Source organism: Pan troglodytes, chromosome 13, assembly GCF_028858775.2.
Source record: "Pan troglodytes isolate AG18354 chromosome 13, NHGRI_mPanTro3-v2.0_pri, whole genome shotgun sequence".
Classification (NCBI taxonomy): Eukaryota; Metazoa; Chordata; class Mammalia; order Primates; family Hominidae; genus Pan; species Pan troglodytes.
This window is the reverse complement of record NC_072411.2, coordinates 128,779,966-129,903,969: the sequence shown is the minus strand read 5'-3', so window position 1 is coordinate 129,903,969 and position 1,124,004 is coordinate 128,779,966. Positions and strand designations below refer to the sequence as shown.

Sequence of the window (1,124,004 nt, the reverse complement as noted above, 5' to 3'; positions counted from 1 at the left end):
ACATTTGGCTTTAAAAAAAGAGTTACAGTTTAGAAGAAATTTTTCTAAAATTTTAAAGCTCCTGTTTACATATGAAGAACCAGGCTTCAAAGATTAAAAAAGAAAAAACTCAGAAGGTGTGATATACAAGAAAGGGGGATATGAATGCCTTCTGACTCAGTAGGATATGGGGACAAGAAGAGAAAGAAAAATAGAGGTAGAAGAAATATGTGGATGTGTATCTTATCCTCTTCCTGGGATGGCCTGCTCAACTTCAGAGAGTGACCCACAAGGCTCCCCCTGATCCCATGTGGAATGGAAGAGACCCAGAACATCTCCTTGCACAATGGAACAGAGAGGACAGCCGAGGAAGCTGGCTGATGAGGTGCCAAGGTGTCACCATGGCAGGAGTGAAATGATCAAGGAACCAAGGGCCTCAGGGCAGCCAGGCAGGACCATCATCAGTGGAGAATGCAGCCCATCTTCCAGGCTATTGGCAGCACCAGAGAGAACCAGATGGAGACTGTGTTCTCAAGGAAGGACCACAAGGTCTTGACTGGGGCCAGAGAAGAGATTCTACTGTTTTGTGGGCCGCTTAGCTGTATTCCATTATCATATCCACAGATTGTACCCTGTTGTCTTCTGTACCATTGTTTGGCAGATTGACTGGATAGGGAAATGTGTATTACTCAAAGCAAATTATCACCACCTTTGGACACACAGTTGAAAGTACACATCCTTCTGACAGTGAGTAACATGGAAACATCATTCAGTACATATTATATAACCCATACATGAAGTATTAACTTGCAAAGAAAAAGATAGTGCCATGGATTGATAAAATAGAATTCTAGAAATTACAGATATAACTTGTGTAACTGAAATACATTACGTGGTGTACCGACTAGATTTTCCTTTCAATTTTGAATTCTGTTAGAGTTACCATCTGTTATGGACTGAATTGTGTCCTTCCAAAACTCATATGTGAACGCCCCAACTCCCAACGTGATTGTACTTGGAGACAGGGCCCTTAAGGACATAATTAAAGTCAAGTAAGGTCATAACGGTGGTGCCCTAGTCCTACAGGACTGGTGTTCCTATAAAAAGAGGAAAAGATTCCAGAGCTCTTTTTATCTGACAGAGAAAAGATCAGGTGAAGACACAGTAAGAAGGCAGCTGTCTACAAGACTGGAAGAGAAGTCTCACCAGAACCAAATCCTGATGGTATCTTGATCTTAGACTTCCAGTTTCCAGAACTTTAAGAAAATCTATTTCTTTTGGTGTTTAAGCCACCCAATCTGTTGTATTTTGTTACAGCAGTGCAAGCTAATATACTGTCTCCCTGGTTTCTCCCACTATGGTCCTAAAGCATAAGCCTTGATTCAGATTACAGGGAAATTTCAAGAAAAAGTGCTAGATCTTTAATCAGTTTCTGAAGATGGACAAAACTTTGTCTGTACCCTCAAGGTATTAAACAAAAAGAGAAAAGTATTACTCTACAGCAGGAGACTATAGGAACACTTGTCTGTTAAAAAGAGATCCTGGTATCTTTCTTGATGACATGTAAGGGTGAAGTTTCTTTTTTTTGTTTTTGTTTTTGTTTTTTGTTTTTTGTTTTTGGGATGGAGTCTCACTCTATTGCCCAGGCTGGCATGCAATGGTGTGATTTCAGCTCACTGCAACCTCCGCCTCCCAGATTCAAGTGATTCTCCTGCCTCAGCCTCCCAAGTAGCTGGGATTACAAGTGTGTACCACCACACCCGGCTCATTTTTTTTTTTTTTTTTGTATTTTTAGTAGAGACGGGGTTTCACCATGTTGGCCAGGCTGGTCTCGAACTCCTGATCTCAGGTGATTCACTGGCCTCGGCCTCCCAAAGTGCTGAGATTACAGACGTGAGCCTGGCTCAAGGACAGACTTTTGAAGAAATACAATTATTTAGAGAAGAATGAGCATGCACAGTGGTCTAAGGAGAGGACAGAAGGAAAAAGCAGGAAAACAGAAAGGGTTTGGCTGCCCAGGGAGGAGAATGTTTGAAGTGGGAAGAAGTGATCAGTAGTGGCCAATGAAAATGAGAAATCAAGTAACAGGCTGTGGAATGTTTTCACTGCAGGTGCAAACATGGAGGTTATTTTTGACCTCAGCAAGAGATGTTTCTATTTAGGAGACAGGATACCTGCAGGTGAGATTTAAAATGAGAGGGAGGAGAGCAGGTAGAGACAGTTAACGTAGAAAACTTGCTCAGGAGGTTTGTCTTTGATGAAGGAAGAGAGGTCAGACTGTCATTGAGGAGCGTTGCCGGGTCAAGAGAGGATTTTCTAAAATGGAAGATGTCAAATAAATTTTTAAATAAGGAGAGGCAATTTAAGTAAAAGAAGTGAAATATTTATTTTTGTAAACAAAAAAAAAATGTAGTGCAAATGTGCTCAGAGGGGGAAGGAGCGGGAATTCCAGGTCCCGATGAAGGGACTGGCCCTAGTGAGAAGGAACGGCTGCCTCGTGTTACAGAGTGGTGACATGGTGAGCGGAGGCAGATGGAGAGTAGTTTGCATGTTGCTGGGAGCTTGAGGGAGATGGCATCTGGTGACTTCCTTCTTCTCTATAAAGTAGGTTATAGTCTCTGGGAATGAAGGCAGAGTAGGGGAATTTGAGGACTGAGAAATACAGACACAGTGTAATATGGCCAAGATGGAGAGTAAGAACTAGCCAGCTGGGCACAGTGGCTCACACCTGTAATCCCAGCACTTTGGGAGGCCGAGGAGGGTGGATCACGAGGTCAGGAGATAGAGACCATCCTGGCTAACACAGTGAAACCTCGTCTCTACCAAAAATACAAAAAATTAGCTGGGTGTGGTGGCACGCACCCGTAGTCCCAGCTACTTGGGAGGCTGAGGCAGGAGAATCACTTGAACCCAGGAGGTGGAGGCTGCAGTGAGCCAAGATTGTGCCACTGTACTCCAGCCTAGGCGACAGAGTGTGACTCCGTCTCAAAATAATAATAATAACTAGCCAACTAGAGAAACCTCACAGGACTGCCTGATTAAATCCCACTTGAAGCTGGTGATTGTGAGCTTATGATGGAATTATTTTGCTGTATTGTGTGACTTTCTCTAGCAAGCAGATCAAAGATTTTTCCTGGGATTGGTTTTTTTTCATACAGATGTGACTGAAACACAGGGAAGCCATGGAGCTTTGGGCATTGGTGTGATTGCTGTAGAGGAAATAAGGGAAGTGAAGAAAGGACAGGCAGGGAGGTTGAGAGGAGAACAAGGATGTCCCGATAACACTGAAGAATGGTCCCGTGGCAGCAGATGATCGAGCAAGCAAGAAGGCGAGATCCCTGTAGACAGAGCCAGGTGACACAGTTCCTTACATTGGAGGGAGGACAGGATGTGGCCACAAGAATGGGGAGCTGAGGTAGAGTGGAAAGGGAGCCTAGAAATGAGGGGATTGAGGAACAAAAAAGACAAGATGTATCACATGTGGATACTGAAAAGCTGCAAGATAATGGCAGGACCTAGGATGGAGAATTGATGCCAAAGGGTTTGATGACTGAGGAAGACGGACCAGGAAGTCAGTAGATGTCAGCGCCGAGGAGACAGTGCTCTAGCTGAATGAGTTTCAAATAGATTGACATTTTCATTTTCTCCCAAGGAGTTGGGAATAATTGTCTGGAGGCAGCAATGAGAAGCAAGGACAATATCAGTGACCACATCTAAGTTCCCAAGATCATAGCTAGAAAGTGATGATGCTGACATTTGAGCTCAAGAACCTGAAAAAGAGGCCGGGTGCAGTGGCTGACGCCTGCAATCCCAGTACTTTGGGAGGCTGAGGCAGGTGGGTTGCTTGAGCCCAGGAGTTCGACACCAGCTTGGGAATCATAATGAAACCCTGTCTCTACTACAAAAAATACAAAAATTAGCCAGGCATGGTGGCGTGTGCCTGTAGTCCCAGCTACTTGGGAAGCTGAGGTGGGAAGATTGCTTGAGCTTGAGGAAGTCAAGGCTGCAGTGAGCTGCGAGCTGTGAATGCACCACTGCACTCCAGCCTGTGCAACAGAGTAAGATCCTGTCCCTCACAACCCAAAAAAAAATCCTGAAAAGGCAGCATTATTACTCTCCTTGTTAGTTGTGGGGACTGGCTTCCAATCTCCTTTCTCCTTTAAGACCATCTATCTCCATGTCTGTATTTTTTCCTCTTCATCACCTCCTCTGTCTAAGGGGACTGTTATTCTGTTTATTCTGTGAGATTTATTTCTTCTGACTTTCTCCCACCAAATTCAGAGGACAGAAGTGCTAGAGCAGGCAAAGAGACAAGAAAAGGCAGAGGAATTTCAGCATCTCCAGGTCTCTGAAAAGCATGAGAGCATGAGGAAGAAAAGACTGGAAGCTCAGTTCCAAGTTCAGCCTTGGAGTTGTGCAACAACACGTGGTCAGACGAGATAGAAATATAATGGAAGAAAAAAGAGAGTGGGCTTTCTGGAGCACAGAAAATGGCTGACCCCAGTAAGGCTCCTAAGTGACTCCGCAGATAGTTATTTCATCATTCATTTGCACAGGAAAGACCCAGGAAACCTCAGAAGTATCCCACAAAAAAAGAGCATTTCCCCACTTTCTGTGAAGTCAAAGTAGATGGGAAGCAGCCAGTGTCAATTCAACCACTGACAGGTTTTTCTCCTTATCAGCATTGCTCTTTATGGGTATAATTCAGTTTCTAACTGTCATTGCCACCTACTCCATGTAAGCAAGAGTTTGGTTGATATAAATTGGAACAGTAATAACTTTACTTTAAGGAAGACAAGAATTCATCTAATGGGTCTCCAAGAAGGGCTATTTCACCTGGGTCCACTTCGTGCAGGGCAGAGCGGGTGGCAGCCAGTGTGGTGTGATCTGGAAGGTCATCCCCCTAAAGCTGTCCCCCACTGGGCACTGGATTCCACCCAAGGCCACTCACTCTCTCCTGATAAGCATCCAACCTTCCTTCAAAGTGGCATTACCCAGAGGACTGGCTGATCGTGACTAGAGAGTAAGTGTAAATGCATTTATCAAAAGACATTTATTTCTCACTGGAGACAGGACTGCCATTTAAGAATATCAGAAGGCAGGTGTTTAACACATCAGTTGTTTAGCACATTACGTTTCTTTTCAGGCTTTCTTTTCTATCTAAGACCACACACACTCCACTCCCCACCCCCACTGCCTCGCAGTCAGCAGGAGAGGAGGGGCCTTGTGGCTCAGGGACAGACAATGCAACCCCCTGATGCTCAGTGGAGGAGGGGAAGGTGGGCCTTAGGGAAGGTGTGTGAACTTCAAAATCTCATTTGAAAGGTCCTGTACTTCATGTCTGTTGGCATCACCACCACCACCACCACCACCTTCTAGAGTCTCCTCCTTCCTTTATGGAAGAAACCTGGGATGATGTTGCCTGGATTCCCTTCCCTGTATGACTGTAGGTCAGTCTGACAACGAGAAACACTTCTATGAAATTTGGAGAGTGGAAAATTAAAATGACCAGTATTCTCCAAGGCAGCTACCTTAATTACAGTCAAACCCAGTATAGAATTCCTTCTCAGAGAGGCCTTTGGATAAATATGAATACCCCTTACCTTAATAATATTTAAATTCAAACTCCCTGAAGCCTAGAAAGATATTCTCTAACATAACCAGAGTATATAAAAATAAAATACTGGCCAGGCATGGTGACTCACGCCTATAATCCCAGCACTTTGGGAGGCAGAGGCGGGCAGATCACCTGAGGTTAGGAGTTGGAGACCAGCCTGACCAACATGGAGAAACCCCGTCTCTACTAAAAATACAAAATTAGCTGGGCGTAGTGGCGCATGCCTGTAATCCCAGCTACTCGGGAGGCTGAGACAGGAGAATCACTTGAACCTGGGAGGCGGATGTTTCAGTAAGCCGAGATCGCGCCATTGCACTCCAGCCTGGGCAACAAAGCAAAACTCCATCTCAAAAAAATAAAATAAAATAAAATAAAATTCCATTACATTTAAAAGGCAAAAGATGTACACAATTTGAAGAGAAACCAGAGTATACAATATCATTACATTTAAACAATTACTAGAAAGTGTCAGACATTGCACTTTTATTATTTTTTGTGACAGGGTGTCACTCTGTCATCCAGGCTGGAGTGCAATGGCACAATCATGGCTCTCTGCAGCCTCAACTTCCCAGGCTCAGGTGATCCTCCCGCCTAGGCATAGGTGTAGTGTAGGTCTAGGTATAATCTTAGCCGTGTAGCTAGGACCACAGGCGCCCACCACAACACCCGGCTACTTTTTGTATTTTTTCGTAGAGATGAGGTCTTGCCATGTTGCCCAAGCTGGTCTTGAACTCATGGGCTTAAAAGATCCGCCTGCCCCGACCTCCCAGATTGCTAGGATTACAGGTGTGTGCTACCGCGCCTGGCCAGATATTGCACTTTTAAACCCAGAAGTGCAAGTGGAAATTTTTCTGTAAATGTATATAATGTTCACATTATCTGGGTACTGTTAGAACCATTTAATAAAAGATATCAGTTTTTACCATTTAACATATTTAACATTATATATATATATATATAATGTGTTATGTATACTTATATATCAATATGTTGGTTCCATTTCTCTGGAGAACTCTGGCTAATAGAATAACCAATCTTATGTTCTATACTTTGAAAATATTAATTCATCCAGTATATGTTCACTGAGCACCTACAAAGTACTAGGGATATAGCAGACACTAAGATAGATAAAGTCCCTTCTGTTCTAGCTCTATTTTAGAGAGAAGAAGCAAACAAAAAATAATTAAGCACATAACAGGTGGTGACAAAGCAAGGTACGAAAATAGAGAGTGGCCCAAGGAGGCCCATTTTGGAGAGTGGTCTGGGAGGTCCTGTTTAATAAGGTGCTATTTAAGCACTCTGCATGCAGTGAGGAGGCAAGGCTGCAGGTGCCTGGAGTAAGAGTGTTCTAACAGGTGGAATAGGAAGACCCAAGGCCCGAAGATGGAGTACATTTGACTGGCCTGGGTATTGTCATTGCACATAGAACTGCAGGTAATAATATTTTGGTCCTACGGAAAGTACCCTGGACTGCAGTCCGGAGACAGGTCCTGTCACTACATAGCAGTCATTTTTCTCTTCCAGTTTTTAATTCCTTATGGAAAAGACGAAGAATCAGGACCAGGCAGGTGTTTCCTGTCCAAAATACCCAGAAGGCATTACTCCCACAGCGGTCCTGCCTTCCGCATCCTCCTCCCAGTGGTTTCCAATGTACAAATACAGGCTCTAAGGAACATTTTAATAAAGGAGTCTGTGTAACTTTAACTCAGTGTTTCCAGCTTTATTTGGTCTCAAACCCTATTTCTACTACTAACAAAACAGTAGTCACTGAAAACACGTTTAGAAAAGTGAGCTCAAATAGCAAATTCATCTCTAACACTCTCTGAATAATGGAAAATAAAATTGTACACCTCAATAGCCTCAGCTCTCCAGCTAATAAATATATATGAGTTTAAAATAAAAAGGCTGGGCGTGGTGGCTCACGCCTGTAACCCCAGCACTTTGGGAGGCCCAGGCGGGCGGATCACCTGAGGTCAGGAGTTCGAGACCAGCCTGGCCAACATGGTGAAACCCCATCTCTACCAAAAATATGAAATTAGCCAGGAGTGGTGGTGCATGCCTGTAATCCTAGCTACTTGGTAGGCTGAGGCAAGAGAATCACTTGAACCCAGGAGGCAGAGGTTGCAGTGAGCCGAGATCGTGCCATTACATTCCAGCCTGGGCAAAAAGAGCGAAACTCCGTATCAAAAAAATAAGTAAATAAAATAAAAAGACAGGAGAGAGAGCAAACTTTTAACTTCTTTTTAGCAGCAGAATCTTTTCTACCTACAAATGCCTACATGAAACATCCGTAAACAAAATATAAAACCTCGGTCTGGATTCAGTGTGAAGTCAACCTGCTCTCCATCGCAGTAGCTGTGATCACACTGCCCTCTAGTGTAACCCTCGGGGGAATTACAGCTAAAATGACTACAGAAATCTCTTTGAAACTTTGAGCCTGAGAGCTGGCCAAGACGGCTGTGAGCTACGCAGTGGTTCTCAAGGTGAGGTCCACAACCAGCAGCAGCAGCAGCAACACCTGGGAATTTGTTAGAAATAAAAAATTTTGGTTTCACACCCTCCCCAGAAGTCCCACTGAGTCAATAACTGGGGATGAGCTTAGCCAAGCAGTCCTTAATCCCTCCAGATAAGGAACAAAATCATGGCTCAGCCCAGCACCCACAGGTAATTTTTTTTTTTTTTTTTTAGACAGAGTCTCACTCTGTCACCCAGGCTGGAGTGCAGTGGCACGATATCGGCTCACTGCAAACTCCGCCTCCCGGGTTCAAGTGATTCTCCTGCCTCAGCCTCCTGAGTAGCTGGGACTACAGGCATGTACCCCCATGCCCAGCTAATTTTTATACTTTTTAGTAGAGACAGGGTTTCACTATGTTGGCCAGGCTGGTCTCGAAGTCCTGACCTTGGAATCCACCTGCCTCGGTCTCCCAAAATGCTGGGATTACAGGCGTGAGCCACTGCGCCCGGCCAGGGGTAGTAATTTTTTGTACCATGTTGTGTTCAATTAAGAACAAAAAAGCAGACTCAGGGCAGCCTATTGAAAACCAAAAAGTTCATAAACAGAAGAGTTTCTATGCTTAGCATTTGTTCAGCAGTTTTCACTTGATGCTGTGCTTTCAGATTCAATAGGAGTTACATCCACCCCAACAATAAATACCACTAGACCCAATTTCATTGTACTACTGCCAGGAATAACAAAAGGTTCTAGAATAGACCTAGTCATCTTTTCTTTAAAAATTTCTGCGTGTGGGGGTAATGCTAGTTGTGAAAAACAGGTTTTGTATTGAGAAGTAGAGGTGAAAATTCTGTAAAACTAGCCTGTGTTTAACATATATACAGTTTGGTATTTCCAGCTCAAGTGTTTGTTCTGGCCAGACGTGCAGCAATTACGCTCTGTTCGTGACCGGGGAGACTGGATAAAAGTACATGCGTGAATCAGTGCAATTTCCCCACAACTGCAAAAAAAAAAAAAAGTAACTTTCTTCCTTCCAGTCATCCTTCTTCCTTCTCCAAATGCTGCCTGAGCACTTAGGGTGGATGAAGCCTGTATTAGCAGAAAGCATGGATCCTGCCCAAGGTTCCCTTGGAGCATCAGCCTCCCACGCAAGAGACATCTTCATTTCTACCACGTTACACTTGTTCCCAAATATGATAACTTGATAAAGAAGAGAGACCTGTAAAAAAGACAGCAATGGTTACAAACATTTGAATCTCAGAGGGGAAGATCAATATAAAATAAATTACAAAACGAGTAATGACTAAACTATTTAAAAATGTATAATTTTTTTATGAAAATTGCAATTTTCTTAAAAAGGCAGGTCACCTAAAAGGGTTAAGCACCCCTTTATCATGTCTGCATTTCATATAATATCTAGTTTTTAAAAATAACACTGTAGGCCAGGCGCAGTAGCTCACGCCTGTAATCCCAGCACTTTGGGAGGCTGAGGTGGGAGGTCAGGAGTTTGAGACCAGCCTGGTCAACATAGTGAAACCCCGCCTCTACTAAAAATACAAAAATTAGCCAGGTGTGGTGGCATGCACCTGTAATTCCAACTACTTGGGAGGCTGAGGCAGGAGAATCGCTTGAACCTGGGAGGCAGAGGTTGCAGTGAGGCGAGATCGCGTCATTGCACTCCAGCCTGGGCAACAGAGCAAGACTCTGTCTCAAAACAAACAAACAAATAAATAAATAAATAAATAACATTGTAGTCCTTTATGTGAACATCTAAGTTTTCAAACAACCACCATATGGGGTGTAACTAACATTTATTACCTAGCTAAAGATAACAAAAACAAACTGGAAAATTTCACTCCATATGTATATATAGATTCATCTGTCCTATTTGTATTTAACAATAATGAAAGTATCGATACATGGAAAATCAGAATACAGTAGATTTAAATGAAATATTTTAATTAAAGATTTAATCCCACATTTTGTGCAAATGATTAAAAATTCAAATTAGGTGTACCACAATCTGTGTCAGCTTCCTAGGGTGGTTTTAATGACATACCATAAATACTGGTTGGATTAAAACAACATAAGTTTATTGTCTCACAGTTTTGGAGGCTAGAAGTCTGAATTCAAGATGTCAACAGGGCCATGTACCCTCTGAAACCTATCGGGGAGAGCCCTTCCTTGCATCTTTCAGCTTCCGGTGTTTACCAGCAATTCTCAGTGTTCCATGGCATGTAGATCCATCATTCCAATCTCTGCCTTGGTCTTCACATGGCTGTCTTCTCACTGTCAGGTCTGTCTCTGTGTCTCTTTTCCCTTTCTTATAAGGACACCAAGTGGATTAAGAACACACCCTACTCCACCATGACTTTATCATAACCTAACTAATTACATCTACATCAACCCTATTTTCAAATAAAGTCACATTCTGAGATGCTGGGGGTTAGGACTTCAACGTGTCTTTCTGGGGGACACAAGCAACCCATAATAGTCTTCCCCTTTGCCCCAAAATTCATCTTTCCCACATGCAAAATATATCCACCCCTTCCAAATATTCCCAAAAGTCTTAACCATTCCAGTATCAACTCTAAGTCCAAAATTTCATCTAAATGTCATGAACTCAAAGTCCCAATTGTTGTCATCTACATCATTGATGGCTGAGACTCAGAGTATGAATCACCCTGGGGCAAACTCTTCTTCATCCATGAACCCGTGAAGTCAGACAATGAGTCATCTGCTTACACAATACAATATCTAGGCATAGGACAGACATTTTCATTCCAAAAGGGAGAAAATGGAAAGAAAAAAGGGGTCATGGGTCCCAAGCAAGTCTGAAACCTAGGAAGGCAAGTTCCATTAGATTTCAAGGCCTGATACCTTCTGAGACTGAAGAAAACTTACAATTAAAAAAAAAAAAAAGATTTCAAGGCCTGAGCATAATCCTCTATGGCCTGATGATCTTTTACACCCATATGGTGGTTGTTTAAAAACTTAGATGTTCTCATAAAAGACTACAATGTTTTTGTTTGTTTGTTTGTTTTTGTGATGGAGTTTTACTCTTGTCACCCAGGCTGGAGTGCAATGGCGTGATCTCAGCTCACTGCAACCTCTGCCTCCCAGGTTCAAGCGATTCTCCTGTCTCAGCCTCCTGAGTAGCTGGGATTACAGGTGCCCGCCACCACGTCTGGCTAATTTCTGTATTTTTAGTACAGATGGGGTTTCATCTTGTTGGCTAGGCTGGTCTCGAACTGGTCAGGAGTTCGAGACCGGCCTCTGCAACCAGCACTCCAGCCTTTAAGTCATTCTTGTAAATTTTATGGTCTCTTTCAGTACAGAATGGCAATGTTTCTCCTGGTATAAAATTCTCAAAAACGTTGTCAGCCTCCCAAGAAATTCATGGTGATCTAAGCAATCAGACAAGAGGGCCCTGCACAGATCTTTCCTGAACAACTACATCTCTATTCCTGGCTTCTGATGAGATAAATGATTGGATCCATGAGCCACACACCTCATTTATTTAGCAAACACTTGTTGAGCCATACTTTTGACATTTCTATAGTATACTATTTGGACAGGTGGAGAATTTTCCAAATCAGGTACTGCTTCCTTTTTGCTTAGCAGTTCCTTCTTCAATTTATCTCTTTCTTCTCACATTTTATTACAAGCAACAAGGAGACATCAGGCTTCCCCTTTGCACACTTTGCTTGGGATTCTCCTCAGCTAAATATCCAAGTGCATCATCACTTACAAATTCTACTTTCCTTCCAACAGCACAACATAATACAGCCAAGTTCTCTGCTGCTTTATAACACAGATCAATCACCTTTCCTTCAGTGTCCAATAAAAGCTCCCCCTTTCCATCTGAGACCTCACCAGAAACACCTTGTAATGTGCATAATTCTAGAAACATTCAGTACATGGTGGTACATGTATTCTCTAAGACAATAGAAGCTTTCTTTGTAGCTCTCCTCTTCCTTTTGAGCCCTCATCAGAATTGTCTTTCCTCCAGCCCACCCCGACTCCACCAGGCAGTCTTGCTCTGTCGCCCAGGCTGGAGTACAGTGGCATGATCTCAGCTCACTGCAACCTCTGCCTCCTAGGTTCAGGCAATTCTCCAGCCTCAGCCTTCTGAGTGGCTGGGATTACAGGCACGCACCACCACGCCCAACTAATTTTTGTATTTTTAGTAGAGATGGGATTTCACCATGTTGGCCAGGCTGCTCTCGAACTCCTGACCTCATGATCCACCTGCCTCGGCCTCCCAAAGTGCTGGGATTACAGGCATAAGCCACTGCACCCGGCCCAGAATTGCCTTTAATGTCTGTATTTCTACCAACAATTTCAGACATGTGATCTAGGCTTTTTCTATGAAGTGCTTCAAAACACTTCTAGCCTCTACCCATTACAGAATTCCAAAGGCACTTCCACACTTTTACATATTTGGTATAGCCCCGCCCTACTTTTCAGTACCAAAATTGCTATCAGCAATTCATTGAGCCTTGTGATTTCCTGGGTGACAGAGAAACAGGCCATTGAAATGAGTCCCTAGTCCTAGCTCATGGCATCCAAATAGCAAGATCAGTGACATAGACTATTCAATGTGAACTAGGAGGAAATCTGCCTCATCACCATTAAAAATGATGAGACTACATGGTCAGTGGGTGTTAAGCAACATTGCCAGGAAAAACGGGCAGGCCAAGGTTCAGATGGGAAATGTTGGCATGCAATGTTGATTTAAGTAATCTGGATAAAAAAATACTTTTCATGCTGAGACACGAGTCATGAGGAGCTAGAATATAGGGATAACTTCCTTTCAACTCTTTAAAAAGTACATATGGTAAATATTTGCTGATTTAGACTATGTAGAGAAGAATCAAAATGAATCAGTAAAACATCCAAATAGGGAAGTATGGGTGTGGAAAGCATGTATTTTGAGCAGAATTTAACGAAGCCGACCAAGGGTTCCCTATGGAAGGAACTATGGAATGAAGGACTGAACATTTGATTAAAAAGCAGTTAAGAATGATTTATTGCTAGTCTTACATAAGTTAGTATTTATAAAGTGCTTTCAAGCAATGTAATTCCTTAAAGAAACAGTTTTCCTTGCAACCTTAATTAAGTCATAAATTTACTTTTTCAATCTCTCTCTATTCTTACAGGATAGCCTTGAAATTGATTTTGTAACCTTTTACATTGATTTTTGTACAGATGATCAACAATCTATATTAGCTGGGTCTGACATTATGAGCTTTTATTTTATCATCAATTCATTGGTCCTTGTGATCTTCTGGGTGACTGGGACTAGACGAGATTTTCAAGGAAAAGCAAGGGAAAGACAGCTGTATTTATTATACTAGGTGCTGCTTGGATTCCTCCCCTATTGATCTTATTTACTCCTTACAAACAAAATAGTGGATAATTTTTATCTTCTCTTAATCAGTGGGACTCAGGTTAAGGAATCTGAGTAAGGTCAGCTAGCTGTGATTAAGTACAACAGAAAAAAATATCTGATGACCACATCACAGTAATACCTGGGATGTTTATGAAATACCAAGCTGCTCAGAGCAGCCCACCAGCTCTGCAATAGCCAGAGCCCCCAAGTTCCAGGATTCCCTGTCTATAGCAACACTAGGATAGACCAGTGGCCCACACCAGAAGTCCACTGCTTTCTCTGCACCCATCTTCCTTGCAAAGGTTAGAAATTTACATTCTAACATAATTAGGAGCAAATCAGAGCATTTCTTCGGTGACGTTTTAACTGATTTTAACCAATGACCATGTTAACCAATGACCTTTGAAGCAGAGATTAAACAGTAAATAAAAATTAACACCTGCTTGATATATTAAAAAGTATGCCACTGGCATAACATGGGATTGTAAGTTCACTGTTTGTCTTTTTTGTTACATAGTTATAACTCTGCTTTTAATTGTAAAAATAGAAGAATGTCTTGAAGTTAGAAAAATAGCCCTAAGGAAAGAATGTTTGAATCTTTCAGGCTGTTTTTTGCTCCCTTCCATCTCAGAGAGACCACATAATCAAGGGATATTGTATTCTTTATGTTTTCAAAGTTTTTCCTAGGTAGTCATTCGTTTTCTGTAGTCCATAAGGAAAAGCATTCAGTTCAGAGGGGCCATGTAAGCAGAATGCTGACAAATAAAATAATATACCATTCACCGTCTTTTTATAATAAATGAAGATACTAGCAGGGGGCAAACTTGGTGCCCATCCTAATCAGAGTTGTGGAAATCTCACACTGAAGAGGATTTGTTGTAGCTGTTTCTCCATGTGATCACTCATATTCTTTGAGTCTTTTCACTGTGCTGGTGATGGACTTCCTAATTTAGTTGAACCAACCCATTCAACCATCTTGAATTAAACATTCTGCTGCTAGCATTAGGGAAGGAATCAGGAATTATTTCCAATGTAAAAACCTGAAGCCATGGTCTCTCCTGGTCCTCAAAAATGGTGAGTGATGTTTTGTCCATGACTGATTCAGAAACAGGATTTGAGATTTCCTGGCTAATTTGGGGGGTTTTATTTGAGACAAGGTCTCACACTATTACTCAGGCTGGAGTGCAGTGGCACGATCATACCTCCCTGCAGCCTCCATCACCTGGGCTCAAGTGATCCTCCTGCCTTGGCCTCCCAAAACTCTGGGATGATAGATGTGAGCCACTGTGCCTGGCCCTAGAAATCATTTCTACTCTCTATTTTATTAGAAGTAACCCAGGAATTAATGTTCTCCAAAATACACTTGTAAAACTGCAATGGATCTGGTGACAAGAAATTATGCATTTTTCTAAAGTATGCAATTATTTAATATCTCAGTTTCCAGAGGATTATTTCTAATGAATACAGGTATCCCCTGGCTATTCCCCTTAATCACCAGCGGGACTAATCAGTGTAAATAACAATCTCAATTGCTAAACTCACTTAAAACGTAATGGTTTCAGGCTCCAGCACCTGACTGTGACTTATACAAGCTGGATGATGACCAGTGTCTCCACGCTCTGAAAGATGGTCCTTCTCTCTTCCATGGCCACAGAAGCTAGATGTGGATTCCTACGTAGAGGTGGCATAACGTGGAATGTAACCCACGTTATGCACCTGCTACCATGAAAGCATTAGGCCAGGAAATTTCTTCACGACTACACCTGTGTGATGTGCATTACAATCTCCCTAGTCAGGTAAGGGAAACTGAGGCCCCAAGACACAGAGAAACTCGGACAGGATCACATGACTTGAAAGAGTGGATTAGAGATTTAAATTTACTCAACTACAATGCCCATGTTCTTCCCACCAGGAAATCCTCTTTTCCTTATTCCAGAGCTGTTTTAGGAGTAAGTAACCAGCATATTCTTGAGAATCAGATGGTGGCTTGTAGTTCTCACTCCAGAGAACAACTTTAAATAAGTTAAACGTTTGGAAAACATATTATTATTTGAATTTTTATGGTCAGTTAGAAAAGTCTGGTTTGATGACTGTACTTTCAACAAGCGCTTCTAGGATACTTTTTTTTTTTTTTGAGACGGGGTCTCGCTCTGCTGCCCAGGCTGGAGTACAGTGGCAAGATCATGGCTCACTGCAACCTCTGCCTCCCAGGCTCAGGCAATTCTTGTGCCTCAGCCTCCAGAGTAGCTGGCACTACAAGCATGTGCCACCATGCCTGGCTAATTTTTGTATTTTTAGTAGAGACAGAGTTTTGCCATGTTGGCCAGGCAGGTCCCGAACTCCTGGCCTCAAGTGATCCACCCGCCTCTACCTCCCAAAGTGCTGGGATTATAAGTATGAGCCACTGCTCCCAGCTCGATACCTTTGATGGGTCAGACACTGTGCTAGACTCTAAGGTGACAAAACTGAATCCCTGCTTTCAAGGAGATCCCAGGCTAGTGGTAAGATGTGCGTGTCAGCACATCAATACCTTTCAAAGCCATCAGTATGGCAAATTGTATAGCTTATGACTGATGACTGCGTAGTGCGTGCCAGGCATTGTTTTAACATGTACTAGCAAATGGAATCCTCAAAACATATTATCATCCCCACTTTACAAATGAGGAATCTGAGGTATAAAGAGGTCCAGTAACTTACCAAAGGTCACATGTTTGTAAGCAGCAGAGAAGGATTTGGACCTGACTGTCTGACTGCAGAATCCATGGTCTTAAATGGCATGCCCAGGCTGGAGTGCAGTGGCATGATCATAGCTCACTGCAGCCTCAAACTCCTGGGCTCAAGCAATCCTCCTGCCTCAGCCTTCCAAGTTGCTAGGACTATAGGTGCCAGGTTAATTTTTACTTTTTTTTTTGTAGAGAGAGGGTCTCACTATGTTGCCTAGGCTGGTCTGGAACTCCCAGGCTCAAGCAATCCTCCCACCTTGGCCTTTCAAAGTGCTGGGATTACAGGCATTAGCAGTTGCACCCAACAATTTTATCTTATTTTGCCTCTCTTTCCTAGCCACCATCTACATTCACCCACCTCACACCAAGTAGATTTTGCCTTCTAAACCAATCCACCTTTTATCTTCACAATAAACACCAGTACATCCCATTAGGTACAAACTGGTTTAGCTAGAAGCTATGACTGGGCTGGATTCAAATACCAGAGATTGTCACAAAAAGCATATCTGGCATACAGCTTTTACCATGTTAGTGACTATACCCAAAAGCCAAAAACAGCAAGAATAAAGTTCTACCAAACTTCAAGAGTGCTTGGGTAAAAGTCTACCTGGGAACCCAAAGCGTGAGGACAAAGATTAGGTCATAGCAAAGGGCATTCTCAGGCTCAGTAAATCTGTGGATTTATTTCGGTTGTCTAGAAATTCAGAGGACAGGGATTTGGGAAGGTCTACCCCAACCGCCTTTATGACATCCTCCACCCACTGTACACTCCCCTTATAGAAAGTGAAATAATCACTTACTACAGATAGGCTCCGATAATTGGCCAGTGCCACCAGTTCCAAGAGAAACTGTGGCCAAAATTGACTTGAATGAGAGAGCTACTAAGTAGTTTCTTATGGTTCCTCCAGGGCAGCCCAGAAAAGTAAAGTGAAGAAAACGGAAGAGTAGAAGATAAACACACACATTTCTTCCTCTGACATTCAATCTCAAACTGGTCATTTGTTCCATATTTTCCTGATCACCGAGATGGTATCGCAATGGGCTCCTCACTTTTGTACTGATGGATATCAAAGGGAAAGAAGGAGGTCAGGTTCTTCCAGTACTGAAACATCCTTTTTGACCTTTTAGTTCTCACTGTGAAGAAGAATAAACTATTTTGTTACATGCTAGTAAGCAACAGTATCTGAGCAGCCCTGGATTGTTCTGGAAATCCTGTCTAGTGTAAAAAGATTAATTTATCCATTATGGCCTCTTTTCCTAGCCTCCATAGCTTATTGCAGATAAAATTACATTTATAAAGTTTAAAAGGCAGATAACTAAGATAATAGCTGCTGTGCTTTTTACACCTGGAAGTATAAATTCACACCTTATGAATATCTGTCGTTCAATTTGTTTCCCTGAATTTCAGTTTTCCATTGCTTTCCAAAATATTGTTAGAAATTCATGTAAACCATGAAACTAGACCCACTTTGGCAAAGGCCAAGCAGTGCGTCCTGGGGTTGATACATGTCATCTTGATAATGTTAAGTGTCAGAGGCCCAGGGTGTATTTCACGTCCTGATTTTTTTTGTCTTTGCACTCTCCCCACTTAATCTTGCAGATAACAAATGAGATCTTCCCCATTTAGACATACTCCTACCTGGTGCTGCCGCCGCCTGTGTTTGTCCTCACCGATTATGTCCGCTACAAGCCAGTCATCATCTTGCAAAGTATTAGTTTCATCATTACCTGGCTGCTGCTGTTGTTTGGCCAAGGAGTGAAGACCATGCAGGTTGTAGAGTTCTTCTACAGGATGGTCACTGCCGCCGAAGTGGCTTACTACGCCTACATATACAGCGTGGTCAGCCCCGAGCACTACCAGAGAGTGAGCGGCTACTGCAGGAGTGTCACGCTGGCCGCCTACACAGCAGGGTCGGTGCTGGCCCAACTCTTGGTATCCCCGGTGAACCTGTCGTACTTTTACCTCAACGTCATATCCTTGGCCTCTGTCTCCGTGGCCTTCCTTTTCTCACCTTTTCTACCAATGCCCAAGAAGAGCATGTTTTTTTCATGCAAAACCCAAAAAAGAAACTCCTCAAAAGCCACCGGGAGAGGACGCCATCTTAGAGGAATCTCACAAGGATCACAAAGCAGTTCACTCGGAATTATTCACTGTTTCAGGGGACCTGGATGCCAGCAGTGGGGCACCCCAAAGCCAAGCAATGTGGCTTTGAGAGATTTTGTGCAGTGGTCCCGGGATTTGCAGGAGTGCTACTCCTCGAAGCATCTCTTTTACTGACCCCTGTGGTGGGCTTTTTCCACAACAGGTTTTAACCAGATGTTAAACTATGTTCAAATCCTACGGGATTACAAGGCACCATCTCAAAGTTTCACAATACATGTATTAGTCGATTTTCATGCTGCTGACAAAGACATACCCAAGACTGGGTAATTTATAAGGAAAGAGATTTAATTGACTCACAGTTCAGCATGGCTGCAGAGGCCTCACAATCATGGCGGAAGGGAAAGGAGGAGCAAAGTCACTGATTACATTGCAGCAGTCAAGAGAGAATGAGAGCCAAGCAAAAGGGGAAACCCCTTATAAAACTGTCAGATCTTATGAGAGTTATTTGCTATCATGAGAACAGTACGGGGGAAACTGCCCCCATGATTCAATTATCTCCCACTGGGTACCTCCCACAACACGTGGGAATTATGGGAGCTGCAATTCAAGAAGAGATTTGGATGGGGATACAGTCAAACCCTATCAATATATAATGGAGCAGTAGAAGCCCTTGAAACCTTTGGGTCTAGGTATATAAGACTTTATCTCATCAATGTGCAGAAAATGTGCTGCTCCATGTTGTAAGATACTCCATGGTAAAAAATTAGACCTGTTCGGAAGTAACTCCAATCAATGCGTTTCAGTGCAATAGAGCCCTGAAAAAAGTAAGATAGTAAGAACTGATATTACAAGACCTACGCTACGTCAAGTATGCAACACATATTTAATTGATATTTTTGCTGTTTATAATGAAGCTAGTGACTAGATTAAAAAATAAAAATAAAAAAACTGGGCTCAATTTTTTTTTTCTTTGAGAAAGAGTCTCACTCTGTCACCCAGGAGGGAGTGCAGTGGCACCATCTCAGCTCACTGCCACCTCCACCTCCTGGGTTCAAGCGATTCTCCTGCCTCAGCCTCCCGAGTAGCTGGGATTACATGTGCACACTACCACGCCTGGTTAATTTTTTGTATTTTTAGTAGAGACGGGGTTTCACTGTGTTGGCCAGACTGGTCTTGAACTCCTGACCTCGTGATCCACCCACCTCAGCCTCCCAAAGTGCTGGGATTACAGGCGTGAGCCACCGTGCCTGGCCCCTGGGCTCAATTTTTTTATCTATGTTCTATCATTTGCCAAGTAGGCAAATCAATGAAAATTCTAGCAATCCATTTTCTCTTCTCTTAAAAGGCCAGAACAATATCTACTAATTTATTTCACAGGATTGCTTTTTTTCTTTTTTTTTTTTTTTGAGATGGGGTCTCGCTCTGTCACCAGGCTGGAGTGCAGTGGCACGATCTCGGCTCACTGCAACCTCCAGCTCCGTGGTTCAAGCCATTCTCCTGCCTCAGCTTCCTGGGTAGCTGCACAGGATTGCTTTAAAGATCAAAAGATATCATGCATTCGGAAGTAATTGTGTACTGTAGCATCTTAGGTAAAAAATAGTTGTTTTTATTTAATTTTCTTGAACATAAAATAACACAACTTTCAAATTGTATTCTTCAATAATCCTGTTGTAGTCATTTTGACACCAACTACCAAGTAGTTTGAAAAAGAAGAGTTTTGTCACAAATTTAAAAGAGGCAACTAATGTAATAAAACATTGAAAAAGGTATACATGGAAGATAAAGTTACACTCATCCCTAAAAACAGGAGCTACAAACTGGTGTCCTGCTGGCCAATTATGGTTTGACCATGAAGAGTTAGATGGTTTAAGGTTAAACTATCAAAACTCTTTTCAGGCAGGCAAGGTGGCTCATGCCTGTAATCCCAGAGCTTTGGGAGGCTGAGGTGGGGAGGCCAGGAGTTTAAGACCAGCCCAGCCAACATAGTGAGACCCTGTCTCTATAAAAAAAAAAAAAAAAAAAAAAAATTGTTTTAATTAGCTGGGCATGGTGGTGTGTGCCTGTAGTCCTAGCAACTGGGGAAGCTGAGGCCAGGAGGGTCACTTGAGCCCGGGAGTTCTAGGCTTCAGTGAGCTATGATTGTGCCACTGCACTCCCGCCTGGGTGACAGAGTGAGACTTTGTCTCATAAAACAAACAGGCTGGGCACGGTGGTTCACACCTGTAATCCCAGCACTTTGGGAAGCCGAGGTGGGTGGATCATGAGGTCAGGAGTTCAAGACCAGCCTGGCCAACGTGGTGAAACCCCATCTCTACTAAAAATACAAAAATTAGCCAGGCATGCTGGCATGCACCTGTAATCTCAACTACTCGGGAGGCACAAGAATCACTTGAACCTGGTAGGTGGAGGTTGCAGTGAGCTGAGATCTTGCCACTGCACTCCAGCCTGGGCAACAGAGCAAGACTCTTGTCTTGGAAAAAAAAATAACAAAAAAACTTTTTTTCTTTCTGGAATCTTTCAATAACTCTAGTCTTTAAAATGTGGTTTGAAAGGCCAGGTGTGGTGGCTCATGCCTGTAATCCTAACACTTTGGGAGGCCAAGGCAGGTGGACCAGCCTGGGCAACATAATGAAACCCCATCTCTACAAAAAATGTAAAAAAATTAGCCGGGTTTGGTGGCGTTCGCCTGTTGTCCCAGCCACTCAGGAGGCTGAGGCAAGAGAATCACTTGAACCCAGGAGGTCAAGCCTGCAGAGAGCCAAGATCGCACCACTGCACTCCATCCTGGATGACAAAGTGAGACCCTGTGTCAAAAAATAATAATAAAATGTGGTTTGCAGACTACATTACCATAAGGTGGGCACACTCACGGTAATGGTCTTCAAACCCGATATGCATAAACTGACCTAAGCCAAAGTTGACCACAGCTAATAGTTTTACCTTTTTAAGGGATTGTAGAAAAAAAAATATGCAACAAGACTTGTAGAACAGGATATGTGGCTCATAAGCCATAAGTATTCACTATCTGGCCCTTTAGAGATTGTGGATCTTGAATTCAATATAGTGGGTTGCTGACCAGCATTTTTAAATCGGAGTAGACTTGTCTAGTATAGAATAGGGAGCATATCAGCTTGTAAGGATACATTTTGTTTTGCAAAAATTCTGTTCACACACATATATATGTACTAATTAATATATAAAATATATTTTTCTCAGGCTATGGTCAAAGAAGTTTGAAAGCTTCTGCTCTTGGAGCTATCTTATAAATATCAGGGTTCCCAGCTTGAGTATCATTGCTGTCCCTTGAGTTGGCTGGTGTCTCCTTCCTCCTTATCTAAAGATGAATTTCTGATATTGTGTGTTCTCTGACAGGAAAAAGGCAGGAAGACTGAGCAACCAAGAGAAATCTTGGGAAGGTCTCTGGGGTATTGAGGGTTTTCAGCTCCCATTCCTCGGTTCACCCTTCAAGCCCCATCCCGGGCCTTCTGCTTGGGCAAAACCTTCCTCCTGGCTCAGAAGCTATAGTAGTTTGGAGAGTTTGAGATGCTTGTCCAGGCACTCCTCGTCTCTCCCAGAATATACTTTGTGAGCTTTAAAACACTCTTCCAAAGGCAGTGTGGTGCAAGGAGGGAGAGGTGGGCTGACACAGGCCTTAACACTCCAGGGTACAAAGGGCAGGCCCCAGAGCCGTCTTTGAAGCTAGCCCAACAATCTGCATGTATTTTCCTGACAAAACAAAGCTTTCACATCAAATGAGACTTTGAAGCTGTTTATTTTAAAGCTAGGTTGTTCCACACCCACCTGTTTATTGAACATGGCGGGGCCCATTGTTGAGCTCACATTCTTGTCATTTCCCTCCCTGAAAATTCCTAACACTTGGTTGATGAGGTCAGGGATCGGATCGCTGTTTCATCCTCTGCACTGCTGGCCTCTTGGGCTGGGCAATTCTTTGTCGAGGGCACTGTTCTGAGCTCTGTAGGATGTTCAGCAACATTGTATGCCTGTAAGCCACTAGGTGCCAGGATGCACCCCATTGTGACAACCAAAACTGTCTTCAAATATTGCCACCTGTCTGCTAGAAGGCAAAAATACCCCTGGTTGACAACCACTAGATCAGATTTGGATTAGGGTCAGAGCTTTTGGGTGGGGGTTGAGGGAGGTAATGAGTCTCGCTTTGTCGCCCAGGCTAGAGTGCAATGGCGTGATCTAGGCTCACTACAATCTCCGCCTCCCGGGTTCAAGCAATTCTCCTGCCTCAGCCCCCCTAATTTTTGTATCTTTAGTAGAGATGGGGTTTCACCATGTTGGTCAGGCTGGTCTCGAACTCTTGACCTCAGGTGATCCACCCGCCTCGGCATCCCAACAGAACTCTTTTATAATCTTTATCATACTGTATTTATTTATTTATTTATTAACTTAAATTTACTTATCTAATTTCCCCACTAGGCTGCATTGTTTTCAAAGCAAGGACCCAAAATTTACCACTATGTTGTTCCACAGAGAACCTCAAAAGTACTTGCTGGTTTAACAAATGAAGGAAAGAAGGAAGGAAGAAAAGAAGGAAGGAAGGAACAAATAAAGAAGGGAATGACCAGGCCAGGCATAGTGGCTCACACCTGTAATCCTAATATTTGAGAGGCCAAGATGGGAGGATTGCTTGAGGCCAGGAGTTCGAGACCAGCCTGGTCAATATAGCGAGACCCCATCTCTCTCTCTCTCTCTCTCTATATATATTTATTTATTTATTTATTTATTTCTATATATTTCTAGAGAGAGAGAGAGAGAGAGAGAGAGAAAAGTTTGGCATCTGCCAGGGATCTTGAGGAAAATTTTTAAATGGTGTTACAGAAAGGAAAGAGAAAAGAGAGACAAGGGCAAAGAGAGAGAGGCCATCCTTCGTAGGGCATTGGTAATAGGCTCACAGAAAGGGCGTGGGAGAAAAGAGCAGGCACCACACATCAGGAAACTTTAGGCTGCAGACCTTGTGCACCTCAAGCCAATGACCAAGCATTCAGTTTCCCATTTCTTACCCTCTGTTTGTCTTGACCAGACTTTAGTCAGGCTCCTGGCTTTCCTACAGATCCCTAAATGTTGCTTACTCCAAACCCTGAGCAAACACAAAAAAATGTGCAATGTGTCCCCCTTATCAGCTCCAAACGGGAATTGGCTGACCACAGTGGGATACTTTCCTGTCAAACGCCACTGACCATTTCCCCTTGTGAATCCAGCTTCCTCTGCAGAGATTCTGCTTATGTCTGCTTGTACCCTCTTTACCCTATAAAAGAAAATCCTTTTTCTGTTTGATCTTGAGTCATGCAGATTTCTGCAGTCAGAGAGTTCTTTTTATTGCAATAGCCTTTCTTCTAAATAAAGCCTCTCCTATCTAAGTCACATATTTTTTTTTTATTTGACACCAGGTTTCTAAGCCTGAGTTTTAACATCTGCAAAGGGAAGAGGAAAGAAAAAATGGCCCTCTCCATGGGTCCTCTCCAGTCTATGATTTATGAAAGACTAAATTCAATTGGTCTATTTCAACCCTTAAGAGAAAATGATATGTACAGTTCACAGAGGTGGATCAAGCAATTTTTCATTCAAAGTTCACAATAAGTCAGCATTTTTTTTACTGTAGTCTGAAAACACTTCAGTGCTTCTGTAACTGTGGATTTTAACAAAACTGTGTGCTATTTTACTGTACATGGATTAACAAGATGTAGTTTATTTTTTATTTTATTTTATTTTAGGAGCCGTGGCAGCCTTCACAGTGGCTACATCAAAGTCATCTGGGATCTTCTGGGTGAGTTGCCCTTGGTGATCTTCTCAGGAGCAGATGGAGGTTCTCTATGTCCCATGCATTTCACAACTAATATTTGGGTGCGCTATGCTGGTCTCTTGATATTCAAGTCAAGTTTTATGCTCTTTATAACCATAGCCGTGTAAGTATTTACCATTTCTTTCTTTTAACTACCTAAACCTGAAGCAACAAAACATGTTTATTTATTCTTCCAATTCCTCTGAATAGCGTTTTGCAATGTTATACCTAAGGCTTCCTACAAGAGGCAATGAAACTATATTCCCATTTGAATCAACTTTCTCTTACGACTTGACTAAGATTCCTAATCAGGAGGATACGTGAAGTTCTTAAGCAGTAATATATTGTTAGGCTTTTATTTTGTCTGATTTAGCAACACAGTATAATAAGATGCGATTCTAATTTTGACTAAGTTTAGTTTTCACTCCCAATTGTCCTGCTTGTATAGTCAGAGCGTATCTATTTCTTTTTGAAACAACTTATCAAATATTCTGAGGGCTGTTACAGAAGTGAAGCTGTTCTATAAAACTATGTCTAAATACTATATCACACAGTAGTTTAAAAATATAAAGTATTTGATTTAGATTAATCATAAAGTAAATGAGCTAAGGAGGTGGTGGATGCTGGTTGGAGAACACTTCAAGGAATTCGATGTTGCTTCTCGTTTCCTGTGTAACAATGTATTTCATTCTATATACCAAGTTAATCAGAAATAAACATCTGAAAATATTTTCCTTGGCTGAACATTACTGGCAGCATAATCTTTGACATGCTCTGTGGCCTTAAAGTTTTCTAGTCTGTTTGTCTATAAAATGAAGGTCAGATGCGTTTCTTTCTAAGGAGTATTAGTAATGATGACATCTGAATTTTCAACAGAAATACTGGAAGCCAGAAAACAATGAAACAACATTTTAATTTTTATTTCTATTTATTTATTTATTTAGAGACGGAGTCTTGCTCCATTGTCCAGGCTGGAGTGCAGTGCACGATCTCAGCTCACTGCAACCTCTGCCTCCTGGGTTCGAGTGATCCTTCTGCCTCAGACTCCCAAGTAGCTGGGACTACAGGTGCATGCCACCATGCCCGGCTAATTTTTGTATTTTTAGTAGAAACAGGGTTTCACCATATTGGCCAGGCTGGTCTCGAACTCCTGACCTCATGATCTGCCCACCTTGGCCTCCCAAAGTGCTGGGATTACAGGCGTAAGCCACCACGCCCAGCCTGTTATTTTTATTTTTATCTTTTAAAAATAATTGCACCTTTTGGTTTAGATTCAGGGAGTACACGTGCAGGTTTGTTACATGGGTATATTGCTTGAGGCTGAGGTTTGGGATACAGTTGATCCCATCACCCAGCTAGTGAGCATAGTACCCAACTGGTAGTTTTTCAACTTTTGCCCTCCTCCCAAGAATATTTTTGAAGTGTGAAAAGTAAAGAACTGCTAGCCTAGAATTTTATACTAAGCAAAGATATTCCTCAAAAATTAAGTCAAAATAAAGAATTTTTAAGACAAAAAAATTAAGCAAAATTATTGTGGCTTACACTAAAAGAAATATAAAGGGAATTCTTTAGGCAGAATGAAAATGATCACCATTAGCATTGCAATAATATAGGAAAAATAATACTGGAAAGAATAAACATATAAGTAAATCTAAGCAAATCTTGATTTTTGAGACAGAGTTGCCCAGGCTAGAGTGAAGTGGTGCAATCTCAGCTCACTGCAAGCTCTGCCTCCCAGGTTCAAGCAATTCTCGAGCCTCAGCCACTCAAGTAGCTGGGATGACAGGTGTGCACCACCATACCTGGCTAATTTTTTTGTAGTTTTTGTAGAGAAGGAGTTTCACCATGTTGGCCAGGCTGGTCTCCAACTCCTGGCCTCAAGTGATCCACCTGCCTCAGCCTCCCAAAGTTCTGGGATTACAGATGTGAGCCACCGCACCTGGCCTAATGTTTCTAGTTTTAAAAATATATGTAGAGGCCGGGCACGATGGTTAATACCTGTAATCTCAGCACTTTGGGAGGCCAAGGCGGGCGGATCACTTGAGGTCAGGAGTTTGAGACCAGCCTGGCCAACATGGTGAAACCCCATCTCTACTAAAATACAAAAATTAGCTGGGCGTGGTGGCAGGTGCCTGTAATCCCAGCTACTGGAGAAGCTGAGGCAGGATAATCGCTTGAGCCTGGGAGGCGGATGTTGCAGTGAGCCGAGATCCCACTATTGCACTCCAGCCTGGGCGACAGAACAAGACTCCATCTCAAAAAAATAAATAAATAAAAATATATGTACAGTTAAAATTTATGATGGTAATAGCACAAAAGGAAGGGGAAATAATAAATTTAAAGTATTGCAAAATCCTTGTATTGCCAAAGAAGTGGTGAAAATACTATTTTAGGGTAGACTCCGCTAGGTCAAAAATTCATGCTATAATGTATATGGTAACTACTAAAATAATAATACAATAAGATAGTACTAACAAGCTAATGAAGGGAGGGAAAGTGTTTTTGAACTTAATTAAGGCAACAAAAGACAAGAAACAGAACAAGGAACGTAAATCAGGCAGGGCAAATAAATGGTAAATTTAAAACCCAATATAGCAGCAAAATCATTAAAATGTGCCTGAACTAATTACTCCAATTATAAGACAAAAGTCAGCTGAATGGATTTTAAAACTCAAAACCTAATTATGTTGCTTTCAAGACACACTTCTTGAAAATAAGGTCTCCAAAAGGCTGAAAGTGCAAATATGGGAAAAGATAAACTGTACAAATGCTAATACAAGGAAAGCTAGTTTAGGTATCCCAATATCAGATGAAATAAGCAATAACACCAGAGTGATTTGTCTTTGCATTATAAGTTTCATAGTCGTTTTATAATGATAAAAGTGTTCATCAACAACTAGATAAATAAAGCTATTCTTTTTTTTTTTTTTTTTTGATGGAGTCTTGCTCTGTCACCCAGGCTGGAGTGCAGTGGCACGATCTCAGCTCACTGCAACCTCTGTTTCCCAGATTCAAGCGATTCTCCTGCCTTGGCCTCCCGAGTAGCTGAGATTACAGGCGTGTGCCAACACACCCAACTAATTTTTGTATTTTTAGTACAGACGGGGTTTCGCCATGTTGGCCAAGCTGGTCTCAAACTCCTGACCTCCAGTGATCCACCAGCCTCGGCCTCCCAAAGTGCTGGGATTACAGGCGTGAGCCACCGTGCCCAGCCAATAAAGCTATTCTAAATTTGTATGCACGAAAAATACAGCCTCAAAATGTATTAAGCAAAATGCCAAAAAAATTTTAGAGAAATAAAGAAGTCCACACTCACAGTTGCAAATGTGAACACAGCTCTCTCAATAACAAGTAGACAAAAAACATCAGTGAGGATTAGGAAGACTGAAACTACATGTCAAATAAAGTTGCAGTGATGGATATGTGGAAACTGTACACACTGCAGGATAAAGATTATTTTCAAGTGAACATAGAAGAGTGACCAAAAACAGGCTTGGACTGGGCCAAAAAGTAGCCCTCAATAAATATCAAAAGATTGAAATCATATGGAAAAAGTATTCTGACAACCATAATTAAGCTAAAATTGTTAGCAAAATTGTAATTTAAAAATACCCAAATGTTTTATAATTAAAGATAGAACATGGTCAAAAAATTATACTTGGAGTTAGAAAATAATTTGAACTGAATGACAAGGAAAATATGAAAAATCACAACTTATAGGATGCACTTAAGCAGTGCAAGGAGAGAAACATACAGTCTCCAATGCATTTATTTTTTAAAAAAAGAAAGTACACAAATTAAGTTACTTAAACATTCATCTTCAGAAGCTAGAAGAGAACAGCAAATGAAACTCAAAGAAAAGAAGAAAATGTTAGAGATAACAAAAAATAAAATCAATGGAATAGAAAATAGTACAATAGGAAAAATTACTAAAGCCAAATCAGTCATTTGAAAAGTCTAATAAATGTGAGAGAGAGTGCTCGTGCATAGAATGGAAAAAATACAACTTATCAATATCAGAAATGAAAAAGGGGAGATGACTACATCTCTTTCTCAGTTCACTGCAACTTCTGCCCCCAGAGTTCAAGTGATTCTCCCCGCTCAGCCTTCCAAACAGCTGGGACCACAGGTGCGTGCCACCACACCCAGCTGATTTTTGTATATTTTGTAGAGACAGGGTTTCACCATGTTGCCCAGACTGGTCTGGAACTCCTGAGCTCAAGGAATCTGCCTGCCTCAGCCTCCCAAAGTGCTGGGATTACAGGTGTGAGCCACCATGCCTGGCCTCTTTTGCCCACTTTTTAATCGGGTTCTTTGATTTTGGCTCATTAATTTGTGTAAATTCCTTATAGATTATGGATATCAGACTTTTGTTGGATGCATAGTTTGCAAATATTTTCTCCCATTTTGTAGGTTGCCTGTTTACTCCGTTGATAGCTTCTTTTTCTGTACAGAAGCTCTTTAGTTTAGTTAGATCCCATTTGTCAATTTTTGTTTTTGTTGCAGTTGCTTTTATTTTATTTTATTTTATTTTTTTGAGACAGAATCTCACTCTTTTGCTGGAGCGGGAGTGCAGCGGCATGATCTCGGCTCACTGCAACCTCCACCTCCCGGGTTCAAGCAATTCTCCTGCCTCAGCCTCCCACGTAGCTGGGATTACAGGCACCCGCCACTATGCCCAGCTAGTTTTTTGTATTTTTAGTAGAGACGGTGTTCCACCATGTTGGCCAGGCTGGTCTCGAGCTCCTGACCTCATGATTCGCCCGTCTCGGCCTCCCAAAGTGCTGGGATTACAGGAGTGAGCCACCGTGCCCGGCCTATTTATTTTTTTGAGACCCAGTCTTACTTTGTTGCCCAGGCTGGAGTGCAGTGGCACCATCTCAGCTCACTACAAGCTCCACCTCCCAGGTTCAAGCAGTTCTCCTGCCTCAGCCTCCCGAGTAGCTGGGACTACAGGTGTGAGACACCACACCCAGCTACTTTTTGTATTTTTAGTAGCGATGGGGTTTCACCACATTGGCCAGGCTGGTCTCGAACTCCTGACCTCAGGTGATCCCACCCCCGTCAGGTGATCCCACTCCCCAAAGTGTTGGGATTATGGGCGTGAGCCACCGCACCCAGCCTGCAATTGCTTTTAGATTTTCTGTTTTTATTTGATTTTAAGCAGTTTATGCCTATTTTCTCTTTGTGGAAAAATATGATTTTTAGCTTACCTTGTTATTTTCTTACTGTAACAGGAAGTAAATCTCTATCTTCCCCCAATATTCATTCTAAATATTTTGTTTTCACTTAGCAATCTCTTGATTAGGAAAAAATAATTCTAGCCAAACCTAAATCAGTTTCGTTTCATGGTCAATGGGTATACTTGGGAAGGAGAACCTGAAAGTTAGTAAAAATGATAATGATTTTTCAGTTATTTTTACTATTCATGACTATAACTTCCATGTTGTTAAAAGATAAATGTATATTATTCTTGAATATTTCAGAACATATTGGTTCACAGCCGTATTGCGTTTCTATTGCATGTTAATCTCATTCTACTGATGGATGCAAGTTAACATCATTCTACTGAGGAAACAAATAGGGAAATTGGAAAAATATTAATAATTAACTGTCAGGATGTGAAATATTTAGAAAAAACAAAATCTTCTGATGAATTAAGAAATGCTCAGAATGTTTTGTTATGGACATGAAAGTGGTGAAAGATTAAGCCACATGAATAGTGAGAATACTGAGATTCTAAGAGGCCGTAAAATGAGACTCGTTATCTGACTGTTAGGGTTTTCTCAGAGAATATGTTCAGAGCTTTCCACCAAAGTCCTGCACAATCATCTTTTATCTAATTTGTCAATTCAGTCAGATGGTCAGTAAGTTTAGTGAAGAGAAAAATTATTTCAGACATAATTAATTTGGGTTACATTTTTAAAATTAATTACTGGGCAAGAATTGAATAAACCTAGTATTTTAGTGTCTGGAGACATACTCAGTAGAGAAACAAAGGGAACTTGACCAAATAGATGTGTGAACTTTGGCACTAAATAAAATGATCATTTACATATCTAACTCAACATACTGACAAAATATCATTTTCTACATATGTGAATTCAATCTCTGTAAGTTCATTTACATCTAATTACTGCTCCAACTTCTAGGCAACTTATAAATTTAGCAAGTGTAGAATAAATTTATCTCATGCAAAGGGTTAGTATTAAGGTTTAGAAGAAATTCTAAGACTGTTGACCATCCATGATTTCAATCATTATGTGATAGAAGTTTACATAAAATAATTTGTGATTTTTTTTTTTTTTTTTTTTTTTTTTTTTTTTTTGGAGTCTGGCTGCATCACCCAGGCTGGAGTGCAGTGCTGCGATTTCAGCTCACTGCAACCTCCACCTCCCGGGTTCAAGTGATTCTTGTGCCTCTGCCTCCTGAGTAGCTGGGATTACAGGCATGCACCACCATGCCTGGCTGATTTTGTATTTTTAGTAGAGATGGGGTTTCGCCATGTTGGTTTCGCCATGTTGGTCAAGCTGGTCTCAAACGCCCGACCTCAAGTGATCCGCCCGCCTCTGCCTTCTTAACTGCTGGGATTACATGTGTGAGCCACTGCGCCTGTCCTAATTTGTGATTATTACATAAAAAGATATTTACTTTGCATTTTTTCATGACATAAAAACTGATAAATTTAATTAACAATTAATCAAAGCAATTATCTGGTCCTAATTTATTCCCTGATGGAGTGCAAGCTCAAGCTCCGTGGGTGCCCTCATTGTCTAGCTTGTTCCCTGTTATGCCCCCTGGTGTTTCCTCTAGTTCTCGCTTTATGTAGGTACTTGGTTAGTATTTCCTCCAAAAAATAAAAAATAAATACATGCAATATGAAAGTAAAACTTTGAGCTATTGATTTTTTTGGGGGGGGGGGGGGGCGGAGTCTCTCTCTGTCGCCAGGCTGGAGTGCAGTGGCATGATCTCGGCTCACTGCAACCTCTGCCTCCCGGGTTCAAGCGATTCTCCTGCCTCAGCCTCCCGAGTAGGTGGGACTACAGGCACGTGTCACCACGCCTGGCTAATTTTTATATTTTTAGTAGAGATGGGGTTTCACCGTGTTGGCCAGAATGATCTTGATCTCTTGACTTCGTGATCTGCCCACCTCGGCCTCCCAAAGTGCTGGGATTACAGGCATGAGCCACCGAGCCCAGCCTGAAAATTTTTTAATTTAACAATTTCATTGTTATACAGGCACAACCTAATTTTTTTATGCTTTAGTAAATGTTCCTATTACTTTCCTTTAAGTTATAGAGTAAATTGGGAAATGCTAATCTCATACTTCCGTAATACACGATATATAAATGATTGAATAAAACTTCAAGGTAGTTCTATTTTTTAAATTACAGACAATCCCCCAGAGGCTCATCTGTACTTACTGCCAAAAGCCCAATGGAAGAATATAAATACAACAATTACTTTTCTAAGAACTTGCTAGTCCTAGGCAATGTTCTCTGCGTGGTAGCTCAATGTCTCCACAGCGACCAAGTGAAGGCCACGGTGAAATAACCCAGCCGGAGCTTCAAGATAAGATTTGAAATCGTATGATTACATGTAATTTCAGGTATCTTGGAAATAATTTGGGGGTTTGGACTAAAAATCTTAGGATTCAAAGCCACTCTCAGCCCACCGTCAGAACTGTGTTTTTTTCTAATCCAACACATGTAGAGGTCTTATCCAAAACCAAATAAATCACTGTCAAGCTGCTTAGGCATCTGAACGGATTAAATCAAGATTCCAACATGAAATAATTTGCATACTAAAAGGAAATCTGCCATTTGATTTCATCTAAGTTTCAAAAGCATCAATGTAGTTCCACATTTGTTCAAGGGAAAAACTGTTAGCTGAACAAGAAAGACCTGAAATTACAAGTCCCATTTGAACCACCTGTCATATTCACTGCGTGGGACCTAAGGTCATTTGTGGGTTTTGCTATGTTTAGTTGGTAGTATCTTGCATGGAAATAATGCCTTTCATTGAATCACATAGTTTTAAAATGCTTGTATTTGCTTTTTTATGTAAAGAGTTTTGGAAGGGACATAAAAATAGTTAACATTTTTCATTTGGTTCATTTTGTAAATAGATTCACATTACAAATGTTTTAGCTAAATTGCATGGAGGAACTTTAACTATATATGTCAGTCTTGACTGACTAAATTTAACATCCCAGTACAATTATTTAAAATGAATTAATTACCAGATTGAATGAACTATGAAAGGAAATAATTTGTGGATTTTGCAGAGAAACATTCACTAATTAGACTCTGAAATTGCTAACTCAATCAATAATCCAGTGATTAAATCTTTAAATAAGTAAAAAATTCTTCATGCTGACCTGTTTTCACTTATTGATAAGCTTAATTTTTTTTTTTTTTTTTTTTTTTGAAACGGAGTCTCCCTCTGTCTCCCAGGCTGGAGTGCAGTGACACGATCTCAGCTCACTGCAGCCTTTGTCTCCCAGGTTCAAGGGATTCTCCTGCCTTAGCCTCCTGAGTAGCTGGGACTACAGGCATGCGCCACCACACCCAGCCAATTTCTGTATTTTTTGGTAGAGACAGGGTTTCACCATGTTGACCAGGCTGGTTTCAAACTCCTGACCTCAAGTGATCTGCCTGCCTCAGCCTCCCAAAATGCTGGGATTACAGGCGTGAGCCACAGTGACCGGCCTGATATGTCTGATTTTAAAAGTGACTTGCTAAGCCATATTTATCTCAAATAATGTTGAATGTTTTCTAGTTGCAGAGTATTTTGAAAATTTGGTTTAATTTTAGGATTGGTTAACTAGTTTTAAATTCTTAGCATACTATATATCCCATCCCACGGAATGTTAAAATACATTGCACCATCCCATTTGTCTATTTCTTCAGTCTGTCTCTGCTAAAAGAGCTTTCAGAAAGAAACCGTCAATAGAAACCTGGGCTTCCTCAGCAGACCAAAGCCTTGAGAAGAACACAATTCGCTGTTTTGTATTTGAATGCGCATGTGTGTGTCCTTTTAAAACTCTTTCCATTTGTACAATGACAGATTTCAGATTGGAGTTAATCTGAGCATGGAAGACTATGCCCTGATGTTTGGAATTAATCCCTTCATTGCCTTGATGATTCAACCCATCGTGACGATGACTGTGGTTGACAACCAAGGACTGGGGCTTCCTGTTGACATTCAGGTAAGTGCATGGGCCACTGTGCTCTCATGGACAAAGAGGCATATTTTCAAAACTATATATCTATATCTATTTATCTTTATACTTTTAAAAATCAGAGTTATTGATAAATAATATACGTGCAGCAAGTTCACACTTTTTATGTACAGTTCTATGAATTAGGGCAAATGTACAGTTGTGTGACCACCACCACAATGAAGATAAACATCAACCCAAACAGTGCCCTTGTGTTTCTCTGCCACCAATCCCCTCTCCCCACCCCTCGTCCCTGGCAACAACTGATTGGTTTTCTGTCCATACAGTTTGTCATTATAGAATGCCATATCAATGGAATTATTTTTTATATAGCCTTTGTTTCTGGTTTCTTTCCTTCAGCATGATGTCTTCAATGGAATAATTTTATATTGAGAAATAGAAATATGGTGTAGTTAAGGTTCTATTTCTTAAGAAACCTTTTCATTAAACAGGTGACCTTTTCACTAAAGAGGTGAAGGAATGAAAGAACTGCGTAAAATTAAAGCCATGAAGTCATTCCAGTGGAAGTGGTTCTCATTAGCTACAGCTAAAGGTTTTTCCTTGCCCTAGCTAAAGTTCAATCTTATTAAAGCTTAGTTCCCAAATTCTGTAAATCTACTCTGCCTCATGGACAAAATCGCCATTCTTACCTCTCTATAAATAGATAAGAATTCCTACAAAATATTTAGAAGCTATCTTGTTTAAAAGCAAAAAGGCAAAAAGAAATCATTTCAGAATACAAAATTAAATGAAGTAATGCCAGGACATTTTTCAAAAATCTATTTTGTAGTCGCACTTGTTCAATGGAGGAAAGGATTGCTTTCATTTAATAAATCTTAACACTAAGATTCATGTAGATTCAGTACTACACACTTGTTCAATACAATATGCTTGTTTGAGGCTATTCGACGTGTAAGCATTACTTTCTAAAATAAAATGTAAATTTCTAATTTACTATCTGGTTGGCAAATTGCTCTTCAGTTTTTCAGAAATTATTCTGGTATCATCTGTTAGCGAGAGAACAAGCTTGAAATCAGCAAAATCTGGTTTTGAATCTTGATGTTTATAGTGACATGTTAAAATTTTTTCATTTTGGAAAATTTCAAATACATACAACATTTTGAAAAAATAGTATAATGAAACCTCATTTTCTCCTTACTAAACTTTAACAAATATCAATTTGTGGCCAATCTTGTTTCATCTGTACTCCACTCCCAATGAAATTTCTCACCCCTGCTTCTAAATTATTTTAAAGTAAACCCTAAAGATGTAATATTTTCTTAATGTCTCAATTTTCTTATGAGTAAAATGGAGAATATAAGACTTACTGCATGAGTTCTTACACAGGTTAAGTGCTGGCCTCTAAACCACACTATTCCTGGCCTTTAGTGTTGTCAATAAACAAACATCTCTCTCTGTTTTCCTAATTGAAAAAATAACATCTATTTACATTAATCAACATGGTTAGGAGGCACTTACCTTTTCTAAAGACTTTTACATTAATCAGCTCCAGATATTTCCCTTACTTTTCGACAAATCCATTATATCCTAAGTTGAAATGAATGAATTCCTATAACTGAATTAGGTAAAATAGGACTAGAAATAAAAACGACCCATTAATCCTTCTATTCTCCTTTCTGCCACTATTTTGTGTAACCTAATTTAAAATTTCAGTGTCTTCTTTGTTGGCAGATCAACACCTTTTGCTCTTTCTTCAAAAGGCAGGGGGTCACACAGGCATGAAAAGCTGAAAACAAATCTAAAATTTGGCAGAAAAATTCAAGCTTTACCTTTTGTATCCCCTGATACTTCAATGTTTCTGAATCCTTTTACCTTCTTGACCAAGAGGAATAGATTTAAGTCACTCCTTTAAAATCTTTGTATTGCTACCGTATCTTCTCTGCTAGTCTCTGCTGACATCCTCAATGCTGGAACAACTTTCAATTCGGTTCTTCCATGGAAAGCTATTTTAAAGTTTAGTTGCTAAAGAATAGACCAGTTTACCCAGGTACAGAGCAGTATGAGCAAAAACATACAGCTCAAAGGCATAACAGAAGACAAATCCTATTCCTATATACAAAGAAAAAAAGATGTTATTATGAATGGCTGGTCTTGAAAGCTGTGCTTCTTAAAAATTGATTTTTGGTAGGAATCTAATTAAATATGCTTTCATTAAGTTTTTAAGAGCCAGTAAGCGCATTGATTAGTAACTCCCAAATCTCAATCATAAATGTCCATTCATCATTGACTCACTCATGATATTCCACTAATAGGATGCCAAATGCCATTTTTAAAAATCGGAATCTAAAAAGTAGAAAATACAAACTGAATCAGCATTTTTCTCTGACACAGAGATTCAGCAAAGAGTAGGATGCATCAAGACTTCCAGAAGCGATTCCTTCATTTTCCCAGCATCTCTCAAACTGCTGTCACAACATAAGCTATTTATGGAGTTTCAAAGGTCTTAATGGATTTATGAAGATCTTAAAAAGGGGCTTCAAGACACATCTTTGAAGATGACTGAAAGATTAGGGGAAGAGGCCCATGAGGAAAGCTAAAAGAAGCATTTTTATCTCATCTAGAAAAAGCTGAAGAGTAATTTAGTAATAATCACCAAGCCGGTTATGGAGAGAGTGGTAGATATAATTGTCTTTACTGAAGGCATAAGACTATACTGTGGTTGACTAATGATATAAAATGATTTTCTGGCAGAATCTTGTTTCCAAAAATAGATGAAATTCACAAGTTTGAATATAAGAGGGATTTGGAGGGGGTGGGTAAATAACCATACATCTCAAATAAGGTTAATTTTTTAAAATAAGCCTTTAATTAGGTAAATGAAGTAATAACACCCCACAAGTTTTGCACCAGAACACCCACCTCTTGGTTACCTGTTACCAGACCTCTTCATCCCTCTCATCGCCCCCCACTTCCCCACTTTCACCCCCCAATTTGCAGCGATAACTTTTGGAATGAGAAACAGACTGAGTAAGTGCCCATTTCTTCTTGATCAAGGGAGTTGACAGTAAGACTCCTCTGTCATTCACTAATTTCTTTGCCTTCACCCTCCTCCTCCCTGGATGGTCTTGAGGCTTAAGACATGAAAAGCAACTCTTATCACCAAGTTTGGGGAGTACACACAAAAAAGAAAAGGGAAAGGCCAGTGGCGCCAAGTGCCCCTTTGATATCACAGAAACCGCAGCTGCTGTGCTCCTCTGCCTTCATTTTCCTCACTGGGAAATAACACAGTGACCCTGCCCAGTGCTCACAGCCAGCAGCCGTTGCACTCAGCCACTCTGGGACCAGCTGATGGCCTCTGATTGCACCCTCCATTAGATTAACCAGCTAGCATAACTGGTACTTTAATCTACCTTTAATTAAATAAAAGTTAGAATCATGAAAATGGAATTTTAGTTGCAACCCCAAAGGGATTAGTAAGGAGAGGGGCACTCTGCGTAGAAAGATTACCTCCCGAAACGTCAAACACAGTAATGATATTATTTTAAGTGCATGAAATGGGGATTCGTCTGGATTTGGAATAGGCTCGCATACATCAAAATGGATATTTTTCAGTGTGTGTGGAGTATGTGCTATTTGACATTCCAGATAGCCCAGATGAGTGTTCTCACTTCATATTCATGGACTCAAATGCAGGTTGTGTGTGGTCCATCAGGCTTAGGTTCCACTATTTCATAAACTATTTTTTGGTGTCTTAACTCAAAGGACAGCTGAAGTCAAAGGCCAGATTTTCTTTCTTTTCTTTTCTTTTTTGAAACAGTCTTGCTTTGTCGCCTAGGCTGGAGTGCAATCTCGGCTCACTGCCACCTCCACCTCCCGAGTAGCTGGGATTACAGGCACACGCAACCACACCCAGCTAATTTTTGTATTTTTAGTAGAGGCAGGGTTTTGCCATGTTGGCCAGGCTGGTCTCGAACTCCTGACCTCAGGTGATACACCCACCTCGGCCTCCCAAAGTGCTCCAATGATAGGCATGAGCCATCGTACGTGCCCCACATTTTCATTATCAAACAAAATAAACTCCTTAAAAGGATTTTGAGTGAGTTTGGGTCCTGATCATTTAGACATTGCCTTGTTTTCTTACTTTTCTATCCTAATGGAGATGGTCTCCATGCAATTACCTTAGGAGGAATGGGATTGAGGGGTTGAGCTTAAAGGAGAAAGGGGTGCCATGGCTGGAATACGACACCAAATCTCGTGCTGAGGCTTGGTCCCTAATGTGGCAGTGTTGAGAATTGGTGTCTTTAAGAGGTGATTAGGTCATTCAAGAGGGATCGATGCCTTTCTCCTGAAAGTAAGCTCTTGCCTGCTTGGGAATGGATTAGTTACCACTTGAGTGAATTGTTATAAGCAAGGCTGCCTCTCATGTTTGGTCTCTAAACATGCGCTTCCCCTTCCTTCTCCACCATGTTATGACAGCACAAAGCAAAGCCCTCACCAAAAGCCAGCCAGATGCTGCCACCTGATCTTGGACCTCCCAGCTTCCAGAACTGTGAGCTAAATAAGCTTCTTTTTTAAACAAATGTTTTAGTCTCAGGTATTCTCAGTCAACAGAAAAATGGACTAAGATGGGGACTTTAGGGTTGTTTGAAATTTAAACAAATTTCAGTAAATGTTTTTAAACTTTTTTATTAAGAAAAGCTTATTTATTAAAGGCAACAGACTTTTTAAAAAATATTAAAGTAAGAAAGGCTTACTTTCATTAGGCAACAACAGACTGGATATCAGAAAAATCTTTACACCACAAAACCCTTGGATTTCGTGGATATAAATTTAATTTAAAAAAAATAAACGGCTGAACTGGTAAGAAAGTAAGAAAAATCCTCAGATGCGAAAGCAAGAACAGGAAGCCAGATAGCTAAGGAAGCATTGACTCTGCGGTGTGCTCAAGGCATCTGCTGGTTCCCCCAGAACCTAGAGTTTTGGTTTTAGTGGCAACCCCAAAGGGCCACATCCTCAGTGAATGGTGAATCAGAACAAAATACAAAATGACAGGGGGAAAATCCCTAATGAAGAAGACTAATCTGGGTGGAGTCTGGAGAATATACCCTCAGCATTTGCCTTTATAAACCAGCACTCACGTAATTCTGGAGTCCTATTCCTATAGGCTAAACTTTTTTTTTCAAGCTGAAAATTTAGTTTAAAGTGGTCCTGATTGGCAGTGTCTCCAGGCACCTATATGTAACAAAGGCAAATGGTTTCTGAAAGAATGTACCTCAATACAGGAATCAAAATATTGCCACAAATAAAATTCCATCGAATAGGAGATTATGATTTTTAAAAATTCAGAATCAAACAAGGATATAAAGTTTCATGAACAAGCCAACTGAAGTAATAAATAGTGAAATCAGACTAACAAAGATTTGACATAGAAGAATTATCAGTATTAGAATATAAAATAAAATGTTTAATATGTTTACATATGGAGGAAAATAACATCATAAGAATAGAACAAGGTACATAAATAGAACTTCATAAGAATAGAACAAAATAATCATGAATTTGGGGAAAAAATAGAACTACAGTCATGGGAAGCATAACTATGTTTCGGTTAATGATGGACCATGTGTATCAGCAGTCCCCACCCTTTTTGACACCAGGGACTGGTTTCGTGGAAGACAATTTTTCCACAAACCAGGGCAGGGGGATGGTTTCAGGATGGTTTCAAGTGCATTATATTTTCGTACATTTTATTTCTATTATTATTGCATTGTAATATATAATGAAGTAATTATACAACTCACCATAATGTAGAATCGGTGGGAGCCCTGAGTTTGTTTTCCTGGGAGACAGTGACAGATCATAAGGCATTAGATTCTCATGAGGAGTGCACAACCTAGATCCCTCGCATGCACAGTTCACAATAGGGTTCCCGCTCCTATGAGAATTTCATGCCATCACTGATCTGACAGGAAGCAGAGCTCAGGCAGTAATGTGAGCAATGGGGAGTGGCTGTAAATACAGATGAAGCTTCTCTTGCACACCTGCCACTCACCTCCTGGTGGTGGCTTGGTTCCTAACAGGCCATGGACCCTAGTACAGGCCCTTGGACTGGAGGTTGAGAACCCCTGGCATATAGGACAGTGGTCCCATAAGATTGTAGTGGAACTGAAAAATCCCTATCACCCAGTGACATCGTAGCCATCGTGATGTTGTATCACAAAGCATTACTGAAGAGTTTGCGGTGATGCCGGTGTAAACAAACCTACTGCGCTGCCAGTCTTATAAAAGTCTAGCACATGCAATTACGTACAGTATATAATACTTGATAATTATAATAAATGGCCAGGTGCAGTGGCTCACGCCTGTAATTCCAACACTTTGGGAGGCCAAGGCGGGCAGATCACCCGAGGTCAGGAGTTTGAGACCAGCGTGGCCAATGTGGTGAAACCCTGTCACTACTAAAAAAAATAATACAAAACTTAGCCGGCCATGGTGGCAGGTGCCTGTAATCCCAGCTACTCGGAGGCTGAGGCAGGGAGAATCACTTGAACCTGGGAGGTGGAGGTTGCAGTGAGTCGAGATCGCACCACTGCACTCCAGCCTGGGTGATGGACCAAGACCCTGAAAGAGCAACTTCCAGCCCTGAAGCTCCACTCATGTAAGTGCCCTATATGGGTGTACCATGTTTTATCTCTTATGTGTATGTTTACTATGTCTTTTCTATGTGTAAATATGTTTAGATACACAAATGCTTACCATTGTGTTACAATTGTCTACAGCATTCAGTACAGTAACATGCTGTACAAGTTTACAGCCTAGGAACAATAGGCTATGCCATTTAGCCTAAGTATGTAGTATGCTATGCCATCTAGGTTTGTATAAGTATACCATAAGATGTTTGCACAATGACAAAATCACCTGGCAATGCATTTCTCAAGAAATATCCCTGTTATTAAGGATGCATTACTGTAGTCAAGAATAGAAGCTTAATAAACAAGTTAAGAGCTATGTAGAAGTTAAGAGCAATAAAGAAGAAAATATTAAACTGTAAGAACTCATTTAGAATATAGCACAGAGATGAAAGTGGAAAAAATTAACACACATGGAGGTTAGAGTGAGAAAGTTTCACAAATGTCTATTTGACGTTCCTTGGGGAGATAATAAGATAGAAGTGAGAGACAGACAAAGAAATATCCATGGAGAATTTTGCAGATGAGATGAAAGGCATAAATTAGATTTAGGAAGCCTAACAGCTCTCCAAAAGAGTAAATGAAAAGAAATTCAAATCTAAACACACCGTAGTGAAACTGCAGAATACCAAAGAAAAAGAAATCTTATAAACAGTCAGAAAAATAAAAAGAGCATCACCTACAGAAAAATGATAATTAGATTGACAAATGACTTCTCAATGGCACACAAGGGAAGCCAGAAAGATCATGGAATAATGCCTTCAAAATGCTGGGGAAAATAATTGCCAGCTTAGGGTTGTATACAAAGAGAAAAACATTTCAAAAAATGAGAATAAAATAAAGACATTTTCAGACAAAGAGAAATGGAGTGAGTGAGGCACACTCGCTTTGTAAGAGTGTAACAGACCCTTCCAAAAGCAATTTCTAAAGGATGCATTCAAGAAAGAAGGAAAATTACCCCAAAAGGAAGGCATATGATGCAAGAGGGAGTGTGAAACAGAAAACACGTGAGTAAATCTCAACACTGGCCATGTCAAACAGTAGTAACGTTTTATATCTTGAAGAGTTTTGAAAAACATAAGACTAACATCCTGGACAATAATAAATTAGAAATTAGAAGAATGTTCAAAACCAAAGATTTTTGTACTGTTCTGGAGAAGGTAAAAGTTATTAATTAGACACTGCCAGGGTGGCATGCCAAGCCGGGAGGGGTAGCAGCCCACCTGGTGGGGAGCATACTTTATCACCATCATTATTTAGAATTGCTGGTACATGGCAACAATAAAATGCAGACAGGCCCTTCATCAGTTTTACTATTGCTTTTAAATTCTCTACAGGTAATTCTCCTCCTTACTGCCTGCACCTAGGGAAGACCACTTCATCACCACCACTATAGTCCTAGCTAGTTGGGAGGCTGAGACAGGAGGATCACTTGAGCCTAGGAGTTCAAGGCTGCAATGAGCTATGGTTGTCATAAGGAGTGTGCAACCTAGATCCCTCACATGCACAATTCACTATAGGGTTCACGCAGCCTGGGCAACAGAGCAAGACCCTGTCTCTAAAATATGTGTATATGTATATGTGTTTATACCCATACACACATATAAAAATATTTTATATGAATATAGTTGGGCATTCTTACATAGATTGTTTTGCTTAACATTATGTTTGTGAAATTAAGTCATTTCTTTGCTTCCCTTTAAGGCAAAAATTTATGGAAGTGTTGTCTACTTCCTGTCGCTCTAATTCCTCTCTTCACACTTTTTCTTAAATCCATTGATATCCATCTTTCATCTTCAATACTTCGCCAAAACCATTCCTGTCCAGATCACCGATGTCGATCCAGCAGTCGTTCATCAGTGCTCACCTCACTTCACGCATCTCACTTCATCCTTTGGTAGCATTGTCACCATTATCACTCTCTCCTCCTTGAAACAGTTCCATACTCGCTTCCAGGGCACCATGCATTCTTAATTTTACTCTTTCTTCACTAGATGCTCCTTTCTGTCTCCTTCGCTGGCCTCTCCTCTTTTTTCAGAGGCTTTTAACCCTGGAGCTCCTAAGGTTAAGTGCTTACAAACTCTTTTCTCTATATAGTCTTTGATGGTTTCATGCAATCTCTATATTTGTATACCGATGACACCAAAAAAATGATAGCTCAGACCTTGACTTCTCCCCCTGAACTTCAGACCACTGTGTCCAGCTGCCTACTACTCAGCATTTCCATTGGGATGTCTAGTAGACACCTGCAATTCAGCATGCTCCAGATGGAATCGTCATCTTGCTCAAAACGGTGCTATCTACAGTTTTTCCCCATCTTTCAAGTTGCTTAGGCCCAAAACCTTGAAGTCCTCCTGTTGACTTGACTCCTTGACTCCTCCTGTTCTCTCTCATCTCAGATATAATGTGTCAAAAAGTATTCTTTTCTTTATTTTCAAAGTAATTCTAGGAGATAGTTGCTTCTCATCACCTCCATGGCTACCACTCTGTTCTGAGTTGTCACTATCTCTTCCACATGGATTATTGCAAGACCTTCTAACTCATCTCTGCTTTAGTCCTTTGCCCTCCTCAACCTAGCCTCAAAATAGCAGTCAGAGCTCTTCATACAATATACATGAGATCATGTCACTTTTCTGCTCTGAACTGTCCAATGGCTTTTCAGTTCATACACAGTAAAAAAACCACAGGCCTGAGGATAACCTGCAAACCCCACCTGATATTCCTGCCCTCTCCTTTACCTGTCTGGTCTCATTTTCTACTATTCTTCCTCTCACTCGGTTCTGCTACACTGGGCTCCTTGAGAGTCTTTAAATATTTCAGAAACCACCTTTGGACTTTAGCTTCCTTTCCCTGGAATGCTTTTTCCCCCAGATATTGCTCTGTGACTCACTTCCTTTAAATCTTTGTTCAAATGTCTCCTTTTCAATGAGGCCTGCCATGATGATCATATTTAAATTTGCATCTCTTCTTACCTTGTAATACAGTCTTTCTGAATCTTTATTTCTACATTCTGGGTCCTTATTTTTAAAAATACAAACTGAAATGTTTATTAAATATTAAATATTAAATTAATAAATATTATTAAATTATATGATACAGTATTCAAATTAACCCATGGGGGGAAAGGGTAAATGGTTGGGTCATTGATGAAACTAGATTGGCCATGAGTTGATAATTGATGAAACTGGGTGCCATGAAAGACTGGGCCATCATGAGCCCCATCGAAACCACATCCGTCAGCCAGTGAACTGGGCACAATCAAATTATTTAATGGAACAGATTGAAACAAACCATCTACATGGCCTCAGTGAGCAAATGAAACCCAAAATACAGTTTCAACACATTCAAGTCCACCCCCAAAACAACATGGAAACCAAAAGAGTGGGACCATCTAAGAGCACTAACCTCGGTCATGCTAGTGTTTTACAGATGTGATTAAAGTCCATAATCAGTTGATTTTAAATACAATCCTAGAGGACCTGATTCAATAATCTGGGTAGACCTGATTCAATCAGGGGAAAGGCCTTACCAGCAGTGCTGAAGTTCCTCTGAAAAGGGAGATTTGGTCTGTGTTCAGGGGCTTCAGCCTGTGCCTGTGAGTCCTAGCCCACCCATTCTGATGGCCTGTCCTGTGAATTTTGGACTGCCTTACCAGCCTCCATCATCATGGAAGCCAACTTTTTAAAATTAATTTCTTAATTTATATCTCCTATTTGTTCTGCATCTCAGGTTGAACCCTGACTGATGTAGATTTAAACAAGTAATGTACTTTCTTTCACTTAGTTTGTAGCACTAATTTGTTGAATAATCCATCAGGCTTGGGAGCTTAGGTAGCCAGCAGCAGTGGATATGTTCCACTATTACAGCTCAAATTCTTAGCTGTAGGGGGCTGTACCCCCTCAGGCCACAGTGATGGTCTGTGCCACAAGCAGCCTATGTTAGTGCTTGTAATACACGAAGTGGTAGGAACCATGGTCACCAGCACCCAAAGTGGCCCGAGGGCCCCACCTGGAAGCAGATAAGCACCACAGGTCACCATGTTTGTCCTCAAACATCCCAATGTCACCAGGCTAATTTTTCCCCTAAGGGGACCTGGAAATATTGCCATATGGATTCCAGTATCCAAGAACCCCAGAAAAGTCTGAATTCCCCTTCTTTCCCTTTCTGTATGGACTGGAGTATAGCGCCATTGACCTCCAGTGGAGACCCAGAGACCTTGGCCTCAATCTAACCACACCATTTAGCCTGAGACATTGGGTCTGCAACGTCCTTTTATCAAACAAACACATCAACCAGGCTGCATAAGGCGTCTCTGAACCATCTCCATACCTGTCCTTTAGCTAGAGAGTCTCCTCTTCTGTGGCAGCCTGCATTGCATGGTTGGTTCCTGCTCAGATGCCTCAGGACCACATCCTTCTCAGGTGCCTCAGGGTCCATCTGAGCATTCTCTTCCTGAGCTCTGCAGCCCCAGGAATGAAGGATCACATCAGTGCCCAACAATCAGGGCCGTGCGCCACAATCTCATTTCCACGTGCCTTCCTGGCAGCCTCAGTCCATGTCCAGCTCACTCACATCCAGGAGTCCCACATATAACCCCTCCTGACCCATAACATGTCCAGCAGTACCGTCCAGCTCTTGTGCCCCCAGGCTGACGTCTCCACCTTCAACCAGGTACTCGGGGGTTTTGCCCCCTGCTTCACCAATAAGCCATGATTCTGTCAGACTGGACCCTGCCTGCTGTATCAGTTTTGGGGAGCAAATTCACTGTGCACTGATTACCAATTTTTCTGAGTCCAGGGAGGCTCACACCCACACACGCAATGAATGACATGAAGCAGGTTGATTACTTATAGGCAGGCAGCAAGGGGCATCAGAAGCCTGAGATTCATCATGATCAGAAGCCGGGCTCAAGAAGCCGGGCTCAGGAAGCCATGTGAGACAGATGAAGTCCGTCAGTGTCATAATTTTCAGTGCAAGGTGTTTTTGTTTCCATTGCTCTCACTTTCTCTCCTCATCCCAATCACACACACCCCCCGACCCAGCACCACTTGCCTCTACCTGTCTAGCAGTTTTGCAGTTGTCTTTTCCTGTCCCATCCCCAGGCCCCATCCCGTAGTGCTAATGGGGATAATAGTAGATTATTCTCAAGCCTGCAGAGGATTTAGGTCAATCTGTAGCCTAAGACTGTGTCTGGGCTGGGCGTGTTGGCTCATGTTTGTAATTCCAACACTTTGGGAGGCCGAGGCAGGGAGATGACCAGAGATCAGGAGTTTGAGACCAGCCTGTCCAACATGGTGAAACCCCGTCTCTACTAAAAATAAGAAGAAAAAAAAATTAGTCAGGTGTGGTGGCAGGCACCTGTAATCCCAGCTACTCAGGAGGCTGAGACAGGAGAATCGCCTGAACTCGGGAAGCGGAGGTTGCAGTGAGCTGAGATCCCACCACTGCACTCCAGCCTGGGTGACAGAGTGAGACTCTGTCTCAAAAAAAAAAAGACTGTGTCTGTATCGTCCAGTCTCTCTAAGGCAGTGGTCCCCAACTTTTTGGCATCAGGGACTGGTTTTGTGGAAGACAGTTTTTCCATGGGAAGTGGGGAGATGGTTTCAGGATGATTCAAGCACATTACACTTATTGTGCATTTTATTTCTATTATTATTACAATGTAATATATAATGAAATAACTGTACAACTCACCGTAATGTAGAATCAGTGGGAGCCCTGAGCTTGTTTTCCTGCAAATAGATGGTCCCATCTGGGGGTGATGAGAGACAGTGACCGATCAACAGGCATTGGAATCTCATAAGGTATGTACAACCTAGATCCCTCACATGTGGAGTTCACAATAGGGTTTGTGCTCCTATGAGAAGCTAATGCTGTGGCTGCTGATCTGACAGGAGGCGGAGCTTGGGTGGTAATGTGAACGATGGGAAGCAGCTGTAAATACAGATGAAGCTTCGCTCACTTGCCCACCACTCACCTCCTGCTGTGAGTCCTGGTCCGTGGCCTGGTGTTTGGGGACACCTGGTATAAGGGGTTAGCAGTTCAGAATCCACAGCCTGGGGCAGCAAGGACAGCAGGTTTATTCCAAGACGAAGGTAGCTCCACTCTGACACCTATCTTCAAAAGTGAGACTGGCTCTGATCCCCCACTCTCATGAGGTATTTGGCCTCTCTTGTATCCTACGCACGTCATGCCTGTGACCCAGAACCCAGCAAGCCCACAGCTCCAGCCCTGCATTTTATATTTTCAGTGTGTGATCCACAGAGATAAATGTCTTGCTTTTGAGTTCAGCTATGTTGTTATTTTATTTTTATATGTTATACACACATATCTATCCTGTGTATATAACACAAAAACAAACTTTCTTTTTCCTGTTTTGAACAGAGGCCGCATCAATGTGTGAACACATGAAACCATCTTGATCCCAAATCTCCTTAGCCTGAAGTCTCTTCAGCGAACAGAACCATAGAATCTCGACAGTCAGAAAAAGTGTGGAAGCTGGAGAAAATAATCAACAAGAAAAAAGGAAGGGAAAGGAAAGAGCAACATGCTCTTCGTTAAATTGAAGCACTGAAGAAAAGACTTCCTCCTTCAAAGAAGTTTGAAAACCCCCTTCCCACCGGCTTTCTTTTATTAGGCCCTGATTTCATTTCTTGCTTTTACTAAAGGTAGTAGAGAAGACGGTGTCACTGGGAGAATTTTTCCACAGTCGAATGTATTTGGTTTTAAAATGTTTCAACAAATATTAGCCAGGTACGGGGGCAGGCGCCTCTAATCCCAGCTACTCAGGAGGCTGAGGCAGGAGAATCGCTTGACCCTGGGAGGCGGAGGTTGCAGTGAGCCGAGATCACGCCATTGCACTCCAGCCTGAGTGACAAAGCAAGACTCTGTCTCAAAATAAATAAATAAATAAAAGGTTTCAAATGTCTTCCACGAAATGTGGCAGTGTATGGAAAAAAAGGAAGAGAAGAAAACCTCACACACAGGAGAAAGGGAAGAAGAAGAAAGAAGAATATGAAACATATGAATGAAAGAAACCCGGCGAAACCCAGCTGAGCTCACCCCACCATTAAATTCCATATTTGTTCTTGATTGCAACGCCTGAGCTTGGCATGTGGGTCTATCACTGAAGGGCTGTGTCGTCTTACATCAATAAAACAGGGGCCCCAGGCCAGGTCCTGTGGCTCATGCCTATAATCCCAGCACCTTGGGAGGCTGAGGCGGGTGGATCACTTGAGGTCAGTAGTTCGAGACCAGTCTGGCCAGCATGGCGAAACCTTGTCTGTACTAAAAATACAAAAATCAGCTGGGCGTGGTGGCTCATGCCTATAGTCCCAGCTACTTGGGAGGCTGAGGCAGGATAATCACTTGAACCCGGGAGGCAGAGGTTGCAGTGAGCCGAGATCATCCCACTACACTACAGCCTGAGGAACAGAGTGAGACTCTATCTCAAAACAAAAACAAAAACAAAAACAGGGACCCTGGATCTCCAGGGAGGAAGACACACTGCAGGCGTGTTCTGAGGCAACATGATGTGTCACTGAGCAGGGCTGGTCCCCAGAGGCCCGGCCACAGCTTCTTACATGATCCTTTGCTGCATCGCTGCCATAGCAAGTGTTTTTCATCTTTTTCCTTTTTTTTTTTTTTTTGGTTATTGTTTAGTGTGTGTGGGGGGGGGGGGCGGCGGGCAGGGTCTTGCTGGGTCACCCAGACTGGAGTGCAGTGGCGTGATCTCGGCTCACTGCAGCCTCAACCTCCTAGGCTCAAGTGATCCTCCTGCCCCAGCCTCCCGAGTAGCTGAGACTACAGGCACGCACCACCACACTTGGCTAATTTTTGTATTTTTTGTAGAGACGGGGGAACTCACCATGTTGCCCAGGTTGGTCTTGAACTCCTGGACTTTCCTGCCTTGGCCTCCCAAAGTGATGGGATTACAGGGATGAGCCAGGGCATAAGTGTTTCAAAGGCTTTGTTCCAAGATAAAAAAGATAAAATATCTCTCCAGTTTCTGAACAGACAAACCAGAATTCAGTGTGATCAAGTGGAAGAAAGGCAAAAAGAGAAGTTTTTATGGGCACTTAGTTTATTTTATTAGGAAATTTGGACAATGTTATGTGATAACTAAGAACACAAAAGCCAAGAAACAAAAGAAGCATCGCATGCCGATGGGAAAAGTGGAACTAAGACGGAGCTGCATAGCCATGAGCATGCCCATCAGACCAAACACGAGGAGCTGTGATTTCATTTCCCTGAGGTCAGTGACCTGGACAGTTTCACAGCTGCTGCACTGTTCTCATATTTTTCCATGAGATCGTTCCTATTAGTTTGGAAGCTTTTCAGACGGAAAGACATGAAACACCAAAGAAAAACAGCAACAGAGTTCAAGACCACAGAGGAGGGGGAGACCAGACAGGATGGGAAGGATGGGAGTCTTACCTACAGGACAGATACCTGCAGCCCCTGCCCAGAGGCCGGGGGCCCGCCTAGCAGCAGCATTGCTTCTGGCAGCAGCATTTCTGCTGGCAACAGCCCTTCCCATAGCCACAGCCACACGAGCCGCAGGTGCGGCGGCAACAGCAGATCGCGGGAGTGCTGCAGCAGCCTCCACAGCAGCCGCGGCAGCAGGGGCAGCAGCTGGAGCAGCAGCCCACCCGGTAGCACCTGCAGGTGGTGCAGCTGCCACAGCCACCACCGCAGCCACCACCGCAGCCACCACTGCAGCCACCACCACAGCCACCACAACTTCCACAACCACAGCAACCCATGGTGTCAAGAGAGGACTCAGGTGAAGTGAGCAGAGAGGACTCAGGAGAGGTGAGGAGGTCCGATGCCTCCTTCTGCTGGGGGAGGCCCTTATGTACCATCTTGGGGAAAGGAAGAGGGAGTGACCCAGGACACATGACCAGTGGTCACTTCCTTGTTGTTGCTACTGCAGTTTCCATGATAAGGTTATCTAGGGCTATTCCTTGTTTACATCCTTATGGACTATATTTGACCCAAAACATTTGCTAATTTTCACTTATCTCTGTTAAAACCAGATTAAAAGCAAGCCAAGAGATGCTAACATGTAGGAGAGGATCTTCATTTTCTCAGAAACCACTTGAATCCTTGAGACTTCGGGTTAAGCCGGAACCCAAGGTGGCTGCCAGCTGCTTTTCCATCTCTCTGCCATGGCTTCTCTCTAGGAAATCATCCTGCTTTCATGGAAATTCCCAAGATGCAAAAGAGTAAATAAGAGCATCCAAATAAAACACGTCATTTTTGCAAAAATGCTCACTTGCCAACTATATTTCTGAAGGGATCTTTATAGTAAATGACTCTTTTTTCTGTTTTGTTTCCCCTCACAATTGTCTATGATAAGGCTTGAAGCAACACTCCCTTCCCTTCTCACTCTGTCCTGCCTCCCAGAGTGCTCACATTCACACCCATGGTGTAGATTTCCATATGCGTATTCCCTGGTTAGTTTCTCCACGGGGTGCCTCCAGCTCAGACTCTCCTGTGGACTACAAAATCCATCAATAGCCACTCTCCATTCCATCTTCTCCCCTTGGAGTTTCAGGGACACCTCCAATGTCACATGCTCCAGACTCAAGTCATAATTCTCCCTGCCTGATCACCAACTATCCACCAAAATAAAACTGCGTTTTTCCTCCACTGCTCCGTGTCCATCAAGATACGAATCCATGTTAAAAATTATCTTTGAATCTTTCTTTTCTCTTAGTTCCATTTCTAGTCTTTCACCAAATTCTGTTGCTTCTGCCTCGTTAATAACTTCAAACCTATTCATGTCTCTCTAGCTCCACTGTCTCCGCGACCCCAGTTCAAGCAACTCCCTGACAAGTTGAAAATGCTCTGTTTAGTCCATATACCACAGAGACAGCTTGGGGTCATTAATAAACAACTCTAATCAGCCACAGGGACGTGGCAGCACTTTCTCTTGCTCAAATTTCTGAAGAACAATTTTACCAAGTTGGGAAAACAGGCTTTGCGCAGCGAGCCTGTTACAAAATGAGTTGGAGGATGATCTCGTCTGCAGCAGAGATGCTGACTGCTGTCTGCTGAGCACTGACTGATCGCCAGAAGCCTCTACCTCAGCATGCATGGAGAAGACCCTGCTTGCACTCATATTTTTCTTGCCTTTTTTACAGGCTTCTTGTTGGTCACAAATACTCACACTCCACCATGATCCACAGCCACAGGCTTCTCCTTGGAGCCATAAACTCCTTTCCTCCCCATGCTGGGCCTTCATTCAGCTCAGCAAGCTTCTCTGACCTCTGGACCATGTGTCCCTCGATGTTCCCACCCTGCGCTCTCCCAATAGCCCAAGAGCCTGCTCTCTAGGGAGCCCAGGCCAGGCTATTTAGCACAGACTTTTTTCTCTCAGCCATCAATTGACATCACCTAATCAAGGACAAAAATGAATTCCTGGCCGGGCGCCGTGCCTCGTGCCTGTAATCCCAGCACTTTGGGAGGCCAAGGCAGGAGGATTGCTTGAACTCAGGAGTTCGAGACCAGCCTGGCCAACATGGTGAAACTCTGTCTCTACTAAAAATACAAAAATCAGCCAGGCATGGTGGCACATGCCTGTAATCCCAGCTACTCGGGAGGCTGAGGCAGGAGAATCGCTTAAAACCGGGAGGTGGAGTTTACAGTGAACCAGACCAAGAATTACATCACCAAAATGCAGACTCCTAAGAGGATTGATTTCTGCTTTTGAAATAATCATTAAGACCTGGTGTGCAGAAGACAAATCACAATGATGTGCTTCAAATGAGGAGGGAGGGAGCAGCCCCAGTGCCTTCACTGGTCAATAAATGGGATGACAGCATCTGACTTTGGCAGTGACCTTTGAATCTGTGGCCATTTACACCTCCCAGCTTGCGTTGTTACTTACTATTGCAAGCCCTTTGAAGTCAGGGACTGTGCCTTCAATATCACTGTACCTATCGCTGAGAAGCTCTCAGATTGTTCAGTGCAGGGACTGCCTGGTGCTGTGTGGGGTTTGTAAGCCCTGCTAACAACTCATGGACCTATGCACATGGCGCGTATTCCCAGGGCATCTTAGGAAGAAGGAGAAGGCTGTCATTACTAAGGACAGCCTCACCACACCTCAGCTCCCAGAATGCTTCCCTAGAACTTTTAGGCCTTTTTAACTTATACTGGCATATAGTTTTATGAAAAAAATAAACAAAACCAAAAAAGTAGTGAAGACAAAGATGTCTGAAAGGAAAGTCAATATGAGATGGAGGGATTCTTCCATGTACATCAAGTCAAATGACAACAAGGAAGTGGTCATGTGCCTTCCCTCTCCTGTCTCCAGAGTTGGTATATAAGGGCCTCCCCCAGGAGAAGGAGGCATCAGACCTCATCACCTCTCCTGAGTCCTCCTTCTTCACTTCAGCCGCATCCTCTCTACTGACACCATGGGCTGCTGTGGTTGTGGAAGTTGTGGTGGCTGTGGTGGTGGCTGTGGTGGCTGTGGTGGTGGCTGTGGCGGCGGCTGTGGCAGCTACACCACCTGCAGGTGCTACCGGGTGGGCTGCTGCTCCAGCTGCTGTCCCTGCTGCCGCGGCTGCTGTGGGGGCTGTTGCAGCACACCCGTGATCTGCTGCTACCGCCGCACCTGCCACTCATGTGGCTGCAGCTGTAGGAAGGGCTGTTGCCAGCAGAAGTGCTGCTGCCAGAAGCAATGCTGCTGTTAGGTAGGGCCCTCAGCCTCTGGCAGCTGCTGCAGGTAACTGCTGTAGGTAAGCTTTCCCCTTCTGGCTGCCACTGACTAATAGGACACAAGCATGACCTGAACCTGTCACCTGCCCGTGAGTATTTCACATTTCTATAGTTTTCTGTGATTCTGCCTGCATTTAATCATCATCACCAACAAAAATAACAACCATGCAGCCTTCTATGTTGATTATAACTCAAGTCATGACCTCAACAAAATGGAGTGAAGATAGTTAGACCTTGAAATGCCTCTAAGGTTGCCTTCATTTCTGTGCTGTTTTTACTGCTGCCTGGGTATATTTGTATACACAAAGCAACACTTATCTTAATAAATTATACTAAATCATTCTCAAAGAGCTATCTCTTTTGTTCTTTCCAGTCTCTAAACTGTCTGTCCATGGGGAAAAATGAGTTTTATCCCAAAAGATAAATCAAAGAATAAAAAACTAGATGAATTCTTTACACTAGACACATAGATTCGTGGATGATTAATCCACTGTGGGTTTGTAAAGAAGGAAGGGACTTGGGGGGCACATACTCAGCCTGATACTTCATTATCGTAAACCAAAACTTTCCCCAAATCTCTCTCTTGATAGAGTCTTAGAAACAGAAGTCTGGACTCATAAATACCTGTTCAGACTCCAAATGGTCATATGATCATTCAGGAGCCTGATCACTTTTGGGCAATGATGAAATTTGGCTCTTAGCCATGTTAGGTATCATGGAAGTCTGTGGTATCAACCACTTCAAACTACAAAATTAGCTTTCAGTTGTAATGTGAGACTATCAGCATTAGAATCAAAATAATCATACACCCTACTGAGAGTGTCCCCATGCACAATAAAAAATGTCCCCAAACACCCATTTTGCTAATTTTTCATAGAGATTCCCTGATCCTTTTCTTTGCAGACTTCAGATTCTTGATTTATTGTGGCTAGTTTAGCAGCAAAGTGAGAAGGAAATGAGGCAGAGAGCGGGGAATCCCAGCTTGGGTGAGCAGTGGGGCGGGGGCCGAGGGAAGCCAAGCTCCTTGGGTGTGTCTCCCGGAGAAGCTGGTTCTTGCACCAGCCCCACGAGGACCACTTAGGGTGTTTCCTTGTTACTCTAAGCAGAGTTTGGCTCTGGACAGAAGCTTAAACAGGTTGAACTGACCAAATGAATGTTATAACCAAAGGGAACATGAGTCAAATAACCATGTCAAATAAGATTTCCAAAGAGGGGAAGATGCTGTCACAGAAAGACAGTTTTCCTTCCACCTTGAAATTCAGAAGAGAGGGTTTGGAGGCAGGTGCGAGATGAGCCCTCTGAAGTCTAAGTTGACAAGGTAGTTTTGGGCACTCATCTGGCTCTGTCTCTATTCCCTTTCCAACTCCAAGAGCCCTGAGCCTCTAATACCCTCAGGCTACCCAAAGCCCCTTAGTTACTCTCAGCCTTTAGGAATTACCTCTGGGGCTCCACCCTCTCACTCATTCTTCCCTCCCAGGCTTCACCTGTAGAACTGCCCCCTCCCTTGTGATGGTTCTCAGCTGGAAGAGCGGGGTCAGGAGAGAAGCGCCAGTTCATCCATCTTACGCTAAGGCAAGGGGCATCCACTTTTCCCCACTGAGGGAGGAGCCCTCAAGTCGCTTTTCCCAGTAATGTTGACCAACCTAATGGGCAGAATTCTGGGACATGTGGTTTTTCCAGCCACCAAGACCCAACACTTCTTAGGCACTTGCTTCTCCTGTCCCACTCGCTGAAAATGTGAGTTTGTTTCCAGTCAGCGTAAATAGAAGACGTGGCTGTCTGCCAGGATTTTCTGGGTCTCAATACTCATGTTGACATAGATTTGTGGAAAAAGAACCCAGGTGGCCTGGTATGGGGTCTGTGTTTTGTGTGTGTATATGTACATATATTATGAGATCGTCAGATGGTCCGTCAGGCACAGCCACAAGAAGAGGCAAAGGCGGGTGGGCACGGTGGCTCATGCTTGTAATCGTAGCACTTTGTGAGGCCGAGGTGGGTGGATCACCTGAGGTCAGTAGTTCAAGACCAGCCTGACCAATATGGTGAAACCCCAACTCTACTAAAAATATATATACAAAAATTAGCTGGGCACGGTGGCATGTGCCTGTAGTCCCAACTACTCGGGAAGCTGAGACAGGAGAATTACTTGAACCCGTGAGGTGGAGGTTGCAGTGAGCCAAGATCGTGCCACTGCACTCCAGCCTGGGCAACAGAGCGAGACTCTATCTCAAAAATTAAATAAATAAATAAAAAGAAGAGACAAAGGATAGGTTCAGGAAAACAGTGTATTCCAATCCTAAAGAGATGGTAGGTCCTAAAGAGATGGAGTCACTGCATGCCAAGAGGGGGTCACATGGGAGGCAGCACCAGGGGAGTGGTCTCAGCCAGGCAGACAGGGAGAAAGGACCCACAGGCTTGCTCACGGGTGTCAGGGTGGAATATATGAGCAAGAGGTGCAGGGGTGTCCATCAGTGCATCTGAATGTTACTGGGTCTCAGTCAGGGGAGGACAGGCAGGTGAACCTGTGGCAGGGGCTAAACATACCACGCTGGGGCTCACCTGGGAGAGATGCGCAAAACTTACAATGCAGTGCACTGGGGGCACCTGTCTGCATCTCACCTCCGCAGAGGAGTGGCTGTAGGTACCTCCCTGTAATCCAGTTGTGAGTTGGAGTCTTGGTTTAGGCTGTCTGAATAATTAGCACAAATGTAGTCAACTATCCCTTACTGTAGGGGAATTTATAGGCAGGGCTTATAGGGATTTGCAAAGCAAGTGAGAATACTAGCAGATTGAAAAATGAAAACAATTTCTTGGGCACAATCGAACTACAGAAATATCTTCTTTAAATTCTGACTCTCTTTTTTTCTTTTTTCAGTATTAAGTCCATCTGAGAAACTAGAGCCTTGGGACCCAGGGATGAGGAAACTTACCGTACAGACATGCAGGCTGACCTTCATTCACCCTGTGGGCCATGGCCTCTGCCATCCAACTGCACAGGCTTCAGCCGAAACTCTCTCCAGCACTGCCCTAAACAGACCAAGTGTGAGGGAGGGAGCATGTAATGAAAAGTCCACAGAGAACAAGAAGCCACAAGATTCGGTGCTCTGAAGCCATTCTAGATGGTTTCAGGGGAACTAGCTTCCCACCTCTGACAGGGATACCATGGCAAATACCACTCTTTACCTAGGATTATAATTCTTTGTGCACAACGCATCCCATCCCAAAGACAGTCCACAGCAGGACTTGCTCCATCTCTGAACTGGTCTTACCCCCTTAAACCTGCCTTTATATCTAGGAGTTTCTTTATTTTATTTTATTTTTTTGAGACAGAGTCTCGCTCCATTGCCCAGGCTGGACTGCAGCGGCGTGATCTCAGCTCACTGCAACCTCCACCTCCTGGGTTCAAGTGATTCTTGTGCCTCAGCCTCCCAAGTAGCTGGGATTAAAGGCATGTGCCACCATGACTGGCCAATTTTTATATTTTTAGTAGAGATGAGGTTTCACCATGTTGGCCAGGCTGGTCTCAAACTCTTGACTTCAAGTGATCCGCCCGCCTCAGCCTCCCAAAGTGCTGGGATTACAGGTGTGAGCCACCAGGCCCAGCCTATATCTAGGAGTCTCTTGATGAGCATTGGTCGACAGAAAGAAGTCTCTTCTAAAAATTGTTAATGCTTTTATAGACTACTCATAGTCTGAGTCATAAAACATCATTTGCCTTTCAATTTATACCTTCCAAGTGAATGATGATTATTGAGGATTATCTAATTATTATCTACTTTTCTCTCTAGGTATAAAAAACACCATAGATCCTATACACACAAAAATGGTTTTTCTATCAGAAATGGACTCACTCTCCTGACAAAAGGACACAGATTAGATTATTCTAATCTCAAGGCCCCTTAGGCTTATGAATTCAAAAAAAAATAGAAGAAATGAACAAAAACATAAATCACAGTTTGTTATAAAGTAATATCTGAAATGAATTAGAAAGAAACCATAAGCCTTAACAATACTCCAATCACAGTTAAATTAATTTAGACAGAAAAGCAAATAGCAATTGACTTGAAAAATAAGAAGTGGGGCCGAAGGTGGATACAAGAAATCCAGGAGGGCTAAGATAAATCCCAAATCCAATGTTCATCAATGCCTACACATTCAGTACAACCTGATGGCATTAATTCTGTGGTTAGGGAAATGTGAAAGTGAAATCGGTAATACCACAGTTCTAAATGTGCACTGTTGGCTGAATTTATGGTGTGGTGGGGGGTGGCAAAAATTAGGCTTCTAAGAAAGGATGGAACTCTGCCCTCCAGGCAAGGAGTAAATGGCCCCAGCAGATGGAAAACTAAAGCAAATGTAATCACCTGCAATTTGCAAATAGGTGTGTTTCTGAGAATTTGTTTGAATTAGTTCTTTGTAAATAAAACAGGATTTTGAATGCATTCAGGAAGCTTATCTTTCTTTTTTTTCTTTTTTTTTTTTTTACAGAGTCTCGCTCTGTGGCCCAGGCTGGAGTGCAGTAGCACAATCTCGGCTCACTACAACCTCTGTCTCCCGAGTTCAAGCGATTCTCCTGCCTCAGCCTCCTGAGTAGCTGGGATTACAGGTGTGCGCCACCACGCCCGGCTGATTTTTTTGTATTTTTAGTAGAGATGGGGTTTTGCCATGTTGGCCAGGCTGGTCTTGAACTCCCAACCTCAGGTGATCTGCCCGCCTCGACCTCCCAAAGTGCTAGGATTACAGATGTGAGCCACTGCGCCTGGCCCAGCTTGTCTATTTTTAAAGGAACCTCACATCTCAACATTGAATACGAACTGTAGAGAGAAGCTGGACATTCAAGTATTCTGTTTGGTAACTAGAGGGCACAAACAACAGAGGCAGGAAGCTACTCTCAGGGTCTTTACCTTGCTCCACGATCACTGCCCATCCACCAAAGGCTTTCTAAGAGAGATTAAGATTTTCTAGAATGTGAGATATGTTCAAACCAAAAAAAAAAAGGCAAAGATAAACTTTTAATAATATATTTTTATTTTATTAGGAAATTTAGAAAGTAGCTATTGACAAATAGGAATACAAGGTAGAAAAGGAGCAGAGAAAAGCACACTAATGGAAATGAAATGATCATATACATCAAAAAGTCTGTTGGGAATCATGATCCTCTTTGATTGAGCTCAGTGATGTGGACTCTTCCTGAAGAGGAGTTTGTCCTCGTGTCTTTGTTTTGGCTGCTTGATATTAGAGAGGAAACTTCATGTAGGCGGACTGGAAACACCCAAAGCACAAAATACACGAACCCAGAATACAGGAGCAAAGTTACAGTCCAAGAGCATAAGTGCTAGGATACCCAGAGGATGGGTAAGGCAGGTGAATGGGGTGAAGGAAAGTCCCCAGCATATCCTGCCACAGGACGGAGTCCAGGCCAGCCCACCTAACAGCAGCATTGCTTCTGGCAGCAGCACTTCTGCTGGCAACAGCCCTTCCCACAGCCGCAGCCACATGAGCGGCAGGTGCGGCGGCAGCAACAGATCACGGGCGTGCTGCAGCAGCCCCCACAGCAGCCGTGGCAGCAGGGGCAGCAGCTGGAGCAGCAGCCCACCCGGTAGCACCTGCAGGTGGTGTAGCTGCCACAGCCACCACCACAGCCACCACAGCCACCACCGCAGCCACCAACACAGTCACCACCACAGCCACCACAGCTACCACCGCAGCCACCAACACAGCCACCACCACAGCCACCACTGCAGCGGCCACCGCAGCCACCACAACCACAGCAACCCATGGCGTCAGTAGAGAGGTCTCAGGTGAAGTGAGAAGAGAGGACTCAGGAGAGGTGAGGGAGATACGATGCCTCTTTCTGCTGTGGGTGGAGCTTATATACTAACTCTGGGGGAGAATATTGACCTAAGACTCAATGCCACTTCTCTGTTGTTGCCACTTCCCTTTGGCAAATATCCAAAGCAGAATCTCACATGGCCTTTTGTACACTTCCTTAATGGGTCCTTCTGACTTCAAAAATTTGCTAAATTTAGCTTTCACTTGTTTTTTTAAAGCCATCTATAATATAGAACAGTAAACATCTAACAACTCCCTTTTTTTTTTTTTTTTTTTTTGGTGATTGGAAAACTCAGAGTGGGGTTACAATTTCCCTTAGCTATTGTACATTTCTCCATTGTATCGGCCCAGGACAAAGATTTTTTCATTCCTACGTTATTTGTAACTATTTATTAATTTGCAAAACATCCCTTTAGATGGAGGAGAGCACTTTGAATATGGAAAAAGAAAGAGTGGTCTCAGGTTATGTTATTTTGTCTTCCCCAGGCAGAGCTCCTCGGCTATTTGCTAGCCCTGTAACATGAGTCAGGACTCTCTGATTCAGAAAAGAGGGGATTCTGCATTATCAAGGGTTATGACAGGGCATCCTTCGTGTTGTGCAGATGATAAAAGCATATCCTGAGCAGAACGTTTCCAAGTCACTTTCCAAACTCAAAGAGGCTTCTGTTATCATCAGCCTGTTAAGAAAGGAGGATAATGCTGAAGGCATGTTTCTGGCAGTCCCCTGGAGCCTGGTTGATCCTGGACCAGTCCCCCATGGAATGCTGACTTGAAATGATTAGTTCCAATTGGCCATCCCTATGCAGACTACTCTTTCCTGTCAAAGGAAAAATGAAAATGAAAAATAGAATAGTGAAGGCCATCAATGAAATCTACAGGTTCTAGCCCTGCGTATCTGTTCTCAGAATATAGTGCTCTTATCACTCACCCCAGGCCATGCCAAGGAGCACAAGACAAGGAGAACCCAAGAGTCCTCTCAGGTCCCCGCAGGCCCCAGAGTTGGAGGAACTCTGATTCCCCTGCATGATGGTAAATTTTATGTGTCAACCTGACTGGGTTAAGGGATGTCCAGATAGCTGGTAAACATTATTTCTGGATATGTCTGTTAGGGTATTTCTAAAAGATATTAGCATTTGAATCAGTGGACTGAGTAAAGAAGATCACCTTCACCATGGGCATTGCTATGGTCTGAACGTGCTCCCCAAGAGTCACGTGTTGGAAATAATCCCAATGCAATAGTGTTGGAAGGTGGGGCCTAATGGGAGGTGTTTAGATCGTGAGGACTCTGCCCTCATGAAGGAACTAATACCACTATAAACAGGGGCCTGTGAGGCCGTGTGTGGTGGCTCACGCCTGTAATCCTAACACTTTGGGAGGCCAAGGTGGGTGGATCACTTTAGGTCAGGAGTTCGAGACCAGCCTGGCCAACATGGTGAAACCCCATCTCTACTAACAGTACAAAAATTAGCCAGGCATGGTGGTGGGTGCCTGTAATAGCTACTCAGGAGGCTGAGTCAGGAGAATCACTTGAACCTGGGAGTTGGAGGTTGCAGTGAGCCCAGATCGCACTCCAGCCTGGGTGACAGAGCCAGACTCCATCTCAAAAAGAAAAAAAAAAAAGGGCCTGTGAGAGTGAGTTCACCCTCTTCTGCTCTTCTGCCAAGAGAGGACACATAGTTTATCTCTCTCTTTCCCTTTTGCCTTCTATCATGCGAAGCTGCAGAAAGGCCTCACCAGATGCCAGTGCTTTAATCTTGGACTTCCCAGCCAAACTGTAAGAGAATAAATTTCTGTTCTTTATAAATTACCCAGTCTCAGGTATTCTGTTATAGCAACAAAAAAATGGACTAAGGCATCATCCAGTCCATTAAGGGCCCAAATAGAACAAAAGATAGAGTGAGGGGAATTCTCTCTCCCTCCTCTTAAGCTAGAACATCCATCTCCTGCTCTCAGACATCAGCACCCTGGTTCTTGAGTTTCAGTCGGACTCTGATTGGGACTTACACCATTGGCTGCCCTTCTTCTCAGCCCTTCTGACTTGGACTGAATTGCACCACTGGCTTTCCTGGCAGAGAGCAGATCATGGGACTTCTTGGCATCCATAATCACATGAGCCAATTCCCATAATAAATCTCATTTATCTATTCATGTTTCCTACTGGTTCCGTTTCTCAGGAGAACTCTGAATAATAATACCCTGGAATAATATGATCTGGATCTTTTTTTTTTTTTTTAAGTTGGAGTCTTGCTCTGTCACTGGGGCTGGAGTGCAGTGGTGTGATCTTGGCTCACTGCAATCTCTGCCTCTCATGTTCAAGCAATTCTCATGCCTCAGCCTCCCAGGTAGCTGGGACTACAGGCACGTGCCACCACACCTGGCTAATTTTTTGTACTTTAGTAGAGATGGGGTTTCAGCATGTTGCCCCGGCTGGTCTTGAACTCCTGAGCTTAGACAATCCGCCCACCTCAGCCTCCCAGAGTGCTAGGATTACAGGCATGAGCCACCGCACTCAGCCATATGAGCTAGATCTTTAACACTGGGCTTTCTTCAGATTAATTTTTAGTTACTGTACAAGAAGTCTTAAAGATTACTTTTTCGAGAGTGCAACTGCGTGCTACTTTTCAATCCAGAAAGATAATGAAGTGGTTCAGCACTGTGGTTCTGTTGTACAGCCCTCTAAGTCCTGCCTATACTTAGTTGGCTTCAGGTACCATGTTTCAAGGATGAGCCCCTGTGTAAAATAGTTTTTGGTTCATATTTTTCCCTCAAATTTTGGAATGTAATAATTTCCTGCCAATGTTTGGTAATTTTTTCCAATATTCCAGATTAAAGACAGAACAGTTAAATTGCTTCAATAACCATATTGTAAAATACACATTAAACAAGCATTTCTTCCATGCCTTCACCTGGTATACATTTCTTTCCAACGTTCTAATCTCCAGGATTTGTCTGTTTTTACTTAAAGAGGCCCATGAACCTCTACTTTGATGCACCATAATACTTTCCCATCATATAAACTTGCAGGGAGCAGTGTAGTCAATTTAACAAACAGTTGTTGGATTGTCCTCCTCTTAGGAGAAAGTGGCTCCGCAGGGCACTGTGAGGACCTAACAAGATGAATCCACAAGCTCCTGGTCTGATAAGAAATGCATGAAAAGAGATTCCAATAAAAGCACCTGCAACAAGAACCCTACCAAATGACTTTCTTAGATGTGTGGGGAAAAATAAATCAAGTCTGAGTGTCTGTGGGAGAAGGGGAATGGGAGGAACTCTGACAGGGACTGTCTATCACAGGAAAGGGCTTCAGTAAAGATTGGAGACAGGGGGCTGGCCACGGTGTCTCACGCCTATAATCCCAGCACTTTGGGAAGCCAAGGCAGGCAGATCACCTGAGGTCAGGGTTTGAGACCAGCATGGCCAACATGGCAAAATCCTGTCTCTACTAAAAATACAAAAAATAGCCAAGCGTGGTGGCAGGCACCTGTAATCCCAGTTACTTGGGAGGCTGAGGCAGGAGAATCAGTTGAACCCAGGAGGCAGAGGTTGCAGAGAGCCAAGATTGTGCCATTGCACTCCAGCCTAGGCGAAACTCCATCTCCAAAAAAAAAAAAAAGATTGGAGACAGGGAAATATGAGGAGTAGTCGGGAATCACCTACTTGCAACTGCTCACTGTTTTCCTACCAATGCTCAATACAATTAGGTCAAAATGTAAACTTCTACATGCAGTGAACGTGCTAGAAAGTGTATTTATTACAAGTCAAGGAGCGAGAATTGTTTCATTAGGTTTCCCCACCCCCACAGCCAACTTTCAAACTAGGTATTCAGATAATTAATGAGGTATGAACAAGTATCACAGTAATGTGGAAATTGCCATTCAGAGGCTCTGCTCTTGACTGAATTAATATCGAATGGATTAACAACAATTTAAAGTTTCTTGTTTTCTGTAAACAAAATTGAATTATTTGTTTGTACCTTGAACATTGTAACTGTGTACTTTTTCTATATTTTGTAAGTAGTGGGAGAGCACGCTTATTTAAGAAAAAAAAGTAATCTGCTTCTCTTTCCTTCTTATAGGAAAGGAAAGAAGGGTTCTGTACACTGCTACACTGCCCTAGAGGAAAAATAGACATCAATGGATGTGGCAAAAGGATGTCCATTAGGGACACTTCACAGAGCCAAAGAGATGATGGATTGGATGGGTTAAGTTGAGAAAAGGTAGACAGAGGTTGAAGAAATCTGGACTCAGGGCACTCCAACATTCTGGTGAATCCTGGACTACTACACATATACACATATATAATATATATGTTATATGTTGTATAAATATGTGTGTATATACATATATATACACACATATATATGTATATGTGTGTGTGTATATATGTGTGTGTGTGTGTATATATGTGTGTGTCTGTGTGTGTGTGTGTGTGTGTGTGTGTGTGTGTATATATATATATATATATATACACACATACATGGACAGAGTTTTGCTCTTGTTGCCCAGGCTGGAGCGCAATGGCACAATCTTGGCTCACTGCAACCTCCGCCTCCCAGGTTCAAGCGATTCTCCTGCCTCAGCCCCATGCACATATTTTTAATTTTAGATGTAGGGGGTACATGTGTAGGTTTGTTGCATGGATATATTGCCCACCACCGTATTTAATACTAACAATAATGCCTTCCATTATAAGAGGAATCCCAAAGACTAATTACCCAAAGACTAGACTAGACTCCTACACAGATCACAGATACCATCTAATAGGTTCTTTGCTTTTCTTGAACTTTTAAACCAAAATTAGAAAAAAATTATATTGGGCAATAACTAGAACTCATTCAAAGTGTATTTGCATTCAGATTCACCTACATACAGGCAGGCAGCTCTGCTCGGCTTCTTGGGGATACACAGCGGTCCCAAGCCCCAATCAGCCAACCTGTAAAATCCAGGTCATTGGAAACCACAGGGGATTCAAATATGTGACCTATTAGTCAGTAGCATAAGTTCCTACATAAAGCATGGCTCAAGTGCATAAGCATGCCAGTTAAATATAACCAGGTGTTGCTGTCCTAAATAAAGGATGCTATTCAGTGCATCTATCCATTAACTTCCTGCTTGTAATCCTATTGTGAAAGATAAACATTTGAGCAAAATCAAACCTAATCAACAAGCATTTGCTGAAACCTTGTAATGTGCAAGGCAATACAGGTGATATAAAGATATATATGTCTAAATTACTTCAAATTAATAAGAGAGATGATAGCGGGCATGGTGGCTCACGCATGTAATCCCAGCACTTTGGGAGGCCAAGGGGGGTGGATCACCTGAGGTCAGGAGTTCAAGACCAGTCTGGCCAACGTGATGAAACCCCGTCTCTACTAAAATACAAGTGGGTGCCTATAAACTCAGCTACTCGGGAGGCTAAGGCAGGAGGATCACTTGAACCGGGGAGGCAGAGGTTGCAGTGAACCGAGATTGCATTATTGTACTCCAGCCTGGGCGGCAAGAGTAAAACTCCATTGCACTCCAGCCTGGGCAACAAGAGTGAAACTCGGTCTCAAATAAATACATAAAAAAGAGAGATGAGAAGAAATAATTGGGAAAAGTAAGGAAGAAAAAAGATTTAACTAATAGCCCAATAAGAGTTGTCTCAAAGTAGTTGCTGGTGAATATCAAGACTTACAAGAGAAGAGACAAATTACTTCCAATTAGATAGAAGAAAGGGAGGTTTTATGAAGAAGGCAGAGCCTTCTTGAATGGAAAACTGGACTTGAATAGGTGGAGAGGAAGGAGAAGCAGAGGGTAGAGGGTATGGTGCAGTGTAGTCTGGGATTATCCTGTGTAAACTGATCCTCTGCTTCTAGAAAGATGTGACCTGATCTTTTTATACCTGAATTCCCTGATGGAAAAATAGTATGTATATCATAGGGTTACTATGAAATGGAAATGTGATAACACATATAAAACACATAGAATAGGGCTTGGGACATAGTAATCACTCAATAAATGTTAGTTATTATTAGAATTTTAACGTAGGCTACACGTTGTTAAGGGAAAATAGAAGACTTATTCAGGAAACAGGAAGGAAAGCAATTTACCTACAGTAGAAAGTTTATCCAATGGAGTTAATAGATATTTAAGCTGGAAATAAAATTTGAGAGTAGTTATGAACTTTAGACTGTGAAGACTTTGATGTTTCTTTTGCAAGTGAATTATATAGCACAATAAAAAATGAATATATAGCATTTCAGGAAGATATATCTGACAGCAGCTTGTAGGATCAAATTAAAAAAGAAAACCTAGAGATGGGTCAGTTAGATGGCTTTAGAGAACTTCATTCCCATTAAAAATTCTCAAATGCCAACAGTCTTCTTGAAATTCTTGTTCATCGTACTATATTACAGTAATGAATACAATAAAGATAATTCCCCAAAGCGATTACAGTCAACAACAGAAACACAAGCTGAACATGGGCCCTGTTATTCTTTGCCGACAGAACAATCACACTGTGCTGCACGCTTCTTTGCCAGGTGTTGTGCTGGGCGCTGGGCATGGGTGGGAGTGAGAGGGATGATCTACGAAGGTGACTGAGACAGCCTCATAACGGCACGTGTGTGCATGAACTCGGGAAGATAAAGATGGGAAATGAGGAAACGGAAAAAGGAAATGGTTCTCATAGGCTGAGGACAGACTGAGCAGATGTTCCTAGTCCAACGTCAAACAGGTTTTTTTTGTTTGTTTTTTTGTTTTTTTGAGACGGAGTCTCGCTGTCACCCAGGCTGGAGTGCAGCCTCGCGATCTCGGCTCACTGCAAGCTCCGCCTCCCGGGTTCACGCCATTCTCCTGCCTCAGCCTCCCGAGTAGCTGGGACTACAGGTGCCCGCTACTACCCCTGGCTAATTTTTTGTATTTTTAGTAGAGAGGGAGTTTCACCGTGTGAGCCAGGATGGTCTCGATCTCCTGACCTTGTGATCCGCCCACCTCGGCCTCCCAAAGTGCTGGGACTACAGGCGTGAGCCACCGCGCCCGGCGAAAAAGTTTTGCTAAAGATATGTAAGGGGCCCATTGGTCACTGGGAGAGCAGTCTCAGGCCCTGTCTATGGAGGGAGATGAGATCTGAGCTGAACCCTGAGGAAGGAGAGGAGAACCAACTCCCTGAAAGAGCTCTGGCGCCCCACGTGGTCCTGCCAAGATCAGGGTCTACCAGGACATTGGAGCACAGAGAACGTGTTCCCCCATTGGCTAAGAAAGTCAAATCTATATTACGAGTACTTCCACAATGCTTCAACCTTTCTGGTTCTCTGTAGAAATCTTTTTGAGCTCTTCTAATGTTGCGGGCACAATTCTAGGTATTTTACATGTATCATTTGATTTAATTCTTGAAATAACTTTGCAAAGCATATACGGTTAAATTGGAGAGTTGGAAAACAGGCCCAGGCAGGCTGACCTCAGAGCCAGCCCTCTTAACCACTGTGCAACATTGCACTCATCTTCACCATTCAATGTCAAGACCAGGGGTCAACAAACTGATGCCCACTTTTGGCCTGCCACCTGCTTTTGTACACAATATTTTCTTGGAACACAGCCACTTACACATTTAATTGTTGTCAGTGGCTGTTTTAAAGGTAGAATGGCTGAGTTGACAAGTTGCAACAAATCATGTGGCCTGCAAAGCTGAAAATATTTACATCTGATACTTCACAGAAAAAATTGCCAAAGCGTAGTCTAGATCATGAAGAACATTTAGTCAAAAAAAGATTTTTGAGTGCAAGCAAAGTGCCTTGGGCCTGGTACACTGTGGTGAGCTCCAATCTAATACGAGTTTGGCGAGTTTGTTCTTTCTCCCACCTTGAATGAGCATGACACTTCTCTAAGCTTTTGTAGCCAACCTCCCTCCTAAGTGGAATCTGTTTCGTTGCCATAACCAGGGTTAGAATGACTTTCCTATTTATTTATTTAGAGACAGGGTCTCACTCTGTTGCTCAAGCTGACTGCTGTGGTGTGATCATGGCTCACTATAGCCTCGACTTCCTGGGCTCAAGTAATTCTCCTGCCTCAGCCTCCCAAGTAGCTGGGACTACAGGTGTGCACCACTATGCTTGGCTAATTTTTGATTATTTGTAAAGATAGGGTCTCACTATATTGCCCAGGCTGGTCTCAAACTCCTGGACTCAGGTGATTCTCCCACCTCAGCCTCCCAAAGTGCTGGGATTACAGGCATGAGCCACCACACCCAGCCCCAACTTTCTTATTTATTTACAAGTCTTTATGACTACTGATGCCTAGTAGTGGTCTCGGAGGCCATGCCGAGAACACCGGCAAGGACATGAGCTACATGGAACTGCCCCACCCCCCACAGTGCTCAACCTCCTTGTCCTGGCAAACACTTTCCAGTCTTTTCAGAAGCCACTGAGCACAGCAAGGTAGAGGCTACATCCATTCCCCCCTCCTTTGGGGCTCATTTTTCATTTCCTACATAATTTGTTTTAGATAGTGTCTCACTCTGTCACCCAGGCTGGAGTGCAGTGATGTTGTCACAGTTCATTGCAGCCTCAGCCTCCTGAGATCAAGCGATCCTCCTGCCTCAGCCTCCCAATTAGCTGATACTATAGGAGCACTTCACCATACCCAGCTAACATTTTGGGTTTTTTTTCAGAGATGAGGTCTCCTATATTGCCCAGGCTGGTCTCGAACAACGGGTCTCAAAGGATCCGCCCATCTTGGGCTCCCAAAGTGCTGGGACTACAGACATGAGCCACTACACCCAGCCTCCTAGATAAATTTCAAGGAGAAACAGAGACCTATCACCACCATCAATTCGCACCACCCTCATCCCACCCTAGAAAATCCTTGGGAGAGTCCGAGTACACAGACCCCACAGGTAAGACATCATGTCAGAGCAGCAGCAGAGGGAGCTCTGTGCCTCTCTGATCAACAGCTACAAGTTCAGCGGCTGGGCCCACGGCCAGCTTCAGGAGGTTGCAGGAGTGTGAGGGCCAGAACTGGACTCACAGCACAGGGATGGATAAGCCGACGAAGGAACCGATTTTAAAAAAATGACTAATGAAGAGATTTTTGTGACATACCAAGTCATTTTATTGGGAAATTTTAAAGAGCAAATATAGACAAAAGCAATGGAAAAGATTGCACACAGGCAGTGAACAGAAAAATGGTGAAATCCAGGACTGACTATTTAGGAAAGATTGAACATTACAAAATAATAAAATACTAAGTTTCCTGGTTGGCTCTGACTTTATCTGGTTATCACCAGCTGCTCGGTTGCCTGTTTGTTTCACATTGTGTGGTCTGGGCAAGTTTGTGCCGTGTGTGGGCAAAGGAAGATCCCAGAAGGACAAAGCACAAGGCACATGAGGCAGAAGCCAAGGGGATCTGCTGGTGACAGATAGGTTAGAAAAAGGATTAGACAGAATGGGGTTAAGCAGAGCCTTGCCAGCAGGAGACAGCGAGGGTTCCCACAGCTCCTGGGCAGGGGTGGAACCAGGCCGGCCACCTAGCAGCAGCATTGCTTCTGGCAGCAGCATTTCTGCTGGCAACAGCCCTTCCCACAGCCACAGCCACATGAGCTGCAGGTGCGGCGGCAGCAGCAGATCACGGGAGTGCTGCAGCAGCCTCCACAGCAGCCGCGGCAGCAGGGGCAGCAGCTGGAGCAGCAGCCCACCCAGTAGCACCTGCAGGTGGTGCAGCTGCCACAGCCACCACCACAGCCACCACCACAGCCACCACCGCAGCCACCACAGCGGCCACCGCAGCCACCACAACCTCCACAACCACAGCAACCCATGGTGTCAGTAGAGAGGACTCAGGTGAAGTGAGGAGAGAGGACTCAGGAGAGGTGAGGAGGTCTGATGCCTCCTTCTGCTGGGGGAGGCCCTTAGGTACCAACTCTGGGGAGAGGAGAGGGAAGACACATGACCACTTCCTTGTTATTGTTTATTTCAGTTTCCACAGGGAAACCTCCTGTTTATGTCCCTATTAGGCACCTTTCATCTCATTAAGTCACTTATCTTCAGTTCAGCTAAATTAACTTCTGTTCCATCCAGTGGGAATATTCAGCCAAGGACCTATCCCTATTTTCAAATACAGCCAGTCTTGAATAGATGAGCCAGAGAGATATAGCTGTCATTGATGGTTTCCTTGCTTACTAATATTTTCCCAGGAGAATCATATATTTCCCTTGACATCTCTCCAGAAAAAATTCCTAGGGTTTACTTGAGTAGGAGAAGGAGAACACAGAAGCTAACATAAAGGAAGTTCCCAATCTTTGCTATTTTCTATCACTGGTCTGGAAGTCACAATTCAAAGAGGCCACCTGCATCTAGGTTAGTGGCTATGTCTGATTATTCTACCTGGGAGAGCCCTCAGTACACACAGTGAGCTCATTTAAGGAATTATCAAGATCAGCCTCATTAGAGAAGCCCACAGCCCTCAGATCCGGTTTCAGTACCTTCTGGTCCTCGGGTTTCTGCCTCCTAATGAATTCTTCTCGCACGAGTCACACTTTGTAGGTCCCACCTTAATGACAGAGCTGGCAGCAAGGCAACCCCAAAGTAAGGGTCCAGAGGCCCCAGGAAGCTCCACCGTCCCCAGAGATGCCCTCACCTGGCCTTGCAATGCTGCTCAGAACTCAGGACGAAGGGGACTAATCAATGTCAGGCTTCCCAAAACACATTTGGTAGAAGATTCGTTCCACAGGACATTAAAAGGCAACACACAAAAAAGGTTTATTTTTGAGAAATAATGAGTTTAAATAAAGCCAGACAGGCTTTTTGACTCTGTCCTCAGTGGCTTGCCTTTGTCACGTGCTCTGTGACTCTCTAAGTGGGAGGGGGAGTGCCGCACTCCGCACCCCTCACCCCGCCCCGAACTTCCTTTCAGTCTGGAAAGCAAGGCTTTCATTTACTTCTCAGGTGTGGAGTCCCAGGACGTCCTACGTTCAGATTTTAATGGTGGATTTGGAAAAGCACATTCACACATTGACCAAAGAGAAGAGAAAGGTTAGAGCAGTGGTTCTCAAACTTATTACTCTCGGGATCCCTATGTTCCTAAAAAGTATTGACAACTCCAAATTGTCCTTGTTATACGGCTTAAATCTATAGATATTTATTGCATTCTAAATTAACACTGAGACTTTTAAAAAGTTTATTAATTCATTTAAAAATAATATAAGCCCATTACATGATCACATACACAATACATTTTGGAAAAAAACCTCCATTTTCCAAAATAAAAAAGAATTAATGAGTACAGTGGCCATTATTTTATATTTTTGCCAATCTCTTTAATGTCTGCCTTGATCAAAGACAGCTGGATTCTCATTCTCTTTCTGTGATGAATCTATTATCCTACAGTGTTTTGGCTGGAGTAAAAATCCAGCCTGACACAGATATGCAGTTGGAAAAAGGAGGAGTATCTTAATAAGCTCAGGGCCTCCAGAGGTCCTTAGATCACACTTTGAAGACTGCCAGAGCAGAGACTTGGAAAGATTTTGGTCCTTGAGGAAACAAACTACTTTAAAATAGTCCCTATTATTAACTATGACCTCATGAAGTATAAATCCTTATACATGGTCAGTATATGGTATAATGATGTTAACACAATTTTATGAAATTTTTGTGCTTCTGTATTTTAAAAGCTATCTTGTGCTGCTCTATATTCTAATGTTCAACATTTCTTTCCTACTCAACAATTCAGACTCACTAGTATGGCATTAAAATGCCCTCAACAATCCAGCTTCAGGCCAGGTGCGGTGGCTCATGCCTGTAATCCTAACACTTTGGGAGGCCGAGGCAGGCGGATCACTTAAAGACAGGAGTTTGAGACCAGCCTGGCCAACACGGTGAAACCCCGTCTCTACCAAAAATACAAAAATTAGCCCTGCGTGGTGGTGCAGTCCTGTAGTCCCAGCTAGTCGAGAGGCTAAGGCAGGAGAATCGCTTGAGCCTGGGAGGCAGAGGTTGCAGTGAGCCAAGATCATGCCATTGTGCTCCAGCCTGGGTGACAGAGCGAGACTCCATCTCAAATAATAATAATAACAATAAATAATCTAGCTTCAATTTATCTTTGCAGCTTAATCTCCTGTCTGAGGCTCTAGAGTAGCCCAAGGCTACATGAGAAGGGCAAGTTTGTAATTAACATCATGACTACTAGTAGAAGTTAATATCTACAGTGCAGGTACCACATGTTCAACACTGTACCACACTCTTAGAAATGAAACAGAGACAAGAACAATGAAGGGGGCAAGATTTACCAAAGGACAGGCCATTGGTCAGGAACGAAACCAACAAAGCAAAGGACACTTGGGAGTAAGGGAGCAAATGCAGGGCAGGCACCAGGTTGCTCCTCTGACACAGACCTTTTGCTTTCACACAAGAAACACGCCAGCCACATCACCATAACTTGAACTTGCCTCCTCCCCCACCTCCCTTGTGGCTGTGCCTTAATTTAAAGGGCCCTCTTCCAGCAGGGACATCCCATGCATCCTCAAAGACACAGTTCAAATGTCATCAATCCCCAGTCACCCCAATTGAAACTTATCTGTCTCTTCTTTTCTCCCTTCTGTTTTGGTCATATATCTCCATTAAATTATAACAAAAGAAGGGAGAGTAAGGGTGGGAAAATGAGGAGGCAATGGTGTGGAGGCAGGAGAATAAAGAGGGGGCTGGGATCTGTCATCACCACCACAAATGGCAGCAGCAGAGGGAGCTGGCCCTCCACCTGCCCTCCTCCAGGCTCTCCCCTTCTCCCATCAGCTGGCCTGCCCTCTTCCTACAATGACTACTTCCTGTCTTCTCCCCTTTCTTCAGATGTTGGATGCCTTCTCCGACCCCTTCACTCCAAGAAGGCATTTCCTACCATACTGTGCAAAAAAGTGCTGGAATCCAGTCGGTCCTCCTCTTCTTGGGTTAACCATGGAGGAGGAGGTGGGTGTGGATCCCACTCCCACCATCCAAGACTGGCCCCTGCACCTGTGCACTTGAAACCACCTCCATCTGGCTTTCTAAATCTCCTTTCTCAGGCATCTCTTCCTCTCATTCCCTCACTCCACGGGTATTTGCTGAGCACCTGTGAAGTGCCACCCACCCTAGACACTACAAACACAGCAATGAACACTCCCCCAACCTTCCAGATTCTTCTATCCACATCAAAACCTTGTAAGTGGCATTTCTCCTACCTTCAAGCAAAAAAAGCACACTGTTGAGTCCAGTGCCCCTCCAGCTACTGCCTTTGTCTCTCCTCCCCTTGACAGCCACACTTGCAGAAAGCATTGTCCAAAAAAAGCCAAGAAAACAACAACAACAAAAAACCTCCCTCTAGATGATAGGCAGGAGAACAGTGACACTAAAAAATAGGTGTTGGGTGAGGAAGCAGGAATGTGGGATGAGGAGTCAGCAAAGTACGCATAGGATTATATACAGCGGCCAGGTGCAGTGGCTCACGCCTATAATCCCAACACTTTGGGAGGCCAAGGCGGGCAGATCACTTGAGGCCAGGAGTTCGAGACAAGCCTGGCCAACATGGCGAAACTCTGTCTCTACCAAAAATACAAAAATTAGCCAGGCATGGTGGCACACACCTGTAGTCCCAGCTACTTGGGAAGATGAGGCAGGAGAATGGCTTGAACTTGGAAGGTGGAGGTTGCAGTAAGCCAAGATCACACCACTGCACTCCAACCTGGGCAACAGAGCACAACTCCATCTCAAAATAAAAAAATTATACACAAAAAGCCAGGCACAGTGGAGCATGTCTGTAGTCCCAGCTATTTGAAAGGCTGAGGCTGGAGAATCCCTTTAGCCCAGGAATTTTAGGCCAGTCTGGGCAAAATAGCAAGACTCCTTCTCTTAGAAAGAATAAATAAAAAAACTTTTAAAAGATTATACATAATAAAATGTGTTGACATGTCTTTTAAAATATAAAAAATATGAAGAAACAAAATATTACGTATAATTCTATTTAAGTATAATTAGTGATATTTTTCTACTATGAAAGTTATACATGCTTATTGCAGAAAATTGAAAAATACACAGAAATATGAAGAAAAAAATTATCCATAATCACACCTTATGGAAATAACCATTCTTCACTTTTTATTTTTCTTCCAGAATTTTATGTCCACCCATCTGCACTACTTAAAAACAAAATTGGGGATTATGGTACATATATTGAGTTATTGTTTTTTCACTTACTATAAAAAATAAGAATCTTCACCAAAAATCCTCCAAAACTTCCCCACTTCTCCCTAGACAACCCCTGCATGTGAAATGCTCTAACTCAAATCCCCCGTGACCTCCACTGCTGCAGAGTCCACAATATGCTCTTTGACAATGTTACAAGATGAGTTCTCAGCACTATGCAATTGACAAATCTTTCTTAACACATTCTCATCTGTTGACTTTTATGAGACAAAATTCCTTGTTTTTCTTCTACTACTTCTGTTATTCTTCTCCAGTCCACTTTGCAGAAAATGACTCTGGGAGGTTTGAAACTTGGTAAGTAAGTCTTCCTTGTTATGTCTTTGGGAGAATTTCACTTCCTTTAGATCTCATTGACTTCTTTGTTGAATACTTTAGGCTTTATTACATGGATCTACCTTTTTAAAATTCTGATTTTTCAGAAGACCTCCGGTCTCAAATATTTTCAATTATATCTTCCTACATGTAGGGTCATTTTTTCTTTCTGTGGGGACAGGAGGCAGGTCATCACCAGGTCTTCCGATAATGATCTGAATAATAAGGCAGCTGTAATTCTCCATCCACTTGGATCTGGACCAGAGCTGCCCAGTTGGACTTTCTGGAAAGATGGAAATGTTCTATTCTGAGCTGACCAATATGGTAGCCACTTACCACATGTGTCTATAGAGTACGTAAATGTAGCTAATGAAGCTGAAGACCAAAATTGTTTACTTTATTTAATTTTGATTAATTTGAATTGAATTAGCCTACATTGTGAGTAGCTGCCATATTGGACAGAACAATTCCAGACTGTAATTCTTTGAAAGGAGGAACTATACATTATCCTTACTGGTATCAATTTATCAAAAGTTTAATAATACTGTTATACATTTCAGACACTGTGTAGCACTTGGGAGAGTAAGATGAATGAGAGATGAAACTGGCCCTAAAGAAGCATGTAAGGTCCATCAAATAAGACAAACACAAAAGCAAACCATAAGAACTTAATATGAAAAGCCCTGAAACAGAAAGCCAAGTGGAAAACATACAGGGGATCAATTATTCAAATTCCCAATGCCTAGCACAGTTCCTAATATGTAATACAGCCAGTTCTGGTGTAACACTTGTTTTTGAAAATGTAAATGTGTTCCAAGGAGGCTGATGTATTGAGAAACAACTGGAACATAATGCAAATTTTTCATTTGTTTATATGTGATTTTGTCCAAGAGAAATACCAAGTAGATACAGAAAACTGCACCCAGCTAAAATGCACGCATGCATACTTCAAACAACTACTTACTAGCTACCTGCTCACCAATGTGCTGTGAATGAAACCCATCCACACATAACAGTTACAACTTTCTGTTTCATTTCAGATACCACTCCCTTCCTATCACTTGACAATACCACAAGCTGCAACCCTTCTTATGCCCACTTCCATAAGCAAACTTCAGGTAAAATGCCACATTTATTACACGATATATGTATATCCTGTAATACACACACACACACACACATATATACACACATGTAATGTATAGAACTGTGCACCCTTTTTATTAAGTTCTCGATCTTGTCTTTAATGAGTCACTGATGAAGTTTTTTGAGTGCTGTTCCCAAAGCTCAGTGTTAGCCATGAGTCCTATGCTTTTATTGCACAGTTTTGTACAGTCTCATGATTTTTAGGAGCACATATGTTGTGTTATAGAAGAACTGACTGTAGGTGCAGAAAAAAAATCCTAGCAATGAGTGCAGTTAGTACCCAGATCTTGGATTCTAAATATCACTATCCAATAAAAGGAACCAGAATCCTTGGAGAACAGGCTGATTCCAGATCTGGGACAGGAAAAGGATGAAATGGGACCTTGAACATCTTGTGCCAGAATTTAAGTTAGTACTTCAAAAATTATGGAGATATTTTTTAAAACCACAGACCAGCTTGAAGGTGCTACCAATGGCAAAATTTGGGACAACTTGAGCATCAGAATAATGACAATAACAGATTTATAACTCAATGAATAGAATAGGGTTCGATCAGCCAATATTGATATAAATGATTAAACAGGAGAATGCATATCTTTGACCTAGCCAGACGTTGCTTAATTGCTCTCAGAATTGGTTATAGCAATTTACACTCCCACCCAACAAAGTATGAGAATTCCAAGTGTTTGACATTCTCACCAATATTTGGTATTGTCAGACTTGAACATTTTGATAATCAGGTGGGTATAAAATTAAAACCATGGTGTGGTTTTAATTTGCACTTTTCTGATTACCAGTGAGGTTGAGCATCTTTCTGTGTTGAATTTTGTCTTCTATAACTCCTCAATTCATATTCTTCATTCATTTTTCTAATAAGTTGTTTTCTTTTTAAAATTAATTTGTTCTTTAGGCTAAAGTTTATTTTAATCTTTATTTTCAGCATTTTTTTGGTTTGTTTTTTGTTTTTGTTTTTGTTTTTGTTTTGAGACGGAGTTTTGCTCTTGTTGGCCAGGTTGGAGTGCAATGGCACGATCTTGGCTCACTGAAACCTCTGCCTCCCGGGTTCAAGTGATTCTCCTGCCTCAGATGCCCGAGTAGCTGGGATTACAGGTATGTGCCACCACACCCGGCTAATTTTTTGTATTTTTAGTAGAAACGGGGTTTCAACATGTTAGTCAGGCTAGTCTCGAACTCCTGACCTCAGGTGATCTGCCCACCTGACCTCAGGTGATCTGCCCACCTCAGCCTCCCAAAGTGCTGGGATTACAGGCATGAGCCACTGTGCCCAGCCAATTTTCAGCATGTTTTTATGTGAAAATGTTTTCTTCTCTTTCATTTGAAGTATTTTCTATTTAATTCATATTTTTCTTTATTTTTTGGATTTCTCTATTCTAAGAAATAATTTATCCTTGATGAACATAGATGCAGAAATGCTCAACAAAATACTGCAAACCAAATCCCACAGCACATCAAAAAGCTTATCCACCATGATCAAGTAGGTTTTATCCCTGGGATAAAATGTTGGTTCAACACATGCAAATCAATAAATGGGATTCATCACATAAACAAAACTAAAGACAAAAACCACTTGATTACCCCAATAGATGCAGAAAAGGCTATTAATAAAATTCAACATCCTTTCACATTAAAAACTCTCAATAAACTAGGTATTGAAGAAACATATCTCAAAATAAAAAGAGTCATCTAAGACAAACCCACAGCCAATATTATACTGAATGGGCAAAAGCTGGAAGTATTCCCCTTCAAAACTGGCAAAAGACAAGGATGCCCTCTCTCACCATTCCTATTCAACATAGTATTGCAAGTTCTGGACAGAGCAATCAGGCAAGAGAAATAAATAAAGGCAACCCAGCACTTTGGGAGGCCTAGGTGGGCAGAGCACCTGAGGTCAGGAGTTCGAGACCAGCCTGACCAACATGGAGAAACCCCATCTCTATTAAAAATACAAAATTAGCCAGGCATGGTGGTGAATGCCTGTAATCCCAGCTACTCGGGAGGCTGAGACAGGAGAATCGCTTGAACCTGGGAGGTGGAGGTTGCAGTGAGCCAAGATCGTGCCATTGCACTCCAGCCTGGGCAACAGGAGTGAAACTACGTCTCAAAAAATAATAATAAAAAGATAAATAAAGGGCATCAAAATAGAAAGAGAGGAAGTCAAACTATCCCTGTTTGCAGATAACATAATCCTACATCTAGAAAACCCCACAGTCTCTGCCCCAAAGCTCCTTAAGCTGATAAACAATTTCAGCAAAGCTTTAGGATACAAAAATCAATGAACAAAAATCAGCAGCATTCCTATACACCAACAACAGTCAAGCTGAGAGCCAAGTCAGGAATGCAATCCCATGCACAATTGCAACAAAAAGAATAAAATACTTAGGAATACAGTTAACCAGGGAGGTGAAAGAGTTCTACAATGAGAATTACAAAGCACTCCTCAAAGAAATCAGAGATGACACAAACAAATGGAAAAACATCTTATGCTCATAGATAGGAAGAATCAAAATCATTAAAATGGCCATACTGCCCAAAGCAATTTACAGATTCAGTTCTTTCCTATCAAACTACCAATGACATTCTTTACAGAACTAGAAAAAATTATTTTAAAATTCACATAGAACCAAAAAAGTGTCTGAACAGCCAAAGTAATCCTAAGCGAAAAGAAAGAAGCTGGAGGCAACATGTTACCTAACTTCAAACTATACTACGAGGCTACAGTAACCAAAACAGAATGGTACTGGCACTAAAACAGACACATAGACCAATGAAACTGAATAGAGAGCCCAGAAATAATGCTGCTCACCTACAACCATCTGATCTTTGACAAAGCTGACAAAAACAAGCGATAGAGAAAGGACTCCCTATTCAATAAATGGTGCTGGGATAACTGGCTAGCCATATGCAGAAGATTGAAACTGGACCCCTACCTTACACCATATACAAAAATCAACAAAATCAACTCAAGATGGATTAAAGACTTAAATGTGAAACCCAAAACTATAAAAACCCTAGAAGAAAATCTAGGCAGTACCTTTCAGGACATCTACATGGGCAAAGATTTCATGCCGAAGATGCCAAAAGCAATTGTGACAAAAGCAAAAATTGACAAATGGGATCTAATTAAACTAAAGAGGTTCCATGCAACAAAAGAAACTATCAACAGAGTAAATAGAAAACCTACAGAATGAGAGAAATTATTTGCAAACTATGCATCTAACAAAGGTCAAATATCCAGCATCTGTAAGGAACTTGAACAAATGTATAAGCAAAAAACAACCTCATTAAAAAGTGGGCAAAGGAAATGAATGGACACGTTTCAAAAGAAGTCATATATGCAGCCAACAAGCATATGAAGAAAAGCTCAGTATCACTAATCATTAGAGAAATGCAAATCGAAATTACAATGAGATACTGTCTCACAAGTCAGAATGGCTATTATCAAAAAGTCAAAATGTAACAGATGCTGGTGAGGATGCAGAGGAAAGGAAATGCTTATATACTGTTGGTTGGAGTGTAAATTAGTTCAACCATTGTGGAAAGTAGTCTGGTGATCCCTCAAAGAGCTAAAAACAAAACTACCATTTGACCCAGCAATCCCATTACTGGGTATATACCCAAAGGAATATAAATCATTCTACCATAAAGATACATACACACATGTTCATTGCAGCACTGTTCACTATAGCAAAGACATGGAATCAACCTAAATGCCCATCAGTGGTAGACTGGATAATGAAATTTATCCATTTAGAAATTTCTTTATCCAGTCTACTATTATGGAATATTATGCAGCCATAAAAAAGAACAAGATCATGCAGGGGCATGGATGGAGCTGGAGGTGATTATCCTTAGCAAGCTAATGCAGGAACAGAAAACCAAATACCACTTTTTCTCACTTATAAGGGGGAGCTAAATTATGAGAACATATGGATATGAATAGAAGAACAGCAGACACTGGAGTCTACTTGAGGGTGGAAGCTGGGAGGAGGAAGGGGATCAGAAAAAATAACTATCGAGTACTAAGTTTAGCACCCAGGTAATGAAATAATCTGTAAACCAAACCCTCATGACATGAGTTTACCTATAACAAACCTGCACATGTACTCCTGAACCTAAAAGTTAAAAAAAAAGAAAACTAATTTATTGTGTCTTCTTAAAATATCAAGCTTTGCTTTTCACTTTTAGATCTCAAAAAGCATCTGGAACTTTCTTTTATGTATGGTGTGAAGAAGGATGCTAGTGTTATTTTTATCCATACGGATAACATGTTATTTCAGTACTAATATTGAATAGTCAATATTTTCTTCTGATTTGTAACTGTTCTGCCATATATCAAATTCCAAAATCTATGTGATTCCATTTCTGGGGTCTCTATTCCTCTCCGTTAGTCTATCTCTCTCAGCAACAAAATTTCTCACTGTTTTAATGACCACGGCCTTAGAAGGAGTCCCAACATCTGATAGGGCAAACTGTCCTTCTCATTCCTCTTAAAACATGTATTTGATATTATTGACCTTTTGTTTTGTCAAATGTATTTGGGGGGCAGCTGTCAAGGTAAATCAAAACAAGAAAAGTTTGTACATCTCTTAGTGTTTTTAATAGAATTGCAATGAATTTATTAATTTATTTGGAAAGGATTGACATCTTATAGATGTCAGTTGAGACGTTCCATCCACAAACCTCTATTTCTTTCTTCTTTTATGTCCCTCAGTAGAATTTAAAAATTTTTTCCATCAAGATCCTGCATGTCATTGGAGTCATATATCATTATACTTTAATTTTATTTTTGTTGCTATTTTAAATGGATTCTCTAAATCCTTGTTTTGAGTAAACCCATTCAAAAAGTAATTTTTAAATTACATTTTCTATTTGATATGAAATCTCTTTATGTTGAATATTGATGTTTGAGACTCCCTTTTCCTCCAGGACTTCCTATTACCTTTAATATATTAATGTGAATTTCCCAAATGGAAACAATATGCAACATTTCCTGGGCTTCTTTGATGACAAAACTCATTTTAATAAAGACTCTATATACCTAATGTGTTGGGGTTTTTCTAAAGGGTGATTAAGGATAACACACATAAAATGTATATACTTAGAGTAAAAGACAGATACATTTTGAATGAGGACTCTTTCCTCTGGGCAGCTATTACTGATTTGCGAAAGACGAGGAACGGCTGGATCTCTTTGGCTTAGACCATCGACTACTATCAAAATAATTTTACCCTCAGGTAGACAGATTGAAACAATGCAGTGTTTTCTGAAAAAATGTCAGTTCTGATTCCGTTTTTGAAATATCAGTGAATTTATCTAAAATTGAAATAAAAAATCAAGTTGTGTACACCCCTGAGGAAGTAATAAACAGGAAACAAAAGTTTGCCACGGAAAGTGGCCAAAACAACAAGGAAGTGACTGTAGTCATGTGCCAAGCCCCAGCAGCAGTATTTAAGGGTCCCTTGCAGAGGCAAACATCAGACCTCATCACCTCTCACATCCTCCCTCCTCACTTCACCTGAGTCCTCTCTACTGACACCATGGGTTGCTGTGGTTGTGGAAGTTGTGGTGGCTGCGGTGGTGGCTGCGGTGGTGGCTGCGGTGGCTGTGGTGGTGGCTGTGGCAGCTGCACCAGCTGCAGGTGCTACCAGGTGGGCTGCTGCTCCAGCTGCTGCCCCTGCTGCCGCGGCTGCTGTGGAGGCTGCTGCAGCACACCCGTGATCTGCTGCTGCCGCCGCACCTGCAGCTCGTGTGGCTGCGGCTGTGGGAAGGGCTGTTGCCAACAGAAATCCTGCTGCCAAAAGCAATGCTGCTGCTAGGCAGGGCACCTGCCTCTGGAAGAGTTTGCTGCATCTTGCTTGCCCATTGCAAGCCTTCCCCCAACCTCGCCCTGGTTCTCTTTCCATCACTGGGAGTCACACATGTGACTGGGAGTCACGCAAGGGCTGTAGATTTGATACCCTCCTCTCTGTCACATCACAAATCTATAATTTCAAAATATTGAGTGATATTCATGTGAACAATGAAAACTATGAAAGCAAGGGACAGCCCAGCTCCTGCAAACAATTCACGGCTGAAGAAATGGAAAATGAAATCATAGTTACTAACTTTTATGTTTTTCTGAAATTCCTTAACACAAACTTCAGTGCCTGCCTTCTTTTCACTGTGCTGTAAATTACATGCTATTTCTACTCTATTCTCATATCCAGCAGTTCTGTACTGCTAAAAACTAAATGCACAGAATAATGTACCATATAATGATGGCTAACCATCTCTTTTACTTATTGTCTTGCTATAAAAGGACCTTTTGTGCTGTATAAATTCACGCAAGTTAAATAAAGAAACCCTGTTGGGAAGAATTTCCTCTACTGTGAGATTCATTTCTTTTATGATCAAACTTGTGCTAAAATGCATTATGGGCTCAATATCCAGGGCAGAAACACTTCGCATGTGGAGCAGGTCTCAGGGAAGCCTTATTTACCCAATTTCAATTTCCCTGTCTCACTGTTTGTGACAGTCATTTCTTTGGAGTCAATGTTAATGTAATTTACTCCCAAATTGCCTACATCTCACTTCCACTCATTGGGTCAGGTCAAAGGAGCATGAACCCAATTTGGGTTGCTGACATGCCAAAAGAATAGCAGGTGCTTTACCCCAAATCAGCCTAACCCATCCCTGAAAATGATAACCTTAAAACAAATGTAATACATTTTCAAATCTGCCTTAAGTCTTTCCTTTTCTAATCCCAATTAGAAGTATATGACCTTAGGGCTGGGCACAATGGCTCACGCCTATAATCCCAAAACTTTGGGAGGCCGAGGTGGGTGAATCACCTGAAGTCAGGAGTTTGAGACCAGCCCGGCCAACATGGTGAAATCACATCTCTACTAAAAATAGAAAAATTAGGTGGGCATGGTGGCAGGTGCCTGTAATCCCAGCTACTCAGGAGGATTGCTTGAACCTAGGAGCTGGAGGTTGCAGTAAGCCAAGATCGCACCACTGCACTCCAGCCTGGGTGACAGAGCAAAATTCCGACTCAAAAAAAATAAAAATAAAAAAAAGGAAGTATATGACCTTGGATACAAAATACTTATCACAGAGAAGGATTTTCAGAAGAGGCCACAACCAGGTCAGGCCAGCAGATATCTGCCTCATGCAGAATTGGCTCTGTGCTGGGATGGGTTGAGACGTATTGGGAGCAGATGTGCATGCAGGTACTGACAAAGTCTAATGAGCCCAGGTTAGGCCCACCCTGAAGAAGTAGAGGTTTCAATCTCTTTGTTTTTACTCTAGCATTAATCTTAGAAATGGTGATAATGGCTTAATTTTATATTTGCCAGTTTCTAAGAGCAATTCTTCACCTCATTCCCATGAGGAGAACAAAGCAAAAGTACAAAATGGAACTAAGATGTTGATCAAGGACCCACCATACTATTTACATGCATTCACGTGCAAGGGCATGAAGATTTTTTAAAGTCTCTCTGCAACATGCAAATAAAAACTGAAATTACACTTAGCCAATCCAAACTAAGAATATAATATAAGTACCTGATTGTTCATGACCCAGGAAGTTGCTCCTCATGTGTAACTAACAGAATATAAGTTAAACAGAGGCCTGGCACAGTGGCTCATGCCTATAATCCCAGCACTTTGGGAGCAGAGGCGGGTGGATCACTTGAACTCAAAAGTTCAAGACTAGCCTGGGCAACATGGTGAAACCCCATCTCTACTAAAAGTATAAAAATCAGCCAGGCTTGGTGGCGCACACCTGTAATCCTAGCTACTTGGATGTCTGAGGCAAGAGAGTCGCTTGAACCCGGGGAGGTGAGGTTGCAGTGAGTTGAGAACATGCCACTGTACTCCAGCCTAGGTGACACAGTGAGACCCTGTCTCAAAAAAAGAAAAATAAATAGTAAGTTAGAAAAATTAAACAGAAAGAAAACATCTACATAACTGAAGAATTCAATGGCAACACCTAGTAGACTTAGAAATTGGAAAGAATTAATCTACACTGATTTTGTGATATATCCTACATTTTAATAACTTAATCATTTACCTTTAGACAGGAGAATTTCTAAAAAATTCAGGATAAAGGGTGCCTGTTCTCTTTAGAAGGAGTCCAGGTATAGAAAATCCATGCCCTCTATTGCTAGCCCATTTCAATGTACTATTATCCTCCACTTAAAAGTCTTCCATACACATGATTGAAATCTTCCCTGCTTTTGTGTTTCCTCTTGTCCTCTGTAGACCAAAGAGCAACATCTAAAGAGCTGCTCAACAAAACCCTTTATAGACCTGGGACAGTCTGGTGTTTTTAACAACCAGATCTCGTGTGAACTCATTACTGTAGGGAAGGCACCAAGCCATTCATGAGGGATCCGCCTCCATGATCCAAACACGTCCCACTAGGCCCCCCTCCAACACTGGAGGTCACACTTCAACATGAGATTTGGAGGGAACAAATACGCAAACCATATCATTCTGCCCTTTGCCTCCTAAATCTCATGTCCTTCTCACAATGCAAAATACAATCATCCCTTCCCAAGAGTCCCCAAAAGTGTCAACTCATTCTAGCAACAGTTCAGAATTCCAAAGTCTCATTTGAGACTTGAGGCAAGTTCCTTCCTCCTATGAGCTTGTAAGACCAAAATCAAATTATTTACTTTCAAGACATAATAGTGGTACAGGCATTGGGTAAACATCCCCATTCCAAAAGAGAGAAACTGGCAAAAAGAAAGTGGCAACAGGCCAGACACAAATTCAAAACACAGCAAGCAGGCATTAAACTTTAAAGCTCCAAAATAATGTTTGACTCCAGGTCTCCTCATATCCTGGGCACACTGGTGCAAGGGGTGGGCTCCCAAGGCTTGGGCAGCTCCACCGCTGTGGCTTTGCAGAGGGCAGCCCCCATGGCTATTCTCATGGGTCATAATTGACTCTGTGGCTTTTCTAGGCTCAGGGTGTAAGCTGCTGGTAGCACTACCATTTTGGGGTCTGGAGGGTGGTGGCCCCCTTCCCACAGCTCCACTAGGCAGTGCCCTGCCGGGGACTCTGTGTGGGGGCTTGATGTAGTTTAGATACTTGTTCCACCCAAATCTCATGTTGAAATGTAATCTGCAATGTTGGAGGTGGGGCATTGTGGGAAGTGATTGGATCATGAGTGCAGATCCTTCATGGCTTGGTGCTGTTCTTGTGACAGTGAGTGAGTTCCTGTGAGATCTAGTCGTTTAAAAATGTGTGGCACCTCCCCCTCCAACTCTGTCTCTTTCTCCTGCTTTTGCAGTGTGACATGCCTGCTCCCACTTTGCCTATTGCCATGAGTAAAAGCTTTCTGAGGACTCCCCAGAAGCCACACAGATGCCAGTGCCATGCTTGTACAGCCTGCAGAACTGTGAGCCAATTAAACTACTGTTCTTTATAAATTACCCAGTCTCAGGTTTTCTTTACAGTGATGCAATAGCCTAATACAGGGCTCCAACTCTAATTTTCCCATCAGCACTGCCCTAGTAGAGCCTCTCTGTGAGGGCTCTGCCCCTGCAGCAGGCTTCTGCCTGGGAACTTAGGCTTTTTCATACATCCTCTGAAATCTAGGTGGAAGCTGCCAAACCTCTGCATTCTGCATGCCTGCAGGCTTAACACCACGCAAAAGACACTAAGGCTTACAGTTCGTGCCATCTGGAGTGGTGGCCAGAGCTGTACCATTTACCCTTTGAGCTGAGGCTGGAGCCAGAGCCGCCAGGATTCTGGAAGCAGTGTCCCAAGGCTGAACAGGGCAGTGGAGCCCCAGGACTGACCCCTGAAACCATTCTTTCCTCCTAGCCTCTGGGCCTATGATGGGAGGAGCTGCCCCAAAGACTTCTGAAATGTCTTCAAGGCCTTTTTCTCATTGTCTTGGCTATTAGCACCTGGCTACCTTTTAGTCATGAAAATCTCTCTAGCAAATGGTTGCTCCATGGTCCGCCTGAATTCCTCTCCTGAAAATCTGAAAATAATTTTTCCTTTTTTACCACACAGCTAGGCTGCAAATTTTCCAAAATTTTACACTCTGCTTCTCTTTTAAATTCCAACTTTAAGTCATTCATTTGTTTCCACATCTGATCATAGGTTGTTAGAAGCAGCCAGGCCATGTCTTGAGTGCTCTGCTGCTTAGAAATTAATTCCATCAGGTATCCTACATTATCACACCTAAGTTCAACCTCTCACAAATCACTAGGGCATGGATACAATGCAGCCAAGTGCTTTGCTAAGACATAACAAGGGTGATCTTTTACTCCAGTCCCCAGTGAATTCCTCATTTCCACCTGACAGCTCATCAGCCTGGCCTTCACCATCCATATTTCTATCAGCATTTTGGTCACAACCACTTAACCAGTCTCTAAGACATTTCAAACTTTTCCTTATCTTCCTGCCTTTTTCTGAGCCCGCTAATTCTTCTAACCTCTGCCCATAACCCAGTTCCAAAGCTTCTTGCACAACTTTAGGTATCTTTATTGCAACACCCTGCTCCTGGTACCAATTTTCTGTGTTACTCCATTTTGCATTGCTATAATGGAATACCTGGGACTGGTATTTATAAACAAAAGCACTTGGCTCACAGTTCTGTAGGCTATACAAGCATGGCACCATCATCTGCTTCTCTTTTGGTGAGGTCTCAAAAAGCTTTTATCCATGGTGGAAGGCATGGGGGGAGCAGCCATGTCACATGGTGAGAGAGACAGCAAGAGAGAGAGGGAGGGCCCAGTCTCTTTCTTTCTCTCTTTCTCTTTTTAACAATTAGATCTCATCTGAACTCATTACCATGGGGAAGGCACCAAGCCATTTATGAGGGATCAGCCCCCACATTCCAAACACCTCCCACTAGGCCTCACCTCCAACATTGGACGTCACACTTCAACATGAGATTTGGAGAGGACAAATACCAAAACCATATCAATCTGAGAAGCCCAATTTTTTTTTAGCTTTCAGTGGAATTAGGAAAGGACTATAGGCTCATATCTGAACACATAACTTATATGCAATTTTAATATGAACAAATAATAACTCAGATCTCATTTTCTCAACTATAATGCCCAATTCGGGGTTTGGAAGTATGTTTACTCTAACAATGCCAGGCATTCAACACTCTGCTAATGATGTCAGTCAATTATACAATAAGAAACGCAAGAACAATTCTTGGCTTCACAGCTGCTGGTAAATTACACACTGGTCCTATCCTCAATGATCAGTGTTGATAACCCCAAAATTACTTACCTTGTCATCAGTTCTTAAATTAATAAGTAAAAAAATATAAAGCATGTTCTTACAGTAAGTACATTCAGTCCTTTTTTTTATAGAGAATGTAAAAAAGCTTAGAAAGATATATAGCTTGCATGAAAGTTCTTTTAGGCCAGCTGTCTCATTCTAGACACATCAGAAGAGCCAAAAATACCTAACTCAGAGAGTAGTGTGGCTGCCTGAAAAACAACAAAATCTCTTTCTCTAGAGGCCATGGTCCCTCTTTCCCAACACACACAAACTCACAATGAACCACAACCAAATATCACGGGCTCCCATGGATGCAGAGGTATTCTAATCCTTACCCAGATGAAGATTCCAGAAATTTAGGATTTGAATCATGTTTGAAAAATCACAATTTTGGGACTAGCAATTCTCTTAGTGTTTTACATTCATAAAAAAGGTACAATCTTCCACCTAAGGAAAGGTTGAAAAAAGAAAGGAGCACTAAAAATGAACTGCATACTAACAACAAACACACAGAAACAAATGTAAACCAATAATACTTACAATTGCTCCAAAAAAATGAAATACTTAAGTGTAAATCTAACAAAACAAAAACATAATCTGTATCCTAAAAATCACAAAACACAGATGAAATAAATCAAAGAAGACCTCAATAAATGCAGAGCTGTATCACATTCATGGGTCGGGGAAGACTCAACATAGTGAAGATATCAGTCCTCCCCAGATTGATCTACAGGCTTAATGCAATTCCCAATTTCTAGCAAGAGTTTTTGTAGACATAGACAAGTTTATTCTAAAACTTGTATGGGAAGGCACAGGACCTTCCTTTTAAAAATAGCTAAAACAATTTTTGAAAAAGAAATAATAAAATGAGAAGAATCACTCTACCTTACTCCAGGATTATCATTCACATATAGTGATCAAGACAGTATGGATAAGAAGAGGGACAGGCACAGAGATCAGTGGAACAGAATAAAGACTCTAGAAACAGACCAACACAAAGGTACCCAGATAATATTTTTCCTTTTTTTTTTTTTTTTTTTTTTTTTTTTTTTTTTTTTTTTTTTACCAAAGGAACAAAAACAATTCAATAGAAGAAGGATTGTCTTTTCAACAGACAATGTTGGAGCAACTGGACATCCATAGGCAAAAAAAATGAATCTCAACCTAAACCTCACACTTATACAAAAATTAACTGAAAATTGATCATGGATTTAAATATAAAACTAGAAAATCTTTAGACAAAAAAACAAAGAAGAAAATATTTGGGATCTAGGGCTAGGTGAGTGGTTCTTAGACTTAACACCAAAAGCAAGAACCATAACAGGAAAAATCGATAGAATGGATCTTACCAAAATTAAAAATGTTTATTTTGTGAAAGACCCTGTTGAGGGGATGAGAAGACAAACTACAGACTGTGAGAAAATGATTACAAAGAGGACATATTGCTGGCAAATAAGCACATGAAAAGTTGTCTGACATCATTAGATGTTAGGGAAATGCAAATTAAAACCACAATGAGATACCACCACACAGCTATCAGAAAGGCTAAAATTTAAAACATAGTGACAACACCAAATTTTGGTGAGGATGCAGACAAACTGGGTCGATCACTCATACATTGTTAGTAGGAATGTAAAATGGTATAGCTAATCTTCCTGCCACATTGGCACTGTAACACACATGCCTATTTACAAGACCTTGAAGTTCTTGAGGGCAGAAACCATGTGTGTTTTTTTTAACTCCCAGGTCCTTTCACAGTATATGGCATCAATAAATATTTGATGAGTGAATGACTTCATCCTCTTTCCAGAGGATGACACCAGGTGGTCACATCACCAAGAATCCATTTAAAGCCATTTACAAGGCCAGTGATGATGGGTATCGAACAGTGTATTATGTAAGGTATATGGGCCAGAGACAGAAGACCTAACACTTCCCTTCTCACTAAAGCACAAAATACAGCTGTGTCACTAAGTTTATGGCCTAAGACATTCTACACAGAAAACTCCCAAAACAAAGCAGCAAAGCTGCAAAGCTACAAACCAAAAGCACAGTTGAATCTTACAGGAATATTTTGAGTTAAAACTTTCTTAAAAAAAGGCACAATGTCTAAAACATCAGAGAAAAGCAGGGCTCATAATAACAATACAATGAATTTCATTCAAAATAAAATCAATAGTTTTCAAAAACGATGTCTAAGTGACCTCTGGGAGTCTACCAAGGTTCCAGTAGGTCAACACAACAGGTGATGGAAACTCAATAATAAAGTCATCTTGAAAGCAGATACTCCTTCTTATAATTCTTGCTATCATAAGATCATGCTGATGCTTAAAAAAAAAGAAAACCATTAAGTTGATTCCCCAATTCATTTAGAGTATTTGTTGTTACTGTAATTTTTATTGCTTGTTACCCAAAAAAACTATAATTAGATACAAGCAAAACTGAGTTACAAAACCAAACAAAAACCAGGCCAAATACGTGGGCAATGAAAAGAAAACCTTTGCAGTGAAGTGCCTAAAATGTCTAATCTACATGGATACTTCATAATGCCCTCCATTTAACTGCCTCAATAGGTTTTCAATAGTCTGGAAACTCACCTTCCAGAGAGACTTGCCCACCAGTTGCCTCCCACCAAGCCAGCACTGGCAAACGATGCCCATCCTGTGACCAGCCTGGAGCTCCTTTGTTCAGTTCAACCACCAGCCTCTTGATCCTGGGGTAAAATGTTTTGCCAGCAAGACCAAAGCAAGAACAAAGAGACACACTCTTTCCTGGGACCCAAGGTCTTCAAAATGGCTTTTGACTATTTTTCAAGGAGGACGTTAATGGATATTCTTTTCCCTCTGAGTTATTCTGACACAAAATGGAATAAAGAATTAGAAACTAAGAGCCATTTAAGGGAACATAAAATGCAGGTGTCTGGGCAACATTGCCAACCCACTAGGAGCCAGCGGGTGGTACCAAAATCTTCATCAAACATTTCTCAATGAGAGCCATGGGGTATGGGGCTGAGCACTTTTGCCCAGAAATAACCAGCTCTGTAATTGTTCATAAGACTGTGGGAACACTGTGTGGGAGGCCATAATTACCACCGGCAGCTCTAAGAAGCCTTTTGAATTTGAGGTCAGAAAAGAGCCTGGGTGTTGTAAGGCCAATGAACCAGGATGGGTCAGAAAGATATGAGATAGGTGATGTGTACTTGAGTGTGCAGACAGGGCATTGAAGGGTCACATAATATAGAGCCTTAAGGGCAAGTGACCTGTCTCACTATTTATCTTTTTCTTAATACAGGAGCTGGTGCCTTGGAATGAACATGGAATGGGAGTGGGAGGCAGTATGCTCGGGTTTTGTCCATATCACTGTGCAGCTATCTTCTCGTCAATAAGTCACCAAATCTCCATTTCTAATAAGTCTAAGTCTCCATTTCTTCCCTTGTAAACACTGGAGGTCAGACTCTCCCAAGGGTTCTTTCTAGCTCTTAAATTCTTGAGTTCAATAATAATACAGAATGATCCGTGTTAACTAAAAAGTATTCCCTGGATATATGCTTATTAAGGAGATTTGTCTAAAGAGGGTAGAAGGGGTTATTTTTATTTGATCTGGGTTGAAATTTTCATTTTTATGCCCTTGATACATACAACTAATGTACAAAATGATTTTAGTCAAATTTCTTTTCATGGAGAGAGGTTAAGCAGATAATGCTGGAATTACAATGTAAACTAATTTAAGCATATAGGCCCCAATCTTACTCTTAAAAGTCAGTCTAGACCTAAAAGAAATTTAGACTCTGAACTTGAAAATAAAGCCTATGTTGACAGGTAGGAATAGTTAAATGGTTAATAATTGAATAATAGTTAACATTTATTGAGGGCATACATACATCAATCTAATTTAACTCTGATGACAACCATGAAATTGTTATCATGATCCAAATTTTACAACTAGAAAAACTGAAATTCAGGGAAACTAAATAAGCTGCCAAAAGTGCAAGTCTTCAGAGGTATGGAGCTGGAATTTGAATCAAGATTTGAGAGATTTTACAGCTCACACTCTTTGTTCCTGTATTGTAAACACCAGCAGAGTTACAGAAACAGTGGGTTCCTGGATAAACATGGGCAAATGACAGGGTGGGGACAACTAGGCACCTGTGTATATTTTAGCAGTAACTGCTAGCATTGTTCATTCTTTTTGGATAAGGAGAATCAACTTGTCAGGAAATATTTGAAAGACAACTAAATTCTTGATTTGAGCTGTGTCAGCTTACTATTACATAAAAAGTAGCAGAGAAACACACACCAGGTTCTAAATTAGGGGAGGATGATTTTCTATTTGTACCTTGGCTAGTCGTCGCCCCCTTTCTTTTCTCACTGCCATTTGTATCTTCTCTTCCTCCCCCGACCTTTGATGTAAGAAGTTGGATTCTTTCATGACAAAAACATTCCATCTGGTTTCTTGATCCATGTTATCCTGCTGTTCTGTATGAAACCCTAGAATCATCATCAACAAAGTGCTAGAACATTATCACGATGACGAGGCTGCTCACATCACTTGAACAAGTGGATCGTACTGGGTAAGTGGCTGATGGCAAAAGCCATTTTAGGAAGGAAAGTGGTAGAACCACCAACAAGGAGAACAGACATCAGCGCTGGGACATGAGTCATAGGGACCCAATTTTATCACCCCTGGGAAGAGAGTCAAAGGAATTTTATTTAGGATATCTGCATTTAGTTCACTCATTCATTCACTTGTTAAATTGCTAAAAATAAATAAATAAAAGGAAAAAGAAAAAAAGGGGAGAGAGAGAGAGTGCCTACAACCTGCTGGCTTTGTGCCAGAAGTTTAGATAAATCCCCATTGTTCAGTAAAGGAGAATAAGTATTTGAATATTTTTATCCACACATACGGTTCTTTAGTGTACAATTCAATGGTTTTTCATAAATTTGCAAAATTCTCTATTTAATTTCAGAATATTTCTATCATCCCATAAAGAAATCTTGTACCCATTAGTAGCCATCTCCTATTCCTCCCTCCCCACAGGCCCTGGAAACCACTGCTCTACATTTTGTCTCTTTGGATTTGCCTATTCTGAACACTTCATATAAATGGAAACATAAATATGTGGCCATTTGCATTTGGCTTCATTCACTTGTTTTCAAGTTTCATCCATGATGCAGCATCAGTTATAGGCTGAATGATATTCCATCGTATGGCTACACCATTTATCAGTGGATGTACATTTGGGTTGTTCCCAATTTTTAGCTCCTGTAAATGCAGCTATGAAAACTTGTACATACAAGTTTCTGTATCAACATATGTTTTTATTCCTCTTGGGTATATACCTAACAGTTGCTGGAATTGCTGGGTCATATGGCAACTCTGTATTTAACTTTTTGAGGAGCTGCCAGGCCATTCTCTAAAGCTGCTGCATCATTTTGCATCCTCAACAGCAATGTATGAGGAGTCCAATTTCTCCACATCCTTGTTAACACTTGTTGTTGTCCATCTATTTGATGAGAGCCATCCCAGTTGGTGTGAAGTGGTATCTCATTTTTGATTTGTACTTCACTAATGACTCATGATGTTGAACATTTCCTCAAGGGCTTCTTGGCCATTTGTATACTTTTTCAGGGAAATGTCTATGCATATCCTTTGTTCATTTTTTTTTTTTTAGTTGTTGTCTTTTTATTGTTAAGTGGTAAAAGTTACTCCATACAAAGGTATAAAAAGGAATATATTACACATTATATTAACCCAAGTTTCAAATACAGGCTTAAAACTAATATATAAGCATAACATCCTTGTCTTACAATTTGGATAATTTATAAATTGGTATTTAGGAAATTGGGCTCCATTCACAGTTATTATAAAAAAGACATAAGAAGTGCTAAAATCTCAGGCCAGGCACAGCGGCTCATGCCTGTAATCCCAGCATTTTGGGAGGCTGAGACGGGCGGATCACTTGAAGTCAGGAGTTCGAGACCAGCCAGGCCAACGTAGTGAAACCCTGTCTCTACTAAATATACAAAAATTAGCCGGGCGTGGTGGCACACACTTGTAATCCCAGCTACTCGGGAGGCTGAGGCAGGAGAATCGCTTGAACCCGGGAGGTGGAGGTTGCAGTGAGCTGAGACTGTGCCACTGCACTCCAGCCTAGGTGACAGAGCAAGACTCCGTCTCAAAAAAAAACATGTGCTAAAATCTTTACAAATAAAAAATGAGACAGATAGTAAAAAAAAAAAAGTGACAAATATATTTAGATTTCAATACAGAAGAATAAGCAATTTCTCAACAGCCATGATATTGAGTTATCTATTAAGCTCTTTGTAGACTGTCCACATAACTTTTCCAGTGATAAGCAATTAGATGTTTAGCAGCCATCAATACTTGATTAATGAGTCTTCTTATAATTTGATCACAAATCTTTGTCTAGTCAATTTCAATAACACTCTTTTCTCAAGATGCCAAGACAAATGTTATGCATATTTATTATAATAGCTCATCAGGAATGTAAACTATTTCATTTTTAAGATGGAACATCTTCTTCCAGTATAGTTTTCAATCTTTGAGATATTGAGCTATCTTGGAGTCTTAGCAGAAATGATTTCAAAGTTTTAAAGTGGTACTTTTTTCTCTACCACCTCAAATGGATTTTTATATTTAACCCTATAGATAATTCTGAATTACTCCCAATGATTGGGTGTTTCTGCATATATACTCTCCAGGTCCTGGCTCCCAAGTGAGGCCAGACCAGGTAAGACAGGGGCTGCTCACTAGGATGAACAGGGACATTCATTTCAGGGCCTTGTCAGAGTGAGACGAGAGTCACCCCAAGAGTTGTTGAGAATGCACTAAACCAAGGACAACATGGCTAGATGGAGGCCAAAATCAAAGCCAAGAGAAACTAACTCGTGTGCTAAACTAAAGGGCACGGTGAAGATAACAGCGGATGGAAAACCTCTCCCTCACTAGGACTAAGTTCCATAAAGGTAGGAGTCTTTCTTTTTGTCTTCACTGTTGTTTATCCTAGCCTGTGGTACAATATAGATACACGGTATATCTTCAGCAAATATTTGTTGAGTGAATAAATAAATGTAAAGCTGGAAGCCTGAAAGGGGGTGGGGGACAAGTTGAAAGAACAGAGCATTCTTACCTATGTGTACTGAGGGTCCTGGGGAGAAGCGGCCAAGAGCCCAGTCCGTGTGTGCTGGAACCCATGCAAGTAGAGTCCTTGGTAACATATGGGAGCAGAATTCACCACTGGGCACAAAAATCTACATTTGAAAGAGCAACTACCAATTATCCTACCCCTGACATATAAACATGACTTCTCACTATATGGTAGTGCAGCCATAATTGACACAGCCTAAAAGTTGTTTATATAAATACATTCTCATGTTAGTTTATGTGTTCTTTTTATTTCCTGTGAAAAACAAGAGGAAGTAGAGTTGTTAGATTTAGCAAATAAAAATGCAGGATGCCCAGTTAAATTCGAATTTCAAATAAACAATAAAGAAATTTTTGGTATAAGCATGTCCAAAATACTGTATGGAACATACTTCTGTTTACTGTTTTTCTGAAATTCAAAGTAAACTGGGTATTCCATATTTTATCATAAATTTGCCCAAAAGGAAAAGAAGGCTCTGGCCACGTATCAGCCCCTACCTCCTGGCAAGCAGCAGCTACTAGGCTATGCTTTGGATCTAGATGAGCTACAAACACCTGGAAGTGGGCTTGGGGCTGTTAGAGCTGAGATCCCTGGGTTCCTCGTTGCCTGGGGCATGGTCTACAAGAAAGACAAGCCAGGGAGGGGGTCATTTCATGGATTCCTTCCCCAATATGGGCACATGAATGGAAGAAGAGGATCAGAATTAAGCCCCTTAAAACTCAGGACCCATGGCAAGAGTCCCTCTCACCAAAATCTATGGGTGCTCTGCATGCAAACTAGGCCTCCTTTGGAAATGCAATCAATTTGGTCTTAGAGGAAAGGTCCCATCCTCTCCTGCCCCTCCCTGCTGGGACTCATTCTTCGGGAAATGTGGCCAGTTTCAACCATACCTCACATTACTGGATGAAAACTTCTCAAGTTATTCCACCTGTAATATTCTTGTCTCCTTACTGTTCCAAGTGCTCCCTCCCAGACCTAACCTTGCACCACTTCTCTTTTGTTAAACCTTTATTGCTGACCTCTAGAATCTGCTTTCCAGGCTCAAGTCCATTACATGCTCAGGACTTCAGGGATGCTCCCAGCCTATACTCCATGGAGCCTATACTCCATCTTCACACTGCCCTCCACCCCCAACCCTCCGCAGGGTTCAAGTGAAATCTGACCCTACTGTCTTCTCCAGTGGAAACTGATCATGTCCTCACACTGCATTTATCCAGGATGGGTGTTCCTTTCCCCATTGCCCCTGCCAGATTTTATTCCTCATATAAAATTTCTACCTTCTCTCTCTTCTGTCATCTATTAACCTCTGGTAATCCTCCAATTCAATGGTGATTATCACCTCCCAACTCCACCACCATCACTGAGGCTGATGAGCAGTAGATCCCCTGTATCTTCGCGTAAAATCCATCAGGCACCCTAACCGTACTTCCTTAATATCCTTAACAGACCACACCTCCACTGAATTTTAGCTACTTAATCATCAAGGTCAGATCTTAAACTTGTCATCACTTAGAATTACATTAAAATTTCAAATCCAAACATACTTCCCCAGACAACTTTTATCCTTTTAAGTCCTTCCATTCAGATATTCATCTGTTCTTCGATACCATTAGAAGAGCTCCTATCCACTTGAACCCTCTATTTTTGGCTCAATGCATCCCTTTAGTTCTTTATTCTTTCCTCATTCATCTTTCATTCCTAGGACAATCATTTCCTTTCCAATATCCTCAACTATCCTTTTCTTGCACATGCCCAGCAAAACTCCAACCCTAGATTAATCCAAGTTCTTGTCTTTTCTGCATGTACTATCGGACAAAAATTACACTCTCAAGGACTTAGTAGTGCTATACTTTATGGCCTTAAGTCTTAATTGCATAGGAATCTGTCCATCATTTTTGTTGCATGATACTCTATGTTTATAATACTTTTCCACTGTACAATTTCTTGTATCAAAAGACTAGAAAATAACCTGTGCCCTCGATTCATCCTTTTCCCCCAGGTAACTCCTGGCAACCACTGATCCTTTTACTGTCTCCATAGTTTTGCCAAATAGATTTTTCTTCTTCTTTTTGGGACTCCGAACCTTTTGGACTCATATCTATAGCTTTCAGGAGGGCAAATTTTTAGCCATTTCATCAAATATTTTTTCTTCTGTCATCCCACTTTTTTCTTCCTAGAACTTAATTACATATAAATGAGATCTTTTGGTATTATTTCATGGCTAACTCAGGCTTTTTGTTTTCTGTTAAATCTATTTCCTTTCATGGATAATTTCTATTGATCTATCTTCAAGGCCCCAGACTCTTTGTCATCTCAAATCTACTGTTAAATCCATCAAGTAGTGTTTTTTTTGTTTGTTTTTCTTTTTTTGTAATTTCAGAGACTATTTTTTAGCTTAATCATTCCCATTTACCCCTCTGGCAGTTTCTCTAAAATTTCACGCCCCCCCCCCCACCCCCAACCTTTTTGTTTTTTTTTTTTTTTTTTGAGACAGAGTCTCGCACTGTTGCCCAGGCTGGAGTGCAAGCTCCGCCTCCCAGGTTCACGCCATTCTCCCGCCTCAGCCTCCCGAGTAGCTGGGACTATAGGCACCCACCACCATGCCTGGCTAATTTTTTGTATTTTTAGTAGAGATGGGGTTTCACCGTGTTAGCCAGGATGGTCTCTATCTCCTGACATTGTGATCCGCCCACCTTGGCCTCCCCCTATCTTTTTATTCATTGTTTATATTTCCTTTACATGCTTAAGCATAATTGTGTTTGCTGCTTTAAAATCCTTGTCTGGGTTATTTCTGTGTTGGTCTCTATTCATTACCTTTTCTCTTGAGTATGGCTCAAATTTTCCTATTTCTTTGTATACTTGAGGGGTTGGCAAACTGACCTGCTGGCCAAATCCAGTATGTGGTTCACTTTAATAAAGTTTTATTGGGATACAGTCATGCCCATTCGTTTACATATTATACATGGCTGTATTTATTCTACAATGGCAGAGTTGAGCAGTTGCACCAGAGGCCTAAAATACTTGTAACACCTAAAATACTTATCTGAACATTTTTTTGTTCAGATCGGCCTCTGGTACACCTAGTTTCTTATTCAATCTTGAATATTGTGTTAATTTGTTGCCAAGACTCTGGATTCTATTATATTCCTCTGAAAACTATTGTTTTACCAAGCAGTAAACTTTGCTGGACTCAAAAGTCCAAACTATCATTCCTGAGATTAAGATCAGGAGAAATCTGTGTTTCTTTCTTTCAGCCTTGGCTGGGTTGCTTGGAGTCTGCCTTGTGTATACCAAATTCAGTCAAATATACAAGTAGAGTTCAATTACAGTTATTTATTTTTTGTCAAGCTTTAGTTGTTTCACATGAAGTTAACTGGGGCCTGTGCTCAGGCAACAAGCTATAAAGACAGAACACTCAGTGCTATTTTTTTCCAGTGTCAACTCCCCCTCCAGTTTCTGCCTGTTATTGGTTGCTCTCCAGTGCTTTTATTTTCAGTATTTTTCCAGAATTGAGAATGAGTTACGGGAGGCCTGGTCAGAAAGGAATTACTCCTCCATTACCTGAAGCTGGAATAAACCAAGTGTCTCCTTGCCTCCAGTCTTATTCCTGTAGCAAATCCATTCTCCGCTCTGCAGCAAATCCAAAGTCATATTTCTAAATTGCAAATCTGATCATATTCAACTGCTTAAACCCTTCAATGCTTAATCACTCGTCCTTCACTCTGCTCTAAAACAAGCCAAAACTCCTAAAAAGAAACAGCTGTCTTTCAAGATCTGACTTCTATCTGTGCAGCCTAGTCTCTCATCATTTTGCCCCCAGCTTCCTTACATTCTTCCCTACTTTGAAATTCCTCTAAAGCCTCATTTCCTGCAAGCCCTAGATTTTTGCACTAGGTGATTTCAATGCCTGCATTTCTTTTGACACTGAACTAGATAATTCTTCCTCATTTTTCAAGCCTTAACTCAGTATTTCCTTTTATAGGAAACCTCTCTCAATGCTGCAGTTTAGGTTGGATGCCTCTCCTATGTGTATTCACAGTGCCTGAGCTTCTATCATAGTTATTTTATTGAGCACTTGTGTTTATATCTCTCACTACACCGTAACTTACAATTTCAAGTTTTCCACTAGAACTCGGGACAGCCACTGTGTATTATTTACTGTTAAATCCCAGGACCGAACCTGGCTCTTGGTTCATAGCATATACTTGATGTGCTGAAGATAACATTTTCAAAAGGTATGAAGTGATAACTCTTTTCAGAACTGTTATATTACCAGTGCCAACTCTCATCTTGCCACGGGTTCATCCAAAAGCCATTCATTCATTCAACCTACATCTATTGAGTGTTTAGCACGTGCCTAGTCCAGTGGTGGTCACAGTAATCCAGAGGTAACTGACACAGAGCTACTGCCATGGAAGAGTTCACAGCCTAGTTTGAAAGCAAATGAATAAATGAATTATAAATATCATACTAAAGCAGAAGCATGAATAAGTAACTAGAAATAACTGCTGATGGTAATAAAATTACATTTGGAATTAACACTGGGGAATGTAAGAGTTTCCAAGCAGAAAAAATATTGCATTTACACAAGCAATTAAATGTGCTCAGGGCATAAATAGGCAAATCCAAAAAGTGGATCTAGAACAAGCAAATTAACATTTGGAAAAATAGCTTCTCTAGCAATTTAATGACAATGAGACACTGTTTTTGCTTAAAGAAATGCCTAAGGCTACTTAAAAATTCCACAACTGAGGGGCCGGGCGCGGTGGCTCACGCCTGTAATCCCAGCACTTTGGGAGGTTGAGGTGGGTGAATCACAAGGTGAGGAGTCCGAGACCAGCCTGGCCAACATGGTGAAACCCCCGTGTCTACTAAAAATACAAAAAAAATTAGCCAGGCTTGGTGGCACATGCCCGTAATCCCAGCTAATCGGGAGGCTGAGGCAGGAGAATTGCTTGAACCCGGGAGGCGGAGGTTGCAGTAAGCCGAGATTGGGCCACTACACTCCAGCCTGGGTGACAGAGCGAGACTCTGTCTCCAAAATAAATAAATAAATAAATAAATAAATTCCACAACAGTAAAAGTTGAGGAAAATGAACTTTCATATTCTCTAATGGTGGGAGCATAAACTTGGTAAAATGTCTTTGGAGGGCAATTTGGCATAAGGTAAAAAAATCTTGAAAATATTAATTCTAGTAAGTCTACACCTGAAAACCTTTCACAAAAAGCAACACTATATATATATATATATATATATATATATATGCACACACACACAAATTTATGTAGAATGGTATTTATTAAAATATCATGTGTACTAGTGCAGACTAGAAATGGTAATGTTTAAAGTACTGTATATCCGTTATACTATTCAGGCATTAAAAATCTTGTTTTCCCAATATTTAATGACACAATAGGTGGTTAAAAATGCATATACAACCATACAAACCATTTTACATTTTGGTGCATAAGATGTTCATACATAAACTAACAAAAACTGAAATTATGGACAATTTAAAATTATTATACTTTCTGCATTTGCCTAATTATCTAAAGCAGAGGTCAGCAAAGTTTTTCTGTAAAGGCATACTTCAGATTTCGTGGGCCATAGGTCTCTATCATAACTACACCTCTTGTTGTAAGGCAAGAGCAACATAGACAATATGTAAAGAAATGAGCGTGACTATGTTCCAATAAAACTTTGTTAGGTGGCTAGCCAGATTTAGCCAGCAGACAGTACACTAGTTTACTGACGTCTGATCCAGCATGAAAGCGTATTAGTTTTACAATGAAACATGTCATTATTCCTTTTAATGATTCTAGAATACGAGGAAAATGGGGAAAAAATGGAACTTATTTTTAATTATCCCTCCATGTGTATATGTGTGTTTTTTTTTTTTTTTAAGACAGTCTCGCTCTGTCACCAGGCTGGAGTGCAGTGGCGCGATCTCAGCTCACTGCAACCTCCAACTTCCTGGTTCAAGTGATTCTCCTGCCTCAGCCTCCTAGCTGGGATTACAGGCATGCACCACCATGCCCAGCTAATTTTTGTATTTTTAGTAGACGGGGTTTTACCATGTTGGCCAGGATGGTCTCGAACTCCTGACTTCAAGTGATCCTCCCGCCTCGGCCTCCCAAAGTGCTGGGACTACCGGCGTGAGCCACTGCGCTTGGCATGTGTTATTCTTTTAAAATAAGTCATAATCTCCTTTTGGGCAGGCCCTTTATGCTTCTCTTTATCCCTTATATGCTTTATGAGTTGTCTATTCTCAGGAAGTATTTGCTGCCTTTAAAAAACAAATCATTACTTTCTTAATAACCTATGGTGAATCCAGGATCAAACCCTTGTAGCTAAGACACGGCACCATGCATGGGATCGTAACACATTTTCTTGAGGATTTTTCTAAAGCTATCAAATGGGCAACTCTTTCTGGCTCTTCCTTATAAAAACTTCCAACTAAATCATCCAGCTCATCCAGTGAATTAGCATTTTAATCCCTGCAGTTCCCTCACATAGATGACTAAATTTCAGATTAGCAATAACAAAGTGCTTCTCCAGGAGAGGCTGTTTGGACAGTATAAACATTCTAGAATACTGGCATTTTTGGTGTCTTGTCTGCCCACAAATAGGCTACTCTTGGCCTATCCCTTCCCCCACCCCGCCCGCCCCCCACTCAGTCTATCTTCCACCCATCCTACTACCCCTCTATCACCACCTCTTCATTATAAGAGCTCCCCTGTCCCTTTTAAAATACATATATCCATCTAACTTCCTTCTAGTTGTCCTTTGTCTTTTGTGAATTTTTGAAATTTTGAAGCTGAAATCATCCTATGCTGCAAGAGATCATACCACTGTTGTTTAGCACCCCCACCGTTTTTTTGAAGACAGGGTCTCACTCTGTCACCCAGGCTGGAGTGCAGTGGTGTGATTTCGGCTCACGGCAACCTCAGCCTCCTGGGCTCAAGCGACCCTCCCACCTCAGCCTCCCAAGTAGCTGGGACTACAGTCATGTGCCACCATGCCCAGCCTGTTTAGGCTTTTGATACAAGCTTCATATCCTTGACTTCTAAATTTCCATGAGAAATGTGTATTACCCTATAAACACTGGACTTTCTCTCTAGTATTACTCCTAATAACTTTCCCCAAAAGTTAAAAAATTGTATCAACCTCCAATATTGATACAAAACTAAACCACAGAAATACTATGAGAACACACAGGTTTCTATTTTCATAACAGTGGTTTAGTAAAGGGTTTCTTAAGCATGATCAAACTTGCAAATTACAGAAAAGATTGCCTTTGGTACCAAATAAATGAAAAAAAAATTATAGAAAAGATGGACAGCTGTGACTTTACACAAATATAAAACTTATGTAAAAATCAAAACAGTAAATTGAAACATGAAAAATACATAACATGGTTTTCCTACAAGAAGGTCTAAAAACAATTTTTAAAACATGAGTATACTAGGGAAGAGTAAATCTCATGAAAAGGTAATTCACAAAGCATGAAAAGATGACCAACCTCACTAGTAATTCAAGAAACATGAAATACTCGTTATCACCTTCGACATATCAAATTGATAATTAAAAATAACCAGTGTTATCAATATTCCAGAGGAATAAACATCCTCAAAAACTTACAAGAACCCAAAGTTGGAAAAACTTTCTGGAGGACTATATGAATTAAAAGAAACATCCACTGTAGGGATTGATTTATGTGGAAACTAGTGTTGGGCAAAGATGCTAAAAGGCGGCTCATGACCAGAAACAACGTCATCAACCTAAGGTTCCATTAGACAAAGGAGGACAAACTATGACCTGCAGGCCTGGTTTTTGCAAGAAAAATTTCACTGGGACAAAGCTGAGCTCACTTTTTTTTTTTGCTTACAGCTGTGGCTGTTCTTGTTCTAAAAAAACAGAGTCCAGTAGTTAGGACAGAGACCATATCACCAGCAAAGTCTAAAAATATATACTAGCTAGCCACTTAAAAGTTTGCAGACCGCTGTACAGGAGACTAGTGAAGAAATTTATGCTCTGACCAGAGACAGTCATATAGTGCAGTTACTACACAAGCTTTTGCACACTATTTAATGACAGAAAAAGGTACTGTTAAACCTTTAAAGCAGATAATAGTTACACAAATTGTACACAATAAAACAATTATATAGAATGTATATACACACACAAATTAGCTAGGGAAAAAATATACACCAAATATTTTGATAGCAGTGATCTCAGGATGATGAGGTCAAGCATATTTTGGTGGCAGAGGGCTCTCTTTAAAAAAAGTTTTGTAAAAAGGCAAAACAGATGTGTAAAGTGAATGCTTTTAAAATTTCAAAGGTAAATAGGGTGTAAGAAAAACAGCTTTAAACAACATTTCTTTAATATCAGGAACCACTGCGGCTCTACAGCCAGTTTCCAACATCCGGGCCATACCTTGGCCAGCAGGGTGCTTAACACATGTATCCTCCTCCTCAATGATGCCACTCCTCTGAGCTACTGCTCAAATGTGCACCAGCACCAAGAGATATTTCGGGTGTCCTCAGGTGCTTTTGTCATCTGCAGAGCTTCCTTCCTCTTCCAGTGACTGACTTCATGGTGATAGCAAAACCTGTGCTCTTCCAATTTTCCTCTTCCACAATATCTTCCAGAGGAAGTCTACTGCCTTTGCATTTATCTTCATTGCACGGCATCGCCTAATGACTTTACCTGTGTGACGCTGATACCAGCATATTTCTCTACTTTTTAAATAAATAAATCACTCTCTGCACGAACTCCTGACTCCTAGCAACACATGTATAAAACTACACACACACCAAAAGGAACTTAATTCAAATGTACTTTCACAGAATTTTTTTCTCAATCTCCTTTTTAAGATTCTCCAGAGTGATTTTAGTATAACAAATTAAAAGCTATATACAAAAATGATTTACCTAACATAGACAGAGCCTAAATCAGTGCCTCTTTTTCTTGAATTTGCATACAAATCACCTAGGGATTTTGTTAAAATGCAGATTCTGATTTATTACCCTGGGATAGGGCCTGAGATTCTGCATGATTAACAAGCTTCGAGGTGACTACATCCAGGCTGTAGGTCCTCAGACCACATTTTTAGTAGTAAATGACTGTAATCATCTTTAATGCCTTAGGTGAAATAATATATGCTATACAGAATTCCAATCTAATACTACTTCACACTAATTTTAAACACAACTATTATTAACTGTTATACCTTGTTCCATGTTCTTCATGCCAGAGAGATCTGGAAAGGAAGTATTTTGCATTAAGTACTTTCACCAACAGTCAGACACACACACACACACATACACCCCCACACCCATACCCACACCTACCACCCTTTAATCAAATGCCCTGAAGAGAAAACCTGTCCAATGTATTTTGGACCCCAATACAGCATAATCCCAATATACAGGCCTCTTTTCTTCCTGCTTCCTTTTCTCTTCCCCCCTTAGTCTTCCATCTACTGCTCCTTCATAAATCTGTATTAGGTCGGATTGAGATGTCTTTACTCTCCCACAGCCCCACTTCCCTGCCCTTGGTGTGGACTTACATATACACCATACTCCCTTCTAGAAGACCAGTTCCTTCAAGGCACTGTGGTGGAGTGGTTCTGCATACCTACTCTTGAGCTGGATTCAAAGCTCAGTTCTGCTACTTACTTTACTTGAGCAAGTAAACCATCATTTCTACGCCTGTTTTGTCTGGTAAAATAGAAATCATACCTACATATAAGATTGTGAAAATTATAGGAAATATTATTTTAAAAATCACTTAGCAAAGTGGCACCAAATATAACACCTACTAAATGGAAGCTACTACGACAAGGACATACAGCATTTAGTGTGATTTCTTTTACATGAGCAGTTCTCAAACATCACTGAAGTCAAAATTGTTCTGCATTTTAAAGTATTTCTTAATAAGAAAAAAAACATTCAATGTCTCTGGCCTGCTAGAATTTGCAAGTTTCTCTAACATTTCCATAGTTTAGAATACTGGAAATCTTATCTGGAAGGCCTGGTAATTCCTCTCTTCTCTCCTTATTTGGGAGACCTACCCAAATACAGTTAGCAACTAAAATAGAAAGGCTGAAAGAAACAGTATTGTTCTAAAATCATATTATGACTTATGTATTCTAAATTTATATTCTTTGATAACTTTATAGAAATTTAGTCTGAATCGATACTGATAACCATAAACATTTTAAATGCTTAAAACCCTTCAAGGATTCCAAAGAATTTTACTTAGTTCCTTCTTTAAAACGTTTAAAAACCTTAAAAGTTAATGCAGAAAATAGGGCAATAAATACTTGAATACAGGATGGCTGAGAAACTTGCAGAGCTGGTAGCAACACATACACACACACACACACCCTCCCACCCACCCACCCACCCACCCAATACAGATTCAAGCATATCAAATCCCACGCATAACACAAAAATAAAACATCCACATTCAGACACGTCACAGTGAAACTAACACACCAAAAAAACAAACAAACAAACAAAAAAAACAAAAAAATACAACAGCCATTTCTATGTGTTCTAGATATAGGGTAGGGTGAAGAAATAAGCTTTTAAGTCTGCATAACAACCAGTTCAACCAGAGGATCTGAATAAGTTATCCTTCTCTGATTTTTAAAAAATTATGAAACTAGAAGGAAGTTTAGCAGTTATCTAGATTTTTCAATCTCTAGATTACAGATTAAGTTATTCAGCCTAAAAGTTAAATGACATCATTAGCAATACGAAAGTCCCAGTTTGTGCCTCTGAAATCCCAAAACGAGATAAATGAATAAAAACGTAAATTTAGTTGATCCAATTAATGCCTTAAACTTTTAAGACAATTCATAAATGAGAAAATGCAAGTAGAAAATCATGAAAAAAAATCCAACTCACTAGTAATCAAAAAAAAGAAAAAAATGAAGAATCCCCTGAAATCAGCAATCATTAAAAAGAACTGGAGTAAAAATGGCCCACGTGCCTTTTTTGGTATTCCATAAATTAAAACAATCTCTTTAAATAGTAATTAAGTTGAGAGGATGTTAATCCTTATAAGCCAATAGTGTGATTTACAAATATTTAATTCCCAGACATAATCCAAATGAAAAGTTAGAGGTATTCAATTAACATTATGAAAAATGACAAATGACCACAAAATCTACATTGCAGTACAGAAGAGGAGACGTATCAATGTTCTTAAGATGTACACTGTTCACTCGGCAATTCAATTTCTAAGAAAACATGACTCCAAATCATGTGTACAGGTAAAATAAAAATAAAAACACAGGTAAAATTCCTGATGTTGAAAATTGGAAACAATATTAACATTTGTCATAGAGATTAATTATGAGAACTCCATATAATGAAACTTCATTGGAAGAGAATCTGGTTCTGTATTTGACACTGAAAGAAAACCATGATATATTGAGGAAAAGGTTACAAAATAGTAAGCATAATATGATGCCATTCTGTAAGAAGTCTTTATACTTATCCATAAAACACAATCCAGACATACTTATACCTGCACAAGATTACAAACTTTTCTCTATTTTCAAATTCCTTACAATAATTATGTATTTTCACCATCAGAAAAAATAACAAATGTAAATGTATTTTGTTTGGAAGAAAACTCGTATGTAGGAAAAATTCAACATTAATCCATTTATGCTGGAAGTTGCAAATTTTTTTGTGAAAAATTAGACCTTGGCAATGACCTTGAGCAGTAGGATATAAATAATTCCCACAAGCTTAGCATTCCAATAATGGAACACTAGGCATAAATGGGTTAAAAATTAACTGGTTATGATCACAACAAAATATTTCACATTGGCAGGAAGCAAATGTGGAAGGAAAAAACTCCAAATTTGGGGTAGGAAGGCTGTGAGTAGTCCTTACAGTTTCCAACAGTGCTTGTGAAACAGGTGTTTTTTTTTTTTTAAATATCCATACTCATTAAAACTGCTAGAATGAGGAGCTTCAAAGCAGGAATACAATATTGACAGGAAGATTAATTTTAAAGTCAGACAGAATTCTACTCCTGCCACTTACTAATTAGCTGTGCAATCCTGGTCAAGCGAACACTTGTGTTTTCTTCTGACAAATACTGCCTTAAAGGGTTGTTGTGTCCATTAAATGGGATCAATTAGATGAGGTAAATGGCACAAGTTGGTGATTTAAAAATTGTCAAAGTTGCTGACACCTGGCAATTTTTATCTACAAAAACGTGTTTTATATGTTCAATCTAACAACTATTATTTTTTAATTATTATTATTTTTTGAGACAGAATCTCACTCTTGTTGCCCAAGTTAGAGTGCAGTGGCGCAATCTCAGCTTACTGCAACCTCCACCTCCCTGGTTCAAGCAATTCTCCTGCCTCAGCCTCCCAAGTAGCTGGGACAACGGGCACCTGCCAACCATGCCTAATTTTTGTATTTTTAATAGAGATAGGGTTTTAACATGTTGGCCAGGCTGGTCTCGAACTCCTGACCTCAGGTGATCCACCTGCCTCGGCCTCCCAAAGTATTGGGGTTACAGGCGTGAGCCATTGAGCCCGGCCTAACAGCTATTATTCTGAAATGTTTAATTCCACTTTCCAAAGCATTACTGTCTAATTTAAACACATATTCCAAATGGTTGGGGGCAATTTTGTCTTGAAAGAGATCTCATTTTAAAGTTGGAAAAGTGGAATTATCTGAATTTCCCAACCCAAAGCCAGTTAATGGCAGAAAAGAACACAGGCAATTTAACTCTGGTATAGTACTTTTCACAGAGCCCCAAATCTTCAGGTCAGCAAAAATCATTAGCATACCATTTGAGAAAAAAATATGAAGAAAAATAATTTGAATAGTTTCTCATTAAAGAGGCTAAAACAAACATTAGTTCTCTCCTTCTTGTCCCCCACCCTCGGGTGGTGGAAATACTCATTGATTCTAAGGAAACAAAATTTTCTTCTGTGTTCTGGTGATGGTTAGTGAAAATAATTTAAACAAGATGTACAGAATAATCAAGATGGACTCATAACAAATAATAGTCACTAACCACTACAGAGAAATAAGATTAGGGATGTGACAAACAGTTCAGCATTTACCTTCTAAACTTCAACAGTAGTAAGGTAGGTAAATTCCCATTACAATGCTTTCTTAAAACCAACTTCCATCAATGTGTACTCGAGAAAAAAAAAAATCCATCTTTGAAAAAAAAATATTGCAAATTAAGTAACAAATAGATCCTGCTTTTTAAAAATGAAGATTTTAATTTAAAAATACAGAAAAAATGGCAAAACTTATTAATTAATGGAAAACAGGTTAAGCTGGAAGTAAATGCATGAGCTGCTTTACAGGAATGCATAATGTGAATGACGAAAGGAAGAAATATTCTTCCAATTTTCCAGATTTGACACTCATTTAAATGAAAGAGGCTATTCCCAAATGGTACACAAATTCAGAAGTCTTTATTTTGAAAAAAATTCTTCCAACAGTATTTCACAATGAACAAGAACCAAATTTATCTATCATACTAAAGTATTTCAGAAATGAATATTGAAAACAGCCTGTAAGTTTTCATCCAATATTTAAAACCACCTCCTGAACTAAAATTGGTCTTCAAAAATCATGGCGTATTAACATTTTCCAAACATGCCCTGCTGACTAGAAGGTCCTGTTATTCTTTCTTTTGAACTTCCCAGTAAGTTTCCTTGTTCCCTATTCCTAGGATTTAAAGTGCAAAGGTACTTTTTATGAGCTATTAGGACAAGTATTCTTCATTGAAAATAAACTTTTGCAGAAAACAAATCCTGTGCTTGACTAACAGCAAAGACATGTTAAGAAATTTCTGAGCTCCAAACCATGAGGAATCAGAATCACAACTTTCAGAGTAATAACTCACATTTTTTCTAAAGCATAGGAAGCTAATTTTGTATAATGAACAAATGTGGTTGTGCCAAAATAGGTTTTGCCACAGTTAATTTCCACTTTCTCTTCTTAAAAATAAGGTATAGTCTAAGCTAATGTAGATAAGGAAAGGCACGATACCAACAAACTGCAAAACAAAGTATAGCCCCAAGCCATGCACTTTTTAGAGTCATGAGTAGGGACAATGAAAAAATTAAGGTGCAAAATAGATGTGAACTTCCACAATCTTTCAATGGACTGTCTTAATAGTTTAATTTAAAAGCATAGGATTTTTCATATATCTTCAGATAGTCAATTAGAGAGTTTTTTTTCTTCTTTAAATGGAAGAATTTCTTAAATGGAAGCACAAGATCATACCTACACAGCTGGTGAGCCTCAAAATAGAATAATGTCTACTTTATTAATAAAGTTTCCAGTCAGGCAGAATCAAGAGTAATCTTCATATATGCATAAGGATATTATCATTATAACAATATTTTTAGTAGAAAAGTCTATAAACAAATGTTCTCCCAAAGGGACATCCATATAATGGAATCCTGGAGACATTAAAATAATGTTAGAGCTGGAAGGTGGCAATATGGAAAGACAACCAAGTTAAACAAGAACCAAGTCACAAAATTGAACATTTAAAATAAGAACAGGAAGAGGCATATAGAGAGAGAGCCATATATAAAATAAATGATAACATTTCTTAAAGACTACACAAGAATACAAGAAATTATATACCTCTGGGGTGTGAGAATAAAGTCACAGAGGGAGACATACTTTTTGACTTTATGCCCTTTGTGTATACTGCATAATTTTTAGAAATCATAAGCATATATTATAACATACAAAAAACCTTTAAAGTCTTTAAAAAACCTGATTGTAACCAAAGCATTCTATGAAACATTGACTATGTAAGATTAGTTTACAATCCCTTGCTGCCTTTAGTTAATGATCATATAGTCAAAATTAGAAGGCTCCTTGGCGTTTGCTTCCTCTGTCTCTCCACTCAAGAATGAGGGAAGATGCTGAGAATTTAGAATTCAAATTTTACTCTCATTGCTTAAATTGTAACTTGGATAACATCTCAAGATTTCAGAGAACCGATTAAAAAATTAATCTATGGGCATTTTAATCACCATCTAAAATATTTTATCTAGGATCACTTATCTTTTTTTATAAAAGCTCAAATCACAACATTCTCTTTTCATCAGTCCCTACAGCCCTGTGTTGGACAAGCACAGATGTCAAAAATACACTTAAATATACGTTGAATTTTTATCCACTAGAATAAAATAAGCAGAATGATATGCATTCTTGGCAATAGTCTTCACTGGAAAATACCACTGTCAGCCCAAACTTACACAACTGACTTCAAAATCAGACTAAGATGTGGCATAAGAAGAGCTATTTCCTACCTTCACTATATATTCAGGATTTGCCAACTCCAAGGCCTTGAAAAACATGTGAATGTTTGAGACTAAGAAAAATTGGGAGTGGTAAGCTAGTGGCCACCTTAAGAGTACATGCCCCATTTCAAAAAGATGGATTCAGAATGCAACGTTTTAAAACACTGTGCTGGTCACACAAAACAGAACTGCAGACAGAATTCAGTGTAAGCCTTGAATGTGCAACCCCTATAAGAGCACAATAATTGGACTTTTTAAAACCAAGGTTCACAATACTTGGGTCTTTGCAGATTAAATACCTCAGTGCCCAGTATATCTCTAAAAATAAACAAGTGTTCAAATGCTTGCTAAATGAATTAACAATATAAAAGCTCTCCAAATACTGGATATAATCATCAAATGACCAATACATTTAATTAATGAGTTGTGGAATTGTATGTCCTTTGCTGTGCTGAAGCTGGTTTGCAAAGGCTTGGGAAAGCCACTGGTTGGCTATCTCTTTCATCAAACTGCATTTAATGACATCAGATTGGCAGGTAAAATCACCATGAAGACAGTATTTATACCATAAATATTAGTAAATGCTACAAAACAGGGCCTTTTTTCTTTCATGAAAGATGGTTGTTAAACATTCAGCAGCACAACACTGGATTACATCGTGGTTATATATTCATCTGTTCACAAACAACCACGTGAAAAGTTTAATGTCACTAAGTTTTAAAACATAAAAAGAAAAACTTAACTGAGGATGAATACAACAGGTTAATTAAATACAAATTTTAATATCACCTTTTAAAAAATAAATTTTAAAAGTGTATAGGCCACAAACTGTATCAATAAAGGTGGAATGCTTTACAAAATAGGAGTCTGTGATACTTCAGATGAGTCTTCAATCTAAAGCACGCTCCACTGGTTACCATATTAATTTACTTCTAAAGTTAAAAAAAAAAAACAAGAATAAACTGTACTGACTTCATCAAATTATGAAAGGAATTCAACTGATTAAAGTTTTTTTAGATATACAAGACAAGAACATTAACTTGTTCAGAATTTCAAAATATTAAGAAAGAATGCATTCATATATAAATGTGATAGCATTTAATCCAAATCTGTTCCCCAGAGCAAAAAGCTGCCACTAGCTTAACCTCTCTATGCTTTGCTTCTTTCACCCTAAAAGTATAGGTCCACTGCAGGGATTGTAAGAGATGAAATATGAAAATTGTTTTACAAATGACTATCTCATACACAGCCCATAATACCACTGCTATTATTACCTTGAAGTAGTGTTAAAAAGTCTGCAATTTCAGTTCTTCTCACTAGCAAACAAAAAAAACCCAGGGAATAGTTATGTTTGCCCTGCAAGTAAATACTGTTCTAGAAATACACAAATTTAAAGTATAGTGGTTCTCAAAGAGTCTGGAGACCCTTAATGGTCCCTACAACCCTTTCTTTGAAAGGCTGTGAAAAGTCAAACTATTTTCATTGTACTACTGAGATATTATAAAGTTTTCCTTCTCCTGATCTCACAAGTGCACAGTGGAGTTTTCTAGCGTGTGTATGCTGTGTAATTTTTAAGTTGGAATGCAAAAGCAGCATGAAAATCTCACTGCTTTTATTAAGCCAGATTTAAATGCATAAAATGTAAAACAATGTTCCTGTTCTCATTAGTTTTTGTTTTGGAAAAGTTATTTTTATCAAAAATGGTATTTATGTTAGCAAGTTATTAGTTTATTACTGTTATACTTAAATAAACATGTTTTAAAAATATCTCAGTATTAATTTTAATACAATAAATTCTCAGAGATACAAGCTACATCAACAAAGCTGTTGGGGAGTGTTAAGGTTCTGAAACTAAAATGCTCCAGAGATGTTGGTACAGTGGTAAACCAGCAGCCAGGTCACCCTCTCCATGTTGCCAATTGACAGGAACTGTACTAAAGTGGGTGTGTGTGCAGGGGGGCGGGGAATTTCACAGGTAAAGCACTAATGTGCTTTTACAAATTAACAGAAGGACTTATTTTGAGGAAGAAAGTGATTACCAAAACTCTATTTTCACAAAAATAATAAAATATTCTCTATTTCAAAAAATGGGGAAAAAATGTCTTTAAACTATGTCAAAAGTTTGCCATCCTGAAAAAAGATCTTTCCTGAACAGGGATATCTGCAGATACCTGAACAGGAAAAATGATGTGACTAAACCAGTAAGCCAGGAAATTTGAAGGTCTTCAGCCTTGTTACCTTCCAGGATTTTTTCTCCTTTTTAGTACTCAACATAATTTTGATGGTCTATATAAAACTAGAATAAATCTAAATGTGAAAGTCTAACGAAAGCTGATTTTCTTTAATAATAAACAGTGAATATCATGAGAAAAACCACTTTAAAGCTACCTCTCTTCTTTTTTTCATTTTTTAGAGATGGGATCTCACTCTATCCCCAGGCTGGTGTGCAGTGGTGTGATCGTAGCACACTGCAGCCTCCAACTCCTGGGCTCAAGTGATGTTCCCACCTCACCTCCAGGTAGCTAGGACTCACAGGCTCTCACACCACCATACCCAGCTTGGGTCTCTTCTTGAACTAAACATTTTTATTTTATAAGCGCTAATTTAAAGTCACTAAGAGCCCCCATTTAATTACAAACTTCAATAGTTACCCAGAAAAAGAAATAGTCTTTAAAATTATTTTGATAACAACTGTTTAATTTACTATTCAGATGGAAAGCCTGGCAGGATATTTGGGTAATGGTCTGTAATTAGGTAGCATAACTTTGTACACATGAATCAACTGGGACCCGATACAATCTAAAACAGAAATTCAAATATATTTTCCCTCAATGAAAAGGGCTGAGGAAGTCCTCCAAAATGTGGAGACATTTCAAGTCTACATCAACACACATCTGGACCTGTGCAGCATTCATTTAATTCTAAAAGAAGAGGCATACTGCTCAGAAAAGGGGCAGAGATTTCCCAGTCATCTTGCTTATTAAAACGGTTTAGATAAACCACACTTTTAGCTAGATGTACACTAGACAGCAATGTTTTAACAAGTCTAAAACACTATACAGGTTTTAAAATGCTATGATAACAACTCAGTCATCATTGCAAAAAGGCATTCAACATGAATAAAATGTTTGAGGAAACTGATGTTTACCTCTTTTAATACCAAAGCTTTTTAAAAAGTTTTAATCAATTTAAGATAAAACTTTTAAAATATGTACTACATATCTGTGTATGCAATTTCACCTTTACTTAATTACCTAGAGGCATAATAAAGAATGATCATCAGATGATGTAGTATAGTGATGTCCTCTAGGCTGGGTAGCGGTCCTTACACTAATGGCCTTGGACAGTGTATGCTCCTCAGAGTGTTTTTCAGTCTCCTTCCTTTCAAGCCATCCCTTCTAAACAGCTAATATGCTATAGTCTGGACAAGCAAATAATTAAATTTATTAAAATCTCTCATAAAAACAAATGCATAAGCTCTAACACACAGACTTTGTGACTTATATGGGTTGCTCAGAGGCATTTTTAAAAAAAACGATTCCAAGTTTCTGAGTTGTGTTCGGTTTTCACAAGACTGCCAGATTACCTCTAGATGAATGAGGCATTACTGTACATAGATACTTAAACAAGTTCATTTGAATATTAACAAAAAGATATAACTAAACTTATTATCTTTTCCTTTAAAACAAAGTATTCCGTAACTTTAAGGTAACACTGAGTTCCAGTTTCTTTCCCCCAAAAAACAAACATAAACAAATATCCTATAGATAATATCAGTTTGCCCAAAAAAAGAAAGAAAAAAACTGAGGTGCAATAATGTCACAGTTAATGCATGTCTACTTCCAATACATTCAAAGACAATTTTTTTTTAAAAAAATCAATAGTTAAAATAGGCCTTTTGCAGTCTGAGAATTCAAGATACTTAGAAAAATTTGTAAATACACATACATGCAAATTCTTCATATATACAAATTTCACAAAATTAATAAGCTGCAAAGAAATTAGTAGGATTATGGTAAATCTGACAAGCTACATTTAAATGCTTTACCACTGGCATATTCCTGAATGTAGCAGTCATAGTAGTTTTAATAAATTTTCTACATGGCCTTTTTATAAAAAGTCACTAAGAAGTCTTTTAAGAATTCAAGATGTTCTCAATTCACTACTCATATTTAAGGCCACTTTGGTAAAGGCATTGCAGCAAGAACACAAAAACAATAGCATATTTTATAATATTTATTTTTTTTCACCTGCAAACTGTAGCAAAACATGATCAGCTTTATTATGCAGACAGGTATCCCTCTACATTTTAAAAGAATTTAGGCATGTATAAATAGAAGAGCTCTTTAGAAAGGAAAAATTCAAGAATGAATAAAACCTTCCAATTTTGACTCTCTTACTTTCCAGTAGCAATGGTTAAAATGATTTTAGGTCATTCATTCCAAGATATATGACAGCACCTTAAAAGTGGCTGATCTATTTCCCCAGTAACATTTCTCACATAACAATGTGTTAAAGTTACAAATACTGATATGCACAAATAGCTAATTTCTAAGAAAAATATGTACAGTACTGCAGCATAATGAATGTGGTATCTGCAATAACTTAATATTAGCCAATTTTAATATACATGATACCGCTACCCTTTTCTGCCAATTCACAGGTTAGAAGGTGTTACTGGAGCCCTCGGTTTTGCACATATTACCTGGTGTTTAATACACAATGCAGGCTTTTTAAAGACTTCTCTTGTGTTTAAAGCTAAGATCAGTGAAACAAGACAACAGTGCAAGAGGTGGAGAGATGTAATGTGACCACATAAAAGTTCGTTCCAGTAAATTGTCTATATAAGGCTATAAGAAAGGATTGGTTGATGAGCTTCCTGTTGGAAATTGTCCTGTTGGTGCACCAGTCTAAAGGAAAACATAAGACAAATAAATAAAGAGACAAAAGTAGTGCATGTACAAAATATAAAAACATTAAACTGAATTTAATTTTTTTAATTAGACTTTTTGGTTAAGAATTTTTTAAAAATTATTGGCAATAATATTTGTTATTGGCAATAAGCTATATCAAACTACTATGTGTCATGAACTGTGCTACGTCTTTCATATCCAGTATTTCAAACAGTTCTTATAATAGATTCTAAGAAGAATCTTAGAATGGTCTTAGAAAAGCACTTGTGATTGTGATTCAAACAAAACTTCTGACTCTTAAGACCTCTCTTTTATGTTCACTAATTCCTAGGGCCTCTCATAAAGTGTTATTTTGACAAGAAAGCAGATGTTTCACATTATAAAATAGCTGATCTACTGTCAATGCTTTGATTTGCAACTAATTTTTTAAAAACTATCAATGCTTTGATTTGCAACTAATTTTTTAAAAGGTCAGAAAAGGATCACACATAATGGCTCTGTGTCAATTTGTACAATCTTATGATGTCACTCATATCAATATAACACCAAATACCATCTAGGAATATTAACATCCTGCTATTCCTAATTTTAAAATAAGATTTAACAACTTATAAGGTATTTAATTTTAAATTTTGCTTACCATAAAAGGATTACTAGATACTCCAGCAGCTGCAACTTGACCAAAAGGGGTTACCACTGGCTTTGTTTGTCCAAATGCTGCAAAACCTGCACCTTGTTAAAACAGAACCACCAATTATAACCTATACCTTCAAGAGACAATCTGATGCTTATAAAGCCTCATAATAACTTTCAGAGACATTCCTACCAGAGCAGCAAAAATAAAATGTTAAAGTTAAGTTGTTAGGCCTCAAGCTCTTTCAGATACCAGAGACAAACTTACTGTAGCATGTCTTAAAATAACTTTTTTTTTTTTTTTTTTTTGAGACAGGATCTCACTCTATTACCCAGGCCAGAGTCCAGTAGCATGATCATGGCTCACTGCAGCCTCAACCTCCAGGGCTCTGGTGATCCTTCCACCTCAGTTTCCCGAGTAGCTGGAACTACAGGCACACGCCAGCACGCCCAGCTAATTTTTGTATTTTTTGTAGACAGGATTTCACTACATTGCCCAGGCTGGTCTCAATCTCCTGGACTCGAGTGATCCACCTGTCTTGGCCTCCCAAAGGGCTGGGATTATAGGCGTGAGCCATCACACCTGGCCAAGAGAACTTTCATTCAGCTCTTTCATTCTAACTTGTCTCAATAACTAAAATTTATAGAATTTCGTTACTAGACGAGCTTGTGACTATTTGGAACAGGCTGTGCAGACAACACAATGATTTCTATGTAAACATCACAGTATTTTGTAGGAAATATTTTTATTATTTATGGCTCTTCCAGGGTCCATATTTCAGATTTTTTTTTTTTTTTTTTGAGATGGAATTTCGCTCTTGTCACCCAGGCTGGAGTGCAATGGCAATCTCGGCTCACCACAACCTCCGCCTCCCGGGTTCAAGCAATTCTCCTGCCTCGGCCTTCCTGAACAGCTGGGATTACAGGCATGTGCCACCACGCCTGGCTAATTTTGTATTTTTAGTAGAGACGGGGTTTCTCTATGTTGGTCAGGCTGGTCCTGAACTCCCGAGCTCAGATGATCCGCCCACTTCGGCCTCCCAAAGTGCTGGGATTACAGGCGTAAGCCACCACGCCCAGCCCATATTTCAGATTTTTAAATAACCACTTACTTAAAAAAAAAAAAAAGAAAAAAGAAAACACATAGTTGTGATTCAAGAATCTTCAAATCTATGCACTTCAAACTGAAGCAAATGACAGAAATACGTAAAAATGTCGAGTTAATCTTCTTGTCTCTTCCTAAAATCAAATAACAAACTCTAACTACAGTATAGTTACCAAATTAGAAAAGTAGTCTATTTCACACACAAAAAGGTACACATTTCTGTCCTGAAAGGAAAAAAAAATCCCAACATTCTAGGTGTATAAATTCTCCTTTTAAAATCAAGAGGCATATTAGAACATGTAAGATGAAATAATCAGAAAAAGGCAATAGAAATTCTGAGAATGACGGGATGCTCTTTACATAGTCACTGATTTCCCACAAATTGTTACCTGCTCACAAAAACTTGTAAAATCACTTAGCTTTCTGAGGTCCAAATCACCAAAGGCTTTTATTTTTGTGTAAACACTCAGTAGATAATACTATAGTATTCTTTAGAAAAGTCTTCCTGCCCAAGCACACAACATTATGATATAAAAAGGATACATAAAATGAACTTACAGCTCGCCAAATGTTAGATCTTACCATTGGGCTGTTGAGAAAAAGCTGTCTGTTGAGGGAAAGCTGCTTGGGCTGGAAAGGCAGGCTGCTGAAAGCTGCCACTAAAGCTGGTGGGAAGACTGTAGGGAGCAGGAGTGCCGAATCCCGTGGGCATGCTCATGGATGCAGTGCCAAAGGTTGCCGCTGACAGAAGAGAAGGGCTGATCAGTTACATACAACAGGATATGTTTAGTTTCTCACAACATTGTAAAAAAGACATCATTTACCTTGAAAAATACTAAGATGTACATTAAAGGCAGGGTTAATTCCAAAATTCCAACAAAGTTAACAATGAGTTTTAGTGCTACACAGTTTAACATAACTTGTAGAAATTTTATTCTTCTAAAACACAATGACCAGAATGAAACTAACTACTAAAGCTGTTGTTTGAAATCCCAAGACAATTTCTCAAATTATAAATTCAAGTCTAAACAGTAGTCTTGTGTTTTAAAGATCATGCAATTAATATGTATACTAGTATACATTTTTGTTTTTAGTTTTGTTTTGTTATATGCAGTAAAATAACAGCCAAAATTTTATCTCCTGAAGTATCTGTCATAACATCATATGTGTTCCTGTAAAAAAAAATTTTAAACCGCTGAAGAATAGTTCGCTAAAAAGAACAGGACTTATAGGACAAACAGTTAGTTACAGGCAGACCACTCAGAACCTATGCAGCTTTGTAACTACAGCCAGAGAAGAGGGATTCTCTTAACAACACTAACACAATTAAAAGGATATTTTCCTATTAAATCAATTCCATACACACACACACACACAACTCCCACCCTCTTATGGAAGGTAAATGAAGACAGCTTTGCAAGACTGAAGGAAGGTTAGGGCAACTGAGCTATCGAAATTAGTGTGAAATCCATAAAGATTAGAAGTGAAATAAGCATTCCTAGGAAGAATGCAGAATAAATGGCCAAAGTGTTCAATGCTACTGTATTCTTCCTTGGCTTGCCATGCCTAGCTGGTATTACTTGGTGGACAGAGTATTACCACATCGGGAGAAATGTGTGTGAACAACTGCTACATATGTGGAATGCTGCCATCATTTCCCTCTTTACTATCCACTTACAGTATGTTATTTATTACTAGTGAATATTAAAAACAAAACCTCCAACTATGTGTTTTAGGAAGGGTCTCAGTAAAATAAGAGCCAATAATGTTGCTTTGAATATAGACTATTAGTAATTACATAATGAAATATTCTTAGCATGATGCAATCAAAATACCATGAAAATTCACTAAATTTCCTGATTTTAACAAATTTACCAATTTGTTCATTGATTTAAGGCACAGAAATTAAATACTAAAAAATATTACACGGAATGTCTTTTATTTTTAAAAAGCTGAAAAACAAGTTATAGATGTTGCCCAAAGTAATCCCTGTAGTCGTATGTTTGTAACAATGCAATTCTGCTCAATGAACCTAATTAGAATATTAAAAAATTACTTTTTTATTACTAATGCAAAAAAAAGGAAAAACAGGCCATTGGGAAGCAGGTGAATTAAAGAATAATAAGCACACTGCAAGGGTAACAGGAGGGCTTCATAACAGACAACAATGCACCGACGTAACTTTGACAAATCACTTTAAGAGAGCACTTAAAAGCAAAACTTGAATACAGTTAAGCAAAACCAAACTCCATGGAATAATGCAGTAAAATGGTTTGGTATATCAAAAAGGCGTCACTCAAAGTACCATGAATTCAAACTCAAGAAAAAGAATCAAAACGGCTATTAACATTCTAATATGACCATGTAGGTAAGCAGTAATGCTTTTCAGCATTTACACATAAATCACTAAAAACATTTCCATGTAATTTTAAATACAATGTAATCCCAATGCCACACATCCATGCCCACTCCATTTTAAAACATGGAAAAAAACTTAATTCCACATGCAGGGATCCAGAACACTAGCAGAAGCTTCCACAAGCAGGTAGACAAATTGCCACACAAATCTAGATATTAATTGTGGCCACCTACCAAAATGAGCGTGAGGAAACACTTGAGAATGCATTGCTCCAGAAAGGCCTTATGGAAAGCCATAAAGAGACCAACGTCAATTAATTTATAGATAACTACTGTTAAAATAAAAGTATACTAGTTTCATTAAAAAGTTATAAAATTCGAGTGTACTGTTGCTAAGGGGGTAGCATAATACATAACAAAAACACATTCACAAAATAAGACTTTTAATTTCAACCATATTCATGACCTGTAATATTTATACTGTTTAAAATAAAGGGGAGATTAGAATAATAAATAACAAATTAAGAAACAGTGATGAAATCAATTTTTTAAACAAATAGGCATCAACTTTTTTACAGTCATTAAAAAATGCTTTGTAGGCATCATAAGCTACATCTAAATACGCTATTCATAGGATCATATGAGATTATCCAGCATCTACATTTAGGATCAAAACCAAGTCTTGGGAGAGAGTGCATGAACAATGCTAGATTGTTTTATTTACAAATCAGCACATTAACTAGAAATACACAAATAACTCGAACTAATTAAGTATTACAAGGGAAAAATTATTAAATATTCTAGTTCAAGAGAAAGGTAAGCGGTATTTACAGGTTAAAATACAATGGCTGAAAAGAAGAGAGAAAAAAGAAAAAGGCATCTTGTACAGATCTTACTCACCTGGCATGTTTGAGGACAGACAGGTTACATATAAAATGAATAGAAAGTAAACTTAAATTGTTAAATACTAGTACCTTTTGTTTGTTCATTTTAACAATCTGAAGATTGTGTCTAAAATATATTTCCATGGATTTAAAATTAGAATACTTTTTAAATTGGCATAAGAATGATTAAAAAATTGAATGGTTCTGAGTTGTGGTTCTGTCATTTTCTGGCTGCATGATGTTACTTTATTTTATAAGCTTCAGTTTCCTCATCTGCAAATGAGGTGGAGGGATAGAGATAATAGTATCTATACTTCACAAAGCTGCTGTGAAGAATAAATGTAACAACAAATTAGAGTGCTTTGCAATAAATACTCAATGAATGTAATTTTCTTGCTAACTTAAAAAAGTGTCACTGTGTTCTAAATACAAAAAAAAAGGTTAACTGAGGGAGAAGGGCCTGTGAAAAATTAATGTGGCCCTTATATTTATCTACTTTCTTTTTTTTCTTTTTGAGACGGAGTCTCGCTCTGTCGCCCAGGATGGAGTGCAGTGGTGTGATCTCGGCTCACTGCAAGCTCCACCTCCTGGGTTCACGCCATTCTCCTGCCTCAGCCTCCCAAGTAGCTGGGACTACAGGTGCCCGCCACCATGCCCAGCTAATTTTTTGTATTTTTAGTAGAGATGGGGTTTCATCGTGTTAGCCAGGACGGTCTCGATCTCCTGACCTCGTGATCTGCCTGCCCCGGCCTCCCAAAGTGCTGGGATTACAGGCGTGAGCCACTGCACCCGGCCTTATCTACTTTCTTAAAGCACTTTACAGGCTCAGAGCAGTCCTGCATTAATGACATTGATTAAACTGTGTTTATTCCAGCATTTCTCATATGTATTTAGACATAGAACACTTTTCCACAGAATTTTGCTAACAACATTACAGGAGACATGTTTCACAAAACGCACTGGCAAAAACTGACTTTTAGCCAACAGTGACTGTTAACCAATATTAATCACTATACCTCAGTCTGCAACAAAGATGCCCCCCAAGCTCTGGTCCTGAACTGCTCTAAACTTTTTTTAGACTTTTTACAGCTTTCTGAAATATAGTTCACATACTACACACAATTCATTCACTTATAGAATTCAATGATTCTTTAAATATATTCACAGGGATGTACAACCACCATCAGAATCTAATTTTAGAATATTTTCATCCCCCTCAAAAGAAATGTGATACTTATCAGCTGTCACTTCCCATGCTGCCCCACCACTACTAAAACCCTACCCCCTGGCAATCATTGATCTACTTTTTCTTTCCAATTCTGGACATTTCATACAAATGGCCACCACAAATATGTGGCCTTTTGTGACGAGTTTCTTCTGCTCAGCAGAATGTTTTCAAGGTTCATCCATGTTGTAGCATGTATCAATGCTTCATCACTTTTTATTATCAAGTAATTTGTCACTGTATGACTATTCGACATTTGGTTTCATCAGTTGATGGGCACTTGGGTTGTTTCTACTTCTTAGCGATGATAAATACTGATGGTATGAACATTTGTGTACAAATTTTTGTGCAGATCTATGTTTTCATTCCTCTTTGGTATATTCCTAATAGTGGCACTCTGTTAGGTTATATGGTAACTCCATGATGACCATTTTGAGGAACTGCCAAAATGTTTTCCAAGGGGTTGTACCATTTTATATTCCCACAAGCAATATACGAGGTTTCTATTTTCTCTACCTCCTTACATTGTTCATCACTGTCTTTTCTTTTATTGGCCATCTGTATACCTTCTTAGAGAAATGTCTATTCAAATATTTTGCTCACTTTTTAATTGGGGTGTCTTTTTATTATTTAGTCGTTACGAGTTCTTTGCACATTCTGAATACAAGTCCCTTATCAGATGTAGGATTTGCAAATATTTTCTCCAGACTGCTATTAAGCTTAATTTTTCTGTTGTGTTAATTTTTACAACTTTCCTGTCTTTCTTGTTTTGATTACCACGTTGGCAATTTCCATTTCTGGCTCCTTTTTAAAATACCAATTGTAGATTATTAAATATTAGAGATGTCCAAATATTAAGAGTAAATTGAGAGGGAAAGAGCACAAGGAGAGCAAATCAGCAGCAATTCTATAAACAAAATATATCCTTCACAGCCCAAGGTAACTTTCTACTTAGGGTTTTTTCTTTGCTTTTGCTCAGCTACCTCCAACCCTTTTTTGTATTAATCCTCACTTCCTGAGTATGCTAGGCAAGTGAAGTGAGCCTACTAAGTATTTAGATATAAGGAATAGTGCATAATGTTAATTTGTGTATGTTTCATCAATGTGAAACTGAAGTATAAATATGGAGGCAACTGTACTGGAACAAAAACAGTGTTGGTTCAGAAGCATTCTGGGTATTAATATCAGATCAGCCATTACTGAATTTTGAACCTTTAAGGCAAATTCATTAATCTTAGCAAATTGGTTTCCACCTAGGTAATAAAACAAAGATCTGAGGGCCAGATGCCATCCAATAAGCTCTGCATTTTGGTAAGTACCTTTCCTTAGGGAAAAAAAATCTTTGAAACCATTCATTCATTAAAATAAATGGTAGGAAATAATGACTATCCATTCAGTGACAAAGGAGAGACCTAAGAGTTATAAAAATTTCCTACTATTTAAAAATTATTTTAACCTCTATTAATTAGATTTAAGGGCTCTGAGGGGGGGAAAAACACTAAATATCATAGAATCTGAAAATTAGGCCACAATAGGCTAATCTCCTAATGAGAGTTACTATGTAATATTACAGTTTTTTAAAAAGCTACAGCCCCAGAAGGGAGTTCCAAGATGGCAGAATAGGAACAGCTCCAGTCTACAGCTCCCAGCGTGAGCGACACAGAAGAAGGGTGATTTCTGCATTTCCAACTGAGGTACTGGGTTCATCTCATTGGGACTGGTTGGACAGTGGGTGTAGCCCACGGAGTGTGAGCCGAAGCAAGGCGGGGCATCACCTCACCCGGGAAGTGCAAGGGGTCAGGGAATTCCCTTTCCTAGCCAACAGAAGCTGTGACAGACGGTACCTGGAAAATCGGGACACTCCCACCCTAATACTGCACTTTGCCAAAGGTCTTAGCAAACGGCACACCAGAAGATTATATCCCGCGCCTGGCTCAGCAGGTCCCACACCCATGGAGCCTTGCTCACTGCTAGCACAGCAGTCTTGATTGAACTGCGAGGCGGCAGCAAGGCTGGGGGAGGGGCGCCTGCCATTACTGAGGCTTGACCTGGTAAACAAAGCGGCCAGGAAGCTTGAACTAGGTGGAGCCCATTGCAGCTCAACAAGGCCTGCCTGCCTCTATAGACTCCACCACTGGGGGCAGGGCATAGCTGAAAAAAGGCAGCAGAAACTTCTGGAGACTTAAACGTCTCTGTCTGACAGCTTTGTAGAGAGCAATGGTTCTCCCAGCATGGAGTCTGAGATCTGAGAATGGCCAGACTGCCTCCTCAAGTGGGTCCCTGACCCCCGCAGTAGCCTAACTGGGAGACACCTCCCAGTAGGGGCCGACTGACACCTCATACAGCCAGGTGCCCCTCTGAGACGAAGCTTCCAGAGGAAGGATCAGGCAGCAACATTTGCTGTTTTGCAATATTTGCTGTTCTGCAGCCTCCGCTGGTGATACCCAGGCAAACAGGGTCTGGAGTGGACCACCAGCAAACTCCAACAGACCTGCAGCTGAGGGTTCTGACTGTTTGAAGGAAAAGTAACAAAAAGAAAGGAGTAGCATCAACATCAAAAAAAAAGGACACCCACACCAAAACCCCATCTGTAGGTCACCATCATCAAAGACCAAAGGTAGATAAAACCACAAAGATGGGGAGAAACCAGAGCAAAAAGGCTGAAAATTCTAAAAACCAGAGTGCCTCTTCTCCTCCAAAGGACTGCAGCTCCTCGCCAGCAATGGAACAAAGCTGGACAGAGAATGACTTTAGACGAACTGACAGAAGTAGGCTTGAGAAGATCGGTAATAACAAACTTCTCAGAGCTAAAGGAGGATGTTCGAACCCATCGCAAGGAAGCTAAAAACCTTGAAGAAAGATTAGACGAATGGCAAACCAAAATAAACAGCGTAGGGAAGATCTTAAATGACCTGATGGAGCTGAAAACCATGGCACGAGAACTATGTGACGCATACACAAGCTTCAGTAGCTGATTCAATCAAGTGGAAGAAAGGGTACCAGTGACTGAACATCAAATGAATGAAATAAAGTGAGAAGAGACGTTTAGAGAAAAAAGAGTAAAAAGAAACAAACAAAGCCTCCAAGAACTACGGGACTATGTGAAAAGACCAAATCTACGTCTGATTGGTATACCTGAAAGTGACGGGGAGAATGGAACCAAGTTGGAAAACACTCTGCAGGATATTATCCAGGAGAACTTCCCCAATCTAGCAAGGCAAGTCAACCTTCAAATTCAGGAAATACAGAGAACACCACAAAGATACTCCCTGAGAACAGCAACGCCAAGATACATAACTGTCAGATTCACCAAGCTTGAAATGAAGGAAAAAATGTTAAGGGCAGCCAGAGAGAAAGGTCGGGCTACCCACAAAAGGAAGCCCATTAGACTAACAGGGGATCTCTCAGCAGAAACTCTACAAGCCAGAAAAGAGTGGGGGCCAATATTCAACATTCTTTAAAAAAAGAATTTTCAACCCAGAATTTCATATCCAGCCAAACTAAGCTTTGTAAGTGAAGGAGAAATAAAATCCTTTACAGACAAGCAAATGCTGAGAGATTCTGTCACCACCAGGCCTGCCTTACAAGAGCTCCTGAAGGAAGTACTAAACATAGAAAGAACAACCGGTACCAGTCACTGCAAAAACATGCCAAACTGTAAAGACCATCGATGCTAGGAAGAAACTGCATCAACTAATGAGCAAAATAACCAGCTAACATCATAATGACAGGATCAAATTCACACATAACAATATTAACCTTAAATGTAAATGGGCTAAATGCCCCAATTAAAAGACACAGACTGACTTTGGGAGGCCAAGACAGGCAGATGACGAGGTCAGGAGATCGACACCATCCTGGCTAACAAGGTGAAACCCCGTCTCTACTAAAAATACAAAGAATTAGCCAGGTGTGGTGGTGGGTGCCCGTAGTCCAAGCTACTGGGAAGGCTGAGGCAGGAGAATGGCGTGAACCCAGGAGGCGGAGCCTGCAGTGAGCCCAGATCGCGCCACTGCACTCCAGGCTGGGTGACAAAGCGAGACTCCGTCTCAAAAAAAAAAAAAAAAAAAAAAAGACACAGAATGGCAAACTGGATAAAGAGTCAAGACCTATCAGCGTGCTGTATTCAGGAAACCCATCTCACGTGCAGAGACATACATAGGCTCAAAATAAAGGGATGGAGGAAGATCTACCAAGCAAATAGAAAACAAAAAAAAGCAGAGGTTGCAATCCTAGTCTCTGATAAAACAGACTTGAAACCAACAAAGATCAAAAGAGACAAAGAAGACCATTACATAATGGTAAAGGGATCAATTCAACAAGAAGAGCTAACTATCCTAAATATATATGCACCCAATACAGGAGAACCCAGATTTAAAAAGCAAGTCCTTAGAGACCTACAAAGAGACTTAGACTCCCACACAATAATAATGGGAGACTTTAACACCCCACTGTCAACATTAGACAGATCAATGAGACAGAAATTTAACAAGGATATCCAGGACTTGGACTCTGCTCTGCACCAAGCAGACCTAATAGACATCTACAGAACTCTTCATCCCAAATCAACAGAATATACATTCCTCTTAGCACCACATCGCACTTATTCCAAAATTGACCACATAATTGGAAGTAAAGCACTCTTCAGCAAATGCAAAATAACAGAAATCATAACAAACTGTCTCTCAGACCACAGTGCAATCAAATTAGAACTCAGGATTAAGAAACTCAATCAAAACCACAAAACTACACGGAAACTGAACAACCTGCTCCTGAATGACTACTGGGTGAATAATGAAATGAAGGCAGAAATAAAGATGTTATTTGAGACCAATGAGAACAAAGACACAACATACCAGAATCTCTGGGACAGATTTAAAGCAGTGTGTAGAGGAAAATTTATAGCACTAAATGCCCACGAGAAAGCAGGAAAGATATAAAATTAACACCCTAACATCACAATTAAAAGAACGAGAGAAGCAAGAGCAAACATATTCAAAAGGCAGCAGAAGATAAGAAATAACTAAGATCACAGCAGAATTGAAGGAGAGAGACACAAAAAACCCTCAAAAAAATCAATGAATCCAGGAGCTGGTTTTTTGAAAAGATCAACAAAATTGATAGACCGCTAGCAAGACTAATAAAGAAGAAAAGAGAGAAGAATCAAATAGATGTAATAAAAAATGATAAAGGGGGTATCACCACTGATCCCACAGAAATACAAACTACCATCAGAGAATACTATAAACACCTCTATGCAAATAAACTAGAAAATCTAGAAGAAATGGATAAATTCCTGGACACATACACCCTCTCAAGACTAAACCAGGAAGAAGTTGAATCCCTGAATAGACCAATAACAGGCTCTGAAATTGAGGCAATAGTAGTCTACCAACCAAAAAAAGTCCAGGACCAGACAGATTGACAGCCAAATTCTACCAGAGGTACAAAGAGGAGCTGGTTCCATTCCTTCTGAAACTTCCAATCAATAGAAAAAGAGGAAATCCTCCCTAACTCATTTTATGAGGCCAGCATCATCCTGATACCAAAGCCTGGCAAAGGCACAACAAAAAAAGAGAATTTTAGACCAATATCCCTGATGAACATCGATGTAAAAATCCTCAATAAAATACTGGCACACCAAATCCAGCAGCACATCAAAAAGCTTATCCACCATGATCAAGCTGGCTTCACCCCTGGGATGCAAGGCTGGTTCAACATATGCAAATCAATAAACATAATCCATCATATACACAGAACCAAAGGCTAAAACCACGAGTATCTCAATAGATGCAGAAAAGGCCTTTGACAAAACTCAACAGCCCTTCATGCTAAAAACTCCCAATAAACTAGGTATTGATGGAACATATCTCAAAATAATAAGAGCTATTTATGACGAACCCACAGCCAATATCATACTGAATGGGCAAAAACTGGAAGCATTCCCTTTGAAAACTGGCACATGACAGGTATGCCCTCTCTCACCACTCCTATTCAACATAGTGTTGGAACTTCTGGCCAGGGCAATCAGGCAAGAGAAAGAAATAACGGGTATTCAATTAGGAAAAGAGGAAGTCAAATTGTCCCTGTTTGCAGATGACATGATTGTATATTTCGAAAACCCCCTCATCTCAGCCCAAAGTCTCAGGATACAAAATCAGTGTGCAAAAATCACAAGTATTCCTATATACCAATAACAGACAGAGAGCCAAATCATGAGTGAACTCCCATTCACAACTGCTACAAAGAGAATAAAATACTTAGGAATCTAACTTACAAGGGATGTGAAGGACCTCTTCAAGGAGAACTACAAACCACTGCTCAATGAAATAAAAGAGGACACAAACAAATGGAAGAACATTCCATGTTCATGGATAGGAAGAATCAATGTCGTGAAAATGGCCATACTGCCCAAGGTAATTTATAGATTCAATGCCATCCCCATCAAGCTACCAATGACTTTCTTCACAGAATTGGAAAAAAACTACTTTAAAGTTCATATGGAACCAAAAAAGAGCCTGCATTGCCAAGACAATCCTAAGCAAAAAGAACAAAGTTGGAGACATCACGCTACCTGACTTTAAAACTATACTACAAGGCTACAGTAACCAAAACAGCATGGTACTGGTACCAAAACAAATATATAGACCAATGGAACAGAACAGAGTCCTCAGAAATAATACCACACATCTACAACCATCTGATCTTTGACAAACCTGACAAAAACAAGAAATGGGAAAAGGATTCACTATTTAAGAAATGGTGCTGGGAAAACTGGCTAGCCACATGTAGAAAGCTGAAATTGGATCCCTTCCTTACACCTTGTACAAAAATTAATTCAAGATGGATTAAAGACTTAAATGTTAGACCTAAAACCATAAAAACCCTAGAAGAAAACCTAGGCAATACCATTCAGGACATATGAATGGGCAAGGACTTCGTGACTAAAACACCAAAAGCAATGGCAACAAAAGCCAAAATAGACAAATGAGATCTAATTAAACCAAAGAGCTTCTGCACAGCAAAAGAAACTACCATCAGAGTGAACAGGCAACCTACAGAATGGGAGAAAATTTCTGCAATCTACCCATCTGACAAAGAGCTAATATCCAGAATCTACAAAGAACTTAAATTTACAAGAAAAAAAATCAAACAACCCTATCAAAAAGTGGGCGAAGGATATGAACAGACACTTCTCAAAAGACAACATTTATGCAGCCAACAGACACATGAAGAAATGCTCTTCATCACTGGCCATCAGAGAAATGCAAACCAAAACTACAATGAGATACTACCTCACACAAGTTAGAATGGTGATCATTAAAAAGTCAGGAAACAACAGATGCTGGAGAGGATGTGGAGAAACAGGAACACTTTTACACTGCTGGTGGGAGTGTAAACTAGTTCAACCATTGTGGAAGACAGTGTGGCGATTCCCCAGGGATCTAGAACTAGAAATACCATTTGACCCAACCATCCCATTACTGGGTATATACCCAAAGGATTATAAATCATGCTGCTATAAAGACACATGCACACGTATGTTTACTGCGGCACTATTCACGATAGCAAAGACGTGGAACCAACCCAAATGTCCATCAATGACAGACTGGATTAAGAAAATGTGGCACATATACACCATGGAATACTATGCAGCCATAAAAAAGGATGAGTTCATGTCCTTTGTAGGCACACGGATGAAGCTGGAAACCTTCATTCTGAGCAAACTATCGCAAGGACAGAAAACCAAACACCACATGTTCTAACTCATAGGTGGAAACTGAACAATGAGAACACTTGGACACAAGGTGGGGAACATCACACACCAGGGCCTGTCTTGGGGTCGGGTAGAGTGGGGGAGGGATACCATTAGGAGACATACCTAATGTAAATGACGAGTTAATGGGTGCAGCACACCAACATGGTACATGTATACATATGTAACAAACCTGCATGTTATGCACATGTACTCTAGAACTTAAAGTAAAAAAAAAAACAAAAAACTAAAGCCCCAAAGTTTTATAAATCCAGAAAAAATGATTATTTAAACATCATTTTAAGAATGATCCAAGTGCAGTCGCTCACACCTGTAATCCCAGCACTTTGGGAGGCCGAGGCAGGCAGATCATTTGAGGCCAGGAGTTCAAGACCAGTCTGGTCAACATGGCAAAACCCCATCTCTACTAAAAATACAAAAATTAGCCGGGTATGGTGGCACGCACCTGTAATCCCAGCTACTCAGGAGGCTGAGTCATGAGAATCGCTTGAACCCGGGAGGTAGAGGCTGCAGTGAGCAAAGATTAAGCCACTGCACTCCAGTCTGGGTGACAGAGTGAGAATCTGTCTAAAACAAACCAACAAACAAAAAGAGAAATATACTGATAAAACTTTCCGAATTTCACATAGAACTATTATGCAATAAGGGTACCTCCTTTTTTTTTTTTTTTTTTTGTGAGCTAGAGTCTCACTCTGTCAGCTAGGCTGAAGTGTGGTGGCGCAATCACAGTTCACTGTAATTTCGACCTCCTAGGCTCAGGTAATCCTCCCACCTCAGCCTCCTGAGTAGCTAGGAAGGACTCCAGGTGTCTGCCACCATTTATTTTTTGTAGAAACGGGGTTCGCCATGTTGCCCAGGCTGCTCTCAAAACTCCTGGGCTTCAAGCAACCCACCTACCTCGGCATCCCAAAGTGCTAGGATCAAAGGGTACCTCAAAATATAATTTCACAGTGTTAACATGTGTTCTTTGTTTTTGTTTTTTTTTTTGAGACAGAGTCTTGCTCTGTCGCCCAGGCTGGAGTCCAGTGGCATGATCTCAGCTCACTGCAAACTCCATTTCCCTGGTTCAAGCGATTCTCCTGCCTTAGCCTCCCAAGTAGCTGGGACTACAGGCATGTACCACCACACCTGGCTAATTTTTGCATTTTTAGTAGAGACAGGGTCTTACCATGTTGGCCAGGCTGGTCTCAAACTCTTGGCCTCAGGTGATCCACCCGCCTTGGCCTCCCAAAGTGCTGGGATTACAGGCATGAGCCACTGTGCCTGGCCAGTGTTAATGTATTTGAAGCAACAAAAAATTCTTAAATAATATTAACTTTGATGGTATAAAACACTGGAAATTCTTAAGCGTAGTGCATCTGTCGAAGTATTGTTTATATTTCAGCTTCAATAGAAACATATGCAGTTAGTGCTTGTGATTTGGTCAATTCAATAATAATCTAATAAAGGTGACCAACGTGATAAATTCAAAATGACTTATAATGGAAAAAATGTATTACCTTGAAATAAACATTTGTGGACACTGTCGTTTTACCTTTCTAATAAATTTTTGTTACTTAATACTAGAATTATATCATCTGCACATACGTTGTACATTTTATATTATTTTATATCCTATGTAGAACTTCAACTTTTACAAAACTTGCATACTCTAAATAAAATAAGCAAAAAAAGGCCCTTAACTCTAATGATAGAACCAACTCAGAGGTACAATCATGAAAGGAAAATAATAAGTCTGATTTACTGAGCATATGCTGTAACGCAAAGACCATACAGGGTGAATGTGCATCATCTAATTTTACAACAAACCTGCCAGCAAGAGAATATTGTTCACATTCTATAGAGAGGGACAACATGAAGGCTCAGAGAAGTTAGGTCAACATGATTAGGCTCAGCCAAAACATAATTTGAGTTTCCATTCATCAGTTCTTAAGTGAAGTTATAATATCTATAAATATCTCAATAGCATCTTGTGAACAACTTTATCACAATAAATGTTTGAACATCCCCCTGTCATTCTTACCCCATTCATTAAAAGAACAAAATTCAAAAGGCTTTCTTATGGTCAACCTGCAAGTAACTATAAATCAGAATTCGAACACAAGTTTGGCTGGCTGTACTCAAAATATGTTCAATTAACTTTTCTGGGCCTGTTCCCTCAGCTGTCACACAATTAAAATATTTATTTGATGACAGCTGAGTGGATTAAATGAGGCAATGTACAAAAACCCATTGTATCATGAGACATTTTACAAACTCAGTCCACAAAATCAAAACAGTATGCTAAGAAACAGAAACACTGCACATATCACACACCTGATAAATTGTACAAATGGAAATTTAAAACAATCATTCATTAGGTACACTTGAATTAAAACAAACTTTTTTTAAAGTTAAATTTTGTGTGAAATTCCAATACTTATCAAACATCTATTATGCTACTTACCAACAGAGTATAAGTGAAGACATTTATGTGAAAAGAAAATAGTTACAGCTCAAACTCCTAATACTGTGATTCTTAATCTTGTCAATGACAAAGAGATTTACTAAAAACTAGTAATTCTTAATGGTTTGATTAAAATGTTACAAGTACCTAATCTCTCAAGAGTTCATATCAACATTTGCTATAACTGGAGTTTAGGCTTTAGTTCTAAATTATTGTGACATATACACAAAAACAAAGCATACAAACTCTAGATTTAATGGATAGCCAGCCATACCAAATGCACCTGCTGACATTCCAAGATACTGGCAAATATCTCTGGTGTTTAAGGTAATACGACAAAAATCAGAGGTATAACATGAGAAAGATGTGACTGGCTTACAGTATGAATCAAAAAATAAAATGGAGACAATAAAGAGAATTAAGGGAAAAAATTATCAAAAGAGAAAATATTCAGTATTATACCCACAACTGAATCAAGTTTCCACAACTTAAAAAATGTTAACACCTGAAAGAGATATTCACTAGAAAAAGACCTAATAATTAAGAATTCATGTAGTAAAGTCATCTGATGCAATCTCATAGGGAAAATAAAAACTTCTCATAAAATGGTTCCATTAAGACTGCATGAGTTACAACCAGTAATTCTGAAACCAGACCACCAAATACATCTAAATTGCTCTGTTCAAGTCCTATCTCTGCCATAAACGTTCTGTGGAGTCTCATCTCCATGTCTGGGCTTCCCTACCTGAAAAATGAAAGCTTTAACTGGAAAGGGCAGACACTAGATAATTTCTAAGGTCCCTCTCAACTGTTAAATTCCAGGATTTTATGAACTTTCAGCTAGAATTTGTCTTTATGGACAAACTCTTCTATCCATTGCCATTCACTTCACTAAGAAAGAGGCCCCATTTTCTGGTGTTCTTCACATGGTGTCTTTGTTGATAAATGTCTTCCCCAAAACTTACTGTTCCACTGTCTCTTTTTCTTACCTGTTGCTCCTCTGGCATTGGTCTGAAATGGGTTTGTAGAAGATGCCACAGAAGGACCAGCAGCAGCAACAAATGGATTTGTGGAAGGCGTAGCTTTAAAAAATTATAAAATACACTATAAAATCCTAATTTTGTATTTAAGATTTAAATTATTTCACTATATTTATCAAGACAGAAAACTCAAGGATTCTGATAACAAATCATTGCTTTGACGCCTAAGAAAATGCTACACAATATATATTTGGGTTCTTTGTAAAAACCAGTGTATATACCAGAAGCACATACCTCCAAATGGAGCAGGCACACTTGATGAAGCAGGCTGTGTCTGTGCAGAAGCACCCACTGGCACTGTTCCAAAAACATTGCTGAGAACAAATATTGAAAGAGTTCATTTTTTTTCTTAAAAAAAAAAGAAAGTAACGATTTACAGGGTAGCCATAAAATAATGAACATATCGTGTATCACAGCATCAGTATCAACACAAAGAAAATTAAGACATTTAAGTGTAAAGATGTAATAAAATAAACAATTGTTACTGCTTCATTAAGAATCATCATAAAAAAATAAAAAATACAAGTAAAACTGAATGTGTAGTGGGAAGGAATATGACTATTTTAACGACTAGTACAGTTTGGTGCCACTATCTTAATATTCATGTTAAAACACCAGCAAAAACCATTATTCTAAGCAAACTATATCACAAGGACAGAAAACCAAACACTGCATGTTTTCACTCATAGGTGTGAGTTGAACAACAAGAACAACACATGGACACAGGGTGGGAAACATCACACTTGGGGGCCTGTCGGGGGTTGGGGGCTGGGGGAGGGATAGCATTAGGAGAAATACCTAATGTAAATGATGAGTTGATGGGTGCAGCAAACCAACATGGCACATGTATACCTATGTAACAAACCTGCACGTTGTGCACATGTACCCTAGAACTTAAAGTATTAAAAAAAAATAAAAAGACACCAGCAAGTTTTACTTGCCATTGTTTTCGCACCATCAATGCAAATATCAATTAATGAAAAGGTAAACAATCTCTCAGAATTATTATAAAGAAAGTTTTAACCTCACAGACCCCATGAAAGGGTCTCAGGTACCCCAAACATTCCATGGACCACAGTTTGTGAACCCCTGATGTACTGTAATGTAATATCAATAAATCATGCATTATATATAACGTATGTTTCCAGACTTTATGTTTCCGGAAGTGTTACAATCCTAACATTTCTTTCTAGAAAAGATGTTAAAGGAAAATAAGCTACCAGGATAACTAAAGAAATTAGTAAATACAATCCACAGGATTGGAAAACAGAGATGAATAAAACATTGTTATAGGTAAATCTCTCGTATTTCTGAGACTATTTCCGCAACTCTAAAGACTAGAAAAGTTTTTTACAAGTGTAATGTCCTAAAATGTGTTAGACTTCCTACTGCCAAGAATTCTAACAGATATATATGAACATAACAGCAGATGTGCTTATTTGTAAATATGAGGATGATACTGAAGAGATACAGAATTGATTTTGGGCTTTGGTGCAAACACTTCTAAAAATCTGTATTTACAACTAAGCCTATAATATGGGACTTTCACTGTTTAATCATCATGACTAAAAACTATTTTTAAAGTATATTATTTGACTACTAAATGGATTCTCTGCTGAGTACAATCTGTAAGGAACTGTCCATTGTGAGATGTGTACATGCTCTCAAATACGGTTTAGTGTTCAAGGACAGAACATAACAAAACGTCTGATTCAATGAAAAGATAAAATTATGGCAATTATTCAAGGATTATATTTTAATTAGCATTTAAATTCAAATTCCTCAAATTTACAAAAATATCCAAGAATTTTAAAATTATACCTTGAAACAGTCATTTTTTAATTGATTATTCAAAGTTGGAAAAAAAAGATAAAACACAAAGCAGGAGGGCTAGCTAAGACAAGGTACCTGCTAGCATTACTTGTGGAAGTATACGCATTACTGGAGGTGGCTGCAGAACTGAAAACGCTGTCTAGTTCTGCCAGAGCTGCATACTTGTCTGAAGATGCACTTGACTGACTGGGAACTGAAACCACAGAACCAACAGGAGCTTTACCTGTGGTCCCAAAGCCACTTCCCTGATCACCACCTGGGAACGAACAAAATCAAGTTACACCAAAAATTTAAAGTTACACTTTCAACTTATCAACCACATTTGCCATGAAACACGGGTAAACTTAAAATGGATTTAGAGTTAAGCAGGATTCCAAATCATTAATCTAATAAATAACCTGGACCATACTGGACAGGATTAGTTGTTATACATACCACTGTGATAAAGACAGAATATGTCTCTTAACAAAAATTAACACTCTGTACCAAAAAAATTTGTCTGGATTATGCATAAGAAAGAAACTCTCAAGTGCTCTTACGTTAACATCTCCAAGACGGGTGGATCTTGTTCACATGAACATATAAATTCATATAATGCTAGACCTAATGTGAACAGTCTATCAATAGCATCATTTCCCCAGCATTCTCCACAAAAAAATTAGAGATGGTAATAACGGGAAACATTTACTGAGGACTTACTATGTGCTAGGCACTGTTCTATATGCCTTACAGATGCAATAATACTTAGAACACAACTCCATGAGTTTAATGCTTAGAATTATCCTCATTTTGGAGAGGAGGAAAACAGGCCCAGAGATCAGAATGGAGAATTCCATTTAGCAACACACACCTGCTATTCACCAGTGCCACATGTATTTGTAGAGGCTACTAGCCTTAAGATAAAACTGGATACAAGACTATACTGTAAAATTCATGAATTTTTTTTTTAAATATAAAAAACCCACCAAGATGTTAACGGAAAATTGTTCGAAGTAAATATATTACAGAAACCACCAAATAATCCTCCATTCAGCTCTGCCAATGGGGTTTCTTGGCTCTTTATAGCCAAAGAAAAGTAAAGCATGCCTTCTAGGACAAAATAAAATTTTTCTCAACTAGTAAGACTGAAAGTTTACAAATCAGTTCCTATGTCTTCAGTTTTGTAGTTGATATTTCAGGTCTAAAATGTGTCAAGTGAACATTTTACTCAAAATGACAGTGCAGACAAAATTTTTATACAACAACTGAGAAAAGTGTAACATGTTCAGATTTTAATACAACCAAATTAAGAGCACTGTTTAACACAAATTTGTATTTGTTTTGCTTAAAGCTTGATACCTTGCCCGGCACTGAAGATATTGTCTAAATTAGCAAGTGCTGCATATTTGTCTGCAGTCTGTAAACCAGCTTTGTTCGTTGAAACTTTACTAACAGCTGATGCTGTTTGATGACTCTGGGAAGTACTGAAGGTTCCAAAATCAGCACTGGAGGATTTGGGGAAGTTATCAAAATGAGCAAAATTAGCATTTACTGATGCAGCACTTCCACCTGTAACAGAATAAACAGAGCACTTGAAATTTCTAAGCTTTTCCTAGTACCCTCTCATAGACTGTATGATCATTTCTTCCTAAATTAAATGTCCTATAAGCAATCTTACAACATTAAAATCAATGACTGGCAATGGCTTTTGACTACAAGTGACGTTTTCTAATTTTGTAAAAGTAGATTTTTCAAAGGCCTTGGCAACAGGTAAAGTAACATGTTTCTGTGTATTACGTACCCTGGAATGAAGAATGTAATTCATGGAGGGGGTATCTCCACACTACCTGGTTTGAGATTCAGTTACTTTCTAGTCCAAATATACTACGGCCTTTCACTAGTTCTCCCTGAACAGACTGCAAACAAGATGCAAAGTATCTTACTAGGAGGATTTCAAACTTTTGTGGCTCCATGATGAAACAGTTTAAACAAATCCCAGGGGTAGTGATTAACAATGTGTAAAATGTGTTACGGTGATCCAAAATTCTTTAAAAGATGGTCGTTGACATTTATACTTACTTCACTTGAAGAGCTACTATTTAATGCCACATAATAGTTTAATGTGTATACAATATCAAGATGTCCACTGTAAAATCATGCCGTACCATATAGTTCAAGGCATTAAAATTACAGTACATAATACATTATAGCAATATTTGACTTTATAAACCACAATTCACCTAATGGCCACTATTATATATATCCTGTTACATCTTTAAAATCTGTTCTCTATTATAGAGACCTCCTTAAAGTACTATCAAAAGACTAAAACCAGTATATTTCATTCTATGCTTTTGATCCTACATTTTTGGGATATTAGTTCTTTATTTCTAAACTTTAGTTTCAGAAATCAAAACAGTATATATACACAGTTATATATTAAAGTGATAGAAAAGACAACTACAGATAATTTTAAAACAGAATGCATGAACCTCTATTAAAAAAACATGAACACTTTCTATCAAGCAGGTTTTTATACATTCTAAAAAAAATATACACTGATCAAATTTCTTCCAAGAGTTAAATCATGGTGGTTTCAATTAAAGGTAAGTAATATATGTTTGTATGTAAAATATTGTGACCTGTTACAAGGAGCTGGCAAACAAAGTGCATACTAAACTTTCAAAATTTATATAAAGAATATTATTTCAAATTATTATTAAACCAAGTAACTCTTTGATTGTCTACTATTGTGTTCTCTAACTCTGAGTTTAATAAATAGAGTTGGAAGAGATTTTTATGAAGGATTATCACTAAAGAATTATTAACAATCTATCATTGGAAAAACCCTTGAAGTATAGCAAAAATATACAAATTAGTATAAGATGCCTACTTGACAACAGAACTTACTGTGGGTAGCCTGAAGAGGAAAAGCTGAAGTAAATTCACCAAAACTGCAGCTAGATGAAAGCATTCTAAATGCTGGACAGCCAGAAATTATGTAAATAATGAAAGTTAGAGAAAAAACAAAAAAGAAAATTGAAAGAAAAGGCTTTAAGACAATACACAGAGTTAAAAGTTGAAAGAAAAGTAATCAGCCAAAAATCTAAATAAGGGTTCCATGAGTTTACAAAAACAGCACAATTTATGGAAAGAGTATTCAATGTTTAAACACCAATTCCTGCACAGAAAACTATTTCCAAGTTTGACTGAAGTGATCATTAATCTACTCTTGTCTAATAAACATATAAAAATTTTTCTCAGGCTTGTTGCCCCGAAAATTACTTACATTTTTAGCTCTACAGAAGCAACCAGCTTCCTTTATTAAGAGGTATAATGTCAGCCTAAATCAATGGATTCTATGAACCTTAAAAAACTTATAGTACTGGCTGGGCACAGTGGCTCACATCTGTAATCCCAGCACTGTGGGAGGTCAAGGCAGGAGGATAACTTGAGGCCAGGAGTTCAAGACCAGCCTGGGCAACATAGTGAGACCCAGCTGCTACCAAAAAAAAAAAAAAATTTAGCTGGGAGTGGTGGCATGTGCCTGTATTCCATCCTGAGGCAGGAGGATTGCCAAAAAAAAAAAGAGAGAGACAGAGAGAGAGAAATACTTATAGTAGTGTCATGCCTCTGTCCTGTGTGCATGGTAGATATAAGGAAGATTCATGTGCAGGAAAAGGAGGAGAATGGATGTTGTCAAACAGACAATATACCAAATAATGCAGAAAAACAAATGAACATAGAAAAAAATAAAGAGTTCAGGTTTCCCCAGAGCTTTTGAAGATAGAACCATTTTAAAGTCAGATAATTACAGAATTTAAGTTTAGATTAATTTTTCAAAACTACATTTAGAGAGTTTTGTTTTGTAAAGTAAACATTTAAGCACAATGCTGGAGAAGCTCTACCTGTAGTTTGGGGCTGAAAAGGAGAGTGACTTGCTGTGGGGAAACCTCCAAAATTACTCGAACCACTAGACTGTCCAAATGCATCAAAGTTTGCAAAATCTGCATTTGCAGAATTCTGAGCTGTAAATGGTAAGGAACAACATATGTTAATGAATATGAAAACTATAAATGAAAATACATGACACATGAGTTTAAGAATTATATGAAAAGTTTCTATGTATCAAAACTCACTTTATAGAGAATTCACTTAGCAATCAGATTTTAAACCCTACCAGCATTTAACCCAATTACAGGTAATTTACTAAGGAGTAACCAAGAATTTCCAAAAACACTTTGTGCAATGATAAATTTGGATACAATACTCTGTATATGACCTCAAGCACAGTACTATAAAAGTGACTCTATTAACAAAGGAAACTATTTCAGAGTACTGAGTTACAGTACTGAGTTACAGGAAAGCAGACAAAGATGTAGAAAACATCCTGGAAAAATTCACTGATTAAAAATGGTAATCAACTATGTGAATCTGAATAATAATTGAAATACTTAAAATAATAATACAAAAATGGTTTAATTAATAGAGTTTTTTTTTAAGTTTACAAATGTCTCACCATGGTCATATATAAAAATTTTAAAAAAGGACAAGATCACCAAATAAATTGAAGATATTCATATTCTATTAGAGGCCTGCAATTTTAAACTCATTAAAATTTAAGAAACAATGAATGCTAGCATAGAAATTATAGCATATAATTCAGAGCCCCAAACATTAATAGAATACCTATTAAATAGGCAAGACAGGACTTTGTAGTACTTGTATCCATTTTTACTTCTAGGTACTGATCTATTCACTATCTTCAACAATCGATTATAAGTGCTGCAGAATGAAACTTTGGAAAACACAACTTTGCAAATTCAACACTAATAAATTCAGTAGTACAAAAATTACTATCTGGACACTCAGGCAATCTCTGTACAAAGAAATCCAAGCTAAGCAGAATGTAACACAATGGTAAAGCTGTTTCTTAAATAATCGTATTTCAAAAAGTACAAAGGAGTCAACTTAGTGTGGAACTTAAGACCCCAAATTAATGAGCCTGAGTCTTGCTAATAGTTGTCATTCCTCTTCAAAGAAAAACACATATTCATGAGACAAGAAGATAGATCATAGGATGCAAACTAGCAGCCCTCAGCAAATTCATCTGACAGATATGCTTTGTTTCATCTGTACAGTATTTAACATTATTTCCCATGAATTCCCAACATTTAAAAAGAGGGCACTTCACAATAAACAAAAAGACTTCTAGCTTCTCTTATTAAAAAAAAAAAATCAATATACCTAGTATCCTAAACCCCTATTTCCATGTGGTAACAGATTAGAACATCCCCTTTAAAAAGGGCACCATAGTTCTTTAAACACAACATTATACTACTCATTTGTGTTACCTGAGTTGCAAGGCAGTTGGGTTTAGATCCTACAGTATAGAATGTGACAAAAATCAATTACAGTTTACAGGGCACAGGTTTTGGGATATGATGTTTATCATCAGGCAAAATAACCAAATTCAGTAGGTGAATTTTATTTCTAGCTTCATGCGTCTTTCTGTAGAAGATGACTTTTTCTGAACCCAATAATGACCCCACCCAGCAACACACATCCACAAATACTATACCTCAGCCTGAATGCTCACATGAAGACTAAAGGCTTCTGGCTTTTAAGTCACTAAATTATCTACAAAAGAAAAAGTTTCCCTACAAAACAATGCTAATGAACCAGACTGGCATATGTGAATAATTATCATTTGCCATTAATGGTTCCATCAGTCGTATCAAACTGTTCAGGATAAAATTTTCACCTAATATTTTTTTAAAATTAACAAGAATATCAGGATGAGAAGAAATTGGCAATCAATGACTTTCTGAACTATATATGGAAAACTAAGGATTCTGAATGCTTGGAAAGGCTCTGGAAAAAGACATTTCAGTTAAACCATGACCTAGTTTTTAACTAAAAACTACTCCAAGGCAAAACGTCAAAAGATGGTATCAACCATAGTAGAAGGAAAAATAAATGAGTAATTCAGTAGTTTCTTCTTGTAACAGGCATATACATTTTATTCTCCTGTAATGAAACCAAAAGTCAAATAAAGTAAAGAAAAAAAAGGTAATCTGAGCAGTCATTTGTAATTAAGAACTTCAGACTAAAAAACAACTCCTCTCAGGCAGCCTGACTCACAGCCTACATGTAGCTATTTCATTCTTTCTTCAGACAAGAAACAAAACAGTTAAGATTAACCACTTTCTATCAATCTGATCAAAATATAAGATTCTTTTCCTTTACTGCATATCCTACAATTAAATGATGGCTATTGTTTTCAAAGTGCATTTTAAGGGAGCTGTTGAAAGTATTAGTGCAACCATGGTACAAATTAGTCTGTAGAGTTGCAGTGACTTGTCTAACCATTTTCGGCTAATAGGCCTACAAAGAAAAGTCCAACATTACCTGTGAAGACTCACAAACTGCATTTAAAGAGAGAAAAACAAAGGGAACAAGAAATAAGTTGCAAATTTACAAAAGAATTTGGTGGTTATCAGTAATTTTGCATTACATTTCAATAATCCTAAAATGGAGATAAAACCAGAATATATTCATAAATTACACAAGTTTTACTCTATTTATTGGCTCTCCCACCAACTCTTTTTATCAGCATTCAAATGCAAGAGGTGAAAAACGAGAGTTGGGGTTCTTATCTGGTCAGGGGGGAAATCGCTTCTTATCTGGAGGGTTACGGGGAAAGAGGTTCTCCATGTTTTCTGGGATTTTGCAGCTCAGGTAACACAGGAGAAGGGAAATCTACCACAACTCCAACAACTTAAGCAAAAGAAACCCAAAATTTCTTATCCTTCTCAGTACAACCATTCCTGAAAAAAGAGATCCATGTCATCCTAGGACTCCTTTTTAAAGCAAATACACAAATGAGACATATAAAAATTACGCCAGTTTCCTTCTAAAGCATGTCCTTAGAAAATGTTTTTATTAATATTTAAAACAAAAGGTTCCCTTATTGCTTGCTAGAAAGAAATGTGGCTGAAGTTTTTCTACAATTTTTCAAACTATCCCAAACAGCATATTTTGGAGTGTGATTATGTATAATATACTTCATATTATCATTATCCAAAAAGCAGCCAGGTCATCAAATTGAAAGAAAACGAAAAACCATCACAATCTCACAGGTAAGTAAAATAAGGCAAAGTAAGTTCTAAAATACAAACAGGAAGTCCATTCTATCAGCACTGGATTCTGTTATGCTCATAAAATTGTGAAATACATCTTTTACAAAGATACAGTCTTGAATTTTTCTTGTCCATAATTTAACTTACATAATCTATGACAAATAAAAGAGTAAGCTTTAGCCAATACCTCATACACACGTGCCAAAATAATATAAAGCAAAGTTTTAAATTATCAAAATAAAGCTATAAAATGACTAAATTCCTAAATTAATGTTCTACATTTGGTTTGATACTTATTTAATCACTCAAAATGCAGACTGGTAAACTTTCCATGATATAAACATCACAGCTTACTGGCATCCAAAATAGATTCCATACGCATTTCCAACACAAATACTATGTATGCTTTTACACTGTTTAAGCATAAAGAAGCAACCGTAAAGACTCAAGAAATCACCAAGCTGTTAGGAAATGAATCTAAACCATTTGTGGAATCTTAACTAAGACTGAAAGATTAAAACAGCATAAAAACTTGCCATAAAGTATGATCCTTTTTCTTAAATGCATGTAAACATACAAACATACATACATAAGTGTATATGTGTATACATATGTACATATATATGAAGTGTGTATAAAAGAGAGAAGACAAACAATGTTTATTGTACCTTTTAGATGGTAAACCACTTAAATGCATCATCTCACTTGAACCTTGCCACTTATGAAAGACAATTTATAGAATAGAAAACTTAGAAATGTTAGGTAATTTGCCCAAAGTTACACAGATAATAAGCAAGAAAGCCAGCATCTGAACCCAGGTTGTCCCAACTCCAAAGCCCAGGTTCTTTTCACTACATTATGCCACTTCCCTATCAGACTATTGCTATTACAATGAAGGAGAGATACAAGTGACCAAATCTATACTTCAATAATCAATTTTTAAATATTACCTAACCTAAGTACCTCTGCAAGGTTTGCATGCTTGTTAACAAAATAAAACTCCATAAATCCCAATTTCTGGTGACATGCATTAAACATGTTTGTAACAAATATGTTAAATCTGAGAATAAGGAAGGGAGAAAAGGCCATTCAAAGACCACAAGAGTTCTATCAAAAAAGTATCTTTAGGGCCGGGCAGAGTGGCTCACACCTGTAATCCCAGTACTTTGGGAGGCCAAGGCAGGTGGAACACCTGAGGTCAGGAGTTCGAGACCAGCCTGGTCAACATGGTGAAACCCCATCTTTACTAAAAAACACAAAAAACAGCCGGGAGTGGTGGCGGGCGCCTGTGATCCCAGTTACTCAGGAGGCTGAGGCAGGAGAATTGGCTGAACCCGGGAGGCAGAGGTTGCAGTAAGCCAAGATTGTGCCACTGCACTCCAGTGTGAACAAGAGAGTGAGACTCCATCTCAAAAAAAAAAAAAAAAAAAAAAAAAAAGAGGCTGAGCACAGTGGCTCATGCCTGTAATCCCAGCACTTTGGGAGGCCAAGGTGGGTAGATCACTTACGGTCAGGAGTTCGAGACCAGCCTGGCCAACATGGTGAAACCCCATCTCTATTAAAAATAAAAAATTAGTATTTTGTATTACTAAAATACAAAATTTTACATTTGTATATAATTTCGGGTGCTGTGGCACACGCTTGTAATCCCAGCTACCTGGGAGGCTGAGGTGAGAGAATAGCTTAAACCCGGGTGGCGGAGGTCGCAGTAAGATTGTACCACTGCACTCCAGCCTCGGCGAGAGAGCGAGACTCCACCTCAAATAAATGAATGAATGAATGAGTTGTATCTGTAGGAACCAACCTCAAAATGTTCCTACTCCTAAGGTGGGCTAATTTGAGTACTACTAAGGATAATAATGACAGCAAACTGAGATGTAGCAAATGTTTTAATCTATGAAGTCATAATGATACTAAAGAAAAAAGTCACCATTATAAAATGCTAGGAAATCAACTCATTATTCTGATATCTGATGGAAAAGAATCATGTATTCTGACTTTCCTAAACAAATCATGCCACCAGATAAAGATTTTTAAATAGTATTTCAGCTAATAAGTGAAGGAATAAATTCAGAACATCATTATTTTTATGCAATGGACTCGGGTACTGAGCACCAAGAGCTAACATTATAAAAACACAGTCCAAAATTACATGCCTCTTAAATCCCAAGTAGTAAGAATATCCCCAGCCACCCATCCTCCTAATAGGAAGAACCTGTAACTGATTAAGTCTCTGGATCCAACAACCTAATAACAAGAAATAGAACATAGGAACTTGTTACAGGGCACCATAGTGGTGCAATCAACTAATTCAGACTACTGAAAACTGTATAGGACAAATAAGCAAATTTCTTCACTAATTACAGAGGAGGAAAAAGAAGGAATACAGGAAAAATCTTATGAACTAAGAGACCTAAGAGACATGTCTCACAATTGCAGTCTGTGGACCTTGTTGGAAATCTGATTCAAACAAACTGTATGTATGTATATATGCATGTATGTACATATGTACGTATGTATGTGTATGGAAAAATCTGAACTATAATGAACATTTGAATCCTAATGAATTATTATTACTACTATTATTTAGGGAATGATGCTACTAATGTGGTTATATTTAACAAAAAAAGTATGTTTTATAGATTGATATACACAATATTTAAGGATAAACTAATACTATGTCTAAAATTTGCTTCAAAATAATATGACAGTGAGTGGAATGACAAATGAAACAAGATTAGCCATGAGTGATTAGCACATAAACGTTAGAGTATCCAATTACTTTTGAATATTTTCAATTTCATAAAGAATAAAAAATAGACATTACATCCTTTCCCCATTTTTCCACGGAAAGAGGTCATGCCAACCAACTGACATTAAATATAATCTCTTCTGTGATTAAAAAGCAACACAATTATATGGTTACATATTACAGCTCAACAGTTACAAGTGACAAAACATTTTCAACAAAAAATGTTTACTGATCCTCAAAGTGTGATAAAGAATTGATGTTTCTTGGTGTTTTATATGCATCCCCAGCAAAAGCTGTTGGGAAAAAACACTTACCTGCATGACTGTTGAAATGTGCAAAGTTAGCAAAATTGGCTGTAGCTGTTGACTGAGGAGCTGGAGCAGCAAAGATGTCTGAGCCGAGATCACTTAAAAGGTCAAATTGCTTCTTCTCCTGCTGCTGCCCTTGAGAACGACCTACAACTGGGGACTACAAACCACATATTAACTATAAAGATATTCCAGTCGGATCTGCAAAATCTTTATACAAAACTATCTGCAAACTTAAAACACACTTATACATACGAAGAGTTACAGTATGCTGAGTTAACCTTTCTCATTTTTCAGTCAATCTTTTGTGAAAACAGAGAAATTTATCTAAATGTCTTAGTATGTGTCATCAAAAAGGGCAGGATTTAATCCACAGTACTACGCCTCTGAACCATTCTTGTATAGGATAGAGGCTGCAATGTCACACAGTAACAGATCTGTCACAGCCCCATCAACTATAATAAAGTGTAGAAGACAAACTTTAGGTAGCAACTTATGAAAATATTCCATTTTGTTCATTTTTAAGAATAAGGTATAATGCAAAGTCCCTTGTGTTTCAATGATCAACATGCTTCACAATCACACATGTGGGAAAACTCTACTACTAAAGAAATCCCTTCCTAGAAAAATGTATCAAAGAGACTATACATTCTAACTCTGATGGTCACCATAGATTCATGTTTTACAAATTGTATAACACATGATATATACATGTATACACACACACACACATATATATAGCTATAGCAACATTCCTGTATAACTCACCTTTACAAAGTTGCAGAGAAGTCAAAGAAACTCATATTAGCAATAGCAAAAAGAACAAGTATATATACATTTCAACCACTTAACCAACAATTTCTTAATGTAAAACAAACCATTGGAACATAATGCTACTGGCATACAAGATTATGCTGCTGTCTTAAACAATTCTCAAATTCTTGATACTCAAGCCCTCTTTAAGTCGAAGTCCCTACAAAGATTCAAAGACTACTCACCTGACTAGGTGTGCCCTTATTTAAGTGCAGTGTTGGTGCAGAATCCCCTAAAAGAGATTTCAGTGGTTTGACCTCAGGTGTGCTGCTTGTGCTACTGGCAGAGGACCCTGAAATAGATGCATGAACTGATGCCACGACTTTGGCTTGTTCTGGCGGGACATACCTAAAACATGTAAAAAACAGTTAACTAAAAAAAATGTAGGTAATTCTATACCAAAAAATGATAAGCTTAATTCTAACTTTGTACAAGATTGTTTCACCATTAATCTTATCTGAAAACCCTCTCACACAGAATAACTTTGCATATTTTTTTAAAAAGGAACGATAGCTTAAGACTACACCCATTAAATATTTGAAATACTCAGAGAAAGAGAAGACTAACCACAAAACTTGTTTCAATTACTTATTTATGGTTTTTCTAAGATATTAAGTACAATATAAGAAATAACTGCTTTTTTTAAACAGAGGACCTACAATTAATCATCACGATGAATAGTTCATACTATAATTTTAAAAATTATCTTAAGATCTAAATAACATTTGAAGAAAGATGAGGTAGGAAAACATTTGTAATATTACAGTTAACAGCCTAAAATATAAAGGCTTATTACATCTGTAAGAATAAGATCATCCCATTTTAAATGAACAAAAGAAGCAATTCACAGAAGACAGGAGACACAAAAATGAAAACACTTTTAACCTGACAAAAATGCAAATTAAGGTTTTATTCACCTATGAGCTAAGTGTGAACTTTACAATTTTTTATTGCTACCTACTAAAATATATAAATAGGTGTGCTTTGTGCACCAGAAGTGCCACTTCCAGAAACATCCTTAAGAATTGGTAAGTGTATACAGATGCATGTACACATGGATGTTAACCACAGTCCTCTCTTTATAATTTCACAAAAACTGGGAAACAAATCCAACATCTATCAAGGAAAAAAAATTTACGATAATACAATGCTCATAGCTACTCTGCTTTGACATGGAAAGAGGAAACTTCACAGGTCTTTCAGATTTGATTCCAGTCATATAAACACATGATTTATGTGAGGAGGCGAGTCAAGAAAGGAGAGGTAGCAAGGATATAATAATGTCCAAACATAGGCAATCCTGACCTCTAGGTGTGGGATTATGTGAGAGCTTTTGCTCTTTGTAATTCTGGGTTTTGTCCTACCCTCCTTCTTATTCCCCATATGAAGTAGGTGAGGAAAGAAGGAAAACCATGCTTAAGAGCACCTGTTCCAGAGACAAGAGTTCAAATCCCAGCTCTACCACTAAATGGCTGTGAAACCTTGGGCAAACTATTAATACTTCAACTCTTTGTGCTTCCATTTTTTTCATTTATAAAATGGAGAGGCAGAGTTGCCTAGGTTTAAACAAGTTAACATTTGTAATGCACTGAGAACAATTCCTGGTATACGTGTTAACTAAGTGTTCACTGTCACTAAACTACATAATAATCACAAACAACTGCTTTTAAGTAAATGGGAGAGATAAAAGATATATGAGAATGAATACAAGAAGTTATATTTTCCCATAATTTAGCATACTACTAATACAAATTCTTGAGTATAGCCAAGTCTTATCAAAGGATAAAATCAAATGATAGTTATTGGTTCAAAAGACTCACCTGGCAAAGTAATATGCTACCATATTTTTACTATCAACCCACCTTCTAGGATTTTCTTCTTTCCTGAACTTAAATTTTACTGGTGTATTTTAATCTATTTTCATACCTGATGTCTTCCAGTATAACACAGAAAGTGATTTTGAGAACTGGTCAAAAGAACAGTTTCAAAATCCCTTTGGATAACACCATCATCACTGTTTTAAGTATAGTTACAGTGAGTATTTTTAGGGGTGCTGCATCTGGATAGTGCTTATTCCATGTTAGAAACCAATTTCACTGCTTGCTAGCTGTATGTTACAGGTGTGCAGCAGTCTGGATTAAAAACATACAGGTCCTGGCCCTCTTAATGATGGTCACCTGTCCCACCACTTGAAGTCTCTATTTGTATAACTCTTATTATCCTGTTTCTCAGGAAAGAAAAAAAATAACATAAACTGTAATTATTTGAGGTTTCTAGGTATTTGCGTTATAGTTTGAATGAATAATACACTACTGTTATAAATGTGGGGGTAAGGATCTATGATTTTAATTCTACCAACTGTTACTCACACTCACTTTTCTCTTGATAGCTAGAGCTGACCATAAACTAATCCCTAACCAAACTCACTTTCTTAATTGGTAAAAGTAACACGGCTGAGAAAACAAAACTAGGTTAGGGCTATGTAAGGAGAACAGTCTTTCCTACAGGGTAGAATGTCTAGGAAATTCAGAACCAAAATGATAAAAGGATAATTATACCTTTCATTTTAAAAGAATCATTTATGCTACCATATTTTTACTACCAACCCACCTTCTAGTATTTTCTTCTTTCCTGAACTTAAATTTTACTGGTGTATTTTAATCTATTTTCATACCTGATGTCTTCTAGTACAGCTGAATATAGCCCTGACTAATCTTGCCTTGCAAAAAGTAGTCTATTTTAGGCCGGGCACAGCGGCTCACAACTGTAACCCCAGCACTTTGGGAGGCTGAGGCAGGTGGATCACCTGAGGTCAGGAGTTCAAGACCAGCCTGGCCAACATGGCGAAACCCTGTCTCTACTAAAAATGCAAAAAATTAGCTAGGCGTGGTGGTGGGTGCCTGTAATCCCAGCTACTTGGGAGGCTGAGGCATGAGAATTGCTTGAACCCAGGAGGCGGGGGTTGCAGTGAGCCGAGATCGCACCATTGCACTCCAGCCTAGGTGACAAAAGCAAAACTCAGTCTCCAAAAAAAAAGAAAAAAAGTAGTCTATTTTGGAAAGTAGTAAGAATACAAATTTTGATAGAGCATGCAAGTCAGAGCTAATGTGCTCCTGAATGAAGGTAAAGACCTCTGCTGTAAACCACAACAAATGTTCCCTCAGGACCAAAACAGGCTCTGAACAGATTCTCTTGGGTTGAAACAGACTTCCTCAAGCAAACAAGAAGCTCGTTACTTCCCCATTATTTATTCCCTCTATTTTGACTCTCTGCCCCATCTTCTTAACCTCCCAAGATGAAAGTATCCACTATTCAATACTATTAAAGAAATAACCAAAAGTTCATAGTTAATGAGTCTTAGTAACTTAAATTGTGCTCATATAGCTAAAAATGAAGAACCCTCAGTAGCTGAACACTAGCTTTATAGATATAGTCCCTATTCCATAGGAAGGGGCTTACTAGCTATATGTACAACCTGTTGGAATTAATTTTTAAAAATTAACATCTGATAGATTTAGTTAGGGAAAAGTAAATGCTCCCTTCTTAACCAGAAAGTAAACTGATTTCTTAGGTCAAAAGAAAAAATATTTTGAGCAAAGGCTACAACAGACAATTAAGTAGATGGATTACTACACCAGAGCTTTAGCATAGTGCCTAGTATACAGAAGATGAAACTCAATAAATTTAAAAAAGATATGACTCAGTAAATACTTGCTAAATTAATGATTTTTAAGAACAGAGGCTTTGTAGGGCAAAACATATTTAAAGAAGCTAACAGAGATAGGGAATGATTAGAAGGAAGAATCCCTAACTTTCCTGGTAATTATTACAACAAAAAGCCGCTGCCAGGAACAGATGAGTTAAGATAAAGTAGAAGTAAAGGTTTTCAGAAACCAAACCAACAAAAAGCCAAGGGATAATGAATTATATACCTATCTAGTTCTCACTGTCTGTCTTTTATCCTTCATTGTGTCAGACTAACCTTACCCATAGTTAATATGTGATTTGGGGAGGCTTTATTCTACATACAAACTCTTCACTCACCATCTTTTCTTTTCATACTTCTCTTGTAGAAACTCTTTCACTTTTTGTGGATCCCTGAAGTCTGGAATTGCTGAAGATCTATCATCAAATAATCCTAGCCAAATCTGTTTACAGACCTTTGGAAAGAATTAAAGAAAATATGTTAAATTCAATATCTTCACTTAATGAAATTTTAAGGGGATACTATGATTCTTTCAGGAAGCTAATCTACATAATAATTTTAATAATATGCTTTCAATGAGGATACTAATAAACAGAAAGGAACTAAATTTATTTTTAATATGTTGCAGTATGCAGTAAAATTTTAGCAACAAAATCATTAAAAAGGGGAAATGAAGAGTGAAGTGGGATTTCAGAGGACCTGGGGTCTTTTCAGTCTTGGCATAATCATAAACTTCACCATTAGCAAAGTCATGTAACCTGCTCAGTTCCCTTACTCACAAAACAAAGGAACTGAACCAATGGCTATTTCACAGGCCCTTTAGCAAGTCTAAAAAACCAAAAAGAACAAACAAAAATGCTAGAATCATAAACACTTTAAAATTGTAACAATAAACACAAATATAAGGCAAACACACTATTAGCTTTATAGCTGTCTCCTATGCATTTTTGGTCCAATAGCTAAAAAATGAGAATCTGAGATATTTAACTTTCAGAAAAACCAAAAGAGAAATGAAATAAAATAGCACAAAAAGAACTATAAAGAGAAAAACTGATAAAGCAGACTTCATCAAAATAAAAAACTATTCTTCAAAAAACTTAAAAAATACAAAAATCAAGATACCAACTGATAAAAAGTATTTGTAAAATGTATAAGAACTTGAAACTGGAATATATAAAGAATTCCTACAACTCAATTATAAAAGACAGATAACCCAACACTTGTTTTGGTTTTTGTTTGTTTGAGAAAAGGTCTGTCTCTATCACCCAGGATGGAGTGCAGTGGTGCAACCTCAGCTTATTGCAACCTCTGCCTCCCAGGCTCAAGCCATCCTCCCACTTCAGCCTCCTGAGTAAGCTGGGACTACAGGAGTGCAGCACCACAGGTGGCTAATTTTTTGTATTTTTTGTAGAGATGGTGTTTCACCATGTTGCCCAGGCTGGTCTCAAACTCATGAGCTCAAGCGATCTGCCCACCTCAGCCTCCCAAAGTGCTGGGATTACAGGCGCGAGCCACCATGCCCAGCCAACACTTGTTTAAAGCGGGGGCAAAAGGTCTGAACAAACACTTCACCAAAGATATCAGCAGCCCACTATCATTAGTCATGCATAAAATGCAAATTAAAATGACACTGAGGCTGGGTGCAGGCGGATCACCTGAGGTCAGGAGTTCGGGACTAGACTGGCCAAAATGGTGAAACCCCATCTCTACTAAAAATACAAAAAAATTAGCCAGGCGTAGTGGTGCATGGCTGTAATCCCAGCTACTCAGGAGGCTGAGTCAGAAGAATGGCTTGAACCCAGGAAGGGGAGGTTGCAGTGAGCCGAGATCATCTCATTGCACTCCAGCCTGGGCGACAAGAGCAAAACTCTGTCTTTAAAAAAAAAAAAAAAAAAAAAAAAAGACACCGAGACTCCACAAGATAGACGTGCATATACTACTAGAAAAGCTGAAAACAAAGTGTGACCGCATCATGTGTTGGTAACAATGTGGAACAACCGGAATTCTTTAGAACGTAAAATGGTGTAAGCACTTTGGAAAACATTTGGCAGTTTCTCAAGAGTTAAACATAGACCTAGCATATGATGTAGCCATTCTACTTCTAGGTATTTATTCAAGAAAAATAAAAGCACTTTTCCACACTCAGACTGTACATAAATATTTATAGCAGCTTTACTGATAATAACCCCAAACAGGAAATCACCCAATTGTTCATAAACAAGTGAATAAACAAATGGGAGAATATCCAAAGAAGAACATTATTCAGCAATTAAAAGGAGAAAACCATTAATACAAGAAACATGAATAAACCTCAAGATTATGCTGAAAGAAACCTGTGCACCACCCCCCCACCAAAACGTATATACTGCATATTTCCATTCATTTAAATTTTTAATGTAAACCAGTCTAGAGCGATGAAAAGCAGATCAGTGGATTCATTACAAAGGGTTGCACAATGAAAATATATGCTATCTTGTTATTGTGGTAGTGGTTTCATGATACATACAAATGTCAAAACTCATCAAATTGTACACTTTACGTATGTACACGTTATCAGTTTAAATATCCAAGTTATCAACTATTCCTCAGCAAAATTATCAAAAACAAGTCCACGAGTTTCCAAAATACATTATTTTAAAGAATAAGCAATTACGACACTATGAAAAGAGCATAGTATCTGGTTTCAAAAACCCTGACAAGTATTTAAGAAATCAGGGAAGGAAAAGCGTACTTCTCAATCTTACCTGCTCACTGAACTGGGTATGGGAGAAATAAGAGAAAGGTTAGGAGAAAGGACTTGCCCTTCTCCTTTCCTATCATGTCCCCAAATCTGTTTCAAAACATTTCTTGTGGGTCGGGCGTGGTGGCTCACGCCTGTAATCCCAGCACTATGGGAGGCCAAGGCGGGCGGATCATGAGGTCAGGAGATCGAGACCATCATGGCCAACATGGTGAAACCCCACCTCTACTAAAAATACAGAAAAAACAAATAGCTGGGCATGGTGGCGCATGCCTGTAACCCCAGCTACTCCAGAGGCTGAAGCAGGAGAATCGCTTGAACCCGGGAGTCAGAGGTTGCAGTGAGCCGAGATCGCACCACTGCACTCCAGCCTGGCGACAGAGTGAGACTCCATGTCTGTCTGTCTATATATATATTTCTTGTGGTTCCTTCCTATTCCAGGCTCAGTACAGATACTATAAAGTCATTTAGGAAGTGACAGTTAAAACGAGTGAGAACTAGAGTAAGGCACAATCCATTATGAAAACATTTCACTGGCAACGCCTGAGAAGTACAGACATCCAGGAACATTAGTGCAACTTACTGCCAGAAATACTACAAACCTTTAAGAGACCCAGCTTGTCCAATATTTAGCCACTTAAAAAGAACTACATGGGACTCTCCTCAGGCAGAAACCTAACTAATGATTCTCCCAAAATGTAATTCTTTAAGATTTTTAAAGATTTATCAGTTACATTCATAAAGGGAGGCCTGGAAGTTTTTCATTCTTCTATTTTAAAACTTCCCAAATGAGAAAACAAGAGACAGGGTAGTTATTTACCCAAAGCCATGAAACTACTGACTGTATTTGATGGACACTTTACTATATTCCAAAACCTCTGCCACATACCACTTTTAAAACTAAAATCAATAAATGAATAAATAATAAGCATACAAATAAATAAATAAAATGAAGCAGATGGGCTAAGGGCAGACAGATCATAGAGCTGCCATCTTGGCACTCGTAACGCAAAGCAAAGATGGAGTGCTTGATGATAAACTATTTGACATAAGCAGCCTGCAGGATTCCCTCAAAATTGTTTACTAACTGCTGTGGTTCTGTTCCTGCTCTCTGGAAGGTCACACTGCTAGAGAAAAAAGTCATTAAAAATAGCTGCTTGAGTCCTCTACAAATTCAAACTGTCTCACTGTCAAAGTCCCTCAAAGTTATTAATCGGCTCTAATTTCCTATTATATTGCCCCACAGCAGCTATTTCCTATATTTATAGATCAAAATCCTAACCAATCTTGACACTCTTGGCAGTTGAATTCTTACTCAAGTGAAGTAACTCTCAATATGTGATTCCCAGTTCCGTAAATCAGCAAGCAACATCAGTGTCAACTAAGAACTTGTTGGAAATGCAAATTTTCAGGAGCCACCCAAGACATGTGAAATCAGTCCCTCTAGGTAGAACCCAGCAATCTGTTTTATCAAGTCCTCCAGGTTATTCTGAAGTGGGCTAAAGTTTGAAAACCAATGCTTTAGTAACATCTAGGCCAGCAGATGGAAACTTACTTTCTACCTGTAATTTTATTCATCTTTCCTTGCCTCTGTATCAGAACATCAGAGAGAGAGGGAAAGAGAGATTCAAACTATACATAGCTTTCAGCATCTCCCAAATTTAGCCAGTAAGCCTATTACGGGGTAAGATTCATTTAACACAGACAGTGTTTCAGTGACACACCTGGGAAAACATCAATCTCTAATTCCTTATGACCTACTCACAGTTTAGTCCCTGAAAGGTTGCCTTCTGCTCCCAACATTCTACTAACATTGCTATTTCAGGCATCTAGATTTGCTGATAGAGTATAAAGTCTCTTTTCTGCTTGTTTTGGTTTTTTATTAAAATAAACACCATCAACTGAAAAAAGGGGGTTTCAAGGTTGGGAAAAAAGGGAGAGAATGAACTGACTAGGAAGCACTGAAGACTTGTGGCCATCAATATATAAAGTGAAACTAGTCCGAAGGCTTTTTTTCTCCAGCTTTATCTGGCTATTTAGGTAAAAGTAGGTAGAATATTGGTTTAATCAAGCAGAATATGACAGAAGTTGGAAAAAGGTGATTATATTAACAGACCATGGAATCTAAGCTAAGAAAAATAAAGACATCAGGAGGAAGACGGATAACAAAGGGATTTAGTGAAATGAAGGAATAGAGATGCTGATGATTGTCCCAAAATTGTTGGCTCCAGTATTAGAGTAAGCCAGGAAGAGAGAATCAGTGGTGGTCAGAGAACTGGATGCTTGAAACTGAAATCTGGGAGGTGATACAGTTATCAATCAACAAAAGGTCTAAAGTAGTACGAAGGATCACTGGAGGTCAAGGAATTCAGAGGGCCATGCAGATATCTACGTGGATACTGGAATTGCCAAAATGATTAACACTAGTGAGAATAAAAACAGTACCTAAAATGAATGAGGGGGCTGAATACGATGGCTCACTCCTGTAATCCCAGCACTTTGCGAGGCCCAAACAGATGGATTGCTTGAGCCCAGGAATTCAAGACCAGCCTGGGCAACATGGCAAAATACAGTCTCTACAAAAAATACAAAAATTCACTGAGCATGGTGGTGCATGTGTAGTCCCAGCTACTCGGGAGGCTGAGGTGAGAGAATCACCTGAGCCTGGCAAGTAGAGGTTGCAGTCACCCTTGATCATACCACTCTACTCCATCCTGGGTGTCATACAGTGAGACCCTGTCTCTAAATAAATAAATAAATAAATACTGAATGAGGGAGACCGACTGGTATGACTGCAACAAGAAGATGCAGCAAGTGATAAAATCTATTGACATTGAAAGTGGGGGTGAGGGGCTAAAAACAGCACTGAGGAGCAAGAATGACACCTAAAACAAGGAATTATATGGAACAATGGAATTGGTTTTGATGGTCTCTTTTGGGGGAGGTGAATAATCAATTCTAATTGTAGAATAATGTGATGGTTATGGTAGTTAATGAGCTTGGACAAGGGAATCAGACTGCATGAGTTTGAATTCCAACTCTGTTTGCTGCTATTTGACTTGAGCAAGTTAACATTTATCTGTAAAATGCAAATAATAATATAACCTATTTCATAGGGAGGTTTAGAGTTAAGTAAATTAATATATGTTTTGTACTGGGAACACGTATATAAACTTTAAATAGTATTAGTTTGGCCAGGTGCAGCGGCTCACGTCTATAATCCCAGCACTTTGCGGGGTCAGGAGGTAAAGACCAGCCTGGACGAAATGGTGAAACCCCGTCTCTACTAAGAACACACACACAAAAATAAGCCGGGCATGGTGGCATGCACCTGTAATTCCAGCTACTCAGAAGGCTGAGGCAGGAGAATTGCTTGAGCCCGGGAGGCAGAAGGTGCAGTGAGCTGAGATCGTGCCACTGTACTCCAGCCTGGGTGACAGAGCAAGGCTGTCTCAAAAAACAAACAAAAAAAAATTGTATTAGTTATATTACTTTTGGGCCTGGTCTCTTAAGTGGTTTGCAGTGATGGGCTATGGAGTGATGAAATAAGCAATGACTGGGAAGGGTGGTCTTACCAGGAAAATACAGGAAGCTGTAGATCTCCCTTCATTCCTGCTGCAGACACAATCATAGTGGTCTTGACAGAGCACTCTCCCTCCTCTGAACTTCTAGCATTTTGTAGCTCTCACAGGAAACTCATTCCAAACTGCCTAGTAGTAGAATCACGGAGCATGTGTCTCCTTTACTTTTGGATTCCCCATAATGCTTCAAATAATGGGCTGTGCCATATTAAGTGTTCAATAAACTGGCAATACTCAAAGCCAGATATTATGGAAGAACTAAAAATAAAATCACACCAGACAACAGAATTCATAAAATTGATAATTTTTTCCCTTAGTCCTAATCCACTCTATAATTGGAATCATAACAGACACTGACAGAATCTAAAACATGTTAAAGCATATTTTATCAGTCAGTTACTATAGAAATGGATGGCACAGTCAATTTGGATAATTTGAAGGAAGTTTAATAAGGAGACTGTTACGAAGCATAGGTGGGTTGTAAGGAAATCACAAGTGAGAGTGTTATATCCCAGGGTTAGTAACAGCAGGGCATACCACTACCCATTGGCAGTAAAGCAGGGGAAGAAAGAAAAATGTCAGCTGCCTGATAGGAACTGGAAACTTCAATGGAAGGATGCGGCCAGGCTACAGAAATCCCACAGGAAGAAGTCAGGAAAAGTAAAAATCCTAACCTCTCTCTCCTCCTTTCCTTCAATCAGCTGAAAATGTTCCCCACCAGCTGAACCCAACTAGAAAGCAGGGACAAGAAGCCCATTTGTATATCCAGACAGACCAGCTGCTTGGAGCCAGAGCAGGGAAAAGACTAGAGTGAGAAGTGCAGATAGCAGCTATCCAGCACAGCAGCCAACTCATGATAATAAATATATACAGGGCTAGCAATTTAACAAACTCAGTTATGAATACCAAAAATAGGAAACCTCCATACTCATTCCCAATTACTCATATATAAAAGGAAAGGTAAGAATCAGTGTTATATCAGTAATCCTTGAGGGGGACAGCAAATTGGAGTGGAAACTTGTTGAAATGGATATTCACCTTTATTTGGAGAAAACCTTATTTTCATAAAAAGGATAAAAAGAATAAACCACATGGCATGACTCTGCTTATAACCTCTATATAGAAAGATAAAAGAATAGGGAAAGGACAGAGGATCTGGAATTTAGAGAATCTTTTTTCACTAGGCCAATCTACATACATCCAACTAGATTTCATACTTTCTTTTTTGTCCTTTCTCTATTAGTAGAGATGGAGTAACCCTCTAGGTAATCCTGCCTCCTTTTGTATGTAAGATATAATCACAGCACTTAATAATTCTGCCCATAAAACACAGGAACAAATAACAGAATGGTTTAAAAACTGAAAATGTGATGAACAACTAATCAATATCCACTTTTTGGAAGCAGAAAAACTGAACAAAAATAAATATTAACAAACAGTAAATACCATTAGAAGCTCTCTAAACAGGTACCGTGGACCCATACAAAATTCTATTACCAACATATTATTTTGCCCTAAAAGGAATAAACGAGGGAGAAAAAGTCCATACTCAGAGAAATAATCTCAAATATATGCCATGACTCAAGTAAAATACTGGAAAAGCAAGTACATTATTAAGTACATTATTAACATTTCCTACACTGATCCAGCCTACATTACTTTGACTGTATTGCTAGACCACCAGCTGATTAGTATTTCTCACTGACACATATCTAAACAATACATAAACTGAATGATGACTGCACAAACAAAAACACTATCCACATGTGCTTTATACAAGAGAAACTGATGGTTTTGCATTTACATACATCTTTTTTAGGAACTTTACAGTATACTCTATCTTAACATTTGGTTTTATAAAATGTGCTAGCAAGAATTAGAACTTATGCAACTGAGTAACTAAAAATAGGCACACACAAGCTGTATGTGAGATCTCTGAGGCATAGTGCCTTTGTGAACCAGCCACATAAATGGACAGGTAAGGGAGTATCAGACTTAGGCGATATGAAATCCGACTTGTTTATTTTGTCCTAGGGTTTCTTTAAAAGTAATTTGTTTAAGCACAAACTACCTTATAACAGCTTCCTTAACGTAAAAATCAAATTCTTCATCACAGCCTATTAGGCTTAACAGAATGTGACCCCTGATTAGCCCTCCAAACTAATTTCTAAACTCTTTCCAGCCTACTGGCCTCCTCAGAAAGTCTTCCCTAACCACCCAATCCAAAGGGACAATAATCCCTCTACCAAATCGCAGATACGCACTCTCACATTATTTTCACTACCTTTATCTCATAATTTTTAAATGCTAATGTCATGAGGCAGGCACCTCCCCTCTGATTCAACACTATTTGTATGCTTGGTACCTGACACACAGTAAGCACTTAATACCTGGTGTATGAGTGAAAGCAACTTCCTTAATAGCCCTCAAATGTATGCACAATAGAAATTCTCTTTTTTCTTTTGTTCCATCTAAAATATACACGCTGACCTAGAACATTTAGTTCCCCAACTTATTTAGGTAGAAATAATAAATTCACTGATCCAAATTCTCACGTCATATATAGCCAGGGATCAGCAAACTGGGCTAAATCTGGGGCCTATGTGTGTAGATAAAGTTTTCTTAGAACACAGTCACACCCACTTGCTTACGTATTGTCTATGACTACTTTGAGCTACAACATCAGCATTAATTGCAACAAAGACCTTATGGCACCCATAAAGCCTAAAATATTTACTATCTGACTCTCACAGAAAAAGTGTGCCAACCCCTAACATACCTGCAACCATGGACTATGCTACCATCCCAGCATCCAAGACTAGTAACAATTTAAATAGGATAATAAAAACCTGTTTTAGAGGCATATCTAAACAATACATAAACTGAATGATGCCTGCACAAACAAAAACATATTAGAATGTGCACAGGGAATAACATAGAGAGATGGGCAAAAACTTTCCCCTGGAGGAAGAACTTCCCAACAGCAAGGACTATCTGAGAGCCAATTAATTATACATACTGATTCACTTGATAATATAGGAGAAAAAGTACCAGAATAAGTTTTGGTGAAAGATTAATAGGTATTTAACACTTGTTTTCTAAGTAACTACTAAGTACAAAGAAACAGAAATGATAAAACATTTGAAAAGGGATTAGGAAATCTCACAAAGGAAAAAAAAGAAGCAAATATTTAGAATACTAGAGAGAAATAAAATGCAATGGATAGTAAGAAAACTTACTTGCAAGTATCTGCGTTGTGAAGGAGAGCAACAACTCTAATTCAGACATCTACCATAAGGACTTAGAAAAGGGCAGCACACACAGCTCACATACCCATACCTTATTTCACTTAAGGTCTCTAACATCAGAACTGTGTTCTAGATAGGATGAAAAGAATCGAAACCCAGCTATATTAGCTTGGAGAAAAACAGATTTGCAGACAGCATACACCAAAGCACTCCACCAAAATAAAACAAATACTTCGTGGGAACCAGGAATGCAAACAGGAAACTATCTGGGACCTGGGCAGTCTGAGTGCCTATCTCCTAAGCCCCCTCTCGACTCACCCCTCCACCAAGACATAGTTTATCATTTTGCTTCTCATACTATGTCTTGTCTCCACTCTTGCTTCTCTAAGTACAACTTCTTGTTTGTTTACTTGTCAGCCTGCACAGAGCCCACTACATACAATTTTTCAGTTCAGATGACTCGTTGTTTTGAATACAGCCTCTGTGAACCTTAATTCAATTTCTGAAGAAACAGGACCTGATAAGTCACTAGCCCCAGGGTTAGGTGTCCATTCCTGGTACAATCAGGGTTGTGGATGTGTGTGCGTGTGCATGTGTGTGTGTGTATGTGTGGTGCTGTGTTTCGTGGTTTTCCCAGGGCAATAAGCCTTCTCTTCTTTCAGTAAGGAGCATGAGTACAGTAAGCACCCCTCCCTACCCCCCTCAACACACAGGTTATTTATGAATGAACTTTGTAAATTACAAAGAGCTTTATAAATTTAAGACTTATTATTAGTGAAGTCATAGTAGTTTCAAGGAAGATTATCATCTGCCCAACTGTCTCAAACTAAGATAACATAAGTAAATTACCCTGTATGGTATGGTGCCTGGCACAGAACAAGGGCTCTGCCTTTTAATTTTATTTACTCTGCCTTTCACGAGTTTCCTTGTTTTATCTAGTTAAATATATCAGTTTTTACTTTGTGACTTCTTCCATTGCTTTCAGTCTATAAAGTTCTTCTGCATTCAAATGCTAAATATGTAGTTGGCTATTTGGCTGTATTTTCTATAGTAATCACTCTTTGTGTTTTACTGTTACCCACCCTCACCATGTATACATCCTTAAACATTACAATTTAGTTCTGCTTGGTTTTTTAATTACAAAATAATTTATTTTACAGAAAAGTTGATAGTAGAAACACATCCCACATACCCTTTACCAAGTCTCCAACGGTAACATTTGCTTTATCATTCTCTTGAGAAAAATAATTTTTTTAATGAACCATTTAAATTGGTGACATAACAAGCCTTTTACCCCTAAATGTATATTTCCTAAAAATAAGTACGTTCTTTTACATAACCATAGCACAATTATCAAAATCAAGACATTAATATTTTATATTATCTGATCTAAAGATTAGTCAGTAATCTTAATAATGGCCTTTATAGCAAAAAGAAAAGGTTTTCCTTGTCCAGAATCCATCAACTGTCTTGTCTCTTTTAATGTGGAACATTCTTTACTCTGTCTTTCATGACTATGATATCTTTGAAGAGTACAGGCCAGCTGTTTGGTGGTATGTCTCTTCCTCTGGGCTTCCTCATGATTAAATTAAAGTTATGTATTTTGGGGAAGATACTATGTAAGTGACGTATCCTTCCCAGTGTATCATTATGAAGAAAGATACACAACATCAATTTGTCCCAGTACTGGTGTATACTTGGATTATTTGGTTAAAATGTATCTTTATCCATTTAAAGTCACTGTTTGTCCCCCTTGGGATTAATAAACATTTTGCAGGTAGATCTTTTGAGACTGTTTTCTACATGTTTATGGCTTCCTTTATGACTTACATTTTAATGCTAAAATTTTTCTGAAATTTTGGTGTATCATGTCAGGTAACATTCTAGTTAATTTTCCATTCATTGAATAACCAACTTCCACACTGAATGCTGAAATTCTTTTGTTTTACAAGATCATCCACATTTATAATATATGAAGGTTACAGTATATCTCAGGATCTAATCTACAGATCCGTGCCTATCCTTGCACTAGTTTCAGGTTGCTTTAATTATTGACTATTTACGAACAGTAAATAATTTTACAAATTATTCCCAACTAGTTTTACTTTTCTGTTCTTTTGGATGAGCTTTAGAATTATTTCCTAAAAAGAAAAAAAAAAAAATCCCAACAGTGTTTCCATTCCAATTGTACTAAACTTACTTTGTGATGACTCTTAAAGCAAAGCATTCTCACTCCCAAAGATATTATGAATCTGATATGCAAGGTTTCAAGGAAAAATTAACCAAAGGTGTGTTCTTGCCTCCCTACCTCACATATAGACGTACACACAGAATAAGCTTTACATTTTTTACATTTTCCAGAATACACCTGGAACAAACAAGGAGTTGAGCAAGGGAGGAGCAGAAGAGGGCTAGCTTGTTTGGTCATATAACCTTCAGAAATGATTAAGAACTTTATATTTTGTCTTGATATGAAGTAAGAATTGTTTGTGGATTATCTGTGGTTTAAGGATATCATCAATACCAGCCACCTCTTAAAACAAATACACTCATCCATTATTTAGTTCAATCTAGGACTCAATCATAGTGATCTATTTGTACTGACACTCTATTGTCTTGTTGTCCTGGTGACTGAAGGCATGCATTTGTGAGGCAGCTGACCGAGGTTTAGAATGTAGTCATTGGCCAAGGAACAGAGAGAATTAGCACAAATTCAAAACAAGCCCCTGAAGTAAACCATATTTGTACAATATTCTATGTAAATAAACCAAGAGGTGGGGAAGAAACAGTTTTCTTTCAACATTTCTGAATACACGGGTGGCTCACAGGTTAATTTAAAAAAAAAAAAAAAGGAACATTCAGGCAAAGCTCTTCTAGGTAAAAACAAGATTTGCAGAAGTTTTAAACAGGTTTCAAAAACAGATTACCTCATTGAACAAAGGGGAAAATTTGGGCATCAGCAAGAATAACTGAGTGAAACATATCAAATAAATAAATTCATAGTAATTTTAAAAAAACCTAATTGCTTGCTGTTGGAAATGTTATGAAACTATTTTGAAGAGTTCAATATTGAAGACCACAAATGATGGTGCACCAAATCTACTGATATTTATAAATAGTTTTAATGTTCTTAAAAGAAGAATAAAACTATTGCATCTTAATGTAAATAACTTTTATTTATAAAAACAGCTTTTTCCAAAACAAAAAAATTAGTGAAAAGGCGCTTTTTTTTTTTTTTTTTTTTTGAGACAGAGTCTCGCTCTGTCGTCCAGGCTGCAGTGCAGTGGCGCCATCTCAGCTCACTGCAAGCTCCGCCTCCCGGGTTCATGCCATTCTCCTGCCTCAGCCTCCCAAGCAGCTGGGACTACAGGCATGTGCCACCACGCCCAGCTAATTTGTTAGTATTTTTAGTAGAGACAGGATTTCACCATGTTAGCCAAGATGGTCTCGATCTCCTGACCTCGTGGATCCACCTGCCTCGGCCTCCCAAAAGTGCTGGGATTACTGTTGTAATTTTTGTAAACTTCATTAATGCCTTGTTAGGTAGGAGCCAGCTGATTTCTCATCTGCTTCTGCATTTTTATGTTATGTAGCTTCTGGAAAACTCTGTGTACCCATGAAAACAGGAGTAAAAAAACAGCAAACTGAGTCTCAGTATTATTAAACTTTTTTTTTTAACTTTAAAGAACCTCTGAAAAGGTCCCAAGGATCCCTTACAAGTCCCAAACTGTACTTGGAAAACTACTGAGTTAGACTATCACCATTTTACAATTGCTAATTAGTGGATGTAGGCACTGAGCATTAGCTGCTAACATGACCAAAAATTAAAACTTTTAAACTGGTTTTTGATTAAAAAAACACCACACAACCTATGAAATAGTGGATCTTTCCCATTCCTGAAATTAAGCCTGAATCTTAAGAAACTACTACAGCCAACCACCGGTTTATAGGTAACTGGGAGAACAGAGGAACGTTGACACTACGTGGATGGCATTAGCAAAATCCAGAAGGTGGAATAAATGACTTGGTTAGCAGGAGGGCAGAGAATAAGAATGAGTGACTGGAGAGGAAACTTAGAGGATAAAAAAAGACTTAAAAGGGCGAGCAGTGTAGATTTCCACCAGTAGTGGCAAAAAGCCTCAGGTTAAAACCCCAACTCTCCAGCAGATAACAACTATAAACTCTGAACAAAGTCTATTAAGACACTAAAGAGCAACCACAAACAAGCTGAAGAGGAGAGAAACAGCACTAGGTATGTGCCTATGTGCTTTTTTTTTTTTTTTTTTTTTTTAAGGATCATCACTTGAAAGCAGTCATGCAGGGCTGCTAAAACTCAAACAGAAATACACAAGCCTTAAAGCTTAAAGTACAAGAAGACAAGAGGTTCACCACAGCCATAGCAACTGGAAAGTGAGGGCTAAATCCCAGAAGAGAGATGGCCAGAGAAAGAAAATAGGTACCACAAAACTTGCATATTCACTTTTCCCAAGTCTCTGGCTCACTCCTGACCTATGTGTGCATGGGGCTGACTTCAAACAGTTCAATTAAAGAACTGAGCAGATTTCAGCTGGCACTCATCATGGGAGCAGCAGAATTTGCTAAAGTAAAAAACAAAACAATTAAAACCAATAGTTTATGAAGGAACAAAACAGAATCCAGAGGCACTACATATACAAAGAAACAGGAAATTATGACCCATAATCAAAAGAAAAATCAAACAGCGACAGATTCTGCAATGATAAAGATTTTAGAATAAGCAGGCAATGACTTAAAATAGCTAGTATACTTATATTCAAAAACATATTACAGGCTGGGTGCAGTGGCTCATGCCTGTAATCCCAGCACTTTGGAAGGCCAAGGCAGGTGGATCACGAGATCAGGAGTTCAAGACCAGCCTGGCCAAGACAGTGAAACTGAAACCCTGTCTCTACTAAAAATACAAAAATTAGCCAGGCATGGTGGCGGGTGCCTGTAATCCCAGCTACTCGGGAGGCTGAGGCAGAGAATCACTTGAACCTGGGAGGCGGAGGTTGCACTGAGCCAAGATTGTGCCACTGCACTCCAGCCTGGACGACAGAATAAGACTCCGTCTCAAAAACAAACAAACAAAAAAACACAATAAAAAGACCATATTATATAAGAAAACATCCTTGCAATAAATAAAAATGAACAAAATCTGAGCAGAGAAATGGAAACTCTAGAAATAACAGAAAAAATATAAATGCTAGAGATGGAAAAGACAATATCTAAAGTTAAAAATTAGAGCTTAGAGATAACAGAAGAGTGAGTTTAGGATAAGAGAGAAATTGTCCAATCTGGAAAGTAAAAAGATGGAGGGAAAAAAATTAAGAGCCTCTGGAAACTGCAGAACAGTATCAAAATGCCTAACATCCATGCAATTGGAATCTCAGAAGGAGAGCTGAGAGAGAATGAGGCAGAAAAAATATTTGGAAGGAAAATGATAAAATTTTCCCAATTTGGTAAATGAAAAATGTACAGATTCAAGATCATCATCAACCACAAGTAGGATAAATACATACACATACACAAAGCATATCCAGGTGCATCACAGTCACATTCTGAAAACAGAAATAAAGTGTTTCACAACTACCCATCACTACAAAGAAAAAAGAATATAAGTATGAGATAAAGTAAATTTCAAAAAAGAGTATTATCAAACATAAAAAAGATATTACATAATGGTGGCATAATCAAGAAGACATAATAATTATATAACAGCACCAATAATAAAGTTTCAAAATACATGCAGCAAAAAATGATGTATTTATTACAGAAAAAAATATGTAAATCCACACCAGCTGTCCAATTCTATCTGCAGTTGCTTAACTAGACGAAATCAGTAACGTGGATCCACAACATCTAAACACCATCAATCACAGAGCTATAACTGTCATTTATAGAACACTACACCCAACAACTTCAGAAAACACACTCCTTTCAAGTACACACTGTACACTCACCAAGACAGAACACGTGCTGGACCATAAAGAGATCTCAATAAAAAGGAAAGCAGTGAAAATATATCAAAAATGTTCACTGATGATACAGAATTAACTCAGCAATCAATTACAGAAAAGGACCCAGGAAAACCTCAAATATGTAAAAATTAAACCACTACTTCTAAATAAATCAATGGGTCAAAGAAGGCCCACAAGGGCAATTAGAAAACATTTTGAACCGAATGATAAAATACATCAACATTTGTATAACACAGTTAAGTAGAGCTTAGAGGGAAAATGATCACTTTAAAATGTTAATAGTTGACAATATGAGTTTGAACTGTGCATGTCCGCTTAAACACAAATTTTTTCAATAAAAGTTACACCAAGTTGGCTGGGCACAGTGGCTCAAGCCCATAACCCCAGCACTCTGGGAGGCCAACGCGGGCGGATCATTTGGGCCCAAAAGTTAGAGACCAGCCTGGGCAACATAGTGAAGCTCTATCTCTACTCAAAATACAAAAATGAGCCAGGCGTGGTGGTGTATGCCTGTGGTCCCAGGTGCTTGGGAGGCTGAGGTGGGAGAGTCACCTGAGCCCAGGAAGTCAAGGCTGCAGTAAGCCATGATCCAGCCACCGCCCTCCAGCCCGGGAGTGACGGAAGTTGAGACCCTATCTCAAAAAAAAAAAAAAAAAAAATTTACACCAAGTGTCCCTGCCTCTTCCGCCTCCCCTCCACCTCTCCAGTCTGTTACCTCCAAGACAGCAAGACCAGTCCCTCCCTCCTCTTCCTCCTCCTCAGCCTACTGAACACAATCTACTTCCACTTAATAAACAGTAAATACATTTTCCCTTCTTTATTAATGTCTTCATAACATTATCTTTCCTCTAACTCTGTATTCAAAGAGCAAGCTGTAGAATCAATGACCTCAGGTCCCACCTTTAGTAAGCTAAAAATGAGGAAATAACCCAGAGTAAACAGAAGGAAATAATAAAAGTAAGAGCAAAGTAATTACAGATCCCATACACATTAAGAGAACAAGACTATTATGAATAACTTTATGTCAATAAATATGACAACTTAGATGAAATGAGCAAATTCCCTGAAAAGTACAATTTATCAAAACCAATATGACAAACAGATAATCTGCACTGTGGTCATTTTCACTCTCCACCACAGTGACACTCAGATCCCGGTGTGCCTTTCCAACTTCCCAAAGAGCCCAGTCATCTCAATTTGGGCAGCTGGTCAAAGGTGACTGAGTCATCAACTCCCAGATTCCACCACTTGGTGCCCAAAGCTGCCAACAGTGGAGGGAGAAATGAGGAAGGAAGGGAGAGAAAATCCAGCTTGGTCTCCATGTCTCACAACGGTAGCTCAATCAGGTAGACCATATAAAAACAGGCAACAGGCCAAATTTGGCCCACAGGCTTTAGTTGGTCAACCCCTGACCCAGAATATCTAACGCAATCTTTAAAAACAGAAAACTGAAGGATTTGTACTACCTGACTTCAAGATTTACTAGGAAAGCAGAGTAACCAAAAGACAGTGTTGTATGGCATAAGGGTTAACAAATACACAAATGACACTATATAATAGAGAGCATATAACCCGTAATTATACGGTCATTTTTTTTTTTTTTTTAATTGAGAAACAACTTCTCACTTTGTTGCCCAGGCTAGAATGCAGTGGTGCAATCACAGCTCACTGCAGCCTAAAACTTCCCCAAAGCTCAGGTGATCCCCCCACCTCAGCCTCCCAACTAGCTGGGAATACAGGTGCACACCACCATGCCAGGCTAACTTTTGTATTTTTTGTAGAGACAGAGTCTCACCATGTTGCCCAGGTTGGTCTTGAACTCCTGGGCTCAAGCCATCTGCCCACCTCTGCCTCCCAAAGTGCTAGGAATACAGACGTGAACCACCATGCCCTGCCTGGTCATTTCATTTTTGACAAAGACTCCAAAGCAACACCGAGGAAAGAAAAGTGTTTTCAACAATAGAGCTAGAAGTGTATATATTCATGTAAAAATATGAAACTCAATCCCTATCACACCATACACTAAAATTAATTTGAGATGGATCATAGATGTAAATGTAAAGCTTCTAAAATAAATAAGATTATCCTCATGATTTGAGAGGAAGCAGATTTTTTAAGACAGAGAAGAGGAACCATTCACTATAAAACAAAAAACTAATAAATTGTATTTCATCAAAATGACAAAACTTCCACTTGCCAAAAGATATCAAAAAGAAAATAAATGAGGGCCAGGCATGGTGGCTCATGCCTGTAATCCCAGCACTTTGGGAGGCCGAGGCAGGTGGATCACCTGAGGTCAGGAGTTCCAGACCTGCCTGGCCTACATGGCAAAACTTCATCTCTACTAAATTACAAAAAATTAGCTGGGACTGGTGGTGTGCGCTTGTGGTCCTAGCTACTCGGGAGGCTGGGGCACAAGAACCAACTGAACCCAGAAGGCGGAGGTTGCAGTGAGCCAAGATCGCGTCACTGTACTCCAGTCTGGGCAACAGAGTGAGACTCTGTCTCAAAAAATTAAAAACAAAAAACAAAAAACCACAGACTGGGAGAAAATTTTTACTAAGGATATATCTGACAAAGAAGAATGAACAAATTATAATTTATTCATAGAATAGAAGCTAATACTTGGTAATAAACAGGAAAAAGTACAGGCATCCACGTGCATAACTCTCAAAAGAAGGTTTACTTTGGTTGGGCACTGTGGCTCAGGCCTGTAATCCTCGCACTTTGGGAGGCCAAGACAGGTGGATCGCTTTAGTCAGGAGTTGGAGACCAACTTGGGCAACACAGTGAGATCTCGTCTCTACAAAAATAAACAGTATTAGCCAGGCATGGTGGCACGCACCTGTAGTCCCAGCTACTTGGGAGGTTAAGGGGGGAGAATTGCTTAAGCACAGGTGGTCAAGGCTGCAGTGAGCTGTAATCGCACCACTGCACTCCAGCCTGGACAACAGAGTAAGACCCTACCTCAAAAAAAATAAAAAAGGAAGGAGGGTTATTTTAAAAATCACATTTTAACTTACTTTACATGAATGTGAATAAAAAAACAAAACAGTGCCTCAGGAGTAGACTCCGTCTCTACTAAAAATAAAAAAATGGGCCACGCGTGGTGGTGTATGCCTATGGTCCCAGCTGCTCAGGAGGCTGAGGTGGAAGAATCACCTGAGCCCAGGAAGTCAAGGCTGCAGTAAGCCGTGATCCAGCCACTGCACTCCAGCCTGGGAGTGACAGAAGTTGAGACCCTGTCTCAAAAAATTCAGGGAAGGACTGAATAGGAAGAAGTGTCCAGTGACTGTCTGTAATGATGTTTATGTGTATATTTGTATAGGGCTTTGGATTACCAAATTGGAAGCAATGATCAAAACTCATCCAAAAGTACACTTAAGATTCTTAAGTTTCACTGTATATAAATTATACCTCAAAAAATTGAACGAATACTGAATTCTAATTAATGATAGATATACTGGGTTAGGCCCAATGGCTCATGCCTATAATCCCAACACTTTAGGAGGCCAAGGTGGACAGATCACCTGAGGTCAGGAGTTCAAGACCATCCTGGCCAACATGGCAAAACCCCATCTCTACTAAAAATACAAAAACTAGCCCAGCGAGGTGGTGGGTGCCTGTAGCCCCAGCTACTCTGGAGGCTGAAGCAGGAGAATCTCTTGAATCCAGGAGGTGGAAGTTGCAGTTAGCCAAGATCACACTACTCCAGCCTGAGCGACAAGAGCAAGACTCTGTCAAAAAAAATTAGGCTGGGCACGGTGGCTCACGCCTGTAATCCCAGCACTTTGAGAGGCTGAGGTAGGTGGATCACCTGAGATCAAGAGTTCAAGACCAGCCTGGCCAATATGATGAACCCTCGTCTCTACTAAAAACACAAAAAATTAGCTGGGCGTGGTGGCGAGCGCCTGTAATCCCAGCTACTCAGGAGGCGAAGGCAGGAGAATCACTTGAACCTGGGAGGCGGTGGTTGCAGTGAGCCAAGATCATGCCACTGCACTCCAGCCTGGGCAACAAGAGCGAAACTCCGTCTCAAAAAAAAAAAATTTTTTTAAATTTAATTTAAAAATAAAAAAGATACATATATTGCAGTTTATACAAGTAATGTGAACTAATGTTTTGAGCTTACTTTGAAATATCAGATGGACTGATGAAAGGATACAGATATCTGCTGAGGCAAATATAGCACAATGTTTATTGTACCTGTATAATTTTTCAACTTTTATGTATTTGGAATTTTCCATAATAATGTTGGAGGAGGGGAGGAAAACAGGCAGATCTGGCCATTGTGCTATGGCTCTGAGCATTCTCTGCCCAAGTCCAGAGTCTTGCTGTAGCTACCTAGGAGAGCAGGTTCTGAGAGACAATGTAGCAGACAGCCAAACCAGGCTCCCTGCAGGCAGACGAGCTGGTGAACCACTGCTCACCTGCCATAAGACCTATGACACTATGCTGCCATTAGATGGCACAAAGCAGGACAAGTTCTCCTATCAAAAGATAACTGCTCACAGACACTCCATCCTTGCAAAGAACCTAGGATCACAGGCCAGTATGAGATTGTCCTTGGGGAAGTAGTGGGAGTCATGGTCCAGTAAGACTGACCAAAAAATATCACCCAAATCAACAAGAAGTTCTTGCAGGCATGGCCTTTGGCTACTACTACCCAAACCTTAAACATCATTACCAATTCCTCAAAAACCTATGAGGCTGGAGGGCCTGTTTGTTTTCTTCTTACCAGCTCATAACGTACCCCATAACCAGATGGCATACTGTTGCCAAAATGAATGTCAGCTGCCGTCCTGACAGACCAACAGGCTTCTTGTCCTGCAGTAAGAACCCAACATCAATTTTAAGGAGACTGAGTAGCAGCTGATGCCAGAGCAATGGAAAAGACACAGGAAAAGGACTACAACTCAGATGTGTACCAGGTAGCACTCGGGCTGCGTCCGTGTCCCACAAGGCACTGAAGTCACCTGAGCTGCTATGTTTCCCGGGGACTTTAAGCCGGCAGGGGCCCCACGTTATAGATTATCCAGCTCCAGAATAACTACCTGGCCTGAGGCCCCCACTGTCTTAACACAAACCTCTGCCTGAATCTATGCCACATACTACTAATGCAGGTCCATTCCAGTCCAATCTTTGTAGGTGTCACTGTGATCCATCTAGCCTCCAATCCCTTTTTTTCTTCCTCTTTTTTTTTTTTGAGACAGAGTCTCACTCTGTCACCCAGGCTGGAGTACAGTGGTGCCATCTTGGCTCACTGCAACCTCTGCCTGCTGGGTTCAAGTGATTCTTGTGCCTTGGCCTCCAGAGTAGTTGGGATTACAGGCACACGCCACCACGCCCAGCAAATTTTTGTATTTTTAGTAGAGATGGGGTTTTGCCATGTTGCCCAAGCTAGTCTCGAACTCCTGGCCTCAAGTGATCTGCCTGCCTCGGCCTCCCAAAGTGCTGGGATTACAAACATAAGGCATGGTGCCCAGCCAAGCCTCCAATCCTTTATAAGCAATACAAAGTTTTAAAGCCCATTTTAACCACTCGATGTGTGGATATTACCTGAATCCTCATTCAAACAAACCATTAAGAAAAAAAAAGAAAAGTAAGATACTGATGAACAACAGAAAACTTAAAACACTGACCAGATGACTAGATTACTGTTAATTGTCATAGGGACAAAAATAGCACTGTTTCCATATATATTTTAAAGTCCTTGAAGTTTACAGATAACATGAGAGTTGAGTTTACAGATGAAATTTTATGTCTCGCATTTGCTTAAAAATAATAAAAAGACAGCCATGTGTTGATGGAAGTTTGTTACATTATCTACTTGTCTAAAGGCATGAATAACTCCACAAAAAAACTCTTTAAAAAAGAAACAAAAGCATCTAATGATTTATATTGTTTTAATTCGAGTCAAGTAAGATTTTTTTAGAAGATAACACACAATGGCAAGAAAAAAACAAGCTAAGAGATTACAGGAAGCTAGAATGGTAAGGCAAACAGCTAGAAAGAAATACACTGTAACCTGGAATATGTAATGTAAAAAAAGTTAAGTAAACTCTCAGAGTAGTTACAAACAACATCTAGCTTCTTCTATAAATCTCTGGGTTTTCTGTCATTCAAAAAGACCCACGGATTATGATATGTTCAAAACAAAGACATGTCTACATTTTCTACATTTTTGTTAGTGTATTTCTCTGAAAGCCAACAGTTAACATCAAATAATATACTCTAAATATTTTCAACTTTACTAAGTTACTACTGACCAGATTCAGCTAATATTTAGAAGAGCCATAGCGCCATACCTTCCTTTCAAAATGCTTAAAAGGCCAGACGCGCATAAATATGCAGACACTAAATAAATTTCCCTTAAATAATAACAATAGTGTGCTTTAATATTTTAATTGGATGGTTTTAAACCTCAGATATCCCTCTAGGAAGCTATTCCCTCAAATAATTAATTTTGTAGTTTAAAATGTTTTTCAATGTATTATTAGTGAATGTTTTCATTTATTAATACCATCATACTGACTGAAATTCTGCAAAAATTTATCTCCACCCTAAATTCAATTCAAAGCATGCCATGTTCCTATGTGATACTTATTTTCTGTGTTTAGGAATCAACTGGAAAAGTATCTTTGCCCATAAAAGCACGATCTTGGGCAAGTTACCAAACCTGGGGAAAAAAATTTTTTTTAATTTTAAAAAATAAAATAAAACCATGATCTTACATCTATATAATACATCAATTTTCAAAATGTTTTCCTATATACTACCTTCAAATCAACCTCATGAAATAGGCAAAACAGATACTTCCCACAGATTACAAAGGAAAATGAAGGTCAGGGAAAAGTGGTTTGCCCAAGGTGACAAGGTTCATAAATTAGTGATAATCAAACTAAACCACGGATTTTTTTGAGTCCTAGTAAATTAGCCAGGCATGGTGGTACATGCCTGTAATCCCAGCTACTTGGGAGGCTGAGGCAGGAGAATCACTTGAATCTGGGAGGTGGAGGTTGCAGTGAGCCAAGATTGCACCACTGCACTCCAGCCTAGGCGACAGAGTAAGACTACGTCCCCCCCAAAAAAAAAAAAAAAAAAAAAAGAAAGAAACTCATTTGGCTATATATGCTTGTGCATTTTCACTGCTTTAGGTATAATTAAGACGTACGTGCCACACAGATGTCTATAATGTCTTGAGGGCAGTAAGACCAATACAGAAGAAACTAAGAGCAATAACAAAAAAAATTTTTTTTTGTAAATCTTATAGTGAATGTTATTTTTTAAACAGTTTAAAATACATATGGGGGTGTTAGTATCTGAGGTATAAAAACTCCTGAAAGACTGATGGGATTAGAAGAGAAAAGTCAAGCAAAAATAAAAGCCAGCATTGGTAAAATGGCAAGAAAATTAGAATACAGATAGCACATGTGGAAAACAAAACAAAGATCATTGTAGTTAAAACATTTCTGCTGGCAATAACGTCATTACATTAAGAAGTCAGGTCATAAAAAGATTTACATTGCAAGCTGAAACATAAGAGTTCTATACATCTTCAATCTGCAGACCAAACTGGGTCATCACTAGCCTGTTTTTATACTGCCTTAATCTAAAGATGGTTTTTACACTAAAGAATTGTGTGTGGGGGGTGGGGGGGGGGGGAAGAGGGGGTGAATTCAAACAAGGATATGCAACAGAGAATACAGGTGGCCCACAAAGCCTACAATATTTACTATCTGGCCACTACAAACAGTTTGCCAACCCCTGCCATGAGCAACAGAATAGTTGTAAATCCTGAATTAATGAGTATGTAACTTAACTCTGCCACTCTACATGACAATATGTTGTTACTAAAATAACTATCAATTTTCATTATTATTAAACTCAGCAGAAAATCGAAGTTAAAATGCTCCAAGAGTTTAAATACATAACCCGAATATTAATGTAAATGACATGACAGTATGCTATGAAAACTGAAAAATCCCCCTACAGAAACCATCCAAACCAGGAATGAAAATAAAAATTGATAATTCTTCTTATAACTTCTACCACTTTAGATTCAGATTCAATAAATAAATACTATCTGACAAGAAATACGCTGGGAATTTTCACAAGTTGGCCTAATTCAAAAAATCCTAGCATTTTTATACATAGGTATTATAGTTACTACCAATAGAAATTAAGGCTAAAAAGCTTCTTGCCCAAGGTTCACAACCTGCATAGTCCAAATCTGAGCTTTCAGCACAAGACCACTGTACTTTTATTATGTCTCCTGCATGTAGAAGACTGCAAGGGGAGGGCAGGAATCATCTCCCTTTTTGTATCCCTAGGACCTAAGGACAGTTCCTGGCACACAGCAGGCTATTTTATTTATTTATTTATTTTTTGAGACGGAGTCTCGCTCTATCGCCCAGGCTGGAGTGCAGTGGCGCAATCTCGGCTCACTGCAAGCTCCACCTCCCAGGTTCACGCCATTCTCCCACAGCAGGTAATTTATTAATAAATCTCTGCTTCAAAAATGAATCAGTCATGAATGTTAACAAGGGAAAAGTGTACGTTATTGCATGAGTTTTCAAAGCAATCATTTTGTTTTGTTTTTAATCCAGTATAGAGATAATCAAATACTGGCATGCAATGCCTGATTTTACTCCTACACATAGACCATGCCTGTGGAGCATTAATAGTAATGTCTTCTTTTTTTTTCTTTTTTTTTTTTTTTGAGACAGTCTCGCTCTGTTGCCCAGGCTGAAGTGCAGTGGCACAATCTCACTGTAACCTCCACCTCCCAGGTTCAAGCGATTCTCCCACCTCAGTCTCCCAAGTACCTGGGATTACAGGCACACACCACCATGCCTGGCTAATTTTTTTTTTTTTAATATATATATATTTTTAGTAGAGACAGAGTTTCGCCACGTTGGCCAGGCTGGTCTTGAACTCCTGGCCTCAACTGATCCATTCGCCTCAGCCTCCCAAAGAGCTGGGATTACAAGCATGAGCCACCGCACTTGGCCAGTAGTAATGCTTTTACTTTTAGTCTTCAAACATATTAGGAAGGTTAACTTACCACTAGAAAACATAAACTATACATATTTCAAAATAAAATTATTTCTAAATTTTCTTCTCCATTGAATTATCTACTTACAGCAGTGTTCACCAGTCCACCTTCCATTAACTTTATAATCAGAAGTTAATCCAACTTCCTTTAACTAGAAAACCATAATTTGCCCATGACATCACAAATGAGGACGTACAGAAAATCACTATAGATTTTTTTTTTTTTTTTTTTTTTTGAGACAGTATCTCGCTTGGTCACCGAGACTGGTGTGCAGTTGCATGATCATGACTTACTGCAGCCTTGAACTCCAGGGCTCAAGCAATGCTCCCACCTCAGCCTCCTGGGTAGCCGGGACTACAGATGTGTACCACCACACCTGGCTAATTTTTAAATTTTTGTAGAGATGGGATCTCGCTTTGTTGCCTAGGTTGATCTCGAATTCCTGGCCTCAAGGGATCCTCCCACCTCCACCTCCCAAAGTGCTGGGATTACAGGGGAGCTACAGTGCCAAGATCACTACAGGTTTTTTTTTAAAGTAACTGTATGATACAAAAGAAATACATGGAAACTTTTTGTGAAATATTCTGGTTCTGAAAAAAATGACAAAAATTACTTCAGCAAATAAATACAAAGTGCTCCAATGTGAAATATTTTACTAGCATCTGGCATATTATGTGCTGTAACTTAATTATATACATATCTCCTCCACCAAACACACTGTAGAAGTCTATAAACACTAAAGTAATAGTCAAGAAATTTGTGAACCACATCTGTAGAAACTAATGATCTACTCTGTAAGTATGGTCTCTATGCATATCTATAAATAGTAATAACATTATTTGCTTACCACAGCTACCAATACAGATATACTTTATTGATGACTAAAATAAAATTAGTATTGCCATCAGTTGTGTGATTGTATCCATGCCCTTTGCCCTGTAACTTGGTAGCCCCTCTCACTCTGATTCTGGGCTTGGAGCATGACTTTCTTTGGCAATAGGATGTTCAACTACAATGCAAGTATTAAGACAGAATTAAATTATATATGCAGAAAACCATACACAGATGTTTCCCACATATAAATGTCTGGAGGAACATTCATAGCATATGGCATGCAGGTTAATTCTATTCAACACATTACAAGTCATTCATCATTCATGGTGCTTGCCTGCTTAAGCCAGCAACATCTTCCAATAGTGACAACAACCAAACATGCCCCACAGCTCACTAAAACTCCCTGGTGGGGATCAAAGATCCAAGGCTGCTGCCAAAGCCAATATACTTTCTGATCTTTTAATTTTGGAAATACTCATCTTCAGGCATGAACTCATTCATGCACAAGATGTATGATAGAGCCTTTTTAATCCAAAACTTATGTGACTGAATATGGCCCTTTCCAAACTATTAAAAGGTGACGAGAGAATATGGCAACTTATTTTGAAATGTAAACTTACGTTCTGGTACTATTCCCTATGCAAGTGATACTTACCATTTAAAGGTTTAAAAAAGATAAACTGATAATAAAACACTTGCACGTGAAATCCATAAAGATTTGGTTATAAAGCTGTACCAACTGTCCCACACTTCGTATCTTCATCATCCTCTACACACCTCTCAAAATTTTAAGAACACAGATACTGTTAATACTGTAAAGAACCAAACATACCTGTCCGTTATTTTGGTTCTAAGATGTTCTTTGGTATACTATAAGAAGGTATGTTTGTCTTCCTTAACAAGCATTTACAAGGTTAGTATATTTCCTAGCAACCTATTGCAAGTTTCCCTTTTTCTTTTTGTACTGTTTGCTCCATCTTCAGTGACTTCCACTACCAGCTTAGGTTCTAGTTACCCTCAAAAACCAACAAATGTGTTATCTGTTCTGTCGGGTCTTCCCAATCCTCTCCTTTCCACCAAAATACTGATTCCCTTTTCCATACTACTGCTGATACTTCTTATTCTTATCATTATTTATCTAATACCATGTTGCAATTATCTGTTATGTATCTGTCACACCAACTGTGAGCCCTTTGTCCACTAAGCCGGTGTAACACATCTATAACCACATCCCTAATAGCCAGCACAGTGACAGTGATTGTCATGGTAAGTGCTTTGAGTGGTCTATCAACTTGCAAACCTCTTTGTAGGACTTAAGATTCATAAATACATTTCAGTCACTTATAACATTTACATTTTGCTCTACTTTTTGATACAGTGAGTTCCTAAAAATTAACTAATTCTTTTTATATACTCTAAATTTACCATAATGCTACAGCCTTAAAAAATATTCCTTCAGAAATCCTGCCATACATGACAAGAAGGATGAATCTTGAGGACATTACACTAAATATGCCAATCACAGAAGTACAAATATTGTGTAATTCCATTTATATGAGGTATCTAAAATAGTCAAACCCATAGAAGCAGAGAGTAGAATCGGGGCAACAGGGGCAGAAGATAAAATGAGGAGCTGTAATTCAACTGGTATAAAGTTTCAGTTATACAAGACGATTAATTTCTAGAGATCTGCTATACAGCACTATGTCTATAATTAACCATAGAATACTGCACATCTAAAAATTTGTTAAGAGGGCAGATCAATGTTCCCACCACAATTAAAAAAATATATACTCCTTCAATCTTGGTATTGTTTTGGACCAGTCTCCACCTAACCTTATCTCACATATTGTTATATTTTCACTTCTTCAATTGACTGCTGTTATCACAGTTTTGCTACTCTGTTTTTACCTACTGTCATATTTTTAATCTAAAGATAGAATAATATTCTTTATTTCTGATTCCATTCTAATTTCCAAAATTTTGCACACTAAGCCAACATTCTAAGAAAGTAACTTCAAGTGTGCAATGTTAAGTTAATCCTACTTGTAAACTTTACACAAGTAGTTCAAATTGTATTTTAATCAATATATATTATTCTATGCTTACTCTTCATTAAAAGCCTCCTACCCTTTCATCCAGCTTTACATGTTCTTATAACGTACTCACATTAGTCTGGAATCTGAATACTCAAAATAATTTGTCATCGGCAAAATTTGGAGACTTCAAAATGTGCTCTCTTCTTTAAATAATTTAAAATGAAATATTTAAAAATATTTCATAGCTGTGAATTTATATTTCCTCACTATTTTAGAACCAAAAGCAAGTGGACATCACAAGTAGGCAAACAATTTTAAGGTATTACTTTCAGAGTATTAGGAAGAAAGGCAGAGTGTAAAATGCTTGCATATATTTTCTAAGGGTCCAAGGAGAAGATTAAAACTAATAAAATTTTAATATTTAACTTACTTTATGTTTATTAAGGATATCAAAGATGCAACCAGAAGAGTACCACTAAAGTACTACTTATCCTTTCTAGAAAATGAGACTTTTCTGTCAAATAATAATAGCTATTATTAATCAGCTTGGGTTAACTGGCTTATCCTTATGGCAGGATTATAAAAAAATGCCCACTCTCTTTGTTAATTTTATTAATTTTAAAAATATTAGAAAAATTTTTAAAACTTTTACTAATAGCAAAACACAGAGCTAAAAGCAAACAAGCAAACAGAATAGAATTACTGGAAGCCCATTAAAGGCAGAAAAAAAGCTTCCATCCAAATCTTTATACCATCTGGCTCCCAATGACACTTAGCTGCCACTGAGAACTACTAACCTCCTCCCTACTGAGCACCTGCTAAACATTACACATCACATACACATCCAAAGTTAAAAATTTACGAAAAATAGAGGACTTCAAGTGAAAGCTGATCACACAACACTCTAACAAGTTTAACACAACATCACAAAATGAATTCTCTTCCTCTTTTTTGACTTTTGAAGCGAAGACTAACAATAACTGTAATAATGGGTGTCCTCCGAAACGCCTTTTATATTCAAGACTGATGACTTTTAAATACACACATTTCACCTCAGATTTACGGTAAAGTGTTTATGTAGTAAACATTAATTCCAAATACATTATTAAATGAGTACATTTTAAAATATCTAAATATAAAATACAAAAATAACTTATTTAGACCGTGAAATTCAACATTTTAAATAACTTACTAAATCTCATTAAAATGACTGCCAACAAAAAAGTCAAAAATTGCAAAAAAAAAAAAAAAAAACCACTTACTTCATTTCCATGTTTTTGTAAGAATTCAATTTCCTGTTGTGTGAATGTTGTCATGGAGATAGATTTCACCCTGTGTGGTGGATTTAATCCTCGCCTAAAAGATAAAATATTTTACAAAATTTACTAGTACATACCACATTTTTAAAGTGACACATCTAGTAATTCAAAATATTTCTAACCAACACACAAACTTGAAACAGTGTTTTCATTCCATAAACTCAAAGTATCTTTAAATTATTTTAAACTATTAAACTTAATAATAAATATTAAGGTTTGGTTAGACTCATTAAATAATAGACTTAACAATAAATTCAATTAACCACCTAGTTAAAAACACAAAGTAACTGTGACACATGAGTTTCTAGGAAATGCAAATAGTGCTTTAGTGTGTTTCTGATGAAAAGACTATACATATGAAGAACTCTATGAAAGAATTATTAAAATTCTTTAAATATTTCATATTTCCTAAGAAACAATGATATAATAAGACCAGAGCTATACAAATATCCTTATCAAACAGCTGTTAGCTTTAAATAAGTTTAAGACTAATTTAGAAAACTATATTACAAGTAATATCATGAATTGAGGTAATAAACCAATTAGTAAAGTCCTATCTTGCCATCAATTCAAGTAAGAATTTATAATAAAGAACATTTTCAGTCACCTCAGAAGACAGTGAGTGTACAAGAGGAAACTGCAGGGACATACGGAAGAGATTCAAAAAAATTGCTGCATGCATGATTAAACAATTTTTAAGGTCCTTTAGAACCCTGAAGCCTTTTCTGTATGGATGGTCTTAAAAGGACTTTACCTTGATGTTTGAACACGCACATGAAAAACTGAGTGGAAATGCACTCAAACAGATTTAATAACTATTTACATGTTGTCCAACTATCTTGTGGGCAGGTCCACCCACAAGAATAATGGCCCAATAATCTATGCAAAATACCAAGTAACCTACGCAAAGTTCCACAGAACTACTTTGGGGTCATGTTCTCTGACAAAGGTCTCATTTGAACTCTAGGTTCTACAGCAATTACTGCAGTAATTTTTTTTTTTTTTTTTTGAGACGGAGTCTCGCTCTGTCGCCCAGGCTGGAGTGCAGTGGCGCAGTCTCGGCTCACTGCAAGCTCCACCTCCCGGGTTCACGCCATTCTCCTGCCTCAGTCTCCTGAGTAGCTGGGACTACAGGTACCCGCCACCACGTCCGGCTAATTTTTTGTATTTTTAGTAGAGACGGGGTTTCACCGTGTTAGCCAGGATGGTCTCAATCTCCTGACCTCGTGATCCACCTGCCTCGGCCTCCCAAAGTGCTGGGATTACAGGCGTGAGCCACCACGCCCGGCCAACTGCAGTAATATTTTTAAAGAATTTGTCAGTCAATTTGTAATCATTCACACTAATTAAATAGGATATTTAACAATGATATAAAATAATAAATGTACCAAAAGTTTTTTAAAAATATTTTGGGAACATTTTGAATAATTAAATATGGTGCGTAACATTCTAGAAATTCACGGTATTTTTGGGCCGGGTGCTGTGGTTCACATCTGTAACCCCAGCACTTTGGGGGGCCGAGACGACGAGCTCACCTGAAGTCAGGAGTTCAAGACCAGCCTGGGCAACATGGCAAAACCCTGTCTTTACTAAAAATACAAAAATAAGCTGGGCGTGGTGGCATGCACCTGTAATCTCAGCTACTGGGGAGGCTGAGGCATGAAAATTGCTTGAACCCAGGAGGCAGAGGTTGCAGTGAGCCAAGATCGTGCCACTGCACTCCATCCTGGACAACAGAGCAAGATTCTGTCTTATAAAAAAAAAAAAAGTATTTTTGTCAAAACACAAAGGAGAAGCTCCTCAATTCACTGCTTCTTTTTCTCCCTCCCCCTTGTCACAGATAAATGTCATCTTTCAGATCATGATCTGAATTAAGACAAGTTACACTTCATTTGTTTCGAATTTCAAAGTAGGGAAAAGTTAACTTGGGTTTGGCTGTTGTTTTGTTTTGCTTTAAATTTTATACCAATTTTTTCCTTCTGTTGTCATAAAATAGGGAAATAAAGGCTGAACAAGAAGAACTAAGTAACCGAAATTTTATTCTGGTAAAACTCTCAAACTTGGCCAGGTGTGGTGGCTCACACCTGTAATCTCAGTACTTTGGGAGGCCAAGGTGGGCGTATCACTTGAGGTCAGAAGTTTGAGACCAGCCTGGCCAACATGGTGAAACCCCATCTCTACTAAAAATACGAAAATTAGGCAGGTGTGGTGGCGCTTGCCAGCTACTTAGGAGGCTGAGGCAGGAGAATCCCTTGACCCCAGGAGGCAGAAGTTGCAGTGAGCTGAGATTGCGCCACTGCATTCCATCCTGGGCAGCAGACTGAGACTCCATCTCAAAAAAAAAAAAAAAAAAAACCACTCTCAAACTTAACTCTGAAGAAACAACCTCAGTAGTAACTTGCAAGTACCTTTACAGCTTGCAATCATAAAATAAGGCTCTAAAGACTAGTTTCAAATTTCCAAAAGTGGCCGGGCACAGTGGCTCATGCCTGTAATCCCAGTACTTTGGGAGGCCAAGGTGGAAAGATCACTTGAGGTCAGGAGTTCGAGATCAGCCTGGCCAACATGTTGAAACCCTGTCTCTACTAAAAACTACAAAAATTATCTGGGCATGGTGTCGCACGCCTGTAGTCCCAGCTACTCGGGAGGCTGAGGCAGCAGAATCACCTGAACCTGGGAGGCAGAGGGTGCAGTGAGCCAAGATTGCACCACTGCAGTCCAGCATGGGCAACAGAGCCAGACTCTCAAATAAATAAATAAATAAATAAATAAATAAATAAATTTCCAAAAGTGAAAATTGAGAAAAGTCATTATTACTCACTTAGGGCACAACACTTTGTTTCCAACTCATCAGTATTATGAGAACACTAATCCACCCCTTTCAGGGAGGGTTTAATCATTTCTGATAAAATACATTCTACCTTGCCCCAAAACAATTCGCAAAGGAATTAACATCTTATTGTTCTCTCAAATGCCTCTACTCCTTCCTTCTCACTTTGCAACTTTGTCTCTCCTTATTCTGTAATATCTCCTCCTTGTTCCAGACAAGCCTTAACCTTTCCACCTACTGGTAATATCTCCTTTTAAAAATGGAAAAGGCAAAGGAGTAACTTTCTGATGAGGACATATCAAACACTATTAAAAGGATGTATGTTTTGGAAATTTTGGAGCAAACAACTATACCCGTATACTTCTCAAACTGTTCAATGAGGAAACAACAATTCATAAAGCTGACCCTAACTCTTTTTAAGTTACGTCACACATATGTAATCTCACAAATGCAGTACAGTGTGTAAATATATCCCAGGCCCTATCATATCACAGGGTATATTAATGCACAAAGAAGGTATTCATATTACCTAAATAAGTGAACCTTTTGAACTTATGAAACAAGTACAACCAGAATGTACTCATAACCAAATGTGGAAAGGACATTTTTTCCAAGTGAAATCTGTTACAGGATTTGTTACTCGTTACAGGATTTATTCAAATGAGCTCTCTCAGTACACTCAAAATGAGATTCAATTTACAAAATGGCAGACAATTTTACAAGGCTACACTTATTACATAAATTGAGTAAGCATGAGGAAATTTTATGTGTTCATGTTGCTTTCTCTAATTGCTCTTTTATATTCCATTTATTCAGGGATATTAACTATATCTCAATGCAAGGCTGTACATGGATTTTTCATTTTTTAGCCTTCAAAAGCTTTGTACATGGATTTTACATGCTTATAAGAGTCTGAGAAAAAGCTGAAGACTGATTCCATCAATGTCTTAAGTAGCATTCAGAGTGATGAGTTGCAATGAAAATGAGTAGTCTCGCCCCTATACCACCCACACCCCACCCTACCCACCCGTGTGCCAAAACATGAGTAGTCTCAAACACTGATTGTGGGATAAACTCACCAATTTTTATTAAGAACCTCATTACTCCCATTTGACCCAGCTATGCCACTTTTGGGAATCAATTCTAAAAAAAGAATTGGAAATACAGCTGACCACCTATGTACAAGATGTTCACCAAACATTATTCATAATAGGAAAACATCAGAAACACTTCACACCAAAGAGGAAATGGTTAAACAAATAACAATTTTAAAAAGTATGACATTATGCACTTACAATTGTGCTTTAACTTTTTAAGATAAAAATTATATAGTATTCTCAGAGCTAATTTTTTTAATCAGCAAAAAAAAATAGACAAACCAAATACTCCAAAATGTTAACAGTTCTTGTATATAAGTGATGAGATCGAATGAATTTTTTTCTACTCATAATTTTCTATTCTCTCCAAGTTTTCTATAATAAAGATAACTTACTCTGCAGTAGAAAAAAAGGGTAAGAAATAATGGAAAGTCCAAGTGACTAGCAGTAGTATTCCAAAAATTTAGATTTTTAGTCTTGGCTTTATGAATGTGAACGTCTATGCTGAAGAATTAGAAAAAGAAATTAACAGAAGGAGGGCGGTTTTCCATTCTAAGGCTTTCTTTCCATTTTTCTAAAACCTGGAAAACCTTCCCTCGCAAATCCTGTGATACCCACCAGCATCAACACCTTATCTTGATTTCTCTAAATCAAGGCTTCTTAACTTTGACACTATTGACATTTTGGGTTGGATAATTCTTTATTGTGGAGGGGTGTCCTATGCATTGTACGATGTTGAGCAGCATCTGCATTCCTGGCTCTACTCACTAAATGTCAGTAGCACCCTTCATCAAACAGTGACAATCAAAAATGTTTCCAGACATTGCCAAATATCCCCCACAGGGTAAAACCCCTGCAGCTGAGAACCACTGTTCTAAATATAATAAATATGTAAATTAACAAGCAAAAGAAATTAATGGAAGTTCTTTGGCTCTCTACTAAGATATAAACTCTACCAAGGTTCAATCTTGCATAACTTTCTTTTCAGAACAACAGAAAACAGAATAAATATTTCTCTCTCTGAAACAATAAACAACAAAGTAAACATACATGTTTAAAATCCATATAGGATATATATTAAAATTTAAGTTAGAAAACAGACTAAGGAAAGTGTCCACAACAAATAACCAAAAATAAACTATATAATATAAAGCACTCTTATATGAACTGGCTGGCAAAATGTAAGTTAATAAGGCAGTAGGAAATTAATATGTATACAGTATCTAGACTGGCACTTTACATATTTAATCTCATTAATTTCTACTTCCAACAGTATGGCAAACTGAAAAGGCTCCTCTACTACAATATGATAGTCCATAAATTACCCCCCGAAAACCCTACGACTATTAACATACTATTGAACTTTTTAGAAAGGGAAATCTCTAAGGATCCCCCACCCCACAGAAAAGAAAGACAAAAAATTAAAAATTAAGCTGAAACCAGAAATGTGTCCCATGTTATACACAAGAAGCAATGTTGTTCAGAAAGCAAGTGCCAACAATAGCCAAGGCGAGATGAGAGAGCTCAACCTCAGATATCTCTCTTAAGTTAAACCTAAGACCCTGGATGGGAAATAAAATACCTTCAGGTTACATAGGATCCTAGGATCCCATGAACATGCAAATTCTCTCTAAAGGAATGCATTTTCAATTTAAGCTATCAAGATTTCCAAATATTAAGTTCAATAAAATATGAGGCTGCAGTAAAAATTATCGCACAAAAATGAAACAAACCAATGAGCTTGAGTCAGTAAATGCAAAAGATTAACACCACCTCCCTCCAAGACTAGCTATCTGAATTACCAGTTACGAAATATAGTATATAGGAAACATTAAATGAAAGATGGAGTAAAAATGAACAGGAAATACGTAATTATCAGAATGAGGCAAATTTAAAAATCAGAATTTTCAGAAATGAAAAATTATAAATGTGGAAATTAAAAATTCACCAAATCAGTTAGAGAGCAGATTAGACATAACTAAAGAGAGAATTAATGAACTGGAAGGTAACACTGAAGTGATAATGACTGAGATTTTTTCAGATCCAATAAAAGTCATGCATCTACAGATATAAAAAGCACAGCTCATCAAAATCCGGATAAATAAAATCCAATTTAAAAACAATTTGGGCTGGGTGCGGTGGCTCACACCTGTAATCCCAGTACTTTGGGAGGCTGAGGCAGGTGGATCACCTGAGGTCAGGAGTTCCTGGCCAACCTGGTGAAACCCCATCTCTACTGGAAAAAAAAATAAAAAATTAGCTGGGCATGGTGGCGGGTGCCTGTAATCCTAGCTACTCAGGAGGCTTAGGCAGGAGAATCACTTGAACCTGGGAGTTGGAGGTTGCAGTGAGCTAAGATCACGCCATTGCACTCTAGCCTGAGCGACACTCCGTCTCAAAAAAAAAAAAAAAGAAACGATTCGGTGAAACTTCAAAGACAGAGAAGATCTTAAAAGCAACTGGAATGAAAATATAGGGAACGAAATTTGGCTCGTAGTAGACTTCTCAATGGAAGGGAGAAGACCATGGAATATTATCTTCAAGTGGTAAGAAAAAATAACTTGTGAATCCAGCAAAGATATGTTTGAAGTATAAGATCAAAATAACAGTATCTTCAGATAAAAAACAAAACAAAAAAACCCACTAGGCTAGGTACGGTGGCTTATGTGTGCAATCCCAGCACTTTAGGAGGCCAAGGTGGGCAGATCACCTGAGCTCAGGAGTTCGAGACCAGCCTGGCTAACATGGTGAAACCCCATCTCTACTAACAACAAAAATACAAAAATTAGCCGGGCATGTTGGCGCACACTTGTAATCCCAGCTACTGGGGAGGCTGAGGCAGGAAGATCACTTGAACCCAGGAGGCAGAGGTTACAGTGAGCCAAGATCGTACCACTGCACTCCAGCCTGGGTAACAGAGTGAGACTCCATCTCAAAAAAAAAAAAAAAAAAAAAAAAACTGAGAGGTCTTCATTAAAGAAGCTTATACTGTATATACTTTAAGAAGAAAAATGACCCAAGAAAGTCCTGAGATGCTAAGGGGTAAGCAAACTGTAAACTGGCAAATCTAAACAAATATCATCTTATTACAGTAACATCCAATTAACAGAAGGAAAAAAGGGACAAATAATATGTTTACCAACAATAACACTTAAATGAGCCAGGCGCGGTGGCTCACACCTGTAATCTTAATCCCAGCAGGCGGGTGGATCACTTGTGATCAGGAGTTCGAGAGCAGCCTGGCCAACATGGTTAAAACCCCATCTCTACTAAAAATACAAAAATTAGCCAGGTGTGGTGGCAGTCCTCAATCCCAGCTACTCAGGAGTCTGAGGCAGCACAATCACTTGAACCTGGGAGGCAGAGGTTGCAGTGAGCCGAGATCACGCCACTGCACTCCAGCCTGGGCCACAGAGTAAAACTCCGTCTCAAAAAAAAAAAAAAAAAACACCACTTAAATGAAACTACTTTGTATTTTTAAAGACCTTGTATTAACAGAAGATTAAAATACTGATTAACTCTGGAATGTTAATATCAATAGTACAATTTCAATTGTGACCATAAAAGAAAATGGAGGGTGGGGGTAGGGGGGAGGGATAGCATTAGGAGATATACCTAATGTTAATGGGTGCAGCACACCAACATGGCACGTGTATATATATGTAACAAACCTGCACGTTGTGCACATGTACCCCAAAACTTAAAGTATAATAAAAAAAAAAGAAAACGGAATTCCACAAGTAAAAGGGAAAAATCAAAACAAAACCAAAAAAACTTTGCCAATTTTTTAATTAAACATGCATGTGCCATACAACCTAGCCCTAGATATTTACCCAAGTGAAATGAAAACTTACGTTCACCCAAAAACTTGAGCATAAACATTTACAGCATTTCCATTCATATATATCAAAAACTAGAAACTCCTCAAACGGAAAATGGAAAAACAAACAAGCAATGGACTACTACTTAGCAACAATGAGGAACAAACTATTAAGATAAACAACAACTAACTTGGATTAATCTTAAAGATAATATGTTGAGTGAAAAAAGGCAATCTAGAAAAGTTATGAGTCCATTTACACAACATTCTTGGAAAGACAAAACCTGCAGTGTTGGAGAACAGATCAGTAATTGCCAGGAGTACAGTAAAAACAAGGGCTAAAAGTTTTTTGGGGTGATGGAACACTTGCATGTTCTAATTTGAGTGGTGGCTATATGAATCTATACATATGTTAAGATTCACAGAACTGCATACCAAAAAATTATAACGTATGTTAAGAAATAAAAAAACTGTAGTCCTGATTTCGTGTTAGTATCTATAGTAACCACAATTTTTAGACTAATTAAATTTATCATTAGCAGACTATCTTCACGACCAAATTTGATGATTTAAGTGAATAAAATCCTGCAGTGAATCAAAACAAGTATTTTTAAGATGTGAACCTGAGGTCACTTCCCTTTTTTGCTAAAGCCCTTCTAGCTACAGGGTGAATTCAGGGTTTATAAAACACTTTTCTGTCATATTAGTCATAACTATTGGATGAAAGTGTTGGGTAAGTAAACCACATTACTTTCATGGGGCCAATACTGAAGTACCACCCATTCCAGATCCTCAAATACACATTTTAAGTCTTCAGTTTTGTGCAAAAAAAAAAAAAAGACTCAATAACTGCAGTTTTGATATCTTGAAAACATGTTTGCAAGTTAACTGGTTTCAAGAAGTTCAAAGTAGCCTACTGGTGCAGCCCAATACATTTTTGTAGTATAATTAAGACATCTGCAGATCCCCAGGAGATTTAGTTTTAATGACCACCACCCAGGTATGACTGTAACCAGATGGTGTGGCTCATTCCATATGTCCATCAGTGTGCTGCTCTTAACTAGGCCTCAAACAATCTTGCAAATAGCCATTTGTTCAATTCAAATAACAATCTGTGCTGGATGAGTAAGTAGGAAAGCTTATTTAGTTAGTTTTATTAATTGTTTTTCTCCTGCTGTGGGAGAAGCTGGTAAAAATATTTTTAATAACCTGTGGAAGTTTATGTAGTTGCCAATAATACTGGCAGAAAGTAATAAAGTTGACATTTAGATCTAGCCCATCCTAGTTATTTACTAAAAATATTACATATGTTTCATAGCATAAAATTATACATTTAAAATCTAGAACAGATGGAAGGAAGGTGCCTTTAGTAGGTTATCAAATCTACAAACTATTGATGCCAAGACACCGTATATGTTGGCTAGTCCAAAATATTCGTCTATCCAGAGTCCAACATTAAAAAACTGAATATATTTAGCTTTCTATATATAATAATAAGCATGATATAAATCCCTATTATTCTGAGTTTCCGGGAAAGCCACAAATACTACACCATAAGGTCCTTGTAACACTTAGAGCAAGCATCTAAAAAATAATATTCAAGTTATGACTTAAACCTAATTAAGGCATTCTAGTTAAAAGTAGTGGACAAGGCTGGGTGCGGTGGCTCACGCTTGTAATCTCAGCACTTTGGGAGGCCGAAGCGGGCAGATCACGAGGCCAGGAGATCGAGACCATCCTGGCTAACACAGTGAAACCCCGTCTTTACTAAAAATACAAAAAATTAGCGGGGCAAGGTGGCAGGCGCCTGTAGTCCCAGCTACGCGGGAGGCTGAGGCAGGAAAATGGCGTGAACCCGGGAGGCAGAGCTTCCAGTGAGCAGAGATCGCGCCCCTGCACTCCAACCTGGGCGACAGCGAGACTCTGTCTCAAAAAAAAAAAAAAAAAAAAAAAAAAAAAAGTAGTGGACAAAATCTAAATCTCTTCACATGCCCAAACCCACAACGAAATGACAGTAAAGGAATAAGAAGGTATTAACCCACAAGAGACAGAGGGTTACCATGATGTGTTTATCTCATACTGCATGCCTGTATCAAAACTCCTATCTTGTGTACCTCATAAATACATACACCTACTATGTGCCCACAAAAATTAAAATAAACAGAGCATCAGAGAACAAGAGAAGAGTCCAAAAGCACACAACAGTTCTTGAATAACAAAATTTGGAAGATTTAAAAACAAAATACCAGCAGTAAGTGACTTTATGGAGAAAGCCAAAACAGAAGCTTCTGCAAAGGTGGGAGAAGCCAACTGGAAACTGATTCCCACCACAGGACGTATCAAGATTTACTGAAGGAACTGGATACAGGTGAGGGCTTAAAGTGGGATCAGAAATCATTAGACTCTCCAGTTCCTTAACAGCCAAAAGCATACTCCCACCAGCCCTAGGTGGGAAGTCTGAAGGAAAGTTTTAAAGAGGTTATACCACAGAGACTTCAAACTCAAGACACTGCTGAAGACTCTTGTTAGGGACCATGTGGAAAGCTGGAGGATTATCTAAGATCGTACACACAGAATGACAGTCACCTCCCTCAACTTGGTTCCCAGAACAGTGGCATCATAGGCTTTTATATTCCCCAAAAAAGAAGATTGGAGAAAATATGTCTCCACTATAAAAAGCGTGAGTTTCCAAACAAATTCAAAAAAAAAAAAAAAAAAAAGCCTAAAACACTGAACAAAAGACCTACACCAAAATACTTCAATATGAGGTTCTGAACAGCAGGAAAAAAAGAAGATCTTACATACTCCAAAAGAGGGAAGAAAAGAAGTGGGTCAGAAAGACTCAGTAATAAGAATAGCATCAGACTTCTCAACAGCAACACTGAAGGTTTGAAGACAACTAAGCAATATATTGAAAGTTCCAAGGGTAAAGTATTTTCACCTTTGTGAATGTAGGCAAACTAATTTTTAAAAAGAAGGCAGAATAAAACATTTTCAGCTTTGTGGCTTTCAAAAATGACCTCTCATTCACCTTTCATCAGGAGGCTAATGGAAATGTTGGGGGTCCTGGAAACAGAGCATCTAACATAGGTTACAAGTGAAGGGAATTTCCAGAATGAAGATAGAAGAAAAGTTCTGGTATGAGAGCCGCACAGCAGGCCTAGACAGCAGCATTTCCAGAGCAGAAGATTATAAAAGTACCCAGAAACAGTTTAAAAAAAAAAAAAACGTAGCTGATGCATCTGATCATATTGAAGGAAGTTCATTGCAGCTCATGCCTGTAATCCCAGCTACCAGGGAGGCTGAGGCAGGAGAATCACTTGAACCTGACAGATGAAAGTTGTAGTGAGCTGAGTTGGCGCCACTGCACTCCAGCCTGGGAGATGGAGTGAGACTCCATCTCAAAAATAAAATAAAATAAAATAAGAAATATGGAAAGACAAGAATTTTTGGAATCTGACAATTACAAGGAAAATTCCTCTTTCCTTTTCTGAACATACACTGTTTCTCCATAACTTACAAACACTGGTGTTGCATCTCCCCCTAGAATCGTAAAAATAAATCTATTACCTCTCCCAATGCCTTAAATTACCCAATGACAGTGATCATGTGTACAGCTCCCCCACTGTCTAATCTTTTCTTCTTTAAGCTAGTAGCATTTTTGGTTCCTGCAAATGTTCCTCTAATACATAGTTTCAAACTTCCTTACCATCTTGATCAGATTCCTTGGAGCATGCTCCAGTTTGTTAACATTCCTCTTAAAACAAGCAACCAGAATAAAAGCAAGGTATAATTACGACCTCTACAAAACATGTATGGTGTCAATCAAAAAGATTGCTATCTTAGTCAGAAGTCTTTGAGCAAAGTATGTTCTAACACAAACAAAAATTAATTCTCTGTATTTCAAACAACTCAAATAAGTTTCCTGTCCCCACTGAATAGCTCATGAACTTCATTCTAATGTTCAATCAGGTGTCTTTAGCAATAGTTCTCATGTGTAAGGTTGTAAAAGATGTCACAAGGAACATGCTATTAATGTAAGTACTCAAAGTTATAAATGATTTGAAAACGTTTTTACATACATTAAAGGTATCCAAGTTGTATTTCCCTAGACAATCATCACTTTGATTTGAATTAGAAAACACATTCAAGTGGGGGAAAAAATGAGGGGGAGTAGTAACACCTAGTCCCGAATATTTCCATAGGAGTTTCTCACAAATGTGAACATCATGCACGCTGCACAGAAAAGAAGGAAAATATCAAATAAGGAGATTTGCCTGTTTTCCAAAGAATGCTATTGGAACAGATACAGAGGTTTCTAAAGAGACGATGATTTTCAAATTGAGATCCAGAGGTCGGCAAGTTCTTTTAAAACAATGTCTTAATTCTTTTCATTTATAATGCACTAATATTATAAAATTTAATGTAAATTTAATCTAAACTGTATTTTATCCACTTTGAAACTAAAAGCCAGTGTTTAAAAATCACATGCCAAAAATGATGGATGAATGAATAGGGAACAGAAAAAGGCTTAACATGGCAATAATGCCTTTATACTCAGTTATGGTCAAATGATGTCACCACACCCTGAATGCTGGAGTTCTCCCAGTATAAAAGGTACCCACAGCACTATACAGAAGAGTCCTTCTTATCCAATTTGCTGGTTAAATCTATGTTTCTCCTTCCCTCTGAGAAACCTAAAGTTAATGCCTACTGCACAATGAACATTCACGGCTAGAAGGCCACTTTCTCCTGCTCCTCTCTCAGGAGAGAGTGAGTTTTATGCTTATCAAAATTTGTCTGGTATAGTATTTGGTAATATAGTTGGTACAGTACTTGGTAAGTATATAGTTTAAGTGAATGTCATGTAAAACAATGGCATGAGTGAGAAGAATTATTTCCATGTAAACTAAGTATTTTTAGAGACTAAAACAAGTCACTAGGATAAGCTGTTATTTGACCATGGAAAAGAACTGTAAAAGACTGAGATTAAAATCATAAAAATCTAGAAGAATTCAGCATTCAAACTGTTTTATAAGTACATTAAAATGCTAAAAATCATAAATAGTACAGCATGAGTCTGGGTTATATTAGGGGACAAAGAATCTAATCAGTGGACCCATATTCAAAGCCTTATGTGCCAGCAAATTAACAGTTGTATGTTAAAATTTAAAAACCTAAGCTTGAGGCAGGGCATGGTAATTCACGCCTGTAATCCCCACAATTTGGAAGACCAAGGTAGGAGGATTGCTTGAGCCAGGAGTTGGAGATCAGCCTGGGCAACATGGCGAAACCCCATCTCTACAAAAATTAGCTGGGCATGGTGGCACGCGCCTGTAGTCCCAGGTACCTGGGAAGCTGAGGTCGGAGGATCACCTAAGCCTGGGGAGGTCAAGGCTGCAGTGAACCATGATAATGCCACTGCACTCCAGCCTGGGCGACAGAGTGAGACCCTGTCTCAAACCAACAACAAAACCCAAACAAACAAAAAAACCTATGCTTGCTAAATATATATATTATATATGTATATATAATAGATACATGTATATGTATGTGTGCATGTATGTATTTTTTTTTTTTTTACTGATTGCTTGCTTTAACTGAATTTTTTGATAAACTTATCCACTATCAAACTTGACTGCATACAATGAGGGGTTCTAATTAGAATTCAAATATAAAAAATAGCACGAGAATTACGGCACACGGTAGTATGCACATGCCAAATTGAAAAGAATCGCTGTTGGAACGGCACCATCATTCCCATTGAATTCAGAATACACAACAGTATTTTCTCAATGAAACTCAAAAATAAGAACACACATTTTGGAGCTAAGAAGTTCCCTAAAAATAATAAAAAGCATGACACAGACATAAAACAAACATTTATGATGCATCATAAAATATCTATTCTGGGCTGGGCATGGTGGCTCATGCTTGTAATCCAAGCACTTTGGGAGGCCGAGGTAGGTGGATCACCTGAGGTCAGAAGTTCAAGACCAGCCTGGCCAACATGGTGAAACCCCATCTCTACTAAAAATACAAAAAAAATTTAGCCAGGCATGGTGGTGCATGCCTGTAATCCCAGCTGCTTGGGAGGCTGAGGCAGGAGAGTCGCTTGAACCTGGGAGGTGGAGGTTGCAGTGAGGTGAGATCACGCCACTGCACTCCAGCCTGGGTGACGAGTGAAACTCCGTCTCACAAAATAAAAACAAAAAAAAGAAAAAGTCTTTTTTCTGCCATTTGAAACACAATGAAGTAAAATCTACGATTTAAATCCCCAAAATATAGAATTCACAACAATTTACGGTAACCATGGTAACCATACATTCTTTGGTGGTGGAATCAGCATCAGTTCCAGATCCCAACTTCTAGCAGGTTATAACAGCAAAACACTAAGAGTGTGCACTAATTTTACAACTTAAAGTTGAGCTTGGATAATAGTACCTTCCTCACATCACTGTTACTAGAATGTCTGTCATACAGCTAGCACTCAATAGTTTTTTTTTTTTTTTTCAATAAATACTTTAACTGTTGTATCTCCAGCACATGGGCTAGTATCTGGCACTTAATAAATATTTGCTTAAAATAAAAAATTTGTCCTTCACAATCGAAAAAGTATCTAGGCCAGGCGAGGTGGCTCATGCCTGTAATTCCAGCACTTTGAGAGGCCAAGGCGGTGGATCACCTGAGGTCAGAAGTTTAAGACGAGCCTGGCCAACATGGCGAAACCCAGTCTCTACTATAAATACAAAAACTAGCTGGGCATGGTGGCGGGCGCCTGTAATCCCAGCTACTTGGGAGGCTGAGGCAGGAGAATGGCTTGAACCCGGGAGACAGAGGTTGCAGTGAGCCGTGATCGTACCACTGCACTCCAGCCTGGGTGACGGAGTGAGACTATGTCTCAAAAAAAAAAAAAAAAGAGAGAGAGAAAGTATAAAATATTTTGGCCACTTACTCTAAATACTTAACTGAATGTGGCCATATCAGAGTATCCAAAAAACGTAAAAAAGGAATTAAGAATATAAATCCCTGCTCACTGTGACCTCACAAGGTCCTGAATATTATACACAGAGCTCCAAAAGAGCAACTGATTTGCAATCCATCCTAATGCTACTAATTGTATAAAAACATTAAATACCTCTTTTCATCTGTCATCTAAAAAAAATTAAAATTCTTGTAATATTCATCTCAAGAGTCAAAATGTACACAGAATCAACAGAATATAAGTTACTATCCAGCTACATTTATTACCTGTGAAATTTCAAGCTTAAATGCACTGTCCACATAAAATAGATGGTATTAAGAGTGGCAACCTCTTTCTCAAATGTTATTTTTTATTTTATCTAAACCCTCACTGAAAAATTTATGGATCACTTTTTAAGGCTAGGACAATCTTTTATATTACATATCAATTATACTAATGTTTATAGTCTCCATAAAACAAATAATTTAGTCTAAAACTAGTCTTTAAATCAACTAGAAGTTATTTAACATGAAGGCCATTTTTACTGTTGGCTATATTTTAAATGTCTGAAGTGTCCATTCAGAATTTTAGGGATTTCCATAAATACAACAAGAAAGACAGTGAAAGATAGTGACAAACCAATCAGTTAGGATGCCTTCATCATTCTGCCTCAGTAACAAATAGTTTAACTGCATCTAACTCTGAAGTTCATTTTAAAGTTTTACAATCTAAATTCAGTTACACTCTGAATGAACATCATTCAAGCATATAGGACAGTCATCTGAAAAAAAAGAAACAAGAAAGATTAACTCCAAGTCTAGTAACATTAACAACAAGATGCTAGTTCAATTTATTTTTTAAAAAGGTATTAGTATAAATGATAGAAGGTATGTCACTATCCTAAAATTTAGAATTCATGATAGTGGATACTATTTGCTATGTATTCATATTTTCCAGGTAAATCAAGGAACGGCAGCTAGCATGCCTTATTTCAATATTTGTAACTCCAGTGCTTAGCCCTATCCTCAAATACGGTATGTGCTCAATAAGTAAATACAGTAACGATGTGTATCATTGAATCCTCTTAACAACCCTGAGCTATATGATATCTTCTTAACATAAATAAACTGAGGCTACAAGGATGGATCTGGGCCAATCTGCATGTAGTGGCCTAGCATAACACCTTGCCCTAAGCCACGAAGCTAGTAGCATTGTCAAAATCTGACTTCAAAATTCATATTCTTTCAATTATACCATGTCATCTAAACATCAGATACATAATTATTAAACCCAAGAGTTATATTATTCTTCCTAAATTATTTTCCTGCACTATTGCTTGTCAAAGAAAAAAATCTTCAGAAGCTATTGTCCCTCCAACGTTCTGCAGTAGACATTTGATGGTTGCCACTCTAGTCTTCATTCCCTACATCCCAAGAATTCTAGATTTCAGATTTGGGAACTCTATTTGGGGATCCTTGTGACAATGAAGTCAGGTTAGAACATATGTCCAGTTGTGGCATGATCTAAGCTAACCCAATCAGAGGGAAATGCAGAACTTCTGAAAGTATTGGACCAACGACATAATTAAGGCAGTATACCCAGGAGCTGGGGACAACCATACTCGAATGAGGAAAATCTAGGCAATATTATTAAGCCACTGTATAGTTTTACTTTAAAATCAATCAATAAACCCTTCATATTTTTAAACCAATTAGATTCCGGTTTTGAGTTACAACCATAAAATCCAAAGTGACAGATTTTTATTAGGATATTTCTTATTTAATATCTTTCACATACAGTACTGTTCCCTTACTCATGGCATGTCCTCTTCCTTGATGCTTCTCATCTATAGGGCACTTGCTATATACCAGGCATTACGTGAGATGTTTAACATACATTATTTTTAATACTGAAAACAAATCTACATCCAAAACCTACAAGGGAAATCTTATCCTCACTGTTTCATATATGAGAAAAATCAAGCTCAAATAGATTGAGTGACATTCTCAATACCGTATAACTAATACTTGGAGTCAGGATTCAAAGCCATGTGTACCTAGCTCATAAGTACTTGATCTTTCAAACATATGAAGCAGAATTTCTCGTTAAAGGTCTTTGCTCAGGCATCAACTCCCAGAGAAGCTGTATCATTTACATATTTCCTGGCTATCTCATTCACAGAAAGGAAATACTACAATATATTGTAACTCTACGTTTACATACTTACAAGGCACGCTCCATAAAACAGTTAAGATCCAGGTAACTTATGACACAGGACAAGTAGGCAATAAATATTTGTGGAATGACTCAATAGAGAAATGAAGTCCTATCTGCCACAGATTAAGTTCCATTAAGATAAATAATTGTCATTATACTGAGATATCCTTTTATGCACAATGTTTCTGAAATGTGGTATCTAGGAAGAAATTTGAAAATATTTCCTTGATATTACACATTTGCTGCTGTACTTACAAAGACTACACAGAAATGTCAGAAATCCGGAAGTGTAAATATATGTATTTTTTCCAAATCAAATACTTTACATGGATTAAAGGACCTGTGTTTAGTAAAAGCAGGACATACATCTTAACCATGTAATAAAAATCAAATACAATTACAATTGTTCTATTGGCTTCATTTTGGAACCAATATTGTCCAACGTAAGTAACAACTTTCTAGCTTAACTCCTTTTTCTGTAAATGAAATGCATGAACCAGGCTACCTCCCTGGTATCACCTAGCTCTGTGATTCTGTAGTAATTCGAGAATATTATTAACTGGCAACTTCTCAGAGTGTTTCCCTGGCCACACAGCCTAAAAGTAACCATGAGCACTCTCCTATCAAACAATTTTCATGTTCAGCATAGTACTTGCCCAAGACATTTTTCTTACTTTTGCATCCCCACTGGACTGTAAGAACCAAGAGAACAAGACTTTGCTATATTTATTGGCACACCCCAGGGCCTTACACAACCTAATAGGCACCAAAAAAAATGTCTGCTGAAGAAATAACACTCATGTAACACTAATAATGCCTCTTTGCCCAACTTTAAAAAGCAAATAGTACATACTAGACATGTTCTGCATTTTCTAAGTTTTAAGAAATCAATTTTCCCACATAAAGTATTATGTGCTTTGTATTAATCTTACAAGCAAAGGTTTTAAAAATACTTAGTAACTGCCACGTTGTTAGTAACTTTAAATACAAGATAATAATATAAAAGCATTTTATCAATTCCAAAACCACCTGCAAATTTTCCAAATGAAATTGCACGGCAATAAAAATCTTTATCAAAATAAAGCTTAATGAAGCAAAGAACAACAAACACAAATCATCCCAGTAACTCAGGACGGTAGTGTCTTTCTGAAATCATGGTGACTTGCTAGCTCTCCTCATTTCTGTGTACAGCCAGGGCACTCGGGTATTGATAGCGAGATACAGATAAATCTCACAGATAACTCCATCATATTTAGAATCACACAGCTCCTAGTGGGTACCTTATTGCCATTAAAACTTTCCCCCAACTCCTCAACACTCTCTTCGGACCATAAAACTAAAATCCCACAGCTTCAAATCTGCTCCTCTGCCTCCCCCTCCCGCAATTAATCCTTTCGAACTTTTCCCAGGGGATTCACATCTGCCATCAGGATGCTTTCATCCTGCTACTATTCCCAAGTGCCTGCTTCCTCCCAGTTACCTAGGTACTCTCGACCCAGAAAAAAGGCACGGGCGAGGCAGGCGTCCCTCCCTCCCACCCCAGCTTCTCCCCGACCCCCAGCAGGAGCGCCCAGCAGGTGCCTCGCTCCGCACCGCCGCTCCCGGGCCGCTGAGAGGCGGGGCACACAAAGGACCCGCATGGACCTCCCCCCGGCCTCCTAGCGTCTTCCCCCACCTCCCACAGCCCGGCGCCCCGGGTAGCTGGAGAACGAGGGCGGCGGCCGCAGGCTCGACGGAGACCAGGGACGCTCGCCCCGCTCGCCCCCTCCCTGACCCCAACCCCGCCCACGTCCCACCCACGAAGGCTGCCCAGAACGTAAACCCTCGCCCGGCAAAACCGAAAACGCATCCCCAGCCCGGCTGCCCGGGCCCTGCGCATCCAGCCCGCAGCCTCCCACGCCGCGCCCGCCAGCCGGCGCCCAACGGCCGCCCCCGACCACCTCCCACGCCACCCGGCGCTTTCCCAGCCCCGGAAGGGTCCCGGTCCCGCCGCCCGCTCCCCCACCTCCCGGGAAGGGCCCGACACCCGCCCGGCCGCCCCGCACTCACAGGCTGCCGGAGCAGGAGGTACACACGAAGGAGCCGACCGTCATGTTAACGTAGGTGGGGCCGCGCTGGTCGCAGTCGAAGCACTTTCGGTTGTGCGGGAGGCCGGTCATGTCCCGCAGCATCTTCAGGTGCTTCTCCTCCTGCTTCCGCTTCGCGCTGGCCGCCATGGCCGCGGCGCCAAGGGAGGAGGCCGGCAGGGCCGGGAGCCGGGCAGCGCTGCGCCGGGGGCCCGCGGTCCCACGGGCCGCCCTGGCCGCGGCCGCCGCCCTCCGTCTGCGCGCGCCGCCCGCGCCGGACCCGGCCGCAGCGGCTTGGCTGTACTGGGCTCGACGCGGCCCGGGCGCTGTGGTACGCGGGCTGACGGGCCACACCAACCGGCCCAGCCGGGACAACCGCCGCCGCCGCCACCTTCCCGACTTCTCCTGAGGGGAAAAGACGAGGAAGGGGACGGCAAGAGGAGGCCCGCCCCGGGCGGCCGGTAGCCAAGTGTCCGCTGGCGCCCTCTGCTGGCCAGGAGGAGTCACTGCGGCCTCGCTGAGGCATGGGCCGGGTCTGGAGCCAAGTAGGGAAGACACAATGGTGATAATAATATTAATAATAGACAATATTTATTGAGCGCTTATATATGCAAAGCGTTTCACATGGGTTACCTTCCCCTTCTGTTTAAAACTCTATAAGGGCTTTCCACTGCTTTGAGTATAATTCCAAATTCCTCACCGTGCCCTAAAAGTGCTCCATAGTCTAGCCCATTCAACCTCATTCTTCATCGTCCTCACTCAGCCACACTGGATTTTGAGTTTTCTGAACACAGCAAGCTCCTTTCTGACTCCTGCAGGACCCTTGCCCTTGCTCTTCTCTCTTTATCTTTGGGCCAGCTAATTTGGGGGGGCTTGGGGTGTCCTGTGCACTGTAGGATACTGGGCGGCGTTCCTAGCCTATACCCACTAGATACAAGAACAAACCCCCCAATTCCCATGGCTGGCAACCAAAAATCCCCAGACATTGCCAAAAGTGGAGGGAAGTTTAGGGCGGTGCAGTCACCTGGCTTGAGAACTGCTGCGTGTGGAAACCCGGATCATCCATAGCTGACATCCTCTAAGTCAGGTGGGGCTCAGATGTCACCTCCCCTGCCAGACTGTCCCAGATCAGCCGAGTTAATGTTGCAGCTCACCTTTCTCGAAGTTGCTCTCCATCAAATTGCTGCGTTGTATTTTCGTCTCAGTTCTAGCTATTTGAAATACTGCATCTTATTTCGTGTTCACCATGGGTGATCTGGACTCTCCCTTTAGGCGCTAAACAGCCTGGCCCCCGTATTTTCTGTGCCACTCCACCCCATTCCCCTCGCAGAGCTGGAGACTAGGTGTTCAATGTCGACGGAATGAATACATGAAATCGTTCATGTAATCTTCACAACAACCCTTCGAGGTGAGCGTTATTGTTATTTACATTTTACAAAACAGGAAGATGAAAGCCTGAGGGATTAAGTAAATTTACCCAAGGGTGCCTATGGCGAAGCTCAGTTCCAACCCAGACAGCCAGACTGCAGGACCCAAATCCCTCAGTCACTGCAACAATCAACTTCGTCTCTCGTTTTCCAAAGGAGTACAGGGAGACCCAGAGAGCTGAAGTTCTCGAATCACTGGGCTGGTGAATGGATTAGAATCTACGTTTCCTAACAGCCGAGACCCACCTCCACATCTCTCATGAAAGGGACTGGGTGAATCAACAAAGTGAGACTTCATATTAATATAATACTACTAATAATAATTAATGTTTTTAATATTAAAAGAAATGGACAGATTGGCCAATGAATGTTTTTAAACTTTTCTATTATGGAAAATATCAAACTACCATGAGCCCATGGACCACTTTCAACAATTATTAAGCCCATGGCTAATCTTGCTTTATAAATACCTCAACCCTCCATCCCCTCTCCTACTATTTTAAAGCAAATTCTAGGTTTCGTACCATTCATCTAAATGGTACATAGTTCCATTTGTATCCCTAAAAAATAAAACTTTATCTCTTTCAAACTTAGCCATGATACCGTTAGCATATCTAAAAAGTTAACAATAGGCTGGGCACGATGGCGCACACCTGTAATCCCAGCACTGTGGGAGGCCAAGGCAGGTGGATTACCTGAGGTCAGAAGTTCAGGACCAGCCTGGCCTACATGGCGAAACCCGGTCTCTACTAAAAATATGAAAATTAGCCAGGCATGGTGGCATGCACTTGTAGTCCCAGCTACTCGGGAAGCTGAGGCAGGAGAATCACTTGAACCTGGGAGGCAGAGGTGGCAGTGAGCCAAGATTGTGCCACTGCACTCCAGCCTGGGCAATAGAGCAAGACTCCGCCTCGAAACAAAAAAAAAAGTTAATAACTCCTAAAGATCATCAAATATCGCACTAGTGTTTAAGTTGGCAATTATCAATATTTTAATGAGATTTTTACAGTTTGTTTGAACCCACTCCTTGCAACTGGGTAATATGTCTCATAAGGTTTCTTTGGGTCTCTCCACCATCTCTTTTTTTTTTAATTATAATTCATTTGTTTTAGTAATTGGGCGCTTTATTCTGTAGAGTTTCTCATAATCTGTATCATTTAACATGTCCCTCTATTCTATTTCCTACAAATTGGTAGTTAGATCTAGTTCACTAGTATCCAGTTCAGTATTTTTGCGGGGCAGGCATTCATTTCATTGTGTTCTTCCATCAGGAGGGACATAATTGAGGAGAGGATATCTTTTTCATGATGTTAGTAACCATTGATGATTAATGTCTAGATTCATTAATTCATTAATGATTAGAAAATACTGATATTCTAATTCTGCCATTCTGGCTGGGTGCGGTGACTCACGCCTGTAATCCCAGCACTTTGGGAGGCTGGGGCAGGAGGATCATCTAAGGTCAGGAGTTCGAGACCAGCCTGGCCAACATGGCGAAACCCCGTCTCTACTAAAAATACAAAAATTAGCTGAGCATGGTGGCGGGCACCTGTAATCCCAGCTACTCGGGAGGCTGGGGCAGGAGAATCGCTTGAACCCAGGAGGTGGAGGTTGCAGTGAGCTGAGATCCCACCACTGCACTCCAGCCTGGGTGACAGAATGAGACTCTGTCTCAAAAAAATAAAAAATAAAAATAAATAAATAAATAAATAAAACTAATTCTACCATTCCTTCATTTATCAGCTCGAATTTTCTATAAAGAAAAAATTTCCCCTCATCTACCATTTTATTTGGTATAGTACATGTCAGAAAGGCAGGATAAATATTTGATTCCTTTATTCACAAATTTTCAAAATAATGTATTGGTTTCATTTCACCTTCCAGTGGTGATCAATATATACAGACAGAGATATATAGATATATCTATATTTATATTTCGGAGACAGGGTCTCACTCAGTCACCCAGGCTAGAGTACAATGGTACAATCATAGCTCACTACAGCCTCGAACTCCTGGGCTCAAGTGTTCCTCCTGCCTCGGCACACCCCCTCAAGAAGCTAGGACCACCACTCCCGGCTAACTTTTGTATTTGTTGTAGAGACAAGCTGTTGCTATGTTGCCCAGGCTAGGCGATCAATATTTTTAAAGTGCTATTACAAACTCAAGGATTTAAATGTATTTAATATATTTTACATCCCCAATGCTCACATTGTCTCATCATTGGCCAGTGGGAACCACTGAAAGCTGGCTTTTGAGTATTTTGACAAGACCCTTGACTTAATCCTGAAGTCAACTGAAGTTTTTGTTGTTGTTGTTGAGATGGAGTCTCACTCTGTTGCCCAAGCTGGAGTGCAGTGGTGCAATCTCAGCCCTGTCTCCTGTGTTCAAGTGATTCTCCTGCCTCGGCCTCCCAAGTAACAGGGATTACAGATGCCCCCGACACCACACCCGGCTAATTTTTGTATTTTAGGAGAGATGAGGTTTCAGCATGTTGGCCAGGCCGGTCTCCAACTTTTGACCTCAAGTGATCCACCAGCCTCAGCCTCCCAAAGTGCTGGGATTATAGGCATGAGCCATTGAGACTGGCCCTGGATTTATATTCTGACAGGGCCTCAGGCCATTCAAGAGATGAAAGCAATGTTGAATTCTTGACTGATCCAAACAGAAGGCTTACTGACCAGCCCCATGCTGGCTAAATATGACACCCAGCAGTCTCTTATTCATAACCAACAAATGCCCTCACGCCACAGCCAGTGGCTTATTTGTTTCTATATTTGCAGTGCTCCTTTGTCATTTGTTTGTTCTCTGGTTGCTCATCTCTCCATGGTCTATCATCTGATAAATTCCAAAATCAGAAGGCATGGCTGTAGCACCTTATGTATGCAAACAGTGGAATGAGTGGTTGGTTGATTATTGTGTTTTTGTTGTTTTAAAGAGACAGGAGTAAGGCTGGGCACAGTGGCTCATGCCTGTAATCCCAGCACTTTGGGAGGCCAAGGCAGGAGGATTGCTTAAGCCCAGGAGTTTAAGACCAGCCTGGGCAACATAGTAAGACCTTGTCTCTACAAAAAGAAAAAAAAAAATTGATTAGCTGAGTGTGGTGGCATGTGCCTATAGTTCCAGCTACTCAGGTGGCTAAAGCCAGAGGATTGCCTGAGCCCAGCAGGTTGAGGCTGCTGTGAGCCATGGTCGTGCTACCGCACTGCAGGCTGAGTGACAGAGCGAGTGCTACCGCACTGCAGGCTGAGTGACAGAGCAAGACCCTGTCTCAAAAAAAAAAAAAGAGAGAGAGAGAGACAAGTGTAGGTGCAGTATTTCCAAACTATAGACCTGTAGGAAGGTGAATGTTTTCCTCAAGCTGAAAGTTTATACAACCCTTTTGGATGTTAGCTGTTTCATGCCATACATAGTATCAAAGTTGGTTTCTACTTTAAAATATCCCAAGGAGAGTTTGCTGTGTATCAAGCAAGACTACTTATTTACTTTAATTTCCGTAACTTTCATAACAACGCAGAAAGAGGTATTATTACTGCTGTTTTATATATGAGGAAACTAAGGCTCTGAAAGGCTGGCCTGCCCAAGGCCATGCCAGAAGTGAGGCATGAAGCCAGGATTCAAACCCAGATCTGGCTGCCAAGGCACCAGCTTCTGCTTCCAGTGACTGAAGACTGATTCTGCTTATTGGACTTGCAAAGCAGAAATTACCTTTAGAGATGTTAACACTGCAGCCAGAGTAATCTCTTCAAAATCCAAATGTGATTCAGATGTCCCCAGTTCCCTCCCCCTACTTAAGCTTTTGCATTGCTCTTAGGATGAAAGAAAACCTCGGAGGCTCAGACGCCCTGCACAGGCAGCCTCCTTCCTGCTCACCCTAGGTCTCTCCCAGCCTAGCCCAGCACCCCCCAGCAGCGCCCACCTGCCCTCCGCCGCCCCCTGGCCTCTGCCCCATGCCCCAGTGCCTTGGGCACCATTCTAAGTCCCCACCACTCTGCTCCAGCCCTACTTCCTCTCAGTTCTTTACATTCTCCTGGCTCCCACCACAGGGCCTTTGCACACACTATTTTTGTTGGTAAAAATGGTCTTCCATCTCCACTTTCCCTTCTCAACCATAACAGATCCAGCTTAATATCCGTTTTTCAGAGATCCTTTCCTGACATGCCTAAACATGTCACACCTCATTATATGTACTCATAGCCCCACGGGCCTCTCCTTTATAGCATTTGCTGCTGTGGCTACTTACATTGCTTTGTGATTTTCAGTTAGGGCCCCTCTTCCTTCCCCCCAGCCCCATACACTGCAGGCCTCCTCCGGGAAGGGACCAAGTCTGTGTTTGTCCACTACTGTTTCTCCAGCACTCACTGTGAGACTTGGCACTTAGAAAGGGCTCAGTAAATATTGGTTGGATGAATAAATAGATGCAGCAATGAGGAGGCAGAGATAAAGCTTTCCTCACTTTGATGCAGCAGGTTCAGCATTCTGTGTATTGTTGTCTCTGCTGTTTTGGCTCCCAGAATGACTACAGTTCTGTCAAAGCTACAACGGTTTTGTTAAGGAACTTGCAAATTCTGGAATCAGACTTCCAGTGGTAAGAATCTAAAACCTCCCTGAATGCTGTCTGACTTGCTTAAAGGTTCTTGGCCTGTCTTATCACTAGTGGTGAGTCAGAGACTATATCCCCGACAAACCCTGGTGTTTGGAGAGGCCCCAGGGAGCCAGGGAGCCAGCAGCAAGCTGCCAGGTCATCTTAGACTGCTCCACCCTCCATGCCTGCAGGCAAGGCCCCAAGAGGAGGCCTCCTGTTTACTTGAGAGCAAAGCAGGACTAGCAATAACCAACATCATGGAATGGCCAGTGGTGGCTTTGTCCCTGGAGGGCTTTCCATTCATAAAGGACCTCAATTTAGACTTTTCTTTTTTTTTTTTTTGTGACAGAGTCTTGCTCTATTGCCCAGGCTGGAGTGCAGTGGCACCATCTTGGCTTGCTGCAACCTCCACCTCTTGGGTTCAAGCGATTCTCCTGCCTCAGCCTCCCAAGTAGCTGAGATTACAGGTGTGAGCCACCATGCCTGGCTAATTTGTGTGTGTGTGCATGTTTTTTTGTTTTCTTTTTTTTAGTAGAGACAGGTTTTTGCCATGTTGGCCAGGCTGGTCTCAAACTCCTGACCTCCAGTGATCCTGTCACCTCAGTCTCCCAAAGTGCTGGGATTACAGGCATGAGCTGCCGCGCCTGACTTAGGTTTAGACTTTTGACAATATCTCTGAGTTACTGCAGTGTCAGAAAGATCCATTGACAGAATAGAAAAAAGATGTTGCCGGTCATGTCCCACACCATTCTTGCCACCTGCATTGCACTCATATTTTTAGTAAGTCTTGGACCTACATTGTGAATAGTGCAATTACCGTGTTTTCTTTGTTTACCTGTATATTGTTTAATATTAGTTTAATATTAAACAATATATTGGTTAAGTTTAATTATTTTAGAATATGCCACAGCTTGGGGAGGCCCTGTTTTGACATCTCTTCATGTTTTAATATTCTGGAACCCTCAAAAAAATTGAACTGGTCACAAAGCAAGCTACCTTCTTCCCCAAGCCCCCACGTTGCTGATCGGCTTTCCCTAGCCCCAAGTCTTAGAGCACAGAGCCTCTCTCAGAAGCCCCTAAATCCTCTCTTAAACACTCAGTTTCAGTCAGGTAGCTCTGGGTGGCTGGGGACCCTCAATATTGTTCATTCTTTTTTTTTTTTTTTTTGAGACAAGATCTTGCTGTGTCACCCAGGAATACAGTGCAGCAGCCTAATCATGGCTCACTGCAGCCTTCGACTTCTAAGCTCAAGTGATCCTCCAGAGTAGCTAGGACTACAGGCATGCACCAACATGCCCTTCTAATTATTGTTTTTAATATTTTTTGTAGAGACCGGGGTCTTGCTGTGTTGCCCAGGCTGATCTCGAACTCCTGGCCTCAAGCGATCTTGTTGCCTTGGCTTCCCAAAGTGCTGCTATTACAGGTGTGAGCAACTGTGTCTGGCCTCAATACTGTCCATATTTAGAGTCTTCAGATCTTCCTTTCCCCTGCCCCTGTGGTGCCCGGAGCTGCTTTGGATTACGGAGAGGAGTTACCTGATAGCAATAAGCATTTACAATGTAGGAAAACTGGAGCTGTAGGTTTTGCATTTTGATTAACATTCTTCGCTCCCCATGGTGTGACATTTTCCGCTTTTGGCCATGGAGCCAAAGCTCGTTTTTACAGCCCACATAAGTAATGCAAAAGAAAAGTAACATTGGCCCCATTAACTCCCCCAGGTTCCACTGGGTTTCACAGAGTGAATAATCACAGGTCCTCAAGTATAAAGCACTGTGGAATAATAGTCGACTCAATTTTTTCCCCCGTCTCTTCTTTTGAAGGTACCTTCCTTTAGCTGTGGTTTGATTATTTTTAACATTGCTTCCTGACTTGCTTTTTAATTTGTAAGAAGCAGCATGATAGAAAAGAAAGAAGGGGCAAAACCTACAGAGAACAGCACTTGGTGTATACTTCCTGGAAATATCAGTGTGGTTTCTGGGCATACTCTACAGAGAGCACCAGGGATGTAGAAGCTAGACACCTGAATGGCACACATCCCTTACCACCAGTGGCTGTGGCACTGACAGGTGGATACCTGGCTTCTCTTTCCTTAGAGATGCCAGGAAAAACAGAGAAACTGCAGACCTGCCCTCCAGCTGTCCGTGTTGTTGGGGACTTTTTCTTTTACCTCGGTTCATTTTCCACTGTCATTTGTGAGCTGAATTTTGTGCGCTCAGAGAGCAGGGACCAGGTCATATCCTTCTGTGTCTCTACTTTGCTGGGCTATAAAAGATCGCTCATAAATTGCATCAGTTGATTGACTGATCCAAACTCAGGCCATTCTAAATGCCCAAAACCATTGCAACCTGACTTTAGTTATCCATTTATCAGAAAGACATTTTTTTTTTATTTTAGAGGGAAACCAGAAGTAGCTTTCAGCCTGCCTTTCTTCATTCATTCAGTGAATATTTACTGAGTATCTACTCTTTACCAGGCACTGTGCCAGACACTGGGGATTCAGCAATGAACAAGACAACATCTACTTTCCTGGGGTTTATGTTCCGTTGGGAGGGAGACAGACAAACAAATTAATATAATGGACCAGGTGATGCTAAGTGCTCTAAAGGAAAATGAAGCAGGGTAAGGTAATAGCATGTGAAAGGAGAGGATGCTACTGGGTGGTTAGGGGAGGCCCAGAGTAGGCGAAGCAGGGGAAATTCTCGGGGTTGCACATATCAGAAGTCACAGGTAAGTGGACTTCTGTGCATGGAGGCTCTGCAACCAAGCAGCCTCCCTCCCTTGGTCAGTTCGTGCCAGAATCAGGATTCCTGGGCTGCCCTAGTCGCCTGTAGAGGACTTGAATCATAATCTTCAGAAGCCAAGGGGGAGAGAAAAGGTCCCTGCCTCTGCAGTGCGAAGAGAGTCCAGGGTAAGAAATGCTCCATTCACGTTGTCAATGGAACTTTGTTCTTGCCCATTACTGAAAAGAGAAAGGGGATCTTCCCTTCTGGTTCAGGGGAAAGAAAGGGGCCCCTGTGGGGAGAGAAACCTGCTTTAGTTATCAGAAAAGAAACATTAGTGGGGCTTGCTGGGCCTACAGAAAAGGAAAATGGACCCTACCCACCAGCCCTCCGTTTTGAAGGGGTCAGATGGGGGTATTTTTAAAGTGGGTCTCTAAAAAAACCTCCTCTCTTTCTTTTTGTATTTCTCAACAAATGCTGGCAGATAGGCAATGGCTCATTAGACAGCATGTGCTGAACTGAGCACAAAGTAATTCCCTTGAGCCCAGTTGACTGATGTTGCCATCATACCCCATCCCCTGGAAAAAGAATCGATTGCATAGAGCTCCACTGTTGATCCCCCAATACCAATGACTAATGTTTCCCGTTTGACTAAGCACCCAGTTAATACTCACAGCAGCCTTTGGACATAGATTTTATTGTTATATCCATTTTACAGATGAAGAAACTAAGGCTCCCGAGTTGAGGGCTTGCCAAGGTCACATAGCTGGGAAGTGATGGAGCTGGGATTGGAAGGCCAGTGGTTGGACTTTAGAGGCCATAATTTAACCGGTACAGTCAGCACTGTACTCTGTTGAATCCTTTTCTTGTGAATCCAAACCAAGGCCACATGAAAACAGGAAAACCTAGGAGGCACTTCCTGGTCTCGAGCTGGGCTCTAGGAATACAAACATCCCAGGACATAACTGGGCTCTGTTAGCCTGAGGTTTCTGCTTTATAAGGATGCTATGCCAGCCCCGGGGCTCCAGGATGTGCACTTGAAGGACCTGTTTTCACTCAAGAAGTTATTCAAATGAGGGAAATTACCTGAAAATTTACACATACCAAGTTCCCAGAGTGAAAACAGCCTGAATATTCATTTAGGTAACTTGCTACACAGAGGTGTCCCTGTTGAATGTGCGTAGAACTTATAGCAAAGGACTTACGGCGAAAAGTCCAAGTCCGCTTATGAGTGGGGAAGTCCCTGGAGCAACTTTACAGGAACAAGGTCATGGCCATTTTTACCATAAGGATACCCTTATCAGTTTATCATTAGTCACCACCCCACCTCTGGGGCATTAATGATTCAGAAGGTTACAGTAAGAACAGAGTAAGAAAATATACTCAGCACAGCATCTGGCATTGATGGAAGCACTGCTATCATTATTCTCATTGTTTTAAATATGGTATACCAATTCCTTTTCCATTCAGCGTGTGCTGTTTGTAAGTTACCAAGTCAACCGGAACTGCAGTTTAGCTGCAATTTGCCAGAAGCTGCCGTAAGTGAACCACCTTGTGTGCGGCTACCCTTTGCTCAGAGCATTGCTGCACTTTGACTGGTTGAAATCCATTGTGCTCTAAGTGATCTGAACAGCAATCAGTGATATACATGAACAACTATTTTTCACTCAGTTCATGGAAGTTTTTATTTCTTCTAAGTAAATATCAGACACTGTTCAGTTCGGAAGATTCTGCAGATAAAATTCTCCAAACACTTCTAACCACAGAAACAACATTCATTTACAGATGCTTTATTTGGGGAGAAAAAGGAGAGTGTGTGTGTTTAGGAAGTGATGTCAAATTTTCTTGACTCAGACCTGTATCGCCTATGTGTGCCCATACATGAAGGACAGTACAGCATGGTGGTATCAGCAAAGTTTCTGAATCAGACTGTCCAAGCCTGGATCTCCCCTGGGAGCTTGAGCAAGCAACTTAACTTTTCTGTGCCTCAGTTTCTTCACCTATAAAATAGAAATGATCATACCACCTACTTCATAAGGTTCCGATGAGGATTAAGTGATTTAATATACGAAAAGCACTTAAAACACTGTCTGGCGGATAGTAAGCATTCTACAAGTGTTAGCAATCATTGTATTTCCCTCTTTTCCTATCAACAACCTCCTCTACAACCTAGACAGAATAAGCAAGTGTATACATGTATACATTAGCTTCCCATAGTATAATGTATATTATATTTTATATATATATTTTCTTGTTTCATTTTGTTGTTTAATATCCTAAGTAGGGCCAGGCACAGTGGCTCATGCCTGTAATCCCAGCACTTTGGGAGGCTGAGGTGGGTGGATCACCCAAGACTGGGGGTTCGAGACCAGCCTGACCAACATGGAGAAACCCCATCTCTACTAAAAATACAAAATTAGCCAGGCATGGTGGCGCACACCTGTAATCCCAGCTACTCGGGAGGCTGAGGCAGGAGAATTGCTTGAACCCGGGAGGCAGAGTTTGCGGTGAGCCGAGACTGCACCATTGCACTCCAGCCTGGGCAACAGAGTGAAACTCTGTCTCAAAAAAAAAAAAAAAAAAAAAATCCTAAGTAATACATGAATATAATCTCATTTTTAAAAGAAAGCAAAACAAAACAAAACAATGCTGGTATAGTGAGTTGAAGCATCTCCTAAAACTTCACATTCAACCAGAACCTCAGGATGTGACCTTATTTAGAAATAGGACCTTTGAAGATGTGATTCATTGGAGAACTCAAGATGAAATCATTCTGATTTAGAGTGGGCCCTAAATCCAATGACTAGTGTCTCTATGAGAAGAAGAGAGGACACATACAGACATACGGGGAGGAAGGCCATGTGATGATGGAGGCAGAGGTGGGAGTCATGCTGCCACGAGCCGAGGAACACCTAGGACCACCAGAAACTGGAAGAGGCAAGGAAGGATTCTTCCCTAGAGCCTTTGGACCTGCTGATTCCTTGATTCCTCACCTGTAGCCTAAAGAATTGTGATCATAAATCCCTGTTATTTTCAACCACCTAGCTTGTGACAGTTTGTTACAGAAGCCCTGGGAAGCTAACACAGCCAGTAAAGCCAAAAGTTCCCCAGCCCACAGCTCACACTCTCCCATTCACATCCCCTCGTCCAGCAGTCGCAGCACGTTGTTACCTTTCCAGACCTTTTTTCTATGCTTTTACATATCCAATACTATGGATTGGATAAGTAATATTTGGAATGCTATTACTATCCAAGTACATAGAATGCTTACTATCTGCCAGACACTGTTCTAAGTGCTGTTCATACATTAAATCACTTTATCCTCATAGGAACTTTATGAAGTAGGTGATAGGGTTATTTCTATTTTACAGGTGAAGAAACTGAGGCACAGAAAAATTAAGTTGCTTGCTCAAGCTCCCAGGGGAGATCCAGGATTGGACAGTCTGATTCAGAAACTGTGCTCATAATCACCGTACTATACTTTATCTAGTTGACAATAACCACATTTGATGAATGTGGCAAAACCGCAGAACAGCAACTCAACATTCTGCAGCCTTAGTTGCAGCCAGGCACCCTGACCACAGCCAGGACGAGGGTGCTGCTGCCGCCGCCCCCAGGAGACCTGGGGAGCATGGCCTTGTCTCCCATAAGCATTGCTTCTGATTTACAGCCCTTAAAAGGCAGGAAACCCTCTAGAATAATGACTCATTTTTATTACACATGGGCTTTCAGGGAAATTTTAACAACCCCTATTTCTCCTTTTTTATACAGGTTACATTTTTGGTCTATTTTAAACATCTTCAAATCTGATCAATATGGGTCCATTCTCTATAAGATCTAGAAGTTGCCATTTGAAGAGTATTTTGCTACATCTTCCAGCTGTGAGCATCATACATAGGGTATACGATTGCATGAAAAGATACCTTCTTTTTTTTTTTTTTTTTTTTTTTAGATGGAGTCTCACTCTATCGCCCAGGCTGGAGTGCAGTGGTGCGATCTCAGCTCATTGTGGTCTCTGCCTCCTGGGTTCAAGCTATCCTCCCACCTCAGCCTCCCAAGTAGCTGGAATTACAGGCATGCACAACCCCACCCAGCTAATTTTTGTATTTTTAGTAGAGACGGGGTTTCACCCTGTTGGCCAGGCTGGTCTCAAACTCCTGACCTCAAGTGATCCACCCACCTCGGCCTCCCAGAGTGCTGAGATTACAGGTGTGAGCCACGGCGCCCAGTGAAAACGGATCTTCACATGCAAAGTTTCAAATTGAAAGCATATTAAAATTCACTTAGATTGGGAGGCCGAGGCAGGCGGATCGTGAGGTTAGGAGATTGAGACCATCCTGCCTAACACGGTGAAACCCCATCTCTACTAAAAATACAAAAAATTAGACCGGTGCGATGGCGGGCGCCTGTAGTCCCAGCTACTCACGAGGCTGAGGCAGGAGAATGGCGTGAACCCGGGAGGCGCAGCTTGCAGTGAGCCAAGATCGCGCCACTGCACTCCAGCCTGGGCGACAGAGCAAGACTCCGTCTCAAAAAAAGAAAAAAAAAGAAAAGAAAAGAAAAAGAAATCACTTAGACCAATGACTCAACAGGTTTAGGGTTAGAGCCCCTTTTGAGAATCAGATAAAAGATACCACCTCCCCTTTCCTTAACTATGCACCAGACACGTAAAATATCATCTCAGGCTGATCCCGTGCCCAAGGTTAAAATCCCCCTCATTCTACTAAGGAAAACGAGGGATCTGATGGCAGAACCAAAACAGGAACCCAGATTCTCCACAATGCATCGTCTCCCTGAGGTTCCCTCTGTCTGAATCTGAAGTCTCCAGTTTGTCTACAGGGGCAACAAAGGTCAGGGGGTGGGGAACAGAGGGAGAGGAACCCTGGATTTAAGGAGGATGGGCCAGAGGAAGGAGAGTGTCTAACATGTAGACTAAGTTTGTCCGACCCACCGCCTGTGGGCCGCACGTGGCACAGGACAGCTTTGAATGCGGCCCAACACAAATTCATAAACTTTCTTTAAACACTATGAAGTTTTCTGTGATTTTTTTTTTAACAGCTCATCAGCTATCGTTAGTATTAGTGTATTTTATGTGTGGCTCAAGACAATTCTTCTTCTTCCAGTGTGGCCCAGGGAAGCCAAAAGATTGGACACCCCCGATCTAGACCATAGACACAGATGGATTCCTGGACATGGTACTCCTCCATTCTCCACAAAGGCCAGGACAACAGAAACCAGCTTTACATTAAAGCAGTCCCACCTCGGATAAAAGAAGAGGAATTCATTTTAAGAATTCTTTTTTAAGAATTCATTTTAATCTTTGCATTTCTGAAAGGATTATATATCATGTCCTCTTCATGCTTTTTTTTTTTTTTTTTTTTTTTTTGAGACAGTCTCACTCTGTTGCCCAGGCTGGCATGCAGTGATGCGATCTCGGCTCACTGCAACCTCCGCCTCCCGGGTTCAAGCGATTCTTCTGCCTCAGCCTCCCAAGTAGCTGGGAATACAGGCATGTACCACCACACCTGGCTAATGTTTGTATTTTTAATAGAGACAGGGTTTCGCCATGTTGGCCAGGCTGGTCTCGAACTCCTGACTTCAGGTGATCTGTCCATCTTGGCCTCCCAAAGTGTTGGGATTACAGGCCATAAGCCACCGTGCCTGGCCAAAGCTTCTTAAAAATAGAATTAGCATCTCATCTTTCTAAGATGGTCTGAATGTAGACAGATAAGAAGGCAAGAGAACCGACCCATCAAGAATGTTAACTATACACCACTCCTGCCTCTTTCGTGTGGAGCCGGCATCACTCATGTTCATTACACCATTTCTAGCTAATACCACGTGTAGCCTTGGAATCCCTTGCAACTAACTCTCTGCTCCAGAAGATGCTGCTAATGATCCCAGTTGGCTGTGAGATCTGTACCCTGTTTGCCACTCTGTGGCTAGATGACCTTCCCACATTGCTTCCAGTCTCTTGTGATAGTTCCCTGTAGTCTCATTTGAACTTTCCGATGGCTTTACTTGATTCAGCAGAGGCCCAGAGACCTCTCTTTCTAGGGCAGTAATCTCTCCTAGGATTTCTTCTAATAGCTGTACTCCTGCATTCTCAGTCATGTGAAATAATTAAGAAAGCCCCAAGTATTCTTGCTTCTAACTTATTTTTTCACAGACTATGAAGGCAGGTCCTCAGAAGCATAAAATTCAATCTCATTATTGCCCTTCGATCTTGGGTCTCCATTTTGTGATGCCCTTTTATGTATCGGTGATTGTTCTCTCAGTGGACTATATCCCTAATATTAGACTTTGGAAAAGGGGGGGAAAAAAGGCCAGGCACAGTGGCTCACGCCAGTAATCTTAGCAGTTTGGGAGGCCAAGGGCGGGCAGATCACTTGAGGTCAGGAGTTCGAGACCAGCCTGGCCAACATAGTGAAAACCCATCTTACTAAAAAAAAAAAAAAAAAAAAAAATTAGCCAGGTGTGGTGGCTCACTCCTGTAATCCCAGCTACTCAGGAGGCTGAGGCGGGAGAATCGCTTGAACCTGGGAGGCAGAGGTTGCAGTGAGCAGAGATCGCACCACTGCTCTCCAGCCTACAACGTGACGGAGCAAGACGCCATCTCAAAAAAAAAAAAAAGAAAAGTAAATAGACTGATGCAAGTCTAAGCTGCATCATGACAGTTCAAAGGCAAAAACAGAGTGAGGTAAGGTTTGCTATTTTGCATCTTGTTACTCTAAATATCAAAGAACATGCACTCTGTCTTTAGCATCAGTGAGACACAGTGAGCATACAGCACCTGCTGGCCCCCCTTCCCTGATTCCAGTCCTGGTTTGCATCACCAAGCAAGCATTCTGGAACTACTTCTGGAACTTCCCACCCTTGTGTTTGCCTCTGTGCCCCTTGACTTGATGACTGTCTTCTGTGACGTAATCGCGCCACCCCCACAGGGCACTACCAAGTTAGCTTAAGCGGATCTGATGCTCCTCCAACGTAGAAAAGCCAGGGGGCTAGGAATGTACCTTCCTCCAGGAGGGTGCTGAAGTTTCTATGCAAGGGATGTAGTCCAAGAAGGTGACTGAACAGGAAGTTTTTTTGTTTGTTTGTTTCTAGTTCTAAGTCTGGTTTACAACAATGTAAACCAAAAAGGGTTTTTAGTATTTTCTAATGTGACTGTAGAATATAGTAATTTGGTCTTCCTGCTTCCACACTGAGCCCCCTCCACTGTCCATTCTCAACCGAGTACTAGTGGGGTCCTTTGTTTGTTTGTTTGTTTATGTAGAGACAGGGGTATTACTGTATTGCCTAGGCTGGTCTCAACCCCTGGGCTCAAGCAATCCCCCTACCTTGGCCTCCCCAAAGTGCTGGGATTACAGGCATAAGCCACCATGCCCTAAAAGGCCCTAAAGGGGAATCCTTTTAAACACTGAGTCAGATCATGTTGCTACTCAAATTCCTGCAGTGTCCACCCTGTCCTCTAGCACCCCTGACCTCCTGTCCCACAAAGCTCTTTCTTCTCTCCCATTCATTCCAGCCACTCAGACCTTCTTGCCACATTGGGAACATGCCAAGCTCCTGCCTGGGGCCTTTACTCTAGCTGTTGCCTCTGCTTTAAGCCAGGTATCGGCTTGGTTAACTCCTTCACTTCTCTCCATCCCTATTTCTCAGCCAGGCCTGTCCATGATTACCCTATTTAATATGGCAGTCTGCCCCTTCCTCCCTGCTGCGTATACCAGTTCTCCACTCCCCCGGTGCCATTTTTTATTTTTTCCAGAGCACTTGTGAACTTTCAATATACTATATAGTTCTTGTATTTCTTATGTTTATTATTTATTATCTAACTATCCCTTATGAGACTTTAAGCCCCAGGAGGGCAGGAATCTCTTCCTGCTTTTTCATTAATGTATTCCAAGTTCCTTGAATAGTGCTAGGCACATAATAGGTGCTCAGTTAGTATTTGATGAATAAATGGTTGAATGAATAAATAAATGAATAAAGCCATTGTTCTGGTTAACTGCTGATTAGTAGCAAGAACATCACCTCTAGGGGGTTTCTGAAGTAAGGAAATGGGAGGGAAACAGACTAGAAAGTGTGAACACATAATAGGTATCATTTAACTCTCTCCTTAGTATGTATTAATTGATGTAATTTACCTATTTTAATGGGAGCAAAATTGACAAAACCGCTGGCAGAGTTTACACAGTAATTTATTTTAAGAGTAGTAATTTTTTAAATAAAAAAAATTAAACAAAGACGATTATAGCAGTTCCTTGGGTCTTCCTGGCAAAAAAAAAAAAAAAAAAAACAGTTGCCTAGATTATTCTAATAGAACATTAGGTTTCGCTCCATTGAATGATGAGTATAGGAAGCAAAAATGCACGTACAAGGAAGTTACTTAAAAGTCAGAAACATTTTGCCAAAAGAAAGATGCTTTTGTGGTTGAGTGATAAAGTAATTTATGCTAACTACCTTTTAGGGACTCATTTTGCATGCAGAGGTGACCTCATGTGTTTAGGAGCCAAAAAGCCTTAGTGAGACATGCTCTCTGGACTGTTAATGAAATGACAGGCCCAGGGGTCACAGTAAGACAGTGTAATGTATTATCATTGAATAACCATCATCCCATCCAATTAACTTTTGCAGAGGAAGTAACCTTGAATCTAAATGCTAACAATATTTGGCCATATAAAGACATCATGATTCCATCGAAGAGAAAGTCTGACACTTCTGGCCTGATGAAATTGTCTATAAAACTCTGAATTTGAGAGAGAGAGGAGGAAATTTCATGCAGAATAACATGCAAACTTGGCACCCATTGAGTCCTCATGATTCTTAAGGAAAGTGTTCATTTTTGTTGCAGTTTGTGTTTTAAAGACTGAAGGATGTTTATTATTTTCTTCAAGGTGCTTTGCAGACTTGCTTTTCACAGTCTAGATGCCAGCTTGATTAATTAAACATGCACACAATGACATTCTACTGTGCAAGCTTGAAAAATTGCTAGTCTAACCTTTTTAAGAAATGTACATAATTGCCAGGACCTGGTGAGAAGTGACACCAGATGAAAGCTTTTCTGGCAAAAGTCAAAGGTCAGCAGCATTTTGTGGACAGAGGAGGAGATTACCTTGCCCTCTTGGACCAGGTAGCCTCCTAAGAAAACACAGGCCTTCTGTTTACATCTGGCCTGGACTTGCAAAATCTGGAACTCTCCTTCTTGCTGCCTTCATAATCAACAGGTATGAACTGGGCTCAGTGGTGAGGCCACCTCTCTGCAACTCAGTGACAACACTCTCCCTCTGGCCTTTTGTCTCCCCAGTTTTTCCATCACACAGGGCTCCTTTCCCACTGTGCCTCTGACCTATTCACACTACTTTCTCTCAGGAGGGGAAGACCCTAGGGTTTTCATTCATCATCTCTGCACCTATAATGCTTTTTGTTGCCTGTCTCCTCCATCCCTCTCACCCTCCAGCTCACTGTCCCATTCTGTTTATTTATTTTTGTTTTTTTGGACACAGAGTCTTGCTCTGTCCCCCAAGCTGGAATGCAGTGGAGTAATCACAGCTCACCGTAGCCTTGATCTCCTGGGCACAAGCCATCCTCACACCTCAGCCTCCCTAGTAGCTAGGACTACAGGCCCACACCCTCACACCCAGCTATTTTTTTTTAAGAGATGGAGTCTTACTATGTTGCCCAGGCTGGTCTTGAATTCCTAGGCTCAGGCAATTCTCCTGCCTCCACCTCCCAAAGTGCTGGGATTATAGGCATGAGCCACTGCATTGGTCCCCACTGCCCCTTCTAAGTGGTGGTTATGAGCTGAGGCTCAGGAACCAGACTGTTTAGGTCTGGTCCTTGCTCTCCCCCAAATCATCTGTGAGACTATGGGTTAGTCTCTTCAACTCTGGTACCTCAGTCTTCTCATTTGCAAAATGGGGATGAAAATACCAACTGCGTTTTGGTATTAAATGAGTTAATAAATGTAAAGTGCTTTGAACAGTGTGTGGCAAATATTGGCCATTGCTGCTATTATCTTCAAATGCAGAAACCTGTTTGTACATTGAGCCTCTGCTCAGATTCTAAATCTTCTATAAAGCCTTTCCAGACTTTTCGAACTAGACATAATGGTTCTTGCTTATTAATTTGAAGCCTTATAATACTAGGTGGGCACTTTTCTTATTCTTTGAAAAGGTACCATTTACTGAGCAACTAGATGTGACAGGTACTATGCCAATGCTTCATGTGTATTACCTCCTTTGTTCTCGAAAAATAGTTATTACTACTTCCATTTTACAGATGAGGAAACCAATACTCACAGAAGAAAAGCCACTTTTTTAGATTCACAAAGCAAACATAATTAACCTTATTTTTAAACGTAACTTAAAAGGCTGTGTGCAGTGGCTCCCACCTGTAATTCCAGCACTTTGGGAAGCCAAGGCGGGCAGATCACTTGAGGTCAGGAGTTCAAGACCAACCTGGCCAACATGGTGAAACCCCGTCTCTACTAAAAATACAAAAATTAGCCAGGCATGGGGGCACGTGCCTGTAATCCCAGCTGCTCGGGAGCCTGAGGCAGGAGAATCACTTGAACCCCAGGAGCAGAGGTTGCAGTGAGCCGAGATTGCACCACTGCACTCCAGCCTGGGCGACACAGTAAGTCTCTGCCTGAAAAAAAAAAAAAAGAAGGAAGGAAGGAAACTTAAAGGTTAAGGCCTGGTGTGGCTCATGCCTGTAATCCCAGCACTTTGGGAGGCTGAGGTGGGCGGACCACTTGAGGTCAAGAGTTTGAGACCAGCCTGGCCAACATGGTAAAACCCTGTCTCTACTAAAAATGGAAAAATTAGCCGGGCATAGTGGCAGGTGCCTGTAATCCCAGCTACTCGGGAGACTGAGGCAGGAGAATTGCTTGAGCCAGGGAGGCAGAGGTTGCAGTGAGTCAAGATCGCGTGATCTTGGCTAGGTGACAGAGCCTAGGTGACAGAGCAAGACTCCATCTCAAAAAAAAAAAAAAAAAGGTTAAATACTCTGCAAAGGCAAGGTCAGCATCTCTTAAATTTCTGTCCTCTGCAGTGCATTTTCTCATGCATTATCTCATTAAAATCTCACAAAAATTCTGGGAAATATGTATTGTTATTGTCTCAATTTTTCAGATAGGAGACTGAGAGGCGAAGACTTGGCTTTCCCCAAACCAAACTGCCAGTAGTGGCATAGCCCAAACTCAAATGCCATCTTTTTCCAGGTGCTGTCCAGTAGAGCACCATGGCCTTCCCCCACCGATACCAGCTGAGACTCAAATTCTGGTATATAGTCCTGGTGACAAAATAAACTTCATATAAGATTCAAATCCTGCAAAAGGACAATAACCACAAATTAGCAGAAAATATGACATTGTTTTGCCAGAGTTTCAGATCTTCAAAAAAAGGAAGACAGAGAGACCCTAAGCCAGGCTAAGTTAAAGAAATCTAATTCCCATTCTGTGGGAGAAAATATTCAGTTCAAATAGTTCTTTTAATCAAAATGCTTATTTATATAAAATAACAAGCCAATAGGGGTTTCTTTAAAAAAAAAGAAAAAAGAAAAAAAAAAAAAAAACCTCTGAATGTTGGCCAGGCATGGTGGCTCATGCCTGTAATCCCAGCACTTTGGGTGGCCAAGGCAAGTGGGTCACCTGAGGTCAGGAGTTCAAGACCAGCCTGGCCAACATGGTGAAACCTCATTTCTACTAAAAATACAAAAAATTATCTGGGCATGGTGGCAGGCGCCTGTAATCCCAGCTACTCAGGAGGCTGAGGCAGGACAACCACTTGAACCCGGGAGGCAGAGGTTGCAGTGAGCCAAGATCACACCATTGCACTCAAGCCTGGGTGACAGAGTGAGACTCCAAAAAAAAAAAAAAGAAAAAAAAAAGAACTCCAAGTGTTGTCCATCCTCATTTGTAAGAATTTACTTCTGGAGCATTATCCTTTTCAGAAAGGTCAGGTGTAATGTCATTTTAACATCTCTCTGGCAGTGATCCTTACAAGGGGTTGGATTTACATAATGTAATCATTTTTATATTCCTGAATGTGCAAGTGGAGGTTGGTGTGTTATACAGCAGAGAAGGGAGATAAAAAGAATGCTGTGTATTTAGTAACATGCCCCATTTCAATAAGCAGCCAGTGTTTCTTAGGGAGTTTGTTCACTGCAGATATGTAGAAAGATATGGAAGCAGAAACGCTGACACATGTTTGCAAAGAGAATGATTGCAACATTAGTCCAGGGAGTTGATCTATAACAGGCCTTTGCCTTTCTTCACCTAGGACTGCTGATGGGGTTGGAAAGGAGCTGAACGACATTATCTCACCCTCCAGATGGACTCACTCTGGGTAGAACAAATATCAGACACCAACATGATATCTAATGGGTCATTCATTTAAATTGTTATCTGCTAAACAGTGTACAAAGTCCCAAGTCATGTGGTGTGGGGAATGGAACAAGGAACCAGGTGCAAGTCCTTTCCACAAAGGACTTTTATGTAATAAAATGGAATAAAAAAGGAAACACAAAATATCTTAAAACAAGACAGATAGTAATAAAAAAGGAAACACAAAAGATCTTAAAACAAGACAGAAAGTGAAGTGTCACAAGAGGGGTGAGATAATTCACTAAGGCAGTTCCCAGGAAGGCATGAGTCCCTCAGTCTTGAAGGATAAGGGAAGGGAGACTTCTTGGAGGAAGTAGCAGTTAAGATGGGCAGGATTTGGAGTGCACAGGGCCCTGGGAGGAAAGAACATCTCAGGCAGAGGAAGCAACCTGGGCTGGGGCTGGTAGTGGAAAATGCAGTAGCCAGAAAATAGAGAGTTCAGTTTATAGTATAGCATGCTTGAAGGTCAGATTATTACTGGTTTTTAACTTTTAACACTAATTTCTGTTAATGGGGTTTAGAAAGCACTCAGAAGGGTGTCTTTCAGTTAAGTGAAATCCTTACAAATTAGCCACTCATTGGTCTGACCCCCTCTTAACTCTCCTAGTAGAAGATGTTTTCTGATCTGTAAAGTCACATGGGCAGTGCAGCCAGGGAGCCAAAGTCACCCACTAGGAGCCATCCATGGAATAATGTTTAGCTTTTACGACTGAAAACCTGTCCTTGGTTGGTACAATCTGAATTTTTTTCCAAGCTATGGAGAAGCTAGTAAAATCTACACTCTCTTCTTTATAGCACTTGCTAAGTCAACTGTTTGATTTCAAATATTTAATTAAACATTAACAGTATGCAATACTTGTACTGCCTGTCCACACCTTATGCTTTATTTCACAATCCAGATGCGTTGAATCAACTTTTCTTCTATGTGTGAATGCTGTCAGAAAAAAAAGGAAGGAAAGAAGAAAGGAAACAGGGGGCGGGGGGAGGGATAAAAAAATAGTATACTTTTTGTACCCATTTCAATTTCTGCATTTCATAATTCAGTTGAATCTAGGAAGCATAGTGCGGTATTTTTCCCAAACAGGAAATAAGTAACGTGTTTTACTGCCAAGTTGACTGTATAGATTCAGCTGTGATTTTTAAGCCACCTGGTAGCATATTTCGAGATTTCTCCTTTTGTCACTATATCTTAACTCCATCCATGCATGGATGTATACTGGACTTGAATACAATAAAAAGAATGATTTTTACTTCTCCTTGAATCATGGAGTTTTCTGCTTTATGAAAAATATATATCACAATGTTATGTCTGCTCCATGCTACTAAAAAAGAATCTTTCTTCAGGACGATTTGACCCTGTTCCCATTGTTTTCTCAGCATGTTTTCAGCATCAGCGCATTGATTATGCTGTCATTGTCCAGAATACTGAGACAGAAAAGAAGATCTATTAGATCATCAAAGACCTGGAGCAGGCCCACGTCTCCAGAGAGAGCCTGTGACATGCTGTCTTAGGCAAATGACGGAGGAAAATTTAGAGCCACGTAAAATTTTAGGCAGGCTCTGTCCCAGTTTTTAATTTTTGAAAGTTTCTGAAATAAATCTCAGAGAGACACAGTTCATAAAAAGTTTCACTGCTGAATTTAGGTTAGTAGTTCTCAACTGGGGGCAATTTTGACCCCCTGGGGATATTTGGCAATATCTGGAGACTTTTTTTGATTGTCACATATCAAGGAAAGGGGTTGCTACTGGCTGGGTAGAGGCCAGGAAGGCTGCTAAACCTCCTACAGTTCCCAGTACAACCCCACGACAAAGAGTTATCCAGCCTGAAATGTCAATGGTGCCAACGTTAAAAAACCCCAATTTAGGTATTTTCCTAAGCTTTTTTTTTTTTTTGCTGCTGCTGCTTATCTATTCACTGCCCCAAACAAAGCAGATTACTTGACTGATTAAATGACTCTGAGGAGCACACACTATTTTGAAATAAACCGTTTCAAGCAAAATTTTTACTAATTCTATTTCTTTCTTTCTTTTTTTTTTTTTTTTTTTTTTTTGAGATGGAGTCTCGCTCTGTTGCTCAAACTAGAGTGCAGTGGCACAATCTCGGGTCACTGCAACCTCTGCCTCCCAGGTTGAAGCAATTCTTCTGCCTCAGCCTCCTAAGTAGCTGGGGCTACAGGCGTGCACCACCACACCCGGCTAATTTTTGTATTTTTAGTAGAGATGGGTTTTCACCATGTTGGCCAGGCTGGTCTCAAACTCCTGACCTCAGGTGATCCACCCACCTCGGCCCCCCAAAGTGCTGGGATTACAGGCACGAGCCACCGTGCCCAGCCTATTAATTATATTTTTTAGTCCCAAGGTAAGCAAGCATTAACACTCACACAGAGAAACAAAATTATATTTTCTAGTTATTCTAAAATTAGGATTGTGTTGAGTTTAGTAAGACTCCAGATTAACTAAATAACTTTCGAGAAACCCAAGGAAAAAAGCCATTAAATGTAGAAGGGAAAAAAACTGCTTGCCTCAATCATCAGGGCCCTGTTGTTAATCAGAAGCTTGTATTCTTTTTTCTACATATTCAAGTGTGTATAGGCAAAGCAGAGTCAAGCAAAGTCAAAGAGTTAAAAGCGAAAAACTTTTCATAGCAAATATCTCAAGAATATTCAAGAGGTACCCCCCCCCCAAATTATACTCTCCATTCATTTTTTAAAAGGGAGAATTCAATTTCTCAGGAAAAAAGAATATACGGTGAATGGAGTGATATAATAAGAGAAGGTTAAAGAAAAAGGCAAGGGGAGGGAGAAAAGGAAGGGAAGGGAAGAGGGGAAAGGAAGGGAAGAGGAAAGGAAAGGCTAGGACACATTTTTTTTTTTTTTTTTTCTGCAGGTTTGGAAGGACTTTGGCTAACAGAAGCTTCCTGAGTGGTTGTTCCATCCCCAACTTTTTGTGGAATCTGGCACTGGCCTTGGTGTCATCTATAATATAGATTTCAACGCTAAATGTCAGGAGAAAAATGGATAAGGCAGTGTGCTTTATGAACTGTTACCAAAATACTAGCATCGAAAAAGCAAGCAGCAATTACAAACAATAGGCTTAAGGTTATCACGTCATCATATTTTTGCTTGCTTCAAGTTTGTAGTTTTGTGAATCTAACCTAAATTAATATTTTCAAAGACCACAAGGTTGTTACCAATTAATTCCAGGTTAGAGCAGACATTTTGAAAGTATGGGAAGCAAGCTGGATCCGCTGAGAATCCTTGTTAAATACGTTTTTTAATAATGTGTTGATATCATTATAGGAATAATGCTTGTATACTTGAAACATTAAACACATTTACTCTTCAGCCTATTGGAGAGTTATCCCTTCCTTGAAATCTGGCCTTGATTATGACATTCTTTTGTTTCTGCTCCCTCCCCACCCCCGACAGAATCAAGATTGGACTTTACTGCACTGTTGAGCTAATCTGAATTAAAGTCTGTCACTTGTGTTCAGTCACGACTCCGTTACATTTCCTAATGAGCCGTGCCTGATCTTTGGGCATTTCTCGGGGTATTTATGAGAAGGGTGCAGCTAAGGCTTAGTGGAGACTCCGAGGTGATATTTAGTATGTGAAGCATCTGTACAAAGCATACAGTTGAGAATGTTCATCATTTATTGTTGTTAAACTTAGTCACTCACATTCCTTCCCTACTGAATGAGGCTTCCAAGGACACCTCAAACACAAATTCATCACAGGAAAGACAGTTGCACTGAACATTAGCAGAACTAAGAATCGATGCATCAGGTCCTAACTGGAGATATATTTAATACACTTTTTCCTTAGTTTTATTTTACTTGTAAAGATTACAATAGTCGGCCGGCCGCAGTGGTGCACACCTGTAATCCCAGCAATTTGGGAGGCTGAGGCGGGCAGATTGCCTGAGGTCAGCAGTTCAAGACCAGCCTGACTAACATGCTGAAACCCCATCTCTACTAAATATAAGAAATTAGCCAGGCGTGGTGGTACATGCCTGTAATCCCAGCTACTTGGGAGGCTGAGGCAAGAGAATTGTTTGAACCCGGGAGGTGGAGGTTGCAGTGAGCCGAGATCCCAAGATCGCAGCATTGCACTCCAGCCTGGGCAACAAGAGCGAAACCTCGTCTAAAAAAAAAAAAAAAAAAAAATGACAGTAGTTATATGAGCTCATGATGTATGAAAAAAAAAATGCCTAACACACAGAATGGTGGTAAATGTAAGACTTCCTTTCCCTACCTGTTCAACCCAAAGTCCCATTGCTCAGAAGTAAGCACTATTAATAGTTCCTCATGTGTTCTCCTAGGATTTTTCAGAAAGGAGAATAGAGGAAAATTATTTTTTTCTGTGCTCCAATTTCTTTTTTTTCCTTCTCTCTCCCCGGAGCTCACAGTACTATCTATCATCACTAAATCTTTACCAGGCCAGACCCATAAATATCTCAAAAATGATTCCAAATAAGTTAGAGGGATGATTAGAGAAAGAGATTGTGATTACCAGTAGTGGCAGATTTTAAATAACGTTTTTTCCAGACTTCAGTGGTTTCTTTTTATGTTTATGTTCTTTTAATTCAAGTTCTTGAGTTCATTTTGAATTCTGAAGCTTTTTTTTTAATTTAAAAAATAGCCTTCATTTACTGAAATTAACTGGGGGCTTAAACTAACATTGATCCTGTAAATCCATGGAAGCTGTAGGACTAGCGTATTCATTAGTGGACCACAGACCTGAAAGTGGTGGTCCTGTATCTTTGAATACCTTGTTGCTTCAAGATACTGTACCCTCACTATTCCCTCTAAATCCCAAAATGGAATGTAACAGTCCCCTGGCCTGTCTTCCTGGCTCGTTTCCTGTTCTTCCTAGACATACCCTTAATCTTTGTTTTTTAAACACATACTGGGAACACACTCCTGTGTCTGGGTGTGCCCCCCAGGTTCTCTGTGGGTTTATTCTGGCCTTCAATCTTCTTTTAAGGAGACCTACCACATCACCCAAGCCACTGGGGGGCCTGGCGACAGGTCCCTGTCATCCTGTCACCTACTGGGCACTGTCTGTCTTTCCATCCACCTGGACTTAGAGATCCGCCTGGGTCATCTCTCCCCAAGCCTGTACATCTCTCCTTGTAATGTAGGCCCAGAATTTTTTTTAATAAGTAACATTCCCCACCTGGCTCTGGCCTGAGGCCTTTTAGCATATATTATCATGGACAGAAAACATGTGGAAGAAAGTTTCTCTTTTCTCTCTGTTTTTGTTTGTTTGTTTGTTTGTTTTTGTTTGTTTTTGAGACAGGGTCTTGTTCTGTTGCCCAGGCTAGAGTGCAGTGGCACTGTCTTGACTCACTGCAACCTCCACTTCCGGGGCTCAAGTGATCCTCCCATCTCAGCCTCCAGAGTAGTTGGGACTACAGGCGTGGGCCATCACGCTGGCTAAGTTTCTCTGTTCAGGTCAGCCAGGAATATTAAACCCCAGTACCACCTGATGCAAAGAAGCAAAGCTGAATAAATTTGCAGAAAGAGAGAGGCATGAATAAAAGCCATAGTTTGACCGAGGGCTGACAGGGAGATTAGGATGGACTTTCTTGTTAGCCTCCGTCACCACTCCAGAACCCCAAGCCTGTTTCTCAGAGGCGTTCAAACCAGAGCAACTCCATTTTGAGTGAGGGCTGGAAAATGAGGCTGGGACCTGCTGGGCTGCATTCCCAGAGAGTTCAGCATTCTGAACCTCTAGATGTTTATGGTTAAGGGAACAAATTAATAATGTTTACTCAACAGACCCAGACTTGGGAGTGTCCAGATATCCCAATATCTGCAGAACAAAGGCATTCCTAATTTTGCTTTAAAGATAATATCAATTTTTGCAAAATATAATAATTAAGAAAATTAATCCCTTATCACAAACCCTCGTAGCAGAGCCCATCTCCCCAAGATCTTTTTTTATCCTGTATATAAACAAGCATCGTACCTAGGGTGGGCACGTTCCTCCTCTTACTTTTGGGAACGTCCTGCTCTGTCTATGGAGTTGCTATTCTTTTACTGCTTTACTTTCTTTCTTTCTTTTTTTTTTTTGAGACGGAGTCTTACTCTGTCACCCAGGCCGGAATGCAGTGGTGCGATCTCGGCTCACTGCAACCTCTGCTGCCTGGGTTCAAGCGATTCTCTTGCCTCAGCCTCCCGAGTAGCTGGGATTACAGGTGCCTGCACTGCACCCAGCTATTTATTTATTTATTTATTTTTTGTAGTTTTTAGTAGAGATGGGGTTTCACCATCTTGGCCAAGCTGGTCTTGAACTCCTGACCTCGTGATCCACCCGCCTCTGCCTCCCAAAGTGCTGGGATTACAGGTGTGAGCCACCGCGCCCGGCCCTGCTTTACTTTCTTAATAAACTTGCTTTTACTTTGCACTGAGAACTCGCCCTGAATTCTTTCCTGCGCAAGATCCAAGAACCCTCTCTTGGGGTCTGTATGGGGACCCCTTTCCTGTAACATGTTCAGGTAACTGTCAGGCCTCTGAGCCCAAGCCAAGCCATCACATCCCCTGTGACTTGCACGTATACACCCAGATGGCCTGAAGTAACTGAAGAATCACAAAAGAAGTGAAAATGCCCTGCCCCACCTTAACTGATGACATTCCACCACAAAAGAAGTGAAAATGGCCAGGCCTTGCCTTAAGTGATGACATTACCTTGTGAAAGTCCTTTTCCTGGCTCAAAAACTTCCCCACTGAGCACCTTGTGACCCCCACTCCTGCCCGCCAGAGAACAAACCCCCTTTGACCGTAATTTTCCTTTACCTACCCACATCTTATAAAACGGCCCCACCCCTATCTCCCTTCGCTGACTCTCTTTTCGGACTCAGCCCACCTGCACCCAGGTGATTGAAAGCTTTATTGCTCACACAAAGCCTATTTGGTGGTCTCTTCACACGGACACGCATGAAAGTAGCCACCCTTCTCCCAGACAGCCCTCAGGTCCTCCAGGGCATGGAGCCTTCAGGATGGGCAAGAGGCCCGGCTGGTCTGGGGGGATTCCATCCCCGCTGCCAGCAACTGGCTCAGCAATGGGCATGTGAGCCAATAATGCAAGGAGAGGTTTCCTGGGGCATCCTGGGGGCGTCTCCTCAGGCTAAGGAGAAAGCAAGATGAAGAGAGGGTCTTTCTCTTCCTCTGGATATCATCATGTGAGGATATGAGGCCTAGAACTTGCCAATATTAAGCTACAAATGAAATCAGCCCACAGGGGAATGCAGAGCCCCAGGAAACGGAACTGGAGCCTCTGGATTCTGATGACCCTGATCATGCCCTATCAACACTCTCCCGCTCTGAGAGCCAAGACAGTTACTCAGTGTTTCAGCCGGTGAAGTTCAATGTCTGTTACTCGACACCAGAAGCATTCTAAACACCACGAAGATAGAGAAGTGGGCATCAAAGGAACCAAAACCGAATTTCCACTCCACAAAAGACATTTGTCCCCTTGGGCAAAAGAACCGCTTTGGAAAAAAGCACACTGTGGGCCCTTTTCAATACCCTTCCTTATGATTTCTTTGAATTGCTGTAACTTATGGTGCATTTATTTTGGCTGGATTTTTTCTTTGTGGAATGAAGACTCAAATTGTGTGGGCTTTTTTGGTTTCTTTCTAATTTAGATCCCTTAGACACAGCTAAATACACAAAAATAATGGTGTATCAGTAAGAATAACCATTGCATTCAAGGCAGTGGATTAAATATGGGAGTTATGGGAAGCGGTGTAAAGAAAGAAAAATGACAAGATGCTCTTATTCTGATTTTACCCCCATGGAATCATGGAGGAAGAGCAGCTAATGTCATTCTATCTGACAATAGCCTTAAGTGGAGGAGACATTTGACCTAAGTCTTGAAGTATTTTTTTAACTTTTTATTTTTTATTTTTGAGATGGATTCTCACTCTGTTGCCCAGGCTGGAGTGCAGTGGTGTGATCTCAGCTCACTGCAACCTCCATCTCCCAGGTTCATGCGATTCTCCTGCCTCAGCCTCCTGAGTAGCTGGGATTATAGGCGCCAGCCACCATGCTTGGCTAATTTTTGTATTTTTAGTAGAGACAGGGTTTTGCCATGTTAGGCAGGCTGGTCTCAAATTTCTGACCTCAGGTGATCCACCCAACTCCACCTCCCAAAGTGCTGGGATTACAGGCATAAGCCACCACGCCTGGCTGAAGTATTTTTTTTAATAAAATAACTTATAAACATAAAAAGTACAGAAAATTATATAATACACACTAATGTACCCACCAAATGCTTTTATAAATACTAGCATTTTTGTTTCAGTTCCATTTTTAAATTAAACTTTTCATTTTGAAATAACTGTAGAATAACATGTATTATAAGTGTTAAAAGATGAACTGAAGCACGTGAACATTTTAGTTTATTTGAGCAGACTGTGATTCAGGAATCAGGCAACACCAACTGCAAGCAGGTGGGGTTCCACCAAGGAGGCCAAGGGGAAAACTTCTATAAGGTATTCTTGGGAGCAAGACAAAATACAGCTATGCATCACTTAACAACAGGAATACATTCTGAGAAATGCATGGTTAGGTGATTTCATCATTCTGTGACCATCATAGAGTGCTTTTACACAAACCTAGATGTTGCAGCCTACTACACACCTAGCCTAGATGGTATAGCCTATTGTTCACAAGCTACAAACCTATGCAGTATGTTACTGCACTGAATAACTGTGGGCAACTGTAACACAATGGCAAGTGTTTGTGCACCTAAACATAGAAAAAGTACAGTAAAAATACAGTATTATACCCTTTGGGACCACTGTCATATATGTGGTCTGTTGTTGACCAAAATGTTATGCAGTACATGACTGTATTTGGCTGGTTAAAGTGAAACAGTAGCTTTAATGTCCCTGTTCTGGCCAGGTTCAATGGCTCATGCCTGTAATCCCAGCACCTTGGGAAGCAGAGGCAGGTGGATCTCTTGAGACCAGGAGTTTGAGACCAGCCTGGCCAACATGGCGAAACCCTATCTCTACTAAAAATACAAAAATTAGCCAGGCATGGTGGCACGTGTCTGTAGTCCCAGCTACTTGGGAGACTGAAGCAAGAGGATCATTTGAGCCCAGGATGCGGAGGTTGCAGTGAGTCAAGACCCTGTCTCAAAAAAAGAAAAAATACATAGCTTTATGCTTTACATTTATGTCCATGATTCAATTTGGGTTAATGTTTTTGTGAGATTTGAGACTTAGGTTGGGACCCATATTTTCACCAATGGCTGGTTGTTGATGTACTGTAGTGCCATTTGTTGAAAAGGCTTTATGTACCCATGGGTTCCTTATGCTTAGACTCAACTGAAGATTAAAAAAAAAAATACAGTATTTGTGGGATGCAAAATTCATAGATACAGGTCGGGGGTGGTGGCTCATACCTGTAATCCCAGCACATTGGGAGGCAGAGGCGGGTGGATCACCTGAGGTCGGGAGTTCAAGACCAGCCTGGCCAACATGGTGAAACCCTGCCTCTACTAAAAACACACAAATTAGGCATGGTGGCACACACCTATAGTCCCAGCTACTCCCGGGAGGCCAAGGCAGGAGAATCACTTGAATCCAGGAGGCAGAGGTTGCAGTGAACTGAGATCGTGCCACTGCACTCCAGCCTGGGCGACGGAGTGAGACTCCGTCTCAAAAAAACAAAACAAAACAAAACAAACTCGTAGGTACCGAAGGCTAACTTTTTGCACCCGTGGAATCCTCAGGGCCTGCTGTGGGACTTGAGCATCATGGATTTCGGTATCTCCAGGGTTCCTGGAACCAGTCCCCTGCCAGCACTTGCAGATGACTATATTTTCTCCATTGCATTGTTTTTGCACCTTTGTCAAAAATTAGTTAGGGGTATTTGTGTGGTTCTATTTCGGAGTTCTGTATTCTGTTATATTGATCTATGTGTCTATCGCTCCACCAATACCACACAGTCATAACAGTCACAGCTATAGAATTAGTCTTGAAATCAGGCAGATTGATTCCTTCCACTTGATTCTTCTTTTCCAAAATTGTTTTGGCTATTCTAATTCCTTTCCCTTTCCATAGAAATTTTAGAATAATCTTGCCTATATCTAAAAAATCTTGCATGGTTTTTTTGTTTCGTTTTGTTTTTGTTTTTTGTTTTTTGTTTTTTTTGAGACGGAGCCTCACTGTCTTGCCCAGGCTGGAGTGCAGTGGTGCGATCTCGGCTTACTGCAAGCTCCGCCTCCTGGGTTCACGCCATTCTCCTGCCTCAGCCTCCCGAGTAGCTGGGACTACAGGCACGCCCGGCTAAGTTTTTGTATTTTTAGTAGAGACGGGGGTTTCACCGTGTGCCAGGGTGGTCTCGATCTCCTGACCTCGTGATCCACCCACCTCAGCCTCCCAAAGTGCGGGGATTACAGGCGTGAGCCACCGTGCCAAGCCCTTGCATGGGTTTTGATAAAAATGGTGCTAAAATTGTATTTAAATTGGGGGAGTATTGACATCATCATTACACTGAGTATTCCAATCCATGAACATAACGTGTCTCTCAATTTATTTAGATCGTCTTTGATTCCTTTAATTAGCATGGTATAGTTTTCAACATACAAGTCCTGTATATATTTTGTTAGATTAACATCTAAACATTTTATTTTTAAAGCAACTGTGAGTAGAATTGTATGCTAAATCTCAGTGTTTGTTCATTGCTAGTATATGGAAATATAATTGATTGCTGTAAGTTTATTACGTATCCTATGACTTCGCTGAACTCACTTATTCTAGAAACTTTTTGTTGCTGTTGTTTCTTCCTTGCTATCTTTTATGCAGACAATTATGTCATGGTCATGGGAACACATTTTAATATATCTTCATTTTAATTAATCTCAATGTATTTTGTATTTCCTCTGATACATCCTCTTTGACCCATGGATTATTTAAAAGTGTGTTACTTAGTTTCCAAGTGTTTGGAGATTTCTATGTTATCTTTTTATTTTTGATTTCTAACTTTATTCCATTGTGGTCAGAAAATACACTCTATGACTTCAACTATTTTACATTTTTTGAGGTCTGTTTTGGGGCTTAGAATGCAGTCTATTTTGGCATATATTCCATGGGCACTCGGAAAGAATGTGTATTCTAATGTTCTTTTTTTTTTTTTTTGAGACGGAGTTTCACTCTTGTTGCCCAGGCTGGAGTGCAATGGCGCAATCTTGGCTCACTGCAACCTCCGCCTCCCAGGTTCAAGCAATTCTCCTGCCTCAGCCTCCCAAGTAGCTGGGATTACAGGCATGCGCCACCATGCCCAGCTAATTTTGTAATTTTAATAGAGACAGGGTTTCTCCATGTTGGTCAGGCCAGTCTCGAACTCCTGACCTCAGGTGATCCGCCTGCCTCGGCCTCCCAAAGTGCTGGGATTACAGGCGTGAGCCACTGCGCCTGGCCTTCTGATGTTCTTAAGTGGGGTATTCTCTAAATGATTAGATCCTGTTGGTTATCAGTGGTATTTAGTTCTCCATCTGCTGATTTTCATATTATGTTATGAGACTCTGGATGTTTATTGAAACCTTTTTCTGGCTGGGTACGGTGGCTCACACCTGTAATCCCAGCACTTTGGGAGGCCAAGGAGGGTGGATCACCTGAGGTCAGGAATTCAAGACCAGCGTGGCCAACATGGTGAAACCCTGTTTCTACTAAAAATACAAAAATTAGCCAGGCGTGGTGGTGGGTGCCTGTAATCCCAGCTACTCAAGAGGCTGAGGCAGGAGAATTGCTTGAACCCAGGAGGCAGATGTTTCAGTGAGCCAATACAGTGCCATTGCACTCCATCCTTGGTGACAAAAGCCAAACTCTGTCTCAAAAAAACAAAAACAAAAACAAAAAAACAAACCCTTCTTTTTCAGCTGGCTGGCTGAGTAAGGGGAACGTGCTGCCTCATTACTGCCAGGTGATAGTAGCAGTCCAGGTTCCCAACATTGCCTAAGCTGACACCTGAAGGGGTGGTTCCTTGTTACTGCTGCTCAAGGGTGGGAGTTCTGGCTCCTCACGTGGTCTCCAATGACACATCATGGGATGGGGGCCAATTACCAGCTGCCTGGTATGCAAGTCCTGGCTCCTTGCTTGGCCATCTCTTGACACCGGTGCAGTGCGGTGCTGACACGCATTGTTACAGTCTCACAAGAGTAGAAGTCTCAGCTCCCAACTTGTCTTAGTCCATTCAGGCTGCCATAACACAAATACCATGAACTGGGCTGAGTGGCTTATAAACAGCAAACATTTATTTCTCATACTTCTGGAGGCTGGAAAGTCCAAATCAAAGCACTATGGGATTCAGTGTCAGAGAAGGACCTCTTCCTCATAGATGGCTCCTCCTCACCAAGTCCTCACCTAGTGGAAGAGGGAAGACAGCTCTCTGAGGTCTCTTTCATAAGGGCACTAATCCCATTCATGAACAGTCTGCACTCATGATTTAATCATCTCATAAAGGTCCCCACTTCTTAATATCATCACCTTGAGATTTCAACATATGAATTTTAAGGGGCCACAAACTTTCAGACCGAAGTAATATTGAATCTTTGCTGACATGGGTGGAGTTGGGGGCCACTTTTTTTTTCTGTGGATTTTGACTGCAGTATAGCAGGTATTGTCTACAAGTATTTTGTCTTACTACACTGCCTCCTTCCTGATCCTTTGGCTGGACTGAGAAGGCTTGTTGAGGATTTTTTCCATATGCATCATCTGGAGTTTCTGGGTTGCCAGCTTCCTCAATTCCAAGTCTGGAATATAAATGAGACAGAAAGAAGACCCAGGGAACTCACCACTGTGTCATTCCTTAGGCCCCTAAATCCCTAGTTAATATGCCTTTTTCTCTCCACTTCTCAGAGTCTTATGTCTTATATATAATATCCAGGCTTTTTAGTTGTACTTAGCAAAAAGAATAGAGGATATTACTTGTATGTCATCTTGCCATAACTCCAAGATTGATTATTTTAAAGGGAATAAAATGTTATCGTTGCTGTTGAAGACTTCTTTGCCAATTTTACCCAAACTCATGGGTACTCCCTCCCACCCCGTGTATCCATCATCCATGTTTGTTTTAAATTTAATTGCACACATACATGACTGTACATTATATATAGTGATTTTTGTGGCTTCAAATTGGCATATCACATCTTAAACAAAAATTAATCCAAAATGGACCATTAACCTAAATGTAAAACATAAAACTGTAAAACTTTTTATTTTGAGACAGGGTCTCACTCTATCACCCAGGCTGGAGTGCAGTGGTGTGATCTCAGCTCACTGCAACCACCTCCTAGGTTCAAACGATTATCCCACCTCAGCCTCCTGAATAGCTGGGACTACAGGCATGCACCACCATGCCCGGCTAATTTTTGAATTTGTTGGTAGAGATGGGGTTTCACCATGTTGGCCAGGCTGGTCTTGAACTCCTGACCTCAAGTGATCCAACCTCCTTGGCCTCCCAAAGTGCTGGGACAGGCATGAGCCACCATGCCCAGCCAAAGCTCTAAAACTTTTAAAAGAAACATTGTTAGTCAAAGTGTTCTCAGATGTGGTATAAATAGCAATGCTTCATATAAAAAAATTGACAAATTAGACTTTATCAACATTAGAAATTTTTGTTCTGTGAAAGACACTTTTAAGAAATTCACAAGAAAGAGAAAAAAGAGAAAGTATTTGCAAGTCACATATCTGACACGGGACTTCTAGATAGACTATATAAAGAACTCTCAAAATTCAACAGTAAGAAAACAATATTTTTAAAATGGGAAAAATATTTGAGCAAGTGCTTCACCACAGAAGATACACACATGGCAAATAATCATATGAAAAGATCTTCAAATTATTCATAATTAGAAAAATTGTAATTAAACTACAATGAGGCTGGGGGTGGTGGCTCATGCCTATAATCCCAGCACTTTGGGAGGCTGAGGTGGGAGGATCACTAGAGGTCAGGGATTCAAGACCAGCCTGGCCAACATGGTGAAACCCCACCTCTACTAAAAATACAAAAATTAGCTGGGCGTGGTGGCGAGCGCCTGTAATCTCAGTCTTCCCTACTTGGGAGGCTGAGGCAGGAGAATCACTTGAATTCAGGAGGTGGAGGTTGCAGTGAGTCGAGATCGTGCCCACTGCACTCCAGCCTGGGTGACAAGAGCGAGACTCCATCTCAAAATAAATAAATAAATAAATAAAAAATAAACTACAATGAAATACCACTGTGTACCAACCAAAATGGCTAAAAATAGAATAAAAACCTGACAATGCCATGTACTGGCAAGGATGTGGAGCAATTGGAACTCTCATTCAGTCACTATGGAAAAAGCCTGGCAGTTTCTTACAAAGTTAAACAACATTTAACCTACAACTTAGTGATCCCACTTCTACATTTTTACCCAAGTGAAATGAAAATCTATGTTTATACCAAAACTTGTATGCAAATGTTTATAGCAACTTTATTCATAATTGTAAAAAACTGAACAGTCTCTCAACAAACTGTGGTCTATGGCAAAATGTAATATTTCTTAAGAATAAAAACAGAACTATTGATTTATGTAACAACTTGGATGGATCTCAAGAACATTATGTTGAGTAAAAAAAAAAAAATCAGTGTAAAAAGGTAGCATCCCATATGATTTCATTTATACGACATTTTGGAAAAGGGTATAGTAACATACTACAGATCAATGATTGCCAGACAGAAGAGGGGGTCTGAAAGAAGGGTGAGCTTTGACTATAAAGACACAGCACAAGGAAATTTGAGGGTGTATGTGATGCAATTGTTCTGTGTCTTGATTGCGGTGGTAGTTACACAACCGTATGCATTTCTCAAAACTCACAGAACTGTACACCAAAAAGTGACTTTTACTGTGTATGACTAAAAATGGAGAAAAAAAGTTACATGACTGTTGCCATACTATATTCATCTTTCTGCGACTTTTTTATTCACTCAACATTTTTTAAACTCCCAGATCCATTTATGTCTTTAACATTTTTAATTAAAAAAATGTATTCTAAGTGGAGAGACTATTAGGAACAAGAGTTTAGAAGTGATATGACCTTAGCGTCATCTATGCAATGGATTCCAGAATGAAAAATGTCATTAAATGGAGTAGGTTCCAGTTAATCCTCTGGGAACATTGCTTTGATATAAAGGTTGACAGAGGTTATCCATCACTAGCCATTGACTCTGATCTTCAAGGCTGTTACTCCCAAAGTGAATTCTTTCAGAGACATCAGCTATGTCAACAGTAAGTAAAGAACAAGGGGGAAATTAGATTCTACATTCTCTCTAATTTGTTTTTTTTTTGTTGTTGTTGTTTTTGTGTTTTGTTGTTTGAGAAGGAGTCTCCCTCTGTTACCCAGGCTGGAGTGCAGTGGCACCATCTCAGCTCACTGCAACATCCGTCTCCTGGGTTCAAGCAATTCTCCCACCTCAGCCTCCCAAGTAGCTGGGACTACAGGTGTGCACCACCATGCCTGCCTATTTTTGTATCTTTAGTAGAGACGAGGTTTCACCATGTTGGCCAGGCTGGTCTTGAACTCCTGACCTCAGGTGATCCGCCCACTTCAGCCTCCCAAAGTGCTGAGATTACAGGCATGAGCCACCGCTCCCGGCCAAATTTGTTTTTGTCTGGTTCTGTAAGAATCAAAAATCGTTAAATACATGCTGCCATGAAAAAAGAACCAGGTAATTTTTAGTCCTGTTCTACCAACTAAAGAGTGGGTGACATTGACCAGGTGTTTAACCACTCAAAGTTGCTTTCCTCTTCGATAAAAAGTTGTGTTGTTTTAGATCATTTTAGGTCTCTTTCTAGCTATAAAATATTATATGATATTAATCAAACCTCTGAAGCATTTCATTATCCATTCAACCACCTAACAGGTCTCAGGAACTCATCTAGGTGCCCTGGATACAAATACATATAGGAAAGAGTCCCAGGTTTAGTGGGAGCAACAGCACAGCCATATTCAATGGTATGATCAATGGGGGAGGACCCAGAAGAGAGCAATTCATGGCCAATGTGGGAGTCAGGGAAGGAAACAAAGGATCAGACACCAAATAAGCATCCAGATATACCCAACCTCCAAAATTCACTGTTGCTTCTCTGTTCTCCACATTTTATTTTATTTGAAAAAGACAACAGGAGGCCTTACCTCTGCTTCCACTGGTCTATCAGTGCATGTAAATGAACAGGAAGCTAGACTCTCAGTCATATTTAATGTTCAAATATGTGTCCCCTAAAGTCTAAATTTCTTATTTAATAAAGCATAAAATGAAGGCATCTGATAACAGAGGGCCCTGTGCTTCAGTAAATGTAAAGATGTAAAAGCTTTTCCAGCAATGAGTAAGCATGCATTTAGAATCTGACCTTTGTTTTTAAGGGGTAACAGCCTAGTTTTGAGAAATGTTTGTAGCACATTTTCCCACACTTCTTCTAAAGAAACAACAAAAGAAATAAATATTCTAGAAGATGATTTTAGAGAATGAACATAATTCCTCCCCATTAATTACCAGATGATTTGAGGCCAGGAATGCTCATTTGAAAACAGCCCAGAAGGTTAAATGACAAGGGAAGTTATTGTGGTAAAGAGTTCATCAGCGTAATGTCACAGTGTGTGGAAAGGCATAAAATCTTAAATATGGAATAAAACACAGCCAGTCAATAATGATAGAAACAAACAATATTGCATTTGTTAGAAATATATTTGTCAAAGATGGAATAGGATTTCATTATATGCTAGAAAACTTCAACTAATCTGAAAGCATTTATTCAAATGTAAATAGGAAATGGGGAAATTTATTTTAGCACTTTAACATCAGTTGTTGAAACTCTTTCTAAAATACATAAGCTTTTCTGACTTAGATACTTATACATTTATATATTTGACTTATACATTTATATATGACTTCTTCACCGAAGAATCATCACAGTTGAGTTAACCCTTAAGACTGAGGTATCTAAACGTCCAGTGATAATGGGCAACTACAATAGATGCCAGTGTTGTAAACCAGTATTCAGAACTTCAGGTGGACCCTACAAAGTTCTTTTAGTGAGATAAATTCCTGATGTGAGCTCTAAAACATGTTTTAAGTTCTCTCCTTTCACCAGGTTGTAGGGTGCAAAAAAAAGGTTAGCAAAAGACAACTTCTACTTAATTGATTCTGGCCAATTGAGATTCTCTCATCTTAGGAGAAAAATGTTCATGAGTATAAATGTTGAAGAATATAGTGGATCTCAATGAATATTACCAGAAATACTACTGAATTATTGATATGGTTTGGGTGTTTTTTGTCCCCTCCAAATCTCATGTTGAAATGTGATCCCAGCTGGGTGTGGTGGCTCACACCTGTAATCCCAGCACTTTGGGAGGCTGAGGCGGGTGGATCACTTGAGGTCAAGAGTTCAAGACCAGCCTGACCAACATGGTGAAATCCTGTCTTTTCTAAATACAAAAAAGTAGCCAGGCATTGTGGTGCATGCCTGTAATCCCAGGTACTTAGGAGGCTGAGGCAGGAGGATCACTGGAACCCAGGAGACGGATGTTGCAGTGAACCAAGATTGCGCCATTGCACTCCAGCCTGGGCAACAAGAGTGAAACTCTGTCTCAAAAGAAAAAAAAAAAGAAAGAAAGAAATGTGATCCCAAATGTTGAAGGTGGGGCCTGGTGGGAGGTGTTTGGATCATGAAGATGGATTCCTCATGAGTGGCTCGGTGCAGTCCCCATGGTAATGAATGAGTTCTTGCTCTGTTAGCTCACATGAGAGCTGGTTGTTTAAAAAAGTCTGGAACACACCCCCCTCCACCCACCTTCTTGCTTTCTCTGTCACCATGTGACATGCCTGCTCCCTCTGTGGCATCCACCACAGGTAAAAGCTTCCTGAGACCTCACCAAAAGCCAAATAGATGCTGGTGCCATGTTTGTACAGCCTGCAGAATCATGAGCCAAATAACCTCTTTTTAAAATAAACTACCTTGTCTTAGATATTCCTTTATAGCGACATAAAATGGAGTAATACAGAAAATTGGTACCAGGAGTGGGGTGTTTGTTGCTATAAAGTTACCTGAACACGTGGAAGCATCTTTGGAACTGGGTAATATGCAGAAGTTTAAAGAGTTTGGAGAGCTCAGAAGAAGACAGGAAAATAAGGGAAAGTTTAGAACTTCTTAGAGACTGGTTAAATGAATGTGACCAACATGTGGATACAAATATGGATAGTGAAGGCCCGGCTAATGAGGACTCAGATGGAAATGAGAAATTTGTTGGGAGCTGGAGTAAAAATCACATGTGTTATGCCTTGGCAAAGAGCTTGGCTGCAATGTGTCCATGCCCTAGGCACTTATGGAAGGTTGAACTTAAGAGCAATGATGTAGGTTATCTGGCAAAAGAAATTTCTAAGCAGCAAGGTGTTTAAGAAATGATGTGGCTGTTTTTAATAACCTATGATCGATTTGGGAGAAAAGGAAACACATAAAGTTGGAACTTATAAGGAAAAGCAAAACATAAAAATTTAGATAATCTGCTAATTTAGATAATCTGCATCTGCCATGTGGTAGAAAAGGAAAGAGTGTTTTCAGGAGAGGAATTGAGGTGGGCTGCAAAGCAACCACTTGCTAGAGTAATTTGCATGACTAAAAGGGAGCCAAGTACTTTTCAGAAGGCATTTCAGAAGTTTTCAGGACAGTCCCTTCCATTACAGACTCAAAGGCCTAGGAGAAAAGAATGGTTATGGGAGGCCGGGGCGGGCAGATCACAAGATCAGGAGATCGAGATCATCCTGGTTCGATGAAACCCCATCTCTACCAAAAATACAAAAAATTAGCTGGGCATGGTGGTGGGCACCTGTAGTCCCAGCTACTCAGGAGGCTGAGGCAGGAGAATGCCGTGAACCCAGGAGGCGGAGCTTGCAGTGAGCCGAGATCGCACCACTGCACTCCAGCCTGGGCGACAGAGCAAGACTCTGTCTTAAAAAAAAAAAAAAACCAACAATGGTTACGGGGATCAGGCTCAGGGCCCCACTTCTCTGTGTCACTCAGGAGAGGCTGCTGCCCACGTCCTGGCTGCTCCAGCCCCAGGTCCAGCATGCCTCAAAGGGCCCTATGCATAGAACTGGCTGCTGCTTTGGAGATCACAAGCCTTAAGCCTTGGCAGCTTCTATGTGGTGGCAAGTCTGCAGGCACACATAATGCAAGAGTAAAAGAGGTTTGGCAGCTTCCCCTTAGATTTTAGAGGATCTCTGGGAAAGCTTGGTTGTCCAGGCAGAAGCCTGCCTCATGGGTAGAGACCATACAGAAAGCCTCTACTAGGTCAATACAAGGGGAAATGTGTAGTTGGAGCCCCCACAGAGAGTCCTCACTGGGGCACTTCCTAGTGCAGTTGTGGGAAGGAGGTTGCTGTCTGCCAGACCCAAGAGTGGTAGAGCCACCAGCGGCTTGCACCCTAAGCCTGGAAAGCTGCAGGCATTCAATTCCAACCCATGAGAGCAGCCATGGGGGCTGTACCCTACAAAGCCACAGGGGTGGAACTGGCCAAGGCATTGGGAGCCCACTCCTCACACCAATGTACCCTGGTTGTGGGACACGGAGTCAAGGATTATTCTGGAGCTTTAAAGTTTAATGTCTTCCCTGCTGGGCTTTGGACTTGTGTGGGGCCTATTGTCCCTTTCTTTTGGCCAATTTCCCTTTTGGAATAGGAATGTTTACCCAATGCCTGTACAGCCATTGTATCTTGGAACTTGTTTTTTATTTTAGAGGCTCATAGGTAGAAGAAATTTTCCTTGAGCCTCAGGTGAGACTTTCGACTTTTGATTGAGCTGATGTTGGAACTAGTTACAACTTTTGATTGAGTTGATGCTGGAACTAGTTAAGACTTTTGATTGAGTTGATGCTGGAACTAGTTAAGACTTTTGATTGAGTTGATATTGGAACTAGTTAAGACTTTTGGGGACTATTGAGAAGGGATGACTGTATTTTGAAACATGGGAAGAACATAATATTTGAAGGACCAGGGGTGGAATGATATGGTTTGGATGTTTCATCCCCTCCAAATATGTTGAAATGTGATTGCTAATGTTGGATTTGGGGCCTGGTAGGAGTGTTTGGATCATGGGAGTGGATTCCTCAATGAATGGCTTCATGCTGTCCTCAACAGTAATGAGTGAGTTCTCACTCTATTAGTTCACATGAGAGTTGGTTGTTTAAAAGAGCCTGGAACCTTCTCCTCTCTCTCTTACTTCCTCTCTCACCGTGACATGCCTGCTCCCCCATGCCTTTTGCCATGAGTAAAATCTTCCTAAGGCCTCACCAGAAGCTGAGCAGATGCTGATGCCATGTTTGTACAGCCTATAGAACTGTGAGCCAAATAACCCTTTTTTCTTTATAAATTACCCAGTTTCAGGTATTCCTTTATGGCAATGCAAAATGGACTAATACAATTATGAAGGGGAAAATAGCAACTTTAAGGTAGGGAAAGATGGCAGGCACTACCTTAACCAAATGACCAAAGGTGCTCTTGCAGCAACATCACTAGTAAACAGCATGTAACTCCTGATAAGATTCACTGAGAACAACGCAGCACTACTCCTCTGGTATTCCTGCCAAAAGTTCATAACCTGAACATAGTCATGAGGAAACACCCACAAGCCTGAGTTAATTGAAGAACAATCTACAAAATAACTGTCCTGTACTCTGTACTCCTGTACTCTTCAAAAATGCCAATGTCATGAGAAAGAAAAATAGACTCAGAAAATTATTCCATATCCCAGGAGACTAAAGAGACAAGACAACTGAATTCAAATTCAAATTTTAGATTGTTTTTGCTATGAAAGACATTGTTGAGACAGCTGGAAAAATCTTAATAAGGTCTGTAGATTAGATAGTAGCATTGTTTCAGAGTTAATTTCTTTCTTTCTTTCTTTCTTTCTTTCTTTTTGAGATAGAGTTTTGCTCTTGTTGCTCAGGCTGGAGTGCAATGTTGCAATCTCAGCTCACTGCAACCTCTGCCTCCCAGCTTCAAGTGATTCTTCTGCCTCAGCCTCCTAAGTAGCTGAGATTACAGGCATGCACCACCAAGCCTGGCTAATTTTTTTGTATTTTTAGTAGTAATGGGTTTCAACATGTTGGTCAGGCTGGTCTTGAGCTCCTGACCTCAAGTGATCCTCCCTCCTCAGCCTCCCAAAGTGCTGGGATTACAGGTGTGAGCCACTGCACCTGGCCTCATTTCTTGATTTTGTAAATTGTCCTGTGGTCATATGAGAGAATTCATGGTTTTAGGAAGTATAATATGAAATATTTAGGCAGTAAAAGGTCATCATACCTATGGCTTACTCATAGATGAGCACAAGATAACCTTTTGGCTGATGAAAATGTTCTATGTCTTCCTTGTGGTGATGGTTACAATGGTTGCATGAGTGCAACATGCATCAAAGGCCATTGAACTTAAATGCATACATTTTATTGTTTGTAACCATGCATTGATATATAAAGCTGACTTTCAGAAGTCAGCTACTTTTGTGAAGTAGCTACTCAAGTAATAAGTCATATGAAGTAACTTTATGGTTTTTATGTCTATGGTTTTATATTTTTTATTGATTAATTACCTAAACTGATGCATGAAATTAAGCAGATTGTCGATGGACTATAACAAGTTCACTCTCTCCATTACATATCATTTTATCTCATCTATTTTAAGTAGTCTGCAACCAAGCTTGTAGGTTTCTATGCAAATCTTAAAAAGAATTAAAAATCTTCTTTAAAGAGCTGCAAATATTTTCTATCAAAAAACCTCTTCTTGCCAATAAAAGAACTCTCCAACACAAAATCATCCCTATATTTTGTATTATATAAAAATAAACAAGAAACAACAAGAAAAGTATGTTGGCTGCTTCAAAGGAAATGAAAAACTAGGACTACAGCCATTTCTGATCTTAAATAATAGGATTCCAGTTGTTCTGCATCTCACTGTAGCTTAGATATTAACTCGACTCAACAGAGGTATTGTAAAGTGGACTGTTACGTGTGGTGAAGAGATTCTGATGCCTTTACAATGCATTACCAGAGCACTGAAGAAAGGTGAGCAGCAAGGGTCAGCAAATACCATAGAAGTTGGCTCTCAAACCTCAGCAGTGAAAGGCTATGAGTACAAGTAGAAGCAATTGTGACCAACACACGCATTTAGACTGACTCATATTAGCAAGGCAGGGTGAGGCTGCAGGCTGCCTCCAGGGGCCAGAGCTTAACAGATAAGTAAATTGAAAATGTGGCAACTTTCATTCATTCTGGCCTTACCAAATTAATCAGATGTCCTTGCACAAGCCCCTTTTCAATGGCTCAGTTGCCTCATCTGCAAGATGAAAGGGTGTACTAAGTGACCTTTAAACTGCCTAACATCCTATGATTCTGAATCCTAGCATCTTTGGCATGGAACACAGAGGTCTTTTCTATCCCCCGAATTTCTGCCATTTCCTTCCCCTTGGCTTCTCAAATCTGGTGATGTTGTCATTCATTGTATGTATTGCTATGTGGGACATTCTTTGTATAAGAGGAAATATTTAGATTATTTCCATTGTGGTTTCTGCTTCTGGGAAATAGAAAATGTTTTTGTTGTTTCTCTCCCGCCCCCACCTGCTACGTTCCTGGGAGTATCCTTAAAACTTTCCACAGCGTGTATAGTAACAGGGTACAGATATAGTTAATAGATGAAAACACTCTATGTTTGCTTAACTTATATCCCCCAGGAATTTCTAAGTAATTGAATGACAAGTGGATAGTTATAGCATCTGTGGAAATAAGGTTGTAGATTCCCTTATCACCATTTACCAATTAGCAGAGTCTGGATTTAATGACTTGCTTAACGTGGGAACATCCTTTTCTTAGAATATAATCAAGAAACGTGGCCAGGTGCGGTGGCTCACGACTGTCATCCCAGCACTTTGCGAAGCCGAGGCAGGCGGATCACCTGAGGTCAGGAGTTCGAGACCAGCTTGGCCAACATGGTGAAACCCTGCCTCTACCAAAAATACAAAAATTAGCTTGGTGTCATGGCAGGCGCCTGTAATCCCAGCTACTTGGGAGGCTGAGGCACGAGAATAGCTTCAACCTGGGAGGTGGAGTTTGCAATGAGCTGAGACAACGCCACTGCACTCCAGCCTGGGCAACAAGAGCCAAACTCTGTCAAAAAGGAAAGAAAGAAAGAAAAAGAAAGAAAGAAAGAAAGAAAGAAAGAAAGAAAGAAAGAAAGAAAGAAAGAAAGAAAGAAGAAAGAGAGAGAGAGAGAGAAAGAAAGAAAGAAGGAAGGAAAGGAAGGAAGGAAGGAAGGGAAGGAAGGAGAAAGAAGAAAAGAGAAGAGAAGAGAAAAGAAGAAGGAAGGAAGGAAGGAAGAAAGAGAAAGAAAGAGAGAGAGAGAGAAAGAAAGAAAAGAAAGAAAGAAAGAAAAAAGAGAGAACGGAAAGAAAGAAACACATAGGAAAACCACTCCAGCTAAAATATGAGGCCAGTTCAAGCTCTAGCCTCAAATCACATATGACTTTATCTTGTAGTAAAAAGGGCTGGTTTAAACCCAACCTGGGTTCTGAAGCTGAAAAGTGCTCTACTTGAGCTAAAACACTGGAATACACATTTTTGCCTTGAAGAAGAGAGATGTGCCCAGACTGATGGAAGAAGCCAGTTTTCCTCCCTGATGTTGCCACCTTTTGGGATGGCCCCAGGGTTCTGTTTGTCAAGCTGTCTTCCAGAGAGCAACAGTGTTTTATCTGTTTTGTGCTGCCATATCAGAATACCACAGACTGGGTAATTTATAATGAACAGAAATGTTTTGGCTTACCGTTCTCCAGGCTGGGAAGTACAATATCAAGGTGCTAGCATCTTGCCTTGGCATTTCTCCTGCATTGTACCACCACAAGAGCATCATATGGCAACAGAGTGAAGAGTGAGAGGCAGAGAAAAGGGGGCCAAACCCTCCCTTTTATAACAAACCCACTCCCACCATTAATGGCATTAGTTCATTAGTGAAGGCAAAGCCCTCATGGCCTAATTCCATCTTAAAAAGTCCTACCTGTTAACACTGTGACAGTAGCAATTATATTTCAACATGAGTTTTGGAGAGGACAAACATTCAATCCATAAAAAGTGGTCATGAAAGATAGACACATACAGAAAAAGAGATTCTGAGATCAAGTAGGTAGAGAAATGCTACAGGTTCTACCCGCTGTAGGAGAGTCACAATCTACATTGGCCCATTCAAGATTCCGAGATGTTCTGCCATCATTAAAATATATTTAACTTTGGCCGGGTGCGGTGGCTCACGCCTGTAATCCCAGCACTTTGGGAGGCCGAGGCGGGTGGATCACGAGGTCAGGAGATCGAGACCATCCTGGCTAACACGGTGAAACCCCGTCTCTACTAAAAATACAAAAAATTAGCCGGGCATCGTGGCGGGCGCCTGCAGTCCTAGCTATTCGGGAGGCTGAGGCAGGAGAATGGCGTGAACCCGGGAGGTGGAGCGTGCAGTGAGCCGAGATGGCACCACTGCACTCCAGCCTGGGCAACAGAGCGAGACTCCGTCTGAAAAAAACAATAAAATAAATAAATAAATAAATAAATAAATAAATAAATAAATAAAATATATTTAACTTTATCAGTAACTTTACTTAACTTGGAATATTTTGAATCTAAGTGACCTCAGAACACTTTTTCCACATAAGCCCTTCTTATTTTGCAGAATGCACTTTGGTAAACCCAGTGTCAGAGTCAATTTTACTGAGTCCAGAATAGATCCAGGTCCCAGCTGAGCCTGCTCTCTCTGCAGGTCATTCCAACAACTCACAGTTTTCCTTGGCACAGCAGGGTCTTCCTCAGGGCTCAGGACATAGGGTGGCAGTCACCCTGGGAGCACCATCCAGGGCTGGCAGAAGAAAAGATTTGATGGAGCCGCTGTGGCTCAGGCCAGTTGCCCTGGTCCTCGGGGAGGCGAGGCTACACGTTCGAGGCCAACCTGGTCAACATTGATTAAAAAAAAAAAAAAAAGAAAAGAAAAGAAAAGATTTGAGCAGGCAATTTGGATGCTTGTAAGTAGGAAACGGTTGTGGGGTTGAGTGAGCCAGTGATGAAGGAGAAGAGAATGGTCCCCAATCTTTTTTAGAACTAACCTCAAACTGAGGGTCAGAGCTAGAGTTTCTATCTGGAAATCTTATCTGAGAGGCAATATACTTTCACAATGGAGCTCCCAAACTCTAGGGTCCAAACTGGCCCATTTTAACTCTACACTTAAAATGGTTAAGAGGGTAAAGTTTTATTTATTTATTTATTTTTGAGACGGAGTTTCACTCTTGTTGCCCAGGCTGGAGTGCAATGGCATGATCTTGGCTCACTGCAACCTCTGCCTCCCCTGTTCAAACAATTCTCCTGCCTCAGCCTCCCGAGTAGCTAGGATTACAGGCATGCGCCACTATGCCTGGCTAATTTTGTGTTTTTAGTAGAGATAGGCTTTCACCCTGTTGGCCAGGCTGGTCTCGAACTCCTGACCTCAAGTGATCCATCCACCTCAGTCTCCCAAAGTGCTGGGATTACAGGTGTGAGCCACTGCGCCCGGCCAAGAGGATAAATTTTATGTTATGTGTTTTTTTACCATGATTAAAAGAGGTTGGGGTAGAGAGAGGGAGAAGAGCTCAATATTTACCTTGCTTTCACATGGACTACAGTGTGGATTACACCTTCAGAGTTGGAAGTGAACAGCCTTCCACAATGGCCCGCTTATTTTAATAGGGGAATAGGATATGGGTGGACACTTAATGGCTTTAGAAAATCTTTTGATTCCATTCAAAATCTGGTAAGAAACTAGGGTGGCTCGTGGGATGTGGGGTTGGGCCCCTTTTTAATGTAACCTATTACAATTGGGGAATGTGTCCAAAACTGAACCCAAATTTTCTTGCAAAGCTGCTTCTCCTGTTTCCTACCACCCCCATTCACCTTCTCATCTAAACCAGAAACCTGAGCAATGGTGTGCTGATAAATGTATAACGACCAGCAAACCAGAAAACAAAAAGATACCTATATGCATATAAATGTATTTAAAATTTTACTGATATACATTTATGTGTGGCACACAATTTATAAATAATAAACAGCAATAATACAACAATGTGCATTGTAAACTCCATGTTGCCAATTGATTCTCACAGAAGACTTTTGTTGTTTTCTGCTGAACTTTTCTAACTCTAGCCATTCTACGGGGCAACTGGTAAATGAGTGGTTTCAACATGAATATTGGTGTTATTTTTGTTTACAATAATTAATATGAAGGAAGGAAGATGTATATTGCAACTTTTCTCATTCATCAGTGATGTGAGCAACTTCTTAGCTGAATCAGATAATAGATTTTTGAATATTGGAAGAATATTTTCTCCATTTTTTATGCTAGTCACGATGCAATGGCTACAGACAAGAAACACTTTAAATTTTCATTTGTACTATTAACACTTTCTCCATCACTTTCTCAATCCTAAACCAGGAATTGACAAACTATGGCTGGTAGACATAATAATAGTAATAAATATTTTAAGATAATAATATTGAAAACAATTTATACAAATTAAAATTTGTACTGAGGTTTGGGGTATGATTGAAGAAAAAATAAGAAAAAAGCAAAGCATAGAAACAAAATAAATTAAAAAAAATACACATTAAAATTTTATTGGAACACAACCGCACTTATTTGTCTACATATTATCATTGGCTGCTTTTATGCTACAACAGCACGGTTAAATAGCCAACGTAATATGGCCCAGAAAGCCCTAAATATTACTATCTGTCCTTTATAGTACAAGTTTGCTGACTCCTGATCTAGAAAATCAACAAAAACAACAAATTAAGCCCTGCTTTGTAGCATTTGCTGATTGTGACGGTGTAAATATTCACACTGTGGCAGATTTCAAATTATTACTGTGACGTCACTGATTGTGGAGTTCGCAAGAGATATGCAGAATCACGCCACTGTACGGTGTTTCCACCAAACAGACACAGTAAATAAAAGTAACCCTTCAACTTGGATAATAGTAAAATAATTAGGAAGTGATGAGTTTTGAGAATTCATTACTTTTGTTTTTAATATAATTTTATTAAATTATATTAATAAAATATAAATATAAAATATTTGTTTTTAATTAATTCTATTTTATTAAAGTGTATATAATTTAATTTTTTATCTCTCCAGTCCATCCTCTGTACCAGTGCTTCTTAAACTATATGGTGCATCTGAATTCCCCAGGATTCTTCTTAAAATGCAGATCCTGATTCAGCAGTTCTGGGAGGGGCTCAAGATTCTGCATTTCTTTTTTTTTTTTTTTAATTTTTAAATTTTTTTTATTATACTTTAAGTTTTAGGGTACATGTGCACATTGTGCAGGTTAGTTACATATGTATACATGTGCCATGCTGGTGCCCTGCACCCACTAACTCGTCATCTAGCATTAGGTATATCTCTTAAAGCTATCCCTCCCCCCTCCCCCTACCCCACAGCAGTCCCCAGAGTGTGATGTTCCCCTTCCTGTGTCCATGTGATCTCATTGTTCAATTCCCACCTATGAGTGAGAATATGCGGTGTTTGGTTTTTTGTTCTTGCGATAGTTTACTGAGAATGATGATTTCCAATTTCATCCATGTCCCTATGGAATACTATGCAGCCATAAAAAAGATTCTGCATTTCTAACAAGCTCCCAGGTGACACTGATGCTGTTAGTCCTTGGACCACACTCTAAGTAGCAAGGTTAGACCGTTGCTAACCGCCCTTTCAAACGTGTGAATCTGACCAGTTACTCCCCTGCATCACACTGTTTATGGTTCCCCAATATTTCATACTTCAGTGCTTTTTAAATATTTCCCCCACTGTCGGAGATCACTCTGCTCCCTCCTGCATCTGCCTGGGAAACATGTTTTTCTCTTTCAAAGCACAGCTGGGTGGCAGCCTCTTCCATGAAGCCTCTTCTGACATCCGCAGTAAGAAATGTGCACCCGCCTCTTGGTCCTGCTGCTCCCTGTCAGCACATCCATCTCATGACCCTCTGCTGCACTTATCCGTTTATATGACTTTCTCCTTCATTACACTCTGTCAACCAAAATTCCCTAAGCCATACTCTGACCTCAACACAAATGTCATATTCTCAGAGTTTCCCTGACCTCTCCAAGAAGCCCTCCCACCCCTGCCTGTCATTCTCTATTACCCTATCCTGCCTGTTTCTTTCAGAATGCCCTTCACAATCCGTGATTGTCTGATTTTAGTTTTTGGTAGAAGCCATCTTATTTAATGCAATTGAGACTGGTAGTTGGTAAGTCGGTTAAAAATTAGACGACAAAATTAGGGAATCATAACAAGCGATATATACTATGTATATGAACTATTTTTGTAAAAATATAAATAAATGCTCATTCTTTTTGCCTGTGTTTTAACCTAGGCGATCATCCTGAATATGTTGATTGGAATTCAGCATCATCTTTCCTGCCTAAACTATAGCCATAAAGCATCATCTACAATTTCTGGTTTCATTTTCTTTAAAGTGGAGCATGAATGTAAGGAGATGTGTAAAGCAAAATTTCAAAAATTGTTCTTATCCTTTACAATTAGGTCGTGCCCATGCCTAATTTAACAGCATTGTTTAAAAGCAATCCATTATTATCAAATCTTCTGAGGCATGTAATTTAGTTGTTTTTTTAAAAACAAACATTTCATTTTGCAGTAATTTTAGATTTACAGATAAATTGCAAAGATAGTACAGAGAGTCCCTGAATACCCGTCACCTACTCCTCCCAATTATTAACACCTACGTTACTCTGGTACATTTGTCAAAACTAAGAAACCAACAATGGCACATTATCATTAACTAAACTCTAGACTTCATTAGTATTTTACCACCGTTTTTTTTTTTCCTTTTGTTTTTTCTCTTTTTCTGAGATGGAATCTCACTCTGTTGCCAGGCTGGAGTGCAGTGGTGTGATCTTGGCTCACTGCAACTTCCGCCTCCCTGGTTCAAGTGATTCTCCTGCCTCAGCCTCCCAAGTAGCTGGGATTACAGGTGCCCACCACCACGCTCAGCTAATTTTTGTATTTTTAGTAGAGATGGGGTTTCATCATGTTGACCAGGCTGGTCTCACACTCCTGACCTCAGGTGATCTGCCTGCCTCGGCCTCCCAAAGTGCTGGGACCACAGGCATGAGCCACCGTGCCCAGCCTTTGCCACCTTTGTTATTGTTATCTGTCTGCCTCAGGATCCAATCCAAGGTTTCTCCTCGCATGTAGTTGTCATATCTGCCCAGTCTCTTCTGGTCTGTGACAGTTTCTCAGTCTTTCCTTGTTTTTCATGACCTTGATAGTCTTGAGACATCCTGGCCAGGTATCCTGTAGACTGTCTCCCAATATAGGTTTATCTGAAATTTTTTCCAGATTAGACTGGAGTTATGGGCTTGGGAACAGAATACAAGATAGGTGAAATGCCCTTCTCAGCCACCTGGTATCTACTTGCATTACTGTTGATAGGAACCTTCCTATAATTAAGTTTTTATAAAAAATAATGCTCATCCTTTTATCACTCACATTTTATTGGTTTACATACTATTTCACTGAATAATGCAATCAGAAATATAAATAAAAATGTCATACACAGGACTGGGGACAAACACAACTGACTCTCGGTCAGTGTGAGTCTCACCTTGGCGAGGGGCTCCAACATAGGAGCATCCATCGCTGGGTTTTATGATGGAATGGGAAGCACTGGCTACTTCAATACTATAAGTTCATTAAGAAGCAAAATGAGGCTGAGTGCGGTGGGTCACGCCTGTAATCCCAGCACTTTGGGAGGCTGAGGCGGGCAGATCACCTGAGGTCAGGAGTTTGAGACCAGCCTGGCCAACATGGTGAAACCTCATCTCTACTGAAAATACAAAAATTGGCTGGACGTGGTGGTGGGCGCTTGTAATCCCAGCTACTTGGGAGGCTGAAGCAGGAGAATCACTTGAAGCCAGGAGGCGGAGGTTGCAGTGAGCCAAGATCTCACCATTGCACTCCAGCCTGGTCAACAAGATTGAAACTCCATCTAAAACAAAACAAAACAAAACGCCAAATGAGCATTGACCATTTATATTACAGATTGAGAGTTAGTTTGTTTATTTATTTATTTATTTATTTATTTATTTTTGAGATGGAGTCTCGCTCTGTCTACCAGGCTGGAGTACAGTGGCACTACCGCCACCAAACCCGGCTAATTTTTGTATTTTTAGTAGAGACGGGGGTTTGCCATGTTGGCCAGGCTGGTCTCGAACTCCTGACCTCAGGTGATCTGCCCACCTTGGCCTCCCAAAGTGCTGGGATTACAGGTGTAAGCCACCGTGCCCAGCCCAGATTGAGAGTTTAAATCTCTCCCTCTGGTAAGTGGAGGTGTGTGGAGAGATTCTATTCTATTGGTTATTGTCTTTCCCTCCTCCCTGTGACCCGGCACTCAGTACAGTGCTTGGCACACAGTGGGAACTCATTACATATTTCCTGAATGAATAAACAGAGGAAACTTTAGGAATGTGTCAATCACGGTCCAATAAGGAGATAGAAAATGCAACAGTTGGCTCGTCCTTGTAATCCCAGCACTTTGAGAGGCGGAGGAGGGCAGATGAGTTGTGGTCAGGAGTTGGAGACCAGTCTGGCCAACATGGTGAAAACCCATCTCTACTAAAAATAAATATATGCAAAAATTAGCCAGACATGGTGGGCGCCTGTAGTCCCAGCTACTCGGAAGGGTGAGGCAGGAGAATAGCTTGAACCTGGAAGGTGGAGGTTGCAGTGAGCCAAGATAGCACCACTGCACTCCAGTCTGGGTGACAGAGAGACTCCGTCTCAAAAAAAAAAAAAAAAAAAAGCATGAGTTGTTTGAATAGAGAGGATTTAATTGTTAACTAAGCATAAATTTGCTGATAACATAAAATGCGCTAGGTAACATAAATGGCAAAAAGATAACGCAAAACTACCCTGGAGGTAGAAACTAGAGGAAGCAGTGGGACTTGGGGAGCGAAAGGAAGAGGCTCAAACTATTAAAGCTTAGATGTTTGGAGGAAGAGCCGTGTGGAGCTGAGCACCAGATTCTTAAGGAGGGCTACTGTACGTTCCAGCTGAGGTCTGCGAGGGGCTGTGAGGGGACCAGTTCTACAAGCTTTGAAAATATTGCAGACTGGCTTCCGTGGTGGACTCGGGAAGGAACTGGTGCTACTGCTGAGCATGAAATGGTTAATGCTCATTTCACTTCTTAATGAAGCATTGCCTGGGTGCCATTCACAGGAGCAGAAAGTGGTCAGGAAAGAAGAGGGGCTTCCTCCTCCTCCAGCTGTGCGGTCCCTCTCTTGCATCCCCCCATGGGAAGATGGGAAGAGCTTCAGAGGGAGCCAGCTCCAAAGCGAAAATGGGGTTTGCAGAGGCCCAGCCCCCGAATCACAAAGCAGAGTACAGAAGGTGGGGCAGGGGCAAGGTCGGAGTTGAGAAATACAGCTTATTGACTGGCCCAGGCACAACTCAGGTCACAGTCATTGTTAATGCGGTATTTCTCTACCTCATTATCCCCTTCAGCCTAAGCTGAACCTTTACTGCACTACCGCAGGGCCTTAGCCTCCATTTCTGGGCTCCATTTTCTTCTGGTGTCTTGGGGAGGCCCCAGATGTGTCTCAGCTATAGTAGGAATGTCTCTGGAGTACAGTTTTCAGCACTGTCCTTGTCTCCAGGCCAGTAACCAGGGCTGTCTGATGACCCTGGCCAGTAGGGCTCATCTCACTCCATCCATTAGGAAGCAGTTCTCTCATCTCTAGGTTCTGTCCTTAAACGTGCCCATACTCAAAGTTATTTGGACCCAAGGTGTAACATGGTTAACCAGACAATTCTTTTAATTTCACATAAGGTCCTTTCCTCCCCAGACCATCGACATGCTTCCATTTTTCTGGCCAGGTCAAGGGTGAGTTCAAGGGCAGGATGACTCCAAATTTAACATTTGTGACAATAGTCACAAATGGAACAGGCCTAAGCTGAACCTTTGCTATCTATCCCAATCCTGGAAGCCCATTCAAACTATGGATCTTGGCCTGGTGTAGTGGCTCATGCCTGTAATCCCAGAACTTTGGGAGGCCAAGGAGAGCAGATCATTTGAAGTCAGGAGTTAAATACCAGCCTGGCCAACATGGTGAAACCCCATCTCTACTAAAAAAAAAAAAAAAAAATATTAGCCCGGTGTGGTGGCACATGCCTGTAATCCCAGCTACTCAGGAGGCTGAGGCAGGAGAATCACTTGAACCGGGGAGTCAAAGGTTGCAGTGAGCTGAGATGGCACCATTGCACTCCAGCCTTGGCGACAAGAGTGAAATTCCATCTCGAAATAAATAAATAAATGAATAAAATAATAACAAAAAGCAAACTATGGATCTATAGATATCTATTTTGACAGTAAAATAAAACACAAGTTGATGAACTTATAAACAGATAGCAAAGTGAAACCAAACACTTTAATATAAAAATACATTAAATATTTGGTTTAATATGTACTTTTAAATATATACAATTTTTTTTTTGAGACAGAGCCTCGCTCTGTTGCCTAGGCTGGAGTGCAGTGGCTGTGATCTCAGCTCACTGCAACCTCTGCCTTCCCAGGTTCAAGCGATTCTCCTACCTTAGCTTCCTGAGTAGCTGGGATCACAGACGTGCACCGCCACACCCGGCTAATTTTTGTATTTTTAGTAGAGACGGGATTTCACCATGTTGGCCAGGCTGGTCTTGAACTCCCGACCTTAGGTGATCCACCTTCCTCAGCCTCCCAAAGTGCTGGGATTACAGGCATGAACCACTGCGCCAGGCCCACAGATTTTTAAAATATAATATTTTGCAAATTTTTTTGAGGAGATTTTTCTTCATGGGCTGGAATGATTGAGGCTTCCTAAAACATTAGTCCAGTAGAGGTTAGACTGAAGATGCCTTCCTTTCCCGGTAAAACTCAGCAAATATAGATGTTCTTCACTGCAGCAAGGACTTTCAAATTGAACTAGCAATTAAGATCATCTTTCTCAAAGAAAAGAAAAAAAAGATACTGCAATGCATCAAGCACCAAAGCTTCCAAATGGTTTGGATGGCAAATGCTGAGAGAAGAGATGGCAGGAGAATAGCAGTTCCAGGATAACATCACTCATTTCTTGCCAGGTATTTCATCAAGGTTAACTGCCTTAATGCTATTTGCTAATCTTAACTAATTTTGAGGGGAAAAATCTTCTATGTCCCTATATTAGCATCTGTAGCTTACCCCCAAATTCTGATATGATAACAACCAGCTCATTCCTATAGAGATCAAATCATTCACTGCCTAGGATATAAACATTTTACTGAGGCTGTTCTTAAGCATTTCAAAGTGAAAAAAAAATAATCCGAATAGGGAAGGCACAGAAGATTTTTAGGGCAGTGAAACTATTCTGTATGATACTGTAATTGTGGATACATGTCATTATACATTTGTCCAAATCTTTATACAACACCAAGAGTGAACCCTAATGTAAACTATGGACTTTGGGTGATAACGTGTCAATGTAGTTTCATTGATTGTAAAAAACATATCCTCTGGTGTGGGATTTTCATAGTGAGGCAGGCTGTGTACAGTGGCAAGGGGCATACAGAAACTCTCTGTACCCTCCTCAAAATTTTGCCATGAGGGAACTAAGCTATGAGGACACAAAGGCATAAGAATATACAACAGACTTTGAGGACTTAGGGGAATGGGTAGGAGGCAGGTAAGGAATAAAAGACTACACCTTTGGTACAGTGTATCCTGCTCAGGTGATGGGTGCACCTAAATCTCAGAAATCACTACTAAAGAACTTATTCATGTACAAAAATAAATAAATGAAAAAAATTTTTCTGTGAACCTAAAACTGCTCTAAAAATATAATAAAGTCCATTAAGAAAAAGAAAAAGAAACTTTAGTAATGGCTTTGCTAAAATTATTGCTCGGTTCAAAGGAATCTACCGTGATGATTTTTTTTTCTTCTAGAGAACTCTGTGGTATCTCTTTCAATTTAGCATTTATTGTTCACTTCCACTCTTTCAAGCCAAATTCACCATACCTAGGAGGGGGCGGTGAGGGTTATATATGTGGGAGTGCTGGTCACCAGACATACATGGGCCTCAGTTCTGATCATCCAGGAACCTACATGTCTTAGTCCCTTTAGGTTTGTACAACAAAAATATCATCAATGGGGTGGCTTAAACAATAAACATGTATTTCTCACAGTTCTGGAGGTTGGGAGGTCCAAGATCAAGGTGCTAGTAGGTTTGGCATCTGGTGAGGGCCCATTTCTGGTTCATAGATGGCCTCTTTCTCCCCATGCCCTCAACATGGCAGAAAGAGAACAACAGAGCTCTCTGGGGTCTCTTTTATAAGGCACTAATACCATTAATAAGGGTTAGGCCGTCATGACTTAATCACCTCCCAAAGTCCCCACCTCCTAATACCGTCACCTTGGGGGTTAGGATGTCAACGTATGAATTTGAGGAGGATGCAAACATTCACTCACCATAGACGTAGGCCCTTCACTGTCAGGGACCAAGTCTGATTTGCCTTGGCCCTCCCCGCACCTAAGGTGGTACTTGGCACACATTATTTGCTTGATAAATGTTTACTGAATGAATAAATGATTGAACAAATGAGAAAAACAAATGGAGATTCAAGAGGCGAGGCATTTATGGAGAAAAGATTTGAAGAAAAAAGAACACAGCGATGGCAAAGCTTGTATTTTTAGTATCCCTTCATCTGTTCCTTGGCAACTCCTATGTGAAAAGTGGCAGAGACAGAGTCAGGAAGCCTCGCTCCAGGTTTAGAAAACATTGTCAGGGTGGCAGAAAATCTAGTCCATTCCTTCCTGCTGACCCAACTCAGTCAACAGTTCCTTGCTTGGGAACATGAGGTTCAGATGCTGACATTTTTAAACAGCTGTGGCTTAAATAACCCCAAGAATTTCAGTATCCAGAAATAAAGGGAAGAGAAAAACTGGGTATGAGACTGGGTAAGTCAGATACAGCCGCAGAAACGCATGGGGGAAGACCACACGTGTAAGCGAGGTTTTGCAATGAGGAATGATGAACACCGGTGAGTTCAGACTAATTTGGACCTTCATCCTTGCCCTTCACCCTTGCCCTTCACCCTGGCCATGGAGTCTCACCAGAGCAGGAGTCATTAACAGGGGTCCTATGGTGGGGTCCAAACCACAGGCAAAAAAAAAAAAAAGAAAAATCTGTGTTTTTATTTTTATTTTTATTTGAATTAGTTGCCAAGATTTATAAATTAGGAAATTTCACATCAAATCTGGATTTCCGGCTTCTCGTGAAAAAGCGGAAGATTTGGGAACAGCTGGCCTATGTTTCCTCATAACCACAATGGGCTGGGGGCGGTGGGGCGGAGGACGGTGTTTTCTGTGCCTAACTGGCTTCACTCCTTAACCCACGCTCCTGGACCTGCAGACACTGGTATTGGCAACCCTTGTGTCTCTGGGCACTACCCTGAAGAGGGCTTCAAGGAAATGAAGCTGGCTGTGACGGCTGACTTCTGCAATATATTTCTGAGAGGATAAAATTACACTAACGAGCCATTCTGTTGAGTAGAAATTGAAGCTTCCTGGAGCTTCTCAATGATAAGCTCTAACAGTGAATGTCACAATACTATAATTGTCTTGGGTGATGTAAAGATATAAGGGCCAGTTACACATAAGACCAATTGTTCCTCTCTTTGCTCTGATCTGTTTGGCCCATTCTATATCATGTATATATCTGGGTCACATGTCCAAATGAAGGTACGTTTTATCCACATTTATAAATGATTATGAGCTTAGCAAAACTCAAATTAAGAAAATGTTGCTGCAAGAAGTGGTCTAAAAAATTGGCTGAATTATGAAATTTGTACTTATTTGAAATACCATTTCCTACTGACATTTCCCTTCCGGCTGCCTTGGCATTAATGTAAGAATTATTTATGACTCAGCATTTCCCCACGACAGCTGCCCACAGGACAGAGCATGAACTGAAGAAAAGAAAAGAACCATGCTGACTTTACTGTTTGAGCTCCAGCCCTCCTGGCTGAGGGGAGGCAGCCTGCTCCCAGGGGGTAGGGCAGGGAACAGGAGTCACTGGTGCTGACTGGGGTTCAAATCCTGACTCTGGGATGTACCACGTATATGACCTTGAAACAATTGTCTGTATCAGGGATTGGCGAATAATTTCTTTTTCTCTTTCTTTTTCTTTCTTTCTTTTCTTTCTTTCTCTCTCTTTCTTTCTTTTTTCTTTCTTTCTTTCTTTCTTTCTTTCTTTCTTTCCTTTCTTTCTCTCTCTCTCTCTCTTTCTTCTTTCTTTCTTTTTTTTTTTTTGAGACAGGGTCACACTCTATAGCCCAGGCTGGAGTGCAGTGGCACGATCATGGCTCACTGCCATCTCAGCCTCCTAGTTTCAAGTGATCCTCCTGCCTTAGTCTCCTAAGTAGCTGGGACTACAGGTGCATGCCAGCATGCCTAATTTTTTTTTTGGTTGGGGGGGCGGGTTGTGGGTATTTTTTTGTAGAGATGGGGTTTTGCCATGTTTCCCAGGCTGATCTCAAACTCCTGGGCTCAAATGATCCACCAACCTTGACCTCCCAAAGTGCTGGGATTACAGGTGAGCTACCATGCCTAGCCTTGGCAAACAATGTCTGTGAAGAGCCAGCTACTGAATATTTTTGGCCTTGCTCACCATACAGCTTCTGTTGTAACTACTCAACTCTGCAACTTGTGTAGTGCAAAAATAGCCAATGGGCTGCTAGGGCTGCCATAACAAAGAACCACAGACTAGGTGCCTTAAGCAACAGAAATTTATTTCCTCACAGTTCTGGACGCTGGAAGTCCGACAACAAGGTATTGGTAAGGTTGGTTTCTCCTAAGGCCTCTCTCCTTGGCTTGCAGATGGCCATCTTCTCCCTGTGTCTTCACATGGCCTGCCTTCTGTGTCTGTCTGTCCTAATCTCCCCCTCTTTATCAGGATTAGGGCCCACCTTAATGACCACATTTTAACTTATTCACCTCTCTAAAGACCCTATCTCTATCTCCAGATACAGTCACATTCTAAGGCACTGGAGTTAGGACTTCAGCATATTAGTTTGGGAGGGACACTATAGTTAATAATAATATTGTATTGTGGCCAGGCACAGTGGCTCACACCTATAATCCTAGCACTTTGGGAGGCTGAGACAGGAGGATTGCTTGAAGCCAGAAGTTCGAGACCAGCCTAGGCAACATTGTGAGATTCCTGTCTCTACAAAAGGTATAACATAAATTTAAAAAGAAATTAGCCAGGTGTGGTGGCACAAAACTGTAGTCCTGGCTACTCAGGACACTGAGGTGGGAGGATCGCTTGAGGCCAGGAGTTTGAAGCGGTAGTGTGAGCTGTGACTGTCACTGCACTCCAGCCTGGGCAACAGAGTGAGACCCTGTCTCTAAGAATAATAATAATAATAATAATAATGTACTGTATACTGGAAATTTGCTAAGAGAACAGTTGTTAGGTACTTCTACCACACACAAAAAGGTAGCTATATGAGATGAGGAAATGTGTTCATTTGACTGTAGAAATCATTTCACTATAGGAACATTTATTCTTTTTTCTCTCTCTTTTGGCCTGATTAACATTTTTTAAAAAGGAAATCATTTTCCTATGTTTATGTATATCAAAACATCATGTTATATACCTTAAATATATACAATTTAAAAAATTAAGTGTCGAGGAGGAGGATAAAATTCAGCCCATAATACGTATGTAAGTGAATGGGTATGGCTGTGCTCCAGTGAAATCTCCTTTACAAAAACAGGCCCTTGCAAAATAAATATATACATCATAAATAAATAAATAGGCCTCCAGCCAGATTTAGTGTGTGGGTCCTGGTTTGCAGACCACTGGGTGATACCATCTCCATTCCCTCCCTTCCCACCCTTTCTCATCTGCCTGTCATCAGACTCTTGCTCACATCATGCCACCTAAGGACCTCTCCCCAGGGTCACCTATGACTTCCTTGTCACCTGTTCATCTCTGCGTCCTCCTATCTCTGGCCCCCCACAGTGTTGGCTCTGCACACATGATTCCTTTGAGAGCTTTTCTCCCCTGGATTTCACATGGTCACAATTCCTACATTCCCTCCTGCCTCTCTGGCCCGCTCCTTCCCGGGCATCTTGGCTGGCAACTCCTCCCCTTCCCAGCCACTACGTGTTAGACTTCCTTCAAGCTCAGGGCTGGACTCCCTTCTTTTCTTGCTGTGTAATTTTTTCCAAGACGATCTCATCGACACCTACAATTTCAATTACCTTCTGTAAGCCAATGACTTCCAAATATACAGTTCCAGCCCGTACCTCTCCTCTGAGCTCCTGCCCATGAATCTAATCGCCTCCTTCCCATTTCCTCTTGTCAGTGTCTCTGTAACGTCTGTGTTGTGTGTCCTGGCTGTTTATGATTTGCTTTTCTTTGACAACTATAATCTCCAGGGTAAGTTTAGTTCCCTTCTAAAACCATTTCCTCAGGCCAATCTTCCCTGACCTGCCCTCCCCGCCCCACAGTCTATGCCAGACCCTCTTTCACTTGCTCTCCAAGCACACTGAGTATTTCTTCTGTATTCTTCAGAAAGCCTGGTCTCTTACACCTCTTGGGTTCATTGTTCTCAGGTGGACAGTAAATCCCACAGGGCTAAGTCTACCGCCTTTCTCTTAGTATCGGAGCACTTAGCCCAGAGCCCGGCACATACGAGGGCCTCAGTAAATGCATATGGGATGATTGAAAAACTTTAAGTAAACTAATCAAACCCTCTGAGATACTGAGAATTGTTGTTTGATTTTAGTTCAGAGTATTTTGTATTGGGCTGTGCTTGTTTAAGTTGTAACCCTCAAGAAGTTTTCCTCTGTTTTTATATATATATATATTTGCCATCCCTTCTGTTTTCCTAAATTCTACCTAGGTAGAAAACTGAGATGGTTTCAAGAATGAAACACACTCTACTCTACAATTCTTTAGCTCTTGCATTTGACAAAAGGGATCAAGTTCTAGAGGATAGACCCTCTAGAGGCAGTAAATGCTCAACTATTTACTAAGCGTGTGACCTTGAGGAAGTTATGTCACCTCCTTTGTTACTCCCTGGGTTCTTCATCTGTAGAATGATGCCACTAACACCTACCTGTGTCACATGTATAGTGTATGCACAGGGTCTGACACAGTGCCTGGCAACAGTAGAGGTCCCCTATTTGTTTAACATAGTTTTTTTTTTGTGCACTCAGAAATGGGACAGGTACTGTTTCGGGCACTGAGGATACAGCAGTAAATGAATCAGACAGATCCTGTGCTCAGGGGGCTCACATTCTAGGGCAGGGGGGAGGTAAGTGTTGGTGGGGGAAAAGACAGGAAAGATAAAGCCAGATAAGAGCATAAAGATGAATGGGGTAGAAGTGACGGTGTTTTAGCTGTGGGGATCAGAGAAGACTCCCATAAGGCAAATAGGAGTAGGAGTCAAAGATATTCATGCCTCTATTCCTTTGCTCCTCTGCAGGGAGAAATCCTACTTCCCGTGGTTACTAGGGAGAATGCCTCACTCTAACTCATTTCTGTCTGGGTGGGAGCAGTGCCAACAGAAATAAGAGATGGGTTTCAGGAGGCTCTGGCCTTGATAGGCATATGTCATCCCACCCAGGGAGTGCAATGCAAGGTCTTGTTGGTTTCTTTATTCCATAATAGTTGATATGCAAACTAGATTAGGCACTGAGAAATGCTTCTGTGTGGCCGGGCGCGGTGGCTCATGCCTGTAATCCCAGCACTCTGGGAGGCTGAGGCGGGCAGATCACTTGAAGTCAGGAGTTCGAGACCAGACTGGCCAAGATGGCGAAACCCCGTCTCTACTAAAAATACAAAATTAGCTGGATGTGGTGGCACACACCTGTAATCCCAGCTACTCGAGAGGATGAGGCTTGAGAATCTCTTGAACCCGGGAGGCAGATATTGCAGTGAGCCAAGATGGTGCCACTGCATGACAGCCTGGGTGACAGAGCAAGACTCCGTCTCAAAAAAAAGAGAAAAGAAAAAGAAAAAAAGAAATGCTTCTGTGTAATGGAACTTCTGTTTGGGGAGCAATAGGTAAAAATAAAACCCTAGGAAATCCCCAGGTCTCTCTCAATGGGTTTGAGGTAAGAGTTGGCAGGTTGGTTTCGCCTCTGCTTGCCTGTGGGCAGAAAACCAAATGAATCAAAAGGCAGCCAGAATGGAATAACTAGCACCTTAAGATGACACCAGGAAACCTTGAGGGTTTCGCAGGCCCTCAGGATCTAAGCAGACAGTATGACTAATTTGTCTGTGCCCTAGACTTAGCTGCCTGTCTTCCCACACTTGTGGCTTCTCCTGAAAGAGCAGGAATGGCTGTGTTGAGTTGTTGCCCTGCAAGGTTGGACTTGAATAAAACTCAAAACACTTCACATCTTTGGGACTTAATAATTTTTCTGAAGTAAGCTCCATACAGTTTCTCCTGTATAGTCAATGGGAGGGAATAAGGAAGAATGGGATATGTCTCCCTCCAAGAACCCAGGCACATTGCGTAGCATTAATAGACCCAAACAAAAGGATTCCCCTTCTTTCTCCAGAATCCCTCTTCAGCTGCACAGCTTGCAGCCACGAGAAGGTGAGTCTCTGTTGTGGAGAGAGACACATTTGGCTGACTAGGGGTACTGAGAATTGTCAACCTATAAATAAAGCATTCAGTCAGAAATTGTTAAACTCAGAAAAGCAGCTGAGAAATTAGTAAGGGTGTTACTATGTTAAGATTTAAAGAGCTGGCCAGGCACGGTGGCTCACACCTATAATCTCAGCACTTTGGGAGGCCAAGGCAAGTGGATCACCTGAGGTCAGGAGTTCGAGACCAGCCTGCCCAATGTGGTGAAACCCCGTCTCTACTAAAAATACAAAAATTAGCCAAGTGTGGTGGCACATGCCTGTAATCCCAACTATTCAGGAGGCTGAAGCAGGAGAATCGCTTGAACCTGGGAAGCAGAGGTTGCAGTGAGCTGAGATTGTGCCACTGCACTCCAGCCTGGGTGACAGAGCAAGAGACCATCTCAAAAAAAAAAAAGAAAAAAAAAATTAAAGAGCAAAGCAAGGCATGTGCCTGTAGTGCCAGCTACTCTGGAGACTGACATGGGAGGATGCTTTGAGCCCAAGAGTTTGAGACCAGCCTGGGCAATACAGCAAGACCCTATCTCTAAAACAAAATTAAATTTAAATTTAAAAATATTTATGGAGCTGAGGGTTTTTAGAAGCATTTTACCAACTTACAAATTCTTACAATTTAGCAGCTCCAACAGAGGCAGAGGGCAGATACACAAGAATCACTGCCAGTCACGAGGCTGAGGAGAATTTCAACACTGGTATGCATCTGTTCCTGAGGCCAATCCCTTAGCAAGGAAATCAGACACTTCTTTCAGATGCCTAAAAGTATCAAACACAAATATTTATGCGTCCAGGTATTAAAATTCATCAAAGGACCTTTCAAGTCGTTATACTAGCTGCTGCTGTTCTGTTCAACTCTAAGTTTCAGGAGCTTAACAAGTGTGTCCCAGACCCAGCCAATTCCCCAGACCACCCAATGTACCCCCAGTGGCCAAATGTCCCCTCTTGGGGTGTGGCCAGTGAGATTCTCAACTAACTTTTCTTCTATGTCTTAATAACACAAGACCTTCTATCCCTCCATTTTTTTTTTTTTTTTTTTTGAGATGAATCTCACTTTGTTGCCCAGGCTGGAGTGCAGTGGTGTGATCTCGGCTCACTGCAACCTCTGCCTCCCAGGTTCAAGCCAGTCTCCTGCCTCAGCCTCCAGAGTAGCTGGGATTACAGGTGTGCGCCATCATGCCTGGCTAATATTTGTATTTTTAGTAGAGATGGGGTTTCACCATGTTGGCTAGACTAGTCTCGAACTCCTGACCTTAGGTGATCTGCCTGCCTCAGCCTCCCAAAGTGCTGGGATTACAGGTGTGAGCCACCGTGCCCGGCTGTATTCTTCCATTTTTAAGATTTGAGGCCCTTCTCTTAATTTCAAAGGGAAATGACTAAGAGGTATAACTCAGGAAAGACGAGCTGAATGTTAAGGGACAAGAAACGTCAGACTCCAGAGTATCCACAATGCTTCCAGACTGATTATAAGTCCAGTCACATTTCTGTTAAGAGTGATCTAACAAGAAGCCAACAAATTATCTAGTCTAGAATCAGGGCTTCAACTGGACAGACCATTCGATATATTGAATATATGTGTGTGTGTTTGTGTGTGTGTGTGTGTGTGTGTATATGTGTATATATATATATATACACACACATACTTTTTTTTTTTTTTTTTTTGAGACAGAGTCTCACTCTGTCACCCAGGCTGGAGTGCAATGGCACGATCTTGGCTTACTGCAACCTCCGCCTCCAGGGTTCAAGCGATTCTCCTGCCTCAGCCTCCCAAGTAGCTGGGATTACAGGCATGCGCCACCAAGTCCGGCTCATTGCCTGGCTAATTTTGTATTTTTAATAGGGACAGGGTTTTGTCATGTTGGCCAGGCTTGTCTCAAACTCCTGACCTCAAGTCATCCTCCCGCCTCATCGTCCCAACGTGCTGAGATTATAGGTGTGAGCCACCATGCCCAGCCACATTGAGTATATTTTAATGTATATTTAATATATTCCTTTTCAGAACTTACCTAGATTTAGAAATTTTAAAAAGATGCTCTCAAAAGGCATATGAAGACTATCTCTGCTAATTTATACAGAGACAGTCTCTAGAAAGATGTAAACCACTAGTACCCAGGGTTGCCTCCGTTGAGAGGAACTGGGTGCCTGGGGAATGGAGGCGAAGAGAGTATGGAGTTTTTTCCATTTGTATGAACCTTTTGACTTTTGTACTGTGTGTATGTATTACCTACTCAAAAGTAAGTAATTTTTTTTTTTCTTTGAGATGGAGTCTCGCTCTGTTGCCCAGGCTGGAGTGCAATGGCGTGATCTTGGCTCACTGCAACTTCCACCTCCCGGGTTAAAGAGATTCTTCTACCTCAGCCTCCCTAGTAGCTGGGATTATAGGAGTGTGCCACCACCATGACCAGCTAATTTTTGTATTTTTAGTACAGATGGGGTTTCACCATGTTGGCCAGGCTGGTCTTGAACTCCTGACCTCTGGTCATCCACCTGCCTCGGTCTCCCAAAATGCTGGGATTACAGGCTTGAACCACTGTGCCTGGCAAAAATAGGCAATTTTAAAATTATATGTGAAGAAAAATCTGTAAATGTTTTTGCCATAACCCCTCACCCCCAACCCACCACCACCATTTTTTTTTCCTGTAAAAATTTTTTCAAGGCCTGAGGAAAATGATGAATTAAACTTTTCCTGACAGGAAAGACAACATCTGAAAATTCTGCCTGATAGATAGAGAGAAGCATCCTGGCAAGAGACACGGAGCTGACAGACGAAGAGATGCACGTCTGACAGAATTGGGACTATTCACCCAAAGTGAGACAAAGTGAAATGCCAAGCACATTGAGAATCTCTTCCTTCTTACTGTCAACGGATTCACCTAATCAAAGCACCTTTTAGTCACTGCATCCAATTTCCATCCTCATCCAACACATGGTGGGGTCTTTTTCTCGTTTCTTCTGAGCTGACACACACAAAACCCAAGAGTCCCACTTTTGGCGAGGAACGTGTTGCTGTCAGCTTGCATTTGTTACCGCACATTGGTTCCCCGTGTCCCAGTAATGACCCCCTGTAAAGGCCACTGGGCCAGAGAATTGCAAGATCGAGCGAGGCGGCGGGAATTACAGGAAAGGATTAACGGCAGAATAGCCTGTTGCGACAGCGAAAAACAGCCCGAGGACAGGGGCGTGCTCCCATCTGACAGGCGGAAGTGTGCCAGGGTTTATGTATTAGGTCACAGCAAGAAAGCTATTTTTGCTGTGCCCTCTGACCTTCTGTAGAAGGTGAGCCCCAAGATGCCTATGATACACACCAGACTTTTGCAGGCTGCCCTGACTCAAGAGGGAAGAGCAGATGCTGACTAGTGCAGGGTCCTGTAGAGTTTGGGAATCCACCATTCACAACAGGATGAAAGGATTTTCATGGGTGTTGCCATCTACTGAGTATGTGTGTTGGCGGCGGGGAGTCATTTACTAAGCAGATGCAGCCTTTCTGTTCTTCCTTCCTCAAACTCCAATTTAAAAAATAGCTAGTCCGGGCACAATGGCTCATGCCTGTAATCCCAGCACTTTGGGAGGCCAAAATGGGAGGATCTCTTGAGCTCAGGAATTTGAGACCAGCCCGGGCAACATAACGAAATCCTGTCTCTACAAAAAATACAAAGATTAGTTGCGCGTGGTTGTGAGCACCTGTAGTCCCAGCTACTTGGGGGACTGAGGTGGAAGGATCACTTGAGCCCAAGAGGTTGAGGCTGCAGTGAGCTGTGACTGCACCACCGCTCTCCAGCCTGGGCAACAGAGTGAGACCCTGTCTCAAAAAAAAAAATAAAAAAAATCTAATGGCCAAGTAGGCTTTAGAATTCTAAAAAGCTAGCAATGAAAGGAAACATGGTGCTATTGGCAGAGATTTGAAGTAGCAGTGGTCTCCCACAAAAGTGCTATGATGTACAGAGACTTAGAGGAGTCGCAGTGTAACCCTGGTTAAAGAGATTGGGAAGGTTCCACGGAAGAGGGGCTGAGCATTGTTCAATTTGTTGAGTAAACCCAAAAAGCAGTGCACTGAGATCAGGCCAAGCTAGAGATATCTCTGTGGCAAACACTGAACACTTTTATCACCCCCTTACATTTGGTAGAAGATTGTTGGAATCACCACTCTCCACAAACAGTCAGAAAAACTGGAACCAGATGGCATCTCTAAAAAAATGTGGCCCACAGCCATGAATGTGTGACTTGCATTCTCTTTCAGAACAAGAAAAGATGATGTAGACACTGCTGGTTTGGACTGGCTCAGAGAGAAAAGAAACAAATAGATGGGAGTACGTGCCAAGGGTCACTGATGCTTCCAGAGGGCAGTGGCCTCGGCTGTCTTACTCAAGGCTGAATTCTTAGCCCCTACAAGACTCATGCCTGGCATGTAACAAGTGCACAGCCAGTTTTCCTCCAATGAATGAGGGGCTTTCTCAGAATAAAGTTTTTGTAATCAGAGACCAAGACAGCCACTGATTCTCTGCAGCCTTGAGGTCTGTCTTTTCTGAATATCCAGACAGAGGACAAGTCTTGATTATAATGATCATTAGCCTAGAGTACTGCCCAGTTCTGAACTCAAGGATAAGAATCCCCTCCAAGCTCCTGCCAGGCTGTCTCCACACTCTGACATCACATCCTGCCTCTTTGATTAGGTTTCACAGTGAATTTTGCCCCTCCCAAACACACTTTGTTAATCTTTTTTAGGTCTGGGAATTCAGCCAAAAATTCCTGAAGGATGAATTCCTTTTCCTCGGTGAGGTTGACATTTGAGCACACATCGCCCTCTTGTGTCTACGACACATTTGGCAACGTAGCTTCCAGCACCTGCTAATGCACACAGCAAATTGAAGCCTTGTTAACATCCCTTAAGCCTGCAGACCTCGGTACAAGGCGGAGGGAGAACAAACGCACCAATTTTCCCAGAATAGTCAAGAACATCCAGAAGAATCCAGAATTTGTGAAGATGGTACTGGTAACTACCCAACCCAGAGCTTTGAAAGTTAAAAAATGTATAAGGTACCATAAAATTCATATTCAACAGCTCACAGTCAGAAAATGTTTACCTTCTAAAAGAGCTGGACATTTTCCATAAACTGAAAGTTGGACTATACAGTAGATACATGAAGATGTCCTCCTAGCATTTTCATATTTGACCTATTGACTTTTGAATCACCATTCATATCCTCTTCGATGTTGCCCATCCACACACCCACACCCACATAAGCCATGTGTGTAAATATGCCCATCTTCAGGTTTTCTGTTGTTAATGACAATTTCAGACTGCTCGGCTTGCTCCTACAGCTTCTTATGGAGATACAAGAACTTTGGATCTCTGGCCCCCCTCAGTCCTCGCTCCTCCATCCCTGTAAGCAGGTGCAAGGCGTGTTTCTGGCACAGTCCACCAAACTCCTGAATCTGAAGCTCCCACAGTCACTGACCCAAGTGTGGCCTGGATGAGACTGGTGGCCCAAGCCTCTATTATGCTGGTTTTGTTGTTGTTGTTGTTATTTGTTTGTTTGTTTTGAAACGGAGTCTTGCTCTGTCACCCAGGCTGGAGGCCAGTGGTGCAATCTCGGCTCACTGCAGCCTCTGCCTCCAGGGTTCAAGCAATTCTCCTGCCTCAGCCTCCCTAGTAGCTGGGACTACAAGCGCGCCACCACACTCGGCTAATTTTTGTATTGTTTGTAGAGACGGGGTTTCACCATGTTGGCCAGGATGGTCTTGATCTCCTGACCTCGTGATCCGTCTGCCTTGGCCTCCCAAAGTGCTGGGATTTCAGGCATGAGCCACCATGCCCAGCCTTATACTGGTTTTTAAAGCAAAGAGACTAGAATAAAAGATACTTTCACACTGACACTATAAAAATCGTCCTTTGAGCACTTAGTTATGTATTGTTCTGGGTTAGGTAGTATAGATAAAGACATACTTTGCCCAGTAGGAAGGGACTCCCTTCATCTACGTACATTTTATGCCTCTCTCATACAGGTGGACCTTACCTTCCGAAAACTGCCATCAGGGCCTCTGCAGGAGGCCCTGGCTGTGATAAATGTGCATCTGTAGAGTGCACAACCTGAACATCCTTACCAAGCAGCCCTGACCAATATCTTCCTGCCTAAAGAGTGCCAATGCTGAGAGTATGCCTTTAAAACCCCATTTTGGCCATTTCTCAAGAAGTAAGTGAGACTTGTACTTCCCTATCTCCCCTTAAGGGGAGTCCCCTGTGCATTAGTGGTAGAGCTCTCCCTAAGGACTTTTGTGTGCGTCTCCACCCTCTGTTCTTCTAGGTGCATCCTGTTTTTAATGGGGCATAATCTCTTACCTCAAAAGAGCAAAGCTCCACTGGCAAACCTCTAGACCACGTTAGTGATCAGCAAGTAAGGGGGACATTTGGTGCAGCATCACATTTCTGACATCCCTTCATGCTTTTTATGTCTGACTCTGTCATCTCTGCTAAAAGAAGCCTCTCTTTTTATTTCCTTTTTTTCTTCTAGTTTTTTTTTTTTTTTTTTTTTTTTTTTTTTGTAGACAGGGCCTAGTGGTCTTCCTAGGCTGGTCTCAAACTTCTGGACTCAAGGGATATTCCCACCTCAGCCTCCCAAACTGTTGGGATTACAGGCGTGAGCCACTGGGCCCGGTCCCCCCCTTTTTTTTTTTTTTTTTTTGAGACGGAGTCTGGCTCTGCCGCCCAGGCTGGAGTGCGGTGGCGCAATCTTGGCTCACTGCAGGCTCCGCCTCCCGGGTTCACACCGTTCTCCTGCCTCACCCGCCCGAGTAGCTGGGACTACAGGCTCCCACCACCACGCCCGGCTAATTTTTTGTATTTTTAGTAGAGACGGGGTTTCACCGTGTTAGCCAGGATGATCTTGATCTCCTGACCTCGTGATCCGCCCGCCTTGGCCTCCCAAAGTGCTAGGATTATAGGCATGAGCCACTGCGCCCGGCTCCGGCCCTCTTTTTTCTTCTCTTATTCCAATATCACACACCAAAGAACACTCGGTCCAGCAGCAGGAAATAAATCTGACCCTTGCCTCTAAGGTCTTTCTTTGATCGCAGCAGTGTTCATCTTTGTCTAACTGTAGCATAGGAGGAATATGATTTGCTCTGACCTAAATTATTTTCATACATTTTTTTCTGATTTCCCATTAAATTGAGGCTAAGGGTAAAGGTTAGGGCCCCCTTGGTTTCTTGGTTTTGGATTGTAAAAGAGATTAGATTAAAAACATAAAATCTCGGCCAGGTGCGGTGACTCACGCCTGTAATTCCAGCACTTTGGGAGGCCGAGGCGGGCAGATCACCAGGTCAGGAGATCAAGACCATCCTGGCTAACACGGTGAAACCCCGTCTCTACTAAAAATACAAAAAATTAGCCGGGCGTGGTGGCGGGCGCCTGTAGTCCCAGCTACTCGGGAGGCTGAGGCAGGAGAATGGTGTGAACCCGGGAGGCGGAGCTTGCAGTGAGCCGAGATTGCGCCACTGCACTCCAGCCTGGGCGACAGCGAGACTCCTTATCAAAAAACAAAACAAACAAACAAACAAAAACAACAACCCATAAAGTCTCACTGAGTTGTCTCTCCAGGCTAGTTCCTACACTGTGAAGCACCCAATTGGATCAGTGTGATTGGCGTTTCCGAGTGATTCCGAAGACACTTCCCTTTGTCTGGGGCATGAGAATGGGTTCTTCTTGGGTCGAGAGAGAAGTCTAAACATAACCGGCCGTCGCTTGCTTCCACTCTAGTCTGGATCCTGTCACAACACCAAAACTAAATCCAGTCCAAACTGACCTGCCCTCCACCCCCTTCCTGGGTTTCCTCCCACTACTCTGGCTCACCTCTTGTGACTCCAGAAGAGGCTCCTCCTCCTTGTTCGTTTTCTGGGTCCCAGGGCAACCTTCCAACAGCCTATTTGACATCTCCATGTAGATGACTCACAGGTGCTTCCAATTCTGTAGATGACTCACAGGTACTTCCAATTCAACCTGACTGAACCTTTTAAAAATATATATTTATTTCTTTATTTATTTTGAGATGGAGTTTTGCTCTTGTCACCCAGGCTGGAGTACAGTGGCACGGTCTCAGCTCACTGCAACCTCTGCCTTCCAGGTTCAAGCGATTCTCCTGCCTCAGCCTCCCAAGTAGCTGGGATTACAGGTGCCTGCCACCACGCCCGGCTAATTTTTGTAATTTTAGTAGAGACGGGGTTTCACCACTTTGGCCAGCCTGGTCTCGAACTCCTGACCTCAAGTGATTCGCCTGCCTCAGCCTCCCAAAGTGCTGGGATTACAGACGTGAGCCACCGTGCCCGGCTGACCTGATTGAACCTTAAGCTACAACCTTGCTTCAACCCAAACAACCCAGCAACCAAGCTGCTCCTCTAACCACCTGGTCACTCAGACCAGAACCTGGAGCAATTTTTTTATTGTTCCCCTCCCTCACTTTCCTTATCCAATCAATTGTTAAGTCCTTTCTAAATATATGTCAAATCCATCACTTCTTTCTGAAACCACCTTTGCAAAATTAAGACTGAGACAGTGAAGGAGATCTAACTTAACCAACTCCATCTTGCTTCTAACCGCCAAGCTGTCCTTGTTCATTCCTGGGCATAGGCTGAACTAACTTTGGGAGAAATTTAGTTTATAGCTTCAACAAAGATGATAACAGCTCTTTCCCAAAACAGACCTCCTCCTTGTCTGGGGACTAGACTGCCTTTGTGGGACTAACATTAGCCACAAGATTAGAAATTATGGTTTAGGAGTCATGCAGCTGGAGGCTAAACTGCTCCTAGGATCAGTTCTTGAAATATTTTGCAGACCTGTACTTGATGGGTCAGCTGGCACCATCCAGAGCAATAAACTGGCTCATCTGATCTGGGCCCCCCACCTAGGAACTGACTCAGCACAAGAAGACAGCTTCGACTCTCTATGATTTCATTCCTGACCAATCAGTACTCCTGGCTCACTGACTTCCTCCCACCCACCAAGTTATCCTTAAAAATTCTGCTTCCCGAATGTTAGGGGAGACTGATTTGAGTAATAATAAAACTCTAATCTCCTGCTCAGCAGGCTTTGCATGAATTACTGTTTATCTGTTGCAATTCACCTGTCTTGATGAATTAGCTCTATCTAGGCAGCAGGCAAAGTAAACCCTGTGGGTGGTTTACATTTCCACCTCCATTGCCACATCTAGATCCAGCATCACCACCCCTCTGCCTATTATAGCGGCTTCCTCCCCGGTCTCCACATCTTCATGTTGATCCTTTTCCAACTCCCTTCCACACTGCAGCAAAGGAAGCCCTCACTCTCCCACTTAAAGCATAGTCACTCAATCCAGGGGAAAGTCCAGGGTTACTTGCAGGTCCTACATTGCTGGGCAAGACCTGCCTCTCTCATTCCCAAAGCCTCCTTGTAAGCAATTCCCCCTTCTGTCTTCACAGCCCACATGCTCTGGCTTTCTTCTGATTCTTGGACTTCCAGGACGCCCTGCTCCCTCAGCTCCACTGCACTTGTTCTAGGCTTTCCCTGGAATGTTCTTGTTCCCCTACCTTCATGGCCAGCTCCTATTCAGACTTCAACTCTTAGCCATGTTCTCCAAGCACACCTTCCCCATCCCACACACTAGGTCAAGACCCCTCTGCTATAAGCTTCTCCTTCACAACACCTCTCACCATTATAACCAGGATATAGGTTTTGTTCTTCATAACCACGACTGTCTTCCAAGAAGGGTGAAATCTATATAATTTTCGATTTTTTTTTTTTTTTTTTGGAAACAGAGTCTGGCTCTGTTGCCCAGGCTGGAGTGCAGTGGTGGCACAATCTCGGCTCACTGCAACCTCCGCCTCCTGGGTTCAAGCGATTCTCCTGCGTCAGCCTCCCAAGTAGCTGGGATTACAGGCATGTGCCACCACGCCCAGCTAATTTTTGTATTTTTAGTGGAGATGGGGGTGTCACCATGTTGGCCAGGCTGGTCTCAAACTCCTGACCTCAAGTGATCCATCCACCTCAGCCTCTCAAAGTGCTGGGATTCCAGGTGTTAGCCGCCGTGCCCGGCCTGAAGCCTATACAATTGAAGGACCTTTTGGCTGCTCAACATCTTGAGGAGTCTTATTGTGAAAATTTATGGGAAAACTAAAATGTTCTAGCAAATACAGCAGCAGAAAAACAACAACAGCAACAACAATACTGGAGTTCTTGGAGCAATCCCAGAATCAGGAGTGAAGCGGGGAGGTGGGCTGGGTGCTGTGGGATTGAAAGCTATAGAGAGGTCTCAAGTGGGGTGACTGGAAAGGACTTTGGAAGAACAGAGTTAACATTTAAAATAGAGAGTTCGGGCCGGGCATGGTGGCTTGCGCTTGTAATCCCAGCACTTCGAGAGGCCAAGGCGGGTGGATCACCTGAGGTCAGGAGTTTGAGACCAGCCCGGCCAACGTGGTGAAGCCCCGTCTCTACTAAAATACAAAAATTATCCGGGAGTGGTGGTGCATGCCTATAACCCCAGCTACTCGGAAGGTTGGGCTGAGGCAGCAGACTCGCTTGCTTGAACTGGGAGGCAGAGGTTGCAGTGAGCTGAGATCATGCTCCTGCACTCCAGCCTGGGTGACAGAGCAAGACTCATTCTAAAATAATAATAATAATAATAATAGTAATAGTAATAAAATAGAGAGTTTTATTTACCCAGGACTCTGTAAGAGATCCACTTGTCTATATGAAAGACCTATTACTGGGTAAGTCAATTCATTAAACTTGAGGCCATGAAGAATTTTTCTTCCAAGGAACACGAACATATTTGTCAAGAGAAATGTCTGTAGCAGCTGGCAAGATCAAGACAGAATCTGGAGTGGTGGATCTGCTCTATCTGATTGCCCCACCTGCAAGGGTCCACCACAGCAGATATGGGGGCAAAGAGAAGCACCTAACAAGAAGTGAGAGAAAGAGCGGGGGGATGATGAGGAAGGAGCCAGGATGAAGAGGGAAGGCAGGCTGGGCTTCTGCCTGTGCTCCTTTTTCCTCAGAAAGAGCTGGACCCCAGGCTCAGAGCAAAAGCTGTGGATAGCACCTTGGAAATTCCCCAAAGTCAATCATTAGCTGACAATCCATACAATATTACCAAAGAGGTGTAATTAAAAGATATTTATAGGCCAGGCGCGGTGGCTATTTATAGGCCAGAACTTTGAGAGGCCAAGGTGGGTGGATCACCTGAAATCAGGAGTTCCAGACCAGTCTGGACAACATGGTGAAACCCCATCTCTACTAAAAATACAAAAAATTAGCCGGGCGTGGTGGCGGGCGCCTTTAATCCCAGCTACTTGGAGGCTGAGGCAGGAGACTCCCTTAAGCTCGGGAGGTGGAGGTTGCAATGAGCTGAGATCATGCCACTGCACTCCAGCCTGGGCGACAGAGCAAGACTCCATGTCAAAAAAGAAAAAAAATAAAATAAAAAAGACATTTATAGCTAATCAGTACCTTCCCAGGTACACCCAGACAGGATAAACTCTAGGCCCATGACAAGACGAATGACAGCATCATTGAGGTGAGGCCTCCACCTCTCCCCTGCACCAAGGCTGGCAGCTGCTCCACTGGCTTCTGGATCTCTGTTTTCATCAGCTTTTGGAAATCCTCCCTGAATGATAACAGTAAATATTTGTTTAATTAAGAAATAAAGTTTTCATTCTAATCAATCAAGTAAGCCATAAAACAGTTTAAAGGAAGTTAAGCGTACAGAGCAGAGTTATAAACTTTTCCTATAAAGGGTCAGGTTATAAATCTCAGACTTGGCAGCCATCTACCCACTATCTCTGATACATATTTTTCCTTTTCTTTCTCCTCTTTTTCTTTTCTTTTTTCTTTTCTTTTCCTTCCTTCCCTTCTCTCCTTCCTTCCTTCCCTCTCTTTCTTTCTTCCTCTCTTTCTTTCTCTTTCTTTTTCTTTTCTTTCTTTCTTTCTCTTTCTTCTTTTCTTCCTTTCTTTTTCTTTTTCTTTTTTTCTCTCTCTCTCCCCCTCCCCCCTCCCTGCCTCCTTCCTCCCTCCCTCCTCCCTCCCTCCCTTCCTTCCTTCCTTCTTTCTTTCTTTTTTTTTGCACAGCCCTTTAACAACATAAAAACCATTTTGAGCTCAGGAACAGGTAAAAACCAGACAAAGGGCAGATTGACCTGTGGACTGTAGTTCACTGACCTGACCCCTGCTTTAGAATACAGAGAAATAGTGATATTAAGATGAGCTCACACTTTTTGAGTTCTTGTTATATGCCATGCTCTTAATTTCTGTGCCTACCAATAGTTTGTAATACTCTCTACAGAAATATATAATAGCAGGCCTTGAGAGATAATCCTGTGGGCCTCTTAGGACCACCATAGGTGTATGTGAAAGTTTCATTCGTGGACCACCATTGAACAAAATCTCCTGAGAACATACAGGGAGGAACGCAAAATTCACTCTTCTGATGGCAGGTCTATTATGTTTTGTCCATCATTAAAATTCACTTATAAATATTTTTACTGCCTGTAGAAGTCAGAGCAAACTCTCCTAGACCTGAGGGTTGAGAGGACATGATCTTTATTGTGTTTCTACTATGGGCCAGGCCCTGTTCCGAGGGTAGGGACCAAAGCTGTGGGTGCAGGGACCGCAGCTGTTGGTTCAAGAGCGCATGTGTGAGTCAGGGACCACCGTTGTTGTTTCAGGAGTGCGTCCGTGAGTGCAGGGACCAGAGCTGTTGGTTCAGGAACGCATCTGTGAAAGCAGGGACCACAGCTGTTGGTACGGGGCTGCCTCTATGTGTGTAATGTCTACAAATGTGAGTGCAGGGACCACAGTTGTGAGTGTGGAGTCCACAGCTGTGAGAGCAGGGACTACAGATGTGAGGGGTTTGCTATCACTGCGATTATATATAGTAAGATAAAACAGAAAATAAGCAAGTGAATACATATGCTTATTTCAGGTACTAACAAATGGTGAGAGATGATACAGTCTTAGTGAGTATCTGGACAAGGGGAAGGAGGATAGGACTGAAGACCTCTGGAAAGAAGGGATATGATGATAAGGGAAGAGCTTCTGGAAGGTATGTGGCAAGAGCACTGAAGTAAAAAGAACAATTGTGTGTATTGGTCTATTCCCCCCATCCCCTTCCACCTCTCCCCTGCACCAGGAGCTAGAATTCTACCCCAGGGCCTAGAATCCTGGAATCTGAGCTTCTGATACCCCAGTGCTATGGAGGCAGGGCACATTCTGCTCCTGAGACGTGGAGGTGTGTTAGGCGAGCAGGTACAGTGCAGATGGGTGTGTGGGCTTTGGCAAAGGCATGACTTGGCGTTTCCTGTGCTGGCCGTGTGGTTTCTCTGCTCCTCAGCAGAGAGTTCCTCCATTTTCCTGATGTTCCTGATTCCCTGGTGAGGCTAACAGCAACCATTGGTTCCAATCTTTTCATGTGTTTACATAACAGTCTCCAAATTAAATTCTTCTTTTCTTCAAAAACAGTTTCTAGAGGGGCATTTTTTTTCTGTTTCAATCCTGACTGATACAGCAAGTGCAAAGTCCTAAGGTGGGAATACTTTTTATTTTATTTATTTTTTTTTGAGACGGGGTCTTCCTCTGTCTCACATGCTGGAATGCAGAGGCACAATCATAGCTCACTGCAGCCTCCAACTCCTGGGCTCAAGCGATCCTCCCACCTCAGCCTCCCGAGTAGCTGGGACTGTAGGTGTGCCACCATGCCTGGCTAATATTCTTTATTTTTGTAGAGACAAGGTTTCACCAATGTTGCCCAGGCTGGTCTCAAACTCCTGGCTTCAAGCAATCCTTCCACCCTGGCCTCCCAAAGTGCTGGGATTACAGGTGTGAAACCCCCACTGTTGGCATGCCATACATTTATTGGAGCATGAGAAGGCTGGCCATGCCAGAGCAGGAAGAAAATGGTGAGTGAGTGGGAAAATTGAAAGCAGAGGTCAACGAAAGCCGCAGCTCCACCTATGACTGATGAAGGGCCACATAAGACATCCTAAGGGGTCTGGATTTTATTCTGGAAGTTCTGGAAATTCACCAAGGGGCTTAAGGTGGGGAAGGGAATTGAACAGGAAATGGGAGAAATGAGCAAGACTGGAAAGATGAAACAGAACTAAGGAAGTATAAATAACTTATAATAAGGCCGGGCATGGTGGCTCATGCCTGTAATCCCAGCACTTTAAGAGGCCAAGGCGGGTGGAACACTTGAGGTCAGAAGTTCAAGACCAGCCTGGCCAACATGGTGAAACCCCGTCTCTACTAAAAGTACAAAAATTAGCTGGACGTGGTGGCACACACCTGTAATCCCAGCTACTTGAGAGGCTGAGGCAGAAGAATCGCTTGAACCCGGGAGGTAGAAGTTGCAGTGAGCCGAGATCACACCACTGCACTCCAGACTGGGTGACAGAGCGAGACTCCATCTCAAAATAATAATAATACGTAATAATAAAATAATAAAGCTTACAATAACATGTTCTGGAAAAGAAAATAATGGCTAAAAGGTCAGCCAACACTTGAAGGGCTATTTGATTTCTTATGTTTACTAGATGTTTTCTATCAAATCTGAAGATAAAGGAGGACCAGCTTCAACCTATAGAAGCATTCAGCTTAGTCACATAGAAAAAAAATTCCTAACTGCAGAAAGAGGTTAAATAATTCCTTTTCTTGAGACCCTGTCACCCAGCCTGGAGTGCAGTATTACAATCATGGCTCACTGAAGCTTTGAATTCCTGGGCTCAAGCAATCCTCCCACCTCACTTTCCTAAGTAGCTGGGGCTCCAGAAGCACATCACCACACTCAGCTGATTTTTTAATTTTTTGTAAAGACAGGGTCTCGCTCTGTTGCCCAGGCTGTTGAACTCCTGGCTTCAAGCAACCCTTTTGCTTCAGTCCTTGAGACTTTAAGGATAAGATAGACAATGGTTGAGTGTCCCTAGCATTTGGATACACATGATTATGGATAATTCAGACTCATTTCTATATTCACTGTATGAGAAACTGGCCTTGATTCTAATGCCATATGTTGATTACCCTCTATGTGTTCAGAAAGTCTAGTTTCCTCAAAACACACACATAGTATGCAGTCTTCACGTTAAGAAAACATAAAGTTTGGAAATGATGTAACTTATAACTTTATCACAAGTACTTAAAACTTTGTCATAAGTACACTGTGAACTGCATTAACAATGATGAGGTTATTCATCTATTTCCAGTAATAGAGTATTAAATAATCATTTACTGAACATGTGATACATCTGTGGCAGGAATATGGGCAATGGAATCCATAGGCAGGAAATGATAAAGGGAACCAGGCAGCCACAACAGGCTATAACAGCAACCCCTCCCACTAACTCAGGTACTAAGCTGGCCAGGTCCAGGTATCAGCCTCAAGATAACCACAGTGATGTCACAGAAGCAGGATATGGGACATGATCTCCAATGCCCCTCACCTGTCAGCTGTGGGCCCAGAGGGAGGCTGGCCCCTTCCAATCTGTCCCCATCAGGGTATTGTTCTAATATGGTTTGGGTCTGTGTCCCCGCCCAAATTTCCTGTTGAATTGTAATCCGTAATGTTGGAGGCAGGGCCTGGAAGGAGGAGATCGGATCATGGGGGTGGTTTCTCATGAATGGTTTAGTGCCATCCCTCTAGTGCTGTTCTTGTGACAGAGTTCTCAGGAGACCTGGCTGTTTAAAAGTCTCTCTTCCTTCTTCTCTGGCCATCTAAGATGAGCCTACTTACCCTTTGCCTTCTGCCATAATTGTAAGTTTCCTGAGGCTTCCCCAGAAGCTAAGCAGATGCCAGAATCATACTTTCTGTACTGCCTGCAGAACTGTGAGCCAATTAAACCTCTCTTCTTTATAAATTATCCAGTGTCTGTTATTTATGTTTTTTCTTTATTTTTTAAAATTTTATTTTATTTTGAGTTGGTTCTCACTCTGTCACCCAGGCTGGAGTGCAGTGGCATGATCTCGGCTCACTGTAACCTCGGCCTCCCAGGTTCAAGTGATTCTCCTGCCTCAGCCTCCCAAGTAGCTGGGATTACAGGCACATGCCACCATGCCCAGCTAATTTTTGTATTTTTAGTAGAGACGGGCTTTCACCATTTTGGCCAGGCTGGTCTCGAACTCCTGACCTCAGGTGATCCTCCCACCTCGGCCTCCCAAAGTGCTGGGATTATAGGCATGAGCCACCATGCCCGGCCTATCTTTTTTTTAAATAGGCAAGGAAGGCATTTCTTTGCAGCAGTGTGAGAATGGACTAATATATGGTCTCTCACCTGGAGTTGTGAAGGGTGGAGCCTGAAGAAGAGATAGAGGATTTTTGCCTTTAGAGTGGAAGCCTGCAAAGCAAACTCAAAACTGGACCTCGGGTCCTGTGGCCCAATGGAGCAAGAGGCCAAGATACAGAAGACAGGGCTGAGAAACAAAAAGTGGACCAAGCAAAATAGAAAATGGGCTGGCAAAATGCCACAGGTGGAGGCGGTACCCTCTCTGGCTTTATGCAGGGGATGGACAGAGCCTGCTCCCTGGGATCACCAAGACCTGGCCTAAAACCTCAGCTCTAAGTCACTACTGGGGAAGCCTTGAGGAAAGCATTCAAACTCTTTGAGTATCAGAATCTTCATCTTCAAGAAGGAATACTGGAGGTCTTTATTATCCAAGGATCATTGGTACAGGTTTTAAAAAAAGAAAAACTTGAAGTGACTTGAAAGAGGAACTACAGTTTGAGATTAAATAATTTAGGAGTGTTTTGGTTACAATCCTAGCTTTAGAAATGAAACTCAAAATTATAAGTAAAAATTATTTTGTTTCATAGTTGAGAAAAACATAGGTTATCATTACAACAATGTGCTGATTTTTAGAACAAAGAAAAACTCAGATTTATTTACAGGGCACTGGCATATTTTTCCTGACAGCAGTCTCACGCTGGAGGACTTCATCCGTTTTCCTAAGGGTCTCTCCTAATGCTTTCATATGCAAAGAATTCTCTTTCCATGATGTGGCATCCTCGTCTTAATACATTTCATGCAAGAACAGATAGGGAATGAACAAATATAATTGTTTTCAATTTTAATTTACTTTTAACTTTACATAGGTTTTAAAAAATTATAGAAATCATTTTTATTCCTGGAGATATGGTAGACTAGATATCTTAAAAAGCCTTCCGTCTCCACAAAACATTTAGGAATTCGGGATAAAATAGAACAAACGCCCCTTTAAGTGTAGAGCTGGCTCAGAATAAAGGCAGCTCCCAGAAGAAATGGAAAAGGGCCACAAGCTAGATGCTGCAGCTGCCTTGGGCCGGGCAAGGGCAGAACTGCAGCAGAGACATCTGCAGAAAGTGCCGAGCTGCAAAAGGCCCTCAGAGCTCCAAGGAAGGCTTGGAAAAAAATCCACCATGACAAAGTGAGATATTCAGTATGTCTGCTGCAGCTTGTGGTAGTGGGTATATGGTAAGTAAGTGGGAGATTTGGAGAAACATTGTTTGCTATGTATCTTTTCAGATACACACACACACACAGCCATATTCAAATGAGTTTATATGGTTCTGCAACTTCTTTTTTTTCTTTTCCTTTGTCTTTGAGATCTTTTGCACTATATGATTTGTCTCATTTTTTAAAAAGCTGTATAATAGCATATATTATGGATATGATTTTATTTGAAATTACAAAAAAAGAAACATTTGATACTTTCAATTTTTCTTACTTTGCTGACATTTATGGGTGATTTTCTGTTTCCTGCAATGAGTGTGGAAGCTTCAAGAGGGAGAGATTTGTGTTGAGTTTTTTCACTGAGATATTCCATATGCTTAGAAAAGTGCTTATCCTCTGGGCACAGTGGCTCATGCCTGTAATCCCAGCACTTTGGGAGGGTGAGGTGGGTAGATCATTTGAGGTCAGGAGTTCAAGAGCAGCCTGGCCAACATGGTGAAACCCCATCTCTACTACAAATATAAAAATTAGCCAGGCATGGTGGCACGTGCCTGGAGTCCCAGCTACTCTCCTCAGGAGGCTGAGGCAGGAGAATCCCTTGAACCTGGGAAGCAGAGGTTGCAGTAAGCCAAGATCACACCACTGCACTCCAGCATGGGCAACAGAGTGAGACTGTCTCCAAAAAAAAGAAAGAAAAGTGCTTATCACATAGTAGACTCTCAGTAAATATTTGCTGAATGAATTGAATTAATAAGCTATACTTGAACCCATCCCCCCAGTGACTTGTAAGTTTGTGTGACTCTAAACAACACTGCAAACATTGTCATGCACTGCCACATGCACAAAACTGCAGTCAAACATCCAAGTCTAAACAATGGTGGTCACTAGATGAAAAGCTGTATGGAAAATAACTTCTGCTGAGAAACAAGCAAGGCAATTTGCTAGTTGGTTCATGGTTACTTATTGCAGATACATAATACATGATTATTAGAATTGCTGCTCAGATGTCTTCTAGGAAGTTTTAATATTGCTCTGCCGCTGAGAGTGTATGGGACTCCAAAACAGCCCCACATTCGCTTTCCTTTTGCTGTCGCCCTAGTTCATGTCCTTCCCAAAGAAGCATATTCCTTTTTCCTGTGGGACAAAGAAGGTAGAGAGGCCGGGAGCGGTGGCTCACGCCTGTAATCCCAGAACTCTGGGAGGCGGAGGCAGGTGGATCACTTGAGGTAAGGAGTTTGAGACCAGCTTGGCCAGCAGGGCGAAACCTTGTCTCTACTAAAAATTCAAAAATTAGCTGGGCCTGGTGGCAAGCACCTGTAATCTCACCTACTTGGGAGGCTGAGGCAGGAGAATTGCTTGAACCCAGGAGGCAGAGGTTGCAGTGAGCCGAGATCATGCCACTGAACTCCAGCCTTGGCACAGAGAGACTCCGTCTCAAAAAAAAAAAGAAAAAAGTTAGAGAAAGTAAGCTCTTGGCTACTTCCCTTTTATTGCTTGAAGTTGAGCCTATGGGCAGAGCTGAGCATTTTGGAGAGATGGGAAATAATAAATGCCAAGATTCATGTGGAATTCAGATGGAAGTCAGCATCCTATGAATGAAAATAAATGTTTATTTTCAGTCAGGCAATGAAACGTGGAATGTGACATCAGATCAAAAGAATGACCACATAATGGAGACACAAGACATGAAGGAGATTTCGTTTGTTTGTTTTTCTTAAGCCATGAAGTGAGAGGGACCTGCACAAGCCAAACACCTGGAGGGGGCTACTTTGCACCCACTGTGCATTTTCCTAATTCACCATGACTCCCCTTCCAATTTCACATTCAAGAACATTTCCCCAACAGTGTCCTACCTATAGCATCCCACGAACAACAGAAGGAATGACCAGATATCTCATTTTAAAGAATGTGCTCTCTTTTATCTTAATATTGTTCTTCCTCAGGTGATTTGGGGAAGGACAATAATCAGTTCCCCACACCACACAACCCCCCCCCCACTTTTTTTTTCAAGACAGTCTTGCCCTGTTGCCCAGGCTGGAGTGCAGCGGCATCATCTCGGCTCACTGGAACCCCCGCCTCCCGAGTTCAAGTGATTCTCATGCCTCAGTCTCCCAAGTAGCTGGGATTACAGGTGCCTGCTGTCATGCCCGGCTAATTTTTGTATTTTTCGTAGAGATGGGGTTTCACCATATTGGCCAGCCTGGTCTCGAACTCCTAACCTCAAGTGATCCACCTGCTTCGGCCTCCCAAAGTTCTGGGATTATAGGCGTGAGACACTGCGCCCAGCCTGTTCCCTTTTTCTAAGGGCAGTGGCACCTCCTTCCAAAAGTTAGATTTGAAATGGTCCTACCCAGACCCTACCTCCTATCCAATGACTGAAGGGAAATAGCATCTCGGGGTTTCCCTCCTAGAAGGTGTGGTTTTGAGCATCATGACCGACTTCCCTGCAGGAAGAACAGCTCCCCTGCTCCATGGGCTATTGGGATTTCCTCTCCCCCTGTCTAAGCCGTCAGTGATCCCAGTCCCCCGGGGATAAACACAAACACAAACATCTGAGAGCAGCTTTTGAGCCACCTTCCTAACATGGTCCTGTCCAGTCCATAGCTAGACTGACACTTCCCCAGCAACAACCTTGTCATATGAAAAGGAAAAGCATACATTTCTCATGGACAGTTAGCTGTGTCTACCATATAAAGCTCACATTCTAGTAAAACTCCTAGCTGATTTGACTGCAGTGTGTTTAGAAGGGGATACCCTGAGGTAACTCTGGTGGGTGTTTAATTCCCATTTGTATCACATGAATTTCCCCTGGAAGTAGTGAAACTGGTCCCTGCAGTAGATCATTCTTCAAAGAAAAGTTTTTCTTTTTTTTTTTCTTTTTGAGATAGTATCTCACTCTGTCACCCAGGTTGGAGTGCAGTAGTGTGATTACGGCTCACTGCAACTTCCGCTTCCCATGCTCAAGCAATCCTCCCACCTCAGCCTCTCGAGTAGCTGGGACCACAGATGTGTGCTACCCTGCTTGGCTAATTTTTTGTATTTTTTTGTAGAAACAGGGTCTCACCACATTGCCCAGGCTGGTCTAGAACTCCTGGGCTCAAGTGATTCACCTGCCTGGGCCTCCCAAAGTGCTGGGATTACAGGCGTGAGCCACCGTGCCAAGCACAAGTTTTTCTAATACCATTAACACTGTTCCCATTTGAATTAACTAGGTAGTTTTGATTTGTTGTTTAAAATGTTGCATGTCATTCTAGAGTTACAAGCACAAACATGGTTCAGATTCTTATAAAAGGATCTAGGTATTCTAGATTTCTCCGTACCATTTAAATGAGATCATAGTGGTGGCTATGGTGAACTCTCTTGCTCAATAGCCATTTCCATGTCCCTCTAGTATTTGCTCTTTTTCCATATAGCAGAGGCTGAGATGATTAGAAATTACATGGCACAGAATTCTCTGCATCTGGGATCTGGATATTGCAAGAATTAGATCAACCCCTGAGGGGTATAAAAGGCAGAAATGAGGTGAAGGTCATTTTCCTCCACCTTTTATCTGTTGTTGCTGATAAGGAAGATTAGGGTGGAGGAGTTGAATTTTCTGCACTGCAGCAATGTTCCTGGGTCCAGATAGCGTCATGCAAGTTAATAACCAGTTGCAGAGGCAGCTGTAGTCAGCTGGGCACCCACCACCCCACCCAGCCAATTTTTGTATTAGCTGGGCGTGTTGGCGGGTGCCTATAATCCCAGCTACTTGAGAGGCTGAGGCAGGAGAATCACTTGAGCCCAGGAGGCGGAGGTAAATTCAGTGTTGTAGCATTCAGTCACTAACCCGGGGTGTGCAGAGTGGTGATGACAACAGCGGCAATGGTTCCTGGACTGCAGCCGTACTGGGGTGTTTGTGAACTTAATCGTTCCAGAGGTGGCTTCTTGATGTCCCCACCTTTTTTCTTGACAGAGTCTCGCTCTTGCTGCCCAGGCTGGAGTGCAGTGGCGTGATCTTGGCTCACTGCAACCTCCGCCTCCCAGGTTCAAGTGATTCTCCTGCCTCAGACTCCCAAGCAGCTGGGATTACAGGCGTCTGCCACCACACCGGCCAATTTTTGTATTTTTAATAGAGACGGGGTTTCACCATGTTGGCCAGGCTGGTCTCAAACTCCTAACCTCAGGTGATCCACCCACCTCGGCCTCCCAAAGTGCTGGGATTACAGGCTTGAGCCACAGTGCCCAGCCTTCCCTGCCTTTTTGGCTACTGCAGAGACAGCAGCATCTCCCGGGCCAGTTCAGCAGTCGGGACCTGCGAAGCATTTCTGCAGATAAGTCTAGAGGCTGCTTTTCTAGCCCTTCCAGCAATTTTGTACACATGATTCTCCCATTACATCTCTTCCCAATTCCATAGCTAGAATTTCAGTTTTCTGCAACTAACTGACACTAGTCTATGAAACGCCCTTCTATCTTTTATACCAAATTCTAGCCACGCTCCAAAGCTGTGTGGAATCCTGGCTCCCAGCCCTTCTTGATGGAATCTTCCTTTTTCTGAACTCCAAGGCTTTTGCTGTTTTGGCATGCCATGTGACAAGTTATTTGCATACTTTTCCATCCTTGGTTTTAGCAACTTTTAGTTTTAGCTCTTTTGGTTGCAGAAAAATAGAAACCCACTAAAAACAATATGAAAGGATAATAACATAGAGGCATCTCACAGAAAACAAAGACAGAGTCTGCAGTCAGTTTTCGTAGGGTAGAAATTAAGACGTAAAATGCAATTGAGAAACCAAGCAGTCACCCTTTCTCTACCACCCTCTAAAGCTGTGTGGTCTCCTACCTCCTCTTCCTGCATATTTCTCCTCTCTGTCTCTCCTCCTTCTTCTGTTTGTATAGATTGGTTTCTCTGTTTCTCCCAGCAGCGTTCATGAATTCATTGTATTGTATTGTATTTTTATTTATTTTTCTTTTTCTACAGAAGGGTCTCACTCTGTCATTCAGGCTGGAGTGCGGTGGCATGATCATAGCTCACTACAACCTCCAACTTCTGGGCTCAAGCAAACCTTCCGCCTCAGCCTCTTGAGTAGGTGGGGATTTAGGTATGTGCCCATACCTGGCTAAATATTTTTGTGGACATGGGGTCTCCAGGCTGGTCTCAAACTCCTCACCTCAGATGATTCTCTCACCTCAACCTCCCAAATCACTGCCATTACAGGCATAAGCCACCGTGCCTGGCTGTTATTTTTATTTTTTGTAGGGATGGGGTCTTGCTATGTTGCCCTAGCTGGTCTTGAACTCCTGGCCTCAAGAACTCCTCCCACCTCAACCTCCCAAGTAGCTGGGATTATAGGTGTGAGCCACCATGCCTGGTTAAGCTCATGAATTTAAATATGGTAGAGACTTCTAGTTGCCTACCCAATACGCTTGGTCTCGTTCTCCCCAGTTTTAACTGGGCACAGATCACTTGGAATAAATACTACCTTTCCCATGCTGCTACATGGCTACATTCTAGGCAATGAGACGGCTCTTTGAAAGAAAGAGTGTGAGCCTTTCTCTTCTTTGATCCTTCTTGTTTTATTTATTTTTTCTTCTTCTCTTCCTTTATCCTTCTGAGTGGGGAGCAGATATAATTGTTGGAGCTATGGTTGCCACATTTTGAATGTGAGAATGAAGAGATCAGATGAAGAGATGCACTGAAAGGATCTCTGAGGAAGTAGAGCTCCCACTCCAACTCTTGAGTACTGTACTAGTCTGTTCTCATGCTGCTAATAAAGACATACCTGAGACTGGCTAATTTATAAAGGAAAGAGGCTTAATTGACTTACAGTTCCACATGGCTGGGGAGGCCTCAGGAAACTTTCAATCCTGGTGGAAGAGGAAGCAAACACATTCTTCTTATGGCAGCAGCAAGGAGAAGAATGAGCAAAAGGGGGAAAGCCCCTTATAAAACCATCAGATCTTGTGAGAACTCACTCACTATCAGGAGAACAGCAGCATAGGGGTAACCACCCCCAAGATTCAATTACCTCCCACCAGGTCCCTCCCACGACACGTGAGGATCATGGGAACTATAATTCAAGATGAAATTTGGGTGGGGACATGGCCAAACCACATCAAGTACTTATCATCTGACTTTGTGAATAACTTTCTATCTTAAGCCATTTTTATTTTAAATTTCTTTTTGTGTGCAACTAAGCTTAATCTTAACAGATACACATGCCCTCCCATTTCATGCATACTAGAGAATAACTAGTTTCTCTTGGTTTCAATTCCAAGCTCCTAGAGAGATTGGAAGAGCTTAGCTTCTGTATCTACCAGTATTCCGATCAACAATGGCCAGGGGAGCAAAGTTCCATAACACAAATGGGATACAGAAGATCTATGCATGTAAGTTATGGGGGGTTGTTTTTACAGAAACAGGCATGTGTGTTGGGCAGATACTAAAAAGTGGTCATCATTCTCCTCTTCAGTTAAAAGCTAATTCTCTTTTCAGCTTTATACTGAAATATCTTCTCCTTCATCACATACAGATTAAATTTCTACATTTTTACAGAATTCTTCAGATACTTCCTTTTAGCCACAAATGTAAGGAGTACCAAACCCGAGTGGAACTATGTTATGCCCACTAGCAAAAGCATGCAGCTTACTCAGTTTTGGTCAAATGGCAAAGACTCTGGAAATCAGACACTTGATTCTCACAGTCAGGTGGAGTCCAACCGATCCAGTTCCCTACATATAAAATGATTCCCTAAACAGTTCTTCAATTCAACGTCTTATGAAGACAGCAAAAAGATTTGAAATGGCACAACCCACATTCTAAGGTAAGTAACTACCACCTCCCACTCATTCAAGTCAGTAATAAATATATAATTTATGTATTGTAATATATAGTTATAGAATGAGATAATTTATATGACTTAGTGGGAGGGTAAATTTTAGTTATTAATTTTTATAAAATAAAAAATATATTTTTTTAGAATATTATATAATTATAGTAGAAATCTCAACCATGCAGAAGTATATAAACCATACAATGGAAGTGTCTCCTGTCTCTCAACCCATTTGTATTCTTTCAGTTATTCTCGGTGTTTTGTGTGTTGTGTTGATAGGTGGGTGTTTTTTGTTTTTGTTTTAAGATGGAGTCTCACTCTCTTGCCCAGGCTGGAGTTCAGTGGTGTGATCTTGGCTCACTGCAACTACTGCCTTCTGGGTTCAAGTGATTCTCCTGCCTCAGTCTCCTGAGTAGCTGGGATTACAAGCACCTGCCACCACACCCAGCTAATTTTTTTGTATTTTTAGTAGACACAGGGTTTTGCCATATTGGCCAGGCTGGTCTCGAACTCCTGGGCTCAAGTGATCCTCCCACCTCGCCCTCCCAAAGTGCTGGGATTACAGGGGTGAGCCACCATGCCCGGCCAATAGGTGGGTTATTTTTAATCCTTTTATACAAATCCTTTCATACAAAGGATTTCACATTTCACTGAGGTCCAGTAACTGGACCCCCTAGTCTGGAGCTACTGTTTTGGTGTCCATTACCAGGCATGCCCCTTGTACCAGGCTGTGTGCGCCCCCCACACTGCTGCAGGGTGGAGCGCTGCTCTCTAAGCCTACTACGCCTGAGCTTTTGGCCCACACTGACTGCACCGCTGCATACATTATTTCACCATTCCCAACAGCACTCACTGAATCTATGCTCTGGGCTGAGCGGGGGATTACACAGAAGCAGAAGGAAGGCGCTGTAGAGATTAGAGCTGCCTAATGTCCCAATCTTTTCTCCTAGACATATTGGTTTGTATTTCCACCCACTTGAACTCATGCATAACTGAGTGACTTTTTTGGCCAATGAAATGTGAACAGAAGTGATGTGGGTCGCTTCTGGGCAGAAACATATAGATCCAGTATGTGGCTCACCACATTTTTGTACCCTGCCTCTGTGACTGTGGAAGCCTGGATCAAGAAGCTGCCTCTGCCAGTCTAGGTCTAGGTCTAAGTCTAGGTCTTTCAGTAACTACCATGACCCCATTTAGATCAGGATGGTCAGTCAGCATAAGCAAGAACTTTTGTATTGTTTTTGTTTTTTGAGATGGAGTCTCCCTCTGTCGCCCAGGCTGGAGTGCAGTGGTGCAATCTCGGCTCATGGCAACCTCCACCCCCCAGGTTCAAGTGATTCTCTGGCCTCAGCCTCCCAAGTAGCTGGGATCACAGGTATGTGCCACCACGCTTGGCTACTTTTTGTTTTTTTAGTACAGATGAGGGTTTTGCCATGTTGGCCAGACTGATCTCGAACTCCTGACCTCAGGTGATCCTCTCGCTTTGGCCTCCCAAAGCACTGAGATTACAGGCGTGAGCCACCGCAGCTGGCCAGAACTTTTGTATTTTAAAGCTTATGCCAACTGATAGTCTTTTCTCGAGGAGCTCACCAGCTAGTGGAGAGGCAATGTGGAACCACAGTCTAGAGATGTAAAGTACTGCACATGGCCAAGTAAGTGTTCAAGGGCTTAAATAAAATATGATAATCTCCTCATCCAATCTCTCTCCTATTGCTATCTTTCAGTCTGGTAGCATTAGCCAAAGCTCTCACATGTCTTAGGTGGGCTATCTCTAAATGGGTTAGTCTGCAACACTGGAATAATATGACATAAACATTTTCTTTTGTGTATGTGAGCATACGGCTTGAAATAAACTCTAATATTTGCAGCAGAGGAAATACCTTTCTCCACATCTCATACGTGTTCATTTTCTTGTTGAACAATTTCAAAATAAGAAACTTCCATAGCTGGTAATAAATCGATGGAACAGGAAAATATAGTTTAGCTGGATATTTTTGTTTTTACTTTTTAGAAGCCATACTAATAAAGGAGTATATTAAAGGAGCTTATCGTAAGCCTATCTTCTTACATAAATTTATCTCATAGATTTTTTTTCTGCTTTCCTTCCTTCACCTCATCATAATATAGAATTATTTTCTCATTTCCCATCGTAGTCATCATAATAATGTCCTACCCTGTTGGACTCTGAACTATTTTCCACTATTCATTTTTTATTAGCGTTAAATTTTAACCAGAAGATTGGGATAAAAGGCAACATAGTACCATGCAAGCATAGCCACTTTGACAACGTTTCTGACCCAGGGGTGACCATGACCTGCTGCGAAGGATGGACATCCTGCAATGGATTCAGCCTGCTGGTTCTACTGCTGTTAGGAGTAGTTCTCAATGCGATACCTCTAATTGTCAGCTTAGTTGAGGAAGACCAATTTTCTCAAAACCCCATCTCTTGCTTTGAGTGGTGGTTCCCAGGAATTATAGGAGCAGGTCTGATGGTGAGTAATATTTATTTGACTTGATGTGAAGAAGGGCCTGCCTATTTCACCAAAATCCTAAAAGCTGTCTTCCAGTCTTGCAGTTAACTATGTCTTGGCTTATGATAATATTTGGAGCAGTAGTATAGCATTAATTTATATTGGTCATCAGTGAAGAACGGTAATTTAAATAAAGTACACTATGTGGTATAGGATAGAGAGCTGGGCAAAAAAATAAATTAATTAGTAGAAGTTGGCTGGGTTATTATCTCTCACATTTCTGTATGGGTAGGGCTGCTCTTCCAAGCTTTATGGTTAGAGTTAGGGACCTTCTGAATTAATTCCTTCAACTTTCCATTGCTCCATACCAGTCTCTAAGTATTTACAGAAAATGCAATAGGAGTGACAGGTTGCTTAATAGGGATGAGTAGAAACATTCCCATGTATGACGGCAATTACGAGGCATGAATGCTGCATTGCCTGTACCTGAAGGAAGTTGGACTAAGAGACATGGACTTAAAATCCTGGGTCTCTGGCCTCAAGGAATGTTTGACTCAGCTATTATATAGATCCTAGGACATCAAGCTTGTTGAATAGTTTGATGATTGTTACTAGGTCTACCTTTGTTGAAATCTGCAGCAGAGCAGTGCAGGATGGAACTCCTGAATATAACTGACATGAATCACCTGAGGCACTTGCAATAGTTAGATTTACGGATTTTCTCCTGAGAATTCTGGGTGCAGTAGGCCTGGGTAGGACGCATTTGTATAGGGAAAACGGCTTTCAAATATGGCAGAATACCTCAGCTATGGTTCTGCCTCCCATATACCACTGCAAGCAAATCATTTATCCTATGATTTTGTTTCCATACGTGTAAAATGGGGATGTGGATGTTGAAGTTGATAATTCAGCATCCAAGAGGCTTGTTTTTGTTTGTTATGCCACTACGGGGTTTAGTTAGTGCCAAATAAATGAATGTGTGTGTGTGTGCGTGTGTGTGTGTGTGTGTGTGTAACACAGAGAGAGAGAGAGTAAGCTGTAAGGACTGATATTATCAGTGTTTTAGAGATAATAAAACACGGAGGTGACTTTTGTTTAACTTTTTTTTTTAAGTTTTCAGTTCAGAGGTACATGTGCAGGTTTGTTACGTAGGTAAACGTGTATCTTGGGGGCTTGTTGTACAGATTATTTCATCATCCAGATATTAAGCCTACTACCCATTATTTATTTTGCCTGATCCTCTCCCTCCTCCCACCCTCCACTCTCCACCCTCCAACAGGCACCAGTGCATGTTGTTCCCTTTTATGTGCTCATGTGTTCTCATCATTTACCTCCCGCTTACAAGTGAGAACATGCGGTTTTTGGTTTTCTGTTCATGCGTTAGTTTAAGGATAATGGCCTCCAGCTCCATCCATGTCCCTGCAAAGGTCATGATCTCATTCCTTTTTTATGGCTGTGGAGGTGATTTTTAAAGAAATTCAGGACATAGTTTTCTACTTGAATCACTGATTCTGAATTATGATCAGTTACTGCTGCTGGTATTATCCCCAGATTTACAAAAACACTCTTCCTTTACCATCACAAAGAATCTGTTCCTCTGCTTTAGGTAGAAAGATCTAATTAAAGAAAAAGCTTTTGGAAAGTTTTGGGCCATTTCTTCACACTGCCATGAATGCTCTCTTCCAGGCTGAGAGACAGAAAACACATTGCAACTCAACAGCATGAAGCAACTGTACATCCGTGTGTCTGTTTTCTTCCCTGTAGAAGGCTTCTCTCTGCTTGAGTAGTAGAAGCCTCTTTTGCATTTGCTTACACCAGAAGCCAGGAGCAGCTGGCTGAGCATGACTTAACGATAGCAATTTCCATGAAGCTCCTAGAAGTTCCTGAGTTAAGACAATCCACTTAGAATAACTCATGCAGCTTTAGATATAAATTGGCTCTGCCACAAATCCCATGAGATTAAAAAAAAATGTATTAGCATTAAAGGAGTCGGAGGTGGCGATGACACATACCTACATCTCCTGTATTCTTCATCTTAGGATGGTGGCGGGTGTGGCGGGGAGAGAAGAGAAAGAGAAAGGCAGAGACAGACAGAAGGACATAAGTGCTCATTTATTGGCCGTCTGGCTACTGGGTTCATGCATTACCTTGTTATCTCATTTAGTCTCTATAATAATGTGTGCATTTATTATCACTTGAATTTTATAGGCCAGCAGATAGAAAGTTAGGAATGTTAACAAGGTCACCTAATGGATGTGAAATTCCAGATTTCTCTGACGTCAAAACTCTGTTTTTCCACGAGTGCTAGTACCATAGTCCTCAACACCTGTCTCAGGGCTGCCAGAGGTGAAAGATATAATCTATAAATTAATCCATAAAGTCAAGTGACCAGGAAACTGAGTCACAGAAAGATTACAGAAACTCGTGGAACAGTTTCAGAGAATCTGAACTTCCTTGTTCTACAGCTAAGTTTACTTTATCACCCTCAGTAAGTATTATCAAAGATATCAACACCAGACTATCTCTATTATTCAGTATTATAGAAAGTCATTAAAGCATCAGACAACTCTTTGAAAAGTCCAATATGAACTTTATAGACAGAGGCTATGCCCACAAGCAAACAGGTGGGTGGTAAAAAGGACTCAGACTACAGGTATATTTTCATGATCCTCAGATAGATAGAGAACGTGGAAGAAAGTGTTTTTCAAAGGAATTTATTAATATGTCCTTTATAACATCCATGAAAATACTCACTAGTTCAAAATACTGAGCTTTCAATATACTTGTAACTACACAAAAAAGTTAATAGAGAAGAAATCACTGCCTGTGATAAGCACTTTTGTCATAGTTCTTGAAATCTTTCCAGAATTACTGTAGTGTTTCAAATTAGTATTGTTACCAAAAATGAGATTTTGCAGGAAGTAGATAATTACACAAACTACGGAATTCATTATTGATTACATCATGAAATATATTCATTTTATGGCTTCATGACTTTCTTAAAACGGAGGTGGACTTTTCATCTTCTAAAACTATGACTAAGTAAAAATGTGATGTACTTAATTATCTTTAAATGGAAAAATCAATACAAATGTTATTTGTTCGAGTATTTATAAAAAGATCTCAAAATGTTTTCTTGAAAACATATAAACAGAAAAGCCATTTTATTTTATATGAGGTTGTGAGCCTGATCTTAATCATGCTTATTCATTGAGTTCACTTATTAGATAATAGTAACTCATCAAAGTCAATTATTGAAGTCTTGATGGAGAACAAATTGTTGAAAGCTGGCCAGGCGCGGTGGCTCATGCCTGTAATCCCAGCACTTTGGGAGGCCAAGGCGGGTGGATCACGAGGTCAGGAGATCGAGACCGTCCTGGCTAACACGGTGAAACCCCGTCTCTACTAAAAATACAAAAAATTAGCCAGGCTTGGTGGTGGGCACCTGTAGTCCCAGCTACTCGGGAGGCTGCGGCAAGGGAATGGCGTGAACCCGGGAGGTGGAGCTCTCAGTAAGCTGAGATCGTGCCACTGTACTCCAGACTGGGTGACAGAGCAAGACTCCATCTCAAAAGAAAAAAAAATTGTTGAAAGTTAAACAGTTGAGAAGACATTATGCATGACAAACATTTGTAAAATATACTTTTGTGGGGTTTTTTTGTTTTTTTTTATCATTGTTTTTGAGACAAGGTCATGCTCTGTCACCCAAGCTAGAATGCAGTGCTGTGAGCACAACTCACTGCATCCTCAACCTCCTGGGATCAAGTGATCCTCCCACTTCAGCCTCCTAAGTAGCTGGGACTATAGGCATGCACCACTATTGCCCAGCTTATCTTAAATTTTTTTTTTGGCCAGGTATGGTGGCTTATGCCTGTAATCCCAGCATCTTGAGAGGCTGAGGTGGGTAGATCACGTGAGGGCAGGAGTTCGAGACCAGCCTGGCCAACATGGAGAAACCCGTTTCTATCAAAAAATACAAAAATTAGCCAGGCATGGTGGTGCATGCCTGTAATCCCAGCTACTCGGGAGGCTGAGGCAGGAGAATCACTTGTACCCAGAGGCAGGAGTTGCAGAGAGCCGAGATTGTGCCACTGCACTCCAGCCTAGGTGACAGAGTGAGACTCTGTCTCAAAACTTTTTTGTTTGTTTGTTTTTGTAGATAGGGTCTCACTATATTGCCCAGGTTGGGGTCAAACTCCTGGGTTCAAGCAAGCCTCCTGTCTTGGCCTCCCAAAGTGCCAGAATTACAGGCATGAGCCACCATGCCTGGCTGCAAAATATAGTTTTGATATTTGTAATGAGCTATGACTTTGTGTGTTACTCTCATGTTCAAGTTCTTAGAGGACTCCCAAAAGTCTGAATTTCATCACAGAATTTTTAATGGGCTGAAGTTTTTCCACACTTCATTTGTAAAATCATGTAACTTCTAAAACTAAATACAATTAGGGGGGTCTGTAAGAAAAAATCAACAATATTACTTTCCTTTTTAAAAACAAAAGACTAGCAAGACTTTTAATTTTACAAAAACTCAGGCATTCAAATATGCTTAGGAAATGAAGAGAAAGTGTGTTCTCATAATTACTCATTTTGGCAGGAGATTATCTGGAAAATTTATATATAATTCAGACACACACACACACACACACACACCATTCACAGTTTTAGTGTCTGTCTAAAGAGCCCCTCCAATTTCTGGAGCTCTGAATGGGAAAGCGGTTGAAACCACAGCGAGTTGTCAAATTACCAGTAACAGCATTACAAAGATGTGTTAATACGCCTTGAAGTCGGTGGGGTGGTGACTTATACACTGTAAGTAATTGTCCCTTTATAAAACCCCTTTGTAAGTGAATCATGAAAGGAAATATTTAGTAACTCTGAAATAAACTGATCTTCAAGAAAGTTATCAGAGTTCAGTTTGCATCAACAAGGAAAATAGAACAATTTATCCATTTAAGTTGTAATGTCAATCCACTTTTTTTTTTTTTTTTTTTTTAGACAGGGTCTCACTTTGTCATCTAGGCTGGAGTACACTTGCACTTTCTTTTAAAAGAATCATTAATTTTCTAAATCTGTAGCTGGCAAACTGTAAATATTCAGCCAATATTTTAGGTTTATAAACCAGCCTCTTCCACATATATTTTTTTTTTTTTTTTTTGAGACGGAGTCTCGCTCTGTCACCAGGCTGGGGTGCAGTGGCGCGATCTCGGCTCACTGCAACCTCTGCCTCCCGCGTTCAAGCGAGTCCTCTGCCTCAGGCTCCCTGGTAGCTGGGACTACAGGCACGTGCCACCAAGCCCAGCTAATTTTTTGTATTTTAGTAGAGATGGGGTTTCACCATGTTGGCCAGGATGGTCTCGATCTCCTGATCTCGTGATCCGCCCACCTTGGCTTCCTGAAGTGCTGGGATTACAGACGTGAGCCACCGCGCCCGGCCTCTTCCACACAATTTAACTCTACTCTTGGTGCACAAAAGTAGCCATAGACATGTAAATACATGGATGTGACTGTGTTCCAATAAAACTTTATTTACAAGAAAGAGGTGGTGGGCCATAGTTTGCCAATTCCCGTTCTAAATGATTTGTCCTGTAAGCTCAAAAGGCAGTACAGCTTATGTGTACAATAAAAGATGTTTAGTGGACGAATACTGATACCTATTTGGGAGCTAAAATTTCTTTTCCCTTTTCTTCTGGGCTTTCAGCTATGCGCCAAGGTGGCTGGGCAGCCATATACACATGTGGCCTCTACATAAGGAGAGTGGTGGTGTTCAAGGCAATGTGTAAGCAAAGCTTGATAATAATACAAAGTGACATGGAGGCAGTACATCATCAGATGGAGTGAGGTTTGTTAGGAAAGCTGCCTTGTAAAGAGGCATAAACTTTAAACCCGTGCTGAAAGAATAAAGGCAGATGTGGCCTTGGATAAATGAATCAGAGTGGGAGTAATTGGAAGGACAATGAGATGGGCAAGGGTGAAGGCAGCAGGGAAGATGAGAATGAACAAACTCTAGGTAGGAATAGGGGAGAATTGTAAGACTTGAGTCAGTGTGGAATAGGGATTAAGAGTCCCGGCTGAGCACAGAGGCTCACCTGTAATCTCAACGCTTTAGGAGGCCGAGGCGATCACTTGAGCCCAGGAGTTCGAGACCAGCCTGGGCAACATGGCAAAATCCCCGTCTCTACAAAAAAATGCCCCCCAGAATAAATTAAAACTAACAGGGCGTGATGGCATGCATCTGTAGTCCTAACGACTCGGGAGGCTGAGGTGGGAGGATCACTTGAGCCCTGGGTGTTGAGGCTGCAGTGAACCGTGATCATGCCACCGCACTTCAGCCTGGGTGACAGAGTGAGACCCTGTCTCAAAAAAACAAAACAAAACAAAAAACTATGTGGGCTCTGCACCCCAAATGACTAGTTTTTTTTTGTTGTTGTTGTTTGTTTTTTTGAGATAGAGTCTTGCTCTGTCGCCAGGCCGGAGTGCAGTCACGTGATCTCAGCTAACTGCAACCTCTGTCTCCCAGGTTCAAGTAATTCTGCCTCAGCCTCCTGAGTAGCTGGGGCTACAGGTGTGCACCACCTCGCCCAGCTAATTTTTGTATTTTTAGTAGAGACGGGGTTTCCTCATGTTGGCCAGGCTGGTCTCGATCTCCTGACCTCGTGATCCACCCACCTCAGCCTCCTAAAGTGCTGGGATTACAGACATGAGCCACCGCGCCCGGCCAAATGACTAGTTTTGAATCCCAACTCTTCTATCAAGAAAGTAGAAGGACAATTTGAGTAATTTGTCCTTTCTATGCCTCAGTTTTCTCATTGGTAAAATGGGAATAATAATAGCACCTACCTCATAGGATTATTATGAGGATGGAATAAACTAAGGCGTGTAAAGCGCCCGTAACAGTGTCTGGCATTTGCCAGAGCTCGGGAAAATGTTAGAGAACGAGAGTAGAAGGAGAGAGAAAAACCACTCAAGGGCAGCTGTGCTGAGATGGCAAAAAAACCTACGCCTAAAATTTCTCAAGTGGAAGGAAATAATTACATTCCACCCTTCGATGATACAAAACTCCTTCCAGTAAGAATTTCTAGTCATAGCTGCTGCCTAGATATACTAAAAATTGAAACCCAAGTCCTGAGAATATGGTGTTCTTTCTTACAGCTTTCCTTGGCAACGTGTATTTCCCTGAAGACAGAATGTGATCTATAGATTTCTGAGCATCAATATATAAAGTGAGATCATTACATATCATGGATATAGGAAGAGAAAGGAGAACGTGGAACCAAAAATAATTCTCAAATATAAGTTTGGGGAAACCAGCAAGATAGCCGGGATCCTGGGAAAAGAAAGGCTAGTGGGAGTGGGTGGTGACAGAATGATTTGTTCCCAACTGCCAGGCAAACAAAACCATCAATTTCTTTTCTGCAGGTTTGCCAGAATAATCCATACAATTTCTGGGAAATCAGGCCAGGCGTAATGGCTCACATCTTTAGTTTTCTTGGCAGGAGGTTTTCTTGAGGCCAGGAGTTCAGGACCAGTCTGGGCAACAGAGTGAGATCTTGCTTCTACAAAAATATTTTTAAAATTAGCCAGGTGTGGTGGTCTACACCTGTGGTCCTAGCTACTCAGGAGGCTAAGGCAGGAGGATTATTTGAGCCCAGGAGTTCAAGGCTACAGTGAGCTATGCTCGTATCACTGCACTCTGGCCTGGGTAAGAGAGTGAGACCCCTACTCTTTAAACCAACAAACAACAGAGTTTGGATGATGCAGCCAATTCTTTCAGAAACATTTATTCCAAAAATAATGTACAAATAAGTCATCCTAATCTATTTAAAATCCAATTCTCTGCAGATGACTCAGAGTGAACTAAGAATGTAGATAGAAGACTTCAAAACTCCTATCTTGAATTCCCCTGTTCCCGCCGCCACTTTTAATCTTTCTGGTTGAAACTGGGATGACAAGGTTCACAAAACCACGGATATTGCCAAATTCCCTTTTTGTTCTTTGAGCCTTGATTTCCCACAACTGGTGGTAAACGGAAGGTGAAGATTACTATTTTTTCTTCTGATGAGAAGTTATAATACTCATCTTTCCTGTTGATGTCATTTCCAGGCCATTCCAGCAACAACAATGTCCTTGACAGCAAGAAAAAGAGCGTGCTGCAACAACAGAACTGGAGTAAGTATGGAGCAGTCGGCATGGAAGCAGAAGTGCATGAACAGTTATTGCTACCTAAGCAAAGCCACACTGAGTCACTCGCATCTACCGAATCACGGTGGGGCTCCACTGACGGAGCCACAGCCTTAGAAACATGCTATTTTTATTTATTTATTTAGAGACAGGGTCTTGCTCTGTTGCTGAGACTGGAGTGCAGTGGTGCGATCTCGGTTCACTGAAACTTCTGCCTCCCGGGATCAAGCGATTCTCCTGCCTCAGCCTCCTGAATAGCTGGGACTACAGGTGCACACCATCACGCCCAGCTAATTTTTGTATTTTTAGTAGAGATGGGGGTTTCAACGTGTTGGTCAGGCTGGTCTCAAACTCCTGACCTCGAGTGATCTGCCCGCCTCGGCCTCCCAAAGTGCTGGGATTACAGGTTTGAGCCACTGCGCCTGGCCTGAAACATGCTATTTAGGATGATTATATAGAAGTAGAAAAAGTGAGACGGGTTTTTTTGTCCCACAAACATTTAGAGTTGGCCTTCTGTCCCTTCCTCAGTCTTCGTGTATTGTCCTTTCCTCAATCTAAAGGTTTTCAAAGAAAGGAGATTTGTAAGTCACGCCCACAGCTGCAATCAATTTCATACTACTCAGGTGTGATATTTTTGTGGCGTATATAAAATACTCAGGGAAAATGTACTCAGTTCTCTCACGCAATGACAGACTGGTTTGCTAGGATTAGAATGACAATTGCCTTTATCCAGTTAAATTAAAGGAGCTGCCAGGTTTTTTTCCCCCAAAACATTTAATGCCTACCCACTATGTATAAAGTCGTAACGAAGTTAAAAGTAAATTAAGATTCATTAACCGGAGTGTCACTCTGCTCAGAACACTTTCAGAGATGCTGTTTCATTTAATTCTCTCAAAACCCTTAAGCGGGAAAAAATAAGATGTGTGTTTTATTGACGAAGGAACGGACGCTCAGAGAAAGTAAATAATTTGCCAGTGTAGCACACTAGTAAGTGGATTTTTATCCAAACCCACTGGAGCACCCCACAATTCACGATCTTTATACCATGAACATGGCTATTAAGCAACATAAGGACTCTCATAATTCCCTGTGGAAGGGGTAGATTGACAGCAAGCAGTCACAGTAAATCTGCTTGGCTGAGCTTGAGCTTTCAGAGCAATGGTTCTCAGATGGATGGAAACATTAGGCTGGGCACGGTGGCTCACAGCACTTTGGGAGGCTGAGGTGGGAGGATCACTTGAGGTCTGGAATTCAAGACCAGCCTGGCCAACATGGTGAAACCCCGTCTCTACTAAAAATACAAAAATTAGCTGGGCGCAGTGGCCCATGCCTGTAATCCCAGATACTCAGGAGGTTGATGCAGGAGAATCTCTTGAACCCAGGAGGCAAAGGTTTCAGTGAGCCGAGATCACATCACTGCACTTCAGCCTGGGCAACAGATGAGTAAGATTCTGTCAAAAAAAAAAAAAAAAAAAAAAGACAGATGGAGATATTAGAATTATCTAAAGAGATTTTAAAAAATACCAATGCCTGGTGGCCCCCAGAGATTCTGCATCAGTATTTTTCAAAAGCACTCAAGATAATTTGGCCAGGGGTTAGAACCACTACTTTAAAAAAACAAACCAGATATTTCTATCCATAATGGAAGATTCATATTTTTAAAAATTACCCTTTTTCTGACATTTGATATTTATCTAGGATTACAATAATTATGCTAATTAGTTCTAGTCTATTTTTGTCTGAATACATTTTAGGTATTCAATAAACACTAATTTTCAGTTTCCCTTCCCTGTCACTTTTCTTTGTAAACGATAATAATTTGGAATTTGACTTTGTATCTTTTCTATGTGGTGTTCACAACATTCTTGACATCCTGAGACATTTCTAAATTCCTGAAATCAAAAATATCAAAACACTTATATAGGCTTTTCCTATAGGTGTATCCTCTAAGAACTGGTGTTTATGTTGTATCTGGTGTCTTTGAAGCCTAGATAAGACCAAAACATGAGACAAGTGGCAAAGGCAACATCTTGGGAGGAAGGGAAAGGGTTGACCAAGGCTTGTCCCCTATTTTAACTGTTCTTTGCTTCTTCCCTTTTTCCAGTTCTTATTTTTGCTTCTGAATACAAAATGGTTTTGCTGAACCATTTAAGTGAATCCCCTTTAGGGGAAATACACATGCCTGGAATCACTTTCTAAAGCCAGGCCTTTTGTAGGGATGAGAACTCAAAGATAATATGGCTGGGTGCGGTGGCTCACGCCTGCAATCCCAGCACTTTGGGAGGCTGAGGTGGGCGGATCACTTGAGTTCAGGAGTTTGAAACCAGCCTGGCCAATATGGTGAAACCCTGTCTCTACTAAAAATACAAAAATAAAAATAAAAAAATTAGCCAGGTGTAGTGGCGGGCATCTGTAATCCCAGCTACTTGGGAGGCTGAGGCAGGAGAATTTCTTGAACCCAGGAGGCAGAGGTTACAGTGAGCCCAGATAGCGCCACTGCACTCTATCGTGGGAAACAAAGAAAGGCTCCGTCTCAAAAACAAAAAATTATATATATATATATATATATATATATATATATATATATATATATATATAAAATAGATGGCGGCCAGGCGTGGTGGCTCATGCCTGTAATCCCAGCACTTTGGGAGGCTGAGGCGGGCGGATCACAAGGTCAGGAGATGGAGACCATCCTGGTTAACAGGGTGAAACCCCATCTCTACTAAAAATACAAAAAATTAGCCGGGCGTGGTGGCGGGTGCCTGTAGTCCCAGTTACTCAGGAGGCTGAGGCAGGAGAATGGCGTGAACCCGGGAGGCGGAGCTTGCAGTGAGCCGAGATCATGCCACTGCACTCCAGCCTGGGCGACACAGCGAGACTCCGTCTCCAAAAAAAAAAAAAAAAAAAAAAAAAATAGATGGTTAAAAATAAACACCATGGCACTTCTTCATGAGTACATTTAAGTAACTGCACAAGTCACAGTAGCATGGAAGAATCAGGATTTGAAGTAAACTCCAAATCCATCATTCTGAACTTTTGGCTGGAAGAAGAATAGTGATTAAAGTGTTTCCCAGCTGTGAGAGCCTGACAAGTTTTGTCCATCTCCATGATACACAGTTTTCTCATCTATAAAATGGAAATAATAATAGTATCTACCTCTTGGGGTTATGAAAAGAATTAAATGAGATGATATATGTAGAGCACAACATCCCTCAACACAACTCTATAGGTAGCCACCTTATTCTGCACTCATAAAAGGCAGGTCTCAAGAACACAACACACAGACCCTGTGGGAGCTGCATTATTCCAGCAAAGAAAAAGAAAAAGCTTTCCCTCGCTTCATTTCTGCTGATTTTGAAATAATCATCAGTGACTAACAACTTCACTGAAACAATACAAAAGTTTCCTTCTTTTTTTTCTTTTAGAGATGGGCTCTCACTACGTTGCCCAGGCTAGTCTCGAACTCCTGGGCTCAAGCAATCTACCCTCCTTGGCCTCCCAAAGTGCTGGGACTACAGGCATGAGCCACTGTGCCTGGCCTAAGAGCTTATTTTTGGAAAAACAAACACGAACTTTCATTCAGTTTCCTATGCCAAATTCCATGCCTTCTTCTGCTCTCATGACTGACTCACGAAATAAAGATGTGTACAATCTTTCTAACACAGTGGCTCTCAACCGGCGGGTTATTTTACCCACCCACCTCCACCCCAAGAGGATATTTGGCAATGTCTGGAGACATTTTTGGTTGTCAGAACCGGGCTGGAGGTGGCAAGGCGTCGGGGGGTGATATTGGCATCTAGTGGGTAGAGATGAGGGATGCTGCTAAATATCCTACACTGCACAGGAAACGCCCCACAGCAAGTGTGCAAATGCCATTGGTGCTGAGGTTGGGAAGTCCTGTTCTAACTCTATGCTGTTGACTGATCACTGTGGGATGCTGGCCACTGGCCACTTAAAGCATCAGGGCCAAACGCTTGCGAGCCAAGAGACCAGACATGAAGATAAACGTAGTTAAGATCCAGGCAAGATTCTATGAAGTAGGAAGTACATAAAACAGGGAGGAACTAGATCTCAGTGGTCAGAAGAAACAGATGAGGCTCAGGAATATGAAAGTTGAGATTTTCCAGAGACAGTGACAAGCCAAACCATCTTTTTTTTTTTTTTTTGACAGAGTCTTGCTCTGTCACCCAGGAGGAGTGCAATGGCACGATCTCGGATGACTGCCTCCCGGGTTCAAGCGATTCTCCTGCCTTAGCCTCCCAAGTAGCTGGGATCACAGGCATCCACCACCAAGCCCGGCTAATTTTTTGTATTTTTAGTAGAGAGGGGGTTTCGCCATGTTGTCCAGGCTGGTCTTGAACTCCTGACCTCAGGTGATCCACCCACCTTGGCTTCCCAAAATGCTGAGATTACAGGTGTGAGCCACCATGCCCAGCCCCAACCATCTTTTATTGAGTGTAATCAAATAGCAGAGACTGCCCTCTGCCTTTTTGTATCATTCACACCTAATAAACTGTGATCTTAAGATCCAGGATTTTAGGGCGACTGGATTTTAAAAAGACTGTATATGCTCCTGAAGCTTGAAACAGATCAAGAACATGTCATAACATGTGCAAATGGCTCTATTTTATTTTTCAGATGTTTCTTTCATCACTTTTCAGTGTGATCACAGTCATTGGTGCTCTGTATTGCATGCTGATATCCATCCAGGCTCTCTTAAAAGGTCCTCTCATGTGTAATTCTCCAGGCAACAGTAATGCCAATTGTGAATTTTCATTGAAAAACATCAGGTAAGTAACTTGATTTTCACAGGCTTACTGTCTCACACAGTTGAACTGGTTTGATTAGATTAATGCGGTACTGAAACAATGCCATGTTTTTATTTGATGCAACTGCCGGGACAAACAGATTCTCAGGAATTTTAGTACATTAATGCCAGTTAGCACAACTCCACATCAAAATGGAGGAATCATTAGATTTACAATGCTCTAAAAGGACTTTTAGATATTCTCTAAAAGGACTAGTTGATCTCAAATGGCTTATGCTTGTCTTTCAAAAATCTACAGTGACATACATGTATGTATATTAAAAAATTATGCAAATATACACCAGAAACTTAACTTTCATCCTTGGAGAATGGAAATAGGGGATTCCCTTTATGAGAGTGAAGAGAACATTTACTTTCTACACTTCTGAACTAATTAAATTTGTCAACCATGAGCAAATATTACATTTACAATTTTAAAAATTTAATAAAAACACAATAAAATGCAGAGCCTTGCCTGTAGGCTTAAATGGAAGAGCAACCAATGGATTCATACAGATATGCTATAAATATACTGTATGCATGGGGATGAATCCAAATTTTAAGTCATGTAATAACAAATAATACTGGAGAGTTACATGTACTTAATAAGTGGCTCATTTTAGTCTTTTAAGTACATCATTCTGTGACTGAATCTAGACACAATTTGTAAAAACTGGAAGAAAAAAACTATCTAATCCATTACCTCTCTGTATAGCCTGCTCAGTTTAGCAAATAACCAGAATTTACTTTTGTAGTTACATACAAAAAATTGTTTTTTCTCCTTTTCCCTTACCTTGCTACATTAAAAAAGAAAGTCCCTCAAATTTTGTGTAGCATATTTGTTTTGAACCAAAACCCAAGGAAGGCCAGGCACAGCGGCTCACGCCTGTAATCCCAGCACTTTGGGAGACCAAGGCAGGTGGATCGCTTGAGGTCAGGAGTTTGAGATCAGCCTGGTCAACATGGTGAAACTGCATCACTACTGAAAATACAAAAATGAGCCAGGCGTGGTGGCACACGCCTCTAGTCCCAGCTACTCAGGAGGCTGAGGCGGGAGAATTGCTGGAACCCAGGAGGCGGAGGTTGCAGTGAGCCAAGATCAAGCCACTGCACTCCAGTCTGGGTGACAGAGTGAGACTGTGTCTCAAAAACAAAGCCAAGGAAAGTCTCCTTACTAATAGACTTGAAGTAAAGGGTTAAAAATTTCTACCACAGATGCTATGCACATTAAATCCCCAGGGAATGACAACAGCCCACAATGTACCAGGCACCAGGCTACGCTCTGCAGACAACAGCACTCAGATATTCTCAGCCTAGTTGCGGAGATGGGCTAGGCTAGCAAAGTTACAAGAGAGTGATCCTTGGCTTGCTACACATTTCACAAAACACTCATATTCCATGTGCTGAAAATACTGTTGTTTTCCCAGGTTGAATGTCAGTTGCTGATATCCAGCAATGCAAACTCCCTAAGAACATTCCATTTTACTCTACAGTAAACAAACAAAAAATCATCTTGAGATAGATGTATTAGGGCTAAAAGCTTCTCATTTTCCACAGCCCCGTTAAGAACAGGCACATCACTTTAATCAGACATATTTAATCAGTAAAAACTGTACATCTGGTTGAAGAACGGACGCCACGCTGCAGTTCTGCACTAAGAACTGAGCTCATTTAATGCGGGGTGGGGGGGGGTAGGGGAGGCTCCTTAGTTTTTATATCTAGCAAGTAGAAGAGTATCTGAATAAATAAAATAAATAGGTTGAACCACGAAAAACTGTTGACATTCAACTATTTCTGAAATCCCAAAACAGCAGTTTCATACCGTTCAACCTAAGAGAAGATGTACCATAGAGATGCTTGTTAAATGATGGGCTATATAAGTAATAAAAGTTTTGTAACTAGTAGAGTATATGGACACATGCTCAGAAACCCTGATCTCTGTCATTTCTGGGCACAATATTTCAAAAGTACATTCTGTTTCACTCATTCTTTTATGTGCACAATGCTACATTCCTTTGGTCAGGGATATTTCTGAATATCTGATTTTTATCTTTTGTTTTTCAGTGACATTCATCCAGAATCCTTCAACTTGCAGTGGTTTTTCAATGACTCTTGTGCACCTCCTACTGGTTTCAATAAACCCACCAGTAACGACACCCTGGCGAGTGGCTGGAGAGCATCTAGTTTCCACTTCGATTCTGAAGAAAACAAACATAGGCTTATCCACTTCTCAGTATTTTTAGGTCTATTGCTTGTTGGAATTCTGGAGGTCCTGTTTGGGCTCAGTCAGATAGTCATCGGTTTCCTTGGCTGTCTGTGTGGAGTCTCTAAGCGAAGAAGTCAAATTGTGTAGTTTAATGGGAATAAAATGTAAGTATCAGTAGTTTGAATTAATTTGAGAAGTACACTTGTTTTCAAAATCATCTTTGAGATGATTTAAAAAATCAACCCTTCACGTAGAAAGCACGTTGTAAATGCATTAACACTCTCATATCAGTGGTTGATTTGGGAAAGGTGGAGAGAATTTTCAATTAGTTTTGTATTGTACTATTCAAATTTTTTACCTCTTCATTGTGTGTAGAGAAAGGAGAAGGGAAGGAGGATGAGAAGGAACGGAAGTCATCCTGAAAATAGAAGTACAGGACTTTTTTTTTTTTTTTTTTTGAGACAGGGTCTCAAAAAAGGCTGGAGTACAGTAGTACAGTGGTGCTATCTCAGCTTACTGCAGCCTCAACCTCCTGGGCTCAGGTGATTCTCCCATCTCAGCCTCCCTAGTAGCTGGGACTACAGGTGCGTGCCACTATGCCAAGCTAATTTTTGTATTTTTAGTAGAGATGGGGTTTTTCCATATTGCCCAGGCTGGTCTCGAACTCATGGACTCAAGTGATCTGCCTGCTTCAGCCTCCTAAAGTGCTGCGATTACAGGCATGAGCCATCGCACCCAAAGTACAGGACCTTTTTATTGTATTTCTTTAAAGAATAAATATATAACCTGAATGCAATCAAGTCTTTAGATCTAATTCTCAGCTTGCAGGGAACACTAGGACAAATCCAAAAAGTGGGTGAGTGGGCACAGAATGGCCCCATTTTCAACAGGAAAATGTTATAAAAGAAAAATAGTTTTGATGGAACTGTTCTAGATTAAGAGAATAGAGGCATGTTTCAGCTAAACACATGTAAACTTTGTCAGAGATAATTGGGAGGAGTATGTAGAAGAATTGTATTATTGTTAATTTTGGTAGGTCTGATAATGGTTTTATAGTATAAAGGCTGAGTACCCCTTATCCAAAATGATTAAGATCAGAAGTGTTTTGTCTTTCACATTTTTTTGGATTTTGGAATTTTGCCTATAATAATGAGACATCTTGGGGATGGGATGCAAGTCTAACCACAAAATTCATTTATGTCTCATACACACTTTGAACACCTGGCCTGAAGGTAATTTCACACAATATTTTAAATAACTTTGTGCATGAAACACAATTTTGACTGCATTTTGACTGCAACTCATCACATGAGGTCAGATATGGAATTTTCCACTTGTGGTGTTACGTTAGTGGCTCAAAAAGTTTTGGATCTCGGAGCATTCTGGATTTTGAATTTTTGGATTAGTGATGCTCAACCTGTATACAGAAATGTCCTCATTTTTAAAACAAGAAATGCATATTTATATGTTTTAAAAATACTTCAACCAAAAGCAATGGGAAGATGTTTACTGTTATATTTAGGTGATAGGTACATGGCAATTCATTATACCCTCCTATTTTCCTATGTTTACATTATTCATTAATTTAAAAACAATACCTAGAAAAACCCAAGTCTTTCAAAAGCTATTTTCTATATGTGCCAATCTTTAAAAGACAGGATAACAAGTGTATTTATCACATTAAAATGTTGTAAAACAGCAAAGCTAAAAATCTAAAATTTTCTGAATGTTATTTCTATATTTCAATTGTTTATGTTCATTGGGCTTAAGGTTCCAGAAATAATTTGCAGTACCTACATTATAGCTGCCTAAATAAATTTAGTAACATCAAGAGCTTATAAGCCTTTTTTCTGAACATTTACTATATAAAAACATTCTTCCTACACCCCTACAAATACTTACTTGTCCTTAAGGCCTAGCTTAAGTATCTCCTACTTGAGGAAGCCTTCCCAGTGCTCATGATCCAATAAACCAAGTCAGCACTTACCCAAGCCTCTATTATCATTCCTGTCATAATGTAACATACATGTGTTTGTACGTCCATCAGTATAGTATTCAGGAGCACAGGAACCACGTTCATCAGCCCTCTCCTCTTCAGGTCCTTAGCAAGGCCTCTCATTTCCCCACCTCCAGCCCCATTCCTACCCCCACCTGCCTTATCTCTGGCAGCACTCTTTATCCTTGACTTCAGCACAAATACCACTTTTTCTGAGAGGCTATTCCTAAACGTCTAATGAAAACTAGGTTTCCCTTTACTCTTTTACCATGCTTTCATTTACAGCATTTATCACAATGATGATTGCATTTTCCTTTGTGCTTGCTTCTTAAATTTCACTGTCCCCCATTAGACTATAAGCTCCAGGGGTACAGGAACATGTTTATTCCCTTCTGGTATAAAGAGTACTTAGTACAGTGCCTGGTACAAAGCAGAAACATTGCATTTAGTTGAATGAATTAATGAATCCTATCTTCAGTACTCAGCTTTTAGCGAAGACTCGATACTTACTCAATGAACTGTCAAACTGCTAATGGTCATGTAATTAAAACAAAAATAAGACAGCTCACTGTACTCTAGTGAACAAGGGTCAGCAATGGTGCTTACAAATTTTCTCATCACCCCCCAAAATATTTATGCCATGTACTTTCCCCAAAATGTGACTTCATTAATTCAGCCAATGACGACAGTATCCTTACATCAATGAGTAAATATAAAAACTTTATTGGAATAGCATGTTAGCAGCAGTGAACAGGGCATGGCGCAGAAGGTTTCCAAAACAAGTTTAGCATGAAGGATGCCATATGCTGTTGCCAACAACTAGAACACGGTGACTAAAGACACAGTTCTGAATGTCCAGCACAACCTCTGGCCTGCAACTATGTTCAGTGATGATGATAAACAAGGTGGTGACTTGGAAGGAATCCCTATGTCAAGTGAGAAAAAAAAATGATGTCTGACCTCCTTATATATGTAAAAAATATACCTTCAGAGTCTGTCAGTAAGCTGGAAGAAGTGGATGTTGAAGTTTTTAACATCGATGATGGGTCTCCAGTTGTTCATCAACCCATGGTGAAATAGCTGAACGGTTCTGAATCAAAGGTGATCCTAATAGTGAAGACATTAACATTGCAGAATAAGTGCCTACAGATTATATGGTGAAAATACGTGATGGGCTTCTTGAAGGACTAGAGCAGTGTGTATTCAAAACAGAACAAGAAATCACGTCAGTTTATAAAAGCAAAGAGAGGTTTCTCAGACAAAAACATTGTTCATGAGGTAGATGACTCTGGAAGAAATATTTTAAAAAGCCACTGGGAAGAATGCCTCGTCTCCACAGGATCCACTTCCTAGCCTCTCAACTGCTTCTCATGTTTCTTCTCACTGAAAAAAATAGTGTCCAGTAATCTTTACTCCAACAGTACCGCCAGTGGGGACAGGAAACTTGCTGCGGCTGTTCTTGGTTGTGGCTGTTGTCCAACAGCTGGTGCAGGTAACTGGTGATGCCCCTGTGCTGCTTAGTTACTTGAACGCAGTTTTTTCACTGTATTAATAGTGTGTCATTTTTTAATGTTCAGTATTTATGTGTGAAAAAGTGTTAAGAAAAAATGACTGTTTATTGGCAGCATATACACTCAGAGTCAGGAATGATAGTGATGGCAAAAAACCCGACTGTCCACATGCGTGGCTGAGATATCACTATGACATCTTTGCTTTTTGCTTTCTGATGGTTCGGCATACACAAACTTTGTTTCATACACAAAATTTGAAATATTGTATAAAATTATCTTTAGGTTATGTGTAGAGGGTATGTATGAAATATAAATGAATTTCATGTTTAGACTTGGGTCCCATCCTCAAGATATCTCATTATGTGTATGTAAATACTTGAAAATCTGAAAAACTCTGAAATTCAAAATACTTCTGGTCCAAAGAATTTTGGATAAGGGCTGGGCAATCACTATAGTTAAGGAGCTGGAAACACACATTCATGCAGGAAGGAAGGAAAAAGGAAAGCTGTCTTGAAAATATACTACTTCCGTGATGTCATCCCTCAAAGTGTAAGCAACCTGCACATACTTCAACCATAATTACTAGAAGTGGGGAGAGGGGGGCACTTTCAGTAATGCAACAATAATATATTTGCTATACTTAGTTGTATGATACGACTTTGGCTCCTGACTGTATCCATTTCTCCCTCTATCATCTGCACCTGGAATATTTTCTTGTTCTTTCTCTGCTTGTTGAAAGGCTCAGCTCAAATATCTGGTTATACTAACCAGGAACTAATTTGTTCTTCTCAACTCCAAAATATATTTCAACAGTAATTAACAATTTTTAGGGGAAGTACACAAGTGTTTAATAGAGATCCTAACTTTGGAGTTAGAGAGATTCAAGCTTTTCTACTTCTAGATATGTGACAAGGTCAGGTAAGGCAGGTTTCTTGGTTGTCCCCTTTTGCACTGTAAACAGTTTTCATTCACTGTCTGTTGGGGTCTTAGCTTCATTCACGAGTCTCCTGTTACAGCTGGTGCCTGCCTGAGGTAGGGAAGTCGATCTTCCGCCCCTTGCACAATCATTAAGGGAGAAAGCTCCAAGTGTCCATTCTTTGGTAAGAATCATGAGGGAAAAAAAGGGCTTCCGCACTTCTCTCTCAGTATTCCTGCTTTTATTTCATTTTTTGACCTTTGTGGAATCCTTTTCATGTCTGTTTATCAAAAGATACTAACCTTATCCATCATTTTTCTTCATTTTTGTGATTTCAATTTGGAGGATAACCACAGAAATTACCTTCTGGTATACATAAATCTAGAATTAATATAGTTGCATCATTACCAAAAGTCAGAAAACTTCTAAGTACAGAGAAGAATCTTTATCTTGATATTATTTTAGAGGGATAAGAAGCAACAACGGAAATGCTAAATCTAACTCTATCCAAGGAATTTCCTCAACTGCCTTTCCCCAAACTCCCTGCCTTGGAAGAAAGATACCAAAGATGTGTGGAGAATGTTGCACCTAACTGAATTCTACCCATTTCTGAACCAAAAATGGGGAAATATAAGTTTTGAGAGCTAAAGCTGTCTAGCACTTGGCTTCACTTGGTTTAATTCTTTTGAGATTTACTTTTAAATTTTTAGTTTTTTTTTTTTTGAGACGGAGTTTGGCTCTGTCACTCAGGCTGGAGTGCAGTGGCATGATCTCAGCTTACTGCAACCTCTGCCTTCTGGGTTCAAGTGATTCTTCTGCCTCAGCCTCCTGAGTAGCTGGGATTACAGCTATTGCCACCATGCCTGCCACCACACCTGGCTAATTTTTGTATTTTTGGTAGAGATGGGGTTTCATTGTATTGGCCAGGCTGGTCTCGAACTCCTGACTTCAAGTGATCCACCCGCCTAGGCCTCCCAAAGTGTTAGGATTACGGGCGTGAGCCACCACACCCAGCCTTGAGATTTAAATTCACCTATATATAATTAGCAAATAAATACTGCCATGAAAAAAGTATATACAACTCTGGCTGGGCGCAGTGGCTGTAATCCCAGCACTTTGGGAGGCTGAGGCAGGCAGACCACCTGAGGTCAGGAGTTTGAGACCAGCCTGGCCAACATGGCGAAACCCTGTATCTACTAAAAATACAAAAATTAGTTGGGTATGGTGGCCAGCGCCTGTAATCCCAGCTACTCTGGAGGCTGAGGCAGAAGGATCACTTGAACCTGGGAGGTGGAGGTTGCAGTGAGCTGAGATCATGCCACGGGACTCCAGCATCAGCAACAGAGTGAGACTCTGTCTCAAAAAAAAAAAAGTATACACAACTCAAGGTATTTAAACCTGAACCACTTTATAGATATTATAAATTAGAAAACCACCTACAATGCAACCAACAGCCACCACCACCAGGATGAAGGTCTGAAAGGAAGCACAGCAGGTTCTTGCTACCTACCAGGTCATTAATTGTATTACTTGCTCTGAGACGGGAAGACTCATAAGGTAATATGATACAAAATGTAGCTGATTGCACAAATGATGAAATAAAATCCTTCAACAGACAAATACTTCTTTGGTTGACAGTTTATTAAATACACTACATTTGTACCTTATTCTGTAGTTTTTTAAATTGTTCACACATGAACTGAGTAAAAACGTACTTTATAGAAAACCAAGTGCAAAACTAAAATGAAAGAATGCACATATTGCACACATATGAAACTGCTGCAATGTTAGAAATTAATCTGTACAAGTACCTAATGAAGAAGGTTATGAAATATTAGGTGGTTCGAGTTTCTTAAATCTGGCACCAGACCATGACTTTGAAAGTGTTAATGTTGAAGTGTCGATGCAAAAGTGTCTATTAACAAAACTGCTTAACACTGTTTGAGAAACAGGACAAAATAATTGTTTTTCTTTCACAGACACTTTTCTGAATCAATTCTCTACAGACTCTCTCCCACTCAGAATCAGTTGGGTGGACTGATGAGGCAAAAAATAAATTCCTTTTAAAAAACAAAACTGGAGCCTATTTACAAAACATGCAAAGGGAGAATTTTAAGCAGGTGTTACTGCAGAACTGCTCAGACGTGAATACAGCTGAGTGACAGAATATACCTTTACTTCTACAAATATAGGTCCTTCCTCCAGACTTTCTGGAAGAAATACATTTTCAGGGTGTGGACTATAAAATGGCATACAATGCAGAGACAGAAACAAAGAAGTTTGCAAATCTTTTGTATTTCCAGCTGTTGAGACAATATTTTTGAGGGCTGATGTTACCTCTAGCGGCGAAACCAGAGCCAGCTATTAAGCAGCCAGAAAGCTACAGTAATTGAATACATGACCATTTCTCTTTTAGCACGTTCTTTGTTCTCCTCTTCCAGAAGTTGTAGACGTCTATTTAGTTTGATTATCTAAGTGAAAAACAAACACACAAAAAATATAATATAGAGGCTTTAATGAATAGAGCAATCAGATTCTTATAAAGTAAGTAGTATAATAATTTGTCAACAAAAGTATTATTACAAACATGGAAAGTTTCATTTGGAGCAAAATAAACACAACTACACATAGAAAAACATGTCATTCATGACAGCTTAAATTCACTTAAACATCCTTTCCCTTTCCCTTCTTCAGATTTCTGAGTTAGGAAGGGTGTATTTCCTTCCTAACTTGATTACACAGTGAGGTGAGGAAGCGGTTACCTACTGTTATTCTGGCAGAAAAGACTCAGTATGCATTCTGGCAGGCTTACCACAGCAGAAAGAATACGGGACTCCTTCCCCTTTCTATGCCTCTCCTATGAACTTGTCACTCAACCTCAGTTGTTCATCTTGAACCTGGCATAACCGCCTTCTCTGTCCACCTCTGAGTTACTGAAACAATCCAATAAAATAATCTACTGTAGGGGGCCTTGGGATATGGCACCCAAACCCTTCAGGCCTGAAGGCTAATTCCCCAGCTGCTGGCTGACAGTACCATCCTTGCTGTTAGCCCTTACTGTGAAAATCCCAGGGCTGAACAATCGCCTGCTTAAGCTTGTGTTCTCCTACTGATCTTCACCTAAAAATATCTTATTTAATCCAATTTCCCTCTATATCTATTTGGTATAGACGCAATGAGAAAACCAACTATGCCTTGGTCACATGTATGTATGTCTGTGTGATACTCGAGGCTGTGGGAGTACATATTAAAAATATGCATGTGCAACTGCAGTTCTAAGAAAGGATTTATTACAGAATACAAGAAATATGTATGCAGGGACGCTGTGCAAGCTGCAAGGAGCGGTTTCCAAAATGGAGTTATTAAACACAGTAACAAAGGTTCCAAAGTGATTGTTCCACATTTCAAAAGCCAAACAAGCAACTGATGGCTGTACTGGTTTGCTAAAGATTCTTTGTTACTGGCCAAAATTACATTAATCTATCTTGGTAATACTGTTTTACGGTGATCAAAACATGTAAATGGTAGTTTAATATATCTTTAATCAAAATGAGAAAATCAATGATGGTTTACTAGTTTGATAGATATAGTTCAATTCATGGGTCCCACAGGAGAGAAAATAATAAAATGTTGAGAACTATCACTTTAAAATATTGTATGAATATAACTGAGAAATATATCTTATTTGGTACACTAAATACCTGTCGTCTTAGTGAAGCTGCATCTACAACAGTCAGGTCATCTGACGTTCCTTCAATGGTTGTATCTATATTTGAAATGCCATACCTGCAGATAAGAGATAGAAATACAAATGAATAGTAAAGTAGAACTCAGAGTAAATGGCACGCCACATCGTGCTTTGTGTAATGCTCAAAGTAGTATTCAGAAAACTGGTACTTAATAATATGAATTACTAAAATATTTTACTATCTGAATTTGTACTAATAAAGGAAAGAAAAAAGCTTAAAATGACAACTGTCTACAATATTGAAAAAGGGCACTAAAAACTGGAGAATGAGAAAAAAATCCTGACTAAAGAAACAAATAGAAAATTCTCAAGCCAGAAGGATTGGCGATGCTAAAAAGGGTCCCTGGCTGAAAAGGTTTGAGAGCTGCCACTTAGGATAGAACAAAATATAATTCTTACACAAACTTATGTCCATATGTAAGCCCATAGGCACAGACTCACTAGCAGGGAACACAAAGTAGACTAACTCTAAAAAAAGAAAGACTCATCACCTCTTCTCACTGCCTCTTGTCTTGCCATTTTTATTCTTTACTTCTTGTCTTTTTATTTTTTTGAGACAGAGTTTCACTTTTGTTGCCCAGGCTGGAGTGCAATGGCACAATCTCGGCTCATTGCAACCTCCACCTCTGGGGTTCAAGTGATTCTCCTACCTCAGCCTCCCAAGTAGCTGGAATTACAGGCACCTGCCACCATGCCCGGCTAATTTTTGTACTTTTAGTAGAGATGGGGTTTCACCATTTTGGCCAGGCTGGTCTCAAAGTCCTGACCTCAGGTGATCCACCCACCTCAGCCTCCTAAATTGCTGGGATTACAGGCCTGAGCAACCACGCCTGGCCTATTCTTTACTTATTTCCAATTACTTATGCTCTACTGTGTTCTCCCGCAGAAACAATTATAAAATCTCCTGAATACATCTTACCACTACATTTAGCTCCAGAATTGGCCCAATAATGAATAAAATGCTGTGTATAAAATAATACTGAAAAACCATTAAGACAAAATCCAGAGAAAGCATATTAAAAAAGTACTTTTTGTTCCAATGTAGTTACTTCTAAAGCGGCACTAATTTCTAGGTGAATGAGACTAAACCTCTGAAAAACAAAGACAAATGCCATTCCTCTTCTTTGCCTGGATTTCCACATTTTAAAATTTAGTTTAATTAATAGCTTCATTGAGATACAACTTATATAACCACATAATTCACCTCACATGTATTTTATACCCTAAATGGTTATTTTAGTAAAATGGCATAGTAAATTTTCTAAATGAGCAGAATATAAATAAACTAAATTAAAAGTTATTCCTGTGTAGTCCAGAGAATTGGCAAATGGATCATCTATTCTAATACCTATCCCAGCAAGTCCCCACTACAAAAAGTACATACCCACAAAAAGGGATATGAAGCAGAATTATACTTTTCATCCAGACATGTTAAAGACAAGTCTACCCAGAAAATCCTTTTGTTTTAAATATTGTTAAAAGTAATAAAAATACTTTAATAAAGTATGCAAAACACCTGAAACAATAGATGGTGTGTACTGACTCTAGATAATCTACAACCATCTCCAAATATTCCTTCTATGGCTAAATTATCCTGCTTTCTCATTAACTGTCCCCTTATTTCATGAGAACACAGTAAACAACCTGGAGCACTTAGGGTAATTATACCAGTTAGAGAAGTAAACTTCTAAGTTAGTAGATGCTGGAACTATGGGTTTACAAATGATTAGTGGAAAAAATAAAGGTAGAAGATTCCCTTTTCCTTCACTTCATCCTCAAAATAAAACTCTTCTCTTTCTCTGAGGCCACATAACAGAGGAATAATTAGGAAAAAAATCAAACAGAAGCAATTGTTAAAGGGATCTGAACTGAACATACAGAATGAAGTACAAATGAAAGCGATTACTCACAATTTATATCCTGAATTAACTAAGGTTTAGATATCTGAAAAGGAAATCTCGATTTGCAAAGAAATATAAGGATATGACAAAAGATTTTACCTATATACTTCAATTTAAAACAAAAATATGTTACTTTACATTGTGTTTTAAACAAAAACCTGTATTTATTAGAACTAAAAAACTCTAATGCTAAGTTAGACCACTGGCTGAAAATACTCTGACAGAAAGATAAAAGATCACAAACTTAGAGAAAAATATAAGGGAAAACGACAATGAACTGAACTAAGATTGTAAAAAGAAACAAGTCAGCAGAGTGGTAAGGGATTACCACAGGCGCGCTTTTCAATTCCTCCACCATGAATTCAGTTTTAATGAGCAGCTAATGTTTCCCTTTTCTCTTGCTTCAATGAATGCACCAACTTCTAAGCACAGAAACGATGCTGCCAGTTTTAAATCTACTGCTACCGACAATATATTTCTGCTTAAATAAAACTGACTGAAAAAATTATACAGTAATAGCATCTGTGAATACCAACAAGTTTTTGATTTTTTCCAGACTATAGGAAAACTAAATGGGGATTTTGGCACTTAAGAACTGCATGTATTTGTATGTGCCATTCTGCCAGCCCCTGTGCGTGTCAGGAAGAAAGGAACGCTCAACCTACGCGTGTCTGAAAGTGTAAAAAGGGCAAAAATAAGAGAGAAGGCCTTAAATCAACAGATGATAAAAATGCTTAAAACTAAATTTCCTTTCTAAATATGTGCCTTCCCAAACTGTGGAGTTGTTAATGCTGATTTCTCCCAATTTAAGATGAAGCCTTACAAACAAAGACAGGTTTGTTCACACACTAAAAGTAACATTCCAGATAATTAACAACTTAAAAGGAAATGCTGGGCACAATTCAGGCAACCATTAAAATGATGTACATAAAATAAGATTTAAGACTTTTTTCTGTTTTAGCATGTAAATTATTATAAACCACCTATAAACTATTAACACTACACTTAAATAAAATAGCTGTTCACATCATACCATAATTATTAAACATTTTCCCTCATACTAATTGGCCAAATGTCATGACTGATTATTCACTGTTCTTAGAGAGAAGCAAGATGTACTCATCGAGGAAAGCTGTAGAAACAAGTTCAGCTACAAACACAGGCATGGCTACGACATGCATCATGCCCTGCAACACACAAATTCCGCCAAGCATTTACCCTGGTAATTACAAAGTCTCAAAATTTACCTGACGTTGTCATGATGAGGATTAGAAGTGGCGGCAGCAGACCCACCACGCAACACAGGTCTAAGGCAGGTTTTTGCGGGAGAAGGCACAAGACAGAATCAGGAAACAGAGAAGTAATAAAATAAAAGCAAAAACAAGACAAATAAATGTCAAATAGGATTATATTGTATATTTCAATACAATATAATATCTCTCAACTACTTTAAAAAATCCTTGTCTCATGTGTCCTCCATTTTATCATTTTCATAAACTCAACATTACTATTGATCAAAGAAACAAAGGGAATCTATATTTACACGACAAAACAGCACCAACATATAAAATAATTTTCTTGGTGCTTTACTTTATGAAATTTAAGACAGAGGACAACTCTGCTTAAAAAGTGTAATTCCTTTCTTCTAGTTGGAAAAAAAAATCACTAGCACCTTTAAAAGCATATCAGGACCTGGTTAGCTGCACCGGTATGACCATAGTTGCTCATCTGGTATCAACAGCTCTATCTCAAAAACTGTATTCATAAATTTCAAGAAACTCCATTTCCCACACTTCCTTCCCTCCCACCTCATTAATTTTGAGTAGTGCCTGATGTCTCGTTGCAGCTGTGTCTCATTCAAACTCTCAGCTCTCCAGAGTGAAAATGCAAGCCTCCACTCTGAAGCTGAGATCAGGAGACGTGCTAGAGCACATTACAGGAAGGGCAATCCACAATTTGAGTCTGATCTTGAGACAACCAGGAGTGACATACAGGGCTGCTGGAAATGAAGACTAAGGTGCAATGGGAAACTTGGTGGGGATTTCCACTCATTCTCAGTATATACTTTGGCGCTAGAGGACAGTTAGCTTTCTACTTTGATAAGCAGTAACCTTTCCAATAAGTTTTATCTTTTAAAATCAGAAAACAAAAGCTTCTAAGTGTTCACTGGTCAATTCCCCCTAAAACAATGAGCAATATTTACTAAGCAGAGAAAGGAGACTGGAGTGTGGGATCCATATAAAGATTTGAAGAATTATTAAATCCTATTTTGGATATCTCATTCTCTAAGTAACTGATCTGGTTTTGCCTGAATTTAAGTATCAAGACAATAATTATATAATGGTAAATGTTTAATACCAAATGCACTAATTTTTTCTGTAAGTTGGCACAGCTGTGGAATTTTGACTACAATACAAATCATTATTTTCTGATAATTCAATTCATGTAAGAAAATTCTAATGTTTAACTTCTACATGTCTTAAAGGTACTACCAGTGCTTAAAGAAATTTCTGGAGCCTAGATGATAAGGGATTCAGAGACTTTTTGGGGGAACACGTTTGACTTTTATTTTACTGGCTAAAAAACATGGAGAAATCACATATGCTTAAGACAGGTCTTTAACTCATCTCATCCTACTAACATATTTACTCTGTGGCATTAGGAAACCTGTTATTTAACTACAATCTTAAATTACACTAACATGAAAACGGTTAACTAGATGAAGCCATCACTGTGTGCTTCCTAAAGCTTTTTAAAATGCACACAGTATGTTCAAATGGGTCTGTCATATTCAACATATTCCACCACAGAGATTTCCCTTTTATAACGCAGAGCCAGAAAATAATACAGTTACCTTTCACAACGTATTTCATTTTGTCTTCTCACACTGGCAATTGACACATATAATATAAAAGTAAATTAGACAGGTATGTGGCAAAGTTAGAAACTTCATTCAAGTACCATTTTCTACGATAAGTATGATTTAATACATAAAATCTTCTCAACAGTATGTTTTGTAGAGTGGCAAAAGGGAAAGAAATCCAAGGCTACCACCAAGCTCTGCCATTAACTTGAGTACTGACATTTTTTGAGTAAATATGCTCTGACGTAACAGAATATGTGTTTCTTTGCTATAAAAATGTAATCCGCTACAGAAAATAAACAGTTTAATTGGGGATCAGGAATTATACATTTTTTTAAAGAGAAAAATTATAAATAACAAACACTGTATCCACTGCAACTCTGGATTTCTAGGTCTTCCAAGTTGTATATTTATAGGGATACTTGCCAAAAATATAAATTATTCATACATTGGTTTCTTATTCTATGCACTCAAAGCTGGTACAATCTGTTAAGGAAAAACTGCCTAAAATAATCAAGCCCCTCGTAAAAATGAGAGCTAAGCATGACTCATCTATCAATATTTAAATAATGTTCTTACACAGGAACTAAGTTTCTTTTTGAAGATGCGAATATTTTACATTGTAAAATGAGATACATAGCTCTAACAGATACAGGGAGAGACCGGCATTTTCTAACCAGTTAAGGACCAAATCATAATAGTATTTTAATTTCTGCTGCACCTGAGCAAATGACATACCTGGTGCTTTGGTAAATTTTCAGTGTATCAGTTCTCCAAATGCGTAACACTCACCTGTGTAAATAAACTTTTCTAACATGTACCTAGGATTTAACTTGGTTTTCACGTTGAGTTTGGTTTAGATCATCTACATTCTTGTAAGAAAAAAATATATGGTACACAAACCTTTTGACAGCGTCCTTTAAAATGTAAACTGAACACAGTTCTTATGTCAAGGAATTGTGAATCTGCATTACTTCATAGTGATAAAGCAAGCAGAAAGCTTTTTTCTTTTTCTGCCAAATAGTTCTAGTTTAAATTAACTACACCTAATGTGATGGCATATGACCAAAGATAAGGTATTGCATTAGCATAATAGCCAAGAGTAATAAAATAGAAAAGAAAAAATGATCTACAGAGCAAGGAACATAGAAGCACTTAAAATTTTATAAGCAGTATTATTTTATAATCATGCAAGTAGAACATTATCCAAATTTCACATTCCTATTTCTTATATCTGAAAAGTCATGCCAGATACTTCTCACAAAGGAAATAAAAACTGATGTGGCACTTAAAATTCTGATAAAATCTTGCTCAACACTGAGATCCTAAGTGAATACAACTTTAAAAAATCCTTTCAATACTGAAAGCGTCAATAAGACTGATGAGAATCTAACCCTCCAAGCTCCAAGGTAACAACTAATGCTACAGATCTAGGAGAAAAGCATTATTAATATAACTCCTTCATGAACTTTTAAAAACTTACTGAAATGAATGAGAAAAGAGAATTCCTTCCCAGAAAAGGGATTTTAGAGTTATCAATTCATCACAATGTAAAAAAGTGAAATAAAATTTCACTGAAAGTCCAAAAATATTTTTCATTATTAAAAAAATACAAAGTTTATACTAATATGATTTTTGATTTTATACATTTGACTCTGAGGCACAATTTTTTTCCATTATGGAGGAAAAAAATCCATATTTTTATAAGTTCCACATTATTGCAATGAACTGTGTATATGCTGGTGAGGGGGAATTAGGACAAATAATTTTTTTTCTTTTTTTACTTTTTGGGACATATAATTTTAATGTACTGTGACTTTGCCATCTAGCTATTATTACTTTTTATACAAGATTTGGAAATATCTCTCTCATTCAGATATTTTAAATGTAATAGCATTTGATATGATATACTCTCACCTAATAATCTGGTCTCCACTAAGGACTTACTGTAATTAAAAAGTTACACAAGTTAGCTGATGGACAATAAATCTGTTTTAAGGAGGGAAGAGAAAACAGGCCCTTGTAAATATTAGCTCTTAAGTGCCAGCTACTTTATATGCAATATCATTTGAAAGATCTCCTACCATACTAAATAAAGAATTGGAGGCCATTATCCCTATATTATAATTAAAGGTGGGGGAGGGGAGAAGATCCTCACAAGAATTCACAAAGCTAGATATTATTATCCTTCCTCTCTATTTCTCAACAAATGAGAAAAGTGAGGCCAAAAGAAGCTAAGCAATTTGTTCAAGGCCATCATGCAGCTATACAGTGGGGTGGATCCGGGTTAATTCTAGCTGACTCCCTGAATCCATACTTTTTGTTCTGAACCTTGCTGCTTCTTACAGCTTCCCAATAGTCCAAGAATGTCTCTGCAGCTTCAAAAAGCATAAAAGGGAGTCTAAACCCTTGGGGAAAAACAAACAAACAAAACAGATCTATACATATACATGTATATATAATTCCCCTCCCCACACCCTCATGCCATGAGCTTTCTTCTTAAGCTCTTCTTAGTATAGCTTTCAGTCCTTGGGCCGAAATGCATAGCACTAGGTCAACTCTGGGAAGGCTCAGAAAGGCCCTGGATTCAACAATGATAAGTAGCACGGACAGGTGCTTGTGAAGTATGGTGACATACCCAGGGCCTGTGTGAGGACTACAAGCACTCAACAAGAAAAAGTTTGTCCAGTGCAAGTCAGAAGTCATATTCGTTCCTAAGGTAAGAAACAGGATTTATTAGAAGGGCCAGCTTAATTTATTGTGAAATTCTTCAAAATGCAAAAAGTAACAATAATCATGAAAATTCAAACCCTGACTACCAGAAGCCACTAGATAAATGTTCAGAGTTGAAATGAAATTGACTCTATCTTTCCCACACTATGCCAAAAAAGCTCCCTGAATTTCCTTTAAAACATTATGTAGTAATAAAACAAGGACAAAAAGTACTTCAGATAACTGCAAAAAAATTATTTGTATGAATAAGTCTAAGTATACTACTGATGATTTTACTTGGAGATGTTCAAAAGTGAGATAAATTATCAACACCGAAAAATATCAGTATTATCAAAAAGATGATAGCACCTGGAATTTTCAAAACAAGCCTAGAAATCCGTAGCTGAGAGGAAAGGAAAAAAGTGTCCTGGCAGCTGCGCTGACATCACCTCCTCAGATTTGCTTTATTAATCCAATCATATCAGCAGCATAAATGATTACATCAAAAGACTAACTAACGAGGACTAGTAAGCTTCAGTCTAACACTCAATCCAATGGGACGGGGCCCCTTGGCATATCCCCAAGTGGAATCAAGTACTTAGAGTAGGCTAGAAAAGCCTTTGAAAAAAATCACTACACTTTCTATGTATACTCTCCCTGACAGAAGGAAAGCTAATGTAATCTTGTGAAATGTGAATTTTGGACAATAATTTCAAATTAAAAGAAAGTAAAGCAAGCTGTTTCAAATCATTGCATCTTAGAAAGAGGCTAGAAGGTAAAAACAGAAAAGAAAGACACCACAGTCCACTAAACAAGAGGCCAAAAAATATGCAATAAAGCTGTCAAGAGTCACGGATGGCCAATCACCTGCGATTTTCATCCAGCACATCCAAGATCTGCTGGTATGCCCTACGAGTAGAAGACTGGATAAGCGACAAAATGCCACGAGCAGAGGAAAGATTAGCTCCATCTTCAGGTAACATATGGGGAGGACAGACCCGAGCCTGTTGTGGCGATGGTGTCACACTGTTTACACAAGCACAGCAAATGAAGAGAAAAACACTCAAGTCAGATTTTTATAAAACTTCAGCTGAGCAGTCTTTATCTTAATTTTCTTAAGTGTTCTTGCCCCTCTTTCCCACCCTTCACTCTCCCCACAAGAAAACAGTCAAAGAATAAACATTTTGAATTGTTTCCAAAAACTAGCTACAAGGCAGCACTTATAACTTTGTAACCCTAAACATCAAAATAAATAAACTGAATATGAAAGAAATGTAGAGAGGGAAGAGAACTACAGCAATGAATGTGTTCAACCCCTCCCATGGAGAAGCAGCATTCTTTACTTCGTGTTTATATTCAAATTCAATAAACCAAACTTCTAAGAAACAACACTGCTGTCGACTTATGGATGATTAGAAGAGCAGGACAGGGAATTCTCACATACAGATGTCAAAGTTTAAACACATGAATCAAAAGTGATTCCATAAAAACACCATTTCAAATACTTCGTAAAGCCAATGAAGCAAGTTGAAGTTTATGACGAATAAATGACACCGATTTAAGGATGAATTAGTCTTAGAAACTGGTAACAAAGCATTTTGATTGTTTAATTATAGTAAGCGTATGTTCTCTAGTTAAATGACTAAAGCATAAAAATATTCCCAAATCTGTGAATACAGCAAAAGAAGGCAAGGACACTTCTTAAATTATCAATGGCTGATAACCATTTCTGGGCTTCTTAGTGACAATAATCTTAATCGTTCTTTCATGTGTGGGCTGAGATTCACAATTTCATTTGACTCCCCTGCCAGTGCTTTCTGAAAGCTGAATGAACCAATTCTTATGGTTCTAACCTAAACTCTTAAGATCTGTGTCAGTATTTTCAGGGAGCTGTTTAACGTTACAGTATGATTATCTATTGTGAGGTATTTAACTGACATACAGACTACGACAGTGGAATGAGGGCTCAACATTCTCAACGTCAAGGCAAAACTAACATCAGGCTAAACGTCATCCAATGTGTATTACATCTGAAAGAATAAAAACAAAGCAGATGGTAAACAATTGAAAAAAGAAAATCTCTTATTTTGACTGTGTAATCTTTTCTAACAGCATGTATTTGTTTGGAAACTACAAAATAAGTGGGATAATTTTTGACAGGATAGTTACAGTCATCTGATATTATTCCCAGAGTCCCAGAAAATTAAAAAACAAAATCTCCTCCACAGTTTTATGAATAACTTTGAATGGCTTGGTGATCCAAAGACAGAAGTACCATAATATGAAAACCATGTTTTTCAAAGACTACTTAAAAGATCTAAGCCAAATCTTAACATATAAAGCAACTATCTATCAAGCCTGATTCACTATAGGATTTAGGTCAAATTTGGTGTCAAGATAAACTCAAATTTTCAGATGCAGTCTCATGGCTAGTGACCTTAAATGTCCGTCCAGAGACTGGCAATCTCTGGGAATACACATAAGCCAACATTATCTACTGATCCATGGTAATTGGCAAAACCCATACCGGGCATTCCAGAAGGGTAAAAACAAATAAACAAACAAACCAACAAATAAAAAAAAATCCTATCTGTGAAACAAAACTATATGTTAGTCTTACACTCAGAATTCTCTTTAGGCAGCACTGGGAAAACCTGAAGCTCTTACTGCTTGTGAGAATTAAAAAATGGCCAGTTCTACATCAACATAAACAAACAATCCATCTTACACTCTTCTTGATAGAGCAGCCAGTGTAACTGCCTAAATTCACTCAAGCAAGTTTTAAAGGACAAATCCGTACTTTGCCTTTGCATTTGGGGGTTTAAATTGAACACTTCGTGTATCATTCTGTATTGATAAATAAACCAGCTATATACTAACATATTAAAGGCTACAATAATCAATATTTAGAATTATAATCTTGGGGCAACAGTATGAACGAACTAAACTCAAATCCATGAAAAAAACTTAATGGATTTTGGCCCATTAAAAATTAAAATAAAAGAAGGGTTACTTCCTCTAAGAGAAATCCTTTTGCCGGAAACAAACAATAATGAATTGTTTATTTAAACGGTAAAAGTACAAGTATTTTCTGTCCATATATAGGAAATGAGGAGGTCATGTTATAAAATAGTCAAACATAAACTTACTTCAGACTAACTGCAAAGAGTTCCTAAGATGGAATGCAGAAGGTTGGATTCTAAAACAATCTATAAGATCTCTCTCAATTCTAAGATTTTACGATCACATGAAATTGGAATACAATGAGAAAAAACCTTACATGATCCTCAGTTATAATTTAACATGAAAAATACTTATGTAGAAAGATAAAAGATGAAATTAAGTTTTTATCAATACTAGTAAAGATATTTATTTCCTCAAAAACCAGCATCAAAAACATAACTTGAGGTTGTAGTTGTTTCTCAAAAGAAATTAACATTTCAAAGATTAGTAAAAAAGATTAGCTTTTCATTCATGTGTATGGCAATCCTCCATAAACAGCAAAAACGAAATCGGGAGTATTTTTTTTTTAATTGATGACTACTTTTGCCAGTGCTGTATAGATTAAATGTCCTTGTTTGGTAACATTTAATTCCATCCACAGATGAAATAAATCACCATTAAGATTGCCAAAACTACATTAGTAATTAGAGGCAATAAATAATTTAGCAATTGTCTTTCCTTTTTAAAACTTTGAGCAGTCTTGTTGGTCTTTTTTACAAATAAATATAAAAACAAAAAAGAATAAGCTCCATTTTAGCAATCAGTTTGACAGGAGCTAAAATGTACTCCACAGGTATCAACTGTGGAGGGAAACAGCGCTTTCATCTCCGTCCACTCATGGACCCAACCAAGGTTTAAAGACTTCCTGTTTCTGTAGTTTTGACAAGTGAACTATTGTGGAAAATAAAAAAGTAAACATACTGCAAAGGCACTGAGAAGATTAAGTAAATGGCATTATATATATATATTAGTAATTTAATAAAAATGCAATTTGATAAACTGATTCCAGTGATATTATAAAATAGCAAAGTCTCACTCAACATTACCTTTTTAAAAGAAAAGATTAGGAAATTTTGAAGAAAGCACTGATGTTTACCATGCTTCATTAGTAATAGCTCTACCTCATGCTTACATGAAATCTTATCACGTAAGAGTTACGTAAACAACACCAGGGCTGGGCACAGTGGCTCATGCCTATAATCCCAGCACTTTGGGAGGCCGAGGTGGGCAGATCACTTGAGGTCAGGAGTTCAAGACCAGCCTGGCCAATATGATGAAACCCTGTCTCTACTAAAAATACAAAAGTTAGCCGGGCATGGTGGCATGTGCCTGCAGTCTCAGCTACTTGGGAGACTGGGGCAGGAGAATTGCTTGAACCCGGGAGGTGGAGGTTGCAGTGAACTCAGATCACGCCATTGCACTCCAGGCTGGAAGTCACAGTGAGACTCCGTCTCAAAAGAAAAAAACAAAACAACCAAAAAAACACCAGCCAATTGTCAGAACTAAAATTTAAATAAAAACTTACTTGGCATAACTATATCATTATTAAAAGTAAGTTCAAAATCAAGTACCTCTTTGAGTTTTCATAGGAATAATGTTTCCCAACCTGTGAATTTAACCTCTTCGGTGAGGTATCACTCTTCCAAAAAATAGGGTAAAACAATAAAGAGAAAACATTTTCACTAAAACACAAATATATTAATTTCTCTTGCAATTTTAAATACAGAGGAAATTTTAATATATTGCCACTATCTATTGCAACTGAATAGTTCCTGGAAGCATAATAATAGAACTAGAATAAGAGGAAAACTGTTGGCTATCGGTGTAGTTTCTTCTGCTGCTTAAGAAGTGTATTAGCTATTGAATACTTGTATTATATACCAAAACGTTGTGCTCCATGAGTGAGTCATTCTCATAACTTATTTTGTCACATGGAAAGGGTGGGTTTAATAATAGCAAAAAAGTGCTTCCAAGCATCGTTTTCATCTATGGGATTATAAAATAAATGACTAACCACACTTATGCTCCATTCTCCTTCAGAAACAAGATAGAAGAAGAAAAGACAGTGTGCTGAAATTAAAAAAAAAAAAAATTGGGATCACTGAACCAGGTGAAGTTGAATCTGTTGAGAACTATTATACCAACCAAAGCAAAATAAACAAAAAAGGATGCTTCGTCCTTATGTGCATATTATATTCCATGTTCCTTTCACCAACACATGCAAAATCATATACAACTTACTTAGCTGGTCTAGTTATTTTTTTCCTTAATAAAGCATATAATGACAGTTTGAGAAATCCTGAAACAGAGGTACTAAAAAGCCAAACAGGAAGATAATTAGGATAGCATACGTCAATTACCTGGTGAATAGATTAGTATTAACATAATCCTTCAAAATCAAAACAACTACTTGTCAAAAGCAGAGCAGATAAAATCTTACGTGTACTCCGGTGCAGAAATCGGTGCCTGGAACCTTGAAATTTTATTTCTTGGGGCAGAATCTGATCTGTGCCACCTTAAATAATAATTATGCTTCTTTTACATATTCAGCTTTTATAACACAAAGAAAAAGCTAGATCTGATTTTACTGTTTAGAATTCACTTTTGCGCTAATAGCTGACCACAATCTTATTGCCTCTTCGAAGTAATTAAGAAAACAAAGGCTAGTGCTCCTGCTCTCATACCCGTTCGCACTTTTATTCTTAAAGCCATGGAATAAAATAAAGTGGAGACAGGCAAAGTTTCATGCACTATGACGCACAACAATTTCATGTTACAAAGAAAACACTAAAGTAGGTAAAGATAGTAAGAGTTTAATAATTATTTTAATAGAGGTATTATATCAATTGTTTTTTCCTCACTACGTTAACAACACTGAATAATATGTTCATTATACAAAATTCTAAAGTTAGTAAGATGTAGATTCTTCAAGATGAATTGTAAATTATAAAATTAACAACAGTAGGAAAAGAAAGGGCAAAGTTACATTATTAACAAAATACATATATAACATGGTAATATACTTTACAACCATAATGAAAAATATGGTTAAGCAATGTTAAGTGTTTCACTGTGAAAATGTATAAAGATTCATTACTTTTACTATCAAAAATGAGATTTCCAGTTTTACTAAAAATTTAGAAAATGTCATTAAAGCAACTTAAAGAAAAAAAAAGAAAATCAAGTATTAGTTAACACTGTAAATCTTTTCTGTTATGAGGAACTTATGTTATTGAGTAAATGCAAAAACATCTATATCATCTACTCTAAATTATACTTCACTGGACTGGTTTTCGTACATAATAAAGGGGTTTCCTTTCTCTTCAGCTGAATGCAGCTATCAATAATATATACTTCGGGAGAAAAAATAAGAGTGGTGCTATATTACAATAATCTTGTTTTTATTAATATAAAATGTCAAAGTAGCTAAGAACCTAAATAGTAAGCCACATCTTTATAAAGTGGAAAAGCTTACTAGAAATCTTTGTTGCCTTAGGATAATGTTACAAAAAGAAAATAATTAAAGCTCTTGAGTGTATGTTTAATCACTCTAAAGCAGATCAAGAAGCCACCTTAGCCATAAATGATACAGCCTCTTTACCGTTTGTGTAATACATTTGGAAATAGTCTAGAAAAAATGGATTTCATGGGCCTGCTGACATCACTGCTAACCAGATACCTTTAGGGAAAACACAATCAAAAAATTTTATATTACTAATGGCTGAATCTTGCATAAGCATTCCCTGAAGGAGATACATATTCATTTTAACCTGCTCTCTTCCTACACAGCCTTTCAGAATAATTTTAACTACCTTAGGAGATATTTCAATATTCTATAAGAAATCAGAGCAGTTTTAGTTCTCCTTTCACCTAACACAAGAGAATGGAATTTCAGTAAGGCAAGCAAATAATTTATATAGAAATTAGAACTTCCTTGTTCTTTCAAAGCAAGGATTTGAAAAAAAAACCTCTCTCTACCTTTAATATCAATGACCCTAACCCCAACAAAACCCCTTCTGTACCCCTATACTCTTTAGAGAGGTCCAAACTAGAGATTAATATGCTGTAATATAAATCACTGTATTGTCCTCTAGTTATTTTGTAAATAAAATTAAACGCTTTGCTTCTATCTAGATTTGCTAGCTCTCAGAAGAGATGTATCATCTCCTGATTCTTTCAGTTTCCACAGACGCTTACATGATACTTGCCATCACATGTGGTTCATGAGTTCACGAAAATTGGCCAAAACATTAATGAGGAAGAAATATTAATTTATATTTAAAAAGCTACTACTGACAATGACTTTCTGATTAAAATTCTGACCAGTTTTCAAGGAACATTTTGTTTGTAAAAATCCATTAATTTTAATAAAAAAGTAAAAACGCACTGACATTAATAATCTTGTGGTAGCTTTAAGATCAAAATTTGATAATACAACCAAATGAAAAAGACAGGTTTAAACAAATAGTCTTTTAAACAACATACTTGTATGTTTTGAAAATGAAAAGGACCAAAAAATTCAATGAATCGTAAGGGAGAAAGCTAAAAAATACTTTTGGAAAGAAAAAAATTCTACTTGTCTTGCTACACTGTTTAACATAGCTCATTAGAAGCAAAGCTGGAAAGGACCAGTTCACCATCTTATGATAACTTAATTAGCAAATCATACTACACAGGAAAGGATAAGGTGACTGAAAAATTCTCAGGACCAACAAAATGGCCAGATTTTAAGATTACAAAAAGTATTACAAAAATATAAAATTGATGTAAAACAAATTTTAAAAACTACATGAAGTAATTATTTAGAAACACATGGGTACAGAAAATATCCTGAGAAAACTTACAAACGAGATAAAATGCTAGTGCTTCTACTCACAGAGAATCATTTCTGACCAGCTGTCCATTTTGGCGAACAGCATTTTCACTCATAGACCGCTCTCTTTTTAGTCTGCCAACTGCTCGGATCTGTTAAGGCACAAAGAGAGGGAAGGAAATAGAAATATTCTTAGTAGGCTAGTAGCTGCTTAGCATCAAAAGAACCTCGATACAAGGCTACTCAAAAAACTTACAACGAGCTAAGAAAAGGCAACCAAGAATTGCTGCCAGGCAGTGTATTACTGACAGACTTGCTTTAAAAACAAAACAAGACACACACACACACACCCTACTTACTATAATGCAGATAAACAGGAATGTCTATTTACTTTAAGAACGCTACTCTAGTTTCTTTTTAAGTATCAATTTTACTTGGTACAATTATTATTTGTTTAATCTTATGCTATATACTTATTTATAAGAATAATTTATAAAAGTGTTTACAGGCACATATAGGAAATGGAGAGCATCTGTATTATAAATAAACGTTCCTGGCTTCTACGGTTGTAACAAATTAAGATTTGGTTGAATATTTGAAAACTAGACTAAAAATGTATCTAGCTTAATGGTTTTGGCATTCCAGAATGGCTGCAATCTCTAATCCCACATGCTCTTCTTACGAAATGTATCTTTGACCTTCTTTCATTAAGAGACAGGATCTGTTTCTTTCCCCTGAAATTCAGAGGGCTGGTGACTCCTATAGAAATGATGCAAAGTGACTTCTGAGGCTAGGTCATAACAGTACAGCTTCTGCCTTTCTTTCCCCAGGTTGTTCATATTTGGAAGAATGGCACCATGACACAAGGAAGGCCAAGTAGCCACACAGTGAGGCCATGTGTAAGTGCACCTGCCAACAACCCTAATGGAGGTCCCAGACAACAGCTAGTACCAAGTGACATGTGAGTGAGCAAACCTTCAGATAACTGCAGATCCAGCTGTTGAGTTATCCTTTGCCTTTGAGACTTCCTAGCTTAGGCCCCAGACACTGAAGAACAGAAACAAGCTTTTCCCTTCACAGCAACTGCAAATACCTAACCCACAGAATGCTTGAGCAAAACATAGGCTTGCTTGTTTTAAGCCACTAAGTTTAAGATGATTTGTTACACAGAAATGGATAACTAGAACAGTGATAATCATTAACTTTTCTGCTTATTTGAAAATACCTTTTTTTTTTTTTTTTTGAGATAGGATCTTGCTCTGTCACCCAGGCTGGAGTGCAGTGGCATGCTCATGGCTCGTTGCAGCCTCAGCCTCCTGGGCTCAAGCGATCCTTCCATTTTAGCCTCTGAAGTAGCTGGGACTATAGGCACACACCACCGCACCTGGCTAATTTTTGTATTTTGTAGAGATGGGGGTTTTGCCATGTTGCCCAGGCTGGTCTTGAACTCCTGAGCTCAAGTGTTCTGCCCACCTTGGCCTCCCAAAGTGTTGGGATTACAGGTGTGAGCCACTGAGCCCAACAAAAATACTTAAAAAAACAAAACAAACAAAAAACCCCCCACTAACATAGCCATGGCAACATTATGGTTTTGTTTTTTTTGTTTTTCTTTGAGACAGAGTCTTGTTCTGTCGCCCAGGCTGCAATGCAGTGGCACAATCTCGGCTTGACTCACTGCAAACTCTGCCTCCCGGGTTCAAGCAATTCTCCTGCCTCGGCATCCTGAGTAGCTGGGATTACAGGTATGTGCCACCACACCTTGCTCATTTTTGTATTTTCAGCGGAGACGGTGTTTCACCATGTTGGCCAGGCTGGTCTCGAACTCCTGATCTCATGATTTGGCTGCCTCAGCCTCCCAAAGTGCTGGGATTACGGGCGTGAGCCACTGCGCCCGGCCGACATTATGGTTTTTAAAAAATTAAACTTTATAGTAAAAAACAAATAGTGTGTGAATTAAGGACTTGAAAATTAAGATTTTCAAAATATCAATCAATATTTATTGATGTTTTTGGTTGGGCACGGTGGCTCACACCTGTAATCCCAGGTGGATGTTTTTCTTCTTTTTCTTTTTTTTTTTTTGAGACAGAGTGTCACTCTTTTCCCCCAGGCTGGAGTGCAATGGTGCTATTTCAGCTCACTGCAACCTACACCTCCTGGGTTCAAGCAATTCTCATGCCTCACCCTCCCGAGTAGCTGGGATTACAGGTGCATGCCATTTCGCCCAGATAATTTTTGTTATTTTTAGTAGAGATAGGGTTTCACCATGTTGGCCAGGCTGGTCTTGAACTCCTAACCTCAAGTGATCCACCCACCTTGGCCTCCCCAAGTACTGGGATTACAGGTGTGAGCCACCATGCCCGGCCTGGATGTTTGTTTTGTTTCAATCTGAGATTTTTTTTTTTTCCAGATAGAGTCTCATTGTGTTGCCCAGGATGGAGTGCAGTGGCACAATCTTGGCTTACTGCAATCTCTGCCTCCCGGGTTCAAGAGATTTTCATGCCTTAGCCTCCTGAGTAGCTGAGATTACAGGTACACACCATGACCAGCTAATTTTTGTATTTTTTTTGGTAGAGATGGGGTTTCACCATGTTGGCCAGGCTTGGTGATCTCTTGACCTCAAGAGATCCACCCACTTCGGCCTCCCAAAGTGCTGGGATTACAAATGTGAGCCACTGTGCCCGGCCTCAATGCAAAATTTTAAAATGTCTTTCAGAATCATCCTTCAGTGATTATGCACTTACTTTTATTCATCCCTGAGGCTGAGAAATAGTTTCCTAAGTTCAAGCAGCTTCCTGGAAGTTGGGTCATAGTGTCTAGTGCTACATAGTTATATAACATGTAGCACTAGACACTTTGCATGCCTGCATACAATTCTCCTTTAATATGCTTACACCCCAAGTTAAATTTGATTGTTCATAAATTCCTGGGCAAGTAAATGTCCTCTAGGTTTTTTGATGGCTGATTCTCTCAATCTGTTCAAAGCCCACCTCTTCTTCAGGAATCTACTCAGAGCCTTCGTGTTTTTCCTCTATACTCATCCCCATTTTCTGTGGGACTTTTAGGCAGAAGGGGGAAAGGTACAAATTATCAATGTAGACTGAACAGTTGGGATAAATATCTTCCCTCCCCAACATGTTCACTGTCCAAAATTTAAAATCACAAATCATGGGGAGAACAGCTAAGCCAGTGACTGCGGGTTTTGGGAAGGACACATAGCCCAATTTGTCAGCAGTGACGAGACCATGCTTGTGCTCAGAGGGCCATAAAACTGTAGCTGTACAAAGAACGCAAGTGTAAATCTCCGAATTGTCCATGCATGAATGTGTATACATATATACAATTCAGCTTTTCCTCTTCTCTCCAGACTTTTGCTCCATTCTGCTCATTGCAGTCCTAGCTCCTCTTTCCAGAAGTGATGAGGAAGGAAAAAGAGCTCAAGAAACCATCACCAAAGTGTGATCAGACCCATATTCATGAAGTTCTTGATTTTGTAAGCTTCCACAGGACCCTTTTAAATATTCACTGAGTCCCTGGGAGCCCTTCTGCATTTGTTTTAGGATATGTCATATAGCTATGGTTTTTTGCTTCACATCCTTAGCGTTGTCATATCAATTGAACTGGGCACCAATAACCATCTGCTACTTCTTTACGGTAGAATTACAGGTCTAGGGCCTTCTGCTAGACATTCATGGCTTTTGTGTCATCCTTCAGATTCTAAGGCTGCTGCTTTCTAAGTATAATCTGTGTTAAGGGTGGATCTAGCTAGATATTTCTTCTACTCCTCCAGCTCTGGCTGTACACTTTGGACATAACCACTGTAGAATTTGGCATCCTGTGGAGGATGCCATTTGATGGCTTCTGTATAAAGCTGGCATGGCTTGGAGATAGTTCCATTTCTGAAACCACTCAATGCCTTTACTCTTCTCTTCCAAAATCAGGTCAGATTTTATATATGCCAACTGATTTTGCTCTTTCCAGATTAATTCCTAACTATTGACGATTCTTGTGTATATCTGGGGTTCAGTGCTCTTCCAAAGATTTATTACAGAAATGAATAGTATTCTCGTATTTCTCCTCTTTGAAGTAAGAGATGCCAACTTGGGCAAAAGCATTTACTCTCTATCTTTAGACCAGTCTGTTTTTTCTTCCAACTTCAATGGACTTCTCACAAAGCTCTTAGGGTTTATTGTAGCTGATTTTTTCAAAGCATATCACGGCTTGATTGATAGGATATAACGGCAGAGTCCACAACTTTGACTTAGTCACACTGTTCAAGGCTGTGTCAAATCTTCTTACAGGCAGCATTTTCCAACTCTTTCTTTACAGTTCTTCTTTCTTGTTCTCTGGAAGATCCTTCCCCACTGGCTCCAGTTCGGATTCCTTTTTGAGAAGAGCTGGTAATGTCAGTGTTACAGCTTCTTTCTCCTCATTCACACTGCTCAGTCTACTGTAGGAACACTGAAAACTGTCCTGACTTGGGCATTTTGTATTTCATGCCCAGATCACATGGTTTATTGAACAGTTGCTTTGTTAGTTCCCAGCAGACAGAATCACCAAGCAATGGTCTTATCTTAGAGCTGATTTCCAAATATTGGTGGAGATTAGGCATATTGAAAGTGTTTGTCAACTTCCTCTCTTCCAGCCAAGCCTCAGATTTTTAAACTGTCTTTGAGCTAAGGGATTATTTATGTTATGTTTTAAGCCCTCCTCAAGGGCTCACCTGGATTCTTTAAGCCAGTTTAAGAACTCAAGTACAATTGCTTTCTACAAATTTATCCCTTGCATCAATCAGGCTTTCAGACAACAATTTTATAGGCTTCCTCATAAGCCTTCTCCTTTCTTGAGATAGGTCAGTGGTTTTCAGTAGGGGGTGATCTTGCCCTGTAGAGAACATTTGGCAATGTCTGGAGGTATTTTCTTTTTTATTTTAAAACACACATAACATACACAATTTTAACCATGTTGAAGTGTACAATTCAGCGGCATTTAGTACACTCACAACGTTGTGTAATCATTACCACTATCTAATTCCGGAATATTTTCATCAGCCCAAAAGGAAACCCCATACTGATTAAGCAGTCACTCTCAAGTCCCCTCTCCTCTAACCCCCTGGCAACCACTGCTCTGTATCCTGTCTTCATTCATTTGGCCACTCTGGATATTTCATGTAAGTAGAAAAATGCAATATATGGCCTTTGCTGTCTGGCTTCTTAAACTTTACATGTTTTCAAGGTTCATCCATGTTGTGGCATGTATCAGTACCTTTTTTTTTTTTTGAGAGACAGAGTCTGGCTCTGTTGCCCAGACAGGAGTACAGTGGCACAATCTCGGTTCACTGCTACCTCTACCTCCTGGGGTTCAAGTGATTCTCCTGCCTCCCCCTCCAGAGTAGCTGGGATTACAGGCGTCCACACCACCATTCCCGGCTAATTTTTGTATTTTTAGTAGAGACAGGGTCTCACCATGTTGGCCAGGCTGGTCTTGAACTCCTGACCTCAAGTGATCTGCCCGCCTCAGCCTCCCAAAGTGCTGGGATTGCAGGCATGAGCCACCGCACCCAGCCAGTACCTCATTTTTTTATGGCTGAATAAGAGTTACTATATGGCTAGATGATGTTTTGCTTATCCATTCATCAGCTGATGGACATTTTACTTGCTTCCACCTTTTTGCTATTACAGACATTTTTGGATATCATGACTTGGAAGATGGTAATGGCATCTTGTAGACAGAGATCACAAATGTCGCAAACATTCTACAGTGCAAAAAGGTGGCTCTCACCACAACAAGGAATTTTCCAGTCCAAAATGCCAATAGTGCTGAGGTAGAGCACTATTGCTCTACCTCATTCTAGCATCCACTGCAGAATGATTACTACAGAGCAAATGTTCTGGGGATCTCACTTTATCGATTCTGAGTTAACACCTGAATGAATCATCAATGTTATCAGCACTCAGGGCCTTATTGCTTCTCTATTTCAGTCGATTTCTAGAAGCTACTAGAACCCTGGCTCCCTTACCCCTTCCTCCCTTGCTCACTGCAGTTGAGTGCTTCTTGAAGGCTACTGGACCCTTCTATAAGCTTGTATAAACTTGAAGTCCAAACCATCATCTTTGCTTTCAATAGGCAGCTGGTATTAATCTCAGAAACTCATCTTTCATTTCAGGATCTGGCTCCTGCCACAGGATTTTAAGTCTCTCCTAACAATAACATTTATATATATTGAGCTTTTAACACGAATTAGAACATGCATGATTACATTTAATTCTCATAATAATCTCATGCACTTGGCATTATTCTTATCTTTATTTCAGAGATAAGCCCTAGAACTGTTAAATAACTTGCCCAAAGTTACGTGGTTAGTAAATGGCAAAGTAGGTCTTCAAAATTAGTTCTAATTCTCACACAAACTTTTTTACCCCAGTGTTATACACTCTGAACATCTATCACATTTGACTAAATATCACAATTAATGCAGGAATGAACCCCGTAGAGTCTTAAAGCCTGGGTCTACTGAGGGAAATCCCGGCAAACTTTCTTCACTCACTCTTAAAATAATCACTCAGGGAATTGCTTGGGTTGCTTTCAATTAGGAGAAGCAGAAAGACCAACAGAAAAACCCAAAGAATACAATAAGGAGCATTTCTTTCCTGGCAAAATCGTCACTGTAAGACAATTATTTTCACAGGTATAATTCCCAAGGAACTTTGGGGAGTTAGAAAGCTGGGCCTTAAACTGGGAGCACACTGGATACTTTTGTTTTATGTAACCATCTTGGTAACTTTCATTATTTTCTGCTATTAAAGAATTTTATATCTTCTGCGTGCGTTGATGTCTTTCCCTCACTCATATCATTGTCCTGCTGAAACCAGACAGACAGCAAACTTTTTGAATGCAGGAACTATGTCTCATTAATTCCTATACTGTATATAGAATCTCAGAGATAAAAGTTTAAAAATGTTTGTTAAATAATACAATTCTGCAAGTATCTTAGTGCCTTTCTGTCATGTAAAGGCTCAGATTTAGTGCTTTTCACCAAACAAATACCTAGAATATCCAAACTAACTGTGAGCATATTACCTCAATTATGTCAGCAGAAACTTACAATCTAAGAACCTAATCCTAGAAAATTGCATTGCCCTAGACAGTATGGGTGCTTTACCCTCTTTGGAAAGGATTACATGCAAAATGAAACCAGACACAAGCAGTACCATTGTTAATAAAAACATATGTTTGCACATTGTCTTATACTAGCTTCATGACAACATGTTAGAAGTTCAGAAGCTATATGAAAAAGATGTAACTCCAGCAATCATCTCGGCAAAGAAGCTTCAAAGGTTAGCTGTAAGTCAATGACAAAGGCAGGATTCGAACTCTGTTACTAACACCTTGTTAGTCTACACTGCTACATTTAGGTCAACTGGCATATTAACGTGATGCAGTATAGTAGCTAACTCAGTAGAAACTTTTAATCAAGTAGCGAGAATGGGTAGTGTCAAGAGAAAAAGGGCTTTCTTTGCCCTGTTTGCTAGACTGATTTTATAACAAAGTGATACATTTACTTCTTATTGCTAAACTTCCCAACATTTTCTTATTATTTAACAAGTAACACCTACCCATAAAGGCTCTTTCTTCAAACCACAGGAACTTAATAATACTTTCCACAAAATTTACATTTTCCTAAAACATAACATTCAAATTTTAAAAATAGCATAATAACTTATTTGGCACGTTTGTAAATTAGAATTATTAGTAACGTTCCATATGGAAAGCTTTCATGACATATTGCTAAAGATATGATAAAGCCTCTTCACTCTTCTCTTTTACCTTTGTCTACATTATTTCAAATTCCGGTGATATTAAAGTTCTACTTACTTCTTCATTTTGAGGGGTTGTAGGAGGTCTTTCTAAATCCAGAAAATCTAGTGGTCTTTCACTCAGCGTAAGTACACGAGGTGGTGTTTTCAGTGCCAGGGGTTTAAAGGGAGTTGACTGAATAAGGTCAAGATCTGCTGGTCTTGAAAATGAAACATCTTCATTATTTCCTAGGAGTTTTCAAGAAAAGAGACAAGAGAAAAGTGGGAGGTTTTTTAAAAAGACAGTGATTTTTGTTAAAACATATTTACCTTCTTCTGCTTTTGAATTATACCTCCCAATAAGCATTAGTTTCTTTCAAAATATGCTTCCAGTGTATTGACATTTCACTAACATTTATCACTGTCATACAGAAATAAGAAATTATGCAATGCACAATATATAACCAAAAAACTGGTATCTAGAATATTTAAAACTCTTACAACACCCAATTTTTTAAACTGACAAAACATTTGAATAGATACTTCACAATGAATATACATAAATGGACAAAAAGCACATGAGCAGATGTTCAAAATTATTAATAATCAGGGAAATAGAATTAACATCGCAAGATGGCACTACATGCCCACTCAAACAGCTAAAATTAAAAAGGCTGACAATACAAAATGTTGGCAAGGATGTGGAGCAACTGTAACTCATTCATCACTGATGGAATGCAACATAGTACAAGAATTTGGAAAACAGTTTAGCAGTTTTTCAAAGTTGAAAATAACTTGTATATAATCCAGCAATTTCACTCCTAAAGATATGAAAACATATGTCCTCACAAAGACTTGAACCTGAATATTCAGTGGCTTTAATCCTAACAGCTTCAAACAAAAAGCAATCAATGAATGAAGATGAAGGAAAAACAAATTATGGTGTATCCAAACTGAAATATTACTCAGCAGTAAAATTGAATGAACAACTGATATATGCAACAACAGAAGAATCTCAAAAACATTACACTGAACAAAAGAAGACAGATAAGAGTATATACGCTATGATTCCATTTACATGAAACTCTAGGAAAGACAAATCTAGTCTGGCTATAGAAAGGAGATCATGGTTGCCTAGAGTTGAGGGGTAGGGACTGAGTGAGAAAGAGGCACAAATGAACCTTGCAGAGTAACAAAAATGGTCTCTATTTGGACTATGGTGGTGGTTATATGGGTGTTCACTTTTGTCAAAACTTATCAAGTACACACTTAAAAATGTACACATTTTACGTGTGTAAAACCTCAATAATTAGTTGAATTACTAAAAAATACTGTTTACAATTCAGACTATAATAATGAATAGAAATTTCAGAAGTATAAAGTCACATCTTCCAACTCCTTTTCTACATAACGTTTAGAAAAACTCAAAAGTTTTCATAGAAACATATAAAACAAAGATTTAACAGGCAACCTTCTAAGTAAAGGTGAAATACCTGCTACAACAATCCTCTCCGGAACTTGCATTACCACACTAGCATTTGGAACTCCTTCTTGGAATCCTTGTTCCAGGTCAGCGTTTGGCGGTGCTACTTTTAACTTTTCTGGGACCCTCATTCGCTGACTAATGCCTTCAGTATATTCCATTTCGTACTGAATTCGACTAATTTCTGCCATCTCAGCAGCAGTGGGAGAAGGAAATGCTGCCCCACTCACCCTGTGGGAGAAAAATTTAAAGACAGGGCTGACTTAAAATGTCAGTCTCCTCTACGCAGTGAAGTTAGAAGACAATACCTTATAGAAAGAGCGAAAGGAAACTTCTCATTTGCAAGTACTGAACACATACAAAGCAAAAATAAAAGATGAAAGAAAATGTCTTCCTCAACAAAATGCCTTCTTAATTATCAGCTGAAATTGTACCTTGAGGATATTGCTTAGGAGCAAATTTTTAAAATTATTATAGAATTACAACACAAATGTGTACATACACATACACTCTCTCTGCGTAAATAAATATGCATGCTGCTTGTAACTAAAAAAATGCCTGCAATAAAATTTAAATTTCCTCATCAATTTGAGGGAAAGCTGCTTGGACTTTAAAAATATAAAATTAAAAATTACTGTCATGCATGAAAAAATAAAACCTTTAAATGACAAATGCATAACATTAACTCTGAATTTACTAAAAAAGAAGATGCAACTCCCTGAAAATCACATCATACAAACTAAAACTTCTCCTAATGACTGAGATGCAATGAATACCAAATTTAGAATTTGTAATAATAAATCCTCATGTTTGTACTCATTTTTGGAGGGACTGAAAGTTTTACACTATTAATCTGTATTTAATATCATATTTACATGTGTTCTTTTTTTAATGCAGTAGAAAGAATGTTGCCACCAATATAAAAGCTGATAAAAATGTAAAAGAGCATGGTTAGCCTACGGCAGTAAGCTTTAAAGCCATTGTCTCTCAAATCTATAATACCAGCTCAACTGAATAAAATTTCACTGACCTTCCTAGTGATGTGTCACTGCTTGTTCCTTTACTCATTTAAATACAGTAAATACACGTCTATAATAGCTATTAAAATACTGCTACCCTGCAGTTCAGTTTACTTTACACAACAATTCCCCTACACATTTGAACTTTTTTTGGAGGTGTACATAACAACACGGACACTGCTTTTCCAGCTGTAAAAAAGAAAGAATAAAAATCAGTATTTCAACAATTCATTTCATAAGAAACTATGAATAAAAGTAAAATATCTACGTAAAATGACTTTTGGATTTGAACGTGGCTTAGGGCTTGATTTGAGAAACCAATTGTCAAATCTATCCTAAGAAGAATTTTTCTATACCTCAAAAATCATAAAGACAGTTGTAAGCACAGTCACTATCTTACGATTTTGCAAACAGGATACAGAGAAGCTGTATCAAATGTATATACAAATGTGAAGTCAGATTCGAAGAAAACAATACTGTCATAAAACTCCTCTAATCATTATACTCCAAAGGGGAAAAATCCTTTTTTAAGACTAAGCCCAAATGAATAAATCATGAAGGGAATACAAAGGGTAAAAAGTAAATGTAACTGAGGCAGCCTACATATTTGATGTGTAATGGTTTCTTTAAATAAAAATAAACTTCAAAATTTAGGGTAAACTTCAAATGGAAATTACACTAAATTTTCAGCAAAGACACTATATATAAATTAAGGGCATAAAAAGTTAAAGACAGTATACATGACTTTACTATGGCTAAGGTCTTTCCTAAACTCCATGCTGGAGATATAGCCCCACCCTAAGCCCCCGCCTCACTGCGATGCCTAGGAGAGCTCTTAGAGGTTGCTCAGGACGCTCAGCCCCAGCAACTGATTTGACTATGACTGCTAACTCACATCTTTTATTCTTTATCAAAAAATCTCTGGGGACATAGATCTTTAAGGATTTGGCATGCAGACGATTTAAAGACTAAGAAAGTAAGCCAAAAGGGACCATTTTTACTCACAAATGTGTACCAACTACTGCTTGCTATTTGGCACTATCTGCTTCTGTGCTTCATATTAAATCCTTTAACTTGCTTCAAAGTGCATGTGCTGGATTGAGAGCCACTTTTGTCCCTGGGGAAGAAAAACAGGGGCTAATTGAGAAACTAGATGAAACCACTACTAGGGATTCATTACTGGAAATTCTCCAAATAGTAACAGTCACAAAGATGCACAACCTGACATCAAGAGACCAGTAAGAGAATAAAGAAAGAAAAATATTAAGCTTACCACCAATCTTAGTTCCACAGATGGGGTCCTACGACTATTCATTAGTTAAGGCAATATAAAAGACTAGCTCTGTCATTGTTTCTGATTTGTATTTAGAAAAATGTGGCAGATGAAAAATATGTAAGCTTAAATGAATCTAATACTTATGTATACATGTGCATATAGGTACACATATATGTTAAAGAGGAACAAATGAATTGGTTAATTTTTTTTTTTTTTTTTTTTGGTCACCCAGGCTAGATTGCAATGGAGCTTCCTGAATAGCTGGGACTACAGGCATATGCCACCATACCCAGCTAATTTTTGTATTTTTTGCAGAGACAGGGTCTTACTATGTTGTTCAGGCTGATCTCAAACTCCTAGGCTCAAGAAATCCTCCGCCCTTCGTCTCCCAAAGTGCTGGGATTACAGGTGTGAGCCACCGTGCCCGGCCTGTTTAAATTTTCATTCACTTACAATGTTAAAATTTTGAACTAGTAATGCATGTACTCGGTACAAAGTACGCAAGCTATACAGAGAAAAGGAAGTGTCCCACTTCCAATCCTATCCTTAACCACTCAGGTTCCCACAAGCAACCTTTATAATCAATTTTTGTGCATTATTCTAGATGAGATGCTCTTCTAATACTTGTGTGTATCTCAAGCATAGCAAAAGCTCATATTCAGAACTAACGCTGAAAAGAGCTACCTCAAAAAGATTATAGTCTTTGGCCATTATAAATTGAAGTTTTATAATAATAAACGAGAAGCAAGTGGCTAGAACCTCAGTATCTCCTTGAAATATGCTTTCTCTGCATTCCATTCATTGCATTTCAGTCTTATGAACTTTCTAGTAATACATCTCATAGGTCTCACTAGTATATTCCATTCTATAGCAACATCTTTTCTTACGAGAATATCTGAGTTTGTAAAAAACTAGTGACTTAGAAAATAAAGGTGGATGCTGAAATGCCAACTTCTGGAAAAAGCCAAATTCTCCTGTAGCTGAACTACTTAAATTTAAAAAGTAACTGGAACTTTTCTACTAAGATTTAACACTGTACTATCCCAATTATTGGGTTTTCTGCTTAAAACCAATCAAAATCTGATTTTTTTCCTCCCTCGTTAGACTGTGGCATTTCTGATAATATCTTTTGGCAATAAATAAACTTCTCATTTGGTGTTGATATGTTAGTTCCAGAAGTTTTGTAACTTAGAATCCAGTAGGCAACCAGTACGTGATTCTGTTACATAACAAACGAGGCAAAATCTCTCTTAGAATCACAGATGATTTCAGATTTCTACTTTCTAAGCCCAGTGGTTCCCAAACACCAGTAACTAACTTGCCAACTTCATGGGGTTTTTTTTTCCCCATATTCACAGAGTACAATAACTTTTTGCTACAGTTAATTTTTTTAACTCGACTTTTTAAAATCAAAAAAGTATTGTAAAAGAAAATTTTGTATCACTACCTTAAACCATGGCTGTACATATATAAATACAGATTGCAAAAACATCCTATTACAAAAAAATCCTCATCCACATACCGCCTAGAGTCAAGTCACATGCCACTAGCGGAAAGCGTACCAATTTTGGGACACAATGATTCCAGCCCAACTTTCTCATTTTCTGTATTAGAACACTGGAACCCAGAAAGCCTCGGAAGTCACCGAAACAACTTGAGTCAAACTGACTGTGGTTGCAAATGTTTACGTACTTTTCAAAAACAAACATACAAACAAACAAAAACAAACCAAAAAAAACCCCTCCAGTTCTTTATCACCTACTGTGTGGACCTAGTTCACATAGATGGGCCACTCTGCACACCCTGTTTCAGTTCTCTTTCAAAGAAACTATATTTAAAAAGTCACTGCAAACTTTTAAAACTATGTATTAATGAACTTTAAAATAAGGTTATGAACCCACAGAAAACTTTCAATACCAGAAGAGAGGAGAGCGAAGAGTAAACTTTGCAATTCTGAAAGGAGGCAGCTCTATCAGACAGGAAGGGAGAGAACACAATTTCCTTTAGGAAAGAATGGAAAAACCAATATACGAGCCTTTGAAACCAAAAGATAGCAGGTCCTCCAAGCAATTTCATTGCATGGGAAAAGACTACTACATATAACTAAATCGTCCTAATTTTCCTAAGGGTTTTTCTTTTGGGATCTCATTAGCCAAAGGAATTGAGGCAGAAAAAATGTTTTTCACGCAGGGAGAGAAAACATTTGTGATCATTTTAAGTCTCTCGGTGGATGAGAGGCCTGAATACAAATGGTTCTATATTTGGGCAGAAGGGCCAGAAACCTTTTTTTTTGTTCCCCCTTTAATGTTCTCCAATAAAAACATGTCACTTTTGAAACGGTGCTCTTCCCTCGAGAATGCCCTTTGCTTCTAACTTTGTGGGAGGTAGACAGGGGTGTTCTTTTACGCTAGTAATAATAATAGCACACGTCCTGCAGAGGAAGGTCAGAAGCTCGGCGGAACAGGAACCGCAGCTTTCCTCCGGCTTCCCAGCTCCTGGAAGGAAACCCGAGAGCAACTGCCTGCAGCCACATCTGCGAGCAGGGATGCTCACAGACGGACAGGGTGGCCCGCAGCCACCCGCGATGCCACAACCTGGGCTTCCAACAAGGCCCTTCTTTTCCAAAATGTACTTGCCACAAAACAACACAAAAACCTCCTTTTAAACAAGGCAGGTTTAAGGTCATCCTGTAAGGTGTCAGGGCCTTGGCAGGGAAGGATGAGCGAAGACCTGCAAAGCCCGGCGTTCACGCTCACGGGACTCCCGCTGCTTCCCAAACCCCTATTTTCCAGACGGAAAAGTCCGGGTTAATCCACAAAAGGAGACGCCGAACCACACACGGTGAAGAGGTTCGCCCAAAAACACCTGCAGAAGGCGCTCCTCTCCCTCGCTCTCCTCGGGGACTCAAGGTCCCGGGGAGGAGGAAAGACCAGGGTTGAAGGCAAGAGGCCCGGGGACGGGACTCGGGTCAGGGAGACACTACCGGGGGGGCCGGGGCCACCGCGGGTCCCTGTTGGCCGGAGGGTCTCGGTGGCGGCGATAGGCCTGGCAGCCAGCTCGGGCGGCAGGTCGCGGGTCGGGAAGACGTCAGCACTCACCCCTGGGCCCACAGGAGGGTCCCGGCGAGGACCCCCGCCCTCTGGCTCCCGGGGCGCTCGAGTGGGCGCTCTCAGAGGCGGTTGGCTGAGAGCACGGAGGCGCCCAGGAACAGCACCGACGGAGCGGCCCGCAGAGGGCCAGGGCAGAAGCGCGAAAGGCGCGGGCTGGCCCCTTCTGGGAGCCGTAGCGGAAGAGTGTTCGTGGTCATGTGACGCGGAAAAGGGCGGACGCGTGGCCCACGCACTGGAACGGCTCCACGGTAAGCGATGCGCAGACATCTTTGTTGTGGGCGAAACGAGGTGACCGCAGGTGACTCCTCTTGCGGTTAAGTTTAATTCACACTTCGGCTTTATTAGATTTTGTAATCTTTAAGAACTTGGTGTTTGCAAGGTAAACCTTTGGTAGCCAATTAAAACAACTTTTTCAGGACCATCTGCATGAAAATTTCTATGCTGTGAGGCTTAGGAATCCTCATATGTAAATCAGCTCCGCCAGTGATTCCATGAGTTCCAATTTGATACTTCTTAAGCCCTCGGTTGATCAGACCTTGTCTTCCATGAGAATTCCGGGAGAGGGGAAGTTAAGTTTCACAGTAGTTGGCGGCATCGTTTAGCTTTGGGAGAGCACTCTCTGCTTCTGAACACCCAACCACAGACTCTCCCCCCAGGAAGCCCTTGGTTAGAGCGGGGGAAAAATGGTACAGTGCTTGTCAGTATGGGAATGTACTGAGGCCAAATAATGTGATATTTTATATGCCTTGGTTTTCACAAACACCTAAAGGTGTACACATGACTTATGTACTCCCCTACGATCTAATTGATATTCTAGAGATGTTACCATTCTTCAAAATGATTTGGGAAGCCCTCTGAATTGCGTTCTTGGGCTTCTTAACACTGGTGTAGGGAAAGTGAAAATATTTCCTCTCCCCTCTTGGGGTCTTGGCTGGGCCTAAGAATTAAACTGATGAGGAAAAGAGTCAAACTCTAAAATATTTGAAGAGATTTATTCTGAGCCAAATGTGAGTGACCATGGCCCGTGACAGAGCCCTCAGGAGGTCCTGAGAACATGTGTCCAAGGTGGTTGGGGCGCAGCTTGGTTTTATGTATTTTAGGGAGGCATGAGACATCAATCAAATAAATTTAAGAAATACATTGGTTTGGTTCAGAAAGGTGGGACAACTCAAAGCAGGGGCTTCCAAGGCTGTAGGTAAATTTAAACATTTTCTGGTTGACAGTTGAAGACCTGGGACCCATAGAAAGGACATGTTGAGGTTAAAATAAAAGATTGTGGAGACCAAGGTTCTTTTGAAGTCTTATAGTGGCTGCCCTTAGAGACAATGGATGACAAATGTTTCCTATTCAGATCTTTAAAAGGTGCTAGATTCTTACGTAATCTCTTTAGGATTGGGAGGACCTGGAAGAAAATGATCTAGCTATGTTAATAGAAATTCTATGTAGATGCAGATTTTCCCCCAACAAAGGACAGCTTTGCAGAGCCGTTTCAAGATATGTCAAAAACTAAAAAAAATGTTTTGCGGTAAAATATTTTGATTTTGTTTCTTGTCTTGTTATGCCAGTGTCAGATTGGAAAGTAAGTCACAATATATAGGGTTAAATAAAACCCATCTGATGAGAATTTATGGATTGTAGGGCATGAATCCCTAGACCCCTTAGATAGGAATTTGAGCAAGATTAAAAAAAAAATCAGAGCTTAGTCTCCACTGACGTAAAATAGAGACATAAAACATAACAGGAGGAAACCATACAAATTTTATTTAGTAATTTTTACATTTACATTGGAGCCTTCCCTAGAAAAATGGAGACCCAAATTAACAGTTGGACCCTAAGTGCTTTTGAGTCTCCATTTTTCTAGGGAAGGCTAAAAATAGTAAATTGTGAAAATGTGAGAAAACAAACAGATTTGGGTTAGTGCAGTTAATGCAGAAGTGACTAAGAAGATAAAGGTTGTTGTAACAAAGTGAAAATAAAAATCGGTAAGTTTGTGCAGATACAGCTCAGCTTTGACTCCATGTCTCTGGTGTGGAGAACATCTCCCTTCCTCCTTATACAGGGAGGGCACCTTTCATACGGAAGTTTTATCTCCTGCTTTCAGGAAGGAAAAAGGAAAGCCACAGTGCCCTTTTTGCATTCGTTTTTTTTTTTTTTTAAGTGCCTTTGACTCGAAAATAATCTTTATGCCAAAGTGCCATATTTTGGGTTGGCATATCCTACTGTTGACAGAGCAGAAGCACTGCCATTTTAAAGTGCCCCTTGATCAAAAACCACCTAAATCCAACCCAGAGGGTATCAGCCTAATGGCTGTCAGCATGACCATAAACCACAAATGACACCTCCGACCAGAAACATTCTAACTCTTAAGATAAACCCCTCTCCCACCAGACACATGCCAGCCCCAAGATAACCTTCCCTCTGACCGGAGCGATGTCAGCCCCAAGATAACCCCTCCCCTCCAACCAGAGACATTCCAACCCTGTAATAAACTTCTCCTCCAAGCAGAAATATTCCAAGCCTGTGATAAGCTCTCTCACCCTAAACCCTTAAATACTCTTAGTCTGTAAGAGAGAATGCTCCTTACCAAAATTGGCCAGAAGCCCCTCTCAGGTTTATTCTCTAAAATAAACCTATCCTTGATTGTTGAGCCACTTTTTGTGTTTCTCTCTTCTTTCTTTAACTCTTACAACTACCCTACAGAGACAAATAAGCCTTTAAGAATAGATTGATTTTAGGAATAATAAGTCATTCCAAGTCAATCTTTTGTGGGAAGATAGAGATCAAGTTGGGAGATCATGCATTAGGTTGGTTCTGAGGACTAAGCTCTGATTTTTTTATCTTGCTCAAATTCCTATCTAAGGGGTTTGGGGAGTCATGTTCTCCAAACCATAAATGCACATCAGATGGGTTTTATTTAACCATGTATATCATGACTTACTTTCCAATCTGACTCTGGCATAACAAGGAAGAAAATAAAAATATTTTACCCAAAAATATCTTTCCTTGCCCTACCTTGAAATTGTCCTGCAAAGTCTCTTATGGGAAAAATCCACATTCTGTAGAGAATCTCCTTTCCCCTTTGTTTTCCTTCCTTCCGTGTCTGGAATTGGTGGGTTCTTGGTCTCGCTGACTTCAAGAATGAAGCTGCGAATACTTGCGGTGAGTCTTACAGTTCTTAAAGATGGTGTGTCATGTGTCCGGAGTTTGTTTCTTCAGATGTTCAGATGTGTCCGGAGTTTTTTCTTCTGGTGGGCTCATGGTCTTGCTGCCTTCAGGAGTGGAGCTGCAGACCTTTGCTGTGACTGTTACAGCTCTTAAAGGCAGCACATCTGGAATTGTTCATTTCTCCTGTCCAGAGTTATTTGTCCCTCCTGGTGGGTTTGTGGTCTTGCTGGCTTCAGGAGTGAAGCTGCAGACCTTCGCGATGAGTGTTACAGCTCATAAAGGCAGCGTGGACCCAAAGAGTGAGCAGCAGCAAGATTTATTGCAAAGAGCAAAAGAACAAACCTTCTACAACATGAAAGGGGACCCCAGCAGGTTGCCGCTGCTGGCCCAGTCAGCCTGCTTTTATTCCTTTATCTGGCCCCCCCACCCACATCCTGCTGATTGGTCCATTTTACAGAGAGCTGATTGGTCCATTTTACAGAAAGCTGATTGGTCCGTTTTACAGAGAGCTGATTGGTCCGTTTTGATAGGGTGCTGATTGGTGCATTTACAATCCCTGAGCTAGACACAGAGTGCTGATTGGTGCATTTACAATCCTCCAGCTAGACATAAAAGTTCTCCAAGTCCCCACCAGATTACTAGACACAGAGCACTGATTGTTGCGTTTACAAACCTTTAGCTAGAGACAGAGTGCTGATTGATGCATCTACAATCGTCTAGCTAGACATAAAAGTTCTCCAAGTCCCCACTGGATTAGCTAGACACAGAGCACTGATTGGTGCATTTACAAATCTTTAGCTACACACAGAGCACTGATTGATGCATTTACAATCCCTGAGCTAGACACAGAGTGCTGATTGGCGCATTTACAATCCCTGAGCTAGACACAGAGTGCTGATTGCTGTTTATAATCCTTTAGCTAGACACAAAAGTTCTCCCAGTCCCCACTAGATTAGCTAGACACAGAGCACTGATTGGTGTGTTTACAAACCTTGAGCTAGACACAGAGTGCTGATTGGTGCATTTACAATCCTCTAGCTAGACATAAAAGTTCTCCAAGTCCCCACCAGATTAGCTAGATACAGAGTGCTGATTGGTGCATCCACAAACCCCGACCTAGACACAGAGTGCTGATTGGTGCATATACAATCTTCCAGCTAGACATAAAAGTTCTCCAAGACCCCACCGGACTCTAGAGTCCAGTTGGCTTTGCCTAGTGGATCCTGTGCTGGGGCTGCGGGCAGAGCTGCCCTCCAGTCCCGTGCTGCACACATGCACACCTCAGCCGTTGTGCGGTCGATGGGACCAGGCGCCATGGAGCAGGGGGCGGTGCCCATCAGGGAGGCTCAGGCTGTGAGGGAGCCCATGGTGGGGGTGGCTCGGGCATGGCGAGCTGCAGGTCCTGAGCCCTGCCCCGTGGAGAGGTGGCTGAGGCCTGCTGAGAATACAAGCGTGGCGCAGGTGGGCTGCTAGTGCTGGGGGACCTGGCGCACCCTCTGCAGCTGCTGGCCTGAGTGCTAAGCCCCTCGCTGCCTGGGGCCGGTGGTGCTGGCCGGCCACTTCGAGCGTGGGGCCCGCCAAGCCCGCACCCACACGGAAGGCGTGCTGGCCTGCGAGCACTGCACACAGCCCTGGTTCCTGCCTGCGCCTCTCCCCCCACACCTCCCCGCAAGCTGAGAGAGCCGACTCTGGCCTCGACCAGCCCAAAGAGGGGCTCCCACAGTGCAGCGGCAGGCTGAAGGGCTCTTCAAGCATGGCCTGAGCGGACGCCGAGGCCGAGGAGGCGCTGAGAGTGAGCGAGGGCTGCTAACACATTGTCACCTCTCACTTCCTTTCCAGATCTAGGAGATAATCAGCTAAGAGCCAGGCACCCATTTAGTTCCGATAAGAAACAAAATTTTACAACCTACTGTCTCTCTAAAGTCTGCTGAGAGCTTCCTCTGCACAATAAAACTGGGTCTCCACAGTCCTTTATCTTAACCTGAACAGTTCCTTTCTGTGGGTCCCAGGTCTTCAGATAAACTCAACCAATTGTCAACCAGAAAATGTTTAAATTTACCTATAGCCCAGAAGCCCCTACTTTGAATTGTCCTGCCTTTCTGAACCAAACCAGTATATTTCTTAAATGTATTTGATTGATGTCTCATGCCTCCTTAAAATATGTAAAGCCAAGCTGCTCCCCGACCACCTTGGGCACATGTTCTCAGGACCTCCTGAAGGCTGTGTCACGGGCCATGGTCACTCATATTTGGCTCAGAATAAATCTCTAAAAATATTTTATGGAGTTTGACTTTTTTCATCAACAGTGCAAAGGTAATTGCAGTTTGCCATTACTGTCCATGGGAAAAACCACAATTACTTTTGCACCAATCTATAATCGTAACCTTTAAAACCTTTAGAAATGATGTTCCTCCTGCTTCACTAACCTTTCCACTTCTTAGTTACTTACAATTTGGCTTTTAATCCTGTACTCCCCTCAAAGAAAAACATTTTGAAATAACTTTCAAATAAAGATTGTGATCCAATTACCAAACAAGATGTCTTCTTCCATAAACCTCATTGTCCTTTATCTTCCTGCGTCATTTGTTTTTTGTTAAATTAAATGAGACAGTGTGTCTCAAAGTACCTAACACTGTCTAGTAGACGATTCTCAGAGCAAAGGCATTTTCTCTTCCTTATGTGGGAACTCTACTCCCTCATTTTGTGTAATATATATTTATATTTAGTATATTCATTGTAATATATATTTCTTTTTGCAACATTAATGTGGAGATTCCTGTCTTATGATTTAATCCATCATTGACTATTTTTGCAACCATGGTTGCCTCAAATCTTTTGTTGGAAAGGGTGATATATAAATCTAAGTTATCTCATCCATCTAGTCTTACCCTGTTGCACTGGTTCTAGCCAGTTCTACTTAAGTGTCCCATTGGAGCTTTGATCCCAGCAGGGTTTCCAACTCAGATTTTTTCCACTCTTCTCGCTCCAGATACCATCTTCTGAATTCCTTTTTTTCAGTTAATGGCCAAGTTATCTCCCCAGTCATCAGGGTTCAAAGTACCGAAGTTATCTTTCACTGTCACCCAAGTCCTATGTGATGGTCAAATTTAGGTGTCAACTTGACTGTATTAAAGGGTACCCGGATAGTTGGTAAAGCTTTATTTCTGGGTATGCCGGTGAGGGTGTTGCTGGAAGAGATTGACATTTTAATCAGGGGGTTGAGTAAGGAAGATCTGCCCTTACCAATGTGGGCAGGCACCATCCAATCAGCTGAGGGCCCGTGTAGAACGAAAAGGCAGAGGCAAGACAAATTTGCTCTTTCTCTTCTGGAGCTGGGACACTTCTCTTGCCCTTGAACATGAGATATCCAGATTCTCCAGTCTTTGAACTCCAGGACTTGCACAAGTGGTGCCCACCTTCTCAGGCCTTCAAATTTGAACTCAGCCATGCTACCAGTTTTCCTCGTTCTCCAGCTTGTGGATAACATATTGTGGGATGTTTCAGCCTCCTCAATTGCATAAGCTAGTATCCCTTCTCATAGATCTATCTATCTTTCTTTCCACACATACCTTTTTTTTTTTTGAGACAGAGTTTCACTTTTGTCACCCAGGCTGGAGTGCAACAGAGTGATCGCCTCTGCCTCGTGGGTTCAAGCAATTCTCCTGCCTCAGCCTCCTGAGTAGCTGGGATTACAGGCACCCACCACCACACCCAGCTAATTTTGTGTGTGTGTGTGTGTGTGTGTGTGTGTGTGTGTGTGTGTGTATTTTTAATAGAGATGGGGTTTCACCATGTTGGCCAGCCTGGTCTTGGACTCCTGACCTCAGGTGATCCACCCGCATTGGCCTCCCAAAGTGCTGGGATCACAGGCATGAGCCACCACACCCGGCCACTCCATCCTTTCTTTTTTTTTTTTTTTAAATTCAACTTTTATTTTAGATTCAAGGGGTAAATGTGCAGGTTTGTTACATGGGTATATTGTGTGATGCTGAGGTTTAGGGTATGAATGTTCTTGTCACTCAGATAGTGAGCATAGGACCCACTAGGTAGTTTCTCAGCACTTGCCCCCATCCCTCTCGCCCACGTCTAGTAGTTCCTAGTGTCTGTTGTTGCCATCTTTATATCGATGTGTACCCAATGCTTAGCTCCCACTTCTAAGTGAGAACATGTGGTGTTTGGTTTTCTGCATTTGTGTTAATTCACTTAGGATAATGGTCCACCTGCATCAATGTTGCTGCAAAGGACATCATTTCTTCCTTTTTTATGGCTGTGTAGTATTCCATGGTGTGTATGTACCACAGTTTCTTTAATCCACCATTGATGGGTGCTTTGGTTGATTCCCTTTCTTTGCTATTGTGAATAGTGCTGTGATGAACATATGTCTTCTTGGTAAAATGGTTTATTTTCCCTCGTATCCTTCATCCTTTAGATTGTCCCTCTTCAATGCCAGCTTTCTGCTTTATCCATTCTTTTCCTACTCCTAGATGATCACCCATCATCTGGGCTGTTATCCTTTTAACTGGCCTCCTCATCCCCAGTATTTTTATTTCTCCAATTCTTAGACATTGGGTCTACGTAGAACCAATGTTTATAAATTGTGGCATCTCAAATATGAAGCCCCAGTTTCAAAGAAAATTGATGATTTATAGTTATCTTCCAATTCAAAAGTTCATAACTGCAATCCAGTAATTTTTTAAAAAATTTGAAACTATGAAATAGCCTACCAAGTACCATATATTAAATATTGGATCTTCCAGGTTATTGGTTATATGGTAATTCCACTCTTTTGCTCACGATCTTCACTGAATCTCTAGTAGCAATCAATGAAGTACAAGTTCAACCTGGTATTCTAAACCCTGCCCAACATGGTCTTAATCTCCTGCCATGCTTCTTTATTTACCACTCTGTATGTATATAAATATATATCATATATTCTTGGCCATTAATTGTTCCCTGAGATTGCCTCATCTTTTCCTAACTACTTAGCTTCATCCATGCTATTTCTGCCACGTGGAATGCCACCCTGCTTCTGACCATCTTCTGCTTCTTGAAATCCTAACTGCCCTTAAAGGACCACTGAAAATATCCCCTCTTTTTATGAATTCTTTCCTGAGGCCTCCAACTTTTGAACCAGTATTTGTTGTCCCTTAGAGCACTTAATCATGTTCTGTCTAGTATTAAAGTTATCCATGTATTTGTCTTATTTTCCCCTACCAGATTGTAAACTCTATGCTTGAGACCAAGGTCTGTGTCTCACTCATCTAAGTATATGCTGTGGAGCCAAACATATTGTAGGTCTACAACAAGCCAAGCATGTTGTAGGTCTTGGATATAAAATAATGAGACCTAGCTCCTTGTTTGGCTCAAAAATTGGAATTGAAGATATTATAATTCCAAAGCAATCATTCTAAAAAGGTTTTGAGCAGTCAGTATTTTTAGAAAAAGCATGGAGTCTGCAAAATCCTAGGAAGGATCATATTTATCTAAATATTTAAGTTTAGCCTGGTTGTTAAAAACCAATTACATTTTCCTCTGTGTTTGCTTATCTGTTAATTTCTAATAGGTAGAGCTGGGATTAGGGTGAGATGAGTTAGATGCCAATGGCACAAACTGAAGGAGGCAATCACTTTTTTGTCAGTCTCCTGCCAATAGATTACTAAGAATCCATTAGGGCTTAATCAAAATTTTTCTTTCCAAACGAGCTTATAAATAGAGAATGTGCTCAAACACAGCATTCATTCTTTGACTTACTCGAAGTAAAAGTAAGTTCATTGAAAAGGATTAGTACTTTTTTACTCAAAGTCTTTTCAAATTAGATTTTTTTTGGCCCACCTATGACAATAGGTGACAGTGTTTCTGAAGTATTTATGTGAGCAACAATTTTCTTGGTCTTCTTAGAATTATTACCTCGGATCACTATTCATTCCATTTCTTCCCTTGATTATATCATTATTGCCATTTAATGCAGCATGAAAGTTCCTTCTCTATGATATTTCATATTTTGCATGTATATGTATTTTAAGACAGAGTCTCACTCTGTTGCCCAGGCTGGAGTGCAGTGGCGCGACCTTGGCTCACTGCAGTCTTTGCCTCCCGGGTTCAAGCGATTCCTCTGCCTCAGCCTCCCAAGTAGCTGGGATTACAGTGTCCGCCACCATGCCCAGCTAATTTTTGTATTTTTAGTAGAGATGGGGTTTCACCATGTTGGCCAGGCTGGTCTTGAACTCATGACCTCAAGTGACCCACTCACCTAGGCCTCCCAAAGTGCTGGGATTACAGCCACAAGCCACCATGCCCAGCCTATATTTTGCATATTAAAAACCTTTTTCTTTACCAACTCTCCACATCTGAAATTTTATGAATTGTTTTCCTTGAATAAGGAGTATTTGTATTATAAATGGGAAACATGTATCAAAATATATGACCCATAATTTCTGTAATCTATATGCTTTTTTTACTGATTTGTAAAGACTCCTTAAATACCTCAATAGAAAAATAAGCAAAGATATGATTAGGCCCTTCACAGGAAAACAGGCAATCATCAAAATGCTTCTTTGATTAAAAAAAAACACTAATTAAAAGTGACAAATATTCTGCCTCACTGCAATGAGATAGGCAAAGATGTAAAATAACAGCAATATTCTGTATTGGTAAATTAATAGGGAAATGAGTGTTTTCATTACATGGTTGACACAGCTGAAAATTCTAGCAACCTTTCTGGAGAGCATTTTTGTATATATATCAAAAGCCTAAGATTGTGTGAGACCTTTGACTCTATAGTGTTCCTTCTAGAGATTTATCTTGAAGAAATAATTGGACAAACTTGTGGTGACATAGGTACAATATGTCTATAATATAACTAAATTAAATGTCTGTCAACTGGGGATTTATTATCTTAGGTTATAAACCGATGCAATGAACTGTGGTGCAAATGATGATTAATTCTTGTCTGTTGGTGTGAAAATGTGCCCACTATGTATTAAGTTTTTAAAAGCCTGGTGACAAAAAAGGCCGGGCGTGGTGGCTCACGCCTGTAATCCCAGCACTTTGGGAGGCCGAGGTGGGTGGATCACAAGGTCAGGAGATTGAGACCATCCTGGCTAACACAGTGAAACCCCGTCTCTACTGAAAATACAAAAAGTTAGCCAGGCATGGTGGCGGGCGCCTGTAGTCCCAGCTACTTGGGAGGCTGAGGCAGGAGAATGGCGTGAACCCGGGAGGCAGAGGTTGCAGTGAGCCGAGATCATGCCACTGCACTCCAGCCTGGGCGACAAAGTGAGACTCTGTCTCAAAAAAAAAAAAAAAAAAAAAAATCCTGGTGACAAAATAGCATACTTTTATCTCATTTTTGTTTAAAAATAGATTTATCACTTATCTTGGATGGGAGTGAGGATTAGATCATGGCCATTTTTATATTCTTCTTCATAACTTCTGTATTGTCTATTCTTTTTACAGTGAACATCTGTTATTCTTACAATCCAAAAAAAATTTATTTCCATTTTGAAAAAAAAGGACCAGCTCCAATTTAAAAAATGTTTATTCTTAGGCAATACAATAAAATAATATTTTAGATATAATTACAGAAATATTAGTACATTAAAATATTATAATCTTGTCAGGATATAACAATATAAAATATTCAATATATTTTAAATATATTTCATTTGGTTATAGAGTAAATATTAAATTAAGTTTAGTAGCAGTAAGTTACATTTGATACATAGAGAATCTTTGTAAGTTAGCCATCAAATTCAAATGTAAGCATTTTAATACTTTCATAAATAAGTTACTTAATAATGTTTATCTTGCTGAAAGACTTCTGAGAAATCTGTTATTTTAGCACGCTGTGAAATTCCAAAGTTGAAGCCCCAATTTTAAAGAAACAGGTTACATTTTATCTGTAATATTAAATCTTCATAATTGTATACGCTACTCATAAGCTAAGTTATCTGGAAAATAATGCACATGAGCTATAATTTACTGCTAAGTAAAGTCTTAGAAGTGCGACTGAACAGCTGTTCCTATGGCTTCGTTGGAATTTCAGGTTTTAGCATCACTTGTCTTCCTCAGAAGTTAAATACTGGTAAGAGGGCATGAGAAGATGGAGGCCTGAGTGGAGGCCAGTGGTTTGACATTAGCACCAATCTAGGGCTTTTACTTATGAGTAAAAGTAGATAACCTTAGAGTCACCTGTGAGTTTGAACTTTAAAAAGAGGCACGGATGGAGCAGTTGTAGCCAGCCATACTGGGTAACTGCCTGTAGAGTTGTTGCTTGGGTATTTGTCTAGAACAGGTTTTCTCAGTATTTAGAGTACATCAGAATCATGTGGTGGGCTTGGTAAAACATAGATATTTCGGGCCCTCCCCCAAGAGTTTCTGATTCTGTAGGTCTGGAGTGGTCCCTAGAATCTGCATCTGTGACAAGTTCCCAGATGATGCTGATACTGCTCTTCCAGAGACCACACTTTGAGAACTACTGGCCTACAGAGGGTTTGTAGAGATTAGCTAGCTCTATATGCCGCTATAGTACACTTGGGACAATAAGACATTTTTAAAGCAGAAAAATTTATTTGTTAAGTGAATCTAAATAAGTGAAATGCTGCACATCTTAGTTTAGATGTAAAAATGGCTTGACAGCAAACATGTGAGCAGCGAAGGATGTAAACCATGTGAGCCATGGCCATAGTCTGTGCTGTCCTCTGGGTCATGTTTTTCACTTACAAAGCAATTGAGATTGAAGCAGTAGCCTGAATTTAAATATCAGCACCACCAACTCCACCTAGGTAGATCAAAAAGCATCTTCAAAGCTTTGTCTCTTTGTGTCTGGACTCTAAGACTCATCAAATAGTGTTATCATCAAGTATAACACTAGTTTAATGTTTTGTAGATGTTGGTTTTTCTGCTATTATTCAGACCTTATCTTCTCTTAGCTTTTCTAAGAGAAACTAGAAGCCCTGGGTTTCCCTAGGCATAGACCTTATTTTTAACCTTTACTTGGGCCTGCTGAATTATGATGAAATATAACAGCAGTGAAAAGGAAGAAAAAACTAGAGGGGAGGGAAGCTACTTGTATATGTGAGATCCTTAACAGAGCAATGAGTTACTTTTTCTGGGATATTAGATCAGAAACAAGTCTCTTTTTTCTCTTAGCATCTCTGTAGGTTAGTACAGTGCCTGGGACATGCTTGGTGCTGAATAACATGATAGTTAAGTTGAATTAAGTAACCTTGGGAATGTATCAACACATTGAAAAGCAGGTTTTAAGACATACAGCGGCCAAATTATACAGTTTGATACATTAAGATTTTTAAACAATGGACTCTTTCAGTATGGTTTGTAAGAACAACATATAACATAAAAAGTATTGCTTTTTTTTTCCCACAAAGGAAGAATTAGAGAAATAACAAAGGAATAAATCTGTAAAACCTAGAGTGATGACATATTCAGAGCAATGAAAAAATAGATTCCGAGTCTGATAAACCAACAAATGCCTTAAGTTCTTTCATGGATTATTGAACTGCTCCCTTACATAAGGTATGCACCAACATTTATGGAATGAGGATAAAGTGCACATTTCATAAGTAGTATTCTTGTTATTTGTGTGGGTATGCTGGTAAAACAGAAGTTAAAGTTATACATATTTCATAGTATGTATATAACAATATCATTTTAAAACTAATTCACTAAGGGGGAAAATTTTATATGCTTTGAATACAAGCAGATTTTAGAGCTACAGTGAAATGAATTCAATAAACAAACAAAAATCTTTAAAAACCAACAAAACAAAACAAAACCATACAGTATTTCCAAGGGTATTTTGGTTCCATCAGGGAACCCCCTTTTGCCATTAGTAATGGGCATGTTTGAAACAGTCCTGGAAAATCCATGAACCTCAGTTCAGTTCTGTGTTCCATCAGGCCTTACGGTCCTCAGCAGGTCTGAAAGTCCAGTTCTATACACAATGCTCCAGGATACCACATGCCCCCTTCTCTTCCCCTACCCAGGGTCTGAAGTTTCAGGAAGGGTTGGCGGGGCAATCAAACACTGATTTAGCCTCCCTGAGTCTTAAAGACAGGAAGAAGACAAATGTGGGAATCCAGCGGGCCAAATATTTCATAACTTGCAGCATTCAAACTTCATACAATCACCATAGTGACAGTGCCTTGGATGTAAGTGGAATAGGTTTTTGGTGATATTTTGTGAATAGTTGCTGCTTTGCCACAGAGAACTTTGAAACAGCACAGATTAGAGACCCAGATCACAGAACTGACTTGAAAGAACTGCTTTGTTTTGTGGGGAAACAAATTGAAACTTTGTACTAAGTCATCATGGAGCAATATTGTTTGGTTAAAGAAAAATACCTAAATAACAGCATGTTCTGTCACTACTTTGTTCTTTAGGATGAAAAATAGCAGTTCTGCTGTCTTTTTTAGCTTCAGTGTCTTTTCTTCATGCACACCTGACAGCGACTTATTATTTTTTCTAATTCCCCAGCTTTCACAGTTGATGGAATAGGCTTTCTGAAATAAAAACAAACCAAAAAAACTCATTTATTTATGCATAAAAGGGAATTTTTGCTGAGTTTGTTTTATTAATGAATATTTTTGCTATTTTGAAATTTATTACAGGGTCGGGCGTGGTGGCTCACGCCTGTAATCCCAGCACTTTGGGAGGCTGAGGTGGGAGGATAAATTGAGGTCAGGAGTTTCAGACCAGCGGCCAACATGGTGAAACCCAATCGCTACTAAAAATACAAAAATGAGATGAGTGTCGTGGCATACGCCTGTAATCCCAGCTACTCGGGAGGCTGAGGCAGGAGAATCACTTAAACCTGGGAAGTGGAGGTTCTAGTGAGCCCAGGTCGTGCCACTGCACTCCAGCCTGGGCAACAGAGCGAGACTCCATCTCAAGAAAAAAAAAAAGGAGAGAAATTTATTATATTAATGGACTATTTCTCTTTATGGAAGAAGTATATTTCTGAAAAGGTATATATGGTGGCATTTTATAATTTTAGTCATATTTCAGCAGCATTAAAGAAACATAGGCCTTGATGAAAACTTACAGATCATCTTTTTGGTAATAAAAACTACTTCCACCCTTTAAATTATCCACATTATTCACAAGTCTTTCAATACAGTAAATTCAGATGAGAGATCATTTTTTGATTGTATCAAGTAATTTACTATAAATTCACATACAAATATTAAATGTATTTAGTGATGACAAAACCCATATTTTGTCTTTATTGGCACAGTAGTACAAAATCATGGCTACTCGTTGACCCAAGAACACAGGCAACCTTTGAATAGTTCTGCAATTGAGTCATCAGATTAAGCTTGATGGTGAATAGTTACCTGAACATTCTTTCTGGGTTTAATGAAGCCAGCCAGAAACTGTAGGAATTTGAATAGTAGTTGCACGTTCCTCTTCCATGACATTCTAGAAATGGGCTGGCTCGGAATTCTTCCAGGCAGGAGCCAGGGGAGGCCAGTGCTTGCCCGGTGCCCTCAGAACCTGCACTTGTGAACTACCACAATTTTAAAAATCTGAATAAACACTCTGTCCATTGGGGTTCAAATTTTCAATTCTCTACTTTTTTTTTTTTTGAATGAATGGGCAACTGTGAGTAAAGAAAGGGGAGGAATGATCATGAGCGATGCTACAGATTAGAAATAACCACCTATGTGGCCAGGAGCAGTGACTCACACCTGTAATCCCAGCTCGCTCTTTGGGAGGCCTAGGCAGGCAGATCACTTGAGGTCAGGAGTTTGAGGCCAGCCTGGCCAACATAGTGAAATGATGTCTGTACTAAAAATACAAAAAGTAGCCGGCATGGTGGCGTGTGCCTGTAGTCCAAGCTACTCAGGAGGCTGAGGCAAGAGAATTGCTTGAACCCTGGAGGCAGAGATTGCAGTGAGCCAGGAGGTGGAGATTGCAGTGAGCCAAGATTGCACCACTGCACTCCAGCCTGGGCGACAGAGGGAGATTCTGTCTCAAGAGACAAAGAAAAAAGAAAGAACCACCTGCATGCAGCTATGACAGTCATCACAGTCACACATGGCCAATCCATAAACTTCTTCACTAGCATTTACATCTGAAAGCTTTTTCTTTAAAAGACTGTTTTTCTTTGCTTTTGTCTCCATATGAATGTCAAAAGGGGCACAGATTTTGGAGCAGATAGACCTGGGTTCAGATCCTAGCTTTTCCACTAAATAGTTATAAGACCCTGGGGAAAGTACTTCATTCTTATTTGTAAAACTGTACATGATAGAAATTACCTATGAGCGTTTTCATAAAAATTACAGAGAATGTATATAAAGCAGTTATCTTATAAAAAATAGGCATTCCAGGCTGGGTGCAGTGACTCATGCCTGTAATCCCAGCACTTTGGGAGGCTGAGTTGGGCAGATCACTGGAGGTCAGGAGTTTGAGACCAGCCTGGGCAATATGGTGAAACCCTGTCTCTACTAAAAAAACAAAACAAACAAAAAACTAAAAATACAAAAATTAGCTGGGCATGGTAGCACAGACCTGCAATCTCAGCTACTCAGCAGGCCGAGGCAGGAGAATCACTTGAACCTGGGAGGCGGAGGTTGCAGTGAGCCAAAATCACTCCACTGCACTCCAGCCTGGGTGACAGAGCGAGACTCTGTCTCAAAAGATAAAAATAATAATAAAAAGAGACATTCCATTATCAATAAAAGGCAGCTACTATTCACCTAAATTTCATAATAGAATTTGTAGGTAATCTCCTCCTGAGAAGTCTTTTTTAGTACTCCATTATTTACCAAAAGTAAAAAAAAAAAGTCTATTTGTAGATTTTCAAGGAAATGTCTATGGCATGTTGCACACACGGACAGCAGGCAGCATCGACCCTGGGAACCACATTTTACCCAGCACAATGTAACATTCTACAGGTAGTCTTTACCCTAAACCTCCTGTTCCTTTTCTCCTCACCATGATGAATGAAAATCCTTTCCAGAGAGAAATCCAGCCGTGAGGACATGGAGGAATGTCAGTGGTTTGGCTGTGAACGGCTATGGCGATCGCAGGACCTTCACAAACAGTGCATCTGTAACATGAAACAAAGACTATGGCGGCATTGCCACTTTCTGCACTGTCATGTGCTGCCTTTCATTCCATTACAAGGGAAGTGATTCACTTGGTCCCATTGTAAAACTAGGGGATTGGATTTTTACCTGCTTATATAAGGCTCAAGGGCTCTGCCAGTAATGGGGGCCATGTTCATTGGCATCAGAGCTGGTGTTGACAGCCAGTATGAATAATCATTTCGAGATGCGAAATTACATACATCATTGACATTGCAGAATAAGAATGGCATTGTGGTAAATCGCTGCAGGCAGCTGCCAAGAGTTCCTAATGAAACATCAGACTGAGTATCACTTTCAGTAAGTTAAAGTTATTTTCAGCATCGTTACTACAGAGAAGCTAATTTAAATGTAACCTGCAGCAAAAGCTGGACAAAGACAACACAAAAGAGTTATCTGCAAAGTGTAGTATTGAAAAGTTTTCATACTGATAGAAATCAAAGATCCAATAGGCAAACAAATCTTCTTTCTCCCACCTTTAATACTTCCGGTGGCTCTTTCTAATCGATTTAGAACATGGGGGCTAGCATAGATCAGTTGGGATAGTGTTTTTGCTTCAAAGTATTCCCACTTATTCATATGTACATAATAGCTAATAACCAAATAAAGGTTTAGAAAAGCAGTTATTTGTGAGATTGAAAAGCAAACAGGTGGGCTGGGCATGGTGGCTCACGCCTGTAATCCCAGCACTTTGGGAGGCTGAGGAGGGAGAATTGCTTGAGTTCAAGAGTTTGAGAGAAACCTTGACAGCATAGCCAGACCTCATCTCTACTGAAAATCAAAAAAATTAGCTTGGTATAGTGGCGTGTGCCTGTAGTCCCAGCCATTTGGGAGTCTGAGGTGGGAGGATGGCTTGAGCCTAGGATGTGGAGGCTGCAGTGAGCCGTGATTGCACCACTGCACTCCAGCCTGGGTGATGAAAGTGAGACCCTGTGTGAAAAAGAAAAAAGAAAAAGAAAAAGCGCCAAAAAGATAAATGCAGACAGGTGGTTTAGGGGGTTTTAGGGGCGAATTGTTTGCACTGAATGGGAGGAGCTAGGCTAGCATTCCTGAGCTAGGCTCCTTCCACCATTTTACATTCCAGAATGAAAATTAGACAGGCCAGTGTTTTATTTGCTCTCTTTAAAATGTGTCAGGAGACACTCAAGGTTATTTACACTTAACTTCAGAGGGAAGCATCCTAGGCTATAAAGATTTATAATCTGCATGTGGAACAGCACAACTGGCAACTGGGACTGGGACATTACCAAGGTCTTGTCCGTGGGCTTGTTGATTTCCTTGTACAAAAAGAAAAGAAAACCCACTGTAGAGTGGCACTGTCCCCTCTGGACATGAAGGAATTGCTGTGGTTTGACTGTGTCGGGTGAAGACAAAGCCTCTCGTTGTCCAGGTTGCAGGTGATCCACTGTCTCCACGTTTTCCTTTCAAACCGGGCAATCCATCTGATCCAGCTGGTCCTTCAAAAAACACATTCTAAATGTTGCAACATACACAAAAATCTTAAACTCATTTTTTCAAAGTACTAATTTAAATATATGTATATATATGTTGAGCCCATAAATTGAAAGCAATCCTAGAGAAGAGTGGCTTATAAAAATGGCCAAACAGTATTATTAAATGTTAAGCAGTTTATCACACAGTGCCTCTTCTTATCAATGTTTGTGTGTATTTGATGCGTTTTTTGAGATCAGGTCTTTATCTTTGAATTCCTCTGTGAGGCCTGGCACAGTGGCCTGCCTGCATCTGGTAGGTCTTATGTATGTTTTTTATGAATAAATGAATGAATCCTCCTACAATGTGATGGGGGAAAAATCAAATATCTACAACTTAGTCTATTCGAGTAGATAACAAAAATTACTTATGGTTTTGATAAATTCACAAATTATTGCAACATTGTCTACAATAAACAATTGCAGAAAACATTGAAAGCTCTTTTTAAAGTTTCAAACTTCAAGGAAGTTTTGATCAATTTGTAAGTCAAGTAAGAAGAGAAGGCTTTTTTTTTCACTGTAATAAGGGTTAGTTTATTTATATGAGTTAAAAACAAAGTAAATGGTTTCTGTACATTTTTCTCTCTGTGGAGAAAAACTTTCTATACTTTGGAGTATGGAGTTGGACAAGGCTAATCCACACTTGTCATGTTCTAGATGAGGACCAGTGAGCTATCCTCTCTTCCATTCCTCTTGAACTTCCTTCTCCTTTCTTTCATTGAACGGCTATTATTTATGGTATTGGCATTGGCTACCACTTCCTCACTCCCATCCATTTCTGCTGCCACTGTACGCTGACTCCCTCCCCAACCAGACTTGGGCCATGGTTCTCTAGGGTCCTAAGGAATCACAGAGAAAACAGCGATGGTTAGACTTTGGGCCTACATCATCACAGGAATTAGTTTTGTTGCCCCTGGGACATCCGTGCCCCTGGGAGTCAGGCAGGGTCACAGTTTAGTCCTGACTCGGAATTCAGGACTTTCCTCAGAAATTTGTAAAAGCCCCAATATTATACATTTTTTCAATTTTCTCTGAATTCTGCCCACTCTTGTCTCCTCCAGGGACCTTGAGTGGTTTTTTGAAATTAAAAATAGGCCATATCCAAATTCTCCAGTCTGATGTCTTACTTGAAAAATCCAAGTTGCCATGGTTTTAACATATTGGGGAGACACATTTTTCTCTTTTCCTAACCCCTGCCCTCATTCAGAGGAGCTATAGTTGGCCCCAAACAAAAGATGTCTCCTCATCTCTGCACAGGAATTGGAAAGTGATTAGCTGAGCAGGGCAGGAACTGGAAGTGAGCTTTTATACAAATGTGTGATAAGCATTTCTGTATCTCCAAGAAAGGGGCCAGGGCTGTCAGTTTATGCCAGTGCAGTTTGACTCCTAGATCCCTTTGTCATTCTTGTGAGGCCTCCATAGCATTGAACTGTCTACTTGCTAATTAGTTCTCAACAAAGTTTATATTGCAGTGCCCTTGCTCTTGCTGTTGCCCCATTCTTAGGGCATTAAAGCCTTGGTCATTAAAATTTTTAAATTAATAGAATTATTAATAAGAATGGTTTATCACTTCAAAAACCACACTTTAAGGAAAGTTGAATGATTAATAGCACTCTACTGTGCACCTATGACAATATTAAATCATATGTAATTATGCAATTAGTATTATATTAGCATCACATTTGAATTTTTAAAAATTTAAGTCTACAGTCTTTACCATTTTAATATAGTAGATCTGAGCATGATATATGTCAGTAAATTCAGAAAGCACATTTAGAATTTTTTCTTGCTTTAACAAAGTCAGCAATCCTAAAAATAGAAGATTTGTATATCGAGGTAGTTTCCAGAAGAGTGCTTTGAAACATCTGCAAAAGGTAGATGTTGATCCAGGTATCAAACTGACACATACAGCATATGTTCAGAATAAAACACTATATTTAAGAGGCCCCTTTTCAGGACACGCATGAATTGTTGAATTCTATTCAAGACTGGCTTTTTTTTTGTTTTTGAGACAGAGTCTGTCACCCAGGTTGGAGTGCGGTGGTGTGATCTTGGCTCCCTGCAACCTCCACCTCCCAGGTTCAAGCGATTCTCCTGCCTCAGCCTCCCAAGTAGCTGGGATTACAGGCACCCACGACCATGAAGAATGGCATTTTTAAAAGATGGCTTTCTTAAAAAAGGATACTAAGTTGCTCTTCTACTCATACCAAGGTAATATTTTTCTAGCTACATACTTATGTACTGCTCCTATAAATAATTATTAACTAACAACTCCTATAAGTTATTAAAAACAGGTATTGGCCTTTTTGAAAGAAGAACACCCATAGGACTTATTAGTTCTATTTGTCCTCAGGCTAAACTGTGCATCAGTTTGGAGCCCATCTGACCAGCTAAGAGGTCAGAAAAATACTGTGTTCCAATAATTCTTGATTCTCATCTTCCAAATGAACATTTGATCCTTGGCCTTTGGTCTGATCTGAACAACATAAACTCAAAAGGCCTAGATAACTCATATAGTCGCCCACTCGAACAAGACTTCTCTGTATGTCGAAATAGCACTTCTTCGGTGAGGAAACAAGCTGGGGGTTTACCTGGCTCTCCTTTAGAACCTTTGTTGCCTTTTTCTCCAGCTGGTCCAGGAGTTCCTGGTTTTCCATCCTTGCCTGGCTTACCTCTTGGCCCACAGGGTCCTAGGCAAAAACCAACATTGTATTGCATTTTATCATATAGGATGAAAAGTAAGGTGGCCAACCATCCCGTTAACCCAGGACTTTCTCAGTTTCAGGAATGAAAGTCCTGCATCCTGGGAAGATCCTCAGTCCTGGGCAAGCTAGGATGATTAGTCACCTAACTTGTTAGCCCCACTTCCCAGAAAACAAGACTCTCAAAAATGAACTATGAGGATACTAAATGTGGCAGTTTAAAATTGTGCTGCAATTTTTATTTATATTCTTCCAGAATTCACTATGTCCCTGAATTGATCAAACAAATAAGTAACATCTTTATCTCCCAGGTGATTCAGACAAACTTAAGGCATAATCATTCCATTCAGAAGCCTATTACGATATGCTGTGCTTATGTAGAGGGGTTAGTTCAATTTCCAAACACCAGTATTTTGAAAAGATTTCTAAATCATTTTTTCCTAATACTTTGCTGTACAAAATGTTAGAAAAGTATAAATTCACAGAACTCAGGTATATTCAGACAATCATTTAGAAATAGAGCCCCGAGACTGACAGTTGTCAGAGGAGATAGACATACCTTTACCTTAATAAAAAATAATTTAAAAAAATGCTGCCCTAAAGTGTATTTGTTCAAGTTATACTATGAACAACTGCTTTCAATAGATTCCAAGGTCTTTTATTTGCTGGTCAAGGGTAAAATGAGCTCAATCCTAAGACTGATTGTGAAAACCACTATCATGTTCAACATTTTCTGTGAAGTTGTATCAGCTGTTTCCAAAGCAGTTTACAGGTATTTTGGTTCAACCACTTCCTAGTGATCCAAGTCAATGCTGCCAGTCCCACACCTAGGTTTCCAGGTGGCCCTGGTGGCCCAGGTTCTCCCTGCATCCCTGGCTCTCCAGGTGTGCCAGGTGGCCCTGGGCTTCCTGGAAGGGAGATAATCTTAAGTGTGCCAGGGTCTCCACGTACACCTGTTGACATAAACATAAGAAGAAGATGATGGCTTCACAGATGCGTTACCTTTCTTCATTGACAGCAATAGTAAGGACGTTTATTTACCAGGTAGTCCTTTTGGCCCAATTGGTCCTGGAGGTCCAATGGATCCTAGAAATCCAGGATTACCCTTTTCTCCTAAAAACAAACAAAGACACAGTGTGATTCCACTTAGATCAATGGGTTTCCTAGTTCTTCAGGTTGATGATTGACTCTAAGGACAAATACTAGAAGTGTGCCTGGAGGCTCTGTCCTATGGGTTCTGTCACAAGGGCTACAATTTCATTTTGTTCACATAGGTTTTGGCATGTCACTGGGACCCAGTAGGTCATGCTTAATGAGTCTGTAAAGAAATATATTCCAGAAGTAGGCATTAAGAACTTGTATTTTAACATTGAAGGGGAAGGGTCCCTAAGAGTCCACTTTTTGAGTTCAGAAACCAATTTGATATTTACAGTAAGATACAAAGTCACATTAAAACCTGTTTTACCATGTGGTGAATTATATTGCTTGGTTGTCATAGCTACCTACTTTCTCAGCTTATTACTCTAGCTTTACTAATAGCCTAGAGTTAGTTACGTTAGGAGTTCTCTTCAGCACATAGAGAATATTTGCTTTGATGTGAACTAATAAAGTGGTAAGACTTCTCTTCCAATCACAGTCTTTTACACAAATAAAAGAAGGTTACCAAGAGCCATTGATTTGGAGAAATACTCTATTTCAGAGAATCTTGAAATAGTGTAGTGGAGCCTTCCTACTTCACTCGTATTGAGGTCCTATTTGTACTAACCCCAGCTGTCTGTACTTCAGCAAACACTTGTGTGCCCTAAAATATGAATTGAGGTTATGGTATTTGCATATAAAGAGCAATGCACAAAAACAGTACCTTTCACGCCTGGAAACCCCTGGAATCCAGGATCACCTCTGGGTCCTGGAAGACCTGGAGTACCTGGTGCTCCCTATATTTCAAATAAAGGGAGCAGAACCAAAACAAATTTTTAAAATCACTCAATTCACAGCAGTTTTTCAAAAATGCAAATAGGGTATAATATTATGTTGGGTGAGAATAAGCTGAAGTTAGCAGACATCATTTTTATCTTTCAATCAAGGCTATAACTCCTCTAGCCACTTAGAACCTTTCCTTAGGACTATCATTTTAAAAGTAAAATAAAAGCTTCCCTTAAGCCCAACAGCAAACATACCTTCTAATGTTGGTGTATGTTGTTTTAGTATTGGATTCAACTGGATATTCTGTGTCCTAAATGGAGTAGCCCAGTACTGCCAGAATGATTTTTTTTTTTTTTTTGGAGACAGAGTCTCGTTTTGTCGTCCAGACTGGAGTGCAGTGGCATGATCTTGGCTTGCTGCAACCTCTGCTTCACACATTCAAGTAATTGTCATGCCTCAGCCTCCCAAGTAGCTGGGATTATAGGCATGCACCACCACACCTGGCTAATTTTTGTATTTTGAGTAGAGACAGGGTTTCGCCATGTTGGCCCAGCTGGTCTTGACCTCCTGGCCTCAAATGATCTGCCCACCTCGGCCTCCCAAAGTGCTGGGATTATAGTAGTGAGCTACCATGCCTGGCCCAGAATGAAAATTATAATCTGTATTTATAATTGTTGCAAAGACAACAAAACCGTTGTTGAGTTACAGCACCTAAGCTTCATTCTCACTAAGCTAGCAGAGCCATAAATTACTCTTGATCATGATGGTAGGAGAAGTAATGCCTAGGGATGGGAGTGTACAGGAGTTGTCAAGAGAGAGTATTTGACAGGCATATTTGACAAGGATGCAATAATCTAAGCAGGAACGAGGTGCTCTCTTCTTGTGAGGCTCACATGAACTGGTCTTATAGCCAGGAGATGCTCAAGCAAAGCCATAGAAGGAGGGAGGAGGGAGCAGGGCTTCTGGAAAGAGCTATTTGTCAAAATATATGCTAAATCTACTTTCATACTGTCCATATGAATTGAGATAATGCTATTAACTGAGAATAATGGGCTTTGAAGGTTGTGAAAAGTGCCAAGGATAAAACTGGCCTTGAACCAGCTATCTTTGGAGCAAGAAGACCAAAGAAGGAACCATCTGATTGCTTGGATAAAGTGTTGTTAAAAAAGGAGAGAGACAAAACAGAACCATCTGGTCAAGGACTTGCTGGCTTCTGATGTCTGCCTGTTCTCTTGAGGCTAAGGTAACTGTGAAAAAGGGCATGTTGCCAGGGTTATCCCTGGCAGCAGGAGGGAGCTGTTAAAGGCCCCAGGACAGTTGAGACATCCATCAAGAAATATCTTTCAACTGTAAGTATAGAAGCCTATGAATGACCACGAAATCACCAGAGGAGTTAAGTAAGATCATGTTTCCAAACCAAGCTTTATATATCCCAGTGTCCTTTGGAAGGTCTTTAGATGTAATCATGGATCAAATTGGCAACTTTCAAAGAATCATGGAGAACATGAGAGACACCTACAGACTGAAAATGGGCAAATATGTCATTTTTCAAAAAAAACTTTTAAAGTTAGATTCTGGAAATCAAATACCAAGAGTGCTTAAGAGCGATTCCTAACAATGAGCTATGGCAAAGCACCTCATTACGCATCACTGATGAGGTTAGTAGAGGACAAAATGAGTTATACCATAGATGTTCTGTATTTACATATGAATTGTCAATGTATTTACACTGACAATTTACATGGTAGAGAGAGCTGTGCCATGTGCCATGGTAGCTCTCTCTACCATATTTTTGTGGACAAAATGGCTGCTGCATAGAGCAACAAGGATAGATTTAAAGCTTGGTGAATAGCCACATCAAAAGGCAGTTCATTAAGGGATTAATTCCAGCTGGTAGAGAGCAAACTCTGGGCACAAAGAGCTGCTTTGTTAAGTGTTTCTTGGATCAGCAAGTGATGTCCTCCTCCCTCTTCTTAGTCTAGAAAACCAGACCTCCATTACCTGACTCCTGCTTAGCCCTCCAGACTCCTCCCAAGGTGTCCTCATTCCCACCTCAGCTCCAGTAATAGAGTTGTGTGTGTGTGTCACTCACACACACCCATTTTCATTTTGCTCAGAAAGCTCCTTTCCTCCACCCGACCCATACCCCTGCTTTTCCTATTTTCTTGGATAACTCCTCTGCGTCTTTCAAGACTCAGGCCAGGCATCAATCTCCTTGGGGAGGGATCTTTCCTGAACACCTTCCCTCTACAGTCTGGATTAAATACCCTTCCTCTGTGTCCCCACAGCCCCCTGCATTCTTCCTACCACACAGTGTGAAAATGGCCGTCTCTGTGTCTATCACCCTCACTTTATTGTGGGCTCCTCTAGGGCAAGGGACTGTAGCTTTTTGTTTTTCTATCCATTGGTACAGAGTAGACACTCAGTTATGATCCCTGAGTCACATTCATCTATTCAACATCTGTCTCCAAGGATTTGATGTAAACAGAGGGGTCAACTTTTCTAATACGCTGCTAAGAGAAAGCTAGGGACGACGGCTGTGGTGTTGAGAGAGAGAATATGAATTGAGAGATTGCAGGCTGGGTGCACAGGCCTAAATGAATAAGATGAGGTCTAAGATTGATAAATGTAAAAGTTCTACACTTAAGTCCCAAATAAACATCAGCAACAACAAGCTAGGCAAGAAATAATGGAGAAAACTTAGTAGTAGTTCATAAGGAAAAGGCCCATGGGCTTTAGTTGATTACAGGCACAATGTGGAGACAGGTAGGTCAGCCCAATGGCCCAAGTGGAATTTTAGGTCTGATTCCTAAAATGGTGATGTTCCGGACAGTAGACCCTTCTGTCCTTTAGCCACTCACCAGGGTATTGACTTCTTACTTCTGGAGGGCATTCATTCCAGAGGCTATATTTTTTAGGGCGATTGAAACTAGGGTGTATTCAGTATAGAGGCAAGGCTGATAAATAGTTAAACTGAATTTGAAAGAACCAAGTATTTATCCAGGAATAAAATAATTGGAAAGAAATGGCAGTTATTTAGAAACATTGGCTGGCATTTGGGGGGCAGAAAATAAATAGGCATTTACAGGGGAATGCAGAAATCTTCAAAAGCCTGTAAGTAGAGGGAAAAGTGACAATGTCATTTAGAGTGATTCTGAACTCCCAGCTGCTTTTTGAAGATTCCGTCACTGGACTTGTTCAGGGTCTAAATAAGCAAGGATCTGGAATGCTGTAGAGGTGAGTCCCATACAGACCAAAGTTTTGGAGGCCTCTTAGAGGCCAAATCATTCCAACTCTGAAGATTTTTTGATTTTCAGAAACTTCTGGACTGTGTTCCCTTAGGCACACTGCACAGATGCATCAAAAATTGTAAATTTTTGCTGCCTCCAGGCCCATCTGATCTGGCAATTAATTTATAAGAGTATAATAGTACTCTTGTACTAATGATAAGTCAATGTTAATGATATGGTTTGGCTGTGTCCCCACCCAAATCTCATCTTGAATTGTAGTTCCTATAATCCCCACATGTCCTGGGAAGGACCCAGTGGGAGGTAATTGAATCATGGGGGTGGTTTCCCCCATGCCATTCTCATGGTAGTGAGTGAGTTCTCATGAGATCTGATGGTTTTGTTTGTTTGTTTGTTTGTTTTGACGGAGTCTCACTCTGTCACCCAGGCCGGAGTGCAGTGGCGCTATCTCGGCTCACTGCAAGCTCCGCCTCCCAGGTTCACGCCATTCTCCTGCCTCAGCCTCCTGAGTAGCTGGGACTACAGGCGCCTGCCACCACGCCCAGCTAATTTTTTGTATTTTTAGTAGAGACGGGGTTTCACCATGTTAGCCAGGATGGTCTCGATCTCCTGACCTCGTGATCCGCCCACCTCGGCCTCCCAAAGTGCTGGGATTACAGGCGTGAGCCAGCATGCCAGGCCGATCTGATGGTTTTATAAGGGGCTTCCCCTTTTGCTTGGCACTCATTCTCTCTCCTGTTGCAGTGTGAAGAGGTGCCTTCTGCCATGATTATAAGTTTCTTGAGGTCTCCTCAGCCATGCAGAATTGTGAGTCAATTAAACCTCTTTTCTTTATAAATTACCCAGTCTCGGGTATGTCTTTATTAACAGCATGAGAATGGACTAATACAGTTAACATCAACAATATACGATATAATATACAATATAAGTTGATATTGAATTAATAATGAGTCAAAATAATTATCCATACTCACCAGACGACCTGGTGGTCCCATGTCTCCTGCAGTTCCAGGTGGACCTTTCAGGCCAGGGTGGCCCATAGACCCTTTGTCTCCTTTTATGCCTATTACGTGACTCCCTGGAGGTCCAGGGGGACCAGGCTCACCTGAATTCATGAAAAGTCTGTCAGTATTGCCAGCCAGGGAGCTTGGAAGGTTCTATTTATCAGTGATTGTTTCTAATGAAGTATAAACCCTTCACTTAGCATTGCCACAAACATTCTTTCCCCTGGAGCATGTGATGGGATTGTGGTAAAGACAGGAGAAGATGATGCCAGCGAAGCACCTGGCACCCACCAGCAGGATCTGCTTCTCCCCAGTGAGGGTCTGTTACAGCAGGGTCTGTGCCTGTTTCCCTAGAGCCTAGCCCAGCTCTAGGGATTCAACAAATAGAGTTGAATGAATGCATCACTGTCTTTTAGGCTAATTATTTTTTTTGATACAGTTTTGTTCTGTTGCCCAGGCTGCAGTGCAGTGGCGCAATCTCAGCTCACTGCAGCCTCTGCCTCCCAGGTTTAAGCAGTTCTCCCATCTCAGCCTCCTGAGTTGCTGGTATTACAGGCATGCACCACCAAGCAAGACTGGCTAATTTTTGTATTTTTAGTAGAGACAGGGATTCACCATGTTGGCCAGGCTAGTCTTGAACTCCTGACCTCAAGTGATCCATCTGCCTTGGCCTACCAAAGTGCTGGGATTACAGGTGTGAGCCACTGTGTCCAGCCAGGCTCGTTAATTTATTAACTATGCATCCCTCGAACAGGCTACCTTGCCTTGACAACTGCTGGGTGTGGGAACCACGGGTAGTGGGGGAATGGAGATGACCACAGGGAAAGAAGCAACAAGGTAACATGAGGAGGAGGTTGAAAACTTTTGAGGTCAAACATGATTTTTGTTATTTTATGCTGTTTAAAAGTAAACCCTTTACCTGGGCTTCCTCTTGAGCCTGGTGGACCACGATTTCCTGTCTGGCCAGGGATAATTGCACCGGGCAGACCTGGTGGCCCCGGGAATCCTTCTATGCCTGTGGGTCCTCGAGGTCCAGCCTCTCCCATGGCCCCTCTTCTGCCCGGGAGGCCAGGAAAACCTGGGGCTCCCCTGTCTCCTTTGGCTCCTGCAAAGAAGAAGGCTTAATAAGTTTCTTTAATGCCCATATGGTTGGGTTAGAGTTCTTGACTATCTTTAATAATGTAGGTACTTTGCTTAAAAGTGTTCAGATTCAGAATATATGTTTCTAAAATATATATTTTATAATATATTGCTGGTAAATGCAATATAGAGCTACAAAAACTGAGTTGAGACTAAGTCTGTCTCCAACTAGCTGTCCGATCTTGGCAAAGTCACTTCAGATTTACCTACTATTACAAATTTTGATTTTCTTCTTTTAAAAAATGAAGGTAATACCTGTTCTAGCTAATTCTTTCAGATCAAGCGAGATAACATACAGACATAAAAGCGTGGTGTAAGCTCTAAAGTGTTATATAAATATAAGCCAGTTATTATCAGCTGATTAACTTAGTCATGTTGACATTGTTGAGTCACTGATAATTCATTAGAGCATAAGAAGCTGAACTGCATAGCACTGATGTGTGCATTTGAAGTATTATCCAGCTAAATCCAGACAAAGGAGCAACAAAATTGCAGTCTTTATTCTGTCCTTTAGTTAACTTCCCCACACATTCCCCATAATAGGAATACTAGTGGCAGGAGGTTTGGATTTACCAAAGACCCTCCAAAAAGGTCACAGGTTAATACTAATATTTTTCATCTTAGAAAACCTTCAAGAAATTGTGCTTTGACATTCATGAGTGAAAAATATTGTATGAATTGCAAATAATGTCTCCCTCTTCTCTCCCATCTCTGTGTTATTCTAGAAGCAGTAAATGGCATGAAAACAGAAGATAGATGTGCAGAAGGAGAGGGAGAAGGAGAGGGAGGCTAATAGCTCAGGGGAGGGCTTGGGGAGTTATTATATAGTAAAGACTTACAATGAAAATAAAACTGATGAATATTGACGATCTAGCCCTATGTCTATTCACATCCTTTAGCTTTTTAATGCCTGTAATTTATGCTTTTAAAAGAAAGTGCTTAGATGACTTCAGTTCACTCCAAGCTTTGTAATACTGTATTTGCATGGCAATGACCTGAAGTACCAAGATGGCTTGGATTATATATTTCATGTTCATTAAAATGATTACATGCTCTGCAATATGATTTCTTTTTAGGATTTGGGAGAATAAACTAATTAAAAGGATTCATACCTTCCAAGTCTCAATGAACTCTTCTCCATATTTAGTTATCCTAGAGGGATTGAGGTGCATAATCATTCACTTACATAATTAGGCTATTTGTTAGTTTTAAGGCTTTTAAACCTAAGGTATGACCGTTTTATACCAAATTTTATTTCCAGTTAAAAGCTAGTGTTCTCATTCCAAATGGTTAAACTGTGAGTTAGCCTGGGAACATGAAGAGCAACTCTCCTTTTGACCAAAATTCTAAAGCTACACTGTGGAACAGGAAGAGCCTTCGTGCTCATTGGGAAAGGAGAGGTCTGAGAGATGTGGGAATACTGAGCTCAACCGAAAGAACAATCAAACCAGTAAGAAACAAATGGGAGAGAACAGCTCTTGTCTACTTTTACACCTTAACTGTTTTGTCAAGAGGTGGTTCCTGCCCAACTGAGTTTCTCATTGGCATCCAGCTGCTCTTTGCTGGTTCGCATGAACATCAATAACTAGGGCCCTTCAGTGTGTTAGGCCTCTTTGCTAATGAAATGCTCCCATTCATAGGACGCGTGGCTGAGACGGGTCAATGAAATGTGCAAACAATCTGATGTTTCTCCTGGAAGGTTTGACTAGAAAATGGAAAAGAGTTAAAAGAAGCTGTTTATCTTGTAAAGCACTGACATGAGAAATCCAGATCTGTGGCCTGCCAAACAAAAAACTTGTAAATACTCTGAATGACATGTTCAGTAAACTGCCATGTCTGAGATGTTGAGAGACTCTCTGGGTCGCCTTTAATAAACAATAGCACGGACCGCAAGCTGGATCTGGGAGTTGGAATCAGACCTATGAAGATACAGGTGGGAAAGAATTCCAATTACTCCTGTGTCTCAGAACAGCAGGGACAGATGCTTACTGAGAACCCATCAGTTCCACCTTCACCTTTTAGGAGGTGGTATCTTTAAACCATGCTAACAACAGCAAGACATATACAGAAGAATCCTTTTTACTTTTCAAGACTTTCTTAGTAGGAAATTCCAAAATTGAATCACAGTTTCTAATTCATTCCATTTGTTGTGATGGTAATAATTAAACATTTTAAATTGAAGACCAAGATGATAAATATCCTGTATTACTATTGGAACATCTTTAATTCACTAGGTTAAGCTTACTTTATATTTCAAGCATATTCAACTGCTTTCTCTCCTTGAAAATGTGTACATTAGGACAGGGAAGAAGAACTGCTTACCTTGAGCACCAGGGTTCCCTCTTGGGCCTGGAGGGGCCCTCAATAAACCTGAAAGAGATAATCTTGGCATGTTAATAGTTGGTCAATTTCATTACATTATATTTCTATGACAAAAGTTTAGTACACACCGAAAACATGTGAAAGAGAATCAGTTCTATCAGAGAAAAATCTTTAGAGCAGCACAGGATTACACTGTTACTAATGATTCTATCCAAAATAACACTAACGGATCAAAGATAATGAGCAAGTTGTACCCGTTTCTCCCTTTTCTCCGGCTGGACCAGGAATTCCATCACGTCCTTGGTCACCTCTTATACCCATTGGTCCAGGAGATCCTGGAAATCCTGGAAGACCTGAAAAAAAAAAAAAACCCAAAAACCCCAAACTATGGTATACAAAAAGAGGATTTATTTCTTGCCAGTGGCCTAATGGGAATACCAGGGATATGTGTGGAATTGTGTTAAACAGGCTGTTTTTCAGAACTGTAGCTATGTGAAGCTATGTTCCCAGGGAAAACCACGTACAGATTACTATTATCATGAGGATTATCAGTTTGGAATAGGTTGCCAAATATTTGAATTAAATAGATAGAAATATCTAACCCCATTTTTTTTGCATTTTTGTCTGGATACTGAGTAACTAGGAGCTACCTTCTATAGAGTAGTAGGTTTACGGAAATCCAAACCTCAGGAGAAAATGTGCCTCCCACATGAAAAGGAAAAAGAGAAAGTACAAAAATGAAACCTGGAGGGCCTCTGATTCCTGGAGGGCCCAGGAGGCCTTTGATTCCTTTAAAACCCAAATCACCATGAGGACCTGGCTTTCCTGGAAATGAAGAGAGGGGAAGGAAGAAAAAAAGATCACCAAAAGATAAATGATTACAACAGTGACTGAAACGGTCTGTTTTTATAGTCAACCATGCTCACGCTGGCCTTAAGGAAGCTCTCTTGTTGCAAGGTCACCCCATGGTTTTGTCCAGGCTGCTATTTTCCTGGAGAACCACTGCAGAGATGTGTCTAATCACTTTCAAAGATGTGTGTACACCAACCACAAGCACCACTCAATATGCGATTTTATTTTAATTGCAAGTTAAATGCAAATTTATTGAAACTTTCTGTATTTGAACAGGTAGTTTATTGTATTTAAGTAAGACCTGAATCTGCAACCTGATAGTTTCACAGTTGTTTTTAATAAAACAAAACCCTAAACCTGAATTGTAAGCTAATAAGCCAGAAAGCCAAAATTCAATCCAGAAATGGGTTCGAAAAAGAGTCACAGCACAGTGTTGTAGTTTGAATTGTGTTGTCCCCAAATTCATATGCTGAAGTCCTAACCTTCAGTACTTCGGAACATGACTCTGTATTCGGGGATAGGGCTGGTAAAGAGGTAATTAAATTAAAATGAGGTCAGTAGGGTGGGCCCTAATCCAATGTGAGTGGTGTTTTTGTAAGAAAAGAAGATTAAGACACTTGGAAAACACTGGAAGAAGATAGCCATCCACAAGCCAAGAACAGGGGCCCCACAAGAAACCAACGCTGCCGACAGCTTGATCACAGACTTGGAGCTGCTGGAACTGTGAGAAAATAAACATCTGTAGTTTAAGCCACCTAATCGCTTCTCAGCCTTTTGGCTAACATCAAGTGTAGTTTAAGCCACCTAGTCTGTGGAATTCACTATGGAAGCCTGGACAAACTAATACAAACATTATGATTGTATAACGGCTAACATTTTGTATCCTTGGGCTGAATTTGTTGAGGCAGTTCTTCAAAAGTGTTTTTTATAGGAACATATTTTCGTATTTCAGTCCAAATGGGCTGATTAGTAAAATTGGGCTCTCTTAATGAATTCTCTTAGTGTGTTAGAATTTGAAGTTCAAAGTTGAATAAAAGCTACTGCAGCATAAAAGTATAAATAGCTTTCTGTTTACCACAATGATTTCAGGAGGGCTATACTCTGAGTAATGCTTCCAGCTTTTAGAATTGTAAACCCAAGCCTTACCTGGGAGGCCAGGACTTCCAGGACTTCCAGGGGCTCCCTCAGGTCCAGCAGGCCCCAAATGTCCAGGGGGGCCAGGTTGCCCCATTTCTCCTTTCTTTCCCATATCACCCGGCAGTCCTGGATCCCCCTTAAATGTAGTCAAATACCTTTAAAATTCTCATATAAGCAGGATATGTGGTAAGAATTCAGCATAAACTTTATTCACTAATTTTTTCATTCATTCATCAATTCATATTTAGTATCTGCTATCTGCCAGCACTGTGATAGGTGCTGGGAATAAGACGGCCACATGGTTTATGGGGCCCAGTGCAAAATGAAAATGCAGTTTCCCTTAAAACTTTTTAAAGCGAATTTCAAGACAGCAACAGCATAGCATCACACCAAGTGTGGAGGCCCTTCTTAGCACAGGATTTCTGTGACTGCACTGGTAGCATACCCAGGAAGCCGGCTTTTACCAGGATATAATGGTAACCTATATAGATTTATGACATACACAGTCCCTGCCTTCATGGAGCTTCAGAGACCAGTAAGGAGATAGATATTAAATAATCACACAAATATATAATTACAAATTGTGATGAGTAGCTGGGAGTAAGAAAGAAATAGACTAAATAAAGATGTATCCTACAAATGCTATGCATGCAAATATGTCAATCACATGTTTTAAAAACCTTCCAATGATTTAGTGTTCATTAAATCTTCACTTCAGTTTTACGACAAACCCGAACATATAGGTTTGATAAAGATTTACAAAATTTCTATGGTAGCCAATTAAAATATACTACTCTGTTACTCTCATTTTGCTGACATGATAAAACCAGCTCATTTTGTGTTCAATGCACAGTTCTAAAAATTTATTCTGGTGGTTACCTGTGAAAACTTTAAATCTAAATGAAACTATCAGTTAATTGAGTGTGAAGTCAAATAGGATTTTTCGTTGAGCAAATATCTCAGTGGAAGCAATCTCAGGTTTTCTGAGGACTTAATCTAAATATAAAGAACAAAGACATTTGTCTGTGCTCCAAGTAATAAACAGTTGTTTTCTTGGGTCTGTGTAGTGTCTAAATTTTTTTCTTCTTTTAGCAATTACTACTGGAGACTATAGCTGGTGGAAATATTTAGGAAAGGTGGTATTTTATTGTCTCCAAAAAGAGGGAGAAGGTTCCCTAAGTAATAATTTTTATATATTGGAGTCATATACTGTTGAAAATCTAAAAATCTAAATCTGAAAAATAGACTCTACCCTACAAAAACATTTTCAAACATTTTGCATTTAGTTTCAAGAGGTTGCTGGGCTTCTTGGGATCCCATAGATTTTCCCAGTGGTCCATGGAATCCCATGTTAGCAACTTCTGCTTATAGGAACTTCTTATTAATCATTCTCTAGTGGTCTATCTCTGGCTTTTAGTGTGAGAGCTGTACTCAGAAAATTGGGAAGAGAATAAACCTAAGAAAGCAGCCAAGTCCTATTGAAACATCTGGTTGCTGCTTTGTATAATACAGTAGTAAGGGCTTTAACATCCAACCTCAATTTGACAAAGCACAAACACTGAAAACATTGAAACAAGATTAAGCATTTCCATTCCATTACACTGAAAAAGTTCTAAAACAAGAAAGATAAATGTATGTATCTTAGGATTTTGTTCGCTTTCTAATGATGCTGTAAAGTTATTTTATTTTGTATCTTTTGTTAGTCTTTGTAAGACAAGTGTTTTTTATTAGAAGGTTTGGAAATTTATTTTTCTAAGTCTGAGATGAGTACAGCAGAAATGGGCCACTTTGTATCACAAGAAAAAACCCACTGTCCCATCTGATTGTATGGGCCTGTAATCACTGCCTTCTTCTGGCAGCACACCTAAATTGCAGAGACAGTGTGAGAAATTCCTTGGTGACTGAAAGAGGCTCTCAGAAGTTGACAGCTCTGTGACAGACAAGCATCCTCTGTTGTGGAGATAGGATTTTAAAAATCCAAATAACTGTCTGAAAGTATAGTAACAGTTTCAATTTTCTCTGCCCACACCGAATCTGGGTACTTGTTGATATTTTTCAAGGCACTCACTCCACCACTAAAATGTAAATATTTCAGTGGCCTATATACCGTTGGTCCCGGTGGTCCTGGCCTTGTACCTTCTGAATAACCTGGCTCTCCCTTATCTCCCTGGAGACCATGAATACCTGGGAGGCCTGGTCTTCCTGCTCGACCTGGGAATCCCAAAGTTCCCCTTTTTCCTTTAGAACCTGAAATTAGGGGGAAAACATAGAGTAAAATAGATAAACATGAGGATCTTGAAGTTTTCTACTTTTCACTTTTACATAAGCTTTCTCCCAAGAATGGCTTTTTCAGAATTGCAACTGCATCAGGTAGTTACAATAGATGATTATTATATAATATCAACATTTATTTTGTTCTCACCCATTTTCTAGTTGCACACTGTGTATTTGTCTAATAGGAAATCTGTTTTTTTTGTTGTTGTTGGTTTTTTTTGAGATGGAGTCTCACTCTGTCGCCCATGCTGGAGTGCAGCGGCGTGACCTCAGCTCACTGCAACCTCCACCTCTCGGGTTCAAGCGATTCTCCTGCCTCAGCCTCATGAGTAGCTGGGACTATAGGCGTGTGCCACCACACCCAGCTATTTTTTTTGTATCTTTAGTAGAGATGGGGTTTCGCCATGTTGGCCAGGCTGCTCTCAAACTCCTGACCTCAGGTGATCCACTTGCCTCAGCCTCCCAAAGTGCTGGGATTACAGGCATGAGCCACTATGCCCGGCCCTGCAAATCTAGTTTTTTAATATAAGCTTTCTACCAAGTGGAAAACCAAAACAGTACGCAACACAGAAAATCTGGAGTCCTCACCCATCATGAGCTTGTGGGCTCATAACAGGACCTTATGCATTACCTGGCATGCCCATGTTCCCCATGATTCCTGGTATACCACGCAGTCCTGGTTCTCCAGGATTCCCAGTGCTGCCCAAATCTCCTCTGGGGCCTTGAGAACAAATAAATAGTTATTGCCCTGCACAGTTCCTGGACATAGTATGTGTTTAATAAATACTTGTTGCTTGCATGCATGAATGAATGCAGAACAGCCAGACCGGCTGGTTTGGGCACTTGTCTAGCTGTCCTTTTTCCTTCAAATAAGAGGGAACTAGGGACCCAGAACATGGAAAACTAAAGCAAGTTAGATTCTTGTTAGCAGACCTGGGTTTCAAACACTAAAATCATCCTAGGACCAACACCAGCGGGAAAAAAGTGGGCTCCTGCAACCATATGGTAATACATTTCCAACTGCATCCTGAAGTGTTATTGCCATGTAATATATTCTGTTACTGAGGTGGTTGTAGGAATGGTGGGATACTTTAATTATTTAAAAATTATTTTGTAAACTCAGTTACTTGTTTTAAAAAAGAAAGATGCAAACCTGAAAACTTCTAAGGCATTCTCTAATTTTCATCTCTGATATGTGATATAGTGATACATTATAATTTATAATACATATCAGCAATTTCAGAATGAAATTTTGAGGACAAAATGGAACTATTTGTAGGTTAATATATGTTAGTTAACGACACGCCAACTATCAACACCTTTTAGTTAATTTAGTAACAAATTTCTGCTGGAACACTATCAGAACAGAATTGATATTTAAACCCAGTAAACCTAGAAACAACTTTTATTACTTTAGATGTAGGAAAGTGTAAAATGTGATATTTTTCTATTTGAGAATCAGCTGTACCTGGTGGTCCTGCTGGTCCAGGTAGTCCTTTGAGGCCCTTTAAACCTGGCATCCCTGGAACGCCTCTGTTTCCTTTCTCACCTGGATTTCCTGCGAATCCTGAAGTTAGAAACCAGGTATTAACAAGAAAATTAACTGTAATCCCAGCTACGTGGGAGGCTGAGGCAGGAAAATCACTTGAACCTGGGAGACAGAGGTTGAAGTGAGCTGAGATCGTGCCACTGCACTCCAGCCTGGGCAACAGAGCGAGACTCCATCTCAAAAAAAAAAAAAACCCCAAAACAAAAAACCAGTTATCAAAAATTCATGTTAAAATTTTGTCAGACCCATCCACATCCTGGTTTAAACCGATGGCATATTATCGTAGTACAGCATAGCATATATGTTAAGAGCATGGGCAGATTTGGGCTTCTGTCTCTTAAAGAAGAGGATTAAATGAAATAATATGTGTCAAGCATTAGCACAGTGCCTGGCATAAGTTATTCCTCAATGAACACTAGCAATGATCTTAATATGTACTCTTTAAAACAACATTTTAAGAATTAGCAGCCTAAATACCTCTTCATTTTTTAATAGTAAAGACAAAGTGTTATCCACTACAGTATTCTCATCTAGATGATTCTATTCTCAATCCATATATTAAAATTATAATTTATAAAGTATTAGGTAAGTCAAAGGCCAGAATCACAGTGTCAATCAGTTAATAACACTTGGATTTGAATCCAGTTCTGCCCAGCTGGAAAGCTCAAAATCGTCCCAGGAAACCATTCCACTTTCCCTAAAACATGACTTTGATCATACTCTTCTCCTGTTCATAAATAGTCATTGGGCCAGGTGCAGTGGCTCACGCCTGTAATCCCAGCACTTTGGGAGGCTGAGGTGGGCGGAACATTTGAGGTCAGGAGTTCGAGACCAGCCTGGCCAACATGGTGAAACCCTGTCTCTACTAAAAAATATAAAAAGTAGCTGGCTTGGTGGCACACACCTGTAATTCCAGCTACTTGGGAGGCTGAGGCAAGAGAATCACTTGAACCTAGGAGGCGGAGGTTGCAGTGAGCCGAGATCACACCATTTACACTCCAGCCGGGGTGACAGAGCGAGACTCCGTCTCAAAATAAATAAATAAATAGTCACTGAATCTCTATTACTTACAGAGTAAATTGCAAACTCTTTCGGCAGCATGAAGCATTCTGCAATCTGTCTATAGCCTGCCTTTGTGCTTTTTCTCAAGCAGATTCACTTCCCTTGGTTCTTTTCCTGCATATGTACTTATTCATTCACATATGGATGGAGCATCTAATTAATAAATAGGTCTTGTGCTGAGCACCAGAGAGATAAATCATCATGTTCTCTTTCCCCAAGTTTTTAGTGTTTAACTGGGGAGACAGCCAAGTAAACAAATAATTATCATCCAGGAAGATAAACTCTATACTAGAGTTGGGCACAATATGCTACAGGGAAGAATTTCTGAAAGAGGTGGTATTTTTTAGCTCAGTCTTGAAGACCAAATGAAAACTAATTGGGTGAAGAAGGTCTGGAATGAGACAGGATTCCCAGACAATAAAATAGCACGTAGAAAGGAGTGATGAGTATCAGGGAGTTAGATTGTTTTGTTTTACAGCCTTCGTTTTTTCCTTTTATGTCATTGATTGCAATCTAAAAAGATATATACTGTTTAGTCTGTTTGTTTACTTCAGTTTTTTAGGGGTTGGCAAAATACAGCTTTCAGGCTGAATCTGGCTTAGTTTTGTATGGCTTTAGAGTTAAAGACGGGTTTTACATTTTTTTTTTTTTTGAGACGGAGTCTTGCTTTGTCACCATGCTGGAGTGCAGTGGCACAATCTTGGCTCACTGCAACCTCCGCCTTCCGGGTTCAAGTGATTCTCCTACCTCAGCCTCCCAAGTAGCTGGGATTACAGGCGTGTGCCACCACGCCCGCTAATTTTTGTATTTTTAGTAGAGTTGGGGTTTCACTATGTTGGCCAGGATGGTCTCGATCTCTTGACCTCATGATCCACCCGCCTCGGCCTCCCAAAGGGCTGGGATTACAGGCGTGAGCCACCACGCCCGGCGGTTTTTACATTTTTAAAAGGTTGTTAAAAACAAAAGCAAAGAAGAATATGCAACAGGGACCATATGTGAGCCACAAAGCGTAAGATACTTACTACCTAGCCTAAATGGAAAATGTTTATGGACCCATTATGTCTCTTTCCCCCACTAAACCGTAACTTTCATCATGACTAGGAAACTAAAGTCTGCTTTGTTCACCTCTGTATAATCAAGGCATAGCAAAATGCCTAGTCCATAGGTATTATTAAGTAAAAGGTAATTATTGAGTACATAAATGTCATGTGGCTGGAGAGACAGGCCAAGTGCAAGTGGTGAATAAACTTGTATGTCAGTCTAAGAAGTTTCACTTCTCAAAGCACAGGGAGCCTTGGAAAGATTTTAAGCCAAGAATTTTATTTGTTCATCTGAATCTTATTCAACATTTAAGTCCTCTTTTATGGAGGTTTCACTATCTTAGTTGCTGTATTTTCTACTTCCCTCAACTCCTACAGAGCTCTGGCAGCACAGTGAGGAGGCCAAGAGTGAGGCCCATGTCTGCCATTTCCTATCAGAGTGTCATTGGGCAAGTAACTTGACCTCCCTATTTCCCCATATGTAAAATGGGATGATTGCAATAGTAGTACCTACTCCTAGGGTTATGTATTTATTTATTTTTTGAGACAGAGCCTCACTCTGTTGCCCAGGTTGGAGTGCAGTGGCACAATCTCAGCTCATTGCAACCTCTGCCTCCCAGGTTCAAGCGATTCTCCTGCCTCAGCCTCCTGACTAGCTGGAATTACAGGCTCCCCACCCCGCCCACCCCAGCTAATTTTTGTATATTTAGTAGAGATGGGGTTTTGCCATGTTGGCCAGGCTGGTCTCGAACTCCTGACCTCAGGTGATCCACCCGCCTTGGCCTCCCAAAATACTGGGATTACAGCCGTGAGCCACTGTGCCCAGCCTACTCCTAGGGTTATTGTGAGGATTAAATGAGTCAATAGTTGTAAAACTTGGAACAGTACCTGCACATGGTAAATGCTACTTAGGTCGTTGTTAAATAATATAGCATGCTAATTTGCACCTTGCGTTCTTTATTATCTTTTTCTACATATGCCTAAGTCTGCCACGCAGCCTCCTTGTGGAGAGGATAGTGACTTGTTACTGTGCTTCTCTGTATATTCAATATCTCTTCCACATTTGAAGTGAATAGCTTTAAGTCAGAAATTCAGATTTAGAAAAATAAATGGATCATATTGAAATTAGGGAGGCCTAGATACAGGTTCTTTTTTTATTGTTCTTCTTCAATCTGTGTCCCTTGGTTATGCATTTGAAAAGCCTAAAGAAAACATACAGAACAGCCTCGATGCATACTGTACTTAGGGTGAGTAAAAGAGTTTTGTTGGAAGCATAGAAATAGCCCCATATCATGTGTCCTTCTGTACTTTACAAAAGGAATTCTTCAATTGCAAATTAGTACTCACTGCGCATTTATACTGTGAGCGCCAAATTTCTGCTTATGTAGGCAGAGATATGCTATTCATATTTTTTCCAAAATGTTTCTAACACTACTTAAATAATCTAAAATAGTCTAGTGAAGTGGTGTCTATGCAGACAGTTTATGAGGACTGGAGACTGGTGCCAGTATTTTTTTTTTTTCATATCTTAGCTTAGACTAGTCCTAGCAGAGTTTTATAAAAGTCGCATTACTTTCTTTTTCATTGCTAAAAATGAAATGCAATATTCTTTTTGTACCAGAACTAAAGTGTCTCTTCAACACCAGGTTAGATGAGGACTATGTACATAGAAGGCCTTTACTTCCTAACTTGCCAGTTAGTCAGCCTTTATATTGTAGTCTACAGCACCCTGTGCAAATTTTTTTTTTTTTTTTTTTTAGGTTTGGCAGTACATGTGAAGGTTTGTTACATCCTCATGTGCCACGCATATAAATATTTGTTGAATACAGTCTCATTTCTCAAAAGTCATTTCAAATATCTCAAAACTTAACATGGTTTTGCAACTGCAAACACATTTTTCTTTTTTTCCTTTCTTGCCATGATACATTTTTCTTTTATTCCTTTCCTGCTATGAGAGTCTGATCTGCAAATGTAATATTTTACCCAGCAGTTCTCTGTTTTTCTAAAGTTGCTTGGGATTACATTGGTCAAGAAGACTGCAAGGGAGGGCTTCTGAAAATTTGGTTTTATATTGGTTGTATTGATCATATCATGAAAACTGCCATAAAAAGGGCCCAAATAACTTGAAATAATGTGAATGGGTTTGAATTTTAGCCTAGTAGCCACATCTAACAACAGTCTTTCTAAAGGGTTAAATTTTCATTGAAGCATTTCTTTTTAGTAATTATTCTCCAAAGGATTTTGAACAGGAGAAGAAGTTTTTAGATAGAATCAGAAAATATTATTCTGGTAGTCTACAGAATAAAGTTGAATTTGAGATGGAGGTTTCAACATCAGCCAGAAAAGTTTTTTAATGTGGAATTTTTTTAAGGGTTTAATTTTCCCCATACTTGGCAAAGAGGGAGTTTTGAGGCTTATAATTTAAAAACTGACTGCTGATGATTTAAATATAGCAAATTAAAATGCAGAATTAACTTAGAAATAAAAATGTTACACACTGAGGAGGCAACATGTCGTGGAAGGTGACTCAGTTCTAGTGCCTGCTGAGCCACCAACCGGCTGTGTGATGGGCAGGTAACTAAACACTGGCCCTCACTGTCCTTATTTGTCAACTAAATGGATTTGCCTGGATAATTTATTAGCCCAAGAATCAGCTCTGATGTCCTGATTCCAAACAAGCAATTCTTTACCTTTGAGACCTGGTTCTCCTTTGTCCCCTATTACGTGGGATATCTCAGAAGGCCCGGGATTTCCTTTATCTCCTTGTTCCCCCTTGGCTCCTGGGGTTCCTCTCTGGCCCTTTACTCCTGGAATTCCAGGGCTCCCTAACAGACAGGAGTAACAACATCAGGTCCTTAATTCTTCAAGTAGTTCATAGGGATTAAAAAGTTGGCAGTGCTTACTATAAAACAGAACAAATCAAACAAAAAAGGCTAACAGTGCTGAGAACTTGATAAATAGTTTCCCCAGGCAGGCAGCCTCATAAGGGTAGTGGTGTAAGCCTACAGAAAACAGGATTCCATTCAAATGGAGAAAAGGAACACAGAAAACAGCCAAATCAAATACTGTTGCTCTCTCAGAACTATTTTTCCCTCCAATGAAACATAACTTTTTTTGCTGCAAAATAAATGAACATTGTTTATGCTTCCTGCTATTTAGAAAGACACTCTATCACTTACCCCTCTGCCCTGGTGTGCCTGGGTTCCCAGGGGGCCCTGGAGGGCCAATGGCTCCAGGAAAGCCCATCATCCCAATCACTCCATCTTCACCTATGGAAACAAATTAACACAAAGCAGCACGTGTTGTACAGAGTGAGAAAAGCAAAATATTCCATATACTAAAATAAATTATACTTAGAAGCAGAGATTGGGAGTTGAAAAAATGGCCTCTGTACATAGTACAATTACTGTATTAGTCTAGGAGATGGGTCGGTAAATGGTCTTCTAAACTCACCTATGTGGAAGTGATTGGTAGCAAATCATATTCATGGATGAGGATAGCATATGTGGAAGTTTTGGAGCATTCCATCCTCCCAGCCCCTGACCAGTCACTTTCTATTCTATCCCTTCACTTTATTTTCTTCATAACACTTGTCTCAAATTGAACTTAGATTTTAAATATTTCTATTATTGCTCCTCTACTATGAGAAGGGGAGACTTGTCCACTGACTGATGTGTCTCTAGGGCCTAGAAGAATGCTGGCATGTGATAGTAGCCCAATAACATGAATGAAAGGATAATGTGTCGATTAAGTTGTTTTAGGCTCTTTTCCGGAGGGGAGATCGGTGAGGTCCTTATGCCATGAGGGAACAGAATATTCTCCCCAAACATATAAACAATAAACATAGCCATGAAATTAAAACAATTATACAGAAATATGATGAACAACAACAACAAATCAGATAACTTATACAAAATGGACAAGTTTCTAGAGAAACAGAATACCAAAACTGACTCCAGAAGAAATAGAAAACCTGAATATACCTATAAGAAATGAAGAGATTGAATTAGTCATTTAGAGACTTCCCAAAAAGAAATGCCCAGACCCAGATAACTTCACTGGTGAATTCTACCAAATGTTTAAAGAGCGTCGATTCTTCACAAACTGTTCCAGAAAATACAAGAGGAGGAAACGCTTCCCAGCTTGTTCCATCAGACCAGCATTACTCTGACACCAACACCAAAGACATCACAAGAACGCTACAGACCAATATCCCTTCTCAATATAAATGCAAAAATTCTCAACAAAATACTAGCAAGTATATTATAGTAGTCGTATATAAAAAGGATTACACAGCAAAAATAGCCACATTCTGGGTAATTGTTCATCCTGCCACCACCGTTTCCCTGCACCATGGCCCCTGGTTTCTTACAAATAATTTAGAAGGAAAACCTTATATTAAGTAAAAGCATAGAGTAAAAAGCGTATGCCTATGTACAGTTGACAGAGCCACCTTAAGAAGAAGAAGAAATAAGAAGAAAAATAGAAACACAAAAAAGGATACCTGGTGGCCCTAAAATTCCCGGATTTCCTGGATATCCTCTTTGACCCGGTGGTCCCATTTCACCTTGATGACCTGGCATTCCTGGTGATCCAGTTTCTCCAGGAAATCCTGATCTATCCAAGCCTGGAATTCCTGGGTCTCCCTTTGGCCCCGTTTTACCTCTTCTGCCTGTGTATGAATAAATGAATGAATTAATTAATTAACCCACAAATGCTTTCCCCTACTAACTTCAGAAATATATATATATATATTTTTAAGATGGAATCTCCGTCTGTCTTCTAGGCTGGATTGCAGTGGTGCGGTCTTGGCTCACTGCACCCTCCGCCTCCCTGGTTCAAGTGATTCTCCTGCGTCAGCCTCCCAAGTAGCTGGGACTACAGGCGTGCACCATAATGCATAGCTAAGTTTTGTATTTTCAATAGAGATGGGGTTTGGCCATGTTGGCCAGGCTGGTCTCGAACTCCTGACCTCAAATGATCCACCCACCTCGGCCTCCCATAGTGCTGGGATTACAGGCATGAGCCACTGCGCCTGGCCACTTTAGAAATATTTTATGGCTGTAAATACTTAGCTTTGTGATTTGGGGTAACTGCACACTTACGCATGCGTGCGCATGTGTGTGTGTATGTATTTAATGTCCCCTCTGTAAAATTTCTGAGCTCCCTTCTGGCTCTAACATTCTCTGCTCCAATGACTTATGCAGTAATACAAGTGTAGTCTTTATATCTATTTTCTAGTCCTGCAGACACATTCTGGGACTGCACCTTATGAGTGCTGCTCACTCTGTTTCCTGCAGAAGACATACAGAGCCGTTCACATAGAAGTAAGCCACTGGATGCCTCTGGAAAAAATAATAATGCCACTGTAACAGTTAAGGTCTTGGTCAAAAATTTATTTGTGAACATATAAGCAGTATGATAGACCACAGACATTAACTGATTTCTAAATACATTTTTCCAGGAACAGTTCATCAGATCTGATGGAGAGGATCCAAAAACATAAAGTTTTCCATCATCTGGAACATCTAGCCTGCATCATTTAGATTTATTTTCATGTTTTTTCTTTTATATTGTATGTAAAACAATCAACTACATATTTTAGTTTATAAGTTTTTAAACTGGTATCATTGCATACATTTACCCTATTTTAATAATAAGGATAAATTTACCACTTTAATATATTTATGAAAATATTAAAGGTAAAATGTTTTCTGAGAATTTAATATGTATATAAATATATGTAAACACACACCAATCTCTGTCTTCAGCATTCATATTTTTCTTGCATAAAAGACACAAAGCAACTCACTATATTAACTTCAGGTTTCTTCCTTTATAGGTGGTACACACTACTGTGTGCAACAAACCCATGACAGCAAGGTTTACACTTCTGAAGTATTTCTCATTGAACAGTGGTCAGGACTTGTTGCTGGACAGTTCCCATGTTAAGCAGCAAAGCACAGAGCAGGAGTCTCATGTCTCCTGCCCTTCTGGTGGCCAGTTTTGAGGCCCTCCTCCTACCTTGTTGCCCTTTCAATCCATTTAAGCCTGGAAGTCCTTGGGCTCCCCTGGGACCCTCTATGCACCTTCCTGGGGGTCCTTGTTCTCCAGGTGGTCCAGGCTGCCCTGGATCTCCTGCAAAAGAAAGCACAAGTATATCCCCAGGTGCTAGAACTTAAGGTCTTGGTATTGCTGTACCAATCATTCTTCTGTTAACTTTTTTTCCACCTAAATCAGATCTATATTTACTACCATTAATATGCCTTTTCTAGAGGGCACTCATTAAAAAAGAAGGAAGGAAGAAGGAAAGAAGGAAGAAAGGTAGGTCAGGAACATTGGATGGGAAAATAATTAGGCTCCACAGATTCTATTTCTTGAACTAGAAGTTTTATTTGAGAATTCTTCATCCCTAGAACACCTTCACATTCAGTTTGCTGCATTTTAGCAGAGCTCACAGTGGAGAAAAGTAATGACACTTGCTATTGTACCTCGTGGTCCATCAAGCCCTTCATTTCCTGGAGTTCCAGGGAGACCTGGAAGTCCAGGGAGTCCAATTTCTCCATGTTCCCCAGAATTGCCTCTTTCTCCTGGAAAACCTGGTGTTCCTGGTCCTCCAGGCATGGCTACTGCTGGTTCTCCCTATAGCACAGAAATTGTGTTATTACTATATAGTGCTTCCAAATCTTCACTGATAATTGACTGGTCTCTGTTATGGAGGCTCTAAGTCCCTGTTGCATAGCCACTACCAGGTCATCAACTTTCCTTTTTGAGCTCTAGTTGCTGACTTTTCTATAAGATTATGTTTAATAATACTTCAGGATATGTAGCCTCCACTTTTTCAGAAGACTGTGGGATTGTCTATAAAGAGAAAAATCTAGATGTTTTTACTTTTGATAGTTTTTCTCATAGCTAACCACATTTCTTTCTAGAGTTGTCCCATTTTAAATACTCTGATTATTTATGAAACCATTAAAGATGATATCAAGATGAAATCTGCATTCTGACATCTTATGTTTTCCTTTCTAAAATGGAAGATGATCCAGAGAAACATTTAAAAAATTTAATATCTTCATCATCTACAAATATATTGATAATTTCTACATCTAGAGTGCTCTGCCAGATAAGTGCATACAAACTGGCCAGTTAATGGTCACCCGCCCTCTCTTCTGTGACAGCTTGAATTTTTGCATACCTTGGCACCTGGGAGGCCTGGCTTTCCGGGTAACCCAGGCTCTCCCATTTTTCCAGGACAACCCAGTGATCCTTTTGTACCTGGAAAACCTTTGTCTCCTACAGAGAAAAAACAATAAACATTGTTGTAGGATTAGTCTTACTGAAATATTCTGAGCAGTAACTCTCTTATCTCTCAACCAGCTAGAGATGATTTTATGAAAATTTAAATGATAATAAAACCAACTGATAAATTAGCAATTTTTTAAAAGTTCCAAATCAAATTACATTGGTTCCTATTTGAAAAAATAACTTTCTCTATTTTGTTGTTTAGTAGGGCTATGATTTTGATTCAGCAATTCTTCAAACCACTGATGCTGGTTGACCATTTGACTTTGTTTTTGAAGTATTTTTTACATACAGTGTACAGGTAAGTGGATTTTTATATATGGATATATTCATGTAAGCATGACCTAGATTAAGATACAGAGCTTTTGGCTGGGCATGATGGCTCACACCTATAATCCCAGCACTTTGGGAGGCCAAGGTGGGTGGATCACTTGAGACTGGGAGTTCGAGACCAGCCTGACCAACATGGAGAAACCCCATCTCTACTAAAAATACAAAACAAAACAACAACAACAACAACAAAAAACTAGCCAGGCATGGTGGCACATGTCTGTAATCCAAGCTACTCGGGAGGCTGAGGCAGGAGAATCGCTTGAACACAGGAGGCAGAGGTTGTGGTGAGCTGAGATAGTGCCAATTACACTCCAGCCTGGGCAACAAAAACGAAACTTAGTCTCAAAAAAAAAAAAAAGATATAGAACATTTTCAGCACCCCAGGTAGCCTTTCTCAACAGGGGTTGCTTAAGAGAATTAAGTCTTAATGCCCTATAGCATCCATTGCATGCAAGGGATTAACTTCTTATGCATTTATAGTAGGTGACTTGAGAAAGGGGTCAACACAGTTACTGTGTTCTCTGGTTCAGAAGAGGAAGCCACGGTGAAGCAAGGCTGCATTCAGAGAGTTCCTTCATACCCTAATTTGACCAATATTTAATTTGCAGTTAGTTCATGGGATTCATTAGATTCAATTGTGAAATTGTAAATCTCCACTTTCAAGGAGCTCTTGGGCTAGTTCTGGTTCCCACAGTCAACAGTCTTCTTCCAGAGAGTCAATACCTAGAGTTACAAAGTAGGGATGTAATTTATTAATGCAGGGTCCAAGAAGAATGAAGTACAAATGTGAGGCAGACTCCCTTACTTCACAGATCATTAGGAAGAAAACCAAGAAATTGGACTCAAAGCCATTCTTAAGACTCCAGGAGAAATGTGATTATGTTTTCCATTTCAAATACTCATAAATTGAAATCAATATTCTCATATTTGGGCAAAATTAATGTATAATAAACACTGATGACATACTAATCCAAGAGCTGCAACACCAAAACAAGGATGCTATTTTTGACAAACATTTTAAAGAACATTGTAACAAACATGAAATTGTCATAAAACTTGCAGTTCTATGTGAGAATCCAGGGACTCAGGTTACTCATATGCCATCCTGGACAGGACTTTCATGTACTTGTCAGTGGGCAGGCTTATGTCATTGTGTGAGCTCTCAGCGTCTAGATTTTTTTGGGATGTTTCCTCTTTGAGGGGAAACAGCATTTTTTTCCCTAAAGGAAAATAATTTCCATAATTTATTTTGGAGTTTATGGGAAAATCAGCCATTTGTGATTTAATAGTTCCTTTCTTATTAAAAAAAAAAGAAAAGAAATGTATACATGTAAAAGGTGCAGGCATTTACTGAGAAGTATCAAAAATGTCTTTAAAATCCAACAATCAAGATTCACTGTTACCATTTTGGTGAATTTCCTTCTAGTTGTTTTCTCTGTGTTTTTAAAAATACAATTAATTCACCTAACATTATTATAAGATTTTTTTCCATTTATGGCTCTTGGAAAACATTTTTTTTTTTGAGACAGAGTCTTGTGCCTTAGCCTCCTGAGTAGCTGGGATTACAGCCACATGCCACCACACCCGGCTAATGTTTGTATTTTTAATAGAGACGGGGTTTCACCATGTTGGCCAGGCTGGTATCGAACTCCTGACCTCCAGTGATCTGCCTGCCTTGGCCTCCCAAAGTGCTGGGATTACAGGCGTGAGCCACTGCGCCTGGCCAGAAAACATTTTAAAGAGTATTATGGATATTTCCTATTTTACTCATTTTATATCTTATATCCTATTTATATCTTCATATTGTATTTTACTCATTTTATTTATACATATGAACATCTTCTAAATATCCACAACAAACTTTATGTTTGAAAAAATTTTAAATTTACCCTTAGGTCCAGGAGGCCCAGGAAATCCAATTCCTGGAATTCCTGGTTCACCATCAGGCCCTGGAAGACCAGGATCTCCACATTTCCCCAGGGATCCAGGGATACCTTAGAAACAAATACACATATGCATCTCCACATCAGCAACTTTCCTTCATCTTGTTTTAAAAGAAAATGTCTAAGTTCTCTGTGTCGTCCTATCCCTTTTGCACATTGTTTTTTTTTTTTTTTTTTTTTTCTGTTGATGGAGTTTCGGTCTGTCGCCCAGGCTGGAGTGCAGTGGCGCGATCTCAGCTCATTGCAAGCTCCGCCTCCTGGGTTCACGCCATTTTCCCGCCTCAGCCTCCCAAGTAGCTGGGACTACAGGCGCCCGCCACCACGCCCGGCTAATTTTTTGTATTTTTAGTAGAGACGAGGTTTCACCATGTTAGCCAGACTGGTCTCGAACTCCTGACCTCGTGATCCGCCTGCCTCGGCCTCCCAAAGTGCTGGGATTACAGGCGTGAGCCACTGTGCCCGGCCAAGAAAAAATTTTTAACACAACCCCAATCATATGCTCCCCCTCCCTGTCCCTATCCAATGGACTAATCTTTAGGAACTGCAAAGAATTTTGTCAATATAATTTAATTCCTAACAGGAAATATTCTAGATGTCTTGAACTATGTAAGTCTCCCTCCATGCATGCAAAACTCAGTTTTAGATCACATTGGCAAAGACAATCAGTTTTCAAATGAAGATGCTATGGAAAATATCCTGATGAATTGCCAGTGGGCAAACATCACTTGCTCCCCCACCAAAACTCCATAAAGGTTTTTCTGCTCTAAAATTCCTCTTAAGTAGTTACGTAGGTTCTCCTCTGGAACCTTTATATCAGAAGCACCAGTGAGAATAATTTGGATAACCTCAGAGAACTATAGCAAGTCCCCAGCCTGCTTGCTTATCAGGTAAGACACTGCCCTGTGCTCTCGTTTGGAGCCAATGAATACATTTTTTTCCTTATAATGGGGACAGTATTTTTCCAAGAGAGTCAGGGTGTTGTGTGTGTCTGATGCCATGCACCAGATTTGGCAGAGGATACTTACCAGGTGGACCTTGGGGGCCAGGATGGCCAGGGGGCCCTGGAGGTCCTGGTAGGCCTGGAACTGGTGTTGAAACACTGAGCTCTCCCCTAGGGCCTTAAGGAAATTTGTGGTCATAAGATTGGGGTATATATTGAAGCTTGTCTTAGACGATAGGGGAAAATACGATTATAAAGGGTTTATAAACATATCCCCAAAAAATAAAAAATAACCTCTGTTTTCACAGACTTCAAAACTAGCTTAAGGACGACCAGCCCATAGAAACTTTCTTATTGAATCAACAAATATTTATAAGTTTAGACAATCATCTAAACTTTGTTTTAACCTGTTTCCTGTTTACTCTGAGATAACTCACAGATGACAGTCCTAACTTTACCCTCTTACATTAGGATTAGAGACAAATTCTGTTTATAAATAACTCCAAGAACAGTTATTGTATTTTATTTCACATTGAAAATCAGATTTGCTTCAGCCTCAAAGAATGTGTTTATGTAAAATTAAATAAGCACGGCAGTGAGCTGCACTTTTTTTTTTTTTTCTAAAAGGGAAATTAATAGCCCAACATGCTGGTCTATTGAAAAGAGCCTATTCCAAAAAATTGCTAATATGGAATTAAGTTTAAACGTTGGTGAATACTGATAGGATACTTATTTATTGGGTGGCTAGTTTCCACAGGAAGGCTATTGAACAAAACAGTAAGTTTTGATATGGGCAAGGCTGACGTCGGTTTGTAAACTTGGACACTTTTCTTAACCTCTCTGATAAGTTCCTCATCTGTTGCGGGGGAGAGAATGCCTACCTAGCAGATAAGGACACGAGATAATATTCTGACCACAGTGGCAAACATTAAAAACATGTTTAGTGATAAAGTGTTGTCCATATAGTCATTTATTTATAGAAAAAAATAGGTTTACAGTATGTGATGGGACAATTTTGGTAATAATATATTTTATGACAATGGAATCCTTTAGTAAAGATTCACACTTAGAAATCACAGAAGAGGCTGGGTGTGGTGGTTCACATCTGTAATCCCAAAACTTTGGGAGACCAAGGCGGGTGGATCACTTGAGGTCAGGAGTTCAAGACCAGCCTGGCCAACATAGTAAAACCCCGTCTCTACTAAAAATACAAAAATTAATCAGGCCTGGTGGTGTGTGCCTGTAATCTCAGCTACTCAGGAGGCTGAGGCACGAGAATCCCTTGAATCCAGGAGGTATAGGTTGCAGTGAGCCGAGATCACGCCACTGCACTCCAGCCTGGGTGGCAGAGCAAGACTCCATCTCAAACAACAACAACAACAACAGAGCATTTGGTGATGGATTAGAACAGGGCTAAATAAACTTTTGCTGTAAAGGGCCAGATAGTAAGAAATTTAGGCTTCGTGATTCAAATCTACCCAACTACTCAATTCTGCCATTGTAGCATAAAAGCAGCCAGAGACAGTACATACAGGAGTGCAGCTGTGTTCCAAGAAACTTTATTTATGGATACTCTAATTTGAATTTCATGTAATTTTCATGCATCACAAAACATCATTAAACATTTTTTTCAATCATTTGAAAATGTGAAAACCATTCTTAGCTTGAGGATCATACAAAATCAGGCAGTGGGCTGGACTTGGACTGTGGTCCACCACCGTTTGCTAGTACCTGGATTAGAACAGCAGCCTCCTTCGGCCAGGCATGGTGGCTCATGCCTGTAATCCTAGCACTTTGGGAGGCCGAGGCAGGTGGATCACCTGAGGTCAGGAGTTCAAGACCAGCCTGGCCAACATGGTGTAACCCCATCTCTACTAAAAATACAAAAATTCGCCTGGCGTGATGGCAGGTGCCTGCAATCCCAGCTACTTGGGAGGATGAGACAGGAGAGTCACTTGAATTTGGGAGGCAGAGGTTGCAGCGAGCCAAGATTGTGCCATTGCACTCCAGCCTGGGCGACAGAGCAAGATTCCATCTCAGACAAAAAAAAAAAAAAAAAGCAGCTCCAAAGTAAGGTGCAGATAAACATAAATATGTATTTGTTTATTTAATATAAAGTCATAAAATAAGATTTACATACATGTGTGGACAGAAATGATGCATACATTTATAACATATAATGTAAGGCTGTGCACTCAAAAAGTTTTACTGATGAGGGAAGACACTACAAAATGATTTAGAGGTTTACTGGGTCTTACCCTTTAAAGTGATTTTTAAAATTTATTTATTTATTTATTTATTTATTTTTGAGACAGTGTCTCAGTCTGTTGCCCAGGCTGGAGTGCAGTAGCACGATCTTGGCTCACTGCAACCTCCACCTTCCAGGTTCAAGCGATTCTCCTACCTCAGCCTTCCAAGTAGCTGGGACTGTGGGTATGTGCCACCATGCTCAGCTAATTTTTGTATTTTTAGTAGAGATGGGGGTTCGCTATGTTGACCAGGCTGGTCTTGAACTCCTGACCTCAAGTGATCTGCCCGCCTTGGCCTCCCAAAGTGCTGAGATTACAGGTGTGAGTCACTGTGCCCAGCCTAAGGTGATTTTAGAAGCAAAACATGACCATGTTGGCATTATTTGCTCAAAACTGTCAGTAGCATGCTATTCTGACCTTCAGCCACACTCCTGAATCCAGAACTACGGCCAGTATATGTATATCCCAAAAGTTACCTGGACTTTTAAACTATTATCAGACCATTTTCCTTCATTTGTCTGAGATATTTTAAAGTTTTATTTGTAACCTGCCTATTGAGTTATGGATCAAAATCAACAAATTTGTGGCTGCACACAGTGGCTCACGCCTGTAATCCTAGCACTTTGGGAGGCTGAAGCAAGGATTGTTTGGGGTTGGGAGTAGGAGACCAGCCTGGACAACACAGCAACATCCTGTCTCTACAAAAAATAAAAATAAAATATAAATTAGCTGGTCATGGTGACACGCGCCTGTAGCCCCAGCTACTCAGGAGACCAGGCAGGAGGATCTATTAAGCCCAGAAGTTTGAGGATGTAGTAAACTATAATTATGCCACTGCACTCCAGCCTGGGCAACACAGTGAGACCCTGTCTCTAAAAAGCCACAAAAAACAAATTTGCAATAACGCTTAGGATCTATTCATTTCGTATATATATATATATATATATATATATGTATGTATGTATGTATGTATGTATGTATGTATGTAATAGATATAGAATATGCTAGGAAATTTCAGTTGAATTGCCCAGTAATGGAGAAAAAATGAGTTTTCTCTAACATACCCTACATATTCTTTCCTGGTATCTGTGAGTTGACATATTCTATTCGTTAGAAGCAAGTTTCTATATTTTCCTTAGTCTTGGAGAAGCTTTGTTAGCTCTAGAAACCATCAACCCACTCCATCGGAAAACAGGACTGGAAAGAAAACTAACCAACCGGCTTCTCCGGGTGGTCCGGGGGCTCCAGGAACTCCTTGCGTGCCCTGGGGACCAGGTTCTCCTTGGGGTCCATAGCCAGGTGGTCCAGCTGGTCCTGCAGGTCCTGGGGACCCAGGGGAGCCAGGATCCCCTGGAGGACCTTGGTCCCCTTTCTCACCACTCAGAGCCTGTGACAACAGGAATGTGTTTGAATCGTGCTTCATTCCAGTATCTTCTTACAACAGGTTAATCATCCTCCAAATATGAATACCAGTTAGGCTGTCATTGAGATCTTGAATTAAAAGCATTTGGCATTTGATGAGAATTATTACTAAAATAAGAGCACTGCAGGTTTCCGCCGTTTTGTGTCCTTTGGAGTTTAGCAGCATTTTTTGAACTTGGAACTGTCTTGAGTCCCACTGGAGATATCTTACAATGACGGGTCTCCCATATGGTAATAGCCACTAAAACTATGTTCAAATTGACCAATAGTTCAAATGACTTTAGCGGTGATATTCATGATAATGTTACATTTCTGAAATAAAATGAGCACAGCAAACCCTTATTTCTAGTTTCACCAGGTATTTTCATGCCAAAGGGGATTTCCCACTTCCATTTTCTCTCATAAACTGTCTAGTTTTTAAATCTTCATATGCTATAACCTTGAAAATGATTTGTAGATTTAAAAGAAATTGAATTTGACAAAATAATTTAAGCCCTCTTCCTTCCCAACATGGCCCTCTGAAATAAATTTGACTCAATTTTTCATTGTTCAATATCATCAGATGGCTAAGTGGTCTGTCTCCTTTTTTAATGACAGGGTGTAAGACTCAACAAATCACCACCTTGATTTTTCTCTCATTTACTTTATGGAGCATCTTTACCAGAACTTATAAAGAAAAATCAGTGAGATGCAAGTAGGGACATCATACAAATTCTCTTAATATTAGACCATCAGAATTCTGGCACTGTCACTTTATAAGCATAACTACCACAAAGTGAACAACCTGGGACTTGGCCAAGGCAGGGCCTGAGAACTGCTGGCACCATAGATGCTGCCAGCCAAAAAGGGTTTTGTAGTCAGAAGCATTTAGGAAAGACCAGATAGCTTATCTTCATGTGGAAGACTCACAGTTCATATTCTGATATTAAAGGGTCTGTAAATGAATCTTTAAATTTGTTTACCAAGTTTCTCCAAACCTCTTTGAGGTAAGATCTGTTTTATTGGCTAACACAGGTTAGCCCTGGGAGAAACTGGTATTTCATAGAATAGTTTGGGCAGCATCCCTTGCAAACCTCTTATAAATACATTATGATGACAGGTGCTCACCCTCTCACTCTATGACATTTTAAAATAAATCTTAGGGCTGGGTGCAGTAGCTCACACCTGTAATCCCAGCACTTTGGGAGGCTAAGGTGGGTGGATCACCTGAGGTCAGGAGTTCGAGACCAGCCTGGCCAACATGGTGAAACCCCGTCTCTACTGAAAATACAAAATTAGCTGGGTGTGGTGGTGCATGCCTGTAATCCCAGCTACTCAGGAGGCTGAGGTGGGAGAATCACTTGAACCCAGGAGATGGAGGTTGCAGTGAGCTGAGATTGCACCATTGCACTCTAGCCTAGGCAACAAGAGCAAAACTCCCTCTCAAAAAAAAAAAAAAAAAAAAAAAAAAAAAGATATTGGTAGGTATTACCTCAATTAAATATGTGAGAAACTCTCTCATGAAAAGGGATTAAATTTCCATAAAATTAAATGAATGACAAAACATTTAATCTCTTTATTTGACTACCATACCCCTAAATATGCTGTCTTCTTATGCATTTATTTTTATTTAAAAATATGGACATCACCCCAAAATATTTACTAAACTTTCCACTATACATCGTTTTCTGACTTTTCCATAGACTCATTTGATACAAATATGGAACTGTAATTTGTGTATGAGATGGGGTCATTATCAATGTAGAATTTTGATTGGTTGAAATCACTGAATGCTACCTATTTATTCTGTCAAAATACTGTAACTATTTGCTTGGATTATTCCTGCTAATTTGAAGATGCTTCACTCTGCAGTTAGAGTGATGAACTGTGCTGAGCGGCCAACCATTTTTGGAAAAGAAATCACTTTATCTCTTAACTTCAGAGTACTTCATTTATAGGGAGGGTAAAGTTGCTAAATACCAACCAGTTCGCCTTTAGGTCCTGGTAATCCTTTCACTCCCGGAGTTCCAGGAATTCCATCCAAGCCCTTTCTCCCAGGTTGGCCTCTGAGCCCTGGGTCACCTGGGGCACCCACTTGCCCCTCAGGCTGAAGTGTTTCACCTTTTTCTCCTTTAAGTCCTGGGTCACCCTGGGCACCTGGGAAACCCTAGGGTAGTACACAAATGAATCTGTATTGTATTTTGTTAGAATTCTTCTTCTGTCAATCTTAAAAACAGTGTGGACAAGAACTTTTCAATTTTAACATGAATTTTTTCAACACACTCTTTGGTCCACAACTATTATTACAAGCATTTTGTTTGTTTTGCTTTGTTGTTAACTTCCAAAACTGAAAAATAATTCAGTTAGATAGTATAATTCAAAGCAATACACACAATAATATAATTTAATACCATAGAACAATCACCGTAATACAGGTTATGTTTGAATATTGGTAAATTTTAACAAACCTCTCTGAATAATTTGATCTAAGTATATTTATCTATAACTTTTTGATTCACTATGACAGTCAAGATTCTAATTTTTAACAGACTTATTGAGGTATAATTTACATACCATGAAATTTCTCCTTTATAAGAGTACAATTCAATGATTTTTAGTAAATTTATAGAATTATGCCACAATCACCACAATCACGTTCAAACATCTCCATCACTCTCCCAAATTCCCTCAAACCTATTTGCAATGAACCTCTGTTCCCACTCTCAGCCCTAGGCAACCACTAATCTGCTTTCTGTTTCTGATACCATTTCAAACTGTTTATAAATTCATTGACTCATTCACTTAATCAGTCACAGATTTATTCATTTAATCAACAGGTATCTATTAAGTGCCTACTGTTTGCAAGGCACCAAACTGGTAAGTGTGTTGCAACCGTATTTCTAGAGTGTGCAATTTGTCAAATTGAAGCTAAAGATTTAAAAACATGAAATCTTACTGGAAATCCTGGAAGACCTGTATTTCCTGGGGACCCTGGGCTTCCTTTCAAGCCAGCTGCACCTTGTCTTCCTGCAAATCAACGAATTATTAACTAACTACTCATTGAACGCCAACTCTAAGTAGACAGGGTAATACAATGTATGAAGAAAATAGAGTGTTTCCTTGTGGGGAAAGAAAGACAACTTCTATCATAAAACATAAATGCAATAAGAGAATGGGAGTAAATAACAGAACAAGAGATCATGTAAAAAGTAACTCAGATCTTAGCTTCTTAAAATTTTATCTTCATAATTTTAAGAATATATCTTTATTTTTTCTGAGTATATATTACCTTTAAAAGTAATGTATGCTCATTATAAGAAAATTATGCAGAAAGACGAGACTAAAAATCACCTATAAATCTACCAGAAGATAATATTTGCCAAAGTTTAATGTAAATTAATGATACATTTTTTATATCCATAAGTGCATAGGACTCGTAGACACACTATTTTGGATTTATAGTATACATATGTCAATAAGTATGAATTTATAGCTTCGTTTTAAATGGCTGCAGGCTGCCTATTGTGTTGGCGAGCCATCATTTATTTAGCTAAATGCTGTTTTTAGACATTTAGACATTAGGTAGACATTTTTCAACTTTTAGCTGTTGTAAACAATGCTTTGAAAAATCTCTCTGGGTATTTAGCTCTCCAAATTTATACAATTATTTCCTTTATAATAAATTTTTAAAAGTATAATAGCAGAGCCAAATGGTCACAAACTTTTCTAAGGTTTTGAATGTCTCTTGCCAAATTGCATTTTATTGTACAATTTTATACTTCCCATAGGTATTTAAATATCTCTGTCAAGATGATCCCTTTAAATGACCTTCTGGGTGGGTCTTTGGTCAGTTAATCAACACATATTTATTCAGATTCTATTTTTTGCAAGATCTTGAGCTGGGGTGTATCTTTTTATAGTGATCCAAACCATTTTACTGCTTACATATCTTCTTTGAGCTGCACCTGGATAGGCCAAATGTAGAGAAACTATGGAAAATGCAACAATGCAATAAGTGGTCAGCATCAGTGAGCTGCTCACCTGCTCACCTTGAGCCAAAGAGGAGACTCAAGGAGAGTATAGGAAAATAATGATTTTTTATCTTTTATTATTTTTCCTCCTTATTTCCCTCCTTCATTTTCTTCCTTTTGGTTTTTGTTTTAATAGAACATTTCTGCTGGATATTTGGATACTGAACAGGAGTAACAAGAGGAACAGCTCCTACCTACCCCCCTGCCCCTTCCTCACAAGCCTGTAAGTCAGGGCAGGGGCAGCCACTGAAAGTAGCAGAGGCCTTCATAAAGGAGAAGTGAGTGGGATCTGAGGGGACAAAGGATCCCTGCCCAAGTGCATGTCATCCAGTGGCTGACCACAGCATTCACGGCTGCCGCCATTAGTCTTTCATCTTTGGATTGAGACCCGGTCTCCCAGAAGACCCTATGCCAATGCAAATGGCTACTGGACAGTGATAATGTATAATATTCCCTATCCAGGTTGTCAGGTAGACCTTTGGATTAACTCCCCAAAAGCAGCCCCCTAGGAGACAGGCGACAGCTCCGCAGTCAGGGAATGCAGGCGTGGAGGGTAAGAGCACGCGTCTAGATTTCAGTTCAGTCTCTACCATGTTATTAGCTATGCCACCCGATGCCTCAGCTTCCTCATCTGTCCAATGTGGTTAATTATAGCACCAGCCTCTAGGGTTGATGTGAGAGATAAAGGAATGGAGGCACATAAGACCCTTAGAACAGTGCCCAACACACAGGCCAAGGGCTCTGTAACTTCAACTCTCAATGGTCAATGATACATAATTTGATGACATTGTCTGAAGACCAAGGTGCTGGTGGCAGAGTCAGGACTGTGGGTGGTAGCAAGGGAGAGAGAGGCCCTGTGTAGTCAGGGGAGTGGCCCGAGGGGCAGAGGAACCCAGTCAGTAAACAGAGACGTTTTGTATTTCAAAGTTTTGCCCATAGGCAGTTCTGTGACTGAAGACGGGGAGGTCAAAAGCAGAGGTGGTGACAGCCGGGAGTAACCGTGTGGTGTGGAGAGTCCTGGCCTGGCACAGAGTTGTCAAGAGAAGGCTTGTGACTCATCCTTTATTTAAGCCTCAGGACACTGGCTATAAAATGTTGTGGGTTTTTTTTTCCTTTCAAAATTTGACTTAGTGGCTAATATTTTTTTTAAAAAACCATGAGATTTTAAATAAAAATTCCAATTCCTTTCTTCTCATGAAAACTCGGAAGATTTATTAATGCAGGGCCTGACATGTTGCACAGTAACAATGGGCTGGAGCCAAGTGCCCGCTGGCGGGTTCAAATGTACCCTCAGTTTGTTTATTGCATTTCTGCAACTCTCTTGTCCCCAGCACTGAGGATGTTGCAATTTTTTTAATAGCACTTGCATCCTTAAGAAGAAAGTGAAATACCACATTTTTCTATGACTCTTTTAAAAGTAGGAACATGAAAAAATGGACTGAGTAGGGTTGTGTCTTTTGAGAAAAAAAGGGAGAGAGCATATTTCTTTATGGAAGAGAAAGAGGGTGTGTGTTTCATGCAGCTGCTTCACTGCCTTCAGTTAACTGCTGTTCTCTTGTAGGACTCTGTGTTCACAATTCCTGCCTAACACAATACTTTGCTAGGGGTCAGCAGCTAAAATGGAATAGGGAAAAATACCAGCTTTTCTTGGATTTTGGCTGACTTTATGTTAATAGAATATATGTTTTTGAAACTCTCCCTCCAAGTTCATCTAAACCACATTGTGACATCCACCAATCTAATGCCTTTATTTTCTTCCAGTGTATTGACCCTTTTGTGCTTGCAAAAACACTTGCATGCAAATTGTTTGTACCTGGGATTCCTTTTACACCATGTAACCCTGGCAATCCTGGGAGACCGGGAGGCCCTGGGATATAAGGGCACTGTGTACACAGGAGGCCTGGTTCTCCTGCAATGAGAGCATACTAGCATTACTTAAAAAGCTACATCGAGTCCTCAGAAAGAACAAATATTTTCCAACCACACTATCATTTATTACATTTAAACATTTTTATGTAGTGAAAATTATCTAGGACGTTATACATATTAATTTAAAAATTCATCTATTATAGATCTGCTTACTTTAATGTTCTGAGCTATACAGTTCTGAAAGGGGAAATTCTAAGAGTCTAACATAAAACATCTATTTCAGTGTTTCTTTCCTTGCATGCAGGCAAAAACTCACATTTTAGGGATATCCAACAATTTATTGCATGGGTGCCAAATAAATTATTGATTTACAGATAAATGAATACTTTTAGCTAATGGAAAAGAAGTCGTCACTGACTGGTAGCTATTTGGGATCATTGTTATCTCAGGGGGAAAAATCAATGATAATAATGACGATGAAAAAGGCTTATCCTAATACAACATTATTGATTGAACCAACCTTTGGGCCCATCAACTCCTGGGATTCCTGGAGACCCTAGATAGCCTGGCAGTCCGCGATCTCCAGGTGGACCCTTGCGAAAAACGATGTCACCTATAAAAATACAGCACCAAAGACAATTTTTTATTTGTGTTTTTTTCAATTAGCAAGTATTGTAATATATGTATTATTTAAAATGCATCTCTCTCATCTTTGTATTGGAAGCCTAGTCTTTAGAAGTTTATCTGCAACTGAGAAAGCATGGTGACCAGCTCTTCCCTTCATATTACATAGATGTGGTATTTTTAAGGTAGTTGATCTTTGCAAGCTCATTGTATAATTTTTTTTGTCACAGAATCAACCTATTTTATCTTACTTAGTTGTTTCCAATTATTCCAAGTTGATATGGTTTGGCAGCGTCCCAAATCTCATCTTGAATTGTAGTTCTATAATCCCCATGTGTCATGAAAGGGACCTGGTGGGAGGTAATTTAATCATGGGGGCAGTTACCCTCATGCTGTTCTTGTAATAGTGAATGAGTGCTTATGAGATCTGATGGTTTTATAAGGGGCTTTTCCCCATTTTGCTCAGCACTTCTCCTTGTTGCCGTCATGTGAAGAAGGACATGTTTGCTTGTCCTTCTGCCACGAGTGTAAGTTTACTGAGGCCTCCCCAGCCGTGCTGAACTGTGAGTCAATTAAACCTCTTTAAATTACCCAGTCTCGGGTATGCCTTTATTAGCAGCATGAGAATGGACTAATACACAGACAATCCCTTTAGCATCTTGAGGCAAAGGATCAACTCTTATTCTGGATATTTTTGGATACATTGTATTTTCCTGATATACTGTAGATGCTTAATATATATTGAGTAAAAGAAAAATGGATTCTGACTCAGGGTATCATCTGTTTTCTCTTTGTTGCTTGTCCACATCAGTTGAGTTGTCATCCTTAAAGCAAGTCTCTAAGAAAGCTCTTCTCAGCTTCCACATTATCTGCTACTGTAATGTTGCAATGAACAGCTCCTTCTCTTAAACTGGTTAATTGTGTTCAGTAATCTAATTTTTGGCTTTGCCATTTCAATTACAGGTTGAAGGCAATGGTGATGAAAGTAAATATTTAAAAACACTACCATAGCTGTCCCAAATTTCAGAAAAACAAGGTACCACTGGAACCATTTAATTTTGTTGGAACACAGAATGACCATCTTGTGATCAGTTTTCTGCATCTTTAAAATACCTGGAAGGTCATCTTTAAATAGTACAATCTGATAGAAGTTTAATACTTAGTGTAGACTTATATGAATACTTCTACATTCATACATTTTTGTATACTTACACATTTTCATACTCAATGCTTAATTCAAAAAATATTTGAGTACCTGCAGTGTTCCCCATGCTACATACTGGGCTTAAACAGCCAAAAAGACACAGTCTTTGACCTCAAAATACTTTGATTCTTGTAAGAAAAACTGACAAAGACAAAGAGAAGGCAATGTGAAAACTTCTACAGTTGGGATAACCTTGGAGGTTACAGGATGTGGACTCACTGAAAGCTTTCTGCTGGACTTGAAGCTGCAGTCTGAAGGACAGACGGGTGTTGCTTAGTGAAGGGAAAGTAGGAAGCAAAGACCCCTGGACAGAGTGTAGCAGGCACAGAGGGAGCATGACACCTCCGGGAGAGAGCCGCAAGCACCTGGGCCCAGATCCCAGCTTTAGCTTCATTAGCCCTGTGAACTCTGTATGTCAGCCTTGACATAGAAAAAAAGAGGATTCTAAACCTCCATCTTAAAAGAGACTTGGAAGAAGCTGGGATTATAGGCACACCACCACACCTGGCCCCAGAAAAGGTATGTTAAAATATAAAGTGTGATCTATATGTTTGTGAGGACCTATTGTACCTATGAGCCAACACAGAATGCTAAGTGGCTCTCTAGAGGGATGCGAAGGAAAGGCTCCCTGTGTCAGGACCTCTGAGCACCACTTCAAGTCCATTGGGCCACATCTCTGTCATCTCTGACCCCTTTACCTCATAGCATGTTGCCTTACACCCTTGCGGCACACATCTGGCCTACTGTCCTGGGGCTTCCCTGCTGATGCCAAGGCATGGGACTTCCTGGGAACCATGCAGACACAGCCTGGAAGTGGGAGGATGGGAGGTGGGGGGCTGCTCCTCTCTTGGGGGGAAATCTTTGACCCATGGGAACTAGGAGCAAATGGATAAATTCTTGCCTCTTTCTCCCCTGGCACAGATAGTCTCCAGGGCTGAACAGGCAGTTGCAATTGGTCAAGGCCAACTTGATAGCCACCCATCCTTCACCACATCACTCTCTTTGTCCCTGCCTCCTACTCTGCTCTCTGGGAAACTCGGGCTAAGACTTTGCTGCATTCGTTTGGAAAGGTAACTCATAAAAACCACACAGACTGATGGCTAAGCTGTGAGGAGGGTTTGTTGCCCGTGGTTTGCACACATCTGTCATTTGGCACCGTGCACAAAAGGGGTCCCCTTCCACATCTTTACCTGGAGGTCCTGGAGGTCCCGGTGATCCTGGAAGACCTGGTGAACCAGCACAACCTGGGGACCCAGGAGTCCCCATGGCATCCTTTCCTGGGCGGCCTCGTTCCCCTTTACTTCCTTTCAAGCCTGGCCATCCAGGGGCTCCTCTGAGGCCAGGCCTTGATGATCCTTGGAGAAAATAATCATTTCTTGTATTTTACATTTTTTCCTGATTAATACGAATTTATTTTTTAATTGCAAGAGTGATTTAATTTTATTTATAAAAATTGCACAATGGAGAGGTACATAACACATATAAAATAAAAAAGTGAATATCCTTGCTTTTTTCATCTGTGGCCTTGTTAAATAACCACAGTACAGTGAAGTGCAGAACATTCCATTCCCACAAGCAAATTTATTACAAGAAACTGAAACAGAGTTTGGGATGCACTATAGTCTTTTTATTTAAAAGGAAGTGAGGAATACTTCCATATATGCTACTTTGTAGATTTTTTTTATTAGAGACTAGAGGATGCCCCCAGTGCGCAAAATGAGAAAGAGAGAAAGTTGTTAAGTGGACTTTATTCCTGCCAGTGTCTTAGACATAAAAGGCTGTGATGGGGGATAGTCATCTCCTGGGAAAGGAGCCGTGCCTGGTGGCACGAACCCCACCCTAATCTTAAAGTGGTGAGGATGTGAGGAGGGGACAGTCTCAAATCTCTGCCCCACAAACAGTTTAACTATTAAGAAGAGAGATGCCACCAGCAAAGGACTGAGAAACCAGCCGGGGTAATATCTGATTATGTCCTATTATTTGAACACAAAGATAAAATCTTCTGATTGACATCCATTTCAGAGTTTTGTATTTTTTTAATCATATTTTACTTTGGCATATTATATTTGTACTAATTTATGGGGTACATGTAAGATTTTGTTACATCTATCGAATGTGTAGTGTAATGATCATGTCAGGGTATTTTTGAGTATCTTTGACCCAAGTATTTATCATTTCTGTGTTGAGTACATTTCATGTCCTCTCTTCCAGTTAATCTGAAATATACAATACATTGTTGTTAACTATAGTCACCCTACTGTGCTATCAAACATTAGAATTTATTCCTTCTAACTGTATGCTTGTACCCATTAACCAATCTCTCTTCACCCCTAACTCCATCAAAAAAACTCTTAGAACCGATAAACAAATTCAGTAAAATTGCAGGACATGAAATCAACATACAAAAATCAGTAGCATTTTTTATGCACCAATAATGAAATAGCCAAAAAAGAAATCAAGAAGGCAATCCCATTTGCAGTAGCCACACACACACAATAAAATACCTAGGAATACATTTAACAAACAAGGTGAAAGATCCCTGCAAGGAAAACTATAAAACACTGGTGAAAGAAATTGAAGAGCACACAAACAAATGGAAAGACATCCCATGCTCATGGATCAGAATAACTAATCTAGTTAAAATGACCATACTACCCAAAGCAATCTACAGATTCAGTGCAATCCCTATCAAGATACCAATGCCATTTTTCACAGAAACAGAAAAAACAATCCTAAAATTCTTCTGGAATTAGAGCTTTGTAGTTTTCCACTCCTTGGCTTCTTAAAGGAGCCTGTTTTTTGTTTGTTTGTTTGTTTGTTTTGGTTTTTTTACTTAGGGGCCTGGCAGGGGGAAGGAGGTCTTCCTTAATGTCAGAGCTCTAAAATATCTTTTTGCCCATCCTAACTGTAAGGGATATCTACTATTAACAGTTTGAGGTATATCTTTCCATGCATATTCAGGTACATATAATATTTATCCATTTCTGTATCTATTTTTTTACTAGTGGAATTATAGTATACTTATAGTTCTGCAGTCTGCTTTATTTTGATTAATTTTCAAAATTATGAAGTAGTATAATATACAACATCATATAGAGAAAAATATGATCAGTGGCAGGGCAGTTGCCCAGCAGTTTATCAAATTTTGCTCTTTTTTCTTAGTTTTGTTTTCATTAAAAAGAACACACTACAGTTATACTTGATGAGTCCCTGTGGACCATCCCTGATCCAACTCTTTTTCCTCTCTCAAAAGGTAAACACTCTAATGAGTCACAGACGAAAGTTTAGAACTTTACAGAAAAAGTGTAATGTAGGTATCCTTATGCAACTCGTGATATGTTATGAAAACTATCATTTTCAACCAACCTCATTACCATGACATTGTTTTCTATTTCTGTACCTCCTCTGAGTTTCAAGGTCCCTGCTCATATTCCAAAAGTCACTGTAAAAATCCCAGACAATAAGGCTTTTGCAAATAGTTAAAACTGCTGAGAAGAGAAAAAGAGCATTTCTGTATCAGTTTGTATCAGCTCCACTCCTTCTTCCACTATAAATTGCAAAGATGACAATTTAAGAAGCTGAAAACACTGTTTTATTTTATTTTGAGATGGAGTCTCACTGTTGCCCAGGCTGGAGTGCAGTGGTGCCATCTCAGCTCAGTGCAACCTCCGCATCCCAGGTTCAAGTGATTCTGCTGCCTCAGCTCCTGACTAGCTGGTATTACAGGCGTACGCCACCCCGCCCAGCTAATTTTTTTGTATTTTTAGTAGAGACGGGGTTTTGCCATGTTTGCCAGGCTGGTCTCGAACTCCTGACCTCAGGTGATCCACCTGCCGTGGTCTCCCAAAGTGCTGGGATTACAGGCGTGAGCCATTGAACCCAGCCTGGAAACACTTCTAGATCAGTTAATGAAACATTTGTCTTATGTAAATAATGTAAACTTAATAGAGGACAGCTTATTTTCCTTTGTAATAGCATTTCTATCTGTACCCCAAGAAACATGGACATACCAGGACTTCCAGGAACTCCGGGGGGACCACTGGGACCTGGGAATATATAACATTAATTAATTGCTTAGAAAGATATAAATGCTATCCCATCCACTTTTGAAATCTTGGGTGACAATATACTGATAGTTAATAATACAGAGTTTTCATACTTTTTTCCTACTCTCACCTAGACAAATATCAGAAATTTTCACTTATTTAGACAAGAGAAAACTAATCTTAGAAGTCTAACACTCAAAAGTAAATCATGCTGCCTTATCATTTTCACATAATTCAGCCTAGATTTACTAAGAGCCTGCTCTGTGTTCAGCACTTGGCTGGAAGTGTAGACGCCAGAAAATCAAACAGTGCTGGAACATCCAGGATAGCAGTTTGTCTTGGTGTTCCATCTTAGATTGCTTCCATCTGTAATATCCTGGGGGTTATAATTCCTTTATATATACATGTGAGTGATTTACAGTAAGTGTACCAGATTTTTAAGAAAATCTATATCAATGTCTGTATTCATCTGTCCTTTTATTTAAATACACTGGGAAATTTTATTCTTTTAAGTAGAATTTTCCTTTGAAATCTTCTTCATAGCAATAATTTGTCTAGATTAGTGGCTCCCAATCCTGGCTGCACATTGGACTAGTCCGGGGAGTTTTTACAATCTTCTAGTGTCCAGAGCCCTCCTCCAGACAATGAAATCAGAATCACAGGGTGGGACCTTGACGAGGCCATTACAGAAGTTCCCAGGGTTTTCAATATGTAGCCAGAGATGAGAGGGATTGGCCCAGAACTTTTGGATTTCTCCAAAGTGATACAGCATAAGTACATGTGACAATAATTCACGGCATCAAGGACAGATCATTGCTTCAAGCATCAGGAAACCAGGGTTTCAGTTCGCCCTTGCAAATCTCTGTGTGAGTTTGTTCGCGGTCTCCATTTTTCCCTTCGTAATCCCATTAAGATTGCCAATGCCTTGCACTCCTTCCTCCTGCCCTCCAGCAAGTGTTTCCATGACAGATTTGAACTTTATGCTTTGCTACATAAACCTAATTTAATTACCTTCCTGGTATACCACCTATGAAATAAAAATATGAAGAGTAGGAGACATCAAAAAATAACACCTCTATGAAAATGAAGAGATCTCCGTTCCCTTTCCTCACCCATGTCAATTCCATAAGCACATGCTATTTATTACCTTGAAAGAAAGCCAGAAATATGTTCAGCAAATGCTTTCAGAAGAAATTTATTCTTACCTTGTGGGCCACGAGCTCCTCTGGGCCCTGGTGGGCCTGGAGTGCCTTCCTCTCCCTTTTCCTGGTATGTGTCATAATATTCTGTCTTAGAGGAGAAAGAAACGAACACAGAGAAAGGATAGCTATTTATGGACCGCTCACCAAACATCATTACTTCAGTTTCTTCATTTTGGCCCAAAGATGGCTTCCTTATTTTCCTGAATTCATAGGTTTACATGTTAGCAGGTATATGATAGTCATGTAAATGTAGGTGGAAAAATTTAAATAAGTAGACCTTTGTGGTATCACAGTATCAGATATTTTATGGGCTTTCAATTAGAAATACATTTTATGATGTGACTCAGGTTACACACCCACCTTTATATGTACACATTCATACATACCTATGTATGTGTGTATATGTATAGAAAAATTAAAGTTTCACAAAATAATGACTTATTATTACAACATATGATCAACCCTGATACTTTTTATTCTATTCTACTTCACTTTTCAAAATTGCTGGTCCTGGTGGACTGAACTTATTTCCATTTTGGAAGTGTGTGGAACCCACACATCAAAAAATACTGTATTTATTGTTTCTTTAAATTCCAGGGAATCCTTGACCTGCAAGAATCGAGGAATATTGTTTCTGACATGCTCAGTGGACCTACTGCTGGTATTCTTAACCATTTCCCTCCTAAGTGGAACTTCTTTTGAGGTTAGTAGAAGCTGCAAACAGAATTATATGGAATTGAATATAAGAAAATACACAGTGAGGAGTGCTAAGAATTCCTCTGAAATGTAATGAAAAGGTAGATTTCATTTAGCATTCAGTATATTTATCTTGAAGGAAAAAAGGTGGAAATATCAAAGGTTTGAAAAAAAAAAAAACCTCTGCTTTTTCATATGCTAGATGGATCAATTACTTTGTTGACTTATTTAACAAGAGCCTTGTGGTTAAGCAATATATATAAAATCACAAAAGTATTATATTAATAATAATGTCCACCATGAAATCTGTAATGATATGCGTGCACCTACCAAGTGTTGGGCACAGTGCTAAGTGATTTCACAAAATACTTATTTATTCTTCCTGGCAACGACACTAAAGTATTTAGGAACTGCTATAGTTTGAATGTGCTCCCTCCAAAATTCAGGTGTTATCAATGTGATAGAAGTAAGAGGTAGGGTCTGTAGGAGGTGATTAGGCCATGAGTGTTTCTCTCTTATTAATGGGATTAAGGCCCTATTAAAAGAGGCTTTGAGCAGCCTCAGGTCAGCTTGCCCTTCTGCTTTCCACCATGTGAGGATGCAGCCAAAAAAGCCCTCACCAGACCAAGGGTCAGCATCTTGATATTGGACTTCCCAGCCTCTAGAACTGTGAAAATAAATTTCTGTTCTTTACAAATTACTCAGTCTCAGGTATTCTATTGTAGCAGCACAGAACAGACTAAGACAGGGGCTCTATGCATCCAGTGTAAAGATGCAGATTTCCAGGCCCCACTCCAATTCCTGAGTTACATTACTGAGCATGGGGGTCTGAGAACTGCATTTTTAACAGGACACCCTTTCCCCTCATGACCCTTTTGCCACCATGTGCCATTTTGTTTAACCTGCATGACCATTCACGACAGCCTTGCTTGGCACACTGAATGTGAGAACCACTGTTTTTTGAGGTAGGAGATGAATGGACACCAGCACTCAGAGTCCAGGTCCCCTTTCTCCTTTTCGTCAGCTGCAGAGTCACAGAATATAAAATGTGGCTGCTCTGCAGTTAGGAGCTGACATCAAATACATGTCCACTGGGAAGGGGAGCACTGCCTGCTACACAGAGCTTGGGCTGCAATGATTGCTTTTTGCTGACCATGTATTAAACACGTTGTCATAACCCGGGCCCAGGTGGAGGGGAGGAGAAGTTGACTTCTTCATCCCTTGTTGCCTCACTGTCCTCTACCCTGAAGGGGCAGGATCACCTTGGGCCTGGGCTGCTTAGACAAAGCTTTTCTTCTCTTCCATAGCCCGTCATGGGCATCACTAGTGCCTTCCAGGGACCAAATAGAAATATTTACCCATGGCCAAAAGGACACATAGTGACCAGCTATTTTCTGCCCAGGTTTGACAACAAGGTAAATGTTATAATCTCTCTCACACAGTTAATGAGAGACACTGATTCAAAATTTCCTTGCTACTTTAAAGAACTTGATCAAACATAGCATTGATATTGTCTTTAATCACACTTACTGGACCACGAAATCCTGGAGGGCCAATGTCCCCTTTCTGTCCCTACAGTGAAAGACAATTACAAATTGTGAATATGGTCACCCAAAGTATTTACATATAAAAAGCAAGATGTACAGTTAAAATGAACAATATATTGATATTTAGATGTCATGTACAAACCAAATTAAAGAGACACTGACTTTAAATTATTTTCCTGGAGAGCGCGTATCTGGGTAAGGAATCCCATCTACAAGGTTGTACAGAAGTAGTTATTGCCCTGGTGGTTCTCCAGGTTTCTTTCACAACACCATCTGCAATGCTTGTTCATGTTCATTGCATGTTCCTGTGTTCTCACCCAGGTTAGAGGCACAGGAATATCAGACTGTGGGGTGTATGCATTTCCAAGTGTCCCAGCTGTAACCAACTCCCTTTCCTTCAAGAAAGCATTTCAGAATTCTACTGGAAGTGATACTATTAAAGGGTAAATCTTGACTCTGCACATATACCTACATATATAGCCATGTGCCACATGACAATGTTTGGGTCAGTGATGGACTGTGTATATGATAGTGGTCTCATAAAATTATAATATCACATTTTTACTACATATTTTCTATGTTTAGATACACAAATACCCACCTTTGTGTTACAATTGCGTACATTATTCAGTACAGTAACATGCTGTGCAGGTTTGAAGCCCAGGAGCAACAGTCTCTGCCATCTAGGTTTGTGTGAGTACACTCTATGATGTTCACACAATGACAAAATCACCTAATGATGCATTTCTCAGGACATAACCCTATCTTGAAGCAACACATGACTACACATGATTTGAAAATATTTGTAACATATTGTCAGAAGGGCAGAATACAGTTCACAACTAATTGATCATGACCTTTCAATGTGTCATGACTCAGATTGAGACTCATGAACTCTAGCCTGTGCTTGATCTCAAATAACCACAAACTTCCTACAATTGTAGGATTTTTTCAACCTCTTCCTCATGGGAAGCTGCACTCTCACTGGTCCTAAGTCAGACAGCTTCAAGTACACAGTACAAGTTTAATACCTTTTCCTCAAGAACACCCTTCAAATGTTTAAGTAAAGTTGCCACATCTCTCTTTTCTTCTTAACAGACCTAGTAGGGTATTTGAATGAAGTCTGTTATTGTAATCCCTTGTACTTAGGTCCAGGGTTGGAGGTAAAAGTAAAAGCACAGGCAAAACCCAACCTATTAAAATAGGCTATTAGGGAGAGGATTACCTTAATGCCATCTTCACCCATTAACCCAGGGAAACCCCTGTTGCCCTTGACTCCCTAAAGAAAAGAACAAAAAGAAATGGGTCAGAAGACACAGGAGCCAACTTCTTCTGGGGGGAGCAGGTGCAATTTGAACTCCTCCGAAACAAAAGAATGTGCTCAGATGATCTCTCTTCACAGTGGGGATGTAAAACTATGATTCCCAAATGCAGTTTTTAAAAGCTGTAAGCTTTTTGTTTGTTTATAACTATTTAGTGATTTTAAAAAATCCTTCTTCAGCTAGTAGGACTGACATTTTTACTACCTCCATGGGCCAAATCAACTCTATACCTCACTTCCAGGGAAGCCAGGAACACCATCTTTTCCGGGTTTTCCCTACAGCAAAAACAAATCAAAAACATGAAATGTAATAAATATGGCTAACTTTACAAATACGGAAATCTTAAGTGATATGATCATCTCCTCTTGACCTCAGGCATGAAAAGTCTGAGTAAAGATCTTCACCCAGGTGTTAGAAGGAAAAACTATTAACCACAGAATACACAATGGCCCTCTCTTTCCAGGGAAAGCAGAAGCCAGTCAGAATGGGAAACTGGAGAAAGTCAGAGAAGGAAGGAAGGACATTAACAGCCAAACTTAAATTAGAGCTGATGCTGTTCATTCTAAACTTGGAAGGGAAAAAAAACACACACGCACACTGGGCAGAGAAGTAAATAAGGAAGCCTAGAAAAAGGAAGGTGTTTACAGTCCATTTATTTATTTATTTGAAATGTTGGTAATTCCTTGGACCCCAGGTCTGCCTATATTTAAATATATGTATAAAAGATATAGTGTGGTATCTCAACCGGCAGTTTGGATTGACTTTTATGGTATTTGCCCTTCCTGATAAAATTTAAAAATCATGTTCATTGAATATTTTTTCTCAGGCCAAAAAATACATTCTTTGCTTACGTATAAGTTTTGTAGATTTTACTTTTCCAAATGTATAACTTTTAGAGATTTAACACAATATATGGATTTAAATCTTTCCGAAATGGATCTGGGTGGGGTAGTGGGGGCCCCTGCTGCTTCCGTTTTTCCAGCTGCCCACTTCTGGTCACAGATTGCCCTATTTCCTTTGTGGGGGCTGCTCTTCCCTCCCTCTGGGTGGTTCTGATGGCACTGTCAGTCTCAGTAGCCCACTGCCCCACTGGCCTGGCCAATTATAGTACCCTTTTCTCTTGGTCACTGCCTTTTATCCAGAGTGAGACCAGATATGACCAAGCTGGGCCAATGAGATGAATTCCCTGGGATTTTATAAATGGACACAGGGAGAAAGATGCTCTCTTTCTCCTCTAATGCCATTAGCCTGAAGTTGTCTGCTGCAGGGTAGCTCTTTCTCCCCATCTCCCCTGACATGGAAGATCATCTGCCAGAGGAGAGAATGAGGCTGATATGCAGAGAGAAGCAGAAGTGAGATGGAGAGGGAGTCCTGCCCTTATGTTTTCAGGCTCTGAAGTCCTTGAACCCTGTTTTAGCCTTGAACGTCTTAGATACTTGAGTAAGTAAATCCTGCCTCCCAAATCTTAAAGAACAGAAATTTTTAGCTTGAGCTAGTTTGAGTTGGGCATCTTGTTGCTGTAACCTAAAGAGTCCCAAGTCCTGACTAATCAAAACTGTACATGACACCGAATTTCCAAATTTACCTGTGGGCCAGGGTCTCCAGGAGCACCCTTTTCAGATCCATATGATTCTCCAGGCAGTCCCTGTGTTAATTAGAGCCATGTCAAGTTTTATGAATTACTGATTTTTTTACTTATATTGATTTTTATTAATTTGTCCCTTTTGGTTATTCTGCCATTTAAAAACATGTTTCAGTGCTGAGCCACCTAAGAGAGAAATCTTATTGATGAATAGTAATTAAAAAACAGATGCTAAAAAAGCTGATGCTGAAGATAAGTCATAAGATGGGTGGCATTGGGTGCATGTACAGCAGTGCAAGGATTTCAGCTAGGAGTGGCCGTAAAATAACTCTAGTGTATTCATGATCTCTGCGGTCAAATGTTACTGTATTTTAGCCAATATTAAGACTTAAAAGCAATAGCTGCTCTGCCTGTGGAGTAGCCATTCTTTTATTCCTTTACTTTCTTAAAAAAAAACAACTTAAGACAAAACACACATCAAACTAAATACTAAGGCTCTACTTTATGTGTTATGGGGACAATATAACTTTAAATAACCTACTGAGGGTCCAGGAGGTCCAGGCTCGCCCATTGCTCCCTTGTCTCCCTTTTCCCCCTTGAGGTCCTGCAAAAGAAACAGTTCAACATTGTTACAAATGGATGAAATGAGATTTCCCTGATTCAACAGTGGGACAAATCCTCTATCTGTTCAATAAACTGGGTTTACAAACTATGAATGTGCCTCGTGTTAACACAACCCAATACACCTTCCATTTCTCACATTTCAAATTTTATACCTGCGAACTCACTGAAACTACCTGCAAACTTTTTTTTAAGTATCTTTTTTTTGTTGTGTTTTTTTTTTAAATGAAGTCTCACTCTGTTGCCCAAGCTGGAGCCTCAGATCTTCCCCATGTAATATTTCCAGGATTTATGAGTAAAGGATGGGAAGGAATAAATCCTGGAGGTTCTGGCTGGCTGAGGGAGCTGGGCTGAGCTGGACTTAGATAATAAGAGCTTGTAAAAGAGGTGCAGGGTCACAAGGACTTCATCCTAGACACGGGAAGGCACAACACTAATCATAAAATCGCAGAGTTACCGTTCTGTTATCTGGGCCAGTTAGGGTCACAATAACTGTTCCTGGTGGTCCCGGGGGTCCTGTTAACCCTTTCACACCCTAAAGACAAAAACACTCAGGAGTGAGAAAATAAACAACAGCATCAACATTTCAATGTTACTAAGTTTGAAAGGTCTACTTTTCCCCTTTAGTGCTTATACGGGAAGATAGAACAAATGAAGGCCCATCAATTTCAGCTTGGCCCGTAAGTAAACGGTATAGGCTGATATGCTCTGGGACATAAAATATCTTGCCTGCTAATAAAACATAGTATTTAAATTACCCGCTCTCCTTTATGTCCTATCACTCTTTCACCCATGTGACCCTGTAAGAAAACACAAAACCAAATTATTTTCTAAAAATAAATATGAATAAATAGTCTAAACCCATCAAAGTTCCAATATTTGTAAGGGAGCATTTATATTTTAACTTTCATTTTAGAATGATACATTATTTTAGCTATTTCTTAGAGAAGAGCATTGATATGTTTCTTTTAAAGGAGGAGCTCTTAAGGTGCAGAAGGCTTAAGGGATTTACCTAACATGGCAAATGCTGACATGCAGTGGTGTGGGGGAGAGAAAGGAGCCCAGCTCAGAGCATATTTTTCTGGCTCTGCATTAGCTAGTTTTAATCCCACTGGCCGGCTACTTAACTTCCTGATGCTCTTGTTTTCTTGTTTTAAAAATAAGAATGGGTAGCTGCGTTTCAGGATTCTGAAATTCAATACTTAATAGAGAATCTAAGAATAGAATTCCAGCTACCGACTTCACTAGTAATTTAGTGACATGAGTCTAATGCGAATAGTTTCTTCACTAATGATGGCTGATCCATCATTTCAACTCATATCTGCTTGCTTTTTCACCACTGAGTACGCAGATCTTCCCCTTGTTAGACCAAAGCTAGATCAAAACACTTTAAACCTCAGCTCTGCCATGTACTGTTTATTGGACAATTCACTTAACCAGAACCTATCCGTCTCTCAGGGTGCGTGCATGCATGAGTGTGTGTGTGTGTGTGTGTGTGTGTGTGTGTGTATGCATTTGTGTGTATCAATGAGATAATAAATATGAAAGTATCTTGGAAAATACCTCATATAAAAGGCTACCCAAGCCGGGCATAGTGGCTCATGCCTGTAATTCCAGCACTTTGGGAGGCTGAGGCGGGCGGATCACCTGAGGTCGGGAGTTTGAGACCAGCCTGGCCAACATGGTAAGACCCTGTCTCTACCAAAAATACAAAAGCATTAGCTGGGAGTGGTGATGCACACCTGTAATTCTACTTAGTCGGGAGGCTGAGGCAGGAGAATTGCTTGAACCCGTGAGATGGAGGTTGCAGTGAGCCGAGATCGCACCACTGCACTCCAGCCTGGGCAACAGAGTGAGACTCCATTTCAAAAAAAAAAAAAGAAAGAATAAAATAAAAGGCTACCTGATAGTAGGAGATACTGTGTTTAGGACCAATTTCCTGTTGGGGCTCAGCCTCACTCAACATTTTTATAATTAAACTAACAATTGCACTTCCGTTTTTTGTTTTTTTTTTTTTGAGATGGTGCCTCTTTCTGTCACCCAGGCTGGAGTGCAGTGGTGCTATCTTGGCTCACTGCAAACTCCAACTCCCAGGTTCAAGCGATTTTCCTGCCTCAGCCCCCTGAGTAGCTGGGATTACAGGCATGCACCACCATGCCCGGCTAATTTTTGTATTTTTAGTAGAGATGGGGTTTCATCACGTTGGCCAGGCTGGCCTCGAACTCCTGACCTCAAGTGATCCACCCACCTTGGCCTCCCAAAGTGCTGGGCTTACAGGTGTGAACCAATGCGCCTGGGCTGGTCTTAACAGAAATGCATGCAAGACCCTGTGTAATGAGCACACAAATGGTCATCTTTTACTTACTAGCATAAGACCAGGTTGGCTTTGTGAAGCAGCACACTACAAAAACTCAGAGGATAATGTGTTGTGTGAGATGATCAGAAATGGAAAACCTGTGGATTAAGAATCCTTGCCTTTTTTCCTGATAAGTAGCTTCTTATAAATTGAATTAAGATTCTTTGTATCAGGGATCAAGGTACTGAAATGCAAGGAGAAAAGAGGTGAGAGCAGCTAGCCATGCTCTTCCCTGCTAGGGATCCTTGTGAGTTCCAGAGAGGTGCCTAACAGTGACCCACATGAAGAAGCAGACCAGGTTTGGCTTTGAGATTGAGTAGGGTGTGCTAGCTGTTACATCACATGAACTGTAGTCTACCTTAGGTCCTCTAGGTCCCATGGCTCCTGGAAAGCCCTAGAAAAATCCACAAATGAAAATCACAGCAGGAAATGCATCCAACCAGAAAAATTCTTTTAATAACTTTTTAATAGTAAATAATGAATCTATTAGTTGACAGAGTCTGTAGCAAGGATGACTTGATACTCACAAAGAATCCCGGAGGACCAGGTGGGCCAACAGGCCCAGGAAAACCTGGAGGACCTGGCAAACCCTTGAAATTGAGAGAAGAATAAGAGTAAGTTTAAATTTACTTCTCAATAACAATGTCCATTAATTAAACGCATTAAAATATTTTAATAAAATCAGAAGAGCATAACACCTCCCCTTTCAGTGGCTGCAGCTAATGATAACAAACATCAAAAAGTGTTGCCATGTGTAACAGGCTGGCAGGACCATCTGGACGATAACGTTTCTAAAATGGCCAAAGTAGTTGCTTTACTTCAGACGTTTCAAAATTTTGCTTTTCTCTTTCTTCCCACCTCTTCTCCCTTTTCCTTTCTCTCTCTCATTTTGGCCAAGCATGCTCCTACATTAGGGCCTGCCACCTGCTCTCCCTCTGCCTAGAATCCCCTTTTCCCAGGTATCAGTATAACTCACTCCCTTTTCCTTTTCTTGTCTTTATGCAATTGTCATCCTTTCTGTAAAGCCTTCCTGCTTATCCAAAGTTGTAACCCACCTTCCAACCCAGACACTTCCTATCCTGCTTTCGTGCATTATTTTTACTTTTAGCATTTATTACTCACACACCATAGAGTTACTCATTTACACGCTTTTGTTTCCCCCATGAGAATGTAAGCTCTATGAAGGCAATATATATATATTTTAAGAGACTGGGTCTCGCTGTGTTGCCCAGGCTGGCCTATAACCAGGCTCAAGAGACCTTCCTGTCTCAGCTTTCCCAAGTAGCTGGGACTACAGGCACATGCCACCATGCCTGGTTCATACAATTTTTAAATATCTATCTATCTATCATCTTTTATCTATCTACCTATTTTTTTGAGACAGAGTCTCATTCTGTCCTCAGGCTGGAGTGCAGTGGTACGATCTCTGCTCACTGCAGCCTCTGCCTCCCGGGTTCAAGTGATTCTCCTGCCTCAGCCTCCCAAGTAGCTGGAACTACAGGCGCACGCCACCACACCTGGCTAATTTTTGTGTCTTTAGTAGATATGGAGTTTCACCGTGTTGGCCAGGCTGGTCTCAAACTCCTGACATCAAGTGATCCTCCTGCCTTGGCCTCCCAAAGTGCTGGGATTACAGGTGTGAGCACTGTGCCCAGCCTTAAATCTATATTTTGGCTGATTTGTGCCCTACTGTATTCCTAGAGCCTAGAAATAGCCCCTAGCACATAATTGGCAGGTAAAAAATATTTCTTGTATAATCAAATGTACCATCATTATATCTTCAGCATCATCACAATGACTAATACATATACGATAATCAATACACATTTAAAGAATGTATCAATATCTTAGATTACTATTTTCTCTTCTTCCTGGATCCCCTGCCTTCAGCATCTGGACTCTTAAATGTTTTCTAAGCAAAAAAGCGAGAGCCATCATATCTTGCATCTCTTTTCAGAAGCCTATAATGGCTCCTAATTGCATCATTCTGCATTTTTTGCAGCTCCTAATCTAACTTCACATCCTCAGTTAGGATAGCGCACCATACAGGATTTCAACAGCCTCACCTCAAACTCACTTAGGCAAATATCCCATCTCTACCCAGGAATTTTTACATATAATTCTGAACTAAGTTAAAATAATTCTGGTTAATTGGCTGGGCGTGTTGGCTTATGCCTGTAATCCCAGCACTTTGGGAGGCTGAAGTTGGTGGATCACCTGAGGTCAGGAGCTCGAGACCAGCCTGGCCAACATGGTGAAACCCCATCTCTACTAAAAATACAAAAATTAGCAGGGCATGGTGGCCCATGCCTGTAGTCCCAGCTACTCAGGAGGCTGAGGCAGGAGAATTGCTTGAATCCGGGAGGTGGAGGTTGCAGTGACCCAAGATTGCACCACTGCACTCCAGCCTGGGCGACAGAGCCAGACTCCTTCTCAAAAAAAAAAAAAAAAAAAAAAAAAAAAAAATATATATATATATATATATATATATATATATATACACACTAGTTAATTTTGGTTATATATAATTATAACCTGAAAGTTAGCACTTGTGGTTTAGGTCTATGAAAGGGTCTTTTTGAATCAGAAAGGAAAGCACACACAGCCCCAAAGGCAGTTGTGTCTCTTTGTATCCCTTTTGGATCATACTCCGGCTACATACATATGAATCAGAAAAGCAAACACTTCAGCTGGAGAGAGTTGCATTTAAATAAAAACCTTTCTTTTCTTTATTATCTCAACTTCAACTGGAGAGAGTTGCATTTAAATAAAAACCTTTTATTTATCATTATGCAAATTTTAAAATAGGGCTGTTATTTAAAATTACAGATTTAAATGATACTCAATGTGTGATACAAAGCTACCCTTATTTTCAACAAATACAAATTAAGTGGTACATAACTATTCATGTTAGATTCAGGCAAGCTTGGTGACTGAGAGTGAAGAAGAGGACGAAAAACATACTCAAATCATCTTTGCATATCAGCATCATGTAGTTTTCCAGAATAGGGTGAAAGCTTTAGAATGAAATGAGGCCAGACATGTAAATAGAATAAACAGGAATTTCTATTTAAAATCTTCTTAAGAGAGTGAGAGGGACTTATGGGGGAAAAGAGAGACGAAGTAAAGAGAGGTGAAAAGAGAGAGAGAGAGTGAAAAACTGAGAATAATAGGGACCTTCTCTGAAGTGCTGTACCTGGGGTCCTGGAGCCCCTGGCAACCCGGGGTCGCCTTTTGCATCAAGTTCTATATCTTCTCCTTTAGCAGGAGCACCCTTGAAAATGAAGAAGTTCATCAAACATCATCAATGTTATATTTTCAAAACCCCTTCAAGTGCTTATTCAAAGTTATATTTCTTCAAAGATAAAAGTGCTTTTCAAGATATGTACTCAGAGAAATGATTTATGATTTTGTAATTATTCCATTATGAAGAATTCAAAGCATTTTCATATTTTCTAAAATCAAAAATTTACAGTGGGCCCAGTACAGTGGCACATGCCTGTAATCCCAGCACTTTGGGAGATCAAAACGGGCAGATCACCTGAGGTCAGGAGTTCAAGACCAGCCTGGCCAACATGGCAAAACCCCATTTCTACTAAAAATACAAGAATTAGCTGGGCGTGGTGGCATGCACTTGTAATCCCAGTTACTTGGGAGACTGAGACAGAAGAAACGCTTGAGCCCAGGAGGTGGAGGTTGCAGTGAGCTGAGATCGTGCCACTGCACTCCAGCCTGGGCAACAGAGCAAGACTCCATCTCAAAAAAATAAAAAATTTACAGTGGAAAGAAGAAAGATGCAGGGGTAATAAAACATTTCCCAAGATACCAAAAATAGTGACAATCCCTGCCCTAGAATGTGAGGCCCTGAGCATGAGGTCAGTTTTCTTCTCCAAGACCCTATTTCTTTCAACAGTGATACAAAACCTGTATCCTTAAGACTCTTTATGACAAGAGCCAGAAGGAGCTATTTAATAGGAATAAATATCATGTCCCGATTATTATTGTTTCTGAATGATTAAGGTCTGGATTATGAAATCTTATTTGTAATGACTTAAGTCTCATTATTTAATAGAAGTCCTTTTCATATGTACAGTTAGAGATTTTCAGTGACAGCATTCCACCAATGACTTACCTTTTGTCCTTTCAAACCAGCAGCACCCTAGGAAAAAAGCAACCTGTGAACAACTAGAGGAAAATCAAACGCACACACTCCTACTCGGTCTGCTCTGCCCTCTCTGCTATTGTGCATCCTCTCCCCACCGTACACCTCCCACGGCCTTACAAAGGAAAGTCTTCCCTTAATCTTTTACTTCCCACCATATTGTCCTGTCTCTCCTTCGTCTCACCTGTGAACTTCCCATTTTGTTCATTTCCCACCCATTCCTCGGTTCCAAATCTGCCCCCTGCTCCATCCTGCCGTGGAATTGTCCCTTGCTAAGGTCAGACATGATATTGATGTTGCTAAAACCAATGCCAATATGTCAGTACTCCTCTGACTGGACTTTGCAGCGGCATCCAGCAGCTGTCTGCCACTCCCTTCTACTACAATAGGTCTTTCCTGGGCCTCCATAATACACCTCTGCTGGTTTTCTTTCTCCCACCAGGGCTGCTCCTCCTTTACAGGATCATTCTCCTTGATCTCAACATCACTGCTGGAGCTAAGTCTCAGTTCTAAGCCCCTTTTCTCCTCACTCTGACTCCTTGAGTCACCACCAGCTGGAACCTCTTCTCTGAGTGAATCCAAGTACCTCTCATGCATCTCCACTTGGATGTCTCAAAAGCAAAACAAAGCCTCAACCTCTAACCCTACACTCATAATGCATGTATTCATCCATTCCCTAACTATTAGTTGAATGTCTACTATGGCTGCCCCAGACTTCCCTAAAGTCATGACGGATTTGTGTATATGGCCATATGGAGTAGACCACTGTTATTTATACTTTATGTCTTTGTTGGGGAATTAGGCATGCAAACCTACCGGGATCCCTGGGTAGCCCGGTGTCCCTGGGAGTCCTGGAAACCCCTGCTCACCCTAAAAGACATACAAAGTTTGTTATTATTCTTAGTTGTTCTAGAAGAGCCTATTCAGATATTTTTCCTGTTTCTCGCTTCCAACCTTGCAATGGTAAATCTAGACAAAGTAACCCGAATTCCTTATGGCTACTGGGTCATGAGGCTGAAGACCAAAAAACCATTATCTTAATTAAAAACAGGATTAGAATACTGTTTCTCAAATTGTGCATAAATGGCAAAGTCTAATTGCGCCAAGAACTTTTTAATTGCTGTTTCCTTCAAACTTGAGTAATTAGTTCATTCATGGCCACCATTCTGGAGAAAAGGAGAGCTCAGTTCGAAAACAAAAGGAGGTGAGTGAACAGTGAAAAGCTCAGTCATTCCTTCCCCAAAACTAATTCTGCACTCAAAGCTTTGGTTTCTGATTTATACACACAGCCTCAGATGAAAACAACCAGTTGAGCTCCAAGTTTTCTTTCTGTGGGAGAACTTTCCTTAAAAGACAATTAGAAAGCAAGGAATGCGAAGAAAGAAAATGGGAAGTTTCCTGCCTCCACATTATGCTGTTGGTTCTGGCCTAAAGGAATGTTTTCAAGGGAAGCCTGTCTGCCTTTCATTGCCATTTCACCTTGATTTAATCATTCAGCAAAGCATTTATTAATCATCTTCTGTGCGAAAAGTACTTACCTTAGAACCACTGCATCCTGGTACACCAACAAGTCCGTAAGGCCCGGTATTGCCTGGGGTGCCCTGGAAGAAGAACAAGTCTCAATGAGGAGGGTCATCCCAAGAAACAGCACTGAACCCAAGGGAAGAGATGCACTGATTTAAATAGCTCTTGAAATATAAATGATTGTTTAAATGGTTAAGTAGTAAATGTACATTGTGGTTTTACATATAATTTCAGTAGCAACAAACTAAACAGGCTGACTGATATGAAGACTTATCAAATGAGATGTGGATATTTCAAATAAAGCAAACGCCTTTTATCCATAAAATAAAAGAGTCCTTTAACATGCTGTTTTAAGCTGGGGAGAAAGGAAGGGAAAAAGAAGAGGAAAGTGTGCACAGATGAAACTATTTTATTATTCTGTGCTATTAAATACAATCATTTCATTCTACCCTATCCTATCCTATTCTATCAGCTTGTAACATATAGTTTCCTTCAGCACCTGTGGGGGTTAGTTCCAGGACCCCTATGAATACCAAAATCCATAGATACTCAAGTCTCTTATATAAAATGGTATATAGTATTTGCACATGACCTATACATATCCTCCTGTATGCTTAAAGTCATTTCTAGATTACTTATAATACCTAATACAATGTGAATTCTATGTAAATAGTTGTTATAGTGTAATGGTTTTTAAGTTTGTACAATTTTTATTGTTTTTTTTAAAAGTATTTTTGATCTACAGTTGGTTGGTTGAATCCATGGATGTGGAATCACTGGATATGGAGGGCCGACTTACCATATAATTTACTAATTATCCTACCCTATCCTATCCTGTCCTGCTTGTATTTCAGGAAGTACATTTTGACTCATATGTCATATAAATCCACACACTAGTATAATATACCATCCTAAGGTGCTATTTTCTTCATGTAACAAATGCATCAGAACACATTTTCTTGCACGACTGTTTTAACATCTTTATTAAAATGAGCTTACTTTTAAATTTTCTAGCTACGGATTTTTCCCATTACTTACTGGAAGTCCAGGAGAACCAGAAAATCCTGGCAATCCACTTATTCCCTGAAGACATAGGAAAAAGGAGGGGGTGGCAAAAAAAAAAACTTTAAAAATGTTCAATCTATAAACATAAATTTATTTACCATTGCGATAATCTTTTTCCTCCACTATAACTGGGAATAGCTCGAAACGATTGGGAAAACAAATACTAAAGCTTTAACAAACTTTTGTAAATCTCACATTTATGTAACTCTTAAAAAGATATCATTAAGATTATTTTTGGCTTTTTTGGATCGATTCCTAAGGTACAATTTGCATGCAATGAAGTGCTCCAATCTTTTGAGAACAGCTTAATTGAACAGCTTAACAAATGTTGACCTACGTGCAGTTTTATATACCATCATCTCATCAGACACAGAGCATCTTTATCACTCCAGAGGTTCCTTCATGGCCTTTCTTGGTCAGTTTAACACTTGCCCCTAATGTGGTAACCACTCCTTTGACATCTACCATTACAGATTAGTTTTACCTGTTCTTGAACTTCATCTATGGAACCATACACAGTGTACTCCTTTCTGACATTTGTATAACTCTTACTGTGAAAAGCTGATCTTTTAACGATCAGGATGGACTGGTTGGACTACTAACCCTTACACCTTTGGAACCCGTGAGTCCTGGAAGTCCTGGAAAGCCCTAGATTCAAGTGAAAAAAGAAAAAGTAAACAATCTGAAAATTATTTGGCACTAAGAAACCCATACATCAAACCCAGTCTCAGTCACATGCCAAGCTGTTTTGCCCTTCTGATTATTTCATTGTTAATAAGATTCAATTGCTTGCTTATTTCATTGGAACTTGATAATTGTTTATCAGAAAAGACAAAAATTCATTCAAACCCTTGCTACTCAAAGTGGGGTTTGGGGCCTGCAGCATTAGCATTACCTGGAAGCTTATTAGAAATGTAGAATCTTAGATCTGCCTCACCTCCCAGACTATTGACCGAGAATCTGCATGTTTAACATGATTCTTTAGTGATTCTTGTGCACATTAAAGTCTGTGCAAAAGTCCTAATTAGCCTCACAGCTGCTGAGGTCTGATAAAAATGAATGACACAACTACAGTTGTGGATGAGAATGCCAGCCAGTATTTCTGTGCACAAGAAACACTCTATTAACAAAATGTGCCTGACATGCACAAGGAAATATATAGCCAAGTAAGGACTGCCTGAACCAGAGATAAACTTGCTTTGGAAATGTAATGCATTCAGTTTCGACGTCCTATTTCTTGGAGAATAAGCTTAAATGGTGACTGTTTCAGCTAGGCCACGTGGTGTGAAAGTTTCATTGTCCAAAAGCCATTTTCATCATTCCAGAGAGTTTCAGTATGTTTTGATTTTTAAGTTTATTGTTATTATTTGAGAAAAGGGTTGTTACAGAATCCTCTGAGATTGCACTGTCAAGGCCAAAGTCAGTCTCTCCCATCTATGGCGGAATTCCGGGGTGCATGGCTGTGTTCAAGGCCATTCCCCTTCCCACAGAATTCTATTCACGTGATGCCGAAAGCAGAAGGTTTTACTTGCAGGTTTTACTTTCTCATTGTAAACTTTTTTCATGCAGAAAACATTTAAAATTAAGATAGGAATCTTGTAAATCTAAAACATCTTTTTGGTCAGGTTTTAATATTCTCTAATTGTCTGCCTTTGATTGTATTATCTTTTGTAGCTATTCATACATATCTGTAAGCCTTACATGCTTTAAAATATCAATCTATGACAACATGGTACTCAGGTTTTCTGGATTAATCTTCTGGAATGCCTGCACTCATGTAACCCATACTAAGTGCCATGTGTTTGTGACTATTTTAATGAATTTCAGCATCTCTAAAGAAATGCTGAAGAGAATTAAACAGAGTAGGCTACAGATAGCAATTTTTTAAAAAACGGAATTGGCATTAGGCTGATCTAAGTCCAGGGTTGAAGTAGCAAACTCGTTCTACCAATAGAAATGGAAGAAAACCTGGGTCCATGCCTTAGAGGAAGTCAGTGTTCAGTTTCTGCCCAGAATCTGAATGACTTTTTCAAAATTAGGATCAGAAGAAGGAGAAATGGACAAAAAGAACACATACATGAATATGGTAGACAGGGAAATGGCAGGATTACTGGAAAACAGCAAGATTTTGCATTTTACATGTAAGCTGTGGGTGTGGTTTCAAGAGTTTGATTCTGGCATCATATATGTGACGTAAGAAACACATATTTGTTCTGTGCCTTTGGTTTCTGACACAGAGCTCCTAACACCCTTCTAATATTCTGAGTGATAGGGGAGTAAAGACCATCTTTTGTTCTAATATTTGGTGTTTGACCTCACTTGGAATATCCTGGGTGATAGAAGTGTCTTTTGTTCTAAGGTGGCAACTCTTGGTGGGCTCCCAGATGGGGGCTGGTCATCAGAAAGACCAAGCCTTGATTAGAAGCTTGAAACTTTCAGCTCCAGCTGCACCCTTCAGTGAGGAAAGCGGAGCTGGAGATTGAGTTTATAATTGATCCTGCCCACATGATGACACCTCCATAAGAATCCCTGAAGCATGGTGTTCAGAGAGCTTCTGGGTGGGTGAACGTTCACGTTCCAGGACGGTAATGCACCTTAACTCCATGGCGACAGAAGCTCCTGCACTTGGAACCCTTCTGGACCTTCTCCTGTGTATCTCTTCATCTCTCATTCATATCCCTTATAATAAACTGATAAATGTTCCCATGAGTTCTATGAGACTCTTTAGCAAATTATCAAAGCAGAGGAGGAGGTCATGGGAACCCCTGATTTATTTGTAGCCAAGTTGGACGGCATTATGGGTAACTGAGGACCCACTACTTATGACTAGTCCTGAAGCAGGGACAGTCTTGTGGGACTGAGCCCTTACCCTATGGGGTCTGCACTAACCCCAGGTATTTAATGTCATAACTGAATTGATGGGTACCCAGTTGGCATCCAGAGAGTTGGAGAATTGTTTGGTTTGAGGAAAATCCCACACACAGTGTCAAACCAGGTTTGAACTCTGATTTTGCTTCCTGTGAGCTGCGTGACCCAGGAAAAATTACTCAAGTGCTCTGTGTCCGTTTTCTCATCCATGTAGTGGAGGTAATGATGGGAACTACATTGTAAATCACCACAGTCATGATTTGTGGGATTGATGTGAGGAGTGAATGAGATCCAGGGAGAAATAGATGGCCCAATGCCTGGCACAAAGTACATATGCAGTAGGTTGGCTTTGGCTTTGATTATCATTTACATATTTCATACATTATTTTAATACATATATATATATACACACGTATATATTTTTTTAATGGAGTCTCGCTCTGTTACCCAGGCTGGAGTGCAGTAGCGTGATCATGGCTCACTGCAGCCTCCGCCTCCAGGGCTCAAGCAATCCTCCTACCTCAGCCTCCTGAGTAGCTGAGACCACAGGCATATGCCACCACACCTGGCTAATTTTTGTATTTTTGGTAGAAACTGGGTCTCCTTATGTTGCCCAGGTTGACCTCAAACTCGTGGGCTCAAGTGATCCTCCTGCCTCAGCCTCCCAGAGCAATGGGATTACAGGCATGAGCCACTGTATCTGGCCTCTAATACATATTCTAATATATTATGAAATTTGTAAATGACCTGTATAGATCAATTATAATTATTTTTCATAGCTCATTAGTTGGTTTATAGCTTGCTGGAGGTCAGTAGTCAGGGGAATGAATGTGTGGGTGCGTGAGAAGCCAGGCTTAAGTCTAGCTAATGTCCACAGCAGGAAAGAGTACTCAGCAAATCCAGTGGTTATTCAGTTATTTAGTAAATCCTCTATGGTATTTATTTAAACAAAGCCCTTTGCTGTATCACAGACTTTAGGATAAGAATGTGTGATGAGCGTGAAGGGTCGTAGACTCTGGATGTTTAAGGGACCAGAAGGAAAAGAGAAACCCACAAAGGAAGGGAAGGATAGAGAGACAGGAGAAATACAGAAAGAAAGACAGACAAGTGTTTCAAGGAGAGGAGAGCGATCCACACAATTTGAAACTAAGCAGAGGGGTTCAGGTCAGATTAAGACACAAAAGTATGTATTGGCATTGGCCACTTGAAGGTCATTGGTGATCTTTGCTGGAGTGTTTTCAGAGGAGAGGTGGTAGAAGGCAAATTATTGCTAAGGACTGAATAGTAGATGAACTACAGGCAGCATGTATGACTATTCTTTTAAGAAGTTTGACAGAGAAAGGAAAGTCAGGGAGAAGATAGCAATCCTTTGGTCACAAGACCTAAAAGATGGAGAGGAAGTTTTGTATTATCATGGGAAAATATTTGCATGTTTAAGAACTGAAAGAGAAAAGACAATAACAAAAGAAAAGTTGGAATGTCCAGAGAGAGGGGAGGCACCTCGTGGAACAAGGAATCCCAAAGATGGGGCACAGGTGGTTGGACAGGTCTTGAATAGAAGCAAAAAGAGCTCTGAGTTTTCACTGTAGGAGGAATAGAGGTAGGAACAGATGCAGATGTAGACACTGTAGGTTAGGGAGGGAGATGAATTGAAGCCACAGACTTGAAGCTAATGATGATCATTTGCAATTGTCTTGGAGCAGGTTGTGGTTCTGTGTGGCCCACTAATACTGGAAACCGGGAGTTCACCATGCACCTAGCAGTTGGCTAAGATGTGGAATTCTCTCCAGGTTTGCAGCAGCCAGGGGATAGGCAGGAAGACGGTTAGGTGGGTTGGGGATTTTCCAAGCTTGCAGGATGACATACCTTGGGTCCCTGTGGTCCAGGCAAGCCTTCAGGACCTGTGAATCCTTTCTGGCCAGGAGAACCGGGGGGTCCAGGAAAGCCCTTCTCCCCCTGTTAAAACCAAAACGAGGTGAGAAACACACAGAACAGCAACTATCCCACAATAAACACACCAATAACCATTATGTTCTCTTGTTTATGACTTCATGATGACTCTTTGCATGTTTTTTCCTTGGATTAAACAAATCATAATTAGCACTCAGGAGTGACTACATAGGCAGCCAGAAAGCTACCAGTTGTTAGTATTTGTCTATAGGCTTGAAAGTGGTGGCTCTTGGTCTTATAGGAACTTGACTTTCCCCCAAATGGTAGGGTTATGTAGAGCAGAGCTTAAGGGAGACGGAATAAAAAATGAAAGGGAAAGCCCAGGTAGAAGCATCAAGGTTAGTGGAGTGTTTGTTGTGGGATGGAGAGACAGTGAGGGTCAGGTGCAAGAAGGTGCCTGGGGAGTGTGCATAATTACTCCGTAGCTTGAAAGAACGCCACCAGGCAGGTTATGAGTCTGAGCCCTTTCTTTAATACACAAGAGTTAGTAATTTAATCTGTTATTTGTGTAGGAGATGCAGGAGAGGTAGCAAGGGTGGGATAACCAAAAAGGTGTGAGCTTAGTAATGTTCTGGAAGGAGTCGGATAATATTAGGGGAAAGTACCTAGTAAAAGTGAGTGAAAGTACTTTAAGCCCAAGGCTTGACACAGTTCTACCAACAAATAATTTTTCCATGGATTTGTATCTTGGAATTACATTTGTCCCTCAGTGTCGGTGGGGGATTGGTTCCAGGACCTTCCCCCACACATGAAAACCTGTGGATTCTTAAGTCCCTTATACAAAATGGCATAGTATTTGCATATAACCTAGAACATCCTTCCATATACCTTAAATCTCTAGGTGACTTATAATACCTAATACAATGCAAATGCTTTGCAAATGGTTGTTATACTGCATTTTTTATTTGTATTATCTTTTATTGTTGTAGTATTTTTTATTATATCCCCCGCAAGTATTTTCAGTATGCCATTGGTTGATTCTGAGGATTCAGAAACCGTGGATAAGGAGGGCCGACTGTACTCTTCAACAGTAAAGGCCACCGGCTGATTTGGTTAATTGGGTCAATTTAGTTACACAATTGGCAAATTAAAACAAAAAAGAACAAGTCAGCTATTTTACATTGTGTGTGTGCACACACACTCAATAAGAAGAGAAATAAAAGAATGTGCTAGACCCCTCTCACTACTCAGTTACTTTTATACACCCTAGAATAGCATCTTGCAAATAGTAGAAACTCAATAAATGCTTCTTGAATGCAAGGAGAATCACAGAGAAAGTGCTTCTCAATGGGAACCTGAATTAGAATACATTCACAGATTCAATAAAAAACCTAAATCCAACTACATGTGAATTATGAAATAATTTAAAATAAGTATAATTATTATAATTAGCATACACATTATATAGAAATTAGTTTAGATAAAGAGTTTAAATATGTTCTTAAAATATTTTAAAACAGTCATCCTTCAATATTGTTAAACAATTAATTAGTGTCTCTGAGGAAAGAGTTTGGTAAACAAAGAAAAAAACTTTAGTTCTGCCTCTATCTTAATTATCACAAATTGCAAGTTAATGGAGCGAATTAATGAGATTTCACGGCATTCCTTTTTTTCTTGAATTCTGCAATGGAGCTACTTCCCTCTGCTAAGTTTTGCCTCAACCAGTGTGCTGCTGTGGGATTTCTCCACCAGGGGGCGAACTTGAACCAATGCTGCAGGACAAAAATCTGTGAATTTCAATGTTTATTTTCTGTCAAAGTGAATGAATCAAATCGTTTTCAGTTCTTCTCTTGTGTTTAGCAACATTGTAAATAGTGTATACATATGGAGACTTGTCATAAACTTTCTTTTTCTTTTTCTCATTTGCTACTTATTCTTTACAGACCGAGAGAGTTGTAATTTAATTGCCATTGTATGTACAAGGTATCTGAAGCTTCCTAGATGACTTTTTTCTTTTTTTTTTTTTAGGTTAATGTTTATATACAATTACTTTAACATTGGATTTGGGAAATGGAACAACCTACTGCGGATCTTTCTGCTACCGATGAAAGAAGAAGGTTGAGTTTTACCTTCTAGAGCTTTACAGTGTAAACAAGCAGTATTAGGTTTTGTTTTTACCTTCTCCCCTTTGGCCCCATCACAGAAGCACTGGCCTTTGTCTTTACAGACACAACCCTAGGAAGAGGGAAAGAGAAAGGGTTTTGTTTAGAAACAGCTGAATAAATCCCAACCGGCAGGGTAAAAGCAAATGCATTTCTCTGTTCTTCGAGTATTGGACACTATCCGTTAGGAGCCAGGTGACCTTGTAGCAATATATCAATAGAAATATATCAATATATGAATAGCAATAAAGTAGAAAACTGAGAACATGTTGCATAAGGGAGAAATGTCGGATAAGAATACATCATTTGTATTGTACTTGGGAATTTTAAGTATTAAAGTAATGGCCGTTTTTGCCATTACTTTTAATTACCTTTGTACCAACCTAATAATTTATATATGGAAACGACAAAGCTATCCTTTTTTTCAGGATAATATCTAATTGAATCATAAGAAATTGCTGCTGTCATAGTTAAAAAGTGGTCAAATATTGGCAAATTCTTAGGTTCTACATAATGTTCATATATGTATATGTGTATATATGTATAATGTATACATGTATATGTACCTTTTATGTAGAACACAATGTATTTGGTTAGTGCCATTACTTGGACAATTTTTTTGCCATTACTTTCAATGGCAAAAGCCACAATAACTTTTGCACCAACCTTATATTGGTGTAGATTAATATGCAATATATTCCATAGGTGATATTAAGGTTTTCTTTGACTTAAATAATGTTTAAGACTGGGAAGAGGATCAATACCCATTACACATCTTTAAAGAGAACAAACTAACTCATTAATGCTAGTATCGGAATGTTCTTTCTTTTGTTTATTCTCAAATATTTTGAACAACAGAATGTTCTTTCTTATAAAACCAAAACCAAAACAAAAAATTCAGCTGTGAGTTAGACATACCTTATCCTACCTAACTAGTCACTGTGACACACTTACCCCCCAGCCCTCACACCTATGCACATTCCAGCTCCAATGGACATCAAATTTTTAAAACTTTTCTCTGCCAGCAGAGGAACAAATAAAGAAATAGTTTCAAATAATAGACTTAAAATGTGTTTTGGCTGGGCACAGTGGCTCATGCCTGTCATCCCAGCACTTTGGGAGGCTGAGGCAGGCAGGTCACTTGAGGTCAGGAGTTTGAGACCAACCTGGCCAACCTGATGAAACCCCATCTCAACTAAAAAATATAAAAATCAGCTGGGTGTGGTGGTGGGCTCCTGTAATTCCAGCTACTCCAGAGGCTGAGGCAGGAGAATGGCTTGAACCCAGGAGGTGGAGGTTGCAGTGAGCTGAGATCATGCCACTGCACTCCAGCCAGGGTGACAGAGCGAGACTCTGTCTCAAAAAAAAAAATGTGTTTTGACATATATGCTGCATATTATATGGTTACACATTAATCCTTTGCTTTATTATTTTTTCTTCAGGTTAATATTAACTGAAAATTAATTTGCTTTCTCCAGAAAATATGTTGATGGCAGAGGCCAGGCACATCTAGGAGATATACTGGATGGTTAGTTGGGAAAATAAAAAAAGAAATGCCAGATATTCCTAAGGTGGAGAATTCTACTTATGCAACCAAAACAAAAAAAACCCACACAAACAAGAGTATCTTTAACTGAATATCTTTCCTTAGTCTTGGGCAGTAGGCCTTGCTGTCATTCCAGGAAGGGAGCACACAGTAATTTTGAGACATTCATCATTTGACACTCATCATGTTCATATACACTGCAGTTTATAGGAATGGAAAGTAACTACTGGGTATCTACCCAGAGGAAAATAAGTCATTATATGAAAAATACATTTGCACACTCATATTTATAACAGGACTATTCGCAATTGCAAAAATTTGGAACCAGCCCAGATACCCATCAATCAATTAGTGGATAAAGACAATGTGGTATATATACCATGGAATGCTACTCAGCCATAAAAAGGAATGAAATAGGCTTGGCACGGGGGCTCACGCCTGCAATCCCAGAACTTTGCGAGGCCCAGGCAGGCGGATCACCTGAGGTCAGGAGTTCGAGACTAGCCTGGCCAACATGGCAAAACCCCATCTCTACTAAAAATACAAAAATCAGTCAGATATGGTGGCGGGCATCTGTAATCTCAGCTACTCGGGAAGCTGAGGCAGGTGAATCGCTTGAACCTGGGAGGCGGAGATTGCAGTGAGCTGAGATCGCGCCATTGCACTCAAGCCTGGGTGACAAGAGCAAAACTCCATTTAAAAAAAAAAAAAAAGGAATGAAATAATGGCATTAGCAGCAACCTGGATGGAATTGGAGACCATTATTCTAAGTGAAGTAACTCAGGAATAGAAAACGAAACGTCGCATATTCTCACTTAGCAGTGGGAGCTAAGCTATGAGTACACAAAGGCATAAGAATGATACAATGGACTTTGGGGGAAATGTAAAAGGGGGTGAGGGATTAAAGACCACACACTGCGTACAGTGTACACTGTTCGGGTGATGGGTGCATCAAAATCTCAGAAATCACCACTGAAGAACTTATCCATGTAACCAAACACCACCTGTTCCCCAATAACCTATTGAAATAAATGAAGAGAAAGTAACCGACTGAGAAGGAAATTCTATAGTCTCCTCAAAGTTGCATATTTCATATTTCTAGAAGACTAACTCATTGCAATTTTCCTCCCAGATATTTGGGATCATGAAGTCATGTCTTGACTAAATGATTTTAATCTTGTCTTTCTGGGTTTTTAAACTTTAATGCTGTTTTCAACCACATCTTTTAAGTATACTCTACTAAAACTCCAAGTGTGGATTCCCAGACGGTAGCATCTCCTGGAGACTTGTCAGAAATGCAAGTCCTCAGAAATGCAAGTCCTCAGTGCCCCCTCCCACCCCCAAGCATGCTACTCCCTCACAGCATCTGGAAGAGGCAGCAGGGCCTCCGAAAGGAAAGCCTGAGTCCTTCACCCAAGGGTACAAGATACTGGGTAAGGAAGCTTAACCTGGGCATGGACCTTGGGCTCAAGTGTGCACGGAGGAAGCCGGCACTGTTTTCAAATGGGCAATGATCACCTCTGATTCTTCTGCCTCCCAGATGCCACACAACACCTGGATTCTGAGCCTCTAGGGCTAGAGGGAAGAAGAGCAGATTGGCAATTCTCTAACCTGTGAGAAGGTGTGGGGGCCTTGAGACAGGCTTAATTTTATTTCTTGGAGTAAGAGTCACATTCACCATATGCTACTGGAAATCTTTTGGTCTTAGCTTAAGCAAGTGTTTGTTGATCTTCTCCAGACTAGACTGGTCCCCTTTACCTATACACTCCCATTGAGCCTCTGCAGTTAGATATTCAATGCCTATTTTTTTCTGATGTCTGTTTGTCCCAGGAGAGAAGGAATTGTGCAGTCATAGTCACACTGGTATCTTTGGCATATAAGATGTCCTAAACAAGTGTTTATGGATTGACTGGATGAATCAATGGATGGACAGCTGGTTTATTTGCATCCAATTTGAAGGCATATGAATTGCATGGCTATTTGATGGGGTGCCATGATGCAGATATTTTCTGTATGTATGAATTATGAACAACTATGATCAAAATGGCAAAAAATGGAACCAGAGGCTTTGGCTATTTTAACACATGTTAAAATTAACACAAGCCTAATTATTTGTTAGTTGCTTGGATTAAAAGAAATTCTTTTGGAAAAAGTTTAAACCCAACCCTCAGAAGAGCTGACAAACAGTACCGGAAACAGTGGTATCTCCTCCCATCTAAGTTCACCAACTGTTAAGTTGTCCCACCTACTCCATCTCTCTGTCTGTCTCTCCTTCTCTCTTTCTCTCTCTCCACACACACATACACCACTTTCCCCCAAATCATTCAAAAGTAGACTGCACGCAACATGAAACTGTACCCCAGATACTTCTGTATGCCTCTCCCCCATCCAATTACAACCCTTATCCCCAAAACTAAGAAATCAATGTTGATACAGTAACTTCAGGATACCAGTTTTTAAATTAGATCTTCAGCCTTATACAAGGTCCTCAATGACCATAGAAAATGAAAAACTGTTTGATTTTTAGCAAATCCATCATTTTATGCCAGAGATTTTGTCAGTGCTTTCACCCGCAATAACACCTGAGGCCTGATGTCAACAAGTGGCCTGATGTCAACAAGTGGCAAGAATCCGTAGGACCCGCCTGGGTGCTTAGCAGTCAGGTGTGAGGCTCTGATGTGAGCGTGCTGTTCCCATGAGTCCTCCCTGCCTGGTGTCTGCTTTCCCATCACCACCTGCCGCCATGAGGTGCCTCCTTTATTGTCATCAAAATCACAGTTCTTGATTTTTTCTTTTTGATATTGTCCCTTAGTTTGGGTCTTGAACTTTTAGTGGTAAAATATTTAGTTTTTGTTGTATTTGGTTTGTTTGCACATTAAGGTAGAATTTCTATATGATAGTTGAGTACCAGCTTATTAGTTAATTGAAAAAGTTGAAGAGTCAAAGACAAACAAACAGAAACATGAACACTAGTTAACTTCAAATATATAGATGTTCACAAATTCTGTAATCTAGTGAGATAGGGTCCAGGTTGTTCCTTTGGGAATGGGTCTGCTGTTTACAGTTCAATGGCATCATTCCTGCTAAATCACACCCACAGTGCACCATCAACAAATTCCAGTTTTATAATTTTTTTTTTTTTTTAACAGGCCAATTGCTTGTAGGGGCCAGGCATGGTGGCTCACTTCTGTAATCCCAGCACTTTGGGAGGCAGTGGCTGGTGGATCACTGGAGGTCAGGAGTTTGAGACCAGCCTGGCCAACAACGTGAACCCTGTCTCTACTAAAAATACAAAAATTAGCAGGGTTTGGTGGTGCATGCCTATAACCTCAGCTACTCAGGAGGCTGAGGCATGAGAATTGCTTGAACCCAGGAGGCTGAGGTTGTAGTTAGCTGAGATTGTGCCACTGCACTCCAGCCTGGGTGACAGAGCTAGACTCTGTCTCAAAAACATAAAAAGTAAATAAATACAATAAAAAATATAAAAGATGCTTGTGGAACAATCTGACTATAGAGTCCTTCTGGATATTAATCCATATTTTTCTCTAGCTCTTTAAGTGCTAGCTCAGCCACATGTAATTGAATAGTTTTTCTCTTAATTTCATTTTATCAAATCTTTCAACCTTATTTTTACATAAACAAATGTCTTTTTATGCATTCATATTTAATCACTTATTTATTTAATATTTAATTAAATTACTTCGTTAAAATAGTAATTTCAACCATCAGGAATTAGAGTGAAATGGCTAATTTAAAACCATCTGGTCAAAAAATGGGCAAAAGATTTGAATAGACATTTCTCAAAAGAAGACATACAGATAGCAAACAGGCATATGAAAAGGTGCTCAAAATCACTGATCATCAGAGAAATTCAAATCAAAACTACACCAAGATATCATCTCACCCCAGTTAAAATGGCTTATATCCAAATGACAGTCAATAACAAATGCTGGAAAGGAAGTAGAGAAAGGGGAACCCTTGTACACTGTGGGAATGTAAATTAGTACAACCACCATGGAGAACTGTGTGGAGGTTCCTCAAAAAACTAAAAATTGCACTACCATATGATCCAGCAATCCCACTATTGGGTATCTATTCAAAAGAAAGGAAATCAGTGTATCAAAGAGATATCTGCACTCCCATGTTTGTTGTAGCACTGTTTACAATAGCTAAGATTTGGTAAAAGGTGAAAGATTTATGCAATCTGAAGAGAAACCAGAGTATACTATAGCTAAGATTTGGAAGCAATCTACGTGTCCATCAACAGACGAATGGATAAAGGAAATGTGGTACATATACACAATGGAGTACTATGCAGCCACAAAAAAGAAGGAGATCAAGTCATTTGCAACAACATGGATGGAACTGGAGATCACTATGTTAAATGAAATAAGCCAGGTACAGAAAAACAAACATTGTATATTCTCACTTATGTGTGGGATCTAAAAACCAAATCAACTGAACTCATGGACATAAAGAGTAGAAGAATGGTTACCAGAGGCTTAGAGGGGTAGTGAAGTGTTGGATGGGAGGTGGAATGATTAATGGGTACAAAAAAAATTAGAGTGAATAAGACTATTTGGTAGCACAGTAGGGTGATTATAGTCAATAATAACTTAATTGTGTATTTTAAAATAAAGAATGCAGCCAGGCATGAGGGTTCATGCCTGTAATCCCAGCAAATTGGGAGGCCAAGGCAGGTGGATCGCTTGAGATCTGGAGTTCGAGACCAGCCTGGGCAACATGGAGAAACCCCATCTCTACAAAGAAACAAAAACAAAAACAAAATTTAGCTGGACATGGTGGTGCACACCTGTAGTCTCAGCTACTCAGAGGGCTGAGATGGGAGGATTGCTTGAACCCAGGAGGCAGAGATTGCAATGAGCCGAGATCATGCCATTGCACTCCAGCCCGGGCAACAGAATGAGACCCTGTCTCAGAAAAAAAAAGGTAATTGGATTCTTTGTAACTCAAGGGATAAATGCTTGAGGGGATGGATGCCCCATTCTCCATGATGTGCTTATTTCATATTGCATGCCTGTATCAAAACATCTCACGTACCCCATAAATAGATATACCTACTATGTGGCCGCAAAAAAATGTTTAAATAATATAAAAAATAAAAGAAAACTGATTGGTGTAGCAGACATGTGCTGGTATACTAGGGGGATGCCTCCAGCTCTGAGCTGCTATTGCACAGAGGTATGGAGAATTCTGGTCCATCCAGCAGTCAGATAAATGAAGAGCCATTGTGAAAGGCTTGACTGTTCTCTCTTGTTGACTGTACATATCTCAGATGATATGGCAGACATGTACCAGTTATACATGTCTGCCATATCATCTACTTGCATGTGGTTTGCCCTGCAGGTGAGGCTCCAGAGCCAGGTCTAGAGCTGTGTTTCTATGCCTGCGTTAGTGGAACTGCTCCAAAATAATTCCAGCTTTAATTCTCAGTTAAATTGGCAAGGTGTGGCTTGCTTGTGCAGCTACATAATTAAGCTGACTAGGACTTCAGAGCACATGACAATGTTGCTGACATGTAGATGCTGCACCTGATTGTGTGAACTCAAAATTATAGTCAGGGCTGCTCTCTGGCTGCTGTTCAGCTGCTGCTGTAGAAATAAGCCCTGCCTGTATGATATTGCAGAGACCCCAGCACAGGGGCACTTGAATACTTTTGGATGGTGATGACAGTAGCTCAAGACTCAAGATATTAATTTCTCTCACTAATGCTGTCTTTTCTTAAATACATTTTCAATTTGCAAATGTTTCAGTAATTCAAAAATTCAAATGAATTATTTAATTTAAATATACAGAGTCCATATTTTTATTCTCATTGATTTTAATCCATCTACATTGTTGGACCCATTTTTTTGAAACACTATGGTTACTTTAATAGTAATAACCCATTCATTACTATTCAACTGTTAAATCACATAAAAAACCAGGATGGCCAAAGGCTAACTATTAAGGAAGCATAACTAATGGATATTTCTTAAGCAACATTTTTATGATTTTTCTCCTTCCAGCAATAAATTACCCCATAGTTTCCTCATATCTTAATGGAATACAAAATCATTTGTCATGAACAGAAAGCTCTTAATAATAATATTATGGCTTTTAAACCCCCTCCTACCATCAGGAAATGACCCGAGATTACATGATGTTTTAGCACTTTTGAATATTAAGTAGTTAAACTTGTGGAAATCATTCTTTTTCACAGTTGCATTTCTGTTTTACGGCCTTACTTAAAATGCAAAATAAACTTTCATTGTAGAGAATCCAAAAAGGTTTGGAATTCCAGAAATCACAGGCCATGTATGTATGGACCTACTGAATATATACGGACCCATCTATGTTGAGTCTACTCCCAGCATTGTAGCTACAAACTGGAGCTTAGGGAAATTTCTTTTTTTTTTTTTTTTTTGAGATGGAGTCTTGCTCTGTTGCCCAGGCTGGAGTGCAGTGGCACGGTCTCGGCTCACTGCAAGCTCCACCTCCCGAGTTCACGCCATTCTCCTGCCTCAGTCTCCTGAGTAGCTGGGACTATAGGCGCCCGCCACCACGCCCAGCTAATTTTTTGTATATTTTTTAGTAGACACAGGGTGTCACCCTGTTAGCCAGGATGGTCTCGATCTCCTGACCTCGTGATCCACTCACCTTGGCCTCCCACAGTGCTGGGATTACAGGCGTGAGCCACCGCACCCGGCCGGGAAATTTCTTAATCCTTCCAGGTTCCCCCATCTGTCAAGGGAGATACTAGGATGTACCTTGCAGTGTTTTTGTAAGGAGTTGAGATGCTGTCACTAGCATGCCTGGTACCCTGCACTCAATAAGGACTCAGTCATTGGGGGACTCCCCTCTCTCCTTTTCAAGATTCCAAGCCAAAGGACATCCACAACTATTGTTTGATCCTTTCTTCCATCAGTCTGCACTAGCCACCTTCCTCCCTGACATTTCCTCTTGAAGTCCCTTGTCCAGTGCCAAAGAACTGGTGTTGAATCTAAGAGCAAGGGTGAGAGACTGCTGTTATCTATCTCTAACAAACAATAAATGAATTAACTCGTATTTGTTAATAGTATTATTAGAGTACACTGACTATATTGGTTGATTAACCAAATATCATTTGCCTAAGAGCACAGACACATTACAATGTTTTATTTAACAAAATATTGGTTAGAGACCCCAATGGTACTTGATGCTTATCCAAGAAAGGTGCCAGATCAAATATATTACACAAAGGCAGCAAGCCTTCCAGGAGTGCGGATCAATTGGGTCTCACACTCTTCTCTTGATATCAATTCTCGCAGTGCCCATGTGCCACCCATGTCTCACCTGCACATCGCTTTCTCTTATGAGGCAAAGTGGTACAGGGTGAAGGGCACCAGTTCCAGAGACATACTTCCTGGGTCTAAATCCCAGCTCTGCCACCTCACCTCTGTGAGTCTAGGCAGTCTCAGGTGTCTCGGTTTCCACATCTGTGAAATGGGGTCAGATTGGTTAGCACAGGTAAGCCCTTAGAAGAGTTCATAGGATACACTGAGGGCTGTTACTGTAGGCTGTTACTAACTCATTGACTTGACATGGATCATTAGGTGCTCCTGAGTTGAGGGTTTATCACTTTCCCTAAACTGCAGGTGGGAACGGTGTCTCACAATTCTTTATATCCCCCTAGCACTGTAAACAATTATCTTTTTATCCTTAAAACTCATGAAGGATCTCATTAAACACATCCATTTTTATTGTTCGTTAAAAGGATCAGGAAATATGCACATGCATTTTTATTAATAGACCAGAACATAATTTCCAAATAATCTTGACTATTTCTCTCTCTACTGTCAACAGCCAGCATGCTCGTTCCTGTGCATGCTGGTGAAACAGACGTGGCCTGCCCTGCCTTTCTCCAATCTCTCTCCCGCAGCCCAGCCCAGCCCAGCCTGGTTTAATAGCAGGGGGAGTTGGCACCGTTCACAGCTGGTTAACACCCTACTGAGCAGGTCTGTTGATTTTGCATTATGATTACTGACCCTGCCAGTCCCTCTGCCCAGCCAATAGCCTGAGGGGAAAGTTTTTGTGTGTGAAAAGAAGAGCTGACCAAGTATAGCCAAACCGTGCCAGACAGACGCCACGAGCTGTCCTCTGCAGGGCCACCTCTGCCCGTGTCTGCCTTAAGCAACCAACCATGTGCCCTGGCACCATGCCCTCCAGTGAAGAAGAATGACACCCATGGACTGCTTTGCGGGATGCCCCCGCCTGCCCCGCCCTGAAGCTGCTGTCACCACCCTTGGACATCACAGAAATCTCACTGCAGCTGCCACTTCCTATCCCTCAACTCCCATCCAGAGACACATCACTAGTCTAGACATGTAAGCCAGCCACCCGTTTTTGATTTTCTGGATGACAGCAAGCATACAGATTACTAACTCTGACAAAGAAGGTGCAGTGAGAGCTCTCTGGTACATTTGAGAATAAATAATATGGTAAGAAAATTTTGCCCGTCTTATGCAATGCAGAGAATGGTAAGTATACCTATAATCATTAACTCCAGGTTCCTTTTTTTTTTCTTTTCTTTTTACCCCCTAAAAGGTTTTGAATGCAGAAAGACTGAGAAAACTTCACTATTCATGTAAGAAAAATAGGCTCCACGGGATCCCTTGATCAGGATGGTGGTAGAGGAAATGAACTTCCATCAGCACTGTAATGATCTCAGTATGTTTTGAGCACTTTCAGTGCTGGCTGTCTCATATTATCTCATTATATCTTATAACAATTCTGTAAGGGAGGTACTATTATAAGCTCCATCTAATAGATGAGAAACCTAGGATTTTGAGAGGCTAAGGATAGTAAGGAACATGGGGAGTGGGGATCTGAATTCAGGTGAGACAGTCTGACCCAGGGTCAGTCATATTCTCAGGTGCAGTGTTGCATTTCTTCTTCTTCTTTTTTTTTTTTTTTGAGATGGAGTCTTGCTCTGTCACCCAGACTGGAGTGCAGTGATGCAATATTGGCTGACTGCAACCTCTGCCTCCCAGGTTCAAATGATTCTCCAGTAGAGATGGGGTTTCACCATGTTGGCCAGGCTGGTCTCGAACTCCTGAGCTCAAGTGATCCACCCACCTCGGCCTCCCAAAGTGCTGGGATTACAGGCGTGAGCCAGCGTGCCCGGCCTGTATTTCATTATTGACGGGCTCTGCTGGCCACAAGGCACTGGGGGAGGAGGGGTATGTTTCTCCCCCTCTCACCCTATCACTGTGCCCCTCATGATGGGACGTAAAATCCCAATGATAAACATAACATAGTAGCTCATGAAATTAGCTGTATAATGCAGGAGTTGGCAGACAGCAGCTTGCAGGACAAATCCAGCCCTCTGCCTGTTTCCATCCGGCCTATGAGCTAAGACTGGTTTTTATATTTTTCATGGTTGAAACAAAATTAAGAGAGAAATAACATTTTGTAATGTGAAAATTATATAAACTTTAAATCTCAATGTCCATAAGTTTGCATTTCATCAATACAAATGTTGTGGATATTTATTTTCTCTCTTGTTATATAGGTATCTGCATAGTAGCCTTCATTTTGCCTCTTGGCTTGCAAAGCCTAAAATATTTACTACGTGGCTCTTTATGGGAAAAGCTTGGTGATTCCTGGTACAAATTATCTTCATTATATTTTTTCTATGGCAATATAAAAATTGCATTAAAAATTAAGATAGAGGCCAGGTGCGGTGGCTCATGCCTATAATCTCAGCACTTTGGGAGGCCGAGGCAGGTAGATCACCTGAGGTCAGGAGTTCAAGGCCAGCCTGGCCAACTGGGGGAAACCCCGTCTCTACTAAAAATACAAAAATTAGTTTGGCATGATGTTGAGTGCCTATAATCCCAGCTACCTGGGTGGCTGAGGCAGGAGAATTGCTTGAACCTAGTAGGTGAAGGTTGCAGTAAGCAAAGATTGCACCACTGTACTCCAGCCTGGGCAACAGAGCAAGACTCCATCTAAAAAAAAAAAAAAACAAACCTAACATTAGAATAGAAACTTAAAGAAGAGATCAGCTGTGAGTTCCAGTGAGAGATGGTCTCCTACCTTGGAATGGCAGACTGGGACCTCTCTCTTCTTTCTGTCCCCCCACCCCCATGTGCCTCCCCTTCTCCCACTGTGCTTCTGTCCAGGGCTTGGGGGACACAGGGAATACAATTTGGGGACTGGAAGAACCCAGCAGATCCTCTAGTCCAAAAGTTCTTCATGTTTTGAACTTCACAGGGCAATAAAATAAATGTGTCTTAAAAGGAAGACAAACAGTGGACTGTCTTAGTTATATTTTTCAATATAAGAGCAATGGCCACCTCCAAACACAAACCAACACAATCACCCACCCCCCAAACCACAGCAGACCTCTCATCTACTGTCCTCATATTCCAGAGAAAAATTAAGATACCATAAAGCAAGTAAAATGCCCACAGAATAAAATATGTTCCTGGCTGGGCATGGTGGCTCACGACTGTAATCCCAGCACTTTGGGAAGCCGAGGCGGGTGGATTACTTGAAGTCAGGAGTTCAAGACCAGCCTGGCCAACAGGGTGAAACCCTGTCTCTACTAAAAATACAAAAGTTAGCCGGGCATGGTGGAGTGTAATTATAGTCCCAGCTACTCGGGTGGCTAAGGCAAGAGAATCGCTTCAACCTGGGAGGTGGAGGTTGCAGTAAGCAGAGGTTACATCACTACACTCCAGTCTGGGAGACAGGGTGAGATCTGTCTCAACAAAAAAAAAAAAAAAAAAAAAGAAAAAGCTGTTCCCTTAAAATGGGAACTTGATAAAAAGCTCCCATTTTACTTGATTAAAAAAAAAGAAATCCCTACCTCGTTCTTATTTTTCTCACTTGCTTTGGCCTGGTGCAACCCTGCACTGGGAACCACTAAATTAGCCACACCCACCTCCACTCTCTCTTGTTGGTCACTCTTTGCTTTGTCACCTGCTGCTGCAGGGTGTTCTGTCTGAGAGGTGAAAGTAAGCTAATCTTATCAAGAGACATGATGCTAATGGGTTAATTTTTAAAAATCCGCCTGGGAACTGACACATTTTTCAGAAAACATTACCTCTTAAAACAAACAAAAAAGACAGAAAGCTGCCACCAGTGCCACAAGTGATGGAAAATTCGAGCTGCAGGCTGGCAGGTGGAGACACATATTAAGGCAGATGGGACTTCTTAGGTCATGTGCCTGGTTTGTCTATTCATAGGACCATTTGAAAAAAAATCTTTGAAAATGTTATTTACAAAACCAAAGTTTAGGCCAGGTGGCTCACACCTGTTATCCTAGCATTTTGGGAGGCCAAGGTGGGAGGATTACTTGAGCCCAGGAGTTGGAGACCAGCCACGGCAACATAGTGGGACCCTGTCTCTATAAAAAAAATTAGCCGGGCATGGTGGCGCAAGCCTGTAGTTCCAGCTACTCAGGATGCTGAGGCAGGAGGATCGCTGGAGCCCAGGAGGTTGAGGCCACAGTGAGCTGTAATCGCGCCACAGCACTCCAGCCTGGGCGACAGAGTGAAACCCTGTCAAAAACAAGAACAAAAGAAAACTAGATTACTTTTTCTAAAAATAAAAATTAATAACAAAAAAGAAAATTCATTCAGAGCAATAAAAAGACAGTTCATCTCAAAAATAGAAATGTAAAGTCCTATAATTTATTAATTGTTTTCTCAAACTACAATCATTCATTTTTTTTTTTTTTCTTTGAGATGGAGTTTCACTTTTGTTGCCCAGGCTGGAGTGCAATGGCATGATCTCGGCTCACTGCAACCTCTGCCTCCCGGGTTCAAGCGATTCTCCTGCTTCAGCCTCCTGACTAGCTGGGATTACAGGCGCCCGCCGCCACCTCACCTGGCTAATTTTTTATATTTTTAGTAGAGACGGGGTTTCACCATGTTGGACAGGCTGGTCTTGAACTCCTGACCTCAGGTGATCCACCCGCCTTGGCCTCCCAAAGTACTGGGATTACGGGCATGAGCTATCACGCCCAGCAGCATTCATTTTAAGTAATTTTTTGTTTGTTTGTTTGTTTTTTCAGTTTGGAAAACTACTAGCTTAGTTTTTACTTCCTGGTAGAAAAAAACAAAGTCAGAATAAACATAGGAAAATTTTAAAGAACAATGGTTGAGATATTTGATGAAGAAAGCTTAGAGCTGACAGTTATCTGCAGACACAGGGAAACCCCAGAGGTCACCTGCGCTTCCACTGGCTGATGGTGGGAGAGCTACACTCTCCATTGTTATAAGTAATAGAATATTAAGATCGTAAAACGCCTTAAAGTTCATCTGTCTCATAGTCATTACTCCAAGGTCAGTCCAGATCTTATTTGGAATCTGGAACTTCTAATTTTCCCTTGGACCGATAAGCTGACTGCGTTCGGAGCGATTGCGTGCAAACTTCAAAGCACAGAGGCTCTGCTGCATGTTGACTTTTCTGCCCAGCAGTCTGGCCTGCTTGGAGTATCAGAGCCCACACCGAAAGGCTTTGTCTTGGAGGAGCTCACTATGGAGAAGAGTAACTTCTTAGAGCTGAATTCATTCCTGGCTTAGTTGCTCACTGCTATGCAAAACATCTTCTCCCCACAAGTGGAGGACAATAGACACTATCTAATTAATACTTTGATTGGGGCTGGATATAAGTGAGATAAATCATGACTATAACTCTCTGTAAAGGATAAGGAGAAAATCTGATACCAGAATTTGCTTGCTTTATTTATTTGTTTATTTATTTATTTGAGACAGAGTCTCATTCTGTCACCCAGGTTGGCGTGCAGTGGCATGATCTCGGCTCACTGGAACCTCCACCTTCCAGGTTCAAGAGATTCTCCCATCACAGTTTCCCAAGTAGCTGGGATTACAATCATGCCCGGCTAATTTTTCTTCTGTATTTTTAGTAGAGTCGGGGGGGGTCTCACCATGTTGGTCAGGCTGGTCTTGAACTCCTGACCTCAGATGATCCGCCCACCTCAGCCTCCCGAAGTGCTGGGATTATAGGCATGAGCCACTGTGCCTGGCCTGAATTTGCCTTCTAAAGTATATGATGTAAATGTTTGGGATATTTTTTCCCCATTTGTTATGAGTCACACACTTCCTTGATAGTATCAGTTCACATCAGATTGTGATTAAGAAAACTATCTCTGTATAGTTTCATGATATTCCAACAGAACCTTAGGACAGTGGTTCTCAACTTTTCATGTATATGAATTATTTGAAGTCTTTAGTAACCTTACTTTTCCCCTAGAGATCCCATCCTCAGTGAGCAGGTCTGAGGCCTGGAATCGGTACTTAAAACAAGCAGCCTGCAGGGGCTTAGTTTCAGGGGTTCCCCAGACCACACTCTGAGAACTTCCTTAGCATATCAAGTATTAAAAAGGAACTAAGATTCATCCCCAGAACTTTTATACCAATCTCTTTGATATTTATGAAATAAAACAGAAGTTATTTGTAAAAATATAGGACAGTTGAGATTAATGATCAATCCTAAATAAATTCCCCAAATTAGATGATGTCACTTGGTTGATTAAAAGTATTTAGACCTGGCCATCAGTGCTGAGTCTGAACTTCTGGGCATGGTGTGGGAGGCTCTCTGTATTCTGTGTCCCCTATATCCCTAGCAGAGAGGCCATTGGCCCCCATGGGGCTGCAGGTGCGATTCCTGCCCGCTGAGACCCTCTGCTTGCTTTCATATTCCTGTGCTTTTCCACATGGTTTTTTGGCCTGACGTGCCCACTTCTCACTGCCTCTGACCTTGCTTGGCTGAGTTTTGCTGATTCCAGAGCAGTTCAAAGTTACCTGTCTTGGAAGACTACCTCTCTCAACCCGCAAGGTGGTTAGTTGCTCCCTCATTTGTTTTGTGCATAACTGACTTATAACACGTAGCTAATTGCACTGTAATTATTTGTTTACATGCCTTCTCCACCACCCCACGAAGTTTCTCATAGGAAGCCACATCTTACTCATCTCTACATTCCTAGGAAGGGGGACAAGTTCACAGTGTCGGGGAGAGGAAAGTGTCCTCTTAGCTGCCTCCCATGACTTCAAGGGCCCATTTGATGATAATAGGACACTCTCTGGACAAAGCCTGCAGGTGGGTGTTGACCTGAGAACAGGGCAAGAAATGTATAACTTTCACTACGTATAAAATGAACACGAATCAGGCAGAATAGAAACAGTGCCAGAAAAGGAAAATGTGCAAGGAAGCTTGAAAGATAGCAAGTTCAGGGGCAGGGGGCTGAAGGACTGCCCAAGCAAGATTGGGTACTGTGTGTCAAGGGTGCTTAAGGAGCTTATTATTATTATTATTATTATTATTATTATTATTATTATTATAGACAATGTCTCCCTATGTTGTCCAGGCTGGTCTCAAACTCCTGGGCTCAAGCAATCCTCCCACCTCAGCCTCTTAAGTAGGTGGGACTGCAAGCTACTTAGGTGCACCACTGCACCTGGCTTAAGGAGCATTTTAAACACAAGGATGCTGAGTTAAATGATCTACTGTGCTCAGTGATAGGATGGGACGCTTTCTCACCCTCAAAACCATTTTCCCTCAGTCACTTATTTTCTCTTATTTTTTTCCTAATGTCCAACTTCAAATTTATATTCAAATCTAGAAGTGGTATCATTTATTCATTCATTCAAAAAACATTTATTATGTACTGTGCACCAGGCACTATTCTAGATACAGGGGATACGGTAGCTTATGTTCTAACAGGGGGAAGAAAACAATAGATAAGATAAATATATAATATATGTATAATACCCACATGTTAACTAATTATAATTGCCAAGAAAAATTAATGCAGGAAAGAAAGAAGTGAAATGTCAGGGGTGGGTTGTAAACATTTAGATAATGTGGCCACGAAAGGGCTCACCTGAGGAGGTGACTTTTGGAATAAAGACTTGAAGGAAGGAGGGGAAGCAGTGACTGGGCTGCATAGACACAGTGGGACTTAAGCAGATTTGTGGTTTTTCCAGATGGATTTGATCAAGCAAGAGAGCTGAGGATGAATGCAAAAAAAAAAAAAAAAAAATTGGTCCTGATGGCTCCTTGACCATGAAATAAAGGTCATCAATGAGGGAAGACAGGAGACTCCAGGAGCACAGAGACAGTGACAAAGCAATGGATAAAGGAATTGTGGGTACCAGTGAGATGGAAGGATTATGGGATTTGGAGTCCTAGGGACAAAGATGGAAAGACTGGAGGGTGCTTGGAGAGGAACTGTGATTGGTGATGTCAAGATCAAGAGTACTGTCTTGCAGGGGAACCAGTGACAGAGGTCAAGAAGAAGATGAGACCACTGCAATGGTAATTTCTTGATATGTACAGGTGTTGATAATTCCTTCGTGCTGGACAAGGTAAAACAAAGAGGGGTGATGACTTTGAAATGTGCTTAATAAAAAATTCCAGCAATAACGTCTGTCTGCAACTCATTGGACAAAAGCACCCAGCTCCTCAGAGCATCTGACTTCTTTTCTGATAACATGAAGATAAAATCATTATTCATTCTGAGTTATAGGACTCTCCACTGACACATAAAAATTTTAAACTATTCTCCATATGTATGGAAAGGTATCAAGAATAATGTAACAAATACTCCTGCAGCTACCACCCAGCTCAGAAATAGCACATTGTCAATATAGTTGAAATTTCCTGTGTTATCTCTGAATCTTCAATACACTTTGTCATATAAAACTGCCTTATGGCCAGGCGTGGTGGCTCATGCCTGTAATCCCAGCACTTTGGGAGGCTGAGGTAGGGATCACTTGAGGCCAGGAATTTGAGACCAGCCTGTGCAACACAGTGAGACTCTGTCTCTACAAAAAATAAAATAAAATAAATTAGCCATGGATGGTGGTGAGTGCCTGTAGTCCCAGCTATTCCAGAGGCTGAGGTGGGAGGATTGCTGAAGCCCAGGAGTTGGAGGCTGCAGTTGGCTCCACCACTGCACTCCAGCCTGTGCAGTGGAGCAAGACTCTGTCTCTGGTTGGGCACAGTGGCTCACGCCTGCAATCCCAGCACTTTGGGAGGCCGAGGCGGCCTCTCCTAGTTTGAGACCAGCCTGGCCAACATGGAGAAACCCAATCTCTGATAAAATTACAAAAATTAGCTGGGCGTGGTGGCGGGCACCTGTAATCCCAGCTACTTGGGAGGCTGAGGCAGGATAATCACGTGAACCTGGGAGGCAGAGGCTGAAGTGAGCTGAGATTGCGCCACTGCACTCCAGCCTGGGTGACAGAGTGAGACTCTGTCTCAAAAAAAAAAAAAAAAAAGACTTTGTCTCTGAAACACACACACACACACACACACATAAAACCGCCTTATTAAACAAGAAGCTCTGGTCCATTAATGGAAGAATCATTGTGGAAATTGAGATGTGGGTAAGATTCAAATCTTCAGCAAGTACAGAAAATCAGAAGGAAAAGCTACCAAGAAAATGCAGGCCCCAGGGAAGGTGAAGAAATCTTGGGGCAGAATTTGGACTTCCTACAGGTTGAGATGGTATTCAAGGAATTTCATGTAGTTTTAAACCTCAAAGGACAGGATACCTCTAGACAGCACTGGGGTTACAATTGCAAACAGAAGATGCTCAATACATACTGACTATATGAAAAAGTAAATCACAGAGTACTAGACACATAACATAAGTCATAGGTGTAAATTATTTAACTATATAAAATATATAACTGGTAAAAACAAGAAAAGAAGATTAAAAATTAAACTTGGAAAACGTCAAGGATACAAGAGTGCTTCACAGCACTAAAAACAGACTATGGGGAGATAAGCATGTAAATACAATGACAGCTGGAGTGAGACGTCATACAAAAATAAATAAGAAAATGTAAGCTACATCTCTGGGAATACAAACGTTTGGATATTTTAGACATTTTGATGATTGACTGAGTTTTTCTTCTCATCCAGATGACTAATACCAAGTAAATAAAATCTTAGAAGCAGATAGACAAGAAAGCCAAGGGGGAATTAACAAAAGTCTTTAGGATTGGCTCTGCAAAAACAACCCACCCCGCTGGCACAGTGCGTAGTGTCATAAGTGGAAAAGGCTCTAAGAGAAGGGTGAGTGCAGGAGCCAGGTGGCAGAGCAAATGGAAAAGGCAAAGATGGGACAGAAATAATGGGACCAAGGGGCCTGGCGTGGTGGCTCACGCCTGTAATCCCAGCACTTTGGGAGGCCGAGGATGGCAGATCACCTGAGTTTGGGAGTTCAAGACCAGCCTGACCAACATGGAGAAACCTCCGTATCTACTTAAAAAAAAAATACAAAATTAGCCGGGCATGGTGGTGCATGCCTGTAATCCCAGCTACTTGGGAGGCCGAGGCAGGAGAATCGCTTGAACCTTGGAGGTGGAGGTTGCAGTGAGCCATGATTGTGCCATTGCACTCCAGCCTGGGGGACAGAGCGAGACTCTGTCTAAAAAAAAAAAGAAATAATGGGACTGAGGATAGAGACTTCATGTTAGGCTATTTTATTGTAGATTGGAAGATGACAAATTCCACATAATGGCAACATCTGTTTTGTAGGAATACGAAAGGATATGAAAAAAGAATTTTTATTAATTCTGCTTTTTTTACAACCAAAATACAAATAGACAAATATAAAATAATTTAGAAAGCAAAACAATTGAAATTCAGGTCACAAGATTTCTAAACGTTAAGCATCAGATATCTTTTGTAAGTCTCCAAGATGATTCTATTTCCACCTTTCCTAATATGTGCTTTACTTTTCTTTTAATATTAAAAATATGTTTTTCTTGTTGCTAAAGTAGAGTTTGATTGTTCAAGTTGGATCAACAGAGCAGGTACCTTGATAGCTTGCTTCACTGTTAGTTTTGGAAGGAAGAGTACAGAAACAACAACAAAAGCGCATTTAAATTAGTTTTCCTAAGACAGAGATGGAATCATTATCATATCCTAATAAAAAATGCAGTATTTTCACACGACATTTTTTCTTTTCTTCTTTTGAGACGGAGTCTCGCTCTCTCACCCAGGCTGGAGTGCAGTGGTACAATCTCCACTTACTGCAAGCTCCTCCTCCCGGGTTCACGCCATTCTCCTGCCTCAGCCACCCGAATAGCTGGGACTACAGGCGCCCACCACCACGCCCGGCTAATTTTTTGTATCTTTAGTAGAGACGGGGTTTCACCGTGTTAGCCAGGATAGTCTTGATCTCCTGACCTCGTGATCCACCCGCCTCGGCCTCCCAAAGTGCTGCGATTACAGGCGTGAGCCACTGCGCCCGGCCCACACGACGTTTTTTCAAATGAGCAGTCGCATTTCGAAAACCTTAAAAAGGGGTTTAGCTATTAAGGCAAATTTAAAATAACTACATATATATGTAGCTATATATATAGTTATTTTATATATAGTTAAATATAGTTATGACCATATATATAACTATATATAGTTATATGGAGTTTGAATGTGTATTTTAATGGATGAATCTGACTCTTAAAGCAATGCTGAGAGTGTCTTCTGCTCTTGTGCCAGCACTGTCTTGTTTGCAGAAGCATTCTGTAAAACAGAACAAGCAAAACCAGTAATGTCCAGAATAATGTTTAACTGTAAGGCCTCCAAATTTCATTACTTTTTCTCCAAAGAAAAATATTTAGGCCCCATCACAGGTGATGGTAACCAAGAATTCTGTATGAGCACATTTTTCTTGAACAGTTGTCATTACTACTGAATTTAGTTGCTGAAACCACACATTTTACTTCCAAATTTTCACATGATAAATAAACTGCTAGATGGCATATTGATAATTTTGCAATTTACAACTTCCCTGGAGAAAGGGAGAGATATTTTAATAAACTCACCATCCTATAGTGATGGTACATCATGCATTATTTTGTCATGCTCAATATCAGCTTTTTCTATAGCCCAAACCTATAAACTGTGGCTATTGGTACAAACAGTCAAATAAAACAGGACTACAGTCAGGTTAACATTGTGGCTAAAATATGTCTTTGTTAACAAGCACATACTGCTGCTTGGTGAATAATGTGCTTACAAATTGCTTGCTTACAAAAGGAGCAAGGTGGTACAAGTCCATGTAGATAGGTAAGGTCGCTGATATGGTTTGGCTGTGTCCCCACCCAAATCTCATCTTGAATTGTAGCTCCCATAATTCCCACATGTTGTGGGAGAGAGTCAGTGGGAGATAATTGAATAATGGGGTGGTTCTCCCATACTGTTCTCATGGTAGTGGATAAGTCTCATGAGAGCTGATGGTTTCATAAGGGGAAACCCCTTTCAGTTGGTCCTCATTCTCTCTTGTCTGCCACCATGTAAGACATGCCTTTCACCATCTGCCATGACTGTGAGGCCTCCCCAGCCATGTGGAGCTGTGAGTCCATTAAACTTCTTTTTCTTTATAAAGTACCCAGTCTTGGGTATATCTTTATCAGCAGTGTGAGAATAGACCAATACAGTCACTAAATCATATACAATTATTAAACGGGATACCATTTGGACACAGGATTTTGGGAAACATGAGAGTCTATAGAAGTGCAATTTCTAAATAACTGAAGTTTACCATTAAAACCCGAACTCTGACCATCTGTGATTGTATGACAGGCTCTCCTGCCTTGTAAACAGACTGAAAGTGACATAATCCTCCTTTCCTGAACAATATTGCTGTCACTGTGAACACTTTTGGGCCCTAAGGGATTCTTGGTACATAACTGATACTTAAGAAATATTTGTTGAGTGATGCTGTTGCATACATAGAGATATTTATTTGCATTTATATCATTTAATTGCAGGATGGTCTATGGTTTTGAATGTTAAGTATGCTTTTTTTTTGGAGGAAGATTCTTTTTGTGGTATTAGGCTTTCTACCTTCCTTTCTTTCTACTGCTGCTCCCTTACCTATAGCTCTCTGATACCTCTTCTGTATTTCTAATTGTTTAATCTATGCTACTAATTAAGAAATCAGTAACTAAAGCTCGATTGAATTACTTATAAATTCAGAATAAAGAGATGCGGTAAGGTCTGAGGGCCTCAACTACAAATGAAGTGCAGAATCTTTGTAGTATTGTCCTGGCTTTTGTTTGTCTTCTAGATAACTGAAATTGACAGGCAAGGGTGGTGTTTATATACCCAGTCAGTACATTTTACAATAAAATATATACAATCATATTTTAAACATCCTTTGATTTTAAAAAATTTAATTGTGGAAGGATGCACCTTGCCAAATTTACCTTCTTAACCATTTTTTAGTGTGCAGGTCATTGGTGTTAAGTACATTCACATTGTTGCACAATTAATCTCCAGAATTCTTTTTATCTTGTAAAACTGAAACTTTGTACCTATTGAGAGAGAGCAATCTCTCATTCTCTCCTCCCTCCAGTCCCTGACAAACACAACTCTGTATTCTGTCTCTATGAATTTGACTACTGTAGGTACTAAATACAAATGGAATCGTGCAGTATTTGTCTTTTTGTGACTTGCTTCTTTCACTTAGCAAAGGAACTCAAGGTTCATCTATGTTGTAGCATGTAAACACCCTCTTATTTGTTTTATCCTAAGGAAATTTTTTAATATCAAAAGAGTAGTACAAACATCTATTAGTGAAAGCTAAGGCTATGATACACTGCCTGCACCTATGATGCTAGGGAAAACTGAGGGAGGATAAATCTGCACATAAAACAAGCACATAGGCCCGGTGCAGTGGCTCACCCCTGTAATCCCAACACTTTGGGAGGCCGAGGCGGGTGGATCACCTGAGGTCAGGAGTTTGAGACCAGCCTGGCCAACATGGTGAAACCCCATCTCTACTAAAAATGCAAAAATTAGTTTGGCATGGTGGTGGGCACCTGTAATCCCAGCTACTCGGGAGGCTGAGGCAAGAGAATTGCTTGAACCCAGGAGGCAGAGTTTGCACTGAGCCAAGATCATGCCACCACACTCCAGCCTGGGCGACAGAGCAAGACTCTGTGCAAAAACAAAACAAACAAACAAAAAACAAAAACAACAAGCACATACGGAGGTGGTTATATATGTTGTGCCATATGAATACAGTGGAATATTACAGCAACTCATAAAAACATCAGACAGATTTATATGATCATATTTTTGTAAGAACCTACATATGCACAGAAATTCTGGAAGTAAATACATAGAATGATGAAAAATGGTTACTCTGGGGATCATGGTGATTTTCCTATTTGACTTTATACTTTTTTGAATTGCTTTAAAATTTTTGGTTGTACATTATTTCATAATGAGGGAAAAACGATAATGACTTTTCATTTAAAAAAAAATAAATGATGATGATGAGACTGGTAGGCTCTTGACCTATCCACAAAATGAAAAATAAAAATGCATTGCTAGAAAAATCTAAGTTTTAGGTTTAGTTGATGTTAATTTCTCATTTTAATCCCACATTCTAAGCCAAGTAAACAAACCAAAAAGTATCCAGTATACGTTTCAGACATTCAAGAATGAGTCAGTCTGAAGACAAATATTTTCAGAAACACTTTTCATTTTTGTGGAGTTGGTAAGTAGTGCCCTTTGCAGCCCTTAGGTAATAATGTGATAAGAAAGTTCTTAAACCAGACACCCAGACTGTCAAGCCCTAGAAGTTTATGAGAAGGCTCTTCAAAATATGGGACACAAAATAAATGACAAGGAGGCTAACAATATCCAGCTGACCACATTTCAAAGGACTAGGTAGCGATTCTCAAGTTCTCCACACACAAATCTTTGAAATTGTTTTCATTTGACACAGCTAGTGCCTATAATTCACAATGGACAGGTATTTGAAGAATGGAAAGCCAGTAACATGCCCAGAGATAGCAATAGAACCTGTGAAGTGTTTTAATAGGCTCTGGCCTAAGGAATAAAAACATGTAAAAAGATACAACTGTGGGCACACTCTATAGTGATTTGGATTTAAAGCAAGAAATATAGAAAAGGTTATGATGCTAAGCTGTTATGAAAATGCAACTTCATTTGTGATGTTTAAGATACAAACAACACGTTTAAATCAGAGAATATACAAATGACAAAATTCACATCAAAGAAGGCTTCTCTATATAGAACACAGGAAAAATTAATAGCATGTCTGATATACTCACAGTTATAATATACTTGGGTTTGAAGGCTATCTAAGAATAACTCAACAATGACTTTTAATCTTTAAATGGAGAAAAGGTATAATATATATAAATAACCTTGTTTCCTCAGAATGCATATTTAGACTCCACACAGACATTGTACATTATCAAATTACTGAGAATTTTTGTATCAACGATCATTCTTAATTTTGTGATTTAGTACCAAGAAGTTCCTGAGGCATAACAGACTTTTCAGTATGTGGAGGATAAAATGAAGTGGACTCCAATTTACTTCAGCTATCTTCAGAACTAATCCTCAAATGCATACCATATAGCATTAGCTTGTTTCTGGGAACACAATTTCACCTCTGCTGGTTCCTAATATGCATTGTAATATTTGATCTATAATTTTCTTTATATGTACGGTGTCTTTTCTTTTTCTTTTTTTTTTCTTTTTTTGAGACAGAGTTTTGCTCTGTCGCCCGGGCTGGTGTGCAGTGGTGTGATCTCGGCTCACTGCAAGCTCTGTCTTCTGGGTTCACGCCATTCTCCTGCCTCAGCCTCCCGAGTAGCTGGGTTTACGGGCACTTGCCACCATGCCTGGCTAATTTTTGTATTTTTGGTAGAGACGGGGTTTCACCATGTTGACCAGGCTGGTCTCGATCTCCTGACCTTGTGATCCGCCCACCTCGGCCTCCCAAAGTGCTGGGATTACAGGCGTAAGCCACCGCACCTGGCCATTTATATGTATGTTTTTAATCATCTAAAAAGCAGAAACAAGAATACGTATCTCTTACATATGGTGTAGAGCTTGGGTTGAAAACTACAGCCTACAGGGAAATCTAGTCCACCCCACTGTTTTTGCAGGACCCTTGAGCTAATAATGGCTTTACATTTTTAGGTATAAAAGGAATATTGGTCTTTCCAGGGGAACAATTGCTAGAATAATTGAGGACCTTGCCTCTTAGCCCACAAAACCTAAGATATTTACTCTTTTACTCTCCAAAAAAAATCATCCAACACCTAGTATAGAATAGAAAAAATTGGAACAGAGAGTAAAGAGACTTGAGTTTTTCAGACTGTGTGACCTTGGGCTGGTTAAGTACCCTCTCTGGATCTCCACACTCTTATACATGTGGTCTCTTTTAATTTAATTCCAGTTTATGTTTCAGCCTACGCTTCAGCTATTTAAGGCATCCTAAGAAACTTAATTTTCACTGTACCCTAAAATAGCACTGTGACCTTGATTTGCCTTGGAGGAAGCCAAGTTGGGTCAGGATGAAAGGAAGTAGCTATTATGTTTACAAGGTTTTAAATGTCAAACCAAAAAGTTTGACCAAAACAGGTTTGTTTATGAACGGCCAAGGCTATTATTGAGTCAAGAGCCATGTTTAGTGCAAGGGTCTTTAGTTTGGCTTTAAGCAGGTTTATAGTCTCCAATTAGTCAAGAAAGGCAATGTTGTGTCTTGACTTTGAAACCTCTCAACTGCTTTCATTAAATCATGAGTGTTCACCCTACATTGTGGCCTCAGAATGAGAGCTAAGAATGTTCTTTTTGCTGTAAGACAAGAGCAATAACGTGCACTGGGGATGTCCAAGAGTCATAAAAAATGTAAAGCACCCTTCTAAAATGTATTTGGAAGTGCAATGGGAGGGACCCAGGAGGGAGCTTGCCCTTCTAGATTCCAACACTTATAGTATAAAATTATAGTAATTAAGATACTGTGGTGTTGGTGTACAGATGGACAAATGTACCAATGGAACAGCATAGAGAACCCAGAAATGGGTCTTCCATGTATAGAAACCTCATATATGGCAGACCTGGCACTACAGATTCCTGGGGAAAGGACAGATAAAGAGGCTGAGTGCATTGGTCATTCACATAGAAAACTGCAAAGTTTCTCTAACTCATAAAAGTTCAATGCCAAATGGACTAAGGACTCAAATGGAAAAGGCAAAATTGTAAAACCTTTAGGGGGAAGTTTCAGAGGGTATCTTTATGACCTTGGGGTAGGGAAAGATATCATTAAAAAGATGCAAAAACATAAACTATAAAGGAAAAGATGGATAAATTCTACTATATTAAAATTTAAGAATTTGTTTCTCAACAGATGTCATAAGTCACAAACTGTGATGTATTTGCAATATCTATAACTAACAAAGAATTAGAGCCCAAGAATCAATAAGAAAAAGACAAAAAAACAAAAAAACAGAAAAGATACGTGCAGTCATTTTTCAGAAGAGGATACACAAATAATCCATAAACATATAAACACATGCTCAATGTCATGAGTATTCAGAAAAACTGCACATTTAACCCAAACTCAGGTATGCCTTCACACACATCATTTTGGCAAAAGCTAAAAGTGCGTTCCAGACTCGCAAAAATCAAGTCTGGCCGGGCACGGTGGCTCACGCCTGTAATCCTAGCACTTTGGGAGGCCAAGGCAGGCAGATCACCTGAGGTCAGTGAGGTCAGGAGTTCAAGACCAGCCTGGTCAACATGGTGAAACCCTGTCTCTACTAAAAATACAAAAATTAGGTGGGCATGGTGATGCACCCCTGTAATCCCAGCTACTTGGGAGGCTGAGGCAGGAGAATTGCTTGAACCTGGGAGGTGGAGGTTGCAGTGAGCCGAGATCGCACCACTGCACTCCAGCCTGGGCAACAGAACAAGACTCTGTCTCAATAATTAAACAAATAAATAAATAAATAAATAAATAAAATCAAGTCTGACAGCACCAAATGTTAGTGAAGGCAAGGAGAAACCAGAATGCCTATGTCCTCCAGGTAAGATTGTAAATCGATTTCCAGCATGAATGTAGCACTTGCTAATAAAGATAAATGTATATGCATCCCCAAACCTACAGCAATTCCACCCTGGTGTATTCCCTGGAGAAACCCTGACATACTTGCATCAGGACAAACGTGCAAACGTGTTCACAGTAGCTTTGTGATAGTAAAAACTGAGAAACCCCATGCATGCCCCAATGGTAGAATGGAAAAACAAATTTTGTTACATTCATAGGATGGGATGTTATACAGCAGTGAAAATGAATAAACTACAGCTTTATGGGGCCAGGTGCAGTGGCACACACTTGTAATCCCTGTACTTTGGGAGGCCGAGGTGGGCGGATCACGAGGTCAAGAGATCAAGACCATCCTGGCCAACATGGTGAAACCCAGTCTCTACTAAAAATACAAAAAATAGCAGGGTGTGGTGGCATGTGCCTGTAGTCCCAGCTACTCAGGAGGCTGAGGCAGGAGAATCGCTTGAACCTGGGAGGCGGAGGTTGCAGTGAGCCGAGATCGCACCACTGCACTCCAGCCTGGGCGACAGAGACTCTGTCTCAAACAAAAATGAAAACAAAAACAAAAACAAAAAAACTACAGCTTTATAACTAACATGGAAGATGAAAACAAACATGCGTACACTGAAAAAGTCACAACAAATGCATGCAGTATGATTCCATTTATAAAGAGTTCCCCCAAACAGGTGAAACTAATATATGTATATATATTTTTGTTTGTTTGGGAATAAGTATTTATGGGGAGATACTGCAAAGAAAAATAAGAAAATAGGTAACATAAAAGTCTGAATTGCATTTGGTGGTGGGGTGGCTGTGAGAAGGGAATGCAGTTGTGGTAGATTACACTGGAGTTATACTGCTTATGTTCTTTATCTTAACGCATATGTGTGCACCTGCGTGCATGCTTGCATGCTTGCATGCATGCATGTGTACATGTGTACTTGGGTGTTTATTTTGCATTCTTTTTTTTTTTTTGAGATGGAGTCTCACTCTGTCACCCAGGTTGGTGTGCAGTGGTTCGGTCTCGGCTCTCTGCAACCTCCGCCTCCCAGGTTCAAACAATTCTCCTGTCTCAGCCTCCTGAGTAGCTGGGACTACAGGTGCGTGCCACCACACTTGGCTAATTTTTTATTTTTAGTAGAGATGGGGTTTCACCATGTTGGCCAGGCTGGTCTTGAACTTCTAACCTCAGGTGATCTGCCTGCGTTGGCCTCCCAAAGTGCTGGGATTACAAGTGTGAGCCACCACGCCCAGCCTATTTTGTATTCTTTACACTGTGCATATATAATATGTACATCATTTCATGGATGTTGTACTTTATAATGTAGGATACCTTTGCAATGCTTGTTAAAGGCACCTACAAAGATGCTTTGGAGCCTCTGTCCTGTTTCTGCAACAATATTTAACATCAGTTAAGGTTTGGTTCAACAATGTCCCAAAGGTAAACTCATAAATAACACAGATAGCTTTTACTACATGCCTGGCACTGTATTAAGAACTTTACTTACAGGAACTCATTAGATCTTTACAATCTTATAAGTGTGTTGTATTATTATTCCCCATTTACAGACAAGAAAGCTAAGCAACTTGCCTAACATCCCAATTACCCAGTTCATTCCATCAGGCATTTGAGAGTTGGTCAGAACATATCCATATTAAAAGAAACTGAACAGGACAGAGTAAAGGTCCCATCTTTTTTGTTTGTTTGTTTGTTTTTGAGATGGAGTTTTGCTCTTATTGCCCAGGCTGGAGCGCAATGGCACGATCTCAGCTCACTGCAACCTCCGCCTCCCAGGTTCAAGTGATTCTCCTGCATCAACCTCCAGAGTAGCTGGAATTACAGGCACCTACCACCACACCCAGCTAATTTTTTGTATTTTTAGTAGAGATGGGGTTTCACCATATTGGCCAGGCTGGTCTCGAACTCCTGATTTCAGGTGATCTACCCACCTCAGCCTCCCAAAGTGCTGGGATTACAGGTGTGAGTCACTGTGCCCAGCCTAGGTCCCATCTTTTAATGTTCTAACACAGAGGAGGTGGAGTTCCCAGAAGATTCGGACACAGAGGCTTCACAGAAGAGATGGGGCTAGAACTGCGTTAACAGAGATAGCAGGATTCAAAACAAGGAATCCATTGGGGAAGATATACCAGGCAGGGAGGATGACAAGCAAAGTCCACAAGTAAAAGGTTCAGGCCTGCTGAGGACCTAAGGCCACTGGGCCAGTGTGGCTGGAGAGAAGGGAGCAAGAAGGGATGTTCTAGATGGTCCACTGGAAAAGCAGATGCATCTGAATTGGACCATCTAGAACCAGCTGGACGCAACATAGGCCACATAATCTTAGGGAATCCCCGAGATTATCCTGGGATGACCTTTCAAGTACCCCTGTTTGGAACAGGAATTAACATTGTGCTGGTGATGTATGACCATGGTTGGCAGAGCCACTTTTTCTCAAGTCATGTTTTGTGTCGTTCAAAAACATCTGGCTTAGGCAAAAAATGAGGTTCCAAAAGTTTGTTTGTAATGCTTCCCTTTCCTTCTGCTTTCCCTTGGGAATTCCTCAACTTGTATTCTCTTCCCGTTCTTTCTTCCTTCTTTCTCTTGCCATTTAAGATAAAAATTCCATGAAAACTTTAGGAAAATTTTAACATATCTGAAATATTTGCATACAGCATAATTTTGTTTCTCTCCCTCCTCTATTTCTTTCTTTGTTTTTTGCTCCTCTTTCTAGAACTTTGTACTTACCTCCTTCTGTATATGTGTGTGTGTGTGTGTGTGTGTGTGTGTGTGTGTGTGTGTGTAACCAACCGCCTAATGGGTTCACTTTTCTTGCTGCCTAGACAGAACTGATTTATCCAGACAGGGGAATTGCAATGGAGAAAGAGTAATTCACGCAGAGCCGGCTGTGCAGGAGACGGGATATTTATCATTACTCAACTCAGTCTCCCCGAACATTTGGGGATCAGAGTTTTTAAAGATAGTTTGGCGGGTAGGGGCTTGGGAAGTGGGGAGAGCTGACTGGTCAGGTTGGAGATGGAATCTTCATGGGTCGGAGTTAGGTTTTCTTAATGTCTTCTGTTCCTGAGTGCATTGGTACAACTGGGTTGGACCAGATTACAGGTCTGGGTGGGGTTAGCTGATCCATTGAGTGCAGGGTCTACAAAATGTCTCAAGCACTGATCTTAGGTTTTACAATAATGATGTTACCCCCAGGAGCAATTTGGGGAGGTTCGGACTCTTGAAGCCAGAAGCCGCATGACCCTGAAACTGTAATTTCTCATCTTGTAGCTAATTTGTTAGTCCTGCAAAGGCAAACTGGTCCCCAGGCAAGAAGGGGGTCTTTTTGGGAAAGGGCTGTTATCAATTTTGTTTCAGAGTCAAACCATGAACTGAATTCCTTCCCAAAGTCAGTTCGGCCTATGCCCAGGAATGAACAAGGACAGCTTAAGGGTTAGAAGCAAAATAGAGTTGGTTAAGTTTGATTTATTTCACTGTCATAATTTCCTCAGTTATAATTTTGCAAAGGTGGTTTCGTGGGGGGGGGGGCGGGGGGAGAGAGTAACCAATACTCCAATTTTTCTAAGAAGAGAATGCATTACTATTTTTTAATTGTTTTTCTTCTCTTTTCTCCATTTCTCCCTATTCCCCACTTCCTACTTAACCCCTTCAATTATAACCCTTTACCTCCCCTTCACCAGACACTCCCTACAGGGCAAGTTTATCCAACTATGGGCTTAGAAGCTCCAGAGCAGAACTCTCCCCCACCAGGGGACTGCTTTGAGAGATAACACTCAATTTACAATCCAAAGTATGCCTGCTGTGAAACTCTGTCTCACCTGGAGAGTTTTTGGCCACATTTACAACCTATTTCTGCCCATGAAGACACTAGCTCCAATGCCCGGTAGATAAGGCACCAAAGTGCGTATGTGAACCCCTAACTAGTCACTTCTGCCCCTGCAAACCCCCCTGCCCTTTAAAGCACCTGCTTTCTGCTCCAAAAGTGAAGCAGTACCCTTAAGGCGGGAAGCCTGTACTGTACTCCTTCCCATAAGCTAGGTTTAGAATAAAAAGTCACTTTAATTATACCAAACCACACTCTTGTTAACTGGACTCTGCAAGCAGTGGGCCACTGAACCTGTGTTTCGGCTACGAGAGAGAGGAGGGAGAATGTAGGGAAATAAACCAGAAGTGAAGAAGAAATAAATATTTGGAAGATATATTTATTTTTAGGTTATACTAAAATGCATTTTTTTAGTGTGTGTTTTATTTTTAATTTGGTGACTAGGTATTCCATTTCTGTGGGGTTACTAACTTTCTTGGTTGTTTTCCTAGAACTCTTTTTCTAAGGCACAGATAAGTTCTCTTAGTTTAGAAACCTGGAATGAAAGGCAAGAGATGACGAGTGGAAAGGGATAGGGGTGCCTTTTCTGGGCTCTGGCTTGGAGGGTAGGACAGGGCCCCCTCATTCACAGACCTGCTCTTCCTAGCCCAGGACTCAGGATTTCCTTTGGAGTACATATCAGAGCCCTCCTCTTCCATTCCAGGGTGTCTCCTGGGCTTCCTCTTAACCACAAAAGTGGTGACACAGTGCAAGTGCTTTGTAGCAGTTAGGGGTCTGGGTTTGAATCTCTGTTCCATTACTTTCTAGATGAGCAAACAAACCTGAGTTTCAATTTCTTCATCTAGAAAATGGGGTGATGATAAAGAATACTTCCTTATGGGTTGGTATGAGGCTTAGCTAAGACATGTAAACCTGCATACGAGTGTGTGTCAGTGATTTTCGTCGTTATTGCTACCCTGTGATCAAGCCCAAGCTTCTCAAACCTCCACGTGCATACAAATCACCTGTGAGTCTTTTTAAGACACAGATTCGGACTCATTAGGTCTGGGGCAGGGCCTGAGAGTCTGCATTTCTGACAAGTTCTCAGGTGTTACATACCTCTTGGTATGAGGTCACGGGCCGCATTTGGAAGGATCCAGCCATTTCCTCCTACTCTTCAGTGTTCCCACACTAACTCACTTTTTGCTGCTCAGCTGGCTCTCTTCCTGCTGTCCTTCCTTCCCTCTCCTCAGTTCCCACCTGAGCCTATCAAAATCTCATTCAATCTTCAGAACCAAAGTCTAAGATGATTTTTCAATTTTTCCGAGAACTTCCTTGCACATTAGAATCACCTGAGGGGGCGGGGCACAGTGGCTCAGGCCTGTAATCCCAGCACTATGGGAGACCAAGGCAGGTGGATCACTTGAGGTCAGGAGTTGAGACCAGCCTGGCCAACATGGTGAAACCCTGTCTCTACTAAGAATACAAAAATTAGCCGGGTGTGGTGGCAGGTGCCTGTAATCCCAGCTACTTGGGAGGCTGAGGGAGGAGAGTTGCTTGAACCCGCTTGGTGGAGGCTGCAGTGAGCTGAGATCGCACCACTGCACTTCAGCCTGGGCAACAGAGTGAGACTCCATCTCGAAAAAAAAAATCACCTGGGGGAACTCTTAAAAACCCTAATGCCCAGGCTACACCCCAGACGTGTTGAATCAAAACCCCAGTCATCAGTATTTTTGCAAGTTTCCCAGATGATTTTCCTTGTAGAGTCCAGGGTGAGAACCATTGCCCTAAAGCCTCAGCTAAGCTGCTCTTGATCTCCCCAGATACAATGCATCAACTTGCCAAGACACTGCTCTTACGACATTTGGCATCATGCTGCTTTATTTAGCGGCATGGGTCCTTGTCTTTTTATACCTAAGAAACCAGAAGTTCCTTGAAAGTGGAGACTGTCTTAATAATATTTAAAGCTCAGGAAATGTTTAAGAGAGTATTTTGAACTTAGTAGATTTCAAAAAAAAAAATATTTGTTGAATTAAGTTGTATAGTCATATGGGTTTTAAGCATTGTGGGAAGGAATGTAATACTATTATTGATAAATATTTTTGAAGTTATTTACTTGTTTCCATGTTATTTTAATTTAATCAATAATTTTAGCTATAAATATTATCAAGAAAATGCTTACATGTCTGGGATCATGTACAGTTATAAAAATAATTTCTAATATAAAATATTCATTCTATAACTATGAGATATTATAGAAGCATTGTATGTCTCAAGGCATTGAAAGCAAATTCTCCTATGTTATAAACATATCATAATGTTTGTGCCTTGCAGAGATTGGCAATCTGGAACAATATATTCTTATTATTGATCTTTATCAAAAGTTAATTTATTTTATTTGATAGAATATCATATATACACTATTTCATATACAACCTAATATTTTGAAATAGGTATACATAATAGGGTAGCCAAAATGAGCTGAATAACATGTGCATAACCTCACGTAACCTCATAACATTTTTTGTAGTCTCTATTTTTAATATACAGATAAGATTATTTTAAACTATGAAATAAAAGAATACATCAGCTCTTGGAATTTCAAGATTGCATATAGAAGTATGCTAATTTTTTTGTAAAGTAACCACATTTACATTTCTCTCTAAAGAAACTTCTGCTCCTTATTTGCAATATAATCAAATGTTTCCATAATTTTCACTTACCCATTGTAAAAGATGAACGGAAAAGACATACGAATCCTGTTTTCCATCACCGCTGTTGCACCTGCACACAACTTCATGTACTATGTATGTGCCCATGCATATGACCAGTCATTAGTCATGTACATTGGAAACATTAAACATTTGGAAGATTGTGATTATGTGTGTACACATATTCACAAACACACTTGACATTACAGGTTTTGTTCTGAGGATCCAGATACACAGTAAAGGAATATTTTAGGTTTCCCTGACTAAATATGGAAGCTACGCATGAACGGCTTAAGAGCTAAAGTGTGGCTGAGGCAAATCTGGGGATAGAATTTGAAAATCCCTGGCTACTTGGTACTTGTGTCCAGCTAGGCAGTTATTGGCTAATAGGATTAAGCTAAGACAGAGGCATTCAGAAGGAAAATGCCAACAAGGAATTCTGTTAGCCTGTCTTTAGAATCCCAGACAATCTGTCCTGCTTCAGCCATCATTTGCACGGGTCCCTTCGTATATGGTGGAGTCTAACCCTGAGCATCATCAGAAAGGTTAAGCAATGTTTGTGAGAGTCACTGGCAGAACTATAGTAAAGGATAAGTGTGAAGCCTAAAAAGAGAAGAAAAAATAGTGAGAACATAAGATAGAGAAAGAGAAAAAAATAGAAGGAAATGAAGAGCAATAGAAGCAGTACCAGGTGGCAGCTAAAAGTAGCAGCTTAGAGTTATTGAATGCTCATGTGACAGACATTGTTCTAAGTACATTATTTCTAGTAACTTATTTAATCCTTATTGCATATTACAAATGAGAAAATTGAGGCACAGAAAGACTAGGTAATTTTCTTAAAGTCACCCGGCTAGTAAATGGTGGATCTTGGATTCTTGGAGTTGAATCCAGGTAATTTAGGTCTACTATGAATTATTAAGATGCCACTTAATATTAGTGCTGTTCATTGAATGTCAGCACCATACTATAAAGGTTCTTATCATTTTTTCCACTTCTGCATCCTCAGGTTCTATCTAGGCTGAATGTTAGTCAATGAATATTTATTAAGCCCTGGTACTGGTCTGGGAGCTGGGAATCCAGCAATTGACATTAGACAAAATTCTCATGCTTAAGAGGCTTATATTTTAGGGGAATGGGCTTGATATGTGGCAAATATTTGTGGAATATTATTGCTGAAAATAAAACTAGGAGATAATAAATGACTTTGCTACTGTAGTGTATATATATTTTTTGTTTGTTTGTTTGTTTGTTTGTTTGTTTTTTAAGAGACGGAGTCTCGCTCTTTCTCCCAGGCCGGACTGCAGTGGCGCTATCTCGGCTCACTGCAAGCTCCGCCTCCCGGGTTCACGCTATTCTCCTGCCTCAGCCTGCCGAGTAGCTGGGACTACAGGCGCCCGCCACCGCGCCCGGCTAATTTTTTGTAGAGGAGGGGTTTCACCGTGTTAGCCAAGATGGTCTCGATCTCCTGACCTCGTGATCCGCCCGCCTCGGTCTCCCAAAGTGCTGGGATTACAGGAGAGAGCCACCGCGCCCGGCCAGTATTAATATATTTTTTAAAAATACCCTCATACCAGCATTATCAGTTCACTCCAGGTAGTAAACTTTGGATACTAAAATAAGACAGCCATGATTATTTAGGGCTTCAAGAAACACCTATAGTTGGAAATGGTAACATTTGATAGGAAGAACAATGAAACATGAAAAAAGGCATGGGAACAGCCACAAGGAAAATACAGACAAGTGTAAATTACATAGCTCTCCGAATACAGGTGAATTGCATACCACAGGCAAGCTAGAACTGGTGTGCTCTAATATTGACACCCTACAATGTTACAACACATTCAAAACATCAAGTTCTAATGAACCCGTACTTAATAGTATAAAATAGCAAGAATATATTCTGGAAGGGAATTCTGGACCTGGATTTTTGTGTTGCTAACCAATCGTGAAATCAAACTGCTAAACAGGGCTTAGTGTACTGGAAAATCATTTGAAGTCCTTTTACCAGCATTCAGGTTAATGGTTAAAGGTTGGTATTTAAAGTGTGCTATAGTTTCCATTTAATACTTTAGTTAATAATACATCATTCCATGGTGTTTGAAAAATACATCAAAACAAGTAATGGCAAACTAGACCAATGCATCATTTGGGATCAGGAGGTGCTTAGAAAAAATTAATCTGGCTATCCATTTCCAATAGACAAGAGTAATTAATTTCAATAGGAGAAACACATATAGTTGCAATGCTTGAGTCCCATAGATGGTTTTAAATCTCTCGTTCCATTCAGAATCCTTTCTGTTTTACAGTTGAAAAGGATTTGGTAGTTTCTGATTGGTGTCTATAGTGACATCGGGTATTTCTCAGTTTTTAGAATGAACTACTTGTTTCTGTAAACACACGACCCCACACCTTGGATTTCACAGTCTATTGAAATAAGGTCAACTGGAAACGGATACATTGCTACTATTCTTCTAAGGTCAACTGGAAACGGATACATTGCTACTATTCTTCTTTCTGCGTCTTCAGACCTTAACAAAAACCTTTGACTGAGACGACAGTGGCAAATACGATGTAAGCCTGGGATGTGACAAATTTGCCTTTTCTACCCAACATGTGTTGGGCTTTTGCATTTTGCTTTTTGATTCCACCTAACTATGTCAACTCCTATTAAACTACTGTTAACATTTTAACAACAGAGGAATTTTTTTTCCTCCTTAGTGGAAAAGTTTCAGGTCCTAAAACTATTCATGAACTTGTAAATAAGACCGTTTTTCTCACAGAAAATCTCCTCTTGCTTTTTACACAGATGCTAAGTAAATACTGTCCAGCTTTTACTATCTTGATTCTTTCTTCTTGAGCTGATTAGCTGTAAAAAGAGAGTCATTAAGGTAACATAATCTAATAAGAATAAATGTATTTGTTAAAACAAAACTTTTTAAAGATACTTAAGGCATGTCATTATTACATTAAAATTAAATGTGAATAATATAATTTCTAATCTAAACTTAATTTAAGAAGAACACTTCTTCCCATTTTCTTGAGTGTTTAAACATTTTCATAATAACATTTTGGAATAAATGCAAAGCAAAACCAAACAAAACATAAGCAGAGAGTTGAGGAGATCTGACATTTGTAATTGAACATTTCATTGTAATTGAACATGTAATTGTTCAATTGTAATTGTACATGCAATTGAACATGTAAATGAAGCCATAAACTTTAATGTAAATTAACATCATGTTACTTATGACAGAAACAAGTTTACAAGTACAAATCACAGAGAACTAAGATGCTTGCTTTTGGAGTCTGTGCATAAGTTTCTAGAATTTGCAATTGAGACCCAAAACATTTTAGCCCTGCTTGTACTGCTGAAGAGTCAGCTATGAATGGCTTTGTGAGTCTGAGCAGATTTTTTAGTCCTGCCTCCAATGCACACTAGAAACATGCACCAGCGCCTTCCTTGTTTTCTAAAATAGGGCAACTATTAAATCTATATGCATTCTTTAGGCATCGACTATGTGCTATGGCTGTACTTGGGACAATGGAAAATTTGTGTGGGCTGGCCTTATGCAGAACAGAAGTGAGATGAGAGCCAATAATTGAACAATCAAGAGTTGAAACTCTGCGTAGAACCAGCATGACGTGGGACGATGGGGAAGAATGTGGTGCTTTGGGTTGCTGGCACCCAGGAAAAACTTTGTGAATGCAGTGGATGTTCAAGAATGTTCTAACGGAAAGTCAGTGTAGATTAAAGGAAAAAAGTCCCTTCTTCGAATTGTATCTACACATACACACTATGTAAAGATACAAACTTCGTTGCTGTTCTTTCTTTTCCATCTACATCCAGATCACAAAAAGAAATATCGTAAGATGGTGGGGTGACAATCAGGCTCTGCCAGCATTCAGCTGTGCACCTGGGAAAAGCTTCAGTCTTTCTGGTCTTCGGTTTTCTTAGATTGGACAAAGCTATCTCTATGTTTTTTTCTACTTCTAGCTTTCTGTGATTAGGTCAAACCATACATGTCTACAGAATGTGGTACCTTCTAGACTGTGAGTAAACATGCAATATAATTTATGAGTTAACATATATAAAGATAAGCTCTTGCTGCAGCCTTCCTATTAACATTGGGAGGCACGATCCATCCTTCGGACTAGTTTTTTGTTTGTTTGTTTTTACATTTTTATATGCACAAGAACTATGCATGTTAAAAGCACAAACCCTTCTGAACTTGCCCTTCTCCCAACAACCTGTCTTCATTCTGATTCATTGAATTGGGGCTGGGGCCACAGATATGAATGTTTAGTCTGGGCTTGGCCCAAGAATCTCAATATTTAAGATCTCAGGTGATTCTGATGCCTGTGGGTTATGGACGACAATGCAGAAACACTAAAGTAAGGGATTAATCCTGACCTTGGGTCATTTCTCAAGCTGAAGACTTTCAGGGACTTTAGGAAAATTTCAAATCAATCTCTTTGGAATGCTTCAGATTAGAGACAAATCCCTTAGGTCTGTTTGATCCAGTCTTAGTTGCAGACTAAACGAGCCGAAGTGAACTACAACAGGGCATTGATTACCTGGTTATATTTAAATCTCAAAAATACTTATTTTCTAGGATGATAGTATGCCAGGGGCAAGAATTTTCAGAGGTAAAGATTGCCAAGTAGTATCAGAGATAGAAATGACCCAATCCTGGGGGAGGATTGGGGGTGAAATAGACAAGGAAATTCATGACTAACTCTGCTATAAAACTACTGAGGTTGCAATTACACAGGTAAATCCTCCGGAAGAAAGTGGAATTTTTCTTGTGATAAACATCTCACTCAAAGGCCCCTTGCCATGCTTACCAACCTTCACTTACTAGTAATATGTTCCTCTGAGCCTAACCTGAATTTTTTCATTCCTCAATTCAGTTTGCTCCTAATCTGTCCTTAGGAGTGAGAACAGCTGTTACTCTGCACTGGAAAATAAGTCCCACGTCCCTTGCCCTAATTCCTGTGACTCAGCAGGGCCATCTCAGTTGCTGCCATTTCTAATTCATTCACCTCCCTTTCCAGCCATCCTTCACTTCATCCTGCCTCTAAAAGGATCTTCTTAAGTACAAATCTCTGTTGATTCCCTGCTAAAAACCCTATACTGCTTCCCCATTGCCTTCAATACAAAATCAAAATGATTTTTAATGGTCAAAGTTTAAATAAATAAAAGAGGATCTTTCATAAATATGGAATATCTTTTCCTTTTCTACAGGCTCTTCTCTCTCAACTTGTTAAAACTTACCTCACTGTAACGGATAGACAATTGGCTTTGAAACTTTTAAAACCTACCACCATGATGGGAATTCCTTGAGGTCAGGGAATTTTTTTCCCATTCATTTTCATTTCTCCAGTAGTAGTACATGGTGTGGAGTGTTTGTTAGATGAATACATTTTAAAAAAAAGACTGGATGAATAAAGAAATTATTTAATGTGATTGTCTAAAAACGTGTCTAACCATGCTTCATTTGAAGTGATAACATAAATAAGGTATTTATAACAATATATTCAACTTAATTTTGTTCATTTGACACACAGCTTTACTGACAGAATGGTTTATGTTCTTCATAAATGATATACTATATTGGAATTTTTAAATAAGTATTGCTACAATTTGGAAAATTGGCATTTGAGGTTAAGAACCTGGTTCTAATCAGACTCTGATGGCCACTCACAAATCCAAGCTTGATTAAATCCTGATACAGAAACAAATATCTTGGCTCCAGTCTTTGGTTTCAATGGCACGAGTGGTTACAATCATGAAGTTAGCTGCCTCCACTATCACTTACAGAAGATGACCCACATAGATAGCTGAGAACTGAATTAAATCTATTCCAACCAAGAGAAAAATGCAACAGTCCTTAGAGCAACAAGCTGGCAAGCGGGGCCTCTCTAAGAGGGAAGAGTCAAATAGTGGCCACTTCCAAGGGATTTGGCATTTTGACTGTTCTTCACCTCTGCATAAACACGATTTCCACAACTTACAGAGAAGGCAGGAGAAGCAATATATTGAAGGGGTCACCCCAGAGTTCTAGAGAGAGACTGCCAGGCTGACTTCCCAGTTCTACCACTCACCAACCTTGAGACACACCTTACACATTACTTCTCCTCTCTGCCATTTCCTTGTCAGTGAAATGAGATAATTGTTGTAACCTACCTCATGGAGGTGTGGGGCAACCCTCACCACCATGCCTGGCACAGAACAGTGGGCTCAGAGAGTATTGACTACTCTGCTTATCCTCTTGTTTCCATTTCCACTTTTCCAAGATAGGTGTGTATGTGTTGTGAGAAATGACTGGAAGTTTTCCCAAATGCTTTCTGGTAACCTTAGGGATAAGATTATGTCTTTCTCTTTTGACATAAACATGGGCAATTTTATAAATACAAGTGTTAAACAACTTTGCATTTCTGGAATAATACTACTTGGTCTTGGTGATTTTTTTTTAAGTATACAGTTATGTGTTACTTAAAATGAGGATATGTTCTGAGAAATGTGTCATCAGACAATTTTGTCATTGTGCAAACATCATAGAGTGTACTTATACAAACCTAGATGTATAGCCTACTGTATTAGTCTGTTTTCAGGCTGCTGATAAGGACATACTCGATGGTACACACCCATAATCCCAGCTATTCAGGATGCTGAGGCCGGAGAATTGCTTAAACCCAGGGAGGTGGAGGTTGCAGCAAGCTGAGATTGTGCCACAGCACTCCAACCTGGGCGACAGAGCGAGACTCCATCTCAAAAAAGCAAACAAACAAAACAAAAAAAAAACCGTACCCGAAACTGGGTAATTTATAAAGAAAAAGAGGTTTAATTTTAATGGACCAACAGTTCCAGGTGGCTGGGGAGGCCTCACAATCATGGCGGAAGGCGAAAGGCACAGTCTTACACGGCAGCAGGCAAAAGAAAGCTTGTGTAGGGAAACTCCCCTCTCTAAAACCATCAGATCTCATGAGACTCACTCACTACCATGAGAACACCATGATAAATACCTACCCCCCATGATTCAATAGCCTCCCACTGGGTTCCTCTCACAATGTGTGGGAATTATGGGAGGAGCTACAATTCAAGATGAGATTTGGGTGGGGACACATCCAAACCACATGACCTACTACTATACGCTTAGGCTATATAGTATACCTGCAGTCTGAAACAAACACATAAATAGATAACTGTGTTTTATATATTACCTACAACCATATGTAGGTTTATTGGTTCAGATCAAAAGTACATAACAGATGTGATTCCTAGGCTATAAACCTGTATATTGTAGGCAATTATAACACAATCGTGTTTGTATATCTAAACATAGAAAAGATACGGTAAAAATACAATATAAAAGATAAAAACGGCCAGGCGCAGTGGGTCACGCCTGTAATCCCAGCACTTTGGGAGGCCGAGGCAGGCGGATCACAAGGTCAGGCGATCGAGACCATCCTGGCTATCACGGTGAAACCCCGTCTTTACTAAAAATACAAAAAATTAGCCAGGCGTGGTGGCCGGTGCCTGTAGTCCCAGCTACTCGGGAGGCTGAGGCAGGAGAATCACTTGAACCTGGGAGGCGGAGCTTGCAGTGAGCTGAGATCACACCACTGCACTCCAGCCTGGGCGACAGAGCAAGACTCTGTCTAAAAAAAAAAAAAAAGATAAAAACATAGTACACCTATATAGGGCATTTTCCATGAATGAAGCTTGCAGGACTGGAAGTTGCTATGTGAGTCAGTGAGTGAGTGGTGAGTGAATGTGAAAGCCCAGGACGCTATCGTACACTCCTGTAGACTTTATACACACTGTACACTTAGGCTACCCTACATTTATAAAAACTAATTTTCTCCCTTCAATAATAAATTAACCTGAGCCCACTATAACTTTTTTACTTTATAAATTTTAATTTTTAAAACGTTTTGATTCCTCTGTAATAACAGCCTAAACCACAAACACATGGTACAGCTGTACAGAAATATTTTCTTTCTCTTTATCCTTATTCTATAAGCTTTTTTCTATTTTTAAATTATTTATTTATTTATTGTTTAACTTTTTAAGCTTTTTTTGTTAAGAATACAGACACAAACACACACATTAGCCTAGGCCTATACACAGTCGGGATCATCAATATTACTGTCTTCCATCTCCACCTCTTGTTGCATCGGAAGGTCTTTAGGGCAATAATGCATGGAGCTGTCATCTCCTATGATAAAAATGTCTTCTTCTGGATATCTCCTGAAGGACCTGCCTGAGGCTGTTCTACAGCATACACACACACACATACACACACACACACACACACACACACACACACACACACACACACATATACATATATGTGGCATAGACTCTAAAATAATAATAAAAAGTATATTATGGTAAACAAACTAGTAAAATATTTATCATCATTATCAAGTATTATGTACAGTACATAACTGCACGTGCTAGACTTTTATACAACTGGCAGTGCAGTAGCTTTGTTTACACTAGCATTACCATAAACAGGAGTAATGCATTGCACTGTGGCATTGGGACTGCTATACATCACTAGTCTATAGGAGTTTTCAGCTTCATTATAATCTTATGGGCCACCATTGTACATGTGGGGTGTGTCTTTGTTTGAAACATCATTGTTATTCAATGCATGATTATACTGAGTTTTTATTTTATTGTTTTATGTTATTTTGCTAATTTTCTTTCAAGATTTTTTTTGTCAGGATTTGGGATTATGGGATTTTATGTGATTTGGGATTATGATTTTATTTTTCTGCCTTATGTTGCTCAAGTTCAAAATCTATTTATAATGATTTGTAAAATAACAAAAATGGAAACAAAATGTTAGGACCCCATCATTTTTCTCTATGCATCGAACTGTTGAATAGCCTAACAGTCATTTCTGGACATAATGAAAAAAATTCACTTATAACAATTTTAGGGTAGGAATTTCCTCAAAGGGTAATTAATAGAAAATTTTCTTTTTTCCCCAAGATTATTGGTTTATTTATCTATCTCTTAATTTTGGTAATATATACTCTAACGGGAAATCATTTAAGTTCATTCATGTTTTCAAATTCATTAGCATGGCAGGTGCAAATTATTTTTACTTTTGCCTGTATGTGTCTCTTCTATATTCTCATTTTGTGTATCAGTGGTGTTTCTATTTTTCTTTGATTAGAAGAGCTAGTATTTTTCTATTTTCAAGTATTTTCCAAACATTTAGCCACAATATTTATGAATTTACAGCATTTCTACTTTCTTTTGTATTCACTTCTTTTTACGTTTTTGCTTAATTTCCCCCTTTAATTTTTTATATTTGAATTTAAGAAAATTTTTTGAGTTGATTGCATACTGCATTTATCTTCTTTATTTTATTAAGAATGTGCTCACAGCAATGCCAGATAACTTTCACTCCTCCTTCCAGGCCTGCTCCTTGTCTTAAGGGGCTGACCATGAGGACCACAGAAAGGGGCTCCCACAAGGGGGTCCTGAGCTTTCAGGCTTCTGGCAAAAGATCAGAGAGAGGGAAGGAGCAGAGTGAGGTCAGGGCCTCTACTTTCCTGGCTCCCTCCCTGCAGGGCTACCTTGAGCACCTGGTCCCTCCCTCACAGCCCCTCACCCTTCACGATTGTGGCCAACTCAATACCACTCTCTTTCTTAGATCCAGGAAAGGGAGCAGTGGTGGAAATAACTTGTCTGTTGAACTATCTCAGATGGTTTACCTGAACCTCACCTTTGTAAACAGTGTCTCTATAAATAAACTTCTCAAATTATCCAATTGTGAGTGTGTCGTGGGTTTCTTATTGGGATGCTGATGATATAACAGGTATGCATTTTCTTCAGAAGACTCTTTGGAACATAACCCATAGGACTCTTCCTTCCTTCCTTCCTTCTTTCCTCCCTCCCTCTCTCCTTACTTCCCTTCTCCTTCTCCTCTCCTTCTCTTTCTCTCCCCTTCCTTCCTTCTTCTCTCCTTCCTTCCCTTCTCCTTCTCCTCTCCTTCTCCTTCTCTCCCCTTCCTTCCTTCCTCCCTCCCTCTCTCATTTCCCTTCTCCTTCTCCTCTCCTTCTCTCCCCTTCCTTCCTTCCTTCCTCCCTCCCTCTCTCCTTATTTCCCTTCTCCTTCTCCTCTCCTTCTCTCCCCTTCCTTCCTTCCTTCCTTTCCTTCCCTCCCTCCCTCCCCTTCCTTCCTTCCTTCCTTCCTTCCCTCCCTCCCTTCTTCCCTCCCTCCTTCCTTCTTTCTTTCTTTTTTCTTTTTTTGCCTCACTCTGTCACCAGGTTGGAGTGCACTGGTGCAATCTCGGCTCACTGCAACTTCAGTCTCTCTGGTTCAAGAGATTCTCCTGCCTCAACCTCCCAAGTAGCTGGGATTACAGGCATGCACAACCACGCCTGGCTAATTTTTGTATTTTTAGTAGAGATGGGGTTTCATCATGTTGGCCAGGATGGTCTCCAACTCCTGACCTTGTGATCCGCCCGCCTCGGCCTCCCCAAGTGCTAGGATTACAGGCTTGAGCCGCCGTGCCCAGCCAGGATTTTATTTCTAATCTTTGCATCATCAATATTTATTTAAACATCCTGCCATTGTGATCTTGAGTCCTTCCTTAAACTAAGAGTTGTTTAGGAAAAAGATTTAAAATGCATAGGTAGGCCTTTTGCTGTCGTTGTTTTAAATTTTATTGCATTGTAAACAGATTTTGATTCTTCATCCAGTTCCATAAGTTTATCTAATTTGTAGAATTCCTTCATTGTTTCTTTGTGGTCAAATTATGGTCCATTTTTATAAATATTCTATGAGCACTGGGAATGAAGATGTATCCTTGTAGGGAGGAGATGCACTTAGTCCTATCAGGTGAAACTTTTTAATTGCATTATTCAGTTTCTCTAAACTAGTGCATCTCAAAGCATGGGTCTCAGTTTCTTACCTATGACAAGGTAAATATAGAAATTGAAAGTAAGCATTTAGAAAGCTTAGAGTGATTTGATAGAGTGATTTTATGCTGATTAAAATAAAATATTTGGGCTTATATTTTATATCTTTTAATTTCATTTTCTTTTAATTTTTTATTCTTATATTTTAAGAAAGTATTGGCTCACAATATAATGGAAATGTAAAAACAAAACAAAACTTCCTTCACTATAGAAAGTTTGAGAAACACTGTTCCAAACTCTTATTTGGGTTGACTTGATTCGTCAAGGATTGTTCATTCATGATTCACACTCACTCCCCAGGGGACAATGAAACCTCTCTCCCTGCCCTCCAGGACACCCCTAACCTTCTCCCCACCCTTCACTACAACAACTACCACAAACACACACTGAGCAAAGTCCCAAGGGACACTTGCAGAGATTGAGGACTTGGGGCACATGAGACCGTCAAGTGATCTCCATACAACCACCATTGTGGTGGGGTTTGAAGACTTTCAAAGCCCCAATACCAAGGGTGGGACAGGGGTTCACATTTATGTATACAGCATCATTTGATTCCACAATTAGCTGAGATGAAAAGAGGGTAGATGAGGAAACTGAAACCTGGGGTTGGTTTTCATCCTGCCCTGGTCAGGGTCTGAGGAAAATGAAATGAGCAAGTCAAATATGATAGTGTGTGCTAAACCACATCTAACATTTCAAAGCATTATGTGCACATGAAGAAATTAAATATTTAATAAAATGGTAGGGGAGAAAGACAACAACCAGACACAAACTTAGCCTTCTTCACAATTCTATAACTAGGTTTAGACAAGCTGTTCAAGACAAAATTGATAGTCAGAACCTGGAGTAATAATTGTTTGGGATTAATTTACCATCTGTTTTTCAATGACATTTTGCAACTGGATAGTATAATTACCGTTTATACTCTGTGTCAAAAGCAAAGAGAGATAAAAATGAATACTTGAGCACAGAGAGATAAAAATGAATGCTTGAATTCAGAGCAAATTCTTCCTTTTTAAAGATTTGCTTTAGAGATGAAGAAATTCACTGTACACATTCACAGAGAAATTTAAGGAAATATGACTTTCCTTCAATAATTTTTTTCCCTTTCCACAATTCTCAAGTGTCTGTTTTTGATAAGGGCACTGCTGTTGAAGAAATTGCCAAATTTATTCCAAGGTCTTTGTGTTTTGTAAGAGAATCTGTAATATTCTAAGTTCTTCTTATTATTAGCGTTCCAGAAACTATGAAAAAAATCTTTATTTTTAGCCTTCATAATTACAAAAATAAGAAAATGATTTTCATTTAAGGTAACCTGAGATATGCCCAGTAGTTGTAAACACAGTTGTCTTTTATTAGAATAAAGTTTCTTGCAGGCCATAATGTAAAATTTCAGCTACATCTGTCTCCAAGATGAGTTATTTGGCCGACTTTGAAATCTGATCATCCTGATTTGCTGAGTCACTGTAATCTCCCATTGGAGCCCCTTGGCAGGTTCTTTGAATCCTTGATGCGGGGAATGGCCAACAGGGGAGCTCCATAAATGCACCGTGGATGGAGCCATTCAACATTTGTATGTGGCTGGTAAAGAGTGATTTTGTGAACTGCTTTTCAAAACACTTCTTAGCTTTCTTTATTGTTCTTCCTGCCCCTTCACCCACTTAAATTTTTTGTTTTTGCATAAAGTCTGAATTCAGAAAATAGGTCTTTTGTATATGCCAACCGTCTTAAACTTTTGCGTCCTTTACAAAAAAAAAATCCATTTCTGGGAATGTGTACGAGGAATGTACTTCCAAATCAAGCAGAGTGCCATCGGCATGATCATAGCAGTATTACTTATAATAATAAAAATTTTGTTATTTCCCAAGTATCCAAAAAGAGCAAAGTGGTTGAGAAAATTTAAATGTCAAAAATTGTTTCCATGGCCATATACGTATTATTTATGTAGTCTATTTTTAAGAGAAAAAAGACATAAAATTTCATATATAATAACCTTTACATCTATTTTTTAAAAAATTCTATACATAATAGAAGTGCTAGAAGAAGATGCTAAAAACATTAATGATATTGTCCTTAAGTAGTAAACTATGATTTGCTTTTTTCCTTTTAACTTTTCAGAATTTTGCACATTTTCATTAGTTATGACATATTACTGTTACCCAGTCTGGAGTGCAGTGGCGTGGTCTTGGCTCACTGAAACCTTCACCTCTTGGTGTCAAGCGATCCTCCCACATCAGCCTTCTGAGTAGCTGGGACTACAGGCGTGTGCCACCAGGCCTGACTAATTTTTTAATTTTTTGTAGAGACGAGGTTTCACCATGTTGGCCAGGCTGCTCTCAAACTCCTGAGCTCAAGCAATCTGCCTGCCTTGGCCTCCCCAAAGTGCTGGGATTAGAGCCACGATGCCCAGACTACCTATTACTTTTATAATAGAAAATAATTAATACACTTTGTTTTAATTAGTGATACATTTCAACCTCAAAGAATACACAAAGTCCCTCTTCTGTTACATATTTTGATCCAAAATAATAAACTGATATGTATATATTCCTAGATAACATATAAAACATATCTATTTATGTGTTTGTTTCAGACTGTAGAAGTGTTTCCATTTTAGTTCCTCAGGAATGGGTACAGACTGTTGTGAGAAGCATCATGCATGTCCATATTTTAAAAGGGAGTCAGGATCTGCAAGAAATGGAATTCAAGGCATGTTTGCAGAGCCAGCAGAGGAAATATAGTATCATGGAGCAGGCACGCCAAGATGGCAGTAAGGGAGAAGCATCACTCTCTTGAGTTACCTCCAGCTCTTGAGGGACCTGCATGTGCCTTGCATTTAAAATATGAAAATTGATCTCAATGTATTCTTGTTTGATGAATTTTTCAACTCATTTATGAATAGTGACTGCAGCTAAGATGCATCAGGGAATGTGCTGAATGCAGGGGATGTTTGCTTTTTTTTTCTTTTTTTTTCCACCTGACATTCTTCCTTTCTCTTGGTAGAAGCACATCCATCTACCTAGCCACTGTTATGGCGTTAGAGCATGCAACTCCAAAGTTTTTCTCTGATGATTTCTGGGAAAGGAAACTTCCTGATTTGGGGGGAAGAATTATTGGTAGAAATGGCTTGTCTTCATAGCAGACATAACACAGAGAAGTATATGGCTGAGACCACGAGGGAAAGCAATCTTAGGATGAAGCAGACATCATGTGAAGACAAGGGGTGAAGGAAACCTGGTCTTTGATGATATCTTTGAAATGCTAGGTCCAGCCTCACCTGAAACCTCCATGACTTCTAAATTTTTAAATTGTGGAAGCAAATAAATATATGTAAAATGGTTTGCTCTATTTTGAATGGAGAGTTTTAGGTTACTTACAATTTCAAGCCTGCAAATTAGAACTCTGGGTTATTTAGGTCTTACTTGATAAAAGAAATGCATACTAATATAGTGAAATGGACAGGCTTTTTACTGATACTAACTTGTAACACAAATGTAGCACAAGTCTCTGGGTGAGCAGTTCTTTGATGCTAAATTTGGGAGGGTGCAGAGTCATCTATCAGTCATCACCACATCATGTTGATTAGACCAAAAAACTCACAGATCTGCTTGCTTCTTTCCACCCTCTTGGTCACTGTGTTCCTTTTGGCCACCTCCTTGTCTCACGGGGATCACCACCACACCTTGCCTCTGCTTCTCTGTGTTCTACCCACCTCCTCTCTTGCTCACCTCTAATCCATTTCCCACACCACAACCAGGGTCTCTTTCCAAAGCACAAATCTCATGATGTTTCTGATCTGCTCAAGATTTTTCTGTGCTCTCCATTCCTCTAAGGATCAAGGTCAAACTCCTTCTTATGACCCTACAGGATGGAGCCCTGCCTGTCTCCCCAGCTCCCTTTTCCTTCCTCCCCTGGCCTCTCTCCCTCCAGACACTCACCTTCTCTCTGGTGCTCAAACAGAATCCCAAGCCAACATGGGCTGTTTTCTGTATATGGAAGAGTCTCTCCTCCCATCCTTCCTGGCTAGATTTCAGTCTCAGTGTGGACATCATTTTCTCTGGGAAGGGTTTTCTGACACCCTTCTATATGCTCCTTCGGCAGGCATTCTCTGTCACTGCATCCCTGTCCTATCATGTGACATTACAACTGCCCATTTCTTGGTCCATAACTCTTACTATACTGGAAGCTGTGAGGACAGGTCCATCATGCTCAGTCTCATGTCTTCAGCCATAACACAGCACCTAGCACACAGTAAGTGCCTTATAAATATTTGTTGAATGAGTTAATGAATTAGGAAATGATATGGCAAGCACAACACATAATACCATATACATGTCAGTGAAAAAGTTATATTCTGCTTGCATATATGTGTGTCTAATTCAGAAAGTTATTGATTTGGTAGTGTAGCACATTTAAGTGAAAATGGTTCCAGTTTTAAACAAGTTAAAAACATTTCATTTGGGTTTTGATTCCATGAGCCACAGAACCTGAGCCAGTTTTCTAAGCAAACTGCTGTAACTCTGTTACGTGAGATGGAGTCGGGGAGAAGTGCTTTAAAAATAGCTGACCTGACCGGATGTCCCTCTCGGTGGCCTGGGTTATGTAAAAGTATTTTGTGTTAAGCCAATGACTCACAATGGCTCGCTGAGCTTTAAAAAGACTATTTGGGATCCTTTTTCAGTGTTAAATATCTGCTTATAAACGGATCAGACTAAAACTCTCCTAGAAAAAAGGATACAATGTCCAAATGTTACCACTTTCTAACTCCAGATACTTAAAAAGAATTCTGATATTGATACTAAAAGTGATTTTTTTTTTTTTTTTACAAAGTCCTTTAACAATGTAGTGAAGAAGCCAGGATTCCTCTAAAGAAGAGTTGCTAGATTTGGGTTTAACATACTTTTCTACTGGAGTAGAACAATCAGAAAATATCTGGAGTTACTAACATTTATTTTAATTTTTTTAAAGGAGTAGCTCAGGGATGTTGTTCTTCTAGCCCTCATAAAAACAAAACAGTGGGGGCTGCTGTTTGTTTGTTATAAACTGTATTCTTGGGTACAGCTGACTGGACCAAAGCAGGCAAGTCTACTGTGCTGTGATATGCCCTGACTCAACAGCTCTATCAAGACAAAGATGAAGTGATCAGCTGGACCAATCTTATTCCCTCTGGGGATATGGGGCATTAGATGCTTGGTAGTGGGAATGGAAGCTGAGATAAACAGAGAGAAGGTAGAAGGCAGACACTCTGGAAGGAGAAGACATGAATGAATAGAAACCATGATGTGGAAGCTGAGTAGGCAGAAACCATGAGCTAGGACATACATGCGTTGGTTGTCTTGAGCAGGAATGGTAGAACTTCTACTGCATTGCTATAATTCCCACTGTGGAAGGGACAATGGGTTAATGAGGTCAATAAGCCTGCATATTCCTAAAATAACTTCCATTATCTATGAGACCTGCCTCAAGAACTAACTTCCTATTTATCCTATTGTTAAGGGTGTATACTTACAGAAAATTCAATTTCTTGGGTCTTTGCCCCAAGCTTCCTCCCCTGCAAGAAACCCCATCTAGTTTTATATGTGCACACCAGCTTGTAGAGCCATTTGGATCATACACAGCTCATCCCTGCTGCTGTACTTCTCCCCTGCCATGATCACACCATCGAAGTCAATTTCTATTCAAAGGCATCCCTGGAGCAACCATTCTCTTCTTAGTCACAACTGTGTGATTATCAGCGTCTCCCCATCCTCACCCTCATCCTCCCTCCAATTTTGTGTTTGCAGAAGACCCAGTCCAGCCACTTGGTAAGTCAATATCTGAAAGGTTGCTGGAATCCAGATTCCTGAAGAAGATGGAAAAATTACTCTAGTATCCTGAGTAGGGTGCTTTAAACTTTTAAAGGCAGTGTGTCTTCCTGCATGCAAAGATAGAAGAAATGAATTACTGTTCATCATGTGTACTAAAAATATCTGGAAAATCTCTAATGAGTGAGGAGAACACCATCAAGAGGAGCTGTTTCAACTAACTCTTTTCTAACTGAATGTTCCAGGAAGCAGATCAGTGCCCTTATTAAAGAGTCCCAAGGGAATTTGCTCACTCCTTCCACCACGTGAGGACACAATGAGAAAGTGTTATCTATGAACCAGGAAACAGACCCTCACCAGACACCAAATCTGCCGGTGCCTTGATATTGCAATTCCCAGCCTCCAGAATTGTGAGAAATAAATGTCTGTTATTTATAAGCCACCCAATTTATGATGTTTTACTAGAGCAACCTAAACAGACGAAGACAAAAACCTTTTCTATTCTTCACCTGTCCTGAAACAAGAACATTTAATGTGATAGAATACCCCCTCAAAAACAGATGATCTACACTCTCCCTCATGGCATCCCAATCCTATTAACATCTACAGATGGTGGAGCCTACTTACCCCCTTAATAAAACCAAACTCAGCATCCTCCAAGGTTGGCCTAAGGGAAGAACTTCCTTGTGAAGAGGACACTGGCTGAACTTTGTAACTCTAATTTCAGGTCAACCAAATTCAAACTCCTTTTGTGCTGCTCTCACTATTAGCTGTTCCCCACACTAGCCTGGCCTCGGGAGAGCAGAGATGATGATGCCACTGTCAACATTGGCCTTGTGCAGCAAGGGTGACAGCAGAGCCTCCCCTTAATTCCCAGTGGGACATCCAAGACAATGGTGTCATCATAAGCCTCATTATTGGACACTCATCATTATCACACCATCACAACAGCTGTTTGATTTTTATTTTCTTGGTTTCTTTGACTTCCCATTATGTAATGCGCGTTATCTTATTCAACAGTGCTGTGATCGAGGGCGTGATAGAAGCCTGAAAGTATACGAAAAATCAAACCAAATCAAATAATCTCCCATTCTCCAAACACCACCCCAAGGGTGGGGGGCAAATCTTTAGAAACAGAAGGCGTGACTAACACACAACCAGCTATTCTAGTTAACAAATTACTGTCCACTCCCATGCTGTTGAGTTCTCCTTCCCTGTAGGAGATGCTGACTCCTTCATTATCTGGACACTTCCAGTAGCCCACAGGTCTAGAATTCCAGGTCCAAGAGGGTGATGCCCAGAGAGAGGCAGGCGTTCCCTCTTCTTCCTCAGTCTGAGGCAATGTTTTCACATGAGAGTTCCAAGGACCATTTGCATCAGAATGAACTGAGATGTTACAACTGCAGGTTTCCAGGCCACACCATAGACTTATTGAGCCAGAATCCCTGGGGATTTTGCCAGGAAATCTGCATTTTCAAATACGCTCCCTCTCATGCACACTGAAGTTTGAAAACCAGTAGTCTAAGGCTTTCCTTCTGAATTTCAGTTCTCTTTTTACTTCTTCCCTATTGACAAGGAATGTTTTCTCTCTTCTGTGGGGATTATAATTACACCAAATAGCTACATGGTGATGGAAGTAGGGGAAAATCAGTGGACTATATAACAAATTAAATAGATATTCTCTTTATATATGAAGATGAACACACTATCTTAAACCTACAGTTGTCATTGCTTTTTTAGTAGTAATGACTAGCTTACCTATATTCAAGAGCAAGAACAACGTGTACAATTGCCCTTCTTCTCATACAGCTAAAAGGTAACTGGTCCATATAGAGATTTTATCTGACCTTGGCATGTAGTCTAGCAGCACTGTGCACTCACACTTGGGGTAACTGCCAAAAGCCCTGTGTCAAAGCACCTCAAACCACCCATCCTTTGTTTGATCAGACCTTGCACTTGGCCAGAAGCTTTCTGGTTTTTACAATTTGGCTGACTGAATCCACTCCTAAGAAAAGAATTGCAACCTAATGCCAAAAGTCCAGTGAGGGCCGGGCGCAGTGGCTCACGCTTGTAATCCCAGCACTTTGGGAGGCCGAGGAGGGCAGATCACGAGGTCAGGAGATCGAGACCATCCTGGCTAACACGGTGAAACCCCGTCTCCACTAAAAATACAAAAAATTAGCTGGGCGTGTGGCGGGCGCCTGTGGTCCCAGCTATTCGGGAGGCTGAGACAGGAGAATGGCGTGAACCTGGGAGGCGGAGCTTGCAGTGAGCCAAGTTCGCAACACTGCACTCCAGCCTGGGCGACAGAGTGAGACTCCAACTCAAAAAAAAAAAAAAAAAAAAAAAAAGGCCAGTGAGGCAGCCGTGCAAAGGAGGGGTCAAGAATGTATACACAAGTTTAGAGAGAATTTTTCTAAAATGCGCATAATGAAAAAAAGATGAGTCTTTCTATATATTTAAAATGCTCTATTTGGTTTATCTGGTTCGGGTATGAACTTTAAGCATAATCAAATTTTGTTGTTATGTTTTATTAACTTGATACCTCACTATTTTATATTTTGAGTAATTTGAAACAGTAAAGTAACATTTTAAGTTATTGCTGGTGGAAAAGGAAACGTGATCCCCAAAAAGTAAAAGGATATATTAATAAAGAAAGACTTGGAAGTGAATACCAAAATGTAGTAGCATAGCAAAAATATTGACCAGATCTTTCTTGGTACAAAATATAAGACTTATCACTTTTTGAGGGGCATCAATGAGCAAGGCAGAAGCTGAAACCAAGCTGGCACTCAAGGTCACCTAAGAAGGACTGATATTTCAATAGTTATCATTTCTTTTAGAGACTGATTGAGTCAATGTTAATTTTACCAGGGCTGACACTCATATGTCTGCAAAAGTTGAAGTGCCTCACAGTTTGCTGATAAGCAATAATTAACCAGCAACTCAGTCTCCACATTCCCTTGTCCATCTTGGGTAACTGCCAGATGAGTTTCCTAGCCAGGGTTCACCCATGTGCACTTGCTGGTCTGCATTTGTTGATCCTGAGGGTACTTCTCTCCTCACTTGTTCATATAAGAGGCTTCTTGGCTGAGGCAGAAGGTTGCTGAACCACCAGTTCTGCTGGCCAGACTATTGTCTGGATTCCTGATGTCTTGCCAGGGTTTTGAGGTGGCAAGCAACAGAAGTGATTTAGGCTAATGCAATGATCAAAAAGGAATTTGTTGGAATGACATGGGGGCAGCACATAGAAATTGAAGAAAAGTTAAATAAACACAACTCAGAAAAAAACAGCCCCAGGGCTGTTGTGAGAATCAAGGTACAAGAACTGATGGAGAGTTTTTGCAAGGCACTGCTGTCAGGATGAATAACCTCCTTGCACTCTCAGTTGAAGATTTAAATTCCTGGGAGAGGGCACTTGACTGGCTTGGCTTAGGTCCTGTGCCCAATCTTTTGACTAAGGGACTGACAAGCAAGGAGGAGAGAGTAGTTCTCTCAAGTGAAATTGATGTGCTACCACCAGAAGTAGGAAAGAATAATTGTCGGGGGAAAGTAGCAGATATCCATGTCACTCTGTTTTCTGGTGTACATGGCTTCCATAAGCCTGCCTGTTGACCTTGGACATACTATCTCATCTTGGTTTGGAGTCCTTTTGGCCAAGTTTGGTAACTCCACCAAGTTTGAGTCAATCTTCTACCTGTATGCCCCCTAATGCCTGGTCTGACCTAAAGTCTTAAGTCAAATGCAATTCCAATGAGCCCTCTCGTTTCCATCCACCACCTTGTTCTGGTCTCTGGTTCTGGTCTGCACTGCTCCTTGGGACTTTTACATATCCCTGAGCACCATTTTTTTTCTAATTTATTTTTCAAAATGGGAATTAATCATCCCTTAGTTTTATTTTAACTCATAGCTTGTTCCTCCTTCTCCCGGAGGCCCCAGAGTGAGAGTGTGGGAGGTCATCTCTTATGGGACATGGTTTGCTATGGTGGCCATGAAGAACGTAATCATTTTCAATTTGCTTATAGAGTGAGGAACTACCATTCTGATTTTAGAAACAAAAAGTACTGTCCTTCTTTACTTTGAATAAACAGGAAAATTAGAGGCCAAAAAGAGCTTATAACAACATAGATCAGCCCACTCTATTTAGATCAATTCAATGATTTATCCAATTGAAAAAGCATAGCAGTTTCACATGTAAAAACAAGTCTGACTTTGGGGAAGCTTGTCTAAATGCTGCTTTGTGAAGGTGAACTTTATTAAAACAGACTCCTAAGTAAATCATTTACAGTATGTTAGTAGATGTTAGAGTAGTTGGTATTAGTCTTCTGGTTTTATATCAGAACATATTAAACACATTGCAAATGTTAATTTGTGTAACTAAATAATTCTTGAATTGGATATATGTGTGATAGCTCAAGAGGGGTTTGATTGATATTCTGTTTCAATAGAGGCTGATTAAAATTGTTAACATTTTTCCCCAATAATTGTGGGTGTTAAGGCCTTTATTACAAATCTGTTTTTTTCCCATTATATTTGCTTCTGAGATAATAATATAGCTATTATATAATCTATTTCTGAGATTATAATGCACTATAATGTTTATCAAGCTACTGCTCAACTTGATATAAGGAAGTCAATTTAGTTTTAATTTTGATGCATGGTTTAAGCCAGATCAGCCTTTAAGAAACCTAGAAAAAAATCTAATAGATTTTATTCACAAATATCCCCTGCTGGGAGGTCATTAAAAATGAATGAGAGAATCAGGAGGGGATGGGATGAGTAGAGTGGTCTAGAAAAAGACGACATTGCTCTTTGATGCACTGACTCAAAATTCTCTTCCAATGAGTGAATGATCTTGAGCCAGTGTGCATGTTTTATGGTGTTCATGAATGGGAGGTCTCTGAACTCACCTCATTCCAGATTCATAGCTGTCGTGAGTGGGTGGAGGGGCACAGAAGTGGTGAGCTGATTGTGGCTGGAGGCTTTAAATCTATCAAACATTTGGCTGACTCCTGGCCAATAAACAAGGAAAATAACTGTAAATTCCATATTTATTTGTGGCCAAGATATTCCTATGGTTCATTTTTGGTAAGAGCTGAGACAAATCAATAGGGAATCAGCAGTAGGTTATTCTAGAAGTAATGCTGAGAAAATTGGCTATTTGGGGGAAATTTTTAAAAAATTAGATCTTCAATTTATGGGAAATCATATTTTAGATTAAATAAGAAAAGATAGATATACATCAAAATGTTAATTCCAGTTATATTTACAAGATAGAATTTAGGGTGATTTTATTTACGCTTTTGCTCATTAGTATTAAAACTGTGTCTATTATTTGGAAAGGAGAACTTGCAGTATAAAAAAATTATACCCATTACTCTAATTAATAATTCTACTATATGTCCGTCATTAAAAAATCAGATATGTAGGCAAAAATCATCATAGCCTTGTTAAAAACATAAAAACTTTAAGTTAAATTATGGTATATAAACATCATCAAATATTATGCATTCATTTTTAAGGGATATTTACTGATGTGAGAAAATACAATATAATGTCAAAAAAGCCGGATACGTAATACCATATGCCATGTGATCTCACTTTTATGCAAATATACCAAAATATTCTCACTGGTTATCCCCAGGTTCTAATACGAGGAGTTATTTTTGTTTTATAGTTTTGTTTTTACTTTTATCTATATATCTCAAATATTCACAAATGACATGCATTACATGTATAGTTAGGGAAAAAAGATCTGTGTATAAAGAATAGTTATGTTCAATCTAATAATTAGTTGCAGTGGCTTCATTTTGAAACTTCACAAGGATTCATCCTCTGAAGGATATTTCAAGAGTTTCTGTAAAAGAGTGCATCACACATAAGTGCTCGGTAAATGTGCACAAAATGAATTTATACTGCCAACCCCGATGCAGCCAACTACGCATTAATGGAATTTGAGGGAGGCTGTGTACCAAAGCTGGTTCCATGCCTTCTCTTTTAGATACATGTCAAAGAGTTCTCTATTTTAAAGACAAGAAAGGCAGAAATTATTAATATTAAATGTTACCCAGAAATATCTCTATACCAGGTATTTTTTCTCTGTTAACAGGTATTTTCATTGAGGTACCTGATAAAGTCATCACAAAAGTGATGAAATCACTGGCTGAGTTTTAGCGTCAGTATTTACACAGGATGCTGTAAGGTAAATACTCTGCTCATTTTTTAATCGGGATAGTCCTAAGGGAGGATGCCATTTCTGCTGATGTTTCAAATAATGTTATTAGAAAATACCAGCAGCAAAGAATGCACTGAATAATATTTTCAAAAACAAGAAACTCCTTAGTGCATTCCAGGAAGTTGATACTAGGTCACAAAATAAAAGGAGAATTAAATGAGTATAAAAAACATTTGGACTATTGCTTTTCTGATATTGAATCTCATTCCTGTCTCAGTAATACTTGGCATTTGTGGAATGCTTGACTGTGTGTAAAATGTGCGATTGTATTGTTCAGGAGATAGGAGGGGAAGATTTTATGTGCCACATCTTGTGATTCAGGAAACAGAAACTGAATTTGAATCTGAGTGGCCTTGGAATTTTAGTGACTTGCCCAAAACTGTCACAACAGTGTCTTTCTTCTGGACCATGATGAAGGGTTCTTACTGCTGCCGGGCACTGCCTCTTTTAGATCCCAGGGTGCCTCAGATGTCCTTGCCTGCATGACTGCCCTTGTAGGGTGTGGGGATGCTGCTCATTCAGGTCACATGGGCTCTGGTCTCTGAAAGGCCTGAGCAGGTCACAGCGAGCAGAAGCTCTGAATGGTTTCGTGGGCACAGTCCCAGGCACAGACAGTACTCAATAAATCCACATCTCAGTCTTCTGCCTTTCTGCAGCAATTAGAGAGCACTGGCACCTGCATGGGACACGCAGTCTTGCTTCCAATCAGTTGGAACCTCATCTCATAAGATTTCAGAGGCTGCCCTGTTCTCAGTTTTTATTGCTTTTTGGAAAGGATTGCTGATCTGCTTTTGCGTAAGATGGCAAAATAAGAATCTAGTCCGTGTCTGTAAACCTTGAAGCACTGCTACTAATCGCTGACAAGGGCTTGATCTGGGGCATAAAGTAGAAGACAGTAAAAGCACCGCACCGCCCAGTAACTCTACTTGTTGCTTTCTGAGTTCATTACCAACAGTTTTAAGCACTTTACTTTGCAGATAAACAATGTTTTCAAGCCACTGAAATCTTACTATAATACTTTCTGGCTCTGTTGCACTTACGCATTTGCTTAATATAATGCCTGCAAGTTCACTGTTCAGTACATTTATCAATCTTATTCCTCCTCTCAACTCCACTCAAAGTTTGCTTTTCCATATTTACCTTGTTATAGCATGCATAATTTTACTATTATTCTCTGCACACGTATCTAAGCCCATCACTTGATTGCATACTCCATGAGGACAGAAGGGACCACATGAGTTTTATCTCCCTTTATTCCCAGCGTGTAGCACTGTACCCCTCACATAGTAAGATATGGAAAAGTATCTGCTGCATTGTGGAATGAATGAATGAAACATTCAATGTTTTGTCCCAAAATAACGTTTTATTCTTCTGTCAAAGGATTAAAGAACTACTAATTCTTTATTGACTTTTTAGTTTGGATATCTAATAAAATACCAACTGTGACGTTAAGAGCTGGAACCACCAAGGTGGATGAGACGTGAAAACTTCTTCAAGGAGTTGAGTAAGGGAAGCAACATGGAAGTAGGTTAAACTATTTTTAGATTGCAGAGTCAAGTAATATTTCAGTAAATAAAAGTAATTAATTGATGCTTTTTTTTAAGTCTCATGAAGCATTCATCATTTTGAAACTCAAATTTATCTCATATATTACTTAATTACTTAAATGGTAAATACAGCGGCATCTGACACTCATTTTTAATTATCTGGGAAGTTTTTGGTTGGAAAGGGCTGTGGCCAGGCACGATGTCTCATGCCTGTAAACCCAGCACTTTGGGAGGCTGAGGCCGGCCTATCACTTGAGCCCACGAGTTCAAGACTAGCCTGGGCAAAATAGAGAAACCCCAGTCTACAAAAAATACAAAAATTAGCCAGGTGTGGTGGCATGCATCTGTAGTTCCAGCTACTTGGAAGGTTGAGGAGGGAGGATTGCTTGAGCCTGGGAGGTTGAGGCTGCAGTGAGCCAAGATTGCACCACTGTACTCTAGCCTGGGCCTCAGAGTGAGGCCCTCTCTCAAAATAATAATAATGATGATTTATTTTTTTAAAGGAAAAGGCTCTACCAAATATCCTTATAACCAGAAATCCCAATTATAAGCCCACTTTCTCTACTAATTTGATGAACATCATTGGATCAGTCTCTCACCTATAAATCAAGAATGACACCCAGCACTTTGGGAGGCTGAGGTGGGTGGGTCACCTGAGGTTGGGAGTTCAACACTAGCCTGGCCAACATGGTGAAACCCTGTCTCTACTAAAAATACAAAAAAAAAAAAAAATTAGCTGGATGTGGTGATGTGTGCCTGTAATCCCAGCTACTCAGGAGGCGAAGGCATGAGAATTGCTTGAACCTGGGAGGCAGAAGTTGCAGTGAGCCGATATGATACCACTGCACTCCAGCCTGGGCAATGGAGTGAGTCTGTCTCAAAAAAAAAAAAAATGACATTACCTCATCATCTAAATCAGACATTTGTTAAGAAAGCATCTGCATACATAATCATTTAAAATATGACTTTAATAAATGTCGGAGAGTATGGAACTCTATATATAGTATACACAAATTTCTTTTTTCTTTTTTCTTTTTTTGATATGGATCTCACTCTGTTGCCCAGGCTGGAGTGAAGTGGTGTGCTGTCATCTCGCTGTAGCCTCCACTCTGCAGGGCTCAAGCGATCCTCCCACCTCAGCCTCCTGAGTAGCTGAGACTACAGGCACGTGCCACCATGCCCGGCTAATTTTTAAATTTTTGGTAGAGAGAGGTCTCATTGTATTACCCAGGCTGATCTTGAACTCCTAGGCCTGGGTAATACAGTGAACTTTTTGCCCTGGCCTCCCTGAGATTCCAGGTGGGAGTCGGCATGCCCGGCCCGATTTTCTTTTTCCTTCTTCACAATTTCATGAATAGAAGATTTGTTCTTACCGTAGATCTCAGCAATCTCAGCATACAATTTTTTCCTTTCCTTATTAAGTTGAGAGCTTCCACTTTTTCACTTAAAGGATGCACTTTATGGCTTTTCTTTGGCATTTCCCAATGGCCAACATTACAAGTCTTGTGTTTGGAACCATTGCTAAGTAAAGTAAGAGCTATTTGAACACAAGCATTGCCATACTGTGACAGTCACTCTGATAACCCAGAGGGCACTCAGTGACTTGCGGGCACAGGGAGCATAGACAGTGTGCATCTGCTGGAAAAGGGGATGATTCACGCCCCAGTGGGACACAGCAGGATGGTGCGAGATTTCATCATGCTACTCAGAACGGCGCACAATTTAAAACTTATGAATCGTTTATTTCTGAAATTGTCTACTGAATATTTTGGAACCCATTGACTACAGGTAACTAAAACCTCAAATAGCAAAATAGCAGATAAGGGAGGACTACTGTATTTCTAAATACATAATTGGAAATGATCAAAATGTTCAATAAGAGGGCATTACTTAAATAACTTATGGTACCAATCTACAATAAAGTTCTCTATAGACATTTAAAAATTATATTTAGAAAAATAGGCCAGGTGAGGTGGCTTAAGCCTGTAATCCCAGCACTTTGGGAGGCCAAGGCAGGCGGATCATGAGGTCAGGAGATCGAGACCATCCTGGCTAACACAGTGAAACCCTGTCTCTATTAAAAACACGAAAAAAAAAAATTAGCCGGGCGTGGTGGCAGGCGCCTGTAGTCCCAGCTACTCAGGAGGCTGAGGCAGGAGAATGGTGTGAACCCAGGAGACGGAGCTTGCAGTGAGCCCAGATGGCGCCACTGCACTCCAGCCTGGGTTACAGAGCAAGACTCCATCTCAAAAAAAAAAAAAAAAAAAAAAAAAAGGAAAGAAAAATAAATGACACAAAAATTTTCACCAGTCTGTTGTTAGGAGGAAAAAGCAGAGTGGAGAAAAAAAAATCTGGAAGGAAATAAGACTAACATGTTAGCAGTAATCCTCTTTGGGTAATATGATTATAGTTTTAATTGTTATGTTTCTTTTCATACTTGTAGACTTTTTCCAAATTTTGTACAGCACATATAACTTTTTTATTAAAGCCAGCATGCAAATTCTTTAGCTTTCCCAATATCAGCATAAACAAACAGCATAAAATTATCCTATCATTCTGGTTCAACAAAGAAAATAAATATCTGGCCTTGTTGCCTTGGGTCTCTCCAGACAAACTTCGTCATCTGATACAGAGAAAGAATATTGCAGATTTGCCAACTTCCCACTTGTGGAACTTTTTTCCTTGGGAAGTTCATGTAACAACCAAAATATCCCGGTGGGAAAAAAATCCAATGACCTGACTGTTTTGTCTACATAACGACAAATCTCTCAAAGTTTCTAAATACACTTGAACTCATTTTTAAACACTGGGATCACTTCTCTAAGAAACCAGTTTGGAGAGACAATCTAATTAACAAACATGGATCTTAAAGATTAAACTGGAAAACTCCTAACTTACCCTAAAACTACTGCTAGAAAATTAAAAGATTTTTATATGGCTGTGTTTCAAATAGCTCTGAAGGTTACGAGTTTTAAAGTCACGATCTCACCGCAATAATTAATACCAAAATGCTGAGAATATAAAATATTATTTAAATATACATGTGTGCAAATTTATATGTACACACTCATATCATACATATACAATACCAACCCTGGTATGTGGAAATATTTATTTTTATACCCTAGGAAGATTCAAGAAACATTTTTGATAGTCTGATATTGTATGTACTAAGCACTAGAAGTGGGGTGGATTTTTAACCTTCCATATGTACATAAATAATTATCAAAATAATGGCACCAAATCAATTAAACGGGACAGACTGAGCAATTGCCATGTTGATCTAGACTGGTTCTCTTCCCCTCCTCTTCATCTGAGGAGCTCCTCACTTCTTCCAGATCCTTAACTGGGTTTCATCTTTCTCTGTGCTGAAGTCCCCTCTGGCCTGGTCCTGTGTCAGGTGGGATAAGGGCTCTTGGGCCTAGCTTGGCAATCTTGCTGTGGGCTTCACAGCCACATTTGGCAAATTCACACCTATCCCAATGAGACTGAAGAAAGACGGGCAGAGATATGTCAACAGGAATGAAAGAAGAATGTTTCCATCACACCATTTTATATGTGGGCTGATTCCCAAACCACACTGTCATTTCATTACTAATGCAAATGTCTCGGGAATAGCATAAAAACACTGCATTATATCTCTTTTGCTAAAATTTTGATTTGTTAAACATGAACATTAAAATTATACCATAGACAGCCATGTAGAGGCCTGTGGACTTATTGCACCCTATTCATCCAGCAATGCTCAATCCTCAATTAGCATAATCACGACAGACCCACCTCCTCTGTGGTACCCTGACTCCCTGTGTCCCACCCCCCACCTCACCTGTAGCAAAACACTCAGCATATTCCTTCAGGGCCAGGAATTCCCTTTGTGATCAGCATATAAACTCAGCTTTTAAAATTTCATTTTATTTCTTTATTTCAAAAGCTCTGTTTGTCTTGGTTTTTTTTATTTCATTTTTTGAGATGGAGTCTTGCTCTGTCACCTAGGCTGGAATGCAATGGTGTGATCTCAGCTCACTGCAACTTTTGCCTCCCAGGTTCAAGCGATTCTCCTGCCTTGGCCTTCTGAGTAGCTAGGGTTACAGGCGCCTGCCGCCATGCCCGGCTAATTTTGTATTTTTAGTAGAGACGGGGTGTCACCATTTTGGCCAGGCTAGTTTCGAACTCCTGACCTCAGGTGATCCGCCCACCTTGGCCTCCCAAAGTGCTGGGATTACAGGGGTGAGCCACTGTGCCTGGCCTGGTTTTATTCTTTGACAACCCAGGAGTGGTAAAATTGGCAGTGTCTGGCCTCTCTCTACTTCTGAGAGGCCCTGTCCTGGACCATATCCCTCAGTGCTTCACAAGGTTGTCACCACGTCCAGCCTCAGTCTGCTTCCCTGACCACCTCTACCAAATGTTAAAAAGTCTCCTTCTCCATCACCACAATCTGATGTTACACATTTGTCTCTTCACTGGGCTGCTGCCTTCTAACTCCATCATGGCTGGGGATTCAGACTATTTTGTTTACCAATGAGTCCCAGCACCTAGCCCAGTGCCTATGTCTTCTATCTTAGCGTCTGGCATTGAATAGTAATGATAATAAAATAATAGTCGCTAGGCCGGGTGCAGGGGCTCATGCCTGTAATCCCAACACTTTGGGAGGCCAAGGTGGGCGGATCACTTTGGGTCAGGAGTTCAAGACCAGCCTGACCAACATGGTGAGACCCCGTCTCTTCTAAAAATACAAAAATTAGGCGGGCATAGTGGCAGGTGCCTGTAATCCCAGCTACTCGGGAGGCTAAGGCAGGAGGATCACTTGAACCTGGGAGGTGGAGCTTGCAGTGAGCCGAGATTGCGCCACTGCACTCCAACCTGGGTGACAGAGCAAGACTCCATCTCAAAATAATAATAATAATAATAATAATAATCACTAGACTAAAAACGCTGGATATGCATTCTGTACCAGGCACTATATGGAGCACTTTTGTCTGCTATAAATATGTTGTCACCATTTTCAGACAAGAAAAAGAGAGACCTTTTTGGAATTTACTTGGCCAATGTAATACTAAACCTCTTACCTGTCTGGATGCTAGTGATAATTTGATTTCTAGTTTAAAATGAAAGGCAAGGTGTGGTGTGTTGGTTTTCAATATATTTCCCTTGCCCCATTCCTTTTTCCAATTATTTTCTGTTTTGTGATGTGTTTTCAATTTTTCCCGTACATAACTTAGAAAATTACAATGCTTGTCAAATTACAATGCTAATTTGTATAGATTTAAACATTGCAGCCAAGGCCAACTATCTTAATTTTCTGGAGGTAAAGATGCACAGATATTTAGGCACAACTCAGCCTGATTTTTTGCCTTCAATTAAAGTGTTTCATTTTGACAAGTATTTATTTCTTATGGGAAATAACCAGACAAAGTCTATTCTCTCCACAGAATGACATGATGGATTGTATCACCTACTCTCCTCTGGATGCCACTTACATAGACACATGCTGTCCAGGACAGTGGCTACATATGGCTATAGATGCTTGAAAATGTGGCTCATTTGAATTGAGATGTTCTGGAAGCAAGTACAAAATACACACCAGACCTTGAAGACTTAATAGGAAAAAAAGTCTGTGAAATATCTCATTAATGTTTTCAATAGTGATTACATATTAAAATGATAATATTACAGATGTATTGGTATAAATAAAACATATTAAAATTAGTTTCATCCATCTCTATTTTTTAATGTGGCTACTAGAAAATATTAAATTTAAAATGACATATGAGGCTTGTAGTCATGGCTCACATTATATTTCTATTGTATAGCATGGAAACAGATGTTTACCCGAAGTTTTGTAGGTGTGTGATGTTGAAAACTATCGCAGTAATAGAATTTAATTTAGTCTCGGTTAGGAAATGGACCTGAAATCGGAGGCCCTAATTAGCATTTACATGAGGAACACCTGGAAGAATGGAAAGGCTGACATGGCTACTTTGAGAAAAGCAGAGCCAGGGACTTACATTTTGGGAGATCAACGTGGAACCTGGAGTAAGGTGCTTTCTTACCAGATTTGTACTTATTTCGTCACCATAAAGTGAAGCTTCTGTCTAATCCTTTATGCTAGGAAGAGCAAAGAGTTTTCTGTTGTATCGAAAGGTTTTTATTAATAGTTCCTAATTCCCATTGATGTCTAACACTGAGAATTTTTATTATAGAAATGATATTAAAACTAACATTTTAAACTGTGATTGTCACAGGTTAAGTTTAGCCACCGAGCTTCCTTTGCTTCATTTAGTAGCTTTGCTCTAACTCATTTTTTCAGTTAAAGAGTTTTAAGGCCTTCTTTATGTTTGTAATACATCTTGAGACCAGGGGCAGAATGTTACGGACTGAAAGTTTCTGTCCCTCTAAATTCCTAGGTTGAAGCTGTAAGCATAGGGTAATGGTCTTTGGAAGTGGGGCCTCTGAAGGTAATTAGGTTTAGATGAGGTCATGAGGGTGGGGACTTCATGATGGGATCTGTGCCCTTATCAGAAGAAACCGGGCCAGGCACTGTGCCTCACGCCTGTAATCCCAGCCCTTTGGGAGGCAGAGGCAGGTGGATCACTTGAGGTCAGGAGTCTGAGATCAGCCTGGCCAACATGGTGAAACCCCATCTCTACTAAAAATACAAAAATTAGCCGGGTGTGGTGGCCTATGCCTGAAGTCCCAGCTACTGGAAAGGGTGAGGCAGGAGAATTGCTTGAATCCAGGAGGCAGAGGTTGCAGTGAACCAAGATAGTGCCACTGCACTTTAGCCTGGGCAACAGAGCAAGACTCCATCTAAAAAAAAAAAAAAAAGAAGAAGAAGATGATGATGATGAAGAGGAAGAGGAAGAAGACGACAAAGACGAAAAAGAAGGAGAAGAAGAAACCAGAGCAGTAGCTCTCTCTCTCTCTGTCTTTCTCCCCACCCACCCCTGCCGAACTATCTTGTGAGGATATAATGAGAGGTCAGCAGTCTGCAAGCCAGAAAGAGGGCCCTTACCAGCACCCAGACATTTTGTTACTGTAGGTAGCTAGTCAGGCATGAGCAGGGCAGGAGAGGGCCCCCGCCTCATCAGGAATGTCAGGCCACTATCATATGATGGTCAGGCGGTTATTGAACAGTCTTTGTAAAGTAATAATTGGTTGCAGCCAGTGCCAGGGAAAGGCAGTCTCCCAAGAAATGAAAACACCTGAAGGTGGTGAGCAGCATCTTCCCGATAAGATCTCAGGAGTTGGGAGAGTGGGCTCAAGCATGCACATTAAGAGGCAAAATGGCAGAGTTTAACTGGTATATGACCTTCCAGGGACATTCCAAGGGTAAAGGAAGAATGTCTCAAGTGAACACGTATACAACTCCAGTGAACACACTGCTCATGCTCCCCTCTCAAGCGCCGGCAGGCCACTGCGCATGCGGACAGCCCACCCCAAGGGAAGAATCAGGAGAGAAGGGACCCTAGACCCCAGAAGTATGCCAACGTATAAAACCCTAAGTTAAAGGTGAAACGAGGCACTTGCCTTTCAAGTTGCCCGCTTGGCTCTCTTCCAAGTGTACTTTCCTTCCTTTCATTCCTGCTCTTAAGCTTTCTCATAAACTTTCACTCCTGCTCTAAAACTTGCCTTGGTCTCTCCTTCAGCCTTCTGCCCCTCAGTTGAATTCTTTCTTCAGAGGAGGCAAGAACTGAGGTTTCTGCAGACCCACACGGATTCACCACCAGTAACAATTTGGCACCCCGATCTTGGACTTTCCAGCCTCCAGAACTGTGAGAAGTAAGTGCCTGTTTAAGCCACTCAGTCTATGGTATTTTGTGATGGCAGCCCAAGCAGACTAAGACAGACGCCAACAGCTTCATTCCAGAAAACAACGCACATGTGGATTTTGTTCCATCATACACATCAGTTATTTAACATCTCAACTTTCCTATTTAGAGGTGTCAGCAAACATATGGCCACAGTGTATATGTCTTAGGTGGACTCTCACAGGCGCCCACTCCTGTGTTAGCTACATTTATACCCTGAGCATGGCACTAGGAATTTACGTACGCTATCTCAAAGCGTGTGAATCTACATACATAAAGTTCAGAACAGGCAGAACCAAAATACAGCACTTGGAATAAGTATTTAGATGATAAATCCATTTTAAAAAGCAAGGAAATGATTATTAGAAGTCAGATTCTAGTTTCTTTCAGGGAAAAGAAAGGGGATTGTGGCTGAGACAGATGCAAGGGTGACTTCTGGGCACTAGCAGTGTGCTGTTCCTTGACCCGAATGGTCTTTATGTGGGTATTCAGCTAATAAGCCATTAAATGCTACATTTGTTAATTCACTTTTCCATATTAGTGCCACATTTAATAATAGTATATGTTTTAAGAAGAGCCATTTTAACTAGACTTTATCCCACAGCAATATAAGGATGGTTAAATATTTTAAAAATAAATTAATTTGCTACCGTGACTGACTAAAGAATGTATGATTTTCTTAAAATAGATACAGACTAAATAAATGATAACATTAACATCCAGTCATTAAGTAGAACAATGACAGTAATATTAGGGAGTGAAACTCCCTAAACTGATGAGGAGAATTATTAAAACTCTACAGAAAAAATCATACTTAATAAAATGTTAAAATATTTCCTTTAACTTCAGTAATGAGACAAAAATATATACTATTACTGCTTTTATTTAGCATTGCCCTGAAGTGCTGGTGATATGGTTTGGCTGTGTCCCCACCCAAATCTCATCTTGAATTGTAGCTCCCATAATTCCTATGTGTTGTGGGAGGGACTCGGTGGGAGATAGTTGAATCATGGGGGTGGTTTCTTGTACTGAATAAGGCTCATGAGATCTGATGTTTTATAAGGGGTTTCCCCTTTCATTTGGGTCTCTTGCCCTCTTGCCTGCCACCATGTAAGATGTCCCTTGCTCTTTTGCCATGATTGTGAGGCCTCCCCAGCCACGTAGAACTGTGAGTCCATTAAACCTCTTTTTCTTCATAAATTATCGAGTCTTGGGTATGTCATTATCAGTAGCAGGAAAACAGATTAATACAGCTGGTCAGCACAGTAATACAAGGGAAAAAAGGCATAAAGATTAGAAAGGAAGAAAAACTATTCACTGACAATGTGACTAGTTACATAAAAAAAATCTAAGAGTATCTACAAACTGTTAGAAATAATAAGAAAATTCGATAATATTGCTTGACCCAACATCAAAAATTAAAAATCAGTAGTATTTCTGTGTACCATCCATGTGTTTATACTTCAACAACAAGCAGTTAACCTACCTATATGTTCAGTGCAATACCAATTAACATCCCACAGAAATCTTTGATGGACCTTTGACATGCAGATGCTAAAATTCAACCAGAAGAGCAAAGAGGAAAGAATACCTGTCATAAATTTAAAGAATAATAATAATAGGGATAACTGTTCTATCTTCTACTTGTCCTACCAGACATAGATTTAATATAAACATAGTGATCAAAACAGTGTGGTATTGGTGGAGGGACAAAAAAATATTGGAACAATGGAATAGAGAGTTTACAAATAGATCCACATATGAATGGTATACACGTTTGCAGCTATAACACTGCAAAACATTAGAATCTACAATGAACTCAAACAAATTTATAAGAAAAAAACAAACAACCCCATCAAAAAGTGGGCAAAGGACATGAACAGACACTTCTCAAAAGAAGACATTTATGCAGCCAAAAAACACATGAAAAAATGCTCACCATCACTGGCTATCATAGAAATGCAAATCAAAACCACAATGAGATACCATCTCTCACCAGTGAGAATGGCAATCATTAAAAAGTCAGGAAACAACAGGTGCTGGAGAGGATGTGGAGAAATAGGAACACTTTTACACTGTTGGTGGGACTGTAAACTAGTTCAACCATTGTGGAAGTCAGTGTGGCAATTCCTCAGGGATCTAGAACTAGAAATACCATTTGACCCAGCCATCCCATTACTGGGTATATACCCAAAAGATTATAAATCATGCTGCTATAAAGACACATGCACACGTATGTTTATTGCAGCACTATTCACAATAGCAAAGACTTGGAACCAACCCAAATATCCAACAACGATAGACTGGATTAAGAAAATGTGGCACATATACACCATGGAATACTATGCAGCCATAAAAAATGATGAGTTCATGTCCTTTGTAGGGACATGGATGAAACTGGAAATCATCATTCTCAGTAAACTATCGCAAGAACAAAAAGCCAAACACCGCATGTTCTCACTCATAGGTGGGAATTGAACAATGAGAACACATGGACACAGGAAGGGGAACATCACACTCTGGGGACTGTTGTGGGGTGGGGGGAGGGGGGAGGGATAGCTTTAGGAGATATACCTAATGCTAAATGACGAGTTAATGGGTGCAGCACACCAGCATGGCACATGTATACATATGTAACTAACCTGCACATTGTGCACATGTACCCTAAAACTTAAAGTATAATAAGAATAAAATAAAAAAAATAAAAAAAGAAGGAAAGAATATACTATTTGATTGAAAATGTTGGGACGATTTGTCATCTACATGGAAAAAGATAAAAGTAGATCTCATAATTCAGAAAATAATTATAGGATTAAGAGATCTAACTGTAAAAGAGTTAAACTATGAAACTTCTTTTAAATGTAGGAGAACATTCCTATAATCCCAGGAAAGGAAAAAAAAATTTTGACAAGGTACAAAAGACAAAATGTCGAAACAAAATCAGTTTGAGATTATAGTGAAAACAGTATTATACATTAAGGCACCAATAACTCAAAGATAAACCAAAGATTGGAATAAAATATTTGCTATACACTTTAATGACAAAAGTTTTGTATCCAAATATATAAATAACTTCTAATTAATTAGCAACAAAAAGGCAAAGTTCATAATAGATAAACAGACAGAAAGTTGTACTATGCAGTTCACACTGAGGGAAATATAAAGGGCCAATTAAAAAAGAAAAAAGTTTACAAACTCACTGGTCAAAACAAGATCTCATTTCACACCATTAACATCTAAGCACACCAAGCTTTGCCAAAGACATAGGGAAACAGGCACTCTGGTACATTGTTGGTACAACCCTTTTGCAGATGAACTTGTCAATTCCTAATATATTTAAATTTGTTTTCTCTATGAACCACTTAGGAATTCAAATTCTAGTTGTCACAGTGGTGCATATACCAAAATATGCATTGCAACTTTATAAAATGAAAATATAAAGACAAGCTTACTTTGTTTAGGGAGATGGAAAAATGAATCATACTTTATATAACTAGATACTATGCAGCAGCTATTACTACAAATACATCATATCTATATGTACCAACATGGATAAAATCCAAAAACATAATATGGAGTGATAAAAAGCAAGCTCCAATAGATACGTGTAATGTGAAACTATTTATCACATATGAAAGACCACAAAACAATAATATTTTTTTTACGGAGAACAGACACACACACACAAAACTGTGCAGGGAAATTACATACATAAACTTTTTGGGATGGAAGAGGGAGTAAAGAATGTGTGTATGACTTTCTGTATTCAGATTTTTTTTTTCCTAAAGGTAGAAATCTGAGAACAAACAAGTCAAAGTATATTAATACTTGCTTAATCTCAGGGATAGATAAGTTGGTGTCTGTTCCATTACTTTTTGTTTTCTAATTTAACTGAAAGTGCTTAAATTTGAAAATGAAGCCGGGTGAGAAGGCATCCTCCCCAAATGTAGGTGTTTTTCACGTTTTGACATTTGCTTCTCATATTGCTGCCCTGTCTGGAATGCTAAGGCAAGAAGAAGGATAAACCATGATATCTTAATGTGCGAACATCACCTTATCCAGAAATCAAAGAAGGGGCTTCCTATACCTCCACTCCCAGGTCTATTGCCTGAGACAACAACAAAGTGCCGCCCTATTTCAAGTGGGTGAGCTGGGCCCTGACAGCTATAAAACCTGGGGATGCGCTGGGCAGCCAGCCTGGAACTGGATGCCTGTGCAAAGTAGCAGAGGTATTTAATTCTCGGCACATCAGTCCAAATTTTGTGGGTGGACAGTTCCACCCCGTCTAAACAAACTTAGCATGTAGAGTCAACACCGCTGCTATTTCCCTGTTTTGAGAAATGCTAAAGTAAAACTGAATAAATTAGAGCGAAACACATCCTTAACTGGAGTAGAACAAAAATAATAAAATATAATGGCTCCAAAGTTACATTTAGCTCTCACTTATACATTGTTTGGCCCACACTATGTTTTTGTAAAGTTTTGGCTTAGTTGCTAATATTTAGAATTTGAGAAGTTTCTAATAAAAACTGGATTCCCAACTTCTCTCTTGAAATGATGCTGGCACAATTGGGCTTGAATTCTAGCATGCTAACAACTAGGCTCTGAAGAGTCTCTCTTACCCCATTGCCTTACTCCTTACTTCACCTGCTGGCCCCACTGGGGTTTCAACTCTCATTTTACACATGAGAAAACTGAGGCTCAGAGTGGTCAGCAGCCTTGCCCAACAGCAGAGTTTCTCTGTGAAGGGAGCCATGTTGGTGCACATTGCCCGATTATCAGTGAACGTTGTGATTCCTTTTTCTACAAGATGAAGGCACATTTCATTATTTTACTGGCATATTTTCTCTCTAACCCAGCAGGTACACTGGAAATGATAATCCTGAAAACTTGTTAATGAAAGACTTACTTCAAGTGATGAGAAAAACAATACAAATGGATTAATTTCAGCAAGAAGTCACCAAGATTTGGCCAAACTCAAAACAGAAAAGTTTACATGTAAAAATAACAAAGGAATGTAACAACAGAATTGAAAATGGTATAACTAGAGTTTGCATGGTCCCCAAGCATTACTTTTTCAGGCTGATCCTTACATAAGTACAATTCTTCCACCCCTTCCCAATCTCATTCCTGTTCTTCTAAATTCAGAAACATGTGCAAACCCTGATCTGGATCTCTTCTCCAGGCTTCCCCACAACATACATTTCCTTTAGGATTTTGCTTTTTTGGATTTATTTGTCCTGGTTAAAGCTGGTAGATAATCCCCACTGAGTTTTATCTATCATGCCTAGTAGCATTTAAATACCTGGGCTGGGAATTCCTAATGTATGCAAAGTGCATTTTTGTTAGAACCAGCTACACAAACAGATTACACGGATTACAAATGTCCTTTAGAATGTGAAACAGTGAATAATCTAAATGTAAACTGATAGGGAAATGGTTCAATTAACTTTGGCATATTGTGAAATACTATGCAACAAAGCAAAAAGAAAAACAGGAGGATCTTAAATACTGACATGGACTGGTCTACAGGTTGCAAAGGAATACAGCACAGTATCATTTATGTTAAAAGGCCAACAAAAACATACATATATGTTTGTGGGTTCATATGTGTGTGTGTAAATTCATGGACAATGTTTGGAAAACTACATGAAATATGAAAGTGGTGAAAGTGGACACCTCTTGGAAGACAAGGAAATGGGGAGAGGTAAGGGGGTGTCAGAGAGGGCTTTAGTTTCACCTATAATGTCTGCAATGTCTTCATTTAATTTAAATAGGAAAAACATATAGAACCTATATGTGACCATAGGTTCTAAAATTCTTTTCATGTAACATATATAAATATTTACGTGACCGTTAATTTCCAATCATAATCTCGATGATAACATTTGTAAAAACATCTGCTCATCCTTGGAAATGAAATTTCCTATGCCACGTTATCACCCAAATCAACTTTTTAAAGTGTAAAAATAACAAGTATCTGAAAAGTTAAAGTTTACTTTCACAAGGTAAAATCAAGTGAGTCAACTCTAGGAGGCACAATCGTTTTGAGGACAATCAATTTCTATTTAATGGCAAAGAATAAGAAATATGGGATGGATTTAAATAAATCCAGTTTCACTCAAATTCCAAGTCAAAAATCAAATCAAAGTGTCAGATTGCTTAAATGATTCTAACCTGAGTTCGATTTCTAAGGTGCTCTTAATTTTTCAGTGATAGCATTTGCTTTTCCCAACAATAGCAAAGGAAAACTGGAGGGCAAGTTTTGCAAGGAAGAAACTGAGCCCCAGAGAGGTCAGGGTTTAGTGTGACGTCCCAGCTAGGAAGTGGCGGCTGGGACTCCCTGCAGGTGTCTCCTGCCAGCCCTCTGTGCGCTGGGCCAAGCTGCTTGATTTGATTCACCAGCGTGACACCGTGCATCTCCACATCCGGTGTTCTCACGTATCATCCCTGGCGATTATCTATGTGTCTATTTTTTAATTTACTGACCTCTGGAGGCCTGTCCCCGCCATCCCTGACTCCTAGGCACTGGACAAGACCCTCCTCGCCTCTTCCCCCAGCCCCGCGCATTCCACCTGTTCCGGGGCATCCCCGCTTGCTCCCTTCCGCTCGCTGCCTGTCCCGGGACCTGCGTGAAGCCCTCAGCCTCGCCACTAGCCCGGCAGCCGCTCCACTACCGCGCCGCTGCGGGTGGGGCCCGCGTGTCCCCCGGACGCGTGGAGGAGGGATGGAAGTGCGGGGGTGGGGGTCGCGCAGCCCCCACTCACCTTGCTGGCTACGGGCGCCGCCGCCAGGAGCACCAGCAGGAGCGGCAGCAGGAGCACCTGCGGCCCGGGGGCGGTCCGGGCGCTCATGGTGGGCGCACGCTCAGAGCCTGGGCGAGTCCGGGGACCCTCAGGCTCTCAGGCCACCGCGTCTCCTGCGCAGCGCGGCTCTGGGAGCCCGGCTGGAAAGCTCGCCTCGCCACTCGGCCGGGGCGGGTTTTGTAGGGCTCGGTAGCGCGGTTCGTCCCTCCCCACCCAGGCTTTTTGGTTGTGGCTTCAAGGGAGGGAATACGTGGCTCAGGTCCCGCCCTCATACCCCCCTCCCTCCCAACTTACCAGGCAGTGTCCCTTCTACCCGGGCATCGTGCCCAGGAGGCGAGAAAGGGCTGGGCGCCTGAGGGGCAGGTGGGCGCGGATCCAGGGTAAGGGGTTAAGGAGGTGATGCTCCCAAGGTCCGGGGGCCCAGGCGGGGAAGTGGGGTGCGGTCGGAGGTGGGGAGTTTGGGGGTGTGCGGTGGGGAGGTGGCTGCGCGGTGGGGAGGTGGCTGCGCAGGGTGGAGGGAGTGGCCAGCGGCCCTGCCCAGATTAAGCGGGAGGCGCGCCGGGCGTCTGCACTCGGGAGGCCCCGCTTGTTCCCCGCGCCCGCGGCGGTCCGCGTTCCCCGCCTCCAGCCCGCCTCCAACTTGCGGCCGCCGGGCTTGGCTGCGAGAGCGCCGCGAAGAGGCAGCGGGGCGCGGGTGGATTGGGGCTGGAGGTGCGCGTCCCGTGGGGTGGCAAGGCGGCAGCTCCTGGCGCTGCGGGCGTCCCCACAGGTAAGGCGCCCATAGGTGGGGCAACCGCTGTCCCGGGGCCCCGGCACCTGCCTGGGAGGGGCAGTGGAGGGAGCGTGGCATTCAAGGGGTGGTGGCGGGCCCAGCTGGGGAGTTGTGGCCCGGGGGTCACCAGAGGAGAGCGCGTCTGGCTCCTGGGCTTGTCTGCCTGGGCTTTAACTGGGTGCTGTGTGTTTTGATTAATTTGGAGGCTCGAGTTACCGGCCTGGCAGTCGGGGCACTCCAAAATGCCAAGAGAAAGAGGCAGCTGAGGAGAAAGAGAAAGCCCATCTTATTCTCCGCTGAGTTGAACTGCTTTTCAGGCCAAATCTTATCTGCGGAAATGCAGGGCAAAACAAGACTCAGCTCTGGTCAGGGTGCGCTCTTCCTGGGGGTGGCCTGCGATGCAAATGTGCCAGGGCACCGTCCTCCAGCCGGCTCTCGCCGTTTCCTGTGCTACGGACCACACTGGCTCTGGTAAAGCAATTAGACTCTTTCTCAGAAGAATGCTGTGAAATGCATAAAATACAATTAAATCAGAATCAGTTTTATTGGAATGCAATTATGGGAGTCCTCAAGTCGTGATATAGTAACTAACACAGGTGCATCGTCAGTATCGCATTAAATAGCTTGATTTAACAGCAGGCTGATTAAGCAACAGTAATGTCAAAGTAGTGATGACTGCAAATGGTATTTTGAGATAATAGCCCAGACTGAAATGTGACATGAAAATACCGGTGGGTGCAAATTATCAAGAACTGCTAATACTACTGTGCTCTGTTGCCTGTGCTCATAAGGGAAGGACATGTTGAACTTCTGTGACATGTTACTAAAAGTAAAGATGCAACTTATTTTCCTATGTGAGTTTCCTATACAGATCACCTGAATTCCATCCTCAGGTTAAGAATCTTTGCTTTGGAACAGTGTTGCTGATATTTGCTGCAATTGGTTTCAGACACCAAGTATGATCATGCAGTTGGTCATGATTTTAGGGAACCACTTGCTTGCAGTTAAATTTGGGATCTGTTGGTATCTTAGACCTTTGTAGCCATGCAGGTAGGCAAAACCCTAACAGTGAATGAAGACACTCCTCCCGTTCTTTTTATTTTGACTATAGCATGAATATTACAGTCTTCTTTCTGTCTTTTATGCCAGTGATTCTCAACTATCGTTGTGCATTAGAATCTTTGGGAGGATAAAACAATGTTGCTACCCAGACCACTCCAAGCCAATTTTATCAGACTCTCTAGCTGTTTTAAAATTTCCTGTACATTCCCATGCACAATCAAGTATGAGAGCTGTTTTCACGAACATGTGAAAATGTCACGCACATATTGAATTAGGATATATTCTTAGTAGAATAATAAAAAGCACATATATTAAACTCTTCATTACAACTTGGGAACACTGCGGAATTTATGACCATATCGCAGATGTTGCTGTGTGGTGTGCAGTAGCTTCTTTCCATTGGTAGGGAAGGTTCTTCTGGAAATTTCTGCCACTCTTGTGGAATGAAACGGCAGGTGTTCTGTTGATGAAGTGACAGTGTCCAAGAGTTCTGAGAGTCACATGATTATCTTTCACAAACTGACAGTATTTCATTTTAAAAAGTACAAACAAAAAACTCAATGCTAATGTTAAATGCTTCTTCTCTTTGCCAAATTCCAGAAGATTCCTCAATTTGAATTTTAATTGCCTTTTCCTGAAACCAAGTCATTTTGTTGGAGGACTAGACTTGGTTTTATCAGTTTTGGAACAGGAAGTAGCAGTCAACTGCAAGTCATTTCTGTTGCAGATACAGAGCTGGAAAGAAACTTGTGATGTAAATACAGCAAGAAAGAGGCAATGCTGGAGAGCTTGACCTCTGGAGTAGACTCTGGAGTTTTGAATCCTTTCCATACTTACTAGTGTGACCTAACCTCTCTGGGCTGGAGTCTTCCTTCTATAAAATAGACATACTCACCATACCCACCTCAGGGAGTTGTTGGAATTTAATAAGCTAGCAAAAACCCTTTATGCAGAATCTTCACACAATAGTCACATAGTGAAATTTGATTCTTTTTTTTTGTACAAAGGAAAATAGGTGGCCCTGATGAGAAATGGTGGCATGTGGTAGAGATGCTCTTCTGAGCTCAGTACTAAAACGGCGGGAGGCAAGCATAGCCTATGAACTTCCTTGAGGTTAATACACTTCCAAGGCCTCTAGAACCTTGCCTTGGCATCCCTTGGGACCAGCAGCATTGGCCTCCCTGGGAGCTTGCTGGAAATGTAGAGTCTCTGGTCTCAGTCTGGATCCACTGAATCAGATCCCACATTCACCAAGATCTCCAGGTGATTCGTATGCACCTGGTACTTAAAACTCTGAGAAGCTGCTTATCTAAAAGCCACATTTAACCACCCATTCCCCACCTGCCACCTTTAGAACAATGTTTGACGGGCTCACCTGTCAAACATAAACAGGTGGTGTTAATTAACTGGAAGGCTTGATTGTTAAAAAAAATTGTCTTTGGGTCAAGAGAGTTGATTTCTCACAGTTGGTTCTTTAAATGTAAAACAGCAAGAGGAAAGGAGGATGGTTCTTTTCGTACATTCAAAGGACACAGAGGTCTCTATTTTTTTACTTTGATGCCATGTAGGAGTTTTAAACAAAATGAGTGGTTATTGTCTTTGACAAGTCCTATGTAATTTGTTTTCACAGTATCATGTCCGTTTTCTACACAATGTTTAAATAGTTGTGTCTGCTTCACTACATTTCAATGTAAGCCCCATTAGGGCAGGGGCCATTTTTGTGTTCTTTACTGATGTTGAATGAATGAATGAGGCTGTTACTGTTTCCTGAATGAATTAATGAAAGCACAAATGAAGTTGAATGACTTGTCAAATTCACCCAGCATTCACACTTAGTCTGGTTTCTTCCTAAGTTCATCATCTACCTCTAGCCTTCATTGTAGAGGGACGTGCCTCTGCTTTTAATGAGATACAAGATACACCTCTTATGCTGCCCACAGCTGCTTCATTAATCTTGTTTCATTTCATCTCCCCTCTTAGCCATCCTTTTCCTTTTAAGAACTTTCTCTTTTCCACACCTCTGAAACAATTAGGCTCTTGGGTGCTTTTAGAATCTGAGTGATTACCAACTCATGTCATTTCTTGCCATTGCATCTCTGGACTCCTTCTCTGCTTCTCTAAGTTTGTGGCTCCTGCCTTGCACTATCATCTGTGGATTATGGTAGCTATCTAGCTAGTTTTCTGTCCTGCAGGCTTTCTACTCTGAAACTCATCTTCTATGTAATTATCAGAGTTACCAATTAAAATTGCAAATTATGCTAGCAAGGACAGGTGACTTTAGAGGCAGTTACAAACAATCCCCCCAGTCCAGAGGCTTATCATTATGGAAATTTTCTCATCATTTCTACTACATATTCATCACAGGACATGGGGAGGTGGGAATGGGATGGGGGTCCTCTGTTTATTGTAGCCACTCAGGGACCTCCTGGAAATTCCCTCTCAACATCTTCTCTAATCACCTCAGAAGGGGAAGAGAACGTGCTAAAGTAAAACTACCCTTCAACCTTCCTCCTAGATGTGACGCAGGCTACTTCTACTCACATTTCACTGGCTAGGTGGATCACGTGATCATGCTTTATTCTGTAAGGGGCAGGGAAATGAAATCTACCACATGCCTGGAAAGAGTGGGAAACAAGTGGCAAATGTCAGTAATACTCATCACACACATCGTGCCACTTGTTTGTTTAAAAGCTTCCAGAAGTTCCCCTTTAACTTCACAACTAATTTCACATTTCTTGGAATAGAATAGTGTGGTCTCAAGTCAACTTTTTTGTTTTATCTCTTGTGTCATCCCAAGCTTTTTATGATTTCTCTGGTTCACTATACAGACTTCCTCACCTCACACCTTCGTATTTACTATTGCCTCTGCCCACAGGGACCTCCTTCTTGGTCTGTCTTCTACAACTACCTGTGCTTTAAGATCTAGGTCAAGGATTAAAGAGCATGGTCCCTGTGAACACCTTTGTCCAGAACTTTATTATATAGCACAGAAATAATATGTGGTGATTTATTGTTCTATATTACAAAGCCTTTGAGGGAATGTTCAGAGATTATTTGTTAAGTGTATTAGTCTGTTCTCATACTGCCATGAAGAATCACCTGAGACTGGGTAATTTATAAAGAAAAGAGGCTTAATTGACTCACAATTCTGCATGGCTGGGGAGGCCTCAGGAAACTTACAATCATGGTGGAAGGCACCTCTTCACAGGGCAGCAGGAGAGAGAATGAGTGCTGAGCGAAGGGGGAAGCCCCTTGTAAAACCATCAGATCTCATGAGAACTCACTCAGTATCATGAGAATAGCATGTGGGAAACCACCCCCATGATTCAATTACCTCCCACTGGGTCCCTCCCATGACACATGGGGATTATGGGATTACAATTCAAGATGAGATTTAAGTGGGGACACAAAGTCAAACCATATCATTAGGGAATTTAAAAAGTACATTTCTTGAGGTATAATCTATGTTCCATAAATTGCATCCACTTAAAGCATGGAATTAAAAAAGTTTTGCTGATGCATCCACCCTGTGAAACCACCACTGCCCATCAAGCTGCAGTATTTTTCTATCACTCCCAGAAGTTTCTTTCTGTCTCTTTGCTATCCATCCCTCTTTCCACACCCCATCCTCAGACCACTACTGATCTGCTTTCTGTCACTGTAGACTTCATTTTAGTTGGCATTTTCTAGAATTTTGTGTTGACGGAATTACACCGTATATACTGTCTTACATCTGGCTTCTCTGACTCTGCATAGCAATATTCAGATTCATCCATGTTGTATAGATTAGGAGTTTGTTATTTTCTGTTGCTGAGTAGTAGTCCATTGTGTGGAGATCACACTTTGAAAAAAAATCCATTTACCTATTTTTGGGCATTTGGATTGTTTCTAGTTTGGGGCTACTACAAATCAAGCTACTATGAATATTTTTCTACAAGTCTTTTTGTGGGCATGCATTTTCATTTCTCTCAAGTAAATACCTAGGAATGAAATGGTTGGGTCATATGGTAGATGTACATTTAATTATAAAAGAAATAGTTTTCCAAAGTGGTTTTATTCTACCTTCTCAATGCAAGGTAGAATACAATGCATAGGAGTTCCAGTTGTTCCATATATTTATTTTGCTGTTAATTTTTTAATTTTAGCCATCCTAATGTTTATACAGAGGTATCCCAGAGTGGTTTGCATTTCTCCAATAACTAACGACGTTGAATATCTTTTAATGTACTTATTGAACATTCATGTAGCTTCTTTTGTGAAGTGCCTATTCAAATCTTTTTTCCACTTAAAATTTGGCTTTTTATCTTCTTATTGTTGAATAGTAAGAGTTATTTATATATTGTGGATACAAGATCAATGTTAGATACAAGTATTGTGAGTATTTTCTTCCATTCTGAGAATTGTCTTTTTATTTTCTTATTATTTTTAAGAAGCAAAAGTTTTTATTTTGATGGAATATAATTTATAATTTTTTTCTTTTGTGATTTGTGCTTTTCTTGTTACCTGAGAACTCTATACCTATGCCAAAATTGCAGAAATTTTCTCCTATGTTTTCTTCTTGTGTAGTATTGTTACTTTTACCTCAATGATCTCTTTTAAGTAAATTTCTGGGTATGGTATGAGATAAGGATTCATTAAATTTTTTTTCCATGTGAATATCCGGTTGTTGGGGCACCAGTTGTTGAAAAGACTTTTTCCCCCACTAAATTGCCATGATTGCCATGGCACCTTTGTGAAAAATCAATTGATCATCATGTTTGAGTCTTTTGGTTCCATTTATCTACATGTCTATTCATTTACCATCATTCTTATGACTGTAGTTTTTTAGCAAGACTAGTGTAAGTCCTTCAACTTTGTTGCTTTTTATAAAAATTGCTTAGGCTATTCTAGGTCATTTGCATTTACATATATATGGATTTTATTTGTTAATATTATGTTAAGGAGAGTCATGTTTATATTCACAAGATATATTGTTCTGTAGTTTTCCTGTAATATCTTTGTCAGTTTTGGTATCTGAATAATGCTAGCCTCATAAAATAAGTTGGCCAGCATTCTCTTTTTTTCTATATTCAGAAAGAGTATATAAAAAAACTGGTATTATTTTTTCATTAAATGTTTGATAGAATTCACTAGTAAAGCCAACTAGCCCTGAAGTTTTCTTTGGGGAAGGTTTTTACTTACAAAATTCATTAATTATAAATTTAATTGCTATAGGGCCATTTAAATTTTCTATTGTTTCTTATGTCAGTTTTGATAATTGATGTCTTTCACAAAATTATTTATTGCCTCTACATTGTTAAATTTATTGACATATAATTATAAGAAGATTCTCTAATTATCTTTTTAATCCCCTTTGTCATTTAATACTGTCATATTGTCATTTTTAATATTCCCAAGTTTTCAGGTTTATCAGTTGTATACAGAACCAACTACTAACGTTGGGTTTCATTGATTTTTCTCTACTGTTTGAATGCTTTCTCCTTTGTTAATTTCCTCTTTAATATTTATTATTTTCTTCATTTTGCTTCAGGTTTAATTTGTTCTTTTCCTAGTTTTCTAAGATAGAAGCTTAGGTAATTGATTCTTGATTTTTTTCTTTTCTAATAGGAAATTTTATACCTAGAAGATCCTTTTCTGCACTGGGTTAGTTGCATCCTATAAATTTTGATATGTTGTGTTTTTATTATCATTCAGCTCAAAACATTTTCTGATTTCTTCCTTGACTCATGGGTTATTTGGAAGTGTGCTGTTTAATTTCCAAATATTTGGGACTTTCCCAGATGGCTTACCATTGAATTCTAGTGTAATTCTCTGCAAGATTTCAGTCTTTTGAAATGTGTTGAGACTTGTTTTATGATCCAGCATATGATCTATCTTGGTGGATATGCCATGTCCATTTGAAAAGAATATATACTATTATGGCTTGGTATAGTGTCCTAGTATGTATTAAATTAAGTAAAGATGGTTGATAGTGTTGTTCAGATCTTCTGTGTCTTAACTGGTATTATACTTTGTTCTATCAATAACCAAGAGAAGATTATTAGTTCCCAACTATATTTTAGGATTTGTCTATGTTTTCCTTCAATTTTGCAGTTTTTCCTTCATCTAATTTGAAGTTCTGTTGTTAAGCACATATATTAATATTTATAGCTTCCTGCAATATTAATTTTTAAATCATTATCAAGGGTCACTGCCTATCCTGAAGTCTTTTTTATGTGCTGTTAATATTATAGGTTTCCTATGCTGACTGTTTGTGTGGTGTATCTTTTTCCAGTCTTTTATTCTCAGAGTGAATTTATGCTAACTGTAATTCTACCTAGAATTGTCCTTCTGTATATCTCCTTCTAACTAACTGAAAAATTTATCCCTTGTAATTTTTCTCTCCTGATATTTAAAAGATACTTTATAAGGTACTGTCATAGCTTATTCCTTTTTTTTTTTTTTTCCATTTCCCCAGATCTTCCTTCCTTCCTAAATCAAGTCTTGTCTGCTTCCTGGGGTCTGCCTGGTGTGCCCTGGTTTTCACTTTTTTTTTTTTTTTTTTGACGGGGTTTCATTGTGTCACCTAGGTTGGCTGCAGTGGCCTGATCTCCACTCACGCAACCTCTGCCTCCTAGGCTCAAGTGATTCTTCCACCTCAGCCTCCCACGTAGCTGAGACTACAGGCACGTGCAACCCCGCTGGCTAAATTTTTTTTTTTTTTTTTTGTAGAGATGTGGTTTCATCATGTTGCCCAGGCTGGTCTCAAACTCCTGGGCTCAAGTGATCCATCCACCTTGGCACCCCAAAGTGCTGGGATTGCAGGTGTGAGCCACCATGCCCGGCCAGGTTTTTATGTTTATTGCTTTTTCCCATTATATTGTGAGCTCTTTTTTTTTTTTCTCCATGGCAGATTAGAAAGGAAGGAAAGAAACATTTGTTGAGCTGCTCCTACATGCCAGGCATTGCGGTAGGCACCAAGTCCTACTCATTTAAGTCTGTTAGGTATTAATTTACACACTGAGAAATCAAGTGTTCACAGGGGCTACAAACTTGCTGAGGATTACATGGCGAAGTGTAATTTTTAGTTGCATAATTAATTACTTATATGATGGGAGTCATCAAGATCTGAATACAAATCTTCTTAATTTCAAAGCTCTACTTTTATTCACTAACCATGAGCACAGAGATAGCAATGGAGGGAGGCAGATGGTTTCCATGTAGGGGCAGTGGCAGCAGAGGTGAGAAGTCATCGAAGGCAAATGCTAGCCTCACATTGTTTTTGGGAGTGGACCCTGCCTAGTGGAATTGTTGAGTATTGCTGCTGGAGTTCACGCCCAAGCCAATTCCAGGAGGTCTGAAAGGTCCAGAGAATTCAGATAGAGTCTCCAGCCCTACTTATGGGGAAAATCATAAAGCAAAACAAATGTGGGGGATTAGTGGTTTTGGCAAGAGACTTGACAATACTCTGAATCAAGATGTCATTCTTAACTTGGAGGCAAAGGGCTCCTCTGATTTGGAAAGTCAGTTATATAATTTTGGAACATGTGTTACCTTCTTGTGGTTCTGAGAAGTGACCATAAGGTTGCTGTCAAATTTTCTGTTGATATTGGGAGGATACCTCAAGGGGAAAATGATAATAAAAGCCTATATTGCCAGATGGTGGGTGAACTGAGATCTGGTCCAATTGCACTAGCAAACTCAACTCCAGTGTCAACTGAGGACTCTGCAGCAGTCTCAAACAGTTCAGCTGAATTTGGAGGGAAGGAAAGGTGGGGGTGGGCTTGGCCATAGTCCAGCACATTCTGATCAAGTTGGAACTCCGAGTCATTCTCAAGAATTTAGTTGAGTAATTGTCCAGTTTTCCTTGCTGCTTCTCAGAAAACATGAAGCTCCATCCACATTCTGGTGGTCCATGGACCACACAGACTCATAACCCACTTCGAAAACCTTGGGATGTGGGATGAGAGTGACTGTTTTGCTAAAGAGCTCAAACCAACCTAAATTCTTTGAAAGTCTGAAGGTAGGGTCAACCCCAAAAGGTGGGATTTTAGAAAGAGCAAAACCAAGTAACCAGCTTGTATGTTGGGAAATGGTTAGGTTGACTCTGAACAGAAAAAAATGTAGCCCTCCAAAGGAGGTGTCCAGGTAGATGGAGGTGAATAAGACATGTCATTCTTTTTCTGGGAACACTCTCATGACCTCTGAGATCCTCTGCTTATTTCTCTACAAAAGCTGAATATTCGAGAATTCTATTTTAGAAAGAGAAATGTATATAGAAACAGGTGTTCAAGCAATCACAAAAATTATTTTGGAAAGAGAGTAGTCAGATGGCTCAGTGTCAAAAGGCCAAAAAGGAAAATATGTGCAGTCAGTGAGTTAGTAGTAAATTATTTTACTGAACCAATAAAAAATTATCATTAAACAGAAATCAAAGATTTAATGTTACTTTGGAAGAGGAGAAAACATTTTTAGGCTTCTGTTACCTTTCTGTGACTGGAAGCATCCAATACTCAGTGTTCTGTTTATCTGGTCCCCCAATCTTAGACATTTCTCCTCCCCCATTCGATGAGAACCCCAGCAGGGTGTATTTGTTTTCAAGATTGGGTTGCTGAGAAAATAAATTCCCTGTGGTAGAGATAATGATTTGGAAGATCTCAGATCTTGTTCCCAAACCTGTCATTTGGAAAGCATTGGGCAGAGACTCATAAGAAGTCCCAGGGGAATTGGAGTCCAGGAATTTTCATAAAGGAGTGAAGTGGGGAGAAAAAAGCCTCACGGAATTAGAGGAGGATAACAAAATGGTATTTGCTGAATGTACATGCTGGAAATTACTGCCGCTGGGAAAGAGGTTGTGGATCTTACTTGGGTTGGTGAGCAAGGCGGACGTCAAAGGCCCAGGGTGCTTATGTTCCATTTCCCTCTTGGAAGAGAGGAGGAGGAGGAAGTGAGCTGCTTCTTGTGGTGGTGGAGCTTTGGACCCAGCTGTGAAGGGTGGGGCCGTGCCTTCTGTCCAACTGGGCTGCAGAGGTCAGTTTGCTCAAGTAAATTGACTGTAAGACTTTATGTCAGGAATGGGGCAGCTCTCAGGAGTAAGCCGATCATTTATCCTTTCATGAAACCATCTGTCCTTCTCTTTTTGCATTTTCCTCTTTTGAAACAGGTTTTCATGCTTACCCAGTGTGTCCGTTTTCTCTATATTCAGTTTTGCCCTTCACTTTGGCCTGCCTCAGCCATCTAATGTCCAATTCTACGTCAGGGTATCTCCTGATGCATTTTTCTTTCTTCATCTCTCTCTTTCTCTCCTGTCTCGGTTTCCTAATTTCAACTCTCCTAGAGGAGTGATCCACATTCTGTCTGTACTATCCTCATCCCAGAGTCAGTTCTCTGTCACTCAGCCAAGTTCTGGGTTGGGCTGCTTTGGGTCAGTGGCTTATCTTGAGCCTTTCCGTGTGGCTGGGGAGACAAAATCAGGTGATAGAAAACCTGGCCATGCCTCCACATAGCTGAGCTGAAGGTGGGGCTCTGACACAACTGTAGAGAATGCTCCCTTCTTGAGAATAACAGTTAGCAAAATAAAGCATGCCCTTTAAAAGGCACAGCACCTCTGCAGAAGTTTCCTGTAGAGGGAATCTTCTAAAACTGTTGTCTGCAATGTTAGTGCTATAACACTTTGGCTTGTTGCTGTTATGATATGGTTTGGCTGTGTCTCCACCCAAACCTCATTTTGAATTGTAGCTCCCATAATTCCCAAGTCTCCTGAGAGGGACCCAGTGGGAGATAATTGAATCAATGGGGGTGATTTGCCCCATACTGTTCTTGTGGTGGTGAATAAGTCTCATGAGATCTGGTGATCTTATAAGGGATTTTCCCTTTTGCTTGGCTCTCATTCTCTCTTGCCTGCCACCATGTAAGATATAACTTTGCTCCTCATTCACCTTCCATCATGATTGTGAGTCTTCCCTAGCCATGTGGAACTGTGAGTCAATTAACCCCTTTCCTTAACAAATTACCCAGTCTCAGGTGTGTATTTATTAGCAGTGTGAGAACAGACTAAATACAAGTAATTTTTTTTGTGATAGTGATAGACTCGAACAGAAACACACTGCTTCATCTATTCCCACATGATGACACCTATTCATTCGTGGGAAGGTAGATGAGTGGAATGCTCTTCTGAGTGATGGGGTATTTTTGTTTGGTGCAGTCAAAAGCTTTGTTGAAACAAAATATTTTGTGCTCTTAACACAGGTGGTTGCAACAAAGAAAACCCTCTTAGATTGTTGTGGACAACATGTGGCTGCACTTTGCGAACTGCAAAGCGCCAGGCACACTGCTGTTTACAGTGTCAGGCCAACAGCAAGATGGAGGCTCTGCTCAGCTGTGATCTAGCAGTTGCATCTTAGGCAGGAGAACAGTCATAAAAGTCTCTACAACTCTTTTGTGGCTTGTTTTAAGGCCTGCTTCTGGTGAAACAGTGAAAAGGGCAGTTTTTAACCTTTAGCAGCTCATTCAAGACAGAGATCTTCAAACTGAAGTACATGGACCCTTGGGAGACAAAAAGATTCTCAGGAGTTATGCAAGCAACTTGGAAAATTCACTAAAGGATTCCATTTCCAGATTCTCAATTGTCATGTATATCCTTTTGTAGAATTGCTGTATCCAAAAATGGGTGTTTCTTCCAAGTTTTCACTTCCTCTTTCACAATTGCCCTGCTTTTCAAAAGAAAGGCAACCCCTCAACCACCAATTTTTCCCAAATATTACCACCCTGCTTTGTCCCAGGGTGTAAGAACTGTCTGGGGGCTGAATGAGGGCCAGTGCGTTGGCTGGTGTCAAGAACAGGAACCCACCAGCTCCACAACTCCTGGGTCAGGGAGTTTCCAACTTTTTGTTTTCATCATAATGGAGGGAGGACTTGTCAGCCTGGAAATCATTCAAATTAATTCTAGATGATAAATTAGTATCTCGCTCTTGGTATATATGTTAGTTCATTCAGGCTGCTACAACAAAATACCTAAGACTGGGTGATTTATGAACAACAGAGATTTATTGCTCACAGTGCTGGAGGCTGGGAAGTGCAATGCCAAGGCACCAGCAGATTCAGTGTCTGGTGCAGGCTACTTTCTGCTTTACAGATGGTGCCTTCTTGCTGCATCCTCACATGGTGGAAGGAAGGGGCAAACAAGCTCTCTCAGGTCTCTTCTGTAAGGGCACTCACCTCATTCTGGAGGGCTCAATCCTCATGACCTAATTGTGTCCCAGATGCCTCACCTCTTAATACCAACACATTGGGGGTTAAGTTGCAACCTACGAATTGGGGGTGCAGGACACAAACATTCAGACCACGGCAGTTTACTACTCAAGAGAAGTTAAAAGAATTGAGTGATATTTGTGTAGCACATTTTTTTCATTCACAACTTCTTGTTTATGTTGAATAAATTTTATTAGTACCTACAGTTCTGGAAACTAAAATGGAATAGGATTGTTGCTGAACCTGTCTCATTTCAGTAGAAAGGATCATTGATCTTGAGCTAAATAAGCTGATACAAAATAAAAAGGCCCAATTCATTCACTAACAACTATATTTCCCACAAAATTTTACTTTTGATATTCAATAATTGTTTATCAAGATTAAAATTTATGTTTTTGATGAATTATACACTACTAATAATTATAATGAAAGCCAATTTTGGAAAAAATTTTAAGAATTAGAGACATAATCATAAGTATTTTGTTGCAGAGAAATATAATAGTGTGATCAATATATTTTCAAGTATGGAAATACATTGCATTAGGATATATGTGGGGGAATGGAATGGAAATACGAATTTAAAAAATAGCAATGTAAAATTCCTGTTAAAGAGCTTGTGTGTATATATTTTAAGCTGATGCTGGTAAAAATCAGACTGCTGTGACATTATGATTTATTGGATACATCTAAAATAATGCTGTAGCAGTTTTATTTTAAAGGTCATTATTTATAATACTCCAGAAATTATATTCTTTGTAGCTATTAAAAAAGAAGATGAAAGTTTTAAGATGTTAAAAAAAAAAAAGGAGGGCTGATATGGTTTGGCTCTGTGTCCCCACCCAAATCACACCTTGAATTGTAATAATCTCCACATGTCAAGGGTGGGACCAGGTGGAGATAATTGAATCATGGAGGTGGTTTCCCCTATGCCCTTCTCCTGACAGTGAGTGAGTTCTCAGGAGATTTGATGGTTATATAAGGGGCTTTCCCGTTTGCTCAGTACTCCTTCTGTCTCCTGCTGCCCTGTGAAGAGGTGCCCTCTGCTATGTTTGTAAATTTCCTGAGGCCTCCCCAACCATGCAGAAATGCAAATCAATTAATCTCCTCTTTTCTTTATAAGTTACCCAGTCTCGGGTATTTCTTCTTAGCAGCTTGAGAATGGACTAATACAAAAGTGTATAGTTAAAAAATTTTTATTATAAGATAATTCTTATAATAAGAGGATTCTTAGAAGAGCAGAGAAGTCCAAAGGTAGCTAAGCTGGAGTGTCACTAGGCAGAAGGGACACATACTGGAGTCAACAAACTGGTTCTGCCACTTACTAGCCTTGTGACTTTGCATAATTACTTAAATTGATTCACTTTTTTTCCGCACAATGAAAATATTAATTTCCTTACTAAATCATGGTAAGAATTAAGTGACTTGATATCCTACATGTGATCAAAGTGTCAGTTTCTCTCCAGTTTTCCCAAGGCCAGTTACCCCTCTCTCATTCTTCCTTCTTCCACGTCCTCACTTATAGTCAAAGTTAGTCTCCTTTCATATCCCCTATTAAATATACTTGATTTACATTCAAAAGGTCCCAAAGTATCTTCTATATGTTCATTTACCCAACCAATATATATTGAGAACTTAATACATTCCAGGCACTGTGATGGCACTGGGGATACATCTGTGAATAAAAAAAGGCAAAATCGCTATTGTCATAGAGATTATATGGTAACCAAGGACATGTGATGAGAATGAATTGGCTACTCCCAGTGTCCTTTCATGGTTTTGGCTAGTGAGAGACCAGTTATGTTTCTGCAAATTGGCCCATCCATCCGTCTGTCTGTCTGTCCATCCATCCATCCATCCATCCAATTAAAATGTACTGAGAAACTCCCAGGTGTTAGGACCATAATCAGGCCTTCCCTCTCTGGAACGTGACCACAACAACACTCTATTTTAATAAAATTCTCCTCTGTACAACCTTTATCACAATACATGTGAATTTTATTTGTATCATATATTTTGGGATTAAAATTTAAATACCTCTGGTTTTTCTTTAATTTTTGACTGTGTTTCCTATTTATTAAAAAATATCAAATGCAGTTTAAGTATTCAAACAATTTGCGTTTTCCTTCCAAAACAAGAATTTGTTTTTATTGAGATGTGCTTTAGACAAGCTTGTCCAACCTGCCTTATTTTGTTGTTGTTCTATTTTGTTTTGTTTCAGGCTTTTAGCAGCCTGAAACCATGATTTTTAGTTTCTGTCTCTAGTGGTAAGCAGAAAAGAGAGATGAGGAAGGGGCTTTACTGGCCCAACCAGAAACAGAAACTAGGAACCTATGACTGAATTCTTTCCCTTAGGCACCCCTGAGTTTATAACTAAAACAAATTTAAAATTATGGATTTAGGGATAGGAAAAGATCTGGGTGTTCAAAGTGATTCAGTTTCTGCTTGATATTGAAACTTTATTGTAGAATGTTTTTCTACCACTTACTTGGGAAACAAGTCTTCCATACATACAGCATTGAATTAATTTGCTCAGCTTTTACCTAGAAGTTTAAAAATAGGTAATGGCCAGGTGCGGTGGCTCACGCCTGTAATCTCAGCACTTTGGGAGGCTGAGGCAGGCTGATCACCTGAGGTCAGGAGTTCAAGACCAGTCTGGCCAACATGGCTTAACCCCGTCTCTACTAAAAATAAAAAATAAATAAATAAATAAAAAATTAGCCGGGTGTGGTGGCACACTAACTACTCAGGAGGCTGAGGCAGAAGAATCGCTTGAACCCAGGAGGCAGAGGCGGCAGTGAGCCGAGATCGCGCCATTGCACTCCAGCCTGGGCCATAAGAGCAAAACCCCGTCTCAGAAAAAAAAAAAAAAAAAAGTTGGTAACATTGAACATTCCTGGTTTCCTTCTCTCTACCTAATTATCATAGAGACAGGTCTTTTAAAGAAGCCAAAGTTTTTTAAATGATACATTTCAATTATTTGAGCCAAATATATCTTTTATCAAAGTAAAGACTTCTTTGAGTCAAGTTTTAAAATATTTTTTCTATTTTATATTGATAAAATTAAATTTTATCTCAATAAAAATATAATTCACAAGATAAAATAAAATTCAGCATTTTAACTTTTTTAAAGTTTACAATTCAGAGGTTTTTAGTATATTCATAATGTTGTGCAGCCATAACCACTGCAATTACATCATCCCAGAAAGAAACTCTGTACCTCCCAATTCTTTCCTCTCCCAAACCCTGACAACTATTAATCAATTGCCTATCTATCTGTATGGATTTCCTATTCTGGACTTTTTATATACATAGAATCATAAAATATGTGGCTTCTTTCACTTGGCACAATGTTGTCGAGATTCATTCATGCTGTAGCACATATCAGCACTTCATTCCTTTTCATGGCTGAATAATGCTCCATTGTATGGATATACCATATTTTCCTTATTCATTCACCCACTGATGGACATGCGGGTTGTGTTCACCTTCTGGCTGTTATGAATATGCTTCCATGAATATTCATGTGTAAGTTTATGTGTGAACATGTGTTTTCAATTATTTTGGGCATATACCCAGGAGTAGAATTGCTAGATCATATAGTAACTCTATGTTTAACTTTTTGAGGAACTGCCAAAATATTTTTCACAGAGGTTGTATCATTTTACATAAAAATACTTTTATATGTATTTGCTGTATGTGTACAAATATACGAAAATGTATATTTGTATACTAGAAGTTTCCTTTTCTAGTTTCATAAAGTAAAAGAAGCATTTGAGTGAATTTTAACTTGGATGTTCAAGGGAAAAAATTAAACAGAAGAAAATTCCACATAGCAAAATGAAGCAATTATTTATACATATATAAAAATATATTTTATATTTAAAAATATATATTTTAAAAATATAATATATACACATAATTTTTCCATTTATCAAAAATATATTCATGATATAGAAAGTGTTTGAAGCTTTTTATTTCTGAAGATAAAAACTGATATTTATTCGGTTTCACCATCACTAAGGAAAGATTGTTGAAGTTACCCTTTAGAAAATATTTCCATAACTATAAAAAATGAAAGTAATTATTTTCAACATTATAATGCATGCTGTGTTTTAAGTGATATATTTATATCTAACAGGAACAGACTTTGACCCAGAACACAGAAACTCACTTGTCAACAAGAACCTTCTGGAAGAGAAGACTGGCAGAATATTTTTTAAGTACTAAGACTTGCCTGTGATGTGGTCTCTGCACATAGTACTAATGAGGTGCTCCTTCAGATTGACCAAGTCCTTGGCCACAGATCCCTGGTGAGTATCCTCAGTGTGATTGCCTGCTTTTATTTAGTAATTTCTACTCAATGTTTGTTCTATGGATGTAAATCATCTGAATGCTTAATATGTCAAAAAGCCAAATCATTCCAGAAAGCTAAAGGTATGTCTGCCATTTCATGACTCATTTTTATTATTGAACACCAACCCTCTCAATTTTCCCTGAAATGCACCCACATAATCACCAAATGGGAATTTGCACAAGGAAAGGCCCCAGATTCTTGCTCGCTTACTCACTAGGTTTGAATAGCAAAAGACTTATATGCCCAAAGTTTCAGGGTCCCTATAACTAGAAGAGTTAGGACAGACTACTTCACAAGTACAGATTAATAACACCCCCAGCCCTCCACAGATGTCCACGTCTTAATCTCTGGAATCTGTGAATATGTTATGTTACATGGCAAGATGGCAAGGGGTAATTAAAGCTACAGATAGAATTATGGTTCCTAATCAGCTGACATTGAGATAGAGGAGTTGACCTGAGCTTGACTATCTGGATGGGCCCAATATAATGACAAGCATCCTTGGAAGTGAAGGAGAGAAGCAGGAGAGCAGTCGGAGAAGGAGCTTTGACTACAAAAACAGAGGCCAGCGGGATGCAGCAAGAGAGACGCAACTGGCCACTGCTGGCTCTGAAGGTTGAGGGGGACCAGGAGCCAAGGAATGTGGGCAGCCTCTAGAATCTGGAGAAGGCAAGGAATCAGATTCTCCCCGGGGACCTCCAGAAGGAATACAGCTCTGCCAACACCTTGGTTCTTGGCAGTCAGACCCATTTCAGACTTCTGACCTCCAGAACCGTAAGATAATATATATGCATTGTTTTAAGCCTCTGAGTGTGTGGTAACGTGTGACAGCGGCAATAGGAAAACAGGAAACCAATATGAGATTGTTCAACGAGACTCAAAATGACATTGGGAGTTAACACAGGGAAATGTTAAATAGTGAAAAAATACAAAAAGTTCTGAGGATGATGGACAAGAAATTACGGGGAGTGAAAGAAGTGAAGGTGGTGGGAAGGAATATGGTCCAGTCTTAACTGATTTGGGGTGGACGTAGAAGAAATGGAAAGGAATCTTCATTGTGGATTTTTTTTAAAGAAAAAAAAAAGGAATGATCTTATTTTTTAATATCTACAGTGGCAGAAAGAACAAGTCCAGTGCAGGATAAAGGGACTATGAAGGAGCTTCGGACCTGACCCGAGCTGGCCCCCTCGGGGCCATTCTGTCTGCACTCTTTGGAGCATATTGTCCAACTTTTCTAAGTCTGTTTGCTCTTCTATAAAAGGTTTAAGAAACATGCTGTGCCTACAATCCTTGATGAGATTATATAGAGAAAAGCGACAATTGCTATAAAATGCAACGTATCCTATTTAAAAATGTCCAGTGATAATAACTCATTTAACAAGCAAGAGTTGTAAATACACATTCAACCTGATTTAAAGCAGTTGATTCCCGGTGTTTAACACCTCCTTTATATTTTTCTCTTTATTTATTTGGTTACTACAATGAAAAGCCAACCTGGCTTGTGTTGGAATTATCATGAAAACAGCTGAGGAGAGAGGGAATTTAGTGTGGGAGCCATTAAGTATGGGCTGGACCCAGTTACTCATCTCCCAGATCCACTGCTCTGTAAACATCTGTAGTGTCTGTCGGCATCTCAGCAAAAGAGGAAGAAGTAGAGGGTGGAGAACAAAGGCTCACTTAGGACATGAGGTTTTAGAGAGGAGAAGGCTCTACAGAGAACAAAAGAACAAGGATGGCAGATAAATCACAGCCCAGAACTGAGCCCCAGTTCTCCTACCATCCTTTGGAATGGTGTGACCCGAAGTTCCAACCACAGCTGTTTTAAGCGTTAAATAAGATGATGGATCCAGAAGCTGTTTGACAAATATAAGGTCTAGAAAATATATGCAAATGTTTAATGGGTGTTTTGTTTTGTTGTTTTGAGACAGAGCCTCACTCTGTTACCCAGGCTGGAGTGCAGTGGCACGATCTCGGCTCACTGCAATCTCTGCCTTCCGGGTTCAAGTGATTCTCCTATCTCTGCCTTCCGGGTTCAAGTGATTCTCCTATCTCTGCCTTCCGGGTTCAAGTGATTCTCCTATCTCAGCCTCCGGAGTAGCTGGGGTTACAGGCATGCACCACCATGCCCAGCTAATTTTTGTATTTTAGTAGAGATGGGGTTTCGTCATGCTGGCCAGGCTGGTCTTAAACTCCTGACCTCAGGTGATCCGCCCACCTCGGCCTTCCAAAGTTCTGGGATTACAAGCCTGAGCCACCGCACTTGGCCTTTTAGTGGTCTTTTAAAATTGCATATGTCCTCTGTTAAAATTTGTTTATAATAATGAAGTTACCCCAGTTGGATTTCTGCCTCACTTATAAGGCCCTGGACTACGTAACTTTTCCCTAAATATTCCATATTATTTCCTTTTTTCTCCAAACCATCCCCCCAGTCCAGTTAGGTTTCCTTCCACCTTGCCTCCTTCTAGTTGCTTCCACTAAATGGCATTATGGGATACACTGGTCTCGGCAATGTGCATGTCTGAACAAAGCTGCCTCCTTCCTTCTCTCCTGCAGTTTTCATTCTGAGAATCATCTTCTTTCACTCGTCTGTCCCTCCAGGTCTCACTTTCAGAGGGTCCTCACGGTCCCCAGCACAATGAGGACCACACAAGGGGTTCAACACACACTTCTTGGCTGATTAAAAAGAGGAAAGGCAATGATGGCAGCCAGAGAGAGGAAAGCATGGATCTTGTCACTGATGACAAGTCGGCTAGTAGGAGCAGCCTCATAGAAATAAAAAGTAGCTTTCTGGAATTAATTCCTTTACTCTTTTTCTTTTTAATTTGTTTCACATGAAAAGAAACTGTTTAAATTAATCTGCATTTTTGTTTTTCTGTAGGTCACTTACACTCATTCTCTTTTCTGTACAATATGTATATGGGGTAAGTACATTCACTAGCTCTGGTTGCGTTGTGAAAATTCACTTTATAGAATGCATAATTTTTGTTATACTTTCAAAGAAATCACCCTCTGGGACTCAATTTTCTTACCTGTAAAATTGAGAATAGGACTAAATAAACTCTAAGATTTCTTTTATATTGTATAGTCAAGACTGCTTTCTGAATTGCCTAGGTATTGGGGATTTCTTTATTTTAATACAAACATAACTCTTTCTTTAAAAGTTTTTTTTTTTTTGGAGACAGGCAAGAGGCAGCTGGGCCATTTCAAGATTAAATCAAGAAATACAAGAATAATTTGAACATTTTAGCTCAGAAGAAAAATAAGCCCAGAACATTCTGTAATAAGCTATCTTTCTTCTGCTTCCTCACTGAAGAATCCCAGTCATTAAACTCACCCTCAGATGTGTCTGGGAAATCCCATTGTGGCCTGCCTGCAACTCAGGTTGATCTTGAGACAACTGACTTGGTTTAAATCACTCTAGTGAACACATCCCTATCTGTTCATACTCTCCACCTTGGATTCACCCAATGCAATTTCAGTGAATCAAGTTATTGTAGGTCTTTTCAAAGCAAATCAAAGTGCAAAATTACCTTCTGTTCTCCTTTTCCTACAAGTTGGGAGCAGAAAACACCTGGGTCAAAGAATGAGGAGCCAGTGGTTCTTGGCTCTGCCAAAGATTCATTTCTTAACTTATATAAGACTCAGTTATCTCCTGTATTGAGTAGGGATGATAAGACTTGCCCGACTTTGTTGACATGCATTTGAGAGCATCACCTGAAATAATGAGTGGAAACAATACTATGATATATACATGTGTATTTTTTCTATTTCTCTTACCTGATTTTTAAAAGTTTATTTTTGTGTTATATTCTTTTTCCTGTTATAAAAGTCTGCAGAGTCCTAGATTTTACTTTTTTAAAAATATTGCATACAAGTAAATATAATTTCTGAATCAAAGATTTTTCTATCCCAGGACTTCTACCAGCTTGTGGTGTGCAGAGAGTCTAGAGATTTCACACAGGGAGTGGCCATATTATCGTTGGGTTTTAAAGGTAGCAATACAAATCGATGCAATGTCTGTGGGAAGCGATTTGGTATTACCCATCCGGATTTTGAATGCACGTACCTATTGACACAGGAATGTGTCTTTTTGGAATTTGTCATACGTGTTTATTCTGATTCATGCATACAGATAAATATGCCCAAGAGTACTAATTTCAGGGTACTGTTCAGTATAGACAGAAGGGAGCTCCCTAAATTTCCTTCAACAACAACTGGTTAAACAAAGTATGGTACGTGGTCTGATGGATAGGCATATGTATTACTTTGGAATGATTTTGAAGACTTTGAATTACGTGAAAACAGCAAAATATAGAGCAATCCACCATTTGGATAAAAATAAAACAAGTCCAAATCACCAAAAGTGTGTTTGTACACATCTGTGCCTGTGTGCCCATGTGCTCATCTGCCTCTGTGTGTGCGTGTGTGTGTGTGAATGAGGTCATTGTATGAATATGCTTATTAATGCCCAGACACCTATTTGAAAAAAATTATCCTGTATAGGAGGGAACTTGGGGCCAGTGTTGAAAGAGGACATTTGTTTTCCTGTTACACTCTTTGGCACCATTTGAATTTTTAAAATTATGTGTCTATATTATTTGTTTTTCAAAAAAGAAGATGGAATTACAAGTATAGGACATTAATAACTTCTTTGTTTGAACTTTTTTTTTTTTTTTTTTTTTTTGTGAGACAGGGTCTCACTGTGTCACCCAAGCTGGAGTGCAGTGGTACGATCTCAGCTCACTGCCACCTCTGCCTCCCAGTTCAAGTGATTCTCCCACCTCAGCCTCCTGAGTAGCTTGGATTCCAGGCATGTGCCATCACATCTGGCTAACTTTTTTGTTATTTTTAGTAGAGACGGGGTTTCACCATGTTGGCCAGGCTGGTCTTGAACTCCTGGCTTCAAGTGATCTGCCAGCCTTGCCCTCCCAAAGTGCTGGGATTACAGGAATGAGCCACCACAGCCAGCCTTTGAACTTTTCTATGTGACAAATATATGTTTAACAATATCTGAGATAAGGCAGATAGTGACTTTTCCTTTTTTCTCTTTGAAGAAGAGTAACATTAGTTTCCGAGAGTGTGAATGTATTCCCAGTGAATGTGGTTCGTAGTTTGAATGTTTAATTGTCTGAAATATTGTGTTTATCTTTTAAAATGAATTTATACAATCTATTTTTGAGGTGCAGACCTCTATAATTTCACCCTCCTCTTTTAAATATTTATTGGGGAATGTTTACGTAGAATAACTTTGCAGAGGCTAAAATCACCTCTTGCTTTTTCCTTTTACTGATCCAAGTCAAACCTTGATATGTGACTATTCCTGTTTTTTTTTTTTTTTTGAATCTACTAATCTATTTTAAAGTGATTCTTTCCTGAAACATAGTTTTGCTGCAAACATCTCAGTGATGTTTGGCAAAAATAAGCAAAGAAATAATAATAACAAACTTGCCCTTATTATCAAGCCATCTAATCAGCTGACCTTATTTTTTTTCCTCTAGTTGTTTTGATATTTCAGCGAACACATAGTAATGAAGCCCAACCTTAAATGAACCCAAGTATTCAATCTAGTTACTTTAAGTGCTTTCATGCTGTCCCGACCTGGGCCCGGGCATTTAATTTTTTTTTAACCTTATCAGGGTGTTTAACTTAATATTTCTGCATTTATAGATAACAACATTACTCAAAACTCAAGAGGCATATATTTCTGAAACTTCAAATACATTTTTAAACTTAAACTATCTAATCGCTTGACTCTCATCAAGCTTCAAATTCTTGTATGCTTTTAATGATCCATGAGAATATTGTTTACAAAGATGTCTTTTTAAAATTAATGCTTAAAGATATTTTCTTTTGGATTGTGTCTGAGCATATTTTTCTCCAAAAAATAAGCCTAAGCTGTGTGAGTGAAAAGAAAAATAATGTATGCTGATTAGACTCTTTTCCCTCCCATACACATATACCTGTTCATATATATGTATACATACATGAATATTCACATATACACATATATATTCAATGCATTCACACATACATATGTGTATATGTCTTCCATGGGACTATAAATATTAGTTTTATTGTTTTATGTTTTCCCATCATACAGTGGTCTAAAGGCTTGAGTTTACAGCCTTAAGTTTAAAAAGGTTGATCAATCATAAAATTGTACGGCCAATGTATAAATGTTGCAATGACGGCTAGGCCAGATCATGAGCCAGGCAAACCTTTTCTCTGATGCTTTCTTGATATTCCTATCCATGCCCTTGGGTCCTAGCACCTAGAGGTGATTTGTCCACTACACAGGGGCCTAAACCACCACTCCCTCCCCACTGGCAGGCCCAGCCTGGGAATGCACGCTCAGTGCTCATGTTCATTGCAGGCGCATCATGGTGATTGCTGTTAAGGGATCCGCTTATGGAAATAGTACTCTGGGACTATGCTTTTATATGGAAGTGGATGGTGACTCTGGATATAGGTGATTAGGATTCATGAGAACAAGGAGCTGATTCTTCCCAAAGGGCGTGTGTGTGTGTGTGTGTGTGATGCTCTAAAGACAGTGTTGGAAAGTTTGCTAAAAGTGGGGAAAAGGTCCAAATTATTCAAGTTCAGGAGTTTCTGTTTGAGAAACACATTAGAGAAACCATCTTGGAGTCTCAGCAAATTGTAGGAACAACAATTTTAATTTTAAGCCCAAGGATGGGACAGAAGAATTGTCCTAGGAAGGACAGTTTGATGAGGGAGGAGATACACTGTAGCTGATCTTGAAGATAAAGCAAAGCAGGCCCTGAAAAAAAAACAAGCTTTTCATTTAAACTAGACTCCACTGTCTATGCATGGATTGCCTAACCACATAGTTTACACTCTAAGACTGTTCACAACTTAATAAATTAAGTCTTACCGAAAGGGAGAAACTGCAGAAGATTCCAGTTAAAGCCAAACGACTTTAGAAGGATACTTATTTTCCTTCAGCATCCTCAGTTTTGGAAGCTTCTTGCTCATATAATCAACCCTCCTTATTATTAAGCTACTGTGTAAGTTCTTCATCTTTTTATATGTCATGATTAGTCTTTTCTTCTCATGGAGTCAAAGGTAAACCAAGAGTGCTTGTTATAATGTATGTGTTATGCACGTAGTTAAACGATGAGTACTGGTATACTAAATAAGATGCTTCACTTTCCAGAGTGGAAAGAAATACGTTGGTCCTTGTGGAGGAAGAGATTGCTCTGTTTGCCACTGTGTTCCTGAAAAGGGGTCTCGGGTAAGTGATGTAAAGACCAACATGGGCAGCATTCCTGAATTTTGAGAACTTGTGAATATTTAATATAAAGTAATCCCAGATTCTTGGCAAATTTTAGTCCTCGATAATGTTTATGTATTTCACAGCTGATGTTTTTCACATTCTAATAGCAATCTCAACTATATTAGACAGTCCAGGCTTAGAAGATAGTGTAGGAAGCTGCGATTCACCCATTGTTTTATATGACACTAGTCTTGTGAATTGTCCTGTGGAGGAAGGGTCCTGGTGTGAAATGGTAACTACTGGGTCACCATCCTGAAATATGGCATTTTAAAGGCTCTGAGAGGTACTGAAGTTGGTAGAAAAAAATCCAAGTTTGTTTGGTCTTTCCAGACAGTTGACCACAGGACTCTTTCTTGGATTGTCGCTATTGAAACAAGTGGCACAGTGTTCTAATGAAGTGATAGCTATATTTTTTGTATGCTTGTTGTGTGCCAGGCACTGTTCTATGAGTTCAAAATGCTTCTGCTCATTGACTTCTCGTAAGAACCTTCTTAGGATACCATGTTTGCAGTGCAGGAGACTGAAGCCCAGGAAAGTTAGTGTCTTGCTCAAGTCAACCCAGAACGGTCGCCTTGATGACCACGCTAGATTCTCTGTTCTGCAAAGCCAAGAACCTCTTTGGTTACTGTCTGTCAGATCTCTTGAACATTTGTTAATGTCTCCCCCATGTTCTGACAGCAGCCCACTAATTCATTTGTGATAAAGTATTAGATCAAACAATTCTCTAATTACAATTACTCCCACAATCTCACAAGAAAGGAGTGTGGTATAGAAGTTTGGGACAATTTTTGAGTCAGATCAATGATTCTTTTGAAATGTGTCCTCATCCATTCTCGCTGCTGTAACAGAATACCATAGACTGGGTGGCTTACGAGAAATTTATTTCTCACAGTCCAGGAGGGTGGGAACCCCAAGAACAAGGTGCCGGCAGATCCAGTGTCTTGCTAAAGGCCTGCTTCCTGGTGTGCAGATGGTGTCTTCTCACTGTATCCTCATATGGTGGAGAGAAAGAGTCCTCTGGGGTCCCATTTATATGGGCATTCATCCAATTCATGACTACTCCACTCTGATTAATTACCTCCCAAAGACCCCATCTCCTCCTACTATCACCTTGGGGGTTAGAATTTCAGCATATGAATTTTGGGGGCCACAAACATTCAGTCTGTAACAGTGTTCAAGTCAATCGTAGGGGGCTGTGCATGACATTCAAAAAGCACAGTACAGTAAAGAGGAGTCTACAAGGACACAAAACACTACCCACAAGAGAAGGGACAACATATTTCTCTCATGCTATTGCTTCATCTTTACACAGCAGGTGTGCAATGGGTTCCTTTGTTGGCCTATTTTACTGGGAGCAGCTACCTTATTGAGCATAAGTTATGACAAATCCACTGATGCTTAAATTGCTTTGTTCCTTCTTCAGTACATCAAAAATTTTGTTCATCAGAATTTATCTTGAGCTTTTTCTTTTTTTTTTTTTTTGTTTTGAGACAGAGTCTCGCTCTGTCACCCAGGCTGGAGTGCGGTGGCGCAATCTCGGCTCACTGCAAGCTCCGCCTCTCAGGTTCACGCCATTCTCCTGCCTCAGCCTCCTCAGTAGCTGGGACTACAGGCGCCCGCCACCATGCCTGGCTCATTTTTTGTATTTTTAGTAGAGACGGGATTTCACTGTGTTAGCCAGGATGGTCTCGATCTCCTGACCTCGTGATCCGCCAGCCTCGGCCTCCCAAAGTGCTGGGATTACAGGCGTGAGCCACTGCACCAGGCCAGAGAGCTTTTTCTTTTCTATTCTTTTTCTTTTTTAGACAGGGTCTCACTCTGTCACCCAGACTGGAGTGCAATGACATGATCTTGGCTCACTGCAGCCTCAAACTCTTGGGCTCAAGTGAGCCTCCCACCTCCACCTCCCAAGTGGCTGGGCCTACAGGTACATGCCACTACACTAGGCTAATTATTTTTTTGATTATTATTATTATTATTATTATTTGTAGAGGTGGAGTCTTGCTGTGTTTCTCAGGCTGGTCTCAAACTCCTGGCTTCAAGTGATCCTCCCTCCTTGTATTCCCAAAATCCTGGGATTACAGGCATGAGCCACTGTGTGCAGCCAGTCTTGAGCCACTTTCATAATACAATTTTAAAAGTGAAGCTTCAAGAAAACAAAGTCCTTAGCTTTTTCGTGTAAATGTGCACATTATATAGAAAAAAAGCCTGGCTTTTTTGTGAGGTTATTAATGTAAATATACCAAGATTGTACAAACGCAAAAAGGAAAAAAAACCTCAGTGCCTCTAAATTTTATGACTTTGAGCTTCAGGACCAAGATAAATAGATTTGATCAGCCCTGTGGCAAGAAAGAGATGAGCCGACCCCAAAACAAAGAGGACCAGTTGCTTTGATAAAGGCACCTCAGCAGGTCTCCCAATGTGAATGAGGCTGAGAGTTGTTTTAGCAGAAAAGGGGATGCTACTGGTTTCCAGCAAGTAGAGACCAGAAGTGCTGTTCAACATCTTACAATGCACAGGACAGTCCCCACACCAAAGAATTATCCATCCCAAAGGCCAACTGTGCCAAGATTGAGAAGCCCTGTTCTAATCTCACCTCTGCTCTGTGATGCAAGTATTATTATTTCCACCTTTCAGAGCAAGGAAACTAAATTCCCAACAGTTCTAAATAACTTGCTAGGATGCAGGAGAGCCAGGAATCACACCCACGTGTCTGGCTTCAACCCCAGCATTTGCTCCATGATTGTGGAAAGATCATTACACGAAGGTACCAACTGCTGGGTTGTAGCGTCACTTTGTAAACTCGGGTTGCCACTTGACTCTGACCAAGCCTGGGTTTCCTTGCACGTACCCCCATTGGTCCTTCTCTTCCATGTCCTTGGGCTGTTAAACAAGCGCAAGGCATTGCATGTGTAGATGGTGTACTTTCCACCCTCTAAGCAGTCTCTGGATAGGGAAGGCTCCCGGTCCTGAGCGGCACTCTGCTGTGTGTGTCTCTGTGTCTGCGCGGTCAAGGAGAGCTGTGTGTGCCACAACAGGGAGCCTGTGGTCTTCCTGAGATGAATGGGTTTTCCATGGGAAGGCTGCAAGTTGCTGTGACATGTTCCAGCGAGGATTTGGGAGTGTGGCTTGTGCGTAACAGAAGGTGGTTTGGGAAAGTAGCACTGTCAAGTCCTCAGCAGCCTGTCAAGTCCTCAGCAGCCGGCCAACCTTCTGAGCTGCAGTGACAGCTCACGGGGGACTATCAGAATAGGAACACACCAAATTCCTAAGGCTTGAGGGATCTGCCTGAGGCTGCACAGCCCTCAAGTGGCATAGCGGGCTATTCCTAAGAAGGAAAGTGTTCCTCTCTTACAGGTTAATGCCCGTAGTAGCAGTAGGTAGTAGTAGGTAGTAGTTTCATCAAACCCCACATCAAAACTGCTATGTCTAAAGCAATCATTGACAGGCAAGGCTGGTTCTGTGCTGAGGAACGGCCATGGTTCGCAATTTAACTGGAGAGGAGAGCTAGAGTTAGAGGTGGAGATGGAATAATCTAAGGTGGAGAATCAAGGGGGGCCTCCTTTGATGTCTACAGAATGAAGTCCAGCCCCATCACCGTACTGCAGGAGGCTCACAGTCTAGCCCCAGCATGAGTTTTCATCTGTAATCCCCATTACTGCCCCTTTGACCCTTTCCAGCTGCAGCAGTTGGGCCACTCATTCACTCTTGAAGATAATCTGAATATTTCCACTTCTCTGCCCTTTTCTGAATGCCTTCCAACTTGCACTCTGCCTCTGTCTTTCCTGTTCTTCTCAAAGGAGCTCAGTGGAGATGCCAAACCACAAGGCCTTTCTGCTCATCACAGTCAGTGTCGATGTCTCCCTGCCAGAGCCCCCTAGCAGGCTGCTTACCTGCTTCTCTTTTGCTGTACTTGTCCTGCCCTGCTCTGTAGCTCTGGCTGGATTTGAGTGTGAATGTGCCCGACTTTATTGATTAGATTGCAAGCATACACTTCTTGAAGGTGGTCATGGGAACACAAGTAAAACGTTGATCCTGATTCCTGACCCACTGTGGACACCCTTGAAATATAGTTTGCCTACTTTCACTTCTCCCCTTTGTAAACTGGGGGTCATTTTTTGTACTTTGAGATTATCACAGTAGATAGCACACAACAGGCAGTTAATACACATAAATTAAGAAACTATAAATTCAGGGGCCAGGCATGGTGGTTCACACCTGTAATCCTAGCACCCTGGGAGGCTGAGGTGGGTGGATCGCCTGAGGTCAGGAGTTCCAGACCAGCCTGGCCAACATGGTGAAACCCCACCTCTACTAAAAATACAAAAAATTAGCCAGGCATGGTGGCGGGCGCCTGTAATCCCAGCTACCTGGAAGGCTGAGGCAGGAGAATTGCTTGAACCCATGAGGCGGAGGTTACAGTGAGCTGAGATTTCGCCATGGCACTTCAGCCTGGGTGACAAGAGTAAAACTCTGTCTCAAAAGAAAAAAAAAAATAGATTCCAGCCTGGACAGGATTTGGGAGCTGAGCTGGTGGTCAGGCCAGCACGCAGGGGCTCTGTAGGGGGATCTCCCATACCCAAGAGAAGAGGCGGACAGAATTAGTGGGGAGTCTCTTCCCCAACCCTAGACTTTCTCCCCACACACTAGCATTTAAGCCTGTTATGAAATGAGTAATCTCACATAGTTCAAATTCCCTCGTGAATTTCAGGTAGGGTCAGAAATAAGCACTTTGAGCAGCAGCAACAAATAAGAGGGTTGCAGCTCTTGGAACTTTTAAGGTACAATGGCACCCTGGGAAGAGCTCCAGGCTGAGGGGAGGAGACTGGAGCTTACCTCCTTGATCTTTTGCAGGTTCAGAGCCCTCACCTGGGATGTGAGAATTTGTCCTAGAGGGGGCTGGTTGGTCCCCTCGGCTCTAGCAGCCCATGGTTCTGTGATATGGGGTGTGGGTTTTCACATATGACAGCTATTTACTTGGTTTCCCAAATGACTTGTGACCAGGCCCTAACATTTCCGTGAACCTCACTATGGCCCATCTTTAAGGGTGTGAATGAGGTATATCAGGCAGGATTTTCTATTATTCCTTATCAGTTTCAAGGGAGGAAGCTCTCTGTGTTTACTGGTGGGCTCCTTGCAGGGAAAATTACATGTCCTTACAAATTAGCATGAGGACCTTTTATAAGTCATACTTTAGTAACAAGGATGATAATAAAGACACTGTCCACAGTTTTTTCCCCATATTGTTTTCTATTCAAGGGAGTATAACAATTGCAAAATTAACAGAACCTTATGATGTGGTGGTTTTACAAACACGGAGGTCAAATGACGTAAACGTCAAGAATTGTCTTAGTCTTTTTGGTTTGAAAACCAAAATCAAACATGAGTGAGTCATTCTTTCTTCTGAGAATTTCAAATCACTAAAAAACTGCAAGTATTTTCCCTGCGATCTCATTCACTCATCCCTTATACTCCTAAGAGCTTGCATTCCATGATAAAAATGGAATTTACTTGGGAAAGTTTAATTACTGTTAACATTTTTCATTTCATTGAATTACTTGCACTCAAAGTTCTAGAACTCAGTCTCATTATCACTCACACAGCTGTGTTTTAGGACATTTTCTACCTGTAGCCTGACACATGGTTCAGAACAATAATTTTTATGTCCCCAAAGTTCACTTAAGTCAATTGTGTTCCATTTTGATGTAAACAAGTTCCAGTGACAATTAGAAGTTGGCAAAGGTGGTCTTTCAACCCCTGAGCTTGTTGGCTTTGCTTTTTTGTTCTTCTTGCTATATCTTCCTCCTCCAAGAACTCTCTGGCTCATTTTGTCACTACTGGAGAATTCCCTGGTAAATGAAGTCCCTGTCAGAGATGGCAGACTCAGATGTCCTTGGGGAACAGCTGGTGACCTGAATGTAGTAATGGGGAGAGGAGGTGCTCAGGATGGGGCTACTAGGAGCTGGACGGTGCATTTGTCATTTAAAGGCATCAGAATTCAGAATTTTTAAAAAACCCAGTGCCTAGCAATTAAACACACTCCCCAGTAAAATTCAGCCCACCAGCTTCCAGTTTATAATGTGGGCTTAGCTTGTTAAAGTGTCCCCCCCATGTCAAGAACAGGAACCTTGATTTCTGAAGAATAGAAAACTTGCAAAAGTTAAAGGCTGAATCTTCAGCTATAGGATGATCTGTGTAGGCTTGAGTAAGGATTTCTTTCTTTTTTAAATTCTTTTTCTTTTTCTTTTTTTCTTTTTTGAGATGGAGTCTCTCTCATTCAGGCTGGAGTGTCGTGGCGCTATCTCGGCTCACTGCAACCTCTGCCTCCTGGGTTCGAGCAATTCTCCTGCCTCAGCCTCCCGAGTAGCTGGGACTACAGGCACCCCCACCGCACTTGGCTAATGATTGTATTTTTAGTAGAGATGGGATTTTGCCATGTTGGCCAGGCTGGTCTCAAACTCCTGACCTCAGGTGATCTGCCAACCTCAGCGTCCCAAACCGCTGGGATTACAGGCGTGAGCCACCACGCCTGGCCTTGAGTAAGGATTTCTGGACAGGGTTTGGGAGGCCTAGAGAGTAAAGGAAGGATCCCTGCCTATCATTTAATACTATTTGGAGTATTAATAAATTATAGTGGTAGAAGTAGCAGCAGCAGCTGATGTCTACATGGGAAAATAACTCCAACTAACTAACATCATTTCAGTAGACTGAGAAATATCTCTTTAAATCCAGCATCCGTGCATGAGAAAAGAGAGAAAAGAAGCTTTTATCTGCCTACTACACTGTAGAATGTATTACCTATTTTCCAAACAGACCGAGTCTACGTATAGAGCTAACATAATAAGACCCTCCCCTGGGAATCCTAGTTGTGGTTTGGGTCTGAAGGCAGGTTTGGGCACATCTGCCCTGGTCAGTCACCTCATTAACTTGTCAGTGATTTGCAACAGGGCCTTTGGTCTCCTCATGTGGAGTTCAATTCCACAGCAACAACTGCCAAACTGTGTGACCCAGCATGACCCAGGCCAGGCTGGGTGCAGAGCTCAGCAAATGCAGGGCCACACTGAACTTGTTATTGGCAAGAAATAAGGGCTAGCGATACAGGTGCACTCAAAAGCAGGGCACAGTTTGGGGGAAATAATCTACTATATAGGAAAATAGAAAGCACTTAGTATAAGAATACCTCTTTAGTACAAATGTAACGTCTGACTAATTAGCTAAGATGAGGAATTATAATGGTTTTAGGAAATAAAAGCAAATTTCTCCTTTCAAACAACCATATTCAATAATTTGCCAAGAAATCCACAAACAGCTGTCTCCAAGGTGCTTATTTCTCTATAACACAATCTTTTTTTTTTGTTTATTTTTTATTTTTTAGACAGAGTCTTGCTCTGTCGCCAGGCTGGAGTGCAGTGGTGCAATCTTGGCTCACTGCAACCTCCACCTCCTGCGTTCAAGCGATTCTCCTGCCTCAGCCTCCCAAGTAGCTGGGATTACAGGCACACACCACCATGCCCAGCTAATTTTTGTATTTTTAGTAGAGCCGGGATTTCACCATGTTGACTAGGCTGGTCTTGAATTCCTGGCCTCAAGAGATCTGCCCATCTCAGCCTCCCAAAGTGCTGGGATTACAGGTATGAGCCACTGCACTCGTCCTCTATCACACAATCTTAACAGCAACGAATAATAATACCAATAATAATAGCTTTCCATTCATTCGGCAAGTAACCATTGAGCACTTGCCACATGCCAGGCATCCAACCAGGCCTTGGAGGCCTCAGTCGTAAAGAAGAAAGTCCCTGCAGCCTGGAGCTCAGAGCCAAACCGAGAGACAGACAAGACTCCCCTCCGGCCACTATTTCTGGCTGCCTGAGGAGCGCCAGGCACTGTTTGAGGTGCTCAAGTCACATCAGGGAAAAGATGAGACAAAAATCCTCGCTCCCACCCCAGGTGGACAATTTGGTGCCCTGGCTTGCTTTGCATGGGAGCATGTGGGGGTCAGGGCACAGGGAGCTGTGGGTTAGCACTTGAGCTTGAACCGGGTGGAATTAGAACTCTCCTAGCCACAGTCTGAAGGAGAAGCCTTCTGTCAGTTTCTATGGCTGTGTAACAAATGACCATCTACATGGTGGCTTAATACAACAGAAATGTATTCTCTAGAGGCCAGAAGTCCAAAAGCAAGCTGCTGGCACTGCCAGGCTCCCTCCACGGCTCTGGGGGAGAACCTGCTCCTTACCTCCTTCCACTCCTTGTGGTGTCAGCAGTCGTTGGCATTCGTTGGTTCCTAGCGGCCTCACTCCAGTCTGTGCCTCTGTCTTCACATCGCCTGCTCCTCTATGTGTCCACATCAATCTCCCTCTGCGTCCTCCTTATAAAGGTGCATGTGGTAGCATTTAGGGCCCACCTAAATCACCCAGGAGAAACTCTTCAGCTCAAGAACCTTCACTTTATCAGGTCTTTTGCCGTCTAAGGCTATAGTCACAGGCTCTGGGCTTAAGACATGTCGTATCTTTTTTTGTGGCGCCATTCAGCTCCCTACAAGTGTTCAGACAAGGGGAACAGCCTCCGCTCGAGCCCTGAAGTGGGAAGGAGACAGGCTGGCACGTTTGAGGGACTGAAACGTGACTAGAGAGACGTTTGACCACAGTGGGTAAGGAACCCGGCAGCATGCAATGCAGCTTAAAAAGCTGACAGGGGCAGGGTAGGTTGGCTCATGCCTGTAATCCCAGCACTTTGGGAGGCCAAGGTGGGTGGATCATGAGGTCAGGAGTTCAAGATCAGCCTGGCTAACATGGCGAAAACCCGTCTCTACTAAAAAAATACAAAAATTAGCTGGGCATGGTGGCGGGTGCCTGTAATACCAGCTACTGGGGAGGCTGAGGCAGAGAATTGCTTGAACCTGGGAGGCAGAGGCTGCAGTGGGCCGAGATCGTGCCACTGCACTCCAGCCTGGGCGACAGAGTGAGACTCCATCTTAAAAAAAAAAAAAAAAAAAAAAAGAAAGAAAAAAAAAAAGCAGACAGATTTTCCTGCATAATAAGACATTTTTGAAAGATTTTAAGAAGGGAAGAAGCAGATTGGATTTATGTTATAAGATGATCTGGTGCTGTTTGGAAAATGTGGCTGGTGGCAGGTAGGTAATGTTAGGGAAAACCTGTTACGAGGCTGCTGCAGTCATGCAGGTGGGAAGTCTTGGTGGTTTAGTGAGGGGATGAGTGTGCAGGGTAGGGAAGTGGATGGGAGGTGGACATATTTGGGAGGCAGACTTGATAGGAATGAGGAGACTCACCTGGCGCAGTTGGGGCAGGCAGTTAGAGGCATGCGGGCCTCCCAGGAGAGGTGTAAGCTGCTGTGCAGACAGTGGTGCCTGCTCAGGAAGCACGTTTCAGGGGCGATCATGAGTCCAGGTTTGGACTTGCAGCGCTTGTGGTCAGTTGGATATGTGACTGGCACTCAGAAAGAAAGGTCTGGGTTAGGGAGGGACACGGAGGGATTGTCTGACTGTGGGTGAAGTTGACCCCTTGGAAATGGATGCTTTGGCTGGAGAGAAAGTGACAAGAAGCCAGGGCAGCCCTGAAGAGCTCTGGGGGAGACTCCAAACAGGAGGAAGAGGGGGCCACAAGACACAGGTGGGAGCAAATCAAGGCAAGGCCAAGGGGCAGGGATGCTGGAGAACAGGGCAGGCAAGAAGGAGGGAGAGTTGAGTGGGTTAGAGCTAGTCAGGGAGTTCACCAGGAGCCCTTAGCCTTGTTTAGGCCCCGCAGAAGACGCAGATGCCATGTTTTAAAATGGGAAAACCCTTCTCCAGTGGCCTGGAGTAAGGGGTGACCTTGTTGTTCAGTGGCAAAGCCATGTCTCCTGGTTCTCAGTGCAGGGTTCTTCCCACTGCACCATGCTGCCTCTTAAGAACACAGTGAAAATCTCGAATGAGTGTTACTCCAGGCTAAATCCCTCAGTTGCCCCTATTTCATTGTGAACAAGTGCGGTTACTTTAAGGTACAAGAAAACACTCTGCCACTGAAGTCCAGTCTCTGGATTGTCTACTGTTGATAACACCTTTTGTTATTTATTTTGATAACTCTTCCTGGTACCTAACGGGCCTTTTTCCGGCAATAGGGGAGGCTCCTGGAGGCACTGCCAAAGGATTTGCGAGTGATGTTGTAGTGTCACCCAGTGGCTGACTGGTTGAATTACAATCAAGCCTTAAAAACGAGGGAAGCATTAGAAAAGAAAGGAATGATAATAATAATGGATTAAGAATAATGAGACTCATAAAAAGGATGAATATATTTAAAAGAATCTTTATTTGTTAATTTTAGTTGTGCAAGTTTTAATTGATCATGTAATCCATGAGTATATGTTTAGAATTTATACTGTGCAAGACAGTGGTCAAGATGCTGAGGTGGAAATAAAAACGTACATGAATCCCTGGCTGCAAAAAGTGTACCAGAGGCCAGGCGCAGTGGCTCATGCCTGTAACCCTGGCACTTTGGGAGGCCAAGGGGGGCGGATCACTTGAGGTCGGGAGTTCGAGACCAGCCTGGCCAACATGGCAAAACGCCATCTCTGCTAAAAATACAAAAATTAGCCAGGCGTGGTGGTGGCCGCCTGTAATCCCAGCTACTTGGGAGGCTGAGGCAGGAGAATTGCTTGAACTGGGAGGCAGAGGTTGCAGTGAGCTGAGATTGCACCACTGTACTCCAGCCTGGGTGACAGAGTGAGACTCTGTCTCAAAAAAAAAAAAAAAAAAAAAGTATACTAGAAGACATCACCCCAAGCAGATATTAAGCAAAGTAGCATGCACAAGGCAATAATGAAAAATAGGTGATGACGTTATTTAGTCATTAATTATTTTAGGGTAGATGTGGTAGTTTGGAGGGAAGTGAAATTGATGAGGACTGCAGTTAAATGGAAGCAGAAACCTTGAAGTCAGAACTGAACAGCCTCAGGTCCTTTGTCTCATGTCTTTGAGTCTCAGCTTCCTCCTTTGGGAATGAGGTCGTAGATACAGGGATGACTTTCTGCTTTACAGGGTGGTAAGGATTCCATGAGAAGAATGTATTAACACACTGTTGTGTTGTGTCTAGATTCGTACATGGTGGCAGTTATTACTGCTACTGTTATGATTATTATATTTTTGGAGGGATGGCAGAATTTGAGCTACAGGTAAAGAAAGGCTACTCTGACCTCATGGAAACAAGTGTGATTGGGGCAGAGGGTGGGGGTGTGGAAACTGCAGGGAATAAGGTTGGGGGGTGTGCGGAAAGGAGATTGTCCCCATTGCAGGTGTTGGTGAAAGCAATGACACCAGGAAAGGGGTGACTGAAGAAGATTCATTGACAGTTGCATGGGGCAGTGGGGAGAAGATCAGGGTTAAGGAGATGTGAGAGATTGGTGCTTGTGGAACCCGTGCGAGAGATGACAAGACCATGGGCCAGGTGCTTGGCAGTGGGAGGAAGGTAAGATGGGAGCATGAGATTTGGGTTTTGGTTCAAAGCGAGATGTGATTGACTTGGTCATGAGAAGGACGTGGAGAATGAGGGAAAGAGGGTGACAAGGCTGGCAGCTGGATGGTGAGCTTAGATGATGCCAGGAACAGAGTTACTCTCTTCAGTGACAGGGAAGGAGGAGGCAGAGGGCTGAGCTCAGCTTTGACCCAATGTGTGAGATGAATTAACAGGGGAAGAGGATGCAAGAAAGTTTCTAGAAAACAGTTGGGGATATAGGATAGGACCAGAAAGTTAAATTTGAGAACCACAAAAAATAGAGGTATTCAATTAATTCAATTAATAACATTGTGTCCTAAAGAAACTTTATAAAAGAACATTGAGTGTATCTGGATAGACTGTTTTTAAGTGTAAAAATAAGAAGAGGCTTGAAGGGGTTGAAATGTCACTCCGGGCATGGCATGAGCGTGAGTTAGTGGATGAACCCTCCATTGTTCTAGGCTCAGGCTCAGGTAGGGGGAAGAGGAGAGGTTTAGGTGAGAGACTGACTGGTCCAGGTGTGAATCTGAGCTTGCTAGGTGTGAGAGCCTGAATAAGTTACACCTTCCTTCATCTATATGGGGATCATAGCCTACACTATTCAGTGTTGCTGGTTGCATTAAATAGGGTAAGGTATGGAGCATGGCAGCCACATAATCCATAACCAAGCCTAATAAATACATTCCTTCCCCTTCCTGTGACATTTTTGATGATAAACGTCATGGTCTTAAGAGTTCAAGGGTGATTTGGAAAATCTGTATAATTAGTATAACAAAAGCATCTTTCTTGTTTGTTCAGTTATTCATTTATTTATACCTTGCACTGATTTATACCTTGCATTTAATTATACCTTCTGGCTGAGAAAGAGCAGGAAGTCACAGCAGAAAAAGTGTGGCTGTACCTGTATTTGTAGTTGTTTATTTGTAGTGTTTCTCCTAGTGCTCCTACTGATAAAATGACAAACGATTTCTTAGATTTTTGTCATTCCCCATATGTTTTGGTCCCTGGGGCAACCAGATCATTGCCAGCCAAAAAGGCTGATTTGAAGATTTTGGTTTTTAAAAAGTACAGTACATACCCTCTTATCTTTTGGTCTCTTTTACTAAGTTGTTATGAAATAAAAGTAATTTTATCTTAGCCCTGTTCAAGAGACATTCTAGACTTAGGCAACCGACAAGGGACAAAATCCTAAAGGAATGCCCTGGCCTCAGAAGACAGGGAGGCCGGCGCTTCTGTGTCTGCTCTCATCTCCTTCATCCTTTATTTGTACAGCTGGCCCGAGAGCCTACTGCTGCTCTAGGGAGGCGCAAATAACAGGTTTGATGATACGGTGTCAATTCGGCCTTTGAACCAAAAGAAAGAAAGAGATGATCTAGTGGCTTCACATGGCATGCCAAAGTTTCCTCAGCTGTCAAGCTGATTGTCATTTCTGGATTCAGCGGCTCTGTCTTCTGACTTCGAAGCTGCAGAGGCAGTTGTGTGCGCACGTAGCCAAAAAAACCCAGGGGTGCTGTGCATCTGAAAGCCAGTCATTCCACTGGGTGGTTTTTCTCTTTTTGCTAGACTGACTCTGGCACAGCAACTTGTTTTATAGCAGGTTATTGTTGGTGGTGGAGAGTGCAGGGTTAGGACTGGGTGAAATATTTCTTTAAAGATTTTTTTTAGTGATGCAAAATTCCTGTGATTATTTAATGATTCTCTAGTTATAAAAATGTCTTTTATGGGCCTGCTACTTATGTCTATTTGTCCTGAAGTGAATTCTATTATAACCTTATGAAAAAGTAAGCCTACATATTTACCTGTAAGCACAAGTTCTTTTACTGACCCATTCTTTTACATGAAACAATTTAAAGAAAATAGAATTATTCTCTGTATGCTGTGAATAAATTATTTACTCAAATTAGGTGAACTAACAAATGACTGTTTCAAAGATTGGTGTTTGGGAAATTTTGGTGAGCAGCTTTCTGACAGATTTTGTGCTGTTATTTGAGGTTTAATGTATTTCCTTTAAAAATTTATCATGTAGCAAAATACTTATTAAAATACAAAAAAAAAACCGCACTAAATACAAAATCACAAAGTCTTCATAGTTGTAAAAAAGGAGAAATTTATGTTAGTTTTTCCACTTGCAAAGTAGGGGTAGTATTTGCCATTGCATATGGTTGAAATAAAGGCATAACAACACCTACATTATAGCTCAACAGCAAAAAACACCAACATCCCTGTTATTCAGAGTCATTGCTCATGGTGTGAAGTTGTACTCTGCACAGTTTGCTGTGGAATCATTGCCATTTTGCATAATTACTGTTAACCAACGTTCTAGGAATGACAATTCAGAGACATAAGACAGCATTTACACTTATCCCTTTGCATCCATGAGGAATTGGTTCCAGTTCCCCTCTGGATACCAAAATCCATGGATACTCACGTCCCTGATACGAAATTGCATAGTATCTGCATATAACCTATGCACATCCTCCCAAATACTACAAATCATTTCTAGGTTATTTAGAATTCTATGTAAATGCTATATACAGTATACAGTTGTTATACTGTATTTTAAATTTTTTAATTTTTGTTGTATTGTTCTTTTCTGTTTATTGATTTTCAAATATTTTCCATCTGGATCGGTTGAGTCCTCAGAACGGAAGCTAGGGATATGGAGGGCCGCTTGTCTTGCCTTGGGGTAGAAGTGGGCTACCTTATTATTTTATGAAGAGTTTGTTGTTCTCTGCCTTTCTTACCATCATGACCTTGGGCACTTAGACTCGGCCTTCCCCTCCAGGAGCAGAGGTTGGGTGGCTGTGGGCTTGGGAGGGACAGACAAGTGAAGAGGGTATGATAGTCACGGGTGAGAGTGTTACTGCAGAGGCACCTTGGAGAGGCATCTCCTTCTCCAGAACAGGGGCAGGAGATCAGGGGAATCTTTCCACTGCAGCCTTGAGAGATCAATCAGCCAGAGGCAGAGAGGGGGCGCTCCCGGGACAGGACAGCCTGCGCAAACGCTGTGAAAGAACAGAGCTTGTCTAGAAATCTGGTGCAGGGAGGTCAGGGTGGCAGGCTGGGAGGAGGGAGGAGATGGTGAGAGACAGGAGTTAGCATCCTTCAATAATGCAAATAACCATTCCCTGCTTTACTTTTTTTTTTTCCTCCCGAAGTATTTTATATGGGCAGGGTGCAGTGGCTCACGCCTGTAATCCCAGCACTTTGGGAGGCCAAAGCAGGAGGATCACTTGAGGTCAGGAGTTCGAGATCAGCCTGGCCAACACAGTGAAACCCAGTCTCTACTAAAAATACAAAATTTAGACGGGTGTGATGGCGCGCGCCTGTGGTCCCAGCTATGGGGGAGGCTGAGGCAGTAGAATCGCTTGAATCTGGGAGGCAGAGGTTGCAGTGAGGTGAGATCACACAACGCACTCCAGCCTGGGAGAAAGAGCGAGACTCCATCTCAAGAAAAAAAAACAAAAAAAAATAAAGTATTTTATATGGCATTTTCTCAAATCAGCACACATTTCTATACTAAATGGAGTTTTATTATTCTTACTGTTGTGTTAAGTATTTCCACTCCTTTTTTTTTCCCTCTGCAAACTTCCCATTAGCTCACTGGATTCGGTATTGCATGCCTAAAATGAAACACATTAAAGAGATTTATAGTCAGTTAACTGGCTGTCTCTTTTTCAGTTACCCTTTTATATTCAAGCGTGCATTTTGGTATGTATCTAAATAATACATTACTGTAAAGTACTGCATTCATAAAAGATAATTTGGGGAAGTTTATGTATAAATTGCATGCAAGATGAAAAGATAATTCCAAAACGTAATGAAAAAGCATTTATTTCCTGAATGTTATATGTAGAAAACATGGGAGCTTTTAAATTATGTTAATTAATCTGATTTCTAACACAGGTTAGACAGAAAGGTGCTCTGAAGTCATTGTTTGTTTTTACTTTTAGATCGTAGTTTAGAATTTGTGCAGTCACCTATTGTAAGTTGATAAACCCTCACAATGCCCCAAATGGTTTGTGCTCACGTAATTACACTTTGTATTTTATTGTTGTCTTTTTCATAATACATATTTATGTATTTAAGTTTCCTTTAAAATTCTAAGCTTTTAGCATTTATATGGATACTCAATAAATAGTAGCTATTTAACAATGATGAATGAGCATGAAGAAAAGGGCAAATGCATATAAAATATAGTTTTGATTTGTAAAATTTAGGCAGATGTTAAAGGTTGTCAATCATGTGTGTCGAGTTAATGACTTAATGGTGAACAAGAAGTGGTAATTAATCTTTATTATAAAATCACTTCTGCTGATGGTAAGATGTACACAAAGTATGAGGTTGGTGAAGAAGTAATTGCAGTCTTTGCCATTGCTTTTAAAAGGCAAAAAACCACAATTACTTTTGCACCAACCTCATAGAATGTAAAATTGCCCTGGCTTGTGTTTTCACTTATGAGACATGCAGTTTCTTTTATGTCCTAGAAATGTTCATTTATAAACATCTATTTAGGGAAAGTGTCTGTTCTTTTGTTTCTCTACTGGTGGGATTATATGACATACTATTCTGTGGCTTTTCTCCTTTAACAATTATCCATTTATAATAATAACATATAATAACAATAGTTAGCATTTGTTATGCCAGGCACTATGCTAAACACCATTACATGCATTATTCTTTTTATGCTCAGAAGCCATTGACAGATAAAGATGCCAAGGAACAGAGAGGTTAAGAAACATACTCAAGGTCACACAGCAAGTCAGTGTGGTCCTGGGCTTCAAACCCCGGAGGCTGACGCATAGCCTGGGTGCTCAGTCACTCTGTTTCTCCCTCATGAGCTTGGGGAGGATGTTCTATGTCAGCCTGAACAGATGGACTTTGCTGGCAGCTTGCACGTGCTTTTGGGGTCCCACACGTCTTCCTCAGACCTGTTGTTTCTGTGCTCAGGCTCTGGGGGACTTCAGCTGCTGGCATCTGTGTCTGTCAGGGCTTTTTTCAAAGCCCCGGAGGCACAGTTGGCAGGCACTCCATACCCATCACCAGGGCCCTCAGCCAAGGAGATAAATACCCCCACTCCCTTCCCCTAGGGCGGGATAACACTGAGATGTGGGCTCCCCTCAGGGTTAAGTCCCAGGTGCCCACAGTATAACTGACCTGAAACTGCCCCTTTCTTGGCTGCCTTCAGTTCCGTGGGTCGCGCTCTGTTCCTGACCTGCACCTCCTTCACTTCTCAAATGGAGAAGTTGGTCTCATTGACTTCTCGTCCTCTGTGTTGCTCCTGGAGCACCCTGATGAAGTCAGGCTGTGAGGGCTTTTGCTGTTTGAAGGCACCCTAATTTATTCACTGAGTCTCAGGTTGGTGCCTTTCCTGTGGATTTCCGGTTTCTCTTGCTATTGCATATAACACTGTGGTGAATGTTCTTGCACTATTCTTACGGGGCTCCTGCCCCATCTCCCTCCTGGTGTCTGGGCCTGGCCAAGGCCAGCAGCACTATCTAAAGTGACATCCCACCTGGGCACGGTGGCTTACACCTGTAATTCCAGCACTTTGGGAAGCTGAAGGCAAGCGGATCACCTGAGGTCAGGAGTTTGAGACCAGCCTGGCCAACATACTGAAACCCGGTCTCTACTAAAAATACAAAAATTAGCCGGGTGTGGTGGCATGCAACTGTAATCCCAGCTACTCGGGAGGCTGAGGTGGGAGGATCACTTGAACCCGGGAGGTGGAGGCTGCAGTGAGCCGTGATCACACCACTGCACTCCAGCCTGGGAAACAGAGTGAGACCCTGTCTCAAAAAAAATATATAATAAATAAAAATAAACAAAGTGACACCCCAAGTGTGGATCAGGACCAGGTGGGTCTTAGTTACTGTTTCTTCTCGTCAAGGTGCTCTCTGACCTTCTACCCAATGTGGGGTTGACCACATGAGGAGCTCTGGCCTTCATGCTATGGGATTGTCTGGGGCACTTTGGTTGAGCCCTGGTTTTGGAGGGTGGCTGCCTAGCAAAACACTTCCACTTGCCCATGAAGTATTTCCTTGATGGGATTGCACAACATTGGGTTGCCAGAGTAGGGCTGGCATGCTGATTTCGGGTGACTCCAGTTTTTATATAGATGCGACTCTGCGAGAAATATTTTGCTCAGGGCCCTGCATTCCCAAGGGGCAACCCTGTATTAGCCCTGGAGACCTAAGACATCTGATCTGAGCAGATATCTCCTAAACCCTGCCAAGCTTTTCTGTCCATACATCAAGACTTACTTGCTTATTTAATGCAGTCATCCATGCTGTTTTGTGAAGCAAGAAGTTATAAAATAATTTTTCTTAAATCTTTGCAAAAATTTTGAGAGGTATGAAATATTGCAAGTCGAACTCTTGACCTCAGGTGATCTGCCCGCCTTGGCCTCCCAGAGTGCTGGGATTACAGGTGTGAGCCACTGCACCTGGTCGGGATATCACTTTAGATGGTGCTGCTGGCCTTGGCCAGGCCCAAACCCCAGAAGGGAGATGGCGCAGGGCCCTGAGCCATGGGTTCTGAGGTAGGAGCCCCATAAAGCTTCTTCACTTAAAACAAGAGGTGGCCTTTTCATTCATGGAAAGCTGGATTACATAAATTTAATGTGACTTGGAGATTAATTCCAAAATATGACTAAGAAATTAGATAAAAGCAGCCAAAAAAGAAATGTTGTCCTTCGAAAGGGCAGGCAAATCATTAGTTATTTGAAGTAAATAAAAGATCTGGCAGTTTCCCTTACTCTATTTATGTCACAAATATAAAGGTAAATAAAACTTTGATTTTTTAGTTTCTTGCTTCATTAAAAAGCCCAAGATCTCTAAATTTGATTGACGGAATGAGAATAGTAAGATAACTATAATCACTTGATATATGTGTTTCTGTGCACACACATACATACATACTGCACACATACATACATATACACATGTGCAGTAATTGAAATTTATCATATAGCTTAATTCAGATTGAAAAGGGCAATGCCACTATTTCTTATGTCTTAATTAAGTCAATCATTTTCTTTTCTTGTCTTGTTTTTCCTTTCATTTCCTTTTCCTTTTCTCTTTTCTTGTCTTTCTTTTCTTTTTTTTTTTTTGAGATAGGGTCTGTCTGTGTCACCCAGGCTGTAGTGCAGTGGTGCGATCAGCTCACTGCAACCTCTGCTTCCCAGGCTCAAGTGATTCTCCACCTCAGCCTCCCGAATAGCTGGGACTACAGGCCCACGCCACCATGCCCAGCTAATTTTTGTATTTTCTGTAGAGATGGGGGGTCTCACTTTGTTGCCCATGCTGGTCTTGAATTCCTGAGCTCGAGTGAACCTCGTGTCTCGGCCTCCCAAAGTGCTGGGATTACAGGTGTGAGCCACCATCTCCAGCCATTTGTTTCTATTATTAGAGTTGTGCAAATCTAATTTCCAAGTCTTCTGTAGGCCTGAATGACTATATGTTTGTGTTAGAAGACGGTAATTAAGAATTGCACCCCCCATTTCTTTTTAATTTTCCTTCTTAGGGTCCACCAGGACCACCAGGGCCACAGGGTCCAATTGGACCCCTGGGAGCCCCAGGACCCATTGGGCTTTCAGGAGAGAAAGGAATGAGAGGGGACCGCGGCCCTCCTGGAGCAGCAGGGGACAAAGGAGATAAGGTAAGCCACATCTTATGTGGAGATTCACATGAACCACTCACCAGCACTACTGCACGATTTTTTGTTTTTGTTTTTTTTAGACAGTCTTACTCTGTCACTCAGGCTAGAATGCAGTGGTGGGATCTCAGCTCACTGCAGCCTTCGCCTCCCAGGTTCAAGCGAGCCTCCCACCTCAGCCTCCCAAGTAGCTGGGATTACAGGCACATGCCACCATGTCCAGCTAATTTTTGTATTTTTTAGTAGAGATGGGGTTTCACCATATTGGCCAGGCTGGTCTCGAACTCCTGACCTCAAGTGATCTGCCTGCCTCGGCCTCCCAAAGTGCTGTAATTACAGGCGTTGGCCACTGTGCCTGGCCAGCACTGGAGTTTTATAACCACGAGTAGTATATACTTGAACCTTATAATAAATGAAGTCCCTGAACTCCTCTGCAATAATTCATCCTCATTCTTGGCCCCTTTCCAGAGGAGCATGCTCTTCTGGACCTTTAAATACATGTGTGTACCCAGTGAGAAGTTATATTGTTTCATGGCTTTTTAAAAAACCTACATGACATTAATTATATGCATCACACTGAGTTTTCTCTTTTCACTCAACAATATGTCTTAGAGACCATTCCTTATCAGGCTATGTAGATTGAATTTATTCCTGAAAAAACATTGTATAATATGCCATAGTATGAATAAAACTATAGTTTATTCCCTGTTGATGAACACTTGAGATTCTACCCCAACTTTGGGTGGTGCAGATGTGCAAAAATAATCCTATCAATTGCCTGTGTTCACAGTTAAGGGATTGTTACTCTAGGATCGAGATTCGGAGTGTTAGATTTCTGTTCACAGCATGTTGAATGATTTACTTAAATCAGTACTGCTAGGCTGTTTTCCCAAGTACAAAAGAAAAGTGCAAGAATTGGTTCTTAAATGTTGGCTTTTAGACTCATCAATGTAAAAAATAGGTGACAATGACTGCTCAGCATGTTTAAAGATGAGTAATTAATTGTTACTATTTTCAAGTAAATCAGCTTATTAATTTAGTAATTTTTATCTCTTTGTTTAATTTTCTGGGATTTTAGGGTTCAACTGGTGTTCCTGGATTTCCAGGTTTAGATGGCATACCTGTAAGTATCCCTAAATTTTCTCCACTTTTTCAAAAAGGCAGAAGTACTCATCAGAATCCTTAAAACCACATGTATATATACATAAAATATATATTTATAGAAACCACAAGATATATATAGCAAAAATTTGCTATATATGCCACAAGCACCGTAATATATATATATCTTTCACCATAATATATATCTACATATATAAAAGATATATATTAGATATACAAGATATAGAATACATTAGGTTGGTGCAAAAGTAATTGTGGTTTTTGCTGTTACTTTCAATCCCCCGCAATTACTTTTGCACCAAATATATTGTATATATAAGATATGTATAGTATGTATACTATACAATATGTATCTTATATTTTACATATATAAAATCTATAGTATATACGATATATAGCTATCTTACATATATTTTATATAGTATCTTATATCTTACACATAGTTTATATATCGTAATATCTGTTAATTATATATTGTATAACATGTATAAAATATGGTGCAAGATATATATATGTTATGGTGCATGGTATATATTATACATAGCAAACTCTTTTTATATTTTCTCATTTTAGTGCATGAAAGGGTGTTTACATTTAAATTTTGTACAATAACTCCCAGAGCAAAACACTTTACTTGGAAAGCAACGTTTTCCAACAGGTTAGAGAAAAAATTCCAAAATATGAGCTAGGTATACTTGTTATGTCAAGTACAATGTTCTTGAAATTAATGCATAGTCATAAGGAATGTTTTTATTTGCTGATGAGTCCTAATATTTGTAGTGAGCTTAATACTCTCATTTCTCATATGAAAATGGAATGGAAAACAAAAGAGGTATGTGGGGGCTTTATAATTCATTATAGTATTTCTAAGGATTTTAAGGAAGGTCCCCTCCTCAATTTCGCAGAGTACTGCAAACTAAATTAGTTTAAATTTGTTATCTTAAAAAAAATTTAGGTTTTATTTTTACATGCTACATAGCCTTTTGGGGTAAAGAGAAAGTTTCACAAAACGACACAGTAAATGTGTGAATCACAATTGCCATAATTTGAGTATTCATATTGCATAACCTTTATGTAATGATATTTTCGCAAAAATGCTTCACTTATAATTTTGTTTTCTGCAGGGGCACCCAGGGCCTCCTGGACCCAGAGGCAAACCTGGTATGAGTGGCCACAATGGCTCAAGAGGTGACCCAGGGTTTCCAGGAGGAAGAGGAGCTCTTGGCCCAGGAGGCCCCCTAGTAAGATACCCACAGTTCATCTTAACAGGAATCTTAAGTGAACAGGCCCTATGGTGGAACAGGCTTGATGTATTCAAGAAACAGAGTTAATACAAGTGTGCCTGGAGCATTGTCAACAAATGGGAGTGGCTGGGGCATAAGGACAGAGAGATAGGCAGGACTTAGAACATGCAGGACTTTGTGGATGATGGAAGGAGGCTAGATTTTCTTATCCATGTTAGGTAAAGGCACTGGATGGTTTTAAGGAAGGAAGCAACATGATCTGATTGATGTTTCATTAAGATGTCTCTGGCTGCTGTGAAGAGAATAGATAGTAGGGAAAAAAGAGCAGAGAGACCAGGTAGCAAAATGTAAATTGTTTATCATTCAGGGTTAATTGCAGAAACAAACCCCACTAGGTATTTTGAACAGAAAGGGATCTGATACAGGGATTCTGGCACTTATTATAACAGTTGGAAGAGTAAAACTTAGGACCACACGAGACCACTGATTTCAAAGGTTCACAGCTAGCTGAGATCCAGAGTCAGGAAGCTGTAACTGCACTGTAACCACTGCCTGTCACCCCACGTCTAGACACTAGCAAACAACACTCAAGTTTCTGCTTTCCTGCTTGGCAGCAACAACAGACCAGGAAGAGAATCTCTTCCAAACTTCTGCCTTCCACATCTCCTAGGTGGAACCTAATTCACATCCAGCTATAAAGGAGTCTGGGCAATGTAGTTTTTATCTTTCTAGCCCCTGTAATGCAAAAAAACATATCAGAAAAGATTTGGAATGGATGTCCAGCAACAGTTGATAGTATCCAGCACTTGGGGGAAAACTTACGGCTCTTAGCTTTTTTTTTCTTCAGAATTTTGGACTTTCATTTAAACATAACTAGAGCAAGAGCTACCCCCCATATTCCCTTTCTTTCTCTCTTTTTCTTTTTCTCACTTAAATAAAGATCAGAGATTATTTAACCTTTCCAAATTGTTTTTCTGTGATTTTTTTTTTTTAGCATTTCTCCCTTCCTTAATTAAATATCATTTCACAAGTTTCTTTCTAGAAAGTTTTCTTAGCATGACCACCATAATCATTCATTCTGCTGTCACTCACGAGTCTTCCTTTTGCTCCAGATTCTAGAGGAACTGATCTGAACACTAAACTCAAAAAGAATTTTCCATACTCACATTTTTCTTCTGGTATCAAATAAGAACATCCACCACCTTTCATTGTTAAGTTTTTCAACCATCCTTTACTTTCAAACTCAGCCATTTGAAAACTCAAGTGCAGTCTGGTGAATGCACATTTATTAAGCTCCTCAAATCAGGCCAAACCTCATTCTACAGATTCATGAGCATTCAAGAGAGCAAGGGTTCTCAGTTTTAACTTTAACATAGCATGCAGTACCAGCCACAATCCTGAAGTTTGCCATAATGGTCTCTTTGCAAAGCAACCAACTTCCCCTTGACTCATTTACTATACAGACACCCCTCACTTTGCACAGTAAAGTAAGAATGACCAGGCAAGCTAAAAACCACGCAAAGAAACCTTATCAACTGATGAGAAAATTAATATTGTCCCATGACTTTTAAAAGGTTTTGTTAAAACATTAGAGACTTTGCCAGTTATATAAGGAAATGAAAAAACTAAATATTTCTTTAATATACTGTAATTTGAAACATTGAGAACCAAAGTGTTTTAATTCTTTGTAAAAACTTATCAAGAGTAGTTTCAACAGTACTTGCCTTTTTCTCATCATGTAACTTGTGATACTAAAGGAATATGTCTTTTATATTTTGAGGAAGTATGATACTCCTTTCTAAGTTCGGATCTGTTTCCAGTGTTGTGAAATATCTCTCAGGGTTCCTTTAATGTGAAGTTTTCATCTGTGTCACTTTACCTAGGATGCTGTCATCCTTTTCATCACAACCACTTTCCTGGTTTCTCTTCACTAAGTTCCTCTGGCTGCAAATAGTCTCTCAAATGACAACAATCTCATTATTCCCATGATCAGCTATTGCTTCTATAACTCCACTTATGTTTTATTTGAATTTCATTTCCAGCATTACCATTTTCATTTCTTTGCTTCATTTTCATCATTATTGGCCGATTTCCTCTTCCAACTATCCATTTTTGTAAAATGTTATTCGGGTTTATTGCTGGGAGATAAGGAGGCAAGCCAGCTACAAACTTTGCTGTCTGTGTCTGTGTGTGTGCTCTGAATAATACCTGTGCAGGGGCCAATCACAGACAGACTTTGACAGAAATCATTGAAACTGACCCATTAGTCCCAGAGATCTTTGGATCAACATAGAAATGGATCCTTCTGATCTTAAAGTTTGAAACCTACGTGTTTTATCTGAGTTCCTTCCTCAGGAGAGGACCCCCAGGCCTCTCAAGAAGTATCAAAGAACTGAAACTCACCAGATCATGGCATCCAGACAATGAGATGGCAGACCCCTGATTTTGTTTCCTTACCTAGGTCCTGTTTTCCAACACATTGTTACATTTCTTCCCTGCTATGTGAACCCCTAATTTTAGTCAGTCCAGGAGATGGATTTGAGACTGATCTCCCATCTCCTCAGCTGCAGCACCCAATTAAAGCCTTCTTCCTTGGCAGTAGTCGTCCTCTCAGTCACTGACTTTCTTTGCAACATGTTTTGGTAACATCACGTGATCATGCAGTAATCACAATTCGCATCTGTTATTTATATAGCGATTTGTGGGCTGAGAGGATAGCAATGAAGTTTGTACGTTATGCAAGTACTCAGTTAATACACAATGGTGACTGAAATTTGAACCATGTTGTTGGAGAACTGGTGTTGTTTAACTTAACTATGAAACTGAAATTCATTCAGACTGGAACTGTGCAAAGCCAAAACTGCAGATACTACCAAATCTGATTTCTCAAGTAAATTGTTGATGCAATTTAACCTTATGCTGTTAAATATCTCCCATCAGAAGCCAAGTCAAGCACTCCTCTAACAGAGATTAACTTTGAAATGTATATATCTTTCATATGAGCTTGATATATAAAGATGGTAGGATTTTTATGTGGTAACCAAGAGAAGATAATATTAAGAATTGAAGTAGGGGCCGGGCACGGTGGCTCACGCCTGTAATCCCAGCACTTTGGGAGGCCGAGGCGGGTGGATCACGAGGTCAGGAGACTGAGACCATCCTGGCTAACACGGTGAAACCCCGTCTCTGCTAAAAAATACCAAAAAAATTAGCCAGGCATGGTGGTGGGTGCCTGTAGTCCCAGCTACTTGGGAGGCTGAGGCAGGAGAATGGCAGGAACCCAGGGGGCAGAGTTTGCAGTGAGCAGAGATCGCGCCACTGCACTCCAGCCTGGGAGACAGAGCGAGACTCTGTCTCAAAAAAAAAAAAAAAAAAAAAAAAAAGAATTAAAGTAGGATATTAAGATATTAAGTAGGAAAACCTTGGGGAGGGGAAGAATACACTGAGGTTATTTCATTCACTTTAAAGAAATATCCTAAGCAAACTAGCAACTATATACAAAAACCTTCTGAAAGGAACATGTTATGTTTTTAAAAATAATTCTTAGGCCTATTTTGAATACAAGTACTGAAATGGATAAAATCTCTCTATATATATATATACGTTTTACTGTTTCTAGGGCATAAATTAACAATTGCAAAATTAGTTATTTGTAGGAACAATGCATGTGTTTTATACTGTGAGGAAATATGAAAATTTTCTGCTAAATAGCTATATATGAGTAGATATTCTGTCTTAGAAGATTCCTTAACAGATCTTAACTGAATATGGAGTAAATATATGTGAGAACCTTAGGGTGATAATAATATGGAAGAGGATACAGAAATGTCTGCTTGTTAATCATGTCAATAATGGTAATTTTAACTGATGAGTTATATTTTATATAGAAAAGAAAATACTGAAATGGTAATACGCTATTTTCCTGTTAAGTACATACATATTTTATTTTCAGGGCCATCCTGGGGAAAAGGGAGAAAAAGGAAATTCAGTGTTCATTTTAGGTGCCGTTAAAGGTATTCAGGTAAGTATTATGATCATGATGGGTTAAAAAATTTTTTCTTCCAAATAGGTAAGCCCATGCAGGAAATACTCAGACAGGATTTTTCTTCAAAATGTCCCTGAATACACCAGTTTTTATCATTACCCTGACCCTCAGGGATGGCATCATGCTTTTGTGTGAAGGCAGTGGCTTTAGTCGCCAGTAAAATTCCAGCACTGTAAAATTCCATTACTTCTGAACTAGTCAGAACTGCAAGGGATGTATTTATTTCAAGGTTTCTCAACTCCTGATATTGTGGGCCACATATTCATTTGGTGTGGGGCTGACTTGTGCGTTATAGGATGTTGAGCAGCATCCCTGGCCTCTGGCCTCTACTCATTAGACACCAATAGCATCCCCCACCTCTGAACTCCCCAAAGCATATATCCAGACATTACCAAATGTCCCCTGGGGGGAAATCACCCCAGTGGAGGACCACTGATTTATTTGTAATTAAAACATTGTAATATTAGTACTTGCCATCCAGTACAGTAAAAGTCACCATTATTGAACTTGAAAATGATGTAAACCTTATAGCACTTTGCTTGATACATTTAATGGTGTTGTGTTTTCAGCAGGGAGTGATGTCCAAATGTTCAGAAATAAACTCTTGAGTGACCACCTCATCTCTCAGATGAGAAGCCATGGATGAGTGATGGGGATCAGTGGAAATGATGCATTAACAGGAAAATACAGCCCATTTTCAAGACGTGTGGTCATTTCTCTTAAGGAAGAATATTCTGCAGCAATTAGATAGAACTAGTCCTAGATTGCTTCTATGAGACCCTAGGTTCTGTGCCACGCAGAATGGGCACACCTGAGCAGTGATCCCTTTAGTAAGCTCACCGTTTATGTGTGTAGCCTCTGTGCCTATTTGTCCTTCTTAAACAGCAAGAACGATGGATTTGTTTATAGCTTAAATGATATATTAATAAACTAAACGTCAACAGCAGGGTCATTCTAGGAACCAGTATGGTGTATTGGAAGGAGAGAACTGAGGCTTACTCTCCACTGTGACTTTAAGCAACTCCCTTAACCTCCTCAGCCTCATGTTCGTTATTTGTGAAAGAAGATTAAAATAATATTTACCCTGCCCCTTTCTTAGTGTTGTTAACACTGTTATAATAATTTATATTGCAGTACATTGTAAATGGTAATGTCCCATATTAGTTATAGTGAGCATTTTTTTGTAATTGTGGTAATAGAGGACATGTGACATACAAATATAGAAGGGGGATGAATATAGAGAATTCCTTATCTTAAGGGGAAACAGAAGATCCCTAATAAAAATGATCTGTAGATCAATAACCCTTGAGAGACGATGCTCTTAAGAGTCTATATCCACTTTATACCCATTCTAATGGCTATGATAAAAAAAACAAATCTAGCAATTGCTGGCGACTACATGGAGAGTTGGAGCCTTATGCATTACTGGTGGGAATGGACAATGGTGCAACCACTGTGGAAAATAATATGGTAATTCCTCAGTAAATTAAACATAGAATTACTATATGACCCAGCAATTCCACTTTGGGATATATACCCCAAAGAACTGAAAGCAAGGACTTGAATGGATATTTGTACATGCATGTTCATAGCAGCTTTATTCACAGTAGCCAAAAGGTGGAAGTAATCGTGTCCATCAACAGATGAATGGATAAACAAAATGTGGTATATTCATCCAAAGGAAGACTGTAAAAGCTTTAAAAAGGAAAGATATTCTGACACATACAACAACATGGATGAACCTTGAAGATATAATATTATGCTAAGTGAAATAAACCTGTCAAATATCATATGATTTCACTTATATAGAAAAATAGTCAAATTCATACAGATGGAAAATAGAAGGGTGTTTGCCAGTGGCTGCGAGGAAGAGGGATGGGGAGTTAGTGTTTAATGAGAACAGAGTTTCCACTGGAGGAGACATAAGAGTTTTGGAGATGGATGGTGGTCATGGGTGAATAACAATGTGAATGTACTTAATGCCACTTAAGTGGCATTAAGTGAACTACCTGTACACTTAAAAATGGTTGAAATGGGCCAGGTGTGGTGGCTCACGCCTGTAATCCCAGCACTTTGGAAGGCCGAGGCGGGTGGATTACCTGAGGTCAGGAGTTCGAGACCAGCCTGGCCAACATGGTGAAACCCCGTCTACTAAAAATACAAAAAAATTAGCTGGGCATGGTGGCGCATGCCTGTAATCCCAGCTATTTGGGAGGCTGAGGCAGGAGAATTGCTTGAATCCAGGAGGTGGAGGTTGCAGTGAACGGAGATGGTGCCACTGCACTCCAGCCTGGGTGACAAGAGCGAGACTCCATCTCAAAAAAAAAAAAAAAAAGGTTGAAATGTCAAATTTTAACTTACATATATTTTACATTTTAAAAAAAGAGCCTTCATTCAAGAGATATATAGCCTTTGATCTTTTAAAGTAGGTTGAGTCTCAGCACAGAGTCACAAGGCGATAGAGGTAGACAGAGGCTGGTGTGAGGCAATTTCCACCTGAGTTTCTTTTCTGTCCACTCTAGGGTAGTCAAGGGGGTCAAGATGTTTATAAAGCATAGCAAGGTGTGGAAACAGACCAGCAACAGGTAAACTGTGAGGAAACGGGACCACTGGATTGAGAATTTAGAACAATTTAAACAAAGAAAAAATCTCATTTCGATTCCATGTCATTACTTCAGCGACCTTTCTCTGTTGGGTAGAAGGAGAATTCAGAGCTTAAGGAGAAAGAAAATCACCTCTGCATATCCCTTCCTCAATTTTAGTCAACACCAAAAAAATTGAACAAACTGCAGTTAGATGAGTCCAGATAATTTTGTGTATATTTCTATTTTTACATAATCTCTGTTTTAGGAACATTGTGTGGACTTAAAGCAATGCATTCTTATTTTTGCAGGGAGACAGAGGGGACCCAGGACTGCCTGGCTTACCAGTAAGTCTCCTGAGCAGGCTCTATGCTTCAATTTCCTCCTCAAATAGCCTATGATCCACGTTTTAATCCCAGCAAAGCCAGCTACATAATTTGTGCGGCTCACCTAGTGCAAAATGAAAATGTGGGTTCCCTGTTCAAAAATTATTAAGCATTTCAAGATGGCGACCGCAGAACATGAAGCATGGGGCCCTGTGTAACTGCACCAGTCTCATGCCCATGAAGCTGTACTTGAAGCTCATCAAGCTCCCTCCTGCCTTCCTCTTCTGTCTTCTAATGATCTTGTGGCATTACTCAGGTATATGCAGCCACTTAATATTTAGGAAAGCGAGTCCACTTAGCAACTACATGTATAATATATACCAGCTAGAATAATCTTGCATTGCTTCTCGCTACCATTTTGCCTGGTGAATCAGTATTTGCATATTACATTTAATATTTTGCCCATCTTCATCTCTCTGATGTTTCTGATGTGAGAAAGTTTCACAAAACTAAACAGTAAATGTGTGAATCACAAATGCCACAATTTGAGTATTCATAGTGCATAATCTTTGTGTTATGATATTTTTGCAAAAATGCTTCACTTATAATTTTGTTATCTGTAGGGGCACCGAGGGCCGCCCAGACCAGCAATTCAATGATTATATTAGTCTTTCCAGTTTTTCGATGTTTACAAGATTAAAATTGAGAGCAGTTTTGCCGGCCAGGCATGGTGGCTCATGCCTGTAATCCCAGCACTTTGGGAGGCCAAGGCAGGTGGATCACGAGGTCAGGAGTTTGAGACCAGCCTGGCCAACATGGTGAAAGCCCCTATCTACTAAAAATACGAAATTAGCCAGGCGTGGTGGCGCGTACCTACAATCCCAGCTACTCAGGAGGCTGAGGCCAGGGAATCACTCGAACCCGGAAGGCGGAGCTTGCAGTAAGCTGAGATGGCACCATTGCACTCCAGCCTGGGCAACAAGACTGAAACTCCATCTCAAAAAAAAAAAAAAGACTGGGTGAGGTGGCTCACACCTGTAATCCCAGCACTTTGGGAGGCTGAGGCGGGTGGATCACGAGGTCAGGAGTTCAAGACCAGCCTAGCCAAGATGGTGAAACCTCGTCTCTACTAAAAATACAAAAATTAGCCAGATGTGGTGGTGCGTGCCTGTAATCCCAGCTACTTGGGAGGCTGAGGCAGAGAACTGCTAAAACCCAGGAGGCAGAAGATGTAGTGAGCCAAGATCGCACCACTGCACTCCAGCCTGGGCGACAGAGACTCCATTTTGCCTTCCAAAAGTTAAGCTATAATTTTGCCCTGTAACTTCTGGCTAGTGATGGAACGACTTTCCTGGGCTGGTTTCCTTACTACGATTGAAGCTCAGGTCCATGTAATAAATGTGATACCTCAGTGTTGCTGTTAAAATAAATATCAGTTCATCCTCCTAAACAGAGTAATTTCATTATACACTCCCCAATCATTTGACTTGGGCAGAGTCAGCAGGAGCCCAGGGAACATCTCTCCACACTTCCAGGCTAGCCTGGCTGTAACCTTTTCTTGACAATTTGTGTATAGTTGTGTTACAACTTACATGTTGTAGAAAATTTTGTATGGCTGACTCATCTTGATCTCAAATTAGGGACTATATTTCCCCAATTTGAGATCTTGCAGACCATGTTTTAAAAATATACTAAAAAGTATAAATACATTAATATGTAATGTTAATTAATAATAATACTTTAAAAGCATCCTGATGTATATCAAAATTGTAACAGAATTTAGGAGTAGGTAGTAATGCATTTTCTTTGTTCTCCACTTTTGTTATTACAGGATGTATTTGTAAATAGGTAGATTGATCTCTGGGTCTTAACTGGACCCTAAATGAAGGAATTTATCACAACTACCAGAGTGCTGCTACCTTTAGCTTGGTGCTTTTTTTTTTTTTTTTTGAGACAGAGTCTTGCTCTTTCGCCAGGCTGGAGTGCAGTGGCGCAATCTCGGCTCACTGCAACCTCCGATTCCCTGGTTCAAGCGATTCTCCTGTCTCAGCCTCCCGAGTAGCTGGGACTACAGGCGCCTGCCACCACGCCCATCTAATTTTTGTATTTTTAGTAGAGACGGGGTTTCACCATGTTGGCCAGGATGGTCTCGATCTCCTGACCTCGTGATCTGCCCCACTTGGCCTTTCAAAGTGCTGGGATTACAGGTGTGAACCACTGCGCCCGGACTGCTTGGTGCCCTTTTAGGGCTGCATCAAAGCTGCTGTTGAAAATGTCCTAGCAGGGCAGATGTGCTGGCGGCTGTGATTTCTTTACAGGTTTTTATCCACATGGGATCACACGCAACTCTTTCTGTGAAAGATGATTACAATTTTGGGTAACAGATGCACTGATTTTTCTCATGTTTAGGGATCTTGGGGGGCAGGAGGACCGGCGGGTCCCACAGGATATCCTGGAGAGCCAGGGTTAGTGGTAAGTACAGCACTGCTGATGTGATCCCTTTAAAAACCAGATTCTACATGAAAATAAAGAAGCAACGTTGCCATTTTGGGTCAGACACAGGTGGGCCGTTTGAGAGATTATAATCGATGAATCACTGAAAACCCACCATTATCAGTGGGACTCCATCTTGAAGCACAGGTCCCTGCAGATGAGCCACTGACATCATCTTCACAGAAAACAGCCCATCCATGATAGAAACTCCATCACTGCGTGTTTTAAAATTAAGGGTTTCCTAAATAGGACCCTATTTTGGGGTAACAAAAGAAGGCACATTCTTATTTCTATGTCTGATGATTGATTTGTGTTTTTTTCTCCCTTGATTTAGGGACCTCCGGGCCAACCAGGGCGTCCAGGTTTGAAGGTAGGCAGTCATGAGCAAGATACATCAATAGAGCCCTGAACAATGAAATGGTTGACCACTGATATTTGTCAGAATGATGGCTTTCCTCTTATCAGACTTCCCAAAATATTCCATGAACTGCAATATATTGTGTAGCCAGAAGTCTTAATTGCTTTTAATTACTTTTTTAAAATTCAAAAGCAATTAGATTCTTTTTCATTTCTTTCTCAGGGAAATCCCGGTGTGGGAGTAAAGGGGCAAATGGGAGACCCGGTAAGAATTCCCTCTTGCTCTGAGGAGCAGATGGTGACGTGTGTGTGCTGCTCAGGGGTGGAGGCTGTTCTGATTATTTGAACTTGTACTCATTATCTAGTCACTGCCCAATTTTATGGCTGAGAACTTTTCTTTGCCGAATTATTATGGCACCATTACCCTTGACTGTAAAATGAAAGATCTGACACAATTTAACACTACATTCGGGTTAATTTGTGCAACACATTTCACCCTAGCAAACAGATTGAACATTTTTGACAATATATTATGTCCAGAGTAACAGCTTTGTCAAATCACGGATTTGTTTTGCTTAATTTCACATAAATCCTAAACTCCACCCTTAAATATGCATATAAATACAAATATAAATGACTGGAACCAAGAGCACTGAGCAATACACAATCTCCAACCCACTCCTTTTCTATGCCTGTCCTCCCTGTCTCCTCCCCCTGCCACTCACACCCACTGTCCTTTTGGCTGACATGTAAAACTTAGTAAGAATAAGCTTTAGAAAAGTGATTTAAGGGCTGAGCACAATGGCTGATGCCTGTAATTCCAGCACTTTGGGAGGCTGAGGCGGGTGGATCACGAGGTCAAGAGACTGAGACCATCCTGGCCAACATGGTGAAACCCGGTCTCTACTAAAAATACAAAAATTAGCTGGGCGTGGTGGTGCGTGCCTGTAGTCCCAGCTACTCGGGAGGCTGAGGCAGGAGAATTGCTTGAACCTGGGAGGCGGAGGTTGCAGTGAGCCAAGATAACGCCACTGCACTCCAGCCTGGTGACAAAGCAAGACTCTGTCTCAAAAAAAAAAAAAAAAAAAGAAAGAAAGAAAAAAGTGATTTTAAAAGGCAACTCACCTGGAAACAATCTGAACATCCAGCAGTAGGTGAGTGGCTCTTTCAACAACTGAGGGCAAGTCAATATTAAGCATCTGCTCCATGCCAAGCTAGGACTGACACTGGGTGTGGGGATTTAGCAAGACAGACCTGATCCCTGCTCTCATGGAGTTCCAGCGTGATTGAGTAAGTCATGGTATAGTCATTTAACAGAATGGCACAAGAGTCAAAAATACGTATGATGACTTCATGAAGTGGGGAAGTGCCTGTGATATGCTGAACAGAAAGTACAGGTACAAAAATGTAAACTCAACTTTGTAAAAGCAACGGCAACAAGAAAGACATTAAAATATACACAGAGAGGGATTTCTCAACCTCAGGCTGCTGCTATTTCATTGTTGTGGAGGCTGTCCTGTGAATTACAGGATATTTAGCCACATCCCTGGCCTCTCCCCACTAGATGTCAGTAGCATCCTGTCCCTCCAATCGTGACAACTTAAAATGTATCAAAACATTGCCAAATGTCCCTGCGGGAAGGGGTTGCCTAACTACTTTCCCCTTCCCCCAACCTTGAGAATCTCTGGCTTGTAGAAATGACTGAATGAAAATATACCAAAACAATGTTTTTCAAGTTTGGGAAGCCATGGAGCTCTGGAATATATTCGTCGAAGCCACAGGAGCCCGTGTGCCATTGCAGAATCCAGCAAGCATTGGCATCTTAGTGACTTTCCGCGCCAGTCCAATCAGACACATTTGCAAACTCAGGCTGTGGAATAACTTGGAAGTATTTGGCTATGAGGTGGCCATTCAAATGATCTCAAATGTGCTTACCTTAATTCTTTTAGATTGTCAGGTGAATGAACACATAATTTTACAATTTTGGGCCAGGCCCAGTGGCTCACGCCTGTAATCCCAGTACTTTGGGAGGCCGAGGCGGGTGGATCACCTGAGGTCAGGAGTTCGAGACCAGCCTGGTGAACATGGTGAAACCCCGTCTCTGCTAAAAATACAAAAATTAGCCGGGTATGGTGGCGTGTGCCTGTAGTCCCAGCTACTTGGGAGGCTGAGGCGGGAGAATTGCTTGAACCTGGGAGGTGGCAGTTGCAGTGAGCCAAGATTGTGCCATTTCACTCCAGCCTGGGTGACAGAGTGAGACTATGTCTCAAAAAATATAAATAAATAAATAAAATAAGATAAAATATTGATGCAGAATTCTCAGATGTTCTAGAGCATGTTTGCCCACCTCATTTTAAGAAACACTGCCCTAAATGGTTGCTATTTATGCCTACATGATATAATTATGGACCTTTTACATTTTAATTCTTCAAAGTTTTCCTTCTTTGTAATTTTGACTATGCTGAGTATATGGTACTTTTACAATATGAAAAAAAATAGCAGTATGACCAATATTTTGAAGAAGCCGGCTGCTTGTCAGCTTTTAAGGGTTTTGTTCAGGTTTATCTCAATTACAAGAATAAGAGTGGCTATCTTTACCAATACATGCTATGCTTTTACTCATGTTTTGTTAATGTGCTTGTTCAATGGTTTATTCACGCAGCAGATATCTTTAGGGCAGGTGCTACACCAACACTGTGTTAGGTGTGTAGATAAATCAAGGAAAAAAAACCAAAACAGACAATGTTTCTAATCTGGCTTTTCTTCAATTTCCCAGGTTTAGGTAGAAATTGAACTCTTCTTTTTTTTTTCTATTTAAACTTGATATTCTTCTAAAAATTCCACCTATCAAAAGCATTAGTAGTTTTAGTAATGATATATTGGGGAATTTACTTTGTTACCCTCAACACGGGAAGCATTTTATGTATATTATCTATTCAATGGAAGAATAGTTTGAGGTAGGTAATATTACAATCTCCATTTCACAGAGAAGAAAAATGAGGTTTCAAGGAAGTAAGGAAATGAGGACTGAGAGAGGTTTTAAGGAACTTGCCCCAAGTGACAGAGCCAGTAAGGGCCTGGTTTGCAAACATGGGTGACCTATATATAGCCTGTTCTTAACTATGACAAAAAGAAAGATCATACTAAGTGTAGAATAATAGTAATACCCAGAAAAGCACAAAATATTTATTTTCTAATTAATGGTGAGAATTTATGATTGTGGCAAAATTCATTCAAGAAACATTCTTTTCTTCAGTAGAAAAACATCTATCATGGCATAAATAAAAATTTTGGCTATTATTTTACAGTTTTAAAATATTATTGAAAACAAATAGAAATAATCTAATCTAACCAGAGTGAGATGGCTTAATACATCACAGTACATTCTTGTGATAGATTATTTATTGGCACTAAAAATCAGGATTGTTACGTGAGGCCAGGAGTTTGAGACCAGCCTGGCCAACATGGCGAAATCCCATCTCTACTGAAAATACAAAAATTAGCTGGGCACGATGGTGCATTATCTGTAATCCCAGGTACTCAGGAGGCTGAGGCACAAGAATCACTTGAGCCCGGGAGGCAGAGGTTGCAGTCAGCTGAGATTGCGCCATTGTGCCCCAGCCTGAGTGACAGAGAACACTCTGTCTCAAAAAAAAAAAAAAAAAAAAAAAAAAAAATCAGGATCCTGAAGAGATTTTAGTATAATAGAAAAAGGCTCACAAAATATTGTAAGAAAAATATAAAATTATTTAAAAATTTAATAAAATATGCTGTATATTTTAAATCATGTTTATATATTTATTATAGTATTCTGATTATTTTTTCATAAACATAAAACAAATTGTTCACCTATATACACATATATGTACATATATACACATATGTTCACACACCACCAAAAATTATATCAAAGTTTTAATAGGCCGGGTGCGGTGGCTCATGCTTGTAATCCCAGCACTTTGGGAGGCCGAGGCGGGCGGATCACCTGAGGTCCGGAGTTCGAGACCAGCCTGACCAACATGGAGAAACCCCCGTCTCTACTAAAAATACAAAATTAGCCGGGCGTGGTGGCGCATGCCTGTAATCCCAGCTACTCTGAAGGCTGAGGCAGGAGAATGGCTTGAACCCGGGAGGCGGAGGTTGCTGTGAGCCGAGATCGCGTCATTGCACTGTGGCCTGGGCAACAAGAGTGAAACTCCATCTCAAAAAAAAAAAAAAAAAAGTTTTAATAGAGATTACTTCTGGATAGTAGGATTATTTATTTATTTATTTATTTATTGAGATGGAGTCTCGCTCTGTCGCCCAGGCTGGAGTGCAGTGGCACGATCTCTGCTCACTGCAAGCTCCACCTCCCAGGTTCATGCCATTCTCCTGCCTCAGCCTCCCGAGTAGCTGGGACTACAGGCGCCTGCCACCACGCCCGGCTAATTTTTTTTTTTTTGTATTTTTAGTAGAGACGGGGTTTCACTGTGTTAGCCAGGATGGTCTCGATCTCCTGACCTCGTGATCCACCCACCTCGGCCTCCCAAAGTGCTCGGATTACAGGCGTGAGCCACCGCGCCTGGCCCTGGATAGTAGGATTAAGAATCATTTTCATTTTTTAAATTTATTTTTAACAATAAGTGTGTATTAAATTTTTATAAGAAAATAAATATCCTTTTATATTCTATGATGTACTTGCCACAACTTGTATTTTAAATCCATGACACATAGGATTGGAAGCATTATACCACAATACATGGGTGAAAACCTTCAAAACATAAATTAATATGAAATTTTCATTATCTTGCTTTTTTTTTTAAGGGTGAGGTTGGTCAGCAAGGTTCTCCTGGACCCACCCTGTTGGTGGAGCCACCTGACTTTCGTCTCTATAAAGGAGAAAAGGTAATTCCCAAATCCATATGTCACCTCGGAAAGTAGCAGTAGAAAATATTTTTTGACATGGATTTGTGGCAGCAAAGTACAGAGGTCTTTCTGTGCATCACTGCACTAGTTTCAAACCTACTTTAATAGGTTGGTACTACTATTGGCCCCATCGTGAGGCATTGAAAATGAGGCTTGGAAGGTTCCCAGTGTTCTCAAGTTTACCCAGCTGCTGAGTGGCAGACCTAGCTCAGGCTGCTAAATTATGACATGTGCTTGTTAATGTTGTTTTGACGTGTGGATTGAAAAGACCACCGGAAGCCCAGTTGTCCTTTAGATGTTACAGATGAGTTTGATGTCTTGATAATTGAGAAGGTAACAAATGCATAGAAATGGGCCGTAATAGATTCTTGGCAAATATTAATTCCTCTGTCAGCTACCAGTGCTGGTATTATTGGTGCCACATGCAGATTCTGTTGTTGCTTTTCAATTGCTGGGTTAAATTTCTTTACTTTGCTCAAAATAAGCCACTTTTTCAATGGCTGCATTCCCAAATTGTATCTGCTGCCTGGTTCCGTGGTCCACTGTGGTATCCCATATACCTCTCACATAGAGAACTGGCTCAAGTAGTATCTGGTTTATAAGTGTGCTGATTAGAACAGGTGAAGAGTAATCTCTTAAGATTTTTTTTTTTTAAGGTGAAACAGATTGTAAAAAGAGATGATTTCTGAAGGAGATGGAATTCAGTATGTTAAATAATAAGAATAGACCAAATTATATTCATTGTAATTTTTAGGGTATAAAAGGAATTCCTGGAATGGTTGGACTGCCAGGACCACCAGGACGCAAGGTAGTTTATTTAAGTACCTTTTTTTTTTTCATTTGTGTGATGTACTATCTTAACTTAAAATGTTATTTCTCATGGTCTTTATCATTGCTTTAAGTGCTAATATATATTACCAGAATTTTTCACTATCTTATCATAATACTATAGAGCCTCTATTCTCAAGTTTTCTTTAAGCTGCTGACAATAATTTTTGTTTCTCATTTTGTTTTTTTTCCCTATTGCTGAAATATTGCTTTCCCTATTGCTGAAATATTGTTGCTTGAACCCCTCTAAATGTTGTCATCTCTTAAAGGGAGAATCTGATATTGGGGCAAAAGGAGAAAAAGGTATTCCTGGATTTCCAGGGCCTCGGGTAAGCATCATTTGCTGTTAACATCAGTGAATTTGGAGATATTTCTCTTTCATGTTTTTATAAAACCAGGTCAGTAGTCCCACAAGCTCAAAAGCGAAGAATAGCTCATGTAAGAACAAAACATTTTGGACGAGAATTATGGAATATCTAAATATCCCAGAGCATCCTTCCATTGACATCATTTAGATAAAACAGGCAAGCAAAAGATAGAAGAATTTGGGAAAAGTGACAGGATTGTGGCATCTCTTGTCTGGCACCTCAGTGCCAGTAGGAAAGTAGCTTGGAATAGTTAATTTAAGTCTATTCGAGGAAACAACATGGTGATATAGGGGCAGTAGCTAGAAAAAAAGTACAATATTAAGCTCCAAACATCACCACATGTCACTAATAGAAAGCCCATTCATAGAGTCACCATGGAGGCCAGACCGCAGCTGGCATGGGCATTGAGTTTATTTGGTTCTAGATTTAGTACTGAATGGGGCAATATTGGTTTCCATGGTCATTTTTATTGCTAATGATGCACAGAGCAACTATTAATTTCCAGGCAAATTATATTGCAGAGATTTTAAAGATATTTGGCCCAGTGCAAGCACTAAGTTAAGTAAATTAAATTTGGAAAAGCAACGACAACAAAAATACATTCTTAATTAAAACACTGGCAATGACATGGATTTTTTAAATAAGACTGAGGATCACTTCAAGTAGCAAATGTTATAAAGAAATGGAATCTATTTTATATTTATTTCCTTTTATTCAGCTAGCTTTGCAAACAGGACCAAATATCCATGGAACAATTTGATAAGGTGAAAAATGATGCACTGAGCTGGTTAATGCATTCTGATTTAATTCTGTTTATCCTGATTTTTGTGAATTTATTAGGGGGATCCTGGTTCCTATGGATCTCCAGGTTTTCCAGGATTAAAGGTAAATGTACCTCATTATAGAGATAATAAATACATTTCATTAGTAAATGCAATTTAGTATAATTCAGAAGTTGTACTGTTGCGTGCAAACACAGTAATTAGGAAGGCAGACACATTCATTTTATGGATTGCAGGATTTAGCTGTGGGTGCAAAAATTGAAGCACAAGATTGTCTGATGCAACTGACGAACAGTGTTAAGACTTTGCATGGTCTCAGTGGGCAATGTGTTGCTTAAATTAAATGAGAATGAGATAATTTGTCACCCAGTCACTTTTTTTTTTTTTTTAAGGCATGTTTGTGCTTGTTTGTAGGGAGAACTAGGACTGGTTGGAGATCCTGGGCTATTTGGATTAATTGGCCCAAAGGTAAAAAGTGAGCCTATTTTAATATATCCTGATAAAAGTTTATATCCTTAATATTATCTAATTTATTTTTAAAAGTATTGCCAGGAATCAATCAAGAATGTAATTTTTAGAAGAGATACAGTTAATTTTTTATTCAATTGTTACATTAGTCTGTTTTTCATGTTGCTGATAAAGACATATCCAAGACTGGACAATTTACAAAAGAAAGAGGTTAAATGGACTTACAGTTCCACGTGGCTGGGGAGGCCTCACAATCATGGCAGAAGGCAAGAAGGAGCAAGTCACGTCTTACATGGATGGCAGCAGGCAAAGAGAGAGTTTGTACAGGGAAACTCCTATTTTTTAAAACCATTATCTTGTGAGACTGATTCACTATCACAAGAATAGCACAGGAAAGGCTGGGCGTGGTGGCTCAAGCCTATAATCCCAGCACTTTGGGAGGCCAAGGCGGGCAGATCATGAGGTCAGGAGATCGAGACCATCCTGGCTAACATGGTGAAACCCCGTCTCTACTAAAAATACAAAAACAAAATTAGCCAGGCGTGGTGGTGGGCGCCTGTAGTCCCAGCTACTTGGGAGGCTGAGGCAGGAGAATGGCGTGAACCTGGGAGGTGGAGCTTGCAGTGAGCCGAGATCACACCACTGCACTCCATCCTGGGCAACAGAGTGAGACTCCATCTCAAAAAAAAAAAAAAAGAATAGCACAGGAAAGACCCACCCCCATAATTCAATCACCTCCCACTGGGTTCCTTCCACAACAGGTGAGAATTGTAGGAGTTACCATTCAAGATGAGATTTAGCTGGGGGCACAGCCAAACCATATCAGTTGTCCCTTGTTATCTGTGGGAGATTAGTTTCAGAACCCCTAGGCTACCAAAACCCTCAGATGCTCAAGTCCCTGACGTAAAATGATGTAGTATTTGCATAATACTTACACACGCCGTATCTTATATTTTAAATCATCTCTAGGTTACTTATAATCTCTAATACAATGTAAATGCTATGTAAACAGTTGTCATATTCTATTGTTTTATTATTTTTATCATTGGATTGTTATTTTTTAAAAATATTTTGTATAAGAGTGCTGACTGTATAGTACTTTAATGCATGCTGTGTGTTATTATGCATGATTATCATATTATCATATCAGTGTCATATTAAGCATTATTATGTTCTACATTTGAGAAGTGATCCTTTTGAAGGTGAATAATCATGAGAGTTTAAAAAAATTCATGGGCTCATTGAGATTAGAAACAGAGGGCATCTTAGAGAGTTTTCTGCTTTCAACACCACTGCATTTTTTCTTTCCTTTTTAACTTCTGTGACCTCACATCTGGCACTTGCTCAGCATGTGCAAGGGAATTGTGTTCCCTTAAAGCCATGGTGGCATTAAAGGAACACAATTTAGGGGGACACTATTTGTTGCTAAAATAAAATGTAGATTCGGACCTTGTTAGGTGAATAAACTATTTGTCATTGATGTCAAGTCAGACATTAATGCTCATAGTATATCTAACAAACTTGGTGACATCAGAGGTATCCAATTTATAGGCATAGAATAATTTCACTGGAGTTAAATTTCTTTTCTTTTGTGGAAGCTTTGTGACTTGCTATTTACTTCCACTACTTGTAGATAAGAGATTAGATGCATCTTTGCTGCTCCTAAAACTCCATGGATGCTTCATTTCTCTAGTCAGCCTATAATCTCTGCTTCTTATATGAATGTGCACATGATCGTTCTAATACTGGTTTAATGCCAGGCAACATGAGTAAAATTAATATTCCTTTAAAAAGTGAATGAATGAATGATTTCAGGGGGATCCTGGAAATCGAGGGCACCCAGGACCACCAGGTGTTTTGGTGACTCCACCTCTTCCACTCAAAGGTTTGTGTTCCTATTCAGTTCCTCCATAAATTATGCAGAAATAGGAGTTGAGTGGCCAGGACAGAAGAGTCTGGCCCAGTATTTCCATAGCTTGCACACTAGGCAGGCTGAATGCACGAACCGTAGCATGAGTGTATAATTACACATGTGCATGAGGTTTTTTTCAGTACATATACTGTATGCTGGGATTTTTATTGTTATCTTTCAGAAAGTCTATTTTTAATCGCTAAAAATTGTATGAAACTATTTTACTGGCTGGGTTCAGTGGCTCACGCCTGTAACCCTAGTACTTTGGAAGGCTGAGGCAGGCAGATCACTTGAGGTCAGGAGTTCGAGACCAGCCTGGCCAACATGGTGAAATCCCATCTCTACTAATAGTACAAAAATTAGCTGGGTGTGGTGGCACATGCTTGTAATCCCAGCTACTTGGGAGGCTGAGGCATGAGAATCACTTGAACCTGGGAGGTGGAGGTTGCAGTGAGCTGAGATCATGCACTCCTGCCTGGGTGACAGAGGTTGACTCCATCTGAAAACAAAAACAAAAACAAAACTATTTGACTAACACCTATCAAGATGCTGCCACCAAAAGGAGTAGCCTAAATCAGTGACAAAGAGCCCCATTCAAAGTTCACGTGTCTGAGGAAGAGGCACAGCCAAAGCGGTTCACATTTAAGATATTTCATTTTAAATGTAATGAGAAACTGCAAAAATGTCTCCTAATTATACTTTACTGAGTCTCACAAAAAGTAATTGTTGTCTGAATTTTAAAATGCACATATCATTTGTTTATTCTCATGTACCATTATCTTTGGCAGGCCCACCAGGGGACCCAGGGTTCCCTGGCCGCTATGGAGAAACAGGGGATGTTGGACCACCTGGTCCCCCAGGTCTCTTGGGCAGACCAGGGGAAGCCTGTGCAGGTACGGATGCCCTGATGTGCCCTGGCTTTTACAGGTCAGATTTCCTGCATCATCATCAGCACCAGTAGCTTTCAACTGTAGCTGATACTGGAATCACCTTAGGATTGTGTAAAATAATACCGACGCCTGTGCACACCCCAGACCAAGAATGTTGGACTCTTGGGAGATGGGCCTGGGGATCTGATACTGTAGAAGCGCTCCTGTATTTGTAACATATAGCCAAGGTTAAGAACCACTGAACTCAAACCAATTAATCACTTACTTGGGAGGAATACAGGTTTCTCAGCTTCACCCCAGAACATTCAATCAATATCATAGGGGTGTTGTAAGGAATATGTATGTATAACAACAGGCCTCCCACAAAGTTATCGAATGCAGATAAGGCTTGGAAACCACTGCTAGGATTAGTGTTTCCCCATGTTTTCCCACCCTTCTGGAAGGCTCTCCCTGTTGACATCTACTTGTAAAATTTAGTACATTCACCTAATCCCTCGCTTAAATCTCCTGCATGAAAGGTGGAAGTAAAAATTATGATTAAAAAAACTTTCATTCATAATTACTTTAAAAAAGTCTTCTTCCCTCGCCTCAAAAACAAAAATAAGAAAATGATGGGCCACAGTGGCATTTGGTAAAAAGCCTGGGAAAGAGTCCTGTTGGCATAAGGACTTTGAACTCCTTCAGGTGCTGCGCTGGTTAATATTCCTAGTAAGATTAGGAATTGAAGTTTAGAGGGTATTTGCAGTCTGTGAACCCAGGAGAATTGATTAAACCTGTGAGGAGAAAAGTCTTGAGTAAACGTAGTTTTACCCAGCCTGTGTCTCTTGTTATATTTACTGAGAAGAAGTGAGAAATTTTCTGAGATATTCAACTGCTAACTACAAAACTCTTGTTTAATCTTCCATGAATCTAGCTTTCGGTTTGCAGGATTCAGTAACCACAAAGGTGGAAAAGCTTTGTCTAGTTCACTTAACCTTTAGATAGCACAGCCTTAGCCTAACTGACCCAGGAGTATATAAATAATATAGAGTATTCCGTTGGTCAGAAAGCACTGGACTCTGGTCTTAGAATTCTCCAATCAGGCTTGTTTGTAATAGAATAGTGTCTCCAGCATATGAAAATGAATATCTAATAGTAAGTAACAAGTGTCTCTAGTGGATTCAAACCCAGGAAACCTCTTAATTCACAAGGTTTTAAAAAATAAATTAACCCAATAGCTTTCAAATCTTGACTATGACCCATAGTAAGAAATGCATTTGATTTTACATTTATATGCAAAACATATACATTTACATTACACAAACATGTATGTATCCATATGTACAGGTGATTCAGACAAAAATACACAGAAGTATACATTTTCGGTATGTGACACACTCTTCTATCCCATTCATTTCTTTTATAATAAAAAAAATTTAATGCTGTCACAACTTACTCTATTGACTTCATGCTCTACAGTTGGGTGGACAATACTGCAAGATGCCACACACTGTAGCCCATTCTCCCTGTTGGCAGGTGGTTAAGCATTCTTCTTGGCAATGGGACAAGGCAGCAGGCAGCACCCAGGTTCATCCAATGACTGATTGTATTGAGTCCACATCAGGTCTTAGAAATGGCATGAAGACAAGATGGCAGCCAAATCCACAGGAGCTCATTTTCATTTTGTTCTGAGCACAGGAGTGTATCTAGTCCTGTTATATACTTGTATATATAATTTGTAGATATGATAGATATTATTGTTAATGTCTATGGTATTTACTATATATACAACGTATACAATATCTTGTAGATAATTTGGTAATTATCTACAGTATTTACCATGAGATAAACACAGTTTCAGAGTCAGACACTTGTAATCAAATCCCACCTTAGCATTTAGTGAAAGCCATATAGTATAATGTGGTACAGTGAAATACTTAATGCATTTGCACTATGAACTAGAAAAGTTCCAATTTCTCCTACTTGCAAGCTGTGTGATCTTGGACATTTATTAAACCTCTCTGTACATCAGTTTTCTTATCTGTAAAACAAGACCTTGGGGTTGAAAGAAATAATATGCATACAGCCTTTAGACTGCAGTCTAGTGTATAGTAAAGATTCAATATATTAGCTATTATTACTACAGATATTTGGCCTAAACTTTGTGTGCCTTATCTGTAAGGTATAAACTTTGCAGGATTGTTCGAGGAGTGAATATGTTTGTATGTCTACTGAAGCCCGGCACATATGGACACAATAATGACAGCCATTAATTTAATAAACATGCTACATTACTGATTACTGACAGGGTTTCAGTTATCTCTTGCGGAAAAAATTTCCTAAAACCTAGTGGTTTGAAACAATAGCAATCAGTACAGTACCTCTCACTCTTTCCGCAGTTTAAGAGTTCAGGAAGGGCTGGGCCTGCCTGGACACCTCTCTGATTTCTCTTGCGTAGCCTCAGGAGCCTCCCTGGGTGGGCTCTGTACTAAGGCTTCCTTACAGTATGGTAGCTTCTTATCATTGCTTATATGGTAGCTCAGAATTTCAGTCTCAAGTGTTTTGGCTCACAAGGCAGAAGCTGAATCATCTTTTCTAATGGCCTCATTCAGAGGGAGGCAACACACCCACCTTTTGATAGAGAAATGTCAAAGTTCAACAAGAGGATGTAGGACAGAGCTCCCGTGATGGCCATCTGTGAAAAATGCAGTCTTCCACAGAGAGGATCTGGAGCCAGACACGCTTAGGAAAAAAGCTGTGAGAGGTGGTCACTCTCACAGAGGCTTCCGGCTATCTTTGTTTTTTCTTTTTGAGATGGAGCTTCGCTCTTGTTGCCTAGGCTAGAGTGCAAGAGTGCAATGACATGATCTTGGCTCACTGCAACCTCCGCCTCTCAGGTTCAAGCGATTCTCCTGCCTCAGCCTCCCAAATAGCTGGCATTACAGGCACCTGCCACCATGCCCAGGTAATTTTTGTATTTTTAGTAGAGATGGGGTTTCACCATTTTGGCCAGGCTAGTCTCAAACTCCTGACCTCAGGTGATCTGCCTGCCTCGGCCTCCCAAAGTATTGGGATTACGGGTGTGAGCCACCGGGCCTGGCCAGCTTTCAGCTATCTTTAAGCCAAAGACAGCAGCAAGGGGAGCAGGATGTCAAGGGGAAGCAGGATTTCCTGCTGTTGCATTATTCGTTTTGACCTCATCTGAACACACTGAACATTCACTGAGCATGTGCTCTTGCTGGATGTTACACTAAGCTTCTTACATGGATTATTTTATTTAATCCTCATAACAAGCCTCTGGAGGTATATATACAGAATACTCAATAAGTTAAATAAACTGCTTAAGGTCCCCTGCTAGAGAGGGAAAGGCCAAGTTGAAATCTGGCACCTCCATCCTTCCCCATCAACCTGGGCAGCTGTGATAGGTACAATATTTTATGTTCTACCTAGATGATTATGTGAGTCTATATTTTTACCCACTAAGTATGCTAATATGTTTATTTGGATTATTTTTACCAAGTTATCAAGGTAGAAAGATTGAAAAACTAATCATTTCATTAAATCAAATATGTTTCTTCCCCAATAATCCTAAAGAATGGGGAAAAGGTAAGAAAATCTGATTCTCTAAACCAATTTCTTTCCACTGTGTGCTTATTTCAAAGGAGGCAAGACATTTTAATGGCTGGGATATTGTCTTTATTTTTGAGCTATGTTTTTTGTTTTAATGCAGTTTATTCAAATTATTATAACTCCTGCTTTACGGCTAGTAATCTGTTCTGTGGAAAAGCAAACTTTATACATCACTTATTTTTTTTCTACTTCTGAAAGCTGTCATCTAGAGCATTAGGAAATAGCTTTGTGGAGATATCACTGACATATAAAAATTGTTTATATTTAAGATACACAGCTTGATGTTCTGATATATGTATACATTGTACAATGATCACCACATTCCAGCTAATTAACCTATTTGTCACGTCTACATAGTTATCATTTGTGGGGGTGGTGAGAAGATTTATTTTAGATCTAGCCTCTTAGCAAAATTCAAATATAAGATATAGTATTGTTAACTATCATTTTCATGCTGTACAGTAGATCTCTGGAACTTATTTATCTTGCATGACTAAGACTTTGTACCCTTTGACCAACATCACTCCATTCCTCTCTTCCCCCAGCCCCTGGGAACCACCATCCTACTCTCTGCTTTTATGAGTTTGACTATTTTAGATTCCACATATAAGTGAGATAATGCAGTATTTCTTTCTGTGTCTGGCTTATTTCACTTAGCATAATGACCTCCAGCTCCGTCTCTTTCCCTTTAAAAAATTCGATAACCTAAGCAAGTGTGTACCGATCTTGATTTCTTCTACAGAGACGTTTACTCTGAGAGTATATGTAATTTTCATTCTTGATTTATCTTGCAGGCATGATAGGACCCCCTGGGCCACAAGGATTTCCTGGTCTTCCTGGGCTTCCAGGAGAAGCTGGTATTCCTGGGAGACCTGATTCTGCTCCAGGAAAACCAGGGAAGCCAGGATCACCTGGCTTGCCTGGAGCACCAGGCCTGCAGGGCCTCCCAGGATCAAGTGGTAAAGTACTCCTTATTCGTATCCATTAGCATTTATGCTGCTTTTGATATTTGCAGTGCCACTAAGAAAGCATAGTTTTTAAAATATTTTAAAAGTTATATGATGTTTCATGAGCTAAGTTGGTTGTCTTTTACAAACAAATAAACTGAAGTTGGACTTTCACATCCATTAAAGTATGTGCAATCATTTGGTTAGGAGTTTCAGTGTAAATGATAGAACTTTGTAAAATAATACCAATTTTTTTTTAAATGTAGTTTTAATTTTCATCAGAGTTATATATGGGCTTGGTTTGTGACTGCCCGGTGGGTTTATTTTGCCCACTGCCCAGGGAGAGCCGATTTGTCAAGACAGGGGAATTGCAATAGAGAAAGCATTTAACATACATAGAGCTGGCTAAATGGAAGACTGGAGTTTTATTAATACTAAAATAATAAATGAAATAAGAATAAAAATAAAAAAGCCTCTCGGAAAATTTGGAGGCTAGGGTTTTTTAAAGATAGTTTGGCAGGCAGGGGGCTGGGGATGAGATCATGGGAGTGTGGAAAATGGTCCTCACGTGTTGAATCCACTTCTGGGTGGGTGCCACGGGACCCTTGAGTCATGAGTCTTGGGTCTAGGTGGAGCCATCCAGTCATCAGAAATGCCAAAGTCTGAAAAGACATCTCAAAAGGCCAATCTTAGATTTTATAATAGTGATATCATTTATAGGAGTAATTGGGGAGATTGCAAATCTTGTGACCTCTGGAATAATAATGCTGCTAATCATTTAAGTATACCTACATCTTAGCAGAATACAGGCCCTTCTTGTTTTGTTTTGTTTTGTTTTGTTTACCTGGTGGCCTTTTATTAGCATTATGAAGGCAGTTTAGTTTTGGGGAGGGCTATTATTATTTAAACTATAAGTAAATTCTTTCAAAGTTAGCTTGGCCCATGCTCAGAAATGGCCAAGGGCAGTTTAGAGGCTAAAGACAAGGTGAAGTTATTTAGGTCATATCTCCTTCACTGTCACAATTTTTTCACTGTGAGAATTTTTGCAAGGGCACTTTCAGGTTTAAGAGTCAAACTGTTCTACAAGGCATGGTATGGATAACTCAAATCCCCCACAACTCCTTCTCCTAATCCTTCCTCTCCAAGGGCAATCATTTCAACACATGTGGCTGGATATTTTGTTATTTGCCTCTATACTGACATTCAATGTACTTGTATTGCTATTTCTCAATTTTTCCAATTCAGCATTATCTTTTGACTTTCCTCTATGGAAGATGAATTTAGCTTTCTTTCACCAACCCCTCACCCGACATGTGCACATTTTCTACTCCCACAAACTACAATACAATTATTGTCATAATTTTGGTTCCATAAATACTCAGAGTTTACACTGAATAGTTGGTTATATAAGGGCCATTCACCAGCTGAGCCATATAAAGTATAAATTATTGCTTTTCCAGAACATCTTGTCAATTGTCTTGTTTCCTTTGTCTGTTTGCTTGGTTTTCAATATACTTATAATTTAACCTCAAACTGCCCAGAATTATCTAAATTTCATCATTATACACTCTAACTCATTAACTATTCTATTAGTATTAGCTCTTTGAATAAATCTCTCCTGCAGCTTTTTGAGTTGTTCAGATTAGGTCAGGTTGCATTTTTTAATTTGTTGCCAGAATACTGTCTTGAGATCTTCCTTTACCAATATCCTGAGACTTTCTTTCCTCCATCCTCTCTCTTTCTCTGGGGCCCTCTATTTCCCATATATTTTTTAATGCTTTACTACCTCATTATATTTCCTGGGAAAAAGTGTAAATAAAAGGGCAAAGTTGGGAGATCTTGCTTGTCTGAAAATGCCTTAATTCTGCTGTGGACTTTGATTGCTAGTTTGGCTGAGTATAAAATTTTAGTTAAGAAATCTTTCTCCCTCAGGATTTTGATGGCATTTTCTATTGTTTCCTAGCTTCCAGTGTTGGCTACTGAGAACTCATAACATTTAGATACTTGAATTTTGGTTTTGAAATCCATTTTCCTTTCTGGAAGCTCATAGGAGCTCTTTTTTTTGTTTGTTTTTGGGGTCTTAAATTCCACTTGATTTGCCTTAGTGTGGGTACATTTGTACTGGCTTGCACACAGTCAGTAAGCAGTTTTAATCCAGCATGTAGCCTTCATGTCATGTCTTGTCTTTTCTTTTCTTTCTTTCTTTTTTTTTTCTTCCTGAGACAGAGTCTTACTCTTGCCCAGGCTGGAGTGCAGTGATGCAATCTTGGTTCACTGCAACCTCTGCCTCCCTGGTTCAAGCGATTCTCCTACCTTAGCCTCCTGAGTAGCTGGGATGACAGGCACGTGCCACCACACCCAGCTAATTTTTTGCATTTTTTAGTAGAGACAGGGTTTCACCATGTTGGCCAGGCTGGTCTCAAACTCCTGACCCCAGGTGATCTGCCCCCCTTGGCCTCCCAAAGTGCTGGGATTATAGATGTGAGCCACCATGCCTGGCCCTATATCCTTCATTTCTGAAAATTTTTCTTCAAGTGTTTCTTTGCATTCAATCTTAGCCAAAAGGCTGAGAAGAGATCAAGTGTCCTTTGAAAACATTGTCTCCTCCATTTTTTCCCTCTTTTTTCTCTTTCTGGACTCTATCTATCTGTCAGAAAATCAATCCTACATGTCTTTTTTTTTTTTTAACCTTTACTCTATTACTCTCTAGCTGTTTATTTTTCTGTAACACTTTCTGGGAGATTTCCTGAATTCTACATTACAACCCTCCACCTGAATTTTTAAATTTCTGCTCTCATGATCTATCTATATCTATCTATATCTATATCTATATCTATATCTAATCTATATCTATATCTATATATCTTTTTCAATTGCTGTGTTCTCTTTTAATGTTTCCTTTTGTAGCAGGCTGTTCATGTTTCAGGGATGCAATACTCTCCCTCATCTTCTGTTTTAATTATAAAATAAATTAAAATAGCTTACTGCGATGCGTGTTTCTTCTAGGTTTTTTTGGCGGGGATAGTAGGGGGTCTATTTTCTTTCCCTGCTGCCAATTTCAGGAAGGGGATCTTTTGGTCTTTTTTTTTAAACAAATCATCCTGTTTTGGACCTCACTGTTGTTCTTATTCCAGAGGTACAGATTCTTGAAATTTAGGAGACATTTCTGGGGTAAATCAGGTTCTTTCTCAGCTTTCTAAGCTTCCTGCTTCAAATTCAGCTTTTTTTTTTTTTTTTTTTTTTAAGGAACTGCCAAGTTCTTTTACTTGGTTGTTGCTGGTTCCTCTCCCTTTTTCCTTGTCCTGTGGGTTTATGCTTATTTTTATTTATTTATTTATTTTATTTATTTACTTACTTATTTATTTATTTTGAGATGGAGTCTCATTCTGTCGCCCAGGCTGGAGTACAGTGGTGCGATCTCAGCTCACTGCAACCTCTGCCTCCCAGGTTCAAGCTATTCTCCTGCCTTGGCCTCTCAAGTAGCGGGGATTACAGGCACGCACCACCGCGGCTGGCTAATTTTTGTGATTTTTGCAGAGATGGGGTTTTACCATGTTGGCCAGGCTGGTCTCAAACTCCTGACCTCAAGCAATCCACCCACCTTGGTCTCCCAAAGTGCTGGGATTACAGGTGTGAGCCACCGCACCAGGCCAGTTTATGCTTTTTTTATAATATTCTTTTACTCTACTGGGATTTGGGGAGGATGCCAAACTGTTTGCATTTAATCTGTCGTCTTTAACTGACATCTCTGAAATTTTGTTTCTATAAGCTCTGCTTTTCCATTTTCTTCATTAGCTAAGAATTGATCACTGAGTGGGGGAATATCTTTGCCATACACTGAGTCCATTTTTTTGTTTATTTGTTTTGTTTTGTTGTCCATTATCTTGTTTTGGAACCCATTAATTTAAGGTAGGGCTGAGATTAGGGTTGACTTTATCAATGGTTATGGTAGCAGAAGCATGCCATAACCACTGCATCATCTATATGTGTGTATATTCTTATTTCAGACAGAAAGAATCCTAGGAAAACAAGGGAGCAAAGAATGGGGTTGGGAAAGGAAGCACGTGGGGGAGGATGTGAGTGCAAAAGTCACTTGTTCTATAGAAGACAGTCAGAAAAATTATGTGATTCTCTCTGCCCACCCCCTTACCTCCTTGACAGTGATATACTGTAGTGTTGGGAATCCTGGACCACAAGGAATAAAAGGCAAAGTGGGTCCCCCAGGAGGAAGAGGCTCAAAAGGAGAAAAAGGCAAGTAGGCACCAAAGGTAGAATTTCTAGAAGACAATTGTACATGGATGATCGGGGGCATTTCTGAGATGTGTAATGTGGCATTTCATTCAGATTTGTTACTCACCTTAGTCACCCACTAGAGTACTCCATTAAGTGCTATGTGATTACAAGTCACTGAAAAGTCAAAGCCTTGTGTCTTATATATTTATAAAGCCTTGTGTCTTATATATTATAAAAGTCAAAGCCTTGTGTCTTATATATTTATATATACATATAAAGGGAACATTTGCCTGCCATGAATTTTGTCTGCAAATGGTGACTTTGCTCACAAGGTCCTCTTGATTCCTTGAGAGTGGCAGTGATAGGACAGTATTGATGTTTGATTTTTGTGGGACCTATATTTCCCAGACTCATCAATTGCCTGTCTCTCTGCTTCTCCACTCTAAATTGTTTGGAGCCGTTTTGGGCAACTGAGTCAAGTGGGTGTGACAGCATCAACACAGATGAGGAGTCTGACTACCCTGAAGACATTTGTTTAAGACAAAAAGTCCTGATAATTGGAAAATGCATTGTGGTGAATTATCAATTATAATATTCAATGCAATCAAAATCCTTCTTCGTGTATTATTTTGTCTCCTTAATTGTTTAGGGTTTGTGCACTCACCAATTAATTTTTTAGTTTTTTTTTTCAGGAGGAACCAAAGGATGGGCTTTTAAACTTTTAAAAATAAAAAAGTTGAATTATTTTTAACGTTTCTTCAGTAGAATTGGATATCAGCTTTTCCCTAGAATTTGTCAGGATAAATTTATTAAGGAACGAAACCCTCCATTTGTTTAGAAATGGTATGCCCACCCTACATCCCATGCCTAGGCACCCCATGTAGTGCCCCATGCCACACCCAGCCCCCACAGCATGTGCTCTCAATTGTCTGCAAGAAGTGCATATCGGACTCTTTGTTCTTCATTTATGCTATTGGTTTTGTACAGTAAAGCCCTTATTGGGGATTTTATTCAGGAAATATGACAAATCTGCCATTGATCCTCTGTCTAGGAAATGAAGGACTCTGTGCCTGTGAGCCTGGACCCATGGGCCCCCCTGGCCCTCCAGGACTTCCTGGGAGGCAGGGGAGTAAGGGAGACTTGGGGCTCCCTGGCTGGCTTGGAACAAAAGGTGACCCAGGACCTCCTGGTGCTGAAGGACCTCCAGGGCTACCAGTGAGTACCTCTTACCAGTCATCTTTCCAGTTAAAAGAGACACGGTATTAGTCTGTTTTCACACTACCATAAAGATACTACCCAAGACTAGGTAATTTATTAAGGAAAGAGGTTTAATTGACTCGCAGTTCTGCATAGGTGGGGAGGCCTCAGGAAACTTACAATCATGGCAGAAGGGGAAGCCGGCATGTCTTACACGACAGCAGGTGACAGAGAGCATGAACGGGGAAGAGCCCCTCATAAAACCATCAGATCTCATGAGAACTCACTCACTATTGTGAGAACAGCATGGGGGAAACCCTCCCCATGATCCAGTCACCTTCTACCAGGTCCCTCCCTCAACACATGGGGATTATGGCGATTACAATTCGAGATGAGATTTGGGTGGGGTCACAAAGCCAAACCATATCAGACATGTAGAGATAAAAATCAAGGTGCCTCTTTCTAATTTATAGTGTGATATATGATTTATGTTTTGAACCTACAAACATTATGCTAATGCCTACAAAAACAGTTTGTTTACTCATCCATTCATCCATCGTTTACTTATTCAACTAATTGGTATCGTTGAGTGCCTGCTATGTTCTAGGCCTTGTTTCAGGTGCTGGGGATACAGCAGGGACCAGAGCCCAGTCTCTGCCCTCCTAGAGCTTCAGAGAGGACACAGACCATCTAACAGATCAGCAAGTAAATATCCAGTATGTCCTGTGGTGATAAACGCCATCACCATCGATTGTAGCTGGAGAGAAGAGAGATAGGGGCAGAGCAGGAAATGAAGTCAAGGAACTGGCAGGAGGTTAGGAAGGGCTGCAGAGCATGGGGCTTTACAGATGAGTGAGGTCTGAGCCTTTAGACTACATGAAACAGCCAGGGGAGAGTTTTAAGAAGAGCAAGACAATAGTTTTAAATGGATCACTCACTCTGGTTGCTCTGTGGAGCATAGGCCATATGGATAAGGGACATTGGCTGGGAGATGAGCTGGGAGGCTGCTGTGTAATCCTGGTGAGATATGACAGCCAATGCCTTAATGTGGTGGTGCTGGGTGTGGTGCAAGGTGGTCAGATTCTGGATATATTTTGAAGACAGAGCCAACAGGTTGGCTGTTAGTTTGGACATAGGATATAAGGAAAAGAGAAGTAAGGGACAGAACTGGGGTTTTTTGTTTGAGCCACTGGAAGAAGGCAGTTGCCATGTACTGAGATGGGAAGGCGATGGAAGGAGTGGGCATTGGGTGAGGAAAGAAAGCAGTACTGTTTGAGACATTTCAAGTTTGAGATGCCTATTATACAGTCAAGTCAAGAAGTCAAGTAGGCAGTAGGATGATATTCAACTTAAGGATTCAGATGAGAGGTTTGGGCTGGGGATATAAATACTGGCTTTGTCAGAGTTTATGTGATATCATGCCAGAGAGTGGATGAGATTTACCTCAAGATGGTTCTCATTTGGTGAAAGTTACAGATGAAGCAGGTTGAGGCAAAGCCTCTCAGCTGTCTGATTGCTCATAATGAAAGCACTGCCCACTGGGGTACTCCCCTGGAGACTGGAGAGAGCCCTCTGTCCCCTCCTTATTAACAAGGCTCAATCCTGGGATGGCCTGGAACTTGACCATCAAGCCCCAAAGGACTTTTTTCCATTTTCCCCAGAAAATCTCATGAAAATAAGGTTCCAACCTGAGGGCCTTAAGTGAAGTTAATGATTAAGGTTTCCCAGCAGTACCCTTGTCACATGTACAAAGCCCACTGCCCACCTCTGCTCAATAGGAAGCTAGGTCCTTAATGCACGTATGTGCATGAGCGTGGTTGCAATTGTTAAGTAGTTTGCATTTTATTGTCTCCTTTTTAAATACAACATTTTACCATAGTCATTTTTGTGTGTGTTGGTACTTAATCTTCTTAGTGAAGATTTTAATGGCTCTAAAATATTTTTGCGGCTTCCTGTTGAGTTGCTACTTAGGGCTAACATCTTTGAGTGAGGACTGCTTGTTTATCTAGGGTTACATGGCTAAGGTTTACTTAATTCAGTTGCTCTATGGGGCTTTCCTTTGTAGGCTGGACACGTTTCTGATTGTGTATCTGGTCTGTTGTGTATATGATTCTGTCCATATGGCTTCTCTGCATTAAATTCATTACATTGTGGTCATAGTCAGGGACCAGGGTCATACCATGGGGCACTAGGGAAGGAAAGGGTAGAGAAGGGAGGGAAGGGGGAGGAGAAGGGGAAGGGAGAGAGGAAAAGGAAGGGAAAGAAAGAAAGGAAAGGAAGGAGGGAAGAAAAGAAGGGAAAGGAGGAAGGGAAGGACAGACAGAAGAGCATGAAAGACGGTGCAGACTATGGGGTGCTCTCGCTCTTGGGGGCTCTCCATCCTCCCTACGTCTCCTCTCTCTGGAGATGGTCTGCTTGTCTCTGGCCCTAGCAGCCACAGATTGGTAGGAAAGTAGAAAACAGAAAACTAGGCTTAAGTTCTTTGCAATTGTTTGTATAATTGAACCAAGTCTTTGCATTCATTGCCTTAGCCTGACGGCGCTCCCTAGGATGGGATTTCCAGCCAGGATGCTCTAGTGCAAGGCACTAGGGCCTAGGAGCAAGTGGACCAGCTTCAGATCCCATCTCCGACATTTGGGAGCTCTGCAGTCTTCTGAGTTTTACTTGCAGCATTTATAAAATGGATATAAGAACACCATCTTAGAGGCTTGTTGGTAAGAATTCAATTGAGTCATGTGTTTTGCACACTGTATAAGGTACATACCAGTGAATTAAAGTCCAGGAGGCTGCAGAGCGAACCAAAGGTCGCAAACTGTCACAGACTGATAACGTTTGGATGTGTGCCCCCTCCAAATCTCATGTTGAAATGTAATCCCCAGTGTTTGAGGTGGGGCCTGGTGGGAGGTGTTTTGGTCATGGGGGTGGATCCCTCACGAATGGCTTAGCTCCATCCCTTTGGTGATGAATGAGTTCTTAGTTCTTGCTCAGTTAGTTCACAGGAGATCTGGTTGTTTAAAGGAGTCTGGGACCTCCTGCTTTCCTCTCTTGCTCCCTCTCACCATGTGATACACTGGCTTCCCACTTCACCTTCCGCCATGATTGGAAGCTTCCTGAGGGCTTACCAGAAGCTGAGCAGATGCTGGTGCCAGGCTTGTACAGTCTGCAGAACCATGAGCCCCTTTTCTTTATAAATTACCCGGCCTCAGGTATTTCTTTATAGCGACGCAAAAGTGGACTAATATATGAGCTATTTCTGACCTGCTGGAATGTTTGGTTGTGTCCTCATGGTGATTGTGTTTGAGTTATTAATGTGAGGTTTATGGCTTCTCCTGAGATATTAGAAGTTTATGAACACAAGGTTATTGCGTTCCCATTGCTGCTGTGGCTGCGGGCTGATTCCCCCCATGCCTACCCACCTGTTCCCCTTGGACTGGACAGGCGCCACCCCTGTAGGCATCTGCAGTTGATGTCCCTTATCTAGACTGAACAACTAGGATATGCCTGGCAGAGAGGAAGTGTTTTTTTGTTTCGTTTTGCTTTTGTTTTTTTTTTTGGTGGAATTTCACTCTTGTCACCCAGGCTGGAGTGCAATGGTGCAATCTCAGCTCACTGCAACATCTGCCTCCCGGGTTCAGGCGATTCTGCTGCCTCACCCTCTCGAGTAGCTGAGACTACAGGCATGTACCACCACACCCAGCTAATTTTGTATTTTTAGTAGAGACAGGATTTCACCTTTTTGGTCAGGCTGGTCTCGAACTCCTGACCTCAGGTGATCTTCCCACTTCAGCCTCTCAAAGTGCTGGGATTACAGGCATGAGCCACCGTGCCCAGCCCAGAGAGGAGTTTTTGTTGCTGCTGGGCTTCCGTTGTTAGAGTAACACAAGTGTTTGGTGATCTCAGGTCTTAAGATTGTAAAAAGTAGCTCTCTGTCTGAAGCTGCTGAGAACCTTTGCCCCAGGAATCGCTTAGGTTACACATTTATTTCACTAGTTAACTGCTGTATTCTCAGTACTCAGAGTAATGCCTGGTTCTTTGTAGTTTTCAAAGAAAACTACGGTAATGGTTTTAGTAATGTTTAGTAACATTTACTAAACAATGGTTTCATGATGGTTCAGTAATGTTTTCAGTAAATGTTTCTTTAGTGAAGTCCAATAATAGTTTTCCTTACTAGCTCAAATAAGTCTATGATCTACTCTAGTACTTAAAATTCGACACCTACAGAGCATTAGAGCAATTCGTCATACGTTTGAAGTCTCCAATGTGCTGAGTAATACACTGCTCAGACTCCTGGGATGGGTTCATTCTTCCAAGGTACCAAAGTCTTATTTATTAAGCATTCCACTTTTTTCTCTTTCTGGAAAGAAATTTGTCCAAATGCTATGTGAACAGTTTTCTGTCCTGATAATTTATTCTTCAGAAGGGCATTTTCTTTATCCATTTTTTGGGCAGGATACCATATGACATACACTTTGGCCAGGCCCCATTGCTACTTATGACTAGCATATATAGTAAAAATAAGAATAAAACAGAACTCAACCTACATTAGTACTTTATGATTTCTAATTCTTTCTAATATATTGATTTATACTAAGAAATTTGTTCTACCCACCTTTTTGATGGTTCACAGACATTGCTACAAACAGGATGCTATACTAGAGTGATATCAGAGATATTGAGTTATGCGTGGACATACTTTTTTTCTCTGCATGAAATGGCTTCCAACCCTTTTGTCCATTTGAGTTTTTATGTCTGTTGTTTGCATTTTTGGCTTCCTCTTCACTGTTACTGCCTGATGATTGCTGATGCCACTGTGCCCATCTCCACTGGTACCCTCCTCCCCTCTATAGCTCTCAGCTTATAAATTAGTACAGCCAGTTAAAAAAAGATAGTTAAGCTTGCTTTAACACATTGTTAGATTGTGTGAAAATAAGACAAGACCAGGTGTGGTGGCTTACTCCTGTAGTCTCAACACTTTCAGAGGCAGCAGGATCCCTTAAGGCTAGGAGTTTGAGACCAGCCTGGGCAATACAGCAAGACCCCATCTCTACATACAAAAAAGTAAAATCCAATTAGCCAGGCATGGTGGCATGCACCTGCAGTTCTAGCTAACTGAGAGGCTGAGGTAGGAGGATTGCTTGAGCCCAGAGGTTTAAGGCTGCAGTGAGTTGTGATTATGCCACTGCACTGCAGCCTGGGGGATGAAGTGAGACCCTGTCTCAAAAAAAGAAAATAAATAAAAAGAAAATACGACAAGGTAGTGGCATCTGTGTGAGCAAAGCAACTGGCTTGCTCAGTCATTTTTACCTCCCTCCAATTTCTTTGCTGTGGCTTTTTGATTATTGATATCACTAGGTAAGTAACCTTGGGCTCTGTATGGTGTTTCTATAATGGTATTTGAAATGGTGCTTGGCCACCCTAATATACTGACAATAGGTTCATATATATATATTTTTTTGACACAGAGTCTTGCTCTGTCACCCAGGCTGGAGTACAGTGGCACGATCTCAGCTCACTGCAACCTCCGCCTCCTGGGTTCAAGTGATTCTTATGCCTCAGCCTCCCAAGTAGCTATGACTACGGGTGTGCACCACCACATCCAGCTAATTTTTGTATTTTTAGTAGGGACGGGGTTTCACCATGTTGGCCAGGCTAGTCTCGAACTCTTGGCCTCAAGTGATCTGCCTTCCTTGGCCTCTCAAAATGCTGGGATTATAGATGTGAGCCACTGCACCCAGCCAGGTTCCCATAATTTTGACATGGTTTGATATTCAGTAATATGTAACACTTAAAAAGTATGACTCAAATTATTCAGTTTTTGAGCAATGTTGTGGTTAAGAGAGCATGAGCATGTCAGCCAAAATTAGCTATTTACCTGTTATACAGAATAAATATATTAGCTTCAGAAAAGGTTCTTAATTCCTCTTCTCCTGCTCATCAACTTTCCTTAGCAGGACGTCACTTCCACGCCTTTTTCATCACAAACTTATCCCTAAATCTCTACCTTCAGCTCTGGTGGCAGCTCTTGTAGTTATCCCACTCTCTTCTTTCCTCTCCATTTCACATTACAAAGCCCATGATAATTACAAAAATTAGTTATAAATTTTAATTTGAGGTAGTTGACTCACAAGACGTTACACAGTCATAAAGTTCCCATGTATGCTTCCCCAGCTTCCCCAATGATACATACACATAACCATATTTACATAACCACAGTACACTGTCAAAACCAGGAAACGGTCATTGATACAGTCCTCTTAACTCAGGTACAGACCTTATTCAGATTTCACCAGCTTTTACATTTGACATGTAGTTCAAGAGCCCCAGCTTTGCAAGATAGGACTACCTTGGAAGGCAGGGAAGTGGAAGAGACCAAGAATGCCAAGCTAGAATCTTTAACAAGAAATTTAGGAGGGAAGAAGAGAGAGATTCAATATGTACAGATGTAACCGTTGATCCATCACAATTAACCTAATTTGTTTCTCTTATTTTTCACCAAGGGAAAGCATGGTGCCTCTGGACCACCTGGCAACAAAGGGGCGAAGGGTGACATGGTTGTATCAAGAGTTAAAGGTGAGCATAATCAATCACTTAACTCCCTGCCATTTTATGAATGATGTATGGACCCTCCTCTTGCAGTAATTTCCCCTGTGACCATAGATCAATTCTATACAATTTAGGATGGTTGAGATTACTTAAAAAAATACTTCCTGCCCTTCATAAGGTTGTATGAATGTTGAGCCAAATCCCCTGTCTCTTATTTGAAAACATAAATATTCCTTTAGCCACACATTCACATCTTCATTATAGTGAACTTGAGTTTGGCTCAAGCCCTCCTTTGGCTTGGCTGGTGTTTATTCACCACATTACAGTATTCTATATTAGTCAATAATATTTTCATTGTAAATGAAAGAAGCCCAGCTTGAAATCGTTTTTTTAAGTAATTTATTGACCTAAACAAAATGTGAAATATTAAAAGGTAGTGTTTTTTATTAGTAAGAGTTCCCCAGGGACAGAACTAATAGGATATATGTGTATATGAAAAGGAGTTTATTAAGGAGAATTGACTCATATGATCTCAAGGTGAAACCCCACTACAGGCTGTCTGCAAGCTGAGGAGCAAGGAAGCCAGTAGTGGCTCAGCCCCAAAAGTAGTGGCTTTCCTACTTTTGGGTCCAAAAGCCTCAAAAGTAGGGAAGCCAACAGTGTGGCCCTCAGTCTGTGGCTGAAGGCACAAGAGCCCTGGCAAACCACTGATGTAAGTTTAAGAGTCCAAAGGCTGAAGAACCTGGAGACTGATGTCCAAGGGCAGGAAGCATTCAGCACAGGAGAAAGATGAAAGCCAGAAGACTCAGCAAGCCAGCTTATCCCACCTTCTTCCACCTGCTTTGTTCCAGCTGTGCTGGCAGCTAATTGGATGGTGCCCACCCACATTGGGAGTAGGTCTTCCTGTCGCAGTCCACTGACTCAAATGTTAATCTCCTCTGGCAACACCCTCACAGACACACCCAACAACAACCCTTTACCAGCTATGTAGGCATCCTTCATTCCAATCAAGTTGACACTTAATATTAACCATCACAGGTTGGCATTGGGACAACCAGATCCGGGCCTCCAGTGGCATCAAGAGGCTCTCCCTGCATCTTTCATCTCACATTGTACCATCTATATTTTCTCCCATCAGACTGATTTTCGTACCCCCAGGCAGCTCCAAGTTCTTACATCCAGAGATGAAGAGAGCCCTGCTTTGTCAGCTCCAAATAGAAAAATAATTTCAGAAAGGACTGATTAGCTTAGGGCAAGTACCCAACCGCAGACCATTCCCCCTTTCCCATGGCCAGGGATAGAGTGCTGTGCTTGGCATCACAGGTAGGGGAAGATTCTGTGATTGGCACCTTCACACACCAGCTCCTTGCTGGAATGGGAAAAGGAGCTTTTCCCAAGTAAAGAGATTCAATGGTTCTAGCAGTTGTCATTCTCCCCTCTGGCTTTGGCATGTTTTATGTGACTTGGGCAATTGAGATACACAGGAAACTACCAACCCAGAATCAAGGTCATTTTCTTTATTTTTTGTCCTCTCTATCCTACTTTACCCCCTGCTGATAAGAGCTTGAATATCTTTTGACCTCTATTTCCAGGGCACAAAGGAGAAAGAGGTCCTGATGGGCCCCCAGGATTTCCAGGGCAGCCAGGATCACATGGTCGGGATGGACATGCTGGAGAAAAAGGGGATCCAGGACCCCCAGTATGTAGAATTCTTCTCTTGCTATAGAATTCCACTTTCTTATATGGTCATACAAGCAACTATTTCCCCTTTCTCTATTTGCCAAGCTGAAATTCAGGAAAATATCAACATACTATAAATCAGAGTCACTTTTGGCACCCTGACATGGAAAGATGGTTGTTATAAGAGGTATAGCATCATTGGAGATGGTCTAAAATCCTCATGGCAGTTCAGTCCTAGCAGGACTTTCGGTCCTTGGTCTTTATATCATTCTCGTGGTGTTCATTTTCTTCTGAGAAACTTGTATCTTAGAAGGGCCCCACTGATTTTAGGTGTATTCAGTTGACTCTGTGGGGTGGAGGATGGAGCTCGGGTCCCGATGTTTAGTATCAATTCTGTTTCCTGGAGAAGATGCACATGGGGGAAGTAGTGAGCATGAAAGGGTGAACTCGTGCAAACCCACAGAGTCAAGGCGTTGGCTGATGGAAAATCTCACTGATAAAGGATGTTGCTGCATTTTTCAGACATGCGTTGGGTGGATACCATGTGTAGGTAATGGTAATTAAGGTCATAAAAGAAGAGGATGAGATGATCCGATGCTTAGGAACTTAAAATATCTTAAATATGTGCAGTATTTCTGAATGCTTACAATATCACAGAAACCAGACTAGATGGTTTCCTCAAAACAGTCTTCTGAAAAGCAATACCTTTCCAATTTTACAGTAAGAAAATGGAGGCTTAGCATCTGATATTCAAGGCTACCCATCTGTCAAATAGGCAAAATAGGAGTGAAAACTTGTCTGTCTTATTTCAAAGTGCATGCTATTTCCGCCAACCTGTGCTGCCTGCCATATATAATGGGAAGCCATTGAGAGTGTTGCAACAGGGAAAGACCATGTCCTGATTCTACAGGAAACCCTTCAGACAGAATCCAAGTGAACAAGAGAGAGAAGCCTGGAAATTGGCTTAGATGGTGTTTATAGCTTTCTGACCTTTCTCCTGGTAACAAGTATGTGAATGATCTCTGCTTTAGGCTTGGTAATCTCTGCTTAATTCATTCTTCCTCTCAAGGAACTACTTAGAAATCATTGTCACTGAGTGGATATTGTCATAATGTACTCATCTAATTGTGAAAAAGCAGCGTCTATATAGATCAAACTAGGACATGAATTTCAACGTTCGCTGAGGTCTTCCTAGATTCATTGAAACAATCCAGATCCATAAGACTGTTGTAGACCACATTTGAGACCAGGCCATGTAGAAGGATAAAAGGTCACTCAAAATGCCAGCAGGACAGTGTCAGATATTCCTTGCATTTGAGAGTGCTTGCAGCTGTTCAGTCAGGTGGGGTGCAAGAAGGGATGAGACCCACATATGGTGGGCATGGAGGCAGCCCTGACTTGAAAGCCTCATTCCCCATGGGAGCTGTTATCCACTGCATAGCTTTTGAGGACCCCACCAGGGATTGCCAGTGAGGGAATCCTTGATGCAGGCTCCCCACAGTTCTTCCAGACCAGATGCAAATTTTGCAACTGGGGATTGATTTTACTATAAGCAGTACTGCCTAGGAAGGTAGTTGACAATCTAATTTTTATCAGAGGAACAGAACCAGACAGTTAACCAAAAGTCAAATTGTCATGCAAGAGGAGAAAGGACTTGCTAGGCTTTTACCCACAGGGGTGGAGGATGATGGAGTCTAGCTATGTATCTTGTCAAGAGAATACATAAGAATGTATTTGATTTGTAATCCCACCACCTCCCTTGATCTACTTATTTCTATATTCTATGACATATGATATTAGAGAATGGTTTGACATAAATCTCTTATTCTGTATTTAAGGCATATCACACACATTGTTTCCAGTATTTGAGGCTTAACACACATACTTATATTATATATATGTATATAAAGATGTAAAATGTGTATATTGGCCAGGCGCGGTGGCTGATGCCTGTAATCCCTGCACTTTGGGAGGCTGAGGCAGGTGGAGGTCAGGGGTTCGAGACCAGCCTGGCCAACATGGCGAAACTCAGTCTCTACTAAAAATACAAAAATTAGCCAGGTGAGCTGGTGGGTGCCTGTAATCCCAGCTACTCAGGAGGCTGAGGCAGGAGAATCACTTGAACCTGGGAGGTGGAGGCTGCAGTGAGCCAAGATAGCACCACTGCACACCAGCCTGGGTGACAGAGAGTCTCCATTTCTATATATATATATTTAAAATATTAAGAAGTATCTAAGTTGTTTATTTTAAAATTACATTTGCTTAAGAGTAACTGTCTCCTGAAATTATGGACTTTTGCATGTGTTTCTGTAACCTACAATGACTGCTTTGAGTTCATGGACATTCAGTGGTTGGTAATTGACTCATGACATAACATTCCCAGGGGGATCATGAAGATGCGACCCCAGGTGGTAAAGGATTTCCTGGACCTCTGGGCCCCCCGGGCAAAGCAGGACCTTTGGGGCCCCCAGGACTGGGATTTCCTGGTCCACCAGGACAGCGAGGCCACCCAGGAGTTCCAGGCCACCCAGGTGTGAGGGGCCCTGATGGCTTGAAGGGTCAGAAAGGTAATTTTAAAAAATTTTTATTTATTTCAATAGCTTTGGGGTACAAGTGTTTTTTTTTTCTTATGTGGAAGAATTATATAGTGGTGAATTCTGAGATTTTAGTGTACCTGTCACCCGAGTAGTGTACATTTTACCTAATGTGTAGTTTTTTGTATCCCTAGACCCCTTTCCTCCCTCCTCCTCCTTTTTTTTTTCTCAGTATTCAAGTGTTTTTCTTTTTCTTTTTCTTTAATTTTACTTTAAGTTCTGGGATACATATGTAGAATGAGCAGGTTTGTAACATAGGTATACATGTGCCATGGTGGTTTGCTGCATCTATCAACCCATCATCTAGGTTTTAAGCCCCACATGCATTAAGGTCTTTGTCCTAATGCTCTCCTTCCCCTTACCCCTGACCCTCTGACAGGTCTCGGTATTATGTGATGTTCCCCTCCCTGTGTCCGTGTGTTCTCATTGTTCAACTCCCACTTATGAGCGAGAACATGCGGTGTTTGGTTTTCTGTTCCTGTGTTAGTGTGCTGAGAATGATGGCTTCCAGCTTCATCCACATCCCTACAAAAGAAAATGTTCTCATTCTTTTTTTATGGCTGCATAGTATACCATGGTGTATATATGCCACATTTTCTTTATCCAGTCTATCATTGATGGGCATTTGGGTTGATTCCAAGTCTTTGCTATGGTAAATAGTACTGCAATAAACATATGTTTACATATGTCTTTATAGTAGAATGATTTATAATCCTTTGGGTATATACCTAGTAATGGGATTGCTGGGTCAAATGGTATTTTTGGTTCTAGATCCTTGAGGAATCACCACACTGTCTTCCACCATGGTTGAACTAATTTACACTCCCACCAACAGTGTAAAAGTGTTCCTATTTCTCCATATCCTCTCCAGCATCTGTTGTTTCCTGACTTTTTAATAATCTCTATTCTAACTGCCGTGAGATGGTATCTCATTGTGGTTTTGATTTGCATTTCTCTAATGACCACTGATGAAAAGCTTTTTTTCATGTTTGTTGGCCACATAAATATCTTCTTTTGAGAAGAAGGATATCTGTTCATATCCTTCACCCACTTTTTGAAGGGGTTGGTTTTTTCTTGTAAATTTGTTTAAGTTCCTTGTATATTCTGGATATTAGACCTTTGTCAGATGGGTAGATTGCATAAATTTTCTCCCATTCTGTAGGTTGCCTGTTCACTCTGATGACAGTTTCTTTTGCTGCACAGAAGCTCTTTAGTTTGATTAGATCCCATTTGTCAATTTGGCTTCTGTTGCAATTGCTTTTGGTATTTTAATTATGAAGTCTTTGCCCATGCCTATGTCCTGAATGATATTGCCTAGGTTTTCTTATAGGGTTTTTATGGTTTTGGGTTTTACATTTAAGTCTTTAATCCATCTTGGGTTAATTTTTGTATAAGATGTAAGGAAGGGGGCCAGTTTCTGCCTTCTGCATATGGCTAGCCAGTTTTCCCAACACCATTAATTAAATAGGGACTCCTTTCCCCATAGCTTGTTTTTATCAGGTTTGTCAAAAAGCAGATAGTTGTAGATGTGTAGTGTTATTTCTGAGGTCTCTGTTCTGTTCCATTGGCCTGTATATCTGCTTTGGTACCAGTACCATGCTGTTTTGGTTACTGTGGTCTTGTAGTATAGCTTGAAGTCAGGTAGCTTGATCCCTCCAGCTTTGTTCTTTTTGCTTAGGATTGTCTTGGCTATATGGGCTCTTTTTCGGTTCCATATGAAATTTAAAGTAATTTCTTTTTTCTAATTCTGTGAAGAAAGTCAATGATAGCTTGATGGGAATAGTACTGAATCTGTAAATTACTTTGGGCAGTATGGCCATTTTCATGATATTGATTCTTCCTATCCAAGAGCGTATAATGTTTTTCCATTTGTTTGTGTCCTCTCTTATTTCTTTGAGCAGTAGTTTATAGTTCTCCTTGAAGAGGTCCTTCATATTCCTTGTAAGTTGTATTCCTAGGTATTTTTTTCTCTTTGTAGCAATTGTGAATGGGAGTTCACTCATGATTTGGCTCTCTGCTTGCCTATTGTTGGTGTATAGGAATGCTTGTGAATTTTGCACATTGATTTTGTATCCTGAGACTTTGCTGAAGTTGCTTAGCTTAAGGAGTTTTTGGGCTGAAACGATGGGATTTTCTAAATATACAATCATGTCATCTGCAAACAGAGACAATTTGACTTCCTCTCTTCCTGTTTGAATGCTCTTTATTTCTTTCTGTTGCCTGATTGCCCTGGCCAGAACTTCCAATACTATGTTGAATAGGAGTGGTGAGAGAGGGCATCCTTGTCTTGTGCTGGTTTTCAAAGAGAATGCTTCCAGCTTTTGCAAATTCAGTATGATATTGTCTATGGGTTTGTCATAAATAGCTCTTGTTATTTTGAGTTATGTTCCATCAATAACTAGTTTATTGAGAGTTTTTTCATGAAGAGATGTTGAATTTTATTGAAGGTCTTTTCTGTCTCTGTTAAAATAATCATGTGGTTTTTGTCAGTGGTTCTGTGTATGTGATGAATTATGTTTATTGATTTGCATATGTTGAACCAGCCTTGCATCCCAGACTTGATCGTGGTGGATATGTTTTTTGATGTGCTGCTGGATTCCATTTGCCAGTATTTTATTGAGGGTTTTTGCATAAAGGTTCATCAGGGATATTAGCCTGAAAATTTTTGTTGTTGTGTCTCTGCCAGGTTTTGGTATCAGGATGATGCTGGCCTCATAAAACGAGTAAGGGAGGAATTCTTATTTTTCTATTGTTTGGAATAGTTTCAGAAGAAATGGTACCAGCTCCTCTTTGTAGCTCTGGTAAACTTCAGCTGTGAATCCATCTGGTCGTGGGCTTTTTTTGGTTGGTAGGCTTACTACCTCATTGGTTACTGCCTCAATTTCAGAACTTGTTGTTGGTCTATTTGAATAACCAAATAAACCAGATTTGAATTCTTCCTGGTTTAGTCTTGGGGCATCCTCCCTTTTCTGAATCTCTGAAGTCCATTATATCACTCTTATGCCTTTGCATACTCATCACTTACCTCCCACTCGTAAGTGAGAACATACAGTTTTTGGTTTTCCACTCCTGTGTTACTTCATTTAGAATTATGGCCTCCAGCTCCATCTAAGTTGCTGCAAAAGCCACTGTTTTGTTCCTTTTAATGGCTGAGTAGTATTCCATGTTTTTTGTATACCACATTTTCTTTATCCACTCATTAGTCAACAGGCACTTAGATTGGTGCCACATCTTTGCAATTGTGAATTGTGCTGCTATAAACATACATGTGCAAGTGTCTTTTTCATATAATGACTTCTCTTCCTTTGGGTAGATACCCAGTAGTGGGATTGCTGGGTCGCATGGTGGATCTACTTTTATCTCTTTAGGGAATCTCCACACTTGTTTTCTACAGAGGTTGTACTAATTTACATTTCCATCAGCATTGTATAAGTGTTCCCTTTTCTCCACATCCATGCCAATATCTATTGTTTTTTTGTCTTTAAATAATGGCCATTTTTTACAGGAGTAAGGCAATATCTCATTGCAGTTTTAATTGGCATTTCCCTAATGATTAGTGATGTTGAGTATTTTTTCATGTTTGTTGTCCATTTGTTTGTCTTACTTTGAGAAATGTCTATTCATGTCCTTTACCCACTTTTTAATGGGATTATTTGTTTTTTTCTTGGTGTTTTGTTTGAGTTCTTTGTAGATTCCGCATACCGGCCCTTTGTCGGATGCATAGTTTGCAAATAGCTTCTCCCATTCTGTGGGTTTCTGTTTACTCTACTTATTTATTTTTTTTGTTGTGCAGAGGCCTTTTAGTTTAACTGGGTCCTATTTATGTATTTAGTTTTTGTTGCATTTGCTTTTGGGGTCTTATTCATGAATTCTTTGCGGAGGCCAATATCTATATGAGTTTTTCCAATGTTGTCTTATAGAATTTTGATAGTTTCAGGTCTTATATTTAAGTCTTTGAACCATCTTCAGTTGATTTTTGTATAAGGTGAGAGATAGGAATCCGGTTTTATTCTTCTAATACATGTAGCTTGGCAGTTTTCCCAGCATCATTTATTAAATAGGGTGTCCACCCCCCAATTTTTTGTTTTTGTATGCTTTGTTAAAGATCAGTTAGCTGTAGATATTTGGCTTTGTTTCTGGATTCTCTGTGCTGTTCCACTGGTGTATGTGCCTACTTTTACAACAGTACCGTGCTGTTTTGGTAACTAAAGCCTTGTAGTATAATTTGAAGTTCAGTAATGTGATGTCTCCAGATTTGTTCTTTTTTGCTTAGGATTGCTTTGTCTATTCAGGCTCTTTTTTGGTTCAGTACAAAATTCAGGATTGTTTTTTCTAATTCTATGAAAAATGATGTGCATATTTTGATGGGAATTCCACTGAATCTGTAGATTACTTTTGAAGTGTGGTCATTTTCACAATATCAATTATCCCAATCCATAAACATTGGATGCATCTCCATTTGTGTCATCTATGATTTCTTTCAACAGTGTTTTGTAGTTCTCCTTTTTGAGAACTTTCACCTCCTTGGTTAAGTATATTTTTAGTTATTTTATTTTAGTTTTCACAGCTGTTGTAAAAGGAATTGAGTTATTAATTTGATTCTCAACTTGATTGTTGTTGGTTTATAGCAGTGCTACTGATTTATGTACAATGATTTTGTAACCTGAGACTTTACTGAATTTGTTTATCATATCTAAGAGTATTTTTGAAGAATCCTTAGGATTTTGTAGGTGTACAATCATATTATCGGCAAACAGTGATAGTTTGACTTCCTCTTTTCTAATTTTGATGCTGTTTATTTATTTCTCTTACCTAATTGCTCTGGCTAGTACTTCCAGAACTATGTTGAATAGGAGTGGTGAAAGTGGGCATCCTTGTCTTGTTCCTGTTCTCAGGGGGAATGCTTTCAAATTTTTTCCATTCCATATGATGTTATCTGTGGGTTTGTCATATATAGTTATTATTATTTGAGGTAGGTCCCATCTATGCCTTGTTTGTTGAGAGTTTTTGTCATAAAGGAATGCTGGATTTTGTCAAATGCTTTTTCTGCATCTATTGATCATATGGTTTTTGTTTTTAATTATGTTTATGTGATGGATCACATTTATTGACTTGCATATATTAAACCATCCCTACATCCCTGGGATGAAAACCACTTGATCATGATGAATACTCTTTTCGATATGCTGTTCAATTCATTTAGCTAGTATTTTGTTGAGGATTTTTGCATCTATGTTCATTAAGGAAATTGGTCTGTAGTTTGTGTGTGTGTGTGTGTATCTTTTCCTGTGTTGGTATCAGGATGATACTAGCTTAATAGAATGATTTAGGGAGGATGCCTTCTTTATCAATCTTTTGGAACAGTTTCAGTAGGATTTGTACCAATTCTTTTCTCTCAGTGTCTAAGTAGAATTTAGCTGTGAATCCATCTGATTCTGGGTTTGTTTTCTTGGGAATTTAAAAATTACTGATTCAATCTCACTGCTTGTTATTGGTTTGTTTGAGGTTTCTATTTCTTCCTGATATAATCTAGTAGGGTTTTATGTTTCCAGGAATTTGTCCATTTCCTCTAGATTTCCTAGTTTGTGTACATAAAGGTATCCGTAGTAGTCTTGAATGGTCTTTTGTATTTCTGTGGTGTTGGTTGTAATGACCCCAGTTTCGGTTCTAATTGAGCTTATTTGGATCTTCTCTCTTCTTTTCTTGTTTAATCTAGCTAATGGTCTACTGATTTTATTTTTTCAAGGAACCGGCTTTTTAACCAGCTTTTTATTCATTAATTTTTCATATTTTTTTTGGTTTGCATTTCATTTGGTTCAGTCTGATCTTTGTTATTTCTTTTCTTCTTCTAGCTCTAAGTTTAGTATGCTTTTGTTTTTCTAGTTCCTTGAGGTGTGACTTTAGGTTGTCAATGTGTGCATTTTCAGACTTTTTGATGTAGGCATTTAGCACTATAAGCTTTCCTCTTAGCACTGCTTTTGCTGTATTCCAGATGTTTTGATAACTTGTGTCAATATTATCATTCAATTCAAATAATTTTTAAATTTCTATCCTGATTTCATTGTTAACCCAGATATCATTCAGGAGCAGAATATTTAATTTTCATGTATTTGTATAATTTTGAGGGTTCCTTTTGGAGTTGATTTCTAATTTTATTCCACTGTGGTCTGAGAAGATACTTGACACAATTTCAATTTTAAAAAATTTATTGAGACTTATTTTGTGGCCTATCATATGGTCTATCTTGGAGAATGTTCCATGCTTCTGAGAAGAATGTATATCCTGCAGATCTTTGATAGAATGTTCTGTAAATGTCTGTTAAGTTAATTTGCTCTAGTGTGTCACTTACATCCATTGTTTCTCTGTTGACGTTCTGTCATGAAGATCTGTCTAGTGCTGTCAGTGGTGTATTGAAGTCTCCCACTATTATTGTTTTGCTGTCTATCTCATTTCTTAGGTCTAGTAGTAATTGTTTTTTGAATCTGAAAGCTCCAGTGTTTGGTGCATATAAATTTATGATTGTAGTATCTTCTTGTTGAATTGATCGTTTTATCATTACATAGTGACCATCTTTGTCTTTTTGTTTTTACTATTGTTATTTTGAAGTTTGTTTTTTCTGATACAAGAATAGCTATCCCTGCTGCCTTTGGTTTCTAGCCGCATGGAATACATTTTCCTACCCCTTTATCTTGAGTTTATATGAGTATTTCTGTGTTAGGTGAGCCTCTTAAAGACAGCAGATATTTGGATTGTGTTGTTTTTGTCCATTTTGCCATCCCGTATCTTTGAAGTGGAGCATTTACACTCAACATGAATATTGAGATGTGAGGTATTGTTCTCTTCATCAGGTTAATTGTTACCCAGATAGTTGTCTTTTCATTGTGTTATTGTGTTATAGGCCCTGTGAGTTCTAAACTTTTAAGAGGTTCTATTTTGGTGCATATCAGGCTTTTGTTTCAAGGTTTAGAACTCCTTTTAGCATTTATTTATTTATTTATTTATTATTATTATACTTTAAGTTTTAGGGTACATGTGCACAATGTGCAGGTTAGTTACATATGTATACATGTGCCATGCTGGTGTGCTGCACCCACTAACTCATCATCTAGCATTAGGTATAACTTCCAATGCTATCCCTCCCCCATCCCCCCTCCCCCCACCCCACAACAGTCCCCAGAGTGTGATGTTCCCCTTCCTGTGTCCGTGTGTTCTCATTGTTCAATTCCCACCTATGAGTGAGAATATGCGGTGTTTGGTTTTTTGTTCTTGCGATAGTTTACTGAGAATGATGATTTCCAATTTCATCCATGTCCCTACAAAGGACATGCACTCATCATTTTTTATGGCTGCATAGTATTCCATGGTGTATATGTGCCACATTTTCTTAATCCAGTCTATCATTGTTGGACATTTGGGTTGGTTCCAAGTCTTTGCTATTGTGAATAATGCCGCAATAAACATACGTGTGCATGTGTCTTTAAAGCAGCATGATTTATAGTCCTTTGGGTATATACTCAGTAATGGGATGGCTGGGTCAAATGGTATTTCTAGTTCTAGATCACTGAGGAATCGCCACACTGACTTGCACAATGGTTGAACTAGTTTACAGTCCCACCAACAGTGTAAAAGTGTTCCTATTTCTCCACATCCTCTCCAGCACTTGTTGTTTCCTGACTTTTTAATGATTGCCATTCTAACTGGTGTGAGATGGTATCTCATTGTGGTTTTGATTTGCATTTCTCTGATGGCCAGTGATGGTGAGCATTTTTTCATGTGTTTTTTGGCTGCATAAATGTCTTCTTTTGAGAAGTGTCTCTTCATGTCCTTCGCCCACTTTTTGATGGGGTTGTTTGTTTTTTTCTTGTACATTTGTTTGAGTTCATTGTAGATTCTGGATATTAGCTCTTTGTCAGAAGAGTAGGTTGCAAAAATTTTCTCCCATTTTGTAGGTTGCCTGTTCACTCTGATGGTAGTTTCTTCTGCTGTGCAGAAGCTCTTTAGTTTAATTAGATCCCATTTGTCAATTTTGGCTTGTGTTGCCATTGCTTTTTGTGTTTTAGACATGAAGTCCTTGCCCATGCCTATGTCCTGAATGGTAATGCCTAGGTTTTCTTCTAGGTTTTTTATGGTTTTAGGTCTAATGTTTAAGTCTTTAATCCATCTTGAATTGATTTTTGTATAAGGTGTAAGGAAGGGATCCAGTTTCAGCTTTCTACATATGGCTAGCCAGTTTTCCCAGCACCATTTATTAAATAGGGAATCCTTTCCCTATTGCTTGTTTTTCTCAGGTTTGTCAAAGACCAGATAGTTGTAGATATGCGGTGTTATTTCTGAGGGCTCTGTTCTGTTCCATTGATCTGTATCTCTGTTTTGGTACCAGTACCATGCTGTTTTGGTTGCTGTAGCCTTGTAGTATAGTTTGAAGTCAGGTAGTGTGATGCCTCCGGCTTTGTTCTTTTGGCTTAGGATTGACTTGGCGATGCGGGCTCTTTTTTGGTTCCATATGAACTTTAAAGTAGTTTTTTCCAATTCTGTGAAGAAAGTCATTGGTAGCTTGATGGGGATGGCATTGAATCTGTAAATTACCTTGGGCAGTATGGCCATTTTCATGATATTGATTCTTCCTACCCATGAGCATGGAATATTCTTCCATTTGTTTGTATACTCTTTTATTTCATTGAGCAGTGGTTTGTAGTTCTCCTTGAAGAGGTCCTTCACATCCCTTGTAAGTTGGATTCCTAGGTATTTTATTCTCTTTGAAGCAATTGGGAATGGGAGTTCACTCATGATTTGGCTCTCTGTTTGTCTGTTGTTGGTGTATAAGAATGCTTGTGATTTTTGTACATTGATTTTGTATCCTGAGACTTTGCCGAAGTTGCTTATCAGCTTAAAGAGATTTTGGGCTGAGACAATGGGGTTTTCTAGATATACAATCATGTCCTCTGCAAACAGGGACAATTTGACTTCCTCTTTTCCCAATTGAATATCCTTTATTTCCTTCTCCTGCCTAATTGCCCTGGCCAGAACTTCCAACACTATGTTGAATAGGAGCGGTGAGAGAGGGCAGCCCTGTCTTGTGCCAGTTTCCAAAGGGAATGCTTCCAGTTTTTGCCCATTCAGTATGATATTGGCTGTGGGTTTGTCATAGATAGCTCTTATTATTTTGAAATATGTCCCATCAATACCTAATTTATTAAGAGTTTTTAGCATGAAGGTTGTTGAATTTTGTCAAAGGCCTTTTCTGCATCTATTGAGATAATCATGTGGTTTTTGTCTTTGGTTCTGTTAATATGCTGGATTACATTTATTGATTTGCTTATATTGAACCAGCCTTGCATCCCAGGGATGAAGCCCACTTGATCATGGTGGATAAGCTTTTTGATGTGCTGCTGGATTCGGTTTGCCAGTATTTTATTGAGGATTTTTGCATCAATGTTCATCAAGGATATTGGTCTAAAATTCTCTGTTTTGGTTGTGTCTCTGCCAGGCTTTGGTATCAGGATGACGCTGGCCTCATAAAATGAGTTAGGGAGGATTCCCTCTTTTTCTATTGATTGGAATAGTTTCAGAAGGAATGGTACCAGTTCCTCCTTGTACCTCTGGTAGAATTCAGCTGTGAATCCATCTGGTCCTGGACCCTTTTTAGTTGGTAAGCTATTGATTATTGTCACAATTTCAGATCCTGTTATTGGTCTATTCAGAGATTCAACTTCTTCCTGGTTTAGTCTTGGGAGAGTGTATGTGTCGAGGAATGTATCCATTTCTTCTAGATTTTCTAGTTTATTTGCGTAGAGGTGTTTGTAGTATTCTCTGATGGTAGTTTGTATTTCTGTGGGATCAGTGGTGATATCCCCTTTATCATTTTTTATTGTGTCTATTTGATTCTTCTCTCTTTTTTTCTTTATTAGTCTTGCTAGCGGTCTATCAATTTTGTTGATCCTTTCAAAAAACCAGCTCCTGGATTCATTAATTTTTTGAAGGGTTTTTTGTGTCTCTATTTCCTTCAGTCCTGCTCTGATTTTAGTTATTTCTTGCCTTCTGCTAGCTTTTGAATGTGCTTGCTCTTGCTTTTCTAGTTCTTTTAATTGCGATGTTAGGGTGTCAATTTTAGATCTTTCCTGCTTTCTCTTGTGGGCATTTAGTGCTATAAATTTCCCTCTACACACTGCTTTGAGTGCGTCCCAGAGATTCTGGTACGTTGTGTCTTTGTTCTCATTGGTTTCAAAGAACATCTTTATTTCTGCCTTCATTTCGTTATGTACCCAGTAGTCATTCAGGAGCAGGTTGTTCAGTTTCCATGTAGTTGAGCGGTTTTGAGTGAGATTCTTAATCCTGAGTTCTAGTTTGATTGCACTGTGGTCTGAGAGATAGTTTGTTATAATTTCTGTTCTTTTACATTTGCTGAGGAGTGCTTTACTTCCAAGTATGTGGTCAATTTTGGAATAGGTGTGGTGTGGTGCTAAAAAAATTGTATATTCTGTTGATTTGGGTTGGAGAGTTCTGTAGATGTCTATTAGGTCTGCTTGGTGCAGAGCTGAGTTCAATTCCTGTGTATCCTTGTTGACTTTCTGTCTCGTTGATCTGTCTAATGTTGACAGTGGAGTGTTAAAGTCTCCCATTATTAATGTGTGGGAGTCTAAGTCTCTTTGTAGGTCACTCAGGACTTGCTTTATGAATCTGGGTGCTCCTGTATTTGTGCATATATATTTAGGATAGTTAGCTCTTCTTGTTGAATTGAGCCCTTTACCATTATGTAATGGCCTTCTTTGTCTCTTTTGATCCTTTGTTGGTTTAAAGTCTGTTTTATCAGAGACTAGGATTGCAACCCCTGCCTTTTTTTGTTTTCCATTTGCTTGGTAGATCTTCCTCCATCCTTTTATTTTGAGCCTATGTGTGTCTCTGCACGTGAGATGGGTTTCCTGAATACAGCACACTGATGGGTCTTGACTCTTTATCCAATTTGCCAGTCTATGTCTTTTAATTGGAGGATTTAGTCCATTTACATTTAAAGTTAATATTGTTATGTGTGAATTTGATCCTGTCATTATGATGTTAGCTGGTTATTTTGCTCATTAGTTAATGCAGTTTCTTCCTAGTCTCGATGGTCTTTACATTTTGGCATGATTCTGCAGCGGCTGGTACCGGTTGTTCCTTTCCATGTTTAGCGCTTCCTTCAGGAGCTCTTTTAGGGCAGGCCTGGTGGTGACAAAATCTCTCAGCATTTGTTTGTCTGTAAAGTATTTTATTTCTCCTTCACTTATGAAGCTTAGTTTGGCTGGATATGAAATTCTGGGTTGAAAATTCTTTTCTTTGAGAATGTTGAATATTGGACCCCACTCTCTTCTGGCTTGTAGGGTTTTTGCCGAGAGATCCGCTGTTAGTCTGATGGGCTTCCCTTTGAGGGTAACCCGACCTTTCTGTCTGGCTGCCCTTAACATTTTTTCCTTCATTTCAACTTTGGTGAATCTGACAATTATGTGTCTTGGAGTTGCTCTTCTCGAGGAGTATCTTTGTGGCATTCTCTGTATTTCCTGAATCTGAATGTTGGCCTGCCTTGCTAGATTGGGGAAGTTCTCCTGGATAATATCCTGCAGAGTGTTTTCCAACTTGGTTCCATTGTCCCTGTCACTTTCAGGTACACCAATCAGACGTAGATTTGGTCTTTTCACATAGTCCCATATTTCTTGGAGGCTTTGCTCATTTCCTTTTATTCTTTTTTCTCTAAACTTCCCTTCTCACTTCATTTCATCTTCCATTGCTGATACCCTTTCTTCCAGTTGATCGCACCAGCTCCTGAGGCTTCTGCATTCTTCAGGTAGTTCTCGAGCCTTGGTTTTCAGCTCCATCAGCTCCTTTAAGCATTTCTCTGTATTGGTTATTCTAGTTATACATTCTTCTAAATTCTTTTCAAAGTTTTCAACTTCTTTGCCTTTGGTTTCAATGCTCCCCCGTAGCTCGGAATAATTTGATCGTCTGAAGCCTTCTTCTCTCAGCTCGTCAAAGTCATTCTCCGTCCAGCTTTGTTTCATTGCTGGTGAGGAACTGCGTTCCTTTGGAAGAGGAGAGGTGCTCTGGTTTTTAGAGTTTCCAGTTTTTCTGCTCTGTTTTTTCCCCATCTTTGTGGTTTTATCTACTTTTGGTCTTTGATGATGGTGATGTACAGATGGGTTTTTGGTGTGGATGTCCTTTCTGTTTGTTCGTTTTCCTTCTAACAGGACCCTCAGCTGCAGGTCTGTTGGAGTACTGGGCCCTGTGAGGTGTCAGTGTGCCTCTGCTGGGGGGTGCCTCCCAGTTAGGCTGCTCGGGGGTCAGGGGTCAGGGACCCATTTGAGGAGGCAGTCTGCCCGTTCTCAAATCTCCAGCTGTGTGCTGGGAGAACCACTGCTCTCTTCAAAGCTGTCAGACAGGGACATTTAAGTCTGCAGAGGTTACTGCTGTCTTTTTGTTTATCTGTGCCCTGCCCCCAGAGGTGGAGCCTACAGAGGCAGGCAGGCCTCCTTGAGCTGTGGTGGGCTCCACCCAGTTTGAGCTTCCTGGCTGCTTTGTTTACCTAACCAAGCCTGGGCAATGGCGGGCACCCCTCCCCCAGCCTGGCTGCCGCCTTGTAGTTTGATCTCAGACAGCTGTGCTAGCAATCAGCGAGACTCCGTGGGTGCAGGACCCTCTGAGCCAGGTGCGGGATGTGATCTCCTGGTGCGCCGTTTTTTAAGCCCATCGGAAAAGCGCAGTATTCGGGTGGGAGTGGCCCGATTTTCCAGGTGCCGTCCGTCACCCCTTTCTTTGACTCAGAAAGGGAACTCCCTGACCCCTTGCACTTCCCGAGTGAGGCATTGCCTCGCCCTGCTTCGGCTCGCGCACGGTGCGCGCACCCACTGTCCTGCGCCCACTGTCTGGCACTCCCTAGTGAGATGAACCCGGTACCTCAGATGGAAATGCAGAAATCACCTGTCTTCTGCATCGCTCACGCTGGGAGCTGTAGACCGGAGCTGTTCCTATTTGGCCATCTTCCCTTTTAGCATTTCTTGTAGTGCGTGTTTTGTAGTGAAAAATTTCCTCAGCATTTGCTTGTCTGAAAATGACTTTATTTCTCCTTCATTTATGAAATTTAGTTTTGTGGAATACGAAATTCTTGGCTGACAGTTGTTCTGTTTAAGGAGGTTGAAGATAGGATGCCAATCCCTTTTGGCTTGTAAGGTTTCTGCTGAGAAGTCTGCTGTAAGTCTGACAGGTTTTCATTTATAAGTTACCTGATGCATTTGTCTCACTGCTCTTAGAATTCTTGCCTTCATTTTGAATTTAGATAGTCTGATAACTATATGGCTTGGTGAAGGTCTTTTTGCAATGAATTTCCCAGGAGTTCTTTAAGCTTCTTGGCTTTGGATATCTAGATCTGTAGCCAGGCCATAGAAGTTTTCCTCAATAACTGCCTCAAATTAGTTCTTTTTTCTTTTCTCTGAGGAACGCCAGTTAGTCTTAGGTTTGGCTGTTTTACTAATACCATATGTCTTAGAGACTTTGTTCATTTTTCTTATTTTTGTCTGATTGGGTTAATTCAAAAGCCTTGTCTTTGAGCTCTGAAATTCTTTCTTCTATTTGTTCTAGTCTATTGTTAAAACTTTCCACTGCATTTTGTAATTCCCTCAGTATGTTTTTCATTTGTCAAAGTTCAGATTAGTTTTTCTTGATGATATCTGTCTAGAGAATTTTTTTGTTCATATCCTGAATTGCTTTTTAAATTTATTTATGATGTTTTCACCCAGAAAGGTAATTTTGAATATTTTTGTGGCAGAATGTCACATAAAATCATGGAAGCTAAAATGAGTCTCTTCTGGGCAAAATTATTATAGCTATGGCATAATAGCTAAATAAAATTTGATCCAGGCACTGTTCAAACCTTGTACCTTGTTAAACAAATAAAAGCATTACAACACAATATTTAAAGTAAATCCTTAAGATGCTAAAACATCTTTGTTGTTTTATTTATTTGACATACCAAAATTGCTTTTCCTTCATTTCTCAGTATGAACTCATACAATCTGACTATATTAAAATTACATATATGTATATATATTATATACACATACTCAAAGTATAGAATTATTTTTATAGTCTTTTGAGATAATACTATGTATTTTAATTTTTAAAAATTAGTATGTCATTTAAACTATCATTGTCCATGAAAAACCATTTGTTGGCATTCTAGTGAGAAAAAAGAAGGTATTTTAAATATATTTTACAGTTATGTGAATTTCAAACAATAAAATGACTTTCAGGATTATAGCTGAAAACTCTTAAGAAGGTGGCAAAAAAGGTTTAAGTTTTTTTCTTTTGTAATATGTATTATATGTATATATCTTGAACTACATTGCTAGTTGTGAAGTTTTAGAACAAAGTAATATCCTTTGTTCTTGTTTTGATAACACAGAAAGGCAAGCAAGTATCTTGGTATTTGATAAGGTATAAATTCATGGTCTAGAACCCAACAAAATCTGATGTCATTTTTATTCATCTGATATATCTTAAATCTGAGAGCATATAAAGAAATGCACTATGAGATATTATTCCTAATATAAAAGAGAAAAATTCCATTTTAGGATACAGGAACTGAGAGGGAACTGAGAGGCTCAAACTTGGGTGTTTTATTGGTGATATCTAGAAAATTTTTCATTCAGACGCTGAACTGCTTATTAACTTTCTTTAAACATTTCTTTAACATGGGGGATGATGCTACTAGATTGTGAAGTCATTAGAAAAATGAGACAATATATTTGAAGCACCTAGCCCTCAATAAGTGGTAGCTATTCACATTTAGCCCAGCCTCTTCATTTGCACAATTTCTCCATGTTCATAGTAAGAGTCAGATTTTCTGAACTCAGCATTGGACACCTGCTGCTATTTTATGATTTATCGAGACTCCTCATTGTATTGTGTTAGATATGCATGTAATAGATCTCCATTACATTATTATTATTATCTACTACCCATGTAGTTCATCTCCATTACATTTTTATCATCTACATTGCTTTTATAGATTATTGAAACTTATACTTTTTATAATCAATATATTTCTTTTCTTATGTTTATAACTCTTCTGACAGTTGAAATTCAGATTTCAGGAAAAATCTAAAAATTCTGTATGAAAGCAGCTTAAGTGATCTAATGATACTTGGGAGTCTTCTTTTTCTTTGACTTCTGCATATATTATACAGAAAAATATCTTGAGGAAGTTGTCATTGAGACAGACTCACATTGCACTGGGCTATCAGTTATGTGAATGCCGCTTTTCTTTTCTCATTGCAGGTGACACAATTTCTTGCAACGTAACCTACCCTGGGAGGCACGGCCCTCCAGGTTTTGATGGACCTCCAGGTATTATCAATGAGAAGTTACTGTCTTATATACTTCCCAGAGTAAAAAAAAAAAACCAGCCAGACAGATAAACCAAGAGTGAATCCTCAGACTAGTTAGGACATTTCTGAAGTTTTGAGGGACCGTGGATAGGGGAAAACAGCATTTGTAGTAATTTGTAGTTGGGCCTCTAGTCTGCTGGTTTGAGAACACTCCAGATGGGCTTTTCAAATCTTTGTACAATAAAATTTACCTTGATTTGCTCATATATCAGTTAAAATGTCTGTCCCTTGAAAGTTTTTTTTTTTTTTTGAAACGGAGTCTCACTTTGTCTCCCAGGCTGGAGTGTAGTGGTGTGATCTCAGCTCACTGCAACCTCTGCTTCCCAGGTTCAATGATTCTTCTGCCTCAGTCTTCCAAGTAGCTGGGACTACAGGTACCCGCCACCGTGCCCGGCTAATTTTTGTATTTTTAGTAGAGACAGGGTTTCACCATATTGGTTAGGCTGGTCTCGAACTCCTGACCTTGTGATCCACCCACCTCAGCCTCCCAAAGTGCTTGGATTACAGGTGTGAGCCACCGCACTCAGCCTGAAAGTTTTAAAACTGTATCTTCTTTCCTTTCCTGTGCCTCAAGAGTGAATAATGATCATTTGTTTATTGATTGTAAGTTTTACTTTCCAAGAGAACCAACATTTGATCAGAAACATTTGAAAAAAATGCCCAAATATCTCTGTCCTTGTTTGCACATTCATGCAACAGCTTCATTTGAATCAATCACTTATTTTTAGATGAATTAAATCCAAAATCTATCTAAGATATTTTGCCCAACTCTTCTTTGTTTCTTTAGAGTTCCCTACCCGTTCATTACTAGTATGAATAATGACTGTTACTCTCTCTACCATCAAATTTCATGACAATAATATGTAAGTAATCTCAAAATCTCAGTGGGCTACAACAAACACTTATTTTCTATCTTATGGGTCTGCAGGTTGGTTGGGTTTAGCTGATCTAAGATGGTCTCTGTTGGCTTAGAGTGTAGCTCCAAGTTAGGTTTGGGGTTGCAACATGCATCTCATTGCAAGGCCAGGCTTTTCTCATGTGATTGCAGAAATGCAAGAGGGCCGGCTCAGCTCACAGGCTCCCTCCACACCTCTGATTGGATCATAGGCGTTCATTTCCTATTGCCCAAAACAAGTCACATGACCAAGCCCTGGGTAAAAGGGCAGGGAATTACACTCCGCCCACCACAAGGCAATGGCAAGAGTGCGGAAATATAATTCCGTATCAGTGGAGTGGAGAATTGCAGGTTGACGGATTGAACGTTCATTTTTACTTTTACTGGTCATGGGTGGATAAAAAAAAGTTTGATTTCTTTCAGCAGCTGTACCTTCGAGAGAAGTGAATACTCACATTTTAATTTGGCAGTTGTGCCTCCATTGAAGTTTATGATTTATAAGTTATTTTAGCTGAGATAACTCCTTGTAGAAAATCACAGAAGGTTTAAAATAGATTCTCTAGGCCGGGCGCGGTGGCTCATGCCTGTAATCTCAGCACTTTGGGAGGCCGAGGTGGGTGGATCACAAGGTCAGGAGATGAGACTATCCTGGCTAACACGGTGAAACCCTGTCTCTACTAAAAACATAAAAAATTAGCCAGGCGTGGTGGCGGGCGCCTGCAATCCCAGCCACTCGGGAGGCTGAAGCAGGAGAATGGCGTGAACCCGGGAGGCAGAGCTTGCAGTGAGCCGAGACTGCGTCACTGCACTCCAGCTTCGGTGACAGAGCAAGACTCCGTCTCAAAAAAAAAAAAAAAAAAAATTCTCTATTACTTTTTGCAAGTGCTTTTTGCCTATACTTCATTTAAGGGCAAATTCAGTAAGATGCAGGGAAATAGATTTTGGTCTTTAATCTGATCCTTTCTTGTCAAGATAGACACTGGCCACCACCTCTTTACCCCTACAAGGTCATACAATGGTTGCTTAGTCGTGTTTCAGACCTAGCATGGGAAGATACCAAAAAAAGTCACCTGAATGGTGGTACAAGTTCCAAAGGCTTTCAGGAAGAATCCTTCACAGGATGGCTTCTGAGAAAGTGCCTTAACAAAATCACTCCTAGAAAACATTTATTTGGAGCATATGACTTACAATATATTTTTGTAAATCAGGATAGGCAACATCCTTACTTCCATAAAGTAGAAATATTCTAAAAGGACTTAACATAGACTTAAATAAAATCATCTCATTTTGTTCACATTAGATTTTGTTTTATTGAGTCTGTGTTTTGTTTTTATTATTGTTTAGGTCCGAAGGGATTTCCAGGTCCCCAAGGTGCCCCTGGGCTGAGTGGTTCAGATGGGCATAAAGGCAGACCTGGCACACCAGGAACAGCGGAAATACCAGGTCCACCTGGTCAGTGAGGTTTTTTTTTTTTTTTTTTTTTCTGCTTTGGGAATATCTATCAGGAACTTTTTAACATTTCTACCGATGGATAATTTCATTGAGGAAATGGTCCAGGGATCCCTAGATAATACGGAAATGGTGTTTCTTGATAGACCCTTAGCTATATTGTGATAACTTTCAGATTATAATTTTATAAGTTGCCAAGGCTCCTTACACCTTGAAGCATAAGTTGTGGGCTATTATTTGTCTATTATGTTGTTGAAACTACTCAGTCCAGCCAGAATGTTTGCCAGAGAAGGAAAGCAATTAGGGAAACATCATTGGCTTATAGGAAACACAAAGTTGCAGTTTCTCTCTCTACAAAAGGTGGCAAAACAACATTACTGTTAAACTGCTCTTAATTTTAGTAAGTACCCCTGTGTTTTTAAGAAAAGTATTTTTATCAAAGTAAGTCTTATATGTATTGGTTCTATACTCGCACATGTTATCATTAAAAATTTTTGTTGTTGTTGTTAAATAGGTTTTCGTGGTGACATGGGAGATCCGGGTTTTGGAGGTGAAAAGGGGTCCTCCCCTGCTGGGCCCCCAGGCCCTCCCGGCTCACCAGGAGTGAATGGTCAGAAAGGAATCCCGGGAGACCCTGCATTTGGTCACCTGGGACCCCCGGGAAAGAGGGGTCTTTCAGGAGTGCCAGGGATAAAAGGACCCAGAGGTGATCCGGGATGTCCAGGGGCTGAAGGTATGAGGGCTTTGCTGTCCTTTTGGTGCATAGAGCTGGCTCAGTTTTGGAACAGGTCACTGAAGAACGTTTAGATTATTTTGCTTTAGGCATGTAGAATATAAACAGTTTACCCAAGTGTTTTCCCTCATTTGGGGTGCTGGTCACATTTCAAATAACCTGAATCTCCAGCCTTGCCTTTGCACTTTATTGATTGTTTTCAAATGCAGGGCAGCTCACTGTGGTTCATTCAACTCAATTTGATTCCGCAGCTAGTATGTTGGTGCTGCAAAGGCCAAGAGCAGGGACTGTGTAACCTGTCTGGGGCTGTTGCCAGGTGGAAGGTAGGCAGGCCTGATTGTGAGAGGACGAGTGGCTTAGAGGCTGGAGCTGTGAGCTGGCATCTGGGAACACTCTGTGGGAGAGCCGGGTATGAGCTGAGCCTAGAGGACAAGCTGTCTTCGCACAGGAGACAGGGTAGAGGGACCTTCATTCCATTTGGGGTGGCAGGCAGGGCATCAAACGCAAGAGAGGAAGATGGCCTGGACACTGATTCATATCCTTTTCTGAAATCAGTAAGGATCCTTCAGGATCCCCAGTGGAGTTTTTCAGGTTTTAATGTACTTAAAAATAACCAAGTGGGGGTGGGGAAGCTCATTAAAATTATTGTCTTCAGGACCCCAGTCTGAGGAATTCTGATTCATTATTTCTGGGGTGGGGCCCCACATTCTGAACTTCAGTGGGCCTCTTGGGTGATGGTGATCAAGATGTGGACCACAGATCAGATGTTTACAAAGAACATTCTGGTTCTTTTCTAAAAGTCAGTGGGGCCAGTGTTTATTAGGCATCCACTAGAGTACATTAGCACAGGACACGTGGAGGAGAGGAGGAGAATTAGCACCCTCAAGGAGCTTGCATGGAAGTTTGTAAATAAAAAGATTCATATTGAAAGAAACAATTAATTGGAAAGTAACAGGTGAAATATAATGTAAGTCAATAAAAATAATGATCCAGTAATCCGACTATCTCACTTGTGAAAATATATCTAAGAGAAGTGTTCAATGGAAGAAGGTTATAGATATGAAAATGCCCTTGTAGTATTATCCACAGCAGAGGAATAATTGGAAAGAACAAAGACAGACACACACACACACATACACACACACTCTATCTCTCAAAGGAATACCATCCAGCCGTTAGCAATTTAAATCATATTTGTAAAGACTGCAACAAACTGGAAAACATTTGCAGATTAATATGCAATCTGAAGCGCTCCAACAACTGAATTTGCACTGTGATTACTATTTTTAAATGTAAACATATGAACCAAAATGTAAAGAAAACATAGGAAAACAAAGTAGATTTTTGGGTTAGGGTATGGAATTATGGGGGATGTTCTTTCCTGAAGATTATGACACTGTCTGTCTAGTGAGTAGAAATTTGAGAATACAAGTGATGAAATCTCTCATAAAATGCAAATTCATACAGTGCAAACTGGGTTTGTAAATATTGTAGAGATTTGGTGTAAAGCCTGATGCAAAGTTAGAGGTTAATTAAAATTAGGAAGAACCAAGTGGTTTCTTATTTGCATAGGCAACTGCAGTCCACATAACCTTATCAAGTAACTCACTTAGCAATGCATTGTTTCTCTGTTCATACGGAACTCATTACATCTATGATAAGAAAATCCATTCAAAGACTTAACCCATTTGAACACTGATTCAGGATGAAAATGTTCACCTCCAGTATTGATATGCGTGAACAATTCATCATGGGCCATCTGTATAGTTTTTTGTCATGAATGTCATGGATGTATTGTATCATTTCAGGGCCAGCTGGCATTCCTGGATTCCCAGGTCTCAAAGGTCCCAAAGGCAGAGAGGGACATGCTGGGTTTCCAGGTGTCCCAGGTCCACCTGGCCATTCCTGTGAAAGAGGTGCTCCAGGGATACCAGGGCAACCGGGACTCCCTGGGTATCCAGGTAGCCCAGGTAAGTGTCAAGAACTGTGAAGGGTCTGGGGCTTACCCTACTTACAATTAAATAAGCTCCCCTTTTAATCTTTTATGGATGCTGCCAGAAGCAAGAGTCCTGAGTCAGAGACAAAGGACTTCGTTACTCATGAGTTTCACGTTGGTTTGCATCACTTCCCCCATGTCACCCAAGTCTCATGGGGCAACGTAGTGGGCTAGTTGGCCACACACACAGTGGGTTGCATTATATGAGAGGAGCCCTGAGCCAAGGAACCACTGCTTTATAGCAACCTGTGAGAAAGCCTGCTTTTCCTATTGAGGAAAGTGCTATATCATTTATCAAGGGTGCTTGCTGCAAACACAAGCTTGAGAAGTTTCCCAGGTAAAGAGCATCAGGATCTTGCATTCTTGGCATACGCAGGAAGACGTAGGAACACAAGAGACCCCTGGAGTGTCTCCTAATACAAGGTGCAGGGAGGCTGCCTTAGTCCATTCACACTGCTCTACCAAATACCTTAAACTAGGCAATTTATAAACAACAGAAATTTATTTCTTATGGCTCAGGAGGCTGGGAAGTCCAAGATCAAGCTGGCAGCAGATCTGGTGTGCCTTCCTTGTGTCCTCACAGGCAGATGGGGCAAACAGCTCTTTTGCACCTCTTTAATAAGGTCACCAATCTTATTCATGAGGGCTCTGCCCTTATGACTTAATCACCTCCCCAAGTGTTCACCTCTTAATACTATCACATTGGTGATTAACTTTCAACATATGAATTTTGGAGGGACACATTCAGAACATAGCAGGGGCTATTTTCAATATGATCATTTCATTATTCACATTGTTTACTCTGTCATTTAAATCCCATTGCTTTTATCCAAATGCAGTAATATACACACTTGAAAAATTAAAACCAGATTGAGGCAAAACTTTCCGCTACAGCCATATTTCTAGCACCAATAACACTAGACACCGGCTCTGACTTCTGCTTGAAGTTCACTCGGCTGTAGAGCTTCAGGAAAAACCTGGAAAGTTTTCTTCTATTAGTTTCCCTCCACCAAGAGGAAATACAAATACAATGTTTGTTTTTTCTTTTTGTTTTCTGTTAAAAATATTTCTATAATCTTCATTCATCCCTACTGGGAAACATTTACTCAAATGATCTGCCCTTCTATTTATGGCATCTAGAAAAATATATTCTTAGATTGATGGAAAGTTGCTACTGTTATTTTAGCCAACAAATATTGCTTTACTGTTGTTTAACGCATTGTTTAAGCTACTGTATATTTTTCCTGCTGTGTGTGAAGCCAGTGTTCAGCCTTCACACACTGTGGTCACTGTGGTTTGTCTTAGGTGCTCCAGGTGGGAAAGGACAGCTGGGAGATGTGGGGCCTCCCGGGCCAGCTGGAATGAAAGGCCTCCCTGGACTCCCAGGATGGCCTGGGGCACATGGTCCCCCAGGCCTCCCAGGAATCCCAGGTCCCTTTGGAGATGATGGGCTACCTGGTCCTCCAGGTCCAAAGGGTAGGTAGTGCTTTTTCCATGATGTCCTCCCATCTTAGAAACATGAAATCCACTGCCAAGTGAAGACTGGACAGATGACCACACGAAAAGAGTTAACTGTTAGTCTGGCTTTGTCCTTCCCTTAATGATGCCTCCCTTGCTCTTGTCCTCTGTATCGTTATTTCCAGTGGCAAAATGTTTCTGTACCGGTCAATGGGAAAAGGGGTTTGAAGGTGTTAGGGCCACAGAATTCATGAGGACTGGGTAGCACGGTAAACTCCTAGGATCGGGAAAGGTGCATTTTCATTTTGGAGGGGGTCCCCACTCTCATCCCTACCCTCAATTAGGGGATTAAGACTCAGACACATCAGGGCCCACACACTTCAGGTCTGTAGGTAGGAAACTGAGGACAGGGCAGCAGAGCATGGAATTTTTTTTTTTTTTAGGAGACAGAGGCTTGCTCTGTAGCCCAGGCTAGAGGGCAGTGGCAGGATCATAGCTCACTGCAGCCTTGAACTCCTGGGCTCAAGTGATCCTCCTACCTCAGCCTCCTGAGAGGCATGTGCCACCACGCCTAATTTTTTTTTTTTTAGGAGACAGGATCGCGCCATTTTAGCCAGGCTGATCTTGAAATTCTGGCCTCAAAGATCCTCCTGCCTTGGTCTCCCTAGTGCCAGGCTTACAGGTCTGAGTCACCGTGCCCAACTGAGCCCAGCTACTAAGTGCAGTGAGGTTGACAATTGTTTACTTTGAATACAAACTCAGCGTTAGGCAGGAGTTTGCATCTGTAGATGAACTACGAGGAACACAATATATAAGAATCATACTAGCCTGTAAAATGTTTTCCTAGGGCCAGGCACAGTGGCTCACACCTATAATCCCAGCACTTTGGGAGGCCGAGGCGGGTGGATCACTTGAGGCTAAGGAGTTTGAGACCAGCCTGGCCAACATGGTGAAACTCCGTCTCTACTAAAAATACAAAAATTAGCCAAGGGTGGTGGCTCCCGCCTGTAATCCCAGCTACTCGGGAGGCTGAGGAAGGAGAATTGCTTGAACTTGGGAGGCAGAGGTTGCAATGAGCCGAGATCGTGCCACTGCACTTCAGCCTGGGTGACAGAGTGAGACTCTGTCCACCTCCCACCCCCGAAAAAATAAATAACAAATAAAATATTTTCCTAAAACTTCATGCTGTCATTTCACCAGGACCCCAGGGGCTGCCTGGTTTCCCAGGTTTTCCCGGAGAAAGAGGAAAGCCTGGTGCAGAGGGATGTCCTGGCACAAAGGGAGAACCTGGAGAGAAGGGCATGTCTGGCCTTCCCGGAGACCGGGGACTGAGAGGGGCCAAAGGTAAATAAAATACAGCCATGCAACATGCATTTGTTTCTGGTATTTGATCCAAACCTAGAAATGTGATCTCTGAAAAATAAAATAGGACTGGTCTGAAGCTTGGATTCCTCCTCCTTTTAGTTCTATGGTATTTGTTTTAGAATTTTAAACAAAATTCATTTTCTTTACCTCTTAATCTTATTACATATAGATGACAAATGAATTGCTCTATTAATTGAAAAAGAATTAACAAGTGGTTCTTAATGCACTGATTTATAGCTTCTAGGTTTCAGAGAACTTTCTCACCTTTTGGGAAAGGGGGCTCTTGTTCTCCAACCTCTGTTTCAGTTAGAACAGAAGTTGGTAAGCTCTTCCTGTAAAAAGCCTGATAATAACAATTTCAGGCTTTGCAGGCCATCTGGTCTCTGTCACAACGACTCAAGTCTGCTTTTGTAGCATGAAAGCAGACATAGACAACACAGAAACAAACATAAAATACAATTTTCAGTAAGATGGTATTTATGGATACTAAGGTTTGAATTTCATATAATTTTCACACCACGAAATATTACCTTGTTTTTGAGTTTTACCCCTCAACCATTTCACAGTGTAAAAATCATTCGCATCTCATGTGCTGTACAGACACTGGCAGCAGGAAGGATTTGGCCCATGGGCTGCAGTTTGCCAACTTCTGAACTACCATAAGTCCACTTTCATCTGGGCCACGAGTAGAGTTTCCCCAAGCTTCATTTGAAAAAATAGTTTTCTGGCCAGGTGTGGTGGCTCACGCCTGTAATCCCAGCACTTTGGGAGGCCGAGACGGGCAGATCATGAGGTCAGGAGATCGAGACCATCCTGGGTAAATGGTGAAACCCCGTCTCTACTAAAACTACAAAAAATTAGCTGGGCGTGGTGGTGGGCACCTGTAGTCCCAGCTACTCGGGAGGCTGAGGCAGGAGAATGGTGTGAACCTGGGAGGCGGAGCTTGCAGTGAGCAGAGATCGTGCCACTGCACTCCAGCCTGGGTGACAGAGCGAGATTCTGTCTCCAAAAAAAAAAAAAAGAAAAAAATGTTTTCTGTACTATGAAAAATAAGTTTTGAGACCAATGGTTTAAATATTATGTCCCCATCCCTGTTAAATGTTTACTCCTACTCCTTAGTCCTGGGGCACTAAAGGGTGAAGGTAGTATTTCCTTTCCAGTGTTGAGAAAAAATGCTTGACAATTTTCAGACCCAAGGATTTTTGCCCTTAAGGCCTTTTGGGCAAGTAGCCTCATATTGAATTAAAATTACCTTTTCTTCTTAGTTGATTGATTCTACCACAATTTATTGTTTTACTAGCTTGTAAATTATTTATGTGGAATCAAAGAATCAAAGAGTCACTCTTTGCTAGCTTAGATAAGTGATGTTTGCTGTGCTATTATGCTACTATACAATTATCCCACTAAAAATTAAAATTTGGACTAACGCCAGTGATGGGCTAGTAAACTAGTTCTTTGAAATAAAAAAAAAAAAAGCACCGTGGTTTATAGTGTTTGCTGAATGTCATGGCATAAATACTCCTGCCACGGCTGATTTAAAGTTAGCAATGGTTTAACAACTGGCTTGCAGGGTTCTTGAATTGTGGTAACTGGCACTCATCAAGCTGGTAGGAGCCCACGCCTGCACATTGCTACAGCTGGCCAGTGTTTGCAAAATCAGGCAGAAGTACGGTATGCCCTTCCTACCTTTCGGAAGTCAGTGTGAGGGGTGCCACATTGAGATAAGTGTCTGTTCTTTTAATATAAGGAAAGTAAGAGAGGATGGCTAGGAGGAGATATGGAACTGGAAATATGAGATGGGCAAATTCAAATTTTATAGAACAAAGCGACATTTTTTGTAGACTGGAACTTTTCAAATCTGTCTTAACCTCAGTGAAGACCCCGACCAGTTTGGTTGAATTTGGCAAACATTCAGTGAGCACTCCTGGTACACCAGACTCTGTGGCTGGACAAGTGGGGTCAGGAACGTAAAAGATGACTGACCTTCCTTTAGGAAATCAGCCAACGATGGTGACATTTTGTGATCTACATAAATACAGCTTCGTAGGTTAAGTGGGAATTTGTGATTTGGGAGTGAAATGTAGTAATGGATAAATTATGTGTGTGATGTTCCTGTTCATTTTGTTCTTGCATAATTAATATCCATAGGAGCCATAGGACCTCCCGGAGATGAAGGAGAAATGGCTATCATTTCCCAAAAGGGAACACCTGGGGAACCTGGACCTCCTGGAGATGATGGATTCCCAGGAGAAAGAGGTAAACACTTAAGAGTTTTTAACCATATCAAATAAGTTGACATCTTTACAGATCACATGTGTTAGGCAACTTTCCCCAATAACACTGAGATTAGAAAAGACTTTTTTTTTTTGAGATGGAGTTTTGCTCTTGTCGCCCAGGCTGGAGTGCAGTGGCACCATCTCAGCTCACTGCAACCTCTGCCTCCCGGGTTCAAGCGATTCTCCTGCCTCAGCCTCCCGAGTAGCTGGAATTACAGGCGCATGCCGCCACACCTGGCTAATTTTTGTATTTTTAGTAGAGATGGGGGTTTCACCATGTTGGCCAGGCTGGTCTCAAACTCTTGGCCTCAGGTGATCCACCCGCCTCGGCCTCCCAAAATGCTGGATTACAGGCGTGAACCACTGTGAGAAAAGGCCATTTTTTTTAGATATAAATAAACACAAATAAACCTTGTGGTACATTTTTTGTTTCTCCATGCTAAAATTTAGCTGAAGTTCCTGTGTATTCCTAGATTTGGATATTCTAAACTGGGATCAACGTGAGCTATACATAAAATACTGGTTTCAGGTTTGGTAGTTGGTTTTAAAGTGAATAGCGCAATGACTGTTCAAGTCATTATGACCAGTGCCTCTCAAACTTCAGAGCACATTAATCACCTGGAGAGCTTGTTAAAATGCAGATTCTGATTCAGCAGCTCTGGGGCAGCCAGGGATCCTGCCTTTCTAACAGACACCCCAATGCCCACGCTAATGGTCCACAGAAACATTGCAGAGCGAGGATTTTTGACAACCCCATTTGTGTGCTCCTCCAAGGTCAGACTTAGTCTGCATGAGGTGCTCATCTTGGCTTCTCTCAGCTAGTTGTTAGAGGGCAAATATTTTAACTTTTCTGGGTAAGTGCTTCTTCATTTGTAAAATAAGCAGCTGAAGCAAATAATCCTGTGTGCTCCCTCCCACCTCTGATAGTCCTTAGATATTCCCAGGCAGCTTCTTTCATCAGTGAGGTCACTGAAGCCAGAAATGATCAGGAAGCGGCTTGGGACAGCATTCAGAATCCTCAATACCTTTGGCTTTATCTCCTAAAAGTAGGACCAGGTCCCTCAGCCTAACTATTACCTAGCTCAAAATTTCAGCAGAGACCTGTAACACTTCCAACTTCATCAGGTGATAAAGGAACTCCCGGGATGCAAGGGAGAAGAGGAGAGCCGGGAACATACGGACCACCTGGATTTCAGAGAGGGGAACCTGGTGAGAAAGGTCAGCCAGGGCATCCTGGACCCCCAGGCCCTCCAGGCTCAACTGGTCTAAGAGGGTTCATTGGTTTTCCAGGACTTCCAGGTGACCAGGTAAGGGGCTACTGCTTTGTGGGGGAAGAGACAATAAAACCTTTCTGTTCTTAGGATGTCCGTAAGGAGCTATAATTTGCCAGCGTATATACCATTGCCCTTTCACTGGCTTTTAGAATGTAAGGTGTAGCTCAAGGAGAAAATAGAGCCTTCTAGAAGGCCACGATGAAACTGACATTTCTGACCAGTGCTCCTGCCTGGTTCCCCTAACATAGAGGACCAAGTCACATAATCACTATCTCCCAGCCTGGTTTAAACCACTCATGAAGACTTGCCTCATGACCACTGGTTTACTGGAATGAAAGTTGTCCTGAAAAATCACCCAAATCCTGTCTTTAAAGTCTTCCAGTTTCAGATATCACAGATTTTGCTTTCAATATATTTCGTCTTCACAACCATGAGTAAAATACCCTTTCAGAATCCAGGAGGTACAATACATGTAGTTGCCAACATTATACTTCTGGAAAACACATAACTCACTATCCATCTTTTGGAATGAAATGGATTTGTAAAGTCTTTCATATGCTATGATTTATAATACTATTTTATTTAGTATCAACTTGTTTATTTGTAATTTAAAATTCAAATTAGTAACACAATTACTGTTTCACAACCAAGTGTAGAGAATGGGATGCTACCAGTTGCGACTGAGAACTCTAATTCTGGAGAAGCTATATCAACTTTGAAAAACTAGATACATGTAGTGGGAGGCTTGCATGCATTTCAACTTTCGTTACCACTGCAGATTACAAAAACCAAATTAGTTACAGAAAATTACAACTGGATCGTGTTGTGCATGTGCCATTTGTATTTGAAATCTGATTAAGGCCTTTTGTTTCATTAAACTGTCAGGGTGAGCCAGGTTCTCCAGGTCCCCCTGGATTTTCAGGAATTGATGGAGCAAGAGGACCTAAAGGTATGGTTTGGAGATACAGAAGCCATCTGTCAAATGCATAGTCCTGAATGTTTATAACATTGTAAACAAGTGCCTTTTACATGATAAGCAAAGTGTATCAAAGAAACTGCAACACCCAAGGGGCTCTTCTTAGACAGTCAAACACTCAAGATCCAAATATTCTACAGTTGTCACTCAGATCCGAGGGTATCAGATAGAAAACAGCATGCCTGCAGGCTCTTCGTGTCTTCCTCCTCCGTGAGAGTCCCAGCAGCAGTCCATGGAGTGACTGCAGCCCCTCAAGTAACAGCTCAGTTGCAAGGAGAACAGATCCATGTCAGTGGGCAGTGCCCACCTTGGCTTAGAAACCCTATGTCCCACAGGAGCCAGTATCTTTTCTAAGGACTTCATAAGTACAGCTTTTAGAGTCCCAGTTAGGACATAGAGGCTAAAGCCATGACTTTCCAGCAGGTGCTAAGAGTTCACTTAAGAAGTCCCAAGATAGATGTAATTTACAATTGGGTTATTTATTATTATTATTATTATTATTTTACTATAAGTCAAGGTCAGCAAAATATTTTTTTCCTAAAGGGCCAGATCATAACAATTTTCAGCTTGTTGGGCCATATGGTCTCAGTCACAACTATTCAGCTGTGTTGTTATAGTGTGAAAGCAGCCATAGACTATATGTAAACAAAGGAGCGTGGCTGTTTTCCAATAGAACTTTGTTTGCAAAATTGGCTGCAGGCTAGATTTGGCCCCACGGGCCTTAGTTTACCTTGTGTCAAAAACAGTGCTGCATTGTAACACACCTAACATTCTAGTGAAAGAGAGGCTTCATTCACCCTTTAGTCAGACAAACAAGTAAACAAACAAAGAGCAGGATATCTTAGTTGCAATGTTTGCATAAAACCTTTAATAGTTTTACTATCTTGGTATACCATTGGGTTAATATTTTTCTTTAAATCTACTTTAAAATGATTTACCTTTTTAACCTTAGCCTTAGCGTAACTAGCTGTAAATTCACAGGTTAACATGCAGTTATCCTTTATTTTGATATAAGTTAAAAGAAATTTAAAATATAAAATACTAATTAATGAACGACCTACAATCCTCTGCCTTACTACTTTGAGAGACACTCTATAAATAATATGCTAAATGCTGTAAGAAACATGACCTGTGTGGGCTTATTTCTTCAGAAAGAATAATATAGATCCCTTCTTGGGAAATGGTTACAAATGGAAAAAGTTTTATATTTGATTTTGATATTTTATAACTTTGGGGTTCAGAAGTCACTCCTTTTCTGCTTACCTATACATTTATTAGTCTCTTTACCATTCTTTCACAGTAAAAACCTACCTCCTCTCACTTCCTTCATCTTGTGTTGGGCCATGCTTAAAAGGAATTGAAATGCACTCAAGATACCTGGAGTCAAAGATGTCTCATGGATCCCACAGATAGGAGACATAGTTCTGCCAAAGCTAAAGGGACCCTAGCCCTTAGGCAATCCATGGTTTCTCACTTTTTCCCATGGTCTATTTTTTCATTTACCTGTCTACCAACTGGCTTCATCTCTCTCTACACAGTATCTTTTCTGGATATTTCTGGATATGTTGGGTTGTACTCCAATATGTTCTACATCAGCACAACTCATGATAATGCTTTTGGTTTCTGCCCCAGTAGCCAAGGACTTCAAATTCTCACTTTCTTATTCCATCTTCTCAAGGAAAGACTTATTTGACCTGGAATGGGCCAGAATCCCACTCCTCAAGCAATTGGCCATTATTATGAGTAAAATCAGATAGGAGAAAGACTTCCACAAGGTGCTGGTGGAACCCCTTTAGAAAGGGGTGTAAATGGGCAATTACTATAAGATACATCTAACTTACCTCTCTAATTCTCTTGAAACCCCATCTATTTTCTTGCCTTTCCTCTCACTCCATTTTGAGTCCTCCACTTCAAACTGGCTCCCAACCATAATGTAGGTCCTTGTGTCTGGAAGCATTATGGAGTGACCAGTAGCTTTGTGGGACTGTGGGAGTCATGGCCTACAGTGACTTTTGAATGTGCCATCTCTTGTCATCAATGCAGTATGCCTTTGTGATTTTCTTTTTGCAAGGACACTGAGTTGAGCTGCCGTATAAAAGAGCTTGAAATATGATTGCAGCAGCCAAAAGAGAATTTTTGCTTTTGGTTTCTAAAACATAAGGATATAGTCACTCAATGCCAAATAATTTCTTAAATAGAAACCTAAAGTTGAAAATTTTTTCAGGACTTAAAAACTTAAACTTATCAATACCTGGAGATCCTTATGATTGTGATGTATTCTAAAACCGTGTGTGTGTGTGTGTGTGTGTGTGTGTGTGTGTGGTATGTAAATTGCATCTTGCATCTATATTTCTATTTGTTCTTGTTTAGAATAAAAGTATTTAAAAATACTCTCCTAAAATATCTGAAGATAAGCTATACAGACAAATACCATAAACGTTATTGTCACCTGTATGAGACCAAATTAAATTGTCTAAAGTAATGTCACATGCATTTTATCCCTTTCAGGAAACAAAGGTGACCCTGCCAGTCACTTTGGTCCACCTGGTCCAAAGGGTGAGCCAGGTAGCCCTGGATGTCCAGGTATAGCTGCATATTTTTCTTACTAAAACAAAAAAAGTAGTTTAGTTTGAAAAGCAGAACAATTACTTCTAGCTGGCAATGATCATATCAATATTTTCTTCCCCCTTTGTGCATTAAGGTATAGATAAAACGGGTTATATATAAACACTTCCATAGCATTTCTTGCCTGGCCTAGAAGAACACCAGGGTTACATACTAGGGATTCACAATCATTTTTCCATCATGGCTCATGTGACTGATGATGTTGACACAATAATAAACTCCCCAGGCATGCCCATATTTTGGCAAACTCAAAAATGAATATTGCAAACAATTAAAATCTGGACCATTTTGCACCCTCTATCATTTAAAATGATGCATTCGCAATAACCACTCACAATGACTACAGCTGCAGGTTGTCATTCCAGCTCTTTCTTTCTACTGAGAAAAGCACATGCCAGTGTAAGTGGTGTGCCATTGTTGAGCTATCATTTAATCTATTTTAATTTACTAAAAATCAAACCAAATCAAGCAAACATAAACCTCATCACCAACAAGAAATCTAAGTCATTTTAAACAGTATTTTGCTTCTCAATAATAATTAACATGGAATCCTTCAGAATGGATTGTGATGCACCATTGAGTTCTTGTGACAGCTGAGGCCACAACTGGCTACATTAGATGACCCACAGCAGAAGGGGGGTGCCAGTGTTATGCACAGCTCCATGCTTTACCAGGAAAGGGAAACCATTTGAGTTCAAGCCAACAGAACAGGACCCCTAGAGGGGAAAGCAGCCTTAGGACAGAATGCTCTATTGGTTTAACTCATATATGTTTACATTTCAGAAAATGTTGGAGATATTAATTGGTACTCCCTTTCTGGACCCTATAGAAATGCACCAATATTTAAAATATGCATATCGCTTGACTTAGGAATTCTCCTAGGAATTTATCTGGAGTCAGTAATCAGACAAGTGTACAAAGATGCATGCCCAGGAATATGCGTTGTTTGAATGGAACAAAAGTCCATTCACAGATGCCTGGTTAAATAAGTTATATCCCAGGGCACTCAGCCAATAGTGGTCAGGTTAGAAACCAGGTTTGTGTTTAGCTGGGTACCTTGTAAATTAAAACACCTCATATCAATAATTTTGTGCATTATCTTAAAATTCCCTCTGGCAATAGCTGTGTTTCATTTCATACAACAGAAAGAATATTAGATATTTTCTGAGCAGAACTATATGAGAAATTTTATTTTCTTTGTTTTTATACTGTAAGATTGCTAAAATGGAAGTCTAACAAAAACAAGTTAATACAGTGGCACAAACTACCTTTCCCACCTTCTTTGCTATGGGTCTTTCACCTCTGACATGAACAAATATATTTAGATAGATATATATATCTAAATATATATATGTATATATATTTAGATAGTATATATATGTATATATGTATATATATTTAGTATATATATGTATATATATGTGTATATATATATATGTATTTTTTTTTGAGATGGAGTCTTGCTGTTTCACCCAGGCTGGAGTGGAGTGGCACAATCTTGGCTCACTGCAACCTCCACCTTCCGGGTTCAAGCAATTCTCCCACCTTAGCCTCCCAAGTAGCTGGGACTACAGGTGTGCACCACCACACCAGCTGATTTTTGTATTTTTGGTAGAGACAGAGTTTTGTCATGTTGGCTAGGGTGGTCTCAAACTCCTGGCCTCAAGTGATCTGCCTGCCTTGGCTTCCCAAACTGCTTGGATTACAGGTGTGAGGCACTGTGCCCAGCCTAGATAGTATAATATTTTAACTGAACTGTATAACTGAAGTATACATTTGATAGGGAAAATAGTTTTGAGGTCAGCATTATGGGAGTTCATGACAAATATCAAAGTGAGAAGCCTCAGAAGGGAAAAATCGGTGGCTCAAAGTCAACCTCCATTAATACTTCACCTGTGGTCTTGGGTAAGCTGAGAGTATCTTCTCTGAGAGTAGTTGCCTCACCTGTAAACTGGCCCTATGCATACTGCAGGATTGTCCTGAGGATCAAATGAAAGAAACTGAAACTGAAAATAACTATACAAATATAAAATGTAATGATCATCATTGTCATCATCACCATCATCAGTCAGCAAAACATGAAGACATTTTCCCATACTTACTGGTATTTTTATGTAAACCCCAAAGATAGGAAGATTTTATAAGCTCAGGGTAGTCCAAAATGGGGGCCTGTGATGTTACCTAGTATTTTAACTTAAAAATCATAAACCTGAGTGATTTTACACTTAGGCTGACTTTTTCAGAAAGTTTGCCTTGGCCAAATTTGCCTGTTCTCCTGTGGTTACCACCATTTAAATTGGCCCCTTTCCCATATGCCATGGCCTCAGCTTAGAAATTTTAAATTATATTATATGTTATTCACTAGCACAGAGTTTACTTAATACACTATTTCCATTGACTGGAGAAAGCTGCATTGAACTTGAATGAGCATCATGAGAAGGCATGAATCTGCAGCTGGTCTTGGGATTATATGTGATTATCCTGGGTTCAGTCCTACCTACTCTGCACTCTATTCAGAGAGAAAATATAGTGCAAATTAACTCAGAAGTTCTGTTCTTAACACAACCCCACAAAATTCAGGAGACAAGTTTTTTTTTTTAATATTTCAGTGTTTTCATTTGTAGATGAGAATAATGCTACTTTACTGTAGGAATGTTTTCAGGATAAATAAGATAATACATAGTGAGACTAATAGATGTTAAATTCAATCAGGGAACAGGTACAGACTAACAAAAGCTTGTTTCCTGTGTGCTATAATAAATGATGACTGTAGCCCCCCTAGCATGGTTTGTAAATACAGAGACATATATTTTATGTGCAGATTCAACCAGTGATTTTCAGCACACACTATTGGTTTATCCCATAAACATGCATTAAACTCATACATTGTAAATAAACACATGGGGAAATAGTCATCCTCTTTAGTAATCAAAGAAATGTAATTTCAAGTGTCTGAAATATCATTTTATCTTTAATAAATTAGCAAGAAAAGAGGCCAACAAACTAAAATGTCCTCAGTAAGAACACGGCATGCTCTTGGAGCTGTGGGTGGGTTCCATATGGTGGTGTGAGTCAGTGCAGCACTTACTCCAAACTACTGGCAACCTGTATCAAGAACCAAATGTTGAATGGTCTGTTCTAGAAAACTAGAGAAGAACTGAATTGTGCTCTGCAGCAAGTCACTGTCATAAGAAAAGGACTGCTTTAAATTTTTAGAAATTGAAGAGACCTATCCATTAGATGTTATGGGTGATTCTGGGATGGAACGTGGTGTGGACAAACCATCTGTGAAAGACATTAAGGGGATAATTGGGGGGATTCAAGTATGGGATGAGTGTTTGAGGGTATTAAGAATTGCTATTAATTTTCTTGGCTGCGAAATGTTATTTTGGCAATGTAGAAAAACGTTCTTATTTTTCAGACTTCTTACCTCCTGAAGTATTTAGGGATGGAATTACACTACGGTGTGATGTACTTTAAAATACTTCAGCATTTAAAATGCATTTGAAAATACCAAAATATCATGCTATTTATCCAGAAATTCTACTCCTAGGAATTTTTCCTAAGGAAACAATTTAATAGGAGAAACAAAATTGACAAGAGATATATAAAGAGCATTATGGATAACAGCAGAGTTAGGATAACTTAAACGGCCAATAGTAAAAGAAATTGAATTAGTTAATTTAATTAAGATTGACTCAAAAAGCTACTGGCCATTCACTTAAAAATGATAATTAGGAAAACCAATATAAACTTGGAAAATTACTTATGATACAACACTAATTTTAAAAACCAGAATATAAAATTGTGGGTATTATCTGTACATGTATGTACATATGAAGAATTGTGTTAAGCTGGTGGGATTATGGGCATTTTGTTATCAGTTTTTCCTTAATGTTATTTTCCTTTCCAATAGAAACTATTTAAAACTAAAAAAGTAAGGATAGAAAAGAATAGGGTGGGCTGAACTTGGTGATTTTACAGATTCACTGTCTCAAACAGCAACTCTGATGTTTGATCTTTCCTTCTTTAGGGCATTTTGGAGCATCTGGAGAGCAGGGCTTGCCTGGTATTCAAGGGCCCAGAGGATCACCTGGAAGGCCAGGGCCACCTGGCTCCTCTGGACCACCAGGGTGCCCAGGTACCTTGAAAGGAAATCTGGAGACTTCCTGAGCACTCTTGTGTCTCAGAGTGTTTCAGAAACCACCAGTCTTTAATTAGACCTAAATTCAGATATGGCTCTGCCATTTCCCAGACCTGTGACTTTGGATAGGTCACTTAAGCTCACCTATGCCTCACCTATAAGCTAGTGGGTTTCACTGAGTGACTTGAAGTAGATTAAGACAGCACCTATAAAGTGCCTAGCATGGCACCAGACACAAAGGAATGGTCAGACAGATAGCAACTCCTTTCTTTTTAGTTTTTATTCTTTTAGAGAGAGAGGGCCTCACTCTATTAAGAAGGCTGGAGTGTGGTGGCACAATCATAGCTCACTGTAGCCTCAAACTCCCGACCTCAGGGAGGCTGTCTCAGCCTCCCAAAGTGCCGGGATTACAGGCATGAGCCACTGTGTCTGGCCCAGATAGCAGCTCCTTTCTAGCCCTTTGCATTTCTCCTGCCATTCAGGATGCTGTTTTGTTTGTTTGTTTGTTTGTTTGTTTGTTTGTTTTCCCCTCCTTTAGACCTAAGGCAGATGTCACACTTACAGCACAGTATTTTAATGGATACTTTTCCTGCCAATTCAGAAAAAAAGAGAAAGTTTAAAACTATAGTTGGCAATTTCATTTATTTGGAAATGTATTTTCTCCTCCTGAATTTAAATGTATTTTTCTCCCTAGAGTTAAGATGTATAGGAAGAAAAAGTAATTAGACAATGTTCTCTGTTACTCATATATTAAGAACATAGATGACTTTCGCAGTGAATGTAACTCATTTATTATCTGGCCATCTGCAAAACTTCCCTGTCATCCTCAGGTGATCACGGGATGCCTGGGCTGAGGGGACAGCCAGGAGAAATGGGAGACCCTGGGCCAAGAGGCCTCCAGGGGGATCCAGGGATACCAGGTCCTCCGGGAATAAAAGGTAAGTCAAAACGAAGCCCATCTCACAAGAAAGATGCAGCCCAATGAGGGCAAATTGATGGTGTTTTTTTCCTGTACCAGTGAGTGACCCTGCTCTTGGTCATACCACTCTTTTCCGTAGGTGCCATTAGCATCTTCCTACTCTTCCTTAGCCAGGGCTGCAGGTAGTGCCCATCCAGTCAGCTGACCTGCCTTCTACCAGGGAGAATGGTAGTGCTACCATTTTCTTTCTTTTCTTCTTTCTTTCTTTCTTTCTTTCTTTCTTTCTTTCTTTCTTTCTTTCTTTCTTTCTTTCTTTCTCTCTCTCTCTCTCTCTCTCTCTCCCCCCACTCTCTCTCCTTCCTTCCTTCCTTCTCTCTCTCTCTCTCTTTCTTTTTTACTTTTCTTTCCTTTTCTTTTTTCTTTTTTTTGATGGTGTCTTGCTCTGTCGCCCAGGCTGGAGTGCAGTGATGCGATCTCAGCTCACTGCAACCTCCACCTCCCAGGTTCAAGCAATCCTCCTGCCTCAGCCTCCCAAGTAGCTGGGATTACAGGTGCGCATCACCATGCCTGGCTAATTTTTGTATTTTTTAGTGGAGACGGGGTTTCACCATGTTGGCCAGGCTGGTCTCAAACTCCTGACCTCAAATGATCCACCCGCCTCGGCCTCCTGAAGTGCTAGGATGTGAGTGCCCGGTTGCTACCATCTTATTTCTGAAGGCATTTAGCCAAATGATTTTTATGATGTTTAGGCCCATTATTCATGTATTCTCTTCACCTATGGTTAAGCTCCTACTATCCTAGATTCTGTGCTAGATGCTGGGTGTACAGTTTTGAAGAAAATAGACCTGCTTCCTGCCCTCATGGAGCTGACAGTATGGCAGGAGAGAAAGACATTAATAATATATGTGGAAATGAATATATATTTACTGATCATGATAAGTGGAAGAGAAAACAATAAGGTGCTACAGATATAGAATAATTAGTGTTCATCATCTTTGTTCAATCAAGAATAATTTTTTCTGGGTTGAATTTCTTGGTCTGTAAAGGCAATAGTGGACTGGTTATAAAAGTCTGGTTATAATATAATATAATACAATACAATATAATATAAAATACTTGTCATTAACAAATCTTTATGCCCTCACATTCATCCATGGTATCAACCCCTCTTCAGTCCATTTCTTCCACTTTAGAAAAAGTACTTTTTTGGCCAGGTGGCTCACGCCTGTAATCCCAGAGTTTTGGGAGGCTGAGGTGGGCGGATCACTTGAGGTCAGTAGTTCGAGACCAGTCTGGCCAACATGGTGAAACCCCATCTCTACTAAAAATATAAAAATTAGCTGTGTGGTGGTGCATGCCTGTAATCCCATCCCATCTACTCGGGAGGCTGAGGCAGGAGAATTGCTTGAACCTGGAAGGTGGAGGTTGCAGTGAGCCAATATCGTGCCACTGCGCTCCAGCCTAGGCAACAGAGTAAGACTCCATCTCAAAAAAAAAAAAAAAAAAGAAAAAGTATTTTTTCTATGGGTATTTTTGAACATATCTTTAGCATAACACTTACGTTGTATCACATTTGTTTGGAGGTTTTTCTCATCAAACAGAGTATGATTTTTTAAAAAGCAAGGACATTTCATATACCCTTGAGACCCAGTCAATAACAAGTATACTGGTTGGTGGTATGAATGAATGGACAAATAGGAGAATGAATATCTGAGCTAGTAGCTATGAGGTTGCAGTCCTTATCTGAACCAACAGCTGATGGTTCCAGCTTACTTGGTAGAGTCTTGTAACCAGGTTTCCTCTATTTCTTCTTCCTTTCTCCTTCCACCTGCCTTTGCTCATTGACTCATATGTATACGAAATCCTGGTAAAATAAAAAGTCCCTCCTTTCAGAAGGTACTGAGTTGGAAACCCCTTCTTCTGGGATTAATCCTTTTACTGTTTTGAAAATTCAAATACGATTTTCCCACACTTTGCCCTCTTCACTCATTGGATAGCTTTGAAATAATTGTAATTTTCCAGAAGTTGTAGTGTGGTAGGTATTACTTGGTGCAATTCTGTGGAGACAGGAGCCATTTATGTTGAAGAGTTGGTATACTCATGTATTTTCACACAATCACATAACTTGATAGGAAAAGTTCCCTTCACAAGACATCTTTGTACTGTTCTCCGTCTTCATTGACACTTCTAGTAATATGAATTCCAGCAATTCATGATAAATTTAGGATTTCAGGCAAATGATCATTCTGTTATTTTGAAAGTTTCTGTGGTGATTGTGGCCATTTCCTGTCTCTGACCATCTCTACAGCCTTCATGGCGTATTCTTTGACACTTTTTTGTGTCTGGAAGACAGTTGGTAAAGAACCAAAAGAAAACATTTGTCATCATTAACCACTCCCACTTTTTCCTACCCTCCACTTCTTCCTACCCTCCCAGTTCAGTAACACAGCAAGGATTTTTAAGTGTCTTGGTGGCTTAAAAACATACACCCAATTTGGTCAAAATGACAGGGCTCATGCCACTGTTGTTGATCTTTATTTCCTTTGAATTTGTTTGCATTTATCACATAACTTCAGTATGGCATGCTATTACAAAACTAATAGCTGGCCGGCGTGGTGGCTAATGCCTGTAATCACAGCACTGTGGGAGGCTGAGGCAGGCGGATCAGCTGAGGTCAGGAGTTCGAGACCAGCCTGGCCAACATATAGCGAAACCCCATCTGTACTAAAAAAATACAAAAATTAGGTGAGCGTCATGGCGGGTGCCTGTAGTCCCAGCTACTTGGGAAGCTGAGGCAGAAGAATCGCTGGAACCCAGGAGGCGGAGGTTGCAGTGAACTGAGATTGCACCACTGAACTCCAGCCTGGGTGACAGAGCAAGACTCTGTCTCAAACAAAACAAAACAAAACAAAACTAATAGCTAATAAATTTGATCCATAACAAAATCACCCCAAAATTAATCTCCAATCACATCATAATTCCGTGCTATGAAATAGTGTGTTAAAAAGAGAAGGTGAGGAAATGAACATATTACTTCGCATGTTCATACCACCTACAGACAGATGTTGCAGTGGTGCTCCATCACCATACAGTGACACTGTTTCACTTCAAACAGCTCAGAGAACAACCAGTCTTTAAAAACCACAACACAAAACAAAACAGTGAAATACATTCTGAAAAGTTAAAACATCTGCAGTATAAATTCATTGTTGCAGCTTATCATGCTGATATAAAAATGAACCACACTCCAGCAGAAACACTTTGAACTGAGAAACTAAATATTTGCAGTATGTTCTAACTAAGTCAAGGGGACTGATTATCTTGTTTGAACAAACCAGCTGCTGAACTCAAAGCTGTTTGCTCTGCTAGAACAGGCCATATGGATTTTGCATCCTGCTTGTGTTCAATCAGATTTAAACTTTAACTTAAACATATGCTAAAAATGGCTTGATTCCAGCTACCATTGACTTTCTTCACAGAATTACAAAAAACTACTTTAAATTTCAAATGGAACCAAAAAAGAGCCTGTATAGCCAAGACAATCCTAAACAAAAAGAATAAAGCCAGAGGCATCAGGCTACCTGATTTCCAACTATAGTACAAGGCTACAGTAACCATAAAAGCATGGTACTGGTACCAAAACAGATATCTTGACCAATGGAACAAAACAGAGACCTCAGAAATAACTCCACACATCTACAACCATCTGATCTTCCACAAACCTGACAAAAACAAGCAATGGGGAAAGGGTTCCCTATTTAATAAATGGTGTTGGAAAAACTGGCTAGCCATATTCAGAATACTGAAACCGGACCCCTTCCTTACACCTTATACAAAAATTAACTCAAGATGGATTAAACACTTAAACATAAGATCTAAAACTGTAAAAACCCTAGAAGAAAACCTAGACAGTACCATTCAGGTCATAGGCATGGGCAAAGACTTCATGGCTAAAACACCTAAAGCAGTGGCAACAAAAGCCAAAATTGACAAATGGGATCTAATTAAACTAAAGAGCTTCTGCACAGCAAAGAAACTATCATCAGAGTGAACAGGCAACCTACAGAATGGGAGAAAATTTTTGCAGTCTATCCATCTGACAATCTACAAGGAATTCAAACAAATTTACAAGAAAGAAACAACCCCATCAAAAAGTGGGCGAAGGATATAAACAGACACTTCTCAAAAAGACATTTATGCGGCCAACAAACATATGAAAAAAAAAGCTCATCATCAGTGGTCATTAGAGAAATGCAAATCAAAACCACAATGAGATACCATCTCACACCAGTTAGAATGGCAATCATTAAAAAGTCAGGAAACAACAGATGCTGGAGAGGATGTGGAGAAATAGGAATGCTTTTACACTGTTGGTGGAAGTGTAAATTAGTTCAACCGTTGTGGAAGACAGTGTGGCGATTCCTCAAGGATCTAGAACCAGAAATTCCATTTGACCCAGTGATCCCATTACTGGGTTTATACCCAAAGGATTATAAATCATTCTACTATAAAGACCTATGCAAATGTATGTTTATTGCAGCACTATTCACAATAGCAAAGACTTGGAACCAACCCAAATGCCCATCAATGATAGACTGGATAAAGAAAATGTGGCACATGTACACCATGGAATACTATGCAGCCATAAAAAAAGGATGAGTGCATGTCCTTTGCAGGGACATGGATGAAGCTGAAAACCATCATTCTCAGCAAACTAACACAGGAACAGAAAACCAAACACCACATGTTCTCACTCATAAGTGGGAGCTAAACAATGAGAACACATGGACACAGGGAGAGGAATATCACACACTGGGGCCTGTCAGTGGGTGAGAGGCTAGGGGAGGGATAGCATTAGGAGAAATACCTAATACAGATGTCGGGTTGATGGGTGCAGCAAACCACCATGGCACACGTATACCTATGTAAAAAACCTGCACATTCTGTACATGTATCCCAGAACTTAAAGTATCATCATCATCATAATAAAATGGCTTGATTCCTAGACTTTAAGTACAAATGCCCTTTAAAAGGAGAACACCCAGTTCCTAGTTGGAAAGTAATATAAGATTGAAATAATGAAAACCTAAAGAATATTATCTGTAGCATGACAAGAACTGGAAAGAATATGGATTTTGTATCCATATTTACTGGTAGCAAGTAAAATGTTTCATAAGAAAAAAGAATCTGGAAATGGCTTTCCTCAGAAAAGAGATGCCATGTCCCATAGAGCTATGAACATCATGGAAATATTCTCCCCCCCTTTTTTTTACTAGATTACTCCCCTCCTGCCCTTCCCCCACAGCACTTACCACACTGGATGTAATTGCCTGTTTGTTCTGTCAAGTCAGGGATAGACTTGTCCCGCATCGTCTTGACAGCACCTGCCAGGAGGTACATTTGGGGCAGACTCTGTGCATTAGGAAACCATATCTTACACCCTTAGTAGGCACTCACATATTTGCTGATACAAAAAATATTTAAATCTTATTTTGGAATCTTTGTTAATAAGAATCTTCCAGGTTTTTCAACCATTACTTATAGTCACAAAGATCTCTCTTCCCATCAGCTTTGAAGTTAGGGTGAGCAGCTGTCCCGTTTTGCCTGGGCCTGAGTGGGTATTTCAGGATGTAGAAATTTCAGTGCTAAAACCAGGAAGAAGTCGCAGGCAAACAGGGACACGTTGGTCACCCTATGTGTTAAAAGTATGAGCCCATATAAAAGCTCTTGGGTGTGTCGAGTAATGTTTTCAGGCTTTAGAACAAAATACAGCCTGAGAGTGGGAATGCAGTCATAAAGAGTTCGCTGGCTAACAAAGATGGGAGCCACAATTCCAGCTGGATTGGAGGTTACATTCACTGACTAGAGAAAGAGCACCCAGCCTGAAAGTGCAGTGTGCTGCAGCCTTAAATGATGGTTGTTTAGCAGGAGGACGACCAGAGAGGTGAATAAAAATTCCTCATTACCCAGAAATGTGCTTTGTTAGCCTAATTGCCTCTCATCTGCACTCTATATATTTTATGCATGAACAACTTTCTGATTTAGAGATGGGATTGATAAAAAGCTTTCAGTAAAAAGGAAAAATTACCCTTACAACCCTACTCAGATGTAGCTGCATTCAATTTAGAACGATAACATTGGGTCAGATAAGGGTCGGCCAGTTCAACAATGGCGAGAGGCTGGGACCGTGACAACCTAGGATCTGGATGTGTTGATGTGACAATGGAGAGCTGGCAGAAGCAGAGACATTCCACCCCAGCCAAGTCCCCAAGCCATCAATCTTGGTGACTAAAGCTGGAGATCAAAACATGTGGAAATAGTGAAGTGGTCCCCCCGAAAATTTATTATCATTTCAGATAGATTGCAATAAATATCCAGATTTGGCAGATAAAGAAGGTCTGTGTGTTCTTTTGGTGCAAACTTGAAACGTTGGCTCATAAAATAGGAAAGAGGATTGGAGAATAAACTAAGCCAGAACTGTAAAAAAGTGATCAGGAATAAGAGATTTGGGGAAAATAAAGATACATTCCCATTTTTTTTTTTTTTTTGGTGCACGAGAATATGGCTCATTTGAACCAATCTAAATCTTAGATCTTAAAAGAATAATGACTGTCTGTTTCAAGTACTGATGATAAATAGAATGGAAGCAACTAACTATGCCAGCTTCTAATAAGAATACATAGAGGACTTGCTTAAAATGAATAGACAATAATTAGCACTTGAATTATTTATATGCAGACTGATACCTCTAACTTCTGTAAATTATATTTGTCCTGTAAATCTACTAAAGAAAGATATGGCATACAAATAAAAATTCTACCCTGCTCCTTTTTGTAGCTTTCTCCCTCATCCACCTTGTTCCATATTTTTTCATTCACTCACTCAACAAACATTTATTGAACACATCCATAGGACCTAGTCTTGAACTCCTATTTACCCTTGAGCAGGGGAGACAGTCACCCAAAGACATGATTGTTTCACAGTGTGGGGTGGACATCAACAATCAAGGGGGTCCTATATCACGGGGGTAGGTGAGGGGCACCTTCTGTGTTCAACCTTATAAGCTGATGGTATTTTTATCCCAAATTTGAGAGATGTGACCCTACACTAAGTAAACAGGCTGGCTGTGCACCGAGAGGCTCTATACACCATGGAATACTATGCAGCCATAAAAAATGATGAGTTCATGTCCTTTGTAGGGACATGGATGAAATTGGAAATCATCATTCTCAGTAAACTATCGCAAGAACAAAAAACCAAACACCGCATATTCTCACTCATAGGTGGGAATTGAACAATGAGAACACATGGACACAGGAAGGGGAACATCACACTCTCGGGACTGTTGTGGGGTGGGGGGAGGGGGGAGGGATAGCATTGGGAGATATACCTAATGCTAGATGACGAGTTAGTGGGTGCAGCGCACCAGCATGGCACATGTATACATATGTAACTAACCTGCACATTGTGCACATGTACCCTAAAACTTAAAGTATAATAGTAAATAAATAAATAAATAAATAAATAAATTTTTAAAAAAAACAGCTACTGGGTGGAAGATCTACTGATGAGATAGGAAGTTTTCCAGGCTTGACCAGAGGCTGGGAAGAAGCTTCAGTGCTCATAGCCATCAGTGGGACAGGACTTGTGAGAAGGCACCCAGCAGATGGCTCAGTGCCCTGGAGATGCTCGATAAATATTCCTTACCTGCTTTCTTCCTTGCCTCTCCTCCTCCAACTTTACCAAGGGCCATCAAGAAGTGTCATTTGAAAAGGCTCTCGTTCAGACAACTTCAACACAACTCAACATACGTTGATAAAAAACCTTAAAAAAAATTTTCCACTGGAAGTGTTTAGCGACAACTTCAGTCAAGCCAGGCTGGTGGACGGCTCTTTGGAGAACTAAACAGAAGGTTCTGAGAGAAGGCACAGGCATCAGTGGGGTAATGTCTGTTTACACAGACGGGAGTTTTCAGTGATCATCGCAAAATAAACTTAGGTTCTGCAGAAAGGCATCAGAATGGTTGTGAAAGAAGTGACTGCAAAGCAATAGCTGGAGCCACACTCGCCATGCAGGCCTGAGCATCGCAGGGCAAGCATTTGCCAGCATGCCACAGGCGCCATGCGTCCTCTCGTCTGACTGCATCTCCATGAGTAGATCCTGAAGAAACCAGAGCCTGCAGCCCTTGGGAGGGTGCAGTGACCCCAAGCCTGGGAGGTGTGAGGCCTGGATTTGCTCCCATCCGATCTCTTTCCTCATGTAGGGTGATTTTATTGTCATAAAATCAAAGGTCACTTCCTATGCCAAGATTCAGTAATTCTAGACCATATCTGGTCACGATAGGATCAGAAACCAACAGCAGTACTTTAAAACCAAAGAAATGTTTGTGTTAAGCTGTCTTGGCAGAAAATCTTTATCGGATGAATGTGTTAAATAGTCCTGGGCCTGGGTTTCCACCCTGATGATGAAGTCCAGACGCTCAGAGCTGTTTGCTGGCCCCAGCAACGCGCCCTCTGCTGGGCAGTGCCTGCGTTTGTGGCTAGAGTGAGTACCGGTGGCTGGTCTTCCTTTGGGTCACAGGCCTGTGGTGTTTTTCAGGTCCCTCCGGATCACCTGGCCTGAACGGCTTGCATGGATTGAAAGGTCAGAAAGGAACTAAAGGTGCTTCAGGTAAGCACCTAATCGATTCGTAACAGACTGAGCTTCAGTCCATGGTTCATGAGAGAAAGTGGTACCCTCCCTGGTATTTCTGCACTTCATGAGATTTGGAGGCAAAACTGAAAAAAAACTGGCTTAGGTTAGAGACACACTATTGGAGCTATTTTTAGTGCTGAAAATGACATATGAAAAGGACATTTGAGAAAACCCTATTTAAGAAGGAATGGTTGGTTAACAGTGTCTTTTGTTGGTATTGCTTGGAATTTTCTGTCCACTAAAAGTACTCTGAACAATTGAGCCAGATTTCAAAATGTTATCCTAACAAGTAAATAGCTGGGGATTTTAGAATTTTTGTATTAAGTATAGTAATGCTATGTTTGACCACATGGGTCAAATTAGTACTAATAGCATCCTTTTATGGCCACTGCTAAAACAAATTACCTCCACAATTTGCTGTCATTTTCATACCACAAATAGGTTAATCTTTGACAAGTGTATCTTGTTCTGTTAGTATAATGCACATTTGTTGTGTTACTTTCTCAGAAAAACCGCTTATGATCAGACAAAGTAGCTGAAACCTAACATGCAAATTTGAGTGACCCTGGGGAACAGGAATTGTGCTGCTAGGTTTGAATTTATTGTTGGAGAGAGGTGAAGTCTTTCTAGTTTGGAAGATCCAGCAATATAGTCACTTAAGATTCATTTAGTAGATCCTCCAAATAGTCAGATTAAATGTGTGTGCCTTCCAAGAAAACACTGATGTCCTTCCTTCCCAGTGTGAAACTCCACAATAGTTCTAATCATGCCAGTTTCCACCTCAAATTTCAAAGCAACTTATGCATAATTACTTATTGTATCTCATTTGTTTTTACTCTTTCCATTGTAGAGGTGGGAGGTTGATATTGCCTCTAAGTTGTTGTTTTTTAAAATCTGGAAAATAACTATAAAAGAAATAAAACTTATGGCTGACCAGTGTGATAGGTCCTAAGAGAGAAATGGTGCAGACATTTGGATCACCACTGCAACCAGTGGTTGGTGTCTGCAGAACCAGCCACTCCTCTGCCGCTATTGGGAAGTGGTTCCTTTTCAGGCACTATAACAGGGACAAGAAAAGAGAAGATATAGTATTAATTCTGTTTTCCCCATTAAGGTTTGCATGATGTGGGGCCACCTGGTCCAGTGGGAATACCTGGGCTAAAAGGGGAGAGAGGAGACCCTGGGAGCCCAGGAATCTCTCCTCCAGGTCCTCGTGGAGAAAAAGGTCCCCCAGGAACCCCAGGTAAGCTGTAGCATGCTTTGCCCTTCTTTCAATAACTAAACCAAAACCTTCCAAATGCAATGAGGATAACATGTGAACATGTCTCTTCTTAGGGAGTTCAGGACCACCTGGTCCTGCAGGTGCCACAGGAAGAGCTCCTAAGGACATTCCTGACCCGGGTCCACCTGGAGATCAGGGACCTCCTGGTCCTGATGGCCCAAGAGGTATGAGAGAATCATGACAAAGGATGGCAGTGCTCCCTTTGTTAGATGCTGCCAGCTCTGGAGGAATGTGGGACCAGAGAGTGGCAGAATAGAAGCACTGAAGCAGCCCCCCATCAGCTTGGCAGGTGGATAAGTGGGACACAGTTAGGGTGGGACTTTGGGTAGTGGTGGGCTCTCAGGACCATATCCAGGACCCAGGACTTGGCCCTCTCTTCAATTTCAGCTCTGTTAGACCCTCGTCTCTTCAGGCTAGAAACTGATAAGCAAGCGTTTCTTATCACCAGCTTGATGCTGACCAAATGTTTTCAGAAGTGGGTGGCAAGTGGGAATCGCACCCTCCTTGTTGGTCTCTAGCCACTGTCACATAAACCACTGGCACTAGCCCAGAGTGACAGGATGCAGGCTTGTGGCACACAAGAAACAGTCTCTTCATGTGCTGCTGACAGTACATGTTGTTTCTTTCATCACTTCACAGGGACAAACTTTGGTAAGGAAAGATGTTGGAAGTCATTACTAAGCTGACCAAGTAGGTTTAGGCTAGAGCTGGGTTGGGAGTTGGGAGAAGAGTGTGGCTCCGTGTGATATCTTGCTAAATGCAGGCAATTGCATTCATACAAGCTCTTAGAACTCTTCCATAAAGACACATGCCCATCATCTTTGAATCTTTAGGATTTTAGGGATCATACACTGAAAATAATAAAGCTCTCAAAAGTGTGCTAAGAAGTACAGAAGCTAAGTAGGAATATAATTGGGGTCAATTTATTCCTATTTGTGGGAACTTGTTTTCCATTAGGATTATAAATTTAATCGAGTGAACATTCCTTTCCCACCAGACGTATTTCCTCAAATGCCTGTCTATCTGTCCATCAGTCTATCCATCCATCCATCCATCCATCCATCCATCCATCCATCCATCCGTCCATCCAACCATCTATCCACATATCCATCCATCCATCCATCTTATCTATCCATCCAACCGTCTATCCATCCATCCATCCATCCATCCATCCATCCATCCATCCATCTATCTTATTAAAGCAGTAAGATGGCAATGCAAACAAAAACCCAAAATGATATTTTCAACAGGAATGACTTTGAAGGGAAGGAAGGTTTTGCTTGGGTTCATTTTGTCTAACAGTTACCAACCCATTATCTACACCATTTCTCAACTTGGTATTATGATTCATTCTATTTCATTTCTGTTATCATTGACTTTCTTATTCTTCTAATTCTCTTTATTCCTTGCTTGCAAGTCATTGAATTGTTTTTCTTCGGAAGCTGTCAAGCAGCCAGTATACACAGTCGTCTTTGACTAAAAGAATATTTTTGTCTCTTCTCTGTGGTCAGGAGCACCTGGGCCTCCAGGCCTCCCTGGGAGTGTTGACCTTCTGAGAGGGGAGCCAGGTGACTGTGGTCTACCAGGGCCACCAGGTCCCCCTGGCCCACCAGGCCCTCCAGGATACAAAGGCTTTCCAGGATGTGATGGAAAAGATGGCCAGAAAGGTATGAATGTTGTTCCGTTAAGTAATATGTGAACAACTTGCTTATCTTACCCTTGAGGGTCTGGGGTACTGTGCCGCCATTTCTATTTCCTATGCAAACAAAGTGACTATCTTCCAAAATGTCCTTATTTCCCCAAAGAGTCCTGAAGTTTGGGTCAAAGTTGGACAAGTAAAAGGAAGAAACACAAGTTCATCTTTAGCCCCTAATAATACTCTTGATAATCTTCCAGGCCAGAATTGAACAGTAGAAATGTAATGCAAGCCACATGTGCAATTTAAAAATATAGTAGACACATTTTAACAAGTAAAAACAAGTGAACTTTCATACTTTATGTGATTTAACATAATATATTTAAATATTTTTATTTTAACATATAGTTAATATACATTTATCAATGAGATAATTGAGCTGATTGTGCAAACCTAATTCCTTTTGCAAGTAAGCCACTCCTTCTTCCTGCTTTTGAAATCCCATGTGTGTTCCACACTGACAGCACAGCTCAGGTTGGACTGGCCACATTTCAAGTGCTAACTAGCCATGTATGGTTAGAAGCTTCTGTATTGGACAGCTTAGTTTTAGACTGCTGACTTTGCTTTTTTATATTCCTGCAAAGATCCCGAATCACTGAATTTCCCCAGTATTTGAGGTTAAAATATTTATTTTAATCAATTTTTATCCAACTGCTAATATTTGGGGAGATCAGTTTTTGGTCACCAGAATTTCAGAGAATTTTTAGGTTCAAAGAAGCTTTTTGTTGAAAAAAGATGACTAATGAGTATCCATTTTAACTTCCCTATTTCATAAATAAGGAAGCTGGATATCAGAAAAGCAACAGTTGAAATTTGCAAAAGGAGCCCAGTAACGAGCACCTTGCCTGAGTTCTGAACCAAGTGTGAAATAAGGCAAAAGATTAGGTCACAGATAAAAATCACTGTGAGGCCGCCATGACTATAGTGCAAATGGCATCTGTGGAATTGTGCAGTGCACAGCCTGTAGAACAGTATGGAGCAAGCCTGTTCATCTGTATTAGCAATGAAATCAATTTTAGAGAATGTGGCTCAAATCTATGGGTAAGTAGGCTTCCAATTATTGAACTTCAGAATTGGACTGACTTGCTAACACTCTAGTCACCAAGAGGAAGGAGGAAGGGGCTGGCTAACACTCCTCCTCCTTAGTTACTCTAGGGAATAAATCTCTACCTGGACATGAAGTTCAGGACTGAGGAAATAAAACACCATATGAATACCAGTGATCTACATAAGAATACACAGGGAGTTAGAAATATTGGTGGAACCACTAATCATGCTTCTTGACTCCCAGTCCAGAGAATATAAAGGCCAAACAGTGCTTTACTATAAAGAGAGTGAGTTTCCTCAGTTTACCTTTTATGACTTACACAGTGACAAATATCTGTTAGGCACCTGCAGGAATATAGCAGTGAACAAATTTAAGTAGAGTTTCTAATCTCATAAGGACAGAGTTTCCGCTTGACTCAGTGGTTCATGCCTATAATCCCAACACTTTGGGAGGCCAAGGCGTGAGGATCCCTGGAGGCCAGTATAGTTCAAGACCAGCCTGGGCAACACAGTGAGACCCCCTCTCTACAAAAAAATTTAAAAATTATCTGGGCATGGTGGTGTGTGCCTGTAGTCCCAGCTACTCAGGAGGCTGAGGTGAGAGGATCGCTGGAACCCAAGAGTTGGAGGCTGCAGTGAGCAATGATTGTGCCACTACACTCCAGCCTGGGTAATGGAGCAAATAATAATAATAATAATAATAATAATAATTTCTTTTATAAAGAGCATAGTTTCATGGAAGACAGACATGCACATGAAAGGATATGTCAGTTTAAATCCAGTTAAGTGTCCTGAATGAAGAGCTTATCAAAAAGCAACTAAACTTCAGTTGGGATTCCAGGGAAGGCTTCCCTGAGAAAATGAAACTGGGTCTTATCTCTAAAAAATGAGGAAGACATCATGGATGTGGAAGAAGTAAAGGAACATCACGTATGAGGAACTGAACTGTTGTGCCTAAAACTAAGAGAGTGAGGAGGAGAGTGGTTTGAACTCGCCTGGGGAGGCACGTTGTTCCCGGATATTGAAAGCTCTTTCCTGATTTTTCCTTCAGTTCCAGTCCTTTGTCTCCAGAGGAAGTTTAGGGTTATAGGACTTCTTTTCATTGTAATTTAGTCTTGTCTTGATCATGGAGCCATTTCCTTAGTTCTTTCGGCCGATCATGTGTTTCCTTCAGAGGCAACCCATTTAAGCCTCACAGAAGAAGGCGAGGCTAATCTTGACTCTCAGGCTAGCTATGCCCTGCATTTTGTTGGAGTGAATCTCTGAATTCAGTCTATCAAACTGTCATTGTTTTTATCTTGTCTCATTCCAGTGCCCTCATTTTTATGTTTTGTTTTTTTTAAAGGACCAATGGGATTCCCGGGACCGCAGGGACCACATGGATTTCCTGGGCCACCTGGAGAGAAGGGTTTACCTGGACCTCCAGGGAGAAAAGGGCCCACTGGTCTTCCAGGTGAGCTTCCAACCTACATACAGCATTTTGTTTAAACATTTACTAAAATGATCATCGTTCAGAAAGTAGTTAATATTCCGAATTACTAGCACATTCTTATTATTTAAGCCCTTTTCTTATATTAAGAGTATATTTCTTTCAGGCCTCACTACAAAGTCTCATGTTTGGTAAAGTAATAATTTATTGTCAGAATGAATAAGTTTGAAAATTAGGAGTTGATTTTTTTTTACTTTATTTTTTAATTTTTTTCTATATAGATATATTTTTTATTATACTTTAAGTTCTAGTGTACATGTTCACAACGTGCAGGTTTGTTACATATGTATACATGTGCCATGTTGGTGTGCTGCACCCATTAACTCGTCATTTACATTAGGTATATCTCCTAATGCTATCCCTCTCCCCTCCCCCCTCCTCCCACTCCACAACAGGCCCCGGTGTGTGATGTTCCCCTTCTTGTGTCCAAGTGTTCTCATTGTTCAGTTCGCACCTATGAGTGAGAACATGCGGTGTTTGGTTTTTTGTCCTTGCGATAGTTTGCTGAGAATGATGGTTTCCAGCTTCATCCATGTCCCTACAAAGGACATGAACTCAAAAAAAAAAAAAGGGGGTTCATTTTATATACACATTTTTTTTTTCTTTTTCTTTTTTTTTTTGAGACAGTCTCGCTCTGTCATCCAGCCTGGAGTGCAGTGGTGTGATCTCAGCTCACTGCAGCCTCCGCCTCCTGGGTTCAAGTGATCCACCTGACTCAAACTCAAGTATCTAGGATTACAGGCGTGTGCCACTGCGCCTAGCTAATTTTTATATTTTAATAGAGACAGAGTTTCACCATGTTGGCAAGGCTGGTCTCAAACTCCTGACCTCAGGTGATCAGCCCACCTCAGCCTCCCAAAGTGCTGGGATTACAGGCATGAGCCACTGTGCTTGGCCCACATAGACTGTTTCTAAGGGAAATAAATATGTGTTCCTTCATGCAAGAGGCAAAGACTGATTTGATTATTATTTGTTAGGATCGTATATTCAATTCCGATCCCTGAATTTTCATTGATTTTCCTAGATGTTTTATTTAATTTTTTTCTGTAAATTCCATTCGTTCCTAGGAAGGGAGAAAGCTATTCAGTTTAACTCTATAGGCAACACTTTTTAACCATAGGGTCAAATTACGACAAGGAAGAGTTGGGGAGAGAAGGGGCAAACAGACATGTGTATTTGAGATGGGCAGAAGTAATATCTTTCAAGATCCTAAATCAATATTATGGTAATGTGGCGTCAGTTCAGAATATTTCGCAGTATCCTAAATTAGCACTCTAGTCCAAAGAATAAATAAATAGCACTGCTTTATGATGTATCATAGGACAGGAGGAACAAGGGCTTATATGTTGATTCTTTTTTTTTTTTTTTTTGAGACGGAGTCTCGCTTTGTCGCCCAGGCTGGACTGCAGTGGTGCGATCTCGGCTCACTGCAAGCTCCGCCTCCCGGGTTCACGCCGTTCTCCTGCCTCAGCCTCCGGAGTAGCTGGGACTACAGGCACCCGCCACCTCACGCAGCTAATTTTTTTGTATTTTTAGTAGAGACGGGGTTTCACCGTGTTAGCCAGGATGGTCTCGATCTCCTGACCTCGTGATCCACCCGCCTTGGCCTCCCAAAGTGCTGGGATTACAGGTGTGAGCCACTGAGCCTGGCCTATATGTTGTTTCTTTTCATATTTCCTTTCTATGCATACCCTATAGTTGGCAAATTAATATGAAATTTTCAGAAGCCTTTAAATGAATAGAATTCCTACATGCATTAAATTAGAGGATATTTGCCAGAAGAAATCAACTAGAATTTTATATTGCTCAAGAGAGTTTCAAGTCATTCTAGAGATGAAAACTCCGTTACTAAATCATAGCTGCTCCTGTCAGTCACATTGATGTGGACATTTTATGTAAATAAGGTGCTGCCATTCTGCTTGTCATTGATGCTGCCTCAAATTATTATGTATGTTCTTAATCTATTTCATTTTTGTCCTAATCCACAAATTTAAAATCTCTTTCCACCCTGTGAAAATCATGGACTGGCCTCGTTTGTTGTCTTTGGATCCCTCTAGGTCCCAGAGGTAAGCTTTGCTATAAAATTGGTAATTTCCCCTCCCTCTGGTTTCTAGTCATTTCTGTACTTGTCCTTTTTCCTCTGTATGTGTGAGCTAAACTTTGTTACATTTTTATAGATGGGGTGCTGTAAGGATATTAAGCTGCAGTGCTTTGCTTCCTCGTTACTGATATAGTAACCTCATATTAGAGCATCCTAACATTCAGCCTCATTATAGGTTGTCAAGGCAGTGTAGAGCCTTAGCTTATATAGTTTCAATTTGGGCATGAAGTATGTGGGCTTTCTCTGTCAAAGGCTACATAGTACATACCAATGTAAGTTCCTTTTTTAAATTCTACAATATAAAAACCTAGAGCATCCCTAAAATAAATGGTATATACAACATTAAAAAATGGGGCCTCACCTCCCAGTAAGGGGCTGTGACAAGCCTTTCCTGTCACACCCTCAAGTCCATTTTCAAGGAGCACATTTCTTTGTGTGTTAAAAGGAAAATGTTCACTTAATGCTCTGCAGTGCAAAAACAATGTGTTATTTTGTGCCTGGCATTTTCAAAGAAAATAAAAAGCATTTCTCAGAAGAGAAAAAGAAAAATTGTGAATGCCTGCATTTGTTCTTTCCAGGCCTCTGTTATTAGTCCTAATGAAAATTGCTGTGAATACAGACACCATGTATTATTTTTAAGGTCTTTAGAAGACAGGCCTCAGCTCCCCCTTTTTATTTTTCAGTTTCTGACTTATTAAAAAGTAAAGAAAAGCAAAATCAAAAATGTAAAAAGTCCTGGTATTTTCAATGTTTATATTTAAAAATTAAACTGTATTTGATGTTTTCATTTCAATCCTGTCTCTCTGTGATTGTATGTATAAAGTCATTTCAAGAGAGCATCAAAATTCTAAATAGGAAGCACCAAACACATGCTCCCACTTTCTGAACTCCGTTCCCACTGGGAAGGGCCAGACATTACTCAGGGAAAATAGAAGATGCCTCTATGCATCTCTCTCAAGTCACCCATAGTAGAAAAGCCAAGTTTTACATTAAACTGTACTTATTATAAAAATACATTTGGCCCTGTGTGGCTTGTGGTTTTATACCATATTTTACACGGAGTTAAATTCCAAATAGCTCATAAGAATTCCAGGTCATTTTACACAGGCCCAGTAAGTATTAGGAGACTAAAACTTTGTTGTTATGCCACATTTTGTTAAGGATTTTCTTAGTGCTTTATGATTGATGTTCCTGAAATTATTTCACACTTTTGCATACATTTGAAGAACACCATAGCTAATCAGATGATATCTTTTATTTTTATTTAATTTTTTTGGAGACAGAGGCTTGCTCTGCTGCCCAGGCTGGAGATTCCACCACTGCACTCCCAGGTTCAAGCAGTTTTCCTACCTCAGCCTCCCAGGTAGCTGGGATTACAGGCATGTGCCACCACACCTGGCTAATTTCTTGTAATTTTAGTAGAGATGGGGCTTCGCCCTGTTGCCCAGGCTGGTCTTGAACTCCCAAACTCAGGCAGTCCACCTGCCTCGGCCTCCCAAAGTGCTGGGATTACAGGCATGAAACACCATGCCCGGCCAGATGATACCTTTTAAAATATGTTTCATTTCTTAGAATTTGTTACCCAGATATTGAGAGTTCCTGATGCAGTCTGATGAGGTGGTTAAGAACATGGGTTTGGAGCCAGAATGCCCTGGATTGCAATCCAGACTCTGCTGTGTGTAAGCTGTGTCACCACAGATGTGTCACTTATTTGCCTGAGCCTGAGTGGTTTTTTTTGTTTGTTTGTTTGTTTGTTTTTTGAGACAGAGTCTTGCTCTGTCACCAGGCTGGAGTTTAATGGCGTGATCTTGGCTCACTGCAATCTCCGCCTCCCGGGTTCAAGCGATTCTCCTCCCTCAGCATCCTGAGTAGCTGGGACTGTGCACCACCACACCCGGCTAATTTTTGTATTTTTAGTAGAGACAGGGTTTCACCATGTTGGCCAGGATGGTCTCAATCTCTTGACCTCGTAATCTGTCCATCTTGGCCTCCCAAAGTGCTGGAATTACAGGCATGAGCCACCGCGCCTGGCGAAGCCTGAGTGTTCTTGTTCATACCCTTCTCATAACAGTAGCACATACACAGTCTTCTCGGGAGGACTTAATAGTAAAAGCATTCAGCACAGGGCCTGATACATGATAAAACATTCAGTGAGCCTTAGCTGTTGTCATTATTGTTCAGTGTTATTATTTCTTATCCCTCTGTGATGTTTGCAGGATGACTGAAGCTTTAGAAAAGATGTCTTAATGATGTGAAAGTAAAAGAAAAAAATCTCACATCTTTAGTATAGTGGTTTTCTTTTTTCTTTTTTCTTTTTTTTTTTTTTTTTTGAGATGGAATCTTGCTCTGTCACCCAGGCTGGAGTGCACTGGCACGATCTCAGCTCATGCAACCTCTGTCTCCTGGGTTCCAGGGATTCTCCTGCCTCAGCCTCCTGAGTAGCTGGAACTACAGGCACTTGCCACTACACCCAGCTATTTTTTTTTTTTTTTTAAGTAGAGATGGGGTTTCACCATGTTGGCCAGGCTGGTCTCAAACTCCTGATCTCAAGTGATCCACCCGCCTCGGCTTCCCAAAGTGCTGGGATTACAGGTGTGAGCCACCGTGCCCAGCCTGTGTTTTTCAAAGTGAGATTCCCAGATCAACGCCATCAGCCTCCCTGGGAACATGTTAGAGATGTACATGGCCCCCCCTTCAGACCTTCTGACTCAGGAACTCTGGTTTCTAACAAACTAGCGACACGATTCTGATGTGCTACAGTCAGAATTATAGCTTTCCAACTGTGCTTTCAGCCCTAATGGACACTGGAATCATCGTGGGACTTAAACAAACAAACAAACCAAAAACTACTGACACCCGGGTCCCACCCCCAGAAATTCCTATTTAATTAGTCTAGATGGGGCCCCAGTATTCATGAGTACTTTTGAAAAGCTCACCAGCTGAGTTTATTATGCAGCCAATGATGAGGACACTGCTCAGGCCACATCCTATTATCAAGTAAATCAGTATTTCTGGGAGTGGGACCCAGGCATCAGTATATTTCCATGACTCCCCTGGATAAGTCCAATGTTCACTCAAGGTTGAAAGTCACTGCTTCTGAGCCTCTAGCAATCCTGAAATTCTATGTGAGTGACTGACACTATGGAAACCCACATGGCTGCAGTGTAGAGTAAGGACTCAGGGACACATGAAGCTGAGCTTTAGGAACCCACCAGTCCCTCTTGCAATGCTACCTGTGGCTGCTACTCCAGTAAAAAATGGCCCAGAGATTGGGCAATCCTGTGAGGGTCATCACGTTGCTGCATCATCCGACCTTCACTGTTTCATACTTCTGCATCCTCTGATACTCCATTCACTCATTTCGTCAGCCCGACATTCTGGAATTTTTTCATGTACCCTCCAGGGCATAAGACAAATTCCTGCCTTCATGGAACTTACATTGGATTGTTGAATCTTTACAAACATTTATACTGAATTTTATACTGAATTTGTACTAAATTTCAGTATAGTGTCAGAAGTCCAACTTTAACCAGAGGCTGTAGAAGGAGCTTGTTCATAAGCACGTGCATCCATTACACAAGCGGTGATCCCAATTTCAGGTGAACCGGGGCCACCTGCAGATGTGGATGACTGTCCCCGAATCCCAGGCCTTCCTGGGGCGCCAGGCATGAGAGGACCAGAAGGAGCCATGGGGCTCCCTGGAATGAGAGGCCTCCCAGGACCAGGTATGACCCGCATGCTGATTGTTCATTATTTTCATGATATATTGCTGAAATGAAATTCTAGATCTTTTATTTTGTAGCTTTTTATATGGAGCCTAAACTAGTGAGGAGAAAGCATGTCTTTCCCTTTGCAATTTGTTTCTACCTTGATCCAAAGTACATCAATCATGGGCTAACTGGATCCACACATCCCTTCTATTATTTTATTTTATTTTATTTTATTTTTGAGATGGAGTCTTGCTCTGTTGCCCAGGCTGGAGTGCAGTGGCACCATCTTGGCTCACTGCAAGCTCCGCCTCCCAGGTTCACGCCATTCTCCTGCCTCAGCCTCCCGAGTAGCTGGGACTACAGGTGCCCACCACCACGCCCAGCTAATTTTTTGTATTTTTAGTGGAGATAGGGTTTCACCGAGTTAGCCAGGATGGTCTCCATCTCCTGACCTCGTGATCCGCCTGCCTCAGCCTCCCAAAGTGCTGGGATTACAGGCATGAGCCACTGCACCTGGCCCATCCTTTCTATTTTTATGTGGAACTCCTACTTAAATCTTTCATTCTTGGCCAGCTTTTGGATGTGGAGTTTTCAAACCTCTTAGCACAACATGGTAGATGCTCCATGAACAGTCATTAATAGCTGCCTACTAGATTTTTAGTTAAAAACAATTGAATTGGGGCTTGGTGGAGCGGAAACAGAGCCTGCAAGAAGGAAGTAGGAGCTGTTAGAGGAGGGATGGGGAAAAATAGGGTCTTGCTGTACGTTTTGGCAGTTACTACATGGTTAATCACTGGAGCATTGTTCAGTAACTGCTGGGGTGGCAGGATCCTTATTCAAGTATTTAAGCGAAACCATTCTTTTAAAAAGTGTTCTCCATTTAAAAAGTGTTCTCCAGGCAGGCGCAGTGGCTCACGCCTGTAATCCCAGCACTATGGGAGGCTGAGATGGGTGGATCACCTGAGGTCAGGAGTTTGAGGCCAACCTGGCCAACATGGTGAGACCTTGTCTTTTGCTAAAAGTACAAAAATTAGCAGGGCTTGGTGGCAGGCACCTGTAATCCCAGCCACCTGGGAGGCTGAGACAGGAGAATCGCTTGAACGGCGGAGGCAGAGGTTGCAGTGAGCTGCACTCCAGTCTGGGCAACAAGAGCGAAACTCCATCTCAAAAAAAAAAAAAAAAGAAAAAAAGTGTTCTCCGAATGGTTTGTTTTCTTTCCACATATCCCCACTGCATTGGGTAATTTACAAAGATATTAGGGAGCCCAGGGCTGGGCATCTAGAAGTCACTGTTCTCTTTAGATCCATTGATAGTAGCTATGAGTCTAGAAAACTCATGGGCAAATTCTTTGAAAAGGAGGAACCAGGATGTTCTCTCTCCTTTCACCCCCCCTCACAGCCCTACTGTGATTTGGACTTTTTTTGGTTCAGGGACACAGGAATTGGAAGCAGAACTGAATTTTGTACCACTTGTTTTTCTTGTGGTTCCCCAAAACCAAGAAGTTAAGTGCCCAAGAGATGTTCCTCTCAACAGGAGTCAGACTCATTCTTAGGTGGTGACCAAAACAGCCCTGGAGCCTTCCTCAAATTAATTTGGGTTTTCGTTGTGTGTGTTTAGTGCATTGCATCTGTGTTTGTGTACCAGGTTAATTGGGTGTTGGTTGTAGCAACTTTTTTTAACGGCCCGTGAGAACTGGGAATTGGGCCAGTCTTTATTTAACTCATCTTTCTTGATACTCCTTGCATGCATAAAGTTCTGTCAGTCGGTATTACTAGTCATCAACCTCATTTTAAAACCAAGCTGCCTTGTTGTGTATATATTTGCAATATCCAGAGCTGGGTCCCTCCAACTTAAAAAAATAACTTCCAACTTGAAGACGTGACCTATAACTGGGTTCTGCAAATTCAATTCAGTAAGTACTTCCAGACTCCCTCTACTCTTTGTAAAGTATGCTACTAGGTGGTATGGGTGAGTAAGATGAGTAAGATGTGTTTTCCCCCTCCAGGGTCTCATAATCCCATGAAAGAAATAGCCAGCAGAATATAAATAACTTAAAGTAATGGTAGATTATTACACAATTCATGTTAAAAAGGAGTTGCAAGCTGGGTGTTGTGGCTCACGCCTGTAATCCCAGCACTCTGGGAGGCCAAGGTGGGCAGATCACCTGAGGTCAGGAGTTTGAGACTAGCCTGGCCAACATGGTAAAACCCCGTCTCTACTTAAAATACAAAATTAGCTGAGCGTGGTGGCAGACGCCTGTAATCCCAGCTACTTAGGAGGCTGAGGCAGGAGAATCACTTGAACCCAGGAGGCAGAGGTTGCAGTGAGCTGAGATCGCACCACTGCACTCTAGCCTGGGCAACAAGAGTGAAACTCCGTCTAAAACAAAACGAAACAAAACAAAGAGTTGCAAGTCAAGGGTATTGGGAGAATGGGATGGTGAGAGGTTAATTCCAGTGTGGAGAACCACAGGACTGCTAGGACCCCAGTAAGAGCTGGTATTTGACCAGAGCCTTAAGGAAAGGTTGGGCTTTGAGGAGCCAGAATTGTTCAACAGGGAGATGGCGGGAGCACAGACTGGGCTGGTTGGCCTAATAACCAGGCATCTAGGAGTTAGCAACATCCTTGCTACTGTAACTGAGGTCCTGGTCCAGGAAGTAGCAGCAACTTTGGTCCCGCCCCAGACCTACAGAATCAGAATCTGCATTTTAACAAGGTCCCCAAAATAGTTGCATACATATTCAAATTTGAGACGCCCTATTATATGAATGCACTCCTTAAAGATTCAGCTAAGAGTAGAATGTTTCCTAGCAAGGCAGTCCTAGCTGCAGGTTAAAATCACCTGGAGGATCTTGAAAGAATATTGGTACCTGGGCCTAATCTCAGACCAATAGAATGTGGAAGGTGGCAGAGCCTGAATGTTAACATTTTTCAATGCCCCCCAGGTGACTGTAGCAGGCAGCCAAGGTTGAAATGCACTGCTCCACCTCAACATCAAAATTGAGGCCAGAGGGATGGTTGGGGTCACCCACTGTGGTGGCTTTAAAAAAATAACCAAAGAAAGTAACTAGGAAGAGAAAAATATGTGAATGGGTCAATTCTTTACACTTGAACATGATAGTTATCTTCGACATGAACAAGAACAAGATTCTCTCTCCATAGACTATGAGCTTCTGAAAGATGGTCTAGTGCTTATGTGGCCCAGGTGTGCTTGTCTGTGATCTCTAATTCCCCTGACTTAGGGTTTCATGGGCTCATCTGCTGCACATGGCCACAGGAGGGCCTTCCCTGGGTTCCTGTGCCCTCTCTTTATTGGAGCCACTGACCCTGCCTGCTGGAAGTGGGGACACTCCAAGGCCACCTCTCTAACACCTACATGATTATGATGTTTTTTAAAAAGTGCCCCGTCGTTCTGGTGAAGCATCGCCTTCTCTTCCTATGTTCTCACCATGTGGCCCAGCTTCCCTGGGGCTCCTTTTTGTCCTGTGCACCCACTCCCAAGCCCTTGCTTTCTTCTGGGGCCCCTCTTCTCTGATAGGAGCCTCCGGGTTCCTGTTACAAAGGACCTCTCTTCCCCGCCATGTATTCCTCAGCCTTGTCTATGACTGCTGGGCACACTGGCTGTATTGCTCATCCTGTCCAGTTACTAAAGAGTGACAGGTATATTCTAAGGGCCTAATGCCAAACCCTGGCTGACCTGGGCCATCTGTAGGCCATGTTGCTCATTCTCTAGCATTTCCTGAAGGCATTTTTTCAGCAGGGTGTGAGGGGCCATATACACCACTCCAGCCTGGGCAAGAAGAGCGAAACTCCATCTAAAACAAAACAAAACAAAAGAGTTGCAAGTCAAGGGTACTGGGAGAGGTTAATTCCAGTGTGGAGAACTGCAGGACAGCTAGGACCCCAGCAAGAGCTGGTATTTGAGCAGAGCCTTAAGGAAAGGTTGGGCTTATATACCACCACCACATATACTACCCTCAAGATTGGGTGCCGAAAAGAAATGGCTGCCACTAGAAAGAACAATGTTCACTTAAAATGATGTTGTTGGTATCTTCCTGTTTTCCCTTCAGAATCTTCTCTTTTCTGCTCCTCTACCTCCTCCTCCCCACCAGCCTCAAGTAGACAAAAAAGATAACTACTGAGTACTGGGCTTAATTCCTGGGTGATGAAATAATCATCAGTACAACAAAACTCCATGACATGAGTTTACCTATGTAACAAACTTCACACGTACCCCTGAACCTAAAATAAAAGGTAAAAAAAAAAATTAAAAAATCTTTTCTTTCATTGCTAAGCTGATTTTGTAACCATGTGCTACAGCTGAGACTTACATAAAAATGAACAAACTTCTGGCTCTTTCCTGCCCAATATGGGTGGATGACAGCCACACGAAGTGGGTCGATTAGTCCACCACAGGAGGCCTAACGCTCTTCTACACACAGATCTCTTTGATCTACAACTTTTCCTTCCAGGGCGGCCCTCAAAGGCTGAAGCTTCCTACAGTGAACTCAAAAGTGTTTTCCATTTTGTTTTGAACTGTTCCTGCCTAAGGGATGTACCCACACCCTGTTAGGGTTGTGTTTCTCTTCAAGGCAACACTTGCCCTCTCAGGAGGTCATCCATCTAACACTGGAGGGTTTTTTTTTTGATGTTTAGTTTTATTCCTTAAAACTAGTTCCAAATAGGGAACAAGTCCGTAAGGTGGAAAGCTCTGAACATAGAGCTCAGGTTAATAAGAGCCTTCCTTCCTGTTTCTCAGGAAATGTCTTCCGCCTGACAATTTCTCTTTGCCTCACCCTAAAGGGAGTAAAGCCCACGTGATAACGTCTGGTGTGAGGACTCTTTTTCCCAGATCTATAGTGATCTCACCATGAGTCTATACATCAGGAGGAATCCCTGCTGCTGCCTGTTCAGTGGAAGGGAGAAACTCCTAACCCATAAGCACTAAGGCAGCCCTTTCTAGAATATATGGCATGTTGGAATCATCTTGTTGGGTGAGACAGAGAAAGGAATACTCTGAGCTCACTGTTGGGGCCCCATGTTCCTTCCAAGATAACTGATACTCTCTTGGAAGGTGGTGGAGTTCCAGATTCCACCAGGAGTGCCACCCCGGGGAGAGGTTTCTGCCCAGTCACCAGGAAGGGCAGGGCTCCTCTCACCCAGATGGGGAGGCAGGGATGTTTCCTTTCTCACCTACTGAATGGTAACCACATACAGCATGCAGTCCAGGACACTCTGAAATAATTCGTTTCTAATCCTGGGAGCACAAAAGCATAACAGGAGCATATCGGACACTGGGATGTCTGCACTGAGTGTAGCTCAACCAGCACAGGGCATGAGGGGAGAGACTGGCTGGTCGTAAGGATGTAAGAAGAAGGGGACACTTTCAGGCAGGCAATATGAGGACGTGACTTTACAATCAGTGGGGCGTGTGGAACCGAGGGCAGGCAAGTGAGACATCTGCCTCATTACCTGAACACTTCAATCCCCTGCTTCAGCTTTGGAGCCAGATGATGTTTGCTGCGACCACTCAACCCTGTTGCTGCAGCATAGCTGTAGATAACACGTAAATGAATGCCTGTGTTCCACTGTAACTGGGGTTACTAAAATGGGCAGTAAATGGCCCACAGGCTGTAATTTGCCAACCACTGTTATAGAGACCGTAAGAAGCTTGAGGGCAGGATATTGTCTTATTCAGTGTGATATCCATACACAGGCCTGGGTCATGGAGGGTGTTTGGTAAACATTTGGTGAATGAACACATGACTCTTGGATGTAGCCTACTGTGTGGAGCGGTTTCTCAACCTCAGTGCTGCTGACATTTGGGGCCCGATCGTTCTTTATCCTGGAGGGCTGTTTGGTGGATTCTAGGATGTTAAGCAGCATCTCTTGCCCCTATCCTGCTAGATGCCAGTAATGACCTCTTCCTCCATGTGAGGACCCAAAATGCCTCCAGACATTGCCAAGTGTCTGCTGGGGTGAGGGGTGGGGTGGGGCGGTGCAGAACTACCTAATGTTGAAGACCAGTTATGTAGGGAGGGATGTGGTAGGAGATGGGAGATGTACCTTTAGCCTATGGGGTAGGCATTTGGTGAAGGGGAAGAAAAAAACTTTATTACAAAAGAAAAAAAAAAGGTAACTTAAAACTAAACACACTTTTAAAAGACACAATTGCCTGTATATTTTTCCAGTTTTATTTCTGCACGATCATCCTAGGCATACTCGTTGGCAAACTGTTCTTAACATAACCTTACTTCTATGTCATTACATATTTTCCTACAATATTATCTGTAGTAGCTGAGGAATATTGCCTTATCTGATTGTGCCATAATTTATTTAACCACTACCTTCACCAATTATTGATTGGTTTGCTGCCAGCTGCTCTGCTAGAAAGAAGTTAATCCAACAAGGCCCTGCTTTTTGGAGCCACAGGCTAGCAGAAAATGAAGACATTGAGCAAGTCAGTTTGGACACGTTGAGTGTTAACAAGGGGTAATGTGGGAATTTCTAACAGGGGAGCTGAACCTGGGGGTAGGGAGGGGGTGTCACGAGGAACATTTAAGACTTTGGTTCTCGAGCTTCATGAACCATCAGAATCCCTGAGGAGCTTGTTAAAACACAGCTCGCTGAGGCCCCCCCCAGACCTGATTTGTTAGGTAAGGAGAGGGCTCTGAGAGTCTTTATTTCTAACACATTCCCAGGTGCTGCCGCTGCTGCTGCTGGTCCAGTAACTACTCTGATTTAAGGAGTTTCCACTTTCTCACTACGATAAGCAACTGGTAATGATATCTTACTTATACGCATCCCTGATTATCATGAAGAAATAGTGTAATGGATAAGAACAGAAGTTCTGGAAATAAGGGCTGGGTGTGGTGGCTCACGCCTGTAATCCCAGCACTATGGGAGGCTGAGGTGGGCAGATAACCTGAGGTCAGCAGTTTGAGACCAGCCTGGCCAACATGGTGAAATCCTGTCTCTACTAAAAATACAAAAAAACTGGCTGGGCTTGGTGGCGCGCACCTGTAGTCCCAGCTACTCAGGAGGCTGAGGCAGGAGAATCACTTGAACCTGAGAGGCTGAGGTTGCAGTGAGCTGAGGTCATGCCACTGCACTCCAGCATGGCCAACAGAGCAAGACTCCATCTCAGAAAAAAAAAAAAAAAAAAGCCAGGCATTGTGGCCCGTGCCTGTAGTCCCAGCTACTCAGGAGGCAGTACCTTTAGCCTTTGCGGGAGGCAGGAGAATCTCTTGAACTGGGAGGTGGAGGCTGCAGTGAGCCGAGATTGTGCCACTCCACTCCAGCCAGGGCGATGCAGCGAGACTCCATCTGGAAAAACAAACAAAACACAAAAGAAATAAAAGAGCAGAGATTCTGGAAGTAGATGACATATGTTCATAACTCTGGCTCTACCACATAACCCATGACTCAGTTTCCTGATCTGTAAGAAGGGCTGATTGTGAGGATTATGTGGATTCACTAACATAAAAAGCACTTAGAACACGGCCTGACACAGAATAAACAGTACTTGTGTTTGCTATTATTATTGTTGTTTCTTTAAACTAAATTCCCTGAGTAGAATTTCTGGTTTCAAGAATAGGCAGAAATATAGGATTTTCAAAATATGCCGCCAAGGTCATCACCGGAAAGAGTTTTAAAGTTAAATCATCTAGAGCACTGGTTCTCAACGTGTGGTTCCTGGGACTGGCAGCATCAGCATCACCTAGGGACTGCTAGAAATGCAGATTCTCAGGCCCCACCCCGACCTACCAAGGCAGATGCTGATTTCTACCAAAGTGTGAGCCAGTGTTCCAGAATGTCATTGGGGTTCTGTTCTCAGGAGCAGTAGGACCGTATCATTGCGCTGTTTAGCCCTGTGTTTCCTATTGATGTTGCTCAGGTGGGTTGGAGGAGGAAGATTAGAGTCCAGGGTTGCTCTAGGCAAGTTAGCTACTCTACTACGTGTGGATGCACAGTCGGGGCCTCACCTGGGGCCGCAGAGGGGCAGGGAGGGGCCTGCGTGGGAAATCTTCGATTCTTGCTAGCTTGCAACACCAAGTCAAACCTCCTTAAACCTCCATGCATCCTTTTCATGACAGGGTTGCTGCTTTAAGGGTAGAGGGTTTCAGTCAGCGTCTGTGTTAACACACTCATTTAATGGTTATCAGGCAAGGCTGGTCCCTCAGTAAGGTGGGGGAGGGAGGCTCCATGAATTCCTCGGTTGACTGGCATCCTCAGCTTTATCATCATCCCCCAGTCACTGGAGGGCGAAGGCAAGAAGCAACAGTGAAAGCCACTTAAGCAAGCCCCTTTGATTTAATGTTTGATCTTAGGCTATGTGTTGGTCTGCTCTGGCCGCCACAACAAAGTATCACTGACACAGTGGCTTAAACAACAGACAATTTTTCACAGTTCGGGATGCAGAAGTCCAAGATCAAGGAGCCACAACAGGGCTGGTTTCTCCCAAGGCCTCCCTCCGTGGCTTGCGGATGCCACCATCTTCCTGTGTCCTCACGTGGCCTCTCCTCTGTGCCATTCCAGGGACATGCATCCCTGGGGTCCCTTTCTGTGTCCAAATTTTCTCCTTGCATAAGGAGACCAGTCAGCCTGGATTAGGGCCCAGCCTAAGAGGCTCATTTTAACAGAATCACCTCCTTAAAGGTCTTATCTCCAAATACAGTCACATTCTGAGATATGGGGACTAGGACTTCAACATATGAAATTTGGGGGTACACAAATCAGCCCATACCAGGCTACTCTGTGGCAGAGAGAGAGAGACAGAGAGAGAAAGAGAGAAAGAGAATAGAAAACAAGTAGAGACTGGAAACCTGGAGGCGGCTAGTAATTCAGGAAATTAGGTATAATAGCAATAAACTCCCTCAAAGACAATGATTGTGTCTGCTCCCCTGACCGAAGGGAGCTGGTAGCTAATTATTTGAGGTCTTGACAAAAAAGTAACTGCATACTTAAAGAACCCCTTAAGGATTAACGCAATTGCTGCCAAGTCCCCCAGGTTATATCCAGAGCTCTGCAGCTTGTCAGGGGCAGGGTCTGGTGGTTGATGGCCTCTGCACTTGGCTCCCTTGGGCCTAAGTTTCCTCTCCACATGTGACTGCTCTGTGACTTTTATGAGCCCCAGTCTCTTCACTGGTATAACTGGCATGTACGAGTACCTAGTCATATGGCTGCTGAGAAGACTGAACTGGACAATCCACGTAAAGGGATTAGCATGGCACCTAGCACATTGTAAACACTCAGTAAAAAGCTATTTTAAAAACTTGCTGCACCTATCATGCTCCAGATTTAATGTGACCCCAAATGAAACCGATTAAGTTTCATTCATTTCTCCATCTAGGCTTTGAAACAATCATTATTAAGGAAAATATTTATTATAAATGCCATACATGTTCAGTAGTTTTTTTTTTTTTTTTTTTGAAGTCAAATATATGAAGACTATGAAGAAAATGTGAAAACCTGTCTCTCAACACCTCCCTGGTCTGGCTTCAAATCCTGGCCTAGCCCTTTACGGGATCAGTGACTTTAATTAAGCAAATTATTTGACCTCTCGGGGCCCCAGTTACCCCAACTGCAGTGGAGATAGTAAAATCCCAACTTCATGTCATTGCAAAGACTAAATGAGCTGATGCATTCAGTCAAAGTGGGAAGGAAGCCTGGGGCTGGCACACGGCTGGCACACGGTATAAGCACTGTAAATGCTAGCAGGTGTCATGGTTGCTTTCACCACCAGCATCATAAACTTTTGTGCAGGGTGCAAAGGAGAGCCTGGGCTGGATGGCAGGAGGGGTGTGGATGGCGTCCCTGGGTCTCCTGGGCCTCCCGGACGTAAAGGTGACACAGGAGAAGACGGCTACCCTGGAGGACCAGGTAGAGTTTCAGTCACTCCTCTTTTCTCTGACACTGTAAACCTTAGAGTTGTATACGAAATCTCTGATCTCTCAAGTAGCTTTCCAAACTGGATCCTATTCAGATCATTTGCCTTAGATGCTGACTCACCAGGTATCAGAGACAGAAACAATGAGAACAGAGTGGGATGCATCTCTTATGTTCTAACTGATGTTAAACCATCATAAAACCTAGACAAGGCCCTGCATCCTATTCAGTATTTTCCCAAACTGCTATACATCATCATCAAAGTCTTGGCCATTTCTGCAGTTCACTTTTCAAGGTCATGAAGGGACGGTCAGCCTGGTGGCTGTGGGATCACCCTTAAGAGGCTGTGATGAAGACCTCAGGGACGGTGTGTGTGTTCTCACCCTCTACAAGTGGCCATATTGCCTGGTTTCCTGAGTTCACTTCATCTTATCATATAGCCATTAGTACACTGATGTAGAAAACAGGGCTCTTTCTTAAAAGAAAAAAAATGGGAAGTGGTGTTGGGAAAGGGGACATAGGACTCTTCCGAATAGAAGTGTGAAACAATGCACCATGTAGCTCGTTAGGCGCATGGATCCAAAGAGCCTGAGACACAATCCCATCTCCAGAGAGTACCTGGCCAGGGATGCAAACTCCTGTACCAGGTTAGTAGTGAGTAGAAACGAATGAGGAGGGCTGGGTGAGGTCTGTAGCAAAATGGAGCTTTGGCTAAAAGCTGCAGCGCAGCTCCAGCCAATTATAGTCTACAGAAATGTGGGCCTACACTCTATACTCTCTTCGTTCAAAATATCAACTTGTAAAATCCTTACAGGTCAAAACACACGAGCAGGCCTGATTCAGTCCACAGGCTACTGCTTTGTCGTCTCTGGTTGACAGTGTAGATGGGGAGAGCCTGCCAGTCTTGCAGAACCAAGGGTGGAACACAAAAAATACCTTGTGGTTTCAATGTCTAACTTCACCTTTTGCTCTTGGCAATTAGAAACAGCTCCTGGCCTTCTGCAATAGTTCAGCCCCTTAGAGGTGCCGAAGGATACAGACCCTGCTCACGTTCTCTAGAACAGTTGATTTCCCATCTGCCAACAAGAATGCTAGAACAAGGCCTTCCTTCCATTTCCCTCTCTTCTCAAAGAGAAGAGCCAAACTTGTAGATGTGGATCCCAAGCCTTTAGCTTTCTCAGAATGGAACTGACAATATGCTGGAACCAGGGAAGAGGTCTGGGAGGTGGAAGAAAGACCAACTTTGGGGAGCACTTGCTCAGCAGTTCAGTCTGGGGAGTCCACACTTGGGGTGTGTCATTACACTGTCCTTGTTCTTTTCTTCCCAGCGTATTTCATAACTTACCTTTTTGTTATGCTTATTGTTTCTTATTTCTCTCTCTCCCTCAAGTGTAATGCAAGCTCTATGAGGGCAGGGATTTTCCTCTGTTTTCTGTCTTTATGCTAATGTAGCCCAGGCATCTAGGAGTTGCTTGGAACAAATACTTGATGAATGAGTTGTTGTGTGTACTGCAGCTGTGTAGCTGTGTACGTTCCAGAAGGCGAGGAGGGGCTGAGTCATGCTCCCCTCTGCTCCCTGAGTGCTTAGCACAGTGCCAGAACAGAGGTTCTTAACATATTTGTTAAACCAAACCCCCTAACCTGCCTTCAATTTTTTCCCTTTGTTCCTCCAGGGCCTCCTGGTCCCATTGGGGATCCTGGGCCCAAAGGGTTTGGCCCTGGATACCTCGGTGGCTTCCTCCTGGTTCTCCACAGTCAGACGGACCAGGAGCCCACCTGCCCCCTGGGCATGCCCAGGCTCTGGACTGGGTATAGTCTGTTATACCTGGAAGGGCAAGAGAAAGCTCACAATCAAGACCTTGGTATGGATACAGGATCGCCCATCTCCATTGCCTGAAGAGTAAAATTTGGGGTTAATTTTACTGATTCATCAACACCTTAAATGATCACTAACCTTATATGGGATTATTCTTACTTTTTAAAAAAAAAAACACTAGCATGGTCATTCTCAGCTAATCCTTTAAACTTATGATCCTATGAAGTGTCAAAGAAGCTCATTCTGGCTATAATTATTATCTGGCTATAATAAGTATATTATTATCTGGCTAATAATAAGTATATTATTAGTTTTATAAAAATGATTCTTCCTCAGTAAGTTAAATGTAACTCTGTTATCAAATGTACTTTTTGCTTCCAAATGTAAATTAACCAGAATGTGGTCAGTTCCTGTACTTACATGTAAAATGGTGCAGCCACAGCATGCTGATGGTTATGTTACGGCACTTGCCAGCATCAACTCCCTACCCTACTCCAATTTAAATTACAGAACTTTATTTTGAGGGTCATCTTTTGGTGCTCCTTGTCACTTCTCCGCTCTCCTCTCTTCCCCTCCCCTCCCCCCTTCTCTTCTCTCTTCTCTTCTCTTTTGTCTTCTCTTCTCTTTTCCTCTTTTTTTTTTTTGAGATGGAGTCTTGCTCTGTTGCCCAGGCTGGAGTGCAGTGGCACAACCTTGGCTCACTGCAACCCCCACCTCCAGGGTTCAAGCGATTCTCCTGCCTCAGCCTCCTGAGTAGCTGAGACTACAGACTTGTGCCACCATGCCTGGATAATTTTTGTATTTTTAGTAGAGCTGGGGTCTTGCGGCCAGGTAGGTCTCGAATATCTGACCTCAGGTGATCTTCCCGCCTTGGCCTCCCATAGTGCTGGGATTACAGGTGTGAGCCACCGTGCCCAGCCCTTGTCAATTTTCAATAGTAGATTTGCAAGCTGCGGGACTGATTTCAAGTCAAAGGCTTAAGTACCTGGCTGCCAGGAAACACTGTCTTTCCAAGAAAATCATGGTTAGAATGGAAGGTGCAGGAAGGATATGCTGACGGGGACAGTTGACGGTGAGGTGCTCGCCATTGCTCTCACTAGGCAGTGACCCCAGCTGTTAAAAAGGGTAGTCAAAGAGTGCAAGCCTGGGCTGGCAACTACTTGTACATCCCCTGCATTTTTCCCTTGGGTTTGGCCATGTCCTTTCCCATCACAAGGGGCTAGTTTCTTTGAGCACAGGAGAAAGGAGGAAGTGATGTTAATATCCTGAATCTGTTTCCTTCTCTCCTTCTCTCCCTCTGCCATCAATTTCTTTCCTGCCTGGTCTTTGTACCATCCGTCTTGCTTCTCCCCCCTTGTTCTAACCAGAGCACACATCTTAAAACTCTGCAGAACTCTTGGGATAAAGTCCAAACTCCTTAACGAGATTGACAAAGGCCACATCCAATGGTCTGATTTATCACTGGACACTCCTGAGACAGACAGTGCAGATACCCTCTCCTCATAGTCCCTGCACTGAACATGTCTGAGTTCTGTGAGCTCCACGATCCCTTATATCCAACCCCCTCTGACGCTATATCTCTCTTTTGAGTAGTCACTACCACCATCTCCAAGCCTGGCTAAATCCTCTTCATATTTCAAGTCCTAACTTAAAATCACATATTCCAGTTATCCTTCCTTGAGGTCCCGGAACACCACACTTCTCATTCTTAGGGCTTGTTGTGCTGTATTTTCATTGCTTGTTTGCTCATCCAGTTCCCTGCTCGGTGCCCACCTCCAGCACCTGGCCCCCTGCTTGGCTCGAGTGAGGGATGAGGGGATGAGGGCTGGCCCACAGGACCAGGGAGGTGTCAGAAATGGCTTCCTCACCACAGAAGTAGGCTTTGGCGAGGGCCTCCAGATTTCAGAACACGTATCTGCAAAGGCCAGATGGAGGAAGGAAGGGTCTGGGAACACCTACATGGGGTGCTTGGACACCAGCTGTCTCTTCTTCCCCTCCCAAGGTCTGGCAGGGTCTTGCCTTCCCGTGTTTAGCACGCTGCCCTTTGCCTACTGCAACATCCACCAGGTGTGCCACTATGCCCAGAGAAACGACAGATCCTACTGGCTGGCCAGCGCTGCGCCCCTCCCCATGATGCCACTCTCTGAAGAGGCGATCCGCCCCTATGTCAGCCGCTGTGCGGTATGCGAGGCCCCGGCCCAGGCGGTGGCGGTGCACAGCCAGGACCAGTCCATCCCCCCATGTCCGCAGACCTGGAGGAGCCTCTGGATCGGGTATTCATTCCTGATGGTGAGTCCCATGCCCTTGAAAACCCTGGCACATTCACCATTTCCTAACACCTTCTCCCGCCATTTCTCTCTGGATTGGACAGTAATTCTGAGCACTCTGCGCTTAGGACATAAGGTCACGGGGACTGTTGCAAACCATAGCCTGTTGGGATGCAGGGCCGTTATCTTTTAAAAACACTTGTGATTGATTTTGATCACATTGGTAGAATTTAGAAGATGAGTTTGCTTCAGCCATCAGTGAAACTGGAGCCAATTTGTGTGCATACTTACCATGCTGACTACGACTCCTTTTCAGCGCTTGTATTTTGTTCTTTATGGAATAATCTAAGGAAAAATGTTAAGATGAGACCCAAACCTGGGTGTGTCCCTGATTGGGTCTGGGGTTGTCTGTGTGTGTCTGAGCCCTAATGCTGTCTTGTTTTCTGGGTAGCACACAGGAGCTGGGGACCAAGGAGGAGGGCAGGCCCTTATGTCACCTGGCAGCTGCCTGGAAGATTTCAGAGCAGCACCATTCCTTGAATGCCAGGGCCGGCAGGGAACTTGCCACTTTTTTGCAAATAAGTATAGCTTCTGGCTCACAACGGTGAAAGCAGACTTGCAGTTTTCCTCTGCTCCAGCACCAGACACCTTAAAAGAAAGCCAGGCCCAACGCCAGAAAATCAGCCGGTGCCAGGTCTGCGTGAAGTATAGCTAGAGAATGCGAAATTCACCAACACGTGGCCAAGAGAAACTTCCTAGGGGGCTAAGACTTCCTAGACTGTGCTAAGAGACGTCATGGTGCTCATTTTGGACTCCCTTTCAGTGGTTCCTTCTGTTTTGTCGTGGTTATTCCCAGAGTCCTCTGGTTCCTTACACATTAAGCAAATGCTGCACGGATGGATTTGTTTGGACCTCCCAATCTAGGGAACCTAGATACTCTTATTTTACTGAGGATGATCGAAGAACTGGCTTTACTTAAAAATATGCTAATTCTCAGAAAGGCAAGTAGATGATAAAGGCCAGATTACAAATTACATTACTGAAAACTTCATTCTTGGGTTAACAGTATCTCAAACAATTGAAGTCAATTCCTCTATAATACAGTGGGCTTCTGGATGGATTTTATAGGAAAAAATAAACAGGTCAATGAATGAAACTAGAAAGCAGAGATTTTCAACATTTCAAAATGATTTCCTCTGTAATCTATTTTTCCATATACTTTAAATAATGGTAAAACCATGACCCAAAGAGATTTTTTTTTTAAAGAAGAAAAAAAAAATTCACACTGCCAGCGTTAACAGTTCCTTTCAAAGGAGAATGAATCATGATGGCAGGAAGGCCCACAGTCGCCGTATTCCAGAGATGCGACATTAGCATAAACACATCACAGATGAATATAAAACATTATGTTCTCTTCTGTATTTTTCAGAGAATAGAAATGCCTACTTTGGCAACCCTTTTGAAAAGTAGCAATTATGGAAAAAAAAATATTCAATAAGAGATTAGGAGCCTAAAAGCTATTAGTGAATATTAAGGTAGTTATTCACAAAAATTGACTCCCCATTGCAGTGAACTTCCAGACAGACTGCTTTTCCCCAGTCGGGGTCCGGCGTGTCACAGGTGCGTGCGTGCTAATGGGACTGGCGCTACATGGGGCTCACTCAGGCAGGCACGCGCTTCATACAAAGCATCTCACTCCCCTCCCCAGGAGAGCCTGCACAGCTTCTTGCACTCACAACGGACACTTTGCTCCACACACATAATGGCAGCTCACACAGGGACGTGACAGAGCTATCATTATGCACTTGGGAGAAAATTAAGGGCCGACTTAATTAAACTTAGGTAAGAAGATTCATTTAAGTCAGGGTTACCCCATCAGGAGGACATGGCACTATCTATCTTTAAACGAAACAAAGACAATTTATAATTTGAATTTTATGCTCCCGTGGTTGGCTGTTACAGGAGCATCCCATTTTGCCAATTTTAAAGACATTCTTATATTTCATATCAGTCTTGTACCAAGGCAACAGTTTGACATTTGGCATTAGTATTTTCTAAAAAAGTTTAGAATGTGTGTCAATTTATAATTATTTTTTCTGTAAAGCAAAAGATCCCTTTTTCTATTTTGCTAGGAATTTGGTGATCTAATCCTAAATTTAAAAGATTTGTTGGAAAAAATTTTTAGGAAACTCACCTTCCTCATCTAAAAGAAAAAGGCATTTTAGAAAAAACTAAAGAAATTTCTCATGAGCGTGACACTCATTTTAGTGCTTTGTTTCCGTGCACTTAAAAATAATTGAGAAGAAAAACTCAATTAAAATTTTGTCTATAAGAAATGTTTTCCTTGCCAAACCTTGATTTGTAATGAGCTCTTATATGCAGAACACATTTCAAATGAGTTTTGCTATGGGCTGCCCCCGGGGTGGCAATTTATTTTAAGAGTATTTTCTGGTAAAAAGAAAAATGTGTATTTTAAGATGAAATATTTTCTTGATGTAGCAGAATATTTCCTAGTTCATTTGACCCATTTGATATTTTTTAAACCATCCTCTGGCATGTTGAATATTTTTGTGCACCTAAAACTTAAGCCAATTTCAATCTTATTTGTGATTACCTTTCTCCTTCCAAAAAAGCTTTATCTATTACCAAAAGTCAACCCGCCTAAAAGTTCAACTTGTTCATCTTGAACTTGGCCTGAGAACATTTTCTGGGAAGAGGTAAGGGTGACAAATGGAACATCAGAAACGTATCTTGCTTGCTAATTATTTTAAACACTTTAATGTTGGTATTAGAGTATTATCTTCATAAGTTAATAAATAAGAAAAAAAAACCCCACACAAACACAGGCTAAATTATGTAGACAGTTTACTCCACAGTGAGCTTGGGAAGGTATCAGACTGTTCAAAATGTTAGTATTACAAGAGCTGTCTCTAAATGCAGCATTAACACTGCCCTCTAATTTTACAAAAGCATTTTAAAGGATCAAAAGGGCGGAAAAATAACTTCTTGGAATAGAAGATCCTGTTACCTTAAACCATTATTTTCTTCACCTGGTTATATATCAATGTGCCTTCAATTACCCTTTCTCTGTGGAGGTGATGAACAAAGCTTTTAAGTTGTTCTCCTAACCCATTATTGGAGATGATCCTTATCAAACCCTTCTCTCCCTGCCTCCCCACCAACCTTGTAGACTGGAACGTGCCTAGATTGCCCTAATGGGAACTGTTCTGTGCCCGTGCTGGAAATCTGGGATGCTTACTTCTGGGTTCTGATTCTCAGTGAGTGGAGCCCATTCATCCAGGCAGGTTTCCATGCTATGAGTGGCCCTTTCGTTCTGCTCTCACACTCCCCACATTGAAAGCTGAGTCATCGCTGCTTTGGATGGCTACCTCCTCTTTAGCCCCGTGCCCGTCTCACACAGCCTTTGTCTTCCACCTCCACCCTTGCAGTAGGCATCTCCCAGTTGGTGCCTTAGTTTCAAATCCCAGTTGCCATCTAAGATCCACCCAAACTTGATTTTGTCACCCTCTGGATTAGAATCCTTCTGTGACTCCGCTGCCCATGAAGTCCAAATGACTTACTTCCTATGGGGTGAAAGGTCCAGTGGGGACTGTCCGAGGGTTCCCTCTAGGAGTATTTCCTGTCATGATGAACTGTGTGCAGCTCTGCAGACACTCCCAGCACCTCTTCGACTTTGCTCCTGCTTCACCAGTGATGTCCTCCCTGGGGTCAGTTTACCCTGCGTGGGAGGTGAATTCCCTGGGGGAAACTTAGGCTCCCTTCTGCTGCTCTTGTGCAGTGCACGGGGCTGTCCTCATTTTCTCCGTTCCCCATTGCTTCTTTAATGTCTCAGTGCACTTCCTTCATTCCATTGCCAAAATGCAAGCCCCTTGAGGGCAGGAACCATGCTTGACTCGTTTTTGTACGCCTAATGCCTAGCACAGAGTTGAACACATTACTGCCAATTCATTTTTTTCAATGACAATTCCATAAACATCATTAGGCATTAGGTGTTCAGCTCTGCATATAAGGTCTTCAGCTCATCAGCAAGACAGTTACAAGTATAAACCACTTCCTATTTCGGAATATTTTAATAGTCAACATATTTGTATACCCACATTCTCTTGTTACAATTATTGCCAGAAAGCCAATTGATAAGCTTTCAAAGTGGGCTTATCACACCCCTCCAAAAATAGATTTTTGTTTTTTCTATAAACAGAAATTTCAGAAATGAGATTTGAGAGATCCGACTGAGAAGACCCTTCAGTAAAATGTGACATGACTTACCTTATGCTGTAATCTGTATTCCCTCAGGATTTAAGAGCTTCCTAGCATAAAATCTTTGCTAAACGTTTGTATACATGTTATTGGTGCTCCGAAAAATAGTCAATGGAATGGTGCACTACAATTGGGCTTTATCATCTTATTTTGAACCTCGTGTAGATTATAGTAAAGCAAACCATTCAGTGTGTTCCAGGAAATTATATTAGATCTGTGTTTCTATCAGCTCACTGGAATAATCTGATAATTGTTACTTTTACTTGGTATGGCTGCAAGAATAGTGGAAAGAAGAGGACTTGAGAGTTGGTCGAACCCAGGTTTGAAATCTGGCTTAGTCATTTTTCAGCTGTTATCCTGGGTGAGTTTTGCCAACTTTCTTAGCTTCATTTCCCTCATTAATACGGTGGGACATGACAGCTACTCTTGCACTGAAAATTAAGTTAGATTACCTGTCTAGCATACCCATCATCATACACTTACTATGGTCACATTTTGTATTTAAAATAAACTAATATGAAAAATATTTCTTTTTTTTTACACAGAATTATGATTCTCACAGGGCATATAAATTACTGATTAGAATTATTTATATGTGGCCAATTCTTAATGTCATTGGGAATGCTGTTTCATTTCAATCCTCAAAGTTACTGTAGCACAGAAAATATCACAATTTCCTGTAGGGACATTATCAGTAAGTTCTGCAGGGAACAAACAATTGACATTAAAAATCAGTACTCTGCAATTGTCACTGTTATTATCTGCTAGAAACTCTGCATAATGCATTTTAAACCACCAAGGCTGGCTGCCACATCCATGTGAAATGCTTGAATTTTATGGTGCTTAAATATTTAATAATTCATGGGAAAAATGTGAAATGTGTCTAATAAATTGCATCCCTTTCTCTAACCTCTGGTTGTAAAGTTAAAGACTTTCAGCATGTAACTTTTGCAAGATGCCTGGTCTGCCATTGGCACTTAAATCTTTGTTGTATTACGATTTATAATATGGTTCATTATATATAAAATTCTGTGATGACTTCCAAAAACAACTGTGTTTTATCTGGTGCATTTATTTTCTTTCAAGCCAATGCGGGTTTACTTTTTTCTTCTAGCTTACATTGTAATGTGGCTCACACTTGTGGAAGTGTGAACTGCAGAAGGGAAGAGTGTAGGCTGGAAAGGATGGGATTCGGAGGCTCTTGGAAACACTGTTCTATGCACAGTGATGGCGCGCAGAAGAGAAATGAAAGCAGGCTTCAGGGGGAAGGTCTGTATCAACCCCACGGGAGCTGCTTGGGCAGTGGTCAGTGGGCATGGGGCTTACACCCTCTTGGCCTCAGCTGTCTCATTAGTTGAGTGAGAATAAGACCACCTGCTTCACAGCATTGTTGGGAGGATTCAAGGTGTGAAAGTCAACTACAAAGAGATTTATGAAACCAAAGATATTGTTACTTTTAACCACCGTGACTTGAAGTCAGGAGTTAGGTATTGATTATTACATTTCTCTTTATAGCCAAACATGGGGGTAGGTGGAGTGCAGATATTCAATAACTGCTTTGTGGCCTTTTTTTTTTTTTTTTTTTGAGACAGGGTCTTGCCTGTTGCCCAGGCTGGAGTTCAGTGGTACAATCATGGCTCACTGGAGCCTTGAACTCGCAGGCTCGAATGATCCTCCTGCCTCACCCTCCCCAGTAGGTGGGCTACAAGCATGTGCTACTGTGCCTGGTTAATTTTTAATTTTTATAGAAGCAGGGTCCTGCTCTGCTGCCCAGGCTCGTCTTAAACTCTTGGCTTCAAATCATCCTCCTGCCTCAGCCTTGCAAAGCATTGGGATTACAGGCATGAGCCACTGCACCCAGCCTTGGACCTACTTTTAAGTAGGAAGGAACTTCATTGGTATTTGGGCCAACCTTTTACCTGATTGATAGAGAAATAAGGGTACTCAACTAACATTCCCTGACCATCTACTATGTGACAGCAGCAGTATTGGCTCTGCTATATATGCTTCCTCTCAACCCTACAGCTGTCCTATTTTGCAGACAAGGAAACTGAGCTTTAGAGAGAATAACTACTTTAAGGTCATACAGTCACCATCTAGTAGAATCCAAACCCTCGTCTGTCTGTTCTAAAGATAATACTTTTATCCTTTACTCCATTACCTCCCAGCAGCTTTACCCATTCGTGAATTGGTTAGAAAATAGAGGGTCTCACATAGAGGTGTCCTGGATTGCTCCTGTCACTGCAAAGCCCCTTGTTTTACGGGTTCTAAGGAAGCCCATCCAGCTCAGCTTGGAGACTGTCTCAAGCTGTTCTGGAGGGAGGGGGTGAGGAACCCATGAGGACAGAGCTATTTTGGGGGATCCCACAGGCTTTTATCTCAGGGTCAACTGAAAACCAGCCATGTCCGAGGTGGGCGGATCATGAGGTCAGGAGATCGAGACCATCCTGGCTAACATGTGAAACCCCATCTCTACTAAAAATACAAAAAATTAGCTGGGCGAGGTGGTGGGCACCTGTAGTCTCAGCTACTTGGGAGGCTGAGGCAGGAGAATGGCATCAACCTGGGAGGTGGAGTTTGCAGTGAGCCAAGATCGTACCACTGCACTCCAGCCTGGGCAACAGAGCGAGACTCTGTCTCAAAAAAAAAGAAAAAAAAGAAAAGAAATGAAAACCAGCCATGTCTCCTGTATTAGTCCATTTTCATGCTGCTGATAAATTTTCATACCTGAGACTGGGCAATTTACAAAAGAAAGAGGTTTATTGGACTTACAATTCCACGTGCCTGGGGAGGCCTCACAATCATGGCAAAGGTGAAAGGCACGTCTCACATGGTGGCTGACAAGAGAAGAGAGCTTGTGCAGGGAAGCTCCCCTTTTCAAAACCATCAGATCTCGTGAGACATATTCACTATCACAAGAACAGCACGGGAAAGACGTTCCCCCATGATTCCATGAGACCTCCCACCGAGTCCCCTCCCATGACACGTGGGAATTCAAGATGAGATTTGGGTGGGGACACAGCCAAACCATATTACCTCTGGAGCCCCTAGAAACCCAAGGTCAGTCATTTAGGGCAACTGCTCTGAGCTGGAGAAAGGAGGATCTGAAGGCCCTTACTTGATGCTCAGTCACTGCAGCACCAGCCAACTTAGTCATTTTTGTTCTCCCATTTGCCAGCAAGGCAATTCCTTCATACATTATCTCTAGGGGGTAGCTTGCATCCTCAGTGATTATATACTTAGTGGTTATAATTTTATCAGCCACAGATGAAATTCTCAACCTGTAATCATTTTTATGTTTGATAAAAGTAGGGAAAATTGTATAACGAGGAGTAAAATGTTCTTCTGGTCCCCAAGCAGTCAGTCTGCTTTACATGCAATAAATGGTGTAAAATGCACTTGTGCGCACTGAAATTTGAGAAGTACATTGGTGCCTATAAACCACAGGGGACCTGTTAAAATGTAGATTCTGATCATTTGGTCTGGGGAGCAGGAGTCTGAATCTGTAGAAGCTTCCAGGTGCTGTGGGCCCTGGGTGCACACCCTGAAGAGCAGAGAGGTTGGCCTTGGTGCTCCTCTATAACGAGAGTCTGAAGACCTTGTTCAATTCCATTAATAATTATCTGCTACTAAGGATATGCAAGATAGATTTAAATTGTTGAGGGAGAGGATCTTGTAAAGAGATAGTATCTCAAGGTCAGAGGCAGGCAATAACTTGAAAGAATCTCAAATAAATATCATGAATCTCTTAAGTTACAAACTTTCGTTTGATTTTTGTGTTTAGAATTTTCATCCAGGCACTAAACAAGTTATCTAAGGGGGAAATAGTGAGAGAAAGACACAGTAATTTCACAACTTCCTGGCAGAAACCCTCACTGGAGGTGGCTGAGCAGTGTTTTCCAAAATACTTAGAGAAGGGATCCAGTTTCGCATCCAGAGAGCCACATAGCAGAACTGTTGTTTCTAGGGTTTTGCTTGTGTGTGTCCCAGATTCCAAGAGTCTCTTTAAGCCACATGATGCCATTGATTTTATGACACTACTCTCTTCCCAAGCAGCAATACCTATTATGACCAAATTTAATGATTTCTATTATATTAGCAACATTTTAGTTTTTCTAAAGTATAAATCACATATCTAAATCTGCCAATTCATCTGTCATCTGATCGAGATGTTAAGATCATTCTCTCTCTGCCCCTAAATACCACAGAAGGAAAAAACGTTAGCACAAACACATCCAACGCAGACCTGTAAAAAGCACATGGCAAGATTCGGTACTACTCACAGGGACTCCTTGGTGACACTTTTTGGTCGTGTGGGAATCTTGAGCTTTGTGTACCAGGTCACAGCATTCGATGCAGTGGGACATGTCTTCAGACTGACAAAGGCCCCGAAGTCTCTATTTCTACCAGCGAATGCTTTCCATCATTCTTTCCTTGACGTGATTCAAGGGAAAAAAAAAAGACCTACAATGATATCAATAAGCACCAGGCACTAGTGTTTATGTGCGCCACTGGTGACAGTATAAATGAGCTTCTCTTTTTGTTTCAATCCACAAGTATTTATTGGTTCTGACATTCCAGACAACGTACTGCTCAAGGCACTGTGAGGAGAGACAGAGAAACAGATGGTCCCTGCCCTCATGAAGCTTACAATTTAAAGACAAAGACATTCTCTCATTGCAGCATAACCAGCAATTCCAAGTGGTATGTGGAAACTGTGTAGATGTGGTTGTGTCTGTTACAGGATTCAGATGGGGGCTGGATGAGGAGGATCTGAATGGGCCAAGAGAGAGGAAAGAGCTGTTCCATGTAAAAGCACAGCACAGAATGTCACAAGATCAGGAACACTCACAGCCTGAGCAGTGAGACTAGTTACCAGCCTCTGTGAAGGATAAATGGGGCTGAGGTCCAAAGGCTGGTTGAAGCCCACTGTTGAGGCTAATGACTTTGACCTTTATCCTTTGGCAGCAGAGAGCCAATGAAAGGTATTTGAGATGCTGAGTGGCATCATGAAAGTGAATTTTGGAAGACTAAGCTGGAGTTATGTAGAATTGAGTGAGGAGGTATTGTTAAGTATTGAACAGAGCAAATAATTGAGATACTGAGACTCTCTAAGCTGAGAGTCTGTGATTCTAAAATAAAATACTAGCAGCCATGAAAAAAAAAAAAGACAGAAAGAGAAGAAACTTAGGGAATGACTGCAATGATTCATGGGAAGGGAAAGGAAGAAGTTATATATATATTTTTTGACTAATTGAATGCTATTCTTTACTGAATACTGAATCTCTCCAGAAAAACTAAGACTGGGAACAAGGAGGCCAGGTCTGCCAGCTACCCCATTCTCGCCCTGCCTTGCAGTGCAATTTCCAGGGTAGGGGGAGGTGGTCTTTCTCATCCCTTTAGCTTGCTTACTCCCCAGGCAGCAGAACATGTGCCAAATAGATAGACAGGATCTAGTTCTACTCAAACTAGTTATTTACTGCAGCAGGCAATTTAAAAGGATGGAGGAGGTCTGAACAATTATGTACAACTTTGGAATCACAGGCAATACATTCAGAGTCATTAAGAGGAAGCAATTTTAACTACTGCCTCCTCTTCAGAACCAAGTAAAGATTCTGCATTAAAAGGTCTCTTAAGTTGACTGACCACACCAAACTGTGGGAACCAGGGGCTTAACAGACAATCAGGGAGCTACTAACAAATAAACCAAATTAAAAAATTAGCTCTAAGTGCTTATTCCCTACTAGAGATAATTAGTCTAATACACTTGCTCACTGGCTTTTGTCTTTCTCAATCCAATTCCAGTTTGTTGGCATAACTTTAGGGATTCCTTATTGTAGAGGAAAATAAAATAAAATGGACATTCCAAACATAAGCACTTGTTACAGGCAAGTCCATTAACTAAAATAATTATAATAATTTCCAGAACATCTTTATTGTTGTGCTAAAGTAACTGGTTTACATTTATAACTAAAATGACCTTTCTCACATCGCTAAGATGTTCCACTCCATAAACAGCCATGCGTATCACAATTTTACCACCCAAAATCTAATCCTGTGTCTTTGTATCTGACAAGTCAAACAGAGCAAGGAAGTACTACTAGTGGACTCAAGTGATATAAAAAAAAAAATAAAATACTTCCATATACAGTGACTGGACTCTTAATACAATGGAAAAAATACTTTGGTGAAATACTGACATGTAATGAGCCCCTGTCGTGAGCCTTTGAGGTTGGAAAGGGGAGACGGGGAGTGAGTGGAAAGATAACTAAGACTCAGGCCTCATTACAGAGTCATTCACAATCCATGTTCCCACGTAGAAGGCACACCTTTGTGTAGCTGTGCACAGTTAATAATAGGGGCAAGATGTGTCATAGCAGAATTACCAAATGCTATAAAAGTGGCATGAAAGAAAGAAGTTACTTCTAATTGGGGTAACGGGAGTCAAACTTACAGAATTTGGGAGAGAGCAGTAACATTTAGCTTGAATATTTTAATTTAAACACATTTAAAGCTTCTAGACTCACAGGTACCATTTATATTATAAAGAAGATGTAGTTTTACATCAGTTATAAATTAACCAAAGGAGCTCAGATATTACTGGGCCAGCCAGGAGGCCAAAGAGCTCCCAAGGCTCCAGTGGTTTTCTTAGCTCATTTCCATGCAGGTGTCAAGGCCTCTTCCAGGTAAATTCAGATTGGATTTGGGCACAAAACTCCATGGTCAATATGCTCCAAATTTGCTGAATGTATCAACAGAAAAATTGATAAGACAATACCACCAAAATGTTAACCCTGGGTACCTCTAAGGGTAGGGCTACAGGTGACTTTAAAATTGTGTATGTATTTATTTGTATTTCTGTTTATATTGTGAATTTTCTCAATGGACACATAGTATTTATTTTTAAGTCTGTTTTCTTGACTATATATTTGTTATTATATAAATGTTTTCCTGATTGTAAAAGTAACACACACACATAAACACATCTTCCAAGAGAGTAATATAAAATTATAAAAATGAAGAAAGCAAAATCCCATGTACTCCACTCCCAAAGATAACCCCTGCTAAGATTTGGGTATATTTCTTTCCAGATGTTTGCCTTATGCATCTGGAAGGCATATCTATTATGTGCATAATCAGAAAACTATATAAGTTGCAGATCAAAAAAGGAAGATCTTTTCCTGCTTCTCTCTTTTAAAATATCTCTGTTGACAGTAAGACATCAGTGATCTTCTGACTTCATCCTTTTATTCATGGAACACAAGCACCAGGAAATGCCTTAAACGACTCAGACAGACAATCTGTGGATTGTAACGTGGCGGGGCCCAAGGGCGTGTTTTGGACATTTGGCTAGGACAAGTGGCTGGTACAATGGCCAATTAAGAGGCACTTTTATGAGGAAAAACATACTTTCTGCAAGATAGATCTCTAGTGACCGATCCACCAAATGCCTTCGCTCTACTCTGTATGTGGCATCTGCTGCTACTTTGCTGATGCGTTAAATGACGTCCTATCTCCTGGACACACAAGCTGCCACTGGGAAGGGGCTGGGAACCTACATTGCTGGTGTCACTGATACTAATGGTGTGTGTAGGAGTCTTCCCCACCTTAGGTCTTTCTTACACTTCTTCAATAAGACTTTCTATAAAGGCAGAGCAATACCAGAGCAGAGCGAAAGCCCTGCAAACACCAGCCAGACGCAGGGGCCCGAGGAGCTGAGGAGCTGAGGCGCCAGGGTTGGGGAGAGTAGGACAACATTCGGCCAAGGCAGCCACATCCTGTTCCTGGACAGCCGCAGTGGCAATGCGCCAGGAGGACGCGGGGATGGCTCCACACCCGCTGCCAAGTCAAACACGGGGCACTCCAGGCAGAATGAGGGACTAATCTTCCCGACTGGTGTAAGTAAAACCTCCTGGTGAAGGTCACAGTCTTCAAAAGCAGACCGAGGCAGAGGCATCGCTGAGTCAGCAGTGAGAGAAGGGAGGGTGGAAACTGGTCTCTTCATGGAGGAAGTGACCTGTTTATGAGCAAGAACAAGGCCGGGAGAAGGCCCACTCCCCACAAGCTGTGAGTTGACTCATAGGGGCCATGGGACTGTCCCAGGTGATGTGAGCGATCTGGAGCAATACCGGTGTACTCTGCTTTTGTTTAAAATGAATTAAAATGAATTAGGGGCTTGGGGAATGAGCCAAATGGGCAATAATTACACAAATAGGCCATGTCTTCCCAAGATGCCACCTCACTGGCTATCGAATCTGTGAAGCCGCTGTCTCCTCATTTCTTCTGGTGAGAGATGAAACCCGTAGGGTGGTGGGCTATTTCTGGTATTTCCTGTAGTGAGAAAGCCAAAGGAAAAATCAATCATTCTGATGTGACAAGGCATGTGTACCCTGGGATTCCAAGGGAACAAAGTGATAGCTTGGGTGTCATCTTCATTTTAACACAAAACAGAAATATAACAAAGATTTTTCAACTTCAGCTGTCAGTACTAAATTTCAACATCAAGTAAATATTTTTAGAGTGGTTCAGCCATGAATCTGATTTGACTCATTTTGAGGCTTCTTGATAATCTTCCCACTTGTATTTTTCCTTCCATCGTGCTCCATAATTTGCATCATTTAGGCTTACACAGTATCTCAAGGGCTTATTGTCTTTTTTTTTATGCCCATATATAACTTTTTGCCACCTTTACTAACTTCCCCACCAACTAGGCTGGTTTGGCTTCTTCTGATCAGCCTTTGGGTGCTCCTTTTCTTCCCTCTAACGTGCCGCCTCCTGCCCCAATGTGGCCAATAAGAATCATGCGTGATTGAAACACACAAGCAACCACTGGAGCAGAGTTACCATACTGATCAATATCTGGGCAGGTAAACAAAGATGTAGGCATCATATTTCAAGATCATATGAAGGACTGTGGAAATCGTTACTGAAAAGAGTTTCTTGGGGATGCAAACTTACCAAAAACACAGTTTGTAATGATACAAGAATTTCAATCACTACATAAGAAAGCATTCTCCCAGGCATCATGAGTAGTAATAAAGGGAGAAAAATACATGGTCCTTGATCTCAAGGAACCAGCAACCTAAAGCTAATGAAAGAGCTTCAATATGAGCTTCCATGAGGAAACCAGGAAGACACATCACTGATAGATACGGGTAAGTAGAGGTTTACTTCTAAGCATGGGGACCAAAAAGGCTGTACCTTTTCACTACTATAGCTCTGCTAACCTTGGTAATTTGCACTGAAAGGCTCTCTCCCATCACCTACATCAACCAGAAGTCTTACTCACTCTTGTAATGCTAGGTCAACCCCGATAGAACCAATGGAAGAACTCTTCCCAATTCAAACTCTTCAGCTTTCGGCACCTTCCGTTTGTTTGTCTTCATTCAATTCAATCATCACCACATCCTGCCAGATGTGTAGGCATTTCTGCACCACTCTGTTCTCTCCTACCAGGATCATAAGCTCTAAAATGGTAGGGGACCCCCTGACATATCTCCCTCTCCCCAGCGTCTGGGACAGTTCTGAACACACAGTAGCTGTTCAATAAATATATGGACTTGACTCAACAGCACCTGCTTATGACTTCCAACGCTGCCCAGTGAGGTTCTGACACAACTCATTGCCCACGAAGGGAACTGCATGGAGGAATTAGAAAAGGCAGACTGGGAAGGTGCCCGCAGTCCAGCTCTCAAAAGCAGCAGCCAGCACACATGGCCTTGGACCCATTTGCAGAACCCAAATGTTCTGGCAGCACTGGCCTGGCTGGGAAGGGAGGGTGGGCAAAGCACAGTTAAGCCAGGAGGGAAAGCAAGTAAACAGTTGATCCCTCTTGCTCATTGCCCAAGAGTGGCACCTTTTCAAAGATGTGTCCATCTATGCATAAGCTGACATGGCAACTGTTAAAACCATAGTGAAAAGATGTTAGAGAAAGCAGTGGGAAACGGAGTCCGTCTTTTCAATCCACAGCTGAAGTTTCCGTTGTCAAAAAGAAATTCAAAAAAGCAGTCAAAGCCAACCCCTTTTTTATATTTTTGCTTCTCTACTGATGAAGATCCCAGTGCTTCCCCATAACTGATTCTCCTTTCCTGTTGAGAGCATGGGAGAATTATACCTCCCCAACCCCTGGTACCCTTCCTGACTAGAACACCCCAAAATAAACAGAGCAGGCCTAGCCCCCACACTCACTTCTGCTGGATAAATCCCTACTTCAAGGCATTTTGATACAGTGAAAAACAGGCCAATTTGTTAGCTTTCATTAAAGATGATACTCAAACATATTATATAGGCTTATAAAACTTTTGCCATAAAGATTTTATGAATACTGTAAGATTAAAAGTTAAAAACCTGGATACCGTTTTTGCCATATGTATTTGTAAAGGAATCTCTCTTTGTTCAAAATGGTAAATGCTTTGAAATTACATATTCATGAATCAAATCACCATTAGTTGATTGCTTAAAACTGTTTTATATGATGAGATCCAAATTCTCCTTTGCCTTTAACAGTTGTTTTTAAAAAGACTGGTCTTAATTGCACTTGTGAGTGCAGGCCAGGACTTGACACCTCATTCCAGATGGCCTGGGAACTCTGTTAGAACTAGCTGAGGGCAGAGTCAGAAGCAAGCTCGACGTGGCACCCTGACTCCGGGCCACAGGGCAGAAACCCATGGAGGCTGAAAGACTGCTCAGACTCCCAGAGGGAAACACAGAGTCCTCTGGTGTTTTCTTTAGCATTTCTTCAAAAGAAAAAGCCCGCAGATTAATAATTTCCATGAAGGGAACTGCATGGAGGAATTAGAAAGGGCAGACTGGGAAGATGCCCGAGGTCCAGCTCTCAAAAGGAGCAGCCAGCACACAGGGCCTTGGACCCATTTGCAGGGCATTCGAGGAGAACCAGGGCTGAGCCAACCAAAGAAATGCCACATGCTGAAGTAGAAAACTCATGTCAGGAGAAGAATAATCATCACACTCTTCTTTATAAAGCCCTTTCAAGGTGCACTTCTCCACTTAGCTTTCACTCCCAATAGAATCATCTCAGTTTTGCAGAAGAGGAAACAGAGGCTCAGAAGGTGTTAGGGACACATCTGAGGTCACTGAGCTAGCATGAAGAACAGCGAACCTTCTGAGTCTTTTCCCACTTCCCCACGTGGCCATCGGTTCTCACACCGAAAGTGTTCAGGGTTGCACCTCTCACCATTCCCGCCCTTCCTGCCCAAACCCAGTGTCCCTTTTCTTCATGGATATGGACATGTGGGAAGCTCACTGCTATCCGAAAACAGAAAAATAAGAAGTTCCAGTCTAAGTTCTCAATTCTGTGGGACTCTGCTGATATAAAAGACGTAACTCTAAAGTTCCCACGTGGGTCTCCTGAAATTCCACTGGCTACTAGCATGGTTCGGCTTTCTAGAACCAAGAAGACCTTGGGTATAACAATACAACCCAAACCACAATAATGCCCGATTTGTAATCATGCCAGCTCTTAAGGGTATTTTAAATCCTTCCAACTCAGTGTTATTGATACAAAAGCCATCTTACTCTCTGAAGAATGGCCGAATTGCTTTGTTTCCAACTCTGAAAACTATACTGTTTTGAATATGAGTTGATCTGAGGAGAATGTTTTTAAGCATAAAAACTTATTTTGAAGAGAATCACAAAGTTGATGTCAGCCCCTAACCTACACCGACTACTGTGTGTGTGCTCTGCGTTGGAGCCACACTCGGCACAAGGCTTCCTGGCTGTCCACTCAGTCTCAGGTACACTCTGTCTTCTACTTCCCCACCTTTGCATTCATGTGTCAAATTGTTTCTATAGTTTCCACTTGTGTCATATGACCTACTACTTCTCTCCTTAACCTCCAGCATCCTCTGCAGGCTTTCTCAAAGGGTCTTATCTTTGTGTTTCTGATATGTACTCACATTTGTTCAGCACACAGGAAAGAATCTGGACAAGCTTCCTTGGGGTGGTAGGAGGTGTCCCCATGAGTGTAAAGGAAAGAGTGTTAGTAGGGAATTAGGAGATAGTTTCCCAGCTCTGCCTGGGACTCGTGGAGACACCCTTCACAAGATGCTTCATTTCAGCAGTCTCCAGTTGACTCATACGTGAGAGGAGGCTACTGAAAAAGGGGACTTCCAGGGTCCCTTCCATGACTCTGAAGTTTGACAACCTGTGATTAAATCCCAACTCCTCCACTTTTTAGCTACACAACCTTGAGCAAGTAGGTTACCCTCTTGCTCTTGGTCTTAGTTTCCTTATCTATAAAATGGGAATACTGAGTAGCTCCTTTGTTGGGTTGTTGAAGGATTAGAAGAGATAATGCATATAAAATGATTAGCTGAGTGCCACATGACAGTAAATGCCTGCTGAACATTGGATGGTATGATTGTTCATCTCTAACGTCATCAAGAATCATGTGCTAAATGTCTACTTGTTCCTATCATTAATTAACTCTGTATAAGAGATATACAAAATGGGCTGGGCGTGGTGGCTCATGCCTGTAATCCCAGCACTTTGGGAGGCTGAGGCGGGCGGTTCACGAGGTCAGGAGATTGAGACCATCTGGGCCAACGTGGTGAAACCCCGACTCTACTAAAAATACAAAAATTAGCTGGGTGTGGCGGCATGGGCCTGTAATCCCGTGCTACTTGGGAGGCTGAGGCAGGTGAATGGCTTGAACCCAGGAAGCAGAGATTGCAGTGAGCCCAGATCTTGCCACTGCACTTCAGCCTGGCAACAGAGCGAGACTCTGTCTCAAAAAAGAGATATATAAAATGACAAAACCAGTGACTTCTTAAAATACAGAGCTCAATTCTGTTTGCAAACCCTTTGGCAGTGTTTTGTACAAAGTGTTGAGTTGCTAGTTACTAACTATCTGTCTTCTGAGAAATAGATATAAAAAGGTAATTAATGACTTTCATTAAGCAGCACGCTTTTGTCACATGAAGGAGCCTCTGGGTGACTGACAGAGCTGGAGTGTCCAGCCAAGATCTTCTTTTCTCTGCTTAAATCATACATTGGACATTTACAGGCCTGGGTGAAACGGCCCTGCTCCAAAGAACTTGGTAGAGAATATGAGTATTTATGAGCCTTGCCTCTGTGTTCTTGTCAATGGAGGTCAGCCCTCAATTTTACTCAAAGAAGCAGTGAGCATGCTTCAAAGAACCTCAGGAACACTGCCCGTGTTAAGATGATTTACCTCAATTACAGCACCAGTAGTTAAGATCATAAAATTTATTGATTTGTGGTTCTTGATGAAAAACTGTTCAGTCCTCTACCCTTATGTAAAATGCAGTAGCCTCTGCATTTTACATCTAAGGGAAGAGAAGCAATTTTGTCCAGATAAGAATTGCTAAAAGGAACACCATGAGTTGATGGCCATTTTCCCTACCGTTCGCCATCCGTGTAAATAGAGATGTTTGATTTGCTGGTATTCATAGATTCTGCCCATGATCTGATGAACGCACTATGCCATGCAGTGAAATTATACTGGAGTCGCAGGATAGCATAGTATCTCTCCCTTAAATTAGGGAGCTAAAGAGGCAATCACTTTTTTTCTAAACCAGGAAACCTCTAAATAATTCACCAGTGTTCTCTGGGATTTCTATTGTCAGATGAGGGCAGCAGCATGCGACCCATGTTCTCTCTTTCAAGAATGTTACTTTATTAGCATTCCATGAACTGCAAAGCTTCCAAAATGCCTCCCCTGAAAGGATGGTTGTTAAGTCATTTACCGTCAAAGACCAAAAAGGCCTGAAGGGACCCCAGGTCTAACAATTTAGCAAGACATTCTTGGAAAAGGGGAGATGCTTAAAGACAGTAACCACACTTTACTTTTTGAGTCACTAATTATAATATTCTCTCTTTATAAATAGTGTGAAATTAACTTAAAATGGTATAACTTTCATACAAATGGAAATTTCAGTTTTGGTTTACGAGAAAGGTAATATTTAGATGTGACTTTAGAGAGAAAATATTCGCATTTCTATCCTTCAATCAATCAAGACTGCAACAGTGGAGATTCCCTAATTCTGAAATAATATCTGGAATCTCAAAACAAGAAGCCTTGAAATGGAGATCTCTGTGATTTACAGTGGTCAGCACCCTGCATTGTGAAACAGAGATCAACTCAACCCCTAGTTTACCACTTTACCTGTTGTACTTTTCTCTCCCTTGGTTAATTTTGGAGACCCTTAATGAACAAAAATGACTTAAAATCAACAGGCCATAATCCAGTTAACAATCGAGAAAGCTATAACATCAGGTCCACTATGTCAGGTCAGTGTTTCCTGCAATATAGACAAGATATGGTCGGACTTCTAGAATTCCCCCACCTCCCAAAAAAAGAAAGAAAAGTCAAAGGGAGACAAAGAATATTTGTGGGACAATTGCTACATGCTCACTCTGTTTACTGCTCCGCTACCCCTACACCTTGAAGTGTATATAACTTGATTCATTTTCACAAACTGGACATGTGAGACCAATATCCAGATCAAGATACGAGGATATTTCTGAAAATACCACAATATTTCCTGCACTTATAAGCCACCACAAGCCCCCTTCCAGTTACTATACCCCGATACCCAACAGTACCCACGATCCTGATTTCTAACTATAGATTTTTCCCCTATTTTTGTCCATAAGTGGATCCATACAATATGTACGCCTTGTGAGTGGCTTCAATTTACATTATGCTTGTGAGATTTATCCACATTGTTATAAGTGGTTTCTATCCTACTTATCCCTCCAAGTAGAATTTCCTTGTCTATTTTACAGGTGAGGAATTGAGGCTTAAAGATTTTAAGCAACTTGGCAAAGCCAAATAGCTGGTCAGTGGCTGAGTCAGGAACTCAAACCTAGATCCCCGCCTATTCTCCTTCAGACATGAGATGTTCCAGTTGTCTTCCTCAGCCCCTACATCAGCATGTGTAAACCTCCAGAATGTATTATTGCCTCAATTACGACTTGGAGACAGGGTCTGTTTAAAAGACAGCAGAAACAATGCATCTTCTGCCTTAAATAAGGCTCACTGCAAATAGTAAGGCTTTATTTTGGATAACTGGATGCATCTAGAATTAGGATCTCCTTTGACAAGGAGTAAGGTTTGGCAATAGATAGGTCCAGCTGCAAAAGTCAGCCTTGGTAGTTAACTCTCAAGTATTTTCTAAAATAGAGAACAGTTTGTAACTTCTTACAGGAATAATTCTCTATGCTCGTTCTATCTCTTAATATATCTATATCTATGTATATGAGGTCTGTAAAATGATAGAAAAAGTATGAAAACCCTTCGGAATATTAAAATCCTACCTTCCTCTCAGAAGCTCCAGGGCCAATGTGTCTGCTCGGAGGGGCAGCTGGAGCCCCTGGCCTCTTCTGATGTTTCTGATGCAGATTCCACACCAGTCCGCAAAGAGGGCCAGCCTGGCACAGTGCGGGCAGCCGCTCTCCACCTCGCAAGGCCTGAGTCTTTGCTCAACTCCACTACAGGGACCCTGCAGCCTCAAAGGATTCCTTAGGTCCAAACTGCGGCCTGCTTCAGGCTTCCCAGGCATCTGGGTCCTTTGTCTGTTCTGACCTTTATCTTGGGGTCCAGGAGACTTGCCATTGTCTCTTTATGACCTGGTTTTCCTGAAGATGTTCAGGTGGGGCACAGTGGAAGGGAAGGACAGGGGAAGAGACTTACAGTGGCCTCCTCAGGGCCCTGATATGAGTCCTACTCCCAACCTCTTGCTTCTTGATCTTGAGACTGTCTTTGGGTAAGTTTTAATTACATTATTTTAAAAAGAAAAGAGTAGTGAGGGCAAGAGTGTTTAAATGATAATACACTGAGCTCAAAATAGAATAAAATATTGCCTCCTCCTGAAACACACTGGGTCCTGGCCCTGCTGCTTGCCACCTGCTATGACTTTCATCCTAAGAGAATGGTGGCAGCTGGATTCTCCCATTCTCAGCTTTTAGCAGCCCTGGCCCTATGCACAAAAGTTTCCATCAAACAGCAACCATTGCCCAGTTTGCTGCAGTGGTCCTTAATCTGAAGTGTGCACAGAAATGAAGAACCTGTTCAAAATGCAGATTATTGGATCCCCTCCACCCCCTCACCACAGATTCTGATGCAGTAACTGGTGGTTGGAGCCCAGGAACTTCATTTTAACGAGCACCCAGATGACTCTGTTGCAGATAATATATCAAGTCACTGAGAAATGCTGTGGCAAATGAATTCACTTCAACCAGATGTGGGTTCATATCTGGGGTCCACCACGATCTGGCACAGGTCACTTCCCTCCCTGGGCCTCAGGCCCCTCATCTGTACCCAGAGGGGGGCCTGGACCTCTGACTCCCACACAGAGGTTCGAGTGTCCATGATTGTTTTGTTCCCAGTGAGACACAGGCGTCAGGTGGCGGAGAGATGGGATAGTGCAAATGTGTCACACCAGCAACCTGCCTCATTGGCCAGCTGCCTGAGCAGCTTCTCTGGAGACTGTTGCCTGTCCTACCAGCTAGCTGCTCATGACTTTTGGCAGCTGGGCACAGAAGCAGCCATGCTATGCTCCTTGGCAATGTCCTCCAACACATTTTGTCTCTCTTCAGTGCCGTCCTCCCATCCCAATTTTTTTTTTTTTTTTATACTTTAAGTTCTGGGATACGTGTGCAGAACATGCAGGTTTGTTACATAGGTATATGTGTGCCATGGTGGTTTGCTGCACCCATCAACCTGTCATCTCGTTATAAGCCCCAGATGCATTGGGTATTTGTCCTAATGCTATGCCTCCCCTTGCCCCCAGCCCCCAACAGGCCCTGGTCTGTGATGTTCCCCTCTCTGTGTCCATGTGTTCTCATTGTTCAACTCCCACTTATGAGCGAGAACATGCGGTGTTTGGTTTTCTGTTCCTGTGTTACTGTGCTGAGAATGATGGTTTCCAGCTTCATCCATGTCCCTGCAAAGGACATGAACTCATTCTTTTTTATGGCTGCATAGTATTCCATGGTGTACATGTGCCACATTTTCTTTATCCAGTCGATCACTGATGGGCATTTGGGTTGGCCCCAAGTCTGCTATTGTGAATAGTGCTGCAATAAGCACACACGTGCATGTGTCTTTATAGCAGAATGATTTATAGTCCTTTGGGTATATACCCAGTAATGGATTGCTGAGTCAAATGGTATTTCCGGTTCTAGATCCTTGAGGAATCGCCACACTATCTTCCACAATGGTTGAACTAATTTACACTCCCACCAACAGTGTACAAGCATTCCCATTTTCCACATCCTCTCCAGCATCTGTTGTTTCCTGACTTTTTAGTGATCGCTATTCTAACTGGCATGAGATGGTATCTCATTGTGGTTTTGATTTGCATTTCTCTAGTGACCACTGATGATGAGCTTTTTTTCATATGCTTCTTGGCCACATAAATGTCTTCTTTTGAGAAGCATCTGTTCATATCCTTTACCTGCTTTTTGATGGGGTTATTTTTTTCTTGTAAATTTAATAAAATTTTTATTTTGGAATAATTTTAAATTTACGTAAAAGTTGCAAAGATACTGCAGACAAGTCTATTCCCTAAATGTTAACATCTTACAGTACATTTGTCGAAACTAAGAAACCAACATTGATACATTCCTCTGAACTAAATTCCAGACATTTAGATCTCACCAGTTTTTTTCACTAATTTCCTTTTTCTGTTCGGGGTCCAATCCTGGAGACCACAGTACATTTTGTTACCAAGTCTCCTTAGTTTCTTTTGGTCTGTGGCTCTTTCTGAGTCCTTTCTTGACCCCCATGACCTTGACAGTCTTGAGTGGTAGCAGACAGATATCGTGAAGAATTTCATTCGGTCTGGTTTGTCTGCTATTTGTCCTCATGGTTAGACTGGGGTTATGGGTTTTGGTGAAGAATACCACAGAGGTGAAATGCCCTCATCACATATCAACGTGCTGTCAACATGACTTATCACTGGTGACATTAACCTTGACCACTTAGATAAGTAGTGCTTTCATCAGTTTTCTCCACTTTGAACTTTTTCTTTTTAAAATGAGTTCCAAGGGAATAAAGCTTTGGCCTTTGCCACTAAGAGTTACCTGGATGAACTGGAAGAGGTAGGAGTGGGCATCTGAAGGTGGCTTTGTCACTCTTGGGCATGAGTAGGATATAGTGGTCTGGAATCATCCCTAACCTTGCTGGGTTCTGCACCCCTCATTCCAGGTGAAGTGGGGTCTGCTAACGTTGGTGTGGGTGTGTGAAATAGGAGGGCTGTTTAAGAAATAGTTGCTGATTGGGTGGGCTTGCCACAGAGCCCAGGCCGCTGTAGTTTTAATGAGCTCCCGGGTGACTGCGATGTACATCAGCCTTTGAGAACCACTGAGCTACAGCTCGGATTTTTCTTGCAACTGAACATGATCCACCCGAGTTTCATTCTGGTATTTATATCTGCCAGCAGGTGGAACCAGAGGCCTATGACATTAAATCTGCTGAAGAAAACTAGGACAAATTCCAGTCAACAAAGCATTCCGCATCGTAAGCAGAATTAGGGTTATTTTGAAACAGATGGGCGCTACAGAGGCTGCTGCATTGAATATTATGGAGTTGTTTATTGTCTAGATGGCCCGAAACCCAGGAGTTATTTGCCAGCATCTAGCAGTTTCTATGTCATATCAGAATTCTTCCAGAGCAGAGGAGACTGACAAGGCACTGGGAGAGATATAGATACAGATATGGATATGAATGTAGATAGTTTAACCAGTTCTAATCCTGAATTTCCTCCTGCTATTGTGCATGCTGCCTCGTGTTAGTGAGTGCTTTGCAGGAATGATCCGGAGCCTCCTAAATATGCTAACTCCAAATCAGAGGAGATAAACAGACATAATCTATGGTAATAAGACAATCGATCCTGGATGCAGTAATACTCAAAATGATCTATGTTAGGCCTAATCAGGTGGTACTGGTTACTGGCTCACATTTTCACTCAAACCCCCCACTTGTACTTGCCCCCAATCCTCCTCTTTGCTTCTGCCCCTCCTCCCCCTCCCCCGCCCCAACCCCCAGGAGAGCATCAGAAGGGCGGAAGTGAGATAAAAGGCCCATCTAGCTCTCATTCTGACTGTGCCTGATGCCTGGTTCAGAGTGCACACTGCTGTCTAAGGACACTCAGAACTTGGTTTGACTTGGGGGTTTCTCTGGCCTAGCACTGAGTGAATGTACTAGACCAGGGCTTATAAATTGAGTATTCCATGAGTTCTAGGAATCTGCAAGTCTCCAGCACCAGTGGTTCCTTTCAGGAGAATATTTCTAATTCCTTAGCCTACGACCCCAGGGCGTTAGCTGTTGCTGTTCTGCCTGGTCCGCCTAGGCTCAGAGAGGTCACGAAGGCTGTCATGGACTCAATATTTGTGTTCCCTCAAAATCCATACGTTGAAGTCCTAACCCTCAATGTGATGGCATGTGGAGGTGGGGCCTTTGGGAGGTAATTAGGTTTATATGAGGACATGAGGGTGGAGCCCCCATGATGGCATTGGTAAACTTATCAGGGAATGAAGAGGCCAGAGCTTGCACTCTCTGCCAATGTGAGGTCACAGTGAGAAGGCACCCATCTATAATCCAGGAAGAGGGACCCCACTATAACCTGATCATATTAGTACCTGGAACTTCTAGCCTCCAGAACCGTGAGAAATAAATTTCTGTTGTTTAAGCCACCCGGTCCATGGTAGTATTTTGTTAAGGTGGCCTAAACTGACTAAGACAGCATCTTTGAAGTTGGCAGCTTGGCAACTGGTAGTTCAGCAGGTGCTGGCTGTCACAGCTGCTGGGCAGGCCCCCAGTGATCAGAGGGGTGAACAGATGTGCTTTCTGGTGGAGAAGAAAGCACATCTTTCTTGGGACTCTGTCCTAAGTGGTGGCTTCATAATTGCCGGGGACAGCAGCTCCCTCCCTCCAAGGGACACAATGCCAGCTGCATGGCTCACCCTCCTATACGAGCAGGGGCAGTTCCTCCATTCACAAATAACAAGATCCCCCACACCATTGCGTTTTGCCCAGGCTCTCAAATCTTCTGTTCAGCTAAAGGTATAAAGAAGCATTTTTGATAATATTTAGACCTGTTTTATTTTTTTCTCACTCCCTTCCACTTGAGTTTCAAACCAGAGAGATGGCCCAGTTTCCAGTCCTTCAAACCAAGGATCAAGGGAATGTTTTCATTGACTTTTGAAATCAAAGACCATTTGAAATTAGCCAACATTTCCCTCAGAAACCTCAATCTTCTTAAAACACTCCTTAACCTTTGCACGTGAAAAAAAGTACAAGTAAACATCATCCCAAGCATTCAAGGAATAAGGAAAAAAAAAGACAAGCCAGTGGGAAAAGAACTTTGAAAAGGGACAAAATGTTGGCAACTTCTGCTGAGAACAACCATCCCCGAGTGGTCAAGTTTAGGTCACCCTGGACAACTACTGCAGATAACCATGTGTCTTGTAAAACAAGGCTGTTGGGCCTGGGAAAAGAAATGGATTGAGGTGGCTGGCCCCTAGGCTAGGTGGCCTGACTGACTAGCAGCAAATAAAGTGAACCACATAACTGGCCCCAGGTCCCACAGCTACCCAATACTTCCGTGCCACATTCCCGCAGAAAACACAGCATGCTTCGAAGGGCTAAATACTAGATGCTGGATTTAGAAGAGTGATTCTCAAATCCACATCGGGGAGCTTGGTGAGAGGCAGATTCTAGGGTTCTACTGGAAGATTCCAGATCAATGTCTGTTGGGGGACCCAGAAATGTGCATTTTTTAACATGCACCTCAAGTGAGCTGGATGCCCACATGCCCCACTTTGAGAAACTCTGATCACAGGAATGCCATAGTGTGTTCTGTGGTTATGTTTGCCTTTGAGCATTTGCACTAGCATGGCATTTGGTTTAGTACAAGTAGGTTTCTGGTGACATTTACTATGAGTCAAAGACTCTGGTAGTTTCCTAGGTTATGCTATGCTCAACCTTGGATGATGTAGATTTTAAAAGATACCAGTGCAACCCAGCTATCCTGAAAAACACAACAAATACAATCGTTAGTTAAAATTCTATTTGTGATGACACTGGAGTAGAAGAAACTGGCCCAGTGTCACTCACCCAGTCCTAGGAACAAGGGAATTCACCTCTGGATCCCTGGTGCCTGGTACATAGTGGGTGCATCATAAATGCTTGAGGAATGAATGAAAGAACAAGCTAACACACCATTAGGGCAAATTTCAATTTCTGGCCTCAGCCACTAAACAGCTCTCAAATCCTGAGACACAAATAGTGAGGAACAGGTGAGTGGGGGCTACAAACCCATATACTTTGGAACACAATTCAGTCTATTTGTTTTGTCTATGAAATTCACAAGCTTTGCCTGGGCTCTGGGGTTCTGGACACATTAAAGAACATTCAGTAGCTAGAAATAGGCTGAGATATGAGATGTATTACATCTATTGATGCTGAATGCTGTCTTAAATGTTTTAAAAGTTCAAATTATCTTTTCTTTTCAACTACCATAAGCCTGATTAGTATATAACTACAGGTCCAGAAATACCAATATCAATGCATAATTACAAAAACAATCCCGACCTAGGAAATTGTCCCTGAGATATCTGCGGCCTAGGAGAACACAGTGGTCCAAAGCCCTTATTAAAGCTGACAGCCACCTGGCATCCATCTTTTGCAGGTGGAACTAGAGGAAGACAAACTGCTCTGAGAAAAACCTGCAATTAGTGAGTCATGGCTGGTATCAAAGGTACCCAAATCATTAGGGGCAGGGCTGAGGGAATCACTGGGAACCTCCCAGCCCAACCCTACCACATGTGAGGCCTGTGGCCAGATGTGTGCTTGGTGGGCAAGAAAAGAAAAGAGGGCGGGGGGAAGTTGAAAATATGTGAAAGAGGAATGATATACTTATCAAAAGTATGATAGCCATGAATTTTGAGAGGCAGCAGCTTGTGGTTTAGGAAACCAGGGTGGGCTTCTCCACAAAGGTCTAGATAACTTGGACCATGAGGGCGATGCAACCTTTATCTGTTTGGAGTAGATAAGCTCCATGAGATACGTGGCAGTGAGAAGCCATCTGGAGAAATGCACAAACAAGCAGGAGCCCTTGCTCTCTGCACCCCAGAGCTGAGAAATTCTTATGTGGGTCAGAGTTAGCCTAGAATTGTGGTGGCTGGGAAGCCAGTTTCTGTGATGTGAAAAACTGTCTGAGAAGTATGATGGTCATTTTAAAACCACGCCTGTTTCTGTATTTGATGGCATTTAACCCTGAGTCTAATTAACCACTTTTTGTGTGTTCTTTTAGGTCTGATTAACTCATTATCCCTCTCCCAAATCCTAATCTTGTGCCCCATTAGAGAAAGTGTGTGTGTGTGTGTGTGTGTGTATGTGTGTGCATGTGGATGAGTGCATGGAAGTGTGTGCCTGCATGTGTTTGCATGAGCGTGTGCTTGTGTGTGCTAACCTACAGAGGCAGGAGACAATCCTGTGACTGAAACCTAACATCTTTTTTTTTTTTTTGAAGTTCAATGAGCTCCTTTTTAAAAAAGTTTTTTGAAGTTCAATGAGCTCCTTTATTTATTTATTTTTTATTATACTTTAAGTTCTAGGGTACATGTGCACAATGTGTGGTCTCGTTACATAGGTATACATGTGCCATGCTGGCCCGCTGCACCCATCAACTCGGCATTTACATTAGGTATTTTTCCCAGTGCTATCCCTCCCCCATCCCTCACCCCATGACAGGCCCCAGTGTATGATATTCCCCACCCTGTGTCCAAGTGTTCTCATTGTTCAATTTCCACCTATGAGTGAGAACATGCGGTGTTTGGTTTTCTGTCCTTGTGATAGTTTACTCAGAGTGATGGAAACCTAACATCTCTTACAAACAAGCCCATCCAGCCTCAGGAAGGCCAAGGAGTGTCTCAGACTGGTTTTACACCCTTGAAATGGCCTGCCTCAGTCTCAAACTGAACTAGAATTAAACTCAGAAATTATTTTAAAATGGTCTCTGCTACGGAGAGATATTCAATAACAACAAAAAATGAGTTATTCCTACATGCCTATTAATAGACATTAATTATTTATAAATTCTAGTAAAATAAAACTTATTTTATGAACAGAAAAAGAAAACTCCAGAACTAAATTTTTTAAACATCATTCCCAAGTTAGGAACCTAGAATTAGGCTCATCTTGGGTAACTGAAGATTTAGATAAGGGAAGAGGAATATGTTGCTCTCTGAACTTCACTGGAAGTATCTAAATATGTGCTTTGGCCAGATAAAAAGCTAGCAGAGAAAGGACTATATGGTTTTAAGACCATAAGGAACCCTACAGATTTAATTAAGTGTGGATGGGAGACTGTGTATGAGATGCATCCAGGATGACATCATAAACATCATGCATTTCCAGAACACGAGGGGTGTCTTCAGGATGGTAGATCTGACTTGCTCATGTCAGAGATGGGAAATGGAAGTTCAGAGAAGGTAAATGGTTTTCCTAAGAGCTAAGAGGCACAGAACCACACCCCAAATCTCCCGTTTTCTCTTCCAGGCATTTCATTCTGCTTAGAACCTTGCTTACCAAATCTGGAGTGGATACCGGTGTCTTACAAAGCTGCCCTTCTGCTACCTCGCTCTGGTGGGGAACGAGAGTAGGGCATGGGTTCTGAACCAGAAAGAGCTGAGGTTGAATACTGGCTTTGCCTCTTATTTTGTGTCCTAGGATAAGCTACGTTACTCACTGATCCTCAATTTTCTTATCTGTAAAATCTAGCTCATGGGTGTGTTCTGAGGACCAAATGAATTAAAGGATATGAGCACCTGGGTCAAAGCAATGAAAGGTAAGTGGTGCTGACTGTTACACTAATGACCCCCTTTCCAGGCTGCCCTTCTCAGAAATGCCCCCACTATCCCTCTGGTTAGTCACACAAGCCCAGACCCTAGAGTCTTCCTTGACACCTTCCTCTTCCACTCGTCCTGTCCCCAAATTCAATCCATCAAAACCTGTCATTTTAACCTGAACATTCCCAAATTTGTCCATTGTTCTCTATCTGTCCTGTCACCAACTATGTTTGAGTCACCTGTATCATGGGCCTAGACCAGTGCCTAAACCGCTGTGATGGTTAATGTAGGTGTGAACTAGACTGGCTTGAGGGATGACTAGATGGCTGGCGAAGCAGTGCTCCTGGGTGTTTCTGAAAGTTGCCAGAGACTGACTGACATTCAAGTCAGGCGACTGAGAGAGGAAGATGCGCCCCAATGTGGGTGGGCACCATCCAGTGGATTGCCAGTATGGCTAGAACAGGGCAGACGGTAGAAGGGTACGCAGCCTGCTGAGTCTTCTTGCTCTTCCTCTCTCCTCCTGTGTGGGATGCTTGCTTCCTCTCCTCTTGCCTTTGAATATGATGAGCCAGCCAAGTAAAACGGGCTCCTAGAGAATCTCCAACTGACCTGTGCAATGGGAGGATGGGGTGGGGTCTTGGGAAGTTCCAGCCATTTGCAGGGGGGAGGAGCCTGGCCCCTCCTGTTCCTGGGTGGTGACCTGGGATTCAATTGGTGAGATGGGGGCCTGTTAACAGGAACCATCTTGCTTTGCTGAGTTTTTTCCTTTTTTCACCCAATAAATTCTGCTTTTCTCACCCTTCTATGTGTCCACGAGCCTTATCTTTCCTGGTTGTGTGACAAGAACCTAGTTTTTAGCTGAACTGAGGAGAAAGTCCTACAACAATGAGACTGCAGTTTCTTCAGCTCTTGGACACTGGGACTTTCAGCAGTGGCCTCTTGGGGGCTCTTGGGCCTTGGGCCTCAGACTGATGGCTGCGCTGCAGGTTTCCTTTGTTTTGAGGCTTTTGGACTGGGAATGAGCCACACGAATGGCTTCTTTCTTTCCCCAGCCCGCAGATGGCCTATCATAGGACTTTGCTTGTAATCACTTAGCTGATTCTCCATAATAAACTCTTTTTTATACATACCTACATCCTATTGGTTTCTGTCCCTCTGAAGAACTCTAACACAACCCTAAACCATTTCCCCACGCTCGCCCCTGTCTTCCTACCAGCCATTCTCCACACAGCAGCTGGGAGAGCTTTTCAAAAACAAACATCTCTCCTTGCTTCATGTCCTCTAGCTCTTGGCTCAAACACAACTTCTCCAGGGAAGTGACTGTGTCCTCTGATCACCCCCAATGAGGGTCCTTTGCCTGAAGCTCTCACAGGATCCCCTCCCTTCACAGCACATGATGCCATGGTTAGTGATTATTCATGAATCTAATCATTTTGACAGCGTGCATTCTCACTGCGTTGTGAGCTCCAAGGGGGCAAGGACAGTGAGGGTTTATGTCCACATTCTATGCCTGGGGATGAACAAATAAATGAACAAATGCAGGAATGGAAGGAGGTGTAGAGTGCTAAATATTGCCTTCATTATACAGATGTAAAGACTGAGGCTCGACGTAGGTGGGCAGTTTCTTGAGGTCTCACACCAGAAAACGGTATGGTCCATATGTCCAGGGGTCAGATCCAAGCCCAGCGCTCTTCATATTCCGCCAGTTTGCTTTGGACACCAGTACACACATGTTTCCCTTTACCATCCAACCTTTCTCTACTCCAACTAGTGGCTTGGCAAAAAATTAGAGATTTTTAATGGGGGGCTAGCAGGCTATAGGAAGGGTTGTAATTGGTACATGGAGAAAAAAGAGTACAAATTGAATATTTGAATTTAAAAAAAAAGATGATCATGAAAAGGCACAAAATGTGTTGCTGTTTAGTCCAAGTGTAACAGTGTTCTAGAATTGTTTCTATGGATCTGAAGACAGATTAAGGGCAAGTGACTTGGCAAAAGGCCTAGACCTGTTTTCAGATAATTATCTCACAGTAGAAAAAAATAAGGGCAGTACAAGCTCCAGTGAGGACACTACACCAACATGACAGATCTAAATGGAACATACTTCTATGAGTCATTTATAGCTTTAAATACTATAGAGAAAAGAATGCATAAAACATGCCCAAACAGCCTCTTTTTGATGTGGTGAACTCTTTTAAAACCACATTGTTCAAATTTACGTTAAAATGCAAACTCTTCATGTTTACAATGGTACTATTGGAGGAACTCAATATAAAAGTACAACTGTTACATTCCAAAGACAAGACTTAGAACAATAGGCCAATTCCCAGTGTGAATTTATGAGCTGCTAAACCTCAAAAGATTTCTTCAATTAGCAATGAAGACTCTTGACATATTTGCAGCCTGATATAGGGGCTGCTCTTTATATAATTTGGGGTGTATCAGAACTTTTCCTTACTTTTATTTACCTCGGATGACAACTATTATGCTTCTCCCTGTGCAGCGTTTGATCCTGCTAATTACGCTACAGGGCCAGGATGGTGTTTCACGGTTCACCATTGCTCCTGGGGCAGGCTACAAATTATACATAATGCACTGCATTGTAATTGCTGCATTGTGAACTTTGCTCACCTTTCCAACACAAAATACCGACATCTAAGTTGTTTTATTATTAAAAACCATAAGGGATTCTTCTGGATTATAAACATCTGAAGACGTAACATTCTCATGAATTCCAGCCGGCTATTTCGGACACTCAGTGGGGCAGACAAGGCTGAAAAGCAAAGCAAATACACTTCATATTCGTGTTTACAGAAAAAAAGGAGGCGGCAGTCATGAAGGCAAGACTGTGTTAAATGCAAAACTAAAGGGAGGGGGAGCTTGCCGAAGGAGAGACACAAACTGAACTGGGAAACCAGAGACATGAGACATCCAATGATGCTCCTTGACTTCTCTGGGCCTCAAGTTCCTCATTTCCAGAACAAAGGCACAGAAACAAATGACCAAAAAGATCCCTTTTTCCATGAAGACAGGCATTCAGGAGAGCAGTGGCTTGTTTCTGAGTCTCACTTGTGAGGCCAGCCTTATCCCAGCCTGAAGGGTAAACCAGGAACCCGAGTCTTGTGCCAGACAAGAGGCCTCTGCCATCCACCCTGTTTGTTTGGGGCCTCTAAGAAATAGATAATGGCTCTTTCAATGGGAGGAGGGGGTCAAAATAAATGAAGCCTCAGTTTTATATATAAAATGCCACCAAGTGGGGAAAAATATCAGAGCAGTATTGTGGTCATTGAAATTTATCACTGCCCTTGTGACCCAGGGCCAAGAGGCCTCACTCCAGACACCTACCCGATAGGCCCAAGTCATAGTACCTTGTGCCTGCAGCACTTAGAAGCCACACCCAGGCCCCGGTAAGGTACTCCTAACCCTCCCTTCTCTCCTCCTCTCAAAATGAGACAATAGCCTGATGTGTGAAGTTGGACTGGGGTCTCTTCTCTTCCTCTAAGTGTTCTAGATGAGCTTAAGGTAGCAGCAGCACCACACGGAACTGTGTGCATTCTTCATCAGTATATGGTGGTGAGTCTCCTACACAGTGAAGATGGGATAGTCAAACAAGAGGAAAAGGCAGGGGAGGGTTTCCAGGTAAGGAGGCGTGGGTAAAGCTCACACATTTTGATAATTTACAACAAATTGTTACTATATTGGGGTACTGCTCCTTTGATGTTGCTGCATGTCAAAGCAGCTGAAGCAGACGTCTCGACTTGGACTTGGGAAGTCACTGACTAGACATCCTCATTTCTCTTTGTCTAGTGGTGTCTCCAGGGGCGTGGGCATATCCAAGATCTAGTATGACCAGAGGACACAGACAAGGTGACAGAGGACTTAAGTGACAATGGACAATAGCTCCACACCTGGACTGCCCCAGAAGCCCTGCTTGGCTGCTAAGTTTGGGCTGGCCTTGAGGGAAGAGCAGGCTGTGCTCTCACACCTTCCAAGTGTCCCTAGTACCAAAAACTTGGGGCTTTGCACCTCTGCTCCAATCCATACTGCACATAGTCTCCAAACCAAACAGCCAGGACTTGTGACCAGACAGGCCCTGCTATGCTAATGGGGGCAGGAGACCTATTTTCAACTGGAACCATGAGTGTGACTGTTCCCCAGATCTAGATACAGAACACAACAACCCTGGGGCCACTTACATTACTCCTGCAGCCAAATGCACTCAATCAGAACCCTCAGAGGGACAAGATAATCTTGCTTGCTATCTATTGGCGACAATGAAATCTTGCTTTTGTGTATTATCTCTTTTCAAACATTTTCTAAATAATCTGTAGTTCCTAAGCATCATCATAACTTTTAATATGTCAGTACACAACGCAATACTTAAGGAGTTTATGTATAAATCATTGTCGAAAATTCCAAGCCTAACAGATTTTAATGAGTTCCTTCTGCATGTAGAAATAAATGTATTTCCCTGCATTGGACAATAGTTTGACGCCATCTTTAAATCCAAGCAGATTCCCCTCTTCTGTACCAAACTGCCCATTTCATTAGGAGGGCTAATAAGGTTTTCTATCATCTGAGTAGGACTGGCCTGGCTTCTGGGTGGCCCGAGGGGGAAATAAGAATGAGGAAAATCAAGAAGTTGCTCCCTCTAGGAGTGGGGCCCTCCCTCACCCCATGGCCATTCTGAGGAAAGCAAACTGTCATTGAGTTCGGGCCTCCCTCACCTCCAGCTTTATTGAGGTCTAATTGACAAATAAAATTGTATAAGTTTAAGGTGCACAATGTGATGATTTTATATATGTATTTATAGATGTGTGTGTGTGTGTTTGTGTGTGTAGTGAAATGAGTACCACAATCAAGTTAATTACCTCAGGGGCATCGATTCCACCTTTTCTACATGGTCCTGTTATGAAGAGTTTCTCTTTATTCTCATTTATCATTCTGGGGCACCATATTGAATCTTGGGAGGCCCTAGGAGAGCTCAGATCTGAAAGATTTTATGTTAGAAATGGAACTGCCAACTAAATGGAAGGAGGAGCTGGTGGTTTTAAAAACATAATTTCCTTGCTACCCACTAAGAGTCCCAGCTCTCTCCACGTACCAAGGAGTCATTGCTGCTGATTCACGTGTGGCCATCAGAGCAGTGGAACTAGGCCTCATCTGTGCCACAGGAGCACAGCCTGGAAGAGATACATGGCCTGAAAATGGTAATGGGAGCACCAAGATCTCCAGGATGTCCCTGAGCCACGCACTGGCGAGGTACCTGAAAAGAGTGATCTCCAATTATACGATGACACCGTGAGCACTGTATGGTTCACGACTCTCAGCACTGTACAGTTCACGACTCTCAGCCTGCAGGGAGTATCCACCCTGCTCTTGGGTGCAGGACACTAAAGAGGATCCTGGTGCCTGGAAATCTATGCAAATCACTTCCACAGGTACCTTCCCATTTATTTTAGAACCAAACCAGAAGAATGTAATAACTAGATGTCTCTTTTGTACATCCTTGTTCAACGAAAAAGTGACTCTAAAGAAGTTAATACCTTGACACTCAGGACTAAAAAGAGCAACACCCAGGCCGGGTACGGTGGCTCACGCCTGTAATCCCAGCACTTTGGGAGGCCAAGACCTGCGGATCATGAGGTCAGGAGATCGAAACCATCCTGGCTAACACGGTGAAACCCCGTCTCTACTAAAAATACAAAAAATTAGCCAGGCCCAGTGGTGGGTGCCTGTAATCCCAGCTACTCAGGAGGCTGAGGCAGAAGAATGGCGTGAACCCAGGGGGTGGAGCTTGCAATGAGCTGAGATCACACCACTGCACTCCAGCCTGGGCGACAGAGCGAGACTCTGTCTCAAAAATAAAATAAAATAAAATAAAATAAAATAAAATAAAATAAAATAAAATAAAAAAAGGGCAACACCCATACAACACTCTGGGCTTAAGTCCCTCTTCAGCGGAACCTTCCCACATTCTATGCACAGGGCAGAGAAGACTCAGAATGCTAATTATTTCTTTGAAGTGTTACACCGAGTGCTGTGCAAAAAGGAATCGCAGGTGAGACAAACGCCGGCCATCTGTCAAAGCCTGACAAACTGGGTAAGGAGGCAAGCATGTGGAAAGGCGGTGAGGGGCACTGGGCCTCTTCCCCACAAAACCCTCAAGCTCATTGCAGAGAGGCAGCCACTCTGCTATCAAAGAGCCCATGCGAACGAAAAGGAGATTCTCAGGGGTGGGCAGCCAGGAGGATGAACAGGCAGAATCACAATTCTAACACACAGTAGTAGCCTTACTCATGGGCTCCGGAGTTGTTCTAACGCTCACAGGAATGCTGCAAGAAAGATACGATCTACTTCACTTCTGCTAGTGAAGGAGGCAGGTCAAGGCTCTTCTCATCTGGTTTTCACTTGCTCAGACAATAACAATGATAACAAAATGCTTGCTGCTTCCAAGAATGAACATCTCCATCTGTTTACTCTTGATCTAACTTACCTTTGTCTCTGGAAGAAAACAATTCAAACATAAAATGTTAGAGAGGTCCTTGCTAAGGGGACTAGGCAGGGAAGAGAGTGAATATTACATCTAGGAATCATTTTATGAACTACTCCTAAGGCAGTAGAGCTTTGCTCTTGATCAGTAAGCACCAATCTTAGAATGGGGGCAGTTGGGTAAATGGCAAAGCCAATGAGGAAACAGAGTGGAAAAAGGAACAGGCAAACACTCACTTCCCAACTTTCCCAGGTAATGAGCCCAGACATCTCCCCCAGGCACCCACTTCTTGGTCACCAGCATCTCTAGCACAGGAAAATGTCTTACACAATTTTTTTGAGTAATGATTTCCTTAACTTGATGCCAGGCAAATCTCATTCTTTCTCTGGGGAGGATATACTTTGGGATTCCTGCTACAAATTAAATGGTTTGGACGAGTTTGGAAGAAGATCATTTAAGGACAATCAACACTGTATAGTTTCGTACACACACATACACACTGCAAAAAGGAAATACTGAAAGTGAACAAGAACCCCGAGGCTGAAGTCCAGGGAGGAACTTCTGTGAGGAAGGATGGCAGCCACAGGGCACAACCCAAACTCAGGCAGGGCTCTGAATCTCTACTTTGAAGTCCAGGCCTACCAAGAAATTAAAACATAAATATAGAAAATCATATAGCAGTGGGGGAACCTGCATGCTTTTTTTTTTTTTTTTTTTTTTTTTTTGCTACAGGCTTCCTTCCTTTCTTTAACTTTAGTTGATAAATGGAGGGATTCGGCCTTCTAAATACATGTGGTAACTTGTGTACTTACCTATAACCCAACCAAAAACTGACAAAAACCAAAACATTTCAAATAGACTTCATGAATGGCACCCTTAAACAGCAAGAGCTTGGCCGAGTGTGAGCAGAGAGCCCCTGGACTCGAGAGACCAGTCTGTGCCGTTCACTGTTGTGTCACTATCATAGGTGTCCAGTCATTATTTGCTGAATGACTGACTCAAAAAATTTCATAGATGGAGGGCAAGTTCCACCATTTCCAGCTCCTGCCTTGACCCAGAAGCTCCGTCCATGAAGCAGCACTGCAGGGTTTTGAGTGTGGCCCACGTCTGCCCTGGTGCCATCTAGTGACCCTGGGAGTCCAGATGAACTGGGTGGAGCAGCCTTCCCAGGCCCACTCATATGGGCAGACCCCTTTTTCCAGGGGGCATAGCAGGGCTGAGAAAGAGGAGGATGGCTCTGCTCTTTAGGTAATCCCTGTCTCTCTCTTCCCTCCTCTCATTTAGCACCTTTGTGTGTCTTTCTTAAGAAGTGGGCTTTTTCCATCAATGATTGACTGGATGAAGAAAATGTGGCACATATACACCATGGAATACTATGCAGCCATAAAAAAGAATGAGATCATGTCCTTTGCAGGGACATGGATGAAGCTGGAAGCCATCATTCTCAGCAAACTAACACAGGAACAGAAAACCAAACGCCGCATGTTCTCACTCGTAAGTGGGAGTTGAACAATGAGAACACATGGATACAGGGAGTGGAACAGCACACACCAAGGCCTGTTGGGAGTTAGGGGGCAAGGGGATGGAAAGCATTAGGACAAAGACCTAATGCACGTGGGGCTTAAAACCTAGATGACGGGCTGATAGGTGCAGCAAACCACCATGGCACATGTGACCTATGTAACAAACCTCCATGTTCTGCACATGTATCCAAGAACTGAAAGTAAAATTAAAAAAAAAAAAAAGAAATGGGCTTTTGCTTTCTCTCTAGTTTTCTATCATGTTCAATAAGTTCCTTGCCACCAAATTCTAGAGCTTTGAAGAAAGGCCACAAAGATCCACCTTTGGATTAAAAAAAAATCATATCTCAACAAAACACACAAATTACATGACAGATAACTTAGAGCAAATGTCCAGTATTCTAAAGAAAACAAACCAAAAGAAACAACAGGCAAAAAACACCTCTCTGATTTTGTCAAGAAACTTGTCTGAATATTTGAATGTTAGTAGCCACATTTATCCCATATTTGCAAGGCAAAAAAATAAACTATAGCAACTAAACAGAGAGAAAAGAATGGATTATGACCTGAAAGTGGCTATTGCTGCTTCATGAACTTATCAAAAGTCAAATAACCTGGTAGTCTATTCTTTCTCATGCCTTAGCTGTAACAGAGAAGAAAACTGGCTTGGAACAAGACAATGAGAAATGGGGAGGAACACACTTTGATACACAGCTTGAAGATGCCCGTTCTGCTTCACTGTGATGACAGTGCAAAGGAAATGAGCCCGCAAAGGGTTCAGACGTGCTTCGACACCAGACTTTGCCACTTACTTGTACTTCACTTATTTGTTACTTCTTCTATTCCTTCTCTCACTCACTTGGGCATTCACCAACAAGCATTTAGTAAGCACCTGCCTCGGTTCTGCCACAGGTGTGAGGAGGGAAACAGGAGTGAATGAGAGCAAGAGGCGGCTTCAGCCACTGTAGGGACAGCACTCAGGGAGGGTGAGTTTTTTAAAGGCCCATGAAAATGTTCCAGACCTCAAAATAATTAGTTGGTTCCAAAATGAAACAGAAACTATAAAATTAAAAGTAGTAAACATTTAATTAAGTGTCTACGAAATGTACCATCTCAACTATTTATAACTCAACTCACATATATGATGATATATATTATACACGGGATCTGTGGGACAGATAGGAGATTGCGTATGTTTTAATACACTTGAGATGATGTGGGGCAGGGCTTTCAAAAGTAAAAGTCCACGAAGGTCCTCAAATGTCCCCACATGATGGGCAGGATATCCCTCCTCTCCGAGGCACACACCAGCTGCCAAGATTGCCTTGTGAAATACTGAAGAAAGTCGCATCCCTGAGCCTCAATTTCTTTATGAAACAAACAAAAACAATGGTCCTCAAGGCAGTTTTGAGAATCAAATAAAAAAAGTACATTGGAAAATATTTCACAGGCTGGCAGAGATGAAAAGTAAAATTGTTAACTCCTTACAGCTTTATTCCTCCAGGTGGTGAATGCCTCTCGCTATGTTTGATGCTACACACCTGCTGCCTAAGCAGCCCCTGAGAAGAGAAACGGACCTCTACCAGTGCCTAAAAATAAGGCTGCTTCCGTGCCCTCTGGCAGCCAACAGATGTTCACGATGGACAAATTCACACACAAACCAGGATGCTTCATGTACAGATAAAACTTGGTCCATATCATGAGACTCATATCATGAGACAAAGGTTAAAAAGGGGGGAAAAAAAGCTTATTTTAGTAAAAAATGAAACCATTTTTCAATTAGTTTCAGTTCTAAGCAGACACCGTCTTCTGTTTGTCCTAAAAATGAGAAGCTGGAGACAGCTCCTCAATTCAGTTTTATTTCTCTCTTTTGTTGGCACTTTAAGAAACACCTTAATTCTCCCAGCTAGCAACAATAGTAGGTAAAAGGGGAAAATACATTCAATTCTGGGAAGGAAGGATCACATAGCACAGTGCAGAAATATATCCTAGGAGGCCATGTGATTTTATTCTTTGTCATTTTTCTCTTTTCCCTTTTATTCTTCATGGACAACCATTTAAGGAATGCGGGGGGAGAGGGCTGGGATGACGATGTGACCAGGTTAAAAGCAGCCCAGGACATAAAATAAAAAATTAAGGGGGGGGGGACAGTTGTAAACTTCTGAAAATAGAAACTGCCTCAAATGTGTTATTCCAGTACACCAGACCCTCCTTCTGAGTTCAAGATTCCCTTTGTGCCTCACCACAGGATGTGTTAAGATGATATACAGTGTGTTTAAATAAAACAAGAAAACAAACCAAGAAAAATTTAGCATTATGAAGAATGAGAGTCTACTAAAAATACTCTAAAATGACTTCAAACATGAAATCACATTTAAAAAATAACTTTTTAATGACTTAGGCATAAGTGACTCAGGAACATATGGATTACATTTCCTTCAAAATGCATATGGCTTTAACAATTGGGGGAGATTTGTTTGGTTTGTAGGACACAGTTCTGAAAAGGAAAGAAGTCTGTCAAATGGGACTCACGTTTTCTGGTGCTTTCTTTGGTGACGGAGTCAATTGGCCTTAATGGCCATTACCTAAGAAACTTGGAACAGCTTCCTTGGATGTAGTTTAACTCCCTTTCCCTATTTAGGCAAAGTATTCAACACATTTATAATAAATGACTCTCCTTCACCCCTAATATCTCAAGTATCAAAAACAGGTCTACTTTCTTAAAAAAAAAAAAAAAAAAAAAGGCTGAGCTGTCTTAGCCCAGAGCAAATGGCTATTGCTGCTTTGTGACAGTTGGGCACAGACTTATATACAGGGATGTTTTTCATTCTTTTAGCCCATTAGGAACTAAGGTCAAGAGAATGTCACTTTTTTTTTTCTTAAAAACACAAATTTTAGACAAAGTCTGCAACAATCAGGCTCTCTGTTACCCGCCGAGCCTTTGGTTTTCATCACACCAACCTCACACTCTCACCAATGCTACTGTCACCACCACCATGACTATAAAACACCTCAGTGTTCTGACATGGGAAGAGTAGCTTCTGGTTGGTGGAGCCCATCTCACATTAGCCAGAGACAAAGCAACACCTTGTTTATCCCGGCTTGGCTTTTGGCCTGTGTCCATGACTGGTCCATACCTTGGACACATGGATGGTTAAAGAAAGAAAAAAAATCCCTTAGCATTCACAATGTTTACTGTTTCCAAAAGGCACCCTCAAATATCATCTTCTTCCATCCTGGAGGACAGTTATGACAAGTACTGAACCCACTCCTCAGATGAGGAAATTGAGAGCTGAGGTTCAGGGAAAAGCCGCATAGCAACAACTAGCCATTCTGCAAACACCGATTATACTTTCATGCCTTGATTTCTTTTATTGTTTCCTTTGGCTAATTTTTAATAGTCACCCCCTCTAGAATGCCAACTGCCCCACTTAAAAATTCCCCATTTTCAAGGGTCAGAACAAATGCCACATGTTTCGGAGAGAGTGCGCAAACATTCAATCTCCAAGTGCGATGCTCTTTTTTGTGTGTCAAGTGGGCTAAGCCACCATCTCAGGTTATTCAATTAAACACTAATCAGGGTGCTGCTGTGAAGGCATCTGGTAGATGTGATTAAAGTCCATAATCAGCTGACTTTAAGGGAGATTATTTTAGATAATGTGGATGAGCCTGATTCAATCGGTTAAAAGGCCTTAAGAGCAGAGCTGAAACTTCCCTGAAGAAGAAGAAATTCTGCTTGTGGACTACAGCTTCAGCCAAGTGCCTGAGAGTTCCTGCTCACCCTTCCTGACGGCCTGCCCTACAGATTTTGGACTTGCCTGGTCAGCCTCCACAATCACATAGGCACTTCCTTGCAATAATAGCTCTTAATATATGTCTCCACTGGTTTTGTCTCCTGGTTCAACCTTAACTGATAAACCAGGTAATATCCCCTCTGGGTTCCTCCAGTTTATACAACTCTTATATCATTTCCAGCTTATTGCTGGTACTGTAACTTCTTTGTAGGTAGGCTCATGTCTCCTATCTTTGTAAACTACACAGCACTAAATATTTGCTGCAAGAATTAAATTATGTTATGCAAGAGCAGGACAGAGGGTGTTTCACCCTCCTATGAGATAAGTAAAACTCATACAAAATGCTCATGAAGAGATATAACTAGCAAAAGAGAGTCATGGCCTTAGAAGTAATTTTACTGAAGAAATATTACTGTCACCTACCAACAGGTTACAGAGTTTCTCTTCATTGTACAGGACAGTCCTGTGCCTGCAGGGTATTTAACATTCCTGGGCCCCTGGCACTGAATGAAAATTGTAACCCCTCTACCCTGACACCTATCATTTCAACAACCCAAAAGCCCTCTCACACACACATTTGCAAATGCCTCTTGGGGGTGTGGACATACTACACCCTTCTCTAGTTAAGAATTACCTTCTTTCCACTATAACAATTAAAATTTATCAAGCTACAGACAGAAAAATTACCACAGCAATGACTTCTACAACGAGTTGTAGAATTACGGATCAGAAAAGTGGAATTCCACTAATAGGTTATCATGAAGGCCAAAAAGCCATCACATGCAGAAAGTTATAGGTGGGATAAGGGAGGGGGAAGGGATAGCATTAGGAGATATACCTAATGTTAAATGACGAGTTAATGGGTGCAGCACACCAACATGGCACATGTATACATATGTAACAAACCTGCACATTGTGCACATGTACCCTAAAATTTAAAGTATAATAATAATAAAATAAAGAAAAAAAGAATTCTCAACTTCAGATATTTTATTCAGGCTAATTTATATAATCTCTTTATTAATTCAACAAGTACTTAACAGCCCTCCTATAAGCCAGACACAGTTTGTTACCAGATCATGGGAAAAAAGCTAGGAAGATTTTCATCAAGTATGGAGGGTACACTTGGGAGATCCTGACTTGAAATATTTGTTATGTGGGATTTATGCAATTTACTCTTGGGAACGGGGGCCACCTCACAAAGAGTTGGTCCATCTTCTATAACAGGTTCTCAGATGATTTCCAGATCTGCATCACAGCATCATCAGGGAATTTGTTAGAAAAGCAAATTCTCAGACCTCATCCCAGAACAACTAAATCATGAACTCTGAGAGTGGGACCCAGCAATGGTTCTCAAATTTTATTGTACAACAGAATCATCTGCAGAGCTTATTAAAACACATAATCCCGGGTCTCACACGCAAAGCTTCTGGTGCAGTAGATCTCCCATGCTCCCAACCTCCCCACAACCCACCCCACTCCCATTTCTACCAAAAAAAAAAAAAAAATTAAAAAGAATGTGGTGGCCTATGCCTGTAGTCTCAGCTGGCTATTCAGAAGGTTGAGGTGGGAGGACTGCTTGAGTCCAGGAGTTTGAGGTCAGGGTCCAAAAATATGCATTTCTAACAAGCTTCCAGGCAACACTTTTAGAACCAATGCTCTAGATCCGCACTGATACAATGGCCACCAGGCACACATGGCTATTTAAATTTATATGAATTAAAATTATGTATCAGGCACACATAGCTATTTAAATTTATATGAATTAAAATTATGCATAGCTGAAAACTCAATTCCTCAGTTGCACTATGTTGTATTTATTTCTACATCCTCACCTCCTACTATCCATTTGTAAATACATTCCACATGCTCAGCACTTGTGGCTAGTGGCTACCATGTTGGACAATGAAAACACAGAGCATGTCCATTACTGCAGATACTTCTACTGAACAGTGTTGCTTTCGGGCTACTGAGGAGGCCCCTAGGAGGATCCCTTCTATATAGTTAGGTACCATAGGCAGAGAAAACTGATACCAAGGATGAGCCTTACGGTGAAGAGTGCAAGGACAGATGGTCCAAATTGCAGGCATTTCTTGTGATTGACCTGCTTCTCACCTGGGGAACTCTCCATAGCTCCAAGATGAGTAGCATCAAGGATCTATTTATTTAGGAGAGTAGTTAACTACTCTCCTAAATAATGCTGGAAAAACTAGCAATTTATTGAGACAATCATATGGTTTTTATGTGGCGAGTCACATTTATTGATTTGCGTATGTTGAACCAACCTTATACCCCAGGAATGATGCCTACTTGATCATGGTAAATTAACTTTTTGATGTGCTGCTATATTCAGTTTGCTAGTATTTTTTTGAGGATTTTTCTATGTTCATCAGTGATATCGGCCCGTGTTTTTTTTTCATTGTGTCTTTGCTATAAACTTCGTGCTTTTTCAAGCAATTGCGGTTCTCCTGTCTAGCCCGCTGCCACTGGACTATGCTGTAAGTCCTCTCTATAAACTCTATGTCTTGCTTACTGGCTCTGGGTCTCCTCTGTAGCCTCTCAAACATGGTGCCATCCCTAAAAGTCAACAGGGCTCCAGGATGATGGCACATGGAGCTCTACTAATTCTCTCAATGTATACCACTCTGAGACTGAACTCTAATTCCTGTAAACCTGAACTACTTTCAACTTTCCAGTGGTTTTGGCCAAAAACCTTAGTCATTCTTCACTTCTCTCTCACACAATTGCAGGCATTCTGTCAAAAAATCCTTTCATTTTACTGCAAAATGTGTCCAGAAGCTGACCTCTTCACACCTCCTCCACAGCTACTAAGTGGAGCCGCAGTCCTCTCTTGCCTGGATTACTGCAATGGACTCCTACTGGCCTTCTGCCTTTACCCTTGATGCTTGTATCAGTTTCCTAGGGTTGCTATAACAAATTATTGCAAACTGAGTTCCTTAAAACAACAGAACTTTATTCTCTTGCAATTTGGGAAGCCAGAAGTCTGACATCAAGGTTGTTGGCAGGGTTGGTTCCTTCTGGAGGCTCTGCAGGAGAACCCATTCCATGCCTCTAGCCCAGCTTGGGTGGTGCTGGCCATCCTTGGTGTTCCCTGGCTTGTGACTGTTCTCCAATCTGTCTTCATATGGCTCATTCATCTGTGTCTGCTTTCTCCATTTCTGTCTCTTATCAGGACACCTGACCCTAACCCAGGATGATCTCATCTTGAGATCCTTACCTTAATTACCTGCAAAGAGCCCTATTTCAAATGAGGTCATACTTGGAGGTTCTGGGTGGTCATATCTTTCAGAGGATAACATTCAACCCACTATGATGCTCTACAAATTATTCTCAATACAGCAGCCACAGTGGTCCTTCTAAGTTGAGTTAGATTATGTTACTCCTCTGAGCAAAACCCTCTAATGGGGTCCATCTCATTCAGAGAAAAATCAGAGTCCTAGATGGCCTAAAAGGCCCTGTGTGACCTGGCTCTTATTTCTACATCCTCACCTTCTACTATCCATTTGTAAAGAACAGTGGCTTTCATTAATGGATGTAAAAAGAAGTGAAAGGATTTGAGATGTATCTTGAGTTACCATCAAGAAGGCTTGGTTACTCACTACGTCCAAAAGGCCAAAAGGAATGAGTTGCAAAGGTATAAAAGAATTATAAATTCAGTTTGTACATGATGCATCTGAGATGTCCTTGAATATGTTTATATGTAATTTTAGAGGCTCAGAAAGAAAACTGGGCTGAAGAGATAAATTTGGAAGTTGCCAGCATATAAATAGCAACTAAAGCCTTGGGAGAAGAAAAGAAGAGCTACAATTAAGTCATTAGGAAGGCTGATGTTCAAAGGTAAAGTGGAGTTGGGTGGGCCTACAAAGAAGACCCAGGAAAGAGATCAGACCATAGTAGGAAAGCCAGGAATGTGTGACATTGGGAAAACAAGAAAGAAAAAAGGTATGGTTTCAAGGAAGGAGTAGTTAACTATGTTAGGTAAATTTGGGGAAGGAAAGTGACTCCAGGCCTTAGCAACATAGAGGGTGCAGGGGATCTTAGCTAGAACTGTTTCATTGGACTAATGGGAGTAGCAACATGACTGTAGTAGTAGAGGCAAGATTCAAAGTTGAAGAGGACAATATGAATGTAAATGGAACGGGGAAGGATGGTTACTGAAAGGCTGCTGTGTGTTACTGCATACTCACTTGCTCTCTTCCTCTCTCTCTCAAGATAGGAGAGGAGAGAGACTAAGAATATCTTTCAGTGTTGATGGGAGGGATCCAGTAGAGACTGAGAGGCTGAAGACACAAGGGAAAAGGGGATAATCAATGACAAAATATTTTTCTGAGAAGCTGGGGTAGGTGGGTGAAGGATTAGCTTTTGATAAGGGAAGAAGACTTCCCTGCTCAGGTGTCAGGAAGGAAGGAGTTAAGTAGGGGGTGGTGAGTACAGAATAGGTTCGTTTGTAGTTTTCATGATGGGAGGCTGGGGGCATTGCCTAGGGGTGGATTCCATTTTCTTAGGGAGGTCTAGGATAGTTGAGAGGTTAATGTGCATGTATAATAGGCTCAGTCTGCTCTGCTGAGTCATGTTCTCTAATAAGGCTTAGCTGCCAGATCCACATTCCAAGAAGCCTAGTGGCCAGGCTCACTCAAGTCTGGGATTTTTCCAGGTAAGTGGAAGAAGGGTGAGAAGCAAGGGCATGGAAGGTATTTATAAGGACCAGAAGTCTAAGCAGTGGAGGGAGAAGAGCAAGACCACAAAGTAAGGAATCAATGAACTGGAAAGGAAGACAAAGAACACTGGGAGTTGATTACTCAGAACACTGGGGTCACCCGCGAGTAGTCAAAACTTCAAATGTTAAATCCATGAATATGGAGAGCCCAGTGTATCTACTAACAAAAAGAAAAGTAAAGGGGTTTTAGATAAGCTACTTTACTATCAAGCACAACTCTACTTTCTATCTAAGAGGACCAGAGGGAGCTTAATGCTGAAAAAGTAGGAAGGAAGTATTGTAATTCAAGGAATATCATTCCAAATCTGAGTTCTGTATCATGATGCCTGGTAAATGATTCCAAGAAAAGGTGCTTTACTGATTTTGCTACAGCTGCTATAAGTGTTCTATATAGAAGTTTTACTGGATTCTTCTTTTTATCTTAAGTTACTCTCAAGCATAGCGGTTCTCAACCAGGGGTGATTTTGCTCCCCAGGAGACAACTGGCAACATCTGGGGACGCTTTTGGGGGTCAGAACTAGGGGAGAGGTGCGCTTGCATCTAGTGGGTAGAGGCCAGGGATGCTACTCAACACTGCACAATACACAGGGCAGTCACACTCACCTCGACAAGGAATCAAGGAATCATCCATCCCAAAGTTCCAATAGTGCCAAGGTTGAGAACCCCTGCTCAAGAACAAAAGCACTTGAAAAAGTAGGCTATTTACATCCAAGAGAAGAGGGCTCAACTTTGGATCAAAGTAACCAACCATCTTCAAATTTTCTGTACCATAAACCTACCAGTGGCCTAAATAAGACTATCTTTATTTTCAGAAAAGGCATCAAAATAGGTAGAAACGTACAAGCTTTACATGTAAGAAAGCATATGGTATGTACTTGATGCCTTCCTCCTCCCTTGTCTGCCTTTTCTCATTTTCTTGTTTCTTTCCAGAAAGATTATAATCTGTGTTCTTTACCAGTTCCTGCATACTGGAAAATTAAATTGCAGCCACAAATTAATTTCAGTAAAATCCTCTTGCCAGAAGTAAATGTAAAAGCCTGAAGAATTTAGTAAGATGGCCTTTTGCCCATATACAGAAATGATTAAAGACTAGACTGTGATTAAATTCTGAGCAGAGTAACATAATTAGCAAATTTATGAATGGGTCTCCTTTTCACAGTTCTGTCAGGGCTAATTACTTGTATTAATTAGAACTGTCAACACATGAATATGCTTGTTGAAGCCACTTCCTATGGTAAAATATGAGACTTGTAAATATCAAGGCACTTGGAAAGACACAAAGACTTTAATTTATTAGCAACTCTAAATGATGCAGAACCACTGACTGCACAATGAGCCTTGGGAATTGACTGTAAATAGATTCCTAGTTAATGAATTTGCTATTTTTTCTTTCTTGCTTAGGCATTAGTCTCAGTTCAGCCTTTGGATGAAATGTCCAATATATCACCACTTTAGAAAGACTGCAGCAAGGATAAGGAAAGAATTCTACAGGTTACTGGAAAGAGTAGCTCGGATGTCTAAGCTAAGCAGGAGGGAGTTCCCATCTCTTCTCTGATTGGTCTGAAATGGGCTTAAAATGAATTTTAAGAAATGATGAAGTGATAGGGGAAAGACACCTGAGGCATTAGGAACGACAGACTGAACATCAATTGTAACTCTATGTGAACCTGAGTAAGTGGGCAAGTTACTTAGCGTCTCTGCACCTTCATTTCCTCACCTAAAAAATGGGGATCACAAAAATGGAGACAGCAATAGAACCTGTGACAGGTTACAGTGAGCCTTATATGAGTTAATATGTGGAAAGCAGGCAGACCAGTGCTCAGTGCGAGGTATGCACCAGCTGTTACTGTTTTCATATTATCATCATCTGGATGGGGGTGGAAACACAGACAACTGAGCATTCCTAAAATTAGATATAGGGGCAATATACAGAGTGATTAAGAGCTCTGGGGCCAGTTAGGGCTTGGTTCACACCTTGACTCCATCACTCATTCCGTTTCCTCTCTGCCTTAATTGCAGCTTACTTCATGAGTTCTTGTGAAAAGTAAATGAAAAAAAAATGCATGAAATGTACTTGATATTCCTGGTACATAAAAGGGACTTGCTAAATGTTACTGCTTAAGTATTCATTACCATTACTATCTTTTTGGAGAAATTTCCAAAATTGATTGAAATAGAAGTAAAAAGAACGATTTCTATAAGTGACCTAAGATAAGTGATGAGAGAAAACATGTGGAAGAGGAGAAAGAGAAAGAGGTAAGAAAAGGAAACAGACCCAGTGCTTTCCTGGTGCCAGTGCCCTCCATCTCCTATCTCAGGTAGGCATCCCAGCTGCCCCACGAGGAGGGTATAATATACCTCCCTACCCACAAAATACCCATAATCCCTCATGACCCCGTTCATGGAGAAGGAGAGGCAGAGCTGGGATTCCAACTCAGACCTGACTGACTGCAAAGCCCATGCCATGTTGAGGTTGTGAAACCAAGGCTTGCAAAGGGCTTCCTTCATCACAGACTGAGGGGAATACAGATTCTAGGCTCTTTCTGCCTACTCCCCCACCCCTTTTTACGCTTTACATATATTTAAAAACACAGCAATGAAATTCTTAATAGGCAGTGCTTGCTCTGGCTGGCTAAATCTCACCTGATAACTCCCATCAAATAACTACCATAAAACAATTTCAAATGAAGGTCAGTTAGCAACCATCTACAAAAGGAGAATTTTTTTTGTTGTATGCTTATTGTACAAGGTCCTTCCAGATACTCGAATCTCTGACAGTGGAAAGATGAACCCCCTTATGAGTGCTGCAGGGGGCATGAAGGGAATGGCTGAAGAGAGTGACTGCTAAGGTCCCTCCCAACTCAAACATCTTATTTCTGAATATAGCGAGATGTCAATATTACAGCTTATTTCAAGTGGAAATCCACTTCTGTATATATATTCATTTACAGAATTAGACATCTAATAAAATAAGTTGATAACCCCTAATTTTGCCTTGAAATCAGGCCACACCTTAAAAATCATTTGGTCAAAATTTTAGAGCATCGAAATAACCTAACACATACAAAGAAAATTAAGTTGGAGGATGTTCTGGATCCTTTCACAAACATGCCCAGTTAAATACAAAGTAACAGAAAATCCACAGTTGTTCCTAATGACATGTTGGTCAGCATTCCAATGCAATCAGTTAAAAGAGTGAAATTCTCTTATGCACAGAGTAGGCTGGATGTGAAGTGATGCCAAAGTAACAGACTTATCAACACAAGAAAAGATGTTCAACATAATTATTCATTAGGGAAACATACATGAAAATCACAATGAGATGGCACTACCATCGACTTGATTGGCTTAAGTTAAAAAGACTGACCATAGCAAGTGTTGGGGAGGATAGGGAGGACCTCGAACTCTCAAACACTGATGGAGAGAATGTAAAATAGAACCAGCACTTTGGAAAACAGTTTGACAGTTTACTAAAACATAAATGCGGCCGGGCACGGTGGCTCATGCCTGTAATCCCAGCACTTAGGGAGGCCGAGGTGGGCAGATTACAAGGTCAGGAGTTTGAGACCATTCTGGCTAATATGGTAAAACCCCATGTCTACTTTAAAAGTACAAAAATTAGCCGGGCATGGTGGCAGGTGCCTGTAGTCCCAGCTACTCGGGAGGCTGAGGCAGGAGAATCGCTTGAACCCAGGAGGCAGAGGTTGCAGTGAGCCGAGATCGCGCCACTGCACTCCAGCCTGGGCAACACAGCGAGACTCCATATCAAAACAAAAAATAAACAAACAACAACAAAAAAGTAAACATACACTTTCCACATGACCCAACGATTTCACTCCTAGGTATGTACCTAACAGTAATGAAAGCATATGTCCTTACAAATGTTCATAGCTGCTTTATTTGCAATAGCCAAAAACTGGAAATCCAAATGTTTATCAGGTGAATGGATAAACAGATTATGGTATATCTGTACAATGGACTACTACTTGGCAATGAAAAGGGATGAACTATTAACACACATAGTGACATGATAAACTCCAAAGTAGCTATGCTGAGTAAATTAACTCAGACAACAAAAATATATGTGGTATGTTTCTGTTTACAAAAAAATGTACAAAATGCAAACTAAACCATAGAGACAGAAGACCAGTGGCTGGTAGGGGATAAGGGTGGAGGAGAGTGGGAATAAATTACCAAGAGGCAGATGAATCTGTTGGGTGTGATGGCTATGTTAATTATCTTGATTATGGGTTATATATCAATCAAATGATAACAATTAATCTTTACAAATTTTTTGAGAAAAGAGCAGACTTCATTTCATATCCAAATTAATAACTGTATAGCTTGCTACGTGTTATACGGTGCCTTCTTAAACACCATCTCATTTGATCCTTACAAAAAGAAGGTATCATTATTCCTAGGACAACCTGTGTACTACAACCCAGATTTCAGTTATGAAACCGAGACTCAATAGGCCCCACAATTTGTCACTGCTTTAATGAGATTTATTGGTTATCTGTTTGGCTCCTGAAGACATTTAGATTTCTGAGGCTGCTCTATGCTAAAGAGAACTATTACCAGTCAGATAAGGCAGCTCCGGGCATATACATTATGATCCTTGAGGTTTATCGCGCTAACCAGGGTATGGTTTTATAAAATCTTAAAATCCTTTAAGAGATCTCAAAAGAGCAGAAGGGGAAGAAAAAAAGTCTTATGTCTAGCTCTAACTGAATCAAGGGAATGAACTCAAAGAGGGATTGGGGACTGGGTATCCAACTCCTGGAGTCTGTGAAAAAGAAGATATGTCCCAAGAATCTGGCATCTTTAAAATTTCAATATTCCAGATTTACACACACACACACACACACACAGAAAAATCCTTCATCCTAAACTCAAACTGCTCAATTTGGAATACCATATAGTAAACTTCAGTTTTTCTCCTCTATTATTAGGATGATATACCTACTTTAAGAAAAAATAATTGCTTCATTGAGATTTTACTCAACAGCTTCATTGAGATTTCATTTCTATACTACACAATTCGCCTACTTAGAGTGGACAATTCAATGCTTTTTATGATATTCACAGAGCTGTATAATCATTCCCACAATCAATTTTAGAACATCTTTATCACCCCCAAACAGAAACTCAATGCCAATTAGCAATCACCCCCTATTTCTTCTCTCACTGCCCACCCCACTACCTTTAGGCCTTGGCTCCACCAATGCACTCTCTGTCTTCATGGATTGCCTATTATGGCCACTTCATATGATCGAATCATATAATGTGGCCATGTGTCATTGGCTCCTTTCACTTAGCATAATACTTTCAGGTTCATCCACATTGTAGCCTGTATTAGCACTTTATTACTTTTTAGGGCCAAATAATATTCCATTGTATGCATATACCACATTTTATTTATCAATTTGATCAGCATTTCGGTTGTTTCTACTTTTTGGCTATTATGAATAATGTTAAAATAAATATTCACATACAAGTTTTTGTGTAGGTATATGTTTTCATTTCTCTTAAAAATTGGTGATTAATATATTCAGGTTAAACTGTATGTTTAACCTTCTGAGGAACTGCCAGACTATTGTCCAAAGCAGCTATACAATTTTACAATCCTATCAGTTTTGGGTGAGGGTTCTAATTTCTCTTTATCCTTGCTAGCCTAAGATTGCCTTTAAAAATAATTACTATAGCCATCCTAGTGGACGTGAAGTGGTATCTCATTGCGGTTTTGATCAGAATTTCCTTGATGGCTAATGGTGTAGAGCTTCTTTTCATGTGCTTATGGGACTTCTGTACATCTTCTTTGGATAAATGTCTATTCAGATCATTTGCCCGTTTCTGAGTGGGCTGTCTTGTGGTTATTGAATTGTAAGAGTTCCTTATATAGACTTGATAAAAGTCCCTTATCAGATACATGGTTTGCAAATATTTTCTCCTAATCTGTGATGATCTTTTCACTACTTTTTTTTTCCTTCTTCTTTTTTTTTGGGTGGGGGCGGTAGAGAGTAGGTCTCACTTCAAGACTCAGGCTGGTCTTGAACTTCTGGCCTCAAGCAATTCTCATGTCTTAGCCTCCCAAAGTGCTGAGATTGCAGGCATCATGAGTCACTGTGCCCAGCCTCTTTTCACTTTTTTGATAGTACCCTTTGTAGCACAAACATTTTTTTATTTTGAAAAAGTTCAATTTATCTATTTTTTGTTGGTTGTTATTCTCTTGGTGCCTAATCCAAGGTCATGAAGATGTCCATCTATATTTTCTTCTAAGAGTTTTCGAGTGTTAGCTCTTACATTTAGATTACTGAGCTGGTTCCACACCAGATCCTGCATGTTACCCACTGTCAGTAGTAGCAAACCATATCAAGTACTTTATGTGCCTTCACATCGGGCCCTTTGGTTATTTGTGCTTAAAACAAGACTGGAATCTGGGGTGAATTTCATCCTACCTTTCTGCCCCCATGGGCAGTATCACTAAAATGAATATAGAATCGATTTTTGCTAAGATCTATTACAAATGGGAAATTCCATAAACTTCAAAGATACCTCATTGAGACCACCAATCAAGAAATATTCTTATCTTTTTCAACCTTGAAGTGGTAAGTAAACAAGAGCACAGAAGCAGGTGTGGAGGACACACATAAGCTAGAAAGACAGAGGAACACAATAAGGGCTGATTTGGCCTTGAAACATCACATTGCCGAAGAGCTGGTCTAACTGCCAGAAGCCATGCAGGTCAATGACACCATGATCCCTCTGTCTCTGTGTCATGCTTAGGATTCCTGCAGCTCACTGCCTCTGGCTAGTGTCCTTTCCTTTATCACTTGCTGCAGCTTTTGTCATTTGTCCTAACGTTTCTGAGCACTAGGGAGACAGATCTTTCTGTTAGCATTTCTGGGCAAGAGGAAACCTAATAATTAGAAGATTCTGGGCCCCAAGTCATTTCTCCACTCGGAATTCTAACAAAGATGTCAGAGTACAAAAGATGTAGCCCAAACATAGACGAACACTCACAACAACAACAACAACAACAACAACTTTTATCTTCCCAGCAGAATGTGTGACCTACACCCTGAATGGGGACTGGTGATGATAGGTAACACCTGATAACACCAGGCTTGCATGTCTCCTGGGGAATCAGTCAAATATGGAACCTACTCCTGCAGCTATTACTAAAGACACAAGGGCCGGGGGGACGTGTCTGGAGAGGCCAGATGACTGGCTAGCAGAGGTGACTACATCAATGCTAATATGTGACTCTAGGGAGAAGGCAGAGTGGGACTGCACGCCTCAGGATGGAGGCGGGCACAGCTTAGTGGGGCGTGGGAGCAAGTTGAGCAAGTCCCACTCACTCACAGTGGGACTCCCAGAGGGGACACCAAGAGATTGAGAAACAGTGTGAAGTTCAATGGTACTTTGATAGCACACAATTTGAATTCCACTCACTAATCATACAATCTGTGCAACTCATTTCATCTTTCTGTGTATTGGTTTCCAAATCTCTGAAATGGGACTTCATAGGGCTGTCATGGAGACTGCAATATATGAATCCAAGTAAAGCACTGACCCTGGCATCTGCGTGTGCTAAGCACTCGGTAGATAATCGTTACTTGTTAGGGACTAAATCATGTCCCCCCCACCAATTCATTTATGGAAACCCTAACCCCCAATGTGACTGTATTTGGAGATTCGGCCCTAAAGAGGTAATTAAGGTTAAATGAGGTGATAGGGGTGGAGCCCTAATCCAACAGGACTGATGTCCTTATAAGCAGAGGGAGAGGCTCCAGGGATGTGTGTGCACAGAGAAAAGGCCAAGTGAGGACACAGTGAGAAGAGAGCTACCTGCAAGCCAAGGGGCAAGGCCTCAGGAGAAACCAAGCCTGCTGGTGCCTTGATCCTGGACTTCTAACCTCCAGAATAGTGAGAAACAAGCTTCTGTTGTTTAAGCCACCCAGTCTTTGGTATTTTGTTATGGCCTCCCTAGCATGCAAATACATTACTGTGAACAGCAAAACCAAGATGGGAGGACACAGCTGGGCTGACATGACTTTGTGGTCCCATTCTCAAAGATCAGTGACCCTAGATGCTAAAAAGCTGCATATTGTACAACAAAGAGTAACATCAAAACAACATTCAGAAAAGCTGTATATGCCCCTGGGGCAAGGTGAGAGTGCTTAACCTGCTCTGACAACTTTTAACAAGCTTTAATTCAAAACACCGCAAACTTTCTAATTAGTGACTTGCTACCTTACATGGTTCCAGGATCTTGCAAAACAAGCACATGGATCCCTTGACTGAGGTTTGGGAAGGGTGTGCAAACAGGGCTCCTGTCTCCCACCTTCTGACACTACAACTGCATCTCCCTGATGATATCATCAAGATGTTAGGCAGAGCCAGGCAGGGCATCCAAAAGAAGAGCTCACAGCCCCCTCAGCCAAGTGACCCTCCCTGAGCCCTCAAGGTCCTGTGAGTTCTTGGCCCCAGTCTACTGCCTGACTCACTGCTTGGCAACTTCTCCTGCTTTCAGTACCCTCAAGCACACCAATCTCTCCCCCACCTCGATACTGTAGGAAGGCAAGTCCCTCTGGGTGAACGCTCCCCACTGTGCCTGCCCCCACCCCTAACACATCCCGCCATACGTGTATGAACATGTATTATATGAACATACTCTCTCCTTCTCCCTAAGCACTGCCCCCCTTCACTCCTTCTCTTCTTTTAGGCCTCAACTTAAATGTTAATTATCATCTCCTTAGAAAGGTCTTTGGTGAACCTTCACCTCCCTAGTTTCCTCTCCCAATCCCATTACTTTTTCAACCATACCGATTTATTTTCTTCATAGCATGGCCTCCAAATTTAACTACCTTTATCAATCCATCTGCCTATTTATCCCTCTGTGCATCTCTTCATCCTCTCTCCCGTCTCTTTCTCTCTTTTTCTTTATTTTTGGTTGGTGGGGGTCGGGGGAGCAGTGGGCAATGATATTTAATACCAGATGAAAAGTTGAAAGAACAAAGCAACTTGTTTGCTAGCGGCTAGAAATCATTAGTTTCTTCTAATACTTTTATTGTCACTAAAGTCTATTTGTATCACGGGAAAGCTAAAAACTATTACCTTGTTATAAAATAATAAAAACAAAACAAGGGATTATTAAATCATGGGTTCTTAAATCCATAAGCACATTCTCTTGATCATAGTAGATACTCCACAAATTCTTGTTGAAAAAAATGAACCTATGGTCTAAGAAATATCAATATTCAGAATTTAAAAAAATCAATCACCCTCACTATTAATAATTAATCACTTCTTTCCCGCAAGGGAAATTATAGATGATAAAAACTCATCTATGTATCTCTGTTTCTCTCTCCCCTGTCCCTGTCTTCTTTACTGTCCAGTTTCTCCACTCAGGGTTTGGGTGCTGTCTGTTTTATTTGCCATCCTCTCAGCACAGCACCGGAAACATGGCAGGTATTCGATCAACAGTCGTTAAATGAATGCAAGCTATGACCACCCAGGAAGAAGAGCAGGTGACTTCCGTTTAACCTCATCCTGTGCTTCAGAAGCCATGGCAGGAGGAGGATGGTGCCACCCACCCTCTTCCCACATGTGAGAGCAGCCAAAATAACCAGGTAACTAATGTTAAATGTAAAATGGCAGAGATGTCCTGCTGCAGTCTTCCAACACCTGTTAGGTTGTCAGCTTTCATAATTTGGGTCTTAAGAATGCATCACCAAAATGATCGCTGGAACCCATTAAAACTTAAAATAAGTTTTAAAATAATGATCTTCCCACCTCTCTGTAGTTGTTCACAAGATGCTTCTCAAAGCGAATGTAAGTACCAGAGGATCTTACCGACAATCCTCTAAGGTAGCTGGAGAATAGCTCACGATGGTCAGCACGTGCATTACTGCTTCCTGAAGAACTTAACTTTTTTGATTGTATATTATAGTTAAAACAAACTTAGGTGATAAGGTAGAAACAGCTTTGAATGGGGAGTGTAATGATATAGATTCCAGGATAAGCCCAGGGCTTGAGAGGCCATGTGGCTCTGAGCTCATAACAACCTCTCTTTCCAGGGTGCAGAGTGCCAAGGCAGTCTGGGCCAGGCCATTTCTAAGGCCTTAGAATAACTATATTACTGAGAACTCTGTGTAATTCTTCTAGGGCCAAACCGCTGCCATTTGGCTCTCAAACTAACATTTTTCCACAATTTCAAAAAGTGTCAGCTGAGCTCTCCTTAAATGGCACAACCACACCGTCGGGTTATAATCGTCTCTAATTGGTGCTCATGTGAACTGCAACTTTCCTAACCACTAAAGACCTGAAAAAAAAATTTCATTCCTCTCTAATAAGAAACATGTTAAAAGGCATTTTTCTGAAAGGAACACAAGCAGTAATCATTAAAATTCACCGTATTGTGTTAACATTCCTCAAAAGTAAAGACTCAAGCCTAAAGAATACACAAAAAACATGCTATTTTACATTTTCTTAATTGCATCAATTCCAATAAGAACTGGAATGTGATGAAAGTTGGTCTTAATGGCTTCTTTTTTCATCATGGAGACAAATTAGGAAACTATTACCACTTTCCTTTCATCCATCCATCCACCTGTCCCATCCCACCCCATCCCTAAACATTCCCAACCATCTGCTGCCCTTCTCTTTGGTTAGCATTAGTTTACAGGTAGTAGCTATTTTTGTTGATGCCTTACTAGTTCCCTCCACCCCCTCTCCCTCCCTCCCTGTCTCTCTTTCTTCCATTTGACCACATTCCCTGAGGGCAGATAATTTGGTTCTTATCTTTCTTTACATGAGGTGGGCATTGGGGAGGGGAAGAAGCTATCTTCCTCATACCTGGCACAATATAGGTTTTCTATATATTTTTAAAATTATGTATAAAGCATGGAGGACATCCAGTGGATGATACTATGTGTACCTTCAACTTAAAAAGAAAAAAGAAGTCAGGCCGGGAATGGTGGCTCATGCCAGCACTTTGGGAGGCCAAGGTGGGCAGATCACATGAGGCCAGGAGTTTGAGACCAGCTTGGCCAACATGGTGAAACTGAGTCTCTACTAAAAATTCAAAAATTAGCTGGGCGTGGTGGCATGTGCCTGTAATTCCAGCTATTTGGGAGTCTGAGGCATGAGAATCACTTGAACCCGGGAGGCAGAAGTTGTACTGGGCTGAGATAGTGCCATTGCACTCCAGCCTGGATGACACAGCCAGACTCTTTCTCAAAAAAAAAAAAAAAAAAAAAACCAAACCAAACCAAAACAAAAAAAAACAGGAAGCACCCACTACCTTCTGCTACAGCTTTTTGGGAGATATAAAAATAAATGTGGGCCTCTCACTTTGATTCTCAGGGAACTCTTCTCCTAAGAGGAGATGAGGAGATAAAGACCTGTTAGTATCACCTGGGGAGCTTATAGAGCAATTCCAGTGCTTGGGCTGCACACTACCATCTCTGTGCACACTCCCTCACCCCAACTCCACTAGCTACAGATTCTGATTTGTTCTGGGGCCAGAGCACTGGTAACTGTACAAAGCTCCCCAAATGATTCTAATAGATAGCCAGGGTTGAGAACAACCAAAATTTCTGAGAGAAACATCTCCTCTAGTTATTTAAAACTATTAGCAAAGTATATCTTTGGTCTTTCTTGAATTGTAGTCCTTGGATACATGCACAATCTCCATTAATTCACTGAAACATGTCGGACAACAAAGGTTATTCTCTTTTGTTCAGAAATCACCTAAAGACATTGCAACTATGAATATATTTAGTTCTTGACATGAGCTGTATCTTACATAAAAGTTCACTCTCCTTTATTTACTCTTAACATCATCTTTAAATTCTGCCTTTCCATTGAATTGGAAGATTATATAGACAGTTAGCTGTTAACTGTGGGTTGGAAAACATTTGGGATTTCATATTCCCTGGCCTTTCCCCGATATCTACTGAAGACCCTGAAAATATTCAATCATGAACTCTACAGTGAAGTTCCCATAGGAAGCTTAAAGTTTGACCAAGAAGTCATTAATAGCCAACACTTAAAAAAATTAATTTGAAATCTTTTCATGAATATTTTACAAACAAAACTCTAATTTGCTAAATTTTCTAATTTCACTTCAACAGGAATGAGTATGAGAACAAAAAATATGAGTTAACTAAACTATTGAAGTACTGGTAGCATTTAGCAGAATACTAATATTAATAATAGTATTATTATGTTATTGTTATTGGCTGAATTGTATATCCTCAAAATTCACCTGTGGCAGCCCTAAACCCCAGTACTACAGAAAGAGACTATTTGGAGATAGGGCCTTTAAAGATGTGATGGAGTTAAACGGAAGCCATTAGGATACCCATAGGCAGAAAGGCAATATTAGATTTTTATCTCACACCATGTACAAAAATCCACTCGAAATAGATTTAAGACTTAAACATTAAGACCTGAAACTGTAAACCTACTAGAAGAAAATGGAGGGGAAGAGCTCCATTACATTGGTCTGGGCAATAATTTTTTAGATATGACCCTGAAAGCATGGTCGACAAAATCAAGAATAGACAAACAAGATTACATAAAATGAAAAAGCTTCTGCACCACAAAGGAAACAATCAATAAAGTGAAGAGACAACTGATGGAATGGGAAAAATTTCATGTCTGCAAACCATACATCTGATAATGCATTAATATAAAAAACATAAGAAACTCAACTCAAAGGCAAGAAAACAACCCAATTTTTAAAATGGACAAAGGACCTGAACAGACATCTCTCAAAGGATGACATATGAATGGCCAACAGGTATGTGAAAAATGCTCACTAAACATCAGGGAAATGCTAACTGAAACCACAGTGAGGTATCACCTACCTCACACTTGTTAGAATGGCTATTATCAAAAAGATGAAAGATAAGTCTTGGAGAGGATGTGGAGAAAGGGGAACTCTTGCACACTGCTGGTGGGAATATAAGTTGGTACAGCCATTATGGAAAACAGCATGGAGTTTCCTCTAAAGGAATTGAAGTCAGTAGGTTGAAGAGATATCTGCACTCCCATGTTCATTGAGGAATTATTCACAATAGCCAGTAATCAACCTAAGTGTCCATCAACAGGTGAATGAATAAATAAAACGTGGTAACATATACACAATGAATACTATTCAGCCTTAAAACAGAAAGAAATCCTCCATGTTGTCATTTCCAACAACATGGAGGAAACTGGAGGACAGTACATTAAATAAAATAAGCCAGGCACAGAAAGACAAATACTGTATGATCTCACTTATATATGGAATCTTAAAAAACTGAACTCACAGAAGCAGAGAGCAGAAGGGTGGCTACAGAGCTGCAAGCTGGGGAGACCCTGGGTCAAAGGGTACAAAATTTCAGTTAGACAGAGATCTATCTATGATACAGTGACTGTACAACAGTGACTACAGTTGATAACAATGTATTGTATTCTTGAAAATCATTAAGAGTAGATTTTTAGGGCTCTTATCACAAAAACTAAGGATGTGAGGTAACTTATGTTAATTAGGTTGTTTAGCCATTCCACAATAGATATGCATTTCAAAACATTGTGGAGTATGTGAAAAACAGATACAATTTTGATCAACTAAATAATTAATTTTTACAAATAAGGCCATTAGAGTGATCCTTAAACCAATCTGACTAGTATCCTTATAAGAGAGGGAAATTTGGATGCAAAAAGAGACACCAAGTACACGTGCACAGAGGAAAGAGCATGGGAGGACACGGGGGAAAGGCCATCTGCAAGCCAAGGAGAGCAGCCTCAGGAGAAGCCAAACCTGTCGGCACCTTGATCTTGAACTTCCTGCCTCTGAAGATGTGAGAAAATACATTTATGTGTTTAAACTACCCAGACTGTGGTATTTAGTTATGATGGTCCTAGCAAAGTAATATAATTATTAATCAAATTATTAATACAAATATCACTATTATTATGTCCTACCAATACAATATGAAAGGCAAAACAATGTAACAATAAAGTACATAGACTGTGAAATGAAACCGACTGGGTTCCATCCAGTCTCAGCCCTACCCTTTATTAGCTATGGGACCTATGTCAGCCTCCCAGCCATGTCCACATGCATGTACACACACATATACAGGTCACTTACAATGCTGCTGGTATACATGCTATGACTCACTTAAATTCCTTGCCCCCAACTTCCCCTAACCTAACAGAGTGGTCTTAAAACCCAGATTTTTGCTTAGGATTGTCTTGGCTATACAGACTCTTTTTTGGTTCCATATGAAATTTAAAGTAGTTTTTTCTAATTATGTGAAGAAAGTCAATGGTAGCTTGATGGGAGTAGCAGTAAATCTATAAATTACTTTGGGCAGTATGGCCATTTTCACGATATTGATTCTTCCTATCCATGAGCATGGAATGTTTTTCCATTTGTTTGTGTCCTTTATTTCCTTGAGCAGTGGTTTGTAGTTCTCCTTGAAGAGGTCCTTCACATCCCTTGTAAGTTGTATTCCTAGATATTTTATTCTCTTTGTAGCAATTGTGAATGGGAGTTCACTCATGATTTGGCTATTATTGGTGTGTAGGAATGCTTGTGATTTTTGCACATTGATTTTTGTATCCTGAGACTTGGCTAAAGTTGCTTATCAGCTTAAGAAGCTTTTGAGCTGAGACAATGGGGTTTTCTGGATATAGGATCATGCCATCTGCAAACAGAGACAATTTGACTTCCTCTCTATTTGAATGCCCTTTATTTCTTTCTCTTGCCTGATTGCCCTAGCCAGAACTTACAATACTATGTTGAACAGGAGTGGTGAGAGAGGGCATCCTTGTCTTGTGTTGCTTTTCAAAGGGAAGTCTTCCAGCTTTTGCCCATTAAGTATGATATTGGCAGTGGGTTTGTCATATATGGCTCTTATTATTTGGAGGTATGTTTCTTCAATACCTAGTTTATTGAGAGTTGTTAACATGAAGGGATGCTGAATTTTATTGAAAGCCTTTTCTGCGTCTATTGAGATAATCATGTGGTTTTTGTCATTGGTTCTGTTTATGTGATGAATTATGTTTACTGATTCATGTATGTTGAACCAGCCTTGCATCCAGGGATGAAGCCAACTTGATCGTGATGAATAAGCTTTTGATGTGCTGCTGGATACATACATTTCAGAACTTGTTATTGGTCTATTCAGGGATTCGACTTCTTCCTGATTTAGTCTTGGGAGGGTATATTCCTGTGTCCAGGAATTTATCCATTTCTTCTAGATTCTCTAGTTTATTTGCTTGGAAGTATTTATAGTAGTCTCTGATAGTAGTCTGTATATCTGTGGGATCAGTGGTGATATCCCCTTTATCATTTTTTATTGTGTCTATTTGATTCTTCTCTCTTTTCTTCTTTGTTGGTCTGGCTAGTGGTCCATTTTGTTAATCTTTTCAAAAAACCAGCTCCTAAATTCATTAACTTTTTGAAGGGTTTTCATGTCTCTAACTCCTTCAGTTCTGCTCTGATCTTAGTAATTTCTTGTCTTCTGACTTCAAACTACACTACAAGGCTACAGTAACCAAAACAGCATGGTACTGATACCAAAACAGATATATAGACAAATGGAACAGAACAGAGGCCTCAGAAATAACACCACACATCTACAACCATCTGATCTTTGACAAACCTGACAAAAAAATTAACTCAAGATGGATTAAAGACTTAAACATAAGACCTAAAACCATAAAAACTCTAGAAGAAAATCTAGGCAATACCATTCAGAACACAGGCATGGGCAGAGACTTCATGACTAAAACACCAAAAGCAATGGCAACAAAAGCCACAATTGACAAACGGGATCTAATTAAACTAAAGAGCTTCTGCACAGCAAAAAAAACTATCATCAGAGTGAACAGGCAACCTACAGGATGGGAGAAAATTTTTGCAATCTATCCATCTGACAAAGGGCTAATATCCAGAGTCTATGAGGAACTTAAACAAATTTACAAGAAAAAACAACCACATCAAAAAGTGGGCGAAGGATATGACAGACACTTCTCGAAAGAAGACATTTATGTGGCCAACAAACATAGGAAAAAGAAAACTTATCACCGGTCATTAGAGAAATACAAATCAAAACCACAATGAGATACCGTCTCATGCCAGTTAAAATGGTGATCATTAAAATGTCAGTAAAAAACAGATGCTGGAGAGGATGTGGAGAAACAGGAACACTTTTACACTGTTGGTGGGAGTGTAAATTAGTTCAACCATTGTGGAAGACAGTGTGGTGATTCCTCAAGGATCTAGAACCAGAAATACCATTTGACTCAGCAATCCCATTACTGGGTATATACCCAAAGGATTATAAATCATTCTACTATAGACACATGCAGACGTATGTTTACTGCGGCACTACTCACAATAGCAAAGACTTGGAACCAACCCAAACGCCCAACAAGATAGGCTGGATAAAGAAAATGTGGCACATATACACCATGGAATACTATGTAGCCATAAAAAAGGATGAGTTCATGTCTGTTGCAGGGACATGGATGAAGCTGGAAACCATCATTTTCAGCAAACTAACACAGGAACAGAAAACCAAACACCATATGTTCTCACTCATAAGTGGGAGTTGAGCAATGAGAACACATGGACATAAGGAGAGGAACATCACACACCGGGGCCTGTCAGGGCGTGGGAGGCTAGGGGAGGGATACCATTAGGAGAAATACCTAATGAGAATGACAGGTTGATGGGTGCAGCAAACCACCATGGCACATGTATACCTATGTAACAAACCTGCACATTCTGCACATGTATCCCAGAACTTAAAGTATAATAAATAATAATAATAATAATCATCATCAGATTTGATCTTGTTTCCACTGTCCTCAGGATTAAACACAAAACCTTTAAACACATCATACTGAGCCCTTCACAACTTGATTCCTACTTATCTCTGCCCTCTGATAAATTGCAATCCTCCCCACAAATCTCCCCATGAAAAACACATTGTAACCACAACCAACCTAGTTCCTCCAACAGACTGTTTCCCTATTCCTGGGCTTTTATCTATTTTCTTTGCTCCCCTCACTCCTCTATGAAAATCCTTCACTAGGGTCTCATCATATTCAAGGGGAAACAAAAATCCATCAATAGGCCATGGCCAGGAACTCACTAATTCAAATTTGCCATCAATACCCAGATTGTCCAAAACTTAGACTTTAAACATTGATTTATACAACAAATACTCACTACCTAAGTATTCTGTCAATCTTTAAGCCAAATAAGGTGACAGAAAATATTATAATATCACTACAGCCACTCAGGAGGAAAATCTATGAATTCTGAGTTTAGAGTGAATGATATCCCATTTGTATACCTCTCTTTTCTGTTTGCTGTAGGTATAATTTTCACTGTATTTTTTTAAGTGTTAAGTAGTTGTCTATTCGTGTAACTGCAAACTGCAGAGAAAGACATGCTTTTCAGAACACAAGTCTCGGCATTTTTAAGGAGAGTGCTCCTGCGGTCTCATTATTCTGCCAGTTAATTGACAGGAAAGAACGTCCTGATTGCTTATTAACTCTGACAGTGTCCCCCTAGCCTGGTGGCAAGGTCTAAGAGACACAGAATGCACAGCAATTGTACAACCGCTGCTCCTCTAGGGGCACAGAGCCTCAGGTTCAAGCAGCTACAAAACAGCAGATGTTTTTATTTTCGTTTTAAAAAATCCTATCTACAATAGAGTAGAATTTGGTAGTAGGTTATTTTCTCCTTAGAGTAATAAGATGAACCACACTGCTGATTAAGTATTATTTGCTTGGGCCAAAACATCCTGCACAGCCATTGCATATGGAAGTCATCCTTGGTTTAGATTGAATCTGCCAAAATGACAACTGATTTAAGAGGCACTCCGTGGTCTTTCACTTCCCCCTGTCGCTACCACCAGCAAGACTATACTGAGCAAAGGCATAACAGAAACAAGCTGTCAACACAGGCCAATGGCCTGTCAACAATGGCCACTTGGATCCCTTCCTCAGAGCACACAGAGAAATCCAGAAGTCCACTGCACAGGTGGGCCTACAGACCAAGAAGCACTGTTTATGTGGTTTTGTAATATATAAAACTTTAAAATAACAATGAGCAAATAATGAAGGCTACCAAAGGGGGATGAAATGCAGCATAACCTGACAAATGTCACAATCTCAAAGTTATATGCAAAATAGGCCTTACTAGGCCTGCGTTATGTAAGTCAGGGACTTATTTCCCTCCTCTCCAAAAAGCATGCTCTAGACAATAGTAAATTACTTGAGGTTTAAAATTTATCTTTGTCATAGCACAGTGTGCCAAAAGAAGGGCCTTACTAACCCCCAGAGACCCAGCTTATTTAAAGACACAATGAAGAGAGTAGGTGTTCTATATAGATGTCACTTCTAGAGTACACTTATTAAACACTATCTCCTGTAGTGTCCATGGGCTAGCTACATTTTATTTTAGCATCACGCTAGCCAGAAGCAAGTGGTTCCCTTTTAGACTCATTGAGTTGAAAATTAAAAACTACTGGGCTTTGGATTGTTCTGGTTTGATCTGTAAAGAATCCCGATGCAATGATTCAAGAGTCAACTCATATCATGATTTGTTTCACCTGTCTCCTATGACTGCACACTCAGGCCATCTGTAATTTTTCCAAAGCAAATAATTAGAGTCTAATTTTAATCAGTTTAATATTTATAGTAATCTTTATAACTTTGCACAATTTGGGCCAGGTATCTATTAAGGAGATCTTTGGTCCTCTGATTGAGATTCATGAAGATACACAAATATGTGACTCTCACATCTGGCTCTCCATAACTAAGTACAACACGATTATAGTTTTGAATCACTGGAGAACTGCCATGAGATGACACTAGACCACCTTGAGGCTGTTTGTGACTGTATAATAAATGGAAACCAACATATGACTCTTGGTTTTTCTCACCAGCAACACAACACAATATAATGGATGGGAGAATGGGTATAACTGTAAGATTGTTTAAGAGAGGCAGAGCGGACAACAGTGGAAATTCTCATGTGAATAATTCCCACTAATAAGTAACTGGAGTAATGGGAAATAGCTCAACATAAAATTGTGATGTCTTAAGGCACACTTTATTCTTTTCTATTATGAATCATTTCTTTTCTAAAAGGAAAACTATTAATGACAAATTAAGTTCTATTTAAATTAACAATGCAAATATCCTTAATTCAAATGTCACTAATATTTAAAAATTAAAAAAAATCCAAACCAAACAAAAAAAACTTAGCTAAACATATATGAATAGATAAAGACAAAAGTAAGATAACTGTCATTGCTATCTCTGTAAATAATGCAGTCTTTTTAATTTAGCAAAGAATTATCAATAGTGGCCACACATACCTCTGAGTTTTCAGTTTTCTGAATTCAAGATGATCACAACGGCTGGGCACGGTGGCTCACGCCTGTAATCCCAGCACTTTGGGAGGCCGAGGAGGGTGGATCATGAGGTCAGGAGATCAAGACCATCCTGGTTAACACGGTGAAATCCTGTCTCTACTAAAAATACAAAAAATTAGCCGGGTGTGGTGGTGGGCACCTGTAGTCCCAGCTACTCAGGACGCTGAGGCAGGGAGAATGGCATGAACCCGGGAAACGGAGCTTGCAGTGAGCCGAGATCATGCCACTGCACTCCAGCCTGGGTGACAGAACGAGACTCTGTCTCAAAAAAAAAAAAAAAAAAAAAAAAGAAGATGATCACGACAGCCAATCTAACTCCAAGAATACAAACATCCTCCAGCTAAGTTACATGGGCCAATTATATGGCAGGCTACAGACTTACAAGAAAACCATATTAATCTCTACTTAGTTAACTGACAATTCAGTAGCAGCCTAGATATACTTTTTCTGAGGAGGCTACAATATTGTATAACGTAAAAAGTGTCCCAACTAGGAATAGAGACATCTGGCCCTCTAATCTGATATTTACCACTTAGAATGTGACCCAGAAAAAGTCATTTGATTTCTCTGTGCCTCTGCCTCACAATCTAAAACAATGAAAATAATTTAAAATATTTATTTTATAGGGTTCTGCGTGGGTATGTGAATCTTCTCAGCATAGTCATTACCACCTAATACTCATTAACCTGGAAGGAATTTCACCAAAATATTTACAGTGCTTTCCTCTAGGTGCCTGTGTTATGGGTATGTGCATGGATATAACCCAAATGCAAAGTGGCTTTTCTATGTTTGGTGAAATTATAGATTACTTTTTTGACTTCTTGCTGGTTTGTATTTTCCATAGTGTGTAAATATTACTTTCAAAATCAAAACAAATGCTAGACAACATCTAAAAGACCAGAATAGATGAGCTCAAGTACCATTTTCATCTCTCTCAGGCTCTCAGCATGGTCCACCTTGGGACTACTTGGAATTCAGGTGGGATTTCTAGAAAAGTCAATTCCCATAGCAAAACAAAACCTGAACTGCACGCTCATCACAGCACGCATATAACAAGTGTTAACACACATATATCAGAACTGTTTCTCACACTTCATCACCTACTTGTCTCCTACACCTCCAAAGGCCAGGTGGACTTGCCCCTGCCAGCAGGAAAAGGGCTGAGAGTCCATTTGCAGTCAAGCCCAGAAGGCTGAAGGCCGATGGAGAAGTGCACTTGAGGTTCAGCTCTAGGGAGACTCATGGGAGCCCTAGAAAATGTGAGTCCAGGCCGGTCGGGGTGGCTCACGCCTGTAATCCCAGCACTTTGGGAGGCTGAGGCGGGTGGATCACCTGAGATCAGGAGTTTGAGACCAGTCTGGCCAACAGAAACCCCATCTCTACTAAAAACAAACAAACAAACAACAAACAAACAAACAACAACAAAAAAGCTTTGCTGGGCATGGTGGTGCATGCCTGTAATCCCAGCTACTAGGTGGGCTGAGGCAGGAGGATTGCTTGAACCTGAGAGGCGGAGGTTGCAGTGAGCCGAGATCATGCCAGTGCACTCCAGCCTGGGCAATAGAGCGAGATTCCATCTCAAAAAAAAAAAAAAAAAAAAAGGAAAAAGAAAATGTGAGTCTAATCTAGCACTTTCCAGAGAGGTTCTGACTCCCAGGCTGCCCACAGACCAACCTAGGGAACCAACCTACTTCACATCTGTATTCCTAGGGCAGGACACTGTCAATAGTAATCCTGGCCACAGTTAATGGGCCAGTATACTGTGACAGAGAATTAAGCCTCTTGTTTTCTCTGTTTCCTGATCTGAAACCAACGTGTCATATATGATGACCTCTAAGTTTGCTTTCAGTGCTAGCATATTACAGTTCTATTTGAAAACGGTACTGCCTATCTCACTCTCCATCATCTATCTACTTTAGAAACAATTTGAATTACTTTTTAATTAAAATTTTTAATGAATTATAATAATCATATATAATTGTGGGCATATAATCATGTCATGAGATAGACACACACACATACAAGCAAATAAATTAAGCAAATGATCATAGTAATATATCCCTTCCCAAGACTTAAATGGCAGTTATACACCTAATATTTTTAACAACGTGGCTCTTTATAAATACCAAAAGAGACAATTCATAATTGAAGATATAAATATTAAGACAAAGCCTTTTAAAATGTTACAGACAGGTTTGATGCGTACAATTAGATAGTTTCTTTTGGTGTGCAGAAGCTCTTTTAGATCCTTTTTTCAAGTGTCACTTTTGTTGCAATTGCTTTTGGCATCTTCATCATGAAATCTTTGCCCGTAACTACGTCCTGAATGGTATTGCCTGAGGTATTGCACCAGCCTGATCGAATCCCAACAATTGCCTAGGTTTTCCTCTAGGGTTTTTACAGTTTTTGGTTTTACATTTAAGTCTTTGATCCATCTTGAGCTGATTTTTGTATAAGGTGTAGGGAAGGGGTCCAGCTTTAGTCTTCCACATATGGCTAACCAGTTCTCCCAGCACCATTTATTAAATAGGGAATCCTTTCCCTATTGCTTTTGTCAGTTTTGTCAAAGATCAGATAGTTGTAGGTGTACACAGTCTTATTTCTGGGTTCTCTATTCTGTTCCATTGGTCTATGTGTCTATTCTTGTGCCACTACCATACTGTTTTGGTTACTGTGGCCCTGTAGCATAGTTTGAAGTTGGGTAGTGTGATGCCACCAGCCTTGTTCTTTTTGCTTAGGATTGCCTTGGCTATTTGGGCTCTTTTTTGGCTCCATATGAATTTTAAAGTAATTTTTTTCTAGTTCTGTGAGAAATGTCAATGGTAGTTTAATGGGAATAGCATTGAATCTATAAATTGCTTTGGGAAGTGTGACCATTTTCATGATATTGATTCTTTCTATCTATGAGCATGGAATGCTTTTCCATTTGTTTGTGTCCTCTCTGATTTATTTGAGCAATGGTTTCTGGTTCTCCTTGTGGAGGTCCTTCACTTCCCTTGTTAGCTGTACTCCTCGGCATCTGCAGCAACTGTGAATGGGAGTTCATTCGTGATTTGGCTCTCAGCTTGTCTGTTGTTGGTGTATAGGAATCCTAGCAATTTGTGCACATTGATTTTGTATCCTGAGACTTTGCTGAAGTTGCTTATCAGCTTAAGAAGCTTTTGGGCTGAGACGACGGAGTTTTCTGGATATAGGATCATGTCATCTGCAAACAAAGATAGTTTGACTTCCTCTCTTCCTAAATACCTTTTATTGCTTTCTCTTGTTCCATTGCCCTGGCCAGAACTTCCAACACTATGTTGAATAGGAGTGGTGAGAGAGGGCTTCCTTGTCTTGTGCCAGTTTTCAAAGTGAATGCTTCCAGCTTTTGCCCATTCAGTATGATATTGGCTGTGGGTCTGTAATATATGGCTCTTATTATTTGGAGGTATGTTTCTTCAATACCTAGTTTATTGACAGTTTTTAACATGAAGGGATGTTGAATTTTATTGAAAGCCTTTTCTGCATCTATTGAGATAATCAAGTGATTTTTGTCTTTAGTTCTGTTTGTGTGATGAATTATGTTTATTGATTTGCAAATGTTGAACCAGCCTTGCATCCAGAGATGAAGCCTACTTGATCCTGATGGATAAGCTTTTTGATGTGCTGCTGGATTTGGTTTGCCAGTCATTTTGTTGAGGATTTTTGCATTGATGTTCATCAAAGATATTGGCCTAAAATTTTCCTTTTTTGTTGTATCTCTGCCAGGTTTTGGTATCAGGATGATGCTGGACTCATAGAATGAGTTAGCAAGGAGTCCGTTTTTTTTTTCTTTCATTTTTTTGTAATAGTTTCAATAGGAATGGTACCAGCTCTTCTTTGTACCTCTGATAGAATTCGGCTGTGAATCCGTCTGGTCCTGGGCTTTTTGTGGTTGGTAGGCTATTTATTACTGCTTCAATTTCAGAACTTGTTATTGGTCTCTTCAGGGATTCAATTTCTTCCTGCTTCAGTCTTGGAAGGGTGTATGTACATGAATTTATCCATTTCTCCTAGATTTTCCAATTTACTTGCATAGAGGTATTTATAATATTCTCTGATTATTGTTTGTACTTCTGTGGGGTCAGTGGCAATATCCCCCTTATCATTTCTGATTCTGCACAGCAAAAGAAACTATCAAGAAAGTGAACCAACTACAGAAGGGAAGAAAATTTTTACAAACTATGCATCTGATAAAGGTCTAATATCCAGCATCTATAAGGAACTTAAACAAATTTACAAGAAAAAAACAACCCCATTAAAAAGTGGGCAAAGGACATGAAAAGACATTTTTCGAAAGAAGACATACATGTGGTGAAAAATCTATGAAAAAAACCTCAACATCACTGATCATTAGATAAATGCAAATCAAAACCACGAGATACCATCTCACATCAGTCAGAATGGCTATTACTAAAAAGTAAAAAAATAACAGCTGCTGGCGAGATTGTGGAGAAAAAGGAATGCTTTTACACTGTTGGTGGGAATGTAAATTAGTTCAGCCATGGTGGAAGACACTGAGGTGATTCCTCAAAGACCTAGAAACAGAAATACCATTCAACCCAGCAATCCCATTACTGGGTATACACCCATAGGAATATAAATTGTCCTATTATAAAAACACATGCACGTGTATGTTCACTGCAGCACTATTCACAATAGGAAAGACATGGTATCAACCCAAATGCCCATCAATGATAGACTGGCTAAAGAAAATGTGGTACATATACACCATGTAATACTTATGCAGCCACAAAAAAACCGAAATGATGTCTTGTGCAAGGACATGAGTGAAGCTGGAGGCCATTATCCTTAGCAAACTAACGCAGGAAGAGAAAACTTAATACCGCATGTTCTCACTTATAAGTGAGAGATAAATGATGAGAACACATGGACACATGGAGATGAATAATGCACAATGGTGCCTATTGGAGGGTGGAGGGCAAGAGGAAGAAGAGGACCAGGAAAAATAACTAGTGGATTATAGGCTTAATAGCTGGGTGGTAAAATAATCTGTACAACAAACCTCCATGACACACGTTTACATATTTAACAAACCTGCATTTCCTGCACATGTACCCCTGAACTTAAAGTTAAAAAAAGAAAGGAATTAGAAAGGCTCAAATTAAAAGAGAACAAAATTTTATTCACTGAAAATATCAACTATTGAGTTTATAAAACAAAGTCTAGTGTCTGCAGCTCAAAAAGCGGGTACTATTTTATTTTTTAGTACAGATACATAGTATAAAAACTTGTTCACACCCTCAAGTTTTGTTGAATGAGAACATAAGATTGATTGCTATTGTAAAGTACTGTCTGATGTATCTTTTCCAAATTAATACATTTTTATAAAAATCACAAGAGTTTGTGAATCAGGCCTAGAAAGTAAGTTTTCTTCAATTATATGCGATCTCATTAAATACAGAATATACACATCAAAAACTTCTGAGGCTAAAAATTATATGAATAACTTGAGTATCTAAATCATTGTATTATAATCAACTTCGTTTTCTGTAAATTCTTTCATAACTTAGGGAATCATGGTTGCTGAAGTAGAGAATGTCACATATTGATAAGTAAAGCAATGACCTCACTTGAAGTCAAAAGTTACTATATCTCTTTCCTAAATCTAATATATTGCTTAGCTTAACTGAAATAGGTCATTTAAATCGCTTGTCGTTTGGCAGAAAGAAGAATATTTTTACCTTGATAGTAATGAACAAGATTTATTCATTTCTATAGCCTACAGTACTTAACCGCCTAAAATGCTGACACATATGAAGGGCTCAAATAAGGTTCTGTTGAGTAGCAGAATGAATGACGGTACTGAGCAACATCATGAGTATGCAAAGAAATATTTCTGAAATCATTAAGATTTGGTAGCCCAAAACGTAGTCTCCATCAGTTGTGGGGGATATGGATAGAATTAATTCATTACAGTTTTCTTTATGCTTTTATTGTTAAATCGTCTCATCAGCATCCAAATAATGCCTTTCAATAAATGATTATTATGGGGGTAGGTGGCAGAGAAAAGATTACATATAAATTAATTCACAGATAACTATTAAGGTCAGTTTCCCAAACATTTAAATTCCATGTATCTCTCTCTCTCTTTTTTAAAGCAATGGCTGGGCTTCAGTTAATATTTTAAATTATTGAACCTAATTTCATAGATTTGAAAAAGTATAGGTAGATATAAGTACAATCTAAGATATAAGTACAATTTTATAGCACTGTAAATGTAGATATAACCACAATCTAGATATAAGCACAATCTGTTGTAAAATTTCACATCTAGATACATTCTCAAATATCAAACTTTTATTCACTGAAATGAAAACCTTCAATACATACAGCAGCAAGTAAGAATCAGTAATCTAAAGCAAGTGTTGTTTTGCATTGAAATTGCTTTTAGACAATCTGGCAGATGGTACTTTTTTATTACATAGAAAGTTTTCCTGGGGGAGAACACACCAAATTACTTCTTTAAAAAAAGAAGTTAAGTGGTCACACAGAATTAGTCGTACATCTCTGTCCTGGCTATAATGTTTCTGCTATGCCAAGCAAGGCAGCAGTGAAAATTTGCATACATTAAAAATTGCCAATTGCATTATGCCTGCACTGGGCCAATAAAAGCTCATATAATCACGCAACTGAATAAGGTACTACCATCTAATACATGTGTTTATCAAGTTAGATCTGCTTTGTATAGCTGTTTGAATTTATCTTTCAGAGATCTTTCATCTGTAAGCCCTGAGACCTGTATGTCAAAAACTCACATTCCTGACATCTCCCAAAACTCCCATCTCTTTTTAGCTATGTTCTCCTCAGAATCATGGAACTGGAAGAGACTCTGAAGCATAACCAATTCGATTCCTTCATTATAAAAAAATAAAAATAAAACTGAGATCTGATCAGATTCAGTGACTCAGAGCACAAATAAAGTTAGTTAATGGTTACGCTAGGAATGAAACTCAGGTCACTGAAATTCCCATCGTTTTTTCTTTGTAACACATCATCAAAGATGAAAAGAACATCAACATAATTTATCCAATTTTTTACAAAAATTGCCATACAGTAAGACAAATAAATGTTACTTTTACATACCTTGATGTTGCATCAGAAAAAAGAAAAATGTACAACTTAATTAAAAAAATTATCTCCCCTTTTTAACTTAAAGCGTATCTCAATTGGTCCCTATGAATATATGATTGCTCATAAACAGGATTCAAAGGGATCATTAAATGCTCTGTTAACAAAGCACTACATATTAATTTGAAATCTAAATATTTTTTCTAATATGGCTTTCCCGGTTTTTACATCTAGAGACTAAGAAACAAAGCAGCAATCAGTTTCATTCTCAAGCCAAGATTTTTGTAGTATATTCCACCATAGTTTCATATATGCTACCTAGCAACCTCAACTGTGTAGTGCAGAGCTGGGGGTGACAATTCTGCTTGATTTTTTCACAAGACAGCCAAAGTGTGATTGTGGCCATTTGCCTTTCAGAAGAATCTAAGAAAAGAAGCACAAGTTACTCCACATGTCAGTAAGGATTTCCGGCTTCAACCAGTACCCATGCTGCACGCTGGCAGATAGAAATTGAAAAGGACAGAGCTTTGTACCCAGCATCAACTTAACCTGGTGGCAGGCTATTTAAAAAAAAAAAGAAAAGAAAAAGGCACAAATTATGCATGGAGGGATGTGGGGTTGGGGGAGAAAAAAAATGCAATGAGCTAATGTTCCTACTTGGCATCTGCCTTTTGACTCAAAGAAAAACATGGCTCCTTTCCAAAATTTTTCTATTACTGTGGTATCAGCTGCCTCTTGGATTCATTTATAAAAGCTGAGACTGCCAACAGAACAAGACAAGATTTTTGTTAGTAGTAGTAAATGTTCAAGCCCCTTGAAATAATATAAATTTCAATATTTCTTCTACAAAGGCAACTTAGGCATTATTATTCCTGGCATGATCTTTAGGACTTGTAATTATGGCCAGGTACTACTATGAAATACGATAATAGCAAATTCTGAGGTTAAAAGTTGCTAGCTACCTTGATTTTTCAATGTACCCTTACAATTTATTTAACTAAAGAAAAGTTTGAGAGGACAGTCATGCATCACTTAACCACAGGGATATGTTCTGAAAAAATGTGTCATTAGGCAATTTTGTCATTGTGCAGTCATTATAAAGTGTAGTTACACAAACCTACATGGCATAGCCTACTACACATGTAGGCTATATGGTATAGCCTATTGCTCCTAGGCTACAAACCTCTATAGCATGTTTCTGTGGTGAATACCATAAGCAAGTGTAATGCAATGGTAAGTATTTGTGTATCTAAACATAGAAAAGGTATAATAAAAATATAGTTTTATAACGTTATGGGACCACTGTCACATATGTGGTCTGTTGCTGAGCGAAACATTATGTAATGCATGACTATAAATAGTACTGGATGTTTCTCTTGGGTACTGGCATTCTTTCTATCAAATGAGCTTGTTAGTGGGTCTTTTCAAAACTCAGTATTATTGGTAACTATCACATTAACTCCTTAGTCTAAAACCTTGGAATCCAAGAGAGATTTACCCAGACTTTTAAAAAGAAACTATAGTTTCTATCTATTTCATGATGGAAAAATCCTCTTTGTGTAAGAAAACAAAATTGGTAAATAGTATGCAAGAAATGATAATTCAAACCCCAGTGAAGAATAAGGAATGCTCCTAGCTTCCTCTTGGGATGTAGAAAGCTGGAAAGGGCATCACTTTCATCCTTATAAAAAACATAAATGCTACATAATCCTTAAATTAACTTGTTTTTTTTAATTGGGCAGCCTCCCAAGCCAGAGTAGGCTCAGAGAGACTACCTAATAACTTTTCTTGAACCCATCAAAGACCTGAGGTAGTAGATCAGCCAACTAAACAAATATAAATCTAAAATGACACATGAGCACTTCCTCACCTAGGACAGTCTCTGCTGGACACCAGTGAAAAAATTTCGGCCAAATTGTAAGAAGATTGGTAAAGGCTGACTATAAGCCAGCAAGGGAACCCAGAATCCCCGGAGGGCTATGATATAAAGAAATTCACACCCACTTTCAGGTTTTCTCAGAACCTCATCTGGTCTCACAAGAGAGACTGGGGAGAGTCTAGAGAAAGCATCCTTTATCACTATGGTACAGTCCTGTGGGAAAAGAACAGCACCCACTCCAGGAAATGTATGAAAGGCTGCCCAGATCCTTCTCCCCTAGATACCCTATGGAAAAATGCCTTAAATGCCTGAAAGAAGAGCAAAAACCACTGGAGGGTTTGGATGTGCCCCCAACTAAATCTCATCTTGAATTGTAATCCTCATAATCCCCACACGGAGGTAATTAGATCACAGGGGCGGTTTCTTCCATGCTGTTCTCGTGATAGTGAGTGAGGTCTCCTGAGATCTGATGGTTTTATAAGCCTCTGGCATTTCCCCTGCTTGCACTTACTCTGTCCTGCCACCCTGCGAAGAAGGTGCCTGCTTCTCCTTTGCCTTCCACCATGATTGTAAGCTTCTTGAGGCCTCCCCAGCAATGTGGAACTGTGAGTCAATTAAACCTCTTTTCTTTATAAATTACTCTGTCTCAGGTATTTCTTCACAGCAGTGTGAGAACGGACTAGTAGAACCACCATTTCCCTTGGGGAGCTAGTGAAAACATATGGCAACTTTAAGAAGGGAAAAGGAAGAAAAACAAAACATACCCTCTAAATCCAGGGGAGGGGCAAGAACACTGAGAAGGCCATACTGCCAGACCCAGGGGCACAGTAACTGCTTAAGACTAAGGCTTAATCAGGACATACCCATAACTTGCCTCTCACCACCAGACTACAAAGCATAGAGCAACAAGTAATTGCACTATACTACCGGGAGAGGGACAAGGGAGTGTAAGGAGAACCTATCCGAGTCACAGCACAAAACGAGGACCTGAAACTGAAGTTCAAGCAGGTACCGAGAAAAACCCTCTGGTAAATCATGCCCATCCTTAAAATAAGGTGATGGTAAAGGAATTTGAAGTCTTTGATGTGTCCAGAGTAACTATTGCAACAATAGGTATTCAGTATTACTCATAATTATCACATGTAATTCAAAATACTAACAGAATTCATTAAATCGAGGAGACAATCAGTAGGGATACAGAAGACCTAGAAAAAAACTATCAGCTAAGTTCATCTAAATAACATTTAAATAGAACATTCTATCCAACAACAGCAGAATACACATTCTTTTCAGGTGCACATGGCATTTTTACCAGGATGAAGTGTAATACAGCACAACCAGGTGAGATTTATCCTGGGAATGCAAACCCGCTTTGGCTTTGAAAATCAAAGTAATATAGTATGCTAATAAAAAAGAATAAGTATATAATCGTCTCAACAGATAGAGAAAATATTTTTAAAATAGCAAACCTCATCCTACAAAAAAACATAAAATACTTAGGTATAAATCTAAGAAAACATATGGAGGATCTGCATGTTCGAAACTATAAAACACTGGTCAAAGAAATCAAAGAAGACCTAAGTACATGGAGAAATATACCATATTCATGGATTGAAAAACTCATTGTTGTTAAGATGTTAATTTTCCCAAAACTGATCTATAAAGTCAAAATCTTGGGATTTTTTTTTCAGTAGATATCAACAAGCTTCTTCTGAAATTGATGCAGAAAGGCAAAAGATCTAGAATACCCAAAGTAATTTTTAAAAAGAACTAAGAGGATCCATGCTATCTGATTCCAGGATTGATTATACAGCAAAAGAAATCAAATCATTTAGTATTGGTGAAGGACAGATTTCCACATAGATCAATGAAAAAAATATAGAAAGTCCAGAAATAGATTTTCAATTTTTTTTATTTCAATAGCTTTAGGGGTATAAGTAATTTTTAGTTACATGGATGAATTGTATAGTGGTGAAGTCTGAGATTTCAGTGCACTCATCACCCGAGTAGTGTACATTGTATCCAATATGTAGGCTTTTTAATCTCTCACCCCTTTCTCACCCTTTCCCCTTCTGAGTCTCAAAAGTCTGTTAAACCACTCTGTATGTCTTTGCATACTCATAGTTTAGCTCCCACTTATAAGTGAGAACATATGGTATTTGGTTTTCTATTCCTGAGTTATTAATACTTAGAATATTGGCCTCCAGCAGCCCCATCTAAGTTGCTGCAAAAGACATTATTTCATTCTTTTTTATGGCTGAGTAGCATTCCATGGTGTATATATATCACATTTTCTTTACTCATTGGTTGATGGACACTTGTTTCCGTATCTTTGCAACTGTTAACTATGCTGCAATAAACATATGCATGCAGGTGTACATAATGACTTCTTTTGATATAATGACTTTTCCTTTGAGTAGATAATCAGTAGTGGGAATGCTGAATCAAATGGAAGATCTACATTTAGTTCTTTGAAGAATCTCCGTACTGTTTTCCATAGAGGTAACTAATTTACATTCCTACCATCAGTGTATAAGCATTCCCTTTTCCCCACATTCACACTAACATCTATTGCTTTTTGACTTTTTAGTAATGGCCATTCCAGTTGGGGTAAGGTATTATCTCATATTGTGGTTTGAATTTGCATTTCCCTGATGATTAGTGATGTTAAGCATTTTTTTCATATGTTTCTTGGTCATTTGTATGTATTATTTTGAGGAATGTCTATTCATGTCATTTGCCCAGTTCTTGACAGGCTTATTTTTTTTTCTTGTTGATTTGTTCGAATTCATTGTAGATTCTGGATATTAGTCCTTTGTCAGATACATAATTTGCAAATATTTCCTCCCATTCTGTGGGTTGTATGTTTACTCTGATAATTATTTCTTTTGCCATGCAGAAACTTAATTTAACTGGCTCCCATTTATTTATTTTTGTTTTTGTTGCATTTGCTTTTGGGGTCTTAGTCATAAATTCTTTGCCTAGGCCAATGTCCAGAAAAGTTTTTCCTAGGTTTTCTTCTAGAATTTTTATGGTTTCAGGTCTTAAGATTTAAGTCTCTAATTGATTTTAATTTTTTATATGGTGAGAGATAGGGATAGTTTCATCTTCTGCATGTGGCTAAGTTTTCCCAGCACCATTTATTGAATAGGGTGTCCATTCCTCAATTAATGTTTAAGTTTTGTTGAAGATCAGCTGGTTTTAAGTATTTGGCTTTATTTCTGGGTTCTCTATTCTGTTCCATTGGTCTTTGTATCGACTTTTATAGCAGTACCATGCTGTTTTAGTTACTACATCCTTGTAGCGTAATTTGAAGTCAGGTAATGTGATGCCTCCGGATTGTTCTTTTTGCTTCGGACTGCTTTGGCCATTCAGGCTCTTTTTTGGTTCCATATGAATTTTTGGGTTATTTTTTCCATTTCTGTGAAAAACAGTGTTAGTATCTTGATAGGAATTGCATTGAATATGCTGATTGCTTTAGGCATTATGGTCATTTTCATGATATTGATTCTTCCAATACCTGAACATGGGACATACATTTGTTTGTTTGTATCATCTACGATTTATTTAAGCAGTATTTTATAGTTTTCCTTGCAGAGACCTCCTTTGTTGAGTTTATTCCCAGTTTTTTTGTTTTGTTTTGTTTTGTTTTTTGTTTTGTTTGTTTGCAGCTATCATAAAAGTGGTTGAGTTTTGGATTTGATTCTCAGCTTAGTGGCTGTTGGTGTGTAGCAGTGCTACTGATTTGTACATTAGTTTTATAACCTGAGACTTTACTGAATTCATTTATAAAATCTAGGAAGTCTTTTGGAGTCGTCTTTTGGGTTTTCTAAGCATACAATCATATCATCAGCAAACAGAGACATTTTGACTCTCTCTAATTTGAACGTCCTTTCTTTTTCTTGCCTGACTGCTCTAGCTAGGACTTCCAGTAATGTGTTGAATAGAGTGGTGAAAGCGGGCATCCTTATCTTGTTCCAGTTCTTAGAGGGAATTCTTTTCACCTTTTCTCCCATTTAGTATGATATTGGCTGTAAGTCTGTCACAGATAGCTTTTATTTTGTTGAGGTATATTCCTTCGATTCCTAGTTTGTTGACATTTTTTATCATAAATGGATGCTGGACTTTAGCAAATGCTTTTTATGCATCAATTGAGATGATCATATGGTTTTTGTTTTTAATTCTGTTTGTGTGATGAATCACATTTATTGACTTGTGAATGTTGAACCATTTCTGCTACCCTGGGATGACACTCATTTGTTCATGGTAAATTATTGTTTGGATGTGCTGTTGGATTCAGTTTGCTAGCATTTTGTTGAGAGTTTTTGCATCTACGTTCATCAGAGATATTTGTCTGTATTTTTCTTCTTTTGTTATGTCCTTTTGTGGCTTTGGTGTCATGGTGATACCGGCTTCATAGAATGAATTAGGGACGATTCCCTCTTTCTCAGTCTTTTGGAATAGTTTCAGTAGGACTGGTACCAATTCTTTGAATGTCTGGTAGAATTTGGCTGTGAATCTGTCTGGCACTGGGTTTTTTTGTTGGCAATTTTAAAAATTATGGATTCAATCTCACTGGTTGTTATTGGTCTGTTCAGGATTTCTATTTCTTGCTGATTAAAGCTAGGAGGGTTGTATATTTCCAGGGATTTATCCATTTCCTCTAGATTTTCTAGTTTGTATGCATAGAGGTGTTCACAGTAATCTCAAATGGTCTTTTGTATTTCTGTGGTGATGGTTGTAATGTCTCCATTTTCATTTCTAATTCAGCTTATTTGAATCTTCTCTCTTCTTTTAATGGTTAAGATAGCTAACGGTCTATGATTTTGTTTATCTTTTCAAAGAGCCAACTTTCTGTTTCATGATCTTTTTTTTTGTTGTTGTTGTTGCAATTTCTGTTAATTCTGCTCTGATCTTTGTTATTTCTTTTCTTCTTCTAGCTTTAGGTTTAGTTGGTTCTCATTTCTCTACTTCCTTGAGGTGTGACATTAGATTGTCAATTTGTGATCTTTCAGACTTTCTGATGTAGGCATTTAGCCCTATAAAGTTTCCTCTTAGCACTGCTTTTGCTGTATCCCCGAGGTTTTGATATCTTGTGTCACTATTATCATTTATCTTGAAGAATTATTTAATTTCCATCTTGATATCATTGTTAACCCAAAAATCATAAAGGAGCAGATTTGCTTAATTTCCATGTATTTATATGGTTTTATGGATTCCTTTTAGAACTGATTTCTAGTTTTACTCTGCAATGGTCTGAGAAGATATGATATGATTTCAAGTTTTTTACATTTTCAGAAATAGCCTGATGTAAACATATTCAACTGTTATTTGAAAAAAGTACAAAGGCAATTCATTGGAGAACTGATAGTCATTTTTACAAATGGTGCTGAAATATTTGGAAGTCCACAAGCAAAAAACGAACTCTGGTTCATACCTCACATCTTATATAAAAACTAACTCAAAATGGGCTATATATCTAAATGTAAATTTTAAGACCATGGAACTCCTAAAAGAAAATGTAGCAGAAAATCATGGTCTTGGGTAACGTCAAAAGATTCTTAGATACAACACTAAACGCTTGACACATTGATAAATTGTGCTTCATCAAAATTATAAAGTTTTGTGCCACAAAAGATACTTTTAAGAGAATGGGGGAAAAAAGCCACAGACTCAGGGAAAATATATGCAAATCACCTATCTTATGAAGCGCTTTTATTCAGAATATATAAAGAATTCCCTAAACTCAATGATAAGAAAACAAACAATCCAATTAAAAGTAGACAAAATAATGGAACAGAAACTTCAGCAAAGAAGATATATAGGTAGCCGATAAACAGAAACATCATTAGTCATTAGAGAAATATAAATGAAAACTACAACCTCACACCTATTTGAATGGCTAAGATAAAAACAACTGAAAATACCAAATGCTGGGAGAACCGAGAGCAACTGGAACTCTCATATACTGCCGGCAGGAATGAAAACTGGTACAAACACTTAGGAAAACAGGCAGATTCTTATAAAGTTAAACATAAATTTACCATATATAATCCAGAAACCCTACTCCTATGTGCTTACCTAGGTGACATGAAAACTTATATTTACACAAATTCTGGTACGTAAATTTTTATAGCAGCTTTATTCATAAATGTCAAACCTGGAATCAACCCAAATATCCTTCAACTGGTGAAAGGATTAAAAAAAAAAACAAAAAAACAACAAAAAAAACTTCTGGTATATCTATACACTAGAGTAAATTCAACCATAAAAGAAAAAAAAATTATCAATATAGTTAATAGAAAGAGATGAATAACAAATAAACTTTGCTCAGGGAAAGAAGTACGACCCCTCAAAGCTAAATACTGTGTGATTTCATTTATATGACATGCTGGAAAAAGGAAAGTTAAGGAGATGGAGAAGAGAACAGTGCTTGTTGAGGATCAAGGGTCAGAGGAGGTTGACTACAAAGGGAGAGTGATGGGTAATTTTCTGGAGTGATACAACTGTGCTGTATCCAGATTGTTATGATAAACCACTCTAGACTTCTGTCAAAGCTCACATAAGCGTACACCACAAGGAGTAAATTTCACTATAAATTTTAAAGAAATAAAAATATTAACAAGGAACCCAAAGAAATAACTGATAGGTGATCAGTTTTTATACAGAAGTGCATAATACAAGACTAATATTTAGCCTTGTAAAAAAAAATCACCAAAGACTACAAAAACCATTACTTGAAAGTTTTTCAAGTAATTTTTAGGAAACAGGATATTCATATGGTGACATAGTATCACTTCATGTGGAACTTGCAAACAGCAAAGGGAAAAATGTACCTTTGCAACAGAGAGATTTGTCAGTCACTTTCTGAAACTAGTAACCAGGTATTAGTGGGATGGCTTGACACAGTGTATCTCCTGACCTGATGCAATCTGAAGAACACAGCGTTACCTATGACATTTTCTTGCTAAAAATGTGTAACCCAAATCCAATTAATCAAGTCCTCAAATGTAAGTGCCAATATATACAGAAATACACAGAACTAACTATTTACACCACGAAGAAATAATAAGACACCTACCATTCAATGAGACTGGTGTCCTGAAAAATTAAATCATAAAAAGGGCACGGTATGGTTTTTATATTAAAAAGAAATAATCAAATGCAACATCAGAACCTTGAAAACCTGACTATAAAATATACTCTTTGAGAAAATTAGAAAATTTCATATTTGGACTAAATGGTAGGTGTTACTAGGGGATTCCTGCTAATTTTCTTTGATGTGGCCATGATGTTGTAGATAAGTAGCACAATGGCCCTTATTTTTTATTTTTTTATTTTTTTATTTACTTAGTAGACACGGGGTTTCACTGTGTTAGCCAGGATGGTCTCGATCTCCTGACATCATGATCCACCCGCCTCAGCCTCCCAAAGTGCTGGGATTACAGGCGTGAGCCACTGCACCTGGCCAATGGCCCTTATTTTTTAAAAGACACACATTGAAGGATTTAGAGGCAAAGTAACAGGATGTCTCCAACCTGTCAGAGGGTTCAGCCCAAACAATTCTAGTTTCTCTCTTCTATCCTCCCTCCCTCTCCTCCTCTTCCCTTTCCCCTCTGAAACACATACACACAAACACACAAACTCTACATTCAAATAAATTTGGGAAATACTGCAAACCATACCTCCTTGAATATCCACAATGACACTGGTATGCTACTTATGATTCTAATTAGCTCTGCAATTAAGAAACCAATTAATTACATATTTCCCAAGCTTATTTGACCACAGAATTTTATTTTGAATGAATGTTTTGAACAGCACACAAAACTAGTTTCAAGGAAACAGGTCTAAAAAGACTCCTGAAGTGCCTTATACAGTAACTGACAATGGCAAAGGAAGCAGCTTTATAAAAATTTATATTAATTTGAATTTTATTTTCCTTTGAAACCATTGTAATTGTCTAAGTGTAAGAATCAAGAAGACATTTGTCAAAGGCCGTTTTCATTTTTTTTTCCTAAGGAAAAATATTTGGTTTGAGTTGGCTTATTTTATAAATTTCTGGCCATATGGTACATACTATTTTGTGCCTTACGTTTTTTCATTCAGCAATTATGTTGTAATCATATTTTCATGCCACTAAATTTTTCAAAAATGTTATTTTTAATAGATGCCTAATATTTCCATTTTACAATGAAACCATAACTGATTTAACCCTTGCACACATTGTTGTGCAAATTTCAATGTATTTAAGTTTTTGTTATTAAATTTAATTAGGGAATCAGTAACTTAAAAACAAATATCGGACCATCTCTCTATTATTTCCTCAGGATAGATTCCTAGTCAAGGACTCACTGAAGGTAAGCCTCTTGATTATACATTTCCAATGTGTTTTCCAGAAAGGTTATACCAATTTGCATTCATATCAGCAGCATATAGAAATGTCTGTTATCACTACCAACATTAAATGTGGTGAGATGGAGGGAGGTGGAGCGAGACGGCCAAATAGAAAGCTTTACAGATCATCCTTCCCAGAGGAACACCAAACTGAAGAACTAACTGCAGAAAAAATCACCTTCATAAGAACCAAAGATCATGTGAGTGATCACAGTACCTGGTTTTAACTTCACAACACTGAAAGAGGCACTGAAGGGAGAAGGAAAGATAGTCTTGAATTGCCAATGCCACTCCTCATCCATCCCCTGGTAGCATAGACAGAGAATCTGTGTACTTGGGGGAGGGAGAGCACAGTGATTGTGGACATCCCATTGGAACTCAGCACTGCCAGAAAGCAAAACTGGGCAGAACTTAGCCAGCATCCAGGGAGTGAGCATTTAGACCCGCCTAGGCCAGAGGGGAATTGCCCATCCCAGTGGTCAGAACCTGAGTTCCATCAGGCCCTGACACCATGGGCAAAAGTGCTCTGGGGTCCTAAACAAACTTGAAAGGTAGTCTGAGTCACAAGGACTGCAATTCTTGGGTAAGCTCTGGTGCTGTGCTGGGCTCAGAGCCAGTGGACCTGGGGGACATGCCTTCCAGTGAGACATCAGCCGGGACAGCCAAGTCAGTGCTTGTGTTACCCCTCTCCCAACTTCAGGCACTGCAACTCGCAGCTCTGGAAGAGACTATTTCCCAGTGCTTGAGGAGAGAAAATGGAAGAGTAAAGACAAATTTGTTTTGCGACTTGGATACCAGCTCAGCCACAGTAGGATAGGGTACCGAGCAGAGTCCTGAGGCCCCTATTCCAGGCTCTAGTTACCAGACATCATTTCTAGACATACCCTGGCCAGAAGAAAACCTTCTGCCTTGAAGAGAAAGACTCAATCCTAGCAGGATTCATCACCTGCTGACTAAAGGGCTCTAGGGACCTGAATAGGCCACTGTGGTAAACAGACAGTACTTACCCCATGGTGTCTGGGTGAGACTCAGAGACATGCTGGCTTCAGGTGTGACCCAAGCACATTCCCAATATGGTGGCTTTGGGGAGAGACTCCTTCTGCTTAAGGAAAGAAGTGAGGAAAGTAAAGGGAACTTTGTCTTGCAGCTTAGGTACCAGCTTGGCCACAGCAGGGTAGAGCATCAGGCAGGCTCTTGGGGTACCTGATTCCAGGCCTTGGCTTTTGGAAAGCATTTCTGGACCTGACCTGGGCCAGAGGGGACCCCACTTCCCTGAAGGGAGAGATTCCCATTAGACAAATTTGGCAAAGAGATTGAAATAATTAAAACAAATCAAGAAGAAACTCTGGAGTTGAAAAATGTAATTGACATACTGAAGAATGCATCACAATTGACCAAGCAGAAGAAAGAATTAATGACCCTGAAGACAGCCTATTTGAAAACACACAGTGAGAGGAGACAAAAGGAATGAAGCACACCTTCACTATCTAGAAAATAGCCCTAAAAGTGCAAATCAAAGTGTTACTGGCCTTAAAGAGGATGGAGAGAGAGAGGGATAGAAGTAGAAAGTTTATTCAAAAGGATAATAACAGAACTTTCCAAACCTAGAGAAAGATGTCAATATTCAAGTACAAGACAGTTACAGAACATCAAACAGATTTGACCCAAATAAGACTACCTCAAGACATTTAATAATCAAACTCCCAAAGGTCAAGGAAAAAGAAAGGATCCTAAAAACAGCAAGAGAAAAGAAATAAATAACATACAATGGAGTTCCAGTAGTTCTGACAGCAGACTTCAGTGGAAACCTTACAGGCAAGGAGAGAACGGCATGATATATTTAAAGTGCTGAAGGGGAAAAAAAATTTTATCCTATAATAGTATATCCAGCGAAAATATCCTTCAAATATGAAGGCAAAATAAAAAATTTCCCAAGAAAAGCTGAGAGATTTCATCAATGCCAGACATGTCCTACAAGAAATGCTAAAGGGAGTTCTTCAATCTGAAAGAAAAGGATGTTAATGAGCAGTAAAAAATCATCTGAAGGTACAAACTCACTGGTAATAGTAAGCACACAGAAAAACAGAATAAAAGGACACACTGTAATTGTGGTGTGTAAACTATTCATATCTTGAGTAGAAAGACTATAAGATGAACGAATCAAAAATAATAACTACAACAAATTTTCAAACATAAACAGTGTAATAAAATATAAGTAGAAACAAAAGCTAAAAACCAGGGGGACAAAGTTAAAGTGTAGAGTTTTTATTCATTTTCTCTTTGCTTGCTTGCTTGCTTGTTTGTTTATGCAATCAGTGTTATCAGTTTAAAAAAAGGTCATATTAATTTCAAGCCTCATGGTAATCAGAAATCAAAAAATATACAACAGATACACAAAAAATAAAAAGCAAGAAATTAAAACATACCTCCAGAGAACATCACTCACTAAAAGGAAGGCAGGAAGGAAGGGAAGAGGAAAGGGAAGACCACAAAACAACCAGAAAACAAATAACAAAATGGTAGGAGTAAATCTTTACTAAACAATAATAGCATTAAATGAAAAAAGACTAAATGACACAGAATAGAATGAATATAAGGTCCAATGATCTGTTGCCTACAAGAAACACATTTCACCTATAGAGAATGAAAATACATATAGAGGCTGGGCACAGTGGCTCTCACCTGTAATCCCAGCCCTTTGGGAGGCCGAGGTGGGCGGATCACAAGGTCAGGAGATCGAGACCATCCTGGCTAACACAGTGAAACCCCGTCTCTACTAAAAATACAAAAAATTAGCCGGGCGTGGTGGCAGTCACCTGTAGTCCCAGCTAATCAGGAGGCTGAGGCAGGAGAATGGCGTGAACCTGGGAGGTGGAACTTACAGTGAGCCGAGATCACACCACTGCACTCCAGCCTGGGCGACACAGTGAGACTCCGTCTCAAAAAAAAAAAAAAAAAAAAAGAAAGAAAATACATAGAAATGGAAAAAGATACTTCATTCCAGTGGAAACCAGTAAAGAACAGGAGTAGCTATGCTTATATCAGACAAAACAGATTTGAAGATAAAAACTATAAAAAGAGACAAAGAAGGTAATTATATTATGATAAAGGGGTCAGTCAATTCAGTAAGAGGATATATTAATTATAATTATATATGCATCTAACATGGGAGCACCCAGATATATAAAGCAAATATTATTAGAGCTTAAGAGATCGATCGATCCCAATACAATAATAGCTGCAGACTTCAACACCCCATTTTTAGCAATGGAAAAGCGTTCCAGAAAGATGCTCAACAAAGAAACATAACACTTAATCTGCACTATAGACTAAATGGACCTAATAGATATTTACAGAACATTTCATCCAACAGCTGCAGAACACACATTCTTTTCCTCAGTACATGAATCATTCTCAAGGATAGACTATATGTTAGGCCACAAAAAAGTCTTTTAAAAAGTTGAGAAAAACTGAAATTATATCAAGTATCATCTCTGACCACAATGGAATAAGATTAGAAATCACTAAAAAGAGGAATTTTGAAAACTATACAAATACATGGAAATTGAACAATATGTTCCTAAATGACCAGTGGGTTAATGAGAAAATTAAGAAGGAAATTCAAAAATTTCTTGAAGCAAATGATAATACAAACACAACATTCTGAAACCTATGGGATACAGTGAAAGCAGGACTAAGAGGGAAGTTTATAGCAATAGGCGCCTGTATCTAAAAGGTAGAAAAACTTCAAATAACATAATGATTCATCTTAAACCACTGGAAAAGCAAGAGCTAACAAAACGAAAAAATAGTAGAAGAAAAGAAGTAATAAAGAGTAGAACTAAATGAAATGAAAAAAAACAATACAAAAGATTCATGACAAAAAGTTGTTCTTTGGAAAACATAAAATCAACACACCTTTAGTCAGCCTAAGAAAAAAGAGAGAAGACCCAAATAAAAATGAGATTAAAAGTAGACATTAAAACCTATTCTACAGAAATTCAAAGGATTGTTAAAGGCTACTATGAGCAACCGTATGCCAATAAATTGGAAAACCTAGAAGAAATGAATAAATTCCTAGACACACACAACTTATCAAGATTAAACCATGAAGAAACCCAAAACCTAAACAAACCAATAAAAAGTAATGAGATTGGTGCCGTAATAAAAAGTTTCCCAGCAAAGAAAAACCCTGGACCCAATGGCTTCACTGCTAAATTTTACCAAACATTTAAAAAGGAATGAATACCAATCCAACACAAACTATTTTGAAAAATAGAGGCAGAGGGAATACTTCCACACTAATTCTATGAGGCCAGTATTATCCTGATACCAAAACCAGACAAAGATATCAAAGAAAACTACAGGCCAATATCCCTGATGAACATTGATGCAAAGATAATAGCAAATTGAATTCAACATATTAAAAAGATCATTCATTATGACCATTTGGGATTTATCCCAGTGATGCAAGGATGGTTTAACATAAGGAGATCAATCAATGTGGTACACTATATCAACAGATACAAAACCATATGGTCATTTCAATTGATGCTGAAAAAGCACTTGATAAAATTCAACATTCCTTCATGACAAAAAACCCTAAAAAATGAGTATAGAAGGAATACACCTCAACACAATAAAAGTCACATATGACAGACCCACAGCTAGTATCATGTTGAAAGGGGAAAAACAGAAAGCCTTTCCTCTAAGATGTGGAACATAACAAAGATGCACACTTTCACCACTGTTATTCAACATAGTACTGGAAGTCCTAGCTAGAGCAATCAGCCAAGTCAAATAAATAAAGGGCATCCAAATTGGAAAGGAAGAAGCCAAATTATCTTTGTTTGCAGGTGGTATGGATCTTATATTTGGAAAAACCCACCAAAAAACTATTAAAACTGATATATAAATTCAGGAAAGTTGCAGGATACAAAATCAACATACAAAAGTCAGCAGCATTTCAATATGCTAATAGCAAACAATCTGAAAAGCCAAGAAAGTAATCCCATTTAAAATAGCTACAAGTAAATACAAGTATTTATTTACAAGTTTTTATTTATTTATTTATTTATTTAAATACAAATATTTAAAATAGCTACAAGTAAAATAAAATACCTAGGAATTAACTTAATCAAAGAAGTCAAAGATCTCTACAATGAAAACTATAAAATATTGATGAAAACATTGAAGCAGACGCAAAAAGTGGAAAGATATTCCATGTTCATGGATTGGAAGACTCAATATTTTTAAAATGTCCATACTACCCAAAGCAAACTACAGATTCAATGCAACCCCTATCAAAATACCAATGACATTCTTCACAGAAATAGAAAAAGTAATTGTAATATTTACATGGAACCACAGAAGACCAAGAATAGCCAAAGCTATCCTGAGCAGAAAGAAGCAAACTGGAAGGATCACATAACCCCACTTTGAATTATACTACAAAGCTATAATAACCAAAAGACCATGGTACTGGCATAAAACCAGACACATAGATCAGTGGAAGAGAACAGAGAACCCAGAAACAAATCCATACATTTATGTTGATCTCATTTTCAACAAAGGTGCCAAGAGAATACACTGGGGAAAAGGACAGTCTCTTCAATAAATACTCCTGGGGGAACTGGATATCCATATGCAGAAGAATGAAACTAGACCCCTATCTCTCACCATATACAAAAATCAATTTGAAATGGATTAAAGACTTACATCTAAGACCTCAAACTATGAGTCTACTAAAAGAAAATGTTGGGGAATCTCTCCAGGACATTGGATTGGCAAAGATTTATTGAGTAATACTCCACAAGCACAGGTCAAAAAGCAAAAATCAGCAAATGGGATCACACCATGTTAAAAGCCTTCTTTACAGGAAAGGAAACAATCAACAAAGTGAAGAGACAACTCACAGAATGGGAGAAAATATGTGCAAACTATCCATCTGACAAGAGGCTAATAACAAGAATATATAAGGAGTTCAAATAGCTGCTTATATATAGGATAAAACCTAATAATCTAATTTTTAAACTGTGCAAAAGATCTGAATAGACATTTCCCAAAAGAAGGCATACAAATGGCAAAAAGGCATATGAAAAGGTTCTCAATATCACTGATCCTCAGAGAAATGGCAAATCAAAACTACAATGAAACATCATTTCACTCCAGTTAAAATGGCTTTTATGCAAGAGACAGGCAATAACAAATGCTCGCGAGGATATGGAGAAAAGGGAACCCTTGTACACTTTTGGTGTGAATGTAAATTAGTACAACCACTATGGAGAACAGTTTGGAGTTTCCACAGAAAACTAAATGTAGAGCTACCATATGATCCAGCAATTCTACTGCTAGGTATATGCCCAAAAAGAAAGGAAATAATTATATCAAAGAGATATCTATATTCCCATGTTTACTGTAGCACTATTCATAGTAGCCAAGATTTGGGAGCAACCTAAGTATCCATCAACAGATGAATGGATAAAGAAAATGTAGTACTTATACACAATAGAATACTATTCATCCATTAAACAAAATGAGATCTTGTCATTTGCAACAACGTAGATGGAACTGGAGGTTACTGTGTTAAGTAAAATAAGCCAGGCACAGAAAGACAAATTTTGCATGTTCTTATTTATTTGTGGGAGCTATAAATTAAAACAAACTCATGGAGATAGAGAGTGAAAAGACGGTTACCAGATGCTGGGGTGGAGGATGAGCAGAAATGAAGATGGTTAATGGGTACAAAAAACAATTAGAATGAGTAAGATCTAGTATTTAATAGCACAACAGCGTGACGAGAGTCAACAATTTTTTTTGTACATTTAAAAATAACTAAAAGAGTAGAACTGGATTGTTTGTAACACAAAGAAAGGACAAATGCTTGAGGTGATGGATACTCCATTTACCCTGATGTATTATACACTGCATGCCTGTATTAAAATTCTCATGTACCCCATAAATATATACACCTGCTATGTATCCACAAAAATTAAAAATAAAAAATAAATGTAGTGAGATGAACAAACTAACTCTTTGCTAATATACAGCAAATTATTTTTAGATGCGCACTGGTCACTTATAAGTCTTTGGATTATATGTTAAAATTATTTTCTATTTTCCTAATAGGAGTTAGTATTAATTACTTCATTGCATGAGTTCTTTACATGCTGATTATATTAATTCTTTGTCAAAGTTTTCATTGGTCTATCTTCCAAAATTTTTTCATTACTTTTCTGTTTAGAAAGTCCTATATTCAAAAATCATCAATTAACTATTAACTTTTATGATTTCTTTTCTTTTTAAAATTATTTATTTTTATATTTCATTCACTGTAATTCAAAATCCTAACCAAGGCCACTCTGTTTCAGATGTACTAAGTGGCCATTTGAGAGACAAACAAGTTCTACATACTTTTGTGATTTTTCATGAATGGAAAGAAGAGACTGCTTTAAATTCTGAAAATACATGTGTAGGAGGAAGGAAAAAAAGGGAAGAAAAAAAACCTATGATTTTGTTAAAATAAAAGGTCAGATAGCAAAAGTAATTCAGCACAAACTCTGGATCATTTAGTCCTAGCAATCTTCTACTGTGAGGAGTTTTAGAACGTAACTCCATACTCACAAAGTAGAAGCTAGATTTTTTCAAACCAAGCAACTAGTTAGACAGAGGTAGAAACAAAACCCTTGGCTTCAAAATAATCCCAGAAATACTCTTCTCACCAAGCGAGTCTTACAGCATCTGATGTGTAAAAATCTTTTTTTTTAAGTAAAAATTATTCATTTCTTAACTGAAATGTTTTAAGGGTAAGAAGAAAAAATATAAAATAATTTAAAATAGGGGTAGTAAAAAATTTTAAGTTGTTTCTATTTCTGTTCAGTATACTCTTGAGTTATTTTTACAAGAAGTTTTTTTAAGAATAAGATTTAAATTTATGAAAAATCAACACTACTATCAGATGACTTTCTGAAATCTCTCAAGGTAGCCTGTGTCTTTTTTGCTTTTTGCCTGTTAGTATATATTTCAATGCCATTTATTGTTAAACAGGACAAATTAATATTAATGACTTATATTAACTTAATAATAAATACATTCTTTATTAAGGAAACATCTCAAAAATCTACTCCAACTTTCTTCTGATTCCCAAAATGTAAGCCCTTCCTTTGTACCTAGATTCAAGTCTATAAAATTGCTCCAAAATCACCAGGGCCATCAGAGGGTGCTTTCATCTGCAGATCTTCCATGCTCATGTCTCTGAGCCCAAATTACTGAGGGAAGTCATTATTTTCTTTCTCTTTCTAAAAAAGACACCTGTACTACTAGTACTAACTTCCTGTATAATTACTGATGGGGGCATATAGCAACCCTTTAGAAACAAAACTACAAAAGGTAAGCTTGTCTTCTTGCATTTCCTTTCTCTTACTACGTTTAACACGGGAGGTTTTCTATGTCTCACATTCAAATATTCTCACTCGGGCTGCCTAATTTTTCCCTCTGATTTTCCATCACTCTTTATGAAGGCTTGCTACTTTAGAATACACATTTTCTTAACAGAAGATAATAATCAGACGATGTCTCCCAAATATAAGTCCAAATCTTTCCTATCATGCTGTGTTCTTTGGCTCTTTTGACTTTATTTGAAGTCAGCCTTGAAGGGGATAGAGATAGGCTGTATGAAGTCCATGCTGAGAAGTTTTGCCCTGCCCTACTTGTCCTGTAATATTTCATGGATAGCCCAGTGGTGATTAAACCCGTGTGTACAGGAATAATCATGAGAATTTGTTTAAAATATAGGCTCTGGGGCCCTTTCCCCAGATTTCAGGATTCCATAGCTAAGGCATGCTTTTGAATGATTGTGATACTGGCAGTCCACTGACTATATGTGATACAGTGATTACAAAAATGGCTACAATTCTCCACCTCTCCCTCTATCCATAACCATTGCACGTGACTTTGCTGTTCCTCCAAGAGGTGGAGACTATCTCCCTATCCCATGAATCTGGGCTGGTCTTGTCACCTGCTTCAGTAACAGTATACAGAATACAGTGGAACTGACATTGTGCCAGCATAAGACTTGTTTATTTCTGCACTCTCCTGTAAACCTTATGCTGTGGCCTGGTGAATAAGCCCAGGCTAGCCTGCTGGCTGAGGAATGAGGCGTGGCATAACACCACCATCAGTCAGGCAGGCATGTAGAAGAAGCCATCCTAGAGCAGCCAGACCCCAGCAGACCAGCGCAGACACCTTAGCTCGCTAGCCAAAATCAGCTAAGCCCAGCCCAGCTGCTTCACATACTCATGAGCAAGAACAAATGTTTACTGTTTTAATCCACGAGTTTCAGGGTGATTCTTAACACAGTGATAGATTACTGATACATCATCACAGTTCTGAAACTCTTCACCTGAGAAATACAGATTTATGCCTTCTTCTCCACCTTCATAATTTAGGCTTTCCTTTCTTGTTCAGGTTACTGCAATATAGTCTTCCAACTTGTCTCCCGCTTGTTGTCATTCCCCACCTCCATGCACACTGTTGCTACTAAGACGGTATTCCTTAAAGTCAGAAATTATATTGTCATAATTTATGTACTCTCATCATCTAGCATAATGCTTGGTACCCGATTGGTGCTCAATCTTGTTTGCAGAATGACTGCTACTACCAGATTCTTTTAACAGAGCTCTGACCACATCAGTGTCCCATGCAGAGCTCTACTGGCATTTACACCACACACTAAATCCACTTTCCACTTGGTCTATTTAATTCTAGGACCCCTGTGATCCGGACCCAGCCTAGCTTCCCACTCTTCTTCCCTTTCTTCTCTTATTGTCCATTCAAAAGTGAGGGCTGGCGGAACATGACCCTAACTTCTATGCTGATATTCAGACTTCTGCAGAGAATGCCCGTCCACAGCTCTTCAAGTTCTACACATTCTTGAAGGTCCAACTCAAATGCTATCTCCTCTGTGAAAATCTGATAGTTCTAGGTATGAAAAAGCTCACCATCTTCTCCCTACTTCTAACACTTAGCTTGAGCCTCTCTTAGTCACCTGATGCTAGGGTTACCTGTGTGGTATCACATCTAGTAGGCATATGCCCAAACACAGATTGTTAACTTTTTGAGGGTAGGTTCCAACTTTTACCACTCAGTGTTCCCTATTGTACCTACCATTGTACATGAAACATAAAACTTTAACAAATGCCCTTTAAATGAACAGTTGATTTTTAGTCGCTACTCAAACAATAAAAACAGTAATACCCAAACTCATAATCCAAACCTAGAACAAACATGGCAAAATATATACAGTGTTTTTTCAGATATCAGTTTATAAAAGAATCTCCTGGAAAGCCTGTTCAAAATACAAATTTCTAGGCTCTACCCCCAGACAGATTGGTTCAGCAGAAGTCAAATCTGAGCTTGAATTCTTAGCCTATGTGATGCTGAGGGAGATCTGTCGGAGGTTTATGGGCAATATTTTGATACTTAGTGACATTGAGCCTTCTTTACAAATATGAATTCCAAAGAAAATCTCTCTTTTTTTTTATCATGCATCTAAGAATTTTAAGTTTCTTGACTTTAATGCCAAAGCATCAAGTACAGCAGGACTATAAAAAGAACCACTTTAACAATACATACGCAGTCTGGCACCTTATTAGCTTAGGTTGCTGGGAATATGGCATCACACCCCATTCTTTGTAATCACAATCTGCACACATTTTTCATCTACATATCCTTTTTCTGAACTGTTTAAAATTTAATTTGCTACAAATAGCCCTTTTTCAGGCTACCTTACCACATGAGGTATGCTTTAAAATAACTGAAGGGCGCAAGACTCCTAGACTCCTACCTCGGTCCCAGAGGCTGGCTTGTAATGCTCTCTCGAGCTGTTCTTCTTCACTCAGTCCTGCTGTGTACGTGTCATAGTTCCCGGGTGCTTCTTCATAGTGATCCGGCCTGCCATGCGGATAATAATCCTGATATCCAGAGCTGCCTACAGGCACAAGGAAAAGGTTCTAGAACACAGCTATGGACTGTTGTTTTATACTTCCTGTTTTGTATAAGCAAAGACAAGCGAGTAAGGCATAACATTATTTTAGGTATAATAATTATCCTCAAAATAAGAAAACATGCCAAATGGTGATTGTCTTGTTACTGTATCCTCAGTGCCCACCATGGGGCTGGACATGAATGAGTCCTTATGTGCTAATGAGGAAAGGAGATATTAATTCAGAGGGTAGTCAGAAGTCCTGGGGAAGAGACTGGAATGAGCTATTGACATATGGAGTGGATTCTTTCAGCTTAGAGCTATTCAATACTTGGAGAGTTTTCAGTGAAGTCCTGGCTTGAGTCAAGAGAATGGTGGAAACAATAGCTAATAAAGCCTTATTGTCTTGTTGCTCTATACAATAAGGGGCAGACCAATGTTTCATGCAGATCCCACAGAATACTTCAGACAATACCAACATTAAGATGCAGCCAATTTCTCTGTAATTGTAATTCTATGTCAGAGATTATAGTTCCCCCCCAAAAAATGGTTTCTAGATAAAACAAGAAAGAAGAGATGACTTCAAAAAAAAAAAAAATGGTTGCTAGATAAAACAAGAGAGAAGAGACAACCTGGTCATTAAATAATGCTTTAGGTACCAAACTTAGGTACACCATTAATAAAGGTCAATAACAGGGAAAAGTTCATTTTTGGAAGATACTTCCATTGATCTTTTCAGTTGGAGTTTATTCCTTACATTTTCTTTAACTGCCAATAGTTAGAGAATTTGTTTGGAAGAGATTTTTGTTCCCCACAGAAGGTTACCAATCTCATTGTGGCATAAAGAGAGAGAAGTAAAATAGTCTGTTTGATTTTTTCTCTTCTTTCCTGCCATTATTATATTCTTTGAAGTTGATGTTTCAAATATTTAAATAATGTGGTTTGGGTTGTTGATGAAGATTCCTAACCTTTGCTATGAGTCTTTGTGACAGATCTCCATATTATCCCACAGAGTACAGCAGTACAGGCCTGAGTTGGAGCTTTAATAAGGCTACAGGAAAAAAAACACAATCCAGCTAAAAGAGGAACACTGAATGGCAGAATTGCATTAATTGAGATTTCATGCTCAGAATTTTTGATAGTTGGTCCTGAGGCTATTTTAAAATTTACTGTTGTATTCTTTATGAATATTTTCCTAATATGCAGGATTAAAAGGGAAACTGTAAATCAGCACTCTAGTAGACTTCATTTTCATATAAACAACGAATGACAAAACACACTAGTTTTTAATATAAATATTGGTCATGAAAAGTAGTTATGTCTATTGATATTTTTAGAACAGCTTTATTGATACATAATTGACATCCATACAATTTATCAATTTAAAGTGTACAACTCAGTGGTTTTTAGTATGTTTTAGAGTTGCACCATCATTACCACAATCAATTTTGGACATTTTTATCATCCCCAAAAAGAAATCTGTACTCCTTAGCTAACAATCCTCACCCTCCCATCCCTTCTCCAGCTCTAAGTAAGCACTAATCTACTTTCTGTCTCTATAGAATATGCCTATTCTGGATAGCTCATATAAACAAAATCATGTAATATGTGGCATTTTGTGTCTAGCTTATTTCACTTAGTATATTTTCCAGGTTCATCAATTTTGTTACATTTATCGGTACTTCATTCTTTTTTATGGGCAAATAATATTCCACTGTATGGCTTATACCACATTTTGTTTATCCATGTGTCAACGGATAGACATTTGTATTATTTCTACCTTTTGACTGTTATGAATAATGCTGCTATAAACATTTGTGAGCAAGTTTTTAGGTGGACATATGGTTTCATTTCTTTTGAGTATATACCTAGAAGTGGAACTGCTGCGTCACATGGCAATTCTGTTTAACTATTTGAGGAATCGCCAGAATGTTTTCCAAAGTAGCTGTACCATTTTCTATTCCTACAAGCAGTGTATGTGGGTTCCAATTTCTCCACATCCTCACTAACACTTGCTATTATTTGCCTTTTTATTCACAAACATCCTAGGGCATATGAAGTGGTATCTCACTGTGGTTTTGATGACTAATAATGCTGAGTGTCTTTTTATGTGCTTATTGGCCATGTGTATATCTTATTAGAGAAATGTCTAGCCAGATCTTTTGTCCATTCTCAGTGATTGTGAAAAAACTCTTCTAACTTGATTCTATTTTACTGAACGTCCTTGAAAGTAAAAGAAAAAGGAATAATTTAAATAAACATTAAATAAAACGGTTTAGGATTTTGGAGACTAATTCTGAAAAGCTTTGCCCCAGTGCAGTAAATATTAATGAGGATTTACTAAATACCTCCAATAACCCAACTTTCATATTTTCTCTCACCTGTTTCCCATGTCAAAATATTAACATTATTGATATTTAGAACAGGAGAAGGAGACAAGTACATTTTCCAAATCCTCACAATGGCTTAAAACTGAACTTGGATCTTAATATGAACACTTATTCTTAAACTGGTCTCTATCCAATAGAATCAGAAAAATTTAGCCCCCATTGCTGCATTGGGGAACACCCAACCAGCCAGTTTCAGACCTTGAGAGTAAAGGAGACTGTGGTAGTGTTTTCACAAATCTTACTTTTCATTCCTTATTTTAAAAAAAAAAAAAAAAGAACTTTCACATGAGGACAAATGGTAAAAACATAATTAATACATCTTCTCCACAAAGAATCAAAGAAAGTGGCAACCATTCTGCAACACTAATAGAATATTTATAGAGACGTCACTGAATAGCATGGGATGCTTCAGCAATCCCTGCTTAGAGAAACTGCCCAATTCCCTATGAATGCCAATTATTTTACTGGAATACAAAAAGTATATTGGGTAATTTCCCACATGGCTCATTATCACTTTCAAACCCATGTGGAAAGCCATTCTGTTATGTAAGATCTACGCAGCATTTCTACCTATCCACCCCCAAAAATGCTCAGTTAATTCAAAAGCCAAAATAACCCAAGGTCTCTGAATATTTGCTCACCACATAGAAACTGTATATCTACCTAGAGTTTTAATTGCCAGATACACATGCGATGATTTGAGGCAACATTTTCTTGATGTAGAAAAACATTTTTATTCATGCTATTTCTTATTTTAAAATAATCTGGCAGTTCTTCAATGAAATAAAGTCAACAACTCTAAACATCTGAATATTATAAAAACAAATTTGGTACTTGTCAGACAAAATATGGGGAAAGAAAATGGGAAAGTTTTGGTGCCTTAAATCAGAAAGACCAGTGTGGCTAAACGTTCTATATCATCAATCATAGATCATCAACAGGACCCAAAATCTCATCAGTATCTATTATAATGAGAACAGATCTCCTCCTGTAGGACCAAAAATTTTCTATGGATGTTTCACTGGCCCAATCAGATGTTTTAAAATCTTCATAATAAACATTCCTGGAAAAACCTAGCAATCAAACAATTAAGATAAATAAATTTAAATTATGTCCTGAGAGGAATACTAGTTTAAATTTTTTTTTTTTTTTAGTTATATACTTAGGCTCTGTAGTAAAAGAAAATCTGGTTATCATTATTCTATTAACTACTCCATCTGTTCCTTATACACATACCAGGATTTCATGGCAAAGGAGATCAAGAAACACCACCAAGATCAGAAAAATTGGTAACAGCTTTTTAAACATTCATGAGGTTCTTTGACCTATAAAGACTTTTCCAGCTAAGGACAGCCATATTAAGAATAAATCATTACTTGTAAGATATACATATGCTCTCATAAAAGTTCCCTAGATGACCATTAGCATAGCCACCTGGCCTTAAGTAGCTCTGCCTTTGAAGAAATCCAATCACTTCAGAGAAAGGCATATAACTATGGTAATTTTACAGAGGTTAAAAGAGGTAAAAAGGGCTTTTTATTATTTTCGCCCTTAATTCTCTGGTCTGTGTGACTGTGCTTCTTCCACATAAGAAGGAAAGAAGCTGTTCTCTTCAGTCCTCTTTTTTAAAAAATAGAAAATAAATCGAGTGCAAAAGAGAGAGAAGACAGTAAGTAGAACTGCCCTATTTTGTAAGGTTAAATTGGCAGAGTGTCAATCTCATATCCTTACACAGTAGAAAAGGCAGGAGCTAGGAATAAGATTCTATTGGAACACACCTATACCCACTTGTTTACACATTGTCTCTGGCAGCTTTCATGCTACAAGGACAGGTTAGTTCCAGCAGAGACTATATGGCCAATAAAGCCCTTGATGCCTGAAATATTATCTGTCCGGTCCTTTAAAGAAAAGGCTGCTAGTCTCAGCTTTAAGCTATAGTGGTCCTCAATTAATATAAACAGAAACACATCTTAGTCCATTTGGGATGCTATAACAAACAGCCATAGACTGGCTGGCTTAAGCAATAGAAATTTCTCACAATCTGGAGGCTGGAAGCTTGCGATGCCAGTGTGGTCAGTTCTGGTGACGACCCTCTTCCAGGCTGCAGACTGCTGACTTCTTGTATCCTCATGTGGCAGTGAGGAAGCTAGAGAGCTCTCTGAGGTCGCTTTTATAGGGACATTAATCCCATTCATGAGGGCCCTACCCTCATGACCTAATTTTTTCCCCAAACTCCTACCCTACTAAAATCATCACATTAGGGGTTAGGGTTTCAACGTATGAGTTTGGGGAGAGGCACATTCAGTTCACTGCATTAAGACATGAGTGTTCCAATGGCCATGGCTAACACCTGGCTGCTGGGCCTGATCTAAAATACTACCGTGTAGCCACCCCAGACTGGAACGCAAAGGCTTTAGCCTAAAATAGGTCTTACGCTTTTAACAGGAAGTCTTTTCTATCTATTTACACAGACACTTAGAAAAATACATTCTTCCTCATTAAGTCACATGGCATTTGTTAGAGGCACGCCTATTTTAGCATCTGACGGTATGCAAGGGTTCCTGAATATACACGGGATGGGCCATGGAGAACTATACACCTAAACCCAACTTCTAACACTTTCCCAGCAGCAGAGTCTCAGACTGAGACTCAAAGCACCAAGGTCTAATATGAATCTTATCACACATGAGAGACCTCATACCAATCATACCATGTTTTCATGCCTGAGTTACCTCCTTCCCTGGCCTTCCCTACCAACCCCCACAAATATGCTCCCTAGGCTACCCTCCATCTAGCTTCCAGGCGTGTTAGAGGCACAGTTACACAACATGTGAATGACCCTACCACAGCAGAAACTAGTAGTATCCTAAAGTACTCTGTAGAGCTGAACACTATAATTTTAAAAATAAGTTAAAATTTATTAAATGAAATAAAGTGCCTACCTGAACTATTAAAGTAGTATTGCCGTCCTGGGTAACCAGCACTGGAGGAAAAACCGCCTAAACATAAAAGAAACAAACATTTTAATGGCAGCCATAAAGCTTTAAATGCTAATTGTTCCAGTAATTAGGAAGTTCTCTGGGACAAAGCCCAAGGTCATTTCAAATGATTTCTAAACACTTATTAAAATAAACTCCCTTTTGTTCGGGGGCCAGCCCTAACTGGAAAAGAGTGTGTGTGTGTGTGTGTGTGTGTGTATAGTGGAAAATGAAACCCTAATTTACACTCACTGAAGTTCCTTAGTCTTTGCCTGCCAAAGTACCAAGCCTCGGCTTTGATGTCTCTGTACAAGCAGAGACACTCTGGCTAAATGGAGAACCTTCCTCAAACAAGGTGTTAGGAGAGCCATCCTCCTTACCCTTCCTAGGGGACTTCACTCTTTCTTGTCCCTACAGAAGGCAGTAGGACTGTCTACTCAGTCAATTTGGCATGGCTGAATGAAATGAGAGAGGGAGGGCCAAGGGCCACACCCTCAGGGTGACCCTCCTCTTCCAGGAGGCATCAGACAGCAGCTTCCACATGCTGGGTCGTTTTCCATGGGGTTCCTGTGTCCTTCAATTCTCAGCTCGCAGAAAAAAGGCCGAGTTCGCAGGCTGTTTGCAAATTGCACTGAGTGTTCTAATTTTCCTATTTAATTTGCTATTGTATTTATTACTTTGAAAATGGAGTGGTGTAGAAATAAGTCTCCACTTATTTTTTAAGGCTTTTAAAACTAAGAGTTTAAATATTATAATTATGGGGAAAATCCTCTTTAAAAATTAAACAAAGCACTTGCTTAAATTTCATAACATGTCTGCAAAAAGCTTTACTAACCGCTTCATCATGAGACACAGAAAAAAGAAACAAGACATTAAACTCCCGAGAATCATCTCTTTTATCAGTACTAATGAGTATTAAATTGTATTGAAAATACAATAAAACTGGACATTTTCAATAAATGAAGCTCCCACTGCCTCCTCTAAGTACGTACAGTGGAAACACATTAATAAGCAAACGCGGGAAAATAAGGATCTGCTTAGATGCAACACAGCCTGTAAAAATCAACCAAAAATGAACACGACCTGCTAATAAAGGTGCCAGTGCAGGGCCTGGAAAGCTTTCTACTATCATGAATATTATATGGTTCTCAAGAATACCAGTCATCAGCACAAACTGTGAAACAAATTATTTATGGTTCAAGAAAAGGTAAAATAGTCTCAGAAGACTTCCCATGAATAAAAGATGAAATAGTGGAACTCAGTCTATAAAACGAGTGTTTGCAAACCAGTTTTCTTACAAGTCAAAATGAGAATCGCATTGAAAATTAAGAGGTCTAAAAAATACAAGTATTTCTAAATGAAATATTTTCATTGAGTATCAATTTGAAGGGAAAAACAAAATTAAAAAAAGCAGGAGCTAAGCTTCAAGCAATAACAGACTTGGTTTGGCCATGCATGAATATATGGCTCATCCACCAAGGACCCGGTCATCAGTCTGAATTCTTTAAAATACTGGCCATGCACTTCAGTCCAGGCTTTGTTTTCTTTTTCAACTTTGCCTTGCATGTATATTAATTCATGGACTATTACAGAAGAATGCATTATTTTAAAGGCACTTTAGTTCTCTGCATTCTTTAGGAAATTGTGGTTTTCTGCGGGTAGCATTAAGGTTGAGGGTATAAATATATACTGATATTTGTCCCCTAAGAAAGTATCAGATTCGAAATTTAAGTTTGCAGCCTCTTTTGTGGAGCAATGTAAGGAACTGCACTGGTTGTTTTACGTTTTGGTTTAAAAAGAAAAACCGGCATATTAGGGAATTCTTGAGCTGAACCACAGGGAAACTTGGGGTTGCTTCTGTTCACACTAAAATTAACATGAACTTCCAACCTGTTGTCATGCCAAAGGTGTTTTATTCTGTACCTGCACATGCTTCCATGATTTTCTTCAGAGGCCCTTGAGTGTACATTAGTCCAACAAGAATCCCAGCCAGATGCCCAGCGAAGGAAGTCCTAGGAGGGAAGGAGACCCTTTGTGAGTGTTTGTTCTGCTGCAGATTAGAGACATTCTGTCTTCTCATTAGCCCAGTGCATGTCAAATAGTCACAGTCTGCAGGCTTTGTTCCACATCACGTCTTTTATGCTAAGCAGCATTTAACTCAGTCCAAAGAACAACATCTCCTACCTTAAAAAAAAAAGTACAATGAATAACAACCACCACATGTTTAAAATGCAACACCCCTCCTTAACCAGGGGAAGTGGGTTGTCTCCTCCAGAGCAGTGGAAGCATTTGGTCAAGACAAGTCATTACATCGCTTTCCGTTTTTTTTCTGTACCTCTTATCACAAAACATAAATGAAATCAGTTTTCTCTGTTTGGCATTAAATCTGGAATTATCCAGCCATTGTGAGGGATGATGTCTATCTGTGCTATGGCAGGGCAGACTGCTGCAGTTTTCTACACCATGGATGAGTGAAGCAGAGAGCAAGCGAAACCCAGCAAAAGGAACTGAGATGCCCACCTGCATCCACCAAAGTTGTCTTCATGTGTATGTTTCAGTCACTCAGAACAAAGAAACATACATTTAAATTTCAAACTTGAAAGATGAGTTAGGGCATGAAAGTGTTTGCGTTAGGGCATGACAGTGGTTTAACTCTTCTTAAACTGGCATCTAAAACCGGCAATTACTTGTAAGATTTATTTTCAGAGGTCTACTTTGACCCAAGTGGCAACACTCTTTGTGGAGTTCCCTGGCTGAATGACCTCCCACACAGCCTGAGTTTAAGAAATTACTGGGGATTCTCAAAAACCTCTGCATGTTACCACAAAGGGGGGGTCCTACACAACGAGTTGTTCTTTAAGCACTTGACCTCAATTTCCAGCTGCCCGCCACCCTCTAGACACCCCCGCGCACACATGCACACATCCACTGACACCTTAAACTTGGCTTTTCTGGGGTGCCACTCCCACTTCCCGTTTGTAATGCCTCTCATACCCCTCCCAGCCTTCCCATTCCTACTGCCACAACCATGCTTACTGCCATCTGGACTATTTGGAAATGCCCAGTGTTGGGCACAGAGTGAACCCCAGATGAATGTGTGTTGAATGAATAAAATAAATGAAAGAAAATCATCCAGCTGGTCTCCCTGCAAGCCAGGTCTTGCTCTCCAGTGCATCCCACACACGGCCATCAGTTATCCTCCTGAGGCAGAAGGCAAGTGGTGTCATTGCCATCCTCTGAAATCCACTGGCTCTCACAGAATACTCCGGTGTGTGTTTAAGCCCTTCCAACACTTGGCCTTGCCCATCTCTGCAAAGTCAGAGGGTGGAGACCTCGTCGTCTACTACCTCCATTCCCACATGCCCCACTGTCACATCCCCCAAGCACTCTCTGACCATAGGCTAAGCCAAACAGCACCTCTGTCAAAAAATCCCACCCCAGTTGAAGAGCCACTCTTTCCTTCTCCTGCCTCCCCTCAGAGCCGAGGCTCCTACCTTATTCTGGCACAAAGCCAGTCTGCTGGTGGCACAGTACTTACACGTCTGCCTGCCTGTCCGTCTCTCTCTGTCATACACAAACTCCCTGAGGGCAGCAATGGTGTCTCATTCATACATTATACAAAATTAGAAGCTTAAAAAAAAAAAAAGCCAAGCAAATGAACGCATTCCCACAGCCTGGAATAGTGACCTCTCATTCCAGAAGGTGGGAAACTGAAAGTTATGAAAGAGCCTGATGGAGACTCCAAGAACATAGCCTTTATGTGGCTTTTACATATGTATTCCAAACACCCAGGACAGGGCCAGGCACATGAGAGGCACTCAAGGATATGTTGAGTAAATGGCTCAAGTGTGCCAGGACCGTTTCACCAAGACCAACAGGAGATAAGTTAAAACCGCTAGATGTTCAGCTCAGGGTGCTTGCTGAGCCACGGCAGTCACAGAGCTAAGAATCCGCCATTTGGTAACCTACACGAGACTCAGAGTCAAAACCAATACATTTCGCCTACTACGGCAGCAGCCTAGGGGAGAGTCCCTGAAACACCACAAGCAAGATGGTTCTGAGTAATTTTCTTTGTCTCCAAGCTATGAAGACTCGTTGGCTCTCAGGAAAAGAACATGCAATGAGGAACACTTGAAAGAAAGAGACAAACAGGAGCCTTGTAAAGGGAACAGCATTGATGCTTGTTCCCATTAGCTGACTAAATGACACTATTGCCCAGACAAGCCCTCACATACATGCACACGTGCTAAAAGTCATTGCACATGCATGCACGTGCACATACACACAGACACGCACACACACCACATACACGATCATTCCCTCAGGAGAGCATTATTTTCATCAGATATATCTACTGAAACAGGAGTTCCCTGACCCCGCTCCTTGCAGGATGTGCCACAGTGGTGTAACTTGTCTGTTTGGTGACCGTGCATGCTTAAACCCCTTACGGGAAGGGGAGCACACAGATGGGCAGGTGCAGGAGCTGGGATGAGTGCCCCTAGGCTTCAGCCCCACGGCAACGTCCAGGGGTGTGTATCTGCGACTCCTGAAGCCCAAGTGGGTGTGTGTTACAGTGCGCTCTTTTAACCTTGCGGTCCACAGGCAGCTTAAGGGTTAGACAGCTCAGTGAACCCTCTGCCTTTTCACAAAGGCAGAGGGCCAGTGTGAAAGTTTTCTGTTTCCCTGTTTCTTCTCTGGCATCCAGGAAAAATCAGGTCACACATGGACTTGAAGGATGAATGTGGGGCTTTTATTGGGTGATGGAGGTGGCTCCCAGTGGGATGGATGGGGAGGTGGAAGAAGGATAGAGTGGGAAGATGGTCTTCCCCTGGAGTTTGGCTGTCCAGTGACATATCTCCTCTCCGATCATGTCCAGGTAAACTCCCTCTTAGCATTCAGATGCTCCTTCTCTCTGTTGCGCCGTTCTGCTATTCTTCTGCTCTTCTGTTCATCTCCTTATCTCCTTCTGGAGCCTGGGGTCTCAGGTTTATATGGATACAGGAGAGGGGGGTGTGGTGGGCCAATAGGCAGCTTTTGGATGCAAAAACAGGAATGCCTGTTCCCATTTAGGGCTGTGGGTTTCCAGGCTTGAGGGTGGGGCCTTTGCTGGGAACCGCCCTCTTCTACCCACTGTTTCTGCCTCCTGTCCATGTCACTACTTCATATAATAAAAATATGGGATTGAATATTTTTTCCCATTTTCTGGCAAGAATAGTAGGAACTATGCTTTTAGCTCCCCAGCCAAACTAAAAAATTGTATAGTCACCCCCCATTATCTGCAGACCCCCAGCTGGATGGCTGAAACCACAGATAGTACTGAACCTTATATATACTATGCTTTTCTGATCTCATAATCATAACAGCTACTAAGTGACTCACGGGTGGGTAGCAGAGACAGCATGGACACACGGGGCAAAGAGATGATTCACGTCCCGGGTGAGACGGGGTGAGATTTCACCATGCTACGCAGAGCAGTGTGAAATTTAAAACTTATAAATGGCTTATTTCTGGAATTTTCCATTTAATGTTTTTGGATCAAGGTTGACTGGGGCTAACTAAAAATGCAGAAGGCAAAATCACAGATAAGGGGGACCACTGTACTTATTTTATTCTATGCTCAGGCTCAGTACAATCGGCCACCTATTAATAGTTCTAAAAATGACAAAGAAAGTGGCAGTTTGAGAGATACAAAGAAGTGGCCAGGACCAGTTAAAAAAATAAAATAACTTCAATTTAGATGAAAAGAATATAATAATATTGGTATTTCTGAAACTCTGGTTTCAAATCAACCTTCATGGTGAAGCATATATGATATAAAATAACATAGAAGGAAATTTCAATTTAAAACTTCAACCTATTAAACAATTAATCTTGAATCTCATTTACAATTTAGAGTACAATACAGTGAAATGAATTTCTTATCTATCTCTAAATGGTTTTCAGAAGTTTGAGTTATAATCTAATTGCCCTAATATAATTTCAAATATCTACGGAAGGGAGGCTGGCAGTCCGGAGAACTCATTGCATCATCCTCCAACATTCAGCATTTTCCACAAAAGTTCCATCTCAAAACATTTAACTGGTCTTGTTTCATTTAAGCTCTATAAGAGTGTTCAATTTTAAAATAAAAATGAGATTATGATCTTATTCAATCAAAACTGAGAATCTCTCAACATTACACACACAGAAAACCAGGAGAATGAATTTCACCAATGTAAAAGGAATATAAAAGTCATTTTAAGAGGTAAATTAACTTTCTCCATGCCCTTGGTAACCATTTGACAAATCACTTCCCTTCACCCTCTAAGAGATACCCACATCCTGAGCGAGAAGACAGATGGACCTGCAGACAGGGAGAAAACTGAACTGGGAAAGTGGTTCTCACCAGTCCTAGGGTTAGGGCACTTTACCCCTGAGCTGGGGGTGCTGTGGAGACAGAAAGAAGCCCTGGGCTTTGGGGGAAGATGATCCATCTGAATGCTCTGATCAGTGGCTGGGATCTACCTTCAAACGTAACAGCATCAAAACCAGACAGTATTGTTACAATCATAATTAGATGTGTTAAACAGAAGTTGTGAAGCTTGTGGTCTCTGAATAAGCCTGTGGCTTCATTCTGTTCTTAGCTCCACATGGAAGATGCCATCCGAAGCAGCATTCAGGGACAATCCTGCGACTAGGAACAACTTCCTCTTGACCTTACTAGGTCTTAGGCTAGGACTGGGGATTTGGTTATGACCTACCACCCTCTATCCTATTCAGAGTAATTCCTTCTGGGACAGGACCACCACCAACTCTACATCCATGACCACAGCAACTACAGTAAACGGCCTGACACTAGCACTCAGTACGTAACTATCAGATGAGAGGAAGAGTGGAATTTCAATTACACATAAAATACATGTATCTAAAATACACTGTATTAAAAAAATCACAAGTTACATTTGTATGTCTCTTTTAGAAAAATGTCTAGTCAAGTGCTTTACTCATTTTTCAATTGGGTCATTTATTGCCAATGAGCTATAGTTCTTTACATATTTTGGATATTAGTCCCCTATTAGATATATGGTTTGCAAATACAGTCTCCGTTCTGCTGGATGCCTTTTCATTTTGCTATTTCCTTTGATATGAATGGGCAACAGGTATATGAAAAGCTGCTCAACATCACTAATCATCAGGGAAATGCAAATCAAAATCACAATGAGATATCACCTCACATGTGTGAGGATGACTATTATAAAAAATCAAATGACACAACAAGTGTGGGCAAGGATGTAAAGGCAACACTGATACACTGTTGGTGGGAATGTAAATTGGTTCAGCTATTGTAGAAAACAATACAGAGGCTCCTTACAAAATCTAAAAATAGAAATACCATATGATCCAGCAATTCTACTTCTGCGTATATATCCAAAGGAACTGAAATTAGTATTTCAAAGAGATATCTGCACTCCCATATTCATTACATCATTATTCACAATAGCCAAGATAAGAAAACAACCTAAGTGTACATCAACCGATAAAGAAAATGTGGTATGTATACACACACACGCATACACACACAATGGAATTTTTATTATTCAGCCTTAAAAAATAAGGAAATCCTGCCATTTAAGACAACACGGACAAATCTAGATGGCATTTTCCTAAATGAAATAAGCCAGATACAAAAAGACAAATACTGTATGATCTCACTCATATGTGGAATCTAAAGAAGTCAAACTCATAGAAACAGTAGAACAGTGGTTGCCAGGAACTAGGGATGGAAGAAATAGGGGGATGCTGATCAAAGGCTACAAACTTTCATTTATACGATGAATAAGTAAGAGAGCTAATATACAGCATGGTGAGTAGAGTTAATAATAATACATTACATTGTACACTTGAAATTTACTAGGAGAGTACATCTTGAGTGTTCTCACCATACACACAAAAATGCTAACTACTTGAAGTAACAGATATATTAATTAGCTTGGTCATGGTACTCACTCCACAATGTGTATGTACAACAAAACATCACATTATATACCTTAAACATATACAACATTTATTTGTCAGTGATGCCTCAATAAAGCTGGGGGGAAAATACAAGTTGCACATGGTCACCAGTTAATACTTGTTTTAGCAGGAAATCTCACTGGTATAGATAATGACTGAACACAGCCTCCCCCTGTCCACCCCACTAGATACACTTGGACAGTGTATTACACAAAATATATATTCAATTAACAAAACAATAAATATATTATTATATCCTAAAATTGGTAACTTAAAAGCTTTATTTCTTCTGTTAGCTTAATAGTGACTCTCTTTAGAAAAATCGTAACTATAATCAAATACTGACTGTGATACTGACATACAGTCACAGGGGCCAGGCACACCACTGCTGCCTTTAGCTACACAGATCATACAATGCACACTCAGACTACAATGAGAAGAAAAATAATTTTTCCAGGGTCACAGTGATTCTGCAAGGTAACCAATAACGTCATGATTCAAATTCAGATCATGTATCTCAACTTGAGAGCAAGGTAAGTATTGATGTAATTTCACTTTAATAAGGAACAATAACTTAATCCAGTAGTTCTTAAACTAATTCAAATCCCAAGTACCTTTAAGCGTCTGATGAGAGTCAACAAGCCTGTCTTCAGAAAAACTGTGTATACACAAAGCGCGTTACCTGTAATTTTAGGATGTTCATAGATACCTTGAACTCCATCCATGGACCCCTTCTTAAAAACCCTTGATTGAGGTGAATAATTCATCACAAACAAGAATTTCAGACATCAGCACCAAACCAAAGTAGTTCTGTATTTAACTGGAAAACATCTTGCTAGTACTCAAATCATGGCGACACAGAGGAAGCCATTTATTCTGATTACTCAAGATCATTAACTTATTGTCCAAATTCCTTGTTGTGTCATTGCTTCTGTAATGGTGCAACCTATTTCTGGGTTCAGTTTCCTCCTTGCCAAAATACAATGTTTCATAGTTCTTTCAGTTAATGTTTGAGAGTAAAAAATTATCCTAGTCTCTGTATGTCCTAAAAGGTTTTTATTTCAGCATCCTATTTTGATGACAGGTATAGGATCTACTGCTGCTGATAATAAATGTACTGTCAGTTGGAAAGTCATTCCTCTGTAGGCAATCTGTCTTTTTTTTCAGTTTTCAAAGATTTTCTCTTTATTTTGGACATACTGTCTTTATACCACAATCACTGTAGCTAGTTGCAGATTTATTTAACCTGCTAAGATGTGCTGTGTTTTTCAACATGAGGTCTCATGTGCTTTTACAATTCCGAAAATCCTCACCCATTATTTTTTGTCCAGTGGACCTCTAGATATGCAGCACTTGTGTATTTCCTGACACAGAGGGGGTGCTCAATGTATGTTTACAGAAAAAAAAAATTTAATAAAATATGAAAGGGTTACAATCAAATCAATGTTGCTACACATTATTTATATGGGATAGTGATAGTAGAAAGGCAATTTTGGAGCAAAACTAAGATTAAGATATTATTGTGGATCTAAGTTATGCAAACTATATACGAATATTATTAACACCAACAGACAGTGTTCTTTCCCATCAAGCCAGCTTAAGCTGCTCCTCATCCATTTAAGAGGCTATTGTAACGCTGAGTTAAGTGGTTATGCAAAATGTTCCTGCTCTCATGTGCCACTGTGACAGAATCAAAAACTGGATCTGTGACTGAAAGCTGTGACAAGCTATAAAGGCCCTCCTCTATTAAACAGCAAATTCTTTCCACAGTTGAAGAGGTTGTCCTCTCAAGCATAGCTCAGAAAGCAGAAAATGTAATACTCTAAGACATAATCTCACAATGTATGCAGAGCAAATGACCTCATTAAGGACGCAACTTGGAGACACAGTGTTGGACAAGGTAAAGGAACAAGGTAAGGTAAGAGGCAGTCAGCTAGAAGTGGCCTATTGTACTCTCCACGATTTCTTCCTGTAAAAGCAGTTAATAGCAGGTAGAGGATGCACTGATCAGAAGCTCTGGGGTTTGGGGATCTTAATAAATGGTCCCAGATTCGCAGTACTAGCAATGAGATGTAATACAAATTTTTCAGGTTTTTGAACACTAAGGCCACTAGGGAAGATTCTGACAGGATTGCTTCTTCTTAACAGAAACTGTTTTTAAACTTCTTGTTTTCTGTCCTTGATGCCTCCTTCAACCATGATACCAGCATGATTGAAGGACCTGGTCTACATGCTCTCTACCATGCATCCCTTGCTCGCTGCAGCTTTGTCCTCAGAAGTAAAACCTAGCCATCTTCCAATGTTATGTCCCCCAAAGGCAGCTATACTGACAACGCACCCTCTACGATCCATGATGATTTATTAAACATGGCACCAACTGCAGACACGGGGATAGAAGCTGACCACTGACATTTACTTGAGGTCCAGACAAAAAGAATCTGGACAAAAACAAGGGTATTGCAATAGCAGAAGCCTCTTTTACAAAAGAGCTTCCAAGATAACAGACAATGTTTAGCAATTCCTTGGCTCTCAATTCCATGTCGCTACGCCTGCTAGTAAGACAATTCCCTGAGGTGGTTCAAGTAGGTCGCATTCTGCCATGGCTTTGAGGTTTGTCCCCTCCAAAACTCATGTTGAAATTTAATCCTCCTTGTAGGAGTATAGGGAGGTCGGGCCTAATGGGAGGTGACTGGGTCATGAGGGCAGATCTCTCATGAATAGATTAATGTCCTCCCTTGCGGGTGAATGAGATCTCACTTTTAATAGTTCCCGCCAGGGCTGGTTTTTGTTTGTTTTGTTGTTGTTGTTGTTGTTTTGTTTTTTGAGACGGAGTTTTGCTCTTGTTGCCCAGGCTGGAGTACAATGGCGCAATCTCGGCTCATTGCAACCTCTGCCTCCTGGGTTCAAGCGATTCTCCCACCTCAGCCTCCCGAGTAACTGAGATTGCAGGTGCATGCCAACACACCCAGCTAATTTTTGTTTGTTTGTTTTTTTAGTAGAGACAGGGTTTCGCCATGTTGCTCAGGCTGGTCTCGAACTCCTGACCTCAGTGATCCACCCGCCTCGGCCTCCCAAAGCGCTGGGATTAAAGGCATGAGCCACCGCACCCGGCCCAGAGCTGGTTCTTAAAGAAAGCATGGCACTGCCTGTCTTACTTCTTCCTCTCTCGCCATGTGGTCTTTGCACAAACTGGTTCCCCTTCACCTTCCACCATGAGTGGAAGTAGCCTGAGGCCTTCAGCAGAGGCTCAGTTTTGAACTTTCCAGCTGGTAGAACTGTGAGCTAAATAAACCTCTTCTCTTTATAAATTACCCAGATTCAGGTATTTTTTTATAGCAACACTAAATGGACTAAGACATATTCATTCATTCACTCATCAAATATTTAGTGAGTATTACACTAACAAGACAAACAAGGTCCTTGCCTCCTGGAGCTTAAAATCTAGAGTGGAGGAGACAGATGGACAGACAGACAGAGAGACAGACAGACAGACAGACAGACAGACAGACACAGACACACACACACACACACACACACACACACACACACACACACACACACCTCAAACTGTTAAGTGTAAGAAAGCAAGTCTACTTTACCCAGAACTGTCTGCGATGGCTTCTCAAGGAGGTGTCATTTAAGTGGCGCTGCAGGATCTGGAGCTAGCATGCTCAGAAGTGGGAATGGAAGATTCAGGCAGCTACAAGCACATATGTAGCAGCTTGAGGCAGGAAGAATTTGGTATTTTAAAACATTCAGAGGGCCAGGCACGATGGCTCACACCTGTAAACCTAGCATTTGGGAGACCGAGGCAGGTGGATTACCTGAGGTCAGGAGTTCGAGACCAGCCCGGTCAACATGGTGAAACCCCATCTCTACTGAAAATACAAAGATTAGCCAGGCATGGTGGCACGTGCCTGTTGTCCCAGCTACTTGGGAAGCTGAGGCAGGAGAATCACTTGAACCCTGGGGACAGAGGTTGTAGTGAGCCGAGATCGTGCCACTATACTCCAGCCTGGGTGATAGTGGGGACTCTGCCTCAAAAAAAAATTTTTTGAGATAACTAATAGTAAGCAAGAAATATGGGCACAGGGTGCTGCATGGATTTAGAAACTCACGGTACATAAGGCCTGTGTGCCATGTGCCTTATGTGCCATAGTAAAGAACTTGAGTTGTTTTCTAAGTACAATGGAAGGCCACTGGAGGATTCCAAACAGGAGCATTTTTAGGAGTGATCTATTCCACCTGCTGAGAGAACAGACCCTAGAGAAGTAAGAATGGCCAAATTAAGCAGAAGACAGGTAAGGAGGATAATGTAGTCCTGGTAAAAGATGATGGCAGCTTGGAAGGAGGTGGTGGCAGTGGATTACAGAAATATTAATACTACTACAACAGATCTTGATAGGACTGCTTCTATTCCAGGGAAGGGTAATAGATAGATCTGGGATGTATTTTGGAGGCAGAGATAAAAGGACTTGCTGATGGACTCAGTGTAGAGGGTGAGGGAAAGGAAGAAATCTAGGCTTCTGGCTTGTGCAACTAAATGGATAGTGGAAGCATTTACTGAGATGCAGAAGATTGGGAAAAGGAAAGGCTAGGGTGAGAGACAATGCAAGAACTCAGTTGTTTTCTTTGCTTTGAGAGGCCTATGAGACAACAAAATAGAGACATCTAATCAGAAGGTAACAAGGTCGCAAGTTGGAAGCTGAGAGGGAAGAATGTTGCTCCCATATTTCATGTGTTGATTCCTAGAATAATTGTATACAGTTATAATGTTGCATATTTATACATATAACATATTATGCAGACACACAAATATACATAAACATATCTAAAAACAAGATTTAAAGGAAATACATAAAAAATATTAATAGATAATATGCGGGGAAGGTAACATCCCTCTTATTTTCCAAACTTCTTATAATAGTGTTTCAGTAATTTCATTTATTTTTAAATGCAAAGGGAAAAGACACCGAGCAAGGCTCTCATTTTAAGAACAGTACTTCTCTCATCCATGTGGTGGATAAGCCTAAATAGTTTTGCTGTTGCTGGGGTGAGTTGTTAAGAACACCTTCCTCCATTTGGCACAGGCAAGTGTTTCTAAATAGTGCTCTGGATGAAAGTCATAATCATTAGCTTTGCAGTATTACTAAGCTTCTTTAGGATCTGTGTTGTTATTCAAATCTTCAGAACAAAATGACAGGTTGTCCTAAATTAAATAAAAGCAAAGGTAAGTGAAATCACACAAAATAACTGGACAAGAATCTCCCCCGACTCCCTTAATTGGGCACAGAGGTTAAAGAGTCAGTGAGATTCTGTGAGGTTAGTGTTCTTTTCCTCAGACACTTCATGTAACCAGACACATCCTAGAGTTCCCTACCCTGTATCTTCTATATTCTATGCTGAGTAGCTCCCACCGACCACAATCCTCTCCATCTTCTCTGCAACACCCCTTCCCACCCACACCCCAACCTCTTAGAAAAGTGGTCAGGAGCACAGCTACTGGGGTGAGACTGCAGGGCTGACTGCTGCTAGGCAGCAGGAGAGCTCAGAAAGGTTCACATGGCCTGCAAAGGTGTTAGCCCAGCAGTCTACCCCATGGTTGCCTAGGTCAGGCTTCGCCCTGGCTCATGTAACCGTGCCCTCATCTAGCCCATTTTCACCACTGTGACAAGCGTGTCTGTCTAACCAGCAAACCTGATCCTAGCCCAGAAGCCCTTTGGTAGCTCCCCAGTGTCTCTACAATAAAATGCAAGCAAGATTTGTTAGGCTCTTCATGGACTTCTGTCTGCCTCTCCAGCCTTCTCTCTCCCTTCTGCCAGGGCTCAGCCCTACCACACCCTGGGCTCTAGCCACTCACCAACGCTAAGCATCCACCCTTCAGGACTTTGTATGTGCCATTCCTTTTGCCCTCCATGTCCCCCAGCTCCTGATCATCCCGGGCCAGTGTGACCACACTCCCTCAGGACTTGGCAGAGGCTGCTCCTCTGGATCCTGCAGTGGCCTCTGTGCTCCTCTAGCATGCTGAAGTTTCCCTGTCCATTGATTTGTCTGACATCACCCTGCTACTTAATCCGGTGACTTTCAACCCAATCACACCCAATACCACCTTATAGCCTAAATATTTTGTAATGTTCCTTCTTGAAATAAAATTTGTGAATAACACATCTTGTACGCTTTGTGTACACAGACACATATACAAACACACAATCACAAGTCAACATAATATCCTAGCTAAAAAATAAGAATAAAAAGTAATAAAATAAAATATTATGAATTATAGGCTGGGTGCAGTGGCTCACGCCTGCAATCCAAGCACTTTGGGAGGCCGAGGCAGGCAGATCACTCGACATCAGGAGATCGAGACCAGCCTGGCCAACATGGTGAAACCCCATCTCTACTAAAAATACAAAAATTTGCCATGTGTGGTGGTGCACGCCTGTAAATCTCAGCTACTTGGGAAGCTGAGGCAGGAGAATCACTTGAGCCCAAGAGGCAGAAGTTGCTGTGAGCTAAGATGATCTCAGTGTACTCCAACCTTGGCAACACAGTGAGACTCTGTCTCAAAAAATAAAAATAAAAATAATATGAATTACAAACGCTCAGGCACACCACCAGCAGGAGACATATAAAGTAGCCCTTAGCTTGCACCTCTGTGTGGAATCCTCATAAATATGGGAATAACGAATGCAGGTGGTTACAGATGCAGGCTTTTTGTGACTCAAGTACCACATTCAAGGTTCCGTGGGTAATGTGAGTTTACGTGAGGTTAAAAAACTCTTAATTCCAAATAAAGCAAAGTACAACTTTCCCTCACTTTACATTTACAATTTAATTTATTAATATAATTTTCCTGGAAAAGTCACTGTATGTTAAATCCATGTCCCCCCAAAAACTGCTCTTTATTTGAAAAGCACACTTAGGTTTTAGGCTCAGATAACCACAAACAGGTTTTTCATTTACAAGAATGTCCTTTCGACAGACTGGGCGTCGGTAGTGCTGTGTGTAGAGGACTATTTTTATCGTGGAGGTCTGTCCTGTAAGCTGTGAGACAGCTAGTACCTTTGGCCCCTGCACCCCAAATGCCAGTAGCACCCCTCCTAATCATTAGGATTACTAAGAACAACCCTGCAAATTTCCAAAATCCCTCCTGGGGACAAAGCCACCCATCCCAGTGGAAAACCACTGGCTTAGCACACAAAATATGCTTATTAAATGTTTGCTGAATTGATGACTTTTAATCATGAGGCTTCGAAACTATTTCTTTTCAAAGTACTTCTCATGTGACTATACTATGCAAAAATTCCAAGGATTCCAAGTCAATCTATAACATATTGAACTGATACGCAAGAAAAGTTCCCACCACAACTGAAATACACATGGGGAGTTGAATATTTGAAAGAGGCCATGATCACTTCCACATTGCACTGTGGCAGAATAAATGCGACTTGGCACATGAAAAATGCTCTGCCATCTGCTATTACTATAGACAAAAATATTTCTGGATACCACATCAATGATCATTTGCACATTACCTCCAGAAAGTAAATATAAAATGAAAGAGAAGTTGGACTGTTTATAGCCTGATTTTAACATGTGCTACTGGTATGAAGCAAATAGATATTCCCATGAGTTCAGTCTTTTGGAGGTATTTTCACAAGCAATGCCATAGCTAGAAATTCCATGGCCCTATGGTAGATGGACTCTCTGACTTATTGATCTTTGTTAAAGGAAGTTCATCATACAGACACATGAAGAAGAAAAGATGGCAGGAAATAGTCTCAACTGGAACTGTGGAAATGCTGTCTACTGTATTTCCTTGTACACATCATAACATGAATGAATGCACTGCCCTTCCCAGGTTCTACTCTTGATCTGCTGGTTCTCAATCCTGGCTGCACTGTAGAATCCCTTAAAGAAGTTTTACAATTTACTGCTCCTTGGGCCCTACTCCCAGAAATTATGCAACGTTGCTCTGGGGTAAGGTCCTGACATTGGTTTTTTTTTTCTGTTTAGTGATTTTTTTGAAATGTTGTTTTTAATTCCCCAGGAAATTCCAACGTGTTCAGGTTGAGATTCATTGATCTTAACCCAAAATTTGAGTTCTAATGGTGAGATTTCAGTTGCCATATTGGGCCAATAAGAAAAACATTTCGAGAGTAGGCAAGACTACACCTCACAAATTACCCCATAGAAGTGGCATCTGTTTCCCTTCTTGGTAAGTTGGTCTTACTTATTCTATTCTACTGCAATGCTGCATAAGAATTAAGTGTAGCTTTGAAAATGCATGCAAGGAAACATGAACTTATTTCAAAAGATTCACAAGTTCTTTGTACTTATAAAAACCTGATACCTCAAGTCAGTGTATCGCATGTACAAAAAGTCATATGCACATGGCCAAAGATGATGAAAGTGAAAAGTTAAGATAATCCCTGAATTCCTAGAGCCAACATCAAGATTAGGACAAAAACTGCATTGTAAAGTTAGCCCATAATTTCAGAAAAAGTAAATTCTGCTTGTGGTTAAATCTGGTATGAATAAAAATTCTGACTGTGAAAAACAGGCATGCCCCATCTACTACATGACTCAGAGACCTTAACATGCCATCAACATCACATACTGCTCTGTAGCAGCTTTACTGGTATGTCTATAAGGCACAGTTAATGTTAAACAAACAGCATAGAAATGCTAGCTAGAAAGTTCTAAAATCTGCCCATTTGAGCTGAATCTGCTTATGCAATACAAGCTGCTAGGCTGAACATTTGTGGACAAAAGTCACCCTAGTGAAGCCAGGTGACCCCTATGGGCTCATCTCAGCACAGTGTCACAGTCAAAGAAACACAGCCCCACCTCCAGTGGAGGCTCAAGAGGTGCAGATAGTCCCTCAGCTTCCCGGCAGCCAGAGCACAGGCATGCGACCTGCACTGGCCAATCAGATACCCTTTGTATCTAATACAAAGTCTAGTGATGACAGTCCAGTGAAGCACTGACCAATGGCAACAAGCATCCTGCCAGTTCTTACAGGTTCTTCCAGCCCAGGTCTTCAGTATTCTCAAAAATATTAGAAGCTATCTGATATCCTTCTGATAAGTCTTTTTATGGTTCAGTTTGCCAGAGTTTATTTCTAGGGTTTCCAACCAAGAATTCTATTGGTTGGGTACAGATACTTATACAAATGCCAGGGAGACAGTAGCTGCATTTTCTCTAGGAATGCTAGCATTAGGATGTAGGAGCTGCTGATGTCAGCTCTGTCACCATGTGGAGAGAACTCTTCTGAGAATGAAACTGGGCAGACAGACTTTCAGATGACCCCTGGTGATCTCTGATTCCTGGGTATTCACTCCTTGGATAACCCCTCTGCCAATGAGCATAGGTGGAACCTGTGAATTGTTTCTAATCAACAGAATACAAGTCACTTCTATGATTATGCTATTAATATTACATAAGACTGTAATTTCTGCCTCACTAGCAGACTCTTCTTTGCTGAAGGAAGGTACCACATTGTGAGCTGCCTTAGGGAGAGAGTCAAGTGGCAACGAACTGAGGGCAGCCTCCAGCCAACAGTGAGGCTCTTAGTCCAACAACACAGAAGGAATTGAATTCTTCCCACAACCACAGGAGCTGGCATTGGAGCCTTCCCCAGTCAAGACTTCATATGAGATTTCTGTACTGATACCTTTGTTGCAGTCTTGAGAGAGCCCGAAACCAAGGACCCAGATAAGCCATACCTAGACTCCTGACCTATTAAACACTGTGGGATAGTAAATGTGGTTGTTTTAAGCTACTGGATTTGATAACATTTGTTACATAGCAATAGATAACTAATACAAAAGCCAAAACAGGCGTTGGGGGTGGGTGGTTAGTGAGATAGAGCCAGGAGGGAGAAACAGAATCCTAATGACAGTAAGACTCTGAGTTTCATCATATCTGAAGCTCCTGGAACCTTAAAGTACACCATTAGAAATTTTAATAGTGTCCTTTTCTTTGATCAGGTTTGCTTGAGCTGGGTTTTTTACTTTTTAAAAAAATTTTATTTTAAATTTTTATGGGTACATAATAGGAATATATATTTATGGAATATATGAAATATTTGGATATGGGTATACAATGCTTAATAATCACATCAGGGTAAATGGGGTATCATTCATCCAAGCATTTTAAAATAACTAAAAGAGCATAATTGGAATGTATGTAACACAAAGAACTGGGTTTCTTTAAATTGTAACCAAAGGACTCCTAGCCAAGGTGACAAAAGATGACAGAGGCATTATAGAATCCAGCAGACCTCAATCTCTCAAAGAGCATTTGGCTAAACACTCTATTTCAGCTCCAGGGTAGGCAGACCACAGGTGGAATGGAGGACCTGATGATTCTAATAAGAGTCAAGAAGAATGTTACTACACTGAAGAAATACTAATGCAGATGTTCATCACTGAATGAATTCCCAGAACCTTCTAACAGATATAGCTCCATTCCTCATGTGCAGGAGATAATAAAAATATTGTAAGAATTAAAAGAGAAAATACATACTAAAGAATCCTGTAGAATGGCTGACACGTTGCAGGTAAACAAAATGTGAGTCAAAACTCAAACATCTCACTGTTTTAAAAACAGACACACTATTTTTAAGTACTCACTTATTAGGTCTTTTAAAGGGCTCTCTAAAATCTGTAGTTATTTTATTCAGTAAATTGTCAGCAAACACTTTCAAGGGGATTCCATGATTTACACAGTTCTGGAAGACTTGGACGTGCTCTGACTGGCTTGAGCTTTAGCAACCCTCACCTTGTACCTGCAGGTGATGGGTCAGGGACACGGAAATGGTAGCACCCTGCCCATCAGCCAGACACAGACTTCAGCATTTGTCTTGTGCAATCTTTTAATTTTCCCAACAAGTCCATGACATGGGTACTATTATTGGTCTCATCTTACAGATGAGAGACTGATACTTAGAAAAGTAATTGAATCAAGGGCCTAGGACTATGAAGTACAGAGCTAGGAGGAAGAGGGAGTGGCACTCAAAAAAGTGTGCTGAAAGAAGGAGAATTCAATAAGGAAACCATTCCCAGTACTTCATCCCTGATGGATATACCTTCGGCTGGCCTTTGCTCGGCATCTATATGTCTGGAAAAGTATAATTAGGGTTTATAATCTGTAATGCAGAACATGAGAACAAGCAAAAGTCTGACTAGAAGCCATATAACTGTTTATGGAAACACAAGTCTAACAATACGTTTTGACCCACAAAACACTTTGAGAAAATGAAATCTACTGATTTCTAATTTGTATTCCTCAACAAAACTTTTCCAAAAACACTACATGCCTTCAAGTCTGCTACAAGGTTTTGTTTCACCAGCTAGTTTTAATCTCCTTTATTATTTTCTGAGATCTTTTGTTATCCTTTTCCCCTTCAACCCTTATTTTACTGTTGGTTCTTAGCTGAACTTTAAGAAAACTCAATCGCAACTAACATGTGAAAATGTATAAAACCCTGATCAAAGGGGGACCTCAAGCCATTGTTAAAAATAAAGATCTCTGAAGAGGACCCTGAAATAATGCAGAGCACATAAAGAACACTTCTCTCATTACTTGGGCAGTCTACCTCTAGCCGAATGGGTGACAACAGCTCTGATGAGTCCCTTCAGACTGAATAAGCAGAACAAGTCAGTCCAGCAGCATGGGAAATACCACGACAAACGATGTGTGTTAAACAGTACACAGTCAGCATGCTCAAGACCCTGGATAGCAATCACAGGCAGTGCACTCAGAGATGCTGAAGTGGAATTTATGAATTTTAAATGAACGTTTACAGTTTCTTGGGGCAAATCTTTAAAATTACTGCTGCAAGGTAAAAAGCTTTGAACTTAATGTTCCCAGACATGTTTTCACCCTTTCTGTATCCAACTACAACCCTCTCTGTGGCAATTCCTGCAAATACACCTTAAATCACTTGCCATGGAAGTTGTTTAATTCCTAACGTGCAGATTCTCAGACCAGAGATTTGATAACTCCTGATCGTGACTAACACAATTGTTATTCATGTAAAATACCTGATTGAGGAAAATGAAACCAAATTGTAGACATAACAATAATGATAAAAAAGAAAATGTGTCTCCCTTTAGAAAAACCAGAGTTCTTCACTGCCCTTTGGCAAAGAAAGAAATGTACACAGTACTATGCTTTACACATAGCCTTTTCACAAACATAAGTTTTTCCCTTGCCACACCTTAAAAAGAAAAAAAAACAAGACACAAAGGTCAGGATAAAGATGAGAATTAGGACAAATGAGTCAATGAAAAATGTGGTAAGACTCATAATAGTCTGATCCTTAGGTTTTCACTCCCAATTAGACACTCTAGACCTTTTTTACAGGAGTCACTGGTGGTTTGGATTTTTAAGTTTATAACTAATATTATTAAAACTGAATTTTTGAAAAAAAAACCTCACTGAGATTTCATGATCCAAATAGTATTTAATACACAATTTTTTAAAGTCTGAATTTTTGATCTATTCTAATTGCTGTAACACTATCACATCTGAAGTTGTAGATTTTATTCAGTAAGTTCTTACCCAGAGAACACTCAATTATAGCATCCGTTTGTCGAGGGCTTATGATCCTGTAACTTTTGAGGGAAAATTCCTCAGTGTAATTAGGGAGGGAAGTTTAAATATTCCACCAATGCTGCTCACCAACTACGTGGCTGGATGGGCAAGCACTAAGGAATCTAACACTTACTCACTAGAAGTAAACTATCTTCCATGTCTAACATGTCCTCACTTCTGATTCAGCAGCTCATAGTAGGGAAGAAAAGGGAAGGAGGCCACCCTGAGTCGGCCATCAAGCTGTATAAACCAGACAGGACTTCTATTAGAAAACTACTTCACCATCTGCATACGTGTTGTATCTGTTTAAATGACTTTAAGGTTATTCTTTAACGGAAAAATACCAAACATTAGTAAACAATAAATTTCCATCAACACTACATTGGTTATTAGTAAAAAGATGGATCAGATAGTATTCATTTTTAATTCATAGACTCTACTTGCACATTCAATACAAAAGAGCATTGCAAGTTTATAAAGTCATTTTTCTGCTGCCTGCATAGTACTGAATTATTTAAAACTCATTTGAAAAACACACATACACCTGACAGTTTTTAAAATACTGTTTGACAAGAGCATTTTCAACATCTATAAAAATATGTGCTAGAAAAGCAGATTCTGTACACACTGTCTTTCATTAGCAAGTCCTAAAGTATTTTTACCTACTGGTGCATCACACTTCACAAAACTGCCTGAAAGAGGAGGAAATGTGACCCTCTGTTGAGAGTTCAAATTACTTGGTATATATCACGCAGTGAATTTATACCACCCTTTAACTAAAATTAACTGGTCCATCAAAATCTGTTCAATGTCAGTTACACTGAGGAATTCTCCCTCAAAAATTACAGGATCATAAGCCCTCAACAAACTGACACTATAATTGAATGTTCTCTGGGTAAGAACTCATTGAATGAAATCTACAACTACAGATGCAATTAGAACACATCAGAGAAACTCAAAGACATTTTAATAATTATATTATAAATACTGACTGGATCATATCTCAGTGATGCTTTCTTTTAAAAAGAAAAGTTTTTATAATATTAGTCAACAACTTTTAAAAACTCCAAACCAGCAGTGACTCTTTTAAAACAGTCTTAGAACAGAAAAAGTTATTCTCTCCCAAAATATACATCATCCTCAAAGTGGACCTAGCCTCCTCCATATCTGTGGCTACATCTTTTCAAATCTACTGTTTTAAGTATTTTTTCTAATTTTCTTAATTAAACCTGCCACAGGCTTGTCTACTTGTTTTTTCAAAGATATAGCTCTTCATTTATTAATTCTATCATTTTTCCTTTTTAGTTTATTAAAATTTGTCTTTATCATGATCAGTTCCATGTTCCTCTATTTATTTGTTCCTTTTCTAGTTCTTTAAATTAAAGACTAAGCTTACTTACTCTTTAAAATTTTTTGGTATATAATAGAAAGCATTTAAAAGTTTGCCAAAGCCCACAGGTTTGATATGTAGTATTCTCAATGTTTATGTCTAAAGTCTTTTTTTAAAAAAATTCCCCTTAATTAGGGAGTTAGTTCTCAAGTGATTATGACTATTGTTTTGCCTTTTCTTCATGTTCAGTTTTTAAAGTCATTATTACCTTGTGATGAGAATATGCCCTATAAAATTCTGTATTTTTAGAGAAGATTGAAGTTGCCTTTGTAGCCTAATCTTGTCATCTTTGTGTGAGACGAGGCAGGGCCGTGTCCTGCACAACACTTGCAGGAAGAGCTTCCACTGTCCTACTCCAGTTGCTCAGCCGCGTTTTCAAGTCTTCTACATGCTCCGTTTTCCCTTTTCTTGTTTGAATCCCACACTTTGCCTTCTAGCTCTGTGCTCAGATTTTGGATCTCACATCTTTCCTTGCTGCCCACTCCAAACTTAGGGACTTGGGTCCCTAACTCAGCTATTCTTACACTTTGCTATTTATCTTTAGCTGGGCCAGACACCCCAAACGCTGGCTTCATTCAACAAATATTTATTGAGTAACTACAATGTACCAAGCACTGTTTTAGTCACTGAGGATAAGCAGAGAACAAGACTAATAGAGAATATCCCTGCCCTCTGGAACTTGGAAGAGACAAATAAGTTAAGGGTTGTAAAAATAGGGTGCTATGGTAGTCCCCGCTTATGTGCTGTTTCATTTTCCACGGTTTCAGTTAACCACGATCAATCTTGGTCTGAAAATATTAAATGGAAAATTCTATAAATAAACAAATTTTATATCACATACTGTTCTGAGTACTGTGATGAAATCTCACGCTGTCTTGCTCCATCCCACGTGGGACACAAACCATCCCTTTGTCCAGTGGATCCATGCTGCATACACTACCTGCCCATTTGTCACTTAACAGCCATCTCGGTTATCGGATTGAAAAAACCCAGCATATATATTGTTCTGCACTATCCATGGTAGTTTCTGGCATCCACTGGGAGTCTTCAACAGTATCTCCTGCAGATAACAGGGGAACTACTGTATATATTTATGTTTTAAGAACTAAATTTTTCCACTATAAATGATGCATCCCTGTAGAAAATTTGGGGGGAAATGTTTAAAGAAAAAGCCATAAATAATACCAATAATTCCACAACCTTGAGTTAACTACTATTAATATTTGATGGGTTTCTCTCTAGTCCTTTTTGTATGACTATTTTTACTTTGAAAAAAATTGAAACCACTTTATATGTAATACTTTGTATTCTTCTTTCTACCCTTATTTTATCGTGTTTTCTAAGCCTACTAATATAATCTCTGACAATACCATTTTAATGGCTGTACAATATTCTATCATGATGTACAACATGATTTATTGAGTCATGTACTATTGGATGTTTAGGGGGTTCTCCATTTTCTGATACATCATTACAATACATATGCTGATATCAATCTTTTTGTGTATTTCTAGCCATTTATACTTTAGATTCTTAGAAAGCTAATTATTGAATCAAAGGGTATAAACCTTTTTACAAATCTTGATACACATGCCCAAATTACTTTTCAGAATGTTTATACCAATGTACAGCCCCATCAAAAGTTTATGTAAATTCCCATTTAATCAAAACCTCAAGAGTAACAATTTTAGAATAATTTAATTTTCCATTATTTAACTAATAATGAGCTTTTTGGTTACCTAGTGTTATACAGAAAAGAAAACACAAACAAAACTAAAGCTTTTATGTTAGACATTTATTAGCCACTGATAGATTTTTTCTATAAATTGTTTATTGATAGCCTTTGCCAATCTGCCTGTCAGTGTTTTTCTTGTACTTAGTATTGTTCATCCTAAATATGTAATTCATTTTTTTCTCATTTATTTCTGATTTTTGCCCTTTATTTTATCAAAAGCAGCCTACTATTTTTGTGTTCGTTTGAAATTACGTTCACTGTTTTTACGCTTAGAAATTAAAATTTTCCTCACACATTGTTAGTTATTTTTCAGATCTGGCTTATTACACATTCTAAACATCAGCAATTTGTTTTAGAGTCTAGTGAGGCAAAGCTCTAACTTTAGTTTCTTCCAAATGGTTAAAAAATTATTTAAGCAACATTGTTTAAAAACTCTTATTTTCTCTACTGATTTTTATGTTATCTTTAACACGTTTATGGCCAATTATGTCATAAAAAGATGTGTGTCTTAGAATCCAGAAACTATGGCAATATAAATTACTGAAGTGACATATATTGCTAGAAATAAAACTTGTTATTTATTTGACCCATGTGTTATAAATGACTACAAAATTAAAATGCTCTCCTCTTGAATTCAGAGGGGAACAATGTCCATTTAAGGAGAGATAAATTAGAATCAAATTATTTTATCTCTCATATAAGCTAATGAGAAGCCAACTTTAAATGGAGGGAACATTTATTGCAGGCTGCAGCCTGTTCTCAGCTGGTTATCACAGAATAATTGATGTACTAATGATTTCAACTCATAGCCCCAACTGTCTTCATTTTACATAATTTGAACCAAACCTGAATGTAAATGGAAAACAGTCCTCATGCCTATTTAACTCCCATGACTTTTAACTAAAAATCACTTAATACTGCACAAGCAGAAGAGGAAAGGGAAATTAGCAAATAAAAAGAACTCTCTATTTTAAAACATTCCTCCTTATACTGAAATGGGAAGAATTAAGTAAACACATTAGAAATCTCCACAGATGTGATTTATCATCTTATTAGTTGAGAATGAATATTTAATTGTATAACGTTTATCTCCAATAGTGTCTCCTAAAAAAATTCCAAACAGGCCAAAGTGCACATTCTAAACACTCCAAAGGGAAATACATTGCTTTAGCGGCTTCATGACTTTTGTAATGAAAAAATATTAGTCAGAAAAAAAATCGAGTCAAAATAATTGCTACATTTGTAATTAACTTCTAATATTAAAAACACCCTTTTCCTGTAAAATACAGTTAACAGAGCTCCTCAATTGAATTAGATCCATTTATTGATTATCACCTACTAACCCATGACATAGGCCTTTTCTTTAATTTTTAAAAATTTTACCATTTTAAAATAACCTCCACTCATCATTATCTGGGACATCCAACATAGTACTCAAGTCTCGCACCTGTCACCAAGTCACCAAAATTGATTATTAACAAGCCTAGTTAGTTAAGTACAGATTAGGTAGGTGTTATCATCCACACACCCACAATTATATCCCAGCATGATGGCCAATTAGTTTCAACCTGGGTAGTGAACCTTATTCCAGATAACACTGTTCAACTAGAAAAACAGCTGCTTCCTTGTTTCTACCTACTGCTCTTCTCTGTTATTCTGAGCAGGCCAATTGGGTAAAACAGACCCTAAACAAGGTCTGACTAATGTATAGACAGCAGGAGTCCTCCATGGCTGCCCCCCTCTGGTTGGTATAGAAATGTCTCATATCGATGTGGTTTAATTCCACCTCTGTGTATGACGTGTACATTTTTAAATGGAACCACAGCAGGCCTGTCTAATTACAGAACACAATATGTGTTCATGCACCTAAATTAAAACTTGCTTAGAAATCACGCCATGTGGCTAATTGAACACTGTTTCTGAAACACATGAGGGTCAATGAGAGTTAATGTTAATACACGCAGATGTTCAGGAATGATTTTATAACTCATTAGAAATAAATAAAAATAAGTGTCACAGCCATGAGGAACTCTTATGGACCGAACTGTGTCCTCTCAAAATTAATATGTTGAAGCTTTAACTCCCAATGTGATGCTATTTAGAGATGGGGTCTTTGGGAGATATTTAGATTTAGATGAGGTTAGGAGAGTGGGGCCTTTGTGAAGGGATTAGTGCCTTTATAAGAAGGGATGTAAGAGAACTTGCTTTCTCTCTCTCTCCTTGCCACATGAGGACACAGTGAGAATGTAGCCTAGAAGAGAGGCCTCAACAAGAACCAACCACGATGGCAACCTGATCTCAGACTTCCAGCCTCCAGAAGTGTGAGAAATAAATTCCTGTTGTGTAAGCCACACAGTCTATGGTATTTATTTATGGCTGAGTAAGACAGGAATCTAAGACAAAAGGACTAACTACTACATGATATGCCAGATGGCGTCCTGGGATAGATAAAAGACATTAGGTAAAAATTAGGAAAGACATTAATAAGAGGTAAAATTAGGTGTGAGGTTCGGGGCCGGGGGCGGTTTCCATACATCTTGGCAATTTTTCTGCAAATCTAAGTCCAGTTTAAAAAAAAAGAATTTACTTAAAAAACATAAGTAAATAATAAAGCCTATGTCTTCTATCTCCCACAAAAAACAACCCATCATATCATTTCTTTTTCTTCTTCTTCTTCTTTTTTTTTTTTTTTGAGGCAAAGTCTCACTCTTGTTGCCCAGGCTGGAGTGCAATGGCATGATCTTGGCTCACTACAACCTCCACCTACCGGGTTCAAGCAATTCTCCTGCCTCAGCCTCCCGAGTAGCTGGGATTACAGGTGCCTGCCACCAAGCCCAGCTAATTTTTGTATTTTTAGTAGAGATGGGGTTTCACCATGTTGGCCAGGCTGGTCTCGAACTCCTGACCTCAGGTGATCCACCCGCCACGGCCTCCCAAAGTGCTGGGATTACAGGCGTGAGCCACTGTGCCCGGCCCATATCATTTCTTTATTTTCAGTATAAAACACTTTCTGTTCTTAGCTATGATGTATGATAAATCTGTATCCATTAATGCCAACAAAAAAGAAATTATCCATAAGCATCATCTATGCTATTACTTATAGAACCTAACATTGTACTGTGTAGTTAAGGTCTATTACTATATAAAATCTAATAAGAACTACTTGGTATTTGTGATCACCACTCATTAACACTGAACAATCACAGCTTCCTGAAAATATGTAAAGGACACAAACAGAAAAATCACAGACAAGAAAATAGAACTCGCTAAAAAGGAAATGTTAGAAATGTCCCATTTCACTAATAAAGAACGGTAAGCAACAGCAGTGGAATAATTTTTGTTATTAATACATATCAAACTCCCAAAAAACTTATAGAAAATATTCAAGTTGGCCAGGATGGGAAAGCCAGCACTTTCATATGGTGCTGATGACCTATAAACTAGAATAAACATACAGAAAGTCAGCGACAGTGTGTATAAAGACACATGAAAACAGTTCCAGCACTTCACCTTGTTCTGGGAATATACTCCAATGACATACTCGGACCTGGGAGCCAAGACCTACCAATAATGCTCTGACAGATAACCTCACTTATAATCTGAATGATGAGGTAGTAAAATTAGTGTGTAAAATTAGTGAATCAGCAAATTAGCTAAGGAACTACAGAAGAAATCATTATGCAGTCATTAAAAAGGAGGCTTCTCTATCTGAGCTTATAGCATGTTAAACAAAAAAATTGAAAATACAGTTGCATACAAGGGTAGGGGTATGTAAGAGAATAATGCTAATAATTTTCTCTGGGTGAGAGATAGGGCAGTGATATGGTTAGACTTTGTGTCCCCACCCAAATCTCATCTTGAACTGTAAGCCTCATAATCCCCAAGTGTCAAGGGAGAGACCAGGTGGAGGTAACTGAATCATGGGGCTGTTTCCCCTCATGCTGTTCTCCTGTTAGTGAGTGAGTTCTCAGGAGATCTGGTTGTTTCATAAGGGGCTCTTCCCCCTTCTCTTGGCACTTCTCCTTCCTGTTGCCTTGCTTCCCCTTCACCTTCCACCATGATTATAAGTTTCCTGAGGCCTCCCCAGCCATGTGGAACGGTGAGCCGATCAAAACTCTTTCCTTTATAAACTACCCAGTCTTGAGCAGTTCTTTATAGCAGTATGAAAATGAACTAATACAGGCAGTTTGGGTTCTTCGTCATATATTTGTATATCTGCAACTTTTCTACACGGAGTATGTTGTTCTTTCAATCACAGGTTCAGAAATAAGGTTACCTTTTCACTTAGCCACTACTTTCTTTTCGGCTTATTTATGTAATTCAACCAGTTTTTAAAAGAAGTTGTTGTACTAAATCTCTTTGAAAAGAATACCTAAAGAAAACTCAGTAGTCAGATGAAACTGTCTTTTCTGTTCTCAATGTGTCCCCAGTTGTGCTCTAAGTTCTTCCCACGGTGGGTCAGGGAATGGGAAGATCATTGTCCAGCTGTTCAGGACAGGGCTGGGGCTTCTCTCTCTCTCCACAGAATTGGACTTCAAAGGCAGAGTTGATTAATACACCTCCGTTCCCTCAAAGAGTTCCAATTGTAGTGGGAGGGAAAGTCCCTTGGCTCAAAATTTCTCCTTCTCATCTCATAAAATCTGACTCAAGGGAATCATTGTTTTGGGTTAAATATTGCTCTCACCTTGAGTTCTGCTCAGTTGTAACCCCTGCTGGGAGGCAGGACAAATTAACTCTTTCTTATGACTCAAATAACTTTCCTTTAAGGTAGTCTGTAAAGAGGAAAGGGAGGAAATATATAAATGAACATCTAAGAAATGCAGAAGAAAAATGTTCCCTACTTCACCAATCTGCTTGGGACAGTCCTGGAATGTTGATTTTAACTGAACTCTAGCAAGCTAGGAAAACATGTTTCTATGAAATGAAACAGGGTATCATTCTATATACACTTGTCATCCAAGCTTATTAGAAAAATGCAACAGTCCAAGTAGATACAAAGACAGAAGATGTAATCTTACAATATAAACAGAAAACCATGCTTCAGAAAATGCTCATCCTTGACAACAAACAAATGTGTGTTTATACACACATGGACATGCACACACAGGCCAACCTGTGCTCAACTTGACCAAAATAACACAATAAATTGATATAACTTCTTGAAAAATAACCTAAACCTTCCTTTAGAAACCTAAATCTGAGACAGCCACTCTTCTCCCCTCTCAAAGAGCTGCCACAGACACCAACCCAACTCTGAGAAGACCAAAATTCCTTCTGCAGTCCTTATCCATCAGGTTATTTTTGTTGAAGGAGGTTTCTCTTCTAAGAATGACTAATTTGGGTATTGCTGAATTTATATGTCACTTGCTTATTTATATGGACTCCCAATGTATCTTTTGACCCTATATCCATTGGTTTTTATTTTCTACTAAGCTGTCAGAAATACTTTTACATTTCAAACAATTTAGAAAGGAATGTTATACTTTCATTTGGGAAAATGTATTAAATTTTATACCTCATTTTCTCCTTTGCTCTAGATAACCCTTTTTTGCATTTTTAAAGGGTTTTATTAATAACTTTGTTTATAACTGAACAACTGTTATTAGCATTTCTGGCTCAGGTGAAGTCTAAATCTGTGAGCACACATTTCCGTATACAGACAACTATCTTGAGAGCTGGCACACTCATTAGTAAGCCTCGTGAACAAACAGTACTTGTTCTAACAAAAGACAATAAATTAGCAGAAATCTATGATCATGGCCTGTTCTTCTCATTGCCACCAGAGTCCTGGCAATCTAATTCTCTCTTCCACTGAAGGCAATAAATGATACTGATCCCACACACATATTTAAGTCTAGCTTAAGCAACTAGTAGCCGGTTTAAAGCAGCATCTCTCAAAATTTTTGTACTGTGTCCCACATAAAAACTTATTTTAGACTTCACCCAGCACATATACAAACATAGCTGAAATCAAAGGTCCTTGAAATAATACTTACCCTTTCTATATGTAACACTAATATTTCTATGTCTGTTTTTTTTTTTTTTTTTTTGGAATGCCAGTTGTGACACACTAAATTGATTTCACGTCCTTTTAATGAGTTAGAACCCACAGTTGAAAACCATTGATTTAAAACTCTCTTACTTGATGGGTGCTGTTGTTAGGACTCACAGTAGCACAGCAACTCAGTATGGATCTGTCCCCAAGACTCTTTCACTCCCTTCTTTTCACTCTACTCTCCCCGACTCAACACTGTCCTTTGCACACTTTTCATTCTACTTTTCCTATATTCATTCAACTCATGGTTGCCATTACCACTTCTACAGAACAAGTCTCCCCAAATCTAGTGGGACCAAAGAAACGTTTTCTTGAAGTCACAGATTCTGTGGGTCAGGAATTCAGAAGGAGCACACGGGGTGGTCGGTCTCTGCTCCATAATGTCAGCAGCCTCAGCAGAGAAAACTGGAGGTAACTTTGTGGCTCTATCAAAGGCCACACACTCACATGTCTGGCTCTGATGCCACTGATGGTTGGGCCTCTTCCTCACAGCCTGGTGACATCGGGAAAGCTGCATGCTTTTGACATGGGCTCCAGAGACAAGCATTTCAACTCACAAGGCAAGAAACTTCTTGTTTCAGAAGCAATGTGATACTTAACACTGGATTCTATTGGTTACAGCAAGTCACAAATCCACCCAGCTAGCAGAGAGGTGAACTGGACTCCACCTCTTAATGGCTGAGTGGGAAAGTTTGAAAAGAACACGTGGGACTGAAGCTATTGTTACAGTTATCTTCTAAATTGCTATTAGCCATTCTCCTTTCTACAAAGAGTTAACAGTTCAAGTCCACAGTTCTTAACCAGCAATTTCAGTGATTGTATATAATTTTACATACTCTACTGCTTCCCTCTCCCTCCCATCCCTAACTACATGAAGCTCCCTTGGAAGCTCCCAGGTTGCAAATAACCATCTTTCCTTTCATACAAGCTAAGTAGTCTTCCCGTGACTAGAGAGGTAGCATCAGAGTTTAAAGCAGCAATTCTCAAAATGTGCTCTATGAATCACTAGAAGCCCCTAAGACCCTTCCAGAGGTTCACAAAGTCAAAACTATTTTCACAGCAACATTAAGACATGATCTGCCCTTTTTTTAAGAAAAACCATGTTGACATTTACACTAATGGCACAAAAGCAAGAAGACAACTGCTGATGCCTTAGCATGAGTCAAGTGAATCAAGGCAGTGGCCCCAAACAATACCAATAGTCACCGCACTCTTCACAGACACATATTCATGGTGTTTAAGAATATCTTTGACAAAGCGGTAAAATTCCTAATTTTATTAAACACCAAGATTAGTCCACATCTTTTTAATACACCGTGTGATGAAATGTGAAATACACATAAAGCACTTCAGCTGTATAGCAAAGAAAGATGCTTGTGGAAAAAGAAAAGCACTTATGGGTTTGAGCTGTGAGATGAATGAGCCGTTGTTTTCATGGGCCCTCCCCATTTTCCCCTGCCATGTTTACTTAAAAGAAAAACTAATGAACTATGGTAAAAAAAAAAAAAAAAAAAAAAAAAAAAAAAGAAAATGGCTCACATTTTCTAAAAAAATAAAGCAAGCCTTTAAGGAAAACAACTAATGAATTTGTTGTCAATGATAAGATCTGAGCATTGGAGTGAAAATTAGAATTTTGGAAAACTTCTATGTGGCACTGTGAACTTGACAGCTTCCCAATACTTAAAGAGTTTTCTGATGAGATTGGTGGTGACATAAATAAATGTGATACTTTGATACTGTATAATTAAGTCAATATTTACAAAGTCTACATAATCAGTAAACCAATATTTCCAAATAATCAATGCATAATATTAGAAAATCATATATGGGGAAAAGATCTATTCAAACTTCAAGACAGATCAACAGATTTTAATGTTACAGAACGTGGTCAGGTTCACTGATATGGTTTCAGGTTCCACCTTGGAACTAATCTTAAGCAACCACCACATGCCAAATTAGTAGTGCAAAGAGGGATATCCACGATTACCTGAAAAAGCTACTAAAACAATCCCTCTTACCCTTCCCAAGTACATACCTGTATGAGGCCAAATTGACCTTCAATCAAAATGATATAGCTCTAGGAGTTAACACAGAAGCAAATATGGAAATCACATTTTTTTAATTAAGCCAAACATTAAAAGTTTTGCAAAAAAAATGCCATTCATCTCATTTTGTTTGAAAACTACATTAATTTTTCATATCTATGTGAACATATATTGTGCTTACTGATATTTAAAATGAATTATTGATAAATTACATTATGAATGTTAATGAATTATGATATTAATTTTTTTAATTCTTAGTTTTAATTTCCAATATGGTAAATATTGATAGATATAACTCACATAAACCAAAACTCTTTGAGGTCCTCAATAATTTTCAAGAGTCTAAATGGGTTTTATGATCAAAAGTTTGAGAACCACTAGTTCAGAGTATGAATTTAGGGGCCCGATTGCAGAAACTTAAACACTGGCTATCCAATGGACTAGCTGATATTTAAGTAGCTACAATAAGTTAACTTTCTGTGCTTCAGTTTCTTCATCTCTTAAGTGGTAGAAGTAATAATTACTTCTTCACAAAGTAGGTATAAGGATGATATGTGATAATATACATAAAGAGCTTAAATGGTTTTTGGCATGTAGGAAGTTCCCAATACACCAGTCATTCCTATACGGTCCATGAACTGTCACTGGGCCTTGGAAACTGCTCTCCCGTGAGGCTGCTCTTTTCGATTCTCTCAGTCACTGCACTAGTTCTAGCCTTCAGTTTCTTCTCTTGTCTATGTCAACAGTGTAAATGGACACCTGCCACCAATTCTGCAAATCTTTATACTATTCCTGGCCTCCTGTCCTAAACCACATATTCATTCATGGCTTTTCCTTCTCAGAAACCAAAGCCGTGTGTCCATTCTGACTACAAGCATGGCCTAAATTTATTAACCTGCCATCCAAAGCCCTCTATGATTTGGCCTCTTCTCTATGGTTTGGCCTCTTCCCAACTTGGAGTTTATAAAATGCACCATGAAGAACATTTGTTCTGTACATTGCTTCATGCCAGTGCTAAAACAAAAGGGTGCTATTGTCAAGTAAACTTAGGGAACTAATTGGCAAATCCGATTTCCATCCTGCAATGTTTTCAGAATCCTTCACATGTTCATGTGCACTGTGCCCTTGCAGGAACACAGAACACCACATGAGCTGAAGTCTACTGACCAGGAAGCCCTGTTTCAGGATACATCTCAAGGAACTAGTGGTCAAAAGAACACATTTGAAGGAACACCACTAGCTTTATCTCCCAGCATTTATGGATAGATTGTGATTTCATAAATTTGCCAAGCTTCCTATATTTGTTCTTTCTCTTCCCCTTTCAAAACAAAGAGCAGTCTATCTCATCATCTGCCCTATTATTTCCAAACACTCAACATACATACCCCTGTCCTCTGCAAAGCCTCCTAATTTCTCAAATCAGAGTTACTTTCCTTTTCTGTTCCTCTATTTTTATTGAACTAACATTCCCACCTTCTGTTCTGGTTTGGGGGGCAGTTAGTGTTTCTTTTGCTAAACTGTGAAGTCTTGATGGGTACGGAAATAGTGTATTGATTTAGGTCAACATTTAACAAGGATCTCAAAAGCACAGGCACATGAGGGAATAAACATTCTCTTTTACTAAAGATTTAATTCAGAATTGTTCAAGATTACTACCTCCTTACATTTGAGTGAGATACCAAGTTCTAAAACAATGAGATATCAGTCCACCTTACAATGGAAAGAATAAAGTAAAAATACCTGAGAGAGTTCATAAAGCAATCTAGCAAGCCATTTCAAGCCAAACAGCAACCATGGAAACAACTGATGCTCCTTATCTTATGTCCATCCAACAACAAATATTTACTAATTGCCTACTTTGTGTCAGGCAGATGGTTAAGATACAAAGGTAAACAAGAAACAGCCCCTAAAGAAGCTCATAGCCTAGAAAGAAAGTGAAAAACACAGATTAATTATGATGGAGGAAGGGCTTATGGTAGATAAATCTACAAACACTACAGAAGCAAAGACAAAGAAGTAATTAACACTGCCTGGAGGAATCAGGGGAAGTAGCATACAATAGATACTATGTGATTTGGGTTTTGAATAACCAGGAATTCACAAGGAGACAATAAAAGGCATGCCAGGGGGAGGGAAGAGAGGCGCACACGCACAGGCCGAGACACATGGGATTGGCATTCTGAGTTTGAATTTCCACCACTTTCTATTTTTTGTTTATGCTGTAGTAGGCTGAATAATGGTTCCCCAAAAGACATCTACATCCAAATCCCTGGAACTGATGAATGTAACCATATATGGCAAGGATTTAGCAAGTGTGATTAAGGATCTTGAGGTACAGAGATCATCCAGGATTACCAGGGTGACTCCTAAATGCAATCACAAGTGTCCTGATAAGAAAGAGACGAGAGATATTTAACACAGATAGAAAAAGGAGAGGGCCACATGACCTTGGACACAGAGATGGAGCGATGCAGCCCCAAGCTAAGGAATGGCAGCAGCCACCAGGAGCTGGAAGGAGTAAGGTAATAGTTTCTCCCCTACAAACTGCTCTAGAGTCTAGAGGGAACTCCACCCTGACAACACCAACTGTAGAAGGAATTTGTGTTATTTTAAGCCCCCAGGTTTGTGGTACTTTGTTACAGCAACAATAAGAAACTAATAAAGATGCTGTCTACTATCTGCCTCCACTACCATTTCCTGACATCCATAGAGAACACCGGAGTAGCCTCACATTCTTTGTCCCCCAACCCTACCTCCTACAGTCCTCCTAGGTAATGGCACTGTCCATGCAGATAATCTTCCTGATATGATTTGGCTCTGTGTCCCCACCCAAATCTCATCTTGAATCATAATCTGAATATACTCCTCATGTGTCAAGGGGGGTCCTGGTAGGAGGTGAGTGGAACATGGGTGCAGTTTCTCCCATGCTGGTCTCATGATAGTGAGTTCTCATGAGATCTGGTTGTTTGATAAGTGTCTGGTACTTCCCCTGTGCTCTCTCTTACACCTGCCACCATGTAGGACGACCTTGAATCACCTCCACCTTCTGCCACGACTGTAAGTTTCCTGAGGCCTCCTCAGCCATGGGGAACTGTGAGTCAATTAAACTTCTTTGGTTTATAAATCACCCAGTCTCAGATATTCTTTATAGCAGTGTGAAAACAGACCCACCAACACCTTAAACTCACAACCCCTTGAACAACTCCTTGACTACCAGGAACTTTTCTTCCTCCATGTCTCAATTTCATACCATCATAGACATTCTCAGGGCCATGTCACCAGCAAAACCAACTCCAGCATCCTCTCCTCTGACTACCAATTTCTATTCTCACAGCTTTCTCCGTTTTCAAACTTGACAAAACCTCCTATCTCTTAATTCCTCCATTATCCTGCAGTCTACAAGGCTCTTCAGCTCCATTACTTTCCCTTCCCCAGAGTCATCACTGCACCAACCCCCTCTCAACAGAAACATGCAGCTTTGCCAAGAAGCTCATGAGGCATCAGGTCCCTCACTTGCCTGGGCTCCTTCAGAGCTCTGGGAGGGGTCCCAGCAACATGTTCACATGGTCATATTTCTTTTATACTTGTGAAAGTGAGATATCTTAACCACAACCTACTAAAACTGCTGTCTCTTTCCACTCTAACTCCCCCTCTGTCACACTTCCTCCCATATCAGTTGTCACTGGAGTAGCCCCAGGCATTTTTGGGATTCAGCTAAAGGGACGTTGAGTTGAGGATACATTTGGTTTGGGTTCAGCATGGTATATTTATGTGGTTTGTGGTCATTTCTGTGCATAGCTGAGTCACTGCCAGTCTTTACAGTGCAAAAATGGCTTCCAGAAATACTCTTAATGCCCACTGTGCATTTGTAACCAGGATGATAACAGGATATGCAAGAGCAGCGGTCCCACAGCACTCTCAAGTGTCCTGTGGCAGCTAGCACTTGCAGTAAAGTCATCATGCTGGAATCAGGACCAGTGTCTGGAAAAATCTTCCAAACACCAAGCATGTAAAACTGTAAGAAGAGGACTCACTTCTCATTCATATAGTCAAAACTGAAATTAGAGGCTCTCCCACATCAGGAACATATATGATAATGCAGTATATGCAATTATAAATGTACCATGTTCCTTTCCTTTTTGGAGAATCATGCAAACTAACTTTATCAGAATTCCTGTGTTTATAATTCTCAAACAAAATTATATGCAAATCACATCAGAAAGTGTAAACAAATAATCAGTAGGACTTTGGCTTTCTGGCAATGAATAAAGAGGACTGCATCATAAGAACATTAATTAAGTACTTAAATTACTTGCTGATTTAAGAACAAAGTAGATCAATGAAGAAAACTAAAACCTGCACTTTGCCACTAAAGGTCAATGACAACATTTGATTCAATTCAAAAAACATTTGATATTGATCACTTCACAAAAACTTGAAAAGTACTGAAATTTTACAGCTTGCCTGTAAAAAAACATTGATAGAGGCTTTCCAAAGTTGGACAGTGATTCTAAAAATTTACATGATGAGCTGTGTAGAAAGCTCTTCTAAACTCTTAATAATAGAAAACTAATTTTGAGCCACCATGATGTTCTCTCTATGGAAATACTATTGCCAGGTTATTTTCATATGAAAAAGAGATCAGAAAGAATGCAGCAAAACCTGTGGGGGAAAATATTACAGAGGTGTGTCAGGGAATTAATATTATATTATTTGTATGGATTTAATAATGTTTATAATATTTGTCAGGTCTTAAAATTTTATGAACTGTCTTTCCCTTTCTCATTTAAAATTTTTACTTTTTTGTGCAATTTTGTACTTTTTTCCTAAGGAGAACCCATAAAACCAAATAAGCTTGAAGTCCATAAAACTAAGACCAGCCTTTGACAAACATTCATCTTCCTCAATTCCTTGCCTTGGGGTCTTAACCCCCAACTCTGGATTAATCTCATCAAACAAATATAAAAGGAATAACCAATGAAGAAGTCATCCTTTATAATTCCCCCTAAAATAAACAATCCAGACAAGGATAACCACTGATCTAGACAAAAAGTTACTGGAAACAAGTTATCCGCATGATGTCCAAGTGTCACCTCATATAGTACTTGCTAATTCCAAAGGGATAAAGGTGCCCTTATAATGGAGACTACCTTAACCAAGTAATTAAACTTCTAATTCCTAACATAGGAGCCACCCGGCATGTATGTCCTTCCTGACGTAATGCAACATGTATCATCCCTATGGAGTATTATCGCCAAAAAAGAGCCAGTTTAATCTGAATCTAATTAAGCCTTTAGACCCAACTTTCAGTTTCCAGAAATGCAACGGATAGAGGGACAAGTTAAACAAGCCCCAAAGGAAACAAGCAGACAAGTCTAGAGTGTGGGATATTCTATAAAACGAGAGATCTGATATCTTTAAAATGTCAATTTCATGGAAAAGTAAAAAGGTGGGAAGACCATCTTAGAATACAAGAATAAATAAATACAATAATCAAAGGTAATATGTGAATTTTGGATCCTGGTTCTCCTTTGGCCACAACAGTTATTAAAGACATTTTGAACACTAGGAGAATCTGAACATGAACCAATTACTAAACAACATTAAGGAATTACTGTTAATTTTCTTTTGCATGACAACAGTAATGTGGTTTTGTAAAATTATATTTTTCTGTTTAAGAGATGCCTGCTGAAGTTTTTAGGGGTGAAGTTATTATGTTTACAACTTACTGTCAAATGGTGCATCAACATTTCTTTATGTTTGAAAATTTATAAATTTATAAATATTTTTGAAAATAGAAAATTGAAACAAGTGGAAAAATAAATTGAAAATAAAATTTAAATTGAAAAATAATTGAAAATCTGTATAATAAAAAATTGAAACAAGTAAAAAAATATATTTTTTTCTCTCATTTGATCGATCTAGCCAAATAATTTTTAGTTGGGTCAAAGTAATTTTATTCTTGTCAAATATTAGCAATGAAGCAGTATCTAAAGCCTAGGGGGTAATGCTTTCAGCTGTCATATTTTACCAAATACAGTGGATCCTTGAACAACATGGGTTTGAACTATGCAGGTCCACTTACATGAGGATCTTCTTCCACCTCTGCTACCCATGAGACAATAAGACCAACTCCTCCTCCCCCTCTTCTCCTCCTCCTCCTCAATGTGAAGATGATGAGGATAAAGACCTTTATAATGATCCACTTCCACTTAACAAATAGTGCATACATTTTCTCTTCTTTATGATGATCTTAATAACATTTTATTTTCTCTAGCTTACTGTAACAATACAGTATATGATACATATAACATGCACAATGTGTGTTACCTGACTGTGTATGTTATTAGTAAGGCTTTCAGTCAATAGTAGGCTATTGATAGTTAAGTCTTTGGGGTGTCAAAAATTATACATGAATTTTCAACTACATGGGGGCGCAGCACCCCTAACCCCCAAGTTGTTCAGGGGTCAACTGTAATACCCCAGGGTCCAAATGCAGCCAAGGCTTGCTTATTTAGTGTTTAAGAGTGGCTTATGGGCATTTTTAGACTGCTGTCATTCAGGATGAAAAAAGTCAAGTAGGAGCAAAGGGAAGTAGGGAGTGGAAGTCAAACAAACAAAATTAAATAACAGCTGATTTATTAATTTTAGAAAGCAAAAGAAATTAGGTATGATTCTATTTAGGAACAGTGTACACATCCAGTGATTTATTTCATAATAAAAGGGTTGAGTACTTCCTATTGTTTACAAAGAGTTCATTCGCATAGGACACCTTAAAACTGACTTATCAAACAGAGAAGGTAAGTAATAGCCCATTACACAGGTGAGGAAAATGAGGCTCGGAGAGGCTGTGTACCTTGCCCGAGGTCCCACGGCCAGTATGTGAGCCTGGCCCTGTCACATTCAACCGCTCTCCTCTAGCATAGTCGCTGAGTGGCTGTCTTACTCTGGGTGATGTTCATGATTCTCCACTTTGGTTTTCTGTCTAGATAGCCTAAGGCTCAGATGAGAACACACAGAGGTTCATAATCTCACTAGAAGGTAAAACCAGGCAACATATCCCCCTTCCTCCCATCAACAGAATCTTGGTGGGGGTAGGAGGTGGGAAGGGACAGAAGCCCAGTCTAGGAAGGAGGCACCAGAGGTGGACTGCACATCTCCCTCCTGGGACACCTCTTCAGACACTATCACCTATCAGGGTCTCAGGACACGAAGGAAAATGGAAAGCCGGATGTGAAGCAGAGCAAGCTCTGAAGTAAGTACACACAGAGACTGTGAGAAGCAAAAGCACCACGTGAATGAGGGAGATTGCTTCACTCTGGCATCAAGTCCACACGCCTCATACTCCTCACGATGCCTATTTGGGGTGGCTTTCCTTCATAAAACTCTGTAACTGGGGGAAATTACTAATTCCGTGGCTTTCATAAAACACAGAGGTCCACCAAATGTTTGCTTTGGCAGATTTTTTTTCCTCCCAAAGGGCAGCCCATACAGTCCTGCAATAAAGCAAGCTTTGTTCTAAAGATTTACAGTGTTTTCCCAATGAAAATTCTAATTGACAACCATCAGGCAAATAACAATGCATTGCAAAGAGAGCTCTAGTTTCAGCCATTCTTCCGAGATCCATCTCAAAGAAGCATTCACTGCTTAGGTTTCCTGGGCCAGTGTTTAGCGTAGTCTTTATTTGGATACATGCATAAGTCGATGCTTGTATATTAGAAGTTTATCATTCAAAGCAGTCAAATCTTAAAAATCAAAAGACTTTAAGTTCAAAGACAGGAAATTTCATTTACTTCCCAAGCTCAGAATTACCGGTGCCTCCACACAGAATATGCATATGACACAGAAATGCAACCATCCCTTTTCCATGTAAGTTGGGGGGAACCCTAAAAAATGAAATGCATAAAAAGCACTTCAGAAATAGTTGCATAAGAATATTAAACGCACTGTTATTCAATGGATTCATCACAGGATAAAAGTTCAAATAGCAGAGGGAGTGATTTTCATATGAATGTGGGTGTTGCCAGTCACATACAAGAGCCTATCATTGACACAGAGAACCAAGTCACATCAAGCAAGTCAGGGGAGCAGTGAGTGACAAGGTATAGAGAGGGCTGTTCAGATAAGGGACAGACATTACCGGATGCTTTCTCAAAGAAAACTTTGAATATTTTGTTAGGCTTTCTTCGTGGAACTGTCAAAAGTAGCAATACAATTGTAAATGAGTGGTACTCAGGGGCCACGTCACTGTCATTTATAGGCCAGCTGCCAGTGGCTGCCCGTGATGGGAAATTAGCATTAAAGAAGGACCTGGAGTTACCGGGCTGACACACAGCCCCATGAGAATACTCTCAAATAAGGTAAGACACCCAGCACAGTCACACAAATCAAAACCAAAATAAAAACTGTCTGTAAAGAACAGTAGCAAATAGAAATCTTCCTTCTTTCTGAACCTTCCTGAATCTCACCCTTCGCCAACGTCCAGTCCCACAGTAAAAACAAACATTATGCATTTCCAGTTGCACAAGACAGATTAAGGAAAGTGAAGCTGGTGAAAGAGGTGGAAAAAATAACACAACTTATCTTCCTTTTTCTAAACAAAAAGCAGAGAAAGGAACCAAAGGAAGAAAGTGCAGCATGAATGGGCAGGAGCCCCAGACAGGAGTCAGGGGGCCTGAATCCTCACAAGGCTGGTGTCTACCACAAACTGTTTGTTGATAAGTCTCTTAACCTTCCGAATTTCCAAGTCCTTCTCTGTAAGGGAAAAAATTCATCTAAATCAGCAGTTCTGAAACTGTACTTCCTGGAGCTCTAGGGTTTTGTGGAGGTGCCTCCTCTGAGGAAGCCACAGCAACATGGGAGTAAGGTGAAAGGGGCCCCATTCCACTTCTCAACCCAAAAGACTTCAGAGCTGATCCATTTCACATTTTGAGTGTTAAGTAAAGCCTTTTGTTTAAAAAGTTCTACTACCAAGACAATTGACAGCTAAAATGGCTTAAAAGCATTAGATCGGCCGGGTGCAGTGGCTCATGCCTGTAATCCCAGCACTTTGGGAGGCCAAGGCCGGCGGATCACAAGGTCAAGAGATCGAGACCATCCTGGCCAACATGGTGAAACCCCAACTCTACTAAAAATACAAAAATTAGCCGGGCGTGGTGGCACACGCCTGTAATCCCAGCTACTTGGGAGGCTGAGGCAGGAGAATTGCTTGAACCCAGGGGGTGGAGGTTGCAGTGAGCTGAGATCACGCCACTGCACTCCAACCTGGGTAACAGAGCGAGACTCCATCTCAAAAAAAAAATAATAATAATAATAATAAAAAGCATCAGATCAACATACCTTATAGCTTTTTAATCTTTATAGTTATGTGGTTTCTATGTGCTTCTTTGGAATCTTGCTTTCAGAATTAACCAGCTGATTGGCTGGTTAATATTGATCCTCAAATCTGTATAGCAGGTTCTCCTACTTAAAAAAAATGAGGAATCTGCAACTCAGTTAAGACAAGTGACCCAAAATTATACAGCTCAATAGTTGAAAAGATTCAAACCCAGAAATATCTGTCATTAAAACTATTAAGCTTGATTCTGTCCTATTAGATAAAGAATAAACCTCACTGTGAAAAACAATTGGTTACCTCATTATTATTGCAATTTTTTTCTCCACGGAACATCAGGTCCTTCAACTGTATTCCCCAAAAGAAAACACTTACCCTGGTGAGAATAAATGAATAGCCACAAGTTCGACCCAACAAGCAAATCTGTTCGGTACGGGAAAGCCCAAAATGTTGACAAAGCCTCCAGGGCAATAATGGTTGTTAAGAACTTTCAAAGCAAACAAAACTCCTAAAAGAGAATGAAGAACACGCAAATATCAACAATCCAAAAGTAGGAGTATCAATATTTACAAAGAAAGCTAATTAAAAGTGAAAATGATTATTCGATTACATCCAACTTTGTGCTTTAAAACATACCCTATTCCTTACAACCTTGCATTTGGTAAAAAGACAACATTAAAGGCAGTCACTCCTTTGATGTTTCTAAATATAGAAGTTCATATTGGTGTTCAGCATGCTACTAAATACATAATACCTACCATGTGAATAAAATACTATTATTAGTATTGAATGCCAGTGAACTGTGCACTATAAAATAGTTATGCTATATAAATTTTAACTCAATAAAAATACCAGTAATATGTATTTTTCTAACCTCTATGGAAAAACATGTTGAAGACAGGGCATATATTCTTTCTTCTCCCACAATTAGATGCATAAGGATACATCTTGGAAGGAAAGGGGAAGGATGTCAGGAAAAGCAGAAGGAAGGATTAGATTTCCTTGTTTCAGGACTACCTCTCTCCTCCCCTTCACATTCTAATATTTAGAACACCTAATTTAAATCCTGCTGGCAATTTTGGTCCCATGAAATATCTGTAAAAAGGAACTATTGAGGAAGAAGGTGCGAGACAATGCATCACACAGCTAATCTGTAGACTGGGCTCAAGTCCCAGCTCCATCGCTTCCGAGCTGGGTAACCTTGTGCTAGTAACCTCACTTCTCTGGGTCTTGGCTTCCTCATCTATAAAATCAAGACAATCCCTCAACAGTCAGCAGGTGGTCAGAAAAAAAACTACAAATAAAAAAAGTAAAATAAAATCAAGGCCGGGCACAGTGGCTCATGCCTGTAATCCCAGCACTTTGGGAGGCCAAGGTGGGTGAATCACAAGGTCAAGAGATAGAGACCATCCTGGCCAGCATGGTGAAACCCCATCTGTACTAAAAATACAAAAATTAGCTGGGCATGGTGGTGCGCGCCTTGTAGTCCCAGCTACTCGGGAGGCTGTGGCAGGAGAATCGCTTGAACCTGGGAGGCGGAGGTTGCAGTGAGCTGAGATCACGCCACTGCCCTTCAGCCTGGCGCCAGAGCGAGACTCCACCTCAAAATAAATAAATAAATAATAAAATAAAATAAAGATAATCCCATCTCCATGTGGATCTGCTGCATAAATTAAATTGGTTAGGTTATGCAGAGTGATTATCATGGCTCCTAAAACATGGCCAGCATGCCATAGCAGGGTGTGGTGCATTTATTAACGAAGTCATCCAGAGGCATCGCAGGACAGTTCTCCAGGTGGCCTTGGACCTATGTAGTTCTCCCCCTCCTTTCTCGCTTGTAGTTCTCAGGAATAACTGTGGAAATGTGCTGGAAATCCAACACCCTGAGATAAAAGGGGGCTGGCTAAAACAGCCTAATCCTCTCCCGAATAGGATGTCTTTCAAAGCTTTGCCCAGTGATTCATGTGATTCCCAGGTTTGTACCTGGCTGCCTCTTTGGGGTTCCTTATTTGCATGCAAGGAACACACACAGTGAAGACTCCAACAGCCCTAGGCAGCTTTTTGAGCCTTGAAGGATGGGCTCACGATGAATCCTAGGCTCCTGTTTTCCCTTGCTGCCTAACTGTAAATACTAAATCTGCCTCATGTAACTTGTTGCAGATGAGTGTGCTCTGTCTCACCAGGTGCAGACAAGTTGGTAATCAGAGAGAGCACACTGAGCCTACTTCACAAGCACAGTCATCTTTTTTGAGAACTCCCTATTACAAATACATCTGTGGGTCTTTCTGTGACCCTACCATAAGGAGCTGGTGCATATTTCCAATACTATGTCTTCTACAAAACCACCTTCCAGCAGGTCCTAGTGCAGACTAAGAGTGAATAATGCAGCATAATGTAGAATGGCAAAAACTAGTCCCTGCATGCTCCAGCCTCCTCTTCAAGATGCAAAGCCTCAGCAGCCCTTAACCACTCAGAATTTGATAGGGACCCACACTTCATAAAATGACAGCAGCCACACCTCCCTTGCTTCCTTTATGCATGCAACCTCAAAATTTTGTCTCCCTTACCTGAGAACCCTACAGCACAGCTCCTTTTGAAGTCAGGTTCATCCATAAATTCGGCAACAGCAAATTGCAAGAGCAGGTATACCACTCCAGTAAGTACAGAAAATGTGGTGATAACATAGGCAAACCATCTACTTCCCAGTCTTCTTTCTAGATTTATTCCTTTCCAGAGCATGGATGCCATATTGAAATACAAATGCCAATCATCAGCATGGTGAAGGGGAGAGAGCAGTAAACGCTGCCAGTCTTTTTGCTGGTAACACTTCTCCACACTAAGGCAGGAGCTATACAGTGGCTTCTGAGGGTTCAAGAAGAACCAGATGTTGAGGGCCAAAGTTGCTAGGGTGACAGGTGGAATATTGTTGATCCCAACATGGAAGATTTGAGAAAGGAGTAGAATAAGTCCAGTATTTATCCCTCTTGATCTCCGTTGCATGGCCAGATATCAGGCAAACAGCTCAGCAATGGGAAAACGTACTCAGGTGGTCAGTTTCAGGTATCTGGGGAGATATACAGACGGCTGAACCTAAAACACAAAATGCATGTGAAAAACCATCAATTAAGAATTAGTACATATATAAGACATACTCACTTCAAGGCAAACTCCCATGAGGCAAATGCTACTTCTCATTCTAACAGAAATATTTATGTTCAACATCTTCAAGAGTAATATCGAGGATGCTGACTGACACCCTTCCTTCATTTTACATTCTAGAATAGAAATGTTATCCCAAATCCCAATGAATCAGTTAATGGACAGGTATGTTTTTCTCTGACAAACACACCACGAAATTAACTTCACTTCCAAAACAAACATGTAACCTCATGAAAAACCTACAAAGATAGTGTGCAAGTATTAAATGATTTCTACTCAGAATCCTGGCCAGGATTCTTTACCCCCTCCATTTTTTTCAAAGAAATATTTGATTTTGATATGTTAGAATGAGTTTGCTCCAAAGTTTTTAAACATCAACAAGCAAGTTTTAAGACACGAGCATACATTATCTTTAATCCCAATTTCCACGCTGCCAGATATCAGTGGTCTGAACTCTACTTTCATAACAACTTCAGCTTTTCGTTACCTACTCTACAAGCCAAATCCTGGGTTGAAACACAGTCCTTGTTTTTAAGAGGCTCACTTTCCACCAAGAAATAAACCAACAGCGGCCACATAATGTTCTAAATGCAGTGAGAGAGAGAACCCAGAGCACAGGCACACAACACAGCCTGAGGTGGTGATCTGACTACGGTCTTCGAGGGTGATTTGGGGTTGACAATGAGAAGTTCCGTGGCTTACTAGCCCGCTTCTCCACCCCGCGGGACCTGGGCTGGCATTGTGACATGCTTTGGCTAACAGAATGTGGAGGAAGGGATATTACATAAGCTCCCAGCCTATAACTCAAGATGATTTATAGGCTTCTCTCTCTTGAAACCCTCTCAAACAACATGTGACAACTTTAGGCCAGCCTGCTGGGTAATGAAAGAAAGGCACAGACTCCAGTCACCCTGAAGGTCCTTGCACCGGTCAGCTACTACTCCAGAGGTGAAGCTGTCTAGCTGACCACAGGTATACAAGTAAGTCTAGCTCAGCCCAGCCTAATTTGCTGACCCACAAAACAGTGAGCTAAATAAATGGTACTTGGTTTACTTCACTGAGCTTTGGAGTGGTTTGTTATGCAACAATTACTAACTAATACAGAAGGTATTGCCTTTCGCGAGTGCTATGGTTTAGGTGTTTGTCCCTCCAAAACCTCATGTTGAATGAATGAATGAATGAATGAATGAATGTATTTATTTATTTAGAGCCAGAATCTCACTCTGTAGCCCAGGCTGGAGTGCAATGGCATGATCTTGGCTCACTGCCACCTCCACCTCCTGGGTGCAAATGATTCTTATGCCTCAGCCTCCCGAGTAGCTGGGATTACAGGCATGTGCCACCATGCCCGGCTATTTTTAGTAGAGACTGGGTGTCACCGTGTTGGTCACGCTGGTCTCAAACTCCTGACCTCAGGTGATCCATCTGCCTCAGCCTCCCAAAGTGCTGGGATTACAGGCATGAGCCACTACGCCCGGCCTCATGTTGAAATCCGATCCCCAGTATTGGAAGTAGAGCCTAATGGGAGGTGTTTGGGTCATGGGGGAATATCCCTCATGCAAAGATGAATGCCCTCCCTGGGGTCAGGGGGTGAATGAGTTCTCACTCTTATTAGTTCCTGCCAGCACTGGTTGTTAAAAGAGACTGGCACCTCCCCACTCCCTTGCTTCCTCTCTCATCACATGATCTCTGCACATGCTAGCTCCCCTTCACCTTTCACCGCAAATGGAAATGGCCTGAGGCCCCCACCAGATGCTCAGTCTTGAACTTTACAGCCAGTAGAACTGTGAGCTAAATAGACCTCTTTTCTTTATAAATTACTCAGACTCAGGTATTTATAGCAACCCTAAACGGACTAAGTCAGGGAGGGACTGTTTTATGCTCATGAGAAGAAGCTAGTAAGGGAAGAGATGCAGGCAGAGACACAGACTAAAGATGCAAGAGATAAATAAAAAGGATCAAGTGCTTGCAGGGAAGAGCCTTTTCCTCTTAACAGAAAGAAAAGAAAAATCAAGTGTAGCTATTAGGGGCAAAATGTTGAAAAAGTTCTCATCTAATGGTTTCTGCTTTCTCTGTGGAGATTAATTGGCCCCCAACCAAACAGGTAACTCACTCTAATACCCTAAGGATTCTAACTTGGACTGCACACTGGACAATGCATGAGTTTTAGAGTAAAAAAAAAAAAAAAAAAAAAAAAAGGGCAGGATTCTCCTATCTTCTAGCTCTGTGACCTGGGGCAAATCATTTAAACTTTCTGAACTTCAATTTCCTCACTTTAAGAAGCATAAAACCTCCTTCCCAGGATTACTGTAACATGCTTGGAACAAAAGAGATGCAGAATAAACAGTAGCTACTACTTTCATTTCTATAAAGTAAACTTACTTATGTGAGAATTAATTCCTTTGCAAATGGTAACATCCTAAAAAGACTCAAACGTACTCCTATGCCCCCATATGGATTCTTATTATCAACATCACACCAAAACAACGTTCAGAAAAAAATTATGCATGTGTATATATACGTATGTGTATGCATACACACACAAAATTAGCCATATACATACACGTGCATGCACACACACATTATTGGCACAACCCCATGTATTAGCACAACCCGTTTCTATATTGTTATTATTGTAGCTCTGTAGCATTCTTATGAACTAGAGAATTTAATGAAATTTAAACTGAAATGCTCCCACATAACTTTGGATAAATGGCCTATATTTTTCACATTAGAACTCAAGTCAATTTTCAACTCTTTACCTACTGTAACTTTTTTGTAATTCTCCTAAATTTATCAATATGTGTGCACACATGTGTGCCCACACACACACAGAAATATTTATGTTATATATATCAAACATTATTACCTTTAACAGGAACAATGGAAAAACTGGCCTTGATCATTGATCAGTAAATAATCAGCTTACAAGAAATCACAAAATAAACCCTTCAATATCATTGCCAAGAGTGTCTTATGATGCTGGGCTTTATGTAGCAGAAAATCAAAACTAACTACATCTTTGCTCAAGAAAAACTTGCCCCTCAATTACAATCATTAGTAATGAAGAATATAGATAAAAGGACAGAATTCCCAGTCTTACTTCACACTGGGTCCCAGGCTCTGATTGCACTTTCCTGAGTTACTTCTGGCTGGATGAAAAGGTGTCTTTCTGTCTGCATCCCTTGGCACCTCCCAGCTCTCCACTGTTGACTGCTCCTGCTTCTGTGGGACACCTTGCTCTCCTGAGGCTTCACTCCTCCTTCCAACCCGTTTCTCTGCTGTTCACTTCTCCTCTATCCCTACTCTCTCCTGCACACACTCAAGGGCTTCCACTTTAATGATTTTTGTAATTCTCTTTATCAGGATGATGCTCAAATTTCTATTTTTCAGCTTTGATTTCTCAGCAGGTTTCAGGGATGTAATGTTAGAGGAAAATATAGTTTGCCTGATGTCTTGGTTTCTGAAAACTGAATTATCCTTTCTCACAGAATGATGATTCAGCCATTCCTTCTTTCACTCATGTATTTAAAAAATATGTATCAAGTGCCATATGCATGCCAGTCCCTGTGCCAGGCACTGGAGGTACAGCAAATAACAAAACACTTATATTCCCAGCCTCTAAATGGCCTACTTCTATTTGTTGAAGGAAATAAAAATATTGTCCACAGGAAATCAAAAGAGAAGTAAAATTGTGTGGCTTGGTTTCTCAATAAATGTATACTTAATGCGAAAGGAGATATAACCATAGCCAATGTGAGAAGTGCACGTCTTTTGGGCTCCACCTTTGTAAACAAAGGCCATTAGAGTCCCAGTGTAGGTAGAACATACGTTTTGAGTCTTAAGTAGTAGCAAAGATCAATCAGTCCTAGTTCATAACAACTCTAGGGCAGTTTCCTTCCTAATCAGTTACCAAGTCAGCCATCCAAGGTGAGGGATGCAGCCTGTCACAAGACAACTTAGAAAATCCAACTGATCCATGTAAAGATCAAATCTGTAACCTGACGCTGTGGGCCAGGGAGGCACGGCTCTAGGAACACCAAGGAAGACAGATCACAATAAGTGAGCACTGACTATAAAATGAATATTGTTAATGTCTTGCCCATCAAATACATAGAAATTTTTAGAGTGCTGCGCTATCTGAAAGACGACAGAGGCAACATCAATTATAGCAACTTATCTGTGAACTGAAAACCTGTAAAATCTGTTGGGTTTTGGAAATGGTTTATGTATTCTAACTTGTATCCAGACCACAAGCCAGTTACCAGAGTTTAAGAAAGGCCAGTCCCTGTGCTCCCTTACCTTACAAACACACCCTCCCCACCAGACTCAACATGCCCCAAGCTGAACACTGGACTGTCCCTTCCAAATCAGCTCCTCCTCTCATGCTCCCCACCTCAAGACATGGGATTTCCATCTATCCAGTTGTTCAAGCCAAAGACATAGAAAGATCCTTGACATGTCTTTTGACCTTAACCTTATCACCCTGCTACCCCCAAATCCTATCCATCAAGTTTTATTAATTCTTCCAAACAGTTTTTTTTTATCAATCTACTTCTTTCTAGCTGTAGGGCCACTACTCTAGTCTGGGTCACCATCACGGCTTGCCTGATTACCATAAAATCCAACCAACTGAATTCTCTGCTTCTCCTCTGATAGCCACTAACTATTTTCCACCACTGCTTAGAGTAATCTTGTATAAAACTGAAGCTGGACTCCCCAGTAGTAAGCCTTTGATGGCTTGTCATCACAGCAAGAATAAGTCCAAACTCTTCCCCATAACTGTATGCTTATATCACCAGTTCCCTGCCCGCCACTATGGTCTCATCTCAAGCTCGTCTCTGCATCGGTCACTATGCTCCGGTCGCACAGGTGCTCCCAAATCAGTAGCTCCAGGATTATAGTATAAATGGCCAAGGGCAAGAATAACCTTCTCCGTTTTGATCACCAACAACACCCAGAGCCACCACAGGATCACCACAAATACACAGTGACTGGCATATGGTCCATGCTTAGTAAATGCACTCATCCCTGGGTATCCATGGAAGATTGGTTCCAGGACCTCCAACAGATACCAAAATCGATGGATGCTCAAGTCCCTTACATAAAACAGTGTAGTATTTGCATACAACCTATGCACACCCTCCCATATACTTCAAATCACCTCTAGGTAACTTATAATATCTAATACAATGTAAATGCTATGCAAATAGTTGTTTTATTGTATTGTTAGGGAATAATGACAAGAAAAAAAAAGTCTGTACACGTGCAGTACTGACACAATCATCCATTTCCCACCCCACTCCCGCCAAAAATTTTCAATCTGTAGTTGGCTGAATCCATGGATACAGAATCATGGATGTGGAGGGCCAATTGTATTTCTCAAATGACTCAAGATTAGTGCATTTTTAAATATGTCTACATTATCTGATAAATGAAACTGATTAAGAAGGTCTGAATACCTATGGCATATTCATCTTTAAGTATTTTTCCTGCAATTGTAACAACTTTTCCCATAGCACTATATATATTATTCCACTTAGCATTTTTAGGTCCACAACAGTATTTATAACGTTAATCTCAACATTATAGAAATAAACCTCTGATCCATTTAAAATGTATTGATAAGTTGCTTTGCCAGAACTATTTGACAAAAAATAGCATTTTAATTATGTAATAATACAGATTAGACAGTACTATATCAAGGTTGTGGCAGAGAGAAATGGAAGGTTTCTTGAAAGGAAAATTAGCCATATTTACTTTTAATGAGAAATTAAAAATTAAACAGGTATGTAATAAGAAAGACTAAGCAGCTAGAACAAACAAAAGAAACTGAATTCATAACTTGGGAAACCAATGTGTCTCAAGGGGGAGAGAAAGGAGTAAAAAGGGAAAAGAAACTAATTTCAGTGATTTTCAATTCTACTTACAAAGCAGAAAATATTTCATCATTATCATTTACTAAGGCAGTATATATCTCAATTTCCAGATTTAAATGTTCAATAAGAATTGAGACCATTAAATTGCAAGAATATATACCAGTTATAAATTCTATTCCCAATTTGGTGTCTGCTACCAACCAAATTAATTTCACAAGAAAGACAGGAACTACAGAGTCTTAATGGGAGTAATCAAATGCTGTTCTGAAGATTGAGACTTCCATATTACTAAAAGTATAACAAATTCCAAAATTATTCACTGAAATATTCTTAAATTGTATGTTTTTTCCCCTTTAAGATTCAAGAAAAGTCTGTCACTATATAATTGAGATATATTAATGCTATATCATTAGCACTACTTTCATGCCTTTGGTAAGTTTCATTTAACAGTTTTGAATATTTGAAGTGTATGTTCTAAGAAATAGGGGAAAATTTAGGTTTGTTCAAGTCATTTGGCAAGAGCCTTCTTATCACTCAAACTCAGTACTTTGCTAAAACCTGACCTTCCAGATGCTTAACCTATTTATGCTGGAGGTTGTAATTTTTTGTGTGTGAAAAATCAGACCTTGGCGATGACCTTGAACAGTAGGATATAAATAACTCCCACAAGCTTAGCGTTCCAATAATGGAACACTAGGCATAAATGGGATTTAGCATTCATCTTTAAAAGCCGAAATATAACTCACATACCATAAAATTCAATCTTAAGGAGCACAATTCAGTGTTTTTTTTTTAGTATATTCACAAGGTTGTGCATATCTAATTCTAGAATTTCCATGACTTCAAAGAGAGACCCCATACCCATTAGCAGTCAGTCAGTCACTTCCCACCTAGTGCCTGGCAACAATTAATCTATTAATACTTTCTGTCCCTATGAATTTGCCCATTCTGGACATTTCATCTACATGAAGTCACACAATACATGGCCTTTTGTATTTGGCTTATTTCCCTTAGCATAATGATTTCATAGTTCATCCATGTTGTAGCAATTATCAATACTTTGTTTCTTTTTATGGTCAAATAGTATTTTATTGTATGAATATACCACATTTTATTCATCCATTCATCAGCTGATGGACATTTGTTTCCACTTTTTGACTCTAATGAATAATGCTCCTATAAACATTCATGTACAATTTTTATGAACATGTTTTCAGTTCTCTGGGGTATATACATAAGAGTGAAATTGCTGGCTCATATGGTGACTTTATGTTTAACTTTCTGAGTAACTGTGAAATTTTTTCCAAATTTCTACACCCTTTACATTCCCTTCAGCACTGTACAGGGGTTCCAGTTTCACCACATCCTCAACAATGCTTGTATTTATCCATCTTTTTTTACTGTAGCCATCCTGGTGGATGGGAAGTAATACTGATTTTCATTCCTCTAACGACTCATGATACTACGAAAATGCTTAGATTTTCATTGCTTAAAATACAATGTAAACACACACACGTTCACAGGCACACACACAAGCACACGTGTACCCAAACACACACACACACTCTCTTACACTTTCTACAGAAAATTATTCAACAAGCTCAGGTCAAGAGAAATCTTCAGAAAAAAAGGTGAAACCACACAGAAACTGTCCTGGTTAAACCGCAAAGACTGCAGCTCTACCATTCCCCTGTGATATAACATGTTGGAAGGGAATGAGAATGTACTTCAATGGCAAAATATTGCTTAGGCCAACACATTTGACTGCAAATTCTGTGCAATTATTTAGAAAAAGAAGGGTTAGTGTGTTTTATTACTGCAAACAAAGCAAAAATGCTATGAAAATAGCAAATTATTTATATTAAACATAAAAACTTCCTCTGCTTTTTTAATTACAAGAGCTAGACAGCAAATTAGTGCATCACAAATAGCGCATTAACGTGGTCAAAATATACACAAACGCTACATGCATTTTTTTCTCTCATTTTGTTTCATTATAGTCATCTTTCTCTAGGAATAAACTGAACTGGAGCTTTTCTTCCAACCCCTGTAACTCTCTCAGGAATCTTATTCATTCATGGCTTTTCTAGCCCAAACTTATGAAACTGTTTGCTCCACTTGTTACTGTTACTATAGAGCCAATGGATGAGAACATTTTAGTCCAAGATAATAATAATAAAATGCTTTGTTCTTCCAATAAAACTTCTTAGCATAACTTTATTTTTCTTAAAAGCCTTAGTTTCCTTAGGTTCCAAGAGAATCCAGTTACAAAATGTAGATTTTCAAGATAGTTTTGAAAATAAGAAAATGGTATAATATATATTTGCATTTAGTGAAAAACACGAATTTATTAACTGAATACTCGCAATCTGTTTTCTCTTTTCAAATACATGAATGCATTTCAAAAAGCTTTGCTATATGCAAAACATAGTTGTTTGAATAACATGTAAATTGTGCTTTTAAAATTTAATATTTAAATATTTAACATAATAGCAGATGGTATGGCTTCACATCATTACACCATGTTCAATTTACCAGAATGCATATTCTACCTGAGTTGATTAGTAAACAGGGAGTCCTGGGGGTATAGTGTGGAATCTTAGTTAGACAGCATAATTATTTGATGACTAGTTGCACATAAATGACATTTTTTTCCGGCTATCTAATCCATTAAATGTCTTCCAGAGCTACATTAATGATAAAATCAGAGGGAATTAGAGTAGGGATCTCTGTTTCCTTCCTTCACATTAATGGCAGAGATACAAAGAAATGAAGACAATCAAAATGAATGAAAACTGACTTCATGAATATAAAATAAAAACTGGAATCAAATTATATTAGGATGGTAATGGGAATCTCGTCTTTATGACTACCGTGACACTCTCTCAATAATTATATTCCAGTATCTATTCACAGAAATGTCTACAACTTAGACTGTATTCCAGAAGAAATTGGGAACTGAGAGCATTTTCTCCTTTTGAAGCCTACTGAGACCTTTAATACAATGGTTCTCCAACTTCATACACTTTATTGTTATAACCATATTAAGAAACTTTCTCACCCAGCTTGACACAACCATTAGACTATCTCTCTAATGACAACTGGCTGTATCTTTCTGACTTTAATTTATCAAACCTAGAGGGTTTTTTGTTTTTTAGAGACAGGGTCTCAATCTGCTGCCAGGCTGGAGTGCAGTGGTACAATCATAGCTCACAGCAGCCTTGAATTCCTAGGCTCAAGTGGTCCTCCCACTGCAGCCTCCCAAGCTGGGACTACATGCAAGTGTCACCACACCCAGCTAGTTTTTTATTTTTATTTTTTGTAGAGATGGGGTCTTGCTGTGTTGTCCAGGCTGCTCTTGAGCGCCTTGCTTCAAGCAATCCTCCCACTTTGGCCTCCCAAAGTATTGAGATTACAGGTGTGAGCCACCATACCCAAGCTCAAACCTAGAGTTCTTAAGACATAAAAGCTCCTCCTTCCTTTTTTCCTTCATACACCATCTCCCCAGATGAATACGAATACAAAATTTCTGATCCCTTAGTGGGATAATGTCCAGATGTCCTTTATAATAGCCTGCCTTTAGTATCAGCGCCACCCATGTGGAAGGCATGTATAGGCAAAATATGTAACCTCTGAGGAGCTGGGATTTAAGACCACTAAATTGGACATATGAAGAATGTTCTAGACAGATAAGCCATTAATAAGAACATGTATTATACGCTGAAAGATCTCAACAGAAATCAGGCCTTTATCACCTTACACTCTTCCCCTAGTCTACTTACACAGCACCTGACTCAATTTGCTTAAAATCCAATTTCACTATGTTGTGCCCCCACCTCAATCCACTCAATGGCTTTCTATATTCATGGTTAAAACACTGCATAGTATCTCAGGTAGTGATACTCTTTATGGAAAAAATATCTTTAAGTAGATTTAAAAAAACGATGAATAGTGTCATAATTAATGGAATGGACTCTGGAGTCAAATGACTTAGGTTCAAATCCTGCTTAATTGCTTGGGAGCTACATGACATTAGGTAAGCGCCTTTTTTTGGTTTTGTTTTCGAAACAGAGTCTGGCTCTGTCACCCAGGCTGGTGTGCAGTGGTGCGATCTGCGATCTTGGCTCACTGGAACCTCCGCCTCCCAGGTTTAAGCAATTATTCTGCCTCAACCTCCTGAGTAGCTGGGATTACAGGCGCACGCCAGCATACCCAGCTAATTTTTGTATTTTTTAGTAGAGACAGGGTTTCACCATGTTGGCCAGTCTGGTTTTGAACCCCTAACCTTGGGTGATCCGCCTGCCTCAGCCTCCTAAAGTGCTGGGATTACAGGTGTGAGCCACCACGCCCGGCCCTTAGGTTAAGTTCTTAATCTCTACCTCAGTCTCCTCATTTATAAAACAGATACTAAATAATAATAAGGACCACCTCATAGAGTTGTTGATGAGTAATATAGATAAAACACTTAGAATAATGCCTGAAACATAAGTACCATATAAGTATTAGAAGATATTAAATATTTATCAACATCATCTGATCAACTTCAAGCTATTCATCCCAGGAATCAAGGTCTTATAATATTTACATACCTCCCAGTAATAACTTTTATGCAATTATAGTTTAAAAGTAATTACATACAATTTGCTTCATTTCACTTAATTCTCACAATCCTGTGCAGAAGAAATTAGTTCCACCTTATCTATTAGCGGGTCTACCCACCACCGGCCAAGAAAATCACTTAACTGTCCAGCTGCCCATTCTAAAGCACGCTCCGTAGAGTTGCCCACGTGAGATATACATCCATGGAGCTTCGGCCCTTCAGACTTTCTGGGGATGCTGAAATTTCAGTCCTTCACTTTCTCTGTCCAACGTGCTTAATAAGCAAGGCCATTCCCACAGATGGGCAGTCACATGGACTCTCTCACCACAAGAGGGGACGAAAGTGAATTTCACATGCATCCCACACATTACATCTTGTGCCCAATTTAGTAAAAGTCCTTCCAGTAGTTTTGGTGTGAAACCATGAAAGACAGACAGAAATTCCACTTTATTACACAGATAAAGAAACCAAGGTGATGATGCCCAGAAGCTGGAGTATAAGGACTCAAACTCAGCTCTTCCCACCAGACAGTGCTGTTCCGCCGTGAAGCCCTGCAGTTTCCTGCCTCCCAGCTGTGACCCTTGCGGGGCCCCTATGCTTGTGAGCTGCCCCAGCAGCCTGGCCTGCCTCAAGAAAGCCAAATTCCACATTCTGCACTTCCACAGCATGTACCAGATGCCTCAAATGGCTATAAGTAGTTAAATAAAAATCTTCTAAAATTCTAGGTTGTGATCTAGAGGCATGCCAGGAAATAGTTCAATGTTCTGCTTCGTGGCCAATATTTTTTAACTTAAGTCACTAGACCAGGAACATTTAGAAGAGATGTCAGTGACTTTTCTTTCACATAAATGCTTCCTGGAGGATAAGCTGAAGTTTGAATGTTTTAAAAGTACTAAAAGGGACCAAAACAATGCTTCATTTTAGCTCAACATCCATCTGTAATATGCAGTGTAAAATTTAATTAGAATTTAATAATAAGAAAAGAAAATCTGCAGGCTTGGCTCAGTGGCTCTTGCCTATAATCCCAGCATTTTGTAAGGCCAATGTAGGAGGACTGCTTGAGGCCAGGAATTCAAGACCAGCCTGGGAAACATAGCAAGACCTCATCTCTACAAATAATAATAATAATAATAATAATAATAATAATAATAATAATAAATTAGCCAGGTGCAGTGGCACACACCTATAATCCTAGGTACTTAGGAGGCTGAGGCAGGAGGATCACTTGAGCCGAGGACTTTGAGGCTGTGGTGAGCTATGATAGTGGATAGCTAAAAATAAAATAAGATTAATTAAATTTAAAAAATAAGATCTTACTAAAAGAGACAAGGTAGAGCAACAAATTTTGAGTTAGATATTGTTTCTGGCAATTGTCTTAGTTCAGGCTGCTATAACTAAGTACCATAGACAGGATGATTACAAACAACAGAAATTTATTTCTCACAGTTCTGCAGGCTGCAAGTGTGACATCAGGGTACAAAAATGGTTGGGTTCTGGTGAGGGCCCTCTTATGGGTTGTGAGCTGCTTTTCTGTTATATACTCACATGGTAGAAAGAGAGTAAGAGAGCTCTCTGGGGTCCATTTCATAAGGACACTAATCCAATTCATGAGGGGTCCACTCTCATGACCTAATAACCTGCCAAAGGTGCCATATCCTTGTACCATCACTTTAGGTATTCTAGAGTCACCAGAATTTCTGGAGCCATTGCACACAGACATTTTTATAAAATTTATTTTTGTAAACACAAAAATTACTGCGGCAAAACAAAGGTGGCAGCTATAAAAACGGAAGTTTAAATTAACTATGGGAAAGTGATTTCAAATGATACTATCATCTATTCTAAGCCTCAGAAATGCAGGTCCAAGGCAATAAATAGAATCACCAAAAGAAACTGTCAAGTCAGGACTTGATCATCAGTTCTATCCTATGGATTCAACAAAAATCAAGAAGCAGTAAGATTGATTCGGAGTGTTTACAGAAAGGCGAGATCAATTTCACTGAAGAGGAAATATGGCAGGGTAGAAAGTACACATGGCTAAACTGAGGACTTCAGCAACCGTGCTGTCCTTGCCACTGAGGAGAAGGATAGAATGGCTGAAGAACTAAAAGGTAAAACAAGCCAACAAAAAGCCACCAACACCACCGCAACAAGCGCCAAGCTTTACTACACTGACAACTGGCTGTTGAGGGTAAAAAATCCAAAGGAACTACATGAGCGTTGGTTTCAGGTAAAGGCAAAAGGCTGAGGAAGGGAACTGCAGATTTAGGAAATGCTCTAAACTACTTTCAACAACAATAGCAACAACAACAAAAAGGCTCATGTGTCAGTTTAACTAAATTACACAGAGTGAAGGTATAAGATTCACAATTAATTCATTCCAAGGGACTAGAGAATTTTGCCAAAGTGAGAGGAAAAGATGAGGCCTTGGTAGTGGTGAGCGAGGTGCAGGGGATCCCCAGGCAATTTGGAAACTTGAGGTTAAAAAAAGCAAAAATGATAAAAAATAACTGGAGGGACTATTTCCCAGAGAGGTGACGCTTCCACCTCTACTTTTGCTAGTTGTCCTGGTTCTGCCCATCCTAATTCGGCTCCTAGATTTGTGGTCCTGGATATTCAAGGTCATCAACCTCCTGAACAACTGGTTTCTTTAGGCTCAGTTGGATCATCAAGTTGCTCTGCTACACACGGAGCTCAGGAAGTCTAATTCTAGTCTTAAGACTGAAAATCTTTCTCTATCTATTGTCTGCATTTGGGGGGTATGTGTTTAGAACCCACACATACCCCAAATGCAGAGACATAGATGGAGAAAGAGACATGGAAACACACAGAGAGAAATGGAGAGGAATTTATCAATTCTCCTTGATGGAAAAAAATTTAGCTTCTTCCTTCCTCGAAGAGGCTAAATGTTAACAAGGTCATCAATGGGATCCAAAACAAATAACATACTGACCCTCTTCCACAGGTGAGGCAGAGTTATTAGGCTCAGAGAAAAACAGAAAGAAAGGCATAGGGCACACTTATTGTTCCTTGTTTCAAAGGAGTTAGGTTGCTTTATTTCCTGAACATAATCAGAGAGGAGACAATGCTTCAACCCCCTAGGGTGACTAAGGATGTAGATTTAGAAAAACACACGTAATAGAGTTGTATGGAACTACCCCAGCTTTCCTTTTCTCGTGGTCACCAAAGAAGTCTCACGGAAGACTCTGTAGCAAATAGGAGTCCTTTTATGCATACAAACACTTTTATTCATTTACTGTTGCCCATTTGCTGGGATTTGCTGGGTGGATTTCACACAATCTTAGTGGAATCTACAAGGGACCTCAGAAAATCATACATGTGCACAGAGCCTCTTAAAAATCACTCTGTCTTAGATTTCCTATGGATTAGAACTTCTGGAAAGGGGGATAGTGTAATGCCATCTTGCCTATAGACACCACCTAGAATCCTGCATGTCCACATTTGAGAGCAGGATGACACCATCTCAGAAGGGCAGCTAGGTTTTGCTCCTCTCTGTACTTTCCTAACTGGAAAAAACAAGTTCAAAACTCCAGATTAACTGGGGTCATTCTGACGCCATAAATTCAACCCGAACAGTTTTAAAAGAATAAAAAAAATAAAATGAAACCCTTTGTGCATTTTTGTAATGGCAGGATAGAGGACCCTTGCTAAAAGACCTCTCTGAAACCACAGAAATTAAACTTAAAACACTGAGTATTTAACCTTATTTTCTATTACTCTCCTATGACTGGTTTCCCAATCAGATCATGTTTGTCTTTAGGTGTTTGCTCAGTGCCAAGAGGTGGTTAAGATGGCTGACTAGCATCAAGCCACTCTTGACTCAAGACCACTTGGCCAGTCTATTCATTGTGTTAGTTACCTTGAGCAAATTATCTCATCAACCCCTGTCTGTTTCCCAATCTGTAAAACAGGTCAGTAGACATTCAGTTAGCACGTCCTTAACAAATGCAGCTCTTCATTGTTGATATGATTATTGTGCATTACTGTTTTAGTCTGGGCTTCCCCAAAAAGCAGAATCTCAGACAAGGGTCCCTGTGGAAGTCACTTATTTGGGAGGTGACCAACACACTGACTGGGAGTAGGGAAGCAAGACGGGAATGGCAAGATGTAAAAAAAAATAAATATCTACACATATATATGTAGAGAGAGAGACAGAAAATATATATATTCTCAAAAGAGCTATCACTGTGAATGACTGGAGCTTAATCTCACTGGGGAACTCTGAAAGCTGGAATAGATAGAGATATATATATATAGATATAGATAGAGATGATATAGATATAGATATATAGATATAGATATATAGATATAGATATATAGATATAGATACAGATGATATAGATATAGATATAGACATAGATATGATTCAGTGTTATGCCCACAGGGCAAGGGAGTCTGCCTTGACTCTCTGTCATTGCTGTGTTGTCATAGAAGGCAAAGAGGACATCCGGGGCCAGAGAAAGCACTTGATCAAAGAAATGCAGGGTCTGGAGGCTAGAAGTCTGCTGGAATGCCCCCTAAGGGCAAGGGGATGTAGGTGGAGCCTGAGGGCAATGCTACCATCACTCCTTAGCCTGAGACACACACCTGCCGCCACCAACCCATTCAATTCCTTCCCAATCCTCAAAGCCAGCTCCCAACCTGACTCCCTCCTGACAAGCTCCCTGCCCATGCCAGTGCTCACTAACCTCCCAAATGCTTCCTGCACATATGCTCGCTCCACCGGTGCCAGTAGGATGTCACCAGGGAATCTTCATCATCTCTTCCAAATGGTGTGTTTTCCTTATACCTTGGAGTTTAAGAGCATACAATCTGGAACCTAAATTGGTCCTACTGACTGGCTTTAGCATTAAGAGCTATGTGGCCCTGCCCACGTCACTTAATCTAAGTCTCAGTTTCCCACCATGTAAGATGGAGTCATAATAATAGCTAAATCTGATCCTAAAGTTCTTATACAAACTAAATGATCTAAAACATTGAGATTCTTAGAATAATGCCAGGCATACAGTAATCACTCAATAAATCACAGCTATTTTTTAATGACTGAAAAAGAAATCCCATTTTGCTACTGATTGATAGTTATTCTAAAACACAAAAAGCCAAACCACAAGCCAAAGTGACATACAACCACATTACTAGTTAATCTGTAGTAGAACTGCTCTCAAACTTTACATGATTACCCTATTCAATCCTCTAAACTTTATAAATTAGGTATTATTATTAACCATTTTATAGATGAGCAGGGATTTTAATCAAAATAATCGGCTCCCAAGGCTCTGTCCTTAAAATGAAATTCTGGTCTGGTTTGTCTGCAGAAAAGAGTTCTTAATTCTCAAGCTAGTCTACACTCAGAGTCCCACCAAATTTACCAACTCACCAAAATTACCATTTAAGAGTCGCTACTGGTTACTGTCTTTAGTGGCTTCCGGTAAGCTGATCTTGGCTGATTCTTTACATGAGCCTTTCAGATTTCAGAGTGGTGATTTGACTTGTGACCTCAATTATCTGAGGGACCTAAGAAAAGTATTTGATTTTCAGTTTGTCCAGCTTTTTTCTTATTGTGACAATGACTTCCAGTATCTTTATGTGTCAGAGCTGAGACTAGAAGTCACCCCCAACTGTCTACTAGTAAGATATGACACTTTGACTACCAAAAAATTAGGGAGGACATCATCTTGGCATAAGGAATAGTCTTTCCCAAGAAAGGTACCTGGTGACTTCCATTACACATGTTAAGATATTCATGCATTTTTAAAACATTTCAAATATAGAAAATCTCACTATGTAAAACTTATATTCTACATCAGTTGTAACTGTTTTCTTGAGGACAAGGCAATTTGTAGATCTATATAGCATAGAATACTATAGAGAATATTACCAAGTAATGTTCAAATACCAAACTTCTTTTGGTAATTGTTATCACAGTCACAGCTTAAAAAAAAAATCTGTTTTAAAAATCAAGTTTTTTTTAAAAAGTAACAAGAATTCAAATTTATATTTTTCTCATCTTAGAAGGTATTCTATATAAATAGAGAAGCTGAGGAACAAAAGCACCCATACCTTCTCCAACTTTCTCCTACCAGGGCCAGGCATCTGGCTGGCTAGGATTCTGGCTGGGAGGACTTTAGGGGATTGGGGAGTTGCAAGGCGTTCCATGCTTGGATTTCCTTCACCCCCAAGCCCTACCCTGCAAAGCAAGGTTTACTCTGAGAAAGAATTCACAGAGAGGCGAAAACTGCTTTTCTACCTTTTAAGAATTTCTAGCATAAAGGATCACTATCCCTGTGTTTTGCCAGATCACTGAAAGCTGCATGGTTAGTTCACGTCATTTTGCCTTTGTAGAATGACGTTTGCAGATATAATCTAACATTAGAGGCCTTGACATAGGTCTCACCCAAAGAATCATCTTCATATTGTTGTGAAGCACCATTCAGACAATGTTTCTCATGCAAAATCTCATCAGAGCTAGAAAAAGCTTAAGTTTGCCTAATAAATGAATATGCTTTCCTCTGCTGAGAGCCACTCAACCATTTGGGTTTGCTGCTTTCTTTCTTTACTACAAGCTTGTGTCTTATGTTATCTAAAGCAGATACTTTTTGGAAATGGGCAAATAATATAAAAATATCTGTCAATATTGAAAATGTTAAGTCAATGTAATTCAGAGAAGACCTTAGGGAAGTGTCTTCACCCCAGCCAGGCTTTGAAAGATAAAAAGTGGATGAAAGAAAGGTATTTTAAAGAAAGAAAATAGCATGCATGTGCTGTTACCATAGAGACGTAAAATACGATAATGTTTAGGGAAGCAGAAGTAACTAGTATGCTCCATTCTGCTCCACTATAATGCTTGTTTTGAAATGAAAAAATTTGCTTGAATGCAACTTGTATATTAGGGAATAATTTGAGCAGAAGTGCAAATTTCACTTTTGATGCATGCAGAAAACTGCACCCTGCTGAGGCAAACTGCATAGAAATTCACAAAATGAACAATTTTATACATTTCAAACATCTATCAGTTACCCCAGTTCACAGAGTACATTATGAGCTATACCTATTCACATGTGCAGTTAACAACTTTCCATTCACTACTTGACAAAACCCTCCTTCCACTACTTGACAAAAATTCCTAAGCTGCAATTCTGACAACTACTTCCACAAGCAAAGGTCAGGACTTTTGAAGGTAAAATGCCACATTTACTTACATATATAGTACTCACATATTTTTTAACCATTTAATAATGGCTGATTGTCATTCATTATTATCCCACTTCTACTCCATGTTCTCCATGTTTTACTCTTACATTTCTTTTTTTTTTTTTTTTTTGAGATGGCATTTCAATCTTGTTGCCCAGGCTGGAGTGCAATGGCACGATTTCAGCTCACTGCAACCTCCACCTCCCGGGTTCAAGCAATTCTCCTGCCTCAGCCTCCTGAGTAGCTGGGACTACAGGCACCCGCCACCACGCCTGGTTAATTTTTGCAGTTTTAGTAGAGACAAGGTTTCACCATGTTGGCCAGGCTGGTCTTTAACTCCTGACCTGAGGTGATCTACCTGCCTCAGCCTCCCAAAGTGCTGGGATTACAGGCGTGAGACACTGTACGCAGCCTACACTTCCATTCTTTAATCAAACCTACAAAGGTTAGAAGTTTTCATTACTCAAATATTCAAAATACCACATGCTTTTAATTTTCTCAGAAAAATCAGAATTAGAGGGGATAAATTCTCTATCAAATATGCCCCTATTTTTCCTTTTCTGATTTCTCTACCACAAATTGTTTCACTATCCTTCATACAAACTTTAAAAATGAGATTCATTTAATTTTGGCATTTGTTTATTTGACTGCATGTCTTAAATGTGCCAAGGTTTCAAGTCTGATTATAGTTATTCCAGGACACAAGCAACGTTGCGTTTGGCCAGATGCTTTTAGTAAGATAAATACGTATAATATTCACTGTGAGTATATAATCCTGACCACCAATTTCAACAAAGAAGTAATGGAAAAATAAAAACAAGAACCCAAGATCAGATGTTCTGACAGCACATGCAGCTCAATGAACAAACTGCATTTACATTCATTGTGCATGTTTCACTTTCAGACAGCACACAAGGTCAAACTACTAACTGTCAGTTACAATAAGCTTCTAAACTTCTGGTCAATTACCTGGTTAATAACAAAAGACAAGGCTATGACATCATTATGGTTATAATTAATTTACACAGATCAGCTTCCTGTTAATCAAATATATCTTTAAAAGCATTTAATTATTTTTCACCTAGAAAGCAACATTCAGCTTTGTTAAATGAAAAGCAATCTTGCTGAATTTAACACGAAAGGCTGTCAGGCTGCTCTAAGACATAAAGAACAAATGGCTTCACAGGGCACACTGCTGCAATACAGGAGCTGTTGCCACATTCACAGCAAACAGAAGCACAAGATGATGGATAATACAACACATTTTAACAGTTTCAGAATATAAAGAAGTTGTCAGGGAACTGAAAGTAAAGAGATGGGCTTTGGGAAAAGAAATGTCCCAGTGCTTTTTGCCAAAATTATATACAAGGGTGGCAATATTAACATATGCAGCATAGGACAGCAGTTGAGGGCATGGTCCTTGGCTCTACGATACACCAGCCACGTGCTCTTAGGAAAGTTAACCTTCAGAGTTTCACTTGTAAAAGATAACATAGGCTAATTTGGTTTCACAAGGATTAAATGGGATTATATATGTATATATATTTATTACACAAAATCACAAATTGTGACAAATCAGACTTAAAATAGTTTTAAAATGTTTTTGTGATAACATAGTAACTAATTAGCATTTTCCATGACTTTCTGTGACCCTATATTTTAAAACGGCATAGTGTGATTAAATTACACTATGCAGTTTTTTAAAAGTATAACAAACATAGAGAAGAAACCTGAAAGCAGAAATTATGTTTTTCATTAAAATAAACTTTATGTAAAATCTCAAACCAGGATCTCTGTCAAGATTATCTGATGATTTGAGATTTTAATGAGCCTCCATTTTAGGAAGAAAAAAAAAATGTCAGCATCAGCTGGCAAAATTCTTTCTCCACCTTTTAAAAGTGTTATATAGTATAAACAAAAATGATTAGACTACATTTATACATAAAAAATAATGGCTAAAAAATGAAATTACCAGATTTTGTATATAATCTTAAATTTTGCTCCACTGCTAGGTGAATTAGTGCCAACTCCAATTCTGACCCATCACCATTTATGATTTCCAGTATCAATCATAAGCCAGTTTCTTCTCTCATAGACCACAAGGTTTAGTGTAATGAGGGCTCATTAAAGTTCTCCAACTGACAGCCCTTCAGACCTAGGTTTTTAAACCAGGAGGCACACAGGGAACAGCAATGCCAGCGTCCCATGATTGCTGCTTCAACAGGATTTAAGTAGTTCCATTTTCAGGTTTACTCTGCACCAGATTTCTTTGTCTACCTAAAGTCAATGAAAAAATGAGAGCTACCACCACTCCCTGCTCCCATTTAAATTAATCTGTGTAAGAAGTGTTTGTGAATTATTTATGTAACTCAAGTCTTCCCTGCACAACAACTAGTGAAAAGGGGGAAAAGCATGTCATGCTTCAAATATATGTTATATTACCACAAACCACATGGGATGTCCACAAATTATTAAGTGATAGGGAACAGCTTCGGGCTTTTTGCCTGCATAGCATCAATACCTCATTCTTTGAGTAACAGGAATCTGTCTCCCACTCCCATTGGATGCGGTCTTTGGCAAGGGGCCGGGGGGCGGGGGGCAGCTATCAATCGAGGGTGCCATTTCCAATACTGATCCAAGGTGATAGTGACCAAAGTTGGAATAATAACTATTTCCCTGGAATTTAAAAGTTGTGCTGGGAAACTATGTGACCAACAACTTTTGAAGCTGGTTCTCACAGCATTAATTTGAGGAGTTTTCCAGATCTACCAAGTCTCCCCAAACCTCAAGAGCTCAGTTAGCTGCTGACCTTTATGCACATAAACCAGAAAACCTAGAAGAAATGGCTAAATTCCTAGACTCATACACCCTCCCAAGACTGAACCAGGAAGAAAGTGAATCCCTGAATAGACTAATAAATGAGTTCTGCAATTGAGACAGTAACAAATAGCCTACCAACCAAAAAAAGCCCAGGACCAGATGGATTCACAGCTGAATTCTATCTACCAGGGTACAAAGAAGAGCAGGTATCATTCCTGCTGAAACTATTCCAAACAATTGAAAAGGAATGACTCCTCCCCAACTCCTTCTATGAAGCCAGCATTATGCTGATACCAAAACCTGGCAAGAGATACAACAACAAAAATAAAACCTCAGGCCCATATCCTTGATGAACCTCAAGGCAAAAATCCTCAACAAAATACTGGCAAACTGCATCCACCAGCACATCAAAAAACTTATCTACCACGATGAAGGTGGCTTCATCCCGGGGTGCCAGGTTGGTTCAACATATACAAATTAATAAATGTCATTCATCACATAAACAGAACTAAAGACAAAAACCACATGAGTATCTCAACTGATGCAGAAAAGGCCTTCGATAAAACTCAACATCCCTTCATGTTAAAAACTCTCAATAAACTAGGGATTAAAGGCATTTACCTCAAAATAATAAGAGCCATATATGACAAACCCACAGCCAATATCATATTGAATGGGCAAAAGCTAGAAGCATTCCCCTTGAAAACCAGCACAAGACAAGGATGCCCTCTCCCACCACTCCTATTCAACACAGTATTGGAAGTTCTGGCCAGTGCAATCAGGCAAGAGAAAGAAATAAAGTGTATTCAAATAGGAAGAGAGGAAGTGAAATTATCTTTGTTTGCAGATGACATGATCCTATATCTAGAAAACCCCATCGTGTCAGCCCAAAAGCTTCTTAAGCTGATAAGCAACTTCAGCAAAGTCTCAGGATACAAAATCAATGTGCAAAAATTTCTAGCATTCCTATACACCAACTCCAGGCAAGCAGAAAGCCAAATCATAAATGAACTCCCATTCACAACTGCTACAAAAAGAATAAAATACCTAGGAATACAGCCAACAAGGGAAGTGAAAGACCTCTTCAAGGAGAACTACAAACCACTGTTCAAAGAAATTAGAGAGGACACAAACAAACGGAAAAACATTCCATGCTCATGAACAGAGAGAATCAATATCATGAAAACGGCCATACTGCCCAAAGTAATTTATAGATGTAATGCTATTCCCATTAAACTTTCATTGACATAGTTCGCAGATTTAGATAAAACTATTTTATGGAATCAAAAAGAGCCCAAGTAGCCAAAACAATTCTTAGCAAAAAGAACAAAGCTGGAGGCATCACATTACCTGACTTCAAACTATACTAAAAGGCTACAGTAATGAAAACAGCATGGTACTGGTACAAGAACAGATACATAGACAGATGGAACAAAATAGAGAACTCAGAAACGAGACCACCCAACTACAACAATTTGATCTTTGACAAACCTGGCCAAAACAAGAAATAGAGAAAGGATTCCCTATTTAATAAATGGTGCTGGGAGAAATGGGTAGCCATATGCAGAAAACTGAAACTAGACCCCTTATATTACATACAAAAATTAACTCACAATGAATTAAAGACTTAAATGTCAAACCCAAAACTATAAAAATCCTAGAAGAAAATCTAGACAATACCATTCAGGACATAGGTATGGGCAAAGATTTCATGATGAAAACACCAAAAGCAACTGCAACAAAAGCAATAATTGACAAATGGTACCTGACTAAACTAAAGAGCTTCTGCACAGCAAAAGAGACTATCATTAGAGGGAACAGACAACCTACAGAATGGGAGAAAATTTTTACAGTCTATCCATCTGACAAAGGTTTAATATCCACAGTCTACAAGGAACTTAAATTTAGGAGAAAAAAACAACCCCATTAAAAAGTGGGCAAAGGACATGAACCGACACTTCTCAAAAGAAAACATACATGCAGCCATGAAACATATGAAAAAAAGCTCAACATCACTGATCATTAGAGAAATGCAAGTCAAAACCACAATGAGATACTATCTCATGCCAGTCAGAATGGCTATTATTAAAAAGTCAAAAAACAACACATGCTGGCGAGGTTGCAGGGAAAACGGAATGCTACTACACTGTTGGTGGAAGTGTAAGTTAGTTCAACCACTGTGTAAGACAGACTGGCGATTCCTCAAAGACCTAGAGGTAGAAATACCAATAGACCCAGCATTGCCATTACTGGGTATATACCCAAAGGAACAGAAATCATTCTATTATAAAGATACATGCATGCATATGTTCAATGTGGCACTATTCACAATAGCAAAAACATGGAATTCACCTAAACGCCCATCAATGATAGATGGATAAAGAAGATGTGGTACATACGAAATATTGTGCAGCCACACAAAGGAATGAAATCATGTCCTTTGCAGGGACATGGATAAAGCTAGAAGCCATTATCCTCAGCAAACTGACATGGGAACAGAAAACCAAACACTGCATGTTCTCACTTATAACTGGGAGCTAAATGATGAGAACACATGGACACAGAGCAGGGAGCCACCACACACTGGGGCCTGTCAGGGAGGTGTGGTAGGCAGGGAGGAACAATAGCTAATGCATGTGGGGCTTAATACCTAGGTGACAGGATGATCTGTGCAGCAAACCACCATGGCACATGTTTACCGATGTAACAAACCTGCACATCCTACACACGTACCCTTGAACTTAAAAGCTGAAGAAAAAAAAATTAGCTGGGTGTGGTGGCACATGTCTGTAGTCCCAGCTACTAGGGAGGCTGAGGTGGGAGGATCAACTGAGCCCAGGAGGTCCCGGCTGCAGTGAGTCAAGATCACACCACTGCACTCCAATCTGGGTAACAGAGTGAGACTCTGTCTCAAAAAAAATAAATAAATGAATGAAAAATGAATACGCCTTGAAAGAAAAAAAAAGAAATTTCCTTCAATATGTTAGGATGAGGGCGACTACATGGGCAGTGTGCACAAAATTCATTCCTAGGTTTGTTCAAATTTAGAATCATAACTGATTCATTGCAACACACATAATTGCAATATTGCTGGTATCAGTAATATATTTTTTAAAAACGTAGTGCAATTTTTTTTCACAGTATTGCCCCAGAGACTTTTTACTCAAGAAAAAAAAAACCCAAATTATATGTAGTTGCCAAAACACACATACACACAAGTCCACACACACACCCCATATATGATTTATAAAACTGAAGTCATTGTAAGTAACATTTATATTTATTTCATTCATTACTATCCTGATATTGTGACTTTGCATTAAAAATGCATAAGCAAGTTAACACCTGGAGAAACAGCTGTTGGTGTAATGACAACATTCCTAGAGCTAATGCCAGAAGATCTGGGGTCAAATATGGATGCCATCATGTACTAGTATGTGGCCCTGGGCAAATCATACAATCGGTACTGTAGAGCTTCTGTTTCTTTATCCATAGACGGCAAAAAATACCACTTACATTCTAGAATCACCATCAAGAATAAATGAAATAGGGTATTATGTTAAAGCGTGCAGCGCATCACCAAGGTTTTTCACTCTCCTTTCCTCTCCTTAATGAGCTTTTCCTGCCCTCTTTAGAGCTAGATTCTATTACTGTGTAATTATGAGGTGCATGTAACAATGTCCAAGAAACTAGATGGTAAATAACCCCAACATGCAAACCGGAATGCACACATTGTTAGTTGGCCATCACGAAGATCCCAAAGGGCTCTTGCCCATTATCTGTTGCTTCCCAGAAATTTGATAGATTTTCTTTCCTGAAACAGCCAAAGTTATCTATGGGCTTTGAAATATCACCATCATGATATTGCCACAAAGCAGCTGGTTGATTGAAAGTAACTCCCCCTCCCCCAAGCTCCAGCTGTCACCAGGAAACCCTCTTCAATGTGTGAAAAAGACAATGTAATATCACTAACTACCACTATTAGTAACAATCTAACAAATACTTAGCATTTGAAATTATTTTTCTTATGAAGGCTCATTATTAAAAATTAACTCTAAAAAAAACACTTTACTATATAAATATAGAGTAGTTGCTTCCATACAACAAAAAAATGATAGGGCTATAAACACAAGTAATACACTTCCTTTGACTCCTTGTTTCTTTTTCCCTGAGTCATTTGTAATCCTAAACAACAGTCAGTTAAAATGCCAAATAGCTTTTAATAGTGATACAGCTGTCACAACTTGGAGGGATTTTTTAAAAAGCTAATTCCTCAAAAAAGTGCACAGAATCCTACTTTGTAAAATACGGGTCAGGTGGTTTTTTTTTTCTCAATAATCACTCACTCCTCTGCATGAGAAGCCATCCATATGGTGACATGGCTGACAACCTTGGAAATTGTCTTCAGAACAAGTTTGTGAATCCCACTTACCAGAATTCTTAATACCATTACGTTTTAGGTATAGCTCATGCCCTGAGGATTTCTATTCCACCACAGAGTTTCACGTCCAGCTCCCCGGAATCCGAGGTTCCCTAGGCACGCCTCCTAATATCGCTGCCAAGGACCAAGAGCCTGTGCCCTTCAACCTCACTGTTCTTAAAGCTTCTCGGCTCCTGAGTTTTACAGGTAAGATTCTGTTTAAGAGGCTCCCCGTTGAAAAAAAATATGAGGTCCACTGCTTACGTGGCTATGACTGCAACATAAAAGGAAATCTACCTTTTAAAGAATCGCTTCCGTTTTTAATAGTTTTTTTAAAGAACATTTACATATACATGTACATATCTAATTTTATATATATAGAAAATTTCCTTTTATAATTGGTCCCCACCCCCATATTTCAATATACTGACAAATAAAATTATGACCTAGTGTGAGTCAAGTATTTTCTGCACTCATACATTCATATGCAATATAAACACACAGAAATACATGTAAGAGATTTTGTTATCCCTTATTAAAAAATGGAATGTAAAACTTTTCACTTTGCTATTAAGAATTCGTGTTTTAAAAAAATATTAGCAATTTCAGGGCTAACAGCATTTTCTCATCCTTTGATGCATACCTTCAGCGAGGTCTCATTTCCTGTAACAGTGTCCCCTTCTCTAGCTGACTGTCCCCATTAACTAACAGAAGATACTTTATTACTCATCCCCTGACCTTTGGATGTTTACCTTGCTGCAAACATCCAAAACAATTTCTAGAAGTTGCTCTGTTACAGTGATAAAACTGAAGATGGTGGTTTTTCACGTTAAAGTTTCAACTTTTCTCAAGTGTTTGTTTTTTCTCATTCACAATAGTATGAAAGCTTTGACTCCATTTCAGCATTTTATGGTTAAAAAGAAAAGCAGTGCCGTTAGGTAATAAAATTACCTCATTTATAAAAATATTATAAAATGAATGGCATAAAGTTAGGTTTGAGACAACAAATACCTTTTTTCCCTTTGTCCGACACACAACATTTACTGAGCCTCTGTGCCTAAAACAAGGTGGACATGTTTTATGCGTTATTTCATTTAATTCAATGGCCTGAAGTAGCACATCCTATGACTCCTACTTTACAGAAATTCAAGTGGGGAGGATGTTAATTTGTCTAATGTACACAATCACTAAGTAGCAGAGGCAAGATTCAGAGCAGGGCTTGTCTGACCTAAAACCACGGATAGCGAACTGCCTCTCCGATAAGGAGAACAAAAAAAAATATTTAATGCCTTCGAAAAATAAACATTTCATGATGGGGCAGTGCCAATTTGGTGGCAGAGCTAACGAAATTATTTCCAGAATAATCCATTCAAAGTGACTTATGTTTATCTGAAAACTCTCTCAATATCCAGGAGCCATGGTATAGCCTTGGAAGCAGCGTGCTCTCATCAAAACGACATGTGTAGGCCACGGTTTGGCACTGACCTTCTCAACACTGCAGTGAATGTAGCCTTTAGAGCAGCTGCTTTAAATCCTGAATATTTCTTTCTCCCCCTACAATGGACCCCTGAAAGAGATAAAGTTGTAAGAAAATACTGCATCTAAAAAACACAGCAGGTTGAGGGCACTCCTGTGATCCTTCCTGAAAATGGAGGTATCTAGGGTAGACATGAGATCTTTGCTACCGTGGAGTTGTACGACATATGGGAAACAAAGATAAGGACAGAAACATATTCAGCCTTGGCTTTCGCTTGCAAGTCACTATGTTACAATAATTCTCAACTCTAAAACTAGTGCATACCTCTGGTCTTTACCAAATTCTGGGTCAAAGAAGGTATAACTAAACTGAAGACGAGGCAGGTGGATTACCTGAGGTCAGGAGTTCGAGACCAGCTTAGCAAACGTGGTGAAACCGTCTCTACTAAAAATACAAAAATTAGCTGGGCGTGGTGGCAGACGCCTGTAATCCCAGCTACTTGGGAAGCTGAGGCAGGAGAATCGCTTGAACCCTGGAGGCAGCGGTTACAGTGATCCAAGATTGCACCATTGCACTCCAGCCTGGGTGGCAGAAAGAGACTGTCTCCAAACAAACAAAGCTGAAGAGATCAGAAGGCCAAAGAATTAAAAACTACTCTTCAACATAAATACTAATGCTATTCTTAAAAATCCTACAACCACAATAGCATTAGTATGCACTGCTTTAACTTTTAACTGAACATCCTGCATCCAACAACCTTGACTACACAGAATTGAGAATCCCGAGGTAAACAAAATACCCTCTAAGCAGCAGTCCCAATATCCATGCACTACAGCTCATATCTACCCCGCTGAAGAATCCTTCCAGCACAAACTATGTACTTATTTTATGCAGTTCTAATAAGTTACTTAATAACATCTTTGAGGGTTTTCTATGTGTTTTGTGTTAAACATTTTTCTTGCATCTTCATATTCCAGCCCTGTGAGGTAACACGTCCAAGTTTTTCCATCTAGGAATTACTTCAATTCAAATTCCATTACATGTGATTCCACAATGGGTGTCATCACTACGCCATTAATTCTCAAACTTTAGCGTCCAGGTGCATTGGTATCAACTGGAAGGCTTGTTAAAATATATTTCTGATTCAGTAAGTTTGGGATAAGACCCCAAAATGTGCATTTCCAAGAAGTTCCCAAGTGATGCTGATCCTAGCGTCCTGGGATTGTTTAGAAACCAATGCACTTCTATTCTTCTTTGAAAGAATACTTGCTTTCCACAGCGACGGCAGGCCTGCAGCAAACCAGAAGCCTTTAAAGTTTATTAGAACTACCTCAAAAAGACACACAACTGTGAGAAATTAGATAAAGCCTTCTAATAAGCAATTTCAAAGGGAAAAAAGAAAAGCCTGGGAGTCACTGAGTGTACTGCAGAGACCCAAACACCTCGATAATTGAATCATAACTAGGCAGGCAATCATTCATTATGACAGTAACGCTGAGTCTTCAAAAGAGTTTATGCTCAGTTTAGAAAAACAAATAAGGCTGTGATCCGTTTCTTGCAAACGTTTATCCAAAGGTTTTTAGGGTTTGGACAGAAAAGGTTTACTTTGGCGGGTTTTTTGTCCTCTAATAAAAGTTATTACTGCGGTGAGGGTTAGACTTGTTCTGAGAAACTGAAAGCTGTCCCGAGAGCACCTGAAACTGCATGCTCTGTTGCTGATGCAACGTCACTTCAAACTTCCTGCTTTCAAAAGGAACCCTTTAAACTCGCTCAGCACCAACCCCTTCCTCCGAGTGTGGGCACGTCGTTCCCGTGCGGTCCGGCGGAGATGCGGCAACTTCGACAAGACCCCAGGTGGAGTTACCCCAGGAAACGCCCTCCCCGCTCTCCGACTTGCCCCGGACGGGGAGGCTGTGCCTCCAGCCCCGACATGCCTCCCTCGCCCTAGCCCCCCGGGAGGCGCCGACCTCCGCCCAGCAGCCCCAGCCCGGCCGCCAGCTCCCGCAGCCCGGGGAAACGGCGAGAGATGCCGCTCACAACCGACGACAGCAGCCGGACCAAACAGACGCGGAAACTCACGCTCTCTACGACCCGCCTGCGTCCCCACGTCTTCGCGCGCACATGCGTCATCACGCACGTTCCCGATCCCGGGCGCCCCTGGTTCCTGGGGCCGGGTGCGGGAGGGGAGGGCCTTAAAGCGGACGGCTCGGCCGCGGCGCATGCTTAGTTGTGCGCACCCGCGCTCTGCTGTCTGCGGACCGCGTGCGCCGGCAGTGGCTCTAAGGGGGCCGCGAGGGCACAGCGGGGCAGGACCGCGGCAGAGCGCAGAAAGGAGAGTGTGGACCCTCGCCCTGTCCTCCAAGCTCCATGTGAAACGTGGATAATATTCCTTACTGCCATAAATAGCCACTGGCCGCTGACTACGCGTAAGGCAAACAAGCGACCTGCGTTCAAGGGACCCGAAGACTAGGGGAGAAGCAGCGAGCGGGTCGCGGCCGCCTACCCAACGGACGCCTCTGCCCAGGTTCTCTGCCGGGAAGCTTCGTCCTTTCGGGCCCCAGCGCAGCCGGAGGCTGGGGAGCTGCTGCCTGGAAGGGTCAGATACCGCCTGTTAGGCGGAGGGTGGGAAAGACACTCTCCTGCTTCAGGAGCTATCGCAGACAGCCGAGGGCGGCTTATCGCAGAGTCCCAGAGCCAGCCAGCAAGGCAAGGTCGCGGGTGCACCTTTCACTCCCAGAAGCTTGGGTCTGGGACTGCACCACGCAACGTTTGCCCATTTTGAGGGCTTTAGGTGTTTCGTATTTCAGTTAATAGAATTTCGATTAATACATAATTTGATACCATTTTAATTGTTTGCTACTCGGGAGCAAGTTTTATGTTTAGCTGTAGGAGTTAGGCTAAGTTAAATGTTGCAATGCTATATATATTTAATAGGATATGAAAAAACTATCTTACAGCCGGGCACGGTAACTCACGCCTGTAATCCCCGCACTTTGGGAGGTCGAGGCAGGAGGATCGCTTGAGCTCAGGAGTTTGAGACCAGCCTGGACAACATAGTGAGACCTTGTCTCTATTTAAAAAACAACAACAGGCCTGGCGCGGTGGCCCACGCCTGTAATCCCAGCACTTTGGGAGGCTAAGGCGGGCGGATCACCTGAGGTCAGGAGTTCAAAACCAGCCTGGCCAACATGGCGAAACCCTGTCTCTACTAAAAATACAAAAATTAGCCAGGCATGGTTGCGGGCGCCTGTAATCCCGGCTACTCGGGAGGCTGAGGCAGGAGAATCCTTGAACCCGGGAGGCAGAGGTTGCAGTGAGATCGCGTCCATGCACTCCAGCCTGGGCGACAGAGCATGACTCCATCTCAAAAAAAAAAAGTCTTACTATTTGGTATGGAATTTTCTGATAGCTAGGGTAAAGATGCTCTTTTTCCAAGAAGGAATCCGAGTATCCGAATACAGGTGGTTTAGTGTTGCTCTTTGTTTATTGGAAGTTGTAGCAGCTGTGTTTAGATAGTCTGCTAAAACAAAAACTGCCTAAACCAGAAGAGTTTATCTTTTGCCATTGTGTATTAAAACTCTTCATAGAAATATTTATTTTGGAGTTTGAAATTTAAGTGAAAATGTGGCTCATGCATAGGTGTGGGTGTACATATGACTTTCAAGTGACAAAGAAAATTCTTAGCAAATTGTACGTGTTCATTAAGACTCATAAGTTACCCCTTTCCTAGAAAAACAATATACTCCTCCAAAAGCTCAACTGACAGTGAGAAGCTGCATTTCTGGACATGAAAAGTCAAATGAATGCGGGGAAAAGTAAATTGCCTATAGAGGTATTTTCTGTATTTCCCTAGAGGGGGAAATGTGTAATTTCTCAAAAGGAAGAAGTCCTCATTTATCCTTCTGAACCACAATCATATGAATCCATTCAATTAATATTAATCTTCTATTCTCCATCACTCTCTACATCTTTCTATAATTGCATCATTTTCTTGTCCGTATAATACATCAAATGCAGAGGTGATTTTAAGGGAGCCACAAATCAAGAAGTCTCAATTCAATAATTTCGTTAAAATGTAGCAATATATACGGATTAAGAATATTCTTAGGTAATTATGTTCTGTTTCAAATATCAGTGAAAATTTTCGTAGACATTTAAGGGGTAAAAGACATTTAACAGATAGAAAAAAATATCTACCTTTTAAAAAATGACCTTCTCTTTTGTCCTACGTGATTTGTTGAGCAGACTGGGTTTTTTAAAAGTTTCTGTTGAAATGAGCATGTTGTAACATGCTCATATCCCATTTCAATTGACAAATATCACTTGGATAATAATTGTATATCTTAAATATTAACATATGAAGCAATCAGCAGCAGCATCCTTTCACTGAGCAAGGCTTAAAAATACCAAAGAATCAGTGCCAGAAGAAATTCTTTAACTTAAAATATACGTAATCACTACATTACCATATAAAACAATGATTTCTAAATGCTCGAAAGTATATATCTTAATCATGAGACGAGGCAGCACTATGCACATTGTGCATAATATGTGAGACATTGAATGGTATAAAATAAATTTTAACTTTTATCTAAGGTTTACAGGAAAAGCAGCAATACCTATGATTAAGCCACCCGACTTAAATGAGTGTTTTTAAGATGTGGTGCTTGCACATAAGCGGAGGAGTGGTGGTAACAACCCTTGTACAGTTCACAAATCCAGGACTGGCAGGAAGGTAGACAAGTGTCATTCCCAGATTTCAGAACCCAGCCTGAAAGTGAGAGGACGTCAGGCAACAATACCATGCAACAACAGCGTGCAACAAATACACAACTGGATTATCTTTTTAAGGGAGAAGCTTGTTTGGGTTTCTAATTGCTTTTAATGAACCAAGTATTGATTACTGTTTTACCCAAAACTGTACCAAAATATATGTAAAACTGATAAAATAATTTATAGCTTTCTAGTTATGGAAAAGCTTGCAAATTAAATAATTCAAATCTCAATTTAAGAACTGTAAAAATGAGAAATTGGTTCATGTACCATAGTGATAATAATACCAACAATACTTAACAGTAGACTGTGCAGACACTAACCATAAGAGATTTGTAGTGGCTATACTAATATCAGATGAAACAGACTTTAAGAAAGAAATTTCTTTTTCTTTTTTCTTTTTTTTGAAGTGCAATGGCACAATCTCGGCTCACTGCAACATCTGCCTCCCGGGTTCAAGCAATTCTCCTGCCTAAGCTTCCCAAGTAGCTGGGATTACAGGTGCCCGCCACCACGCCTGGCTAATTTTTTGTATTTTTTTAGTAGAGATGGGGTTTCACCATGTCAGCCAGGCTGATCTCAAACTCCTGACCTGATGTGATCCACCCGTCTCGGCCTCCCAAATGGGATTACAGGCCAGTGCGTCTGGCTGACAAGACATATTTTTAGAGACAGAAATTCCATACTGATAAGAGGGTCAATACATTGAGAAGATATAACAGTTATAAATGTATATGCACCCAGTAACAGAGCCCTGAATTCATGAAGCAAAAATGATTGAATTGAACAGAGAAATATACAAACAACAGTAGTTTGATATTTCAGTATCCTACTCGCAATAATGTGTAGCACAACCAGGCAGAAAATCACTAAGTATATAGAAGGCTTGAACAAGACTCTGAACCTAACTAACATGTACAGACCACTGTACTTAATGACAGCTGAATTTATGTTCTTTTTAAAAAGTATACTCTCCAGGATAGCCTTATGGTAGCCCATAAATAAGTCTCAGTAAATTTAAAAGAATTGGGATCATACAAAGTACATTCTCTAGTTACAGTGGAATTAGGGATTGACAGTAGAAAGAAATTTGGAAAATCCCCAGATGTTTGGAAATTAGATTACTCATGGGCCAAGGAAGAAGTACTAAAGGAAATTAGTATTTTGAAATGAATGAAAGTGAAAACATATTGAAGTCATGCACTGCAGCTAAAACAGTGATCAAAAGGGTATTTAGTCCTTTAAACACCAAGAAAAAAGAGTCTCAAATCTACACTTCCACCTTGAAAACTAGAAAAAGAGGAGGAACGTAAACCTTTAGCAAAGGGAGGAAATAATGATCATATTGCAAATCAATAAAATAAGTAACAAATAGAGAAAATGAAAATCAAAAGTTTGTTTTTTAGAAAAAAAAAACCAGTAAAATTAGTGAGCCAACATTAAACTGGCCAAAAAATTAAAAAGACCAAAATTAGGAATCAAAACAGGTACCTCACTACCAACCCAAATTAAAAGGATTGTAAGAGACTGTAAATAACGTTGTGCCAATAAGTTAGACAATGCAGATGAATTGGACAAATTCCTAGGCAGACACAAATTGCCAAAACGGACTCAATAGAAAATCCAAAAAGACTTTATTTTCTATGGTGGTTGTAAAAAAAAAAAAAAAAAGTATTACAAACTAGGTGGCTTAAGACAACAGAAATTTATTATCTCACGTTCTAGAGACATGAAGCTCAAGATCAAAGTGTAGCAGGGCTCTGCTCCCTCTGAAACCTGGAAGAGAGAATTCTTGTCCCTTTCCCACTGCTGGTGTTTTCAGCAGTCCTTGGCCTTTCTTGGTGCTCCTTGGTTTTACAATTGCAGCACTTCAGTCTCTGCCTAAATCTCCACATGTGCTGTTCCCTCACGTGCCTGTCTCCTAGAGGCTGAAGTGCCCAGCCTACTCCAGTGTGACCTCATCTTAATGAATTACATCTGCAATGACCCTCTTTTGAAATAACGTATTCTAAGGTACTGGGGGTTAGGGCTTCAACACATCTTTTTGGATGACACAGTTCAACCCATAACAGACATGTAACAAGCACGGAAATTTAATACTTCCCACAAAGAAAATCTTCCCACAAAGAGAAGCCCAGGTCTAGATGGATTCACTGATGTCAATCCATCAAATATTTAAGGAAGAAATTATACCATCATACACAAACTGTTTCTGAAAATAGAACAGTTCTCCACTTACTCTGTGAGGATGTTATTACCCTGATAACAAATTCAGACAAAGACATTACAAGATCAGCATCCCTTGTGAACATACAAAAATTCCCAATAAAGTATTAGTAAACCAAATATGGCAATATGTATGAAGGATAGATCATATACCATGAATGCAAGTTTGGCTTTCCATCAAAAAAGGCCAGGTGCAGTGGCTCACACCCGTAATCCCAGCACTTTGGGAGGCCGAGGTAAGAAAGTCCTTGAGCCCAGAAATTTGAGACCAGCTTGGGCAAGATGGTGAGATCCTATCTATACAACAAATTAAATAAGGCAGGCACAGTGGCACACACCTGTAGTCCCAGCTACTCAGGAGGCTGAGGCGGGGGGATCACTTGAGCTCAGTAGTTCAAGGAATAGCGAGCTGTGATTGTGCCACTGCAGTCCAGCCTAAGTAACAAAGGGAGACCCCATCTCTTGAAAAATAAAAAAAAGTTCATATCTGGACACTGTGGTATGCACCTGTAGGTCCAGCTACTCAGGACGCTGAAGCAGGAGGATCACTTGAGCCCAAGAGTCTGAGGGTCTAGTGGGCTATGATTGCATCTTTGAATAACCACTGCACTCCAGACTAGGCCACATAGCAAGACCCTCTTAGCAAAAAATTAATATAAAACACCATATTAATAAGCTAGAGGACAAAAACCACATGATCATCTGTCTTAGTCTGTTTGAGCTGCTATAACAAAAGTTCCATAAATCGAGTGGCTTATAAGCAACAGAAATTTATGTCTCAGTTCTGGAGGCTGGAAAGTTGACAAATGAAGCATCATGGGCAGATTGTGTCTGATGAGTGCCTGCTTCCTCATAGACAGCACCCTCTTGCTGTGTCCTTACATGGTGGAAAGGAGAACTAGCTCTCTGGGGTCTCTTATAAGGGCACGATCTCATTCATGAGAGTTTTGTCCTCATGACCTAATTCCTTCCCAAAGGCTCCACATCCTAATAACATCATCTTGGAGATTAGAATTTGAACATAAGAATTTTGGAGCAACACAAACATTCAGACCATCATCTCCATAGATGTAGAAAAGCAGTGTTCTAAATCCAACACATATTTATGATAAAAGCTCTCCGGGAAGTAGGAATGGAAGGGAACTCCCTCAATCTAGTAATAATAAAGGGCATCTATAAAAAAAAAACCTACAGTCAATATCATAGTTAACATAAAACACCAAAAGCTTTTCCCCTGAGATTAGAAACAAGAACAGAACGTCTGCTGTCATCACTTATGTTGTACTGGAGGTTTCAGCTAGTGTAATAAAGGAAACGAAATAAAAGGCATCAAATTGAATAGGAAAAAGTGAAACTCTATTCACAGATGACCTGATACGTAGAAAATCTTAAGGAAAATACACACACGCACACAGATAAAACTACTAAAATTAATAAGTTTAGCACAGTCTCATGATACAAAACTTTTTAAAAAACATATTTCTCTACACCACAAATTAGCAGTCTGAAAATAAAATTGGGAAAACAATTTCATTCCACGTAGCATCGAAAGAATAAAATACTTAGGAATATTAGAAACAAATTAATAAAAAGCGTAAGGCTTGTACACTGAAAAATACTTAATGGGGCTGAGATAAATTGACATTTCACATTCATGGAACGGAAGCCTCAATATTGTTCAAATGACACTCCTTCTTAAATTAACCTATACATTCAATACACAATCCCTCAAAATTTCAGCAGGCTTTTTTGGGGTACACACTTCACAAGCTGGTCCCTATAATCTAGAATAAAAGAACTAGGATGGCCAAAACAGTTTTGAAAAAGAAGAATAAAGTTGGAGGAATTATACTACTTAATTTCAAAATGTGTTATAAAGTTATAGTAATCGTGACATTGTGCTATTGGTGTAAGAATAGGCATAAAGATCAACAGAACAGAACTGAAATAACCCCCTATGTGGTCAGTTGATTTTCAACAAAATTGCTAAGGCAATTTAATGGGGAAAGGATAGTCTTTTCAACAAAGAATGCTGGCAGAGTTGGATGTCTGTATGAAAAAAACTGTGAACTTGGGCCCACACAATGCACAACAATTAACTCCAAAGGGATCATAGGCTTAAATGTAACAGCTAAAACTATAAAATTTCTATAAGAAATCACAAAAGAAAATCTGTGTCATCTTAGATTAGGCGAAGACTTCTACATATGACAGGAAAAGTACAATCCACAAAAGAAAAAATTGATAAATTGGACCTTCTCAAAATTTAAAAAATAAAAGACATCATTAAGAAAATGAAAATCATGATAGAGATTGGAAGAAAATATTTGCAAATATTGTATCTAATAGAGGATTTTCCTCTGGAATATTTAGATTACTCTTACCAGTCAAGTAGAAAACAATTCAGTTAAAAAGTGGGCAAAAGATTTGAATATATTCTTCATCAAAGAAGATATATGAGTAATAAACATATGAAAATATTCTCAGCATCATTAGTCATTTGGAAAATGCAAATTAACACCACAATGAGAAACGACTGCACATTCCCTTAAGTTACTATAATAAAAAAGATGGAATTAGGGCAAGAATGTGGAGAAACTGTGATGCTCATACATTGTTGATGGGATTATAAAGTGGTGTGGCCACTTTGGAAAATAGTTATGCAGTTTTTTAGAAAGTTAAACATACACTTACTATACAACCCAGCAATTTCACTCTTAGGAATCTACTCAAGAGAAATGAAACAAAAGAGTTGCATGCTAATTTTATGACAGCATTATTCATAATAGGCAAAACTGTAAACAATCCAAATGCTCATCAACTGTTAATGATTAAGCAATGAAAAAAAACTACTGATTCATCCTATAACACGGATGAGCCTCAAAAACATTATGCTAGTTGAGAAAAATCAAACCCAAAAGTCTACCTATAGTGTGATTCCATTTACTTGAAATGTCTGGAAAAGGCAAATCTACAGAAACAGAAAACAGATCCATAGTTGCTTAGGGCCAGGAGTGGGAGCAGGTTAGCTCTAAATGAGCATGAGAAAACTTTTTGGAATGATGGAAATGTTCTAAAACTGGATAGTGATGATGGTTGCCTATAAATTTATTAACACTATAAATTTATTAAAAATCACAAACTATACATAAATAATGCATGAATTTTTTGCTATGTAAATTCCACATTAACAAAGCTATTTAAAGAAGATAACCAGTCTGTACACATATGGTCACTTATGTCCAAGGCCTAGTAAAGACTGACCATGGAAGTTCTACCCAGGCCCTACCCATCCACATGCTATGCTCAAGAAATTATTCTTTTGATGAAGGATAACCATCACATGTGGATCTCACACTCTAAGAGCTTCTAGCCTTGTAAAGAAACCAAGGGAATCTACATTACTATCAATGAAACCAAATAGAAACAGCTATCTGCTTTAAGTGAAGTTGAAATTAACTTGGGAGTTTATGGGATGAAGACATTGACTAGAGCTGGAGAGATGGGAGAATACTTTGTAGAGCTGGCATTTCAATACTTAATGTGTAAATGGGTGGGACTGGACTTACTGAGTTAAATGGAAGAGCATTCCAGGCCAAACAAAAACAAAACAAAAAGGCGAAGTGAGAACAGTGTTTTGAGGAATCATTATGGTAATGTATGTTTTATGTAGTATTTTAGCAGGGTATCATTTTGATCAACAGTAAGGAATAAGAGGCATAAGTATGCCATCATGTGCAATATTCTTGGTGTGTGAGCATTACAATGTGGACACTGGACTACGTGGAGTAGATAATTTATTTGGGATAATGGAAAGGTTATCTGTAGATTATGGGTGTAAAATATGGAGAATATTAAATCTTACTTTTAAAAACACCATTAGGCTGAGCACAGTGGCTCATGCCTGTCATCTCAGCACTTTGGGAGGCCAAGGCAGGTGGATCGTTTAAGCTCAGGAGTTTGAGACCAGCCCAGAAAATATGGCAAAACCCTGTCTCTACAAAAAAATATATGTACAAAAAGTAGCCTGACATGGTGGTATGCACCTGTGGTCCCAGCTACTCAAGAGGCTGAGGTGGGAGAATTGCTTGAGCCCAGGAGGCCGAGGCCACAGTGAGCCATGATCACTCCACTGCACTCCATCCTGGGCAATAGTGACACTGTCTTAAGAAATAATAATAAAAAATTTTTAAAAAGTAATCTATTAACGTGTCTTAGAAATTCTTATAATGATCTTTTCTTTGAGTCTTTATACAGAAATGTGTGCTTTAGAACTCAAGTGGTTTTTCACTGGTGTAAAAGAAGAATGTACAATTAAGAATCTATCAGGCTGGGTGTGGTGGCTCATGCCTGTAATCCCAGCACTGTGGGAGGCCGAGGCAGGCAGATCATGAGGTCAAGAGATCGAGATCATCCTGGCTAACGTGGTGAAACCCCGTCTCTACTAAAAGTACAGAAAATTAGCTGGGTGTGGTGGCTCCTGCCTGTAGTCCTAGCTACTTAGGAGGCTGAGGCAGGAGAATTGCTTGAACCCAGGAGGTGGAGGTTGCAGTGAGCCGAGATTGTGCCACTGCACTCCAGCCTGGGCAACAGAGCGAGACTCTGTCTCAAAAAAAAAAAAAAAAAAAATCTATCATGATTGTTCTACAGCCAGGAGAATCCTGTCAGTAATAAGTTGTTGCCAAAACTACAAATAGGAGCAATGCATTTGCAAGTAGACATGCCAAGGTTAATTATCCTGACATATTTATGGTCATTATTATAATTGCATATCAATTTTCACTAATCAACTCTCAATTAATCTAACGGAACTGAGAAGAGCTGAGATAACAATAAAATAATTTGTGTTACACTGCAAGTGTTTTAATACTTACAATTTTAATGCTTAAACTCCTGCCTCTAGATCAGCCATTCCCTGATTTCCAATCTCACATAAATAGATCATTCTATTTCCTATTTTGGGGTGTTAAACCAATGAAACCTCATTCTCTACTCATGCATCGTCTACATGTTTTCCTAAGAAGTAGATAAACAAGCCAGATCTCCTTGATTTTGTTACAACTCATTATTATTTTAGATTTTAAAATTTTATCACTCCTCTATCTAACATCCTGTAAGAGCTCACTGTTAACCAGCAGTGTAACCCCTACTAGCTAAAAACGATAATCCATTTAGAGCTTTTATCAAAGTGCCTGGCACACAATAAACTCTCGATACCCGATAACTGTTATTTTCTTAATAATAATAGTGACCATTTTTCAAGTGACTGCTGCATGTGAGGCACTTCGTCTCTATTTTACAAATGAGGAGACAGAGCGTCAGAAAGTCTAAGTAATTTGCCAAAGCTCATGTAGCTAGTGGGCAAAGGGATTCATGATTTCACCTTTCTTTCTAATACATTATTTCTGCTTCTGAACATTAAATGTCTAGTAGTGGGTGACCTTGGATGCATCATTGGTCCACATAAAAGCTAATTTTGTTTTTACTCGTGCATGTTTGCATTGTTTCCATTGTTTTATTAACTATCTAAACTATCAAAATGAAAATAGCCATTTACTGTCTATTTCAGAATTATTTTGAATGATGTATTCCTTTCCAGTTTTCTACATTTTTCTATTTTAGGAAGTGTTTATCTATTGAGTGTTTTAGATAAATCTTTCTTAATCTTATTTTAACTCATTGTGAGTATTTTCTAAAAATTAAATTTGGTTTACAGCTGTCCAATTGTTCTTACGGTCACAGGATAATAGTAGAATATTGTTTGAGAGTTCTTGTTTCCTTCAAATAGTAAATCTTAAATAAGGAGTTTATTTTAATAAACATTCCTTTTAATTTTTTTTTACATCTACAACTGCCACTTCTGCTTTTTTTTAATCAACTAAAATTCTGATGCTTCCATGATTATAATGAAAAATTTCACCACAGCTGTCAAATCACATTCTCTGTGTGCCATTGGAGACCTCGTAGGAGACTTTCTAAACCACCCCTCCTAAATTCTGGCAAAATGTTTCATGAGTGCTGTGTATGTGCTTGATGAAAAACTAATGTAGATAATGAACTTTTAGAAAAGGAGAAGCTATGAATGTTCTGCTAGGAAATAAATGTCCAAAAATGAACTTGCATCAAAATGTGGGAAATCAGTCTGTGATAATAACAGTAGCAGATGATTCTTAGGCATTTTGGCTTAGCTTTCCAGTGTGCCTGTAGTCTGAAAGTGGTTTTAGGACCTCCTTTGCGCACATGTATGCACATCCATAACCTCATAAACACAGCTGTATCTCTGCCACTGCTTACTAATGATTAAAATTTGCTTCAAAAAGGCCTTTACATCCACAATTAGACATACCATGTATACAAGGCAGGATGAATTTCAATTAAAGGTCAATCTGTTCAGCCCTGATGGTGACTGAAGGGGGCCAGAGGCAGAAGATATTGGGTGAAGGGAGCCTGGGACAAAAGACACAGTTGAAAAATTTGTAGAAGTATTGCTAAGATTCTAGCCAAATTACTACCATAGGGCTTGGAAAATAGAAGCCGTAGGTTGAAGCAAGGAGTGGGGGCAATTTTTGACATCCCATACAATCACAGATAGCTCCACTTTACATAATTTAGATTTCTTCTTTTTCTGTTTTAATTTAACACACCTGACTTAACTCAATCCTTTCTTTCCCAGGGAATTTGTTCTTTGAGAGCTAATTAAGTAAAGGCTGTCTCTTATCTGAGAATGTTAGATATATGTAAGTGGAAAAGATTTTTTTACAATTTAATTTATTTTTCTTAAGTTTTGAGGATGCTAGTCTTTAAGTGGATGTCCAATCCTACAAGTTTTAATGCTGCCAATTGTTTCTTCAAATTTACTTAGAAATAAATGCAGACGTATAGAAAAGTTGCAAAAATAGTACAGAGAATTCTTGTGTATTCTTCAAATGTCTTAAATGTTAACATTTGCTTTATCATATTCTCTCATACGTGTATATATAGTATATATAAAATGTTTATGTAGTTTATATGTATATAATGTGTGTATATGGATATATATATAGAGAGAGAAAAAACGTGTATGTAGGTATATCAATTATAATTCTGATAAGTATTACTGTGGTTTGTATGTTTTCCCCAAAGGTCTTGTGTTAGAACCTTAATCCCCAATGCAACAGCGTTGGGAGGTGGGGCCTACTGGGGTGTGATTCAATCATGAGGGGCTGTCTGCCTTCATGAATACATTAATGTGGTTATTGTGGGAATGGGTTTGTTATAGAATCGAGCTCAGCCCCATCTTGCCGTCTCTTGCCCATGTGATGTCTTCCATGATTTATGATCCAGCACGAAGGCCATCAGAAGATTTAGTCCCTTGAACTTGGACTTCCCAGCCTCCAGAACCATGAGTCAAATAAATGTCAGTTCATTATAAATTGCCCAAATATCTGTTGATCATAAATTACCCAGTATGTGTTATTCTGTTATAGCAGCATAAATTGGACTAAGATAGGTGTATCTATCTATCCACATTTTTTTTCTGAATTGTTTTCATGTACATTGCAGATAAGATGCCCCTTTGCTGCAGTATGCATTTCCTTATAAAAACAAGGATTTCTTTTAAGAAAAATATATTATTCATAAATTTCCAGGGTAAGTCTAGTGCACCATTTTATCCATTTTAAGTTGGCAGTATTCAAGTGCCATGGGACTTAGTTATTAGGAAATGCTGACAGCTAATCTAGACTATACATCCAAATATTAAGCAGAATACAATCTAGATTTTTAAGAAACAGAATGCAAATTGACTGTGTCTTAATCCATTTGGACTTTTATAACAAAATGCATTAGACTTAGTGGTTTATAAACAACAGAAATTGATTGCTCATGGTTCTGGAAGCTGAGAAGTCCAAGATCAAGAGACTGACAGATTTGGTATCTGGCAAGGGCTCTCTGCATTATAGATGGTGACTCCTTCCTGCATCCTCACATAGCAGCAGGACAAAAAGAGGCAAACAAGCCCCCTCAGGGTTCTTTTATTTTGAGACGTAATCTCACTGTCACCCAGGCTGGAGTGCAGTGGTGCAGTCTTCTTGGCTCACTGCAACCTCTGCCTCCCGGGTTCAAGTGATTCTCCTGCCTCAGCCTTCCAGGTAGCTGGGATGACAGGCACACACCACCATGCCCAGCTAATTTTTGTATTTTTATTAGATACGGGGTTTTACCATGTTGACGAGGCTGATCTCAAACTCCTGACCTCAAGTGATCTACCCGCCCCAACCTCCCAAAATGCTGGAATTATAGATGTAAGCCTCCACGCCTGGCCCCTCAGGCCTCTTTAGAAGGGCACTAAACTCATTCACAAGGCTCCATCCTCATGTCTTAGTCACTTCCCTAAGGCCTCATCTCTTAGAAACAACACATTGAGGATTAAATTTCAACGTATGAATTTTGGAGGGACACAAACATTGTCACTCTTTGAGTTGAACTGCCAATATGACCCAAACATTTCTTTTCTTTTCTTTTTTTGAGACAAAATATTACTATGCCGCCTAAGCTGGAGTGCAGTGGCACGATCTCGGCTCATTGCGACCTCAGCCCCCCAGTTCAAGCGATTCTCTTGCCTCAGCCTCCTGTATAGCTAGGATTACAGGTGCCCACCACCACACCCGGCTAATTTTTGTATTTTTAGTAGAGACAGGGTTTCACCATGTTGGCCAGGCCGATCTCAAACTCCTGACCTTAGGTGATCCACCTGCTCTGGCCTCCCAAAGTGCTGGGATTACAGGCGTGAGCCACCGTGCCTGGCCACATTTCTTTCTTAATGTACGCAAAAGAGCAAGCATCCCAAAAAAATTAAATTCATTTGACTAAATAATAGCCCAGAGCTGTAAAATTAATTTCTCAAATGAATATAATATAAGCCAAAACAAACAAGCTATTACAGAGTGGGACTAGAAGAGTCAGGAGAGGTATAGTTCTAACAGGCTATGGTAAAAATTGTTACATAAAGCTATAAAGCTATTTGTGGGCCTAACAGAAGTTTTTTTCTTTTTTTCCCTGATGCCTTTGACTTACAATGAGCAAGAAAGCATAGAAAATTGGGAAGTTCACAGGATATGATTTTCAGCTCTACCACTAGCTGTGTGGCCTTGAGTAAGTCATTCAAACCCCCTGAAACTTAATTTTCTCAACTATAAGATGACATAATAACACGAAATTTTTTCTAAGAAGGATCTCTTCCAGATTATTTTAAGATTCTAAGATCTAGAGTAAAACGTAAATAGCATATTAGAAAAAAATCAAAGATTACAAAAAGATTAAAATATGACGAGAAGTAAGAGTTGCTGAGCCAAAGGAAAGGTAAAATTTCAAGATACAAATAAGAATCACCATAATTTTTCATATTTAAAAAATTCATATAGATTTTATTAAAACTTTTATAGTGTAGAAAATGAGAAGAATGAAATATACACCTTTGCTATATTTTGGAATGAAGAAGCAGAACCAAGAAGTAGTCAGAAGCTAAATACAACTCACAATTACTTAATAAATATATTTTGTGTTATGATGTCTATAAGAGGTAATGACAGCTCTGAACAAATAAAACTCCTAAATTATAGAATAATAAATAATTATTAAAATGAAAAAATTAGAGCAAAACTTAAACACATTTCCAGCTATTGAGAGCCAGTAAGTCATGGGGCAGGGGGCAGGGGTGAAAAAAATACAACAAAGTCAATGACTGTGGACACTAACTCAAGCAAAGAACAAATTAGTTTTTTTTAATTTAATATGAAAAACACTAAAAGTTCATTCACTGCTTAAAAAACAAACAAACAAACAAACAAACAAAGCCAGTACTAGTCACTATTGCATTTAGAAGTAGCTTGAAATCAGATAAACCCAAGCTTCAGTCCCAGCTCTAGCCTAAGGACTGGGTGGTATGACCAACTTCTGAAATGGGGCAACAGTTCTTCTCTTTGTGGCTTTTTGTTAAGCTTAGTTAAGGTGAATAAAGCATATAGCTCTGTGACTGGAACATAGTAGGGGGCTCAAAAAATGTTAACTATAATATCAACCTTGCCATCATTCATATTCAATTTTCTGCTTTGGGTGGAAAAAAGGAAGAGGCTGAGTGGCAGACACAGGAGAGGATGGGGGTACCAGAAGCCTGGAGGAACAGAGGGAAGGTTTGACTGATGCCACGGATGCTGTTTGCTCATCTTCCTGGCCCAGTTACAGGCCCCATTTCTTCATCATTATTCTTTGACACACCAGCTAACTTTCTGGCAACCCCTTTTTGATCTGTATTAATAGCTTTCCTGGTATGACTTTCAAAAGTAAAAGTCAATTTTTAAATTTTTTTAGTGACAGGGTCTTGTTCTGTCTCTCAGGCTGGAGTGCAGTGGCATAAACTCCAGGGCTCATGCAATCCTACCACCTGAGTAGCTGGGACTACAGGTGCATGCCACCATGGCCGGCTAATTTTTTTTTTCTTTTTTTTTTTTTTCTTTCTTTTTTCTTTCTTTGAAGCAATTGTGAATGGGAGTTCACTCATGATTTGGCTCTCTGTTTGTCTGTTATTGGTGTATAAGAATGCTTGTGATTTTTGTACATTGATTTTGTATCCTGAGACTTTGCTGAAGTTGCTTATCAGCTTAAGGAGATTTTGGGCTGAGACAATGGGGTTTTCTAGATAAACAATCATGTCGTCTGCAAACAGGGACAATTTGACTTCCTCTTTTCCTAATTGAATACCCTTTATTTCCTTCTGCCTGATTGCCCTGGCCAGAACTTCCAACACTATGTTGAATAGGAGCGGTGAGAGAGGGCATCCCTGTCTTGTGCCAGTTTTCAAAGGGAATGCTTCCAGTTTTTGCCCATTCAGTATGATATTGGCTGTGGGTTTGTCATAGATAGCTCTTATTATTTTGAAATATGTCCCATCAATACCTAATTTATTGAGAGTTTTTAGCATGAAGGGTTGTTGAATTTTGTCAAAGGCTTTTTCTGCATCTATTGAGATAATCATGTGGTTTTTGTCTTTGGCTCTGTTTATATGCTGGATTACATTTATTGATTTGCGTATGTTGAACCAGCCTTGCATCCCAGGGATGAAGCCCGCTTGATCATGGTGGATAAGCTTTTTGATGTGCTGCTGGATTCGGTTTGCCAGTATTTTATTGAGGATTTTTGCATCAATGTTCATCAAGGATATTGGTCTAAAATTCTCTTTTTTGGTTGTGTCTCTGCCAGGCTTTGGTATCAGAATGATGCTGGCCTCATAAAATGAGTTAGGGAGGATTCCCTCTTTTTCTATTGATTGGAATAGTTTCAGAAGGAATGGTACCAGTTCCTCCTTGTACCGCTGGTAGAATTCGGCTGTGAATCCATCTGGTCCTGGACTCTTTTTGGTTGGTAAACTATTGATTATTGCCACAATTTCAGCTCCTGTTATTGGTCTATTCAGAGATTCAACTTCTTCCTGGTTTAGTCTTGGGAGAGTGTATGTGTCGAGGAATGTATCCATTTCTTCTAGATTTTCTAGTTTATTTGCATAGAGGTGTTTGTAGTATTCTCTGATGGTAGTTTGTATTTCTGTGGGATCGGTGGTGATATCCCCTTTATCATTTTTTATTGGGTCTATTTGATTCTTCTCTCTTTTTTTCTTTATTAGTCTTGCTAGCGGTCTATCAATTTTGTTGATCCTTTCAAAAAACTAGCTCCTGGATTCATTAATTTTTTGAAGGGTTTTTTGTGTCTCTATTTCCTTCAGTTCTGCTCTGATTTTAGTTATTTCTTGCCTTCTGCTAGCTTTTGAATGTGTTTGCTCTTGCTTTTCTAGTTCTTTTAATTGTGATGTTAGGGTGTCAATTTTGGATCTTTCCTGCTTTCTCTTGTGGGCATTTAGTGCTATAAATTTCCCTCTGCACACTGCTTTGAATGCGTCCCAGAGATTCTGGTATGTTGTGTCTTTGTTCTCGTTGGTTTCAAAGAACATCTTTATTTCTGCCTTCATTTCGTTATGTACCCAGTAGTCATTCAGGAGCAGGTTGTTCAGTTTCCATGTAGTTGAGCGGCTTTGAGTGAGATTCTTAATCCTGAGTTCTAGTTTGATTGCACTGTGGTCTGAGAGATAGTTTGTTATAATTTCTGTTCTTTTACATTTGCTGAGGAGAGCTTTACTTCCAACTATGTGGTCAATTTTGGAATAGGTGTGGTGTGGTGCTGAAAAAAATGTATATTCTGTTGATTTGGGGTGGAGAGTTCTGTAGATGTCTATTAGGTCCGCTTGGTGCAGAGCTGAGTTCGATTCCTGGGTATCCTTGTTGACTTTCTGTCTCGTTGATCTGTCTAATGTTGACAGTGGGGTGTTAAAGTCTCCCATTATTAATGTGTGGGAGTCTAAGTCTCTTTGTAGGTCACTCAGGACTTGCTTTATGAATCTGGGTGCTCCTGTATTGGGTGCATAAATATTTAGGATAGTTAGCTCCTCTTGTTGAATTGATCCCTTTACCATTATGTAATGGCCTTCTTTGTCTCTTTTGATCTTTGTTGGTTTAAAGTCTGTTTTATCAGAGACTAGGATTGCAACCCCTGCCTTTTTTTGTTTTCCATTTGCTTGGTAGATCTTCCTCCATCCTTTTATTTTGAGCCTATGTGTGTCTCTGCACGTGAGATGGGTTTCCTGAATACAGCACACTGATGGGTCTTGACTCTTTATCCAACTTGCCAGTCTGTGTCTTTTAATTGGAGAATTTAGTCCATTTACATTTAAAGTTAATATTGTTATGTGTGAATTTGATCCTGTCATTATGATGTTAGCTGGTGATTTTGCTCGTTAGTTGATGCAGTTTCTTCCTAGTCTTGATGGTCTTTACATTTTGGTATGATTTTGCAGCGGCTGGTACCGGTTGTTCCTTTCCATGTTTAGCGCTTCCTTCAGGAGCTCTTTTAGGGCAGGCCTGGTGGTGACAAAATCTCTCAGCATTTGCTTGTCTGTAAAGTATTTTATTTCTCCTTCACTTATGAAGCTTAGTTTGGCTGGATATGAAATTCTGGGTTGAAAATTCTTTTCTTTAAGAATGTTGAATATTGGCCCCCACTCTCTTCTGGCTTGTAGGGTTTCTGCCGAGAGATCCGCTGTTAGTCTGATGGGCTTCCCTTTGAGGGTAACCCGACCTTTCTGTCTGGCTGCCCTTAACATTTTTTCCTTCATTTCAACTTTGGTGAATCTGACAATTATGTGTCTTGGAGTTGCTCTTCTCGAGGAGTATCTTTGTGGCGTTCTCTGTATTTCCTGAATCTGAACGTTGGCCTGCCTTGCTAGATTGGGGAAGTTCTCCTGGATAATATCCTGCAGAGTGTTTTCCAACTTGGTTTCATTCTCCGCATCACTTTCAGGTACACCAATCAGACGTAGATTTGGTCTTTTCACATAGTCCCATATTTCTTGGAGGCTTTGCTCATTTCTTTTTATTCTTTTTTCTCTAGACTTCCCTTCTCGCTTCGTTTCATTCATTTCATCTTCCATTGCTGATACCCTTTCTTCCAGTTGATCGCATCGGCTCCTGAGGCTTCTGCATTCTTCACGTAGTTCTCGAGCCTTGGTTTTCAGCTCCATCAGCTCCTTTAAGCACTTCTCTGTGTTGGTTATTCTAGTTATACATTCGTCTAAATTTTTTTCAAAGTTTTCAACTTCTTTGCCTTTGGTTTGAATGTCCTCCCGTAGCTCAGAGTAATTTGATCGTCTGAAGCCTTCTTCTCTCCGCTCGTCAAAATCATTCTCCATCCAGCTTTGTTCCATTGCTGGTGAGGAACTGCGTTCCTTTGGAGGAGGAGAGGCGCTCTGCATTTTAGAGTTTCCTGTTTTTCTGTTCTGTTTTTTCCCCATCTTTGTGGTTTTATCTACTTTTGGTCTTTGATGATGGTGATGTACAGATGGGTTTTCGGTGTGGATGTCCTTTCTGTTTGTTAGTTTTCCTTCTAACAGACAGGACCCTCAGCTGCAGGTCTGTTGGAATACCCTGCCGTGTGAGGTGTCAGTGTGCCCCTGCTTGGGGGTGCCTCCCAGTTAGGCTGCTCGGGGGTCAGGGGTCAGGGACCCACTTGAGGAGGCAGTCTGCCCGTTCTCAGATCTCCAGCTGCGTGCTGGGAGAAGCACTGCTCTCTTCAAAGCTGTCAGACAGGGACATTTAAGTCTGCAGAGGTTACTGCTGTCTTTTTGTTTGTCTGTGCCCTGCCCCCAGAGGTGGAGCCTACAGAGGCAGGCAGGCCTCCTTGAGCTGTGGTGGGCTCCGCCCAGTTCGAGCTTCCCGGCTGCTTTGTTTACCTAATCAAGCCTGGGCAATGGCGGGCGCCCCTCCCCCAGCCTCGCTGCCGCCTTGCAGTTTGATCTCAGACTGCTGTGCTAGCAATCAGCGAGATTCCGAGGGCGTAGGACCCTCCGAGCCAGGTGTGGGATATAGTGTCGTGGTGCGCCGTTTTTTAAGCCGGTCTGAAAAGGGCAATATTCGGGTGGGAGTGACCCGAGTTTTCCAGGTGCGTCCCTCACCCTTTTCTTTGACTCGGAAAGGGAACTCCCTGACCCCTTGCGCTTCCCAGGTGAGGCAATGCCTCGCCCTGCTTCGGCTCGCGCACGGTGCGCGCACCCACTGACCTGCGCCCACTGTCTGGCGCTCCCTAGTGAGATGAACCCGGTACCTCAGATGGAAATGTAGAAATCACCGTCTTCTGCGTCGCTCACGCTGGGAGCTGTAGACCGGAGCTGTTCCTATTCGGCCATCTTGGCTCCTCCCCCCCTTTTTTTTTCTTTTTTTTTTTTTTTTTTGTGGAGATGGAGTCTCACTGTGTTGCTCAAGCTGGTCTTGAACTCCTGGCCTCAAGTGATCCTTCCGCCATAGCCTCCCAAAGTGTTGGGATTACAGGCATGAGCCACTGCACCTGGCCTGTAAAAGTTAATTTTTAAAAGAAAGTTACTTCTCTATGGAATTCTTTGGAGTGTTTACCTGAGAAATATAAGACTGAGCAAGATGGAGTCTTAGGTAGAAGTGATAACTGGCTATTAGCCTAAACAATGTTGTCATGGAAAAGAAATTCACTTTCCTTTTGTTGGGTGAATAAAGCTGCTTAAAAGAAAAGTCAAAAAAAGGGTTTATGACTTCCTTTTTAAAGCACTTTTCTTAGGTCCTGTGGAGATACTGTTTGGTCAGTACAGAAAGAAATTCACTGTCACTAATTAAAATAAGGGCTATAATTTATTGAGTGTGTGCTGTGTACTTTATTCATCAAACTACTTTTATCCTTTTAATGAGTCTATGAGGTCGGATTATTATCTCATTTTACAGAAACAAAGTAACTAGTTCAAATTCACAGTGCCAAAATGGGAGAGACTTGAAACCCAAACCTAAATTACTGTGAATTCACCCACAGATCTTCAGCTGCCCTAGCTAAAAGAGAGACTTGAATTTTTTTCAGAAAAAAAAAAAAAAACACACATTATGTAGTTTTCACATTTAAACCTGAACTTAATATTTTACCAACAGGTTTTTACCTTGGATTTTCTTGAGACTTGTTTTTAGTGCACATAATCAAGGGAGTGAAAGTAATGAGGGGAAAGGCTTATTTTGCAATGCCATGTCATATTTGACCTAGGAAAAAAGATAGCATGTTCAATTTTCAAGGTTCTACTGAGCAATAATGTGAAATATTTTAAACTATATTTTTTATGAAGTAGAAAAAACATAGGGAATATTGACCATTGAATATTCTTGGGCTGTTAAGCACCTCAGATTTATTTCAGATGAAATTTTTTGGGACTTTTTTTAAAAGAGCAGTTTTAGGTTCACAGCAAAATTAAACAGAAAGTACAGAGATTCTCCATACACCCCCTGCATAGCCTCCTACATTATCAGCCTTCCCATCAGAGGGTATATTTGTTACAATTGATGAACCTACATTGACACATCAGAATTACACAAGGATGAGTATTTTAGAGTGGTTTTTAAAATGGTTAAATTTTTGTAAATGACTGTAAACAGCTGTGTTTTCTGTAAAACAACAGCCTCTTAAGCAGTATCTTTCCTTTCGCTGTAGAAAATAGAAAATAAAATATGTACATCAATTAGACATGGCAAATTGTGTAGTCTCCTAGAAAGACTTGAGTTAGATTGGACTTTCTTTTGATTAATGAGCATTCTTTAAATGAATTAGCCCAGATTCTGCCCAGGAGCATAGTATGTGGATCCCAGGGGAATGCATCAGAATAAGTCTGAATGTGGAATATCTGTCTTCATCATCAAATACTGTTCAAAAGCAATTGGTTTTGAAGTACCGTTAAGACAGGGGTCATAAACTCAAGTGCCTAGAGGATATAGGCAGGTGATATAAACGAGTCAAGTGGGCCGGGTGGAAGAGAGCATCTGAAGCATCGTGGTGACAAATGGCACCTGACATTTGGCCATGGTGTCAGGGAAATGATCTGGAGTCATGGGACTATGGAAAACTACACATTGAAAGGGGCAGCTGCTTTTCAATTCTAGCTGACTGAGGTCTTGTAGAAATCATGGCTCAGTGCTCTCAGGTCATCTGTTTTTTGTTTTTGTTTTTGTTTTTGTTTTTGTTTTTGTTTTGAGATGGATTCTCACTCTTGTTGCCCAGGCTGGAGTGCAATGGCGCAATCTCATCTCACTGCAACCTCCACCTCCCGGGTTCAAGTGATTCTCCTGCCTCAGCCTCCCAAGTAGCTAGGATTACAGGTGCCCGCCACCACACCTGGCTAACTTTTGTATTTTTAGGAGAGACGGGGTTTCACCATGTTGGCCAGGCTGGTTTCAAACGCCTGACCTTCTGATCCACCCGCCTCGGCCTCCCAAAGTGCTGGGATTACAGGTGTGAGCCACCGCACCTGGCCAGGTCATCTGATTTTTAAAGAGAAACTAGAATTTCAGATTTTGCTGTATCATCTTCTAATGTTTAACGTTGGCAAATAATTTAAAAAATACTGAGCTGGGTGCAGTGGCTCACACCTGTAATCCCAGCACTTTGGGAGGCCGAGGTGAGCAGATCACGAGGTCAGGAGATCAAGACCATCCTGGCTAACACAGTGAAACCCCATCTCTACTAAAAAAATACCCAAAAAAAAATTAGCCAGGTGTGGTGGCGGGCACCTGTAGTCCCAGCTACTCAGGAGGCTGAGGCAGGAGAATGGTGTGAACATGAGGGCAGAGGTTGCAGTGAGCCGAGACCGCGCCACTGCACTCCAGCCTGGGCGACAGAGTGAGACTCCATCTCAAAAAAAAAAAAAAAAAAAAAATACTGTTTGGACCACTTAAAAGACTATAGATGGACCAACCACATCTGGCCAGCAGGCCAGAAGTTTGCAACTCCTGATTCAAACAAGTAATAGGAGAAATAATGCCCTCCAAATTATCATATCATTCTGAATTACTATACCTTTAAACTAGCCTTTGTATAACCTTAACAATCCAGTTAAGTTAGACTTTACCAATACAAACAGGAAAGACCTAGGGATCTATGTGAAACCATAAAGGGTATCTGTCAACATGTGAACTGTAAACCACTGACTGCGGAATTCACTGAAGAGCTTGTTAAAAAGGTGCATGCTGGATTTTTTATTTATTAGGTCTCATGCGGATCCTAGGAATCTAACTTTGCGTGAGCACCCCAATCCCCAAATGATTCACACATAAACATGAGTGGAGTTTCTCTCTTTGAGAATATACTGGCTTCAATGTCATTTAACTGCCAGCCTTAACTTCTATTATCTTCCCTATTCTTCCAGGCAGAGACAGCTCCGTTTAAACAGGGCAAATTTGGGATCCTTTGGATCCCTGCTTGGTTGGGTGATTCAGAACTCATCTGTGTATTTGGGTTGTTCAATTACATAGTTTCAGGTTGATACTTCATAATGACAAATGTCTACCTCATTAGCTTCCAGTTTATGGTTGCTTTTCATTTAGCTAATGCCTTAGTGGGTTATTTCCTCTTGGTTCCCTGCTGAGTATCAGTGTAATGTACCTGATCGGTGCCCAGTTATTTTTGATTGACTACTATAAGGCATTAATTAGAACACCAGCAACTAGGCCTACCAGATCAACTGTCTGTGACTGAACTGAACAATCATTTACCGTAACACCCTAGGCATTTTGGTTAAGCCAATAATTGGACTAATTTTTAGCTCTCAGAAAAGTTATTTGATGACACTGACCAATGAACTCATCCCCAAAGAATTAGTATAACTTCTGACGTTGCCTGCTCTTAAACACAAGGAATAAACATATTACTAGGCGTATATAGCTCACTATGCACACCTACACAGGACAAAAATAGTATAATGAAGGTGGTATAGATGATGTCACACCACTTTAGACACTGGAAGCATTAGCTGTAGAAAATGCCAATAGACTGGTGTGTTCAAGAACTATACATTTTCTTATGTTTAAGGAAAACCACAATTTAAATGTAAATTGTTATTTTGCTTCAGTGAGAAATGAACTAAAATGCAAGTTGTCCCTCAGAAAAAGGTATTAGACGTGTGTGTGTGGTTTTTTTGAGATGGCGTCTTGCGCTGTCACCAAGGCTGGCGCAATGGTGCGATCTTGGCCCCCTGCAACCTTTGCCTCCTGGACTCGAATGATTCTCCTGCCTCAGCCTCCCGAGTAGCTGGAATTACAGGTGCCTGCCACCATGCACAGCTAATTTTTGTATTTTTAGTAGAGACAGGGTTTTACCATGTTGGTCAGGCCGGTCTCGAACTCCTAACCTCAGGTGATCCACCCACCTTGGCCCGCCAAAGTGCTGGGATTACAAGCGTGAGCCACTGTGCCTGGCCTAGACCTATGTTTTATATTTTCTTGGTATAATCTGTAAACAACAGAGTCTTGGATATGGGGCATAGTTTAAGAGATTATTCATTTCTTAACTTTGACCATAAGTAGGCTGTTTCTTAAACCATTCCAAGGATCCTTAGACAGAAGAAATTTGTGACCTTCAAAGTAACCTTCTCCAGAAAATAAACTGATAATTTATTGCACAACTTGTTTTTTTTTTTTTTTGCCACCATTCCCATACTATTCTTGTTAATGCAACCAGGTTTGCAGTTCAGAATATTCAAATATGCTATTGGGTTTCTGGGCACGGTGATGGGTCTTGAATTCACCCTGGCAGAGGTGAAGTAACATTAAATTTGTCACTGCCTAGCCTAAGTCAGCACGATGCCACTGTATAATATCCTTAGAAATACTAAGTTAAGAAGTTCATGGGGGAAGAAGGTGAAAAGAACATCAGCTCCTGACATCAAATCTGGTGCCAGATGTGATGACCTTAGTCAGAGGCATTGTAGCCTGCAAGTCAGCCTAATGTTGTTGAATCCAGCTTCTAGCTGAAGGCAGTGTCACCTACACACTAACAGACATGCTATCAGCATCATGTCACAAACTAGAGACAGAGCAGGGGGCAATTCATAAGAAAACCTAAAGCTATAAATAGATTCTGTTATTTTCTACTCTTCCACTCCAACTTTACTTTAATGTCTAAAGGATCCATGAATATGTTATAATAGAGAGAGAAAATTTAACCTTTAGTAGCAAGTCCTAAAAATCATACTTTGAAGAACTGGAAAATTCCATCTTCCATTTGTTGAGGAACTGGAATTTTAAAACTTTAGTTTTGCCAGAAACAAGTATAGTGGCCACTCTTCAAATAACATTTTTTTCCCTCCAGAGTACACACTTATCAGAAATAGCTTAAGCTAGAATTAATGGACTGGAATAGAAATGGCAAGTTCTAATCTTTACTTTTGCCTCCTCTTATGTGGGTTAAGTTCACAGTCTTTAGAAATCAATCAACTTTGATATGCCTCAATTAATACAATATAAAACTGTCTAAAATACTTTTACATTACCTAGAGGAATTAAGAAGTAAAATATTCAATGTATTTTTACAGTTTGGATGAAATATATAATAACTTTATTATCTTACATGCTAATCTTTATTTTAGAAAAGAGAATCTCCAAACTACATAAAAAGTGGGATTCCAGAAGGAAGATTCTAGGAAAGCATTCATGACAAAATATTATGTTAGAAGATATAAAAATAATTTTAGCTGTTCTTATTGCAGAAATTAACTTGTCATGTCATTAGCGGTAAGAAATTAAGATGACCAATGCTCTCAAAGTTACCAACAGTTAGAGTTCATGAATAAGGAGTATGGAAAGAAAAAAATTACTTAGGTTGGATTTTGGTAAAGAAAGGAAAATAAATTCAGGCTATTTATACTTGGAAAGTGATCAGATGTGCGCACTTTAAAAGAATGGTGTTGGATGGAGCATCCACTATGGGATAGAAACAGTCTCTGAAAATTCTTGCTGAGTGGCCAGATTGCAGGCAGCTCCAGCTCCTGATACTGAGCAGCATCTGTAGCTGGTCACATAGGCAACCCAGTAGGTCAAGGTGCCCATATTTTGCCACTTGCTGGGTGCCTCCATGACCCTGGGCTCCTCTTCCATGCTGTAATCCAGTGTGTGCAGCACCTGTCTTGGCCACCTGCATCACCAGTGTGGACTTGCAGGGTTAAGGAACTGATGTAAACATGCTGACTTCTGGCTAATGCTTTTTCTGTGAGTAATTAACTTTCAGGGAAGGAGACGGGGAGAGTGATTAGATGTCTCACTAGCCTACCAGTTGCTCAGGATTAAAATCCCAGTTATCTTTGACTTTTCTCTTGCTATTGTCCCAAATATCCAATTTGTTTCAACAGCCCATTGTTTCCTCCTCTGAATGTTTTCTGCACCTGCTTTTTCCTCTTTATTTCCACCACCACAAGACTAACTGAGCCCCTCATGCTCTCCATCTCCTTTGGTCTATTGAAACAGACTCCTAACTAGCCTACCTTTGCTCAAGGTTTCCATTTTACTCTATATCTCAGATGTGCTTATGTTACTTCTCCTGTTGATCATACCAAAGGCTCCTCATTACTGACAAGATAAGTCCAAACTTTTGATCCGTATTCTAAGTCATCCATGTGGGCCCTCAAAGTTATTTAATCACATTCTATTCTTTAATTGAGTACCAAATGCCTGCTATATCCCAAGTGTGATACTAGATGCTCTGAATGCTTCTCAAGGGAAGAGGATAATTTTCTTCCCCTCTAAAAGCTCATACTCTCTTCTTCTTGGAATGACTGTTGTGTTGGTTACAGGTTGCTGAATGCTTTAAATGTATGATCCCCCTTATAGACAAGACATCATGTTCACTTTACTCCAGTCCACATGGAATGCCATCTTTCCTTCATGACTTTTCTCCATTGTTCATACAGTCCCACTCATGGAATGCTTTCTTCACCCCCTATATAGAACTCATATTTATCACTCACCCAAAAACAGCAGGCAACAAATCAGACAAATTGCATACTCTCAGAGAAGAAATAAATAGAAAGTATATCTGGTGATACTGTAATATTTAAGAAAAATAAAATAGGTTAAGGAAGTGTCAAACTGACCAACTCTTGCCCCTTTTTTACATATGAAATTTCTGTAACGATTTTGTAATCCCCACCACCATATGCTAAGCTTTGTTTTGCAAAGGAGTCAGGTATTAATGGGTGGGGGACACGAGGAGTGGTGTGACTAATCCCATTTAAAATACATAGTTGAGGACAACAACAATAAGGAAGAGGACAGCTAATATTTATTGAGCACTGATAACACAAGTATCATCTCTTCAAAACTCCACAATAATTCAATGTGATACTATTACTATTCTTATCTTATTGATACTTGAAGCATGAAAGGCACTAAGTTGTCAGCATTTACAATGATGGCAAGTGACAGAGCTGAGTGAAGGAAGGCAGTGCAGACCTAAGCCTAATCTAATTGCCATTCTATGAAATGACTGGTGATATTGTGTAGTGTACCCCTGGCAAAAGATGGAAAAAGTGAATGCTGGGTGGACATCCAACAAATCTGCATGACAATAGCCCCCCTGTCTCCAGTCTCCTCTCTTATAATGCCATCCCCCAAAACCACAAGAGTGATCTATCTAACATGAAAGCCCAACGGTGTGGCATTGTCCTGATTCAATGGCTCCCACTGCTGGAGAGAGAAACCACTGCTCTCTGCTGAAATGTATGAGGTAGTGTTTACCTCGATAATCAGTTTAAGAAAACCACTACACCTAATCTAAGTACCTGGTACAAAAGGAGAAGTTTTTCTTGTGTGTGTGGTTTGTATTGTTAGCCATTATTGAGTCTTTATTGGATATCACTGATAGACTGCCTGCAAGGAAATCTAGTTTTTACACAGAAATTCTTCCTTGTGGATATTATAGCAAAGTCACTTTAGCACAGGGATGCAAAAGGGAGAACAGTTAAATACAAGGGCTTTGGAGCCAGAGGATGGACTCAAGGCATCATTACTCTTTAAGCTTCATCAACCTCATCTGCAATTAGAGGATAACACCTCCCTCCTAGAGTTGCTCCAAGGATTGAATGAAATAATATATGTAGAGGGCTTAAAATAGTACCTACCTAGAAATTCCTAAGCAAGTGATATTTACGTATACATCTCTAAGGTTTTTATTGTTCTGAACTTTAATCATATTTAGTTATCATGGCTTAACCCAAGTAGGAATACATGGATGTGTTTAACAAAACAAAACAAGCAATATGGGAGAATTTTTTAAAATGAGTCCCCTCCCAGAAAAAAACTATTGCAAAGATATCTTGTTTGCCATTCTAGAATTTTTCTGTGTATATAAAAGCATACATGTGCTTTCCAAAAAAAAAAAGAGAGAGAGAGAGAGAACATCTATGATACAGTTCTGCTCCATGGGGATTGTTCCATAATGGGACATATAGATCTACTAAATTATCTTCCATGGCTATGCATATTTCAATATGTAAAGGTAGTATAAATCATTTAGCAAGTTCTCTATTGATGGACACATATGTTGTTTCGACATTTTCTATGAGAAAATAACATTTCAGTGAATATGTTTTTAAGATTACTACTGTAGAATTTATTTCTAGAGGTGGAATTGCTAGGTCAAATGCTATCAGCATTCAAAATTTTTATACTTCTTGTTCAACTGCCCTCAGAAGAAGCTGAAAGAATTTATACTCCTACCCCATTGCCATACAGAGAAGTTGTACAAACATTTTAGAAACCATTCCATTTTTTTAAAGTCAGTTTTCTCACTGCCCCAGGAAATCCCAAGCTATGTTCCTGTCTCCTTGCCTGTAACCTTGTACTCCTAGCCTAGAATTCCCCTTCTCAATTGAATCTATCTGCATTAGCAGGGCTCATTCAGTTGCAAGTGACAAAACTCAAATGAAACTAGCTTGAGGAAATTTAAAAGGTGGGTGTGGGGGGATAATTCTTGAGAGGATGCTTGGTAGTTGACAGAATTGACAGATGAGCTGCAGGTTCTAGGACAGTCCTAGAGACTTTGGGGACTGGAGCCTGCACACACTCCTCTACTCATCCATTCTAAACCCTGCTGTGTCCGCATGACTTAATTCTCTTCTATGGTGGATTGGTGCACCCTATGACTGTCAAAACTGTAAAACTTTACATAAATGGTAGCAATCAATAAATGCAAACTTCAAAAGACATTTTGCACTGGTGACTTATGGCTACTCCTACTTTCAGTGTCCTCTCATCTGTCATTAGAAAGAATTCAGTGGAGAAACTTAGAAAGCACTGGTCGAATGTCCAGAAAAATCATTCCCCTCAAATTTCAAGGAGCCAGAATTCCACTGTTACTCTTTACAATAATGTCTTTTAAATAAATATTGTCCAGCAACAATTCCACGATTGGCCAGGCGTGGTGGCTCACGCCTGTAATCCCAGCACTTTGGGAGACTGAGTGGGGTGGATCACTGGAGGTCAGGAATTGGAGACCAGCCTGGCCAACATGGTAAAACCCAGTCTCTACTAAAAATACAAAAAATTAGCTGGGCATGGTGGTGCACACCTGTAATCCCAGCTACTAAGGAGGCTGAGGCGCTAGAATCGCTTGGACCCGGGAGGCGGAGGTTGAAGTGAGCCAAGATCGTGCTACTGCACTCCAGCCTGGGTGACAGAGCGAGACTCCCTCTCAAAAAAACAAAAAAATAAAAACAATTTTAGGATCATCTCTTTCCCCACCTGCATGACTAAAGTGCTTTGGTAGTTCCCCTTCCTTGCGCTCTCCGTGGTCCTGAACCATCTTGAGCTCTGCTTTAGAGTCCCTAGAAATGTTAATAGGAGGGGAAAAACGGAATAGAAAAAATGAGGCTATTCGGGGAGAAAAGAAATGGCTTTTGTTTTGGCAATCTTTAAATAGTCTCAGTTATCAACAAATAAACCACAACCAACCACGGACAGAATGAAAGAGAGTAAGCAATTTTGTGGGAAACATTCTTAATCTGAGCAAATATCCACATGCACGAGCAAGGTTACCTGGGGGAGTGGGGAAAGTCACCATGTGGCAAAGGTGGGATGAGTCCTCTGCCATTCTCAGTTGACCTATAATAAATTGTACATGGATTAGCTTTACTTTTGCTTTTATATCGAGATGGAAAAATTGCAAAATGAAAACAACAGTAACATTAGTTTTACAACCCCCAGGGATGTGTTTAAGCATACAGCTGGCCCTTGAATAACAGGGGTTTGAACTGCATGGATCCATTTATCCACGTTTTTCTTATGCCTCTGCCTCCACTGAGACAGCAAGACCAAGCCCTCTTCTTCTTCCCCCTCCTTAGCCTACTCAATCTGGAAATGATGAGGATGAAGATCTTTAGGATGCTCCACTTTCACTTAATGAGTAGTAAATATATTTTCTTTTCCTTATGATTCTCTTAACATTCACTTTTTTTTTTTTTTTTTTTTTTTTTGAGACGGAGTCTTGCTCTTTTGCTCAGGCTGGAGTGAAGTAGTGTGATCTCGGCCCACTGAAACTTCCACCTCCCTGGGTTCAAGCGATTCTCCTGCCTCAGCCTCACAAGTAGTTGAGATTATAGGTGCCTGACACCACACCCAGCTAATTTTTATATTTTTAGTAGAGACGGGATTTTGTCATGTTGGCCAGGCTGATCTCGAATTCCTGACCTTAGGTGTTCCACCCACCTCAGCCTTCCAAAATGCTAGGATTACAGGCATGAGCCACCGTGCCCCGTCAATACTCACTTTTCTCTAGATTATTTTATTTTAAAAATACAGTATATAATGCAGATACAAAATATGTGATAATCTACTGCATTATCAGTAAAGTTTCTGGTCAATGGTAGGCTATTAGAAGTTAAGTTTTTGGAGAGTCTAAAGTTATATGCAGATTTTCAACTTTGTGGAGTTGCCACTCCTAATGCCTGCATTGTTCAAGCATCAACTATATTTTGTAGTTCTATAGAGATTCCAAGAGTTATGTTATGGTTTTTACACTTTAGTAAATTGTGTGTCCCACCAATGACATGGTAATTTTATGTTACATTATTATTATATTGTTGGGTATTGATGTATTTTACATAAGATTTTATTTCACATTTTCCAACTTAAAACTAGGTGTTGGTATTGATATTTGTCTTTTGCACTAAATTACCTTACATTAGTCTTTTAAAATAGTTTTTAAAAAGGTGAAAGCTATTATTTGTTATTTTGTAAAATTTTAAATCAGTAAAGACTAATAAATCTAGAAGTAGATTCCTAGATATAAACTTTTGTCTAAAATATTTTAAAATGTTTGGTTTAAAAATTAGGACATATCTTGGTAATTTTTCCTATTAATATGAGTGTCTCTCTCTCTCCCTCTCTTTCTCAAAATCTTAAGAATGTTTAGAAGTCTAATCTTAGAGACAAGAAGACTAAATTGCATAGTGAGACTAAACATAGCATCCACTGTACTTTAGTATCTCTGTCCTCATAGGAATTTTTCAAGTTAAAGTTATTTAGGAAATATAAAATATCTTGCCATAATTATCCCTACAAACTCTATTAACCTACTGTACACATCTGAGTATGTTGAACTTTTGTGATTCCACTAAAGAATTCAGTCAGATCATAAACATTGTGGGCATCTGCAATCAATGTTAATATCTTATACATAACACAAACATGATGCTAGATCTTATGTTAATTCCAAGTCTTCTTCTGACTTGACCATCAGCAGCAATTGACTCAGTTGTTCACTCTCTTTTTCCTGATATGGTGTCTTCCTGCCTAAAAGAGAGCAACTTTACTGGTTGTTCTTCTGTCTCCCTTGCTGGCATCTTTGTCCTCTTCTTTTGTCTATCTACTTTCTCTTTCTTGATGATTTTATCCAGTATCATGGGCTTTAAATCCTACTCATAGGCTGACAACCTTTACATTTATACCTAAGCCCAGACTCATCTTTTCAACTCTGGTTTATATACACAAATGCCTACTTGATATCTCCACTCAGAGGATCAATAAGCACCTGAGACTCAGCATGTCTAGAACCAAACTCCTGATCTTCCCCCATCTTCCCCATTCCTGTTCAGCCACAGTATTTCAATCTGTGGTAGTTTAAAACAATGACTACAAGTTTTTTGGTTTTTTTTTTTTGACACTACTTCCATCAAGAACTGTGGTCTAGGTTCCGTGCCCTTTTATCTGGGTGGGCTCATGTCTACTTTGATCAATAGGATACATACAGTAGAAATGAAGCTCTGACTTCTGAGGTAAGGTCATAAAAGGCTACACAATTTCTGTCTGATTCTCTTGGAACACCTCCTCTCTAGAATGTCCCTCTTGGCATGTTAACTCTCGAGATGGTCTCTCTTCAGACACTCACCTTTGAAATCCAGCCTCCACGCTGTGAAAAGTCCAAGTCACATGGAGAGACCGGATGTAAGTACTCTAGTTGATGTAGCCTTCAGTCATTCTAACGCAGGTGCCAGACACATGAGTGAACAATGTTTCAAATGATTCCAGGCTCCAGCCTTTCAAGTCAAATAGTCCCACAACCATTTGAGCCATCCCAGCCGGGACACAGACAAGCCATCAACACTGTGCCCTGTCTGAATTCCTGGCCCATAGAATCCTAGAGCATAATAAAAGAGTTGATGTTTCATAATTATTCCTTTAGAGTAGTTTCTTAACCCAGCCATAGAAAACTGATACACCGTCTCAGTTGATGGTGATTTTATCTTTTCAGTTGTACAGGTAAAAAAAACCTTGGAGTCATCCTACATTCTTTTTCTTCCATGTCACATCCATACCACCTGCAAATTCTGCTGATGCTGCCCTCAAAATATATTCAGAACTTTACTACTTCTCACCATCTTTACGAATGACCATCATCTCTTGATCATATTTCTGCAGTAGCCTTTTATGAGGTCTGCTTCTGCCACTACCCCTGTCCTCCCCTCAACAGTCTATTCCAACAGAGCTTCCAGAGTGTCTCTTTTTTTTTTTTTTTGAGACAGAGTCTCGCTCTGTTACCCAGGCTAGAGTGCAGTGGCGCGACGTCAGCTCACTGCAATTTCTACCTGCCTGGTTCATGTGCTTCTACTTACTCAGCCCCCTGGAGTAGCTGGGACTACAGGTGCCTGCCACCATGCCCGCCTCGGCCTCCCAAAGTGCTGGGATTACAGGCCTGAGTCACAGCGCCCAGCCCAGAGTGTCTTTAAAATATGTCAGATTACGTCACTGCTGTATTATATACCATCCAGTGGTTTCCCCTCCCAGAGCGAAAACCAAAGTCCTTACAAAGGCCTACATGATCCCTTATGATTGTGTCCACTGTTATTTCACTAAGCGTGCTTCTTCCTATTCTCCCCTTCCTCACTCTGCTCCCACTGCACTTACCTCCTCACTCTCCTAGAATGTGCCAAATGCCCTCCAGTCAGGGGCTCTTTGCATTGGCCATTTCCTCTGCATGGAACATGTCTTCATCACAGTAAATATTTCTTGAATGAAGGGGAATTAGCCCTTAAAATTTTAATTTCCTAGGAATCAAAGACATTTATGTTTGGTAAATTAAGAAATACAAAATAGCAACATCTTATCTAGTTTTTATGAAACTCATGTTATTAATAAAACTAATAATTTAAATTCCTGGTAAGCAGTTTTTAAAATTTTTCTTCTTTATAAAAGAAAACCACTATTTTCTCCTTTAACCCCAATCCAAAACTGATGCAAAAATAAAATACAAATTTACAAGAATATATTTTAAATACATTTATAATCTCTAACTTCTTTTCCTCCAATACTTTATATAGCAAACAACATTAGCTCAATTATCACAATGAAATAATATTGGGAAGTGATGATAAATGTCTATTTTTTAAAATAGTAACTGAATCACATTCAGTGTTCTTAATTTGCCTTTTGCCTGTCTTCAGATTTCCACTGTATGAAAACTGTAAGTGCATCAGATTTCATTGCTTAGTAGGGACAGACTGGTGCCCAACCACTTAAGAAAAAAAAGCAGTGAAAAAATCATTCTTGGTTAGTACCAAAAATAATCTTAGGTAAACTCGAATCCATTGGAAGCATTGTGAATTTCCTCCTTAGGAGTTCAATTGGTGGTGCATCCAAGGATCTAGAGATGATCATTGTTCTGTTCTGTTTTTGAATTCAGAAATATTCATATAGAAAGTTGGTGTTTTCAGACTGTAGGTCATGACACCTTAGTGTGCTAGGAAATTAATTTAGTGGGTCTTAGAAAGCATTAAAAGAAAAAGAGAAAGTGTGAGATTGAGAGAAAGAGAGATAAGAAAGAGTAAAAAGATCTGAGTGCATTGCAGGTAGTAAGGGTAAGTTGTATTTCGTTATAAGTGAGTCTGAGTGTGTGTGTGCGCACTGATGTTCAATGTGTTTATAAATGTATTTTTACTGCAGGTCATGGTCAAAAGTTTTAAAGTCACTGCAGTAAAATATTTCAGAAAAACTATTGACCAAATTTGTGACAGTTGCTGGAGGTTAATATTGCATATATTTCCTAATGTCTTCATTTGTAATCTAGGATTTTAGAGATAGGCCGATCAGTGGCTTTCAAATCTTAGCATACATAAAACTCATGGAGGTGGGAATGGGAAATGGGGGAACTACACATTGACCTACAGAGGATCTGATTTAGAAGGATCAGAGGTGGGACACAGGAAGCTTTGATTTGAACAATTCCACAGGTGATTCTGATATGGGTAACCCTCTGCCCACTTGTAGAGTCACACCAGACAACACCACAGGTAGTGATGCAATTACATATTTCTTAAGTTCAAATTAACTTGTATCTTCCCAATCCACAGAAAACTAATGTCCTTAATCTTCTAGTCAGTTTTTTTTTCTTTCTTAAAATAAAGAACCTTGGAGTGATGAGACCCAGTAAAAAGAAGAAGAAAGAGAGAGAGAGAGATGTTCGTTAACCTTGCAGTTGAGGAGAGGATATGGGAAGAATGAGGGGGCCATGGTGACCCAGCAATTCTTAGTGAATTGCTTAGTGAATTGCTTAGTGAAATCAACTAGTTCTACCACCAGACCCTGCCAAGTGAATAGAGAGCACGGAATATCCATCATTACTGAGAAAAAGTTATGATGATTTGCCTTGCAATTGAGGAGGGGATGTGAGAAGAATGAGAGGGACATGGTGACCTAGCAATTCTTTGTTAATATGACCAACAGTAAAACCAACTAGCTCTACCTCTAGATCCTGCCCACTGAATAGAGGGCATGGGACATTCATCATTACTGAAATTCACATTAAAAAATAAACAAATGAAGTTGAGGGATTACTGTGAAGACATTTTTGGGCTATCAAATTTTAGACTTTAAATATAAATTTAAATTTAGAAAGTTTAGAGTGCACTGCACCAAAAAGACAAATTTAAGATAAAAAAGGGGGCAAAACCAGCAAAAGGTGTTGTAAAGTCTGCAAATCTTTCTAAGCATATGCTTATCTAGATATAACACTTGGCTCTTCAAATATAAGAAACAGTGGTTGGGTGTGGTGGCTCACGCCTATAATCCCAGCACTTTGGGAGGCCAAGGCGGGTGGATTACCTGAGGTCAGCGGTTCAAGACTAGCCTGGCCAACATGGTGAAACTCCGTATCTACTAAAAATACAAAAATTACCTGGGCGTGGTAGGGCATGCCTGTAATCCCAGCTACTCAGGAGACTGAGGCAGAAGAATTGCTTCAACCTGGGAGGTGGAGGTTGCAGTGAGCCGAGACGGCGCCACTGCACTCCAGCCTGGGTGAGAATAAGACTCTGCCTCAAAAACAAAACAAAACAAAACAAAACAAACAAACAAAAACAGCTGGGGGTTCTTTCTCTGGATTAAATGACCAAAAACATTAGTGGCATTGTCTAAGATAACAAACTGACTGGCAGACCCCTGATTCTTATCAAACAAGAAAATGAGAATATAATAATTAAGGAAATCAAGAAAATTAAAAAAGAAAAAGCTAGTTGTCTTTTTATTTATTTTTAGAGACAAAGTCTCACTCTGTCACCCAGGCTATAGTGCAGTGGCATGATCATAGCTCACTGCAAACTTGAACTCCTGGGCTCAAGGATCTTTCTGCTTCTGCCTCCCAAATTGCAGAGATTACAAGCATAAGCTACTATGCCTGGACCAGGACCAAGTTTTTTAGACAAATATCAGTTATGGATTCTCTTCACCACCCCCCAAATCAGCAATCAGTAGAATTTCTGAAGTGAAAGAATTAAACAGTGGCATGGAGTTTTCACCTCCCTCCTTTCTTCCAACCTCATCCATCTGTTTATTTCATGCTTTATTTGCTCCTCAAACAGCAAATGTTTTGAAATCACCTGTTGAGGGCATTACTGTCTTTCCAAAATCCCATGTTAGTTCTTGGTGCATTTATTTTCCCTCAGTTCTCTAGAAGAGATGAGGGATGAAATCAAGATGAGAGCAGAACTGGATTCTCACTAGCTGATTGCCAGTAATTGATGTTCTTCAAAGGAAAATCAATTCATATTGGGAGACTCATGCAGGTTTGGGTCATTGCCTGCTCCACCCAGCTGTAGTAAACAGCCCACAGGTGAAGATCTTTGTTGACTGGTTAAGGCTGTGCATTTGCCAATTCTGGAAGAATAAAATTACATTTTTTTCTTTGTGTTTAAGCCAATGATTCTTAAATTTTAATGTAAATAATAATCTCTTGTAATGCTGCTTAAACTGTGAATGCCGGGGGGCCCATCCTTCCCTAACAGATTTTGGTTTAGCAGGACTGGGATGAGGTAAGAAATCTCCATTTTTAATCACACCTTGGAAAACACTAACACAACTGTTTGATAATAACTCTTCATGCTTACCAGAAAGATTTGATGCCTGTGATTGAAAAGAGAGAAGCCCAAATACAATGAAGCCTCAGTTAAGTAGAATTTTTCTTGCTGTTGTTCTCTCTGTATATGTATATAATACTAAAGTATAAGTGCCTTGCTTGCATGTCACAGCACCAAATTATTGTCTTTCAATTAATCATCAGTCATTAGAATTATGCTACTTAGCCAGCAGAATCAGCATCACCTAGAGTATGTTAAAAATGCAATGCCTCAGACTGCCCTTGACCTTCTGCATTTAACCAGAACCTGCATTATAACAAGATCCTCGGGTTTGAGAAGCCCTGATCTAGCCGATTTACAAGCCAAGTGTGACTTTTCAGCTCTCTTTTAATTGGCCTATTTTATATATTTTTAAATAAAACAGATGAAAGATTTTAATTACCTGAGAAAACAAAGTTTTTAAGGGAAGAGACACCTTTCAGATTCCCAAATTGCACTGTCTGTAACTGATAATGTTTATGTCAGAAGGCAGTTGGTTGTTATGTGATCTCATTTGCCCTGTGCCTATTTTTTCCACAAAAGAGATCATAGTGCTCTGCAATTGTGTTCATCTGCCATTTTCGATGTAAGTTTCCTGTGGGCAGCATGTCTTTGATATCTAAATCCTCAGTGTCCAGCCTAGTGCCTAACACAAGTAGGTGTTCCAAAAAACTTGAGTGGGAAAAAATAATTGCCATTTATCTGAGTTATATCCCATTTCAAGTTCAAGCTTAAGGCTCCTCTTTTCTGTAAAAATTAAGTAGTTATTTCATCCATCATGAAAGTAAATACCACTTGTTATTTGACATATCTCTCTCTCTCTCTCTCTCACACACACACACACACACACACACATTTTAGTCATCAACTATTGTTATTTTGTACTCTCTTATTACCCCATCAAAGCTGTAAGAAGCTGTCTTTTTATCTATTTCATATTGCCTTGCAGAGTAAGCATTCAAATGCTTATTACTATTGAGCCATCTTAAAATAAAAACAGATCTTAAAGTGAGAAAATCCACATTCAATTGTCCTTCAAGCACTGTTCTAAATTGCCAAAATTAATTCTAAGAGACGCCAGTATTTAAATAGCTCCTCCAGTTATGACCCATACATCTTAAGGAAAACATATGTTTTGATACAAAAAGTGTTTTATAATTTTGAAATGTTTAGTTTTACATCCACCCAACTCAAGCACTTTACAGATATATGTAATAATCTATAAATTTTACATTATTTTCCTGATAGTATCATACATAAACCAATAACTCAATTTTAAGGCTAGTTGTAGACCTATTGCCCCAAAGTGCGTCCATAGCATGTAAACCGTTAACTCCTTGAATTAGGACTGTATTAGTGACATCAACGTAGCTGTTGCAATGTTGTGATGAAATCACTATTTTAGCCCTCTTTTAAAATGAACCTTAGCATATTACACAAATCGGCTCTAACTCTCCTATAGATGGCAGCATTGAGCAACAGATTTTGGTAATAGCTTGTTCTTCTGTTCCGTGAATTTTCAGTGGGGAGTAAATTTTTCATACAGTGTATTTCATTACAATACACCAAAAGACTAATTTGGCTTAGGTGACAGAATAATACCCATACTTGCTCAGCATTACGTCAGTGAGTTCCCACAAACGCGTCTCTTTCTATTCTATATATTACATGAACCAAATGTAAATGAATTTCCAGTTAGCCCATTAATAAAACAATTGTAGAGAACAATTGAATTTACTGTAGTATAATTATAACAAATATTAACCACCTTTAAATTGGTAGTAAAACATCAGCAAGTAGAAAAAATGGCACTAATATCCTATGATCAGTGATTATCTTCCATAGGAAACCCATTGGTCTGAACATAATTTGTCACAGCAGTGAGGCTTATTTCATAATTTTTATCGAATATTTAGCAACTGAAATTGTGTTTTTTAAAGCAGAAATGCTTTAACACTGAGAGATATATTTTTTAAAAGGTTTATTATCATAATTAGCTTTTTATGATCAAAATCCTTCCTATGAAGATAATTGTAAAGTACGTGCAAATAAATTTTCCAACCCTCCCCTCCTTCCAGAAAAGAGTATTTTTTCCCCCATAGAGGTACAGTACCTTTATTTAGCTTTTTTTGGGGGGTGGGGGGTGGAGGGACGGAGGTAGGGACAGGGCCATTTGAAAAGTAAATGTCCATGGATTTGATTTGTTGTCTTACAAAATGTTAAGTACTCCACTACCCCCATCCCAGCGCTAAACATCAAACCTGTAAAAAGCCCTTTGGCCTTATCTGGATTACATTGTTACTAGTAAACAACCCTTTTATAATCTCTCTTTTTTCTTGTCTAGGGTAAAACCAGGCACACAGTTACACTTTTCCACCAACTTCAGGCTTCTTTATTCTGCACCTCCCTGCCCTACCCCCTGTAAGGCACTCTATACTCCCAGAATTTCGGTCACTGTGAGTGTCGCCTCGCTTCCATTTCCAAATATCTGCTATTAATAGCCTTGCTGTAGTGGGCACGTGTGCCCACATCACCAAGCTGTCAGAGGAAAAGAAGGGAGGGCTTTCAATTCAACATGTGTACTCAAATTATAGATTAACCAGGTTTAGATGAGGCTGCATGACGACCGGGAACAGGAAGGGGAGAGGAGAAACGAGAGGCTCCCAGGCTTGGGTGGGGAGGAGCCCCTCTGCAGATGCCCAATCCCCCTAATTTACGTATCGCACACCTCTGAATGGCGCCTATGGTTCTTTTTCTCCTTCATCATCATCATCTTCTTTTTCTTTTTTTACTACGCTTTGCAACCTACCTTGGTACCCTCAACCCTTCTACCCCCACCTTCCCTCTGCAGTGCAAGGCTTGAAAAACAGGCCATCCCACCAATCAGCAGGCCTCCTCGGGAAACTCGCTCCGCCCCTCAGCCGCATTGGGCCGAGGCGCGCTCCCCCGCGGCCCGGCGGGTCCCAGCCACTGAGCATGCCCAGCGCCTCGACTGCTGAGTGCCCAGCCAGCATCCTGCAGTGCCTGGGAGCCTGAGGCCGAGGAGGGTCCCGGCGTAGTAAAGGGGCGGCAACCCCAAACGGGCCAGGCATCAAAATGAGACAGCATTAAACCGAGTGACATCTCTGTGGGTCCTTAGTGCCAGGCGAGCAAGCAGGGACAAACTGCTTGTTTATAGGTCAGCTTAAAAAATAAAAAAACTTTGGGGAGCGTTTGTTTGTGGGGAGACTGATACCGCAAGGTGACCCTGAAAGGGGCGCTTCAAGTAGACCCAGGCTGCTGATCTGGTCCACTCATGAAGTACCCATTTTCCTGTACAGTTGAGCTGGCACCATCCTTGTTTTCTCCCTGTTATCCTTGTGGTCAAGGTTAAAAATTTATAGGGTGGTTCAATGGGTGTGGGAGCTGTGTGTGAAACAAACATTTCAGCCAATATTTGCACAGTAGGGTTTTGGCCTTATGAACCCTCTGAAGGTCCCTAACAGCTTTTTAAAGTCACGGATAGACTTCGGAATATGATAAGGGACCTCTCATTTCCCCTCCCCCATGCCCTCAGCCTTAGGTGTGAGTCCCCCCGTCACACGGATGGGCAAGGGGAGCAGGAGAAAAGGTGATATTTACATTTTCTCCCTACTTGATCAGCAACTAATTCCACAGCGCCGGACGTGAGACACTTCCTGGGGATCCCTGCTCTCCTTTTGTAGTGACCATAACTGCCCCCAGTCACTGCCCTTGGGCGTCCCTCTGTTCCTTCCAGGTACCTCACGGCAATAAATCTGGGGATCCCAAGGTGGAAGGCTGGCCCAGAAGTCCTTTAGAAAAACCTTAAAAAATACAGATCCCCTCACCATGGCCTATCGCCCTGAAGCCGAAATCTAGCTTTTAAATTTCCTGGGGGAAACAGCCTTGACTAGAAACCTCCCTCCCGTGGGTCAGTTTTACCTGATAGGTAAGAGGCAGCCCGGCTCCGGCGCCCCCGCCTCCCCCCGGCCTCCCACTCGGGGCTCTGTAGCCGCAGTGCCCCCCCGTCGCCCCCCACCCTCACTCCTGCGTCTTCCCGAGCTCGCCCCCTCCCGTTTTCCCAGACTCCCCTCGTGCTTTCGGGTAGCCACCCAAACACCCCCGCCTGCGCCCGCCGCGGGGATTCCTGCGGGCCGGGGGCGCCCTGGGTGGCGCGCGTGTAGGGAGGCGCTGCGCCGGAGCTGGCGGCCGCGCAGGGGCGCTGTCCTAGCGCTGCGCCGGGGTCGGCGCGGGCGCCGCTGCAGCACGGCTGGGGGGCGGAGAGGGGCGGGCGCGGGGCGGGCTCGGCCCGGAATGTAGAGACCCGGGCGGGAGCCTCCCGGCGGCGGCTGCCCGGCTGCCGAGCGCGGAGGCTCCGTCACGTGTTTTTCTCCTCCGAGTGAGACGGCGGCGCGGTCGGAGGGGGCCGGCGCGCAGAGCCAGACGCCGCCGCTTGTTTTGGTTGGGGCTCTCGGCAACTCTCCGAGGAGGAGGAGGAGGAGGGAGGAGGGGAGAAGTAACTGCAGCGGCAGCGCCTCCCGAGGAACAGGCGTCTTCCCCGAACCCTTCCCAAACCTCCCCCATCGCCTCTCGCCCTTGTCCCCTCCCCTCCTCCCCAGCCGCCTGGAGCGAGGGGCAGGGATGAGCCTGTCCCTCCGGCCGGTCCCCAGCTGTACTGGCTGCCCAGTAGCGTTTCGCATGGAAAAGCCACTTTCTCCGCCCGCCGAGATGGGCCCGGGTGGGGGCTGCAGAGGACGCGCCCGCGGGCGGCGGCAGCAGCAGCAGCAGCAGCAGCAACAGCAACAGCAACAGCCGCAGCGCCGCGGTCTCTGCGATTGAGCTGGTATTTGGGCGGCTGGTGGCGGCTGGGACGGTTGGGGGGTGGGAGGAGGCGAAGGAGGAGGAGGGAGAACCCCGTGCAACGTTGGGACTTGGCAACCCGCCTCCCCCTGCCCAAGGATATTTAATTTGCCTCGGGAATCGCTACTTCCAGAGGGGAACTCAGGAGGGAAGGCGCGCGCGCGCGCGCTCCTGGAGGGGCACCGCAGGGACCCCCGACTGTCGCCTCCCTGTGCCGGACTCCAGCCGAGGCGACGAGAGATGCATCTTCGCTCCTTCCTGGTGGCGGCGGCGGCTGAGAGGAGACTTGGCTCTTGGAGGATCGGGGCTGCCCTCACCCCGGACGCACTGCCTCCCCGCCGGGCGTGAAGCGCCCGAAAACTCCGGTCGGGCTCTCTCCTTGGCTCAGCAGCTGCGTCCTCCTTCAGCTGCCCCTCCCCGGCGCGGGGGGCGGCGTGGATTTCAGAGTCGGGGTTTCTGCTGCCTCCAGCCCTGTTTGCATGTGCGGGGCCGCGGCGAGGAGCCTCCGCCCCCCACCCGGTTGTTTTTCGGCGCCTCCCTCTGCTCAGCGGCGGTGGTGGCGGTGGCAGCATGGCGAGCCCTCCGGAGAGCGATGGCTTCTCGGACGTGCGCAAGGTGGGCTACCTGCGCAAACCCAAGAGCATGCACAAACGCTTCTTCGTACTGCGCGCGGCCAGCGAGGCTGGGGGCCCGGCGCGCCTCGAGTACTACGAGAACGAGAAGAAGTGGCGGCACAAGTCGAGCGCCCCCAAACGCTCGATCCCCCTTGAGAGCTGCTTCAACATCAACAAGCGGGCTGACTCCAAGAACAAGCACCTGGTGGCTCTCTACACCCGGGACGAGCACTTTGCCATCGCGGCGGACAGCGAGGCCGAGCAAGACAGCTGGTACCAGGCTCTCCTACAGCTGCACAACCGTGCTAAGGGCCACCACGACGGAGCTGCGGCCCTCGGGGCGGGAGGTGGTGGGGGCAGCTGCAGCGGCAGCTCCGGCCTTGGTGAGGCTGGGGAGGACTTGAGCTACGGTGACGTGCCCCCAGGACCCGCATTCAAAGAGGTCTGGCAAGTGATCCTGAAGCCCAAGGGCCTGGGTCAGACAAAGAACCTGATTGGTATCTACCGCCTTTGCCTGACCAGCAAGACCATCAGCTTCGTGAAGCTGAACTCGGAGGCAGCGGCCGTGGTGCTGCAGCTGATGAACATCAGGCGCTGTGGCCACTCGGAAAACTTCTTCTTCATCGAGGTGGGCCGTTCTGCCGTGACGGGGCCCGGGGAGTTCTGGATGCAGGTGGATGACTCTGTGGTGGCCCAGAACATGCACGAGACCATCCTGGAGGCCATGCGGGCCATGAGTGATGAGTTCCGCCCTCGCAGCAAGAGCCAGTCCTCGTCCAACTGCTCTAACCCCATCAGCGTCCCCCTGCGCCGGCACCATCTCAACAATCCCCCGCCCAGCCAGGTGGGGCTGACCCGCCGATCGCGCACTGAGAGCATCACCGCCACCTCCCCGGCCAGCATGGTGGGCGGGAAGCCAGGCTCCTTCCGTGTCCGCGCCTCCAGTGACGGCGAAGGCACCATGTCCCGCCCAGCCTCGGTGGACGGCAGCCCTGTGAGTCCCAGCACCAACAGAACCCACGCCCACCGGCATCGGGGCAGCGCCCGGCTGCACCCCCCGCTCAACCACAGCCGCTCCATCCCCATGCCGGCTTCCCGCTGCTCGCCTTCGGCCACCAGCCCGGTCAGTCTGTCGTCCAGTAGCACCAGTGGCCATGGCTCCACCTCGGATTGTCTCTTCCCACGGCGATCTAGTGCTTCGGTGTCTGGTTCCCCCAGCGATGGCGGTTTCATCTCCTCGGATGAGTATGGCTCCAGTCCCTGCGATTTCCGGAGTTCCTTCCGCAGTGTCACTCCGGATTCCCTGGGCCACACCCCACCAGCCCGCGGTGAGGAGGAGCTAAGCAACTATATCTGCATGGGTGGTAAGGGGCCCTCCACCCTGACCGCCCCCAACGGTCACTACATTTTGTCTCGGGGTGGCAATGGCCACCGCTGCACCCCAGGAACAGGCTTGGGCACGAGTCCAGCCTTGGCTGGGGATGAAGCAGCCAGTGCTGCAGATCTGGATAATCGGTTCCGAAAGAGAACTCACTCGGCAGGCACATCCCCTACCATTAACCACCAGAAGACCCCGTCCCAGTCCTCAGTGGCTTCCATTGAGGAGTACACAGAGATGATGCCTGCCTACCCACCAGGAGGTGGCAGTGGAGGCCGACTGCCGGGACACAGGCACTCCGCCTTCGTGCCCACCCACTCCTACCCAGAGGAGGGTCTGGAAATGCACCCCTTGGAGCGTCGGGGGGGGCACCACCGCCCAGACAGCTCCACCCTCCACACGGATGATGGCTACATGCCCATGTCCCCAGGGGTGGCCCCAGTGCCCAGCGGCCGAAAGGGCAGTGGAGACTATATGCCCATGAGCCCCAAGAGCGTATCTGCCCCACAGCAGATCATCAATCCCATCAGACGCCATCCCCAGAGAGTGGACCCCAATGGCTACATGATGATGTCCCCCAGCGGCGGCTGCTCTCCTGACATTGGAGGTGGCCCCAGCAGCAGCAGCAGCAGCAATGCCGTCCCTTCCGGGACCAGCTATGGAAAGCTGTGGACAAACGGGGTAGGGGGCCACCACTCTCATGTCTTGCCTCACCCCAAACCCCCAGTGGAGAGCAGCGGTGGTAAGCTCTTACCTTGCACAGGTGACTACATGAACATGTCACCAGTGGGGGACTCCAACACCAGCAGCCCCTCCGACTGCTACTACGGCCCTGAGGACCCCCAGCACAAGCCAGTCCTCTCCTACTACTCATTGCCAAGATCCTTTAAGCACACCCAGCGCCCCGGGGAGCCGGAGGAGGGTGCCCGGCATCAGCACCTCCGCCTTTCCACTAGCTCTGGTCGCCTTCTCTATGCTGCAACAGCGGATGATTCTTCCTCTTCCACCAGCAGCGACAGCCTGGGTGGGGGATACTGCGGGGCTAGGCTGGAGCCCAGCCTTCCACATCCCCACCATCAGGTTCTGCAGCCCCATCTGCCTCGAAAGGTGGACACAGCTGCTCAGACCAATAGCCGCCTGGCCCGGCCCACGAGGCTGTCCCTGGGGGATCCCAAGGCCAGCACCTTACCTCGGGCCCGAGAGCAGCAGCAGCAGCAGCCCTTGCTGCACCCTCCAGAGCCCAAGAGCCCGGGGGAATATGTCAATATTGAATTTGGGAGTGATCAGCCTGGCTACTTGTCTGGCCCGGTGGCTTCCCACAGCTCACCTTCTGTCAGGTGTCCATCCCAGCTCCAGCCAGCTCCCAGAGAGGAAGAGACTGGCACTGAGGAGTACATGAAGATGGACCTGGGGCCGGGCCGGAGGGCAGCTTGGCAGGAGAGCACTGGGGTCGAGATGGGCAGACTGGGCCCTGCACCTCCCGGGGCTGCTAGCATTTGCAGGCCTACCCGGGCAGTGCCCAGCAGCCGGGGTGACTACATGACCATGCAGATGAGTTGTCCCCGTCAGAGCTACGTGGACACCTCGCCAGCTGCCCCTGTAAGCTATGCTGACATGCGGACAGGCATTGCTGCAGAGGAGGTGAGCCTGCCCAGGGCCACCATGGTTGCTGCCTCCTCATCCTCAGCAGTCTCTGCTTCCCCGACTGGGCCTCAAGGGGCAGCAGAGCTGGCTGCCCACTCGTCCCTGCTGGGGGGCCCACAAGGACCTGGGGGCATGAGCGCCTTCACCCGGGTGAACCTCAGTCCTAACCGCAACCAGAGTGCCAAAGTGATCCGTGCAGACCCACAAGGGTGCCGGCGGAGGCATAGCTCCGAGACTTTCTCCTCAACACCCAGTGCCACCCGGGTGGGCAACACAGTGCCCTTTGGAGCGGGGGCAACAGTAGGGGGCGGTGGCGGTAGCAGCAGCAGCAGCAGCGAGGATGTGAAACGCCACAGCTCTGCTTCCTTTGAGAATGTGTGGCTGAGGCCTGGGGAGCTTGGGGGAGCCCCCAAGGAGCCAGCCCAACTGTGTGGGGCTGCTGGGGGTTTGGAGAATGGTCTTAACTACATAGACCTGGATTTGGTCAAGGACTTCAAACAGTGCCCTCAGGAGTGCACCCCTGAACCGCAGCCTCCCCCACCCCCACCCCCTCATCAACCCCTGGGCAGCGGTGAGAGCAGCTCCACCCGCCGCTCAAGTGAGGATTTAAGCGCCTATGCCAGCATCAGTTTCCAGAAGCAGCCAGAGGACCGTCAGTAGCTCAACTGGACATCACAGCAGGTGCGTTTCATGGTGACAAAGTCAGAAGACAAAACTGCTTTTAACCTTGTGCTTGAATTCTGTTCTTCGCCTCTGCCCCTTCCTGTTCTTTCCCACTGCTTCCTCAGGGAGAATGCACTTACATTCTCAGGGCACACAAGATGCTCACCCCACACTGACATCTGGCAGAGAGTCAAACAAACATGTAGGAGCAGCCACAGGAGGGCTTTTTCGTTTAGTGAAGTAGTTACTGCAGTATTTTTAAAACATATATCCTATGCCAGTTCCGAGGTTTGTAGACTTCCTCCGTAAGAAGCTTGATTTGTTTGTTGAAGTTTTCTTTTCACTATATATTTAGGTTAGCCCCTGGAAGGGACAGTTCTACAAAAAATATTTGTTAACACAGGGGCTAAACCCTTCCTTATCTTAAACTATCTTAATAGTTTCTGGGAGCCCTTAAGGTTGATCTTATCAAGTTGTTCTCTGTACTTTTGTTCTGTGATTTCATAATACTAGGGCAACATAAACAGCAGCGGGAAGCATTGATTTCTATTCATCCTGCCCTAAAAAGATCAGGAGTAAGAGCTTTTTAGAAATACGTATTTAGAGAGAAGTACCTATCTATTTTGTGATCTCTCAAGAAAGTAATTATGGGTGACGTTCTCCTTTTGTTCATGTACCAGGATTTGTGAAATATTATTCACACACCGACCCACCATCCCACGGGCCTGGCCTCTCTCGTACAGGATATGCAGGAAACTCTGTATGTGTCTGGGACCCATTATTAAGAGTTATGGGAGTTCATCCTAGGATGTCTGCCTTATAGTTATCTCTTCTTGCACTGAGACATTACAGATATCATTTGGGGGCTACTATATATCTTCTGTAAAATTACTTTTATTTGTTGAGAAGAATGCATACTAAGTCAGGAACATGCCTTAATTTGTTTTGTTTTGCATTGAGTAGAAGGGCTAAACTGTATACCCTCCACTTTTAGGGTTATTTGCTGTGTGCCTTTAAGTTCAAGAGTAGACACCACAGTAAATGCTGAAAGTTGGCTTTAGGTCTTCTGTGGCTAATGCCGTATTAAAAATGAAAAACATTTGTAATAGGAAATTAGCCTGCCCTTCGTTCTGTTGATCCTGTTTTCTGGTGGTCATAATTGTGGGTAGAAGAGAGTACAGTTTGCAAATAATGTGATGAGTTGGCAATGCAGAAGTTTCCAGCATTTGGAAACACTTTACTCTGACAAACTGATTATCTTGTGAATTTTATCTATGCTCCACAGAATGAGCTTTTAAAAGCACTGATTTTTCTTAATTTGTGTCCATTCATAAGAAATTAATCTCTGCCCTGGTTTCCTATTGACAGGTATTTATTTATCATGTGTTCATAGTCTTCTTAATTTTGTTTCCAATATTTGATCCATATAATTCTCTATTTTATAGAACAAGAAAAAGGTATATGAACACTCAAATGAAGATTTTGGGTGATATGTTACAAAAAGCATTTATTTGATCAGTATTTACTTCAACATTTATTTTCATCATTCACTAGAAGAAAGATTTAATTGTGTATATCAATGTCAGTAGTACAAATCTTGTTATATCAAATGATGTTTTTGGGAGTCAGAATCCCTCAACACTTTAAGCATTTGTATTATAAAGTGCCTCATTGGTAAAATAATGAGAATTTGAAGAAAACCAGCCCAGCAGAACTAAAATTTTGCTTTTAAAGGAGATAAAGAGAATAAGTTTTTCTTACTTGTCATCTTAATTTGTTTAGGTTTCTTTTTATAGAGTAGAATAAATGATGTTTGCTCTGAAGAAAATTGATGACCAACTAGAATTTTCATTTTTAAAAAGGGCTTTAAAATAAAATTCTCCTATGTGTTGGATGCATTAAAAAAAGAAAAACTCTACAAAATTCTATCCTTAACCTTCTTTGGGAAAATAAAATATTCTGGGATAATCATATAATCCTATTTCTAATAATTCTGGAGTAACAATAGACCATGCTTTGCACAGTGCCAGGAAAATTCTACAATGCGTATTTGAGATGTTTGTGTTGGTGTTTAAAGTGAGGCACCAAATGCTACCTGGCACATTTACATCCTCAATTCTGCTTGCTTGCCTGTGCCCTGTTGAGTCCAAAGATGTTATTCTATAGCTATCTGAAACAGACAGAAGTCAGACCTGTGAGTGGCAAACAGCTTCTGCTCCGAATGAGTATGTGTGTGCAAACATTATTTTCCTCACTTCCTCAGCAATTGCTGTCTTTGCTTCTTTTCATTTCTCAGGTAAAACCTGAGACTCGGTGAAAGGAATAGAGGTATGATGAGGCGTGGGCTCTGTTGAAACATCTCGGCTTGTTTAAAATTTTTCATTGTCTGTTAGAGGAGAACACTTGTGAAGCACTGAGCTCAGGAGCTCGACTTGTTGGAAGCCTGTCTGCTTTACCTGTAGTCCAGTGACCTTTTCTGCCTGCCCTTTCTCTTGCATAGCCTCTTAGTTCTGGCTTGCTCGTTTTCTAGTACTATCCCCTGCCATCCCTTTGTTTCCACCTCTTATTTCATGTTCCTGACATTATCCTTTTTTTCTTTTGCTCCTTTTCAGAATTTCGCAGTACTTGTGGCCCACTCTCTGCAGAGAGTAAATTGAGAGCCCAAGAAGCAGGGCAAAAAGAGCCTCTCAGACTCGGTCATAGCAGCCCTGCCACCTTTACCCGGCATCAAATTTATCTTTTAGTTTTGAAACTGCAGCTGACAAAGACACAGACCCCAGCCATGCCTTTTGGGTTCAGTTTTTTTGTTTTTGTCATTCTTTGTTATGCCCTCCCCCTTTAAAAGAAAAAAGAAAAAGAAAAAAAACAGAAAAAGACTCTTTCCATTTCTTTTTCATTCAGTTTCCTTTTTTGTGATGTCAAGGATTCCGTACCTCCAAGGTTGCCTCCCCTCCCTCCCCTTTCCCCAGCCCTGTGGCCTTTTTGGCTGGCGCAAACCCTCTCGGCCCTGGCACTTTCCCTTTTCCGGGTCACCTCCGCTTCCTGCATTCCTTCTCCTCCCTCTTCCGAGCCCCCTTTCGCCCGGGGTGGGGGAATCTGCAGCCAGACCGCCCTCGGGTCTCCCGCCCCCGCCCCCGCCCGTCTCGGGTCATCCAGGGCGGCGGGGCCCCTTCCCGGGCCGCGTGGTCGGCGCTGGCGGGCGAGGCCCCGCCCTCGGGCACAGCCGCGCGGCTCCGGGTCCCGGGCGGGCGGGGCGGTTGGGCGCTGATTGGCCCCCACCACAGCCAATCAGTATGTGAAACGGCTGAGCCGCGGCCGGGCGCGGGGCGGGGCTCTCCGCGGGTCCCCTGGCGGTGGTGGCGGGCGGGCGTCCCTGGGCCGCTTTCTGCCACCCTGCCTGGCACCTCTTTCCCGCGGGTGCCCGCAGGCTGAGCCGCAGGCCCCCTCCGCACCGCGCCCGCCGACTGAGGACGTTGTGGCCTCAGCTGTATTCTTGCATTTGGATCAGAATCCTAAGAATGAAAAAGTCCAACCAGCCCACGGACGGGGGCCGGAAACACACACTTGCTCTTATTTTTAATTGAGAAAAATCCAGGCCGTAACCATGTGACGAGCCCCATTTTGTTTCCCTTCTCTCTTTACTACGGTTTACTACGAGGCCACGTTCCTTCGTCTTCCGGTCTCGAGATCCGCGAGCAGGAGGGAGTCCCGCACGTGGCTGCGGGCCTGCGGGCCAGGTGGGGTTGGCCCGCGATTCCTGCCCGCCCCCCTCAACCAAGGGAGGGAGAGAGACCTGCGAGTGCTGCCGATGCCATCGTTTTGGGTCATGGGGGGAGGGGGAATTCCTTTGGCTTGAAAGTGCCCTAGGCTCCATACACTTTACTGCAAAGCACCTGAGCTAGGTAAGAGCTGGGAAAACGCATCCTCCTGGGCTGTGAGGGAGCTCACAGCGAAATGAAAGACGGACTGCAGCTTGCAGATCCTGAGAACCCGGTGTGACAAGGGTTTGGGTAGTGTGTTCCTTAAAGGCTTGGAGGAAATGCTGTGGCGTTCTCAGACACAGATTCATTTTTCCATCATTGACAGTCCCAGTGACAGCCCGTCAATTTAGGCTGGGCACATCGATTTTGAAAGCTTGCTAGATTTGTGTTGTGTACCCTCCAGTAACCAAAATTATGTGAGATATATTACTACATGGGATGGAAAATGTGTTCAGATTTGGCCTTTCTAAAATAAGGAAAATAAGAAAGAAAAGTGCTATGGGAGTATTTTCTCCTCCTCCTCCTTCCCTCTCAAATAAGCATTTCTCACCAGCCAGCATCCCTCTTGCATCACTGAATCATAAGATCCCAGGGCAGCGCTTTTTCTGAGGGGCCAAGTGAAACATCACAGGTGGAAACGTACCAAGCAGGTGCAAATGTTATGCCCCAAAACTGCTACTGAGCAGTGGGAGAGAGTTTCTCTGTTGTTCCAGAAAAGTTTGAGCAGCTAATAATTTGCTTAATGTTTGCAATTGTTTGGGTATCTTTTTATATTAAAAATAAATCCATAAAATGTTGCATATATTGTAGTCATTTCTCTGAGTTCCCCCTCAATAAATACTATCTCCAGCATTGCCTTACAGGAAGAGACTTGGGATCCAAAGGGCATGCCACCTTTTTTTTTTTTTAAATCAGAATTCCAGGAAAATAGCTTTGTGCTATCTTAAATGATGCAATGGAAAAAGCAGTTCTTGGGAGCCAGAGATCTTGGGCTCCAACACAGCCTGTGCCCTTCACTAGCAGAGTGACCTTGGGCAAGTCACTTAATTTCTCTGGACCTATTTCTTCATCAGTAACTTGAGGATTTTGTTCTAAATTATTCTAACCTCCTTTGCAGCTCTAAACATAGGAATGTTGTGGAGAAAATGACTGATACTCTTTAATGGGTCAGTTGCAATGAGGATTCTTTCCGAAGAAGCTGTTGACAGGGTCATGATAAAGCATGAGAATAGCCTGTTTTGTCCATTTCTAGCCTTTGGATCAGACATTCTTTATGGACAGACTGGGGCCTGGAAGGAAAACATTGTTTGATTCAGGCCTGACATTAACTTTTCTTGCTTCAAGGGGGCATTTTCGAGTTTTAACAAACCCTAAGACAAACCCTCCTGATCGACCAGCCTAAGCTTTTGGAACCATCTCTAGACTGAATTATGCTCCTCTTCCTTCCGCCTTTTTAAAAATAAAATGTGTGTGGGAATGCAAGGCACCTGCTAGTTCCTACATCCTAAGGTCAGCTCTCAGAAACATCCCACCCCTCCCCACACTATAGAGTAAGCTTTAACCAGTGCACACTGTGGAAATTAACACATGCATCCTGTTGGAAATCACCTCTTTTTCAGGGGTGGTGTGTTTGTGGATAATGTGTCTCATTTGTACCATCAGTGTTCTTCAGTGAGACAGCCATTTAAGTGAATGGTAAGGAAATTTGAGAAGCCAACTGGGGACTATAGGAGGCCTTCCACAATTTTTTGTTTAGCTTTATTTTTCTCTCTTAGGTGTATGAAACAACTCAATATTTCTCTTGCTGGCAAAATTAGTGTTGTCCAGATTTTTTGTGCTTTAGGGTTTTTGATTAGTTAGTTGAGCCAACACTGCTTTTCCAACCCTGTGTTATCTTGACTGTTGAGTTGCCAATATATTCAGAAGCTCCGACCTTTTTTGTCCCTCCATGTGGATTTCACAAGTCATTAAAATAGTCTGTTGCCTCTTAAGAAACTCCACGGACTTATTCTTTTCCAATCCTCTCACTATAATCAGATATGTGTCTTAGCTGAATAGTATATAAATGGTTCCTTTTATTTTGATGGGTTGGTAATTTAGTATATTGGAACATTTCACAGTTTTAAGGTTTTGTTTTGTTTTAAAGAAAGCCATTTCCTCAATTATTTCCTCATGTTACAAAGTTACTGGAAATTGTATTCAAGGAAAACAGCTTCTTGTGAATCATGCTTGAAGCCAGTTTCACACTAAAGATCCTGTAACTTTTTTTCATACTGTACTTTTTTGCATGTAAAATAATAGATCCTGCCTCTACCACATTTATAATTATGTAACTGATTTATTCTTTCGTTACCTTATTAGTCCATAGCTATGCAGCAGACTTTGAGAGCTCTCTTTAAAATGTTATTGAAACATGTTCAGAAAGTGTAATCATATTGAATTTTAACTTAAAATTATATTTTAATGTTAGTATGATATAATAATTGCATACTAATTTCAAACTAATATGACATAGTTACAAAAATTTATTGTAAAGCTTTTTAAGAAGATAGGTTAGTAAGTATCATCTATTTGCTTCTATTTTTGTCTTATACTTTGGAAATGGTAGTATCTCTCCCATTCTTAATTCACAAAAAGGGAGAAGATGGATTGGACAAGTATAAGGTACTGTCATGTATGATAAAAGGAACACTTTCCATTTTAATAGTATTCTTGCAGCAGGCTCGGCTGTAATCTATTTGTTGAAATAAATTTGCTTGGATAAATGTTATTTGTGCTTATTCAGTGAGCCAGTGATCTTTGAATAATAGAGCTTTGAAAAAGATGTATTTATGTTGAAAAGGCTTTTTGACCCTTTTTCTGTATTTTCCATTGATAATGGCAGTAGAGTTGAATACATGGGTCAGACTATGATTCTAGTTGCAGTTATGTTAAAGCAGAGTAGAGATTTTGTGGTTTTATTACTCTACCAGGAATGTTTTATTGAGTAAGCTGAGTTGGATTGCATTCATTGTATTCCTTTTTACCATCCCAAGTTTTATAAATATTGCATATTACATATGTATCCTTGCACTCCACTTTTATTGTTGACCAAAGAATACTTTAATGCATGTTCTCTGATCCTCCCTGACATATTTAGGTCATATTGCTGAACAATATCACTTAATCTTGAGAAGTTTTCTCACGTTTGTTGAAATGATCAAAGAGACTTTTTTTTTGAATATATGTAATGTGGCAAACAAATTATGTTTTGCACAGAAAGTCATAATTTTTACTTTTAGGAAGGATATGATCTAAGTGAGCTAGCAAAATATTAAAAGACATTTATAAACATTTAGCAGTTAGTTAAAGGCCACTGGAATATTGAGTAATTGCTAAGTAGTCAACTATAATTTATCTAATCTTCTCCAATCATCATGTCCCTATTCACTTAAAAATTATTTGGAGGGCTCTATGGATATGAAAAATAATTATGTTTACCCTTGAGTTTTAGGGGTTGTGGGGACAATCAGAAGATCAGAAGATCTTTAATTGTCTTTAATACTATTCAAGCCCACCACCCATTTCTCAACCCTAACATAAATTATCTGCTTTTGTCAAATAGGCCCTAAGCCATTTTTTCTTGTTCTTCCCCTCCCCTTCTTTTACTCAGTAAGCTCTATTGAGCACCTATCATGTTCCAAATAGTACACCTTTTATTGAAAGGGGATGAAGGTAGATTCATGGAAATGGAGGGAAAAATGGTACTGAGAGGAGATCACCAAAGGAGTTACCAAATTTCTTATGACATAAGTTATCCGGGAAAACCAAATCAAGATTCCGATTGTGTAGTTCACAAAAGTTGGCATTTTTCATAAACCTAAAGGGCAAAAGTGCCCATCTAGCTTAAAGGTTTGTATTTTTCTGAATCTTTCTAACCATGGCTTCCTGTCTGACAATACCATCAGCATACTAAATAATCAGGAAGGAACTCTCATTTGGAAGAATGGCCCATTTTTGGATATTAAGCTTGCAAACATAATATTGACAAAAAGCAGGAAAAAAGATATCTTTGCTTTGGATCTTTAGTCCCAGTGAAAGCAACCAGAAGAAGAGGCATCCAGCTGTTAAATGAAGAGGGGTTGAATGTGGACTTGTTATGGGGTGGTCAGTGTTAGGAAACGTGGGGGGAAAGTGGGGGCTACAAAATAAATTTTAAAGTCTTTTCTTGCTATCTTAGCTTTGTTATTCAAGGACTTTTTTCTTTTTTTTCCTTTGGGTGGGTGGTTTTTATTTTTAATGAAGAAAAGGTCCAACACTTTGAACTGTGGTTCCTTGCTTGCTTCTGGCTGCAAGTATAATTGCTTTTGAGATTTTTCTCCCTCTGTTTTGATGATATGCAGTCATGTTTATTTTTAAGTTTGTGGTAGTCTCTTACAGAAACATTTTTTAAAAGTTTTTTTTTTTTAGACTACCAAGTTTTATAATAGCTTGCTGGGTCTCTTCACACTATTTTTTTCTCTATATTTTTGTATAGGTGATACATGTACATGCTATAAGTTTCCAATTTTTTTGTTTTTTTTTTGTTGTTGTTTTTTTTTGTTGTTTTTTTTTAAGGTAGAGAGTGAAAAATAAGGCTTCCTCCCACCTTTGTCCCCAGTTTCTCATAGGCCACCATCACTGCTGGGTTTTGTTTATCTTTCCAGAGATAGACTGCTTATAAATTTTGAAGCTTTGTAATAAAAAGTTGGTTAAATGCCCAACTGCTCCAAGTCTTCTATGGAAGAATATGCTCAGATCCTGAATTTCAGCACTTAAAGGGGCACAGCAGATAATACACCTTGTATAACAGACTTACTGGTTTTGTTGTTGTAGTTGTTGTTACTCTTAAAGGGAAAAAAAAGGACACACTACTTTCCATGTCTCTTTTCAATCCTCAGGTTCAAAAAGTTTCTAGTGATCAAATACCATTTGACCCAGCCATCCCATTACTGGGTATATACCCAGAGGACTATAAATCATGCTGCTATAAAGACACATGCACACGTATGTTTATTGCGGCACTATTCACAATAGCAAAGACTTGGAACCAACCCAAATGTCCAACAATGATAGACTGGATTAAGAAAATGTGGCACATATACACCATGGAATACTATGCAGCCATAAAAAATGATGAGTTCATGTCCTTTGTAGGGACATGGATGAAATTGGAAATCATCATTCTCAGTAAACTATCGCAAGGACAAAAAACCAAACACTGCATGTTCTCACTCATAGGTGGGAATTGAACAATGAGAACACATGGACACAGGAAGGGGAACATCACACTCTGGGGACTGTTGTGGGGTGGGGGGAGCGGGGAGGGATAGCATTAGGAGATATACCTAATGCTAAATGACGAGTTAATGGGTGCAGCACACCAGCATGGCACATGTATACATATGTAACTAACCTGCACGTTGTGCACATGTACCCTAAAACTTAAAGTATAAAACAAAAAAAAAGAAAAGTTTCTAGTGATTAATCTAGCATAACAGTGAAAGGGGAAAAGCATAGGTTAAAAAATGATCTGGTTTTTCAAGTTAGAAATGTTCAAATTAAGAAATGTGTCTTATTTATTTATTTGTTTATTGATTTTTGTTTGCTTTTTGAGACGGAGTCTCACTCTGTCACCCAGGCTAGAGTGCAGTGACACAATCTTGGCTCACTGCAACCTTCGCCTCCCAGGTTCAAGCCATTCTCCAGCCTCATCCTCCTGAGTAGCTGGGATTACAGGCGTGTGCCACCACACCTGGCTAATTTTTGTATTTTTAGTAGAGACAGGGTTTCACCATGTTGGCCAAACTGGTCTCAGACTCCTGACCTCAAGTGATCCACCCGCCTCAGCCTCCCAAAATACTGGGATTACAGGTGTGAGCCACCACACCTGGCCAGAAAAGTGTCTTAAGTTTTTAAACACCACCAATTTAAATCTTTACTACTTTATTTTCTTTTCCTGTTCACTTTCATGGTACTTAGGCATTCATTCTCCCAAGACTGAGTGAATAACTAGTTCTTAATAGGGTATAGTGGGATTAAGTATTAAGGTTAAGGATCTTTTTGAAGACTTTCTGGATACCAATGTCTCATATTTTTCAGTGCTCAAAAGAATTAATGCTTTTTATTGGAATAGTCTTTCAACATTTCAAATTCTGGGAGCAATTTATTTTATACATAAGACTACATACAACTAATTAATGAAATTTATTTACACTAGTGATGTCCTGTCACTTATTTTCTCCAAAGTTATTAACACTGGACAGGAATGGAATAAGGAGAATCTACCCTGTCTCCTAAGGAAAGTGTGTATTGCTGAGATAATTTCTACCTTGAAGCAAAGAGGAGCTTCTCTAGTGGTCAAAAACATTTATGACTGATACCCTGCTATTCTTGCTAATTGTGGTCCAGGAAGAGAATGAATAGAATGGGGTAGCTCTTGTTACAAAATAGAAACTTTCGAGAATGTGGTAACAGATAACATTTGAATTAGAGGCTGGGCGTGGTGGCTCATGCCTGTAATCCCAGCACTTTGGGAGGCCGAGGTGGGTGGATCACCTGAGGTCAGGAGTTCGAGACCAGCCTGGCCATCATGGTGAAACCCCGTCTCTACTAAAAATACAAAAATTAGCTGCACGTGGTGGCAGGCGCCTGTAATCCCAGCTACTTGGGAGGCTGAGGCGGGAGAATCACTTGAACCTGACAGGCAGAGATTGCAGTGAGCCGAGATCACACCCTTGCACTCTAGCCTGAAAGACAAGAGCGAAACTCTATCTAAAAAATAAAAAATAAAATAAAAATAAAAAAATAAAAAAAAAAAATTTGAATTAGAATCGTCAGTGTTTGATTGTTTTTTTGGTGACTTACCAATAAGAGTATACTAATAGCAGTAGTATTAGTTTTCTTCCAGAATAAAGTAAGGAGGAATGACATTCATCCATATGAAGGAAATTTTTAAAAAGCTGTTAAAGAGTTTTATATATGAAGCTATCTAGTTTCTCAGGTGTATATATCATTTAGCTTTCAATATGTAACAAACCACAACCAAATAAAGTGCTTTAAAACATCAATCATTTACTAGGTCACAATTCTGTGTGTTGGTAATTTAGGTTGAGTTCAGCTGGGCAGTTCTTCTGCTTGTCTCATCAGGGTAAATGCAGTGGTTCAGTCAGTTGGAGGATTGACTGGGGGCTAGTTGTCTAGGATGCTCTTCCTCACATATCTAGTGGATGATGCTGGCTGTCAGTTGGTGCTTGCTATTGACTGGTCCACGTGTCCCCAGCAGACTGACCCAGTCCTCACGTGGTATTGAACAGGTTCCCAGCAGCAAGAGCAGGGAAGCAATGAATGCATAAATACTTTTCAAGCCTCTGCTTATATCACATTTGCTACTATCCCATTGCCTAAAGCAAGTCACATAGCCACACCCAGCATCAAGGGGATAAAATAGAGATACTATTAGAAAATCCGTATTTTCTGACTTACTGTGATACCATAGTATACTAAATGCAGTTATTTTGTTGTCATTAGTAAATGTTTATCAACTGCATGTTGAACATTTAGAATAAAATTATTCTTAGATGTTTATAGTGAACAGTTCTACCTTTGGGTGAAATATCAGTGATTTCCTTCATACTACTTTTTCTGGAAAAACACGAACACTTATATTCCCTTAAATATTCATTGAGTTTTTCTCTGTGAGCCAGGCAGTGGAGACTGAAATACGTGTGTCCCTGCCTTTGTGGCACTTTACAGGGGGCAAAAATAAACAAGTAAATAAAGAAATATGCTACTGCAAAATGTGGCATGAGGAAGAGGAAGGGCAGAGTGTTATGAAGTAGAATAATGGGCACTACCGTAAATGTAGGGGCAGGAAATGATTTCAGAAAATACATAATGTACTTTTATTATTCAGGTTTGTAAAGGAGAAACACATATTTTTATATTACGTGCTTTGTGGGCCAAGTGCAGATTCAGGTCTTGATGGCATCTTTTTAAGAGTTAGATCTCCTTAAGAATACCTCTTATTAGTTGAGTGAAGGCTGAAAGCTCACCCCTAAGTAAAACATTGAAAAATGACTATTGAGGTTTCTAGTAGTAGATGCGGTTGTCTCTATTTTTAGTGCCATTGGTGGATGGTGAAAATATACTATTTGTTCTAGATGTCTACTATGAACTAGGTTAGAGGATTACACTTTGTTTTGTTTTGTTTTGGGACAGAGTCTCACTGTGTTGCCCAGGCTGGCATGCAATGGTGTGATCTTGGCTCGCTGCAGCCTCCGCCTCCTGGATTCCAGCGATTCTCCTACCTCAGCACCTGAGTAGCTGGGATTATGGGTGTGCGCCACCATGCCAGGCTAATTTTTGTATTTTTAGTAGAGACGGGGTTTCACCATGTTGGCCAGGCTGGCCATGAACTCCTGACCTCAAGTGATCTGCCCACCTTGGCCTCCCAAAATGCTGGGATTGCAGGCATGAGCCACAGCACCCAACCAAGGACTATACTTTGTAACAGTCCTCAGGTGGCTCACATAGGACTTGAAAGCAAATATGGTACTGGAAGGGAACCCAGAGCCAGGGGATATCTTCCCACTGTCTCTTTACCAATGACTTACTGCTCGTCCCCACTTACACAACAAACTGAGTCACATGAGAACTGGTGCAGGGCGCTGGGCATTTTGTCAGGGGAGGTGGAGAGCAAGGGCCTAAATGGAGTCAGAGACTTTGAAATGGTTTGAAAGGGCTTTCGCTGCCTGAGCATAAATCTAGATTTGGGTAACACAAAGTTGCTGATTATTGGAAAGCAAATGCAAATGGTTTGCCACATCCTACTCAAAGCAAAGGCAGTACTTTAGTTAACTCTTCACCCAGCTCTCCCATCAGCTACTATTTACATTTTGCTTTTACCAGAATCTCAAATACCGTAAATGTTCCTGAGGTTACAGAACAAAACAAAACAAGACACTGTATAAAATATGTCATGGAGGGGAGCCAAGAGGGAGAGACTGAAAGTTGAACGTGGTGGTATTTATATTGTGATCTTGGCAGCTCCAGTCCACCCCCCTAACCCACCCTTACTAGCTCCCTCTGCCCCCCTTCCCAATTCCAGCATACTCTTTGAACCACAGCTAAACAATAACTTCCTTTCAAAGCGAATCCCATTCCTTCTGGTTAGGTTAAGGAATATTAATATTACATTTTTAAAAGAATGGGTAATAAATTAATTTCTAAAAATATTTTATTTCCACTTGTAGAGTACCCTGGAAGTTACCAAGAGTATAATTAAAACTCCCTTTTGCCCAAACGTGTGTGTGTGTGTGTGTGTGTGTGTATTTAGGGGTGAGGAGGAGGGCTAGGGAGTGGAAACTGCAGTCCAATAAAAAAGGTTACATTCCTAAAACTTGGTCTTTAAAAATATTTTGCAGCCTGAGCCTTTAGTCCCTCACAAGTCCCTACAAAGGCCGACCTTCAGAAAGTGTACAGGCTTGTTGTTTCTTGGGCCTTTGAACTGGGTGAAGAATGTGTCTCAAGATGGAAAAATGAATGGCTGGTGCTTTAGCCTCCAGCTTGAAGCTCACTGGAGGAATGTTATTGTGTCTTCAAAGCCTGCTTCCCACCACGCTGTATTAGTTAGATGGGCTCATGGAAAGCGTCTTTGCATTATCAAGTACACAACAAAAACCGATACCACCCAATTCGATCTAATTCACTGGCTCCTTTTAGGTGGATTTTTAATTAATGTGTCTCTTCTCTATGGATAGAGCCCTATTCCACGGCTCCCTCCCTACCCCAACTCAGGATTTACTGTTACTCACCACTTTAGGAACCTTCAGCATTTTTCTTTTCTTTTCCTTTTTTGTGGATGGGAAATATTATTTTTAAAAATAATGGCAGAAGGTGTTTAGGAACAACTCTCTTAGCTGAGAAGAGTTCTGAATGGATTTCCAGTGAAAGTAAGTAAAATTGCATTTGCAATGTAAAATCAATGCCTTTAAATGCATTGACCAAAGAAAATGCCCAAATCTTTTATTAGCTGGGTTCAAGTGTACCAACCACCCTGCCTCTCCTTTTAGTTCAGAAAATTTACCCCTTATTGAAGGATGATGGAAGCAGTAACACCACCTGTCCTTGCTTCAGTTACTGGTTTTATGGCACTCCTTCCTACTAAAAATTGTGAGCTATTTGAGAGTAGGCTCACTCTTCATTTCATGACTCCATTATCCAAGTTGGTGCTCACAAAACGCTTGACACATTGAAAACATATTTATCAACAGTTCAGGGAAGAGTCTTGGATCAAGGGAGAGGATGGCTTTAGAAAAGTTTCAAACAAGAACAATAATGTGGATATTTTTTGAGTATCTCAAACCATTTCATTTGTCCAATATTTTAAAAATTCAGATTTAACAGTATCAGATATATTAAAAAGTCCATCAAAATTACAAGACTGTTTGTAATCTGGTATGACTGAATATAAAAACTTGGATAAAATTAATTGCAACTTCCTATGTATCTTAAATCTTGGACACTTCCTCCCTTCCCCCAAACCGTTCTTTTGAAGATTGACAGGAACTTTGCTTTGTCTCAAGATGGAAAAATGAATGGCTGGTGCTTTAGCCTCCAGCTTGAAGCTCACTGGAGGAATGTTATTGTGTCTTCAAAGCCTGCTTCCCACCACGCTGTGGGAAGATTTATTTTTGTGCTTCCAACAGTAGCTCATCAACTTTTATTCTACTAGTATAGTTCTTCTGATGTTAATCGTAGCTTACTGATCTAGGTCATAGCATAGCATTTTTACTGACGTTTCAGATATCAAAAACAATGAGAAAATTATTTGAAAAATAAGCATTATATCACAGCTACCTCTATTTTAATTTAATTTAATTTAATTAGTTTGTTTATTTGACATGGAATCTCGCGCTGTTGCCCAGGCTGGAGTACAATGGTGTGATCTTAGCTCACTGCAACCTCTGCTTCCCAGGTTCAAGTGATTCTCCTGCCTCAGCCTCCCAAGTAGCTGGGATTACAGGCACCTGCCACCATGCCCAGCTAATTTTTTGTATTTTTAGTAGAGATGGGGTTTCACCATGTTGGCCAGGCTGGTCTTGAACTCCTGATCTCATGTTTCGCCCACCTCGGCCTCCCAAAGTGCTGGGATTACAGGTATGAGCCACCGCACCCGGCTGCTACCTCTATTTTTAAAAAGAGGTCAGTTAGAAAGTTTGTGATTCATAGATTTCCCTCCTGATGTGTCCCATTGCTCCTCCTTTTTCTTCCTCTTTGTTGCTAATTAGCCCCTCTACTAAAATATGCATAAGGTTTAGGAAAAGGAATTAAATTTAAATGAGTCCATTTTGCCAGGGTAGCCCTTGGTAGGTACTCTGCTAAGATGTTACCTTGGTCTGGAAAACTGAACCTAATTGCTTTGAGACTTTTCCCCTGCATTCCCTGACTTTTGTTTCCACACTTCATTGAGGCTGGACTGGTGTGATGACCAAAGTAATGGAATGTGTATTCTAAACTGGTGTGTCCGCTACTGTAGCAATTGTTTTTAAATATTGTTGGACATTTGAAGTATTGAGCTAAAACTTAGGATCCAAGAACTTTTATAGTACTTACAGCAGAACATTTGTCACATTTGGGTATGAAACCCACAACTCCACAAGATCTGTAATATAAATTAGTTCTATTTTATTTTAAATAAGACTTCAGTTTTATTGGCCCTTCACGGTTGATTCACATTTTTGCTGCTTTCTAAAACTTGAAGATGTGTGTCCTTATAGGTATGTGTCTGGTATTGAGCTAGGCTATTTCTCTTTTCACCAGTGTGGCTGAGTAGATTTGAATGCTCAGTGGAATGAGTCTGGCATTTGGTAGATACTGTTTGTTGTATCTAAATAATGAATGAATGTTGGACGATAGGATTTTAAAGCACAATATGGAAATATACCAGCACCTCATTTATCTGTAGACCAGAATCATATTCTATTCAGGAAAATAAAGTTTTTGTTAACTACATTACTACTGCTAATACTTGGTGGGTATTGAATATTTTCTTAGATTTTTCCATTCATTGCAGAAGTAAGCTGTTGTAATTGCTGAACCTGAAATTTAAAAGAAATCATAACCAATCATGAAGATCTTGGTAGGGAGTCGTTGAAGACTCAAATGGTTGTAGACCTGTCATGAGAGAGCATTCTGGTTAAGTAGTACAATAAGGAGTTAGTGAATTTCTACTGAGTACCAGGCATACTCCTAAGTTCTTGAATTACAACTGTGAAGAAAACAGACAAAACTTCAAGCTTTCTTAGAACTTCCTTTCTTGAGGGCCATGTGAGTGAGAAAGCTATAGAGGACCAACTTCCCCAGGGCACATTTTTGTGATGTAATAGGGCAAATTATAAAAGAGAAGGAAGTAAGAGTTGAAGTTGATGTATATGTGCTTGAGAGAGATTGTCTTACATGAAAGTCAAGATCTGGAACAGGTGACATATTGAGAGAAGGATGTTAGGAGTATGTGGTACATCTGGGAAGCCCTAGAGAAGACTGGGGCTGGCCACAAGTGTGGCCACCTATGTGTACTGGGCATTGGGTGTTGGAGGGAACAGGGATGTCATGAACCATAGCTTATGTTGCAGCTTTGGATGGTAGTAATTTTCACTGGGTATTGTTAAGAGTTTTCTTTTTAAGACTATTATGCAAAAGTGGTAATGTATATACTCTAACCTTTCTTTTCCATAAGTTTTTTTTTTGAAAATTCTGTTAGAAAAGTATTTAATGTTTGGGAGGAAAGACTATCTTGAAACTGCTCTTATGTAAAAAGCTTTTACTTTGGTATTGCTGTGTATTTTACAAGTAAAGATCTTCAGGCATATTCCTGTTAAATCCATACATCACAAGAAGAAATCTCACAATTTTAAGGTTGCTTTTTCTAGTGGATAACAGCTTTTATGGTGAGGAAATTCCTTTATCGCTAACTTAAATCCTTCATTTACATGTGAGAGAATTTCCCTCATTCTGATTTTAGTAGTGGTGACAAATAGCCTTTTTTAAAAATCATGAGGCTATAAATTATATTTTATCAGAAGATTTAAATTATAGAAATATACTGTAAAGTACTATTAAGTTCTAAAAACAAATTTAAAATAAAACACGATGACCATATTTAAATATGCAGAAGAATAAATGGAAAAATCATAACCTTGGTACTGCAACTAATCAGTTTGCTAAAAGAGGAAATAAGACAGGAAATGAATTTTCTAAGAAATGCTTAGAAAAAATATTTATAAATAGAAAATATTTTATAATTGATGAGACAATTCTAATTAAACTGACTATGACTTTTCTGGGTTTCAAATACAACGTATATTTATTTGCTGAAACTTAATAATAGGGTCAGTGGATTAGTCCATTTTCACACTGCTGATAAAGACAAACCCGAGGCTGGGCAATTTACATAAGAAAGAGGTTTAATTGGGCTTACAGTTCCACCTGGCTGGGGAGGCCTCACAATCATGGCGGAAGGTAAAGAGGAGCAAGTCACATCTTATGTGGATGGAAGCAGGCAAAAAGAGAGCTTGTGCAGAGAAACCCCCGTTTTTAAAACTATCAGATCACATGAGACTCATTCACTATCATGAGAACAGCACAGGAAAGACCCGCCCCATGATTCAATCATCTCCCAAAGGGTCCCTCTCATAACACATGGGAATTATGGGAGCTACAAGATGAGATTTGGATGGGGTCACAGAGCCAAGCCATATCAGTGAGTTTCCTCTAAAAGAAATTTTCCATCATCTAACTATTCTATGAAGAACAATAATTCATCAAATACAGTTTACAATTTGGGGTTCTATAAGTGGTAAGGAACTTTAAATAGGTTTGAAAATCCTTTGGAAAACAAAATACCTGAATATTTATATAGTCACCTAAGCTTGTTTTATCATTCATTTTTAACTCAATAGCATTTTTAAAATACACTTTTTAATTTCAGGACAGTTACAGATTTACAGAATTATCGCAAAGACAGTACAGAGATTTACTATGTACCCCATACCTAGTTTCTGCCTTTATTAACATCTTGCATTAGTATGATACATTTGTCACAATGAACTAATGTGACACATTATTATTAACTAAAGTCCATACTTTATTCAGAGTTCCTCAGTTTTCCCCTAATGTCCTTGTTTTTCTGTTCTAGGGTCTCATCCAGGATACCACATGGCATTTAATCATTATATTATATGTCTCCTTAGGCTGTATCAGTTTCCCAGATTTTTCTGATTTCTTATGACCTTGACAGTTTTGAGGAATAGAATGTCCCTCATTTGGGATTTGTCTGATGTTTTTCTCATGATTAGACTGAGTAATGTGTTTTGGGGATGAAGACCACAAAGAGTCTCACTGTGTTGCCCAGGCTGGAGTGCAGTGGTGTGATCTTGGCTCACTGCAGCCTCCGCCTCCTGGAATCCAGCGATTCTCCTACCTCAGCACCTGAGTAGCTGGGATTATGGGTGTGCACCACCATGCCAGGCTAATTTTTGTATTTTTAGTAGAGACGGGGTTTCACCATGTTGGCCAGACTGGCCATGAACTCCTGACCTCAAGTGATCTGCCCACCTTGGCCTCCCAAAATGCTGGGATTGCAGGCATGAGCCACAGCACCCAACCAAGGATTACACTTTGTAACAGTGCCATTTCATCACCTTGATAGGTGCCATTTCATCACCTATCAAGTGTACCTGTTATCAACAGGATTTCTCAAGGTCGATGTTGACCTTGATAACTTGGCTGAAGGAGTGTTTGTCAGGTTTTTCTGCTATAAATTTAGCCTTTTCCCACCTTTCCATATTGTGCTCTTTGGCAGAAAGTCACAATACACAACCCACAATTAAGGATTGGGCAGTTATCTACCCCCCACCCAAACCACCCCACACTCACACACGATTCTTCTGCACAGGAGATTTGTTTCTTATTTACTTAGTCAATTCTATTTATATTAGTATGGACTCATGGCTGCTTATTTTATACTTCAGGTCATAATCCAGTAACACTTTATTTTGTTGCTCAAATTGTTCCAGCTTTAGCCCTTTCAGTTGGCGCCTGTGTCCCTTTGACATACTCCCATCATTGTGGGTTCTTGCTTTTGTATTTTTTTTGAGCATTCCCTTACTTTTTGACACTCCAATATACTACAGGATCACCTTGTTTATTTCCTGCCCCAGTTCTAAAATCATCAGTTTCTCTAAGGAGCTGCTTCCTTTTATTGGAGAATGTACAGTCTGCCCTCTGTAACCTTGGGTTCTGCATTCATGGATTTCACCAAGCACAAATCAAAACTATTCAAGGAAAAAAAAAGGATAGTTGCATCTTTACTAAACATATACAGACTTTTTCCTTGTCATTATTCCCTAAACAATACGGTATAACACTTATACATAGCAACTACATTGTATTATGTATCATAAGTAATCTAAAGATGATTTACAGTATACCGGAGGATGTGCATAGGTTATATGCAAACACTACACCATTTTATACAAAGGACTTGAGCATCCATGGATTTTGGTAGGCACAGGAATCCTGAAACCAATCCCCCACAGATACCTGATGGACAATTATATTGGAAACTAAGATCTGGGAACTAGCAGTGTTTGTTGCTACTGAGATGTCATTTCTTCTTTGCCTTCTCAGCTGACAGAGCATGGAAATGTATGTGTGTACTAACCCATACATATATACATATCTATAAATATTTCTATATGTAACCATCTGTATCTGTACTAAGCCAAGCATGAGTTCACATTGCTGTCTCTAACTCCAATCCATTTTCACATGGACCATTCTCGCCTCCTTGTTTATCTGTCACCTCCCACCTCAACAGTGTGAAGTCTGGCTGCTACTATCCTTGATCCATTTAATTGTTTGTTCAATTTCACTGCATACATATACATAGCAGTTCAGGATTGTTAACTCTAGCCCCATGGGAAACAACTTTATCAACTAGAGTACAATGCTTCTGTCAAGTTTCTTTTGCCTTTAGTCTTATAGGTTCCCCTCATTTCCAGAGTTACTTCGGTCAGCACCTTATTCTCCTACCTCTTTTACTGAAGTCTTTTCATGAATTTATAACACATTTAGATTATTTTGTCACATTCTGCATTCCATCCTGGGATCAGTGACTTCCTAGGTGTATTTTTTTATTTGCATACATTAAAGTTTACTGTTTGTGCTATAAATTCTCTGGGTTTTGACAAATGCTTAATTACTTGTATTCACCATTACAGTATCATGCAGTATAGTATCAAGGCCCTAAAAAATGCTCTGTGCTTCACTTATTCAACCCTTCCTCTCTCTCCCCAACCCCTGGCAATCTCTGATCTGTTTATTGTCTCTATAGTTTTGCCTTTTCCAGAATGTCATAAAATTGGAATCATTATAGTATGAATTCTTATCAGGCTGGCTTCGTTTACTTAGCAATATGCAGTTAAGATTCATCCACATCTTTTGTGGCTTGATTGCTTATTTCTTTTTATTGCTGGTTAATACTCTTGTATGGATGAAACATAGTTTATTTACCTAGACCACCAACCTGTTATGAAATGTTTCTCTACATGTGTTTGAAGACGTTTGTGAAGTCAGGTCTCAGCTTTCCTTTAATACTAAACATTTTTAGGTTTTACTCATCATTCTTATTTTTTTAATCTTCAATTAATTTTGTGGCTCTTTCCCAAACCTTGAATATTTTTTTTTGTTTGCTTGTTTTTTTTACATCATTTTCCTCCCCCAAATTGTCCAACATTCTGTAGTACAGTGTTTCAAACCAACCCCACACTGGACATAGTTGGACATTTGCTTCCCGATTTCCCCATGTTCTCTCCATTTTAATTTGCCCCATGTTAGTGTTTTACTTTTTCAGCGACAGAACTTTATAGGTTATGTACCACCTTGGAACCACTGTGATCATCAGAGCCTTTTTAAGCTCTCTTCCTTGAAGGACAGTTATTTGCATTTTAAAAAACAGATTTATTTGAACCTATCTACCAGTAGTCTTTTTAGAAAAGTATTTTGTGATTTTGATTCAGTATAGACATTTACAACATTTTTATTCTTTCTTACTATAATGGACTCTCAAGTCTCGGGGAATCAAGTTAATGAAGTTCATTGAGGCTTGGCTGTTGTGCTTTCCGGACGTCCAGTGGGAATCTGGAACTGCCTGGACTGCCTGGTCTGTAGTGTAGGAACAGGGCTTTCTCTGTTGGACTACAGGGAATTATCTCTGGGATCATAAGGAGGGCCATTCTGCCATGCCTCACTGTCTATCACCTTTATGTGAAAAAGGGCAGCTACTATCCAATTAGCTAAAAGGGCTTGAGGATCATATTTATACAGTCTTTCAACACTCAACAAATACTTTTGAACCTTTACTAGGTACAGCATGGAATCAACCTTAAGACTACTCTCCTGGAGTGGTTACAGTTAACCAAGGCAAAACCCCTTCTCCGCCTTCCTGGGGGAGATGTGATGGGGAGGGGCTGCTGGGTAAAGGGGCAGGCGATGGTGTAGGAAGGAGGTCACAAAAGCACACATGTTTTGTTTAAGGACCGAGATGCAAAAGAAAATAAAATCCCAGGTATGCTCTACAGTCCCATTCTTTTTTTTTTTTTTTAACTTGCAAGCTAACAAGTTATACAGTCCCATTCTACACAATCTTTTCTTTTTTTCTTTTAAAAACACAGACATTGATTTTTCTTTCTCTCTCACCAAAATTGTCTCAGCTTGTTGTATAATTCTTGCAGTAGAATTCCTGACATGCTAGATCATACAGATTACAGTGAGGCTTCTTTTATACCAGTGTGTATGTATGTATTTTCTCCATATATTTAGAGTTACATGTGTAATATTTCAAACACCTTCCCTTATAATCAGTTTTGCTGTCTGTACTTGTTGACTGTGAAGGGCCCCAGAAGAGTTGTTTCAAACAGAGAACCCAGCTGTTTCTATATATACATCCTATTCACCAAAATGAATCTTTGCAAAAAAGTTGTTTTTAATTGTTTAAATATTAACTAACCTGAAACAAACCTTATGTTCCTTTATAAACCAATACTAAAAAACAGGAATATATATCTGCCAATGGCCTTTGTTTCAAAGTTTCCAGAAATAGTCCAGCTAGAGTTACATAGGTCATTAGCTACAGACCTCTACGGTATTCTCTTTAGAAGTTCTGTGGCTGTTTGATTTTGCATGTTTCATGCTGTCACCAAAGCCTAAAAGGAATTGGTATTACTGGACTATATTTGCATTTAGAGTGTGACCAGTTCTCTGGAGTACATATGCTGGGCTATTTATGAAACAACTTCAGCTGACAGCTGAAGATCAGAAGATGCTATTTTGGGAAGTGTCCTAAATGTGAGGTTCTGTGGTGAAAAAAAATTTAGTGTCTTACAGATAAGATACTTAAAACAGGAAGCAGTGGTAACTTACTGCTTCCTGTGTAAATATCCTTATCAGCATGGTAAGCTTCAGGTTTCAGTTCTGCTTTCCTGATCCCAAGATTTATTTTCTTGTAATCATCTTCTATAAGAGGACTTAGAATTTTTTTTTTTTTTTTACTGTCCATGTAGGGGGAAGAGAAAGAATTTACCAGCATCATTTTTCCTGTCTTGATAAGGTCCTGTCATTTCCTGCCACTCATAGTATTTGCTTGGCTAAGAGACAAATTATACACTACTGTTCACTCATTCATTAGCTATATCTATTGTGTGTGGATAGTATTGATTCTGTATTTGTTTTAGTGCAAGACTAGGTTGGCTATTATAAGTGAAAGATCAAATGAAAGTATAGAACCATCATGGACAAGAAAAGAGGAGATGTGAATTTTATTCCCGATTCTGCCACCTCCTGGGAACTGTCATTCCTTGACCTGATCTTCTGGTTCACAAAATTGGAGATAGTAATATTGCCCCAGTCTGTCTTATAATGTTGTTTTGTGGATCAAATGAAATAACATATGAAAGTAAAATTGTAAGCTGTGAATTGCCTCTCATACACAGAGTTTGTCATGATTTGAGTTATATCCCACCAACGCCCCTTTCACCCTTAGAACATAGGGGTGCTTTTGGTTTTTGTTCCTTCCTTATTAAAAATATTTTTTGAACTCAGCCAGCTTCCTAGATTTCTTGGCTGTAAGAGTATATCAAGATTGAGTGCCTGAAAAGATACAACAGTGTTGAGTCTCTTGTTCAGATATTTATTTTATGAAGTATGAGTATGGTGTACTGTTAAATTCTAGGAAACTGGGTTGCATTTATTAGCTTGGCATAGAAAAAGCAAAGTTCTACATGTGGGCTAAATTATGTTACAAGCTGTAAGTATAAATCAGGATTAAAGGCTGAAGTATATTTATTAAACTTTAAAAGGAGCTAGGTACATGCATCTTATAGTTCCTGTGGATTTAATTATATATAAAAACTTGAAAATAAAAGTATGACTGGGGAGTGCTGAATGTTTTCTTCTGTAGAATTCTTGACTCTACTCTTGAGTCTCAGCACTCTTTGACAGAGAGATCCAGTGCTGTGTGCTGTGCCAGGCAGAAGGCATGAGCATCTTAAAGAGATGGATTTATATATGTATATAAACATATATATAGATGTTTAAGTATATTATATGTATGTTTAAATATGTATTATATATATTCAAGAGACATATATACAACAATTTACATAATCCATGCTGTAAGGAAAGCAAAATAACGAAACTACTAAAATTCTAACTCCTGGCCTCTGGGTAATTATAAATCAGTAACTAACTGTGGTTCATGGCTCCTATAAAACTGTCCTATGAATTTCACCCTTCCTCCAACCTACTCCTTTGTTCCTCTCCTCACTTTCTATTTTGCTTTTCCTTGAGTGGTGGAGCCGAATGCTCTGAAGTAATTTTGGAACACAATGAGCCTACTGAGCCACCGGACAGCCAGCTGATACCATGTGCTTGGAAACAGGAAAGGGGACCCAGCTATAAACTCCTCAGCAGCCATGCCATGCCCTATCACCGTCATCCTTCCCCAACACCTTCTGACCTTGATAAACACAGTCAGGACCAAGAATGTGCTCATATTTACATATACCACTCCCTCCCATAAAAATAGGGTAACCTTTAAAATCACAAACAACACAGCCCACACTACCAACGTTCTTCCGTCACTGACAGTGACAGGATCTAGCTAGTTCTCATGCTCCAAAAGTTATATATATGTACATGAACTTTAAAGAGAGAGGGTCTCACTCTGATGCCCAGGCTGGAGTGCTGTGGCATCATCATAGCTTACCCCAAACTCTTGTGCTCAAGAGATCCTCCCACCTCAGCCTTCCAAAGAGTCCAGTTTATTGAGAAAAATATTCGAGTTAAAAGTATCCCTAAAGATAATAAAGCTCAGAATGTTCTTTCTACAGACAAATAGACTCAGGACCGTACAGTGTAAGTAACTTAGTTAAGATGATACAGCTGTTACATGGTAGAGTTAGCAAACAAAAACAAAAATAAAAACCCTGATATTCTATCTCCAGGTTAATGTTTTCTCCCATGCTATACTACATCAGGTTGTACATGTGTAAAATGCTTTGTCTGTTTTGTATCTTTATATACAACATGTTGTACATATATGTTGCATATTCACATATACATGTGTCCAAAGACTGTATGTTATAGATGTCACTGTTCATTCATTTGATCCTCAAATATTTGTAAAGCCATTCACTATTTTGGGTGCTGGGAATAGGGCTAGGAATAAGACTTCGTTTCCACACTTCTGAGCTTATGTTCTAGAGGGAGAAATAGGCACTAAACAGATCAAGTTAATTCAGATAGTGGTAAGTACTCTTAGGAAAAATTAGGCAGGGTGGAGGAGTTTATGAACAATGTATCATACTAAATTTATCAAAGAAGCTAAGTAGACCACACTCATATTTAGTTTTATTGTTTTTGAAGTTTCTTTTGAAAAATTCTATTGGGCAAGATGCCATTCAGCAATTCATACATGTTTGAGGGGAAAATCATAATTTATTAGAATAATTAAAGGCTTTAAAAGGTAGCTTGTTAAATGAAGTTTTCTCTTTCATATGTGGAGTGTTTGATTATTAGCCCTGCTTGAAAATACTTTCTGAACACTGGTAATCAATTGCCTGTATCTATGACATAGTCAACCCTAGTCATAAAGTTTTCAAAATGCATTCATGACTGCTAGGACTTTATTAATGCTCTTTTTTTTTTTCAACCTCCTATATCCTTTCTGGGAGAGGAGTGGATTTCCTAGTGCCTCCACTGCTTACCAGACAGGAGAGCAGTGAAACTGGGAGGCTACATTTTGTAAGACTTGAACGGCCATACTTTATATGGCAGTAAGGCGATCAATGGCTGATATGTCTCAACTAAGATGAATGTATACTTGTGATCAGTGAATGGACCGATAAATTCAGAAAAGTTGGAAGACTCCATTCCATTGGCTTATGACTAATTTTTATATGCACCTGTTTTTCTGGAGTCATAAATAGAAAGTTTTCTAGAGATAACGACAAGAGTAGTCCTTCCCTGTTATCTGCCTCATTCCTACTAAAACAATAGCTTTGTTAAACAACTTTGAGGTTATAATGATGGGTTGATAAGTTGTTGCTTTTCAAGTGAAAGTTAAGTTTCTAAGCCTCCCATGAAACGCGTCGGAAACATAAAACAACATCTGCATGTCTAGATCTTCCATCCATGTGTGGTTGGCTGGAAGGACAGCCTCGAAATGGCTCTGTGGTTCCTTGGGGTGCTGCAGGCCTGCATTGCCTTGGTCTAGTCTTCCATAGATCTAATTGCTTTCTGAAGACACTCCGGGCAGTCTTGCAGCAGCTTCTATTTCCTTGCCGGTCACTGATTATTTGAACCTGGACTGTCCTGAATTCAGTGTCCATGTGTACTGCACTGCCAGTGACCATCTTTGGCAGGGCAAGGCTGATGGCCTTAGTTGTCTTCAGTTTCATCATCTGTTCATAACTCTTTTTTGACTCTGCTTAGTGGATTTTCATCTTTGGCATGTATTCCGTGCTTTAAGAATATATGGTCACAGAGTGATTCGGTGATAGTGGGAGTATTGAGTTGGGAGAATCCTATTACTAGTTTCTAGGTTCTGATGGTCTCTTCAGTTGCATAAACAATATTGCAATATATTGAATATAGTTACATAAAACATATTGAACATGAGTTCCTATTTTGCAGACAAGTGTTACAACATTGTTGTTAGAGAATGGGTCACCAAAGGCACCATCTGTCTTGCCTCAGTGAGCTCTGGTTACTTTAAAGAAGGATTCCCTGGGTGCGGTGGCTCACGCCTGTAATCCCAGCACTTTGGGAGGCCGAGGCAGGCGGATCGCGAGGTCAGGAGTTCGAGACCAGCCTGACCAACATGGTGAAACCCTGTTTCTACTAAAAATACAAAAATTAGCCAGGCGTGGTGGGGGGCGCCTATAGTCCCAGCTACTCCGGAGGCTGAGGCAGGAGAATTGCTTGAGCCCAGGAGGTGGGGGTTGCAGCGAGCCGAGATAGCGCCACTACAAGATTTTGGAGAACTTTTGATGGCATTTAGATTGGTTTAGTAACAGCCAGAACCTAGTTTCACATGAATTTTAAGGTCAGCAGGTACAGAGGAGAGTTCAGGGTGGTTTACTAAGCTGCTGTTGGTACAATATTTAGCACACAAACATTCAAATTTTTGATTAGCCCTTTGGCTTTGGTTTGGTTTATTTTAGTCTTATTGATGATTATTTGCTTATTATTTTAACATTTCATTACTTTATAAAATATATTTGTATCAATGCAACAAGTATATGTCCATTCATTTATTCCAAATCTCATTCCTTGTTGAGATTTGCTATGTGCCTAGACACATTTTTGGAAAACAGAGACTATGTGGTGAATCAGACAGATAGTAGGTTTCTGTGTTCATGGAGTTTTTATTATTCCAAGGGAAGAAACAAATGATAACCAATGAAATAGTGTAAAGGGATAGAGAAGAATGGGTAGGGTGGGCCATTTTTGATAAGGGTAGCCAGAAAGGAGGCAGTGACTGAGCAAACATCTGAGTGAAGTAAGGGAGAGACTTATGGGGCGAGGCTGTGTGCTGGTGAAGAGTGTCCCAGTAGAAGCAGCAGATGCAGAATCCTATGCTGGGAACGATCCTATGTTCTGGTGCATCTGGAGCAGCAGGGATGGGGTAGAAGGTGTGATTGGGGTAGTAAGCTAGGGTCTCACAGGGCTTCATAGGCCATGGGAAGTTGCTTGAATTTCATTCAAAGTATGATGAAAGCCCGGGAATGTCAGCGTGTGTGCCTGGACCACTCACCATGTTACTAAGTTTTATTCTAGAGGGACATGGACTTCTTCTGTGTGACCTGTTACTCCTCATGCCTTTGAGTTTGATAGTGCCAATCAGCTGAGACCTCTTAGATAATGAACTAAAGCCACCTCTACCCTAGATTTTCATACATTCATTACCAGCACCACCGAGGCTTATTTTAGGGGTGGCTCCAAAAGGTTTCTTTTTTAGTCTTGCCACAGCGGCAGGCTGCACTAGCTTCTGAGATCCCCATTGGTCAAACCAGGCCCTTTGCGTATTGCCACCAGAGTTCAGTCCTAGTTCCAGGCCTGTCTGGATGCTTGGCCACCCAGGTTATGATCATTAATGCATTCCTTGCAAGACATGTGTGCTCTGGTTTCTTTAAAGCAGGATCTCAATTCTATAAAGAATGGCTAAGGGCCCTTTTGTTGGGGGTGGGGTGTAAGGTGCTCATTTTAAGCCTCCACCAAACATTCCAGCTATCAAGAATTTATCCCAGTTCTTTTGTATTTTGAGTTGGCCTTTTTTTATTTTGGAAACCATGTCACCTGACGTGACCCATTCTCTCATTGGCCCTTATTATGACTTGCGCTTATTTCAGCACTCTTTTTATCTTAAGTGGTTTTTAGGTTATGTGATCCAAATTTAGCCTTGCTGATAACACTTGGCTGCCATTTGACTGGCACTGTGTAGAAGTCTGTATGTTTTAGGAAGTAGAGTATTAGTTCATTTTAATCCTTTAATCTTCCTGTAGGCTAGATACTATTCTGCTCTAACACCTACATATCAGGCCTTTTTTTGGTGACATTCAAAACCTGTAGTAGAAACATTTGGCACTAATCAGGTAAATGTGAGTTAGCTTTGACCTTCATTGCCTTTTTTTTTTTTAACTTGATTTTACTAACTTCCTGGAAAATTATGTTGGCTGAGTAAACTTTTAATGATGTTTTTTATTATACCATTTGCTTTTAGGTGTTAATTCTGTGATCATTCTTGTTTTGAGCTGCTCTCGACAGCTGGCTCTATGGTTTCATGAAGGCATGCTAGTGGGTTGATGAAACCGAATCCTACCATATGGAATGGTGGCAAGAGAGTGATCTTCATTATTTGAGTTCCTGCAATTATAAGGTTTTAGTAGGGAAGTAGAAGACACAAAAATATTCACTAATGAACTAAGCACTTCTAAACTCTGCCCTTGCTTATTATCTCTTTATACTTAATACCAGTGATCCTTCATCCAGTTTTATTCAGTGTGGAAATACACCTTTTGTGAAAGATGCAGCATTTCATAAAGTCAATGAAAGTAATGCTGGTGGATTGCTGGGTTTCACAAGCAGTCAATGACCAGTAAAGATCTAGCAGATGAGTCAACTGTTGAAGAAACAAATCAAAGATAATGACTACTTTAGTACTTCTAAAATGCATGGTAAAAATAGTATAGGATTGGCTGGGCGTGGTGGCTCACGCTGTAATCCCAGCACTTTGGGAGGCAAAGGCAAGTGGATCACTTGAGGCCAGGAGTTCAAGACCAGCCTGGACAACATGGCAAAACCCCGTCTCTACTAAAGATACAAAAATTAGCTGAGGTTGGTGGCACACGCCTGTAATCCTAGCTACTCAGGAGGCTGAGGCACAAGAATTGCTTGAACCTTGGAGGCAGAGATTGCAGTGAGCCGAGATCGTGCCACTGCACTCCAGCTTGGGCAACAGAGTGAGACCCTGACTCAAAAAAAAAAATATATATATATATATATATATATGATTAAGAGAGGGCCTTGGGAAAATTCATAAAACCTTTGAATATTTCTACAGAAATGATTCTTTTTATGGTTGTTCCATGATGACCAAACAAGAAGTCAAAGTTGAAACGTGAAGGAAAAGTAATCCAAAAACATGAACACTTGATCAAACTTTGTTCATTTAAGAATTTTCTAGTAGATTCAATTAAAACATGCTTTGTTAAACATAAGGTAATACAGTTTTTTCATATATTTCAGCTTTATTCCCTAGTGTAAAATTTCAGTTAAATCCATTTACAATAAAAATTAGGTCCATGTTTTCAACAGATTTACTTTTTAAAGTGGCTTCTGTTTGGTTCCTGTTATGTTCAGCTGAGGAAGACATCCCGCATAGTTCTTTTATGGAAGTGGCAGAGGAGAAATGTGGGAAAGCCTTTCCTGTTCCTCCCCAATTTTTGCAACGTAGGAACTGGAGTTTTCTCATTGCTCCAAAGCTGTGAGGCCAGCTGTTGAGTAGGCAGGTGGAAAAGCTCCATGGATACTTTACTCCTGTGAGCCTAGGAAAGGCCATTAGTGCTCATGGGGTTGTTTTAGAGAACTCACAGACAGCAATATTAGTCAACTTTGTAGGAAACCCAAATAAGTTGGCAATTCCCCACAGGGCCCCGATAAAAAGTCTTCCTGGCCCTTATGTGGACCAGTCCAGGAGTAGGATGCACAGAGTACCCTTCAAAGAAGCTTATATGACAATAAATAGTGATTCAGTAAGAGTTTTTGCTACTTGTTAGTCAATAAAAATTTAAAGGCATTATCTTGTCTCTAATTTCCATTTCAGCTCAACTGTGTATTTCCCGAGGGAGGTAAGTCTAAGCAGATTTTTTCTAAGAAAAGAATATGAATTGGTGAGCTGGGCATAGTGGCACATGCCTATAGCCCCAACTACTCGTAAGGCTAAGATCAGAGGATTGGTTGAGCCCAGGAGTTTGAGTCAACCTGGGCAACATAGCAAGACCCCATCTCAAATGAATGAATGAATGAATGAGTAATATTTATAAAAAGAATAGGAATTGGTGAAGCTATAGTGTAATATTGCGAGAGCTAAGGATATATAATTCAAAAGGAGTGAAATAGAAGTATAAGTAGATTTTCTTGCCTTTGAGGAAAATTAACAAGAAACAAAGTTTGTGCGATAGACTTCTAAGTACACTATCGACAGCATTTCTATAACCACCGCTTAAAAATACATGTACACTGTTGTCTTTAAGGAGTAGTTGATTAGTGTCTTATGGTACATCTTGTAGAACAGCAAGCTAGGCAGCTGGTCCATTTCTGATCTGCTTGCATATAGATGAGCAATCAAACCTTGACGACGGCAACCCAAGAGGTGAATTGCGCGAGGATTCACAGAGGTTATGCTGTGGCACACCCTCACTGTGATCTGCTTTAACTCCCTTTTCTAGGAATGCTAATGTCACCCTCTTTAATTCTCTCTCCTTTTTCTGGTCTTCATTGAGACTAATGATGTATGTGTCAGGCTTTGAGATACTTTTCATGACAATTTAAAAAGTCTCTCTGTAGGTAAATAGATTTTCTTTTTTTGAAACAGGGTCTTGTTATGTTGCCCAGGCTGGAATGTGGTAAAGTGATCATGGCTCCCTGCAGCCTCGCACTCCTCGACTTGAGTGATCCTCCTGCCTTATCCTCCCATGTAGCTTGGACTACGATGAGCACCATCATGTTCAGCTAACTTTTTATATTTTTTTGGAGAAGGGGTCTTGCCATGTTGTCCAGGCTGGTCTCAAACTTCCGGCCTCAAGCAATTCTCCCACCTCGACCTCCCAAAGTACTGGGATTACAGATATGAGCCACTGTTCCTGGCCAAAAAGCTGTCTTTTTAGCTCTGATTCTTGCCACATTCCATTAGTGATCCTTCGATGTTTCTAAAGGAACATACACCATAGCAGTGCAGAAAAAGCAAAAGGAAATATTATTTAGGAAATCTAGTATGGGGGGAAATAATAAAACTTACTTTCAGACTGAGTGGAAATGATTCTTGGAGTGTGTTCTGCTGAAGTTTATCCATGATCCATTTTTCATCATTTGGCATGAACTACAGAGTTGTGTATAGGGATTTTCATTTTATTTGGATTTGAAATTCATTTACTATACAACGGTCATACAAATGAGTTTGGAAGCTCTGATTACTAAGTGATTGGCTCAAAGATTATCATAGGATGGATTAGTACCCTGAGATTCATTGTAGGTTTCCACAATGAAGAAAAGAGTAGCTTGGGTATTGCTAAAAAGAAATTTGATTCAAAAGTCAGTTATTGTTTGTTTGTTTGTTTGAATGGAAGACTTACGTAGGGTCTTTTTTTTAATGGCAATTAAAGGTGATTTGGAATTACTGGGAGGATAGTGAATAATTCTAGATGAAATAAAACTTGACTAGTATCACAGAAACCAAGAGAGAAAGGCCAGAATACGTGGATACCTGGGCCATTGGCAATGGGATGCACTCACCATGATCTAATATTTTGGAGTGTAGCTAGTCAAGGAGAGAACTATTTGTGTGTCTGTGTTGCTTTTGGAAAGCAGATGGCATCTCTTAAAAAATAGCCTTGAAATTCAAGCTCCCTGGATTGCTCGTTTCATTTTCACGTTGGCATTCAAAGGGGGTAACCACCAGGATCTGAGATGTGGCATGAATGGCAGTTTTTGTGGATTTTGTTGTAGTATTTTTGTCATAAATGTGGACAGTAGTCTTCCAAGAGAGCCTTAATGCAGGACTATGAGAATCTGGTGTAATTCAAGACTGTAGAAACCACAACATGGTATAAAAAGAAAAACCCCAAAAATGTAGTAATTTGAATAAAAAGAAACCAAAAATAGGATGGTATGGGAAGTGTTTAGGGAATGGTGAATTCAAACTAAGACGCCCCTCCAGCAGTACAAGGCCTTCAGCAATGCATTTTCTTCAGTTTCTTTTTTCCTGAAACCAACAGTCTTCCCTTTCTTGCCTTTGGAGGTACTGTATCATCATTTTTCCCCCTTTATCTTTCTATTCAGAAAGTTACTGTACATTCTTTGTTGTAAAAGCATTTAAAGGAAGATGATGATATAAATGTTCCCAAATGAGTTTTCTCTTCTGGATGATCACAAGAGTATTATACTTTTTTGTAAGAATAACAAATGCACGCCTGTTAACGCTCTGGCAGACCACTTGTTAGGTAAGATTTTTACCTGATTCCTTCCATTGGAAAGGTGTTTTATATTTGTAGGCTTGTCACTTTGAGCTGATTTTGTTCTTATGATCAGCCTCTTTTGGATTTTTATTCCTGATTTACGATGAAATATGTATTCGGCTGGTGCAAATGTTATTACAGGTCTTGGCATTTTAAAAGTAATGGCAAAAACTGCAATTACATTTGCACCAACCTATAGTTCTTCTGGCTTTACAGTAGGCCAGGAGCCAGCAAACTAGGGCCAAATCCAGCTGCCACCTGTTTCTGTAAAGCTTATTGGAACACCCATTTCTTTATGTATTGTCTGGCTGCTTTTGAGCTACAATGGCAGAGTTGAGTTGTTGCAGTAGAGACTATACATGGTCCACAAAGCCCAAGATATTTGCAATCTGACTCTATTAGAAAATTTGCCAATGCTTCACTGGCTAAAACTTTTAGTGCAATGAGTAAATTATACAGATGCTTCACTAGTGTTACCTGTGGTAGGTAAAGCTTATGTTTAGATAAAGATTTGCTCTCTCTCTTTTTTTTTTTTTTGCATTTTTATGTTCTGATGGCATTTTAGATAGTAATATCTCAAGAGGTATGAGCTGTCTGTCTATTAATTGTCAATGCAATAAGATATCAATGATAACTTCCCAAAGAATTCTGGCCAGAGATCCCAAGTGAGGATGCCACCCCTGAATGGTGATAGAGCATATTTATAGTCACTAAGGTCAAGATTTTGAGTAACTAAATTAATAAATCAAACCAAACTCACATCTCAGTTTTTCTGGAAAATAATGATTGCTGGTTGTTGGAACAAAATGAACCTTAGGGTGCCTAGTGCTTCTGTAATGAGCAAGGGCTATGTTGTAGGACAACAGCTCAGCCTCTATGCTGCCATTTTAGTTCTTTCTGACTTGCTTTTTGGATAACCGGAATGCAGGGCACCCATGCAATCCAATAACCAGAGGTCTTGGCTAAAAATAATGGAACAGTTTAATTTTTCTGTAGTTTATGATGGAACATAATGCCACCTGGCAACCTCTGTTATCCATGTCTGTACTTATGGCTTTGTCATGATTTCCAAACTGCATTCATGGAACAGTCATTTAAGTTTCAAGATTGAAAATTTGTAGCTTAATTATGTTAGGGAACTCTTCCAGAGTTTTGTATTTGGGGAATTTCAGGTTTATTGAGGTACCTATAAAATTCTAGTTCTGCTCAATTTTTAATATCTGAATCATCTACAACTTAGGATTCTTTGTGGGAAGAGTAAAGCTCTCTGGAAGCTCAACTAGCTTTTATTCGATTTAAAGTTTGACAAGAAACAAAACTGTCACTATAAGTGACAGTTGACCAGAGTGGAGAAGGGGGCCAGAAAGAAACAGAGGAATATAGCAAAGTAGGAAAGTATCAGAGAGATACAATGGATACTTTTTTTCCCTGGGATAGAGCTCTTGGAAGTTGGTATAGAATGACAATAAACCCGGCAGTCACCTGGGCTGTGTACAGCACAATTCCATGGAATTGTTTTCACACCCAGAATGGTGTAAATAGTGCTCCCTGTAGTTGTCCTCTCAAAACCTCAGTTACAGCAGCCAAATTTATTACCAAAATGCATTCCAAAGCAATTATGTTGTTGTTTTAGAAAGCTGAATTTTATTGGTCTGCTCTGCTCGTTAAAAACCAATCGTTAAGAATTGGAGTTGTCTATATAGTCACATTCCTGCCCACAGCTACTTAGGTGGTGTAGCTCAATATAGAACCCAGCTTGATTTCTAAGTTTAGCTTCACATCATGAGCTGGCAGTGAACCCTGCAAGTGTTGGTTTTCATGGAAGCAGCATGGAAAACCTCAGCAATTCCTGCATCTCTGCTGAAATGCACATATGTGAATCTGCTGCTCTGAAGAGGACAGAGGTCTAGGGTTAGGTTTCACAATCATACTTTCACAAGATTGACCTTAGCTTTCTGCCTATTTGGTTCCAAGTCTTCTGGTGACAGGAAAAGACAGCACTTTGGACTTCAGACAGCTTTGATGGCAAGTTTTCAAGCTTTTTTTCTTGCAATATCTTTTCAATAAGGAATTGTTTGGTGTCTAATAAAAGTACATAATTCAATTTTTAAAAAAAGCAAATCATATCCTTCCTAGCATCATCTGAAAATGGGTAGAAGAGGGTGCTCGAGGGATTAAACATTTAGCCTTGTGTATGCATGCATGCAAGTGGTTGCCTTCATACGTGCCCAGATTTATACCAGCTGTGCACTTGTTCATCTTTTGTGGAGGGGGGTGGGGTTGAGGGTTTTCCTCTGATGCAGAGACATTCCAGATGGACAAGAGTGTAAATGCCAGGTTGCATTTTTAGGGGCTTACTAATGGAGCCACAGCAGATTAAGAGGGTAAAAAAAATTATGACCGCATGTATTTGTAGGGAAGTGTGGACTGGACACTATTAGATTTGCTATCTGTGAGATCCTCTTGTATTGACATTTTATAAAGTAATTGGGTATTTTCAACTCTCTCTGAGGAGTAAGAAGGAGATTCTTGATGCCGGCTTTTGTCAAAATAATATTTTAAGGAACATTTTAGTAAAGCCACTTATTGAATTGTAGTTTTAAAATTAATTTTTAATCTTGCAATAAGACAAAAAAAGAAAAAAATTTAATTTGTGCACATAAATTAAATGACTCATTTGGATGGTAGACTTATTCTATATGCATTATTATTATTTTTTTTTTTCTGAGACAGGGTCTCACTTTGATACCCAGCCTGGAGTGCAGTAGCACAATCACGGTTCACTGCAGCTCAACCTCCTGGGCTTAAGTGATCCTCCAGCCCCAGCCCCCCAAGTAGCTGGGACTACAGGCATGCACCACCACACATGGCTGTTTTGTACTTCTAAAAATAGAGGTGGGGTTTTGCCACGTTGGCCAGGCTGGTCTCAAACGCCTGAGCTCAAGCGATCTGCCTGCCTCGGACTCCCAAAACGTTGGGATTACAGGTGTGAGCCACAGCACCCAGCGCATAACTCTTCTTTCTCAGCTAAGCCTATGTACAAGTTCCAACAGAGTGCTAGGAGACAAAACGTTTCAGTGCATTTTCATGGCTTTGTTTTTCATGGCATATTTGCATTTTATTGTGACTTCTGATTCTCTTGTATTTTCTCTGCTATAAAGAAACTATGTAGTTTTAAGTTATATCAAAAAAGGGTGTTTATTTGTCTTTGCATGAATTTTGAAAAAGTTTTCATTGTTTTCCATTCATTTAAAAAATACATCTGAAAATGTATATCTGCTTTAATCATAAAAGTGTTTCTCTGCTCACATGATCTTCATTCAGCTTTAGTGAGAAAATAAATTTGGGCACATACCAACTGTTACTATATGATAGGAAGTGCTACAGAATTGTGGAATGTGACTTGCTTCAACAGCTGTTTGGTGGCTAATGGTTCAGGGCATTTGCCAGCTGCCATGGTTCTGCCATGGTTCATTGGGGCTGTGTCAAAATCCTTGAAAACTTCAGGCTCAAGAACCCAGAGCTTATTTGACCCTTTATTAAGTGCTGGTACTATATTTAGAAGTTTATTTGCTGCAAACCTCTGTAAACATTTTCTCCAGACTAAACGTTTTCCTTTGTAGAGAGAATTTTTCCATTTTCCAGCATGGCATTGTAAAAATCTAGCAACCATATCTCACATTTATATAAGAAAGCATTTGGAATTGTCTTTCAAAACCACATGGGTGCCTAATGAATATTACTTGCTAGTTTGTGACTTTTATTTGTGTTTTGAGCCTTGTGTAATCCCTTGCACCAGCCCCGGACACAGGCAGTTTTGGATATTAGAGCCGATTTTTTCATTATCCCCCATTGGGCCTCTATGAGTCATACTCTGGACACAAATAGAAGTGAATGTATAATCACACAACCACTTATTCCACAGTTACTGGGCAAAATAATTTGTAATGTGCAATGAGCATCTTTGCTAAAGGAATTTACAAGAAGGTCTTGAAAGACAGTACCTGTATCTATCTGTAGAGCATCACAAATTTCACTTCCTTGGATATTTTAGGAAGGGTAGGTTGGGTGTGTCCTGTCTGGCTAATCTGGAGGTTGTTTCCATTAGCATCCAATCATTTAACCTCATCCCTTCACTGACACCTTTTTTTTTTTTTAAACTCCCTGTAAACATGATGCCTTTTATGTTTCATTTCCACATTTCTAGCAGTAGATACTTGAGGCACATAGAGATATCTTAGAAAATATTGTGTATCATCACAGCCTCTTGGAAACCAAGAAGGGGATCAAAGTAATTGTCTGATTCATTATAATTATTTCTATATTATATCAAAGTTTAACCCTCTAATAAGAGGAAAATTTCTACCCAAGTCTAAATATTTATATTTAGGCATTCAAATTTTACATTTTCCTGATATTCAACTGTATATTGGGAAAGTATTTAGGCTAAAAGGTAATATGACATTCTGCTTAATGTTTTAGAAAATAAAGGTATTTGATTTTCACTTATGGTGTTTTTATGATTTCAGACTTACTCATCATGTGTTTGGTCATGGTAGTGGTCATGGTAGTAGACTAATGATATAGCTGCTGTTCTAGAAATGTAAAATATTATTTTTGTCTCATTCTTCAAGTATTATTTAAAATTATTTGTGCAGTAATAATTTATATAACATTCATCCACCAATTCCATGAAGTAAAAATAAAACAACCTTCATACATGAGTCCTGAAATGTGAAGAATCGTTTTCTGAATTCAAATGGAATCTGTGAATAATTAGGGGAAGAAGCTGTCTCTCCACTTTTTAATCCATTTTTTTGTCTCTGCCTCTCTCATTTTCTTTTCCTTCAAAATCAGAGAAGCAAAGAATTCTTTTGACACATAAATGTTTTGGCAAATTGTAAATTATTGATATGTTAGTATCTTTCTTATTAACTACAAACCATATTAGAAATTTAGGGCTAAAAACACAAATGTGATATTCTTAAATAAAACATTTTGTTGTTAATTTTTAAATCAACTTTTCTATTCTAAAATATGTTTCTTTTGCTTATGCCTATGTATCTTTTGTTGAATATTTTATCAGAATGCTTTGTGAATAGCAAAGTTCAAGGGAAAAGGCTTTTTGAGGGAAAATTTTAATGCAGTATTTCTCAAAATGTATTTTACAAGATGTTAGAGTAGTTAGCACAGATATGAAATGAAAACTACATATTTTCAGATTATAAGTGTAGGAAACACATGGTTAAACAAAATGTCAAGCTCTAATATGAGATGAGAGATGTCAGGAGGGAGATATTTCCTAAATGTCTTTGGACACAAGACTCTATTTCTTTCCTTGGCTCACTGCAACCTCCACTTTCGGGTTCAAGCAATTTTCTTGCCTCAGCCTCCTGAGTAGCTGGGACTACAGGCACACCCCACCATGCCTGGCTAATTTTTGTATTTTTTAGTAGAGATTGGTTTTTACCATGTTGGTCAGGCTGGTCTCGAACTCCTCACCTCGGGTGATCTGCCCACCTCAGCCTCCCAAAGTGCCAAGATCACAGTTGTGAGCCACCATGCCTCAGCCTCACAAGACTGTTTCTCATGGAGCTCATGTTCTGTAGAACATGTTTAGGAACTGCTGGCCTACTGAATGCCCAGAACCAGGGCTCCAGGAGAGTTCAAACCGTACCATCCTCTAGTAGTGAAACCTTCTTGCTTAGTGTATTATAGGTACCCTCAGATGTTGTATGACTTGCAGTCGTTGTCATAAATCATTAATTGCAGTAGTTTATAAACAGTCAAGTATATCTGTGCTTCTTACACACGCACTTTGTCATTGGAAGCAAGCACATAAGCAGTTAGGCCTCTCTTTGGCTACATACAGCCTGTTAGGGAAAGCAGCCATTGTATTTTATTTATTTATTTATTTATTTATTTATTTATTGATTTATTGATTTATTAGACGGAGTCTCACTCTGTCGCCAGGCTGGAGTGCAGTGGCGCGATTTCAGCTCACTGCAACCTCCACCTCCTGGGTTCACGTGATTCTCCTGTCTCAGCCTCCCGAGTAGCTGGGACCACAGGCGCACGCCATCATGCCCAGGTAATTTTTGTATTTTTAGTAGAGACAGGGTTTCATCATGTTGGCCAGGATGGTCTCTATATCTTGACCTTGTGATCCACCCACCTGGGCCTCCCAGAGTTCTGGGCTTACAGGCGTGAGCCACCGCGCCCAGCCAGAGCCATTGTATTTTAAAGGAGACAATTCTGTTCTTCCTTATAACCTATCCCAGTTGTGGATTGAATCCCTGAGCCTTAGGTCACGTTGCTATTGTTCTGCATCAATAAGCATATTATAATTGATCAATAAGTCATCTGATTTAAAAAACCATGTGTCCTACTTGTGTTCTAAAGGGAAAATATGTTAGTTTGTTTTTTTTCTTTTCTTCATCCTCATTAAACCTTGGGCATGCATTAACACCAGAGCCAGTTCTTTGGATATCAAGACTTTGACTTGTAGTGGCAGGGCTCATGTTTACCAATAATCCTTGGAGATTTTTGAGAGATGGTGATTCACTGACTAGGGATGTTTCACCACCTTCAAAGGAGCATATATGTTTTGATTCAGTGAGGTCAGCGATACCAGATTTTAGTAACAGAACTTTCTCAGTCAGATGAGTTGGTGACTCACCTTGGCTTGTACCTTAGACATGCGGGTATAAGATAAATGCTTTCTTAATGATAATTCAGGGCACCTAAATCTCGTATCTGCCTGAACTTACTAGCCTTCTTACCACTGATATTAATTTGCTGCTTCTGATGGAAGTTGGCCTGTATTATGTTAAAACTTAGATCCTTCTTAGAATGAAGTATTTCCCTTTATAAGGCTGAAAGTGAGTGCATAAAGTCTGTGAATGGGCATTGTGTTTTGAAAGCTTTCTGCCAACTGCTTATCTCTTGAATATGTTACAAACTAGAATTTTAAACATGTGGCTCATCCGTGCTTCTCTCCCACATACATGTATGATTTTGGGAGGAGGAGCTCCATGCTCTTAAGCTTTGCTTTCTGTTGGATTAGCATTTTAATGCTTGAAGGCAGTAATTTTAAAAATGGTTCTTGGTATGGGGCCACCTAGTTTTTAAAGCCTGAGTGTCAGTAATGAGCTGAGCAGTACTTGTGGGTGGCACTAATTGAAAGAGAAAAGGTACTGAGGGAAAGGAATACAAAGTTGTGGGGAGGGGAAGGACGGGATGAAGAAACAGACTTCCCCCAATAATTGAACCTAGTTTCATCCAGCTTCAGAGCACCCAAGTTTAACTTGAAAAAGCTTTTTGGATTATTTTGATTTGTTAAACCAGTTGTATTCTATGCTCTATAATAAGGAACATATATATTTTAGATTTTTGTGTAGACAGATAATTAACACACTTAATTATAGCTCTCAGTTTGAGCCATTCAGATGAGTTGCTGCCAACTAGAATGATGTGCATAAACTTAGCTCTGTTTATATGTAAACTGTACAATATTTTAACGTTAACGTCATTGTTTTCCCCTTCTCAAAGTACAGCATGTTTTGATCTACAGAGGGAATATTTTTAAAAAGTGGATGTCTAAGAATGTAAACACTGGGAGGCGAGATGCAGCTGTTTATGATTTACTTTTTAATCTTCTGTTCTTTCGTGGCTTCTAATGTCAAAGGACTTTTATTTACCTGTTATAGCATATGGCTTATGACTTTATAAGTATGCCTTTTCTGGTTTTTATTTTGGCTTTCTAAAAAAGGATGGAAGGACCGAAGGAAAGCTGTTGAATAAAAATATCCCCATGCCTACCAGGTCATGCAGTGTGGCAGGAGAGCTAAAAGGGTTTCTATTTTACGGGATCAATAAATGTCAGGCCTCACGCTTTACCTTTTGGCTGTTTGTGTTTGTCAAAATCTATTAGTCACACCCAGTTTGTTGTGTCTACCACTGTCTAGACTCTTCTGGAAATGAGATTTCATTTTAGTGTTTTTATAGGAGGACATATAATAAGAGATAAAGACGTGCTTTTATAATGACAATCTCTTTTGCAAGCTGTTTTCTAGAAGTGAAGGTATTTCTGATATCCAAGTGCCTATTAAGTGAAATGTTGTTTTAGCTGATTTAGTTTGGATTTAACAGAATGGCATTCCAGTATGTAATTTCTCATTACCTTTGTAAACACAAAGCTTACCCTGTTTCCTTTTATAAAAATAACTTTGTATATTCCAGTGGACTCTATTTAGATGAAAGATTTGACAGTACTTCCACCCATGCTTTTTATAGCATTGTCTATAAATTTTTGGTTAATAGCCTGGATTTTGAATCCTAATTGCCCCTTTACTAGTTTGAGATCTTGAGGAATTTATTTACTCATCTTTTCTAAACCTCGGTTTTCTTGTGTTTAAAACAGGAATGATAATGCAGTCTCGGGATCGTGGCGGGAATGAAATGAAATAATGCATATTAACGCTGTTCACGTAGTGCCTAACGTGTAACAAATGATGGCTATATTGTTTTTGGAGATTCTAAATTACTGTGTATGTGTTTGTGGGTTGGGTTAGTTTACATATCCCACCCTCACTCCAGGAATGGTTTACTAAAATATACTGGGAGGGAGGAGGATACTATTGTGATTTGAGAACCATTGTCATCAATATTAAAATTGCTTTATTTTCTTAGTAGAGATATTTAATTTGTGGCATTAAAAGATAGGCTGAGGCCAAGGGTGGTGGCTCGTGCCTATAATCTTGGCGCTTTGGGAAGAGGATCACTTGAGCCCAGGAGTTTGAGACCAGCCTAGCCAACATGCTGAGACCCCATCTCTACAAAAAATAAAAATAATTAGGCAGGCATGGTGGCATGTGCTTGTAGTCCCAGCTACTCAGGAGGCTGAGGTGGGAGGATTGTTTGAGCCCAGGAGGTTTAGGCTGCAGTGAGCAGTGATCACACCACTGCATTCCAGCCTGGGTGACAGAGCAAGACCCTGTCTTAATCAATCAATCAATCAATCAGTGCTGAGTTTTAAACAATATATTATCAAAAGAAAATAACACTTTCAAAAAGTTAGCAAACCCCTTTAGAACACTGCCAACTATGAGGATCTCGTCACAAAGACTTCAGAGTCCATTATCTTTGATTTGGCTGAAATTACTTCCCCTTAATCATGTCATATGGACCTTAGACTATATTTATGAGTACCTATGATTTTCTTATAGATCCTTTCTTGGTATACACATTTTTTAATTGACATTTATTAATTGAGTACAGTTATATATAAAACACTGTAATGGATCAGGTAGAAAGTTAGAGATAAGAAACCTCTTCAACAGTTTAGTAAAGGATTGTAATCAAATGTAAGTTTATTCACGGTCTCAGAAAATTACATTTCATGGCATATTTAGAATATGGTATGATTCTACTCTGCCTAGACATAATTTTACCTTTCAGCTAATGAAGTGTAATAATGCAGGTTACAAAACTTTAGGGTGCTTTTGAATTGCCCTTTTAGTTAAGGGCAATCCATTTTAAATAATGAGTCGGTGATTAAAATTATAAGTTTAAAGCAAGACAGGAAGTACCTTTATACCCAGTGATAAAACAGTGGTAATTTGGCAATATTCCTTATTGAAGGCCTGTCATATCTCACGATTAATGTAATTGTCTGGATTTTAATGGCATGATTTTTTGAGGTTCTCTTCTCTGCAAACACTTAGATAAAACTGCAAAGAGGCAGAGCTTCAGTGTCAAGTCCCTTCCATCCCTTTTCAGTTCTTCTTTTTGCCACCCCCTCGGGGCCATTTTGGTTTCTGGTGGCTTCTTGCTACTGGATAGAATGAATTGATGGTCCTGTAATTTGTTAGTTGTTAGGATCTGTGCCACATGCTTTACAGTTACCATCTCATTGAATCCTCACAACAGCACAGTGAGTTAGGTAATTTTATCACTGTTTTACCGTGAAACCGCAGCTCAGTGAGGCTGATCAAGTGCCCGAGGTCCCACGCCAGTAAGTGGAGCTGGGGCCTTCCTGCTGTCCAGTGGTCGCATGGGTCCAGCAGTGAGTGCCTTACAGGCAGGATTACATACTGGATACCGTTTTAAAGGTTACATACTACATTCTCATTGTATCCCATATCCCTTGGTAAAATGTATTCTCACTCTGTCTCAGCTGGTTAGGAAAACAACTCTGTGTGAATTACACGATATGTGAATTGCACTGTCCAGCAGTGGTTTGGAAATTAGCTCTTGGGAAGTATCTCTGGCCACCTCATCATTTCCTATCATTTCCTAAAATCTTTAGTAGCCTATGCTTGCAGATCAGTGGTAAAGCTGCACCTTGGGGTTAGAGACCAGAGTTAGGCCTGGTGAATGAAATTGCCATGTAATAATTAAGGCCTGTTGACTGCCATAAAACTTTATTTACTGGAAAAGCGAATCTGTGGCTGACTTCCTAATAAGTAGAGCTGAAGTGTGTGCTGTTGATTCAGGGCCTGTTTGCCTTCCTATAGGAATTGGGGACCAGTTTGCTACTGTCTGCTGGCCTCAGTGGAAGTTATCAGCACACACAGACCATCCTTTCTTTTTATTTTTTAGTCTTTTCTAAATTTTGGTACCTTTGAGTCATTATGCCTCTGTGCTCCCCCTGATATTAGAAAATGTGCTGCTTCGGGATCTTTCTCTGCAAGCATCTACGGTTCTGGGAATGAGCTACCTGCACGAGGAATCCTTCTTGTTCTTAAGAAAGATTCTGAGGATAAATTAATACTCAGCAGAAAATGGGAGCAAGCATGTCTTAATATCAATACTTTTGATATTTCAAAGTTGAAGGTGTTATAGACCATGATAGTCATTTACCTGTTATATCAGTTCTACTCATTTATTTGGGATGAGATCTGAGTTGGCAGTTTTGTGGCTTTTTATACCTGCAGGCCTCTCAAGTAATAAAGATGTGGAGTTGGGAACTAGTCTCAAATTTGTGCCTTGTGGTTTATTTGGTAAAACATGGCTGTAGGGCAGGGCGATGTATTTCACTGAGTTTGGGAAATGCCTGTTTCTTTTTGGTTCTATCACTTTTGAGCTAACGTACGTGGCCCTACCTCAGTTCCTCCTAACTGAGCCTCTCAGGTGTCAGAGTCACCCGCATTCATTTTGTAAAGAGATAGAAATGTACTGGGTCACAGCTTCGATCCCTCTTCCCTCCCCTGTGCATCTGCCTCTGTCACTGGGCCTTCCTTTCTCCTTAGCCTGAACACTAAGCAGGGTTTAAAAAAAATACCCAGCCGGGCGCGGTGGCTCACGCCTGTAATGCCAGCACTTTGGGAGGCCGAGGCGGGCAGATCACGAGGTTAGGAGATCGAGACCATCCTGGCTAACACGGTGAAACCCCGTCTCTACTAAAAATACAAAAAATTAGCTGGGCGTCATGGCAGGCGCCTGTAGTCCCAGCTACTCGGGAGGCTGAGGCAGGAGAATGCCGGGAACGCGGGAGGCGGAGCTTGCAGTGAGCCGAGATTGCGCCACTGCACTCCAGCCTGGGTGACAGAGCGAGACTGTGTCTCAAAAAACAAACAAAACAAAAAACAAACAAACAAAAAAAACCCGTGTGGAGTCTTTTAAGGAATTCTAACTATTGTAGTTTTCCCCCAATGTCCTCTTTGCAGTCATCCAAATCTGTATTGTTCAAGAGCCCTGGCGGCAGAAGTTTCTCATTCTTCTCTAGTTAACTCTTCTAGAACCTTACCCACCTGGAAAATTTCCTTCATGTTTTAATTCAAAACTATTTCTGCAGTCAAAGCCCATTCACCCTGCAGACATGGCTTGTGGTGTAGCCTCCTTATTGGCCCTCAACTAAGCCCTCTTAGTATTCATTTATAGAAATTAAATAGTAGGTTTCCTCCTTCCTTTTTGGTTCTTTACTCCTTTGCCACTGAGTGTGGTCCTTAGACCCACAGCGCTGGGGTCACTTGTAAGCTGGTGAGAAAGGCAGAATCTTAGACCCCACCCCAAACCCAATGAAGCAGAATCCGCACTTTAACAAAATCCCCAGGAGATCCTAAGCACATTTAAGTTAGAGAAGTGCCACTTTATTCTATATCCTTATAATCTGGATATTTTCTCCGTGCTTTTCTTTAGTATGGCTTAACAGTGGACACTAAAGCTAGACAAGGTCCTATATTGATGACTAGGATATTACCAAGTATAGTGGAAATATTTTAGCAAGTATTTATGTACCTCAACTTCTTATTAATCTAATACCCATGATTTTAAAACATTTCGAACTAAATTTGATATGTATTCTTCCTTTACAATACATTTGTAGTCACTGAAGACATTTTTGGGTCTTTTTTACTGCTGTATGTTTACCCCCCTCACCTGTGGAAGTCCCCATTTTTTAATTTAGTGATTTGGCTGCTAAGAATCTTCTTTGGCCCTTATGTTGAATATCACCTTGTCTTCTGTCTTTTGTTAGGATCTTTCTGTTTCTCTAAATAGTTATGCTATTAAGATTTTACTGATTTGGGAGTGAGGAGAACCCTTAGTCTCACCCTAGTGCTACTACTAACCAGTTGCATGAACTCAGACAACACATTTAATGATTCTTTTTTTTTTTTTTTTTTTTTTTTTGAGACGGAGTTTCGCTCTTGTTGCCCAGGCTGGAGTGCAATGGTGTGACCTTGGCTCACTGCAACCTCCGCCTCCTGGGTTCAAGTGATTCTCCTGCCTCAGCCTCCCAAGTAGCTGGGATTACAGGCATGTGCCACCACACCCAGCTAATTTTGTATTTTTAGTAGAGACAAGATTTCACCATATTGGTCAGGCTGGTCTTGAACTCCTGACCTCAGGTGATCCACCCACCTCGGCCTCCCAAAGTGCTGAGATTACAGGCATGAGCCACGACTCTCAGCCACTCATTTAATGATTCTAAGTCAACAATACCACACAATCAAGGAAACCCTCATAATACCAGGCCTGGGACTTTTTGATGGCTCTGTCCATATTAATTCATGAGCTTTTTATATGGTGACTTGGTCATGTGGTAGATGCCACCTGTAGAAATGAGAATACTGCAGTTAAAACAAACTCTGGAATAACTCATCCAGGTGCATCTTTCGGATAGTCATCGGACCATCTTCCTTCCCACTTTCATAGAACTCTCAGGTGGGAAAAATGGACTAAGTTGAATTTTTGTTCAGTTTTCATTTTATATCTTGGATCTATCTCTGGAAAAAGTGCAAGAAAAACACTAAATGGTTGAAGGCAGACGGAGGAGACCACCATGGGGAAGGGTCCCAGCTTATTGACTTATGGCAAATGGTTCTCAAGTCAACTTCCTATTGACTTTTTCTAACTATGCATTAGAGAGGTGGGAAATTAGCAAGGACTTAGCAATCCTCCCACCTCTGCTCAAGAGTCCCTGGGAAGGTCTTTGTTTCTACTGGAAATTCCCACAAAGAGAATCCCAGAAGAAATGATGTGGGGCAAGTCAGTGGCTGTGTTTAGGGGCCCTGGTGAGTATTGCTGATGGTTGGGAGTGAAGAGAATTCAGGAAGAAAGAAAACTATCTCTAAAGGGTAAGGCTTTCCAAGGACATTTGCCTGGCCACAACTCTTGCTTACATTGTTACAGAAGGAAAGCGTGGAGAAACCAAATGAACAGGTAGGCCATGGCCCACTTGTGACATATAATAATTTTATGGGGAAAAAAAGCTTCAGGCAGTTTTTGAGGAGAATAAGCAGATTTCACCATAATGCTGTTAATTAAGTGTTAATTATAGCCTGTTGATGTTTGATAGTAAGGTGAAATTGTGTGGCTCCCTTTTATTTTGAAAGCGTTTTGTCAGCGTCTCAGGCTATGGTCTAGAAAGAATAGAAGCTGTTGTTTTCTTGGTGTACTCTGGGACCTGCAGCAGCTCCTGTTGCTATATTTAAGGAGGATCTGTTCTTCTTACCACTGCCTCAGGGTTCAATCTGAAAACCCTGGTATTTAACCACCTGGAAATCAACTTGTTCTGTTCATTGTCTAATTTTTAGAATCTGGAACCCTGTGTACTCACGGATGATGATATATGTCCCTGAGCATCCCCCCTTTGCTGTTTTTTGTCAATATTAAGTTTTGGGAAAGCAGACCTAAAAGTGTCTTCCTGAGAAGACATTTTAAACACAGAAACAGCAACTATGATTTGTATCTCAGTCTTGCATTTGACTACTGGGTTTTGTTTTGTTTTGTTTGTTTGTTTTTTGATCATAAATTATCTTCCGAGGTGTGGATATTTATCTTATAAAGTAGAGAAAACCTCTATGAAACAGTGTTCTGATTTAGGAATAGCCTCTTAGAGAATAAATTTAGTGGATTTATTTTTTAAAGTGAATTTATTTTTTAAAGTCTACTAATTCTGGAACAGAAGGAATCTAATATTTAACATTTTGGTTTAGTTTTTTTTTTTTTTTTTGAGACAGAGTCTCGCTCTGTTTCCCAGGCTGGAGTTCAGTGGCTAGATCTCAGCTTGCTGCAACCTCCACCTCATGGGTTCAAGTGATTCTTGTGCCTCAGCCTCGTGAGTAGCTGGGATTACAGATGTGCACCACCATGCCTGACAAATTTTTGTATTTTTAGTAGATATGGGGTTTCATCATTTGGCCAAGCTGGTCTTGAACTCCTGAGGCCTCATGTGATCTGCCTTCCTTGGCCTCTCAAAGTGCTGGTATTACAGATGTGAGCCACCATGCCCGGCCCTTGAGGATTTTTTTTTTTTTTTTTTTTGACTCAGAGATTTGAGGGCAATGAGCCTGATGAATGGGTTGCGTACGTAATGTGTCTCCTTGTTCACTGCAGCCTTATCTCATTATCTCCCTGAGCTTTGCAAATGATTGTGAAACCATGTATTTTCTCCATTTTATTAAACTGTTAATTTGTTGCAGTAGACTGTCCACTGTGTTGTAAGGTGTCTAGTAGTATTCCAGGCCCTTACCCATTAGAAGCCAGTAGCATCTCTCCTCCTCAACCCCTATCCTGGTTGTGACAACCAGAAATATCTGCAGACATTGCCAGATGTCCCCTGTGGGGCAAATTTTTTCACCCACACAAATTGAGAACCATTACCCTAGAGATTTAGTGAAATGCTTGGAGACTAGAGGGTGTCTGCAAAGAGAAATTGGTTGAGCCTCATGAGCGTGTTTCTGCCAAAGGCCAGATGGATGGCTTCTGTCTGGCCCTTCCATGGGTCTGAAGGTGACCCCATTTATTTCCCTTGGGACTGTAGTCCCCTCAGAGTCTCTGTCTTAGTTCGGGCTGTTATTACAATATTGAGCTGATGGTGGCTTAAACAACACACATTTATTTCTCACAGTTCTGGAGGTGGGTAAGTCCAAGAACGAGGCACCACAGACCCTGGTTTGGTGTGCCCTCTTCCTGGTTTACGATGGCCGTCTCCTCATTGTAGCCTCCTGTGGTAGAGAGCAGAAAGCAAGCTCTCATATTTCATCATAAGAGCACTTATCCCACTCATGAGGGCTCCACCCTCATGACTTAATTACCTGCCAAAGGCACCACCTCCTAATACCATCATGTTGAGGGTTAGGATCTCAACAAATAAATTGCAAGGAAAGACATGTTTCAGTCCATAACAGTCACTATAAATATTTCTTAATGACGGTTCCTTAGCTAAAAGTTGTCACTACCTGTTTATTAAGAATGGGGCACAACTGTCCAAGGGGTGCTTTTAGCTCAGCCAGACAGGCAGCTCAACCCTGCAATAATGTGATATGCAGTTTCGTTTAAGAATGCTGTTAGGGGCTGGGCATGATGGCTCACACCTGCAATCCCAGCACTTTGGGAGGCAGAGGCAGGTGGATCACCTGAGGTCAGGAGTTCGAGACCAACCTACCCAACATGGTGAAACCCCGTCTCTACTAAAAGTACAAAAATTAGCCAGGCGTGGTGGTGCGGGCCTGTAGTCCCAGCTACTTGGGAGGCTGAGGCAGGAGAATCGCTCCAACCTGGGAGGCAGAAGTTGCAGTAAGCTGAGATCAAGCCACTGCAGTCCAGCCTGGGTGACAGAGCAAGACTCTGTCTCAAAAAAAAAAAAAGAATGCTGTTAGGGAACTTTTAAGCAAGTGGCTTTTTCCACATTAAAAAGAAAGAGGCTGAAATGTCAGATAATGGAGAAAATAGAGAGGGCCAGGAACAAAGTGGAAGTAAGACTTGAAAGATGAAAGCAAAAGAGCAGGAGCTTTGGGGTCAGTAGGTGAAAGGTCGACCCCTCATTGTCAACTGGAAAAATTTTGCCTCTTTACACAAGGCAGTCAGTTAGAAATTTGCACCATTACCTGCCTCAGTGACCTTAGAGCTGCAAGCAGTGGATGCATTATCAATTATTTTAGATTATCTTTCTGAGATTTCCCTCCCTCCTCTTCCAGCTGCCAACGATTAGATGTGCATCTGGCAGCAATTTCAGTTTTTCATCAAGTTACTCAAGCAGCATTGACTGGCTAGATCACACTCCTGTTCAGTTCCTTCAGATGAGAGATTGGGGAAAAGAATTTGGAAACAAAAGCCACCCAATTCCCTGCCCCCACCCCCAACAATCATAAACATGCTTTAGAACCTAGAAATAATGCATAAGAATCTCACTGAACACCCATTTAAGCATATTCATGTGATTTCTTTGTAAATACTTTCAGTAGTATTAGAAGTCTTTCATTAGCAGATTTAGAAAGAGTGGGGGGCTTCAAGCTTCTGATTTTTTTCAAGCAATGAAAGTGGCCTTTCTGATGTTTCTGTAGATAGCATTCATTTGAGATCTTCCCCTTTGTACGTGAATGCTACTGTCTCAATATTGAATTTGTACTCTTTCCTGTGTAGGTAGACGTCCTTGTATAACGTTGTATTACATATCATATCTTTAGCCTTACTACTACTGCTACTTTTACTTTTTCTTTTTGTTCTGGCATTTTCCCCTTCCTCCTTTCTGAAATAACTTTGTCCTCTCTTCGCAAGATGCATCCTCGTTTTGGCTTCTGATTCAGTCCTTGCCTGGCATTTGGTTGGTGGATTCATCCTTGCTTGCTAGTTCCACCACAGTGTTTTTGGCTGGTGTGTTTTCAGGTATCAGGAAAAGATGTGGGATCCAAGGGTTTCTAGTTCTTCATAACAGTAGTTACACTAAGAGCTAATGATTGAGGGCTTATTATGTGTCAGGCACAATGATAAGAAAATGTCGTGTATTATCTCATTTAATCTCAACGAGAACCCTGTGAAATGGGCAATGCTCTCCTGTGTTACAGATGAAAACATACGGGATTTTGGAGGGTGAGCAACTTGCCTGAAATCACAGAGAAAAGAACATTGAGAGATGGGATAATGGAACTTGTCTTAGTTTCCTTTCAAATTTTAATTCAGAAATAAGTTTTGACTTAAACAAAATTATCAGTCTTTAAAAAGCATGACAGCCATGTAATAGCTCCATCTTCATTCTGAAAATAACCTTTTTTGGGGTTGAATTCCCTAAAGTACATTTTTTAATTCAAAATCGCATACAGGTTACTCACTTGTCACTCAGAAAGAGGCAACTCAAGGGAAACACACATTTATTGCATTATTACTTTACTGTAAGCAACAGTTAATAGCTTCCTCTTTAACATGAGCTAATTAATATGGTTCCTGCCTGTGTATGGCCTTCTGAAATCTAAGATGAATGGTATACTTTTCCTTGCTCCTTTTACATTGACTTTTGTTGAAGAATTACTATCATAGCCCAGAAATCTTTATGACTTGCATTTCCATAACAGATATTCTTCAGGTAAAGCAAATGAGAACTGTGGGTCAAATACATTTGAAATATGCTGCCATATACTTGTATTATAATCAGTTTCAGCTGGTTTCAGAGAGGGATTGTTTCTTCAATAGTTAGACCACTTTGTTTTTTTTTTTTAAAGAACAGTTCGCTTCAAAGAATCCCAGATCAAATTCTTCTCAACGTTTTCCCCCGATATTCTCCTCAATGCAGAAAGGAAAACAAAGGCTAAACCTTTTTTGCTTCTGTAAGATGATGGCTTCCTGGAGACGTTCCTTAGATCAAGGATCTCCAACCTTTTTGGCACCAGTGACAGGTTTCATGGAAGACAATTTTTCCATGGCTGGGGGTGAGGGGATGAATGGTTTCATCAGGCATTATTTTCTCGTAAAGAGCATGTGCAACATAGATCCCTTGCATACACGGTTCATGATAGGTTTCACACTCCTGTGAGAATCTAATGCCGCTGCTGATCTGACAGGAAGCCGAGTTCAGGTGCTTATGCTCATCCACCATTCACCTCTTGCTGTGGAGCCCGGTTCCTAACAGGCCATGGATCTCTACTGGTCCACAGCCTGGGAATTGAGGACCCCTGCCTTAGATGTATGTTGTAGGGCAAATCTTCTACTGAGGTTGAGCTTGCCCCTATTAGAAACTATTGGGAGTGGCATTGTCCTCTGTTAGGCCTGTTTAAGGATCAGAAAAACCTATGGGAAGATCATGGCTCCACAGCTGAGGTACCTCATGGTTGTTTTGGAAGATGCTTGTTCAATTCAGTAGATTTTTCTTACATGACCAAGTTCTTCCATAAAGTGAACCACAACCCATATTATCGGGGACTCTAGCTAAAACTTGCGGTGAGTAGGAAATAGATTAAACACAGGTTTTCCCACTTCTCCAGCTGCCAAAAGTGATGTCAGTGGTGTTAATGATTCTTACCTCAGTCCACTGCAGACCAGGGATGTCTATGCAAATGCTTGTTCGGTGCCTGATTCCTGGGCTATTATGGAAAAACTGATGATGCTTGAGAAACAATTGGGTAATCAGACAGTTACTCAAATGTAAAATCAGACGCTTGCTTTCTTGAAGCAATTTGACTCCAGGGAGAGGGCAAAGAATGAGAAATCTATTAGTTTTTAACAAAAAAAGCAAAGGCAGTGAAAATAGGCTCTGCCTGATTCCCTTTTGTCTAATTATAGAAACAGTTTTGCACACAATTTTCACCATCCATACACTAAATGAAGTTCTGATTGTAATGCAAGTCTACTGGTTTGTATCAAAGCCAGACCTATAAAACCTGTATCCTGTAATCTGACCATTACAAACAAAACCCCAAACCCAAAAGTGATGCGAAATTACAATAGAAACCTCAGAACTGAAATGTAATTTCTGTGAGGGAAAGGATGCTACAGAAATAGTGCCCATGAAAGCAGAAGAAAGACATTCGTATGACATTCTCACTTAGTAGGGAATATTCTGTCATATTACCTTCATGTCTTTTCGTAACAGGTTTATTTTGGTTGAGCTCTGTTAAAGTTAAAGCTTCCTGGCTGAGCACGGTGGCCCACACCTGTAATCCCAGCACTTTGAGAGGCTGAGGCGGGTGGATCATCTGAGGTAGGGAGTTTGAGACCAGCCTGGCCAACATGGTGAAACCTCGTCTTTGCTAAAGATACAAAAATTAGCCAAGTGTGGTGGTGTGCACCTGTAATCCCAGCTACTTGGGAGGCTGAAGCAGGAGAATTGCTTGAACCCAGGAGGGGCAGGTTGCAGTGAGCCGAAATGGCACCACTGCACTCCTGCCTGGGTGACAGAGTAAGACTGTCTCCAGAAAAAAAAAAAAAAAAAAAAAAAAAAAAAATTAAATCTTCCTGCCTGAGAGTACGTGTGGTCTGACTTGAAATGAAGAGGGACTTTTTTTTGTTTTTTTTTCCTAAGTCCTTTTACCTTGAATCTGTCATGTACATAGGACAAACTATAGTATCGGTAAAAGGGAGATTGGAAACATTTTGATTTGCATTTGAGGGGAGGAGCTATTATGGTCTTGACCTCATTTTCTTTATCAGCATGTTTCCTGTTAATAAAAAGAATGGGAAATAACAGCAGTGGATATTCTTTGGCTTAAAAGATGTGTTAATATTTATTCAGATTTCCTTAATATATCACTGACAGAATACTTTTAATTACTGAGAACTAAATGTTGTTTTGGTCTGTCTTCTCCACAAATTCCTAACCATCCTGAAAAGTTTCTAGAATCTCCTTCTGCCTTTGGTAGCTGGGGAAGGAGAAATTCACGAGACTGACAGAATTCAGCCCAGTAGCCTCTGCCAGAGCTGACAGGCTTGACGGTCGCCTTTCGGTCTTCTTCTTCTTTTTTTTTTTTTTTTCATAATGCGTGTGCCTTTCTTCATTGGTGGTCTCCTGAAGTCACCAGCCCTGCCAGAAGCTCTTTCACTGGGACAAAAGGGGAACTGGAGCGAGATGGCCTCTCACATGTTGGCAACTCTCCCTGAATTTTCTTCCTTGGCAACCCTGCGCACTGGAAGATCTGGCCAGCAACCTTGTTATTTTCACCAGCCCTCTCCCATGTGACTTGCACCAGGCAAAAGTGCTATTTAAGCAGCTCCATTAAAGCACTGGCTTGGCTGGTTGGCTTACCCTTTGCCATTTGAGACCACAAAACCAAGTTCTTTCCAGCTCAATCCTGGCCTGTTTTAAAAGAAGTTGGTTTCCTTTCTTTAGCTAAAATGGCTTTCTCCTTTCAACATCCAAGTAGCAAACATGTTGGTCTTACCTCTAACTTTAGCTCAATCTTCACTTGATGTGTGTGATTATGATCTGAAGGCCTTAGAATTGAGAATTGAGAATTCACTGGTTAGTTTTCTCCTTTTCCAAGCTTCAGCTTGCCCCCATACTTCCCAGCTGTCCCTTGTAAAGAACGGGGAGATTATCCCATGTCCCAGACTTTAGAGGCTCTCTGGATTTAGCTCTTCTTTTTGTATCAGCAATATGACCATAGTTAATAGCGCTGGACCAGGAGAATGCAGCTTCCTCCTTCTGTGCTACTAACTCAAATGCTAGAACCAAGGCTTTAAGCTGGGAACTTCCTTTAATAAGTGTTTCACAGTCTATCCATAGGTCAGTGGTCATTTTTATTCATCTGAGATTTTATAGTGGGATTTTATTGAGGTATGAATTTTAATGAACAACACCCATCTATTACCAGAACTATAAAGGTATTTGAGACTGATGATAATATGTGTGTGTGTGTGTTATGTGTGTGTGTGTGTGTGTGTGTGTGTGTGTGTTTACTGGGCTCATTTGCCAGATTCAGGTATGCTGAATGTGTGTGTTGTAAGGTGCTTTATTAATAAGCATTCTAGAAGACATGATTTGCTTCCAGTTAGTGGTACTGTAAATTAAGTGTATCAGCAGTGAGGTAACTGAAGAATTGTGGTAGGAGAGAGGGGTATGCAGTTTAATGTAATTGTGTGAAATAAGAAATCAACAGACGTGGGAAGACAGAATAGAGAGAGGTTATAGGCATCATTGTCAGAATCTTGCAAAGTACAGAGCTACCCACTGACCCCTCTGCTCTCATGAAGGGAATCTTTACTAACCTGAGAGGAATCCTTCTGTTCTCCTGGCTCTTCCAAATATTTTACCTGTGCCTTTCCTTTAAATACTGAGGCTTTTGGAAACTAAAGCCAGGGAGCCAGAAGATTTTCCTACTTTCAAATTCCTACTCTCCCCATATTATACAATGCGTTGGGATGATGGGAAAGGGATGGAATACCAGGACGCTTTAAAAAGTTGGGTAACATTTCAAAAATTTTTCTCATCATGGATTTTTAAGAATGGGAAAGATCTAAGTATGATTAAAACAGTATTTTCCTTTCCTACTTAGACTTTTTGGGGGGACATTAAATGCAGCATTTTAAAAGTTCAAATCCTTTAAGTAGATTGTGAAATTACAACCACAGCTGAGTAGTGGTTTTTCTGGTGATGGGGAATATAAGTCATGTTTATTCCTTCTTTACATCTTCCTGTATTTTATACATTTTCTGTATTATATTCAAGATACTTTTTTTTAAAAAAAAAAAGCACACAGCTGTTTATGTTAACTGAAAGAGAAATATGCTGTTTTGATTCATTTCTTTAAGTGGAGGAAATTAATTTATATTAATTTTCTAGTTCCATCTACAATATAAGATTTCAAACAATGACCTCTATTGAAAAAAAGTCATCACTACGGTCATTTTTTTAAAGCACAGTTGGATAAGGAAGAGTTACTTTCTAACAATTTAGTATGTGACAGTGGCCAAGCAACTTAAAATATTTTACTCTTATTTCCCTAGTAAAAGTAGAAACGACTAGCAATGCCCCAACTAGATTTTTATTACTATATTGCCCTTGATCTAACATATTGGCAAGAAGTTTCAAAACATATAAATACAGGATAAAAACATTTGTCAATTGTTCTGACCAAGAATGCATTGCTGAATGTACAGATCTTTCCATCATACTCACACTCTTGTGCTGTTTCCAGCTGCTTTCCCAGTAAAAACGATCAGTAAGCTGAGACAATGTAAAAGGAAGCAGTCTTTATTTGTTTTTCAGCTATTGTAGGCATAGTTTAAGTGGGTAGAACCCAGAAGATGTAAATTCCTACTAGATGCAATAATGCAATAATCCATAGGTCTCAAGTAGCATTGCTCAAGTGTTGACTTATTTGATAATGCTTTAAAAATTACATTTTTCATTACTGGCAACAGGATTAGGTGGGTTTTATCTTACAAGAATATACACGCAGAAGGACATAGTAGATACTGATGTGGTGATGAAATTTTGTCAAAATGTAATTTCCTGCTACTAAATCTCGTGACAGGTGCATTGTATTTCTGCCTTCAGAAGTTATTCCCCAATGATGTAACCAGACAGAATGCATTGTAGGAACATCACCACTTGATATTTGCACAGTGTCTTCTCTTAAGGAAATGTTTTGCTTTTTTGTTTCCAGTTTCTGCCTGTTACAAATGAATTTTTGCATTTGTAAAACTTTGTAGCAATATTTGCTACCTCTGGTCTGTCAATTGTCTCCCTTCAGTCAATTGAAGTGGTGTATATATAAAGTGTATTAAACATATGTATGCCTATGCGGGCTTTTCCCCTGCTTATTCCAGTCTTTATCATTGTATTTATGCTTATTGCATTGAATGACTGACTGCAAGACCCTAGTATGGGCATTGCTTTTTTCTTTTTTAAAAAATATATTAAGTTACGCAAATGTTTGCCTTTTTTGAGTGAGTTGCTTTATTCAAGTTCAGCCTTGCTTGATTGTGAGTATGTGGAGCTAGGGAGATACAGACAGATGAACTTTAGTCTCATTAAGCATATGTTGAGGTCTGTCTCTAAAGTGAGGAGACTTCCTTTCCAACAAACTCATCAGAGCAAGTGTTATACACAACTCTAATTTTGAAACTTCGGTTTCGGAACTCTTTGGCTTTAGATAATACCTCGCTGGGAACAATTACCCAGCTTAATCAGTCCCATTATTCACCATATTTGGCTCTCAAAGCTTTTTGGCTGTCTCCAAAGATCAAACGTGTCCTCAGAGGGCTAAGACTGGCTGCTATAGAGACTATTCAAAAGAATATGCCCAAGGCTGAGCAGGCATTCCAAAAATGCTGCAAACAATGGCTGCATGACTGGAATAAGTATGCAGCCCCCGAGTTGGCTGTTGTGAAGGACAGTTCTCACTGAAGGATGTCCATGTCATTATTTGGTAGCTAAACTTTATGTGCCTACACAGATACACACACCCTGTACAAAGACAAACAGATGTGAACTTCAGACTTTCCCTTTTGAGACAAGTGTTGATCAGGACTTAAGATAAGGGGCTTTGAAAAGTAGTGTGCTAAGTAAGACTTTGGAAGGAAGGTGTCAATGCACTTGATACATCCTTTTATTCCCTGCTCTTTGAACATACTTGTGGATAATGACAGAGATCATTTCCAAGTGGCCCAAAGCAATAGATTTCAGCACCCAGTGAAGCCACCTGTTTTTCCCTCTCCTCACAGGGCCCTGGGTCTCTGTCCTTATGCATCCGTGCAGGTTGGTACATGTGATGATAAAAGAGGGTACAGTGTGTTCCTGTACTAAGCTGTTTACCCACCCCTTCTGGAGAAGAGCCAGATATGAAATGAAAAACATACCATATGCCCTTTGCTTTCTCCCCCATTTTATGTTGGGCAGTTTGTTTGTTTGTCACAAGTCCTTTAATAAAGTGTGGCCTTCCTGCCTAATTAGAGGCCCAGAGCTGTGAAGCTCTGTTAAGCGCTAATCTAGAAATTCTGGTGGGAACATTCCTATATGCATTCAGGAGAATCTTGACAGTAAATAAGAGATCTGGAGCTTGTTGTGGGGAGTTTCCTAGCATACCAATGGCTTGTGAAGGGATGGGCTTTCTTTTCATTTGTGGACACCACAATTGTAGACACACAGAGTAAATCCTGTTTCTCTGGCAATTAAAGGGGCAAACTTGGAATGCTTCCTTTTTTGTTTGTTTTTATATTGGGATCGTCATGCCAAGTCTTCATTAGTGAGTTAAAAATACAGTTTGTTTACCTGTCTTTTAGAGGCAGAGTTAATATTTAAAAATAAATAGAAATCTCCTAAAACTAGAGTCATCATTTGGTAAACTTTGACTTATCAGAAAACCATTGCGTAATGAATGAAGACTGATGCCAGCCATGATCATTCCCTTCAAGAGGAGACAGAGGGAAAAAGATATGAGGTTGGTCCAAAAGTAATTGTGGTTTTTGCAATTTATTTTATGGCAAAAACCGCAATTGCTTTTGTACCACCCTAATATATTGGTCCACACTTACGTTGCGTGTATTTTGGAAGCTGTCACTATCCTTGTAGGTGATGTGCGTTATTACTGCTACATCTTGACCTTATGTCAATGTAGCATGTCCTTGTTGTCTCTATAATTAGATAAAGCCCTCTTAGCTTGTCATTCAAGGTTCTTTACCATCTACCTCAACCTACATTTGTAGACTTAATTCCTTCTATCCCTCCTTAGATATCTTGGGGTCCAGTGAAGCCACATCCTCTACTTGAGCCTGCTCATGGCTACCATCTCACCCTGTAGGACTTTGTCATATGTTCTCAATGGGAAGTGTCCTTTTCCTTTTCATTTATTTAACTCCTATTTATTAAGTACTACCATGTGGCAAGCCTTGTGTTATCTTCTGGGACTGTAACACCAAAGCAACATAGACACAATCCCAGTTTCCACATCCCCACATTATTCTTTTTCTTCCAAAACCAAGCCAGGTGTGTCAGTGAGATGCTCCCCTTACACCCCTAGCTGGGAGGATTCTTTCCATCCTCCATGTGTCTAGAGCTATTGCCCCCATGCATGTATGTTGGCATGTACTGATGTCTACTTCACATGCCATGTATTTATGAACAGAACTTGCCTTCCTTTCTAGAATTACTAGAAGGCAGGGCTTCCAACAGAATCCAACTCTCTACACTTCCTAGTATTTAGTGCAACCACGTACTCATTCAACAAGTATTTCTGATCTACTCTCTGCTAAATACCCTTTGATGCACTCTGTAGATACTGATATTTATAGATAAGTTTTGAACGCATGAAAAACAAGGACCTGTAAAAGACTAGGTAGTGTAATACTTGAGTAAAAGATGCTTTATGAGGTTGAAAAGGAACCAACCCAAATGTCCAACAATGATAGACTGGATTAAGAAAATGTGGCACATATATACCATGGAATACTATGCAGCCATAAAAAATGATGAGTTCATGTCCTTTTTAGGGACATGGATGAAATTGGAAATCATCATTCTCAGTAAACTATCGCAAGAACAAAAAACCAAACACCGCATATTCTCACTCATAGGTGGGAATTGAACAATGAGATCACATGGACACAGGAAGGGGAACATCACACTCTGGAGACTGTTGTGGGGTGGGGGGAGGGGGGAGGGATAACACTGGGAGATATACCTAATGCTAGATGAGGAGTTAGTGGGTGCAGCACACCAGCATGGCACATGTATATGTATGTAACTAACCTGCACAATGTGCACGTGTACCCTAAAACTTAAAGTATAATAATAAAAAAAGTTAAAAAAAAAGAGTCTTCACTCTGAAGGGGAATCATGGATAGTGACCCTTTAAAATTTACCTTCTTGACTTGCAAAGAAGAAATGCTGTGCTTCTGCCTAAATAACTTATTTCTATTAGATGTAAATCTGAATCTTTTTGTTTTCTTATTTAATGATTAAGTAGGTCCGTTTTGCTTGGGTCTCCCTTTGCATCTAAAATTCTCATGTCAAACAATGTTTGTGCACATTAAAAATTGATTTCCGATTTTGTCATGTGAAGCTCTGCAACTTCAAATTCTAAAATCTGCAGCTGACTTTCAACCAGAAGGAGATAGAACACAGCCTGACTACAACCCGCTCATGTCGGATGGTCATTTTACATAGCAACTAATGATGTATGTTTTTGCTTCAATCACAACACCAAAGAATTTTCTATTTTTCCTTTGCTAAACCTCTGAAACATCCAGATCATGTTGATTTGTTTACAGATTCCACATTGACGACTTTTGGTTAGTGATTTCTTTAGACTCTTGCATTTTGAAATAAATAAAAAGCTAAATACACTTTGTTGATCATATTTAGGTGGACAGTACTATTTGTGCCTGTAACTTCAGTTTATGTGACGCTGCCTCTTGTAAAAGAAAGGTTCTAAAGTAGTGATTGTGCAGTTTGAGACACCTGTGGTGCTGAATTCTTTCCTTTTTCTTTTCAGAATGAAGACCTAAATGACCTCAGCAAATCCTCTTCTAACTCATGGGTACCCAGCCTCTAAATATTTCATGATTCACAACTAGGACCTCATATCTTCCTCATCAGTAGATGGTACGATGCATCCATTTCAGTTTGTTTACTTTATCCAATCCTCAGGATTTCATTGACTGAACTGCACGTTCTATATTGTGCCAAGCAAAAAAAAAAAAAAAAATGCACTGTGACACCAGAATAATGAGTCTGCATAAACTTCATCTTCAACCTTAAGGACTTAGCTGGCCACAGTGAGCTGATGTGCCCACCACCGTGTCATGAGAGAATGGGTTTACTCTCAATGCATTTTCAAGATACATTTCATCTGCTGCTGAAACTGTGTACGACAAAGCATCATTGTAAATTATTTCATACAAAACTGTTCACGTTGGGTGGAGAGAGTATTAAATATTTAACATAGGTTTTGATTTATATGTGTAATTTTTTAAATGAAAATGTAACTTTTCTTACAGCACATCTTTTTTTTGGATGTGGGATGGAGGTATACAATGTTCTGTTGTAAAGAGTGGAGCAAATGCTTAAAACAAGGCTTAAAAGAGTAGAATAGGGTATGATCCTTGTTTTAAGATTGTAATTCAGAAAACATAATATAAGAATCATAGTGCCATAGATGGTTCTCAATTGTATAGTTATATTTGCTGATACTATCTCTTGTCATATAAACCTGATGTTGAGCTGAGTTCCTTATAAGAATTAATCTTAATTTTGTATTTTTTCCTGTAAGACAATAGGCTATGTTAATTAAACTGAAGAAGGATATATTTGGCTGGGTGTTTTCAAATGTCAGCTTAAAATTGGTAATTGAATGGAAGCAAAATTATAAGAAGAGGAAATTAAAGTCTTCCATTGCATATATTGTAAACAGAAGGAGATGGGTGATTCCTTCAAATCAAAAGCTCTCTTTGGAATGAACAATGTGGGCGTTTGTAAATTCTGGAAATGTCTTTCTATTCATAATAAACTAGATACTGTTGATCTTTTCTTCTGTCCCCTCCCCCCACCACTTCTGTAAGTTTCCCGCTCTATTCCTACCATTTTTTTCTGTGCACACATTATGATATATTTCATTTCCTGCATTGTCTTGAGAAAGACGATAAGACAAGTGAGCTGTTGCTAACCAGAAATTAAAATTCCAGTAAGTGTTTTTCATTATGACCAGGGCTATGTGTCACCTTCCCTAAGACCCTTACCTTATCTCATATTTTTTGAGAACTTCCAGTGTTACATTATTTAACTGAATGTAATTGGCCCATTTGCCTTGGTGGGTGCTGGCCTATCAGTGATTAGTTAACAAAACACAGTGTACAGAGAGCACAGAAAAGCTTAATGACCTGCTACTGAAACACCTAGCCAGCAGTGAAAATGTTAATTCTTTTCTTGTTTGGAAAGTATACACGTCTTGGAATTTTTTCCACGTGAAAAACAAATGGCAATGAATGCATTTAAAGATATTGCCGACAGATTTTTAAATCTTTTTCCCAGGAAACCTCCTAAAGGTTAAATGAATTAATGCAAATATCAGGCTCCCTCTGAGTCTGTGGGAGCCTCTATCTCTCTATCAGAAATTCGCATCCCTACTATTGGAAGGAGCAACATTTTATTTCTCTGAACGCCTAAGCTCCCTGGGTGGGAGTGGGGACTACAAGGTAGGGGCCAGGGTTGGAGGGCATTGTAGTGGCTGCTGCCTCCTGATGAACTGTTTGGGGACCCCAGCTCTACTCAAAAGGGAGCGGAGATAAATGGAACCCCTCACACTGCTGAGGCCCGTGTTACTGTTCATTCAGCCAGATGGCATGTACCTCACAGACTGTTGTGCGGTGTTCGTTGTTGCAGATTTTAATCATTTGCATGCTCATCAATTTCTAAGATAAATAGGGTCTAGAGTCATAAGAATCCATTGTTTTCAAGGAACTTGCAGAATTACATCATTTCCTATTAGTAGAGAGCACTACGCATTTTGAAAATCTGATATGAAAGTTGTTTTTTACTCTTTTGTAAAAAAGACTTTCTTAGTCAAACTAACTTTTCATATTTTCAAGCATTCTGATTCATACTCTTGCTAGTGGAAGAAGAGAGCAAGCTGCCCTGCTCTTTTCCTTTGAGGACTGAAATAGTTAAAGAGAAATCAATGAACAAAGTCACTCCCAACCATTTTCCTGTAAAGCTGGTTATTATTTCTCAAGGAACCTACACTTTGAATATGTGTTACCGAGATACCTCTACATGTGGAATTATCAACATGTTTTGAATGAGAGCAGAAATGAACAGACTGGAAAAATCTATCTCTTGGTTTCTATTTCTCTGACTTTGTGAGTCGAATAGCATAAAGGTAGAAATTCTTATTTAAGCTGCTTCTAGTGGTGCCTGAGCTGGTTTTGATGGTGGCATCAAACTACCGATTTAAAACTGGAAGTTGCTGGTACTCAAACCAAAAGTTCATACTCTGGTGACACGAAGGGTTTCCTTTGAGCAACGTCAGCTGCTGAGTCCTTGTGTTCAGTTCCCATTGAGGAGAGTTGGCTTTTATCCATTTCAAAGCATTTGTAGGCCAGCCAAGGGCTTTCATTATTGAGGCTTCTAGTGGCCTCTGGTTAACCTAGAAGTTAGTGGGTTTTTCTTGATGACACCAACCTCTCACAGCGTTCTTCCTTAGAGACTTAGGCAGAGTTTTAAAATCCTCTTTTGTGAAAAGAACAAATATGTTTCATGACTTTGATGATATCTTCATTCTGGGCAAAAGAATGGCCCTAGAACCAGCTAGAAGTGAAGAGAATCCATTAATGATCAACCACCTGAGTCAATAATGAGAAATCAGTACTGATGTTACATTTGTGGCTATTTCTTGCTGACTTTCAAAGGTCAAGGACTCTCTTGACTAATCCAGTGACTGCAAAAATGGATCTACTAAAAGTCATCTAGCCAGAAGTAGAGATTTTTAACCTTTCTTTCCCTGGCTTTTGTCTTCTAGCTATCATTTAAATTTGAGACATTTGAAGTATTAAGAAACAATTTTTCTGTATGGTAAGAAACAGTATTTTACAATACTGAAGCCCTGTTTTATTCAATCTTGCATCTTGAATGCAATATACCACAAAGTCGGAAACTTTATTTTTATTTACTGCAGGTGGTTAAAAAAAAGGGGGGAAAGGGTTTCACCATCCACTGACAACGAGAGCCATGACAAATAGTATCCATGTGCAGTCTTCCAACTGCTGGTGACAATGACCCCATATTTGGTCTCATGCTGCTTTTGCAGAGCACTCTGTAGGTTAGTCCATCACACAAGGAGGCCCTGAATCCAGACACTGTGAATTAAGACCTTGACGGGGAGAGACGGGACCCTTTTGGTAGGAATGGGAAGAAGAATGGGTGGAAGCCAATATGAAATTTCTTCTTTGCAATGACTTGACAGGGGAGTTAATGTTCCTAGGATGCCATGAATGATGAATGTTAGTTGGAGGTAATGCTGTATATGTGTGTATGTGTGTGTGTATATATATGTGTGTGTGTATATATATATGTGACATGTGTGTGTCTTTGTGTGTGTGTGTATATATATGTGACATGTGTGTGTGTGTATATAGATGAATATATACACATATAGATATATACACATATATAGATATATATACACATATAGATATATATACACACATATATAGATACACATATGTGTGTGTGTGTGTATATATATATATATATAGATGTATAGGCTTGTGAGAAACTTGAGAGGAAGAAGCATGCTCTTCTAGGAATGTGAGGAAATATGACCTTGCCAAGACTAAAAGACCTCTAGACTGTGAGCTCAGTTATGGAGAACAAAAGCAGCCTCATAGTGAGTAGAACACCGAGGATAAACACTGGGGCCGTGGGTCCTTTCTGAGGCAGCGCCACAGAAGATCTCTGTGGTCCTTCCGTAGTTCTGTAAGTCTGTCTCCTAAGTATGGGTAGAGAATATGTAGCCTGTTGTGTGTCTCCCACTACTTGTAAACAGAGCATCACATTAGGGGCAGGGAGGAGGTGGAATGATATTGGAGGTACTTAACCCTACTCGAGGAATTAATTATGAATAAAGAGCTTATAATTAGCTAATATGACTAGAAAACACATGGCTTAGGTGGAGAGTTAGCTTTCTTTCCTAGTTTGTCAATGACTTGCCATTTGTGACGTATACACCGAAAGATCTGGTGTTTTAGACTTCTGCCATTCACTTGGCATTTAAATCTCTCTTTGCTTATGCTGTTAACCAGTATGCCATAGGATAGGACAAATTCAGTAAACAGGAAAACTTGTCCATATTTGCATAGACATTTGTAGGGGTTTTTTTTTCTTTTTCTTTTTAGAACTTCACCATTGGCTTAAGAATGTAGTTCCCAAAACAATTTTTTCTTGCAAAGTACTTTCCTTACACCTCTTGGCTACAGGGTGGGCCAAATTAAACATATATGTATTTTCATTTAATGTATGTGCAGTTTGGTTTATCATCTTAAGATGGTGGTGCTGCCCCGGTGCTACTTCATCTGTGTACACAAAGACCAATGCATGGTCTGTATTGCTACCAAAACATTTACTGTATATATGTTTATAACATGTATTATGTATATATGTAATGGGTGCCAGGCCAGGTATATATTTTTTATTTAGAAGTGTTTCACTTTTCCAAGTTTTCTTTATAGTGTTATGCTTATTTTCAATTTTTTTTTCCTGATTCTGTCTGGTACTTAGAATTGTAGTGTCTTCATCATCAATTAAAGAAAACTGTCTAAATGAATTCATGGATGTAAATGTTAGTGGTCCTTAATGTCTTTGATTGCTGGACATGAAACAAACTGCCAATTAAATTTTGCGGGGACATTTGATTGGGTAAGAGCAGTGTATGCTTTTAACATGCTTTCCTAAATGATTTTGGAACAGATAGGTGGGCCTTACCCTATCACTCTTCAGTTGGCTTTCAATGGCTAAGTGTATAAAGAAAAAGACCTCAGTCAAGGTTTTAAGCTGCTTTTGATGGTGGTGCTGGCAAAGGTAGAGGGGAGAGGGGAGCAAAAATCCATCCTCTTGGTGGAAAGGTTTTTGTTCCCTTGATATGCATACTTGAATCTTTAGTGTGCACACAGATCTCTTAAAGAATTTGTTCAGCCGGGTACAGGTGGCTCACGCCTGTAATCCCAGAACTTTGGGAGGCTGAGGCGGGTGGATCATGAGGTCAGGAGTTCAAGACCAGCCTAGCCAAGATGGTGAAACCCTCTCTCTACTAAAAATACAAAAAAATTAGCCAGGCGTGGTGGCAGGCACCTGTAATCCCAGCTACTCGGGAGGCTGAGGCAGAGAATTGCTTGAACCTGGGAGGCAGAGGTTACAGTGAGCCCAGATAGCGCCACTGCACTCCAGCCTGGGTGAAAGAGTGAGACTCCATCTCAGAAAAAAAAAAAAGCAGATCGTCATCTCAGGGCCTGGGGCCAGGCCTGAGATCCTGCACTTCTAACCAGCTCCCAGAAGAGGCCAGTCCTGCTAGTTCCAATGACACTGAGTACCGAGGCAAAGCAGTTGGTGTTTCTCAGGCCTGGCTGCATATTAGCATGATCTGAGTGGCTTTAGAAAACACATCCATGGCCAGGCCAACTTAGGAGATGCATACTGATTAAATTGGTCGGAGATGGGGCCTGGACATCTGTTATAATTGTTGTTGCTGCTGTTTTTCATGCTCCCCAGCAGATTCTAGCAAGTGGTGAGTGCTAAGAACCAGTGCTGGAAAGAGTTACCCAAACTTGTCTGATTACTAGAGCTGCTATTAGAAATCCTGATTCCCTGGAGTGGTCTGGGAATGTGTATCTTTAAGCAGGTGACTCTTCTGCTTGGTAAGTTTGGGAAATACTGATTTCTGTACAACTGGAGATTTGTGGGTCATTTCTCCACTAGAAAGGATAATAACACCTATAATTTTTGAAAATAATAAATCATGTTGCCAATATTGAAGCAGTCAAGCACCCCCAACTTCTGTGAGCTATCTTGCTTAAACCATTTAAAATAGAAGATGATTGATGTGTCCTATGTTTCAGGGCAAACTCACATTATTGGACACTTTAGTATTTAAGGCTGAGCATGGTGGTTCCCGCCTATAATCTCAGTGCTTTGGGAGGCTGAGACAGGAGGATCACTTGAGGCTAGGAGTTCAGGACCAGCCTGCAGAAAAATGTGGGACCCTATCTGTAAAAAAAATTTAAAAATTCAGCCAGATGTGGTGGTGTGCACCTGTAGTTCCAGATATTTGGGAGGCTGAGGTGGGAGGGTTGCTTGAGCCTCTGAGGTTGAGGCTGCAACAAACTATGATTACACCACCACACTCCAACCTGGGCCACAGAGTAAAATCCCATCTCAAAAAATATTAATTAAAAAATTTAATATTATTACAAAAATTTTTATGAGCATGATGCTCCGCTGAGAGTATAAAGACTGACTTTTCCACCCTTACTTGGTGCACCAGGCTAGAGGGATCTTCCTTCTGTTTGCCAGTGTAAGCGATATTTTTATTGTTAAGAAGCAGCACACAACATGATTTAGTAAATGCTTAAAGTCATTATTTGATCTTCACTTTATATTATCTTCCTCCATTTATACTTAAACACTGATTTTTCCCTCCCAATGGTATTGCAAAGCAAACATCACTCTAATCCCTTTGAAATTATATGTAAACATCAATAATTAGTATTAATTTGAGGGAAGTTTAGTTGGAATGTATTAATGGTGCAATTTATAGCATGACTGTCTTATTACCTTTACACATATACAGAAACAAAATAGCAAGTAAAATGTCAACGAAAGGCCTTTGAGAATTAATGGTCAAGGAGAATCTGTAATTACCTCACTGATTCTATTATAAACAATAGCAACATTTATTCTGCATTCATTGTGGGCTAGCCACTAGGATTTATATCAATTATTTTATTTTCCCAGCAACCCAAAGGTAGATAAGGAGTAAGTCTGTGGTCACAGGCTGCTGAGGGGAGGAGCTTCTTTCCATACTGAGGACTTCTTTTTTTTTTTTTTTTTTTTTTAGACGGAGTCTCACTCTGTCTCCTAGGCTAGAGTACAGTGATGGGATCTTGGCTTGCTGCAACCTCAGCCTCCTGGGTTCAAGAGATTCTCCTGCCTCAGTCTCCTAAGTAGCTGGGATTATAGGCGCATGCCAACATGCCAGATAATTTTCATATTTTTTATACAGACAGGGTTTCACCATGTTGGCCAGGCTGGTTTCGAACTCCTGACCTTAAGTAGTCCACTCGAGGGCAGGACCCCAGCCTCCCAAAGTGCTGGGATTAGAGGCATGAGCCACTGTGCTTAGCCTGAGGACTTCTTGATGGTTTATATTCTCATTGACACCGCTGCAAATTTCTGGTTTCCAAGTACTTAAAAAATAATTTTCCATTAATTAAAAACATTGTTACTCCAGCTGCCTTGTGTGACAAATTCACTGAGCAAACATCATCTCACAGAAGCCTGAAAGTAAGCTCTGTCCAACTGATAACTTTCACCCTACAAGGTAACAGGGCCTTATTCTATTTATTTCCATTCTTTGTCTTGGTGTCTAGCTTAGATCATTTGTGTCAAAAGTCATTTTCTGGTTCCCTATTGATTTTCCCAATAAATGCACCTGTTTTCAGCAACACGATTGAAATATCTGGCTTTATTTTAGGAACACACAGGACAGTAGGTTAAATGTGAAAGCCACATGAAATCCTAACAGCTGTTGTTTTAGGCGTTAGGATTTATGTATTACCTCCTGTAAACCCTTTTAAATGAGAACTTCTACTATTATCTGTTAGGGATATCAATGATTAGAAAAATGGCCAAGACTGGCAATGGGAAAAATGGGAGGCGGATGCTTGCGTATCATCTGAATTGAAGAATGAGTCCTCACCTGAAGTGAATGAATGATTGAAGCTCTTTTCTGATATACACTCAGTGTTTTTCAGAACTTGAGCTGCAGAACACCTATATCAGAGTTTCTAAAGGGCTTAAAACAATACAGATTTTAACAAGGGCTACAGGAAACTATATTAATAAATGGTTCCCCAATAACACACACACACACACACACACACACACACCCCTTTCTCTCTGGGGTTGTTCTACACCTGACCTTGGAGGAACACATTATTGGAGTTCATTAGGCAATATCCTATCTGCTTCCATTTCTATGTTAGTTGCCCCAAATCTCAAGGACTAAAGTCCCATAATTGTAAATGTGAGAGAAGAAATGATACAGCTGGAGTTCCTCATTGCTCCCGAAAAGCAAACAATCCGTAAAGTAAAAATTAGTAAAATTTGTCTAAACTTATGTAGGAAGTAGCATGAAAATAAGGATATTAGGTAAATTTTTATATACAGCATCATACAGAATTTTCCTAATTCTATAAAATAAGCATATATATACATGTATAGATATATATATGTAAATGGAAGACTGTGTTCCAAAATATTAACAAGTGGTATGTCTGATGGCATTGTGAATAATTTTTCTTTTCTGTTTTTCTGTGAATGTTTATAATAATCATATCTCTTTTTATCTGGAGAAAGAAAATAATAAAATATTATTTAAAAATACAAAAGGGGTTGGATGAGAATCTTAGTGAATCCCCACATTTAAACTTGCTACTCCATAGTCTATAAATCAAAGATCATTCCCTGCTCTGACCCAGAGGCCAAATCCAGCCTGCTGCCTGTTTTTGTAAATAAAGTTTTATTGAAACATAACTGCACTCATTCATTTACATATTGCCTGTGGCACCACGACAGCAGAATTGAGTAGCTGCAACAAAGACTGAATGGCCTGAAAAGTAAAATACTATTTGGCCCTTCATAGAAAATGTTTGCTGGCCCCTGCCATAGCTGTTTTCAAGAAAGAATTGGGATCTGAGGCAAACCCCCTTGCCCTGGGCTTCTGAAATTCTCCTGGACCTGCTAAAAAAGTTATCCTGGAAGATGTTGGAGCTTTGTTGCTGCAATTACAAGTGCTGTTGGACAGAGTTTATGATCCCCTCTGACTCCTTATGCAATGACTGTTGAAGTGCTAATAGGTCTTCTTAAAAGTGTTTATCTACAAACACCAGAACACTATGTTACAGCTGGGCAAGTAAATACAGTTCAGCTTAATTAGAGTAGAGCTAGGATGACTTTTTTGTTGATGCCTCAATTTTTCTAGATAAAAACACAAAAACAGTAGAAATCATTTAGAGTGGTCCTTTTCAAATAGACATTGGGTTTCCTCAAGGGTCCACAGGAAGTTCAGAGCAAACTGTGGCACCCAGAGTGGCAGGACCTCACCCCATAGGAGGGACAATAAACAGGCAGGTCTTTTCCATTCTTTTTTTCTAACTTATGATCAGCTGCAGTGCTGAGAATAGAGATGAGTCGCAGGAAAGTGAATTCTGTCCAGGAAGTGCATGGTAACCTATCAGAAGAGGATAAAATATGTGGGAATTATTGGATTTTAAAAAAAAGAACCATTGTCCTAAACTGAGTCACAGATAAAATAGGAAGGTATTTCCTTGGCATTTTCATCATAAAATCCCAATATTCATTCATCACACCCTAAGTTCTAGAAGGGGACTTGTCCAAGGTCACCCAGTTAGAAAGTAGGATTCCAACTTAGTTTCATTAATAATCCAAACACACGGAAACTGAAAAAGAAACCATGTTCTTTAAAATCCTGGTAAACATTTACGTCACTTGGTTGACAAAAAATGCCATGGAGAATCTCTTGATTTTCAGTTTTGATGCTCCAGGCACAACTTGTGCCCCTCCCCAGGTCCCGCTCTTTAATCCAACTTCCTTCTCCAGCGCTTCTGAAGGCTTCTGGTTGAGTCAGGATGGAAGTGCTCCTTGGCTGTCTCGTATTAACCTCTTAACACTCAACTCTTAATTAAAAGTTTTTCCCTACCCTAATGGGGTACACGCTGCTTCTCATTTGCTTTTCACAAAAAACGGAAGCCAAATACACACACACACACACACACACACACACACATACAGCCAGCCACACACACAAACACATTCCACCCATACACACACACCCACAAACACACCCCATTCATACACACATACAATTCGAGGAGGAAATGTTAATGATTTGTCTAAAACAGCCACTTTTGTGTTTTTTTCTTTTTTTTTTCCATCAGCAGGGTGTTTCTGGTTTAAATTCAAAGGTTTCATTTAATTACACATCCTCCTCTCCTCCCCGCCACACACCAACTATTCCAGTTAGGAGAGTCCCATCCCCCATATGTGAAAAAAAAAGATGTAGAGTTCTGAGTCTGGTTTACTTCATCTGTTGAAAAATAAAGTAAGTTTGGCTGAGCTAAACAAACTTCTTCCTGAATAGAGTAACCCTCCCATTTCTGTTTGCCGAAATGTTTGACAGATGGAAATCTGACGGGGAGCATTTCTTTGAATGACCGTGTGAAAACTTCAGATCTTAGTTTTGTCTTGCCACTAACTAACTGTGACTTCAAGCAAAGCACTTCTTTTCTCTGGCTCTCCAGCTCTTTGTTTATAAAATAGGAGGGACATCTGATCTTAACCTGGGGTTCAGAATTTTCTCAACGCTCTCAAATTGAATGCAATTTTTTTTTTTTTTGTGAGTGTAGCTGTGTCCATTTTTGATTCCCGGGGAAAAGGGATTGTGACTTCCAGTGAATTCACCAAGGATTCTGTGATTGCAGAGAAATGGTTTGTAAAAGCATAACATTTCATGATTTTGACATTTGATGCTAAACTTTCAGCTACGCCTCCTGAGCGGGTCAACTGAGACACCAAGTGAAGAAAGAAGTCATCCTCCTTAGGACAGCAGGCTGTGAGCCAGCATCCCTTCCAACTCCACGGTCAACAGCACATTACAGGGACAGGCAGAGAGAGGCCACAGGTTCAAGCAGGAGACGTGTTAGTTTAGCCGTTTCTTTTGGTTGTTGGTATTAGCTCCTCAGACATGTGTATTAGAGAAAAAAGGCTGTGGTTGGGTTTTGTAGTTTGTAGTTGTAACAAAACTCTGTGTTTGAGTTTAAAAGAATCATGACTTTTGTGATTCCCTAGCAAGTTTTATAGAATTAGGGACTGCCCTAGGACAAGAATATTAGGTCAGTGAAATTTGTCCCTATTCTTTCTCCTCTCATTGCTACACCTTGGCTGAGAGTGGGTACTCCCCCTTACCAAATGCTTTCACGGGACCCAGAGTCTTTCTGGAATGGAGAATACATATCTGACAAGCTCATTATTTTTTCCCAGAGGTGTATGAAATTAATGTATTAGCTCCCAGGTATTTGTCTCAAAAAGAAAACCTACCCTGAGGGAAGAAAGAGAACATTTTAGCAAAAGGGGACTGATTGCTAATGGTGGCATTTTAGGTATCAGTGTGGGGACATATTTTAGGGGGAGAGTTGAGACATATTTAGCATGTTATAGACAGTGAGCCTTGCAAACTATTATGATGAAGTGGTCCCTTTCCCTTCCATGTCATTAAAAACAAACAAACAAACAACAACAACCAAAAAAACTGTACTTTGAGCCCAGTTCAGTGGCTCACATCTGTAATCCCAACACTTTGGGAGGCCAAAGTGGGAGGATCGCTTGAGCCCAGGAGTTCAAACAAGCTTGGGTCACATAGTGAGACTCCACTTCTACAAAAAGTAAAAAAAAAGTTAGCTCTATGTGGTGGTGTGTGCCTGTGGTCCCAGCTACTTGGGAGGCTGAGGTGGGAGGATCACTTGAACCTGGGAGGTCAAAACTGCAGTGGGCTATGATTGCTCCAGCCTGGTGACAGAGTGAGACCCTTGTTTCAGAAATAAATAAATAAATAAATAAAACTTTACTTTAAAAATGATATAGAACTTGCATGTTTGCTAAATGAAAAAAGCTCCTTTCTAAGTTTTTGGAGTAATTTTAATTCTGGATAAATTCACCACAGATATACTTTTCCTCTCCTTTGTTTTTGGAGTCCGGGGGTTCCTACTTGACTGGTGCTGTCAAGTCCTGTCTGAGTTCAACACCCTTTTACTCACATCTCTGAAGGCATCTGCTGTAGATGACCCACTATTCCACCAGTACACGAAGCTGGCTCTGACCTATCCCAACATGAACCTTGCTTAATTATGTTGGCAGAAAAAGAACTGAAACAGGAAAAGAACTAAAGAATTTCCTTCTGGCTGACAAACAACTCCTTGTTGCTACTAATGGGAAATCTATTTTTACTCTTCCGTACCCCAGCGATGGAGTTGATCTTCGTGACACAAAGAAACCCTCAGCCAAAAATTTTAAAAGTACAGGCTGGGTGTGGTGGCTCATGCCTGTAATCCCAGCAATTTGGGAGGCCGAGGCGGGTGTGTCACTTGAGGTCAGGACTTCGAGACCAGCCTGACCAACATGCTGAAACTCCATCTGTACTTAAAAAATACAAAATTAGCCGGGCATGGTGGGGGTTGCCTGTGATCCCAGCTGCTTAGGAGGCCGAAGCAGGAGAATCGCTTGAACCCAGGAGGTGGAGGTTGCAGCGAGCCGAGATTGTGCCACTGCCCTCCAGCCTGGGCAACAGAGTGAGATTCTGTCTCGGGGGAAAAGAAAAGTACATTACTCGTTGGAGATTATGAGCTCAAAATATCTTCTCTGAGAACCTACACTACAGCATGTCAGGTAAGAAGCCTGCACACCATGTGCTTGTTCCATAAAAATGTTGAGCCCCCAGTGAAACCATAATCAACCATTGAAGATTTTCACCAATGATGAGCATGCCATTGAAATCTGCCATTTAATTTCTTGTATCAATTATGGAGAGATGAGTTTATATTCTCAAAATGGGCTTTGCCATTGAAATGAGGCAGCCCTAGGCCAACCTGGAAATTCCACTAACTCACGAAGAGGCCATGGGAAAATTGCTTAACTTCTCTATGCCATGGTTTTACCATCTGCAACGTGGGGATGATGATACTCTGCAGAGGTCTGGGAAGTTATGAAAGGTACCCCGCCATAGGCAAAGCATTTTGAAAATGCTTCATCCATAGCTGGCCCTCAGTACATTGTAGACATTACATAATAATTTTAATTCTAAACAGTTTTACAACTTTTGGATGAAATCTCTTCCTTCATTCCAGTTTGCTCTACCTTTTTGTAACTGTGAAGTTTAAAAGGCCTTAGACAGGAGGAGAAATTCCTTGCTTGTAGTCCTTATCCTATCTTTTTCATAAAAAAGAAAAAAAAAAAAAGATGTTCAAGGAAAGTTCAGGATGAAGCCAAGATGGGATTTTTGTGATCATGGCACTGCTTCTCAGAACCGCACTCATACAGTTTTCTGAGCACCGAACTGACCCTGATGAGGAAACGGGAAGTTAGGAATAAGGAACAAGCCAGCTAGTTCTACCTTTAATTCTAACTACTGCATTGCTTCCTCCAGACAGGAGCTGTAACTAGAAACTCCCATCAATCCAGGCTTACTAACTTTAAGGTGCATTCACATATGATTCCAGATTCTCTCACTCTCACACTTCTTCCTTATTGAAGTGCTACTGTTTTGTTCTGAACCAGGAGTGTTCTTTCGGAGATGCTAGTCCATTGGAAAATACCTCATACACCATTTTGCCACTGGGGTTGGCCAGGTTTGAGTTCAGTTCTTTTTATATTTCAGATCAAAATGTAAGAAGAAAAATATTTAAGAAGAGTCTGTTGTTTCTCTTTCATTGGTTCAGATGCGTTAAAGCCACTTTCATAGTTTATTTTGTATCAGCTGGAGTTTTTTACAACTCAGGTGAATTTTAGCTTTATTGAGGGGAATTAATCTAAAACACTCTTTACGCCGGTTTCTATTGACTTGGGTTAATCGTGTGACCGCGGTGGCTGGGTTCCCCTCACCACGGTGTCTTTGAAAAAGGGAGATCGGCAGGGAGGGTGTCCTGAGAAACCCTGCCAATCCAGGCTCTGTTACCCAGATGAAGGGAGCGCCCTGAGCGTGAGAAAGGAGCCTGGAGCCTTGAGCAGGCTGCACTGAGCAGGCCTTGCCCTCTGCCTCTTCCTCCTGTCTTGTTTCTTACCTTCCCCTACTGTCTTTCATTTCTCTCTCCCTCCATTCTTAGGCAGGGCCAACCTTTCACAGCAGTATTTTTAGTTCTCATATGGGAACATCAACTTGTTTCTCTCCGTGCTTCTCTCTCCCTTTACCAAGGATGTGTGATGATTTTCCTACTTGTGTGTTCAAGGGCGTTGGGAACATTGTGCGCTTATATTTAACCCCTTACATTTCCCTGAGGTGCTTTGTTCATTGCACATGAACTTTTAATTCTTTCCAGGCTGTGTGTTTTGTTCAGACTGCAGCTTTCTGGGGCTTGGCCTGCCTCCTTGTTTTGGGGAAGCTTATTGCTTCACAGTGAGACCATCTGACAGTTGTTATCTGCAACCTGAGAGACAGAACTGCCAGCGATGAGTGCCAGAGGCAGTGAGGAGTTGTTCCTCTGCAAGACCTCCCAGTTCCCCAGCCCCCCACTGCCATCTGGGACCACCCGAGGAATGAGACCAGTGTGACACCAAATGTTCACAGGAGGATGGAAAATGTCCCCACCCACCAAGGCCAGCCTCAGTCTGGACTTGAGTCCCTGGCAGTGGGGATTCACTGAGTCCCTGACAGGGGGATTCATTGAATCTCTGACATCAGATTCATCTGCTTGGATGTCTGTCTGCTGTGATATTCCCTCCCTCCCTCCTTCCTTGCTCCCTCCAGCTCTCCTGCCTTCTCTCTCTTCTTTTCAGTCTTCTTTCCCTCTCTCCACCTCTACCTCTTGCAAAAATCTGTGGGCTGGCTGCTGGGTAGCATCTCTCCAGGAGGCAGATATGATTCTGAGTACAACCCAGTGAACCATACTTCAAGATTTCCAATCACACTGAGGATGAAATCCATGCTCTTTATCAGGGCCAACTGGGCCCTGCAGGGTCTGGCCCTGCCTATATCTCTGCGTCCCACACACCATGTTTTCCTTTGCTTACTCTGCTGTCAGTTCATTCCCCGCTCAGAGGCTTCCCATTTGCCGTCCTGCCCCCACCTCTGGGATGCGCTGGCTTTAGAATTTCTCATAGGTGGTTGCTTCCCTTTTATCCTTGTCTCAGCCCAGAAGCTCCCTTCCCAGGGGCCTTCCCTTATCTCCCCTGGCCTCTCTTACTCTCTGTTGCATATCTTGTTTTCGTTTCTTCACAGGACATCTTTATCTGAAATTATCTCTGCATTTATTTGTTTGCCTGTTTATTTGCTGCCTTTACCCCTAAAACTCTGTCTTTTTTTTTTCCATGTCATCAACCAGTGCCTGACACATAGTTCGTCCTCAATAAATACCTGTTGAATGAATGGATAAACAAATACATTAGCAAGGGGCATAAGAAATAACAAAAATAACATCACTAGTAATGATAGCAATAAAAATGATTGAGTTTTTTCTTTTTGTTGTTTACTAAGCACTGTCCTCAAAACAATTATGAGAGAGAGGATTATTTTATATTTTGCCAAAACAAAAAAAGGAGGCTCCCAAGAGTTGGTATTTTCCTAAGGCCACCCACTTAGTGAGGGATGGAGCTGGGATCTGTCCTGAGACAGGTCTGACTCTAAAGCCAGCAGACTTTCTTCCCTCTTGACCATGACATGTACCACACGTAAACAACTGTAATATAAGACAGAAAGAGATAAGCCTCATGAGAGGTGCAGATAAAACGTCATGGGAATTCAAAGGAGGAAGAAGTGGTCTCTGGACAAGGGTTCGTGACAAGGTGATTTTATTTTTCTGAACTATGGTGAGGGGATCTGGACTGTTGGAGGGGGAATGTGAAATCCCAATGCATGTTGATAGAAAAGGCCAGAAGGCTCTCATGTTGTATGTGTCTGTGCATTATAGTAGAGGATGGTATAGTAGAGAGAAAGACAAAGTGAATTTAAATTCTATTCAAAAGTAGTAGTTGTAGTAGGAAGTATTTTCTTATTGTGTACAGTCCTAACTTGGATTCTTATTTAAAGACAAAAGTGCACATCTGTATGTGTTAGAGTAAGAGCTTCTTATGCACATCCACAATCTCACGTTTCTGTTCAAGCAACCTTACTATTAATGTACAAAAATGCATTTTCCCATTGAGTCACATTTTAATTTCAGATATAGTCTAAATGTTCCTAAGCCTGTCTAGCCTGGGGGCTGCCATGGACCACATTACCACTTAAATCCAAGTTTTAGTGATTCAGAGTCCCTACCTATGCAAATCAGTCGGACTTATACCCCCCTTTCTTTTTCTTTTTTTTTTTTTTTGGCGGGGGCAGGGGGAGGAGGACACAGAGTTTCTCTCTGTTGCCCAGGCTGGAGTGCAGTGGTGCAATCTCCTAAGATTCCTTGAGGTCAGGAGTTCAAGACCAGCCTGGCCAACATGGTGAAACCTCGTCTCTACTAATAATACAAAAATTAGCTGGGTGTGGAAAGTATCGCCTTTCCTAAGATTTTTATCTTAGGAAAACAAGGAGGGTTTGCCACTGTAAAGTTTATAAATGTAATTTGTTACTTTAATAGACTAAAGAAGAAAAATCAGGTGTTTATCTCAAGAGATGCAAATAAAACTTTTCGTATGTGTTAATACCCATTTACTATGTGATATGGTTTGGCTCTGTGTCCCCACCAAAATCTCATCGAGAATTGTAATCCCCACATGTTGCGGGAGAGACCTGGTGGGAGGTGATTAGATCATGGGGACAGTTTCCTCCATGCTGTTCTCATAATAGTGAGGAAGCTCCCACAAAATCTTGGTGGTTTAAAAGTGGCAGATTCCCCTGTGCACTCTCTCTCCTGCCGCCTTATGAAGAAGGAGCCTGCTTCCCTTTCACCTTCTGCCATGATTGTAAGTTTCTTGTGTCTACCTTGCCATGTGGAACTGTGAGTCAATTAAACCTCTTTTGTTTATAAATTACCCAGTCTCAGGTATTCTTTATAGCAGTGTGAAAATGGACTAAAACACTCTGAAAAGAGTAGTAGTCCTACAGGATTAGAAAGAGTTTCTTTAAATTGAAGTTCTCACCAATGCCTTAAGGAACAAAACACAAAACAAAACCAAAGGTGTATACAGTGGGAGAAAAGAGTTAAATTGTTATTATTTGTTGATGATATGATCACAAATCTGAAAAAAATTAAAAATTGGAAAAATTTTTAGAACGAATAAGAGTTTAATAAGACTGCTGGATACAAAATCATTCTCTAAGAATCAATAGCATTTCACAACAATATCCAACTAGAAAATGTAATAAAAAAAAACCACCCCATTCACAATGAGAACAAAAGTATAAAGTTTCTAGGAGCTAGCTTAACCAAGAGTCACAAGATCTGTATGGAGAAAATATTAATAAAAGACATGAAAGATATTAAGAAAAATGGAGAAATACCTATGCTCTTGGTTGTGACAAATTTCCCTATAATTTCAGTGCGAACCTAATCAAAAGTACATTTTTATTTTATTTTATTTTATTTTATTTTATTTTATTTTATTATTTTTTTGAGATAGAGTCTCACTCTGTCACCCAGGCTGGAGTGCAGTGGCATGATCTCGGCTCACTGCAACCTCCACCTCCTGGATTCAAGTGATTCTCCTGCCTCAGCCTCCCAAGTGGCTGGGGCTACAAGCATGCACAACCATGCCCAGCCAAGTTTTGTATTTTTAGTCGAGACGAGGTTTCACCATGTTGGTCAGGCTGGTCTTGAACTCCTGATCTCAAGTAATCTGCCCGCCTCGACCTCCCAAAGTGCTGGGATTACAGGCATGTGCCACTACGCCTCGCCATACATTTATATTTTTAAAAGGAAGCTTAATAAACTTATCCTAAAATGTACATGGAAGAATAAAATTATATAACTTATAAATTATTAAGTCAGTTTAAAAAAGGGGACTAGAAGTAAGACTTGTCCTATAAAGTATTATGACATACTACACAGACAGTAATAAAAAGGAAATATTAATACCAATCATACCAATAGAACAATGACACGAATAAAGAGCTCAAGGCCGAAGCCTTGAATGTATGGTCCTTAATAAATTGTATTTAAAGATGAAGTTCCTGTATTAGTCAGAGTTCTCTAGAGAAACAGAACCAACAGGATGTGTGTTTATATAGAAAGAGATTTATTTTAAGGAATTGTCTCATGAGATTTCGGAGGTTGGTAAATCTAAAATCTGCAGGATGGGACTACTGGCTGAGGACTCACAGAAGAACCACCAATATTGCAGTTCAAGTCCAAAGTTCATTTGTTGCAGAATTCTCTCTTGCTTATGGGAGGTGATCCTTCTGTTCTATGCAGACCATCAACTGATTGGATAAGGCCTACCTACATTATGGAGGGCAACCTGTTCTAATCAAGGCCACCAATTTCAATGTTAATCTCATCCAAAACACCACCACAGAAGTATCCGGAATAATGTTTGATCATATATTTGGACTCAATGGCCCAGCCAAGTTGACATGTAAAGTTAACCTAACATTATAACTACATATCCAACTAAGGTGGTAGCAAGAAAACTTGGAGAAAAATACAAATGGATCCTTCCCTGATATCTCAAATAAAGGTGGATTCTAAATAGATTTAATTAGAAACTTAAATCTAAGAAAAAACTCTTAAGTTAATAGAAAAATATAGAAAAATACCTTTGTTACCTAGAGCAGGGAAAGATTTTTAAAATGAAACTTCAAAAACAAGATCATGAATTTAAAAAATCTGAGAAATTTGATTAAGTCAAAATTAAGGATTCCTGTTCAGCAAAGATCATTATGACTAAAGTGATAGAATAATGACAGAATGAGATATCTTTGCAACGTCTAAGGCTAAGGATTAATACCTGGATTAATCAAGAAACCCTTGAAAATAAAAAAGAAAAATACAGCAAGTTCATTAGAAAAGTGGGCAAAGGATATGAAAAGATATAATACCTGTGAGGATGCCCCCAAAACTAACCAGTAGCTGAAGAAAATTCAAAATTGAAATAACAGTGGTATATCAGTGTGCCCCTACTGGACTGACAATAATTAGAAAACTAAGTAATCAGTGAATGTTGGGGAATAAAGATCCTTACATGCTGCTGGTGGGAGTGTAGATTGGTCAGCTCTTCCGGAGTACAATCTGGCCCTACTTGGTCAGATTAAATAGACACATAGGCTATAATCTAGCAATTCCACCAAATGAATTCTCACATATGTTCCTTAGGAGTGGTGGACAGGGGTCAGATTAAATAGACACATAGGCTATGATCTAGCAGTTCCACCGGATGAAGTCTCACATGGGTTCCTAAGGAGCCATGTGCAGTGGTATTAATTGCATAGCCACTTGTGGTAAGAAGGCCGCCCATCACAGGAAGAATAGTGATGTCAAATCAAGTGGATCCACTCCTTCGAGTTGACTGCACCAATTAGAAGCTATGGATTAGATATTCACAAAGTGACTTGGATGAATCTTAAACCATAGTGCTTGAGGGAAAAGGTAAGAAATAGAATGATATTTATAACGGTGTCATTTGTGTAAATAAAAGAATGAATGCACTTTGCGGGTTGCAGAGTTTTTTTTTAAATACACATTACACATATTAGAATGGTTGCCTATATAAGATGGAAAGAGAATGGAAGGGAAAAGAGGGTAAAAAAAATATGTGTTTTTAAAAGTAAAAACACGGAGACTTGTGAAATGAATAGTAATACTGTGTCATGAATTAAGGGGCATGTATGACAAACCCAACCTTCTGTCCCTGAGGCTTAAAAAACAAAACTAAAATAAAATAAAAACAGGCCCAATTCTATAAACAAAATACAAGTTTGTGAAAATGAAACCTTGGAAAGCCCCTGGCCCCAGTTTCATAAAGTTCTCCCAAACCCTCACAGAGCAGATAACTCCAGTGTTACCCAGGTTGTGTTACGGCAGAATAAGGGAAGCTCCTAAATGATTTTTTATGAGGCCAGGATAATACTGACCTCAAAACCTGACAGAGCAGAAAGAGAGTGCCCATAAACAATATTACATGGCTATCAATGCAAAATTCCTATATAAAATATTGGCAAATAGGCTCCAGTAACACATAAAAGAATAATTCACCATGATCAAGTGGGGTTTATTTTAGAAACATAAGCATAATTTAAAATCAAGAAGTTTAACATAATTTAGCAAACCAGTAGCTGAAACTAAGAAGGTCATTTGTCTCAATGTACACAGAAAATATTTTTGATAATATTCAACATACATTTTTTAAACGAAAAAGATCCTTTAGTAAAATAGAAATAGGAGCTTAACACACACACACACCTACACACCCCATATACACACCACCAAACCCACACTCCCACACACACACCATGCACACATCACCACACAACACACACACCATACATGCACACACATGCCATATACACACATCACACACATACCACACACACCACCACATACACACTCCCATAACCCACCTTCCCACACCCATACACACCACACACACACACACCCTCCACATACACATACCACCACACACACTTACAACCCACCCCCCTACACCCACACACCACCACACATTCATCCCACATACACACCATGCACCACCACAGACACACCACCACACACACCACACACACCCACACCACACACATACCACCACACACACTTACAACCCACCCCCCACACCCACACACCACCACACACACATCCCACATACACACCATGCACCACCACAAACACACCACCACACACAAACACCACACACACACCACCACACACACCCACAACCCACTCCTCCTACAACCACACACCACCACACACACAACACACACACAACCCACTCCTCCCATACGCACACACACACACACCACACACCACACACCACACACACCCCACATACACACACACACTCTGCCACATACACACACACCACACACACCCCACCACACACGCACACACCACATACACACACCACACACCACATACATACACCACACACACACCCTCACATACACACACCATATATGCACACACACGCCATATACACACATCACACACATACCACACACACCACCACATACACACTCCCATAACCCACCCTCCCACACCAATACACACCACACCCACACCCAAACACACACACACACACCCCACATACACATACCACCACACACACAACCCACCCCCCCACCCACACACCACCACACACACACCACACACACACCACCACACACACCCACAACCCACTCCTCCTACGACCACACACAACACACACACACCCCACATGCACACCACCACACACACAACCCACTCCTCTACAACCACACACACCACACTCACACCACCACATACCACACACACCCCACATACACACACCACACACCACCACACACACACACCACACACACAACCCACTCCTCCCATACCCACACACACCACACACCCCACCACACACGCACACACCACATACACACACCACACACCACATACATACACCACACACACACCCTCACATACACACACCATATATGCACACACACGCCATATACACACATCACACACATACCACACACACCACCACATACACACTCCCATAACCCACCCTCCCACACCAATACACACCACACCCACACCCAAACACACACACACACACCCCACATACACATACCACCACACACACAACCCACCCCCCCACCCACACACCACCACACACACACCACACACACACCACCACACACACCCACAACCCACTCCTCCTACGACCACACACAACACACACACACCCCACATGCACACCACCACACACACAACCCACTCCTCTACAACCACACACACCACACTCACACCACCACATACCACACACACCCCACATGCACACACCACACACCACCACACACACACACCACACACACAACCCACTCCTCCCATACCCACACACACCACACACACCACCACACACCACACACACCCCACAAACACACACCACACACCACAGATACACACACACACCCCACCACACGCACACACACACCACATACACCACACACCACACACACCCCACCTACACACACACACACCACCACACACACACAACCCACTCCTCCCATACCCACACATACCATACACACCACACACACACCCCACGTACACACACTACCACACACACACTCCACCACATACACACACACACCACACACACCCCACCACACACACACACACACACACACACACACATAGACACACACACACACCCCCCCCACATCTATACCACACAGGCCATCATTATGCCTAGTGGAGAAACACTGGAAGAATTCCAGTAAAGATGAAAAGATATCATTAAATGTTATGTATAAGATTATAACATATGTAACATATTAGGAGAATCAATAGCCTTTTTATAGATATTCGAAACCAGTATGAAAGTATGATAGAAAATATACCATTTAAAATAGCTTCTAAAAAGATAAACTACCTATGCGTAAATTTAACAAGCAATATGCAAGCCAAATGTGAGAAACACTTATAAATTCTGAGGAAGACAACATACGACTGAAATATATAAAAAGACATGCCACATTTTGAGTCTGGAAGGTATAACCTCGTAACGGTGTCATTCCTCCTTAAATTAACCTGTGCATTTAACATTGTCCCAATGAAAATACCAGTTGTTTTGTTTTCCTATGTAGGAATTTTTTTTCTAACGTTTACATGGAAAAGTATGTAAGTAAAAATAGCCAGAGAATTTCTCTCTGGAATGAATAATGGTGGAAGGGCTAACTATAAAAAACTAAAATACATTTATGTATTCATAAATTTTGTATTCATAAATTTTGTTTATGAATGAAGGGGCATTTCAAATCCATGGGGAATATATGGTTTACTCTATACATGATTTTTCACCTATCAGATTAGCAAAAATTTTAAAAAGTTAAAAACACAATGGGTTGTCAATCCTTCCCCGCTGAAGAAAGTGTAAATTGGTACTGTAAGAAAAGCAGTTTGGCATTAGGTATCAAAATTACAAATACATATACCTTTGATTCCACAATCCTGTCTCATGAATTTTATGCAGTAGATACACTTGCCAATGGGAGTACGCACACGATTTCTCACTGCAGCATTGCATGTAATAAAGAAGGACTGGAAACCCGTCTAGTCATCAGTGGGACTAATTATACAAATGATGATACGTACACACAATGAAATGTTATATCCCCATAAGGACGAGAATGAGGAAAATCTTTGTTATTGATGTGGAAAGCTCTCCAAGATGCAACATTTGAAAAAAGCAGGGAGGAGAAGACAGTGCGTTGTATGTTATCAGTGTGTAGAAAAGGAGGAAAAGCAGGTCTGTTTTGTTACCTTGCACATATAAATTTATAAACAGTGTCCAGAAGGATAGTAAGAAAGTGAAATCATGGCTACTGGTGTGTACATGTTTCGGGAGTCGCCGAGAGATTTGGAACTGGGATGAATGAGGGCTTTTTACAGTATACCCTTTTGTACGCTTTCTCGTTTGAGTCACATTGATGTATTACCCATTCAAAAAATCAAATAGATAACTTAAAAAGGAAGTTAAAAATTCTGTGCTAATATGATTATATGTACTCTCCCTCTAAGTGATAATCTTCAAAATGTTCTTTTCTTGTACAGTGTTGCGTTCAGTTGAAAATAAATGAATGGACACAATCATTTTGAAATTGTAAACATAGGGCGTTTTGTCTGGAGTTGATTTTAATGATCATCTGATGAAATCCCAAGTAAGTGGTCTGTCTTGCCTATTGTCAGAGTTGGGCTAGAATTTAGGTGTCTTGCTTTTTCCTACTGATTCACTGAATTTATAGGATTCATTTTTCTGCCATTTTGGCTCCCCCATTTTTACTTAGGTGGATCTTCCTCAGTGTTCATGGTGTAATAACTACTCCATGGGTTTTCCAAGCTTTTTCCCTGAGTGTAAAATTAGATCCCCAAATTTCATGACCAAAGGCTGGAATGACAATCCAATTTACCTGCATACAGAAAAGTTTTGCTTGGGGTCTTATCCTGAAATTATGTATGATATAATAACTCCAAGAAATTGGAATTTAACTGCTGAAGCCAAGAATTTTTGGCAATGTGGAAGCCCTGTGCAAGCTTTCTGTTGTTTAGAATAATAATTAATAATAAAGCTAACATTTATTGGGCTCTCTCTATAAGCAAGGGATTGAGCTAGGTGCTCTACATGCATTAACTCATTTAATCTTCACAGCAATCTTACAAGACAGACTACCATAAAACCTATTTTACAGAGGAAGAAACTGAGGCTTATAGAAGTTAACTTGCTTGAGTTCAGAACTGGCCATGGTGGAACAGAGTTGCAGACACAGAAAGCCTGACCCCAAAAGCACATTTTTCATTATTTTTCAGCTGTCTCTATCATAAGATTTTTTTCTTACATCTTTGAACACTACTTGTCCTTCCCCTTTTCTCCTCTCACACCTACAGAGTTAGAAATTTCTTTGTGCTTTCTTGAATTTCTGAATGCAGTGAGCTCTGATGGCAGCTTACCAACAGTTCTCTTTCTTGACACTTTATCTAAGACTTCACTTAAGAAGGACTGAGAATGCTGCAAGAATATTTCTCTTTGCCAAGTACCCAAATTTTAGCAAAAACAATTTTGCGTAAAAATATTTTTGTTAACATATGCCTAATGTAGGTTATAGCCATAAGACCAGTATTTTCATTTGTACAGGTATTTTTCCTTAGAGAAATGAGTTATTAAGTGTTGGAGTAACTCAAATGCATTAAAAGTTACACATTATGACTTTTTAAAGAAATATCACTTCTATTACTTTCAAGTAAAAATAGTAAGTCAAATAGAGGCAATAATTTGTTACCTTATAAGGACCTTAGGTTATCTCTTTCAATACATAGGATGATTTGTAATGTACATATAAATAATATTTTAATTTTAGTAACTAACAGCTATTTAAGGTGTTTAAATACTTTTCTTCAGTGGTGTGTTTTTGCCACCTCTTATTTATAAAAATATAATTTATGTCCTTATGCAACAGGACGCTGACCTGGAATTTTTAATGCAGTGTCAAGATACAATAAATGCTCACTCTGCATATAAAAATCAGTCAGAATTGACCAAATACCTTATTTTAACAGCAAGAATGATAAAGCTCTTAAAATAAGACATAGGTATAAATATTTATGACCTTGGATTGGGCAGTTATTTCTTACATATGACACCTAAAGCACAAAGAAAAAATAGATAAATTAAACAACATCAAAATTTAAAACCTTTGTGCTTCAAAGAATACTACCAACAAAGTGAAAAGACAACCTACAGAAAAAGATAAAATATTTGTAAATCATGTATCTGATTAATCTAGTATTCAGAATTCATAAAGAACATTCAAATCAACAATAAAAAGATGAATTACCCAATTAAAAATGAGCCAAGAATTTGATTAGACATTTCTCCAAAGAAGATATATGAATGGCCAATAAGGATATGAAAAGATGCTCAACATATTAGTCATCAGAGAAATGCCAATCAAAATCACAAGATTCCACTTCACACCCATGACAATGCCTATAATAAAAAAGACAGACAATAACAAGTGTTAGCAAGGACATAGAGAAGTCAGAATCGTCATACCTTGGGATTGTGAAATGGTTGCAGCCATTTAAAAAACAGCCTGGCATTTTCTCAGAGTCTCAACATAAAGTTATCATGTCATCCAGCAATTCCGTCCTAGGTATATAATTAAGAATTGAATGTGTACACACACACAAAAACTCTTATGTATTATTTACAATAGCCTCAAAATGAAAACAACCCAATGTCCATCAACTGATGAATGAATAAAGAAAATGTGGTATACCTATACCATGCTATTATTAGGCCATAAAAAGGAATGAAGTTATGACTCATGCTACAACATGGTGAACCTTGAAAATATTGTGCCAAGTAAAAAATCACATGTGATTCTATTTCTGTGAAATTCTCATAATAGGCAAACCCATAGAGACAGAAGGTAAATTAGTATTTGTCAGAGGCTGTGTCGAGGAAAGAATGGGAGTGACTGCTAATGGGAATTGGGTTTCTTTTGAAGACTAAATAGTGGCAATGGTCGCACAATCTCATGACTACACTAAAATCCACCAAATTGTGCACTTTAAACAGGTGAATAAATTATATTTCAATTTGTAAAGGCGCTATAAATATTAGATAGCAAATTTATCAATGAGAAGGTCATCCACATGCATATTTTCAAAAGATATATTCTAGAGCCAGTTATATATCTCTTGGATATCTTACTCAAATGACCTTTGCTTAGATGAAGAACATAAAAGGGTCAAGAATATGGAATTTTGTAGATGATTTGTCAGGAGGATCTTGTGGAGAGAGCTTTGCTGGAAGCCCCAGCCTTCTTCAAAGGCTGGAATTTAAGGATACTTTTTGAGCTAAGTCTAATCTCACTCAAAGAACTGTGTTCCCCAGCAGTCACAGGGCACAGTGGTCACAGGTGCCTGACACAAACCTAAGGATCCAGCTGTGGAGTGTCTTTCTGGGAACACAAGCTGACAGATGAAGGAAGCCTTGCTCTTGAAAAAGTTGTATTTGGTGTAACCCGGGAGCAGGTTTCCGAAGTCCCCACACATGAGAGACAATGTCAGCCTGAAACATCTCTTATTCCCAGAGGGCATGGGACCACTTCATGACAGTACTAAGCACGTCAGAACTTTTTGCCTGGTTACCTCTTCTCCTACCCTTTTTGGATTTTGGCGAGGCCAAAAACAGCAATTGACAAGTCAGAGAGGCATTAAGGGCCAAAAGCGAATGGAGATCACCCAACTCCCCATTTCAAGTGGTCCCAGCCAGGCTTAGGGAAACTAAGTGGCTTGTTCAAGGTCACCTAACCACCTGCTGGTGGAGCCAGGATTCTTTTTCAGAGCCCTTAGCCAGGCCGCTGTACAGAGAGAGATAGTGGACTTCTCTTCTGTAAACTTTGATATTTTTGATTCGTAGCAGTTAATTTAGGGCAGTCAAAAGGCAGGGCACTGATGTAATACAGAAAGAAGAGCATTTGTGTTAAGGGAACAGGAAGGAATCCCAGCTTTGTGTGCACCCACAGAATCACTCCGTGTTCGTCCACTTTTATGATGCTCATAAAGACGTACCAGAGACTGGGTAATTTATAAAGAAAAAGAGGTTTAATGGATTCACAGTTCCACGTGGCTGGAGAAGGCCTGACAATCATGGTGGAAGGCAAAATGCACATCTCACATGGCAGCAGGCAAAAGAGAGAATGAGAGCCAAGCAAAAGGGGCTTCCCCTTATAAAACCATCAGAACCAGCCCCATGATTTAATTATCTCACATTGGGTTCCTCCCACAACATGTGGGAATTATGGGAGCTACAATTCAAGAAGAGATTTGGGTGGAGACACAGCCAAACCGTTTCACACTCCAATCTCCCAGACTTTGGGGAAATGTTCATGTGTGTGGAGGGTCTTTTCAACCTTCCAGCTCTGCCTTCCAGCAAGTTAAACACTTTCCTTTACAAAGATGAAAGAGAAAGAGGAAGCTCTTGCCATGTAAGTAACACAAAGCTAACAGTTTCATGGACCACAAATGCATTTTTACCTATAAAAGGAAAAATAATTTTAATTGCCTTTATGTTCTAGAAAAGCAGCACTATTTCTAATTGGTACATTGAGCAATTATGTTTAAACTAGATTTAGACAACACATGCCAATAAAATCAGTTAAATAAGAAATTTTAGTGTGCAACCACCAATCTAATCTGACCCTCTCACTTTACAGGTGAAAGCATTGTGAGTTAGATGTGAAGTATCAAATGTGAACTTATCTAAATCTAAGACCAGCCTGCCTTCTATCACCCAATGCTGCCAGAAGATCTGAAGTGCCCAGAATGTGGCCAAACGCTGTTTATCAAAGTCTTGAGCAATTTTCTCAAACCTCTTACTCGAAGTCAACTTGACTCAAACAACAGGACTTGGGTTACAGTGGCTAAGACCATTTTGTCTTCTATCTTTGTTTCCCTCCTGTTGAAGATCAGTGAGAGGAATGTTATACATTGCCATTGATCTGTGGACATCCTCATAGCACTGTGATTTTGCCTCTGTACACCTACGTGGTATGGCGATAAAGGGAGAAGTGGTTTAGAACTGCACCATCATAATAACAGGTGAATTTGCAGTTTTTTGCTTTGCTACCTGCTGTTGAGGAAAATTAGAAAATCTTAATGAGCTTTGGGATGTGTGGATGTTGTGTCGGACCTCTGCTGACTCCAAGAGGGGTTGCACCATGTTTGAGACACTGAAGAAGAGACCCAAGACAGTGAATGAAACATAGGGTTTACTGGGGGAATTTACATCCAGGGATAGTCCAATGCAGCAGGTTGAACAGAAGAACCACTACCATTTGTAAAAAGCGTGCAGTTTCTACAGCATTTTCACTTAGTACCCTCCACTCAGCAACCTCCATTTAACCCAGAACAGAGGGCCTCGATCCCCTGTGTGGTATGCATTCCAAGGGATGGGCCAAGGGTTCAGATGTCCTTGATAGACAAGGTGTGAAACTCTGGGTTGGACACTCCTGAATTCCTTAGCTCGGGACTCCAAACACACATCCTCCTTAAGACCATAGGGCCATTCTCAGGGTCTGCTTCAGTTAGGGCTGCCAGGTGCCTCTGCTATACAGTGGACACCTCTGAAAACTGCCTTGTACTTACACTTTCCTCCAAGCCTATAGGCCAAAGGTCAGAAGAAGTGAGAAGCAAGCCTTCTAGCAGATAGTGGTGGCATTTGGTTGAGCAGCTATTGCCCTTCTTTGTTCACAAAGCACCTAATGACCAGATTTGCTACTTATTTTATAAAAAGGAAAATGAGGCTATGAAATGAATGCAGAATAAACTAGCTGTTATCCATGAATGGGTATGAGTCTGTGTATTCATTTCCTATGGCTGCTGTAACAAACTTGCTGTGTTTAAACAACTTGTGTTTAAACAACACACCTTTACTCCGTTAGAGTTCTGGAGGTCAGAAGTCTAGAATCAGTTTCATTGGACCTACATCAAGGTGTCAGGAAGGCCATGTGACCTCCAATTCTCCAGGGCAGAATCCATTTCCTTGCATTTTCCAGCCTCTAGAGTGTTTCTTCCATTCCTCCTGTTGTGGACCTTTCCTCATCTTCAAAGCCAGCAGCATTGCATCTTGCCTCAGTCTTCATATTGCCTTCATCTGGAGGTAAATCTACCTATCCCTTACAAGAACACTGTGATAACATTTAAGGCTCACCTTGGCAATTCAGGATAATCCTCACATCTCAAGATTCTTAATTTAATCATACCTGCAAGGTTTTTTTGCCACATAAAGTAACATTCCCAGGTTCTGGAGGTTACATCCTCAACATCTTTGGGGGACCATTATTCAGCCAACCACTGTTTGCAAGATCAAACTCTTCCTCATAGGTACATCTGAGCCCCTCTTTTAAGGCATAATTAATTCTACCACTGGGTATAATCACTGTGCCAGCAAGCTGTGGTATTCTAGAGGCCCCAAGGAGGAGGTCATCTACTTTCCTGAAGGCCTAATTTATATCCACAGAGGGACTTGGGAACCGGGTTAGATTTTTATCCGTAACTACTATCACTACTTTATATTCAATCTGCATGACTATCTGGAGTAAGCAGTGTTTGTCTGAGTTTGTGTGGAAATGGAGGGAAAGAAAAGAAAGATGGTTATTGATCCCTTTCTCTTCTCTTGTGCCCTTTACTTTTCCAAATGCAAGTCTAGTCCCCTTGTAGGAGCACTGACCAGAAGCCCTGCTGGCTGGGATCCTCCAGGGATCCTGTATGAGGCTGTGGGCTTGGCTACTTTCCACTTCACAACATAGAGCCACATCTATGACACTGACTAATACATTCCCTTTCAGACTGCTTGGCATGAGCCCTTAGATTTAAGCTAGGAGTGCATGTGACCTACAGTGCTAGGGAAGCTATATGGAGGAGGGGTGAGTGAGGCCTGTAGTTGGATATTGTGAATTCCAGATGATGTCAGACAAAGAACTAGCTTAATGCTTAATATGGTTTGGCTGTGTCCCCACCCAAATCTCATCTTGAATTCCCAAGTGTTGTGGGAGGGACCCAGTGGGAGGTAACTGAATCATGGGGGCAAGTCTTTCCCGTGCTGTTCTCATGATAGTGAATAAGTCTCACGAGATCTGATGGTTTTTCAAAGAAGAATTCCTCTGCACAAGTTCTCTTTTTGCCTGCTGCCATCCATGTAAGACATGACTTGCTCCCATGTGAGACATGACTTGCTCCTCCTTGCCTCCTACCATGATTGTGAGGCCTCCCCAGCCATGTGGAACAGCAAGTCCATTAAACTTCTATGTTTTGTAAATTGCCCAGTCTCTAGTATGTCTTTATCAGCAATGTGAAAACAAACAGATACGAGCCTTAAGTACCCGGGATCTGGAATTAGATTGCCTGGGTCTAAATCTGGACTGTATGATCTTGGGCAGGTTGGAAAACCTTGGAATGTCTCAGTTGCCTTGTCTGTAAAATGGAGACAATTGCAGTTCCTAGTTCTAGTGTTGCTGCAAAGATTGAACGAGATAATCTGAGTCAAGCTTTCTGCATGGTGCCTGGCATCTAGAAGCACTCAACTCATGACAGCTCTTGTGGATAATGTGTCCCACCATGGGGACTCTTAGGACATGGATTTGCTGGTTGATTCACCAAGGTTATGCTGACAATATGTGTATGAGAAGAAATGTACTGAGGCTCATCTTTAGTCTAGTGGACAGAGACTATTTACAGGAGGCAATGCTATGAGGAAAGGAGAAATGTATAAAATTTAGACCCAAACTTCCTGGTACATAGCATCTGAAAGAGATAATAAAATAAATATAAAAGTTTTTTTTTTTTTTAATTGTCACAAGGCTAAGGCAGCTGGGTCATACTGTAAGAACTGAGAGGAAACCAGAGGGATCTTGGGCTGTGGGAAGGAGGGACAGTTCCCTACAGAATGCAATGCTCCAACAACTTGTATATCTCTGTGCATGCCATTCTTTTGATTCTCTGAATTTGTTGCCTTTTGTGATTATTTGGTGTCCATGTATAGTGAAGGGTGCTACATGGAAAGGTGATTGGAAGCCGATTCTACAAGGACAGAGCTTGCTGACTTGCAGGCCTCACAGAAGAGTGTTCAGTAGGACCACCAGCCATAGCAGTTGGCTTCTCCCCAGAAGTGTCTTCCCATCTCCTGCCTGAGCCAGGAAGAGGTGGATGTAACAACTTGAAAACTGAGTTCTGAAGCTAAGTAGGTAAAGGAGGCTGATGAAGGTGTCCACCCATTCATTTCACCTTCCTGTGTCCAGGAAGTTGCCTCACTCTCTCAAGCTCCTGGGATGGCCTCTTCAAATCAGGGTGACTGTATTAGTTTCCCAGGGCAAAGTGCCACAGACTGGATGGCTTAAAACCAAAACGTATTCTCTCACAGTTCTGGAGGACAGAAGTTCCAAATTAAGATTTCAGCAGGGTGGTTTCCTGCTGGAGGGTCTGAAGGAGAGTTCCACGCCTCTCTCCTGGCTTCCAGTGGCTGCTGGCCATCCTTGGTGTTCCTTGGCTGGTGGCAGCACAGTCTCCAGTCTCTGCCTTCATCTTCGCATGGCCTTCTCTTCTGTGTCTCTGTCTGCATCTTTCTTTCTTTCTTTTTTTTTTTTTTTTTTTGAGACAGAGTCTTGCTCTGTCACCCAGGCTGGAGTAAAGTGGTGCAATCTTTGCTCACTGCAACCTCTGCTCCTGGGTTCAAGCAATTATCCTGCCTCAGCCTCCCTAGTAGCTGGGATTACAGGCATACGCTACCACATCCAGCTAATTTTTGTATTTTTAGTAGAGATGGGATTTCTCCATGTTGGCCAGGCTGGTCTTGAATTCCTGACCTCAAGTGATCCACCCGCCTTGGCCTCCCAAAGTGCTGGGATTACAGGTGTGAGTCACCGCACTCATTCCATCTTTCTGTCTAAGAGCTCTTCTCATTGGATTTATGGCCCATTCTATTTCGGAGTGATCGCATCTCAAGATCCTTGCCTTTATAACACCCACCAAGACCCTTATACCAAGGAAGGTCACATTCTGACGTTCTAGGTGAATGGTTATCTTGCAGGGGACACAATTCAACCCAATACAGTAAATGCATAGTTTTCTTTCAAACTAAGACATGTTTCGAATCTACAAATACTAAACTGGACTGAATGCCACACAATAAGTATTCTCACCTGGGCACAGTAGGCTGTGTGGCTGCCCTCCAGCTAACCACTTTCCCCCCATTTTCCCCTGGGAGGGATGAGGAACAGCTGCAGGCTCTGTGGGTTGAAACAGTGAATGTGGAGGTTGAATTATTCTTAATACAGACTGTCAGAGGCACTAGTACCTCTAATTTTTGAGTTTTCACGGTGATCTCTTGCAAAAATTCACTTGCTTCTTGTTGAGTCCTCTCTTTCAAGACCACAGAAGTTGAAACCTGAGTCACTTCCCACTTGTCCATCTGCTTTTCCTCTTCTAAACTTTTGTATTTTTTTAATTAAAAAAAAATTTTTTTGAGACAGTGTCTCACTCTGTTGCCCAGGCTGGAGTGCAGTTGTGTGGTCTCGGCTCACTGCAATCTCCGCCTCTCGGGTTCAAGCGATTCTGCCTCAGCCTCCCGAGTAGCTGGGATTATAGGCATGCAACACCACGCCTGGCTAATTTTTATATTTTTAATAGAGGTGTTGGTTTCACCATGTTGGCCAGGCTGGTCTCAAACTCCTGATCTCAAGTTATTGGCCTGCCTTGGCCTCCCAAAGTGCTGGGATTATAGGCATGAGCCACTGCGTCCAGCCTTTTTAACTTTTTTGATATCCTTTCCTGTTATTCTCCTTTCTTTCCTCTTTATTAACCATTTTACTGTCATGTCAGTAGAAAAATGACAGTGAGGAACATGGTACTTCAGGAGTGGGAAAGGAGTGGAGATAAGTCTGTGTGCCCCATCTATTTTCATGTAGAAAGATGTGAGCAATAGAAAATTGAATTTTGATTTTCTCTTGCATGTTAAAACATAAGACATGAATAAATGTAAGGGAAACTTTAGCAATAATTTTCAAAATTTCAATGAAAACTATAATATACTATAATAATTATCACTCCAATAGATTCTTTTTAGAGTGATATTTAATGTTACCGAGGATATGGGAGAATAGGAAGTCTCACACACTGCTGGTGAAATACTAATCAGCAGACTTTTCCGAAGAAAAATTTGACATCAGCTTCCAAATGCCTGAAAAATGTGCATAGCCATTTACCCAGTTTCAACTCTAGGAAGTTATATAGAATAACAATTAAAAAAAAAGATTTCTCAAAGTCTTATACATGAGAATATGTATCACAAAAATTGCATAAGTCAAAATCATTCCAAATATGAGTGGGAATAGTTACATAAATTAGAGGGTGTCCATATGATATAGCATTCCATGCATCCGTTAAGAATCATGTTTTAAAAGAATATTTAATGATATTGCCAGATACCATGATATTATTTAAAATTTAAAAGGCAGGTTACAAAGCAGTGTGTTCCTATTGATTCCCAATTTTTTTTAAATGTTATGCATTGTAAATACAAGACAGCTGGGTATATGTCAGAATGTTAAAGTTTAGCATCTGTGAGTGATTAGATTATAAGTAGTATTAATTGCTATTTTTGTGTTGTTCTGCCTCTATATTCCCTATAATAAACATGTATTAATGTGTATTGCTGTTATATTAAGAAACAAACACAACAAGGCAATTTGTATTTGTCAATACAAAAAATGAACACAGCAACAGGAAAAAAATAATCTGAGTCCTTATCCCTCCCCCTTGTGCAGTGTTCTTTGCATGGTAGAAGGTTAAGCTATTTAGGGAATGGAATCTATACGTACTCCCCAGGGAAGACAGTCCTCTTCCTACCAGCTGTCCCCTCTGAATCAAGGCATCTGCTTCGCAGACTTTCTGACCCCACAGCGTTTCTCTAAGCTTGGCGTGTTCACATGTCAGTAAACTCTTTGGTCCTTGGGGCTGAAAGAGATTGCTTTTCTTTTTGCTACTAATTTAGAGAAAAATTTTGAACAGTCTTTTGTATTCCCTTTCTTTCCTTCTGCAGTGACCTCCTTCTACAAGTCACCTAGTTGGGAGGGCAGCAATAAATTGCGACCACTTATTGTACAGCGATTTCAGTAGTTGTACCTACCGCAATAGGTTGTGACATGACATTCTTTCCTAATGTGCTGTCATTAACCTTGCCCCAAAAGCTAATCTTTTGGTTAGATAAATAATCTTGAACTTATTCCGCTTTGGTTATTAATCAAGTATTTGAGGCTTCTTTTTCCTTTCAAAGGTATTGATTGAATGGCTCCCTATAATGACAATAATAATAAAGAAAACCCAGACACCCAACTCTCCCTTTATCCCGTATCTTATCTCCCCTAATCCTATTAACCAGAGCTGAGATGCTATATAATTTCTGATACTTGTATCATTGTGCCTATTCCTGTTTTCACCGAACTTATTGTGCTTTCAAGACACCCTCCTTCTGCTCAACTTTTTTTTATGTGTGTGTGTGTGTGTGTGCATGTGTTTTAAAACACACAGCCAAACAGGCAAATAGCAGAGCAATTAGATATGTTTGTGCACACTTGATAATCTCCTTGGGTTTAAAAAGGTAAGACTCTTTATTCAAGTTATTTCATGAGCATTTCTATATTGCTCTTCTTTTAGGTGACCTTAGATTCTGAAACAAAAATTAGGACATGTGGTTTGATAAAGCATTTTTTCCCTAATGTTTAAATATCTATTTGTTCAAAATATTAATAAGAGATACAAAGTAAAGAATATTTAGTTTAAAAGTTACTTGTGTTGATAATAATAAAATGATATAACATCTGGAACGTTTTAGGAAATCCCTGGCACCCGGCTATTGGATTGTTACCCTTCATCGGATGAGTGTGTGTGTGTGTGTGTGCCGGTGTATTATGTTCAGAGATGCTCAATCTACTTTGTATACGAGTAGCATTATATAAATGATTCCATGGATATTATAATACGTAATATCTCAAAACACAGTTTACATTTGCCCAATCAACTCATTAACTTATTGGCCCCAAACACATTTAACACTGAGCAGCAACTGTCCATGGCAGGCTATTGCTTGTTATTCTCAGCTGCCAGATGAAGGAATGCTAAAAACGGCCTTTGTAGACTGGGAAACCTATACTTTAAAAAAAAAAAAATGATGCTGCCTACAAGGAACACAGAGTAGGCATTTTTAGAACAAGAGTTCCAGATTCCTGTGACTCAGGTGAGTGTATTACTCTCCTGCCTACCCCAATGTTTATCTGATTATGGAAGTTGCTCATTAGAAATAATTTATTTTAAAAATTGAACTATAGGGAAGCATAAAGAAAAATAACTCAATTTCAGCACTCAGAGACAACTTCCATTGACATTTTGACTTATTATCCTTTAATAATTTTCTGTAGATATATAAAGGTTGTATTGAAATATAATGTTGTATCCTGCTTTTTTTACTTAACATAAAATGTCAAGCATTTTTCTCTTTAACTAAATGCTCTCAAGGACATATTTTTTTTTAACTGTGCAAGCTCCAGAGTGTTAGCGCTGTTTGTTTTGCTAACCAGTGTTTATCAGGTGACTAAGGTAGTGCCTGGACACAGTAGGGACTTAATAGAGAGTAAGCAAATGTTTGTATATATTAATGAATGAGCTTTAATTAGCTTATTTACTCTTTAGTTGTGGACAATATTTTAAAATAAATAATATTGCCATGAATACTTTCGGGCATATTTATAAATCACCTGCTTTGGGGATTCTTTCCTAAAAATTGATTTCCTAAAATTATAACTACCGAGTCACACAGCACAAACTTTGTTATGGTCTTTGATGCAAATGGTTTTTCAGTTATAGTGCCTGGCTTCAAGAAGACCAGTAGATTATGGATGAAAATAATTTCTATGGATAGAACACAAACAACCAGTTCATAAGATAATCAAACTATGACTTTGCTGAAATAATTTAACCAAGAGAGCTTACTAGTCAGAGATAATAAGAAACAGTTGTCAGTGTGTCCACACATTCATCCTACATTTAACATTAGGAGGATTCATTCATTTATTCAATAAATACATATTGTGTGCTAATAATGAATTATGTACTAAGCCCTGGAAAAACCTCAATGTGGACTGTCTCTGGCTTTGTGAGGCTTATAGCTGAGTTGGGGAGAGAGAGGCCTCTGAAGAGGTAGGTGCCATCTGGGAGTGTTGAGTCAGAGGGAGACCTCAGGGTTCATTTCTTTGAGTAATTTGGGGAAACCACATGTAATTTGCCTATTTCATAACATTTAGTGGTTCTTCTCTCAGGGAAGGGATATTCAACATCATTAGAATTTGGAGAGGAATGAGAGTTAGTGTGAAGCACATATGAATTCAAATAAACAGTTAGAAACAGAGGTCTGAATAGACTCAGTAGAAAAACTGCAGCAGATGACTGGGAGCAGTGGTTCACACCTGTGATCCCATCACTTTGAGAAGCTGGGGAGGGTGGATCACTTGAGGTCAGGAGTTCAAGACCAGCCTGGCCAACATGGTGAAACCCTGTCTCTACTAAAAATATGAAAATTACCTGGGCATGGTGGCGGGTGCCTGTAATCCCAGCTACTAGGGAGGCTGAGGCAGGAGAATTGCTTGAACACAGGGGTTGGAGGTTGCAGTGAGCTGAGATCGCACCACTACACTCCAGCCTGGGTGAAAGAGCGAGACTCCATCTCAAAAAAAAAAAAAAAAAAAAAAAAGAAAAAAGGAGAAAAACTCCAGCAGCTCTAGCCTGGGCAGCAGAGAGAGACTCTGTGTCTGAAAAAGGAGAGAAAGAAAGACGGAAAAGCTCCAGCAGAAGTCTTGGTGGTCATCTTTTAACTTTCCAAGGCCTGGTTTTTCACCTATAAAATAAAGAATTAAAATTTCAAGCCCAGCTCCAATCCTCCTGGAAATCTATGCTTCAGGGGTCTCTGCCTACTGGTTTAGAGATAATCTCCATGCTGCCTCATAATATTCACTGCTCCCTAAAGGCAGAGCTTCAAGTTCATAGACAAATGAGACTTAAGAATCTTCCTGAGCTACCCCATGTTTACCTTCTTCAAAATATTTGTCTTTATAATAAATTGGCAAAATCACGTCCCCATCTACCTTGTGCCAACTCATCTGAACAGTACATCCATTTCTCTCTGGTGTGTTGGCCACACTCAGCCCAGAGCATCTAGGAGCACATAGCTGATTCTCTGTACACTATTCCTTGGCTTAGAGTATGACTTAGAATGAAAAAAAAGACAGATTTCTACTGTCATATAAATATTGATACATAACTTGCTTGTTCGTTTGTTTTTAAGACAGAATCTCACTCTGTTGCCCAGGCTGGAGTGCAGTGGCGCCATCTCAGCTCACTGCAACCTCTGTCTCCTGGGTTCAAGAGATTCTCCGGCCTCCACCTCTGGAGTAGTTGGGATTACAGGTGTGTGCCACCATGCCCAGCTAATTTTTGTAATTTTTAGTAGAGACAGGATTTCGCCATGTTGGCCAGGCTGGTCACAAACTCCTGACCTCAAGTGATCTGCCTGCTTCCGCCTCCCAAAGTGCTAAGATTACAGGTGTGAGCCACCGTGCAGGCTGATACATTGTATCTCATTTTTTTTTGTTTTGTTTTGTTTAGTTTTTTGATGTGGGGTCATAGATGATGCTTCCTTCATGTCCCTCCTAGTTGATCAGTAGCCTGGGACACTTGTTGGATGGTACTGAGAGGGCCAGGGATGGCCATCTCATGCCCTTGGTGCTAATGCTTAGTAACTGAAGGAAGTAGCATCTAGGGTAGAACAGAAATAAAATCAGATAAAACCATCTAGCTTCATTTGCCAATCTGAAGGATGCACACACAGAAAATAGTCCAGTCAATAGGAGGGAAACCAGATGAGTCAGGAGGGTTGAGAGTGGCTGTGGGGGGCCTCTGTAGCAGCCTTTACCAGACACCTTATCACCACTGGGGATGGCAGAGAGCTACCACTAAGACAACAACTGGACCCGGCCAACTAACTGACTAGAACAGTCCTAGCAGGCAGGATCCTGACTGGCTGGAAGCCAGCAGCAGATTTCTCTGGAACTGTCACACCAGCTCAGGGCCAAGGAGCATACGGGGGAGCCCCTGAGTCATCTGTGCTCTGTTGAAGCACTTCAAGAGACACTGTGCAATGCTCACAGTTGGGTATTGAGTGATACCAAATGTCTTTGTTTGGCTTGCTATATAAACTCTAATTACAATAGATTTTACTTGATTGGAATACACTTCCATGGGATACTTTGTCACTAGGAAGCTCATTAATGGGGAGTTGATGTTAGCCTTCAGGGCTGCTCAATGGATAGCCTTTCTCCAACCATTCTGGACAGATGACCAGGATGGCAGACTGCTAGACTGCTCGGGTTTGGAGGTCCTAATAGTCATTAAGGGAAAGAATGAAGACGAGCTAAAAGAGAGAAAACTTCTCCTTCATGAGATGTTAGAAGGAACTGGCATTCCTCATATTCCCCTCCCCTCCTTTGGCCCACCCTCCCCACCCACTTAAAAGCCAGCAAGAAAGTGATGCCTCTACACAACTGTGATCATGCCAGGGAGGCTGTACAGTCATCTCACTTGTCCTTGTGTGTTTGGTGACTTGAACTTTTACTCTTTCTTCATGTTAATAACTCTAGGGCTAAATTAGTACTGTGTGTACTAGTTTAAAAATTTCCTATGGGAACCTGCACTATCTCTTCTTGTACTAGCTGTCCTTCCTTTAGTGGGTAGCAAATATGCTACCCAGTTTCAAAGCCATATTTGGTGACTTCTCTATGATCTAGTCAGAAGTGACAAAAGAGGGAGTGGGTCCAGCTTTACTTGACTTTTGATAAGAAATTTAATTCTTTTTCGAGAAAAGTTTGCCAAATGTTCACATTAAAAAATAAATATATCAGCCAGGCGCAGTGGTTCACGCTTGTAATCCCAGCACTTTGAGAGGCCAAGGAGGGCGGATCATGAGGTCAAGAGATCAAGACCATCCTGGCCAACATGGTGAAAACCTGTCTCTACTAAAAATACAAAAATTAGCTGGGTGTGGTGGCACGCACCTGTAATCCCAGCTACTCGGGAGGCTGAGGCAGGATGATCACTTGAACCTGGGAGGTGGAAGTTGCAGTGAGCCGAGATCGCACCACTGCACTCCAGCCTGCCAACAGAGCGAGATTCTGTCTGAAAAAAAAAAAAAATATATATATATATATATATATAGCAAATGCCATTTTACTCAAATTAGTATAAGCTATGTTTTGAATTTAGAGATGAATTGTTTACCTGAATGAAGATTTATTCAATAATCAACAAACATTTATGGATTTCTCACTGCTGACTTAGAGTTGTGTTAAATCCTATGAGGTTTGTATTGATAATTGAGATAACTCTTGCTTTCAAATAACTCACAGTCTCTGGAGGGAGACATACTATAAAACATTAATGTCACAGAGTGATTCATATTTGGGTGTAAGTAAGCACAGAAGCATATGGAGTCACCTTGGGGACTCCAGAAAGGGAACATCAGCCTCAGAAGAGAACCCACTGAAATGCCAAGGACTTCTACAACCACTTGTATGAATCCTTGTTTCTTTGAGCATATTCCATGGTCTCTACATGTTACGTGGGTAAATATCCCGTTCTCGTCAGGTTTTTCCTCAAACATCACCCTCCTATCGAGGCCTTCCCTGACCACCCTATTTAAAATTGTACCCTCTGCCTGGGCCCCCATTCCATCTTCCCCAATGCTCTTCCACATCTTTTTCTTTCTACTTAGCACCTGTCACTATCTGACTTCATATCTATTTTACTTTTTATTCGTTATTATTATTATTAATCAACAATCTCCCTATTCCCCTCACTAAAAAGGTAATCTCTAGTCTTTCACAGTTGTATTCTCAGCATCTGGAATCATGGCTGTCATAGAGGAGGTGCCCAATAAATATTTGTTGACTGAAAGCAAGGATGAAAGTTGTATCATTTGTGCAAAGTTAAGAATATATCCAATGGCCTATGCGTTTTTCTTTTATTGTTTTACATATCCAAAAAATTTTAAGAAGAAAATATTAGATATGAGTGAGGTGAAAAAAGAGTCATCTTGCAACTGATAAATTAATACATATTTATTGAGTGCCTACTGCAACCTAGGCACAGTGTTGGATTGTATGGTGAATATAATAAAGCCCAACAGAGATCTTTGCCTTCAAATATCTTACAATTTAACTGGGGAAGAAGACATGAAACAGTGTATGAAAAGATAAATAACAAGGTTTGAGGACCAATATAGAAAAAGAATATGAGATATTTCTGGTAGAAAAAGAGAACTAGCTAAAGGAATATTGTCTTAGTCTGTTTGGTTTGCTATAATGAAAGTGTTTTGGACTGGGTAGCTTATAAACAACAGGAATATATTGTCATAGGTCTGGAGGCTGGAAATTTGAGGCCACGGTGCTAGTAAGGTTGGGTTCTGGTGAGGGTCCTCTTCTAGCCTGCAGATTTCCTACTTCTTATTTTATGCTCATGTGGTGGAAATAGGGTTAGAGAGCTCTCTAGGGACTCTTATGAAGGCACGAATTCCATTCCCAAGGGCTCTACTCTTACAACCTTAATTATCTCCTATAGGCCCCACCTCCTTCTACCATGATGTTGGTGGTTAGGATTTAAACATATACATTTTTATGAGGACTCAAACTTTCAGTCCATAACATATCCAATCAACTTTGGCTATGAGTTGACAAAGGGTAGGATTCTTCATCAGGAAAAGTTTCCTGGAAAACACAGAACTCAACCTTGGGTGCAAGATTTAAGGAGAAAGAAGTGAGACCTATGGGGCAGGGGTGATGGTGGTAGAGGGGTGGTGTGTGTCTGAGGGCACATCAGTTATGGGGAAGACTGTGCAAATCTGTGGCACTGGGAAGCGCACCATGGCATGAAACAGTCATTAGGTGTTTACGTGTGGGTTATTTAGAAATGTTTTCTTGGGAAACTGTAAACTAAAAACTCATGCCAACGATATTATCTTTGCCCCAACCATTTTGAAATGGCTGTCTGAAAATGATCTTCAGAGACTGTGACTTGTTCTTCTGAACTTTCTTGCTGCCTAAGAACATATATGATATTTTGAGAAAAGCCAACAGTAGTTGAGGGTCAAGCTGGGTAAATAAAGTGACTGATCAAGCCCGCCAATACTGTTCAGGGCCTCACACTCCAGTTCTCATCTATCATTTCTCCAAACTCCTTTTGCTAGCCCTTTGTATATGGAAATGTTTCCTCTGCTTCCATAGTTATTGGGATTTACCCCCTTTGAATTTAGATTACTTGTGATGGCAAGAAATTATTCCTGAGACCAAGAACAATGTAGGACAAAGAACACAAATTCATCTTTTAAGTTCAATTTTTCATAAAATGCCATTGGAGTTTTGCAGGTCATTATTTAATTATTAGATGAGCTTTATTGGCTGGGTCAAAGGAGGTATTTAACTTTGACTCTGACCTTAATCAAAGGGAGCAGTTAGGAGGTGGCTCCACCTTGTGAATAGGATATTTGAAGACACTCAGTGACCCATTTCACTTCTCCCATCCCCTTATGCTCTCCTATACCCAAGTATACTCATCAAATAGACATTGGCCTCAGGCCGGATTTCTCAGATACTCATATGACTGTCTATATTGATAGATAATCCCTAAACTTTGCCTGCCTCTGCTTTCCTGGGTAGATATTATTTCCAAATTCTCCAGCGTTTGATTTGAGTGTGTGTGTGTGTGTGTGTGTGTGTGTGTGTGTATGTGTGTGTGTGTGGTAGAGGGATTATAATTGCTAAACCATGCCTATTTTACAAATAAATGGAAAGACCAGGCCAAGCATGATGGCTCACACCTGTAATCCCAGAACTTTAGGAGGCCGAGGCAGACAGATTGCCTGACATCAGGAGTTCGAGACCAGCCTGACCAACAGGGTGAAACCCTGTCTCTACTAAAAACACAAAAATTAGCTGGGCATGGTGGCAGGCTCCTGTAATCCCAGCTCCTCGGAAGGCTGAGGCATGAGAATCACTTGAACTTGGGAGGCGGAGGTTGCAGTGAGCTGAGATCATGCCACTGCACTCCAGCCTGGGCAACAAGAGCAAACCTCCGTATCAAAAATAATAATAATAATAATAAAATAAATAAAGATCAATAATAGATTAAACATTTAGAATTCATGGAATTTCTTTCCTTTATAGAAACTTGAAGAAAATTTTGACAGGACCAAATACTAATGGATAACATTGAAAAGGTGGACCTGGTTACTGTGGCTTTGAAAGTCATTCATCTCCATGTATCTAACCAGTGTGGACTATCAGGGAGGGGAGACGTAAGTGTAGATATCAGCTAGGGTAGAGTTTCACTAGCTGCTGACAAATAGGTTCTAAGTGCAAGGGATCACTTGGTAAGAACAGGCCTTGTGAAAAGTGACAAGGTCAAGTTTCAGGAATGGCAGTTCAATTGTCACTTCAGCTCTTAGCATCTGCAACTTACAGCCTGTAAGGCATAAAGGAGCCCACTAGTTATACAGTCCTGGAATTTATAAGGCATTACAATAGAAAGGGGGCCAAGGAGGATGATTCATTTTCCCAAATTCACACGTAATTATTCCAGCATTTTTCATTGCTGCTTAATGTGGGTTAGACTTGTTTCCAAGATTGGGCTGTATATTCCTTGAATATAGGACAGCATATTTGTACTCATATCATCTTTACTTGGGTTTTAGCAAATGTTGCACCAAATGGAAACACTCAGTTAAAGATCTGCCAAGTTACTGTAGGGATTGACCATTTGTAATGGGCTATTATTGAGTCTCACAGTATCTGTAGAAATAGACAGAGGGCAGAAAAGAAGGAGGGGGGAACAAAGTACATACTGCTACACAAAACAACAAAAGACAAATTATTTTACAGCAGACTTTTCTACCCCACCACAGCTCTCATAGCTGTGCAAGTCATTTAGCTATGTGGTTTTAGCTCTTATTTGTGATTGCTGTCAGATCTATAATTTTAAAGGCAACGTAATAACTGGTGTTTAAACAGGAAAATAGAGACCACGGTATTTGCAATGAAATGCAGGAAGGAAAGGAAAACATGAGCTGGTTGGCAGTTTGTAGATCATTATTGCCCTTGCTTAATAATGTAATAGATGCTTCGAAATTGCTTTGAAGTAGTTGCCAACTTCTTCACAGTGCTGTGAAATCTGATACTTCTGCCTTTAAACAGTGTGTGAAAGTGCAAATGGTAGTACTTGTGAATTCATTCAACAACTTCCAAACTGTAGTCTGGGCAGGGAATGGGAATATGAAGACTGAGAAAGGAAGAGGAAATGGTCTCCGCAAGATTCCAGGTTGGATGTCAGATTTGGCTGACTTAGAGTTACGCAGACTTGAACTTTACAGAGATAAACAGTGGTCTCCCCAAAGGATCTAAAGGAATTAAAAGAAGGAACTTTGATCTTCTTTACAATTTTTATTTAATTTAATAAGCTCATGGTAGAGTTAAGTGAAAGGCAGCTCAACCCACATTTAATAAAAACACTTACTGGGATACCAAATTTAATAGATGGCTTTTAGAAGGTGGAAATTTGTATCCAAATCATAAAAGGAAGTAGGTCAGAAGAATATTTCTTGTGCTTGAGCTGAGATGACTACTGCAGAAGACTGGCCCAGTCTTTTGCGGAAATAGTTTTCTGTTATCTGACTTCCCTTCCTGAGCAGGTGGTCCATGTGCTGAAGTTTTTGAAAATGTCAAGAGGCATTTTTGTAAGTGTCATAAATGTCATACAGGAAACTGGGGAAGCTTTCTTCGCAGAGCTGTGTTATGACCTTGGCTATATACGTAATCCCTGTGCATTTAGGGAGAACATGACAACTAGATTGTTGTCCTTGCCCAATTTGCCTGCTAACAAAGTGGGTTAGAACAAAGGTTGACTCCCTGCCTGCTCATTGCCTTCTGCATTGTGTAAGAAAGAAGTCTGAATCTGTGGCTTTACATCTTTCTGAAGCAACAAGCTACTAAGTTAGAAGAGTAGAGTGATGGCTTTCTTGGGTGACAAACTGGGACATTCAAAGTAGTCATGTACTAAAATCAAGAAGGCTTTATTTGAACACTGGTGAAGAACAGTAAAGTTTCCTTGCAAGCATGTATCATATAGGGACATGTAGATCTCCATAAAACTTTCCTCAATAAAGGAAATATTCTATATTTGCATTGTCCAATGTGATAGCCACAAGCCACATGTGGTTACTGAACCTGAAGAACTGAATGTTTAGTTTTACTTATTTATAATTCACTTAAATTTAAATAGCCATGTATGTTTGGTGGAGTCTATATTGGACAGCACAGTCCTAGAAAAACAGCAGCAGGAATGTGAGCACCTGCTTCATGTACAAGTAAAAATTGTGGAGAGAATGTCAAGTGCATGTTTTTAATGTATTGGGAGTTTCCATGAACTTTTCTCGTGAAGCTGCAAGGCTGATAATAAAATAAGACATGTTTCTGCAATATAATAACACTCTCATTAAAAAAAGAAAAGAAAAAAACCCCAAGGTTGCAGGTGTTCCTGGAGAAAGACTGATGATTATTTCTTGGCCAAACATTTGCTGTGATGAAAAGTGGTATGTTTCAGCCAGTAGACCATTTTACCACTGCCAGTCATTTTTGGATGCTGGGTTTCCACATTTCCATCAGTCTTGGAGAGCTGTCTAACTCCCTTCCAAGCCACATATTAGGAAAACAATAACAGATAGAGGAAGATGTGCTCAGTGTGAGAAAATGTTTAAAAAGGCAAGTCCCAACTTGCTACCAGGTCAGTCCATACGTGACTGTAAGTCACTTATTTGGAATTTGGAACATGCTATCTTATGGAAGCACTTTCATAATTTGCTGGTTTCCAAGGCTAATCCTAATCCATGGTAGTCGATTTTGCCCATGATGGGGCTGAAGAGTGGTATATGTATAATAAAAATATTAGAAAATGCTTCTGTGGAATAGTAGTTAATGGAAACCCACATCAAAACCCAGCGATATTAATTCACTAATACTACTCTCCAAAAAAGATATAAACATTAAATGAAACTAGTTTTTGTTTTGTTTTGTTTTTAAGTGTTGACTGCTCAGTGAAAAGCAGATTAAGCTTAGAATTAGATGGAAACTTCTGGGGTCATTCTGAAGAAGACATTTTGAATATTCTGGGCTCATTTTTAAAGGTGTTTGCATTTATTTATTCTAACCCTATATTTTGCTCCAAATATTTCATTTCAAAGTTGATGGCTTAGCTTTTCTTATTTGTAGGCATGTTAGTAATGCTGTTCTTAGACTCACTAAGTAGCCTTATTTTGATTTGTGAGTGGAACAAAGAGAAGGAGAGAAAGAAACATTGAGAAGAAGAAAGGAACTGATATATAATGGACAGAAGTTGAAAGAAAGAAAAAAGGAAAGTGTCAAAATTTAGGATGGCTGCTGGAGGTGAAATTCACAGACTTGTGAATAATAATAACCATCCTCACTGACAGAGCACTTCCACCCATCACCAGGGGATGGACTAGATAATTTACATTAATTATTTCATGTAATTCTCATGACAACTGTCTGAAGTAGGTAGGTGTTTTCCCTTTATTCCTCAGATGGAGAAACCAAAGTTTAGAGATTAAACAGCTCACTCAGTGTATATCCCACCTCCTCCAGGTAAAAGCAGTCTGGATTTACACCAAGCCTCCTGACTGCCAAAGCCCTTGCCCCTTCCATTATGATAGACTTAGTGCCTGTGTGGGGTGAGAGATGGAAAGGTGGGTGACCATGGGGTGTAGGAGTCTTTTGAGAAGGATGAAAAGAGGTGCTGAAGGGGAGTGTTACATTGATTTCTGGTGCCCATCACCAGGTCCCCAAGAGAGCTTAGGAAATGAGTTAAAAGCAGGTGAGGAGTGAGGTGGGATTGACTGCAAGACCACTGGCTGGCAGCAGGTTTCCGAGTGTTAAGGAGCCAGGGGTTCCAAATGCAGGGAATGCCTCTTCTGTTGGTGTTAATGAAAGCTCCTTACCACAGAGGAAGCAGCTGAGACAACTTGCAAATTCTGACTGTTAGATCCATTGCTGGGGATGTGTGGAATAGTTTGTGGTTTTGCAATGCTCACCTTTTTCAGGGAATTTACTTCAGAGAGTGTTCTCTGTGATCTCAAAGAGTAAACAATACAAAATAATATATTCATTCAAGCAATCAACCCTTTTTGAATACGTGCTACACAGCATGAATCCTTCTACATTCCACAAAGATTTAACGGGTACCTGCTATATCCTGGGCTCTCAATATTACCCAGTGTGAACGTCAGCTCCACATACAGGACAATGTCTTCAAAAAGTCTAATTTTAATTTACTTACCCTCTTACTTTAATACAGGCTCCTCTCTACTTTTTATACCACAATGCTCTATGGTATTAAAATGCTTCTTAAAAGGAAATGGGAGCATTTTCCTCGTAGTGTATTTATAACTTCCTCTAGATTTAGGGCTTGACATAGCTGAGCAGAAAACTAAATATAACCCCTGTTTGTATTTTCCCTCCTAAGCCTATTGGGCATTAAAAAGGAAGGACGAGAATATGAGCTTTGTGAAAAAGGCTTCCAGTGTTAAGGAGCAGCTGTATGTATCTCAGGAAAACAGTTTGTTACTAAAAATAGAGCCTATCTAACTATAGCAACTTGAGCATTTAATATCCAGATTCTGCATGGGCAGAAATAAATTCCAAAAGGACATATGATTAAGAAGTGGTAGTGCTGAAGCCATCAGAACTGTGGCCCCATATCTAGGGTTGTGTCAATCTGCTCGTCGGCTTCCATCAATTATGCTCACTGCATTCACAGGAGATTTTCTTAGTCTCAAAGACAATTAAAAATTAGTGTGCAACAATAAAGCGAAAAGGAAAAACAGTGCACATAGGCTATTTTTAGCACACTGAGCCAAATTGTTAAACTAATAAACAACCTCCCCCCACCCACACACACACACACACACACACAAACAGCTACAGACAGTGAGTAAAAAGAAAGGAAATATAACTGCTCAAAGAGAAAGATAATGTAAGCTTCTTGGTGTGTGGCCATAGTTTGCTAAAGATGCAATGTATGTACAGAAGGACATTCAGGACCTTAGTTTTAAAATGACCATCTCTGTGTTTTATTAATACTTGTTAAATTAATATCTATAGAAAGCTGTATTCTAAGATGAAATTAGATCTTTTAACTGTTTTTTTTTGTTTTTTGTTTTTTGTTTTGTTTTTTGCTGTTAATCAGTGCTTTGGTCCGAATTGTGTCTACCTTTCAAATTCACATGTTGAAGCCCTAACCCCCAATGGGATGATGTTTAGAGGTGGGGACTTTTGGAGATAGCTAGCTTTAGATGAGATTATAAGGTTTAGATCCTCAGGATGACACTAGTGCCCTTATTAATCTATTTTTTGTCGGTTTTATTTATTTTATGTTTTTTTATTTTCTTTTCTTTTTTTTTGAGACTGAGTTTCGCTCTTGTTGCCCTGGCTGGAGTGCAATGGTGTGATCTCGGCTCACTGCAACCTCCGCCTCCCAGGTTCAGGCGATTCTCCTGCCTTAGCCTTCCTGAGTAGCTGGGATTACAGGCATGCGCCACCATGCCCGGCTAATTTTGTATTTTTAGTAGGGAGAGGGTTTCTCCATATTGGTCAGGCTGGTCTCAAACTCTCAACCTCAGATGATCTGCCCACCTCAGCCTCCTGAAGTGCTGGGATTACAGGTGTGAGCCACTGTGCCCTGCCATTTATTTTGTTTTTTAAAAATTTTTTATTTCCATAGGTTTTTGGAGAAGAGGTGGTATTTGGTTACATGAGTAAGTTCTTTAGTGGTGATTTCTGAGATTTGGTATACCCAAGCATTATACACTGAACCCAATTTGTAGTCTTTTATCTGTCACTCCCGTCCCACCCTTTCCCTTTGAGTCCCCAATATCCATTGTATTATTCTTATGCCTTGGCAACTTCATAGCTTAGCTCCCACTTATAAGTGAGAATATATGATGTTTGGTTTTCCATTCCTGAGTTATTTCACTTAGAATAATAGTCTCCAGTTCCATCCAGGTTGCTGCAAATGCCATTAATTTGTTCCTTTTTATGGTTGAGTAGTATTCTATCATATATATGTATATATAATCATAATTTTTATATCCACTCGTTGATTGATGGGCATTTGGGGTGGTTCCGTATTTTTGCAATTGCAAATGGTGCTGCTATAAACATGCCTGTGCAAGTATCATTTTTGTATAATGACTTCTTTTCCTCTGGGTAGATATCAAGTAGTAGGATTTCTGGATCAAATGGTAGTTCTACTTTTTGTACATTAAGGAATCTCCACACTGCTTTCCGCAGTGGTTGTATTAGTTTACATTCCCACCAGCAGGGTAGAAGTGTTCCCATTCCACTGCATCCACACCAACATCCATTATTTTTTAATTATGGCCATTCTTGCAGGAGTAATGTGGTTATCACATTGTGGTTTTGATTTGCATTTTCCTGATCATTAGTGATGTTGAGCACTTTTTTCACACGTTTGTTGGACATTTGTATGTCTCCTTTTGCAAATTGTCTATTCATGTCCTTAGCCCACTTTTTGATGGTATTTTTTTTCTTGCTAATTTGTTTGAGTTCATTGTAGATTCTGGATATTAGTCCTTTGTTGAATATATAGATTGTGAAGATTTTCTCCCATTCTGTGGGTTGTCTGTTTACTCTGCTGACTGTTCCTTTTGCTGTGCAGGAGCTCTTTAGTTTAATTAAGTCCCACCTATTTATCTTTGTTTTTGTTACACTTGCTTTTGGGTTCTTGGTCATGAAGTCTTTGCCTAAGCCAATGTCTAGAAGGGTTTTTCTGATGTTATATTCCAGAAATTTTCCGTCATTCTTCACAGAACTAGAAAAGACAATCCTACAATTCATATAGAACCAAAAAAGAGCCCGCATAGCCCAAGCAAGACTAAGCAAAAAGAACAAATCAGGAGGCATCACATTACCTGACTTCAAACTATACTATAAGGCTATAGTCACCAAAACAGCATGGTACTGGTATAAAAATAGGCACATAGACCAATGGGACAGAATAGAGAACCCAGAAAGAAACCCAAATACTTACAGCCAACTGATCTTTGACAAAGCAAACAAAAACATAAAGTGGGAAAAGGACACCCTATTCAACAAACAGTGCTGGGATAATTGCCAAGCTACATGTAGGAGAATGAAACTGGATCCTCATCTCTCACCTTATAGAAAAATCAACTCAAGATGGATCAAGGACTTAAATCTAAGACACTAGTGCTCTTATAAGACAAAGAAAAACCAGAGTCCTCTCTCTTTCTCCTCCCGTCATGTGAGGACACAGTGAGAAGGCAGATGTCTACAAGCCAGAGAGATGATGTCACCAAGAACCAAATCCACCAGCATTTTGATATTAGATTTCCAGCCTCTAGAACTGTGTGAAATAATTGTCTGTTGTTTAAGCTACTCAGACTGTGATTTTTTGTTATATCAACCTGAGTAGACTAATAAAACCTGCATTGCCACTGTTGTGTTGAAAAAATTATATGGTTATGGCTCAGTAATCAAGGAATGGCCAATTGAACATTTTTTTCCTCTCCATATTCTTTTTTCCTCCCTTATCAGAGGTTGAAATCTTTTGGAAATGTCAACTGGTAAAGATATCTCTGAATACATTCTCTGATCCTAATTGGCCTGGACTTGATACAATGTTTAAGGCATTTTCATGATGCATATATTTTAAACTTTTAATTAAAAGGCAAGACCTGAAGTGCTGAGCATTTCTGATTTTATGGCAATTAAGTACTAAAAAGAGGAAGATCTAGATTGCCAATGTTTAAACTATTTATGGCCACACCTTTGTTTTGAAATAACAATTGTTACGATCTTGGCAATGGAGCATGACCTAGTTCCATACATACAGTTAAATACATTAAGGAGGAATTCCAGCATGGTAAAGCTCACTTATAATGTATTTGCTGAATGCCTTTATTGTAACAACACCAACAACCACCAAATTATCTTGAGAAATTAAAATGTAGTGAAAACTTTAAAAGAATATAATCATTCCTCCACTTCACACATTAAGTCATTTTAATTTGTATTTTGGGGTCAACTTATAGTGGCAGGCATAATAGCACCCTTTACTGATGGAGACACTCAATCAGAGAAATTCAAGTTGAGATAATTTATTTCTCTGTGTTAAATGTTTTCTCAGAAATTTTAAAACAACAGCTATCCATTTCTGGAGAATTTAATGCAATTATTCTTAAATTCTACTGACAGACTTTTTTGTAGTGTTGAAGTACTCTCCTTGCAATTTCTTCTGAGGAAGAAATTCCATCACTATTCTCAGATGTAGCTATCCAAACATGAGCATAAACAAGGAAGCATTTACAACAATGTATATCATTGCAATCTTCTTGGTTAAAGTGAAATGAAATGAAACAATATAAAACCATTTTAAGCTGTCTGCTTCCTGCACCTGCAGACCCTTTGGGTAGATCTGGGTAATTTTTGTCAATCTGTTTTCCAGATTTAAATGTTTAAATGCAATGTGAATAATATTAAATTAAACCATATGAACTTTCTCTTTTTATGGGTCAGAAATGGTTAAATATTGGCCATTTCTGGTGGTCTTACTTAGAATGGTTATTTCTAGGTTTGTACTGCCCAGGGTGATTGCAAAAGGGATCAGTAGTGGCTCAGGTATTGTATTAGGCTGTTCTTGCATTGCTATAAAGAAATACCTGAGACTGGGTAATTTGTAAAGAAAAGAGATTTAATTGGCTCACAGTTCTGCAGGCTGTACAGGAAGCAGGGTGCTGGCCTTTGTTCTGCTACTAGGGAGGCCTCAGGAAGCTTTTACCTATGGCAGAAGACAGAGTGGGAACAGGCACATCACATCAGCCAGAGACCGAGAGCAGGGGGATGGGAAGTGCCACACTTCACAACAAATAGGTCTCGTTGACAACCCACTCGCTATGGCAAGGACAGCCCCCAACCACAAGGGATCTGCCCCCATGACCCAAACACCTCTCACCAGGCCCCTCCTCCAACATTGGAGATTACAACTCAACATGAGATTCGGGCGAGGACAAATATCCAAACTATATCAGACATTTCAAATTTTCTCCATGCCCCACCCGCCACCACCTCCATACACACTCTTTACTAGTATAGTTATTGACGTTGACACAACTACTGACAAAGATTCTTTCCCTGGCCAAACTCTAGCCAGCGTCCTCTGAGCCTAGTTCTCAACGAGGCCTCAACCTTGGCCTATGAAGATTTGCATAAGTAGTAACATAATGTCAAACAGTGCAAGCTGAACACTAGGATGACCCCAGCACCCCTTGAAGTGTCCACCTGAGAATCTGAAGGCTGCCAAAAGAATTTTTTTCTTTCTTTCTTTCTTTTTTAAGATGTAGTCTCACTTTTGTTGCCTAAGCTGGAGTGCAATGTCGCGGTCTCCACTCACTGCAACCTCGACCTCCCACGTTCAAGTGATTCTCCTGCCTCAGCCTCCCGAGTAGCTGGGATTACAGGTGCCCGCCACCATGCCCAGCTAATTTTTGTATTTTTAGCAGAGACAGGGTTTTGCCATGTTAGCCAGGCTGGTTTTGAGTCCCTGACCTCAGGTGATCAACCCGCCTCAGCCTCCCAAAGTGCTGAGATTACAGGCGTGAGCCACCGTGCCTAGCCAAGAATTTACTGTTTTTCTCCAGTCAACACCTGAAGATAGGGCTCCTGTCTCCCAGCCTCTGTGGGAGGGTAGGAGCCTAACTTTTGTTAAGTGTCAGTTAGCAAACCAGATGGTTTCACATGGAATGATGCCTGCCTCCCTGCTTTTTGTAATTTTCACTTTCATGACTCTTCTGATCCCTTGCTCTCCCTTCTCCCTTTTCCCTCTTTCTCACTTTAAAACACCCAGATACTGCTGTACAAATCAAGGTGGAGTTCAGTGCAGTAGCATAGTACTGATTAAGATCTATCCTTACCACTCTGACTAGTGTCCAACTTTGTTCATCTTTGATACCACATACTTCCTGTATATACTCAGATTTCATTGAAACCCCAAAATGGGAGGGGGGAAATGGAGGCAATAAGAGCAATAACAGTTCTTATCATTGCAAGAATTAGGGGTCCGTGGCATAGATAACTTGGGTCTTAGACTACATTTTATTCCTGGTGCAAATGTCCATAGGTTTTTCTTGCATAAAAAGAAGGGTAAGTACAGTTGCCACTGTTATGGGAATAACCTGGAATTGGCTCTGACTTATTAAAGAAGCCAATAGTTTTCTAACTTCAGTAACGATTTATTTCCAAAATATCTTGTGTTTGACTAATATACATAGTGTCACAGCCTCAGGGTTGAGAACCCCTGGTACTGCCTACCAGACCGTGGGAATGAAGGGTATAATTCTAAGGCCTTTTGCATGTGCCCTGAGGAGCACGTTGAAAGGGGCTATCCAGGAACTATCAAGAGGTCCATGAGTTCCACATATATAGGAGACCTCTTTCAATTTGGATACAATCTGGAAATTAATGTCATTTGCTTTAAAAGTCCTCTGAAATGCTGTAGCCTCTCAGAGGCTGGACAGGACTCCAACGATGGAGTGACTCTAGGTGCAGAATAAAGGCAGAATTCTAGTGCCTTGCAAGCATAATGACCATGTCCATGTTGACAGGTGGCTAGCATTTCAGAAGGCATTGAATGAAAGCAATCACGGTAGGAATGAGGTTGCTAAAGACTGTGTACTTAAAATTGTCACTTAAAGCAACTGCAGACTGAGAATCATTTGCAGCCAATATTAAATGGCTTGCTACAAGGAAAGAACACATTGGTGCAAATAGGTTTAGAACCACTAGAAATAGGTCTTTAGGCAGCAGAATTGAGACCGTGATAGCAAGAGAGGATATGGACAGGCTAAACCAGGGCAGTACCCTTTTCTGGACTTGGCTAAGAATTTTTATCAATTCCTTTGTAAGAAAGGTTTGAGAAGTGAATACCAGAACTTTATAGTACAGTGTTTGTAATTTGTTTTCTGGGTGTGGTGGTGGCAGCTGTGGCACTGCTGTGGGGTGTGTGTGTGTGTGTGTGTGTACAGTGCTTATATTAATTGGTAGTCCCCTTCTGGGTTTTTATTTCATCACTTTCAATAGATACTTTATAAAGTCTTGAGTTAAAGAACCCATTCAGATATTTTTATGCACATATCAGTACCAGGTGGGATGCACTGATAAATTCATATGAGTTTCAGATCCTCTGAGGAGGCTGACCACATACATAGCTCTCCTCCCAGAGTGTGCCCAGATAAGCTTGTTCCAGCCTGGGCACAGTCTATGTTACATGAGCCAGCAGCACTCTTGCTAGTGGTCCCGTATGAATTGTTTATATTTGGCAGAGATAGGGAAGGAAATCCATTTCCATATTTTCTTTTTCCTCAAAGAAGTTTCAGGAGAGAGAGAATCAAATTCTAAAGGCTTTCAAAATAGCAGTATAAATGAACAAGGTGAGTTGGATGTCATGATACGATTGAATATGGAGAAAGACTTGAGTTTTCGGAGCAAATATGTGGGCTATTACTTAAAAAAAAAAAAAGAAATTCCAAAAAGAAGCTAGTAGAAGACCAATAAAATCTAATTGAAGATTTAAGATTAGGTCTGCATTAAATCATCAGGCTGTGTCTGTCTCTTTCTTTTTCTCTCTTAATTTCAATTTCCCGGTTGGACAATGAGAAATTATGCAACAAAAAGAAAGCATTAACTCTACTTAGTCTTTTCTACTCCAGGCAAAGCTCAGTCTGATCCTTACCAAGACTCCTGCAATGAGGTGGGCTATCCTCAGGGTAAGACACAAACTCATTTTGGTGAAAACTTTCCTGATGTACACATGTAATTAAACTATTAAAGTGGTATCTGGAACAAGAATTTTGATTCTATTTTTTGTAAACTAGAGGTGAATCATCCCTCAATGTTGGTGGCAGCAGTTTCTTAGGCATTTTTCTGGGAGAAGCCCCTGCCTTGCCCTGTGCCTGGACTGGAAGCGGAGCTTAAAAGGAAACTCAGGGCAAGGTACTTGGGCAGCTGTAAGTGGAAGAGTCAATCACTAGAATTAGTCACATTGCAGCATGATGATCCTAAAAGGCATCATTTTAATAATCCCTAAAACTATTTTTGGAACAAGTCAGGACATGAATACATAAAACAAAAATAAAAATATACATTTAACACTTTTGCACAGTTGAAGCAATTTGTGATTAAGAGAAGGCAGGATAGAAAGACAAAAAACTCCAACCTACTAGTCTAGCATGAGAGACTTCCATTTAAAGCCCTGTGTTTTAAAGACTCTAATGGAGAGATGTGGCCAGATTCATGAAGTAGAGGGAAGAGACATCAAACCTAGAGAAACAAGATTATTTAGTGTAAAAGAAACATCTTTTAGGGCAGAGCAGTGGAGGAAGGGCTGTTGTTTCTAGAGCAAAGGTTCTTAAATTTTTTGAGGTCTCTTTGGAAGTCTGGTAGAGCCTACGAATTCCTTCTCAGAATAATGTTTTAAAATTATACAAGACAACACATAGAATTATAGAGATTAATTATCTCAGAATACGATTATGAAAATACTTTAAAAAATATAAATTTATCATATAGTAATATGCGTATTTCTTTTCTTTTCTTTTCTTTTTTCTTTTTTTTAGGACAGGGCCTTACTCTGTCACCTAAGCTGGAATGCAGTGGCATGATCTCAACTCACTGCAACCTCCAACTCCTGGGCTCAAGGCGTCTTCCCACCACAGCCTCCCAAGTAGCTGAGACTACAGGTATGCGCCATCGTGCCTGACTAATTTTTGTATTTTTTGTAGAGATGGGGTTTTGCCATGTTGCCCAGGCTAGTCTCAAACTCCTGAGCTCAAGTGATCTGCCCACCTTGGCCTCCCAAAATGCTGGAATTACAGGCGGGAGGCACTGCCTCGTGGCCAATATATGTATTTCTTAATGTACTAATAACAAGATTTAGCAGCAGGTCTGAACTTCCAAAATTTTGAAGTCATGATATACACAAGGGTGATTCTAGATCTCTGCACAGTCATACCGTAGTATGAAAATGTCTGAGACGTCTGTTGCTGACAGAGTCACAAGCCCTGCTCCTGTAAGGCTGGCTTATAGCTTCCTTTCATAACTGAAGGAAATGCTAAATTTCAGCTACAGGTAGTAGGTCAGATAGAGGTTAAAGAAGCAATTTAACAGATAGACAATAAAGAAGCAATTTTTCCCCTCTCCAATTTCATAGGTCCCCCTGAGTTCTCTTCAGGGACCTCTGTTGACCACCCTTTCCTTATTCCTTTAGACAGTATCTGACTGGTAACTTCAGGAAAAGGAACTCAGCTCAGCTCAGCCTCTTGCAGGGCTCTCTTTTTCTCTCTAGACTGTCTGCACAATGCTGACCTTCCCATCTACTCTCTGTCCTGCCGGAGCAGCACACCCCCATAAGGGGGACCTGCAGTTGACCAAGTGGCAAATCTGTCTTTCAGAGGTGGATGTCTACCATCTTCCATAGTTGTACTAAGCCCTGTGTACCAACCCAGCTTTTGTTGGTAATAAACTTGCCATTTTGATCTTCAAATGTCTGCTATGCCCTGCCTCCTCTGTTGACCTCACATTGGATCCCAAGCCAGCTCTAGAGTGCTGCTGAACTGCTGTGATGGTTAATTTTATGTGTCCCCTTAACTGAGCTAAGGGATGCCCAGATAGCTGGTAAAACATTTCTGGGAGTGTCTGGGAGGATGTTTGCAGAAGAGATTGGCATTTGGATCAGTAGGCTGAGTGAAGATTGCTGTCCTCAGTGTGGGTGGGCACACTCAATCCGTTAACAGCCTGAATAGAACAAAAAGGTGGAGGAAAGGCAGATTGCTCTCTGCTTGCGCTGAGACATCCATCATCTCCTGCCTTCAGACATTGACATAGACACTGCTTATATAGACACAGATTCGTGGTTCTCGGGCTTTTAGACTTGTACCAGAACTACACCATTGGCTTTTCTGGGCCTCCAGTTTGTAGAAAACAGATTGTGGGACTTCTCAGCCTCCATAATCATGTGAACCAATCCCTGATTAGAAACTTTTTCTTATATGTATGTATTCTTGTTGGTTCTGTTTCTCTGCAGAACCCTGACCAATACAAATGCACAGAGTTTGGAGACAGCTTGGGTGCAAAACCAATCTCTGCTATCACTCACATTGGACTTTGGAAACTATTTCTCTGTCTTAGTTTCTTCATAAGATGGGGGTGATGATAGAATCCACCATGTAGGGTTGTGTAAGAAGTTAGTAAGTGAACTCACAGAACGGTCTTAGAACAATATTGAGAACCTGAAACATGCCCCCAAGAGGTTAGCTGCTTCTGCATGGGGTGTGGAGAAAAGGTGTGCCTCCAATCTCAGTACCTTCTAATTGTGATCTAAAATATCTGCGTGCCTGCATGGATAAGGTGAACTAAATACCTACCAGATTATACTTATTTGTGCTACTTAAATACAACTCAAGAGTTGAGCTTTGCCCATTATTAGGGAGACATAATCTCTGCTTCCTTTCTGGTATGTACGTACTGATAGGGCTGTGTTGTTACTAACATAGTGAGGTATTAGCCAGAACCCTATGAAATTGACAGTATTATAGGCCCCAAACGGTTAAATATCAGTAATATCATGTGATTTAACCTAGTAGTTCTATACTAATTGTTAAATAGCCACTCACTGCCTCTCAGTCCTCAAGGGATTCTACCTCCTCCCCAGGACTTTCTGGATTTCTCCAACTAGAAGGGTCCGCAGGATCTTGCTGTAGTGCTGAGGTCATTTGGTGTCCTTATTGTTATTAAAGGGAAGGCTGCTAAGAGAGTCTATTATTTATTATTTGATGACTTGTGCTAGATTTTGAGACTGTGTAAGGCTCTCAACTTACAGTTTGGACTTCAGTGTTCCTAAGCAATCATTAAAAAAAAAAAAAAAAGGCCGGGCTTGATGGCACACACTTGTAATCCCAGCACTTTGGGAGGCCAAGGGGGGCGGATCACGAGGTCAGGAGATCGAGACCATCCTGGCTAACACGGTGAAACCCCGTCTCTACTAAAAATACAAAAAATTAGCTGGGCGTGGTGGCGTGCACCTGTAGTCCCAGCTACTCCGTAGGCTGAGGCGGGAGAATGGCGTGAACCCAGAAGGCGGAGCTTGCAGTGAACAGAGATTGCACCACTGCACTCCATTTCAAAAAAAAAAAAAAAAAAAAGGATTCAAAGCCTACTTTAAAGCATCCATGACATTTCTTGAACTCCTGTGTTGTGTCCCTATAAGTCTAATTACAGCTCTCAAATGTCTTAAGACTTAATGTCTAGTTCTCTTAGGAGAAGCACAGAGTGAGGACTGATTTAGCAGAGGCTCTAAAAGGATTATCAGAAGGCGCATTGCTCCAAGAGCCCACCAGCTGAGCACAGCCTCCTTCGGTTGTGAACTCCCTGTGCCTGGCAAAGGGAAACAGAGTGAAGCGGGGGATCATGTTATAGTGTTACCTCCTGGCACTGTGGTAGGTCGACTCATGCACACAACCCATCTGACAGCTGAGCTAACTCAGGAGAGCAGAACACAGAAGAAGAATTATTTTGGCATTTAAGAACCTCTAGGATTTGGCTCTATCTCCTAGTCTCTTCTCCAGCAGGTTGTCCCATGCAGTTTTTCACCTTTGCGTTCTTAGTACCTTTTCTTCCTCCTGAAGTGCCTTTCCTTTCCACCATTCACTGCGGAAATGTACAACCCAGCCAAAATGCCATGTCCTTCTTAAAGCCTCACAAGACAGTATGCAGCCTGATGGTGGCTGGATCACACAGGCTCCTTTTATTATGGGACACACAGATGAAAACTTCCTTCTTCTAAAGATTGGAGCAGTAGAAGGAAGAGGTTTGAGGGAGATAAACACAAATTGAGACTCTGTGATGAATCAAATACTTCTGACAATTATTGTTTGATCATTCATAGGGCAAATGTGTATGTGCTAGGCATGTCCTAGGCAGTGGAGACAGAATGGTAGGCAGGACACAGTCCCTACCCTCAAAGAGAGACCTTCCCTAAGCTACACTTAAATCTAGATCTTTCTGTTTATGAAGCACGATCTTTTTTTTATTTTCATTTTTATTTTTTTTTGAGATGGAGTCTTGCTCTGTCCCCCAGGCTGGAGTGCAGTGGCGCTATTTCGGTTCACTGCAACTTCTGCCTCCTGGGTTCAAGCAATCCTCCTGCCTCAGCCTCCTGAGTAGCTGAGACTACAGGCACACGCCACCATATCTGGCTAATTTCTCTTATATTTTAGTAGAGATGGGGTTTCACCATGTTGCCCAGGCTGGTCTCGAACTCCTGAGCTCAGGCAATCCGCCCGCTTCGGCGTCCCAAAGTGCTACGATTACAGGTGTGAGCCACTGCACCCTGCGAAGCATGATCTTTATATTAGGATGTTTGGTAATTTTTTCTTTTGGAAGATAATGTACACAAATATAAACACATATGGAATAATAACCAAACATTTGTTCCACTGTAAAATCCCCTCCTCCAAATAAATAATTGTGATGATTATTCTACCCTTACCTCGATATACAGTAATATAAAAGAGAAGTGTCATAGAAACACACTGAAATAAAAGAGCCCAGGTGGCATGTGCCTATTTTCCTTTATGACTTCAGACCCATTGACTTCTCCAATGTCTCCATGGACTTTGGTGTGTCACACCCACGATAACACCAAGCATTTGTCACTGGGCCACGAAGGCAGTACCTACGCAAGCCAGGCCACCTGCATGGAGAGGCCTGCTTAATTTACCAGCCAGCGTGCGTAGATATGGAGAGGTCCAGACTGAACTCAGCAGTGAGCTCATGCTCAGATAAGCAAGGTCAGGTGTCCCTGGGGGGCACAGACAATTACAAGAAAAGGCAGCTCATTGCAGCTCCACAAATAGGTTGCAATTTGTGCCTTGCCTTCTTTTGGGCATGGGGACAAAGTTATTCAGGGGAATTATATTGTAATATTTATTTCCCAAAAAGCAAAAGGCCTGGGCTTTTTACTAATGTGAACCATTTTGAATTTTACAGCCCTTGAAGGGAAGGGAGATTTTTGTTATTGTTTTGCTGACTTTTGCAACCATTTTGTGAAGTTGATTTTTTAAAAATTATTTTTATTTATTTATTGTTTGAGACGGAGCCTTGCTCTGCCACCCAGGCTGGATAGCAGTGGTGCCCTCTCAGCTCGCTGCAACCTCTGTCTCCTGGGTTCCAGCGATTCTCCTGCCTTAGCCTCCCAAGTAGCTGAGATTGCAGGCATGCACCACCACATCCAGCTAATTTTGTATTTTTAGTAATTGTATTTTTAGTAAAGACAAGGTTTCATCATGTTGGCCAGGCTGGTCTCAAACCCCTGACCTCAAGTGATTCACCCAGCGTGAGCCACTGTGCCTGGCTGTGAAGTTGATATTTCTATGTGTGGTCCTCTGTTGCATGTAAGTAAGCAGTTCTTTTATTAGTGAGAGTAATGTAACTGCTATTTATTACTAGGTGAATACATTATATATGAAGTATTCCGTAGACCTTCATGTCCAAAGATATTTTTGATGGGGGAAGTTTTTCAGACATGCTCATATGAAGTCAGCGTTTGGATGGGTAGGATAGTTACAAAGAGTAACTTTGGATAGTTACATATTGCTGTTGTAATTTCTAATTAGCAAAATGACTTTTAAATAAACAATCTAGCTATGTATCTAAGGAACAATATCTTTAATTGCCCTGTGATATACTACAAAGGAAACCCACAGCAGGGTAACAGAGAGCATTAGAATCTGTCAGTCAAACAAATACTGCTATGCCTCTCCAGCTCTGCTCACTTTGTTAGAGCGCTGAAGGCACAATCTTAATGGAGAATTATTTGAAAGACATTTAGGCACGCTGCAACACATCTATGCTCATATGATTTGGGAAAATTCTTTTTTTAATCCTTCGAAGCTAATTACAAAGGAGCAAAGCACATACAAAAATATTTAGGTAAAAAGTTTCCTCCTTTGAAGACTTACGTGCGTAAAAGCAGAACCTTGCCAGGATTATTGGTCCTCAGATCAAACATTCACCGTGCCTGTTTCTTATGTATGAACACTGTGTACCAGATAAATGTGATTACCATCTAATTAGGCCAAACTCCACTGGAGGTGAGTAAACACTTTCATCACGGCAGTATTCTTGGTCTCTTCTATCATGTTTATTATTAAACATTTTATTGTGTTAAATTTGCTGAATTCTTCATCTATTACATGATTTCACAGTGTTAATCTGATGTGGATGAGTGAGAATTACCATGATTTGATATTCAAGGTGGGGCACTGAACATATTTAGATGACCTTTCAGGAAGTCATGGAGTAAAGATTAAGACCCAGAGAACGAAGGGACAGTGGTAACTGTGGCCTCTCTCTACCCTACGTGATTTTTCAGGGTCTTTCTGATAGCAGCCCTTTGCTCTCCCTTTGGTGCTAACCCTGTGTGTTCAGCATGAACTTGGTGGGGCTGGAGGTCACAGTGCCTGTCCTCCCCGGCCACAGCAGTGGGGCAGATGACCCAGAATAGCCCCTATGCATGGCTATAGTAATTGGTTCATAGAAGGGCACATTGGCTAATTTGAGTCAACCACTGTATTTCCAAAAATTATTAACTTTCAGTTAACTGTTTTTCTGCTGGAATTGCTACACCCAGAGTATGTGGTTGGCAGCCACTGGAGGTCATCTTGGAGAGACTCAGTTTGAAGAATGGAGCCAAGCTAGGTCAAGAGAGATGAGGACCAGAGAATCCGAGTCCTGAGGATAGTATGTATGTCCCAATACCAGTTGTGCTTGAAGCTAGTGTTCATTCTGGACCTTACAGAAATAAGCAACTGCCTTTTTTGCAAGAACTAGTTTGAGTTGAATTTCCATCACTTGAAATCCAAAGAGTCATGATTAATACAGAGAGTAGCTTGTGTGTTAGGCAACCTCCAAAGCAAACTTCTCTTGAATAGAAGGACTAAGTGTAATCACTACTTATAAATCCTACCAAAACAGGATCTATTCTACTAAGGTGGAAGATACAGTTTGGAAGATAGTCCTGCTAATTCAACAAAATATATTGAAAAATGTTATTAGAGACCTCCAAAAACAATATTTTTTATTTTTAGACGGAATCTCACTCAGTCGCCCAGGCTGGAGTGCATTGGTACAATCTTGGCTCACTGCAAGCTCCGCTTCCCAGTTTCATGCCATTCTCCTGCCTCAGCCTCCCGAGTAGCTGGGACTACAGGCGCCCGCCACTGTGCCTGGCTAATTTTTTGTATTTTTAATAGAGACGGGGTTTCACCGTGTTAACCAGGATGGTCTCGATCTCCTGACCTCGCCATCTGCCCGCCTTGGCCTCCCAAAGTGCTGGGATTACAGGTGTGAGCCACTGCGCCAGCCTCAAAATACAATTTTGTGTTACATTTCTTTATGATTTCTGCTTCAGTTGAACACTGTATATTTACATGGGATATCCTCTTGGTAGAGATAATTCATTTAGTTTGTTGAGTTATGCCTACTTACAAGGTAACCTGGGAAGCCATAAAAGCACACTGGAGTCAAAGGAAAGGAGAACATCTTCCTTTTTTACTTGGGGGTCATAAATATTACCTTGGAGGTGGCCAAGTCTCAGTAACTCCTCTAAGAACATGTTACTACTACCAGGCTTTCCCCAAAAGACCCCACACCCAGCTTTTTCTGATTTAATTCCAAACTTTCTGACCTCACTGGCTGACCCCCAACCTCTATATTTGGTCAACATTAATACCTTCATCTTGTCTTCATTTTGCAATTTCTTAGATTTGGTCTCATTTCTATGTCCTCCTACCCCAACCCAAGCTATCCTCTCTCCTTTGGGTTGCGCACACCTGAAAACAATTCTTAAGGTAAAATGCCTCCTGGACTGGCCTATGCTCTACGATTTTGTTGTTGTTGTTTGTTTGTTTGTTTTTGTATTTTTAGTAGAGACGGGGTTTCACCGTGTTAGCCAGGATTGTCTTGATCTCCTGAACTTGTGATCCGCCCGCCTCGGCCTCCCAAAGTGCTGGGATTACAGGCATGAGCCACCGCGCCAGGCTGATTTTTTTTTAATTAGGTTATTGGATTTATTACGTAATTTTATTTTAACTTTTAAGTTCAGGGGTACTTGTGCAGGTTTGTCATACAGGTAAACTTGTTTCATAGGGATTTCTTGTACAGATTATTTCATCACCCAGGCATGAAGCCCTAGTGCCCATTAGTTATTTTTCCTGATCCCCTCCCTCCCCACACCTTCCAAGCTCCGTTAAGTCCCAGTGTATGTTGTTCCCCTCTATGTGTTCATGTGTTCTCATCATTTAGCTCCCACTTATACGTGAGAACGTTTTTTCTCACACTGACTTTGAGAAGTTTTCTTGCCTCCCAAATCCCAACAATCATCTCTAGGATATGGTATTAGAGTTGTTAAAGGAAGCTTTTTGAAATCAGATCACTGAAATATAACACTTCAATGATTCATTCCTTCATCTTCTTTCTATCTTTGATGGCATGCAGAGAAATCTGGGAGAAGTGACACAAGAAATCTCATCAATAATGTTTTCCTTTGATATGTGCTGGGTATTGGGGTTGAGTCCACAATCTTCACTCTACTGTCCCCACTGCGTGTAGCAGCTATGGGGATTGGAGACTGACCCAGCTCCAGGGAGAAAGGGACCCTGATTAGTCTTGGCCAAACATGGTAACCTTCTTCCCTTTATCAGTAACTGGTTCGAAAACTCAGACAGAGTGTGGTATTCTATGTATGATGGCTCAGGGGTAAGTGACATATGTTGATCTAGTCAGACAGAAGAGACAGCTTTGATTCAATGTCTGGGGAAAAGCACCTTCTTGTTCCTCTCCCCTCTCTCCCCAGTCCATGCTCCCCAAGTTCATGCTCCTTGGACATGAACAATGAAGCATAGGCTCCTAACTGATATACATAACAACCCTATAACCACATGGAAAACAACCTTGGAATGGAGCTGACATTGTGTTTAGCAGAGCAGAGACAGAACGGACCTGAGTGTTTAATGACATTGTCCAGCCTCTGGATTGTCCAGCCCTTGTCAAGACTTCCAGATAAGTGAGTCATACATTCTGTATTATTTAAAACAATTGAATTAAAAAATCAAATGTAACGAATACAATGGGTTTATTAGTGTTTTTTTCTGGGATAGGGTTTTGAGTACTGGAGAATAAATAGAGCAATGAAGGAGGGAAAAGAAAAGTATTTCCCAGAGGAGGACTGGATGGAATAAGATATAAGGAAAGAGAGCTAGAAATACCAAAAAATGAACTTTTCATACTTTGAAACATGTCTGAGAGTCAGCACTCAATCCAAGTAGTCTGGAGATGGGATTATTTTTTCCCATTAATCAAGGTTAAAGACTCTTTTTTTTTTGAAAATTTCCTTGAAACCCTCCAAATTGCACCAGACTGATTCAGAAACTTGTCCTGTATTTCCAGACAAAGATCATGAGGTTGGGCCACGAGTCCAGCAAATAATAAGGGCTAACATTGACATTTATAAATCACTTTCCACTTTGCAAGGGACTGCTACTACCCTACTACCTGATTTCATTTGAGTCTTAGGACAATTCTCTAGAGTAAACTTATGATCTACATTGTACAGAGGAGGTTAACTAAGACTCAGGGAGATGAAATGATTGGCATGGAGCCATGTAGCTTGTAATATCACATGCAAGCCTTGATGCTGGAGTTCTGACTCAGGGCTTTGCTGCTGCCACCATCTCTCTGCCATTCCACTTGGCCTCCACCCTTCCCTGGCAGGCAGCTGCTTCCTCTGAATTCACAATCAGCTTTCCTTATTGGCATCTCCTTGGGAAGGCCGCCTCAGGGCCTTCCTTATCAGTTTGTGGTTGCTAGATTTCTCTTACCACGAAAAGGGCTTTATTTCTTGGCATCTAATCCCCTTCCTTATCTACTCTCTCTTCATCATTACTAGGCTTCCTGTTGGTTTTGAGGTATGAACACCCTGGGTCGACAACTGGAGTCAATTTCTGCATTTGACTCAAAGGAAACTCAAGTGAATGAATTCCACACAATGGTGAACCTAGTGACTCTTAAATAATTCCCAGGAAATGCTCCGAGACTGTAGAACAGGTATCAGTAATCCTAAATAATATGAGCTACGAGTGAATCAACGCTTTGGTTTTTAATAACACCTGTGAGACTACTGATGTCTCACCATAAATAAGAAAAAAGGGAGAAAAAAATGAAAAGGGAAGAAGAAATAGGAGAAGAGGGAGAGATGGAAGAAATAATAGATATGCAAATATCGGGAGTCAAAACGTTACATATACAATAGTTTTCTTCCATATTTGAGTTAATTTAGGCATTGTTTAGTGAGTAAAATTAGTTATTCCACCAAGGCTCTTGAGTATAACTGAATGCATTCATCAGTCATTTGTGTGATGATGACATTGGGTTAACACCTGACAAAATGGCAGATGAAATCAATAAGCTACTGACTCACAAACCCAGTTGATTTGACCCCAAAACACCTTTGTTTATTTATTGAATCTCATGCAAGGATATTGATAAGTTATAAAATAGCCTTGATTATTTTCTATAAATTGTTTACTTTTCCTCCTCCTCCTAAGCCCTTACAAATTAAAATGGGAAGTAGAAGTTTTGAATCCACAGGTTAAATATCATTTTAATCCTCTGTCCCATTGTAGACTTGCATCTTTTTCGAGACAGGGTCTCCCTCTATCACCAAGGCTGGAGTGCAATGGTGCAACCAAATCTCATTATAGCCTTGACCTTCTGGGTTCAAGGGATCCTCCCACCTCAACCTCTTGAGTAGCTGAGACCACAGGTTGATGCCACCATGTCTAGCTAATTTTTAAACTTTTAAAAAATAGAGAGAGGGTCTCACTATGTTGCCTAGACTGGTCTCAAACTCCTGGGCTCAAGCAATCCTCCCACCTCGGCCTCCTAAAGTGCTGGGATTACAGGCATGAGCCACCACACCCGGCTCAATTGCATTTTTGATTGTCAAAATCCCTCTCTCTCTGCTTTAGTGAAGATGCAATTGTTTTATATTCTGTCCTATAAATATTATAGTTTAGCTAAGGTGACACTTGGAGGAGGATTAGAACATGTCAACCAGGAACTATTAGGTCAAGAGAACTTTCAATCATATTTCCTCTAGAACTCTGGCCCTTCTCTGTTACTTGTGATGTCTTCAAATCCCCTGACATGGGGGATATTTGTGTTCAGGGGTCTATAACCAAGAAAAATGATCGAGTGAGTATCATACACATGTCAACCCTGTCTTTTAGAATCAGGTGGCAGCTGATTTGTTTAAAGCATTGATGAATAAGTGGAACTGGGAGAGAGAACATTTGACTCATCTTTTAGGATGCAGAGAATCCTTGCAATCAAGGAACATTAAAATAAACCATGTAATGGTGGGTGCATCTCATTAGTTTCACTAGTAGAACTGTGAAATTTATTGAGAAAAATTAACGGCTGGGTTTGACACAAATTGCAATTGTTCATAGGCAGAAGGCAATATAAGGATTTCAAATACACCAGAAGAGAGAGTTATGGTGTAGGTAAGCATGTGAAAACATCTTCAAAATCTAACCATATAACATTCAGTTGTCATACTGTGTATGTAGTAAAAAATGTTCAAATGAACAGACACCATGGCATGCACATTTAAAGTTGTTTTTCTGGATTGATCCTGGAGAACTTGTTAACTGGAACAAAGTCATAAATTGTGCAATCATTCAGAATTTGCATTCATGTAAGGAAAGATTTTTAATGTTCTCCTGCTTTTACTTTTTTTGGACTTTGTCATTCCTACCTCGTTGCCTTGGTGTGCATTCATGTGGCATAGCTCAATGGTGCAGCTTCCCCTTCCTGCCCCACCCCACCTGCTTGTTAATATTCTGTCCAATCCAAAGTGAAGCTTAGATGAGGGCCAGATAATATTAGCAAGTCACAATTAGGGCAAAGGATATGAACAAGCCATGCTGCTGCCTCATGCTATTTACAGCTTTTCTCTCTTAAGGTTTCTGATCTGCGTGTGTTTGGCAACGCTAAGAGACAAAGGGAGGTCATCTTTCCAGTTCCTGTTTCAAAGAGAAAAACAGGCACAATAGCCACAGCAGTAGTCACCGAAATAGTTACTTAGCACATGATATAAATGCATTTACATCCATTATCTCGTTTAATCCTTTCAACAACCCAGGGAGGAAGGTAATATTATTGCATTTGACAGATGAGAGAAAAGAGATGCAGAAAAAGTTAGGTAATGAGCTCAAAGTTGCACAGCTGGTGAATGGAAGCATTAGGCTTTAAACCCAGATTTGTCTGTCACTAAAGCCCATGCTTTTGTTACTGTCCTCTACTGCCTTTTTAAAAGCAAAGTTTTGAGAAGGTAGGGATGAGATGGAGGCCACTGGTTGGTTACATGGTCTTTCTATATTTGTCACACACTCTCTCTGTTGCATTTTCCCTCTGGCTTTTCTATCTGCCACATCCAGGCAAAAAACAGCAAGATGAACCAAGATGCTAGTTGTCACTGATTTTAAAGTAAAAGAAATTAGCTAAAGTAAACGTGAGAACACTATTCTGCCACGTTCCTACATTCTCTGCTCAGAGGCTCCTCTCTTTCCATTAAGCAAATATTGAGAGAATCATTTAGATGGGATTTCCTCTGAATTGTAACTAAAATAAATCTCATTTCTGAATTTGGGGTACAAAAGACTCATTATCGTTTATTTGCATCAATTTTGCTCTGATGGTCTGAGCCAGTGGTTCTGAAACCTTGGTGTGAGTAAGACTCATCCAAGGATGAATCCATTGGTGTTTGTTGGTTGTAGGTAACAGAAATCTGTTCTGGATGTTGTAAGCAGCCAGGATTTGGGCAGCTTAGGGGTTCTGGGTAGAAGGAACTAATTTTATTTTCTTTCTATATTCAACTTGGTGATTGCATCTAATCCCAAGGTTTTATATAACTATCTACAGTAGTCAGAATTCTAAGATGGGCCTCAATATTCCCTATCCCTTGTGTAATCCCCTCTCCCTGACTGTGGGTGGGAGTCTGAATGCGATGGGGCATCACCTCTGTGATTTGATTACTAATCAGTTGACTGAGTTCATCAAAAGAGTGATTATCCTGGGTTTGCCTGGTCTGATCAGCTGAATTCTGAAAAAAGGAACTGGACCCTTGCTGGAGTGAAAGTCTTTATGAGAAAGAGATTCTCTTGGTGGCCTTAAGGAAGAAAATTGTCATGTTGTAGAGAGACCACAAGGCTTGAAACTGTGGGTAGCTCCTGGGAGCTGAGAGGGACCCCTGACCAACAGCCAGCAAGAAAATGGGTACCTCAGCCCCATAGTCGCAAGGAACTGAACTCGGCCATCAATCAGTGAGCTTGGAAGAGGACCAAAGTCTCACTGTAGCCCCAGCTGGCACCTTGATTTCAGCCTGTGAGAGCCCGAGCAGAGAACCCAGCCATGCTGTGTCCAGGCTTCTGACCCATAGAACTGTGACACAATGGGTATTATTTTAAGAAGCTCAGTTTCTGTTGTTTTGTTATGCAGCAATAAAAATTAACATACCATCTGCATGTTGATGACTCCAGAATTTATATTTCCAGTCCAGGACTCTCTCCCGAACTTCAGCCTGATAGCCAACTGCCTATTTCATATCTCTGCTTGGATGTCAAATGCATGTTGTAAACTTAACATGTCCCAAACTAGACTCTCTACCTCCCCTTTCCTCTAACTCACTCTTTCTACAGTCCTTTTATCTGAAAAATGACAAATCTATCCTTACAGTTGCCTAACTCAAAAGTGTTGAGTCACGTTTCATGTTCAGTCCATCAGCAAATCCCTTGACTATAGTTTTAAAATATTTCCAGAATTTCCCACGTCAGTAACTCTTCTGCTACTTCTCTGCTCCATGCTACCACAGTGTTTCTCATGGAGTAACGTGATCACTTCTAACTGGCCTCCTGGATTCCACATTGGCTGTCCTACCATCTATTTTCAACACACTAGCCAGATCAATGTTAAACGAAAGTCAGACTAGGTCACTTATCTTCTTAGAACCTTCAATGGCTCCCTGGTTCTAAGAAGAGTTATCATTCTCCATTCTCCATCCATCTCTTTGCCATATGACTTTGCAGTGCTTCCCACTAGAGGTGAAGTCTGCTGCCCCACTCCTTGACTTGACTTGGCCATGTCCTTGCTTTGAGCAAGTGGACAGGAGTGGGGAGAGGTGGTCCGAAATGACAGTGTCCCATTAGAGAGCTTAGTTCTTAAGAGTTGTCATGTCTTTCTAGTGACAGGAGTGGGGAGAGGTTGTCCGAAATGACAGCATCCTGTTAGAGAGTTTAGTTCTTAAGGCTTGTCATGTGTTTCCAGTTGCCTTCTGCACACTGCTATCTCTGTGAGAACATGCCCTGGTGAGCTCAGTTGTCCAAAGAAGATGACAGACATATGGAGCAGGCATGGACCTAACTTGTCACATAGAGCAGCCCAGTTGAGCTCAGCCTGGATTTGGCTGGCTCTAAGCTGACCTGTAGGTATGTAAGCAAAAGCAATACTGGTAGTTGTATGCCACAGAGAGCCTGTGATGGTTGTTTCAAAGCAATAGTTGATTGAGACAGGCTCAGAGGACAAGCCAGTGTGCTTCCAATGGCCTACGAGGCCCGGCATACTGTGTCCCATAATCACCCTAAGTGCTTTCCTCCGACCCTCTTCCTGCATTCACTTGTCTTGGCCTCTGCTTTACGTTGACCTTGCTGGGTCCACTCTGCTGAGGCTTTTGCATTTTTTCCTTCTGGCTGTAGCCATCTTACCCCTGAGAGCCTCATGGCTTGCTCTCTCAGCACCTTCTCATTGAGAACTGTTTGCGATCACAACCTAACCCATTTTCTCTCCCTGTCCCCCTTCTTTGCTCCATCTTTTTCCTACAGCTTTTAAGACATTGTTACATATTTTATTTGTATTACTTTTTATTGTTTGCCTCCCTCACCATTCCCACTAAATGTCAACTTCACAAAGGCAGTTGGCTTTTTTCAGATTTGTTCACTTCAAAATCTCTAGTTCTGGGATGAATTAATTTCTGATAGCTTTTCCAAGGCACTACTTTTTTTCCTCTCTAATTCTGTAACACTGGCCAAGAATCAATGTCCAAGGAAAGATTAGGCCTGGTATGGATCTCAGCCCTACCCTTTGGTCAGAGTAGGACAGGATACCTTTATTTAGAGTCTCAACAGTGGGGAGGGGGTAATTCCTACAAAGAAGTTGGGAATGTTTTAACTAAACAAGGGGGAATGGCTGACAGGAAGCCGAGGAGCAAGGCGTGGTCCATTACCTGGAGCTGGAATTTAACTGCCTATCCTCATACCATACTCTAGAGCCCCACCTAAGAGTGTCTGCAGCTCACATTTTGAGAAACATTAGATGTAATAAAACACCTTAGAAAAGTCCTTTGAGAATCTCAAAGAAGAGCAAGGAAACTTGAGGCTGTCTCCTCCGTACATAAGGGGAAGAGGAAATACCATCAGAAGCCCTTGAAGAAGTTAGCCCTGCGGACTTGGGATAGGTAAACACACAGAATGGGAAGTAGTTCCAGTGCCTTCCAAGAGTTTGCAGCCTTTCCTAGCCGCTGTCACTTGGAGTCCCTGATTGAGCCCTTCACCATCTCTCTGGCCTTTTCTCCACCAAAGCCACTATCCCAGGCCTCAGAGATCCAGTAGGGTCTCTGCTTCTACTTCCTGGCTAGCAGGTAAGAGGTGAAGGGTAACTTTCACCTGCTTCTAGGGTTGCAGCTTGGCAGACACATTCTTGCTATCCTGGATTGGAATCCCAGGAGCACTTTCCCATTGTCCATAGTATATGGGTCATGGTGATTACAGGGCTCTTTTGCTGTAGTTTGCCTATAAAAAAATATCTGTGGGTTGGCCCTGGACCTGACTACATCATGTGAAGGTGGGAAATAGCATTCTGAGCATCAGACTCCAAGTAACTGACTTGTTTTTAGAACATAGATTGTGAGTTAGAAATTGCGCTTTATTTTTATTTTTATTTTTTTTAGAGACAGGATCTCACCCTGTTACCTTGGCTGAAGTGCAGTGGTGCGATCACAGCCGTGAACTCCTGGTCTCCAGGGATGCTCCTGCCTCACCTTCCTGAGTAGCTGGGACTACAGGTGGGCACCACCATGCCCAGGTAATTTTTATAACTTTTTTGTACAGACAGAGGTTTCTCCATCTTACCCAGGCTGGTCTCGATCTCCTGGGCTCAAGCAATCTTTTTGCCTCGGCCTCCCAGAGTGCCGGGATTACAGACCTGAGCCACTATACCTAACCAGAAACTGCAATTTTGGAAAAGGAAATTTACCGTCCTTCTAGGTAAAGTGACTCAGTGTTTAATAGCTTGCAGAGGTTGACTTCCTTTGTCACCAATTTCTCTACCATTTGGTATAAACATCAACTTGGGTTATGTCCATCATGAAGTTGGAATATGATCTTTCATTTGTACGATAAGAAACACTAGTCTCTTATGTCCCAGAAAGTTGTTACCTGCTTGCCCTTACTATAACTTGCTCACACAATTCTCCATCTTCCACATTTTCTCTGCAATGGAAATAAATATACTTCTCATTTGGATAGCTCATTAAAAAATCAATTAAAGAGGTGAAGTTCTGTGAATAATTGTGAGCCCTTTAGAAACAGTTGTTATTTAAATTCATTCATTTATTCTGCATTTTGGTAATGTGTTTATTAACTTGTTGGATTCTTGTCATTTCACCTTTTGTGATTGGTTTAGGGAATTTAAAGTTGTACCTATCATTTTAACAACTGAGGTATTTCTAAGTTCTGGAAATTAGATCCCAAGTGTTGGAACCTTGATAATGAAAATAATAATAGTAGCAGTAATAATGACAGTAGTAATGATCATCATAATAATCCTAGCAGCAAACATTTTTTAGACTTTATTATGTGCTATGGACCGTGTGAGGCACATGTATTATGTCATTTAACCTTTCAGATCTCTGATTTGTCTCATGTCAGTCAAATGGATGTTTACTCATGGAGTGCTGGTTTTGAATTCAGATGAATGTGGGTCTAAATCCCACCTGTGCCACCTGATTGGCTGTGTAATGGTAAGCCAGTTACTTAACCTCCCTATAAAGCGTGGATAGCAATCCCTACCTTAGGAAATCTTTGTGAAACTAAAGTTAAACACAAAGATGTATATAAAAGATTAGGTATGGAATCAAATAGTCATCTCTTAATAGACAATGGCTCTTAATAATAATAAATTTATCACGTTACACATATCAAAACTCCTGATAGGTACACATAAACAAATAGGGGTTGAATGAGTAAAAAGAAATTCTACCACCCAAAGGTCAAGGAGACAGCACACACATTTTGATTTTGATTGATGATCACAATTTGCTAACCATTAATAAATGGGATTAGGAGAGCTTACAAGGACTCTGCCTTTAACTGCACCCCCAAATGTAAGATGGGCTGACCATCAATTATTACTTCTAAGCACTTTATTACTTTCTCACTGAGGTTTCAGTCGTTGGGTTGTGCAAGCACCACCAATAAAATGCAGTTTGTGGGAGGTGGGAATTGGGAGATAGGAAAGACACTCTTTAAAACATACTTTGCCTAAGATAATTATAAACACTGAAGAATGATACAGACAAATTAACATCATAATCGATGGGAGTGGAAGACATGGTGATGATTTTCCCACAAGAAACACATCTATTTTGGAATTCTCAGTGGTTTACAACTTTCTCTACCAGGGGAGTCGATACAATTTTCATTTACTGACTCACTGTCCCTGGAGTCTTTTCCTCCGAATTTTAAACAACAACAAAAAAGAGAAAATAAAGAATGGTGGAAGAGATGCAAAGCAAGGAAGAAAGAAAATGAGGGGAAAAAAGGAAATGAGAAAGAAGAAAAGGGGAGAAGAAAGGAGAGGCAAAGGAAGAAGAGAAAAAATCAGTGTGCTGTTACAGAGACTGAAAGGATCATATTTTACTTTGTTCTAATGAAGTAAAATAAAAATGGAAAACATTTTGATTTAAAGGATCATTGAAAATAGTTCAAAATTTGAGTGCTATTCAACCAGTGAGCCTCCTATTGACCTAATTGCAAGTGTTTATTGAGTATTTACTGTGTGTCTAACTTTGTGCCGGTTGTTGTGTGGTAGATTGGGGTTATCAATGGGTCAATGTCTGCTCCCTCAATGCTGTGAACTGGTTGGAGATGCCAAAACGTTAGAGAATCAGACACCCTACAATCAAGAAGCAAAATCAATAGAGAGGCAGTTTATTTTAGTTCTGTAGGTTCTGGGAAGAACAAAAAGGAGTGGCCCAGTCAGACACTTTTGGGAAGTTTTGCATACTTCTTCTTCTAGGAGAATCACAGCACATATCATCATATTAAAATTTCTCTCTTGTGATAGAGCTGCCTGGGTCCCTCAAAAGCAGAGACTCCCAAACATTGTGAGTGTAAAATTTATTAGCAAGTGTAAATGCAGAGGGCAGGGCAAGAAGCAAAGCAGAGTGAGAAAGGGAAGGAAAAGAGGTCAACACAAGAATGTGTCACTGAGTCGGCCACCATGAAGGGCACCTGGTGCTCAACACTGTGGGGCTTTCTGCCAAATAAAAATAAAACCTGGGAAAGCAGGGCAAAAAGTTCAGAAAGAGGGACTGGAATCTTGGGAACTATCATTTGAGCCTCTGACTAGGGCCCTATCAACTGTCTCTTGGAATTGTCCCCGTAGGAGGCAAAAGGGGAGCATTTACCCATTGGCTCCTGAACCACCTTGGTCAAGGGTGATTCCCATGTGTATTGGCTCTCTGTACCTCTGGGTGGCCCCTCCATGATGGCTGGGCAGTTCCCATGGAAGAACTGGGCGGCAGGGTCAGAGAAACCCAAGGCAGGAAGAGAGAGGCTCTAGGCATTGGGCCAAAGTGAGGCATTGCCAGCTGGCACCTAGGAGAGCCTGGTCAAAGCCTGGCAGAACTGGACTCTGAAAGAAGTGGCTGGAGGAAGAGGTGGGCCCAAGAGAATGCATAAGTTGTACACAAGTGTAGGCCAATCCAGACACCTATTTAAGTTTTAAAATTTCTAATCTGCCATCCCAGTTGAATTATTATCCTGCTGAATATGTTTTGATAAACATAAGAATGCTTTCTTTGAAATGATAGGTGCAGGAATTGGTCCAACATCAGATATGGCCTATCCAGGGGATCAGATAACGTTTCTCACATCTTTTATTTATTTATTTATTTATTTTTAATCTTTGCTTTGCTATGTTTTGTTTTCATCTACCAGCGGCTCTTTTTCCACATGGCAGGAAATATGGATCCTGGCAACTCCCTCTGGGTCATTTGTCCTACTCTTTCCTTTTGCTCCTGGGCACAAAATTAGACTATTTTTCCTGGCCTTCCTTGCAATTAGGTGGGCGCATACAATGGTTTCTGATTAATGAGAGGTGGGCAGAAGAGATGCGTGTCACTCCCTCCCAGGAGTCTTCACCTCAGGTGTCTTTCCCCCGGCTGCCAGGAAGCTGCAGGGGATTCAATGAGGACTCCATGGTTTAGGGGATACAGGGAGACTTGGTGGAAGGCCACCGGCATATACCCACATTGGGCCATTAAGTGAGTAAACAAGCCAACAAAAACCAACCTCTACAGTGTTAAGCCACTACAATTTTGGTGTTGTTTGTTACAGCAGTTAGCTTGCCCTAGCTAATACACTTCTCATGATCCATATATCAGTATCCATTTTCAAAAAAAATCTCATTACTTCAATTTGGGTCACTTGACTACTCTCTGGACTAATCAGAGTTTCCAGGAAGTTGGGGGAAGGTAGGAACTTTTAACCCCCAACAGAAACATGTGGAATGGGAATAGATGGTTTATAAGATGAAGAAAGAAGGGACAGGAGGAAAAAGAAAAGATGACATGGCAGTTGTTACAGGATCCACCCTAGAAGTCAAGGCATCTGCTATGGTTTGAATGTGTCCTGCAAAAGTTTATGTGATCCACAATGCAGCAGTGTTGAGAGGTGGGACATCTGAGGGGTGATGGAGTCATTATTGGATTAATGGATTAATAGGCAATTGAGGGAGTGGGTTAGTTATCACAACAGTGGGTCTGTTAAAAAAGCCAGTTTGGTTGTCTGTCATGAAGTCCTTGCTATGTAATGCCCTGCACCACCTGGGTACCCTGCAGAGTCCCCTCCAGCAAGAAAGCCCTCGCCAGATGCAGCCCCTCAACCTTGGATTTCTCAGCCTCCAGAACTATAAGAAACAAGTGTTTTCTCTTTATAAATTACCCAGTCTCAGTCATTTGGTTATAGCAACAGAAAATCAACTAAGACAGCATTGGAGTCCAGACTCAGCTGTGCCATAACCTATGTGTGCAGCCCTGGGCCTGGTACTCACCCAATCTGGGCCTTGCCTCCTTGGTACCATAAGAGAATTGGTTTAGATGGTCTTTCATGCCTTTTTAAACTTTGAGATTATTTAGTCATAAAATGATCAAAAATTAAACTGGACAGATTCTACTCTTTTCTGGGTAGACTGAGTGGTACTTCAGAGGATCTTTCTGCCCCTCATTTTCACAAGTGTCATGGGAAACATGGGTCTTTGCCACCCATTCTCGGCACTGTCTTCTACTAGGCAAGTGAATCCAAGCGACGGCTGTGGAAGGTGCACATCCAGAGTATTGCAATCACCCACGTGCAAGGCAGAGGGAAAACACAGGTGGCTCTTCTGCTGCCTCTGCACCTGCAAGGCAGGTGATCTCTCATCACAACTTAATTCTCGGACAGGGTGCTTTGAATGGAGGCAGCAAGGGAGTCCAGCATCAGAGCTGTTTCCCTTGTGGATGGTTTCCGTGGTGGCCCCATCTCAGAGATCTCCATCTCTCTTCCTGAACAGTGGGTGTTCTGGAGGAAATAGTTATCCTGCCCACTTGATGGATGGATATTTACTCAGGAAGGGGATTTATTCCAGATTTAGAGATGGCAGAGGCAGGTCAGTTCCATTGTGGGCAGCCATGTGCAGTGGCCTTGTGGGCAGAACTGAGAACAGAGGGACCCAGTGAGAGGACATTTCGAGGAGCATGCCATATTGTCCTGAAAGGGGCCAGGCAGTGAGAAATGACATTTAGAGGGATTTATAGGAAAAACAACAAGGTGCTAAAAATAAACAGTAATACTCATGCAGTGAGTCACTTTAGAGGCATGTATAAATTCTTCGCTGACACCGTAAGAACGTGGGAGAACTTAGCACATGAGGAGAGAGCGGGGAATGGAATTGGCGTGGACGGGGGAGACGCAGATGACCTGCTAGATGGTTCTGGCTAGATGACCTTTGCCCCACTTCTGTGAGGAGGCATCTGTAGTCACAGATAGAAGGCGTGGTGGTATTTTTAAAGTGAACTGTTTCGATGATATCTGCTTAGCTTTCTCATGCTAATCTCTTTCTGTGGTAAGTCCTTCTAAAGTTATTGATTCATAGCAGGGGTTGCACTTTAAATCTAAGAGATCTCTGCATGTTAGGAAGATTAAGGGGTGGGGAGTAGAGTTCACACACGTTGGCATGAGGGGCCACATTGTGTCTTGGGAGAAGGATGTCGTTGAGAAAAAGGCTGGGTTCGTGTTCTAAGTTCAATAGAAAACAATTCAGCATTCTGGGGGCAGGGTTAGTGTACAGGAACTACTCTCATGGTGACTTTTTGGAAACGGATCCTATAAACACGTATTTGAGCTGGTGGGGTGTGTGTGTGTGTGTGTGTGTGTTTGGAAACGAAACACATGGGGAGAGTGACATTCATTAAAAATGTCTGGCCGAGCGTGGTGGCTCACGCCTGTAATCCCAGCACTTTGGGAGGCCGAGGCAGGTGGATCACGAGGTCAAGATATCGAGACCATCTGGCCAACATGGTGAAACCCCGTCTCTACTAAAAATACAAAAATTAGCCGGGTGTGGTGGCATGCACCTGTAGTCCCAGCTACTCAGGAGGCTGAGGCAGGAGAATCGCTTGAACCCGGGAGGCAGAGGTTGCAGTGATCCGAGATCGTGCCACTGCACTCCAGCCTGGTGACAGAGAGAGACGCTATCTCAAAAAAAAAAAAAAAAAAAAGTCTAAGGCATTCTTTCCTCCCTTAATTCCTTTCCTTCCCTAATTATTTGTTGAGCACCTACTATGTGCCAGGGCTGGCACTTGTCCCTGGAGCCTAGTGATAGGTACTCATCCTGCTTACATTTGAGGGGAACAAGATCCACATGTACAAGGTAAAGCAAGCAAATGTCAGCTGGTGATGAAGACATAATCAGGCTAATGAAACTGACAGGGATTAGGGGCATGTGGGGGTGGGATTTCTTGGTGAAACTTGAGAGATGACGAAGAGCCAACCCTGCAAGGAGCAGAGTGTTTCAAGCAGTGAGAATGATGATTGCAGAGGCCCCAAGGAGGGAAGGAATTGGCATGCTCTGTGACCTGAAAGGAGGCCAGAGAGGATGAAGCAATAATGAACAGGGTTAGAGACAGGAAGTGAACTGGTCATTTGGAGCAGGGTTTCTCAGCTGCAATGCTACTATTGGCATTTGGGACTGGAAAATTCTGTTGTTGGGAACCATGCTGTGTATTAGACGACATTTTGCAGCATCCCTGGCCTCTACCCACTAGATGCAAGTAGTTTTCCCCCAGCTGTGACTGCCACAAATGTCCTTTGGAGTTGAGAATGACTGGTTTGGGCTGTAAGCCCACCAAAAGGGAGGTGGGACCCCAAGGAGAGTTACTAAAATGTCAAACAAAAAAGGCGATGGGTAATTTTATGTGTCTGCTTGTCTGGGACACAGTACCCAGAAATTTCGTTAAACATTTGGATGTTTCCTCGAAAATATTTTTTAGATGAGATTAACGTTTAAATGAGTAAGTGCTGAGTAAAGCAAATTGCCCTCCATAATATGGATGGGTCTCATTTACCCAGTAGAAGGCCTTAAAAAAAACAAAGACTGACCTCCCCACAGAAGACAGAATTCTGCCAATAGACTGCCTCCGGACTCTGCAGTGTCATCTCTTCCCTGGGTCTCCAGCCTGCCGGCCTACTCTGCAGATTGGGGACTTACCCAAATTCCCTAAAATTGCGCACCAGACCCCACTTTCTTTACACACACACACACACACACACACACACACACACACACAGTCTTTCTTTCCCTTTCTGTCTCTCTCTCGCTATTGGTTCTGTTTCTCTGAATATATATATATATATACATATATATATGTATATATATATATGTATAAAATACACACACAGACACACACAAACACAGACATACACTCTCTTTCTATTTCTCTCTCGCTATTGATTCTGTTTCTCTGAATATATATATATATATATACGCATACACACACATATATAATACACACACAGACACACACAAACACAGACACACACACACTCTATTGGTTCTGTTTCTCTGAATATATGTACACACACACACACTATACATGCACACACACACACATTTCTCATCTCTCTTTCCTATTTTCTCTGTTTCTCTGGAGAATCCTGACTACTAGACTACTTCAGTCATTATTCTTCTCACTTTGGCACTGAATCCAGGAATTCCTGTGACCATTGTGTCGGGCGGTGCCTGGTAGGTGGAGCTGGCAGTGGAAGTGGCTGAAGCCACCGTATAGCCTCAGGACCCCCACAGAGAACACACACTTTGGCCGGGAGGGCAATTTTCTTGTTGTGGGGCCCAGAGCAGGGCTGGCAATGAGGCCCTGTCCAAAGCCTCACAGTTCAGAGAGGCCTCATGGAAAGGTGGTAGGAAATAGCTGCAGTAAGGACAGGACAGAGGGAATTGGATGGTTTCTGGTGCACCTGAGGTCACCCCTGGGAACAGTCTTACTAATGAGTAGATAGGATTTTCAGTGGGGCTAGAGATATATGAGAGGAGGTGACAGTCAAGGAGATAGGGTCACTGCTATTTTGTGGTGATATTTTTACACCCAGGCTGATGTAGGGGAACTGAGGATGGAGACAGAGGAGAAATATCTCAATGTGAGTGTGACTTAATTATCTGGTGGTCCTCAAATGGTGCACAGATAAGTACAGACTATCTACTTGCAACCTGGCTGCTGGCTAACAAAAAAGAGTGGCTGGAAAGAGGTAATATACACACAGGTGGCTATTCTCTACACATTTCCTGCTCCTTAGGGACTTAGAGAGTTGCTTACGTTGTCACACCAAAAAGCACTTTCTTTTCCTGAATATTTAGAAGTTGGATTCTTTCTCAAGAGAGGCCAGAGTGAAGAGGAAAAGTGGTTTCTTCTCTGTTTCCTGTTAGGAAAACACATAGGTTTGATGATTTGGACCGGAGATTCAAGAGAAGTTTCTTTTTATAGATGTTGGTTTTGGAGTGAGTTCCAGCAGTCATTACAGGTATCTCTCCAGTTGTCTCAGTAAACTTGCTGTGACTTGGCCTTAAGAGGAGGTTTGGCGGCCTCAACTCCTGGGATATGTTGCTGATCCAACCTGAAATCCTTCTGTAGGTTGAGTCAGCAACATATCCCATGACTTTTGGGTGATAACTTCTTTTATGTAAGACCACGAAGCAAATGGCCCTTTCTCCATAGTGTTGAATTTCCCAGAGGCTATGACCAGGGATTAGATGGAGGTAAAAAAAGGCTAAGAGAGACTGCTAAAAAGCATTGAGTAGTACATAACTTGGCTTAGTCAAGCTCTTCAAGTGTTTGTGGAGAGCCAATAAGACCATGGGTAATTGAGAAGAAAATGTGTTTATTTTCACACATGGGGATAGCTCCAGTGGAAATGAATCCCTTTAAATATTTTAATTTCAATGTACTCCATATTATAAGAGCTGCACATACACACACTCATACATTTAGTTTTTGGCTTGTATTGCTTTTACTATGACTGTAGTTTTGCAAACCTGATGTTACATAAGCACATAAAAGTTTTTCTTAAAAATGATCCAATTTTATCAAAATGATCTAAATATAAAATCTCATAAAATGCCATGTCAACATATAGTTAACCAAGTAAATGCAATTCTCACTGTTTGGGCCTTTATAAAAAAATAATCTATAATAGTACACATTTTGGGATATATGTGATTTTGATACATGTGATATTCATCACTCCATTTGTTTTTGTTGTTTGATACATGTGTATAATGTGTAATGATCAACTCAGGATAATAGGGATATTCATCACCTCCATTATTTATCTTTTCTTTGTTTTGGCCTTTTGATAATCATTCTAGTTCACTAGTTCCCCACCTTCTACCCCATGGATGCCATTAATGGCTATCCTTCCTGCTGGTAATGGCCGCTCATACTGAGTTGTTGCATGGATAATTCTGCAATTTCCAGCTCCAAATCCTCTCTTTTCTCATGTGTTGATCTCAGATGCATCAATACTCTGCTGACCCAATATCATGGTTGGCAACAGCTGATCTACCTTGTAAGATGGTCAGTATGATAAAAGCACATTCAAGCAATTCAAATAAACTGGTGACCTCAAACTCTAACATGCAGTTTGGTATCATGCGGGTCTGCTCATTTCAGTGTTTTATTTAAATAAGAGGCATAGTCTTGTCAAACATTAACAAAAATTGATATTCCTTAATGGGGGAGTGTTTGCAGTAGGACAAAAACTTTGTTCTTTGTACTCAAGAGACCTTGATTTACAGTCAAATCCAAGAGGCTTTGAGCAGGTTACTCAACTTATTCTACATTTCAATTTTCTTATCTCTAAAGTGATGCTAACAATGATTGTCACTAACTCATACACAACCTTCTTGTGGTAGTCACAATCAATAATGAGTGAAAATGATTTGTAAGTTTCAAAGCACCAGGCATATGTAAGATTGCATTCATTCACCAATAATTATTGAGCACTTACTGTGTGTTGACAACTTTAGTTTAATCCAAGTTTAATATAGAGTTTAGGGTAAAAACAAGGTCCCTACCATCAGCGATTGCACTATGAGAAGCCCATGAAATAAGAAGTAACTAAAATTCTTTGGCCCCCACATGAAAAGTAATAAAAATTTAAATTCTGTGATAGATGAATTAGCTTCACAAAGCTTTAAATAGCATTAATGATTTTATTTTTGCACATTGTGTTCCATTTTGTTTTTGAGCCAAGTTGTAAGGTTAACACAGTATTTATTAAAATAGAACTCTTTCTTATTTTATAATTACAATAGAGAATCATTTAAATAAAAGGCTACAGGTATGCAAAAAGTAGAAACTGCAAGTACTTTGACTGGAACTGGGTATGAATCCCAGCTTTGCTCTTACTATTAATAGCTATGTGAGTCCATGAACTGACAGTTTCCTCTTCATCAAAATGGGGTTAATAAATATGAAAATTTTGTGAGAATTGGGAGAAAAGTGATTTAAAATGCCAAGCATAATAATTGGTGGGTATTTAATAAATATTTTATGTTTTCTATCTGTATTTTTACAGTTATTTTGAGTAGAATTAATTTTATATGTAATAGAGTGATCTGAAAAAATCCCAGTCTCTATGATATATATTTGCTTATTTCAGGTTCTATTTTTGCATAGCAAATGTCTCGAAATCCTCAGCGCTCAGTGGAAGGGACTTCCTGGCCATTTACCAAATAACTGTCTCAAGGACTTTTCAGACAGTTGATCATTAACTCTCAGAAAACGCCTAACCCATAAATTATCCTGGCTGCTTTAAATTTTTGAGGAAAATGCACATTAATTTTTTTGTTTGTTTTTGCATAACTTTAACCTCTAACCACAATAATTTCCCTGTGCGCACAAACAGTAAAGTGTCTTTTCTGAGTACTTAAAGACTGGGGCAATCAAAATCAGTAAATAATACAGTTTCGCTTTCATTATTCTTGGAATAGTTTTATTGTAAATTAGGAAAAGAAAATTTGCTGGACATAAAAAGCAAAAAATGTTTTGTCTTTTATTGGTTTCTTAAGTGTTGTGACTCAGAGCATATTAGATGAAATAACTTCTTCACTAATCAAAATAGATTATTTGTTCCTCAATTAAACTAGTAAATTCCAAAGAGATACTGAAAGCATGTCTTGAAAGTTTTTTAGGAATTAGCATGACTATCATGGTGTTACATGCAAAGAAATGTCCTTCCTTTGTGAAGGAGGTTGGCATGGCCACACAGAGCCTGGACTTTGGTGTTGTAAGAACCATTTTCACACTGGACTGCAAATCATATTCTGTGATCTAGGGAAGTTAGCCAACTTCTTAGAACTTCAATTTTCTCATCTCTCACGTGGGGCAAACACTGTCTGCCTCATGAGAAAGTCTAGAAGACTGCATTGGAGTATATATTCATGTTTCCTATACACAGTGGACGTGAGTAAATGTTTATTATTTCTCTGCTTCCCCTAACTAAAAATGCTAGGCTAGGTGATCTTAAAACTAAACACCTCCTCTCATTTGTATGGCAGGTTACAAAGTGCTTCCACATACGATATCTCCTTTGATTTTTCAAAACAACCCTGGCAAGTTGGTAGGCTTGGACTTAGTATTGATACTATTTTACAAGTAAAAAGACAGTGCTCAGAGAGGTTATGAGACTTAGTAGCCCAAAGTCACTTGGCTGGTGAAGAAAGATGCTGGGAGAAGGTGCAGGCCACGTGGCCCCAGAGTCTGTGGTTTCCCCACTATACTTTGTAGGGGCCCATGGTTTTGTGGAAGATCCAAATGGCAAACTTGAATATATTCTTGTTATTTTCAGATGACAATTATATCAGTCAGGGTTCAACCAGAGAAGCAGAACTGATGTGAGATTTATCACAACAAATTGGTTTATGCAATTGTGGGGACTGGTTAAGCAGGCCTGGGGTCCATAGGGAAGATGGTCAGAAGGGAAGTAATGAGCATGCCAGAACCCCAGAAGCATGAGCTGGAATGTGGAATCTTTCAACTCAGGGAAGGTCTAGGCCTTTCTACTGATTAAAGGACTTCCATCTTGATCAACAGGACTTCCCTATTAATTAACTTAAAGTCAACTGAGTAGGGACCTTAATTACACCTGCAAGATCCCTTCACACTGGCACCTGGATAAGAGTTTGCTGAATCACTAGGAGAAGGTAGGTACATGCTATAATATGGCTGCTGCCCCCTTTCCATCCTCCTTCCAGGAAAGGATATTCTTTGTAGGCCATGCTAGTCAGAAACAGACTAGAAAGAGAATTCTCGGGATTGTAGTTCAATTGATCCAGGTTGAAAAGTCGCAAAGCCAACACAATAACAAACCAAAGCCCACCACTGAAATGTCTTTCTCTAATAATGTATTTCTCTGGTACCTGTGCAAACTTTCTAGTCATTGCAAGAGGTACTTGAGCAAACTGGACAAACTGATTGGTCACCATGAGTTTACTCCTAGCATTTCTGCTATCAGGTTCCAATGACAGAGCTTCTTTGCACACTGGATCTTGTGGACTGGATTTCTGGAAGATTCCCAGAGAAGTTCCACATTGAGAGTGTTTGTTGATAGATAGCACAGGTGCACATCTCACAGTTGAACTTGAGGTGTTTAACCATTTTAGGCAAAAGCAAAACAAAGCACAAACAGCCAAAACAAACAAAAAGGGGCAACTGTAGTGACAATAGTATAACAAGACCAACAGCAACACTAGAGAGTTATTAGTTCAAGTTTTATATTCTTCCCAGGACGACTGGGATTATTTGCTAACAGGGAAAGAAACAAGGGATGGCAAACCTGAGTACAAACCAGCCATTTACCTTTACCAGGCATCAAATATTCCTTTGCCCTTTTGCCTGGCACAATACCCAAATAAGTAGTTGTATTAGAGTTCTTCAGAGAAACAGAATCAGTAGGATGTTTTGTGTGTTTGTGTGTGTGTGTGTGTGTATTTGTTATAAGGAATTGGCTCATGATTATGGAGAATGCCAAATCCCAGGATCTGTAACTTGGCAAGCAGCTGGAGATCCAGAAGAGACAATGGTGTGATTCCAGTCTGAAGGCTGGCAGGCTTCAGACCCAGAAAGAGCTGATGCTTCACTTTGAGTCAAAAGGCAGGATGTAACCAATGTCCCAGTTCAAAGGCAATCTGGCAAGAGGAGTTCCCTGGTATTTGGGGGAGTTAACCTTTTGTTCTATTCAAGTCTTCGATGGATTGGATGAGCTCCATACATGTTAGGGAGGGCACACTGCTTTAGATGTTAAAGTCATCCCAAGACACCCTCACTGATATGCTGAGGATAATGTTAGACCAGATATCTAGGTATGTTGTGGCCCAGTCAGGTTGGCACGTAAAATGAACTATCACAGTAGTTTTAGTGTACACCAAGCATAAAAGAAAATCCCAGTTTCCCAGAGGAGCATGAGTACTATTTATCAGGATACCTGTGTTTTTCCTCTGGCTCTCTCAGCTCAGGGTATTCCAACTACACTTTCCTTCATGCCTCCACTCCCAGTTATTTGCCCAGAGACATAAAGCTGAGCTTTACTACAGTCAAAGTTACTTGGGACAGCTGTCTACTACTCTGGGAAGTAGTAGCTATCTACTACTCATGCAAATAGGATTATCTCCCATCTTGAGAGTACCCAATAGTGGGAAGGCTGCCATGAAGGAACATCAGGCATTCTTGCTGTTGCTCTGATTTGTCTTCAACAGAAATGCTGCACTCAGTCAATGCTGACTATGATCTGTCTTGTTGGTTTAGCTAGTGGGGCATTAAGGAGCATGTGGGAGAGAGGGTTTTGGTGGATTGCAAAAGTGGCCACAATTTTTTATGCCTGGATTTGACTCTGAAACTCCTCTTATCAATAGGTGGAATTGATTTCCCCACTTCTTGAATCTAGGCTGACTCTGTAACTTGCTTTGGCAATGGAATGCGGTGGAAATGGCAGTGTGCTAGTTTTGAACATAGATTCCAAGAGGCCTTGCACCTTTCTTGCTCCCTTTTGGAACACTGCTCAGATAATTTATGAACAAGCCCTGGCTAACCTATGGAGGATGAAAGATTTTGTGGAATAAAGACTAGCCATTGTAGCTGATACTCTTCTAGACCAGCCTACCTCAACTGGCCTAGCAGCCAACCACAGACCTATTTACAAATCCAGCTGAAACCAGAAGAACTGTCCAGAGGATCACAGATCACAGTTCTATAACCAACCTGAAGAATTGTGAGCTAAATAAATGGCTACCATTTTAAGCAACTATGTTTTGTAGTGGTTTCTTATATAGTAAAAGCTAACTGATAAGGAATGCCTGGAGTGGCATTCCTTATATAGGTTCCCTGAGCATTTTTATGGTTCCCTGCTTTGGAGTAAAGAATTAATAGAGTATTTCTTCTGGCAGAATCAATAGGTTTCCTCCCCCTAGAATTTTTTCTGATGTAGCCTAGCTCCTAAGTTCTCCTGACTGGCATATGTATAGACTTAGGTTGTTTGATAGGATTTTCAAATTTTGGCATAGAATCCTGGATGACATAAGTCCGTGGGCTTTGAATATCTGTTTCAGTAGCTCTTCCATGAACCCTGACTTCTCTCTTTTCCTTGTTCAAGGAAACGCAGGTTCTAACTGGCCAACTGGTCGAGCAGTTAATAACTACTCTCATTTCCTACTGCATTCATAATTTACTGTTGAACTTCCTTGACCTCAATGGCGTCACAGATTTGAAGAATTACAGAGATGTTTAGTGGAAGTGAAAGAACAATTTCACAGGAGATTCATAGATTTTGATGACGATGAATCATATCTTAAGAATTTGTGGCTACCTTTGAAGCACAAAACCACGGGATGTGTCTGAGTTACTCAGCATCGATGTTATTTCTGTGGTTCAGTTTCCCAAAGATCTGACTGAGCTGAAAATGGACCATGCTCACCAAGACCACTGGTAAAAACTTTGGGTATATTAACCAGAATTATTCTTAAATTTCTGGCCACACTGCCAAAATCTTGCTGAACTTTGGGTTTTCTTGACTTTGTGGAAATGTTTCTTTCATGGAACTGTTGGGATCAAAACTGCATCTGTCTTAGGGATGCAGATTGTGGCTGGGAAATGAGATGTGTCTTAACTTAAAGAATGTCTGAGCTTCTTCACAGTAGCTCAGTTTAAAATGTTTTCTTATTGACTGATTGAGATGTGCAAGTGGCTGCCACCTGACTTGTAAAAATGGATTTTCAAGTGTATTTGTTTTTTAGATAGCTTCATACTGAGTGAAGAGAATACATAGCCTAGAATTTCCTCTAATTATAAGCCTAATCCAGTTAGTGCACAAATCTGGCAGATATTTTAGTGTAATACAAATTAATGTTTTCGTTTGCTTCACCTGATTTGTTTAGTTGAAACTTAAATGTGTTTTAAATGTGAATTTTTAGTAACTATGTATCAATTGCAACGATCAACAATTTTTTGGAGAAATCTGGTAGCTTTACTCTCCTATAACCTTGCATGTTTTTGAAATATTTTCTACTATGATTGCAAAATGATACTACTCTTCAACTGACAAATCACCTTCATCCTTTATCAAAAACATCTTCCTCTAAGCAGCCTAGTTTCAGTTTGGCAGAAGAGAGAGGCTATACCTTTTTAAGGGGTGACAATATGCTTTTAGTTCAGCCAAGCCCGGTTTATTAGACCTTCAATTAAAATAATGAGTTCAATGGCTATTTAATTAGTTTATTAGTGTTTGTAGTAGTAGTGATGGTAGTAGTGGTAGTAGTATTACTAATTACATTTATTGGGCACTGGGTAAGACTAAGTAAAATTAGCTAGGTCATCTCATTTAATCCTCATAGCAATTCTGTGAGGCAGACATTATTATTATCCCCATTCTAAGATGAGGAAACTGAGGCACAGTGAAGTCAGATGACCTCTCCAGGTGGTAAATCTAGAAAACAGAACAGTTCAGGCCCAAACAGTGTCATTTGACTCAAAACTCACAGTTGTCCCAAAATACTATACCAGCATACTGTCTCTTACCTAAATAGATTGTCTCACTATAATAAAACATGAATGGCTAGTGGCAACTCTTTTTGAGCAGGCAAAATGGATGCTTAAAACTTAATGCCAGTCATTCTAACTCTGGTTTAAGCACCATTGTAGGTGGGGTCCTGGAACAGGTTATGAAGAATGGTTATGAAGAATGATGTCAAGTCTGCCATCTCTACTGGGTCATGCTCTGAAAGATCTTTTAGACTTTAGACCCATTCATGGCAAAATGGAATACCCTAGAAGTAGGGGAGAGAGGCAAAAAGAAAGGGAGAGAGACTGAGAGAAAGGGAAAGGAAAAGAGAGAGAGCATGCTCCATCTTTACCACTATCAAGGAATCATTGACCATCCTACATCTCTCCAGGTCCTTCTCAGTGACCCAGGACATCTCAGTACAACGTAGTATTTCAGTCTCATTGCCTGAAATATTAAAGGCCAAAACACATTTTAAGGTGTTATCTCTTTCCTGTCTCATTCTAATCAATTTTGTACATAGCTGGTTTCATTTGAACTCAATCATTGTGATTTGCCCCTTATGGGCAGCTACAATTAATCAAGTGCATGTTAGTCAACATAGTTTGTGTACACCACATAATGAAAATCCCATGAAATTTAGGCATTTTGAACGTTTTAAGAGCAAGCCTCAATGAGACTTCCCTTGCAGAACTGACTTCCCGGCTGGAGGGAGATGCATGGCCCATGCCTTTCCCAAACAAATGTGTTTGTGACATTTCCCTGTGTAAACGCTGACTTTGTTGGGGGGAAATCTGCGGTGCCTGGAGAGATGGGAGAAATAGATTTTGGAAATGCTAATGTAGGGGAGCAATCCGCAGTATTGCAGCCTGCTGGGGCTGTGTTCTGCATGCTCCCCACAGCTGCCTCTGAGCGAACTTATTGACAAAGGTGAAGGAAGCTTACAGTGCACCAGGATGACTCACTCCGCGTTTACTGGGTGGTTCACACGGCTGCCTGCTTGCCGGAACAGGAAGGCCCTTATTGTGCTCAATTGTTTTCCTGAATGCCTTTCTCAACAACAGCAAAAGGAAACATTACTTTTTGGCTTCCAGCCATCCTGGCCACTTGGTACTTCCAGTGCTTAGAATGCAAAAGTTGGGCTCAGCCAAGACATGCAGAGGCACAAGGCTGCAGTTATTTCTGTCTGTGTTTCAGATTAACCACTGCCTTTTGCAGTAAACAATCCAGGGTGATTTAAGACAACGGGAACTCCCTTTAGTAGCAACAGCCCCGACCCGAGTTTGACCGTTTGTTTTATGGACTTGTTTCATGTACAGTAACCCCTTGGGGGGCCTTGACACCACCACCCACTGAGTTGCCTGAATAAAATAGAAAAGGCCCTGCCTGTCAGTTACCTCCTTCTTGAATCTGATTGTTCAGAGAGACTGTGAGGGAGGGAAAAGTGCGGCCTGGAGAAAAAGGGAAGGAGGAAACCAGAAAGTTAACAGCAAAGGGAATAGAGTCAGAGTGCTGGGGGCTCCCCAGCCTCTGGGTGTAATCACAGGCACAGTAAGGGCTAATGGTGGTGGTTTTACCCTTCCATGCTCTTGCATTTGATGTCTTTCCTGTGCTCAGTGACAAGTCTGAATCTGTCTTCCCCTCTGGACACCTTGGCCTGGTCCTTTACTGGTTCTTCAGCTGCTGCTGCCCTGGAAAGGCTGTTATTTTATAGCTCAGGGGCCAAAGTTATGCTGCAGTTTGTGGCCAGAAAATGGAGATGGGAGATGAAGTGGCAAAACAGAGTATCAGCAGAGTAAACAGACAACCTACCAAATGGGGGAAGATATTCGCAAACTATGCATCTGACAAAGGCGAAATATGCAGAATCTATAGGGAACTTGAGCAAATCAACAGGTAAAAAACAACCTCATTAAAAATGGGCAAAGGACATGAACAGACACTCCTCAAAAAGGACATACAAGTGGTCAAAAAACATGAAAAATTGCTCAGCATCGGTAATCATCACATGTCTGGAATTGGTGGGTTCTTGGTCTCACTGATTTCAAGAATGAGGCTGTTGACCCTCGCGGTGAGTATTACAGTTCTTAAAGGCGGCAGGCGTGTCCGGAGTTTGTTCCTTCTGATGTTTGGATGTGTTCCTTCTGCTGTTTGGGGGTGTTTGGAGTTTTTTCCTTCTGGTGGGTTCATGGTCTCGCTGGCTTCAGAAGTGAAGCTGTAAACCTTCATGATGAGTGTTACAGCTCCTAAAGGCAGTGTGGACCCAAAGAGTGAGCAGCAACAAGATTTATTGCAAAGAGTGAAAAAACAAAGCCTTCACAGTGTGGAAGGGGACCCAAGCAGGTTGCCACTGCTGGCTGGGGCGGCCTGCTTTTATTCTCTTATCTGGCCCCACCCACATCCTGCTGATTGTTCCATTTTACAGAGAGCCAATTGGTCTGTTTTACAGAGAGCTGATTCGTCCATTTTGACAGGGTGCTGATAGGTGTGTTTACAATCCCTGAGCTAGACACAAAAGTTCTCCCCCTCCCCACTAGATTAGCTAGATACAGAGTGCTGATTGGTGTAGTTACAAACCCTGAGCTAGACACAGAGTGCTGATTGGTGCATTTACAAACCTTGAGCTAGATACAGAGTGCCGATTGGTGTATTTACAATCCCTCGGCTAGACATAAAGATTTTCCAAGTCCCCACCAGATTAGCTAGATACAGAGTGCCGATTGGTGCATCCACAAACCCTGAGCTAGACACAAGGTGCTGATTGGTGTGTTTACAAACCTTGAGCTAGATAGAGTGTGCCGATTGGTGTATTTACAACCCTTAGCTAGACATAAAGGTTCTCTAAGTCCCTACTAGACTCAGGAGCCCAGCTGGCTTCACCCAGTGGATCTCACACCTGGGCAGCAGGTGGAGTTGCCTGCCAGTCTGGCGCCGTTTGCTCGCACTCCTCAGCCCTTGGGCGGTTGATGGGATCAGCACCGTGGAGCAGGGGGCGGTGCTCATCGGGGAGGCTCAGGCCGTGCAGGAGCCCATGGTGGGGTGGGGAGGGGAGGCTCAGGCATGGCAGGCTGCAGGTCCTGAGCCCTGCCCCTTGGGGAGGCAGCTAAGGCCTGGTGAGAAATCAAGTGCAGTGCCAGTGGGCTGGCACTGCTGGGGGACCTGGCACACCCTCCGCAGCTGCTGGCCTGGGTGCTAAGCCCTTCACTGCCCGGGGCCAGCAGGGCTGGGCAGCCACTTGGAGTGTGGGGCCCGCCAAGCCCATGCCCACCCGGAACTCTAGCTGGCTGGCAAGTGCCGCGTGCAGCCCCAGTTCCCGCCCATGCCTCTCCCTCCACACCTCCCTGCAAGCGGAGGGAGCCGGCTCTGGCCTCAGCCAGCCCAGAGAAGGGCTCCCACAGTGCAGCAGTGGGCTGAAGGGCTCCTCAAGCGTGGCCAGAATGGGTGCCGAGGCTGAGGAGGCACCGAGAGTGAGCAAGGGCTGCGAGGGCTGCCAGCACGCTGTCACCTCTCAATCAGAGAAATACAAAGCAAAACCACAGTGAAATACCACCTCACACCAGTCAGCATGGCTATCACTTGAAAGTCCAAAAACAACAGATGCCAATGAGACTGCAAAAAGAAGGGAACACTTATACGCTGCTGGTGGGAATGTAAGTTAGTTCAGCCACTGTGGAAAACAGTCTGAAGATTTCTCAACGAACTTAAAACAGAGCTACCATTTGACCCAGCAATCTCATTATTGGGCATATACTCAAAGGAAACTAAATCATTCTACTAAAAGACACATACACTTATATGTTCATCGCTCCACTATTCACAATAGTAAAGACATGGAATCAACCCAGGTGCCCATCAGCGGTAGATTGTATAAAGAAAATGTGGCACATATACATGACAGAATACTAAACAACCATAAAAAGGAATGAAATCATGTCCTTTATAGCAACATGGATACAGCTGGAGGCCATAATCTTAAGTGAATTAACACAGGAACAGAAAACCAAATACCCTATGTTCTCACTTGTAAGTGGGAGCTAAATATTTAGCACACATGGACATAAATATAGGAAGAATAAACACGTGGACTACTGGAGGGAGGAGGAAAAAAGGGGGGTGTGGGTGGGTAACTCTCTACTGGGTACTATGCTCACTACTTGGGTGGTGGGATCCATACCCAAACCTCAGCATCACATAATATTCCCATGTAACAAACCTGCACATGTACCCCCTGTATCTAAAATAAAAGTTGAAATTTAAAAAAAGGAATATTTCGGCCCAGCGTGGTGGCTCATGCCTGTAATCCCAGCATGATTTGGGAGGCCGAGGCAGGTGGATCACAAGGTCAGAAGATTGAGACCCTACTGGTTAACACAGTGAAACCCTGTCTCTACTAAAAATACAAAAATTAGCCAGGCGTGGTGGTGGGCACTTATAGTCCCAGCTCCTCTGGAGGCTGAGGCAGGAGAATGGCGTGAACCCAGGAGGCGGAGCTTGCAATGAACCGAGATCGTGCCACTGCACTCCAGCCTGGGCAACAGAATGTTTCTCTTTTCAACTCAATATTGCTCTGGGCCTCAAGTGGCCCCCACTGTGTTCACAGTCTTATGCACCTACCGTGTCATGGTTTTCAGAGCTACTCTGAGCTTTCTCTGTCCAGGTGTTCAAGCTGGAGGCCACGGAAGGTGCGTAGGAAGGGTAGGGGTGGCAGGAGGAGGCAGATTCCACACTGTTCCTTCTGGCCTCTCTGCTCCCTTTTCCCTTCCTCCTTTCAGGTTCTCCTGCACCAACTCCACCCACGTTACCAGCACAGGATCTGGAGCTCACATGCAGATTATTTCATGCCAAGGTACACAAGTAACCCTTCCTAGGCCACCTGTTCTGACCCAACTGAAAGCTTAAATCAGTCTGGGCTCACCCAGAGCATCCTGCTGCATGAGCTCCTTCCAAAGCCCCCAGGACTTTTGCCAGTCTTTAGCAACATGGATCCCTAAAAATCAGGTTGTTCAAAAGTGTTCCATGTTCAAAACAGTTTGAGAAGCTAGATTAAAGGAAAGCAAGCAGGTTCTTGGCAGCAGGACTCCTCAGATACATGGCTGTGCTGCTGCGTGCTGTGGCTCTGCAATGAGCCTCAAGTATTTAGGGTTCTCTTGTGCTTTAGACTGGTTAAGCGCCAATGCCAAAGAGGGAACAAAGGATTGGTACTTTTCCTTCAACTGATTGGGCCTCTCTCAGAGAATACAAACTCACAAAATGAGAGTAAAAGTACGGCAAACTTTGTGGCTGCCTTTAGCACCCCTACACCTACTGGTGGTAAAGGGAAAGTCCACTCTGGAGAGGGGAAGGGTCACTGCTTTCAGACCCTGGGCAGGGTAACATGCATGGTGCTGGCAGGTGGAGCCTGCCACGTCTGCATTTAATGTATAATACTTCACCGGGTGTAGGGGGGGGGATAGCCAGTATGGTGGCAGGTCCCAATGGAGCAGCAGCAATAGGTTGGTTGTGGGTCCTGCTACATCAGGCTGTTTTTGGGAAAGGACCTGAGGCCTCGTCCTTTTGCAGGACAGACTGGTAGAGTCAGGGCTGCCAGTGAAAATAGCCAAGCTCATACAAGCTAGGGTGCATAGACTCATCTAGCTCATGATTCGCTCAGGTACATCAAAAAGCCAGCAAGCCCAACAGCAGCAAAAAACAAGTCACCGTCTTAAATTCAAACATCATATTTGTACACAAATTATACTGTCAGTGTGTTCTAAGCAGATGAAATCGTCTTGTTCATTTCTTGGGGCCAGAGGGATAATCCCATTTGGTGGCCGGGCATGGTGGCTCATGCCTGTAAATCCCAGCACTTTGGGAGGCCAAGGCAGGCAGATTGCTTGAGCCCAGGAATTTAAGACCAGCCTGGGAAGCATGGCAAAACTCTGTCCCTGCAAAAGCAACAAAAATTAGCCAGGCGTGGTGGCACACTCCTGCAGTTCCAGCTACTCAGGAGGCTGAGGTGGGAGGATCGCTGGAGCCCAGGAGGTCAAGGCTGCAGTGAGTTGTGATCGTGCTACTGCACTCTAATCTGGGTGACAGAGTGAGACCCTGTCTCAAAAAATAAATAAATAAATAAATAAAAGAAAAAAAGAAAAGAAAAGAAAAGAAAGATAGCATTTGCCTAGAAGCCCAAATCCTGGGAACCAGAGGTGAAGGGGCAGGCCTGGAAATACAATCAATATACAATTTAATGTTGGAACAACTTCCACCTTTTTATTTTTTAAAGAAACATCCCCAATTAAAATCATTTAGAAATAACATTTCAGGGACCGCAGTGAGGAAAATGCTTGTCTGTATAGAGCTCAATGTTGTTTGTTCTCTATAGAAACAAAAGATATCCTTAGCATACCAAAATCAGAAATGAACATTTAATCATGAGGGAACATGATGAGTAAGTGTGCATAGGAAATGTTATCTTCCAGCCTCCTTCCCTTTTATGTTATATCCTAAACAAGCTAAGTGAAAGAAGAAAATTCTGGATAGAGGGAGAAGAGGCAGGAGGTGCTGAGTCGATGGCCATGTTCTGACTTGGGTAACTAGTAAACAACAATCGGCACTGACTGAGAATGGGAACATGGGAAATGGACATATTGTTTGGAGGAGAAGGAAGATAGAGAGTCCCTTTTGGACAGGCTTTAGAGACTTCTAAGTGGAAATCTCCACTAGGCAGGAAATGTATGAGTCTGGAGTTCAGAGACGTCTGGGCTGGAGGCATAACTTCGGGTCAACAGAGAATTGAAGCATGAGTGTGCATGAGATCATTGGAGAAGGCAGTTCAGTGTGAAAAAGGGCCTTGGCTGGGCTGCAAGAGGAGAATGGACAGAGACCAGGCAGGGAGGCCGCAGAGATGGGAGGAACCCGAGACTCCAAGTGCACTCGCAGTTCTCAGCAGATGCACGTTAGCCTGTTTGATTCATCATTTAGCAGGACAGTGTGGATTTGCATTAAACAGTGGGCCCAGTTTTCTTTAAAAATAATACCTTTCATTTGTATACTAGAGTTTTCGAAGTGCACTTTCAGTGATTTTATTTCATTAAAAAATTACATTCTTGTAACAAACCAGTGAAGAAGTCATAGATGGTGTTAGGTGCCCTGTTTCAATAAGAACATTCATGCTTATCTGTGGGAGAGAAAGGGAGAGGAGAGTTTGTTGTGACTGGGCACTCGTGTCTTCAGGGCACATGATTTACCTCACTCTCAGTTCACTGCATTGTGACTTCTCTTGTATACACACTGGTTCCGCTTTCCTGCTCGATAGTACAAGTGGGCAGGAGTCGTGTCTCAACTCTCCTCCCAACTCCCTTTCTCCATCCAGCACCTTGCTTTGCAACTGCAAAGTATCTGATAAATTGAAATGTGGGGAGTTGAATCAATAACAGGACAAAGGCTTTGAAGCCTTCAGCAGCAGCTCAGCAACTCCTGACCCTACTACACAATGATGGCAGCACAGAATAGGGGATTTTGTTCTGATTAGCATTAGGAGAAGAGCAAATGGTAATGTATTCCACAGGGTAGTCTTCCTAGGGAATTCAAAATGACGCGCTCAACAAACACTTCTTGAATCACTACATCTTTTTACACAATCCCCCCCCTTTTTTTCCCTTTCTTTCCCTAATCATACACAACTGTGTGGGAATTTGCTTTTGAAATTGAATGAGGGAAATGTGGTGTAGCAGTCTTCTTTCATTTTTTTTTTTTTTTTACAGTTCAAAAAAATCTGATTTTAATTTTTTTTTTTTGGTATTACATTTTGTACAATTTTGAATTGATTTCTCCTGAGTATAGACAATTGATGGATTCCTGTTATTGGCCTCTGTCTGCCCTGGGATATGAAAAATGAAGGCAGTTTAAATAGCACAGGGGAGGGAACATAGGCTTTGGATTCTGTTGTCTGGAGTGGACTCTGGGTGACCTCAGGCCAGTTCCTTCCCTTAAGAGTCTGTTTCTAGGGCTTGTAATGAGAATTAAGTGAGATAAGACATAAAGCTAGTGCATATATACAGCTTATAGTTCGTGCTTGATAAATGTTTATTTTCTTTCTACTCCCTCTATTCTTAACCCTGACACATATTTCTTATGTAACCTGGAGAGGGATCTTTCAACACTTGGGCATAAGAGTCTGTACCTGTCATTTAGTACTTCTTACTTTTTCTTCACTGGCCTGGGCTTTCCCACAATAGGTTCCAAGCACCTTGAGGAGAGAACAATATGTTTTATTTTTAGGTGCTTTCATGCCCAATCACCTATAATTATGCTCATCATCAAGTAGGAGGTGGTCAGATACTTTTTAACGAACTTTGCTTGATTTCACCTGTCATGTGGTGATAATGACTGCATTTGTCCCTCTGTAAGAAATTAATTAGAAAAGTTTTTTAAAACTTCATGTCTGCTCAGATATTCGTGACGGAGATCTAAGGTGGTGTTATTGTTGCTATTGATTTATTCCATGCTTTCTTTAATCTGGAGACACTCGGATCTATACTCATCACTCTTCTCTTTGCATGGCAGGATTCCCAGCATCATCAGCAGATTAGCAAACAGTGATGTTTGTGCAGAAATGAAAGTCACTCAGAAATAAAGTGACTATATAATTTGTTGTCCGAATGGGGACACATTTGAAAGTGAAGAGAAGACCTATTAATGGTTGTGTTGGCTCCACAGTGGGAACCAGGGCTATCCAGGACAAATCAAGTTTTCCTGGTTCTGGCAGATGGGTATCAAGGTTGTTTCTGCCTTGTGACAGTCACCCCAAACTAGCTGCATTGCTACTACGTTGAAGCAATTACAAGACTAATTGAATTTTGTGGTGTGTTTCTTTTTCTTTTTCTTTTTTTTTTTAACCTCTCTGTCACTCAGGCTGGAGTGCAGTGGTGTGATCTTGGCTCACTGTAACCTCTGCCTCCCGGGTTCAAGCAATTCTCCTGCCTCAGCCTCCCGAGTAGCTGGGATTACAGGGGCACGTCACCATGCCCAGTTAATTTTTGCATTTTTAGTAGAGATGGGGTTTCAACATGTTGCCCAGGCTGGTCTCGAACTTCTGAACTCAGGTGATCCACTCGCCTTGGCCTCCCAAAGTGCTGGGATTACAGGCATGAGCCGCTGCACCCGGCCAAGACTAATTGAATTTTGTATGCATGCTGCAGCATTCATTTAATGTGTATATTTCTTTACCTCTGTCTAAATGTGGCACTGTGTTGGCTAAATTAAGTATATTATGTTGAAGAGAAATTCCAGGTATAGCAGGAGACACATTACATGATCTCTTAATCATGCAACTCACAATTTAATGATGGCCTCAGGTGCAGTACTATGGACTTATTTCACCTGTGTTTCTGCCCTAAGCTCCCTGACGTTTCTCCAACCCTAGGGCAGCATGTCAGTCTTAAGAATTTTGTCTGAAAGATGACATAATCAGTTTTACTCTAGAATTCATTTACAATTTAATTGTAGAGTTCGAGAGAAATTTCTTTGCAAACAGAAGATGCATGAACCAACCACCAGAATTATTAATTCTATATATTTTTTATAAATTGATTTTCCTCATTTTGTTAGAAGTTGCCTGTCTAAGCACTTATAATGTCTTCGTGATATAGTGATAACCATTGGGACAGTAAGTCTGCCTTTCATGAAAGGCAAATAAATCCAGAAAGAATTTGAAATAAAGAAGGATATTTAAACTGAATCACATATGAGATTGTTGCCTGTTTTCCAGATGGAAATCAGATGCCTTCTGATGAGCAATCACCCTGTGAACATCTTTTTCATAAATAAAAATGAACTTTTTGACCAATAATGTAAGAATCTCTTTTTGCCAGTTCCCATCGAGCAATAAAATACTGTGGCCTGAATCAAAGGCCTAACAATCACTTATAACAATGCTTTATAGCAAGTTTGGTTCATTAGGATATCGGGAAGAGAACAGAACATAAAAGAAAATCAGGTTCAAATCCATTCCTTGTCTTTTGCTGACTCTCTGGCTTTAGATTAGTCACTATCACCATGGCCCTCAGTATTCTCACTTATATAAGTAGTTCTTTTATGGACCCAGTGAGATAACATGTGCCCAACATGTGTGTCCATGTGTGTCTGTGCATCTATATATGTCCATCTGGATATGTATCCACGTGTGTCTATCTGGGTATAACTCTGGATATGTGCACAAAGAGTTAATTAACCTGGCTGGACATGGCGGCTCATGCCTGTAATTCCAGCACTTTGGGAGGCCGAGGTGGATGGATCACTTGAGGTCACAGGTTTGATATCAGCCTGGCCAACATGGCAAAACCCTGTCTCTACTAAAAATACAAAAATTAGCTGGGTATGGTAGTGCATGCCTGTAATCCCAGCTACTAGGGAGGTGGAGGCAGGAGAATTGCTTGATTCCAGGAGGCGGAGGTTGCAGTGAGCTGAGATGGTGCCACTGCACTCCAGCCTGGGTGACAGAGCGAGACTCTGTCTAAAAAAAAATACCACAAGAGTAAACATTTTCTTGACATCCCTAGCATGCATACTTATATATAATAAATATTGGTTCACTGAAGAAATGGTATTAACTAGAAGATAATTGATCGTTTTAATGTCAATTCATTTAGCATAGTATTCTACATGTGTTGTACCTTCCATCTCTCCTATTCCAGCTGAGCCTAAAGGTAGAAACATGAATGATGAATAGAGTCAGGACACTTCCACAATTCTTCAGTTTTTTCAGGATCCATTTTCTATTTATGTGTTTGTTCCTCCCCTCACCCCAGCATCTAGTACATGGGCAGATCACTGTGAATCTCTGTGGCCTTGCTACTCAGGATCAGCAACATCTGGGGACTTGTTAAAAATGAAGAATCTTGGACCCTACCTTAGCTTTACTGAATCAGAATCTCTGTTTTAACTAGATCTAAGTGATTCAAGTGAACAGTCACATCTGACAAGCTCTGCTGCAAGAATACTAGAGGAAACGATACCTGTCAGGCATATTCTGGGAACTCACAATTTAATCAGGAGACAAAAATGTACACAGATAGCTGGTATGGATCTCAGTCCAAAAGCCTTGGTATGCACAAAATTTGATTTTATTTTTTCTAGAACTCAATTTAATTTGTTACCAGTTTTATTCTGCTGGTATGATGGAAACTACTTCGAATAATCTAAAGCTTCCCTCTCTCTCTTCTGGTACAATAGCAAGGTGTTGGGATCAAGGGACAATGAGCTCATCTATTCCTCTATTCATTGTGGTATCCTCTGGGACTTGCATGGGCTGCCTGGTCCTTGATTGCCCATGGATTGTGATCATCTTATTCTTTTCCTTTTGGGCCTCTTTAAGTCTAATAACTGAGGGACTGTAACCTTGATGCCGGGCTGGAACATGGGGATTTCAGCGAGGCTTCCCATGGCTCTGTCACCTGGACACAGCCCGCAAGGGCCTGTTCAACAATTAGAACAGGAGAGGAGAGTGTTTTCATGTGTATGTCCTTGTGTGTGTGTCCTGGGTGTCCATGGGTATCCATGTCTGTGGCTATTTGCATATATGTGTCCATGTGTGTCTGTGTGTGTATCTGTGTTTGTGTGTCCATGCGTTTTTGTGCCTATATATGTGTCCATGTGTGTATGTGTGTCCATGTCTATCTGTATGTGTGCTCATGTATATATGTTCATGTGTGTCTCTATGTGTGGCTTTCCATATATGTCTGTGTGTGCCATTTGTATAAATATGTTTGAGTGTGCATGTGTGTCTATGTGTCTGTGTGTCACTGTGTCCAGCTGTATATTTGTGTTTATATATATCTCTGTGCCTGTGTATATGTGTCCATGTGTGTTGCTATGACCATACATGTCTCTGTGTGTCTATGTGTATAAGTGTGTCTGTCTGTCTGTGTGACCATATGTGTCTGGGTCTCTGTGACCATGTGTGTCTGTGTGGGGGGCGTTCTTCCTGAGACCCACTCAGGACTTTGCCCGCATAACTCTCTCCCTTATTCTTACCTCACCTCAAGAAACCTTTTCTACCCTCAGGGAACTCCTTCCCCCATTGATTTGTTCCATCTTCCCAGAAGCAGCCCTCTGCGGTGATGTCCACGTCAGAGGCACAAGCATGATCTCCGAGGGGCAGAAGTTCCTGGAGCCACACATGCCCAGGAGATTCTGACACACCAAGTTCCTCGGGGGCAAGGGATTCTGAGCCTACTCTTTGCTTCTGTGGGGGAAAATTACCATAAGATAAAACCAAGTAAGATAATGCTGCAAAAATATTATTCTGCTACATGAATGGAAGAACAACTAGAGATCAGTTACAAGGTGAGACATAACCTGGGGCCTGACTGTAGAAAGTAGCAGTCATGAATGAGCAAGCCACCCGTTTAGGAAGAGCAGCCCGGTGAGGCTCCATCTTTATTTAAGCAGTGAGGGCTGAGTGTCCCTCTGTGCGCATGTGGGCGTGGCTAGATCTTCAAGGAGGAATTCAAGATACCAGGGCTTCTGTGTGGGACCGTGGTTGTGCTGATGCCCGCTCCTTGTGTACAGTCTTCACCAAGTTATCAACTTCAAGCTGCTGTCGAAAGTGAGGCTGTGTTGCCCCAGCTGGGGCGAGTCATTCAAGGGCTGCCTCGCTGAGCCACTTTTGTATATTTTATCCTCCCTCAGCAGACTACATGAAGGTTGTTTGGATATTCTGCTATTTCCTGTTCCTTTTGCAAGTCTTTTCCAATGGAAAACATACAAAAGGGTGAGAGGCATTAAGTATGGAATTAAATAAGATGCTGTTTAGCATATACACAGTCTCTGCTATTCACTCAGCAACTCTGAACTTGACTTTTCTGTTCTTTATTATTATTTTTTTTTTGTAAACAGGGTCTTGCTGTGTTGCCCAGGCTGGAGTACAGTGGTGTGATCATATGAACTCGAATTTTCAGTGCAGAAAAGGATTTATCTCTTTGTCTGTCTCTCTCTGTTTGTCTGCCTCTGCCACTTCACCTTGTATGACTATTGAATACTTTCCCAACCCAGTACTTGTGCTAATGGAATACTGTCCTGGAAGTATCATAAGTACTTCTTATGATTGTAGAATACAGTAATAGACCCCAGCATTGGGCCTCACTAAACTGTATTCCAATAGTGGCATGCAAATAACCATTCCCTCTTCCCTTCTTCATTCTTTGGGGACACTACATTCAGAGTGTCTTTTTCCTATAATGATAACTAATTAACTTAAATAGGAAAAGTTTTTCTGATCTGCCTGCATTTCTAGATGAAACAATAAATAGGCACAGGTTGTGGACGTTGTGGTGATGAGTCTTGTAAGAAATTGTAAACTGATATCAGTGTTGTGAGACACATAAGAGTCGCTGTCACCTGCGAGTAACTTTACAGGTTTTAAAGCACTTTTGTATATGTATCTGTGAATACATTCGAGCCTCACAACAATGCACTGAAATCGACAAAGCAGGTTTTTCTTGTTTTATGATGAGAAGATTGTGGGTCAGTGACTTGCCCATGGTCATACAAGTGGCAAAAGGTAGACTTGGAACTTTAGTCTAAGTCTTCTGATTCCAAGACCTCTGATGAACAATGTGTGTTAGACTAACATAGGCTTGTTTCCTTTTTTATTAAATTTAAATAGAGATGGGGTCTCGCTATGTTGGCCGGGTTGATCTTGAATTCCTGGCCTCAAGTAATCCTCCCACCTTGCCCTCCCAAAGTGCTGGGATTACAGGCATGAGTCACTGTGCCTGGCATGGTAACATAGGTTTATTTCTTCCTACAAATTTTAATTGGATAAACATATGTAATTGGGTCTGCACAATACACTACTTTTGACAAGTTTAATGTCCTTAAATCCTAATAGATTGGTTCATAAGGTAGCTGGTGGGCACACCCACTGTTTTTGTCTTCTTAGCACACAATCCTCTCAACTCCTGATGACAAAACACTGATTTTCCTTTGGGGTCAAATTTTCCCTGTTATTTGCAGATTTGGTAGGACAGTGTCCCGACCCCTCACTGGCCCAGGGCTGGGCAGAATTGCTCAATTAGACTCTCTCTCGAGAATTTGAATCCTCAGCTGAGTGGCTTGATGGAAAATTGTCCCCATTCTATGACAGAATCCCCCCGAGACTGCCTACTAGTTTCTGCTGCTCAGATCTTTTGAGTTTTCTGGTTCTAATCCTTTCTGAGGTCTGTATGGTCAGATTTTTTTTTAATTCTATGAATTTCCCCATACTCTTTTGATGAATTTCTTTGTGATTAGCTTAGCCAGATTTATTTTAGTTGCTTATACTAAAAGATGCCTAACTTATATAGGAATTATGAAAGTAAAGTAGAAACAAGAAGTGTGTGTGCGTATGCGCAAGCACACGTGTGTGTGAGATTTACCTCTTGTCAGATATATTCCCTCCCTTCTCACTTTCATGGAAGGAGTAAACTTCCCTGCTCCTTTAATGTTGGACTTGACCATATGGCTTTCTTTGGCTTCATGGTGGATAGAAAGTATTTCAACACTCCTTTGGGCTTAGAATGTGATTTGCTTTGGCTAGTGGGATGTTAGCAGTTGTGACTCAACAAAGGCTGAAAATGCTCTTGTATGGTAAGTCCTGGGTTCTTGTACATCTGCTGTTTCCATGAAAGGAACATGACCAGGTTAGTTTGCAGGTTCCAGGAGGGGAATGAGATACATAGTGCTGAGCCACCCAGCAGAGCTGCCCCAGCCTGGATAAGCAGACCCTGCCCCAGCAAATCTACAGATAACGTGAACTAAATAAATGTTTATTGTTGCTGTGTGAGGCCATATTTACTTGGCTATAGAGAAATATTTGAGACTGGGTAATTTTTAAGGTAAGATGTTTAATTGGCTCATGGTTCTGCAGGCTGTGCAGGAAGCATAGTGTTGGCATCTGCTTCTGGGGAGACCTCAGGAAGCTTACAGTCATGGTGGAAAGCAAAGCAGGAGCTTGCACATCACATGGCCAGAGCAGGAGCAAGCGAAACAGAGAGCTGGGGGGGTAGCTGCCGCATTTTACAACAACCAGATCTTGAGAGAACTCACTCACTATTGCGAGAACAGCACCAAGCCACGAGGGATTTGCCCCCATGACTGAAACACCTCCCGTTAGGTCCCACCTCCAACATTGGGGATTATAATTCAACATGAGATTTGAAGAAGACATCCAAACTGTATCCGTTGCAAACCACTGAGGTTTTTTAAAGCTGTTCGTTATGCAAGATTTCTGTACCAATTGCAAATGAATATAGAAATTTGGATTAACAAGTGGTATGCTGGCTATAAGTAAAACCTAAATTATATGGGACTAGGTGGTGGTATAGGTTGGTAAAATACTGAAGAAACCATCATAGCAGCCTGCAAAAGGGATGACCCATGTTCTGTAACTGTGGTAAACTGGAAGGTAGCTATGTAACCAATGAACTTGTGGACTTGGGCAAGATGGTTTCCATGAGAATGTTGGAGTATTGGCTGGCTTCTTTTAGCCAGCTAATATATAATATCAGCTGTATGATATCGTGAACTCAGAAAATGACCAGCTGGCATGCAAACAGAATTTCAAGGGACTGTAGAAAACCCAGAACTTGCTAGTTTAGAAAAACATGAGTTTGTCAGACCATCTCTCCATTCCGTAGGAGATTCTTAAATGATGATACAGCCTGACCACAGAGGTCAAGTTCCGGTACCCCAGCAAGACATGGCCTCTCACTCTAAACTTTGCTCCAAGGCTTAAAGACCAAAGCAAAAGTTGGGCTGTTAACAACTTTTAAAAACCTGTGGAAGGAATAAAATGGCAACTAGAATACCCTTTCAGTCAGACGAAAGGTATCTTAGAAAGCTTATGGATGTCTGTGGTCCCACAGCGGCCTCAGACTCCACTGCCAAGAGTGAAGTCCAGAGATAGAGGCATGTGTTAAAAATAATTGTGGGCATGGCTTTTGGAATATGAAATAGACAGGAGTAGTTAACAGTATGCAAGCATAGCAGACATTTATTCATCTAGTTTTTAAATTTTTAAACAAGGAAATTTTTTAAAAAACTCAAAATGACTAAGTAACTAAAACCTAGATATTCACCACATGAAAATCTGCCCTGAGAAAAACGCGCAATAAAAAATTAGGAATTCTAATATGATGATATGTAAATCAGAATGAAATGTCAGATATTTCGCTTCCAAGCCAGGAATGAGTTGAGATGATTGCAGCTGTTAGTGGACTTTAAGCCCAGAAGTCTTGCCATGATAAAAGGCAAGTATCAATGATGCAGGGAGATATTCACAATGCATGTGATAAATATCAGGAAACAAAATCAGAGTAAGAAGCCCAGAATTAGAGACCGATGAAATAACAGCAGTTCTACTGAGAGCTTTGAAACTGAAGAGAAAATGTTGAAACCCAAGGAAGATGGAAAATTTAAGTTGGCTAAAATGAGTCTATTGTGCCTTGATTTTAGTTTAGTTCTTAACTTTGTATTCGCTAACCACCAAAATTTACAGAGTTAAAAATGGGATTAATATTCTAATATCATAAGCAAAATAATGGTAAGAATGACAAAAGTTGATTTGGCTATCTTTATCTTTTGCCAGTAAAAATTAGAACCACTTTTCCAAAATCTTTACATGATATAGTTGAGTGAACTTGGCCCGTTTTTAGTAGAGATAAAGAATTTTTTTAACCTCTATTTTCTCAAACTGTCTTTTCTTTAGTGGGATCTTTTCCTTGTTCATAGACAAGTCTCTAGAAATGTACTGTACGATATGGTAGCCACTAGCCACATGTGGCCGTTAAAATTTTAAAAAATTAAAAATTCAGTTTCTCATATACACGCTAGCCACATTTTAGGGCCTTAGTAGTCACATGTGGCTAGTGGCTATCATATTGGACTGTGCAGATATGCAATGTTTCTACATAACAGAAAGTTCTAGTGAATAACACCCTTTGAGAACCTCATACTGTGCTTTTGATATCATAAGTGTCTCATAAATATTTTTCAACTAAAATTATTACAACTGGTTGCATTTTTCAACATCTCAGAGAAATATGCAGATGATCTTATGCCAAGAGACTGTCACTACCAAGGGAATGAGTGCAGAAAGAGAAGAAGAGAGGGCTGAGAACTGGTCCAGGGACACCCTGACATTAACCAGTTAGAGAGGAGGAAGCAGCCAGGAGGACTGTGAAGGAGCAAGTGCAGCAGGAGGAAAGATGGAGAGGAGAAGAGTATGTGCTGAAAGCCCAGAGAGGCCAGGTGTCACGGAAAAAGTTCTGCTGATAGGTCAAATAAGGGGAGGACTGGGGATTTACCATTTCTGGTTTCATTTTTTAATAGTTTTACTGTCACAAAAAGCAATATATTTATACTTCTCTTCATTTCGTCAAATATATCAGCATTGATTTCTGCTCTTAAAGATAAGGATTTGTCCTATGTATATTCACCTTTTTTGATTTAACCTCTTCTTTATAGGTTCTGTTATTTTTAGTTCATGATAACTCGTGTTATTTTATGCGCTTTGCTTATGCTTATATCTCTATTTCTTGATTTTCTTCCTTTTTTTTTTTTTTTCTGAGACAGAGTCTAACTCTGTCACCCAGGCTGGAGTACAGTGGTGCAATCTCGGCTCACTGCAACCTCCGCCTCCCAGGTTCATGCGATTCTCCTGCCTCAGCCTCCTGAGTAGCTGGGATTATAGGCATGTGCCACCATGCCTGGCTAATTTTTGTATTTTTATTAGAGATGGGATTTCATCGTGTTGGTCAGGCTGGTCTCGAACTCCTGACCTCATGATCTGCCCACCTCGGCCTCCCAAAGTGCTGGGATTACAGGCGTGAGCCACCACGCCTGGCCAATTTTATTTCTTAATTCCTCAATTTGAGGTGGTATTTCTTTGACTCCTAACTACATAGGTGGAGGAAATTAGCCTCCTAGACATCAGGTAACCTTCTCTCTTCTGACTGCTGACTTCTGTCAGTTCTGTCTTTCCATTTATGTTAGTCGCCACTTTAACATTTACATCATGTTCTGTAAATGTAATTAAGTCTCTTGTATTCTTCTGTGTCTATAGGTTGACTGTAAAAATGGAAAACCAATAAATATAAATCACGATGTTATAATAAGTTTTTGCTGAACTAAGACTTATGATTGTCAATTTGTCTATTTGATGAAAGTGGCACTTTACTTTGGGGAATCATAAAAAAATAGTACTTACCTTACACATTTAAATGCAAGTTTATTTGCCCATATTTGAATGTAAGGCCGGGGATCTTTTCTTTGAGCAGATCTAATAATCACTGTGAGAGATTTGGAACAATGGAGTCTCAGTATCTCGCTGAAGCAGGCTGTGCTTAGAACAATATATTTTGAGTGACTATAATGCCAGATTCCATGAATAAATAACATTGTCCTATAATTGACATATGAAATGACATGAAAGGAAAGTTTGTCTGAAAAATTCCTTTGGTGTATAATTATAATATTACATTCCTGGAGTAAGCACTGTGTTAATAACATTGATTAAATAAATATGCATAATTGAACACAGCTATTGCTTTTATGCTACAAAAAAACCCATTTCTTGCCATTAAGCACTGGCAAGTAATAATGAAAATGACAAATAAAACTAAAGCCATAAAAATGCATATCATCTGCAAAATAACTGTACCGTTTACACATATATGGCAAATTCCTCTGCACATAAAATTTCTTTATTGGCCTTCTGCAGCATTCTTCCTGTGGTGGTTTTAGTCCCCCACAACCTGAATTCTCATCTTAAAGGTGAAGAAATTGCTTTTAATAATTGGTGGGTGAATTTTTGCTGCTTGCCACTCAAACAGGTTTGGAGGGAGATTCCAGGTTTAGCAACTGATGTTCTGAGCAGCTTTCAAGTATTCTCATCTCCATGTGGTTTATTTTTCATCTCTGGGCTCAGTGTAATATTATTTGATGAGAATTTTTTTAAGTGCTACTATTAGGACAGAAAATGAATTCATGAATCCTTCTGGAGTCTTGTTATTTATAAGTGATAATTCGGTGCAACCATTAGAGCCCTAAGTATATTTTTATGTACAAAAAACACCTGGTTTCCCAATACCCAGAAGTATACTTTGTTAACATTGTCTCCTATTTGCCTCTGGTCTTTGTTTTTTTTTTATACAAAAGAAATAAAATGGCCTCAGTTCTTTTTAATAAAATTTTACACATATAAACTAAGAACAAAGAACTGTTTTGACAGTGTAGAGTTCTAAGAAAAAGAGGCCCAGATAAAAGAAGCAGTAAGTGCCACAACATCTACTGCCAAAGGAACAACAGTGCTCGAGTGATGTTTTCCAGGCAGCCCCACGGCATAAATCTTTAATCCCACAGCCTTTCATGTGACATTTATATATAAAAACTGTTTATAGAGCAATGTAACCTTTTCCTGTGTTCATTCGGGTTTATCAGGGCCGCCAATGCTTCAGTTCTTACGCTTTGACTGCTCATAATACGTCAGCAAATATGATCAGTGCATTTTGCCTTTGCTTTCACCAGAACCAAATAAGGGGCTGATGTACCAGTTACAAAACAAGGTCAATGGCAAGAAGACGAACCTCACACAGCTGGACTCGCAGAATCCAGTGCCTGTGCACCAGTCACTGAACTGTTTTGCAGCAGGCTAGAGTGGGAATTTCTCTTCACAGCATCCATAAATTTGGACTTAATTCATCTTTGCAGAAAATTAAGGGGGGATAAATTCAATTTTGTTTAAGCAACATAAAACTGGTCCAGAAATAAATTAGTTGCTCTATTAGAAAATAACCTGCACTAGTTAGGGAATAGGATATTTTTTAGTCATAGATCTGGAAAAAGGCCACTGAGAATGATTTGCCCATGTATTGCGTCAATTAGAAAATCAATTTTACAGGACTATCCAGCCAACTCTGTGAGGCTGTTGGTTACAAGTGACCGAAACCCAACTCAAAATAGATTTTGTGAAAAAGGGGAGTAGATTGACAGGGGTAACTAGGGAGCCAAAGACATACACTGGACCTTGGGCATCCGTGGCTTCAGGCCTCTTGGAGATGCTTTCCTCTGCCCGGCTTACCTCTCTTCCTCTCCCTAGGAAGTAGCACAATGGCCCCCAAGAGTTCCAGATGCATGTGGCTTTCAGTGTTTATAATCATAGAGAAAGAGAAACCACCTCTCATGGCAAGAGTGCTGGGAACATTATGATTTAGCTCAGTTTGGGGAAGGGACCCTTTCCTGACCTAACCGCCATGCCCAGGGTGTGGGCTCAGTTCCCTGAGTGACCTAGCCTGGGTCATGGCTGCTTCTTCAGCAGGAAGGTGATATCAATCCACCTGTACCATGTGGTCTAAGGAGAGGTCCCTCCCAAAATGGTGGAGGGGTGACTCCTCAAAGGATGGGATGCTGGACAGACCAGAAAAATACCTGCACACTACAGTTAGTCATTGACAGGGCTACAAATGGAACTCAGGATGTATTAGTCTGTTTTTGCACTGCTCTAAAGAAATACCTAATACTCAAGGCTCGGTAATTTATAAAGGAAAGAGGCTTAACTGACTCACAGCTCCACAAGGCTGGGGAGGCCTCAGGAAACTTACAATCTGGCACAGAAGGTGAAGGGGAAGCAAGGACCTTCTTAACATGGTGGCTAGGAGAGAGAAGAAAGTGAAAGGCCCAGGGGAAACTGCCATTTATAAAACCATCAGATCTCGTGAAAACTCCCTCACTATCACGAGAACAGCACGGGGGAAACCACCCCCATGATCCAATCACCTCCCTCCCTCCACACGTGGGGATTACAATTCGAGATGACATTTGGGTGCCGATGCAGAGCCAAACCATATCACAGGAATACTGACTCCATATTTATCTGTAATGGTTGATTTGTAGTTTCTACTCTCTGCCTAATCAGTGTGTCCAGTCTATGGAAGCAAAAACACCAGAGTTGGTGGGTATGTGTGTATGTGTGTAACTGTCAGCATACACAGACACATCTGTGCTTGGGTTTGGAAGGCTAAGGATTAGTAAAGAAGTAGGCTAATTCCTGGAAGGAGCTGTTTCTTTATAATAAAGTTCGGCCGGGCTCGGTGGCTCACGCCTGTAATCCCAGCAGTTTGGGAGGCCGAGGCGGGCAGATCACGAGGTCAGGAGATCGAGACCATTCTGGCTAACACAGTGAAACCCCGTCTCTACTAAAAATACAAAAAATTAGCCGGGCGTGGTGGTAGGCGCCTGTAGTCCCAGCTACTCGGGAGGCTGAGGCAGCAGAATGGCGTGAACCCGGGAGGCGGAGCTTGCAGTGAGCTGAGATCGGGCCATTGCACTCCGGCCTGGGCGAAAGAGCAAGACTCTGTCTCAAAAAAAAAAAAAAAAAAAAAAAAAAAGAACATAAATGCATCATAGACCAAAAAATATTAACAGGTGCTGTCTCAAGTGTTTACCTTTGAGTTACAGTACTATAAAATGCAGCAGTAATCTGGGCTTTAAGGCAATGGCTGACGGGCAAACTAAAAAATGCACACATGTGATAAGGAACCCAGTGCCTAGAACCATCTTTACTATCACCTGAGTTTCTCCTCCAAAACTCATGTTGGAATTTAATTGGCATTGTGATGGTTTAAAGAGGTGGGACCAGGTGAGACCTATAAAAGGTGATTGGGTGAATGAATTAATGGATTAATGGGTGATCGAAAGACTGGGTTGGTTATCTCTGAGAGTGGCTCTGTTATAAAAGCCAGCATGGTGGCTTGCTCCTCTCGCCCTGTCATGCCTTCTGTCATGTTATGACAGCAAGAAGGACCTACCTAGATGTGGCCCCTCAACGTTATACTTCTCACCCTCCAGAACTGTAAGACATACATTTCTTTTTATTATAAATTACTCAGTCTATAGTATTCTATTATAACAACAGAAAATGGACTAAGACAGTATAAAACAAAACAAAACAAAAAAGCAAACACTGGTTTGTGTTTTCCTGAGAAAAAAAGATGCCTCATGAAGTTCACATGTCTTTTACTAATGGTCCCAGCTGGAAGAAAGAAATTTAGCCAGTGAAACTTAACAAGTGAACTTTTTTCAGCATTATGGAAACTTGCAAACTTCAAAACAGTTCTGCTACTATGTGCTCCGTTTTTATTTAGTCAGGTCGCTACTTAACTGTCCTCATATTTCAATCGAGTAAAACCGTAAGAACAAAGACAGCAGTGAGAAGATTCCTATTCTAACATAATAAAGTTAATAAATGAACACATTTCATTTGAGCATGACACTATCACATAGCAATCCGTGTGAGGGAATAAAAAAAAGATGTTCTATCTTGGTTATCATGTATCAATAGATGTTCTAGTACATGTGTCTTTGCCTAGAACAATAGTCCAAAGATTTTAGTGTGCAAACTTTAAAGGAGTTGTTAAAACTCAGATGCCTGGGCCAGACCTCCAGAGTGTCTAATTCAATAGGTCTGTGGTGGGCCCAATAATTTGTATTTCTGGTAAGTTCCCAAGAGATGTTGATGTTGCTCATCTGGGACTACACTTGGAGAACCACTCCTCTAGACAAATCCCAATGCTAAGCTCAGATGAGTAATTATAATCCATAGTTCAGTTGAGAGCTGGGTTGAGGATGCCTTGGGGACAGAGTAGCCAGAGTTTCTAGCAGTGGTGATGTTCCTAATTATGGCACAGGCACAATTCCAAGAGGGAAGCATATGGATGAACATGGGACTCCGGCTCATCTGCAGAGTAAAATGGCAGGGTTTATATCCTTGGGAAGACACATCAAGCAATATTTAGGAAGGTTGTTAGGAATTTTGTCAAGTACTCTGGGTTTTAAGAGCAAGGTTTCAGGACTGGCTGGGAATTTCAGTGCCAATTAGGATAGAAGTCTTGTTAAACAGCCTTGTGTATGTATTGGGCTCACAGGAAAGGCTGGAGCTGGAGACTATGTGGATTCCAAGAAGATGACTTTGACTGGGCTTAAGGCAACCAAAGATGGCCCCAAGGATGCAGTGGGTGGGATGGGATGGTGGTAGTGGTGCTGACCAAATACTGAGCCAAGTGAACTCAGGATACAGACCCAATTATATCTGAAAGTTGTCTGTTCAAAGGCTGCCATGATGAGGATTAGAGCAGGCAGGGTCTATCTGGAACACTAGCTGTGCTTCTAGAGCTTTTTTTGACCTCGATATATATTAAGAAATACAAATTACATTGCATCGATAGCACAATAGTGTGACTATGGTCAATAATAACTTAACTGTACATTTTAAAATAACTTAAAGAGTGTAATAGGATTGTTTGTAATTCAAGGGATAAATGCTTGTTGGGATGGGTACCCCATTCCCCATGATGTGCTTATTTCACATTGTATGATGGTATCAAAACATCTCACGTACCCCATAAATATATACATCTACTATGTACCCACAAAAAACATTTAAGAAAATCAAATTATACCATGGTACACACACACACACACTCACACACACACAAACACAGAGTTTCCCCAAATGATACTTCCTTTACCGTGTGCAGTGCTGTTTATTCTATTTTAAGCTATGTATTCTATCACATTCTGTTACTTCATGAAAATAACAAACACCTTTTGCTAGTCAGAAATTTATTTTATGACCACACTAATGGGTAAAGACCTGTAGCTGGAAAACATTCACCTAGAACTTGCAGTTGATGCCATCTGCCTTGACCTACAGTGGGCACTCTCATCCTGCATGCATCAGCTAGCACATAAACACTGGCTGTAGAACATAAAGTCACTTCCAGCTAAAAGGCTTCACTTAACCTGCACTTCCTGGCCAGCATCCTCCATCACAGAACTCCCTGGTTTCTTGAACTTCATGCCTAGCATAATTTTTGGTTTTGACCTCTTTTGATGATCCTAACAGCTTCAGGAAAGAGTCTTTCTCCTCCAGGTTTGGCTTTGCAAATCCCTTTACCTAGGCCAATCCTCCCTCCTCCACCACTGAAAGCTGATTAGTGCTAGACAAAATCAAGTTATGTATTTGTATTAGTCGGTTCTCATGCTGCTAATAAAGAGATACCCAAGACTGAGTGATTTATAAATAAAAAGAGGTTTAATGGACTCACAGTTCCACATGGCTGGGGAGGTCTCACAGTGATGGCAGAAGGTGAAGGAGGAGCAAAGGTATGTCTTACATGGCAGCAGGCAAGAGAACATGTGCAGGGGAATTGTCCTTTGTAAAACTATCAGATGTCTTGAGACTTATTCACTATCAGGAGAACAGCATGGGATAAACCTACCCCCATGGTTCTATTACCTCCCACCAGGTCTCTCCCACAGCACATGGGGATTATGGGAGCTACAATAAAAGATGAGATTTGGGTGGGGACACAGCCAAACCATATCAGTATTCTAGTTCTGTTTCCCTTCATGTGATACCAACCCAGTCCTTTTTGCTAAAAATCTGTATTTCGTTTCTCCTTTGTTTAATTTGTCTTCTTCTCAGTAAAATATCTGGTGCGATGATTAAAAAATTGCTTATTTGTGTTAGAATAATAGCTAATTAAATAACTGCCAATGAAGTCCAGTTGATAAGCAAGCAAAATTATGTTAGTGTAAACAATAAAAGCATGGTACTATCCAATAATGAATTATTTCTATTATCTGTAGCACTTGTAATGCAGAAAAGATGTATCTTAAACAATCAATCAACCAACCAGACAAACAAAATTCCCATCAATCCAAGTTTCTGAAGCAAGCCTTGGTGAAAGTGACCCATATAAAAACATAACCAGATGAGATGACATGTTAATAAGCCACATTTTCAAAAGGCAAGGTCATGTGTTTCTACAGCACTCATAAAACAAAGAGATATGCTGGGAGAAGGGTAGGATGTCTGTTTCTAAGCCACCAAATTGGTCTCTGACCAGAGATATTTTCTAATATTTTAGTGCTCTAAAGAATATTATCACAGTAGCTAAGAAACGTCTTAGAATATGCCCATCTCCTGCCATGCTTTGATTTTGATTTTCAACCTAAGATGGAACTTTCTTGAGTAGGATCATTTACTTTTTTTCCTTCTTTTTTTTTTTTTTTTTTTTTTAAGACAGGATCTTGCTCTGTCTCCCAGGCTGGAGTGCAGTGGTACAATTTTGGCTCAGTGCAACCTCTGCTCAATCTCTCCCAGCTCAAGTGATCCTTCTGCCTCAGCTTATCGTGTAACTGGGACTACAGGCATGCACAACCACGCCTGGATAATTTTGTTTATTTCTTGTAGAGACAAGGTCTCACTTGAAGCAAGGTCTTCACATTCCAAAGGTCAGTAGTTCATGCTGTGAGAATACAAGAAAAAGCAGAAAGGATGGTGACAAGGAAAGACCAAGGGACATCCCTGCCTCCTGACTCCTCCTAAAGCAGCACCTGCCTCTGGTGCAAACTGTAGCACCCACCTGCCCCCTCACTGACAGAAGCTCAATTGCAAATATGTTTTATTCACAGAAGTTTCAGAAAACTTCAGAAATCAAAATAGGAGATCATGAGAGAAAAGTGAATTTTACCCTGTGGAATTGAAGACAAATACAAAATTAAACACTCGGTCATTGATATGGTTTGGATATCTGTCCCCTCCTGATATGGTTTGGCTATGTCCCCACTGAAATCTCATTTTGAATTGTAACTCCCATAATTCCCACATATTGTGGGAGAGACCTGGTGGGAGATAATTGAATCGTAGGGGGTGGTTTCCCCCATACTGTTCTCGTGGTAGTGAATAAGTCTCACAAGGTCTGACGGTTTTATGCGGAGTTTTGCCTTTATCTTGGCTCTCATTCTCTCCTCCCTGCTGCCATGTAAGAAATGGCTTTCACCTTCCACCATGATTGTGAGGCCTCCCCAGCCATGTGGAACTCTGAGTCCCTTACACCTCTTTTTCTTTATAAATTACCCAGTCTCAGGTATGTCTTTATCAGCAGCGTGAAAATGGACTAATATACCTCCAAATCTGGTGTCTAACTGTAATTCCTGGTGTTGGAAGTGGGGTGTGGTGGGAGGTGTTTGGGTCACGGAGGTGGATCCCTCATGAATGGCTCAGCACCATTCCCTTGGTGATGGAGTGAGTTCTCACTCTTAGGTCATGTGAAAGCTGGTTGTGTAAAAAAGTCTGGCACTTCTTCCCCTCTCTCTCACTCCCTGTCTCACCATGTGACACACTGGTTCCCTTTTGTCTTCTCCTTTGACTGTAAGCCTCCTGAGGCCTCATCAGAAGCAGATGCTGGCACCAAGCTTGCTGTACAGCCTGCAGAACCATGAGCTAAAATAAACCTCACTTCTTTTTTTTTTTTTTTTGACAGAGTCTTGCTCTGTCACCCAATCTAGGGTGCAGTGGCAAGATCTCAGCTCACTGCAACCTCTACCTCCTGGGTTCAAGTGATTCTCCTGCCTCAGCCTCCTAAGTAGCTGGAATTATAAGCTTGCACCCCAAGGCTCCACTAATTTTTGTATTTTTAATAGAGATGGGGTTTTGCTAGGTTGACCAGGCTGGTCTCGAACTCCTCACCTCAAGTGATCTGCCCGCCTTGGCATCCCAAAGTGCTGGGATTACTTTCTGTATAAACCTCGTTTCTTTATAAATCACTCAGCTTCAGGTATTCCTGTATAGCAATGCAAAATGGACTAACACAGTCCTTTCTAGTAGGATATGCTAAAAAGGGGATTTAGAAAAAACGTGGAGTTTTTACTTTTAAACATGGAGTTTTTACTTTTACAACCTTTTAAAACATACCTAAGGAAGGAAACGTAGTTTGTAAGAACTTGCTGGCTCGTGGTCTGGCTTAGTCTCTGAGGCCTGGAATTTACCATCCAGTAAAGTCATGTCATGCCTCTCTGGCCTCTCTTCATATTTGTGAAGTGGGCACAAAAGGCTGTATGTCCCTTAAATGATTCACAGGAATTTTACATGAAATTATTAGTCTACCTCCTAAAAAATAATTTTTGTGCCTAAGAAATCAATGCTCTTTAAAAACAAAATATTCTTGTGATTCTCTTATGGAAAAGAGAGTCTTTACCGCCAGCTAATCAGTATAGTCAGTCAGACACACATGCAAACACACACACACGCATACACACACACGCACACACACGTGCACACACGCGCACGCACACACACGCACACACACACGCACACACACGCACACACACATGCACACACACACGCACACACACACGCACACACACATGCACACACATGGTGGGGGGATCTTTTTTGGCATACCATTAAAAGCCACAATAAATATCAGCACCTGACTGAAAAAAAAATGAAAAGAATTTCACTGAAGCCTCAGAGTGCTTAAATAAAGACTAAAGTGCTCTGCAGATCAAAATGATTTATTCTCAGACAATTCACCTACAGACATTTTTCTCCAATTACTAAAGGTCTGGTGAGGGAGAATCTTTAATGACATCTTCAACAGACGATATCTTGGAAGGTCCTTTTAGCTCCTCTTTGGGATCTAACCAGGGTACATACTTAGAAACTAGGAAACATTTGGCCGGCTCCTCATCAGAAAAAGAGAGGTTTAATCCCATCTAGTATTACATGCAGCTTTGCTCAAAATAAAGCAGCTGCTTGGGAACTGATTTCAGCCCTTTCCCATTTAAGCAAATCCATTTTTTGGTGTGTGTCTTCTTCAGCTGAATCTGACTTGTCAGGCTGAGAACATATGTGTCTGTCATTCCAGAAAGAATGCACATTTATTTTCCTCTCATTTAATGTTTGAACATGATCACAGTCACCAGATGGGTCAGAAAAACAATGACAGCATGGTATAAATCTTCAGAGGGTTTATCAATCTGATTGAATTGAGAAGATAAAGTGGATTTTGCTAGAAATCCAATAAACTCTCTCCACTTCGAAGAATAATAAGGGTTTGTGCCAATTTTCTCCTTTATTACCATCTCTGCCCTTTCTCTTTTTATGCTCTTTTCTGTTTCACTTTCTTCGTATTACAAGACTCATTTTATTCTCTAGTGGTGTTAGGTGAGCCTCAGTCCTAGCTTAATTAGTTGAAGAGATTGGGGGCCAATGTTGGCAGCAGGACTAGTCGGGGGCTTAGAGCTGGATGAACCATAATTTGAATACAGGCTCATCCCCCAACTCACTGGGTGTTCCTTCAGCCTCAGTTTCCTCATATAAAAAAATGAGGCAGACCTTTTCATAATGCGACAGTTACACATTATGAACGTGAAGCATTTAAAGTGATTTCTGGCCCAATAAAGAGTGTTTACTCTTATCTTGGACACCCAAGTTTAGGTTTGTTAGCCAGAGGTTCATTTTCTCTGAGGATGCAGGAATTATCACCAAGAGGAGTGAAACACTCTTTACTAAAGACCTTTAACACTACCACTGAATTGAACCTCTATCTCTGTTTGTTCTGTGGCTCTGACTGTAGGAATAGTATGTCCAGGTCTGTGATTTTTCTCTAAGCATTGAAATTAAAATTAGCTATCACATGCTAATCAGAAAATTGCAATCCATAGTTCAACATGCAGTGATTGGCAAAGTCAAACTCCAGGACTCGATTTTGCCCTGACATGGTGCTTCAGATGTCTGTTGTTTAAAAAATAAATGGCTACATCTACTAGATAGGTTCTATTGGAACTTAGCAGAGCTCCCAGTACACCTACCACAGTAACTCCAGCAGAGGGAGATTTGCAAAATTAACCTGCTAAAGACACCTGAGGTCAAAATGCCTTCATTTTGGCCACTGAATTGAGCAGTTTGCTAAGGTGAAAGATTTCAGTGAGCCCACTGTTCTTTATGTTTATTTTTAACTGGAGAAAATGGACACCATCTTCAGAATGATATATACAACAATTGAGGAAGATTTTAAAATTCAGTAACAAAAGGGTTGTTTTTATGATCACACTTATTTAACATTAAAAGAACAAAACCTCTTTTTTTTTTCTTTTTTTTTTTTGAGATGGAGTTTGGCCCTTGTTGCCCAGGCTGAAGTGCAATAGTGTGATCTCGGCTCACTGCAACCTCCACCTTCCGTGTTCAACCGATTCTCCTGCCTCAGCCTCCTGAGTAGCTGGGATTACAGGCATGCACTACCACGCCCGGCTAATTTTTGTATGTTTAGTAGAGACAGGGTTTCGCCATGTTGGTCAGGCTGGTCTTGAACTGCCTACCTCAGGTGATCCGCCTGCCTCAGCCTCCCAAAGTGCTGGGATTACACACATGAGCCACCTTGCCTGGCATAGAACCAAACCTCTTAAAGGAGGGGAAATTCAAGTTGACCCATGTGAAGAAGCCAGTCATGCAGACTGGACATGAACATTCTAGGCAGAGTAATTAGAAGGTACAGATACCCTGAGATGGGAATGGATTGGTGATTAAGGAACAAGAAGCAGGCAGTGTAATGCTATGATATAGTGGATAAGCAGGGAGAGGCATGGTGTGACAGGCATTAGGCACCAGAACACAGGAATAGGTAGGTCCAAGCCAGGCCTTGAAATGGGGCAGGACACCACTGACTGCCTTTAGGCAGGTAATGAAGTGACTACTCTGGCAGAGAGTGGATTTAGGGAGTGGCAGCTGTGAGAGCAGGGAGATATGTTAGGAAGCGGATGAGATGGTACAGGTAAGAGATGGGTGTCCTGGGCTAGGAGGTGGCACACAGATGGAGAGAAGTGAATGATTTTAGGATATATTTTGGAAGTAGCCTTTGAATGGAAGAGTGTGCCGATGGTTTGGTTGTTGGGAGCAGAAGTGATGGGACCAAGAGAGAAAACAAGGATGACTCCTAGGTTTTCAGTTTGTCCAAATAGTGAATGATTGGTACCATTACAGAAATGGGGAGGTGGAGAGAAACAGGTTTGGGGATCAAAACCACATGCGTTGTTTTGGCTGTGTTAGTTTCACCCTTCATGATGGTCTCGAGAGTTTAATATAAATAAACACAGCATAGTGAAAGGACAATTTACTGCAAGTGGTAAGTTCACTCTAATTAAAGATCAAATCACTGAATATCATGTGTAAAGAAAAACCTAAGTTATGGAGAAAACATAGTGTAACTCAAAACGTTTTAATTTTCCTATTCTCCTTTTCTCCACGTCTCTTAGGTCCATCTTTTGAAGGCCTCCCTTCCCTCCTGGGCTTCCTTGCAACACACCTAGGAATTGAAATGTGCTCCCTCTTCTGTTTCTCTGCTGGGCTATGTCATCGTCATCTCTACTAGTTCTTGGTGCCTGGCAAGAGGTGGCAGCCACAGGATGTTTTCTAAACGAAGGAGCAAATCAATGAAGACGTGCCGAGGCACCTACATCTCCACCTCTGGTCCGTCTCTTTGCAGGCTGTAATCGGGAGGTGAAAGAGATTGAACGGAAGGCATCTACCAGCATCAGTTTGGTTCTGACTTGGGTTTCTGCCCTGTTCATGGCACAGAGTCCCCACCCAAGACTCTAGTTTTAGTAGATGGCTATCAATTCTCTTGTGCCTAAATTCCTGCCTTGTCAACCTAGCTGCGCTGTTAGGCCCCCCAAGAGAGGAGCCCAGCAGGTTCTTGACAGCAGAATTTGTCTTGCCTGTATTTTGTCCACTTTATGCATCTTTGAGTCCAGACCTGTCATGAGCTGTACTCTTTAATCTCAGACACCTTGGCCATTTTTCAGAGTGACTAAATAGTGCCTGCTGCCAGGTCCCTGTTTTCAAGCTCCATGGCCCATCAGGAAAGACCATGATCCCTCTCTGACCTCCCTTGTGATAGCTGTTTGCAATATTTCTAGCTGCTGCTTGTCACTGTTTGGTCAGGATGTTCCCTCCACGTAACCATTGCTGCCCCTGAATTCTTTCCTAACACTTACCCCAATTCATGGGCCACCTCAGGGAACATAGCTAGTTCAACTTCCTGGCACCTGTTAAAAAGTTTCTTGAGATGGAGTCTTGCTGTGTTGCCCAGGCTGATCTCAAAATCCTGGGCTCAAAGGATCCTCCTGTCCCAGCCTCCAGAATAGCTGGGATTACAGGCACATGCCACCATGCCTGGCTTGCAGGCACTTTTAACCATGCAAGCCCACAGCTATCATTCTTCAATCTGGTCAAGTCATTAGATACAACAAATGTAATCAAACAAAACACATGGAGGAGAAAATAAAATAACTTACTGGTATAAAGAAAAACAGCAGGCTGCAGCTACGTGGCTTCAGAAAAATCTGGTTATAAGGCGTGTCACAGAGTGTATGAGCATGTGTGTGTATGTGTGTGTAACCTGATAGATTTATCTGCAAATACTTTTGTTTTTTAGTTGTTCACTTGGCTTTCTAGGAGAAAAACTTAAGCTTTGCCACCACACTGTCATAGGTCAATGAATATCGATTAATGAATATTGATGCTTACTAAAGAGTAAAGCACGTGCTAAGTACTAGGGATAACAATTCCTATCCTTTCACAGTTGAACTCCTACTATGTGCCAGGTGGTACTCTGGCTCAGGACCCATTCTTGAATGTTTTTACCCAAGATTAACACTGGAGGCTCCCTCTTTTCTAGGAAGTGAGTGGGAGGGCCAGGTCAATTCCTTGAAAAGCTCCAGGCAATGAAAAGTTTACTGTGGCCCTTTCCCATCCTAATACAATTCAAACCCAAATAACACTAAACTAAATAGAAGGAAGTCCAGCAAAGTACTGAGTTTTTCCTGTAGTGATTATTTCAATAATTTTCTTAAAATAAATATCTATCAAAATATTTCTATGTCTTCCTCTTCCTCTTTTTTTTTTTTTTTTTTTTGTTGTTGTTGTTGCCTCACTTTTGCCAAGGGCTCACACACATTTTCCTGGCTGGTAATTTAGCGTATGGTTCATGGAAGCAATAAACAAATAAGCAGGTTTAAATAAATAGTTGCAACATAAACAGCCACACCCTGTATTAGAAGTATATTCAGAGTGCCAGGGATGTAAACACTGGTCTGTGTGAACACAGCACTTCCTACCCTCCCTCCTCTGTTGCCTTCACATTCATATTCAGGGGTAATTGCTTCCAGATTCAGGGGAAAATGGAATGTACATAAATCATAGCTCTCAGGAAAAATAAGGTAACATATGGCCGCTTAGGTTTTTGTGTGAGATGAAGGAATGAACTCAGAAATATCTGCCTCTACGTTTGAAGTTTTGTGGGTCTTGTTATTGCAACCTTAAGGTGTGAAATGTTTGTACTATGTCTGCAATTAAGAATTAGCATAGCTGCTAACTCAAAAGCTTCCTTTATATGCTGCTTTTTTCTTTCTCACTGAGTTTTAGCTTACACAACTTGTTCAAAGGACAGCATCAAAGGATTGCTTTATCAGTTAGTTTAGGATAATAGACTGGGGTTGAACTCTAGTCAGTAAAAGGAAACTTTTCAGACTTGGAGTTAAAGTTCAATCTGTTATTCTTGGCATATGGCCCAAGAGGGAAATAGAATTCATGGAAGAGACTTGTTTGCTGGACGGCTATATGATCCAACAGTTGCTATGGAAAGATCACAGAATGGAATGATCAAATGAATGTTCACACACTACCGACAGCATGAAAATATTTCACTTTCCTCGCATAACTTCTTCCTTTAAACACCGTTCTTAGTACTCCTTCAATATAGCGAAATCTCACTCATTGTGAGTGAAAGAATAAATGTCTCCATGTGGTTCCATTCTGGTGTTCATTAGGTTATAGTGATCAGTAATGTATTTCCATTGGGACTCATGTTTCTGCTTCATGTTGATGGTGATTACTTGGCACTCAGATTGGATTAGTAATGATTTCTTCTCTGACGTCCAAAGACAAGAAAGAAGTGTCTGGTGTGAAATGATTGGGAGCAGTGGTCAGCTCAGGTAGTGCTGGATGCTCAAGCTGGGCCTCGTGACCTTGACAGCGGTCTTCCTTGCTATGAAGAGTGGTGCTCTCATAATCTTAGTGCCAAAAAGGAGGGAGTAGGAAGAGGGGTAGAAAGAGAGAGGGAGAGATGAGAAAGAGGGTAATGGGGTATAAAACTTTGTAAGGGATGAGCATGCTCCTGCTTCATGATCCATGGGCAGTGTCTGCGGATGTTGAAAAGAAATCATCCATGGACACCACCCCACTGCTCCTGAGTGGGACCGTGCTCTCTGTTTCTCAAATGGAGCCCAGGCAGCCTGTGCTTGTGTGAGTGTGCTGGGGATGGAGGCTGGTTGGTGTCTGGAGAGTGACACCACTCTGACCTCTGTGATTTCCTTACATCCAGCCACCTTGTCTGGGATCCCCTGACCTCTCTCGGGTTTGTGTCTTCTTATGCCATGCTGGAGAAACCTTCTGGTGTCTGGCAGACTCGTGTGACACTTATCCTTCCTAATCTATTATTTAGGTATAGTCATCATTTCAAAAGTATTGTCTTACCACTATCCCTTCCTCTATCATTTAGTAGGGCTTATGGAGAAAGACTAACAATAAACATGGCAGTGCAAACACAAATATATCCAGAGATGATAAAATCTATTCATGAGAAGATAGTAAAAACTACCAATTGAAAGGTAACAAATGTGGTTGAAATCCAATTGCTCAAACATGTAAGATAGTAATAACTAACAGTCCCAGAGAAATGTTCTGAGAGCTTTGCTTATATTAATGCATTTAATCCTCACAATAAGTCTATAAACCTGGTACAATTATTATCTTCATTTTTGTTTTTACAAATGAGAAAACAGAAGCACAGAGATATGAAGCATTTAGCCCAAGGTTATACAGTTGGTAAGTCCTAGACCTGAATTTGAGCCTGGGCATTCTTGCTCCAAAGTCTGTGTACCTAATACATTTGGGTATAACATGCACAGATCTAAGCATGAAGAGACTGTGCATGAGAGAAAACCACATAAACTTCAATTTAGAAGGCTCTGCTACAGGTCACGTAATTAATTTGAGTCTCAATATCCTCATTACAAATTAGGGATGACATGCTTGCTCACAAAGCCTGTGTTCAAAGAAAGCTTTCATGAGAAAACACTTAAGTCTAGGCCTGGTACAGAATGTGTGTGCAATAATGTTTTCTTCTTTCCTCTTATGTTTGTCTACACAAGTACCCGATGCATCAAATTCAATCTTCAGGTATATTGCTGCACGGCCTAGACAATATTATTAACATCTGCTGTTAGGTGTTAATTTATTGTGGCACATATATACCATGGAATACTATACAGCCATAAAAGAATGAGTTCATGTCCTTTGCAGGGACATGGATGAAGCTGGAAACCATCATTCTCAGGAAACTAACACAAGAACAGAAAACCAAACATCGCATGTTCTCATTCATAAGTGTGAGTTGAACAATGAGAACACATGGACACAGGGAGAGGAACATCACACCGGGGACTGTTGTGGGGTGGGGACTAAGGGGAAGTAGAGCATTAGGACAAATACCTAATGCATGAGCAGCTTAAAACCTAGATGACGGGTTGACAGGTGCCGCAAACCACCATTGCACATGTATACCTATGTAACAAACCTGCACGTTCTGCACATGTATCCCAGAACTTAAAGTAAAATACAATAAAATTTTAAAAAGAAAAAAAAATTAAGTGCAGCATACAGAATAATGCCCCCTCCAAAGATATTCACGCCCTAACCCCTAGAACCTGTCATATTTTAGCTTCATGTGGCAAAGGGACTTTGCAGATTACTTTAAAATAGGGAGATTATTCTGGATTATTCAATATAATCACATGGACCCTTAAAGGGAAGGGAGAAGAGTCAGAGAGAAATACAGCAGAAGAAGAGGCAAGGGAGAGTCAAGGCATGAGAGGGGCCTCAGTGCATCGATGCTGGCTTTCAAGATGAAGGAGGCCATGAGCCAGATGGCCTCTTTTGCATTAGTCCTCAGTTTACATCCAGAAAACAAACAGGGACCTCGGTCTTACAGTCACAAGGAACTGAATTTGATCAACAACCTGAGTGAACTTGAAAATGGGTCCTTCCCCAAAGTTTCCCAAAAGGAACACAGTCCTGCTGACACCTTGACTTCAGCCTATAAGACTCTAAGCTAAGGGCTCTCCCTGAGCCACAATATATTACACCTGGACCTTGGATTTACAGAATTTGTGAGATAGTAAATGTTTTAAGCTGCCAAATTTGTGGTAATTTGTTACTGTGACAATAGAAAGTGAATGCAGGTACCTACTTTGTCCCAGGAACTCTGCCAGTTACTGGGAATATAGTTGGGACCTAGACAGACTGATACCCTGATATCTGGGACACAAGCTCACTCGAATGCAGTGTTCGGCAGAGGCCAGTTCTTTCCTGATCCTGCTGGAAGATAGTTCCTAAAGTAATTTTCTTGCCAGTGTGTGCCTCAGTCCCCACAGCTGTAAGACAGTAGTAATTGCACAGAACTTTTCTCTGGAATTGAGGTGTAAAGACTTGTGAGCTATTGTCCATTTAGTCCTTGGATGACCTGTGAAAACTTAACTGCCTCCTGATGCTGAAATGCATCTCCCACAAAATGTGGTTGTGCCCCTCTGCTCATAGATGTGGTCTGCAAAGATGGTGCCTCCAGCTCAGGCGGGAGCACTTATTTAACCGAATAAATTAGTTGTCCAAATTAGTTTTTGAAAAAAATCCCCATGTGTATCTTTTCTTAGTGTGGTCCCTTTTGTAACTCTTTAGACAATGGTAATTATCAGATGAAAAAAAGAATTAAAGTGGAAAAGACAACAAAAGGGTTCTCACTGTACTGATTGCAGACAAATTTGAGATCATCAGACAATTAGTTGCAACAAACCCAGGTCACATACAAACAAATGCAATTATGTAAAAATACAAAATACTTCCCTCAGCAAACAACCTTAAGAACTGAACAAATATTTAGATTTGCCAGCATCTGTTGAAAATCTGTATAAATCATCTCCAATAAACTGAACAATGCTTAAGAAACACTTGTGTTAAATAACCTGAAAAGAAATAATTTGTATTTACTGAAGAATTACATAAAACAAAGCCTCACTTGCCTCGATATAATCTTATATGGAGAATTTACCTCCTGGGATAGGCTTTTTCTAATCATCTTGTCTAATTTATTATACTTGTAAGTCTGTCATCATATGATTTATTTTCTTTAGAATACTGAACACTGTCTGACATTTATCTTATTTAAGTATTTTGCTCATTGTCTCTTTACCTTCTAGAACATGGACTCTTTGAGGGCAAGGCCTTGCCTATCAGTGAGTTGCTGTTTATGTTCCATCTGGCACCTACCTGAATTTTCCTCTAGAAAATCCTCAACCTTCTTCTGACCATTTATTTCCAGGGAAGCAGATGCCACCCTGAACTTCAGTCTTTTTTATCCATATATCTATTTTTAAATTTTAAAATATTTAATTGACAAGTAAAGATTGTATATATCCAAGTAGTGCAATATGATGATTTGATAAATGTACACATTGTGTATAATGATTGCCACAGTCAAAATAAGTAGCATATCCATCATCACCCATGCTGTATATTATATTAGCTCTCCAGAACTTATTCATCTTATAGCTGAAAGTGTGTAACCTTGGATCAACATCTCCCCATTGCTCTCACCTCTCATCCTCTGTCCTACTCTCCGTTTCTATGAGTTTGACTTTTTTAGATTCTGCATACAAATGAGATGATAGAGTATTTGTCTATTTCTAGCTTAATGCACTTAACATAATGTCCTCTAAGTTCATCTATGTTGCTGCAAATGGCAGAATTTCCTTCTTTTTTTATGGCTGAAGAATATTTCATTGTATATATGAACCACAATTTCTTCATTCATTCATTCATTCATCAATAGGCACTTAGTTTCCATGTTGTGGTTATTATGAATAAGGTCTTAATGAGAGTGCAAATGGGTATAAAATATCTCTTTAAGCTACAGATTTCTTTTCCTTCAAGTATCTACCCATTGTATGGCAGTTCTATTTTTAGTTTTTTGAGGAAACTCCATACTGTTTTCCATAATGGCTGCACCAGTTGCCTTCCCACCAAAAGTGTACAAGAGTTCCTTCTTCTCCACATCCTTGCCAACAATTATTAACTCTTGTTTTTTTAAAAAAAAAAATAGCCACCAGACTTCAGCCTTGAAAGCATGTGCATACATGGCCCACAATAGTCAGCACATTCCATCCCACTGGCTAGGAGGATGGATTTGTTACGGGCACATAACCAAAGTCATACCTATCAGGATGAATACGATTCAATTTTGGGACTTTTGTTTGAGCTTTTCCACTGGGTCTTAAGCCTCAGAGGAGGTGGGGCTAAATCTTCTGTTGCCATTTTACCTTTACTTTGGCTTTATCAAAATGGTTGAAAGGCTAAGCCCAGAGATAGAAGAAAAGGTAATAAGATTTGGCCTACAGCCCCAAATCCTGCCATGTTCATTTCGGCACTAACCATGGGATTTTTACTTATGGGGCAAATATATATTTTTCTCCAAACAAAGAGCTCCGATTGAATTCTAATTGATAATCAGAGAAAACAGAGAAGCATAAAGTACTATGGAATAATTGCTCTACTAATCTGAGCACAAAATTTCTATAACTTAATTTAAAAATTGTGTTTGTGTGTGTGTGTGTGTGTGTGTGTGGTGTGATGTCTACCAGCTGCCCACCATCCTTTGTCTTAGGGTCTAATTCATTTAGAAAACTCAAGACAGGTGAAATGAAATAGTATATTAGCTATTCCCTAAAACAGCAAGTAAAATCTTTGACTTGTGGCTTTGAAAACTGTATATCATTTCTATTGTACCCAAGTTGGCAGCTCTAAACCCATTGGGTAAGAACTTTCTACTTTTCTTATTGAATACCATCAGCCTTAATGCAGATTATTAGTAAGGCAGATTATTTTGAGTTCTTTTGATATCTCAAATTATGAAATTTGAAACTGTGATATTTCAGATTATATTCCTATATGTTTGGGCTACTGTTGGATATCCAATGAATGCAGTTTATTTAAAAATCCCAATAAAACTGAACCAAAAAGCTCAAAACATAGTTACTTTACAAATGTTCTCTTAAGGATGACTGATTGCTTGATGTGTTGACACGAGAGGGTCAAGACAGCTGCACTGCTGGGTATACCAGTGGGCATGAGGGGGTGCAGTCATTAACCGGTGCTATAGCTCAACCTGTGGACCAGTAAGTTATTTTTTGTTTCAAAATTTTATTGTGAAGGGAAAGGAGGAAGAACAGCAGTATATCTAGAGAATTGTCTAGAAGTAAAAAGGCAGACTTGAAAGAAGAAGAGTTTAAAAGCACCAGGACAAAAGTCAAGAATTTATCATCAGTCTTGCTCCTGAATATCCACTGGGAACATACTGCTATTTTATTAGTGAAAAATTTTTTTGGTCTGGTCATAGATAGGAGCAAGAGAAATCATTTGAAAGTCCAGGCCTTAGCAACTGTGACAAATTTACAAAGAGAAAAAAGGCAAAAAGATATTATAAGGACAGACATTTAGAATATACATCCAAGGATTCAATCGAAACTGAGTGCTTTCATCCTGAAGGCAGTCACAGCAAACACAATTGGAAAGCATCACAAATACCTTCAGCAAATGTCTAAAAATAAATCCAAGATTTTAGACTTTAGATCCATGTAGACCAAGAAGATCCAGTCTGAGTGTGGTGGTGCACGCCTGTAATCCCAGTACTTTGGGAGGCCGAGGTGGGTGTATTGCTTGAGGCTAGGAGTTTGAGACCAGCCTGGCCAACATGGCAAAACCCCATCTCTACTAAAAATACAAAAATTAGCTGGACGCGGTGGTGCATGCCTGTAATCCCAGCTACTCGGGAGGCTGAGGCATGAGAACCGCTTTAATCCGGGAGCAGAGGTTGCAGTGAGCCGAGTTCATGCTACTGCACTCCAGTTGGGCAACAGAGTGACAGTCTGTCTGTCTCAAAAAAAGGGAAAAAAAAAAGAAAAAAAAGAAGATCCCAGAGACAAGGACAGACTGAGGTTTCAGAGGAGGACTGGCCAAACACCCAGCAAGCGTTGGAGACCTGGGCCCAGGAAGACTTGTGTTTCTTTTCCCTTCTAAGGAAAAGAACTTCAGCGAAGAAAAAAAAAAAGTCATGAATCCAGTTAATCCAAAATTAAAGTATCAAGAGTGACTCAACACTGAGCCAGTAAATAACCAACCTAGAATTTTTCCAATTGCATACATATAACAGGAGTTAAATGACTCATGTCTCAAAAGAGGAAAGCATAAAGCGGGGGTCACTGTGGAAATGATTCCTTTACCTGTCAGACCCTAGGCTTGGTCAACGGAAGGTAGACAGCTCAAGAATATCCACTGTGAAGAAACTGCCAACACAAACAGTCTGACAAAGTCTGGCAATGAGCAATAAGAGGGAATTTGGATAGGTGGGTGGAGTAATTGGGAGTTGGCAATAGGCAAATAGCAGAGGTACTGAGAAGCAGAGGGTCTCAGATGGATAGGATTCAGGACTCCAGAACTGAGAGCTCTGGCTCAAACAAAGCAAGAACACTTTGTCTAAAAAATCCTGGAGTAACTCGGAGTAAGATACTAAGAATAAAAGTCAAATATGAGACAATTGGATAAATATGTGATGGCTAGATCTCAGGCACAAGGCAACATGTTTGTCTGGCCAGGCAGGGATCTTTTGAGCCTTGATTTTGTGCTCTTTTGAACCTAGGGTGAAGTTCAGTCTGCTGTGAGAAGCTGTGAAATCCCACATCTGAAGATCAGATGGACATGCGGGCAGGGAAGACAGTGAAGCTCATCCCTATCTTTATTCCTCAAAATTCTGTCCTTGGTCTTTCTCTCCTGACTCTCCCTGGTTTCAGCTTCCTCATGGCCTCAGTATATACTGAGACCTTTTCCAGCTCTCTTTCTATATGTATATAAAACTACCTATTAAAACCTGTCCTCAGAAGTTCCTGGGATGTGGGCTGTTTGCAGCAGCCACAGCACAGGATGTAATTATGTGACCTCAGGTCATCTAGGAAGCTATCTTCAGGACTATCTTGTAGGAGATTAATGATACATGTGATCTTATCATTCATTCATTCAAAGCACATTTACTTAATGGAACCAATGAAATCTCTACTTTCATGGAATTCACAGTCTATAACTACAGTTCTTAGTCCTAAATCCCAGAGACATTTCAGATTCAGTGTGTTCTGAAGTCACATCATATCAATGAGAAAACACAATTTGTTGTGTAGTATGGTGTGTCTGACATATTGCAGGTTTCAATGGCTTTTCATTAAACAAAAAACTTGTTGATTTCAGGAAATAGCTTAGTAAATAACAGTTTCCATGATCTAGTCACCTGACTTGATTGAATTAAACTGCTCTATTCTAACACCTTCTAAACAGTCCACAAATTGGTAATGTACAGGTAAAAAAAAAACTTTAAGTGCACAATTTTACATTTATTACAGCTCTATGTTCCTTATGTAGAATGTAAATAACTAAAAATAATAAAATTTTACTACCCAGAGATAATCACTCCTAATCACTTATAATTATCTGGCATATAGGTTTCCAGATTCTCATACATATATGTTGATGCTCAGTAACTGTTTCATGTTTTGCTTTTTATATATTATATCATAAATTACCTTTTCATATTAGATATGTTTCTATAGTATAATTTTGCTGGCTACCTACAATCCCATCTTACAGATGTGCTGTAATTTATAATCTCATATTGCTTGAATATAGCTTGTCACTAGTATTTTCACTGTTACAAATAATGCTATGGCAAACATCTTATAATTATATCTTTGTGACTACTTATGACTATTTCCTCCAGGACAAATTCTTAGGAGAACATATAGGTTAAATGATATGCAAAAATTTCAACATTTTTGCTTTTTATGTTGTCAAATTTAACTCCAGCAAAATTTTTCCCCAAAATTACAATCAGGAATCAATTCCTTATTATGTCATGAACCTGACTATACGAGTTCTTCTGATAAATGATGCAACTAGTTATTAAATCTTCTATTTCCCTTCCATTGCATGAACCCTGCCTTTAACAAATAAAGTACACAATTTCATATTCAGATCTAACACCTGAAATTCTAGTGGTTAGGTCCTATTAGTTCATTTGTAATCACATATTAGATGAAACTATTGCTGAAAATTTATTTAAATGTATCAAGTGGCCTGAGTCCTGATGTTAGGTTAATCTCATGTTGGTTGGACCTTTGGATTGTAGTGGAACATGGAGGACTTTTGAGCTCCAAGGAGCTTTAAGAAGTGCATGTTTTCATAGTAGTTCTGGTACAAGAAGCTTTGTTTTCTTAGGCATCTGGAGAGACAGCAGATGACATGGGTGGCTACTCCCTCTCCTTCTATTGTTCTTCTTGAACACTGTTGAAGCCAGAATTTTGTGAAACTTCAGAATGTGGGTTATGGGACCTCTTTTCTTGCTTTTAATTTTAAATTCCTTTTGACACATCTTTAAACTGTCTTCCTAACTTCTCAAAGATGACTATGTCCAAAGATCTTTGATTTCTTCCAGTATTCTCTCAGAAATGTCAGAGGTATTCTATCCTGGAAAGAGCTCACTGTCTGGTGGGGAAGGGTGGTAGATTAAAGATGTTTATTAATACTTGGCTGCTCCTCCTTCAAGAGGTACATTCTTACTACCTTGTCCCAGTCTTGGATGGCTTTGTGACCTGCTTTGTTCAATAAAAAGTGAAGGTGGTGGTGCTATCCAAGTTCTAGGCTCAGCCCTTAAGAAGCCTGGCAACTCCCACTTTTTTTCTCTTGTGCAGCTGCTGTGCTGTAAGAAGCCCAAGCTCAACCAGTGAGTGATTAACCAGCATGTGGAGAGAGGCCTTAGACGATGAGATGTCATCATTGATGTTTTGCTCTCAGCATCTGAATGCAGCTGCATGAGTGACCTCAACTACTACAACACTTAGCAGAAGAATGGCCCTGCTGAACCTGGTTGGCCCATAAATTCATGAAAACTTTTTAAAAATGCTATTGTTTTAAGCTAGTAAGTTTTGAGATGGTATGTTACACAGTAATACATAACTAAAACAAAAATAGACAAATAAATGTAGGAGTTCAATTCACTGGCTATAAAATAGATAAGTGAGAGATCATAGGTGGCTGTCTACTCTTATATGGAGGAATCAGAAAAGGCTTCCATGGAGAAATGATATTCTACTTGAACTTTGAGAGATGAAAATGTTTCTGGACAGATGAGGGAGAGTATCTTCGATGGAATGAATATTCCAGAGGATGACTTGGAGGCCAGGAATAATATGACATTCTCAAGTGAACTGATAACCTAATATTGACAACGGTTTTAATTTGATGGCTTAGAGAGAAACTGTAAAACCAGTGGGAATAATAACAGGAATACCATACTTGTCTTTCTTTTGTATCATTTTATCAGGAGAGAAGACCTTGTAATTGACACATTTCACCTATTTACGTTCTACAGTGCCAACATTTTCTCAAGGACTAATGAGACAAAAGGAACTGCGTTTGTTGAAAGGCAGCGTCTGATCCTCATTTACTATTCTAACTAAATGATTAATTCATTCCAGAAACAAAAACAAAGACACAGTCATATTATAAACATGAATTCCTCAAGAAACCCATCTATGGACCACCTAGGAGGCACTTGGGGACCACCGGTCAGGATTGGTTTGAGCAAGATTATGAGGTGGTTGGAGTTTATCTTGGTGTTCCCAGGCTCTCATTTTTGTGTCTTTCAATCTGCTTCATGTCTCGGTAGCACTAGGCTCTCCACTTTTCTGTGAAAATCTGCTTCTCAGAAAAGATCAGATGCACGTGTTCTTACTTAGAAGTATGATCCCCAGAAGTGGGCCATTGTTTCCAAGAAGGATATCCATTTTACTTCTGAGAAGACAAGGTTTTAAGCTACAGGAATGATTCTGCGATGGCGTCTTTTTTTTTTTTTTTTTTTTTTTTAAGTAATTTAGTGTGAAAGAATTTGCAGACAGGGAAGGGGAGAAAACATGTTGCCTTCTCACTTCCCCTCTAATCACGTCCTGAATTAAGAGACTGCTTATCTTTTAGAGTGAATCCATTGGATGAGTCATTAAAGGAAGTTTGCCATGTTTAAGCCACACAGCCAAGTGTTGTGGGGGATACAATAGTTATAATAAAACTAGTCCCCACCCTCAAACATCTCGCTGTCTAGTAGAAGAGAGAAGAAACAACAACTGATAACAATAAACTAAGGCAGAATAAATCATAGGTAAAACATATACAAAATACTATATGAGAGCCCCTCAAAAGAAAACGATTATTTCTAGATGATGAAAGTTGTGAAAGTGGACTAGTGGTCAGAGGTGGGTGGGAATAGGGAAGGGCAGGAGGAAATGTGTGGCCAGTACTTTCAACCCTACCTATGATGCATTGGAAAATGGAGGCCCATAAATGTAAGTAACTTCCCAAGGTAAACTAGTTAGTGACTGGCACGGCAGGAACTTAAGAAGAGTGAAGGAGTATGGAGGGATTTAGTGGAAAGCGGTGTGCGGATCAGATTTTAATTCTGTGCTAAGGAATTTAATTTAATATTCTGGGAATAAGGGGAGCTTTTGAAGGTCTTTTGTTTGTTTGTGGGGTGGAGTGTGTTGCTGGGTGAAATATGACATGATAGATACATAAGATAATTTACTTGATATTGCGAAGGATGAATTAGAAAGAAAAGAGTTTGCACGCAGGGAGACATATTACAATGACTCATCCACCCATTTATCTACCTTTCAACAAAAATTTAGTCAGAATCTACTGTTTCCCAGGCATTACAAAATGTTGTGGCAACAATCTGGTGAAAGAGTGTGAGATAAGAAAGTGAGTGAGCTAGAAAGTTCGCAGTAGTGATTTAATATAGGACTGGGACCGTCCTTTTTATGTTTGCCCTTTGGTGTTTTTCTCAAATGTAGGCATGGTCCTTTCACCACTGTCCAAGTTACCTCTCTGTAAGCCACTGGCTACCTGGCTTTGTATCATCTAATCGGGGAAAAGTGACCTCATGGCCACTGGCTTGCTGTAAGAAGGAGGGGTGTGGGTGATGGGGAGGCTCTGGCCACCAGTATTGGATGGAAGTGGAGATTCTGAATCCAGAGCATCTTCCCTGAAGCCCAGAGGGAGCAGAGCCTTCGACATGCCCTCTCCATCTCACTCACTTTTCCCTCCCTGATAATACCTTGTGATTTTCTCTGAATGTCTTGTTCCCAGGACTTGCTATCTCTGCAGATTGATAGGGACCTACCATTTGGACTGAGGATCAAAGAAATAGTACAGAATGAATGTCTAAATACAAAAGTTAACCTCAAAACATCTAAACCACACAGGCAAATGATGTCAGCCTTTATTAGCTTTGGGGAATGCTCTCTCTTCATTAGCGCTACCTGAAAATGCAGTCAAAGATGGCATTGATCAAAAGGGCTATCTCAGCTGCAGGGGCTACAGGTCACTAAGGAGAGTGATGGAGGTGAGTAGTGTGTTCCGGGGTATGAACTGAAGGGGAAAATGGCAGGGTGAAGCAGCCATCCAAAGATCTTCAGGGCTATTGCCATATTACCAGTTTGCATCTATTTCTTTCAAATTTGTTGATATTCTTGGTTCTCTTTTACCATATGACTTCACTTTTCTACCCTTTCTTTAAAATGAGTACCATATCCAAAGTTGTCTCCTTTTTGCATAATTATTGATTTTTGTTTAATCAGATTAATGTCTTTTTTAAAAAATAGACTATTTTTTAGAGCAGTTTTTTTTTTACATTTACAATAAAACTCTGTGGGAAGTAGAGAGATTTCTCATACATCCCTTGCCACTACACACTCACAGCCTCACCTGCTATTAACACCCTGAATCACGTTGGTACATTTGTTACAATGGATGAACCTACATTAACACCTCATTGTCACCCAAAGTCCGTAGTTTACATTAGTGTTGGTGTTTTACATTCTAAGGTTTTAAACAAATATTAAATGACATGTATCCACCATTGTAGTGTCATGCAGCATATTTCACTGCCCTAAATTTCCTCTGTGCTCTGCCTATTTGTTCTTCTCTATCTCCAGTTTCTGGCAGCCAGTGATCTTTTTACTACCTCCACAGTTTTGCCTTATCCAGAATGTCATAGAACTGGAATCATACAATATGTAGCCTTTTTAGATTTGCTTTGATTACTGCTTCTTTTAAAGTACAAAGTGATCTTCTGTGTTCTTTTGTCTCTAGTGGAACTATCTTTACTTTGACAATGTAAACTTAGGAGAGGATTTTTTTCTGGGCTCAGCTTAACGAAATATAGGAAGCGATGTCCTTCATATAAGCATTTTGTTCCATGGTGCCATTGAAATGGGTGCAATTATATTATCATGCTCTAAAATTAGACTTACCTTGTCAGTTAGGAAACAACATCCTGAGTGGAAGAATCTCTATGTGCTTGGGATCAGAAACTCATTGGAACTGTCTCTCCCATGGCGAGAAGACATGGGTCTTGGGTATGTATTTAGTGGTTTATCTCACTAATAACTGAATCATCATTTTTTTGCTTTCCACTTGATTTTGGATAAATGCTTCCTCTATGGCCCACAACAGGTGTTCCATTGAAACTGGAAGATGAGAGACTGCCATCTGGCCAGTCTGGGCTACTCACACCATTGAACCAGCAAATCTAGAAGGGGTTACTCTAGTAGCCAGTGTGATTGACGCTGAGAATGTTGGATTGTTACCCACGGTGGGGACAAATAATATTTCTGGAACCTAGGAGGTTCTCTGGGGGTGCCTCTTAGTACTTTCGTAGCCAGTATGAAAAGTTAATGAAGAACTAGAGTAACCATAAAAGGCTGGACCACAGAGTATTTAGACCCTTCGAGAAGGTTCAGATACCCACCATGGAAATACTCCCAGCTGGCTGAGGCCCCAGTTAGGGGCAAAGGAAACTTGGAAAGAATAATGAAAGAAGGAAGTTACAAATTCCATTACGGCCTCATGTCCACTTAGGGTCACAGGAAATACGCATGTTGTTTCTTTGCTTGTTTTGTTTGTATTATCTGTTATCTTCTTCTCTCTTCTTTCTTTCACTGTTTTATACAAGTTTTGTTGGAGGTTAACTTTACAAATTAGTATTTGGTTAAAAGTCAATTCAGAAAGGACCTTGGCTGAATTCGAGGAGTAATTGACATAGTGCCTAGATGGATACAAAGACTCTCTGGACTTGTGTCTTCTCATTTAAGGAAGAGGATGAGAATGTCTTCATTTGTAGTAAGAATAGTTGCATCTTGTTAGGCTGAAACACAAAGTTGCTTTTATCACTGTACAGAAGTTAAAATAATAGAAGGATATGCATGGATGCTGAGTACCCAAAGGCGTGGACGGTGCCCGCTTCTTGATATTATCTCTTAGCTCCAGACCTACCCCTTTACACTCAACTGAGTGTTGCTGGGCTAGAACTGTGCAAACCATATTTCTGTTCAGCTAGATGGCTCCTGGTTATGCTCTGCTGATAGGGGACACTAGATGGGGGCTTTGAGGCTAGAGGAGATAAAGAGAGACTGCTCCTTCCTGGATGCTTCTAGTTCCTGTGAAAATGACCCTGGTTATGCTTCTTCAGTTCCTAAGTGAGAGTGCCTTCCTGGAGCAGCATGAGAGTCCTGCCTGCAGCATTTGAAACAATTGCAGAGCTCTCCTCATCTGCCCCTCAGGGATAAAAGCACCTGATGAGCCATGCCTTTTTCTCAGGGGTCTCTGTTTCTTCTGCAGGGCTCCTCTCCAAGATTCTAGAAATTTAAATTCTAATCTTTATTTCTCCCAGCCCTTGGGATGGTAGCTGTTTCCTGCAGCTGCTACCTCTCTGATACTTTAGTGTTCTCTTTCTGGCTTTTCAGTTGTCTAGGTAGATGAGGTGTATCAAGGAGATGATTTGAAAATATAAGTAGAGATTTTCTGTCTGAAAAATGAACTAAAACTCATCTATGGACCTGTTGGTCCTGTCAATCTCCATTTGCTGCAAAGGTACTAGCTGCCTGAGATTACCAATAAGCCTCTCTCACTGAGACGGATGAAGCCAATGTTTTCATTGTTTACCTACCTAAAACATTTTATACTATACTTTTTCTGCTGCCTGTTGACTGGACTCTGACTCTGAAATAGTGATTAATAAAATGGAGCTTGGTACAGAGAGATCAGTTTCAAACAGGACATTGTCAATCTCAAATTCGAATCCCACCACCCAGGATGTACTAACTCTTGCACGCACAGATGAGCGAAGAGGTGTTTTTGTGAGAATCCTCTCAAGTAAACGTGGGGGATGATACCTGCTCTGGCCTATTTGTAGGGTTGTGGGAGAAACAGAATACAATAGTGCAGTAAGCAAGGTTTGGTCAGTCTTAAAGAGCTGCACAGACTTCAGGGACTGGGATCACAAAAGCTAAAGACATTCTTTAATGAAGACATTGGCCTCATCTGTCTTGCTGAGAGATGCTTATTGGTAACCTCAGGTAGCTGGCGCCCTTGCAACTAATGGAAATTGAGAGGACCAACAGGTCCATAGATGAGTCTCAGTTCTTTTTTTAGATAGAAAATCTCTACTCATATTTCCAAATGAACCTTACCTCCTCCCAATTGCTACTTCCAAATGTTACCCATGTTCTATTTTAGTCTTGCCCGGTTATGATAAATATGTCAACATGATTATTGTTGCTATTTTACTTTTATATTTTTGATTAAATCGGGTCTTCTTATGTCCTAAAGCATGCTGAATTGGCTTACTCTAGGGGCCTGGATTCTAATTCCATTTCTGCTTCTTGCTACCTGTAAACCAGTTATTTTACCCTTCCTGGGCTCTGTTCCCTTATCTGCAGATTGGAAAAAATCAGTCTTGTCCTGTCTGTCTCACAGGGCTTTTATACCCATACAGAAGTGTTTTGCAGATTCAAAGGTGCTCTCAGGGATGTTACTACTGTTGTTGGTAGTGTTTATGGTCATGGGAATTTAAGATAGTTTAAAAAAGATCCTGTAAGCAAGTGTCTGGAAATAGCGCCTTATGGATTAGCATTAAAATTTGCTATTTCAAATCCTTTCCACTGCCATACATTAAATATATACTGGTAAAATATGTGGTATTGAATTTCAAAAAAGCATTAATTTCTGGAACAAGATCAGACTCTTCAGCATATTTCCAGGCAGTTTTGATCCCATGAATTTGTCCTAATACTGCAACCACTTGCTTGTGTCTGAAACAGTGATTACATGTAAGAAACATTCATGCCTCAAGGAAGAAAAGACTGACAAATGAACGCTCAAAGATTCCAGAACCAGGAACGACTGATTCCAAGGTTTTAAATATCAGAGACTTATATACTAGAGGGGACATGCATGCCAGAGCTGCGGAACAGTAGTGTGGAAAATACCACAGCCCAAATTATTTCTTTAATGGTCTCCAAAATAAATGGTTGCCAACCAAACCATACTTGCCATACCTTTTTCCTTTGGCTGCTGTTTTGAGCTGCTTCTAGACACAAAAGGGAAATGGAGAATGAAGTCAATTATCTGCAGAACTCATGCTAACAAGCAGTAAAGGCTCATTACATACTTATTAATTCATAAAAAATCAGTTATGTCTGACTTATTTGTGTTGGCTGTCTATATTGATTAGATTCATTGTACAATTGCTAAACAGTTGAAAGATGAAAGGATATGGTTCACTTAAGAAACAATGCAGACATTGTTTGTGTGTATGTGTGCGTGTGTGTGTGTGTGTGTGTGTGTGTGTTGTCTTTATTTCCACTGTAGAACTATTTAGATTAATAAGACAGTCGAAACACCTCCTGCCAAAATAACACAAATGACATGGTTAACAGATAGTGAGCCTCAAAGTCACATGCCAAGCTGTCTCTTCATTGAAAAGGCATATATGTTCATGCATAGAAGCAAAAGCAAATTACCACTCCCTCCTGGTGAATTATTGGATGACTCTCCAGTTGTGAGCCTGTGAAAATCATAAGGAACTAATTTTAGCTTTTTATTAGATCTTTCCCAGATAGATTACAAATAGTTTATAGATCTCCCTAAATCTTTGCCAAATTATTTTCCACCTTAAAAAGAATATTGTCATTTAAGGCTACTGTCTCAGATAGTGTTTTCTGTCACTCAGAATTGCAGAGTTAGACTTCTCAAAATCATTAAAGTGCCTGTGATTCACCACAAGACTCTTGTTTGTGTCTGCTGATGTAAGACTGTTAAAAAACATATGGCTTTTTAGATATTTTACTTCTTAGCCATACGTGGTTTTCTAGTGAGTTAGTTCTTTTTCCATCAGCCTTGATGTGGTCTGGAAATGTGATTTGTAGCATAGCATATAACTTATAACTGAGGACATCTTTTGTACATACTATTGTGTCTCAGAGGGTTAAATGAACTCTCCGATGAAGGCATGGTCTGTAGGCATGGAGGCTGGGGTGGGGAGGAGATCCATTCTGACTTCCAGCCTCCCACTGGGTCATTGTTAGAATCAGGTTGGCCTGAGGTAGGGCCCTAGCAAGGTGGTAACTCAATGCTATGGCTCATTTGATCCCTATTTTGGGTTGTAATCCATTTTAAGGGGGAAAGGCCAATCTTTTATACTAATTAGGCAGCGACAGTTCCTAACTGAGATGTTTTCTGTGAAACAGCTAATGGAGTTGTATATCAGTGAACAGTAACACTTTTAGTAGACCCCAGTGCTGTTGAGGATACTCTCTGTGTACATCACGCTGGAAAAAATTTCAGATGTAATTTCCAGCAAGCACCTTCACCCCATTTTATCAAATAGCAATGCAAGTCCCAGAGAGATTAACTGACATCGAGCTCATGGCAGAATCAGGTCTTTTGACTCTAAGTTCAGGGTTCCGTTCACTATAACCACCACTTACAGACTTCTCCAGCAATAATGAGGTGAGCAAAACAAGGTGGCTTTCTCTGCTCTTTGAGATTTCTGAAATCAGTGTTCTTCATTCTCTGTAGATGTAAATGCATCCTGCTAAACTTAAAGTGACAGCAAATACTTTTCTGGAAGAGCTTTTTATGGAAGAAGGAGGTTATATATCCTCTGTTACTTCATAAGTAAGTTCTATCACTTCATAACTAATTTTCTTACAACTTAACAGCTTAAAATAAAACACATTTATTATCTCATAGTTTCTGTGGGTTGAAATCTGGGAATATCCTATCTGGGTTCTCTGTCTCCCGGCATCTCACAATCAAGGCATTGGCCAGGACTGTGTTCTCATCTAACGGCTCGATTGGGAAACTCTGCTTTTAAGCTCACTCACATGGTTACTGGCAGAATTCAGGACGCTGTGGGCTGCTGGCCTGAGAGCCTTCATTCCTCACTGGCTGTTGGTTGGAGACCCCCTCAGCTCCTTGTCACATGGGGCTGTTTAACATGACATCTTGCTTTATCAAAGCCAGTGAACAGATGGCAAGGGAGAGAGAATGCTAGCAAGGCACAAAGAACTCTCCTTTCTTATCTAATCTCAGAAGTGACATCTCATCACTTTTGCCATATTTCATATTCACATTTATTAGAAGCAAGTCCCTAGGTTCAGCCTGTATTCAAGGAGAGGGAACCACATGAGGCTGTGAATACCAGGAAGCAGGGACTCTGGGGAGCCATGTGAGAAGGTCTGCCACAGAAACATTGTCCTAGTTGTCACATATTTAATATATATGAAACTTCATTTATTTTGGTTTGCTAGAGTTCATCACAATGCATCATTTACTTTAGGTCATGTCATCACATGTTTAGCTGTAGTTCATGCAATCGCCACTAAAACGGCAAGGGAGAGATGAGGATAAAGTGTGGAAAACCCTCTTCCACCTCCTCCATCCTCTTCCATTCCTATCCCCCCACCCTGAGGCACACAGAGGGAAACTATGCTCACAGGAAGTGCTGCAGGATCCTCAGCATTCTTTTAGATCAAAAGCCTGGAGAGAAAACAACGAAGTGGTCACATTAGGACTTTGGTATTGGAAGAAGTTGGGTTTGAATGCTGTTTCCACCCCGCGGCAGCCGTGGGATCTTGAACAACATTACTTAAACTATTTCGTCATATGTGAAATGGGGTATTAATTCTTGCATAACAGGTCATTGGGAGCATTAAGCAAGATAGTGTATGTAAAGGAGAATAGCCAATCCCTGCCATGGAGGAAGGGTCACAGCAGATGGGCATTTCTGTCTTTCTTCCTTTTCAAATAATGGAATATTCCATAGAAAGGGTCAGGACAAAATTTTGTCTTCGTGGTAGGCCTCTTTGAGTTTGAGATTTGTGATACAACTTAGTATTTGGGGGTCATTTACTCTACTTGCTCTTTATATTTCTATAAATTAGGGTTAAAAGTAGTACCTATCTCATGAGACTTTTTTTTGAAGTTTAAGAAAGATAATGCATGTTAACTGCTTAGCACAATGGTTGCCCCATAGTACACATTCAATAAATGCTTGCTGTTATAGTTGTGAAGTTTATAGTTCTCTTGGTATAGTACCTTGAAAAATTTATGTCAACTCTCTGTGCCTTTATTTCCTCATCTAGATAATGGAGAAAATTACAGTAGCTAATTCTCAGGGTGGTCATTAAGGTGAATGAGTTAAATATATAAAGTACTTAAAATAGTCTTAGCACGTGCATGGTAAGTGAGCAAAGAATGTAAGCAAATATTAACATTATTTGTATTAGTGCTTGATCAGTGTTTGTTTCTGTTTTAGATGACTCTTACTTAGTATAAAAATTTAATAGAAGTTTATATTGTGTTATTCATATAACATATATTATGCTATTATTTTATATATCTATGTCTCATGTGATTATATTATTGAGAGGTTCAAGATAAGGATGTTTCAGAGACTCCTAGAGTTCTAGTGCAGAATTTGCTAACATTTAGTTATCAGGTAAAAATGCTCTCCTATGGATTGTAGAACACATATAACATAAACATCTAAAGTGGATGTTTACTTGGGTTTTAAATCACGTGCATTTATGTTGCTTTCTTCTGCAGATGATCACAGTGATTACCCTATGATGCAGGATGAGGTGAGGGATGCCACCGTCTAGCTGAGCTTCCACATATTAGAGGAGAGGGGGTTTGACTGAAGTGCTTCTCTTCTCAAAGCTTTTTCTTTCTTTTTCTTTTTTTTTTTTAAACATTGGCTGACATTTTGAATTGTGTCTCAGTGAAAACTGAGGACAATACCTATTAGGAGTGATGCAAATAAATATATTTTCTTATTTTTATATTTAAAAAACCCTGAAAAGTAAAATTAGCAAAGAAAGAAAATCCTAAGACCACCTACCTACATTCTCCTATCTCTGCTACAAGGACCAAGAGCTTGATTTAGCCTCTACACACACATGCACGTGCACACACACGAAGAACCAAGTGTGAGAATCAAATATTAAACAGAACAACTTTTTTTTTTTTTGTCACCGTCCACTCATACATCACATGTGTGAAGAGCCTGAGGTCCCCAAAGACTGTGTGTGAGATGGACATTACAGTATCACATTCAAATGGCCTTTTTCATAGGCGAATCTTTTTGGTTCCAGATACTCATTCTCTCTGCTTGGTTCACATTCCAGTCACCATCATGAATGGATACACGTGTTCTTTGTTGTCAGTTTGACTTGCCTTCTCCTTGAATAGTTCCTGCAGAAATTTAGCCCCACTTTAAACATATCAAATGCACCCATTATCTTCACAGTCGAGGGCTGTTTTTCTTTCCTGGGAAGAAGTTCTCTTGTAACAAGGGACTCTCGGCATCAATGATGAATGTTAGCGGTTTCAGACATTCAACAAAGGGTATGCAAAGCAATATTTGGTGAGAGAGAGGTTGAGAACAAGAGAGTGTTCCAGAGAGAGAAAGAAAGAGACAGAGGAGAGAGAAAAATCCCTTTATAAAGTCATTGAAATACAACTTCAGATACTCTTGTGTTTCTGGGAAGAAAGCCTCTATGTATAAAAAGTAGCATCCTTCCATTAAGTTCTAAATTAAGTTAATAAAAACAATTTGAAGCAGAGGGGCCAAGTCTGCTTTCTGGAGGCCACAGTGAGTTGGGCAGTGGTGATCGTTTCCATGAGAAAATTAGTTGATTGTGGGAACCTAATGATTTCTCTGGATTTATTTCTGCCTCAGTCATATGGTAAATGAAAGCATCATGTTACTCTTCCTCTGTTGCTTTCTCTCGCTTTAATTTTTCTTAAAATAAATTTCCTTTACCATCTCGAAGTAAAACAAAATCTCCCAGTCTCCCTGCTGCTGGGGTCCAAAAAGCCAGTGATGAGATTTGTCACGGGCTGCTCAGTGCTCTTGAATTAGAGCAAAGATGGACCCGCTCAGGTGACTGTAATAGAGATAAGAGGAGGTTGCCTAGCTCAGAAAAGAATCTGTTTTTCTTTGACTGCACCACAGCAAAGGTCAAATAGGATTAAATTTTTTAAGTTGACCAGAACAAAGATAGATGACTTGATTTTCAGTGCAAATTTGGTTATGTCAAACCAAGTAGCACCAGAAATATGATCGATTAACCTCTGGAGAGTCGATGGCATATTTCATTTCACTCCCTCTGGAGTCACCATGGACACTGTGCTGTCTTTCAGGATGATGGATTTACAGGGATTTCCAAATGTCTATTAATGCCCTTCACCCACTTTGCTGAGATCAGTCATCTGAACAAATGGTTTGAAGATTTTGTGTGAAGATGCTATAAAAAGAGTCATTGGTTTCCCTTGTTCATAGTAGTTATTATGTATATGGGTAGAGAGGAGGCTACAATTTGAGAATTAATGTCATTGAAAATGAGAGCAATATTTGAGAGCCTTGAATTCTCTGAAGAGTTCAAATAAAGATGTCTATTTTGAAGAGTATCTTTATTTTCTTGTTGAATAAAGATCTTAAACTTTTTGTTTTTTCGAAGTACATATTTCTGTGGCTTTTCATATTTCCACATGCTATGCAAGTTATTAAAACCCAAAATTTTCTGTATCTGATTGCAACGGGGCTGCTAAAAAGAAATGGATAACAATAAAAGCAAAATGGAGAGTGCTTAGAGAGCATAACAGAGTCATCACGGAAAACAGTGGTAATTTTTAACCTTGCTTTTCCAAGCTAGAGTTTTTGAGAGGACAGCAAGTGCGTAGGCTGCTATCATCTTCTCTAAAACAGAAATGTGAGTAGACCTTTGGCTGAAAACCACATTTTTCATTGTTAATGGAAATAACATTTAAAATGTATAAGACGTATATGTATATATTTAATAATCATCTATTGAGAGATTTCTATATATTAGAGACTGCAATAGTTGAAGTGATAATTTTGGACAGTCAACCCTGATCACAATATATGGATGTGTGTGTGTGCAAATGATCACACAAACTGTAGTACAATGTGATAACATATAAATGCTAGACAATTATTATAAACCATGCACTACAGGGAAAATGAAAAGAGATGAATTAATTATATTATGGAGGAAGAAGAGGAAGAAGGGAGGAAAATGAAGAAGGCCTTACAAAGGAGGTGAGCACATGAACTTTGAATCATGAGTAAGATTTAAGATTTTTTTTTTTTTTTTTTGAGATGGAGTCTCACTCTGTTACCCAGGCTGGAGTGCAGTGGCATGATCTCGGCTCACTGCAACCTCGCCTCCTGGGTTCAAGCAATTCTCCTGCCTCAGCCTCCTGAGTAGCTGGGATTACAGGCATGCGCCACCATACCTGGCTAATTTTTAATTATTTTTTTAGTAGATATGGGGTTTCACTATATTGGCCAGGCTGCTCTTGAACTCCTGACCTCAAGTTATCGGCCTGTCTCGGCCTCCCAAAGTGTTGAGATTACAGGCATGAGCCACTGCACCTGGCCAAGATTTAAGATTCTTAAGGAAAATGACAATAAATGAAGGAGATGGTTAAGAGAAGGAGGGGAGGATATGGATGATAATAAGCCCATTCACTCAACAAATACATATTTAATGCATAACATATGCCAGGCACTGTTTTAGAATGTTCTAGCAGTGTTTTGGCATCAGTATGTGTACGTCTCTCAAGAAACCTAGGGGAAGATAATGAATGAGATAAATAATGGTAAATTCTAAGAAGGAAAAATAAAGTAGAGGAGAAGAGTATGAAGTCTTGAGAGAAAGTGAGGTGAGACTCTTGGATGGGTAGACAAGAAAATTCTCACCGAGAACCAACATTTTGAATGAAAAGCTGAAGGGAGTGAGGAATGAGCCATGTGACTCCTGGGAAGAGAACATTCTAGACAGAAAGATCAGCAAATACAAAGGCCTCAAGGTAGAAACATGCCTGTGTGAGCCAAGGGGTTGCTTGAAGGGTGAGAGTGAGGGGAGGAGATTTGAGGGGAGATGATTTGGAGTTGAAGTGAGACTTTGGCCTTTACTCTGAGGGAGATGGGAAAACATCAGGGTTTGAACAGAGATATGACATGATCCAACAGTGTTTGCAAAGGGTCTTGACAGCTGTGTTGAGAACTTATATTTTTACATCGCTTTGTAGTTTGTAAAGTGCTTTCACACATAATGCTACACAACTCCTCCTTCTCTTGATGAAGGAACTTTTAAGCTCAGAGAAATTAAAACAACTGTTCTGACATCTTGTCACTAATGAGTAGTTGCACCAGAATAAACCACTTGCAGGATCCAAGTTGGAGCTGTTCCCATCATCCCACTGCCCCCAAGACTATATGGAACACATAGGGATAATCAAGAATAAAGGGGACACTTCAAAATTCCTATTTTTTTCTCTCCTTTCCTCCTGTCTTTCAACCTAAACCACTGTATCTTCAACCAAAAATGGCATGTCTTCAAGATTGAAAGTGTGAGAATTGTAGATGATGGTGGTCATCAACACATCAACACATTAGCATTTGTCAACACACAACTTACCAACACACAAGCATTTAGATGAAGATTGTGGGTTTGTGTTTGTGGTCCTTCTTCAGGCTGGAAATAGGTTAGGGACTGGAGCTGGTCATGACTTTCAGTCATAGAAAGTTCTTCTTTCTTTGAAGGGAGTGGTCAACAAAATCAAGGGCTGACCACACTCAGGTTTCTAGTGGTACAAATCTAATCACTAAGGTAAGGATAAACTGGGGTGGAGAGGAGTGGGTTGTAGGGCTGTGTGTGTGTGTGTGTGTGTGTGTGTGTGTCTAAACTTTCTTCCCATCAGCTTCCTTGCAGGCTGTGATTGCATTCAAAGGGTAAAGTGCTTGTAGGCAATGGATCATGTTTCCCAATTCTCTCTATTCCTAGATTCTAGATAAAAAATTTATTTTAAACCCAAAGGATTATAAATCATGGTGCTATAAAGACACATGCACACGTATGTTTTTTGTGGCACTATTCACAATAGCAAAGACTTGGAACCAACCCAAATGTCCATCAGTGATAGACTGGATTTAGAAAATGTGGCACATATACAGCATGGAATACTATGCAGCCATAAAAAAGGATGAGTTCATGTCTTTGTAGGGCCATGGATGAAGCTGGAAACCATAATTCTCAGCAAACTATCGCAAGGACAAAAAACCAAACACCGCATGTTCTCACTCATAGTTGGGAATTGAACAATGAGAACACATGGACACAGGAAGGGGAACATCACACTCCGGGGATTGTTGTGGGGTGGGGGGAGGGGGGAAGGATAGCATTAGGAGATATACCTAATGCTAAATGACGAGTTAATGAGTGCAGCACACCAACATGGCACATGTACACATATGTAACAAACCTGCACATTGCGCACATGTACCCTATAACTTAAAGTATAATAAAAAGTTTTTTCAATGTTTTATGAATTTTTACTTTTTTTTGAAGGCTTTGTGTTGAAATTTCTGTCTAGAGATAGCCAGAATGGCCTCATTTTAAACTTTTTAGCTGAAATGTTGGAAGTACAATGAATGCACCTAAATCTTGATGAATATTTACATAAATAAAGCTGTGTAAGGCACTACTCAGACCAGGATATGCAACTTTTCCAGTACTATAGAAGGTTCTCATTTTCCCTTTCCCAAGGACCGGCCCTATTTTAAAACAGAAGCTTAGCTGTGATTTTGACCATATCTTTGACCTTCCATTTTGGCTTATCTTTTGCAAAAATTCACTCCCAGTTCAAAACAGAATATGCTGTGATTATTCAGTAATTATTAATGTCTCTTATAAATATCTCTTTTTGATTAAAACATTCAAGAAAACACTAAATTACATTTTATTTGTCATCTATATGTTTAAATGACCAAAGAAAGAGGAGCTGGGGTAAAATACCATGAAAGTTTTATTAAACACAAAATATAATAAGTACTTGGAAACAAACTGCCAAACCCCAATTGCCTACTGTCCTTCCATTTATCATAGGTTCTAAGCCCACAAAATTGAGGTACTTAATGCAGCCTTCTGTTGGGGAAAAAATAATCCTCTTCATCACTTTTTTTGTTGACTTGGTATGCAGTACGTAGCCACAAGTAATGTGGGGAAAGCTACTTTCAGCAATTTTCATTTCATTCAAACCAAAGAGAAAATGACTGTGATTCCCAGTTGGGAAGAATAATCAATACCCAGTATCAACACATTGGTGGTAAGTGTAGATGTAGGTCACCAACCCACGAGCATATTTACTGTCTCCTTTTACTGAAAGTTTAATATTTATGATAATTTTGTAATGCTATTTACTTCACACGTTACTCAGTTTCTCAGTAAATTCATTGTTGAAATATGGAACATGTGTCTAACATAAAATGTGAGTCACACAGGTTGTTTTAGTGAGACCTCTGGCAGTTGCTTTCCAATTAAGAAGCATGTCGTGTTTGCTTCTGTCTTGCATCTCCATTCTCAGGGAAAGCACAGCAGACATGAGTGGAAAAGCAGGTTTTATTCTTAATCCCCAGGATGGACTCTTGGTGGACCTACTTGAGTCCCATGCCTAATTCTCAACCATTCACATGACCAAAGGAATGAGATAGAGCAACAGGTTACATTGGGAAATGTGCCCATCCCTAGATACAGAGGGTTACAGGAGGGCACTTATTCTATAGAACCAATTTGGACAGTGATGCAGAGTATGGAGGTTCCCACGGGAAAGTCTGCTGCTTCCAGAAACAGGGGAAGTGGAGGCTCAGCATCAGAGTGGGGAGTGGAGAGTGGTGTGGATGGGGCGGGAGAGTCCCAAGGTCAAGGTTCGGAACAGGAAGGGTCAATTATAAGACTGGTATTTTAAGACTCATCTGGTTCTTTGAGTGAATTGTGGGAGGTCAGAGAAGAGATTCTGTGTCCCCAAACCTCCAAAAATATGAGCAGACCTGGAAAGCTGTATGGATTTCCTGTGATGTCAATAAACTGCCTATTCCAGTGCCTTTTGCAAAGAAGGTTCTTCAAAGATGTATTTCAGTTTTCCATTCCCTTTCCCTTATATCTGCTCATTAGCACTCCTGCAAAAGTCCAACCTTTGAATTTGATTGGAGATATTGTCAAAAGGGAATAGATGGCTATTCTTGGCTAATATTTATTAATTTATTTTTTTCACACTCTTCCAAACCATAATGGAAAGTTATCTTATTGAGAATTGACTGAGCTCTTCTAACTTATTTATAAAAAAATATGTTAAAGTTAATTTCTGAAAGAGGGCAATAGTAAGAATGATTGTTTTGTGCAACTTTTAAAATATGTGGTTTCTGGGAAAGCTAAGATGACCAATTGTAAGCAGCTGTGGTCTGCAATGCTCATGGAAATGAATGAAAGGAGCAAGTGAATTTAGCATCTTCAACTTAGATATTTAGGTTCTTACATTGGGACTGACTAGGCAAACAGCTTGACCCATGGAGGGTGAAGAGAAGCAGGGTGGGGCGGCACCCACGAAAGAGCAGCATGGAGGCAAGTGAACCCCCACCCCCAACCACGGGAATCGGTGAGTGATTGTGCGACTCTACCTGGGAAGCCATGCTTCTTTCATAGATATTTGGAATCCATGAATTGGGAGATCCTTTCATGAGCCCACAACACTGGGTCTTGGGTCTGATATATAGAGCTGTGTGTAGTCTCAGCAGAGTGGCTGCTCAGGAATGCACAGAGACCCAGGAGTTTTGCATACTCTGGCCCTGGGATCCATGGCAATGAGGTAGATCCATCCATGTATGTCCCTAGGAAGGGGGCTGAGTCCAGGGAGCCAAGTGGCATCATTCTACAGCCCCAATTCCAAGCCTCATGGGTTGAGACCCACTGGCTTGAAATTCCAGCTGGCCAGCAGCAGCAGGCTGGAGTTTGCCTGAGTCAGAACTGAATTCCCGGAGGAAGGGGGGGCCACCATCTTTGTGGTTCAGTAGACTCAGTCGTTTCAGTCAGCTAGCTTTGAAGACTACAGGTGGACAAGTAAGGGTCCTCCATAACACAACACAGCTGCCTTGCCAGATCGTGGCCAGACTGCTTCTTTAAGCAGGACCACAATCCATTCCTCCTCACTGGGCAAGACCTCCCTGTCGGGGCTTATTCTACAGACAAAGCTCTCATCTCTCCCTGGGATGAAGCTCCCGGGGGGAGAGGCAGCCACCATTTATGTGGTTTGATAAAATCTAACATCCCTTCATGTCAAAAACTCTCAATAAACTAGGTATTAAAGGCACATACCTCAAACTAATAAAGAGCCATATCTGTTGTTTGGTAAACTCAGCCATTCCAGCCTGCCAGATTTGGAGAATACAAAGGGTCCAGATGAGGAAGGGTTTCGCTCAATGCAGTGTACCTGTTCTACCAAAGGACAGCCAGTCTGCTTCCTTGGGCCGATCCCTGATCCTGTTCCTCCTAACTGGGTGATACCTCCCAGCAGAGGTCTCCAGCCACCTCCTAGAGACACATTTGGGCTGGCAACAGGTCAGTGACCCTCCCTGGGACTGAGCTTCCAGAATAAGGAATAGGCTGCCATCTTTGCTGCTTCACAGCCTTCACTGGTGTTACTTCCAGGTATAGGGAAAACCAAGGCAACTAGGGTCTGGTGTGGACCCCCAACAAACTGCAGCAGTCCTACAGTAGAGGGGTCTGACTATTAAAAGAAAAACAAACAAACAAAAATGACCCCACAAAACCCCCTTCAAAGGTCAGCAACCTCAAAGATGGAAGGTAGATAAGCCTATAAAGATGAGAAAGAATCAATTCAAAAATGCTGAAAACTCTAAAAGCCAGAGGGTCTTTTCTCCTGATGACCACAACACCTCTCCAGCAAGGGCACAGAACTTGGCTGAGGCTGAGATGGCTGAATTGACATAAGTAGGCTTTAGAAAGTGGGTAATAACAAACTTTGCTGAGCTAAAGGAGCATGTTGTAACCCAATGCAAAGAAGCTAAGGATCATGATAAAACAATACAGGAGCTGATAGCCAGAATAGCAAGTTTAGAAAAGAACATAACTGACATCATGGAGGTGAAAAACACAACAGGAGAACTTCACAATGCAATCACAAGTATCAATAGCAGAAAAGATCAAGCAGAGGAAATAATCTCAGAGTTTGAAAACTGTCTTGCTGAAATAAGACACACAGACAAGAATAGAGAAAAAAAAATGAAAAGGAATGAACAAAGCCCCTGAGAAATATGGGATTATGTAAAGAGATTGAACCTATGACTGATTGGGGTACCTGAAAGAGATGGGAAGAATGGAGCCAAGTTGGAAAACATACTTCATAATATCATCCAGGAGAACTTCCCCAACCTAGCAAGACAGGCCAACATTCAGATTCAGGAAATGCAGAGAACCTCAGTAAGATACTCCATGAGAAGATCAACCCCAGGACACATAATCATAAGATTCTCCAAGTTTGGAAGAACAAATGTTAAGGGAAGCCCGAAAGGCCAGATTTCCTACAAAGGGAAGCCCATCAAACTAACAGTGAACCTCTCAGTAGAAATCCTAAAATCCAGAAGAGATTAGGGTTTAATATTCGACATTCTTAAAGAAAAGAATTTCTGACCAAGAATTTCATATCTGGCCAAACTAAGCTTCATAAGTGAAGGAGAAATAAGATCTTTTTCAGACAAGCAAATACTGAGAAAATTCTTCACCACCAGTCCTGCCTTGAAAGAGCTCCTAAAGGAAGCACTAAATATGGAAAGGAAAAACCATTACCAGCCACTATAAAAACACATGGAACTACAGAGCAGTGACAATATGAAGCAACCACATAAACAAGTCTGCAAAGTAACCAGCTAGCATCATGATGACAGGATCAAATTCACACATAGCAATACTAACCTTAAATGTAAATGGGCTAAGTGCCCCAATTAAAAGACACAGAATGGCAGGCTGGACAGAGTCAAGACCCATCAGTACGCTGTCTTAAGGGGACCCATCTCATGTGCAAAGACAGATATAGGCTCAATATAAAGGGATGGAGGAGAATTTACCAAACAAATGGAAGCAGAAAAAAGCAGGGATTGCAATCCTAATTTCTGACAAAACAGACTTTAAACCAACAAAGATAAAAAAAGACAAAGAAGAACATTACATAATTGTAAAGGGTTCAATTCAACAAGAAGAGCTAACTATCCTAAATGTAGATGCACCCAATACATGAGCATCCCGATTCATAAGGCAAGTTTTTAGAGACCTACAAAGAGATGTAGACTCCCACACAATAATAGTGGGAGACTTTAACACCCCACTGTCAATATTAGATCATCAAGACAGAAAATTAACAAAGATATTGAGGACCTGAACTCAGCTCTGGATCAAGGGGACCTCAGAGATATCTACAGAACTCTTCACCCAATAACAACAGAATATTCATTATTCTCATTGCCACATGGCACTTACTCTAAAATTGATCACATAATTGGAAGTGAAACACTCCTCAGGAAATGCAAAAGAACAGAAATCATAACAAACAGTCTCTCAGACCACAGTGGAATCAAATAAGAACTCAAGAATAAAAAATTCATTCAAAACCACATAACTACATGGAAATTGAACAACCTTCTCCTGAATGAGTCTTGGGTAAATAATGAAATTAATTCAGAAATCAAATTCTTTGAAACTAATGAGAACAAAGAGACAACATACCAGAATTTCTGGGAGGCAGCTAAAGCAGTGTTAAGAGGGAAATTTATAGCACTAAAATGCTCACATCAAAGAACTAGAAAGATTTCAAGTTAACAACCTAACAACTTAACTAAAAGAGCTAGAGAACCAAGAGCAAACAAACTCCAAAGCTAGCAGAAGGCAAAAAATAACCAAGATCACAGCTGAACTGAAGGAGATACACTAAAAACCCTTCAAAAAATCAATGAATCCATGAACTGGTTTTTTGGAAAAATTAATAAAATAGATAGACTGCTAGATAGACTAATAAAGAAGAAAAGAGAGAAGAATTAAATAAATACAATAAAAAATGATAAGGGGGATATCACCACTGACTCCACAGAAATACAGGCAACCGTGAGAGAACACCAAAAACACCTCTATGGACGTAAACTAGAACATCTAGAAGAAACGGATAAATTCCTGGGCACATATACCCTCACAAGACTGAACCAGGAAGAAACTGAATCCCTGAATAGACCAATAATAAGTTCTGAAATTGCGGCAGTAATAAATAGCCTACCAACCAAAAAAAAAAAAAAAAAAAAAAAAAAAAAGCCCAGGACTAGACAGATTCATAGCAGAATTCCACTAGAGATACAGAGAAGAGTGGGTACTATTTCTGCTAAAACTATTCCAAACAATTTAAACGGAGAGACTCCTCCTTAACTCATTCTATGAGGCCAGCATCATCCTGATACCAAAACCTGGCAGAGATACAACAAAAAAAGACAACTTCAGGCCAATATCTTTGATGAACATTGATGCAAAAATCCTCAATAAAATAATAGCAAACCAAATCCAGCAGCACATCAAAAATCTTATCCACCACGATCAAGTTGGCTTCATTCCCAGGATGCAAGGTTGGTTCAACGTACACAAGTCAATAAATGTGATTCATCACACAAACAGAACTAAAGACAAAAGCCACACGATTATCTCCATTTATGCAGAAAAGTCCTTTGATAAAATCTAACATCCCTTCATGTTAAAAACTGTCAATAAACTAGGTATTAAAGGCTCATACCTCAAAACAATAAAGAGCCATATATGACAAACCCACAGCCAAGATCATACCGAATGGGCAAAAGCTGAAAACATTCCCCTTGAAAACTGCCACAAGACATGAATGCCCCCGTCACCACTCCTATTCAGCATAGTATTGGAAGTTCTGGCCAGAGCAATCAGGCAAGAGAAAGAAATAAATTGTGTTCAAATAGAAAGAAAGGAAGTCAAATTATCTTTGTTTGCAGGTGACATGATCCTATATCTAGAATCCCATTGTCTCAGCCCAAAAGCTTCTTAAGCTGGTAAGCAACTTTAGCAAAGTCTCAGGATACAAAATCAATGTGCGAAAATTGCTAGCATTCCAATACACCAATAACAGTCAAGCAGAGAGCCAAATCATGAATGAACTCCCATTCACAATGCTACGGATAGAATAAAATATCTAGGAATACAGCTAACAAGGGAAGTGAAGGACCTCTTCAAGGAGAACTACAAATCACTGCTCAAAGAAATCAGAGAGGACCCAAACAAATGGAAAAACATTCCACACTCATGGATAGGAAGAATTGATACCGTGAAAATGGCCATATTGCCCAAAGTACTTTATAGATTCAATGCTATTTCCATTAAACTAACATCAACATTCTTCACAGAATTAGACAAAGTTATTTTAAAATTCATATGGAACCAAAAAAGAGCCCAAATAGCCAAGACAATCCTAAGCAAAAAGAATAAAGCTGGAGGCATCATGCTAACTGACTTCAAACTATACTACAAGGCTATAGTAATCAAAACAGCATGGTACTGGTACAAGAACAGACACATAGACCAATGGAACAGAATAGAGAAGTCAGAAATAAGACCACACACCTACAGTCAACTGATTTTTTATAACGTTGACAAAAACAAGCAATGGGGAAAGGATCCTCTATTTAATAAATGTTGCTGTGTGAACTGGCTAGCCATATACAGAAAATTGAAACTGAACCCCTTCCTTACACCATATACAAAAATTAACTCTAGATGGATTAAAGACTTAAATCTAAAACCCAAAATTAGAAGAAAATCTAGGCAATACCATTCAGGACATAGGCATGGGCAAAGATTTCATGAAGAAAATGCCAAAAGTAATTGCAACAACAGCAAAAATTGACAAATTGGATCTAATTAAACTAAAGAGCTTCTGCACAGCAAAAGAAACTATCATCAGACTGAACAGACAACTTACATAATGGGAGAAAATTTCTGCAATCTATCCATCTGACAAAGGTCTAATATCCAGAGTCTACAAGGAACTTAAATAAATTTATAAAAAACAAAGCCAAATGAAACCACACACAACCCCATTAAAAAGTGGGCAAAGGGCATGAACAGACACTGCTCAAAAGAAGACATTCACGCCAACAAACATATGAAAAAAGCTCAACATCACTGATAATTAGAGAAATACAAATCAAAACTACAATGAGATACCATCTCATACTTGTCAGAATGGCTGTTACTAAAAAGTAAAAAAACAACAGATGTTAGCAGGGTTGCGGAGAAAAAAGAATGCTTTCGCACTGTTGGTAGGGGTGTAAGTTAGTTTAACCATTGTGGAAGATAGTGTGGTGATTCCTCAAAGACCTAGAGGCAGAAATACCATTTGATCCAGCAATCCCATTACTGGGTATATACCAAAAGGAATATAAATCATTCTGTTATAAAGATACACGCTTGTGTAAGTTCACTGAAGCACTGTTCACAATAGCAAAGTCATGGAATCAACCTAAATGCCCATCAGTGATAGACTGGATAAAGAAAATGTGGTACATATAAACCATGGAAATTACTATGTAGCCATAAAAAGAAATGAGGTCACGTCCTTTGTAGGGACATGTATAGAGTTGGAAGCCACTATCCTCAGCAAACTAATGCAGGAACAGAAAACCAAACACCTCATGTTCTCACTTGTAAGTGGGAGCTGAATGACGAGAACACATGGACACATGGGGGGAAGAACACACACTGAGGTCTGTTGGAGGTGAGTGTTGGGGGAGGGAGAGCATCAGGAAGAATAGCTATTGGATGCTGGGCTTAACATCTAGGTGATGGGATGATCTGCGCAGCAAACCAACGTGGCACATGTCTACCTATGTAACGAAACTGCACATCTGGCACATGTACCCCTGAACTTAAACTAACAGTTGAAAAAAAATACTTGGTATCTAACTTTGAAATTTTAGAATATTTTAAAAGAGTTCTTAAAAAAGATTTGAATGTTCTGTTAAGTTCCACTGAAACAAAGAATTATGTTTTCTAGATCAGTTTCTAAATCTACTGGAAATAATCAGATCTATTTTCACACATTTGTAAGCAAATAAACAAACAAAAGCAGAATGATGAAATAACCAGATTTATTAACGTATGTATGTTTGGCCCCCATGGTCTGGATTCTGTTCTTCTGCAGAACTGTTCTCTCCTTGATCATCTAGTGATTTCTGGTGTAGTGGATTTTTTTTTTCTAACAGATTTGATATTAATGAACTCAGGAACAACGAGGATTATTTGGATTAAAGCTTATTTATCTTCTTCTCAAATTATATTTTTAGAAGGGGGCATGGGGGTCACTAAATATGTCTTTCCTAATACTACATTATCTCTCTCTTCCAGAATATCTCCTCAATGTGACTTTTTTTGGGTTGGAGGTGGTGGTGAGGAGGTGGGGCTTGGGAGAAGAGCTCTTACTAAGTGCTTACTTACTCCCTTATTTTCAGTGTGTGGGCTACATGCTTCCCTGTGCTGATCCTGCCAAATTCTGTGCAGAGCTCTTTGATCTCTTCTTGCTGCCTTATATGGGTGTGGGAAGGATGAATTAATTAACACTTATAAAGAGCTTTGAAGATGAAAGTGCTTTGTTAGTGCCACCACATTTCTAGGCTTCTCCCTGTCTCTAGATTTTACTATGTCATGGTCCTCCCTACCTTTCACCCCGGGGCAGACACTGTTTGAACTTGTAGGGATAGTTCACTGGACTTCTAAAGAAAGAGGCCTAGGTTTTGCAATGGAGAATGAAATAGTTCCAATGGAAGCATTCTCATTTTCCTGGACTTGCCAAAACATAGCCAGCCCATTTTAGGTCAAACTTCTTACTTAACTTTAGATATATATATATATTTTTTTGAGGTGGGGAGCATTGCAGATGTGTGATGGATTTACACTCCAAACCTTTGTATAACCCAGAATCCCTTTTCCACCATGAGAAAATGTTCAAGTCAGTCATTTTCAGTAAAACCTACTCACTGTCTCCACCCTGGCTGACCAGAACCCTGGCCTCAGTCATTGTCTCCTGAGATCGGCACCTCTTCTCACTGAGGTTCTAGCCACACTTTTCTGTCTCACTGGAATCTCACATCTTTATAATATCTCTGCTCACTTTTTCTTTAAACCACATAGAGAAAATTACTGTGTCAATATTTTTCCAGTTTGAATGCCTATTCTTATACCAACACACTACCCAGACAGTGGATTGATCACTGATGGACTCTGGAATGTGGATTTGGTTGACACAAAGATATGACCATAGACTCCACCAAAGATTGTTATGTGAGCGTGGTTCCTCTATGACAGCACTATGAAGTCTAATGCCTTTCCCACTCATGCCTGTAAGCGCTGAGACCAGCCTCAAGGCATTAGTGATCTGTCACTGTCCTGATCTGTCACTACTTTTTTGGATTGACCTGAAATAGTTTTTGTAAGGGGAAGGATGGAGAACTTTGCGAAAATTGCGAAGACAGGTAGAATCCAAACCAAATGAGGGCTATATTTCTTCATTTTCAGAGACAGTGGTGAAGATTTGTAAATAGATGGTGTGGCCAAATAAAGTATTGCTTTAGTACATTCTACCTTTATGAAAATGACTCCTTAGTTTGGCATTGCTAAGTGAGTGTTCAGATTTGAGATTTTGCCTGTTTTATTTGTTCTAAAATTTTGTTCAAAAAGAAACTACTTTTTTACATCATTACGTCATCCCTTATACTCCCTTCTGTTTTCTTCCTTGGTTTAAAAAAACTTTATAGAATTATTATTATGATCATTACTATTTACAGAGCACCTGTAACATGCCAGGCATATACTAGATGCTTTTCTTTCAGTATTTCATTTAATTCTCACTACAGTTATCTGAAGTAGATTTGACTAGTTCCATTTTATTAATGGGAAAAATGAAGGCTTAGAAAAGTTACTAATTTGCCCATGGAGCTTGTAAATGGCAAGACTGAGATCTAAACCCAGGCCAGAGTGAATCCAGAGTCCATGACCAGAGTCCACGCTCCAGCTAATATTCTACCCTCTCAAAGACTATGTTTACTGTAGCAGTAGAAAGTGTATTCTCCTCTGATGCATAAAATGCAGGAAGGACTTTACAATCCACTCCAATGAGTCATCTAGCATAGTGGAAATTCTTCAAGATTTTTCTAGCTGATTTTCTAGTCAGTACACTGAGTACTGGCTGGGGTGATGTTGAAGAAGCTTCTTAACCTCTTTGAGGTTCAATATCTCCACTTCTAAAATGGGGCTAATGATAATACCCAGCACATGGGAATTTTGCTATGTGATTATATACATGCAATGGATGGTGAATGGTGAGTTGCTAAGTCAATGCAGTTAGTAAGCAACTGTGTTATTCTTGATGAGAGATCATGAAACTCTGAACTAAAGACACCTGAAAGGAGGCAACATATATGAGAGAAACTCCTTGGGAAAAGGACGTGAATGAAAGAGAGGACTTCAACATGAAGCATCACTGGGAGGTAGAGGCAATTTAACTGAGGCAAGAATCACAGGACAAGGGACAGGCTTGTCGGGGGGAGGCGGATAAAGACTTCAGTTTGGAACACTTGGGTTTGAGGTGATGGGAGAATTTTTATGTAGATATGCTTACCAGGACTTTGCCAAATAACACACTTCTCCTCAAATTCTTGCTCCAGTTGGCTCTTGGTGAAACTCAACCCAAAACACTGAGTAACCCAATCAATAGCTCTATCTTGCTCTTGAGTGGATAAGATACATGCAAGATTTCACTTGATATTGGTCTGAGCAGTGTTCATTCACTGGCACTAGTAACTCAACCAGCATTAAATCATTCCATAGCTGAGAAGAAGTTTGATCAAAAGGAGAGAAGATAGAGTTAAAGATGTGGGTTTAGGTGCCAAAAGCAGAAAGAAGATATTTTGAGATATCAAAGTGGATGAGAATGTCAAGGAGGAGAATACAAAGTCAGAAGCAAATTCTAGTTAGAGAGTCTTGTGAAAGCCTACATGTAAAGAACAGGCATTTAAAGGAAATCCAGAGAAGACAAAAGGCAGAGAAAAACTAGGGAATGAATTTCAGAACAAACAAGGGAGAAGAGTTTCAAGTAAAGGTTGACATCAGTGTTGAGTTCTGCAGGGATGACAAGGATCAAAGGACTGTGAATTTGCAATTACGAGAGTGTTGGAAACGTCTGAGAAAAGAGTTTATGAAGAGTAGTGAGAGCTGAAGCTGCATTTCAAAGGGCTATTGAAATACCGGGGCCAGGAAATGAGCTCTACTCAGTCCAATCTCAAGTGAAATCTTGGGCATATCTTATCCATTCAGGAGCAGGAGGGACCACCTGGATGGGTTGCTCAGTGTCTTGAGTTGAGTCTCACCAAAAGCTGACTCCGGTCAGGATTTGGTGAGGAGTAGTGTATTTGGGAGGTGATGCCAGGAAGAACCAAGAGAAGAATGGGGACTTGAGGCAGAGAAGGGAAAAAACAATACAGGATGTTAATGATTAAGTTGATATGGGCAATTGGGGCTCATTTCTGCTGGGGACATCTTGGAGACAACATAAAATATGCCTTGGACATGAGCCCTTTGTGCAGTCAGGTAGCTGAAAGTGTTTATCCTCCAATTCTTGCTTGTATTGACTAAGGGTTGTTCTCAGAGTGTCAACCCTGGCCCCTCTGACCTAGCCTGTGTCTGCAGAGTGCAAAAAAAGAAAAAAAACAAAAAACAAAACAAAATAAAAAAACACCACAGATAGGGTTACAAATGCATGCAATACAAAGCTGTTAGTGTTTATGGTGAGTTCAGAGGGAAGTAGCCAGATTCTGCTATAATTAGGGATGGAAACAAGGAAGGAAGAGGCTAAGGAAAGCAAAGGACTGAGAGATTAACATTTACTGAGTGCCGAATATGCACGGGATACTGCATATGTTAGCATGTGTGTGTGTTTCAGCCTCACATCGTCCTCACGATTTCCATTTGAAGAAACTGAAATTCAGAGAGATTAACTTTGCAATGAGCAACAGAGACCCAGTTCTTTATTAGATCACCTAAAGATCAAGCTACTCCACCATTCAGCAAGTAAATGTGGGGTGTTAATGTGGGCATAGTCAAAATAGTGGCCTGTGGTGTGTTTGGACAGATCATCTCATCGGAATGGTGCTCTTTGTTTCTGAATTTGTGCTTTCATTCCTTCCCTCATTTGGAAGGAGTAATTAATAACTTGGTTTTAAAAAGATCCCCTGCAGGTTTACGGGCTGCACATGGAAATCAAAATAACTAAAAGAATAATGAAATTGTGTTAACAAACGATATTATTATCTCTTCTAATTATTTATGTTGTTAGAAACTTGAACATAAGATTTGCTATGATTATCCTGGAATGCTGAAAATGGAAATTACTTGTCGATGTACTCATCCTGTCCCACTAAGGTGTCCCTCTCTACCCTTTCCTTGTGTTCTTCCTGGAGCTGCATTCGTCCTGTCTACTACCTGGGCTCCAGATCTCTTTCCTACCCAGCATCTGCCTTAAGGTTCTGACTGATAACACTCTGATTAACTTTGTCCTTCCTGGTTGAAACCTGTTTCTCTTCCTACTCATCTTTTCAGACCTTTTGCTTAAAAATCTCTTTCTTTATCTCCTCAATTAATCATGCAGTGGAGGCAGTTGTTGTGTTGTTTCTGGCTTTCTTCTGCCTCCCTTGATACCTCTCTCTTGGGTCCTAACCTTCGGACTCTTGGCACCACCCCAGCTAATCTGATAAAGATCATTCTGGTGAATGCTCCCCATGGGGAAGACTAGAGCAGCAGGGGGCCCTCCAAGCCCCTCCTTCCCAGGCAGAGTCTCTTTGTAAATTGTTGTTTTGTGTTAATGATTTTCCAGTTTTGGTTTCATATTTTTAAAATGGAGGATATAAACATAACAGCAAAGAAGCTTCTGAAAAAAAGAATAGAAACAAATACGCTAATCAATTGCACCACCCTGACAATAGCTGCTTTCTTTGTGCTTATTCTTTGCAAGTCTTTATTCTAGTGTGTAGTTCTGATTTCTGCATTTTAAAGTTAATATTATTTCAGGATCACTTAAAATCTATTTCTAAACAAACATCATAATTATCAATTTTAATGACCAGTTAATATTCCATTGTGTTGGTGGCACCAGGTTTAACAATTCTCTTTGTAAAAATCAGTTTTTAATTCTCTAGGATAAATGCCTAAGAGTGCAATTGTTGGGCTGTATGATAAATCTATTTTTAGTTCTAAAGGAAACTGGCAAACTATTTTCCAGAGTGGCTGTAGTGTTTTACATTCCCAGTAGCAATGCGTGAGTGATCCAGTTATGTCAGAGGTGTCTGAACCAGCGTGACTCCATCTTGAATAGGGGCTGGGTAAAATAAGGATAAGCCCTACTGGGCTGCATTCCCAGGAGGTTAGGCATTCTAAGTCATAGGATGAGATAGGAGGTTGGCACAAGATACAGGTCACAAAGACCTTGCTGAGAAAAAAGCATGCATGAAGAAGCTGGCCAGAACCCACCAAAACCAAGATGGTGACGGAAGTGGCCTCTGGTGGTCCTCACTGCTCATTATACGCGCACCGTAATGCTGAAGGACACTCCCACCAGCGCCATGACCATTTACAGATGCTATGGCAATGTCAAGAAGTTACCCTATATGGTCTAAAAAGGGGAGGAACCCTCAGGTTCAGGAATTGCCCACCTCTTTCCCTGAAAACTCATGAATAATCCACCCCTTTTTTAGCATATAATTAAGAAATAACTATTAGTATTATTAGTTGATCAGCCGACGCCGCTGCTCTGCCTATGGAGTAGACGTTCTTTATTCCTTTACTTTCTTAATAAACTTGCTTTGACTTTACTCTATGGATTTGCCTCAAATTCTTTCTTGTATGAAATCCAAGAACCCTCTCTTGGGGTCTGGATTGGGATCCCTTTCTGGTAACTGTTTCTCCACATTCTCATCAGCATTTGGTATTTGTTCAAATTGCTATTGTTTATTTTATTTATTCTAATGGGCTTGTCTGCAATAGTCTCAGATGAAGCTTGTTGTTTCATCAAAATTATTAATAGTGCTTCTTCCACTCTTAAAGTTGCCAGTTTCCTCAACACAGTATATGGTCATCACGCTAGAGCACATTATATACATGGCCACCTACTTTGCCTATACCACTACAGTTATATATCTTTGTGGTTTTAACGTGCATTTCCCTGATGACTAATGATGTTGAACATATTTTCATGCGCTTATTTGTCATCTGTGTATCCTCTTCAGTGAACTGTTTTTTTTTTGCCCACTTTTAAAATTGGATTGTTATTTTTTTCATGTTGAGTTTTGAGAGTTGTTACAACATAATTTGTCTGTTAGATATGTAATTTACAAATATTTCTTCCATTCCGTAATGTGTCTCAAACGTGCTCTTTTGCAAGGCAAAAATTTACCCTTTTTTCTCTTTTATTGGTCATGTTTTTGTTGTCAAATCTAAGAACTCCTTTTCTAGTTCTAAATCTGGAATATTTTCTTTTATTTTTTTCTAAAAGCTTTATAATTTCTATTATACATCTTAGCCTATGATCTATTTGGACTTAATTTTTGTACATGGTATAAGGTTTAGGTAAAGATTCATGCATCTTTCAAAAGATTTAGTGGAATCTCATTTAGAATAGGAGTAGGAATAATAAAGTAGAGGTATATGAGGGTTTTTTTAAGTATGGGTTTTATTTCTAATTTAAGGGATGACTATGATATTGGGTATCTCAAGTGCTGGGAAATTCAAACTCAGTATGAGGAAAGAGGACAACCTCAGCTCAATAGTAAGTGAGATATTTACAGGGCAGGTGGAAGTCCTGTCATACCCCACAGAGGGTGCAGACAACATGTCCTGGAGTGGTCTTGCACAATCCCAGATCACAATCATTCCACTGAAATTATTCATAGTGCCACTTCCCCCTTCCCCTGTCAAAGGGTCCTGATTTCTTCAACACAGAATATGGTCATCCAACTGGATCACATTATGTAAGTGGCCACCTGCTTTACCTATGCCTATCTGCTTTTTCCATGTCCCTATCTTAAAGGAAATGCCACAGACCCCCAAATTTTATGTAATTGTCTAAGAGATTAATTTGGTGCTTTAATTTCGGAAAAGTATAGAAATTTCTTGCTGGAAGGGACCTCAGGGATGCTTCAGACAAGCTAACATGTATCTAGCCCTTACTATGCGTCAGACACTGTTCTAAGAATTTTATGTGCAATGGTCAATTCTCACCGAAACCCTGAAAGGAAGTTTTATCATTTTTATTTCACAGACAATGCTATTGGGGGAATACAGAGGCTAAGCAACATGCCAAGGTTTTGTGGCTGGGGATTAGAAAGTCGTGATTCAACCTGGGCAAAGTGGCTCCAAGGACTATGCTTAACCACTGCCCCAGTCACTTCCTCTCCGTGGTGTCCTGCAAGTGTACCAAGAGAACCCAGCAAGGTTAATAAATTTAAAGTGGTGAGGGAGGACCCAATCCAAGTTCCTATATTGTAACAGCTATATCTGGCAAGTTAAATGGACTGTGGAATAATAAAACCCAAATATTTCTGTGTGTGGAAAACCTGGGGTCTGATAAAGGCTTGGGTTATATAGTCCAGGTGCACATAAAAAGACCTTGGACAAGTCACTTAATGGACTTCAATTGCCTCATTACAGAGGGATAATGAAAATACCTAACTCATATGAGGTGTGAGTATCTAGGTAGGTGATGAATTTGGTGTTGTCTGAGTTACATATCAGAAAAATCATTCAAACAGTATTAAAATAGTGAACAGTACTTTAAAGCATTAATGTAGTGTGGTGTCCTGGGCTATGGCTGGCTGGTTGACTGTGTTTACAACTTGGTTTGAAAAGTCACGGTTCATTCTTTTGTATGTTTTTGCTGCTCAGAAATGAAGGCAAGAGCTTCCCTCTCATATTTCTCCTTCCATAGGTAAAGATATAATTGGCCCAGCCACAAAAGTCAAGAGAACCTGAAATGCCAGTTGATATCCAGGTTTCAACTTTATTCTGAAACAACTTTGCTCATAGTTTTTATCATATCCCTGAATGCAATAGACACTTGTGGCTCATTCGTAAGTTTCCCGTTTATAGCACATAACTAGAGGCTGCATAAGGAGACACCTGGTTATGACACTATAGAAGAAACTTCCGCAGAGTTTATGGGAGGCTGAATGAATGGGCTGGGTTATACGCCATTAAGTCTGGAGTGATTTTTATCAGAACAATATATATTTCCTTCTATATAGACAGTGGCTGAGTGTTTCAAGTTATATAACTAGCTGTTCTGGAAGGGTATGAAGAAAAACAACAGGGGATTCAGTTAAAGGTAAAAGAGATTTAACCATCCTTTCTAATCCAGCTCAAAATTAGGAGCAGAGAAAGGTGGAAAATGGAAAGAAACATATAAAGGTCATAGCTATTTTGATTATATTGATATTGTGGAAAGTGAAAATTTAGGGTATGGGGAAGCATTATGGATAAGCAGGGGTCACGTGATCTGGAGCCAAAGTACTCAGGGTGGTAGAGTAAGGGAAGTTAATGGGTGTGATGCCATTGAGGCCTCAGTGAAATCATCTGGTGTTCCGGGCTGGCGTCTGCTCCATTAGGGGCCTGTAGTGACTGCTATAAAGCTCAGTTATACTGCTCAGTTGTTCTCAATGTTGGCTGCACACTGTCATCACTGGGAGCTTCAAAATTACTGTTGCCTGAGCTTTTCTCCTTGCAGAGCATTTCAGCTACTCTGAAGAATCTGCCTAACATCTCTCGGAAGTAACCCCTTGGTTGGGTCCCTCACGGTGGATTTTTGTGAGTGCCATATAGCTTCTGTTTTAAGACACAGCAGCCCAAATATACCTTTCAAATTGGAAGATGAGTTGTACCTTTTTTCCAGCAGCTGTGGGAGGCAACTGACTCTTATTTCCTTGCAGTGGCTTACTAATTTTCAATTAGTTGTAAACATGCTTTCCACATTTGGTAAAGCTCAAGTCATCAGTTTCACATGATGGGGTCACAAACAGAAATTTATTTTATTGTCTAGATTGACATTTTATACTCAATAACTGATTCTATGGAAAATTGTCTTAATTTTACCAATAACGAATTTGAGAGTTTGAGTCAGTTTATACATTTGTACATATATATTTTTCTCTTCATTTAGAACTTACTATTTCTTATCAAACATGAAGTTACTTTTAGTCCTTTAGTCATGGAAGATTCTCAGTATTAGAGTTCTAAAGTGTCTTTCTAGTGAAGAGTGCTTTAGAAGAGAGCTGTTTCATTTGTGTTATGGGGTGCCTAGCACTTTGCAATACTTAATACAAATGAAACTATAATAGCTTTTTTGTACTCATCATGCAATAAAGGCACAGCTTATCACTGAACACACTATGCAGTTAATGCTTCATAATTCTAGTTTCAGTATTTAACAGCTACCAGCCAGAATGTAACCTGACCTGACCTTTTTTGTTGATGTAAAGTGATACAAACTGATAAGTCCACACAGAAGGCCCTTTTGGTAGATGGCTCTTGGCTATTGGCTATTACCCTGGGACAAAGAAAATAGGCTTTTCCGGAAGCCAGAGAGAACTGGGGGAGCACAGGAACTTGGGGCGAGATGGTATATATGGAGATTATGGGATCCTTTCGCTGGAAGCCCCTTGGCTCTGGATGTGCCCCCATCTGCTCAGGTCTAGATGACCTTGGGATATCCCAGCCTCTGGACATTCCTCACTCCTTTTCTAGGGAAACAGGGACACAGATGTGTGGCCTGAGGTCACAGAGTCAGTCAGCATCTACCTGGAGATTCTAATTCCTTCCCCTGGGCTCCAGCCTCAAGGGGTCTGGGTAACCATTATAACTGTGCTTTACTGATTATTATTTCAAAAACATTTAAAAAAACAGCTTTGGAAATCACTTTCCCATCACCAACACTACTGATTTTCCACTATCGATAGTTTTTTTTTTTTAAAAGGACATTTGTATGTAAATCGAGCAGGCAGGCAGATCATCATTTACATTTATATTAGCAGGGTGCTTATTGCCATTAATTATTTATTGTTTTTAGTTCTCCTGAAAGGTGGGTTCTCTGGTCTCCATTTTGCAACTGATGCAGGTTTCCAAGGACAGTGTGTTGCCAAATCCAAGTCAGTTTGGGCTTCTGTAGCTCACCTGAGCATGGGAGCAGGACCCTCTCACACAGGCCAGGTAATCAGCTGCTCACTGAATGAATTTCTACATAGATACTCTTTTGGGAAAATATTCACCAGTGTTTTGAGATTTCATTCAGTGTTATTATGGAATGGTTCATTTGTTGCTAGCATGTTTGGGTAACTTTTACTATGGAAATTTTCAAACATTCACAGAAGCAGAGAGAACGGTATGGGTATGGTGAGAACAGGCACTCAGGTCCACATTCAGCAATGAACAACATTTCGCCAATGTCATCCCTTCTACCACCAACCACTGGTTTTCTTTTGGATTTTTGTTTGCTGAAATATTTTAAAGCAAATCATAGATAGCAGGGACATATTACCCATAAAAGCTTCAGAGAACAGATAAGAACCTTAAAAAAACAGAATCATTACACCATTATCACTCCTAATGAAATGAACACAATTATTTAATCTAATTTAATGCCCTCTAATCCCACTCATGATTTTAAAATGTCTAATTATATTTAGTTTTGTTGAATCTGTATCCAGTATTTGTGCCTGTTTTATTTCAAGCCCTTCAGTCTGGTAAGAATGCCTGAGGACCAGTTGTGGGCCAGGAGCAGGGGCAACACAGATGGATAGAATCTGGTCCCTAACCTGGATGTGTTCAGAGACTTGCAGAGAAGACAGACATAACAATAAAGTACTGTAATGTTTATGATGCGAGGAAGTCTATAGCCAAGTTGTGCATCTCAGGCAGCTGGCACACAGGTGGAGGGAAGTGGGGGAGGCTGCAGGGGTGACCATAGGACATTTCAACTTCCAGTAAGGTAACATTTATGAGTAATTGCTATATGCCCGTGTATTAGTCCATTTTCATGTTGTTAATAAAGACATACCAGAGACTGGGTAATTTATAAAGAAAAGGAGGTTTAATGGACTCACAGAGTTCCACGTGGCTGGGAAGGCCTCAAAATTATGGCGGAAGGCAAAAGGCACATCTTACATGATGGCAGGCAAGGGAGAATGAGAACCAAGCGAAAGGGGTTTCCCCTTATAAAACCATCAGATCTCGTGAGACTTATTCACCACCAGGAGAACAGTATGGAGGAAGCTGCCCCCATGATTCAAGTGTCTCCTACTGGGTCCCTCCCACAACACATGGGAATTATGGGAACTACAATTCAAGATGAGATTTGGGTGGGGACACAGCCAAACCATATCAACCAGGGACTGTTTCAAGTATGTCTTAACACATTAAGTCCCCTTAACAATTGCACAAGGTAGATATGACTATTATACCTAGCCTAGAGATGGAAGTACAGATTGGTTACATAATGTAACTATTGAAAGGCAGGTAGGAGTTTGACAGGTAGCAAACTGGAACAGGATATTTGGCAGAGGAGATCCCGTAAGGAAAGAACACAATGTGCAGGTTCACAGCGGCTGATATGTGTCCCAGCCAGAGATGGGGGTGGGGGCAGGGCCGTGGGGGGAGGGGACACTAGGAAGATGGGCTGATAGGAGGGTGGGAATGTATAAAGGAGGCAGAGGAGTCCGGGTTCTTTCTTTTAGGAAATGGAATATCACTGAAAATTTTTAAAAAGACAGTGATAAAATCACATTTGTATTTTGGAAAGAAAAATCTTCTGGCACAGTGAAAAATAAAGTGGGGTAGGGATTACCTGAGAAATCTCTGGGAAATAGCAGTGGATAAGCCAGGTAAGAAATAAGATCTATTCTACACTGATTATTTTCCTAAGGGTTCTTAGGACATTCTTTTATTACTATAAAAAGTAATACACACTCATTGTAGAAAATTTGGAAAAGATATATAAAAGAAAAAAAAATGTCCTCCCAGAAGATGTATTTGCTAAGATTTTGGTGTCTCTCCTTCCAGTTTTATACACATGCACACACACACACACACACACACACACACACACACACACACACATTTTCTTTTTCTAAAGTTTGGATCCTAAGTATATATTGTTTTGAATCCTGCTTTTTTCACTTAATATAATGCCTTAATATTTTCAGTGTCATTAGACATTAAAAAACATGACTTTGAATGAATATATTATTCCATTAACCGATTAAAGTGGTTACATCACCATCTATTAATTATTCTCCTATTTTTGGACACTCAGTTTCCTTTTTCTTTGCATTTCAGAGGGTAACCTTTGCTTACATTTATACAAAACTTCTACACCCATGTCAGAATTGAAATTCTTGATCACTAAGAGCTTTGACTAATATAATTATGGAAGTTTTCCACTGAAACCATCCTCTCATGCCCAACTGCAACAAGCTGGTAGCCACAAAGAGAGGAGACATTGAACTTCAAGAAGCTGATGTGCGGTCTGCACTTGCAGCTCCAACCTCCGCCCACCATAGTGCATTTTGGATAATAGCTCACTAAGCATATGGGTTGACTTGGCTCTGACCTGGGTTTGTAAGTCAGGTTAACACTCATGTTCTTACTGCTGCCATCAGGAATACTTTTTATTTCTTTCTGGATACTGTTCATTTGGCACAATAGCCACCAATTAAACCTATTAATAGACATTTCCATAATAAAAATATCTGATTTTTGAGAGCTTACAAAGAAGGGGCAGGTTTCTCAGCTGTTGAAAGTAGATGCTATTTGGTGCGAAACATTCTAAATACTCAAATGTTCACTTGCATGCCACTGAGGAACTCATTATAGTAAGTCCATCGATTGTACCCATTTTTTACTGTACCTCTATATCAGTCATTTGAATTCTTTCAAAGAGTGCCACGGTTAGGTTACTTGGGAATCCAGGTATAAAATGGAATTTGTCCCTGTTTATGTGTAATCTTATCAGACCATATATAATAGAAGGATAGGAATTAGAGGTAATGGATCAAATCAATTATTTACCCTCCTCCAAAGTAATATGATAAGCCAGGAACACAGTGTGAAAATACAGGAAATTTAGCTGGTGGTGCTTCTGATTAAAAAGGGAGAAGAAAAAGGGAAATTAATACAACAGAGAAGTGGCCATGTTAACAACAGGATGTTTTTCAGTAGTTCATTTTGATGTGCACAAATATTGCTGTTTATATTCAACGGATTTTCACTACTGTTACAGTCAGTGGTGTTGGGTGTGGTGTTTCACACCTGTAATCCCGGCACTTTGGGGGGCTGAGGCAGGAGGATTGCTTGAGGCCAGGGGTTCGAGACCAGCCTGGGCAACATGATGAAACCCCGTCTCTATAAAACATTTTTTAAAAAATTAGCTGGCATGGTGGCACATGCCTGGAGACCCAGCTGCTCAGGAGGCTGAGGCAGGAGGATCTCTTGAGCCCAGGAGTTTGAGGCTGTGGTGAGCTATGATCACACCACAGCACTCCAGTCTGGATGACAGAGCAAGCTCTTGTCTTGAAACACAACAAAACAAAACAAAATTAAAAGCTAGTGGTTTATTAATTTGTCTACTTCAAGAAGTAACCACCATGTATCACTTGGAGGCTGGCTACACCTGAGCAAGGTGTGTGCACCACAAGAATCCATGGCTACCAGCATCCAGGCAGGCCCCCGTGAGACAGAAGTTAGGCAACTTTGCTCAAAGGAGAGTGCTACGATCCTTGGAAACTTTTCTCAACAGAGGCAGACACATGTGTTTCTGTCAAGGATGTTTGGACAAAGCCACGTTTCCTCACCTCCCACAAAGGAATTAAAAGGACTTTTCTTGCAGGGTTGGACAGGATTTGGTTGAGGACAGTGAGCTGACTCAAGACTTCAAGTTCCTGTTTAGATTGTAAGAAACATCATTCTCAGGTGCCTACCTTGGAATTCTTTCTCAGACATCTCTGCAGTGATAGGTCATGGGTACATGGTAGGCATTTATGAATTGTCTGTTTTTACTAAAAAAGCAGAAATATGATGTTAAGAAATTATATATATGGATGGTATGAAAAATAGAATATCGAAAAAACAAAACAGATCCCTGAAAGAATTCCCATAATTCCATTATCCAAAGAAAGCCTTTGTTAATGTCTATTTGTCTTTTTCGGGCTTTGTTATTTTTGATATACATGTACAATATAGTAGTTAAGACTACAATCTCTTTAAAATCAGGTGAATCTCAATCTCAACTCAAGTACCTGTTCTCCTACCTAGCAGCTGTGTGAACACTTAGCCTTGCTGAGTCTCTTTTCTCTCTTACATGAAAGGAAGATAAAAATACCTACATTATATGGTAATTGAAATATTTAAATAAGCTAACATGTGAAAATTATGTTTAGCAGGGTGGCTAATTAACAGGGTGAATATTGTTAGCATTATTAGAGTTGTGATTTTTGTTTTCAACATTATCACCTATTTTCTAGATTAGTATACACTTAACACAATCATTTTTGCCAAGTGCACAATATTCCATCACATATTTTACTAAGTTGTTATAATTTAGCATATTTTGTTTCTTTAGAAACCTATACTATTTAAAAATTCTTCACTTTAGAAAATATTATTAAATGTACAGAATAGCAATAGAGATAAAAGAAAAATGATATCAAAGGAGAGAAAAGAAAAACTTAATCCACTCATACGCATAATCTAAAATATACCACAGTTTTTTCAGTTTATTAAATTCCTTTCACTCCTTGAATTTTTATCCATGGAAAATTATTGCAAATTGACAGAATGGCAAGCTGGTTGTGAAGACCTTGTCACATGGCTGGGGAGAATTCTTGCCAGCAACCAATGCAAAAGCAAATACACACTTTCAGAGAGCTTTAGTTGGAAGCAGTCAAAACTAACCCATCAAATCGCTAGGAAGTAATTAAGTGGATAACAGCATTACAGAAGGGTCAGAAAATAGATGATTTGAGGTTGGAGTGATTAGAGGTTCTGTGGACATAGTATTCAAGTTGAACTTTTTAAAGACAGAATCAGGAGTTTTGAGAGGAGCAGGGGAGCTTTCCTGCTATGGACAAGTATGGCCGAGGGTGAAAATAATACTAGAAAAGGAAGGGGATGCACAATGAATGTGCGTTTGTGTGTATGTGTATGTGTGTATATATGTGTTACAATCAAGATACTGGCCTCATTAAAGTGGAAAGTACTTGTGGAGCTGTTTTAGGCCATTCTTGTATTGCTGTAAAGAAATACCTGCAATTGGGTAATTTATAAAGAAAAGAGGCTTAATTGGCTCACGGTTCTGCAGGCTGTACAGGAAGCATGATACTGGCACCTGTTTGGCTTCTGGGGAGGCCTTAAGAAACTTACAATCATGGCGGAAGGTAAAGAGGAAGCAAGCACGTCATATGGCCAGAGCAGGAGCAAGAGAGGGAGAGAGGGGGGTTCCACACACTTTTAAACAGCCAGATCTTGTGAAAACTCACTCACTATCGTGAGAACAGTACCAGAGGGATGGTGCTAACCCATTCATGAGAAATCCACCCCCATGACCTGATCACCTTCCACCAGGCTCCACCTCCAACACTGGGGAGTACATTGCAACATGAGATTTTTGAGATGTGATGGAGACACAGATAGAAACCATATCAGAAGCAGAGGGAAATATATAGAGAGCTTGAAAAAGGATACCTGAGTGCTAAGAAGGGAAACTGGCTAAAATAGGATTTTAACTTTTTAAGTGACCATGTGGAAGCTAAGGGAAGCTATTGGTGACAATCATCATATAAACTTATGTTCTCCCTGCAGTGAGGAAAACTGTAATATGAGGGATTATATCAGAGAATCAGAGTCCTGAACAGCACACTGCTGAGACTTCCTTAGTGGAAACATTATGGCCACTGACTTCCATAAACCTTGGGCTTGAAGCTCCTCCTCTGTTGTTGCCCTCAAAGACCAACATGCTCATTATCCCACCCCATGTCATCACTCACTTCTGAATCCCATGCTGTGCAAATGCATTTCATTTGGAGAACCTGCATCACAAGGAAGAACTTAGGTTTTGAGCCATAAAGAACTCAGGGATTGCAAATTTTCTGAATGAATTGTATAGGAAATTACCAGAACATAGAAAGATGGTTCAAAAATGTTTTGTATCTGCTAAAGTAGCAAATGTCTACTACCAGCTTTTATGCGGGAGGTGGGTTTTAGTTAATCATAAGCATCTTTGTTTACTTTCTTACATGAGAGAATCCAATAATGTCTCCTCTTAAGTTTACCGTGGAGCAAAAAAAGTTCTTACTGCCTGTCTGATTTCTGTGAAATATCTGGACCCTCGACTATGTGACAGCCAGGGTAATGGAGCTTTGTATGTATCGAAGGACCCCAAATAGAGGAGCTCATGCCATTCTGATTTAATAGATATATAGTGAGTACCCACGTAGGTAACAAAACCTAGGGGAGAGATTGAGATTCCTTTAACCTTCCCAATTTCATACTCTTTTCATGCTCCTGTTGCCAGTCAACTTTCAGCCTCCACATTAAAAAACAACTCCTGCATCTCAGTGACTTTCATTCATACAGGTTGATTTCTTGCTCACCATTATGGGATGCAGGCTGAAGGGTGATATGAGGCCAAAAGCAAGGAGTTATGGCCTAAGATTGGAAGTTTTTTGTTTGTTTGTTTTTTAGCAGCCATACCACACTATTGCTACATGTCATGCCTGCAGTCATCTGAACCCTTGATTCCTTCCCATGCTCCACATATTCCTGATTCATCCTATGCTGCCTCTCTTCTGTCCTTTGTTATTAGTCCCAGTTTGGATCACACATCAGGTGATTTCACACCAAGAAACTTTATAGAGAGAAGTTGTTTCTCTGCTTGTGTGATTTCCTCAAAAAGCTCTTTTCTGATAAAATTTTAGTTTTAATTGACAAATAATAATTATATACATTCATGGGGAAAAATGTGACGTTTTGATATATGTTTACATTGTGGGATGATTAAAATCAAGTTAATTAACACATCTGTCAACTTATATACTAATTTTTTTGTGGTGAGAATGTTTAAAATCTCTTTTAGCAATTTTGAAATATACAATACATTATTATTAACCCGAGTCACTGTAGTTCAAATTAATTTTTCAGGTTCCTTCTACCCCGTCTGTTATGGCCTAAACTGTACCCTCTCCAAATTTATATGTTGAAGCCCTAACCCCCAATGCAACTGTATTTAGAGAAAGCGTAATTACCTTTAAAGAGGTAAAGTTAAATTAGGTCACAAAGGTGGGGCTCTAGTTCAATAGGACTGGTGTCCTTATAAGAAGAGGAAGAGACACCAGGCTTCTTCCTTTCTAACACAGAACTTTGTTATCCTCCCTCTTTGTTATTTATTTACTTATTTTTAAAATAAATATCAGGAACCAATAGAGGGGAGCTCGTCCCATCTGGGAGTCTAGGGCCAGGGGAGCACATTATTCTGTTCCTGATTTTTCCCATTTTCTCACTTTCTCTTTATGTTCTAAACCTCATAATTCCTTAAAATCTCCATATTTCTTCAGATTCTTTTCTCATGGGAGCAGCGGCAACACCCCTTTATGTGTGCTCTGAGGAGGGAGACGGGATTCAGATGAGGCTGTTTATGAGAGACTACTGTTTATAAGTCCAGCGTTTATAAGTTGTCTTTTCCTGTATATGTATGACAACTTGAAACATTTAAATTAAAATTCTATGTAGAGCATACAATGCTTGAATTATATCAATTTTTGGTGGGCACATGAGAGAATTCTTCTCTTGTGCTTGGGCACAAGAAATACTTGTAGACTAATGTCTAAATGTCCATCATTTTCTCTCCACATTAAAAAAATTACACAGGCTGATACCCATATTCATGCCAAGTCTCTTTTTTTTGTGGTATTTTTCTCTTTCTATAACTTAGGACATTTTCCTCAGCATTTCATCATCTTGTATAACCAAAAAGTAATTCCTTTCAATTGATTCAACCAGAAGGCTGAAAACCATAATTATATTACCACAGAGATCATTAAAAATACATACAACTGAATAACAACAACAAAAACACCCTTTGGCTGTATTTTTCTTTGTTCTTTATCCACAGAGGAAATAAATTCCAAGTACCTAATTGTGAAGGGTGAAGTTGGCTGGCCTTGGGGTTAAAACTCATGGTAGATATTAAATTTGCTAGAAAGCCAAGCAATTGACTGCATACTTAAGTTGTAAATTAACATGCTCTTTATATAAAGATAGATTCACCAATCTGTGCCTTCAGTATCTTCCCCATACTGTGTGTGTGTGTGTGCGCACGTGTGTGCGCACATGCATGAGCGCATGTGTATAGTGTCTTTGGTTCCAATAAAACCATAAGAAAAAACAGAAAAGTTTACAAATTTCACAAAAGGTAATTCTACAGGGAATTGTGGGTGTTGTATTAATGACTTTCCTAGATAAATATTGCCTCAGGTAGTAGCATTAGCATTAAAATAAGAGTCAGTTTCTTCACCGATGCATTTATTTTACTTTAATTTTCTATGATTTCGGTGTACCAGGATGCTTTAGAAAAAAAAGGTAAATAACAGAAGCTAATAACTTTCTCAGTTTAGTTTTTATTTAAATTCCTTCAAGATCTAATGATTTTCTAGATCCATTCTGGGTTCAAATCTGCCAGATAAGGAATCTTATCATTTTGGATTCAACTATGTTATTTTCTAAGAGGGTTTTTTTTCCAGTAGAAATCTTTCACCTCTATTTGTCATAATTGCTTATGTTATTTGATCTTTGTAATGGGCAAAATCCGAGAGACGACACTCCTAATCATCAAAATGTCAAACATCCTTGAGAAAAGTGGTAAAATAGGATTCATGCCTCATAAGCTTTGGGGCAAATGCGAGCTTTTAATGTCTGAATACAGGAACTGCTCCTTGTCAGAGGGCAGAACTGTCACTGGTGGGTGGGAGGAGGTGCATGGCAGAGATTTGGACACATGGGATCACTCACCTTTTGGATTATAGTCAGGTGCGCCACATCCCTAGCTGATAGCTCTCTGTCTCACTCCTTCAAGGCTGCATTGTGGATCAGCATGAGCAATGCACACACCTGGGCGCTGAGTCAGCATCCATGTTGGTGAAAGGGGAGCAACCCAGCGTTAGCATTTGGCTAGAAAAACAAAGTTTAAACATTGTGTTCTTATGCAGTGTAGTAAGAGCAAGAACGTCATGTTATTTACATTTTAGGTTCTACTTATCATGCAGAGTCACAGGTTTATATAATAGGACTGTGCATGGACTGACTTGTATCCATAACACAAATACCTCTGTTGAAGCCCTAACCTCCAATGTGACTGTTTTTGGAAATTGGACCTTTAAAGAGGCAATTAAGTTTCAATGGGATCAAAGGATAGGGCCTCAATTCAATGGGACTAGTGTCCAAAGAAGAAGAAAGGGAAGAAGAGGAAGATGGAGAAGAGAAGAAAGCCTCTACTCACACAGAGAAAAGGCCATGTGAGAACACAGCAAGAAGGTGCCATCTGCAAGCCAAGGAGAAACCAACCCTTGAACTCCCAGCCTTCAGCACTATGAGAAATGAACTTCTGTTGTGTAAGCCACCCAGTCTGTGGTATTTTATGGCAGCCGTAGCAGACCAATACAATGTTCATTAATAATTCCAGAGAAATTGTGTATTGAAAAAGGAGTCCATTATATTTATTTCTACCATTTGCACACTTGGTTGAGTATTGTCAACAAGCTGTCCTCTTATTTATTGAAAATAATGTATCTCAAACCTTAATGTTTTATTGCCGTATAATTAAGGAGACTGGAGAAGCCTCTAATCTTTTCTGATAGGACAGTAACCCAGTCACTACTGAAAGATGCAGAGAATTAAAAGTCAACTTAGTTATCAGGCACTCTTATGAACAAAAGGCCATCAGATTGTGGGCTCATGAAGAGGCTGAAAAACATGACATGCATTGCATTCATCTGTATTTCAGGAAGACCCATAAGCCTTAAATGGGAAAGTCTGAAATGTAAGTGCAAAGCAGGATTGCATGATATACACACTTTGCTGGAACTACCCATTGTTAAACGCAGCAACAGAAAATCTAATACCACATGGTCTCACAGGTGGGAGCTAAACATTAGGTACTCATGGACATAAAGATGGCAATGATAGACACCAGGGACCACTAGAGGGAAGGTAGGAGTGGAGCAAGAGATGAAAAAAACTATGAATAACTATTGGGGTACTATGTTCGGTACTTGGGTGACAGGATCATTTGTACCCCAAACCTCAGCATCATACAATATTCCCAGGTAACAAACCTGCACATGTATCCCCTGAATCTAAAATAAATTTGAAAAAACAAAAAAATGAACCACCCATTGTCAAAGGCAGGCACTCTCATCATTTTATTATGCAGTTGGATGATAGTTTGGGATAATAACCAATAAATATCAAGAGATGCCTCATGAGGATTGTTACAGAAGAATGAAAGAAACAAATCAATGGCAATTTTTTTTTCCTTTTTCTTTTTTTTTTGAGATAGAGTCTCACTCTGTCACCCAGGCTGGAGTACAGTGGCTTGATCTCAGCTCACTGCAACCTCCACTTCCCAGGTTCAAGCGATTCTCCTGCCTCAGCCTCCCAAGTAGCTGGAATTACAGGCGCACACTGCCATGTGCAGTTAACTTTTTTGTATTTTAGTAGAGACAGGGTTTCATCGTGTTGCGCAGGCTGGTCCTGAACTCCTGAGCTCAGACTTTTTTTTTTTTTTTTTTTAAATTATAAAGATGAGGTCCTGCTCTGTTGCCCAGGCTGGAGTGCAGTGGTGTGATCATAGCTCACCCCAGCCCCATATTCCCAGGCTCAAGCAATCCTTCCCACTTCAGCCTCCCCCGTAGCTGGGGACTATAGGTGCACACTGCCATGGCTGGTTCTCAGTTAGCGTTTTTAAGCTTTAAACATGAAGATATGCACATACAACACCAATGAAGTGAGAGAGAACAACTTGTCTTCCTCTATTTACCTTATCTTTTTTAGATAAAGATTCTATCAGCATGGTAGGAGGAGAGAGTCAAATTTAAGGACGAAAGTTTAGATTCAGGGAGACTTTTGAGAAGGGGCCCATAGCTAGTTCAGACAAGGGGTGGGGAAGACATGATTAAAACCTCAGATGAGTTAGATCATCTGAGAGTTGAGGAGACCTATTTCTTCCTTCCTGGGTATAACTCATAGACATGACAATTTTCCTAGTATATAAGGCCTTGCCCATGACAGGGGATGCTTTGAGTAGAAATGTTTAGACATGGGTCAGAAATAGTCTTGAGTAGTTTTTTCACTCCTACTCTTAGATTTCTTGTGTGTTCTTGAGAGGCTCAGATATGGACCCAGGGAAGTCTTACAGCCAAGGGAAAGCGACCTCACAGCAAGTGTCTCTGTAACTCAACCACTGAAGAGTTGAGATGCTGCAGATACTTCAATTGGTGCATAGACAGGTGATATTCTTGCACTTCTAGGTCTTGGTCTGTGCCTGCCCCCAGGAGCCTAAGAGCCATCTCTGAGGAGGACCCTCAATTGCATAAGATTTTGTTTCCTGCTTCCTTGTTCTCAACCAATGCAATGGGCTGTCCAAAAGAAAAAAAATAGGTTTGCTGTAACAATGAAAAGCGTTTATTTCTTATACATCTGAGTTGGAGCCTGAGAGTCAGGGCTGCTATAGTTGCGTATAAGCAGTTGCTCTTAACTGGCACACACCTGGGTGCTGAGTCAGAATCTATGTTGTATTAATGACTTTCCTAGATAAGCATTTCCAGGCAACCAGTTCCCACCTGCTAGAATGGAAATGTTTGGTATTAGAGAAGTGGGTGTAGAAAGGCAAGGGGTTGCCCAGCAACTTGTTCTCTCAGACCTACCTCCATAATTGCTTAACTTTAAGATATTGAGAGCTTCTGCTCTAAAGATTGATTGATCTATGAGGGCTTTGTGGGAAACATTTGCTTCTAGTCCTTTGTGTCTGCTGTTGTTCCAAATCCCTGAAAGAGACTGCTCACCGCCAAACCCTCAACTTGGTACTGAGCACAGATTATAAAAGGTTTGGGGTTGGTTTCAGGTGACCCAAGGCAAACTAGATTCTTATCACCAACCCAACTAAATGCAATTGCAGATTGACCTTGGAGCCATGATGACCTTCCTAGAACACTCTAAACTGGGAGGAAGTGGATCAGGGACAGAGGCCTAGGACATAATAGCTTCAGGCTCCAGAACAGCCTAGGACCTGTCTTTCCCCAACCTAGGTTTCCTTTTATCAGGCTGTCTTAGAACAGAAATGGTCCTCAGGTGACCAGATCCTCCCCATACTTAGCCCAGTGGGCATTCTCCTGAGTGCTCTTAACAAATATCACTTAACTAAAAGATTTCCTGCCAGATTAGGCCACTTTCTGTTTTTAGTGGCTTGAAGGTGAGTGAGTCTGTTTCTGCTCTTCGTGTGTCCTCTTACAAAAACCACTGTCACCCGCTTCATGCTTTGCAAATAGCTCTTTTTGCTGTAGGTAAATCCCTGAGAGTCTGCACATCTTTCCTACTAGGGACAGAAGCTCCAATCTCCCCTTTAGGTATTTTTAAAGTGCAACCCACCCAATGTATAATAATCGAGTTTTCTTACTCCGTGGTCACCTATTGATACTCTTTAAATGACTTGCTTTTATTGTGCCTTCTATTACAGAGCTGCTTTAGGGAGGCAGGTTGGAACAGGGCATACAGTTTGTCATGTGTGACTTGCAGGAACCCATTTGTCTTAAGAAGGGAGACTGGTGTGCAGCGTGAGAGGGCACTATAGTGAAATTCATGGCTTGAACTGGAAAGGGATAAAAGTACTGGGAAGAGGCGTGAAGTTGGAAGTAGTAGACCTGAAGCTTTCTTCTAGAAATAGCCAACAGAAATAATATGGATTTCCCATTAAGAATTGTTGACAGGGAAAGAAAACAAAGAGAGAAGCCAAGGGAAGAATGTCTATTAGGAGGAATAATGTTGGTTCCCTTGATGTTAAACCTATTTTTTTTCCCTGAGAGACTTGTGTCTGCAGTTGAAGGTTATTGGCTGCAGTAAGTGCCCTTCACTGCAACACCAGCAAAGGCTGTACTTCCAATCACGAAGAGTCACACACTGGCTGAGATTGATAAAGTGCAAGTACACAAATGCAGTGAGCACCAACCACACATTTGAGCAAGGGACACCCAAATACGTTAATTCTCTTCAACCAAGAAGAAAGAGCTCTGCTTATTTCCAGAGCAAGCACAAATTGGCAAGGGCCCTGGGATGGTGGTTCTCAACCAGGAGTAATCCCCTGTCTCCCTGCTTCCCACAAGGGACATTTGGAAATGTCTAGACACACTTTTGGTCATCACAATTGGTGGTGAGCCAGCCGGATACTACTGTTATCTACTGGGTAGTGGTGAGGGATGTACAGGACAGTCCCCCATTACAGAGAATTATCTAGCTCATGCTGTTGAGAAACTCATGTCTAATGTTAATTTCTAATGTGTTTCAAGATAAAATGGACACTCACAACACAGTATCTCTTCATCACATTGCTTTTTAGATACCTGCTACCGATTAGACATGAAAAAAAGTGATTCATTGTTCAAATCACTGCAAAAAGCAACTTACAGTTAAAACATATGCCAACAGACCTGCTTCTCTCTTTCGAGAAACAGATTTACAAATAAATGGTGATGCTTTTTTGTTTTTTAAAATTTTTGTTTGTTCTTTTTTTCCAGAAAATATCCTGGCTTTTATGTGTATTGATGAATGTGGTCTTTATAGAACTTTCACACATTAAAAAAAATAGTGAGCACTTAAACGCCAATTTATTAGACTGTAGGATTGTTACATTACACAGTAGCACACATGGATTTTTAAAAAATCTCAGCTCTTGTGAAGAACAAAAATGCTTATTTTAGATGAAAGTGTAAACTCTACTTGAATGTCTGACAGAATAGGCATCTATTTCAGCATCGAGAAGAAAATTGATCGTTCATTATGAGAAAGATTACAGCCTGTTCCTATCATATCTAAAACCTGAGTCATTAAAGTTGAAAACTTCCACAAAGACCTTATACTTTAACCACTTAGAAATTCTCATGGGCTGATATGTCCTTGGGGATGGGGAGATGAGGCAATATTTACTGTGACATTTTTGTGCATAGTTCATCTTTCCCTGGGACCACTCCATTTATACACATTGGGAGATGATCATGGTCTTAAAAGACTCTTAAGTCAATAAGAACATGACTTTCCTCTAGGATGTTTCATCAAGTAGTTGGGTTGATAATGAGAAGCGTTTTCAAAGACAGAATCTTAATATAGACCTTTTAAGCTCTTATGAATTCACATCAGTAGAACTAATAAGCTTACCATCACAGGCTAGTGTGTGTCTATTAAGTGAAACTAATTTTACTTAATCTTAATTAATTTTCAATTTCTATTTTGTCTCCTGTGTTCCTGCATTATTCTTTTAATTACAGCTTATGCTTAGCTTTGCTGATACTAGAAATCAAAGTTAAATGAGGAAACGAAGCCAGGTTCAAATCAGTTTAGGTGGCAGGGTCCAGGGTATCAAACTCTTACTTGAATGTGGAGATGGAAGTTTCTCTGAGAAGGTTGTGTGCATATGAGTGCGTGTGTGCACATGTGTGTATTTGCCTTGTTTCAATTTTCACAGACAATAGCTCCCTTCCCCAAATATTTGAGGCTGGTAGGCCATTTTTCTACTTAAAAATATCTTAATGAAACAGCCAGAGTCATATTATTGTTAGTACAGTATTTAGATGTTGTATGAAATTACTAAAAGATAAACTGTAAACTATAGCAACTATGCTTCTCAAACTGACCTGATTACTTTTATATATACACAGAATGGAAGAATCCTAGAATCTTTTCTGAAGGAAATAGTAGATTGCCATAACAATTACAAAATTGAACAGTTCATGTCAGTTGATACTTATCACTTAATCACATTTCTAAGTATTTGGTCTTGCTTCCTAAATTAATTTTTTATTCTATTATACTGGGTTGAACTTCTATTCTTAACTCCTGTCAAAGATGAAAAAAACAACAACCCTGGTTCTCTCTTAAATTTTCTCCTAAAAAGCAGTTGAATTATCCTGGACCAGTGATGAGAAACTGTTCCCAGGACACTTCTAAGACAGGCGATGCTGGTCTAGATTTGTGAGCGATGTTACCTCTCATTCCTTGTCAGCTCCACAACGTGTTGCTACAGCATTTCAGTTGTCTCGGTTTTTATCATTCTCCATGACACTCGCAGAGAAGGAATGTGAGTATCTGGTGGCTCTGGCCAATGTATTGCCATGTCCACCTGTCACCAATAATAATGTAATGAGGACAAAGGAAATCTCCTTCTTCAGTATCCACTTCAGAACTTCTGGTTTAAAAATAGCATTTGGTTAGCAGCCCCTAAAATAAACACTTACACAGAAAAGGTGAAAATTCTATACTCTGATGGAAACCTGAAACTGACCATTTACCTATTGCCAGAAGCTAGAACATTGCACTAAGTACCGAAGGCTGGTTGAATGAGTCTGAACACTATGGTCAGTAGTCCTGCATGCGGGCATGATAGCCTTTTCAGCATTTCCCACTGTCTGCCACCAATATAGAACTTAAGGTTTTCATCAATTAAAAAACTCAACAGCCCTTGTGTCATAGGAACTCCTCGATCCCTTTATTTCTCCTTCCACTTCAACCTAAAACTCCTAGACAGCAACTTGATAAAAAGGAAATGAGGTGGGGGATAGAACAGGGTGGTAGTCCATGAGAGCAGAGGTAGGAGAAATCCTGGCTGTATTGTGTCTTCTTACATAATCCACTTGTTCAGAATCAGAGAGCTAAAGAGTGGGGCTAGGAAGACGCCATCTCATTGAGGACAGTTTTGTCGGTTAGAGTAGAGGAATAAGCCTATGATCTCTGTGCACATCCACACATAGTTCCAAAAAAGAAATTTGATGAAGACCCAACTGGACAAATGAGAGAGCCAAAGTTAACATGTACATCCTGTCTTTTGGATGCTGGGTTTGGCAGATCTCTTATTAAAAGAAAAAAATATATATATGTAAACACACACACACATATAATAGAACAAAGGGAGTAGAATATCATCCATGTTACAGGTGAGTGCGGCTCTCTGGGCCCAGTTTCACGTGGGTGGTTAAAGAATTTACCAAGACAGTTGTAGGTAAAGAAAGGCAGATTTACTACAGAAAGTATGAAAATACGGTGGAAGGATGCAAGAGGCAGGAAGGCAGAGAAGGGGCTGTCTGCAAGGAAACAAAGAATCGCTGGGGATTTTCTAGAAGAGTGTTTATGCGTATGCTGAAGAGAGCTTTGTGCAGTACTGATAACGCCAAGGTTACAGTGAGCTAGTTTGCAGGTGTCTGGTGATAGGTGGGCACAGGAAGATTATGAGTTATTTGCGCAGGAGGGCTATGTGTCCCGGACCATGAAGAAAGACAGACTTAGAGCTTATCTGCTTTTACTTTTTGCTTTCCCTTGGTCCTTCCAGCATGACTCCTTTTACCTAATTAGGACTCCACAATCCAGAAGACATTAATGAAGAGAAGACCTCTGAAAAATAATTATTGTAGGAATGAGAAAAAAAAAGTAGAAAACTAGCATCATATATGGGATATTAAAAAAGAAAAAGAAAAAAGAAAAAGACAGGCAGGGTTACCATAAAATAGAAGCAAGAATTCATACTAGATGAAATTGTAGTTTGGTAACATTAGAAATATATTGTTGAAAAATAAAGGTGCATAAATAGAATTAAAGCAGTACAGAGCCGAGTGAAGTTACAAGCAATCAAATAGGTATTATAAGCAATCAAAAAGACAAACTTGAGAAATTCTACTAGGATGCAGAGGAAGAAAAAAATCAAGGGTTGAAAATAATGCAAGAAAATGATATGTATGGAGGATAGAGAATGGAGAGCCAACCTGAGAATTATAGGTGTTCTAGAGAAAATAAATAACAAGTAGAACAAGAACAGAAGCAATTATTCCAATATATCATTAAATAAAAGTTTCCTGAGTTGAAAAAGAATGAACAAGCAGATCAAAAGAGCTCACCATGTTCAAAGTAAATTAAATGAAAAGAGAACTTTGTTACATTTGAATTACAGGGATGGAGGAAAAGAGACTATAAGCATTCATGTAGAAAAAATGGTGAAAAACAAAAAGAACAAAGCTAAGTTGGCCTTAGCCTAACTTTTTCTCTGGACACAATGGAGCAATGTCTACAGAATTTTGAAAGAAAACATTTTTACATGACCATTTTATATTTAGCCCAGTTAAAAAATATCTACTAATATAAAAGTAAGATCTTTACAAATATACTAAAAATACGCCAACCATCTAATTTTTCTGAAAACAAAATTACCTGTAGTGACATATTTTAATATATGAAATTCAAGAAGAATTAAGCCCAGGTGAAACATGGCTGCCAGAATGCCCGGTGCTTTAAGAGATGGGCAAAACATAGTTTACTTACTAAGTCTCGAGGCAAACTGTCACCCCAGCAAATGTGATTAAACTGGCCACAGTAAGAAAACTACAAGAATTTGAAGAATTTGCTCCCTTTTTCCACAATGTCATCTGGATGGATCCTAAAAGTAAATATTTTTATTGGAAATGATTGCTCGTTGTTGTGGAGGCATCTTTTGAACTAGCCACAAGTTTATCTGAAAAAGCGTGTTTTAGATGAAATTTGCCACTGGATGTGGGTTCTGGAGTCACACTACCTGGATATTACTCCTTGTTCCATCAATTACTCCACATACCACTCCCCGCGTCTTCTTGGGCAAATCATTTAATCTGTAGGGGCCTCAGTTTTATTACTTGTAAAATGGAAATATTGTAGACTTTCTGGCATAAAATTTTTGTGAAGATGAAATAAGTCAACCATGTAAGGTACTTAGAACAGTACCCAGAACCTTGTTGCTAGCAAAGAGATGTCAATATACACCATGTGTAACGTGGTGAGACATGGTATATATACACACCACATGAGACAGGGGATACACATCAGTAGATTTGTGTTTTCTTCGGATGGTAGTGATATTTTTTCTGTTTCTCTAGTTTATAAGATTTTACTTAGTGAGCTTGCATTACCAGTTGAACAAAGTATAAGCTTAAAGAAAAAATTCTGATGTAAAAATGAAAATTAGAGCTATTATGTAACTGTAATTTATGTATTATAATTCCGCATTTACTATAGCAATAATGGGTGTACACTCAACACCAGTAATTCAAATTCTATTACTTGATATTATTTGGATTTGATTTTTTCTTAGCATCTAGGAGGGTCATGACATCATTTCCCTTTAAGAGTTCATGGAAATAGACATTGCTTTTACCCTCATCCTCGCTACACTGGTGTTTCTCAGGGCTGTGTTTGGTTTTCATTTCTCATGCCTGTAATCCCAGCACTTTGGGAGGCCAAGGTGGGTGGATCACCTGAGGTTAGGAGTTCGAGACCAGCGCAGCCAACATGGTGAAACCTCATCTCTACTAAAAATACAAAAATTAGCCGGGTGTGGTGGTGGGCGCCTGTAGTCCCAGCTACTCAGGAGGCTGAGGCAGAAGAATGGCGTGAACCCAGGAGGCAGACATTGCAGTGAGCCGAGATTGAGCCACTGCATTCCAGCCTGGGTGACAAGAGCAAAACTCTGTCTCAAAGAAAAAAAAAATTGTCCTGAACAACTAAGAAGGAAGAGAGGAGTTAAGTAATCTGGGGCATAATAGTTATTCAGATCTGTCTCATTTTTGTCACTCCTGTTTCCTCTATCAACCTGTCCTAACTATGGTAGTGAAGAAATAGATATGTTCAAACTACTTTTGTGGTGTTCATGGTAGGCAAGCAATTCTCTGTAACCTCATATGACCACATTGCACATGACTACCAAATCAAATAGCCAGCCTGCTTGACTCAAGTGCGAGAATTAGACAGAATTAATATTTACCAGATGGCTACAAGTTTTTAAGTGATAGGGTAATGTTTGTTGTACTGGTTTTGAGTTTTAATTCTTAAAGTTTTACCCTGAAGCCTTCCCTTTGCTCTTCTGTGCTTTATCTAATGATATGGAATGTGGCACCACGCTTTGAAAACATTCTTTTATGTCTGTGCTATAGTGCCAAAGCTTGTTCTCACAAAACCTCTATGGTTTTAATGGCCAACTCCAGGACCATGGATTCCATGTCAATAATTGAACATTTCACTTTTGGAGAAAACCAGACATGTAACCATGGTTTGTAAGTATCTCATAAAGCATATTTTGAAATTTTTTAAAGCCAAGTTGTTTGCCCATTATCTCATTTCTTCTGAATATCATTTTTTTTTGTTCAGCGATAAGCAGTGTACTACTTACTTTGAAATCAATCTCTCCAGTTGCTTTACATTTTTCTAAATTTGGATTTTTTTTTGTTAATGTGCATTCCCTAAATCTCTTCTACTTAAGGATTTTAATTCAGTATTAGACTGAAAGTGCCATTGGTATTAGTATCACTTTTATATCAGTTTCACTAAGATCAACTTTCTAGATATAAGGTAATTACAGAAGCAACCCCCCATGGTAACTGTCTGGGGCTCTGGTTTCTAATAATGATGAGCTAAAATTATAAGGAAAGCTTAACATGTGCCAGGCGCTGAGCTAAGTGCTTTATTTACATGGATTGTCCTAGCAAATTCTTTCAATAACAATTGGAAGAATTGTTATTGCTAAGAATCAGGCACTGTTTTTAATCACCATTTTACAAATAGGACAATTGTGGTTTCGAGAGGTTAAATAGTTGCACACGTTTATAGAGAAAGGACAAATGTCTAGGTCTGATTATTTCCAAAGCCCATTCTCTTAACATCTGTCTCCTGTGTATTTCTGCTTGGTTTTGGTAGACTAATGTCATACCTAACAGAACCGTGGGAGTATGTCTTGATCTCCACATGAAGTTTTCTCTTTGCAGTTTCTAAGGACAGTGATACAAGTCAGAAGAGAAAAAAAAAAAATTAGAATCTTCAAATATCAGGAGGTTCTAGGAAGTTGGTTTCTGACCAGTGGTAGCAATCTGTTAAGAAGTAAACGGAAGCAAAATTAAATGAGTTTTTAACTGCATGAAAGTATTTACAAAATTAGTAGCTCCATGTAAATGGGGATACTTCCGAGATGTCACAAGGAAGATTTGCAGGAGTCTTACCTTTTACTTGGGTTTGGGCTTCAAATGTGTCATAATGGAGAAAGAAAAACCTTTTAGTTCCACCTGGCTTATATTCAGAAACCACACCTCTTCTGCATATCACCTGGCCATAAAAAAAATATGTTTTGCTTTTTATGGTACTTGTCATAAAGAATCAAAACGCAGTGAGAAGCCTTAGCACGTCTTTAGTATTCAAATTAAAAAAAAAAAGGGCAGCCCTCCTCTTCTGAAAAATGTTTACAATCCAGATGGCTTTGCTTTTGAGGTTCCAGGCAGGCAACTGTACCTGCAGCAACACACCAAACTCATTCATACCCTTACTCACAACAAAAGGTGAGGGGATGCTTGGTGGGAGAGAGATGCTGATGAAGCTGGATCCAGAGGTCCACTGGAGAGCAGGAATCCTTTACACACCCTGTACTTTGACAAACCTGTTCTTGCTTTGCTGCCCATGTTCAAGGAAGCAGTTTTTCTAAATAACTATGTTTAGATCAGAACTCAGTCTAACAGAAGTTCTAACATGTTGTACTGATTAAGCAAATTACCATCAAAACAGACAGACAGACAGGAACACAAACAAACAAGTATGCATTCTTCTCTGGAATGTTCCATTTCTTAGAAAGCATGCAAAGACCTCCACACATTTTGGAAAATGTTGCTCTAACTTGAGTAGAAGAAAGAGCCGTTAGGAAATAGGGAATTGTTATTTATTTGATGGGGTAAATAAAATGAAGGAATAAAAAATTGAATGCATTTACTTTGGAGATGAGACCTTGTGCCTGAAGCCAAGTGTCTCACTGTCGGGAGTGGAGCCGTGACCCTGACTTGTCTGCAGGTCACAGCATTTGAGAATCAAGAAACCTTGTCTGAGGATGTGTCCTTGCACCAGATCCCTGCAGCCAGTTTGCCAGATGCTGACTTAATTAGGAGAGAGTGGATTATGCCCAAGGAATGGATAAATCTTCTCACTGATACTCAGACATGGATGTTATTTTCTGGTTCTTTTACGAAGGCAGATGATCCGACTTAAGGAAGGAAAGTAGAGAGCAGGGACAAGTGTAAGCTGTCATAATAATCTTGTTATAATCTTTTGGATACATTACCTTATTTTCTATAGTAGAGGTAGTTTCTCAAAAGCAGTGTGCAATTAGGTTTTTTGCAATTTTTGTATTTTTGATAAATGCATCATTTAAAAAAGTCTTTAAAAAAGATTTCTTTCAAAAGGAAAGTGGCACCTTCTAATTGAATGATTTAACAATAAGAAAGTCTGTGATTGGGTTTATTAATACTTAGTGCCCTTGTACAATATAGGGTGAAAGTAAAATATAACAAAGATGATGACATTTACCAAATCATTATGTAAAAATTGTTTTTTCTATATAATTGTAACTACTCAGTAATACAGCAGGTTATTGGCTTTTGTTGTCAGCAGTTTCAGGTAAAATAAAAGCTTTAAAATTTCTCCTAGAGGTATGCTCAGGAGTCTCTAGGCTGCTTTGCAGTCCTGTTTCCTTGTTCTAATTCAGAGTAGAATGCTTTCTCTTTTAAGTGGATCAAAGCAATACAGTTTGGAATTTGGAATGCAGGCAGTTAGGGAAGTATATTTAGAATAACTACTAAGTTTAAAAGATAAGTATCTGTATCCTTGTAATAAAGATGCTCTTTTGCAATATACGTTGGCTGTGTGTTTAATTGCAGGTGCTTGATAAAGGCACTTGTGATTCTTTCCTTACATAATGAATGCCTTATTATTTAATGCTGGGATAAAATGTGACACATTGGGTGTAGGGAGAGGGGACCAGGGCCAGGTAAGAGCCATTTCTGGCCTTTCATCACAGAAGCTAATGCACAGCTTTTGGCTGCCAGTTGTCATAGCCTTTTGGACAACCTGACCTTTGACTCTAACTTCTCCTGTCTCCCTCTGGCTATGCTTAATTCCTAGCCCTATCTACACTTGGACACATCCCTGCAGCACTCTCTCCACCTGTCCTTGCTGCCCGCCCCCCAACCACTTACTTCCTGGAGTCTTTGCTGTCAGCTTACTCACAATCAGTCCCCTTAGACTTTACTCAGAAGATTGAGGTCTCACCTGGCAGAGCGGAGTCTCCCATTTTGCTTTTTCTGTGCACTCCCCTTTATCTTTTTTTCACTCAGAAGCTCATTAAGATCAACACTTTTACCTGTGCCCTTGATCTCATGCAGCCCATTCCCTTTTGGAGTTCTCGAATTCAGCTGTGTTCAAAAGACAAGTCCTCATATGCACCTGGGGTTCCCTTGTGACACCACACGCATGCTCAAACACTCTTCCTTACAGTGCTCCTCCTTTAGCTTCCTGAGCTCTCCAGCCTTGTTTGGGAGGGGGAACCTGGACTGGCTTAAACAAGAGCCAGCCTCAGGGATGAACCAGAGGCTGGCAGAGAAGCCTTCACTGAAGATAAGGGGAGGCGGCATTGCTGGGGATTCAGGAGAGTCTCAGGACTGCTGAGGCCCAAATGCCAGAAGAGTTAGGAGCACCGGGCTCCAGAGACCCCAGCGACAGAAGGAAGAGAACTAGTGAGCCGAAACCCATTGCCAACAAAACAGTATTTATCAAGGTGGGAAGGTACGCTACTTCCCTGAGAGACTGCTTAAGCAGACAGGTAACATTTCAGGTTTGTTTTTATGAGCCTCAGAAATGAGTGAGTCAGTGAGCAAAGATACTAGTTAGCATGCTATTTTGATGATCAAATTTGTTGAATGAATTGACTCTGCTTTTCACTCCTTCTCTCTAATGCCCGCTCTCTTATCGCCCTGTGGAGGGGCAGTGCTCCTCGGTTTGTTAAAATTAGAGTTGGTTGATACATCCCTGCATGAGTTTGCTATGGCTGCTACCAGAAACTACCACAGACCAGGTAGCTAACACAATGGAAATGTACTTTTCACAGTCTGGAAGCTGGAAGTCCAAGACCAAGATGTGGGCCAGTTTGGTTTCCTCTGGGGCCCCTGTTTTTGGCTTGCAGATCCCTGCCTTCTCACTGTATCCTCACAGGGTCTGCTCTCAGGCCAGGTCTGTCTCATGCCTAGGTCTGCTTTGACTTACATTGTGTTGGAATATTTTCGTTATGGCCAAGATTAAAATTCAGATCTTGATATTTTGCATGAATGTCTCAATTTCCAGCTTTTCTTCAAACGCTGCAAGACCTAGTTTTAACACTGCGTGTCTGTTTGCAGCTGGAAGCTTTCCATTTGATGCCATTCAGATGCTTCCCATCAAATCCATTATCACAAATCACTGCAGGTCAGCTCAATTGTCTGACTTTTTATATTAGCAGAATATTCTCTATACTTTCGTAGGCTCAAGTGTTGGACATGTCGCTGTGACCTCTATCTGTAATGTCTCCCTTCCCCTGTCTTCTCCACCTGCCCAAAGTGTCTTGCCTCTCTGTTATTTTACTCTGGTTTAGGCCTTCACACTATGTCATTCCTGGCTTCTTGCAAAAGCTTCTTACCTCATCTCTCCTCTTCCAGATTCTACACACTATCTCCAAATGGTTTTCAACATGTTACTTTCCTGTTTACTCTGTTGCCTAGATGTTTAGTCTTTTATGTCTCTGCTTGTCATTTTAGTTTTCTCTCTTTCTTTTCTGGTCAGTGACTGGCACATTTGTAGGTGTTCATTCACTACTTGTTGATAAGGGATTGCTTTGTTCAGATCCCCTGAGCATGTCACTGGGCTTGCTTTGCCTTATGTCATCTACACCCTCCCACCTGTAGCCACCCAAATTCTCCCCATGGTTCCAGATCAAGACCAAATCATCCATGAGCAAAACTTCTGTTTCAAGTAGATTCTTTTTCCTCTGAAATCCTCAAGCCTTTAGCATTTGGAGTAAACACTTGTTACGTACTCTTTCATACTATTGATTTTCTTGTAATGTTACATAATATAGTAATCCAGAATGCAATTTCTTTGAAGGTAGAACCTGTATTTCTACCTAATAATAAACAAGTCAGTAACTCAGAATTCAGTTGTAAGTCATGGATAGGCCCTCCTGCTCAATATAGAATGTAGATTGTTGGCAATGGCTATGCTGGATGGCCAGTTCCTTAAATGACTCTGGTGCTGGAGAAGAAACATGGTAGAGAGAAAACCATGGATCTTGGAGTCAAATGGACCCAGGTTTCAATACAGGTTCTACTACTTGATAGTGCTGTGGCACATGGCAAGCGACTTACTTTCTATGCACTGCAGTTTCATGTGCAAAAGTGGAAATAAGAATACTTCTTTACCAGGTTGTCCTGGATATGAAACGAATTTAAAAACACCTGGCATAGTGCCTGATACAACTGGAATGCAATAAGTCTAAGTTTTCCTCGTTTTTCTTTTGCTAGGTAGCATCATGACCCCTCAAAGATACCTATGTCCTAATCTCTGAAAGCTTTGGATATGTTCACTCTGAATTACATGGCAAGAGAGAATTAAGGTTGCAGATTAAATCAAGGTTGTGAATAGGCTTTGAAATGGAGATGTTATCCTAGATTGTCTGGGTGGGCCCAAAGTCTTTAAAAAGTAGAAGACAGAGGCAGAAGAAGAGTCAAAGTCAGAGAAGGGGACGTGATGATCGAAGCAGAAGTCAGAATGATTTGATATGAGAAGGATTCAATCTGCCATTGCTGGCTTTGAAGATGGAAGGGGGCCAGGAGATAAGGAATGCAGGCAATAAAATTCTTTGGAATGAATCCAATGAAATGGATTCTCCCCTAGAGCCTCCCAGAAGGAACTTGGCCCTGCCAACACCTTCATTTTAGTCCAGTGAGACTCATTTCAGAAATCTGATCTCCAGAGCTGTAAGATGATAAATTTGTGTTGTTTTAAGCCACTAAATTTGTGGTAATTTGTTACAGTAGCAATAGGAAACTAGTATGTTTTCCTTTCCTCCCCTAAGATTTTGCGCTTGAACTACTATCCTCATGAAGAAAGTAGAAGAGTGGGGGGATTTAATTTACTATGTCACTCACTTAGTAGGTGCTTGTTGAATAAAGCAGTGAATGCATAGGAAGATTACTGCTTACATAGTGTGTTTCATTGTTCTGATTGGTAGAAACTTTCACCTTTTACTGAATCAGAATCAGCTGGTGATTCTTGGCTAATTGAAAGAGTAAATCCCATAATATCTTCACTGTAATTAAAAGCTGTTTATTTGTATCATTAACATTTACTAGAAGTACAAGTTAAAAGAAACCACCAGGTTTGCTGAGATCTAGTCATCTCATAAGAATTAAACTAAGTGCCGAATCAGAGAACATGGAGACTTTTCTTATGTATGTCAGAAATTTCAAATGAAATCAACAGGTTTCAGTGGGATATCAACATGTGCACAGCTCTGGACCACACACACAAGGGAAGGTAAAAGTGTGTTTAAGGGCTGAGTGTGGTGGCTCATGCCTGTAATCCCAGCACTTTGGGAGGCCAGGTGTGTAGATCACTTAAGGTCAGGAGTTCGAGACCAGCCTGGCCAACATGGTGAAACCCCATCTTTATTAAAACTACTAAAATTAGCTGGGTGTGGTGGTGCATGCCTGTAATCCCAGCTACTCTGTAGGCTGAGGCATGAGAATCGCTTGATTGCTTGAACCTGGAGATGGAGGTTGCAGGGAGCTGAGATCACGCCACTGCATTCCAGCCTGGGTGATAGAGTGAAACTCTGTATCAAAAAAAAAAAAAAAGTATATTTAAGGAATTGTCCATGATTATATTGACAAGACCAAGATACAAAGTAATAGTAAAAGAGCCAGAAGGTAAATGGAAAATACAGTGTATATACTGTTTAAGAAGATGATTAATTGATCAATGACTAATGGAAAAAATGACCAAGTTTTGAGAATAGATACCATTATTGTAGGGGACCCCATTCTGGCCTTAAGAGTGCTTTAATCACTGTAAATAAGATTTCTGCTCATGGAGAGCTTGAAGTCTCTACAAAGACTTTGAAGACCTTCAGACTAAACTTAAGGCTGTACAAAATTAGAGTTGGCCTAATTTTGGAAGGATAAGAGTTCTGTATAAAAGAGGTGGAAGGGCCTAATTTTGGAAGGATAAGAGTTCTGTATAAAAGAGGTGGAATGGTTACCTCAGGAAGCCTGAGATTTAAAATGTAAGCACTTCATATTTGGCCAAGAAATTTTCATTTAGGACAATAATACTGGATAAGAAAGTACCCAGGTACCCAAAATGAAAGTCTCTAATCAACAGGAAAAAAAATCATAAATTACTTGGAACTTTCCCTGGTACTATGACCATCCTTGCTTGAGTCTTTCCTGCTTTCAAAGAACCATTAACCTAGCTAGCATGACCTCCTGTGCTACTAACCTGCTCTATACTCTTCCTAGGCTATGATACTTGTTCTTATAGAACCTTAAATTTTGCTAGCATTCTACCCATTGCTTGGCTCACTCTCCTGCCTCTTCCTCTATCCATTCTAATTGGCCCAGAACGACTCTGCCATACTGAATCCTGCATATCTTTCTTCAGTCAAGCCTCAAAAATTGAACTCGCCAAAAAACAACAACAACAAAAAACCTAGAACATGACAACATAGCAAACTTCACTTCACAAAATGCAAAAGAGTTATTTAACATAAACATTCAAAGTCTATTTTTATTAATGTAACTCATTAGATATTTTCCTTTGAGAAATGGTTCAATAGAGTGCTTACTGTTTCTTCCAATTAGTAATCATTAGTGTTCTGTGGCATTTCTTTGAGAAAGAATATTAAAGGGCTAGAACAATGTCACCAGGGGCAGAACTTTTAAATTCAGAAGCCATGTCAAGACCAATCATTTTGGGATTAAACATTTAGTTAGTCTCATCACTGGTACCATGATTCTTAATCTTTATGACAAGGGTTATTAATTTAGATGAGTTCTAAGAGAATCAGTTATTCTTTTGTTCTTTTGATATGGTGCAATGCAGATTTTCTGTGGTACTAAAAGCAAAATAGGCATGGAGAAAGACACCATTTGACTGAAATGTTATTTGAAAGTCAGCGATGATCTGTCTCCTCAAATTCAAGTCCAGAAGCATTTTCTCAGCTTTTATTCTTAATAATGTTTTATGTGCATGCCATTTTAGAGTTCACAGACTTGTAAATAAATTACTTGCTAATCCTTCCTTCTCTGTGTTCCTCTATAGTGATACTCATCTTCCTGTATTTGTCTGTTCTCTGAGTTCATTGAGGGCAGGAACCATTTCTTTCCCCCCAGTACTTATCAAAATTCCCAAGTCATAGCTGTGATTAACTGTTGCTGAATGAGTAAAGGATGAATTTTGTGCTTCTTACTCTTGGCCATTCCTCTCCTTCAGAAATATCTTCCTCCTTTGGGGATGTGGTTTTGCTGTGCCCCCACCCAAATCTCACCTTGAATCGTAGCTCCTATAATTCCCACGTGTTGTGGGAGGGACCTGGTGGGAGGTAATTGGATCATGGCGGTGGGGTTCTTTCCCATGTTGTTCTTGTGATAGTGAATAAGTCTCATGAGATCTGATGGTTTTATAAAGAGGGGTCCCCCTGCACAAATTCTGTCTTGCCCACCACCATGTAAGATGCCCCTTACTCTTTGTTTTCTGCCGTGATTGTGAGGCCTCCCCAGCCATGTGGAACTGGGAGTCCATTAAACCTCTTCTTCTTTATAAATTACCCAGTCTTGGGTATGTCTTTATTAGTAGCATAAGAATGGACTAAAACATTTGGGTTCTGCATAACACACTCCCCAATTCTCCGGCCTTTTTCTTGACCAAGCTTCCTTTGTTGTCCTCACTAGCTTTCCTCCCCTATGACTCTAAAGTTCTATGCTCATTCCTGCTTTCTTGCTATGTTCTGTTTATTGTTTCATTCACTAGCAATTATCTGTGTGTTAATTCTGGACCTGTAATCCATATTTTATTTCCAACCTTGACTGCTCACCTGATTTCCAGTTCTATACCTCTGAGGTGTTCTTCTGAGAACATGACACATCAGGAACAATGCCCAAGATTTTATCATTGAATCCATGCCAGATTTCATGACAAGTAATTCTTGATTTCATTAATGCTGTTAATAGTACATGTCACCCAGTTTCAAAACCATAAATTCATCTTTTACTTATTTTCTTCTTCCCAACTACATCTAGCCAGCTGGAAATCCTCTCAGCCCTGCTAGTTTAGCGGTTTTCACATTGGAGTAGAGTGTTTTGATTCTTCCATTTTATTTTGAGACAGAGTCTCACTCTGTTGCCTAGGCTGGAGCGCAGTGGTGCAATCTCCACTCACTGCAACCTCTGCCTCCCTGGCTCAAGCAATTCTCTTGCCTCGGCCTCTGAAATAGCTGGGATTACAGGCACCAACAACCATGTCTAGCTAATTTTTGTATTTTTAGTAAAGATGGGGTTTCACCATGTTAGGCAGGCTGGTCTCAAACTCCTGACCTCAATGACCCACTAGCCTTGGCTTCCCAAAGAGCTGGGATTACAGGCATGAGCCACCGCGCCTGGCCTGATCCTCCCATTTTAAACCCACAGTTTATGAAACTGAATGTAATTACCCAATGGAGTCTTCTTGTCCACTTCCCAGAAAAGCTAATGCACAGAGAACAGCAGATGTTGCAACAAACAAAGAGTTTAATAATCACAAGGCCAATCAAGCAGAAAGATGGGACATGTTATGCAAATCTGCCTCCCAGAGAATTTGGAAACTAGGGTTTTTCAAGGATGGCTTTGGTGGGTAGGGGTCTAGGGAATGGAGAATGCCTATTGGTTGGGTCAGGGATGAAATCACAGGGGGTTGAAGCTGTCTTGTGCTGAGTCAGTTTGAGGGTCACAGGACTGGTTGAGTCAGTTTCTAGGTATGGGTTACTGGTCTTGGTGGTGCCAGCTGGTCCATCAGAATGCAAGGTCTGAAAAATACTTCAAACACCAGTCCTAGGTTTTATAATAGCGATGTCACCTATAGGAGCAATCTGGGAGGTTACTAATCTTGTGACCTCCAGCTACGTGATTCCTGAGTCATCATTCTAAACTTATGGCCAATTCATTAGGTTTTACAAGGGTGGCTTTGGTCCTCAAGTAAGGAAGGGGTTAGTTTTGGAAAGGAACTAGTATCATTTTTGTTTTACAGTTAAACTATAAACAAAAATCCTCCTGTAGTTAGTTTGGTCTACACACAGGAATGGGCAAAGGCAGTTCACTTGTCAGGCTAGAAGCAAGATGGAGTTAGCCAGGCTAGACTTCTCTCACTGTCATAGTTTAATTAGTGAAGGTGGCTTCATTTAGATCCCACTGTTCTTGTCTAATCTGTAAGGAATCAAGAATAGTGGGACCAAGAACATTATGTTTGAGGGAAAAGGTACCTAGGGACACCTTTGAAATAAGATTTCTGAGTCCTTAAGTAATTTTGCCAATTTATCACTATTGAGATATCTGAAGATTTTTTCTCACAAATTTCTAACGAATTTCCTGAAAAACATACAAACCATCAGTCTATTATTAGAAATCATAATGAACATTACCAGTAGTGTAATTAATGGAAAATAAAACTAGCTATAGCTAAAGGGCAAGTGGTAAACTTTGATATTTTTAAAAAATTGTTGGAAAAAACAAATCTTGACACAATTTTTAGATTAAGAATATAACCTGGGTAAATTGGACTTGGTGGAATTACTGCCCACAAAAGAAAAATCACTGTAATGGTTAATTATTTATTTTAAAAGATTTTATAAATCAAATTGCCATGCTAATCTCCTCTGTATTGTTCCAATTTTAGTATAGTGCTGCTGAAGGGAGCACTATAATGGCTAATTTAATGTGGCAAATTGACTGGGTCATGAGATGGCCAGATATCTGGTTAAACATTATTTCTGGATCTGTCTATGTATGATTCATTTTCACACTGCTAATAAAAACATACCTGAAACTGGGAAGAAAAAGAAGTTTCATTGGACTAACAGTTCAACATGGCTGGGGAGGCCTCAGAATCATGGTGGGAGGTGAAAGGCACTGCTTACTTGGTGGCAGCAAGAGAAAATGAGCAAGAAGCAAAGGCGGGAACTGCCGATAAATCCATCAGATCTCATGAGGCTTATTCACTATCATGAGAATAGCATGGGAAAGACAGGTCCCCATGATTCAATTACCTCCCCCTGGGTCCCTCCCACAACACATGGAAATTCTGGGAGATACAATTCAAGTCGAGACTTGGGTAGAGACACAGCCAAACCATATCAGTCTGTGAAGGTATTTCCAGGAGAGATTAGCATTTGAACTATGTAAAGCAGATGGCCTGTGTGGGTGCACATCATCCAACCGATTGAGGGCTTGTATAGAACAAAAAGGTGGAGGACAGCTGAATTCTCTTTCTGTCTCTGTGTCTGACTGCTTGAGGTGAGACCTGGGTCTTCTCTTGCCTTTGCACTAGAACTTATACCAACCATGTGCACTCCTGGTTCTCAGGCCTTTGGACTTGGACTGGAATTTATATCACCAGGTTTCCTGGGATTTCCACCTTGCAGATGGCAGATTGTGGCATTTCTCAACCTCCATGATAAAGTGAGCCAATTCTTTATAATACATTTCAGTATCTCTCTCTATATATCTATCATCATTTAATCTCCCGTTCATTCTATTTCTCTGAAGAACTTATTAATACATTCACATTAATAGAACCTAAATGAGTAAAAATTTGTTATTAAAAATAAAACAGGCCGGTGGGGTGGCTCACACCTGTAATCCTAGCACTCTGGGAGGTGGAGATGGGCGGATCGCTTGAGGCCGGGAAATTGAGATCAACCTGGGCAACACAGGGAGAACCCATCTCTACAAAACAAACAAATACAAGGATTAGCTGGGCATTGTGTTGTACACCTTGTAGTTCAACTTACTTGGGAGCCGGAGGTTGAAGGATCACCGGAGCCCAGGGAGGTCAAGGCTGCGGCAAGCCATGATTGTGCCACTGTACTCCAGCCTGGGCAACAGGGCAAGACCCTGTCTCAAAAACCAAAATACAACAAACAATCAAAAAGCTCTCGAACACACTAAAAAAAAGTTGATTGATAAGTCAGTTATTGGTTTGTAACTTTCTCTATGGAAAAAGAATTTATCTTAAGATAATTTCAGTGCAATAAGAATAAAAATGAAAAAATTAGGAACAGTTTCTTCTGTATAGAAAACTGATCAAGGAATTAGGGTGGCTTAAGGAGTTATGCCCTGGAGAACACTTTTCCCTTTCAAAATCCTCCAGTTGTTGTATATTCTGATAATACCCACATTTAGAATATTCTCATGGTGAAAATGCTGATGTAAAGAAAACTATTGTATCAAAATGGCAGAAGAAAGCATTCCTCCATTTTCCCCTCCTCACCAATGCTTGAATTAAAACTTCCTTTATTTCTGAAATGATCTTTGGTTGTTAGTTGTTTCCCTGAAATTTTGGCTTTTCAGTTCTCAAACTTCCCTGACAAGCTGCACTATGCTAACATTTTCGAGGACAGTTCTCACTCCGTGTTGATGTTTAGGGATGTAGGTTTCACAAGCCTCTCTCTCATTACTTGGCACACTGCAGATGCTCAGAAATTGTTATATCCCATTGTATTTCCACATCCTTCCATGGTCAAACAATTTAGCCCTGTTTTGAAGATACTCAATCTGTTTAACTGCTCTCTAAAATACCAGTTTTATTTCTCTTTCTCTCTTTGCATCCTCTACACTCCCAAGTATCTGTTCTATTTATTCCATTTTCCTATTACTCTGCTTTTCTTCAAGCAGTTCCTCAATCCAGATTGCCTCCTTCTCATTTTTGTCAAACTGAATCTTTTTAGTTTTGTTCTTCTTTAGTGTCACCTCATCAGGGAAACCTTGTCTTATCTTCTAAACAAATGTGAGCTGTATCTCCATATAACCAACCTAGTACATTCTTTTCACCATAGTGGGGTAATATGGTTTGGCTGTGTCCCCACACCAATCTCACCTTGAATTGTAGTAATCCCCATTTGTCAAGGGCAGGGCCAAGTGGAGACAGGTGAATCATGGGGGCAGTTTCTCCCATACTGTTCTCATGGTAGTGAACAAGTCTCATGAGATCTGATAGTTTTATAAATGGGAGCTCCCCTGCACAAGTACTCTTGCTTGCCACCATGTAAGATGTGACTTTGCTCCTCATTCACCTTCTGCTATGATTGTGAGGCCTCCCCAGCCATGTGGAACTGAGTCAATTAAACTTCTTTCCTTTATAAATTACCCAGTCTTGGGTACGTCTTTATTAGCAGCATGAGAACAGACTAGTACGTGGGGCTTTGCACATTTTGTCTTCCCTTCCTACTAGAACATCTAAATTCCGTAAGGATAAAGGCTATTCCTGAAAATATTTGCAATCTGAATAGTGCTGACACAGTTTCTTACAAATGTTGGGTGCTCATTAACTATTTACTGCCCAACTATGTGAAGATCAGAAATGACAAGGTGTTTTTGTAGACACCAAGCTGATAAAAGATGCTGTCCTTCTGTGGATAAACCTACATATTCAACTTAAGTCACAGTGGTGGAAGAGAGGGGAGAGGTTACTGGCAATGAACTAGAGATAGCTAAAATATAAAATATGCTTATAAATACTTCAAAACTACCTATTTTTCTTCTCTTATCTCTCCCCCTAAAATACTTAATAACTGTACATTTGAAAAACAAATAATGCATTGTATTCTCACCTCTCTGTGTGTGTTTTTTTTTTCCTTTCTTTTGGAGTCTTAAATTTAGGAGATGTTTAGAGAGGGGGAATAGTGATAAGAGAAAGGTCCTTCCTGGGGGAAGGGGTTGACTTTGACCCGCCGTATAATTGGTTGGCACCTGATTAAAGATAGAAGTGTTTCCAACCACTACACAAGTGTCTGAAGTTCATCTGCTAAAAATATTCCTGACTTTCCTATTAGTCAGAGGATTATTTTAAACCTTAAACTTCCATTGAAATGAAATTTCTCTGCTTGGTAGATTAATGTTCAGTGCACTTACTTTCTTGCATATTTGTCCTGCTCTAATCATTGGTCTAAGTTAGTCTGTGCCTCATTCCTGTATCATGAGATTTTTCTATTTCTCGGCTTCTTATTAAGCATTTTAAAAGATTGATATGGTTTGGCATTGTGTCCCCACTGAAAACTCATCTCGAATTGCAATCCCCAGGTGTTGAGGGAGGAACCTGGTGGAAGGTGATTGGATGTTCTCATGATAATGAGTTCTCACCAGATCTGATGGTTTTATAATGTGCTCCTCCCCTTTTGCTTTCTCTTTCTTTCCTGCCACCATGTGAAGAAGGTCTTTGCTTCCCCTTTGCCTTACGCCATGATTATAAGTTTCCCGAGGCCCCCCAGACATGTGGAACTATGAGTCAATTAAACCTCTTTCCTTTATAAATTACCCAGTCTTGGGTATGTCTTTATAGCAGTGTGAAAATGGACTACTAAAAGGATTCTACTAGCATTATTATATTCAAGAAGAAAAGCAAACATAATCACACTTTCAGAAAGCCCTGGGAACATTAGCTTTTTCCTGGTCCTTTACTAAGAACCTTGATTATGATGTGCCTTCAGCTCAAAGTCACAATATGCTTTAACAAATCCCACTGTGAGCTGATCAATTACCAGTTACTTTCCTTTAATTGAGAACATAATTTTGTTATTGTCTATCAGTTTAAGAGTAGAGAGCAAGCATATCAAGATTATCTCACTGGCACAACTAATTAGTAAAACAGTATGAGATACTAAGAATGAAGTCACTTATATGTGTCTGAGCTTGTGCTGAGAAAGGGAGTGGGGTCAGCAGAGGAAGTAACAAAAAGAGCTTTGTTATTTGGATTTCAGTTAATCAGTCTCAGCCATACGAACCTTTCTGGTCCCTGTGTAGACTTAAATGCAATTGCTGATTCTCTGACAAAGTAAGCATATTTCTAATCTTGTGGGAAGAATAACATCAGAGCTTTCCAGATTTTGAACACATTCTCAAAATTTCCAACCTACCTCTAGAAGATACAATTTTCTTGAGTTTCAGACTCTTGAAAATTTTCTCACCCAGAGTGTAGCCACACTAGTGAAAAAAAAAATTGTCTTTTTAAGTACAAACCGTCCTACAGATTGAGGTATTAGAGACATTTTGATTATTTTCCCCCTGTTAATGCATGGAAATCAATTAGGTTTGCTCCTGCAATTTTCATTTAGAATAGAGCATTAAATTTAACAGATGATCAGTCTCATTACTTTCACTGAGAAGTTTCTTGTTTCTAGTAGCCACTAGCTTCCAAGTATTCTGATATGAAATACGGCATTTCAGAAATCAGATCCTCACATGATCTGCAACAGAATCACCTGGGATACTTGTTAAAGATGCATTTTGCTGGTTCCTACTGGATGTCTACTGAGCTGTGGCCAGGGGATATTAACCTTAGGGGCTGATGTTCACCAACAGTGGAGAAATAATGGATTAGTGTGTATGCTTTCAGGTAGTTGAGGTGGATTCACATGACAATGAAATATGGTGATGTAACTAATCAGTTTCAATAAGTAGGATTAGCCAAGCATTCTTGTTTATTTTAGGTCAAAATACTCTTAATTTTGATAGAAAGTGGAATGATTATTTGACTTGTTACTCTTGAAATAAATTCAGAGAATTCTATGAAGGATGGCAAAATAGCTGCTATAGATAAAAGCTTAGTTTATCAAGTCAACCTTAAGGCTATCTTTCATTCTGAAAGGCATGACTGGGGAAAGACGGTCAAGATAGAAGGAACTAAGTGCAACAGAAGGTACAGTTTTAAGGAAACAAGAAGTTCAATTGTCAATGAACACATGTTGCTTCTAATTCAAAGGAAAGCACAAATGTATATTTGCAAATCTCAGGATTACATTTGGAAAATACTATCCCTCATCTTTTAAAATTGTGCATAAAAACCTAAAAGAGACTATTAAGTAGATTTAAAGTCCTTTTTTGCTTGGTACTCTTTTTTCTTTTAAAATAAGAGATAGAAGTCAGACAATTATAGAACAATATATTTTCAAGGAAGAAAAAATGCAAATAACTATACAATCACAACAAATTATAGATTTAATCCAACTAAAATTATGTGATACCTGTTCTATGACCAGAACTATCTTAGATAAGAGGAAAGCAAAGATAAAATGCCACTGACTATATGAAGGAAACTTAAATACATATTACTAAGTGAAAGAAGACAATCTGGAAAGGCTACTTGCTGTATGGTTTCAATTATATGATATTATGAAAAAGGCAAAATTATGGAGATAGGAAAAAGATCAATGTTGTCAGGGGTTGCGGGGGAGGAGGCAAAGCAAAGAGAATGTTTAGGGCAGTGAAACTACTCTGCATGAACTGTAATGGTGGATACAAGTCATTATAGATTTGTCAAAAGCTGTACAATACACACCAAAAGTAAACCCCAATGTAATCTATGGACTTTGAGTGATGATGTGTGATATGATTTGGCTGTGTCCCCACTCAAATCTCATCTTGAATTATAGCTCCCATAAACCTCAGTTGTCATGGGAGAGACCCACTGGGAGGTAATTTGAATCATGGAGGTGGGTCTTTTTGGTGCTGTTCTCATGATAGTGAATAAGTCTCATGAGATCTGATGCTTTTATAAAGGGCAGTTTATAAAGGGCAGTTCCCCTGCACATGCTTTCTTGCCTGCCAGCACGTAAGATATGCCTTTGCTTCTCCTTCAACTTCTGCTATGACTGTGAGGCCTCCACAGCCATGTGGAACTGTGAGTCCATTAAACCTCTTTTTCTT

General features: G+C 40.3%; 13 protein-coding genes, 1 long non-coding RNA gene, 1 other non-coding gene and 1 pseudogene across 84 annotated transcripts; 9 read left to right on the top strand and 7 right to left on the bottom strand.

The window, feature by feature from the left end:
- Positions 1–15,167: 15,167 nt before the first annotated feature.
- Positions 15,168–18,597, top strand: LOC100609001 (thiamine transporter 2-like; annotated as a pseudogene).
- Positions 18,598–31,575: 12,978 nt separating this feature from the next.
- C2BH2orf83 (chromosome 2B C2orf83 homolog) lies at positions 31,576–54,807 on the top strand. Its single transcript, XM_016950619.3, has 4 exons — positions 31,576–31,688; positions 33,149–33,290; positions 37,740–37,812; positions 54,555–54,807. Exons 1-4 carry the CDS (start codon positions 31,669–31,671, stop codon positions 54,785–54,787), a joined length of 468 nt encoding a protein of 155 aa, XP_016806108.1. The 5' UTR covers positions 31,576–31,668; the 3' UTR covers positions 54,788–54,807.
- On the bottom strand, positions 48,340–48,940 carry LOC129143356 (small cysteine and glycine repeat-containing protein 9-like). The gene has a single exon (XM_063790820.1). It carries the CDS (start codon positions 48,850–48,852, stop codon positions 48,436–48,438), a length of 417 nt encoding a protein of 138 aa, XP_063646890.1. The 5' UTR covers positions 48,853–48,940; the 3' UTR covers positions 48,340–48,435.
- Positions 51,376–51,731, top strand: LOC129143358 (small cysteine and glycine repeat-containing protein 3). The gene has a single exon (XM_054679464.2). It carries the CDS (start codon positions 51,376–51,378, stop codon positions 51,652–51,654), a length of 279 nt encoding a protein of 92 aa, XP_054535439.1. The 3' UTR covers positions 51,655–51,731.
- A 2,202-nt stretch (positions 54,808–57,009) lies between the features above and the next one.
- Positions 57,010–57,550, bottom strand: LOC129143357 (small cysteine and glycine repeat-containing protein 2-like). Its single transcript, XM_063790821.1, has one exon. It carries the CDS (start codon positions 57,456–57,458, stop codon positions 57,108–57,110), a length of 351 nt encoding a protein of 116 aa, XP_063646891.1. The 5' UTR covers positions 57,459–57,550; the 3' UTR covers positions 57,010–57,107.
- A 9,369-nt stretch (positions 57,551–66,919) lies between these two features.
- LOC104005404 (small cysteine and glycine repeat-containing protein 7) lies at positions 66,920–67,402 on the bottom strand. Its single transcript, XM_063790822.1, has one exon. It carries the CDS (start codon positions 67,307–67,309, stop codon positions 67,019–67,021), a length of 291 nt encoding a protein of 96 aa, XP_063646892.1. The 5' UTR covers positions 67,310–67,402; the 3' UTR covers positions 66,920–67,018.
- An 11,334-nt stretch (positions 67,403–78,736) lies between these two features.
- Positions 78,737–79,015, top strand: LOC129143359 (small cysteine and glycine repeat-containing protein 9). The gene has a single exon (XM_054679465.1). It carries the CDS (start codon positions 78,737–78,739, stop codon positions 79,013–79,015), a length of 279 nt encoding a protein of 92 aa, XP_054535440.1.
- Positions 79,016–105,061: 26,046 nt separating this feature from the next.
- On the bottom strand, positions 105,062–194,092 carry AGFG1 (ArfGAP with FG repeats 1). Of its 11 annotated transcripts, none has more exons than XM_009444473.4 (15): positions 193,644–194,092; positions 174,610–174,703; positions 146,187–146,302; positions 142,328–142,490; positions 141,336–141,489; positions 135,036–135,155; positions 134,038–134,109; positions 132,487–132,696; positions 131,224–131,404; positions 129,550–129,629; positions 129,265–129,357; positions 116,178–116,225; positions 114,168–114,326; positions 112,488–112,579; positions 105,062–111,844 (listed from the first exon to the last, which is right to left on the bottom strand). In XM_009444473.4, the coding sequence occupies exons 1-15, from the start codon at positions 193,808–193,810 to the stop codon at positions 111,785–111,787; spliced, it is 1,809 nt and encodes a 602-aa protein (XP_009442748.2). In that variant the 5' UTR covers positions 193,811–194,092; the 3' UTR covers positions 105,062–111,784. The 11 variants fall into 11 exon arrangements, with proteins under 11 accessions (XP_009442748.2, XP_009442749.2, XP_009442751.2 ...); XM_009444474.4 differs by having other exon boundaries at positions 112,488–112,573; positions 193,644–194,061; XM_009444476.4 differs by lacking the exon at positions 116,178–116,225 and having other exon boundaries at positions 112,488–112,573; positions 193,644–194,073.
- An 88,012-nt stretch (positions 194,093–282,104) lies between these two features.
- TM4SF20 (transmembrane 4 L six family member 20) lies at positions 282,105–299,484 on the top strand. Its single transcript, XM_001136395.5, has 4 exons — positions 282,105–282,287; positions 290,367–290,432; positions 295,086–295,237; positions 297,319–299,484. The coding sequence occupies exons 1-4, from the start codon at positions 282,105–282,107 to the stop codon at positions 297,605–297,607; spliced, it is 690 nt and encodes a 229-aa protein (XP_001136395.3). The 3' UTR covers positions 297,608–299,484.
- A 4,022-nt stretch (positions 299,485–303,506) lies between these two features.
- On the bottom strand, positions 303,507–335,803 carry MFF (mitochondrial fission factor). Of its 38 annotated transcripts, none has more exons than XM_009444444.4 (12): positions 335,593–335,732; positions 332,224–332,335; positions 331,230–331,407; positions 330,210–330,430; positions 328,796–328,965; positions 320,987–321,075; positions 318,551–318,625; positions 313,975–314,133; positions 310,387–310,419; positions 308,780–308,839; positions 305,585–305,669; positions 303,507–304,354 (listed from the first exon to the last, which is right to left on the bottom strand). In XM_009444444.4, the coding sequence occupies exons 3-12, from the start codon at positions 331,265–331,267 to the stop codon at positions 304,223–304,225; spliced, it is 1,062 nt and encodes a 353-aa protein (XP_009442719.1). In that variant the 5' UTR covers positions 331,268–331,407; positions 332,224–332,335; positions 335,593–335,732; the 3' UTR covers positions 303,507–304,222. The 38 variants fall into 38 exon arrangements, with proteins under 38 accessions (XP_009442719.1, XP_016806095.1, XP_516131.3 ...); XM_016950606.3 differs by lacking the exon at positions 335,593–335,732 and adding an exon at positions 335,478–335,564; XM_516131.7 differs by lacking the exon at positions 310,387–310,419.
- LOC104005402 (uncharacterized) lies at positions 335,715–426,739 on the top strand. Of its 2 annotated transcripts, XR_010149906.1 has the most exons (7): positions 335,715–335,852; positions 355,384–355,579; positions 381,129–381,224; positions 391,957–392,043; positions 395,277–396,036; positions 401,363–401,468; positions 422,427–426,739. It is a non-coding gene; the product is annotated as an uncharacterized LOC104005402 (long non-coding RNA). The 2 variants fall into 2 exon arrangements; XR_001716489.4 differs by lacking the exons at positions 381,129–381,224; positions 391,957–392,043; positions 422,427–426,739 and adding an exon at positions 414,341–414,905.
- On the bottom strand, positions 346,289–494,903 carry COL4A3 (collagen type IV alpha 3 chain). Of its 6 annotated transcripts, XM_516130.8 has the most exons (52): positions 494,651–494,901; positions 422,577–422,633; positions 420,375–420,464; positions 416,244–416,288; positions 415,614–415,658; positions 414,590–414,652; positions 413,868–413,921; positions 413,022–413,048; positions 412,086–412,163; positions 409,417–409,479; positions 409,248–409,283; positions 407,292–407,333; positions 406,991–407,068; positions 406,454–406,516; positions 405,916–405,975; positions 404,561–404,605; positions 404,234–404,287; positions 402,992–403,033; positions 400,769–400,853; positions 399,528–399,563; positions 396,708–396,872; positions 394,210–394,302; positions 393,634–393,729; positions 390,746–390,816; positions 389,774–389,956; positions 387,607–387,775; positions 384,225–384,317; positions 383,146–383,250; positions 380,817–380,914; positions 380,113–380,263; positions 379,646–379,759; positions 378,126–378,293; positions 376,801–376,890; positions 376,312–376,446; positions 371,439–371,537; positions 370,602–370,691; positions 369,804–369,943; positions 367,706–367,832; positions 366,452–366,532; positions 365,962–366,060; positions 365,708–365,755; positions 363,165–363,350; positions 362,216–362,346; positions 357,932–358,004; positions 357,112–357,183; positions 356,898–357,023; positions 355,960–356,058; positions 353,126–353,335; positions 351,969–352,146; positions 351,727–351,841; positions 350,124–350,296; positions 346,289–349,289 (listed from the first exon to the last, which is right to left on the bottom strand). In XM_516130.8, the coding sequence occupies exons 1-52, from the start codon at positions 494,735–494,737 to the stop codon at positions 349,205–349,207; spliced, it is 5,013 nt and encodes a 1,670-aa protein (XP_516130.2). In that variant the 5' UTR covers positions 494,738–494,901; the 3' UTR covers positions 346,289–349,204. The 6 variants fall into 6 exon arrangements, with proteins under 6 accessions (XP_516130.2, XP_054535413.1, XP_009442736.1 ...); XM_054679438.1 differs by lacking the exon at positions 350,124–350,296 and having other exon boundaries at positions 494,651–494,902; XM_009444461.5 differs by lacking the exon at positions 383,146–383,250 and having other exon boundaries at positions 494,651–494,902.
- A 61-nt stretch (positions 494,904–494,964) lies between these two features.
- COL4A4 (collagen type IV alpha 4 chain) lies at positions 494,965–652,337 on the top strand. Of its 4 annotated transcripts, XM_516128.7 has the most exons (48): positions 495,238–495,458; positions 511,891–512,062; positions 514,985–515,027; positions 519,281–519,358; positions 538,408–538,542; positions 539,618–539,662; positions 540,786–540,902; positions 544,858–544,926; positions 547,844–547,879; positions 550,268–550,330; positions 550,686–550,721; positions 550,932–550,973; positions 555,512–555,592; positions 556,368–556,421; positions 556,711–556,770; positions 557,650–557,694; positions 558,006–558,059; positions 559,875–559,944; positions 560,760–560,864; positions 565,265–565,429; positions 569,579–569,668; positions 570,702–570,865; positions 577,345–577,417; positions 578,983–579,089; positions 581,454–581,637; positions 596,965–597,033; positions 599,314–599,421; positions 599,933–600,151; positions 601,960–602,121; positions 603,453–603,623; positions 604,806–604,949; positions 607,119–607,226; positions 608,372–608,553; positions 609,406–609,469; positions 612,005–612,079; positions 616,155–616,262; positions 617,096–617,203; positions 625,783–625,854; positions 626,993–627,121; positions 627,214–627,324; positions 628,672–628,827; positions 631,249–631,356; positions 633,450–633,458; positions 637,093–637,218; positions 646,969–647,085; positions 648,765–648,953; positions 650,910–651,196; positions 651,626–652,337. In XM_516128.7, the coding sequence occupies exons 2-48, from the start codon at positions 511,992–511,994 to the stop codon at positions 651,887–651,889; spliced, it is 5,073 nt and encodes a 1,690-aa protein (XP_516128.5). In that variant the 5' UTR covers positions 495,238–495,458; positions 511,891–511,991; the 3' UTR covers positions 651,890–652,337. The 4 variants fall into 4 exon arrangements, with proteins under 4 accessions (XP_009442739.4, XP_516128.5, XP_054535415.1 ...); XM_009444464.5 differs by lacking the exons at positions 495,238–495,458; positions 633,450–633,458; positions 637,093–637,218; ... (2 more) ...; positions 650,910–651,196; positions 651,626–652,337 and adding an exon at positions 494,965–495,069 and having other exon boundaries at positions 631,249–631,957; XM_016950591.4 differs by lacking the exons at positions 495,238–495,458; positions 633,450–633,458; positions 637,093–637,218; ... (2 more) ...; positions 650,910–651,196; positions 651,626–652,337 and adding an exon at positions 510,853–511,277 and having other exon boundaries at positions 631,249–631,957.
- A 7,652-nt stretch (positions 652,338–659,989) lies between these two features.
- On the bottom strand, positions 659,990–854,730 carry RHBDD1 (rhomboid domain containing 1). 13 transcript variants are annotated; one of them, XM_016950599.4, is made up of 9 exons: positions 854,560–854,730; positions 853,544–853,792; positions 851,194–851,259; positions 792,755–793,277; positions 790,563–790,695; positions 750,954–751,042; positions 748,995–749,051; positions 743,525–743,668; positions 659,990–663,783 (listed from the first exon to the last, which is right to left on the bottom strand). In XM_016950599.4, the coding sequence occupies exons 4-9, from the start codon at positions 793,185–793,187 to the stop codon at positions 663,692–663,694; spliced, it is 948 nt and encodes a 315-aa protein (XP_016806088.1). In that variant the 5' UTR covers positions 793,188–793,277; positions 851,194–851,259; positions 853,544–853,792; positions 854,560–854,730; the 3' UTR covers positions 659,990–663,691. The 13 variants fall into 13 exon arrangements, 10 of the variants coding, with proteins under 10 accessions (XP_016806088.1, XP_003950028.1, XP_016806091.1 ...); XR_008546715.2 differs by lacking the exons at positions 851,194–851,259; positions 853,544–853,792; positions 854,560–854,730 and adding exons at positions 715,239–715,394; positions 821,834–821,921; XR_008546716.2 differs by lacking the exons at positions 851,194–851,259; positions 853,544–853,792; positions 854,560–854,730 and adding exons at positions 715,239–715,391; positions 821,834–821,921.
- LOC112208496 (small nucleolar RNA SNORA48) lies at positions 690,320–690,453 on the top strand. The gene has a single exon (XR_002942974.1). It is a non-coding gene; the product is annotated as a small nucleolar RNA SNORA48 (small nucleolar RNA).
- Positions 854,731–862,338: 7,608 nt separating the features above from the next.
- IRS1 (insulin receptor substrate 1) lies at positions 862,339–930,806 on the top strand. 2 transcript variants are annotated; one of them, XM_003309496.6, is made up of 2 exons: positions 862,339–867,218; positions 925,983–930,806. In XM_003309496.6, exon 1 carries the CDS (start codon positions 863,472–863,474, stop codon positions 867,195–867,197), a length of 3,726 nt encoding a protein of 1,241 aa, XP_003309544.1. In that variant the 5' UTR covers positions 862,339–863,471; the 3' UTR covers positions 867,198–867,218; positions 925,983–930,806. The 2 variants fall into 2 exon arrangements, with proteins under 2 accessions (XP_003309544.1, XP_009442717.1); XM_009444442.5 differs by lacking the exon at positions 925,983–930,806 and adding an exon at positions 869,813–871,758.
- Positions 930,807–1,124,004: the final 193,198 nt, after the last annotated feature.

Bases quoted from the DNA above. Each gene is read 5' to 3' on its own strand.
- C2BH2orf83 (XM_016950619.3), top strand. From the start codon at position 31,669: ATGATTACATGTAATTTCAG. The intron at 33,291-37,739 runs GTAAGTGCATGG...ATGTTATGACAG, and splicing joins GGCTTCCTGTTGACATTCAG to CACAAAGCAAAGCCCTCACC. The intron at 37,813-54,554 runs GTGAGCTAAATA...TTCTTTTTTCAG, and splicing joins ACCTCCCAGCTTCCAGAACT to TATTAAGTCCATCTGAGAAA.
- LOC129143356 (XM_063790820.1), bottom strand. From the start codon at position 48,852: ATGTGTCCTGGGTCACTCCCTCTTCCTTTCCCCAAGATGGTACATAAG.
- LOC129143358 (XM_054679464.2), top strand. From the start codon at position 51,376: ATGGGCTGCTGTGGTTGTGGAAGTTGTGGTGGCTGTGGTGGTGGCTGT.
- LOC129143357 (XM_063790821.1), bottom strand. From the start codon at position 57,458: ATGGGTTGCTGTGGTTGTGGTGGCTGCGGTGGCCGCTGCAGTGGTGGC.
- LOC104005404 (XM_063790822.1), bottom strand. From the start codon at position 67,309: ATGGGTTGCTGTGGTTGTGGAGGTTGTGGTGGCTGCGGTGGCCGCTGT.
- LOC129143359 (XM_054679465.1), top strand. From the start codon at position 78,737: ATGGGTTGCTGTGGTTGTGGAAGTTGTGGTGGCTGCGGTGGTGGCTGC.
- AGFG1 (XM_009444473.4), bottom strand. From the start codon at position 193,810: ATGGCGGCCAGCGCGAAGCGGAAGCAGGAGGAGAAGCACCTGAAGATG. The intron at 174,704-193,643 runs GTGAGTGCGGGG...TTTATCTTTTAG, and splicing joins ACCTCCTGCTCCGGCAGCCT to GCGAGGATTAAATCCACCAC. The intron at 146,303-174,609 runs GTAAGTGGTTTT...TTCTTTCCAAAG, and splicing joins TACAAAAACATGGAAATGAA to GTCTGTAAACAGATTTGGCT.
- TM4SF20 (XM_001136395.5), top strand. From the start codon at position 282,105: ATGACCTGCTGCGAAGGATGGACATCCTGCAATGGATTCAGCCTGCTG. The intron at 282,288-290,366 runs GTGAGTAATATT...TGTCATTTCCAG, and splicing joins TTATAGGAGCAGGTCTGATG to GCCATTCCAGCAACAACAAT. The intron at 290,433-295,085 runs GTAAGTATGGAG...TTTATTTTTCAG, and splicing joins GCTGCAACAACAGAACTGGA to ATGTTTCTTTCATCACTTTT.
- MFF (XM_009444444.4), bottom strand. From the start codon at position 331,267: ATGAGTAAAGGAACAAGCAGTGACACATCACTAGGAAG. The intron at 328,966-330,209 runs GTATTTCACCTT...GAAAACTCCTAG, and splicing joins GGAGAGGATTGTTGTAGCAG to GAAATAATGAAGATGTTTCA. The intron at 310,420-313,974 runs GTGATTGGCCAT...GTCAATTGCCAG, and splicing joins GTGCTGGATGAAAATCGCAG to TGTGAGAAGACAAAATGAAA.
- COL4A3 (XM_516130.8), bottom strand. From the start codon at position 494,737: ATGAGCGCCCGGACCGCCCCCGGGCCGCAGGTGCTCCTGCTGCCGCTC. The intron at 404,288-404,560 runs GTATAGAGTTGA...TCTTTTCTTTAG, and splicing joins CTGGCTTCCCTGGAAGTGAG to GGAGTCAAGGGCAACAGGGG. The intron at 383,251-384,224 runs GTAAGTATCCTC...TTTGTTTCTAAG, and splicing joins TGGCCCCCAAGGTCCACCTG to GTATCCCTGGATCCCTGGGG.
- COL4A4 (XM_516128.7), top strand. From the start codon at position 511,992: ATGTGGTCTCTGCACATAGTACTAATGAGGTGCTCCTTCAGATTGACC. The intron at 604,950-607,118 runs GTAAATAAAATA...TAATATCCATAG, and splicing joins GGGACTGAGAGGGGCCAAAG to GAGCCATAGGACCTCCCGGA. The intron at 616,263-617,095 runs GTACCTTGAAAG...TGTCATCCTCAG, and splicing joins TGGACCACCAGGGTGCCCAG to GTGATCACGGGATGCCTGGG.
- RHBDD1 (XM_016950599.4), bottom strand. From the start codon at position 793,187: ATGCAACGGAGATCAAGAGGGATAAATACTGGACTTATTCTACTCCTT. The intron at 749,052-750,953 runs GTACAGAATAAA...TTTTATGTTTAG, and splicing joins AATCATGGAAGCATGTGCAG to GCGGTTTTTCCTCCAGTGCT. The intron at 743,669-748,994 runs GTAGGCACTTTA...TTGTGCCTGTAG, and splicing joins ATACTACTTTAATAGTTCAG to GCAGCTCTGGATATCAGGAT.
- IRS1 (XM_003309496.6), top strand. From the start codon at position 863,472: ATGGCGAGCCCTCCGGAGAGCGATGGCTTCTCGGACGTGCGCAAGGTG.